Raw genomic sequence first — 1,133,708 nt, 5'->3', positions numbered from 1 at the left:
TGTTTATAATTAAACCTTAAAATAAAAAATCTAAAGATAATTAAACTTTTTTCAATTTCTACACTACATGAATTTTACTAGATCTTGCGGAAAGCTGACTAATTATCGTAAAAAACATTAGTTCAGTTCGAAATAATTTGTGACATAAAATATTTCAAGTATAACAACAAAATCGAAAAATATAAGATATTTACTGTGGATTAACTAATGGATGTAAATATATAATAATATATTAGTTTTGTTATGAATAAGTATAATTATCAGTGATACAAAATTAGTTTCACTTTCGTTAAATTTTGTTGAGCCAGTTTGGTTGGCGCAGTGTTACCACCAGGCGACAGGACGATCCATCGACTGCTGCGATATTCGCAGGTTCGAATCCTGCTGAGGTATGGTCGTAAATGTATGTTTGTGATTATTTAATAATTGTAATTGTGCTAGGTAAGAGTGCAAAATTTGACAAGGAAAATTATCCCACTCACGCCAGTAACCAGGCTGGGTAACACCGGATGTCTTCTGGGATGATTTCTAAGTTGGTCACTCACCAGTCGGTAGGCTTAATGCCGAGGACCGTGGTTCGGAGACCACGTTAAACAATAGGTCCAGTCCAGATAAACCCTCGTTGGTAAAAGGACACTTTAATATATAAAAAAAGAAAAAAAAAATGTTGAGGTTGTATTGGTCTTCGAGATTGTCAGTAATTTTTAACACTACCTGAGAATATGTCAATAACACGTAGGTTTTACTTCCCTTCATCATATTTCAAGCTCATTGATATTAAATTTTGTTGGTATCTAGTCAGTATCCAATAAAATCATTAATTATTCCCCTGACAAAACTATACGTTGTACTTAAAAAAAAACTGATTTGGAAAAAATAAAAATTATCTATTTGTTAGAGCTATTTTGATTTGGTTTCTTCACATACAAATCTATGAAAGTCGTTTACAGATTTGAGGATTCATAGTACCTTGGCGTCATGAAAAATATTACCTTTTTCGTTTCTTTCTCTAGAAAACTGCTCAATAAAATTTAAGGAATCATGAAATATAGTGTATATAAAATTAGTTTATATAAATTAAAAATATAATATGACTTTATATATGCTGTCCAGTTTGAAAGAAAAAGTCTAACTTGTATTAGTTGTTCCACAGTTACCTAATTTTAACATTTATATTTCAAAGAACGCAAAATTCATTTGTTATTTCAAAACCCAGCTCAAACCGTTAAAGAAGTATCAGACTTAGCTCTTGAGTTGAATCATCTGTCTCCAGACGTTTATATGCACGGGAAAATGCAGAAAATAATCGAGATCTCTGTATTGTTTTGTGATGGGCTATGAAAAGTAAGTACTATTCGTCAATAATCTGTAATAATTCCAAAAGCACAACCAAGTGAAATATTCATGGCCATAAAGTCTTGTACAATGTGAACAACGTATTGTCACAAAAAAGATCAGCAACTGCAAGTAACACACGCAAAGTCTTCTTACGTAACAACGTTTCACCACTATTGAATCTCGAATAGGAAGTTCACTTATTCAGGTCGATAAGCAGCATAGCTTGGCTGATACACAGATCCGAAAAAACTGAAGAAGTGTGAAAATAGATCAATGATTGGATCATCGCCAAACTAACATTGTTCTTTCGACACTGCATCGCCAACTACGTTGCTAGAAAAACGGAACAAAGAAAAATTATAAAAAATATATTAATTCGATATATACTGTATAAATTTCTCCAAATAATCAGCTTACATGGTAGTAACTTATAACAAATTAATCAAATAACTATGTACCTTCTTTATATTACTTTCTTTAAGGTTACAAGTAAAATAGTGTTTTTCTTAAATCAAATTATTAACATTCATTCTTAAATTTAATATTGTTTATATTATCTTTATAAGCGTTCAATAATATAATCAAGCCATTAAATTATAAATACAATATTCCAATATTCAAGGTAGTATAGCTTACACAAGATAACTGGATATTTTTAGCTATAAATTGTTTTATAGTAGAATGACTAAACACAATTTATAGGTTATAACAGGCACCTTAACTTTGGTTGTATTTACCAAAACTTTAATAAGAATTAGTAAAACTATTTATAGAAATCTTTAAGAATATAAACATCAGATATATAATAAATTCCAAGTAGTCATCAATTGAATAGAATTTTATTTAAATATAGAGGATAATAGAGGAGAATAATCTTTAAAAAATTATAAAATAGAAAAAAGAGCACAAGGTGTACATACTAATAAATATCAATGTATTATATATAAAATAAAACATCGATAGAACTAAAGCATATGATTATTGGAACTACATAATATAAATATCATTAAATATTAACTCTAGTACATTCAAGGATTTATTATAAATTATAAAATTATATTATAATATGTTAGCTTAATAGCAAAAATATATGTTCATGATAATATACTATATGTTTCAATTTAAACGTTTATTACACAATCTATAGTCGAATATAAGTGAATAGTTAGGTATCGGACAAAAATTTCCGGCAAATTTTTCATACCAACAACCTCTTAACATCTCGATAGAGGTAGTCAGTCCTATAGTATTTGGGTGCGCCCACAATACCTCTCACGACTTCGTTCTGAAAAATTTGTATTTTATTTGTGTTACTCTTTGCAGGACATCCCCGTAATTGAACTCCGTATGTCCATATAGGCTTCAGTATTTGCTTATATAATAGCAATTTATTATGTACTGATAATTGTGATTTTCTGCCAATTAGCCAATACATTTTCCTATATCTCAATCCCAGTTCTTTTTTTTCTTCTTTATATGTTCCTTCCAGCGAAGTTTTGCATCAAAATTCATTCCGAGATATTTAACGTTGTTGCTATATGGAATGATAGTATTATTTAATGCTATTGGTGCTTGTACGGTCTGATTTTCCACTGTTGTAATTTTCGTGAGGCTTCTTCACTGTTGTCTCCGACAGCTGTAATCGCAGTATCATCAGCTAATGTAGCCATCGTAATAGACTCCATTTGTGATATATCACAAGTGTAGAGTAGATAAACCATTGGTCCCAGTTCACTTCCTTGTGGTAAATCTGCATTAGCTTCTTTTATTGTAGAGTAAGCTTCTTCTTGTTTGACTCTAAACAATCTCGTTGTAATGTACGATTTTAGTAGTTCGGTGTGTTGTTTTGGTAACATTTTTTGTAGTTTATGAACAAGGCCTTCATGCCAAACCTTATCGAAGGCTTGTGCTACATCTAAAAATATAGCTGAGCATACTTTTTTACTTTCTTTCTTTTTCAATAACATCTGTTATTCTGTGGACTTGGTTAATTGTTGAATGGTTGTTAATAAACACAAACTGATGTGTTTGTATTATGTTTTTCTCTCTATGATCGGTTTTATTCTTTTCAACAGGAATTTTTCAAAAACCTTAGATATTACTGGCAGCAGTGATATAGGTCTATAGGTCTATATCCTTTATTTCGTTTTGTGACTTCCCAGGCTTTGGGATCATTATAATTTCCGCCATCTTCCAAAAGCCTGGGGCATGTTTTAATCTAAATGCTGTATTGATCAAGTTGGTGAGTTTTATAATTTCCTTTCTTTGTAGTTTTTACAGTAATTCTCCTATTATTGAATCGTACCCTGATGATTTCCTGGGTTTAATGTCAGTTTTAATAACATTGGTTATCTAACTTTTAGTAATATATCATTTTAAAAATATTCCCATTATTCTATTTAGAGAGAAAAATGATCACTACTTGTTGTAAAACAAGTTAGTTAGAACCAAGCATACCTAACACAGTCTTCATTAACTGGACCAATTGCTAAATATGTGATAAATGAGTTAAATTAACCAACACGCGTAAATACCCTTCTCTACGCATAAATTATTACCAGCTGAGATAACAGAATTATATCTCCGTTTACGTGCGCAATTCTCGTCTAATACTTTCGATTCGGCGCTGAAAGCTACAAATATTCAACACTGATAATAAAAGCGAGCAAAAGATCCATCGGACTTGCTCGAAAATCAACTGCCGGCTTAATTACGACCATTTTGCAACACGAAAAGCCGCTTCCTCTATAACTGGAACAAGGTCTCGTTCTCGACTTTGATTATATTTTTTTCTGTTTCGCGTTTTACCTTTTGCAAGCCGTAATAATTAGGTATGAAGAAAAAAAATGGACGTTTAGTGTTGTAAGATTCCCGTTAATAAGACGTTGGACATTCCGCAAAGGCTGCACCGTATCCGATTTATTAACAGGTCAATTGAAAAGTCCCCTGCGAACCATAGTAAAACAATTTTTTTTAAATTTTAATTTTTAATTCAACATAATTTCCTTCAAGGGTGTTACACTGAATATAGCGAACCTCCAAATTTTCGATACCATTTTTTGTAGTCTTTTGAGATCTGAGAACAGGAAATAGTCGATGGGGGCCAGATCTGGAAAATACGATGGATGAGGAAGCAATTCGAAGCCCAACTTATGGATTTTTGCCATCGTTTTTACTGACTTGTGACACGGTGCATTGTCTTGGTGAAGCAGCATTTTCTTCAAATGCGGCCGTTTTTCGGCTATTTCATTCTTCAGACAGCCCAATAACGCTATATGATAGTAGCTGTTGATCGTCCTTCCTTTTTCAAGGTAGTCAATGAAAATTGTTCTATGCGCATCCCAAAATACAGACGCCATAATCTTGCCAGCCAACTGTTGCGTTTTCCCACGCTTTGGTTCATTGTGTGCAGTCCACTCGGATTACGACGCAAAAACTCAGATTTACGCTAGATCATCTTCAAACACTGTTCCGAATTATCAACTCGTCGTTATTTTTGGTCAAAAGTGAGCTCGCGCCGCACCCACTTTGCACAGTGCTTTCTCATACCCAAATATTCATAAATGATATGATGTACACATTCAGTTTATATCTTTAGAATGTCTCCTATTTCATTCAATTTCAATTTACGGTCATTCGAAATCATTTTGTGACGTTTAACCACGTCTAAACTTAGCATACCGATCCTCGATGGTTGATTTTCCTGGGGCAGTGTCCGGAAACTCAGCATCAAGCCAAGTTTTTGCTTGAATTGTATTTTTTCCCTTTAAAAAGCAATATTTTATCAACACACGAAATTCCTTTTTATCCATTTTTTTCACAATAACAAAAGTTGCTTCACACAAAATGCTATAATTCACGAACTAATAATCCGACAGCTGTCAAATTGAAACACGCATCTTTTGTGGGTTAGGGCTAACTAAAAACATATGGATTTATACCAGTTGCGCCATCTATGCGTCGGACCGAGGACTTAATTGACCTGATATATCTGTGCTAGACCTACAGTTTAATATGGGCTTCAAACCAGGCCCTACTCACTTTGGTTACTGGCCACGCTAGAATGGGTTTCCTTGTTGGATTTTGCACTTTTGTCTTGTCTTTTGTTCTGAAAAAAATACATTTAAAATCAATCACAAACATAAAAATGTATGCAAATTTATCTTTGCCTACCAGCAAAATTCAAACCTGCGACTATCGCAACGATAGGAGGACTGTCCCGTCGCCTTGGCCGAGCAAAGTTACAATTATAACAGATGTTCTTAGTAAGTACTTCACATACAAACCATATTTTTTGTGAAAGATTTATTAAGCTACGAAAAGATAATAGTTATTGAGGTTTTACTGTTTGTTAATGTAAATATTAAGATTATATTCCAGTTAAAACATCTTCTTTAAAGAAAGTATTCATCTATTAGGAATCTGCACATATTATGATCATTTTTTCACTTTGAAAGCATTTACTGAGAAAACTTTGCATAATATATATTAAATCATCGGTTCATTTTCGCACTTCTTCAGCATTTCGAAAGCCTTTGCCACCCAAGCCATGCTGCATCGATCTGAACAAGTATTGACATAAATACACAATGACAATTTATATATGGCAGAGCAGCAGAAAAGTAATTGACGGGCTTCGACAGCTCAAAGAATGATACTAAATGAAAGACTGTTATTTTATATAGAAAGTAATCAAAACTATAGATTTCAGAGTTAAATTAAGCTTTTTAACAGTTGATTAAATTGATACTATTCACTCCCGCCGATGGATATCGCTGATCAATATACATGCTAGAACGTAATACCTTCTGAACAGTAATGTTTCTACGCAACTTCCTAAGCCTATGGTGTTGGGGGTGCTTTACTTTTTATTTACTTGCATTAAGTGGCTATCTGTGGTTTATACACAGTTTCAACAACTATTTTCGATCTTAATATTTTCAGTATAGCATATTTCTTATTTTTAGTAACCAAATTGCCAATGAACTTTTTATTATATATCAATAATAGTTCATTTTAAATAATATTCGATATTTATTGGCAAAACATTGGCAACCCAAGATCAAACTAGTTTCTGTTATTGATAAGATTGTCTTCTTTCTTCTTTATTTACAATTAATTGAATAAGTTCGAATAATCGTTGGATATAAGGCAACGAAAGATGGTTTGAAAATGCTAAAAGGCTACTTACTAACTTTAAATCAGTGCAATTATGAAACATCCATGCTCTGAAAACACTACTAATCCGTAAATTCTTGGCATACTAATCGCAATTCACGGTGTAAAACCATCAAAGATGAACAGAAGTTGCTCTAAATCAGCATAGTCTATTATCTTCCCAGTTGAAGACTGTTCGAATTTGAAGCCACCAAAACTTGGAAAACCATTTCATGCGGCGTACTCCACGGAAATTTGAGTAAAAACAGTGTTATTTAGAACGTATATGGTATTGGTTGACCACGTACCGCGTTACTGATTCAGTCTAATTTGTTAAGAAAAACACATTGCGTTTAGGTTAGACTGATGAGTGAGATGTCTAAAATGTCTAATCTACATAGTGGTTTAGTTTGTTTATATTCATTCTTCACTTCTGTCCGTGAATTTTTTATTATTATTTAATTATTAAATCTATATATAACTAGGTGGACCCATCGGCCCTATCTCAGTCTCTGCTGAAATAATGTTTATACATGTTACTGCTGTATTTTTTATTATATGCACCTGACTACATAACTTCACACAAGATCAGATGGCTTGATTCTTTTGAGTCTGTGTCCTGTTCTGGTGGTATCCAATAGTTGCAATATTTCAATATTCGTATGAGAATGGAGTCTTTCCTCATGCCCCCTTGCAATTTTCTTGATTTCTTGACTGACTGTGGATATCTGAATGTCTCGGTGTAGGTAGTCAGTCCTATAGTATTTGGGTGCACCCACAATACTTCTTAGAACTTTGTTCTGAAAAATGTGTATTTTGTTTTGTTACTCTTTGCAGAACATCCCGATAATTGAACTCCGTATATCCAAATAGGTTTCAGTATTTGCTTATATAATAGCAATTTATTATGTACTGTTAATTGTGATTTTCTTCCAATTAGCCAATACATTTTCCTATATTTCAATTCCAGTTCTTTTCCAGCGAAGTTTTATACCATATCATTTATTTATAGACTCATTCCGAGATATTTAGCATTGTTGCTATATGTAATGCTATATGAACTATTATTTAATGTAATTTGTGCTTGCACGGTCTGATTGTAGGTGAACTGCACATACGCAGATTTATTTTCTTTAATTTTTATTTTCCTGGCTTGTGTCCTATTATTTATATTGTCACTTGCCCGTTGCAATTTTTGTGTTTTCGAATACCAAAAATAGGATATAGTAGTACCGTGAGTAACGTATCATTAACAACCACACTGAGTCAGCAGAGGGAAAGGTGCAATATCGATAAACCAGACGTTCTTTTTCCGAAAATCGACGAACCGTACCAAAAAACCAACCTCCATCTACATAAATTATTCAAATCAACCTTGTCATATTCGAAACCGCAGCTCTTTCTTTTACCATTTCGATTGCAAAACGCACGGCCCGAGACAATAACCAAGTCTACGACCGTTTGTTTTTTTTTTTCTTCCTTATCTCCGACCCCCTCGAATCTCGAACGCCGAAGGAAAAAAATCGGTTTGAATGGTAAGCGCTAGTTTATGGTCCAGAGCCTTTTCACGGTCCCGTACCGGCCAATTGAACAATTCAATCTTTTCGGTGGCCGCTTATTTCAATCGCGCCGAAATATGCGCACGCTTAATATCAATTTGCCTGTTTCTGTGTGTGCCTTTATGAGTTCGCCGTTGATGCAGGCAGATATGAGTTTGGCCAGATGTTATTTGAGACTTGTGCCCTCGATTTATCCAATCGAATGGTGCCGTTCGTGTTTGAACAAAGAACATTGTCCGATCAATTTTCGCAATTATAACATTATTATAATAATAAAAAATATTAATTCGTATCGATTTGATTGCAGAACAATAAACTTTAGTTCGTTATTACTCAACCTACTGGTTCCTGATGATGCCGACTTGAGAGTCGTGTTAAACTATATCTAGCAATTAAGTCCACGCGTGACTACCATGGAGAAATAACTTGTTTTTACAGTGGTTCGAAAATCAGATTTTAACGAACTTGGAGGAACCATCAGTTATTGTTATGGACTATTCATTATATCATAGTACACTGGTGAAGAAGATCCCAACAAGTGTATTAACAAAGGCTGCAATTAAGGAATGGTTTAAAGTACATAAAATCAGTTTTGAAGAAACCATGTTAAAAATGCACTATTTCAAATTGTTACTCGATAATAAATTTTATGTAATGTATTTTTTTTAAAATAAGCCTAAGAAAAGACACTTCCTCCATATCACTGAATATTTAATCCAATTGAGATGATATATAGTATTGTAAAGAATTATTACAATAGACATTCAAGTCGAGAAGTATATTCAAACCAGAACTCTCTGATTTTAGGAGCCTTTTGTTTGGGTGTGCTCGATCAGACACATTGAAGAAGATCGTGAGCAAGTTTTTGATAATAATAAGTTTTTGGAAATAGACAGCTTAGTTATTACAGCTTACTTGAGTAGTGATTCTCAAACTGACAGTGACTGAATAAAACTTTATGAATGTCGGTTTATGATTAAATACCTACAATTACCAAAACATAGTGAATAAAGAGGAAACAACTAAAGGTCAGTACACAACTAATATACTTTAACCGTAGGAAATTGTATTATAAAGCGTGAAATTCAGAATATACATGAACTTTTGGTCAAAATGTATGAGGAGCGAGAAATATAAATTAGAGAGAAATACAGTAATATCAAAATGACTTTACAAGGATACATTGTATCAATTCGTCAAAACGTCGCAATGTTGCCGTATCAACTCCGAATCTTAGTTCAATTTGGCTTTAATGCATAACAAAAACCTAATCTAAATAAAATAACTAAAGAAAGATACTGTTATCAAATATAATTTATTTTAACATTACAGTAGATCTAATGCATATATTATCTAAGGACTTTTCCACACCACTATGAGTTAGGCGCGTTTGTAGTTGTATCCCCTGGAGGCCTAATCCACCTAATTAACAATTGGCAACATCTGTCAATTTCTTCTTCAATGTGTTTGATCGAGTTCATCCCAACTTTAAGTGTTATTAACCATTCCTGTTTCCAGCATGGTACAATATATCTGCAATGGATTATTAATAAATGTTGACTAATAAAACCTAGTCATTTTTTATTCCAACGTTTACCATTTTCCATCAACTTTTATTGTCATTACACTATTTTTATTAACCTCTTGGTATGAGTGACCATTGCGTATATTCGTCCCATTCTGAAATATCCATGTCTCATCTAAATACATAAATTAAAATAATAAGTCTTCCTTCATTTTATTATATGCTTTTAAAACTTGTTTTGTTTTAAAAGCAATATCTGGAAGTTATATTGGAACTCTCCGATACTTTTACTGCCCACATTTCATATATTCAATCTCTAATAGAACTAACATCAAGCTGACCTTGATTATATTTTCATTTTTTTGAGATAATTCGGCGTTCATACTAATATTCAGTGCAACACGCAAAAAAATATTGTCGATAAAAATCGCAGAAAATTAATATTTAACTATAAAAATGCTTACCTTTCTAACGAATTTTACTGGCAAGAGGAGGCCTCCATTATTTCGTTCCTGTTCAAAGTAACTGATCAGAGGCACAAACTGTTCTGTCTGGCTTCAGAATTTTCAATCAGAGTCATAATAAACAGCGATCTGAAATTTATCAAAACAACCAGAGCATTAAAATAACGTTTGCGGGCTCTCATCACTATAGTTTTGAAGAATTTTGGTTAAGTCTGACAACCGGACGACTTTGGCAGGTTAGTTCGGTTATACGTTCGTACTAATCAGATAGCATTGTGTCTCTTTTTAACTAGAATAAAATGAAAAGGAAAATATTGTCTCATTACAAAACGAATATACAAATTTCGGTAATTAAACATTATGATGACGTATTTACAAAATAACTTTAATAAACTATATAATAATAAATAATAAAAATATATAATATAAAAACTAATAAACTAATAATAATAAACTTTGTAAAACACCAGGAATAAATTCCAGAACCTAACATTATTCTTAAATAAATCTTCCAAAATGACGTTCGAAAGGATATAGCTCAATAAAATTCCAATAAAATATAATCGCCAATTAATGAAGTAGAAGGTATTACGCCAATAAGATAATAAATAATTGAGTAAGGCTTAATTTATGTTAATGATACAGCACGGTATTCATATTATTTTAAATTACTATTTCAATGAATCTTTTTATTGTTACGCCATAATACAGTTTCAATATAAATGATAAAAATTGTATTATTTTTAAACAAAATAGTAATTATATTATGGTTATATCAGAGATAATGTTAAATGTCATCGTTACCAATGGATACAATTAGAATTTTCACTTAAAATATGTTTAACCATTGTAATTGTTGTTGAAAGTATCAATTTCTGTTTTCGTTAAAACGCTGTGAAATAGTTTCAAAATATATCATAAATTAATTATAAACGTGGAATGGTGGAACGGAATTCAATGTTTGAAGCGATATATGAAATATATGTTTAACTTATAGCATCAGAATGCGATAAAAATTACGGCAATGAACTACTATAGGCTATTAAAACTTTTTTTAGTAATGCGTCGTGGATATTTGCGACGTCGGAACATTACAATGTTGCCGCATCAACTCTGAGTTTTACTTCAGTTTGGCTTTGACATACAAAAAAATTCTAATCTAAATAAAATAATTAAACAAAAATGTTACCAAATATAATTTATTTTAACATTAGACTACATATAAAAAATACAATTTAAAATTATACAGCCACAATAATGTATAGGTAAGAGTTAAAGACTTCTTATCACCATTACTTTCAAGAATTTTGCAAACGTCTGACAAACGGACGACGGTCGGTTGTCCATACACAAAATTATTTAAAATATTAGTTATAATTATTACAGATTATAAACCGGCAAACATTATTTTAGCCCTTTATTTTAATATATTTTAAGTGGCTTGTTTGAAAATGCCAAAAACAATAAATATTCAGGGTCACAAATTAATTGCGGCTTTAATAGGTTATTTTGAAAAGGAACGATATAACGGCGGCTCCCTTTTTCCAGTAAATTCCGTTAGTGAGGTAATTATTGATGATATTAAATAACATAAGTCCCTACAATTTTATTGAAAATGTGTTTTAGCGGGTTGCTGCCATGCCAAATATTTCTGTGGGTACTGTGACTAACATCGCTTACAAAATGAAAAATAATACGTTAGATTCACCCAAGAAAACCCGGCTACATACAAAGTGGGTGACGAATCTTGATCATCTTGATATTAGCTCTAATGAGACAACATATACGAAATGTATAAGAGCAGTAAGTACACAAAAATTTTATCGAAAACCTACAAACTATTATACCTGTGTTCTTAATTGTAGTTTCAGGTCCTTTCATAATATATATATATATATATATATATATATACATATGTATATATATATATATATATATACATATATATATATATATATATATATATATATATATATATATATATATATATATATATATATTGTGTATACTATAATGTTGAGATACATTATATTTGATAACATTTTTGTTTAATTATGTTATGTTGTTTATTTAGATTAGAATTTTGTTGTATGTTAAAGCCAAACTGAAGTAAAACTCAGAGTTGATGCGGCAACATTGTAATGTTTCGACGTCGCAAATATCCACGACGCATTACTAAAAAAACATTGAATAGACTATATATTCCGATTCTTCTCATTTTAAGCAGAAAAGGACGTTTCCCTTTATATAGCAGGTCGAAAGATTAACATAAACTTTGGAAGCATATAAACCATTAAAACGGAGACATTACTTATTGTACCATATATCAACATCAATCAATATCAATATCAATATAATATCAATCGATGTCAATCCTCCATTGCCAATTTAAATCATGTATTCAATATTTTCTTAATATTATATCATCTAAATAATGTACATTATTTAGTAATTAATTAATATTATTTTTAAACAATTTCTAATCGATTTTCGGTGGCAGGATATTTAGAGCCATTGAAAAAGCTCTCCACTAAAAAAAATAAGCATATGCATTATATATATATATATATATATATATATATATATATATATATATATATATAAAGGTTCATTTTTAGAAGTATAAAACTGAAGTCTTAAAATAGGTAAATTTTAAAAGTTGTTAGTACTCTTTTTCACGGTTAACCTAATATCAAAGTTTTAACATAAAGTGGAAGTAGAGTTGAATAAACATGTAGTAAATTATATTATCTATTTTAAATCATTACGAATTAATTCAGAATATTACAATAAAGAAAAAGCGATATCAAGTACAAGGGTTAATTATACATGTAACACTTTCATGATATCTGAAAACAAAGAAAAAATAAAAACAAATAGTAATAATAAATACATGTATCCTAAATGATTGCAAAATAATATATACTGTATACTATATGTGTATACATACTATATAGTGCAATAATAGTATACTATACCATTAGTACAGTTTCACAGGAAATATTGAGACATGAATATTATCTGAACAAAACAAGAATATTTCAAAATAAATGGAACATTGTATCACTCTTGGCAAAATGCTAATAAAGAATGCAAAGACAACAAAAGTTGATAGAAAAATGCAAAAGTTAGAAAAGCCTTTTAATAGGTTTTGTTAATCGTAATATTTTTAATAATTCATTGTAAATATTTTGTTTTTCTTGGTGGAAACAGGCATAGCTTCATTCCTAGAGTTAAAGAGAGTTAGTTTGGTCACTCTGAAAATATATATTAAATGTTTGTAACTTACTTTTTTTAGAAAAAAGCCTAAAAAGGTAAACTGCAGAAAGAAGCGGTGTTTACAATATTATCTTCATCAGAAAGACACTAAAAAAAATTAACAAATAGCGCAAAAGACGACCAATGACCATGATAGTCAAAGTGGCAGGGTCTGAATGGAATTTTTTTGTTGTAGGCTTATGATTCAAGGCCGAGATTTACTAAAACAGAGTGATAAGAGCAGAAATAGAATAAAAACGAGTATATAATTTATATAGGATAACTAGAGAAAATTGTAGAGTATGAAAGATTTATGTGCATAGATATAATTAATAGTTCAGAATATACATGAACATTAGGTTTTCAATATATGGCAAATACTTCAGGCAGAATGCAGTGATCAAATCTACTTTTATCAAAAAAGATGTACACAGGTAGCAACAGAACAAACTAAGGAGAAATACAGTGATATCAAAATGACTTGACAAAGAAATACAGAAACGAAGGAAACAAGTACCTAACAGTACTTCGATATTCAATTGTTAATTAGGTAAATTAGGTCTCCAGGGAATACCACTACATAAAAAACGCGTCTAGAACTATATAGGTGGTATGAAAAAGAGTTCAATGTAAATATAATAAAACAACCCTAACCTAAAAACTACTAGGGGTGTTTAATTAAGTGTAACTTTAATTAATATATGCATTAGATGTAGCATAATGTTAAACTAAATTAATTACTTATTCTATATATTTTATAATACATTATTTATTTTATTTAAATTAGTATTTTTTGGAAATTTTTTTATGATGTGTATTGGCTGGACTATAGAAATACCTCAGAAGAGAAGGGAAAATCCCTGCCGAAGCAAGAAGACTGTGCAGAAGCAGAAAATCACATTGTGCGCCTGTTTTACTGTATCTAATTTATCTTCTGTGATATTGTATTATATATTCCTTCTGTGATTATTTTGAGATTCTTTATGTAAAGTTTCTCAAACACTTACGATACTTAAACTACTTTCTTAAAAAAAAGCCACGATCATTTAAGGTATTTATAGATTACAAATGGGTCACCCTATATAAACATTACATAAGTTTATTTAAAAAGAAAAAAAGTAAATACTGCCTATCATCTAAAATAATTATTTTCGGTTACGACTTTCCTTCTGTCATGTGTGCATCAAAAATCCCAGATAGCTGTTTTATCAATTAACATCGTTTCGACTGTATAATTACCATCGAGGAGTCGGTGGTGCCGAATTAAACGGCTCGCCGACTTGCGTTTATCTCCGACAACATTGATGCAACAAGTCAGATGGGCAACACAGATTTATTAAGCGATTTTGTCGATTTTTTGTAGTTGCTGCAACACCAGTGTCATTTAGCGATATTTGCAATCACAAGAATTCTTCAAAGCATTTTTTTTAACAACGGTACCCAAGAGACATCTATCGCTATACTCCATTCGGCCGCTACATTCAGTTTTTATCGATTTTAATCGCCTTTTTCGCATATAAAGGTACTGCTATTATTTGTACACTGAGGCACGTGGGCCGAACAATTTCTGGAATTCGAATGGCTCGAAAAACAACGATCAAACATTAATCATAAACAAAACGTGGCGCAACCACGCAAAAACGAACGTACCGGGCTCAATAACGACCCTTTTTTTCTTGTTCCCTATAATTATCATGGTGGTACCGCAAAAAAATCATATTCGCTTCAGTTCGAAGTGAACGGGAAAGGTACCGCCGGTTCATGGAGAGAAAAAAAAAACAACGCAATAACCTCTAAAATAATTACAATATTGGAGGGACAAGGGGGATGTCAGAAAATGTTTTTTTTTGTATTATTAATAATTTATAAGAAATATTCTCGTATAGTTTACATTTTTCAGTAGTAATGTAATGTAATCACTACATAGTATAAAACAAAGTCGCCTTTTCTGTCCCTATATCCCTATGTGCGCTTAAATCTTTAAAACTACGCAACGGATTTTGATGCGGTTTTTTTCAATAGATAGAGTGATTCAAGAGGAAGGTTTATATGTATAATACATGCATAATATACTAAGGCAACATTGCTAATTTTAGAGGTTTCTAACGTGATGTCGTAAATTAACCTATTTTTTTAGGCTTATTTAGCAATTAGCAAAAACGCTGCCTAACCCTACGAGTTAGATCAAATTAATGTACTACAGTATTGTACACCATAAAAAGGTCTACAAAAAAGTCCGCGATGGTATATGTTGATCTTTTAGGGATAACCCACATTAACCATTTTTATTGTTTACTTTTTACGTGAGAAAATGGCTTATTTACGAAGCTATTTTAAGCAATACGGCATTAATCCTTATCGAATTAAGTACCTTAAATACAGTGTGCAATTAATATAGATCAATATGGTTCCTTACAGCATGTAAATTAAACAAATATTTTCGGAGATATTACAAATTTAAAATTTGCGTTTAAAAATGTGTAATGTAATAAAAATTGTATGAATTTAGATATTCCAAAGATAGCAGAAAATCTTCATAGTAAGTATAGGAGAAGAGGAATTGTTTTACTCCAAATTTAATGCGTGCAGGCCAAGGGCAGTAATGAATTATCGATTTTAATCATGTTTTCATTGAGTGACATAGGCATATATATTTTATGCCCGTGCAAAGTCGGAGCGGGCCGCTATGTTTTTATATACAACGTTCATATTTTTTCTGTAGTGTATTTAATTTAGTATCAGCATTGCACCCGTGCGAAGCCGGGGCGGGTCGCTAGTAAATAATATAATAATGAGCCGCCTTTGTTGCAGATTCAAGTTTTTGATTATCCATTAGGGAAAAGTGTAAAACTTTACTAAAAAAATCGTTTCAGTCACGCCAGTAGGCAGGCTGGGTATGGCCGGACGTTTTCTGAAATGATCTCTAAAGTGTAGAAGACTAAGGTTCGCAACTCTCGTTAAGCTGTAGGTTCTGTCCAGGTAAAGCCTAGCCGGTAAAAAAGAAACTCTAAATATTACAAAATAAATAACTAAAACTGTTGGGTAAAAAGTTATTTCGCTTTTTGCATGTTTTTCCCACCTACCTGTTTCAATCACCTTAGTTGTTGGCAGCAGACAGTAGAATAAATGAGTTCGTAAAGTTCGAGTAGCTCGTGAATGATGAATTATTTTCGAATCTTACCAAACACTTAGAAACATCTTCCTTGGTATTAATACGAGGTTTGCAATTGATAGTGGTACTTTTAACACGATCTTGTTCACGCATTATCGTCGTACGTGATTTACTCTTCGTGACCGTAGCAGTAGCAATTCACAGATGAAAACTCAGTCCATTATATTTTTCACTGTTAATTCATGTAGAAGTCGAAGAATAGTCTATGTATCTTATAAGCATTTTTTTATTTTCAGTCTTATTCATATAAATGGTGAAAAACTGTCAGTTAATGTTCAGTTCCGTAGCAATATGAGATGAAATATGTCAAAATATCCCGATATTTTTAATAATTTCATCGACATTTAGCTGACCAGGACGAGGTTTAATTGAAATTTATTAAGAAAATTATTATTTAAGTGCTACAATATAAATACATATAGAAAGCCATACATAAATTTACAATGAAGTTTTGCACGTCTTTAGGATCAAAGGGCGAGTCAACGCTGTTGAAAAAGATTTTAATTAACGATTTTTAAAATACTCTATCTAATCTAGAAATGGTTATGTAACAGATCAATTGAAAAGTTCCAGGCCTGGCACATAGATGGCTCTAGCAAAATTAAATCCATATGTTTTTAGTTATCCCTAACCCTCAAAAGGTGTGTATATAAATTTGACAGCTTTCGAATCATTAGTTTGTGAATTATAGCATTTTGAGTGAACCAACTTTTGTTATTGTGAAAAAAATGCATAAAAAGGAATTTCGCGTGTTGATAAAATATTGCTTTTTGAAGGGAAAAATACAGTTGAAGCAAAAACTTAGCTTGATACCGAGTTTCCGGACACTGCCCTAGGAAAATCAACCATCAAGGATTGGTATGCTAAGTTTAGACATGGTGAAATGAGCACCGAACGTAGTCGATGCCCAAAAGAGGTTGTTACCGAAGAAAACATTTAAAAAATCCACAAAATTATATTTAATGACCCTAAATTGAAATTTAATGAAATAGCAGACCCTCTAAAAATATCAACTGGACGTGTACATCATATCATTCACGAATATTTGGGAATGAAAAAGCTCTGTGCAAAGTGGGTGCGGCGCGAGTTCACTTTTGACCAAAAACAACGACGAGTTGATGATTCGGAGCAGTGTTTAAAAATAATCAAGCGTAATAAACCCGAGTTTTTGCGTCGATATATGACAATGGATGAAACATGACTCCATCATTTCACTCTGAAGTTCAATCGATAGTCATCCGAGTGGACTGCACACGATGAACCCGCTCCAAAGCGTGGGAAAACGCAACAGTCGACTGGCAAAATTATGGCGTCTGTATTTTGGGATGCGCATGGAATAATTTTGTTTGACTACCTTGAAAAAGGAATGACCATAAACAGCGACTATTACATAGTGTTATTTGACCGTTTGTAGAACGAAATCGCCGGAAAACGGCCGCATTTGAAGAAAAAGAAAGTGCTGCTTCACTAAGACAATACACCGTGTCACAAATCAGTGAAAACGATAACAAAAATCCATGAATTGGACTTTAAATTACTTTCTCATCCACCGTATTCTCCAGATCTGCCAGATCGCCCCCAGCGACTATTTCCTGTTCTCAGATCTCAAAAAAATGCTCGCTGGGAAGAAATTTTCGTCAAATAAAGAGGTCATCGCCATAATTGATGTCTATTTTGAAGCAAATGACAAATCGTACTTTCCTTTATTTCTGTAGCAGATTATAGGAGATTTGCTTGAATACTACGTGCCTGTCTGTAATATAGGAAAAAAAATCGATAAAATAAAAACAAATAAAACTCGGTTTTACAAGTGTTAAAATATTATCGTTTACGATATTTCGTACCCAAAACAACAAACTAATTTTAACCGATCCATTTTCCTGCATCAAATCCGCAAAGAGTTGACCGTGAATAGGCCCCGATCGCTATCCCAGATACGTCGTCGTCGTTATTATTCGCATCTGCGGCCCCCTCGCAAGAAAATATCTCGTTCTCATCGTTGCCAGCCTCAATTGACGGACGAGTCCAGCATCTCCGTCGGCCACTGGCTGCAATTACTCTATTAATCGAAAAACCACATGATGAGCGAAGCCGCAGCGGGCTTCCATACGGGACGGGCGACACTGATGACAATGCCCCATTCGCTAAACTATCGGCGACCACTTTTTGATGTTCCGCGCTATCCTGAGATGGTTTCCGTTCCCGGTTTTTGATCAGATTTATCGTCTCGATTAGTTATCAGTTTATATTTCGAAATTCGCCTTGAAACTTATCGTGGAAACAGTGCAAAGTATTGTGTAAGGACTGCTACTATTTTTCATCGATATATATTGAAATTGTATGCATTTTATGTTGATATCAACATGATTCAAGTAAGTACGTTGTTTATGTTTCCTTCTACTCCAGTTTCTTGGTTTTCAACAGAGAAAAAGACTACTAAAAATGTAAATCAATTTTAACGATTTTCTAAAAAATCAAGGCTATTCCATTAAAATATTTCCAATAGTTCCAATTTTTAGAACATATATTTCCACTGTCTTATATGAAACGCATGGGAAAATGGAAGATAACGACAAAAGGAAGAACGAAGTGGTTAGAGTAACGAATCGTTTTCCCTCGTAGAATATATAGCTAAAGAATGTCAATTTAAAAAACTGCTTTTTAGTATTTCTGTTTCTATAACGACAGTTATTATTTGGTAACTCGACTAAAAAATATCTCCGTTGACTCTTTCTTTTTTATATTATAGTCCCTTCGAGCTTTTTAGAAACTTAAATAAATAATAGTGAATCATAGGAAAAATTTTATAAATTTATATAATTAGGGCTGTGATATATCATTTAAATTATACTTAGTGTACAAGAACATAACCAAATAAGTATAAGATAAAAACGATAAAATATAATCATAACTAAAAGTACATCAAATAAATCAATATAAAAAATGAAATAAAATATAGATTAATAGAATTTTTTGACTTTCAATAAAAAGAACACATCAAGGAAATAATTCTGGTAATACAAAACTGTTAATTTTTTATTTTTTACTCTTTGTGATTCCACAATCTACCCTATTGGCAATAAGTATTTCTTATGTCTATATATATATATATATATATATATATATATATATATATATATATATATATATATATATATATATATATATTCATGGCATGTAGAAAATCACTTCAATAAGCAATATTCTGTATAAAATATTATCTTAATTAATTAGTCTTATTCTAAATTCTACATATGTCCAGTAATCAAATCAGGTGGTGTTAAACGTTTTAGTCTACGCACTTCACTCTCACGTCGCATATTTAGCTGATTAGCGAGTACACTGGGATCCACTGACACTCTTTCGAAGTACTTCGCACAAACACAATGAATTATACTCGTTATAGTTTCTAGAGGAATATCGCGTTCTGTCACTTTATTTGAAATATAGTACGGAGCATCAACAATGGCACGCAACACTTTATTTTAGAACCGTTGAATGATGGATATATTAGATTTGCTAGTGGTACCCCATAGTTCCATATGACCAAATAGGCTTGAGTATAGACTCATACAGCAATACCTTGTTATCTAATGATAGTGGATTTGATGAGCCAATACATTTGATATAATTTATGTCCAAGTTGTTTCCATTTAGAGAGTATGTGCTTCTTCCAGGTTAGGCGTCGATCTAAGTGCATACCAAGATATTTAATATGCTCTGCTTGGAAAAGTTGACGATGTTTGATATTCACTGGTGGACATATTCTTCTACGCAGGGTAAACGTTATATACGTGGATTTTGTTTCATTGGCTTTAATGCGCCATGTTTTCAACCAAAACTGTTAATCAATTGTAGGGAATTTCTAAAAATATCAATCAAGGCTACATTATTTGGGACAATTCTTCAATAGTTCACCTATTCATTTAACTAGTATAGTCATAAAAGAGAAAAGTTAAAACTGACAATTTTCGATCAGTAACCTATTTACCAAGACCTATTTATGCTATAAAGTGGCAAAAAATCTAGTATAGACCATTCCTCTCCATCGGATTTCATATTCATCAGATCATATTTTTCGGTTTAGTTATATCCATCCAAACAATTGATATTCTTCTGCTTGATAACATGTCTGTGATATCAAGTGCCAGCATGGAGATCAGAAAATCGTTGCAAATTAATCAATCAACGCATTACTTTCGTTCGGCTTAAGCTTCCATCAACTTCTTCTTGCTTTTGTTTCCTTTTCACACTTTACTTTTTTCACATTCACCTGTTTTTACCGATGACTTTACCATAAATTTCTATTCAGACTGAATGATTTTCAACATTTTTATTTAATTATCAGGAAGGCAATAATATTTGAGCAGAATGACACAAAATAAAATGAAAAACCTAACAGCAAAATTTAATTTAAGGGGATGTTCTAGTCTAGAAATTCGAAAGACTCGTATTTTTTAATATTGTCTATATTATAGATATTGTGTAAAAACAAAATCTTAAACACGTTTTTCTCAAAAATACCCAAGTTTCTGTCTTTTTGCCGCAATGCAAAATTGACATAGACACATTTCGAACTATTAGGTATTGTTTTCCAGTCTCTGGTCTATTTGCGGATATTGTTCATTTTTGTCATGACATATATTTATTCTGACTGTGTCATTGGTAAATATTCCAAGTGCCGTTTTTGTTGTTGAGATGTTGGCAGTGTAAAGCAGATATAGATGTTCTTCCTAGACACTACCTTGCGGGCTTCAGCTGAGACAGGTTTGAGTTTTGAGAATATCACATCCCTTATTAAAATATAAAAAGTATTTAAAAGTATTACGTCTTTCATATTAAAGCTTTATAATTGAATATTTAATATAAGACTTATTTCGAGGTCAAAGTATACTTGGAATTTTAATTTTTTTGGTTGCTTCTTTTGCCAATTGTTATTATGTGTATTTTGACTGTAATTTAAGCATGCTGAATTTAGTTTAGCAAAGTTGAGCATATTGCTTGATATAGTAGCTGGATAATGCCGGAAAAACAGGACTGCTACAAATAGATTAAATCATAACCATCTGTCCATCTCTGTGACTACTGAAAAAGTTAAGAAAAGTTAATGTTCTTGAATATTAGAGAAATCAGATCTAGAGTTCTGTTCAGATGTTATACCCGCTATTGTTAAAAATTCTTTCGTTGGGCCAAAGTGTTATTGAATGCTATGCATATGATATGGATATTTAATGCGACATTTAATATATAAAAAATATAATATATAAATAAAAATTAAAATACCAAAATAACAACATCAATCTAAAATGAATGCTTGGTAGTATTATTTTTAATTGTCGAGTTATATTGCACTTTTTTGTGTACACAAAAACACACACATTTTGCTTTTCAGTGTACACAAAAGTATTGTTAAATCAGGACAAATATTTATAATTAATAATTAATGATTATAAACCAATAAAACTAAAAACATTTCTATATGACATAATGTTATAGTGCAGTAAATATTGTATTTAAAACCATTTTATATTCTTGGTAAAACCGTAACAATTAATTTATTACAGTAATTTATGTTGTACAGGTAATAAACTTAAAAATATAAGTCAAATATCAAACAATATAGCGTATAAACATCTTAATTTAGACAAAAAAAAGATATTTTATTACAACACGCGTTATATTTCGCGTACTGATTAACTAACTTGAAAACGTTAGTCACTGGAACATAAAATTTAATCTTGTTTAATTATTTCTATAATTCTCCATGTACAATTTTACAAAGTGCCAAGTTTGACGTTGTACTATTGTTATTTAATGTTGCAAAATTGACATACTGTGTCTTTATGATTTATTGTAATATCTAGAATACCATTCAAATTATTGTTAGAAACGTTTATTGAGTAATAATCGTGTGACATCTATTTGCATTACTAATACCAACATGATATACTTTATTCAATTTAAACAGTGTATTCAATCAAAATTCTTGTGTTTAATTTTCTGAATGTGTATTATTTCTGCATTCAAGCTGTACGCTGCAGTAATATTAAGCAGGAGCTAATTCTGATTCTATTCAAAATGAGAGATATACTTTGAATTTTCAATCTGTGGACGAGTATGAAGAACAAGATTAACAAACTAAATCTACATGAAAATGTTGAAATTGAAAGCCCTATCAGTCATATTCAACAGATATTGCTCTTTCCGACTACCACTAGTTCATGTCCTGACTTAGCGGTACTTCCCTTTTTAATTAATGATAGACAATAGAATTTAAATAAAATATATTTAATGATCTATGTGAAGCTTCAAAGTTCCAAAAAAAAAGTCGTCTTCAAGGCGATATATATGTAATATGAAAATTATCTACATTTATGTATACTGAAATAATACACCTTGCCTATAATTGAATATGAGAGAGGGCATAAGAAGTGCAACACACCTCGACAATTAAAAAGAAAATTTATTACTGTTAGTTTCTTTTAAATATAATAAATATCAAATTAAAATCCATATCATATGGATAGCATTCAATAACACTTTGGCCCAACGAAAGAATTTTTAACAATAGCGAGTATAACATCCTGCATCAGTGTAAACAAAACCCTAGATCCGATTTCTTTAATATTCAAGAACATTAACTTATCTTAACTTTTTGAATGTTTTCAATTATCACAGAGACGGACAGGTGATCAGGCTTTGAACTCTTTGTAGCAGTCCTGTTTTTCCGGCATTATCAAACTACTATATATATCATACACATAATATCAACTGGCAAAAGAAGCAATCAAAAAAATTAAAATTCTAAGTTTAAGTTCTCATTCTCAAAACTCAAACCTGTCTCAGCTGAAGTTCAGCAAGGTAGTGTCTAGGAACCACATGTATAGTATGTTCAAAGTGTTTTTAAAAATGCGTCATGGATATTTGTGACGTCGAAAAATTACACTGTTGCCGCATCAACTTTGAGTTTTACTGGAGTTGGGCTTTGACATGAAAGAAAGTTCTAATCTAAATAAGATAATTGAACAAAAATGTTATTAAATATAATTTATTTTAACATGATAATACATCTAATACATACTAATACATACTAAGTAAATAAATAACTAAGATAAACAAACACAGATATAATAGTTTGTAGGTTAGATTTGTTTTGTTTACACGGAAATCTCCACACCATCCATGAGATAGAGTTTCTAGGCACGTTTTTTATGAAGTGGTATCCCCCTGGAGGCTTAATCCACCTAATTAACAACTTTCATTCGAGAGCATATTTACCTTTTAACGTTTATGTCTTGTTTCCTCGTATCCATCGTATGTTTACTTGTCAAGTCATCTTGGTATCACTGTATATTTTATTTCTTCTGCTACTATCTTAATCACTGCATTCTGTCTAATGCATTTACCATATCTACAAAACAGTTAGTATTCATTCTCTCCTCATACGTTCCCATAGTCATATTTAATTTTGAACAATTACAATCATATCTGTGCACACAAATCTTTCATGCCCTATAATACCATTTTCTACAGTTATATTCAATTAATTATGTGCATACCTTTAGTCGTTTTCACTCTCATCCCTCTGTCCCAGGAATTTCCAGCGTTGCATAGTATTATCACATATCCTGAAAGTTTCCTTCAGTCACTTTCACTTTCCGACTCATTGCCCAATTAAATCACTAAACTGTTAATTTCTAATATGTCTAAAACATGTTCATGATTCCACCATTTATCAATTACTTCCTCTGTTTGTCTTATCAAGTTCACCCAAACCGAAGATTTTATAGTTGACAATGCTTCCTTCCACAGATCCAAACAGTTTTTGATGGAATATCCTTCTCAACCAGCAATATATCTGCAATTAATTAGTAATAAATATTATGAGCAATAAAACCCAATCGAATGTTATTGTGACTTTTACCTTTTTCCATCTATTTTTATTATCTTTACATTGTTTTTGTTACTGTTTTGCCAAGAGTGCCACAATGAACCATATCGTCCTTGGTCTTATTTTATGCCTTTAAAAATTGAATTATTTTTAAAGTAATGTCTAGAGTTTCCGTTAAACCTCTCCGAGGGTTATCTTTACACCATTTAAAGCATATGCCCTGTAAGAGTGTATGAAAGGATGTCTCACATCCCTCAAAAAGCTGCATGTCCCTAATTCTTTCATGTATACTTTCCAGACACTCAATTTTCTCTAAAATAATTTTATTAAATTATGTTTATATCGATAAAATAGTTTGTGTACTTAATGCTCTTATACAGTTCGTATATTTGGTCTCAAATAGAGCCAATATCAAGATGGTCAAGATTTGTCACCCACTTTGTACGTAGATGGGTTTTCTTGGGTGAATCTAGCGTATTATTCTTCATTTTGTAAGCGATGTTATTCACAGTACTCACACTAATATTTAGCGCGACAGCAACCTGTTAAAAAAACTTAAAATTTATCAAAATAATCAAAGGGCTAAAACAATGTTTGTCGGTTTACAACCTGTTTATATATATATATATATATATATATATATATATATATATATACATATATGAGCAAACGCCGTTTATTGGCCGTAAGCAATTGGGATGCGGCCTCCTTTGAATATTTTCTTTTTGAATATTTAATATATTTTCTCCTTTGATTGTTGAGCGGCCTCCAAATCAGGGCAGTCTTGGTACGAGTATGGCCTGAGGAAGAAGGAAAAGTCCTAATTAAAGGGTAATTGAATGATCTTCTGAGCTGGCTTCTCGAATAAACCATAATAGAATCCAGTAGTTTTATTATAAAAACCACGTGCCCACCCTCCATTCTCTCCATAAACGTCTCGGGGTTGCCGCCAGCTATTCGTTATCGGGTTCTAGTTGGCGCTGCTGGCACCCCGCCCGTGTTCAATTCATTTTTTTATGTAACATGAATTTGTTTCATTTTTGTATATAGATTATTGTTGATTTTTGGAATCTATTATTATTTTATGTACAAATGTATGGACTTGTTATGTATGTATTTTTGATTTAAATGAAATAAAAAGATAAATTGCATTTTGAATGATAAACCATGTTGCTTTGCGGTCAAGTTTCGTGGATCATATCTAGGCCGTAAAGGGAGGCATAGATGTATATAATTTTCTTATTGCTCTAAACTGTCTTCTATGTTCGTGCTCTGTACCCTTTATATTTTAATACCAACACAATATATCACTAATATATATTACGAGTGTTCTTTTCCTTTCCTTTTTGCATCCCTTTCCACTCGTATCTATCAATTACGAACAGTAACAATGCTCTTTTGTTTCAGATCATTATATTACTGCTGTTCATGGACTATTGGTCCCCACCCACTCCGTTCGCAAACGGCGAACTGCTTGGAGACCACATCTGCCAAATTGAAATAACGTAAGCAATTACAATTAATAAAATATAATTAGATGTATGGTATACGGGTGGGTTAAAACTCCCAATAAAAAGCTCGTTAGACGTCTGATAAACAAAACACAGAGGAATTAGAAATGTATCTCCCGTCCGTATATTACCTGTGAACAAGTTTAGCGTTCATTTGTCACCAGGGGGCGCGACTAACAATATGAGTAGCGGGAAATTTAAAATATTTTATTAATAAAAATGCAATATAAGCTTAGAAATACATTTTATTTAAAGATATGTATAATTTACATTACAATTATATCAAAGGAAAATTCATAGAATTTTCTATTTTTAATGACAATATATTGTACTAACAATACATTAAAATATAATATAACAGATTTAACATAAAACTTATGCTTTTAAATATACAAAATTTAATAAACTATAGAATATGGAACATTTTATATTATCTTAAATATAACTCTGCCAAATATAGAGTACAGTACAATATATATCTTGAAGACTATTGATTTAGAATTTATTTTCTTTGCCAAATATTTATTGTAAATATATAATTGTACATCATCCATATAAGCTCTGTTATACTTAGATATTACAATAAAAAATGTTCCATTTTTGCCTTTTGCTATTCTGTTCACATTTCTAATCCACTAAAACAAACAACACCTACTATTATCTTTCTAATTATGTCTCGTTCAGAATGCTCAATACAGTTGATCGTTTTGAAGAATATAGGCATTTGGTGATTTAAGATATTGGACAGACTGCTTGTTAAGTTTTGTGCATAACCTGGGAATTCAATAGAACAGTTAAGATATCATTTACCAACAAAGCAGAAAGTATCTGGCTTTGTCAAATTACATCTATAATACTGCCGCCTTAATAACTTCACTGTTCTTGCTGAGGCTTGTTATATTTTACAAATCAGTTACATATAATTAACATAACAGAAGACTTACAATGTAAATAACAACTGGAAACCATATACCTGTTAAGCAATGCTCTTCCACATTTCGTTTTGTAGTTATCCTATGTACAAAATACATTACAAACCTTCTTGCTCTAATTTAAGGCCTCACAAGAGATCCCCATCAGTTTTTCATTATTTCTGACATTCTGACATAGAGCAGGATCCCTATGAAAGCTGGGTATTCTATTTAAAATGGTACTACATCCAGGGATGCAAAACTTGAGATGTCTAAAGATTTAAAGAAATCATTTTAACTAAAAAAGAACCATAAAAACACAGTTAACAAAATAAGAATATTTAACACGTAACTTCATAAGTTTCTTAAGTTTGCTTTGTCAGCAATGAGAGAGACGCTTTCAACAAAAGCTTTATCAAAAAAAAAATTAAACCAAAATTCTTTGTACATAAATCAAATTGTTTTTATAGGAAGTACAGAATTACCAAAAAAGTCCAAAAAATCCAGTAAAGTTTTGATTTTTTCCACCTGATATAAACATACGTACCCTACGCCTTCTTATTTGTTAGAATAACTTTCAGAAAGCAGAAAGTGTTAAATTTCAGCTTTGCTACCAAATTTATACCTCGAGCCACCTATCGCCAAATTAAGAAACTAAAACACTGTGTCTCATGCGTCCATTTAAGATACCCTTTTAAATTCTCAATATGTTGTGGTCTAATCGCACCCGGTTCTTTCGGCAGAACGTCACAAACGCAAGGTGGTGTCGAAACCACCGCGAGATATGCATAAAACTATCTATTGTTTTATATGCTATATATGTCGGTATTTATTAGTAAACAAATTGTTATTTATATCGGTATGTAGCCGGTTAAAAACGAAACGTGCAATAAATGCAATCTCGCTCATACTAACGTCCTTTTTATAACGCGGTTACGTCATCAAGACTCTCGGGTTACTGGGTGGTGTAACTGTCTTTATGCAAATTCGACGTCAGTTTATCAACTATTTATGTCTGGTCACTTGTGTTAGATATGTAAATGTCGCTTTTGACCGCTTCTTCAGTTTTAGATCGTTTACTTGCCAACGAATTGATGGATTAATATTTGAACTATATCCAGAATTGGACGAAATATAGTCTCTTCAAAGTTTTTTTAGAAATACGTCATGGATATTTACGTCGAAATATTGTAATGTTGCCGCATCTACTCTGAGTTTTAGTTTAGTTTTTAATTGAATTCTGTTTAATGCATTTACCATATCTACAAAAAAACAAAATAAAATAGTTTTATTTGAATTACAAAGTACCGTAAGTTATCTAAAAATAACTAAAATTTGGGATTTTGCAACAACATTCGGTGTCTCGACAAACAAAGAGTAGGTTCTATTACACATTTTCAGTATATTTATCCAATACACAGAATTTAATTGAGACAAAATATTAGTTGACCCTAGTAATACTAATTCCATACTATTGTGAAGATGGATTTTAGAGTTTTCATGACTTTTTATTTTCAAATTTAAGTGCTCTAGATCGTTGATTCCTATTTCCGTCAAATTTTTATCGCCACTAAAACGTAAGCAATGAAGAAAGTACAACGTATTTTTAGTTACATCTACAAATCTATTAATTTTTCAAATAAATGTGTTTCATTAAATTTACGAGTGTAACGTTTCCCTCTGCTTGCGCCAGATTTCTTAAGAATAATAACGGGTGGGGCAAAAGTCTCGCTACCATCTTAATTGCCTGCCATCTTGGTTCTGTGACGCTCACTTTCGTTTTAACCATGGTGTCGTGTAGACGTCCAAATTTTATTATGGATAAATATACGCCACAAGAACAAATAGAAATAGTGACAGTATTTATTGAAAATAATCGTTCCATTATTGCCACTCAGCGGAAATTGCGTCAAAAATATCCTAATCTTCCAGCACCTCACAAAACCACAATTTATCGTTTACGTGCCAATTTTCGACAGTACAGTACGACAGCAGACGGGCATCGTTCTGGAAGACTAAGGAGGTCTCCTAACGCTGAAAATGTGGCTCTGGTGCGCGATAGTATTGCAGGGTCTCCAGGGTTTAAAGTGAAATTTGAAAAATGATTTCAAAATATTCCCGTACAAAATCCAATTAATCTAAAAATTGCTACCGAGAGATCCTGATCAACGAGTTGAGTACAGTAATGCAATCCTAAAGCTGTCTGGCGAAATTGAAGATTTTTCGTCTAAATTGATAATGAGTGATGAAGCCCATTTTCTTCTCAGTAACCAGGAAAATAAAAAGAACATCATTGCATTGACAAAAACAACTGTATGGTGTGGTATTCATGCTGGAAACATCATTAGTCCTTATTTTATTGAAAATGGCCAAGGTATTGCAGTTACTGTTACTGCTGAACGGTACCAAGGCATGATTTGAAATTTTCTTGTGACTGAAATGGAAGAGCAAGGAGCAGAGGACATGTGGTTTCAGCAAGATGGGGCCACAGCATACACAGATCGTTCAACAATTCAATTATTGAATGACGTTTTTCCACGAAGAGTACTTTCGCGAAGTGGCGATTTAGCATGGCCAGCCAGATCTCCGGATTTAACAACACCAGACTTTTTCTTATGGTGAAAACTCAGCCTCAGATGTTGCAGGATGTCATGAATACCTTAAATGCCTTAAAAAGATCCGAAAGTTGCATAGCGAATTAAACCAAGACCAATTAAACTTTTTATGAAAACCAAACTTACTTATATTTTCCTTGAGCAAACTTATAATGCAATCAAAATGGTATCGGGACTTTTGCCCCACTTTATGTCTGGTAATGGTCCTTTTTGTTTAAATCCCAACTTTGCTTTGTAAGAATATTTAAACAATTTCTTCACATTAATTAAATTAAAACCCTGACCAGACTTCCATGACTCGAACTTCCATTGCAGTTTTTTATCAGTTATTACAACAATAATTCTCCAATGCTAAGTAGGATTTACTTTTTGGAAACCAATAAAAAACATTTTATTATTTTAGTGAGATTACATAATTATTTTTTGGGAGCTTCTTTAGTTTTTTTTTGGAGTTCTGCAGCACTGCAGTGCTTATACATCAACCTTCACTGGTGTAACATGTGGTCATCATTCTCATGCTCAAGAATAACATTATTGTATGTATCCGATTACAGTAGGTTACCTAACACACAGTAACACCATCTATTGTAAATACTTTAAAATTAATTTATAGGCTTATAAGTAAAATAGAACTGATCCAGTCCAGATTACTAAACAGTAAACGAAGAATGTCCGTTCATAAACATCAGGTTTTTAAATGTACTAATACTGTACAAACAGCGTCTAATTAGATTCAACGTCAACTATCAAAAATAAATGGTTACATTTATGTTTAAAAAAAATAAGATCAATGTCCTTATAACGAATACACTAATAAAATACATTTCGAAAAAACGAAACCGAACGTTTATTTTTAATCGTGATCAAATTGAGATCAAGGGAACGCTTTTGTTTGTTCAAAATTCAAGAAGATTTTGGATTTATTCATAAACGTTTCGACATATAAACATATTTCCGAAGTCAGTATTTGTACCCATCAAGAGAAACAATGTCAAATTTGAATCACTCGATCGTCAAAAGGTCATCAAGTTTACTAGACGACCTCAGTCGCCAAAACACAAGAATATTAGAATAAAATTGTTGAAAAATGGCAATAAATATGTAACATTAAGCACGAGCCGGTTAATATATGAATATTTATGCACATATTTCGAATTAATTATATTCTTAATATATAATTAGGATCTAATTGCTATCAGTACCCTCTGTTGGTTTGTAATTTTAATATAATGATGACCCTAAAGGACATTGTGACAATATTTAAGCTTCTAGATAAACACCGTCCAGTAGAGTTATTAATATCAAGAAAAAATTATTTCAACATAAATTTGAACCAAATTTGAATTGCAGGCTGGGTAAGACCGGATGTCTTCTGGGATGATTTCTAAAGTTGGTCACTCGCCAGTCAGTAGGCTTAATGCTGAGGACCGTGGTTCGAAGCCCACGTTAAACTTTAGGTCCAGTCGAGATAAGCCCATAGTTGGTAAAAGTTGGCTTTAAAATATATATTAAAAAAATGTTTTTTTGTGTTAGAAATCTAAATTTGATTATTTTTTAATTTTTAATGAGTTCCTTATTGATTTTTTTGAAGTCGGTCCAATACTTTTTTTAATTTTTTTTTTTGACAGTCAGTCTTCGGAATTTAACTAAAACCTAAATTTTACCAATTTTCTCATTTAATCCCAAGTTAAGAGAATTAATTCCTGACCCGAACTAAATTTTAAAAAAATTGTTCGATCTGTAATAAAACCCACGCGTCGATTGACGCGCGATATTTATGCGCATATTTCGAATACTACACTACAATTAAATTACGATAAAATCCTTTCGAACGTACTACATAGTACAACTTTTCGTAATCCAAAGCAAAAAGCGTTACTAACGAAGTTATAAAACTAACGAGCGCTTTTTAACAATCCTCAAATAAAATTAGCTGATTTTTCGAGCGTGGAATCATAAAGTGACGCGAAATTATCCCGCCCGTCCGATCCCGCGTGTCGCAAGAGATTTCCCGACGTTCGGCATTGCTTAACACATCTCGGAATCCCCGCAAAAATCCACCCCCCGACCGTCGATCGGTTTTATCCGTCGTCCGGACGGCACAAACGTGCCGCTTAATCGCCGTTAAATGTATCAAATCGTTTCGTCATTTCGTTCAGTTTGCATTTAAACAAACTACGCCGAGTCCGACGAGTTTCCGTATAGAGGTCGCGAGATCGAATCGATGAGCATTATTTCTATAAAATGTTCGTTTAATGGAAATATTTCAAACTTCGTCACATCTTTACTTGTTTTCATTAAATTTCGAGCTATTAAAGCAAACATGACTGCAATATTCCAGTTTATAGTCCTTTCAATAAAAGAGCCATATATATATATATATATATATATATATATATATATATATATATATATATATATATATATATATATATATATATATTGAGTCTTCCCCTGTTAAAATTCTGTTCACCTGTTTTACTCAAAAGTATATAGCGCACCTTCTTATTACTTTTAATATTTTATCCGAAAGATCATTATGGAATGTACAATTGAAGGGTTTTAAATTTACTTTTTAAAATAAATTTAACAAAAATGTTATATTATCGATACGACAAAATCGCTGAATAAAATAAAAGAGAGAGCTCAAAGGCCTACTGAGAGTATAATAAAACAATTTTGTTGGAGTCTGGAGCACGAGATATTATCTTACCTCTATAAAATCAGTCTCATTTTGTGGGTCTATTGCTTTATTCATAGTTATACGTAAACAAAAATCACAATTAATTTCTTTTTTCAAATGTTTTACTAAATAACCTGAGATGTACACTACGGTACAACGTAAAACTTTATTTACTTTTATAGGAACATCTGGAACTGATGTTATAGAGTCCAATAATTAACGGTAAGAATGAGCAGAAAGGGAAGTACTAGCTGAATTAATACAAACTTTACCATTACCTTCTAGAGTTTGTTCAAATGTCGATGTCACGTGCTTCGAACACCCTGATTGTGAGTCTAGAACGATGAAAACAGGCACTACAAAAATAGAAAGACAGTTTAGAAATTAATGGCAACAATTATGAGCCCAAATGTGACTGACTCCTCCAATTTACCTTCTATATCATTTTGATTTTGATCCACTTCCACTTGTACATATTCTGAACTCATGGTATTATTTTCACCATCACTAAATTGTCCATAAGTACGGACCATAAGTAAGGAAAGTTCAAGTATATCACAAAAATGTCTATGACACACGCGGTAACGATCATAAATCTGTTTCATGTTTAACCCAACCAGTTTAGGATTTTTAATGTTTTCTACCCATTTCTTAAAGATCGCCGGGTACTTTTTTAACGGAAAACGGCGATGCATCACTATCTGAACATGTATGTAGTGGTGAACTCACGTCATCTCAATTTATGTTCTCAAAATGTTGCAATGTTGCCTCATTTAACTTTGACTGTTTACGCATTTCAGTTTATTTTAGCATTGATATATGTATATAAACAATCTAATATAAATAAAATGAAACAAATATTTTATAAAATATAATTTATTTTAACATTATAGTACATATAATACATATCTTATCGAAGGACTTAAACCTCAGTATATTTAATATTTGTATATCATAGTAGTTTGTAGTTTAGAGTTATTATATTTATATTGAATACTTTTCGATACCAATTAATAATTGTACATTTAGTTAAGTAATGTATTTTCATTACAGAACATATTTACCTTCTTATGTTTAGTTCTTGTTTCCTTTGTTGCTGTTTTCCTGTCAAATCGATCACTGTATTTCTCTTTAGTTTCTTCTGTTAGTACCAGTGTATATTTTTCTTGATAAAATTAGATTTAAGAATACAGTGAATTATCCTTAATGCATTTGCCATATTTGCAAAACAATGAGAATTCATTCTCTCCTCGTGCATTTTAGTCAAATGCTCATATATATTTCACACTCACAAAGGCGAGCAACAGCAATAACAAACAAATAAAGAATCGTTTCCAATCTTATCACCCTGTCTTGGTATTGTCAGCATTGACCCAACATCCAGAAAATTTCATTCAGTCCCTGTCACATTCTGAGCCACTATTCAAGTCAATAACTAAGCTGTTAATATCCAGTCTAACACTAGTTCACAGTTCCACCATTTGTCAAGGTCTTAGAGATAGTAGACAATCCTTTTCACATATCCAAACAGTTTTTGCTTGTATATTTTTCTCGACCTACATGTCTCTTTTAATGCATTTTAATTTTATTTTATGTAATTTACTAATACACAGTAGTTCAGATGTCTCAACAATATGGCCACAGAGGGTAACGTCTTCCACTCCATCGCTGAATATTCAATCAAATTGTATTCTCTGCAATATCCCCTAACAATTAAAACATTTTTTTTGTCAAATTACTGCTGTTTGCAGAAACGAAACATTTTTTTAACATTTAGGTTTATCTGCTATGGAATAATGAGAAATGAGAGTTGCAGAATTTCTTATACGTCTATTAAAAAAACTATGAATGTAAGTTATGAAATGTGAAGGGTTTACGGAAAAAAATGGTGATAACAAAACTCTGTCAGAGATCTCATTCATCCGATCTTTCAGCCTTCACGAACATGCCGTCTCGTTATAGTTACAGTTTGAATCACATTATATGTGGGTATCGAAAGTACTTTCGTCCACTAGCTTACCTTTCATTATTTTCTGAATAACAAGTATTACCCAAATGTCCATTGTCTTGCTAACTCTAAGTTCCAACAAGCTGAGCTACTATATATCTGAGAAACTGAGCTACTACAATCCGCCTTTGGTGGCCTTACATGTTGAACTGCGAAGCTTATGCAAGAAATTCGCGGACTAGGAGTGTTTTTCGAAGCATGGATGTTTCCTAATTGTAATAGTTTATAGTCAAAGGCGTTTGAACACCTTCAATCCACCTTTTGTGAATCAAGAAATGCTTCGAGTAATTGCGGAACTGTTACCAACACAACGTCAGCCTATTTATAATATACCTGAATGCCGATGCCAGACATATACACACATTTATTCATTAATAAGGTGGTGAACCACCATCGGCTTTTAAAATAGGTGCAATTCTTCAGTATAACAGTTTATAACTGAATATTGTTCTATTCTTGTACCAAAACACCCAAAAATTGCTTCAGTGCAGCTGGATATGGAAATCTACTCCTCATTATCTGCTCTAAAACTAATAAAGTTTCAATTATGTTGAGATTTGGCAATTGTATTGGACAGGAAATATGTCCATATTATTTTGCCCATCATCTGCACTTACTCTAAGTCTAAACTAATACACTTACTCTAGGTCTCGTCCCTCGTTGGTCGAATCTACCGGTACAAAGTTTATGATGCTCTTTCACCTAATAAGAATGAACATATCGTACTTTTACTTTCAAGCCAACACGTGTTCCTTATACGTACGTACCAACGCCGATGAATTCCTTTCGTTTTCAATCAAATTAGATCTGGACACCAGTAAAAAAGCCTCAGACAACTCTTCTAAATCTCCACGTCCCATAAACTCAATTAGGTTACGTAATGTGTATTTACAGCTCCATAGCGTTAAGCGATATTACGTATCATTTATTAACAGAAAAAACCATTAGAGAGATCGAGTTAAGAGTATTAAAAATAAAATTCCATTAAAATTATCTAATCTGACAATTATTATGATTAACAAATATGAAAAATGTTTCATTAAACCTGTAATATAATTTTAAATGCGAACAAACTTAAATTTGGATTCTTTGAGATATTAAATATAATGTAGTTAAATGCATTTTTTGATTCAAGAGGAATATATTTTTCTTTTTTTATTGAATGACTTTGAAGTCGGTGCCGAACCCAAACAATTATATTAATTTAGATTTATTTTGTTGCTAATTTAATTTTTTGTATATGTCACAAAATCATATTATTTTTGTATTTTTTGGGCTCGGCACCGACTTTAGAGGGATCAGTTGGTAGTAGTTAAAATAATATTGTAAATAGATAAATAGGTTTAGGTAGGTATAAGCCAAATTGTTTGGATATAGTACAATATAAAATACGTGTAGTAGATAGCTTAAATAAGGTTTTTGTTTATTTTTATTTAGTTATTACGATTATTATATACGTATTTTATTACAAAATGGTTTTTGTTTGTGTTAAAAATTTAAGTTTGTTATTTTTTCAATTTTTCAATTTTGTTAAATTTTTTGGTTAAAAATATTTCATTTTTCTCTTTTTAGTGTTAGACATACATACTCAATAAATTACCCAGTTATTTTATTTAATGCTACAATAAGTAGACCAAGTAAATGTGCAGCCCCTATGAGGAATAACAGGAATAAAGAAACAATGATTGAAAATAAGAAGCTCTTCCGGCTTCGGGCTCCGCTACCTAGCCTAGGTGATTTGAAAAATGTTCTAAAATAATATAATGTACATTTCTTCATAGTTTTATTTTATTTAGCATTTGTAAAATGGAATACATCTTGCAACGAAAATATTAAGTTTTAAATTTCACTTCTTATTTTATTATTAATGTACCACTACGACAATATGATATGACATGATATGACATCATGCAACATTTGATAGCATGTAATATTTGCTGTTACTACGTATAACATTTCATCTATCTGGTCTGTATGACGCATCTGTGTTATTTAATATATGGCAAATAACACAACATAAACTATCTTAAATGCAAATAATTTACTTCCTGTAGTGATGATGCAAAATTAGGTTAATAATTTGGGGTAGTACCAAACCAACAGTAACGCTAATTAAAGTGATGTATTGTTATCTCAAAAATAATTTCGAAAAGAAATCAGCAATCTCAGATTGATGGTTAAATTTCGTTAAACCTTGGTTAATAATATAGGTTGTCTTAAAATGTATACAAGGTTTGGATTAAATATTGGGTGCTTGCATTTATTCTAATCATTTTTCGCTTTAAAAGGGCATCTATTTAGGAAAACGAATACAATATATACAATGAATACATCTGCTGTTATTCTCATTTTGTTATAGACTCATTGGTCATAGACTAGATACAATTCTGAAAATAAACTACAAAAGACTAGTCTTTTTATTGGTTATAGAGGAATTGAAAATATATGGCGAAATAAAGTAAAAATAAAAATTAAATATATAATAAAAATATAATTTAGATATTACAATAACAACAAAATCAGCAATAAAGGGTAATTTATAAAGCTCACATAACAAATTAATTAAAAGTCCCCGGGCTGACACATAGATGGCGCTACTAGAATTAAATCCATATGTTTTTAATTAGCCCTACCCTAAACAAAAGATGCGTGTATAAATTTGACAGCTGTCGGGTCATTAGTTTGTGAATTATAGCATTTTGAGTGAAGCAACTTTTGCTATTGTGAAAGAAATAGATAAAAAGGAATTTCGCGTGTTGATAAAATATTGCTTTTTGAAGGGAAAAAATACAGTTGAAGCAAAAACTCGGCTTTATGCTGAGTTTCCGAATACTGCCCTAGGAAAATCAACCATCAAGGATTGGTATGCTAAGTTTAGACGTGGTGAAATGAGCACCGAAGACGGTGACCGCAGGCACGCCCAAAAGGGGTTGTTACCGACGAAAACATTAAAAAGATCAAAAGATTTTGAACGTAAATTGAAACTGAATAAAATAGCAGATAGAAGATATCAACTGAACGTGTACATCATATCATTCACGAATATTTGGGTATGAGAAAGCTCTGTGTAAAGTAGGTGCCGCGCGAGCTTACTTTTGACCAAAAACAACGAGTTGATGATTTGGAGCAGTGTTTGAAGATGATCAAGCGTAATAAACCCGAGTTCTTGCATCAATATGTGACAATTGGTGAAACATGATTCCATCATTTCATTCCGAAGTCCAATCCACAGTCATCCGAGTGGACTGCATACTATGAACCCGCTCCAAAGCATGGGAAAACGCAACAGTCGACTGGCAAGGTTATGGCGTCTGTATTTTAGGATGCGCATGGAATAATTTTCATTGACTACCTTGAAAAAGGAACCATCAACACTATTACATAGCGTTATTGGACCATTTGAAGGACAAAATCGCCGAAAAACAGCCGCCTTTGAAGAAAAAGAAAGTGCTGCTTTACCAAGACATTGCACTGTGTCACAAGCTAGTGAAAACGGTGGCAAAAATCCATGAATTGGGCTTCTAATTACTTCCTCATCCACCGTATTCTACAGATCTGGCCCCCAGAGACAATTTCCTGTTCTGAGATCTCAAAAGAATGCTCGCTGAGAAGAACTTTTCATCGAATGAAGTGGTGATTATTATTTTGAAGCAAAGAACAAATAGTACATACAAAAATGGTATCGAAAAGTTGAAGGGTCGCTATAATTAGTGTATCACCCTTGAAGGGAATTATGTTGAATAAAAAAACTAATTCCGCCAAAAAAATGTGTTTTACTATGGTAGGCCGTGAACTTTTCAATTGACCTGTTAATAACACAGATATAAAATGTTATCTAACACTGTTGGGTAGGGTATATTAGAATTGTATATATCAATGTTGATGTCATTGTCATAATAGTTATTAAGCAACCTGTTGACTAAGCATATACATTTGGTAGGAACATACAAGAAATGTGTAGGTACTGACATTGTTATAGATAATATGGTAGAGGTTTAGAGAATTCAAAGTACATAAAGTTTACTAATTGATAAATATAAAATTACATGAGAGGAATCCTAGTCTTGTTTAACTATTTTTTAACTAATTTTAAACTACTTATTATTATTTTTCAGTTTCCAACACTAGATTAAAAAAATATATTTACTTGTGCGGTATATATCTATTGTTAATAAACCTAGCTCACAATATATTAAATGATCAAGGATAAGAATAAGAAAAGAAACATTATCTACAAAATTAATTTTATTTATGATAAAATTTTATTTCAGAGAACCAGTCGAAGTTCTCACATGGGAACTGAAAAACAAAACAGTGAGAACCTACAAATGGTGCATGAACGTGCCGCCAAGATGTTCCAAGTATGACCAGCAAGTCGTCAATCAAACTAAAACAATCGTAAGTAATAGTTTATTTTTAACCATTAGTCTGAAATCGTGTTATTCTGAACAATACCGTTAGACGTTATGCGACTGTAACACGCCAGATGACAATCGCTTTATTAAATTCGTTAAAATCTTTCAAACCCGGTGAAATTCGACGTATGCAATATGTTATACAAGACGAGCATACCGGAAGCCCCGAACCGGAATTAAAAGAAATTAAAAATGTTTATTTCACGGTTGACTAGATCTCCGGTAACACGTAATGCAAAAAGTTACCATCAACAACACATCCATAGAAAAAATAGAAATTTCACAGTATAAGTGACCTTGGGGAAATGTTTTATGTAGTTCAATCAACGGTAGCGCTGCGATCGCAAATTGTGATTGGATAGTTTAAATTCCTGGTGCCGCCACTAACATGGAACGTGATTGCTCGATCAAACTGTTTGAAGTCAGCATTTTCAATGGGCGTCCATTTTTAAGTTTGTTGCTTGAAGGTTTTCGTTTTTGTTTAGATCAAGAAATCTTCGTTTTACGTTGTGTATATTTTCTGTTTTACATTAATTATTATGGAGTAATATTATAAAATTGATGACAATGCGTCAGTGTAGTAGAAGATGTAGTTTACCGGGGTAAAAATCTACTACGTAAATTAGACATCGTTTCCCAAAGAATGATCTCGCTCCTTTCCAAAAATGGGTTGATCAGGTAAATAGTAGTAAGTTACCAAGATAAACCACAATGCAAATATATCAACGTCATGGTGTCTGTCACGGACATTTTAGTGAAAAATTTAGAAATACCCTTTCTTCACGAACAGGTGTTAAGGTAAATGCATATCCAACATTGTTTTATCAGGTACATATAAAATTGTCTATCTACTACATGTCTCTTTATATATTGTTTGTTTACAGAAAATCAAAACCTACTTATGAAGATGTTAGTAGTAATAAAATTCAATTAATTTACCAAGTTGTTCATATGCTGTCAGTATGATGTCTCTACATGAAGAAGTTTTACAGGAAGGTAATAATTAAGATAACTGGATAATTAGTAGTAATAAATACAACTTTTAATTGTAAAATATCGCTAAAATATTTGTAATACTTTAAATTTTTAGAACAATCAGTGTTCAATAATTTTATAGTAGAGCCATTGTATATTTAAATTTGATTGCCTTGTTAAGAAAATATTTGTTACAATGCCATCAATTAAAAATTTAATTGCTACTTTTAGGGGATCTATTAACTTAAAGAAATCTATTTTGTCTACATTTACAAATAACTACATTTGTTTAACAAATCATAATCATTTTGCTTAAAGAATTTTGTTGGATCTATTAGAGGTCATGGAGGTAGAAGCAGCATCCTTCACCTAGCATGTTCGAGAAATCTTTAAGAGGGCACATCATCACTTAAATTTTTTCACATCATTCTCCCGGAGAAAATTGTGAAGAAGATGAACATGTTAGATAAGTTATATTCTTTTTTATCGGGATATCTAGTACCACTTGAGGTTGTTAAATCACCAGTTGAGTCAATATTTTCAGTTCCAGAGAACTTTGATCTGAGAAAAACAAGAGTCTAATATTGTATTTTAGTTTTATTTCAGGCTATTTAACAAAACTTCTGAAATAGAAACTACATATATTTGTCTACATTCTATATTAAGTAGTTCCACAGATTAAATACTCTAAAATCTAAATATCTTTAAAAAACGCATTAATTTTTAGTGTTTCAACTGCCCAATCCATAATGATTTTCAAGACCAAATTATAAAGTTATTATGAGGTGTTATTGTATTTTTGGTTTAATGAAGTTAATACAATATCAACAGGGAAGGATTTAAAGTTTACCTTCAATATATCAAGATAAGTTAGAACTCTTAATAGATCCCTTAAAATTGAAGGCACTAAACAAATATGGGAAGGCGTTATAGAAGAATTATAGATATTTTAATTTTGGCTAGAATAGAGTTCATAATTGTTTTTTTTGCTTTTTGTTTATGTATATTTATATTATTCACACTTATGTATATTTGTATAGGATTTTATTTTAATAAATTAATTTTAAAAATTAAATTTGATTTTCATTTAAATACTATTGGCCAATAAATGTGACGTCACAAATTCATCAGGCGAAATGGCAGACCAATCAAAGCAAAGTATTTTCCTTACAGGTTTCTACATCATAACTATTTTAAACTAACCAATCAAATTCACGTTGTCAGCGCCGCCAATGATTGAACTAAGCAACACTTTGCCCCACTACTTACCATTGGAGTTGCACCTCAAGGTCGACGTATATTAGGTTAGATTATATATTTTGACAGTAGAATGAAACAAAAGGTAGTGTATTTAGTTACGAATAAAAAAGAAAGAAAACAAAAACAGTTATTATGCAACATCTTTTGTGTAGCATCGAATCTGTTATTGTTATTTAATACAGAATGGTGCCATAAAAACACGCCAAGCCCAAAAATCCATATATTAAAACGATATTCGCGCATATTTCTGCGCGGACCATCCTTAATAATGATTATGTAAACGTATAATCGCAATATTTTAGAATTATGGCAATATATTACGGCTCGAAGCGCCCAACGAAACTTGTTTTAATAGATTACTAAATCCATCAATCACCGAAAATTATTGGAGGCGTTATAATTTGAAATTATTAGGGTCGCGAATTAATTCATTATCATTTTTTGCTTTAATATGTTTATTGCACATTTACCGAGAAACTGTGATGCACGTTAGTTTCAATCCAATTTTCGCACATCGTTAACATCTCGGAAACTGGGTATGCAATTAACTTTCATTTTAATTGCAATAATATATGATGACTATAAATTTATTGTAAGTGATTTAGAGCAGATAATGTTACAGTGTATTATATATCATCGGGTACATTTGTAATTAACTTGTAACATGTTGAAGCCCCGTTTACAAAATTGACTTGTTTCATTTCGTCGTAGTAGTGAGTATGAACAACAAATTTTCTCAGTGTGTTGAAAATATGTGCATTTGTACCGAGTAAACCGCATTTGAGGTTTTATTTTTTTACTTCAAAATAAAAACGGCGACTGAATGTCGTCAAATGTTATGTGAAGCTTATGGCAAACATGCCACATCGATTTCGATATGTAGATTCTGGTTTCGTTTTTAAAAATGGTGATTTTGAGAGTTATGAGAACGTTCTCGACGACTAAAAACATTTGAAGAAGACATTACTCGATAAAACTGTAGGAATGTTCATTTTGTCGGTCGAAATGTGTGGCTGTCGATACGATTGTTTATCCGTACATTCACAACTATTTTATGGAAGGAATTCGCACGGGAACTGAAAATACTGGTTGAATAAAAAGTTTTTTATTGCGATATTGAATGATACATGTGGTCGACATGAGACTGGACAGGATATTAGGTTAGGTAAAGGAAGTACGGTGGCGCTGTGGAAGTGGTACTGTTACAAGGGGGTAGAAAAAAGAAAAGAGAGCGAGACGTCGTCGTGGTGGTATTTTACAGCCGGGAACCGCATGCTATCAATCCACCAGCCTTGCCAACCTTTGACTTTGATGCAGGTTTGACTTTGATCATATTTTGCTTTAATATGTTTATTGCACATTTACCGAGAAACTGTGATGCGCGTTAGTTTCAATCCAATTTTCGCACATCGTTAACATCTCGGAAACTGGGTATGCAATTAACTTTCATTTTAATTGCAATAATATATCAGGACTATAAATTTATTGTAAAGGATTTAGAACAGATGATGTTACAGTGTATTATATATCATCGGGTACATTTGTAATTAACTTGTAACATGTTGAAGCCCCATTGACAGGTTTGACTTGTTTCATTTCGTCGTAGTAGTAAGTATGAACAACAAATTTTCTCAGTGTGTTGAAAATATATGCATTTGTACCGAGTAAACCACATTGAGATTTTATTTTTTTACTTCAAAATAAAAAAGGCGACTGAATGTCGTCAAATGTTATGTGAAGCTTATGGCAAACATGCCACATCGATTTCGATATGTAGATTCTGGTTTCGTTTTTAAAAATGGTGATTTTGAGAGTTATGAGAACGTTCTCGACGACTAAAAACATTTGAAGAAGACATTACTCGATGAAACTGTCGGAATGTTCATTTTGTCGGTCGAAATGTGTGGCTGTCGATGCGATTGTTTATCCGAACACTCATTACTATTTTATGGAAGGAATTCGGACGGGAACTGAAAATACTGGTTGAATAAAAAGTTTTTATTGCGATATTGAATGATACATGTGGTCGACAGGAGAATGGACAGGATATTAGGTTAGGTAAAGGAAGTACGGTAGCGCTGTGGAAGTGGTACTGTTACAAGGGGGTAGAAAAAAGAAAAGAGAGCGAGACGTCGTCGTGATGGTTTTTTATAGCCGGGAACCGCATGCTATCAATCCGACAGCCTTGCCAACCTTTGACTTTGATGCAGGTTTGACTTTGATCATATTTTGCTTTAATATTTTATTGCACATTTACCGAGAAACTATGATGCGCGTTAGTTTCAATCCAATTTTCGCACATCGTTAACATCTCGGAAACTGGGTATGCAATTAACTTTCATTTTAATTGCAATAATATATGATGACTATAAATTTATTGTAAGTGATTTAGAGCAGATAATGTTACAGTGTATTATATATCATCGGGTACATTTGTAATTAACTTGTAACATGTTGAAGCCCCGTTTACAAAATTGACTTGTTTCATTTCGTCGTAGTAGTGAGTATGAACAACAAATTTTCTCAGTGTGTTGAAAATATGTGCATTTGTACCGAGTAAACCGCATTTGAGGTTTTATTTTTTTACTTCAAAATAAAAACGGCGACTGAATGTCGTCAAATGTTATGTGAAGCTTATGGCAAACATGCCACATCGATTTCAATATGTAAATTCTGGTTTCGTTTTTAAAAATGGTGATTTTGAGAGTTATGAGAACGTTCTCGACGACCAAAAACATTTGAAGAAAGCATTACTCGATGAAACTGTAGGAATGTTCATTTTGTCGGTCGAAATGTGTGGCTGTCGATGCGATTGTTTATCCGAACATTCACAACTATTTTATGGAAGGAATTCGCACGGGAACTGAAAATACTGGTTGAATAAAAAGTTTTTTATTGCGATATTGAATGATACATGTGGTCGACAGGAGAATGGACAGGATATTAGGTTAGGTAAAGGAAGTACGGTAGCGCTGTGGAAGTGGTACTGTTACAGGGAGGTAGAGAAAAGAAAAGAGAGCGAGACGTTGTCATGGTGGTTTTTTATAGCCGGGAACCGCATGCTATCAATCCACCAGCCTTGCCAACCTTTGACTTTGATGCAGGTGAATACGTGATGGCCTAAAGGGTTGTAGGGGTCGCTACAAAACCATCAATGGGGATCGTTATAGACTAGAATTGGTGCATTTGAGTCAAACACTGTGAGAAAAAACGCCGGAATACGACACAAAGACACAATAATTTTATTCTTTAGCATGACCGAGCTCGATCAAATGTTGCAAAACCAGTTGTAGCAACCTTGAGGCATGTCAAATTTTACATCGTGGAATAACGGTCTACAAAGTACCCAGAAATATAATCCCAGATGTTGAACACGGGCGGGGTGCTAGCAGCGACAACTAGAACAGGATAACGAATAGCTGGCAACCCCGAGACGTTTATCTGGGATGTTATTGAAGGGTATTACGATTCATTCAGTGCTCAACCCTCGTTTGGTTTAGACGTGAGACCATCGACTGCCCAAGCCTCGTCTCCAGGTAACACCACCGCGTTTTATCATTTGTATTTTTCACATTTTTTTATATAGCCAATAAATAACGGTCACATAATGTAAACACCACTGTTTCATTTCGTTTTACCTCCATTCACCGAGCCACATCATTTACTCTAAAGTGGTGACCCCAACGTGATCTTTCGCAAAAATGGGTTTGGACTCGTGAATGGAGGGTACGTGGAACATGCTGTATTTTACGTGGCCGTTATATTTTTTTTGTTTCAAAATTTTAAATATTTTTAATTCGATCCGTTTTCAATTTTACCTTCAAGATTCATTTTCAGTTAATTCCTATTCATTTCATTGTTTCCAATTCATTTTTTTTAAATATTTTGTCAAACTTTTCTTTCCCAATCTTTTGAAATCATAGATATTTTACATCACTGCTTAATCATCAGCATCTCGGCTAAACATTTCTTTCGGCGCTATGTTTAAATCATAATGTCTTCCTTCGCTCGCCGTCTCCGTCATAATGGCAGACATTTTGATTTGGAAGGCTTTAGGCAGCTTCGGTCGAATACCGTCGTTATTTGTTTTTTTTTTAATTACCGTAACGTATGTGACTACGGATTAGTCACAGAGCAGCTCCAGAAGCTAGGTATCGATTGCAATCACCGTAGACTCGTCATGTCTTCGCCGAGGTACCAGAATTGCCAACGTCTCGTCGTCGAAGAAAATAAGCTACCACGTCGTCGAACAATCCTCCCACAGCGTCGATTACGGGAGCCCTGTCCGAACAATAGCTTATTCTCAACGTCGTCGATGGACCACATTCAAGTGCCAAAGTAACGATGAAGCAACGGTATCTGTAGGACCGGAAGATATCAACAGCCGTACCAGATCGCAACCGTACCAACCACAACCGTTTCGAACTATCATATTTTTCAAATCCCTTTTTTATGCAGCACATTTTCTTTAGTATATAATTTTTTTTGTATTTTATATTTTTTCATACATTTTTGTACTTTTGTTGCTTGGAGTAATTTTATGTAAAATTCTGGCAGGGGAGTATTGTAGCGACCTTGAGGCATGTCGAATTTTACATCGTGGAACAACAGTCTACAAAGTACCCAGAAATATAATCCCAGATGTTGAACACGGGCGGGGTGCCAGCAGCGCCAACTAGAACCCGACAATGACTAGCTGGCGGCAACCCCGAGACGTTTATCTGGGATGTTGTTGAAGGGTATATCGATTCATTCAGTGCTCAGCCCTCGTTTGGTTTAGACGTGCCACCATCGACTGCCCAAGCCTCGTCTCCAGGTAACACCGCTGCCATCCGTTTTATCATTTGTATTTTTCACATTTTTTTATCTTGTCAATAAATAACTGTCACATAATGTAAACACCACTGTTTCATTTCGTTTTACCTCCATTCACCGAGCTACATCATTTACCATAATGAGTAAAACATACTTAGAAACATTAAAATGAGAAGTGCTATCACACCCGCAGCATTATCCAGACGAGCTTCTTCGGATTACTACTTGTTCCGAGATATGAGTCGTGACCTGTCTGAACAGCGCTTAACTTCTCATGAAGATATTAAAAAATAGGACAATTCATGTATATATTCAAAAAATACATCGTTCTTTCGATATAAAACAAGTAAATTTGCTGAAAATGAGAAAAGGAAGCCGCTATCGCTAGACAATCCTTGACACCCTTTCCCATACATCCACACCGGCTTTAATTTTTTTCTATCACAACAATTTATTGATAGTGATAATTATGAGACTTTTTTAGATTTATACAACATTCTTCTCGTTTCTTTTTAATATGCAATTTCTCTGCTTGCACTTAGTGATTTACCTGTTTTAGAGATCATAATAATTTTCCAATAATAATCTCTCACTGCGTAAGTACATATTTCAACTCCATTACAGTGTTAAATAAATATTCTAGTTTACTAGTCAGAACTAGAAATTCAGAAGATATTTCATTTTCTTCTTGGTTTGTACCTGGTACTTATCCCTATTGTTTTTTATATTAGGGTATAGTTTCATGCTGATGTTAGTAAAATAACCGCAAATAATTCTTGTACTCTATATCTAGTTGTTCGGTCGTCTTCAGGGGAACGTGTAGGTTAATATATTCTTCCATATACATCTCGAATCCACTCCAATCTCTCCATTTGTTTAGTGGTGGTGGTAAATAGGATATATTAATTACCACATTGTTTATCGTCAAAATAATGGGAGAATGATATTAACATATTTTTCAATATGAAGAGACACTTATCGAATTTGATGTAGTAGTCTATTCAAAGTTTTTTTAGTAGTGCGTCATGAATATTTGTGACGTCGAAACATTACAATGTTGCCGCATCAACTCTGAGTTTTAGTTCAGTTCAGAAATGTTCGTCGAATGAAGAGGTGATTGACGAAACTGAGGCCTATTTTGAAGCAAAGGACAAATCGTACTACAAAAATGGCATCGAAAAGTTCGAGGGTCGCTATAATCAGTGTATCACCCTTGACGGGAATTATGTTGAATAAAAATAACTTTGCAAACTATAAAGTAATTTTGCCAAAAAATGTGTTTTACTATGGTAGGCCGGGGACTTTTCAATTGACCTGTTATAATATTGACAACTATACTAACATAACACATTTTATGTTTAATTTGGACCACGGACCGTCTTATTACTACAAAGCTAGTCCTTGAACCGTGTTGCTTCATTAAAAAAACTAGACAAACTTTTTCACTTAATGTCATCATAAGATCAGCCACAGAAAAACTTTTAAACATAAACATATGATTCCTTTATTTGTTCATCATTTTTTTGATAAATAGAAACGAATATTTGGTTTTATACAATGGATTATGTTTTGTTATGTTTCTACTAGCCTTTTTATTTTTTTACATGTATTATTACTATTTTAGTGTCGCTAGCTTCACAATAGCTCCTTCTCTTCTCACATAATTCTATATTTTCTTTCGGCTCATCCAAGTACCAATATCATATCTTATGAAACATGTGATTATTATCTTATTAATTACTTAATTACTAGCCGCGCTCTGAACAGCTTCAAGAGATTTAAGATGATTTATCACTAACCCCTAAAAAGTCATTAAATTGTAATTTTGTACTTAACTTTTGTAATTGTATTTAACAAACTGAGGGAAGAACTTCATCTTTTACGATAAATATCGATTATCGAAATTATTATCGATTATTATATTAATTATTATCGAAATATCGATATTTATCTTAAAAGATAAAGTTTTTCCGTATATATATATATATATATATATATATATATATATATATATATATATATTAGTATATATATTAGTATATATACAGTATAATATATATATATATATATATATATATATATATATATATATATTTATATATATAATTAAACCAATTAGTCTTGCCTACCTTAGTAAAACACATTTTTTTAGGAAAATTAGATTGTTTTATTCAACCTATTTATCCCTTCAAGGGTGATACATTAATTATAGCGACCCTCCAACTTGTCGATGCCATTTTTGTAGTACGATTTGTCCTTTGCTTCAAAATAAGCCTCAGTTTCGTCAATCACCTATTCATTCGATGAAAATTTGTTCCCAACGAGCATTCTTTTGAGATCTGAAAACAGGAAATAGTCGCTGGGGGCCATATCTGGAGAACATGGTGGATGAGGAAGCAATTCGAAACCCAATTCATGGATTTTTGACACGGTGCATTGTCTTGGTGAAGCAGCACTTTCTTTTTCTTTAAATGCGGCCGTTTTTCGGCGCTTTGGTCCTTCAAACGGTCCAATAACGCTATGTAATAGTCGCTGTTGATGGTCCTTCCTTTTTCAAGGTAGTCAATGAAAACTATTCCATGGGCATCCCAAAATACAGACGCCATAACCTTGCCAGCCGACTGTTGCGTTTTCCCATGCTTGAGCCCGCTCATCGTATCCAGTCCACTCAGATGACTGTCGATTAGTGACTTCGGAGTTAAATGATGGAGCCATGTTTCATCCATTGTTACATATCGACGCAAAAACTCGGGTTTATTACGCTTGATCATCTTCAAACACTGCTCCGAATCATCAACTTGTCGTTGTTTTTGGTCAAAAGTGAGCTCGCGCGGCACCCACTTTGCACAGAGCTTTCTCATACCCAAATATTCGTGAATTATATGATGTACACGTTCAGTTGATATCTTTAGAGTGTCTGTTATTTCATTCAATTTCAATGTACGGTCATTCAAAATCATTTTGTGGATTTTTTAATGTTTTCATCGGTAACAACCTTTTTGGGCGTCCACTGCGTTCTCTGTCTTTGGTGCTCATTTCACTACGTCTAAACTTAGCATACCAATCCTTGATGGTTGATTTTCATGGGGCAGTGTCCGGAATCTCGGCATCAAGCCAAGTTTTTGTTTCAACTGTATTATTTCCTTTTAAAAAGCAATATTTTATCAACACGCGAATTTTTTTTATCCATTTTTTTCACAATAACAAAAACTAACTAAAAAATATGGATTTAATTCTTGTAGCGCCATCTACGTGTCAGGCCGGGGACTTCAATTGACCTGACATATAATTATCATATTGGTTTAAAATGAGAATATTAGATGTCGTCGATGTAGATGCCTGATGTTTTTTAACTTTTAAAAACATCAGACATCTAATATTCACATTTCAAACCAATATGATAATTATATGTTTGTCCCTATGGTATTTACGAAACAACTGCAACAAATCCCTTTCGAAAAGAACGATATAAATCAATATTTAATAATTATTATCCTCTCCTTTCCATTAGACAAGCGCCAAACGACCGGTCCGATTGTGCGTTACATAAAATGACAATAATCACGCTCAAATGAGATTGCCCGTTGCCGGACCGATAATTGAGCAATACTGATGCTTTCACGCTTCGCTCTGCCATCAGCATCTTCGAGAGGCGCGATTCGTGCCGGCCGCAAGGTCGCCCTTCACCCGGGGCTGACCACCTGCAGCAGCAGCGGCGGTATCAACAGCACCGGGAGTGAGGTCGTCGAAAATACAACCGAGAATTCAATTAGTCACTGTCAACCGGATTTTAAAGACAAAATGAGCCGAATCAGCGTGATTTGTGTACCGCAATGACCTTTTTTTCCGGAGATAATCGTGGTTTTGTAACATTCGTTTAAGTCGTCAAACGGATATTTCATTAATAATTAGACTACTGGGATAATTGAGTAATGTCCTAGTATTGCAGTTATCTTACAACTTATTTAATTCTGAGTCATGAGACTAGTTTAATAAAAAGAGTGTGTATATCTGTTTTGATATGTACTAGGTTGTTCAGTAAATTCGATTTTCGACGAGACAGAAGAGAACTAAATTGGAAAAATAAGATGGATATTGAAACAATTCGTATTTTAATGGTTTTAACAGGCACTAGACTATGCAGTTATATTACACGCACGAAATACTGTTGTAGCGACCTTGAGCATGTCGAATTTTACATCGTGGAATAACGGTCTACAAAATACCCAGAAATATAATCCCAGATGTTGAACACGGGCGGGGTGCCAACTGGAACCCGACACCGAATAGCTGGCGGCAACCCCGAGACGTTTATCTGGGATATTATTGAAGGGTATTTCGGTCATTCAGTGCTCAACCCTCGTTTGGTTTTCACGTGCCACCATCGACTGCCCAAGCCTCGTCAACAGGTAACTCCACTGCCATCCGTTTTATTTATTTGTATTTTTCCCATTTTTTTTATATTGTCAATAAATAACGGTCACATTATGTAAACACCACTGTTTGATTTCGTTTTACCTCCATTCACCGAGCCACATCATTTTACCCTAAAGTGGTGACCCCGACGTGATCTTTCGCAATATTGGGTTTGGACTCGTGAATGGAGGGTACGTGGAACATGCTGTATTTTACGTGGCCGTTATATTTTTTTTGTTTCAAAATTTTAAATATTTTTAATTCGATCCGTTTTCAATTTTACCTTCAAGATTCATTTTCATTTTATTCCGATTAATTTCATTATTTCCAATTCATTTTTTTAAATTTTTTTTGTCAAAATTTTTATTTCACAATCTTTTGAATATTTTTACATCACTGCTTAATCATCAGCGTCTCGGCTAAACATTTCTTTCGGCGCTATGTTTAAATCATAATGTCTTCCTTCGCTCGCCGTCTCCGTCATAATGGCAGATATTTTGATTTAAAAGGCTTTGGGCAGCTTCGGTCGGATACCGTCGTTATTTGTTTTTTTCTGAATTAACCTAACGTATGTGACTACGGATTAGTCACAGAGCAGCTCCAGAAGCTAGGTACCGATTGCAGTCACCGTAGACTCGTTATGTCTTCGCCGAAGTACCAGAATTGCTAACGTCTCGTCGTCGAAGAAAATAAGCTACCACGTCGTCGAACAGTCGATCCTCCCACAGCGTCGATTACGGGAGCCCTGTCTGAAAAATAGCTTGTTTTCAACGTCGTCGATGGACCACATTCAAGTGCCAAAGCGACGATGATGCAACGGTATCTGTAGGACCGGAAGATATCAACAGCCGTACCAGATCGCAACCGTACCAACCACAACCGTTTCGAACTATCATATTTTTCAAAGCCCATTTTACACAGCACATTTTGTTTGGTATATATATTTTTTTGTATTTAATATTTTTTCATACATTTTTGTATTTTTGTTGCTTGAAATAATTTTATGTAAAATTCTGGCAGGGGAGTATTGTAGCGACCTTGAGCATGTCGAATTTTACATCGTGGAATAACGGTCTACAAAATACCCAGAAATATAATCTCAGATGTTGAACACGGGCGGGGTGCCAACTGGAACCCGACAACGAATAGCTGGCGGCAACCCCGAGACGTTTATCTGGGATATTATTGAAGGGTATTTCGGTCATTCAGTGCTCAACCATCGTTTGGTCTAGACGTGCCACCATCGACTGCCCAAGCCTCGTCAACAGGTAACTCCGCTGCCATCCGTTTTATTTATTTGTATTTTTCCCATTTTTTTTATATTGTCAATAAATAACGGTCACATTATGTAAACACCACTGTTTCATTTCGTTTTACCTCCATTCACCGAGCCACATCATTTACCCTAAACTGTCAATTTTGACCAATATACACAACTGTTAAACAACCTAACCTTATTTAACTTACAATTTATATAATTCTAATTCATGGGACTAGTTTAACGGAAGAAATTGGTATATCAGTTTTGATATGTACTAGGTTGTTCAGTAAATTCGATTTTCCACGAGAGGGAAGAGGGCTAAATCCGGAAAATAAGATGAATGTTGAGTCAATTCGTACTTTAATTCAATGGTTTTAACAGGCACTTGTTCAGGTGTAGGCATTTAGGGTTGATCTACAAGATGAGCAAATTGTTGGAAATATTATTAATATATGTGACATCTGTTCGAAAGAAAATTTAGTGTCTTACAGAATAAATATAAACAACTGTTAAAAAAATCCTAGCTTTACCGAAAGGTTTTTCTCAACACTAAAGTGTACAAAAATGGTATCGAATAGTTGGAGGGTCGCTATAATCAGTGTATCACCCTTGACGGGAATTATGTTGAATAAAAATAACTTTGCAAACTATAAAGTAATTTTGCCAAAAAATGTGTTTTACTATGGTAGGCCGGGGACTTTTCAATTGACCTGTTATAATATTGACAACTATACTAACATAACACATTTTATGTTTAATTTGGACCACGGACCGTCTTATTACTACAAAGCTAGTCCTTGAACCGTGTTGCTTCATTAAAAAAACTAGACAAACTTTTTCACTTAATGTCATCATAAGATCAGCCACAAAAAAACTTTTAAACGTAAACATATGATTCCTTTATTTGTTCATCATTTTTTTGATAAATAGAAACGTTTATTTGGTTTTATACAATGAATTATGTGTTGTTATGTTTTTACTAGCCTTTTTTTCTTTTTGCGCGTATTATTACTTTTTTAGTGTCGCTAGCTTCACAATAGCTCCTTCTCTTCTCACATAGTTCAATATTTTCTTTGGGCTCATCAATTATTTAAGTGACTTCGAATAGAAGGTGATACAGTAACAAATATACCAATCAGAAGTTCTTAAAAATCAAATAAATCTTAAAATCAGTGCTAATAAGATTGAATGTAGTATATGTGTTTCAACAGTCTATACGAATCCAAATACAGATAAAATTTGTATAAACCATGTAAACCAATTTATTCAGTTTGCATTCTTGGTACCAATATCATATCTTATGAAACACGTGATTATTATCTTATTAATTACTTAATTACTAGCCGCGCTCTGAACAGCTTCAAGAGATTTAAGATGATGTATCATATCATATAAATTCGATTTTCCACGAGACAGAAGAGAACTAAATTGGGAAAATAAGATGGATATTGAAACAATTCGTATTTTAATGATTTTAACAGGCACTAGACTATGCAGTTATATTACACGCACGAAATACTGTCAATTTTGGGAATGATATATTTTCGAAAAAAAAATTAGTAGCCCATAGGACCAATATACACAACTGTTAAACAACCTAACCTTATTTAACTTACAATTTATTTAATTCTAGTTCATGGGACTAGTTTAACGGAAGAAATTGGTATATCAGTTTTGATATGTATTTGGTTATTCAATAAATTCAATTTTCCGCGAGAGGGAAGGGGGCTAAATCCGGAAAATAAGATGAATGTTGAGTCAATTCGTTCAATGGTTTTAACAGGCACTTGTTCAGGTATGGGCATTTAGGGTTGATCTACAAGATGAGCAAATTGTTGGAAATATTGTTAATATATGTGACATCTGTTCGAAAGAAAATTTAGTGTCTCACAGAATAAATATAAACAACTGTTAAAAAATCCTAACTTTACAGTTAAATTTGATGGTTCGATAGTTTGGACGAACTGAGCTGTCACTTATTTGTTCAAGAAATTATTGCAGAAGATTAAATAGTGCACTACCTCTTCTAAAATTTTTAATAGCAGACAATCTAAAAGACATATTGAAAGAAACTATATAATTATAAGAAATCGTGGTAACAACACCAAATAAAATATCAGAATCCGAAAGGTGTTTCTCAACACTAAAGTGCGTCAAAACGTTTCTCAGAAGTTCAATGGCCGAAGATCGTTTAACAGCCTAATCGTAGGCAATTTTAATGTCAAAGTTATTATCAAATTTTGAACAGAAAAGGACGTAGGATGGACTTAATTAAAAAATAGGTAAGTTTTTTTGCAAAAATTGCAGAATACCTTAAAATTTGTATCAGTAGCCCCCACTGCAAGTACCAGAAATGAAATACTTCAGAAGGGTATCAAAGGTAGACGGAATGAGAATGAAAGAAATAATAAAAATCCCCAATAATTGAAGTGGAAGAATACATAGAAAGACAGGTAAAGAAAATATGGGAAGCAGATATGGAGGGGAGAAAAATCAGAGGACCACCTAAGCGAATCTGAAATGAATGTCTCAGATAAATACATCAGAAGAGAGGAAAAATCTCAGCCCAACAGGAAGACTGAACAGTGACAGACAAAAAAGGAAGGCATTTATACATGGAGCAAGAGAAGTTAGACACTAAACATAAAACACTTACACCAGAATGTTGTACACAAGATGTTTCATATAAGTATTAGTATAGTTAGTAAACAAGGTTATACATTTATTTATTATTATACATAAAACACTTGCTGTGTTGAATAACTTGTTTAATTCAATAAATAATTTTTGGAATGCTGGTTCAAGTCAATAAATAAGTCGTTCTTGAAGATGTCAGTGATTCACGAAACTGACATAAATTAGTCCCTGGGTATTCTGTTTCTTAATTACTTCACTACATAGTATAAAACAAAGTCGCCTTTTCTGTCCCTATATCCCTATGTGCGCTTAAATCTTTAAAACTACGCAACGGATTTTGATGCGGTTTTTTTCAATAGATAGAGTGATTCAAGAGGAAGGTTTGTATGTATAATACATGCATAATATACTAAGGCAACATTGCTAATTTTAGAGGTTTCTAACGTGATGTCGTAAATTAACCTATTTTTTTAGGCTTATTTAGCAATTAGCAAAAACGCTGCCTAACCCTACGAGTTAGATCAAATTAATGTACTACAGTATTGTACACCATAAAAAGGTCTACAAAAAAGTCCGCGATGGTATATGTTTATCTTTTAGGGATAACCCACATTAACCATTTTTATTGTTTACTTTTTACGTGAGAAAATGGCTTATTTACGAAGCTATTTTAAGCAATACGGCATTAATCCTTATCGAATTAAGTACCTTAAATACAGTGTGCAATTAATATAGATCAATATGGTTCCTTACAGCATGTAAATTAAACAAATATTTTCGGAGATATTACAAATTTAAAATTTGCGTTTAAAAATGTGTAATGTAATAAAAATTGTATGAATTTAGATATTCCAAAGATAGCAGGAAATCTTCATAGTAAGTATAGGGGAAGAGGAATTGTTTTACTCCAAATTTAATGCGTGCAGGCCAAGGGCAGTAATGAATGAACCAAAAATACTGGATCGATTTTAATCATGTTTTCATTGAGTGACATAGGCATATATATTTTATGCCCGTGCAAAGTCGGAGCGGGCCGCTATGTTTTTATATACAACGTTCATATTTTTTCTGCAGTGTATTTAATTTAGTATCAGCATTGCACCCGTGCGAAGCCGGGGCGGGTCGCTAGTATGTTATACTATGTTTACAGTTACAATATAATGAAACACTATAAAATACCCGAGCTATCTTCAATCATACGGATCGACTTTATCTTACAAACTTGACTAATAACTAGTCGTTAGTATAAACTTATCGTGAATGCTTGCGAACTTTTTTTTGGTCTGATTTACCAAAGTTCGTGAAGGCGCTTTATTTGGGGTATAAGAACCTTAGGCGGCTTAAATGGCCGGTTCTGGGGTAGATAGTATTCGAGGTTACCGAATTGGGAACGCCTCCGATAGGGATCTGATGTGAGAATTTTGGAGAGGGCTGAGGTTGCAGGGAATTTTCTGTATAAGGGAAAACGAACCGTCTTATTTATGGTGTGTCAGTTTCCTGGTGAATTTGGCTAGTTCTAACAAACCATGGCGCGAGTTTGCCTGAGAAGCTTATTTTGAATTAACCGAAGTATTCCCACTACTTCCTGACAAACCGATACCAAGTGTTAAATCCATATAACATGACGGACCTGATAAGCGATGTGTAAAGCGAAATTTTAATCATCGGGGACAATTTACTTTTTCTGCAGATGAGAGAGTTCTGCACTCTGGCGACACCGTACTCTTTGGAGATTGCTTTATTTATCTTTGTTGACCATAGATACGACCTACGATCAAAGTACTACGAGTTGACCTACGGTCAAAGACGAGACCGAGATATGTGGCTTTTCATCGCCATGGTAATGAGACTTTTTCCACTCTCACATGGTAGGCTCTCTGATTGTGAAAGATTATGGGCTGGGTTTTTTGGGGGTTGATTGCAATTGCACTCTGAAACCATACAGTATCTGACAATTACGTTTGCTTGGAAGCAATAGTGCACTTGTAAGGGTATATCGTTTCCCCAGTAAGCTAAGAGGCCAGACAGTGGCTATAAAATATCCTGCTAGACAAAGATAAAGCTATAAAAGGACAGATGTTAAAGAAACGAAATTTTGGGAAATAAATATAAGAAATTGATAAACATATTTAACTATGTTTGTAATTTATCACTCTGATATACTGAACACCCTGTATAACTCGATCAACAACAATACGAAATAAACACATTATATAAATACAGAGACGATAAAAAACACCTTTCCTATCTTGATCAATGCGATTGTCTAGAGGCGTGGTAATTCAACCGTATCCATCTCATATTTTTCTCAACCCTTGCGATTTGTATATCACTTTCTCTCCTGTAATACATTCAGTTCCAAACAAATGCGGCTAAGTAAATTAGTAACGACAATTTTCGCTGCAGAAAAAAATAAAATTAATTTAACAAATAACGTCATCGCTGTATGCTGCAAAATCAATTAAGTCAACAAATACATTGCGATAAAGAGAATTCTTTCATGGCAGATGGTAAAGTGAGAGTGAACCGATTTACTATAAAAGAACTTAAAATCAGCCATTCAAACTGTAATATCTTTCCTGATACACTTTTATCGCCGGAGGCGACGCTTATGCAACACGTAAAACACACGATTTTTTGCAGATGTTAAACAATACCAGGGTTGAGGAAACGTGCTGCAGCGGCTACGAGGAACAGGACGGGTACTGCGTCAGTTCTTGTGGGCACTGCGTGAACGGATTGTGCGTCCGTGGCATCTGCTCCTGTCAGCAGGGGTGGCAAGGACCTCATTGTGATTCTCGTAGGTATAAAACCATCTGATACCCGTAAAAAGATACTAAGTTGACAAGAAAGTAAACTTGATCATTTTTGACATTTGATATATGTCGCACTAAACGTCAAATAATGCAATGAAAAGCAAAGAATAAAATCCATAGAATAATATAATCATTATAATAAATAGAATATAAAAAATATGTATTATTAATGCTTTAAAAATTCAATAATTTATTGCGAAAAAATGTGGGCAAGTGACGGATATTTGACATGATATTAACGAAGTATTCGATACTATATAGCATAAGTTACGCCATCTATTGTAAATTTCTCAAATGTTTAAAAATTAATTGTTTCAAAATTAAACCGAATATATATTAATTAGTAATTAATGGAAATAGGAAAAGGTAATTGTTGAAGTTGAAGCGTATTTTTAAAGCAAAGACATTTCTTTCTGAGAAATAGGTATTACAGTAACGCTGAACTAATTGTTTCTTACAAGTTGTTTTACTATCAAGACCTAGGACTTATTGACTGATCCATTATATTAATTGAATGTTTATATATTAAACAAATATTTAGGCAAATTATGAATTGACGAAATGTCACCTGTCATGTGTATATTGCCTTCTATTATAAACAAACATGATTGGCTAAGATAACAAATAACAAAGATAAGAAAAATCGTATTTTTAAAGTGCTAGAAAATTATGTCCTTAGAAATTTAGAAACATTAATTTTTCAAGAGTTGGTCAAATTTCCTTAGATTGTAGATTTTTTTTAATACGACAGTTCTGTACTTGTAATTATAAGGTGTATAGTATAGTCCTTTTGAATAACCTAGAGAGAGGCCCTAAAGGACGAAGGATCCACCAACATATACATTTTTTCAAACAGGATTATGATGATAATAATTTATTCCACAACCTATTACGTTATACTTTTCTTTAAAATTTAATACTAAATACCATATGTAACAAAAATTGGTATTTAACATAATCGAATAAATTCATTACTTTGTGGTATAAATGGTTGCATAACAACTTTTAAACTAAATAATGTATACTACTGAATCATTTGACGTATGACAGAATCAATCTTGTTTTGACACTTTTATTCAGACATTTGACAAATCATCTAAAATTTGACGCTATAACAATATTTACAAATACGCAGTTTATCTAATAAAACAGCCAATGCATGTCATCAAAATTTGTGACGTCAGCATATCGCAATGTTGCCGCATTAACTTAGAATTTTGTAATTGTAATAATTTGTTTGTAATCTCTAATTATTATCACTAAAGTTTTGAAGAGTTTTGTAGACATTTGACAATAGAGTCGACCAATACCAACAGAAATCGAAAATCGTATTTTTAAACTGCTAGAAAATTATGTCCTTAGAAATTTAGAGACATTAATTTTTCAAGAGTTGATCAAATTTCCTTAGATTGTAGATTTTTTTAATATGACAGTTCTATACTTGTTATTATAAGGTATATAGTATAATCCTTTTGAATAACCTAGAGAGAGGCCCTAAAGGACGAAGAATCCATCAACATATACATTTTTTCAAGCAGGATTATGATGATAATAATTTATTCCACAACCTAATACGTTATACTCTTCTTTAAAATTTAATACTAAATACCATATGTAACAAAAATTGGTATTTAACATAATGGAATAAATTCATTACTTTGTGGTATAAATGGTTGCATAACAACTTTTAAACTAAATAATGTATTCTACTGAATAATTTGACGTATGACAGAATCAATCTTGTTTTGACACTTTTGTTCAGACATTTGGCAAATCATCTAAAATTTGACGCAGTTTATCTAATAAAACAGCCAATGCATGTCATCAAAATTTGTGACATCAGCATATCGCAATGTTGCCGCATTAACTTAGAATTTTGTAATTGCAATAATTTGTTTGTAATCTCTAATTATTATCACTAAAGTTTTGAAGAGTTTTGTAGACATTTGACAATAGAGTCGTATTTTTAAACTGCTAGAAAATTATGTCCTTAGAAATTTAGAGACATTAATTTTTCAAGAGTTGATCAAATTTCCTTAGATTGTAGATTTTTTTAATATGACAGTTCTATACTTATAATTATAAGGTGTATAGTATAATCCTTTTGAATAACCTAGAGAGAGGCCCTAAAGGACAAAGGATCCATTAACATATACATTTTTTCAAGCAGGATTTTGATGATAATAATTTATTCTACCAACCTAATACGTTATACTCTTCTTTAAAATTCAATACTAAATACCATGTAACAAAAAAAATCACTTTCTTGTCAATTTAATGGAACCCAGTCTAATTATACCTTTTTTAGGTCTTTCTGCTAATGACACAAGAAACATTGAAGATACATTTAATGAATCCAGTTACAATACCATAGACAGACCAGAGAAAAACGAGGAAACATCCACAGTACATTCATTTATTTCTTCGTCGATAACAACCCTCACTATTCCAACCCTGGTTACTGTATATACTCCTGTAACTACTACGTTACAGACACTGGAGACAACTACGAAAATTGATATACAAAACGGTACCCCAGAGCCGGACGAAACAAAAGAAGACAAGTATGTGGATTACCGCGAGCTTGGTGGAGAGAGCGTCGAGTTGTCATCCCCCTCAACTGTAAACCTCACGGAAGCTATTACAGACTCTAAAATTAAAGAAATAAACGTGGTTCATAATGAATCCGTGAAAACCACCATGGGATATCCACCAGACACTCTACCAAGACCTATTTTGAATCTCGATGGTAGGCCTAAAAAATATCAATCCGATTTGTCGTCAAATATCATCAGCGATGAGAAGCCACGGAAACACGCTTCAGTTAATCCGATGCCCCCTCATGACGATGATAATGATGATGATGGTGGCGATTCGAGTTCGATGGGTCGAAATCTGATCTACAGCATATGCGCTGCGTCTCTAACCACTGCATTAATCTTGATCGCGGTAATCGGAGTTCTGGCCCTGAGGAGGAACAAAAAACTGGAGGAGGACAAGAAAAAAAAGAATGTCGCGACGGTTGCCGTGTATACTACCAGCATTTTCCATACTCCATTACCTGGTACGTGTTTTTTAAATTATTTATTATAGCGATCTACAACGTGGGGCAAAAGTCCCGCTACCATTTTGATTGCCTATAACTTTGCTCATAGAAAAGATAAGTAAGTTTGGTTTTCACAAAAAGTTTATTTGGTCTTTACATTATTTTTTTTTTCGTTATGATTGAAAAATTATATCGGCTAAATGGTGACATCCTGTAACATCTGAGGCTAAATTTCGTCAATTTCGTGGCAAATATGGTCTTCAAGATATTCAATCGTTTGGGCCTTATTAAATTTTGATTTTAAAAAACACCATAAGAAAAAGTCTTGTGCTGTTAAGTCTGGAGATCTGGTTGGCAATGCTAAATTGCCACTTTGAGAAATTAGTTTTCGTGGAAAAACGTCATTCAATAATTAAATTGCTGAACGAGCTGTGTGTGCTGTGGCCCCATCTTGCTTAAACCACATGTTCTCTAGTCCTTGTTCTTCCATTTCAGGCACAAGAAAATTTCGAATCATGTCTTGGTACCGTTCAGTAGTAACAGTAAATACAATACCTTGGTCATTTTCAAAAAAATAGGGACCAGTGATGTTTCCGGCATGAATACCATACCATACAGTTGCTTTTAATAGATGCAATGTTGTTTCCTAAATTAATTGAGGATTCTGTGTTCCATAAAACCGACTGTTCTGTTTATCGACGTGGCCACTGAGAAGAAAATGGGCTTTATCGCTCATTATCAATTTAGACAAAAAATCTTCAATTTCACCAGACAGCCTTAGGATTGCATTACTGTACTCAAATCGTTGGTCAGGTTTTCAAAATTCACCTTAAACTGCGTGCAGAAAGGTGTAACTGGGAACCACGCCTTCGAATTGATTTTTCTGGAGAATCTGCAACACTATCGCGCACCAGAGCCACATTTTCAGCGTTACGAGACGTCCGTTGTCTTCCAGAACGACGTCTACCATCGTACCGTACTGTTGAAAATTTGCATGCGAACAATCAATTGTGGTTTTCTGAGACACTGGACGATTAAGATATTTTTAACGCAATTTCCGCTAAGTGGCAATAATGAAACGATTATTTTCAATAAATATTGTCCCTATTTCTGCTCGTTCTTGTGGCGTATATTTATCCATATTAAAATTTGAATGTCTACACAACACAATATGGTAGCGAGACTTTTGCCGCACCTTATAGTAAACTAACACTAATAAGCTATTTCTTTTTCTCCTTTTGCAACGGTTTTGAAATTTCGAAGCACTTATTCCACGATAGACCCTTAATATCTATGTCACTATTTTTAATATTCGTTGAGTTTTACCATTAACTTTACCGAACTAAATCAAACTTTACAGGCTTTACTCTGTTTAGTATTCTGACTAAGCCATCATTATCTAGAATCTGGAGAACCTCAACATTGTTTTGTTGATGGAGCCTCTGTTAACATCTTTGAGTATAGTTCTTTATATCGTTATCGACAGTTTCTACCTTCAGGTCCTTAGGCAGATTGTCGCTACGAATGTACCTTGTTTTGGTATCTTGATATGATATGGTATGTATCTTGATCTGTATGATATTACTATTGCTTTGGCTAGTAGAATCACAGAGACTAGTTGAACACCATAAATATACACTGGTTTCAAGACTTGTTGGTAAAGTAACAGGGCTGAATATCTACCGAATAACCAATACATTTGTTTGTACTTCAGCTTCACTTCTTCAAATGTTCTCTTAACATTTAGCTTCCACCTGAATTTAACATCAAGAGCCAAGATATTTGGCAGTATTTTTACTATCTCCATTGGCAAGGATATATAGGCAAGTCCCGAGTGTACAGTATAGTACACACAGTACAGTACACTTGTATTTTTACTAAGTCAGTATAGGCATCTTCTTGTTTGACTCGTAAGGTATCGGTCAGTTATATATGACTCATGACTTTCCAAGTATTGGTCGGGAGGAAGCATCATATTATGCTTTAAACCCTCATACCAAACTTTATCGAAAGCTTGAGCAACATCTAAAAATATTGCAGAACAAATTTTATTTTCTTGTAGTGATTTTTCTATGACATCGGTGAGTCTGTGAACCTGATCAATCGTGGAATGTCGTTTCCTGAAACCAAACTGATAATCCGGAATAAGATAGTTTTCCTCAATGATTGGTTTCATTCTTTTCGAAGAAATTCACCATGCCGTCATCCTTCAATTGCTTAATTTCATGTCTCAGCTAGGATGTAATCTTACATTCAGCCTGGTTTTATTTTTCTGAGCCCTGGAATAACGTCATTTCTTTTTTTTTTCTAGTATTAGTTCTCGGATATCTTTAGGATAGTTATTACAGTTTAGTTTCCGTCCGATTTCTGGGATATTTTGCCACCCTGAGTGCTGAATATAATTGATAAACTTGTCTACCTCAAAATCAAGTTCTTCCTCAGTTTGTATACAGTCTCCCAAGTGGATTTTTCTCTAATGTCACTCCAAAATCTATCCAATCGGCTCTTCTATTAACCAGACAGCAATTACTTGGCTTTAACTTAATGTCACTCAAAGACACCAAATCGGTGAATGATCTGAGTTGTGTTCTAGATATTCTTCAATTTCCATGTAATTGCTTGAAACGTCTCTAATGATGTAGAGATCCACATTTAGCATATTAATATGTATATGATATGAAATCTCAATCTGGGATTACCTTTGGATCATCATGAAACTGGCCAGCCAAATCGGGTACTATTAATGAAAGTGGGACGTTTAAAGAATACTGCTGGTGAATCCATCATCTTGCTAAAAGCATACCGCAAATCACTACATAGTATAAAACAAAGTCGCCTTTTCTGTCCCTATATCCCTATGTGCGCTTAAATCTTTAAAACTAAGCAACGGATTTTGTTGCGGTTTTTTTCAATAGATAGAGTGATTCAAGAGGAAGGTTTATATGTATAATACATGCATAATATACTAAGGCAACATTGCTAATTTTAGAGGTTTCTAACGTGATGTCGTAAATTAACCTATTTTTTTAGGCTTATTTAGCAATTAGCAAAAACGCTGTCCAACCCTACGAGTTAGATCAAATTAATGTACTACAGTATTGTACACCATAAAAAGGTCTACAAAAAAGTCCGCGATGGTATATGTTTATCTTTTAGGGATAACCCACATTAACCATTTTTATTGTTTACTTTTTACGTGAGAAAATAGCTTATTTACGAAGCTATTTTAAGCAATACGGCATTAATCCTTATCGAATTAAGTACCTTAAATACAGTGTGCAATTAATATAGATCAATATGGTTCCTTACAGCATGTAAAGTAAACAAATATTTTCGGAGATATTACAAATTTAAAATTTGCGTTTAAAAATGTGTAATGTAATAAAAATTGTATGAATTTAGATATTCCAAAGATAGCAGGAAATCTTCATGGTAAGTATAGGGGAAGAGGAATTGTTTTACTCCAAATTTAATGCGTGCAGGCCAAGGGCAGTAATGAATGAACCAAAAATACTGGATCGATTTTAATCATGTTTTCATTGAGTGACATAGGCATATATATTTTATGCCCGTGCAAAGTCGGAGCGGGCCGCTATGTTTTTATATACAACGTTCATATTTTTTCTGTAGTGTATTTAATTTAGTATCAGCATTACACCCGTGCGAAGCCGGGGCGGGTCGCTAGTTGGTAAATAAAACAATAAATATTTATTATTTTTCCAAATCTAAGCAGGCCCCTTCCGAAATAATGTCATGTAATGTAAATATAATGTAATGTAAACATATGAGTGAAAACAGAAGGAAAAATTTTAAATACTCAATTAAAAAAGTGAGCATCGAAATTCCAAGATTATAATGTAATCGTAATTATATTTTCTTCCATAACAACGGTTGACACGATAACTGTTACCGTGGTAACGTAAATATGACGATTTTAAATCTACTTAAAAGGTTTATAATTGTCCTTTTGCATTCGAACTTTTTATTTACAACAAAATAAAAAATATGAAATATAATTTTTGTTTGAATGTGTAGACTACGTAAACATTTCAAATTAATCAATCAAGTTTCTTAGTTTTGTGGACACACATACAGAACCTGAATTATATATAGATATAAAAATTATTCTTTAAACAAAAAATTGCTTTAATAACTTGCTATTTTACGTACATAATAATTTTTATTTAAAAAAAAGTGTTTTTGACCCCGACGTGATTTGAACACGCAACCTTCTGATCTGGAGTCAGACGCGCTACCGTTGCGCCACGGAGTCTACGTCTATTAGTGCAATAACAATGGTACTCGAACTGAATAATATACTTTTTTAATATGTTGTAGAGCCTCCTAGTTTTGAGAATCCCACGTACACAAGCGCAACATCAAGAAAAACTTGGAATAATCACGATGAATCGATAGAATTTAATAATATACAGTTTTATCCCGCATCCACCATCGATAGGAAAACGGGTACGTACTGAATATTGTAATCATTAATCATATCTCATATAATTGTTTTAATTGGTCTTAGAATGCAGCTCACAACCGGGGACATGTTTTTACGATCATCCTCCATCGACAGGAAGTTACCGAGCCTCCTCCGAGGTTGACGCTTTGTCCATGTACAGTATTAGTCGCAAGCCGCCTTTGTCAACTGTTCTAGATCCGGTATATGATGAGATTCCATCGAGTGGAGAATACTCGATACCCAGAAAAAGTCCCCCGGTGCCCTTGGAGAAGAACGATAATTTTTGTCTCTATGTTAATACATGTGGTTCAACAAAATTTTAATATATACTGTTACGTATTTTGTTGTTTTGTATTTTCTTATACTAAATTATGAGGCAACCAGTAATCCAAAATATTGATTTATGAAAGTTAATCACGAGAAAATAACTCTTTTATAAATAACTCTACCTCATTGTTTGTTCAATAATAATTATAAAATTACAATAGAAAAAGAAGTGGATAAAAATCAGTGCTGTTTACCAAACTCCCAAAGTATTTAAATGATGCACGTTGCCGAATTTTAGGTTTCTTAACATTTTTGGTTTGGTGTATACACAACTCCGGTTTCTGTTTCATACAAGAGATCAGAGTTTTTCGTTAAGATAATGTAAGTGTTCTTAGCAAAAAAAGCAGCTTCAAGTGGTTGGATCTTTAAATAATCAATGGCTTTTAGTTCTTCTATCGTAAGCGACCTCTAGAGAATAATTATGTTTTAACCAGCAATTTGCAGCGGCACATATCTCCGTTCCATCACAGAAACATCTTGGTGTAATCTTTGTCCATGCTCGTCACCAACTAATTTATTTTTAGAGACATGTTGCCATATTTTTTAGTTAAGTATAGTGATAATCTATCTTGTTCCCTAAAAATCCATGCATCCACCAAAATCCGAAGGTTTTCAAAAATATTTGGGTTTTTTATTTCATTAGTAATATGAGTATAATAAACATGTTTATTATCTCCATTTGTACATTTTCGAAGAGTATAAGTTCAGATAATAGATCAACAATTCCAAAAAAGGTATCATTATAATGTTAAAACAGCTTGTAATTTGTACCCTGACATGTCAGACAACTTTTAGCCTAGCATTTTAGGGTTTGCTATGATTCTTAGAAGCTCTTCACATCAATGGTTTGTTTCAGCAATAAATTCCCTAAACACGCCCTCCCCTAAATTTCTTTTCAACATCCGTGTACTGATCGAGAAGTATTCTTTGAGCACATTGCCGTCCATTCCAAATCATTCATTTCCCGACAATGTAATTCGAAATACTAATTTTTTCGGTTGACCTAAACGTTCATCTTGATCAATCGGTACCACCATTTATAAATCCTCTAAACCTGGGATTAGCAAGTATTTTTAAAAGTTCACAATAAAACTCATAATAGTTAGTTTTATTTTGCCTTATTTATATAATTATATTGAAAAAAACCGAACAATTCTTGAATATCAAAAGTACACCTATGGTTACATTGCATTGCTCTTAAAGTTCCTGCGTAACATTAAAAAGAAAAATGCTACAAGACTCCAAGATTTTCAGGAGGTAGGGAAACTGTCTCAATACCCCAAATCAGCGTATGAAGTCGCTGTACCGACCGAATGGACTGACCTTGTCGCTAAGCCAAAAAGCTGCTAAAAAATATTATTTCGCCAGTGTGGTTTCTCAAATTTACCAAAGTCTAAACCAATTCAGGAAGAATCTTGAGCAAGAACTAGAAGAGTCGGCCGTCGAGAAAAATATCGATATTTTGCAATAATTAAAAGGTTTTTATAATCTTAAAAAAATATATTTAATGGTATTTATATTCTTTTAAACATCGAATATCGGTCGAAAATATCGATATTTTTTCCAATATATATATATATATATATATATATATATATATATATATATATATATATATATATATATATATTAAACCTGTAAAACGTAAAAAACAAAAATAAAACAAACAATCTCTTTTTGAAATATTTTTACTTTATTTATTAACTTATTAACATAAAAATAAAATAATACATTGACTGTACATATATAATATACGAACAATGTAGTATATAGCCGTGGATATATAAAAAGGAAATTCAGGATAAAACTGTTTTAGAGAAGCATATACTACAATGTCGCCGAAATAGTTTAACTTACCGATAATATAAATTATAATTATTTATAAATTGAGTTGCAACTATGTACATCAAATTGCAGTAGTAGAAAGTAGGGGAAGGGTGAAGTTTGAGTTTTTCGAGAGGACGAAGGCGTTTCGGTGTTGTAGGATGGGAGACGAGCTTGTAAAAACCGATTACTGTTCGGGTAATTTATCAAGCGGATAGCTACTAAAAGATTTCTGATTCCGACGATCAAGCGATCGTGACCAAAAATATCTTACAAAATATTAGATAAAATTCTATTCTCAGTCTGGTTAATAGTATATACACATTAACAGAATATAGTAATGAATTATTTCAAATAATAGAGGCACAATGTATATAAGTCCACGTATGGTTTCATTAAAAGCAAATAGGCGGCGGCGGCGCTACGAGATATATATATTTATATATATAAATATATATATATAAAGGAGAAAAACTTCGAACGGCTTTTAACAAAAACATACGCTAAACTTTGGTTACGATGGGGGGTTTAGATTTCCTGCTTCGTGGTCGGTCCCAACCAGATTATTAGTATGTTACGCGAATATGACAAGATGTACGGCTAGACCGCCGTAGTTAACCTTCAGAAACCGAGCTCAGGCTGCTTCTAGTTGAACTGATCCCTATCCTGCTGCAGGAGTCCGTGTTCAGATCGGTCAAGTCAGACGGCAGAGTTAACGGTGTGGTCATCGGTCCGTAGATCCGTTCCTGCTCCTCCAGTTGTTGTAAGAAGGTTTCCTCCAGTTTCTAAAAATATTATCGGTTATCACCTCGACGTCAATACTAAGCATCAACATTGAACAATAAGCGCAAATAAACCACCAACACAGAAGCTATAGTGTACCAACATAAAATAGGAGTGGCGATACGATCTAGCCTAGATAAATGAAACAAACAAAAAAAGGATAACTCCACCAACGACGATACACAAAATAAATCTGGCAAAGAAACACTCAAAAATTCCCGGACAACCCTCGGAATCATCTCACCAGGTACCTAGTCAAGTTAAGGCATCTTCAAGCGGCCGAGTCGTCGGTCTGGGTGAGATCGACGTTTTTCTCTTTGATCCCTTGAATTTGGATCCTAGGAAAGCGACCAGAAAAATTTCCCAAAGACTCGCTGAGGAGACCTGAACTCCAAGTTCTTTGGTGACCCCAGCCGGACGTACGACGTCCCGTGAAGGGGCTGGAGGGTACCGAGACGGGCGCTTCCGGTTCCACGGGTTCGAAATCGGAAGACGAACCTGGTTGGTTAAGCAAAACTCGAGGCAAATAAGCGATGTATTTGGATGATTTCGCTGACTTCACTAGCTCCATTTCCAGTTTCTAAAAAGTAATTATGAATAACACTCATGAAAGCGTTCTGGTTTAGTGATGAAAGCTTAGTTGGAAAAAAAAGGCGTGAATATCATTGAACACGGCTAATTCAAATTTAAGATATTTACAGAAACCTAGTTAAATGTTAATATTTTTTTTAATTTCAAACATCAATTAACAACTTACCTGTTTTCTTGGCTTCAACTGTGCTCTCCATTCCTTCAATTCAATAGCAAACTGTTCTTCTCTCTGTTTTAGTTTCAAGGTTTCATGCTCCAAAAGCATCTTCTTCTTCTCATTTTGTAGCTGTTCTAATTCTTTTATGGTGGCATCACTCATAGCCCTTTTAAGAAAATTTTTAAAACCATAAATATTAGCTGGCGAAAAAAACATCCAGTATATATTGAAATAAATTTTATATCGTTTTGATTTGAGATAAATTCATGGGTTATTTAGTATTCATATAATAAAACAGTAGAAATCTGCAGAACTCCCAATGTTAAAAGAAAATTGTTAAAATCTTACCGAAGTTCCTCCAACTGACGCTTATGCTTCAACTCAAACCTTTGTTGCTCGGCTTGATAACGTTTCTTTTCTTTTTCTTGGAACTAATAAGAAAAAAACAAAAGAAAAATATATATAATCTGGCCGATATCTGCCTCTACGATACCCACCTCTTTGAACTTGTTCTTCTCCAACTCTGGATCGTTAGTCCCGCCCGGTATGGATATTCTCATAGACTCTCTAAACATGGCTTCTCGAGCCTTCATCTCGCTCCTTATCCTCTTCGGTAGGGTTCTTTTTTCAGTTGCCTGTTTCTTCAAAAGCTCCTCTTCTTTTCTTATAGCCCGTCGTCTTATTTGTTCCTTTTCTTTATCATGGCGAGTCAACATTTGATGCCTAGTTAAATGTATTTTTTCAAATTAATAACAAACAATACAGTAAAGAACATTATTCACGTGTTTTCACAATTTTTTCGGAGTTACAGAAAAAAAGTGTTGTAACAGTTGCAGTCGCTATTAAAAGAAACGGTCTTGTTCGTGGTATATTGGTATCATTAAGGTTACTCTTACGCTCTCATAACACATGGGCAGAAAAGTCCCGGGCGAAACAAAGAAACGCCTTTTTCGTTCAAAATTGGCTTTATTCATTAACGTAATTTCCATCAAGAGCCACACAATAATTTCAGCATAGCTCTAATATTTCGATACCACTTTCGTAGAACGACTTAATAGGCCTCAGTTTCAGCGATAACCTCTTCATTCGAGCTAAATTTCTTACCGGTGAGCATACCGTACGCAGTACCGATGGATGTAAGAGCAATTCCAAGTTCAATTCTTGTAGTTTTGCCATTATTTTGATTCACTTGTTACACGGTCCGTTGTTTTGATGAAGCAAAGTTTTTTCTTTGTCATATGCGGTCGTTATTTCGCAAATTCGGCCTTCAAACGCTCCAATAACGCTATATATTATTCACTGTTGATGGTATTTCCCTTCTCAAAGTTGTCGATGAATACCGAGGCCATAACATTTTTAGCCGATCGTTTTGATTCCGGAGTGAAGTAATAGAATCATGTTTCATCCACTGCCACATATAGACGCAAAAATTCCAGTTACGTTTAAACATGGCCAAACACTGCTCAGAATCGTCAACACGTTTTTGTTTGTCAGCAGTGAGCAAACGCGGCACCCACTTTGAACAGAGCTTTCTCATAGTCAAATGTTCATGCAATAGAAAACCAACACGTACTTTTGATATCCTTACGATGTTAGCTAACTCACGCAACTTTTGTGGATTTTTTTGATGTTTTCTGGTGTTTCTTTAGATACCAGATAAATAAATTAATAAATTAAAAAACCAGAAAAAAGAAAAGAAAAGCTTGCTAAATTGTTATTTCTGATTCCTTTTTTTTGTTCTGAATTCTCCTAACAAACCCAAATAAACTTTTCCTGTAAAAATGTGTTATTTTTATCATCAAAGTACTAACCTCTGTAGTATAAATATTTCTTTGATTTGTCGTTTCATCAGCTGGTGTTTCTCATGAATTTGCCGTTCTTCTATCTCCCACAATGCAGCCTCCCTGGTCCTAGTACAAAATAGTTTTAGTGATTATGATATTGCAACAAAAAATCGCCGATACCACTTACCTGGCAAGTTGCTGTTTCTGCTGCAAAAACTGTCTCTCGGTCAACGCCAATTTTTCTCGGTGCGAGTCACTTAATCTCCTCAAAGAACTTTCGTGGTTTTCGTTCAATTTTTCTAGGAAAGCTTTCTCTCTCTCCATGTGTTCCGCGTCCATCTTCTCTTTGCGCTGTTTGAACTCCACTTTTCTCTTATCCTTCGCCATCATGTCAACTTCGGCCTAAGTTAAACGTAAATATATTAACACGTTAACGAAACGAAATAATTTTACCTTCAAGAGTCTCAACTCTTGTTTAAGCCCATCTCTGAAAATCTTCAGATCCCTTTCTTGTTCTCCTCTAATTTTCTTCGATGTCGTTCTCAGATCGGCGTCTTGATGAGCTTCCGCCCGTTCAATCTGTAACCTATAATAAAACATCATCGTTATCGTTACATGATTTCTAAAATAATACGAGATGGTTACCTTTGTTGTCTGCTCATTAATTCCAAATCATTTTCGTAAGTCCGATCCAAGTTTTGCTTTTCTTGTTCGAACTTCCTCTCCTGTTGCTCCAAGGCGACGTTCTCTTTCGCCGCGAGATCCTGGAACTGTTTTTGTTCTTGCTTTTGGAGATATTTCAATTCTCTACGGGAAGGAATCGAATCGTTAACAAATCAGTATTGATACTCGCAGTTTAACTTACCTCAATTCTTGCTTCCTATCGTTATGCGGATCCCACTGAGGATTATCCTCGTCTCCGTATATTATTTTGCTCGTGGTAGTGGTAATCATAACGCCGTCGATGATAAACTTCCTGGTACGTTTTCTCGTCTTTCTGTTCAACATGGCCGTAGTTTGCGCCTGTGTCTTTGGCGGTTTACGCATTACGACCGCCTGATCTTCGTTCTCGTCGTCATTTTTAACTGTAAAATACGATATTTCAAACGGATACTGTAGCGAGGTATGTTACCAATACTGTTTTCCCATTGCGTCCCCATATTTAGAGCGAAAAATCATCCCGACTAATTCAATGTAATTTTAAAAATAATTACGGATTATTTTTAGGTCGACCGCCCGTCCTACTAACTTAAAAACATACCCGAATCCTTCTCGTTGCTGCCCCTGCTCTCGTGACTGGCTATCGAGATGCTCTCGATATCCGACTTGCTGACGGACACCGGTCTTCTTTGGTTCGAATCCGTGCTTCTCACCGAACCGCAGTCGCTATGCGACCTATCGCTGGTAGCCGATTCGTAACTGTCCCCGTACATTTTTCCATTCATCGCGTTACGTTTGAACGTATCCTCGCTGCTGGGAGAATGAACTATTCTACCGTTCATTTTGTAGTTATCCAAAATGATCGACGTGCCTGCAAAATAACAGAGTTCGTGTGATGGGTTTTCGATAAATTAACGAAAACAATACCCCTGGTATCATCTCCATATTCACTCTTTGTACTTCCAGATTTTCCAGAACTGGCATTGGACAAGTCACTAGTCGAACTCCTGAACGTATCGCCTGACTTATCGATAATATAGGACGTGGAATCCTGGAAACATTCGAATAATTACACGATGAACAACAAAAAACTATTTCTTGAGGCTTTTTTAAATTTTTTAAAATAAGTTACGCTAATTTGAGGTCGAAAGCGAGTAGTAAAATAGTTGCAAACAAAATTATTTTTAATTATTATTATTATACAAGAATTTCAAAACAAGGTATAACTGCGAATGTAGAAATTGTCGATAACGTTATCAAAGGTTCTGTTTATGGCCAAAAACATCAACAGAGGTTCCATCAGCTCATCAATGTTGAGGTTTTTCAGTTCCTGGATAATGATGGCTTAACCAGTAAAACCATTTGATTTAGATCAGTGAAGTTATTGGTGAAACCTTGTGCACATTAAAAATAGTGACATAAATGTTTAGTCCACAGTGTCTATCGTACAATAAATATTTGTCATTTTAAAACTGTAGCACATTAATATTAAAAAATAGCTTATTAGTGTTAATTTAATAGACTGTTATACCAAATAATAATAAATGAGCTTTGACTCACAAACAATTACATTCTAAATAACCCCAATATAAGGACGAATGTTGAGTTATCAGATCTGACTGACTCCCTCCTAGCTTCTATTTTATGTTTTTTTTTTATTTTTTCTTTTGTTTCCCATATAGGTCTTTAAAACTTTGTTTCTTCTGTCTGTCCCACCAATTTTTCTAATATTAGAATTTAATTGCCTCCTTTCGATTCTTTTTTTAGGAAAGATCTTTCCTTCCTTCTTCTTCTCTTTGTTCCTCAATTTTCATGTCTGTGTCTGGCTCTTTCAATTTCCATTGATTCTTTTCTTGATTTGTATTCTCTTTCATTCTTCCAATCCCCTATTTTTATAACAATTGTGTTGGTCTATATAATGTTTGGAATAATTCTCAGATCCGAAACCGAAAAAGTTATTTCATCAAAATTTATAGATTGGATTGCATATATGGAGAGCATTTTGTTATAAGCATTGTTTCACCGTCCCTCAATTCAGTAATTCTGCAAGATCTTTAACACATAATCTAGTCAGAAAATTTGTGTTGTCTGTTTATAGATATTAAATGTTTGTTTGACCAATGACCAATGATAGTTTTTGTCAATCTAAATGTGAGAGGATGATAGAATCTAGTAATGTTTTGATAATAAAATAAACCGAAGGCGCTTCGAGACGAATAGATTCCAAGATCTGGGGTTATTAAAATATTGGATATTTTTCTTTTTGATTTACGACAATTACCGTGAAACAATTGATGTTCATGCAAAACTATTGGATATTATGCTTGCTTCAAGTATGCTAAATGTTAATATGGTTAAATATAATCGACATTTCAAATACATATGACCTACCTTGACTTGCACTTTTTCTTCGTCGATTTTGACGACCGATACATGACTAGTATCTAAAAGTCTTGAATTTTCAGAAACATCCAAACCAGAATCGTTTATTACATAACTGCTATCCGCTATGAGAACCTGAAGGGCAACAAAACATATTATCTTCGTGATTTAAGTCATAAATTAGTTCCTACCTCGCTCTCATCCAACTTCTTGCCTTTGGGTACTGGGGTGGGTTTGTCTCTGAATTCACTAGGAGGTGGGTACTCCAGTGAATCCAACGACGGACAGAACTCTTCATCGGAAGATTCAATATGTGTCTTGTTCGTCTCGTTGGCGACGATCACGACCTCGCTGGAACTGTGATTAGACGGTGACGCTGAAGACGTTCTGGATATCGCCAAAGAGTTATCTATAATAACCGGTGGATGAGTAGTTACAACCGTGACCTGACTGATGTTTGAGGCTAAACTATTGGACGGATCAGGCAGATCTGAGTTGATAGTGATCATAGATGTGTTCTTGTTTCGTTCTGATTGAGGCGTCGATACTACCACAAAGCTCATACTGTCTTCCGGAGTAGTTGCACTAAGATTATGTAAATGGATTTAAAAAAACGAAGGAAGAAATATCACCACTGTTTACCTGGAGCTATTTACCGTAACAATGTTATCACCGGGTTTCTCCGAAGGAGGAATTGGCTTTTCTTGAGAAAGTCGTTTGCCCAGATGACTCTCCAAAGCTTGCTTGACTTGAGCTATATTGGAAGACCTACTTGCATCATCGGTTAGATCTCGCATCTCTGTATCTTTAGCGGGCACTGAACAAAAATCTGTATTAACAATTGGGGATATGATGTTTAAAAGGTGATAGTCTTACTTGGCGGTAAAGGAATATCAGCTATGCGAATTGGAATTCTTTCTTCTGGAGGAGTATCGGGTGGGGTTACTGGCGAAGACGGGGGAGTTGGTAGAGCCGCAGTGTTAATAGGAAGAACTGGAGGTGGTGGAATAATCGCTGGCCTTTCGTCATCTTGTGGCATAACCGGAACTGGGACAGGCGGAGCTGCTGGGGTAGATGTGGAAGGCATCTCCGGCGCTGGAGGCATCTCAGGCGGTGGAGGAACTATCGCTAGCGGTGGCGGCGCTGGAGCTGGGCCTTTGTCTTTCTCCGTCGACAGCTGCGTCTGCAAGGGCGGCGGGGGCGCGGGACCTTTCTCGTGCGAGGACCGCCGATTAGCTGCCGCCTCGTCTTTCTTTTCGCTTCCCGGCTGCAAAATGTGAAACACAAACTTTAATCTAGGTTACGGGACCATCCAAGTGCGTGTTTATTAACAGGCAAATGGAAACTCACAATTTTCTTTTCGGCAGGTGTGGGAAGAGGCGCGGGAGTAGGAGTTGGGGTTTTCTTGTCTTCTTTTTCCGCATTTGGCGGTGGAGATTCTACAAAAACATTCGCAAAATAAAAAACACACTCTTTTCAAAACAGCTCCGTATACCTTTTCGATCGACTTCATTGCTCTGCACCGAAGCAGAATCTTCCTCGATGTCCAAAGGCACTTGAGATATTCGGTTGTCCTATAAAAATATATTTGCACTCTAGTTAGAAGCAAAATAACTTGCGGACATGTTTATGTGATGTTATTATTTACACTTGGTACTATGTTTGTTAGTGAACCTCAAAAGGGGACATTTTAGGGAAAAATAACAGCATCTTGACCAGATACATTACCTGTTTAGGGTGAACAGGCAGCGAGGAAGACCCCAAAGAGCAGCATGCATAATAAAAGAAAAGCAGTGATAACATAACTTTACCTATTTTCAATACATCACCGTACAATTTTCACTCGAATGATACACACAACTCACGACCAATTTTCTTGACTTACCAACTCTCTGGTAATTCTCCTTGTTTCTACGATGCTTCCTCATACGCTAAGCATGAAAATATTTACAAAGCGTTTGTTATAGTGTTAGATTTATTAAATATGATGCAAAAAAGAACGTCCACTTATCTGGACATAACGCAACATGTGAGTCTTTTTTTTAGTAAGTCGTTAGAGGGTTAATATTCACAGTAGAACCTGGATTACTTGTATTCTGCTCATTTGAATTGAGGATTTTCAAAGGATACTGGATTTGTATGACCCTTTAGACTTTTGTGTAGAAATCAATTTTTATTTAGATCAAGATAAGATACTGACACATATAGCAGTATTCTAGGCCAAACTTGGCGAAGAACGTTCGAAGTTCTGTTGCACTCTGGTAGATAATGAAAAAAAAGCAGCCAAAGCAACTTACAGAAATAAACTCAAGATATTCCCAAATCCAAAAATCTTGTGGAGATTTAGACTTCGAAGGAAATTTTTTCGACTGGTTTATTAGTCATGCAGATTTAATAAGAAATGAAATTTAAATTATGAGGTAAAAAAGGACAATGATAACTCGGATATAGATAGGGAGTGAAAACTGATATTTGTTAGAAATCAATAGGTACTTTTTCTAGTTATAAGATTGGCATTATAGTGTTTACATAATATACACGCTCAAATATTGCATTTATTACAAAGCCCATGGACCAATGTTACCAATTTACAATTTCTTATAAGTTGCATGATTTAAAAAAAATATTGTTGCAATAATGAAGGTAGCTAAGCCACCATAATGAAAAGTCTGAAATACGAAGAAAACGAACTTGCATTAAAACATTTTAATAAAAATTCTAAATTATGTAAAAATAATTAGAAAAATAGGAAAAATACTGATTTTGACAAATACATTATGTAATGCTTAACATACAAATTGAACATGTTCCTGGAAAACCAATTCTGTATACAAGTAGGCACCTAAATTATTTAAAAAAATACATGTATTGGTGGGGTAAAATAATCAAGGTTCTACTGTAGTGCTAAAATAAACATTTACCATTTTCGTTATCTCGAGAGGTTTAGTATGCTCTGGTTTTTGGTAAATATTACCTTAAAATTGTGTCTATATACAAACAAGTTACAAATATCCGTTTCTTATTTAATGTTTTTATGATCACTTGTTTATTATATACAGTTAAGAAAATAAACATGATATGGTAGTACCATTTAGTGAATATATCAAAAATAAAAATAAATCTCCACCATTTTTTTAATCAAAAATTTATCGTAGATTTGTACCTCTTTGTGTCAAGTTTCGAGCCCGAAAACGTACATTTGCGCCACTAATTACTCTTCTTACTTAACCAAAAGAAAAGCCGCTAAAAGTGATCGTTTGCTGGTAGGTACTTACGGCGAGCATGCTCTAACCTCAAAAACATGTGAGGTGTGGTCTCGATGTGCAAGACAAAGAACATTCTGGTAGGCCGAAAGAGTTTGAAGATGCGAGACCCAACCCAATCTTAAAAACAACTGGCAGAAGCGTTATATGTGACCCAAAAAACGGATTAGCGACGGATTGCAAGCATTGGGGAAAATCCAATGTGATGGGAAGATGCCGGGTGACGTGTGATAAAAAGTGGATTTATTTTGAAAACCCCAAGTGCAAAAAAATCATAGTTATCACCTGGCGAAGTCGGCCGATCGACTCAAAGGTCAGAGTGAAATAGTGTGTTACAAACTGTTGAAACAGTTAATAGTTATCGCTACCGACGACAAATGAATGATTTATACCATGCACTGATGGAAAAACGTTCAGAATGGGCCCGAAGATATGCCAAAGTGATTTTACAGTATGAAAACGCCGCCGTCTCATAAAGCAAAACCGACCAAGGAAGCGCTGAAAGCACTTGGATTGATATTTGCCTTAAAATTGTGTCTATATATAAACAAGTTACAAATATCCGTTTCATACTTCGTCTTTTTATGGTCACTTGTGCATTATATACAGTTAAGAAACAATATGACTATCGCACCCGCAGTACTCTCCAGATTTTGACTTGAGACTCTCCATCTATCAACTTTTCGCATCAATCGGACACGCGCTGTGCAGCACTTCGTCAAGAAGAAGAAGTTAGAAGTTAGAAGTTCGTCGAAGAAGTTAGAAAAGAGCTCAATGAATAATTTTGCTCAAAGAACAAACTAATAATAATACTTTGAATAAATAAATTTTTCCACATTGTATTTTTTCCGAAAAATATTGTAATGACTTTCGGGTACATCTGGTATATAGACACTGTATTAAAAGAAACCTGAATTTTTTGAAAAAAAATACAGTGTTTGGACCGTGCAGAATAACATCCATGTCATATCGAGAGTAATAGTACATAGTAACGAATGTTCAGTTTATTTCCACATTGAGACTGATAACTGACAACTGATTTTATCAGTTGCTTGCATGTACTTTGATCAGCGATATGTAATTGTGAAAATGTGAAGCATCAACGTAAACAACTCTGAAAATCGATGGTTTTGATATTTCTCCGCATAAAATAATAGTTTGCTTGTCCGACAAATAGAAGAATTTTCAGTGGAGCATTGTCACAGCCGATCAAAATCAAATCAATAGATTTGCTATAACACCAGGCGCAAAGTCATGGGCTAGCCAGATAGAACTACCCCCGCAGAGACACCAACGGAATACTCAGAGTCATAAAGCCTTGATGTACATCTGGTAGGATCAACAAGGCACAGTTTAAAAAGTACAGATGCAGTCATTCCCTTGTATGATAACACTCGCAAGATTTGTGAAGGATACACTATTGCAGGCTGAATGATTCACCAGACAAAGCGCTTTCTTATCAGCACTTGCTCAGATAGATGTTGGGATTTGGATTGCTCCAAACCAACATCATTCTTTCGACATCGTATCGCCATGTTGCCAGAAAGATGGGGAAAAGTTGTGGAGCATTATGGAAAATATTATTATTAATATATATTATAAACGCAGTTTTTAAATAAAAAAATCAGATCAGAGTACATGGGAGCATAAATTACTAGTGATATTTTATTTTCTCAAATAGTGATGACTTATTTGTACTCACAAAATCACGCACATTTTAATAAAAAATCAGAAGCAGTTATATCAAAGCACCCAGCACATCATAAACCCAAAGAAAATCATGCATTTTTACCTCAGGATCATCGTCAGTCAATTCCTCCTCCACCACCTCAGCTTTGTATTCGAGCAGCAGATCCCTAATCGGTTTGGAGTCCAAGGTACAATTGATGAACGAATGCTTCAGCAGCTCATCGCAATTGGGCCTCTTGACCGGGTCCTTAATCAAGGCCTTGGCGATGAAATCGTTGAAGTCCTTCGACCACTTGGATGGCTGCTCGAGCCTGGGCGGGTCGCTCTTTTGTATCTTGAGCAACACCCGCATCGGCGACATCTCGTGATTGGGCGGTTCCATCTGGGCGAACTCGATCAGTGTTATGCCCATCGACCATATATCCACCTGTTTAGGTAGAAATCCGGGTTAAGAAATGTGCATACGTACGTATGGCGGTCGCTACAACTTACCTTGAAATCGTACGGGTTGTCTCTGAACGTCTCACAGAGGACCACCTCCGGAGCCATCCAATACGGCGTTCCGATGAACGTGTCATGCTTCTGAAGCGTGGACTTGTTCTTAGCGGATACTCCAAAATCGGCTGGAAAGAATAATTCGATTTTAATTCAAATAAAAAGGAAATAAACATGACACATAATACACATAATTAACTTGCGTTAAGAAGATACTAAAATTACCATACTGCGTATAAAAAAGTATGGGAAAATAATTCTATTTCGAATATATAGTATGATGCGACACTAGTTGGCTATGAATCAAAAATTAAATCACAACTAATTAAACAATCATCGACCCAAATAGTCATCAATAATTTCATTCGAATTTGACATTTTTAAACAAAAAAAGTTTTGTTAAAAGATGTCAAACCCATTTATAATGTCAAACCGATAAAACAATTTATGAGCAGATGACGGAAACAAAATTCTACTTTTGCATAATAACTTAAATTGTTATTAGTTACTAAGTAATGATAACACTTTATGACAACATCTCCAAATAAAAGTTTAAAAAAGGTATTTTGCAGTAAGAATAATAAAATGAAACATCTACATTGTGCTGATTATTTAACGGCACAAGGTTTAATTGATATCGCTGTAAAAATCAACTACCGAAATGCAGAAGAGATTTTCGGTCCAATTTCCAACTCGGACAGCTGGTTTTCAACAATCTACATAGAATAAGAATCATTCATTACCGGCAGCTGTTCAATTATCGGCCTGTCAATGCCCTTATCATCGGCGGACAAAGCCGTAACGCGCCAAACAGAAATAACTGTCCCGTGAATTTTAAACAATTTTCTCTTTCGTTTGATGTCTTTATTTCCGATAGGCGAACGCGCCATTCTAAAAATAGCCCATCAAGCCATCGTCGAAAAATATATATTATGTATTGCAATAACAGAACGGAATGATTCACCATCGTTCCAAGACACCACGAAGTCCCTACGCCCGCTTACGCGGACGCACTCCGTGATGTCACGCCACCATCTATTTCTCTCCGCGACTTCTGTTCGTACGACGATTCCGGTTTTATGGGTTTTAACAGGATTTAAATTCGATTCTTGTTTGTTTTCAGACGAGCACATTTCGCTGACGTAGACGGCGTGAATGTTTAATTGTTGTCGGTCTTATTTATATCATGGCGTACGTATATACGACATGATTGAGCTAAATTGAGCCAGAATGGAGGGTAATTGTTTAATGAACAGCAGCGTATTCTGCTAGAACTGCAAAGTATTAGGACTGGTATGACCACAGTTCGTTCATAAATATTTGAAGCCGCAATTAAAGCAGGAAGATGATAGGTAACTGGACATATCGAGTCTTTTTATGGCCAGTATTCCATCTGCATGTTTGTTCATTCATATTCGAAGGCGACTGATGGAATAAATAAACTATTTATTGAATAAATACAGCGTTTACTCGGGCAACAAAGTATGGAGGAGGGTAAAGCAAGGACATTTGTGCTGATATTAACTCAGCTAGTAGTCAAATTTATAGAATGGAATGTAACTACAGTTTGTTCTACAAAAAAAAGATTGAAGCTGGCGAAGAACCAATAGATTCATACTAGTATTATGACCAACGAGCCTCTACTCAAGATATTTTTATGCATATACAAACCAACTATTAAGTCAAATAAAATATATAATACAAAATAGTGTTTTATGAACATCTCCACAATTAACATAAAACTGGAAAAGTAATACCAAAGCTATAAATTAGCAATTATCAGACTTAACTGCAACTAACAATATTTATTCCAAATATAATATATAATTTACAAAAAAAAAACATGAAATGGAATACAATAGCTACACAGATTGATTTACAAAACAAAGCTTAAATCTTACATAAATATTATATATAACAGCGAATCAACAATGTAATTAATTAATAATTATCTTTCGAAAAACAAGATTTACCATCATTAGATAGGTAACAAAAAGTTTTTTATTTGCTAATTGCTAAAGAAGTTTTTACAATTTAAAAATGTGTAATTGTAATTTTTATGTTTCGCATGTGAAAAGTATACTGTGGAGTAATATTTTATCACAGAATATGCTCATGATTATTGGAATAAAATTAAGTAATAAAGAGCCTAGTTCATATATTTGTTTATGTGTATTCAACGCTATAATTAAGTCAAGAAATAAATAAGATGGAAAATAACTGCTTAGTGAACATCCGACTAGTGTTTAATTAAAATTATTCGTAATTAATCCAAAAAACATAAATAGTCAAATAACGGAATACTAGAAATTGTGATAACGAGATTTAGTGGTAAAACCACTACCACCATTCACTCTAAATATTTGTCCGTGAATATTCGCCTAATTAAACTAGAAACAATTTAAAACAACAATGCAAATAATTTTTCGTTATCGCTCAACGACGACCACTTATTTTCGAAACTACATTCCGCAATAGCGGAAATATTTTTTCTACAATCGGCTCTTATCTCGGCCTGCGAACCAAACTAACATCTACCGCACATTTTAATTTTATCTGCACGAAATTGAAATGGCAAAACCGACACACATTTTGTAAATATAGCCATCGAATACCATTCAAGGTGAAATTGGCTCCAAAACCACACTATGTGTGAGTGTTCGAAGGAGTGAGACGGGAGGGAGAGAAAATTAGCATTAACCGTTGTTAGCCAACGATTCTTAATAGGATAATATTATTTGCATTCATTTCTCCATTATTTACTTGTGACCTATCCTCAGGCGTTTTTACGTCGCGAGATTTTCTCGGAATGCGACTAGTGGAGAAGAAAAACTAGTTTTTTTTTCCTTATTTAATTTATTGCACATTAGTATGGAGCTATGCTCGGAGAATCTAGCGCTAACGGTTACAAGAAAATACGTTAATAATGAGAGTTAACCGTTTTTCTAATCAATCAGTAACTAATAGTAGTAGAGAATTAATTTCATTATTATTAGTTTATAACAACGGCAATACCTCAGCTACGACTTTCATTGCATTCTATCAATTGAATTTGTTTTAAAACTATATTCATTGGAGACACTATGAAACGAAGACTACTTACGATATATATGTTTGGTTATGTTTGTTATTGGTTACTTCTATAATATTCTTAATCTCCTGTTCAATTCAGAACAAATGGTTGGCTTGGTGACGCAGTGGTAATGGCGATAGGACGGTCCTCCTACTGTTGCGATAGCCGCGGGTTCGAATACTGCTGGGGCATGGTCGTAAATTTATGTTTGTGATTGTTTAAAATTTGTAATTGTCCTAATCCTAAAAGTGTGTAAAATCCGACAAGGAAAATGATCCCAGTCACGCCAGTAACCAGGCTGGGTAAGACCGGATGTCTTCTGGGATGCTTTCTAAAGTTGGTCACTCGCCAGTCGGTAGGCTTAATGTTGAGGACCGTGGCTCGGAACCCACGTTAAACTGTAGGCCCAGTTCTGATAAACCCCTAGTTGGTAAAAGGAGACTTTTAAAGTATATTTTAAAAAATTCAAAACAAATAATACAAATAAACGCAAAGGGAATATATTTTATTTTGTTTTACTAGTAAAGTTTAGTAAATAGCAAATTTTGGAAATGGCAGTTAATACCGAAAGATATATGTAAATAATATCGAAGATAGGGTCATGACAGTAGAGATAATAAACACATAGTAAGCTTCACAGTTTACAGGCAAATTTGAAGTAAAATCGCAATAATACATATAATGTGGAATTGAATGAAATATCCTTGAATATTAAATAATTGAATCATTATCGTAGAGTATGTAAAATTTGTGTGTAATTATGTACATTTGGTTCGAATATAATTTGCATTATGCAAAAAGTATTTATTAATCAAAAATTGATGAAGAAATGCATCGAGTTATCCAAGAATGTAGACAATTAGTGATGGAAACAATTAATAAGGTTTTAAATAAATTTAAATGGTACCTTTATTTTACTATGATATATGATATATTCAGAACTCAGAAAATGTAATAGTGCTTAAGAAAATAAAACAAAAAACCAGATAAAATAATTCGTATTTGATCTGTGAATTTAAAAGTGATAATGAAAATTTGGACAATAAACGACACGATATCGTAATTTATTCTGACGATCAAATAAGGAGACGCCTTCACGAGAATCCTTCATAAATCGACCTTGCATTAAATTTTGATATACTGCAACTTTAACAAAACGTTTATATGCCATGAACCTTGTTAAAAAAATTGACAAACGGGTACCTCAACAATTAAAACAATGCGTTTTGTAGTTGTGCTCTCGTTTGGTAAGAATTGACCCATTTACTGGTCGAAGTGTTTCATATGATAAAAAGCAAAAGGTGGTCGGAACGATAGGCCGAAATAATACCTTAAGAAACTCTATCTAACTTGACATATAATGCATAGAGAGTTCTTTTATCTTGTGGTTTAACCAAACCATTCATTCACAAATATACTGTATTATAGATGCATTTAGCCAAAAACTAACTAAAATATGAGCATCATAGAGTTATGTGTTGATGAAATGTTTTAACGCATACCCCATATAGTCCAGATTTATACATGTAATTAAAAGCAATTAAAAAATAAGCTTTTCAATTTTGAAGACTTTCCAATTCCTCAAGTTCAAAATCTCCTTTGAAAAATTTGAATTATCATTTATTGAAACAAATGGTACATTACGTGCAAGAAGCGCATTTTTATACAAAAATAGTTTTTTTTTAATTGTTTTATGCGATATATTTGAACTTGCCAATATAAAATTCAGTTATTACATCGAAATGGCGGACATCTAACAGCAAAATATCTTCCTTTACATCCTATTTTATTGAAGGTCATCGCGAATTCCTGAACAATACAAAATTCACCAAAGAAAATCTAAAACAATAACACTCGTGTGAAAATGTCCAACAATTTGACCAATTTATCTGTTATTAGCCATTAAACAATTACCAAATTTACAGTACAGAATTCTTGTCGACAATATGACAATATAACCACATTAGTCCCAACAATAATATTTTAATATACACCGACTGAAACATTTCGTGGGTATTAAGGGAAACCCCTCATATACACATAATCCCATTCTATATTGTTCTTTTCCAGTCTGCCGCTCGAAAAGTAATAATTAATGGCGAAAAATCAAGAGCGAAACTGAAATTATTTCAGCCATACATTATTCAGAGTTATGGTTTCTTGGACGCAGCCAGATACCAGCACGCCGTTGCCCGATATCTTCCAACGATGACGGGCCATCATCGATTACATACTATTAATAGAAATTAAAAATTACCAGTCGTGGACTTATTAATAAAAATGTTCTTTAATAAAATAGGGCAGACAGCGATAAATACCTACGTCCCCCACCAGAGACCAACGCGAAGAAGACAGGGAACAATATTTATCGACGCAAACAGACAAATAATGGTCACGTGACGCTAGTTTAACACCATTAAGCGCGTGAATCAACAAACTTTATCGGAAACAAATATTATCAAATAAATCGACTAGTAGAGCGAGAGCATTGGTAAATAGATCGGCTTAAAAAACTTCTGTAAACATGTAATCATTAATAAATAAACGTCATTGACGGAATGTATTAGGCCAAAAGTAGTCTTGTTTTATTATCAACAATTATATTAAATTTTAGTCGAAATGAGAATTATGTACAGCATTGAAATGATTACATTTCTGGAATTATTTTTTGATTGTTATATATATGAGTGTCCTTACGAACCACAATCATCAACATTAAGCCTACCAACTTAGACATGATCCAAGAAAACACCCGGTCTTATGGTTACTGGGGTATATCTGGACTGGATATACAATTTAACGTACGCTCCGAACCACGGTCCTCGGCATTAAACCTACCGACTGGCGAGTGACTAACTTAGAAATCATCTAAGGAGACATCTGGTCTTACCCAGCCTCGTTACTGGCGTGACTGGGATCATTTTCCTAGTCGGATTTTGCACTCTTGCTTAAGGACAATCACAAATGTTAAACAATTACAAACATAAATTTATGACCATGCCCTAGCAGGATTCAAACCCCCAACTATTGCAACAGTAGTAGGACCGTCCTGTCGCCTTTACCACTGCGCCAACCGGCTCTTATGGTTACTGGCGTGACAACGAACGAATTTCACAAAAATATAAAGAAATTCATAAAAGATTACATTGTGGTAATGTTTGAATCTATCATATATTATGTCAATTTTACATTCAGATATTAAAAAAAAATTAAGGGCAGGGTCTTTGTTAAGTTATTATAGTAGTTTTAATTATTATAGGAACATTTTTCCAAAAAAATAGTGCTGCAATAATACAATTCAAAAGGTTATATATATAAAATTGTAGATTAATTTATAATATATAAAGATTATTTCCATTGCACTCGAAAAAATTAAATGAAAAATAATCAGTGTAAAAAATGATAAACTGGAAAACTGACAACGCCTACAATAACAAGTACCGATACAATTTAAAACAAAATATGTACATATTGGATATATTTAATAATCTATAGAACATGAATTTCTAACTACATACTGCAAACTGTGTTTTGAATATGATTTATTAACTTAAGAATATCCTTGCAAGCATCAACTGAGAGAGCTTTATAGCACAATTTTTAATACATTCATAAAATAAGAAGGTAATGATGTTCCATTAAATTCCAGTTATGGCTTTGTTTCAATCTCTCTCAAAAAGTCTCAAAATTGACATTCTGTAGACTATGTTTACCGAACAGAAAAGAAAAAATCCTAATATATTTTGACTGAATATTACCCAAACAAGTAAACGATAATAATACATTCTTGGTCCTAATAATTATATTTACGTAAACAATCATTATTTACATAATATTTCATATCGCTTCACTTCATTACTCAATCCATAATACGGATATATTCGATTGGATAATTGTTAAATATTGAAAAAATTTAATAATAAATTGATTGTTATCGAAACAAAAATGCCGACACTTTAATTGCGGCCTTTATTAGAGTCAAATCATCCCTAATAAAATGGTAACCATGCATCGGATAGCGATTCAATTAAAATGCAGACAGGGAAAGAGGCGAGGTACAGTTACGCGCCGCACACAATCGCCACTGACGCCCATCTTAAAAATGCATTTTCTCTTGGAAAGTTATTCGAGAGAGACGGCTTCGATACGTTGAAAGTCGCCCAAAACCGTTCCGGACCTCTATGAAAGAATATCGTTTAATCTCCGTCCAACAATGAGGATTTATGCAATTAAAAATGCAGCACTATTTTCCTGTTTAAACAGTAGGAAACCGGTAAACCTCGGTAGGCAAAGGTGAGCCCCGAATATAGCCCAAAGAACAAGCTTCAAAACGGACTCATTAGTTCAGAGGGATCACTAAACTAACAATACAAAGGACAGGTACCTTTCCTAGAACGAAACATCCTAATATTTAACGGTTACAACGAAGGTAAACATCTGCTTTTATCATACCTCCGCATTCAACCATCCAAGAAAAACACCGACAGTGGTGTAAATGAAAGTGTCTTATTATCAACCCCACGCGACTGGTAATAAAACAGGTGCAAGTCAAATGTCTATTTAGTAATATTAACTAATTCTGACGACCACATAAGATCTCAACTTGCATTTTTTTTCAGTTTAGTTCCTTCAAAATAAAAATATCTGTATCATATTTAGTTCATTCTTTACAAGTACATTATATTGCTGTAAAATAAACAAATAAATTTCGCTGAGCTGAAACTACGAAGTTTAGTTGCCGCTAGATCTTCCAGATTAAAAATTTAATAAATATATCATGCTGTAAAATTTGTAAAATGTAACTAAACAGATTAAAATCTTTATAATTGAGCTTAACAAGCTAATCCTGTGTCATCAGTCTGAATTCTGAGACTCTTCTTTAAAAAAATCTTCCCTTAACAATCCATTAACAATATTATTAAACATTCCTTCGAAGAAGACCACACATCGATACCACGCTCTCCATTTTTTTTGTCGTAGCACAAGCCTTCACAAAGTTTGGCATGAATGCATGACATAAACTAAACAAAATATCTTCAATAATAACGCTATATATTACCAACTGTTCAGAATTAATAATCTGAATTTAAAAAAATATAGACTGCAGTGCCCTAGGACCTTTCTCTGCCCTATGCATATGGCATCCAAACTAAAGAGAACTAAGAGATACATTTTCAGAATATATAGTACTTTATCAGTGAACAAGAACCAAGAGGGATCTAGATATAGGCTTCTAGCAGTCAAACAATGACAAATGGCAAAACTAAGCTCAGCTTTTTCCTATCAACTTTACCAACAAAAGACTAAACAACCCATTGGTGATGAACTTAAATGGCACTACTGTACTATATAAAAGTAGTGCTAAATATTAAAAATTGATATTGGACGTCAAGTTAACATATAAAGAAGAAATATTGGCTTTCTGGTATATATCTCACTTTCATAGTAAACAACTGTAAGGTTGTAATGTTCAAATATTTCAGAATAAGGTATAATGTAATGGAAAGAATACACCTAATTATGCATATGATGAAAACTTGCCTGAAGAACAAAAAATAATTCCAGTTAAATATGAAATCAAAATATTCAAGGTCAGGTTACATCTCTATGAAGACCAAACTAGATTAATTTTTTTAATATCTTCACTATATCAATATAAAACAACTTTTATTCAGTTGCTGCATCCTCGAAAATATTTTTTTTTTGAACGTATCATGGTCGAGGATTTTTTCATCTCTATTCCATTCATATTTTCACTACATCGTCGTAAAATAAACAAATAACTTTCACGTGTTTCAAACAACGAGTCGTTTAAGTTGCTACACCCTCAAAAGTAGAAATTCTTCAAATGTACCATGGTCGAAGAACCATACAGCATTACGCCACCTCCCAATTGTGTGTCAATTCATCGACCCGCTGAATGCTGATCAGGAACATCGCCACCGCCGTCTACTATCCGTTTTTTGTCATTTATTCGCCAGTGTTCCCTCTTGTGCAATGCCTATTTTTAGGCCGATTGCCACACGTGATTCACACATACAACAGCTTCAAGCTTAGGTATATGACGAATTTACTTGAGAAGGTCGTATTCTAAGCAGGTATACGGGCCAGCGCGGTGCCGAAAATAATGGGTCTTTTACTTTCTAGTTAATTATCGGGTACCGCATGAAAATATTACCGAAACCATAAAACATTCAAAGAAATGATTTGATTTTATTTAAGAAATCGTAACAATACATCTTTTAATATGACAACAGAACAGCGCCTTGAAAATGATATTTATTATAATCCCAACCCAAACAAAATGAAGCAAAATGTAAACAATGATAAACATTAAACTAATTAGTATCCATTTATCTAATCTTAAAGATATATAGAATATCCGCACCTGGGCTGAACAGTTATATTTCAACACCAAGTAAATAATAAAATTTCTGATTAAAAGTGTAAATATAAAATGTACTCACCAAGCTTAACACCTCCAGCCATAGTAAGCAGAACATTGCCTGCTTTCAGGTCTCGATGTATTACATGGCTTTTATGTAAAAAATGCAGTCCTTTGCACATATTTTGACATACATAAGCTATCTGGGGTTCAGTCAAAGGTTTCTCCAATTCCGTCATTATACTGTCTAAGGCACCACCATCACAATACTCAATCAGCAGCCATAACTACAAATACATTTAGTTTTAGGGATATAATGTGAGACAGGTTAACTCTGGACTGACCTGTTGTTCTTTTTGAAAAGCTTCCAATAGTTCAACAATGTTAGGATGCTTAATCTCAGTTAAAATATCTATTTCTACCATAAAATCAGACAAATCATCTTCTCCATCTAGTCTACACATTTTAGCAGCAGCCAACTGACCTGTATGTTTGTGCTGTGCCTAAAAATATTATCATAAGATTTAAGAATATTCCTTGCACATCGCCTCAAACTTACCTTGTACACTTTTCCGTAGGCCCCATCACCAAGCTCCCCTATCATATCCCAGTATTCCTCAGGATCAGTGTCCATACGGACGTTATTATACACTTTTTTCTTTTTCGCATCATTACCACCAAAATGTAACACTTTTTTGATGTTATTAAAAAACGACATGTTGATGTCTTCTATGTAGTCACTAATATCAAGAATTTATGTTTCACAATTATAAATAACACACACTAGCTCAACACAGCACTATGCATTATCCAAATTTTCTGTGTCGCTTTCTCATTTTCTTTCTAATTATTTTTGCTTGCAGTATCAAAACCAAACCTAGATAAAAAGAAAAAACTGTAAAATTCGTTGCAAAAATATTGCCATATAGAGAACTAAATAATATTGATCTAAACTAGATAATTGAAGCTTTAGCCCTAAATAATTAACAGTAAGTTATTTCAAAACGATTAAAAATTAAGATAATACTAATACCATTTAATACGATATCTAGAAAGCAGGTTTTAAATATCTACTAATATTGAAAACTAAATTCGAATTAAAAAACTTTCGGAACGTCGAGCAAAGTTTATGTTTGAAGAAAAATTATATTAATAGAAAATCTCGTTGAGAATGAAAAAAACATATTTTTAGCTAAACAAACATTTGTCGCATGACTTATACAGTGAAAGGAAATGTCAGAGCTACAAGTTTATGGCCAACAACCTGCTTCTCCAGAGAAAAACGAAAAATTTTCATCACTTACGATTTCAACACCTTTTCCAAAGGTTCCGGTAAAATCTATCAAAACTTTAAACACTCGCACTCAAACACTGATACGTATTTTTATCCCACTTTTTGTATATTTTTAATCCACTGAAACCAACTGCCATGCCAATTTTTACCATTTCCGTACCCCTCATGTCCCGCTGACACCACGCCTTGAATTGACATACGGAATGAGGTGTATAAATGCGCATGCGTTTACGAGTTTATTTTACTATGCCGAAATCACAATAAACTCATAAAACTAAGTGTCGAAATGAAAACGATGAAAAAGTAGGGTTATACGATTCAAAATATTTATTTAATAGAAAAAAGGGAAAATGTCACAACCATCATCACGTAGTGTTTTAAAAATGATCGTTACTAATTTTATTAATTCCCTAAAGCCACGACAGTTTCGGGGAAACCACATGGGGACAGATTATTTTGGTAACAAGTACTACGAGATTCCTGTTAATGCTTCAAGCGCTCGGTCAAAACCAAGTCGCTGGTTCGAACCACCAGAAAAGGATAATTTTCAACAGGAGATGCCAGCAGAATGGGAAGCTTGGCTAAGAGGTAATAACATAGCCTTTTATCATTTATGTAAGGTCATCGTTTGTGTGAATTGAAGGAAGAAGAAAAGTACCCCCAACCGAAGAGGAACTGAAACGAAACTTAGCCATAATGCAATTGAAGAAAAAGAATGCGATAGAGGTAGAGGCCAAAGCGGGATTACCAACTCCCAGACAGAAGGGAATGGAGAGTTTTCCTCATAGACCCGAATACGAGAGAGTTCCTGGTGAAAAGAAATAATGTTTTCGTTACTTGCTGCTCTTAAAATTTTAAATTATTAATGTAAATATACATTGTTATCGTATTGGTACATTCATAAGAACTTTTTAGTCATGCCTATCTATTATGAAATAAATATATGTTGATAAAACAAAACTAACGATTATTACTGTTACATAAATAAAAATGTGAAAAAACTGTTTAAAAAAAAATTGTATAAATTTACATTAAAAGATTTTAATTTTTTTTAAAGTTCAACAAAGAGTCTCTTTAGAATAGAAACATTTCACTTAGTAGGCTGGTTTTTTACATTAAATATAAATTGTTTAATTGAACCTATTTGTTAATTAATACTGCACTATAAATACATAATAAAAAGAGTCAAGAAAACTACTCTTTAAGGAAGATAATAACAGCTTGGGACAGTACTCTGAATATAAAAAAATTCCTGGACATCTTTGCGATGTCCTTCAACCCTAACGAAACTAGACCACATCGATTGGCGACTGTATATATCGGTCTGTCCAGGTTCCTTAGCGACGGACTGACCATACCTGACCAACGAATCGCCCCCCTCGCTCGTTTGAATAACCATAGGGACTTAAACACGCGATACCCTCAAAGAAAACACCCGTGTTTCACCGGCTCCCGAGAGAAAAACCGCGCACATCGCACGGCATTAGTTATTTGGCCATTAGTACAGATTTTTCGCTTTAATTCAGATCTGAATACGGAGATGCGATCTGGGATTAACAGATTTTCGTACGACGCGAAATTCCTCCTATATTTTAATTTATCATCTTTGTGAAACTTATCTGACACTTAAGAGTGATTCTAAATGATCAAAATCCGTCTAAAATTGTTTGCAATTTTTATTTTTATATATCAAGAAACATGAGACGTAACGGTAAGTACCTAGACTAGAAATAATAAGATGCACTCACTCATTGGGAAAAATTACAACAAAAAAATCAATGTTTATGAAGAAAAACACAACCACATAGGGCATTTCTTTTAAGTTACCATATGATTAAATGTAAGTAAAACGATTTAAATTTCTTATTACAGTGTGTTTTATTGGTTGTATAATGAGTTTAATTTCAATAAGTATTTTAAATATATTTAAATCACAGTGGCCTTTAATGTATTTGTTAACAATTTTGATATACACGTTTTTCTGTTTAAATATACCTCGTACAATTCGGACGTATCATCTGGAATAAATTATGAATACATATAACCGAGTTTGAGGAAAGTTCAACACACTTCTTAACCCCCAATAAAAGAGGGAATCACGAAAGGGACACGCGTCCGTTACCTCTACGTACGTATTCCCGCCCCGGGCCCGACGGTTCGGATATTTATATTCCGCTTAAACACCGCTTTGTTTTTACCGGGGTACGCGAAGAAATGGAAACAGTGACATAAAAATTACCCGAAACAAATGAGCGCGGTTTAATTTTTCGCCGATGAGTGATGGCGTGTTGGGACGACGCGTTCAAGTTCGTAAACAGCACGGAATGAACGCACGGCGATTTTGTTGTTTTTTTGCTTGAAGGTTCGAATGTGAAAGGGCGGAGGCCCCCGAAGAAAGGGAAAACTGGAAAACCGCCATGCCAGTTGGCGATGTATTTTCTAGTTTTCGTGTGCTACTGCTGCGGCTCTCTTACAGGTAATTAGTAGTTTTAGTTAGCGTCGTTAAATTTAGCTGTTCATTTTGGTTGGTTCGTCAATTTTTGTTCGAGCCAACTGTAATGTACGGCCAACTTGTACATTGATATGTTATATAACACATCTAGGAATACATATTGCGATTTTTTATATATAGATGGCGATCGTCATAGATTTTCTATGACACTAATCATGTCAATGTTGTGTCAAATTTACTTTTAAATAGCCTTTCAAGCTATATTAATCATAAAGGGTTAAAACATTAATGTATTAAAATCTAGAAGATGATTTGTTTAGATAATTCATGATACCAGTTTGGATTATCTCTAATAAGATCTACAACCAAAGATTGGTTGCTTAATATGTTGGAAATTGAAAAAAAGGATTGAAAAATGATTGTTCCTGTTAAGTCTGGACAATATGGTGGATGTAGTGAAATTTTTCATGTCACGCTTTAAATTTAATGAGATATTTGAAGACTCCTTATCGGTTTACCAGTTTTTATTCTGGTTTACAACTATATTATCCATGCAGAACGCTTTCAGGCAAAATTATGAAAAATTGTACTGAATTTTGCCACGAATTGATGGCTTTGAATTAACGGATTTATAGTAACGTTTATGAATTAATAATATTTAGATATTTCCTTGTCTTGTTTTCCTTATTTCTTGTTTCCTGTCTTCCTTTCGAAAAAAAGTCATATCCGAAACAAAAAGTCATTTGATTCTATTTTCGTTGCAATTTTTCAAATAGACATGTTTTTGGTAAGACAATAGTAGACACTAGCTTCTTATTGATGGTGATGATGAATATATTTAAATGCTGAATTATGAAGATGTTGAATGAGGATTACACCGAAATAGATGTATATTATAATTTATCATCAAAATAAATTATAGGTCTTCCGTGATAGGGTGATTTTTTAGCTTTTTATTATAGAAATCTGATTTGAAATTATCAATAAAAAGTAATTAATAATTACTACAATAAATTACAGTTTAATAGCTTTGGATTATTTTTTTTACAAATCTAACACAAGCAAAGAGGCAAGTTATAGATACCCACCATATTCGCCAGACGTTTGTTGCTTTATTAATCTAGTCTAGTGGTCCATTCTTAAAAAAAGGCAAGTATACAGAATTATTAGAATATATAAAAGATAAATAAAGCATTTCATAATCTATATATTAATTTAATGTCTCTTCTATACAACTTGTAGTCCTATTTCTCAAAGCTTTCGAGAAATTATATTATACTTGACAGATACATGATTATATTCAATTCAAAACTGATTGTAGTATCTGTCTGTATTTTAGTAATAACAATTGAATAATACAATATATTTAATATCTATCTTCACATATTTCTTTATTTGTATCATTTGCTCTGTTTTTCAATCCTTTTAAACCAACAGTTCTAAATAAACTTTGCATATCTCTCGAAAATCTCGAGTATCCTTGCTATAGCTACGAAATCCTGAAAATGTTGACAGGATTGTGAAAAATAGTGGATGCTTACATGCATTTTGATCAACGAAATCTATTAGCGAAAGTGCGAAGTATTAATGTAAATAACTGTTACTATCTATCTATTACTACTTATCTATAAAAAGCAATAGTTTTCTATAAGTTTTGTACTGGTTATGGAACGTTCAACATTGCATTCTCGACATTTATTATTTATTACTCATTTATTACTTGACAAATCGCATCAAACACTTTTAGAAACTTGTAGTGATGCTGCTTCATCATATCCCAACGTTCGGTTTTCTTTTTAATGATTAACAAGTGGGGCTTTTGATGTCAGTGGCAAAGAACGATCTGGAAGACCAAAAGATCCGAACACGGTGAATTGCAAGACTTATTAGACTAAAATCTAGCTGAAGCTCTCAAAGCTTTCAGAGATTTTCGACTGTTTCCAAAAGTTTATTGTAAGGAGAAAGATCCAAAAGGAGGGAAGACGACTACTACACGAATTGATTGAATTTCTTTCCAGACAAAAAGTGTTATTTGACGTATTATATTGTGTTTTGTGATGAGAAATCGATCTATCACAACAATCTTGACATCAAAAATGCATAGGCATAGGCTATATTGACATTGAGACGGAATATTCATAGCCATAGAGTTTTGCTGTACATATGGTGGGATTAGCAAGAAAGGGTTAGAAGCGAATGAAACTGTTGATGCAGTTATCTATCGACGTCAAGTGAACAAATTGCACAATGTGTTGTTGCACGAAAAAACTATCAATACTGAGTAACAAATACAAAGTTCTTATCTTGCATAACAACGCTCTGTCATATATTGCAGGAATGGGCAAGTTCTGCCAAGCCTAACGTACTCACTAGTCATTAAGTATTCTGATCATTGTGAGCAGATGAGTACGATTTTTAAGGGTACCATTTGTGAACCCACAGGATATTTTATTGCCACTACTTTACACTAAAGTTGGCCTTATTGAGAACTTTGTCAAAGCCCTCAATCGCAAAAGACCGACTTTCCAGTACATAACCAGTTGCTTCCAAAACTGTCATAGGCAAAAATAAAAGAAGGAGTACTTTTCGAATCTGATATTCCAAAATTAATGGCTGACACAAAGTTAGCAAAATATTTAACGCCTGATGAAGTAGCCGCATGGGCATCAAAGCCCTTCAAAATGTTATTGACAACTTTCTCGGTAACTACAAATTACTGGATTGCAAGCATATTATCCGCAATTTGTTGCATAATTACCACAAGATTGGAAATTGAATGACTTCACGTCTTGATTTTTCCTATCAAATTTGGGTGACCAGCAAGGAAAGTGGCCACATCAAAATGTAATAAAAATCGAAAGGCGATACCAAGGATATTGGGACAAAGGCATGATGAGCGGTGACTGTTGGATCCAAACGCGTGAAACAGATCCCAAGCACCATGAACTCAGTTCAACTTCTGTTATTTTCTGATGCAAACCTTTTAATTCAGTAAATGGCCGTTAATGGTCAAAAATAGTAAAATAATGAATTTATTACAATTTTAAAAAACGGGCTGCTGATTTGGATTCAGTTCCCAATTTGCCTTGTAAACAGATTATGGTTGCTTAGGTCCAAAACTCAGCGCATACTCGTGTTATTGGATCAGTATCAAACCAACACTAAATTAATAAATATCTTTTTCTGAAGTGAAAATATGATCAGGATAAATGCAAGCACCTAATAAAATCCAAGGTACTATTGCCATAACCGCTAATAAATCAAATTAAGTGAAAAGAATATTGTTCCTCGAGCTAAAAAAACAGTAAATCAGATAAGCAAATATGTTGTAAAGAAAAGCGTTACTCCTCATTTTGGGCCCTCCATCTTTGAATATCAAAAAAATACAGCGAGAACTTATCGAAGTCCCATTTTTTCTTGTAATTGTGAATATTATAGTGTCAGCGGTATTGGTGTTTGATTCCACTGCCATTTTGAACGAAATCCTGATACCAGCGGATGCAGCTGTCGGATCGGTGATTTACAGACTTCGAGTGTCCGACACCGCTTTCGATTACCCTCTAGTGTTCGAACTGAAAGACACAGCAACGGTGGCTGTGGAAGCCTTAAACTGCACCAGATTCAACTCAGTAAGTACATTTCTTATTTATTTTTGTTTACGACCTTTATATAATCCTAGTACGTTTGAGTAATCTTATTTAAGTTTGTCCTATTTGTTGTTTTATTCTGACTCTCATAAAAAGACAAAAATGATCTTGAAAAACCAAAAAAAAACTATGTTTTTGGTTTGTCTTGCTTACACTTTCTGTTTATTTTCTATCCAATGACATTTGTTTTTCGGCCATAGAGTCATATATAGAGAGTGAACTCAATACAAATAATTTTAGAATTATTTTGCGTGGTCTCAGCAGGAAAGCGCTGAGGACGTCATTTCGCTGACTTTCATTGGTTAGTTTAAATTACCATTACAGGCACTTGTAAAGAAGATATTTTAATAGGAAAGCATTTCATTGATCGAGGACTTCATACGCATCACGTGACCAACCTCTGATGTCACATTCTACTGACCAATTAAATTTGAAATAAAAAGCAAATGTAATTTTGCAAAATAATTTATTCAAGTAAAATCACTACATAGTATAAAACAAAGTCGCCTTTTCTGTCCCTATATCCCCATGTGCGCTTAAATCTTTAAAACTACGCAACGGATTTTGATGCGGTTTTTTTCAATAGATAGAGTGATTCAAGAGGAAGGTTTATATGTATAATACATGCATAATATACTAAGGCAACATTGCTAATTTTAGAGGTTTCTAACGTGATGTCGTAAATTAACCTATTTTTTTAGGCTTATTTAGCAATTAGCAAAAACGCTGCCTAACCCTACGAGTTAGATCAAATTAATGTACTACAGTATTGTACACCATAAAAAGGTCTACAAAAAAGTCCGCGATGGTATATGTTTATCTTTTAGGGATAACCCACATTAACCATTTTTATTGTTTACTTTTTACGTGAGAAAATGGCTTATTTACGAAGCTATTTTAAGCAATACGGCATTAATCATTATCGAATTAAGTACCTTAAATACACTGTGCAATTAATATAGATCAATATGGTTCCTTACAGCATGTAAATTAAACAGATATTTTCGGAGATATTACAAATTTAAAATTTGCGTTTAAACATGTGTAATGTAATAAAAATTGTATGAATTTAGATATTCCAAAGATAGCAGGAAATCTTCATAGTAAGTATAGGGGAAGAGGAATTGTTTTACTCCAAATTTAATGCGTGCAGGCCAAGGGCAGTAATGAATGAACCAAAAATACTGGATCGATTTTAATCATGTTTTCATTGAGTGACATAGGCATATATATTTTATGCCCGTGCAAAGTCGGAGCGGGCCGCTATGTTTTTATATACAACGTTCATATTTTTTCTGTAGTGTATTATAAATCATATATATGTATATATATATATATATATATATATATATATATATATATATATATATATATATATATATATACATATATATATATATATATATATATATATATATATATATATATATATATATACATATATATATACATATATATAGAAAAGAGCACACATCTTTTCGAGACTTAAAAAACTCTTCCAAAATATTGGTCCAACTGCCTAAGGAGCCTAGAGATTTTATTCATTAACTCTGATGTTAAAAGGTGTGTCAAGCAAACGTGATCCTGAAGAAGAAACTCGAAGCCGGCCGATTCTACGACTTCAAAGTGGAGGTGAGGAATCAGCGGGGACAGAGCTCCACCATGAACTGTTCGTTTCTGGCCACCAACGCCACCACGCCGATAGAAAAGATATTTCCCGGCGCTCCCTCGTTGCTGAGCATTTCGGAGAACGCCCGCAGGAACACCGAACTCGGTAAGCGTTAATAATCGATGAGTTAGGATGAAGTGTTTTTTTACTAAACCGGACAAATCGATAACCGAACAATATTCGTCTCGGGTCGCCTTCGCCTTTTTTTCATCGTTATGTACGTAAAGTATTTTTCCATACCAATTCCACGAAAAAAGCATTCATATCCATTTGTATTGAGACGTCAGAAATGTCCACATTTTGCCGCGGTAGTAATTTACCGAATTATACCAAGGCAGGGAAAATCCTTTTAGAGCATAATTAATAAACACGTTTGTATTCTTTTAATTTATACTCTATTTTCTACTTTTAACACTTTTAATATTGTGGATTATGTGAGAATAATATTTACCAAGCTTTAATATGGCAAAGTATTAATTAATTATACCACTAGTAAAAAAACTGTGAAAGTTTTAATATTAAATAAAAGAATTATTTATTTTTCGAAATTTATTTCTCCACTTCTTGGTCTTCTTCAATTCGTTCTTATTTTTTCTCCCCAATAAACTCAAAATGTTATCCTCAAAGCGGTTTTTTTGAGCTTAGCTAATAAACAAAAGTCAGTTATGGAGTGAAATAAGTACAATTTTTTATGGAAAAATCGCGAAGGCGTTTTAAGGTCATTATTGTTATCATCACCAATTCACAACGTATTTATTTTAAACTGCTTTTGGCGATGCAAGAATTAGCATATTCTTCATCAGTTTTAACCATTGTTGACAAATCTGACAAAGCTGTTTAACTGTTAGTCTTATCTTAGAAAATCGACATTTTATTCTATGCAAAAAGTATATTTTGTCACAAAAGTTTTTGAAGTATGTCCAAATAAATAAAATTTACTAGGCACTTAATACCTCCTACAGCTTGATAAGTATATATATTGGGGATTTTTCTGCATTTCAAAATATGGGAAAAAGTGGCTTGAACGATGTTTCTAATAATAATTTTTCTACGAATCTAAGTTGCAATGATTTGCAGAATGGTGACTGAATGAATATTAAACCAAGTGATTTCAAGTGATTTCAACACTTGACGATTGATTTTATTGTATGAAACAGTGCTTTGTTATGCTAAGAAATCGTTCTTCTAACAATTCACAAATTGCTAGTCGGTTCATATTCAACATTTCTCTCAACAGTTTTTGAGTTTGTTTTCGGTTTTCATCCAATAACTCCTGCAATTCCGCATCTACAATTATTTTCTCGTTATCAGGATTTTCTTCGTCTTCAACTTTGAAAATACCATGTCTGAATTGTCGAAACCGTGCTCCAGCCAATAATGCTTACCATCTACCAGCAGACGATGAGTCTCAGTGGATTTATTATTTTAATAAAACAAGAAAAGTAATGCGTGTCGCCAATGCATGTTTTCAGCCATAAAAATTGACATTTTCAAAAAAATTATAAATCTACAATGTTATTTTGGTAGAATATAACTGTAGTTATGAGTTTAACGTCAATAGATTAAAATGATAAATGTAATTAAATCACAATATTGCATAACATGTCAATTGAAAATTCCCCGGCCTACCATAGTAAAACACATTTTTTTGAAAAAATTAGTTTTTTTATTCAACAAAATTCCCTTCAAGGCGCACTGGTTATAGCGAGTCTCCAACTTTTCGATAGCACTTTTGTAGTACGATTTGTTCTTTGCTTCAATATAGGCCTCAGTTTCGTCGATCACCTCTTCATTCAACGAAATTTTTTTCCCAGCAAGCATTCTGAGATCTGAGAACAGGAAATATTCGCTAGGGGTCAGATCTGGAGAATACGGTGGATGAGGAGGCAATTCGAAGCCCAATTCATAAATTTTTGGCACGATGCATTGTCTTGGTGAAGGAGCACTTTCTTTTTCTTCAAATGTGGTTTTTTCGGCGATTTCATTCTTCAAAAGGTCCAATATCGCTATCTAATAGTCGATGTTGATGGTCCTTCCCTTTTCAAGGTAGTCAATGAAAATTATTTCAATAAAATACAGACGCCATAACCTTGTCAACCGACTGTTGCGTTTTCCCACGCTTTGGAGCGGATTCATCGTGTGCAGTCCACTCGGATGACTGTCGACTGGACTTCGGAGTGAAATAATGGAACCATGTTTCATCCATTGTCACATATCGACGCAAAAACTCCAGTTTATTAAGCTTGATCATCGTCAAACACTGCTCCGAATTATCAACTCGTCGTTGTTTTTTGTCAAAAGTGAGCTCGCGCGGCACTCACTTTGCACAGAGCTTTCTTATACCCAAATATTCGTGAATGATATGATGTACACATTCAGTTGATATCTTTAGAGTGTGTGCTATTTCATTCATTTTCAATTTACGGTCATTCAAAATAATTTTGTGGATTTTTTAAATGTTTTCGTCGGTAACAACCTCTTTTGGGCGTCCACTGCGTTCACCGTCTTCGGTGTTCATTTCACCAAGTCTGAACTTAGCAAACCAATCCTTCATGGTTGATTTTCCTGGGGCAGTGTCCGAAAATTCGGCATCAAGCCAAGTTTTTGCTTCAACTGTATTTTTTCCCCTTCAAAAAGCAATATTTTATCGAATTACTTTTTATCCATTTTTTTCACAATAACAAAAGTTGCTTCACTCAAAATGCTATAATTCACAAACTAATGATCCGACAGCTGTCAAACTTATACACGCAGCTTTGAAGGGTTAGGGCTATCTAGAAAACATATGGATTTAATTCTAGTAGCGCAATCTATGTGTCAGGCCGGGGACTTCTCAATTGAACTGTTACTTATGGCTAGTGATATATGTTTCAATAACCAGAAAGTAATTACCGACACACCTGATAAATATTATTCTAAAATAATACTATGAGAATAAAAACAAAGTCAAAATGTGATTTAGTTCATCAAGTTCAATAAATACAGATTAACATAGAATAATATACTTTTATAACGTCGTTTTATGGGTTTAGATATATTTTGTCAGGACAATGTCTAAAGTATCACGTAAAAGTATTTGATTTTTATTATATATTTTGTTACATAAATTAACAAGACCTGTGAAATAAGGGATAGATACAAAAGGAAGAACTAGAAGCAATAAACAATATGTAATATTTCTTTCAATTTCATATTAAATAAACTGTTATTTTATTTTTAAAAAATGATACATATTAATTCCAAAACATTATTTAGTTCTCCTGAGTGGTAAAACTATGTTAAACAAATAAAAAGTTGAGAAATCTCTCCAAGCTTTACGTAAATCAACAATTCCAGGTTCAATCATAGCTCGAGGAAATCCCAACCGAACAAAATCCGTTTACATGGAACTCTACGGCACCTTGGAGTTCGGCATCCATCAGAAGCTCATCTCGGAGAAGGACGCGGAGGGTACCATCATCCTCATCGGCCCCCTGGATTACGAGACCAAGACAATGCATCACCTGACCGTTTTAGCAAACGTATGACCCCCTAATCCATTTAATAGTAAAAATGAAAGGTTTATCTCAATAGGATCCGTGGACTAACATGAACGAGGACACCAGAAACATAGCAGGATGGCCCCTTTTAGTCGCCGTGATCGATGAACAAGATACCCCTCCGATTTTCACCATCGCCCCACCGACAACCACCCTGAGTCGCTCTTTGAAACCCGGAGATGCCATTTTAAGGTAAAATTACAAGGTGTTGGTGCCACCTGAAGATAGTGCAGAGTTCTTGTTTGATAGAGTACACGCGGAAGATGGAGATCGGGGCCAGCCCAGGCCCATTCGTTATTCCTTGGATCATGAAGACCCCGCCAGCGATCTGTTTGAGATAGGAGAAAGCTCAGGTATTGCTTATTTTATAAAATAATTTTAAAGGGTTTACAACAGATGGTGTTACTGTGCATTAAATCGCTTCGGGTGCATTTGTAGCCAACTTCAAGTTAAAGCCTCACTGGCAGGCTTCATTTTTCAGTATGTGTCTTTTATTCAGGGGTGTGCAACTCCAATGGTAAGTAGTGGGACAAAATGTTGCTTGGTTCAATCATTGGCAGCGCTGACAACGTGAACTTGATTGGTTAGTTTATAATAGTTATGTAGAAACCTGTAAGGAAAATACTTTGCTTTGATTGGTCTGCCATTTCGCCTGATTATTTTGTGACGTCACATTTATTCGATAATAGTATTTGAATAAAAATCCAAATTTAATTTTTAAAATTAATTTATTAAAATAAAGTCCTACACAAATATACATAAGTGTAAATAATACAAATATATATAAACAAAAAGCAACAAAAAAACAATTATGAACTCTATTCTAGGCAAAATTAAAATATCTATAATTGTTCTATAATTCCTTCCCATATTTGTTTAGTGCCATCAATTTTATGGGATCTATTAGAGTTCTAACTTATCTTGATATATTGAAGGTAAACTTTAAATCGTTCCCTCTTGATATTGCATTAACTTCATTAAACCAAAAATACAATCACACCTCGTAATAACTTTTAAAATTTGGTCTTAGAAATCACTATGGATTGGACAGTTGAAACACTAAAAATGTATGCGTTTTTTAAAGATATTTGGGTTTTAGAGTATTTAATCTGTGGAACTACTTAATATAGAATGCAGACAAATATTGCATGTTGTCTCTTTTTCAGAAGTTTTGTTAAATCGTCTGAAATAAGACTAAAACACAATATTAGACTCTTGTTTTCGTCAGAGTAAAGTTCTCTGGAACTGAAAATATAGACTCAACTGGTGATTTAACAACCTCAAGTGGTACTAGATCTCCCGTTAAAAAAGAATATAAGTTATCTAATATGTTCATCTTCTTCACAATTTTCTCCGGGAGAATGATGTAAAAAAATTGAAGTGATGATGAGCCCTTTTAAAGATTACTCAAACATACTAGGTGAAAGATGCTGTTTCTACCTTCATGACCTCTAATAGATCCAACAAAATTCTTTAAGCAATCTTGTTAAGATTTGTTAAACAAATATAGTTATTTGTAAATTTAGACACAATAGATTTCTTTAAGGTAATAAATCTTAAATATAATAAATATTTTCTTAACAAGGCAATCAAATTTAAATATACAATAGCTCTACTATAAAATTATTGAACACTGATTGTTCTAAAAAGTTAAGTATTACAAATATTTTAAGGATATTTTACAATTAAAAGTAGTATTTATTCCTATTAATTATCCAGTTATCTTAATTATTACCTTCTTGTAAGACTTCTTTATGTAGAGAAATCACACTGACAGCATACGAACAACTCGGTAGGTTAATTGAATTTTATAACCATTAATATCTTCATAAGTAGGTTTTGATTTTCTGTAAACTAACAATATATAAACAGACATGTAGTAGATAGGTAATTTTATATGTACCTGATAAAAACAATGTTGGATATGCATTTACCCTAATACCTGTTCGTGAAGGAAGAATAATTCTAAATTTTTCACTAAAATGTCCATGACAGACACCATGACGTTGATATATTTGCATTGTGGTTTATCCAGGTAACTTACTACTATTTACTTGATTAACCCATTTTTGGAAAGGAGCGAGATCATTCTTTGGGAAACGATGTCTAATTTCCGTAGTAGATTTTTACCCCGGTACACTACATCTTTTACTACACTGACGCATTGTCATCAATTTTTATATTATCACTCCATAATAATTAATGTAAAACAAAAAATATGCACAACGTAAAACGAAGATTTCTTGATCTAGACAAAAACCAAAACCTTCAAACAACAAAATTAAAAATGGACGCCCATAGAAAATGCTGATTTCATACAATTTGATCGACCAATCACGTTCCATGTTAGTGGCGGCACCAGAAATTTAAACTAGCCAATCACAATTTGCGATCGCAGCGCTACCGTTGATTGAACTAAACAAAACATTTCCCCAAGGAAATTTCTATTTTTTCTATGCTTTTATTCGAAGTGTGAACAAAAATATTTCCAGTGCCTTGAAAATGTCTGAATTTGTACCGAGTAAATCGCGTTTGCGGACAGTTTTTCTTCTTTACCTCGATTTGAAGGAAAAGGTGACTGAAAGCAGCCGCGAATACTGTGTGAAGCTTATGGCAATCATGCTCCATCGATTTCAACATGTGAATATTGGTTTCGACGTTTTAAGAGTAGTGATGTTCATTTCAAACACAAAGTTTGTTCTGGACAGTCAGAAAAGACGAGAAAATTGCTCGATGAAACCATCAATGGGGATCGCTATCGACAATAATTGATGGTGAAGTGAGGTAAAGGTACAAGTGATTAATGAAAACATACTTGGAAAAATCAAAATGAGAAGTGCTACCCCACCTGCCGTATTCTCCAGACCTAGCTCCTTATGGTTACTACTTCTTTGGATATATGACCCCGTGACCTGGCTGACCAGCTCTTCACTTCTTATGAAGATACCAAAAAAATGTCCATTCGTGAATGTCCTCGAGGCATACATCGTTTTTTCGAAATGGAATTCGTAAATTGTCTGAATTGAGTAAAAAAAACTGAACCGACTTCGAAAAAGAAATAAAGAACTCACTAAAATGTAAAAAATAATCAAACTTAGACTTTTAACACAAAAAAAAAACGTTTAAGAAATATATATACGTAATAATCGTTGTAATAACTAAATAAACATTAGTTTGAAGTTGGTACCGTGCTCAAACATTTATATTAAATTAGATTTGTCTTGTTCATTTTTAATATTGCGTTTATGACATGATTTATAGTAAATATAATACATATATTATCGAAGGACTTAATCTACAATTAAGCATACAGTAATAATAGTTTGTAGCTGAATTGTGTTTGATTATATTTACATTTAACTCTTTTCCATACCACCTATGAGTTAGAGTTTTAGATGAGTTTGTAGTTGTATTCCCTGGAAACCTATCATTCGATTAACAATTGTATATCCAAGGATTTTTTGTTTACCTTCATTACAGAGCATATTTAACTTTTACGCTTACTTCTTGTATCAATCAGTACAGTGTTTACTTGTAAAGACAGTTGATATCACTGTATACACTTCTCTTGATAAAATTAATTAATTAATTTTGATTCAATTACTGCATTCTCCTTAATTCATTTGCCATATCTGCAAAAGAGTTACTATTCTTCCTATCCTGACACATTTTAACCAAATGTTCAATGAATCATATCATATTCAGAAAGTTTCACTCAAGTGAATAACTAAGCTGTTAATTTTCAATTTATCTAACATTTAATCACAATTCCATCTTCATCATCATGTCAAATTCTTCTTCAATGTGTCTTATCGAGTTCATCCAAACCGAAGATGTTATTAACCATTCCTGTTTCCAGCACTAAGTACAATATATCTCTAATAAATTATTAATAAATGTTATGACTAATAAAACCCAATCAAATGTTATTCCAACATTTATCTTTTTCCATCAACTTTCATACACATACATCAATACATCATACAACATCATAACAGTATTTTTATTATCATCTCGCCATGAGCGACCATTGGGTATATTAGTCCCATTCTGAAATATCCATGTCTCATCTAAATACAGAAATTGAAATAATAAGCCTGCCTTCATTTTATTAGATGCTTTTAAAAGTGGTATTTAAAAGCAATATCCAGAAGTTCTATTTGATCTCTCCGATGCTTTTCAGACTAACAGATTCCTTTGATATAATTGTATTAAATTATGTTTGTATTAAGAAACTACTCACTGTCTTTACACATTTCATACATTTAATCTGTGATAGAGCTAACATCAAACTGATCTTGATAAGGGACGGTTTTCATTCGGTTAATTCAAGATTATATTTTTCATTTTTTGAGATATGTCAGTGATCGCGTCTATACTAAAAATAGTTTGAATACAAATGGCAGCAAATTAATATTTAACAGTAAAACAGTGCTTACCTCTCTAACGAATTTTTCTGGCAAGAGAAGGGCACCATTATCTCGTTCCTTTTTAAAGTAACCGATTAAAGACACAACCTGTTATGTCTGCATTTTTGCATACGGTTGACAAACGGACGACTTTGACAGGCTAGTTCGTTTACACGTTCGAACTAATCAGACAGCATTGTGTCTCTTTTTAACCAGAATAAAATGAGAAGGAATATATTGCCTGATTCTAAAACGAATTTACAAATTGCGGCAAGCAACATATTAAACATCTTGATGACGTAGGTACAAAAAAACTTTATGGATGTATTTTTTTAAACTCGGTCCACTTTTTTGCATCCTCAAGTTTCCCGAAACGTAAATTCAAAGTCCGCATCCTGAGTGTTATGATTACTGATGATTTTCGCAAAGATTCTCTCATTGGTAAACTCGAAATTTTGCGAAAGTTCATTAAATACAGCAATAAAATCTTACCGGTCGCCGTTTTGGATGGCATGCGAGCGTGCGTGTCTCTAATGCCACCATCGGTGTTTTTTAATTCACAGTGACACGTTTATAAATTGTGTTTCTCAACGACTGTTTGTTACTCTACTCCGATTTGCTGATTATTATTCATGGAAAAATCGAAATTTGGCCCATATTTGCCGTGAATTTCTCCTATTTCTGTCCGGTAAATGGCGTCTAGGTCGAAATTAACAAGTCCAGTACTTTGTGTTAGCGAAAAAAAAACTCGATATAACATTAATTTTGTGTGGAAACATGGTTTCTTCTACAACCCGCGGAATATATCAGGAGCGGAAAGATTGCGTGATCGTTTGTTTTTGGCAAAATACCGCAAAGTGATCTAAGATTATCGATGACCTTCCTAATTATCTATGTTATTACTTAGATAATACTATAATTAGGTTAGAATTATGCATGCTTATCATCATCTTCACCACCCTAATAAAGGATTATAATACTAAAGTTTAATAAGTTCTTGGAACAAAAATGAACTTGGACTTTTATATATGAAAAATTAGGTTCGTAGTTCACAGTGTTCATCAAGGAGTGCCTTGGACTCTTGTTTTAATTCTACTCTTGTCTTCTTTTTGCACTCATCCAGGGTTTCAATAGTCTTCAGTCTTTTTTTATTAACGGATCTGCCATATCTGCAAAACAGTTATTATTCCTTCTCTCCTCACATGTTAACTAAATGCTTATGTATATTCTGAATAAATTACATACATATCTGTGCACATAAATCTTCCACACTCTACAATAATATTTCCTACAGTTATCATATATTAATTATATACTCACCATTACTTGCTTCCATTATCGTCACCGTGTCTTAGAGATGTACAGCATTGAATCATATCATATTCAGAAAGTTTCATTCAAGTGAATCACAATGGATGAAACATGGCTCCATTATTTCATTCCGAAGTCCAATCGACAGTCATCCGAGTGGACTGCACACGATGAATCCGCTCCAAAGAGTGGGAAAACGCAACAGTCGGCTGGCAAGGTTATGACGTCTGTATTTTGGGATGCGCATGGAATAATTTTCATTGACTACCTTGAAAAAGGAAGCACCATCAACAGCGACTATTACATAGCGTTATTGGACCGTTTGAAGGACGAAATCGCCGAAAAACAATGCACCGTGTCACAAGTCAGTGAAAGCGATGGAAAAAATCCATGAATCGAATATTTTCCAGATCTGGCCTTCAGCGATTATTTCCTGTGCTCAGATCTCAAAGGCATGCCCGCTGGGAAGAAATTTTCATGGAATGAAGAGGTGATCGCCGAAACTGAGGCCTATTTTGGGTCTCTATAATCAGTGTATCACCCTTGAAGGGAATTATGTTGAATAAAGAGAACTAATTTTACCAAAAAATGTGTTTTACTGTGGTAGGCCGGGAATTTTTCAATTGACCTGTTACATTCGAACATGTGATTCGGTTACAGCCATCAAAATTCGCCTGGTTGTTAAACGTCTACAAAATTCTTGAAAACATTAGTGGTAATAAATACAGATTATAAAACCACAAAGGTTGTTTTAGCGCTTTGCTTATTGTGATAAATAAAATCTCTGCATATTATTATTGTGATTGAAAATGTCGAAGCCATTAGATAGGCAAAGGCAAAAACATATTACGTCTTTAATAAATTATTTCGAACAATAACTAGTTAACATATGCGTTAGATGTACTATATTGTTAAAATAAATTACACTTGATAACATTATTCATAGAGAGAAAAAACCTAATACCAACACACCAGTTTGGGTTTATTAACGAGCATACAACAATTGCCCAGGTTCACAGAATAACAGATGTTGTTGAAAAAGTTTACAAAAGTAAAAAAGTATGATCAGCTATGTTCTTAGATGTAGCGCAAGCCTTCGATAAGGTTTGATATGAAGGCCTTGTTCATAAACTACAGAAAATGCTACCAAAACAACAACTATTAAAAGCATACATTACAACCAGAATTTTTAGAGTCAAACAAGAAGAAACTTATTCTACAATAAAATAAGCTAAAGCAGGTGTACCACAAGGAAGCGTACCAATGCTTTATCTACTCTACACTTGTGATATACCACAAATGGAGAATATTACAATGGCTACGTTTGTTGATGATACTGCGGTTATAGCTGTCAGAGACAATAGTGAAGAAGCCTCACGAAAATTTTAACAGGCAAGTGACAATATAAATAATTAGACACAAGCTTGGGAAATAAGAATTAATGAAAGTAAATCTGTACATATGCAGTTCGCCTTTAAACAGACCGTACAAGCACCAATAACATTAAATAATACTATCATTCCATATAGCAATAACGCTAAATATCTCCGAATGAATCTTGATGCAAAAGTTCGCTGGAAGGAACATATAAAGAAGAAAAAAAGAACTGGAATTGAAATATAAGAAAATGTACTGGCTAATCGGAAGAGAATCACAATTATCAGTACATAATAAATTGCTATTATATAAGCAAATACTGAAACCTATATGGACACACGGAGTTCAATTATGAGGATGTTCTGCAAAGACTAACATAAACAAAATACAAATTTTTCAGAACAAAGTCTTGAGAGGTATTATGGGCACACCCAAATACTACAGGACTGACTACCTACATCGGGGCCTTCAGATACCCACAGTCAGTCAAGAAATCAAGAGGGGGCATGAGAAAAGACTTCGTTCTCATGAGAATATTGAAGTATTGCAGCTTTTGGATACCACCATAACAGGACACAAGGTCAAAAGAATCAAACCATCTGATCTTGTGTAGTGTTGTGTAGTGAGGTGCATATAATAAAAATACAGCAGTGACAGGTATAAACATTATTTCACCAGAGACTGAGATAGGGCCGATGTGTCCTCCTAGTTATATACCTAGATTTAAGTTATCATAAAAACAAATTTTAGGTAAGTCGGAAACGACTAGTAACAATGTATTATTTAAATAATAAAAAAGTGGTTTTATTTAGATTATAATGTTGTCATGTCAGAGCCAAAGTGTACTAACACTTAGAATTGCAACATTGCAACGTCTTGACCTCATACATTTATAGAACGTGAGTTCACTGTTTTATTGAACGGACTATATGTGTTATAGCAATAATTTATTTAAAAATGTTTAATGTCGTATAGTGGGACAGAGTATAAAACAGAGCGGGATGCAATATTTTTTCATGCAGCGAACACGCACCCCCTACAATTAACAACTTTTCAAACACACGTAATGGGAATTGCGGACAGGGAAATGCCACGGGAAAATCCGTATTTTTCAATCTGAAACACCACTTGCTCCGTTTCCATTAAGCGCCCACACGCGATTATCGGAGCACCATTTTCACTTTTACCATGATTTAACCAGAAAAAAAATGGCTTCCTCTTTTTCATCCGGAAGCCGAAACTCCCGTTCAGCGTGCATGAAATCCCACGGCAATAAGAAAAAAAAACTGGCGGTTTCTGTGGGGTGATGACGGAGCGAAAATTCTTGTTGGCTTAGGTCAGCGGTTAAAATACGCAGACCTTGGTCGTAAGTTATGGAAGCAATTATCGTAAAGGCTACTTGAAATTCAAATTTACCAGGCGCATTATCTGATATTTGATTTCCATCGAAAGGCCATACGGCCACTATAAAATTGGAATATGAGTCACGCCCTTGGCCCTTAGCCTATAGAGTCTCTGTCGGTTTTGGATCAAGGACATTTCCATAAAACACCGATCATATCCAAAATATACTGTGGGTCAAAACCAATATATAGGTTTTCAATGACTGGTTATCGCCGCTTCTGAAGAAGAACTAGCCTTCTAGGCCTTTTCAAATGGATTGGTTACACCAAATAGTTTCTATTTTTCTTTTTTTTTAGTTATTTCTTCCATATTGTCATCGTTTTTCAATTAAGTTTATCCTAGGGGAATGTCTAACTTCACACACTGTATTGACCAGATCTTAGTCCTTTCAGCAATGTTATGTTTTGAATATATGAAAAAACGAATCTACGTTTTTTCAGTTAAATTGTTTTAACCGTCCGGTCAATGACCGGGCACCCGGGTATCCATTTCAATCCGTAGGTAAAATATATTAACTTCTCCTTAAAAATTTTTTATGGCCGTAAAGTTGAAGTAATTTGACCCCCATTTTTCGTCAAATTTTTTAACAATCAATTAATTAATAAAAGTTAATAACTATCAAACTTGATACCCCGCCCGTTCAATATCCAAGTACCCGGGTACCCACTAAGATAGATATAAAAGATAATCGTCGTTCATACGATTTTTTAACAATCATTTTATTATTCTCATAATACAGAATATATGATGCAAGGCAGGCAATATCGATAATATTGTAAAAAAATGCTAGAGGCCACCTTTGAGTTGATCTTTTTGTAGTATATCTACCAAGTATTTTATCCATCGTGTCTACTCCAGCTTTAGACCAGTTATAAAACTCAATAATTTAGGGTTTTTTCTTTGCACTGTCACTAATTTTAGCTTCATGATGCATTCATGATAGCATAATTACTACCTTGTTTTTTTTGGCACATAACTACATAGGGTAACTCTTTCGTGAAAGCCAAACGCAGTGTCTTAACTGTCAGACCATTACAACAAATATTAATATTTAAATGATGATAAATCATCTTGGTTTTAGGAAAAATATGGATACCTTAAAGACTAATATTCCATCAAAAATGTATAAACAAAAAATGGACAATAAAACCATTAATTATACTACAACAATATGTTACACAATTGGGGTCGGAGATTGAGTTATTGTCAAGACATATAATAATATATTTTCCTTTAGGCGAACTGACTCTATCTCAAACAATTGCTCAAGTTCTCTCGCACTCCAACCAAGGACAACCGATCCTGCTAAATGTAACTGCTGAGGAAGTCAGATCAAATCCTCAAGAAGGCCCAGCTCAGTCAACCACCGTTCAGCTAGCTCTGATACCACCAGGTAATCAAACTTTTTTTTTCGATTTATTTTCTTTTCTATTTGTCATCCACCAGGTGTCACTAGCGGATCACCAACGTTCGGAGCTATCGAATACCATGCTCTTCTGGACGAGAATTCTGCCGTTGGAACCGAGCTGGACCTGACTCAAGCTGAGATCACCACAGAGCCCGGTGATGTAGTCACTCTGGAGCTACAGAAGAACAACGGGACTTTCGATATATCGCCAAGCGTTGTGGAAGGATTTTCCAGATTTCGAATAACGGTAAGCTAATACATATTTTATAGGTCAGTTGAAAAGTCCCCGGCCTACCACAGTAAAACAAACTTTTTGACAATTTTTTTTTATTCAACATAATTATCTTCAAGGGTGATACATTGATTATAGCGATCCTCCAACTTTACGATACCATTTTTATAGTACAATTTGTCCTTTGCTTCAAAATAGGCCTCAGTTTCGGCGATCACCTCTTCATTCGACGAAAATTTCTTCCCAGCGAACGTTGTTTTGAGATCTGAGAACAGGAAATAGTCGCTAGTGGCCAGATCTGGAGAATATGGCGGATGGATGTATTTTTGAATGAATGCATTGTCCTGGTGAAGCAGCACTATCTTTTTCTTCAAATGCGGCCGTTTTTCGGCGTTTTCGTTCTTCAAACGGTCCAATAACGCTATGTAATAGTCGCTGTTGATGATCCTTCCTTTTTTAAGGTAGTCTATGAGAATTATTCGATGCGCATTCCAAAATACAGACGTCATAACCTTGGCAGCCGACTATTGCGTTTTCCTACGCTTTGGAGGGACTCCATCGTATGCAGTCCACCCGGATGACCGTCGATTGGACTTCAGAGTGAAATGATGGAGCCATGTTTCATCCATTGTCACATATGGACGCAAGAACTCGGGTTTGTTACGCTTGATCGTCTTCGAACACTGCTCCGAATCATCAATTCGTCGTTGTTTCTGGTCAAAAGTGAGCTCGCGCGGCACCCAATTTGCACAGAGCTTTCTCATACCCAAATATTCATGAATGATATGATGTACACGTTCAGTTGATATCTCTAGAGTGTCTGCTATTTCATTCTCGATTTTTTAAAGGTTTTCGTCGGTAACAATTTATTTTGGCCGTCCACTGCGTTCGTCGTCTTCGGTGCTCATTTGACAACGTCTAAACTTGGTTGATTTTGGAACCTGGGGCATCAAGCCAAGTTTTTGCTTCAACTATATATATTTTTCCCTTCAAAAACAATATTTTATCAAGACGCGAAATTTCTTTTTATCCATTTTTTTCACAATAACAAAAGTTGCTTCACTCAAAATGATATAATTCACAAACTAATGATCCAACAGCTGTCGAATTTATACACGCATCTTTTGAGGGTTAGGGCTAACTAAAAAACATATGGATTTAATTCTAGTAGCGCCATCTATATGTCTGGCCAGGGACTTTTCAATTGACCTGTTATTATAATTATAAGGACTGTGAATTAATTGTGAAGGATCATTTTTCAAAATATTGTCTATTGTTCGGAATAGGAGTGATCTTTTTATGATTAAATTATTTCCTTTAGCGACGAGTAAAATTTCAATAACTCTTTTAAGGAATATACTATGTTGAATCTTACTACCTCGAAAACTAAATATTTTCAAAAAAATAGAATATGTTGTGAATTCACCAGGTCAACATCTTTGTGTATTTATTCAAAATCAACATACTATTATTCATTAAATCAGTTGATGAGTTTGGTTGATGATGTTTTAAGTAAAATAATTCCACAAAGCATAGGTATTATATACCAATAACTATTCAAAATATTCTTACTTATTGCTCATTTAACAATCCAAATATATGCACCATATCACATTTCGAAAAAAAAAAACTGGAAAAACTAATCACACATTTTATGTTGCTAAAAGAGATACTTTGTAACATAACCTTACAGGTACATGACAACCGACTTTTGGACTATGAAGCCCGACACTACGTAGAATGCTTTATCGTTGCAAAGGAAATTGGAAAAGGGAATTACACAGCACGAGCCAAACTCACTGTAGTCCTCAACGATGTCAACGACAATCCACCCAAATTTGTCAAAACAGAATTCCGTGGAACTGTACAAGGTATACATCAGTTCTTTTTGCTGTAGACTAATTAGATATATTAAACATACCAAAGAAAATTGAAATAATTGATTTGCCTCTAGTGAAGTTCTCTGGATTTTTTAGATATACAAATTATTGTGTTCATTTTCTTTCATGTTTATTTTTGGTCGAGTTAATTACAGACAATAGAAATTGATAGACAAGCGACTGCACTTTATAAAAAGCAATTTGCTCACTACTCCAGGAAATAATGTTGATTATTAGACATCGTAATTAAAATCTAACCCTTATTTTAGTAATGGTTTTTTTCACGTTATTTCGATTAAGTTATTTTTTTAACAATGTATTTATATCTGATTTCACCATCTGGATTTCCTACGAACATTATCATTTCTTTCCCACAAGTCAGCTTATTTCTCTTCTTTATTCGTTACTTCGTTATATCGAGTTAAGGACCTATACTATCTAGAATCTTGTACATTTTTCTTGGTAGCTTATATACGAGGGTGGTTCAAATATGATGGAGACAAACGCTGTAGATGGCGCATGTATGTTTCAAAGATCGTGGCTTGAGTATGTGTTCGCTGGGTCCCTTACACGTCTACATCCACGAACACCTTCAATATCACAAAATATCGGTGCGATGGGTTCCTAAACTGTTAAACTTCGAGCAAAAGTTTACGCGGTTGAAAGTTTGTCGCCGCTTGCTGACGCGATACGAAGCAGAGGGGGCGGTTTTTTAAAGCGTTTCACTACAGACGAGACATAGGTACACTATTACACTTGCGCAAGCAAGATGTCGTCTAAAGAGTGGAGTAAGAAGGAGGAAAGGGCGCCAGTCAAAGCGAAGACAACCAGGTCCGCAGGTAAGGTTCTGAGAACGGTGTTCTGGGACTAGCGGGGCGTGCTGTACGTCAATTTCCTGCGCATCCAACGTACCATTAATGCTGCACACTACCCTAACGTTCTCAAAATACACGTGAAACCCATTTACCGCTCGAAACGGAGAAGCATCTAGCAGAAGAGAAGCATAACGCGCGTCCCACTCTCGATACAATATCGGAATTAGGGTAGACAGTTCGGATTTATCACCCTGCGACTACCATATGTTTGGACCACTGAAAGAAGCCCTCGGAGGTCAAAGATTCAACACTGACGACGAGGCAGAGGAGTATCAAAAAACTTCCGGAAAAATGGACGAAATGCGTAACTGGTGAGGGGAAGTACCTAGAAAAACTGTACATTTTTGTAAATTTTTTCAATAGTAAATAAATGTGTCAGAGTATTTGTCTTGATCATATTTAAACCACCATCGTATAAATAGTTTATAATTCAAGAATAGGAACATATTTTGCAAAATATACTTAACTACTACGTTACATCCTATCAATAGTTTTTGCCGATACAACTTAATTTTGCTTCCTTAAAATGGTAGCTTAGGGGAAAAATTAATTTCGATTTTTCCTAATAAATGATATTAAAGTCATATATGTCCAGTAATACAAAACATCAACAATGGGTGACAGAATTTTTTGTGCTCCTGATAAAAAGCTACATTTCTTAACAATATAGAAGGAAATTAAAACAAAATTTTGATCGATAATATTGGGTCTAGGCAAAAGTTCGTAGCGTTTCTCGTGATGGATAGCCTCAATTGCAGTTCACTCACAAATCACACGAGACTAGTAGGACGTTCGTTGAAAAGGTGACATTTCGATCGTTACTTTAATTATACTAGGTACGTCGGTAATTCGTTTCCGGTTTGTTTTTCGCTAAAGTATTTGTATAGTTAAAATATATCCTTGATTCTATACATTTTGCTCAGCTTTCTGCAATTTATGGATGTCAATCCAAAAGCACAGTTTCTCCTTTGAGCTGAACCATTCATCGAGACAATTTTTAATTTCGAAATCGGCGAAGTGCTGCTCTGCGTGATGCTCTGTCGGATGGAGCCAGGTCTGGAGAGTACGGCGAGGTCGATAAAACTTGCTGTTCAAGTAATTTTAGCCTTTTTTTAATAGGTTTTGATGTATGAGAGGACGTGGTGTCAGGCTGCAAAGTCACCTTATCATAATTTTGATCATATTGTGAACGTTTTTTAATCGATACACATTCCAAATTGATTATTGGTTGTCAGTAGCGATTGGTATTAACTATTTCTCTTATTTTCAGTAGATTATAATCCTACTGGTCATTCGATTTATCTGGCACTCATCTGCCTATCTTTTCGGATCTCTCCCATGGTTTGCAATTGTAGTTCCCCAATCGCCAAATGTTTTTAGGATTCTGTTGGATCTTTATCCAGTAACTCTATAATTCCGCACCTCCTTCGGCCTATAAGAACTTTTTCTGTCTTAAACGTTGAAATCACCAGATTTGGATTGTCGAAACCACGTTTCACATGTTCTTATAGTTGGAGCATGTTCATCGTAAGTCTTTACTACCAAGCGGTGACCTCCAGTTTTCAGTTTTAGTTTCAGTTTTATCATGATAATGTCCATTCACACACTTTCTTGATAACTGCGAAAGTATGACTGAAAAGGGTAATTATTATGTATTCACCGTATAGTCCAGATATATAGTCCTTCAAATAAAATAGCCAATACAAGTCATAGATTACTGATTACTCTGAGTGGATTTTTTCTCCTCATTTTACCCTAGTTGAAAAGAGTAGAATGATATCTGGGGCGTCGGAACATCTAACTTAATCAGTCTATAAAATTGGATTTGTGTTGCCACTGGTCGACCCTGTTGTCAGGTCTACAAAATTCTTCAAAGCTTCAAATTTAAAAGGTTATAAACCAGTAAACCAAACGATAAGGTCGATGTGGCAACTTTGCGACGTCATAAATATTGATGACGTCCATTAAATGTTTCATTCGATACACTGTAGCACACTCCGTCTATTACTTGCAAAATTCTCAAAAATAATAGAGTCAATTTTGACTCCTGATGCCAAAATGTTTCTTTAATAATTGAATTTATCTTATCATTAATATCAATGGGAAATATCATGTTAAACAAGAAGCAGAGCAGATCAGATTTAAAATCAAGTAATTGTACTGGTTAGTCGGAAGAAAGCAAATTTAGACCTATAGGGTGCAAATATGGGGTTGTACTAAAATATCCAACTAATTAGTAATCCAACGCTGTCAAAATAAAGTTCTACGATTAATTGCCAATGCTTATCGCTACTTAACCAACGACGAACTGCATGGCAACCTCGAAAAAATTAATCTATAATATTAAATAAGGTTCCTAAATCACACCAACGTGGAAGCAGTACATCGAATAAATTAATTGTAACTAATTAAAAAAAATGTTGATATAAAGATCGATATTAACCATTTATTTTACATTTTCAGAACACGCAGTCGTGGGAACCACTGTTCTGGTCGTGGAAGCCACCGATATAGACAGAGAACCAGGTAGTAAAGTCCGTTACATCAAACTGACGGGCGACGGCAGTGAACTGTTCAAGTAACTGTTATATAAGGCGATCAAAACGCCCATAAAATCGGTTAATTTTCAGCTTGGACCCTGAAACAGGATTGGTAACAGTCGCCAATTCCGAGATGTTAGACGCGGAACTTTTTCCCACCATATCTTTGATCGTGGAGGCCGCAGATGAAAACGGCGAAGGTCTGAGAGCCACGTCGAAAATTCTCATCACCTTGTTGGATATCAACGACAATCCGCCTCAGTTCGAGAAAGATATCTACGAGTTCATCCTGAATACCGATCGAACCACCTTCACCACCCAGGCCTTTTTAAAGGCCTTCGACGCGGATATCTCACCTCCCAACAACGTAGTGCATTATCAGCTGGTTACTCCCAACGACAACATCTTCCTCAATGACAAGACTGGTGAGATTCTGGTGAAGAAATCCTGGGAGAGCGATAATTTGGTCACTCTGAAGGCACAGGCTTATGATGAAGGCGTGCCCAGGCTGTACAGCGAGTGCGAGCTGAGGATCTATCCGCCCGAATCGAAATCGAGGAAGATGTTGTTCATCATGCCCGGGAGGTATCCGGAGAAGACCGATGCGGAGAGGACTCTGAGCGCGGTGACCGGTGGAAGAGTCGTAGTGGATGAGATCAAGCCATACACGGGGTTCGAACCAGGTGCCACGTATGTTACTCGAGATCAGAACGGTGAAAAGTAAGTCTCTTTGTATATTGTATGTTAAAAATCTGTAATATATTACGTTTGGACTTTCAAACTCCATGTACATGTCTAAGACAAGGCGGAAGTTTCAACCCTCTTTGTAACGATAATGGATGAAATAATAATTAAATCTCGCAGTAGAAATCGGTCGGAGCTTTTGTAAGATTATCTAATAATAACCACTAATCTGACTGGTCAGAACACACACACAAAAGATCTTAAACAACTGAAATATGATATGAAATGATAACGAACAAAAGCAAAACGAATGTCATGGGAGAGCTAGAAGCAACAAATATACAAATTGATGTTGTAAAAATGGAACAAATAAATGTAATAAAATAAATCTTTTCGGATCTCTCCCATGGTTTGCAATTGTGGTTCCCCAATCGCCAAATGTTTTTAGGTTTCTGTTGGATCTTCATCCAGTAACTCTATAATTCCGTACCTCCAAACGTTTCGGCCTATAAGGACTTTTTCTGTCTTAAACGTTGAAATCACCAGATTTGGATTGTCGAAACCACGTTTCACATGTTCTTATAGTTGGAGCATGTTCATCGTAAGTCTTTACTACCAAGCGATGACCTCCAGTTTTCAGTTTTAGTTTCAGTTTTATCATGATAATGTCCCTTCACACACTTTCTTGATAACTGCGAAAGTATGATTGAAAAGGGTAATTATTATGTATTCACCGTATAGTCCAGATATATAGTCCTTCAAATAAAATAGCCAATACACGTCATAGATTACTGATTACTCTGAGCGGATTTTTTCTTCTCATTTTACCCTAGTTGAAAAGAGAAGAATAATATCTGGGGCGTCGGTACATCTAACTTAATCAGTCTATAAAATTGGATTTGTGTTGCCACTGGTCGACCCTGTTGTCAGGTCTACAAAATTCTTCAAAGCTTCAAATTCAAAAGGTTATAAACCGGTAAACCAAACGTCAAGGTTGATGTGGCAACTTTGCGACGTCATAAATATTGATGACGTCCATTAAATGTTTCATTCGATACACTGTAGCACACTCCGACTATTACTTGCAAAATTCTCAAAAATAATAGAGTCAATTTTGACTCCTGACTCCTCTTTGTAACGATAATGGATGAAATAATAATTAAATCTCGTAGTAGAAATCGGTCGGAGCTTTTGTAAGATTATCTAATAATAACCACTAATCTGACTGGTCAGAACACACACACAAAAGATCTTAAACAACTGAAATATGATACGAAATGGTGATGAACAAAAGCAAAACGAATGTCATGGAAGAGCTAGAAGCAACAAATATCCAAATTAATGTTGTAAAAATGGAACAAATAAATGTGTTTAAGTATCTGGGTATAGAAACCCAATAGGAGATAGAAAAAGATGTCTTATTTTAAAGTCTATCCTAACTTATTCTAAAAGTTATTCTAACTTATTCTAGAGATTATTAAATCTCACTCAATGTGTCTATTAATCAGTTCGTTTGGCAATTTGGGTTTGAGCTTACGCACTTCACTATCATCGCGCACATTTAATGGTTTGGCGAGTACATTGGCATGCACTAATAGTTTTTCAGAGTACTTCGCACTAACACTTGAATCACACTCCTTATGGGTTCTATGGGGATATCGCGCTGAATCAGTTTATTGGACACGTAATATGGGGCATCGACAATGACTCGCAACACTTTATTCTGAAACCTCTGGAGGATATCTATATTAGATTTGCTAGTAGTCCCCACAGTTCAATACCATAGGTCCAAATGGCCCTAAGTATTGACTTATACAGCAAAACCTTGTTATCTAATGATAATTTAGATTTACGCAATATCAGCCAGTACATTTGATTTAGTTTAACCCCAAGCTGTTTGCGTTTTGTCACTATATGTTTTTTTCATATCAAACGTCGACCGAAATGCATTCCCAGATCTTTAACGTTGTCTGCTTGCGGAAGTTCGTGATTATTCAATTTTACTGAGGGACAGGTTCTTCTAACATACAAAGGGTGAATGTCACGTGGGTAGATTTTGTCTCATTTGCTTTTATACGCCACGTTTTCAACCACAATTCGACTTTGTTAAGATGAAGTTGGACGTTTCTTGTGGCTGATAGTGGCTCCTCGTGTGATGATAAAACCGCTGTAGGGTCAGCATATGTTGCAACAGTAGGGTTTCTTGGGGTCAGTAGGTCAGCTGTATACAATAGATATAACAATGAGACAAGAACACTGCCCCGCGGAACACTCGAATATATGGAGTGTAGGTCAGTGTATTCGTCACCCTGTTTGACAATAAGATATCTGTCTGTGAGGTACGATTTCAGCAGTTGAAAGTGCATATGGGGCAAAAGCTTTTTCAATTTAACATGCAGTTCTTGTGGAAGGCCTGAGAAATATCGAAATATCATACATGCAGCGGAGCAATATTTTTTTTCTTTAAGTTTTAGATAATTGGGTTGACTAATCTATGTATTTGTTCTATTGTTCCTTGTTTATTACGGAAGCCAAATTGATGGTCTGGAAGAATAATTTTCTCCTCTACGATTATTTTGAGTCTCTTGATGTATAATTTTTCGAATAGTTTAGAGATCATAGGTAACACGCTTATAGGACGATAAGTGGATAAGAAAAAGATGTTAGAATTAGAAAAAATCAAATTGTCCTTCACTATAAATAGCAAAATATTCATGAAAATGGAATATCAAGCAAAACTAAAATGAAAAAAAGCAAAGTGTACAAAGTAGTTTACAGATTAACCCTAACATTCGGTTGCGAGATGTTGGCATTATCAAAAAAAGATATAAGTAAGATACAAGCATTAGAAACGAAATATACCAGAATATTCAGGGCTAACAAATATGACCAGCATGGGAAGTAAAGATAAAAAAGGCCCCAATATTGAAGCAGTGAAAAAGTACACAAGACAGAAATGCATTTGAAATTTTCTTTTTTTATTTAATTATTACATTGTTACTAGTCGTTTCCGACAAACCTACAATTTGTCTTTATGATAACTTAAATCTAGGTATATAACTAGGAGGACCCATCGTCCCAATCTCAATCTCTGGTGAAATAATGTTTATACATGTCACTGCTGTATTTTTTATTATATGCACCTCACTACACAACACTACACAAGATCAGATGGTTTAATTCTTTTGAGTCTGTGTCCTGGTTTGGTGGTATCCAAAAGTTGCAATAATTCAATATTCTCATGAGAATGGAGTCTTTCCTCATACCCTCTTGCAATTATCTTGATTTCTTGACTGACTATGAGTATCAGAAGGTCTCGATGTAGGTAGTCAGTCCTGTAGTATCTGGGTATGCCCACAATACGTCTCAGGACTTTGTTCTGAAAAATTTGTATTTTGTTTGTGTTAACTCTTTGTAGAATATCCCCATAAGTGAACTCCGTATGTTCATATAGGTTTCAGTATTTACTTATATAATAGTAATTTATTATGTACTGATAATTGTGATTTTCTGCCAATTAGCCAATATATTTTCCTGTATTTCAATTCCAGTTCTTTTCTTTTCTTCTTTATATGTTCCTTCCAGCAAAGTTTTACATCAAGATTCATTCCGAGATATTTAGCGTTGTTGCTACATAGAATGATAGTATTATTTAATGTTATTAACTGCACATACATAGATTTATTTTCTTTAATTTTTATTTTCCAAGCTTGTGTCCAATTATTTATATGTCACTTGTTTTAATGTTCGTGTGGCTTCTTCAGTATTGTCTCCGACAGCTATAATCACAATATCATCAGCAAATGTAGCCATCGTAATATTCTCCATTTGTGGTATATCAAAAGTGTAAAGTAGATAAAGCATTGGCGCCAGTAAACTTCCTTGTGGTGCACCTGCTTTAGCTTCTTTTATTGTAGAGTAAGCTTCTTCTTGTTTAACTCTAAATATTCTGGCTGTAATGTACGATTTTAGTAGTTCGGTGTTTTATTTTGGTAACATTCTATATAAACAAGGCCTTCAGGCCAAACCTTATCGAAGGCTTGTGCTACATCTAAGAATATAGCTGAGCATACTTTTTTATTTTCGTAAGCCTTTTCAGAACATCTGTTATTCTGTAGACCTGGTCAATTGTTGAATGCTTATTAATAAACCCAACCCAAATTTTATTCTTTTCAAAACCACAGATATTAGTGGCAGCGGTGATATAGGTCTATAGGCTTATATTTCGTTTGGTGAGCATTTTAAATAATATGAAAAGTTACGCATGCAAGTCTAATTGTTGTAACAAAGTTTCTAGTCCTCTTATATTCTTTTATCGGAGACCGATATCATTAGGTATGAAAGCAAAACCAAGGTTATAAAACCTCATCCGTGGTCACCATATTTAGTCATGTTTGGCTTCGAATTTTTCTCAAGATTCCTACCATGTCGAGTGTTTTCTACAGTACAGAAAAGCTTTATTCGTTATATTTGCCTTCAAATCATCTGTATCTGCATCAAATGCAGTATTCACAATCCTCAATAAATTATTCGTGATTGAGGAATGACCGTAAAAATTTTCTCTAATTGCCTGACAGTGTCTCTTTAAATGTTAAATCAGATAAATAAGCCGGTTTGTTGGCGAAGTGGTAAAGGCGATGGGACGGTCCTCCTGCTGTTGCGATAGCCGCAGGTTCGAATCCTTCTGGGGTATGGTCGTAAATTTATTTTTGTGATTGTTTAAAATTTGTGAATATTCTAGGCAAGAGTGTAAAATCCGACAAGGAAAATGATCCCAGTCACGCCTGGTTACTGGCTGGGTAAGACCGGATGTCTTCTGGGATGATTTCTAAAGTTGGTCACTCGCCAGTCGGTAGGCTTAATGCTGAGGACCGTGGTTCGGAGCCCACGTTAAACTTTAGGCCCAGTTCAGATAAACCCATAGTTGGTAAAAGGGGACTTTTAAAGATATATAAAAAAATCAGATAAATATGTTATGATTACAACAGTTAATTTTCAACTTATGCCTAAAATAATACACTAAAAATAAAAATATGTCTAAACTAAAATCGTATAGTCTTTTTGAATGATTTCTAACATTCATAAAACTGCTTTTTTGACATACTATTTTGCAGCCTTTTTTAACACTTGTTTTATTTGAATAACTGTAATGGAATATCTATTATTTGCTGTCCATCAATTATTTTCCAGTGCTTCCACAGGTGCTAGATGTAATGGTACTTTTTAATTTTTTCAATCGATCTTCTTCCAGCGAAATAAACCTTCCTGATCTTAGAAAAAATGATAACAATTTAGCAACCAGGATTTATTTATTTATTTTCCAATAATTTATCTGATCCTGAATCATTTTGCTGAAAATTATTCTGTACCAAAAATACCAAAGCCCTTGAACTTTCACATAATAAAATAGGCAAGTTAGAATTTAAACAAAATAAATTTGATGCTCTGATAAGAGAGGGAAGAGGGGCTCAACAGATTTATTAGATGGTTCATAACGTAATTTTTATACTATTTTTTAGAGACAATAAATTTTAGTAAAATTAATACTAAAACGTTAAAATAACGTCGTTTGTTTGTTTTAACAGAAGTGTGGTGGTTGCTACCGTGCATTACACCAAAGACTCTGTCGTTGATGTAAACAGAATCCAACAAATCCTCGATGACCAGCAGCAACGCCAGCAAAACGTGCCTCAAAACCAACGGGACGTCATACGAGAAAAAGAAACCAGCACCACCATCAAGCAAGGTTCCAGTGGCGATCTTCTTTGGCTGGTCATCTTGTTGATCATCCTCGCCATTATAGCAGCCATCATTCTCATCCTTTGTTGCGTTTGTAGTCCATGTCCGCTCTATATCCCACCGAAACGACGGAAAGTCACCAGTGCTGATTTAGTCGAAAAACTAGTGGTGCAAGGTAGTCAATAATACTTTTTCTAGCTGATGTTTTGAACTATTTAACGTGTTGAGGTCACGGACAAGGAAGGGAAAGCAAATCGGTTCAGGTAGCGGAGTGGTTTGGCAGGAAGGAGGCTTGGAGCGCGGATAAAGAACCGGTTGCCGTCATGATCGATCCTGAGGCCGAATCGTTGAGAAGGCACGAGATGGAGAGGGGATCCGATCGAGGCCTGGACCGACGAAATACTTTCAGGCAATTTTAATGCTTATTTAATAAACCTTCTTGAAATAACGAATTTAAATCGCAGGCATCAACAGTTGCATCAGAGTCAAAGTATGCAGCAGCTAAATCAACATGATAACATCAGGGATCAGCTGTATATACGCGAGGGGAATGCTGACATTTTAAGATTGATCACCAGGTAGGATATAAGTATATAACACGTTCACTGTCGTTCTGGGATCAAATATTTACCCTAGAAGCAGACTACGTTTTTTCTGATAAAAACAATAAAATATCCCTAGTAATATTTTCAACGTGTCCAACTTAGATTTTAATATTTTCTTGACGATTTTTTTTTGTTACGCGCCAGAGCGTAATCGGCACTGAGGTCAAATTTTATTGCCGATGGTAGCATAACAAGCGAACGCGTGGCGAATTAACAGGTCAATTGAAAAGACCCCGGCCAGACACATACATGGCGCTGGAATTAAATCTATATGTTTTTAGGTAGCCCTTACCCTCAAAAGATGCGTGTATAAATTTGACAGCTGTCGGATCATTAGTTTGTCAATTACAGCATTTTGAGTGAAGCAACTTTTGTTATTCTGAAAAAAATGGATAAAAAGGAATTTCGCGTTTTCGTAAAATATTGCTTTTTGAAGGGAAAAATACAATTAACGCAAAAACTTGGTTTGATGCCCAGTTTCCGGACACTGCCCCAGGAAAACCAACCATCAAGGATTGGTTTGCTAAGTTTAGAAGTGGTGAAATGAGTACCGAAGACGGTGAATGTAGTAGATGCCCAAAAGAGATTATTACCGACGAAAATATTTAAAAAATCCACAAAATGATTTTGAATGACCGTAAATTGATTGAAATAGCAGACACTCTAAAGATATCAACTGAACGTGTACATCATATCATTCATGAATATTTAATAGTGTATTTTGGGATACACATGGAATAATTTACATTGACTACCTTGAAAAAGGAAGGACCATCAACAGCGACTATTACATAGCGTTATTGGACCATTTGAAGGACGAAATCGCCGAAAAAAAAGGCCGCATTTGAAAAAAAGATAGTGCTGCTTCCCCAAGACAATGCGCCGTGTCACAAGTCAGTGAAAACGATGGCAAAATCTATGAATTGGGTTTCGAATTGCTCCCTCATCCATCGTATTCTCCAGATCTGACCCCCGGCGACTATTTCCTGTTCTCAATTCTCAAAAGAATGCTCACTAGGAAGAAATTTTCGTCGAATGAAGAGCTAATCGCCGAAACTAAGGCCTATTTTGAAGCAAAAGACAAATAGTACTACAAAAAATGGTATCGAAAAGTTGGAGGATCGCTATAATCAGTGTATCACCCTTGAAGGGTATTATGTTGAATAAAAAAACTAATTTTGCCAAAAAAATGTGTTTTACTATGGTAAGCCGGGGACTTTTCAATTGACCTGTTAAAATGGAGAGAATAGGAACATAGATTGTTGATCAGAAAATATAATTTAATATACCATAACAACATTATGTATATATATAATGGGAATGAATCAACTACTAAAATAAGATAAAAAAAATATTCGGCAGTAAAACGAGAAAAAAATAACTAAATAAATGTTACTACAAACAAATAAAATATGTATTCAAGTAAATTGAGAAGTCAAATAGAAATAAATCAACGACCATAAGCTAATAAAAATTTTCACTGAAACTCACAAAATAAATAAAAACCCTATTCGGATAAATCGTAAGAGGTTATTCATGACTCATTTTTGCGTAGTTTAAACAGTAGCCGGGATATCCAGGACATGCAGTGCATTCACATATATTGTATTTTCTTTTTTTAAAATACAATTTTTACATTGCTTTCTCATTACGTTTCCTGCTTTCTTCTCCTCTCGTATGTTCATAACATATTCGCTGATAACCTCTCTGGAAGTGACGGTTTGGGCGGAGCCTTTAGTAACCTTTTTATGACAGACATACGAAAGTCGTAAATTGGAATACGATTGCCTGAATAATTATTGTAAAGTTAGGGCACGTTTCATATCTATTTTTCCACTTATAGGACGAGAGGGTCCTCTATCGATATTTTTCCCGGCATATGCAAAAAGGAAAATTTGAAACCACGCACGTAAATGACTCAACTATTGTCTTCAGATAATGCCGATACAACTGTACGGACACACTGCTAATACTGAACTAAATACAAGACTTTGAAAGATCACTGCACGTATAACGCGCTGGAGCGTAATTGGCAGCGAACGTGTTAATTTAGCCACCATGATGAAGTTACAGTGATATAATCTGGAGGTCTTAGGAATTGTTATTGGAGAAGTCGTCATGGAAATTTACAGTACTGAGTTATAATCAGTGCTCAGCATGGGCTATGTTCATTGCACTGTTGTGCGTCTGCTGTGAATTAGCTGGTTCTGTAAATAATTTATTGCTGCCTGTAATGTTATGAATTATAATATTTCACTTTTTCCATACTTTTCTTGCAAGCATTTTCCTTGATGGGTAAAATTTGACACTGCCTACCAATTTCTTAATCACTTCCCTTGTTGCCTTTAAAGACACTATCTTTTTATCGCTCGACCAATGCGCGCAAAAACGGCAGTATCATCAAATAGGACACAATTTTTATGTTGGGAATAAGTATTCCCCCGCAATGTTTTTGAAGCGAAACGCTTTATCCCAGTAGCGTTCACAATCAATGATATCTTCAAGAAATTCAAACGCACGTTGATCACAATCCAGCATAGCATGAACTGGCCGCTGGTTATCTATTCCTTTATGCTGTCAAGAAAAACGATTCACGATTTATGAAGCACTGAAAATTCAGCAGCACTGAGCCAGTGATTTAGCTTGTCGTTGTTGAGCTTCTAATGGATTTACAGCGGATATAAAGAAAATAAAGTATCGCTGAGATCAAATCGTTTTTTAATGTCTGACGTCAATATAATCTAAAATTTATGGAATATTCTGAATTTTTTGGAATTCTGAGTGAGAATTTTCGTCTTTTTTCAAATTTTTCATACTTTGTCCAACTTTTAATCCAATGTATAGTTCGTCTAAACCTAGAAACTGTGTTGATTTGCTGAAGTCAGCATTTAAAATATTTCCATAGGGCTCTCAATGTTCTATTTTATCAAAAAATTCCCGCATTTTTATGACAATCCCTAATCAGTTTCCCCGCACATAAGGAAATTCCCTACAATTTGGCAACGCTGCCTGATATATATGTGATAAATATTTCTGGTTTTCGCTTACACTTTACCAACAGATATATTTTTTAGTAATACATGACCCACCTTATATTTTATACCATATTGCATGAATATATAATGCTTAGAGCTGGAGCAGGACCTGGACCTGGCGGTGAACCCAGGCGTAACAGTGCCACTTTCCTAGACCAGCACCAACAGCACTACCTAGTGGACAGTGGTAAGGACATCCTCCTGCGAAGATTCATCGATCAGCAACAAGCTGAAGCCTCCAAGTAAATCATCAGAGTAAACAACATACAGCCTTTACCACTGGAACATTTTCAGAGCTCAAGTATCATTACCCAATGCCGTCAACAAACTCCAAACAGAGCAGGAATTTCTGGAGGCATCACTGAGACAACAGAACGCCCTCCTGCGACAACTGATCTTGGAGAGGGAGCGCGATCTCCGCTTGGAGACCCAGTCCCTTCCAGCGGGTATTTTTTCCAAATTAAACATCAGTTATTCTGTTGATGTATACGATTTTCAAAGCAGGCACCCAAACGGATAAAGACAGGAGCACGCAGACGGAGCCCCAATACCTGCGTCCTCCCAGGCGGAGGGTGCAGTCCGACCTGGAGCTCAGCGACGGATCGGACGAGGAAATCGCCATCATCAAAGCCAGGGCGAAACGACGTAACCGAATCATGAGGCCTAGGAAAATCCGAACTCCTATACAAGGTTGTCGTAGAAGAAAAATTATTATTTCCAATCTGTAATTATGTTACTAATTACAGAGGAGAGTGAGGTGGAATTGTCGGAGAAATATGAAACTTCGTACAAGCAGCAGAGCACGGAGGCAACTGAGAGTAAGAAACCGGAGATAAGGCAAACAAAAACAAGCCAGCTGAGACAGAAACGGGCCAGCAGTGAATCGAAATCGTCATCCACGTAAGTCTGATGTAGTTTATGTAAAATTTCGTCTAAAATCTTGAACCCACCCAGTAGATCCGGACTGAGACGTGACGTGCTACGAGAAATATCCGCTTCCTTAAACCACAGCGAGGAGGAAGGTTATTTCGATAAGTACAAAACCTCCCCCGAGGAGTTTTACTCCGACGAAACCATCGATGATGCCAGTCCTCGTTCGGAATTGATGTAAACAAACAGCCACAGCCTAGAGATCTTGATTAAACCCTTATTTTCAGATATTCCCGGTCCGAAACCTCATCCCAAACGCGTCCCCGTCGTTCAGAATCCGAACGAGGAGGCTCGAACCTGAGGAGGTCCAAACCGGTACACCGCTCGGAAATCGACCTCCGCTCGATATCAGCCACCAGCAAGGACACCGTCGAGCAGAAACCAGGCCTGAAGAAGAGCCAGAGTCAAGTGGAATTGAGCAAGACGGCCAAGAGAGGCAAGAAGAGTACCTCCAGGTACATGGAGTGGTACAACAAGAACAAGAGCGCGTCTCAAGGCCCGGCCAAAACGGAGAGACGGAAATCCGAAGTGTCGGTGGAAGGAGTGGAAAAGAGCAAGCAACCCGTTGTCGAATCCAGACTCTTCAAGGACACGGTGTCAAGTTCGAACAAGAAGGTGGACCCCAACAAAAAAGCAGGGCCTGAACATCCTCTTCTGCAACATTCGGAACACAGGTGGGGTATAATCAATTTGGGACGTTACGTGATCGCTGGCACATAGAGGTTTTACAGGTTCGAAGCCCAGTACCCAAAGAAACGACCGGAGGAAGACGCGGATAGCGGTATAGCTCTGGCCAAGCCGGAGATGGCTCAGAAGAAGAGCGTCTTCACCATCGCTTACAACGACATGCACACTAGCCAACTGAGACCAGACAGCTCAATAAACACACCGTGAAACATTTTTGTTGTTGTATACGTTGCTTCAAATGCTACATTAAGTTTTTCCTTCTTCGTATCATTAAGAGAGATAATCAAGTTATATTTTACAATGGACAAAGATGGAAACAAAGTTGCAAGGTTTGAAGCAACCACTGAGATAAATCGCGTGAGATAAATAAATAATTTCTTTAACATCTATGTGTTTTTATTCAAATTTCTTGCGAATCAATCATCATCAAAAATTATATATATATATATATATATATATATATATATATATATATATATATATATATATATATATATATATATTCTTGATGATTTTTGATGATTTAAAAAACAGTTGAGATGCTCATTGTTGAGTTGCTAATTAATATAGACTTGTAAAGACATCAAGTTACTAAAGAAATCCAGAGTCGAAGCTCCAAGAGTGACACAACAAGTTGTGGAATAGAGAAAGGCAAGACCCGAACAAGAAAGCAGGAAAACTATATTTTTAGAAGTTTTATCATTAAAAAAAAAAAAAAATATATATATATATATATATATATATATATATATATATATATATATATATATATATAATTGTATAAAATTTTGCTAGTCCTTTTGGACAATTAACACATAACTTGGTGGTTTGACCTAAATGATATATAATACAAAAATTATTGTATTATTGAGTTCACCGTTATCAACATTTTATAACAATGATATTCTTTGTATTGGTCATTTCTTTAAAAAAACTTGGGTTTGAGTGATTATAAATCGAAGCTGATTATAAATTGACAACTAACGCTTCAAATATATGAAGGAGTATAAGAACGTCTTCGTTATATTTTATGAAAATCGTACAATGAAAATGAATTGCTCGAAAATTGATCATCCTTCTATATTAACCACTTGTAAAGTATTATATAAAATTGTATATAGTAGTATTGTATAAAATTTTGCTAGTCCTTTTGGGCAATTAACACATAACTTGGTGGTTTGACCTAAATGATATATAATACAAAAATTATTATATTATTGAGTTCACCGTTATCAACATTTTATAACAATGCCATTCTTTGTATTGGTCATTTCTTTAAAAAAAATTGGGTTTGAGTGATTATAAATTGAAGCTGATTATAAATTGACAACTAACGCTTCAAATATATGAAGGAGTATAAGAACGTCTTGATTATATTTTATGAAAATCGTACAATGAAAATGAATTGCTCGAAAATTGATCATCCTTCTATATTAACCACTTGTAAAGTATTATATAAAATTGTATATAGTAGTATTGTATAAAATTTTGCTAGTCCTTTTGGTCAATTAACACATAACTTGGTGGTTTGACCTAAATGATATATAATACAAAAATTATTGTATTATTGAGTTCACCGTTATCAACATTTTATAACAATGATATTCTTTGTATTGGTCATTTCTTTAAAAAAAAATTGGGTTTGAATGATTATAAATTGAAGCTGATTATAAATTGACAACTAACGCTTCAAATATATGAAGGAGTATAAGAACGTCTTGGTTATATTTTATGAAAATAGTACAATGAAAATGAATTACTCGAAAATTGATCATCCTTCTACATTAACCACTTGTAAAGGCAAATTAAAGAAGAGAAACTCAAAGACAATCAAAGAAGAATTAGAATCAGATATTATTAGCAGAAGAAGACGACCAAGTGAAAGAAGAGCAAGGAATGAAAAATAATTTCTAAACATTAGACGCAACCTCTTACGAATTCACTTCAATTAAACTTCACTTCCGAGACATTGACAAATGATCCTATAGATTCGATTTCTAACATATTAGATGTTTGCATCTACTTTAGTCATTTTAGCTCTTTAGCATTTCAAAACCGTGTGCTAACCAAACTTCTATCAATCCGAACAAACGGAAATCACAAGGTGCTATGGCTGGCGAGTACGCTAGATCTAACAAAACGGCCTATTCAAGCTGCAATTGTCAATCCTTTTCAATTTGTCCTCACAATGGGTAGTTGTTACTTGTTCAGTTCACGTCGGTAGATATCTGTAATAATATAGTACACCTTGATGAGCCATATATGCACTATATGTACAGCAAGGCCTTATGATCATAAATGTGTGAGTGTTGTCGATGTAGATGGCTCTCGTGGGCTAACCAATTACTACTTAAATTTGAAATTGTTATAGTAGATCCATTTCTCATCGCCAGTCACCATACATCAAAGATATCTTCTCTTTTATGCCTGGCAAGCAATGAAACCGCAATGTTAGGAGGATTTGAAATACTATTTTCAGTTAAAACCTGTGGTAGTGTATAGTGTGTATGATATTTTACCTCCTTCTGGATCTTTCCTAAGTTTTCATCCAAAAAGTCTGGCAATTCATAGACTGCGAACTTTGTTGGTTTTCCAGCCCGTTCTTTGTCATTGATATCAAATTCACCATTTCAATTCACCATTTTTAAATTGTGAAAACCAAAAGCGATAACTGGTTCGTAGCAACAAAAGTAATGAATGTCGAAAGAGAAAACTATTTTATGTAGAGAAATGTCAAAACCATCGATACCAAAACAGTTAAGTTATTGTATAACAATTGTTTGCATTGATACATCAGCAATATAGTCTATTCAAAGTTATTTTGTACATACGTCATCTAAATTTGTTACGTCAAAACGTCGCAATGTTGCCGCATCAACTCTGAGTTTTATTTCAGTTGGGCTTTGATATATAACAAAATTCTAATGTAAATAAAATAATTGAACAAAAATGTTATGAAATATAGTTTATTTTAACATTATAGTACATCTGAAAACTACAGTTAATTATACAGCCACAATAGTTTATAGATTAAAGTTATAACCTCTTATCACTATTGCTTTCAAGAATTCTGCGTACGTCTTACAACCAGACGACTTTTAACGCTCAAACGTTTACATGTTCGAGCTAATTAGACAGACAGAAAAATATTGTCTGATTCTGAAACGAATTTACAAATTGCGGTAGGCAGTACATTAAACATCTTGATGACGTATGTACCAAAAAACTTTGAATAAACTATATGTATCACGGCTAAATTTAAACATGTTTCTCCTTACACCAATGGATTCTGGATTACCACTTGAAATGGTTAACCCAAGAAAACCTCACCATGTTAAAGAAAATTCATCAAATGGTGTTGGGATATCGCAAATAGAATATACAAAAATGTGAATATGCGAAATCTTACTCAGATTATGTGTCCAGAGTGTCGAAAATTATCCAGAGGTTGTAAAAGTAACAAAGTAAAAAAAATGGTATATAAATTAACTTCGAGGCCCAATACTCAATGGATGACGGGCAAACTTTAGGTGGCTAGAAAAGGAGCATCCTCCATCAATATTTTAGCTGCTTCACAGACCGTAAAATTTTTTGGTTCTTATATACATTGCCTCAAATTTTATTCCTTTGTATTCCGTTCGTATGATAAACAAAGATAGCGAAATATATTTACAATGAACAGAAGTGAAGATAAAATTGCAGAGTTTGAATCAACAGCTGAGATAATTCGCGTGATATAAATAAATAATTTCTGTAAAAGTGGCGTGTTTTTATTGTGAATTTAGCGCACCAGTATCAAATGTCAGGTCTAGTTCAACGCCTCCGTTATAGCATCTTGTTCCTTATCTTGTTGATGCTTTAGAGAACAATTGAGATGTATTGGTTAATTAATTATTTACAGAACTATGAAAATAGGGTCATCAGATGAAATAACAACTATTATATAATATATGTGGTCCTAACGAGCAGTCATCTAAAGAACAACGATTATTCTTTGATATATCGGAAATGTTATCCAGTCACTAAAGAATACCTGTGAAAATATCTTAATTTTTTTAATTAGTTAAATCCGTGAATTATAATGAAAACGGGGCAAATGAGGAACAGGATTTATTATATAGATGGAGAGAAAAGCAGATGCAACGTCGTCAAGATGTAATCAAGGATTAGCTGTGAAGACAGAAATTGAGAAATGATGAAATGGCATTCATGCAACACAGCATGGGTAAAGAAGTAATAATAAAAACGCCAGAAAATTGGATGAATATGTCTAATTGAAATGGAAAATAACAAAAATAAACAACAACTGTTAAAACGTATCAAACCATTTATAGAAATACCAGTTTTCCAGTTTAGATTTCGAAATTACCACTCGACAATCGACTAAGTGCACAGGGTAAGAGTGGTTGTTGAAAAGGAATATGGAGAAAAGAAATACTGCCATATGCCATGCAGTATTCCTGGACGCCTCACAAACTATGAAATTTGGGTTTAATGTACAAAATTAGCAAATTGGTACAGCGGAATTACTGTCTACTGATGGAATCATATCTTTTCGAAAGAAAATTTAGAGTCTCACATGAAGGGGCGTTTCAACACTTAAACCTATTTTGGCTGGTGGACCACAGGTCTATACTGCTGATATCCCAACAATAAAAGAAGTAGTACTTGGAATATTTGCCGACGACACAATTATTATGGCAAAAGATGTATCTCTAAGACTGTAGAAAAAGTACCAGTAGCGGTCAGCAAGATCTACAACACCTAGTTATATCACTTGACGAATCCCCGAATCCTCAAGCAGAATCAGCCAAATACCTCGGAATATATGTCGATGATAGGTTAAACTGGAAACATCTACTGTAACATGTAATTAATCAAAAAAAAATCGAAAAAAATATCATAGTTCAACTCGTGTAAATGATGAAGAAGCAAGACCTGAAGATGGCAGATGAGATTCTGTCGAAACGTTGTCAAGACATTGAAGGAACCTTATTAATGTAAATAGAAAATACCCCTCGTATGAACCGACACTAATGATGGCGTCAGAAGGATTGTGGGTCAGTTGATTTGCTGTGAATGGTGGCGAAAATGACCAAAAAACCAAATAGAAGTAAGTGAGAGTGTGTTGCGAATTCGCGTTTCCTATCGCCGTCCTATTTCGTTGCTGCTTCGACATGCATCGTTCTATTTCACTCGATCGTATCGATTGTTCGTACAATATAACTAAAAAGTATTAACGTGACAGTCGTTTTCTATTATCGAACAAACATATTTGCAACAACATGCCTGTATCTGATCAATTTCAATTTTACTGTTTCATTGAGTAATAAACGTACAAGCAATATAAAGATTCAGGGATAAAATAATAAATAAGAAATAATCTAATGCTTTCAATATCGCTAACGTTAGCTTCAGTGCATTTTCAATCAATAAGTATTACCGTGATATTGAAAGTACAAATTAATTCGAATCATTTTCGGAATATGGCTCTGGCTGATATGAATGCTAACTTCCCTGGTTTCATAAAGGTTAGACATCGGTCAATAATATTCAGCTTACATATTACTTTAATTGTAATTGTGTGTCAAATTTCGTGTTAACTAAACAACGTTTGTTGCAGGTTTCGATAGGAAAATTGCTCCTTAGAAATATTTTTTGATTAATCTCTTAGAACGTCAACAATCCGCCCGTGGACAATAAGTATTATTGTATGATTTCCGTTATATAATATAACCATCCTAACATGTAACTTATTCTAAAGACTATTCTAACTTATTCTAGAGATTATTAAATCTCACTCTATGTGTCTATTAATTAATTCGTACGGTAGTTTGCGTTTGAGTCTACGCACTTGGGCACTGTCATCGCGCACATTTAACTGTTTGGCGAGTGCATTGTGATGCACTAATAGTCTTTCAGAATACTTCGCACTAGTACTTCGAATCTCACTCATTATGGGTTCTAAGAAGATATCGCGTTGAATCAGTTTGTTGGACACGTAATATGGGGCATCGACGATGACTCGCAACACCTTATTCTAGAACCTCTGGAGGATATCTATGTTAGATTTGCTAGTAATTAGAAATAATTAAAAAATTAATTATATTCCCGATCACAACCATCTTCGTGGAATATTTTGAGAAAATAGAACTAATAATCACCTTATTAAAGCCTTCTATCTGGTTTAAATGTATAAACAATGCCATTGTGATCAAAAAACATGGATTCATCATAATTTTTAAGATCCTATTCACCATTGATACCTTCTTTTCTGAGACTGTTTAGTTAGGCGTTACTTACATGTAAACAGATATATTCCGACTACATTACGTCAAGATTCATTATCCAACCTTAATTCCTTCATTTATAGAACCTTTATTATATCCGGATCAAATTATTTAAGGAATGAAGAATTGCGTACTCTTTCACATTTCTTTCTCAAGAAGTTGCAGCTAACCTACTAAAAAAGGGAAATATCCCTCAAGGAACAACAGACTACATTGGCAGAATACTAAAGAAATACTACCTAAATGTTATCTTCAAACCACACAAGAAGATATCTCAAGTGTTTACAGTGACATTAAAGAGTACTTTAGGCAACCCATGTGTCAAGGTTCCATGTGAGTAATGGTAAAGAGTACATAAGAAAACACATGTATTTTTTATTATATAACAGACTATGAAAAAACAAGCAATGGGTTGAATAATCAGTAGCGAATCAGTACTACAATATGTATATAACAGATCTAGCTCCATATGTGGGCATTATTTTCATTCTTATGTTTTCCTGATTTTTATTTCAGTGATTTATTATCGGATTATCTCCATAAAAAACTCCAAAAAGCTTGCAAAGAGTCAAGCCAAGAACAACAGGTGTTATTTAGAACCAATCGCTGCTTTGTGGTAAGATTCTTGCAATCGGCCAGTTTATGGAAGAACATATCAGATGTTGAAAGTGTGCGATTGTCGCTTTTTATTGATTTTCGCTCTGGTTTCGATTTCGGAAGATTTCGGTATAAAATTGAGTCCAATTTTCAAAATTAAAATAGAAATTGAATCGATACGCAGCTGGATGGAATGTCCTCATATGTTTATCTTAAAAGTGTTGTAATAGCTCTTTTACAATATTCAAAAATCGATAATTTATCCATTACTGGATTAATAAACTATAAACCATAAAAAAATTCTTAACTTTACAAAAGAGTGCTCCTATCAACGCCAGGGCCAAATCCAAAATTGCTATTCACAAAATATAGAGATATTAGAAAGGTATCTCCCATGCATTATTACCTGTGAGGAAATTTCGCGTTCATTTGCAAGCAGAGGGAATAATAACAACAACAACAACAACAATAATAATAATAATAATAACATATACAATATTGGACAGACTGGTTTTTAAGTTTTGGGTATAATCTGACATTTTATTTTGGCATGCCATTATGAAAAGTATGGTTATAAACAAAATAATACAGGGTTCCGAACCAAATGATGAAAACCGTCAAATGATTTTTGGAGAACGAAATTTTCCGAGAAAAACCGAACCGAAATCTTCGCGCAGACCCCGAATGTTTGCTTTGTTAAACTCTGTACTCATCATTTAACTTAGCTTTGCTGGCAAATTTAAACTTCAAGACACTTATGTGGCTTTTGTAGTACGTTGGAATCAACCTCCCGATTGCTTGTAAATGACAACGTCGTATAATCAGGCGGAAACTGCCGAAGTTTACCGAATACGTTTGGGTGTCTTCAGAAATACCCAATACTATTTGTATTGACGAAGCTGTAGATGCGCTCTTGTTCATTATTTGTTCTGATGAACTTTCCGTACCTCTAGGTCTGGCAATTAACAACTATTAGCGTTTGGTTGGTGCTGGCTCCCCTACATTAGCCACCACTGGCCGAATACCGTACCAATTTGAATATGTAGCGTTCCCACCGTTCAGGTGGCGAACGGCACGTCTAAATTTAACGGCGTTTTCCTCACGAATCAGCCGTCGCGGTAATTCGACCGCGAAGACGTGATATTCCGGCTTTCGATTTTCGAAACCGTCAGCCAGTCACATCTACCCGCGACCTGTCCGCCGGTTCGTTTCCTCGTCGGCGTCGATAAACGGCCGCGGGGGGATGGCCCGACCTTAACCTTGTCTCGGCGTCAATTTAGACGAGCGCGAGCTTAAAAAGCAGAGGCGCCACGCTCAACCGAACTAAGGTCAATATTATCAGGTTAATTTCGCGGCGTTGATTTTCGCGACGAACACAGATTGCGAGACGAGGACGTGTCGCGTCCTTTTGTCAATATTTTCTTCAGTTTTTTGCCGCCCCGGTCGATTTATTAACATATAAGGTTATTTTCATGTATGCACTGTTGATGCGGATGCGACGATTGCCATCTTATAGGGTGGCTCTAATCACAGCTGAGCAAAATGCATGTTTTACTTGAATTGAAATAGAAATTACAATCTACTACCTCGTATGTATATAAAATACAAAAACTAATATTTTCACTATTATTATTTAAAATACAATTACAAAATACAGACAGTTATTAGATTATGCAAACACCAGGTGTACCGAAGTGTCATTACAGGTTATTTTTCGGTGAAAAAATTACAGAATATTCAAGAAAATGGAAATAAGTCAAAGTATTGACCATTTGATTCTATACATTTTGACCATCTTTCGGGTAATGTATCGAAGCCATCTCAAAAAACTTCCTTTTCTAATGTCTTGTCGAAATTGGCGAAGTGCTGCTTTACAAACGCGTGTCCCATAGATACGAAACGTTGGTAGTCGGGCGGGGTAAGGCCTGGAGAGTTCAGTGGGTACAATAATATGCCTCATTCAAGTGCTTTCAGCGCTTCCTTGACCGGTTTTGCTATATGAGACGGCGTGTTATCGTGCTATAAAATCACTTTAGCATATCTTCCGGACCATTCTGGACGCTTTTTGATCAACGCATGGTTTAAATTGATTATTTGTTGTCGGTCATACTGTTTTCCCAGGTTTCAACAGTTCATAATACACCACGCCACTCTGGTCCCATCAAACACAGAGCGTTGTCTTCCGGCCAAAAGGATTTGGTCTTGGAGTCGATCGGCCGGCTTAGCCAGATGGTTTTTTGCGCTTAGGGTATTCCAAACAAATCCACTTTTCATCACCCGTGACTATTCGATGCAGAAATAACTTCCGATCATTCCTTTCAAACTACATTTGCCTATCATTCGAGAAATGTAGCCGATCTTCTCATCTTTTGGATTTTCTCCATTACTTTCCACTTAACGCTTCTGCTAATTGTTTTTGAGTTTGGGTTGGGTCTTCATCCAATAACTGTTGCAGTTTCACCTCTTCAAACTGTTTCGGTCTACCAGAAAGCGCCTCATATGTTTTTAAGCTTAGAGCATGCTTACCGTAAGTTTCCACTAGGAAACGATGATTTTCAGCGGCTCTTGATTACCAATTTTTCTTTTAATTAAATAAGAAAAATTGGCACCGCAAGGGCACATTTTCAGATATGAAAGTTGACAATTTCAAAGAAGTATAAATCCATGACGGTGTAACATTCACTAAATATAACATGTATAGTTATGAAGTTTGATGTCAGTAGAAGGAATTCATGCAGCTTTCATTGGACAGGCATGTCCAAACTTTGGTAAACTGCGTCTTTGCCAATACATCTGTATCGCTACAAGACTGGGATACTGTTACAGTTTGACATCTGTTAACTTGAGTTTTTTCACATATGATGCTCAAAGCAAATTCTATATTGAAGTAACTCATTTAAGATGCACGCATAGTTGGGAATACATTTAAAGACGCAGATTACAATAATTTAGACGTCGAATGTCGAATGAAAAGTGAACAAATTTGTCAAGTCAAATTTGTCAAGAGAAATTAATCTTTTTGGTAGAAGACGCAATGAACAGCTCCAAAAAGATATGAATCAAGATCATAGAAAGCGATCTGAATATTACGAGACTAAAGTTGTATATATCACAGGTCTCTAGCGATACCACATATTGCATTAATATCCATATATATATATATATATATATATATATATATATATATATATATATATATATATATATATATATATATCGAAATATTGGTACCTAATATTTAATGAAATTACGAACAAGTTACAGTGCATTAATAAAAAGTAGAATACTTTCTTGAAATGGAATATTAACATCAGCAAAAGTGGAGAAATAATTTGAAGGGTACTATATAGTAGATTAAAATGCAACCTTATATAATTTTCGTCAGTGACGAGATCATATCTAAAAAGACCAATTTGATACACCAATGGAAGTCAACTTTGATATTTGATGTGATAGTGAAGAAATAATTAAAGATGTACTGTTTAGAAGTGATTTAGATAAACCAACAAAAGGCGCATGGAAAGTTGCAAAAAGAGTACTACGATACCTCAGTGGTACCCAAAGACCATGGACTAAGGCGATAGTGGACTTGAAGCAGCAAGTTATGAAGAGTGTGATGGTAACCAACTAGAGAAAGTCTTTAGGGGATTTACACCATCTTATAAAGGTGACATGGAATAAATTAATTAGAAATATATACATGTATATGAAGATTTGGCAGCCTAAAAACAAATTAAATAATTACCATTAAAAATGGAAGAGTGTATGAGTGAAAAAATGTTTAAGGATGTTCAAAGAGAGAATAAAGTCTTAAAGAAAAAATAATGTTACATTTGTTTATCACATAATTGTGCAGGCTAATTCAATTAAATTATTAAGTAAAACTAAATTGTCACCATATAGAAATAGAATAGTTCTAATAGAATAAAATAGAATAGAAAAGTTCAGATTTGAATGTAAAATGGAATAGCTTTGTTCTGGCAATTTAAATGTATTTTTGTATTCTATGTTTTTAATGTTAATTAGGTTAAGTTGTTAGATACATTTAAATTGAGATGGGGTGTTAAATATATGATTTATGTCGATACAAGAGCCAATGTAGAGTAGAAGAAGAACAACTAGTAGAGGGCGCTGTATTTTGTATCGAGACTGTTCAAAAATGTATAACAGCGCAACGATCTAAATAAAGTTTTTCCATAAAACGTCTGTCCAGGACCAATCTCCAGGCCCAGATGGTATAACAGTAAACCATCTAGAAAACCTCACTAGCAAGCAACTAACCGAACTTGCTGACATTATCAACTCCATCCTGAGGTTAAAGCATTTCCCAAGGAACTGGAAACATGCGCTTGTCGCTGTCATTCCTAAAGAAAATGCCCAGTCCAGTACATCTGACTACACGCCCATCAGCCGGATTAGTTCACTCTCTAAACTAGCCGAAAAAGCGATATTAAACGCTTTAAACGATTTTACAGACGCACATCACATAATACCGAACGAACAATTCGTTTTCCGGGCCAAACACTCATGCCTCCATCAAGCTGCCCGCGTCGCAGCAACTATCCACCAAGCACTGATAAAAGGTCGAAAGACCGGAGCCATCTTCTTAGATGTATCCAAAGTTTTCGATCAAGTATGGCGCCATGGTCTAATAATTAAAACGAAACAGTTAGGTCTACCGAATGACCTAATATCCCTGATAGATTCATACTTGGACGGTAGGTCTTTTCAGGTGAGGATTGGTGACGCAATCTCCTCTCGTAAACAAATTTTCATAGGAGTCCCGCAAGGTGTCCCACTAGCCCCAGCACTATTCAACCTTTATATGGCCGATTTCCCCCTCCACAAACTTTCTCACACAGAATTTTACGCGGATGATACCGCTTTCTTCACAACCGGTTACTGTCCCGATGCTATTCGCAACAGACTCCAAGTACAGCTGAACCAAGCGATAGCATGGTACAAATTCTGGCGGCTACAAATAAACCCGAGAGCAAAACTCACGATCTTCTGTTCCACCGCAAGAAGAAGTCCCTATCCCATGGCTCCAGAAAGTTTCATACCTCGGTCTCCAGTTCGACCGCAGATTCCAATGGTCAGCCCAAATTCAGCACGCCCTTTGCAAAGGAAATGAAATAGTCTACTATTTCCACTACTCTACAGAAACAGCAAACTTCCAATCCCACAGAAAGCGACTCTGTATAAAAAGCTATTCCGTCCAATCTGCCTCAATGGAGCACAGGTGTGGTACAGGTATCTCTTGGAGAGACAACTTGAACTACTACAAGTGTTCCAATCCAAAAAAGTCCTTGCGTTACTCAGAGCCCCATGGTTTATAAGGAACGTCAATACACACCTCGAACCAGGCATCGCGTTGATCCCAACGTCTTGATAAAATCCCTACCCGTCCACAAACCTCGGTAGTAAATAAACTACGACAGTCCCAGTCGTAACTTAGGGTCTCTGTCGCCCGCAAAACAACCATTCCCCGAACCTGAAGCGACATCAGCCGAAGACCATTTAGTTCTAGCTGGTCAACCTAGCAAATGAAAAAAAAAGGAAAATTTTTCTTTTGTTCCAAAGCCTTAAGTGGTGTTATTGATTCCGTCCCTTTCCGAACCATAAGTGATTCGTAACATTATATTCCTATTACTTATAATTTTACCCTCGTATCTAATCTTTATATTTGTTATTTGATATGCCTCCATACCAAAGAATGTTTGTCGTGTTATAATAAGATGAGTCCGATAAACTGACGCATCCAAAAGATTAAAGCCGTATCTAAGACAATAACGTCTTAATTCTTCTGTTAGCCCTATAAAATCCAACAATTTAAAGCATATTATCATTAAGTGTTATCTTAAAATGTCGAAAATAACGAGTTCGTTGGCCCGCGCATACCTCGACAAAACAGACAAAAACAAACAGACAATATAATTTATTGTACTGTTTCCGAAAATGTAGCATTCGCCCGGGATGTTAGATAGGTATTGCCCGAGCTCCTCGTCGAATATTCGTTTCACCAGTCATCGCTCGACCGAACCTAATGCGAAATCACGAACCCAAAAAAAAATTGTTACTTGTCATCTCGCTTAATCGTTTACTGGTTCAAATGAAATATCGGCATAAATCAAGCAGGTAAAGATGAGGCTGAGAACAAGGATGAAACACAACGTAGGTCTTCCAATAGAAAAGAAGTATTATTGTTGTCATATCCTACGCACATTTTTTATATCTGGTGAGATTCTTTAAATATTGTCGTTCAATGAGAAAATTCTGTAAACCAGACCTACATCATATTTATATTATATGATTATATTATATGTATTATATTTATTACTCTTCGTGATTCCACTATCTGCCCTATTGGCAATAATAATAATTTCTTCTGTCTATATTATATATACATGGTATGTAGAAAATCACTTCATTAAGGAATCTTCTGTATAAAATATTATCTTAATTAATTAGTCTTATTCTAAAGTCTACATATGTCCAGTAGTCAGATCAGGTGGTATTAAACGTTTCAGTCTACGCACTTCACTATCACGTCGCATATTTAGCTGATTAGCGAGTACATTGGGATGCACTGACACTCTTTCGAAGTATTTCACACAAACACGTTGAATTACACTTGTTATAGGTTCAAGAGGAATATCGCGTTGCATCACTTTATTTGAAATATGGTACGGAGCATCAACAATGGCACGCAACACCTTATTTTGGAACCGTTGAATGATTGACATATTAGATTTGCTAGCGGTACCACATAGTTGGATTGCATAAGACCTAATGGGCTTGAGTATAGACTCATACAGCAATAACTTGTTATCTAATGATAACTTGGATTTGCGCTCGATGAGCCAATACATTTGATATAATTTAAGTTCAAGTGTTTCCGTTTTGAGAGTATGTGCTTCTTCCAGGTTAGGCGTCGATCCAAGTGCATACCAAGATATTTAACATGCTCTGCTTGGGGGAGTTGGCGATGATTGATATTCACTGGTGGACATGTCCTTCTACGCAGGATAAACGTTACATGCGTGGATTACTTCGTTGAAGTCTGACAAACAAATTTTTACAGTGCGTTGAAGAAAAATCAGTCCTCAAATGTTATGTGAAACTTATGGCCATCATGCTCTATCGATTTGAACGTGTAAATAATGGTGTCAACCTTTTAAAAGTGGCTATTTTGACATCGAAGACAAAGAACATTCTGGGTAGTCAAAAAAATATGATGACAAGGATTTGAAGGCATTATTCGATGAAACCATCAATGGGGATCGCTATCAACTACAACAGATGTATTTGCTCTGAATATTGTGCGGAAACAGCCGGAATATGAGCAAAAACACAACAGTGTTATTATTCAGCATAACAGTGATCAATCACATATTGCAAAACCGCCGAAAACATACTTGAAATCATTAAAATGGAAAGTGTTACCCCAGCCACCGTATTCTCCAGACTTTGCTTCTTCTTATTACTACTTGTTGGTAGTAAGAATGGATCGATTCGTATGGGAATATTCGTGTATTCGTTCGTCGTTCGACAGCATCGAAACATTCATCGTTCTTTCGAGATGGAATCCGTAAATTGCCTAAGAATTGGACAAAACTAACATCTATCGATGGACTGTCTATGAAATACTTTGGTTAAAATATATTGTACCGATTTTTCACAATAAAGCTTTGGATCTAAAAATTTGTTTTAAACTAAGTCTATGTCTAAGCCCAATATCAAATATATTATATATAAAATATAGAAAAATATAAAATAAAGTGTAATACTAGATCTAAAAATATAAAACAAGCAAATACCATTGATGGGATACGTTGTTTGGATGGACCACTTTCGTATCGCCCATGTCCCAAAATCCAATTAATAACCTGGAGGCTGTGGACATATAAATAACGGGTATCAAGAGGAAGTCTAAATCGACTGACTATAATGAAGTAAGTCCTGAGTGATGGTTTGGGTAGGTTGGTAAATAAATCTGTCTTAATCTGAAAGAGTTTGTTGTTAATATAGTCTAACCAGTGATATTGAAGGGTATTGTTAACATATCTTAATGGTGGGAATGGGATCTATATGGTGGAGGGATCTATATACGAGAGGCTGACTGTAAGCGCTCTGTTTCATTACCAAATATTCCCACGTAAAAAGGAATCCATGTTAAGAATACTTCGAGGTCCAATGAGAAGAGATAATGAAGTATAATCGGAGATTTAGAGACGATTTAACTAGTATTTGTGGTTGGAAACGGTTATATGTTGGAGTGTCTACGGTTATGAGTATGAGTTAAAACTCAGCAAACAGAATTGAAGCATGATGAAATATTTTAGTAGAAATGCTATTGCTGTTGCTGTAAAAATCATAGCCAACGCCTTTTATAGATTTGGAGCTGTCTGTAATTATAAAGTTTTGGTCAGGATAGCTGAAAGGAGCTAGCGGAATTTTACTTAAAGAAACAAGAACAATAATTCTTCTTGGAGTCCATGTGTAATGGATAAGATTTGGATCTTTGTCAATTCATTGAATATTATTCCTAAGAATTTGAAATTATCTGGGGGTTTAACAGCAAATTGGTTAAAAGAGAAGTTAAGAAGTAGATTTGTAGGGAGAAATCTGAAAACCTGTAGTTGAGGACCAGGTAAAGAGTTGGTCACTCTGAAGAAGTCTCTCCCGTATTTGAACAAGCCTACTTGTGATAAATCTGTAAGTTTAATGACGATATTCATGACTATTTAAGTTAGCTCGGTCAAAAGGTTACAGTAATAATATTAATTGATTATTTAACTATTTTAGTCTTCTATATCCTAAGCAAAAAACTGATACCAACACATTGCTAATGCGTGTACTATTATAAAATATCCTTTAGAATACCATCGATACTTGAACCGAAGCATCAGAGTCCAGAGGACTACGAGGAATTATATTATAACTGAAAATTACCCACACTAAACTATGATCACCTACGGTCGTCTTCTTTCAGGGGAAGATATAATATTATGTGAATGTTGCAAACTCGAGAAAATTTAACGCAAGTTTGTAATAAATTTCATCAATTTTGGCTTGTAATGGGGTCACGCAATAAAAAATTAGGCGATAAATATGCAATATATCACATGAGGTTCAACAAACTGTTATTTATTTTAGAAGATGTTTCTATTTAGATAATATTTCGGTAGATGTCTTATCTAGCCGGTGCTCAAATATCTTAGAGTTATTATAATTCTATTGTCGCAACATGTAACAATTCAAACAGTAAATGGATCAAATAATGATTACTAATCAAGGATTTCACAGTTATAACATTCATATAGCCTTTCATATATATAAATATATATATATATATATATGGCCTTTCATTATCATTGTCATTGACATCAATATCACTACTTTACTTACAACTGTTTGTTTTATCGGTTGGAATGTGTAGCTGTCAATAGGATTGTTTATTCGAACACTCACTACTTTTTTGTGGAAGGAATTCACTCGGAAACAGAAAACGTTGGTTGAATAAAAACTTGACTATTTTGATTTTAAATATTTCATGTGGTGGATGGGAGGATGGACAGGATATTAGGATAGGTTAGGAAGTACGGAGGCGCTATGGAAATGTTACTGTGTTAATATACCTATTGTAAGGTAGAGAAAAAGGAGAAAAGAGAAAGAGGCGTCGTCGTGGTATTCTTTTATAGCCGGAAACCGCATGGTACCAATCCACCAGCTTTACCAACCTTTGAACTTAATGTAGATGTAATAGTGGTGGTCTAAAGGGTTGTAGCACCACTATAAATTTATAAGAGAGTCTGATGAATTTCGGCAGTAAATGTTTCCAAATCAAACAATAACAGTAATGTGTATGGAAATGCAATTTTGAGCTAAATAATACTAAATGTAAAACTATTAATTTATGTAGAGCTATACCAAAATACTTATTATACCAGTACTTAATAAGGTATTTTGTATTTGTATAATTTTAATTGTATCTGAAAGAAATGAAATAAGCCTTTCAGTGATATACAACGTTATCAAATAAACTGAATCGATATGTTTCAACACAAAAACACGAATTACTTTTTCGCACATCTAACATAACAATATTTAATGCCACACAGTGAAAAAAGAGTGTATTGTACCGAAAGCTATTCAAAATTACATTTTTATTTAATTCGTGTGGTAGTCATTTCTTCTGCTTTTGAATAAGTTTTGTCCCATTTAAACATCTAAAAAGAGTTAATTTATCACCTGCAAAGCAAAATATGAATGTTCTTTTAGAGTTTAAGCTGGGTTCTCGTTCAATAATTTTGTAAATCATTGTCTTTGGACAGTTTTGGCCCTCCAGGCCGTTCATTGTCAGTGACATCGATATCACTACTTTGAAATCGTTGAAAATATAAACAACAGTTGAAGTATGACGGAATAATATTACCTTAAGATTATAAAAGTCTTTGATGAACTTCGGCAGCAATTTTTTTCTTATCAAACAATAATAGATGACTGTCGAAGGTGCAGTTCTGGACTCAATAGTAGTAAATCAAAAACTGTTATTTTATGTAGAGAAATGTGCAAACTATCGAATATAACAGTTATTTATAGAAATACTTCGCATTTTCTCTAGAAGATGTCACAAATCAAAATACATGCAAGAACCTAAGTATCTAAGGAAAGCAAATATCTAAGTACCATCTAAAAAAATGAAGCCTTTCAGTGATATACCACGTATTCAAATAATGCGAACCGATAATAAGAGTGTGCTTCAACACAATAAACAACATAAAAACACGAATTACTTTTTCGCACACCTAACATAACAATATTTAATACCCAACAGTGAAAAAAAGAGTGTTTTGTACCGACCCTCTCCTTCCCCCCACCCACCGCCTACCATCGCATCAGCGCCCGGATAGTAAACAAAACTAAACTGGCCGAAAAGTCGACGGCTAAAACGCACGCCAAAAAAACAGTCATCGGTTTGTCGGGCGCGCAGCAGCTCGACGAGCAAGATGGAAAGGAAAAAAAAACGATTCAAAAAGACGACTCGTAACATTTTAGCCAATAAACGAACTTCCGCTATCGCGAAAGCTAGCCGAGAGAGCAATGCCTTTTGAACTATTCTTCTTATATACTTGAGAACGGTTTATGTTAAAACCTCATCCTAGGACAGTTCTCGATATATCCGTCTTATATTAAAGCCGCGCACAAATACCAAGCCGCTGCAACTGCGGACGATTTCGCGACAGTGTGACAGTGTCGTCGTTTTGGTGTGAACACTTGGTCCAGGTAAGCCCCCGAAACATTATCGATTCCGCGTCTAGGGCCGATGCCATTGAGGCGATTTTCTTCAGTTGTGTCAGTACTGATCGAGTGATTTCCGAGAAAAATATTGTTTATAATCCCAAAATGTTGTTCAAACACGTCTTATCAACTATAGATTGCATCTCATCAGAGTGGCATCGAATATTTCTGTAATTATAATAAGTGTTTGCACGTATTCTGATTGTTTCTTCACTTTAGAAATGGATTTATTCAGTAAATTTGGTACAATATATTAATCATAATATTTTCCATCATCACATCACAAAATATTGAAAAAACGACGTTGGTTTGGTAGTTCTTCAGCATTTCGAAACCGTGTATTCGACAACCCATGCTGCATAGATCCGAAGAAGTCAGATATAACCAGAAGGCACTATGTATTCTTCACAACTCTTATAACATGTGATCGAGCATTGTCATGCAAGATGATTATTTTGCTTCTCTTACAGCAATTGCTCCCATATTTTTGCTGTTATATCTGTGATAGAGCTGCTTTTCGTATAAAAAAATGAACAACATGAATGTGTATATATATATATATATATATATATATATATATATATATATATATATATATATATATATATATATATATATATATATATATATATATATATATGTTGCCGCATCAACCGTGAGTTTTAGTTCAGTTTGCCTTTGACATACAAGAAAATTCTAATCTAAATAAAATAAGTGAACAAAAAAGTTATCAAATATAATTTACTTTAACATTATAGTACATCTAATACATCGAAGGATTTTGCTTTATGAAACTGCGATATTGAATGGGTTTGAAATTATATCTTCAGTCAATTCATTTGGTAGCCAGTATTTGGTCCTCTGTTTTGACCCCTTTGATCTGGAAATACTTTATTCATCAACTGCAGAGCTGTCTGTAAGTTCTTCAGAGTTTCAGGTGGTTATTCGGCCAATAAATCTTATTTGGTCCTCCTAGCCGTTATTTGTTATTGATATCGGAGTCATCACTATTATATCGTAGCAAAAGGATAGGACGGAGCAGCGGAATCATAAGTTTGAGAAAACCGCTATTTTTGCAAATAAATGCCAAAATAACCGAATTTAACAGTTGTTTACATTGATATTCACCAATAGGTATCGCTGATCAAAATGCATGCAAGCCCAAAACATATAAGTTAAAGCTCGTTCATAAGCATTAGTTTTATTATGTGTCATTTTACTGAGTTAAGTTACAACAAACACACTTTTTTTTATTATTTAATTAATACATTGTTACTAGTCGTTTCCGTCTAACCTACAATTTGTTTTTATGCTAACTTAAATCTAGGTATATAACTAGGAGGACCTATCGGCCCTAACTCAGTCTCTGATGAAATAATGTTTATACATGTCACTGCTGAATTTTTTAATATATACACCTTACTACACAACCCTACACAAGATCAGATCGTTTGATTCTTTTGAGTCTGTGTCCTGTTCTGATGGTATCCAAAAGTTGCAATATTTCAATATTCGTATGAGAATGGAGTCTTTCCTCATGCCCCCTTGCAATTCTCTTGATTTCTTGTCTGACTGTGCGTATCTGAAGGTGTCGATGTAGGTAATCAGCCCTATAGTATTTAGGTGCACCCATAATACCTCTCAGGACTTTGTTCTGAAAAATTTGTATTTTATTAATGTTACTCTTTGCAGGACATCCCCATAATTGAACTCCGTATGTCTATATAGGTTTCAATATTTGCTTATATATTAGCAATTTATTATATACTGATTATTGTGATTTTCTTCCAATTAGCCAGTACATTTTCCTATCTTTCAATTCCAGTTCTTTAATCCAGTTCTTTTCTTTTCTTCTTTATATGTTCCTTCCAGCGAAGTTTTGCATCGAGATTCATTCCGAGATATTTAGCATTGTTGCTATATGAAATGATAGTGTCTGTTCATAGGTGAACTGTACATGTACAGATTTACTTTCATTAATTCTTATTTTCCAAGCTTGTGTCCAATTATTTATATTATCACTTTCCTGTTGTAATTTTCGTGAGGCTTCTTCACTATTGTCTCCGACAGCTATAATCACAGTATCAACAAACACAATATTAAATACAAGTTTATTAGATTTCTTGTTTGTTAAATTGGTCAAGAAAATTTGAAGATATTAACTGAAAGAGATGCGTTTGAGTTGATATTTAAAGGAAATGAAAATATCTATTGAAATGAAACCTATATATTAATTAATTTTAAAATAACATTTCACATTTCGGAAACAATCTTTAGGATATATCCACTAGGACTACCTCTACGGAATTAAATTCAAACAGCCTTATTTATGGATGATAACATGGCCTCCAAAATATAAAGATATAAAGAAAACAAACAAAATATTAATTTAAAAACAAAAATTAATTCACAATTCAACATTATTGTAGCACCAATCTCTCTATAATAAGTTGTCAGTACTTAATAATCATAACTGACACAATTAAACGTATTCAAATTTCTATCATTCCAAGTAATACCCTATATAGGCATAAACTCGACAAAAATTAATTTTTCATTATGTAACGCCTATCATATCCGCCACATTTGCATGACATTTCGCATCTACCATTTGTTTTGATCCCTTTTTTTTACGATAATGTCAAGTTGATTCTTGGAGAGCTTCGAAATCAAAAACCTGTTTTGTCGAATTGTCGATAATAAAAAAATGACCATAAAAATCATAAAGTTCACAATAAATCCTTGAGTTTCAGATTAGAAAAAAAATCAAAATTAATATATAGTTTAAATTAATTACTCCAAAACTAATTAACTTGTCACCAGTTGTCCAGTTTATTGAGAAGATTGTTGTACAATTTACAGGGGATAGACAAAATAATATGAATACCTGACATATATACAACATATATTCATTAATAAGGTGTTGATACAAACAGCTGAAATTATTCGCTGAATAAACTCATAAACTGTTTGAATAGTTTCCAACGTAATTTTGTCTCTTTATTGTACCAAAACATCCGTTAATTGCTTCAATGGTGTTAAAGATAGAAATCCATCCCTCTTTCTTCGCTCTAAAACTCTCATATTTCTTGAATTTCGTCTTCTTCAAACTGATTCCCCATTACTTTGTATAATTGTTAATTTTGCTTACTAATGTTTGAAACTTATTGCTATATAAATAAAGTTAGTTCAAGTTTGTTAGATAATTTTTATCGCTCTTGTCGGATTTCTTGTTCGAAGTGGTTCAGTGCAAAATCTGTTTTTTATCACTAGGCATATCATATGAGAAGCCCGCGTAGGTCGCGCGTTCGATTCCCGGCGGGAACAACAACTTTTCGTTGTTGTTCTAGGTTGATTAGAATATTTGTTAAATCGTTAAAAGGTTAGGTAGGCGCCTGCGCGTTCCTTATTTTCAACCACTGTTTCTTTATTCCTATTTTTTTTAATACGAGCTGCATCTTTACTTAGTCTATCCATTATAATATTTAATAAAATAACTGCGTAATTTATTGAACAAATATCTAACACCAAAAAGGGAAAAATATAATATTTTTAACAAGAAAACTGAACCGACTTCAGAAAATAAATAAGGAACTCACTAAAAATTAAAAAATAATCAAAATTAGATTTTCACATAAAAAAAGCATTTTAAAATAAGATATGTACATAATAATCGTTGTATAAACTAAATAAAAATAAACAAAAACCTTAATTAACCTCTCTGCTATACATATTTTATATACTACTATATACACAATTTATCTTAATACCTGCCCGAGCACAAACAATACAAAAATAATAATATAATTTTATGATATATACAAGAAATTAAATTAGCAACAAAATAAATTTAATTTGTTGCTCGTACCGACTTCAAAGTTATTAGTTGGTAGTAGTTAAAATAATATTGTAAATAGATAAATAGGTTTAGGTAGGCATTAAGCTAAATTGTGTATATATAGTAGAATATAAAATACGTGTAGTAGATTGGTTAAATAAGGTTTTTGTTTATTTTTATTTCCTTATTACAACGATTATTATGTACATATTTTATTTTAAAACGTTTTTTGTGTTATTTTTTAATTTTCATTGAGTTCCTTTTTTATTTTTTGAAGTCGGTTCAATTTTTTGTTAAAAATATTTTATGAAAACTTATATTTTTCATCTAGTTACATATATGTACTTTCCATATTCCAAACGTGTACGATATTATTCCCAACAATACCCATTCAAACGTAGATGTTTACAGATCATATTTTTTAGTAACCACTAGGAACAATGTTACTAATACACAAACAAATGTAACATACCCTACCAAACAGTGTTAGATAACCAGTTACATTTTAGATTCTCCGTCATTATGGCCGTTTTGTTGATGTTTTCACAAACAGACGTGATAGTATACAAAGAGATACTTACTGGAATTAACATATATTCATAAATTCAATTTTTCGTCTCAACTTCTCCAAAATTTTTAATCTTATATATAACAATTCAGTATCAGTTGCGATCTTATATTAAATCTTGACTGACTAAATATCGACCAATCTCACAGACACGTGTGATGTGGACATACGATGACATTGCTTCAAGAGTATTCATCGCGTAAGGCGGGCCTAAGGCCGGCCACAGTTAAATTAAAGCTTTGTAAACCAGCTGGTGTCGGTTCGCCAACTGAAAAATCGTCCTCCAGCGATATAAGTTTGGAGGCACCGAAAAGGAAACGTGTTCGGTTACTGTTAGATGCTGCGTATGATCCTCCCGAACCAGGAAGAATAACATAAAGCGTCTTTCAAGGTTGTATCTACGAGGGAACTCTCATAAATATCGTTATTGTTTAGCTATAAATCATATACTAGGATTTTGAAATAGTTTTAAAGGATTTACAACATATTTTTTAAGTTATTAACAAGAGTCCAATTCTGGAGAATCACGGCATCTGCACAAGGATTTATATTTGCAACGTTGACAGTTTTTGCAAATTATACGTATATTTGAAGAATATAATATACCAGGTCAATTTGAAAAATTCCCGGCCTACCAAAGTAAAACACATTTTTTTGTAAAAATTAGTTTTTTTATCCAACATAATTCCCTTCAAGGGTAATACACTGATTATAGCTACCTTCCAACTTTTCGATACCATTTTTGTAGTACGGTTTGTCCTTTGCTTCAAAATAGGCCTCAGTTTCGGCGATCACCCCTTCATTCGACGAGAATTTCTTCCCAGCGAGCATTCTTTCGAGATCTGAGAACAGTAATTAGTTGCTGGGGGCCAGATCTGGACAATACTATGGTATGATATGACTAAAAAACTGAATAAAAGATATATGTAAAACTATATTGAAACCTAGTTTGTATAAATATTCCTGCACCACTAAAGAAGTTCCAACGTATATTAGAATCTCAAAACAAACAAATTACTGTAGAAGATCTTCAGTATTGTTACCAGCTGAAGCATTTCTGAATAACTGACTGAAGCTAAAAAAAATGTTATAGAAACAGAAACACGCAAGAATCATTTTGAAGCCTGACTACTGAAATGCCTAAATGGGAAGTGATGATTATTATGACTACGACATTTGCCTGGAAGAAGATCTTCGGTTGTTGTTCGGCAGATTTCCATTTTTAATTAAGTTACTCGAAAATTCCAATTTAAAAAGCCTAGAGTGTGAAGATTTATAATCTTCAAACCTAAGCCACAGTCTGACTGATATCAAATGTTTACAAGGACAAGAATGCTTAGCATCGACAATAAATTCTCGAAACAAATGGTAAACAACCAGATACTTTCTGATCGCTCCAATATTATTGCCGTTTTTGCGCCATTCTAGAACCGCCTGTCGCGAATTGCGAACAAAAAGTCACCAAAACCATGCTAGCGTTAACTTTTTACCGCCGGTCCGTGGTACTTTCATCGGCACCAAATCTAGATCTATCTAGATCTATCTATTATCGAGGCGTTATCCGAAACCAAATAACTTTCTTTTCGCGAAACAACAAAAACAAACGGGAAAAAAGCCGGAAGCCAGCCACAGAACCACGTTCCACATACAACAGTGCGGCAATTCGCTCCAATGTATAGGGTGTCTTTAAGAAATATTCAGAAGAGGCATCGAAGAATTTCATCACAGACCACAGGTGACTCAATATCAATTTCCTTAAATGAATTGATGGTAGCCCGTCTACGCCCCTTAAGAAAAACGACTCTTAATACTATTGACATTAAAGAAGCTCTTAAGATATGTCCACATTGCGACTAGATTACATACCAGCTCGTTGCAATTCATATTACAAGTGGTTGTACGTTCATAATTCACGATAGTCATATACTTTAAGTATCGCTGATTATTTTTTTAATTTATTTTTTTATTAATCTCTTAGTACTTCAACAATCTGCCCGTGGCCATTAAGTATTATAATATAATTTTCGTTATACAATGTAACTTTACATGACATGTAGAAGATCGCTTCAGTAAGTGATCTGCTATACAAACTTATAATCTAAATCTTATTCTAGATTCTATTCTAACTTATTGTAAACTCTAGCCTAACTTATTATAGAGATAATTATATCTCACTCTATGTGTCTATTAATCGCACTTCACTGTCATCGCGCACATTTAACTGTTAACTGTCTTTTAGAGCATTTTGCACTTACACTCCGAATCTGACTCTTTATGGGTTCCAAGGGGATATCGCGTTGAATTAGTTTGTTAGAGACGTAATATGGGGCATCGACGATGACTCGCAACACATTATTCTGGAACCTCTGGAGGATAACTATGTTAGATGTGCTACTACACCCCAGAGTTCAATACCATCGGTCCAAATGAATCTACGTATTGAATGATATAGCAAAACCTTGTTATCTAAGGATAATTTAGATTTACGCCCTATCAGCTAATACATTTTGATTTAGTTTAAGCCCAAGCTGCTTGCGTTTTGTCACTATATGTTATTTCCATATTAAAGGTCGAAATGCATTCACAGATATTTAACGTTGTCTGCTTGCGGAAGTTTATAATTATTTATTTTTACTGAGGAACAAATTCTTCTACAAAGAGTAAATGTCACATGGGTAGATTTTGTCTCATTTGCTCTGATACGCCATGTTTTCTTATAGATGGACTGGGTAGACATGGGCGCTTTAGATATTTCATGGCTTTTCAGAGTGAATAATCAGTTTCTTTATCATCTGCTAAATTTCTCAGATAGTTATTTATGGTTTTGTTTTTAATTTCTAGTATTTCCCTTTTCAGTCTTTGGGTATTATATTTTATATTGTTTAAAGTATTTTTATTTTCAGTTCTGTTTTGTTGCCATTTTCTTCATAATTTTCGTTTTTCAGCTACAATTTCCTTCACTTCTTTTGGAAAATGAATTCCTTTAATTGTACTCTTAATTTCTCGAGTATTATTCTAAGCAGCTTGATGAATATCTACTACGAATTTTTCTGCTTCAAAATGTAATTGTTCAGTTGTCTTGAGGGATATATTTAGGTGAATTCTCGTTGCAATTCATATTATAAGAAGTGTTGTATGTTCAAAATTCATGATAGTCATCCACTTTAAGTATCTCTGATTGTTTTTTTATTTATTTTTTATTAATGTCTTAGAACTTCAACAATCTGCCTGTAGCCAATAAGTATTATAATATGATTTCCGTTATACAATATAACTTTACATGACATGTAGAAGATCGCTTCAGTAAGCGATCTGCTATACAATCTTATAACATAAATCTTATTGTAGATACTATTCTAACTTATTCTAAACTCTATGCTAACTTATTCTAGAGATAATTATATCTCACTATGTATCTCTTAATCTCACTTCATTGTCATCGCGCACATTTAACTGTTTGGCGAGTGCATTGGGATGCACTAATAGTCTTTCAGAGTACTTCGTACTAACACTTCAAATAGCACTCGTTATGGGTTCTAAGGGGATATAGCACTGAATTAGTTTGTTGGAGAAGTATCACATATCGACGATGGCTCGCAACACTTTATTCTGGAATTTCTGGATGACAGTTATGTTATATTTGCTAGTAGTACCCCACAGTTCAATACCATAGGTCCAAATGGGCCTAAGTATTGACTTATACAGCAAAACCTTGTTATCTACGGATAATTTATATGTACGCCCTATCAGCCAATACATTTTGATTTAGTTTAAGCTCAAGCTGCTTGCATTTTGTTACTATATGTTTTTTCTAGATTTTGTCTAATACGCCATGTTTTCAACCACAATTTGACTTTGTTAAGATGAAGTAGGAGGTTTCTTGTGGCTGATGTTGGATCCTTGAATCATTATAAAACCTTTGTATCGTCAGCATATGTTGCAACAGAAGTATTTTTTTAGGTCGGTAGGTCAGCTATATACAATAGATATAACAATAGATCAAGAGTTCAGCCCGGCTCACTGATTGATCTGTTATAACTAATGTTTAAACTTATATCTCCATTAAGCTCAATTGAACGTTCCGTGTCCATCGCATATGTTATTTATTATGTTACGAGACTGACATTCTGAATTTCCCGCGTAGTAACCCTTAACTGCCATATATCACATGCAAGATTCTATAAATTCAGCTAAAAATTGCTGCCCCGTCCAGTTAGGGTTAGCCCCCTTGGTATACGGTGATGGGATGACAATTGAATCGAATAAAGAACAAACGTCTGTTTTGAGAAAACTGAAAATAAATCAAAAAGGTGCTGACATCAAATTTATTTGCCAAGTACATGTTAAATATAAGGTTCATTCATCAGTTGAATGTAGCATTACAAAATTATTACCTATTTGTATGGCACAAAGGATGGCTTCTGTTTGTTTTTATATTAAAACTTCAAACTGATTAATCTTATAAACATTTTTTTCGACGGCAAGTATTACTTTAAACCTTCTGGACCAGCTGGATATCAAAATTCGTAAAAAGGGGCCAGACCTGAAAAGGAAAAAATCATCTTATGTCCACATGATATATCTTGTTGATCCATCCCCCGAGTTCTTCTACGTACAATTTCCCACACTCTCTGATGATTTTATATACTACCATCAATTTAAGTGAAATCTTCCTGTATCTAGTATTTTGAAGTGCAAAATATATTCCCTTGTGTCGTGTGCTGTGAAATTGCTTTCCATGACATGACATTTTTTTCCTCACTGTCCTGCTAAGGTGGTTTTGTTGTTCTTTGTAAATCTCAAATTAAAAATGTTGGTGTGAATCTCAACTACTAGGACTGTCAATTAATTTGGGGGGTCTTCAATAGATATCTCATACAATATTAATTCTCACAAATATATCAACAATTGGAAAACTTCTGGAAAAATTCGAGTTAAAGTCTCCGTTTACGAACTACGGGTTTATCTAGACTGGACCTACTGTTTAATGTGGGTTCCGAACCACGGTCCTCGGCATTAAGCAGGATTCGAACCCGCGACTATTCCAACAGTAGATGGACCGCCCTGTCGCCTTTGCCACTACGCCACCAAGTCGGCTTATTACTTTTATTTTATGTATAGATTTATTATGAAGTCCATCAAACATTTTTAGAAACTTTGGTGATTTTGTCAGCCATACTTAGTATAGATATTAGTATGGGCTTGACTTTATGAAGATAATCAATTTCTCGTAGAAATCCAAGGAGTTTGGCCAATAGTTATTGCTCGAAAACCCAACTCAAACTCTTAAAGAACTTTCAAACAACTTAACAGTTGATGAATAAACTAATTTCAGGTATTTAACAGTTGAAAAGTCCCCGGCCTGCCATAGTAAAACACATTTTTTGAACAATTGAACACAAATTAACTGAAGATATAATTTCGAACCACTCAACATCACGGCTTTATAGCTTACCAGTCAAAGAAAGGACAGTTTTCTATGGCGTATATGCGTATGTATACGATATGTTCATGGCCATGAAGTATTGGCCATATTTCATGGAATCAGTAAGGTGTAATCTAGTACGAGTTACTAAAACCAAATTACAAAAAAGACGCAGAGCCATCCTTTTGCATGACAACACACAACCACACGCTGTTCAAGTTCCCCAAGATCTGCCGCATCCAGCGAACACACCAGACATAGCGCCGTCTGATTACCACTTATTCATATCGATACAGTGACGGTAAGAAATGACCAGAATACGTATTCCATATCTTATACGATTCTCTGCTGTTTCTGGGGAACGAAAACGAATTTTTTTAACGAAAGACTGAAATCGTACATTTCAACAGCGACTGGGTCACGCACTCAGCTGTGTGAAAGGAGAGAAAGAGAATCAGTTAAAATCGACTTCCAATTATCCCGGTTCGTAGCCTACTTCGTTCTCGATGGTATCCTCTCCAGAAATAATTAATATCCGATATTAATTAGTTTTAATTGATCTCGCCCCTCGGCAGATCGATTTCGGTGTGTTTTTTTATTTTTTAATAATAAGGCCAGAAAAGTATGGGGAGTGATGGGGGCCGAACGGTAGTACCTGCAACTTTTTTCTAAGCCGTTACATCTGTCATAGGCAGACGTGTATGGCGAGCAGCCATTCTAGTACGTAATTACGGCGACAGCTGTCGGTAGCAGATGTATTTTGGGTTTGAATGCTGAAAAAATCATTAGCTTCGAAAAAACAATGTTACCCTCGGAACATTCACTGAAACACGATACAATAGAATAATACATTAATTTCACATTTTCATCGTTCGAAATTATCTTTACAAAGTATCGATAATACGAGAACGTTTTAACAAAAACGATGTTCAAATGTTTACTTTATCATTAAACGATGCAAAACAACATTCCCATTATGATGTTTATTGAAAATTGACAATAAGAAATAAACAAGAGACCATATACATTTAATTACTTTAGAAATAGCGAAAGTTTTTACGATAATTAAGCTCTATTACTATTAAGCTCAATAAACAAAACTTTACAAAACATTTTAAAAAGGTATTTATTGAGAAATATTGATACATTATTTATATTTACTCAATTTTTACACATGGGCTGAAAAGTCCCGAACGTAATAACGAAAATGCGATTTTTTTTGTTCAAAATTGATTTTATTCATCAACGTAATCTCCATCAAGAGCCACACAATAATTCCAGTGCTACTCCAACATTTTAATATCACTTTTGTTGTCACCAATTGTTGTCCACTCAGATGACGATCCTTTTGATTCCGGAGTGAAGTGATGAATCCATGTTTCATCCATTGTCACATATCGAAGCAAAAATTCCTGTTTGTTACGTTTAAGCATGACCAAACACTGATCAGAATCATACGTTCTTGTTTTGGTCAACAGTGCTCATGCAATATAAAGCCATCACATTTGATATCCTTACAATGTTAGCTAACTCAGGCAACTTTACTTTTTGATGGTTCAAAACGATTTTGTTTTTTTTAAATATTTTCTGGTGTTACCACCTCATTTGGACGTCCCTTCATCATCGGTGTCTCCACGACCACGTTCGTAGTCAGCAAACCAACGTTTTATTGTTGTTTCTGATGGAACAGAGTCTCTGCAATACTCTTCAAGGCATTGCTTCGCTTCAACGGATTTTTTTCCCATCAAGAAGCAGTGTAAAATTAAAACACGAAATTGTTTTTGATCAATTATTTTGAATATAACAAAAGTAGTGTCGCTCTTGGCACAATAACTCACAAACTTATGAGTAGAATATCATGAAATTTTAACAGCTTTCGTTTCAAGGTTGGTATTAACTGAAAAAGCTGTGAATGCAATAAAGCTAGCGCCATCTATATGTTAGGCCCGAGACTTTTCAGTCCATGTATTATATCGAAAGAGCGATATTAGTATGGCACCGATCCAATCATCGATCCATTTTCGGATTTCAAAAGGCTACATCGATCTAATGAACAGAAGATTCTATGTCTCTGAATGAGTACAAAGCTGGCCGAATTTGGTCATGCAAGAGACATTTATTGACCTTCTGTCGGTTACTCACTATTGTCTGTATATTTTTTGCAACAACATCTCATTTAATTTGTTCTGTTGACGTCAAAGACATCTGCAGTAACAATTTATTTCTATTTCGATCCATTAAATACTAAGCTATGTGGAAGTTTTTTGAGAGTTTAACCTGAGTTTTGTGGCAGAATCATTTATTTTCCCCACCGCATTATTAAGTTAATTTTGAAATATGTTTCAACAAATTAATTTTATAAAAAAATAGGCAACAATGATCCTAATTTTGGAGGAGTTCTCCATTGATTACGAACCATTTGTTAAGTAAGAGGCTACTAGATAGTCACCCTATGGCCAGTATCCAAGAATCAGTAACAAAGAACCGCCGTTATGTTCCTTCCGACTCACAGAGAAAGTGGTTATACTGTTTTGGCATGTAAATACCACCTTGGAAGTTTTTAAAAGTTTCCCACTACTATTGGACTAGTTTAGATGAGCTGTCAGACACTTTTGCCTTTGCATTAAGTCCACGTCCAGCAGCAAATGAGCATCTTGAAACTTTCAAGGCTGTCCAAGGAGTCCTCAGGTCAATAAAATCAATCAAAACTGTAAAATAATGCACCAAGTATACTAGAGATTGATTCTAAAGTTCTAGAAACATGTTTCCTTCTTGAAATTAGTACAGAATCTTAACTTGGGAAGTCCCACGTCAGATCCCCTCATACTTACAAAAGGCAGGAAAATATTTCTGTTTTAAATATAATATTAATTTGGTCAACAACTATATTTAAACGAAAACATTACCATAATCAAAAGTAACATTATGATGTTTACAGAATATCAAGAATGAAACGAACAAAAGATGATTACGAATTTATTTTCAACTGTTTACGTTACAATTATCCATATTTACATGCATCGAAGTTATAAATACAACTTGATAATTGGTAATTAACGTCATGCATATAACCTTGACTTAAAGTTAAGTTAAACCAAACAATATCGTTCCAGATTGCAGATCGTGCTTTCTTCGTTATCTTCAACAGAATTAGTGTTATATCTGGATCAAGATAATTGTAAAAAGTCGTTGTTAAAGTGCATGAGCCACCTTCACCAAAAATAAACAACATAACCTATAAGAATTATATTCAACAGAATTAGAATTCATTGTAGACATTACTTTTCGAGGTTATGATAATGTACTCAAATTATTTTTCCTAATTCTTCCTACATTGTCAATCCTTCTGAATGGCTCCAAGAGTTGGGCATCTGTAAGCTTGAGGTTTTCAAAATGCGATGCCTAAGGCAAATTCTACATGTTTATCTCGGCAGCATATTAGAACTATAATCAAAACTCTCTGCAGATATTCATTCGTATGTGATATCATAACAAACGCTAAAAAAACATTCAGTTAAAGAAAATATCATTATGCGCCTTCGCCATATATTAACTTGCAGTTATTTTCAACAAAAAAAAGAGCTCTCTTAAGATATTTTATTCGAAACTAGTATTAATGGCTAGAGTTTCTATAATTACATAACAAAAAATTCTTAACGTTGATCAAACCATATTTTTTCAGAACAATAAATGCTTCTCCGCCATAATTTCACAAATACCTTAAATATTATCAGAGTTGAATTCATGATATTGCATATATTTCTTTCGGTTCTACTATCAAATAGATAATAATGGATCACTGAAAACTACTTTATTTTATTTAAAACAAATTCACAGAGCTATTTTATATTCCCCTTCACCATAATATTACAACTATCTTCAACAATATCGGAACTTACTGAAAATATTTCATTTAACTCCATTATAAAACAGCCAATAATTATAAATGCAAAAAAAAAATTCTATTTGAATCAAAACCGTCCAAAAATTCTCTTATCCACCATATCATAATTATACTCAACAAAATCAGAGCTCATAGAAAACATTTCATTTAACACTAGTATCAAGCAGCCAGTATTTAAATACAGAGAAATATTTCATTCCAACCAAAACTGATTAAGAATCCTGAAAAAAAATTGATTTTAAAACGTCGCGCCCCCACCATATCCTCAGCAAAATCAGGGTTCACCGCGATATGTTTCGTTCACAAATATCTGTTAAATTTGTATATTTCCTTGAGTTCTGGTATCAAATAGACAATAATAGATCACGGAAAAATACTTTATTGTGCTTAAAAAAAGTTCACAGAACTATTTTAAAATGCATAAATTATCTTCAACAATATAGAAATTCGCTAAAGATATTTCATTTAACCCTATTATCAAACGCCAATAGTTAAAGGCAAAAAATATTTTATTTTAATCAAAGAAAACTAAAAATTATCTAAAAAACTATTTTTAAACTGCCGCGCATCCACCATAATATCATAATATAATCAAGAAAATCAGATCTCACTGAAAATATTTGATTTGATCCTAGTACCAAGTAGCCAATATTTTAATACAGAAACACATTTAATTCCGACCAAGAGATATCAAAAAAGATTTTAAAACACGCGCCCCCACCATATCATCAGCAAAATCATGAATCACCGCGCTACGTTTCGTTCTACCCCGGTTTCTTCGGCTCACCAAACGAGCTCGAACAATTAATCGTCTTTTTTCCCGCGATGACGACCACGACCGTTTGGAAAAAAATAGAAAATTACACTGGCTTAATATATGCCCGAGCAAATGACTACAAACAAATACGATACAAGAGTATCCGGGTCGCGATGGTGGTTCCGTGCCGAACCACTGCGAGATAAGGCTGATAGCGAGAAGACGTTTTTGATATACGGCGTTCGGGCCGAACGAAAGGATCCATTCCGTGGCATTGGTGGAAGTGATTTTGGTGATCCGAGTGTGTCGGCAGTCAGCTGGGGTACGTTTAACTTATACGGCAGCAGTTTTGGTTCGGTTTTGATTAGGATTAAGTCGCCCCGTGATATACACCTTAAAATAACAATATAACGGTTAAAATTCGTCGTTGTTTGTTCATTTTTTTTTTGTAAATATGTTCGTATATCACACGCGCATTCTAACTTAACCATATTAAAACCGTTTACATCGTCCGCAGAGCGACGTCATATTTTTTGTTTACGTTGAGCTGAGTGGTGAATATATTTTAAACAGATTGTGCGAAAAGGAAATAAAACAAACGAAAGGGCAAAGTTTAAAATAACGCCAAGTAACACTATACAAGGACACGGCTTATCGGGATATATATCATGGGTTCTTTCGTGGTAGGACGGAGAGAGTGCGCCAAATCCGAAACGTCCCTATTTACAAACAAATCACTTCTTCGTATAAACGTAAGTGCGAGTACGAGACAGAGCCACGTGATTCTATTTACTATTATCCCAAAGTGTACGCGATAAGAGTCTTCGTTTTGTTATTATCGTTAATGAATAGAAATAAAAGGCTCGTTAAGGCGCTGATAAAACAACGAAATCATTGACCAAAACAAGTTATCTTGTTTTGGGTCTCGTAATATGTTAATAGGAGGGATTAACTTTGTTAGGATGGTTTTCTGGTACGTGATGTTAGGTGCGTCTGTTCACTCTTAAATGTATATCATCATTTCTGTCCACAAAACACCAACATTACGTTAATAAAAAAAAGTTTTTGTATCTATTTTTTTATTCCAATATTCCAACAGAAACGTTTTAGGTTTTATTTTAAATTTATTGATATATTATTACTAGTCGAACTTACAATTTACGGTGTAAAAGTCTCTCTATTCTAAAAGTTTGTAGGACATGTCAGTGCTTTTACTACTTAGTACATTTCACTATACTTGGTTCGTCCTCTGGAGTCCTAGTTCAATTTTATATAAGAGTTCTAGCAGTTTAGCGTTACCATGGGAGTAGAATTTTTCCTCATATCTTGTTACGAGTCTCTTAATTTGACAGTTGGGATCCAAAGATCTCAGTTTAAGTTATTGTTCTTATAGCATCTGAGTGTATCCACAATAATTCTCAGGACTTCATTGTGAAATACTTGTATTATGTTAATGTTACCTCTCATAGAACATCCCCAAAATAGAATTCCATAGGTCCATTTAAGTCTTAGTATTTGGTTATACAGCAGCAGCTTGTTATATACGGATAAATTAGATTTCTTTTAAAATAACTATTAAATTTTTTTCTAGCTATATTCTTTGCTTTTTTTAATGTATTAAATACTCCTTTCTACCAACGAGGGTTTATTTGGACTGAATCTACAGTTCAACGTGGGTTCCGAACCACTGTCCTCGGCATTCAGCCCACCGACTGGCGAGTGACCAACTTAGAAATCATCCCAGAAGACATCCGGTCTTACCCAGCTTGGTTACTGGCGGGACTGGAATCATTTTCCCTGTCGGATTTTGCCCTCTAGGCTAAGGACAATCAAATGTTAAACAATCACAAACATAAATTTAACAACAGTAGTAGGAGGAGCGTCCTGTCGTCTTTACCACTGCGCCAACCAATAATCCTTCCTATGAAGTTTTAGATCAAGATTCATCCCAAAGTACTTTGTATTCTTACTGCATGGGATAATAGTATTATTCACATTTGTTGGTATATGAACAATTTGGTTGTAGATGAGTCCAATATATCCTGATTTATTCTAGTTGATTTTTATTCTCTAATTTTTTAGCTCTCTTATATATATTAATATTTGCGTGTTACAGTTTTACGGCTGCTTCTTCACTATTATATCCAAAATCAGGCACCGCAGTAACATCAGCAGGTATAGCAATAGCAACATTTTCTATTTTGTGGTTATCTCATGTATAGATTAATTAAAGAACAGGACACAAAACACTGCCTTGCGGCGCACCCCTGCTTTTGTTTATTTCATTGTTGACTAAGCTTCTTGTTTAACTCCAAACATCCTGGCTGAGGTATAGGAGTGAGCTGAACTATACAACTTGTATTAAAATTGCGTAAACATCTTAATTTTCATACGCTTTTTCAATAATGTCATTGATTCTAGGTACTTGCTCATAAAACCTAACTGACACGCAGGTATTAGATATTTTCTACCTATGATTAGTTTTAACTATTTTCAGAACAGAAGATTTTCAAATACTTTAGAGCTTACTGGTGTCAGTGAAATATTTTGACTTATACTTTGTCGTAGTTACGTTACTATGGTAGCTATTAACATGTTAATCATCGTTATGGAAGAAATTACAATTCCATTTAAACATTACTAAATTATTTTTTTCACTCATGTCTCTTTAAATATGTCAGATATTAAAATGATATTATAAGGTTATTATGTCAACTGTTTTTGGAAAAGATAAAGGCCAGTTCGATTAATTTATGTTAATTTGAAAATAATTTAACTGATATTTTATCGATAAGTCCGTTCACTAGAATATTTGTAAGTGTTTTAATGATAATCATTATCATAGTCACGGTGTAAATAATAAGGCTAGGTAATCTTCCTTCCACCAAAGTAACCATGCACCAATCATTCACACACAGCATTTTATGCAGACGACACAGCTTTCTTCACCACCGTTTACAGTCTCGACGCCATCCGCGACAGACTCCAATTCCAACAAATTAACATGAGCAAAACTCAAGCTATTATGTTCCACCGTGAGACGGAGTTCCATGCATATCACCTTCAAATCTAAAAAGTTCCTATCCCTTGGCTCCAGAAGATATCATACCTCGGCCTCCAGTTCGACCGTAGGTTCCAATGGTCAGCTCAAATGCAGCACGCTATTTACAAAGGCAAGGGCGTATACAGCCTACTATTTCCACTCTCCTGCAGAAAAAGCAAACTCCCAATCTCTTAGAAAGCGACTCTGTGGTGTGTGTGGTGGCTCTTTTGAGAGACAACTTGCACTACTCGTGCTCCAATCCAAAAAAAGTCAAAAAAAAATGAAGCAACTTTTGTTATTGTGAAAAAAATGGATAAAAGGGAATTTCGCGTGTTGATAAAATATTGCCTTTTCAAGGGAAAAGATACAGCTGAAGCAAAAACGTAGCTTGATGCCGAGTTTACGGACACTGCCTCAGGAAAATCAACCATCAAGAATTAGTATGCTAAGTTTAGATGTGATGAAATGAGCACCGAAGACGGTGAACGCAGTGGACGCCCAAAAGAGGTTGTTACCGACGAAAACATTAAAAAAATCCACAAACTGATTTTGAATGAACGTAAATTGAAATTGAATGAAATAGCAGCCACTCCAAAGATATCAAATGAACGTGTACATCATATCATTTACGAATATTTGGGTATGAGAAAGCTCTGTGCAAAGTGGGTGCCGCGTGCGTAATAAACCCAAGTTTTTGCTTCGATATGTGACAATGGATGAAACATGGCTCCATCATTTCACTCCGAAGTCCAATCGACAGTCATCCGAGTGGACTGCATACGATAAACCCGCTCCAAAGCGTGGGAAAAAGCAATAGTCGGCTGGCAAGGTTATGGCGTCTGTATTTTGGGATGCGTATGGAATAATTTACATTCACTACCTTCAAAAAAGAAGGCCCATCAACAGCGACTATTATATAGCGTTATTGGGCCGTTTGAAGGACGAAATCGCCGAAAAACAGCTACATTTGAAGAAAAACAAAATACCCCTTCAGTAAGACAATACACCGTGTCACAAGTCAGTGAAAACGATAGCAAAAATCCATGAATTGTGTTTCGAATTGCTTCCTCATCCACCATATTCTCCAGATCTGGCGCCCAGCGAATATTTTCTGTTCTCCGATCTCAAAAGAATGCTCGATGGAAAGAAATTTTCGTCGAATGAAAACGTGATAGCCGAAACTGAGGCCTATTTTGAAGCAAAGGACAAATCGTACTACAAAAATGGTATCGAAAAGTTGGCCGCTATAATCAGTGTATCACCCTTGAAGGCAATTATGTTGAATAAAAAACTAATTTTGCCAAAAAAATGTCTTGTACTATTGTAGGTCAATTGACCTGTTATACGCCACAAGAACGAGCAAAAATAGTGATAATATTTATTGAAAATGATCGTTCCATTATTGCCACTCAGTAGAAATTGCGTCACACAACGCAACGGTTAAAGCGAAACTGAATTAAACGTCATATAAACAAGATGGCGCGAAATCAAAAGTGCAGCAGGACTTTTGCCCCACCTTATATAACAATTCTTGCTGGGAGAAACATATGTTATAATTTTCAGTTTTCAAACCTCTTAATTTAATTCATTTGAAAAATATACATTTGTACTTACTTCTAGTTCTTTTTGAAGATACTAATGTTTACTGAGCAACTGTTTATTTCAATATTTAACTTGTAGTCTTATTTTCCTTTTTAATAGGCTTATGGAAATGATCTGTGAATATACACATATTATCTATTTCAATTCATTTATCGACATGGATTTTAATGAGTTACTATTAAAATTACAATTAGGAATTGCATCTTGGTTAAGCAATGATCTTCCACGTTTGAGTCCATGTGGTTGCTCTAGAAAGCAGAGACTAAACCTTACTGTTCGAAAGCTTGATGTAGATAATAAGAGGTTTCCTGATTTTATCATTGTTTACTTTAAAAAAGCCGTTTCTGCGGTAAAGCACAATTGGAAAATAATTTATTTTATTCTCTTATTACGTATTTTCATTTAAACAAATGCCGTTAAAATTTTGCAAACAAAGAACTTGTCAAATATAAAATCTTACTTATATTATTACTTACAAATATTAAATAATACTCTCAACTTGATCTAAAATCAAAGAGGTTGATCTATAATACAATTATAAAGCCAATTTGGACCTATGGGGTGCAAATATGGGGTTGCACTAAAATTCAAATCAACTAGTCATACAACGCTGTTAAAACAAGGTTCTTCGATTGATTACCAATGCCTATCACTACGTAACTAATGAAGAACTGCACGATGACCTGGAAATTAAATGGATTTGCGAAGTTATCTAAGATTTCGCCTTGAAACACGAAAGAAGATTACTAAATCATACTAACGTGGAAGCAATACAACTGCTGGACAGCGCGCGGGATGTCAGGAGATTGAAACGAACAAAACCATACGAACTTATACAAAGTGTATACATTTAGTGTAAACTATAGCTATAAGTTAATAATTAATAAATAATTATAATTTTATAATTGAGGAATACATACTGATGTATTTTCTCGCACTCGTCTTGCTAGCCCTCGAGTAATTAGGACGCGTAAAACATGGTTTCGAGTGTGTCCATTAAGTCCCCATTCTATATTTCTATGTTTTGTGAGGACAAAGGTGACTTACACCAAATATTTAGACTTGTATTTCTTATTGATGTTTGACAGTGACATGCGATTACATTTTAACCTTTTCAGACTTCAGAATGTTCGATATCCTAACAGTAGTTATGGTAGCAGTGTTCCTGTTGTTTTTCGGATACCGTCCACCCTGGCTCTCGAAGAAACTCTACGAGTTCAAGCCGAAGGACGTGCACGACATACCGGGGCCGCTGTCGTTGCCGCTGCTCGGGACCAGCTGGCTGTTTCTGGTAGGACGATATCATATATCCAAAATACCGGACTATTATAGTGAGTTAAGGTCGAGGTACGGTCCAATTGTTAAGGAAGAAGCGTTGTTCAACGTGCCCGTAATCAGCGTGTATGAAAAATCGGACTTGGAGAAGGTGTTTCGAAGCACGGGGAGGTATCCGTTGAGGCCTCCGACGGAAGCCCTCGCGCAGTACAGGAGATCGCGTCCAGATCGGTACGCTAGCACTGGATTGACCAACGAACAAGGTAATTTTATTATGTCAACTAATTTTTAGGGTTAATAATTAATTTTTTCGTACTGCATAGCGATACCGTTTTGATAAAATGATGTCAGTTTAACATTGACCCATTATGGTATCTATCTACCCATTCCTATTGCATTGCCCAACAACGAAAATGTTTCGAGCTAGTAAATTGGCTATTCCCCAGCTGCGAAATTCTAGCTTGCAGGCACAAACATTTTCTTTGACTTTATTATATTAAACTTTTCATTTAATTGCTTTTTAAATTCTACATTTTTTTGAATTTGTAAAAAGTTGATTTTTCGATATTGACACACGAGCTAACTGTCAAAATATCAGGCCTATAAGTTGATTTTAAAAGAATTAGAGAGTATGTAGAGTGTTAACTTAATACATATAATATAAAAATTGTTTTCTATGGTCTTAGCAGGAAGGTGTTAAGAACGCCATTTGACACTGACGCATCATAGTAAAATACATTTTCTTGGCAAAATTAGTTTTTTGTTATGCAACATAATTCCCTTCAAAGGTGATACACTGATTATAGCGACCCTCCAACTTTTCGATACCATTTTTGTAGTACGATTTGTCCTTTACTGCAAAATAGGCCTTAATTTTGGCGATCGCCTCTTCATTCGACGGTAATTTCTTCCCAGCGAGAATTCTTTTGAGATCTCAGAACAGGAAATAGTCGCTGAGGGTCAGATCTGGAGAATACCGTGGATGAGGAAGCAATTCGAAGGCCAATTCATAGATTTTTGCCATCGTTTTCACTGTCTTGTGACACGTTGCATTGTTTTGGTGAAGCAGCACTTTCTTTTTCTTCAATTACGGTCGTTTATCGGCGATTTCATCCTTCAAACGGTCCAATAACGCTATGTAATAGTCGCTGTTGATGATCCTTCCTTTTTCAAGGTAGTCAATGATAATTATTCCATGCGCATCCCAAAATACAGACGATATAACCTTGCCAGTCGACTGTTACGTTTTCCCACGTTTTGGATCGGGTGCATCGTGTGCAGTCCACTCGGATAACTGTTGATTGGACTTCGGAGTGAAATGATGGAGTTATGTTTAATCCATTGATATGATGTACACGTTCAGAACTTGATATCTTGATTATTTCATTCAATTTCAATTTACGTTCATTCAAAATCATTTTGTGGATTTTTTTTGTGTTTTCGCCGGTGACAATCTCTTTTAGGCGTCCACTACGTTCACCGTCTTCGGTGCTTATTTTACCACGTTTAAACTTAGCATACCAATCTTTGGTGGTTTATTTTCCTGGGGCAGTGTCCGTAAACTCGGCATCAAGCCAAGTGTTTGCTTCAACTGTATTTTTTCCTTTTAAAAAGCAATATTTTATCAATACGCGAAATTCCTTTTTATCCTTTTTTTAACAATAATAAAAGTTACTTCACTCAAAATGCTATAATTCACAAACTAATGATCCGACAGCTGTCAAATTTATACAGGCATCTTTTGAGGGTTAGGGCTAACTGAAAAACATATGGATTTAATTCTAGTAGCGCCATCTATGTGTCAGGCCGGGGACTTTTCAATTGACCTGTTAATCTTAAAACCTACATTATTAGTAGTCAGACACTTCTACAAAATACGTGAATAACTCTTTTACATACCTAATAAGAAAATGTTTCAGGTGAAAAATGGCACTTCTTAAGAACGTCCCTAACAACCATGTTAACAAGCCCGAAGACAATTCAGAATTTCCTACCCGAAATGGAAGCGATAGCGGACGACTGGTGCCACCTACTGACAAAAAAGCGAGACAAAAACGGTAACATATCCAACCTCGAGGAATTGGCGGGAAAACTGGGCTTGGAAGCCACCTGTGCCCTGGTTCTCGGTAAGTTTGCTGTTAAAATCGAACCAAAGCAAAAAAGAGAAAACCGCGCCTAACCTGACCACCCGAGGTACCGCTTCTTTATTTCTGTCTAGAGCCCCCGCGGAGAAATCATTTACGGCTGATTTAAAGTCGATTTTGACGCGTGGGATTCAGGAATGGACGTGAACCCGTACTTCTCTTTGTTTGTTAGGAAGACGTATGGGTTTTCTGATCGAAGACCGCGTCTGCCCCGTCGCCCAGAGGCTAGCGGACACCGTTAAGGTTAACTTCGCCGCCTGTCGGGACACGTACTTCGGCCTGCCGTTTTGGAAATGGTTCCCCACCAGGTCCTACCGTCACCTGTGCGAGAGCGAAGCGGCTATCTACGAACTGGCGTCGGAACTCATACGGACCGCCGACGATTCCACGAAGGAGAGCGCCGTATTCCAGGTTGGCGGGTCTGAAATGGTCGCTCGAATCGCCATTATCACCGTTTTTTTGATTTCCAGTCGGTTCTCAACGCCGACATCGACGAAAGAGAGAAGAAATCCGCCATAGTCGATTTTCTAGCCGCGGGCATCCACACCTTGAAGAACAGTCTCCTGTTCCTGTTGTATCAAGTAGCTCTCAATCCGGAATGCCAAGAGAAAATCATTCAGGATGATTCAAAGGCTTACTTGAAGGTCGGTATATTGTTGTTGATATATCGATCGAATATGAATCAACAAAATATAAAGGCGTGAAAAAGTTTAACTTCATTTTTGCACCAAAGGGCAACAAAAAAAGCAAAACATTTTATTTAGGTAATTTTTTATTCATTACATCTTACATTAGGAAAGCTTAGTACAATCTTAATTTACAGATTAATTTGTTACTACTGTTCTGCTGTACTTCCATTAATATACAAGCAAGGCGAGTACGGGATTAATAAGTCAAATGAAACCATTTAAACTAATGTTAAGAATACACTTATACCCTAAAGAAGTTCGTGTAGTTTGGTTCTCTTCAATCTTCTGATTTCCTGTGTGTTGTCCAGTAGCTGTATTGCTTTCACATTGCTGTGATTTAGGAACCTTATTTCATGTCTTGAGGTGAAATCTTGGATCACTTCGTATATCCATTTGATTTCGAGATCATCGTGCTGCTTACGTAGCGCTAAAAATTGGTAATTAATCGTAGAACTTTGTTTGCGCACGCACCCAGTTGGATTACTAGTTGGTTTGATGTATTAGTGCAACTCCATTTTTGCACCCCATAGGTTCAAATTACCTTTATTGTTAACTGATAAACTAATCTATTTGATTTTTTGTGAAGACAACTTCCAACAAAACAATCTTCCGACTAACCAGTACAGTTGTTTGACTTTGAGTCTAACCTGCTCTGCTTTTTCGTGGTATTTAGCTCATTCTGCCTGAGGAATCGAACATCAGTCAAGTGATGTAATTAATTTTTTTGGTCATTTCTCTGCAACGCAAAATTAACATGGACATATTTAGAGCTATTAAGCTGTATTTTCCAAACTCTAATCCTTTTGTAGATATTGTTGACTGATACTTGTACTTCCGCAGTAGCAATATGCTCACTTTGTAGATTAATCCCATATGCCATACATAGAGTATTTCATTTCTTCAACTGTCTTTCCAACGATCGTTGTTACTCCGTGCACTTGGTCGATTGTTGTTTATTTAAGTAAACGTAAAAGTGTCTAATATTTTAAGAAAATATTTGAAAAATACTAATAATATTTACTACTACTTTTCTGTATTTGAATTAAATTTTAATAATTCCGACTTTTTGTACTACAAGCAATACTCATAATGTAATCTCTAAAATCGTAACTTGTTGCCGCTTGTCACTGTATTGAATCTTGTGTTTTAACATTTTAGTGAATTTCTTACATACAGCTTAACCAAACAATGCTTAATTTAATTATTGGCATCTTGTTTCAGTAATTAAACACTCTCATTTTCTGATATAGATCTCTTTTTCTATTGTTCCATTTAAAAATATGATTCACGCTTCAATTGTGTATGTTCAGTCAATTTGCTTTATCTTCCAGTTCTGTTAAATTGATACGAGGGTCACTATTTATATTTCGAGAATTGGCAACACTGTTATCATGTGAGTCCAACTGACGGTTCCATCATAAAGTTTGACATTTTTGACGATATACGTACTCAGAACATTTTGTCGCACGCAAAAAAATGGAACTGAATCGTAAACATTTTCGTGCAATCATTTTTTACGATTTTCGACGTGTATTATCGCAACAAGAGTATATTAATAAACTTAATTTGACTTTTGGTGATGAAACTCCATCAAAAACCACCGTGTATCGCTGGTTTAGTGAATTCAATCGTGGTCGTTGTTCGCTGTCCGACGAGTTTCGTGAAGATCGTCCAAAATCGTCTGTTGTGCCAGCAAACATCGATGCTGTGTGTGAAATGATTAAGCAAGATCGGCATGTCACCTAGTGTGAGACTGAGGCATCCCTAAGCATTACTTCCACCAGCATATATACGATTTTTCGTGACCTCTTAGCTGTGCGAAAGTTATGTTCGCGTTGGATCCCACACAATTTTACAATCGCTCAAAAAAAGGTTCATGTCGATTGGTGCAAAGAAATGCTTAAGAAATTCATTCGCGGTGCTTCGAAAGATGTTTATAAAATAGTGACAAATGACGAATCATGGATATATTCGTATGGGCCCGAAAATAAGCAGCAGTCGACTGTATGGGTGTTCCAAGATGAACCAAATCCAATAAAAGTTGTTCGCGCACGAAGTACTTTAAAGAAAATGGTGGCCTGTTTCTTCGGGAAAACTAGTCATATTGCAACAGTGCCAACTGGTACTGTTGCAATATTGATTGGTACACAACCATTTATTTGCCACAAGTCTTCGGTAAAATAAGTAAAACAAACAAGAGACGCCAGATTGTTCTTCATCATAACAATGCGAGCTCTCACACATCGGCTCAAACAAGAGGCTATTTGAGCACTCAAAACATCGAATTGATGGGTCATCCGCCGTACAGCCCTGATTTGGCAATGACTTCTTTTTGTTCCCATCCGTGAAGAATAAACTGCGTAGTCAACGATTTTCATCGCCCGAAGAAGCCATTGAAACGTTCAAAAATTATGTTTTGAAGATACCTCATTCGGAATTCAATAAATGCTTTAAAAATTGGTTTAAGCATATTCAAAAGTGTATCGATGATCGTTAACTATATGTTTTTTTTCCTATTCGCGAAATATAAATAGTGACCCTCGTATTTATATCAAAATTCTAATACTTTGTAACTAAACTATTATCCATTGGTTTCAATGGCCGAAGTTTTATCCTACATATATTTGACAGTTGGTTTCAAATATACCCGATGCGATTTAATACACTGTAACACGATCTGTTGGAAATCATTTAATATTAATGTAGACCCTATATATAATAATTTTCTCTTGCACTAAAATACTACACTATTTACAATACAACAGTTGGTTAAGTTACAGTTGTTCCGACCAAGGTCATTTTCTGAAAGCACGTCTTTCTGGCTTTCAGGCATGCTCCATGGAGACCTTCCGCATCACACCCACGGCCCACGCACTGGCTCGTATCATCGAAACCGATCTGGAACTGTCCGGATACAACGTCAACGCAGGCAGTGTCGTCCTCTGCCAGACATCTCTGGCGTGCTTGAACGACGCTTATTTCAAACAAGCCAAAAAATTCCGTCCAGAAAGGTAAGCCATTATCATCATAGAATCAGAATCCATATATTTTCAACATGGTTATAGTCTCACGGAGTCATTAATTTATTATATAGTATTTCCAATAAAACAGCAAATGCACGTCATCAACACCGTCGAACGTATTGTCAAATTCAGTTTATAAAAACATAAAATCCCTTTTAAACTCTAAACATAAGTTAAAAAGAGACATAATGAAGTCTGATACGTCCGAACATGTATCCAAATCGGCCTATAAAACTCAACCACACAAACTATTGTAGCTGTTTACTTAACTGTAGTTTAGATCCTTCAATAAATATGCATTTTATGTATTATAATGTTAATATAAATTATATTTTATAAGGTTACTTTTGTTTCATTATTTTACTTACATTAGTATTTATGTTATCACAGTCAAAAAAAAAACGAAAACTTAAATTTGGTGCGGCAACGCTGCATTATACATTTTGATGACGTGTATTAGCATAACTAGTTACTTTCTACATTCTCTGCTATTATATGAGATTTTTATTATATTCTTCAACTAATGTTTTGCTATTTTTATTAATTTCATAAAATGTTCACAACTATATATAATCCTTCCAATAAAACAGCCAATGCACGTCATTAAATTTTATAATGCGACATTGTCGCACCAAATTTACACCGGGATACCTCAAAATTAGAGCTTGAATATCTCTCAATAAACATTTTCTGCATTCATATCTTAATGAATTTTTCCCAAGCAGTATAAAAGACTTTGTTCAACTTCTGTGCATCTCTGATTTATACTTTTTCATTTAATAAATTACATTTAATGGTCAAAAATAGTAATATAACGAATTTATTGAACATTTCGAAAACTAGAACAAAACTTTTTAAAAACGGGCTGCTAATTTTTTGAGCCCCCAGTTCACGTTATATTCAATGCTTTTTCGTGCTTAGATGCAAAACCGTGTATACCTGTCATTTTTATATGATAAAATATAACTTGAAAATACAGAAATTCTCTATGATAAGTTGAACATCAATCAGAGGGAACGACGTCAGTGTTCAGTGAATTTATTTTGCGTGGATCTTATTACGATATTAAAGTCGAATCACCAAAAAAGCCCTAATTATAATAACATTATTGTTTTGTCGACCCATTAATTACCAAACATTTTCCAATTGCAGGTGGCTGAACGAAGAGAAATACGAGACTGCCGCCAACGCGGCCTACCTGGTCACACCTTTCGGATACGGCAGAAGAATATGTCCGGGAAAACGATACATCGAACAAGTACTGCCGGTAATACTCGATAAAACGGTGGAGAAGTTCAAAATCCGAGCGGATAAAGTCATGGAAGTCGAGTTCGAGTTCCTCCTATCGCCGAAAGGAAATGTATCTATGAACTTCACGGACAGGGCGTAGAGACGGCACGGATATTATTTGTTATCGAGGAATTAACTATACATATAGTTCAAAAGACGAAAATGTCGCGGTCATCGCTTACAAAAGCATGACATAGCTAAAGTTCGGCGAGATATCATGCTCGTTCAGACGAAATTTAATTTAATCATGTACATATAATTTTTATGTTAGTGATAATGCTGTTATTGTTATGTAATAAAATATTTTAACTCCACGTGGCTATCTCTTTTTGAATAGTGATATTTCAGTACGATAATCGTGTAATTCCTTTCCGAGAACATTGACATTGTACATTGTTATTTAAAGGTAAACAAGAGGCCTGTTATATATCGAAGAATGGGAAAAGAATAAACATTAGCCAAATCTCTGCGCATTTAAAAATCCACCTGGCGACGTCACGTCGGAATTTTTATTCGACCAGGTATTTAAACGCCAGATGCTTATCGTATCTTCATTTGCACGAATGACTACTCCCCGGGTTCTTTGATGAATCGCGCTAGAAGCCAAAGATAACCGACCATTAGTCACTGAATAATGGTATTTGTTTATTCATAAAGTGTTGACCAGAGGAAACTATTTTTTCGCGAACATCCGTTGACCGCAAACAATTTACTTTATCGAAATGAACCGCGCTTTGTGAACCATAGAATGATTATGAACCAACCGTAATTATGTTCCAAATATGTAACTTCCAGGTGTACGGGAATTATTTATCAAAGTATTGGCCATTTGATTACATACATCTTGTCCACCTCTCAGGCAATTTATGGGTGTGAAAAAAAAACTGTTTGTCTTTTGAGCAAAACTATTCATTGGCTCGTTTTCTAACTTATTCGACATTAGCGAAGTGCTGATGCAAGAAATCGATAGGCGGGACAAGGTCTAGAGAGTACGGCGAGTGCGATAATATGCCAAATCCAAGTACTTTCAACACTTCATTGACCGGTGACTTTATCACTTTACCGTGTCTTCGGGCCCATTCTGGGCATTTCTTACATGAATACATGGTTCAAATTGATCATTTGTTGTCGGTAACGATCACTTTTCCCACAAAGGTGGCTTCGCCAGGTGATAGCCATGATTTTCAGCGGCTTTTTTCTTTTGATTATATTAGAAAAGTAATGCGTGCCACAAATGTGCGTTTTCAAGCACGAAACTTGGCATTTTGCTTCATAACATAACATGCTCATAACATTGCATACTTAAGTCTAGCAACATCTGTTAGAAAAACCGGTAATGACTTTCCGATATTGCCTAATTTTTCCCCAATTGCCTAATTTTACAATCAACAGCTTCATTATATTCCCTGTACTTCCTCTTATCTCTCTTACAACAAAACCAGTTACAGATCAAACTCCGCCAATAAAAAAGAATATGTTACCAGACGTTGAAACAACAAGTACAAAGAAAACAGACACTTTTGCTGCTCATCTTGAAAATAACAATAAAATGAATCAAAATAAATCCGTACATATTGATTTCAGTAATAAAATAATCAATAACTTGCCAGTATATGTATGTATGTAATCAACAAGTAGTCCCGTATAGAAATACAATAAAATATATTGGCATGACCTTGATGTTAAACTCAGGTGGGAGCCACATATTAAAAAAAAAATTTGAAGAACTCAAGCACTATCGCTATAATGAAACCAGTGTGGACTTCAACTCTGTAGTTGTACCAGCCAAAACAAAACAAATACCATACAAATATTCCAAAATAAGGTACTGCCACGTATTGTTGATGCTTCATGGTACATTCGTAATAATAACTTGCATAAGCACCTAAAGGTAAAAACTGTCGTCAACTTTATTAAAGATTGTGCTCAAAAACACGAACAAAGGCTTCATCAGCACATCAATGTCGAGGGTCTCCAGCCCCCAGATAATGATTACTTAGTCGAAGATTAAAGAGAGTAAAGCAATTTGATTCAGTTCAGTGAAATTCAGTAAAACCCACTGCACACATAGATGTTAAGTCCAACATGTCTCGAGAGATTCGATCGTAGAATAAGTACTTTGCAATTTTAAAACCGCAGCAAATTAGGATAAAAACAAGTAACTTAATAGTTTTAATTTCTCTCGATTGCTATAACAAATAATAAAAAGAAATCTTGAAAATGTCTTAACATCAAATTTAATAGTGATTGAAATATCGATACCCAAGAAGTAATAAATTAAACAAATAACAGGTCAATTGAAAAGTCTCCGGCCTCACACATAGATGGCGCTACTAGAATTAAATCCATATGATTTTTAGTTAGCCCTAAATATGCGTGTATAAATTTGACAGCTATCGGATCATTAGATTGTGAATTATAGCATTTTGAGTGAAGCAACTTTTGTTATTGTGAAAAAAATGGATAAAAAGGAATTTGAAATAGCAGATAGTCTAAATATATCAACTGAACGTGTACATCATATCATTCACGAATATTTGGATATGAGAAATCTCTGAAGTCCCAATCGACAGTCATCCAAGTGGACTGCACATAATGAACCCGCTCCAAAAGGTTATGGCGTCTGTATTTTGGGATGCGCATAGAATAACTTTCATTAACTACCTTTAAAAAGGAAGGACGATCAGCAACGACTATTACATAACGTTATTGGACCGTTTGAAGGACGAAATCGCCGAAAAAAGCCGCATTTGAAGAAAAAGAAAGTGCTGCTTCACCAAGACAAGTTGGAGAGTCAATCAGTGTATCACCCTTTAAGGGAATTATGTTGAATAAAAAAACTAATTTGTGTGCCAAAAAATGTGTTTTATTATGGTAGAACGGGGACTTTTCAATTGACCTGTTAACACCTAACAAATAATGACAAAAACCGATCTGGATCCAGAAACATAACCAGCTTGCAACTTTATTATAATTCATTTATTATAATTTTAATGGGCTCACATTTTAATTCTTGCCCAACATTTTTTTGAATTATTATTGCCTGAATATTGTAAAATTATAATACAAATTTCACCAGAACAATACGCTGAACACCTGCAGTTCTACATTTTTAGTATTAATTTTGATAATTAAGCCTGAAAAAAAAAGATTATTTTACAATGGTGGCCTATTATTTATCTATTCAGAGGCTATAGCTATAACTTTCTAAAATTAAAAACGTCCACCCTAGCAATCTTTCCTAGCAAGACAATCCTTGCTATAAGAAATAACTAGATCAAAAAATTAAATATACAAATAACTTAAGGAGTAACGTTGATTCAGCGTTGAATATAAAAAATTACATTTCCGGCTGAATCGAAATGATCAGATATGAACATGAGAAAAAAAGTCATATACAAAAGTCACACGAAATAATATTTTGTGGCACCCCAAAAATAGAGTTAAAGGTATAGCATAATTTTTCATTGGTTTTCTAAGCACTTTCCATAAACTTCTCATACATCCCGATTAGAATCATCTAAATCCAAACATAATACTTCATTGGCATTTTAAGCACGGAAATAATATTGTCTACAAAAATATAAAATCATTTTATATGACAGGGTCATCAACTTTATTATAACTCTATACCGTACTCTATTTCTCAAAATCTTCTCTTAAACTGAAATAAAAGTTATCTAAACCATCGATTCCTAAAGTCATCAGAATTTTATGAAACTGCCTGGCACAAAAGCAAATAATTATTTTAAAAAACTATGAAATAATTTCTTTATTCTTAGTTATTTAAGTCATGAATGAATGTGTCTATTTTAATATACTTCTAATTAAAAGTTTTGTTCTTATTTAAATTGCAGTAACTTTGATTCTATTTTTTCTTTTTTCTTTCCTTCTATTTCCATCCCTCTTTTTCCTTTAATACCTGTTGTTTTTCATATTATGAGTATTTCTCATATGATTCAAGCCTTTAGCAGTGGAACATTAATTACACAAGCCAGTAGACTACTGATAAGTATGTTTATAATAAAAATTAAATGTTCCAAGCTTATACTCTCTATAACCTTTATTAGCCTAAATATGCCTAATCGTCCAAAAAAAGTTATAAATATAAGGATGAATAGGAGTATTTATTAAAAAACTATTAATAATAAATGGTTTATTTCAAAATGATAGTTCATGGATCCATATAGTCCTATTATATATAACTAAACTGTTTTATAAATATATCTACTAATGATCATGATGTCACCATAATAAAATAAAATGAAATAATTCATTCTCATACTTTATATTTTGCATAAATAGTGAAACACCGTTCATTGATTTTATCGTTTAGAATCTGCATTTTTAAACTTAACGTGTAGTCTTTAATATGTAGTTCTCAGTATCCCAATTTATCGTTCAAGGCCGTTCTTCCATCACCAGACTGATCGGTTGGAGGCACCCACATGCAATAATCGTCCTTTTTCGCGTCCTCCTCGTAGCCCCGCTGCTTTTTGAACTCCTCTTCCCGTTTCCTCTTCTCTTCTTTCCGCTTCAGTTTGTCGCGACTACGTGAACTCTCGCCTTCGCTCTCCATCGGTTCCATACCGCTACTACTGCTAGTTCCTGGCGTGGGATTGTCGTACAAGCTGGCGGGCTGTTGTGATGTCTTGCTGAGTTCGGTAATCTCCTTTCCAATCTCGACGGAGATGTTTTTAAGGACGTCGCCCATTTTGTGAACCTTTTTCACTACCTAAGAAAAGTAGTTCAAATATACCGTGTTGGTGTGAAAGGACTTAACATCCTAGTTAGTCAATAAGTTTTGTTGTTCGATATAATTTTACCGATTTTCATTGGTATTTTTTTTCCAATTTGGAGGTACAATTAAATTTCATTTACACCTTGTCTTTTGGAGACAAAAGAAGTTTGTATAGTCGAAACACAAGAGCACATTGAAAACATATTATTATGGTTTGCTGAAAATTAATTAGTATTATTCTTCCATTTTATCCTAGCCATAATCCTAAAAATTTACTAATAACGATGATACTCATTCTGTCTTGAATTATATTTAAATTTCCTTACAGAAAATAAAACAACAATACTTAAACCATCATTGAACACAAGAATTATTGAACAATCAATCATTTGCCATTTTACAGAATACACATTCCATATATAGTCTTTCCGATAAAAGTCAATGCACGTCATCAACACCATCGAATGTATTGCCAAATTCAGTTTATAAAAAAATAAAATCCCTTCTGAACGCATTTTTATATCTTATTAACAGACTTCAAAAAATGAGGAGGTTCTAACATATGTTCGACTGTATATTTTTTTATGTATGTTCATAGATTTCTCCGTCAATTGTAGATCGATTTTCAAAATTCTTCTTTCATTCGAAAGGCTGCACTTCCGAGGTGGTCCCTTTGGAACCAAGTCACGATCTGATGATGGGAAAATTCCGGAATCCGGGAAAATCGGGGGAAACCCTCAAATTTCAAAGACACGTACAATGATTTCACATATTTTTTTATCTATAATGATCAGATATTTATGTATGTTATTGCTGAACTGATGTGACGGAAGACACAACTCCTCAACGGTTAAAAGTTAAAGAAGATACAGACAACTAACTGTATACTTCGAGGTAGATGATGATAAAAGCTGGGACAGAACCGCTATAACCTTCAGGGTTTCCTGAGGAGTTTTTAGTAAGGGTTTGTTTACCAAAGTCGTTCAGTGCAAAAGAAGTTCAATTTACTATTGATGCACTAACCATATCATATAAGAAGCCGTAGAAATATTGCAGACAACTGCCTCTGTGATGGAGTGGTTAGAGCATTCAGCTCACACGCGGAGGTTGCGAGTTCGATTCCCGGCGGGGGCAACGACTTTTTGTTGTTGTTCTAGTTTGGTTAGAACATTTGCCAAACCTAGGCTATGTAGCGGACGCCGAGGACTAAAGCATTTCTTAGGTTCAATCATTTTTTCTTTATTTCCATTTTCCTCATATGGGCTGCACCTTTACTTGACCTACCCACAGTAATACTATGAAGTCGGTGCCGAGCCCAAACAATACAAAAATAATAATATAATTTGTATCATATACACAAAATTAAATTGCAAACAAATCAAATTTGTTGCTCCTACCGACTTTAAAATGATCAGTTCATAGTTATTAACATTATACTGTAAATAGAGGTAATAGATAGGTATTAAGCTAAATTGTGTGTATATAGTAGAATATAAAATACGTGTAGTCTATAGTTTAAATAAGGTTTTTGTTTATTTTTATTTAGTTATTACAACGATTATTATGTACACATTTTATTTTACAACATTTTTTACGTGTTAAAAATCTAAGTTTGATTACTTTTTACTTTTTAGTGAGATCCTTATTTATTTTTTGAAGTCTTAATTTTTTTTGCTAAAAATATTTTATTTTACTAATTAGCATTATACTAGCTAAAAAGAAGAAGACTTCATCCTGTAGTCTGATGCGTTTGAACTGTAACCAAATCGGTGTATAAAATTCGATTTGTGTTGGTAGTGGTCGACACCAACATGTTGTCATATGTCAATCGAAATATAATAAAATAACTTTAACCTATAAACTATTTTGGCTGTTTAATTAACTGTCGTTTAAGTCCTTCAATAAATATTCATTAGATGTACTATAATACTAAAATAAATTAATTTTATAACGTTATTTTTGTTTCATTATCTTATTTACATTAGTATTTTGTTGGCAGAATCAAAATAAACGAAAACTTAAATTAGACGCGGCAACGTTGCATAATAAATTTTAATGACGTACGTTGGCTGTTTTATTGGAATGACTATAGTTTCAGCAAGTAACTTACATCGCCTACCTTAAATTTCTCCACGGTCATGGCGTCCAGTTCCTCCATGATCCTCTTCAGTTCCAAAGACACTTTGTTCTTCAGACTCTGATTGTTCATCGATTTTCTCAGGTCTGACATCAATTTCAACACCTTCCGTTTCTTGGCCGACAAGATCCTCCAATCGGTCTGCAAACGGTCTTCATTCGAAGCCAACCGTTTTAGATTGTTAAGCACCTTTTCCAGGGGTTCCTTGTACTTGTCTGAAATAAATAAAAGAGTTAATATATTGCCATAAGTTTTACGATCGAAAAACTGACCTGCTGTTGGAGGAAGACCGCTCTTCAAAAGCATCTCGAATTTTTCAAAGGCAAGACTCTCGTGAAATGAGCGCACTGAGGCTAGTTCCAATATATCACTCTTATTCTTGGAAGAATCGTCCTCTCCGTTTGATTCATTCCCAGATTGAGAATCTTCACTATCAGAACTAACTGATTGTTCCTGTTAATAAGACAAATGATAAAATGAAAAATTAAACAAAAATATATTTTAAAACTTACCATACTCTCAGCAGCACTGTCTTTAAGATGTTCGTTATTCTGATCTCCGGTTGATTGTAATTTATTTGCATCATTTGAAGTATCTGTAGTTTCCACAACTTCTTCATCTTTTTCTGATACATCTTCAGCTGGTTTCTCAACAATAGGTTGAATCTGAGTAACTGGTTTTTGAGGGAATTTCATAGCGTAACCTTTTCTTTTTCCTATATATGGAAATTTATAGACCTTGCTTGTACTGGGTTGTGGAGCTGCTTGGGACGTCAGCGATGGTAAACTGGCAGGTTTCGCGATATTGATTAATCTTAAGAAGAAAAATATTCGTTAATTACTCTTTAACTGGTTATCTTAAGGTACCTCTTGATTTGTTCATGATCTTTTTTCAGTTTTACTAGTTCCATCTTTAGCTTAGACACCATGTGTTTGTCAAGTTTCTCCTCCTGTAAACTCTTCATATAAGAATCTAAAGAATCGTCATCGTCCTCTATATGTTCTTTTTCCTTTTGTAACTGAGCCTGGGCTTTATCCAAACGTTTCTCAATTTCTGTTATAGAAGATATTATTGCTTTTTCTTTCTCAAGCTGAAAAAAACCAAAAATTCGGAGCGTATTTAATTGGGATGATGGTAGAGCATCTTACCAGTGACTCGTAGGTTTCAGCCTTTTCTGGTTCCTTGGCTTTCATTCGTTTCTCGCGTTTTTTCTCAATAGTCCCCGTCCTATCCAAAAAGGTATCCTCATCGCTATCGTAGTAGTCGTTTTCTTCCCAGTTCTTCACTTTGCGTTTCCTAGACTCTGAAAATAATAAAAACCATGATATAATCAGTAATATATTATTATATCTTGCATCCCTACCATGTGTAGCTTGTCTTAATACTCCAAACCTATCAAGAATTCTGCAGGCCTCCAATGCGCACTGCTCGACAGCTTCCTTCTTTTTGCCTCTGTGTAAAACCTCCGCTACCATAGGCTTACCCAAATCATCGTCCAGTGGCAATACTATTTTACAAAGAAACTGTCCCATTCCTGATGGTAAAATTGACATCAACCATCGTGGGCAAATTTATATCAATAAACATTACCTTGTTCGGTACAATCATATTCCAAATCCAAACCCTCTCTCTCAAAAAATCCCCTTAAAGTCTTCTTGGGATCGTCCAAATACAATTCCTCATTGGTGGTCTGGGCGTAGGGATTCTCCGACAAATCGTCATTTTCATCCGCATCATCACCCAACCCCCAATCAACGCCTCTTTCCTCTTCTTTTCTGAGTCTCTCTTCTCGCTCGAGCTCCTGCTTCCTGAGCTTCTCTTGCCTTTCTGCTATTTTCTGGATGCGTAACTGTTTTAACTCCGTTACCGACAATTCGGACTCTTCATCCTCATCGTCTTCCGGTCCAGTGAGGATATAGGAACGCTGACTACAACCTAAACGTATCATGTGACCAACCTGAGAAGAAATCTTAATGTTTAATATTTTAAAGGTTACATGATTACAGCTAGAATATGAATGATCATAAATTTGATACAAATCGCAAAGTCACTACAGACAACACTGGTTCAGATCATCTGCTTTGTTGATCACTTAGAGATCTTTACAAATTAACAAAGCCAGGAATCAGGATATACAAAAATAAAAGAGCTATCCAAGAAATTCTTGAATAAAAAAACTCCCTGTTTTGTTTCAAAGGATGAATACTATGTTAAACTGGAAAATCAGAAAAAGACAGACTTATAGTAGGTTTTTATTTTATCACTACATAGTATAAAACAAAGTCGCCTTTTCTGTCCCTATATCCCTATGTGCGCTTAAATCTTTAAAACGACGCAACGGATTTTGATGCGGTTTTTTTCAATAGATAGAGTGATTCAAGAGGAAGGTTTATATGTATAATACATGCATAATACACTAAGGCAACATTGCTAATTTTAGAGGTTTCTAACGTGATGTCGTAAATTAACCTATTTTTTTAGGCTTATTTAGCAATTAGCAAAAACGCTGCCTAACCCTACGAGTTAGATCAAATTAATGTATTACAGTATTGTACACCATAAAAAAGTCTACAAAAAAGTCCGCGATGGTATATGTTTATCTTTTAGGGATAACCCACATTAACCATTTTTATTGTTTACTTTTTACGTGAGAAAATGGCTTATTTACGAAGCTATTTTAAGCAATACGGCATTAATCCTTATCGAATTAAGTACCTTAAATACAGTGTGCAATTAATATAGATCAATATGGTTCCTTACAGCATGTAAATTAAACAAATATTTTCGGAGATATTACAAATTTAAAATTTGCGTTTAAAAATGTGTAATGTAATAAAAATTGTATGAATTTAGATATTCCAAAGATAGCAGGAAATCTTCATAGTAAGTATAGGGGAAGAGGAATTGTTTTACTCCAAATTTAATGCGTGCAGGCCAAGGGCAGTAATGAATGAACCAAAAATACTGGATCGATTTTAATCATGTTTTCATTGAGTGACATAGGCATATATATTTTATGCCCGTGCAAAGTCGGAGCGGGCCGCTATGTTTTTATATACAACGTTCATATTTTTTCTGTAGTGTATTTAATTTAGTATCAGCATTGCACCCGTGCGAAGCCGGGACGGGTCGCTAGTGATTTTATGAAATGTTCTAATAAACACTATATATTTTTATAGGGAAAAATTTGCAATAACCCCAGTTATATTTTTTAAAACCAGTCCAGTATTCTAGAGGTAAAAACTAACATTAACAAGCAACAGTACATCAATATAAGTCTGAATAAACTAAAATATCGCCAATGATGTCAATCAATGTCACCTGCAACAGTATTGATTAAACAAATCAGGTTTTGTACACTTGTGTCATTTCTACAAAAAAAAATGGACAAGAAAAAACAATCAAAGGAAGATATCAATACAATTATTCAAATAACCAACCAGGGTGATGGATCATTAAATTCTAACACTGAGTATCAGTCTAATTTAGATCAAGGCACCGAAGAATTATTGAGGGACCAAGTAGGTAACAAAGCTGTGGAAAATATCAAACAAATATTTGAAAAAACTAAAGCTATTAAGAAAGTTGCCGATGTAAAGCACAAAGAAATTCAATCACAATTCAAAGAGCTTCATAAAAGGTAAGTAAAAATATGGTGGAAAATTGTATCACATCACTCTTTACCATCAGGTTAAACCAAAGCTCAGAATGCCTCCAAAGAATGAAAAAGGGCATTGACAATATAAAATTTTCCTACCAGACAAAAGTATTTGAAATGCAAAAAGCATTAACACCTGGAGATTTTTTTGACCCAGAAAAAAACCCACTTCAAACCAAAGAAGATATGGCACGACATATGGATGAAATCAAGGAAAAAATTGAACAAATACAGAAGCAAATAAATGCACATAAAGAGAAACAACAAAGGGTAACTCAGGATTACAAAGAGGCATTTGAAAATGTTTCTCAGGCTCTGCATTCTATTGATAGAGGCACTTACAGCAGTTACAAAATTGATAATATACCTAAAAATAGTTAGTAAATATGTTACGTACACGAACCGGAACATATATTTTTGGTTTTAATTTATTCTTTCCATTCAAAAATGTGCCATGGGTACTGCCTAAATCATAAAGGTAAAAACCTGGTGGATCTGATTCTGTTGGCACATCTCTATACTGAAGTACTGCATGATACCTAAATAAATCACTTGTAGTTTGTAAAAATATTGTAATAAAACACCAACAAACCTAGAGATAGTAGGATGTTGCATACAAATATCACAGTTATTCAGTCTTCCAAAAACCCAATAAGGTTTTTTCATAAGGTCAATAGTTTCAATAATTGTACCATTTTTCAGAACCTCAAAAATATATGGCCTTCCGCTGGTTTCAGGTAAACCAGACCATGTAGGCTCTTTATATGGTAATGGTACATTATTTTCAGTGGCTAACTGAGCAGGGGAAAGATTTTCTATAAAATAAATAATATGCAAATTAGTTAAAAATCACAAAAACCCAAAAAATTAGGTTAGATGATTTCCAATGTTTTACTTACGTTTCGGATTACTTTCCGAGTCATGGTTAGTGACTTCTTGAACTTGATTATTTACACATTGACCAGAAGAACTAGATTTATTCGATACATCAGCCAAATTTTTATTTAAAGAAATGGGCTGTAATTTCTTCGGAACTCGTCGAATTTTTCCAATCAATAAAGTTGGTTTTTTAAAAGGATCATTTTGTTTGTTGCCATCGGTTTTTGTTTGTTCACTTTCCATATTCACAAATGAGTTTCACTTTTTCCGAATGTCTAAAATTCAGAAACCTATTAAAACAGAACGAAATTAAGAACTAAAATACTAGCTGCTGGTCACATAAATGAAGCAGCCATCAAAATAATAAAAATTAAAAATATTATTAGATCTCACAGTGTTGCCAGATTATATGAATGGTATGATTGCCTAAACACTAAAATATTTAAAACCTATTTGCAAAACTGAAACTATAACTACACAACGAAAATATCTCTGCAAACTGGCAATATTAACAACCCTTCTATTATAAGAATAAGCACTATAAAGCATAGAAGGAATACAGTGATACTGAAAAAATATCGATAATTTTCCCTTATATTTTTCGATATTTTTTTTAACTATACTCACTATTACGTCTATCGATAATTATAATAGTGAGTATCCAACTTTTAGTTGTAAAATAAAATATGGAGTTTTCCAGAGAGTAACGAAATGTTGTTTTGGAATTTCTTCCCCCCTCCCCAAAAAGTGAATATTATATGATTTGCTATCCATGTTTTTTGGCCTGGTAGCATATTGGTATCATAATTAATTTATTATAATATATGACTATATAATAAATTAACTAATGCTAATCTCCATCTAGTGTTGTTCGATTATAATTTTTGAGGAAAATAAATTAAAAGAAAAATCTATTTTAATAAAATAAATTCAAGGATTAAACAGAGATTTATAATTGTACCCAGAAAATTTATGATAATACTACAAGATGTCACTATGTGTTAGTCCCAAAATACTAGCGTTGGGAACTATCGTTTGTTTAGTAAATGACTACTTTTTATTATCAATTTTTATACTTTTTACTAGTGACTATTTCAGACGCTATTTTCGGTCCGACTGATTTTATTACTATCTACAATCGGCTGTTTAAGTCGTATACTTTTAGTTACTATTTTTGGGTTCTACTAGTTTCATTCGACTGATTTTTAACAATCTGGCTCTGTGGTCCTAGCTGCGACCTCGAATGTAATTCTGAATTTATGCTGTTTTGCATTTATGTTGTATCAACTGTTTTGTGACTATCCACTGTTTCGACTATTTTCTGTCGATAGTTCTCAACACTACTAGTTATTCTGTGATGTTTGTTATTGATCTGACAGTGGCGTCAGATTCTAACTTTTGAGTTTATGACGTTTTGGACGAGCTTCCGCCATTTTAGTTCAAGTTTTCTTAGTTTTCCAATATTGTGTAAAAACATTGTGAATAGTGGTGATCGATAAACTCAAAATGATGACCAGTTATCAACAGCAACAGTATCAGTTAAATATCAGTAACCCGGGAATGATACAGCCACAGACGTCGGGCTTAATACCTCCACCCAATTTGGTAAGACTCATCGGTCATAATATTTTTGTTTGCCGACAAATTGACTAATTGATAACATTCGTTAAGCCTCCAGAACCAGAGGACGTAGAGATGTATTCGGAACCTCCAGCACCTGGCACGGAAGAACCTCCAATGAAATCCCCCAGAATAGAAGGTAAGTACATTTTGTGATCATTTTTAAAACGTTGAAAGAAAGTAGAGCTATGCGGCACGTCCATAACTAATTTCGTATCTGTCTGCTTGAGATGTTCCAGAAAGGAGAGTCAGCCCCTCTAAGTGCCGCAGTATGCCCTCGGTGTCTCTCATATTGTTGGGCTAGTTGCTCAATAGCATGGTAGGAGAGCGAAACATATCTAGTAAAATTTTGACTGATTATTTTGTTTCTGATACCTGGTGATTGAATGCCACAGTGACTGATTGATTAACTTGTTTTTAGAATATAGTCATTATGTTTGGTTTTAGTTATTCAGAAATTCATGCAGGTTTCCCTTTAATTATTTGTTAGGTTAGAATGAATAGTGATTCAGAAAGGACAAAATGGTTTTTGAATGGTACATTATCTCATTATTATTGGTACCTTCCAATTTCACTTTTCTTTTGATTGTGTGTTTGTGATTGATGGGTAGTTCATTTATCATATTCTCCAGTTAGCCGTTGATAGAAATTTGTTATTTGTTGTAGAAAAAAGAAAGTTCCAAAAAAATTGTTCAGCTTGAAGTAGGTTTTTTTTTGTTTTCATATATATATGCAGTTTGATTAATTTTAAACGATTAGAAAAGCCTGCATTTATTTCTGAAAAACCTGTGACCCAAAATATTTATTCAATCACCAACTGTTAACAACTATTAACAAGAAACAAATGAGAAAAAATATTTAGAGTGGACCGATGGTTGCCTTAGACATATCTATTTTCTTTTGTGCTTCCAGATCAAAATAGGTGCTACTAGTGTAACACGACTTGTCTTAACTAGAAGTTTAATGGCGTCATCCCAATGGAAACCTCCAAGATCCGACAAAAATGTACATAATTATCTGTTTATTTGCAAATAATGTTTAATGTGCTATGCTGATACCATAATTTTGCTCTGAAACATCCGAAAATTGTGCGAATTTGTTTACTGTCTGTTTTTTTTGTTTGGGTGTGTCGCGATCTACGCAGTTTAGAAACTTTTTGTTGGAATTATTTCAAAAGTGTTAATAAAATTTTTGGGTTTCTTGAAAAGAGAGAAAAGACAGTGAATAAATACGTGCGCGGCATTTGTTCTCAAAATTCTGGTATGTTCAGCACAACTACCGGTAGCAATCGAATTGAATGGAATACCAACCGATGATGAAACAAACATATCTGGAACGACGTGACCGTTACTCGTAACGCGTATGCCGATGAGTACTTTTTATTTTTTTGTTTTTTTAGAACGATGCCGTTATATCTACAAAAAAAATTGCGCAGACAGAATTTTTAGTAATCTCTCCTGCTGGTTACAGAGGACGGACAGCGTGTCGACGAAGAATGACACTAGATTTGATTGAATCAGTGGTTCAATGACGATTTTTCGCAAGCCATATCAAAATTATGTTGAGCAATATCTCATAGTTATTAAAGGACGCGCGATTTTACGCAACACTCGTCAACATAATTTTGATTGTCTTGTTATCTATTCTATTCTATTATATTTACTCTTTAAATATTTTTGAAATATGGCAATATTTTTAGCAATTAAAAATTCTTCTAAAAACATACTACATTCTACTGATTAAGTGAAAAAAAAAAGGATCGTCTTGAAGAGTCAAAACCTTTCTGGATTGGGTTATTTGAAGTCATTAGTTTTATCTTTAATTTGCTCTTTTTCATTTTTTTTACCAGGAGGGTCAAGCTACAATTATCTATCAGGACCAATGGTTGTTAAAAAACGTTTTTCATTTATTGCTCTTTGAGTAAGCTAGTCTAATCAATTTAGATTTATATTCAGCTATGACATAGCCTTTTGAAAATACTTATTTCCATAGATAGCTGTAAGTTTTCATGAAGGAAATACAAACATCATTTAACATTCCTAAATATTCAGTGCGAGTTTTCAAATTAAATCATTTTTAGGACCTCAATGAAATCCCGATATAACATCTCTTCGAAGTCAGTTTTCGACGAAATCTTACAATGTTATTTCATAATATCTGCTTAAATGTGGTTTGTCTAGAGAATGTGATAGAACACAAGCTGTAGATTGCTTTTAAGTTATGTGTGATCATTATTGCATTTGAATTTCAAAATTTTTATTCAGCTGCGGTGATTTGAAATGGTTCTTTGAAAATTTCGTATTCATGTTCAGGTTATCATAAGTTTATTATTATAAGTGTCTTAGGTTATGGTGGTAAGCCTTGAATTTTTGGCTAAAATCAAAATCGTTCTCCTTCCTCCCAAGATTTTACACGACGTTCTTTAGACTTAAAAAACATTTGTGGATTAAGCCTTACTTTAATTTTATCAAGTGAAGTAAATGTTGACCCTCATATATCATGTTCATATCCTCTCCTCTGGTGATTTTTAAGTATTTCTCTTATTGATTGCAGTAATTCTAAGATTGCTATTGGATCTTTCAAAATATTGCTACTATTTCATATCATCTACAACTCTCGAAAATATTATATTCTACTATTGCTGCTTTGTTTTAGATGATGGAATCAGTTATGTCTATGACTTGCAACAGACTGGCGAAGTTGTTACAGGTAAGGTTAATATTAACTTCTGTATTTCACCCTTTTTACTAATTTCGAAACTTCTACCCAGGCCCAGGAGCTATAAGCAATTCGATAGCAGGAATATTAGGCGGAGCACTACCCAAGTTGAATACCGATCAGAGCGAGGCTGTGGCCAAAGCGAAAAAATATGCCATGGAACAGAGCGTGAGGATGGTGCTCATGAAACAAACGATTGCTTATCAACAACAGGTGACTACAATTGTTATTTATATTTTAACTAAAGTTCTAACGATATCGAATTTATTTACAGAAAAATAAAACATTCCAAAGGCATCAGGTGTTGGTGTTAATGTGCAGGTGAGTTTTACATTATGTCTTGCATATCTTAGGTCAGGTTCACACTTGAACATTTTATCACAACAATTGTTTACTAAAAAGTTGTTGAGTATAACTGGGTAGGATTTAAAAATTATTAAAAAGAACATTCTACCCCGTATTTCTTGACTTTATATAATATAATTAGATCAGTATTGGTCTCTTTTTTGTTTTAAATTTATTAGTGATTCGATTTTTCTCACTACAAGTGTCTTTGTCCTAATTTTATTCTTTACCTTTATTATTTCTTAACTTAGCCTGTTTCTAGTTTAAAATAATATATCCCAGATTATGATTTCTATGGGAGTCTTGAGATTAGAGACTTAAGACTAAACGATAGAAATACTTTTCTTAGTGTTATTTTTTTTGTATCGTAATTGCAGTTGCTACTAAACTAAATAATAACTTGAAGGCTGTTCGTGTTATTGTCGCAGTTTTGCAATATATCATGATATTTTTATATAATTTTAATATTCGAGCTAATATTTTTTAAATAAATTACTGTCTGTATGAAATTACTGAATTAGATTGTTGAGACCAAAAAGGTCCAAAATATTAGACCTGAAAAATACATCTAGGTTTTGTTTGTTGGAATACAAATATTATGTTGTGGACCTACCACCAATATTGGTGACCGTGATGACTATTCTTAAGGGTAGTTGTTGAGGATCAATGATTCTCCGACAATGATAATTTGCTGATAAGATCTGAGTAAAATATTTTGCCTAAACTTTCACTAAAATATATTATGTTCTCTTATTAAAATGTCTTCTTACTGATACTATATTCATGATGTTTACAGGGTCTACGTCGGCTCCATCAGTTTCGAACTAAAAGAAGACACCATTCGTCAATCGTTCCTGCCCTTCGGCCCCATAAAATCAATCAACATGTCCTGGGATCCCGTCACCCAAAAGCACAAAGGTAAGAATGGACCTCTTTTTTTTTTAATATAGACATATGGAATGATTCAAGAATCCTTTTTTGTAATCTGAAAAGGATCCTTGGAAATTAGGTACAGTGCTGTGACAAAAATAGCCTAGACACTAATTTATTTTTTGATAAGGAAATGTTTCGATATTCTGAATATTTCATCCTATAGAAGTGAAATAGTTTTGGTTAGTGAAATAGCTATTTTTGACTATTAGAGTTACTTGAGGAAATTGTAGATGTAATTTAAGGAATTTAAAAAAATGTGAAAATTCAGATACTTTTAATGCACGCTATGGTTAATTTTATTACTTGGAGTCTTTCAAGCACTAAAATAAAAACTCTAGGCCTGTTTTTTTTTCACACACTGTTTAGCACTCACATATAGTTATCCTTGCTTCTATAAGGTGGGACATTTGTTGGTTTATTTTTGTTAACTGTGTTAACAACACTAACCACCGTTCTCAATATTGTCGAATTTAGGTTTTTGCCAAGCTACTGACTGATACCGATTTTCTAATGATAATATAAAAATGGCACCAACATTATGGTTATTGGAAACATGCAAATTTATTTTTCGATCACTATTACACGATTTATTCTTGCAACTACATTAACGAAATTAATGTAACATTCATTCACGTTATTTTAAGCATTAAATTCGGTTTGGTTCCATTGCCGTTAAAATGAACATTGGGTTTTTCGAAAAAACTTTCGGAACGCTCTCCAAATTAAACTTATTCAAATTCTACATTTCCGCACGTCTATACGTTTGTAACATTTGTAAAATAATTACTGGGGTAGTTTTAATAGCTTTACAAAAAATAAACCAACAGAAAGCCCACTCTATATATTCTGTTTTTGTAAAATAATTTGTTTGAAATAATTATATATCACATTTCAAACGATCTGATAATGGAGTCATCAACTAGCATCGTGCAGATGCTGTAGTAAGGTTTTATTAATATTAGGATTAGAAATTAATTCTTATCAATTATATCTGCTGGTCACAATTTTAATATTAAGATGCTTAACAATGGTCCATTAAACAATTATGGAACCCGGAGTTGCTTAAGACCGTGGAAAATAGTTATCATATGAATTGACTAAAGGCTCTCGCGAAGTTGCTGACCATCATTGTTTGCTATACAAGAGGAAATTTTTCCCATTCATAAGTAATATTGAAAACTCAACTGATGCTCTGGAATTGGTAAAATATACAAAGAGTAGCTGCGTCAAACTGTTAATACTGAGTAACACTATTAATACTGAAGTCAATTTTACTATCACTAACGTTTATTCAACAATTTTATGAAGAGCTGATTGGGAAGAAATAATAGAAGCAAAAAATCACTCTATTGAATCACAAATTTTGACGCAAAGAATATACACATTGCACTACACCAGCGTCTTGTAATTTATCACTTCTTCAGATTGATGCAGTATCATACCACTATATGCTCGTTAGAAACATTGAAATAAAACAAAAATTGTTAGATAAATTAATAGTCCCAAAGTGGACATCTTTCTATCAACATGGAAAGAGATGAATAACGTACTGGGTGTTAGATATTTTGATTAAACCTAAGCATTTTTCTTTGTCAATTTATATACAAACCAAAAAAATAAGAATTAATTATTGGTCCTAATAGCAACAACAACGATTAATTGATCGAACATCCCCGAAAATTAATCGGTTCGGTGAATTTTGCAGGTTTCGCTTTTGTGGAGTACGAAATCCCAGAAGCGGCGCAACTAGCGCTGGAACAGATGAATGGGGTTGTGATCGGAGGGCGGAACATCAAGGTAAATGTTCGTGTTCAGTTTTTTACTATTTTTTATTAGACCTTTAGGGAGCGGGTTGACTCGTGGCGCCTCTGCTGTTTGTATAATTAGTAACGCGTCAACTCGGTCAATGATCTTCTCGGAACGGGGAGACGCTGTTAAATTGCCCTCACAATCAGTCTTGATAGTGATCTGTATTGCCATGTTTGTAAGAATAGTTTTTGTTGAGAAATCGTTGGGCAAATTTTCAGTCAGTAACAGAGTTTATGTACTGTGATCAAGCATGCCTAGTTCTAATTTTACACAGTTATGTTCGAACAAATGAATTTAAAAAATATTAAACAAAACTATATATAAACTCTGACAGATTCTAATTTTTATTTATATTTTTGTAGAATAATTCAGAGGGTTACTCGGGCAATTGAATTTTTACTAAGCTCCAAGAGATTTATTTTTATTATAATTTTATTAGATGTGTAAAAAAACGTGAACGTGAATAAAATAACAAATAAAACACGGCGTTAAGTTGACTAACGATCCATTGACGGTAAATTGGTAAATTTTCTATTGCCTCAGTGGTAACCCTCGTTGTTAGGTTAAGTTTCAAAGTCGTTTCAAATATTACCATATTCACGTCAATATTGTAACGAACCGCCGCCTCGGTCGATCTATCTCGTGATAAGTAGATAGTTGAGCGTATAACCCGACAAGAATCGAGAACAGAAAACGAATTGTTGACGTGAGTATGGTCGGCTAATCTTGGGTTTCTTTTTGTTACAGGTTGTCGGCCGGCCGAGTAACATGCCCCAAGCTCAGACCGTTATTGACGAGATTCAGGAGGAAGCGAAACAGTACAATAGGATATATGTCGCGTCGATACATCCGGACCTTAGTGAGGAAGACATCAAAAGGTAGGTTTCCTTTGAATGCTCTAAACCCTATTTCGTCGAAATTAATCGGAAATGTGGTGGTGTAATTATAATAAAAAGTGTGGTAGGGAAGTTTGATACTGTGAGGTTACCAAGGTTCTGGTTTCGAAGTCTACATTGTTCTCCATAGTTTTTCCATTTCCATTCTGATAATTATGCAATAGGAACCAATAATATATATAAGTAGAACCAACGAAATATTTTATTAATCATTTTTATTCCTGCTTACTTCAATAGACTTTAGTTATTCTATTACTGTTTTTGGTTCTCTGGTAGTTGGTCGTCAGGACTAAGTAAAATGTCTTTGGTTTTCTTTCTTTCACGCAGTAAGCTAAACAAACATAGACTTTCTTTTTGACATAAGTAACAGGTCAATTGAAAAGTTCCCGGCTTACCATAGTGAAACGCATTTTTTTTTGGCAAAATTAGTTTTACTGATTATAGCTAGCGACCCTCCATCTTTTCGAAACCATTTTTGTAGTACGATTTGTCCTGTGCTTCAAAATAGGCCTCAGTTTCGGCGATCACCTCTTCATTCGACGAAAATTTCTTCCCAGCGAGTATTCTTTTGAGATCTGAGAACAGGAAATAGTCAGCGGGGTCCAGATCTGGAGAATACGGTGGATGAGGAAGCAATTCGAAGCCCAATCGGGCAGCACTTTTTTTCTTCAAATGCGTCCGTTTTTCGGCGATTTCGTCCATCAAACGGTCCAATAACGCTATATAATAGTCGCCGTTGATGGTCCTTCCTTTTTCAAAGTAGTCGATGAAAATTATTCCATGTGCATACCAATATACAGACGACATAACTTTGCCAGCCGACTGTTGCGTTTTCCCACGCTTTGGAGCGGTTTCATCCTATGCAGTCCACTCGGATGACTGTCTATTGGACTTTGGAGTGAAATGATGGAACCATGTTTCATCTGTTGTCACATATAGACGCAAAAACTCCAGTTTATTACGCTTGATCATCTTCAAACACTGCTCCGAATCATCAACTCGTCGTTGTTATTGGTCAAAAGCCAAAGTGGTGGGCTCGCGCGACATTCACTTTGCACAGAGCTTTCTCATACCCAAATATTCGTGAATGATACGGTATACACGTTCAGTTGATACCTTTAGTGTGTCTGCTATATCATTCAATTTCAATTTACGGTCATTTAGAATCATTTTGTAGACCGTCTTCGGTGCTCATTTCACCACGTCTAAACTTAGCATACCAATCCTTGATGGTTGATTTTCCTAGGGCAGTGTCCGGAAACTTGGCATCAAGCCAAGTTTTTGCTTCAACTTTATTTTTCCCTTTAAAAGGCAATATTTTATCAACACGCGAAATTAATTTTTATTAATTTTTTTCACAATAACAAAAATTGCTTGCTTGTTGGGGTTAACTAAAAAACACATGGATTTAATTCTAGTAGCGCCATCTATGTATCAGACCGGGGACTTTTCAATTTATCTGTTTGTATATGAACTCACATGATTAGTACTTTGAAAGTCATGTAAAGTAAGGTCTAGTTGATATACTTTTTAAATGCTCACTTTTCTTTTAGTGTTTTTGAAGCCTTCGGCCCCATCGTATATTGTAAACTAGCCCAAGGTCCCACAGGAAACAAACACAAAGGATATGGTTTTATTGAATATGAAACCGCCCAGGCAGCTAACGAAGCCATCGCGAGCATGAATCTATTCGATCTCGGTGGCCAATATTTAAGGTGAGTGATTTCTGTTACAATATTTCGGAACGGCTATTATGAAATATATTATTGCAGAGTGGGCAGAGCTATCACTCCGCCCAATGCCCTTCTGGGACCTTCTAGCGGATCAAACGCCTTACCAACTGCAGCTGCCGTGGCAGCCGCCGCAGCTACAGCAAAAATCCAGGCAATGGATGCCGTAGCTAGTAATGTCGCTGCGTTGGGTAAGTTTCCTAACTTTCGTTTAAATGAAATACTAAATTGTTATAACTGTTTAGGGCTGACGAAATTGGCACAGCCTACCACGACGCTGCCCATGGTACCTCCCACTCCGGCTCCTGTATTAGTCGCGCCTACAGTTGGAACTTCCATAGGTGCCCCCGGCGTCGTTATACCAACAGTAGCGTCGGTTGTTGCTCCCCCGGGTGTTGCTATACCACAAAAAGTCGGTAACAACATCCAACCAGCTATCGTTCAACCGATAGCTACCGCCATGCCTACTGTACTTGCACCTGTCCAACCAACATCAAACAAAACAACCGGTAAGCTCCGATGACCACCCAGCAGTTAGCATAATTTTAATAACAACGTTTTTATAGTGAGTCATCAGCAAGAAGCAATGAAAAGAGCCGCCGAAGCACAATTGAAACAGCAGGAAGAACTACAAAAGAAATTATTGGATCACAGTGAACCTCAGACGCTACAGCAACAGGAAAATATGTCAATTAAAGTAAGTACTGATAAGTCAGATATTTTTGGATTTTTAAGATAAAGAATGCATCTCTAAAGTATCCCTCATTCATTAACCACGACATTTTCAGGGTCAGAATGCCAGGCATTTTGTAATGCAAAAATTAATGAGAAAAGTAGACTCCAAAGTGGTGATATTAAGAAACATGGTCGGGCCGGAGGACGTGGACGATATGTTACAGGACGAAATTCAGGAAGAATGCAGCAAGTACGGTCAGGTCGAGAGGGTCATCATCTATAACGAGAAACAAAGCGAAGAGGACGATAACGATGTTATAGTGAAAATATTCGTAGAATTCTTTGAGACCTTCGGTAAGTAACTTGTTGATAATCGGGACACATTTTGATTCTCTGGGGTTTTTAGAAGCGGAAAGGGCACGAGATGGTCTTGATGGTCGGTACTTCGGCGGTAGGATGGTTCGAGCGTCGTTATATGATCAAACGTTATTCGATCATAACGATTTTTCGGGCTAATGTCAAGGACATTTTTATGTTATTGTGATTTGTGGATTTTTGCTCTAGGTTAAATAACCTACGGTACATTCAGTAAGAAGATATGTATAAAATGAAAGTGTTTTGTTGTTAAATAATGAACAACTTGTGATTTCCCCGTCAAATATTTCTACTAAGTAATTGTTACATTATCAGCTGTAATTTACATTAATTTTTATTTTGTAAATAAATTTATTACTTTTATAAATTGAGTTTTATTCTATAATTTATTTCTAACAAAAAACAACATTTTACTTTCCTACAAGATCTCTGACACTATCAGCAGTTTCCCTCAAAATCCTGTGGTATTTAGCAGCAACTGGTCTATAGTAATAGGCTTGGTAGTCGTCACGTTCTGCCATTTTCTCCAGGATTTTAGTTTCCAATTCCCTAACAAACAACTGTCAGCCCCCTAAAAATTTTTAGTTTTTTGATAGCCTACCTCAACTTTATTTTCTCCTGTTCAATGTAGATGTATGATAAGAATTTTTCATACTGTTCTTGAGGATGGGGGGAAAGATACCTTGCCAAAAATCTAGTTACTGGACTCTGGAAAATATTACGATCATCACATGTTACTTTTTTATTCCTTATATTTTCTACCCTGTAATATTCCCAATGTTTGGGTACATAGTCTTCAGGTATCTCGCTAAGAGTTGCTGGTCCAATAAAGACATTAGCCCAAGTAACAGCAAGGGTACAAGGGATAGCGCCAAGCAAAAAATAAAAATTCAACAAATCCTTGAATTTCAACCATTGCCAACGTGACGGCAACAATTCGATGTTCCTGTGTTCAGACATTTTACGAAGGGCTCCTTAAATATAAATATATAACTAACCAAACTTTCGTTATGTAACAGACGACTTGATATTTACCTGCATTTTGAGCACCGCTGTAGAATTTCAACAAAGGCCTTAGTTTACTTAGTAAAGTCATTATTTTGGGGTTGCTTCTAAATCCTAAAATCTATATATGCCTTTACTAAAGAAAAATGTTGCACTATATTATTTTGGTCTCAATACTGATAAATCGACAGATGTCACAACAACCGTCTAGTATGTATTACCGAAATCATAAGATTTCCAAATAAGAAACAAACATTATGAAACTACAAAAAAGTTGGGTTATCTTATAAAACCCCAAAATAAATGGTTTTATTTTTTATTGATATTATTTAAATGAAGAGGTAACAATAATGGCAGGTAGTTACTTAAAATTACTGAGTCGTTTTAAGGTTAAACCTAATTTAGTTAAATTATCCTCCGTTTCACGTCTTGTAAATAAACAAAATATTTCTACTACCTTTGGTAAGATAATAAAATTGCCTTTTTGTACGTATTCAATTATTCATTCTTATAGTAAACAGGCATGGAGAATTTGAATGGCTAGATCCCAAGTCAGAAGATGAAGTGTAAGTCTGATATGCCATTATTCTATTTGTATTCTTCCTATTTCTTGTAGAGTAAATGTAACATTTATTACAAAAGATGGTAACAGAGTAGCTGTTCGAGGCAAAGTTGGTGATAATTTGTTATATTTAGCCCATAGATATGAGATTCCTATGGAAGGAGCTTGTGAAGCTTCATTAGGTAGATTTTTAAATATGAGAATCAGAAATATTCTATTCACAATTTTCTTATAGCTTGCACTACTTGTCATGTATATGTACATGGGAATTATTATGACAAATTACCAACACCACTAGAGGAAGAGGATGATCTTCTTGATATGGCTCCATTTTTGAAAGAAAACTCACGTTTAGGTTGTCAAGTAATATTAACCAAGGATTTAGATGGACTAGAAGTGGAGCTTCCTAAAGCAACAAGAAATTTTTATGTTGATGGGCACACGCCTAAGCCTCATTAATTCTCAATAATTCCTAGAAAGGTTTAAATAATATAGTTACATTTTTGCAATTATCTCTGTTATACATTTTTGCTATTGATATTTATTATTATATAAGAATATTTTTGTTTGTTATAGAAAATAAATTGTTTTTAAATCGACCGAAGGTTTTATAGGTTAGTTAAGGACCCAAAATATTTTCACAGTTTGTGCTTTATACATTTTAAAAGTGGTTGATTATTGTCGGTATTAATTTTTGAATATGTCAATTTTATGTTTAAGTTGTTGCATACCTTACGGAAACAGGGAATTGTGTTTTCGAGGTTGACTATTGGAGAGTCCTATAATAAATATACAACAGCTTTTAAATATTTTATTTCTTAAAATAGTTTAAACTTAAAAATCTTACATATAACATTGTTCTAAAGCTCTAATCATTACAATTTTTATTTTCAACAGTGAACACATTCAAAACGAAGTTATTGGTATGACTATACTTGAACCCAAAATATTGCCATAATAAAAGTGGAACGAAAAAAACTGGAAACACTCACACTCAAAGTAAATGCCTTCCTACTGAGATACTAAATGACAATGGCTGTAATACGTTATTTTTGGTGCGTGTACAGCGAACCTAATAATACGTTTCTTTGCGGTACCAGCCTTGGGGGTATTTGCGTATCCGCCATTTTCTGAACTCGTCGAATGCGAATATAAGCAGAGCAAACGGGAGGGAGTAGCACCACCTAAAAAGTGACAGTTAGCCTAACAAAAAAATTGACATATTTCGTTTTATTACCATCTGAAGAGAATCGGATAAAATTTGAGATAACTCATGTTGGGAAGGTAAGAGAGCATGCAGGCGACTACGGTTTCCACCACCAAGCTGATATTAAGCACCATATTTCCCATTCCTGGAACAAAAGCGGGTTAAATCGGTTAATCGTTAGTTGTTTCGTGGTTTTTCCATAACAACCTTGTTTAAATATCGAATTGCTTCTCGTTTTACACACGACCAGATCCAGCCATTGCGTGACAACCACGGAAATCATGAAGGCGGTGTAGCAAGTATATTCCAGCACTTTTCGATTCTGATACGTCCATTCTTGTCCGTAATAATCAAGTAGGTCGTTCACTGATTCGGAATCCCATCGTTCTCGTAAACCTGTCGAAATAAAAAGAAATACATTTTCGTGGTTATATATGAATTTGAATCTTCTATACTGACTTCAAAACTTCGTAAAAGTGCATAGGTTTGGTTAAATTGGCAAAGCAGGCTTTGAAGCCACAAAAATAAGCGATTTTAACGTAAATTAGAAAAATTGGCGTTGAAGTTGAAAAAAAGTTGGAAAACCTTAAATTGCTAATATCAATAATTGTTTATTGTTACATTAGAGAATATTCAGGAAAAGATAAATATGCTAAATGATTATTATAACACTTATAGAAACTTCAATCAACCTGAACATATTTTAATCACCTATTGTGAGATATACAGTTATAAGCAGCGAAAAAATAAATTTTAAAAATATTCAGATTCAGTGAGCAAAATTTTAGTCTAACAATATCCATATTTTACTCAATAAAAGCAAGATAAAAAACTAAGCAGAATGTTAATAGGATAGTTGAATTAGAAAAGGAAATCTAGATATCGCTTTGTGTAAAGACAAGGCAAAATCTAAGACCCAAAAGTGGAAGTGACAAGATTCAATAATGTTAAAGCGTCGTTACTTTCGTCTAAAAATTAGTACGTACCATTTCTGGTGCTCTAACCATGTCAAATTTTGTGCTAACAAAATTCGAGACAATTTTCGAGAGGTCATGCTTTCTTGTTCCGATTTGAAGAAAAATACAGCTAATCGACATCAGTTATTGTTTAAATCATACAGGGAACAAGCTCGTTCAATGGAAATAAATGAGCATTAGTTTCAGCGTTTTATAAGTAACTATTTTGACTCCAGTGACGAAGAACGTGGGAAAATTCAAAACATTGAATTGGAAATGTCATTAGATTAACATTCATGACAAATTCAGGAAGTATTGACTGAAACCACGAAAGTGACTCGGCAAGTATTTTCCCAACTCTCTCACTGCCATGTAAATGACGCAAAAATAATGAAACTGAGTTTGCCATTAACTAAAGTCAACGGGCGCTGGACGCTGCTTTTTCATTTTTCATGCTTTGCTTTAAATTGTTGAGAAGGGACAAGAAGTGAATCCGACACAGAAGCGCAGAAGTCTATGAGGAACTATGAGAGTCGTTCACCTTTCATTCGACAGACCTCCTCAAATGTGCAGTGAATGTACTATTTTAAACGAATAATTTCTAATATTGCCTCGGAGGGAACCATTTAGAATTAGCCTTAAGCATTTGAAAATCATCAAGCTTACAAATATCAGATTATCGATATATCTATATATACATATATAGACTAATTCACGACAACCCACAAACTACAATCCGCCAATATGCGGAAAGTAATCTATTATCTCAACAATTTTCATTTTCAGCAAGCAATTTTCAGCAATGTATTGTAAAAGTTCAGAAAACTTCAGAAGCGCTTCATTGAAATATCCCTTTACCACTTGCACCAATCTTTGTAAATGATGTTTCAAAGTTATTTAAAAGAACACAAAATTTATTACTTAAATAGTTTCGTAGACAAGTTAAAAATAAGATAATATAACAGGTCAATTGAAAAGTCGCCGGTTTAACACATAGATGGCGCTACTAGAATTAAATCCATATGTTTTTTAGTTAGCTCTAACCCTCAAAAGATGCGTGTATAAATTCGACAGTTTGTAAATTATAGCATTTTGAGTGAAGCAAATTTTGTTATTGTGAAAAAAAAAATAAAAAGGAATTTCGCGTGTTGATAAAATATTGCTTTTTGAGGGAAAAAATACAGTTGAAGCAAAAACTTGCCTTGATGCCAAGTTTCCGGACACTGCCCCAGGAAAATCAACCATCAAGGATTGGTATACGAAGTTTAGACGTGGTGAAATGAGCATCGAAGACGGTGAACGCTGTGGACCACCAAAAGAGGTTGTTACCGACGAAAACATTTAAAAAATCCACCAAATAATTTTGAATGACCATAAATTGAAATTGAGTGAATTAGCAGACACTTTAAAGATATCAACTGAACGTATACATCATATCATTCACGAATATTTGGGTATGAGAAGACTCTGTGCAAAATGGGTGCTGCGCGAGCTCACTTTTGACCAAAAACAAAGGCGGGTTGATGATTTGGAGCAGTATTTGAAGATGATCAATCGTATTAAACCCGAGTTTTTGCGTCGATATATGACAATGGATGAAACATGACTCCATCATTTCACTTCGAAGTCCAATCGACAGTCATCCGAGTGTCGGAGAACGCAACAGTCGGCTGGCAAGGTTATGGCGTCTGTATTTTGGGATGTGCATGGAATAATTTTCATTGACTACCTTGAAAAAGGAGGGACCATCAACAGCGACTATTACATAGCGTTATTGAACCGTTTGAAGGATGAAATCGCCGATAAACGGCCGCATTTGAAGAAAAAGAAAGTGCTGCTTCACCAAGACAATGCACCGTGTCACAAGACAGTGAAAACGATGGCAAAAATCTATGGATTGGGCTTCGAATTGCTTCCTCATCTACCGTATTCTCCAGATCTGACCGAAGAAAGATCAGGAAGAAATTATCGTCTAATGAAGAGGTGATCGTCGAAATTGAGGCCTATTTTACATAGCGTTATTGAACCGTTTGAAGGAATCAGAAGAAGGAAAGAATCGCCGAAAAACGGCCGCATTTGAAGAAAAAGATAGTGCTGTTTCACCAAGACAATGCACAAATCCATGAATTGGGCTTCGAATTGCTTCCTCATCCACCGTATTCTCCAGGTCTGGTCCCCAGCGACTGTTTCCTGTTCTCAGATCTCAAAAGAATGCTCGCTATTTTGAAGCAAAGAACAAATCGTACTACAAAAATGGTATCGAAAAGTTGGAGGGTCGCTATAATCAGTGTATCACTCTTGAAGGGAATTATATTGAATAAAAAAAACTAATTTTGCAAAAAAAATGTGTTTTACTATGGTAGACCGGGTGCCAATTTTCAATTGACCTTTTATGAAAAAGTGTTCATCTAAATGGAAGTTAAGAAAGTACAATTAAAAGAAGTGGGATGAAATAGCAACTGCAAACAGAAGCAGAGGAAAATCAGATGCAGGTATAATGGAAAACACAAAAAACTTATTGTTGAACAAGTTGTGTTGTTGATCACATGTAAGTTTTCAGGTGAAAATTCATTAGAATAAGCACATTTATATTAATTAATGTCGTAATTATTTTCTGTATTCCTATTTGTATACTATATTATTATTTATTATATATTTATTTCTTTAAATAATTCAAAGTTCATCCATGTACAATCCCTTATTTCTTTTCATGTGGTCTGTGGAGGATACTCACCGAAAAGCTGCATGGGCATAAAACCGTGCTCAGCCATGATCGCAAAATACACGAAGAACCCGCCCATGGCCTCAATGAGCCCGATATGTCCGTAAGCCAGGAAGTACAACTTCCTGGTGACCAGCTTGTCTTTCCTCGGATTCCTGGGAGGGCGCAGCATTATATCACTCTCGGCTCTTTCATACGCTAAACTGATAGCTGGTAACATGTCGGTTAACAAGTCGATGCAAAGAATTGCCATTACACCTGAGGAGGGATGAGTCAGCTGATTAGTTGACGTTAAAAACCTCAAGTTATACCACAAAATATTGAGAATTTAGAAGGGTATCTAAAATGGGCGAATGCGAAACAATGTTTTAGTTTGTTCATTTGCGGCCAGGTGGCTCGAGGTATAAATTTAGTAGCAAAGCTAAAATTTGATACTTTCTACTTTCAGAAGGCTCTTCTTGAAAATAAGAAGTCGTAGAGCACATTTGTTTATATTTGGTAGAAATAATCAAGAATTTACTGGATATTTTGGACATTTTTGGTAATTATATATTTCCTATAGAAACAATTTGATTTATATACAAAGAATTTCGTTTCAATTTTTTTCGACAAAGCTTTTGTTGAAAGCGCCTCTTTCGAATTGGAGCATTTTTTAACAGGGCTGACAAAACAAACTTAAAAAATTTATTAACTTACATACGTGTCAAATATTAGTATTTTATTAACCGTGTTTTTATGGTTCTTTTTAGTTAAAACTAGCGACCCGCCCCGGCTTCGCACGGGTGCAATGCTGATACTAAATTAAATACACTACAGAAAAAATATGAACGTTGTATATAAAAACATAGCGGCCCGCTCCGACTTTGCACGGGCATAAAATATATATGCCTATGTCACTCAATGAAAACATGATTAAAATCGATCCAGTATTTTTGGTTCATTCATTACTGCCCTTGGCCTGCACGCATTAAATTTGGAGTAAAACAATTCCTCTTCCCCTATACTTACTATGAAGATTTCCTGCTATCTTTGGAATATCTAAATTCATACAATTTTTATTACATTACACATTTTTAAACGCAAATTTTAAATTTGTAATATCTCCGAAAATATTTGTTTAATTTACATGCTGTAAGGAACCATATTGATCTATATTAATTGCACACTGTATTTAAGGTACTTAATTCGATAAGGATTAATGCCGTATTGCTTAAAATAGCTTCGTAAATAAGCCATTTTCTCACGTAAAAAGTAAACAATAAAAATGGTTAATGTGGGTTATCCCTAAAAGATAAACATATACTTTTTTGTAGACCTTTTTATGGTGTACAATACTGTAGTACATTAATTTGATCTAACTCGTAGGGTTAGGCAGCGTTTTTGCTAATTGCTAAATAAGCCTAAAAAAATAGGTTAATTTACGACATCACGTTAGAAACCTCTAAAATTAGCAATGTTGCCTTAGTATATTATGCATGTATTATGCATATAAACCTTCCTCTTGAATCACTCTATCTATTGAAAAAAACCGCATCAAAATCCGTTGCCTAGTTTTAAAGATTTAAGCGCACATAGGGATATAGGGACAGAAAAGGCGACTTTGTTTTATACTATGTAGTGATGGTGTGTTTATATCTGAAGACATCTAAGGTGTTGCGTACCAGGATGTAGTACCGTTTCAAATAGAATGCACAGCTTTCCTAGGGATTCTGCACTACGTCAGAAATGGCTTTTAGAAATAAATAATAAGAAACAGACGGGAATATCTTGTGAGGTCTTAAATAAGAGCAAAAGGGTTTGTAATGTACATATTACACAGGCTGACCACAAACCGAAATGTGGAGAGTATTGCATAAAAAGTATACGGTTTCCAGTTGTTATTTAAATTGTATGTCTTTTAAAATGTTAATTATATATAACTGATTTGAAAATATGTGATCTGTGGCATAGAAAAAGGAAAACATTGATCCAGATATGTCACAAAATCACGAGTTCAACAGTGAAGCTATTAATGCCTGGCAGTATGATGAGACTTTTTTTACTTTGTTGGTAAATGATGTCTCAACTGTTCTATTTAAATCCCAGATAATGTACAAAACTTAACAAGCAGTCTGTCCAATATTTTATATCAGCAAATACCTGTATTTTTCAAAATGATAAACTGTTTTGGGCAATCTCAACGAAACGTGATTAGAAGAATAATAGTTAGGTTTTCTTTGTTTTGTTGAATGAGAAAAGTGAACAGAATGGCAAAAGGCAAAAATAAAACATTTTTTTATTGCAACATCTAAATATAGTACAGTTTATATGGATGGCGTACTATATATTATATGAGGTACTGTTAATCAAAGCTATTACAGATGGCCAGACTGAGGTAAAAGATGTGATAACAGGTCAATTGAAAAGTCCCCGGCCTACCATAGTAAAACACATTTTTTTGCCAAAATTAGTTTCTTTATTCAACATAATTTCTTCAAGGGTGATACACTGATTATAGCGACCCTCCAACTTTTCGATACCATTTTTTGTGGCAAATAGGCCTTAGTTTCAGCAATCACGTCTTCATTCGACGAAATTTTCTTCCCAGCGAGCACTCTTTTGAGATCTGAATACAAGAAATAGTCGCTGGGAGCCAGATCTGGAGAATACTGTGGATGAGAAAGCAATTCCATGAGTGAGCTCATGGATTTTTGACATGGTGCTTTGTCTTGTTGAAGCAGCAACTTCTTTTTCTTCAAATGCGACCGTTTTCTGGCGATTTCTTACTTCAAACAGTCCTATAACGCAATGTAATAGTCGCTGTAATGTAATGTGGACTGTTGCGTTTTCCCACGCTTTGGAGTGGGTTCATCTTGTGCAATCCACTCGGATGGCTGTCGATTGGACTTTGGAGTGAAATGATTAAGCCATGTTTTATGCATTGTCACATATCGACGCAAAAACTCGGGTTTATTACGCTTGATCATCTTTAAACACTGCTCCTAATCATCAACTCGTCGTTGTTTTTGGTCGAAAGTAAGCTCTCGCGGCACCCACTTTTCAGAGAGCTTTCTCATACCCAAATATTTGTGAATGATATGATGTACACGTTCAGTTGATATCTTAAAAGTGTCTGCTATTTCATTCAATTTCAATTTACGATCATTCAAAATCATTTTGTGGATTTTTTAATTGTTTTCGTCGGTAACAACCTCTTTTGGGCGTTCACTGTGTTCACCGTCTTCGGTGCTCATTTCACCACATCTAAACTTAGCATACCAATCCTTGATGGTTGATTTTCTTGGAGAGTGTCCGGAAACTCGACATCAAGCCAAGTTTTTGCTTCAACTGTATTTTTTCCCTTCAAAAAGCAATATTTTATCAACACGCGAAATTTCTTCTTATCCATTTTTTTCACAATAATAAAAGTTGCTTCACTCAAAATCAAAATCTTTTGAGGGTTGGAACTAACTAAAAAACATATGGATTTATTTTTAGTAACGCCATCTATGTGTCAGGCTGGGGACTTTTCAATTGCTTTGGAAACTGTTTGTTCAACCTGTTATTTGGAAAAATAAGATTTGAAAAGACATTTCAAAATAAATAGTCTTCAACATATATATTTTACTGTATTCTGTATATGGCCGAGTTATATTTAAAATAATATAAAATGTTTCACATTCAATAATTTACTAAACTTTGTACATTTAAAAGTATAAGTTTTGTGTTATATCTGTATATTACGCTTTAATGTATTGTTTGTTTAATATTTTGTCATTAAACATATACAATGTTAAGAACTCTTCCTTGAAATAATATTTACCATTTAAATTTTACATATATTTGGATAAAATGTATTTTTAAACTTTTATTGCATTTTTATTTTTACTATTTTTATTACTGCTATTATTATTAATGAAATATTTTAAATTTCATGCTACACATATTGTCAATCGCACCTTCTGATGGCAAATGAACGCTAAACTTGTTCACAGATAATACATGGGAGATACACTTCTAATTCCTCTGTATTTTGTTGTTATACGTACCTAAGGGAAGTGGAATGTTTAATAAGACGAAAGCCAAAAATGGTAGGATTTCTGGAACGTTGGAAGCGAGCGTGTAGGCGATCGATTTCTTCAGATTGTCGAAGATCCTGCGACCTTCCTCCACGCCAGTGATGATGGAAGCGAAATTGTCGTCCAGCAAGATCATATCGGCGGACTGCTGGGACACCTCCGATCCAGAAATACCCATGGCAATACCGATATCGGCCTTCTTCAGGGCCGGAGCGTCATTGACTCCATCACCTGTTACAGCGACTGAAAACCAAAGCCAGGCGCAACCGACAATTAAGGAAAACGCTAGTCTTATCCATTAACCTTACCTATCTCACCCAACCTTTGGCACCCTTCAACGATGTGCAGCTTCTGGGTAGGCGAGGTCCTGGCGAAGACGATCTCCCGGAAGTTGTACAGGATCCTGTCCAGTTCCTGGTCGTTCATGTCCCTCAAGGCCGCGCCGTGGATAACGATGGCTTTGTTCTTGGCGAACGGCAAGTTGGGAGGCAGGGTCTCGATCGTGTTGATGTTGAACGCCTCGATGACCTCCTCGTACGAGATGATACCCACTTCTCTGGCGATGGCCTTGGCTGTTACCTGACGTGTTTAACAAAAATTGGCACTGAAGAGTTTTTAGGTTGTTTCAGTGATAGTTTAAGACTTGTTTTAGGAAATTATGATATTATGATTATCTGTTGATTGACCATGGAACTGCTCATGCGCATTTATTTTAAAATAGCTTGAGAGATTTTACAGGCACGTGTTGTTGTTTACAAGAGTTGTGATTAGGTAGTAGATTTTAGGTAAATTTTATTTTTACAAAAATATGTTAAGGTAATCCCATTATCCATTTTCCTTGGTATGTATTACTTTATATGTATTATAATATATGTATATTATATAATTATTTTGTATATAATTATATAATGGTATTATATAAATGGCTATGGCTAACTCTGTAGACCAAGATGCGTTAACGTTTATAGATACAAGGAAATATCTTATGCCACACTTGTGTGTAGTCAATTACATCATAGTAATTTTACTTATATTTTTTTAACTATAAATTTTAAGTTTTCTTTGTATAATACATAATAGTTGTCAGTATAAAAAGTTAAAATTATTATGTTAGTATATGAATAAGTGTATGACATTGTTTTGGATTAAAAAAAGTTATTAGAATTATAACAAGGAAGGATTAGGAATTTGTTTTCAATATAATAAAACAGAAAGAAATGTAAATTGCAGCAATGTATATATACATTACTACATTGGCTAGTACATATATAGTCTATTCAAAGTTATTTTGTACATACGTCATCGAGATGTTTAATGTATTGCCCGTAAAAAGAGACACAGTGCCGGTTGTCAAACGTACCCAAAATTCTTCAAAATATTAATTATAGTACTACAGGTTATAAACGGGCAAACGTTATTTTGGCGCTTTGATTGTTTTGATAAATTTGAAATCGCTGCTTAATATATCATATTACTTTGTTTGAAAATGCCGAAAACACTGGATAGTCAGGGTCACAAACTGATTGCATCCTTAATAAGTTATTACGAAAAGGAACGAGATAATGGAGGCCCCCTTTTGCCCGTAAATTCCGTTAGACAGGTAAATATTGATGATATTAAATATTATAAGTTGCTGCAATTGTATTGAAAATGTTTTTTAGCGTGTTGCAGCTTCGCTGAATAATGGTGTGGATACTATGACTAACATCGCTTACAAAATGAAGATTCAACCAAGAAAACCCGTGTACATACAAATTGGGTGACGAATCTTGACCATCTGGATAATGGCTCTATTCGAGATCAAATTTAGTGAACAGTGAGTACACAAACTATTTTATCGATATAAACATAATTTAATAAAATTATCTTGTTATTCAAAATCAAAAATGTGTTAAGGTAATTCCATTATCCATTTTACTTGGTATGTATTATTTTATATGTATTATAATATATGTATATTATATAATTATATTGTATATACAAAATACTACATTTGTATATACTACATACAAATTGGGTGACGAATCTTGACCATCTGGATAATGGCTCTATTCGAGATCAAATATATGAAATTTAGTGAACAGTGAGTACACAAACTATTTTATCGATATAAACATAATTTAATAAAATTATCTTAGAGAAAATTATTAATCTGGAAATTATACAAAAAACCGGACATGCAGCTTTTTGAAGGATGAAGTCATACACTTTTACGAGACATAGGATTTAAATGGTGTAAAGATAACCCCCAAAAAGGCCTAATGGAACTTCCAGACATTGCCTTAAAAAGAACTAAATGTTTAAATACGTACAATAAAATCAAGGAAGATAAATTATTTGACTTTGTGTATCTTGATGAAACTTGGATATTTCAAAATGGTTCATTGGGGCACTCTTGGCAAGACAGTAACAAAAATGTGTAAAGACAACAAAAATTGATGGAAAAAGATAAAAGTTACCATAGCATTTGATTAGGTTTTAATGGTCATAATATTCATTAATAATTAATTGTAGATATATTGTTATTCATGTAGATAATAAGAATGGTTTTTTTTCCTGGAGCAGAATTAATATTTTCCTCCAAGTCCAAGGGCGACTACCATGAAGAAATGAACCATAACATGTTTTTGTTATGGTTTGAAAATCAATTGTCAAAGAACCTGGAGGAACCATCAGTGATTATTATGGACCATGCGCCATATCATAGCACACTGGTAGAAAAAATCCCAACAATAGCATCAACAAAGGCTGTAATGAAGGAATGGCTTTCAAAACGTGAATTGAGTTTTCCAGAGACTAAGCTAAAAACTGAACTATTTCAAATTGTTACTAGGTAAATATAAATGAAATTATTCTTCGCGTTTTTTTGCAATTTACTTTTTAGAAATAGGCCCGAAAAAAGATATACAGGAAAAAAATCAAATATGCTCTTTAATGAAAGTAAAATACATTACTTTGATATATAACTGTTAATTAGGTGGATTAGGCCTCCAGGGGGATACCACTACATAAAAAAACGCGCCTAGAACTCTATCTCATGGATGACGTGGAAAAGAGTTGAATGTAAATATAATAAAACAATTGTAACCTACACCCTGTGTACATTTTTGTTTCATTACTTTATTTAAACTAGAATTTTGTTGTGTATCAAAGCGAAACTGAACTAAAACTCAGAGTTGATGTGGCAACATTGCGGCGTTTTGACGTCACAAATTTAGATGACGTATGTACAAAATAACTTTGGAGAGACCATACATCGCATTGGCTTAGAATTGCTTAATGGAAAGCTCAAATGGAGTCTTTGTATTACTTAGTATTGTCAAGGTACAAAATATACCAAAATAGCAACCCCCGTACTACCGACACAACGATAACTCAAAGGTACATACCGGGTGATCACCAGTGACCATTACAACACGTATACCGGCCGACCTACACCGCTCGACCGCGTCTGGAACCTAAAATAATCATTTTTAAGCTAAACCGGCTTCACGCATAGCAAATTGTTAACCTGAGGCCTGGGAGGGTCGATCAAGCTCATGAAGCCGACGAAACGCAGGTTTTTCCTGGGGAAGTTCGGTGGTTCCGCACAGAAGGGATACTCCTTCGTGTACTGGTTGTCCAGGACTAAGTCGGCGAATCCCAGGACTCTCTCGCCTTTTTCCGCCAGTTCCGTGCATGCTCTATCGCATATTTCCATCATCTCGTCGTTCATTTCTTGTGTTCCCGACTCGGTGCAAATCGTGGAGCATCTGGATGGGATGGGACACTGACAATAACTTGTATAAAAGTAACTGACATTATTCTTACCTCGCCAAGATTCTCTCTGGTGCTCCCTTCATGGCCAACAAACAATAACCCTCTTCCATGGCATGAATACTGATCTTTAAACAGAAACAAATAATAAAAATGAAAAGTTTTTATGTTATTGTGGTATTAAACGATTTGAAACCTTTACTTTTATATATTACGAGAAATTTGTAGAATTTTATGATGATGAGTATGGCGTGGAAAATATATAGCCTTTTTATTCTTCATTACAAGAACAGTAACAAAGAATTATTACAGAATTACAGAATTATCAGTGGTGGTAAAGAATGAATTTAGTACAACAAATCTAATTACAAAAAGAATAAAAATGAATCGATTTAAGTGATACTTAATGAAATACATCAGCGTGCAGCAAATATAATACAACAAGCTAATAAGAATGATATGGGAAGCTGAGATAACAGAAAGAGAGAAAATAAGACATTTCAGAGAAACTTAATGCAGAATAGATTCGAACAAAGAATTTGCTAATTGGTTCTTTTCTAGAATGCAATGGTGGGTTTTAAAGGTTAACTGTCAATGAACATTGGTAATTTATCATAAGACAATCTTGGTTTTCTTCCATTAATTTTGTTGTGAAGAACTTAATTTGTTTGGTTAATGATGGCAAGATCAATTAGTTGATTAGTTTTTATTAACAACCTATATTTAAAGTCGGCCATTACCATCTTTTTTAAAAAATCTACCAATGCAACTAAATTGCTATACACGACATAGTTTATATACTGACTTCATAATTGACCTTACGACTTTGTGAAAAATGATAAAAAAAGGTCTTTCTGCACGTTCCCGGTTATTACTGATTTATGAGCTCGAGATATTTCGAATAAAGGAAATAAGACAATTTCTGTATCTTTCTCTTAGAGATTGTGTTAGAAAAGATATGTCTTGGAAGCTTCTATTATTTAGAAAACAATGATTAACCCAAAAAAAGACATCAATTGAGATGCGGCTATGAGATTTGGAGAATGAAGTTCTGCTACACCAAAGGCAGAATAGTAAGTAGCTGACACTGAAATATCAAACTGCCCTTGTACTCTTCTTCAAAAAACCATATATTCAATGCATCGCTGTATCAAAACATTGTTTTTCCAATATTAAACAACTATTTGAAAAGTATCCTTTGAAGGTACCATCCCAATATTATATACATAGATAAAATAATATGAAGACCATGCAATAATACATCTTGTTGCCTTTTGGCGATACTGCTTCTGTTACCCAGTTTACATGGCAAGTCTTGCAGGTTATATTTCGTTGTATTATAGGTTTTCTTTTCCAAATGTTAAAACAAGCGATCGTTGAATATATGATCGAAATATATGACCTCTTAAAGTTCGAAGATAATGATCACTAATGCTCAGTTAGTGGAACCATCTGTAACGAAAACATCAGAGTTGTTTAACATTTCATTTAGTGACTATCCATGATAATAGCATCATACATAAAGCATGATAAAACATCACCGGTGAAGAGGAATAGTGTTCGAAACGCAGTTAACTGACAAAGACCGAGTAATATTAAGAAGGATTGTGGCCAGACAGCGTAAAACTACCGCGACAAAAGTGACAGCAGAATTTAACACTCACATGAATAATACTACTTCGACAAAAATAGTATTCATGGAAGGGCTGAGATTGCCAAGCCTTTTATGATGGAAGCTAACGCTAACCTGTGAAAGAAGTGGTGCAACCATCATAAAACCTGGACACTTGATGATGGGAAGAATGTGGTATGGTCCGATGAATCATAGTTTACATTATTTCCTACAAACGGCCGGGTTTATATCTGGAGAATTCCAAAAGAAACCCACTATCCGGGTTACATGCTGCCTACCGTCAAGCATGGGAAAGGTTCCGATATGATTTGGGTGGAAATGTTGTATAATTCATCTGGTCCTGTCACTCATATAACTAACTGGCCAAATTATTGCGAATAAATATCTCGATATCCTCAATAATAAAGTTCTTATTATAAGTGGTATAATGCTCCCAAAAAGGTTCAGTCTTGATCTGAATAGCATCAGAATACAATTAAACATCTTTCCTAGTCTGCACAATCGCCAAACCTCAACATAATTTAAGAATTACGGGGAGTTTGGAAGCAAAGAGTAAGAAATGGGAGAACATTTTGTTGGAAATAATTCTGTAACTGTTTCAAAAGTAGCTCAACATCATTTTGTCCATCCCATATACGTCTATCCGTAATCTACGCATTAGGGCGGATAATTAAGTGATATTTTATATAAATGAGGCAATATTTACCTGATATTTTGTGGTAGAACTAAAAGGAATCTCCAACAACTTGGGGTTCTTCTGTCGAAACTCGCTTGGCTTGCCATGGACATGGCTTACTTCCACGAATTTCAGTATAGCCTCCTCTGAAGCGTCGCCTCGAACTTTCCTCGACTGGACCGGCATACCTTCCTCGCCCTGGAGGAACTCTGCCCGGTTGCATAACGTCGCGCAGCGCATCAACGTTTTATATTCTAAACAGAAAAATACGTTTAGCCTACGGCTGGTGCTTGACCGACTGTGGGGAACCTTCTAGCTGATTATAATTGGGAGCGTCGGTTTGTTCCGCGGTACTATCGGCGCACATGATCTTTTTGTTCACCCAGAAATGACAGACGGTCATTTTGTTTTGGGTTAGGGTACCGGTCTTGTCCGAACAGATGATCGATGTGGAACCCAGCGTTTCGACCGCCTCCAAATTCTTTACCAGGCAGTTTTTGGCGGCCATTCTTTTTGCTGTTACTGACAAGCATACTGTGACCGTTGCTAACAGACCTGCAAGGAGAAGATTTTCAGCATATTTATTTCATATAAAAATAGACAATAACGGATTTAATGAAACATTTTTCATTGTTTTTTTAGCTACTGCAATGACCTGTTAGGCAACCGCGTATTCACCAGCATGGGGCCAGTAATCGACAACGCGCATGAATCCGAGGATATAAAAGAACAAGACGACCACAGCCCGTCCAATAAAACAGCTAATTCACGTCATAGATGATGTTAAATACATTGCCAGTTGAGTATGTATAGTTTGTAAAAATATACAATTTGTTTTAAACCTCGAGTGGATTTTTTCTTCTTATTTTTTTTCTGGATATAAATAAATAAAATGCTGTCTGATATATTTTCGTATTTTAATATTTTATAATATTTGTATTTATGTAGAATCTTATTTTAATCATTTTTTTAAGAATTTGCATTTGGGTTTTATTTAAAATTTAATTGGTCAGTAGAAAAGTGACGTCAGGGTTTAGTCACGTCATGCGTATGAAATCCTCAACCAATGAAATGGCTTCCTTATAAATTATGCTCTTTTCAAGTGTCTGTAATGGTAATTTAAAATAACCAATATTAAGTTAATACTCCATATATTACTATTTCTTTTAAACTAATGTTACTGACAGTTGACAAATGACAGTGACAACGTTTGTTACAAGTGAATTTGGTGTTATCAAATATTAAATTAGTGCTGATAATAAAACAATCGAAAATGTTTATTAACATGATTAATTATATATTGAATCTTTCCTAATAATTTATAAAAGTAATTTTGGGATTACTAATATATAACCTCCCGAAAACTGAGCTAAAACTGATGTGACGAAAGACCTAGAGTTTTAAACTAATATAAGTTAATGACAATTCATAAAATTTGACATATAACAAACACTGAATAAAAACAAAATCATTTAATACTAAAATTAACCATCTATGATTATTAATATAATTAAAGTGTATTAAAATAAACCTATTTTGAAAGTTTCTGGATAATTTTAAACTGGTACTGTTGCCAGTTTTTATTTGGCAGCCCCCCTTCGGTCAGGTATAGTAAATGATGATCAATTAGGATTTTTCTAGGCGTCAGACGTAAAAAGTCGGTTATGCAACTAGTTGCAAAGTCTCTCTGTCGAAAAATTTCAAGTATTTTCGAAATAAATTTCAAAGAACCGCCAGTCGCATATTTTTAGCGATGTAATTTCACGACATATATTATATAAATAGATTAATTGAAAACCCAAATCGGATGTTATAACAAAGTGTGTATGCAACAAACAAGACGTTCGATTAGGACATGTGCCAAGCAATTTATGCATCTATCTTTCGAAATAATGAGGATTTATGGTTTTACAGGTGAATGATGTTTTTCGGGTACGTCATATAGTGACGAGGAATCTGTTGCTTTTTGCGATAATGCTTTTTGGAATATTTATTAATAAAATAGAATCTGAATAGTTTATCACAAAATGGTTTTCCCTTAAGTGCATCCATGGATCTTACAATATTTCGTGTTTGTACCTATATAACAACAGCCTATTAGCACACTAACTATAATTAACAGGACAATTGAAAAGTCCTCGGCCTACTATACTAAAAAACATTGTTCTGGCAAAATTAGTTTTTTTATTCAACATAATTCCCTTCAAGGGCGATACACTGATTACAGTGACCCTCCAACTTTGCTTCAAAATAGGCCTCAGTTTCGGCGATCACCTATTCATTCGACGAAAATTTCTTCCCAGCGAGCATTCTTTTGAAATCTGAGAACAGGAAATAGTCGCTGGGGGCCAGATTTGGAGAATACGGTGGATGAGGAAGAAATTGGAAGCCCAATTCATGGATTTTTGCCATCGTTTTCACTGAATTGTGACACGGCGCATTATCTTGGTGAAGTACCGCTTTCTTTTTCTTCAATTGCAGCCGTTTTTCGGCGATTTCGTCCTTCAAATGATCCACCAACGTTATGTAATAGTCGCTGTTGATGGTTCTTCCTTTTTAAAGGTAGTCAATGAAAATTATTCCATACGCATCCCAAAATACAGACGACATAACCTTGCCAGCCGACTGTTACGTTTTCCCACTTCAGTGGGTTCATCGTGTGCAGTCTACTCGAATGACTGTGATGGGTGACATGATGGAGCCATGTTTAATCCATTATCACATATCGACGCAAACTCGGGTTTATTACGCTTGATTATGTTCAAACAATGCTCCGAATCATCAACTCGTCGTTGTTGCTGGTCAAAAATGAGCTCACGGGGCACCCACTTTGCATAGAGCTTTCTCATACCCAAATATTCGTGAATGATATGATGTACACATTCAGTTCATATCTTTAGAGTGTCTGATTTTTCATTCAATTTCAATTTGCGGCCATTCAAAATCATTTTGTGGATTTTTTAAATGTTTTCGTCGGTAAGAACCTCTTTTGGGCGTCCACTGCGTTCACCGTCATGGTTGATTTTCTTTCTTTCTTTCTTTTTCTTTCTTTGATTTGATTTCTGCATCAAGCCAAGTTCTTGCTTCAACTGTATTTTTTCCCTTTAAAAAGTAATATTTTATCAAAAAGCAATTTTTTTCACAGCAACGAAAGTTGCTTCACTCAAAGTGCTATAATTCACAAACTAATGATCCGACAGTTGTCAAATTTATACACGCATCTTTTGAAGGTTGAAGACTAACTAAAAAAGAAATGAATTTATTTGTAGTAGCGCCATCTATGTGTCAGGCCGGGGACTTCTCAATTGACCTGTTAAAACAGATTTACAATAATGATTTCATTTAGTTTATGTTTTTTAATTTTTTTTTCATTAAGTACTTATTTAAATTACACCTACTTGTTGTACCAAATATGGCGTAGAAGCTTTTGAACTAGGTATATACAGAAGAGTGTATTCAAATCACATTGCCAGCTACTCACACTCTTTGGGGTCTTTTAGTCCCAAATTTATTTCAATTTCTTCAAAAATACTTCAAAACTATTACACTAATGAGCTACTACATGCCAATGTAGTTACGAGCTCTCATCAAATCATGCTTTCAATTCTTCGGCTTCAAACTTTTTCAGTGATAGTAAAATAAATTATATTTAAAAATACCTGTAGTAGATAAATCATATAAGATTTTTGTTTATTTTTATTTAGTTATTACAAAGATTATTATATACATATTTCATTTTAAAATGTTTTTTTTTTGTGTTAAAAATCTATGTTTGATTATTTTCTAATTTTTAGTGAGTTCCTTATTTATTTTTTGAAGTCGAAGGAAAATATTTTATTTTTCTCTTTTTATTTATAGATATTCACTCAAAAAACTACGCAGTTATTTTATTGAATATTTCAACGGGTAGGCCAAATAAAGGTGCAGCCCGTATGAGGAATGAAGGGATAAAGAAATAATGACTGAAAATAAGGAGCGTTTCAGGCCTCTTGACTTTGAGCTTAGGTGTTTTGACAAATGTTATAACTAAACTAGCCCAACAAGAAGTTATTGTCCGCGCCGTGAATGGAACCCACGACTTCCCATTCGGAGCTAAACGCTTTAACCATTACACCATAAAATAAACTGTCTACAATATTTCTACGAGTCATAAGCTATTGTTAGTGCTTAAAAAGCAAACTGAATGGCTTTTGCACTGAACGACTTTCCGTCACATCAGCTCAGTAATAACATTATACACAAATATCTGATTATTTTATATAAAAAATATGTGAAAATTTTGAACGCGCCTTTGAAATTTGAGCGTTTCCATCGATTTTCCCCCCTTCCCCCAACAGATTCTGACTTGGTTCCGATGGGACCACGTCGGAAGTGTACTCTTTCGAATAAAAATTTTTTTTTAAATCGGTCCTGAAAAATTGACAGAGAAATCGGCGAACATGCATATAAAAAAAATATACAGTCGAACATTGAACCTGCTTCTTTTTCGAAGTCGCTAAATAAAATAGAACTGTGGTTGAAAACTGGTGTAGTGTTTAATTCTGAAGAAATATAACAAATATTAGGCTGTAGTTAATTATAGAGAACACTTACTGAAGTTATTTTATACGTGTTTTTCATATAATATAATTAAATCATTAAAGAGCATAATGAAAATAAACGGTCTGATATCATACCTTCAGGAACATTGGCTACGATGATGCCAATCAGGAACAGAGAAGCTTCAATCCAGGAATAGTTCATGGCCAAGGCAGCGCTACCGAAAACCACACCCAGGAAGCAAGCCCAGACGCTGATGATCTTCATGAAGTGCTCTAGCTCTCTAGCTATGGGAGTCTTGTTGGGCTGTAAACGCGCTGTCAAACCGGCAATCCTCCCCATAACGGTTTGATCCCCGGTAGCAACGACAATACCTGCAAACATAATTACTGTCAGTGTTGGTTTTGACGAAGTTTCCAGGACGTACCTTTAGCAGTACCCTCGACAGCATTAGTGGAAAAGAAGGCGAAGTTCTTCGTCTCCAGGAGGTTGTCGCAAGTGCACTCGGTTCCTCTCGGTTGCGGTTCGGATTCGCCGGTCAAAGCCGAATTATCAACCTGAAATTAAAATATTTTACATAAAAGTTTTTGAATAAGTGTGTAGATTAATAGTAACATTAACATTTAACTATTTTTTAAATCCTCTAATATATTTTTTTATTACTTTTCGTGAGTCCACGTCCGTGAGTCTATATTATATATACATGGCATGTAGAAAATCACTTCATTAAGCAATCTTCTGTATAAAATATTATCTTAATTAATTAGTCTTATTCTGAAGCTTATTCTAAAGTCTACATATGTCCAGTAATCAGATCAGGTGGTGTTAAACGTTTTAGTCTACGCAATTCACTATCACGTCGCTTATTTAGCTGATTAGCGAGTACATTGGGATGCACTGACAGTCTTTCGAAGTACTTCACACAAACACGTTGAATTACACTCGTTATAGGTTCTAGAGGAATATCGCATTGTATCACTTTATTTGAAATATAGTACGAAGCATTAACAATGCAACACCTTATTTTGGAACCGTTGAATGATGGATATATTAGATTTGCTAGCGGTACCCCACAGTTGGATTCCATAAGACCAAATGGGCTTGAGTATAGACTCATACAGCAATAACTTGTTATCTAATGATAACTTGGATTTGTGCTCGATGAGCCAATACATTTGTTATAATTTTAGTCCCAGTTGTTTCCGTTTAGAGAGTATGTGCTTCTTCCAGGTTAGGCGTCGATCTAAATGCATACCAAGATATTTAACATGCTCTGCTTGGGGGGAGTTGACGATGATTGATATTCACTGGTGGACATGTTCTTCTACGCAGGCTAAACGTTATATGCGTGGATTTTGTTTCATTGGCTTTAATGCGCTATGTCTTCAACCATAATTGTATTTGCTCCAGGTGGGTTTGTAGGTTTATTGATGCTATGACTGGATATTCATGGGATGCTAAGTTTGCTGTATCGTCTGCATATGTTGCCACAGTAGTTATTTTTGTGGTGGGCAGATCAGCCGTATACAGAAGATACAGTACTGAACCCAGTACACTACCTTGCGGAACTCCTGAATATATGGGATTTAATTCGGCATATTCATCGCCTTGATTTACAATAAAATGTCTGTCAGTGAGATACGATTTTAGTAGCTGATAGTCCGGATGAGGGAGAAGTTTCTTTAGTTTAACCTGCAAGCCCGTATGCCATACTTTGTCGAAAGCCTGAGATATGTCCAGAAAAGCAGCCGAACAATATCTTTTGGTATTTAGGTCAGCGTTTATTTTGTTTACAAGTCTATACACTTGTTCTATAGTCCCATGCTTATTGCGAAAGCCAAACTGATGTTCTGGAATAATTTTTCTTTTTTCTATCATATAGTTTAGCTTTTTTATGTATAATTTCTCGAAAACTTTCGAGATTATCGGTAATAAACTTATAGGTCGGTAGGAGGTCACATTTTCTGGTATTTTTCCTGGTTTACGAATCATTAATATTTTAGCTACTTTCCAGATACTAGGGAAGTAATTAATTCGTAGCATAGCATTAAATATAAATGTTAATAGTAAATACTCTAATATGGGCACTAGATTGTTTAATAAGTTCAAGAAAATAAAACGGATTTATATCTCCAAAAATAACTTAATTTTCCACTATAATTTATCTCAACTTTAAGACACTTCTTTCAACAATCCTCTAACGAAAGACCTGCAACATACTTTAGTTTAATGAAAATTGTTTTCCAAAAATTATTGTTTTAAGATGAGAGAAGTCACATGTTAGAGGGAGTTAAATCAGGCAAATAAGCTGGACGTTGAAACGGTTTGTTCCTTGTTGAAAATATTTTTTTCTTCTGTAAACTAGGTCTTTTCCATTCATTTGACACAAAAGCTTAGAATAACAATATGGATTTATTGCTCTACAAGTCTGAAGGTAATCCACGAACTAAATTGCCTTTGCTTCCTACAAACCCGTATTAGTACTTTCTTATCTGATTTCTTAACTTTCCATTTTGAGTCAGAATTACAAATTACATTACAAACAATACAAATTCCTTTTAATCACTATTAAAGGCGCACTCAAATGTGTATATGTTCGATTTTTAGCGAATGATTCACCTATTCTAGACAATATTTGGTGTCTTTTAATGTTTCAAATTAAATCAATTTTAATCATTTTAATTATATGCAAGATGAAATATGTATATAACGTCACAATTTTAAATTACTATGAACTTAATGAACAACGTAGTATATTTTAAATCAGTATTCAGTAAAATTTGAAATATCATCGATATCAGTTATCAGAAGCCGCTGAAAAACAGCATGGCATCTCTATGATTGGATATTAATTTATACTGTTTTTGAATATTTTGAAAATAATTTAGAAAAATTGTTTATTTTTGAAGAATAAAAATAATAATTCTGTTTTAAGTGTTCTGTTTCAATTTTTAAGTAAGCATGCAAACAAAGCACATAGAAGAGTATTAATTTCAGTCAAGGTACTTGGACTGAAATGAATCTTGACGCAAAACGTCTTTGGAAGAAGCTTGTAAAAAAATAGAAGAAAATAATTTGAATTAAAATACAAGAATATATATTAGTTATTTGGAAGAAAATTCATATTTTCCCTACATAATAAGTTGCAGCTATATATGTAGATTCTAAAAGATACTAAAATCCATAGGTATATCTATATGGAATTTACTTATGGAAATTTTCTGCTAGAAGTAATATCAACAGAATACAAGTATTTGAGAATAAAGTCCTGAGAGGTATTATGGTATATACACCTGGATACTAGAGGACCAATAAACAGGTCAATTGAAAAGTCCCCTGTCTAGCACATAGATGGCGCTACTAGTATTAAATCCATGTGTTTTTTAGTTAGCCCTGACCCTCAAAAGATGCGTGTATAAATTTGATAGCTGTCGGATCATTAGTTTGTGAATTATAGCTTTTTGAGTGAAGCAACTTTTGTTACTGTGAAAAAAAAATGGAAAAAAAGGAATTTCGCATGTTGATAAAATATTGCTTTTTGAGGGGAAAGAATACTGTTGAAGCAAAAACTTGGCTTGATGCCGAGTTTCCTGACACTGCCTCAGGAAAATCAACTATCAAGTATTGGTATGCTAAGTTTAGACCTGGTGATATGAGCACCGAAGACCGTGAACGCAGTGGACGCCCAAAAGAGGTTGTTAATTGAAATTGAATGAAATAGCAGACACTCTAAAGATATCAACTGAACGTGTACATCATATAATTCACGAATATTTGGGTATGAGAAAGCGAGGAGAAAGAAGGAGAGAAAATTATGTGCAAAGTGGGTGCCGCGCGAGCTCACTTTGGACCAAAAACGACGACGAGTTGATGATTGGGAGCAGTGTTTGAAGATGATTAAGCGAATTAAACTCAAGTTTTTGCGTCGATATGTGACAATGGATGAAATATGGCTCCATCATTTCACTCCGATGTTCAATCAACAGTCATCCGAGTGGACTCCACACAATGAACCCGCTCCAAAGCGTGGGGAAACACAATAGTCGGCTGGCAAGCTTATGGCGTTTTGGGATACGCATAGAATAATTTTCAGTGACTACCCTGAAAAGGAAGGACCATCAACAGCAACTATTACATAGCCTTATTGGACCGGTTGAAGGACGACATCGGCGAAAAACAGTTGCATTTGAAAAAAAAAGTGCTGCTTCACCAAGACAATGCACCATGTCACAAGACATTAAAAACGATGGCAAAAATCTATGAATTGGGCTTCGAATTTCTTCCTCATCCAGCGTATTCTCCAGATATGGCCCCCAGCGACTATGTCCTGTTCTCAGATCTCAAAAGAATGCTCGCTGGGAAGAAGTTTTCGTCGAATGAAGAGCCCGAAGTGATCGCCGATATTGAGACTTATTTGAAGTAAAGGACAAATCGTACTTCAAAAATGGCATCTAAAAGTTGGAAGGTCGCTATAATCATTGTATATCTCCTTGTGTATCACCCTTGAAGATAATTATGTTGAATAAAAAAAACTAATTTTGCCAAAAAATGTGTTTTACTATGGTAGGCCGGGGATTTTTAATCGATCTGTTACTTATACCGAGGCCTTCGGAATCCAACGGTTACAGAGGAACTTAAGAGATTCAGAACAAGACATGAGGAAAGATTCCGATTAAGTTAATACCGAAGTGCTTCCACTTTTAAATAACACGCAGACTTAAGAGAATTTAGTTTCAGTTGGTTCCATCCTCTTATAAGATACGACACCTTTCCAATTCATTTCATATGATTTCTGTCGGCATAGTTCTGTTGAAGGCATCAAAAGCACTATTTTAAATGCGGAGAAATGTATATTGCCTCAGCATTATTTGGTGTATCTAAAAGTGAAAAGGAGAATAATACGTTGATAAATTTATGAATTTAATACCAAACATATTTATTTTATATAGTAAAAGTAATAATAAATTATAGAAATATTATTTTTACAAGGGTGGTCGAAATATAATATTCATATTTTTCTATTTTGAATGTGAGGTTTCATATGTCTTCGTTCTAACATATTTTACCACCCTCGAAGGTTCTTAATATTGGACGAATCGATTTACCATCTGTAAAATATTAAAACTTGCGGTCAAAGCCGGAAAGACGGATAATGGTACCTGGCGCCTCATCATCTGTTGAGAATCGAGCTTTATTTCTTGATATTTATCTGCGGGTCAGTGAAAACGCAATAAATACCTGTTTTTATCAAAGGCGTCTTATTCTATATCAACGTTTTGAAACATCATACAAGACTTTTCTGTTGAAATAAATCAGACACAATCAAACACTAAGCGCGTGATGCTGTTTATCGTGAAATCAATAGATCCGTACTACATACCCTCTTATCTAGTTATAATCAATTTCAGCTAGTTAATTTCTACCACAAAACTTGGCATATGGTCTCGTTATTGCATATGAATTTTAAGTAACAGTAGTCGCAGTAAATTTTTGATTAATTTTTTATTTAAAAAATAGCGTGAAGATTTATTTGTACTTTCATTGTAACAGAAATATTGTAAATAATTATATCATACAGGTATAAATATCACAATAAATGCCAGCTTGTTGGTTAGTTTTGATGGCTGAACTAATTTATTAAAATCCCGAAATATAAAAGGCAACCTTCGTATGCATTTGGGTTTTGAGTTTTCTAATTTTAAAATACAGTCGGAAATGTAGTTTGAAATCACCCGGCATGGCTTCTTAATAAGATGTTAAATGATCACTATTAAAGTTCTGAAATCACATTTCCCTAAAATCTTGATTAATATATTTTGGTGATGCTTGAAAGATCACTGCTTCTATATCAAAGTTCCAAGTAGGGAAATCCAGGAAGGCAGTTATCATTCGGATTAACTAGGTATTGAACAAATAATAAAGAGCATTAAGGATCTTCAAGGGAGAAAGATTCAATATAATAAATAAAAAATTATAATATCATTATTATCTTCCACAAGGAAGTGTACTGAGACCAATGACTTATCTACACTACACTTGTGATATACCACAAATGGAGAATATTACGATGGCTATATTTGCTGATAATACTGCGATTATAGCTGTCGAAGACAATAGTGATGAGGGCGCACGAATATTACAACAGACAAGTGACAATAATTGAACACAAGCTTGGAAAATAAGAATTAATGAAAGTAAATCTGTACATGTGCAGTTCACCTATAAACAAACCGTACAAGCCCCAATAACATTAGATAATATTATATTCCATATAACACCAACGCAAAATATTTCGGAATGAATCTTGATGCAAAACTTCGCTGGAAGGAACATATAAAAAAGAAAAGAAAAGAACTGGAAATGAAATATAGGAAAATGTACTGGCTAATTGGAAGAAAATCGCAATTATCAGTACATAATAAATTGCTATTATATAAGCAAATACTGAACCCTATAAGGACATACGGAGTTCAATTATGGGGATGTTCTGCAAAGAATAACATAAATAAAATACAAATTTTTCAGAACAGAGGTATTGTGAACGCACCCAAATACTATAGGACTGATTATCTACTTCGAGAACTTCAGATACCCACAATCAGTCAAGAAATCAAGAGAATTGCAAGGGGGCATGAGGAAAGACTCCATTCTCATACGAATATTGAAATATTGCGACTATTGGATACCACCAGAACAGGACACAGACTCAAAAGAATCAGACATCTGATCATGTGTAGTGTTGTGTAGTGAGGTCCATATATTAATTAATAAATCAGAACTGACATGTATAAACATTATTTCACCAGAGACTGAGATAGGGCCGATGGATCCTCCTTGTTATATGTCTAAATTTAAGTTATCATAAAGACAAATTGTAGGTTAGACGGAAATGACTAGTAACAATGTAAAAATTAAATAATAAAAAATATATTATTTTATTTTTATGCAGAACTTCACTTTAGAATTTCCAAAATAAGTAAGGAATAAATTAATCATGTTGTAACTAAATTTTGGATCGTACTGTTTGTAGTTGTATGTCAAAGAGGCAATTCCACAGTGTTCCATGATTAGTATCTATATATATTGAATAACTCAATATAACTAAATGATAATCTATCATTTTAGGCAGAGAAATGCTCAAACGCTTGAAATTAATAGTTGGGTTAGGTTATTTAACGGTTTTTTACATTGATACTTCACATTTTCACCAATAGATACCGCTGTTCAAAATAAATAAGACCTAATAGAAAAATAAAATTAAATAAAAAAAAAGAAATTCAAATGATATCAAAAGCATCAGAAATATTAGAATTGATGCTTTTTCTTGCCAGCCTGGCTAAAATACCTTTCCAAGTTATAATAATTACATTTCTAAATCAATTTAAATCAATAGAAATTCAAATAACAAAAATTAAAACAAGTAGGCTATGACCAAACAAGTCGATTTCCTTTTCTTTCGATTTGTTTGTTTTTCAGAGTATTTTTGCGCGATTTAATCATGATTATATTGTTTGAACAAATCCGAACGGGCTAAGTGGGATAATGACGGGAATAATTAACAATAACCTTGTCCGATCTATACATATACAGTTGGGCAAGAATTTAGATGCCGGGACTGGATTTTATTGCAACATTACGAGGCGGTGGGCTCTCAGCAACATAAACAAATAAGTTTTAAGAATAAGTTTTTAGATCTCCAATTACAATGCTCGTACAAACACGTTTCCCGATCGTTTATATCCTGCGCGAGGCGGCTCTTCGATCATTCCGTGTTTTTTATAAAAATACGTTTGAGAATCGTGCAGATTTATTGCTGATTTTATGTGTTTTTGTGTTACTGGGTCGAGGGAGAAGTATTGCGTTATTTTAACGGAAAAATAACATCAATATTTGTGCCTTTCGGTCGATTTAACGAGTCAGGTATGTTTCACTTTGATCGATGATATTTGATCAGATTTAAGTCCCGGTTAGTGTATTTTCTACAGAAGCCTGCAGCAGTTTTGGCAATATTTGTAACAGGTCAATTGAAAAGTCCCCGGCCTACCATAATAAAACACTTTTTTTTTCATTTTTCACACACAAGGATGATACACACTGATTATAGCGACCCTCCAACTTTTTGATACCATTTTTGCAGTACGATTTGTCCTTTGCTTCAAAATAGGTCTCACTATCGGCGATCACCCCTTCATTCGACGAAAATTTCTTTCCAGCGAGCATTCTTTTAAGATCTGAGAACAGGAAATAATCGCTGGGGGCCAGATATGGAGAATACGGTGGATGAGGAAGCAATTCGAAGGCCAATTCGTGGATTTTTGCCATTGTTTTCACTGAGTTGTGACACGGTACATTGTCTTGGGTGAAGCAGCACTTTCTTTTTCTTCAGATGAGACTGTTTTTCGGCGATTTCGTCCTTCAAACGGTCCAATAACACTATGTAATAGTCCCAAAATGAGCATCCCAAAATACAGACGCCATAACCTTGCCAGCCGACTGTTGCATTTTCCCACGTTTTGAAGCGGGTTCATCGTGTGCAATCCACTCGGACGACTGTCGATTGGACTTCGGAGTGAAATGATGTAGCCATGTTTCATCCATTGTTACATATCGACGCAAAAACTCGGGTTTATTACGCTTGATGATCTTCAAACACTGGTCCGAATCATCAACTCGTCGTTGTTTTGGTCAAAAGTGAGCTCGCGCGGCACTCACTTTGCACAGAGCATTCTCATACCCAAATTTTTGTGAATGATATGATGTACACGTTTAGTTGATATCTTTAGAGTGTGTGCTATTTCATTACAACATTCAGTAAAAACCTCTTTTGGACATCCACTGCCCAACTAAAAAACATATGGATTTAATTCTAGTAGCGCCATCTATGTGTCAGGCCGAGGACTTTTTAATTGACCTATTATTCGTGTCCTACTCTAGACATGTGATATATCACAAAGAGAAAATATCACAATGGCTACATTTGTTATGATACAAAACACGGTCAGCGACAATAGCGAAGAAGCCACAAGAAAATTGACCAACAGACAAGTGACAATATAAATAATTAAACTCAAACTTAAAATATAAAAATTAACGAAAGTAAATCTATGCACGTGCAGTTCACGTATAATCTGACCTAACCAGAACGCTAAGTATTTCGTAATGAATATTAATCGTTAGTAAGAAATGGAGCTTAAGTATAGGAAAATATATTGGTTAATTAAAACATCACAATTATTAATATCAATTATAATCGCAAAATATAAGTACGCATCGAAATCTATATGGACAGCCTATATATAAATTTATTTTTATTAAGGGTTGTAACGAAAAATGTGTCATGTGCTAAATTTTTGTCGCGGAGTATATTCAAAAGTGTTTTTTTGCTTCTCACAAATTTTAAATGTTGTTTTTAAAACTATTGTTCTCTACCTATTGCAGGAAAGTATTGTATTCTTGCGGATATTTATGTTCTCCATGCTTTATCAGAAAGGGGATTTTTATATTTCGATATGTCGATATTTTTTAAAATATCAATATATCAAGTGTTTTGAAATAATATTTTTTTAGTAACTTAAGAAAATTAGAAAGACTGAAAACGTATATAGAGCTAAAAAGAGATCATGTTTAGAAATTGGAAAGAAAGAAAAAGTATATATGTCTGTTTTACCATCAAATGTTTTATTATATTATCATATTATTATTTTTTATCCTTGTCTCTCTCTCTTTCTCTTTTTCCGAATGTGTTGTATTTAAGCGAACCGTAAAACTCAAAATTGATAATATTCCCATCTGCTCTCGAGTAGCAGCTATTAACGCTATATTTAAACATTTCTCAATGATGTAGAACGTGTAACGAGGCAACTTTATTCCAACGATATATATCGTTCTATGACGGTTTTGTGTTACATATTTGAAGGTTTTCGATATGAAGAAACAGAAATTCTATTAAATTTAATTTTTTAAAAAATTTAATTAATATATTGGTACTAGTCGTTTCCGTTTAATCTACAATTTGTCTTTATGATAACTTAAATCTAGGTATATAACTAGGAGGATGACCCATCGGCCCTACCTCAGAGTCTGGTGAAATAATGTTTATAACATGTCACTGCTGAATTTTTTAATATATGCACCTCACTACACAACACTACACAAGATCAGGTGGTTTGATTCTTTTGAGTCTGTGTCCTGTTCTGGTGGTATCCAATAGTTCTAATATTTCAATATTCGTGTGAGAATGGAGTCTTTTCTCATGACCCCTTGCAATTATCTTGATTTCTTGACTGACTGTGGGTATCTGAAGGTCTCGGTGTAGTTAATCAGTCCTATAGTATTTGGGTGCGCCTACAAAACCTCTCAGTTCTCTTGTTCTGAAAAATTTGTATCTTATTTATGTTACTCTTTGCACAACATCCCCATAATTGAACTCCGTATGTAGCGAGTACATTTTCCTATATTTCAATTCCAGTTATTTTCTTTTCTTCTTTATATCTTCCTTCCAGCGAAGTTTTGCATCGAGATTCAGTCCGAGATATTTAGCATTGTTGCTATATGGAATGATAGTATTATTTAATGTTATGGGTGCTTGTACGGTCTGTTTATATACAGATGTACTTTCATTAATTCTGATTTTCCAAACTTGAGTCTAATTATTTATATTGTCACTTGCCTGTTGTAGTTTTCGTGAGGCTTCTTCACTATTGTCTCCGACGGCTATAATCGCAGTATTATCAGGAAATGTAGCCATCGTAATATTTTCTATTTGTGGTATATCACAAGTGTAGACTAGATAAAGCATTGGTCCCAGTACACTTCCTTGTGGTACACCTGCTTTAGCTTTTTTTATTGTAGAATAAGCTTCTTCTTGTTTGACTCTAAACATTCTGATTGTAATGTATGATTTTAATAGCTCGGTGTGTTGTTTTGGTAGCATTTTCTGTAGTTCATGAACAAGGTCTCCATCCTTACCTTCATCCTCCAAACCTTATCGAAAGCTTGTGCTACATCTAAAAATATAGCTGAGCATACATTTTAACTTTCGTAGGCTTTTTCATTAACATCTGTTATTCTGTGGACCTGGTCAGTTGTTGAGTGCTTGTTAATAAACCCAAACTGGTATGTTGGTATTAGGTTTTTTCTCTCTCTAGGTCTCTTATAGGTGGACTGTTTCCTTCACTACCTTTGGATAATTAATTCCTTAAGTTGTACTCTTAATTTTTGGAGTATTATTCCAAGCAGCTTGTTGAATATCTACTACGAGTTTTTCTGCTTCAGAATTTAATTGTTCAATTGTCTTGAGGGGTACCTTTAGTTGAATTCGTTTGTTCAATTCTTCAGCAAATTCTTCCCAGTCTGTTCTCTTGTTTGTTAACGTTGGGTTTTTTTCTTTTCTTATTATATTTTCGCTCAAGGTCAAAATCACTGGCGTATGATCTGAACTTAGCTCAAAATTTTCTTATGTTTCTTACTATAAAGAAATCTAGCAGGTCCGGGGTTTTCTCTCGACCAGTCGGCCAATAAGTTGGTTTTCCAGTTGACATGTAACTACATCTTAGTTTATCAGCTGCTTTATGCAGTTCATTGCCTTTAGTTGTTGTCATTCTGGATCCCCATCTTGTTATTAAATTTCATGAAAAAAATACTAATTCTTGAACAGGAATTCAGAATTATTGGTAAATAACAAAACAATAAGCTTTAAACAAATTTTAAAGCCAATATGACTTTATGATGTTCGTCTTATTATAAAAATTAGTGAAAATATACATAGAAAACGTTTAACGGGAAACTCTGCACCACCTACTGTATAGGCCATTCCTGATCTGATCTGACATATGACACATAATATAAGTGAAACCTGTCTTTTTTCGACGTAGAATTCCAATCACCGAAAAAATAGAATACAACAATTTTTGTTAATAAAACCTTCAATTTTCAAAAAAGAAACCTTAAAATTCAATCATTGCAAGTATTGTTCAATTCGTAATACACTATATTATGTAAAATTGTATAAAGTGTACTCTAAACTACATACGAGTATATAAATAAGTAATAAGTGTTTAATGTACACCAATAACTCGTTCAAGTCTAATGATAAAATTATTTAGATGCAGTATTAGTGTATTAAAAGTAAACAGACAACTAACCTTAAACCCTTGAGAATGTATAATTCTGATATCAGCTGGTATCCGGTCACCAAATTTCATGTCCACCAAATCGCCCACCACCAGCTCTCTGGAAACGATCGACATGGTTTCTCCGCCTCTGATGACGGTCGCTTTCGGAGGAACCATGTTGGCGAAAGATTCCATGATCTGGAATGAATATATTCGTTGCTAGAGGGTACAAGTTTACAGGGGCGATCGGTATCAGACCTTTTGACTTTTGTGCTCTTGGAAGTACATGAAGCATCCAGTTACGACCACGACGGTCACCAGAACGCAGCCTAGGATCAAGTTGTCCGTGTCCAGTTCGTCGTGAATGATTTTCCGTATGAGACAGGCGACGAAACAAAGTCCCGCTCCAATCCATAGCAGCAATGAAAAGCCTGAAACCAAAATATTATTGTTGTACTCATCACAGTGTCTTTTTGATCATTTTTGTTTTTTTTTGACAAAATATCTAATGGTTACGAAGAAACTAATTTCAATATTAACCAGCCGGCTTGGTGTCGCGGTGATTAAGGCGACAGTTCTGCGGGAACATGGACATACCTTATGTTTGTGATTGTAACTGTAAATGTATTTTAGATAACAGTGGAAAATTCTACAAGGAATAACTATCCCAGCCACGCCAGTAACCAGGCTGGGTAAGATCGCATATCTTCTGGAATGATCTCTGGCCAGTCTGTAGACTTAATGCCGAAGACGTTCAAAGGTTTGGAGTCCACGTTAAACCGTAGGTCCAGTGCAGATAAACCCTCGTTGGTAAAAAGGACACTTTAAAATATATCAAAAAAAACTTTAACCAAGTTTTAGCAAATGGCATTTAGTGTAGACCGGCGAAATTTATGGTGTTAATAGTCCTGTGACACTTTCTTCTACCCCAAATTTGTTCATGTTAATTTTGCATTGCGGCAACATAATAAAAACTTAATTATATCACTCAATGGATTCCCGATTCCTCAAACAGAATGACCTAAGTACCTCGGAATCATTCTTGACGGTATATTAAATTGGAAACATCATGTTAGACAAAAAGCAAAACACGTTAAAACCAAAATAAAAAAATTATACTGGTTAGTCGGAAGATAATCTCAATATGATCTAAAATCAAAAAGGTTGCTTCATAAGACAATCATAAAGCCAATTTGGACCTATCGGGTGCAAATATGGGGTTGCACTAAAAATCACCATCACCATCAACTAGCCATCCAACACTGTCAAAACAACTACTCTACTCGCTACTCGCTACGTAGCCAAGAAGAAACGGCACGATGACATGGAAATCAAATATATTTGCGAAATTATCCAAGATTTCGCCTTGAAACACGAAAGAAGATTATTAAATCATACTAACGTGGAAGCTATACAACAGCTGGACAGCGCGCATGAAGTCAGAAGATTGAAGCGAACCAAACGATACGTACTTATATAAAGTGTATACCTTTAGTGTAAACTATAGCTTAAGTTATTATAATTTTATAATTGAGGAATATATATTGATGTATTTTCTCGCACTCGTCTTGCTTGTCAATTAATCTAAGTACAAATGAAATGTAGTAATAAATTAATTTATAATTATTAAAGTATTAAATTTAATATCTAATAAAGATGTTATAAAAAAAAACTTTTTTCTGGAAACGGTAGTAATTTCAGTTCAAAAATTATCCTGTACAAAAATCAAATTCATCCCAATCGGTAAATAACAAGCTTTTGCTTTACCAAGAAATCTTGAAACCAGTGTGGACTTACGGTATTCAACCCTAGGGTTGTACCAGCCAAAGCTGAATAGAAATATTATACAAATATTCTCAAACAGGTTCTATTATTGATGTTCCATGGTTCATTCGTATCGACAATCTGCATAAGGACCTGAAGGTAGACTGTAGATAACGTTATTAAGAACTATGCCCAAATACTATCCAACTAACCAGTACAGTTGCTTGACTGAGTCTAATTTGCACTGCTTTTTATCTAACATGATGGTTCCAATTTAACCTACTACCGAGATTAGTGCCGAGATATTTAGCTGATTCTGCTTAAGGAATTGCGCATCCATCAAGTGAAATAATTAGGTTATCGTCATTTCGCCGCAAAGTAAAATTAACATGGACAGATTTGTAAGTATTAAGATGTATTTTCCAGTCTCTAGTCTATTTGTAGATCTTGTTGACAGCTATTTGTACATTTCTACAATCTCAGACAAAGATACACCTTTTGCCATGAGAACTGTGTCTTCGGCAAATGTTCCAAATACTGTCTCTTTTGTTGTTGGGATATCAGCAGTATAGAGCAAGAGTAGTCCCTGTGTAAGGAATTTAATGAAAACCAAATGTCAGGATCGGTCTAAAATATTCTTTGTGTCGAATAGATCATTGACAAAAATTTTAATTTTGGTATAAAAAAATTGAATGAAAAATGCCAGCTCAGCATAAGCAATGAGGAATCCTAACGTAACTGTTCAATATCCGGCGCTGTTTTTTAATATCACGATGATCCGCGGTCGGCGCGCTATCTGTTTTTGTTAAATTTCAATAAATCTCTTTTCTAACGTCAATATTTAAAGGAGAAACGAATATCCCTCGGTATGTTTGATGTCGGTATGCGAATAATTACATTTGAACTTCGTAATTCACGCCGTTGGCCGGATTCCAACAGATCGCCAGCGCTGGTCCACCTCTTGAAGTGTTCCGAAACCGTTTCAGATATCGCGAACCTTTCGCTGTAGGTCTGTTAAGGAGGTACGATGGATTTTGAGAATATTGATTTTTGTGATTGCGTTTCAAATCTTCAACCGTTTTTTCTCTAAACTACTTTCTTCGACCTAATCGACATGATCAAAATTGTTTGATTATTCTTTAAAACACTACAATATACTAGCTTCGCATCATTATCAACACACAGCAAGTTCTCAGATAGAGAGCGTCCTCAACTTCTTAGCCAATACACTGCTGTTAGTGCAGCAGGATCACGAACATTTTTCAGCTTTCTTAGGAGCTATTATTCCATCCACCACACACAAATCATTCTGTGAATAGTTAACTATTAATTAAACATTGCATTTGAATGGATTCAAGCTTACAGATGCCAAAATGTAACGGGGTGCAAATCTTGGAGTCACACAGAAGAATGGGCGAGATAAATATTCGAAAGATGATTTAGTCTTGATTGCAATACTTCCTCTATTCCGCGCAAGACCATATTAAAAGTAGAAAACCTTATTACATCAGCAGTATATACCTGTTGTCCAGTAGCTGTATTGCTTCCACGTTGCTGTGATTTAGCAACCTTATTTCACGTTTCAAAGTGAACTCTTGGATGACTTCATTTGAAATCAAGGTCATCGCGAAGCTCTTCGATAGTTACGTAGCGATAAGCATTGGTAAATAATCGTAGAACTTTGTTTTGGGTGCGTTGGATTACTTCTCCTGTACTACTGACCCCAAGTATCTGCCCTACCCATGCTCAAACTGAACCCTTTCATTAATTCATTCATTAATTCTCAAGCCTGAGGGCTCTATAATGCAAAATGTGTTATGAAGAATGCTGGAAACCTTAACATCTGTATCAGCGAATATAGCCCTATCATCAACGAACATCAGATCAGCCAATGAGTTGATTGGCGAAGAATGAATCTCCTTGGTTAGGACCAGTTCTGACCTCAAATGCCTTTGATAAATCATTTTACATTCGCGCACAGCTAGATTCCTAAAAAAGTTTAATAATTTTACTTCAGTTTTCACAGCTGCCCAAGTTGAGGTACACACTGTACGGTTGAAACCAGATTAAAAATCAATAAAAGCAATAATTTAACTGTTCCACATTTAATACATTTTTATGGAGGCTGATGGAACGCTCGGAAATGGATAGAAAATATACATTTCTTCATTTCTTTACTTATACATGCCTTGCTTCAATATATAAACACTTATTGCTTTCTTTCATTTGCATTCAAATCGTTCACTATTTTCCCACCGCCATCGATAATTTCTGCCACATTATAATGATCATTCTTTCCACACTATAATGATCTTATTGTCGTTCGGCCGGTTTGGTGGCGCAGTGGTAAAGGCGACAGGACGGTCCTCCTACCGTTGCGATAGTCGCGGGTTCGAATCCTGCTGGGGCTTGGTCGTAAGTTTATGTTTGGGACTGTTTAATATTTGTGATTGTCCTAGGCAAGAGTGTAAAATCCGACATGGAAAATTATCCCAGTCACGCCAGTAACCAGGCTAGGTAAGATCGGATGTCTTCTTAGTTTGTCACTGGCTAGTCGGTATGCTTAATGTCGAGGACCGTGATTCGAAGCCGACGTTAAGCTGTTCGTACAATCACAAAATCGAAGAAGTTGACGTGACTCAAAACAATATAACATTTAACATTTTTTGATTGTCCTTCGTAATTGTTAACTTATTATCAGGAACATAGATATGATGAATCCATGAGATATGCTTAATTAGTATCAAAGCTGTTATAGCAGAAATAGTGACAACATTTATTGAAAATAATCGTTCAATTAGTGGCACTCTAATTTACTACTATTACTCTAATTACTGAAATTGCTTCAAAAATATCCTAATCATCTGGTGCCTCAGAAAACAGCAGACGACAGCAGACAGGCCTCGTTCTGGAAGACAACGGACGTCTTGTAACGCTGAAAATGTGGCTCTGGTGCACTATAGTGTTGCAGAGTCTCCAGAAACATCAATTCGGAGACGTGGTTTCCAGTTACACATTTCTGCAGGCAGTTTAAGGCGAATTTTGAAAACTAATTTGAAAATGTTCCTGATATGGAAATATCCTGATCAACGACCTGAGTACAGTAGTGCAATCTTAAAGCTGTCTGGTGAAATTGAAGATTTTTCGTCTAAATTGATAATGAGCGATGAATAAACAGAACAGTCGGTTTTGGTTTTACTAAAAACATTTGTATGGTGTGGTATTCATGTTGTAAACATCATTTATCTTTTTTTTTTGAAAATAATCAATCTGTTGCAGTTACCGTTACTGCTGAACGGTACCAAGACATGATTCGAAATTTTCTTGTGCCTGAAATGGAAGGACAAGGGCTAGAAGACATGCGGTTTCAGCAAGATGCGGCCATAGCAAACACAGCTCGTTCAACAATTCAATTATTGAATGACGTTTTTCAAGTGGTGGCGATTTAACATGGCCAGCCAGATCTATGGATTTAACAGCACCAGACTTTTTCTTATGAGGTTTTTTTTAAATCAAAAGTTTATGTGAATAAGCCCCAACCGATTGAACATCTTAAAGACAATATTCGTCACGAAATTGAAGAAATTCAGATGTTGCAGAATGTTATGAAAAATGTCTTAAAAAGATCCGAAAATAGCAAATCGCGGTCACCGTTTAGCCGATATAATGTTTCAGTCATAACGAAAAAAAGAAGACCAAACAAACTTTTTATGAAAACCAAACTTACTTATACTATATTTTCTTTGAGCAAAGTTATTAAAGACTTTTGCCCCACGTTGTACAACGGGATAGACTTACCGTGAGTGAGAGTCCTGATGAATTTGATGTATTCGGGTGTTTTGTGCGAAGGCGTCAGGACGTTGGGGCCAGTTTTTTGTAGTACCGCGGCTGCTTTCTCCACACTCAAGCCTTTATCCCTATCCGTTTGTAGTCTTCTACATAAATCACCTGAAAATATACATATATGATTATTTTATTAGCAACAATTCTTATGTGTTAAATTAAAAAAATTGCATATATTTTTCTGCATATATATATACGTTTCTGTTTCGAGTAGTCGTGTTCTCCAACGTTGGCAATGGCCTTAAACAGCACTTATTCAGAGCGATGATTCATAGTCTAGCTCAGCAAGACTTTTCCGTTTATATGAAGATACTTAAAAATAAATAAATCCTATGTATCAAAACAAAGTTCCTCGATTCATTATCAATGTTTATCGTTACGTATTTTATTATTATTTAATTATTACATTGTTACTAGTCGTTTCCGACAATACCTACAATTTGGTTTTATGATAACTTAAATCTAGGTATATAACTGGGAGGACCCATCGGCCCTATCTCAGTCTTTGGTGAAATAATGTTTATAGATGTCACTGCTGTATTTTTTATTAAATGCACCTCACTGCACAACACTACACATGATCAGACGGTTTAATTCTTCTGAGACTGTGTCCTGCTCTGGCGATATCCAAAAGTTGCAATGCTTCAATATGTTCATGATAATGGAGTTTTTCTTAATAATAATGCCCCCTTGCATGATTCTCTTGATTTCTTGACTGACTGTGGGTATCTGAAGGTCTCGATGTTGGTAGTCAGTCCTGTAGAATTTGGGTGCGCCTACAATACTTCCCATTGCTTTGTTCTGAAAAATGTTTATTTTCTTGATATTACTCTTTGTAGAACATTCGTATGTCCATATAGGTTTCAGTATTTGTTTATATAATAGCAATTTATTACGTAGTGATAATTGTGAGTTTCTTCTAAATAGTTAATACATTTTCCTATATTTCAAGGAATCTTCTTTCAAGACATTTTATTGTGAATCAAGGCGATTAACATACCGAATTAAATCCGATATATTCAGGAGTTCCGCAAGGTAGTGTACTGGGTCCAGTACTGTATCTTTTGTATACGACTGATCTGTCTATCACAAAAATAACTACTGTGGCAACATATGCAGACGATACAGCAATCTTAGCATCCCATAAAGATCCAGTCACAGCATCAATAAACCTACAAACCCACCTGGAGCAAATACAATTATGGTTGAAGACATGGCGCATTAAAGCCAATGAAACAAAATCCACGCATATAACCTTTACCCTGCGTAGAAGAACATCTGCACCAGTGAATATCAATAATCGTCAACTCCCTCAAGCAGAGCATGTTAAATATATTGGTATGCACTTAGATCGACGCCTAACCTGGAAGAAGCACATACTTTCTAAACGGAAACAACTGGGACTAAAATTATATCAAATGTATTGGCTCATCGGGCACAAATTCAAGTTATCATTAGATAGCAAGGTATTGCTGTATGAGTCTATACTCAAGCCCATTTGGGCATATGGAATCCAACTATGGAGTACCGCTAGCAAATCTAATATATCCTTCATCTAACGGTTCCAAAATAAGGTCTTGCATTGTTATTGCTCTGCACTATATTTCAAATACAGTGATACAACGCGATATTCCTCTAGAACCTATAACGAGTGTAATTCAACGTCTTTGTGTGAAGTACTTCGAAAGAGTGCATCCCAATGTACTTGCTAATCAGCTAAATTTGCGACGTGATAGTGAAGTGCGTAGACTAAAACGTTTAACACCACCTGATCTGATTACTGGACATATATAGACTTTAGAATAAGCTTTAGAATAAGACTAATTAATTAAGATAATATTTTATACAGAAGATATGTACTGTATAAAAAACACGCGCCTAGAACCCTACCTATACTAATGTGACTAAAAAGGTCAATATATATATATATATATATATATATATATATATATATATATATATATATATATATATATATTGATATATATATATATATATATATATATATATATATATATATATATATTGATATATATATATATATATATATTGATATATATATATATATATATATATATATATATATATATATATATATTGATATATATATATATATATATATATATATATATATATATATATATATATAACAACTCTAACCTATAAATTATCGCCTATAAATATACTATATAAATACCTATAATTAATTGTAATTTTAAGTTCATCGATAATATATGCCTTAGATGTACTATAATGTTAAAATAAGTTATAATACATAACATTCTTGTTTCATTATTTGATTTTTATTAAAATTTTGTTATATGTCAGAGCCAAAATATACTAAAGCTCAAAATTGCTGCGGCAACATTACGACGTTTTGACAGGGCTCCCGTGGCACTACTGTTTTGAATAGACTATATATTAATTGTGTTCTAAACTTTTTCACATTTTACAACTTTTATACATGGAGCAAGAGAGAATGACAGATATAACACACTAAATATAACACAGCCTATACCGCTAAGTAGTACAAAAGGTGATTTTAGAACTTTGCGTTTCTTGATTAGTCCAAAAACTTATTGAGCGAAGTGTTATATAGCGAAAATCATGGAAAATAGGAAACGACGACTTCGTACAAGATTCGTTTCGTATAGACATTTTATTTTTAGTGGTAATTAGGCAACTTGCAACGGGTTTAATTTTAAAACGAAACATTATATCGGGTAAATAGCCCAGCCAGAGAAAATAAACGATTGGATCACACGGTATATACGGGGTAGACCGTAGATTTTGTGGATTTCCTCCGAGAAAAAGACGGTGTCCTTTCGGTACGGCCGGATAGGTTTCCTCGGTGAAAATTCTTCAACTCTCACGCGTGGAATTAAAATAGATGAGAGTTATTTTTAATTTAGAACGATATATCCCGGCTAGAAATTCCTCTTCTAGGGGCGCCCCCCCGCGCCGTCGTCGGACACGTGTATGCGTCTCGGTCGGAAAAATCGGGAAAAATCATTTTTTGTGCATCGCGTCGCGCCAAATTTCCCTCGTCGTCATTTTCGCGGAACGACACAAAAATCCCGTATTTTTAGTCGCCAATTACTAACCTACCGAAAACGAAAATACTTTTCCTATTGATCCAGACATCCTGATTACGCACACCGTTACGTACGCGCGCGTTTTTTTTTTTCGTACGTGAACCGAAAAGTTGGCATGGAAACTCGACTGGTGCCGAATTTTTCCAGATTCATATGGTTCGGGTCAGTTTGGATGGGTTTACATCCATCAAATCATTGAGATTCATTCAAACTGAAATCATTAATTGTATACCAGGTGTACCGCAAAGTCATTAGCGTTTTTTCTAACAGATGTCGCTAGACTTAACTCTGCAAAGTTATGATTTGACCCATATGTCATTTTAATCTACTGACATCAAGCTTTAAAGCTATATACATAGAGAAATAGAGATTTGACTTTTGGAGAAATGTTGCGCGACGTCCAACATCTAGCTGTCGCTACTTTTAACTTATTACTTGCTTTAACCGCTATACTAAGAGCCGCGATGGGATCTGATTGGCTCACTTCGTTTCCATGGTACGTTGGTTGTTTATTAGTGTTGGGAACTATCGACTGAAATCGATTATCGACTGTTTAGTAATTGACTGCTTTTTACTATGGACTGTTTCAGTCGTGTACTTTTAATTACTATTTTTGGTTCTACGAGTTTCATTCGACTGATTTTTAACGTTCTGGCTCTGTTATCCTAGCCGCGACCTTGACAAAAATATACCCAATATATGCTTACATAGATTTATATGTAATATATATATAGTTTGATAATTTTTTGGTAGTTTTTATTTTCTTTCAATAATAAATGAAGTATTTACTTTATTTGAAAAAGATCTAGTTGTTATTGTGGGATCATTTTTAATTATATCATGAATTAGTTTTTTTTTCTATGATTAGGTATCTGTTTCATTTTTATTTAGTATTTGTGGTTATTGTACATCTTTAGTTTTTAGGTTCTGTTTAAGTTCTATTGTATTGTATATATTTTTTATAGTATATTATTTGAAAATAGCAATTTACATATTACAATGCCATAAAACATTTGGTATTATGGGGTATTATTCCATTATATACAAAAATTCTATTACTTTTTACAGATCCACAGAACATCAAGTACAAAAATAATTTTACTTCTTTATAATGAAATTATTTACAGCATGTTAATAGTATTCAGTTATTATTTTTTTCCATTTTTTTTTAAATTAGTACGTGAAAGAATATGTACATCTCCGTCTCGCTTATACTACCGTTGGAAAATATAAGCACATATATAATTAACTGCTCTTAGCAATAATCTCCATCCCACTCTCACAATTTATACAAAAAAGAGTTTGTACATCTTCGTCTGACATCACGAATTTAATAAAACAGTCGAACCGCTCATTTGACTGAAAATAGTAATTACTATTATACTAAGTTCTTTGTTTATGATTTTATATATATAATATTTATATTTTATAGATGTATTTATTTTTGCAGATTATATTTATTTCATTCATTGATTTGTTTTAATAAATTTATTTCAGAAATCAAATAGTTTTTTATTTAAATTTTATTGGTCAATTAAACGTGACGTCAAGGCTGTCACGTGTCGCACCTGCGTATCAAACTTTATCAAAGAACCAATCAAATGCCTTCGCAGCGAAATGTTTTGTTACAGGTGCCTATATTGCAGATTTAAATTGTAAAAAAGATTATAGTGGTGATTTCGATGTGCAAGGCAAAGAACGTTCTGGTAGACCGAGAAAGTTTGAAGACGCGAAACTGCAAGAGTTATTAGATGAAGACCCAACTCAAATTCAGATATAATTGGCAGAACTTGTTGAATATATCCCTAGAAAATATTTAGTGATCGTTTTACCACCTTGCTTCAATTGTTTATTAATGAATAAAACCACACAAATTTTTAAACTAATAATAATCTAAACTAATTACTGATAACATGGAATGAAGGTACTGTTGACTTTGTCGTTATAGTGCACATGTCAGAAATTTTGTTTATGTTGTGTTTTTGTTTTATTGGAGTAGGTAAACCTTGACAGACAGGTTCGATAGATAAACTTCGATGGTTTCGGCTCGATTGCATATAATTTTGTTCTAAGTGTAATAAGTTTTATTTATCGAATATACCGAATGAATATACCATTTTGAGTATTGCGATTTGCATCGAAGTCTAACTGTCATGTCAATCATGACATTCTGAATACCAGATATATTGTGAATATCTGGTCAAAATACCCTATATATATATATATATATATATATATATATATATATATATATATATATATATATATATATATATAAATCTCATATATCTAAAATATCAATCTTACTTTTAACCTGTTCTTCGTAAATAAATTACAATACTATTTCCAAAAAAAAGTTGAAAAGATAAAACCAGTAATAAGTAAATTAATAAGAAAAAAAAATTCTTGCCAAAATATTGGAGCCACTTTATAAATTGAATTATTTAATAGATTATGGCACAATAAATCTTGAGCAATTTTAAAATCGGTGGTGTTACACATTTTGCGTGAAACTTTTTTAAAATGCTGTTCATTGTCATCTTGATGTCCTCACAGTCACGCTACTGCACAGTACACACTGCTGTTGAGGCCGCCAGACTTCAAGCATTTTTCACTAAATCTTGCTGCAGTTGACGATAGGCCTTAGATCAATGTTAGTCTCCTATTTCGCCAATGTTTTTCGAATATTTTGATCCATGTCTTTTTCGTAGCTGTTTAGCGCCAAGTACTCCATCCAAAAAATCGATTTCTCCACAAAAGTCTGCCCAAATTCGGCAGACATGTCCAAATCACTGTAATCTGCGTATTTTTTTCTTCAACTCTGCACTCATTGTCGTATCTTCGTAGTGACTTCATTTCTAATGTGATCTCAAAGAAAAACATATATAATTTGGCTTAAGCATCGCATTTGAAAGATCAGTAAGTCTGTACCATCTCGCAATCATTTCGCATTCGCGCGCCTCTACGGGAACTCGGTAGTGAATTGAAGAACATAATTACAAAAAATTCAAACCGTCATTAGCGCACACCAAGTCGCCATCTTGTAATACCAGCATTCGGCAAATAAGGCATCTGCTCGTAATTGGGGCAATGCCGACCAGAGAATCATTATCTAGATTATTTTTAAAATTAAACTGTAATTATTAAATAATATATCCTCAATTTTACTCTATCAATTCGCTCTATGTTCCCCCCAGTAAATATATAAAAACAAATTATATGGCCACGAGACTCAACAGAAAAACCTTTTAGCATCAATTACATCAACATGAAGCTATTTTTCGTCTCGATCTTTTACTATATGCAGTTGCGTCTAAAAATAAAAACGAAAATCCACCGAAAATTTTCATCGAGATTAGTATTAGTTAACATTAATTAAGTCCAACGGCGAAAGGCTCGGTAAATATCTAAAAGGATGTTAATACAAATGAATAATAGATGTATGAACAAGTAATCTGCGTGTTTGATGTTTAAATTTAAAGAAAACGTCATCAAGTTTCTTCAGAATATTTATTTGATATTTTTAATCGGTCAAAATTTCGACAAAGGTAAAAATAACTATATGATGCTTACTGTTGTAACAGTCCATCCAATCCTTTTAATTTATTGATCAGTCTTGAATGAGATATATAATAGTCCTTTATCTTTGAACCATGTTTTTAAGCAAGTTATTGAGAAACTGTGACAATTTTGGAATATTCTATATATAGGCGACAAAATAATATGAAAGCCATGCAATATGGTACATCCTGTTGCATGTTGACAATACTTCTTATGTATGTTTAGATAATGCGAAATACATTGATACAACGATCATAAAACCTGGACACTAGATGGTGACTAATGGACCATGAATCATCATTTATAATTATTCCAACAAACGGTCAAGTTTATGTATGAAGAATCCCAAAAGAAACAACGGGAAGCTTTCCTTGGCAATATCATGATACTTAGCTGGTCGCCTTATTCACATCACTGGCCCAATTACTGCTTCAATACTATATACTATAGCTCAATATTCTCACTGATGAAGATTCTTACTGCAGTGACGAGCATATTACTGCAAATGCTGCCATATTTCAAGATAATAATGCAATTTTGGTTTGAGGAGCCCCAGGATATCAACATCAGTATCTTTCCTGGCAATAACCATAACTCAACAAAACTGAGCCATTATGGGAAGTTTCAGAGCATAGAATGAGGAGTAGATCCAACAACTTTGAAGTCCATCTATCTCTAACATCACTGAAGCAATTGGCGGATGTTGAAAACATTCAGCAAATCTAAGATTCTATTCAGTCAGAATATGTTATCTATAATGTAGGTGTCCATTTATTCTCTCCATCCCCCAGAGATACAACGCGGGGCAAAATTCCCACTACTATTTTGATTGCGCGCCATCTTGATTATGTGACGTTTAACTCAGTTTCGCTTTAACTATTGTGTTGAGTAGATGTCAAAATTTTATTATGGATAAATATACGCCACAAGAACTAGCAGAAATAGTGACAATATTTATTGAAAATAATCGTTCCATTATTGCCACTCAGCGGAAATTGCGTCAAAAATATGTTATAATAGAAGGTAAACTGATTACAAAGACACCAAAGGTATAGAACTATAAGAAATACCGTGAAATGCCAATCATTGTAATGAAAGATTATGATGAGAAATCGTTAGTTTGTTTCTTACTGATTGCAAAATTAAGTAATTTTTAGTTTATAATGTATATAGTATATCTTATCAGTTATAAGCTAATAAGGTAAGTTATAAACTACAAATGTTACATTGCATTCCTGAATATTGGATTTTATTTAATTTGTTACATAAATTGCTATTAAAACCTATTAAACCACATACGGAAATACCAGATTTCCAGTTTGGATTTCAAAATCACTACTCAACAATCAAGTTTAATAGAATAACAGCGATTATTAAAAAATCATTTAAAGAGATTTAATACAGACGACTCAGTCAGTATGGCAAGCGACATATCTCTGCCTAAGACTACAGAAACAGTACAATTAACAATCAACAAGATCTATAAATGGACTGGAAACTGGATGCATGCTCTAAATATTGCTTTATATTGTTCATGCCAATTTTGCATTGCGACCAAATTATAAAAAACCTAATTCTACTTGCTTGATGCCCGATTCCTCAAGCAAAATCAGTGAAATATCTAGGCCTCTATTTTCATGGTAGGTTAAATTGATATCATCACAGAAACCAGAGCAGATCAGACTCAAAATGAAAAAATTGTACTTCTAACTTCACCTAAGATTGGTTTATCAGTCATTTATAAAACCTAATTCGAATTATGGTGTGCAAATATGAAGTTGCATATTAACATCAAACCTACTAGTAATCCAACGTTGCCAAAACAAACTTTTTCGAATAATTACCAATACAAGCTACGTAAGCAACTAAGCACTTCACGATGATCGAAATCTCGAAATCAAATGGATTTTCTTAGCTATCCAATATTTCATCGTAAAACATTATATAAGGTTACACCAATCACTGCAATGAGGAAGGAATACAACTACTGGATAACCCACAGGCAATAAGATGATTAAAGATTACTAGAAAAACATACTGATGTACGTTATTTATCTTGCTTGTGTTTTGATGCACGTACAACACATCAATAGTTTTAAATTAATTTGTAAATTAAGATTGTACTAAGCATATCTAACATCAGATATTACAAATTGTTTTATAAAAGCTTTCTTTTGTTAAATTGTATGAAATATTACTTGCAATAAAAGGGATTTTAAGAGTATTTTAGTATATTTTTAAACACCCCCTGCCGATCGTAGGTACTGCCACCTTGGACTGTTTTGTGACTATCGACTGTTTCGACTGTTTTCAGTCGATAGTTCCCAACGCTAATTTGAGCCAAATCTTCAGAACCTTTCGTTGGAACATTCTATTATGGTCTGGAAGATTTAATTCAATTTTATCGTCACTTTTATAGAGTAATGACTTGTACGATGAATTTTAATAAAGGTTGTTTCACTAAAGTCCTGTAATGTTTAACCTAAACGCCATACTGTCATGAAATTTTGATACATATTATTTGAAGGTTAGAACTACTAGGTTATGTTTGGAAAGGTTCTATAAATAAACCTTTTGGTTATGTTAAATAACACACTAACAAAATTATAGACGATCAAATAAAAATTTTAAAAACGTGAAATCGACCAAACTGTCCTTATTTTTTTTATATACTATATTTCCAGCTTGTTTGTTATATTCCAACATCATCTAAACGTTTTAAACTTATCATAATTAATCAATTCATTGCATGTAACTTGTGGTAACCACTTCTTTAACTTCTCGATAACATTCATGGCATTTAAATGCTCTTTTGACAGCTGACGTATTACAAATTAATAATAACCAACTTAAACAATATGTTATTCTGTTTGGTGAACTAGAACAAAATTAGGGCGTCGAATTTTCAAGTTTTCACTGGCATTTTTAAACCGATGAAACTATCATTAGTATCGTTAGTTACAACATATTCTAATTTGCAAAAGGCCATAAAGCTTAAAATTGTGTGCTATTTTCAATATAAAATTTATTCCTGAAACAAAACACGTATGCAATTAAGAAAATAATAATCTCTTAATGATATAGGAAAACGTGGACTATTTTCTCGAATACCGAATAAGATAATGAAACGCGCTTGCTATTTAGGTCAACGCAAAAATGCGTTTATTATTCTTAACCTAAAAGTTATCGGCAGCGCCATCTCGAGCCGCGCCCCGTCAGCACGGATCGATTCGGTACTCGGTATTTAGGACGTTTGGGCTTGGTCCGTACTTACTTAAAGGCACCGAATGATCGTCGGTAATGACCTCTCTTCGGAAATTCTCCAAACGAGCCAGGGAGATCTCCTTCCTGCTCATGGACTTCCTCCTGTCCACCTTCTTCTTGACCAGCGGCATGACGGACCGTTAAAACAAGACGACACACGACACAAACACTAAAAAAACGTGCGGACGCCGAGAAAACTCAACGAAACAGTATCGGACTCCTATCATAAAGTACGACAATAGTCGTGCTGAAACACAATAGTCAGCATCTTCGGCACGGATGATGAGGTGAACACTGAAACTGAACGGACCCGGTTCGGAACGGGACGAGAAACGTTAAAATCGAGAAAATTAGCACGATGCCGAAGTGCTAAAAGAAAACGCGTGGCTCAACTGCCCGCCGTTCGGATCATCGCATTCGGAGTACCTAAAAATATCGATCGTTTATACCGATTCGAACTGGAAAAATCAGAGAGAGCGCTTCCCGCCGCAAGCCTGGAAAAGCGGCGGCGTTGGACCGTGCGGAAAAACGCGTTTTTCGCTACTGGAAAAACGTCTCGGATACGACTGGACACTGGGCGGGGATGGTACAATTCGATACGCACGCAAACGGTCATTTCATCACGGTTAGTTCGTCATTAGGTATATACGCTTCCTCCTACGATACTTTTCCGTTTTATTTTCGTCTATCGTTCGCCCAGTTCTGGCAGACATGGCAGTTTACACTTATGGCACTTTCCAACAAGTCCACACAGTTAGTCACACAAGTCACTAACATTTCTGACAAATCAGTGATATAAAAATTAAACACCTTATTTAACATCAAAAAAAAGGTTCAAATTTGAAAAAATATTATGTGAATCTCTATTTCCACCTTTCGTAAGCATTTCCTATTGTATTTTGTTTTTTTACCACCATCTTAAAACACTTTAGCCTTAAATTATGAAAAAAACATGATATGAGATAATATAACAGGTTAATGGAAAAGTCCCCGGCCTACCATAGTAAAACATATTTCTTTGGCAAAGTTTTTTTTTATTTAACATAATTTCCTTCAAGGAATACACTGATTATAGCGACCCTCCAACTTTTCGATACCATTTTTGTAGTACGATTTGCCCTTTGCTGCAAAATAGGCCTCAGTTTCGGCGATTACCTCTTCATTCGACGAAAATTTCTACCCAGCGAGCATTCTTTTGAGATTTGAGAACAGAAAGTAGTCGCTGGGACCAGATCTGGAGAATACGGTGGATAAGGAAGCAATCCGAAGCCCAATTCATTGATTTTTGCCTTCGTTTTCACTGACTTGTGACACGATGCATTGTCTTGGTGAAGCAGCGCTTCCATTTCCTTCTTCAAACGGTCGAATAACGCTATGTAATAGTCGCTGCTGATGGTCTTTCCTTTTTCAAGGTAGTCAATCAAAATTATTCCAAGCGCATCCCAAAATACAGATGTCATAACCTTGCCAGCCGACTGTTGCGTTTTCCCACGCTTTGGAGCGGATTCATCATGTGCAGTCCACTCGGATTTCTGTCGATTGGACTTTGGAGTGAAATGATGGAGCCATGTTCCATCCATTATCACATATCGATACAAAAACTCGGGTTTATTACGTTTGATCATCTTCAAACACTGCTCCGAGTCACCAACTCGTCGTTGTTTGTGCAACTCGCGCGGCACCCACTTTGCACAGAGCTTTCTCATACCCAAATATTCGTGAATGATATGATGTACACCTTCAGTTGATATCTTTAGAGTGTCTGCTATGTCATTCAATTTCATTTTACGGTCATTCAAAATCATTTTGTGGATTTTTTTAATGTTTTCGTCGGTAACAACCTCCTTTGGGCGTCCACTGCGTTCACCGTATTCGGTGCTCATTTCACCACACTTAAACTTAGCATATCAATCCTTAATGGTTGATTTTCCTGGGACAGGGTCCGAAAACTCGGCATCAAGTCAAATTTTTTCTTCAACTGTATGTTTTCCCTTCAAAAAACAATATTTTATCAACACGCGAAATTCCTTTTTATCCTTTTTTTTTCACAATAACAAAAGTTGCTTCACTCAATTGCTATAATTCACAAATTAATGATCCGTGAGCTGTCTGGCCTAACTAAAAAACATATGGATTTAATTCTAATAGTGCCATCTATGTGTCAGATCGGGGACTTTCCAATTGACCTGTTAGTTTATAAAATATTTTTAACAAAAAAATTGAACCAACTTCAAAAAATAAATAATCAAACTTAGATTTTCAACACAAAAAAGTTTTAAAATAAAATATGTATATAATAATCGTTGTATTAACTACATAAAAATAAATAAAAACATTATTTAAACTATCGACTACACGTATTTTATATTCTACTATATACACACAATTTAGCTGACTACCTACCTAAACCTATTTATCTATTTACAAAATTATTTTAACCAATTTTACAATATTAACTACCACCAATTGATCACTTTGAAGGTGCGGAGCAATAAATTAGATTTGTTTTGTTGGTAATTTGATTTTGTCTATATGTCACATAATTATATTTTTTTTTTATATTGTTTGGGCTCGTCAAAAATTTTAAACATTATATTCAAAAAAATATTTCCAATATATTTTGGTTTTCACTAACATTATTAATCTTCTAATGATATATTCCCTAAAACATTTCATTTAACATCAAAATTTAAAAACATAGGATGTGAGGTAATCTAATATTCAATAGGTCATCTTACTTTACATCGTTCTGAATGTTTTCTTATTATATTTTACCTTTTTGTTTATCGAATGGTAACAAACATCAATTGGTTAGATGATTGTATTCAACAGATACTTTTTCATTAGTTTCATTTCAAAAAATCTCACATCGTTTGATTCAAATTTAAAAAATATTGCTTTCAAAATCACCAACATTAGTAATACATATTTTGAAACGTCTTACAAACAACAGACTTTTTAATTAAAAAACCTTAAAATAAAAAATTAAGTAGGATAGTCTAGTTTAAACATCTAAAATAAACTACTTCACATCACACCTTTCCTGAATATTTGTTTCTCATTATTACTTTCATACGACTACCCATAAGCGCCCACACAATTTGATTCATACCTAATTTCTAAATGATAGCATCATCTTCTAAATCACCAAAATTAATAATCATTTAACGATGCAAGTTTTAAAATTCTTTTTATTTAACTTTAAAAAGTTACTTCTAATAAAATCTTGATCAAGGTAACAATCAATTAAATAATTTATAGATGTAATTTCAATAACATTATTCAAAAGTAGTGGGTAAGGTCTTGTTCTTACACTTTGCTTAAACATTTCTCATTTAATTTGAATACGAATAGGAAAAAGTCAGCTCGCTATATTACTAGACTTCGAACGTTCGACATGAGATCCCAAATCCACATATTAACAAATCTCATCCACAAGACAGGAAGGCAACAAATTTAAATTTGAAAGAAATCGATAACTAAATGACACGTTAACAAGTGTCAACAAAATATAGTACTAGACAACTTATATATGTTTTTTATATGCTCTAAAGTTATTCAAACATAAATCGTTCAAACGTTTGATATTATCATTTTTATTAATATCGAATATATATTCTATGTAATGTATATTATATTATATATTCTAAGAACTTTATGAATTGTGATAATATAACCTAAAATACTTCAAAACTAATTCCAAGATTTTTAAAAAATGGCCTTTTGTTATCTGCTTAAAATGAATATCCATTTACTATTATTGAGTTATTCAGTATACTGAATAATCATAGAGCGCCCAAAAAATTAATTTTTGACGCCAATTACTTTTATTTGATTAAAAACATTTTTTAATATGAATAAATGCGCTGTCGAAACCCAGCAAACACTTTTAGAAATGTGTGCTGATGTTGCTCCTAATATATATAATTACCAGTTTTTGTTCGTGGCGATTTTAATGTCAACAATAAAAAATTGCCGGGAGAACCAAAAAAAGATCGAGAACAATGAATGGCAAGCTCAAACTCTCAAAGAGCTTTCTGTCCGCTTAGCATTTGATGAATCAACTCCATCCTAAATGTTTTATATACTATTGAAATGACCCAGAAGGAACGAATTCACTGATTACTAGGCAAAAAAGAAGAGTTTTCTGTGGCATATTGTAACTGGCGATGAAAACTATGACAACCCCAAGCTCAAAAAGTCTACAAGCAAGATGTACTGTATTACGAATAAAACTGTTACTGTATATGTCTACCGACCTCAATTGAACAAATTGAACAACATATTGCTGCAGAAGAGATAAGCAAAAGCGAGAACAGACGCAAAGTCTTTAGAAGCTCGAATGGGAAGTTTTGCCGGAATCAGCGTACCCACCAGTACATTTTCTGATTATCACTAGTTCAGTTCGATGCAGCATGTTTGGCTCGCACACGGGTTCAAAGATAGAGATAATAAATCTAGTCAAGAATGGCTTAAGATAATGATCCGTGTATCTTTTAATTAGTGAATATATAATCCTTCCGATAAAACAGCCAATGGACATCATCAACACCGTCTAACGTATTGCCAAATTCAGTTTATGAAAACCTAAAATCCCTTCTAAGCTCGAAGCATTTTTCTGTCTCATTTAACTAATTAGCATTACCCTAATTAAAAAGAGACAGAATGAATTCCTGCTGCGTCCGAACATGTAACCAAAGCTGTCTATAAAATTCGATTTGTACTGGTAGTGGTCGATACCTCTGTCATATGTCAATGTAAGTATAAAAAAAACAATTCTAACCTACAAACTATTGTAACAGTTTTATTAACTGCAGTTTCAGTCCTTCAATATGAATATGTATTAGATGTACTGTAACGTTAAAATAAATTATATTTTATAACATGATTTTTGTTTCACTAGCATTTTGTTGTCGCAGTCAAAATAAACGAAAACTTAAAATTGGTGTGGCAACATTGCATTGTAAATTTTGATGGCGTTCATTGGCCGTTTAATTCGAAGGACGTTCGTTTCATTCGAGAGTCTATTCAAAGTTTTTTTATACGTCATCAAGATGTCTTATATATTGCCGGCCGTAATTTGTAAATTCGTTTCAGAATCAGACAATATTTCCTTCTCATTTTATTCTAGTTAAAAAGAGACGCAATGCTGTCTGATTAGTTCGAAAGCGTAAAGTAACGAACCTGTTAAAGTCGTCTGGTTGTCAGACGTGTGTAAAAGTCTTGAAAGCAATAATGATAAAAGATTATAACTCTAACCTATAAACTATTTGGGCTGTATAATTAATTGTAGTTTGTAGACGTACCATAATGTTAAAATAAATTATATTTCATAATATTTTTGTTCAATTATTTTATTTAGATTAGAATTTTGTTGTATGTTAAAGCTAAACTGAAATAAAACTCAACGTTTCAGAGTCATCAGTTTAGATGACGTATGTACAAAATAACTTTGAATAGATTATATGTAATTATTAATCATCTAATCGACGTAACTACTCTAACAATAAAATTAGTAATAAAATAATGATGTATCCATAAAATTCTCGATATCTCCACTCGTTTTGCGTTCCTGTGCCAATTAAACAAAAAAGTGCCGATAGAAAACTATTCCGGCATTCCCACATAATTGTATCCAGGAACAAAGGTGTGGATATCGATTAATTCAGGACTGAGATAATTCCGGTTTGATCAGGATCAGTTCCTATATACTGGGCGTTATTTCATCCACCATATCCACGCACCTCTTTACCAACGTGTATGTGTTTTGTTTTCGTTTCATCTGACCATTGAGCTATGCACATTTTACCCGATCTGGAAAGACAAATAATTTAATATCCTAACTACTTAACAGCGCGAAATATCGTTTAGAATAATAATAATAGCATTATCACGTAATCATATTATATACCACAAAACTATTCTACGTAAAGAGAATTAGGCCGTCCGTGTTTTTCAGCTCGACGGTTGTGGCCACCAACTGTTTAATATCGTTGCTGGGGGCATCTCGGTACCTTTTTAACACCAGTCGGTAACTAGAAAAAGACGACAACAGTAGTACCTCATCGAGCGAGAAGGAGACAATACGTACGATGGCCTATGGGTTAGCCTATTAAAAGTTCTTTGTATGGGGTCCGATTTTGATTAGCGTCAGAGGCGTCCGGGCGGGGTTTAACGATGTTCTATTGTTTTTTTAATCGTTTAATTATGATTGTTATAAATAGTGAAATATGTTTCTAATTTAATTGGATATACTTTCTATTATACATTATTAAATCTGTTAATTTATTATTTTAACTACTAAAATAGTCATATGGGTTTCTAATTAAATTAGATATACTTTTTACGTCAATTTGCAGGTACGAAATGGTTATTAATCATTTTCGTGCTAAATGAAGTCACTTAATTTTAATATTGCTCGTTCGCACTTTCTGAGAATCATATGTGTAATGTTAAAAACAATATAGAACAAGAGATATTCGGAGACTAACTTGGAAAGAAAAAGAAAAATTGATGATTTAAAACTAAAATATAAACTAAAACGAAGAAAAATCTGTACTTAACCTAAAAACCTAAACTGGTAGAAATTGCTCTCATTTTGCAGAAATATCTATTTTGTCTAATACAATAAGTTCAATCATTGATATATATTAATACTTGTACGAACTTAATTTAAAATCGAAATAATTGAGAAGATATATTTTTATACAGAAAAATTTAGTATGTTTGTACCACAGAACTGAAAAAGCAGTTGATGAATTAATTTTTTGAAATTTCTACATAGCATTGTATTTTAATGGAATAATGTTTTCGTATAGCCGAAAAGTAATATTTTAAGCGTTGACTTCTTGTAATTATTTTATCACAGTTAATTTACCATAATAATCGTCATCATACCTAAACGTGCATTGAACAGTGTTTTTTAGCTATTATTTACTACCTTGATAATTATAATAAATATCCAACTAAGCCATAGCAAATTAATTTAATAATTACTTAATAAGATAATAGCTCAAATACAGAATGCCACTCAACTAAAGAATGTAAAACTATGTAAAAAATAAAACCCTAGGTTTGACATTGACAGATACACTGTCAACTTTCTTGGTAAAGAAAGAATCGTAAATGAACAACAATCGTAAATGACATTATAGTAAACAAAGTAAAACAACAGTTCTTTGAAGATAATTATAAATATTTTTCCGACATTATTAAAACAAAGCAATAGATGATATAGAGTCACACAGAGAAATTGAAAGAACTAAACTAAAATCGAAACAACTAAAGAAACGAATTTTATAAACAGTCATTGTCAAAAAGAGAGTAATAAATAGATAACAATAATAGACGAAAAGATAATAATATAATGATAATGTTAGATAATTGCATATGACGTATTTTATACTATGCATTTATACATCTGTCTTTAAAATAGCATTATTAATTATGCAGTGGTAGTGTTCTAATAACGATATATTGATAAAAATATTATATTTTTAGTAAAATATACATAATTCAATAAAATTAATGAAAATAATAATGAATAAATCAATTTATATTATTAGTAATTCATTGATTTATGTCAATAGTGTGAGGAGGAAGAAGAACCTAACCTAAAATAAAATATATTATGACAGTATCAGTTTACTAATAAAGTATGCGATACATTTTAGAATTATTATCAGATATTACTGTTTGATTAGTATAAAATCAAGATTAAAAGAAGAATAGAAATAAAACCATCAATTATGAATTGTTGGCATAAAAGCCAGTTTTATAACAAAAACATTAAAAGCATTGTTGACAAATTAATAATTATTTTGTTAAGTAATTACATATATTTAAGACAGATATAATTTTATATTAAAAATGTTATTTTTCAAAAAGTTAAACAAAGTTATTAATAATCAAAAGGAAATATATCTGGAATGTAGGGTGGATCTACCTGGTGGTAATACCTCCCACCCAAAAGTATCTAAATAGTACCAAATTTCGGCTTAGTAACGATAAGCTAACCTATAACTTCGACAGAATAGGTTTATGATTTAATGATTTGCTCTCCTGGATTTTTTCTATTTTGACTGTCAAAATATAATGTTTTAAACTTATATACGTGAAATGCTAATAAACTTCTTCTTCTTCTAATAACTATATATTGATAAAAATATTATATTTTTAATAAAATATGCATAATTCAATAAAATTAATGAAAATAATAATGAATAAATCAATTTATATTATTAGTAATTTATTGATTTAGTGTCAATAGTGTGAGGAGGAAGAAGAACCTAACCTAAAATAAAATATGTTATGACAGTATCAGTTTACTAATAAAGTATGCGATACATTTTCGAATTATTATCAGATATTCGGGAACAATGTCGCTCGACCTTGCGGCACGCCACTGGTGAAGATGTAACATTTGCTTTTTTATGCTTCCAAATAAAAAAAAGCGACAACCGTCTTGGCGGTGGCCGCTCTAGGCCCTATGCAGGGGACAAAACAATAACAGTCCACCTCTCATATCACCATTCGGTTTTAGTTTTTTTCATCGCTCACACAACAGTTTTAACACGAGCTTCCTCTGGGTGCTTTTTGGTCCAGGTGCGACTGTTAGGTGTCCCTCATTGATAGTCACTATTTTACCATATTTTCGGAAACTTGTAGTGTACACGTGCTCAGGTCCAGTGCCCAAGGGGAAGGAATTTTTCTAGTTTGCATGGTAGGTTTATCAGAAACCATTTTTTATTTTAATTTATAACATTAGCTGTTCTTCAAAACCAATAATGGCTTTAATTTAACAAGGTAATCATCAATAATGAAATTAACATTTTTATCAATTTTATAAAAGTAATGATAATATACATATTAGTTCATGGAAACAAAGAAATTGTTAATTAAAGGAATTAATTATTTAATAACCAAGTTTATTCGCTAAAAATTAGATATGAAAACATAATTTTTAATAATCGAATGGACATAACATATCGGGACTATATGGTGGATCCGGTACTACTTTCCACCCAACGCCAACAATTTTTAGAGAAAAATCGAAGTATCATAAAAATAACCTTTTTAGATATCATCACAGTTTTCAAATGTATTTATGTAAGTACTGAATTGGTTCTAATTTTTATGATTTCGTCTTATAATATCTTTAAATTTAATATACAGTTTTAGTCAGCTCTTTAGAACACAAATTATTATTTAAATATTTCTTATCTGGTTGGTATTTCTAATAATAACAAAATATATATTTAGTTCTGCAAGAAATTACAATGAATATAAATATCTGGTTTGTGTTGTTTTAAAAATGGTTAGTTTTTTACTTAACCAGCAAGGTGGGCTCAAAAATATCCTTGATTTATTTATCTGTGAGATAGTAGAGTGAAACAAATTTACTTGGAACAAGATGTGTGGCCCTTGAAAGAATCTTTCATATCATACCTCCATCACTGCATATCAAGTCGGGTATGATTAAACAGTTCGTTCAAGGATATTTCCTAAGCTGGAACATTTGGAAGCCCTCAAATTCGGACATTGAGGATACAAATTTTATAAGGATTTAGGGAAGTTTGGAATGATTCTGAAGATAATAAAGCACCGAATTATAAATAAATTGTGTAAAAGATGTTGGCAAGCTTCAACACATTTGAAGCAAATATAAATGGCAGAGGAACATTACAGTGATACGATGAACATGATTAGAAAGTGATGGAAGGAAGGTATCATGGTAGATGGAATTTTCACAAACATTATGAAAACAAACTCTGAACATTTAATATTTACAATTATTTATTTCTTTCAACTTGTACATTAAATTAAATATAAAGTAAAACGACTAGTAATAATTTTCTTAATTTTCATAATTACTGTTTTATTAGTATAAAACGAAGATTAAAAGAAGAATAGAAATAAAACCATCAATTGTGAATTGTTGGCATAAAAGCCAGTTTTATAACAAAGACATCAAAAGCGTTGTTGACAAATTAATAATTATATTGTTAAATAATTACATATATTTAAGACAGATATAATTGTATAATAAAAATGATGGCCCATGTCCCAGTTTATTTACTAAAAAGTTATACAAAGTTACTAATAATCAAAAGGAGATATATCTGGAATGTAGGGGGATCTACTTGGTTGTAATGCCTCCCACCCAAAAGCATCTAAATAGTACCAAAATTCATTTTCGGCTTGGTAACGATAAGCTAACCTATAACTTCGACAGAATAGGTTTATGATTTAATGATTTGCTCTCCTGGATTTTTTCTATTTTGACTGTCAAAATATAATGTTTTAAACTTATATTGGCGAAATACTAATAAACTTCTTCTTTTTCTAATAACTATATATTGATAAAAATATTATATTCTTAGTAAAACATACATAATTCAATAAAATTAATGAAAATAATAATGAATAAATCAATTTATATTATTAGTAATTCATTGATTTTGTGTCAATAGTGTAAGGAGAAAGAAGAACCTAACCTAAAATAAAATCTGTTATGACAGTATCAGTTTACTAATAAAGTACATTTTCGAATTATTAACAGATATTACTGTTTTATTAGTATAAAATCAATATTAAAAGAAAAATAGAAATAAAACCATCAATTGTAAATTGTTGGCATAAAAGCCAGTTTTATAACAAAGACATCAAAAGCGTTGTTGACAAATTAATAATTATATTGTTAAATAATTACATATATTTAAGACAGATATAATTGTATAATAAAAATGATGGCCCATGTCCCAGTTTATTTACTAAAAAGTTATACAAAGTTACTAATAATCAAAAGGAGATATATCTGGAATGTAGGGGGATCTACTTGGTTGTAATGCCTCCCACCCAAAATTCATTTTCGGCTTGGTAACGATAAGCTAACCTATAACTTCGACAGAATAGGTTTATGATTTAATGATTTGCTCTCCTGGATTTTTTCTATTTTGACTGTCAAAATATAATGTTTTAAACTTATATTGGCGAAATACTAATAAACTTCTTCTTTTTCTAATAACTATATATTGATAAAAATATTATATTCTTAGTAAAACATACATAATTCAATAAAATTAATGAAAATAATAATGAATAAATCAATTTATATTATTAGTAATTCATTGATTTAGTGTCAATAGTGTAAGGAGAAAGAAGAACCTAACCTAAAATAAAATCTGTTATGACAGTATCAGTTTACTAATAAAGTATGCGATACATTTTCGAATTATTAACAGATATTACTGTTTTATTAGTATAAAATGAAGATTAAAAGAAGAATAGAAATAAAACCATCAATTGTGAATTGTTGGCATAAAAGCCAGTTTTATAACAAAGACATCAAAAGCATTGTTGACAGATTAATAATTATATTGTTAAATAATTACATATATTTAAGACAGACATAATTTTATATGAAAAATGTTATTTTTCAAAAAGTTAAACAAAGTTATTAATAATCAAAAGGAGATATATCTGGAATGTATTGTGGATCTACCTGGTGGTAATACCTCCCACCCAAAAGCATCTAAATAGTACCAAAATTCATTTTCGGCTTGGTAACGATAACCTATAACTTCGACAGAATAGGTTTATGATTTAATGATTTGCTCTCCTGGATTTTTTTTATTTTGACTGCCAAAATATAATGCCGTAAAACATATATATGTGTAATGCTAATAAACTATAATTCACCCAAGGAAAAAGACTTGATGCTGAAAAAAAAAAATTTTATTCAGTTCTATCAGTCAGTATTCTTTTATCTTTTCTGGAAATTGTTTTTTTTTGCAAATTTTTGCTTCTTATTGGCCCAACAAGTTATACTCGTCACTTATTTATATTACCAAATGAAGGTAATGTAAAGGAAATTCTAAAATTCCTTTTGACTAGCTATTTACTAGGTAAAGTCTGAAATATTGTTTTAGAAAAAATATGTCAATGTCCTGATTTATTCTTCTTACTGTTTGATTGTATGTTATACATTTTTTTATTCAATTATAATAATATAAGAGAGCTAGCTGGAGTTATATAATTGATATTATCTCAGTAGAACCATTCAAATATTAGGTAATGAAACGGAATGAACAATAACAGAAAATGGACAGCATATTCCCCTATACAGCTTCTTCATAACACTGTTTGATCATATTTTAAAGTTTATAAGTATAATCGCTATCGCTGGTTTTTTTGCAATAATGCGTCGTTCAATTTGTGCAATATGCTGCATCAGTTTCATTTGGTTATAGAGTACGTTACACCGTGCTAATCCCACTCTAAGCACAGCACCTATTGAATAAATATAAATATTCCGTGTTTCAGTGGACGGCTTTTCTGTACTAACCCATGACAGATAAGACTTTTTATTACCTGTGCAGCAATGAAAACACTATATTGAAACAGTTTGAAATAGTATTTTTTATCAATTCGCGTGGCAGCAATAATTTATGTAGTATGGTAGAGTTCTTTCTATCTTAATTTAACTATTTAATTAACTATTTGGTGGGCTTCCATAACAGATTTCTTGAAATAAAACAACAAAATTAATGAATATCATGTAATTTTTTTTATTAATTACATCTGACATTAAATATGCTTAATACAATCTTAATTTACAATTAATTTATTACTACTGTTCTGTTGTACTTGCATTAATACACTAATGTACTTAAGCTAAAGTTAAAAATAGACTTATACACTAAACAAGATCATGTGGTTTGATTTGCTTCAATATTCTGATTTCTTGCGTGTTATCCAGCAGCGGTATTGCTTCCATGTTGCTGTGATTTGTGGTTGCAACCATATTTCATATTTTAGTGCGAAATCTTGGATCACTTCGTGTATCCATTTGATTTCGAGGTCATCGTACAGTTCGTCGTTGGTTTCATAGCGATAAGTACTGGTAATAATCGTAAAACTTTGTTTTGGGTACGTTGAACTAGTAGTTGGTTTGATGTCTTAGTGCAACCCCATAGGTGAAAATTGACTTTATGATTGACTGACAAACCAATCTGTTTGATTTTAGGTCAAGTTCGTAGTATCTTCCGACTAACCAGTAAAGTTGCTTGACTTTGACTCTAATCTGTTCTGCTTTTTGTCTAACACGATGTTTCCAGTTTAACGAGATATATTCCGAGGTATTTGGCTGATTCTGCTTGAGGAATCGCGCATCGGACAAGTGATATAATTATGTTTTTGTCATTTCGCCGCAACGCAAAATTAACATGGACAGAGAAGTCTTACACAAAGATATATTTACAGCCATGATAACTATGTCGTCAGCAAATGTTCCAAATATTTTTTATTTTTTTTATTATATATTTTTTTATGATTTATATATATTTTTCTAAATTTTCTTTCGAAAAGGTATGATTACAACAGTCGACAGTAATTCCGCGGTAACAATTTGCTCATTTTATATATTATCTCAAATGCCATAACCAGTTAAAAGCTTGTGAGGCGTTCAGGAATATTGCAGGGCAGTACTTCTTTTCTTCGAATGCCTTTTGAAACACTTGATCGATTGTCGAGTGGTGATTTCGAAATCTAAACTAGAAATCTGGTATTTCTATAAATGGTTGAATACGTTTTAATGGCAGTTTCTCAAATAATGTTGATATTGCAGGTAGCAGCGAAAATTTCATGTAATTTGAGCAGCATATCACTACATAGTATAAAACAAAGTCGCCTTTTCTGTCCCTATATCCCTATGTGCGCTTAAATCTTTAAAACTACGCAACGGATTTTGATGCGGTTTTTTTCAATAGATAGAGTGATTCAAGAGGAAGGTTTATATGTATAATACATGCACAATATACTAAGGCAACATTGCTAATTTTAGAGGTTTCTAACGTGATGTCGTAAATTAACCTATTTTTTTAGGCTTATTTAGCAATTAGCAAAAACGCTGCCTAACCCTACGAGTTAGATCAAATTAATGTACTACAGTATTGTACACCATAAAAAGGTCTACAAAAAAGTCCGCGATGGTATATGTTTATCTTTTAGGGATAACCCACATTAACCATTTTTATTGTTTACTTTTTACGTGAGAAAATGGCTTATTTACGAAGCTATTTTAAGCAATACGGCATTAATCCTTATCGAATTAAGTACCTTAAATACAGTGTGCAATTAATATAGATCAATATGAATTTAGATATTCCAAATATAGCAGGAAATCTTCATAGTAAGTATAGGGGAAGAGGAATTGTTTTACTCCAAATTTAATGCGTGCAGGCCAAGGGCAGTAATGAATGAACCAAAAATACTGGATCGATTTTAATCATGTTTTCATTGAGTGACATAGGCATATATATTTTATGCCCGTGCAAAGTCGGAGCGGGCCGCTATGTTTTTATATACAACGTTCATATTTTTTCTGTAGTATATTTAATTTAGTATCAGCATTGCACCCGTGCGAAGCCGGGGCGGGTCGCTAGTATGTACTATATACGAAATACATTATTTCACCAATATACGACAAGGGTACTGTGAACTGGAACTAGATTTTTTCTTAAGCTCTTTCATGTATCATCATTTACCTGCCAAAAAAAAATAAAGAGCTTGTGTAAAATGCTGACCAAATCGGTTTGCTGGTTGCTGTACAAAACAAGCATTTCAAATAGTTCGTACGGAATCCCCTAAATATACAAGAAAAAAATCTATTAACAAGTGTCAGTAACCCCGCAGTATCTTCAATTAATCATAAATCAATATCCTCATTGCAAAACCCACAAATCAAACAAGAATATAATAACTTCTCAGTTCTTTTTGTTTGCATAACCTCTAAACTCGTAAAATTTCTGCAACAACACTGAGCATCACAAATTGTTTTGGAAATAATTGTTTTTTTTTCCAAATTGTGCAATAGCAAAACGAACCTTGTCTTATAATAAAGTTTTATTACTAATTTATCCGTTAATATTAAGTCCGATAATGTTGCCAATGTTATATCCCCATAGTTCTTTATCCTGTAGTATAATGTAGTTATCTGTTTTTCCAGTGGTTATATGGAACTGAAAAATATTGTTGTTCCTTGTCCATATTTCTTCTATCTAGTAAAATAATTATATTACTGTTAAATACAAGAGAAAAAAGTAAATTAAGGGGGTACTCTAGTCTAGAGGTATAAATTTTAAGTATTTTTCAAGGGAAAAGAAAGAAAATAAAAAATATTTTTACTATCCCTTTATATACATTAATAAGTATTTATTATTGTTTTAAAATACGTAATAGGAAGATATTAAAATACTAAAAATCAAAAGAGTTATAGGCTGTTGAAGTGGGAGGGTCTCAAAAAATGGCCCGCCTTTGCTGACGCAATTGCAACTTTCTCATAGGGGAAGGATGAAGTCTCTTATAGAGTTAAGCATTGAAAATATAAAAAAACAGATTTTTTCAAATTTATCTTATTATAGGTCTCTAAGAAGATTAAAATTTTTTTAAATTTAAGCCTTTATTGTGAAAAATCGGTACAATGTATTTTATTCAAAGTATTGTTCATCGACAATCGCTACTTTTTCCCATATTTCAGGAAATTTACGAAATTTATTATCTCAAAAGAACGATATATTTTTGAGGTCCATTTCTGGTATCTTCGTAACAAATGAAGCGCTGCTCAAACAGGTCATGACTAATATGTCGGAACATGTTATAATCAAAGGGAACAAGGTCTAGAGAATACGGCGGGTGCTAATCCCATTTTAGTGTTCCAAGTATCAGTTTTCACCGGTCTGAAATATGTGGTCCAGCGTTGTTGTGACTGTTGGCCTGCCTTCAATGCGTCAGTTGTAGTCGATAGCGATCCTCATTGGTGGTTTCATCGAGTAATGTCTTCAGATCCTCATTTTACGCCACATTTAAAACGTCCACAGTAAATTAAACCAGTATTCACATAATGAAATCGGTGGAACCTGATTTTCATAAGCTTCATACAACATTCGATGACCTTCAACCGCCTCTTTCTTCAAATTTATTGATTTATTAAAATTAAAAATTCAGACACTTTTTACCGCACTGTAAAAATATGTGTTCACACTTGTTGAAGCCTGTCAGTGAAGCTTTAACACGACGTTGGTTACAAATATACCCGACGCGATTTAATATAAAGTAACATCAACCGTAATTAATTGTTAAAATTAATTTATAAGCCATATACCCTCTTAATTTTATTATAAGGCAAAAAAATCACAACCGCTTTCCTGCTATCGTGGCAATTATTAAAACTGATATTAAATAGTATTATTTACTATGTGAATCGTCCGAAACGCTGCAGTCCATGTTGATAAGGACTAAACATGTGTAAATCTGGTCAAGTTTCAATCCAACTGCGATATAAATAAAAATAGTGTGTCCAAAATCGAAATAAATAATGAAACGATAAACAAACTGGCGGTTTTTGCGAAAAAGGCCAGGAGATGAACGGAAAGCGACGGTCGTGTTTATGTTTGAACGTCGAAAGGTCAAGTTGGCGGCCTCCAGTTTAGCAACACCGAGCGCAAACAAACATCCGAAGGAATAATGTTTTTGCCAACGATTGAGTTCGAAAGGACCACACAATCATTCAAATATCATCACTTATTCTTCATATTTTATAGTGATCCTATTTATATTTTTATTTTTTAACCATTGTAACAGATTTTTCAGTGCTGCGCGAATATGCACTAATCAGATAATGGAAAAAAATCAAGAGACGCAATGGATGTGTCATCCACCCTAAGTAGACTAAGAATTGACATTGACACAATCCAAAACCGGTAATAACACAAAAAGAAAAGAACCAAAGAATATACAATAAATAAGGGAACAACGAGGGTAATTGTTAGCGTAAGCTTTTACAACGTGGGGCAAAAGTCCAGCTACCATTTTGATTGCCTATATCTCCGCTTAAAGAAAAGATAATTTGGAAAAGATTTATTTGGTTTTTACATTTCTTTCTCATTATGATTCAAAAATTATATCGGATCAATGGTGACCGCGATTCGCTATGCAACTTTCGGCTCTTTTTAAGGCATTTTTCATGACATCCTGCAATATCTAATGCTGAATTTCTTCATTTTTCATTTTGATTCAGTTTGATTTTAAAAAATCCCATAAGAATAAGTCTGGTGCTGTTAAATCCGGAGATCTGGCTGCCCACGCTAAATCGCCACTAAAGTGACTAGGGCATGTGATAAGAAGAGGCCAGAAAGAAGTTAATGCAGGAGCTAGCAGGAAATTGGATAAGAGGAAGATTTCAAATCATAAAAGTAAGAAAGGAAAAAGTGTAGAAAGAAGCAAACAAGATAAATACTGGATATAGAGTGATACACTTACTATACTATACATAAATCTAGAAAGCTTCTTTAAAAAATCCTTTTACAGACTGTTACACCTTTAATTCATTCAAAGGGGTAAAATAAGGAGTCAATATTGTTATACAAAATAAATAAAAATCTATTAAAATCAGGAGGACTGTTTATCTCCAATATGCTAGAAGAATTATAATAATAAAACGTAGAAAGTAAGTAGTAATAAAAAACTAGAACCCTAAATAAAAATAGTACCAAGACAGGGAGAAAGTAAAAAATGCCAAACCAAAGATTTGCAGCGGACGAGTTTAATTATCTTAGAGCATCAAGAGAACGAGATAAGAAAACAAGTATAGATAATGGGAGATAAAAACAAGCTTATAGTAAAAAATGACAAATAGAAGATTGTTAAATATAAAAAAATATTTCAAAACAAATCCTAAAATATAAGGCAACAACACATTAATAGGATCCTATAAAAAAAACAATCAGTAAGGCGGCAATATGACGAAATTATTATTATTATAAATATTTTTCTATAATATAAAACCACGTTTTATGAACATTTATATCATCAACTTGCATCCACATACACATAAACTCCAAAAATAATATTAAAACTAGAAAGACAAGAAATAAAAAATTTCTCAGAAATTCTCAAAACACAAAACAGTGCCAAGAATAATTCTGTTACTAATGTTAATATATCTTAGGAACACAACAGCAGAAAATTTGTGGTAATAATGAATGATGCTAAATGAACTAACAATTTTATGGTTATAAAAAATCCTCCTTATTTTCCTGTAATGTATTTATGCCATTTTCAAATTAGTACCCGGAAAACAGTGGTTAAATTAAGATTCTAGAATAATTTTCCTTGAATTCGGGTCTAATTCCCTCTATCATTCAAAACAATACTCTCTGAACGGTTTTGCAGTAACTAAAAGTCCAATAGAACTGTTTAATTAATGCTGTAAAAGACGTAGGGGAAATTAATAATGAACAACTTAGTAATTTTAACGTCTTATGAGATTTTGATCACAAATTTATATTCCTAATACTAATTTAATATAAAATTCAATATCGCAATTTACATATATCAAAGATACTTGTGATTTTCCAATAAAAATATCTGTCTTCTTTTATTTTTGATAATGTTGGTCCTGATTTTAATCAATTAAATATTTCATTTTATCATTGTCAATAATTAAAAAATTAACCTTACAATTGATGCTTGTCGTAAACTTAAAAGAAGAAGAATAGTGATGTTTGACATTTGTTGTCAGTTTCTCTAGTAATATAAATTTCCCTTCAATTATCTTACACGGAAAAAGATGGCATCAGTTTGAATTCAAAACTTATAGAAATGGCTGAGCTGTCCAAGAGCCATAACATTAACAGGTCAACTGGAAAGTCCCCGGCCTACAATAATAAAACACATTTTTTTGGCAAAATTAGTATTTTTTATTCAACATAATTCCCCTCTAGAGTGATACACTGATTATAGCGACCCTCCAACTTTTGATACCATTTTTGTAGTACGATTTGTCATTTGCTTCAAAATAGGTCTCAATTTCGGCGATCACCTCTTCATTCGACGAAAATTTCTTCCCAGCGAGCATTCTTTAGAGATCTGAGAACAGGAAATAGTCGCTGGGGGTCCGATCTGGAGAATACGGTGGATGAGGAAGCAATTCGAAGCCCAATTCATGGATTTTTGTCATCGTTTTCATTGACTTGTGACACATTGTCCTGGTAAAGCAGCACTTTATTTTTCTTCAAATGCGGCCGTTTTTTTTGACGATTTTGTCCTTCAAACGGTCCAATAACGCTATATAATAGTCGCTGTTGATGGTCCTTCCTTTTCCAAGGTAGTCAATAAAAATTATTCCATGCACATCCCAAAATACAGACGTCGAATTTGTACGTCGGTGTGGATCTTGAAGTGTGTGCGTTCTTATCGCGTCCAGTCGGGACTAGAAAATGATCACCGAACCGCTTTTAACCGGTTCGAGATTATGCAAACAGAAAAAATGGTAAAAATTCCGAATTTGACTGCTTTTGTTGTACATTATTTAACGCTATCTCGTGGGTTATTCTTGATAAAAGTTGAGAACTGTCAGACGGCGCCAGTACAAGGTTATGTATGTTAATTACTGTAATGTCACTGTCACTGAAATTTCAATAATATGCAACCAACAATATTAAGTACAACTATATAATAGTCGCTGTTGATGGTCCTTCCTTTTCCAAGGTAGTCAATGAAAATTATTCCATGCACATCCCAAAATACAGACGCCATAACTTTGCCAGCCGACTGTGACGTTTTCCCACGCTTTGGAGCGGGTCATCGTGTGCAGTCCACTCGGATGACTGTCGATTGGACTTCGGAGTGAAATGATGGGGCCATGTTTCATCCATTGCAACATATCGACGCAAAAACTCGGGTTTATTACGCTTGATCATCTTCAAACACTGCTCCGAATCATCAACTAGTCGTTGTTTTTAGTCAAAAGCGAGCTCGCGCGGTACGCACTTTGTACAGAGCTTTCTCATACCCAAATATTTGTGAATATTATGTACACGTCAGTTGATATCTTTGGAGTGTCTGGTATTTCATACAATTTCAATTTACGGTCATTCAAAATCATTTTGTGGACTTTTTAAATGTTTTCGTCGGTAACAACCTCTTTTGGGCGTCCACTGCGTTCACCGTCTTCGGTGCTCATTTCACCACGTCTAAACTTAGCATACCATCCTTGACTTGAATCCTTGGTTGATTTTCCTGGGACAGTGTCCGGAAACTCGGCATCAAACCAAGTTTTTGCTTCAACAGTATTTTTTCCCTTCAAAAAGCAATATTTTATCAACACGCGAAATTCTTTTTTATCCATTTTTTTTTCACAATTACAGAAATTGCTTCACTCAAAATGCTATAATTCACAAACTAATGATCCGACAGCTGTCAAATTTATACAGGCATCTTTTGAGGTTTAGGGCTAACTAAAAACCATATGGATTTAATTCTAGTAGCGCCATCTATGTGTCAGGCCGGGGACTTTTCAGTTAACTTGTTACAATTTTCCCTTTCCCTTGAACTTAAAAGAAGTGACGTTATCCTTATCAGTTTCTCTAGTCAATCCCTTATCAGTTTCTCTAGTAATATACGCTTTCCTAATAGCCAGGAACGCTTCATAAATCATAAACAAACAAATATTTAATTAAATCGGCATAATTTGAAATTAACGCAAAAGAAATCAATTCGATTGGATCACCAATTTGTCGAAACTGATTCTAACCGGTTGAAGAACCAGATTCTAGTAGAATAACATATTTATGGATGTCGACCAGCAGCTATCTATTACCTCCAGCAAAGTAACGTTGTATAATTGGTGGTTTACATTAAACAAACATGAAACCAAGGTCATCGGGTGACTTGTGTGCGATAAACCGCGCGAAAACACTTGTTTATTCTAACTCACAAGTACCATCCTCCGTACAGAAACGATTTTAAATATTCATTATCGCTTTCGTGTTAATGCATCGACGGATTACATATTTTAGCACAATTTGGAATAGAAAGGTGGACTAGTAATAATTCCATTGGCGGGATCAATTTAAGTAAAATATAAATTACGAGATAATGGCGAAAGCGCAGTCGATCCGATATTATATATCTAATATTTCCAGCACTGTAGTACTTGTTTCTTGATGTTTATCACTAGTTCGCCGGGTATGTGCTACTCGTTATGTTAAATAGGACAAATTACTCGAACTTATTTGCGATAACGCGTTATAAAAAAAAGCACATTCATTATCATTGAATATTTCTATATATTAAAAAATCTTGGAACCAGTATATACCGGAGATGAGAGAGCATACAGGGCGCTTCATTCACAATTTCGTCCTTTATTAGAATTTTTGTATTCGATATTATATACTAATAACCGTACTTTCATCAATATTATAAATGATTAAAAACTAAACCAAATAAAATGCACTAAAATTGATAACTAGAAAGTATTAAACATAAAGAACACATCTAAATTAATTCCTCACGCACAAGAAAATGCCAAACAGAATAATATTAGGTTAGGTTAGGTTACAGCCAAACTTGTTTACGATTATTCTGAAAACTATACAACTTGTCGTATAATTCGGTTTATATCTTGGAATTAATAGATTATATATTTAATATTCTATATAAATGGACATTTCGAAGGAAGTAAGGCAACTTAACCTAACTAAACATTAAGTTTTTTTATTGTGATTAATTTACGATTATTAGGATTTGTATGTGAAGAAATACTTTATTATCTATCTAGGATAATCTTAGCTACAAACTAAGTTAACTAATTCTTTTTAAATTTATAGTAGTTGTTGAATTAGATTCAATTTCTTACTTTCTTTCTCTCTTATTGTCATACAAGTCAAATTAATCTTGAATGTTTAAAGAAATTAGTATAAAACATCCTAAAATTCAAATAAGTATCGTATAGTGTTAAAATTGTATAAACAAACTGACAATATAAATACTATATTTTAACACCCATCAAGTAAGCTTATACAGGTAGATTGTAAAATTGTTTTTAATGTCATTGATATGTCGTAAATTTTATTTCGAGTACATTAAACATTGTTAACATTGACAATCGACAGGTGCATCAACATGGAGCGGATTGGAAACGATTTTTCAAGTAGATAAGTTGTGGCCATGACGTCAATGCCGTCTAGAGGGCTTAGACACCTAAAATAATAATAATAATAATAAACGAGTATCTTTGTACGTCGGTGTGGATCTTGAAGTGTGTGCGTTCTTATCGCGTCCAGTCGGGACTAGAAAATGATCACCGAACCGCTTTTAACCGGTTCGAGATTATGCAAACAGAAAAAATGGTAAAAATTCCGAATTTGACTGCTTTTGTTGTACATTATTTAACGCTATCTCGTGGGTTATTCTTGATAAAAGTTGAGAATTGTCAGACGGCGCCAGTACAAGGTTATGTATGTTAATTACTGTAATGTCACTGTCACTGAAATTTCAATAATATGCAACCAACAATATTAATGATAACATATTAAAATAACTTGATTTAAGTGCAAATTGAACATATTATCTGAAAATCACCGTAAAATTAGCTTAAAAACATGATTAAAAATAAAACTTTAGGCTGACAGAACGTCATATATCGGGTAAATGATCTGTGGAGAACTATAAATGAGATTTGTCAATTTTTGAGGAACTTGGCCGTAATTATGACAAAGATTGCGGCACTGAAACGAAAATTGTCGTAGAATCGCCCATTTATCGCCCACTAGCGGGCTTGTACTCTGTTTGTAGCACGAATCACGATGGATCCGCATGATAACGAGACTTTTTTGTATTTTTCCTAAACAGGGGCCAAAACGGGGCTGTGGGACGTACGCAAACATTGTTCACGGCCGATTTCGTAATATGTCCTATGGATTTTTTGCATCGAATTGGATTAACGGCAGTTGTTTATTGTGTCTAAAAATAATGCGCCTCCTGTCAAGGCCAGACATCCATAAAACATCTTATTTCAAGCGCCGGGTGTTGCTCGGAAATTACTCTGTACGATAAAATCAATCAAGACGACTATTAAGGTCATTTCTTACAATTTTTCCCGTGTCAAAATGCACGAATTTACCGACAGAGATGAAAAATATGAAAACTCGATTTCACGAATGTCACTATCGATGACACAAAGTCACTTTGACTTTTCTTTTTGGTACAGTGTACAATTATTTATTAATATAATTTTAAAAAGATTAAATTGTATTAAAATGGAAATATCTTGTGAAAAAATACTTGATGGATTGTGGTTTAACAAGAATATATTGTCTATATATGCAATATAATGACTGTATATTTACGCTGGGTAATTATATTTGCTATTTTTAGCTTTTCTTCCCATATCAAAATGCACGAATTTATCAATTGAGTAGAACAAATGAAACTAGATTTCACGAATGTCATTATCGGTGACACAAAGTCACTTTGATGTTTCTTTTTTCTAAGGGTACAGTTATTTATTAATATAATTTAAAAAAGATTAAATTGTATTAAAATAAGATAATATATTGCCTATATATGCAGTATAATGACTGTATAAACAAACGCTGGGTAATTTATATCTGCTACTTTTTGTGTGACCGTTGACAGCAAAATCAGTAGCAAAGAGAATTACCAGTTTTGACCGGCTGATCTGACCTGAGTGTGCTTATATTAAACAATTGTGAATAAGAATATTTTGATAATGCAATGAGAGGGCTTTTAAGTTGGTTTTAATTGAAGCGAAAGGTAATATTAATAGGGATAACTACGAAAAATTATTTTTGTCTATTTTAATGTGACATTTGACATTTAATAATTTGAAGAAAAATTTACCAGTAATTTTCATAGTTGTCATAGTTTTTCATCAAAAATGAACTGTGTCGGTTGAATGGAATCACAAGGGGTCAAGTCTGCTTACTCTGCCTGATAGGATAAGAGGGTGGCCAAGTGTTGAGGTGTTTTGTGTTAAAGGCTCTTACTGGTTTCGTTTTGCGTTAAGGCATGGTCAAGCTGTAAAAGTGTTCTGTAACCCATTTTGGTCGCATTTCCATTAATGCAATGACGATTTCATTTAGTTAAAAATACAATACACCAAACTACTGATCTTACCAAAGGCATAACGTTGTCTTTCAGGTCAATATCGCTGCCTCTAAATCAGTTGAAGCAAAGCATACAAGAGTATTATATGATGGATTCAATTTTATCTTTATTTACTATATACGAGGGTCACTGTTTATATTTTGGAAATAGGAAAAAAACAAATAGTTAAGCTGCGAATATATTTTTATTGTTTTTCAAAGTACTCGCCACGATAATCGATAAACCTTTGCCTACGCTTAAACCAATTTTCAAAGCATTTATTCCCTTCCGAATGAGGTATCTTCAAAACATGATTTTTGAACGCTTCATTAGCTTCTTTGGGCGATGAAAATCGTTGACCACGCATTTTATTATTCACGGATGGTAACAAAAGGAAGTTATTGGGTGCCAAGTCAGGGCTGTACGGCGGATGACCCATCAATTCGATGTTTTGAGTGCTCAAATAGTCTCTTGTTTGAGAGCTCGCATTGTCATGATGAAGAACAATCCGGCGTCTCTTGTTCGTTCACTGAAGACTTCTGGCAAACAAATGGTTGTGTACCAATCAAAATTTACTGTTCTACGATCCTCTAGAGACACTGTTGCAATATGACCAGTTTTCCCGAAGAAACAGGCCATCATTTTCTTTGAAGTGCTTCGTGCGCGAACAGCTTTTGTTGGATTTAGTTCATCTTGGAACACCCATACAGTCGACTGCTGCTTACTTTCGGGCTCATATGAATATATTCATGATTTGTGACCTGTCACGATTTTATAAACGTCTTTCGCTACGATTGAATTTCTTAAGTATTCTTTGCACCTATCGACACGAACCTTTTTTTGAGCGATTGTCAAATTATGTGGGATCCAACGCGAACATAACATTCGTACAGCTAAGTGTTCATGTAAAATCGCATATATGCTGGTGGAATTAATGCTTAGGGATGCCTCAATCTCACAATAGGTGACATGACGATTTTTGACAACAGCCGATTTTAGACGACCTTCACAAAACTCGTCAACAGCGAACTACGACAACGATTGAATTCACTAAACCAGCGATACATGGTGGTTTTTGATGGAGCTTCATCGCCAAAAGTCAAATTAAGTTGAATGATGCACTCTTGTGATACTACACGTCGAAAATCGTAAAAAATCATCGCACGAAAATGTTCACGATTCAGTTCAATTTTTTATCGAGACGGAACGTCAAAATGTCAAACTTTACGATGGAACCCTCAGATGGGCTCACATGACAACAGTGTTGTCAATTATTATTATTAATTATTATTAATAATTATTATTGTTGCGTTTAAACATGGCTAAACACTGCTAAGAATCAACAAAAACGTTCTTGTTATTCGTCAACAGTGAGCAAACCCGGCACCAACTTTGAACAGAGTTTTCTCATAGTCAAATGCTCATGAAATATAAAACCAACACGTTCTTTTGATATCTTTACGATGTTAGCTAATTTATCATTTTTCGATCATTCAAAACGCTTTTGTTGATTTTTTAAAAATTTTCTGGTATTACCACCTTATTTGGACGTCCATTACTTTCTGCATCATCGATATCTTTACGACCATGTTTCAAGTCAGCAAACCAACGTTTTATTGTTGTTTCTGATGGAGCGGAGTCCTTATAACACTTTTCAGGTCATTGCTTCGCTTGAACAGCATTTTTCCCCACAAGTGTAAATTTAAAACACGAAATTATTTTTGATCCATTGAATATAACAGAAGTAGTGTCACTCTTAGCACAATAACTCACAAACTTATCAGTAGAATATCATAAAATGTATTTTAACAGCTTGCTTTTAAAGGTTAGTATTAACTGAAAAAGCGATGAATGCAATAGAACTAGCGCCATATATGTGTTAGGCCCGGGACTTTTTCGGCCCCCGCTTTCTGACTACCACTTGTTCGGATCGTTGCAGGAAGGCTTGGCCGGCAAGTTGTAAAAAATGATTCGATGATTGGATCACTGTCAAATTAAGATCAGAAAGATTCGGAAGTTGTAGAAAGTGATGGAAGATATTTTAATTAATATATTGTGAAATTTTAAATTTATTGATTATTACTAGTCCACGTTGACTAACTTATAGTTTGTCTCTACAGTGACTTAAAACTAATTTAGCTAATGTAAAACTAGGTACTTGTCTAGGAAGACTCACTAGCCCTTACCTGGTCTCTAATAAAATAAAACCATTGACACTTCACTATATCATAATTAGTGAGGCATCAGATATTTAATCACCGAATTTCTGTATTGCGGTAAATTTCCTGAGGATAAACTCACTTTCGCATGATCCTTTTATCCCATACTTCATTACGAACTTTCATTAAGAACGATTACAAACTGAACTGTCAGCTATTTATTCAAGAAATTATTGCAGAACATTAAGTGGTGCACTACCTCTTCTAAAATGTTTAATAGTAAACAATATAGGAGATACGTTGAAGGATACTAGACAGTTACTAGACATCGTGGTAACAACTTCCATGACAACATCAGAGGTTGAAAGGTGTTTCTTAACACTAAAGTGCATCAAAATGTTTCTCAGAAATTCAGTGACCGAAAATAACTTTCTTTCCATGCCATCTATTGAAATACAATTTATCTCCGAAATAAACAATTTTAATGACGAACAGAAAAGAACGTAGGATGGACTTAATTTATAAAAAAAATTGATAAGTTTTTGTTTACAGAAATTGCAGAACACCTTAAAATTTGTATCAGGAGCCGCCACTGTATTTACATAGGATGTGGAGTCATTCCTCGTTGCGAATCTCTTAATTTCCTCTATGATAATTGTAATCCGAAGGCCTCCGTGTAAATAACTATTTCTGGAGTATCTGAGTGAACCCACAATGTTTTTCAGGGCTTTATTCCGAGATACTTGTATTAATTAGTACTTCCTTAGCTCCATAAGTTTTATTATACGAGGGTGGTTCAAATATGATGGAGACAAACGCTGTAGATGGCGCGCATGTATGTTTGGAAGATCGTGACTTGATTATGTAATAGCTGGGTCCCTTACGAACAGTGTGGCATAGTTTTCGTCGGGAGCGTATGTTTCACGCGCGTACTACGACCATGAGTGACCGTCAAGACTGCCGTAGCGCAATGTATTGTCATGTGTTTTTTAGTAGGCGTTAAAGATGGAAATTTTTCTGCGTTTAAATTGGCCAAAGCATTCAAGGATGGCCGCGAAACCGTCTAGAATGAGCCGCATGATCGTCGACCGCGAACCAGCATCACACCAGACAACATTCGCCGCGTAGAACTACTCATTTTGGAGGACCGTAGGATGAATGTTCGAGACATTTCGGCTGAACTCGGCGTCAGTATTGGTGGTGTAGAGTCTACATCCACGAGCACCTTCAATATCGCAAAATATCGGTGCGATGGGTTCCTAAACTGTTGAACTTCGAGCAAAAATTTACGCGGTTAAAAGTTTGTTGCCGTTTCCCCATACATGGCGGAGGAGGACGGTTTTTTAACGTATATCTTCACTACAGACGAGACATGGATACACTATTACACTTCCGAAAGCAAGATATCGTCTAAAGAGTGTAGGAAGAAGGAGGAAGGGGCGCCAGTCAAAACAAAGACAACCAGGTCCGCGGGTAAGGTTCCGGGACTGGCGGGGCGTGCTATACGTCGATTTCCTGTGCTGATTACCTTCCTTACCTTACCTTACCTTACCTTTATTACCTTACCTTAACTTCTGAAAACACACGTGAACCGAGGAGGATTCCAGCACGTACGATTCTTCTCCAGGATAACGCGCGCCCTTATACCGCGCGTTTTACGCTTGATACAATAACGGAAATAGGGTGGGAGGTACTGGAACACACCCTCTACAGTTCGGATTTATTACCCTATGAAAGTTGTTCAACAGTTGTAACACTTCGATATTAACATGACAATTTTGAATCAAAGGACAAATCGTACTACAAAAATGGTATCGAAAAGTTGGAGGGTCGCTATACTCAGTCTATTACCCTTGAAGGGAATTATGTTGAATAAAAAATATTTGGCAAAAAAAATGTGTTTTACTATGGTAGGCCGGGGACTTTTCAACTGATCTGTTATATTTGAACTCTAGTTCTTTCCTTTTCTTTTTTACATGTTCCTTTTAGCTAAGTTTATCAGGTTATCAGGTTTATTACTATTAGTAGTTCCACAATCTGCCCAATAGGCAATAAGTATTTCTTATGTCTATATTATATATGCATGGCATGTAGAAAATCACTTCATTTAGTGATCTCTTATAGCGGAGTTTTGCATCAAGATTCATTCCGAGATATTTAGCGTTTGTTGCTATACGAAATGATTAAACGTGAACTGCACATTCACAGATTTACTTTTGTTAATTTTTATTTTCCAGATTTGGGCCCCATTATTTATATTGTCAATATAACATATATCATTATAATATTGCATGTTGTAATGTATGTATTGCCTATTGTCTCCGACAGCAAGTATCATCAACAAATGTAGCCATCGTGCTATTTTCAATACGCTTCCTTGTGATACTAAAGACTTTTTAACTCTAAAGGTTTAACTCTAGAGACTCTGGCTGTAATGTAACATTTTAAGTTTAGTGTGTTATTTCAGTAACACTTCGTATAGCAAACCTTTTCCAAGGCTTGTATTACATCTAGGAAAATAGCTGAACATCTTTTTCACTTGAAACAACTGAAATAGAATTGGTGGTAACTGAAATTGATTAAGGATATTTACAAATTTTAAAAAAAGTGGATATTCTTTTCACAGATCTGCCAATTTCTTTTGCCAAAACAATTCTAGAATGACATTCCTTGACTTTTCGATGAAGTAAATAAAGGACCCGTCAAAATATCCACATCACATCCGTGTGCGGTTAAATAATCCGTTATTTTTGAGTCAACGAGATATCTTGACACAATATTTGGTTTCCGGAATTACGATTTTATTCTCCTAGCGATCCGACACAAAACCTTTTCTCGCCTTTTCGTAAATATTTTTTCCTATTATGCTCGACTAACGGATAGTATCGGCGCCATATTGTGCAACCTTGGCGTCTCCTTCTTAGCAACAGCAACCACCAGGGAACCGTTCGCCGTATTTGGCAGCGAACCCGCCTAATCGACAAGATGTTTTGTTGTTTTAGATCGGAATAATACTTTTTATCGGCAGTTTTAATTCCACTTTTGTCTACTCGGCTTACATAATGTGTGCAAATAGAATCATTCCGTACTATTTTTAGCGAAGCAGCGCTCGTTCGGTACGAAACCCTCGGAAAACCTCGTCGAGTGACTCTTGAGGTGAAGGCCATCTCCAGGTGCTTGTTTGGAGTGTTGTTCTTGTTGATACAGCGACGGGATGTCGAAAAACAATCCGAAATTTACGGCCCTAGCGACAAGACGTATTGTTTCAACATATTTTGTCGTCTACCAGGACTTATTTTTGATGCCTGTTATCTGAATATCACAATATACCAAAAATAGCATAATAGAATTTAAGACAGTGATCCAAAGTCCACAGGATTTATTACAATCAATATATTAATATTACTTATTACATTAGTTTCTGGTTTTTATAAAAAATTTCACTATCCATAAGTATGCAATGTTGTGATTTGATTCATATATTATTTTATTCTATTGACACTAACCTCGGAAGAACAGAACAGGTTATGTTTCATCAAAATGACAACATTATAGATTAATGTGTTATCAGGTGTAGTGGGACATCAATACAGTTTTTTCTAAGAGATGTAACTAGGTTTGAGTATGCAATGTTAGAATTTGAAACATATGTCATTTTATTCTACTGACATCAAGCTTCAAAGCTATACATGTTACATTTTGCGAAACTAACACCATCATAGATTTATACATTTTTGAAAATGTCAAGTTTCATACTTGAAAACGTGTATTTGCGACACTCATGACTTTTCTTGTTTCATCAAAAGAAAAAAACCCTTTGAAAGTCATCATTTGCTGGTAAAGCAATGAGCATGCTCTAACCATACCCGACAATTCAAATGTGATGATTTCAACTTTCAAAACAAAGGGAGTAACAACGCGAACTAAAAACAATTGATAGAACTGTTGAATGTGAAGCCAATAGCAATTTGTGAATGATTACAAGCGATAGGGGTGATCCAAACGAAGCTACGGGCATTGAATTAAAAAATCGAAAAATCGCTTCAATGGTATGAAAGGAAGCAAGCCAGGTCTGGTGAGACTAAGTCGGCGTTGTATATTATGAACTGTTGAAACCTGAAGAAACAGTTAATACTGATATCTACCGTTAACAAATCAATTTTGATTGTGCATTGATATGAAATGATTTATATTACATGAATTATTTGCGGAAAACCAGTCAAACAAATGTTGAAATCACTTGAATGCAAAGTTTCATTGTACCACCGTACTATCTGGACCTGGCTCTATTCGATTACCACCTTTTTACATCGACGGGGCACTCGCTTACAGAGCAGCACCTCGAAGAAATAAAAAAATGTCTCGATGCATGGCATCTATAGTCTATTCAAAGTTATTTTGTACATACGTTATACTAAATTTGTGACGTCAAAACGTCGCAATGTTGACGCATCAACTCTGAATTGTTCTCTGTTTATAGGTTAGAGTTATAACCTCTTATCACTATTGCTTTCCAGAATTTTGCATACGTCTGACAACCGGACGACTTTGACAGGCTCATTCATTTACATATTCGAACTAATTAGACAGTATTATGTCTCTTTTTAACTGGAATAAAATGAGAAGGAAAATAGTGTCTGATTCTAAAGCGAATTTACAAATTACATTAAACATCTTGATAGCATATTTACAAAAAAACTTTGAATAAAACTATATAATTTGACTGTTGTTATTCAAACACTTTGAACAAATAAAATTTGACTGTTCATCGTGAATAACGTTTATCTTTAGCAATAAAAGAAAGGAAATTAATTAGCGACTCACCTGGTATATATAGTTCCAGTTAGTGCAAATGTACCGGGTGCGATGAGACGTTGCTAGGCAATTGAGACTTATTAAACTACCAGGGATAAAAAAATAACATTTATCAAACTCAATGGCATCAAAATTAACAGGACAAACAATGGTTTCCACTTCGGTGTATTATCTGTTGATTTTCTTTTTGAGGAGCATTATACCTTCACCCTCTATATACTTATTCTAACCAGTCTCCAATTTGTGGATAATACTTTAGTAGTTGTTATATGGAAGACCAGCAAAATATCTACGCACTCTACGTCAGCTTATTGCGAGCTCTTTATTTGAAGAAAATCTTTTTCCGCAAATGAATTTTTTTCACTGTGGAGAATCACTAGTTCTTCAAACCGTGTCTTTTTTGACGAGTTTTGCATTAAAATGGCCAAAAACACAACCTTGTAGTTCCTAGCTTCTTGTTTTGACTCAAGACGATAGGTATAAAACAACACTCAAAATGCTTTTTATCCTTTCTGAAACCTCCCAAATGTCGCTGTAAGTGTTGTATTCGAATGAATTTTTACATGTATTGTTACAGGTTTACAAACATTGAATAAAATTCAGTAATATCCTCTCAAAGAAATGGGATAGTGCCAAAGGCATCCTCAATATACTACTAAAAAAGCAATCAATCAATATTTAACAGTGACATATTTACACGACACAGCGGTATAATTATTTAAACTTGTATCTGAGAACGAACGTTTATATTAAATCAGAACACACTAGGTTAAATAAAATACTAACGATTGAAGAAGAAAGAGGGTTAGAAAACTGTTTAGAACAATCTATTTAAGACTGTATTATCTGTCTAATGTTTCTTTCTCAAGTTTATGTAAAATATAAGACTTAATTTATGCTGTAACTCATCAAACACTTTTGTAAGCGTATTTATTTAAAAACCTGTCGTGATGTTTTGAATTGTTTTGTTTCATTTTGTCAACTACCATTTAAAAGAAGATTTATCTTCGCTTTATACGAAAAAAAGGCTGTTGAATATTATTTATCAATGATTTTTAATGAAACATGAAAATTTTGGGTCCGATATTTTAAAACTACTCTGGTCAAACAAAAGACAACGAAGACCAATGTTAAATATTAGGTGAGTTTGCCGAAACGTTGAATAGTAACTGTATAGTGCCAGACTGACTAACTAATCACTGATGCATGTGACGCTTGCTGATGCTTAAGCTAATATACACTTATAAACTTTGAAATAGGCATGATGATCCATGATCAAAGAAATCAGTAATTTAATCAAATAATTCACAACGTAAGATGCTGTCTTTTTGTTTCTCTTATGACACACACTGACGTAATTTTTTTTAAATAAAACTCATGGCTACACCTAATACGTCATCCTGGTTTCGATTTAACATTTTATTCACACTATCTTCCCGAAATCTGCTAATTTTACTTACAATTTCCATTGTTATTTAACCAACCATAAAACGAACCTGTGAAGAAGTCCAATATCAATATGATACAAACTTACCAAAACAAAACACATAACGCTCTTCCATATATTAGTAATGAGGATATCTACAAAGATATAAGGGTACCAAGGGTCAGCGCAAAAATCAAAAGGCTTGTGAAGAAACATCATGTAAGATCAAGACTCCACAACAATTAAGTTTGGATCTGAATTTTTTTTATATATTGTCTCCTTTTTTACCACTGACGGTTTAACACAGTCCTCAGCATTAAGCCTACCGACTGGCCAGTAACCAACTTAGAGACCATCCCAGAAGACATCCGGTCTTACCTAGCCTGGTTACTGACGTGACTGGTATAGTTATTCCTTGTCGGATTTTTCACTGTTACCTATAAAGACATTTAAAATTACAATCACAAACATAAAGTATATCCATGCCCCAGCACGAACCAACAATTATCGCAACATTAGAAGGAGGAAAAATATTAAGGAAAATTACTAGATAATGAATAACCAGTTGTAATATGTGCGTCACTTTTTAAATTAAAAAATAAAGTTTTTTGGAGGAAACATTATTATAAAATGGTGAATACGCTATTGCAACCTGTGATCGTAAACAGTAGATCACCGTTTCCATTCAAGTTCGTCTATGGTACCGCGTAAGAACGACGGGCGTACCACCGTCGAATATTAGATGAAGAATTCATCGGCTCGACACTCGAAAACAGTCGCTCCAAACGGTGATAAGCGGCAGGCCGTCAGCGATCCGGTTCAAACCGCATCCCAGGTCAGGCATCCAACTTGTAGCGAGCGTTATCAAAATCCCCCCGACAAGGAAAAAATCCAAAAACCGGTTCGAACCGACGAATAAGACGTAATTCTCTTTATTTCGTATCGATGTGTAAATATACAAGTGACTTTGCCCCCCTTGATGTGTGTTAATTACATTAGCGCGCGGACAGTGATGGACTCATCAATATTCCGGTACTACCCTCGATTATTCTTGAAAAAATCAATCGCGCTACTGTTCTAACCACACTTTTAAATGACAGTATTTTTTAAATGACGTGCAGAATTGTCAATTTTAGTGATTTTTTTTACATATTTTAAAGTCTCCTTTTACCAACTATGGGTTTATCTGAACTGGACCTACTATTTAACGTGGGCTCCGAACCACGGTCCAAGGAATTAAGCCTACCGACTGGCGAGTGACCAACTTAGAAATCATCCTAGAAGACATCTGGTCTTACCCAGCCTAGTTACTGGCGTGACTGGGACCATTTTCCTTGTCGGATTTTACACTCTTGCCTAAGACAATCACAAATATTAAACAATCATGCCCCAGCAGGATTCGAGCCCGCGGCTATCGCAACAGTAGGAGGGCCGAGAAACTAATGCCAATTCTAGAAATTCCACTTAAACTTGATTAGTAGCACCTCTATGAACGTCAATTTAAAATATTTTAATGTAGTTATTCCTTAACCATACTTTTAAATACTATTTACCTCGTGTTTGCCAAAGTTATCAAATTCGATGACTTTAAAATTGAATTATAAATTAGTAATGTTCATACAATTTCGACATAAACTTCGTTAATACAACTCTAATTAGCCTCAATTTTATAATATTCAAACGATTAATATTCTCTTAGAACGTCTTCTTATTAATAAACCTTTTTAAGGATCAACAATCATGAGTAGTCCGTTTTCTTAACCACACTTTTAAATCACAAGCGCGAGGAAATTATTTTCGTCAGGATTGTCAAATTTCAAAATAAATATTTTAAAATTAAATAAAAATTAATATTAATCTAAATTTCTAAAAATCCGTCCTATTTTCAAAAAGAATTTCAAAATAATTTCTTAACCACACTTTTAAATGACAACAAAAACACTTTTCCAATTTTTGACAGACTTCTCAAATTCACTCACTAGAAATTAATACATTTTTAACATAATTTCGAAATAAACTTCGATAATATAACCCTAATTAGGCTACATTTAAAAATATTCAAATAAAATGGTATTATCTTAGAACATCTTCAGATTACAAATCCTTTTTTAATTTAAAAAACCCGTTATTCGATTCCTTAACCATACTGACAAGAGCGAAGAAACGATATTTGACCGAATTGTCAAATTTAGAAACATGTATTTATGCCTGTTGGCCTAAACGTAAACACTACGTTGTAATACTAAAATTAATTAGGGCATCTAAAAGGCTAAAACAATAATTCGTCCTAACGGCACCTTCACCATTTTAGGGTTCCTTATCCAAATTAAAAAGCCCTTCTAATTTTGGCTCAGCGTGACGTCACGCGCGCCAATAAGTACAAACAAAATACTCGAAAATATCGGATAGGAAACTCGATTTTGCCAATGCGGTCCTGCAAATTCAAACAATTCGTTATCAGTCACGATATAATTAAAAGCTAAACCATCTTTTTGAAACATATAACCAGTTTCCTTCAAATATACTGGATTTTGACAAGGCGATTCACTCGACGAGTGTCGCTTGTTCGGTCCGTTTTGTTTTTACCAACTCGTACCGTTCGTCGTTTTGAGAGATTTTTTTTGTTTGAGTTCTGAGTACTCGTACTTTTTCCCGACTAACGACAATGTATCCGTCTTATAACAGGATGATAGTGGGACAGCCGCTTCACTATTTCTATCCGTACGGGCACTCGCCGCCGTTGGCCAGTGATTTTCCCTATTTCCGGCAGTTCGAGCGTTACGCGCCGCCCATGGAGGCCAGCGACGAATACCCTATGACCACGTCGCCCAGCAATAGCACCCAGGTAAGGAAAACCGTACTTATAGTACTGATAAAAATTTTAAAAACACAAACAAGGTCATACGAATAAGAGAAAAAAACACTCCATGGAGCCAGTGGCGCGCGATTAATTTTTCCCTTCGTTTCGCAGAGCGACAGTGATAACTCCATCTCGAGCATCGAAGTTCCCGCCCAATCCATCGAGATCCCCAAGAAGGACGAGAAACGACAGTGTCTGTGGCAGAATTGCGGCATAATATTCCCGTCGTTGAGCGAACTGGCCAGTCACGTAAGCAAGTGTCATTCGGCCAGCGGACCCGGTGGTCTCTTCTACTGCGGCTGGGAAGGCTGTACGCGAAACAACAAAGGATTCAACGCTAGGTAATAACAACCCGTCGCGCAAAACCACGTTTCCTTATCACTAACGAAATTATCTCTCCTATTACAGATACAAAATGCTAGTGCATGTTCGTACGCACACCAACGAAAAACCCCACAAGTGTTTCCAATGCGACAAGTCCTTCTCCCGAGCGGAAAACCTGAAAATCCACTCGCGCTCCCACAGCGGCGAAAAACCCTACGTCTGCCCCGTACCCGGATGTAACAAGGCCTACTCCAACTCGAGCGATCGCTTCAAGCACACCAGGACCCACTCCGTGGAGAAACCCTATCAGTGCAAAGTCCCCGGGTGCCCCAAACGCTACACCGATCCCAGCAGCCTGCGGAAACACGTCAAGACCTACAAGCATTTTGTTACCGACAACGCCATCGTCGATCCCGCTCAGAGCTCCCCCAAATCAACCGTTCAAGACACCGATACCAGTCGCGTACAGTTTACACAAGAAACAATCGAGAATCACGTGCCCGTCATCACGGTAAACAATTCGGTGTCAGATGGCGCAACAAACGACCATCATCCCGACGATATATTCAGATTAGGAGCGCTGATTGATATGAAAAATGATACCTATGGTTTCGTAGAGAGCTACGAGAGGAAGAAACTGTACAGGCCCTACGAGATGGACACCAGCTGCGTGTCAATGGACATCGACGCACCGCTCGATCTTAGTATAAGGAGAAAGATATGATATTCGTTACTGTCACTTTGACCAGACTGTTTTTTGCCAGTATTACTGTGTGTTTTTTTTATGTTTTATGGTGTTTACTACTTTTCGTACTATAAAGTGAAAATATATGTGATAAAATTAATATATATTTATTAAATAAAATGTTAATTGCATACAATTTTGTTTGTTTTAAAAAACCTTTAATGGAATCTTCCAATCGTGTAATGTTTATTAATAGAAGTACTTAAAAATTTAGGCAACCTTCAGGAACAAAACCCTAAATCTAAAGAAGGAAACTTTCATACAAAAAATATAACCTTGTTTAAGTTAAATGAAGGATCATTGCATTGGCACACCTAAACTGTAATATAAACATGTGCCTTATTGAACATTTTTTGAAGTCAAAGCTATCGGAAATAACTTTCTTAACTTCTAATCTAAATATTCAATATTTATCAGACGCATTAAATAGTTAGGCAATCAAAATACAAACGTCAGAATAAGGAGACAAATAATGACATATGAAACATAACCTTACTTTAGTTAAGTAAACACACGACGTAAAAGTAACAGAAGCGAAATAAAAGAAAAATACTTTTTGATCGATAACTTTATTTCTAAAATAATACAAAAATATGGCCTTATATATAAAAAATAATAATAATAAAGGCCGAATAAAAAAAGACCAAAACTGACAGTAAGTTTTAAAAATGGCGTTTTTCGGCAAGCTCTCTCAGCCCAGTGGAAATAATTTTCAGGCATTTCATATCGTTGTTAATGATGCTGATTAGCTGGGTAATTCCGTACTGTTCCATTCTCAAAAATTGCTTGATCTCGTCCTGGGCATCCGCATCGATCCTGTAATTGGTCTCGCTTTGCTTTTGGCTGTTCTCGATCATCTTGACGTGCGATAAGAGCTCGTTAATTTGGCCCTGAAATAAAATTAAATAGATTAAACAAGGTAGGTATTAAACAACAATTAACCGAGGGGAAAACAATGCAAAAATAGAACCAACATTAATTTTAAATGCGTTACTAAGTACAAACAGAGTCTCGTTATATTATATTACTGATAAAACCTGAAACACGATATGAAGCAAATGAGATAAATTAAAATAGCGCATCGGAGTCAAAGGATGCCGTTCTTCAAATCCTATAATTACATTTGATGTAATTGAATTTAATTTGATTAAAAACATACACTATTTGTTGGCCCATACCCAATACCGACACATAAATCAAAAATACGGCAATACACAGACTGTCTGATATACTGTTTTCTATTTTATATTGTAATTCAAAAGCTAGTTAACAGTTATGCACGTTTGTTAAATGTTACTTTGTTGAAATAAATTTATATATTTCTGAAAATGTCAAGTACCCCACAAAAAAATTAATTAATTTCATGAGTTAAATTTTACTAATTTTGGATTACGGGAAAAGAATGTGATAAAAATACAAAATGTTAGGTCAGAAACAAGATTACTGTGTAAAAGATTCCATTATTGTTCTCCCGATCCAAACGGTTAAATATATTTTTCTCAAATCATGACGTTGAAGACTTTCTCGGTTCTTCATATTCCGCATTACTTTCTATTTCAAAACCTTGCAGTTGACTTTGATGACCAAATAGGCAACATCTCTCCATAATACTCGTTCAATATCTTATTCAAACTACTAGCGACCCGCCCCGGCTTCGCACGGGTGCAATGCTGATACTAAATTAAATACACTACAGAAAAAATATGAACGTTGTATATAAAAACATAGCGGCCCGCTCCGACTTTGCACGGGCATAAAATATATATGCCTATGTCACTCAATGAAAACATGATTAAAATCGATCCAGTATTTTTGGTTCATTCATTACTGCCCTTGGCCTGCACGCATTAAATTTGGAGTAAAACAATTCCTCTTCCCCTATACTTACTATGAAGATTTCCTGCTATCTTTGGAATATCTAAATTCATACAATTTTTATTACATTACACATTTTTAAACGCAAATTTTAAATTTGTAATATTTCCGAAAATATTTGTTTATTTTACATGCTGTAAGGAACCATATTGATCTATATTAATTGCACACTGTATTTAAGGTACCTAATTCGATAAGGATTAATGCCGTATTGCTTAAAATAGCTTCGTAAATAAGCCATTTTCTCACGTAAAAAGTAAACAATAAAAATGGTTAATGTGGGTTATCCCTAAAAGATAAACATATACCATCGCGGACTTTTTTGTAGACCTTTTTATGGTGTACAATACTGTAGTACATTAATTTGATCTAACTCGTAGGGTTAGGCAGCGTTTTTGCTAATTGCTAAATAAGCCTAAAAAAATAAGTTAATTTACGACATCACGTTAGAAACCTCTAAAATTAGCAATGTTGCCTTAGTATATTATGCATGTATTATACATATAAACCTTCCTCTTGAATCACTCTATCTATTGAAAAAAACCGCATCAAAATCCGTTGAGTAGTTTTAAAGATTTAAGCGCACATAGGGATATAGGGACAGAAAAGGCGACTTTGTTTTATACTATGTAGTGATGATAGAATTTTATTCTAAGGAAAAACATTTATTAAAAAAAATAACCAATCCAAAAGTGACATGAATTGGCCTCTGGAACGATTTGGTCTTGCCATTCAAGTCGTTGGTTTATACCAATAAGCATCAATCACATAAATTAACAAAAGAAAAATGCATACATCAGAATTGTTGTTTTAATTAGTAATTAGATAAAATTGTCCGAATTATTATAATTGTTAGATAATTAATTTATTGTGATAATTCTAGGAAGCTCACAAGACGAAAACGTAGCAAAACTGGCAGAAGAATACTTAAAAAAGATTGCACCCTAAAGAAAAATTAAACACTGTTGATTGGACTGTACATGATTTGCCATCCTGCAGTTATCCATGCAACATGATGCAGTCCACCAAAACGACACATCAGTGGTAAACCAAAATTATTTTCGCACAACAGACAAATTTCTAACTTCATAAAATCGTTAAGCCAGTGCAATGTGTGGCAAACAAAATATGTATGTATTCAAATATAATATTTAAAATTTTCGTTTAGGGTTCAGAACTTAGTATCTTAAAAAACCATAATTAGATAATCAGTGGTGAAAAAGTTACTACAAAATTTCATCTTATATATATGCATTAAATCCAAAAGCTAGCTGTAATCGCAAAAGAATATGAATAAAAAATAATCTCAATATATTGCAATAGACTAAAGAAATGGAAGATATAAACTCATAAGTATATTTGGAACCGATCTTATGGATTTGTTACAAATGAAAAAGCATGGTCTCCCCTGATATATCTTCGACTTGATGACCTGAAATTTTTTCATCCGTCATATAAGGTATATTACAGATGAAGGTAAAATACATATATACACATAATTATTGTAAAACAAAAAATAATCCACTTTTAAATATAGGCATTAAAGGTTCCTTGAAAATAACTTTTAATCAATAGACACTGGGTAGAACAACTCTGCCAAATTCCAAATTGTTAAATATATTAGTTCTATTTTATATATTTTAAAGTCTCCTTTTTATCAACGAGGGTTTATCTGGACAGCTCCGAACCACGGTCGTCGGCATTAAGCCTACCGACTGGTGAGTGACCAACTTCGCAAATATTAAACAATCACAAACATAAATTCACGACCATGCCCCGCAGGATTCGAACCCGCGACTATCGCAACAGTAGGTGGACCGTCCTGTCGCCTTTAGCACTGCGCCAACCAAGCCATTAGGCATATTTTAGTTCGAATTTTTTCTTTACAATTGAAATGTTTAGTCTTCAGTCACACATACAAACAATAATCGCGTGCCTGGATCATATGACGAATTTTTATTATGATTCCCAAAAAGTTGTTAGAAATATATTTCAATAATTTTATATCTATCACTTTATTTTGATGCTTAACTACAAAAAATCAAAAATATAAAACCCTTTAGTTATTAAATTACGTGATATAAGCTGAATGATGTCTAAATTTAGACTTAAGTGGTTCTAATCATCATTTTTAAATTTCTATATAAATTGCGTAAGAGCATCTATAGATAATCCACCTCATTGAAATAATATGAATGAGAGCCGTTGAGCATAATATAAATGTTGAAATGATGAATTTAGAGAAAATTTTCAATTCAATAAATAGATATGAATTATTGGAAGTAATATATGGAATGTATATGAGATGATAAGCTGCTAAAGAGATAACACTAATCTGTATGTAATGAACATACTGAAATATAACACATTTTCAAATCAAAACTAGAGTAATATCAAGGGAATAAACGTAACAAATATAATTGAGAATGACTGAAAGCAGGAAAAAAAGACCAAGATCGAGATGGTTAGAGATAAGTTAAGCATGATGTGTTGGGACTGGGAATGTTAGAGGAAGGTATTAGAAAAAAGTTAGCAATATAATAGCATAGAGGAATAGACGGTATACTTTAAAGGTTCTTGAAAGCTTCTTTGTAAGTTATGAACAAACCATATAGTTTAAAGTTATATTATTCAGATAAGTTTATCAATATAGATACATTGGTTCAATGTACAAATAGATCATAAGCACACCGATAACTAAATGCTCTTTCTCAGTTCAATCCATTCATCTTCTATTATCGTCTATTAATATCAAATTTGATTATAATTGCTCTTGTTCATTATTAATTTTATGGTCCACATATTAACTTTAATTTTTTTAAAGAAAATATTAATAGGATTTTATTTCAATTTTTATATGAAAATAACTAAAAGTATACTTGCTTTGAATTGTTTAGGAACATTTAACTGAGTATGCATGATCTCCAACCGTCCTCTCAGGATTTCCTCCTCCGGCTGTATGGCTATTCCCACCTTCCTGGTACTCTCCTGTTTTACCAACACCCTCAAAATACGGTGCTGCAATTCCAGGAATTTCTGTTTCAATTCGCTGATTTGCGCGATCGATGCGGAATGTTTAGTTTTCAATTCGGTGATGTCCTTGTTAACTTTCTCGAGGAATGAGGCGTGAAGTCCGGTTTGGTATTCCTGGTTCAACATACGAGCGCGGAGGTCTGAGAATCCGTTGATAGGGACGGGTATGTATTTCTTTGGATTGGGATTGTCCTGTATTGCAGCTTGCCACATCTGCTGGTCAATACCTAAACATTAATAACTCTGAATAACCCAAAGTCATTGATGATTTTGAATGTTCCCACCTGGTGGAGGTTGTTTTAAGTATTCCTCCAGTTCAGCTTTGCTAGGAGTGACAAAAGGAGTAACAGCGCTGACTCCCACGTTAGTTAGTTGCTGTTTTTGACTAGGTTGATTTAGAAAGGTTGCCAAATCGGTGGCTGGTATTTTCCTACTAGTACCAGTAACTCCCTTCTCAGAAACACATATTTTTACCTAAACAATGTTAAATATATTACTGCAGACTCCTTAACATTTAACAGGTCAATTGAAAAGTCCCCGACTTGACACATAGATGGCGTTACTAGAATTAAATTAATATGTTTTTAGTTAGCACTAACCCTCAAAAGATGCGTGTATAAATTTGACAGCTATCGGATCATAAGTTTATGAATTATGGCATTTTGAGTGAAGCAATTTTTGTTATTGTGAAAAAAATCGATAAAAAGAAATTTCGCATGTTGATAAAATATTGCTTTTTGAAGGGAAAAAATACAGTTTAAGCAAAAACTTGGCTTGATGCCGAGTTCCCGGACAATGAAGGAAAAGGAAAATCAACCATCAAGGATTGGTATGCTAAGTTTAGACGTGGTGAAATAAGCACCGAAGACGGTGAACGCAGTGGACGACCAAAAGCGGTTGTTACCGACGAAAACATTAAAAAAATCCACAAACTGATTTTGAATGACTGTAAATTGAAATTGAATGAAATAGCAGACACTGTAAAGATATCAACTGAACGTGTACATCATATCATTCACGAATGTTTGGGTATGAGAAAGCTCTGTGCAAAGTGGGTGCCGCGCAGGCTCACTTTTAACCAAAAATAACGAGTTGATGATTAGGAGCTGTGTGAAGATGATCAAGCGTAATAAACCCGAGTATTTGCGTCGATATGTGACAATGGATAAAACATGGCTCCATCATTTCACTTCGAAGTCCAATTGACAGTCATCCGAGTGGCAAGGTCAGCGTCAGTATTTTGCGATGCGCATGGAATAATTTTCACTGACTACCTTGAAAAAGGAAGGTCCATCAACAGCGGCTATTACATAGCATTATTCGACCATTTGAAGGACGAAATCGATAGAAAACGGCCGCATTTGAAAAAAAAAGGGCTACTTCACCAAGACAATGCACCGTGACACAAGTTAGTGAAAACGATGGCAAAAATCCATGAATTGGGCTTCGAATTGCTTCCTCATCCACCGTATTCTCCAGATCTGGCCACCAGCGACTATTTCCTGTTCTCAGATCTCAAAAGAATGCCCGTTGGGAAGAAATTTTTGTCGAATAAAGAGATGATCGCCGAAACTGACGCCCATTTTGAAGCAAAGGACAAATCGTACTATAAAAATGGTATTGAAAAGTTGGAGGGTCGCTATAATCAGTGCATCACCCTTGAAGGAAATTATGTCAAATAAAAAAAACTAATTTTGCCAAAAAAATGTGTTTTACTATGGTAGGCTGCGGACTTTTCAATTGACCTGTTATCACATCTTTTACCTCAGTCTGGCCATCTGTAATAGCTTTGATTAACAGTACCTCAACTGTTAAATTTGGTCTGTTCCCTAAAATACCACCTATTCCATTCTTCAACACATCTTGTTGGTTTCTAAAATTTTGCACTATGAAAAAGACCAATGTGGATAGAAATTGTGAACTAACTTTAATTCATCTACTTTCTTGTTAAACACAAGCTTTACAATACCCTCCGAATTGTCCTGTTCTGGTATTACATTATAACCCATCGCTTTGAATCTGTAAAATGGATTTTGTGGCCCATACTCCACAGCAGGCTGATTGGTTTGATAATAACCCTTTCCTGTGCCCCAACAGGCCTGGAGCATGTTCCATTTCTTTAAGATATCGTCTCTTTCGTCGTTAAATACATTGATAGCATAAACTGACGCAATCACTTGTTGATTCTTGCTCTGAGGCGTCAGTTGAGATTGTTGTTGCTGCTGTTGAACTATAAAACAATTTTCAAATTATGTAAAAGTAGAAAATACATATGGAGAATTTTTTACCGGTAGGCTGGGCAGGTTTCGCTCCAAATAACCCACCACCTTGAGCGGATGTACCGAATCCTCCAAATGTACCAGTACCAAATCCACCAAAATTTACTGGGGCAGCAGTAGTAGTTAACTGTCCAAATAAGGACGGCGTGGTAGTTTGTGAACTACCAAATAAACCAGTGCCACCAAATGGTGCGGCTGTTGTAGTAGATTGGCCAAACGAAGAACCAAACAGACTAGGTGTTGTAGTAGTGGGCTGTCCAAAAAGAGAAGGTGTAGGTGCAGTGCTGGTACCTATTTATAAAAATATTAGATAACTGATTAAAGAAACCCTCCTATAAAATATACTAACCAAATAAACTTGGAGTGCTTTGGGACGTCTGGACTCCTCCAAATAAACTTGGAGTGGTGGTAGGAGCTGCTCCAAATAAGCCAGTACTAGTTGTAGCTGGAGTACCAAAAAGTCCAGGTTTTGAAGTAGCGGTCCCAAACAAACCTGCACAAGAATATTATTAGAGCTAATAATAAATAATTATAATTTTTAGGATAGAATGGATATTTACTGAAAAGTGGCACTAGTTAATTTTTTTTACATATTTTCTGATAATCTGGTGTCAATTATAATATCGCACGTACCATTTTCGATATTTCTTCATCATTAATAGTAAAATCTTCATAGTAAAATTATGCTTCATTGACGCTCTAACAATTGAATACTTAATTCCGTTTTTCGCACTCTTTACGAGCTGTGTCACGGATCTATTAACAAAATTATTTTTTATCTGAATGTAAGCGATAGTTTGGGTTGGGTTATGTTTACAAATCATGGTTGATTGTGCCTTGTCCGACGAAAGAAATAAATTACGTCGTATATACGCAACAATGACTTGCATCGGAGACATTGGGATTCGAGCCAAAGAAGAATTCAAAAATTTGACCAGAAATCACAAAACTAAACTCCACCTCCAGGAAAACCCAGAGGTTCATTACCCTGAGAAACAGTATAATAGTGCGCAAATGAAAAAGGCGTAAGTTCAACCCATCACTGGAAGAACGATAGTGAATTCATTTAAAATGTGCTTTTTAAGTTCAGAATAAATTAATTGTTGGTTTGGCCAGGCCTGGAGTGAAATAAAAATAAAAACATAATACAATGTAATGCATGATTGCAGAGATGCAATTTTAATTGGTTCGGTGCGTATAAAAAATAAAACACTAACAATGAATAATAAAATATAAATTGTGTTCATCCAATGTTAAAGCTATCAAATGTTGAACTATGATTAAGACAAACATTAAAATTACTAATAACTAATAATTTACTGTACAATAATATAATCTGGAAATTATAATATAAACCGTTACTGTGTTTCACTAGCCTGTAGTTTGGGACTGCGGAGCTCCAAATCCAAACGAAGGAGCATTACTGGCTGGCGTACCAAAAGTACTACCAAAGGCGGGTGCGGCACTAGATGCCGGGGTGCCAAATGTTGAACCAAAAGCGGGAGGCGCGCTTGTGGTTGTAGCTCCGAAGGCAGATCCGAAAGTAGGGGCAGGCTGGGTTTGTCCAAAACTAAATCCAGTCGACTGGGTAGTTGGGGCTGCAGCACCAAAAGCTGTGCCAAAACCAGTCGCTAAAAATATATTTTTTAATATTATCTATACATAAAAGTGAACAAAATGGTTTAGCATAGTCATTATAGAAACATTTCCGTGCATTACTAATCAGTTTTAAACAAACACAAATAGAAATAAATTACTTATAATTATGCAAAAATAGTTAAAAACTAAAAGCATAGATAAAATATTTCAACATTCACAGCATAGTTTTCAGTTTTCAATGTTTAAAACACAAGAACAATGGGTTTCTGTATTAATCTGGTGAATGCAGTCTACTATTTCTTCTTTCCAAAAATGGTATTTTAATTGTTACTAAGTCTATCTGATAACTGTGCTTTCTCTTTCAGGAACAACAGGAACCTACATATGCACCAAAAATATTGAACTCCATAAACTTTGAAATAACACCAAAATCATATCCTGATGAAGTTAAGGGAGAACATGTGATTATTAGAGTACACCCATTTCAACCTCCAATAGAAATAAAGAAGATTTTAACACATTTCTTTGATAGTTTAAGTAACAACAACGATAGTAATGTTCAAGATACTGTGGCAGGAGTTATAAAATTAATACCAAACACCACTACTTCAACTAGTACTTCGAAAGTTGAAACCATAGAAAACATTGGTAATATTGGCGAAGGTATTTTTATACAGAAGAGCGAATATATACCCTACTATTTTAATGGTTACATTATAGCAGCAATTATTCTTATTGCCATTTCAATATTTTGCCTCATATTTACATTTATGAGGAAGAAAAATGCTATGAAAAGAATTAAAACTACCACAGGACACTATAATGTAACTCAAAGAAAAAAAGGAATTAACGACTGCGATATTAACAATGAAAAGCTGCACAGTTTACCATAAAACTTCCAATGTTATTGTTTTTTTAGTGTTAGAATAAAAGTTTTAATCAAATATTGCATTACTTACGTTTTTGTGTAGTATTACCAAAACTTGTGTTCCCAAATGTAAATGACATGTTTAAATATTTCGTTGAACAGTTTTACCCTTAAATTCTTAAGCAATTATAAAAAATACTCAACCCCCTTCAATAGTTTAGTGTAACATAACCACAAAGAATTTACGTCAAACTGACTAATTCAAATTTTCAATATTAAAATTATGATAAACAGCGACATCTATTTTATTAATATATAATTGTTAGAAATAATTATAAGATATTTACTTGAATAGTTGATTTTAACAACTTCAGAAAAAGTCACTACTTATAAATAGATTATAATAAAACCGTAGAAAAAAATAAGACATATAGCATCTTTTTTCCTTTTATATCTTGTTTAAGCTTTTAAATTATTCAATTAATGTTTTTTAGATGTAAAAACTATATAATTTGTTCTTATATTCTAAGATGAAGACATTTCAAATAATAATTTTTTGATAAAAACATATTAAATTTTTTCGACTAAGCGCGCACATCGTTTTGTGTTTATACGCATGTGCCTCGTGTATCAACTCACGTTGCCAATTCGTTCAATAATTATAAAATAGCCGGACAACATATTTAATTTTACTCAGTTTTTTGATGTGAACGCAGAAATTTATAGGGTATTTTAAGTAATTTTATCAAAATGTTATCGATATTAGCGACTATCATATAGTATATACGAAAGATCCATCATTATTGATCGTTTAAAAATTATTCTATTTAATACAATCCTGTTGAAATATTACATAATCTGCATTTATCTAGAAAAATATCAAGAATAGTATTATTATCCTGCAACATGATATAAAAGGGTTATTCATTATTGAACTATATTTTTGCCGATAAATTTTTGTTTTCTTTGTGAGAAACTTTCGGATAAAAATAGCCAAGATTTTCTGCTGTAAAATTTGAGAAAATGTGGCAACAGCCCGTGTCTTGGTCCAACAGTGGGTTCTTGCAATGACAAATTTCTGGGTTTCTTCACGATTTTTTCGGTAAAACTTCCTGAAAATTGTGACTTTTTCTGCCCTTTTTAATTCACACTACCTTTTAAATGCACTATTTGAAAGTTCACTTTAAAAGTTCCACAACAGTAAAAAAGTTCACCCAAATATAAGTGTAAAATTTTGAAGACCACCGTCGGGGGAACTGGAATGATTGACAAAATGTAATAGTTTCTGATTGAAAAAGTTATTAGAATTTAAGCAACTGGTAAGTCAGTGATTTGTAATTTGCAAGCCATTTAAATTGCTATGTGTTTTTTTAAACTTTTTTTACTATTATACAATACTAAAATATGTCTTGAGATGATAAGTGGCTTGGTCTTAACAGTATTTTTTGGTATCTGGACTAGGATGAGCTAATATTTTTGCACGGTATAGAGATAATTAAAAAGATGATATTGTTCTAAGATTAACATTCAATATTAAACTTGTGTCTGCTTTCATAGTAGCAATATACAAAGACATATTTTACCCGTAATTTTGTTTTCACTTTATATAAACGACTTACAATTTTGTTTATTAATATTTAAATATTAATGATAAAATTTATATATTTATTAGTTTTGAAGCATGATGGATATAATATCAATCATTTTTCAATTAAGACGATGGCTTTAACATTTAGTAGCAGGCATAGTTTTTAAGCATATAACGGTTCCGCGAATTTAGGAGATGTTTATATTAAAAATTGAATTATGTTTTATATTATTTTTACTCAATAACAATTACTGTAAACAGACTTTAATCACATTGATTCTACCTATGACTATGACCTTATTATCTTTAAAGTAGATGTGTTTTCTATTTTTTACTATCAAACAAAAACAATATGTTCATTGTTTTACTAAGTTAACAAACATGGGTTTGATAGAAGCAGGGCACAGTTTTGTGGGATATATTGATTTGTATTTTCTTTTTAGTGTTTGTTTCAGATTACATATTAATTTATAAGTAATCTTAGGTCCATTTTTTGCAACAATGGTGTCTACCAGGCTAATGTCAATTGGTAGCAGTAATTCAGACACCTCAAATGCAGCAGGTCCTAGTGGCGTGCAATCACAACACATGGAAAATTATGGCCCAGCCAAGTTTACTAGAAATAGTGTTACTGCCATGGCTCACTGTGGTTGGTCCAGTCCTCAATCCCAGAATCTAGTGCAATCTGTCAAGTAAGCAATACATTTTGTCATTTGTTTAATGTCACTAATATGCAATTTAGCAATAAACAAGCTAAGAACTATTGATAATCATATTAGTTTGATTCTGAGTTATTTTAAGATTAATTAGTATTTTGTTCTGGAAAATAAATTGAGGTATTATTTCAACTTATAAGACGAAATCATCATCATTAGAATTTAATGTAAGTAAGAGATGTAATTTTCCTCATTTTATGCTATGTCTATAAAATTGTATAGTACAAACGACCGAGCGAAGTGTTAAATTAGGAATACGCGAAGAAGGAAGAAAATGCGGAGGATTGTTTTCAAATGACTTTTAAGTAGATAATCGGCTTGTTTGTTTTAATAAATTCATGGTTACATAACCTTTTCTGCTCTCTAGAATAAATAATCATTTCGCTATGCGATGCAAGTAATTGCCGATCTTATAAACATTTTCTTTTATGCACACGTACATAGTAACTGCGGTAAAACGTCTCCGTTTGCTACCACATGTATGTTGGACCGTAAAAAGCGTATTTGATTAATAAAACTTCTCAACAATAACCCAAATAACTCATTATGAAACATTTCCAAGGAAGATCTCCTTGCTTTATACCGAAACATTGTTTTCGATATACTTACGATGTAATAAAATATGACGTAGGCTTTAATAAAATCGGTGTTAAGTAAAAATAGTACAGTTCTATATGTGACAAGTTTTTTTAGGGTCCAACCGCAGATGACATCAACAATGCGATTTTTAGATATGCCTCAAGAAATAATTGAAAAAATTTTTGGCTATTTATCATTCAAGGAAATTTGCAAACTTCGACTGGTAAGGCAGATTGAAACGTATCACTATTGCTAGTTGCTAACGTTGCATTTGATCAGGTTTGCCGTCGTGTCGATCAGATCTGCGGTTATCTTCTAAATTCAGCGTTCGCCAAATTACAAACCCAGATGCTCAGCCGATTCCAAGACATCAAAAAGAAAATGCCACGTCGGGAGTCCGCGCGCAGGAACCACTATCTGGCCTGCGAGAGCGACATCATCGAGACCCTTCACATGCGTCTGACCCTGCTCCAAATGTCTTTCGGGAAGCACATAGAAAGGAAACATATTTGCTTTTTCCCCGGAGAGATCCTTGATGAAGTTCACTCTATCTTACATTATATTAAGGTTTAATTTTTTGGTTTTGTCGATTCGATTTTGTTTTAATCCCATCTTTTTTTTTTCAGACTACTCCAAAATTAGATTTACCTTATAAAGTTACGGATGAATTGTTCGATTTGTCCACCATGGCAATGGAATACTTCAAGGAAAAGATCGAACCAAACTTACCAGAAATAGCATATTTTAGCGCAGATTTTTTAAATTTCCCGACTACCTTTAGCGGTAAGTTTTCTGAATTTTCGCCAGCATGTTCTCGTATTAACCCCAGGTATTTTTGCAAATAGGCAGTAATACCAGCAAATACTGCTTGGAGTCACCAAATCTATCATCAGACTCCTCTAAAGTTGATCATAACGATCCTGATGTTCTAGACGGAGAGGTCAGTGATGCTGTAGTTACAACCATTGGAAGAATTAAACGCTTTTCCTTGTTTTAGGAGTTTGTGGAGATTCCCCAGTCAAATATGGTCCTGCGTAAGCGAATCCGCAAAATTAAACAGGGTATGAAGAGATATAACAATCAGTTGACTGCTTTAAGACAGGAACTGAAAGCTTGTAAGAAGAAAACGGCAGAACAACAGAAACAGATCAGCGAGCAACAGAAACAGCTTGCGGATCAACAAAAACAAACTCTGGAATATGCTACAAGGTATGTTCAATATCATATCATATCTATATTGTCAATTAATTTTTGGTCTCAACAGATTGGACGATTATGATAAGAAAAACGAGGAAATATCGAGAAAATTCAGCACGTTGCTCCAGGAACTGAACAAGTGCAAGACAGAGTTGCAGTATTGGCGATGCAAGTCACCCGCGACTCCCCCACTATGCAATACATGCGGTAGTCCAGTTAGTCCTCATCCTGAAGAGTTGCAGGCCTTGATGAACCAAGGTGTTAATCCTGAAGGACTGGGTAAGCTAGGGGGTAATGTTCGCGTGTCATCTTTAATCTAATCCCGGTATTATTTATAGGATTCGAACCGCCGATATATGACATGTCCATTCACAGTGTGGAACAAGGTTCAAATAAATCTAATGAAGAGGAGACTCCCATTGCAAAAATAGAAATAGATGCCCCTATAAAAGATAAAAAGGTATGTATGTAAAATATTAAGATCTTCAAGAAATCTCACTGTTTGGTTTGTCAAGATTGATGCGTTATTTATAACCTATAAAACACATTGCTGAACGCTTATTTATCTTATGACTTTTTAAAGCCATCTCAGAGCAATAAAACATTTGAGTCTATTTAAAGGTCAGTTTATTTTCGAGTATCTTTATAAGGATGAACAAAGCGCTCTTCAGTCAGAACATCTAATCATAAATGGAGATTAGCGAAAATCAAAAGGGACAATGTCTGGACGATATGGTATGCGGGATAATATTCTTACTTAAGCGTTTTCAGTAGATTTATTGTAAACAACTCATATGGTATAAAACTTCAACAAGAAATATAGCTCACTGTTGATTTGGTAGGACTTTGAACATTCTTCGCCGGAGGTCAGATCTTGCCACTGCTGGTTTGGTTTTGGGTAGTATTACTAGCCTTCGTCACTTTATATGATTTTGATCCATGTCTTTTCCCAAGTTACTCGTTCCGTCTTTCATCTAAAAGGTCGGTTTTTTGCCACAGAAGTTTGTGGGAATCCGTTCATTTTTCATTGGGAAAACATGCCCAAACCATTGAAATCTGCATCCGTGGATCTCTTTCTCAAGGTGCACTGTTTGTCCTTTTATTTGAACAAATTCTATCTTGGAATGAGATACCTAATTTGCGAATGCATAAATATCCATGTCTTGGAGGTATGTAGAGTAATGGGCAAAATAAGAGTTTAGAGGAAGGACCCGATTTTAATCTTGATTGCATTTCCCCGTTTCATACGCGTAGAGGAGTCAAAGCTTCTGCTATTCTTCTGTGTTACAGATCCCAAGTAACTTGTAGTAACTTAACAAGTAGCTTGAGCTCCTGCACTTGCACAAAGCAGATGTCATTGAATTGCAGAATAGCAGATGACAGTTGTCAATAATTGGACATTTTCTGTCTTATGGTATTACAATGGGAATTACATGGCGGCCAATGCTATCAAATATTTAGCATCATGCTAAACACCGTGCCTCTTTAAATACTTTTTAGTATAATAATAATAGACGCGTTCTTATATTGGCAAGCAGTAGAGGAGCATGTAAATAGTGAACACCGGGTCGGATCTCAAATGAACTCAACAAATTATTTCCCACTGTCATACAGTTAATGAATCCATCATAATATTCCTGGAGAAGTTTAACAAAATTTAGGGGAAAGTTAGCCAAAGCTTTAGGGGAACGCTGTCCAAAGTCGAAAGCATAACAAAAATCGCGTGGAAAACAGGGCACATTATATAGCGGATGAGATAAAACCATTGTCCATTAAATGCTTTAATTTTTTAACGATTCTTTATCATGGAGTGATAAGACGTCGTGGTTCAGAAGTTTTTCCTGTATCTTCAAACGCAAATAACTTTGCAGCCACTGCCTCAGTATTGATTGCGTTTAATGACATCGTTGCTGTTTGTGTTTTCGGACTTGCATATAATGTCATCTATCGGGAAAATCGCCAGGAACTTCTCAGAGTTAATATTATTTGTAAAATAAAATATATATAAAATAAATGCTTGGTAAGTCGGCCGTAAAATACCGAAATTTCATTTAAGATACCAGTAATCGTTGACGGTGGTCGATAATCACTTATGTTGCATTGGTTTTTAGTCTGAGACACCACCCTGTGTTTCAACGAATGCAGCCTCGATCCGTGGCGCCAAGCGAAAATCGTCCGAAGAGAAAGAGGACGAGAAGCAGACCAAGAAGATAAAGACGAGACAGCAACCGAAACAACGTAAGCGATACGCGAAACTTTAAGGCGGTCAAACCATGGTTTTTGAGGAAGCAAAAGGTCGGTGTCGGAATTTTATTTCGATTCGATGCGGCATTCATACCCGTTTTTGTTTCTGTTTCAGGCACCGTGGGAGAAAACGAGGTCTATCGACAAAACCAAAAAAAAAACAATTCCGCATAAAAATAAAGGGGCGCGGGCCGTCGCCAAGCCTCTACACTTTAAAGTCCACGATATAAAGCTTGAATTCCGTAGTAAATGTGTAGCTGCAGCCTGCAAAACCAGTTAAAAAATAGTTTTTAGCCAAATAATGTGAATGTAGGGTACTCGCTCCTTGAAACCCCCATCGCTGCCAGTCCGGATTTTTTTCCAGTATCAAAAGGCGTTTGCTCACCATATCAAAAAGATCAAGTAGAACGTAACTCGACATCATGCAAATCAAAACCGATATATCAAAATGTTTTTTATAACATAGTGTGGCAGCCATGGATTTTTTTCTCGGGGCAGCCCTCAACAAAGTTTTAACCAAACTCAGGAGCGGTACGCTGGGCGCTTCGGTGAACTCACACAGTCGCTATGAGACGATGTCATATTGTTTGTTTTTTTAAAAATATATATTCAAATCATTGTAATTGGAGATCTTTGCGTGAGGTCACCGTCCAACCCGCGTCCGCTTCGCCAATAATAGTAATCGTATCAAATATTTTCCGACATCTCTAGATGTAGCTTATACAACCCTCTGCACCGCGAAAATTGCTCTGTCTTATGTTTTGTCGTGTAGTGAGTACTCAAAGTGATTCCCTCCCCCCGAGGTTTGGGTTTTCCTTAATTCTACCACTTTCCGCAGTCGAACTGGTGGTACTTAGGCTCGGTTCGGTTACTTCTGTTCAGGATTTTAAGAAACCGCGGGTGCGTCATTGTCGTTATTGATTGATCCCAATCGCGCAGAAAAATCTAAACGAGGTAGAAAGTACAATAAATGAATCGACCTCCATCAGCTTTAACTACAACTTAATTTACCGAGAGAAATAGAGGAGAGCAAACCTTCCTTTCGGATATTTTCTTAGGGATGGTCTCCGCAGTGGCCATATTTTTGTATCCAGCGTAAAAAAAACAAAACTTCATCCCTCCCGGTTCGGACCGTCCGGAAGTCGAGGCGACAGTAGTTTGGATTCGATACGGGGAAATCGGGAATGCCGTGCGGGCCTCGCGCGGCCGCGGATCCGTTCTGTGTGCAGCTCGCATCGCTCCCGGTCCAAAGACACGGGCGCGCGTTGTATCCACGGGTTACACGTACCAAAACTATCTGCATAGGGCGGATACTTGTTTCCGTTCCCGAGCACAAATTGCAGAAGAAATCGTTTTTGTCGCGAGACGTTCGTTCGCTTCAAGTTCTGACACACTTTTTTTTGTGTTTACATAATAAGTACCTAATTTAGCTTATAAATGTTTTATCATCATAATGTAACAAAACATATTTAATTTTTAACACGTGTAGTATATTTCCCTTTTAGGTTTTAATTAAGTTTTTTTTGCATAAAGTTTAAGACGAATTTATCTCTTTAGTTTCCTTATTTTTGTTGTCGGAGATCGCCCCCGGGGTTCAGGGGTCCGACGTAGAGTACTGAGTCGATTCCGGAAGCTGCGAACATGACGGAAAAGGACAGTGCAATATATGTAAACAGAAACGGACTTTTATTAGGGATGTTGCAGCCTTCGTTCCAAAGGTCGAACGATGTCTTCGAACAGGTTAATAATTTTTTCAACTACTCTGCACCGTCGGTTTTGACTCCCCGTTCCCGAAAGGGCGATCTTTTGAAACATAATTGTTGAGAGGATTAAAATGGGTATTTAAAAGTGCATTGTCTTTTCTTTCTAATCGTCGAGATCAGTTTTACTTGAGGAAGAAAGTGTATAACGCTGTGAAACGATTTAGAAACCATACTTTGGGTTACGAAGGGTGGTAATCCCTGGGGCCGGCAAACGGAGTATTCTTTTTTCTTTCGTCACTCTTTCATTCGAGTTGCGCTAGTGAACGATCGCCTGAATTCGGAGATTGCACAAGAGCCCGGCAAAGTCTCCACGAAAGCCCTACCCAAAAAAAATCTGAAAAAAGATTATGTTATCGCAAAAGTGACCTTTTTGTTTATTTTGAATAATTAGTCCGTAGGTGTGATAGAAAAACATTATATTTAAAAAAGACGAAAAATTACAAAAAAATCTATTTTAAAACGTAAATGTACAACGTACTCGATATATTTTATTTACTTAATAAATTATTTGTGTGAAAATTTAAACTGTTTTTCATTTCCTTTCTTCCAGATTTTTTCCTTAATTTATATTAACACTTCTTAATCCTCCGCCTGCGGCGCCTATTTTAGGCCCTGGCAGTCGTGTGGGGTCTTCAGAGACCCCAAAAATAATCAAATTGTATTGAAACAAAAAGAAAAAGATGTTGCAAATCAGACATCTGTTGACACAAAATTATTAAAGAAAGATGCCGCTACATTTTCTCTTATATTGTAACTCAATCGCTTAAAAATTATGGCCTGCTTTTCTGTATAATAATAAGTATAAATCAACTAAAAAACAAATAAAAATATATACTTTGAGGAAATGTAAGTGACTCCAATAATTTCTTTGGTCACAAACAGTATATACAGCTTTGTTATGATTTGGATAAAAGTAACAAATAGACTTGAATTTTCTATCTGTACGTCTGGGACAGTAAATGCAACGCTTTCTCATAGGTGCCAACTGAGCATTATCAGTAGGCACGTCTTGAAGAGGAGAATTCAAGAATACTTTTGGATTGACCAATTTAATTTCAAATATTCAAAATTCAACTCTAAAAATTCACAGGCTCGTGAAATGGGAGGGTCACAAATAGATGGCGTACATGCGCGCCCTCGTTGACAGGATTACAAGCTGTCTAGTAATCTGAATCCAAGAAAAAAGAAAATTCTTAATCGGCAGAAGTGCTGCTATAGTTCAAGTTAAAAAAATCAAACAATTTTTTTTCTTCAAATTACGGCTGTTACCAAATTTTGTTATACTTCGTACAATAGAATAGCGTATAGAGAAAGCTCACACCAAATTTGAAGTAAATCAGTTTAGTATAACTTGAGGTAGCATGTCAACCGTCTTGAAAAAAGTAGTTTCCAGACTGGGAGTTCTAGGCTTCCTTGGACTATTTCCAAAAAAATTATATCACTATTGGGAAGATATTTACTCATTACAAGTCTTTAAAAAATATATTATCAGTGATGAAAAACTGAGTTTGTCAAAAATGCTGCTACACGTTCTCTGCTTTCTCTGCAGGTCTGCTTCTAAGTGGGATCTATTAGAAGTTAGCAAATATTGATACATACAAACCTAACTTATTGCATTATCATGTTTCTATCGGAGATATCTATGCCGCCACCGTCACCTATCTTCCACTTTTTAAGAAAATGCATTTTATTTTACTATCAGTTTTCTTACTTGTACCTTTTGTAGTATACATTTTGACCTCTTCTTGTTCTGAATGTGTGTTTTTCTTAAGAAGCCAGGTGTACAACGGGGCAAAGATTTACTTTGGTAGTCTTTGAACAAAATTAAAAACAGTACTAAATTGGAAATAGCATTTTTTATTAGAAAATATCAACTATATACATAAAACAAACTTATATAAAAAATAACAAGCTTAATTCTAAGATGAATAATAATTTAAGGTACTCCCTATCAACACAAGTTCTAACTTTGTTTGATGATCACGTAATCGCTATTGCACTTTGGACATATGACACTGGATTGCCTTCTCTCTTCTTCCCGAACATTTTTCTTCGCTATAGAAAAGTACTCGTCGCACTTCATACACTGGTACGTCACTTTCTTCTGGGGGATCTCTTTCACCTTGGACTGAATCAGGTTGACGAAAATCTCGCTCTCCTCCATGTAATAGTCACGGCACTTTCTGTCTTTGCGTACCGTGTCGAACTCCAAATGGACTGCATTTTGAGCTTCACCCATACGGCAAATGATAACCATATCGAAACTCCAACTATAAAATAGTATATCGAATAAGGAACAGTTGATGAATCAATAGCTTGCATAGGCTGGCAAGTATTGAAAACGTTATGAACATAGACATATCAGAGAACTTCGACTGCTCACCAAACAAAGAGGCAAGTAGTCCCCAGTATTTCAACACTATTTTTTGCTTCATGGAAAAGATATCGACTTAAAGAATCATAAAACGTATTGAACATATTTACCTGGATTTTTTCTTCAAAGAAACGCTATCCATTTCCGACAGATACGTATCCGAAACCATCAAACACAAATCGCATTCTGTGTTATTGGGATCGGAGTAGGCGTAAAAGATCTCAGATTTATTGGCGTCTTCGTCGTCCAGCGATTGTTTTTCAGCGGATTCTTCAGATTCCGAATTTTCCGCCGACGCGAAAAAATCCTCCTCAATAGTGTCCTTCGTAATGTTCGCCTTTTCGCTCGCTTCGTCTTTGGCAATTTCGTCGCTTGCTGTTTCGAATATGGCACTGTCGTTTTTGCTCTCGCCTGAATCGAGGGCCTTTTCGAAATAAAGATCGCTGGGATTGGCGTCGGAGGGCGTCGAACTCAACACCGAAGACTTTTCAAATCCTAGAACATCCTGGAAGATAATTCCAGACTGCCTATGCAGCCAGTAGTCCCCGTAGCTTTCGCGTAGCTGCTCAACCTGGGAACCATCAATATTCACCATCCAATACATGCATGCCTTTAAACACTTACCTGTTTTTTCATCTCCAAATGTACCATATTAGATTTGGGTGTAGATACAGGAGTTACTTTCTTGTTTTCCGTTACTATATTGTTGCTTTCATGTATAGTTACATTTCTAACTCTTTTCTGTTTCTCTTGTGATGAGCATTCCAACGAATTCAATGAAGAATTGTTACTAGAGCTCAAAGAACTCTGCGATATTGGATGACGACTTCCGGTGAATGATCTTTCAATTTTATTTAAAGGTATATTATCCAAAAGCAAGTTTAAAGTAACCACATTTTTATTGAGGTATTGACATGTTGTATTTCTATGATGAGGATGAAAGCTTATAGGATTCCTTTGAATATTTAAGCAATTTAATGAAGCCAAATGACCTATATATAGCAGAACATTATGGTCCATAATACAATTTTGACTCAAATCCAATTGTACAATGGTTGAAAGGTGACCAAGGCCAGAAATATCCTCAATAAAGTTATTATTAAGAGTTAATACTTGCAATCTCTTACATATCTGTCCTTTAAATTTTGGAACTTGGTTTAATTTATTGAATGATATATTCAAATGTTTTAAATTAGGTAAGTTATTAATAAAATCGACATTAGTTAATTGATTGTGGCTCAAGTCTAATATTGTTAACCATGGTGTCCAGTCTAAACTTTTATCAATTTGTGTGAGTTGATTGTGTGCAAAATTAGCTTTCTTGAGTGCATTCCATAAGTTTCCTTGGCTGAAATCTCCTCCACATTTTTCCAAAATATCGTCTAAAGAGTTTAAACTATGTATACATGTTAATTCCTCTATTTGTGACCTCAATTTTTGTATTCCTATAATTGTTTTTATATCAAGTTTATGAATCTCCAGTACTTTCAAATTAGTAAATCTCTTTAAAACAATCTCATTAGTTTCTTCATTATTAACAAGATCTGGAGTCAATTTCAATGAAATTGTACCAGTTATTAGTTCTTGTAAAGACTGCAGGTCCCTTTGTAAATTAAATTTATTTTCTGTAGAGTGAAAAGAGGAAGCCAATTCTTCTGGACTATAAGTTTCCAAAGTTGAATTTAATTTTTGTAAATACACAGTTGAAAGACATAACTTTCCTTTACCATTAAACACATCTTTACTCACTGGACGTAACAATTCTACAACTTTGGACAATAAACTTGGATCACACATAGCTACACAAACACAAAAACCTCTCACTTTTGTATAACTATGCAATACTTTAACAACAGCTGATTGAATGTCAAAACTAAATGTAAACACAATATTATCTAGACTTGTAGACTGTTGTGGTTTTGTGTTGAATAATTATATATATATATAGTTATAAGATTAAAACTGAAATTACTTAAAGACAAATATGTAACAAAGGAAATTTGATAGGTCAAAAACCCATAAATAAATAAATAATAACCTTTTAATTATCAAGTATCAATAAGAAAAGAAGAAGAACGTTGACGTAATTAACCCTACTTTAAATTGTCAAATATTGTCAACACCCGTTTTGCGGTATATATTTCCATTAAAATATTTATAAGTACAATATACTTATGTTAAAATGTCAAGGAAACGCAGTGGAAGTGGTTCGAAACGTCAACTTAAAGAAAAAGTCGTACAAATATATGAAACGATTCTAAAAGGCGAAGATATAGGAAGCAATACTAATTTTTCCTGGGATGAATTTTTTCTCCTGAAACCCAAAGTGACTAGTTTGGAAAACGAGATTCAAAAACTCTCCTTCGAACAGTTGCTGGCTCCAAAATCAAATCTAAATGAATTGTTCACGCATTGTATTGAAGTTTTGTCACAAACAAATAGTGTTCGGGCACCTTATGCCTTGCAGACTTTATGTGCATTTTTACATGCTGTTTTTAAGAAATATGGTGAAAATCAAACAACTAATAATGTACAAGCTATTGAGTTTTTATCTGGATTTGATAACTATGCTAAAAATATACAAAAATTGTTGGATTATTGTCAAATATTCTTAGAAGGTATTTTAGAGTTTCTATTATTATGAAATTCAAACAATTTCATTTTGCAGGAGATTATACAGGTTCTATAAAAGGGTTATGTCTTAAACTAATAATAATTTTAACAATCGGAACTGACAATATAAACCAAAATAGCATAATAGAATATATTATGTTATCACCTTTATTTGATTGTCTTGTGAAATTATTATCAGATGTTCCTACAAGACAAAAGCATGGCTACGATGTAGTCCTTATTATTACTCTATTAGTTAATTATAGAAAATATGATGCTACTAATCCTTATGTAGTAAAACTGTCAATTTTGGACGATGAACTAGCTTTGAATGGTTATGGACAAGTAATAACATCATCCTTGACTGAATTTTGTAACCAGTACAATGTTGAGCATATAGAAAATCAGAATTCTAGTTGGTTCTCCTCATTGACTAATATGGTAGGCAGCATGTTTATTTCAGAAGAAGGTGGTTTTAGGAGTCAACAAATAAGGTTTGTGTTTAAATATCTACTATGGTGCTTGGTATCTGACACTTATCTTGGTTTCCAGGGCAAATAATGCTTTGCTTTTAGCATTCTATGAAGCTGTACATTTAAACAGGAATTTTATTACAACTTTAGCCCAGACACAAACAGACTCAAGCAGCCCTCCCTCTCCCAATAATACTTTACACAATCAAGTACAAGTTCTGTCTGATCTCTCTAATATGCCTGTTAACTTCGATGTCACCTCCCAACCATCTAATCTGTTGGTTACATTCTTTCAATACTGGTTAATATGATTGACTTATATGATAAAACTATTTTCATCAAAATAATCTTTACTTTAGCTCTATAGTTATGCAAGACACAAAAACAGAAGCCAGTACCAATACAGTGAAACTGTGTTTTCTAATTCTAGGATGTATATCGGAGGATCAATATGCAAACTCTTTAATGCATGATGTTAGTTTAGCATTTAAAGTGAGGCTTCATAGGCTACCAATGAGACACAGAAAATTGGCTAATGATAAAACCACATCCAGCCAATCATTGGTTTGTACACTGTTAGGTAAATACGGTATTGATTGTTCCTTGCTGGAACTTGTTTGTTTCCTTTTTTCTTAGATCTTTTGGAAGAATTTATGTTGAGCCACATGATGAAAAAATTTCCCATGGAACTGTATATTCTCTGTGTTGGTATTATACAAAGAATTTTGTGCTATCAGAAGAAATGTCGGATAAGAGTGAACTATGTGTGGAAGGGGCTTTGGACAGCACTCATATCACTGCTGAGGTTTATTCTTCAAAATGAAAACTACCTGAGCAAAAAGATGAACATATTTGATCTGTCCATCAAAATTGTGAATATACTCAATTTCTTCATTACCTATGGTGATAATTTCCTACCAACGCCTGGCAGTTATGATGAGTTATATTATGAAATAATAAGGATGCATCAGGTTTTTGATAATGTGTATTCAATGGGTAAATATAGAATCATCATCTTAAACTGTGAAATACTAAAACATCTGCTTAGCTTTAAGATATTCAATGGGTGAAGGTGACTTCAAAGAGGATGCTCTAAAGCTGAACAACGCTCTTTTTAATGTCCGGGCAATAATAAAACATTTTAATCCTAAAATTGAACAGTGGTTGGCTAATGCAAATCTATCCACACCATCTGAAGAGCAGATTTTAGATATTGTAAAAAAAAACTATGATAGTTTGACTTTAAAATTGCAAGACTTACTGGACCATTATGATAGGTGATTATATTTATCTCCTCAAGTTTACAGTTCCTTATCATATTTTTTCAGATACACTGAGAAGCCTCTTTACACTAGCTTTTTTACGACTATGGTTAAAAATATACTATGGGACACCAGAAACAATTTCAATTGCTCTTTACTGAACTTTTCTAATATTGCTCTGGAGTATCCAACTTTATAATAGAAATAGTACGTGTACATAATTGCTTCACCAAAAAATATTTTGGAAAGTTAAGCTATTTTGAGCTCCATATATCCATATTTTTCCTATAAGCAACTAATGACTGAATATGAGTAGCAATTTGTTGCATATTAAATAAAATGTTTATTATGTAAATTTGTTAAAAATATATATATATTTTACTTAAAAATAATTTCATTTACACCTCACACTTCTTGATTCTTTACAAAAAAAACATATGTATACTAAAATATATATAAAGTATATATTGCAACAATTAACAAAAAATATATCTATAAATATGATCACAATTACTATAATATACATCCACACTCAGTTACTATTGAATAATCTGAACAAAAAAAATTTTACCTTAATATTGAGCTCATTAAAATTAACCCTAAATATAAAATTCCAGACCTAGCTTTAGATTATAAATCATCCACGCATTTGGCTACTATGCCTGCGCAACACTTGAAATACTGTGTCTTTTAGAGTTTGAGGTTTGCAATATTCTTCTAACCATCCGAACACACCTGCTGAGAGTTCAGAAAAGTTACTTACAGATATTGTACTGAAAGTATTAAACAACTGATCCATTATTGCCTGAAACTAAAACAAATATTGAGCATGTCATGTTACTATATGTTTAAAAAAACTTACAACAGAAAATTTTACTTCATCAGAAACAGGGGTTTCGGTGTGTCCAGGTTGTGAATGTTGTGCTTTAACGATCTGCTCATAATTGGTTTGCATTATGCGTAATGCAATTACCTCCTTCCTCAATGCATTTCTCTCCTCTTCTTGTTTTTTCTTTTGCTGCTGCATATATTGAATGTAATCTATTGATTTTTGCAGAACAGTAGCTTTGCTCAATTTGTATCCAGATACATCATTCTGCTGACATGTAGGGACTAATTCTTGTAAGGTATCATAGCCTTTTTTAATAGCATCTCTACGTTTTTGTTCCGCCTGAGTATGGGCTTCCCTTCTTCTCTCCTTATAACTTAATGAAGAATGTTTTGCTTCAATGTCATCTTCATCTAGAATTAATTGATTATTCTAAACAAAAATACACAAAACTCATTATGTAATCCTATTAACGATAGCAAAATATATCCTATTACGTCTAAAACAAAACAAAACATTAGTTTCAATACCAGAGTGGTTACTGATGATGGAACTCCGTTTCGAATGGAAGGAAATGTGTTCTTGAGACATTTTATTGCACTTAACAGTCCCAGTTTTAGGCCTAAAATAATTTTGGGTGGTGTTATAAAAAGTTCTCCAAGAGAAACTGGATAAATATGAAAATATTGGATCAAAACTTATCTCTTCGCTTTCATTATTTATCACTGTCGAATTCTGTCATTTATGTTAAAGGTCAACATATTTAATCGAAATATTAAAAATTACAAAATATGTTATGTATTATCAGTTGATAAATTAAATATATTTTTGAAGTGATAATAAAAAATAAACATATATTTTCATATATTTACCGATATTATATATTCTTCTTGCTGGTATAAAACAACTTATACAAAAACAACCCTACAGCCCGGCTAGCTCAGTCGGTAGAGCATGAGACTCTTAATCTCAGGGTCGTGGGTTCGAGCCCCACGTTGGGCGAAAACTTTTTCGTAAAAATTGATAACTTTAATTTTTGTATTCATAATTAATTAAGTTCTTGTTTATTTAAAATATAAATTATGTATGTTTAATGTGTAATAAATAAAAATAAAAATATATGTAATATAAAACTTCAATCTTATGCAACTAGATATACGTTACTTCTTATGCTTCCCTCTCATAATTGATGTAGAATTCTGCATTTGTTGAAACGTCACAACAGAACTAGGCGTGTTTTCTGTTTATGTTAACGTCTGGTTCCGGAAAAACGCGGAAATTTTCTTTTGATACGTCAGAACCGTCTATATTTGACAGTTGGTCGTTGTGTAGGTGTGTGTTGGTGTATCGTTAAGAATTTGTCATGTTTAGTGATAAATAGTGTTTTTTAATACTTATTTTTATTATTGTTTAAGGTAAGTTTATAGACGTATATTACTGGGTAACTAATGATGCGAATTAAAATGACACTAAGATGAGGCATAACTTTTTTTGACCTTGGCTTTGTAAATAGTTGTTTTCGTATTGTATTGTAAAAATATTACATTTAGGTATATCTTGCATTATTTTGTTATTAAATAGTGTTTGACGTTAATATATTAGATAGAGTCATTAACTTTATAGCGACTTAAAAATGTTTAATTATTTAAATTTTTTTCCAGTTTTCAATATACTATTTTACTTCAGAATTTACTGTTAAAATTGGTTGTCATTTATCACAATAACTGTCTTGTTTGGATTACTGATTAAAATGCAGTCATGTTTACGTGTTGTGATTTCTACACTAATTAAATATTAATTTACGTTTATATCTAAAGAGAGATCCCGCGCAAATGGTTTTTAGATAATATTCATTGAAGTAGATTTTGCGTCAATTCTTTAATCAAGAGCTGCCCGTGAAATTTTTTTGTTTTATTGTGGATTTTGGTCTTATGATTCATTCGGTAAAGATTTTCGATTAAAATCTTACAAATTGATTGTATTTAGTTATTTTAAACTTTTTATGGATATTTTTCAAAAAATATTTACAAAAAAAAGTAAAAAAAACAAAATTATGGGTACGATAAATTAATTCTCTACTACCTTTTATTAGTTTTAAATACAATCAGATTTTTTTTTAATGTACACAAACACATCTGTAGGGTATATTGTAGTTGGGTTAAATCTACTATAAAACCTTTTAATATAGCGTGGGCGTCTGTTCTTTCTAAATAAATAAACAGCTCTTAAAACTGGGTCACCACTAGTCAATAAGGTGCATATACTGCCTTTTTATCAATACACCTGCAACCGATTATTCAGAAATAAACCAATAAAACATACATCAGTTTTAACCAGTTGGATAAGAAAGTATCAATACAAAATATCAGGATATTATTAGTCATTTATGTTTGGGAAGATAATGTTTCAACAATCAAGATTTTGTTAATTATAACTTTTTAGTACTTAATTTAGGGATGATGTTTTTACATTGTCGATTTACACTGGATAAGGTTACTGGTCACACTATTTTTCTATAAGAGCAACGTTTTTCAAAATATATCAACAAGGATCCTTATCTCTGTTGTTTAGCATTCATGTATTTGTGTCTAGATCAACAAACTCACATTGACATGGCACGTTTAAGATAAGAACTGATAATCGACACCAAAATAGATCCGGAACAAAGTAATTCAGTTCCAATAGATGTTCTTAGTTATTGACCACTAATATTCTCACTTGCCTTTCTGTATGTATTAATTTGTGTTCATGATATTCCCTATCAAATTTTTTTTTCAAAGTACTTGATATTTTTTCGATATATTTGCGATTGGTTTAAAATTGTATAAAATATTTAGTGACATCACATTAATCACTTACTTGCGTCATATATAACCTCTTACCGATAATTTGTACTGATACTTATATCGAAATATTAAAATATCCACGGTAGTTCAATATTGTGAGCAGGTAAGCATTATTTATGTGAAAAAATGGCTTCGGTAAACTTGAGTTTGACCTTTTCTGTTACAAAGCCTGAGTCTTTAATTATAGCTTCGATCAGCTCACAAAATTGATTATTTTCTTTTTTAAGTAATGTACATACATGGTTTAATATTTATGTGCGAACATTATTAATTTGCAGGTGTTCTAAATGCGAATTGTGATGGATCCAGAGCCTTTGGGCGTTCCGCCGCAGTTAGTGCATCCTAAAGAACTTATGAGATGGGGTGAGGCTCCTCCAGGACAGCATACAACGGTTTCCATTCCGACAGGAGTACATAAACCGATAAGTTCGTCGCCGTTTCCTTGTGACGACGAGATCAACAGAAAGATTATCTTATGGTACGAGGTTCTCTGCCCCAGCATCTTACTTTCGCATCATGTTTCTGTTTTTCTTGTAGGGAAGGCGATATCTCCACGCTGCAGGTAGACGCGGTGGTCAATTCTACTAATGAATCGATGAACGACGTCAATCCGATCAGCGAGAGTATTTTTAGACGTGCCGGGCCGGATCTGAGGGAGGAAATTAAAGTGGAGGTCAGGGGTAAGTCTTCCGTGGAGTTGAGCCTCGACAGTTTAATAGTTTCTTTATATTAAATAAATGTAGAATGTCGAACTGGTGAAGTTAAAGTGACCAGGGGCCATTCGTTACCAGCTAGGTATATAATTCACGCAGTTGGTCCTAAATACAATATTAAATACCAGACGGCTTCCGATAATATGCTTCATATGTGCTATAGGTGAGAATAACCGTCTCATATCAAATATTTCCTTGCTCGTTCACCATTTCATCAACAAATCATAACCCGACATCAATTTCCAGAAATATAGTCCAAAAAGCCAAGGAGTTGGGAGTGCGTTCGATAGCCATACCAGTGATCAATTCGGTTAAGAAAAATTACCCAGCGGATGAAGGTGCCCACGTTGCCTTGCGAACCGTACGGCGATTTCTGGAGAGGCACGGTACCGCTCTAGACACTGTGATATTCGTCGCTGACAAATTAGATTTAAGTATTTACGAAGTCCTGTTGCCTTTGTACTTTCCTCGGTCGAAACAAGAAGAAGACGTGGCTAGGTGATTGTATGATCTTGATAAAGCGTCGGCAACAACAACATTATTATTGCAGATATCAATTACCTAGTGACATAGGAGGTGCTGATGGGGAACCCGTCATGCCGGACAGACAAATTAGAATCATTGACAATCCACAACACGCACTACACGGTAAGGAACCATCGTTAGTTTTTCTAATATGTAAAAGGATCTGTTCGTAATGAGTTCTTCAACATTTATGGCTTAGAGTTTAGTTTAACATTTTATTAGCTCATCTAAAATTGATGTTAAATTTAAATTTTAACCAGTGATAATGATAATGTTGGCCAATGAAGATAATTTAATACCAATAAAATAACCAATATAATATCCAGTACATTGTCATCAAGGCTTTTGTTATATAAATTAATCTTCACAGAGTCGAAAAACAACAAGCATTTATCATCACCAATCATTCAGGCATATTTTCCTTTTTCCTTCAATTATTCATTCTTCATTTTCCTTATCCTTGAAAATCTGAGTGCATATTATCTTATTATTTCCCTTCCATATTTATTCCATCCTTACCAGTTGCTTTAAGATTGCTACCCATATCTATGCTTTCCTTTATTTCCCTTTGTCATAGGAAATAAAGAAAAACCTTTCCTTCTCCCATTTGTTTAATTTGTATTGTTTGTCCTCCTCAATCTTGTTTGGGTGATTAAGTGTTCCTCCTACATTTTACTTTATGCTCGTCCCCTTGGTCCATTATTTTGTCTTGTTTATTTTAAATTCCTGTTGTTCTGTGTTTGGATTCTTATCATTCTATATTTCCTATTAGTTCTACTAATCTCCTTTTCCCCTTTATTTTTATTCTACTGTATTCCTTGTTCTTTGCCTTATATTATTCATCATCTTTATCGTTATTACTGCTAATCAATTTCAGTGTTGAGGTACCACCATTAGTTTGTTTACAATGCAAATGGGCTTGTCCATAATACCTTTTTTATCTTTATGGTTCTAGAGTTTAAATTAATATTATATTAGCTCATCTGAGGTTAATATTAGCCAGTAATTATGATAACGTTGACCTACGTAGATAATTTAATTCTTGTCTCAAATTAACGTGACGAGATTAAGCTTCTTATGTTGTCTAACGTAATCCAGTACGTTTTCGTCAAGGCTTTTGTTACATAAATTAATCTTTACGATCAAAGAAAAAAAAAACAACGAACATTTATCCTTATTTGTAATTGTATTGATCCGTACCAAGGATGATTAACGAAGGATTTGAATTTTGTGAGTCGATCTGTGTTGTGCGTTAGAAAAACAAATATGCATTACGATATATATAAAAATGAAATTAAACACAATAAAACTTCGGATTCGTTCCGGATAGTATTTTGATGGGAAATGAATAATGCCTGTATTGTTAGCAGCTGATGATGAATCCCTATCCCTCTCTTCCCAGTTGGAAGTCGCCCTCGGTGATGCGGGAACGTTTGCTCAAATGCAGTCTGACCCAGACAGACAGCGTCTTCTGGGCGAGAGACCACTCAGCGATCCGTTGGCTGATATTATGCTGAGAGAAATTCAGCATCAAGAACGGTAAGTTTTTTAATGGACTTAATTTTTCGTTATTCGTTATCTGTATTTAACATCTGCTGTCGTCCTAGGTAATTATGGATTTGAATAGTGAGCTAATGTCGTCGTGTATTAGCTGTACTGCTTTTCCATTTATCCAGATGTAATCTATGTAATATCGATTTTACCATTATTGTTGAAACTAAGGGTATATATATGGGATTGTTTTCTCTAAGAATGTTGATATTTCGTGTGTGTGTATATACTTTTTTATTATTTAACGCTTCTACACTATTATCAATTGACGTATTGTTTATTGTTAATATTCATCATCAATATGTTAGAAGCAGTTATGGAATTACAGTGTCGTCACGTATTTTCCATTCAGATATAATCTATATCGTATTGATTTTACCTTTATTATTGGTAGAAATAAGGGGATATATATGGTATTATTTTTACCAAGGATAGTAGTAAATATATTGGGCACAGGTTATGATTTATTATTTAAATTAAAGCGTTGGTCTATATAGATGATATTTCATTATAATTATTTTAGTAATTGTATATGCACTTGGTAGCAATAAAAATATTAGTAGTCTCAGTAATCAACTGCTCTATTTCTTGAAGTATTCTTTCTTACTTCTGAAAAATATGTTAAAGGAAAATAACAAACATTCTGAAAGACAGAAAAAAGAAAAGTTATATGGGAATTGCATGACTTGTCATAACATTTAGGTTTAAGCAAGAATTACCAAAAATAAAAATTAAATGCCTTACTAGATCTACCTTAGGAATAGAAAAAAGCTAGTTACATTAGTATAATATATTAAAGAGAAAAGAAGATTCTAGATCTGCAAAAATTAGCGATAGAGTATAGTTGTAAAACATGGCTGTTAGTAAAAGAGGATGAGAATAGATTAGAAGTTTGGGAGAGGAAGATTTTAAGAATATTTAGAGGATGAAAGACAAGAAGGATGGTATATGAAGGTGTAAAACAAATCAAGAATGAGATGGTTGGATCATATTAGCCAATGTCAGAGTAGAGGAAGACCAAATAAGAGATGTTAGATGCAGCAACACAATAGGTGCTGATGTATGGAGAAAAGTTCTGATCAAGATTAAAGTAAAGAGTAGTTAGCGCAATTTATGTGATATACATTTTATTGGTCTGTAAAATACATCAGATATATTACAAAATCTCACAAAATTCAACACACTGAGGTCTATGAAGAACAACTAGTTGGATATTTAGGTCTTGTTCACTAAATAACAGGAGGAGATTGATTTGAGATTCTTGTCCTTTTCTGGGTGATAATTTAATTTATTAATTTATGCTGGACTCATTGCATATATCTCTGGACTATCTTGACTTTTTGTTGAGCGCAGATGTGCGTAAGTTTAAAGTTTTTACTGCCAATATTGGTTCTTAAGGAAGAAGACATTTTCCAACATCACTTTCATACAACATTTTCCATCTCAAATGGGATTTTGGGATTCTCCTAAAGATAAAAAAGTCTTTAAAAAAACCTTTATGCGTCTATACATTTGTTTAAGGTTTTAGGAACAAGCTACAAAAAACATAATAAGACACGCAAACATCTTATTGATATTTTCGTAATGGAGGCATTCACTGAGTGCTCTCTCAAGCCCAAAGAGAGTCTTGATTAAAGGTATGTGCTTAATGGTGAGAGATTGTAACAACTGGTGCATACTACTGTTTCTTCTCATCCAGAAGATGCACCAGTTCCTCTAGTCGAGGTTCATGTAAGGACCAGAGGAGTTCAGATGACCAATAGGATTGCTCACGATATATTCTACAGGAATGGAAGGCAGTAGGAGTTAGTGGTAGTAACAAACTTCTTTAGTTGAAAAATCTGATAGCCACGTATTATCAAATATTGACAAATGTTCTCCCGCTGTAATCAAATAATCCATTGTTAATTATTAGTGTTTATGATATGTTGTGCAAATAAGGAGTTATATTTATAAAATTTTTCTTACGAGTGTTGCTTGAGTTTTCGTTATATAACTGTGCGACTGATTTAAATTAAATTGAGTTAAATGTTTGTCATGTTTCTTGCGTCATTACATTTTTTGGTGGTATTGTATCTAAATTGTATTTCCACGTAAAAACCGTCGTTTAGCCCTTTAAACTGATTGGCTTAACCCCTTAATCCCGCCCGACGAAGGCTTATATTTTATTCAATCAATTCCGACGGGCACCCGGCCGCATTGTAAGAACTTCTCGAGGCCGGCTGTCACAGTCGGCCGCCGTAGTTTCCACGTGTACACACGGGCCCTTCCACAATAGGCGGTTTGCGCGGCTCCCTCTTCAGGTCGCGTTGCCGTTTTGTTCTTCGGCGTAGATAATTTCCGCTCCTCGGCTCTCGGAGAAGGAACAGGGAGATAGGAGAGAATATGACGGACGCAGTCGATGAAGACAATTATATTCCCGAGCGGATACCTCCGAATGTACCGTTCAAGAACGCTTTTTATGTGTGGATGAGGAAAGCAAGGTACTGATGTTGCACCAGCAAGTTTTAACAAGCTAATTAATGTTTTTTTTTCATTCCTTATTGGTATTGACACATTTTAGAATACCAAGTTCCGCCTTCTATCCTTTCTTGTATCGGTATAGTAGTTTGTAGTACCAATGAGTTTTATTAGATGAATTGATTGGGATACAAATCAATACTAACAATATTGCTGTTTTCCTTCCTTTTTTTATGGCACCACCAAGTTTTAGAACACCTAGAAGATTATTGTATTCACGATGTTTCATAGGAAAACTATTACTGTTTATAGTTAAGAACATTATTTATAGATTAATTATTGAGAGATTAATTGACTGATATTAACAAAATCAATATGATTCATAAGAACAATGTTGCTGTTCTGATTTCTTTTTTATGGCACTAGTAAGTTTTAGAAGACCGAGAGATGATTTATTTATTCAGTATTTCATAGGAAAATATTTCTGTTTTTTTCTATCGTGTTTTGTATTAGTACAGTTTTATTGTGATTCATAGGAATAATGTTGCTGTTTTCAATTCTTTTTTATAGCACTAGTGAGTTTTAGAAGACCGAGATATGAATTACTTATTTAGTATTTCATAGGAAACTATTACTGTTTTCCTTTTTCTATCATCTCGGCAGCTTTTTGTATGAATATAGTATTGATATGATTCATAAGAATAATCTTGTTGTTTTCAATTCGTTTTTATGGCACTAATTTTAGAACACCGAGTTATTCTTTCATTGTTTCATACGAACCTATTACTGTTTTCTGTTTTCTATCAGTTTTTGTATTAATATAGTATTAGTATGATTTCTAGGAACAATGTTGTATTTCTTTTTTTATACAGGTGTTACGTTTGGTGTTAAGTTTTATCGATTAAATTTCGCTTCATTTATTCGTTTTATTTAAAAATAGATTTAAAAAGAGCCGTATTACAACACTTTTTGTTACCTTTTTTTTATTTGAGTGCCTCCCTCATAAAATAACAACTTTTAAACAAAATTAAAATTCATTCTGTTCCAAGATATTTTCTTTCAACAGTAAGACAGGTGGTCTTCTAATTTCTGAACACCTTTTTCATGGATCGATTTGCCCTTGCTTTCAAAATGAGCTTCAACCTCGGCAGTTACTTGAGTCATTTGAACCGAACATCTTTTCCTGGAATATTATTTTGAGGTCTGCAAATGGGTTTCGCAAGATTATTTATTTTAGACTGTTTATGTGTATAAACTACACTGCTAGGTGAACTTACTGTTTTGAAATAGAGCAACATATTTGATGGTAAGGATTGTTGTATGATTAGAACTATCAGCTTCTTTCAAAGACACAAGGTGGCGTTGAAGCCACAGTTCTTCCTAAGAAGCCATGTAGGTCTGAAACGCTTCGAGAACACTTTGAGAAGATTTGGCAAAAACAATTGTTATACCGCAGTATTTAAACAACACTGTGTTCGATAAAAATTCACAAAGTAGCAATATTATTTGTACTGATATGTATCTTTGGTACGATTATTGAAAAAACCTACTAGTCTCTAAATCATGCGTTACTAGATGAATAAACACAAAATCCGTTAAAAAATGTGTTAATAGTAGAAAACAGTAGGTAAGATGTCACGTCACACATCACAAAAATTACTGAACCGCATGGAGAGCATCATGGAAAGTGTTTTGTAATGTTGTAAGATTTAAGGAAAGTTTTTGATGAAACTGTACATCTCGTCAATTACGTGAAGATTGTTCAAAAAAGCGTCCAAAGAAATTGATCGATATCTTTTAACACGCAACATTCTAACTGGATTATATAAACTTGGTGAGGAGCTAAAAGTTTTCCAAATGAGATAAAAATAATAATAATGAGATAATATCAACGAAACCACTACACTTTACAGGCAAAATTATTTTTATCAACAATTTTAATAAAAATTAGTTTTTTATGGATTTGAACATTTATTATCCACTTTTGAGTGGAAATAAAAAAGGTAATATCTGTACACGGCACCCAAAGTTCCTGTTATTTTACACCAACAGACTGACAGATTATTCTGCGCATTCAATTGAATTCAATGGAAGCTACCTCAATTTTTAAAATATGGGTGTTTAATAAGGTCGAGCAAATAATGACTGATTGATTGATTGATTGGGAGAACAAGTTTGACGCAAACGCCGATAAAAAATTACAAAACAAACAAAAATGCGCTCATTGACGCTGACTGAGGCTTTTCAATAATTGAAACTATTATATTAAATCGATATCTCTTTGTTAATTTACAGCCTGTATATACAAAAGCGCTATAATCGATAGCGCATACAATTTCAGGTGCTCTATATTTTACACTACCAGCGATGCTTTAGCGGAGTTTATTTATTATTAAATCGTCGGCTATTCTAGTTTCTGCGTCCAGTTGACAATGGCATCAGAGTAAATTTATCATATTTATTTGGTTAACAAATTATAAGTCGATTTTTTTTTGATAAAAGTTACAGAGATTTTATCCGTTCGCACTTATAAAATTTAATTCAAAAAATATAGGTTTTTACCCAACTAATATATCAGGACACTTCGTAATATTTCAATGTTATAGCCCGTCCAATAAAACAGTCAATACAAGTCATCGAAATTTATGACAGCACGTCGCTATGTTGCCGCATCAAGTTTTGCTTTTGGTTCACTTTTACCGGTTTGTAACCTCTAATTATTTATTATCACTAATGTTTTGATGAATTTTGCAAACATTTGGAATAACCATAATGGAATTTGATAAACTAATTCTCTTTTCTGCTCAATGTTTTCCTTTTAATTAATACAAATTTAGAAGGAAACAGCCCTCTGAGTTTAAAACGAATTTTACACTTTTACAAACTGCAATTGGCAATGTGTTCGATGTCATCTGTGACACGTATTGACTGTTTTATTGGATGGGCTATACGTTTCCCCGGAACACGTATAGTCTATCCAAAGCAGCAGTGAACTCACACCATCTCAATCTATGACGTCAAAACATCACAATGTTGCCCCATTTAACTTTGACATTTATTTTATTTTAGTTTTTATATATAACGATATTCTAATATTAATAAAATAATATGACATTTAGCTTATTTTAGTCTTGATATATAACACTATTCTAATATAAATAAAATAATGAAACAAAAATATTATAAAATATAATTTATTTTAATATTATAGTACATCTACAGTGTATCCAAAGTTGCTGTGAACATACGTCATCAAAATGTTTAATGTATTGCCTGCCGCAGTTTGTAAATTCGTTTTAGAATCAAACAATATTTTCCTTCTCATTTTATTCTAGTTAAAAAGAGACACAATGTGTCTTATACTTTCGAACACGTAAACGAATGATCCTGTCAAAGTCGTCCGGTTGTCAAAGGTACCCAAAATTCTTGACAACAATAGTGGTAAGAGGTTATAACTCTAACCTATAAACTATTGTGGCTGTATAATTAACTGTAGTTTTTAGATGTACCGTAATATTAAAATAAATGATATTTTTGTTTTATTATTTTATTTATATAGGAAATTTGTTATAAGTCAAAGACGTAATAAACTAAAATTCAGAGTTGATGCGGCAACATTTCACCGTTTTAACGTCATAAATTGAGATGATGTATGTTCATACCAACTTTGGATAGGAAATATAAATGTTATCAAATATAATTTATTTTAGGATTATAGCATATCTAATGCATATATTATCGAAGGACTTAAACTACAATTAATAAAAACATTTACAATAATTTGTAGGTTATAATTATTTTATTATATATTATTAGAGAACATATTTACCTTCTTATGCTTAGTTTTTGTCTCCTACGATTCTGTGTTTTTTATTTCAGTTTTCAGACAGCATTTATCTCTTTTTAACTGGAATAAAATGAGAAGGAAATATTGTGTGGTATTACAAGAAATTTACAAACTGCAATAAGCAATACATTATACATCTTGATGACGTAAGTTCGCTGCTACTTTGGATAGACTATAATCTTAATTATACAATTAAAACTCTATATTTTCCTTACTTTAAAATAACTTATTATTCGTAGTCCGCGTTAAAGTACCATATATATACGAAAAAAACGCAAAACTTATTTAAAATCTAACCAAAACGTGTCGTTTTCAATTTCGAATTACTTAAAACGTCATATTGTTGTACACTTTTTTCTTAAGTACTATATTCGGATAATACACGGAACTCAGTTGAAACCTAACCTTAATTCATCAAAAAACGTAGCACATGAAAAATGACACAATGACATTTATAGTTATTTTCTCAAATACGATTTTGGCGCTATGACAACGTTGTCAGGCCTTCGCTGCGACCGGATTTAACAAAACAACACCGAGACAAAAGGCAATCGCTCATGTGTTACTTGGTTTTAATTACATTCGATCAGTTACTCGTATTGTTTTTCAAGAATTCGTTTTTCCCACTGGCTGGGCGTCGTCGATAGAGTACACTGAAAATAGAAAGGGCGAACGGATATTGTTTTTCCACAGCCTGCCGAGATTATTCAGTACAAAGTTACGAACGATATCAACGAAAATAATCTCGTTAAAATTGACGCAGTTTAATTTAAGATGAGGCATAATTAAAGCGCAATAATAATTTTTTTGTTTGCACTTCGTTGCGTCATAACGAACCGTTAATTATTCTAAGTTTATTTTGTTTTATTACAGAGAGAAATTGTTGTTGATTATATTTACCATATGTCGTAATCTTTTTGGAGTTTTTTTTCGTGCTAGGTGTGAATATCCTTTATATATGTCGTACGCAACGTAAGTTCGCGGTTTCCTGTTGGTCCGTAGGGGTGGAATATCGAGTTGGCGGGGAGAAAGTTCGACGTCACGCACTATATTTCGTGATTTATTAAAATAATTTACAACCGGGCAATTGCTACGTTGAAATCTTAATCTCCCGAATTATATTTGTCAGATTTTCGACAATAAAAGCATCGGGAGATGCTATTGTGCTTGTCGTAAGTCAGTCGTCGTGACTAGCAGCTTGAACAGAAATGGAAGCGTCGTCGACCAACATCTTAGCTAGCCTGGCTAGCTTCTTCGGTCTCAGTACATCGGAGGCCCAAATACAATTCGAAGAAGACAGGTATTAGAGAGTAATTAATTTTAGAGAAAGTAATTTTAGTATTAGAATATCTCGCATATTTTCTCGGGTTAATTTGTTCGTTAATGTCCAATTAATTCTTTTAGATTGTTTTATCGGAATTATAAAGCATACGAAATTATAATCCGGATTTTTAACGTTGAGTGAAATCATGGACTTCTAAAATTAATATAGAATATCTAGAGTAGTAAAAATGTTGGCAAGCAAGGCAAAGAGTTAGTCTTAGTTTTGAGCTCTTCTTCAAAATAATAATCCCATAAGAGAAATATTTCGACTATCTATTTATAGTCCGTTGAATAAAACCATTTACTCTGAGTTTTAGTTCTTTTTGGCTCTGATATATTCTAATCTAAATAAAATAATGAAAAAAAATTAACATGCATATATTATCGAAGGACTTAAAACTATAATTCGTACACAGTTATATAACTTAGGATTGTATTTTATTACATTTACATTGAACTATTTTCCATACCACCTATGAGGTAAAGTTCTAGGCGCGTTTTTTATGTTGTGGTGGTCCCCTGGAGGCTTAATCCACCTAATTGACAATTGTAGATCCAAGTAATGTATTTTACATTCATTAGAGAGCATATTTATACTTTACGTCTAGTTCTTGTTTCCTTCGTTGCAGTGTTTCCTTATCAAGTAATTTTGATATCACTTAGTTTGCTTCTGTTACATGTGTATATTCTTCTTGGTAAAATTAGATTAAAGCATTGTATTTCCCTAAATGCATTTGTCATATCTGCAGTTTTGAAAATTGTCAGCATTTAATCATAATACCACATTCAGAGAATTTTATTCAAATGAATAACTAGCTGTTGATCTCCAGTCTATCTAACATTGGTTTACCATTCCATTCGATTGTCAATCTTGTACAATGTGTCTGGCCGAGTACATCAAAACCGAAGGTGTTATTAACCATTCCTGTTCCCAGCATGAAGAACAATATAACTATTATATATAATATAACTTTTGTTATCTTAACACTATTTTCATCATCTATTCATCAGTGACCCAATGTGTCATTCTGAAATATCCATGTCTCATCTAAATACAGAAATTGAAATAAGACTTGATTTTGTTATATGATTTTAAAAATTATATTCTTTTAAATACAATGTTTGGACCTCTTCTTTACACCATTTAAACCCTACATTACCTAAGAGTGTATGAAGGGATATTCTACATCCCTCGAAGAGTTGCATATCTCTTAAGCTTTCTATGGATGCTTTGCCGACTAACAATTTTCTCTGAAATAATTGTAATTTTTTTTATATTGAAACAACTACTCACTGTTTTTATACATTTCATATATTGGACCTCTGATGAAGGAACCATCCTTTTTGAAACGAAAACATTGTCCAATTCTAAAACGAATTTACAAATTGCAGCAGGCAATATATTAAACATCTTGATGATCTGAGTTCACTGTTATTTTGAATAGACTATCATTACATAGTATAAAACAAAGTCGCCTTTTCTCTCCCTATATCCCTATGTGCGCTTAAATCTTTAAAACTACGCAACGGATTTTGATGCGGTTTTTTTCAATAGATAGAGTGATTCAAGAGGAAGGTTTATATGTATAATACATGCATAATATACTAAGGCAACATTGCTAATTTTAGAGGTTTCTAACGTGATGTCGTAAATTAACCTATTTTTTAGGCTTATTTAGCAATTAGCAAAAACGCTGCCTAACCCTACGAGTTAGATCAAATTAATGTACTACAGTATTGTACACCATAAAAAGGTCTACAAAAAAGTCCGCGATGGTATATGTTTATCTTTTAGGGATAACCCACATTAACCATTTTTATTGTTTACTTTTTACGTGAGAAAATGGCTTATTTACGAAGCTATTTTAAGCAATACGGCATTAATCCTTATCGAATTAAGTACCTTAAATACAGTGTGTTCCTTACAGCATGTAAATTAAACAAATATTTTCGGAGATATTACAAATTTAAAATTTGCGTTTAAAAATGTGTAATGTAATAAAAATTGTATGAATTTAGATATTCCAAAGATAGCAGGAAATCTTCATAATAAGTATAGGGGAAGAGGAATTGTTTTACTCCAAATTTAATGCGTGCAGGCCAAGGGCAGTAATGAATGAACCAAAAATACTGGATCGATTTTAATCATGTTTTCATTGAGTGACATAGGCATATATATTTTATGCCCGTGCAAAGTCGGAGCGGGCCGCTATGTTTTTATATACAACGTTCATATTTTTTCTGTAGTCTATTTAATTTAGTATCAGCATTGCACCCGTGCGAAGCCGGGGCGGGTCGCTAGTATATAATATATAAGACTTCCTTCATGTGTCACTGAAATTCTAAGTGTTTGGATTGATTTTGATGAATGTTTTTGTGAATTCGAAAAATGATTGTGAATACACACGGACACGGTAGGTGGCGCTGCGAGAGTGTTCGAGGTTTTTTATTATTTTAAAAGTATTTTTCAATATGATCTTATATATCACAACAAAATCATAAATTATTTTATCCAAACAATATGCCATGTTTCGATATGACAGCGTCTGTTGTGTATATATATCGAAATTAATGTTCGTTAGGTTTTAATTAATTCGTACGCTTTGTTTTATCGAAGTTATTTGGATTTTGTGACGTCATACATAATATGAGCTATATTAACGTTTATGATTTTTAAGGGGTTTATGGTTATTGCTTTGGGATTAGTGTCGGTAATTTTCGTTTATTTGCTCGCGTTGCTGCTTTGTTTTTGTTGCAATAACCCGACGGTGTAATTTCGTGTTATTGATACCGCTTTGTTTCATTTAAAAATTCGAAACTGGAAATCTACGTCAGTGCAGCGCTCGTTTGTGGATAAACTGAGACGAAGACGAAGCCTGTAAGTTTGTTTCGCGACAACATTCGTATGTTACCAGAAAGATGGCGCAGAGCCGCAAAAAGTCGTTTCTTATTTTTTATAAGAAATAAATTTGCTGATAAATTTATACAATGTCACTTCTCTAGTAGATAATCAAAAGTGTGCAAAAATCAACAAGTTCCGAGACTAATTAATAAAATAACAACTTTGGGTAAATCTTCTAAGGTCTTTAACTTTAACAGTGTGGTAACCAGTCTAGTGGTCTTCTAATTTTTTAAATATCTTTTTCCTATGACGTCTTTGCGTTTACTTCTTTATTTGAGCCAAATCTCTTTTCCTGTAACGGTCGTTTGAGGTCTGTAGACCAAATCTATAGGAAGGTAAAACAATTTAAAGAGCTTTTTGACTATCGATTTGTTGTACGATGCATTGTTTCAAAATTAACAAAAGTGGTTTCACTAGAACGATTATAACTGTTAATTTAAACGCTAGATTGCCATGAAATTTGACTATTAGGTTTGTTTAAGAAAGGTTAGGCGTATTCAATCACGCTAGGTCAACCTCCGAACTTACTACATGTCATCTAATGTAAAGAAAATGCAACCGAAATATGGAGATATCTACCAAAGGAACTGTACAAAACGCAAGGATAAGATATGTTTATAAATTGCCTTCGTTATTCTTTTAACAACGTCTTAACATCATCATATATATGAAAACTGAAATAGCCAAACTCAATCTTTCGGGCCTTACAACTCTATTCGAAATTAAATGTTATTCCCTGATAGAAATGCTTCGTTTTTATTTATTTTTAACGTGCAAAAGGAGCAAAATTCGCTTCTAAATTTACACAAAGAGAGAAATTAGAATATGAGGTAAATTACCCCCTTGAAATTATGGAATTGATAAAAGAAAGACGAAAAGCCCAAAGGGTATGGCACAGAACCAAAAATGCTGTAGAAAAAATAATATTTAATAGAATCAGTAATCATACAAATCACAAGATTAAAGCATATAAACAGAATTGCTTCGTAAATATGTAAATGAATTGAATTTAGCCCGAAAGCGGACAAAGATTACTCGCTATGGAAAACAACTCGGAGATTTAAAAGACCAATTATTAGAGTACCGTCTATTAAGAATGATCGAAATTAATGGGTTCGACGTAACAGTGAAAAAAGCTGAATTATTCGCAGACCGTTTAGCTAACGCATTCCAACCGAATGATATAGAATCTACAATAGATATAAAGCCTGTTTATCAGCCCTATGTAATTGTAAATCTGATTTCTCCATTGAAGTTGCTACAAATAATAACCTCGATCCTAAAAATGTCTGACAAAGAAGTAGAACAAGTTGAATATTACACAACAGCATCATCATAAGTTTACATATTGTATTAAATGCTGGTCTTTATTTATAAGAATTTTCCTCCCATTTTTTCTTTGTCTTTAATGTATACTTTTTGTAATTAGTTACCCAAACATATAAAATACTATTATCATATTAACTATCGTGGCCGGGATAAAGGTTTTCAAAGAGAAACCTCCGAAATCATAATATGAAACGGAACGAAAAGCGCTGCACGTGCGCTCGAAATATCCCACAGCGAATTCTTTGTTTGGTTTTTTCGGTTTGTAGTTTCGCGAACGCAGGCTTAGATTTAAATCCCGAACAATTACGATTTCACCGCCGCAATTGCTCGATAGTAAATCGCGGAAGAAATCCCGGCGATTTTTCTATGTGGCTCGGAACTTTCTCTCGCACACAGACCATCACCCTCGAATGAATAATTCATGTTGTGCATACACACGGCGATTTTATTAAATATAATTTTCAATTTCAGTTGGCTTTCTTTGAGGAAAAACCAAAATGGTCAATACGCAATAACATTTTTAATCTACAATCAAATAACAGGTCAATTGAGTCCCCAGCCTGACACATAGATGGCGCTACTAGAATTAAATCCGTATGTTTTTTAGTTAGCCCTAATCCTCAAAAGATGCGTGTATACATTTGACAATTGTCAGATTATTAGTTTGTGAATTATAGCATTTTGAGTGAAGCAACTTTTGTTATTGTGAAAAAAAATGATAAAAAGGAATTTCGCGTGTTGATAAAATATTGCTTTTTGAAGGGAAAAATTACAGTTGAAGCAAAAGCTTGGTTTGATGCCGAGTTTCCGGACACTGCCCCAGAAAATCAACAATCAAGGATTGGTATACTAAGTTTAGACGTGGTGAAATGAGCATCGAAGACGGTGAACGCAGTGGACGCCCAAAAGAGGTTGTTACCGACGAAAACATTTTTAAAAATCCAAAAAATGATTTGAATGACCGTAAATTGAAATTGCATGAAATCTAAGACACTCTAAAGATATCAACTGAACGTGTACATCATATCATTCACGAATATTTAGGTATGAGAAATCTCTGTGCAAAGTGGGCGCCTCGCGAGCTAACTTTTAACCAAAAACAACGACGATTCGGAGCACTGTTTGAAGAGGATCAAGCGTAATAAATCCGAGTTTTTGCGTCGATATGTGACAATGGATGAAACATGGCACCATCATTTCACTCCGAAATCCAATCGACCGAGTGAACTGCACACGATAAACCCCCTCCAAAGCGTGGGAAAACGTAACAGTCGGCTGGCAAGGTTATGGCGTCTGTATTTTGGGATGGGCATGGAATAATTATCATTGACTCTCTTGAAAAAAAAAAGGACCATGAACAGCGACTATTACATAGCGTTGGACCGTTTAAAGGACGAAATCGCCGAAGAACGCCGCATTTGAAGTGCTGCTTCACCAAGACAATGCACCGTGTCACAAGTCAGTGAAAACGATGGCAAAAATCCATGAAGGGGGCTTCGAATTGCGTCCTCATCCACCGTATTCTCCAGATCTGGCCCCAAGCGACTATTTTGAACAAACTGAGGCCTATTTTGAAGCAAAAGACAAATCGTACTACAAAAATGGTATCGAAAAGTTGGAGGGTCGCTATAATCAATGTATGGTACCTTCGAATGGAATTATGTTGAATAAAAAAACTAATTTTGCCAAAAAAATGTGTTTTACTATGGTAGACCGGGGACTTTTCAGTTGACCTGTTAGGTCTCAGCACTTTGGTTTTTGGTGCACTCTGATTTCGGAGTGCAAAAAGCGCCGGGAAACAAAGACGGCGTCGGCCGTCCGCCTTCGCGGTGCTTCTACCACCGCCGCGTCTCATCGTCGAGGCGACGCGGAATTTTCGCGCTCAGTCAGTCAGTCGGCCCGTCACTTGTTGCCGCGAACGTGCAGTCGCGAACGGAGGCCGTGGAAAATGTCTGTCGACGCTCCCCCATCTCCCACCGTCCTATCCAGCGTGGCCAGTTTCCTAGGCCTCAACACCGTCGAGGTCAGCGTGCAATTCGAGGAAGACAGGTAACCGCAGCTTGTGTCTCGACCTTTTCTTTATCGAGTTCCGTTTCCCGCGAGCAAATCCGCTTTCCTCGAGTTTATTTTTAACGGCGAAACGCGTCACGATACGGGAAACTCGGGATTATTTGGTTAGTGGGAATGTGCTAGGAGACCGATTCCGTTTTTACGTCTAATGCTATTAACGGTGCATCTATTTTTGTTCCTTAAAAATCGTTTATTTTCATTAATGATTGAATACGAAACATCAAAAGTTTCATTGAAAAACGTTTGGAAAGATATTGTTCAAAAACATAGACGAAATAAATCCGGTAAAATTCATCCAACGCAATTTTTTTTTGGCAAGTCATACAGTGAGAAAAACTTTTTAGTGAACTTGAATCAATCTCAAAGACTTGTGAATGAATGGTTTGGCCGTGTCAACCAACCTACATTCCGTCAAATTACTCTTAATTCCGGAAGTTCTAAATATATAAAAATTAATCAATTTTCGTAGCATGTAAAATTCGATCAAACATTGGAGTTAGAATTTGCATTATCCTTTTTTCTTCCGTGAAAAAATTATGTGAAATTAATTCGTCTTATGGCTAAAAAATATTACAGTTTAGTGCAAGGCCAATTTCTGAAGATGATGAATTTCAGATCGATAATCTTACGCATTAATAGATGGGAGGCGTCTGAATATATAAAACCTACAATCTATCACATTTAATTTGTCAGTGTCCAGACTATTTTAGTCCATGGCATCTAACATTTCGATCAATAAAAGAGTTAGTCCGATACTTACTAATCAAGAACTAAATAATCTTAAGACGTATTGTGTTCTACTCTTACCACTGAATTGAAGTGGTACCCATTTATCTTGTTCAATGCGAAACGGACTCTTGAAGATTTTAATCAAGGTATTATTTGATTATCAAAACTAACTGTAGGCGTGCTTCATTCTCCAACTTTTTTTTACTAGTTTTAAACCTGTAAAATCAAAATATTGTGTAATTACAGTATCTTCCACGAATACATTTTTAATTTTACATTTGGCTTTCATTGCTCCCAACTTATTTTAAATTTTCAAGCTAAACTTAATATATTTCTAATAAGTGATGAGCTTTTGTTGACAAAATTCTATGCAGGTTCAATATAAGCGAGATTAATCACATTTATTTGATTCAGCACATTATCAGTACAGATAACATTCATATAGAATAAATGTACCACTCATTGTGTTAATTGAATAACTAAAATATTAGTAATACATTAAGTTCATTGTAATAATCATTCAAATACTAGGTATGTCAAAAGAAAGCTTATATTTATTTAATCTTCTGCCTTGAAATTCATTCCTTCTTCTGAAAATGAAGCCAATTCCGTTTTTACGCTTAGTGCTATTAACCGTGCATTTATCTGTTTTTTCCTTAAAATTCGTCTATTTTCATTAACGATTAAAAACGAAACATCAAAAGTTTCATCAAAAAGCGCTTTGAAAAAATATTATTTAAAAAAATAGGCGAAATAAATAATAATCACATGGAGAAAAGTATGGACTGTACGCGGTAAAACTCATCCAACGCGATTTTTTCGACGGGTCATGAAGTGAGAAACACTTTTGGTGAACTTGAATCAATTTCAGAATTGTGGGCTTGTGAATTAATGGTTTGGTCGTGCGGAAAAGTGCAAAACTGCACCAAACTGTTACAAGAACTACTCATTACATGTTTACGGATTTACCAAGCTCTATTCATTTTGCGGACCTTCCAAAGATATAACAATTAATCCCTCCTCATAGCACGTAAAATATTATCAATAATAGGCGTTAGATTGTTGATTAAATAATTTTCATTTGTAAACGCATTATTATGTTTTCGCCGTTGATAAATTGATATGAATCTCAATTAACTCATGATTAGGATGTATCACAGATAATACGTTTCAGATTGATAAACTTGCAAATTAATAGATGGGAGACGTGTTAGTATACAAAGTCCATAATATATTACATCCATCAAAGTGTCAAGACTAATTTAGTCCATTTTCATGGCATTTAATATTTCCATCAATAAATGAGTTACTTCGATACTTACTCATCAAGTTCTAAATAATTGTAAGACGTATTGTGTTCAACTCTCATCGCTGTATTGATGTGGTACCCATTTATATTGTTGTTCAATGCAAAACCAACTATAGGCTTGCTTTGTCCCCAACTTTTTATTACCAGTTTTGAACCTGTAAAACCAATATCTCTGTCATTACAGTATATTCTCAGAATATATTTTTAATTTTACATTTGGCTTTCATTGATCCCAACTTATTTTTAAATTTTCAGACCAAACTTGATATATTTATAATAAGTGATGAACTCTTGTTGACGCGGATATATATATATATATATATATATATATATATATATATATATATATATATATATATATATATATATATATATATATATAAGATATTTCGATACAAGCGAGATTATCTACATTTATTTGCATCAGTACATTATCAATTCAGATAACGTTCATCTAGAATAAACGAAACACTCATATTGTTAATTAATAAAATAACTAAAATATTAGTAATGCATTTCATTTAATAGTCAGTCAAATACTGGAAATCTCAAAAAAAGTTTATATTTATTTTTAGTCTTCTGTCTTGAAATTCATTCCTGCTTCTGAAAATGCGCCAAAAGTCATGGCAAAATTGCCGTGATTAGTATCGTCAATAATTATAAAAATCGTGGAAAGTGGTAATCAGTTGGTGCAAGAATACCTCAAGATACCAAGAGTATTAATTCTACTAGAGGTATTACTAATTTTCATCTTAATGGAGACGTGCGTGCATTTTTTCGCTACTTATGAATATATTTATTTAAACTAATAACTACTTAAATTACCAACAATACAAGCTCTGCAATAAACCAGTCAACATTTATGACGCCAGCACGTCGCAGTTACTGCATTAAATTTGACTTTTGGTTAGTCACTAATTATTATCACTAATGTTTTCAAGAATTTTGTATACATTTCGCAATATAGCCCACCAACCAACCCAATTCGAATTTTTTAGACCGCGTTCTATCGTCCTTCCAATAAAATAGTCGATGGACACCATCAAAATGTATAATGCAACGCTGCCGCATCAATTTTAAGTTTTCGTTTATTTTGATTTTGACAACACAATACTAATGTAAATAAAATTTAACAATATATATTTTAACATTATAGTACATCTAATGCATATTTATTGAATGACTTAAATTACAGTTAAATTAAACACAATAGTTTGTAAGTTAGAGTTGTTTTATTATATTTACATTGATATATGACAACGGTATCGACCAATACCAACACAAATCGAATTTTATAAATCGATTTGGTTACATGTTCGGACGCATCAAAATTCATTATATTTCTTTTTAACTAGATTATTGCTAATTATTAAAATGAGAAAGAAAAATGCTCCGGGTTTAAAAGAGATAAACTGCGTTTGGCAATATCTTCGACAGTGTTGATGACGTGCATTAACTAGAGTAAAATAATAAGGAAAAACTACAATTATGTATTGGACCTCATCTATGATGTAATTAGAAACTAAATGTAAATAGTAGAAACAGTACGCTCCCTTGTATGATATTGTGGATAGATATGAATAGATAAACTCATTTGGCATGACTGACGTGGATCTTCTTGTTACTTCACAAGTGGCACAAACCGTACAACTCTCTTGTTGACCTATTATACCTTGTCAACACGGTTAACTCATTTCTCTACCCTAGTACTTTTGCGAGAGGACTTGTGTTGGTTATTCTTTGCTTCGTTGCTACTTACATAGCGACCCATCTGGGTACTGTGATATTTCGTCATTTGCATTGGTTACAGCGAAGACGGCCATGTCGCTGCCTTTGTTAACATAGTTACATATGTACTTTATCAACTTCACAGAGTTACAACATTCCACATTGATGTGAGTCTCAAAAGCCTTGGATAATATTGGCGAGTATGGCACGATCCAACGATTGTCTACATCAACATTTTGTCCTCTTACCTTCGCAGCTATCGATCGCCCATTGTGTGCAACTGATCGCCAACGATACAATGGGTATTCATCATTTCCCGTTATGGTTTCAGCAATCAGGTCTATTGGGTATCGCTTGGAACACTTGCCGTCAACCGTACAGGGTGAATTGTAGTTGAAAACTCTGCAAGGTCCATGTATCATATGTTTGGTAACTACTGCATGGAATGTTGGGTCAAATGTGGGAAAGTGAACATGCAATTGTCCTGTATAATATGTGTAGCGCCAAATGATGTCATCTGGAAACAGCTGTTATATTTCTGAATGTTGGGCGGGAAGTGTTTAGAATCATTTCCAATCCTAGAAACTAAAGAGGGTAAAGGATCAGGTGGTGAGACCAATTGTGGCAATTTTACTTTGCCTCCAGCACAACATAATCCAGTGGATTCACCACTGTATTTTAACGCCTTGCAATATTTACAAATTATTGTCATTTCCCCAGTTGCCACATCATAGTGGAATGCAGCTCGTTCCAGGATCACAGGAGCACTGTATCTACGGAATCGCTCAATTTCATTATGTCGTGCTCGCTGTTGTTGTGTTTGATGTGCATTGCATTCTAAGCCTACCTACTTCATTGTCACTCTCTAAAGAACGCAATTCTGACATAGCAATACGACTATTTTCTTGATCTGTCTCTCTCTGGTCATCAATGTGGTTAGCATGTGAGGTAGCTCTTCGCACATTTGATTGACTGCGACGACCTAAGCCAGGTCGTCTTCTCCTCGGCATCGTAAATTGTAATTAATCAAAGTGAGAAAAGTTCTCGCGTACTTAGCAATAAAGTGTCACTATCACAAAAAATCAACAAAAAAAGAGCACATAATATGAAATGTCACTATCACAAAGGATCACCGAAGTTAAGAAAGTTCTCGCGCACGTAGATTGTCAGATTCGATCCTCGACATCAAAGAAAAAACAAAATTGTTGTTTTTATTTAATTTCGAGCATTTTCATATTTATTCACCTTTTAAATCTTCCCAGGACTTCCACAAATAATGCAAGACCAAAATTATTCAAATCGGTCCAGCCGTTCTCGAGTTTTAGCGAGACTAACGAACAGCGATTCATTTATATATATATATATATATATATATATATATATATATATATATATATATATATATATATATATATATATATATAAGTATTTCTGTAGAAGTTTAGTACATGCATTTTCGTTTCCTTTGTCTATAATTCTTCCTAGAATAGACTTGAATAGATACTCCTTTGAATAGACTCTAATAACTAAACTCAGTAAGTATACATTAATACTCTAAATGACCAAAACGCCCCAAACTATTAGCTACAGACGTAAATAAGTCGAATTGCTGGTACTGGAATACAATTAATCTGAAATAAAAGCATCAGAAACCCCTGCATTTGCCTAGTGATCTTATGAGCTGTGATGCTAGCACGAGGAATTATTGACTTTTTTTTAAAAGAGTTTTTGATTGAAGTTTACATTTGGACGAAATTATTTTTAAGAGATAATGTCAGGAACTTGTTACTTTGCTAATTAAATGTTTCGATAGACTTCACTTGTTTAAATCTATTCCCCATTAAATATAAATCTTTTTTGAGATATAATATTTGTTGCAGATATGAAAAATTGTTAAGGCGCGCCCGCAGCGAAGATCTAACGGAGGTCTCCGGTATAGGATGTCTATATCAGAGCGGTGTCGATCGACTCGGTAGACCCGTGGTGGTATTCGTCGGAAAATGGTTTCCTTTCAGCAAAATTAACTTGGACAAGGTAAGATCGCGTGTCCGTCCGGCATCCGTCATTATGTAAATTACTATTCTCCTGAGAAAAACAACAATTTAACTTTGTCGGAAATTAAAAAAACAAATACTGTTTTGCAGGCCTTGTTATATTTAATCTACTTGCTGGACCCGATCGTGAAAGGCGACTACGTAATTGCCTACTTCCATACCCTCACATCAAGCAGTAACTATCCATCGTTCACGTGGCTTAGAGAGGTGTACAATGTGTTACCGTATAAATACAAGAAGAACTTGAAAGCGTTCTATGTCGTACATCCCACGTTCTGGACAAAGGTTAGTATTTGTTATTATATTTTCAGTAAAACTCCAAATGCTCCGAGTTTGTTGTTCATTTTAGATGATGACCTGGTGGTTCACGACCTTTATGGCTCCAGCAATAAAACAGAAAGTCCATAGTCTACCGGGAGTGGAGTACCTCTACTCTGTTATGTCACCCGATCAGCTGGAGATACCCGCCTTCATTACAGAGTATGACATGACTGTAAGTTGTTATCAAACAATATCTAATCAACGTCGACACCACTAACTTTGTTCTTTCAGATCAACGGGATTAGATACTTTCAACCAGGAGCTCCCACATAAACCAGCTTTGTGTCACAGCTCAGATATAATCCTCATCCCTCTCTAAAAAAAACTAATATAGTATTATTGATTACACAGGTGATAAGTCGCAATATTTTACTAAAAAAGAAAATATATACTTATATGAGAATTAAAAAAAAACAACAACCAAGTCTAAAGCTAGTGGTTACGTTTTTAAGTGTGCCAACGTTATTTCAGCTAAAACAATGAAGGAGCTACATATTTTTAAATAATAATAATAATGAAAAAAATAATTTACCTGAGATATTTTTATCATCAATTATTCGGTGTCCGTGTACGCGTGTCTGCGAGTATATGCGAGCGTGTTCCGAGTGGATGGTTGCGCTTGAGGCATTGTTGAAGCATCGCAAAGAAAAAAGTAAAATGAAATAGAAGCGGCCTTAAATTACGAAATGCCCTGTGAAATCCGACTCACACTCCATTAACTACGCGAAACAAGGCTATTTCGGGTTAAGACCCTTTCTCTTGCTTCTGGTTCTCTTCAGAACAGACTGTCAAGTTTATATTTAACACCGTCTCTTCCTCCCCACCAACCGGCAATCAAGGCAACGCTGTAAACTTGATGGTTGTCGAATCATCACGGGATCCCGCTCGGACGGGACAGTCCCTACGTATCCTTACAGGGTTGTTGAGTCTTATATTAAACGCACTGTACATTTAGTGACTCTTCACACTTTCGACGTAAACCCCCCTCCTCCTACACTCACACACCTTTTCGAGATTTTTGGATGTGCATTTTCGATATATCGGAAATCTATAGCTCCGCGAGCCTTAATCGTTTTTGTTTTTAATAAAATTGTTATTATATGGATACATTCCTTTTTTATATAAGGGCTTTTTACCACCAGGTGGTTAGTACGGTATTGTTAACAGTTTATAGATACGTTTTACGGTTATAGGGCTGCGGTATCAGGGTTTTTCATGGGGCGAGCGCGAGAAACGTCGCCCGGTGAGACGGGCGGCGTCTTCCCCCCGCGCCCCGAAAAGAAACAATCAGCGAGATACCTCATTAGTAATTATTTTCGACAAACGCGCGGGCCGTCGCAAATACCGAGTTGTTCGGCCATTTTGCAACGTCTCGCGCGTGATTTGTTTGTCTAGTGCAAAATTCGGCTTTAAAAAAAATCGTAGACATTAAGATATTTTAATTTGTTTGTAGATTATACTGATTTTATATAAGAGTTGTTGATTAACACAATTTAACGTTTAATTTTTCATGTACTATTAACGGTGGTTCATAGATGAAAATATATTTTTGAGGATCACCCGATGTTATATATATTTTAATAATTTTATTACAGATATGTGAACAGAATCAATCCTTGAGATATATTGTTATCGCAAATAAATAATATTATTGAATAAATTGTTTTGGGTTTTATTTGCTCCCCTGATTATATCTTCAATGTTATTAAAAAATAAAACAAATAGTGTAAATAACATTTATTAGGAATTTCAGTAAATGCACTTTGTATCATATTAAAAGTTAAAACAAGTATTAAGTGAAAATAGAAAATTTCAGAAAATATATTCTTACCCTGTCTTATATCTACTAGGCATTTTGATCAATTTAATAGACAAACAGAAGCATTTATATAATTATAGTAAACAGCAACAAAACTTATATTTGACTATACTAAAGTTGTTTAACAATGCCATTAATATACATATATATCGCTATAAATTGTCAAAATCATTATAGCATTAAAGGGACACCAGATGTTTAATAAATAGTTAAGATAAATGTTATAGTCAAATATATATTTTGTTCAAGAACTTATGACTTCCCAAAACAATTACAGGACGGAGCACGGAGTTTTTTCACGAAAGGGATTAACACGTTGACTAGAGAAACCAACCAAAAGGCAGTCGTCTTGTTCATGTTCTGTTATGTACTTGATTATTTCCTTAACGGATGCCGATACTTGCATCCGTTTAATAGCAGCTTCACGACGGAACTGCTCGGTGATAGCACGCTGCTGTTGAAGATTTGAAGCAACCTAAACGAAATAACATTATAAAAACAATCGATTGTTTAGGAGTTCGAGCAAACTTACCATATCCATATATATTTTACTAGACCCGGCAAATGAAGCAATTCGTATTTCTGAAATGTTGAATAGGATTCAATTAAAACATTATTATATATTTCGGGCAAATTACCTTCGAGTTTCTTTACTTCCGGGCTTCGCCCTTATTATCCTGTTGATTAATCAAAAATAGAAACGCTACACTGTCAAATTGTTGTCAGCTGTCAATTAGGGATGCAGATGATATATCGATATTTACCGAAACAAATATCGATATTTTTGGCCGATATATAAATATTTTTTCAGAATAAATTAAATCACTTTTAATAAAACTTTGTAATTGATACTTGGTTTTAAAGGTTTGTCATATATATCACATAGATATCGATCTATATCTTTTATAAAAATATCGCTATTTTTTTCGGTGCCAAAAATATTACAGCTCAACAAAATTGTAGAAGAAAAATAGATTTGAACATTCTAACCAGCAGTTTTTTTTTTATACACAGAATAAAAATAAGTAATTTTGTATTTGTAAACAAAAAAAGAACACATAATACAGAGAGCTCTAAATATTTTAGTTCTCTATATTTAGTGTTTTCAAAATATGGATATAAGCGATAGTGAGCTAGCTGAATTAGCTGTTAATTTAGATGAACAAGAGCCCGGTATGTCATCAATGTTTTTAGTATCAAATGAAATTGACAATTTATTTAAGGGCCATCAACATCTAAGGAAGATAATAAAGCTAAAGGTGGACGTAATAGTCTCTTAGTAAATCCGAATCAGCGCGGGAATCCGTTATTAAAATCAATATCAAAAGTAGTATGGGAATATGAAGACATTATTCCAGATTATCAAATGGGTATTCAGATGTGCGCATTATTTTTGTCTTTAAAATATCACAATTTGAAACCCAATTATATACATGAGAGACTAAAACAATTAAAGGATATGTACAGACTAAGAGTATTACTTGTTCAAGTATGTTTTTGATAATTTAGTTAGGATATTGCTTAAAAGAAAATTTACTTTCTTAGGTAGATGTAAAAGATCCACATTATGCTTTAAAAAATTTAACTAGGATATGCATTTTAGCCAATTTAACTCTAATTCTAGCCTGGAGTTCAGACGAAGCTGGTAAAATTCTGGAAACTTATAAGATTTATGAAAACAAGCCCCCAGATAATGTCATGGGTAAAAATGAATCATCTCCTTATATCAAGGTAAGAATGATTTTGCACTCAACATGTATGAACAAACTGTGAAGTTATTTTTTTCAGATTATTCAAGCTTTAACTTCAATTAAACCAATTAATAAAACAGATGCAATGAATCTCTTAACTAAATTTAAAACTTTGGAGGGAATTATTAATGCTTCAGAGTTCCAAATATCGGAATGTCCTGGAATTGGACCTAGGAAAGCTAAAAAACTATACAGTTCTTTGAAAGAAAATTTTTGTAAATAATTTATTATATTAACAATGTGATATTAGCAAGTAATAAAAAATATTTTTTAATCAGCTTTCTTTATTTTCTACACATAGGGAGTTATAGGAATAATATTTCATAGTAATCCAACATATTAGGAGAGGAACACAAGAAAACAATATTACAGCATCTTTTGCCATTCTATTACAAATAATCCCAAATACCACTGGAGTTGTTAATCCCGCAAAAACACTAGCTGATTGATTTAATTTAGTTAAATATACATTTTGTCTCCCTTTGAATAAGTCTTTCCATAAATCCATTAATATCATTCTCAATAATATTATTGGAACAAGCAAAACCATAAACAAAGCATAATATGGTGCAAAACAGGTCAATAAAGTTAAAACGGTGAGCAAGAAAAATATTAATTCACTCAGGAATATCTCTGAATATGACTTCAGTATTGGTTTTGTTAGAGTTGTGAAGTATGCTGCACTAAATACTAGGATATTGATATATGCTGTTGTATAGCCTACAGTAACATTTGATACTTCATAATTACTCTTAATGATCAATGAAAATTTTGAGAAAAATACAGTAATACTGGAAGCAAAACAATATCTCATCAATAATATATCCCAATTTTTGTTAAAATCAGACTTAGACAAATTTCGGATATCTGTAGATAGTTTTTCTGCAGTTTTTTCCAATAGCGGCTTCACTTCTTTTTCTGGGACACAATCCTTTTTATCACCCTTAATTTTCATCAACAAAGCTACAATAAGTTATTATGATTAAACAAATAATATTCCTTTAGTACATGATATCATACCTGAGTTCATCAGAGTTAAACATGCTGCCAATGTGGTTGTATAACCAAATCCCACATCAAAGAGATAACCACTAAGAATGGGGCCTAATATGTAACCAGTTCCACTTAAAATACTGTAATTTAAACTTACTATCTCTCTCTCTTCTTCAGTACTAGCTCTGTTAAGCAACAAATCTAAACACAGGTTCTGAGCTTGGTTTATTAAACCTGAAAGAAAAGAAAAGTTTAAAAAAATATAAAAATGATAAAAAAAGCTTACTGAATAATATTCGCAGTGATATAGCAAACCAATAACTATTTGTTATACCCAGCATTAAATGAGTCACAAACATAGTATTGAGAACGAGAAATAATGAATATCTTTTGCCATTGTGATGAGAAAATGATTTCTGTAAAATAAAAACTTCACAATCAGTTTAATATTTCTAAGTTTATTACTTACTATCACGTCAGGAGACAGACTTTCGCCTATGAGATTTCCAACAGCATATATACCTGCATGATATTGATTTCCACCTAATTTGACAATATAAAGGGATATAAAAGGATATATCAAGCCATAACTAACTGAGTCCTAAAAATCACACCTAACATAAAAACAAATATAGTAGATGAGACAAGTAGTTCCTACAAGAAGTGTTATTATTTGCAAATTGCGTATTGATAACTTTGCGTTATCGCTATTTCTAAAAGACATATTTCAGTAAAATTAATGGATACTACGAGTGTTGATATCATAGTAAATTTGTGGTTTTATGCATCATTGTTTTTAAACAATTCAAGTTCACTAAAATTTTAAACGGTTGCAAATTGACATGCTTTTTACAATGCTATGTTTAAATTAACGTCAAATTTATAAGCATCAAATATACAGACTTCCCCTATTTCAATGTTTTGTGATTATAAGTAAGAATGTTTATCCTTAATTATTTTACAGGTATATTATACTATACTTCTTGCTACTGTCCATTTTAAAGAAATTTTTAAATCATATAATATATTTATATAACTTTATCTAATAAAATAATTAGAATTCAATATTAAGTAAAAATTCTAATGATTAATTTTTTCCCGTATTCTGAAAACTAAAGTAATCCAATTATTAACGTAACTAATATTCAATGACACTAGATGGCGCTACCAGAAATTTTATAATTGCCCTAATATTTATTTTCTTGGATAAAAAGATAATCAACAAATAACTCTTAGTTTCAATTTGTTATGCAATAAAACAATGCCTATTCTACAATTTCAATATTTGATATAGCACGTTTATTGTGTATATTTATGAATATTTCTGAACTCCGAATTCGTAAGATCAATTTTGACAATTTTGTGTTTGTGTAAGCAATCCCGGGACTCACAAAGTCCCCGGATAGCTTAAAATTACAAAAGTACCCGCTAGATGGCGCTTAAGGAGGGTTCCAGAATATATTTTATATTTCGTTTTGAATTTTTGGAATATAAAAATATGTAACAAAAAAATTTCAATGGTAGATGAAAAAACTATGTCGGATGGAAATATGAAAATTACCATACACATTTTTGTAACATGACATCTCGTATAAATCTGTTCATTGGATTTACCGGGATTGCCACATATTTGATAATACAAAGTGGATCACCAATCATTTTGCTGCGAAATTTAAGTTATAAAAATTTTTAGTCAACTTGTTTTGGAACGGCACATGTTTAATCATAAAAGCATTATGAATCATGTTTTTGAAGCTACCACTTTGAAGGGCAAATCTCAAGAAAGTTGTTTAAAATTGATACTATTTTGTATATTGTCTTGAAAAACTCGCATTTCCTAACATTTGTTTAAGTCATCAATTTGATGTGAATTTGCAATTAATATTTTATGAATTTGCAAGTATTTGATTTTTTGTAATACATTTTTCTATCCACACAAGTCAATGTCAATGAAAAACAAAATAACAACAATATTTTTTGTTAGCTGTCCGATGCAAAAAAGATATTTATTTTATTTTACCGTTTTTACTTCCACTGTTATTATCCAAATATATAAATTTTATTATATTTCTTTTTCTTAAAAACTCTAGTCACAGAGAAACTCTATGACTATAGTATATTAATTATAGTACTTTATTATCGAAGTTTTAAATCTCATTTTCATATAGACCACTAGATGGTGCCAAACCGCAACTCATTTGAAAATATTTGAAATTTGAGTTGTTTGAATTTTTGTCCTAATATTATTTATTCTGCATGCTTAAAATATAAGTTAACTTATTTTTTATTGTATTGCAATATTTGAAAAACAATATATACTTATATTTACTATTTTAAATTGGCTTTCCTTTAATTTTTTTTATTATTACATTATTTGGAGATGTATGGTTTCATAGTCTTGGATATGCAACCTTTTTTTTAAATAAGAAAACCCCACTTACAACTTAGGTGGTAATAAATATTTTATTATGTTTTAATTATTTTATTATATATTTTAAATATCCTAGAATTACCCTTGCCAGTAACATAACCTAAAAAATATCATAATAAACAAGAATTGTTCTGCCGGAGCATTTTTGTTGACAAACAAGTGGAGAGGAAGATATTGTAATAATTTTTAACAGATTAATTAAATAATTAAAACTAGCAATGAGTCGGAGGAAGAAGGCGAAGGTATTATTGTTCTATAAATATTTTTAATTGCTCCAAATTAAATATGTGAAAAATTATAACCATTTTTTTTAGGTTGAATTCAAAGAGGAAAAGGATGATAAATCCGCGATTAATGATGAAGACGTTGTGTCAGATCTTCCGGAAAAACAAAAGAGTTCGTCTAATGATAAGAAATCTGGTGTAGGAAGTAGCAGAGCTTCTACAAAAAAAGAAAAGAAGGAAGACATAAAGAAGGTATGTTATAATAATAATAAAATACATTGGTGATCACAATACACTTCATATACTGTGACTTCATATATTGTGATAGGAAAAAGATGATGATAAGAAAAAAGAGCAAGATAATGATTCTGAATTGGATGACCCTGTCATTAAGGACCTATTTTCAGGCTTGGAAGGTGCAGCATTTCAAAGTCGAATGCCTTTTGACAAGCTAACATCAACTGAAGCAGCTTGTTTTCCTGGTTAGTATGCAAGCCTATGAATATAAAAATATATCATTGATAATTTTTTTCTATAAAGATATAGCTGGTGCGGTTTTACAAACTGTGAAAGTATACTTAAATATCAGGAATCGGATTTTAAAAATGTGGCTCGATAATCCTAAACAACAATTAATTTTGGATGATGCTATTCGAAACATGGAGCCTCCATATAATAGTGATTTGCCATTACTGAGACGTGCACATGCCTTTTTGGAGAGAAATGGGTTTATAAATTTCGGAATATTTAAGAGGTTAGTTAAAGGATTTTTAAAAGAATTGATGTTACCTCAGATTATATTTTAGATTGCAACCTATTCCCAGTAAGAAATATGGAAAGGTTATCGTTATCGGAGCTGGAATTGCCGGGCTCGCCGCAGCACAACAGCTTCAGCAGTTTGGTCTTGAAGTAATAGTACTGGAAGCGAGAGACAGAGTAGGAGGGCGTATCGCCACCTTTCGTAAAGGAAACTATATCGCCGATTTAGGTGCTATGGTTGTCACCGGTCTGGGTGGGAATCCAGTTACGACTTTAAGCAAGCAAATTGATATGGAATTGCACAGAATCAGGCAGAAATGCCCGTTGTATCAGTCTTGTGGTGTTACAGTGGACAAAGACAAAGATGAAATGGTTGAAAGGGAGTTTAACAGGCTCCTGGAAGCCACTTCCTACTTGTCCCATCAGTTGGATTTTAATTATGCCGGGAATAAGCCAGTTAGCTTGGGCCAGGCCCTCGAATGGGTCATTAAGCTGCAAGAAAAACATGTGAAAGAGAAACAAATTCTTCACTTAAAATCGGTTGTGTCACTTCAGGTGGGTCATGATTCCACTTTTAATTTAGTTTACTAGTTACACTAATATCACTATTTATCCTTAATATGTCAATAATCAATAATATAAGTTATAATATGTCAATATTTATGTAGGATAAGCTGAAATCCAATCAGTATGAATTGATCAGAGTAAAGGAAACAATGCAGGATATCAATGCAAAAGTTCAGGAAGTGTCGAAAATAGATAAGCGCGATTTGAATCAGGAGTTTACTTATCGTAGTGGCATGAGGTTAGTTAAATGTATAGTGGGGAATCACTTTACATCAGGGATTTTACCATTACAGGGATTTAAACGCCTTAGCCAGAGAATGGGATCAGCTTAAAGAACAGGAGAAGGAAATCGAAGACAAACTAAAGGAGTTGGAGAGCTCTCCACCAAGGTATACTTCTGAATACTCCCATAACCTGTTCCTTCGTTATTTTGTCATTCATTTCGTTGAGTTATTTCTTTCAGTGATGTGTACCTGTCCTCGAAGGACCGTCAAATACTGGACTGGCATTTCGCTAATCTTGAGTTCGCTAATGCCACACCTCTCTCCAACCTATCCTTGAAGCACTGGGACCAGGACGACGACTTTGAGTTCACGGGCAATCATCTTACCGGTGAGTGTTTTATCGGTTTTTCATTTGTTTTGATATTTACAACAGTTTTCTCCAAACCGTTCTATAAATGCGATTACGGAATCTTCGAAAGTTTATATTTTACTCTGCAGTGTTGCCAGTTTGTATGAATTTTATGAAGTTATGTGGAATATAAACTATAGTTTAATAATTACTTATTAGAACGTTTTATTAGTTATTTTTGAAGTAAAAATGCTGTAAGTTAGCTCTATAAAAAATTCTATATAAAATTCTATATATTTCTGTATAAAAAAATATTAGAAAAATTTGAAATAATAAAAAAATTATACATAAATACTCAAGAAAAAGTACAATAAATATTTTTAGTGTCCAATATTGCCAGTTTTTATTAATTGTATGCAGATTTGGGGAATATTGTTTACATCAGTTTACGTGTTACCTTTCCAAAAAGGAAATTGATTGAAATCTGACAATTTTACTGGAACTTTGAACTATTGAGTTTATTGTTTAAATAATCAGAACTTAGAGTAACAACTAGGAAAACTAGAGGCTTTGTTCATAGTTGTATTCAAGAAGTATATAATTGAAAAATTTAAGTTATCTTTTGGTCTACAGTGCTGTTAGCTTCTCATTAGTTCTTCTTATCAGTTTATAACTATATAAAATCATTTTCCTTTAACTTTTCATCTATTTGAAGTTTAATTCAGAGTTATTCAGGTGATGTAGGAATTATTAAATTGATATAGCATATAACTTATTTAAATTTTCTTAATTGTACTGTGATTTTAACAATGGCAGTTTTGTAGCCTTACAGTTTCACATATTCACTGTTGATTGTAATGAAATGGACCATATGTGTTGAATCAATTCCGATTTTAATGTGTATAAGTGGGTACAGTACAATTACCATATGAATTCTTCCTTTAGATTTATAGTACCGATTTTGTTTAAAACAGAGTTTGTGGTATTATAATATTAGGTATAAATTGCCATACTATAAATTATAGAAGAAACTCATAGCAAATTTTTAATTTAAATTTAAATCAATTTATAAAGCTGGTTCTGTAACAATTCTGTGTTAATATTTAAAAAATGAAGAAGAATGAAGGGTTAAAGCAAGATTCTACTGAGTGTTCAATTTGATTTGAAGGCATATTGAAATATTGGAATATTGAAATATTATTCTTGAGGCAAATCTCCGTCTCTGTGTATGCTTACTCGATGAAGATGCGAGACGAATAGAATTAGAGACACAAATTTCAATGATTTTATCATGAAAATGTCACACTCTTTGAGCATCAGCTAAGGGTTGATGATGATGATGATAAAAAGTGATACTCAATATTTAAATTGTTCGAATTACTATGTAGTGCAGCTCAGATTTCCTTTTTTTGGTTGATTTACTTTTTGTCATCTGTCGAAAATAATTGAATTCTAACGATTTAATTTCTTAGGCGGATATACACGGTCATATATAGAGATATATATATTTTTTGCGTGGGTACCTTTTTGGTAACCTGATATCGTTCGGTCTGTAACGGACAAAGGGCCGATCGAGTGGTGGATCGGGATCTAAAGTACCGCCGGGAGGGGTTGGGACGGCGTAAAGGGTCGAGGCACGCCCTCCGGATATAGTTTTTGTTTGGGTGCCTTTAGCGGCGGGTCTTTTGCGAATATGAAACTGCAGAATGTCGTTTTTTTCGTTCTGTGAGTTCAAATAAAATGCATAGACAATTCCATACTTTTTTATTTTATAGTTTAATAGCGTTTTTTTATTACATATTACGTGCGCCTAGTATAATTTTAATTTACTAATTGATTTATACCAATTATTCAGTTGTACTTCCATCAATTTACATTTTAGACATTTTTTATAACATCTTTATTAGATACGCCTAGTACAATATTAATTATAAATTAATTTATAAATACATTTCATTTGTACTTGGATTAGTTCACAAAAAAGATGCGCTCTGTCCAGTAGTTGTATTGCTTCCACGTTAGTATGGTTTAGTAATCTTCTTTCGTGTTTCAAGGCGAAATCTTGGATAACTTCGCACATCCATTTGATTTCCAGGTCATAGCAGTTCTTCGTTGGTTACGTAGCGATAGGCATTGGTAATCAGTCCAAGAACCTTGTTATGACAGCGTTGGATGACTAGTTGATTGGACTTTTTAGTGCAACCCCATATTTGCACCCCATAGGTCCAAATTGGCTTTATAATTGTCTTATAAATCAACCTCTTCGATTTTAGATCAAGTTGAGAGTATCTTCCTACTAACCAGTATAGTTGTTTTATTTTGATTCTAATGTGTTTTGCTTTTTTTTCTAACAGGATGTTACAAGTAAGACAAATGCGGAATAAATACAACAGTATTTCCTAAAAGTAAATAAATTATTTCATGTTTTAATATACTTTTGTTATATACTCTGTATCGTATTCTTGTACAACGTGCAACATGACTACGTTAGCAGAGTCGGAATTGAACGAATTAACGTATTACTGATGCTAGAAATCCCTTTTATGAACTTTTCGGTGATTGATTTTGTAGCTCTTTATAACTGTTCTAAGTGGTTTGTTAGTCTTGGTCAGACGGCAGTCGAAACGGTTTCTGAGGTATGTAACTTTATGTAGCCATAGAATGGGAATTTTTTCAATAAGTAAATTGGTTTCAGCACGAGAAAGTTTACGAAGGAAAATTATCGCTTGGTCCTTTTTTGTGGATTTATTTGTAGTTTCTAAAATGTGAGCCATTTGATTGTTATGTTTTGCTGCTATTAGAGTTTAGGGCATATGTGTTTGAACGATTGACGTAAGGAACCTTGTGCAACATCAAGCTGGATGGATCTCCTAGCCGAGAAAGAATTATCGATTTTGACTTGGACTTATCGGATTTTAAAACATGATTGTATCAGGTTTACATCACTAGGAATGCCAAGCTTTAATGCCTGGAATATTAGACTATGACGTCACACTTTGTCGAACACTAATAGAACGCCCATGAGGGTTTGGTAATAAAAATGGTTAATTCGCCCGATAGCATTGCAACAATTTTTGATAGTAAGCTCGGTAGTTTAGTGGTGCGGGTTTGTTTTCTTTTTTTTTTCGGAATAACAGGACTATGGGCGTGTTTTCAGAGAGACAGAAATTTTAGATATGGATGGGAAAGATGTATAGCTCAGTGGGTTGTTTCTGGGAAGGATCTTGAAGTTGTCGTATGGTTATACTGTTTGGACCCGGTGCTTTTTGGGGAGTGAGCTTCTGTATTATTGCAGTTAAATTTTTGGAGTTCCATCTCGGAAAGTCAAATGGAAAAACTATATCTCCATTGGCTGTTATATTGGTGATGTCTTAATGTTTACTGGTGTAGGGATTTTGATCGGCATAGTTGGTCATTTGACTCTTCTGATCTGTGACTGCAGATTGCTGACTGTTTCCTGGTTTACTCGGAGGTTTATCTGTTTTTAATCTCCCTCATAATGCTTTTGTCAACCTCCAGATGTTGGCAATGTGCGAGGAATTCATGGCGAGAAGCATGTAGCTTATTTCTTTCCCTGATTACATTTTTTAGTTCCATAGAGATTGCGTCTTCGATTGATTCAATTTTGTTTTGGCACTATTGGATTACTTGTCGGTTTGGTGTTTTAATATATACCCACATTTGTTCTCCACAAGTCCAAATAGGTCTTATAATTGATAGATGAATTAATATATTCGACCTTACGACTAAGCAGTACATTGTTTAGTTTTGTGTGCAATCTGTCCAGCTTTTTGTTTAACATGATGTATTTATTACAATATGCGCTATTTTGCTGTGCATAGTTATATTTTTTAAGCGAAGCAGCTTACTTTGATTTAACTACCTTAACCATTTTAACATTGTTCAGAGAAAAAGTGGTGCAATGTGTGTTATTCAAAGTATTGTGAGTAGTAAGCTTCGTCTGTCTTTTTACCATCTTTCAGAAGGCAAATGGGTTCCGCGTTGATGTTCTATACAGATGATTAGTTAGATTTCTACGTATATTTTCACGGATTTTGCAAGATGTAACCGAACCATCTTATGTTGCTTTTTGCCTGATGCAAAATATCAGTTTTAATCTATAGCGAGCCTCAATGATAAATTATTATTCGATTCGTTCACTGAGTACTACCTTTTAGCCGATACGTCTACGGCCATCTGGTGCAGATGATTATCTCATCGCCCACGGCTGCTACACAGATTGACAAAAACAAGAAAAAGCTCTGGCCTCGGCTCGTGCCCGTTTAGGGTTTCTTCTATTCGCCAACTGGCCTCTCCTAAAGCAAATAATAGTTCAAATATTCAGGGCCCCTCCTGTATAGGAATACGTCATATGGCGGATTGCAATAAACAATTATGTAGATTATTTGATTTTAGTTCGATCAAATCGGTATTTTTTAGGATAATGGGATTTTAGGTGGTGTTTTTTATTTTGAAGTTTTGTTGTGAAAAATTAAAGTATTATCCAGCGATAGCCGCTACTTCTTTTTCGGATTCCATCTCGAAAGAACGATGTATCTTTTGAGGCTGTCCACGACTCGATCCGTTTTGTTGGTATGTTCCTTGGAAGTGAAGCGTTGTACGCTGATATGCCGAAACAAGTAGTAATCAGAAGGAGCAAGGTCTGGAGAATACGGCGGGTGGGATACTTCCTATTTTAATATATTTGTATGTTGTTTAATCCGGTTTTGCAACATGTGATCGAGGGTTGTCATGCTGAGCAGAACACTCTTTGCAGTCGGTATCAAAATCAGCACTTTTAAAACGTAGAAACCAGTATTCACATGTTGAAGTCGATAGAGCATGATTCTTTCCTTGATCTTCAGGCGCCTTTTTCTTCAAGTTGAAGTAAAACCAGCACAACAACATGATGTTCACTGCGATGATGCAGACTTTTTAACTGAACTGAATGTTTGCTTGTAATAGCGCTATATTCGCTAATACACACGCTGAAGCCTCGAACAGTCTTCCGAAGCCATTTGGTTTAAGAATAAATAAAGAAAATGCCAAAGTATTAACAACAAAGTTTTACCTGTAATTGTAAATCTGAATGGCATTTGGTTAGGCAATGTGGAATGAACGCGTTTCTGTCAGAATTTTTTAATAAAAGCTACCTCAAGTTATACTGACCGATAAGTTGAGATTGATCTTTTCTTTGCTTCCAAATATTTCTTTCCTGAAGGAAAGTTATTAATATATTGTATTATAGTAATATATTATGTTACTAATATCTGTGCTTGCATTTGTTCTGATCAAATTTTTACTTTAATAACGTGTTTATTAAGGAAAATTCGTACAATATATGTTAATTAAAATATTTTGCATAAGGTTATACAATTTTATATATAGCAAAAATACCGATGTTGCTTTGATAGCGATCCAGTCATCAATTTATTTTTGCATTTCAGCTTCTGTAGTGGTAATTAAGAAGCTGTTTATGTGATGAGTAAGCTGGGTACAGCTACAACAGTGTATCCTTCACAATTTTTGTAAGGTGTGGTCAAGAGTTGTCATGCAAGAGGACGACTTTACGTTTATTACTCGCTATTGCTGTTTTTTTTGTAACAATAACAGGTCAATTAAAAAATCCCCGGCCTACCATAGTAAAACAATTATTTTTTTTATTCAACATAATTCCTTTGAAGGGTGATACACCGATTATAGCGACCCTCCAACTTTTCGATACCATTTTTGTAGTACGATATGTCCTTTGCTTCAAAATAGGCCTCATTTTCGGCGATCACCTCTTCATTCGACGAAATTTTCTTCCCAGCGAGCATTCTTTTGAGATCTGAGAACAGGAAATAGTCGCTGGTGGGCAGATCATAGATTTTTGACACGGTGCATTGTCTTGGTGAAGCACCACTTTCTTTTTCTTCAAATGCGGCCGTTTTTCGGCGATTTCGTCCTTCAAACGGTCCAATAACGCTATGTAATTGTCGCTGTTGATGGTCCTTCCTTTTTCAAGGTAGTCAATGAAAATTATTCCATGCGCATCCCAAAATACAGACGCCATAACCTTGCTGGCCGTTTTCCCACGCTTTGGAGGGGATTCATCGTGTGCAGTCCACTCGGTTGACTGTCGATTGGACTTCGGAGTGAAATGATGTAGCCATGTTTAATCCATTGTCACATATCGACGCAAAAACTCGGGTTTATTATGCTTGATCATCTTCAAACACTGCTCCGAATCATCAACTCGTTGTTTTTTGTCAAAAGTGAGCTCGCGCGGCACCCACTTTGCACAAAGTTTTCTCATACCCAAATATTCGTGAATGATATGATATACACATTCAGTTGATATCTTTAGAGTGTCTGCTATTTCATTAAATTTCAAAATTCAAAATCGGTCATTCAAAATCATTTTGTGCATTTTTTAATGTTTCGTAGGTAACAACCTCTTTTGGTCGTCCACTGCGTTCACCGTCTTCGGTACTCATTTCACTACGTCTAAACTTTGCATACCAATCCGTGAGGGTTGATTTTCCTGGGGCAGTGTCCGAAAACTCGGTATCAAGCCAAGTTTTTGCTTCAACTGTATTTTTTCAATAACAAAACAATAATAACAAAAGTTGCTTCACTCAAAATGCTATAATTCATAAACTAATGATCCGACAGTTGTCAAATATATACACGCATTTTTTGAGGATTAGGGCTAACTAAAAACATATGGATTTAATATTAGTCGCGCCTTCTATGTGTCAGGCCGGGAATTTTTCAATTGACCTGTTATGTCATTAAATTCGTTCAGTTGGCGTCAAGTTTATATATGCAGTACTATTTTCATTTGGTTATAGCAGCTGGTAACACATTACGCGTTACTGATCCCACCATGTGCTAAGACTGTATGAATTGTCCGCTTCAGTGTCGATGTGGATGGTCCTCTTGGATTAACTAATGACTTTGCGCTTGAGATGGTTGTATTAAATTTACTTGTCTTCACCAGACACATTATGCTACTGAAATATCTTATTTTTTGCTTGACCAACGACTAAACTGCGATGTTGAAACTGTTCGAAATGGCATTTTGAGTCAATTCGTCTAGTAGTCTTGTTCTCTTCTTTTTGGATATTGCCAGTCGTATGTACTTCAAGTAATAGTTGGCTCTGGTAATTTATTGTTTTTTTTTTGTTTCCATTTTCCTTCCTTTGTCGCGGAAAACCGTCAGCTTTCAACCGTTGAAACCAAAAGCGATAATTGGAATATGATGGAACAGCTATATTGTTTAATAAGCTTCGGTACAACAAAAGTAATGAATTCCATTATTAGCGTTTGTATACACTGAATAGCTGTTATTCTATGTAGAAAAATGTTATGAAAACCTAATTTTGGGCTATGAGGAGATATGAAATATCAATAAATATTGTTGAAAGTGTATTAGTAATTAAAACTAGTTTTTTATTGTAATGTTTTCGTGGCATTAGTACATGTTTGTAAATTTTGCGAGCTACACTGCATCGTTGACTGTATCCAGGACAGATATTGTGGAACGTTGAGATACACCCCATAACGTCCAGCTACTCCACAGTCTTTACCCCATAGTACTAGACCCACCAGAGCGAATGCATTTGTTGTTCCCGGGCATATCAACGGAGACCCACCGTCTTGCTGAAAGGATGCGTTAAAAATGATCATCATCAGTATCAAATTGTACGTACTGTGCACGCATCAATTGATGCTTGTCCTCCAGCACATAATTCACCAGGAAACTGTAAGTAAGAGGCTGTATTAGTAGCTCCCAGCAATTGAGTGTAGGACCTGGTGCACTCATCGTTCGTCACTATGGGAACGTAAGCCTGCTTCAGTGTTTGTGTGGGGGCGTCATCGAGAGTAAAGCTGGTTTGTCCCCAGCCCGACACCAAACAGTTACTAGAAATTTTGGTAGTTTTTGGCGGATATCAGTCGTGTTTTTTCGCTTTTCCTTACCTGGAGGTAGGAACATAATTGGCACCAGCTTGCGGCAAGCAAATGGGTCTAACGTTAGCGTTGAAATTAACTGGTGTGGAGAGTCTCAGCAGGGCCACGTCGTTCGTCAGGAATCTCGAGTTATACCCGCCGTGCTGCCATACCTGACCAACTCGAATGGTCTGCACGTTCTGCGTGGAAGTCGTGCTGTAGAGGCCCAAGGACACTCTGATGTTAACCGGTGCCGGTTTATCGGTTCTATTTACATTCGGGAACGTTAGACTCGGAAAAAAATAATCAACTTTTTTCTGTTTTGTTGCTTAACCCTTTCAGTTCCACTTGTAGTAAAAAAATATCCGTCTGGTATATATCATTGAAGAAATTGTCGGATGTTTTGGTGCAAGAATGGAAAGAAAATTTTGTTGGAAACTATTCAGACACTCTATGAGTCTTATCCGCCAAGAATTGCTGCTGCTTTAAAGCAAATTGTAACTCAAAACCTTATGTATAAATAAATATTGTGAGTATAAGTCAGGTGTTCATATTATTTTGGCCACCAAGATCAACACTTTTATTATCATGGAATGTCATTAATTAAAAATATTAGCAATAAATTCGTAAATATTGTTAGGGTTAATTACTTATAATGTATCGCATCTGCAACATTAATACGTACAAATTTGATACTTTGTGAGCTGCCGTGAGGACGTGGTATTGATCGAGAAGAACGCCACCTCCTGCGTATCCATACGTGTCGCTGCTGATGTAGGCTTGCCAGGGCAAAGAGCTGGGGGTGGAGAACCCGCTGGCTCTGGAGGGTTGGACTTGGGAAGTACCACAGACCACGCTAGTGCATCTGGTATATCCGGTGGGGCAATCCGTGGGACTGACTACGTTATTTACCAGCTGTTAAATTGTTATTAGTTTCTGAGTTAAAAATATGGCGATTTTTGTTTGTAATTTGCATTGGGGTACTTCCAAACTGGGGCAATATCTCAACATCATCTTGTAGCATAAATATTTCTATTTTTACAGATTGATTGTCAATTTGCTTGTTTGACTTACTGTTAAGTTTAGAAGAGGTTCTTTTATGAATAAATATCGGCTCTTTTGAGGATTGGCTACAAACAATGTGTGGTTTTGAAGGCTGGTTATATAAACACCTTTACCTTATAAGTTAGTTCAAGAGCCTTAATTTTTTTGCAATATCTGGACGATTGCAGCTTCTACTGTTTCGTAAGTTATACACATTTTTAAATAAAGTAGTGATATAACCTTAGATGAGTTGCAAAATGTTGCTCTAGTTTGGGAGTACCTTTAAACTTTTATGTTACTGAAAATGTAATAGTTATATCAGCTTCATCTCGTTCCTAGTTAAAATAAATACGAAAAAGGGCGTAAAAATATCTTCAGTCATAAGTACAATATTTTGAATATGAGTGAAATTATTCAAATAATCATACCTGATGTTTCAAGGTGGACTATCTCTTAAATTATTTTTGTTTAATGTTGGTTATATGGATATTATTTATTTATCATCATATAATGATCAACAATTAAGTAACAATTAACAATTATATAAATATATATTTGCAAAAATAATTTCATAGTACAGCAAATGCTCAGTAATGAAAATATTGCCTTACTGTAAATACAAAACTCCTACAGAATACGTTTAATTACATGTAAAAGCCATTAAAAAATTCGTAGATAGTGGTGGTTGGCTACAATGATTTAAAACAAAAATATTTTTAATAAAAAAATTGAACCAACGGAACTCACTAAAAATTAAACGAATCAAATTTAGATTTTTAACACACAAAAGAATACGTTTTAAAATAAAATATGTACATAATAATCGTTGTAATAAGTGAATAAATATAAACAAAAAACGTATTTAACCTATCTACTACGCGCATTTTATATTCTACTATATACATTCAATTCAGATAGGTTAAATAAGGCTTTTGATTATTTATATTTAGTTGTTACAACGACTATTATATATATATATATATATATATATATATATATATATATATATATAAATTATTTTAAAACGTTTTCCCACGATTTCCACCCCTTCCCTCCATCAGATCCTGACTTGCTTCCAATGGGACCACCGCGGAAGTGCATTCTTTCGAGTAAATAAAGAATTTTGAAACTCGGTCGATAATCGACCGAGAACTTGGCGAACATAGATTAAAAAAAATATACAGCCGAACATAGAACCTTCTCTTTTTTTGAAGTCGGTTAAAAATATGGACTTCTGGTGCCTATATTATACCTGTAGTGTGAGAGTGAGAGATATGAGAAAGATAAGAAATGAGATGAGATAATTAAATAAATTATTTATTGTTTAAATGACTTGAATCACGTTCGTTAATGCAAACATTTTGATAATGTGAACTACAAATTAACGAACGTCTTCTGCGTTAACAAAATGATACCGGTAGATGGTCCACTCTCTAATATTATGTTTTAAATTTTCTTTAAAGAAATATAAACGCTATTACTGTTTATGTTTGAAAATCGATATTCTTACGTTAGTAGTTTCTCCTGCATTCGGCGTTATACCTGGGATCGAGACTCTGGGATCGATGATTCTATCGTTACATATCGAAACGTCGCTCACACAGCTGAACGTCCTCGAAACTGACTGGCATCTATATCGACCTGAAACATGAACAATATACGACAAGATCTCGCTGATGTTGTTCGTACCTATCAGCAGCGTTACGGCTAAAATCAAGGTAGACTTCATCAGGCCGACACTTATCAAAAACTAGCCGATTTTTCATCAAATTACTTCATTTATAATAATTCGGTCAGTAATTTCGTTTTGATATATTACGCAGAATGGAAAATAAATTGGGACAGGAAGACGATCATTATCTTTGGTCCCGAACAATCGGGATTGTTGAAATGGAGGCGCGTTGTTTTCATTATCGTTCTCATTCCGGTACGCTGTCAATTTTGTTGCTGTTGTTGGGAATGATTTTAAATTCGAATCGGTGTAAAATGGGGACTTTCAATGTCAAACTAACTATAATTGATGTCTCAGTTCAATACAATGCCATTTCTGAACAGGCTGAATGAAATTTACGGAGATGTTTTATTTGGTTTAGTTAAGTCATCTTTTACTTTTTCATTATCAGTTTCTAATTGTATCATATTGATTTTCCAAAAAAGTGAAAGGTTTTTTTTTTAAATTAAATATGTATATAGTTCGAAAGATAACAAAATAGCTTAGCTACAATATGTTGATCATTGTTAAGTGCTAATGGAGTACTGATATCGTTAATATAGATAAAATAGTATTAATTTTCTTTAGTTCAGATTAGCCATGTTCTATATTATACTATAGTTATTACTATATTAGATGTTTATTTATGTTTGTTTTGGTTTTTTAAAAGCTTGTTTTTTATTTTACCAATTTGTGATATAAGTTTCTTTTTGTATGTCTAGTCATCAAGCATCAGTTTTTTAACAGTTTGGCTATGCAGTGCAATCTCTATTGCACAAACCCTAAAAATCTTTAAGGTGTCTTGGAAAATTTTAGCGATAAGTCTGGTAATTAATTGAATCATTTTTGTTTAGCAGCTTTAGATTACTAGTTGGTTTGATGTTTTAGTACAACCCAATATTTGCACCCCATAGGTCCAATTTGGCTTTATGATTGACTGATAAATGAATCTCGTTGATTTTAGATCATGTTGAGAGTATCTTTGGACTAACCAGTACAGTTGCTAGATTTTGAGCCTGTTCTACTCCGATTTCTGTCTAACACTATGTAATTTTGCAACAAAGTTTCGAATCAACTTCTTTCCAATAGCTAGTCCAAGTATATTTATTCCTCTCTCCTAGTAATCCGGTAATGATTGTAGTTAACTACAACAATCATGAGACATAATTTATAGATTTAAATGTGGAGGTTTACGAATCTTTTCATCCAACTATATGGTTATCCTCTTAAGGAGGCTCTATTAATGGTATTTTTTTCCATACTAGTTTCATTAATGTTTATGTTTCCAAAGAACGTAGGTAAATTTGTTTTTGCGTTATTATTTCTGTCATATTATCTTTTTAACACTTTTATACGTTAATATCATTCAGTGAATAATGTGTCATTAATGTCTTTTGGATAAAATTATTTAAGATGGCTAGCAGTAGCATTACTTGATCAGTACTTATTTCCAACACTTTGACCAAGTTACTTTCTATGTTTAAATCCTTTTAGCGATTAGCAGATACTTTTTATATCTTATAATATTATAATAGTTTGTCCAAGTTTTGTTCATGTCTGTGGTATAAACACTTTTAAAGTGACTGACAGAAGTATTTCTGCATTAATCTTCCTTTCTAATATAGATTGTTAAATGGTTATTTCTATCCAAATTAGCTTTTAAATGTTGATAACATCAAATAAGTTTCATGAGTTTTTATGTTCGAAAATATCGAAAATTGCTTTCTAATATTTTTGTCTAGGTAATAGGGTTATTTAGCAGAGGTTTTTTATTATTTGCCAAGTGAACTAAAATCTTACAAACTTATTTCACTGGCACTGGTAATATTTAAGAGTTTGAAAGCTTTTTAGTGGAAAGTTAAAAAAATCATAGGATTGAAAAATATAATACCTGTCCACCAGTTTGGTTTTATGAGTAAACATGCAACAATTGAGCAGTTGAGTTTTAGATCTACTCCAAGCCTTCGACAAGGTTTGATATGATGAATTATTAAAACTGGAAAGAACGTTATTAAAGTTGCGTATGGAACAGCCAGAATATTTAGAGTCAAACAAGAGGAAGCATATTCGAGCATAAAATAAGTTAAAATATGTATACCACTAGAAAGTGCATTGTCGCCATATATTTGTCTACTTTACTGCTGATAATACTGTCATACTTGCTATTGAAGACAACCAATTGTTACTCAAATACTGATTGTTACTCAGGAAATGAAAATACTGACAAAGATACATGCGGAAAGACTCCATTCTTATGTATTACCGAAATATTCTACCTTTGGTTCTCAATTGAGCAGGAGACTATTACAAACTATTAGACCCTGTGGCCCAGTGATGTTTATTGATAAAAACAGTATTAATTAATTATTTAATTATGAATATTAATACTGTAGAGACTAAGTAAGGATTGATGGGTTCTCCTAGATATATACCAAGTTTCAAGTTATTGTAAAAACAAAATGCAGGTTAATCGACAACGACTAGTAATGGCAATGTATTAATTTAAAAAAATGTGGATTATTTGTTGATATATCTTTGACAGAATTTTTACGGTGAGTTATATCAGAATTCCTTAAATTTTTCATACATAAAAGAACAGACGGTCAAATGAGTTGGATGGTGAATGGTAGTAGTTGGCAGGCCTACGCTGAACTGTAGGCCTAATCTAAGACCAACTCGACTGTACAAGGGCATCGCCGGGAAACCAGAACAATGGGACAGTGTTTATACATTTAAATACGGGCGTTTACGAATTCGTGTAAGTTCCGAGGCCCAAATGGCCGGTAATTAATTATTTCGATAGTCGGACGAATGAAAATGGGCTTTTAACGAGACACCGCGTGATACCGCCATTACCCGAACTAATCTAAATGTTTCCCTTTTCTGACCTAACACAGGAAGGACCCACGGGCACGGACACTCTTATCGGATAGAGGTCGGACTCATTAAATGCAGGAGATCGTGTAATTGGCCGCGGTTTCGCTTTTTCGGAACGGCTTCATTTCGTGGGTGAGATCGTTTCGGCAACGACGACACATCGGTCCCATTGTTTTATGCCGACGTTTCGACGACGTAGACAAATTTCCCGACGATTTGTTGCCTGTCTCCTCGTTCGGACATGAAAAAATCGCCGTCATTACACGCCGGTCCGATGGTGGGGTACGTAAATGGTGTGGTGATGCGAGCCGATGCCGTTTACAACAATATATTCTTTAAAATGAGTTTTGCTTGTTGCCTGGTATCTGCGTTCTGATGTTCGTTATTGTGATTAGTTCGTTAGATAGCGGATGAAACGTTCTCGGTTTTGCCTAATAATTTTTTGGACAAATAGTACAGAAAGTGTATTTCTTTGCTGGAAAATTTCAGCCATTGTATCATTTAGTATAATCAGTGCAAAATAATATTGAATGTCATACGAGGGTCACTATTTATATTTCGGGAATAGGAAAAAAAAACAAATAGTTAAGGTGCGAATATATTTTTATTGTTTTTCAAAGTACTCGCCACGATGATCGATTTACTTATGCATACGCTTAAAACAATTTTCAAAGCATTTATTCCATTCCGAATGAGGTATCTTCAAAATATGATTTTTGAACGCTTCAATAGCTTTTTCGGGCGATGAAAATCGTTGACCACGCACTTTATTCTTCACGGATGGGAACAAAAAGAAGTATTTGGGTGCCAAATCAGTGTCTTGTTTTTTTTTCCTTATTTCACCGAAGACTTCTGGCAAACAAATGGTTGTGTACCAATCAGAATTTACTGTTCTACGATCCTCTAGAGGCATTCTTGCAACATGACCAGTTTTTCCGAAGAAATAGGCCACCATTTTCTTTGAAGTTGAAGCTTCGTGCGCGAACAATTTTTGATGGATTTCGTTTATATTGGAACATGCATACAGTCGACTGCTGCTTACTTTCGGGCTCATACGAATATATCCATGATTAGTTACCTGTCACGATTTTATAAACGTCTTTCGAAGCAACGCGATTTAATTTCTTAAGAAATTCTTTGCACCAATCGATCAAGTTTTACTGTTTTAAACTTCTTCATATTTTAGAACTGGCGCTGTCAGGTACGAATTCGGTGAGATTATAAGGAAAATTATATTATAATATGTTTTTTTTAAAGCCTTAAGGAAGCCAAGAACAGAAGACAGGTTGACGCAATCATTGCAAGTTTTCCTAGATGTAGTTAAGTGAAGTTTGGATAAAATTATCGCAACTAAGGTGTGTTAAAGACATCAGAGTCATAAGCTATTACAATTCCAAGGAAACAATTTGCTTTGAAACTTTGAAAAAGCTCCAGCCTGAGCTTTGGAAAATACCATTAGTCCGTACATTCCTGGCACAAGCATCAATGTTCAGGGTGTAAAGCGACAAGGGTGGACTGAAATTGCTGTGAACTAACAGCCCAATTGAAAAGTCCCCGACCTACCATAGCATAACACATTTTTTTGGCAAAATTAGTTTTTTTTTATTCAGCATAAATCCCTTCAAGGGTGATACACTGATTATAGCGGCCCTCCAACTTTTCGATACCATTTTTGTAGTACGATTTGTCCTTTGCTTCAAAATAGGCCTTAGTTTCGGCGATCACCTCATCATTCGACGAAAATTTCTTCCCAGCGAGCATTCTTTTGAGATCTGAGAACAGGAAATAGTCGCTGGGTGCCAGATAGGGGAGAATACAGTGAATGAGGAAGCAATTCGAAGCCTAATTCATGGATTTTTGCCATCGTCTTCACTGGCTTGTGACACGGTGCATTGTCTTGATGAAGCAGCACTTTCTTTTTCTTCAAATGCGGCCGTTTTTCGGCGATTTCGTTCTTCAAACGGTCCAATAACGCTATCTAATAGTCGCTGTTGATGGTCCTTCTTTTTTCAAGGTAGTCAAGGAAAATTATTCCATGTGCGTCTCAAAATACGCCATAATCTTGCCAGCCGACTTCGTTCATCGCGTGCCGTTCATTGTGTTTATTCGGATGACTGTCGATTGGACTTCGGAGTTAAATGATGGAGCCATGTTTCATCCATTATCACATATCGATGCAAAAACTCGGGTTTATTACGCTTGATCATCTTCAAACACTGCTGTGAATTATCAACTCGTCCTTGTTTTTGGTCAAAAGTGAACTCTGTGAAAAGTGGATGCCTCTTTGCACAGAGCTTTCTCATACCCAAATATTCGTGAATGAATGATGTACACGTTTAGTTGATATCTTTAGAGTGTCTGCTATTTCATTCAATTTCAATTTACGGTCATTCAAAATCATTTTGTGTAATTTTTAAATGTTTTCGTGGGTAACAACCTCTTTCAGGCGTCCACTGTGTTCACCGTCTGCGATGCTCATTTCACCACGTCTAAACTTAGCATACAAATCCTTGATGGTTGATTTTCCTGGGGCAGTGTCCGGAAACTCGGCACCAAGCCAAGCTTTTGCTTCGACTGTATTTTTTCCCTTCAAAAAGCAATATTTTATCAACACGCGAAATTCCTTTTTATCAATTTTTTCACAATAACAAAAGTTGCTTCACTCAAAATTCTATAATTCTAATAAATGCTGTAATTCACAAACTAATGATCCGACGGCTGTCAAATTTATACACGTATCTTTTTAGGGTTAGGGCTAACTAAAAAACATATGGATTTAATTCTAGTAGCACCATCTATTTGTCAAACCGGGGACTTTTTAATCGACCTGTTAATATGGTCTACTGAAATTTGGATAGATTTGCTTGCAGTTTAGGGTGAACGGCCACCAGAGGTGGTTTGTAGTAGCTCAGTTTCTCAGCCGTAACAAGTAGTCTAATCTGGGGTCACCAAAACTTGGGAAAACATTCCATATGGAATATGGAAATTTAGAGAGAACCAGTGATTTAGAGTATAACTGAAAAGTTGGAAAGAAAAAGTTGAAATTTGCATTTAATTAATCATGGCTTAGCATTTCATTTTTTCTGATGACTATGCCAGAACGTTTTAAGTTGGCATCACTATCAATAATACGAAGTTTATGAAATAGTAATACCCAGATACTATTGTAACTTATTTTAAAATCTATCCTAACATATTCTAAAGACTATTCTAACTTATTCTGGAAAATATTAAATCTCACTCTATGTGTCTATTGATCAGTTCGTATGGCAGTTTGCGTTTTGCGCATTTAACTGTTTGGCGAGTGCATTGGGATGCACTAATAGTCTTTCAGAGTACTTCGCACTAAAACTCCGAATCACACTCGTTATGGGTTCTAAGGGGATATCGCGCTGAATTAGTTTGTTGAATGCGTAACATCAGTTGAACACGTAATATGGGGCATCAACATATATTTATTTGATAGATTTGCTAGTTGTACCCCACAGTTCAATACCATAGGCCCAAATGGGCCTAAGTATTGACTTATACAGCAAAACCTTGTTATCTAATGATAATTTAGATTTACGCCCTATCAGCCAATATATTTGGTTTAGTTTAAGTCCAAGCTTAAACTTTGTCACTATATGTTTTTTCCGTGTCAAACGTCGATCAAAATGTAATCCGAAAATAAAAAAGACAACCCTTGTACGACGAAAAGAACTAATGAGCATATTTCTTAAGAACTCCATATCTCCGACCTCGTTCGTTTCTTCCCTAAGCAGTCCTTGGATCTTTGATTTGTACTGAATACGAGCGTACAATTCTGTCCCGTTTCCATTCATAAAAATCGTCCCCGGAATGGCCGATCGATAATAATTAGTCAGCCGATCGTTCGGTTACGAAGCCCCCGCGTGATCCGCATGGAATTTTCGGTCGATTTGGCAGCGCGGGCGACCTGTTGCCGCCCTTGGGGCCGCGGCGACCGCGGGCTACACGCTTGGGGCGGCCCGCGCAATCGTTTACGATCTCGGCGACGTGATTGATGATGCTCGAAGATTGTTCGTCGATTTACGATCAGTCAGAATGGTCAGGACGTAATTTCTCGCTCTTCGTCTGCCTCTCCGAGAGGAGAGATGGTTTCGGTCTACGGTGTCTCCTAGGCTGATTGCATCTCGAACGTTTGTTGCTGGGAATGTCTAATAACTGGATTCTTTTAGCGAGGTTACGTTACTCCACAACAATCTTCGGATTTGGCATAAAATAAACCATAGAAAAGAAACCATCATCCTTTTCTAATGGCGGTACATTCTTGGTTTAACATATATCGGTTTTAAAAATGGAAGAACGAGGGTCAGTGCAGAATGTAAGGTTATATTTTTAAAACTTGTCATCTTCAACAACATCGTTAAGTATCAACATATGCCAAAATTTAATGATAACAAGAACAGAGAAGTAAATGATTCTTGTTTTGTTGGAAGTAGTCAAGTCATTAATAAGGTTTGTCCATCAAGAATAGTAGCAACAATTGTAGTAAGTGGTAATAATTAGACATTTATTTTAAACATAATATAAACATAATAATTATTCATTGTGTCATTAAAGGCATTTAATAATTAAAAGATAATCCTAATCAAGCTTAGAAAGTTATTATGGAGAAAGTTAAAAGATACGAAAGAAATATCGGATGTAGTAAACAAACTTCCCAAATGCGTTCACTACCAATAAGAATGGATGGATGGTGTATTCTCTACACGCCCATGAATAGAATCTATTAGAACGCCATATGTGTATCAGTGAAGAAGTAGAAACCCAACAAACTCGACTGCAAAACTGGCTAAATCGCCACAGGACCGACGCGGTAGCGGACAAACGTCGGGTTTTTACCATCGTCCCCAGTTTATCGCTAATAAACGTGTCGGTAATTAAAAAAATAGTTTAATTAAATTGTTGATGTGGTATCGCGATGGGGCATCCGCTAACTGACCGGCTCGATATAACTCTATTAAGTCTTCGCCGTAAATCGGCCATAAAATGGACAAATGCTGAATGGGGAATTAATGGCGGTTAGTGGATGGCTAAATAGAAAATTACCGGCCGCTAACGAGACATTTACATAAATAAATAAAGCAGAAAGGTCTTGAAGCCGGGCCGGGTTCGGGTTCGTCTCTCGCAGTAAAAACGATCCCGGCCGGGAGACAACGATTTTTTAATTGGTATATTTTTATTGTTATTATAAGTTGGGTCCGATAAGACGCGATTAAAATATTTTATTTCGCTATAAAATATCTCCGGTCATCATATACACCATAAATATATTTACGAGTCGGACCAGATTTCTGGGAAAGACGATTATGTGGGTGAGCAATAAAAAATTACTATGAAGAAATACCATCGGGTTCGCAGATCTGTGAAAATGTCAATCATTAGGTTCGATAACACAACAATCTCATGAGTTTTCTGATTGATACATTAACGAAACTGTTAATTGGTACAACATAGCTTCCGTCATTTTCTTAGGGAGTAGAGGAAAGTAACTAAATATGGGCTACCATTTTGTTTTTGGGCCGGCTTGACATATAGATGGCGTTACTAGAATTAAATCCATATGTTTTTTAGCTATCCCTAACCCACAAAAGATGCGTGTATAAATTTGACAGCTGTCGGATCGTTGGTTTATGAATTATAGCATTTTGAGTGAAGCAACTTTTGTTATTGTGAAAAAAATGGATAAAAAGGAATTTCATGTGTTGATAAAATATTGCTTTTTGAAGGGAAAAAATATAGTTGAAGCAAAAACTTGGCTTGATGGCGAGTTTCCGGATATTGCCCTCGGAAAATCAACCATCAAGGATTGGTATGCTAAGTTTAGACGTGATGAAATGAGCACCGAAGACGGTGAACACAGTGGACGGCCGAAAGTGGTTACCGACGAAAACATTTAAAAAATCCAAAAAAAGATTTTGAATGACCATAAATTGAAATTCAATGAAATAGCAGACACTCTAAAGATATCAACTGAACGTGTACTTCATATCATTCATGAATATTTGGGTATGAGAAAGCTCTGTGCAAAATGGATACCGTGCAAGCTCACTTTTGACCAAAAACAACGTCCAGTTGATGATTCGTAGCAGTGTTTGAAGATGATCAAGCGTAATAAACCCGAGTTTTTGCGTCGATATGTAACAATGGATGAAATATTGCTCCATCATTTCACTGCGAAGTCCAATCGACAGTCATCCGAGTGGACTGCACACGATGAATCCGCTCCAAAGCGTGGGAAAACGCCACAGTCGGCTGGCAAGTTTATGGCGTCTGTATTTTGGGGTGCGTATGGAATAATTTTCATTGACTACCTTGAAAAGGAAGGACCATCAACATCGACTATTACATAGCGTTATTGGACCGTTTGAAGGACGAAATCGTCGAAAAACGGTCGCATTTGAAGAAAAAGAAAGTGCTGCTTTACCAAGACAATGTCACAAGTCACTGAAAACGATTTCCTGTTCTCAGATCTCAAAAGATTGCTCGCTGGGAAGAAATTTTCGTCGAATGAAGAGATCATCGCCGAAACTGAGGCCTATTTTGAAGCAAAGGACAAATCATACTACAAAAATGCTATTGAAAGTTGGAGGGTCGCTATAATCAGTGTATCAACCTTGAAGGGAATTATGTTGAATAAAAAAAACTAATTTTGCCAAAAAATGTGTTTTACTATGGTTGGCCGGGGACTTTTCAGTTGACCTGTTATTGCTTTTCTTCCAAAGAATATTTCATTGACCAATAATATCTCTTGTTCCTGTAAATTTAATCAGTTGTCGTGTGTTTTTCTCAGAATCCAAACTGAGAGTTCGTGATTAGTTTATTAAGTGATTATTTATTATTGGAATTTCTTTTATTTCTTTTTTTTCTTTCTTGCGAATAATATTTTTTCGAAAATTGCTAGAGCAGTGGCTCTTTATTTCGGCTTTTCTAGATAATTTATTCATATGTTTTTGATTGAGAACATATATATTAGATAAATATGTGGCAAAGAGGTTATTGTCTGTAGTTCATGGTCCATTCTAAAATTGATACAACCATGGAATTTTGTATATGATGTTATAAAAAATTAAATATTAAATGATGTTGAAGCTTTAGTTTTATTCTTGATGAATAGATTGTGTTAGGAGACATTACAAAACAAAAAAACAAATTAATGGTAAACATTTACTATTGATTCATATTAATTTTTATGATATCTCTTAGGATACTTCTTTTGGGGAGCTAGTGAGATATTTTAATTTGTTACTGACTGCAAGTATATATTTTAGCTAAATGTTCGGCAAAGGGATCTGCCTATTGTCTTTGTTCCATGGTTTATTTGAAACATCAATTGGTGGTAGATATTTACTGTACTTTCATGCCAATAAATTCACGAGTACTGAAGATCATCACAATACCAATTTCGAATAGTTCTTCTTTTTTTCTGGGAGGAGGAAGACGAACGAACGAAAACGAACGGTATTAAATCGTTGTAACTTTTAAGCTGTCCGTTCTGTTACACTTTGACGGTTCAATAGCCCTTTGTCCATTCAGCGTCCAACGTTCCTCCGGCCAGACCATACGCCGCGCACCGTTTCGATTTCGGCGTGTCTCGGCCTTCGTCGGGGCCGCCTCTCCTGCTTTTCAATATCGGGATTTTTCAGCGAGAACAAGGGCCGGCAGTGTCGCGTAATTGAAAATCCATCGGCAACGAAATTAGTTTCCATTGTGCCGTTTCGTATTTAATTTCCTGCGCCGGTCGTTTTGAATGTGGTCGCATGCAGCTCTCGATCGCCTCAAACGAACAATCAATTAAGCGAAGAACCGAATAGGATTTCGCCCCATCATTGCGAGAAAATCGCGCGATCTTTCCCCTGATATCTAACGTTAAAGAAAAAACTCCATCCTGCAACATCTGAGGCTAAATTTCTTCAATTTCGTGACGAATATTGTCTTTAAGATGTTGAATCGTTTGGGGTTTATTCACATAAACTTTTGCTTTTAAAGAACCTCATAAGAAATAGTATGGTGCTGTTAAATCCAGAGATCTGGCTGGCCATGAATTGAATTGTTGAACGAGCTGGGTGTGATGTGGCCCCATCTTGCTGAAACCACATGTCTTCTAGTCCTTGTTCTTCCATTTCAGGTACAAGAAAAAAATTCGAATCATGTCTTAGTACCGTTCAGCACTAATAGTAACTGCAACACCTTGGTCATTTTCAAAAAAATGGGGACCAATGATGTTTCCAGCATGAATACCATACCATACAGTTGTTTTTAGTGAATGCAATTATGTTTCATGAATTAATTGAGGATTCTGTGTTCCCCACAACCGACTGTTCTGTTTATTGACTTGGCCACTGATCAGTTTCAGTTTTCAGTTTGTCCGAATTAATGTTTCTAGAGACTCTGCAACACTATCGTGTACCAGAGCCACATTTTCAGCCTTACGAGACGGACGTCGGTTGTCTTCCAGAACGAGGCCTGTCTGCTGTCGTAACGTACTGTCGAAAATTCGCCTGTAAATGATAAAAAAAATTGCACGTCTACACAACACAATGGTTAAAGCGAAACTGATCTAAACGTCACACAACCAAGCTGATGAGCAATCAAAATGATAGCGGGACTTTTGTCGCACCTGTTATAACATGAAAATGTTGCTAGAAATATAGGAAAAAAGTTATATAAAATATTTTTATTATTTTATTTATTACATTGTTGTACAAACTAGTCATTGTGGACTAACTTAGGACATTATTAGGTTTCAACACTTGCTTATAAAACAGTGATTTATTATTATGTACTGAGAATTGCAATTTTCTTCCAATTAACCAATATATATGTTCCTTACATTGTTGCTATATGGACCGATATTTTTATTTATTATTATGTGGTCTTATGTTGTGTGGTCTAATTTTACGTCGATTCCAAACGCATAAGAAAATTGAATATAATAACAAGCCTAGAGCTGATACCGAAGATTTTCTCTCGTTTGAGATTAAATGAGAACATTCCTAACAATAAATGAAAACCAGCGTCGTGTGAATCTTAATTGTTCTAAAACTTATATTGTTTGAAACCCGGCTATGATTTACAGCTTTGGGAAAAAGTCCAAACATCAATAATTAATAACACACATCCGACGCTTCATTCCTTTTTGTGGTTATTGTTCAAGTCGTTAATCTATTTTGTTTAATCGATGCCATTAAGTAGATAATAGATACAGGCCAGGTTCTACGTTTACCGTTAAGAACACATTAAATCCTCTTAAAGTAATAATTTTTATAGTAAAACTATTTAATGGTTTACTTTAGACATACGTAATGGGAAAAAAGACAGTTACAATATACGTACATATATGAACTGGATATAATTAAAATTTAATAAATGTTATTAAAAATTAATAAAAAAACTTATAAAATAAAATGAAGAAGTAAGTTGATATATTCTTGTTAATTTTTTTAATATAATTTATTATGTAATAATTGTCTCTATTGGAGTAATGCTTTGAGAATGTCTGCCTTATTTTTTGATAATGTGTAATTTAATCTGTTACATTTTCAACAAACTCTGTTTACAGTTTTGGATCTAGATTAATTGTCTTATGTAAATGGATATACCTGGTCGTTCCATCTTTCATGAAATAATATAACCAAAGTTTAATTCAATTTGAAGAATTTAGAAATTCAAAGTGCATAATAAATGCCTTATTCGTCGAGAATAGTATACAAACCACGTTTGAGTACGACTTGAAGGAATCAAAACGATTTTGTGCCCTTTTTTACCAATTTACACACAGCTTAAGAAAACAGCACTAAGACTGCGACGATTACTATACTGTGACTAAAACTATGAACGGTATTATCATCCAGCTTATTCGACAGATTTAACACCTTCTTACTCTTGGGACTCTTCTTATATCTTTTTATAAAACTAGCGATTGGAAAACAATTTTTTTCAAGCAAAAGGTAATAGTTGCTATAGCACTACAGTAATGGTTAAGAAAAATATTGGTATCACCAAGCTGTTTATTGGTAAGGAGGAAATATTGATAATGTTGGATTTAGCGATGCGGCAAAAGTATTTTGAAATCAGAAACATCAGTCGAGCTTGAGACAAGGTCATTTCTGGTCAATGGCTGGCTAATTACTTTAATAGCCTACTTAAGTTTGTTTTTGAAAAGCATCACGGTCTCTAGTATAATTGTATTTAGAAATTGGATAGATAAATATCCCATAAAAGTGGGTAGATTGGATTAGCTGCTGCTTTGACATCTAAAAAACTTGAAAATCTGGTAATGATTATGGGGATTTTCGTTAGTACACCAAATAAAATGAACTACTGCAGGAAATCAAGACTGAATTTAGATCTAGAGGTCCCAAACCTACCACAAAGCAAGAGGATAAGTTTGTTGTAATGTTCTTGAAACGAAATTGACGCAAGTGTGCGTCAAATTGTTGCCATTTCAAATAAAACGAGAAAAGCTAGTTTCATGTATAACAGTAGAAACGTCTATTGTTGTCGGGTAACGTATCTGTTAGTCCAAGAGGAAGCGTAGCAACTAAAACTGAGACTAACTAGCCCTCATAAGAGAAATAAACTGGTTAGGGCTAAAATACATGAAAACTGATCGGATGAGTGAACGTTTTTAGCTGAACTAGATGGAACCCTAATTGAGCATCTAAGGAATGTTTCACTATTTAAAGACACCTCCAAGGAAATACAGAACGATCTGTTATAGTGTATGCTAGAAGTTTTGTCATAAAATTGAAGAAATTAATAATTCTTGATTTTTGGCGATGATGGAGGACGAAACAAGTGATGTTTCTGGAAAATCTGGCGATGCTGAGCCGTTTGAGCGTTTTTGGAACTATCTAATTTCTGAAGAATGTGATGCAGAAGTAGTAAAACAGACCAACATGCAGGCGTTCAAGCATTAATTTAAAAAAGTATACCTTTGCTCACTATGTAGACTGTTATTCACACCAATTAAATTTAATTATGTAAAGCTGCTTCCGCAAATAAGCAAGGGCATGTAAAAATATACGTATTAACGTTAATAAGTACGTAAATCTACAAGACATTCCTGTTTTTTTTAATAATTTATCCCAACGAGTAGAAGTGTTGAACAAAATTGTAAACAGAAGCATCCCCCACGACGTTCCAACGTTGAAATTTTAATATACCGAGTATTAATATTGTGTACGAATATAGAAACCATCTCCTTGAGTGTATGGATGAAATAGAAGATCAATTCTCCAGTAACACAGTCTGTAGTGCAGAAGCCTCTTTCCCTGTACATTAAGTGATCCGATCTTTAATTATTGGCTAACTTTTTTGCAACAATTTTATTTTCGGAATCCTTTGGAGAGTATCGAGTAAATTTTCTGAGAATGAACTTGCGCTTGTTCATTTTATCCCACACTTGATAAAGAACGATTACAAACTGAACTGTCAGTCATTTATTCAAGAAATGACTGCACAATATTAAGTGGTGCACTACCTCTTCTAAAATGTTTAATAGAAAACAATCTAAGAGATATGTTGAAGGAGACTAGATAATTAGATCGTGATTAGATATCGTAATAACAACTCCCATGACAACATCAGAAGCGTAAGGTGTTTTTCAACACTAAAGCGCATCAAAACGTTTCTCAGAAATTCAATAGCCGAAGATCGTTTAACAGCTAATTCCCTGATATATATTTAAAGACAGTTTATCTCCGAAATGAACAATTTTAATGACAAGGTGATTATCAAATTTGCGAACAGAAAAGAACATAGGATGGACCTTGTTTGTAAAAAATAGATAAGTTTTAAGAACACCTTAAATTTTTTCTCAGGAGACGCCACTGGATTTGAGTGTAACAAATTATAACTTATCTGTCTTACTGTGGTTTTTTTAATTACCTTTTTGTTACTTAACTTTTGAACGGTAGTGTAGGTGCTCGGCAAACTTATTGAACAGCCTAGTACATGCGTCGACATAACGAGATGTTCAACGAACAGCAAACGAGTATGACAAGCCGCAACACTTTTTCCTAGGCCCATTATCGTCGGTCGGTCTCGATCTAATGAAAATTCAATTCGAACGCCCGTCCGTTCGCGGCCCTATAGTGTTGCTTTCTTCGGTTCTTTAGCGGCGTGTCGGATATTTAATTTGGAGCGAGCTTAATTGCCGGTCGGCGGCGTGTTCGCGGTCCGGAAATACGCGTCGTCTCTCGCTCTCCGTCTCCGTCGCCCGAGACCGAAAAATAATGACCGGTGCGCCGTGCCGTGCGTCTTTGAGAACTGCCGACGGCGTTAGGGAGATTTCGCACCACAGGTGGTTTTTTTCGTCGCTCGCCCGGCGTTCGTTATGCGCGGGAAAGTCACGGAAATACCCTCGGGCCGGAATTCGATAAGGAAAAGGTGCGTAGCAACGATTATTCCATTTCTAGGTTCTTTTTCCGTTTGGGCCGTTTGACCGGACCGAAGGGGTACGTACAATGATCTGTTGCTTTGTCGTTTTTTTTCGTGTCTATATCGCGATTAATTCGTCATTTTGGATGTTTTATATAGTTATGGATGATGCATTTGTGGCTGCCGCTGCGGTTATCTATCAGAACACTCACCACTATTTTTGGAAGGAATTTGCACGGGAACTAAAAACACTGGTTGAATCAAAGTTGTTTATTTTAACTTGCGATTGATACATGTGGTCGATGGGAGGATTGACGGGATATTAGGTTAAGGTGAAGGAAGCACGGCAGCGCTGCGGAAGTGGCACTGTTACAGGGGGACGGCGATAAGGAAAGAGAACGAGACGTCGTCGTGATGGCCTTTTATACTCCAGAACTGCATGGTACCAATCCACCGGCGTTGCCAACCTTTGTAGTTGTTGATGGTGAATTGGTGGTGGCCTAAAGGGTGGTGGCGGTCGCCACATAACTCCCCTCCTAGTGGAACAGCCGTGGAACGTACCTATATGTGGTGCAAGTTCCGGAATGCACCCGCAATCACGCAAACAAACGCCCGGGGACTGCTGATGAGATGGGGATCCCAACCTGAGCGAGGAGTTTTACGGGATCAGCTGCCATCGGAGCTGTAGCAGGACGTCGTTCGTCTTGAGGCGTTTAGCTTTGTTTGAGGGTACCTGTAAATGTGTTACGTGTCCCGTTTCGTGATGCGAGGGTGCTCATGTATTGCTGGTATACATGATGGGCTTCTGTGGTTTTCGTCCATCAGGCTAGTCTCGTGGGATGTCGTCGACCACGTGATGTTGATGAGTTCCGGTCCTCGTGCTATCCTTCCATGCACGTGTCAAGCACCTGTCGAGTGGCTTATGTTGAGTTGATTTACCTGTTAGGCACTTTGATCACGTCGGGGTCACCAATTGTAGGAATGTTCGTCGGGTCGGTCGGTCGGTCGAAACGTGTGGCTGCCGCTGCGGTTATCTATCAGAACACTCACTACTATTCTTGGAAGGAATTTGCACGGGAACTAAAAACACTGGTTGAATCAAAGTTGTTTATTTTAACTTGCGATTGATACATGTGGTCGATGGGAGGATTGACGGAATATTAGGTTAAGGTGAAGGAAGCAGGGCAGCGCTGCGGAAGTGGCACTGTTACAGGGGGACGGCGATAAGAAAAGAGAGCGAGACGTCGTCGTGATGGCCTTTTATAGTCCAGAACTGCATGGTACCAATCCACCGGTGTTGCCAACCTTTGTAGTTGTTGATGGTGAATTGGTGGTGGCCTAAAGGGTCGTGGCGGTCGCCACACATTACTATGTTTGCAATACAGAGGGAACTTGCGGCCAGTAATGTATCGTAGAATTATTTTGGGGTTCTTCATACATAAACCCGGCCGTTTGTAGAAAACAATGTAAACGATGTTTGATCGGACTATATTCATTCGGCATTCTTCCAATCATGAAGTCACTAGGTTTTATGATTGTTACACCACCTCTTTCGCAACTCATCCCTACCTTCTGTTATAAAGGGTTTTCGTCGGTATCCTTCCAAATGTTAGCTTTATAAAGCTCCTGCTATACTGTCTTCGTCGAGATTGTATTATTACCCCAGTGAGCGTTGAGTTTTGTTCTCACTTCTGCCGCGGTATTTTTATATTGTCTGGCTGCAATACTTTTTAATGTTTGTCGGCATCCGTCAATTAACTTTGGGTTTCGACTACTATTCCTCTTCGCCGATGATGTTTTACCATGGTGTCATTACCGTGGATAATGTATTGTTCGAGTATCTTAATTATAGTGAAGGAGCAATGTTTACCGAATACGACATGTAAAATATGCGATTTAAGCATTTGCTTAATTTTAAGTTAATTAAATTTTCTTGGTTATTAATTAAATTTACCTTATGTATAAAATCACCTTATATATTATAGGGCAAAAGTCCCGCTACCATTTTGATTGCGCGCCATCTTGGTTATATATATATATATATATATATATATATATATATATATATATATATATATATATATATATATATATATATATATATATATATATATATATATATATATATATATATATATATATATATATATATATATATATATATATATATATATATATATATATTGGTAATTAATGTCTAGCTCAGTTTCGTTTTAACCATTGTGTTGTCTAGACGTCTAAATTTTATTATGGAGACGAGTTGAGTACTATAATCCTAAGGCTGTCTGGTGAAATTGAAAATTTTTCGTCTCATTACTAACGAGCGATGAAACCCATTTTCTTCTCAGTGACCACGTCAATAAACAGAACAGTCGATTTTGGGGAACACAGAATTCTTCATTTCGTTCACTAAAAACAACTGTATGGTGTAGTATTCATGCTGGAAACATCTTTCGACAAGGTGTTGCAGTTACTGTCACTGCTGAACGGTACCAAGACATGATTCGAAATGTTCTTGTGCCTGAAATGGCAGAGCAAGGACTAGAGAACATATGGTTTCAAAAAGATGGGGCCACAGCACACACAGCTCATTCAACAATTCAATCATTGAAAGACGTTTTTCCACGAAGACTAATTTCTTGAAGTGCCGATTTAGCATGGCCAGTCAGATCTCCGGATTTAACAACACCAGAATTTTTCTTATGGGGTTTTTTAAAATCAAAATGTCAATCATTATGTGAATAAGCACCAAACGATTCATCATCTTAAAGACAATATTCGTCACGAAATTGAAGAAATTCAGGCTCAGATGTTGCAGGATGTCATGAAAAATGTCTTAAAAAGAGCCGAAAGTTGCATAGCGAATCGCGGTGACCATTTAATCGATATAACTTTTAAATTTTGACGAAAATTAGTTCATTTAGTTAACTAATTAATTTAGTTTAACAAAATTATGGGAAATCAAAATGGTAGCGGGACTTTCACCAATAGGTATCAATGATCAAGATACTGACAGGCATCTAATAAATATAAACAACCTGAGAGTTGTGAAATTACCTTTTGTCCAAATTAGTTTTTCCATACTGTCGAACGGTAGAAACGGTGTTCATATAAAACCTTTTTAGATTGTCACTCGATGTAGATATGTTTTAATTTTTATATCGGTTTGATAAGATATCGGAAAATAAGACGTTGTATTTGAATGCTCCTGGAATATGGAAACTGGAAACATAGTGGTCGTTAATGTTAATTCACAATCCTTATATTTATTTCGTGTTTCAATAGCTTACAAGGTCTGGTCAATTTCTGGTCACTTGGTGAAAATGTATACTTTCCATTTTCTGTTCCAATGTTATGGAGATGATAGACAAATGATGTGGATGATTGCTAATATTTGTTCGATAAATGTCGTCATGAATGAATACAAAAAAATAGCACAGTATAAATATCTTGTCATATTATCATTGTCGAAGTCAGTTCCACAAAGCGTTGAAGCCTGATGTTTCAAAGTTCCCTTCACAAATTTCTCGATAATCACAAATCACCAATGGACAATTTGTTGTAAAATTAGCACAAGTTTGGACCCGTAATATTTCTGAAAATACATTTTCTGTATTCACATCTTGATTGCTTCTCACAAAACTTGGTCGATACGAACGACTAGCAAGGGAAACAGCTCCATCGAAATATAGCGAATATCTAAAGACGATATAACGTATATTGGGACGAAGGCATCATGACTGATCACTCTAATGCGTGAAATAGATCCCAAGCAGTTCAAATGACTCAGTTCAACCTCTGTCCATTTATGATTTATACGTTTTGATTCAATAAATAGGCGTTAATGGTCAAAAATCCAAAGTGAAATAATGAATTAATTGAATATTTCGAAAAGTAGAACCAATTTAAAAAAATCGGGATTTTTTCAGCCCTTCAGTTTACTTTAAAACAGCTTTTGGTTGCTCAGTTTCAAAACCGTGTATACGTGTGTAATCGTAAAGAGTCTAGTTCTGTTGTCGGATATGTTAATACCCGGCAGTAAATAACAATTAACCGAAGCTGGCTTGTTTCATTTCACGTCGTGATAACGCCGCAGGACCGCCAGTAAACCGCAATAAAAATCCCCATATCGAAGGTTACCAGCCACTCGAAGCGGACGCGTCGAAAACTCCACCGTCGGTTAGGAAGTTAACGCTGTTGAGTGTTGTAATTTCGTGCGTAATTTTGGTGAAACGTCTAAACGGGCCACCTACCTTGGCCGCGGCGCGGAAAATTCTTTTCAACGGCCCCCTTAACCACCTCCCTTACCCCCTCACCGGCCCACCGTTGCAACGGAACGCGAGAAAATTCGTTCGTCTTTTCCCACGTCGCGTCCGCCTATACCCGACCCGAAAGAAAAACAATCTTTTAATTTCGACCGCGGCCAGAGTTTGGTCGCGTAATTGCCCGTGACGTCGACGACGAGTTTTTTGTTGTTGTCATCGTCCGAAACTGGCGTTTTGCGGAAAATCGAGGGCGTGAACTGAAACGCGAGCGTCATCGGTTCTAATGGCCCGACGATGAGATTGTCCCGTAATCGTGTCGAACCGGAGCGATTCATGTGTACGAGCTCGGATCGAAAGGCCATGTGAGAAGCTCACCGGACTGAGACCGATTCAAACAATGACCTTTTTGGTGAAAGAAACGGCAACGAAACGAGAAAATTTGACGTGATTTGAGTTATTTGCTCGATCGACACGAAAGTCGTTTTGCTTTTGTACTCGAATATAATAAAAATTTCTTAAAGAAAAGTCCAACTGGTTAGATATCAAATCTCGAATTAATTGTTTTTGAAAGAATAATGTCTGCTGAATATAAAAGCAATATGGTATAAAACATGAAATTTCGATGTGTAATATAAATCTTTAACAAAGTTGTCACTATGTCCTGGGGCGGGCCCGATTTCACAGCTTCTGGCCAAAATTCTTCTGGTTCAAACTATAATGTAGTCTCCAGAATTCTTTAAAATATTTTGAGCAACATTGGAAGGTTGTAAGGGTGAAAGTTGTTGTTGTTGTGAACGCAGTGGACGCCCAAAAGAGGTTGTTACCGACGAAAACATTAAAAAAATACACAAACTGATTTTGAATGATCGTAAATTGAAATTGAATGAAATAGCAGACATTCTAAAGATATCAACTGAACGTGTACATCATATCATTCACGAATATTTGGGTCTGAGAAAACTCTGTGCAAAGTGGGTGCCACGCGAGCTCACTTTGGACCAAAAATAACGGCGAGTTGATGATTCGGAGCAGTGTTTGAAGATGATTAAGCATAATAAACCCGAGTTTTTACGTCGATATGTGACAATGGATGAAACATGGCTCCATAATTTTACTCCGGAATCTAATCGACAGTCATCCGAGTGCACACGATGAACCCGCTCCAAAGGCCGGCAAGGTTATGGCGTCTGTAATTTGGGATGCGTATGGGATAATTTTAATTGACTACCTTGAATAAGGAAGGACCATCAACAGCGACTATTACATAGCTTTTATGGACCGTTTGAAGGACGAAATCGTCGAAAAACGGCTGTATTTGAAGAACAAGTAAGTGCTGCTTCACCAAGACAATGTACCGTGTCACAAGTCAGTGAAAACTATGGCAAAAATCCACGAATTGGCATTCGAATTGTTTCCTTATCCATCGTATTATCCAGATCTGGCCCCCAGCGACTATTTCCTGTTCTCAGATCACGAAAGAATGCTCGCCGGGAAGAAATTTTCGTCGAATGAAGATGTGATCGCCGAAAGGGAGGCCTATTTTGAAGCAAAGGACAAATCGTGTTACAATAATGGTATTGCAAAGTTGGAGGGTCGCTATAATCAGTGTATCATTTATAAAAATATCAGGTCAGAATAAAAAAAACTAATTTTGCCAAAAAATGTGTTTTACTATGGTAGGCGGCTGACTTTTCAATTGACCTGTTATTTACTAAAAAGTACACCACAGTGATTAGTTACGTTACGTTAATGAATATAGGGAAATGCTAATTTATTACGAAAGAAATCCAAGTTTTTTATAAACCTTTAGCTATGGTATAACCAATAAAACAGTGAACTCACGTCATCAAGATATATGTCGTGAAAACATCGTAATGTTGCCGGATATTAATTTACCTTGGCTTTAACATACAAAAAAGTTGTATTATAAATAAAAAATGGATCAAATATAATTTATTTTATTATTAGTATATCTAATACATTTATTATCCAACGATTTAAACTACAGTTAATTATACAACCACAATAGTCAGAGTGAGATAGAGTTCTCTATGAGTTTTATGTAGTGGTGTCCCCTGGAGGCCTGGCATATCACAATTGCATATCCAAGTACTATAGTTTCCTTCGCTGCTGTGTTTCCTTATTAAGTCATTTTGATATTACTGTATTTCTTCTTAGTTTATTTTGTTACTATTTGTATAAAACTTTATTGATAAAATTAGATTTATCACTGCATTATATCTAATGCATTTGCCATATCTACAAATAGTTAGTAATCATTCTCTGCTTATACATTTTAACTACAAGCTCATGTATATTGAAAACAATTACCGGCATATCTATGCACACAAATATCTTACCTCTACAATGCAATTTTCTACAGTTATCTTCTATTGCAAACCCCTTTAGTTTCCACTATCCTCACCCTGTCTTGGTAATTGTCAGTGTTGGATCATAATCCCACATCTCAAAAGTTCCATTCAGTCACTATCAGGTTCTGAGTCCCTATGCAAGTCAATAATTAAACTATTAATTTCCAATATATCTAATAGCTGTTCCACGGTACCACTTTCGGTCAATTTTTTTGTTCTGTATGTGTCTGTGTCGAATTAATTCAGACTAAAGGTGTTATTCCAAACTGTAGTTGATGCCTTCTTGACCTGCATATCTATTTTAGCAATTTTTTATCATATCCGATTGGATTGAACATGTTGTCATAAGGAGGAAGATGTAATACTCTGGTGCCATATTGTTCAACCATCTAATCTACTGTGTATCTTTTTCAGGCCTATTTCTAAAAAAAAATAATTTACATAAAACGCAATTAACCATTTTATTTATATTTGCCGAGTAATAATTTGAAATAGTTCATTCTTTAACATGGTATTTGTAAATGTTAATTTATGTTTTGCAAGTCATTTCTTAATTACATCCTTTGTCCATCCATCGAAAGATCGCAACAAGATCGTTTTCGTCATTGTGCTATGGTATGGTGTATTATCCATAACAATAAATGATGGTTCTTCCAAGTTTTTTAACAACTGATTTTCAAATCGGATCAAGAATCTGTTATGGTTCATTTCTCCGTGATCGTCGACTTGGAGAAAACACCAAAACAATCACACAAGCTCCATCTGCAAGCTATATCTGCAATATATTTTTCTGTTGATTTTTGTTATCTTTAAACTCTTTTTATCAGCGTCTTCCCAAGAGTGAAGTTGAAATAAAAAGTCTTCCTGAATTTTATTATGTACTTTAAAAGATTGTATTCTTGTAAAAGTAATGCCTGGATGCTCCATTAGACCTTTGGGGTTGTCTTTGTGGGTTATCTTTACATCATTTAAACCCTATGTTTCCTGACAGTGTGTGAATGAACAACTTCATTCCATAATGAGTCGCATATCCCTAATCTTGATATAATTGTATTAAATTATGCTTATATCGAAAAAACAACTCACTATTTTTATACATTTCATAAATTTAATCTCATCTAACATCAGGGTGATCTTGATTCGTCACCATCACCATCACCTTTGTATGTGGACGCTTTTCTTTTGGGTGAACCCAACATTATATTGTTTCTCTTTATTTTGAAGATTTTGGTTACAGTGGCCATACTAATTGTCAGTGCAGCTGCAATATGCTAAAAATATTTCCCATAAAACCACAGAAACCTAACATTTAATATTACCAATACTTACCTCTTACCTAAGGAAAAATACTGTCTGATCTTAAAACGAATTTACAAACTGTGATAGGCAATACATTCGACGTTGTGATGACGTGAGTTCACTATTATTTTGAATAGACTATATTCTACTATATTAAAAGGAGAAAAGATATATAAAGATCAAAATTAACAGTAGTGATGTTACAATCACATCCGGTGAAACTAATTTATTGGAAACAATCAAAGAAATGACTCAACGTTCGATGAACGCTCTCTGTAAAAAGCAGGAAGAACAAGAACGCCGTAGATCGTATTGGTTCCAAAAAATCTATCGGTTACGGGCCTGGTTCTACGACAAAAAGACAATTTTACGGTCGAAAAACGAATAAATTACGCTGAGAACCGACCAACAGTAGCTATAATGAATCGGGTATCTCGTGACAAAAATTATCGACAATATATCATGGTCTCAGCTTCGGTTTTGACTTCTACCTGCCTACCTTTATTATATCACTACATTCGCTTCTCAAACATACTTCCTGTTAAATTACTGCCGTAAAAATAGTTTCCAGTGATGTTTGCTCTTTTTAATTTTTTATGGTCTTCAGTTTATAATATCATTTCCATTTCTATGGAAATTTGAATTAATGGCATTGCGAGATTTCAACCACGAAGAATGCGTACTACGACACTTTGCCTGTGTAAACGAAACAATTTGCTATTTTGTTTTGCATTAATGATTAGTATTTTCATATATACACCTATAATGATAGCGTTCATATTGGGACTAGGGATAAAAAACATGTAACAGGTTTGGCAAAAGTCCCGCTACCATTTTGATTGCCTATAACATTGCTCAAAGAAAAGATAAGTAAGTTTGGTTTTCGTAAAAAGTTTATTTGGTCTTAAGATGTTGAATCGTTTGGGGTTTATTCACATAAAGTTTTGATTTTAGAAAACTCCATAAGAAATAGTCTGGTGCTGTTAAATCAGGAGATCTGGCTGGCCATGCTAAATCGCTACTTCGCGGAATTAGTCTTCGTGGAAAAACGTCATTCCATAATTGAATTGGTGAACGAGCGGTGTGTGCTGTGGCTCCATCTTGCGAAATCACAGGCCCTCTAGCCCTTGCTCTTCCATTACAGCTACAAGAAAATATTGAATCATGTCTTGGTACCGTTCAGCAGTAACAGTAACTGCAACACCTTGGTTATTTTCAAAAAAACGGGGACCAATGAATACCACACCATACAATTGTTTTTAGTGGATGCGATGTTTTATTAATTAAATGAGGATTCTGTGTTCCCCAAAATCGACTGTTCTGTTTATTGACGTGGCCATTGAGAAGAAAATGGCTTCATTGCTCATTATCAATTTAGACGAAATGATCAATGATCAAATGATCTTCAATTGCAACAGCCTGCTTTAGGATACTACTGCTTTGGCCCACATGTTATTATTTGGCGATTACGACAGTAGTTGTATAAGGTTACAATATGAATATATATGAAAGCAACATATAACAAAATGTAATAATATAATAACAACAGAGTAAAAAGGAACATGGCTAAAGGTATATATATATATATATATATATATATATATATATATATATATATATATATATATATATATATATATATGTATATCGAAATTTGTGCAAGTAATAAAAAACAGTTGCTATAGATTAAGTATTTCAAGGAATTTAAGAAGCTTAAGTGGATTTTCCAAGGTAAACAAATCTGATAGGTAATCAGCAGGTTAAGTTCGGTTCTCATTGTGATCAAAGAATAATATTCGAAGAGTATATGGCATAGGGAATAAGGAGAGGGACAGCGAGGGAATGAGGAGGGGTCTTCCTCAGCAAATAGGAATCTGCAATGAACTAAGTCGGTTAAGGATGGAAGAAATTGTTTTTTATTGGCCACAACTTGCTGTTATCTTCGATAAGGTCACAGCTCAGTAGAATTAGGTCATTTTAATTTGGATTCGGTACAAGGGATATATCCGTATATTATACAGTGGGAGATCAAATTATTAAGAACAATTTTGAGACCTATATCACTGCTGTCAGTAATATCTAAGGTTTTTGAAAAACTCCTGTTGAAAAGAATAAAACCGATCATAGAGAGATAAAACCTAATACCAACACACCAGTTGGGTTTATTAACAGGCACTCAACAATTGACCAGGTCCACATAATAACAGATGTTATTGAAAAAGCCTACGAAAGTAAAAAAAGTATGCTCAGTTATATTCTTAGATGTAGCACAAGCTTTCGATAAGGTTTGACATAAAGGCCTTGTTCATAAATTACAGAAAATGCTACCAAAACAACACACGAAACTATTAAAACCATACATTACAACCAGAATGTTTAGAGTCAAACAAAAATAAGCTTACTCTACAATAAAAGAAGCTAAAACAGGTGTGCCACAAGGAAGTGTACTGGGACCAATGCTTTATCTACTCTTCACTTGTGATATACCACAAATGGAGAATATTGCGATGGCTAAATTTGCTGATGATACTGCCATTATAGCTGTCGGAGACAATAATGAATAAGCCTCACAAAAATTAAAAACAGGCAAAATAAAAATGAATGAAACTAAATCTGTATATGTGCAGTTCACCTACAATCAGACCGTACATAATAAATTGCTATTATGTAAGCAAATACTGAAACCAATATGGACATACGGAGTTCAATTATGGGGATGGTCTGCGAAGAGTAACATAAATAAAAAACAAATTTTTCAGAACCAAGTCCTGAGGGGTATTATGGGCGCACCCAAATACTATAGGACTGATTATCTACATCGAGACCTTCAGATACCCACAGTCAGTCAAGAAATCTAGAGAATTGTAAGGGGGCATGAGGAAAGACTTTATTCTTATGACAATATTGAAATATTGTAGGTTTTGGATACCACCAGAGCAGGACACAGACTCAAAAGAATCAAAGCATCTGATCTTGTCTAGTGTTGTGTAGTGAGGTGCATATAATAAAAAATACAGCGGTGACATGTACAAACATTATTTCGCCAGAGACTGAGATAGGGTCGATGGGTTCTCCTATTTATATACCTAGATTTAAGTTGTCATAAAGACAAATTTTAGGTTAATCGGAAACGACTAGTAACAATGTAATAATTAAATAATAAAAAAAATTGGCCAGGTCCTTCTTTCAATAGCTTTTCAAATGATTTCCAAATGGCAAATAGCTCAGCGATGAAAATTGTGATATATTTCGGTAGGTTGAAAGTTGAGGGAGTGAATGCTCCTAGAATAGCCGTACCAACGACCTCATCGCTCTTTGGTCCTTCTGCCAAAAGTATTACTGAAGTGAACTATTAGGAATACCCTATGTGGAAATTAAAAATTGTTTCCAAACGCCCAAAGCGTTGTGCTTGATGGACTTGAAGAAAATGCAGTAGCCAATGATGGTCGATACATCTATTAATTATTTAATATAATTTTAACTACAAAAACGGATCAAACTAATTTGTAGTTCCAATGTATAATTAGAAAGTCCACAAAGTAAGCGTCTATAATTATCACTGAAGAAAATTAACATAAGCAAAAGGTGCTGCACGTATTTAATTTAATACAATATTTTCCCTAATTAAAATAATCCAAGGTCTTAAATTGAACGTGTAATTAAGAAAAGTGAATTACTGTACAGGTTCCACAATTTATTTTAACGCAACTTATTTGTGGTACATTAGCGGTTATGGGAGAGCTTAATTATATTAATTTAGCACTTTATTGCGGTCCGGGAGACATAAAATACATTAAGAGATTGTTAATTAAAGAGAGGAGTCGGTGAGTTTCGTGTGTTGGCACTCGGGCGACGAAGCGCCTAATTGGGAAAATTTTCGTACTTCGTCGCGGAGCTGGCTGACGACGACGACGACACAAAAAAACCTCTCCGAGTCCTTTTCGATTCGTTATGATGAAAGCGCAACGTTTGCTTGATATTTAACCGGCCGCTATCGTTTTCTTTGACATTTCGAATTAAATGTAACCCGATGAGGAATTCAGCGGGATCGGTGTCGTCTTCCAGCGCGTATTGTCTTTGGGTATGCACATAAATTAAATAATATCGGTATTGTACGAGGGCTGATTGAGAATCCAAGATTCTAACAAGTCAATTGAAGAGTCCCCGGCCTACCATAGTAAAACACATTTTTTTGGCGAAATTAGTTTTTTTTTTATTTAACATAATTCCCTTGAAGGGTGATACACTGATAATAGTGACCCTCCAACTTTTCGATACCATTTTTGTAGTACGATTTGTTCTTTGCGTCAAAATAGGCCTCAGTTTGGTCCATCACCTCTTTGTTCGACGAAAATTTCTTTCCAGCGAGAATTCTTTTGAGATCTGAGGATGAGGAAGCAATTCGAAGCTCAATTCATTGATTTTTGACACGGTACATTGTCTTGGTGAAGCAGCACTTTCTTTTTCTTGAAATGCGGCCGTTTTTTGGCGATTTCGTCCTTTAAACGATCCAATAATGCTTTAGGGTACAGTGCGGTTAGATAAAGACAATATATTCGACGATTTATTTCCGTACAAATGGAATATAATTATATGCAGAAGAAATATTTATTTTTAGACGAGCAGATATTAAACAATAAACCAGATATTAAACACTAAACAAGATCACACTATAAGAATATAAAAAGAAAGAAATGCACGTGGCCAATTGTAGGAATGTTCGTCGGGTCGGTTAGTCGGTCGAAATGTGTGGCTGCCGCTGCGATTATTTGTCAGAACACTCACTACTATTCTTGGAAGGAATTCGTACGAGAACTGAAAACACTGGTTTAATAATCACTTGTTTATTTCGATATTAAGTGATACATGTGGTCGACGGGAGAATTGACAGGATATTAGGTTAGGTAGAGGAAGTACGGTAGCGCTGTGAAAGTGGTACTATTACAGGGGGATGGAGAAAAGAGAAGAGAGCGAGACGTCGTCGTAATGGTCTTTTATACCCTGGAACTGCATGGTACCAATCCACCGGCGTTGCCAACCTTTGTACTTGTTAATGTATTCGTGGTGGCCTAAAGGATCGTGGCGATAGCCACAATGCTATGTAATAGTCGCTGTTCCTCTTTCAAGGTAGTCAACGAAAATTATTCCATGAGCATACAGACACAATAACCTTACTAGCCGACTGTTGCGTTTTCCCATGCCTTGGAGCGGGTTCATCGTGTGCAGTCCACTTGGATGACTGTCGATTGGACTTCGGTGTAAAATGATGGAGACATGTTTCATCCATTGTCACATATCGACGCAAAAACTCGGGTTTATTATGCTTGATCATCACCAAACACTGTTCCAAATCATCAACTCGTCCTTGTTTTTGGTCAAAAGTGAGCTCGCTCGGCACCCACTTTGCACAGGGCTTTCTCATACCCGTATGAGACCCGTACCCCTATACCGTATGTGTCTGCTATTTCATTCAGTTTCAATTTACGGTCATTCAAAATCATTTTGTGAATTTTTTAATGTTTTCGTCGGTAGCAGCATCATTTGGGCGTCCACTGCGTCCACTGTCTTCAGTGCTCATTTCACCACGTCTAAATTTAGCATACCAATCCGTGCTGTTTGATTTTCCTGGGGCAGTGCCCGGAAACTCGGCATCAAGTGAAGTTTTTGCTTCAACTGTATTTTTCCCCTTCAAAAAGCAATGTTTTATCAACACGCGAAATTCCTTTTTTCCATTTTTTTCACAAGTTGCTTGACCCAAAATGCTATAATTCACAAACTAATGATCCGACAGCTATCAAATTTATACACGCATCTTTTGAGGGTTTGGGCTAAGTAAAAAACATATAGATTTCCATCGTTATTCCATATAGGTCCATCTATGTGTCAGGCCGGGCATATTTCAATTGACCTGTTATTTCGAATTGATAGTTCAGAATGTTTACCTAATAGCCAATCTGATTTTCTATTTTTCAGATTCCTTTCTTCCCTTTTCTTCTTAATGTGTTCTTTCCATCGTAACTGCGCATCTAGGTTCATGCCTAAGTACTTAACTGTGTTTCCATATGGAATAATACGATTGTTAAAAATTATTGGCATTTGAACAGTGTGTTTTTTGCTAAAATTTACGTGCAGTAAATAAACTTTCAGGCCAGCTTTCCGTCCATGCATTGACTTGACTTATCGCCTTTTGCAGTTTTTCGTTAGGTTCTTGTTCCTTTTTGCCAACTACCAGTACATATGTGTCACCAGCAAACATGCGCGTACACCAGTACCCTGGGAAACATGATAGAAAGAAGCTTGTGGAAATCTCTTGATTGAGTTGTCCAAGCAGGAACTCCCTCAAGTTCTTCACTGATGGCATTATGTCTTTAGCCCAAAAACACTGAAACATTGTCGATAATAATGCGATGTATTTGATTTATATAAATTCCTTTTCATGAGTTCCACTTTATGGGTTTTATGCCATAATATTGTTGATATGATAAAACCGATATTATTTTGCCAATTTAATCGTACGAAAAAGTGACATTTACAACAAGAAAGCCGTGCAGTTCAGTTAGTCGCACCATTGTTCCCTCGCCACGAGCGCAACAGCTTACGTAACAGACCGTTGACTCACCCTGTAGCAATCATAGTGCCATTCTTCAAATCGCGCCTAGAACTGGGTCACCAAATCGCGCGGTAAAAGTTCCTAAAACTGAGGCGGCACCGTCCTTTTCGCCGTCATCTCGTCGTCGTTACTCGATATAATTGAAAGTTTGATCTTTAAAAAGCCCGAATCGGAGTCGGTAACAATGATGAGGACCCGCTAACAAGGCAAGGTCACGGGGGAGGTGCGAATGATGCAATCGAGTGTGTTGGAATCGATCGGCGGGCAAACGAAATCGAAATTGTCGAGAAAGTGGAACGGTTCGTTGAAGGGAGGCTGGCGATCGAGACAAGCTGGCATGCGAACGACTCCGAGAACTAGAATAGTCGCGTTTCGGGTCGTCCCCGAAAGTGTCAAACTTCCTGGTAAAACTGAAGGTCGACGACTATCCGTCGAAGGAATTTCATAATATTAACAGATCGGAGATTAGCGATTTCTTTCTGATATATAGGCTAATCAAAAAAAAGTTATTTATTACTTCTTCATCGTTTCCTAGCTCTCCTGGTTTATTTCTTTAACATTTAAAAATAAGTAATTCTTACTTACTCAAAGTGTCAAGAGTATAATTGTTTTTATGTTTATCCGTACGGTATAATATATTTAAAGATATTAAGCTTTATTATTAGCGTTGCGAACTACCGACTGAAAACAGCTGAAACAGTCGATAGCCGTCATTAAATTTCATTACATTATTATCATATTAATCAATTATTATAGCAATAAACGAAATCGAAATTGTCGAGAAAGTGTCAAACTTCCTGGTAAAACTGATGGTCGACGACTATCCGTCGAAGGAATTTCATATTATTAAGAGATCGGAGATTAGCGATTTCTTTCTGATATATACGCTAATCAAAAAAAAGTTATTTATTACTTCTTCATCGTTACCTAGCTCTTCTGGTTTATTTCTTTAACATTTAAAAATAAGTAATTCTTACTTACTCAAAGTGTCAAGAGTATAATTGTTTTTTTGTTTATCCGTACGGTATAATATATTTAAAGATATTAAGCTTTATTATTAGCATTGCGAACTATCGACTGAAAACAGCTGAAACAGTCGATAATCGTCGATTAAATTTCATTACATTATTATCTTTTTAATCACTTATTACAGCAATAAACATATAAATGCATAAATATAAAAAAAAACTTCAAGGGGAGTAAAATGAAGCAAGATCTGAAGATGGCAGATGATATTCTACGGATGCATCAGATCAGGCTGCTTAACTTGTTAAAACATGCTGTCATATTCACCTCTAGATATTTATTTAGTTCAGTTATAACAACAATCATAAGAATCAATTTTATTTTTATGAACGGAAAGTCACAAATTGGAATTGCAATTGGTTGTATTCAAAGTATTTATTCACGATCTTTTTGCTGAATTTGATGAATTTTATATTATAAAGGTGATGATAGGTCAGCAAAATCGTTACAGGTCAACATATTGGGCGCTGGTACATCACCTACTGACTTTTTCAAGAAATTCTTCGATACAGGCATGAAAAACTTCCGGAAAGATGGACAGAATGCGTAACTAGTGAGGGGAAATACCTAGATAAACTGTAAATTTTTTCAAAAGTAAATAAATGTGTCAGAATCATTGTCTCGATCCCATTTCGTGCAAAACAATCCCATTTCGTGCTGGAATGCTCCTCCGTTTCGAGCGCAAACGGGTTTCACGTGTATTTTAAGAAGGCTAGAGTAGTATGCAGCATTAATGGTACGTTGTGTGTTCAGGAAATCGACGTACAGCACACCCTGCCGGTGCCAGAACACCGTACACAGAACCTAACCTGCGGACCTGGTTGACTTCGATTTGGCTGGCCTGTCCTCCTTCTTTTCCCACTCATTAGATCTCATCTTACTTACTTTCGGAAGTATAATAGATACATATCTTTTCGTCTGACTGTTTCCTGACTGAATTCCGGTCAGAAAGAAATAGCTAAAAAGGTTCAGTCTTGGTGAGTGAGGAACATCAGAATATCATTAAAATCTCAACATAATTAAACCGTTATGAGGAGTTTTAGAGTAGAGAAGTAACTGGCGGATATTTTGGTACCGGAATAGAATAACAATCTGTTGGAAAGTATCCAGAGACTATTTCGCGAATACTATTTCAGCTGTTTTAAAAGCAAATTTAATACTAATACTAATAAATAAATATTGGGTATTTGCGTTCTGCTATTATTTTGCCCATCCCTTGTTTATTGATCTTTTCTTTTGCTTCGAATTGTCTTAATGGAGTTCGATTATGCCGTCATATGTTTGACCGAAAGAGGTCCAGCTTATTTCTTGTTCATAACTGACTTTGTCCAACAAATCTGATTTTTATAACAGATTGTAGCGACCTTGAGGCATGTCGAATTTTGCATCGTGGAACAACGGTCTACAAAATACCCAGAAACATAATCCCAGATGTTGAACACGGGCGGGGTGCCAGCAGCGCCAACTAGAACCCATTAACGAATAGCTGGCGGCAACCCCGATACATTTATCTGGGATGTTATTGAAGGGTATTGCGATTCATTGAGTTCTCAATCCTTGTTTGGTTTAGAACGTGCCACCATCGACTGCCCGAGCCTCCTCTCCAGGTAACACCGCTGTCATCCGTTTTATCATTTTTATTTTTCACATTTTTTTATATAGCCAATAAATAACGGTCACATAATGTAAATACCACTGTTTCATTTCGTTTTACCTCCATTCACCAAGCCACATCATTTACCCTAAAAGATTTTATATTTTACAGGACTATTTATAGAATATCACAAACTAAACAGACCCACGTATAAAACGCTGTGCTAGTCTGCACTATATACCAGTACGTTCAATTATTCTTTATTATTAACTAGTTTTTATTACTATTAGTAATTCTGGTTGAATCTCATGTTTATTTCAAAATATGTATACAAATCTCCGAAACCTAATGTTCTTTCGGCTGTCGCCTTGAACCTGAAACAGATTTATTTACAAATGTATGAATAAAAACATAAAACTGCTGCATTAGTCCGCATAATCGTCGAATTGAAGGCGCCAGTCCTAACTGTTTTCTGGGTTTCGGTTCATTTTGCATTCGAGGACGCGGACCTTATGGATTTGCGCGAACTTAGCTTATCGCGATCGAGAAAATGTAAAATGCGACCGAAGAAAACCGACTGATCGTTATCTGTCCGGGTTATAACTTTATTTCGGTGCCTTATCCTACATGCAAATGAGTACTTTCGAAAAAAGCGGTGTACAAACTCGTTTTTTTTGCTCTTTTTCGCTCCGTTGGTGTGTCGTGTGTGACGTCATGCAGCAGTACCACTCTGCTATTTCTTTCGTTTGTTTTGGTAACTGTTATTAGTTAATAACAGCTTTACTCAAGCCAGCTAAATTGTTCTGTGTCTCTGTTTATTTTAGATTGTTTAAGACTTTTTAAATAAGAAAAAAGGATATAGTTAATTTTTCCATGTGAGATTGTTAACATTTTTATCTCCAAACTTGGAGCTTTGACCAATAAGTTGATGAATTTTATATTATAAAGGTGATGATAGGTCAGCAAAATCGTCACAGGTCAACATATTGGGCGCTGGTACATCACCTATTGACTTTTTCAAGAAATTCTTCGATACCGGCATGAAAAACTTCCGGAAAGATGGACAGAATGCGTAACTAGTGAGGGGAAATACCTAAATAAACTGTAAATTTTTTCTAAAGTAAATAAATGTGTCAGAATCATTGTCTCGATCGTATTTGTTGTGTGTGCAGGAAATCGACGTACAGCACGTCTTGACGGTGCCAGAACACCGTACACAGAACCTTACCTGCGGACCTGGTTGTCTTCGATTTGGCTGGCCTGTCCTCCTTCTTTTTCCACTCGTTAGATCTCATCTTACTTACTTTCGGAAGTATAATAGATAGTGTGTCGTGTGTGATGTCATGCAGCAGTACCACTCTGCTATTTCTTTCGTTTGTTTTGGTAACGGTTATTAGTTAATAACAGCTTTACTCAAGCCAGCTAAATTGTTCTGTGTCTCTGTTTATTTTAGATTGTTTAAGACTTTTTAGATAAGAAAAAAGGATACAGTTAATTTTTCCATGTGAGATTGTTAACATTTTTATCTCCAAACTTGGGGTTTTGACCAATAAGTTTGTGTTATTAAAAGTTTTAACTAACAACAATATTTTACAAAGATAAAAGGGAATTTTTCTTTTTATCATTTGAAAAGGCGTATACAAAATATGAATAGAAATAAAAATAATTACTATATATAACTTATTTCAATGTATCTACGCCTTGTGATTATATTTATATTGATTATGCTTAATGTGCAATTTAAATTAATTTATTTCAACATTAATTGTATAAATTTTTGTTGGATTACTCTAAAAACTTAATTTCTGATTAGAAACTACTTTTTGTGTAATATAGTTACTCTATTATTTGCAACAGAGTTAGTATCCAGTTATTTCTGATATATTAAAGTAAAAGAAGTAAAAGCACACATAATAAATAATAAATAAATTTTTATTATTATTTACTTATTTGCTTATTTCTTTCAAACCTGGTCGTAAATATATATATTCACCAGTAGTTATCGGTCATCAACGAAAGCACCACTATTAGTCCACCCTGTTAAAATTCAGTGTGCCCCCAGGGGGATACCACTACATAAAAAACACGCCTAGAAACCTACAAACTATTATACCTGTGTTCTTAATTGTAGTTTTAAGTCCTTCGATAATATACGTATTAGATGTACTATAATTTAAAAATAAATTATATTTGATAACATTTTTGTTCAGTTATTTTCTTTAGATTAGAATTTTCTTGTCTGTCAAAGCCAAATTGAACTAAAACTCAGAGTTGATGCGGCAACATTACAATGTTTCGACGTCACAAATATCCATGATGCATTACTAAAAAAACTTGAATAGACTATATTAGACTGATACTGTCCGAGACCAGAACAGCTGCGGCAGATCGCTAGCTATGGCGGAATTTAGTGAAGAATGTCTTAAGTCCTGCGGCAACAAGTGCAATGCAGCATTTTGTGTGGATATTCTTCAAGAAATGTTAAAGCTTTAGGAACCATAATAAATATTATTAATAACACTTCTCTTGTATGTTATGTATTGAATATGTTCGATTAACCGATATTGCTGCAGCATTTCGAATACATTTTTAATCAGATGGTGATGCGGTGCGGTTTTTTTATTTCGGAGGTTCACCAAATCGAAGAAAACGAGAAATTCCAGCCGCGATGGCGCGGATAACTAACGGTGCCGTTTGGTGTACGGCCGGACAAAGAGGTCCCAGCACGCCCGGTATTATAAATATCGATCTTTATTGGTCGTCCGTGACGTTTGCCGTAATGGAAATCAAATTTACCGCCGTTTTTAATAAGATACCTCTTGTAAATTTTACCTACGCAGCAGTAGCAAAACACCGCCCCTGTCCGGTGTCCTCTCTCTCCGCTTTACGATTCGTAAAACGTCGCAACGCCAGCGTCCCTGCCTTTGTCACGACTTATTTTGCATCGGACACCCGTATTTCCCCATTATTTTTTGATATACGCGACTGGTTTATCGCTAATTCACGCACTAACTGATTTTTTACGGGGTATTATTGCGTCGCATCGGACACCTGTATTTCAAAAAGCCCATTTCGACCGTCGCTGTCTTCTTTATTATTATTATACTCGGCTGTATTTTATTCGTACTTATACCATACTTGCTTTTAGTACGTTATTTCGTTTTTTCTTATTTGATTTATATAGAATTTTCAGTTTAACCAATGCTTATTGTTGGCGAAGTAATTTGGAGTGAAAATAATATAAAATGCATATTAAAACTAACTATTCACAGTCTAGTATTTTTCCTTAATATTATTTTTAAAAATTTTGATTTAAGATATTATACCCAAACTGAATTAGTGTTTGATGGATGTACTCCCACTAGTACACCTCATGTAAGTTTAAAATAGGACCTTTTTTCACACATACTTTAAATATACTGGTTTAAAGGGTTTTTGTCTCTTCAGTCTTCGAGTAAGCTTACTATTGTCGAGCAGTTGTCGCATTTTGACGTTTTTATGTTCACGCAATTTCGATTCAATTCGTTCAATCTCTTGGCTGGACATGTAGGGCCATCATAGAACGTTAATAATGCCCCGAAGAACTTAATTTTGATAAGTATGGATCATATTTATATTGCATTTCTTTTTGCGGCCCTATAGTTGCACATCGTAGGTCTACACTGGCTTCAAAATTTGTTGAATCGTTGTCCAAGCAGTCACTACATTTCATTCATCCTCATACAAAGTTCTGTTCCTTTCTTCTTAGCATACTCTTTTACAATTTCGTAATAACAATTTCAGTCGAAGTAAGTGATCAGCCGTGTCTTCACCGGCCTTGTTTACTAACAAAGTTAAAGTTTGAAGCTGTGGATATTGTTGCCAAAAGCAATTAGTCTTAGGCTCGCCAAAATTTATCTGTAAGCTGGCCCTGAATCTTCAGCAACATCCAATAATTATAAAATTGGTCGATGCCAATATTGCTCGTCAAGCAAAAAAAAAATGAAAATACCTTTCAACTACACTGATTGCAAAAACTACTTTTGTTTGCATCATTGCGGTTGCTATCGTAAGGCCTATACATAGTAACAGTACAGTATATATTATCTACTATGTTTCTTTAATAATTTAGTGTTTATTTCTGTTTTTTTATAATATTTTATTGTATCACTTGTATTCTCTATCTATTTTATGGTAGATTGATAGTAAGGCAATTAATAATAAAGTTATTATATGGCGTTTATGTTTTCTATATAGGTTTTAGTAAGGCAATTTCGGGTAATATTCGGCACTGTAATCCTTTTTGAAAATACGAAATTTATAAGATTACATTAATTGTAAAAATAATAATTATAATATTTTATTTTTCGTAAACTTGAATAATCTTCAAATTTGAAACGGCATTAGGGTTTCGCTCTGTTCCATAAATGATCAAATAAAATATGATAAATAAATAAAAGCAAGAAAGGGACGAATAAGTTATTTTATGTTATTTTTCAAAACAAAATTCCCTGAAAAAATACCAATTGTTACGGACATTCTTCGTAACCCCAAAATGTTGCATCACTATGGTTCACCTGCGTTATCCAGAATGTCAGAGATGAATTCAAAATACAACTACATTGAATCTTTATCAGGTCTGTAGTACAAATATTATTTTTGTTCCTGCAGATAGACATTTGTATCTTCTTAGTTTTTAATATGTGCTTTTATTTGTGCTAGTTTTTGTCGTCTTTATTCATGGAAACCTAATACAGTTACCTAATAATAAAAGACAATTTATTAAATAAAATGGATTTATTGTTTTTCAAAGTACTTGGTCAGTCTATATAACCTGTTATACGGTCAATTGAAAAGTCCCCGGCCTGACACATAGATGGCGCTACTAGAATTAAATCCATATGGTTTTTAGTTAGCCCTAACCCTTAAAAGATGCGTATATTAATTTGACAGCTGTCGGATCATTAGTTTGTGAATTATCGCATTTTGAGTGAAGCAACTTTTGTTATTGTGAAAAAAATGGATAAAAAGGAATTTCGCGTGATAAAATATTGCTTTTTGAAAGGAAAAAATACAGTTGAAGCAAAACTTGGCTTGATGCCGAGTTTCTGGACATTGCCCCAGGAAAATCATCAAGGAATGGTATGGTAAGTTTAGGCGTGGTGAAATGAGCACCGAAGACGGTGAACGCAGTGGACGTCCAAAAGAAGTTGTTAAAGACGAAAACATTAAAAACATCCACAAAATGATTTTGAATGACCGTAAATTGAAATTGAATGAAATAGCAGACACTCTAAAGATATCAACTGAATGTGTACATCATTTATTCACGAATATTTGGATATGAGAAAGGTCTGTGCAAGGTGGGTGCCGCGCGAGCTCACTTTTGACCTAAAATAACGACGAGTTAATAATTCGGAGCAGTGTTTGATGATGATCAAGCGTAATAAACCCGAGTTTTTGCGTCGATATGTGACAATGGATGAAACATGGCTCCATTATTTCACTCCGAAGTCCAATCGAAGGTCATCCGAGTGGACTGCACACGATGAACGCAACAGTCGGCTGGCAAGGTTATGGCGTCTGTATTTTGGAATGTGCAAGGAATGATTTTCATTGATTACCTTGAAAAAGGAAGGATCATCAACAGCGACTATTACATAGCGTTATTGGACCGTTTGAAAGACCAGATCGCCGGAAAACGACCGCATTTGAAAAAAAAGAAAGTGCTGCTTCATGTAGTGTCAAAAATTCATGAATTAGGCTTCGAATTGCTTCCTCATCCACCGTATTATCCAGATCTAGCCTCCAGCGATTATTTTCTGTTCCTAGATCTCAATAGAATGTTCGCTGGGAATAAATTTTCGTCGAATGAAGAGGTCATGGCCGAAACTGAGGCCTATTTTGAAGCAAAGGACAAATCGTACTATAAAAATGGTATCGAAAAGTTGGACGGTCGCTATAATTTGTATATCACCCTCAAAATTATTAATTTTGCCAAAAAGATGTGTTTTACTATGGTATGCCGGGGACTTTTCAATTGCTTGAGACATTTGTACTTTTTCTCCGATTTCCTTTAATAACGCAACCCATCGGTTCGGTCCGATTAAGTTTCCTATATGGTCAGATCGCTGGAACGGGCCCGATCTACTGTACCGGGGGGGTTATTCAACTTTTTTGCTTCCGTTTCGGTACGAGGCGAAAATGATCTCGCCGGCCGGAGAGTGGGCCGCAGGAGCGAATTGACGCAATTCCTGGCCCTGTGCCGTTCGAATTATGTTTCCGCTCCCGGAATGCCGTCAATGGGGTATTCGTTTTCCGCGGCGGCCGTACCGCGAGCCGCGCCACAATCCTGATGTTCAATTAACTTGGGCCGGCCCGTAACTCGCTCCGAATCGATCGGCCGCTACGCTCCAGGGACGTCCTTAACTTCGCCTCTCTGTCTTCTTCTTCTTTTTTCGTCGTTTGGAAATATTTTTCAGACGTTTCATTAAAAGCCTATGCATATTCCGCATTATAATTAAGCGAAATTGTTATCCGATATATGGCGAGATCATGTTACGGGAAGGCAAGAACTATGTTGAAGATTGTGGGAATCGTTTTCTCCATTCCGTGATCTATCTATTGGGTGCTAAATCTGGCGGACGCGGAGGCAAGTCGTATTTTGTTATAGTTTTTTATTACCCTTAGTGGTTCAACAATCTACTTAATGCGCATTATATACAGGGGTTTGACAAAATAATACACCATGCAATATAACACAATTTAAACACAGTTTAAAAATGTATTGTTGAGTCATCTATCGGTCATCTCTCAGATTTATCATCTCTAGAAAGAAGATAACTCCTTGGTGCTCGGTTAGCTTTAGTGTCCGTGACGATAACAGCTGAATTGTTTAATGTTTCCCAAGTGATATTATCCGCTGTAGCTCTCAGCGTACACAAAACATGGTAAAACATCCTCGGTGAAGACGAATAGTGGCTGGCTTTTTCAGCCCATGTGTTATATATCAATAAAAATATGGCCCACCGTTTTCTTTAACTTTTTTCGCCTTTTTGACGACATGGGAATACAATGTCGGGTGGCTTGGTAGCGGTCTAATCATCGATCCATTTTCGCACTCTTCAGCATTTCAAATATTCGTGTGTCAGTTAAGAGATGTTACCTCCATCTGAATAAGTGGTAATCAGAAGGCGTTACGTTTGATGAGTACTCTGGTTGTTGTAGAACGTCCTATTCGAGCTACAACATTGTAATCTTCACATTTTTTGTAACGTTTGGTCGAGCGTTGTCATGCTACTTGACGACTTTGGATTTGGTACACGCTATTGTCGATCTTTTTTGCAAGAATACTTGTTCAATTTACGTTGACAGTCATGAATACACCACCGATGTGGATGGCTCTCCTGGACTAATCCATGATTTTTTGCGCTTGAAATTGGAAATCGGATGAGCATTTTCAGTCAATTCATATGTTCCCTTCTTTTAAATGTTTCCCGTAAGCATTTGAATCAAATGCTAAGCTGTTTGAAGGATGTTGGATACTTTGATTTGTGGTTTCGACCATAAAATCTTGAAATTCATTGTCATCGAATTGGTTTGGTTGAAAATGCAATTTTGAGTGTTGCAGGATTAATGTGATACCAAATTGGAAACTCTTATTTTATGTAAGGAAATGTCAAATCCATCTGACCACTTCTGATTTTCATTATTATATTTGGCCTGATTCATTAATAGCACCAATTATTTAGAACATTGTTTCGGGTCCATCCACCCCCGATTTCCATTGGCGCGGGGTGACTGGCCCGGCCGAAATTGATTTGTAGCGTCTCTCTCGCGTCGAACAAAAAGCCGTTTCGGAGGCTCGCGAACAAGAACTGGACCCGGGCCAGCGATCGCTTTTTGTCCGGATTTCGTGGCGATACACCCCGCTCGAAAATCGTCCAACAGACGCCGGCCGAGATCGTATCTCGAGCTCGGTCGCTATATGAACACGTTACGATGGGATCAGAAGAAGAAGGCGGCCGACACGTCGAGAAGTGCGAACGGTCTTTTAATCGCCATTATACGGGATCGCCGTTTCATATTTTCCCGGTTGGTGTTGGCCTTAACAACGCCAACACCAAAATGGGGTTATTTATCGTCGTCCGGATAAAGATGGCAGCGAAACAGATGGCCGATGGACTAGTTTAAAGTACGTTAAACGCCCTTTCTACCGTATTCTAATTGTTCATTGTCTGACGCGATTCAGGTGAAACAATAGAAAATAGTGGGGCTGTTAATATGTCGAGGCGTTGTCGAGTTATACGGGGTCTTTTTGCGCGTGTAGTCTTTCAATGCACTTGTCGCTGTATTGTGCGACCTGGTAGGGTTTAATTAACGCCTAGAATATTTAAAATTATTTTGTTGCAGGCTAGGTGGCGCAGTGGTAAAGGCAATGGGACGGTCCTCCTACTGTTGCGATAGCCGCGATGTCGAATCCTTCTGGGGCATGGTCGTAAATTTATGTTTGTTTGGTGTTTTTAAAATTTGTGAATAATCTAGGCAAGAGTGTAAAATTCGACAAGGAAAATGATCCCAGTCACGCCAGTAACCAGGCTGGGTAAGACCGGATATCTTCTGGGGCCAGTCAGTAGGCTTAATGCTGAGAACCGTGGTTCGGAACCTACGTTAAACTGTGGGTCCAGTCCAGATAAACCATTGTTGGTAATATATATATATATATAAATTATTTTGTTAAACATGGAACAAAACTCCTTTTGATATTAATTTTTTTAGACTATTTACTATAGTCGTGTGGTTAGGGAAGAAGTAAAATTTAAAATAAAAAAATTAAAATATATAATGTTTATTTTTGGCTGTACATGTATAATACATAAAAAAAATAATTCAAAAAATTACAGGCTGATAAAATGGGGAGTCCTTGTACCATATGATTGCAACCTTCCTAGTAATCTGAAACCAACAAAAAACAAAATTCCTAATCTAGAGAAGTGCTGCTCTTGTAAAAAAACCATACAATTTTTCTTCACCAAGTTACGATTGTTTTCATTTTTGTTAGTAGTTCCACAATCTGCCCAGGGGGCAATAAGTATTTGTTATGTTTATATTATATATACACGGCATGTAGAAAATCACGTCATTAAGTGATCTCCTTTACAAAATATTACTTTAATTAATTAGTCTTATGTTAAAACGTATTCTAAAGTTTTTATATGTTCAATAATCCGATCGGATGGTGTTAGACGTTTTAGTCTATGCACTTCACTGTCACTTCGCATATTTATCTGCTTAGCGAGTGTATTGGGATGCACTGATAATCGTTCGAAGTACTTCACACCAACACGTTGAATTACACTCGTTATTGATTTCGTGGGAATATCGCGTTCGTATTACTTCATTTGAAACATAGTACGGTGCATCGAAAATGCCACGCAGAATTTTATTTATTTTGGAACCGTTGTTTGATGAATATATTAGACTAGCGGTTCCCCATAGTTGGATTCCAAATGAAAAAATATGCTTGTGCATAGATTTATACAATATTTTGTTATCTAATGATAACTTGGATTTGCGCCCGATAAGCTAATACATTTGATAGAGTTTCAGTTCCTAGTTGTTTCCATTTGGCGAGGATGTGCTTCTTCCAGGTTAGGCGTCGATCTAGGTGCATAACAATATATTTAGCATCCTCTGCTTGCGGGAGTTGATGTATATAAAGAAGGTTTACACTATATTTCAAGTAGATCGTTTAGTAAAACTTGCGATAATATGTCAACAGTCTCGGAAAATATAATTTCGAAAGAAAAACGCGTTTAAAGTTTCAGATAAAGCTACAAGTCTAACCCTGGTACATAATACCTACTTTTTTAAATCCGCAGTTTCTTCTCCATACATTCAGTCTTCCTCTACTTCAAAGAGCTTCTCCTGAACTTTTATTTTCAAACGAGCGGTTCTGGCTCACCTTGGAGCGTTAAAATCTAGTATTTTTGAGTATTCAATGCGGTTATGGTTCTAATTAGTTAATTTTACCTTTAATGGTAAACACATAGGCCAATTGTTCTTATTGTTGCAAATTGTTCTTATTGCATTAAAGTTGCAAACAGCTACACAAGTTGCAATTTGAGTTCCAACATGTATATATTTCGGGATAAAAGTCAATAATACATTCAGAAATTATCTCATTGTTATTTTGGATTGGTCTGTACGTATATAGGGTGATTTTTGTTTATTGTATTTCAAATATATATATATATATATATATATATATATATATATATTAAACAGATTGCAGGTATCGTCTGTTGTTCGTTCGTTTCCGGCCGAGCCGGTTTATATGCCGCGTATATTTCGGAAATGAATGAATGAAATGCGAAATGATTAAGCAAGATCGTCATGTCACCTATTGTGAGATTTCGGCATCCCTAAGCATTCGTTCCACCAGCATATATGCATGCTATTCCATGAACACTTGGCTGTGGGAAAGTTATGTTCGTGTTGGATCTCACACAATTTCACAATCAGCTCGTGTCGATTGGTGCAAAGAAATGATTAAGAAATTCAATCACGGTGCTTCAATCGTAGAACAGTAAATTCTGATTGGTACACAACCATTTGTGTGCCAGAACTCTTCGGCGAAATAAGGAAAACAAACAAGAGACGCCGGTTTGTTTTTCATCATGACAAGGCGAGCTCTCAAACAAGAGACTATTTGAGCACACAAAACATCGAATGGATGGGTCATCCGCCGTACAGCCCTGATTTGGCACCCAATGACTTCTTTTTGTTCCCATTCGTGAAAAATAAACTGCGTGGTCAACGATTTTTATCGGCCGAAGAGCCTATTGAAGCTTCGGAATGGAATAAATACTTTGAAAATTGGTTTAAGCTTATGCGAAAGTGTCTCGATCATCGTGACATTTGATTTTTCCTATTCCCAAAATATAAATAGTGACCCTCGTATAGGAATATCTATTTAAATCGAGGTATTGAGATTCCAAATCTTGGACCACAATGAACTAGGACGCAGACTCAACAGAATCAAGTCGTATGATTTTGTGTAGTTATGTAGTGATTTAGTACACAAATGGGAACTGTTACTGATTTTCATATATTATTTTATTTATTAAATATAAGAAAATAATCTTGGTATGGTAAATATATCATGGAGTCTATAAAATGGTGACAAGTTGAGAAGTAACAGCTGCAAATGCAATGGAACGGAATTATATTGAACTACAACATGTATTTATAACATTTCAAACCCCAAAATCTTGTTCTCCTATATCGATCAATTTATCCAATAGCTTATTATATTAAATATCACCATTTTTAAACCGAATACTCCTAAGTTTCACTATTCTTTATATATCCTTCAAAATTAATTCACAATTCTAGTATATAAAATATAATATCGAAAAAAAAAACACCTAATACCAATTACATAACGACAAACATAATAAACAACGCACGCACGGCAAAACAAAAACCGAACGGAAAAATTCCGAAGCTATTAAGCTTCATTCAATAAGATCTTCGGGAGAAAAAAAGTTCATTGACAATCGTCGAATAAAAAATAGTGATCGAGCGAGAGCGAAACGGTCTCTCTATAAACTGAACCGGTTTTTTTTCCACCGCTTTATGTTGCCATCAGCGTTATGAAAATTTCCTGCTTCCTCGAAGAATCATCATTAAAATAGCATCGGAGATTATTACGCGTCATAAACAACAAGAAAGAAAAGCGGACCATCAATAATTTCCGTACGGGTCGGCTGAACTTTAGCGAGCTGACGGTGGTGAACTTACAGAGAAAAAAGCACGTTGGTTGTTAAAATTCAGAAAGAGTAGAAATGAAAAAATATTTTTAACAAAAAAATTGAACCGAATTCAAAAAATAAATAAGAAACTCACTAAGAATTGAAATATGTACATAATAATCGTAATAACTAAATAAAAATAAACAGAAAACTTATTTAATCTATCTACTACACTTATTTTATGTTCTACTATATAGGCACACTAGCGACCCGCCCCGGCTTCGCACGGGTGCAATGCTGATACTAAATTAAATAGACTACAGAAAAAATATGAACGTTGTATATAAAAACATAGCGGCCCGCTCCGACTTTGCACGGGCATAAAATATATTTGCCTATGTCACTCAATGAAAACATGATTAAAATCGATCCAGTATTTTTGGTTCATTCATTACTGCCCTTGGCCTGCACGCATTAAATTTGGAGTAAAACAATTCCTCTTCCCCTATACTTACTATGGAGATTTCCTGCTATCTTTGGAATATCTAAATTCATACAATTTTTATTACATTACACATTTTTATTTTCGAAAATATTTGTTTAATTTACATGCTGTAAGGAACCATATTGATCTATATTAATTGCACACTGTATTTAAGGTACTTACTTCGATAAGGATTAATGCCGTATTGCTTAAAATAGCTTCGTAAATAAGCCATTTTCTCACGTAAAAAGTAAACAATAAAAATGGTTAATGTGGGTTATCCCTAAAAGATAAACATATACCATCGCGGACTTTTTTGTAGACCTTTTTATGGTGTACAATACTGTAGTACATTAATTTGATCTAACTCGTAGGGTTAGGCAGCGTTTTTGCTAATTGCTAAATAAGCCTAAAAAAATAGGTTAATTTACGACATCACGTTAGAAATCTCTAAAATTAGCAATGTTGCCTTAGTATATTATGCATGTATTATACATATAAACCTTCCTCTTGAATCACTCTATCTATTGAAAAAAAAACGCATCAAAATCCGTTGCGTAGTTTTAAAGATTTAAGCGCACATAGAGATATAGGGACAGAAAAGGCGACTTTGTTTTATACTATGTAGTGATAAACTACCGAAAATTTTGCTAAAACAACACACCGAACTACTAAAATCGTACATTACAGCCAGAATGTTTAGAGTTAAACAAGAAGAAGCTTACTCTACAATAAAAGAAGCTAAAGCAGGTGTACCACAAGGAAGTGTATTACATCTAATCTTGTGTAGTGAGGTGTAGTTAATAAGAAGTACTGCAGTGACATGTATAAACATAATTTCACCAGAGACTGAGATAGGGCCGATGGGTCCTCCTAGTTATATACCTAGATTTAAGTTATCATGAAGACAAATTGTAGGTTAGTCGGAAACGACTAGTAACAATGTAAGAATTAAATAGTAAGTAAGAAAAAGATATTCTGCTTCAGTTTAATTTCACATTTTGTTACGATATTTAGTGACAATGAATTTGCAAATCGTATCACTTTGTTTTCGTCATTTTTTTACCCTTTCTCTCTCATTCTTCCTCCCGATTCATCGACGATCTAACGGGCTCGGCATTCTTTTTTCGTTCGCCGTGCGCGCGAATAGAATTCCTGCGTTTAATATTTTTATCCTCTTGTCAGTTTGTAATGCGCTCCCCTTCCGATAGCGATCGCCAGATTAGGTCGTTTTTGTGCTGTGCGCCGTACGGTGAGAGAGATCAATCAATTTCCGATGGCCGATCGTATGTAGTTATGCAGCAGTATTTCAGAGATGGGGCCATTGGTCGGGATGATTGAAATATTAATTGCCGTGCGCTTGCGGTTTTTGTAATATTATTCCTGCTTGTGTATACTACACGGTATTTTTTTGGCCGATCGAAACGGAAACAAGAGAGAGAGAAAAAAAAGTTTGGAGATGCCGGGGATCGAACCCGGGGCCTTTCACATGCAAAGCGAACGCTCTACCACTGAGCTACATCCCCTGATACTGAATCGTTTTCTTTATACGTAATTCAGTTCCATCGGCAATATTCATATCAGAGGTTTTTGGAGGCGTTTGGAAATATCGCCTGAAAACAGTCGAATCAGTCAATAGTCGCAAAACAGTCCAGACAGTCGATAGTCAAAAAACCAGCGACTGAAAATAGTAATTACTATCTTAAGTCAAATGCACGGTTTGCCTGTTTTTTTTTTCAATTCGTGATGACATATTAAGATGTACGAACCCTTTCCTCTATACATTCTGAGAGAAGAAGGGACGGAGATAATTGCTTGGAGCAGTTAATTTTATACGTGCTTATATTTTCCAACGGAGTATAAGCGCGACGAAGATGTACATATTTCTTCACGTACTAACTTGAAAAAGAAAAGGAAAAAATAATTACCGAATACTATTAACATGCAATTAATAATTTCATTTTAAATGAAGTGGAATTACTTTTATATTTGAACTAATACCCCACAAATGTTTTATGGTATTTTAATACGTTAATTGCTATTTTCAAATAATATACTATAATAAATATAGACAATACAATAGAACCTAAACAAAACCTAAAATCTCAGGATGTGCAATAATCATAAATACTACTTATTACTACATATAAATATTAAACATATATCTAATCATGGAAAAAAATAACTAATCCATGACATAATTAAAAATGATCACACAATGACTACTAGAGTTTTTTTAAATCATTATAGTAACTCCTTTATTTATTATTGAACAAAATTTTTTAACAAAAATTGAGCGAGTAATCCAAATATTATGTATTATTGCCATAAAAACAGTCAAAAGTATTTTACTATTTATCACTTGTAGCGACCTTGAGGCATGTCGAATTTTACGTAGTGGAATAACGGTCTACAAAATACCCAGAAATATAATCCCAGATGTTGAAAACGGGCGGGGTGCCAGCAGCAACCCCGAGACTTTTATCTGGGATATTATTGGAGGGTATTTCCATTCATTCAGTACTCGACCATCTTTTGTTTTAGACGTACCACCATCGACTGCCCAAGCCTCGTCTCCAGGTAATACCGCTGCCATTCGCTTTATTTTTTTTTGTATTTTCCACATTTTTATATTACTTCAATAAATAACGGTCACTTAATGTAAACACCACTGTTTCATTTCGTTTTACCTCCATTCACTGAGCCATATAAAATTTACCTTAAACATTCATAATTTTAATCTTTTTACCCTATCACATTAATTGCTGCTATATTAATATACAATATATTGCTATTTACAAGCAAACTACAAAAAAACCATAAAATTATAAATATTATATATAAATCTATGTAAGCATATATTCGATACATTTTTGTCAGTGTCGGTGAATTTTTGTCAAGGTCACGGCTAGGATGACAGAGCCAGAACGTTAAAAATCAGTCGAATGAAACTAATATAACCAAAAATAGTAACTAGAATTACAGGACTGAAACAGTCGATAGTAAATAGTAACAAAAGCAGTCGACTGAAAAAGTTAATAGTAAAAAGTAGTAAAATCAGTCGAACTGAAAATAGCGACTGAAACAGTCGATAGTAAATAATAATAAAAACAGTCGGACCGAAAATAGCGACTGAAAGTAGTCGACTGAAAGTCACTAGTAAATAGTAGTAAAATCAGTCGAACCAAAAATAGCGACTGAAACAGTCTATAGTAAAAAGTAGTCAATTACTAAACAGTCGATAATCAATTTCAGTCCAAAGTTCCCAACGTTACTTTATAGTATAACAAGTCAAGAAAATTTGGCGTGATTTGAGTTATTTGCTCGATCGACACGAAAGTCGTTTTGCTTTTGTATTCGAATATAATTGAAATTTCTTAAAGAAAAGTTCAACTTGTTAGTTATCAACTCTCGAATTAATTGTTTTCGAAGGAATAATGTCTGCTGAATATGAAAGCAATATGATATAAAACAATATAATCTTTAACAAAGTTGTCACTATGCCCTGGGGCGGGCCCGATCTCACAGCTTCTGGTAAAAATTCTGTACTTTTCAGGCTCAAACTATAATGTAGTCTCCAGAATTCTTTAAAACATTTTGAGCAACATTGGGAGGTTGTAGGGGGGTGTAAAATACAGACGCACCGGGAAACTGACTGGAAGCCCCAGGACGTGTTCGTAATAGGTCAATTGAAAAGTCCCCGGCCTGACACATAGATGGCGCTTCTAGAATTAAATCCATATGTTTTTTAGTTAGCCTTAACCCTCAAAAGAAGCGTGTATAAATTTTACAGCTGTCGGACAATTAGTTTGTGAATTATAGCATTTTGAGTGAAGCAACTTTTGTTATTGTGAAAAAAATGGATAAAAAGGAATTTCGCGTTTAATGATATACGCGTGATAAAATATTGCTTTTTAAAGGGAAAAATGCAGTTGAAGTAAAAACTTGGTTTGATGTCGAGTTTCCGGACACAGCCCAAGGAAAATCAACCATCAAGGATTGATATACTAAGTCGTAGACGTGGTGAAATGGGCACCGAATCCACAAAATGATTTTGAATGACCGTAAATTGAAACTGAATTAAATAGCAGACACTCTGAAGATATCGACTGAAGGTGTACACGATATCATTCACGATTATATTGGTATGAGAAAGCTCTGTGCAAAGCGGGTGCCGCGCGAGCTCACTTTTGACCAAAAACAACGACGAATTGATGATACGGAGCAGTGCTTGAAGATGATCAAGCGTAATAAACTCGAGTTTTTACGTCGATATGTGACAATGGATGAAACATGGCTCCATCATTTCACTCCAAAGTCCAATTCACAGTCATCCGAGTGGACTGCACAGTGGACCATCAACATCGACTATTACATAGCGTTATTGGACCGTTTGATGGACGAAATCGCCGAAAAACGCCTGCATTTGAAGAAAAAGTAAGTGCTGGTTAATCAAGACAGTGCACCGTGTCAAAAATCCACGAATTCGGCTTCGATTTGCTTCCTCATCCATCGTATTCTCCAGATCTGGTCCCCAGCGATTATTTCCTGTTCTCATATCTCAAAAGAATGCTCGCTGGGAAGAAATTTTCGTCGAATGAATAGGTGATCGACGAAACTGAGGCCTATTTTGAAGCAGAGGTAAAATCGTACTATAAAAATGGTATCGCAAAGTTGGAAGGTCGCTATAATCAGTGTATCACCCTTGAAGTTAATTATGTTGAATAAAAAAAATCTAATTTTGCCAAAAAATTTGTTTGTTCTTGATGTTTCATCGAATAAATTCTTTCTTAATAATTAGATGGACCATTTTTCGACCTTCAGATTCAAGTATAAAGATAGTTTGATCGAAACCTGTTGGTTTCAATATTATAACCATAATAAACCAGAGCTAGTTCTTTTTCCCGTCCAGTCGGCGACATTTTCAATGGGGGACCTCGTCGAGAGTCGTTCCGATACCTCTCCGGCGACCTGTCATTCCGCGACGATAACCCGGTCCCGATCCTCGTATCTCCGTTCGGAAATTGGCCCATTAACGACCTCCAATGCTATCTAAATTCCCACCAATAATAGATTTCGCGACCAATCGTCGCATGATCGGGGTAATGGGGGCGCTGATGTCCCTCCGTCTTATCGCTACGCTACAAGATCGTCTTCGATCCTGTTTTCGTTACCAGCAGATAACCGATGTTGTTTATTGCTTATCGCAGGACCGGACTGACTTGAAATCTCGTGCGTTTTACTTCGTACGGTTGTATTGATTTCGCGGATTTACAGCCGAAATATGACTATAGTCTACTTGGAGTTTGTTTTATATATGCGCCATGGAAATTTGTGACGTCAAAACTTTGCAGCGATGCCGCATCAATTCTGAGTTTTAGTTCAGTTTGGCTTTGACATACAACAAAATTCTAATCTCAATAAAATAATTAAATAAAAATATTTTTTTCAAATATAATTTATTTTAACGTTATATTACATCTAACGCATATATTATCGAAGGACTTAAAACTACAATTAAGAACAAAGGTATAATATTTTGTAGGTTAGAGTTGGTTTATTATATTAACATTGAACTATTTTCCGCACCACCCATGAGTTCTAAGCACATGTTTTTAAGTAGTGGTTTCTCCCTGGAGGCCTAATCCACCTAATTAACAATTATATAATTATATATCAAAGTAATGTATTTTACTTTCATTCGAGAGCATATTTACCTTTTTACATTTAGTTCTTGTTTTCTTCGATGGTGTGTTTTCTTGTCAAGTCATGTTGATATCACTGTAGTTTTTATTTCTTCTACTACTACCTGTGTACACCATTTTTGATAAAATTAATCACTAAATTCTGCCTAGTGCATTTACGATATCTATAAAATAGTTAGTATTCATTCTCTCCTCATACATTCTAACCAAAGGCTCATGTTTAATTCTGAACAATTACAATCATATCTGCGCACACAAATCTTTCACGCCCTACAATTCCATTTTCTTCAGATATATACTATTAATTATGTGCATACCTTTAGTTGTTTCCACTCCCATCACTCTGTCTCAGAAATGTCCAGCAATATCATATGTCCTGAAAGTTTCCTTTAGTCACTTTTATTTTCCGAGTCACTATCCAAGCCATTCACTAAACTGTTAATTTTCATTCTATCTAAAACATGTTAACGATTCACCATTTATCTATTACTTCCTCTATATGTCTTATCGAGTTCAAAATAATAACTGATGGTTCCTCTAGGTTTTTCAACAATTGATTTTTAAACCATAACATAAACATGTTATGGTTCATTTCTCCATGGTAGTTGCCCTTAGATTTGGAGGAAAACACTAATTCTGTATCAGGAATAAAACGGTTCTTATTCCCTACATGGCTAACGATATATCTGCAATTAATTATTAATAAATATGATGATCAACAAAATCTAATCGAATGGTATTGCAACTTTTACCTTTTTCCATCAATTTTTGTTGTTTTTACACTTTTTTTTCTGTTTCATCAAGATACACAAATTGAAATAACTTATCTTCCTTGGTCTTATTGTATGCCTTTAAACATTGAATTATTTTTAACGCAATGCCTGAACGTTCCATTAGACCTCTTCGAGGGTTATCTTTACACCATCCTATACCTTGTAAGAGTGTATGTAGGGATGTGTTATATCCCTCAAAAGCTGCATGTCCCTAATTCTTTTATATATACTTTCCAGACTAACATTTTTCTCTAAAATAGTTTTATTAAATTATGTTTATATTGATAAAATAGTTTATGTACTGACTGTTCTTATACATTTCGTAGATTTGGTCTCCAATAGAGCCAATATCAAGATGGTCAAGTTTTCTTGGTTGAATCTAACGTATTGTTTTTCAATTTGTAAGCGATGTTATTCACAGTACCTACACTAATATTCAGCGCAGCAGCAACACGGTAAAAACATTTTCACTAAAATTGCAGCAACTTATAATATTTAATATCATCAATAATTACCTCTCTAACGGAATTTACGGGCAAAAGGGGGCCTTCATTATTTCGTTCCTTTTCGAAATAACTTCATAAAGCCGCAGTCAATTTGTGTCCCCGAATATCTATAGTTTTCGGCATTTTCAACAAAGTGATATGATATATTAGGGAGCGACTTAAAATTTATCAAAATAATCAAAGGGCTAAATATAAAACTAAAAAAAAAAAACGTTTGCCGGTTTATAACCTGTAGTAATTATAACTAATATTTTGAATTTTTTTGTATGTCAAAATCAAACTGAAGAAAAACTCAGATATGATGCGGCAACATTGCGACTTTTTGACGTCACAAATTTCCATGACGCATATATAAAAAAATTTGAATGGACTATATTTATTCTAGTGATCCTCCAAATATCTCGTTTTTGTAGTAAATTCCTTTTCACACGTTTTTTGGACTGTGAGAGGGTCCATAAATAAAATTTAGCCAATAAGCTAAATATTTTAGCGAGTTAACTTAGTGGAGCGAACATTTTGCCATTTTTGACGAAAACGAGGACAACTGAACAATCATGAACTTCCTCAAGCAGACGACGTTAAATATCTGGGAATGCATTTCGATCAGCGTTTGAACAACATGGAAAAAAGATATAGTGACAAAACGCAAATAGCTTGGGGTTAAACTAATCCGAATTTACTGACTGATGGATGACATTAGATAACAAGGTTTTGCTGTATAAGTCAATACTTAGGCCCATTTGGACCTATAGTATTGAACTGTGGGGTTCTACTAGGAAATCTAACAGATATCCCTCAGAGGTTCCAGAATCAAGTGTTGGGAGTCATCGTGGACGGCCCCGTATTACGTATCCAACAACTGATTCAGCACGATATTCCCATAGAACCCTTAACGAGTGTGATTCGGAGTGTTAGGGCGAAGTACAGTTAAATGTGCGCCATGACAATGTAGTGCGTAGACTCAAACGCAACTACCATACGAACTTATCAATAGACACATAGAGTGAGATTTAGTAATCTCTAGAATAAGCTAGAATAAGTTTTTAGAATAAAAGTTAGGATAGACTTTAAAATAAGTTAGAGTAGTATCTGAAGTGTTCTTCTACATGTCAGGATAGTTATATTCTATAAATGAGTTATGAGCTAAATGTGATTAACTCAATAAATTGTGATTGAATTTGGACCACTTCTGATAAATCACTTTTGATAAATGCAAGTGCAGTTGAAATAATGGCGAAGGATACAATACGGATCTGAGAGTCTGTCCGAGAAGATTCACGTTCTCGTAAAGAATTCGGTAAAAGTACGCGAGGGCTTTGAGGAATCTGCCGTTGAGGTAGTTTACGGCGATCTTAGGTAGACTAAATTTTTTTTGGTCCGAGCCCGAGTCCGACGAAAAATATGGCGCATATCGGAAATTTTTCCCGAGCTCCGGCACAATGTTTCGATTTTTACCGAGCCGAATAAATCCCCATTCAAATCGAATAACTTAGCCCGTGCCTTGTACAGCGGATGTCCCCGCGGAACACACCGGGCTTCTTTCGGCGTCGACAGCCACGGCCATATTCAGGATAATAAATTAGGCGATTATTCGAGGACAAATTCGGAGGTTCATTTTCGGTTAATTCCCTCCAGTTTACAGTATATGAGAGGAGAGAGATTCCGGAGATGTTTTCTCGTATTTTTATAACAGGTGAATTGAAAAGTCACCGGCCTACCATAGTAAAACACATTTTTTTGGCAAAATTATTTTTTTTTATTCAACGTAATTCCCTTTAAGGATGATACACTGACTATAGCGACCTTCCAACTTTTCGATACTATTTTTGTAGTACGATTTATCCTATGCTTCAGAATAGGCCTCAGTTTCGGCGATCACCTCTTCATTCGACGAAAATTCAGGGTTTTTTGCTATCGTTTGCCACTGACTTGTGACACGGTGCATTGTCTTTGTGAAGCAGCAGAAGCAGCGATTTCGTCCTTCAAACGGTCCAATAACGCTATGTAATTGTCGCTATTGATGGTCCGTCCTTTTTAAAGGTAGTCAATGAAAATTCTTCCGTGCGCATCCCAAAATACAGACGTCATAATCAGTCGACTGGAGCGGGCAGTCCACTGATTGACTGTCGATTGGACTTCGGAGTGAAATTGAGCCATGTTTCATCCATTGTGACATATCGACGCAAAAACTCGGGTTTATTACGCTTGATCATCTTCAAACGCTTCTCCGAATCATCGTCGTCGTTGTTTTAGGTCAAAAGTGATCTCGTGCGGGACCCACTTTGCACAGAGCTTTCTCATACCAAATATTCGTGAGTGATATGATATACACGTTCAGTTGATATCTTTAACAACCCCTTTTGGGCGTCCACTGCGTTCACTGTCTTCGGTGCTCATTTCACCACGTCTAAACTTAGCATACCAATCCTTTATGGTTGATTTGCCTGGGGCAGTGTCCGGAAACTCGGCAACAAGCCAAGTTTTTGCTTCAACTATATTTTTTCTCTTCAAAAACCAATATTTTATCAACACGCGAAATACTTTTTTATCCATTTTTTTCACAATAACAAAAGTTGCTTCACTCAAAATGCTATAATTCACAAACTAATGATCAGACAGTTGTTAAACTAAAGATACGCGCATCTTTTTAGGGTTAGGGCTAACTAAAAACATATGAGTTTAATTGTAGTAACGCCATATATGTGTCAGACCGGGGACTTTTCAATTGACGTGTTATGTTAAGGCAAAAACTAGGGCTCCTTAATTTCTGTTCATTGTTTTCAATCATTGTTTCTTTATTCCTATATTATTCCTATTTTTCTTAGCCTACCCATTGTAATCACTACATAGTATAAAACAAAGTCGCCTTTTCTGTCCCTATATGCGCTTAAATCTTTAAAACTACGCAACGGATTTTGATACGGTTTTTTTCAATAGATAGAGTGATTCAAGAGGAAGGTTTATATGTATAATACATGCATAATATACTAATGCAACATTGCTAATTTTAGAGGTTTCTAACGTAATGTCGTAAATTAACCTATTTTTTTAGGCTTATTTAGCAATTAGCAAAAACGCTGCCTAACCCTACGAGTTAGATCAAATTAATCTACTACAGTATTGTACACCATAAAAAGGTCTACAAAAAAGTCCGCGATGGTATATGTTTATCTTTTAACCCACATTAACCATTTTTATTGTTTACTTTTTACGTGAGAAAATGGCTTATTTACGAAGCTATTTTAAGCAATACGGCATTAATCCTTATCGAATTAAGTACCTTAAATACAGTGTGCAATTAATATAGATCAATATGGTTCCTTACGGCATCTAAATTAAACAAATATTTTCGGAGATATTACAAATTTAAAATTTGCGTTTAAAAATGTGTAATGTAATAAAAATTGTATGAATTTAGATATTCCAAAGATAGCAGGAAATATTCATAGTAAGTATAGGGGAAGAGGAATTGTTTTACTCCAAATTTAATGCGTGCAAGCCAAGGGCAGTAATGAATGAACCAAAAATACTGGATCGATTTTAATCATGTTTTCATTGAGTGACATAGGCATATATATTTTATGTCCGTGCAAAGTCGGAGCGGGCCGCTATGTTTTTATATACAACGTTCATATTTTTTCTGTAGTGTATTTAATTTAGTATCAGCATTGCACCCGTGCGAAGCCGGGGCGGGTCGCTAGTATTAAATAAAATAACGTAATTTATTGAGTAAATATCTAACACTAAAAAGAGAAAAATAAAATATTTTTATCAAAAAAATTGAGTCGACTTATAAGTAAAGAATGCACTAAAAATTAAAAAATAATCAAACTTATTCAATAAATTACACAGTTATTATATAAGTATAACAATAGGTAGGCCAAGTAAGGATGCAGCCCGTATGGTTAATTAATTTTTTTGCAATCTCCGTGGGGTAGCTAAACGCTTTAACTAGTATACCATAGATCTAGTTGTCTGTAATATTTCTACGTGATCGTATGTGCTATAAATAGTGCTTAAATGATTTGGTGCCAATGGGACCACCTCGGAAGTGCACTCTTTCAATTAAAAAATAATTTTGAAACTCGGCCCACAATTGATGAAGGAATCAGCCAACGTACATTATGTTATATATCCAGCCGAATATAGAACTTCTTCGAATTTGTGATCGCCATCAAACTATTTAACCGTTACACTACTGTATTAAGCATAATGAATCATTCGTTGTTTTGGCCATTTCGGATTAATTTCCTTTTAGTGTACGACATTCCAGAGACGACGTTTTTTCGTCTCTTATGCATTCGAAATGGTATACGACATCTTGGCGAAACAGAACCTTTCACGATTTTGCTGAAAATATATCTCACGTTTCGGCTCGGCGAAATGCTAGAGGAGAAATCGATTGGTTCTCGTGACCGTGTGGTACCAGACGGGAAATTAGCATTAGTCGACAACGGTACTTGCCAGAAAAGCAAATTCGGTACCCCGTCCCCGCGACCGGAGGTGACAATGCCGATATTCCGCGGCCTTTCGCTGTCTGCAACGGACCTTTGGCATGTTGCAAAACTAATTTGAAATAGGAACCTAGTGAAGTTACCGGGGGCGTTCGTTAATCGAAATAAATGCCCAACGAATTCAACCAGAAGAAGTTTTTTTTGTGAGGTAAATTTGATGTAGATGCCAACCTTTTTGAAATTAGTGATTAATATACAAAAGACAAACATTAAATAATATTATACCTTAGTGTAGAGGACTATTAAATAAACAAAATCAAAATGCTATATACGCTATATACGGGGATTGATATCAACTGCGTGGCCTGGATTTCGAAATTTTTTCGTTTTCTTTTTTAGCTATATTAATTTTTATCTTTGATAGCCTAGAGACACATTTTTTTCAGTGCGTAATTTGTTACAAAACGTTGACATTGATTAAAATAATCACCGTACATTGTGCAGGTTTCGTGCAGTCTTGATATTTTTACACATGATGTATTTAATTCAATCTACCTTATACGAGGGTCCCCATTTATATTTCGGGAATAGGAAAAAAATAGTTAAGATGCGAATATATTTTCACGAAACCAATTTTCAAAGCATTTATTCCATTCCGAATGAGGTATTTTCAAAATATGATTTTTGAGCGTTTCAATAGCTTCTTCGGACGATGAAAATCGTTGACCACGCAGTTTAATCTTCACGGATGGGAACAAAAAAAAAGTCATTGGGTGCCAAATCATAGTTGTACGGTTGATGACCCATCAATTCGATGTTTTGAGTGCTCAAATAGTCTCTTGTTTGAGAGCTCGCCTTGTCATGATGAAGAACAATCCGGCGTCTCCAGTTTGTTTTCCCTATTTCACCGAAGACTTCTGGCGAACAAATGATTCTGTACCAATCAGAATTTACTGTTCTACGATCCTCTAGAGGCACTGTTGCAATATGACCAGTTTTCCCGAAGAAACAAGCCACCATTTTCTTTGAAGTGCTTCAATCAATTTTAACCGACCCCCGTATCATAGTGGTACCACATCAACCGAACATTACTTTTGGGGTGTCGGAAATGAAGGAAGAAATTAGAAGAGAACGCGGGGAGCCTCGGCTGGATACCACCACGGCACCCAAAGGTGATCGATGCTAGCCAACTGATACACGATTACTCAGTCGCACATAACTCGGTACCGTTCAGTTTCCGGATGATTTACCCGACAAAATAGGAAATGGATGTTGTGCGGCGAACGGGTCGTACCTTACTGCGTGTACAAATTGTTTTACTTTTAACCTTAACCGTAAAAGGAATATATCGAGTGGAATTTCCATTGCATATAGCGAAAGCGATATATTATGTGGAAAATATGGGCTGGCACTTTCAAATTTGTACATGATTTCATAGTTTTAAGATTCCGGAATGAGGAAAAATAGGTATTCATTTAATTTTATTTCAGATTATGTTCTAGCAATATGTCTCCTTATCAGAAATTAGTAGCCATATTTTGAGAGAGTGTTCTAGCTTCGAAATTTGTACCCTTTAAGAGTATGCTCTTAAGATAATTTTTTCGAAATTTAAATTATTTTCGTTGTTATAGCTGTTTTGCTGTTGCATAACGCAGCCTCCAAATTGCGGCATCTAAAAGTCGAAACAGAAAAAAAAACGGGGTTTTCAGATGTTTAGGCTAGAATACCTTCTTAATATGAGGCTCAGTATTACTTATATAGGGTGGGGCAAAAGTCCCGTTACCATTTTGATTGCGCGCTATCTTAGTTATGTAACTTTTAGCTCAGTTTCGCTTTAACTATTGTGTTGTGTAAACATTCAAATTTTATTATGCATAAATATACGCTACAAGAACGAGCAGAAATAGTGACAATATTATATGAAATAATCGTGCCATTATTGCCACACAGCGGAAATTGATTATCGCTTACATGCAAATTTTCGACAGTACGCCACGACAGCAGACAGGCTTTCTTCTGGAAGACAACGGACGTCTCGTAACGCTGAAAATGTGGCTCGGGTATGCGATAGTCTTGTAGAGTCTCCAGAGATATCAGTTCGGAGACGTGGTGTCTAGTTACACCCTTCTGTACGCAGTTTAAGGCGAATTTTGAAATCTGATTTGAAAATGTTCCTGTACAAAATTCAGTTAGTCCAAAAATTGCTACCGAGAGATCCTGATCAACGAGTTGAGTACATTAATGTACAGTAATGTACAAAGTACAGTAATGTAATCCTAAGGCTCTCTGGTGAAATTGAAGATTTTTTATCTAAATTGATAATGAGCCAAGAAGATGAAAATATGTAAAGACCAAATACATTTTTTATGAAAACCAAACTTAGTTATCTTTTATTTGAGCAATGTTGTAGTCAGAATGGTAGCGGCATTTTTGCCCCACGTTGTATGAGTGAGTTAGTAGTAGTAACTTTTACATTTCCGGTCTATAAAGAAATATAATTTTTATAAAGCTTTCCTTTAAACGTTCTTCCCATTGTCACATATTGATACTAGAATAATTTTTTATTACTCTGAAACAAGTTTAAACACTTTTTTGACTCGCCGATGCGTTCTTGTTTTTTTTTTTCTGTACTAACGAACACGGAACCCGTTATGAAAACACCCTACTACCAAATTTTCGTCATCAGTTTCCTACCAAATACCAATATTATCAAACCAGTTTGTTGATGTTTTTATGTTTTTCATGTATTCTATAATATTTCTTTTTGCTGCCATTCAACATTTAATATAATATAGATAACACAGATGGGCAACAAAAAGCTGTTTGAATATTTTTAACCGATTTCTAGGTATAGTGAAGATGAAAATAATACGTAGACTTAAATCTTCCTAAAAATGCTGCTGAGTTGCTTGGGTCAAGGCTTAAAATTCGGGACTCTGCCAGGAGGGTCTTCCTTCTGGTTTAAATGTCATGAGAAAGAATTTACTCTCTACTTTCCTATTTTGCTCAAGACAATTAATTGGTTTATTAATCAATATTGAATGTTTGATGGATGGAGTCAAGATCCAATACGAAACAGCGCAATGGTGTGTTTTTACAGATTAATCATGAAGAAGCCTTAAAGCATTCTGCTTCGCAATGGCGGTTTTTTATACTTCCATTGTTGTAAGTCATCCCATACACCTCAAAGAAATCTTCAAGAACTTGGAAATGGATCTACGCAATATAAAATATGAAGACCATTGTGGACAGGTGTGTGGCAATTTTAACATTTTCTTCGTGTTGATAAAAGAGATTGATAAAAAATACCAAATAAAATGGAACGTCTTAATGATGCCAGACTACTGTTGGACGCTTCAGAGAGACTTTTCAGATTATTACCACAACTGAACCTCGGTGGTAAAAAGAAAAGCTTTTATTGTATGCTAGTGAATGTTTTAGGATAAAAAACACGTATCGTTAGTGTTTATAGAAATTATATATTTTAATTGTATTCTCTTTTATTTCAATGTAGTTACTGCTTCAATATAATTGCCTGAAATGTCAAGAAACGTGTCGTCCTGTAACGAAAAAGAGGACCTTTTCGAATTCAGCACATAAAGATTATGTAGCAAAACCTAGACAGTTCTTAGAATTTTTGCAAGCGGATATATTACATTTTTAGAAATATAATAAGTTCAAAAATAATATAGAGGTAGGTTATTTCCTCGTATACAATTGTTTTCTGTTAATTCGCGGAAGTTAAGATGATGCTTATAAAAAAAAAGAAGTTGTGGCGGCGGGGGAACTTTCGCGATCTGGTACCCGAAGAACGGCCGAACCAGAGTGGTGCCGCTTCAGTGGAACCAAAGAACGCGTGACAATTTTTTCCAGTGGATGGGTTTCCAGCAAATTCGAACTTATAGAATTGTTTCAGTTAAAATCAAGATTTTTACTCGATGTTCACTTTTGATTCATACGTAATTCATTTTCTAAATATTAATGAGAGTTTAAATATATCAATGTTTACGTCAAAAAAGTATTCGGAATTCATTATTTCAAAGGTGAATATCAATATTATCTCAGTGGTGACATTATATCAGTCAGAAGATGTATATGATGTCTTTCCAGTTTATTCTAGATCAGAGTGACGAATATACGGCCAACGCATAATACGGTCAGGTTTTTGTTAGTGAAGTCCGTGACTTCCAAATTGAAAACATTAGCATATTTTAAATGTCGAAAAATTAGAATAGAAGAAATGAAACCAAAACCAACAAAAACTAACTAAAATAAAAAAAATAATTAAATACAGAATAAAAATGAAATATGAAATAGAAATGATAGAATCACATATAATAAGACGTATAAAATAGAATAAAGAAATAAGAAGGGACCAAAGAGAAATTGCTATTATAATAAGAGAATAAAGAACAACCAAGATTGAACGGTTGGATGAAGTAAAACATAATTTCTTGAACTTAGCAAGGCTCTTTTAAATATATCTTCATGAGATATTAAGCGTTAATAATCAGATATATTAAAAAATGTGTTGTAAAGATTGGGCATTTTAGAAAATTCAAAGCTTCATTATGGATTATTGTAAGTATTGAACATGTATCAGTTTCAACTTAAAATAAATATTATACATATGGCAATATTTTCTAGACATAGCAAGTGAGATAATATTCTTAAAAATTACTTTCTAGTTTTGTTACCGATCTGAGCTGATATTAAGTTATTCAAAAAAAATACATTGTTGCATTCTGTGAACATTCCTACATCTGCTAGTATAAATATTTTCAATGGAATTGGTTCACCAAGAACCAAGAAACTCAGTGAATTATGTTCAAAAATATGTAACCATATATTATCACTACATAGTATAAAACAAAGTCGCCTTTTCTGTCCCTATATCCCTATGTGCGCTTAAATCTTTAAAACTACGCAACGGATTTTGATGCGGTTTTTTTTCAATAGATAGAGTGATTCAAGAGGAAGGTTTATATGTATAATACATGCATAATATAATACTAAGGCAACAGTGCTAATTTTAGAGGTTTCTAACGTAATGTCGTAAATTAACCTATTTTTTTAGGCTTATTTAACAATTAGCAAAAACGCTGCCTAACCCTACGAGTTAGATCAAATTAATGTACTACAGTATTGTACACCATAAAAAGGTCTACAAAAAAGTCCGCGATGGTATATGTTTATCTTTTAGGGATAACCCACATTAACCATTTTTATTGTTTACTTTTTACGTGAAAAATGGCTTATTTACGAAGCTATTTTAAGCAATACGGCATTAATCCTTATCGAATTAAGTACCTTAAATACAGTGTGCAATTAATATAGATCAATATGGTTCCTTACAGCATGTAAATTAAACAAATATTTTCGGAGATATTACAAATTTAAAATTTGCGTTTAAAAATGTGTAATGTAATAAAAATTGTATGAATTTAGATATTCCAAAGATAGCAGGAAATCTTCATAGTAAGTATAGGGGAAGAGGAATTGTTTTACTCCAAATTTAATGCGTGCAGGCCAAGGGCAGTAATGAATGAACCAAAAATACTGGATCGATTTTAATCATGTTTTCATTGAGTGACATAGGCATATATATTTTATGCCCGTGCAAAGTCGGAGCGGGCCGCTATGTTTTTATATACAACGTTCATATTTTTTCTGTAGTGTATTTAATTTAGTATCAGCATTGCACCCGTGCGAAGCCGGGGCGGGTCGCTAGTATTATATAAATGTAATCATATAAAAAATATATAGGAAGAATAAAATAAGGAAAGGAAGCTATATAAATCAAAATTTAATTAGCCGGCTTGGTGGCGCAGTGGTAAAGGCGATGGGACGGTCCTCCTACTGTTGCGATAGCCGCGGGTTCGAATCCTGCTGGGGCATGGACGTAAATTTATGTTTGTGATTGTTTAATATTTGTGATTATCCTAGGCAAGGGTGTAAAATCCGACAACGAAAATGATCCCAGTCACGCCAGTAACCAGGCCGGGTAAGACTGGATGTCTTCTGGGATGATTTCTAAAGTTGGTAGTCGGTAGGCTTAATGCTGAGGACCGTGGTTCGGAGCCCACGTTAAACTTTAGGCCCAGTCCAGATAAACCCATTGTTGGTAAAAGGAGACTATAAAATATATAGAAAAAATAAAATAAAAATTTAAATATGTAATTCACTTCATTATTTTACCTTGCATTTTCATATATTTTTTCGAAATATTGTCTATTTAATGCTAATGCCTATAGAAATAAAATGTATTGTATTGCATTATAATATTAAAGGCAATTACAATGTACAATTAGAAAATAAATTATGAGTTGTTAGATTAGATAATAGTTTTGATGTAATTGGAAAATCTGAATTAGCATTTAAATAAAATATTTTATTAAAATTATATTTTCAAATTTAGCCCTATAGATATATATATATATATATATATATATATATATATATATATATATATATATATATATATATTTTATATATATATTTTTTTTTTTTTTTGCAGTTTTTTTTAGAATAGATGAAAACAAACATAGAGTTGATTAAATATATGGCTAGGAAATGTACTGTTGAAACCAATATACTGTCCACTTGATAGGATATATATATAAATGGATGAAATTTTTTTGTATTATTTTAGCTATTTTTGAACATAATAAGTCACTGAGTTTTTTGATTTTTGGTCAACAAATTGCACTGATAATATTGATACTACTTTAGCAGATGTAGAAATGTTCATAGAATGTATTGTTTTTCAATATGGTAGTGTTAGTTCAGATGTGCAAAATCGGTAACAAAACTAGAAAGTAATTTTTAAGAATATTATCTCACCGGCGATGTTTAGGGATGTTGTCATATTTATAATATATATTTTTAATTTTTTTGTTAAGATATTGAAACTGATACATATTCAATACTTAGAATCATCCACAATAAAGCTTTGAATTTTTTTGAACACATTTTTAAACACTTTTAATTAGTTAATGCTTAATATCTCAAGGTGTTTCTAAAGGAGCCTGTTAAGTTCAACGAATCGTGTTTTACTTTATCCAAATATTCGATATTGGTTGTTCGTTACTCTCTTATTCTAATAGCAATTTCTCTTTGGTCACTTCTTATCTCTTTATTCTGTTTTATGTGTCTTATTATATTTGTTTCTATATCATTTTTTATGTTTTTCATTTCATATTTCTTTTTTATTCTGTATTTAATTTTAGTTATTTTTTGTTCGTTTTGATTTCATTTCTTCTATTCTTATTTTTCCTCTTATCATTGCTGTTGCCTATATAGTGTGATTTCTTTGAATGGATAATTATATAATATTCAGATGTATTTAAAAGCAAAGGTCGGTTGACAATTACAATTGTTAATATGCCTAAAACATTTTCCTTTACAACTACTTGCAAAACATTCTCCCGTATTTCTATGCTACGGCTGCATTTCACGAGATACATTGATTATACAACGCATGTCTTAATTACCGATACTTTGAACTTTGCTGGTTTCAAGGATTTTCCGATCGGCATCTCTAGCCGTCCAACCTTGTCAGCTGATCGTTTATTATTTCTTAAATGTAAATACGGAGTTACGACGCTCGTATTTTAGATAGCGTGGTCATCCAGCTATGTCGCTTCAGCATTGTGTTCGATCGGCAGCAGCACCACGATCATTCTTCCGCGGGTGGACCGCACTTAAGGAGGGTTTGTTTTATTCTTTTTTTCGCGGTCTGTTTCTCTGCATCGTTCATTTGTTGCGTTCATTGTGGCACTAGTTTGGTTCCTGTTTGGTTTTAATACTAATATTAACTATCGTGTTTTGTTGTTTGTTATTTTGCCCGTTGTATTTTTTATTATTTAAGGTATATATCTATTTAGATAAGAAGGTGAATGAATATATTATACCGAATTGAATGCCAACCAAATAAGGCCCACTTCTCTTGCTTCCTTGTCTTTGTCCTACTCGAGTGTTATCCGATAATTGCAACTTTTCGGTTTTAACATCAGAATGGATGCCCTTCTTGTGTTTCTTTGCGGTTGTTTTAATTTTCTGAGTAACGGTCGGTATCTGAAAGTATCTGTTTATGTGTATCTAGATCTAGCTTGATTACATAGGTCCATATCGGTCTCATATACTTCGGTATTACTCACTATTTCATATCCCGTTATTTTCTTGTCTTTTTAATGTGCATATATTTTTTCATCGAGGTTTGTCCCCAGGTGCTTGGAGTTTCTGCTATATAGGATGGTTGAAATTAAATATTCTTTATTATTATTATTATTATTATTATTATATGTGGAGTTTGATTGTATATATTATTACTGAATAATATATTCAGTAATATATATATATATATATATGTATAATCCTTGAAAGTGAAATGGACACGGTGGTGTACGTGGTTTTTATTCGATATGGAGATTATAGTTGTGGTAAAATTATTAAGATCTTCGAAGAGGCACTGTTTCTACCCAGCTTGTGTTCAAATTCCTATAAACTACGTTAGTTCACAGCAACTTCAATTCTACTTTAATATATCCATCATTCAGCCGTTCCAAAATAAGGTGTTGCGTGCTATTGTTGGTGCTCCGTACTATATTTCAAATAGTGATACAACGCGATATTCCTCTAGAACCTATAACGAGTGTAATTCAACGTGTTTGTGTGAAGTAGTTCGAAAGAGTGTCAGTGCATCCCAATGTATTCGCTAATCAGCTAAATATGCGACGTGATAGTGAAGTGCGTAGACTAAAACGTTTAACACCACTTGATCTGATTACTGGACATATGTAGACTTTAGAATAAGCATTAGAATAAGACTAATTAATTAAGATAATATTTTATACAGAAGATTGCTTAATGAAGTGATTTTCTACATGCCATGTATATATAATATAGACAGAAGAAATACTTATTGCCAATAGGGCAGATTGTGGACTCACGAAGAGTAATAAAAAAAAATTCTACTTTGGTGGCCTTACATCGTGAACTATGATGCATGTGCCGGGAATCCACCGACTAGGGGTGTTTTTAAAACGTTGAATGTTATTTTACTTAAAATAGTTTATGGCTAATGGTTGTTGAGCACCTTCAATCCACTTTTTGTGACTTTACAGCTTCAGCAACGATACTTTTGTCCGAATTCTACTTAACTATACCAAGAAGTACTCCAAATAATTGGAATAGTTTATGGCTAGGGGTTGTTAAGTATCTTCAATCCACCTTTAGTAATTATTGTATTAGTCAAGAATGTTTATCCAGTAATTCTTTCAGTTATTTGTTATAGCATTTTAACAATCTCCTATCGTTACATCACAGTCATTATCTCTGAGACATCTAATGCATTTTACATAAGGTTCTCATCCAAATACTGAGTGAGTAATTTCAAATGCGGACTCTTCAGAGAAAGTGATGTCAAAATTCCGATTCTGAATTCTGCTGATTTCAAATTAGTTCTGCTCCCTCGAGAACCTTGAATTATTTTTATATGGGTGAATGCGCGTCCCAAATGCTGTATATAATAGGAGAATTAAATAATTTTCTACGATAATGCAATGACTTCCGGCAGCAATTTTCTTCATAAAATAATAATGGCGTAAAATTGGTATAATGCACTTGTAATTTTAAAATTCCACACAAATGCTGTAAAAAGAAAACTATGGTGTAGTTGGGACTTGTATTATAAACTATAAAAATGAAAAATCATTTTTTTGAATATGTATGTCATATAGTGTGACCGATACAGTTCGGGTTGTTCAAAAAAAACGGTGGGTTTATGATGGAGATATAGTGAGTAAAATGTTTACATTATTATTATGTTGATTATTTATTACAGCCACTTTTTTGCGCATCTGAATGACCTGATGGCGCGCCAAGCGGGAATATTTAATATTTAAAAATATAATTTTAATAAAATTTTATTTTTATTTTAATTTTTTTATATATTTTAAAGTCTCCTTTTGCCTACTATGGGTTTATCTGGGCTGGGCCTAAAGTTTAACGTGGGCTCCAAACCACGGTCCTCGGCACTAAGCCTACCGCGTGGCCAGTGACCAACTTTAGAAATCATCCCAGAAGACATGCGGTCTTACCCAGCCTGTTTACTGGCGTGACTGGGATCATTTTTCTTGTGGAATTTTACACTATTGCCTAGAACATTCACAAATTTTAAACAATCATAAACATAAATTTACAGCCATGTCCCAGCAGGATTCGAACCCGCGGCTATCGCAACAGGAGGAGGACCGTCCCATCGCCTTTACCACTGCGCCACCAAGTCGGCAATATTTTATTTAAATGCTAGTTAAGATTTGTATAAAACATTTTCAAAATACGTCAAAAACACTGTGTAATCGGACAACTGATTACTCATTTTCTAATTGTACATTGTTATTGCCTTTAGTATTATAAAGCAATACAATACATTTTATTTCTATAAGCATTAACATTAAATAGACAATATTTCGAAGAAATACATAAAAATACAAGGTTCAAATAATGAAGTGTACATATTCAAACTTTAGTTTCTATACTTTATTTTCTTTATTTTTTCTTTCTATATATTTTTATATGAATACATGTAGCCAATATTTTTCATTTTTATTATTTGAAATCCTATTGATTGTTATTTTCATCCGCCAGAACAGGCAACATTAATTATTATTTTCATTATTTAATTTCCTTTCTCAGGATGTTGATCGAGATTTTTCCATAAATTTGGCTTTGTACATACTTTTGGCAGAAATTAAGAAGTCTATAGATATCTTCACTCAATTAAAATTTATTTTTATTTTCTAAAAAGAAAAATGTTTCGGTACCCTTAGATAGCATTTAGATAACATAATATAATTGAAGTCCACGTTCCCCAAATAGTCCCAAGGGTTCATTTATATTGAATACTATATATTTTTTAATTTTATACTAAATAAAAGTTTTTTTCGAATCATTCTTTTCATATTCTATATTTTCATAATTTCATAATTTGTATACTTACATTTTTCAAATAATAATAATAAATTGATAGACATTTACTTTATTCTGTATAAATATAGATATTATCAAAATTATTAGGTACCTGTTACATTAAACAAAAGAAAACGCCGCCTGGAATGTAAAATTGTCTGATATAAAATGCAAGATTGGATATCTGTTAACGGCATTCATTGAGCATTAGCGGTTTTGTATTAGTATCACGTATTTTTCTTTTTGTCTATTCGAATTTCAAGTCGATATACGTCATTTGCTGGGAACTGTTTCTGTACTTTTTTTTATTTGAAGAAACATGCAGTTCAGACAGATTAATTGTTTTGAGTACTATATAATAATATTGATGGATTATTAATTTAGCGTCGTAACGCGGAAGCGGGTTCAAAGTGAACTAATTAATTGTGGTAAATCGCTATCAATTGAAATTGTAATACAAGTATTTTAGTCAAGCATTGTATACAAACTATAAATCCATAAATATGATCAAGTCATTTTGCTACAGCGCACACCGTATTCATCAGATACTGGTTCTTGCGACTACCATTTGTTCCAGTCAAAAGAACGAAGCAGAAAACGAAAAAAAAATTGAGTTTATTCTTGGAATTCGTCAAAATAGAAGGTATTTTTTCAATTCATGTTAACAGGTTAATTGAAAGTCCCCGGCTTGACCCATAGATGTCGCTACTAGAATTAAATCTATATATTCTTAGTTAGCCCTAATTGTGAAAAAAAAATGGATAAAAAGGCATACGCGTGTTGATAAAATATTGCTTTTTGAAGGGAAAAATTACAGTTGAAGCAAAAACTTGGCTTGATGCCGAGCTTCCGGACACTGCCCCAGGAAAATCAACCATCAAGGATTGGTATGCTCAAAGTTCAAACGTGGTGAAATGAGCACCGAAGACGGTGAACACAGTGGACCCCCAAAAGAGTTTGTTACCGACAAAAACATTAAAAAAATCCACAAAATTATTTTGAATGACCGTAAATTGAAACTGAATGAAATAGCAGACAAAAGATATTAACTGAACTTGTACATTATATCATTCACGAATATTTGGGTATTAGAAAGCTCTGTGCAAAGTGGATGACGCGTGAGCTCACTTTTCACCAAAAACAACGACGAGTTAGTGATTCGGAGCAGTGTTTGAAGATGATCAAGCGTAATAAACCCGAGTTTTTGCGTCGATATGTGATCTTGGATTAAACATGGCTCCAACGTTTCACTTGGAAGTCCAATCGACAGTCATCTGAGTGGACTACAGTGAATAATTTCTATTGACTACCTTGAAAAAGAAAGGACCATCAACAGCGACTATTACATATCGTTATTGGACCGTTTGATGGACGAAATCGCCGAAAAACGGCCGCATTTGATGAAAAAGAAAGTGCTGCGTCATCAAGACGATGCACCGTGTCAAAAATCCATGAATTGGGCTTCGGATTGCTTCCTCATCCACCGTATTCCCCAGATCTGGCCCTCAGCGACTATTTTCTGTTCTCAGATCTTAATAGAATGCTCGCTGGGAAGAAATTTTCGTCGAATGAAGAGGTGATCGACAAAACTGAGGCCTACTTTGAAGCAAAGGACAAATCGTACTACAGAAATGGTATCGAAAGGTTGGAGGGTTGCTATAAGCAGTGTATCACCCTTGAAGGGAATTATGTTGAATAAAAAATGTGTTTTACTATGGTAGGCCGAGGACTTGTTAACCTGTTATGTATATTGACGAATGATGGGGAACAGTTGTTCACTACAGTAAATATAAGATGGAACAAATATCTTCCGCTTTGGTTGGCGCAGTGGTCGAGAGCAAAGGATGGTCATCTCACTATTGGGATAGTCCTAGGTTCGAATACTGCTGGGGCATGGCTGTAAATGTGTGTTTGTGTACAAAACAGGACAGGAAATGACCATCTCACATCAGTAACCTGGTTGGGTAAGACTGGATGTCTCAAGGGATTATATCTAAATTGGTTAAGAAGCGGTACTATTGACTGGCGAGTGACTAACTTGTAAATCATCCCAGAAGACAGCCGATCTTACCCAGCCTGGTTACTGGCGTGACTGGAATCATTTTCCTTGTTGGATTTTGCATTCTTACCTAGGAAAATCACAAATATTGAATAATCGCAAACATAAATTTATAACCATGCCCCAGCAGAATTCGAACCCGCGACTGTCGCAACAGTAGGTGGTCTTTTCGCCTTTACCTCTGCGGCAACCAAGCCCGTTATTAAATAACTTATATAGTGTGTTATTAAATTTTTCAGAGTATAGTTTCAAAGTTACGAAAAAACTGTTAAAATGTATTACGCCTATAAATTAGTTTTAAAGGATTTCTTTTAGTTTGAAGATTTATTGTCAAAAATTGGTGCGATGTATTTTGTTCAAGGTTTCGTCTATCGATAGCTGCTACTTTGTTTTCATCTTTCAGGTAACTTACCAAATCCATCTCGAAATAACGATGCAGTACGTCGGATCAAGTAGTAATCAAAAGGTGTAAAGTCTGGAGAATCCGGTGGGTACCGTTTCCGAGTATTTTTCCACCGATTTTGCATGTGGTTGAGCCTTGTGATATTGAAGAATAACATTTGTGTGTCTTTGCTCGTGTTCCGGTCGCTCAGTGTTCAAGCGTGTCAATTGCAGTCGGTAGAGTAATGCCTTCAAATCCTCGTCTTTATTTTTTTTTAAAGTTATAGCTTCCCGCAAATGCGATTTACTCTATACACATTCAGACGTTTTTATCGCACTGAAATAATGTTTTTGTTTTATTTGGACGAAATGACACGAACTGAAAAGTGAAGTCTATCACTGAGGCTTCAACATGAAGTATACACTGTAACACCATCTGTTGTAAATCCTTTAAAATTAATTTATAGGTCTGATATTTTATAAAAATTATTTTAAAAAAATAGATGGATATACATTTACTGTATAACAGATAAATATAGAAATTAACAAAATATAGTTTAAAATTTTTGATTACTCTTTAATACATACCCTATAATTTAGTTCATTAATTTTATTGTATTCGCTGATTTTTCGTTCTTTTTCTATTTTTTCTATACTAGCTAACTAATTGGATAAGAAAAAAAAACCAGTAATAAACTGCAAATCTTCGACGTATTTATAACTAACTAACGAATTCGGCGTGTTGGCTGGCTATCGGACTCTACCTCTCTCGAGTATTTCAACTGCCCCAACTCATCAAGTTATATAATTATGGAGAAAATTATAGCTCTTCAATTTCTAAAATAAACCTGCTTAGTCAGTTTGTCGGCCGGCAGCCGAGAACGGTTAACTAAACTAATAACGAATTTTTGTTTTTGTGTGAACCTTCACTGGTGGTCAGTGGAAAAATTGATAATTTCCTTTTCTTTTGCTCTACTTATTTTGTTGTCCTTAATATTTATTTTAATGTTTATGTTCGTGAAACTGTTTATAACGTTTTTATATAATGCGAAAATAAAAATATTACAGATATTGTGTTCTTTTGCATTCTATTTTGCGTAGGTAGATTTATGATGACATTGCTGAAGAATAAGTTGATCACTCGTAACAAGTAAATAATGCTTTCCTTGAATGCAGCTTAATTACATAGACGTAATTCTACAGCGATCGGAGCAAGTGGTAGTCACGCGGAGCTATGCTTGGGCTATATGGTGGATACATCAAAACTTTCTAATCCGGCTTTTCAAGTTTTTGATAGGCCATCGAAGAATGCGTTACGATGGAAACTTTACTTTTATTTGCTCAGTATAATCTCTTTAGTTGACCACACTAAAGACGAGAATAAATTATTTGATAAGTGGAAAAAGCTCATGGTTGACAATTCTCTTTTGAAGACAATTTGGAGAAACGTAAATTCTATCTATCTATAATGTTAAGTATTTTTCGCTGCATTATCTAGTGATTAGAATTTTCCTTTTTACTATACCTGTTTTGTGCATCTACTTTGTATTTTATTTATTTATTTATATGATTGAAAATAACATCCCGCCCTGGTGAATATTGAGTGGTAAGGTAGGACTTTGAATTTAGCGGTATTCTTGTAGCTTAGCGAGTATTGTCTTATGGCGAAATTCTTTATATTACCTTTATTTTTCTGCCTTTAGATCTTTACGTGTTTCAAGCCTTTCTGGCTATTTCAATCGTTATTTTGTGTGAAATGTCAAGAAATTGAAAGTCATATGAACGTTTGATTGTTATTGATTTTAAGCCGTTACATACTTGATGAAAATTGATGGTAAACATTTGTAATCATTGATGAAATTTATAACATGTTTAGTTCTATTGCTGCACTAAGAGACTAATGTGACTATGGCCATGCAAAGTTTAAATTTTAATTTGTTTTTCTGAACACGTTTTTATTTTTTAATCAGTATAATTGATTTTCGTTTTTTAGTTATTTTGAGGTTATTTTATGCCCTTCTTAGCTGGAGATTATTACTATGCTCAGGCGTATTACTAATTAAAAATTAAGAATTCATATGTGTATCTGTGTTTGGTCTGTCATAAGAAACAACATTTCCTGATCTTATGATTTTTTTGAAATAAATTTTTATTTAATTTTAAGGCATAATTAAAAGTACTGCTTTCCACTTTTTCTAACTTTTTGATATAATCATTTCTATTCAGTGAGTAGCTTTAATTTATTCTTTTGAATTTCTGACAACTAAAATTCTATTCACTCATTGTTTCTTAGGTTCTAATAAGTGTTATAACCTTAAATGTCATCCATGTGTTGCTCTATATCTAGTTTTCATACTAGCACAATCCGAATTAATTATTTAATTCATAGATACGAAGAATTGCATAGCCTCGATGTTTTCATATTGAAGCAATTTTTATTTATGACTCTTTACTAATTTAGTGGTAGTCCTTTTCATTTTGATGATTCGATGAACATTTTCACTCCTACTGCTAAAATACCAAAAAATATCAACAATATTTCGTACTACATTTATCAATCTATTTTCATTATGTATTCGTATTAAAATTTGTTTGTTATGATATTTGGCTCCTTTCTAATTCCTTTAACATGTCCAAATATTTAACATCTGGTAAACTAAAGCTAAAGTACGTTATTGTCAAGTATATAAGTAAATTGTTTTAACGGGTAGCACATTTTCCATATTTAGCTCCTACCGACTCTAGGTCTTTATAGTTAAAGCTGTTCGGTTTACGGAATTTAATATAATAATAATTATGATTAAATATATATTTTTAATTACATCTTACATTGGATATGTTTAGTACAATCTGAATTTACAAATTAATTTATTACTATTGCTCCGTTGTACTTGTATCAATAAATTATTGATGAATTGATTTGAATGGGTGGTTTGATTTACTTCAATCTTCTGATATCTTGCGCATTGTTGAGTGACTGTGTTGCTTTCACGTTGTTGTAATCTAGTAGTGTAATTTCATATATTAAGTCGAAATCTTCGTGGATTCATTTGATTTCGTGGTCACCGTGCAGTTCTTTTTGGGTTACGGTTTCAGTCGGTTTGATGTTGAAATGTAAATTGAATTTATAATAAACTGCCAAATCGACCTCATCGATCTTAGCTCAAGTAGGGATATCAGATCCCTTCTCGAACTTTATCTACTACATGTAGATAATCGTGTTATTTTTTTTCTGTAAAAATGATTGACCAAGGGTATTGTCTAATAGTTTTTAGCAATGGACACATGAAACTTTGTTTGTAACATTAAATTTGAGTCATACTATTATTAATTAATCTTACAAATTGAGCAAATTGTTACCGCGGAATTACTATCGACTTTTGGAATCATTTCTTTCCGTGTAAAGAATAATTAAAGTAAGTAAATTTAGGGGCTCACATGAAGGGGCATTCTTAACACTTAAACCTATTTCGGCTGGAGTTCCACAATGTAGTATCTTGAGGCCATTTTCATATCTGCTCTATACTGTTGATATTTCAATAACAAAAGAAACAATATTTGGAACATTTGCTGACGATGCAGTTAAAATGGAAAAAGATGTATCTCTATCTAATGCTATAGAAAATGTATAAGTAGCCGTCAACAAGATCTACAAATGGACTAGAGACTGGAAAGTACAGCTTAATAGCTCCAAGTCTGTCCATGTTAATTTTGCGTTGCGGCAAATTGACAAAAACTTAATTATATTACTGGGCAGATGACCGATTCCTCAATCAGAATTAGCCAAATACCTCGGAATATATCTCGAATGGTAGGTTAAACTGGAACATCATGTCAGACAAAAAACAGAACAGATTAGATTCAAAGTGAAGCAACTGTACTGTTTAGTCGGAAGATACTCTCAAGTTGACCTAAAATCAAGGAAATTGTTTTATTATTCAGTTTTTCAGATGTTACTTAGTATTCTGGTTAGTTATATTTACAAAAAATGTGCGTACATATGATATAAGCTACTTATACGTGAAATTGTATATTATCTTCGTTGACAGGTCGTTTTTATTACGGTTCCTGCATTTCTCGCGTCCTAAGTGTGACAAGAAATCCGATCTTCCTAATATATTCAACGAGGCCTCGTAAATCATTGAAGCGAAAACTGTGGCATCATTATCGGCCACCTAAAACATCGAACCCATAAAAACCTCGTTAGAAAAGAGAGCAGCCGGTGGTACTTTCGCGCGGTACGACGGCGGGACGCAGGAGAGCGCGACGGAAGAAAGCACCGAAAAAAAAATGGCGAGCGAACCGATCGAAAGACGCTAAGAGCCGTCGCTTAACCCGGCGACGAGGATATAAATTAATTTATTTTCCTAGCGATTGGATGAGAATTTACCGGTTTTTTTTCCTAAAACAAACAACTATTTAATTAAGAACTCTTTATGGTTTACAGTTACGTACAAGAAGGTTACGCTCGCTAACTAACAGACGCGATACACAACACGGAGGTGGTACTGTGTCGTGTATGGGGACTCTCGGCCAAGTCAGCCGTCAGATTACTCGAACGCCAATATCGCTATTATTAATCGCGGCTTTTTATTATTACTCCTTCGGGTTGCGTTCGGGTTCTGGGGGGATATCTTAATTATCTTGTTATTTTTTATTCGTGTTTCCGCTATTTCGTTCTCCGAAAATGGGCTTTAGCGTAGATAATTTTGTTTATTTTTAGTGAATTTTTTAAGAAGTTTATGTTTAGTGAGTAATTGACCGTGTTACTTTCTATTTAAATATACTTTTAAATAATATATTTAAAAGCAATATGTTATAGCACAATCACTTATTCAATTTGCAAGGTCCAGTTCTATTTTGACGTATTGGTGTTACTAAAGAGCTACATAGCTTCGATGTTTTCATATAGAAACAGTCTCTATTCATTACTCTTTGCTAATTTGGGTCTTTTTTATTTTGATGGCTCGATGAAACTCGCTACTGTTAAAATACTAAGGAACATCAACGATATTTTGTAATAAATTTATCAATCTATTTTCATATATTCTCTTCTTAGCATTTTAAAATTTATATTCAGTTTGCCCGTTTTTTTTATATTTAAATATACCTTTATATTATTTAAATGCAATATATTATAGCACAATCATTTATTTAATTCAAAAGGGCCAGTCTATTTTGACATATTGGTGTTACTAAAGGGCTACATAGTTTCGAAGTTTTCATATTGAAGCAGTCTCTATTCACGATTCTTTGCGATTTTGGTGATGGTCTTTTTAATTTCGATGACTCCATGAAGCTCGCCACTGTTAAAATACCAAAGAACATCAAGGATATTTCGTACTAAATTTATAAATCTATTTTCATATATTCTCGTTTTAGCACTTTTACATTTTTGTTTAGTGATTAATTTACCATATTATTTTCTAATTAAATACACCTTTATACCATTTAAATGCTATATGTTATAGCACAATCACTTATATAATTCGGAAGGTCCAGTTCTCTTTTGACAGATTGGAGTTATTAGATATTATAAGAGCTACATAGCTTCGATGTTCTCATATTGAAATAGTCATCATAAATCTATTTTGAATCAAAGCCAATAATTGATATATAGAGCAGCATCATCATAAGTTTCCAAAAGTGTTGGAAGGGGTTTCGGTAGCAGATTTTTTCATTGATACATTGCATTTTCATCAACGGACATCGCTGATTAAAATATATGTAAGCGCCTATAGATTTTCTTATGATTTAAGTGATAGAAATCACTTAACCGTTTAGAATCGTTTGTCTCCTTTAGAAGCTCATAAGTCAATAATGACAATAATGTCTATAATTATATATAAATAACTGTATACATTTTACAAGTATTTATTCTCTATAAATGGAGTGGAAGTTTGTTTCAAGCCGCTGAATAATTTGAGATTTAATTTGTAATAAATTGATAATAGGTATTTTACCTTAGTCGTATATTGATTAATCGCGCAAAGCTCAGCTGCGGAATGGCGAAAGTACCCGCCAAATAAAAAATAATAATTATCTTGTTGTGTATTTTCTGGTATATGTGTGTGATTATTTTCATCTAACAATTAAAAATTACACGGTTCATTAATTTTATGGCTGATATTTATTGCTTTATGCGTGATACTTTCTCATTTGTAAATAATGTGCTTAATAGAAGAGAAAAGGCTTATATAAAATGATATGTTGTAATATTGGATTGGATGGTATATATGAGGATTGTGAATTAATTTTACGGGATTTTTTTGTGTTAATTCAGAGTATTTTGCAGTAAATGTTAAATATGTAAGTCCCCGGCCTGACACATAGATGGCGCTACTAGAATTAAATGCATATGTTTTTTAGTTAGCCGTAACCCTCAAGAGATGCGTGTATAAATTTGACAGTTGTCGGATCATTAGTTTGTGAATTACAGGATTTTGAGTGAAACAACTTTTGTTATTGTGAAAAAAATGGATAAAGAGGAAAATATTTCTATTTATATATTGCTTTTTGAATGGAAAGCTACAGTTGAAGCAAAAACTTGGCTTGATGCCGAGTTTCCGGACACTGCTTCAGGAAAATCAACCATGAAGGGTTGGTATGCTAAGTTTAGACGTGCTGACATGAGCATCGAAGACGATGAACGCAGTGGACGTCCAAAAGGGGTTGTTACCGACGAAAAGACTTAAAAAATCCACAAAATGATTTTGAATGATCGTAAATTGCAATTGAATGAAATAGCAGACACTCTAAAGATATCAACTGAACGTGTACATCATATCATTCACTAATATTTGGGTATGAGAAAGCTCTGTGCAAAGTGGGTGCCGCGCAAGCTCACTTTTAATCAAAAACAACGACGAGTTGATGATTCGGAGCAGTGTTTGAACATGGTAAAGCGTAATAAGCCTGAGTTTTTGCGTCGATATGTGACAATGGATGAAACATGGCTCCATCATTTCACTCCAAAGTCCAATCGACAGTCATCCGAGTGGGTTTCACAGGATGAACCCGCTCCAAAGCGTGGGAAAACGCAACAGTCGGCTGGCAAGGTTATGGCGTCTGTATTTTGGGATGCGCATAAAATAATTTTCATTGACTACCTTAAAATAGGAAGGACCATCAACAGCGACTATTACATAGCGCTCTTCGACGTTTGAAGGATGAAATCGCCGAAAAACAGCCGCATTTGAAGAAAAAGAAAGTGCTGCTTCACTAATGCACCGTGTCACAAGTCAGTAAAAACAATGGCAAAAATCTACGAATTGAGCTTCGAATTGCTTCCTCATCCACCGTATTCTCCAGATCTGGCTCCCAGCGACTATCTCCTGTTCTCAGATCTCAAAAGAATGCTCGTTGGGAAGACATTTTCGTCGAATGAAGATGTGATCGCCGAAACTGAGGCCTATTTTGAGGCAAAAGACAAATCGCACTACAAAAATGGTATCGAAAAGTTGGAGGGTCGCTATAATCAGTCTATCGCCCTTGAAGGGAATTATGTTGAATAAAAAAAAACTAATTTTGCCAGAAAAATGTGTTTTACTATGGTAAACCTGCGACTTTTCAATTGAACTGTTATGTATTTGCGTTTATCTATTTTTATTGTCATTTATAGTAATCTCCAAAACCAATTCTATATGGTACAGCAGTACAGCAGTAATAAATTAATTTGTTAATTAAAATTGTATTAAGCGTATCTAATGTAACATGTACTTAATAAAAAAAATTATCCAGAATAACTTATTCAGTATATGTTAAAAGTCTTCACCTAGATTTTGATATATAATGGTTCTGGAGACTACAATAATATCTGGCCCTTCTACTGTTGCGATAGTCGCTGATTCGAGTTCTGCTGAGGCATGGATGTAAATTTAAGTTAGTGATTTTAAAAGGTTTCTAATTGCGATTGTTCATAAGACAAATGTTCGGCAAGGAAAGTCATCCCAATCACGCTAGTAACCAAGCTGCGTAAGACCGGATGCATTCTGGGATGATTTCAAAGTTGGTCATTAGCCAGTCGGTAGTCTTAATGCCGACGACCGCTGTTCGGAGCCCACCTTGAGCAGTATGCCCAGTCCAGATGAACCCTAGTTAGCCAAAAGGAGACAATATATCAGCAATTTTTTCATTTTTCATAGTATTGATGTAAATTTAGTGAACTCATCAGATGTCAGTATAAGGTGATCAAGCGTTCTTGTACTAACAATGAAAGACCGTAATTTTCAGTTAGAACTTAATTTTTTTTCGAAAATAGTCCCTTTTGATTTCAAGGTTGCGTTGTCATAGTGAACGATTGTGAACGGCAAATGAAAGAAAACTTTCTCAAGGCAGGATGCTTCATTTGAATATCGCTATAAAATTTAATTTGAGATCGTTTGTTTGTCAGATATTGGTATATATTCATGTGGTGTGTGATCGATGCTTCATTTAATATGTTGAAATAAAGTATATTGTACTGGTGATTCTTAAATTTTTACGTTTATTCCTAAGTTATTCTTAAGTTTTGAATAATTTTCAAGTTTTGAATTCAAGTTATTGAATTTTACATAGCAACATAACAGTCTTTTTTGTTTCACATTACATCTTATACCGTTATACTTCAGGTGGTACTAGATGTGTCGGTAATTTCTCTTAGGTTTTTTTTTTGGCAAAGAAGGTATTTACAATAAATATACATTTACATTTTGTTCAGTACTTCAGGCGATTTTTATATTTCATTCCATAAAACAATATTCTCATGAAAAAGAGATACTCCTTTTGGGCTAAAGTATCGATGGAGCCATTTTTTAAAGTAGAACTGTTAATATATCTTATATTTGTTACATCTAGTTTGTAATGAGTTTCATTCTAAAAAGCTAAAAAGTTTAAATAGCTGCATGAATATCACCACCTAATTAACAGCTCTCTGCCTTGTGCGCAGTTTAGGTCGCTCAAAATATGCTCACACAGTATTTAGTTTAATAAACATACTTTTTTACAATTATATCTTGAATTCAAAAAATCGATAATAATTTAGTGTCTGTAGAGGTCGATATTACATGAATTTCCCAATGAAACAAACTTATAATGCCACCCGATACTTTGGCGTATCGTCTCCCTATACATTCCAGATGAAATAACAAAACGGACCTTGGCCTTTTTAAAGAGCCCAGTCACATCTTCGGTACGTGCACGAAGAATTATTCTTTTCTCGGTGGTCATTTCTCATTACGAATTCGACTTTCCTTGCTTTACTCTGACCAGTACGCACTCGGTGATGAGAAAATGTTCTTTGTTATTTTATTATTTTATAAACGCAGAACAAAATGGAATCAGTTATGTATTTTTCATATTGCAAATAAATATTTGCTAATTTGTTACTTCTTTAACAATATTTTAGCCACATCCATGTCTTTGGTGTGTTTCAGAACCATACAAATGATATAAATTATATAAAATTTGACAAGCTGTTATAAGTGTAGTTGACAGTACCGCCCGTGATTTAAGTGATTTAAACAATTGATGTTTTGTTAAATGAAAGTAGTAATACATATACATGTATTTATAATAAACTAAATTAAAAAAATATTCCAACAGTGATAATTATTTTGAAGTTAGAAGAAAAATAATCTGCAATTTTAGTCTGCGTTAATTGGCGTTTAGCATTGTCTTTGAATATTGTGGCCGTACTTCACGAAGAACTAAATTACTTATGTATGATACTTTTTTTCTTTCTGTGCAATCTAAAGTTTATTATATTATTATATAGTTTGCGCGAGAGTCACTACATTTTTAACTTCAATGGGAATGACCTCATCATCCTTACTGTCCATATCTTTCTCCTTGTTATCATTCATGTACTTATTTAGGTCCATAAATTAATTTTAGATGAATTACAACCAATGTAGGGATTCATCATTTTCGATAAGTTAACTACATCCTAGGATATTTGGTCGCAATTATCATTTGCATCTTTTGTAAAGATTATTTCGGCATTTTTATTTATTTATCTATCTATTAATGACCCGTCAGCTTCCTGGTCTATTTGGGATCTATTCTCAGTTTAACAAAGTGTATAATATTTATATTAAATATAGGCGACCTAATACAATTTTGATATATAAAATATAAAAGGTCAAGTACAGCAGATATACATATATATATATATATATATATATATATATATATATATATATATATATATATATATATATATATGAAGTTTTATACATAGATATATCATATTATATAAAATACAGAAACAGGAGCATATACGTTGTCATTAAAACATAAAAATATAACATATAAAATATATAAAGATATAAAGATATAATGACAACCAAAATTTAGAAGGTACAAGTAACTATCTGAAAATAAGTAAATATTTATTCAAAAGTTTACCAGCCGTTCCAAGTTCTTTAAGTGAAGACACTTTTCCATCGTCTTTCCCCAACTGAGTAGTCGCCTCTGATGGCTGTACCTTTGACATTCAATTAGTCACTCGCATAACTGTGGATTTTCTGCCTTAAGAAATGCATGTGTCAATCTGCAGTGACCATTTTGATGCTTGGTAGAACTTTTTCTTACCTCCCACAACTTCATATATATATATATATATATATATATATATATATATATATATATATATATATATATATATATATATATATGTATATATATATATATAATATAGATATATATATATATATATATATATATATATATATATATATAATATAGATATATATATATATATATATATATATATATATATATATATATATAATATAGATATATATATATATATATATATATATATATATATATATATATATATGTATATATATATATATATATATATATATATATATATATATATATGTATGTATATATATATATATATATATATAATATAGATATATATATATTATATATATATATATATATATATATATATATATATATATATATATGTATATATATATATATATATATTATGTATTTGTACTTGTATGTTTTATTCTGAATTTTTTTAATACTTTCTTAATTAAAAGCATTCCAGGCCATGTGTAAATTTAAAGCAGCTTCTTCTAGCGTCACCTATTTCCAAGGTTCGGGTATATTTTCAGGATTCTATTGTAGGATAGATGCAAGTAGAAACTTTTGGTGGTACAGTTGGCTAAGTCTTATTATGTTCTAATTCATTGGTTGGATTAATGGAGTTAATTTAAGACTAACAACGCTTTTATGGGAAGGTTCGGTTCTATTAGAAAATATTGTATCTACAAATTTTATCTGTTTACATATGTATCTTTGAATTATCAATAGAACATTTGCGATTCTAACAACATTGTCATACCCGAGGGATGACACAATTATTATGGCAAACGACATATCTCTGCATACGGCAGTAGAAAAAGTACAAGTGACAGTCAACAAAATCTACAAATGGAGGAAAAATTGGAAAAATCCTCTTAATAGCTCCTAATCTGTCCACGTAAATTTTGCATTGCGGCGAAATAATAAAAACTTAATTATATTACTCAATGGATGCCCGATTCCTCAAGCAGAATCAGCTAAATACCTCGGCATCCATCTTGAGGGTAGATTAAATTGGAAACATCATGTTAGATAAAAAGCAAAACACATTAGCACCAAAATAAAACAACCATACTGGTTATTACATATATACAATTATAAAGCCAATTTGGACCTATGGGGTGCAAATATGGGGTTGCACTAAAAATTCAAATCAACTAGTCATCCAACGCTGTCAAAACAAGGTTCTTCGATTGATTACCAATGCCTATCGCTACGTAACCAACGAAGAATTGCACGATGACCTGGAAATGAAATGGATTTGCGAAGTTATCCAAGATTTCGCCTTGAAACACGAAAGAAGATTACTAAATCATACTAACGTGGAAGCACTACAACTGCTGGACCAAACCAAACCAAACCATACGAACTTACATAAAGTGTATATCTTTAGTGTAAACTAGAGCTATAAGTTATTATAATTTTCTAATAAGGAATACATCTTGATGTATTTTCTCGCACTCGTCTTGCTTGTGAATTAATCCAAGTACAAAAGAAATGTAGTAATAAATTAATTTATAATTATAGTGTACTAAACGTATCTAATAAAGATATTATAAAAAATACCGGAGTGACAAAGCGCTTCAAGTATATACTGCTTTTTATTCAAGTGGTTTTTGAACAATGATAATCTACGAATTGGAAACATAATTTGTTATTTTTCCAGATCTTTAGAATGACGTAGCATATGTTTTTTTCTGGCAACAGTTTTCAATAGGCTACCAACTTATAATGAACACCTCGGTTTTCTGTCTCGTTATTTTCCGATCATGTCAACTATTGATTTACAGATTAATTTTTAAGTGAACTCGACATCAAAGAGGTACAATTTAACTAGATTTTATTTAGATTAATTTAATTTAGATATTATTTGGATTGTCATATGTATTCCCATTGTTATTGGTTTACTTTCGTTACGTTTTGTCTTCTTGAATTTCCTGATAAAACAGGTTATTGACTGGTATCATGTGAGGAATTGTCTTCAATACACCTCTGTGTACGTAGTACACGCTACTTAAATTTTTTTCACAATTTTAAGGAATACTCAGGTCGCATCTGCCTCAGACAGCTGTTTTTTTCGAAGGCTGTTGTTTAAATGACTTGCCATTCTACTCGCACATTTATGACAGATGTGCAGATGCATGAAATTACAAAAAAATATGGCTAAAGTTATTGTTAATTTGTCTGAAAATTTTACCTAACTCGTTTCTTCTGAGATCGTCGCCATGGAGATGGCGAGAGGAGTTGCCGCTGGAGAAGGGATTGGTGAAAAGTTGATCCCGTTGGTGCTGGGGAATTATTTTCGCCCGTCCTTAACGGCCAGCGACGACGGGTAAAATGCCCCCCTGCTCGTTCGCGTACGAAATAATTTATATCCATTTTTTTTCGTCTCTCTATCTCCGTCTCTCTCCCTCGAGAAAAATATTGACCGGCTGATTTATGGCGGATCCTCGTAATTGCCGACATACTCTTTTGCGTTTATTTTACAAATTACTTAGGTTTCTCCTTAAGGCCTCTGACGGCCTTACCGGTTTCCAGCTACACTCGTGATCAGTACGGCATTTGACTGGTAATACTTATTATTACTGTTTATTTTTGTTGCTTTTATAATTTCTGTTTTTTTATGTATAAATATTTTTAATTTTCTCTGCTATTCTGTCCATTATTTTTGCTCAGTTAACTTGTTTTGGATGTCTTGAGGGATGATCTCTAGGTTAGTTATTGGCTAGTTGGTAGACTTAATGCAGAGGACCGTGGATCAAAAAATAAAAATTAAGAAGAAAAAAAATTGAATCAAATTTAGTGAACCATTACATATGAGGGTAAGGTGAAAAACTCTCGGACTGACAATGAAAAACTCTTAATTTCTTTTGGTTTTAACATACTTGGTCCTATACTTGATTATACTTGACAAGTCGCCTATTCTTGAATAAATCAATTTTTAAGTAACATAATATTTTTTATCCCGGATCCCGCGTAGATCAAATTCATTATCAAGAAAAGAAGACAGGTTGATTTGGACTAGCAATCATTCCGCAGTTGTTAGTCAGAGCATTCTTTCTGTAGTTAAATGTAGTTCGGGCAAAAGTATCGTAGCTTAAGTTGTAAGGTTTCAAAAGGTGGATTAAACATTCTCAAAGGCTCCTAGCCATACATTTTTCCAATTATTCAAAGCGTTTCTTGGTGCAGTTGAATGGAGTTCGGGTAAAATTACCGCAGTTGAAGCTGTAATGTCACAAAAGGTGGATTGCATGTGCTCAACGACCCCTAGCCATAAACTATTCCAAGTAAGAAACATTCAAGCTTTAAAAACACCCCTAGTTCGTCGGTTTTCGGTACTTCATCACAGTTCAAGATGTAAGACCGCGGACTGAACTGGCTGTGAATTAAGATAGTCTACTGGAAATAGGATGGAAGCTTGCAGTTCTGTATGGGCATCAAAGGCGGATCGCAGTAGTACAGCTTCTTAGCCATAGAGTATTGGAATTTAGAATCAGTTAAGAGTTATATTTTTTGGTATATTTTGTTGTCTATTGCGATATTTTACATTTATGGCGTAGCACACGTATAAAGTAGGTAAAATATTATACTTTCCTGTGGTATCCAAGATTCCTTTATTGTAGAATAGGCCAGGAGGTACAGAAGGTACCTGTAGGTTTTGAAGTTTGTGGATATGTCCCGCATGCCAAATCTTCTCAAATATATCTGTGTTATATATAGGCTTCATTAAACAAATGAATCACCATCAGTCTCTGTCTTATTTCCATACTTTCTACCATACTGTACTTTGGACATCGTAAGTATTTTGTAATATTTACAATGTTTCTTGTAGCTCATGAAGATTTAGTTGAATTGGTTAATCTCTTCATTCAACCAAATTCCTATTGCAATTTTTTTGCTTCCAAAATAGCCCAATCTTTAAAAGTATAACTGAAAAAAGTCACTGCCCTTTTTTACAATCTTGGCGAGAAGTGACTAGCACTGCGACAGAAGAAGACCCATACATATTTCATGAGTTCCCCCAACGAAAACGAATTAGTAACGACGGAAGAGTCGGAGTAACAAACAGTGCTTTATTTATATAAAGCAGAAGAAGAAAAAAAATCGGGAATCCGCAGCAGTGCGAGAAAGAGCCTGGTACTGTTTTAGGAAATATTGAATATTGCATCGCGATCATTCGCATAATGTCATAAATCGCCGCCCAACGACGATAATAGAAACAATGGAACGGTGCAACGTTTATCCGAGGGCCCCATCTAACGCGCTTGTTATTATAATTGCAGAAAACGGCTGAATATTATGCTATTTACATACGGCCGTGTGTCGTTATGACCTCCGCCGATAAGGGGGCGCTATTTATGGGGGGCTGTCCGCTCGATTTTCCATATCGGTATTCGATGCCGCCGTGAACGAGGGGCGTCAGAAATGGGGGGTAAGAGGGGAGGGCGGATGATGCTCAGTGGGTAAGCAAGCCAAAGGCAGTGATATTCCATATTCTGGTCGATTTAGGAAGGAGTATTCGGGCTTGGAGGCTTTTATTTTTAACATTGTGTCGAAAGTATGTTTTTTTTATTTTTTTTTACATATTGTGGCATTTTAGGAACTTTTTTTTAATCAAATATTCAATTCCAATACCAATTCACAATGTCTTTATTCACATACTTTCGCTCCGTTCGTTTTAGATTTATTTAGAAAATTACTTTCAAGGGTACGAAATACAATTTAAATATAGGTAACCCGTTTGTCGACTTGGTTGGCGCAGTGGTCAAAGCGATAGGGCAGTCGTCCTATTGTTGCGATAGCCGCGGGTTCGAATCCTGCTAGGACATGGTTCTAAATTTATGTTTGTGATGAATTATAATTGTGACTGCCCATTAGACGAGGGTGCAAAATCCGACAAGGCAAATCATCCCTGTCACGTCAGTAACCAGGCTGGAAGTCTTGAAGGTTGATCGAGTGTTTGTTACTCGTCAGTCTTAATACTGAGTACCGTTGTTCAGTATTCACCTACTACTGGTCCAGTCCAGATAAACCCTAGTTGGTAAAAGGGATGCTCTAAAATAGAAAGGCTTCAAAAAAAAGCAAAGATAATTTATGTAATTTATTATAGCCTTACATTTTTCTCGTAGCATTTAAAGTGGATGTGACCAATTATCTTTGGATTGTGTAAATTATTTATGGTCTATTATCTGGAATTTTGTTTGTTTATATAAATTTTCTAATGAAAATGTTTCTGCCACTGAAAATTGCCTTAGGTATTCAACATTACATAGGATTTAAAAAAATAGTCCTTTTCGCTATGATCGCTATGATGGGATACGCATCCCAAAATACTGACGCCATAACATTGCCAGCCGACTGTTGCGTTTTTCCACGCTTTGGAGCGGGTTCATCGTGTGTAGTCCAGTCGGATGACTGTCGATTGGGCTTGGGAGTAAAATGATGGAGCCATGTTTCATCCATTGTCACATATCGACGCAAAAACTCGGGTTTATTACTCTTGATTATCTTCAAACATTGCTCCGAATCATCAACTCGTCGTTGTTTTTGCTCAAAAGTGAGCTCGCGCGGCACCCACTTTACACAGAGCTTTCTCATACATTAGCTTTCTCTTCATATAGTTGATATCTTTAGAGTGTCTGCTATTTCATTCAATTTCAACTTACGGTCATTCAAAATAATTTTGTGAATTTTTTAATGTTTTCGTCGGTAACAATCTTTTTTGGGCGTCCACTGCGCTCACCGTCTTCGGTGTTCATTTCACCACGTTTAAATTTAGCATACCAATCCTTGATTTTTGATTTTTCTGGGGCCGTGCCTGCAAACTCGGCATTAAGCCAAGTTTTTGCTTCATCTTATTTTTTCCCTTCAAGCAATATTTTATCAATACTTGAAATTGTTTCACTCAAAATGTTATAATTCACAAATTGATGATCCGATAGCTGTCAAATCCATACACGCATCTTTTGAGGGTTGGGGTTAACTAAAAAACATATGATTTTATTTCCAGTAACGCCATCTATGTGTCAGGCTGGGGACTTTTGAATTGACGTTATAAATACTGTTCTCGATGTTCTGGAAGTGGTGATTTTGACCCGAAGGACAAAGCGTTCACCTAAAACATTTGAACACGAAGAAACCGTCGATGGGGATCGCTATCGACTACAATTGATGCGTTTGAGCCGGGAACTGCGCGAAAAATAGCTGCAATATGAGCAAGGATACTACAATGTTATTTTTGAGCATGACAACGCTTGACCACATGTTGCAAAACAGGTAATAACATACTTGAAAATATTAAAATGGGAATTGCTGTCCCATCCATCATACTCTCCAGGCCTTGCTCTTCCTAATTGCAACGTGTTTCACCATATGAGTCATGATCTCTCTGTGCAACGCTTCACTTCTGATGAACATACTAAAAAATGGGTCGATTCGTGGATACCGTCAAGAGATACAATTTCTTTTTCGAAATTTTCTGGAAGATGAAGTAATAAATAATAAATTAGAAATAAATCTTTAAATAAAAATGCAACTTTATTGCATGTTTACAAAACCTTGAACTCACAGTAGTAACGTATTTCTCAATATAAATTCAGTATCCATATAAAATTATGAAGATAAATGACCTACGAAGAAATATGTACTAAAAATACATTCGTCGTAGCTCGCCGACTCTGACAAAGGTAATCAAAATAATCAGATATTATCGGTACAACAGGACATACAAAAACACGCTGGCTTTCAGAATAATAAAAGGGCATACACGTTCATTACCCGTATAGGTATTCCAATACTACTAATAAGCGAAATAAACATGCATAACTTATCTAGATACACGAACACGTATAGATATTTTAAACGCCGTAATCAGTAGTGTAACTCTACAATTTACATTACTTACGTGAGCAATTAGAAACCTATATTTCACACAGAACGACATTCAATTACGGTGAGAGTGTACCAAGGTCCGCGGTTCTCTTTTTTTTCCAGAATAAAGACAATAATCGTTTAAGAAATTAATATATTATATGTTTCTGTTCCGTTTCAAAACGCAATAACGTAATTAAAGGTTTTTCAAGAAACGCGATATCATTTTCAACTCCTCTCCTTATAGGCCCTTTTAAATTTAATTATTTTAATGTAATTAGTTTACTTAAAATATTATTCAACAAGTAATCGCCATTGGATCAATAGTTTCAGACACTATGGTTTTTCCAAACATGAATGTTTCTTTTATATCTTTGTCCTAGTACTACTAAACTATATGACATATATAGGGCTTCGAGTAACTGTGGAACGATTGCCAATCCTGTCTTTTTTCCTATTTTAATAATGATGCACGTTATCACATTTCACAGTCAGCCGCAATAGACGCTTTTGGTTCTTAACATCATTAACTTTCAATGTATGGCATTCTTCAACCTTATATCTTAAATATTATACTCGTATTTATATATTTTTATATTATATATTCATTATATAGAACATCGGCACTGTATTTGTAATTTAAATTTTTTGTTTCTTTCGTTGACATAATTGAAATTGCTATGTTTTATGCATATATATTTATATTTTTATATTATTTTCAGTTTTAGTGTTTTCTAGTTGTTTTAGTTATGTAAACAAATTTACGAAACTATAAAAGTTCAAGACGTTAATGGGATTCAATGAGTGAACGGCTTAACACACCGTGAGCTGGCTTTCTGGATCTTTTCGTGAATCAGTCTCCACCCAATTTTTGTTTTAGTTGCTGACACTTTTTTCCAGGCCCTCCTGTCTGACTTCTGTTTCTTATTTAGTCTTCTCGTATTAACTTAATTTTCCTCCCTTTATCTACTTGTTTGTAGGTCTTCTAACTAGGGTCGTTTTACAGGTATGAATTTATTAAGTGTTGAATTATTAAGTAATGAATTATTGCCATTTCAAACAGTTTCAATCTGTTTAGTTCTCTAGTTTTTATCTAGTTTTGTTATAGTTTTAGTCATTCTAAAGTATTTTCCTGTATTTGGTATATTACAGTTTAATATAATACAAATTTTGAAGGTTTTAAAAACAGATGTATTAACCTATATGAGTAATTTATGTATTAACCTTTAAAATTTATTCAAAAATACGAATTACTCCTTGTAGAACTTTTTAATATCAGCAAAAGTTTATTTTATGTAATTAGTAAAACAGTACGATAAATTATTTGGAATTATGTTAAAACAGTTCTATATTTTATTAATAATTTTCTTTATTTTTCAGGTAAGGGCCACCAAGAACTGTTATTGTTTCAACATCAGGTAATACAAGCAAAATATCTTTAAAAATATGTATAACCTTCTAAAATATCTGTTTTGAAAATGAATTGATTTTAAATAACAGAATAATAATATAAAATAAAATTGAAATGGCACATTTTACTTAAATGATTCTATATAAGGCTTGGAGAATGTTATATCGCCAATTAATTTTTTTTAGGACAATTAACTGTTATTACAAATTGCTGAGGTAATACATTTATATTAATGATATTTTAACTAATATAACTTATCTTTTAATAATGGTAGATTATATTATTAATACTTTTTTTTGAAAAAATTGCTATGAAGCATTATGAAGAGTTGTAGCAACTATAACAAATAAAATAAGAAACAAAAACATTAGCTTAAGCTCTAATAACGTCAATTAATGCTAATATTATGTTCGGTTTTTTAAAACTATATTCCATATATTAACATTATAAGAATCAATTTCCATATCGATCAACAAGATCACTTTTTATTCCAATATTTGGAATGTTTACGTTCCGCTAACCAGAGTGTATCGATGCCTAACACGTCTCGGGTGGAATATTAGTTTTTGTACTTGTTAACTGCTTAATTAAAACTCTCCTCTAACCAGATATGAAACGTTCCTTCCTCTCCTATTTTCGATTCCACATTATTTCTTCATGCGTTTATCGTCGTTTCACGACCGACCGACTTGGTAACATTTTAATTTATTCATAGATTTTTTCGTTAACGTTTCGTCGAGACCGTAATCGTCTGGCTTTTTAGAAACGTTTTTTTATTGTGGTGTTAGGTCAAGCATGGAGTTCTTTCTCCATTCAATTCATTTGTTATTGGGTGTATTTTTGTTTTCTGCAAGGCAATGTATCGTAAAAAATAGGTGATGCGAGGGAATGGTGTAATGTCAGTGATAACTGATTCATGCTGTGGGCTTGTGATATCTGTGAAATTGGTAGCATACATTATTCAGAAGGATATTTTCGGTTTCTAATAAGGTCTGTGGGAACAAATGTTCTTCTGGCATGCTCTGCGCAGGAGCATACAGCTTGTTTTATAACTTTTATATCGTTCCACAGTGGAGATTTTCTTTCAAAAATCAATAACATGTCAATTGACCTGTTATGACCTGACACATAGATGGAGCTACAATAATTAAATCCATATATTTTTTAATGCTGCTTCACTAAGACAATGCATCGTGTCACAAGTCAGTGAAAACGATGCGACTATTTTCTGTTCTCAGATCTCAAAAGAATGCTCACTGGGAAGAAATTTTCGTCGAATGAATAGGAGATCGCCGAAACTCAGACCTATTTTGAAGCAAAGTACAAATCGTACTCCAAAAATGGTATCGAAAAGTTGGAGGTTCGCTATATTCAGTGTATCACCCTTGATGGGAATTATGTTGAATAAAAATAAACCAATTTTGCCAAAAAAATGTCTACACAATATTTGTGTACTGTTGTGCCAAATACTATGGTAGGCCAATGACTTTTCAATTGAAATCTTACATTTTATTCAAATTTCAATTTATAAAACATAAAAAAATTAGTATAAAATAAAATAAAGAAGCACTTTTCTTTTTGGAGTACTTCTTCGAGCGAAATTTTGTATCGAGGTTCATTCTAAGGTATTTGACGTTATTCCTATATTGGATGACACTGCTATTCGTTGTCATTGTTGTGTATGTAGTTTTATTATAAGCGAATTCAATATACATCGATTTATTTTGGTTAATTAAGTTTAGGTCCAATAATTTATATAGCTATACACCTGTTGTAATGTTATGGTTACTTCTTTGCTGTTGTATCTTACAGCAAGTAAAGTAGGTACATATAGGAGCAGGAGCAGTAGGATTTTTTTATTGTGGTGTTATGTCAAGCACTGAGCAGTTGCTCCATTTAGTTCATATGTTATTGACTGTTTTTTTTTATTTTCTGCAAAGCAATATGTTGTAAAAAGTATGTGATGCGAGGGAATGATATTATGTCAGTGATAACTGACTCATGCTCCGGGCTTGTGATGCCTGGGAAATTGGTAGCATACATTATTCATAAGGAAATTTTCAATTTAGCGCTTGCGCATTTTCAGTTGTTTAAAATAATAAGCTCTGTGGGAATAAATAACTTATTGTTTTATAAAATTAATGATGTATTGACTGGACGCGAGATCAAAAGTTTACTTTGAGATGGATGAATGACAGATGAATAGAACTATAGTGTATGATCTTTTTGTAAAAATTTTTAGATAATATCAAGTAATTGTATAATTGGACTTGATGTAAATATATATCAGTGCTCTTTTGGCAAGGTCTGCGCAAGAGCATATAGTTTGTTTTGTAACTGGGGTTAAAGTTTTAGTTTAGATTTTTTGTGTATATCGCCTTGCGATGGAGTAGTTTAGCCCCATGGAATTATTGTCATATTTTGTTAGAATTTTTTTTTTGGAAAAATCTGAAAAAAAACTGAGTGTTAAACACCATATTTATATAGAGATCATATTGATATATATTTACATCAAGTCCAATTATACAATTACTTGATATTATCTAAAAATTTTTACAAAAAGATCATACACTATAGTTCTATTCATCTGTCATTCATCCATCTCAAAGTAAACTTTTGATCTCGCGTCCAGTCAATACATCATTAATTTTATAAAACAATAAGTTATTTATTTATACTCTTGTTTAAAAATATTTTCCTTTTTCCTTGTTTATTTTACTTTTCCACATTCAGAATAATCGTAATTAGATAATTAGAGTATTGTTGATGGCTAAACTTATGTTTTCTTTGTTCGATTTGGTTGAACTCTTATTAGGAAATTTGATCTTTTCCAAATATCTTCCTGCACTATTCTTACATCCCCCAAATTCTGTCTAATATCTTTTTTTCTAATTTCAGTTTATTCGGCTTTCACTCAATATATTCTGGTAAAACTCCACCTATGAAAGAAAAATCATTACTAAAACATCATGATGAAGATAAATGTTTGCTAATCTTTTTAATGGACAAACCCCTATAACTAGGACTAGCTTAAAACTATTTCCTTCAGTATTACTTCTGTTAAAGTTGTCTATTATATCCTTTATTCCCTTGCTTACATTTCTTATTTGTTTATTGTTATCGTTTTAAAATCTGAAGCTATTTCGGAGTGGAATTTTGGTATATGTTGATTTCTATTTGATGTCTAACAATAATAATTTTGACAGATAATATTCCCCCTGGAAACAAAATTGATGCTGTTTGTATATTTTCACTTTTAAAAACATAACCTTACATTCCTCATCTACTTTTGTTCTTCAGTATTTTAACTATTAATTATTATAGAGTTATTAGTGCATCACAAAACCTATTTTTGCTGTACCTAGAAAAAAAAATAGTGCAATATGGCCGATTGTGCGCGTGTGCTAAACTAAACATTTCCTTCCGATTAGTGTATGCTGAATAGGTCTCGATGCCTGGCCAGATCCCAGTGTATATTCCTGCACCCTTCACTAGTAGGGATTAATTTATCTTGGCTGTCGTGAAGACGTCTTTGCATATTCTATCCTGCGCTCAGTCTATCTGTTCCATTTTCTCGGATTCTATTACAATTTCACGTATAATGAGTGAAAAGTTTCATGTTCCTATTGCCCGGCGTTGAATATTAAGCTCGAGGAAGCTGCCTTTTGTTTTATTCATTTTATTTAAAGCGATTAAGTCAATTAAAGGTCTGTTCTTCAGTTGTTTTGATAGTTAGTGCAAGTTTTGTTTGTTATCTTATCTAGTAAATTAAATTAGTTAGTTTATATTAGGTGTGGTGTTTTATTGGAAATGATTTATTTTGTGTTATCGGCTGATATTGCTGGATAATAGCATTACCCTCTTAAGGCATTTCAGTAAAGTGTATATAAACATCTTAATATCAATGCTTATTCTACAATCTGTTCTCTTCTATTATATTATTTGATTTTTTTATATAGCAGGATATTAATATATAGTATAATATTTAAAGTTGATTTAATATGTTTCTTTGGTCATATATTGTTTATATTTAAATTGATGGGTATAGCCACACCAGTCACAGTTGATTAAAATATCGTTTTGGGTATTTGAAGATTGGAAAAAATGAAATAAAAAAAAAGAGAAACTAGGAAAGAAAAGTTTGTCGGCTTGGTTGGCGCAATGGTCAGGACGGCAGAACGGTCCTCCTACTATTGCGATTGTTGCAAGTTCGAACGCTGCTGGGGCATGATCTTAAATTTATATTTGTAGTTATCTAAAAGACGAAAGAGCAAAATCCGACAAGGAAAATTATATCGGTCACGCCAGTAATCAATCTGGAAAGTACCGTATGTTTTCAGGTATGATTTCTAAGTTGGTCACTAGTCAGTTGGTAGGCTTAATGCCGATGACGGTGCTTCGGAGTCCACGTTAAGCAGTAGATCCAGTCCAGATAAACTCTAGTTGATAAAAGGGAAACATTCTTTTTTTATATTTTTTCCATCAAATTATATTATATATTATATTAAGGTATCCATTCTTCTTTCCTTTAAATCATTTTCATATTTCATGTCTGATTGGATTGGTCTTAGAACCCTTGAATCTGAAATGATTAAGATTACTTCGGTGTTTGTAAAACTCAAAACCTCCTCGGTATTTTTTCTCAAAATAGTTTTGTAGAGTGGGTGTAACTCCAATTTTATTGAACTGAATATTGTGGCTAATGTTCATTCACTTGCTCAGCATTTTAACATTAGGGTTCTTTAGTACTCTTCCAATGCGGTTCGTTTTTTTAAACTTCTTCGATCTTAACTTTTTCTGTGTTTTTTTTTTCTAGCTGGTGAGGACAGGATCCAAATGGATTCAAACATCCTTATATAGGACGCGAGTCGTTGTTACTTTAACATATCAGCCAATTTTCCACTCATGAGTGCTAATTTTGGTTTAAAGAATAAGAAAAATATGACTCACCATATTTGTTGAGCGCCGTTGCTCACTAGATCTTATTTCTTGAGGAAGTTATTAGCTATTAGGGTTTCATTCATATCTGTTATTAAATATGTTTCGCATAGTTATCTCTACTTCTCTGTTGATCTATGAATTGAAAATGAATCCCTAATATCATGTGTTTTGTAGTTATATATACTTGATTAACCATTGTAAGATATAAAGGAGCCCATAATATTTAATAAGGTCTCCGTTCTGTTCAGAGTGAGGCTAGTAAATAGAGGATACATTGCTTAACACATATCTCAGGAATTGATGCATGCGCATATTGGGCTTATATATATATATATATATATATATATATATATATATATATAACATAAGGAGGGAAATAAACATTACATAAAATGAAATAATAAATATATAATTGCTATATGTCCAGCTTTTCTATTTTTATAAAAACACCATCTTTAAATTAATTTACATATTTGAACAATTAATAAGAACTCTAAGAACTATATAAATAAACATTACCATAAACAAGACCAAAATTGTTTAGATCAAATCCAGCCAACATAAGTTAAAATCAAACGAAAAAGCTACCTATGAAAGCAGTGATGTTGTTCTAAAAATGTCCTAATTTGATCAACTATGATACCTACTGCAATTTTTGCAACTATTCTTGATCCACAAACCTCATTAGTAAATTGACTACCTCGAGCTTTCGGTTAATATATTATACATTTACTGTCTTAAGATGAATGATGGAAAGAAATCTCCAGTCAATACATCATTATTTTTATAAAACGATAATTTATTTATCAATGCGGTCCCTATTCCTTGTTTATCATTAGATCACTCTGTCGTTGGTAGTTTTATATTTTGTTTATCTGATCTAGGCCTACTTTTGTTAATAAATTAAATTATTTCATAGTATCGCTCTTCACTGTTCTTGCAGCCTAGCAAAATGTCTAATTTCTTCTTCTCTAATTCTCTGAATTTCACATTCCTCGACCTCGACTCCCAACAAATTCTAGCTATGTCTCACCTATAAAATAAAAATTAAATCTAATCTAGTCTAATTATTACGAGTACCAGTTACTACAATTTTTGCTACTATTCTTGATGGACAAACCTCATTAATGAATTGACTACTTCCAACACAAGTATCATTTTGTTCTCTGTTCTTGTGATCATTAAATTTTGGCATATGTTGATAACTATTCGATGTCGGTGAAAATGATATGTTATAAATTTGGCAGCTAACATTCCCACTATAAATCAAATTTATGCTGTTTGGGTTTTACAACTTAAAAAAAAATAACCTTACAATCTGCACTTATCTTTGTTCTTCCATATTTTAAAGCCAGTGCATGTTAAATTACCAAGAGCAACACAACAATTTAATTATTATTCCTATAGAATCATTAATGTAACACAAACATACTCTTACAACGTCCATACTCTATGAAGCGTTATACTTTCTCAATATGTTTTTTTTCTGTTTGTCTAAAATCAAGGTATAAGTAAAGTCATTTGTTATATATTATAGGAGCTATTACAAATGTTCTGAAAATATACTGTTGGGTGTAAGTTGTTTTTTTTTTGAAGGATTTTTTCTTGACAATCTGATCGAACCACGTCTGTTATCGGAGACAACGTACATATTTTATATAAAAAAAGCGATTGGTTATTTTAATGGTACTTCCGACGATTGAAAAACAGCACAATGGACAGCTGAATGTGGCAACCGAATAAAGTCGGTTCGTGCTTTTTTTTCCTGCGAACCCTGGACGGCAAAGAAAAAAACGCGCAGGACGGTGCACACGGTTCGAAATATAAAAAAGTGCGACGAAATATATTTTTACAAGCCGAAAACAATGCGAGTCATGTAGAGATCGGATCGGTGGCTCGATATTATTATGGAATGCACGATTTTGTGTTCGAGAGAACCCAATATCGCGCAAACCATACGCCGGCTAAATAAACGCTGAATTATCAGATTCATAATTTCAGGGCCTGGCAGACTTGCTTCGTATCTTTCGCTTGTTGTATACGTGTTTTAGCAGCGCGCTGCGATCGGAGAAGAACGGTACGTAGTAACGCTCACGAGGGAAGAAGAGTCTATAGTAGGAATGCCCAAAAAAAATATCGATATTTTTTTAAAACATTTTTTTGATATTTTTCTCAAAAAAGTATCGACAGTTGTCTACAGTCTATATTACCCATGCCTAAAAAATATAGATGTTTTTCGATATCTAAATAAAAAAAGAATCGACAGTTGTAAATGAGACTATCGATCTTTTGTTTTAAGATTTCACCCCCGTCCTTCCAGTGATTTTTATTTTGTGGAAAAATAGGGTTGGAGTGAAGAAGTATCGATATTGCTAAAAATAAGTATCGACATATTTGTCCGATCTACACCAATAATATTTTTCTCCGCGATCAATATCCCTAAAGTGAACAAGATGTAGTGTATGATAATAGAACACATACTTAAGTACGTGGGTGGTCCGATAAGTACTTAGCCTATAAAAGATAAACGAAAATTTGGGAAAAGTGGAGATATTATTTGACCCAGCGATGTTCCAATTTCTTTAACCCGTCTGAAAAATACGTTTTCCCGAGCTCGCCAGAATGGGCCTTCTTGGCGGCGATGACCTTCTTACTTGACCCAAATTTTTGCTCGTCGTGTGACTTTTTTAAGTTCTGGAGCCAGAAGAAGTTTCACAGGGCCAAATTTGGAGAATACGGTGGATGGGGCAGCACTTGGTAGCCCAATTCGACCAACATGGCAGTGGCAGTCTTTGTGATAGATTGTGAATGATTAGATTTATTTATGCAATCCTATTATTGTACATCGTAGGTCCATACTGGCTTCAATAACAGGTCATTTGAAGAGTCCCTGGCCTGTCACATCGATGGCGCTACTAGTCAAACCGTCAAAAGCTGCGTGTAAAAAATTAACAGCTGTCGCATCATTAGTTTGTAAATTATAGCATTTTGAGTGAATCAACTTTTGTTATTGTGAAAAAAATGGATAGAAAGGTATTTCGCGTGTTGATAAAATATTGCTTTTTGAAGGAAAAAATACAGTTGAAGCAAAAACTTGGCTTTATGCTGAGTTTCCGGACACCGAAAATAAACCATCAAGGATTAGTATGCTAAGTTTATACGTGGTGAAATGAGCACCGAAGACGGTGAACGCAGTGGACCCCAAAAGAGGTTGTTACCGACGAAAACATAAAAAAATTATTTTGAATGACAGTAAATTGAAATTGAATGAAAGCTCTGTGCAAAGTGGATGCCGCGCGAGCTCACTTTTTACCAAAAACAACGACGAGTTGATGATTCAGAGCAGTGTTTGAAGATGATCAAGCCATAATAAACCCGAGTTTTTGCGTCGATATATGACAGTGGATGAACCATGGCTCCATCATTTCACTCCGAAGTCCCATCGAGAGTCATCCGAGTGGACTGCACACCATGAACCCGCTCCAAAGCGTGGGAAAACGCAGCAGTCGGCTGGCAAGGTTATGGTGTCTGTATTTTGAGATGCGCATGGAATAATTTTCATTGACTACCTTGCAAAGTTGTCCTTTCGTACTACAAAAATGGTATCGAAAAGTTGGAGGGTCGCTATAATCAGTGTCACCCTTGAAGGGAATTATGTTGAATAAAAAACTAATTTTGCCGAATGTGTTTCACAATGGTAGGCCGGGGACTTTTCAAATGACCTGTTATTATATTAAAAAACAGATATATGAAAACTGAACAAGGTGGTATCGAGGAATATGTCTTCCATGTCCCAGAAGCAGCGTCGTTATGTATTTGAAGCCAAGGGGGCAAAGGCGGTTCTGGTCAAATATGAAGTGCTTTGTTTTTTTTTTTGTGAATTTCATCAAATTCCGTTTATAACAAGTTAACAAGTATGTGAAGACATAACTATAGAATTAGCAAATTATAAACAAAACCCTATGCAGATTATCGAAGTGCATATGTGCATAAGTAGCCAATAATAACTATATATAATACATAACTATATATTGTTCGCTTCCCTGTAGTCTGGGATAAGAGGACGATGACGACGACGACAACCACAGCACCAAAAAAAAAGCAACGCGTTTCGTTCGGAAACGATGATGAATGTACCATAACTTTGGCCGCTAATGATCTTGGCGTGTCTTCTAACAGCCTCGAGATTACGGTTCGCAAACAGCTTACATCCCCACCGGATTTTACAGGTCTAAATTAAAATGTTATACCTCGTAAATTTCATCGTTAACTTTCTCTGGTTTGTTCTCCGTTCAGTTTCCATTACAGCTTCGGAATATCTTTGTTTAATTTCTGTATTTTATTGTTTGGAATTCGGATTAACATTTTTAAACGTTCGTGTCTATTAAACTAATTGATTGGCGAAAAGTTATTTCGATTTTTTTTCATCTTTATTTACGCGATTTTTTATAGAATAAATTATTCCCAAATTTTGATCAAACTGTGTAGGAAATACATTTATTACCTGGCAAAACAATGCAGATTTTTTTTACTCTTTGTGATTCCACAATCTGCCCTATAGGCAATAAGTATTTCTTATGTCTATATTATATTTACATGACATGCAGAAAATCACTTCATTAAGCAATCTTCTGTATAAAATATTATCTTACTTAATTAGTTTTTTTCTAACGCTTATTCTAAAGTCTCCATATGTCCAGTAATCAGATCAGGTGGTGTTAAACATTTTAGTCTACGCACTTCACTATCACGTCGCATAATTAGCTGATTAGCGAGTACATTGGGATGCACTGACACTCTTTCGAAGTACTTCACACAAACACGTTGAATTACACTCGTTATAGGTTCTAGAGGAATATCGCATTGTATCAGTTTATTTGAAATATAGTACGGAGCATCAACGATGGCACGCAACACCTTATTTTGGAACCGTTGAATGATGGATATATTAGATTTGCTAGCGGTACCCCATAGTTGGATTCCATATGACCAAATAGGATTGAGTATAGACTCATACAGCAACACCTTCTTATCTAATGATAACTTGGATTTGCGCCCGATGAGTCAATACATTTGATATAATTTCAGTCGAAGTTATTTTCGTTTAGAGAGTATGTGCTTCTTCTAGGTTAGGCGTCGATCTAAGTGCATATCAAGATATTTAACTTGCTCTGCTTGGGGGAGTTGACGATTATTGATATTCGCTGGTGGACATGTTCTTCTACGCAGGGTAAACGTTACTTGGGTGGATTTTGTTTCATTGACTTTAATGCGCCATGTCTTCGACTATAAATGTATTTGATCCAGGTGCCACAGTAGTTATTTTTGTGGTGGGTAGATCGGCCGTATACAGAAGATACAGTACTGGACCCAGTACACTAACGGAACTACTTGCGGAACTCCTGAATATATGGGATTTAATTCGGTATGTTCATCGCCTTGATTTACAATAAAAGGTCTATCAGTGAGATACGATTTTAGTAACTGATAGTCCGGATGAGGGAGAAGTTCCTTTGGTTTAATCTGCAAGCCCGTATACCATACTTTGTCAAAAGCCTGAGATATATTTAGAAAAGCAGCCGAAGAATATCTTTTGACATTTAGGTCAGTGTTTATTTTGTTTACAAGTCTGTGCATTTGTTCTATAGTCCCATGCTTATTGCGAAAGCCGAATTGATGTTCTGGAATAATTTTTCTTTTTCTATTATATAGTTTAGCTTCTTGGTGTATAGTTTCTCGAAAACTTTCGAGATTATCGGTAATAAACTTATAGGTCGGTAGGAGGTCACATCTTCTGGTATTTTTCCTGCTTTAAGAATCATTAATATTTTAGCTACTCTCCAGATGCTAGGGAAGTAATTAATTCGTAGCATAGCATTAAATATAAATGTTAATAGTTTCATACCCTTTTCTGATAGTTCTTTTAAAATTTTACCAGTTAAAGTCATAACCAGGAGATTTTTAATTCCATTTTTAAAGTCCATTTGATATGACGAATCCAGAAAGATAGTAATTTTATTTTCGTCATCTTTATGTAACTGAGACTGGAAAGGTTTAAAAACATTTCTTAAGTGTTTTGAGAAAATGTCGGCCTTCTCTTTATTGCTTCTAGCCCAATTATTTTCGCTTATTTTGATAGGTCTCTTAAGCTATCTTCTTGCTTTCCACACCGAATGGTCTGTAGCCTCAGTTGGTGTCAAATTCTCTAGGTATTCTTGAATGCCTTGGTTTTGTTAATTTTTGATTAGTTCTTTTAGTTCTTTTATTGCCCTATTAAATTTTCTTTTATTCTCTTCAGTCCTTTGCTGTTGCCAACTCTGTCATAACTTTATTTTTTCTGATATCTTTTTCTGTATTGCACATGATATATGTGTATTTTTTCTTGGAAATGTTTCATTGTTAGGAGTAGCGGAATATGCTGCCTCCTGTATATTTTTTGTAATGTTTATTGCTGCTATTTCTATGTCAATTTCAGTTTGTAACGGTAATTTTAGAGATATGTTTCGGTCCAAGTTTTCTCTAAATGAGGGCCAGTTAATTCTATTATTGCACAGAGAAGGGGTCTTTGATGAAATAAATATATTTGATTCTGCATGATACTTTCTTGTGCCTATCTTTTTTGTAAGACAGAAATCTACAGTATCTGGTTTTTTATTTCTATCTGAAGGCCAATATGTTGGTTCACCAATAGAGATATATTGTAAATTATCTGTCTTTATTGCTTTTAGCAGTTCTGTCTTTTGAGTTTATTATTCTTGAACCCCACATTAAATGTTTACAATGCAGATAATAAATAGAACGGTGTATTGATCAACATTTTAACATACAAGGCACTACATTGATGACTATAATAACGATAAACGTCTATAAATTACGTCAAGAATGCACGCCTTCCATTGTGATTTGTTGTTATATTAGGTGTAGTACATTATTTTTATTTTAAATTGAAAAGCCAAGGTTTGGTTTGGTTTAGTTTACCAGAATTAGAAACAATGGATTCAACTGTTTCGAAAGAACTTGTCGAGAAACATATAGGGGATGGATAAACATGAAGGAAGGTCATGTATGACATACACACAGTTTTTGTGTATTAATAACGCCTTGAGTAACCATTTGCTTTCAAAATTGCTGCAATTCTTCGCAGGATGGATTACGAATCTATCCGAGTGCCCGGGTAGTTTCCAACTGAATTTATGTTCTTCAATTATGTTGGAGATGGAAATCGATTTCTCAAACTCCGCTCTAAAAATTCTGCTTTTTTCAGCTGATTTTCTTCTGATTGCCTGATGAATTAGCTCATAAATTACTTGCTGATGTAGAATTGAGGTTATGATTTGCGGTGCCCGTGAAGGCCCTTTTTTGGGAGATATATATATTTTGGGCGTGTGCCGAGGGGCTAGCTGCTGGGCATCGAAGACTCTGGCAAGGATTTGATGTAGGAATTTCGGGAATTAGATGCATCCGTTATGAATTTTTTGAAAAGGGATCTGATGTATTTTTGAGCCATTGGAGGGCAGTTTTCCGATGTATTTGTGTATTTCTGACAAACCATCTGGCGTTCCTTCCTCGTATTTGACTATAGGAAGCATTCAATACGGCTTCTTTCGGGGTTCTCTACAGATAAATCCAGCAGTTTGTAGACTCACAACTAACGATGGTTCATCGGACTATAACTCATTCTTCCATTCATCAAGTATCCAGATTTAATGGTTATTGTACCATTTCTTTTCGCAGCTTAGTGTTGGCTTCCGTTATAAAGGTTTTCGCAATTACAGTCCTTTCGTTAATGTTAACTTTATGGAGTTCTCGCCGTACTGTTTTTATCGAAACAAAAAATGTAAAAGGAGTAATAAGTGTCGCATTATTTGCATGGAAGTAGTTTTACCACCATGCAACAAGATGTAATATATTTTCTCTATATAATTATGTGCTATTTCTCTTGGGTCTAAAGTTGATCTTCTGTTCATATTTCCCTCACAATTGATAAAAGTATTTATATATAAATTCAATTATATACCTCAACTATAAACGATAAAACTTCTTGAACATCATGACAGACCGAAGTTTTCTATTCTACTACATTAGATATTAGATATTAAATATATTAAATATGCTACAATTACCAATAATATAAACTGAATAGACAAAAATCAGACTGAACTGCAATGCTATTTGTGGCCAAAATACTTCGAATTTAACTAATGTTAACGGCAAAGTAATGAAGCTCGAACTTTCTTACGACTGCGTATATTTATTTTATTTCTATTTCTAAGTTTGCGGTATCGAGTCGATAGTGTAAGTAGAAGATGATAATCTGTAAGCATCAACTGTATTTTTTGTAACAACATGGTCGGAACGATATGTAATGCATAACCACGGACACGATGACACTGGTGAAATCGTCAGACCACACACCGTTTGGCTACCAATCGGGTGGAGCTCACCCCGACCGAATAAATACATTAAATATTGCACGGGCTGTTGCCGAATGAACGAAAAAGAAGAATCGCGGATCGCGGTTGCGAATCGTGACGTCGCCTCGTCCCAGGCCCGGACCATGAGCGGCGTGCTCCTCGACGACGATGATAAAGAACTAGACGTACCGGATGGCCGGTCAGGTTTATGCGACAGCGAGAATTTATCTAAAAATGGGGAAAAAGTGAATAGAGAAAAAAGTAGCTCTATTGCAGATTGTTTTTTATCATGATAATAATACTTTCAAAAATATTTTACAAAGTTTTTTGATGTTCGAGTTTACATAATTCATTTCTGGGAAAATTAATTGTAACAGGTCAATTGAAAAGTCCCCGTCCTACCATAGTAAAACACATTTTTTTTGGCAAAATTGGTTTTTTATTCAACATAATTCCATTCAAGGGTGACTTTTTTGTAGTACGATTTGTCCTTTGCTTCAAAATAGGCCTCAGTTTCGGCGATCACCGATTCGACGAAAATTTCTTCCCGCCGAGAATTATTTTGGGGCCAGATCTGGAGAATACTGTGGATGAAGAAGCAATTCGAAGCCCAATTCATGGATTTTTGCCATCGATTTCACTGACTTGTGACACAGTGGATTTCGTCCTTCAAACAGTCCAATAACGCTATGTAATAGTCGCTGTTTATGGTCCTTCCTTTTTTAAAGCAGTCAATGAATATTATTCCATGTGCATACCAAGATACAGACGCCATAACATTGCCAGCCGACTGTTGCTTTTTCCCACGCTTTGAGCGGGTTCATCGTGTGCAGTCCACTAGGATGACTGTCGATTGGACTTCGGAGTGAAATGATGGGCCATGTTTCACCCATTGTCACATATCGACGCATAAACTTGGCTTTATTACGCTTGATCATCTTCAAACATTGCTCCGAATCATCAGCTCGTCGTTGTTTTTGGTCAAAAGTGAGCTCGCGCGGCACTCACTTTACACAGAGCTTACTCATACCCAAATATTCGTGAATGATATGATGTACACGTTCAGTTGATATCTTTAGAGCGTCTGTTATTTGATTCAATTTCAATTTACGCTCATTCAAATTCATTTTGTGGATTTTTTAAATATTTTAATCGATAACAATTTCTTTTGGGCGTCCACTGCGTTCACCGTCTTCGGTGCTCATTTCACCACGTCTAAACTTAGCATACCATTCCTTGATGGTTGATTTTCATGGGACAGTGTCCGTAAACTCGGCATCAAGCCAAGTTTTTGCTTCAATTGTACTTTTTCCCTTCAAAAAGCAATATTTTATCAACACGCGAAATTCCTTTTCGTCAATTTTTTTTTCACAATAACAAAAGTTGCTTCACTCAAAATGCTATAATTGACAAACTAATGATCCGACACCTGTCAAATTTATACACGCATCTTTTGAGGGTTAGGACTAACTAAAAAATATATGGATTTAATTCTTGTATCGCTATCTATGTGTCAGACTGGGAACTTTTCTATTGACTTGTTATAAGTTTTATTAAATTGATCGAAGAACAGTTGGCCCAATATTGAATATAACTTATCAGTCAGAATTATATTTTTCAACAAGATAATGTTGCTGTTCATACTGCGAAACTCGTTAAAGCCTTTTGATTTTTCGGAGCACAATATTCAAATTTTAAAGTAGTTTTCCTGATATGAATATTACTGAAAATTATTGAGCTAAACTGGCACGTGCTGTGTAGTCGAGTGACAAACAATTTAACCGTGTACTACTAAAAGTGGGATTCAAGATGAGTGAAGAAAGGTTCATCAAGATTTTGTTAAAAGCCTATATCAAACGCTGAGGGAAGAAGTGAAATCGAAAAGTACAGGGTAATTTAAAAAAAATTTAACTGTGCTATAGTTTTGTCGTGTCGTTCGAGAGGTACTTTTTTTAAATTGTAAGTTTCGCTTAAAGAGCTTATAACTAAATAATTGTTGTCTTTTTATAATGTATATAATCATAAATAGTAGAATTTAAAATCTAGAATTTAAAGTAGAATTTAAAACATTTATAATTATTAACTAATGAACTATGTAATAGAACCCCAAGTTGATAGAACATGAAACCCCAATTTAACAGGTGGCTTGTTTTGTTTGAAAAAAGGATTTTTGGTAAAGATTTGAGATACGGATATGTTCGAAACGTGAAACTATTTTCAATATCCTGAAGGAAATTTGGAGAGTATGATCATATAATCTAAATAGTTGGAGACATTCTAATGATATATATGTTGATTCATGTTTCTTTTATAAGACATGAATAGACATGAGAATGCTTTAATGTTATACGCTTCATGTTCATCAAATATTGTTATTTCCGACTGGACAACATCCTGATCTATTACTAATATTCAGGTAAAAGATGTATTATAACGGATGTAACTATTTAAGAGACAGGACTTGAGATAATGTGAATATAAAACAGATAATTCAATGAGATTTTTATGTCTTCCTTGGTTTGTTACTTACATTTTCATATTAGTTATAAGACATGTAGAATAGAAACTAAAGTTAATGTTGTATCACTAAAAAATAATCTTCATTTGGATTAAATCTTTTGATTTTAGACTTTCGTTAATCAATTTTCAAAGACCATATACATTTACGGTAATCATCAACAATGGGTCACGAATGTTCTATATTTATTTATACAATTCACGTTTACTATCTATTGTTGCGATAGTTAAAAGTTTAATATGTATTACTGTAATATGTCGAAAGTACAGTCTGCAGTCCGTAGGATATTTTTAAACCTTCAGAAGAAAGTTGGATATATTAGTGCATTCTGATTCGCATCACTATGAAGAATAACTTCACTGCGTGGAAACTATTATTATATTATCTCTATTGTATCATAATATGTGTTTAAATATTTCCTAAATGAAGACAAATTTTGATATTCAGTTTTTTTTTCACTTAATTGATATGCATATTTTTGGATTGTTCCCATCTTCTGCAAATACCTTGAAATATATTTGGAATATATATTCATTGGTTAATGCTTCCAATTTGGCTATTTTTTGGTGGTTTTCCGTTTTCAGTCATTGTCTGGAAAGTGTCAAGGCTATAGACAGTTATGTTGGACTATGATACTGTGCTACCGTAAAATTTTTGAAAAACATCTTAGTTCGAAGATCTAGTAGAATTTTTTGTATTTTGTCAGCTTATTTATGTTTAAAGTTACTATACACTTGTTAAGCATGGAACTCTCAAAATTGCCTTTTCGATACTCTACTGCTGAAGAGGCATATCGGACATTTTTAGAAATATGTAGTGATGCTGATCCATCTTACTCTAATTGTTGGTTTTGGTTTGAAATCCTGAAGGGCTAAAAAAAGTTCAAATACAACACGATATCGCCACTTTCCCAGAAAGATGAGATAAACTTGTAATATAATTTGTTTCATAATGTAACACGTACCTTAAAAAAGGTGGAATCATATTTGTGCATCTAATATATTGTGTTACCTATACCGTCATCTCTTTAGTTTGTTTTTATTACACCAGTTGATTATAATCAATAGCAATCAGTAATATATTCGAATAAAATAATGATTGGGACTGATTATTAGTTACGTCAGCGGGCATTTTAACGACCTTAATTAATTTACCCGTGTTTCCTCGTAAAAATTTCGTCTGACCCCGGTAAGTTCGTTATTGGTACGGCCTGTCGTATTTCTATTTTCTGACCCATCAAGCCGTATAATTATGAAGAAAATTATAGCTTTTCAATTTCTAAAACGAGGCAGGTCCGTCAGTCGGCCGCCAACATAAATGTGCTTCCTAAACTAACAACGAACTTTTGTTTATATTTTTATATTTATTTTTGTGTTCGTTCTCGGACGAGTCGTCTTCATCATTATAACGTGATGGACGATTTAGATGATAATCGAGCAGGTGGGTTCGGCGCGGTTATTTGTTATATTGTGGTACATTTCCATAACAAAGCTTTTATAGAATTAGGAACTATTTTTCTTGAGATAATTGTGGATAAGGTTCGATCAAATCAAATTTTTTATAACTTTTTCTGCAAAATAGTGTTGACGATTTTGTGGCTATTTACTATCATTGAAAATTAATAAGTAATTATTTTTAATTAACAATATATGTGATATTTTTTGTCTGGTAGGTATTAATTACTTTAAATAATATCACAGATAGAAAATATCTAATACCTGCATAACAGTTTGCAACAATTGACGAGATAAATAGAACCACGTACATTATTAAAAAAGTTTACGAAAGCAGAAGCAAGGCAGGGTCCTGGTGAAATGAGCACCAAAGACATGTTTTGACTATCTTAAATTTTACATTGTCCTATTTTCTCTCTGTTCATCAGTTTGCTGAAATCACTTTTCCGGCTAAGCTTATTTCCATTTTGAAGGTTATGTAATCATTGTGGCCGTAGGGAAACTAATGAATCCTAAAATAGATACTGTTTAGTGTGAGTTTGGAATGAGCATGAGAATATGGTATGACGGTAAAATATAATATGGAGTTCCTTGAATAGTTGTCAGCTGTATTTTTGTTAACACCATTGAAATTTTGTTCCAGCAGTATAGTGTTTGAGAAGTGTATTATTTTTCAGCTGTTTTAAAAAGGTTTGCTGGTCAGTTATGTGCTGTGATTTCATACGTGGATATTTTGGTTTTGTTTAAATTGCGAGATAATGTTTTTTTTTGAGGAAAATAAAGTCCATTTTTATGGACTTAAAGAAGAGTTAAGAGCCGAGTCTGACAATTAAGTTGGTCATTTTGGAAGAGCAGACTCAGTCAACAGTCAACTTTAAATTAATTTTAAATAAATATTTTGATTAGGATCTTAATAAATATACACCATATTATAATTACGTCGAATTTTTACCTATAACTTTTCAGTTAATGAGTGACGTAGTATTTCGTGGATTCAATTTGTATTTTTTGACCTCTTATTAAGAAATGAATAATTCCGGTTCTTGTTTTGTCTCTTAGTTTATTCTATGAAATACTTGGTATCTCTAGTTATATCTTTGTGGTTTATAATATTTTTTTATATATTTACGAATTCTTATTATAATAAAATCTGATATTTATTATATTGTTTTACAGTCAATTTGCTAATGTAAAGAATGTTTGAGAACTAACTGACTTTATAGGAAAGATATGTGGTCATTACGGAAATTGTTAGTGTTTGAGATAATGGGTGGTTCTTTGGTTCTGTCGCATTAGGAGTCATTTATTGTTATAGGGGTTTCGAGGTCGTTTTTTGATGGTTCTGATTTATGATAGACGGTCACTTTTTAGATGTTCTTAACAGGTATATATCAGATGTATTAGTCAGCGACTGGGCATGCATGTTTTTTATCTACATTTTTTATGATGGCGTAACATTATTTGTTTGTCTATTTTCATTATATAGCATAGGATTCGTTGTTTCTTTAGACAAAAGTGATACGGTTTGTTGTATATTGATTAGTAATAATTTAATCATTATCATATAATAATGATTTAGTGTATTCTAAATTTTTATAGTTTTAAAAAGGAGACTAAATATTTTATATATTTTAATATACATACATATTTTTTTTCATTTTACATTCCTATGTATTGTGTATTTATTTTAAGGGTTTTAATTGAAAAGTTCGATGACATAATGTTTCATATTCCTCATCATCAATTCATAGCCAGTGCTCGAGGAGAGTATCACCAAATCTCACCATTGTTAGTAGTGGCCGCTGTTCTGCTTATGATCTTGATCCGTATATTTGTTACATCTTTCATTCAAAAGACCAATCGGCCTTATTTTACTTTAACGGTAGGTGCTACTTTCTTGTCCTGTATTATTGATCCAAGACAATCAAACTTCTGCATATGCTCTAATTAGATCTAGTTGCGATTTACAGCGGTTGAGTTTACTTTAGTCTTTTCTTCGTTAGTACTGAAGACATGTAGCTCTGCAGTGTGAAATATATGAATGCTAGAAGCCTCAATATGTGTATAAGGGAATATAGCGATGTCACCAGCCAACATTAAATCGTTCAAGGAGTTTTTACCATTACATTAAACGTCATGTCTGTTTTTAAATTCCTTTCGCATAATTGGATCCAGTACTGTATTGAAAGTCAATGGAAAGATTAAAGCTCCCTAACGAACACCCGCTTGGATCTCAAATAAATTTGACAAATCATTTCGCACTCGCACACTGCTAGCGGGACCATCGTTTGATACCTGAAGAATTTTCAGAATAATATGTAGAAATTCGAAAGCTACCAAAAGTGAGTTCCAAAATCTCAGTCCTAAGTTGCTCTTCTTGGCTTGTCTCTTTGTGAGCTGAACTTTTATTTGTATGATCTTCATAAACACCTTTCAGACAATTGGTACTTTTCAATTACATACAATTGGTTCACCTCGATTGTTTTTACAATGCAATATTGTATTTTTTTCAATACTTATAGGATCAGCTTGCTGTTGTGTTTCAATGTCGGATAGTACTTTTTATTATTTTTAGAGGTTCTGTATAAATTCTGAAACAAGGTTTGATTTTGTAATTATTAAGAGTGTAATTAAATAATCTTTTTCAACTTTTTCTGGTGTTCTAAAAGTAACAATGGCTGTCGCTTATAAGAATTCTGATTCGAAGGTCGAAGGCTTGATATATATCGAGAAATGCAGCAATGATATAGTATTTGTATTGATTCTTATTCTAAAGACTATTCTAACTTATTCTAGATTCTTATGTCTCAGTGTCTAGATGTGTCTATTAATCAGTTCGTATGGTAGTTTGCGTTTGAGCTGGCGCACTTCACTGTCATCGCGCACATTTAATTGTTTGGCCAGTGCATTAGGATGCACTGACAGTCTTTCAGAATAACACTCATTATGGTTTCTAAGGGCATATCTCGCTGAATTAGATTGTTGAAGACGTACCATGACTCGCAACACTTTATTCTAGAACCTCAGAAGGATAGTTATGTTTGATTAGCTAGTAGTGCCTCACAGTTCAATACCATCCAAATGTGACTAAGTATTGACTTATACAGCAAAGCCTTTTTATCTGAGGATAATTTATATTTACCCCCTATCAGCCTATACATTTGGTTTAGTTTAAGGCCAAGCAGTTTGCGTTTCATCACTATATGTTTATCCATGTCAAACGTCGATCAAAATGCATTCCCGGATATTTAAGGTTGTCTGCTTGCGGGAGTTCATAATTATTCATTTTTACTAAGGGACAAGTTCTTTTACAAAGGGTAAATGTGACATGGGTAGAATTTGTCTCATTTGCTTTGATACGCCATCTTTTCAACCACAATTCGACTTTGTTTAGATTAAGTTGGAGGTTTCTTGTGTCTGATATTGGATCCTCGGGTCATGATAAAACTGCTGTATCATCAGGATATGTTGCATCAATAGTATTTCTTGAGGTCGGTAGTTCAGCTGTATACAGCAGATGTAATAGTGGATTAAGAGTACTGCCTTAGCTGTGCTCCAGGTGCCTTAGGTGCCTGACGTATGTCAGTATATTCGTAATCTTGTTTCACCATAAATTGTCAGTCTGTGAGGTATGATTTCTGTCGATGAAAGTGCGTATGGGGTAAAAGCTTTTTGAAATTAACAAGCAGTGTGCCACATCTTGTTGAAGGCTTGATATATATTGAGAAATGCAGCGGAGAAATATTTTTATTGTTTAAGTTTTTGTTAATTTGGTTCACTAATCTGTGTATTTGTTTTGTTGTTCCCTGTTTGTTATGAAAGCCAAATTCGAGGTCTGGAATAATATTTCTCTCTTCTGTGATTATCTTCAGTCTCTTAATGTATAGTTTTTCAAAAAGTTTAATGTTTTCTTAACAAAATTATATGCCAGGTGCAACCGTCGAAAGATCGCGCTCATTTTACGTATTTTTGTTAAGTTTTCATGTTTATTTTCAAATTATATACCTATTACCACCGATGTTGACACTCCTCTGATATTTGTCCATCTCACTGACACCTGAAGCAAGCGAACGAGAGGATGAACAGAAAAAAAAAACAATAAGTAATAATCACCACATTATTAACATCACCTAATGAGGGTTAATGGCTTGCCCGGTTTCTGGAAATTGTTTGTTCGGCTATTCGGGGCCCAGTAAACGTCTCGACGACAAATATTTGGACGACTACCGATTCCGAACAACGTACCCTTGTTGCCTCGGACCTCGCGCAATACAAATATTGTTGTTCGCGCCGGGTCTGCCTTGTTTGTCATTAAAACATTACAGGTGCATGAGAAATTTCACGGCAGCTTCTTTATTTTAACGGAAGAAACGTTCCTGGCCGTCTACGAAGTCGTGTTTGCGTTAGGACAGTATGTGGCCTAACGAGATGTGGCAAATGTTGGTCTTAGATGATATGTTTTTTATTTTATCATTTTGCCATTTCATATGTACACACAGGGAATGTATCAATAATTTCTTGTGGAATAGATTTATACTGTATCTGAATAGTTTCAGGAATTGGTAAGGGATCATATACCATTATCTGCTTCCCTAGTGCTAAACTCAATCGAGAACTGTATATTTTTATACTGTAACTGAACCGTAAATATTTTTGGCTAGTTTTTTCCAAGCTTAGTTTTATAACTATAACACATAAGCTGTAAAACCCCGGACCTCACACATAGATGGCGCTAGTTTTATTGCATTCACCGGTTTTTCAGTTAATAGTAACCTAAAAGAGTGCTGTTAAAATTTGAATTATATTCTACTCATAAGTTTGTGAGTTATTCACCTAAGAGTGACACTACTTGTTGTTTTCAAAACAATGAATCAAAAACAATTGCTTGTTTAATTTTATACTGCTTTCTTATGTGAAAAAATCTCGTTCAATTTAAGGAATGGCTTGAAAACTGTTATAAGGACTCCGCTCCATCGGAAACTATAGTAAATCGTTCGTTTGATGACTTCAAACGTGGTCGTAGAAACGCTGATGATCCAGACCGCAGTGGACGTCCAAATGAGGTGATAACACCAGAAGACATAAAGGAAATCCACAAAATCGTTTTGAATGGTCAAAAAATTAAGTTACGTGAGTTAGCTAACGTCGTAAAGATCAAAAGAACGTGTTGGTTTTATATTGCATGAGCATTTGAATATGAGAAAGCTCTGTTCAAAGTGGATGCCGCGTTTGTTCAATGTTGACCAAAAACAAGAATAAGCAAAAGTAGCAAACCGGAATTTTTGCGTCGATATGTGGACAAGTTTTTGATGGAGATTACCTTGATGAATAAAGCCAATTTTGAACAAAAAGCCCATATGTTAGATTAATAATTTCCTAGCTCGATCATCAGTTCATTTGAACTAGGCCTTTATCTGTTATTGTCGTGGCTATCTGAATTACGACTTCTAAGTGGTATATGTCATAATGGAGGTATGTGAGCTACTATAAGTTATCTTTAAAATTTAAAATATTATGACTATAGAAAGAGCTCTACTAAAATAATTGGGACATGGAATAACAGAAAATATAAAGCTAATGATTCAATAATAATTGTTAATTTTTTAAAATTTATTTATTATTATAACTGTTCTCCTAGATCAATCATTAATTTGCTAACAATTGTTAATACAATTCACACACTATAGTCTATCCAGCGACAATCTGTGGTTCCGTTCTCACACCTTGCATTCCTTCACTCACGCACTATCCCACAAGTTCCAAAGGTTTAGTCTGTGAGCAGAGTCTTGTCCATGCAGTAGCTGAAGCGCCTCCGAGTTTTCATGGAGGGGTAGCGTGGCTTCGTATTTCCCAGCGAATATTTTAATTTCTTCATTTACTGTAGGAATTTCCAGTTCATTACGAAAATTTTCATTGCATACATACCAAAATGTATCCACTACGTTACTCAATAAGTTCTTCCGGAATACTTGAATTTTGTTTAAGTCCGGATACAGCCCTACAGCTCTATGCCATATAGCCATATTGGGTTGGACACCTGATTGTAGTATCCTACTGGCTGTTTATATTTTATTTTGAGTTAACATAATTTCTTTTTGACGTAGTCCTTCTATTTTAGTATGACAACTAGTGTCAGGTCTAAATATTGAACACTATATACATATGGTACTATAGCACCATTCACTTTTATGACCGGTGAGTTGTTTAGTACAGGTTAACAATTTCAACATAGTTCCTCATAATTCCTCTTTTATTTGAATCCTCTATGCCAGATTAATTTTTTTAATAACATGTTTCATTCTGGGGATATTCTTTAAATTAACCAATATTAATTCGTTAGATAAAATACACTTTTTAGATTGATTTTAGATGGTAATTTTATAGAAAAGTGTTGTGATCTGTGCAGAATGGAAACAATATCACCACATACCATAAAATAACTGTGTTTATTTATAAAAGTGTTTGTTTTACAACATCTATAGACTGATTTGATGTATATATATATCAGCAATATCTTGAGCATTGATATTGTTTAGTCGTCTGTAACACGCATTGCTGTAATTTCGCGCATACTAAAATTCTCTTTTTTACTTTTCAGGTAAGTGCCATAAAGCATTCCTCATTTTAGCGTCAACTGTTTTACATCAGGTAATTTATATTCATATAGTTATTTTATCTGGATTTAACGGGATACATTTGTTTATATAAATTGTATACATACATTTGTCGTTATATTTATAAGCAACTAAATAATCTATGAATAAGAGTAAAATTAAACAAGTTTAGAATTCAAAATATTTATTTTTATTTATATTGTTATTCATATATGTACCATATATATTTTCAGCTAACGAAGGAGTTGTTTGAAAGTTGATTCAAACACATTTTTACACGAAAACAAAAACGCACAATAAATTTTTGAGCCATATGAAGAGTCAGAAGTCAGAGAGATATCGTCATCAAACCATATCTGGCGAATAACCTGGTTGTTTAAATAGCTCGTACTATTATTCTATTAATGATTTTAATGATAATTATTGAACTGTATGACCAGGCGATGAAAACTTTTCTATGAACAGGTTCTTTTTTCATACTTTGCCTCTAATTAATCCAAAAAGTTACAACAATAATCTGAGCCTGTTGATCTACCTTCATTTGCAATCAATTCCTTTGGAATTCTAAAAAAACCTGCATGTTCTTCATGGCTGATCAAGCTTGTATTTGAATGCCTTTCATATATAAACAGCCATAAATAACTTATATTGCACACAATTTACTTTAATTATGATATTTTGGTTTTATGAAAGAGGCATATTTATATTATAGGTGTATTGCTTTGTTTTGGCAGCCCTGCTTTACTAGTCGGTTTGATGTCTTAATGCAATCCGATATTTGCATCTCATATATTCAAAATATTGAAAAATTGACTGATACAACAATCTCTTTAACCTGATGTTAAGTTGGGAGTATCTTTGAGTAGTATATATTAAAAATATATAATTTTTAATTTAAGATAAATAATTATTCCTGTAGTGTTAAACCTACGTTCAAATACCATCCATGGACACTTCATAATTATTGCCGATATTAAAATTTCGGTTTTTATTTTCTCCATCTCAAATTCCATAGGGTTTTCTCACCGAAAACCTTAAATCATCCCGCACATACTACCGATTAATGATGCGTCTAATTTACTATTATATGACGAAGTTTTAAGTTTCAAATATGTACGTCGAGTGTATCGGGTAACCCACCGGCAAAAATGCATTATAACTCTTTTGACGAGATTATTTTGAAACATAACAGGTGAAAAGAGCCGATCCGTTTGATAATTCTGATTAAAACGCATGGTGAGTGGACGTGGCTTTTTAGACAGATGGTTGTGCGGTATTAACGTCAACGGAGTGAATTATAAAAGTATATCGCATTTACACCGGCGTGGTTTCTAAAAGGACGTAAATCCGCCAGATTTATTTGCTGTTGACGCGTTTATATGATAGGAGTTAGAAGGCAACTTACTGGATTACATTGTCAGATTTTATTTATAATTAATGAGGAGATATTCGGTAGAAGCTATAAATACAACTAAAATTTTTCAATATGGTTTTTTAAATTTTGCAGTACTTAACAATAGAGAAAAACTTCACTTCTTCACTACCATTCCATCAAAACTTAATGAAAAACTGATTATAGTCCTTTTGTACATACGGCATCAATATGTTTAATGTATTACCTGCCGCATTTTGTAAATTCGTTTTAGAATCAGACAATATTTTCTTCTCATTTTATTTTACCGAAAAAGAGACACAATGCTGTCTGATTAGTTCGAATACGTAAACCAACGAGCCTGTCAAAGTCGTTTGGTTGTCAGACGTATGCAAAATTCTTGAAAGAAATTGTGATAAGAGGTTATAACTCTAAACTATAAACTATTGTGGCTCTATAATTAACTGTAGTTTTTTGATGTACTATAATGTTGAAATAAATTATATTTGATAACATTTTTGTTCAATTATGCCTAAGCCAAACTGAGCTAAAACTCAGCGTTGATGCGGCAACATTGCGATGTCACAAATTTAAATGACGTATGTACAAAATAACTTTGAATAGACTATAAAAGCCTAGCTTATTGCTTCCTAGGTGCGTGAATGTGAATGTGAATATGAAATAACCGCCAAGGAACTGATATTAAATGATTTAAAATTATAATTCACCAGTGTCCATTATTAAACTAAATAAAAATTGGTAAATTGGTAAACAAAATGTTCAGCGTCTTCTATGGCTGCGTTTAAATTATGATGAATTAGTAGTTAATAGTTAGCTGATAAAGGTTGATTTACTTGAATTATATTCTATATAATGACTGTTGTGTCACTAATTGCGTTGAAGATGCTCGTTGGGAAGAAATTTTCGTCGAATGAAGAGGTGATTACCTGAAACTGAGGTCTATTTTGAAGCAAAGGGTAAATCGTACTGCAAAAATGGTATCGAAAAATTGGAGGGTCGCTATAATCAGTTTGTCACCCTTGAAGATGTTGAATAAAAAAAACTAATTTTGCCTAAAAAAAATGTGTTTTGCTATGGTAGGTCGGTGACTTTTCAGTTGACCTGTTATGTTCGATAATCATAAATAATAATAATAGAGTGTCTTATCCGAACTGTTAATGGAATTACTTAGACCCGATTAAGTATTTTACTAATATCAATGGACATTGATATCATGCTTTCTTTGGTGCTGGTTTAGACAAAAGTAGTGTAACGTCTGAAATATAAGATATAAGGTAACGTTTGGAAAATAATATATATGCTATTTTGGTGGTCGTTTAACAATTATTTTTGTCGCAATAATTTGTCCTAGAAATGTACAATTTTATCAAGATTGATGATAAAATGAATTTGACTTCCACATATATTTTACTGACTGAGTTTAGTTTAATTGAATGGTTTTACTGAATCCAAATTTTTATGATTTTGACTATTTCTAAATCTGCAACACTTTCCGATATTATATTAATATAGATATATCCATATCTCGGAAGCTATAAGAGATAATGCAGTTTGGTAATCAATCTCAGCATCGATTAATATTAATGAAATGATCCATGGCCTATATGTTTTACAATTAAAAATAGCAGAGTAATTTTAAATGTTTAATATTATAAAAATTAATAAATTAATAAATTCATTAATTAATAAATTAATTTAAATTAACGAAAACCGTTTTCGAGTAATATTCAATTTTTATTTTTAAGAGTAACATGTTCCGTGTTTTTTGTAGACCACTGGCAACAAAAATTAGGTATCAATTTATTTTCAGTAACTCCTTCGAGAAGTACATATATATGTGTACTAAACACAATACATGATAGATAATAACGAAGCGCTTAATTTTTGTTCAACATGAATTTTCACATCATTACCAAGAGAAAAGTACAATTTAACATAGTTTTTTTCATTGTACTAAACGATCGTTGAGATAATCTTTTTCATTAAGGTCTTCAGTTCTTCAGCTAGTTGGAAATTAATGACTAAGAACTACTAATTAGAAAATATTCTGCCTTCGTCGGGTGAATTCATTGTTGTTCTACGGTTATGTATTAATTGTGTTAAATTAACATATTGGGTGAAAAGTTTCCGGTCTGGCCTTATTTTTAAAAAATTGAGATTGTTATTCAAAAAGTCAAGTATGTTATATTTTTGTAGGCACATTTATATATTTTTGCATTGAATCCTTTGAAATATTGTTTGATGATCATTATTTGAACTCAAATTATATGAGTTTTCTTCACATTTTCTCTACCCTCCCATTTATAGATTTTCTGAGAATATGGGATACTACAGTGAGGAACAGAGCAGGTGTTATGGGGAGTTTTAGAGCAAGGAGTGAGGAGTATACTTATATTTCCAACATCATTGATGCTATTGGCGGATGTCTTGGTACAGGAATGGGACAAAATCCTGTAGGAAACCGTTCAGACATTCTACGAATATTATTTCGCATATTGTGTTCATCATCATTTTGCCAATACTCTGTTATTTCGTAAACTATTGAAATAACAGCATTCAAAACCATTCTTTCGTCAAGGACAACAAATCCGATATTATTCACTGTCAGTAAATTGATGGTACAATGACATGGAGTTTATTGAATTATTCTGGTTTTATCAGCGCTTCTAGTATTTTTTTTTTATTAATTACATCTTAAATTAGATATACTTAGTACTTATGGCAAAGTTAAGAATACCCTTATACGCTATAGACGTTCATGTGGTTTGGTTCGCTTCAACTTTCTGATTTCCTGCGTGTTGTCCAGTAGATGAAATGCTTCCACGTTCCTGTGATTTGCCAACTTTATTTCACATTTTAAAGTCAAATCTTGGACCACTTCGTATATCCATTTGATTTCGAGGTCTTCCTGCAATTCTTGGTTAGTTACGTAGCAATAAGCATTGGTAATTAATCGTAGAATTAATTCTACTGGCTGCGTTGGATTACTAGTTGGTTTGATGCCTTAGTGCAACTCCATATTTACACCCTATAGATCCAAATTGGCTTTATGACTGACTGATCTAACTGAAACTAGTCTCTTACCCGTACAGTTGCTTGACTTTGAATCTAATGTGCTCTAATTTTTGTCTAACATGATATCTCTTACTTAGATTTAACCCACCCTCGAATCTGCTTGAGGAATCGGGTATCCGTCATGTGATATAATTAGGTTTTTGTCATTTCGCCGCAACTCGGAAATTATTATGGAGATATTTGGCTGTATTTTTCAGCCTCTAGTTTATTTGTAGATCTTGTTGTCTATTACTTGTTCCTTTTTTACAGCCTTACCCTCAAAAGGGTTCCAAGTATTGTTTTAGCACATATATGAGAGTAGTAGTTAGGTGGTATTTTTTGTTAATTTTATATTTACGTTATTGCTCTATCACTTTATGTAATTATTTATTACTTAACCAAGATTATTTATTATAATTTAGTAGCAATAACTTTGTAGACTGATATGAAATAATAGTTTATTTAAGTATTTTAGTTAAATAATATGAAAACACTGAGCAATATGACGTAGTTTCGGTAAGTGCAATATGCGAAAAGGACTGCCGAGTAGGGTACTGCTACAGATTTTATTTATTTATTTATTTACAGCCCATCAGTGTCTTGGGATATTTAGGGTCGGTTACAGTGTGGTATTAACATAAAACCGTTTATACAGACGTAATTTAAATACAGAATATTATACAGTGGGTCATTAATTGTAAAAATAAAATAATATTGTATAAATATGGTATAAATATAAAACAAGTGTGAGGTAACAAATACAGACAGCACATTTAAAGCAATAAATAATTTAGAGCGAAAAAGTGCATTAATGAAATAACCAGTCCCTCAAATAGTCAATCAGCAGCTCCAGTTCCTTCAATTGGGTTAATTGATTGATGATTTTGGAATCTTGAGTTGCTGTCTCACCTTTTCATGCTACCGACCGTCTAAAAAGATGTGTTTGTCACTCAGCTGCGTTTATAGCTATACATATGGGGTTTTGTACTTTCCGTAAGTGCTGAACCTACTATATTATCAATGATGGGATGCTGGGAAAAAACCTTAACCTCTCATAGTTTATTTTTCAAAAGAAGACTGCAGTTCAGGTGATCCAATTGTCTATAAAGGCCTTTCATAAAAATGTGGAATGCTTCACGATTTTGCGTGTTATCCTTGCGCAGGAGCCATGTTAAACTTCTTTGTACTGGTCCAATTTTAGTATATGTAACGCTGAATCGAGGATGAAAGAATGTTTAAATTTATATTATGGCCAATAACTTGAAAATAATATCAAAGTGTAAACACATTCATGTCTGTATTTTTTTTAAATAAGAGAAGCAGCCATACCGCACCTATAACAGCAAAAATTTGAGTGGAATTGGTAAAGATTACTCTATTTCTTTTGTTGTTGCGGCCTCTACTAATTTCTAAGCTCTAAAATGTGTCGCAAAATATGAAAATTTAAAAAATGATGTTCTCGAAAAATGAAAAGTGATATTCCGTGAACGTTTCGAACTACCTGATACACTTAATACCCATATTTATAATGTAGCTTCTAAAACTTCGTAAACCGAAGTCAACGCTGTTAAAATGGCGTGAAAACCACACCGAGCTCCGTCAACTTCTAAATTGAAACTTTACGGTCGAGAAAGGGGGGAAAATGACAAAATAATAGTGTCAAAGCTTTCACCGTGCAACCACAACATCCATTCACGACCGGTCGGGCCCCGTTCCCGGTTCTAACGCGAGCCATTGAGGAGCCAAGCACCATTGACCTGTCCATATATTTCACGCTCCACCACGACACAGAAAAAAAGGTCCTTGTGGTACCGTTTGCGTTTCTTTTCCTATTCTACGCGATGCTGAATCGATTTAGGGTGTGCTGGTGTTGTGACTGCTGAATTATTTACTAGATAATTATACAGGTTGACGTTTCGGACTCGATTATTACAGTCTTCATCATGCGGAATATCGCTGTGACTGTAAGTTGCTTCTAAGAAGATATATTGGGTTTTTTTTTATAAAGAATTTGTTTTATTTTTAATTATTACTGTAATGATCCCTGTTATTTTAATGTTTACTTTGATGTATATGACAAAAAATTACTTACTTACTAGACCGTACTCCTGAATTGAAGAACCTTTGTCCAAATTCTAGCAAACTATGTACTTTAATACGCCAAGGAGTGCCTCGTGCAATTGGAATGATTGCCAGTCCAATGTCATCCTGTCTTCTATTCTCGAAAATATGTTTATGTTCTTGATAAGTGAGTTCCGAGGAGAGGAGATTCCGGCTAATTGAATGAATTGTGTAAGGTTTTCAAAATAAACATTAACGAACGCGTTTTCTGTGATTTTAGTAATAAAAGTTTTATTAAAAGTAGCGTTGGGAACTATAGGTTGAAAATAGTCGAAACAGTCGATGGTCGTAAAACAATCGAACTGGTTGATATTAAAAAAAAATGCGACTGATAATTATATTATGTTTCAGTAATTTTTTCACTGTTAATTTTGAGAGATTAAAGGGCAAACAACTTTCTGATTATCTGTGCTGTACAAATCAATTAATTTTAAATTGTTAAGTGACAGTGTGAAAAAACGAATAGCATAATGATACCTAATATATTTTAATTTTAATATTCGGTAAGTAACGTTGTAACATAGTAATATAGTATCAAAGTAATTAGTTTATTTCTCTTTCGTTCCAACATGTACTACTAATATGTTTCAGCCATGCAATAAGTGAGACTGAGGTATACATATTCCTTTTCGAACATTCTTTGGGAAAGAAAAAGAAGTAGACAATTATCGGGTTATATTATTTTCAATAGCAGAAATTTTTATTTTGAATGATGTTAAATTATTTTTATATTTTATATATTTGATTTGATTGTAAGGAGGATTGGAGTCTTTTCTCAATAAATTTGTATCAAGTATTTAACTATCGTAGTCTTTTTTAATACAATAATAATTATATTTGTGGTTATAAGGAATATGTTAAGATTATTCTTCGTTGAAACGTGAATGAAAGAAGTTTTAATACTCAAAATGCTTGACCAAAACATCCAGAAACTTCGAGAGAGAGAAAATCGAAAAGGTAAATAAAAATAAAAAAAAAGACCTAGTAATCGCAAAGATAACACAAATGCAGTCAAAATTATTTTTCTATTTATCAAACAAAGTGTTGTTCTTTTTACCTTATTATGTTGATAAATAATTTTGAAAAACAGTTCAAAGAAGCTGCTATGTTAATGTACAATATATTGTTATTTAAAATCATAGTACAAACAAAATATCAACCCAATTATAAGGCTAGATTAAAAATGCGTATATAGCTTGCGCGTCAGTTACTGCATTTCTAACTTCTATGGGGATGTCCACACTGTCCATATCTTTATTTCTATTATCATTAGTTTGCATATCTTCGTTCCATAAATGAGTACCAGCTTGAGAACAAACAATATCCAGGGATACACTGACAAGCAAGATATGCAGTCGATGGCAATTTTCCACTAATTGCACTTGAGGGAACATCGTCGCCAACATTCTGGAACAATTTTTTAACTAAGAACAGTCCTGGTCATATGCAAGTATAAAACAGCTTCTTGTAGTGTTACCTGTTCAAAGCCTCAGATATGTTTTCAGGATTCTTTGATAGAATATATGAAAGTTCTTTCACTAGTCTAACTTGGTAAGTCTTATTATGTTCTGATTGATTGGTTGGTATAATGGAGTTATATTTGGTGGTAGATACATGACAAAAAATTGATGAATTTTCTCCCTTCAGTTGCTGTTTTGGAGGATGACTAGGTGCATTTTCTAACAGTAGTTATGCTTGTATTCGAAACATCTGTTTTATTCGAATATTTTTCCCTATAAATTAATTATACACGCATCTCCGATTATAAAATCATTGACATACCTCATGAACAAAGCGCTTGTAAAACAACTTCAGGAACATATACAGGATAATTTTGTACACACGAACAGGACGCCTTTGTATTTTTAAATACCTTCGATAGGCTTAGTAGCCTTCGATATTTCATATTTTTTTGCCAACTGTATGAAAATTTCGTGATGGTGTGGTATAACTTTAAATTTGAGGCCTTTGGTTCATCGTTGCCCAATATTTTTGTTGATTGGCATGCGTGTGTTGGTGCAGAACGTCTGACATCGAGTGTACGACACAGTTTCGAGAAATGCAAGCAAAAGGAAATGATTTCGTATCGCTGCGCAGTGATTATCTAATGGTACGGGCCTGAACACGAGCTGTCAAAACGGGTAATGGGCTTAAATATGGGCAGCGTAACGGTACATGGGCGTGCAGGTACTTATTAGCTTCGAAATGGTGCACAATGGTGCTGTTTCCTAATAATATAGAAATTCCTTCGACCGGTGCCGTTATGCGAAACGTTGCTTTTGCCGCGGACTAGCGCGAAAGAAAACCGATACGTCGATACGTCGGATACCTGTAACATTTTAACTTTGTTTGCTTTTAATCATAGCAACACCGTCATTATCCTTGCACTTATCTGTGCCAACATTTATCTTTTTGCTACTGTGACCACAAAATTACTAATATGTTTTGAAATATGTCATAAACAAAGTTTATTTATATTCTTGATTAAGTTAAAACTAAGTTTTCGAGGGGGTTTGAGTTTAGGGAATAGTCAAAATATCGATGCAGCTAAATCAGGCTAGTAAGACGACTACGGAATGATGATAGTGATATTTTTTGTTACAGGTTACATGAGATATACTTAATATAAGCTTAATTTACAAATTAATGTATTACTAGTGTTCTGTTGTACTTGAATCAGTTCACAAACCATACGAGAGCGGAACATCAACGTTAAAAAAATTAAACTGCTTAAGGTGTAGGTAAGAATAACACACAGTGTACAAGTGGTAGTCAACAAGTCGCCACCCAAGTACAAGTCGTATGGTTCGGTTTGCTTCAATCTTCTGATTTTGTTTTGCAGTTTTGGGTGCTGTGCTTTAGTGTTCTTCTTTCTTGTTTTAAAGTGAAATCTTCGAACATCTAAGAAAACTTCGTAGATCCACTTGATTTGGAAGCCATGGTGCTTATATAGCCATAAACTTTGGTAGTTAAACTAAGAACTTTTAGTAGCGTTGGATTACCAGTGGGCTTAATATCAAAACCGCACCAAACCAAACCAAACCAAACCAAGCTTTATAATTGAATGACAAACTAATATCTTTTTTCTAGGCTGAGTTGGGAATATTAGAGAGGGGTTGAGATTTGCAATTTTAATGAAAATGTCGAAAAGAACCTGTGATCTGTAGAAGAAATACATTACCATGATGAAAATAATTAAGAGTTACCCTGTCAAACCATGTGCATAATTCTGATCTCTTGCATAAGGACTGTATTTTATTATTTCTTAATTGAAGAGATTGCTGAGAACGTCATTTCGCTGAATTTCAATGGTTAGTTTAAATTACCATGACAGGCACCTGTACTTCATACGCATCACGTAACCATCCTCTGACGTCACATTCTACTGACAGTAGAATTTGAAATAAAACCCAAATGTAATTTTTCAAAATAATTTATTGAAATAAAATTCTATATAAATATAAATATTATAAAATATCATAAAGCTATAATATAAGTATATAATGAACATAAATAACAAATAATGAAATATAAATATATAAATAAAAAGTAATTAATTGCCGAAATAATTAAATGTATAAGGAAGGCTGTAATCTAATTGAGTACATAAAATATCTACTGGCAAATATAATAAAAATTGTCTATAGGGCTTTTTCCCTTTTCATATGTCTTTAGTGCTATCAATTTAAATAAGATGTATTAAATTTCCTATCTTTTTGTTCCCTCATTCTGAAGAGTAGCACAGCTGAAAGTCTGTGTCTGTTTATATTTTACTTACTTATTCAACACAAAAATAGGTATAATATTATTGTGAAAATGGTGGAAGGACGTCAGAATGGAGAAAACATACCAAAAAGTAACACTTTGAAGAACAGCAACAAAAAATTAAAAAGTATGATATATATAAAAATTACTACTGAACTCTTATTATGGTAAAATCGAGGAGTTAAATAGACAGTTTAAGGATCTATTAACCATATAATAAAACAAGCATGATAACTTCTTTTCCATAAAATCAAGCTCATCTTGTACTACAAATTGTATTGTTTTGTTTTGTACTTATGTATTTTTTTAACATCTTTGCTGAAAAGGTTATGTCGGTTAAAGAGCTTTAAGCCAAAATATTAATTACAAGTATCTTAACCAGTATACATTTGTTTCAAGTAAATGAACCCCTTAAATATAATAAAATTTTTAATTGATGGCATTTTTGAAGCAACTTTTTAAAGGGTAACTAAAACTTTTCATGTAGTATAATCACATTTACCTTCAATATAATTTTGCCACCACCCAATTTGGATACATTTTGGTTTTAACAGTATATATGAATACAAATACTCTATATAAATGATTGTATACGTACCAGATAAAGGCAATTCAAAATGACATACATATCCTTTATCTAGCTAACTTGGATTCTTTTTTCCTAGGAAAACGATGCTTGGTTTTTTTATTTCCGCACATATACTGGATACACAATACTTTTGGGAATGAAGATATGTTATAATCAAATAATAGTGATTATAATTAAAAATGCCGATCGTACTCAATATCAGGCACACACAAATGGCGTCCTAAACAATCCATAGAAACAAACAATCGGGTTATAGAAATTGGCCAATCAAATGCTTTTGTAAGCAGTGGATATTTTGTATAAAGGGGTCTCAGAGCCAGCACTGGTTGGACCACCCAAAACATTTCTTTGATTTCGCCTATTTAAGTGAAACCTTTATATATACTCTATGAATTTAATACTTGTTATAATAGTCTAAATTATATTTTAGTTGAAAACTAATCTAAAAGGAGGATTTGGAAGTACAAATCGAACGAAATCATCATGAGAGATCACAATAAGGGCAGTTAATAGGCCTTTGCTAGATATTGAAAGTAAAAAGGACCACAAGAGTTGTATTTAGATAATTAAGCAGACGTTGCTCAGTCTGATTATTGCTTGTTAGTATTAGATAATCCAGCTGAGATGTTTTATGAAAATATTGGAAAGTGAGTTGCGTGAAATTTATATTCGAAATTTTTGAAAAATCTGGGATTATGCTGCTATTTGGTTTTGGGAAACGATAATAGCGAAAAAAATTGAAACAATGTTTTCCAATAATGTCTTCAAATTACGAAAGAAACGGCAGTATTAATTCATACTTCTATTTTTTTGATAGCTTCGTTACCAACTCCAAATCGTAGAGCTCGCTGACCAAAACCGGGCAATTTAAACAATGTAGTTTCGAAGTCCTTTCAGCGAATTTTATACGCAATCTGAGGAGTATGTTATTTACTCCCGACTGTTACAACATTTTAAACCAGATGTGGAAAAGCGGTCGGACCAGCCATAACTTTCTCGGAAGACCAACTTGTATTGGATACGACAACAAGCGGGTACATCGTGTATTGCGCCGGTATCGCTCTTTATGATCGGATGGTGACACGGACCCCAGGAAATCGGCAAACCACGAGGCCCGAGACTCCGCCGCAAATCGACTGCAGGAAGTGTAGGTTTATCCGTTAGAATCACGCTATATATTTTTCACGGATAACATTACCGGTTTCTTCGTATTTTTAGATTATGTTTATGTTAAAACGTTTCCGTCGTCTTTGTGATCGCGGAGATCAAGTTTTCTCTCTTATTGTTGGCTCAACTTGATCCTTTTGTAAATAATTTTATAGGCAGGAAGATAGTTTTGATTTCGTAATGTAGAAAAAATAACTTATTTCTATATACGAAGTTTATTTTTATTATTCCACATTAAAATTAAAAGACCCCTGCACCCGGCTCAAAGGATCATGTTTAAATAATGTTCTATATTGATTCACTCCCTCGTAGATTACTGAGCCATTGTTTACTACTTCTGTTACAATTATTATGTTATAACTAGTGATATTACTGAGATTGAGACACTGTGATGGAAGTTCGACTATAATTTAATAGGTTAATTATATTTCTCCCATAACAGAGTAAAAGGAATAATTTTAAAATAGGTTACTAAAACTTATTTTTACAGTATTTTCAATATAAGATCAGAAATGTATTTGATATACAACAGCAATTAACAGTATTAAAATAACTATAGTTTACTCAAAACAGCAGTGAACCTACATGATCTGAATTGATGTCGCAATGTTGCCGCATCAACAAAGTTTTAGTACATTTTGACTTTGGCATATAACAAAATTCTAATCTAAATAGAATAATGAAACATGTTATGTATTATGATTAATTTTCATGTTATAGTACATCTATTGCATATGTTATCGAAGAACTTCAAACTACAATTAATTATACAGCCACAATAATTTATTTTTCCGCACTAGCATAGGCTTTTTTTTCATTTAAGAGTATTTTAATAGTATTAATTTAATAGCATTTAATCGTCCGAAGGCCTAATCCACCTAATTGACAAGTGTATATCTGAGTAACGTATTTTATTTTTATTGGAGAGTATATTTACTTTTTACGTTTACGTCTTGTTTCCTTCGATGCAATGTTTCTTTGTAAAGTTATTTTAATATTACTGTATTTCTCCTTAGCTTGTTCTGTTACTACCTGTATACATTTTTCTTGGTAAAACTAGAATTTCTTGATAAAACTTGAAGAAACTACATTTAATCACTACGTTCTCCTTAATGCATTTGCCATATTTCCAAAACAGTTAGTATTATTTCACTCCTCATACATTTTGAACAAACGAGCATGTATATTCTGAATAATAATACACATGCACATAAAGTTTCACAATCTATAATATAATTTCCTACAGTTAAAATATATTAAATATATACTGTCCTTTAGTTACTTCCTTCTTTTATCATCCTTACTTTTTTAGTAATTGTAAGCATTGGATCATAAGCCAACATTTATAAAATTTTATTCAATCACTGTCACTTTTAGAATCACTCAAGTGAATAATTAAACTGTTAAACGAAGGTGTTACTGTTGGCAATGCTTCTTTCCATAAATCCAGACAGTTCTGGTTTGAATATCGTTCTCGACCTGAATGTCCATTGTAATAATTCTTTGCAATACCCATATCAACTCATTTAATTGAATTAAATATGCAGTGATAGGGAGGAAGTCATAATACTCTGTGGCCATAACGTTCAACAATCTGATGTACCATGTATCTTTTCTCAGGCTTATTTCTAAATGACTAAATTACATAAAATTAAATTAGAATTAAATATTTAATGTATACTTACCGAGTAACAGTTTGAGATAGTTGATTCTTTAACATGGCTTCTTCAAAACTTATTATTTTATGTACTTTAAGCCATTCTTTAATTGCAACCTTTGTTGATTCACTTGATGGGATCTTCTCCACCAGTGTACTATGATATGGTGCATTGTCCAATAAAATAACTGATTCCTTCAAATTCTTTGAAAGCTGATTTTCAAACCACTGCAATAACAAGTTACGGTTCATTTCTCTATGGTAGTAACCTTTGTACTTGAAGGAAAACACTAATTCTGCACCACGAATAAAACCATATCTGTTTCAAGCATGAAGAACTACATGTCTGCAATGAATTATTAATAAATATTCTGACCAACAAAACCTAATCGATAGATTATTCCAATGTTTACCTTTTTCCATCCACTTTTATTTGTACTTACACTATACTTATTATCATCTTGCCATGTGTGACCCAATGCTCCATTCTGATTTTGTTATGTTTTTAAAATTTGTGTTCTTTTTATTTGGATTAATACTTTTTGAACGGTATTTGGTGATATTTTTAGGACGTAGGTAAACGAGGAACTAGGTAAACCAGAATGAATAAACACAGGCATGTATGATCTTAGTTCGGTTTTGTAAATCGAAGATAAACTTATGTCTGTTTGCGTAGTTTATTTTTTATATTAAACAATGTGATGTTAATATCTGTTTTAAGGTACTTGCTGTATTATTGAAAATTGACACCAGAGATTCTGATAAGGGACTAGGCGGACTCAGTAGTGGTTAGGATCATAAGATTGTCCTCCTGCCGCGATATGCGTTAGTTCGAATCTTGTCAGGGCATTAATGTACTTTATATTTGTGATGGTTTATAAATGTGACTGTCAATAGGCACTGGTGTAAAATCCAACAAGGAAAAACTAACATGTATCATCACACTGATAATTACGTTGTGTAAGATGTTATACTTTTATGAATACCACTGTTCTGTTTATTTTTGACGCAGAATCACCAATAAAAATCGATGGGGTTATGTATGACAATTTTGTTTGGTTGGAGCTAGTTTATCATTTTGTTATTAGTTTCTAACTATATTTGTTGATTTTTGGCAGTACTTGCCTTGGGATCTAGCAGAAGAATCGTAAAATATTTTGTTGGCACAGTTTTTTTTTAATATATCTTACATTGGACATGCTTAGTACAGTTCCAATTTACATAATTATTTTATTACTGTTGTTCATTTCATGTTTTAAAACGATATCTTGGATAACTGCGTAAATCGATTTGATTTTGAGGACATCGGGTACACCTTCATTCATATTAAATTCGTAATTAAGCGAAGAAATTTGTTTTGGTATTGTTAAATTACTAGTTTCTGATGCTCTATGAGAGTTTTCGTTCTCCACCATATTTTTTCCAGGGAAAATGGCATCCCAAACTTGGATTATCTGTTTAAAATCCTTGTCGAAATAACTGTTTTTCATAAACTTATCATCATAAACATTTTCCAAGTAAATTTAGTTTAGTTATTAAAAAATTGAATGGGTTGTTAGTTGCTCCTTGAGTTAATATTACTTCTGTATAATGTTCATTAATCTTCAATTAGATGTATTAAGTACATCTGGATACTGACATTAACCACTTGAAACACTCATGTCAGATTCGTTTGCGAGTGGCGAAATGTCATTTGGAGTTTAGAGAAAATTAAAAAATTAATGTGGTAACTCAAATGTGGTAGCCGTAGAGCGACGTGGTTCATCAACGACGCGTGATTTTGTCCGATCTTTTCGTCGAATTTAACGTCTTATTCGGCGCTCGTTTACCACGGTAACATCCAGGTCAGCAGGATCATAAACCCATCATTTTCCTGCATCGCTCGATTGTCCGAAATTAGCAGGTTGTCGACGAGACGGTCGACTCTTGTTTCGCAGTCAGATCTCGACTGCGTTCCACTATCTCGATCGGTTCTCGCGAAAAACTAAGCGACCTGAAGTGAGCTGTTAAGTTTTTGGAATAGACTTGGTGAAGAAATGGCTTAATGATGCTACATCACGAATTACATCAAAAAATAAAATGTATGTTGTTGAAATTGACTTATAGAATTACTAGCTGTAAGTTCTTGGAAAGCAGATACTACCCCTGAGACAGTAATAAATGAGTAACCGCTCTTGGGCATTGTGAAAAAAATATTTTTTGATGGTTCCAATTAAATAAGTGCGTTTGTTCTTTTTCCTGTTGATTTGAGTGTATAAGAATATATAGGAAACTATAGATATATCTCAGTATATATTGATGTAAATGAAGTAAAGAATAGCTGATTTGGTAGAACATTGTTCGAGTCAACAAAACTGAGAAGAACTCCGGGTATAAGTTTTTTGTAACTTGTGATTTATTTTCTTTAAGAAGGAATGCACAATCTGACAAGGATCATCATTCCAGCTATTCCAGTAACAAGACTGAGTAGGGCTGGTTGGTTTCTGAGTTTGCTGTCTAAATTGATTACTTGTTAGTGGTAGTTTTTGCAGTTGGACCAGTTTTTCTTTGGCGTAGTTGATCACCTGCTAAGTTCCTTGCTGATATATTGATGCAAAATGTTTGACGTCCGTGAGGACTCCTGTGACATCTGACGAATTTCCGAATCATAGGGGTGTCAATTTTCCGATGTATTTAAAATTTCTGACAAATCGTGGTCCGCTCAAAGACTACCTTAGAATTTTTTTGCGCCATTTGGTGTTTATGGGCTTGTGCACTTTCTACGTCCTTTTTTATAGGAATGTCTGACAGGAAGAGGTTGAAAAGTGGGGTTGGGAAACCTGTTTAATATATGCATAAAAGGAAACATAGTGATTTTTTTATATATATGATATAAATACAATTGCGTTATGAGATGAAGATATCAACAATAGGCATGAGATTCTACGTACAGATATATGCAGTAGATCTTAACGGGCTATAACAAATTCTGAATAGAGTAAATGAGATCCAGCAAAGATTCGATTTATGAAACTCTAAAACTTTCATATTGAGTAGTACTGCGAATCGATATAACAATTGATTTTTTAAATTATTATTTATACTTTTGATTCGATGTATTCTCCAGATAGACTTTGATTTACAAAAAATGTTCTTAACATTTTTTCTTTGTTTCTCAAAAGCATAAGTATTTTTTGTAATTTTATTGACTGCCTGTAACCTGTATTAAAAGAAACCTGGAATGAGCAGGCCAGATCATCTAGGAAGCATTAGGGGCAACCTAGGCAGTCCGTAATATTTTACAGGTAGTAAAGTCGATACGGACAATATTGGTTCACTTGAGTACCGAAAATATTAGAATTTATCTTATGTGTTACATTGTGTTAACATCATAGTTATTTTGAACGAATACGATATTGTCTAGGACTTTAATACTAATCTGAAAGATTAGGTAGTGATAGAAAATATACGATAAGGCTAAGGGTTCTAATGTTCTGAATACTCTAGAATGTTGGAATGTAGGCTTTAATATTTCTTCTTATATGAAGTGAGAATTAATAGTACCCTTTTGAGCTCTTTCTTTCAGATTTTTTAAATTACTACCGTTATTGTGTGCAAAATATGTTGTTTTCTTTCTTCTATAGATTTCTACAATTACATGTTTTGATACATCTTTTTCCAACTAGTGTTTATTGGACTGGACCAACTGCTTAATGTAGGCTCCGAACCACGGTCCCCTGGAACACTAACCTCTCTGATTGGCGAGTGACCAACTTAGGGGTAATTTCCTGAGATAATAATAATAACAATAACTAAGAAAACATCCGGTCGGAGCCACTCACGGTACTGGCGTAACTGAAATTATTCTCTTTCGAGTTTTGCACTCTTGTTTCATAGACAGTCACAATTGTAAATAATTAGAAACATACATTTGTAATCATACCTGAACAGCATTGCAACACCAGGAAGGCCATACTGAGGACCTTATAAATGCATTATATAGGGATGATATATCAGGATTTTCGTTGTGTATAAACTCTTCAAATTTGGTAATATTAAAAACGAGCGAAATGCGCATGTGAACATTTTGCTTTTTAGTGTAATCTCCGCACCGCGACCGAAGTAATGAATATTTAGCTGGAGGTCTTCGGGCGAGCGACCAGTGGACTTAATGATGGAACACAGCTGCCATCTGTGGAGCCTCCCGGCTGATGGGGTCGACCAGTCAACTAGCGCTTGTTTGTTTAAGTTTGTTCGGTAATTGCACAGGAGGTTTCGTGATTCTCCCGCCCAAGAGGACGGTCAATAGTGGTTGTCTGGGAATCTGGTCGGGCCGTTCTGCATTAAACCTAGATATTTATATGATCATTTTCGTTTTTCGCCGGGAATGTATTATTATGATCAGGTCCGCTTTATCAGACGCTCATTGACATTGCACATACACTCTTCGTCAAAAATCGTGGCATTATTCGAACCATTAGGGGTATAATATTGGTATCAGGATTCTTACAGTTCAATATTTCCTTATAAAAACTATAATGTATTGTTTTTACTCGCGTTGGAAACTATGGACTGAAAACAGTTGAAATAGTCGATAGTTGCGAAACAATCGCGTCAAATACACGGTTCGACTGTTTTTTTCCATTTGTGATGTTACACGAAGATGTACGAATTCTTTCCTGTATAAATTGTGAGAGAGGAAAGGACAGAGATAACTGCTTGGAGCATTTAATTTTAAATGTCCTTTTATTTTCCAACAGAAGTACGAGGGTGGTTCAAATATGATCGAGACAAATACTCTGACTCGTTTATTTACTATTGAAAAAATTTACTAGTTACGTATTTTGTCCATCTTTCCGGAAGTTTTTTGATGCCGGTATCGAAGAATTTCTTGGGCAACTCGGACAGCCATGTGCGCACGAAATCCTCTACCTCGTCGTCGGTGTTGAACCTCGGAGGGCTTCTTTCTAGATCTTCTTTCTTTCTATGTGCATACCTTTAGTTGTTTCTACTGTCGTCACTCTGTCTCTGGGGTTTCCAGAATTGCACAGCATTATCACTTATCCTGAAAGATTCCTTCGGTCACTTTCACTTTCCCACTCACTGTCCAATTAAATCACTAAACTGTTAATTTCTAATCTGTCTAAAACATGTGCACGATTTCACCATTTATCAATTACTTCCTCTGTATTCCGAGTCTGTCTTACCGAGTTCATCCAAACCGAAGGTGTTATGGTTGACAATGCTTCCTTCCACATATCCAAACAGGTTTTAATGGAATATCTTTCTCGATCAGCAATATATCTACAATTAATTATTAATAAATATAATGATCAACAAAACCTAATCGAATGCTGTTGTAACTTTTATCTTTTTCCATCAATTTTTGTTGTATTTACACTTTTTTTGTTACTGTCTTGCGAAGAGTAGCACAATGAACCATTTTGAAATATTCAAGTTTTATCAAGTTACATTAATTCATATTGTTTATCTTCTCTAGTCTTATTTTATGCCTTTAAAAATTGAATTCTCTTTAAGGTAATATCTGGAAGTTCCTTTAAACATTTGCGACGGTTATCTCTCCATCATTTAACCATATGCCCTGTGTATGAAAGGATGTCTTATATCCATCAAAAAGCTGCATGTCCCTAATTATTTATGTATACTTTCCAGACAGACAATTTTCTCTAAAATAATTTTATTCAATTATGTTTATATCGATAAAATAGTTTGTGTACCTACATTTCGTATAGTTGGTCTCGAATAGAGCCAATATCAAGATGGTCAAGATTCGGCACCCACTTTGTATGTAGACGGGTTTTCTTGGGTGAATCTAACGTATTATTCGTCATTTTGTAAGCGATGCTATTCACAGTACCCACACTGATATTTAGCTCGGAAGCAACCCGCTAACAAACATTTTCAATAAGATTGTAGAGACATATATTATTTAATATCATCAATAATTGCCTCTCTAACGGAAATTACCAGCAAAAGGGGCCTTATCTCGTTCCTTTTTGAAATAACGTATTAAAGCCGCAATCAATTTGTGACCCTGAATATCTGTTGTTTTCGGCATTTTCAAACAAAGTAATATGATATCACGGAGCGACTTAAAATTTATCATGGGGCTAAAATAATGTTTGCTGGTTTATATCCTGTAGTAATTATAACTAATACTTTGCATAATTTAGCGTACGTCTGACAATCGCACGGCGACCGGTTGTCAGACGTACGAAAAATTCTTGAAAGCAATAGTGATACAATGTTTTAACTCTTACCTATAAATTATTGTGGCTGTATAATTACTGTGATTTTTAGATTTACTATAATGTTAAAATAAATTATATTTGGTAACATTTTTGTTCGATTATTTTATTTAGATTAGAATTTTTTTATGTCAGAGCCATACTGAACTACAATTCAAAGTTAATGCGGCAACATTGCAATATTTCGACGTCAGAAATATCCATGACGCATTACTAAAAAAACTTTCAATAGACTATATATCTGGGGGGACCCATAGTTCCCTTTAGTCTCTGGTGTACTAATGTTTATGTATTAACACTGCTGTTTTTTTTTTACTAAATGCACCTCACTACACTACACTATACAAGATCACATGGTTTGATTCTTTTAATTCTTTTAATTCTTATAATTAATATATATATATATATATATATATATATATATATATATATATATATATATATATATATATATATATATATATATATATATATGGAGCTCGAACAAAAACTTTTAATTTTACTATATAAAACAAACAAAAATATTATGAGTCACCGTTAAAATTATTATGGTAGTAGTATTATTCAGGTAGTACCTGATATCTCTTTTACAATACCATAAATAATGTTTGCTACTTTGTTTCGTTAAATTACTTCAGAGTGTTTAGTTAATTCTATTTGATTTGTTTTCCTATTAAAGTGTTAAATAACTTCCTATGTTGCGGTTAGCGATGGCCGAAGTTAAATATCCTGGTTTCAATTTATTTTGAAATTGTAGCTCTCCACGATTGATCTTAAACACTTAAACGGTTTCAAATATTTTTTAAATCATTACCGTATGTTTTGCTTCACTTGAATACTCATCAATGTTCCCGGCGGAAAACCCGTTAGATTAAATGGTTTATTGACCCAACGGGACACCGCAGAAAACAGAGATACGAACGAAAACAATTCATTAGTTGGGCAGTCGAAATGGAGAAAAAATTATATTGTAGGTCAATACGTATTCGAAATATTTTTCGGTCCATTAGATATCTTTCACTTCTAGTTTATCTGGCCGGGTATCTCAGAAAGAAACTAGCTATTCCTCGACCTGACGAAGAAATTCTTAAATTGTTACTAATTGTAACAATGGATGTGGTACAAGGACGCGAAATATTATAAAAATATGAAGTCGTGCTTGGAGGTTTTTTCTGTTTCTATTATGCGAGTAGTTTTTTTTCCAGTTTTACTTTTCAGTTATGGTTTTATGAGGTCTTTTTCATTTTAATTAAATAATTTAAGTTTGAAAATATTGCTCATATAACTTATAACTATGTAACATTAAGTGATATTAATTTAATTAAACTAATAATATAGTGTCTTTAATATTATATAATAGAAAAAGTGATTGGAGAAAAGTATATATACATCGAATGGTTCAAAATTTCAGTTTCAGTCTTTTAGGTTAGTTGTAATCCAATATCCCCAGTTTATATAATGCTTTAAATGGGTTTTTGTCATTGGTTATTACATAATTTGATCTATGTGGCCTAGGAAAAACTCCCAGTAGTTATAATCTCGAAAAGTTGCTAAATTTTCCATCTTCGTTTTCAATTTTAAAACGGTATTAAAATATGCCGAGAATTTTTAATATATGCATCTGTACCTAATAATCTAAAGGAATGTGCATGGATGATCAAAATCTCTCTATTAGATATTATCGAGCTACTATGTTGTAACAGGTCAATTTAAGTCCCTGACACAGAGATGGTGCTACTAGAATTAAATCCATATATTTTTTAGTTAGCCCTAACCATCAAAAGATGCGTATATAAATTTGATAGCTGTCATTCATCATTAGTTTGTGAATTATAGTATTTTGAGTGAAGCAACTTTTGTTATTGTGAAAAAAATGGATAAAAAGGAATTTCGCGTGTTGATAATATATTGGTTTTCGAAGGGAAAATATACAGTTGAAGCAAAAACTTTGCTTGATGCCGAATTTCCGGATTCTGCCCTAGGAAAATCAACCATCAATTATTGGTATGCTAAGTTTAGACGTGGTGAAATGAGCACCGAAGACGGTGAACGCAGTGGACGCCCAAAAGAGGTTGTTGCCGACGAAAACATTTAAAAAATCTACAAAATGATTTTGAATGACCGTAAGTTGGAAGTGAATGAAACAGCAGACACTTTAAAGATATCAACTGAACGTGTACATCATATCATTCACGAATATTTGGGTATGAGAAAGCTTTGTGCAAAGTGGGTGCCGCGCGAGTCGTAGGAAAATGTTTCAAGTACTGTTTCGTTTGTTCGAATATCGGCTGGATAGAGCAAACATAGTAGTGGTCCCAAGGCACTACTCTACGAAACTCCAGCCAAGTTTTCGGATCGGTAATTCACTTGCAATCTATCGTGCTTTGATTATATTTATTTTTAAGTTTGTTTTGTGCGTTTTTACCGGCCCTGGTTATATTATTCTTCAATTTACTTTAATTGATCTACTGGAAAGTCATTAACATTTTTTTCTCGGAAAACATCTACATAATTTTCAAGAAAATGACTTACATTATATATTTAAAGTATTGGCCATTTAATTCTATACATCTCTGCCATATTCCAGGTAATTTTTGGATGCTATCTCGAACAAACTGCTTGTCCTTTGAGCAAAACTATCGAACCATTTTATAACTTCTTTCGAAATTTGCGAAGTGTTGCTTCGCAAGCGCATGTCCCATTGATACGACAAGTTGATAGTCGAACGGGGCAAGGTTTGAAGAGTACGGCGGGCACGATGATATGGTATATCCAATTGCTTTAAACGCTTCCTTGGCCCGTTTTGCTTTATGAGACTGCGCATTATAGTGCTGTAAAATCACTTTACTTTGTCGTTGTCGGTAGCGATCACTCTTAACTGTGGAAACCTGGTGAAGCAGTTAGTTAAGTCACCTCGTTACTCTGGACCCACCAAACACAAAACGTTGTCTTGAGATCGAAGTGATTTGGCCTTGGAGTCGATTGGCCTGCCTCGCCAAGTAATAACCATAATTTTTTGCGGTTAGAGTTTTCAAAATAAATCCACTTTTTATCACCCGTCACCCGTCGATGCATAAATGACTGATCATACCTTTGAAACAGGATTTCAGAGATGCTTTTCGATTTTCCATGTACCTGTTACATTTACGTGGTACCGATCTTCCCATCTTTTAGATTTTCCCCATTGCTTCTGTCATTTGTTTTTATTTTGGATTTCGTCTTCATCCAATAACTCCTGCAGTTTTGCATCTTCAAATCTTATCGGTCTGGTAGACCGTTCTTTCTCTTATAATCAAAATTACTGATTTTGCATTTTCAAAGCCACGCCTCACATATTTTTAAGGTTAGAACATAGTCACCGTACGTTTCTACCAGCAAATGATGGCTTTCAGTGGTTTTCTTTTTACGCTAAAATTATTGCAAATGAACGTGTTCAGATACGAAACTTGACATTTTTAAAGGGGTATAAATTTATGACGGTATGACTTTCTCAAAATATAACATATATAGCTTTGAAGCTTGATGTCACTAGAATAAAATAACATTGCGTACTTGAGCATAGTGATATCTGTTAGAAATACCGGTAATGACTTTCCGGCAGACTTGATATTTAAATCTCATTGGTATAACCCTGGTTTTCTTGGTTTCGAAGTTCTGTTTAATCCCTAAAGTGACAGATATTCGCAGTTTGCATTTCCGAATATTATGAGTAAGTTAAGATAACCACAACTAAATCAAACCAAAAAGAGTAAAGCCAATAAAAGGATTATTTCTGACACGAAGAATAAATTAATTTCCCACTAATATACGAGAAGAATAATCAGTCTTAGCAGACGTGAGAATTTGACATGAATGGCGAATAATCAACTGAAGGCTGTTGATTCTTTGAATTTGTGTTGGTTGAATTGTGGAATGGCCTGCTGATTTGGTCGTGTTCTAAGTTTGCTGCTGTAAAGGATTACTCTTAAGGGTTTTTGGCAGACCGTTCGCTGGACTTGGTACACGTAAGACTTATCGAAGGTCGGAACCAGTGGAGAAGTTTCAGTTAATGCAAAATAAACTTCTCGGGCAAACTTTGAATGCGCAAATTCATCGAGAAACTGACACACCAGAAATAAGACGGTTCGTTTCTTTCTTATACAAGAAATTCCATGCAACCTTAGCAAGGAAACCTTTTCAGCTGGTAAATCAGGCCAAAAAAAACGCACTGGCTGGAATGGTCTTTTTTATACAAAATTAAGTATAAATACTGGGTCTGTTACTTTGGTTTATCTCGATTTTTATTTGCTTTGCTATCACGTTTTTCAGTTACATTTAAACAATATTCTATAGCCCCTGGTATGGGACGAGTCTCCTTCAATAATGCCGAGATTTCGTATATTAATTATTTTTAAATTGTGGATATAACGAGCCGCTATTATTATTATTATTCAATTAAGAAAGACGAAAAATCGATTTGATTGACGTTCGCGCAGGAGACTGCAACAGGAAGCCGACAATCAATTATGCGAAATTGGAGCGTACGTTTAATACGGTAATAAGGATTTTAATTAAAAACCTAACCGTATACGACGGAGCTCGTTACAAAAACGGCTAGGCTCGGAATTTCAGTGGAAAGGCGGATTCCGCGACCGTCGTTCGTTTCGGTTTTGCTTAAAACGTTCACGAAATCGAAACAAAAAAGCAACGACGGAGGCGGCTCGCGGCCCGCCGCGTTCTCCACCGAGGAAAACAATGAAGAACAATCAATGCGTGATATTTTCTATGTACATACATTATTCTTAACGAGCGCGCGGTATCCGAGATTTTTTTCCGGTTTTTGATAAATCGACCTTATCGGACGCAATTACAACGGTAATAAATAATAGATTATTCGTTAGTGTGTCATGATATATGATCATTAACCTGAATCATCGGTGCTTGCCATTTTTGATTAATATAAAATATATGAAAAAGTTATAAATATATCTATATAAATAAGAGGTCAGTTGAAAACTCCCTGGCCTACCATAGAAAAATAAATTTTTTTGCCAATATTAGTTTTTTTTTTAATTAGATATTGTTCGGCTGCTTTCCTAGACATATCTCAGGCTTTTGACAAAGTATGGCATACGGGCTTGCAGGTTAAACTAAAGAAACTTCTCCCTCATCCGGACTATCAGCTACTAAAATCGTATCCCACTGACAGACATTTTATTGTAAATCAAGGCGATGAACATACCGAATTAAATCCCATATATTCAGGAGTTCCGCAAGGTAGTGTACTGGGTCCAGTACTGTATCTTCTGTATACGGCTGATCTGCCCACCACAAAAATAACTACTGTGGCAACATATGCAGACGATACAGCAATCTTAGCATCCCATGAAGATCCAGTCACAGCATCAATAAACCTACAAACCCACCTGGAGCAAATACAATTATGATTGAAGACATGGCGCATTAAAGCCAATGAATCAAAATCCACGCATATAACGTTTACCCTGCGTAGAAGAACATGTCCACCAGTAAATATCAATCATCGTCAACATCCCCAAGCAGAGCATGTTAAATATCTTGATATGCATTTAGATCGACGCCTAACCTGGAAGAAGCACATACTCTCTAAACGGAAACAACTGGGACTAAAATTATATCAAATGTATTGGCTCATTGGGCGCAAATCCAAGTTATCATTAGATTACAAGGTATTGCTGTATGAGTCTATACTCAAGCCCATTTGGACATATGGAATTCAACTATGGGGTACCGCTAGCAGATCTAATATATCCATCATTCAACGGTTCCAAAATAAGGTGTTGCGTGCCATTGTTGATGCTCCGTACTATATTTCAAATAAAGTGATACAACGCGATATTCCTCTAGAACCTATAACGAGTGTAATCCAACATGTTTGTGTGAAGTACTTCGAAAGAGTGTCAGTGCATCCCAATGTACTCGCTAATCAGCTAAATATGCGACGTGATAGTGAAGTGCGTAGACTAAAACATTTAACACCACCTGATCTGATTACTGGATATATGTAGAGTTTAGAATAAGCATTAGAATAAGACTAATTAATTAAGATAATATTTTATACAGAAGATTGCTTAATGAAGTGATTTTCTACATGGCATGTATATATAATATAAACAGAAGAAATACTTATTGCCAATAGGGCAGATTGTGGACTCACGAAGAGTAATAAAAAAAAAGTTTTTTTAATTCAACATAATTCCCTTCAAGGGTGATATACTGGTTATAGAGACCCTCCAACTTTTCGATGCTATTTTTGTAGTACGATTTGTCCTTTGCTTCAAAATAGGCCTCAGTTTCGACAATCACCTCTTCATTCGACGAAAATTCAGCGAGCCTACTTTTTAGATCTGGGAACAAGAAATAGTCGCTGGCGGCCAGATCTGGAGAACTCGGTGGATGAGGAATCGACTCGAAGCCCAATTCGTGGATTTTTGCCATCGTTGTCACTTACTTGTTACACGGTGTATTGTCTTGGTGAAGCAGCACTTTATTTTTCTTCAATTGCAACCGTTTTTCGTCGATTTCGTCCTTCAAACGGTCCAATAACACTATGTAATAGTCGCTGTTGATGGTCCTTCCTTTTTCAAGGTAGTCAATAAACATTATTCCCATAACCTTCCCAGCCGACTGTCGCGATTTCCCACGCTTTGTAGCGGGTTCATCGTATGCACTCCACTCGGATGACTGTCGATTTAACTTCCGAGTAAAATGTGGGAGCCATGTTTCATCCATTGTCACATATAGATGCAAAAACTCGAGTTTATTATGCTTAATCGTCTTCAAACATTGCTCCGAATAATCAACTCGTCGTTGTTTTTGGTTAAAAGTGGGCTCGCGCAGCACCCACTTTGCACGGAGCTTTCTCATACCCAAATATTCGTGAATGATATGATGTACACGTTCAGTTGATATCTTTAGAGTGTCTGCTATTTCATTCAATTTCAATTTACGATCATTCATGAATTTTTTAAATGTTTTCGTCGGTTTAATGACATCTTTTGGGCGTCCACTGCGTTCACCGTCTTCGGTGATCATTTCTCCACGTCTAAACTTGCATACCATTCCTTGATGGTTGATTTTCCTGGGACAGTGTCCGGAAACTCGGCATCAAGCCAAGTTTTTTTGCTTCAACTGTTTTTTTTTCCCTTCAAAAAGCAATATTTTACCAACACGCGAAATTCCTTTTTATCAATTTTTTTCACAATAGCAAAAGTTGCTTCACGCAAAATGCTATAATTCACAAACTAATGATTCGACAGCTGTCAAATTTATACACGCCTCTTTTGCGGTTTAGGACTATCTAGAAACATTGATAACAACATAGTCATTTAATTCCAGTAGCGCCATCTATGTGTCAGGCTGGGGACTTTTCAATTTACCTGTTATGTATTAGGTGCTTGTATGTATTTTTTTTTAATTTAAAAAGGAATTTATTAGGAAAACATTGCTATAGACTATTCAAAGTTATTTTGTACACGTCTCGAAATTTGTGACAACGTCAAAACGTCGCATCTACTCTGAGTTTTAGTTCAGTTAGTCTTTGATATACAACAAAATTCTAATCTAAATAAAATAATTCAGCAAAAATGTTATCAAATATAATTTATTTTACCTTTATAGTACATCTAAAAACTACAGTTAATTATACCACCACAAGACTTTATAGGTTAGAGTAATAACCTCATATCACTATTGCTTTCAAGAATTTTGCATGCGTCTGGCTACTGGACGAGTTTGACAGGCTCAATCGTTTACGTATTCGAACTAATCAGACAGCATTGTGTCCCTTTTTAAACAGAATAAAATGAGAATTAAAATATTGTCCGAGTCTAATACGAATTTACAAATTGCGGCAGGTAATACATTAAACATTTCGATGACGTATGTACGAACAAACTTTGAATACACTATATATATATATATATATATATATATATATATATATATATATATATATATATATATATATATATATATATATGTATATATATAGGCTAAGGTCTGCAGGGTGATCTGTGGTGCCGCCTCTTTTGAATGGTGCTTAGTCTCACTGCCAGATGGCACCACTATCTCAAAACAAACAATTTACTATCGTATGGTACATTCTCAATCGGTCCATAATTGACGGAAACATCGACGAACATTCTTTCAAAAATATATATACAGCCGAACATAGAACCTCCGCCTTTTTTGAAGTCGATTAAAGATAATAGTAGGGAGACTAATATAATATAAAGATAATGATAGAGTGTGTCACTTTGAAAGACGTTCATGACGCAGAATTTTAGGCATTAGTACTACCAGCTATGTTGCCTCATTCTTATGAATTGAATATATGTTTATAAGCAAGACACGTTTATTGTTACTCTCTGCAGTTGCTATTAAGTTATAGAAGGTATTATTGGACCTTCTGAACCTCTAAAATGAAACCACTTAACCGATAATTGTTACTAGTGCTTTATGATTTGGCAGTAATACAATCCTGATGATTGGATCTTCTTACTTCTTCAGCATTTTGAAATCATGTACTAGCCGAACCATGTTGCATCCATTTGAGCAAGTGGTAATTGGGATTTTATGTAGTGAGAACGCTGAACATGACAATATTTTCTATTCATTATTCATAACGGGCAACTGTAGCCGAGCGTTGTCCTGCTCTAAGGGATTGTTGGGAAAAAGGATGGAGAATGTTGTCATTGTATAATAGGCAGTCCTTTCTAGATCTTTCCTATCGCATACAAACACCTGGTAATCCTTGATCTATCAACTGTTAGCTATCTTATAATTCGTTAAGATTTTGTTACATTATTGTATTTGAACTTTATTGGTCCTCCAAACCATTCTTTGTCATGTACATCAAAATCCTCACTATTGTATCGTTGAATCTAAAACCGAAAATTGAGATATGACGGACCAGCATCACCATAAGTGTCTAAAATGTTTTATGGGCTTCGGCTGTCGATATCTTTAAACCAAAGAACAAGAGAGACAAATGTCTATGATTAGACTTTGGTTTTAAACACTGAATAATTCAATAAAAGTAATTGGAAAACTATTTTGCGAGGGTCACTTATTTATATTTATATTTCGGGAACACTGTTGTCATGTGAGTCCATCTAACGGTTCCATCGTAAAGTTTTGTCAGATGGACAAAAGCATTTTGTCGCACTGACGCTATGTGTTTATTTTATATTTAGTTGAAAGTTTCGTCTCGGCAAAAAATTGAACTGAATCGTAAAGATTTTCATGCGATGATTTTTTACGATTTTCGACTTGGATTATCACAACAAGAGTGTATTAATCAAATTAGTTTTACTTTTGGCGATGAAGCTCCATCAAAAACCACCGTGTATCGCTGGTTTAGTGAATTCAATCGTGGTCGTAGTTCGCTGTCCGACGAGTTTCGTGAAGGTCGTCCAATATCGGCTGTTGTGCCAGAAAAGAGCGATGCTGTGTGCGAAATGATTAAGCAAGATCGTCATGTCTTCTATTGTGAGATTGAGGCATCCCTAAGCATTGGTTCCACCGGCATATATGCGATTTTATATGAACACTTAGTTGTGCGAAAGTTATGTTCGCTTTGGATCCCACACAATTTGACAATCGATCAAAAAGATCGAGGCTCCTGTCGATTGGTGCAAAGAGATGCTTAAGAAATTAAGAAATTCCATCGCGGTGCTTCAAAAGACGTTTATGAAATCGTAACAGGTGACAAATCATGGATATATTCGTATGAATCCGAAAGTAAGCCCATATAGTGGGGTGTTCCAAGATGAACCAAATCCAAAAGTTGTTGGCGCTACAAGGACGTCAAAGAAAATGGTGGCCTGTTTCTTCGGGAAAACTGGTCATATTACAACAGTGACTCTAGAGTAGAATAGTAAATTCTGATTAGTACACAACCATTTGTTTGCCAGAAATCTTCGGTGAAATAAGGAAAACAAACAAGAGATGCCGGATTATTCTTCATCATGACAATGCGAGCTCTCACACATCGGCTTAAATAAGATGCTATTTGACCACTCAAAACATCGAATTGATGGATCATTCGCCGTACAGCCCTGATTTGGCACCTAATGACTTCTTTTTGTTTCCATCCGCGAAGAATAAACTGCATGGTCAACGATTTTCATCGCCCAAAGAAGCTATTGAAGCGTTCAAAAATCATGTTTTGAGGGTACCTCATTCGGAATGGAATAAATGCTTTGAAAATTGCTTTAAGCGTATGCAAAAGTCTATCGATCATCGTGGTGGGGGTACTTTGAAAAACAATAAAAATATATTCGTAGCTTAACTATTTGTTTTTTCCTATTCCCGAGATATAAATAATGACCCTCGTATTATGAAAAGAATACATTTTGAAGACTTTGATTCAATTAAAAAAATCGATTTAACTTAAATATTTTTTAAATTTTGGGACACTGTATTTAATCAAGTTTAAATATCTCGGATACATTGTTAATGATTATCACGGTTTATACGTTTCAGCTTCTAATAATTAACCCATATGAAGGAAATAATCTCGGGCCTGAATCACACCGGGCGCAAAAAATATAATCGTAATTTTTTTCCAGGCGACACATTAAAACATAAATAACAACTGACAGTTGTATTAATATCGTTTTATTGAATCGTAATGAGCGTATTTCGATTTTGAAGGTTTCACAATGCCCGAGCTCGATAGGCGACAAATTCGCCCGAGTGTTCCCGCTTCGGTCATATCGAACTGTCAATCACGACGGCCCCTTATCGCTCGGCCGGAACGATTGCAACAGCTATAAACGAAGGCGTGACAAATACTTTCCATATTGCCCATTATCTGACGGCTTCTGTTCGGCGTCCGGGAGATTGTTTTAATTAATTTTTTTTCGGTACAGATTTGTATTTTGATTAGTCCTAATTTAAATTGGATTGGCTTTTTATGTGAGAGATACCAAATGTGCATATCGTTTTAATTCTTTCATTCATTCAATTTGCATATGTTAGAACCAGGTGTTAATTATTGTCATGTTTTTCGTCATGCGAGTTAGGTTCGATCAAAATGGTATCCATCATTTCATATTTTTTGCTGTATAAGTCAATACATAGGCCCACTTGCATGTATGGTATTGACCTGTGAGGTAGTACTAACAAATCTAGCATAGAGATCCTCCAGAGGTTCCAGAATAAAGTGTTGCGAGTCATCGTCGATGCCATATATTACGTGTCCAACAAACTGATTCAGTGTGATATCCCCATATAACCCATAACGAGTGTAATTTGGAGTGTTAGTGCGAAGTACTCTGAAAGACTATTAGTGCATCCGAGTGTACTCGCCAAACAGTTAAATGTGCGCGATGACAGTGTAGTGCATAGGCTCAAACGCAAACTACCATACGAACAAATTAATAGACACATAGAGTGAGATTTAATAATCTCAAGAATAAGCTAGAACAGTTTTTAGAATAAGTTAGGATAGACTTTAAAATAAATTAGAATAGTATCTAGAATAAGATTTAGATTATAAGTTGTACAGCAGATCACTTACTGAAGTGATCTTCTACATGTCAGGACGGTTATAATATATAACTGAAATCATATAATAATACTTATTGCCCACGGACTGATTGTTGACGTTCTAGTAGATTAATAAAAAAAACTCATTTCTTATAATCTTCTATCATTATCTTATCTAAAGGTCATTTTTCCATCTCCTTTTCGCAATTCTTATGTATTTACTATCTGTACAAAAAATCAGGCGACTTAGATCATAGAGGACTTCGACTGCGTTGGTAATTAGACTTCGAGACTAAAAAAGCAAAATTCGTATGCTAGTCAAAAAAAAAAAGATAGAACGCCGTCTGATGCGTCAGAATATGTTACCGAATTAGCCTATAATATTTAACGTTTTTTTACAAAAATTTTGACTCCCTATGGTATATTGGAAATGAGGACATCAACAAAGATCTCAGGGTACGAACAAATAATACCAAGTGCGATGTGTATAATCTAAACTGTGATTAAAATTTATGTTGCAACAGTGAGGTTATATGCATCAAAATCTTATGAACTTTGGATCTGAAATGTTATATCTGGGTTTTCAGAAAAATGTGAAGAGATAATTACTAGATAGTTGCAATTAATAACTACTTGAATATATGTCATCTGCTTTTTAAATGAACATGATAATCCGATTTTATTACATCAATCCGATAATTTTGTGATGTTGACTACTGTCATTATCCCATTTCGCATTTAAGTAATTATATTTCTAACTGTTGATTTATTAACTTTTCATATATCTAGTTTCTTGATGAAAAACTTCGCTGGAAGGAACATATAAAGAAGAAAAGAAAAGAACTGGAATTGAAATATAGAATAATGTACTGGATAATTGGAAGAAAATCACAATTTTCAGTACATAATAAATTGCTATTATATAAGCAAATACTGAAACCTATATGGACATACGGAGTTCAATTATGGGGATGTTCTGCAAAGAGTAACATAAATAAAATACAAATTTCTCAGAACAAAGTCCTGAGAGGTATTGTGGGTGTACCCAAATATTATAGGACTGATTATCTACACAGTTAGCCAAGAAATCAAGAGAATTGCAAGGGGGCATGAGGAAGTACTCCATACTCATACGAATATTGAAATATTGCAACTATTGGATACCACCAGAACAGGATACAGACTCAAAAGAATCAAACCATCTGATCTTGTGTAGTGTTGTGTAGTGAGGCGCATATATTAACAAATTCAGCAGTGACATGTACAAACATTATTTCACCAGAGACTGAGATAGGGCCGATGGTTCCTCCTAGTTATATACCTAGATTTAAGTTATCATAAAGACAAATTGTAGGTTAGATGGAAATGACTAGTAACAATATATTAATTAATTAATTTATAAAAATCTTTTTAGTCATCAGTAATTTGAAATATTGCAGATATATTCAGCGTATAATCTGTGTAAAAGTTATTTAAAATATATTATTTTTGAGATATACATAAATGATATACATGGAATTTTGTTTGGTAAATTGGTGTTTTATTGAGTTATAGAACGAATTGTTGAATGTGAAATGTCTGAAAATGTTGCAGAATATTCTCTGTTATCTTTGAAAAAGGCCGAGTAATAATAGTTTGTTTTGTTTTGGTAGATTTTCAACGTCGAAAATATCAGTAAGTTCAGTTGCCAAAAATTGTCACTTCTTCTAATAGCTTGTCACTGCTTCTAATAATAGATAATTATTTTGCATTATATTAATTTTCTTAACAATAACCTTATAACGAAAGTATTAAATTTTTCTAAATTAAGAGAATGGGTTAACCAAGTGCTGTACGGTCACTTGATATATTTCTTGCGCTTTGTGCCTTTTTTCTATTCACTTTACTGGAATTATGAGTTTGATGTCATGACAGTATAATAAATAATTGGTAATAAAGATTTATACAGATACCAAGTGCTCTCAGAGTAGTAGCTGATATATATTTATGGAACGAAGAGGATGAGGGCGTTCCCATTGATGTTAGAAACTTAATGACTTTATTAAGGTGGCTTTAGATTGGGCAGAAATTAAAGAAGTATCATACAGAGATATTTCAGTTCTTCATAAATTATGGGCGTAGGCATTGAAAAGTAATGCTAAACATCAATTAGCACATTAGTTTTTTTTTCATTAATATTTTATTATTTAAATGTTCGTTATGTGTGTGCTGTATGTGTTTTGAGCTTTTTTTTTACAAGTCTGTATACTTTTTGAACAAGACATACATCCAAAATATTTTGTAGCTTAGTTGTTATTGCAAAATCAGTATTTCCTGTATATGTGATTTTTGCAAGTTCGAATGCCGCTACGGCATAGGTGTTTTTATTGATGTTTGTGATCAAGTGCAGCCATTTATTGGTTAGAATAGTTCTCAGAATATATATATTTACAACAAACAAATAAATTACAATGCAGATTTTGTTGATAATTTTTTTAGTTCTAAAGGATCTTTTCTTCGAACCCTGATAGACGTGTCGCTTCGCCGAAATAGGGACCCGTCGCCCAATTATTTATATATTTAGCCTTTTTGATTTTAATTTATAAGCATTGTTGAAACAATGCCGGGCCGCGGCAAAGGAATTGACGCTTTTTCGACCGCCTGCCGCGGCCACAAAAGTGAGCGGTCACATTATATGGAATTAATCTGATTACAATCGCTAACAGGTATGGCGAGAATTTTACCACTACCCGTCGAGAATAAAGCCTATTTATTGTGTGTCTCATGGAGAAAAGACGCTTTAATGCTCAGGTCTCTTTTAAATTAAATAGCTAAAGAAAAATATTTGCATCACCTGTACTGGAAGTTTGGTAGTTTAGCTAAACAATAAATACAGAGTTATATCTGTCGTACACCGTGGCTTCTGCAGCAATTCTTACTTCCATTTACCTACGTTTTTTTGAACCAGAGCCACTAGGGGAATTTTTCAACACAGGGCGTAAAATGAAAATTTTATTTAAATGTAAAATAATCTAACATTTTAAATTAATAAAAACAGAGATCCAAATAAATGATATTACAACTACTTCACTACATAGTATAAAACAAATTCGCCGTTTCTGTCTCTATATCCCTATGTGCGCTTAAATCTTTAAAACTACGCAACGGATTTTGATGCGGTTTTTTTCAATAGATAGAGTGATTCAAGAGGAAGGTTTATATGTATAATACATGCATAATATACTAAGGCAACATTGCTAATTTTAGAGGTTTCTAACGTGATGTCGTAAATTAACCTATTTTTTAGGCTTATTTAGCAATTAGCAAAAACGCTGCCTAACCCTACGAGTTAGATCAAATTAATGTACTACAGTATTGTACACCAAAAAAGGTCTACAAAAAAGTCCGCGATGGTATATGTTTATCTTTTAGGGAATACCCACATTAACCATTTTTATTGTTTACTTTTTACGTGAGAAAATAGCTTATTTACGAAGCTATTTTAAGCAATACGGCACTAATCCTTATCGAATTAAGTACCTTAAATACAGTGTGCAATTAATATAGATCAATATGGTTCCTTACAGCATGTAAATTAAAGAAATATTTTCGGAGATATTACAAATTTAAAATTTGCGTTTAAAAATGTGTAATGTAATAAAAATTGTATGAATTTAGATATTCCAAAGATAGCAGGAAATCTTCATAGTAATTATAGGGGAAGAGGAATTGTTTTACTCCAAATTTAATGCGTGCAGGCCAAGGGCAGTAATGAATGACATAGGCATATATATTTTATGCTCGTGCAAAGTCGGAGCGGGCCGCTATGTTTTTATATACAACGTTCATATTTTTTCTGTAATGTATTTAATTTAGTATCAGCATTGCACCCGTGCGAAGCCGGGGCGGGTCGCTAGTACTGAATAAATGACAAAATAAATAAGACAAATAAGCGTGCGAGATCTTGATATCGAAGTGGTCAGGTGATAGGAGTGTTTCAGTCGCTATTTTTGGTTCGACTGATTTTACTACTTTTTACTAGTGACTATTTCAGTCAACTGTTTTCAGTCGCTATTTTCGATCCAACTGATTTTGTTACTATTTACTAATGATTGTTTCGGTCGTGTACTTTCAGTTACTATTTTTGGTTCAACTAGTTTCATTCGACTGCTTTTTAATGTTCTGGCTCTGTCGTCCTAGCCACGATCTTGACAAAAATGTACCCAATGATTACATAGATTTATATGTAATATATATAGTTTTATGATTTTTTTGGTTATTAGCTTTTAAATAACAATATATTGTATATTAATATGGTAGCATTTTGGAACGATATTTTTCAAGATTGTTAATGTAATAGGGTAAAAAGATTAAAATTATGATTGATAAATAGTAAAATACTTTTAACCGGCTTGGTGGCGCAGTGGTGAAGGTGATAGGACGGTCTTCCTACTGTTGCGTTAGTCGGGGGTTAGAATCCTGAGGGATAATGGTCGTAAATTTATGTTTGTGATTGTCCTAGGTAGGAGTGTAAAGTCCGACAAGGAAAATGATCCCAGTCACGCCAGTAATCAGGCTGGGTAAGACCGGATGTCTCTTGGGACGATTTCTAAAGTTGGTCACTCGCCAGTCGGTAAGCTTAATGGTGAGGACCGTGGTTCGGAGCCCACTAAAATATTCCCTTTCAATAATAAATAAAGCATTTACTTTATTTATAAAAGCTCTAGCAGTTATCGTGCGATCACTTTTAATTATGTTATGAATTCGTTTTTTTTCTATGATTAGGTTTATGCTTAATTTTTATTTAGTATTTTTTTATTTAGTATTTAGGACTATATTTATTATAGTATTTTATTTGAAAATAGCAATTAACATATTAAAATACGATAAAACATTTGTAGGGTATTATTCCATTCCAAAGAAAAATTCCTTTCCTTTTATATCGCTTATACTACCGTTGAAAAATATAAGCACATATAAATTTAACTCCAAGGCATTATCTCCGTCCACATTTTATACAGGAAAGGGTTCTTACACTGTCATCTGACATCATGACGTTTCCAGTCGATAGGTCCCAACGCTACTTCAAGTTATCCATAGATCATAACTACATACCAGCAACAATGGCTACTTTGGCGTTAGTTTCTGGCTTATAAAATAGTTATAATTTACAGTTGTATCTTTGATTTACCATAATGTAAGAATTATGGGGAACATACTTGAAACTTGGTAATGAAATTACTGTTAATGTTATTACTACTTGAGTTGGTACTACTACTTTTTTATATAACATCTATTTTATATTATAGAAAATAATTTACATTTACATGAAAATAATCAGTTATTTCTTCATAGTTTCATTATATCATTAACTGGATAATTATTTCATTATTTATTTTAAACATATTAGTTGTTTGTGATGACAATTACAAATAAGTCAAAGAAATATTACAAAACTAGTTTTTCAAATAAATTATATTGTTAAAATAAATAAGAAAAAACATTAAATCAATAGGATCAAAGTTATAAACTGCCTGTCTATAATAATTTCTGTCTGTATAAAATATAATTCTGTTACAACTTATTTTGCACGTTGTTGGTATTTTCTTACAATGACCCATACGCGGATTATTTTTATTTCTTAGTTTCTAACACTATTTGGTTGGCCTGAAAAATCACATATGTCTTAGAAAATTGATATAGGTGGTAGACATATATTTAGGTCAGTTGTAACGTTAGGAGTGATATTTTCGTACCTAAGAAATTAATTTAATTCATTCAATTTAAGTTAAAAATTTAAGCAAGTATAATATACTAGGCTATATTAATAAATCTGTTAGTATTCACGTATTACGCATCTTATTTTTTTGGTATTAACAAAATCAAAGAGATTGGGTCGATTGAGGGTGAGACCATAAAAGTATTTTTGTGTCAATTGCTTCGACAATTAATTGCCTTCGATAATGAATGAACTTCATTAATATTGGAGACTTTATGGTTAATACTTAGATATCGTAAAAAAAACATGACAATTACTGAAACATACAAGTTTTTTGCTAAGTTATAGTTTTCTCCGTAATTTCGTGTTTACAGCTAAATATTATAAAAGACAATAGGTAATAGTAGATGTTTTTTGGTGTCTAATATTTGTTATGAGCGGAAACAAAAAAATAACGTTAGTTCCTTTAATAGTTTTCACCAAATTAAATTATGTTTAATTGTCGGATGATGAATAGACCAAAACAAAACCCATTGTTACGGAGGTATTGTTTGATTTTTGATTAACGGCAATGAATAATAACAAAAAATAAATTGGATTGTTGTAGTTATTCGGAATTGTTACAAGCTACGTTTGAATTTGTATTGTTAGGCAAGTGCTATGTTTTGTATATGGAGTCTCCAGGTTTTCTATCGCAGGGTGCTAAATATGACAGGTATTTCATTCAGTTTATTGGTTTATTGTACTAGCATAACCGAATGATTTCTATAACTTCAAGATTAGATATCTGTAGCTTTGTCAATATGATTCTTGAATGGTATCAGAGACTTATAAAAGATGGTTTGTTGAAACGACATTCTTTTGTTATTGCCTTTATTTTTATTCTGCTATGTATTTTTCTGTTTTGCCCTAAATTTATCTGTGATGGGTATGCGAAATAATAATTTCCGTTTTTGGTTGTATTTACTTTGTTTAAACAATTATTTCGTGCTTTTCTTCTGCGGTAGCGTTACGAAGAATACCTAAAAGTAGATAAAAGCAACAAAATAGAACATCTAAAAATAAAAATGTTTTTAACTTTAGGATTAAACTCACCAAGTTGAAAGCAACAAGGAAGTTAACAAATTTATTTTTATTTTTTTAATATTTTATTAAAGTACACTAAAGTTCAAGTCAACAATATATTGTTAAATATTAAAGAAAAGTTTTCCTAGCAGAATATTTATGAAAAATATTTAGTGTAAATATTGAATATAGTTTTATTGTGCTATGTATTTTTCTGTTATGCCCTAAACTTATCTGTGATGGGTATGCGAATTAATAATTTCCATTTTTGGTTGTATTTACTTTGTACATTTTTTGTATATTTTTGTACACCTTTTTACGCTTAATATTTTTTACGAAATTTAACTGTTAGTGTAATTCTTTTCGAATGGATCCAATTTCTGGAACCTTTCGAATAAATTTTGTTTCCAAGATTTTAGGACAGAAGTCTTGACAATCAAAAGACTTGCACTAAAACCGAGAATATTGGCTTTTTTGAAACGAAAAAGTCAATAAAAAAAAACCATTATTGCCATAAAAACAGTCAAAAGTATTTTACTATTTATCATTCACAATTTTAATCTTTTTACCCTATTATTTTAACAATCTCGAAAAATAGCGTTCCAAAATGCTGCTATATTAATATACAATATATTGCTATTTACAAGCAAACTGTCAGATATAATTATGAAACTATATATATTACATATAAATTTATATAAGCCTAAAATCGGCATATTTTTCATTCGGCATAAGTCGCAGCTAGCCGACAGCCAGAATGTTAAAAATTAATGGAATGAAAGTAGGAGAACCGAAAATAGTGACTAGAATTACACGACTGAAACAGTCGATAGTGTTAAATAGTAATAAAATCAGTCGGACTGAAAACAGTGGACTGAAATAGTCACTAGTAAAAAGTAGTAAAATCAGTAGAACCAAAAATAGCGACTGAAACAGTCGATAGTAAAAAGTAGTCAGTTACTAAATAGTCGATAGTTAATTTTAGTCAAAAGTTACCAACGCTAGTTTTGGCCAATGAGTATAGGTTCATTTCTGAAGAAATCGTCAACTTTCCTTCAAGAGATTAACACTTATTATCTTTGCGAAATGTTCTTACGTTTGCAACGATGACAAAAAGTAATTTTGAAAAACCTTACGTTTTGTATTTAAATGCAGAGTATATATGAAAGCTATGAGTATACCTGGGCTTATTGTACTATTTATTACATCTGTTTTTTTATTCACATTCAGTGATTCAGTGACGCCGCATTTATTATAAATGCTGCCTGCTTTGGCTTGTTCCTTTGATGAGCGCAACGTAATCATTTCGTATGGAGCCGTGTTCGGAATACGAGAAGAATTAAGATTTTATGCATTACACGGAACCACCGCGACTCGAACAACTTCTGTTCGTAGTTTGGGATCGTTTTGTTTTTCGGGTAAAATGTAAATGGGGGCCGGCGTTCCGAAAGGAGCGGCGGGCGTTCTTCATTTCGGATGATCGCCACTCGTGGCACGCATCGCCAACGCAATTTCCTGTTCTCTATCTATCATCTCTCTAAGCCCGAAACGGTGTTTTTTCGGAAATTATTATCCACCCGCGGGACAAATTGTTCCTGTCCTTGTTTAGATCCTCAGGTTGTTTACGCTGTTAAATTTACACCAGAACTCATTGGGAAGCCGAATGATTTATCCAAAGTTATTTTGGACATTCGTCATCTAAACTTGTGACGTCAAAAAGTCGCAATGTTGCCGTATCAACTTTGGGTTTTAGTTCAGTTTGACTTTGACATACAACAAAATTATAATCGAAATAAGATAATTAAACAACAATACTGGTATCAAATATAATTTATTTTAAAATTATAATAAATCTAATGCATATATTATCAAAGGTCTTAAAAGTACAATTAAGTACACAGTTATAATAGTTTGTAGGTTAGGGTTGTGTTTGGTTATATTTACATTGAACTCTTTTCCATACCCCCCACGGTTTAAAGTTCTAGTCGTGTTTGTAATGGTATCTCCTGGAGTCCTAATTCACCTAATTAACAACTGTATATACAGATAATATATTTTACTTCTATTATAGAGCATATTTTCCTTTTAGGCTTAGTTTTTGTGTCCTGTTCAGTGTTTTCTTGTAACATTTTGACGCTGTATTTCTCTTTCAGTTGTTCTGTAAATACCTGTATACATCTTTCTTGATAAAAATAGATTTAATCACTGGATTCTCCTTAATGCATTTTCCATATCTGCAAAACAGTTACTATTCTTTCTCTCCTGACACATTTTAACCAAATTCTCATGTATATTTTGAACAATTGCACACAGATCTGTATACATTAATATTTTACACTCTATAATAAGATTTGCTTTACTTTTTTCCATTCTCATTATTCTGCCTTAGAAACTGGAAGCATGGAATCATATCATATTGAGAAAGTTTCATTCAAGTGAATAAGTAAGCTGTTAATTTTCAATCTATCTAATATTTGTTTACAATTCCATTATTTGTCAATTTCTTCTTCAATGTGTATATCGGGTTCATCCAAACCGTGTTATTAACCATTCCTGTTTCCAGCATGAAGTACAATATATCTGCAATGAATTATCAATAAACGTTATGACTAATAAAACGTAATCAATTGTTATTCCAACATCTACCTTTTTCTATCAACTTTTGTTGTGATAACACTATTTTTATTATTCTCTTGCCATGAGTAACCGTTGGGAATATTGATCCTAATCTGAAATATCAATGTATTCTAAATACATACATTGAGATAATACGTCTCCCTTCATTTTATTAAAAGCAATATAGTTAGTTAGTTAGTTATCATATAATATAATTTTATCATCATTTATAATTATGAGACAGCATTGTGTCTCTTTTTAACTGGAATAATATGAGAAGGAAAATATTGTCTAATTCTAAAACGAATTTACGAATTGCGCCAGGCAATAAATTATTAAGCATCTTGATGACGTATATACTTTGACGAAGAAACTTTGGATTGACTATATTTATCTTACTGGATGACCCGATGAACTTCGCATCACCTAGATCTATCTTAGCACAAATGAAGTTAAAGAAAGATCACAAAACTATTTCATAAAATAACAGCGGTTGTTGAAATAAATAAGAAAGAACATGAAATGATTAGAATGAGAGGTACTAACTGTTTTTCGTGCTCTCTGTCTGTATGAAGTTTAATTCTGTTACAAGTTTTGTTTTTGGCTATTGGTATCTTCAGACAGTGATCCATATACAGGTTATTTTTATTTATTACCTAAAAACAATATTTAGTTGTCGTAAAAATTTTCATTTGTCATAGGAAACTGATGAGAGGTAACAGGTCAATTGAAAACTAGAATTACTAGAATTAAATCCATATGCTGTTTAGTTAGCTCTAACCCTCAAAAGATGCCTGTACAAATTTGATAGTTGTCGGATCATTAGTTTGTGAATTATAGCATTTTGAGTGAAGCAATTTTTTTTATTGTGAAAAAAATGGATAAAAAGGAATTTCGCGTGTTGATAAAATATTGCTTTTTGAAGAAAAGAAATTTGAAAAATACAGTTGAAGCAAAAACTTGGCTTGATGCCGAGATTCCGGACACTGCCCCAGGAAAATCATTCATCAATGATTGATATGCTAAGTTTAGATGTGGTGAAATGAGCACCGAAGACGGTGAACCCAGTGGACGCCCAAAAAAAGTTGTGGCCGACGAAAACATTAAAAAAATCCACAAAATGATCTTGAATGACCATACATTGAAATTGAATAGCCGACACTCTAAAGATATCAATTATATAATTCACGAATATTTGGGTATGAGAAAGCTTTGTGCAAAGTGGGTGTCGCGCGAGCTCATTTTTGACCAAAAACAACGACGAGTTGATGATTCGGAGCAGTGTTTGAAGATGATCAAGCGTAATAAACCCGAGTTTTTGCGTTGATATGTGACAATGGATGAAACATGGCTTCATTATTTCACTCCGAAGTCCAATCGACAGTCATCTGAGTGGACTGCACACGATGAACCCGCTCCAAAGCCTGGGAAAATGCAACAGTCGGCTGGCAAGGTGATATGGCGTCTGTATTTTGGGATGCGCATGGAATAATTTTTATTGACTACTTTGAAAAAGGAAGGACCATCAATAGCAACTATTACATAGCATTATTGGACCGTTTGAAGGACCACATCGCCGAAAGAACGGCCGCATTTGTAGAAAAAGAAAGTGCTGCTTAACCAATATAATGCACCATAACAAATCTGATTCGTATTCACCTGCACTTACCCATAATGATTTTTCAATTAAAACTCCCATAATTCTAAGGCTCCCCGTTCATATGCTAAAACAAACGACGAGTAAGTTTACCACAATTACTTTAATTGTTTATTACTTAGTACAACATTTAAATCGTCTGACATGTAACTGTATTCTCTTAATACAAAAAATTGAAGTGAAACGTTTGAAAAACTTCATTAAGATTAGCGGTATAAAATCTGAAATTAACCGCACCATTAATTTTGCAGACTTTATGGTTACCATTATCCGATATGCACAATTAAAATTTACTTCAATTAATATCGATGATATTGTGAAGAAGTCGTGATAATTCCTGAACCAAATCGCTTATGTTTATCTGTAACTACTGTTTTTGTTTATCGTAAATCAGTGTACCGATAGTTTTTTTTCTTAAGTTATTGTTTTTTTCCGTAGTTTTTGTTTGCATGTATTTTGCAATCTTCATACAAAGTTCTGTTGTATATACAGATTATTTTTATTTATTACCTTTTAGTACTATTTAATTATTTTAAAAACTCACTTTTGTCTTAGAACATTGTATAATAGGTAGACAATATATATATATATATATATATATATATATATATATATATATATATATATATATGTATGTATTTGGCCTTGTTATAATGTTAAGTCTATATTTGTAATTATTGAAAATTTATTCTAAAAATTATATCTCATAAATATCAATATCACACATTATATTCTAATTACAAACATACTTTTCAGAAATTTTATTAAAAATTCAAATTATGATTTGAAATTCTTAATTATTAGGAATATTCTTGTGGTCTCCAAGACAGAACGGGTAAAACTGGCGGTAGCTGGAAAACATTGTTGTTTTCAGAGATACTCAGTATCTGAATATATTCACCAGATTTTCAAGCGAGAATATCTTGGTTAGTTAAATATTTAAATTTAAACAAATATGTATGATAAATAATTCAGTGGTTGACTTCAGTTAGAGTTCTTTGACTCTGAAAATCAATTGTTTTAATATCTAATGTTTTATTATTTCAGCTAAATCATAGGAGTTGATGTAAACTAATGGCACTGCTATTTGAATGGATTTTTGAATATACCTTCATTTGTTATTGCATAGAAACAACGTAAGGGCTTTGAAACTAGATTAAATATAATTAATTGTTTTCGTCAATTATATTTTAGTGTGTTTTGGATGAATGATATGTGAAATAATGTAGTTTCCATTGATGATGTTACAGCACAATTTACATAGTACTAGTGTTATGCATTTCACTAGTGCCCATTAGTGTCTAACTAGTATATGTCCATGTGTCTTGGAATGTGTCCTTTGGCGGCTTGGTGTCAAGGCAAGGCAAGGTTCAGTCGTTAAAGCGACAGAAAAGTTTTTTTTGCTTGGCGATATTGTCGCGGGTTCGAATCCCTCTGGGGCATGGATGTACTTTATGTTTGTGATTGTAATCATGAATGTCTTTATAGGCAACAGGGGTAAAGCCTCTTAGCTGGCCAGGCTTAATGCCGAGGACCGTGGTTCGAAACCCACGTTAAACAGTAGGTTCAGTCCAGATAAACACTTGTTGATAAAAAAATATTTTTATAGCATGGTACTTCTATATGGTTTTTAATAATCGTTGTAGCTTCACATCTCATCTCAAATTTAAGTTATAACCTATAATTAAGTAACTTTCTTGGAGGGTAACAAATTTCTGATTGTACACTACAATACACTACAAATATGTCGAATTATAAATTAGATTTCAGCAAAGAGGATTAGATTAATTAACTACATTTATACAATTTTATGTCAATGTTGTTGTATTTGGATACCAATAGAGCGTTGCTTACATTACTTTGCATAAGTTAAAAAATTATTTTTTGAGAACTAATGTGTTGCATATCAGTAACTTATAATACTGGAATAAGATTTTTTTCCGGTGTTATTCCCTCAATTTCTTAGATATGCTCAGAGGTGCTTCAATGATACGTAGATTTTTCACAACGCTTTATTTATACTTGAATCAATTCACAATCAAAACGTACTTATTTCCTAAATTAAAATTTAGCTAGGTTTTTTATATAAGTTCCCGTACCACCCAAATGCTTAATTTTTTTTTTGATCAGAAATTATAAATGCAACAGTAACAAGAAAATCAAGTTTTTTTGTAAACTATGATGACCAATAGTTTAAAATACAATTTTAAATGTTTATTTAGTGTAATATGGTTTATTACAACTACTCCAAAGTGTTTTTTTTTTAATTTGGCACATAAAAGTAAATGTTTTTTTACAGCTTTGTCCTTGGGCGTTACTTTTGATTCGTCATATTTTCAACATTTCGTCTGATTTTGTTATTTTTGCCCTTTATCATATTTTATTTAGATAGTCAAATCAGACGACAGATTGCAACAACTCAAGCATACGGAATAATGGATATAAAAGAAGAAGACAGGGTTTACTTCGTCTAAAATCTAGTAGAGGAGTAGCTCATTTTTAGTGGTTGTAAATAATGCATGCATTCACTAGGAACAAATCTAAAATACGACTGACTGAAGCTAGTGTTAATTCTTACCTCAATGACAGATAAGGTCATTTCATATCAATCAATGATTAAATTAATGATGCTTATTAACCCTTCTTTATATTAATAAAATAATGTTTATTGTCTATATATTACTCGACTTAGTGAAAATTCTGGCTCCCTTTTTGAAGAAAAAAACAAGTTTTTAGTACCTTTTTATTTACTCTGTTATGAGGGAAAGATGATTAACTTGATAAATTGTCGAATTTCAACCACAGGGCAATCGTTAGAATATATAAAGATATATAAGTCATTTTTCATTGATTTTATTGATTTCAAAGATCAACCATTTCAATTCCGGCGACGTAATCTTATATTTAGTCAATTTCAATCGATATCGAATAAATGCATCTTTATTTAGGCGATGTTGCGCAACCTAATACAAGGGATGAAGGGGGTTATTGTCACACAGTCCGCGTACTGTACCGTATCATTACCAGCTGATCGGCATATCTCCTCGAAGCCGAGCAATAATAAAAATGAGATAATAAAATTCTATAGTTAAACCGAATAGGTTTTCTACGTTTCGAGAATGATAAATTAAAAGTCGCGGGATTAAACGCGACGCTCTCGACCCGGGGCCCCGCTTGACTTTGAATAAATTTGTGTCACGTCTCATTATACGCCCATTTTTTTCATTGCCGAGAATCGAAAAATAAAGAACTAATGATTAAAGGTGATTTATGACTCGTCTCGTGACAGTACCACTATTTGATATATCTATTATTTGCGGGATTATTGTCTGGAAGGCTGGGTTCCCTGTGTGTGTGCGCGCGTTTGGTTGTACCTTCCCTTTTTCTTACATTGGTGATTTTTCGTTGCGAATCTGCGTGCGTGCAGAGGTCAGTTTTTTATTAACCGGCTTCAAAAAACAGGGAGAGTTCTATGTTCTCCTGTATAATTTTTTTCAAATATAGGTTTGCTGATTTCCCCGTCAATTATGGGCCGATATTCAAAATTCATTTTTTATTCGAAAGAGTGCACTTCCGGGGTTGTCCTATAATAAACAAGTCATGATGTGATGGGTGGTAAGTGGGGAAATCGAAGGAAAACCTCAAATTTCAAAGTCACGTACAATGTTTTTATATATTTTTTATCTAAAATAATCAGATATTTGTGTATAATGTTATTGCCGAGCTGATATGATGGAAAATCGGAAGTCATATCATATCAACTGCTTCTATAGTGTAAACTGTGGAGCGTTCACATGCGGAGGTCGTGGGTTCGATTCCCAACGGAGGCAACAACTTTTTGTTGTTCTAGAACATTTGTCAAATTACCTAAACTAGGTAGCGGACACAGAGGCCTGAAGCGTTCCTTACCGGCTGTATCTTTACTTGGCCTACCTAAATAATACTAAAATAATAATATAATTTTGTATAATATACACAAAATTAATCAAAAATTTAATCTCAAAAACAAAGCAAATCTAATTTGTTGCTCAGCACCGACTTCAAATTCATCAGTTGGTAGTAGTTAAAATAATATTGTAAATATATCAATCGGTTTATGTAGGTATTAGGCTAAATTGTGTGCATACAGTAGAATATGAAATACGTGTAGTAGATAGGTGAAATCAGCTTTTTGTTTATTTATATTTAATTATAATTATATTATATTAAATATTTATATATATATACATATATATATATATATATATGTATATATATAGTATATGTATATATATATATATATTATATATTGTAGTTAAGTTAGTTATAAGTTTTTGTAGGCAATAAATTGGGAAAAGTACCGAACAACCAGTAACAATAGCAAATTATATAATTAGAAATATAATAACCTAAATTAATAAATCAGTATGGCGGGTGTACGAAAACGGTCTTTATAGTTTCAAATACTATGAACGACTGCTTAAAAAACGACAGTCCTCTCTTGTTCCGATCTATTTATACAAGACTCGTTATAAATCAGTTTTTCTAGAAACTAATGGGACAACACGCAGTAAATAAACTATATGGCCTCGCCAATTCACCGAATTTTCTATATTGTCAGAATTTTAATTTAGTTGCAACTATTTTATTTACAAAATGAAAACCCCTAAACACATGTCGTATGCTATTGTCGATGCTTTGTACTACGTTTCTAATAAAGTGCTCCAGAGATATCCATCTAGAGTCCATAAAAGTGCTGGGGCAAAGTAATTCTTCGAAATCTCGTCTCTTATCAATTGTCGAAAAGGCGTTTGTGAAGATCATATAAATGAAGCTTCAAGAAGTTATGTAAATAAGATTTTCGTACTCTGTAAGTTTACGGCAGACTCTGTTAGATGCGAAAAGTCAGAAATTGTCGTTTTAATTGATTTTAGTTCTGCTTTCGGCTGAGTACAATCACCTACTTTGGGCGGTTTTGAAAACTGGACAGGTTCTCCTCAAAACTATTGAACTCTTTCAGACACCTTCAAAGGTTTCCCTTAGCCGTGTGTGATTGCGGAATGATTTGACAAATTCATTTGAGATCGGGGCAAGTGTTTGACAAGGATCTGTCGCCTCTACGCTACTTTTCAACTTTATGAGTGAATTATGCGAGAAGTGATGCCAAAAACTGCTTGACCAATCTGATATTCGTTGATGGTATCGCTGTATTTGTTTATATAGATGTTGAGGCTTCTGGTATTCTTCATATGCTTTATATAGCTTGAGAGTGAATGTAGGAAGGACCAAAGTATTGACAACTGACCTTTGTGGCTCCTATTACAGTGTACAGGGAAAATTCTTCATGTTTCTATCCAAAATCGTACTAGAAGTGAATTAATTCATTTAGAACGCAGGTATTCGTTTGAGATCACATTCAATTAAATGTGTGTGATAACAGTGAACTACCATTCCATGGATATAGTGCAGATCAATCTTTAGAATAATATATTTTGTACTGGGGGCTACTTACTGAAGTGGTCTTCTATTTGCTATGTTTATAATAATTGTCGGATTATTGAACTACTAAAGTTAAGAAAAATAAAAGAAAAGCCGAACAGAGAAAGTGGCGAAAGTGATGAATTGACAGGACAAATTGGGAAATAAAACCTGGAAATTTTAAAAGGACTTAATATATAAAAAAAAATAACGACGGTTTTCAATTTGTACTTCTAATATAGAAATTCATTTCTTATCGATGGTGGACGTCTATTTTTCAAAACGAATCCACGACGACAGTTAAGATTCGTTATGCATTCGATCACAATGAAAATATACGATCGATTTATTCCGTCACCTGTTACCTTTCAATTGCTATCGAGGTGAATGAAAAACCATCAACTAAATGATTCTAGTTGTTGGTGTAATGTATACGATAACCTTATAAACTTGAGACGATTTTTCATAACATTTTCCCATGTAATATTAGTGTCGTCGTTGTTGAGTTTCGATAAAGTATTTTTGGTACGGTATTTTAAGTCAATATTTCATTCTTCATTTCATCTTCCTAGCAAGGCCTTTTTAGATGTCTTATTAAATATATTTTAAAGATATTTTTAATGTTTTGGTTGTTAATTGTTTGTAAGTTAGATGCAGATTGGCAAAATTTCTATTTTCCTTGTTTAGTTTGTAGATATAATGCCTTTGACATAATTACATATAAGGTTTGAGATGCTTATTTGAAAAAAATTGGTTAAGTAGGTAGATTAATATAGTAAGAAACATGGTAAAAAAGAACATTTATAGAACTAAGTAGTCGTCTAGGATAATCTGTATAATCATTAAATTGGTTAATAAAGTTGATAAAGTGTTAAGTGCTCTAAATCCAAGTACTCTTCATCTAGCCAATATCCAAGTAGTCAAGTATATGGCAGATAGTATCTTATTATTATCGCAGATAATAACTTTTCACTTATAGTTTTTAAATACTATATACAGAATGTTTTATTGTAATGAAGAGCACTATGATAACAAAATTTCGATTTTTTTTATAAGGAATGGTGTGGACGCTTCCAGTGTCACAAATTTAGAAAATTGCTAAAAATAATGTTGATGTACCCAAAATAATTAGAATTAATATATTTAAAGTTATAGAGGAAGGTTTATGGAGTGAGTGACTGAATAACCATAAGACAATCAGATTTAAGCCAGGATAGGACCATAGAGTTTACAGAACAAAAATGCGATTTAATATTATTCTAATGATGGTACAGAACCGACAAATGTTTGTACTACACTCTATTGGCCTACATAGGTGGGGGATGTATCTAACAATACGTTAATGTTACGGTATGACATCATATTTAATATTGCTCAATTTATCAACGATATGCTTGGAAGGACAAAAGACATGAAAGACATGATTTTCCATCTATTGTTATTACCAGATAGTCAACACAACCAGCTTACATTATTTATTAAAGACTCATTCTTTTAAAATTGTATTCTATCCCTAGAGACAATCTTCTCTAAAAGGGACATTCGTACACATGAAGCATATTTTGAATCAATTTAGATTTCATAGTAGAAATAAATCGTATTGGATTCATATTTGTAACACTTTTTCATAACTAGTTATTTTATTTTGACTAAATCTCGATCAACTTAGACATTTTTAAATCTAACATCAAATATCTTAAATATTCAGTTTCAATCTTCCATATTTCTGTAATTTAGTAGCATTATTTCACGTTTTAAGTTGAAACGTTGGATGATCTTCATTTGATTTCGAGGTGATCATGCAATTCACCGTTGGTCTACGTAGTGATAAGCATTAGTAATTAAACGAAGGACTTTGTTTTGATAGCGTTAGATTATTAGTTGGTTTGATGTCTTAGTGCAATCTTATATTTGCATTCTATACATCCAAATAGGCTTTATAATTTACTGATAAACCTATAGGTTCGATTTAAGGTCAAGGTATGGTATACTAGTATCTTCCTACTAACCAGTACTACTGCTCTGCTTTTTGTCTAATTTCGACCTAGTGTAACCTAATTAATAAGTCTAAGGCATTGTAATCTCATAATAATATTAGTTTCAGAAATAGAACGGATTTCAAAATCTCTAAATCAGCTTAAATAATCTGATTCTCTTTGGACATTCTTAGAAGAAAACAGTGCTTTTTGATGTTTTATCGAAATAACTTTTTCGTTTTCTTTGTTCAAGTCCAAGGTACTTTGTTTATTATTGGTTTGATGTTTTCCTTTTAAGAGAATAGCTCCTTTTCTAGCCCATCTATGTTTTCTTCGCGCATCGAGTGCGTTCACGAATAAATTCATCGGAATCCGATCGGTTAGATTTACGATGACAAACTTATAACTTTGTATGCAAGCAATTATTATACGAGGTGACCGGCCTGGCTGAGCATGATTTACGACCACGTCAGCCATGACATGACAATGTGTCCATTTGATGTTTCTATTATTCTTGCCGTGGCTGGAGATTGAACTGGGCGGGACAAGGGGGTGTACGAACGTTGGAGGAAATACCGATGTGCAGTGTTGTTGCACGAAACAAATGCCAATTGCACCGTTTCGGTTGGCTTCTCGTGGTAGTTCGATTTAACTCTGTAGTCATAAGTTGCAACGTAATGTACCATTCGCGTTTCATATGCCTGTAATTATTATATTCTGTCCGTATTATATAGTTTTGGGGTATTCTAAACTTCACATTCTTAAATTGTTATGCATTCATTTACGGTAATTTTGAACTGGTTCTATTATAACTGATTTTATTAATTCAAAATTACGATTTTATTTTTAAATGAAATAAATAGATGGCTTGGTTAATGTAGACTTATTGCTGAAGACCGTGTACGTCTAGTCCAGATAAGCCTTAATTGGTAAAAAGGAGAGTTGGCAAAAAGTAATGTGAAAAAAAAAATGAAAGGAATTATACATTATCGATTATTGTTATTTGCTTATTTTAAATATATAGCATTAAGTAGCATTTTGCATTGTAAACACTTATTTGGTTTTATGTCGTTTACTCGTTGTTTAAAATAACATGTTGGGTAGTAAAACAGTCATAATTGACACTATTGATCACAATGGGTAAGAGTGCAATTCTTAGTGTTGTCGATAAAGCTAAAAAGAAAAGGAAAAATATGTTTGTGTAATGCATATTTAATTTCAGTCGTCAATATTTTTTGAAGAATGTGCCCCTTTAGTTTTGAAATAGCATAAATCTTAATACATAATATTTTTTATATTCTTGTATACATTTAAAAGTGACAAGTCAATTGAAAAGTCCCTATGGGTAGGCCTACCATAGTAAAACACATTTTTTTTTTGGCAAATTTACTTTTTTTATTCAACATAATTTCATTCAAGGGTGATACACTGATTATAGCGACCCTCCAGCTTTTCGATACCATTTTTGTAGTACGATTTGGCCTTTGCTTCAAAATAGGCCTCAGTTGCGGCGATCACCCCTTCATTCGACGGAAATTTCTTCCCAGCGAGTATTATTTTGGGATCTGAGAACAGAAAATAGTCCTTGTGGGTCAGATCTGGAGAATACGGTCCAATTCATGAATTTTTGTCATCGTTTTCACTGACTTGTGACACGGTGCATTATATTGGTTAAGCAGCACTTTCTTTTTCTTCAAATGCGGCCGTTTTTCGGCGATTTCGTCCTTCAGACGGTCCAATAATGCTATGTAATAGTCGCTGTTGCTGGTCCTTCCTTTTCCAAGATAGTCAATGAAAATTATTTCATGCACATCCCAAATACCTTTCTCATACCCAAATATTCGTGAATCACATTATGTACATGTTCAGTTGATATCTCTAGAGTTATTTCATTCAGTTTCAATTTACGGTCATTCAAAATCATTTTGTGATTTTTTTTTGAATGTTTTCGTCGGTAACAACCTCTTTTGGGGGTCCACTGCGTTGACCGTCTTTGGTGCTCATTTAACCACTTCTAAACTTAGCATACCAATGCTTGATGCCAAGTTTTTGCTTCAACTGTATTTTTTTCCTTTCAACAAGCAATATTTTATCAATACGCGAAATTCCCTTTTATCAATTTTTTTCACAATAACAAAAGTTGCTTCACTCAAAATGTTATAATTCACAAACTAATAATCCGAGCTGTCAAATTTATACACGCATGTTTTGAGGGTTAGGGCTAACTAAAAAACAGATGCATTTAATTCTAGTAGAGCCATCTATGTGTCAGGCGGTGGACTTTTCAATTGACTTGTTAAGAACGTTCTATTTTGGCGCCTATTTGGATGATTCTCCTAGACTAACCCATGATCACTTGATCTACTTCTTATCACCAATTAAAATACGTTACAGAAAATAAGTAATAAATCCCCGATGTTGAAATGATTCGAAATGGCAATATCACTGAATTCTAAGCATTTTTCCGGTTTTGGATCTTTGGTGTGCCATGTAAATATTTGAAACGTAAAAAAAACCAGGTGAATCGAAAAGTGAAATGCTAAATTCCCTGAAAGCTTTTTGAGAGTTTGAGCTGAGTTTTTATCCGCAGTCTTGCAGTTTACTGTCTTCGGGCTTTTTTGGTCCTCCAGGTCGTTTTTTCTCATTGACGTTAAAATCATTACTATAGAATAACTGAAGCGAGATCAAGATCAAGAGATTTGAGATGTGTTAGAGCAGCATCAAGTTTCTAACGTGTTTGGTTAAACTACAAAGGTAATAAATGAAGCGTTCTAGGATTAGATTCTCTATAACCTGAAAAACTGAACATAGTCGAATTTAACAGTAAAGTTTGGTTGTACATGTACTTACTATATTACTCCAACAAGAAGTGGATTAAGAAAAGTGAAAAATCAAGTTATTTAACTGAAATGCTTTCCCGTACATAATAGGAAACTGTACTGATTCGTATATCTTATCCTCAATTTGTGTGTATTATTGGTGTTTCTTTTAGACATTTCTCATCGACCCTATAAAAAGCACCGACTTTTACAGGATATCGTTTAGATATCGGAGCCCGAGGAATATCAGAGGGAACTCAAAATATAAAGTCAGGAATTCCACATTCCTTCGCCGAGACGTGGAACGGCCCTTTACGAAATTATGGCTCGCTTCGCTTTATTGACTTATTTTATGGTCGTAAAAATATAATTCGGTACAGTCATTACGGTTTCCCGGCCGAAATAAAGGAAAAAAATCGAACGAGGGCCCGAAAAAAAAAAAAACACTAACGCGGCGCACCGTGTAACACACGTGGAAATTTATCGTTAAATTTTTTCGAAACGCCGAAACGGAAAAAAAGAACCGAACGAGCGGGGGGTCCGGCAAGGCGCGGGGGCCGGGGTCCGACGAGGGGTCGACATGTTATCAAAATCCCATAAAAATACATAATAAAATCCGACGCCGTCCGAATTTACGAGCGAGCCAGGGCCCGAAACACGAACGTGCGACTCGACGGTGGACAGATCTTATCTGGGATTTCGGTTTTTCGGCCGAGACCGCGTGGGATCTCTCTCTTTCTCTCTCCGGGCCCCATTTTTTTCGGGACCGGAGAGTTCGATTTTTTTTCTGCCATCGAAATCGTATCGGAAGACAACGTTTCGTGGGAGTACTTACACTTTCTTGCCCGTCAAGGCCCCGCTTTTATTATGTGCCGATGTTAATTATATCTCGAGATGCGGCCGATGATCATAAATAGCCGCGATTACCGGTGCGTTGCCGTTTACGGTGCCCACTGTCGAATATTGTTCGATATTTTCTGGCGGTTTTAAGTGGGTTTCGCTTGTCGTAACTTTAACGAGCCCTATCGTCGAAAATAATGACGGTATTCGTTTTTATCGTGGTTATTTCTTACATGATCTTTTCGATATTTTTAAATTCATTAAACAAACCGGTATATTTTTTGGAACCGAGCAGATGAGACCGATTCTTAGCGTTATGTGATGCCCTAAACTCAGATGTTCAATTCACCTGGCAGGATTGATATCATGGTGGTCGCATTGTGCACTTTTAATGGCTGCCTAACTTTTTGCTTAAACTTTTTTGTTTTATTGCAACTGGACCTACGTAATCGACAATTTGTTCCAAAGTCGCCACAAGATTGCAGCTCAAACGTCTCTCCATATACATTTTCGGCTTTCACATCTTGATTTTTGCCCTCAAAACTTGGGCGACATGAGTGACGAGTAAGGAGAGCGGCAAGAAGTACCGAAAATTAAAAAGGCGATAATAGGCGAATCTAATGCGGGAAATATATCACAAGCAGTGTGGGACTCAGTTTAACCTCTGTTGATTCCTACTTTTTATTGTTATGTCAATAACTCGCCGTTAGTGGTCAGAAAGAGTAACATTATGATTCTATTGAATATTTCGAAATCTAGAACCAATTAAGAAAAAGGGCCTCTGATTTATATTCAGTGTCCCAATTTATCTTATTGGTTGCTCAAGTCCAAAACCATGTATCACTACATAGTATAAAACAAAGTCGCGTTTTCTGTCCCTATATCCCTATGTGCGCTTAAATCTTTAAAACTACGCAACGGATTTTGATGCGGTTTTTTTCAATAGATAGAGTGATTCAAGAGGAAGGTTTATATGTATAATACATGCATAATATACTAAGGCAACATTGCTAATTTTAGAGGTTTCTAACGTGATGTCGTAAATTAACCTATTTTTTTAGGCTTATTTAGCAATTAGCAAAAACGCTGCCTAACCCTACGAGTTAGATCAAATTAATGTACTACAGTATTGTACACCATAAAAAGGTCTACAAAAAAGTCCGCGATGGTATATGTTTATCTTTTAGGGATAACCCACATTAACCATTTTTATTGTTTACTTTTTACGTGAGAAAATGGCTTATTTACGAAGCTATTTTAAGCAATACGGCATTAATCCTTATCGAATTAAGTACCTTAAATACAGTGTGCAATTAATATAGATCAATATGGTTCCTTACAGCATGTAAATTAAACAAATATTTTCGGAGATATTACAAATTTAAAATTTGCGTTTAAAAATGTGTAATGTAATAAAAATTGTATGAATTTAGATATTCCAAAGATAGCAGGAAATCTTCATAGTAAGTATAGGGGAAGAGGAATTGTTTTACTCCAAATTTAATGCGTGCAGGCCAAGGGCAGTAATGAATGAACCAAAAATACTGGATCGATTTTAATCATGTTTTCATTGAGTGACATAGGCATATATATTTTATGCCCGTGCAAAGTCGGAGCGGGCCTCTATGTTTTTATATACAACGTTCATATTTTTTCTATAGTGTATTTAATTTAGTATCAGCATTGCACCCGTGCGAAGCCGGGGCGGGTCGCTAGTATTTCTATATTTTATTCGTTATTGCGTTACACACCTGCAAATTAGCCATAAGAAACGTAAAAAATCTCCCTCGACAGTGATTGGAAAGTCTGCTTAACACTCTTTCACTGACTAATAGTTTGGTCTTTTGACATATATATCGCACCACTCAAAACACTTTTTTTGGATAACCAACTATGTAAGTTATGAAGTTTGAACGGTTTGAAATAATAAAAACTTTCATTTTAATTTAAAATCTATTTTATTTTACGAAGAGAGGTAACGAAGCGTTGAACGGCGATACAAAATGTCATGAGTGTTTAAATTTACGCAGGCATCATAAAGTAGGTGCTTTATGTTGAGGAAAATATATTTTTTTGTAAACTGAGCCTTTTTTAGTTTTTACTATGTTGCCTTCTGAAACATATATATTACGTTATTTAGTGGTTCAAATTCTGGAGGTTGCAAATCAACCCCGTGAAAACCCAGGCCGTCACTTTCCATAAGAAGCGTTACGCACTGCGCGTCTCGCAACTTAAGATCGACCCCGTAACAATTCCATGGCTGGATAACGTCACGTACCTAGGTCTCCACTTCGACCGAAGGCTCAGTTGGCATTCCCAAATCCAGAAAGGTTCGGGGATAGCAAACCTGATATTCTCTCTGATCTGCCCTTCTAGGATTCTCCATCAAATGCTTATTTTACAAGTTGTTAATTCAGTCCCTACTTCTCTACGGATCTAATGTCTACTTCAAGTTTGTTACACCCAACTGAATGAAACGGCTTCAAATTTTCCAAAATAAGCTCCTCAGGAGAATCTTAAACACTCCATGGTTTGTTAGGAATAATGAAATTCACATGGAAACTGACACACCAAAATTAAGCACTTCATATCCCAATCCTTCCACTAACAACTCAGCTCAAGTTCTTCTGAAAAGGCGCTTGTTTGCGATCTGGTGAACATGCTGGGATGTAATGTTAGCACCGCATTACTGCTAACCTCCAGGCTCCAGGCTGAAACGATCTCATCCGTCACTACAGTCATAACTTTTACAATAGCAGGAACGAACCATGGGGGCTAACTGTGAGGCGGTTTCAGTTTAGTGTATTGGCGAGCCCAGAGGCAGTCCCACATAACCCGGTCTAACTTGTCACTCAGGGCAAGTCTCCTCGAACAGATATGCGTCAACAACAAAAAAAAACCTTATTTTTAAATTTTCTTAAAACAAAGATAGTAATTACTTTCATCTGTGAAACAAAGATACACTTTAAGCCTATTTTTTAATCATTTACTTTTCCGTTTTTGTATCAGTTTCGATTCGAGATCGAATCCTCCAATCAGAATTTAGAGGGGCTTAAATTTGGCGAATGAGGAGGATGTTACACTGATTAACAATTTTGTAGGAATGTTCGTCGGGTCAGTCAGTCGGTCGAAATGTGTGGCTGCCGCTGCAATTATTTGTCAGAACACTCACTACTATTTTTGGAAAGAATTTGCACGAGAACTGAAAACAGTGCTTGAAGAAATACTGTTTATTTTTAATATTAAATTATACATGTGATCGACGGGAGAATTGAAAGGATATTAGGTAGAGGTAGAGGAATTACGGTAGCGCTATGGAAGTGGTACTATTACAAAGGGACGGAGAAAAGAAAAGTGAACGAGACGTCGTCGTGATGGTCTTTTATCGCCTGGAACTGCATGGTAACAATCCACCGACGTTGCCAACCTTTGTACTGGTTGGTGGCGAATTCGTGGTGCCCTAAAGGGTCGTGGCGGTCGCCACAATTTCATTATTCTTAATATACCCACAAAATATTTATTAAAGAACATTAATAATCTTGTAGAACTTATGAGTTATGTATATTTGAGGTGGAAATAACTATTAATACATGGTGTATGTTCAATGAAACGCCGATGAAAATAAATTGTATCTCTCCTTAGCGAAGCGTAAAAACTACACAGACCACCCCCGTAGTTGTATGGAGATACCCTGTCGGTATCTCGCCGCAGTAGAAATAACACGCCATCATCGCATAATCGCCAAGAATGGTTGAAATGGTACCGAGACACGCCATGACGCGTACCCGTTACAGTAATTAGGCCAGAAATGGTACTGTTTGAGCCTAACCTGGTTATATGCGTGGGTTGGTCGTTCACAAATCGTCCACATTTTTATTGCTCCAGCTATGATGCCGGACGGGACGAGGCACACACATACATACGCAGGCATAGTATCATGTAAATTTAATGTGTCATAAAAATAAATGTGGTTAATTTTTATTATTTGGTACTAACAACGTAAACCAACATATTTTAATACAAATTAGCCCGTTATGGTAATAGTTTTGTCGAATGCAGACCGTAATAATGAAAAATGACCTTTGCCTTGGCTCGGGTTTAAGTTACCGTACGTTTCAAAGTTATTTGTTTGATTCAGATAATACTATGTCACAATTAAATTACACTATTTTTAATTTTTGTCCTTATACGTAGATTTTAAATGTAAATCCAATAGTTTTATATATAGCCTGTCTATTAAGTATCTGAATTGGTTTTGAATCGTTTGAAATAGATGGTGTAACATATGTTCCATTAAACGCTTCTATTGATTTATTCATATTTTAGCTTTGTTTGTTTATTAAAAAACTGTATTTCTAAAAACGCGTAACATGTTCTTGAAATTCTTGAAAATTTACATTAGAGTGCTTCAAAAGAATATCCACCTACCTGCTATATTCACCAGATATTGCACCTTATTATTACTCTGGCTTTGTAATACTTTTTATATCAAAAATGTTCATCTATTCATCGCAAATGTAATTATTATTTGGGTAAATAAATAAGATTTAATATCTTTAATCAGTAAAATTTGTTCTGACTCTGATTTTAAATTTAATTTTTTTCATCTGGTAATCTTAATTCCACCATTGGAACTGGAATGTTCGCATGTTTTTTCGTTATTTTATGAACAACTTTTTCGGCTGATTTCCTAAACATATCTCAGGATTTTGACAAAGTATGGCATACGTGCTTACAGGTTAAATTAACGAAATTTAAGTTACTAAAATCGTATCTTACTGATAGACAATTTACTATAAAACAAGGCGATGAACATACCGAATTACATCCAATATATTCAGGAGTTCCGCAAGGTAGTGCAGACAATACTATATCTTCTATACACAGCCGATCTACCCACCATAAAAATAACTACTGTAGCAACACAGCAATACGCAAACGACATAGCAATCTTAGCATTTCGTGAAGATCAGTCACAACATCAATGAACCTACAGACCCATTTGGAGTAAATACAACTGTGATTGAAGATTTTAAAGCGAATGAAGTAAAATCCAGTCATATAACTTTTACCCTGCGTAGAAGAACATGTCCACTAGTGAATATCAATAATTGTCAACTCCCCCAAGCAGAAGATGTTAAATGTCTTGGTTTGAATTTGGATCGATGCCTAACCTGGAAGAAGCACATACTCTCTAAACGGAAACAACTGGGACTAAAATTCTTTCAAAAGTTTTGGCTCATCGGGCGCAAATCCAAGTTATCATTAGATAACAAGGTATTGTTGTATGAGTCTATACACAAGCCTATTTGGTCATATTGAATCCAACTATGGGATACCGCTAGCAAATCTAATACATCCATCATTCAACGGTCCCAAAATAAAGTGTTGCGTGCCATTGTTGATGCTCCGTACTATGTTTCAAAAGAAGTGATACAATACGATATTCCTCTAGAACTTATAACGAGTGTAATTGAACGTGTTTCTGTGAAGTACTTCGAAAGAGCGTCAGTGCATCCCAATGTACTTGTTAATCAGCTAAATATGCGACGTGATAGTAAAGTGCGTAGACTAAAACGTTTCACACCCTCTGATCTGATTATTGGACATAGAGTTTAGAATAAGGCTAATTAATTAAGATACTATTTTATTCATATTACTTAATGAAGTGGCTTTTCTACATGTCGTGTATATATATAATATAAACATAAGAAATACTTATTGCCTATTGGGCAGTTCGTGGAAACACTAAGAGTAATAAAAAAATGAACAATTGTTCTCTGAACTTCTGAAAGTTATTCTTTTAGATTTTGAACAATTTACCTTTTGGGCAATAAATATCTTTTGTGATTTTCATAATATAAATGACACTTATTGAAGTGATCTCTACAAATGTATAATGTGATCTTATTCTAAAGACTATGTTCTTATCAATAAAGTTGGCTGGTATTAAATGATGGCATTAAAAGTCATGCATTGAATTAGGTGTAAGTGCATTCAAATGTAGAAATATTTGAGCGGATATTGATCTTTGATAAAGCTGTTGACTTTGGAGCTATACTGACAGTTGTATTGGCGAAGATATTCCAATCAAAATTATGATACTCTAACAATTATACCCAAAATAAGGCATAAGCCAATTTCGTATTAATAATATGTCTTTTTCAGACAGCTTCTGAAAGCCAGATAAAAGATTCAATGTTCCAGTAAATACTTTCATTTCTACACTATCAACAGTGATATAAGAAAAACTCTCTTGGCTAATATATATTTGTCTGCTTTAGCCTGGCCGTCGTATTTACCAGACGTTGTTCTTTTAAATTATTATTTGTTTTGATTAGCTCTTTCTTCTAGTCTTCCTTTAAAGTTCTCATAACGAAACATACTCTGCTCATACCAAGATGCAAGATGTCGTGTTTGATATGTCAAATTATTTCGCTTGGGATTATTGTATATATATTTTTCACTGTCAGTAACAATACAGTGCAAAAATTGTTCGTTATTTGGTGCAGAAGCAAAGCCTCGGACTTCACTTCGGCAGTCATCTGGTATCATCATTTCTATAACTTAAATATCCGGAAATTGTTGATTGATAAGTATCTAATGACATAACTTTGTCGTGTACATACATTCGTGTGTTTGTCATGGATCTTGATTCACCAACGCCTCTAATTGTTTATTTTAACATTATTGTAGCTGATTCTAACAATCTCGTCATAATCAGAATAGGTAAACGTCAAGAACAATCTCTGCCAGTGATTTAAGATAGAGGTATTCTTCATAATATTACACAAAAATACGAGGACTTCTTGCAGGAGTTTTTCGTATAGAGTTATAATGGTATGAAATTTCTGACATATATTTTGACGAAAAATGGGCATTTTTTATATTGGGTGAAAAACTAATAAAAACGAAAATTACCTTTAACTGTCGATCTAACATGTTTAAACTATCAGTTGTATCTAAAAATACTAGCAGACTAATACTCGAAAATTCTTCAAAACTCGTTCATAATCTTACTATATGCAACTGTATAATTGAGTATTACATAAACTGATCGATACAACGCGTGAATAAGTGTAATAAAAAATGACCAACCGATATGTAGACAATATAAGTAGGTGAAAATGAAAAGTGAACGGTTCGATCTCGGCTGGTTATCGGCACGACAGCCGTCAAAACGACCGAGACCGGTGCCCGGTTCACTGGCGGTGGCAGTTTTACGGGGCACAATCGGACTGAGCTGTAAAATTTAGCGCGTTCTTATAAACGAATGTCCCGAAGAGAACTGTCCGCATCTTTACGATTCGGACGTTTCGACGCAATAAATGTAAATTATCGGAAACAGTGGGAAAATAAAAGTAGATGTCATCTTGTTTATTAAGGGAACCCCTTTTTTAATGGTTCTCGTAGGTAGGCCTCCATATGCTACGGCTTTCGGTAATTATCGATGATATTTATCTGGTAGTATGAGCGGTTTTGAATAAATCAACTATTTGAGAATGAAACAGTTGATGGTTTAAATTTTATCTTTTGTCTGGCTTGGGTCAATTATATAGCCTACTTGGTCTTATTAGGTGCAAATACAGGGTTGCGAAACAGAGTTATTAACCGACTTCGAAAAAGGAGGAGGTGGTTTTATGTTCTATATATTTTTATAGTCTATGTTCGCCGATTTCTCCGTCAATTGTGGGCCGATTTTCAAAATTATTTTTTCATTCGAAAGAGTGCACTAACGAGGTGGTCCCATTAGAAATTGAGGGAAACTCTCAAATTTCAAAAGCACGCACAAAGTTTTCACATATTTTTTTTTCTAAAATAATAATATATTTGTGTATAATGTTATTTCTCAGCTGATGTGACGGAACAGCGGAAGTCGTTCAGTACAAAAGCCAGTTTGCTTTTCAAGCACTAGCTATAGTATATAAGGCCTTGTAAAAATATTATGGGCGTCTGCTTCTATAGTGTAATAGTTAAAGCGTTCAGCCCTCAAACGGAGGTCGCGGGTTTGATTCCCGGCGAGGATAATAACTTTTTGTTGTTATTTTTTTTTTGTTTTAGTTAGAACATTTGTCAAATCACCTAAGCTAGTGGACCCCGGAGCCTGAAGCGCTTCTTATTTTCAATCATTGCTTCTTTATTCCTATTTTTCTTCATACGGACTGTACCTCTACTTGATCTACCCATTGTAATATAAAATAAAATAACTGCGTAATTTATTGAGTAAATATCTAATACTAAAAAGAGAAAAATAAAATATTTTTAACAATAAAATTGAACCGACTTCAAAAAATAAATAAGGAACTCACTGAAAGTTAAAAAATTATGACTTAATAAAAATATGTATATAATAATAATTATAATAACGAAATAAAAATAAACAAAAACCTTATTGAACCTATATTATTTTAACAACTACTACAACTTTATATATATATATATATATTGAATCCATTTAGGCATTACATTCCGATCTCGCACTCATTTTGCTTGTGTAGTAATGCCAGTACAACAGAGCAATACCATTAATAATTTAATAGATGCATATCAAGATTGTATTAAAAATATCTGACGTAAAATGCAATTAAAAATTTGCTTGCTTGAATAATTATTTATTAAGTATTTTCAACGACTTTTTCTTATTTTTCTGACAACATACGTGTATCTTGTAGATATAACGATATCTCTTTTAGAGGAATATTTTAACCATATTATACTATATTGATCTAAGAAAAATAATAATCCAAATACACCAAATCTGGTAATATATATATATATATATATATATATATATATATATATATATATATATACAAAACCATACAATAGATTTACAAAGTTATATAAGATTTCGGTCTAAAACATGAAATAAGGTTACTAAATCACAACAATGTGGAAGCAATAAGCTACAGGATAACGCCCAAGAAATAAGAAGATTGAATCCAGCCAAACTGCACGAACTTAGTGTAGTTATTATGGTTAGTACAAATATTACTCTTAACTTTGGTCTAAGTAGTTAATTTCATTCTAATTTAGGCATTACATTCCGATCTCGCACTCATTTTGCTTGTGTAGTAATGCCAGTACAACAGAGCAATACCATTAATAATTTAATAGATGCATATCAAGATTGTATTAAAAATATCTGACGTAAAATGCAATTAAAAATTTGCTTGCTTGAATAATTATTTATTAAGTATTTTCAACGACTTTTTCTTATTTTTCTGACAACATACGTGTATCTTGTAGATATAACGATATCTCTTTTAGAGGAATATTTTAACCATATTATACTATATTGATCTAAGAAAAATAATAATCCAAATACACCAAATCTGGTGAATGCATTAGAAATTCGCATTTAAATTACCGTAATGTGTCTTTCATGTTTCTTTTTGTAGTCAATTACTATCATACACGAGGAACATTTCTATAGAATTTCGTTATTCATTTTGTTCACCTGATTTGAGCGAATTTGTTGATTTGATTGTTTTGGCTACGATGTCAGTAATGGCCAGGCCTTTATTATTTCCTTAAACAGGCTTTTCTCGAGTTTATTCGGCTTCACAATTTTTGCAGTGTATTGTAAATGGCAATTTAAAATAAATATACAATAATCCTAATCCATATTATTACGTAAAATTCTATTTTATTCTTCAATAAAATACCCCTCAAGTCCAACGCTTTAATATCTGCAATAACTTCTTCATCTGAGTCAAACTTCTTTTCCTGGAGTATTATTTAGACGTCTACAACGTTTTATTTCAAACATTGTGAAGGAAACATTATTCTCTTGGATGCTATTAATGCTTTTTACTCTGTAATCTGAAATAATAACTGAAGTGATGAATTTTATAATTATTACTGAAATATTAATGTTATAATTTTTTTTATTATTTAATTAATTCATTGTTAATAGTCGTTTCCGTCTAACCTACAATTTGTCTTTATGATAACTTAAATCTAGGTATATAACTAGGAGGACCCATCGGCCCTATCGCAGTCTCTGGTGAAATTATGTTTATACATGTCACTGCTGAATTTGTTAATATATGCACCTCACTACACAACACTACACAACATCAGATGGTTTAATTCTTTTGGGTCTGTGTCTTGTTCTGGTGGTATACAATAGTTGCAATATTTCAATATTCGTATAAGAATGGAGTCTTTCCTCATGCCCCCTTGCAATTCTCTTGATTTTTTGACTGACTGTGGGTATCTGAAGGTCTCGATGTAGGTAATCAGTCCTATAGTATTTGAGTGCACCCACAATACCTCTCAGGACTTTGTTCTGAAGAATTTGTATTTTATTAATGTTACTCTTTGCAGAACATCCCCATAATTGAACTCCGTATGTCCATATAGGTTTCAGTATTTGCTTATATAATAGCAATTTATTATGTACTAATAATTGTGATTTTTTTTTTCCAATTAGCCAGTACATTTTCCTATATTTCAATTCCAGTTCTTTTCTTTTCTTCTTTATATGTTACTTCTAGCAAAGTTTTGTATCGAGATTTATTCCGAGATATTTAGCGTTGTTGCTATATGGAATGATAGTGTTATTTAGTGTTATTGGTGCTTGTACGGTCTGTTTATAGGTGAACTGCACATGTACAGATTTACTTCAGCTTCTTGTTTGAATGTTTTATATGAATGCAGTTTTATAAGACTCAGTATTAATTATGTTTTTAAGTTTTTTTGTTAATTTTGTGGAAATTTGTCTACATTATTGTTTTTTTACATAATATCTAAGTTTTCCATATTTTATTCATAATGTCATTTGTTCAGTGTATCAAAATTACTACTTAGAAAAACAGGGAATTTTACCAATGAGGATATATTTATTGCAAGTTTGCTAGGCAGATGCTTACAGATGTTTTTTTTTTATTAAACTCAACCATAATTTTTAATTCATCAATTCGACATCTTCGAATTCGAAGAAGAATATATTCAGTAAATTCACATTCTTCTTTCATATAATCTGTTCATTATTTACATAATCCATTGGATAATGAATTATTGCGAATACATTTCTTAATAAAAGGCGTTAATTAAGTTATTTATAAATATTTAAACATATTAAATTTTGAAGTATGCCTTTATTTGTTTAAGAATTATAATTTGTCAATATGCTATTTAATTATATGTTAATATGATATTTGCTTATTCCTGTATCAAGCAATCTTTGCGTCATCACTTTAAAATATAAAAAAGAGAACATCGAGGAGTCTGAGGGCATTTAATTACCAGCGTATTAAATTAATTGAATCCATGGTTCTGCTTATTCCTTTTGATTAACGCAATTAAATGTCGTGGCTGTGAACTTGACGCACCATATGCAACGTATTAAAATGGAAACTGTATATATCGCATAAATGCAACTCTGATTTTCATTATTAATACCGCATTTATACGTTATTCACGTGATAGTGGTTTTTAGTTATTGTTTTTTCTCGTTGCCAGTTGTATTTGATCAGTAATTAATTATAATAGATGACTTCACAATTGTTGAGCTTTTTTTTGGCGTTTTCATTGTATTTCTTGAACAAAATTTAAATGAAATTCGATGAAAATTTCGATGAAAATTTCTACCCAGCGAGCATTCTTTGATATCTGAGAACAGGAAATAGTTGCTGGTGGCCAGATCTGGAGAATACGTTGGGTGAGGATGCAATTTGAAGCCCATTAATGTATTTCAATTTCAATTTCAAAATTCATTGAATTTGCCATCGTTTTCACTGACTTGTGACAGGGTGCATTGTCTTGGTGAAGCAGCACTTTTTTTTTCTTCAAATGCGGCCTGTTTTCGGCGATTTCGTCCTTCAAACGGTCCAATAACGCTACATAATAGTCGCTTCGATGGTCCTTCCTTTTCAAGGTAGTCAATGAAAATTATTTCATGCGCATCCCAAATACAGACGCCATAACCGTGCCAACCGACTGAGGCGTTTTCTCACGCTTTGGAACACGTTAATTGTATGCAGTCCATTCGGATGACTGTTGATCGGACTTCGGAGTGAAATGATGGAGCCATGTTTGATCCATTGTCACATATCATTGCAAAATCTCGGGTTATATTACGCTTGATCATCTTCAAACAGTGGTCCGAATCATCAACTCGTCATTGTTTTAGGTCAAAAGTGAGCTCGCGCAGCACTTTGCACAGAGCTTTCTCATACCCAAATATTCCTGAATTATATGATGTACACACTCAGTTGATATCTTTAACAACCTCTTTTGGGCGTCCACTGCGTTCACTGTCTTTAGTGCTTATTTCACCACGTCTAATCTTAACATATTAATCTCTGATGGTTGATTTTCCTGGGTCTGTGTTCAAAAAGCAATATTTTATCAACACACGAATTTCCTTTTTATCCATTTTTCATAATAAAAAAAGTTGCTTCACTCAAAATGCTATAATTCACAAACTAGTGATCCAACAGGTGTCAAATTTATACACGCATATTTTGAGGTCTAGTGCTAACTAAAACGAATAATGAATTTAATGAATAACGAATACTGAAAATATGAATTTAATTCTAGTAGCGCCATCTATGTGTCAGGTCCGGGACTTCTTAATTGATCGGTTAAATTTTATTGATGTCGATATGAGGTAAATTAACAATTAAATGGTGACAAAGAGATTTAGTTTAAAATTTTATTACCTTACCTTCAAAATTGTCCTTTTCGGCCTCAATACATCTCCTTCAAAGTTTTATCCACAACGCGAACAATTTACTAGATCTTGATTTTCGAAAGGCCTGTTAACCTTTCTGAAAACGGAACTCTGATGGAGCTAAATCAGTCAAATAGTATGAATGTAGAATAATTGAGAATATACTTATATTTTTAACGAAAAAATTTCGAAGAAGCAATGAGGTGTGAGAAGGAACAAGCTTCCACCTATAATACTCAAATAATTGTGTTTGTTCAACTAAGTACGTTTTACTATTTTGATATAATGAGTTCTTTAAAATTAAATACCATACCAAGCAGTTTAATTACTTTGGACAAAATTTTACGCTCCCTATTTATTCAGTTTACATAAAAACGTTCCAAAATATTAACATTTTTTTCATTTCGTACGTTCTCCAGTTTCCTTATAACCTTGCTAATTTCAATTTATATGTCGTAAGTCATGAAAAAATTAATATTAATGAGTAATTATGGCAGTACAATGTCTAGCGAGCTGTTACGTAAGATATTCTCATTTCTATCCTATAGGTATCAGAATGTATACAATGCAAATTATTTCAGGCAAAATATAACATGTTCTTTATTAAATGCTGTGCAAAATACATTGGTAATATTACGCATATTATTCTGTGTCAATACTTAATAGTATTTTGTTATTTTCAGATACATTACTCCGTAATATGTGGTATGATATTTAATTAACTTTATGTAATTTCTCAGTACGGATACTTTATTACGGACATATTTACAGATTTATTATCTCCTTCCTGTTTATATTTTTAAAATATCAATATATTTTTGAGGATGTAAAAGTATTAGCATTTTTCTTCGAATTTATTGGTTAAAATTATTTTTATTTTATTGTTAAGTTACGATAGCTATACATATTGTTTTACGTATTTGTTTTATGGTCGATTTAGAATTTTTTCCTGTGTATAATATTGTATTATTAATTTGTTTTAGTCACTTTTTTATTGGCCTATTGAAATGGTACCCTTTGTTCTTGAGGATATAAAACTAATGAGTTTCTTAGTAGATTTACTTTAGTCTCTATGGAGAGATTTATTAAAATAATTTTTTATCAAAATTGGTTTACAGAATATTGTTATTATTGTAAATATTATTGCAATTCGCTCTTCGTTTGATAAGTATCCTTTTCGAACCGAAAATTCGAAACCGCGATTACCGCAACACTAGGAGGACCGTTCTGTCGCCCTGGCCCTGTTGGCATAGTGCTGCCAATCGAGCCGGCATAAAATATTTTTGATATCGTTTATAGGATAGTATGGTAATTCATGACTCAATTGTAATTAATTATATTTTGAAGATATCTAGTGCAGGTATATCATACTATTTCGTAAATAATGTTAAACAATCCGGGTTTAGAGAATGACTTGACCTTTGCCACCTTGTATTTGCCAACACCTGTAGTAGTTAAAAACATTCAGATTTTATAGAATGAGTTTAAGGGATCTTCGATATGTTTGTTTTGATCATTTTTTCATGGTACTTCACGGATTTACATATTTTTTCTAGGCGTTATAAAATATCTCGAACTTTATGAGCATGTTGTAAAATCGGATTTTATTGATTTGTTGACTCTAATGTTTGAAGATTTTTTTATGGTAGAATCAGGAAAATTAACATAGGGTGTGTCAACTGTTGGCTTATTTTAAAAATAATTATTAGTTTGACATTGGTTCCATTATTGCTTTTGATGACCATGCAAAATCATTATTCCTAAAACTGTAAACGTTTAGGTATGGTTCATATTCAAAATGTGATTTTGTAGCTTATTTTTTAGTTATATGTTATGAACTAGTGTTTATTTCACTTGGTGGACTCAATCTATTGCTTCATATGGCCCATGGTCCGAGTGACCATACCAGAAGACATATCATAAGATATTTGGTGTTATTTAGCTTTTTTATTGACGTGACGAGATTGGGTTTTCTTGTTGGATTTTATACTGTTGCTTATGTATAATCACAAATTGTTATCACAGAAGTATAAGAATGTTTCTATTGGCTTGCTTGGCCACTACGGCTATGAAGTCCGTTGTAGTCTCTTTTTGATGAGTTTTTATTATTTACTAATCCAACCAATTGTTGAATTCTAAGCTTAAAAAGCTTATTAATTCGAAATAATGTAAATATACACCAGATTATTATCATTGATAAACTATTTAATATTTTTCTATTTATGTGTCTTCTCGTGATTTAATTTTTCATTTTATGACCATCTACAATTCATAGCCAGCTTTCCGAAAGAATGTTCATGTCTCAGCTAATGCACAGCTGTTTGTGCTGCAGGATATTGAACATCAGTCAGTAAATTTGGCTACTCCTGACAATAGGCTGCAACAAAAAGCTAGATTTTGGCCCATATATCTTCAAGGAAGTCGTTTTATCATTCATTCATTCGGCATATTTGCCCACATCATTTTGATTTCTGTCCGTGTGTTAATTGTTGCTTATTTCGATAATAATCGACTGCATTATCAATCAGAAACCAACACATGATCCATCCTATATATGAGAGATTACGTCTGTCCATGACTGTTCCCGATGTAATTGGACCATGACAGGTGGTTTGTAACTCTCGCAAAAAAGAAAACTACCACCACTAAACGCGAATCGGTCGTGTGCCCGTTGACGTTATGTTTGACGTTCCTCAGTCGAGTGGCACTCGAACTAAGTCCAGAATCTAGTAGTCGTCAGCGGTGGAGTGCCGCACCACAGAACAAACAGCACACGGATGCAGCTTTTGCGGCCGGCCGTCTTACTGCGTCGACCAGCTTTTTAGTAACGTTTCCTGCTGGTGTGCACGGCGAGGCCGAGACCGAAAAAAATCGCTCTTAATGCTGAACTAACGATTCGAACGAGGTGTCAAGGTTGGACGAGATAGCGTCGCTCTCGCTTGCTCGCTCGTCCCGTCCTTTTCTCTCGTTCTCTGGCCAGCTCTGTCTCAACTCCGAAAGCCTTAAATTACGTTTAGCCTCTGAGGCGAATTCTTTTTTCGATTCAAGACACCGTCAAAGATGATGGGTTGAAAACACATCAGTTTCTTTCATTCATTTATCAATTTTAATTACGTATATATATATATATATATATATATATATATATATATATATATATATATATATATATATATATCGTATAGGGGTAGAAAAAACTGTATACGTGTTTATGTTTTATAGCTAATTCATCATTCATGAAATATCTTCATCACTAGCCATTATTTTTTCTCGCCCTTTCATTTTTATTTGTGTTTCATGTTAAAAAAACAGCAATGTCTGAGTTTTAAGTTATAATTCAAATGAGCAATGCTCTGTTAATATGGCGGGTGTAGGTAGGATTTCCTATTAAAATTTTCCACATAACCGTGTTTCTCTTTAAATTACCGTTGTTAATTGAATTACTATAATCGGTCGAAAGTAATTAATATTTTTTAATTAATAATGTGCCTTTTAAATCATATTAATTCATATTCCTCATTAACAATGTTCAATTGGTCTTTATTAGCTTATTATATCTATTGAATTTGCGGAACATCACTTTCAATGTAATAATTATTTGAATTGATAATTTAATTTTAATTAATAATTATAATTAATAATTTAAATTAACAATTATAACTCCCATACTTTTACATTAATATTTCACAAGTATTATTTACAAAATAAAGTTTATTTTACACAGAAATAACGAAAATTTCCTTTTAAGTTTTAGAGTAAGGGTTTTATTCAAAACTATCTCTTTGTAGTCCGTCTATAAATGATATGTGCTGAGAATCCACTTCTTATACGTTTAGTTTTTATTTATTAATGTTAATGAGATATAAGTACACGGAAGGAAATTATTATGTTAAGAACATAAATAATTAGTGGTAGTGATAAATTTAGAAATATTATTTCACCTCATAAAGGACTCTCTGGCTATAAAATATGTTTAAGACTTAATAAGGTGATGATCCATGGATATGTGAATTATTAACGAAGTTATTTATGATGTCTTTAAATTATAATCATCGTTAGGTAGTTAAATATTATTGAAATTGCTTGGTTGTATTATTCAGAAACAATAGATTCAAAATAGGTAATTTTAATTGAATGATATAACTAAGAATATTATTATCGATTATATTTTTATGGTTTTGTTTGTTCTTAAATTTATATTAATTAATGTTTTCGTACATTGATACAGTCAGTACATACACATTTAGAACATAAAAAAGTGATTAGTTATTTTGAATAGAGGCAATAACAAACAAGTTTTTTACTACGCTAAAAAACTTCAATTACATTTTCAACGGAACAAGATTTGTGAGCGGTTTTTGTGTGTTTTTTTAAGAAAAATTCCCCTGAGACTTGCTTGTTGAAACTTACGTTATACCTATAAGCTTGATGTAAAAATCTGGACACATATTCATGTGCGAATTGTTTCAATAACTCTTTGAATCACTGTAATTTGAGGTAATTTACAGGTAGGACAGAGGGAAGGTGGATGTAACTGTCGATTCAATAAGGACAAAGACCTATTTTTAACATTATATTGGTTTCTGACTTTCTATAGCTATTGTATATTTGTTTATGTCATAAATTAGTTCTACCACATTGAAACTACAAATTCATTCCTCTTCTAGCGTTGGAAGAGTTAAAATAATAACAGGTAGAAGAAATTAATTTACTCCATATTTCAATCGTCAGTTATAAACTAAATTTTTGTCCAAATTGTTGAGTAAAAATTATAATACAACTTAAAAACTGTAATAGGTTGAGGTATAAGTAACTTAATACCCTCTCCCAAGAACAGTGAGGTATATTTCATGACCTATTGAAGCACTTAATCGATTTTTTTGCTAGCTCTGTTCTGTTATTATTTGTTTTTATCATAATGTGTTACAAAGCCATGTTATTGTTAATGCCAGAACGAATGTTTAAATCTAGGTAAGTAAACAATAACAATAGTATAATGGTGTGTGTGCGGTCTGGTAATAGGTGAACTGCATATACGCAGATTTACTTTGGTTAAGTTTTATTTTCCAGGTTTGGGTTTAACCATTTATATTGCCACTGGCTTGTTGTGATTCTTGGGTTGTCTCAATTTTCACTATTATCTCCGGCGGCACTATTCACAGTATCATCAGAAAATATAGCCATCGTGATAGTTTTCATTTGCAGTTGATTACATGTGTAAAGTGCACCTGCTTTGACATATTTTGTTGTAGAGTAGGATTTCTTTTACTTGACTTTTAGCATTCTGGATATGATTTCCATAGTTTAGTTCAGTGTGTTGAAGTAACATAGAGTGTTTTGGAGGAGAGTATTTTGAACAACATCGAAATTTCAATCAAAACTTACACTTATATATCCATCGTGATATTTTCCGTTTGTAGTTGATCATATGTGGAAAGTGGGTGTAGAATTGACCGCAATGCACTTCTTTGTGGTACACCAGCTTTGATATATTTTGTTGTAGAGTAGGATTCCTTTACTTGCCTTTTAACATTCTAAGTATGACTTCCATAGTTTAGTCCAGTGTGTTAAAGTAAGTAGAGTAGGATTCCTTTAACTTGACTTTTAACATTCTAACGCCTATTTTGCTATTCCTTTTCTATGGTTTGGAGACTTGGACAGTTACAGTCTGAAATCTGTAAGCTTGAGCTTTTTCATATGCCTTATTTAAGACAAAATCTACATATTTCTTTTTGAGATCAAATTAGAAAAAGACAGCTCCGAAAAAGATATAGATCGAGATCATCGAAAACGATTTGAAAAGTAAATATTTTCCCCTATGTATTGTTGACGATAATATGGCTTTTTGGATTAGCAATATCATAGGGGCATTTTAAATTTGAAATATTTCTGAAGAGCATAGTGCCCCGAGTATTGAGTCATTGGGATTAATTTTCGGTTATCACAATTTGTTGCGTTTTACTATATAATTTTAGCATATAATAATATATAAATATATGATATAGTATTTAATTTATTATATTTAAAGACATTTCTCTAACCCTATTGTAGCCACCTACCGGGTTTAATTGTGACTATAAACTATTCCTGAACCCACATACACACAACAAATGTCATCAAAATAGGTCCAACCGTTTAGGAGGGCTTCAATCACATACACATGAACAGAAGAATCATATATATTAATGTATAGGTAAGCATTTTTTTGAGCATACCTTTTAAATAACTTAAAATTCAATAGAATTTGTACCGTTGTACCAAATAATTCATTTGGTTTTGAGTTCTGTATAAGATATTGTTCTGATTGCTTGAATATTGAGGATTTGTCACCAATAAGTATCTAAATTAATTTTAACGTTTTTGTTCTTGTATTGAGACGTATCCTATAAATATTATAGTGTTTTTGGCGACATGAAGTCGAGATAAACTCAGCTACGATTGTATAATTAATATTAATGATACCCTGGACAAACATTGTCTATTGAAACGATGCTTTAAAGATATTAATCAAATAACTAAGTCTTTAAAATACACAAAAATAAAATCGCGAAAGAATGAATTATTGCCCGTTCATCTGCACGGTCACGAATAATTTAGCATAATTAAGGCAAACGAATTAATTCCAACTTAATTTTTTTTTCGCCCATCCTAATACCGATTCGTGAGTCAGAACCGTCAAGAGTCGGACATCTATGATGGTTTTAACTCTCCTACCCGTACCCAGTCCTCTTTATGACATCGTAAAACATTAGAAAAAAAAAATATCTTTATAGGAGCATCAAAAACCACTCGCATTGCTGATATATAACCCCAATAAAGCTATTAAAAATAAATTATTGATCTTGAAAGGTTACGTCCAAACGACAGAAAAAAAGCATTAGACCGAATAAAGATAGGGGGTTCTGATAGCGAGTAGCCAGCCGTATGTTCCGGATCATAGAATACCAGGAAGACAATTAAAAACCGTATGGAATGCTAAATGTCTCCAAACTCAATGTTTTTTCAAGTGAGTTTTTATTTGTCCGGCGAGGAGACGCGCAAGGAATGAGGTCTCATCGCGACATACATACGAATATTTCCACGAATCTGTGCGTATGAAGACATTAAGAACGTTGATTAATGACTATTTAAGTAATGAAGATGATGTCGTAATTGTTATACTGGGCAGAACCGGTGAAATGGTATGAGACGCACTGATTTTCCACCATTATTTAACGCAGTATTGTGATTTCAAAATTAAAAGCAATGTCGCAGTTGTAGGTTATGCATTAAGTTTTGCTGATACTTTCCAAAAATACGTCTACTATGGACAATAAAAAAATATCGCAGTATAATAAAAAAAATTTTTTTGAAAGGTCATCAAACAACTTAATAATTCGATTTCAATTATTATTGATTTAACTTGGATTTAACACGTCAATTGGAAAGTGCCCGGCCTGGTATATAGATGGCACTGCTAGAATCATTATCATTTGTGAATTATAGCATTTTGAGTGAAGCAACTTTTGTTATTGTGAAAAAAAATGGATAAAAAGGAATTTCGCGTGTTAATAAAATATTGCTTTTTGAAAGGAAAAAATACAGTTGAACCAAAACTTGGCTTGATGCCGAGTTTCCGGACACTGCCCCAGGAAAATCAACCGTCAAGAATTGGTATGCTAAGTTTAGACGTGGTGAAATGAGCACCGAAGACGGTGAACGCAGTGGACGCCCAAAAGAGGTTATTACCGACGAAAACATTTAAAAAACACACAAAATGATTTTGAATCACCGTAAATTGAAATCGAATGAAATAGCAGACCCTCTAAAGATATCAACTGAATGTGTAGATCATATCATTCACAAATATTTGGGTATGAGAAAGCTCTGTGCAAAGTGAGTGTCGCGCGAGCTCACTTTAGACCAAAAACAATGACGAGCTGATGATTCGGAGCAGTATTTGAAGATAGTCAAGCATAATGAACCCAACTTTTTGCGTCTATATGTGATAACGGATGAAGCAATGAGTGGACTGCACACGATGAACCCGCTCCAAAGTGTGGAAAACGCAACAGTCGGCTGGCAAGGTTATGGCGTCTGTATTTTGGGATGCACATAGAATAATTTTCATTCACTACCTTGAAAAAGGAAGGACCCTCAACAGCGACTATTACATAGCGTTATTGGACCGTATAAAGGACGAAATTTCCTAAAGACGACCGCATTTGAAGAAAAAGAAAGTGCTGCTTCACCAAGACAATGCACCGTGTCACAAGTCAGAGAAAACGATGGCAAAAATACATTAATTGGGCTTCGAATTGCTTCCTCATCCAGCGTATTCTTCAGGTTTGGCCCCAGCGACTATTTCGTGTTTTCAAATCTTAATAGAATGCTCGCTGGGGAGAAGTTTCCGCCGAATGAAGAGGTGATCGCCGAAACTGAGGCCTATTTTGAAGCGAAGGACAATTCGTACTACAAAAATGGTATCGAAATTTGGAGGGTCGCTATAATCAATGTATCACCCTAGAAGGGAATTATGTTGAATAAAAAAGAACTAATTTTGCCAAAAAAAATGTGTTTTACTATGGTGGGCCACGGACTTTTCAATTGTCCTGTTAGATGGAGTGTAGACATGTTGAATTTAAGCCTCAATGCCAAAGATCTTAAGTATAATATGAGTATGATTTTCAAAAAACATCACCTATTAATATAGGTCAATGTGAACCATATTTTGGTTCAAGTACTGAATTTTAGAAAATTACTAACTGATTTAAATATTATGTTTGAGGTATTTTAGTAATGATAAAAATTATTTTGTTCGTTGTTTTATCACTGTAAATGCACATCATTGTTTATTACTGCAGTATCCGCACTATTCCATAGTTTTAAATTTGCTTGTTTTCTGGTCGTTTTCATATACCATTATTACATTCAATACAGAGGTTATAAGTTAATAAAGTTCATGAATGTATCCACAAAGAATGTCGCAGGAAAAGTAGAGGTAATGTATTAAGGATTATTTTAAAAGTATATTAAATTGTAATTTTCTATGCAGTATAGCTAATAAAGGGCATATCACATAGAAAAACTGCTAAAAGAAAGCACAAAAGATTCGTAATTGAAGCATCATTTTAAGTGTTATGTCAAACGCAATTGAAATTGTTTACTCCTGAATTTATTATCCTTGTTGTTTTTCACGACATTTATACTTAGATGGGAATAGTTCAAAATCAAATAAATACAAATTTGATGATAGAACAAGGCAAAGCTTATGATATTTTTCATGTATACTATCAACAACAAGTAAAACATCTAAATATATTTAGATATTTCGTAGATAGATAGATAGATAGGTAGATCGTTTAGATATAGATATTTTCGAAATTGTACTATCACCAATAGTCAGCTTATAGTATATTTAATTAGCAATTACGTTTGAGAAATCTGAATTGATGATAACTCATCATTTATAATCTGCTAACAAGTATAAGCTAATTTAAAATTCAATGTCAATGATTTGCGGTATGAGTAATTCTTTCTTTGATTTAATTGAAATAAATTGAATTACTATAGTAGAGAAATAAAGGTTAAGTACTTATCTCAGCACTTAATTTGGTAATGATTAATAACATATAATTTTCTAATTAAGCTCTATACTTTACATTTTGGATTAACACAAATTATACTTTAACTTTAATTTGTCAGGTTTTATTTTTGTGAGTTCTCTGACATATTCTTAATGTGTTTGATTTAGCCAAAACTGTCAATGATTATTGGCAGTATATATATATATATATATATATATATATATATATATATATATATATAAACGTAACCCTTAATTCTGAATACTTCACACATCAGATCTCACACTCGATTTCTCCGTATACGTAGGTTCAGATGAAGTTGTAAAATTGATGAAATTAAAATTAAAAATAAGTCTTCCTAAGTGTGTTCTTTTCGAAAACTATAAATTAATTAACAATACACTCCAGTACTATTTTTACCTCTCTAATTTTCCTTGAACAATGACCGATAAATATTGATGGGTTTCAATCACCAAGAGTCAAGTCATCAATGGAATCAACTTGTTCAATTAATGTTAATAGCACTTTAGTTTATAGTAATTTAATGCTTTATATAGACGTTTAGTGCCGTACTTTTAAGACATATAAGGATGGAATGAAGTACATTTATTTACTGCTGTTTGCAGCAAGTGTTGCATTTTTCACCTAGTTTTCGTTTAAATAGAATCATTGATGACTTAATCATCCTTACAGTTTGCTAGAACCAGATACTTGCTGAGATATAAACCACCATTCAGTATTTTTTATGAATAAAATATACAAAATGCAAAAAATCAATTATTTATCAAGAATTAATTTATATCGGTAATATTACCAAAAGAAAGATGTCTCTATTAATAGTAATTAAAATTATAATATATTTTGGTTTGATATTTAAATAATTCATTCCGATAATGATTGTCAGAGCCATTATAAACTCTAAACTTAATTTAACATTATCATTCTGATTTATTTACCTTTACAATTTTATTTAGATATTAATTTCTCTCTTCGATACACGGACCAGTTGATGTAATGATAAAGTTAATCACGATTATCAATCATCCCGAAGATAAATCTACATTCTCGATACGAAGACAGATAATATCGATTGATAAATAATAAACAGAAATAATTTTAAGGCGCACTAAATCAATTTTTTTTCATTTTATATTTCGTTTATATGTATAATCGTTTAATGGTGGGAATTTGACAATGGTGGTAAGGTTCCTTTGTCGAATTAGATTGGTTTTCGATGTCAGTTTTGCTTATTTGTTATTAACAGACGTGATGGAAACGTATTGTACGTAGAGGATACGAAATATACGAGGTTCGTCTTATAGTTAGTGGAAAAAGTTAGTGTTAGGTTGGGTTAGTTTGAGAAATAACCGAAAAAATCCATAGTCTCGAGACATTTTTCAGATAATGATTTGCTGCGATAGTCAAGAAGGGAATGAGCACATGCGTGTGTGAGGAATGCTTGTGATTATCTTTATTTATAGTCTATACATTGTAAAAATCATTTGAGTAACATTGCGACTCAGGTTTGAACAGAAAAGGAACTTTTATCTCAAGGAATCGTTATTTCAAGTGCAGTTAATCTTGACATTTTTACAAAATGTTTTTGTTACAGAAATCAGAAGGAATTTCTTAACAGGCCCGTGTTAAAAATATGTTAATTTCCAAACACTATAAAATTATGAATAATATCGTATATTATGGTAAGGTCTTCATTCTTAAATATAGAGTAAAATAAACAAGAACTGGAAGCTTTCTACAGATTCGTGATGACATTTGTTGTCAGTTAGCTATAAAATTGCAACATAACATATAATATTTCAATGATAGTGAATCAAAATTGGCAATTAAGGACGTATCATCTCAAACTGTTTATTTGAGATTTACATTTACATTCCATCTTTAGCTGATTTTTCTTTTAGTACTCTCAGATAAACATCAGAAGTAATGCTTGTGTACTTTAGTTGATCGATTCACTGTAAAACTAAGTGATAGGGCTATTTAAGGGCATGAAATATAATATTATCATGTATAAAAATCCAACATATCATTATTATTACTTGCTACAAAACCTATATGCCATTTTCGGTATTTTCCGAAGATGATAAAATCCTTATGGTGGTGAAAAATAAACGAAGTATTGGGTAGTATGGGTCTTTTGAGTCTGAAGACAATTATTGCTAAAAGGTACATTGAATGTTCTTATCCTACGTTGTTTAATAAATTTCAAGAAATGTAAGTATGTTATATAATGATAATTCATCGTCCTATATAGCAGCACCACCTCTTCAGTCTTCTTTGGAAACCAAAATGACATAGATCATATTACTTTGAAAATAAATAACTTTAAAAACCATTATTTAAATTTTTAATAATTATAGCTTGATTCGTATATCTATAAAGAGATGAACTGTCAGCTTTTTATTGAAGAAAATACGATTATAATGTATAGACTGGACATGTGTTGCTGGTCTTACTGATACTTGCTGGTCATATTTTCCGCATTTATTATTTTTACCTATAATATATGATCAGTGTGGTCATCTATCAAGAGTGTATTCGTATTTTATAGGAAATAGGCTTTGAGCTACTGTTCAGTGTGAAATAAAGTTTTGATTATTGACTACCTAAAATTTTCACAATACGTGATTTTAATACATTATCACCTAGCCAAATATACATTAACCTCAGCAAAATGACACGAATATATTTCCCATTATTGCATAAGTTATAATAAATAGATATCTGAATGTTTTGCTAATTATAATTTGTAAATTTAGTTATTTTGACTAAAAATAGGAAGGTCTTATTTGTAATATGATATTAATAACTGTGGTGAATATGCTCGCTAAGTATAATATATATCTATAAAAAGGAAATGTTCTTTTAATAAACTGTAAGTAGTTATAAGAGGTGTTTGTACCTCCTGTAATATGTGATATATATGTGATATAAATAATTGCATGCATTTTTCATTAATATAATTAACCACATAATTCCTATATTTACATAATAACCTGTCAATTCTAATAAATACAATTAGTAAAATGAAAAGTATATATATATATATATATATATATATATATATATATATATATATATATATATATATATATATATGTATAGAAAATATATATAAGAACTGTTTATGGATTTCATGATAGAAATGTGGTCAAATATCGTTTAGATTCATAGTTTGTCGTTTTTTTTATAAAGTGTAAACAAACTCTGTATGTGTAGATACAGAATGTATTTAACTTAATAAAAAATTAAAGAAATTAGTACCAAAACGGCTAGTTTTGTTAATTTAAGATTAACAATCATTATCGAAGTATTCTAATGCATGGATGATGAACAATTTATTTGAAGAATACCATGGATTTGTCTGAATATTTTCGATGCATTAAATTTTTGCCATTAAATAAAAATTTGATTGTAATTGTGTAGTTTCATCAGTCTACTTCCTAATTGTATTAATTGAGATGCAGCAAATGTGATTATATATTTTTATGCAATTCTGTAACATTTATTTTTTATTAATGAGTCGGTCAAAAACAATAACTTTCTGAATATTCGGCTAGATATAATTGCTAAATTCATTTCATTTGGCAAAAGTTGAAATAAAAAAAGGTATTGATATCTGTTCTTGTGGGCTTTCCAGTGTGAGTTTTGTTAATTTCATATTAATAAGCATTATGGAAATGTGTTATGTGATTACTTTTTGGTGTCTTTGTATGTGTGTGAAATAAAAATTCGATAATATATTTGACTAAGAATCGATTTATTCTATATTCACAGGCAAAAGGCATTTTTATTTACTGTTCATATATTATAAAGTACATATACATATAAGACTTGGGCTTGTTTCGAACTAACTATAATAAATATGAAAAATTAAAAGGAGTATTTACAATTGGAATACAGTCTTTTTTCTAATATGTGTACAAAAGTATGTATGTACAAAAACTATACAATGTGGGCGTGCCTGTTTCACAGACACTGCCCTGGCATTAAAGTCGCTTAAAACTCCTACAGTCTACAATTATAATTAATAATTTTTTTGTTTCCGAGGAATGTTAGTTATCACGTTTCGCATAATTAATTTATGATATCACAAATAGAAAGGGGCGTAAACAAATTGCACATGTAGTCACTAAATGTACAACACTATCACAATATCGTCGTCATATATGGATGGCGACTGTACGTTGGCCGGGCTGTCCACCTCCAGGTGGGTTTGGCGGCTGGCCGCGTCCGCTGTGTCTGTGCACGTGATGGTGCACGTGCGGGGTTCTCGTGGCTCCACGGCGGTGGTTGTTAGGAACGTCGGGTAACGCGTATTTCAACTTCTCCCAAAATAGTTTGTCGCCCCATTGCAGGTAGAAGTTCGTTTTCAGATAAAGCCTGATATCGGGATCGAGATCTTTATGAGGCACCTCGCCCAGTAACACGACGATGAGTCTACGACGACGGTCCCGAAGCACCTGGTGGTGCGCCGACTTGAACTCGAACCGGCACCACTCGGACTTAATGAAATTCTCCGACAATACCATGATGGTTCTTCGGGAGGACTCCACCGCCTGCACGATGCTGTCGGCGAGGAAGGCACCAACCGGGAAATCGCGATAGTGAAGACACAACTTGTATTGGGGTTCCAAAGCCGGGGCCAGGACCTCGGCCACCCACGCTTCGTCTTTGGAACTGTAACTGACGAAGGCGTCGAAGAGTTTTTCTCGTTCATCTCGATCGGTATCTGGGGTGCCTTGGAAGAGGCGGAGACCAAAACGAGAGTGTAACCAGACTCGAACCTCTTGACGGAAGATGAATACGAGCAGACTGAGGAGGACTACGGCGGCGAATATGGCTAGGGTGACTACAAGGAGAGGAAGATAGTCTTCTACTACCTGTTTCTGTATGATGGTCTTGGTGGCTGTCAGGTTTCCATTCTGGCTGTGGTCGATGTTGTTGGCGCCCACGCAAGCTGTGTCGTTCTGTTGGGTTATCAGGAAACCCACCTCCGTGTTGTCTTCGTCGATGTACTGATCACTGGCGTCGGACGCGTTGTAGAAACACCGAACTTTCGCACTGTCTTTAACCGCGTCTCCCCGCACCATCCACTCGCGAAATTTCTCCACAAAATCACAGTCGCACGACCAATGATTGGACGCAACGGTTGCTTCCATCAACGAACTGGGTAATGTCCACATGTCGAACGTCACTATGCGGTTATGGTCCAAGCGCAGGGTACGGATATGTTTCAGGCTCTTGAAACTGCCATTATCCACGGTAGCGATGCGATTGTACTGCAAGAACAGTTCCCGCAAACCGTCAAGTCCTTCGAACTCGTACCCGCGAAGCTGGGTGATCTTGTTTCCATCCAGATGCAGGGTATCCAGCTCCTTGAGACCGTGGAAGGTTCGGTTTTGGATGTTTTCGATGTTGGAATGGTTCAGGAACAGTACACGAAGTTTCTTGCGTCCGATGAAGGCGTGACTGCTTAAGGCTCTCAGGTCATTTCCATCCAGATATAGTTGAGTGGCGTCCATGGGGATCTTCTGAGGGAGACGGGTAACGTGTCCTCCGGAGCTACAGTCCACGACATTGGCGCTCCAGCTTTGATCATGATAGCAGGTGCAGTTATCCGGACATGTCATCTCGCAGTCGCAGGCATCAAAATCGCAACAATGACATAAAGCGAAGCAGTGGGATTCATACGTACAAAGAAACTGATACGGAGCTGCTTCTACTAAAGGAACATGGGTACGACCTCTGTTATATAATAACTCACAGAAAATACTCTCCAAGTCTACGAGTCGTGGTTGTGTTCGTGCTCTGGATGCTGCGTTCGCTTTCTGCAACCATTCCATGGTACAGTCACATTTGTATGGATTTCCACCGATGTAGAACTCGGGCAGGTCACGCTCAGGTGGTACCGCTGATATTCGTAAGGCGTTCGGATCCAAACTGGTGATCTGGTTCCCGAACAGGTCCACCCTGGTTAGGTTCGGTTTTTTGAAGAACGTGTATGACTGTACTTTCGATATACGGTTATCATTGAGGAACAACACTTCAACACTGTTAGGTATGGCGCTTCCCGTGATCTCAGTCAATCGGTTCGAACTGGCGTCGAACGTACTCAAGCTCAGCGAACTTTCGATCTCGAAATAATTACCCAATTCCTGGATTTGATTGGCGTGAATGTCAAGCCATTGCAAGCCGGTTGGAATCAGTGCATAGTCGAACCATTTCAGTCTATTATCTGAGACGTTCAGCCATACCAGACTGGGTAATTTCGCGAAGAGTCCTTCAATATCCCCCAGGAGGTTACCGTCGAGCCTGATCGCCTGCAGGTTGGCGTTACCATCGAAAGCTCCTGATGTTACTTTCTGGATTTTGTTTCTCGACAAGTTAAGTATTTTTAGGGATGTTAACGGATCGAAAGCTCCTCTCGACAGGTTACCGATGTTGTTCTCTGTTAGTCTTAATCCGTACAGTTGCACCAAACCGTTGAATGTATCGTTGGTGAGGACGTCGATGTGATTTTCACCCAAGTCAAGCGTCTTCAACAAAGGCACGCTACGTATCACGTCCGGAACTTGGAGTAGTTTGTTTCCGTTCAGATGCAAATCCTGCAATCCGGAACAGTTCTTGAGGGCATCGGAGTGAATCCAGGAAATGCGATTGTTATCCAGGGAGAGTAAGGATAATACGTACAGCCCGTTGAACGTGTCGGCTTCAATTCGGCTGATCCTATTATTGGAGACGATGAGAGTATGAAGGTTATACAACGCGCTGAACGTATTCTCCGGAATATTTTCGATTGTGTTGTCGTTGAGTCGCAGGATCTGCAGACTGTACAGGTCGCGGAACACGCTTTGCTCCAGTTTCGCCATACGATTGTGGCTGAGATCGAGCACGACCAGACGCACGAGTCCCGAGAACGTCGCGGTATTGATCCATTCAGCTGTCAGTTCGTTGTGCGACAGGTCGAGCACGAGGAGTTGGGTAAGCTCGCTGAACAGGCCCGGTGCCAGCACGTTTATTGAGTTGTTTTGCAAGTAGAGTTCGCGGAGGTCGTGAGCGTCGGCGAAGAGCTCTGGCGGCATGTTCACCAGACGGTTGTCGGATAGTTTCAAGACATGTAGCGCTATCAGACCTTCCAGAGCCCGATCGGCCAGAGAATTGAGTCCGTTTCCTTGTAAATACAGTTTCTCGAGGCGGGATAGTCCGGATAACTGGCCACCTGTTAAGGCCTCGACACTGTTCCGCGATAAATCGAGTATCTTCAAGTTAGCGCCGCACTTTTCGGTGAAAACGTTCGAGAAACGGAAGCTGGACACTTCGTGCAGTCTATTTTTTGTTAAGTTAAGCACCTCTAGGGCGTAGAGCGGACATAGCGCGCCTACTGGTAAACTCCACATGTTGTTCTCGCCCAAATCCAGGCGTTCCAGTAGACGTAGCTCGTCGGAGAAGGCGTTGGGGGACACGTCGAGCGCCATGGCGCTCCAGTCCGTGTTGTGGGTCTTGACGGTCAAGTTCCGGAGATCCTTAAGGCCGCGGAAGGCTCCGTCCGACAGATTTCCGATTTTGCAGTACTCGATGCTGAGTTCCCTGAGCTCGGCCAAAGGTTTGAAGCTGCCGGCGCTGAGCGAGCTTTGGAAGAACAAGACGTCGGAACATTCGAGCCGGAGACGTACGGTGTGATGCGGCTGGATGACGCTGAAGTTGGTGTTTTCCAGTTCGCTGTTGATGGTCCGCAGGTGACAGACCAAGGCGACGTCGTCCTCGGCGCCACTGTCCACCACAACCCACTTGCATTCGTCCGGAGCTTGGTACCGTAACGTTTTACTGAGCGACGCCGACAACACTCCGAAAATGGCACCGAAGAGCAGTATCCAGATCGACGTGGTGGCCGTCATTGTGTAGCATTTGCTGGGAACTATATCAGGAACTAATCGTTGCGACGGGTACCTCCTAGTAAATCAGTTTCTTTCGTTTTCTGCGTTGTGTAAAGCACATCTTAAGAGTCACGGGACTTTTCGCACTGACGCGCGGCCGATTTCATTCCGATTCGCGGCGACAAACTCAACTCACTGTTCGCTAAGTACGAATAAATTTCGGCTGGCGGACCGCTACTACGACGCCCTACCAGCTCCGGGTAGTACTCGATGTGAACTGACCGGCGTTCTGCAAGGCCACGAACTCTTTGGTTCCTTTCCCCCTCCTTCGGTTCTTCGGTTGCTGTAGTTTGCTTCGCGGCTTCCAGCCGTGCCACGGTACGTTGGTATGGCCTGGCGACGTTGCCGCACTTTATCGTTTGTCATCGAATTAAGGAGATTTGTTTAAAGACGATAATAATGTTAATTTAAAAACGATGTATACGTAAAAATATATTTTTCAATATTAATGTTACCATATTTTCGTATGATAATATTTCATCATTTAAACATTATTAAATTCGCGTAAAATGTCAAATGATTATTATGATGTTATATCCCTACTTTTTTTTTTATTAAATCATATATAATATTCAAATATATATGACCAGATAAAATAATGTTCTTATTTAAACCTGTAAATTAAAATGAACGTTTAAGAAACTAGATGGTTATATAAAATTGAAAATATGTTTTTGCTATTTTAAAGTTTTTACTATAGATATAGAAGAAAGAGTGGCTTTAATGCTAAATTTTATAAAGTCTATTTCGAATATTACAACGAAGAACCTGAGTTTACTATGCTTGATAAGTTATATAATAATAAAAGGGTCAAATAGTAATATTTAGTGTATAAATGTTATAGATTGAACATAATTACAAATAAGTGCACTTAAATAGATGATGTCGAAGTTGTAGACGAAGAATTAGAGTTGGAATACATATTATAAGATATATTAGATAGAATTATTATAAAAATTCAGGAAAATGATCGTTGATAACACGTAGTTCAAAATGAAAAATGCAATCTCGTTTTATTATAAAATATAAACTGATTGCTATTTGAATTATAATTAAATATTTATTATTGTTAGTTTGCTTCTGAATTTATCTTCAACAATAATATCACTCAAAATGTCGATTCCTTTCTTACTTAGAGTTCTTACTATAAATATAGCAACAGTGGTTTTGATGCTAAACTTTATAAAGATGATTCGAATATCACAATGAAAAACCTGAGTTTACAATGTCCGCAAAATAGTACAATAATAAAAAGGTCAAATGGTAACATTGAGTGTATAAATGTCATAGATTTAACATAATTGCAAATAAGTCCACTTAAATAGATGATGTCGAAGTTGTAGACGAAGAATTAGAGTTGGAATACATATTATAAGATATATTAGATAGAATTATTATAAAAATTCAGGAAAATGATCGTTGATAACACGTAGTTCAATATGAAAAATGCAATCTCGTTTAATTCTAAAGTATAAACTGATTGCTATTTGACTTATAATTAAACATTTCTTATTGTTAATTTACTTTTAAATTCATCTTCAACAATAATATCACCCAAAATGTCGATTAATTTAGAGTTCTTACTATAAATATAAGAACAGTGGTTTGGATGCTAAATTTTATAAAGATGATTCGAATATCACAATGAAAAACCTGAGTTTGCAATGTCTGCAAAATAGTACAATTATAAAAAGGTCAAATGGTAACATTGAGTGTATAAATGTCATAGATTTAACATAATTGCAAATATGTCGAACTACGTTGATGATATTGAATTGTTTTATTAGAGTAGTTTGAATGCATATTATAAGATATATTTGAAACATTATAGAAGTCAGCATTATATAGTCTGGAAAATAATTCTAAAGTGTAAATTAATTGCTATATGAATTATTATTATTATTTATTATTGTTAATAATTTTACCACTCACAATGTTGATTACTCAATTAATCTACAATAATTTAACTTTTATATTATATACTTATTTAAGTTGTTCATCAAATCCATGTTTTTATAGTTTCGAAAGTGAATTACATTTTTATGAAATGTAATTGAAATAACTTTTTAAAGATAAATGTTCTTCTATTTCTTTAGAGTTGTATACCAATAAAATACAAATTCTATAACATTTGATAAATAAAAATTAATTTAGATGAAGAGTATGAGAACGTTTTTTAATTATACAGTTATAACTGGTCTATTGTGTATATAATTTAAGTATATTATAAATATCATATATTAAGAAATATAATTAGGATTATTAGGCAACTTTATTCAGTTACTTAACCCAATATATTCTTAATATATATGCGTAAATAATGAAATTGTAAAATTGAAAGTGAAGTTTGAAAATCAATTTTTTTCATGTAAACTTTGTGTATTTTTGTAATTATTGCAAAAATCATTCAATTTTTTATAATATAACGGCATATTAAATTACATGATCTTAGTCACCGATGAGCATAATTTTTCTTGTAATAACTACTATACAATAACAGTAATGTACGTACAAGTTTTGAATCATCCTGGATTTATTTTTAGTGACATTTAAAGTTTATTATCTTATGGATTCAATCCTAGCCTATATACAAGATTCTAATCCAAAAATAATTGTGCGTGTGTGTATTAGTTGTGCGAAACATAGATAGTAGATACTTTTTAAATATTGTCTGTTCATCTTAGACAAATAGCAGTGCAGATCAGACTCAAATTCAAGCAACTGTACTACTTAGTGGGAAGATACTCTTAACTTGTCCTAAAATCAATCAGACTAGTCAGTTACAAAGCCAGTAGGGATATATATATCGCAAACATAGGCCTGCACTAAGACATCAAATAAAAAAGTGCCCGAAAGCTGCCAGAACAATGATCTACGATTAATTTACAATGCTTTTTGCTACCTAACCAACAAAGATTTGCACAACTACCTCGAAATCAAATTTGTTTACTAAGTGATCCAAGATTTTGCCTTAAAACATAAGTTATTCGTTTACTATAAGTTTACTTTGATATTAAGTTTATTAATTATATTATTAATTTATAAGTTTAGTTTAATAAGTTTACTAAATTACAGCAATGTAAAAACAATACAGCTTATCCAGTAACTCGCAGGAAATTATAGTTTATTTATTATATTTAACAGTTTTAATACGTCTCACTAATTCCAACCACTGTAGTCATTTTATAGAATATCTACAAAGAGCACCATTATGGCAGTTTCTTCTTAGTATTATTGCAAATTATTTTGTTTATTATATGAAATACTTTTTTGAGGTGTCAGAAGAGTGTGTTGTCAAGGAGAAGTTGGAAAAATCTAAAAATATAATGAATAAGCTGATTATTGTAGAAATTCTTAATTAACATTGCTTGATTGAAACAACAACAGATTGCATGTGCCTTATCTTTATTGGACATATTTTTTTCATTCATATATATATATACATATACGAGATCAAAAAATTAAGAGAAAACCGAAAAAACTCAAGTATTAAGAGAAAGTTATTTTCTTCTAGCATTCCTCTTATTGTTAAGTTTTATTGGTTTGAAATAAATGAAGATAAGGATTGATTGGTCGTCGATGTGTAGTGTTAAAGTTTAAGTCAGTACTTTAAATATCCGTTATCGGCCATACGTATCGAACGTCAACCGTAGAACGACAAAAACTGTGTTTAGCAACTAATAAGAATAAATAAGATTTTATCTACGCCGAGAGTGTTAATGAAAGAACAAGGATTGAACGATGGTGTGTTGTTGTCGATGGCGTCGTATCGACAACAGGGCATTCGGCCTCTTATTCAACGAGAGTAGCTGTTAGGCGAAGAAAAGCCTCGGCGTCCAGTGTCCGTTTAGTGGTTTTTCTGTGGCCGGCCGCGCGGACCAGAAGGCAGGTTGGTCGTTCGCCGTAATTTCTAGGTCCGGCGGTACGGAGGATGGCGTTTTCGAAATGTTGCGCGCCACAGAAAACTGGCCGGGAATATCGAACACTTCCCAAAGATGGGACCGCCGATAGCCGTTGGGAATAACGGCACTAATTCCGTCTTGATCTGTTGATTTGTGTTGCTTATCGTTCGATTTTTTTCGTTGATTTTCATTGGGCCTGTTTTGTTTTTTTTTGTTGTTCGAGATCTATGGTTGTGATTTTGTTGGGTCTTTTGGTTTTACTCTGTTTGAAACAAAGATGCCTTATAACTAATTTTCAAATAATATAATAAATGTAGACAATACAATGGAACTTAAACATATACCAAATCATAGAAAAAAAACTCACTCATAACGTAGTTAAAAATGATCGCACAATAACTACTAGAGGTTTTTAAAATAAAGTAAATGCTTTATTTATTATTGAACGGAAATGTTGTTTAACGAAAATCGAGAGAGTATTCGAAATGTTACCTACTATTGTCATAAGAACAGTCAAAAGTATTTTACTATTTATTATTCACAATTTTAATCTTTTTACCCTATTACATTAACAATGTTGAAAAATATCGTCTCAGAATGCTGCTATATTTATATACAATTTATTGTTATGTTAACAATACTTGTAATAACAATACTGCAACTGTTAAATCTTCAATCTTAAATGAACAATTAAATGTTCAATAAATTTGAGTTCTAAGAGAAATAGGACTTCATATTTTGTACGACTTTTTTGTTAATAAATTTACTATTTATAGAGAAGATAAACTAAATACCTCTTTCTACATCTGAATAAACGATTATTGTCTTGAAAATCCTTGTGTTGAAGCGTCTCAACTGAAAAAAAAAAATGTATCAACTCGTGAGATGTTTTAAAATTAAAATTATTATTATTTTTAACATTTAATACAACATAATTAAAACTAAACTAGTATTTTATATATGGTAGTATTAGTATTATGTTCGCCGATAATTACCTTTATTTGTCGTATCTTTTCTTATGAAAACAATTTTATATTTCCGTCATTATTCGTAAATGACAATATATATTTATATGATAATATAATATAATAATAAATCATAAAATTAGCTAATAACGACCTTATTTATGATATATTTCATTTGTTATTGAAGTAATAAATATCCATAAAACTATAGATATAAAACTTTCTCACGTTTCTTATAAGGTTTAATTTGTGATTATTTTATATTGGGATATAATAATATAAGTCTTATTGAATATAGCATACTAATTTTTTTTATATTCCTTAGACTTGTTTTCGAATTTGAGTTTGAATATTAAGTTTATATGGTTAGAAGTATTTAACGTATTTTTCTTTATTTGTATATTTAATTCACCAAATTCTGGTATACATTCGTTAAAAAGATATGTTCCCTTAATTTAAAATTACGGTTCTATTTCCTCTTTCCAAATAGAGAAGCATTCCTCATATCAAGGATATGCTGTAGGCCCTACAAATTGTTGGCTTTTATTATGTGTTTTATACATTATGAGCTGTTAGAATAAGTACCAAACTAGAGACAAGTTTACAGTTAGTAATGCAGGAGTACCGGGTTTGATAGAATATAACAGAAGAGGATGGCATCCTTATCAATAAAAATGTTTTAGAATTAAATCGCTTTTACCAATTTCTTTTTATTTTTCAATTGGTGTCATAGAACATAAAATATTTGCTGAATTATTTCTTCCTTTTCTAATACGCTTATTATAATTAAACTTTAGGGCCATTTTATGGTTTTATGTATGTAAATATTAATAATTATTTCTTGTAATCTTTCTAATATTACAACTACAAGATAATTACAAGAGGAATAATTATTATTTGTAGAATAGAATATAGTTTATATCATTAATTAATATATTATATATATTAATAAATATATTATATAATTTATGTAATATTCCAGTCATTTAGATTTTTACGCTGCATAGAAAACATGTTCACCAGTCTATATAAATAATTGTAAACTCTCGCAAGCAGAGGATGCTAAATATCTTGGTATGCATCTAGATCGACGCCTAATTTGGATGAAGCACATACTCGCCAAACGGAAACAACTTGGACTTAAACTCTACTAAATGTAGTGTCTTATTTCGAGCACAATTCCAAGTTATCATTAGATAACCAGATATTATTGTATAAATCCATACCCAAGCCTATTTGGTCAAATGGAATCCAACTATAGGGAACCGCTGGCAAGTCTAATATATCCATCATACAACGGTTCCAAAATAAAGAGTTGCGTGCCATTGTCGATGCTCCGTACTATTTTTCAAATGAATGTAAATGAATACGTGAATACATCGCGATATTCCTCTGGAACCAATAACTAGTACTAGTACTTCGAAAGAATGTCAATGCATCCCAATATACTCGCTAATCAGCTAAATATGCAAAGCGACAATGAAGTGCATGGACTAAATCGTTTAATACCATCTGATTTGATTATTGGATATATGTAGACTTTAAAATAAGACGGATTAATTAAAATAGTATTTTGTACAGATCACTTAATGAAGTCATTTGCCACATGCCACGTATATATAATATAAACATAGCAAATACTTTTTGCCTTCTGGGCAGATAGTAAAACTACTAAGAGTAATAATAAAAAATATAAATAATATAATCAAAAATCAAAAGGGTTCGAAATGCATCTGCATTCTAATTTTCGTAATAACAAAAATAGGATTTTTTTTTTCAATATCAGTATCTTGTTGTCACTGTTCTGTCACTAACTTGATCAGCAACAGTTATAATTTGCTATTTTGGGTTTTGATATTTCAGGGATCACTGAGACTCCACTTTTTCAATGGGTTTTAATTTGTTTATATGATTTCTCGATTTATACTTAATGCTGTTGTAAATTTCTTTTCAATAATAAAGAAACATCAATTCAATAAAAGGAAGGATCAATAATAAGAACAATAATCAACAATAAGAACTAAAGAACTATTCCTACTAAACAGATTGTAACCAGCAATTTAGCTTTACATTAACTGTACTTTCTAAAACGTTATTAAAATTAGGTAATGCAGTCGTTAAAAAGTCCTTAAAATTGGGTTTGTCCTATTGTTTAGAGAAAACAAGGATCGGTTTAATCTCATCGGTTGGGTAAGATTCGTCCCTCTGACATTGTCCGTCTTGTTATCTGTTAAAAAGATATATAATCTTGTCTGCAAACTATTAATGAGTTGTCTCAGTTACCTTAAGAGTCCCAGTCGAACACAAAAGAACTTCAAAACACCTGAGAAACGAGGGGTTTCTCGTCTAATCGCCTGTCGACGTCTCCGACTAAAAACAGACCCATATCAAAACGGGTCTCTTCACCTCCCTATCGGGGAATCGGTTTCTAGATTCGACGCGATAAACGGCATGGCATAACGGTACGATATCCTCTCGCGCAACTGTAAAGATTTATCGTTTAGAAAAAGAGGACGACGCAAAAAGTGGTAAAACGCTTAATAAATGATCGCAAAAGCAATACGGCAGCTCTCCCCATAAACATTCACTTACAATATTCTTAATCCTTGTCCGTTTAAAGGACTTATTCCGTACGGCTGCGTTTTTCAACAGATTATCGGGTGACGCGGGTACGGCGTTGTAGCATGCGATCTCGCACAACAATGCGACGGGATTTAATTTTTGCCTTTTCGCTACATTTATTGATTCTTTTTTAAATGTCCGCCGCGTTTGTAAACACGCTGAAATATTGGGGCGATCCATATAGTCCCTCGGGTTTCGTGTCGTGCCTACCTGTCCCCTAATTATATGGACATTAAGATATATATGGTTATTTTTATAAGAATGGTGCTCATTTTATATGTAAATCAGCGATTACATAGTAGCGTTGTGGTCATTATTTAATTCTTCACTTTGTGTGGCATACGGTGGTAATCTAATATATACGGTTCAGTGAAAAAATATACTCCGACTATTATACTCTTTTAAAAATGTTACTAAATATAACAAAATGTGATAAGTTATACACTGATTATTTTCTACCCACTCAAGAGTTTTTATATTTTATATTTACAATTTTATGACTTTGATATATCTGCTAGTAATTGTTAGTAGTTGTTATTATTTCAACTCATAACATCATATTAGACAAAAAGCAAAACACATTAGAACCGAAATAAAACAACTATACTGGTTAGTCGGAAGATATTCTCGACTTGATCTAAAATCAAGGAGGTTGATTTATAAGACAATCATAAAACCATTTTGGGGCTATGGGGTGCAAATGTGGGGTTGCGTTAAAAATTCAAATCCAACGCTGTTAAAACAAGGTTCTTCGATTGATTACCAATACTTCTCGTTACGTAAACAACGAAGAACTACACGATGACCTGGAAATTAAGTGGATTTACGAAGTTATTCAAGATTTCGTCTTGAAACACGAAAGAAGATTACCAAATCTTACTAATGTGGAAGCAATACATCTGCTGGACAGCGCGCAGGAAGTCAGAAGATTGAAGCGAACCAAACCATACGAACTTATATAAAGTGTATATCTTTAGTGTAAACTATAGCTTAAGTTATTATAATTTGATAATTGAGGAGTACATATTAATGTAATTTCTCGCAGTCGTCTTGCTTGGGAATTAATCCAAGTACAAATGAAATGTAGTGATAAATTAATTTATAATTAAGATTGTACTTGAAGTCAGTCTTCTTGTACAACTAGGGATTTATCTGGACTGGACCTACAGTTTAACGTGGGCTCCGAACCACGGCCATCGGCATTAAACCTACCGACTGGCGAGTGATCAACTTAGAAGACATCCGGTCTTACCCAGCCTGGTTACTGGCGTGACTGAGATTTTCCTTGTCGCATTTCGCATTCTTGCCTAGGACATTCACATATATTAAACAATCATCAACATACATTTACGACCATGCCCCAGCAAGATTCGAACCCTCGACTATCGCAAGAGTAAGTATATCGTCCTGTCGCCTTTACCACTACGCCTTTACCAAGCCGGCCGGTTTGGAAGTTAATAGTGGGGAGTTATATTGGCAAGAGAGAATCCTAATGTCTTGTACATTAGTTTAAGCTGTTTGGATTAGAACATTAACAGATATATTTACTCTTATATGATTTAAAAATCTTTATGTAGAATTTTTTTAACGAATATAATGTAGTGGTGATGATATATTTTAATAAATCTGAAGTCAAATGGACATTACTGATCATTTTTAATTCTACTACATTGGAACTTGCACTGAGGAAGATGGTGGCGGTTTGCATGTGTGCTTGATATATTAATCAAGTTTATTTAAAAAATATATTATGATTTACTAGTCGTTGCCGACTAATCTACAATTTGTTTCTGCAGTAGCTTAAATCCAGGTATCATCATAAATCATGACCTTAGTTTCTAGTCTAAACATATTTACGTATCGATTATTTTTTCCATTAAATGCGCCTTATCACGCTATACTAAACAACATCAAATGTTTTGATTGTTTTTAGTCTGTGTCTTGTCCTGGTGTTATCCAATAATTGTAATACTTCGATATTGAAATGAAAGTGGAGTCTCTCTTCATATCTCCTCGCCATTGTCTTGATTTCCTAAATGACAGTTCGTATCTGAAGGTCTCAGTGTATGTAATCTGTGATAATTAATATCTGGATTGATTACTAATAATAATTAATATATTTGATCCTTATAGATTTTAGTATTTGTATAATAGTAATTTATTATGTACTGAAAATGGTGATTTCCTTTCAGTTAACCAATACATCTTTTATTTTAGAATTTCAACTCCAGTTCTTTCTTTTTCTTTTTAACATGTTCGTTACAGCGTAGACTTGCATGAAGAGCCATTATATTCTTCAAGAGTTATTACTATATGGACTGATAGTAATATTTATTTTTATTGGTGTTTGGGCGGTTTGATTTTAGGTGAACTGCACATGAACTAATACTGAGTACTTATTACTATATAAAATTATTATTTAACATGTAGAACTTGTTTTTTGTAATCCTTTTGGTTGGTTATATTTGTATCATCATTCATTTTGGGAACTTGTATTCAAATTAATACTAACAATTCGTAAAACCGTTATATAATGCCTTATGACAGCAGGTCCGTAATTTAATATCAATTCATCATGTTGTTTGTTATGGTTTGTATCAAATTTTATCGTTTTCAAAATAAAATTGGTGCTGTGAATATTATAAGTCAATTGATCATTTAGCATATCCTCTATTTGGCAATTAAATCAGCATAGTCACATTTAAAACGAACTCCAATTTCACAAGAAATATCAGAATCTCGTTGTTATGTAAGCCGTTGTTTTTATCTTAAAGAAACGTAGATCGAATGTCTAATTCGATTTAATTATTAAGCGGTTTCTTATTCGAATAAGTGCATAGCAGATTTGATGGGGTTTTGGTTAGACGTTAATAGTAGCTTGAAATTTTGTTTTTGAGCTTAGTTTGTTACCTATACATCACAATCACTTCTAATTTCGATTTCAATAGTAAACATTTTTTGACAGCTTATTTCAATATTGATCAGTTTTGAAGAAAATGTTTTCTAAATTTTAGTTTTTAGATTGAAGACAAAACTTATGCAGGGATATATTTTTTTTTTGCTAAAGTAGCAGAGGAAATTGGCAGCAGACACTTGTAAAGACACTTGTATAGTTAAAATATTATAATTTAGTAACATTAATTTTGTAAATTGCTAAGGAATAAAAGTTTATTTATGTTAAATAATATGAAAACACTGAGCAATTTGACGTTGTTTTTGTAAGTGCGATATACGAAAAGGACTGACCGACTATGGTGCTACTACGAATGAAAATTATGTTTAAATTTATGTAATTTCCAGCACTCTGAAAAGGATATTAAAGTTATAGTGCGTAAATAACAGGTCAATTAAAAAGTCCTCGGCTTGACACATAGATGGCGCTACAGTTTAGACGTGGTGAAATGAGCACCGAAGACGGTGAATGCAGTGGAGGCCCAAAAGAGGTTGTTACCGAAGAAAACATTTCAAAAATCCACAAAATGGTTTTGAATGATCGTAAATTGAAGATTAATAAAATAGCAGACACAAAGATATCAACTGAACGTGTACATCATATCATTCACGAATATTTGGGTATGAGAAAGCTCAAAGCAAAGTGGGGGTGCGAGCTCACTTTTGACCAAAACAACGACGAGTTGATGATTCGGAGCAGTGTTTGAAGATGATCAAGTGTAATAAACCCGAGTTTTTGCGTCGATATGTGACAATGGCTGAAACATGGCTCCATCATTGCACTCCGAAATCCAATCAACAGTCATCCGAGTGCACTGCACACGATGAACCCGCTTCAAATCGTAGGAAAACGTAACAGTCAGCTGGCAAGGTTATGACGTCTCTATTTTGGGATGCGCATCGAATAATTTTCATTGACTACTTTGAACAAGGAAGGACCATCAACAGTGACTATTACATAGCGTTATTGGGCTGTTTGAAGGACGAAACTGTCGAAAAACGGCCGCATTTAAAAAAAAAAGAGTGCTTCCGTGTGAAAAATCCATGAATCGGCCTTCCAATTGCTTCCTCGTCCACCGTGTTCTCCATATTTGGCCCCAGCGACTATTTCCTGTTCTCAGATCTCAAAAGAATGCTCGCTGGGAAGAAATTTTGGTCAAATGAGACCTATTTTGAAGCAAAGCACAAATCGTAATATTAAAATGGTATCGAAAAGTTGGAGGGTCACTATAATCAGTGTATAACCCTTGAAGGGTTATACACTGATATGTGTTGTTACTTATGTCACTTATGTTGAAAAAAAAATTAATTTTGCCAAAAAATGTGTTTTACTATGTTAGGCCGGGGACTTTTTAATTGAACTGTTACGTTTCTGTCTATTTTTTTTATATAAGAATAACAGCCCTACCATAGCTTTGCAGATATGTTAATGGAATTGGTGAAGATTACTGTCAACGAAAAGTAAAATGAAGACACCCGTAATATGAGAAAATCAATAATATTAGGTCTTATTAACCAACTTTGCGAGTCTCCTACTTAGCTGACGTTGACGAAAACCAACGTTAGTAACGCAATAAGAGCGAATCGTTATTACATATCGCAATTATTCCGTCGATTTCAATTTCCGAAACGTTCAATCACGACGCGAAAGAACAAAAAGAATCCGAACCGGGACGATTAAAGTGAACCGAGTTATGCGGAAAATTATTTTAAACGCGCGCGCACGGCGTTATAATGTTATTATTGTTATTAGAGAACGTGCAACAATTATGCGTCTCGCGGATGAGACTGGGCCCTCGTCCGTAAGGAGACGAAGAGGAGGAAGAAGAAGCGCGGCGGACGAAGAAGGAGAAGTTGCAACTACCCGTTCTAGTTTATTGCGCTCCATACGTTATTCCTGCGGTTATTTAAGTAAGTTGTACATTTACCCGGATAATGAAAACTCCTGCCTCGGCCATTAATATGGCCGAGGTATCAGCACCTGTTTATAAGCTGCGTAAATAACAGGGGGGAGAGAAGCAGTGTTGTTTTGTTTCTCGTCTTTCTCTCCTTCGTTTTCTTTTTATCTTATTCCTTATTTCTCGACGTATCGTGTTTGTTTTTCCTTATATCCTGTCGTGTTCGTGTCTCCCGTTGCGTTTTTTTCCTGCTGCTGTTGCTGCTGATAGAGGAACGAATTAATTAAAAATTAATTCGCGTTAGGGTCACTAGCTTTCCGTTTTCCTGCGAAGGACACATCGTGCTGATTAAGATGATATTTGACTTATATTATAAATCTCATTTGATCGAAAATTATATTTTTCTGGAAATATTCGTATGTTTATAGAACTTGACGAAGTTATGTAAATTCGTACAGTCGTTAAAAATCCTGATGTAAACAATATTTATTTATTAATAAGGCGTTAAGCCATCATTTTCTTTTAAAACAATTGCAATTCTCTACGGAATAGTGCCTGAATTGTTCTTTCTTTAAAACTCCCCATAATAGTTCAACGATATTGAGGTTTGGTGATTGTGCTGGTCAGGGAAAGTGTTTGCCAAGATATTCTGATGCTCGCTAAATGAAGACTGAACTTTTTAGTGTATATATGGTTATATTATCATCTGGAAATATGGCAGTCATTGGCAGCCATTTGTTAGTTAGTAGCAGTAGAATTTCTGCATTGAGGATATTGAAATATTCATTCGCAGGAATCCTAACAGTGATGTATATGAGGGCACGAGTATTACGATATTGCCACCCAAATCATAACGAAACCTCTTCCATGTTTGTCTGTAGGAAGTGGTCGGTTCGGATTGTAGGATTCTTCATAAAGAAACCCCACAGTTACCTAATAATTCCTCAGGCTATAACACATTCTTCCTGGTTTTATGATCGTTGGATCGCTTTCTTTGCAGCTTAGCCTTGGCTTTTATTATAAAGGATTTCGCATTCGCAACTCATCCTTGAATATTAACTTTGTCGAGCTACCTCCATACTGTTTTTGTCGAAACAGTATTATGCCAGGGAGTATTGAGTTCTGCTTTCTATCGTGCCGCGATAGTCTTATGTTATCTGGTCACAATGTTTTATAATATTCCTCGGTCTTTATCAACTTCGAGTTTTGTTCATTATTCCTCTTCGGCGATGATTTTACCTACAATATTTAGCATGGAAACTAAGTATTACATATGTGTCGCATTATTTACATGTAAGCAGCGTTACCAACATCCAACAAGATGTGCTATATTGCACGGTGTTCATATTCTTTAGTATACTTTGCTTATTGCTGTATAATGTATATTTATAGCATAAATATTTCCTTAATACTAAATGTGATAATTTAGTTTTTCTTACATAATATTAAGTGAATATTGAATATATTATATATATGAGATATAAAATATGATGCTGATTATATTACAGACAGGTTAGGCTTATACTAAAGCGTCTTTTAGCTGTTGCCGCCTAGTATATGTCTAAATATTCAGTCCTGCTATGATCTTTATTTATATAATATCTGTTTTTCTGTACTATGCCAGGTAGTGTTGTAAATATTTCAGCACACCAACCAATCATCGTGAAGTATCAAGAGTTTCCCAAACAGAAACATTATTATTTTTTATTTTCTTCAACAGAAGTGATATGGTTTGTAAGCCAGTTAATCATTTTTCGTGTTTAAACAACTTCCGCATTACTAAATTACAAAAATTACAACTAAATCGATAATTAAATAACCCAAGTAGCAATGAGCAGTGATGGCTGTTGCTTTTCGTATCCATAGAATAAGGTGAGAACCTTAATTGATTTTGGACGAATGACAACGCTAATAAATGCCTTAAAAACTTTCATTAAAAACGCAGAAAGTGTTCTTCATTGAGACACTACTATAAAGATGCTTCTGGTTCGAGCTTTAGACTCTTCACCGTTCACAATATTTTAACTTGATACTATACGAGCGAATGAAAATTGATCAATATAATAGCCTTATATAGATGTGGTGATTATGAATTATTCTCATAGAACAGAAAAATTAGAATTCCTCAACCAGAATCAGAGCTCATGTCAACTATCCATATAAGTATAATATATCAAAACAGCCAATGCATAAAAATTTATGATCTCAGAAAGTCGAAATGTTTTAATTATTGTCAATAAAGTTTTGAAGAATTTTATAAACATTTGACAACAGATTGATACGTTTTCATGTTCCGATGTATCATCAGCACTCTGTTTCTTTTTAACGAGGATAAAATGAGAAGGAAAAATCAGTTTTGAATTAAAAATTTGCACTACATTTAAAATTTATTTGACATCATATGAGGTGAATTGCCATTTTTTTAAAGGGCTATTAAATACGCCTTCGACAACGTTAATAATCCGAATTTATAAATTACTGATTTTGTTATCTAATGAATTGGCTTGCGTACACAATTTTTTATTATTATTTAATCATTTACTAATAAAAGGTAGTGGGAATTAGCAAGTTTTAAGATTGTAAGAATACCTGTATGACTGGTAACATTTTAATATGTCCTAAGAGTTAAAATGTATATACCAAAGAATCTTTATGATGGCTGATATGTTTTCGTATGTGAGTGTGTGTTTCGATAGGAGCATAACGATAAAACGTTATCTGGTTTGAATCGAGACGCCAACTAAATCGCAGAAGGCTGGCATGTAAGTGTGCTCGTCGGATATAGAAAGAAAAAGAAGGTAATGTCGGCGTACATGCCGACCTTTGACACAAAGACGAGATTAGAATAGCTGCAGGTTGAACAAACGTTCAGTGTATCGACGACCGACAAATCTTCGATGCCCAAGCTGAGCTATACACGCACTTCTACGGGGGCGGTTTCCAAAGTCTCATCATCATTGTCATACAATACTTTCAGTAATTTTTTGAGTCGTAATTTTTAGCGTTCAATGATTAGAGTCTATATGTATTAAACAACTTAAAAAAATTTAATAGATAAACGTCATTTTATGTATAGAAGAGCTAAAATTATCGAATTAGAGCAGTCCTGTTAGGTTGTGTAATATTTGTTTATATTAAAACTTCCCTTTCCTTTCAATAGATATCGTTAATTAAAATACAAGCAAACACCTAATATTTGGAGAGTTCATTCCTCTGTTTTCTTTCCCTTTATTCATTATAGTTCTTGTTTTCCAATATTGGTTACCTGGTAATATAAAATCTACCTTTAAAATATCCGTTTAATTGTAGACTTATATAAATTTGTGTAACCGATATCATGGTAATGAAATATTTTCTTGAGTACCTATGTTCGTATATCATCATGTTGCCTATAAATTCATTATGTAGATGATATGAAAGTATATTTATATTTTTTATATTAAAATATTGACAGTTGATCTGTGTTCTACTGTCGGTTTTCCTATGTATATTATTATATGAGTTATGAAATGGTAATGATTTAGTCAAAAATGGGGACTGTTCTAACATAAACCAGACCCCTTACACCTACACCTAACATTCATCATATCGTTCAGTCTTAACATAAACGTACAGTCTTGTTTCATTTTTACACAGAGCCGTATTAGTCAGGCCATGTAACACCTCGATAAAATTGATGTACATGGTCGTTGTCCAATATATGCACGTTATATTTGTAATACAATTATTTGCTACTATTTCCTGTACTTTTGTTCTCTAGTTTACCTTTGGTGATCACTTGAATAGATTGAATGATCTGAAATGTCTATTTCACACACATCAAGTTCACTCCGTCTTTAGGTACAAGATTTGCATGTCTGCTAATTGAAACAGTTTATGGATAGTGTTCTTTGAGTGCTTTGAATCCATTTTTGTTTCCTTGCAGTTGCAGCTGCGATAGTTTACCCGAAATGCCACTCCTATTGCGAATAGTCCATTCAGAAACTTCTGTGATTCAATTAGAACGATGAAGATTGTCGAAATACTAGCAATCTCTTTGAAGAAAAACGTTTTTCATGAACAGAGCTTTGGTCACAGTACCACCAAAATCAATTTTTTGTGTCATATTAAGGCTGATCGAAAAAACAAGATTTTTTAAACTTTTTTAACCGAATTTTTAATATCGTAAAAAACTATAATTTGTTACAGTTTCATTTTATTGTTACTCGTCGTGTCCGACTAACCTACAATTTGTCTTTATGATAACTTAAATCTAGGTATGTAACTAGGAGGACCCATCGGCCATATCTCAGCCTCTGGTGAAATAATGTTTATACATGTCACTGCTGTATTTTTTATTATATGCACCTCACTATACAACACTACACAAGATCAGATGGTTCGATTCTTCTGAGTCTGTGTCCTGTTCTGGTGGTATCTAAAAGCTGCAATATTTCAATATTCTCATGAGAATGGAGTCTTTTCTCATACCTCCTTGTAATTCTCTTGATTTCTTGACTGACTGTGGGTATTTGAAGGTCTCGATGTATAGAATCGGTCCTATAGAATTTGGGTGCGCTCACAATACCTCTCAGGACTTTGTTCTTAAAAATTTGTATTTTATTTATGTTATTCTTTGCAGAACATCCCCATAATTGAACTCCGTATGTTTATATAGGTGTCAGTATTTGCTTATATAATAGCAATTTATTATGTACTGATAATTGTGATTTTCTTCTAGACAGTACATTCTTGAGCCAGTACATTTTCCTATATTTCAATTCCAGTTCTTTTCTTTTCTTCTTTATACGTTCCTTCCAGCGAAGTTTTGCATCGAGATTCATTCTGAGATATTTAACGTTGTTGCTATATGGAATGATAGTGTTATTTAATGTTATTGGTGATTGTACGGTCTGATTTTAGGTGAACAGCACATGCACATATTTACTCTCATCAATTTTTATTTTCCAAGCCTGTATCCAATTATTTATATTATCACTTGCGTGTTGTAATTTTCGTGAGCCTTCTTTACTATTGTCTCCGACAGCTATAACCGCAGTATCATCAGCAAATGTAGCCATCGTAATATTGTCCATTTGTGGTATATCACAACTATAGATTGACCACAGTACACTTCCTTGCGGTACACCTGCTTTAGCTTCTTTTATTGTAGTGTAAGCTTCTTCTTGTTTGACTCTAAACATTCTGGTTGTAATGTACGATTTTAGTAGTTCGGTGTGTTGTTTTGGTAAAATTTTTTGTAGTTTATGAACAAGGCCTTCATGCTAAAGCTTATCGAGGGCTTGTGCTAGATCTAAGAATATAGCTGAGCATACTTTTTACTTTCTTAGGCTTTTTCAGTAACATCTGTTATACTGTGGACCTGGCCAATAGTTGAGTGCTTGTTAATAAACCCAAACTGGTGTGTTGGTATTAAGTTTTTTTCTCTCTATGATCGGTTTTATTCTTTTCAACAGGAGTTTTTCAAAAACCTGAGATATTACTGATAGCAGTGATATAGGTCTATAGGTTTTTATTTCGTTTGGTGACTTCCCAGGTTTTGGGATCATTATAATTTCTGCCATCTTCCAAATTCCTGGGACATGTTTTAATCTAAATGCTGTACTGATCAAGTTGGTGAGTTTTATAATTCCCATTGTTGGTAGTTTTTGCAGTAATTCTCCTGTTATTAAATCGTAGCCTGGTGATTTCCTGGATTTAATGTCAATTTTAATAAGTTTGGTTAGCTCTTTCGGCGTGCTTAATTCAACCATCGAATTTTCAGCTTCTATATCCGGCAAATTATACTCAATATTAGTTTCGTTTGATTTAAGATTTTTTTCTAGATATTCAGCAAATGCTTCTGCTTTTTGGTGATTACATGTATATGATAGAATAATGCATAGAGAACAGCTGTATCTCTGAAAATTATTTAAATTTTATAGACTCTTCTTATCGGCATATTTTTGAAATAGGAAGATTTTTTTTACATTTCCTCGCTGGAATGCCTTCATAGGCGGTTCATGTTTTCCAAAAAGCTCTCAGTGTTGGTAGGAACGCGAAATATGGCTAAGAAGATGCATAGGGAGATCTGATTATCGAATTTAATCTTTTAAACGTATTATTGAACAGCCTATTAAGTAGAAAATGAGCTAGCCATATGAGGATTGATACAATATTATCCGTCGATAAAAATCTGACAGAGATATTACTTAATTAACATGTAAATTTATATTTGTCCGCGATAATAAAATTTATACCGAAATAAAACGAAACAAAAGAAAAAACGACAAAAACAGCGACGGTCAATTCATAACGGCCCGATTGCGATCTGAGCAAGAGAGCTAAAACAAGGCTGTCGTTAATCAGTCCAACAATAAACGAGAAATAATCGGCGAGCGTTGTTTTTTCACGGCTCTCGTCATCTGCATTTTTATTATCCACCTCTGCGAGGGCAGCCGCAGGAACGGAAAATAAACGGATAGCACGAGAGGCGCGCGGCCTCTTCCCATAAAACATCACGAAAACGCTGCCCATATCACATGGATTAAAATATACTTAATTATCTCCATCGTTTAACGCTTATTTTTCGACGTAATCCACTTTTTATTCGTCGTTTTTTCGTCGCGTCGACGATTGGTGGATGTCTCAATGGTGGAGACGTCCGCTCGGTACCGTATGATGTTTTTTTTTGTTTTGTTTTCGGTCGGGTTTGGTTCGTATCGTAACCAAATTTTAGTAACGGTGATGACAAATGCTTTAATTTTTTTAATTTCCTGTGATATAAGTAGCTGTCATTAACTCTTATAATTTTTTTGTCCGATTAGACAATTTTGTTTTACTTATAAACTATTTTATTTTAGCGGAAAAAAACTGACGACTTATTGGATCGATGATTCAAACAACACTTTTTTTTAGAATTTCTTCATAACATTGTTACTACTTATTGCTGACTAACCCGCAATTTGTCTTTATAATAACTTAAAACTAGGTATATATCTAGAAGGACCCATCGGCGCTCTCTTAGTATCTGCTGTCATAATAGGAATTATTATGTCATAATAGGTTTCCTATTGAATACACCTCACTACACAACATTACACAAGTTTAAATGGTTTGATTCTTTTGAGTCTGTGTGTTCTTGTGTGTCATTCAATAGCGAAATAAGCAAGTATTTTTCCAAGCAGTGTTTTTATTTCTCGTGCAAATTCCTTCCAAAAATAGTAGTGAGTGTTCGGACAAACAATCGCATCGATAGCCATACATTTCGACCGACCGACCTGCCAGGCGAATATTCTTACAAAACAATTTGTTAAATCGCTTTCCAAGGATGGAGATTGCTTCAAATACGTAGTTTAAAATTCCGATGTCTCTCAGAAGTAAATGTAAATGAGGGTGTTTTCCTTCGATCAGATATTAGTTGGTTTATGTCCTAAAAAGAAGGGTGAATTGTTCGAGAAGGATACCTATATTTAAGTAGTTCATAGAAACATACATAGGTATAAATACTCTAACTCTATATAGATCGTTAAGAGAATGCTGAAAGCATTTTAAGCTTTAGGTTGCCTATTGAGACTAATAGTACATTTTCTTCATTTCCACCTCGACTACGTGTCGGAAAATTTGGGATATGTCAGTGAAGATGTGAAGAAGAAGGTGAACGATTTCATCAGGGCATTAAAGAGATAGGAAAAAGATACCAAGGAAACTAGAACGTCTCAATGAGATAAGACTACTTGTTGCATCAGCGATATATCTGGCTCGAGCTGTCCAATGTTTTTAAGGCTCTTTTGATTAAACATGAAATTGAATTCTTTAAGCTCCATCTGACAATTGAACGTGATTTCCTTAGTCACTAAGTTGATAACCATTGCCTAGGTTACCATCCATGTGAATATTCCGTTTACAATTATATTACTGATGAGGCCTCTTTTGTATTCGGCTATTGAGAACTTGAGAAACATAGGTCAAAGATGTTCTTCTTTATAAAAACAGAATAGGAAGAGAGTAACATATCTAATGGACCATTTTTATCGATCCACTATTAGAGTATGCAAAAAAATGAAACACTAATAGTAACAGGAAAAAGATCTCTCGTAGCAGAGAAACGCTCAGTATCGTCAGAACGCAGTGTTCTCGTCTCATCGTAACCATAAAATTACGACCGATAGATGGCAGTGATAAAAATTAATTTCCGGTCCTAATTCGTAGATCAATTTATGACTAATCAATCGAGATGCCAAACGTCGAAGGCTCTCGACACTGAACGTTATTGAATTCGTTATGTTTGCTTAATGTTTTTGTAATCAAGTTAAAGGGAGGACAGTTTTATCGCTTGTGGATTTATCGTTATATTGGGACTCGTTTTGGTTCGATAGCTTAATGAGCTCTTTATGTCCTATTTAAAATGTTAAAAGTTCTGTTATTAAGACTCTGAAACAACATTGGTTGATTTTCTTTGTTGTATTTGAAGCATAATAAATTATTGACTCTAGATTTTTTTAAACGTTTTCTATTAATCAAAGAATTTTATATCAATTAATTTACAATTAATATACAAAACTAGTGTACTCAATTAAGTTAACACTTTTTTATAGCGTTAACGATAGCAAAGTTCATGTCCAAAAAGTGTTTTTACGAATAAATTTATTATGAGCATTTCAAACATGTTTCCGCCTTTTTTAACAAAAATTAGATATTTATTTTAAAAGAACGGAAATAAAGTATTGCCATTAGTTACCGTCCTTTTCTCGTTATTATATTAGGAAGTGTATAATTTAAATTTGTTTTAGTTAGTTTTTCAAAAATTATTCACATCTTCAACATAAACACGGTTTTTTATGTTAATTTTATCTATTTTAGGGATGTTAATCTTCATTAAACAACTTTTTAATATTTTAAGTGCTAGTTAGTGGTATCCTAAGTTCCTTTAGAAGAAGACTTAGGTGATAGCTATCTTGCATACGAGCTAAACTGTGATTATTATTATTATTATTATTATTTATTTTAATGTTAGAACATTTAGTAAGTTAAGTATACCAAAGATACCCAAACAGAAGTTTTTAATAATTATAAATTTAATAGTATTCATTCTCTAATCGTTTTTATTACTTTCATTTACAAAAAAAAACAAGAATTTAAAATACATTAATTAATAGAATATATAAAGGTCTGTTGATAGTTATAAATATATACGAGCATTGTTATTCGATTTTATATTGGTGTAGAGAATTTAAAAACATTATCTTAGTTCTATTTGGAATATCGTATAACATTAATATAATGTTAGGTCGTGCGATTGTCATCATTGTATTCAACACATTTTCTTACCATTTTGTTATCTTCAAAGTCATTAGGTTGGTCACTGATTTTCTGGTCATCAGGGTGAAACTTAAACCTGCTTGACAGAAGCCATCCTATACTATATTATACTTCAAAAGGTCTTAAATGTGCCTTAATCCATCTGTTTTTCATTAAGACTAAATCAGAAGTCTCCAAATCTTATATTCCAGTACTTACAGCATTTTGGTTAGATTTTGAATCAGGGGTATGCGATAAAATAATTTGGAGATTATTTTTTTGAGGAATTGTACTTACCTCATCCAGAATAAAATATATTTGATGTCAACTATTATATGTTTAAGTATTTCTCAAACTACACGAGTATTTAGATTTAGATGAAAATCTAGGGGAATCAAAAATCACTGAAAAGTTTAATTCCACTAAACCCTCAATAAAAAGTTTTTCAGCGAACAATTTCCAGTACATAAAATCTTCTCACTTAGCTTGTTTGTTATATTTTCGGAAATTAATGATTTTATGGGCAGGCCTAGAGATCATTGGTCAAATAACTGCCGGATCAATTTGCATACTCAAACTAATTATTGAAGAAAAAAATTTCGTCGCGACTCTTGGATTAATCAATAAACACTCGAAAATTGATGAGGTATGTCGTATTATGGGCGTACTTGATAAAAATCTTGCATAAAAGGAAGGAATTGCCTTTGATAAAGTAAGCAGTCTCGATTACAAGTTGGTGAAGAAATTATCGAACCAGATGAGTCAGATTCTGAAATCCAACATTTTTAGTTGTACTTAAGATAGTGTTCTTGGACCAATATTGTATATACACTATACCAGTAATATATCTAAATGTGAAGGAGCAACCAAGGCTATATTTGTTGTTGATGCTGCACTAATTTTTACAAATAGTAATTTTCAGACAGCTGCAAATAGAGTGGAACAGCTGTCAATAACATTACTGGCAAATAAAATTGAAATATTGCAACTGAAATTGATGCTATGAAGTTCATGTGAATTTGACATGCAAAAAATAGACTACCTGCCAATGATAATTGGTTTTAAGATAATTTCATATGCGAACAGAGCAAACATATTTGAGCATGGTACTGGATGTCAAGCTCTAGTGGAAAGAGCATGTAACGGAGTAACGATCAGAACATTTTTGGGACTCAAAAAAGTTGAGTTACGCTGTGTAACTACAAGGCTGCACAAAAAAATCCAAAATCACTATGACCCAAACTTACGAAATCAAATTTCTTCGCAGTATTGTTAACATCTCGTGGTATATTAGAAATGAAGACACCTACAAAGATCTAATCTCAGCGAAAATATGAAATGATTTGCGAAACACCAAATGAAATTACATGAACATAAAAAACTGCCCGACTATAGTGGACTTACCTGTAGATTGAGGAAGAAACAAACATCCTTTGATATAGTAAAGTTAAATTATATAGAGGAGGAAACTAATCGAAAGTATGTGGAGTAACATAGGAGTACTTCCATCAAATAGCTAATTAATCTAATTAAGACTATTGATTTGACACATGCGTCATTTTATTCTACAGACATCAAGCTTCAAAGATAAATTATTATTATATTTTGCGAAATTAACACCAAAAGAAAAAAGCCTCTGAAAGTTATCGTTTGCTATGAAAAACGGACAAGGAAGCGTTGAAAGCACTTGGACTCTCCAGACCTTGTCCCGTGCGACTGCCAACTTTTCTCACCAGTGGGACACGCGCTTGCAGAGCAGCATTTATAAACACTAGAATTAGAAAATGGTTCGATGAATGGTTTTGCTCAAAGGACATATAGTCTTTTTGGGATGGAATCCATAGCTTTCCTGAATGACGGGCAATATATATAGAATCAAATGGCCAATACTTGTTTAAGTACATTTTTCTATTCTCTTAAAAAATATGTTTTTTTTTCGAAATAACCGGTAATGACTTTCCGGTACACCTGCTGTTGTTAATATCACTATATAAAATATATATTTCTAATTGCAAATATAGAGTTTTCCGGTTTGGTTGGTGCAGTGGTAAAGGCGACAGGACGGTCCAACTACTGAGATTGCGTATATTTGTGATTATTTAATATTTGTGATTGTCCTAGGTAAGAGTGCAAAATCCGACAAGGAAAATGATCCCAGTCGCGCCAGTAACCAGGCTGGTTAAGGCCGAATGTCTTATGGAATGGTCTCCAAGTTGGTCACTCTTCAGTCGGTAGGCATAATGTCTAGGAAAGTAGTTCGGAGCCCTCGTTAAATAGTAGGCCCAATATAGATACAGTTTTAAGTTATTTATTAAGTATTAAATCGATTTTTTTTTGGGTTTTAAGTTATAACATCACGATTAATTTTACGATAATCTATAAAGTTCTTAATTTACAATTATCAATCAAGTGAGCTACGGTAGTCAAACAAATAAAAGTGAGCGCGAAGGAGGCCGTATGGAGAAGAGCGAAAAAAAAAGGAAGGTAACGAGACGCATCGACTTGCAGAAGTATGAACGGCAGTTTGCCGCTATCGCGTTCTCATCGGGGATGGTTTAATACCCTTCAAAAATTGCTTTTTCGTGTATTTGAATTCCTGCAAGAACATTATTAATTGGACAACGGTCGAGCCGAGAGAACCAGACCCGAGACTCCCGATACAGTGGCGTAGGGGTATCGAAACGGATTCGATTTTTGATACTGTAACATTCGATTGTATGTTGTTATTTTAAATATTTAAATATTAAACATTTTTTAAATATTTCTGTGGTATATATTTAACATATTGGATATAATTTTCCTGATTGTGTCTTAAAACATGTATACAGGCATCGTTATATGTAGTGAGCATTTTAACGATGCTATTGAAGCTACATCTCTAATTTTTTAAATAACATATCCGTCGGTGCATTAGTGTTTCTGGAATCGAAATAATTTACAGTTCAGTAATGGACCAAAAGAATTCCCACTTTCTACCTCATGTTCAGAGATTTTGATGTTTTTTAAACGATATTCTCGGCCTCTTTGACTTGCTTACTTTGGAATGCTTTTTAAATAAATTCAAAGTATATTCCAGCCTCTATGTTATAAAGAAAGTATATGGAAAGCTTTGGAATATATAGTATAAACGCATTAAGCTGATTAAAATGTATAAAAACTATTTGAAAAGTATTTCGTTAAGGCTGAGAATGAACTGTAGAGGTTTTTTTGGGCATATCCATAAAACTCACAATATATAACAAAAAGCAAAGGGCGGTATTAGGTGAATAAGGTGGCGAATTTTGAATAATTGACCCATTTATACATTTTTACAGAGATTTGCATGATTAAACATGTGTACTTTTCTTTAGAATCTTTTTCTTTTACTTTTGATTTTCAGATTTCTTTATATTTGAGAGAAAAATGCAGTATTAACTTTGTGGATTACGTCTGAACTCGTATTCCCAGGTTATGATTGCTGTCTTTCTGAAATACTTTAATGTAAAAATCATATCATCTGGTTTTGTGATAAGAATACAATATTTTTCATCAAGGAAATTATTCTCTCAAATAGAATTAAACTAAAAATTTTTGTAACATCCGCCCTATTTGTTAGATGGCATATGAATTGTTAAAACGATTTTCAGCAAACAAAGAGAGAATAATAAAACCGAGTGTGTATGTGTTAGAGTTTAGAGTGACTTACCAGTTTTTGTTTGAATGCATTCTTACTTTTTACTTTTCCATTATATTTATTTTGGCTGATTTTTTTACTTTTGATGTTCTTTATAACTCTTCTATATTGGGCTGTTTTAGCCTCATTTATAAAGATTCCTAGTGTGTTTTTATTAATTATTAATTTAATATTTTATAACTTATACACTATATTTTTAATTTCTTTTAGATTTTTTCAATATTTTATTTACTTGTATACATATTTCCTCAAAATTTAATTGGTTATAATACTATAATATATAATATATTGAAAAACTTTAAGCCTACAGACTTCAGACACTGTTCAAGTCTTGGGGTTATAAATAAGAATTGGCAAATAAATGTTCGAATGAGCCAGATGTCGGACTTGATTGTATTGCCTATCTTTAAGTTTTTATTCTATAGATTTGTGATAGTGGAAGATTTTAAGATTTGGTTTTATAGCAATAAATACAGCATTATTTAACACTTTTCAAGCATAATCCTATGCAAAAGAGTGTCCTTTATTCTGGAGCATTACCATTTCATGTTTTCTGTTCTCTGAATAAATTTTCCGTACCCACTTCCGAAATTTGTTCGAGCTGTCGAAAGTGAGGCTCCGATAAGGATCTGACGGTGTCGTTCTCGAAGTCCGATCGTGTCCTGACTGTTTCCTTCTGCGGCCGTCTGGTCGGACCTGGTGCTCTTCGGCGTATCGCTCCCATCGGCATAAAATTACTATAAAGTGTCCGGCCGGAGCGGTGAAATAATGAAATTATGTCGTTTTGGTTCGGGTCGAGCAAGGAAAGGCTTTTTTCGATCGCGAGCCCCGGCGAATTTATTGACGCCGATGAGTGGGTGAGCTCGGCTCAAACATCTACTTTTTCCATTGTTTTTCTTTATAATTAACTGTAAATAATTCCTTTTTATTTTTCAGGTAAGTGCCGCAACGTGTCGGGTGCATAGTTTCAACAGTTTTCCGTCAGGTAATAACTATACAGTTACTTTATTCCGAATGCATTGTTGTTAAACGGTTTATCTTAAAGACTACCGATTTTGATTCGGTCACGGCGAGAAATGAAATTAAAATGTTAATCAAACCTCGACTTATAGATTTTATATATAGCTTAATATGTTCATTTTTAGGCTAATATTAATATTAAAATTATTACGATAGGAGAGAAATGAATAAATTTTGAAGGTTTCTTCGAATTTAATGTTTATATTGATCATTTCTGTATGATGCTGTTTTAAAATATTCTTTATCGCTTGTTACAGAAATATTTGTGACATCATCTGTTAGATACAGATCAATTGAAAAGTTCCCAAACACATTTTTTTGCAAAATTAGTTTTTTTATTCAAAATAATTCCCTTCAAGGGTGATACACTGCTTATAGCGACCCTTCAACTTTTCGATACCGTTTTTGTAGTACGATTTGTCCTTTGCTTCAAAATAGACCTCGGTTTCGGCGATCATCTCTTCATTCGATGAAAATTTCTTCCCAGAGATCATTCTTTTGAGATCTGAGAACAGGAAATAGTCGCTGGGGGGCAGATCTGGAGAATATGGTGGATGAGGAAGCGATTCGAAGCCCAATTCATGGATTTTTGCCATCGTTTTCACTAACTTGTGACACGGTGCATGGTCTTGTTGAAGCAGCACTTTCTTTTTTTTTAAATACGGTCGTTATTAGGCGATTTCGTCGGTTCAGATGGTCCAATAATGCTATGTAATAGTCGCTGTTCATGGTCCTTCCTTTTTCTAGGTAGTCAATGAAAATTATTCCATGCGCATCCCAAAATACAGACGCCATAACCTTGCCAGCCGACTGTTGCTTTTCCTCACGCTTTGGAGCGGGTTCATCGTGTGCAGTCCACTCGGATGACTGTCGATTGAACTTCGGAGTGAAATGATGGAGCCATGTTTCATCTATTGTCACATATCGACGCAAAACTCGGGCTTATTACGCTCGATCATCTTCAAACACTGCTTCGAATCATTAGCTCGTTGTTGTTTTTGGTCAAAAGTGAGCTCGCGCTGCATCCGCTTTACACAGAGCTTTGTACACGTTTAGTTGATATCTTTAAAGTGTATGCTATTTCATTCAATTTAAATTTGCAGTCATTCAAAATCATTTTGTGGATTTTTTTAATGTTTTCGTCGGTAACAACCTCTTTTGCGCATCCACTGCATTTGCCCTCTTCGGTGCTCATTTCACGACATCTAAATTTTCCTGGGGCAGTATCCGGAAACTCGGCATCAAGCCAAGTTTTTGCTTCAACTATATTTTTTCCCTTCATCAAGCAATATTTATCAACAGGCGAAATTCCTTTTTATCCATTTCTTTCACAATAAAAAAATGGTTTCGCACAAAATGCTATAAATTACAAATTAATGACCCGATAGCTGTCAAATTTATACAAGCATCTTTTGAGGGTTGGGGATAACTAAAAGCATATGGATTTAATTCTGGTAGCGCCATCTATGTGCCAGGCTGGGGACTTTTCAATTGACCTGTTATTATTGTTCTACTGTACTCTCATGAATACACAAATAAGACGAGTTCGGGATAAATACATTAGTGTGTATTTCCCAAATTAAGATTAAGTTAGACTTGTTATACTATAATTAAGAGTTAACACTTAAATACTATACATATTCCCGTGGTTTGGTTCGCTTCAATCTTCGGATGTCCCATTTGTTGTCCGGTAGCTGTATTGCTTCCATTTTGCCGTACCACGATAACCTTATTTCCTATTTTAAGGTGAAATTTTGCATAACTTCGTATATTCGTTTAATTTTGAGGTGAAGTTCTTCGTTGGTTCGCAGCGATAAGCATCGGTAATAAATCGAAGAAATCGAACTTTGTTTTGCCAGCGTTGTATTACTAATTGGGTAGATATTTTAGTCTAAACCTGTACTTGTACCCCATAAGTCCGAATAGACTTTATAATTGACTGAGAATATAATCTCTTTGATCTTGGATCAAGTTCGGATCAAGTACCTCTCGACTAATCAGTATACTTCTTTGATTTTGAGTCCGCTTTGTCCTCCTTTTTGTGTAACGTAATGTACCTCAGGAAAACGATACATCTTCAGATTATGTGACAGTGAACGAAGAGTTTTTGCTTTCATGGATTTGGCAACGTCGCAATGTAGTAGAGTCATATTGATTCCTTGTTTATTCTGATGTATGAGTTTATTTTTTAAAGGATATTACTTTGTCTTGCTGAATACCTTTATTTTGAATTGTTTATAAAGTGCATTACATAATACGTCTTCCTAAAATGTTAATCACTTCAAGTGTGAAGTATTTTCAAAAAGTAAAAGTCTCAGTCCATAGCGCTTCGAATTTTCTGGTGATAGTGTTATTATCATTGAACATAAGATGGGTCAAGAGGTTTACAGCATCATACTGAATTCTATGACACTTTTTAAATACTTCATATTATTGTACCTACTGATATTTTGTAAAGCAGTGTAGGTATTACATTTCTTCGGCGAACTGCGGCTCAGATGTTAGATGAATTGGGAGCTTCGAGAGCTCTAAAAATGAGAACCAGTATACACAGTCGAAAACAGAATGAAAAATTAATAAAGACGACTACCTCATTGTTATATTTAAAATCTCATCTCATCTCTGTCTTTGTATAATTTTCATAAACATTTTTCCATCTATTGGTAGTAGTATTAATGGTCTTTATACAAGTAACATCATAACAAATTGATTTTACAATATAAAAATATTCCTTTTACAATACAGACCATAATGCCAATGCTCCCTAATTTGTAGCAATATTCCTGAAAATTCTATCGAATAACGGGTAATCTCTCGAATTCAAACATCTCTAATTTGTGAAAAAAACAATCCTTTGAAACATAATAATGGAATATAGGTTTTAATAATAAACCCCTGAACTTACAGAGAAAATATGAAAAGGCACACTTCTCCATCACACTATCCCGAAGCTGAATAACATTTTCTTAATTGGATTTATATTTTGCATAAAAATGCATTTAATGTATATATTTTTTGATTATGACCAGGAACATTATAAACATATAAAAATAAATAATCCCAAAAAATTCAAAACAACATACCTAAACCCGACATCTTCCTACCAATTAAACGGTTATATTTGGCCCGAAATAATCTCTCCGAGACTTTTAAAATATAATATTGTCGTACGTTAAGCTCTATTACTGTCATAAAGTACGAGCGACACGATATTACACGTTCGCTTTCGGTTGGAAACAGTTCAGATATTCAAGTAGCTATCAGATATCCCGAACTGTCCGGGCGATTTTATCGGTTGAGTATAATTTTCTGGTTTTCCGCGTCTCGAAAATCCGATACAAATCTCGAAAATTGAATTAATTAACAATATTTCCCCACGACTCGGCGTTGTCAAAGCCTCGTTAATTGAGAACATTACGTAATGCGCGTTAAGGAGTGATATTTTAGTGGATAAATCGTCGGTTTTTTTCGGTTGTGCCTTAGTCATAATAACGACGTGTTTCATGTTTCGAAGCTAGTTTCGTAAACTGCGTGCATGTTAAACGCCTTATTATTTATCGCTAACAATAGAATGTGATATATTGTTGTAATAGTTGTTGGAATTGTGGAATTGAATGAGTTAACAGTAAGTTGTGAGAATATTTTAGGAATGCTCACATCGACAGTTTGCTTGTTAACCGATATTGGATATTGTTGCTATCACTCTTTCATTTACAGTGACATCCACGTTACAAATACTGATTTATTAACAAATATACTGATTGGAACAAATTCAGATTAATAATGGAGGAAAAAATAATTTTAAACTTGGGACTCAAAACTATAGATGTTCTTCGGCAAAAAAAAAAGGTAAACCGATACCCCAGCAATAAGATATGAATCAGATTATGAAGTAAATTACCCCCTCAAAATTACGTATATGATAAAAAAAGAAGGAAAACTACAAGAATATAATATAGTAACAGAAACGTTGAAGATGAACGAATATTTTATATAATAGAATACAATAGAATCAGACGAAACATCAAAAGATCTACGAATATAAATAGACTCTTAACTATTGAAAACAATTTGTACATACAAAACAAGTGCTGTCTATTAAAACTGATAAAAATTAATGGGTTAGGAGCAGTGACGAAATAAGCTAGATTATTCGCACATAAACTTTATAGTTAGCGTTTATATGTGCTTCAATCAAATGATATACAGTCTACAATGGTACATCTATTTATCAGCCCGAAATAGCTATAAAGCTGGTTTCTCCAGTGGAAGTTGCTGCTGAAATTGACCTCACTCCTAAAAAGTCTCCTGGAATTGATTATAGCTTACTGGATTATTGAAAGAGTTACACACGAAATTATGCTTGAGAACCTGATATGAAGATAGAAGATGGAAACTTATATTATATTGCTACTTTTTGAGAAAGTACTGTTCTATAATTACTGTGTAAAATATGTTAAATGTTTTGTTATATTATGTTAAATCATTTATAAATATATCAGATTTCTAGTTTCCTTTTTGAGATTGCTATTCAATTTCGAAGAAGTAAATACCACAGTAAATTGTTGCAGCGGAACTATTTTCAGTTGCTGGAGTCGTGCCTTTTTGAAAAGAACATTTAAAGTGTCGCAAGTCAAACTTCCAAACCTGCCCTGCAATTAACTTGTGCATTCTTACATCCACCCCACTACTTTCTTCTCGTAGGGATTTACATTCACTGAAGTTCGCTGTGAGACCGTTTGATCTACCATCTTCCTTAAATCTGACCACCACTGGTATGGGCTGCAAACTTTTAAAAATGCCTTAACAGGACAGATACCTCGGATCGATTCTACGACTGATCGATTTTTTTCCATAGAATCTAGCCTATGCTAAGCTTAGTGTTGCTGACCAAATAACCATTACCACTTCGGTATGGGTGCTGATGTGTGCTATCTGGATAGATCCTCTACTTCGTTGTGGTTGTCTTTTTAGATCTGCATTTGTCTTCATTTTTAAATTATATATACACTATTTATACTTTTAGCCCCCCTGTTTGTCTTATTAATTTTACTTATTTATTAATTTATTACTTTATATATACACTTTATGTTTCTCATTTTGATTGATGGATATCAACGCCGTAATATTGCATAGTTGCGAAATGACGACACCCGTCAAAACGACAAAAAAAAACTCATACCCATTTAGGCCCGAGTTCTGCAGGATAGTGTCTTGGCAGGACCGCTCCATATCCATGTTCGCTCTACATCGATATACGATGTTCCAACAGTGAAACAGTACTTGCAATATTTACCGATGATACAGTCATAATATGACAAAAGATATAAATTTTCCTAGAGTATAGTTTATATATATATATATATATATATATATTAATTTTTATTATATTATAAAAGTGGTCATCACAAGATATGAAAATGTCGTTTCTATAAGAGGACCTATCTATCAGAGAGTTAGTATTATATATATATATATATATATATATATATATATATATATATATATATATATATATATATATATATATGCATAATACACTTATCATCATCCAATATTTACCGTAAAATTGCTTGCAATCTATTGGAGCTTTATACACTTTTTATAGAAGTTCGCGGATACACTGAACTACTGAATAACTGAAGTTCAAATAATTTCGTTCAAAATTCCCGTTAAAAGCATGTGTAGGCCGTGTGCTAGAGTAGTACATTAAACTAAAAACACACTTGACAGAAACAGTCTATTTTGGTCCATCCAAACTAGAGGTAGAAAATATTTTAAAAACACTATGTACTAATTTCAGGAAAATTAACTACGCCAAATCCTGTGCTAACATTTCAAATGCTGATTTCAGCAATTCAACATATTTTCTAGATTTAGACGAAATATACATTTGATTAAATGCTGGAGATAGTACGGAACATTTGAAAACATTGAACGTTGTGTTGATATTGTAGATTTGACGTCAGACATTACCAAGCGATTTGATTGTAGCGATCCTTTTTTTCTTTTATATTGACTGTTAATTCTGATGGATCGCTACGACTTATATCAGTGGTACCAGTACCAAGCGATTTTCAGTGCTTGATACTATATAACATGCTGAATTTTGATCATCATGGACTTGAACTTCATGAAGACAAGATTGATGGAGAATGCTACGTAAATTATTTCACCTTAAAAAAGCTGCGACAGAATAATTGTTCCCAAACCTAAAAATTGAGACATTCTTACTGCTGATGCTACTGATGCCGTTTTCGTGTCGTTAATAATTTTAAAACAGAGAACCGCAATCCATTAACTATTGATATAGTAGTGTCGTTAACGGCAATAAGAAAATAGGCGCCAGTGTCAACTTTAACCCTTTTAACAATTTTAACTTTAACCATTAAATACAATACTTGCAGGAAAAATGTAAAAAAAATTGTAACGTTATAATTCCAAATATTATACTATAACATTATTCCATGTTGTAAAAAAAGAACAAATAAATATTATTTAAAAGGTTAAGACTCTTTCCAATCTTTAAAATAATTTGAGGGGAATTTGTGGGGAATCTGCAAATTTTTCTCCGCAATTTAGGGAATTTGACTTGGATTATAGGGGAATTTTATAAATGGGTATTCGCACCCTGGTTTTAATAGCTCATACAGAACTGTTTTTTTTGGTCTGGGGATTAATTAAACTTCTATGATATATCTATAATAGACCGAACATATTAAGTTAACAGATTTAGAACTATTTTTCTTCTTTTATATATTTTTGAAACTGTGCAAACGTCTTCCAACTGTTCATTGATAAAATTTTAGGTCGTTCTCTTTTTAAGTCAGTGTCTCATCAACACTTGTAACATGTGTAAATAGTAGATAATACCACTAATTATAGTGAGCAAAAGGTAATAAAGGGAAATAGTTCTTTGTGTGGGTAATTTAATATTCCAAGTTGTTTGTTGTTTCGATTTATTCGAAAGGATGGGTTTATGTGGCGTTCCTTTCAAGGCTGTTTTCGTCCATTGTGTCGGAGGGCGAGTCGAACCCTTTGTTTGCGTCGCGTTGCACCAGGAAGCGCGGAGACCACCCCGTCGTCCGACGACCATTCGCGACTGGTTTTTATTTGTAAACGAAGAATCGTGAGTCGCATCTGCTCGACAAAAGCGGTAAAAAGTCAGTGCAACCGGATATTTTATTTCTGGGGAACGGCGGCGCGCAGCGAAAATCCGATCCTTATTTTTCTGCTACTGTCCTTCGGTTCGCTTTTTGTTTTCGTCAATCGTAGTCAACTAAGGCGTCTCCTCGCGCGTAAAAAGCATCGGTGGTGCTTGTAGAAGGATAGCTGACAGGCACTAGATCTATGAGACTGTCCGGTCTCTCTCATGTTCTTCTACGCGAATTTTTTTGCCTTTACTCTCTGATCGGACAAGACCAAGTTTCTTAACTTGCAAATTTGGCGTAATTCAATCTTCCCTTTTTTAATCAAGAATATGTTATATTTTGTATTGTTGTAAACATGAACATTTGTTCTGTATATTGTATTACGTTATTTTTTACAAATACTACTGTGATTGAAATTTAAAAAAATATTCGATTGTGATTTGAAATTTTCTTGTGCCTGAAATGGAAAAGCAAGGACTAGAGAACATGTGATTTCAGCAAGATGGGGCCACAGTACACACGGCTCGTTCAACAGTTCAATTATTGAATGACGTTTTTTCCACGAAGGCTAATTTCCCGAAATAGAGATTTAACATGGCCATCGAGATCTCCGGATTTAACAGCACCATACTTTTTCTTATGGGTTTTTTTAAAATCAAAAGTTTACGTGAATTAGCTCCAAACGATATAACATCTTAAAGACAATATCCGTCACGAAATTGAAAAAATTCAGCCTCAGATGTTGCAGGATGTCATGAAAAATGCCTGAAAAAGCCGAAATTTACATAGCAAATAGCGGTCACCATTTAGCCGATATAATTTTTCAATCATAAGGAAAAAAGAAATTAAAAACCAAATAAACTTTTTATGAAAGCTAAACTTACTTATTTTTTCTTTGAGCAAAGTTATGGGCAATCACATTGGTAGCGGGACTTTTGCCCCATTTGTTATAAGCGTCTTTCTCTTTATTTTCTCCTGTTAGTTTTTTCTTAGGAAATTATCCCGATTTTCTCTATATCTCCTGATTTATTACATTCTCCCTGATACCATATCACCTTTAAAATAATTAATATCCATTCGCCTCTCATATATTATAAACAAGTGTATGAACACTTATAACACAGGGTATTCATGAGTATATTCTGAATAACTACGCCCATATCTATGTATATATCTTTAGCGTTAGGCAGTAAGGCCACATCAAGGAAATTTGATTTAGTCACTGTCAGAATTACTGTTGAAGTCAATCACTAAACTTTTAATTTCTAATCTAACAAACACTTGTTCACGATTCCATATTGTCAATTTCTTCTTCTCTGTACCTGATGGAGTTCATTCAGACCAAAGGTATTATTATAGATAATGTTTCTTTCCACGAATCCAAACAGTTCTTCATTATATATCCCTGTGAATTATGGAAAATGAGACAATATTCTGGAGGTTGTTGTTGATATATAAACCACAATGATTATTTATTAACAGTTACTATTTGTGGTAACATTTTCCAGCCTAATTCACAGAGAAGTATTTGGGTGCTGTTGGAAATTTGCCATAAGAAAAAATCGTTTAAGGTTCATTGAGAGTCAATCAGTTCATATTAATTACAATTGTTATTTATTAATAATCACTATTTTTGGTAATATTTATAAGTTGTAACAATACAATTAACGGTCTTATATTTTTTGACCAGCTATTTTGTTAGAGTTTGTTACTTAATTTGAATGTTTAAAGTTGCTCTTGTCAATGTTTTTTTTGTCTAGTTTTGGTTAACAAAAATTAAACATTAACACATTGTTGTGAATGTTCTCATATTAAAAGAATCGCAATTATGTTATTTAACAGAGGTCTTGGCGTCGTATTAATTTGGAGTGCAGCGAATGGTCAGAGAAAAAAGGCGAACAAGCAAAAGGAAGACGACGACGGCGGTGCGGAATAAGAAGAAGCGCTAAAAGGAGAACAAAACGAGAGCCGCGCTTAACTTTTTCAACTTATTTAAATTCCCCGCCTTTAACATTGACCCCCCTCGAGTCAAATATGCCGCCGAAGGATGTCCTTTGTCTTTTTCTTGATATATCGCCTCGCGAAGGTTCGTCCAACAGCTCATCCGGCCGAGAAGACACACCATTAAGAAACATTAAGCTTTTGTTCGGCCGCAAACGCCTTCCACCTTTAACACGACCGTATATTCTCAGTTGATCTCGGTTAGTACCAATCTCGCCCCCTTTCTTCTCCGCTCCCCCGGCGCCCTTCTGTCACGCCACGTACGCACTTGCGCGTGAATTTTTCCACTTTATACGAGGGTGGTTTGATGTTATCTAATTTATTACTTATTTCCTATTTTTTAAGAATTGTTTTCAATTACATTTTCATATATGACTATTAATTATTTTATAATTATATAAAATTACTAGCGGATCCAACAGACGTTGTCCTGCCCGAACATTTTACTTGGATGGATAAGAAAGACTGAAAATAGAAATAAAAATATTTCAACGATAAAATATAGTAATTGTTTATCACAATAACATCCAATATGTTATTTTGTTGTGATATGTTTTTGTAATCGATACAAATTTGAAATATTTTACAGAATCCTGGAACCTTATCGCAGCGCCATCTACTAGACCCTAGCGAGAATTCTGAAATGTATATAAACGTACACGATCTATCTATTTTGGCCATAAACTAGATCCTGAGGATAAACATGTGTAACGAGAAAAACTGCGAATCATTTCTTCAAAATCTAGGCAACCCTACTGCCCCACATGACCTCTGGCACGCCGCCAAAAGCGTAATGGGGAAAAATTGAACGCAATCCTCCCTCTGAAGGCCGATTCCTCCACGGACATCGCCTTAACAAATCCGGAAAAAGCCAAGCTTCTCGCTAATTTATTCGAATACCAAATGAAATGCAATCTATCTCTTGGCCCACCTCAACAGATATTGTCCATCATAACTATCCCCTCTCTAAAGAGGAAAGACTTCCAGTCAATTCATCTTCTGCAGAGCATAGTCTCTAAAAAAAGCTCCAGGCCCAGATGGTATAGCACCATACCATCTGAAAAACAATCACCAGCAGTCAACTGTCAGAACTTGCTAACGTTATCATCATCCATCCTGAGGTTAAAGCATTTCCTAAAGAACTGGAAACATGCGCTTGTCGCTATCATTCCCAAAAAGAATGCCAAGCCCAATCCATCTGACTACAGTCCCATTCGCCTGTTTAGTTCACTTTTCAAACTTACCGAAAAGGTCGCATGAAAAGGCATTAAGAAAAGGTCGAAAAACTGGAGCCATCTTTTTAGATGTCTCCAAAGCTTTCGATCAAGTATGGCACCACGGTCTAAATGAATGACCTAATCTCCCTGATAGATTCATACTTGGACGGTAGGTCCTTTCAAGTGAGGATCGGTGACACAGTCTCCTCTATATGGCTGATTTCCCTCTCCACAAACATTCCCAGACAGCATTTTATGCAGATGATACCGCTTTTTTCACAACCGGTTATAGTTCCGACGCTATTCGCAATATACTTCAAGACTAGCTGAACCAGGCGATTGCGTGGTACAAATTTTCATATGTTAACTGATACAAAAATAAATTCTGATGAATTGTGTTAAAATTTTACTTTTCAGTTGTCTTTATTTGAATTCCTATAAGTTATAGGAAACATCAATTATGTATTGCCATTATTTACTTATAAAATTTACGTTGTATTATTATTTTGTATTTGCTTTTTCTTTTTAGAAATAATAGTTTTAATTAGTATAACAGGTCAATTAAAAAGTACCGGGCCAATCATAGTAAAACACATTTTTTTGGCAAACATAATTCCTTTCAAGTTTGCCATTTAACCATTATTGACCATTATTGTCATTTAAATAGGCCTCATTTTCGGCGTTCGCCTCTTCAATCGACGAAAATTTCTTCCCAGCGAGAATTCTTTTGAAATCTGAGAACAGAAAATCGTTGCTGGGTCCAGATCTGGAGAATACGGTGGATGAGGAAGCAGTTCGAAGCCCAATTCATGGATTTTTGCCATCGTTTTACTGACTTGTGATACTGTGAATAACGCTGTGATTTCTTAATATTTATATTATTATATTTATGCTAAAATCTTTTGCATCATAAAAATAATTAAACAAGTTTTTACCATCATTCATTATCTTGTAATATATGTAATTTTTGTTTTGGAAATATGCAAGATTATAAAAATACTGCTGATTAAAAGTGTGACCAAAGTATCCTAATTTACCAAGCGTCGAAGGGAATAGTTGAAGATTTATCTTTACTGATCACCTAAAACACTATATCAATAATTATGCTTAGGGTACACAAATAGAGAAAACAATAATATTGGACAGGGAGGTGCTGTCCAAGCAATATAACAATAACTTTTAGATCAGCACAAACTTTCCAGTTGTATTCTTTGTTTTTGATTAACTCTAAAATTAGTTTCATGTTTTCATATTTCGTTTCTTTTAAAATCACTGAATATGGATAGGATAGGAAAATGTATGGCTGCCATTGTGAAGTAATACCTTAAATAGTATTCACACTATTACTAAAGAACTTGACGTGTTAGACAACCATATCAATAGACAATGTTTTGAACAACGGAATAAGGAATTCAAAATCGTTAATCTCGTATAGATATGGTAACATCATCGAGGTGTTGAAAGGACGGTGAATTCCGGCCGGGCCGGACGAGATGGAAGAAGTGAACGCTCCTTCAAGCTCACTGGAATTGGCCAATGGCGGCATGTTGCAGTACCGGTCGTAAAATAAGCTGGGAGTGAGGCCGACGGACCGTAACGTGTAGAACAGCCATTACGGGACCAATAGAGAATGTTCCGAACGAATTTATGTACAGATCGTAACGTGTGGAACCGCCATTATCTCGCCGGTAACCGTCGTCATTTTGGACCGGATTCCGATAAATTTTGCGAAACGAAACTGGCGTTTTTTTCCAATCTCCCGCACGTCTAGATGCTTTTCCGCGCTCGGTTTCGGATATGTGAACGGCGCAACTTTTTGCCGGCGCGGCGGCTCTCGAAACGAGCAGCGGTGGACCGGGCCCCGAATACGACGACCACGACGATGATGATGATTTTTTCGTTGTCACTTCTCCGTCTCCTTCTGGTTCTTCGTCGGGTAGCCGACGAAAAACCGTAAATTGCACGAAAATTCTTCGCTTTTGCCAACCAGAGACAGAAAAACGGGACATGGGATCGTTCCGTAATAAATCGCCGGGCCCGCCCGTTCATGTGTGTGTGTGTTTGTGTGTGTGCGTGATCTTTTTTCCTTTATTCTTCTGCGGGTTCTTCGTCGTCTTTTTCTTCGTGTTTTCGACGTTTCCGAACAGTAATTGTTTAAAATTCGAAACTGTTTTGCCATACGTCTGCGGCTTTTTGCCGAGGTCCTCGTTAAATCTCTTTTATATAATATTTCTTTATTTCCCGGCAAAATGTTAAATGCCATCGACAATGGGCGATTCGGCTAATTTTTTTTCAACCAGATCCAACAAAAATCTTCTTCTAAAATGGATTTAAAGTTGTCGGCGAGAGACGCTCAATTTACTGGGTTGCAAACAAAAACGAATACTTGCACAGTTGCAGCACAACTCAGATTTCGTGTATTCCCAGCAATTTTTTCTTACTGACTTCATTTATATGGTAAACCATCTATTGATTTATTTTCCATCTATGGTTATTTTTTGATTACATGTACCAGTTGTGGGTTATTGAAATAATTCTTTAACATATTTTGATACAGCAACAGTGATATTTTTTTGGAATAGTACTAGATTAATTAAGATTTTCAGTAAGTATTTTCAGGTGATGTTTCTAAAGCTCACTGTGTTAGCAAATAATGTCTTCTTAACTAACTCACTGAACTTCATCCATATATTTTGAGAGAAATTCTTTATAGAGGTTTGCAGTCTAATCGCCTATTAGTATCTCCAAGGATTAATAGTAATCCTAACATTTTTATTCTAAACTCTGTCACCGCTTTAACCCCTTGCTTTATTGCCATTTAGAAATTTATTTTAATCGCTGTACTAATTTGCATACCCATTGATATATTAAAAATTGTAATATTTATTTTTCTGATATATTTCATTAGGTTTGATGTAGTACTGCTTGTTATTTTTTTTGTATTATTATTATTATTAGTTATTTAAAAAAAGTTATTATTTCATATATGATGTTTGGATTTATATTTTATAGATATCTAAACAAAATGCAGCGTATGAAAGGGTGAAGGTGAATGTTTGCGACTTAATCGACTGTTAATATCTCTTTCTAGATATAGTTTAGGGAGAAATATATACCATGGATAATGTATAATTCTGCAAATGTTTTTAATAACCACGTGCAATAAAATTCCTTTTCTAAAATGGATTTAAAGTTACCGGCAAGGTAGCACAACTCATATTCTGCGTATTCCCATAATCTTTTTTTATTGACTCAATTTATAACGACGGCCACCTATTGATATCTTTTGGCAACGTAGTATTGTTTCGCAAAAACTATATGCTTATTTTTGTTAAGTGCATCAATTGTGGAGTATTGAAATAATATTTTAACATCTTTTTTATAAGCAGTCCAACATGGAATAACGACATATAACATACGATAGTTGGATGTGTTAGAATATAATGGCATCTTAACTAAGATTTTCCGGAATCCCATATTCGACATAACCTCAACTACAAATTTTAAGGTTAATTCTTTATTTATTTAATTACGGAAATGATTTAATTTGTTTGATTAGAGTTGTATTGTATTGATGTCTTGCTGTTTGTTAATTTTATCTTTTGTATTATTAGTTTAAAAATGTGCGGCTATTGATTTTTATTTTAGAACTTTAAACAAAGGAACACCTTATGGTATTAGGTGAGGGTCTGTTACCTAATTGACTATTAATTCTATTTCTGTTTATAGTTTATGGGGATACAAATACGATAGTAAATATTTTTACACTTAATATTTAGCAATACTGGCAACATTGTCCTCGTTGTCTTTACCGCGCAAGCACATATCGTGTCTATTTTCTCATAAACCATTGGTTGCTTATTATTTCGAGGTGTTTTTACTGTGCCGTCTGCGTCATTATGCGTTGAAATGAATGGGTCGGACTGTCATTGGCGTTTTAGTATGACGCATTCTGCGTGGTTTATAACTATAACCCATCAGACAGTGCCTATTTGTCTATTTGGTATTATTGTATGCCTGGCTCTTTCATTGTGAGTATTTGAAATAAAAATTATGAAGAGTCAGATAATTTCATAGTACTGGATAGTTTTAGCGTTTTTTTACTTACAGTTAATAATATATCAGGCGAGAATATTTAACTACCCTCTTCTGGGCTTTTTCAAACTGACCTGTAAACTTCAGTATAACAGGATCTCATTTATTTTGTAATTAATATTATTTCAGTATGTCATTATTACGGACAATAATGTTTCTTTTTTATTATATTACTCATGATATATTGGATTTTGAAACTAAAATGAGATAGTTTATACTTTTGTAACTTCTTTTTTCTCTTATAATCAATATTTGAAGCTAATTGATTCAGCATATCTCTGAATCTGAAATGTTCTAACATTGTTAAAGATTTAGTGTCGAGATTGCATATCAGAGGAACCAAAAAGTATACTTAGTTTTCTTGTACTCTTATATTTTACGAATTTTGTTCTCTATTAGTTTAATATTATTATTACTAGCACAACAAAATTTAAGCTTTATACCATGCACTAACCGAAATTAATATCCAATAGAGGTGATCGTACACATCAAGTATGGTATCTATCATAATATATTTATCTAGTGCTAATAGAGATGCATCTAAAAAGAGAAATTTATTATTTTCTGTAGGTTCATTTAGGATAACTCGCAATCATACGACCGGTATATAATCGATAAGAATTTTCTTGTTAAAAGCATTCAATAAGATAGATTTCGGTAAAGAATCACATTCAGAGTTACATTTGATATTAAACAAAATCTGTAAAACTTTAGTTAATGGCCAATACTTAATCAATATAGTTATTTAGTTCTTTGGATGTTTTTCTTTTTATATAATCAAGAATTTTTACTTTATTTGCATAACTGTTGACCGATAATTTTTGAATTTAAATTCTATGATTTAATATTATATGAATATTTACTTAGTTTGAAACAAAATGCCACTTGTTATTTAATTAATTTTAAACCATATGTGAAGAACGTTTTCAAACATGTTTTCTCGTTTCGTATAAGATTATTTTGTTCTATATCTTTAAAACAAATGAGTATGATGGGAGTATCTATGATCTAGACTGGATTCTTTGTTGCTTGAGATATTTACATTTTATCCGATACGGAGGTTTTTTGTCTAATCGCCTGTTGATCTCTCCGCGGGTTTGTGCAACTCTTGTGTTCTTAGAAAGAACGAAGCAAATTATTTTTAATAAGTTGCGTTCTTTACATGCGTTTAAGCATGAAATAATTGTTCGAAAAATATCCGGTATATATGGATTTTCAGTGCGGCGTAATTTTTTCCCAAAACTTTCTCAAGCGGTGTCTTCATTTTAACGACCATAACGAGCCTCTTTTCTGCCTCGCACGATCTGCTCGAAGTACCACCGACCCTGTCGTACGGCATCGGGGGCGGAGGGGGCCGGGCTAGTGGCCGGACCGGTCTTCGACAACGGCTATTTTGAACCTCTTCGGACTCATCATTGATTCATTGATTAGATATCGACACAAATATGTGTGTGTGCAAGCAAGCGTCATCTTGGGGGACTGGCGCTTCAACCCACCTGATACAGCGTCTATTGCGTTCCGTTTTTTGTGCCTGTTTAATTTGTTTTAATGGCCATTCATAGTGTACATTCGACCGAGGACCACTCTTGAACGTCACAATGCGACTGGTTGTTTTCTTTTTCGTTCCCCCGGTCGACAAACTTATGATCGTGAAGTGATTGATCGGGCTTGTAGTTTTAACGTTTTTACCTTCTTTTAATATTATCCGATAGGTGCAGGTTCATTATCTAATTGCCTGTTGATCTCTCTTTTTATTCGCATTGCTATCGCGGGATAATTAAAGGATTATATTTAAGTATGGTCGTTTTATGAACATTTTTATTTTCTTAAGAAGCTAAATATATTACGTAATTAATATACGCTCCTTAAAGGTTTGCCAATAATAAGCAATAAGAAGGAAACTTTATGCTCTAGGAAAGCTTGCTATTTAATAGACCGTTGATCTCTCTGACTCTATGTACCTTTAATGATAACATTGGGTGACAATTTTTTTTGGTTCTATAATATTAAGTAACGCAGTTTTTTGGTCGATTGTATCTGCTCAATAGAAAACTTACAGGGATATGTTGTAACATGTACCATTTTAATGTTACGATAAATTAAAAGTACTACAAATAATTAAAAGACAGTATGAATATTTTAAATCATATTTATTTATTTTTATTATTAATTTTATAAAAAAGATAGTAATATACATTTACAAATAGACAATGAATCAAAATACCTCAAGTTTAAGTGTTCCATACGAAAAATGAGCTATATATTCTGAAAGAAACTGATGAAATATTAACTGTTCCTTTTGTGAACAGTAGAATCGTCTTTCATTAAAAACCAGCAGTAATTTGCTAAAATTTTTGCATTCCATCTCCATTGATAACCGCTCTTCTATCTGTTTTATTTCCCAGTGAAAACATTCACCTTGTTCGTCATTCACCATTCCAAGATTAGGGGGGGAAATCGAAATTGGAGTACCTGAAATGTATTTTTAAACACATTCTGCACCCCATCGTTTTAAATTTGTGTAACATTCAAGTCATCCGCTAAAAACTCTGCATTTTCAACATTAAACTTGCCTAAAAGTCCATGAACTACTTTCTTTAGAGATAACCAAGTTTAGATATAGATTAGATAACCAATTGTTGTTACAAGTTTTCTTATTTATGGGCCAACGAAAGCCTTCTTTTAATTTGGAATAAATTTGGATAAGAAAGTTTTCAAATACAAAAATCCTTTACTATTTTTATTTATGGCCATGACAAGTTTTTTCATTAAACCAAGTTTTATATGTAAGGGTGGAAGAGTCACAGTTTCTTGTGGAATAAGAGGTTTATATCTAACGTTTGATTTATTATAAAGAAGGTCACTTCTTTTTGATAAATCGTTAACTTTATGGTGGTTTCTATTGTTCCACAAACAGAGAAAACTAAAATATTTCGTGAAATCTCCCTGTAGTCCAAGAAATATAGCAACAACTCTTAAATCAGGACAAGCTTTTCAGTTGTATCTTTTGTATTTGATTAACTCTAAAATTAGTTTCATGTTTTCACACGTTTTTTCTACAATCACTGTATATACAATAAGTATAGAAGAATATCGGTTGTAATTGTGGAGTAATACAGCTTTTAAGTCCAAATAGTATTCACTCTCTTGTTAAAGAACGTGACGTATTATTCTACCATATTTATTGACAGTGTTTTTAATAATGGAATAAGTAATTCAAAACATGTAATCCTATTTATGTCAGAAAAATTGTGTGACACAGTGTAATTTTTTTTACGAACCAACCTGCGACTTGAGCACTTCTTACAACCTGTTATCTACTCATAAACAAGAAATTACTATCAGCTGCCAAATATATTATAGGACAAACATGTGTTTCATATCGACTTAATCTTGTTTATCTTGAAAGTTTTATCGGTTATAAATAAGTATATTTGTTCGTAAACGACTCGAAGCCGTAAATTAGAAAGTATTTCTGCGCGCATTGATTGAAAAATAGCAAATAAAGGCCGAGCGAGTACAGTTATATCTAATCTAAAAGAAGTAATGGAGGAAGAGCAATTAAATATCTATTAATTATTTTGTTTATAGCCGAACGGTTTCGCCGCAAAAAGTACTCATCGGTTATCAGTTAAATTCAGCAATATGCGACCTAAACTATTCCCCTGCAACGTAACGCAAAGAAGCTTATTGCCGCGATGCGATGATTGTTCGGTTTTTTCTCATTTTAAGGCAGCGTTTTCTTTTCGGTTTTGCGCAAAGCAAAAGAACCGGCGAAAATGCCGCTAAAAACCTTTACAGTTACCGATTATCATATATACGAGTAGTTCGTCGTATTAAACGTTCAGTTCCTGAAACATAATCCATAATTATTTATGATAATGTGGTTTTTGTTTTATGCAGATATTGGATTTTAATAATTATGCAGATTTATGACGTTATTAATCGTTTGTAGTAAAGACAAAACTAATATCCAGATTTTTTGGTAAGGTAATCGAAATAACTTAATATCGAAGTATATAGTTCTGTTGAATTAAACTTTTTTATTTCTAATTACTATCCACTTAATTGGAAGTTAATAATAAATTACTTGAATAAGTTGGCGTTCTTTCGTTGAAGTTTCCCTTTGGAATTTTATTGATTTTATGTCGCTAATCTATATTGTATCATTTTGTATTTTTATATACCTAATTTTCAATCTTTTTCATCAAAAACGATTAGTTGTTTTATTTAAAGTAACAAACTAAGCAGGAAGAATAATGCTATCAATAATAATGCTATGAATAAATTATATATATATATATATATATATATATATATATATATATATATATATATATATATACAAGTAACAAATACAGAAAAATAATTGAAGCATTTACATAATGAAAGTTAAACGGAATTAGTAACATATTTAGAATAATAAGATCAAACCAATATCCGAAATCTATGCAAGAATATTGGTTGTGATTATTTATCCAAAATATAACACTATACTTTCCTATTATTTAATTAATGGTTTTATATGTAAACACTGTTTTTATTGAGAACATTTCTTCTAGCTTATATGATTTTTATTACCTAAAATTCTTACAATTTAAAGAACTAGCACAACATATAAATTAATTATTCCAAAGCCTAATTAAGTTACGAAACAAATCATATTCGCATTTGTGTGAATATTACAATTTAAATTTACAGATGCGGTACAAAATATTGTATATTTTTTTCGAAGTTTGCTTTGGGCATAGTAAACCATTCAGAAAACGGTTGAAAATATATTGAAAGAATATTTCTATTTTTAAGCTTTGCATATCCATAGTATTTTAAAATGACGATATAATTCGAAAAATAGGACGAATTTTGGATTAGTTCATAGTATACGTCATCTGTACCGTGAATACGGTGTCTGTTTCACCTTATTTTATTTTAATTAGATATGTAGGTTCATTATCTAATTGCCTTTTGATTTCTCTTTTTATTTACTATGATATCGCAGGCTAACTAAAGGATTATATTTAAGTATTATCATTTTATATGCATTTTTATTGTACTAAGCGACTAAATATGTTACGTAATTAATATAGGCTCTTTAAGAACTTGTCAATAATAAGCAATAAGAAGTATATTTTATTCTCAACGAAAGTTCGTTATTTAGTTGACTGTTGATATCTCTGAAAACACTAAAGTACTGTTTATTGTAGAATCCTTCAAATACCAGGAAAGTGACAGAATGTAATTTATAACATTTGACTGACGATACTTTGAAAAGCCTTTAATGTAATACCATATTCTATTCTAATGAATATATACCATATTCGTTTCTCTATAAGAATTTATGGTGATGATAGGAGACATTGGAGGCGGAGAGCAATATTTTCTGGATTTAATGTACTAGAGAGTACAAAAAATGTTAAATGTGAAGGTGATGATCTACAAGTTAAATTTTGCTTATTTAGAAAAGGTTTCTGTTGTTCTAGGTTAAAGGTGAAGTAAAATTAGTTCTCTTGTAACCAAATTTGATAATTAAAAGTGACCTAATAGGTAATTAAATTTAGTTACTTTGATGTATTGGAAGTTTATTTGAATTGAAAGTTTCATCTATTGTAACCTTTTGTCTTGCAATACTTCTTACATAACTGAATTATAACTTACCTTAAAAATAATATTTAAGACTATATTAATTACATTTTATTATATATAATTGATAATTTATGAAATTAAATATAATAGAATTTCTTGTTTACTGAATGTTGATATTACGTAAATCTATCGAGACCCACCCTGTTCGAGAACCGTACGACCGATACTCTTAAGCTAACCCAATTGTTTTTTTTTCTCTCCTCTCGCACTTAACGCCGAGAGAAAGTCAAAATATCTGCAAGGCATTTAATCACCTAATGGGCCACAATAACACCGCGTTATATTACAATGGTGATGGATCTTGTTTATTATTCTTGTTACGAAACGCCATAGTAAATTTGGTTAACGCTCTGGAAGGCGTCCGCCTTGATTGATGCCCAATAACGAGGAAAAAAATTAATTATTATCTTATTAGATCGAGGGGAAAGTGTAATGAAATTATTTGGTTTTCAATTTTTTTCGATGGCTCTTTCGGTCTATCGGACAGTCGCCGAGCTTTCGCTTACTATTAAACGGTTTTTAATTAATTTTTGTCGGTCGTGTTCTATAGGGTGTCCTTTATCATTAGATTAAAGTTTGGAAAAAAATCTATAGAACTTTAGTTGCATAATTGGTATGATGCTGTGTTTTACGTAATAGGTTTTGTGGCATTGTTTTTTTCGGCATTTTGCAACACTATTATTTAGTCTTTATTAATTGCTTGGTATTTAGGAGTTTGTGGCATAATATCCGGCGTAGTTGGGCCTTGTTAGTCGTGTGATTGAGCGTTATTTGACTGAAACAGGTCATATGAATCGTCGCTATCATTACGGTTATTATGTATAGACGGTAAAATTAATACCTTCTAATCCGATCTTTCAAAATATTATTATATCATATATTCTTTTCAATAAGTGATAGTTATGGGCTCGTTAAGTTTCGGTTTTATTGAATAGTAATTATTTTGATACCCAAAAGAGATTTTCTAAACATAATTTTATGATTTTCTCGTTTTATACCTGAATTTGTCCTCGTTTTTTTTTATGAGTATTGGTGTTTTGTATGTAATGTAATTATAAGAATATCCTTGTTCGCTGTTTGTCATAAAATACAGAAAAATTAGTAAAACTCTTTTACTATTATTCTTTAAAGCTTAAATCATAAAGCCCGATATATTTAAAATTTTGTATTCGCGTATTTTTTAAAATATCATCTTCTTTAATGGCTGTAATTTCGAAAACTAATTTTTTTCTTACTTTTCCTATAAAGATCATATTTTAGTCTATAGGCATGAAATATTTTAAATTGTTGGAAATATAAATAATAAAGCAAAATAAAATATAAAATATTGGAGTTATCTGAAGCTAAATTTAAAAGAAAATCTTAATTAATAAGAAAGTATCTTTGTTGTAGCCAGGTGTTGTATAAGTGGCAAAGTAGAGGTATTAGAAAGATATTTAGGATCTTTTTCAGAATATTCAATTTTTTTAGACACCAAAATAACTTGTTATAATCAATCTAAATTGGACTTTCGATTTGTAATAACTTTGATAACATTAGGTATATGTGATTTTTTATCATTGACGTTAAAGTGAACAATTCACGCTGTAAGAGTTATGACCTGTGTTTCGTAGGGTGTCAGCATAATTAACTTATAATATATTACTTTGATCAGTGTCAAGATGTCAGGTAGCACAGTATTTTCAATGATACGAAAAAATTTAAAAGTAGGGCTGTTTCTCTTATAAAAAATAGACAAAATGAATATATTTATATACTATATCTTTGATATTATTTTGAGGGCACTGGCAATTATATAAATTTAACATATTTTATATTTGTAGCAGTACCCACTCGATATTCTTTTTCGCATATCGCCCTTACATAAACTATGTTATATTATTCAGTGTTTTCATATAATTTAATATAAATAAATGTTTGTTCCTTAACAATCCACAAAATCAGTGCTACTGAATTATGATATTTTATCTATAATTCATATTTTATGCACGTATTGTGCTATATTAAGTTTATCTATTTACTTAGTTTATTTATAAATAATTACATAAGCTAATCCAGGAATAATATAATTATAAAATTAACAAATAATTACCTCCTAACCACTATTCTCATAAGCAACATCTGATGGGTACTAGGCACTAAAATTATAGGCAGGAATACAGGAATTTAGGAAATATTTCAGAATTGGAGACAATATGGAATCTGTGAAGATAACTGTATGCTATTTGTTGTTTCTATTCCATGTTTTATCGAATTTTTGGACAACTTTTCTTTTCCCCTTCCAAAAAACTCCATCCATCCTTAGTAAATAGTGGCCCGACCATTGGAAATTATATTTAATAATGCGAGAAAGGTAAACTGATCTCCAGGCCGTCCGCCAACCTTCGTCCTCGCCAGCCGATAGCCTTTTTATGCAAATCGAACCGGCACGTTTTTCTTAAAATTCGACCAATTTCGCGCGACGCTGTTGAGCAAACAATGGCCGGCCGGGGCAAAAACGTAATTTAATTTTGGCGAAACGCAGGACTCGAAAGTCTTTTCGCTCGTTTTTATTTATTCCGCGCTGGCGGACTGTCGTCGATCCGGCAAAAATTTATTAAATATCCAGCGCCAGAACGGATGGGAATCGGTACGTGTTTGAAAGTAACGCCGTTCGCTCTTATTTAATTTAGCAAAAAAACCCGATCCGTTAATAATTCATTTACTATAAAATGTTACGTTAAGTAGATATTTTGCATCTTCATTTCGTTAATATGATTTTGGCTTTATTTTTAACCTAACAGGTCAATTGAAAAGTTCCTGGCCTTACACATAGATGGCGCTACTAGAATTAAATGCATATGTTTTTTAGTTAGCCCTAACTCTCAAAATATATGTGTATAAATTTTGAAGAAGAAGAAAGTGCTGCTTCACCAAGACAATGCACCGTGTCATAAGTCAGAGAAAACGATGGCAAAAATTCATGGATTGGGCTTCGAATTGCTTCCTCATCCACCGTATTCTCCAGATCTGACTCCAGCAACTATTTTCTGTTCTCAGATCTCAAAAGAATGCTCGCTGGGAAGACATTTTCGTCGAATGAAGAGGTGAGCGTCGAAACTGAGGCCTATTTTGAAGCAAAGGACAATTCGTACTACAAAAATGGTATCGAAAAGTTGGACGGTCGCTATAATCAGTGTATCACCCTTGAAGGGAATTCTGTTGAATAAGAAAAACTAATTTTGCCAAAAAAATGTGTTTTACTATGGTAGGCCGTGGACTTTTCAATTGACCAGTTAGTAAGGCTTGCTACGTTTAGTGTTCGATGACTTCTTTTAATGGGGTGGGTCATCCGTTTCTTTAGTTTCCTGCAACACTTTTAATTGTTTGTAATTTTATTAAAGATTTCTTTAAAAAGTTATCGTTGGCGACTGAGTATTTATTTAGGAAGACCCATTTATCCTTACTTAGTCTCTTCCACCTTTCAGTGTTTTTACCATTTAGTAGTATGGTTTAATTCTCTTGAGTCTGCGTCCTAATTCAGTGTTGTCATTAAGATTTGCAGCACTTTGACTTTTGACAGTTAGAATCTCAAGGTATCAGATTATTCCTATAATATCTGGGTGAATCCACAATATTCCTTAGGACTTTCTTCTGAAATATTAACGCAGAACAGTCTCCTATTCTACTTGATTAATCATTGAAAGTTTGTCCATGAAACCTAACTTACGGATTTTTTGTATTTAGTCAAGATATTACAACTATGTAAAAAAGCATGCATGAAACACGTGCAGAATATATTTTCCAATAAATTAACCCTAATAAAACCTTCAACTTCAAACAACAAAAATTAGATTTAATGCATTTACACATGGTTTTCTTATATTGTTTTTGAAACTACAACTATCGACTATTTTTTAGCCAATTTACAAAACTCATTTCTCTAGTTAAGAGTTGGATAATGAGTACCGGGTGTGTGAGATATCACCACTAAGTCTTGCTTTTCTAGGTTATCATTATAATTGTGTACCAATTTTTTATAATCAATAAGAAAGACATTAAAGGTAAAAGAATTGATAATAATTTTTTTAGGAGGGTTTATATTGCTCATTGATTCAGTTTATTAATTCACTACCAAATGTGCCTAGTTTTAAATCATTAATTTGAATCTTCTACAAAAACGAACACTTTTGAGTAACATGTAATACCTCTAACCAAATTATTTGGAATATTCTACTTATTATGATATAACCATAACATCAGGAAGGAAATGCTGTTCTATTATGTTGTTTGTAATGATCTTTGCTTGATATATTCAACTAGCTTATATTTAACTTGTGCATTCTACATGAAACAATGTTGTTTTCAATTTTTTGATATACCAATATGTATTATCAAATGTGTAAATGTTTAAAACCCAAAAGCTATTAATTTACTTCAAAATATTATTTTATTTCAATAAAAGAAGAGGCTACTTGTAATATGGATACAATATCAGGTATAATATTTTAGCTCTCTGTTATATGTTGACGCTTTTAAGATGGTGTTACTAGATAATATATATCTAATATACAGTTGAGATTGTATAAAAATTGATTAAAACTTTATGTGAAATAGATTTAGTATTTTATTTGGTAATTATTTGGAACATTCTACTTATTGATCATGTTTTTCACTTTTTTCCTTTCATAGACTATTGCATGATATAACCATAACATCACGAAGGAAATGCTGTTCTATTATGTTGTTTGCAATGATCTTTGCTTGATATATTCAACTAGCTTATATTTAACTTGTGCATTCTACATGAAACAATGTTGTTTTCAATTTTTTGATATACCAATATGTATTATCAAATGTGTAAATGTTTAAAACCCAAAAGCTATTAATTTACTTCAAAATATTATTTTATTTCAATAAAAGAAGAGGCTACTTGTAATATGGATACAATATCAGGTATAATATTTTAGCTCTCTGTTATATGTTGACACTTTTAAGATGGTGTTACTAGATAATATATATCTAATATACAGTTGAGATTGTATAAAAATTGATTAAAACTTTATGTGAAATAGATTTAGTATTTTATTTGGTAATTATTTGGAATATTCTACTTATTGATCATGTTTTTCACTTTTTTCCTTTCATAGACTATTGCATGATATAACCATAACATCACGAAGGAAATGCTGTTCTATTATGTTGTTTGCAATGATCTTTGCTTGATATATTCAACTAGCTTATATTTAACTTGTGCATTCTACATGAAACAATGTTGTTTTCAATTTTTTGATATACCAATATGTATTATCAAATGTGTAAATGTTTAAAACCCAAAAGCTATTAATTTACTTCAAAATATTATTTTATTTCAATAAAAGAAGAGGCTACTTGTAATATGGATACAATATCAGGTATAATATTTTAGCTCTCTGTTATATGTTGACACTTTTAAGATGGTGTTACTAGATAATATATATCTAATATACAGTTGAGATTGTATAAAAATTGATTAAAACTTTATGTGAAATAGATTTAGTATTTTATTTGGTAATTATTTGGAATATTCTACTTTTTGATCATGTTTTTCACTTTTTTCCTTTCATAGACTATTGCATGATATAACCATAACATCAGGAAGGAAATGCTGTTCTATTATGTTGTTTGCAATGATCTTTGCTTGATATATTCAACTAGCTTATATTTAACTTGTGCATTCTACATGAAACAATGTTGTTTTCAATTTTTTGATATACCAATATGTATTATCAAACGTGTAAATGTTTAAAACCCAAAAGCTATTAATTTACTTCAAAATATTATTTTATTTCAATAAAAGAAGAGGCTACTTGTAATATGGATACAATATCAGGTATAATATTTTAGCTCACTTTTATATGTTGACACTTTTAAGATGGTGTTACTAGATAATATATATCTAATATACAGTTGAAATTATATAAAAATTGATTAAAACTTTATGTGAAATAGATTTAGTATTTTATTATAATCAAAGTCCTTTTTTAATTTCAATAAATAACGTTGCTTCGTTCTAAATTACGTACGGACATCTGTTTAGTGCCTTCTCTCTGAACTTTCTTTATTACCTTCTTACCTAAAACCCAAATTTTAAAGCTGAACAATCATCGACAGGTGACTTCTTGCCTTTAACGGACGCCACAATGCCTCTCGGTTAAATCGCAACGTTCACTGTTTAAATAGCTTTCAGTCGTAGGACGTTGTTATCTGTTCTGGACTGAACAAACGAAATATTTGGATTTACGTTTTGCCGCGTCCCATAAACGAAACAGACGAGGGCCAGGTGCAAAAAGGATTTAATCCCATTCCAAGGTTCACAATGTGAAATAGGATTCGATTATCTAACGTCAAATACCAGCAAGGAATGCTTCCAATGATCAACTGTTTGTTTGAAATTCGGATTAGTCTTAATGCCGAATAAAGCTGATTTAGATTTTCTTACTAAAAACTTTAGGTATCGTATTTACCAGATTGTTAAATAAGTATGCGAAGTACCAATTATTTGGCTGTGATTTTTAAATTTAAAGCTTACTTAATTCATAAAATTAATTTATTACTATTGTTCTATTGTATCTTAATTGATATATAAGTTTAATAAGACGAGTGTGGGATAAATACATCAGTATGTGTTTCCCAAATTAACAGGTCAATTGAAATGTCCCCGGCCTACCATAGTAAAACATATTTTTTTAGCAAAATTAGTTTTTTTTTATTCAACATAATTCCCTTCAAGGGTGACTCAACAATAATTATAGCGACCCTCCAACTTTTCGATACCATTTTTGTAGCACGATTTGTCCTTTGCCAAATCAAAATAGGCCTCAGTTTCGGCAATCACCTCTTCATTCGACGAAACTTTCTTCCCAGCGAGCATTCTTTTGAGACCTGAGAACAGGAACTAGTCGCTGGGGGCCAAATCTGAAGAACACCGTGGATGAGGAAACAATTCGAAGCCCAATTCATGGATTTTTGCCATAATTTTCACTGACTTGTGATACGGTGCATTGTCTTGGTGAAGCAGCACTTCCTTTTCAAATTCTTTCATCGTATGTAGTCCACTCGGATGTCTGTCGATTGGATTTCGGAGTGAAATGATGGAGCCATGTTTCATCCATTGTCACATATCGACGCTAAACTCCGGTTTATTACGCTTCATCATCTTCAAACACTGCTCCGAATCATCAACTCGTCGTTGTTTTTGGTCAAAAGTGAGCTCGCGCGGCACCCACTTTCTCATACCCAAATATTCGTGAATGATATAATGTACACGTTCAGTTGATATCTTTAGTGTGTCTGCTATTTCATTCAATTTCAATTTACGGTCATTCAAAATCATTTTGTGGTTTTTTTAATGTTTTCGTCATTAACAACCACTTTTGGGCGTCCACTGCGTTAACCGTCTTCGGTGCTCATTTCACCACGTCTAAACTTAGCATACCAATCCTTGATGGTTGATTTTCCTGGGGCAGTGTCCGGAAACTCGGCATCAGGCCAAGTTTTTGCTTCAACTGTATTTTTTCGCTTCAAAAAGCAATATTTTGTCAACACAACATAATTCATTTTTTCACAATAACAAAAGTTGCTTCACTCAAAATGCTATAATTCACAAACTAATGGTCCTATAGCTATCAAGTTTATACATGCATCTTCTGATGGTTTGGGTTAACTAAATAACATATGGATTTAATTCTAGTAGCGCCATCTAGGTGTCAGGACGGGGACTTTTCAGTTGAACTGTTAATATTAAATTAAATACATAAATTGAAGTTCAGAATAAGACTTATATGCTACGCAAGTTCGCGTGGCTTGGTTTGGTCCAGTATTTTTATTCACCCCGCATCGTTCATTAGCTGTTTTATGTCTATGCTGTTGAGATTTAGCATGGTGTTTTACTGCGAAATCTTAGATAATCTTGTATATTCATTATATTTCGAGTGCATGATGTAGTTCTTCGTTGGTTACTTAGCGAAAAAGAATAGTAATTGCTCGAAAAACTGTGTTTTGGCATTGTCGGACTGCTATCTCTTTGACTAGTCTAACCAACACGGTTCTTTGATTATAAGTCTGAGTTACTCTACTTTTTATCTAACGCAATTATATCTATTTGCAATTTAACCTACTATCAAATTTGAATTCGATGTGATTCGTAAGTAGGTTTTTATCCTTTCATCGTAACATTCGGCCTTGAATGCGATTATTATTTAAACTTTTTTGGATTCAAAAATTTTTTTTGGTAGATTAACTCCAAGTTGGTAAAGTTAGATTACACTGTATGGCACGATTTCACTACCCCCAAAAATGATTGCTATTATATTAGTTCTTGAATATATACAATATACATTAATCAAAATATTTCCATCATTTTGTATAAGTTTTTCCCGTCCTCCTGTCTATGCCGTTTTTAAAGAACGATGCCTGGTTTGACAGCCATTCAAATGTATGCAATTGTTAAATTAAGCAAAATGTATACTTCTACACTACGTATTAGAAAAGGGTATGAATATTTTTTATAAATCAATGCATATTAATAAATAAATATAGAAAAATTAACTAAATTGATGAGTACTTAATTTGAAGGTAGTGTTATTATTGCAATCCTTATACTATTTGAATGCAAAACTAAAAAACATGCAATTTACAGAAGGAAATTATAACACCTCGCTGCTGCTCACACACAAATTGTGTACGAACATGCGGCTTACTTGGCAGATTTAGCTACCTCTGATTATTTCATATAAAAAGTTTTCCTGGAACGATGGTGTAGTGTATCAGTAATGCTTTTAGTAAAATTAATGTGTTTGAGTAATTTATTGGTGGATAGAAGTTGTTGAGGTTGTTGAGTGTTGTTTCTTTATTATTATCAATTCAGTGTCACAAATACCCACCTATAATAATTTGGAACCTTTGGCATATTTTTTAGAATTTATGATAATACTATTAGAGTGCAATTTATGACAATTTATGACAATACTATTATAGTATTTAACACAAAAATATTGCTGAATGAAATCTCATTGTCTAGTTAACAAAATTACAATGTTTTTATTGTAGCATATATCAACTAATGTAACTATTATTATACTTTAAATATAATAACTGGAAATGATTTATTATCTATTCAAATTCAAATCAAATTCTATATATATATATATATATATATATATATATATATATATATATATAGTGTGTGTGTGTGTGTGTGTTGGTTAAAGCCGCCTTACTGAATAATATCCGTACTATACACAAACTGACATTATCCTTTTTCGCTTAATTAAAAACGCAGCGATAAGTTTTCGTCGCCCGAAATGAAATTCCGCGTCCGGCGACCGAAGGAAACAGAAGAAGAAGAAGAAGAAGAAGACGGACGACGAGCAAAACCAGGCGAACGAGGATGGGGGGAAAAAAGTGCGGTTAGACTCTGCATTGGTATTCTGATACGCGACCGTCGAAAATTTCAGGCAAAATATTTGAAAAAGCCGGCCCGTCACTTTACGGGGAAAAAGCTCGAGGTGTGTTTGGTTAGTTTTTGTACGGTGCAGAACCGACCATTGACCATTAACAGCGCTAGAACGATCATCGGACCATTTCGTCGATCGTTTTTGTATTACGAGGTAAAGCGTTCAAGATACTTCCAACGGAATTCCCTCGGAATACAAAATAGTGATTATAACGCTGTTTATTTCTCGGCACGTAGAAGTTGAATATACCATAAAATTTAAAGTAAATAAGCAAGAAATAGAAAACTAAAACTAGAACGTATATAAATAATAAAACTGGCGTAAATATATTATAGCTAATCAGAAAAATCATTTTTTATTTAAGAAACTACAAAAAAAAAGCATCCAACTTGTTAAATAATAGAGTGCCCTCCAAAATCTAAAACCAGTACTAAAAATAGGTACGAAGTGAAAACATATAAGGAGTATTGTAAAATATTGATACGTCTAACATTGACAGAAAATAGTACCATGTGACAGAATATAAAGACATGTATATAAGATATGTATAATATAGGTAATTTGAAAATCGATAAATTTTAAATTGATAATTGAATAATTGAGTATATATATATATATATATACAACCGAACATAGAACCTCTTTTTTTAAAGTCTTGAAATGACTATTATTTTTCTAATCTTCAGTCTTATATTAGTGCCAGTATATCAGTATGGGGTTTTATTTTCGTTTTAATCTTATATAATTCAATAAAACTGAGAATTGTGCTGAGAGTACAAATAAAACTGAAATCAAACGTCTTTAGTGTCACTTATTATTAAAACAACTGTGTGGATGCAAGTTGTTGTGAAAAAATTACTTCGGAATGAAAATTAACATTGAAACCTGAAGACATCATAATATTTAAAGTAAATAATAAAACAAAAACCAGAAGCTATATAAAAATAATGTCTAATAATAAATGATTTTAAAATTACCTATATTATACATATCTTTTATAAATGTCTTTATATTCTGTCAATGTTAGACGTATTAGTACTTTACAATACTTACATGTTTTCACTTCATACCTATTTTTTGTTCTCCTTTCAGATTTTAGGGGGCACTCTATTATTTAACAAGTTATGTACTTTTAGTCATTTCTTAATTGCAGCCTTTTTAGATGCACTTGTTGGCATTTTCTCCACCAGTTTACTATGATTTGGTGCATTATCCATGACAATAACTGAACTGAGGGTTCCTCCAAGTTCTTTAAAAGTTAATTTTCAAACCATTGCAAAACAACTTATGGTTCATTTCTTCATGTAAGTAACACTTGGACTTGGAGGAAAACAGTAATTCTGCACCAGGAATGAAACCATTGCTGTTTCCAGCATGAAGAACTATATGTTTGCAATGAATTATTAATAAATGTGATAACTAACCGATAGTTATTCCAGCGTTTAGCTTTTCCCATCAACTTTTGTTGACTTTACATCTTGCCGTGAGTGATCCAATGTACCATTCTGAAATATACATGTCTCATCTAAATATGCAAATAGATATAATAATAATTTCTTGATTTTGTTATATGTTTTTAAAAATTGTATTATTTTAAAAGCAATGGCGGGAAGTTACTTGAAACCACTTCGTATGTTATCTTTACACCACTACTAGTAGATATCCGGATTTTGGATATCGTCAAAATATATGTGGTTTTTTAAATACAATACTCAAATGAATACTCAAGTAATGTAGACAGCTCTGATAAAAAGTAAATGTAAAAACTTATGAGCTAAGGTACAGAGCTGTATAGAATTCTTCATAATAAAAAAATTATACATAAAGATTCTTTGAAATGAATTTATAATCTTCTTATATTATTTCAAACAACCTAATATGAAAGAATATATATTCTTAATATATATTAAAATTTTAATTCGTACATCTAACGCTCCATAAAATACTGCGAGAACTCTTATTAGAAATTATCAAAGAGACTAATGAGCAATGAAGAGGATTGCGATGAAGCTCCCCAGCCAATTACTACTGACTAACCTGGCCGTTCGGCTGTCTGAAACGCCTTGCTACCCCGTATATCACAAAGAAGAAGGAGGAGGTGCTGATGATAGTAATCTCTGCCTTATGTTTATTAAATGGTTATAAGCAAAACGCCGCTGAAACAAAGAGGTTGGTATTTTAAATGCCTCCTGGGGCGGTACTCCGGAACGGCTTCCTTTTTCTTGATGGCTCGTTTTTGGTTAGTTGTATTCTATTAACGGGGTTTTCCGGTTAGTTTGTCTGTTTATGTGTTATAACGTGTGCTATTTTTTTTTGGTTGAGGTTTGTTGAGGTGCAGTTATACAGCTGTTACGGCGGTCACTAAATTAATTTTAAAGAGTGGTTATATGGTGGCGCCCCTTTTGTTTCTGGTTGACTGTATAAGTGCAAAAAAAGGCATCGCCTTATTGTCGTCACTTAATTTACGGTGTTCTTCCTCATCCGAGTCGAAAATACCAATTTGTTAAATGTAGTTTTGAATAGTCCATTATGGCTGGTTGTGACATGGAAATATTAGGTGTGCGAAAAAATAATCCATCTTTTTAATACTTTTTTTATACAACGCAGATAAAAAGTATCTTCAAAATAACTTTTGGTTAGAACAAAGTAACTATCATCGGTAGAAAAAGTATTGGCTTATCACGAATAACTAATGAGGATGATTTTTCCTGCCGATAATTTGAAATGTTTGAAAATTCATAGGTTGAGGTTAGTTGGATTTGGCGAATAACATTTGGGTTGAAATAATTTGTAAGTGATTAAAAATTGACTGAATATTGCAAATAATCACCGACCGGAGATGAAAGTGTGTGGATCTACTAACATCCCAAGTGCAAAAACTCGTGGGTTAGTCTAGAAGAGTCCTTTAGATCGACACAAAAGTGTTCTATTCATAGTCACAAAGTCTTGTTTGCATACTGTAGATTATTATAGACATCAATTGAATAAATTAGACGACGTATTGTTGTGAAAAAGATGAGCTATAGTGAGTAACAGCATAACGGTGTTGCATATCTAATTAGAATATATATATATATATATATATATATATATATATATATATCACTACATAGTATAAAACAAAGTCGCCTTTTCTGTCCCTATATCCCTATGTGCGCTTAAATCTTTAAAACTACGCAACGGATTTTGATGCGGTTTTTTTCAATAGATAGAGTGATTCAAGAGGAAGGTTTATATGTATAATACATGCATAATATACTAAGGCAACATTGCTAATTTTAGAGGTTTCTAACGTGACGTCGTAAATTAACCTATTTTTTTAGGCTTATTTAGCAATTAGCAAAAACGCTGCCTAACCCTACGAGTTAGATCAAATTAATGTACTACAGTATTGTACACCATAAAAAGGTCTACAAAAAAGTCCGCGATGGTATATGTTTATCTTTTAGGGATAACCCACATTAACCATTTTTATTGTTTACTTTTTACGTGAGAAAATGGCTTATTTACGAAGCTATTTTAAGCAATACGGCATTAATCCTTATCGAATTAAGTACCTTAAATACAGTGTGCAATTAATATAGGTCAATATGGTTCCTTACAGCATGTAAATTAAACAAATATTTTCGGAGATATTACATATTTAAAATTTGCGTTTAAAAATGTGTAATGTAATAAAAATTGTATGAATTTAGATATTCCAAAGATAGCAGGAAATCTTCATAGTAAGTATAGGGGAAGAGGAGGAATTGTTTTACTCCAAATTTAATGCGTGCAGGCCAAGGGCAGTAATGAATGAACCAAAAATACTGGATCGATTTTAATCATGTTTTCATTGAGTGACATAGGCATATATATTTTATGCCCGTGCAAAGTCGGAGCGGGCCGCTATGTTTTTATATACAACGTTCATATTTTTTCTGTAGTGTATTTAATTTAGTATCAGCATTGCACCCGTGCGAAGCCGGGGCGGGTCGCTAGTATATATATATATATATATATATATATATATATATATATATATATATATATATATATATAAACAAATGACAACATTTGTTTTTATATATATATTTTAAAGTCTCCTTTTACCAACAAGGGTTATATCGACTGGACCTACAGCCTAACGTGAGTTTTAATAATAATTTTTCTTACCGGATTTTGCACACTTGCCTAAGGACAATAACAAATGTCAAACAATCATAAACATAAATTTACGACCATGCCCCGGCAGGATTCGAACTCCGACTATCGCAACAGTAGAAGGACCATGCTGTAGCCTTTACCACTGCGCCAACCAAACCGGCTGTCATTTTTTTTATTTATTAATATATTATTACTAGTCATTGTTGACTAACTTAGAATATATCTCTACAGTAGCTAAAACTCAGGTACTTATCTAGGAAGACTCATTGGACCTTATTTAGTATCTAATAAAATGAAAGTAGTAACTTTTACACAACATCACACTGTTTGGTTCTCTTGAATTTACTTCATAATTCAGTGTTGTCCAAGAGTCGCAACATTTAACAGTTTTCTGGGTGTAGCCATAATTCTTCTCTGGACTTTATTCTGAAATACTTTCAGTATATTATATTGTTGTTGCTTCTCTTATAAAATTCCTATAACTGAACTCCACAGATCCATATAGGTTTTGGCTGCTTTTACTGCTGAAAATTAAAACATTTTTGTGTATTTTAAATTCCAGTTCTTTTCTCTTATTTTTCGTATGCTCGCTCTAATGAAGATTTGCGTCAAGATTCATCTCAATGTATTTAGTATTGTTACTGTATGGCTACATAAACAGTTTGATTGTAGATTAGTTCGATATGTATTAATTTACTCGTTGTTTTTTATTCTTCATATCTGATTCCACATATTTATATAATTACTTGTGTGTTGAAGTTGCTTCTTCGCTATTGTTTCCAATAGCCATGTGTATTTGTCGAGTGTCACTTGTATAAAGTGGGTAAAAAGCGGGGTCCAAAATAGTGTCTTAGAGAGATCAACCTACTTCTTCGATAACATTTTATGAAGTATATAAATGAGCCCCTTATGCCAAACTTTATCCAAGGCTTAAGATACGTCCAAGGATATAGCTAAGAAAGCTTTTCAAGAGAGCTTATTTAGCAATGTGAAAGATTCTTATTAACATATTAACTGGAAAGTCCCCGGCCTGACACATAGTTGGCGCTACTAGAATTAAATCCATATGTTTTTTAGTTAGCCCCCAAAATATACGTGTATACACTCTAAAGATATCAACTGAACGTGTACATCATATCATTTACGAATATTTTGGTATGAGAAAGCTCTGTGCGAAGTGGGTGCCGCGCGAGCTCATTTTTGACCAAAAACAGCGACAAGTTGATGATTCGGAGCAGTGTTTCAAGATGATCAAGCGTAATAAACCCGAGTTTTTGCGTGGATATGTGACAATGGATGAAACATGGCTTCATCATTTTACTCCGAAGTCCAATCGACAATCATGAGAGTGGACTGCACACGATGATCCCGCTCCAAAGCGTGGGAAAACGCAACAGTCGGCTGGCAAGGTTATGACGTCTGTATTTTGGGATGCGCATTTTTCATTCCTTGAAAAAGGAAGGACCATCAACAGCGACCATTACCTAGCGTTTTAAGGACGAAATCGCCGAAAAGCGGCCGCATTTGAAGAAAAAGAAAGTGCAGCTTCAGCAAGACAATGCACCGTGTCACAAGTCAGTGAAAACGATGACAAAAATCGAAATTCGAATGGCTTCCTCATCCATCGTATTCTCCAGATCTGGCCCCCAGCGACTATTACCTTTTCTCAGATCTTAAAAAAATGCTCGCTGGGAAGAAATTTTTGTCGAATCAGGAAGTAATCTGCGAAACTGAGGCCTATTTTGAGGCAAAGGACAAATCGTACTACAAGAATATCATCGAAAAGTTAGAGGGTCCCTATAATCAGTGTATCGCCCTTGAGGGGTATTATGTTGATTAAAAAAAAACTAATTTTACCAAAAAATGTGTTTTACTATGGTCGGGGACTTTTCAGTTGACCTGTTATGTTAGTAATCCATTGTTATTATGTACCTGGTCAGTTGATATCTGCATATTAGCTTAATTCTTGATTTTTTTATCTATAAATATTTGTAGTAAATATTGTCATATGTTGTTAGATTTTTAGGAACTTTCCTATAATTTAGTATCTACATAATATGATTTTCTTTTGTATATTGGTTTCTCAAAATAAATAATGATTAAAATATACTTTAACAAGGCCATTCATGACTGTCTTCATATCTCTGGGTTAAAAAGTTTCAAAGTTTCAAAATTTCACATTTCTAAAGGTTGGGTAAGTGATTGTTTTCGGCGACCGTACGACCGTTCGTGGTGCCAACGTCGGTGGGTAGCCGTCAAAATGAAAGGAAAGGTATTTGTCGTGTACCACAAGATCGAAAAAATATGGGCTTTTGTTAGATGGCGGATCGAAGAATAACAGTCGACAAAGGTATTATTTCTTTTTACGGTTAGATCGTATTCAGAGACTGACCTGTTGTAAATTGGAGTTTTATGAGTGTTAAATGGCATGGGGGCAGGTCTTATTGACACAATTTTGATACGGTGTACAGGGTGGTCTCGGTACGTTCCACGAATATTGCTCAACGTATTACCTGACATATTTTTGTTCAATTTTCAAAGCGTTGTATATTTCAATCAGTTATGCTTATCGAACAACCGAAAGGTGAAGAAAATGTTTATCTATTTTTCTTTGAAACTACAAGCATTATAAGAAATGTGAATTAATTTTAACGGATTTTTTTGTAAATTTGAATAATACTATTCTGCATCTCTGGCTGAAATATATATTTCTTTAAATGTTTATCTATGAAATCTGTTCATCATACATGTCAGCCGAACCAGGAAATATCATGTAAAAGCCAATTAAATGTTAAAATAATTTTAAGTGTTTTCTTTGATTATCTCGTGTTTTGTATTAGGAATTTTTATTAATAGCTAAATGTTAATGTCATAGTACAGCTCCATCTATTTAACAGATCAATTGAAAAGTCCCCGGCCTACCATAATGAAACATAATTTTTTGCTAAAATTATTTTTTTTATTCCAACAATTATTTTCAACATAATCCCCTTCAAGGATGATAAACTGATTATAGCGATCCTCCAACTTTTCGATACCATTTTTATAGTACGATTTTTGCGTTGGTTCAAAATAGACCTCAGTTTCGGCGATTATCTCTTCATTCGACGAAAATTTCTTCTCAGCGTTCATTCTTTTGAGATCTGAGAATAGGAAATGGTCACTAGGGTCAGATCGGGAAAATACAGTGGATAAGGAAGCAATTCTAAGCCCAATTCATGGATTTTTGACACGGTGCATTGTCTTGATGAAGCAGCACTTTCTTTTCCTTCAAATGCGGCCGTTTTTCGGCGATTTCGTCCCTCAAACAGTCCAATAACGCTATGTAATAGTCGCTGTTTATGGCCCTTCTTTTCCAAGGTAGTCAATGAAAATTATTCCATGCGCATCCCAAAATACAGACGCTATAACCTTGACAGCCGTCTGTTGTGTTTTCCCACGCTTTGGAGCGGGTTCATCGTGCGCAGTCTACTCGGATGACTGTCGATTTGACTGCGGAGTGAAATGATGGGGATGTTTCGTCCATTATCACGTGTCGACGCAAAACTTGGGTTTATTACGCTTGATCATCTTCAAACACTCCTCCGAATGATCAACTTGTCGTTGTTTTTCACATTCAGTTGATATCTTTGGAGTGTCTGCTATTTCATTCAATTTCAATTTATGGTCATTTTGTGGATTTTTTAAATGTTTTCGTCTGTAACAACTTCTTTTGGGCGTCCACAGCGTTCACCGTCTTCGGTGCTCATCTCACCACGTCTAAACCTAACATACCAATCTTTGATGGTTGATTTTCCTGGGGCAGTGTCCGGAAACTCGGCATCAAGCCAAGTTTTTGCTTTAACTGTATTTTTCCCTTCAAAAAACAATATTTTATTAACACGCGAAATTTCTTTTTAACCATTTTTTTACAATAACAAAAAATGCTTTACTGAACATGCTATAATTCACTAATTCGAATTAACTAATGAGCTGGCAGATTTATACACGCATCTTTTGAGGGTTGGGGCTAACTAAAAACATATGGGTTTAATTCTCGTAGCGCCATCTATACGCCAGGCCGGGGACTTGTCATTTGACTTGTTACGTCAAAGTCATCAGTTCAGTTATATGCTATTTGATTTCAGAAACAATCATGGAGTTATTTTCTTACTCACTATATTTCGTAGCGTATGACTTTTGCCTTGAAACTCTCCAAAAGAAAACTCATAATACCTTCTTAAATATTAATAATTGAACGATTAATAGCAATCATTAGAGTTAGATTTAGTATAAAGAGTAATACGTTTTATACAAAATATTGTTAACGGCAAGCCATTATTTAGGTCCAACATTTGATATCTGTATATGATCTAAACATGGCATTTCGTTTGAAATAAGTGGTGATCAGACGAAGCAATGTTCAACGATTACGATGGATAGAGTAACATATTTTATTTTAAGGTTTCAATTCAGTCATGAATCATCTGATGACATCTTTGCAAAGCGAAATTATTGTTTATTTCAATATTAAACATTAACGTATTAATTTTAGTATACTGTGATCTTCGATGTTGCTTTTGTTTCGTTAAACTTTCTTAAACTTAATAAAGTCACATTGTTAAGTTTACTATGTATCAGTTGTCCTTAGCCTGGTGAAGTATACCTCATGGAACGTTTAATGTATAATAAACCAGATATTTCATTACTTTTTAGTCATCTAACCATAATTTTGACTGACACTTGGAATGTGACATATAGGATTTGATTAACACTTGTTGAAGGCTTGAATTTAGTTAATATTTTTATGTGTATTTTGAGAATATATTACCGAATGTAATTGTAATAATTGTCCATATTATTTGGTAACTAATACTGGAACAAAATTGTAACGAACTCATATAATGAGTAAACAAATTAAACCCAAACTGCATGTTTATAAAACAATTTTTATGTAAAAAGATAATTAAAATATTAAATACTTATATTAGACTGGTCTTCACATTGGTTTTATATATATTGAAAATAATAAATTATTTTATATTCTTTTTTATTTCCTATATGTTATTGGCCGTAAATCATTCCAAAATACTACAAAACTCTAAATATGTCTATTTATTTTTCGGCATATTTCAGGCTTCTATTCTCAGCCGGTGGTAAATTCCTCAGGGTCTTGTGGCAGTTGACAAATGACGATGCTTTCGACTTCTGGAAGCCCGCTCGTCGAGCGATTGGAACCGCAAATAGTGGTTGTGGCCATGAACAATTAGCTTGTTGGGTTTAAAAGACTAATAGTTCACTTTCGGTCAATAAATCACCACCCTGACGCATTCCCCAGAAATTAGCTGGTTCCGTGAACTTCGGGAGGGCGTAAAAGGTTCAATAAAAGGTCATCATACTTTAATCCTTGTATAAGATGATAAGAGTAACAAAAATATATATAGATAATAAAATATACTCAGATTACTATTCGGAAACTAAAGAATTTATCAAACAAAATTCGATGGGACAATCCACCCACTGTTAGATATGAATCACAATAGATTCACTGACCAATTATAAGCTAATTAAGTTTTGATTGCTTGGGTTTAGTTGCAAGTCATTATGAGAAAGAAAATGTGCTTCATTGGTCGTTGTTTGTTATCTTTTTCTAAAAGCTCGCATCTCTTTGTTTCAGATTTTATCGGTATTGTACTGTACCTGTCTTAGACATAATTAACAGTTTTGGTATTCTTTGAAATTGTGATTTTGTGCACAGTTGTATTTAATTTGTTGGTTCTCATACAATAAATAAAACTAGAGCATCATTCAAATACCTAATACGTTACAGCCTTACTTGATAGTTTAATATAATTGCATCCATAGCGTGATCTCAAATGAAGTTATAATCTTGCATTATATTACTATTACTTTTTCTACAATTTATTATATAAAATTAACTTTAATTTAATTAATATTAAAATAAGTGCAATGAAAATCAGAATCATCAGTCTGCTTCATAATATTGCTACATACCACTGTTGGTAGTTGATATTAGTTTACAGATTTTTAATGAAAGTTATCGTAAGAAATGTGAAAAAGGATAATGAATACGTAAAATTGTGTGAGGTGCATTTTACATTATACCTGTCGCATATCGTTAGCTGAGTGGAGAGCAATTATTTGAAAAAGACATCCAACTGTTAGAATTAGTTGAAATTAAAATATCACTCTTGAAACAGAAGGTGCTGATTAATAAAGTCAATTTCTGGAAAAATGCTTTTCTTCATCATATCTCAGACATATTAAGTAATCTCTTGGAATAAAATTGCTATTCGATGATTAGTTTTTACCTGACAGAGGCACGAAAACCTGCAAAGTTTATTATATTCGGGAAATACGACGACAAAAGTTGAAGAAATCAGACAAAAGATAACATTTAGAAGAGACCTCTACTAAATACTGACGATCAGCAATATGGGCGGTAGTTTTTGTGAGCATATTCAAGAATTTAGAGAGATAAAAGTGAGTTTTCATTAGGATCTTCCACGATTTTCATGATTTAGTATCATTATCGCCAATCATTGACATTCTCTCAGCAAAAAATGATCATCATATCTCAGATTTTCTGATGATTAGTTAAGAATTAATTAATTAGATAATAGATTTTATTAATTAGATTAATTAATAAAAATTAACCCAGTACGGCCAAACTACCAGAGTAAACATGGTAAAAGTTTCAGCAATAAATTCAAAAAGGTATTATTTTAAAACCTGCTGTGACAGTAACAGCGTAATGCACTTTTAAGATGAGTTTCGTTCTCAAAAATGATAATAGTACAAATGTTTATGCATTAATTTTTTTAATTTTTGACATGATTGAGAAAGTTCGGCCATCACTCTAATAATGAGAATAATAAATAGGCAAATATCGTGCTAATAACTGTATTTGGTTGAGTCATATGTGATCCATCGTGACTACGGTACTTATGAAAACTACGGGTTATTTCGCCCGCTTAACTCGTTTGGTCAGAAATCGAAAATACTCATAATGAATAATCTTTTTCATGTCCGTAGCTTCAGCGAAAACATGCAAGAATTACTCTCCTAACAATTTTTGATAGTGAGCTCAAGAGAACTGACTGGTGGTTGGAGGGGGCTGATTTGTTTCCATTTTTTTGGAATGAGTTAGATTTGGAGGCTTGTTTCCATATATATAGGAATTTCTGCAATTTAGAAATGGAACTTATAATGTTTTTTTAGCTCAGTAAAATGTTTCTGAGGACACTCTTGGAGTTATCGTATGGTTACAGTGTTGGGATTCGGTCTTTTTTGGCGCTTTTGAATACTTTTTGAAGAGGTAAGGTGTGTAGCTATATGGGCTTTTAACAAATGCAATATTGGAGAAATAATAATTTTTCTCTATTGTGGCATCGCACAACATCTTCATAGTTAGATTCCGTAACTAATATATTAACTTCTTGCATATATTTTAATCAGCAATATCAATTGGCAAAAATGCATGTAAAAAACTGTTAAGCCACCTAACCTAGCTATTATATTCGATGGTTTTTTCGCGAATCGCGAGCGACGATAATCTTGGAACGCTCACAATTGCATTTTCGACATTATTATTTTTATTTAATTCGAGTAAATTTGCTGCAGAAGACGAGGAGAAGAAGAAAACAATTTTGGAAACTGATACTCCTTTACTCTAATTTCCTTTATAAATAAAATTAGTCAATTATTTGTACTGCCACTTACATATTATTCGGTCGGCGTTAAGTGAGAAATATGAGACTCCTTGAATTGATGATATTTCATCTGGGTTACCGAAAGAGTTGTGTGACTGAAACATGTTTCGGAATGCTTTAAGGTCGCTCATATAATTATGCTTAAAAACTTGACAAACCGGTAGTTTAAAATAGATTTTACCAGCCTAAAATAGCAGATTTCCGTTCTGATTTAAAAATCACCATTTAATAATTGGCCCGAGTGCACAGAGTAATAACGTTTATGGAAAGGGCATTTAAAGAAAAGAAATACTGCCCTGCAATATTAGCGGACGTCTCACAAGCTTTTGGCCGGGTATGACATTTGGGATTAATCTACAAAATGAGCAACCGCTACCGCGGAATTATTGTGGACTGCTAGAATCATTTCTTTTCGAAAGAAAATTTAGGGCCTTGCATGAAGGGATATTCTCAACACTCAAACCAATTTCGGCTGGAGTTTCTCAGGGTAGTGTCTTGGGACCACTGCTATATCTGCTTTGTACTGATTATATCCAAACAATAAAAGAAGCAACACTTGAAACATTTTCTGACGACAGTATCCGCCTAAGTTTATAGAAATAGCACAACTGACAGTCAACAAGATCTATAAATGGACTAGAGACTGGAAAATATAACTTAATAGCTTCAAATACGTCCATGTTAATTTTGCGTTGCGGCAAAATGACAAAAACCTATTATATCACCTGACAGATGCCCCGTTCCTTAAGCAGAATCAGCTAACCATCTCAGCATCCATCTCAATGGTAGGTTGAATTGGCAAAATCGTATTAGACAAAAAGCAGAGCGGATCATACTTAAAATCAAACAACTGTACTGGTTAGTCGGAAGATACTCTCAATTTGACCTAAAGTCAAAGAGATTGATTTATGAGTCAATTATAAAGCCAGTTTGGACCTAAAGGGGTGCAAATATGGGGTTGTACTAAATCATCAAACCAACTAGTAATTCAAGTAAGATTAACCGAAGACCTCGAAATTGAATGGATTTTTGAAGTGATCCATTTCACCTTAAAAGATAAAATAAGGCTGCTAAATCACAACAACGTGGATGCAATACGACACACGAACTTGTTTAGTTTATTAACTTTAGCGTGAGTTTGGCAGATAGGTACTGATGAATCCCTTACTCGCGGCAAGTCCAACACAACAATAGTAATTCATTAATTAGTAAAGTAAGATTGTACTAAGCATATCTAATGTAATATGTTATTAATAGAAACTTTCATGTTGCAGATTTGTGGTATAAAACCAAATAACGAATACTATGTAGATCTCTTCTAATTTATGAATACTTTTGGTGTGGCTCTTGTAGTCGGTGTGGTAGCATCATTTGTCACCTGTTGAGCGGGCCGGGCCGTTTCTCCTCGAAAACGCCACAAACAGTCGTAAATCTCCTAATCCTTTTCGGGCACGTCCCCCGGGTACCGCGCCTGGTACCCCGCAGCCCGGCTCCAAACGACGTGGACCCGTGAAAAATGGGGTTCGACCCGGTGCGGCCGTATAAATTTTTCGCGGCCATTGTTGGGTCGGACGCAGAAATGACGCGATCCCTTTGTGGCTGAACGATTTACTGTTGTGCACCGGCTCGTTTTTTTGTTGTTGTTGCTCTTGTTTGTTTGTTGCTGTGTGGTAAATGGTCTCTGACATGTGACGGCGCGTGTAGTTTCTGAGTATTAGTATTGTGTTTATTTGGGCTCTAACTGTCACGGAGGAGGGTTTACGAGGAGACCCACACGACGCCGCACGTTGAGCTTCGTCTTCCAGTTAGTGTTAGACGGTTTCATTAATTTTCTGCTTACTGGGTTTTTTGATTTGAAAATATGAATTTAATCATATATTTGTTAATGTAACTACCGCTCTGATATCTTAAATATGTAAAGAATATGTTTATATCTTTAAATATACAAGGGAAACACAAATTAATATGAACACCCGACATATACACAATATTTATTTATTATTAAGGTGCTTTCTTCGTTGAATAGTGTTCCAGTGGAAGGTTATTCCACTATTGAACCACAACATTCGCTAATTGCTTCAATAATGTTGAATATGGAATATGGTGTCTACTCCTCACTATATGCTCTAAAACTCCTATTTTCAGTGATGTTAATGTTCGAGGATTATGCGGACCAGGACAAACGTTTGATGATATTCTGGTACTCCTCAAACCAAGACTGACCCTTTTCGTCTGTGCGTATGGACCCATTATCATCTTGGTGTTTGGCAGCAATATACTAGTCATAGTAAGAATATCATTAAAGATGTCGGAACATTCATTCACAGTAATACGACCGGTGAAGTTAATGAGTGGATCTTAATACCGTGATATTACTGCTCAAGTTTTAAGAGAGCCTCTACCATAGTTGACTGTAGGAAGCAGGCAGTTTGGATCGCAAGCTTTGTCCGGGTTTCTCCACAATATCATATTCTTCTAATCATCAAGTGTACTGATTTTGTGATAGTTGCACCATTTTTTGCTCAGCCTATCCTTGGCTTTGACTTTAAAGGGTTAATATTCTTTATAAGTGAATGGGAAGCCATTATAATATATGCTCAAGTAATTATAAAATTAGAAAGACAATAAAATTTTAAATACATTTATTAAATAATAGAATTTAGATTAACATAAATTCATAATAAAATACATATATGACATAGACACATATATATCATATCATATATTATCACATAGACATATTTTCAACTTTAGGTATACAATTTTATTTTATTAATATTTATAATTTTATTAGAGTCATATTCAAAGTTCCAAATCGAAGATATAAACAGATGAAGAAACTGTTACAAGATTTGTAATTACAAATCAGAAACAGAATAGCGATTTTTTAAATAATATATATAATTTTAAAAAGCTACAAATGGATGACGAAGTTTTCTGGAAATTGTACATACATAGCATACATAGTTCATATTTATTTTAGAGTATGTAACATTCATTGAAGATGTACTACTAATTCAATTAATGGTTTTTGTTGTTTTTTTTGTGTGTGTGAAAACTACTGTTTGCTAACTTCATTATCGTCTTTGTTGAGTTAGACTTCAGAGTCTGGTGCTAATTGTTTATTTTGTTGTACACTGAAACATTTCTTCCCGTTTACACATTAGTAACTCATATTGTTTTTGTTTTTATCAGTTTAGTGTTATAATGAGCCCGTAAAAATTTAGTCATAGACATCTTATGTATCAGGCCTATAAATTTTAAAGGATTTATAGATTCATGTTGAAGCCACACTGTTCAGTATGTGCCATTTCGTTGAAATGTGAACAAAAATTATTTTCAGTGCCTTGAAAATGTCTGAATTTGTACCGCGTAATATGTAATTGTAATGCTATTTAAAGCTTACTGTAGCACTGCTTCATCGATTTTAACATGTGAATACTGTTGTCGACGTTTTAAAGGTGATTTTGACAAAAAGGCGAAGAGCGTATTAGACAGGCAAAAGAAATCGAGACTACGATTAGAACGAATTGCAGTTGATGCGTTTGACCACAGTACTACCAAAAAAACGGCCGATATACAAGCAAAGACACAATAAAATTATTCTGTAGCCTGACAATACTTGGAAGTGCTACCGCACCCGCCGTATTTTCCAGACTTTGTTCCTTCTGATTACGACATGTGTGTCGTGAACTGTCTGAGCTACACTTCGCTTCTAGCCGATAGTTGATAGCCTCAAAAGATACATCGCTCATTCGATATGGAATCCGTGAGTTGTCTGAAGCATGGAATCATATCAAGAAAAGAAGACAAGTTGACGTTGGATTGGAAATTCTTCCGCAGTTACTCTAATCGTTTCTTGGTATAGTTAAGCGGAGTTTGAACAAAGGTATCGCAGTTGAAGCTGTAGGATTACAAGAGAAGTTGCTTAATGACCCCTATTCTTAAACTATTCCAAGTAAGAAGCATTTAAGCTTTCAAAAGTAGTCCTAGTCCCTGGATTCCCGGCACACACATCACAGTTCAAGGTGTAAGGCTATCAAAGGCGGACTGAAGTTTGTGTGAATTAATACAGCCTACTGGGATTTGGGCACAAGCTGACATTTCAGGTCGAATAACCATCCGTGTGGCCGTTTCTTTAGAAGGGAGGTGTTATCTGATACTGCCCTAACTATATTATATGTAGAATAAACATTTAACATATACACGATACTGAATACGTATAACTATCTGAATGGTGAACGAGTAAAACGGACTAGTCTGTTTTCTAATAGAGAAGAACCCTGAGTGTCGCTTTGTATCGCCGTTTTACAAGTCGTATATATATATATATATATATATATATATATATATATATATCACTACATAGTATAAAACAAAGTCGCCTTTTCTGTCCCTATATCCCTATGTGCGCTTAAATCTTTAAAACTACGCAACGGATTTTGATGCGGTTTTTTTCAATAGATAGAGTGATTCAAGAGGAAGGTTTATATGTATAATACATGCATAATATACTAAGGCAACATTGCTAATTTTAGAGGTTTCTAACGTGATGTCGTAAATTAACCTATTTTTTTAGGCTTATTTAGCAATTAGCAAAAACGCTGCCTAACCCTACGAGTTAGATCAAATTAATGTACTACAGTATTGTACACCATAAAAAGGTCTACAAAAAAGTACGCGGTGGTATATGTTTATCTTTTAGGGATAACCCACATTAACCATTTTTATTGTTTACTTTTTACGTGAGAAAATGGCTTATTTACGAAGCTATTTTAAGCAATACGGCATTAATCCTTATCGAATTAAGTACCTTAAATACAGTGTGCAATTAATATAGATCAATATGGTTCCTTACAGCATGTAAATTAAACAAATATTTTCGGAGATATTACAAATTTATAATTTGCGTTTAAAAATGTGTAATGTAATAAAAATTGTATGAATTTAGATATTCCAAAGATAGCAGGAAATTTTCAGTAAGTATAGGGGAAGAGGAATTGTTTTACTCCAAATTTAATGCGTACAGGCCAAGGGCAGTAATGAATGAACCAAAAATACTGGATCGATTTTAATCATGTTTTCATTGAGTGACATAGGCATATATATTTTATGCCCGTGCAAAGTCGGAGCGGGCCGCAATGTTTTTATATACAACGTTCATATTTTTTCTGTAGTGTATTTAATTTAGTATCAGCATTGCACCCGTGCGAAGCCGGGGCGGGTCGCTAGTATATATATATATATATATATATATATATATATATATATATATATATATATATATATATGTATATATATATATATATATATATATATATATGTATATATATATATATATATATGTATATATATATATATATATATATATATATATATATGTATATATATATATATATATATATATATATATATATATATATATATATGATGTTATAATCATTAAGGTATCAAGTACTGTAGATGATTCGAGACGAGTTTTTCGGTTTCATCGTGTAGTTCCGTCCGTCGAGTACCGATATTAAGTGGAACCCCATACCGTTTACGAAGACACTTCGCCGGTCTTTCGCGGACCCGGCGATAATCATGGCCGACTCGACCTGCCGTGTTCTCACGTGATTTGGCACTGGACGCGATGCTCACCGCCGCAGGGGGGGACCACGGACCCGGCGGCCCCCCGTCGCTCCGCTCGATAGCGACCGCCGTCCCATTTTCGGCGTTTTCGGGCGTCCGCGCCAAAATTTTTTCTCCATCTCGATCTTGTTCCGAAGAAATGAGACTCGCTCAAATAACAATGGTACAAGTTGGGTTACAGTTACATATTTGTAGATAAAAAGGAAAGGTTGGAACGAGTGCTGGGTCTTGCTAGTCGGGCGATGATGCAACACAAATTGTTATCAAACTTTTATGATGCTATAGAATAAGGTGTATAAATATATTTTGAGGGGTTAACAAAAGATGTATAATCAAATTGTATTCACGGGAATGATTGCGATAATCATTGCTTGTTTGTTTTGATATGTAGAAAACTATAGTGCTGCATAATTAATTTTAACAAAGCATCATTTCTGGTTTAGGCATTATAAAAGGGGAAATTTTTAAATCATCTAACCTCGTGTTGGAAAAGTCCTTCAGCAAACTTTGGGACTGTCCTAATGTAATGTCCTAACTCATCTACCACTTTCAGTAGACATTGCTCCTTCTGACTATCATATATTTCGATTGGTGACACATGGAATAACAGACGCGAAATATATGGTATATACTTCGTGGAGGGTTGAAAAAAATCACAGCTGACTACATAAAATACTTTGTAGAGCTTCAAGTATATCTACAGTTTAGTTATTTTATATAAGATTATGTGGATCCTTATTATATCAATAAACTACAAATAGTTGATGCGGTAACGAATAAAGGAAGAAAATAGTGTCTTTAGTAAAACATAAATTATTTAAAAATATTCCCAGGCCATGGGATTACTAAATAATACTGATATTGGAACAGCAGGAAACAAATATTGCAGAGAAAGGGAATGAACGATGTGTCCATCCATAGCCGGTTCTCTAGAAATTTGTACTATTATTTTTTACTACTAGAATAGTATAGAGATAGACTTGAAAAAAACTGCATTGAAATAAATTTTGATTCTCTAGTCTATAAGCTTAGATAATTCCAAATGCAATGTTTAAGCCGAGACGATAAATCACTATCAGTGTTTATATTGCTGGAGAAAGTGCCCATATGCTTAAATTAATAAATAATAGACTACAAACATAATTATATAAAACCAATCATAATGTTCTACATATATTGTTAATTTTAATGTTTATTAAGATATTATTTTGATCTAAAAACAACCCTTAATGTTCCAAAAACATCCTTACATATTTAAATTAAGAAAGTCGAAATAAAAAAATTACAGGTTATAAAAGTGGGATCTTGTTGATACAAGCTTAAGACATATTATTATATATATTAATAATTTAGGCGCGAGTTTATAATCTTGTTATTTTAGTGGCCTGAAAGATTAGGTAGCAAATATATAAGAAGTTAGTCGCCCTGCCTGATTTTTATTCTTTCAATCTGTTTTCATAAAGTCATTAGCAAAAAGCGTGTAGATTATTGGGAAACCGGAAACCCAAAAAAAATTAAGGTTGAAAATTCCAGACGAGCTTTTAAAGAAATTGCGAAATCTGACATTAATTTAACACTTCCAGTCATCCAAATCCAAGAAAAGGTAGATCTTATCAGTAAAAATGTTGCTGTAGATTATAATTTACGCTTAAGTTCTTGCTTTTTTATTAATAGTAAAAATATAATTGATATGTAATAAATATAATCCGAAGGGGACGATACGGAGGCATCAAGAGAAGAGAAGATTTTTTATTAGGTCAACAAATTGGGTGATATATTAGGAAAACATTTTGTAGAAAATGCATTTTAAGTTTTGGACATTATTTTCAGTTTATTCCATTAATTCAATTTCATCAAAATAAGCATTTTCCGATCTTCTTTCTGTTGAAGTAGCAGTTATAGCATCACTGTAAATATTAAAATTTTTTATTTCATATCAATCTGATATGAATCATCAATCTGGATCTGTCGTGTATAACAGAGAATCTGACTGCCTAACAACTTTCTGGCTCAATTGCGCTATTTCCATATTACTTATTTCTAAAATAAGTTTATGTTATGGGTTGTTTATCAGTCCAAACATTGTCGCGGTAAGCTCTTTTACAGTACTTGCCCTTTTGAAGATATTGTGTATAGTGTTAAGTCGGCCTTATATAACTCGCAATTCTTGGTCACTTATCTTCTGACTTCTATCGGTTGCTTCAGTTTTTCAGACCAGGTCAGCAAATACATAGAGAGTACTATCTTGTTGCAAGATTGCATTGCATTATCTGCCAAGTCTTACCGGTTATATTACAATGTTCTGCGACTTTTAAAACAAACAGTCGGTAAAATGTAGTGACAGCATATGCAAAACATGGAAAAACATCACCGACGAAGAGGAATTGTGTATGAAACCCAAGTTTAATTGACAGAACCGACCAACGTTAAAAAGGATGGTGGCTAGACAGTATAAAACTACAACGACAAAAGTGACAGCAGGAACTTTCGTTAACACCACTGATCTGATTACTGTGAATTACTATCTCAACATCTTTAATGTTGCCAAATACTGCCATATTTTGATATGATAATGCACCCGTAAACATAGCCAAAGGTTCACTCTTGGGCTTAGAAGCATCATCAGTTATAGAGAATCTTCCCTGGTCAGTGCAATTGCCAAACCTCAACATTATTAAACCGTTATGGGAAGTTTTAGAGCAGAGGGCGAAGAGTGGATTTTCATCGCCAATATAATTGATGTAATTGGTGGACATTTTGGTAGAAGAATAGGATATCATTCCGTTGGGAACTATTCAAAGTAAATAGTGCCTTAATATCTTATTTATAAATAGGCATTGTTTATGTCAGGTGTTCAATTACTTTTGCTTTTTTAGTGAATTGAGGTCACAAGAATGGTAAGACTTCGTTTTTCATGTGAATAGAATCCGGAGTCGGACAAATGGCTACACCATAGTACACAGTTAATTCATTTATAATTTTATCAAGTTAAGTTTCTAACTCTACTATTGCCAATGTCCATATTATCATTAATATAAGGCAGGTTTCATGGGGATATCTGATACCAGATAATATGGGAGTTACGTCTATCGGTTTCCAATCAGTTTAGATTGGAATTTTTTTAACATATTATAACAACATACTCTTAAAGATTTGCACGTTGGAAATATGCAAACAAAAAAAAAACAATGCAATCATCACGACCGCAAAAAATAAACCAATAACAAAAATAAGAGTGACACAATCGCAAAGAAATCACTTTTGTTTCAATGCACGTTACGCAATTGAAGTTCTGATTTGTATAGAGACAGATAAAGAGAGAGAAGAACGAACAATAGTTCCTAATTCGGGCGGCCAACGAGTTCCCAGAAGAAATTTGAATAATCCCATCGGGTGTTTATCGGTCGAGGATTTTCCTCATGACAGATCGTCGTCGTATCGACCGCGCCGGAACGGCCTCGGCGACTGGTCTCGCTTTTATTCACACCTAATTTAATTTACGACCAGTTGTTTCAGTTTCGATCAGATTGTCGCGTGAAAATTATTGATGAACGCCCTCTACCGGGCCGGAGGATCGGTCATCGTGACTTGTCGCTCTGTCACGGTTGTCGCATCATTAATTTCGTCGGTGTCCGATTTCAAATGGCGCGGCTGGATGAGATTAGGCCGATGCTGCTAAATGAAATTTCGTCAGATTTCCATCGTCTTCTCGCGTTCTTCGATTTTCTTGCTCTTTTTCTCCTCCTTTTTTTGATTTATGTTGCTCATGTGCAACATCATCGCCGGTATCGTTTACAGTTAGTCAGTCGTCAACAGGATTCGGTTTTTATCAGATGTTTTTGCTTCATTTATTGTGTTGAACAGATTTAGCTTTATCTTAGCTCTAGTCATTGAAAGGTAGAAGGTATCTATTGGAATAGCAATTAATTCTGATGCTCTGAAATATATTACTTCTAACAATTGACGGTGAGAACTAGCATTTTACGCTGCATTTATAATAATGTTTAACCTAAACACTCAAAATTTTCTTTTTTATGTTAATTATTTTTCTTATTTGCTTTTCAAAAATAAAAGGCTGCTTGAAATGCCTCTTGCTCCTTGTTGCTCTCTTAGAAAGAAAATCCCAGACAGTTATAAAAGACAAAAATTGTCAGTATCATCATTATTAGACATAAATCCAGTTCAAGTCGAACTGTTGGAATAAACATAATGTTCAAGTTCTCTTGTCTCCAGAATTCTTCAGTTTATTTGAAATAATGAATAAGTTTAACTATTGATAATGATGGACCATCTGTTATTGTAAATCTCAACAGCATCCAGCTAGAACGATGGAAGAGTTTTAGTATAAATAATAATCAATAATACAAGAGAAAATAGTTACCTACGGATTAAGTAACAAACATTATATAGGCCAACTTGTTTTTAATTTCTTAAGATGGTAGGTGTGGAAAGATAACTGAAGGCTTATTTGGCTAATTTTCCTGTATGTGTTCGAGATTAGCTCACTATTATAGTCTGAAATTTGCACAGATGAGGAACAAACTCACAGATGCAGATTACTAGTTTGAATAGGATTATTGAGTAAAAGGTGAACGAAACCCTCATAGGCCTGTGTGGCGAAATCGACCTTTTAGCTCGAAGTTACAACATGGGTCAAAATCATAGAGATTGAGCAGAAAAATAGGAAACAAATTGGGTGTGAGACCAGAACGGTTGTGACAGATCATCAACAATAGTGTGATTGGTAAAAATTATTCGAAGTTTTACAGCAGGATATTGGTTAAGACGTAGATATTCTTCTCGTAAATGAAAGAACAATATGAAATCGTCAGAAAGAACGCAAATGGAAAGTGAATTTAGAAAGTGTTGTAAATAATTCCCAAGAATTTAATTGGTACCATATTTTTATCCCTATTTAACTCTATATTTAAACAAGAAAATGTCTAAGTATGTCTAATTCTATGTATAGCTTTAATAACTATGTACACAAAGTGATGTGTGATGTGATATAAATGTGTCTTGAAAAAATTTAACTTGAACTTGTTAAACTTTTATTAGTTGACTTCAATAATTTTGATGTATATATTTTTATCGTATACATCATATACATAATCTGCATCTTGAACATATTTCTATGTATACTTTATATATGTAAAAATTTTTTACATCAGTGTGCTATAAGAAATTGGCAGAACTTGATCACTCAAAGTTATTTTTCTCCAATATGTTTGTCTTATCAGTCGTTTTAATTGCTTCGATTAAACGAATGCCATTGACATAATTTAAGATCTGATATTAAAAGTTGCTATTGCTAGAGGTTTAGAAATATAATTAGTTTCTCATAACAGTGTAATAATTGAATTGAATTAGTTATAATTAACACTTTTCTTAAAACCCTTTTTTTAATTGTCTTAAAATAAGATAATGTTTTTTAAATTACTTCTTTGGATATGCTTATTACAACGTTAACTTACAAATTCATTTATTAGCATTCTTCTGTTGTAGCTGCATCAATGTACAGGCAAGACGAGTATTAAAATTATGTTAACACATTATACTATTGAAGCTGAAGTTAGGATTAAACAATTTACAAGTTCGTGAGGTTTAGATCTCTTCAATATTCTGAACCCTTGATTTGTCGACTAGCTGTGTTGCATCTACGTTGTTGTAATGTAGCTATTTTCATTACTTTTATATCATATTTCAGGGCGAGATCGTGGATAAATTGGCAAATACATTGAATCGATTTCGAGGATATCGTGTAATTCTTCGTTGGTTACGCAGCTATAAGCATTTGTACTTAATTAAAACAACTTTGTTTTAGCATCGCCGGATTACTAGTCGGTTTGATGTTCTAGTGCAACCCCATATTTGAACCTTGTAGGTCCAAATAGATTTATAATATACTGATAAACTATTCTCTTTGCTTTTAGGTCAAGTTGGCTGCGATATGCCCTGGTTTTGTCTGTATAAGATAAAAGGAACTAAGCTAGAAATATTTTGATGTTTTCGTATGTGGGAAACTAAAATACCTTTTTATTTTCAGAAAGAAATCTAGGATAAAGTTTGTAACTAACCCTAACCTAACTCTTTATATATTAACATGAAGTTTACAAATCAGGTTTACGCAGCATAAAGCAAAATATAAACGACGAACAAAAAAGAAACAACGTTTTTAACAGCCGATCCGAAAAATTCAGATGGAAAAGCATTCTCGACTGACCTCTAATTGAATGATTGCGTGGCTGTCGGGCTGGCCATAGACAACACCGATAATTTCCATCGTGGAAAATGATACGTTTCTGACCGAATAACGAATGGCGATAAGGCAAGCGACGACAGCTCAAGCACGGGACCGATTTTTACCGGGGCATTTTGAAAACGTAACCGCCTCTTTAGCCATATTTATATATATATATATATATATATATATATATATATATATATATAATTCAGGCACATTAAACATTTTTGAGTTTTGAATTTTGAACAATACTTTTCTGAAAATATATTTTCCTGTTATATTTAGTGTTTTGAATTATTCATTCATGCAACTATTTGTAATTTATAACTGTTTTTAGACTATTTTGTACAAAAGTAAAAGATAAATAAAGAAATAATTACAAATTTGAAAATAAATTAACAACGATCAACATTCTTGGAAGAATTAAATACTCCCCATAATAGTGTTACTCAAGTATCTTAGAAAAAGGGAATCTTATCCATGGTAACTAACTAATCCATGTGTCTAACTTTTACTGCTTGTATATATATTCAGATTGAACGTGACATATTGTAGCTCAATAATATATCGCTTCATAATTTTTATATCTATATCAACGTTTTGGGAAATAATGTTTTGTTTTGTGTTCACCAATATAATATTTTTTAATATTTTGTTCTTTGCTTTTCTTACACTCTCGTCTTTTATTATTTATTTGCTTTTTCCAACGCAGTTTTGCATTAAGATTCATTGAAATATACTTAGAGCTTCATATACTTATATAGTGTAACGTTTACTAATTCATTTTACATATTTACTCATTGAGTTAGATCAGTGGAGAAATATTTTACTTACTTCTTGCTTCTTGAGCTCAGAAATAGATTTTTGGAGACTAGAACTACAGTAGGTCAAGAAATTCAAGTATCTCAATAAATTCTTGCCGAAATATGATATAGTATCAATAATTAACTTTACTTTCACTATTATTTTTCTAATGTTAGGAAGCTTATAGGCTACCTAATAAAGAACTTATATGAAAAAATACTTATCAAAGGAGTAAAAAATAGTATAAAGTGAAGCATATATTGCTGGTATTTATGTGTATCTCGAAACAATCTTCTGCTGTAATTGTAAAATGTCGGAAGTGAAAAATTTGTAGGAAATATTTTCATAAATTTGATTTCACTGATTTATTTGCTTTACAAATTGCAAAAGTATAACATTATTATTTAGAATACATTTTTGCCTTTTAATTTCTGTAATCGATGCAATAGTTGCTTATAATTATAATTATTTGTAGCTCTGGGTTTTTAAAACTTTTTGTATTTAAATGTTACAAAAGAACAATACGATATATTTATTTATTGCAGAAATAAGTGCCGATTGATGAAACAATAATGTCGAAACAGTATGTCTCGACTGTTTATGCCAACCTATTTTATATCACGTTTTGCGATAAGTTTGTGAAAATACAAGAGTCGTGAAAAGTAATACCAGAGGTTCCTGACAGCAGGACTGTGGGGAATATTGTTACGTTTCTGAAGAAGAATATATATAGAAGTACACTCAATGAAAGTATTGGTAAATAATTATAAGAACTGATATTTTGAAAGCTCTGCTATGTAATACCTTTTATATATTTATTTATAGGTATATAGGGGATGGGCAAAATAATGTGGACATTTAACATATATGCAATATTTATTTTCTATAGTCCTTTGTAGAGCTCCCGCCGTACTGTTTTTGTTAAAAGGGTATTACTCCAGCGAGTGTTGAGTTCTACTATCAGTTTTTGCTCCACTAGTTTTATGCTGTTTGGTCACAATTCTTTTTAATGTTCGCCGATCTCTATCAGTTAACTTTGGATTTCGCCCACTTTTCCTCTCAAATATAGATTTTTTAGTATTACCTAAACTCTTTAATAAAATAGTAATAATAAACTGCTTTGAAAGAAGTCAATTTTGCTTCTAAATTTGCTCGCTCCAACACCAAGCGTCAAACATTCGTTCTTACCATATTATATTACACAAATTCAATACAAAATCAAGAAAGCAATACTTTTCTTTGTAATGAAATAAAAGCTCATTTTAAGGCTCTAAATAATTAAGTTTTTCTTTCAATTTTCCTAGAATGTAAACAACAAATCTTGGATTATATTTAATATTATTATCCTGAGAACTCATCGAGTATTTTTGGAAATTTATTATCAAAATATCATTGCTTGTTCTTGTCAAAAATTTGTATAAAATAATAACAGGTGCGAAAAGAAAGTTAGGAAAAATTATATTCTATCTGAGAGATGTGGTTGAAAATGTGGCGTATCAAAGCAAATGAGACAAAATCTACCCATGAGACGTTCACCATTTATGGAAGAACATGTCCCTCAGTAAAATTGAATAAGCATTAACTTCTGCAAGCGGACAAAGTTAAATACCTGGGAATGCATTTCGGTCGACGTTTAACATAGAAAAAACATATAGTTACAAAGCGCAAACAATTGATACGCCGCAAATCTAAATCAATATTAGATAAAAAGCTTTTGCTAAGTCAATACTTAGGCCCATTTGGACCTATGGTATTGAAATGTGGGGTACTACTAGCAAATCCAGAATAAAGTGTTGCGAGTCATCGTCGGTGCCCCATATTACATGTCCAACAAAGTGATTCAGCGCCATATCCCCATAGAACCCATAACGAGTGTGATTCGGAGTGTTAGTGCGAAGTACTCTGAAAGACTATTAGTACATCCCAATGCACTCGCCAAACAGTTAAATGTGCGCGATGACAGTGAAGTGCGTAGGCTCAAACGCAAACTGCCATACGAACCGATTAATAGACACATAGAGTGAGATATAATAATCTCTAAAATAAGCTAGAATAGCTTTTAGAATAAGTTAGGATGGACTTTAAAATAAGTTAGAGTAGTATCTGGAACAAGATTTAGATTATGAGTTGTACAGTAGAACACTTACTGAACTGATCTTCCACATGTCAGGATGGTTATATTATATAACTGAAATCATATAATATTCCCCACGAGCAGATTGTTGACTTCTAGGAGATAAAATTGTAGTGTAGAAGAAAAAATGAACAATTATTTGAAACTGTATATGAAATGAACAAGTATATGAAACTATAAAAATAAATTCAGTGAACTCTTTCAGTATCATCCCATTAAGGAAATATAAACTATTTGTAGGGAAGGGTATGATAGGGTATAAGCACGTTAGACTCGAAACTCGAATCACCCTGTACGTATTATATCAATTATAACAAATTGCGAGCTCAACAGTATATCGATACAATTTATGAAGCATGTACATAACGACGAGCGTCTCTATAAAATTACCAGAACGATTATGGACGAATAAACATAACCAGAGACGGACACCGAAATTAAAGCTGATGAATTGAAGCATGGAACCGAGCCGAACAGGACCGTAATTGGTAAATGGGTGTCTCGATACAGGGGGTCTTTCATTATAGTCGCTCGGCTTAAACGCTTTATTATTGTACCTGATGTATTAGGTGTGTGGTATTTTGTTGGAGTAAATTTGTATAATCGATTTAGTGTTTTTGGGAAATGTCTGGAGAATAATTACTGTAAGATTAATAACAAATGTGAAATATCCATGAATATATAAAAATCATTAATGTTTTTTATGATTTTTGTTATATATTTACTATATTTATTATTATTATATAATTTATGGTTGTTCAAAGAAAGAACGTATTGATATAAATTGCAGAAATTTAGTATAGAATGAACATTTCTTAAGAAAACCAAGAACATTTGTTTTTTTTATTATCTAATTATTACATTGTTACCATTCGTTTCCTACTAACCTGCAATTTGTCTTTATGATAACTTAAATCTAGGTCTACAAGGAGTACTCATCGGCCCTATCTCACTCTGGTGAAATAATGTTTATACATGTCACTACACAAGATCAGATGGTTTGTGTCTTGGGAATAGGAGTCTTTCCTCATGCCCCCTTGCAATTCTCTTGATTTCTTGACTTACTGTGGCTATCTGAAGGTCTCGATGTAGGTAATCAGTCCTATAGTATTTGGAGGCGTTCACAATACCTCTCAGGACTTTGTTCTGAAAAAATTGTATTTTGTTATGCTTTGCAAAACATCCTCATAATTGAACTCCGTATGTCCATATAGGTTTCAGTATTTGCTTATATAATAGCAATTTATTATGTACTGATAATTGTGATTTTCTTCCAATTAGTCAGTACATTTTCCTATATTTCAATTCCAGTTCTTTTCTTCTTTATATGTTCCTTCCAGCGAAGTTTGGTATCAAAATTCATTCCGAGATACGGAGAAGAACGCGAAAGAAACTTTTGGAGACAAATTTTACTTTACTTATATATTTTTAACACAGATACGCATAGTACAATTAAAATTGTACGTACGAGTACGAGTTCAGTATGGGTACAATCGTTCGAGTTTGGCATAACATTAGTGTTATTTCCTAATTTAAAATGAAATTAGACTAGTTAAGGTAAATTTAATAGTAAACTCTTCTATATTATGCTAGTTCGTGTAGTTTGGTTAGCTTCTGGTTTTCTGCGTGTTATCCGGTAGCTGTCGTGCTTCTACTTTACTGTGATTTAATTTCGTGGTTATCATTTGGTCATATCGATAAATTTTGATAAATAATTATAGAGAGTTTTTTTGTCAGCGTCACACAACTAGTCGGTTTGATATCTTAGTGCAATTCTATATTTGCATCCCATAAGTACCAGTAATAGGTAACGTAGGGAACAGCTTCCTTTTAACTTTTTGTCTGCCATGATGCACTTAATATAATCTATCATCGAGATGAGTATGGTTTGGTTCGCTTCTATCTCCTGACATCCTGCGGGCTGTCCAGCAGTTGTGTTGGTTCCACGTTAGTATGATTTAGTAATTTTTTTTCATGTTTCAACACGAAATCTTTCATAATGTCACAAATCCATTTGATCTCCAGGTCATCGTGCAATTCTTCGTTGGTTACGTAATGATAGACATTGGTAATCAATCGAAGAACGTTGTTTTGACAGCGTTGGATGACTAGTTGATTAGAATTTTTGGTTTAACCCCATATTTGCACCCTATAGGTCCAAATTGGCTTTATGATTGTTTTATAAATCAATCTCTTTGATTTTAGATCAAGTTGAGAGTATCTTCTGACTAACCAGTATAGTTATTTTATTTTGGTTCTAATGTGTTTTGCTTTTTGTCTAACATGATGTTTCCAATTTAATCTACCGTCAAGATGGATTCCGAGGTATTTAGCTGATTCTGCTTTAGGAATCGGGCATCCATTGAGTGATATAATTAAGTTTTTATTATTTCTCCTTAATGCAAAATTAACGTGGACAGATTTGGAGCTATTAAGTTGAATTTTCCAATCTTTCGTCCTTTTGTACATTTTGTTGACTGTCACTTGTACTTATTCTACTGCCCAAGGCAGAGAATCAGCAAAGGTGTCATCAGCAAAGTTTCCAAGTAGTGTTTCTTTTGTTGTTGGAATGTCAGCAGTGTCGAGCAGATATAGGAGAGGTCGTAAGACGTTACCTCGTGCAACTCTAGCCGGAATAGTTTTAAATGTCAAGAACCCCATTTCCTGCGATGCCTAAATTTTTAATCTAAATTTTCTTCCGAAAAGATATGACTCCAGCAGATGACAATAGTTACGTGGTAAAAATTTGCTCATCTTACAGATTAATCCCAAATGCCAAGCCCGATCACAAGCTTGTGAGACATCCAGGAATATTGCAGGGCAGTATTTCTTTTCCTGAAACGCTTTTTCAATAGCCACAGTATTACTGCGAATGAATATCTTGGCATCCTAAAGTTCTTATTATAACTAGCATATTACTGCCAATCACTGCTATATTCACATACACACAGACTAAATGGGTCAATCTTGGTTTGATAAGCTTCAGAATATCATCAGCTCACGCACAATCGCCAGACCACAATACAATTGAACAGTTATATGGAGTTTTAGAATACAGAGTGAGGAGTACCATTGGACCATCACCAATATCACTGAAACTATTTAGGATCTATTCGGCGAGGAATTGTATCTATTTTAAAAGCACATGGTGGCTTAACACTTTATTAGTAATTAAATATTGTATATATTGTTATATTATAAGTGATTATATATATCTTCTGTGGAGGATAAAAACGCGGATACCTCTTTCACCATCATGTAGTATTTCTGGTCGTTTAAATTACGGTTTTCCTGTAACGGTAAATCATCTGATCGATCATCACTCGTAGGCTTAATGCCGAATTAATCGAGACCAACTGATCCGATCGACAAATTGGACGACTCGCGAGTGAAATTAAAAACGGATTGTTCGCGCCTTTATTGTAATTAGTGACGTAATGGGCGACGGTAGCACGCGACTTCTGGTGAAACTTAAGCTAACTGTCGATCGACTTTATCGCGCATCTCCGCGTTTGGTTCGGTTCGCGTTCTGCATACGGTTCTATTGGTATAATTATCTGAAGATGGTCAAGGTTTGTCGTAGATGCTCATAGACCGGATGATGTATTATTATAACATTGAAATTTTTTTCATTTTATTGCCCCGTTGACGCTATTGATGTATCTTTTAATGTCGCGTGAATGAGAATCGAAGATGCAGGAACGACCTAGTTGCATATTTGATGTTTTTATGTAGTTTTTCTTTATTTATCTCTTCTTGTCTCTTTCTTAGCCGGATGGGGAAGTATAAACAGAATCTACATGATGTTTGTAACTGTAATAATATCTTTTTATGTTTTATTTTTTGTATATATTATTTGGATTATGAAGAATACCATAAACTGCTCAACTATATCTACATTATCTACCAGGAAGTTATAGCGCTCAACACAATGTACGAGTACGAGTTCAGTATGGGTACGACCTTACGAATTCGGTATAATATCAGTATGTATTTCCTAATTTAAAATGAAATTAGACTAATTAAGCTAAATTTAATAGAAAACTCTTCTATATCATACCAGGTCGTGTAGTTTGGTTAGCTTTAAGCTTCTGGTTTTCTGCGTGTTATCCAGTAGCTGTCGTGCTTCTACTTTGCTGTGATTTAGTATCCTACTTCCATGTGTTACAGCGAAATCTTGGATAACTTGGTCGATTTGATTTCGTAGTTATCATTTGGTCATATCGATAAATATTGGTAATTAATGGAAGTTTTTGTCAGCGTTAGGCTACTAGTCGATTTGTTATCTTAGTGCAATCCTATATTTGCATCCCATAAGTACCAATAATAACTAACGTAGGGAACAACTTTTTTTAACTTTTGGTCTGCCGTGATGCTCTTAATATAATCTATCCTCGAGATGAGAGCCATGGTATTTTGTTGATTATGTAATTGGTAGTAATTAGTAATTGGGCATCTCTCAACTTATATAATTAGGTTTCGCAGCGGATATATATATATATATATATATATATATATATATATATATATATATATATATATATATATATGTATATATTTATATATATATATATTTATATATATATATATATATATATATATATATATGTATATATTTATATATATATATATTTATATATATATATATATATATATATATATATATATATATATATATATATATATCTTGTTGACTGTCACTTGTATTTGTAACTGTCGTCGATAAATGTTCCAAGTGCTGTTTCTTTTATTGTTTGTATATCGGCAGTATGGAACAAATACCATCAGTGGTCTCAAAACGCTACCCTGTGGAACTCCAGCCGAAATAATTTTGAATGATGAGAATTGTTCATGCGAAGCTTTAATTTTTTTTTGCCAAAATATATGATTCCGTTAGCTGACAATAGTTGATCGTGGATGATCGTGAGGGATGTACACTAATTTATAAAGGCAATATTCCTTTTCCCCAAACGTCTCTAATACCACGTCACCATAACTGTCTAACATTATTCCATGGATTTCAGATTTTATGTAGAAAAATGTAAAATTCATAGAATTTAACATGGATTCATGGCATTTTCACTAGATATCACTTAAAAGAATGCATGGAAGCACCCATTATTTTATGGTGATATTATTGTTCAGGATATCAGAGAGATAAATTAGAAATATTGTTAAATATTTTTATAAAATTCTTATATTTATTTCCCAAAATACCGTTTTCATAACATCTGCCTTTTTATAGCTTTATGACATTTTGTGTCGCTCTGGCAGAACATTTTATTGCCACTGCCTGCAAGAAAAACTCTTAAAACTCTTGGTTCCAAGAAAAGGAGATTGTCAGCAAGCATTCACAATTCAAATTTATATTCACGACGAATTATTAGTCAACTTAAAAAACTTAAAATAAGATCAATCCGTATGATTGAAGATAGTTCGGGTATTATTTTACTGCTGCATTGTATTGTAACTGTATATATATATATATATATATATATATATATATATATATATATATATATATATATATATAAGTACTTTTATTTAAAGAAAGATACCCAGGAACTAATTCATATCAGTTTTCTGAATCACTGTCAACTGTAAAAACAACTTATTTTTGAACCTGTTGAACCAGCTTTCCGGAAATTATTTACTGAATTAGACAAGTAATTCAGCATGGTCCTTCTAGCCGGATAGATGTAGCAGATATCGATTCAACATGGACCTTCGAGCAGGATTGCAGTAGTAGAAGATGATCCAGCAATAGCTGACAATATAAATTTACTGGTCACATTCAATTTATACATTTAGAGTGTTTGCTGTTTCATTCAATTTCAATTTACGGTCATTCACAATTATTTTATGGATTTTTTAATGTTTTTGTCGGTAACAACTTCTTTTGGGCGTCCACCGTCTTCGATGCTCATTTCACCACATCTAGACTTAGCATACCAATACTTGATGGTTGATTTTCCTGGGACAGCATCCGAAAACTGGGCATCAAGCCAAATTTTTTGCTTTAACTGTTTTTTTTTCCTTCAAAGAGCAATATTTTATCAACATGCGAAATTCCTTTATATCAATTTTTTTCACAATAATAAAAGTTGCTTCACTCAAAGTGCTATAATTCACAAACTGATAATCCGACAGCTGTCAAATTTATGCACGCATTTGATGAGGGTTGAGGCTAACCAAAAACGTATGAGTTTAATTGTTGTATCGCCATCTATGTGTCAGGCCGGAGACTTTTTTCAATTGAACTGTTTTGTGCTCATCAAATGTACTACTTTAAATCATCAGAAAAAAGTCTCTATTTCTATAATAAACAAGTAATTCAGCATGGTCCTTCTAGCCGGATAGATGTAGCAGATATCGATTCAACATGGACCTTCGAGCAGGATTGTGGTAGTAGGAGATGATCCAGCAATAGCTGACAATATATATTTACCGGTCACCGCGCAGAATTAATAAAAGAAATGTCACTTTAATTACCAACTCGATAACGTAAAACAATTTGCGTTTGGCCTCAGCGAGTCGACAAAAAACTTTTAATTAACAATCACCGAAACGACGTGTTTAAATTCGGAAAATTAATGATGCCGCCGCGGAACGACGTTCGGCTATTATAGAAAAACATTGACACCAGCTAAAACAAAAACCGTGTTTAACATCGGTGCCCGTCTTTAGACGATCCTCGCGCGCCAAAAATAGATACCAGAACTCTTTTTTTTTTCGTTTGTTTCGGTACCCTTCCCAAGTTCAAACCAATAGATCAAAGAACGTTGAATGTGAATCGTGGTGGAACAAGTTCCGCGAATACGAGGGTCAAACTACAATTAATCATAATAGGAAGATTTACGTACATTTTTAAAAATATTAAGCATTTTCTTCTAATATGTTTTTCTGAGCTTGGAGAATAACTAAAAGTCACAGTTTTACAACTCTGATTTTACATAAATTCATATAAATATTGAAGAACAGGGCAAAAGGGAAAGAGGAGAGAAAACATAACAAATTGGGACGATGAAAAATGTAGAAGGTAAAGTTGTAAGACTGATAAGTTAAAAGAAAGTAAACTGTCATAAGTCTACATAAGCTAACAAGTCTTTCTCGAATTCGTAACAGGTCAGTTGAAAAGTCCCTGACCTACCATAGTAAAATAAATTTTTTGGCAAAATTATTTTTTTTAATTCAACATAATTCCCTTCAAGGGTGATACAGTGAGTACAGTGACCCTCCAACCTTTCAATACCATTTTTGTAGTACGATTTGTCATTTGCTTCAAAATAGGCCTCAGTTTCGGTGAATGAGTATTCTTTTAAGATCTGAGAACAGGAAATAGTCGCTGGGAGATAGATCTGGCGAATACGGTGGATAAGGAAGTAATTCGAAGCCCAATTCATGGATTTTTGCCATCGTTTTCACTGACTTGTGACACGGTGCATTGTCTTGGTGAAGAAGCACTTTCTTTTTCTTCAGATGCGGCCGTTTTTCGGCGATTTCGTCCTTCAAATGATCCAATAACGGTATGTAATAGTCGCTGTTGATGGTCCTTCATTTTTCAAGGTAGTCAATGAAAATTATTCCATGCGCATCCCAAAATACAGACGCCATAACCTTGCCAGCCGATTGTTGCGTTTTCCCACGCTTTGGAGCGGGTTCGTCGTGTGCAGTCTAGTCGAATGCCTGTTGGTTGGAATTTGCAGTGAAATAATAGAGCCATGTTTCATCCATTGTCACATATCGACCCAAAAACTCGGGTTTATTACGCTTGTTTTTGTTCAAACACTACTCCGAGTCACCAACTCGTCGTTGTTTTTGGTCAAAAGTGAGCTCGCGCGGCACCCACTTTACACAGAGCTTTCTCATACCCAAATATTCGTGAATGAGATGATGTACACATTCAATTGATATATTTAGAGTGTTTGCTGTTTCATTCAATTTCAATTTACGGCCATTCACTATTATTTTATGGATTTTTTAATGTTTTTGTCGGTAACAACCTTTATTGGGCGTACACTGCGTTCACTGTTTTCGGTGCTCATTTCACCACATCTAGACTTAGCATACCAATACTTGATGGTTGATTTTCCTGGGACAGTATCCGAAAACTTGACATCAAGCCAAATTTTTTGCTTTAATTGTATTTTTTCCCTTCAAAGAGCAATATTTTATCAACATGCGAAATTCCTTTATATCAATTTTTTTCAAATAATAAAAGTTGCTTCACTTAAAGTTCTATAATTCACAAACTGATAATCCGACAGCTGTCAAATGTATACACGCATTTGATGAGGGTTGAGGCTAACCAAAAACATATGAATTTAATTGTTGTATCGCCATCTATGTGTCAGCCCGGAGACTTTTTTCAATTGAACTGTTTTGTGCTCATCAAATGTACTACTTTAAATCATCAGAAAAAAGTATCTCTATTTCTATAATAGACGCTTATTCACTGATTTGATTCCCAAACACTATTCACTCGAATTATATAAATTCAATTTTCATTGATAACTAAAAGATATTAATGAGCAAAAATTTGTTTTACACGGTTAACTAGATTTGTTCATTCGTGCTAATTGTAGCTCGACCCTGGTACCGACCGAACTGTGATCTCTGTTACAACACCAAGAAATATCGTTTAAAGATCTGGCAGCACCTTTGTTCGGGCATCTTTCCGGTGCAGAAAACAACTTTATTGATAATGAGACTCTACACTAATTCTAACCAGTTAGCGCGTCAGAATCCTTGAACGGGGTCCGTCAGAGTCCTCGACGGGCCCGTCCGATGACTCATCGAAAAATGTTTATTGAAGAGATAACGAGGCGTGTAAGAAATGCACCCATTTTATAATTCATTTTCTAACCTAATAAAGAATATCGTATTATTAATAAGATAATGGTGTTTGGAAATCTTTTTTGTTCGTGTTTTGGCAGTTTTTTTTCTCGTCGGCACCGCATTTCTTCACGATTAATCGAGTGAGCCTTGGAATGGGTGCGGGAGTGGATTGTTTAACATTTTATGTTGAGTGAAGTATTTATTAGACTGTCGAAAAATATCTCAATCAAATTAGTTCCTTGATCAAGTTTATAAAAAACTTATTATTGATGATATAAGCATTTCAATTTGTTTCAGTGGTCTAGAAATTATGTATTATAATTTTTTAAATATATTTTAAAGTCTCTTTTTTGCCAACGAGGGTTTATCTGGACTGGATTTACTGTTTAACGTGGGAAATCTCACTTGGTTCAAGTGTCTCTTTAGTTCCTTCGCTGAACATTGGTACCTTAATTGTTTGTGGATATCCTCATTTCTGATATATATGGGCATTAGCAATACTGCGAAGAACTTTGTTTTGGTGAATTTGGATAATGTTAATATCGGAGCATTTTTTTAATTAATACTTGTAAATTAACACTAATAGTCTATTTGTTTTTACCCTAATTTGCTAGGGTTTTAAAATTACAAAGTACTTATTTTACTATAAACACTTTAGGCAACATCTATGTCACCGATTTTAATTTGTATTGAGTTTTACTAATAACTTCATTGAACTAGGTCAAATGGATTTACTACCTTTAATCTTCTGACTAAGCCATGACTATCTAGAAGCTGGAGAACTTCAGCGTCGATGTGCTCATGGAGCTTCGATTCATGTCCTCGATAACGTTATCGACAGTTTCTATCTTCGGGTCCTTATCCTCATTACGAATGTTCTGTGGAAAATTAACAATATCTAGCAGTACCTTATTTTGTAATATTTGGTTGATATTTCAATTGTTTTGGCGGGTCCAGCCCCAGAGTTGAACACTATAATCCCACACTGGCTCCAAGACTTGTTGGCAAATCAAAAGCTTCTTAAATACTCAGAGCGTTAGATATCTACCGATTAACCGGTACATTTTTTATGTTTAGCTGAAGTTTTTCACATTTTTTCTTAACATATGGCTTCCACCTGAGTTTAACATTAAGGGTCTTGCCAAGATACGTGTACTTCCATATTGTAGATGTTGCATTTCCATACGAGACTATTTGCTGATTTATATGTACTGGTTTATGCTTGATTCTTTTGTTAGTGAAATCAATATGCATTGATTTATTTTGATGCATTGTATTTTATCATTTTATATATTTTATCAATAGTTGTTTGTAACATTTAAGTTGATTCAGTGTTGTTACATCCAATGGCTAGCATGGGTTGCGGTGTAATCCGCAAATGTAGCAACACCATTTTCATTGAATGTAGGCAATTCTCGAGCGTAAGGACTGGAAGTCTGTTTGTATAACAATTCATTTCAGAGTGGTAATTCGGATTGTCGTTCTAACGACCACCAGTTCAGCAGTCTTGTGAGCATAAACTTCTGTTGGTTTCTTCTTAACATGCTCCTATATATATTAGTGCACAACTATTTAATTGCTCCCGTGCATTCGGTTGCTATTTTGAGTCTTATTTACTAACTAATGGTAATGTGGATCAGATCTACTGCTCAACGTGGGTTTGGAATTGTGATCCTTAGTATTAAGTTTGTCGACTGGCGAGTGATCCCAGAACGCTTCCGCTCATACCCATTCTGGTTACTGGCGCGAATTGAATAGTTTTTCCTCGATGAATTTTTGGAACCAACCAACTTAGAGCTTGTTTCTTTTAATGGGTTGAGAATATGCAGTACACAATTATGGACAATTTTGCGGACAAAAATATACTGAAGCTGAAACATTATATATAAATGTTATAATAATCGATACCACTAAAATGTATTTCCTGATTTTCGTGAAAAATTTGATTTACATTATTCAGTAAAATAATCTAATTACGAAACTATGGTAAATTCTTCAGTAAGCCCTAATATACTCTCTATACTTGATGTACATTAAGGTGTATTGTTTCCATTCCATATATTGAATGTTCATACGAAAAGAACAGTACGTTATTTCAATGCTGCTTATGACCGGGTTCTGCATTTCTAAAGCGGATTCCTGCCTAGTCGGTCACATTATCCGTCCGACATCTCGCAGTGATCGCTTGCAACGACTCGCCCGCCCCTCTGGAATCAGGTTCAGTGCCGGTCATCGGAGCCTAATAAAATGACGAAAAGCCGTCCGATTATCGAATATGGTCATGCCGTAGAAAAATATTTCCAGGCCGTATCTAATAAGAGAGCATTGCGGAGTCGATAATATCGTGGAATTTCCGCAGCTTCATACATAATTCACGTACAGCGCTTTTATAAAAATTCATTAGACGCGAACAGAACTAGATGGTAAACAAGAAACGATCAGTCGTGGAGAGAGTGTGTTTGAGAGAGAGAGAGACGGAGAAAAAAAGGCGACGTTACATTTCTCGGTTTCTTAATAACCGTGATTGTTCCAGCTTGACGGGAACGGATCCCGATACTTAGTTTCTAATTTTGAGGTAATTGCATGAAATTAAAGCAAAAACCATCGTGTCACATGTAAACGTCCGTTGATGGTGGTCTAACTTTTTAGATTATAATCATTACATAACCACGAATTATATATTTTAATTATATACCCTGCGACCAGGAAAAATGAATTTCAGATGCTATCGCTTGATTAATGAGTTCCAGTTAAATTAATTTGAGTTTTATATGCTTTATTTTTAAGATGTGTTGATCTAACTTGAGTTTTCAGAGCTTTTATTGCTCTATGCGTCTTTTTCTTTCTACAACACCATTGCTAAGACAGCTAAATTATTTATAAAATTGCTATTCAGCGTTAGTTTTCAATTTATGCTTGAAATGATTAATTTTTCAAACTAGTTCCCTGGAAAATGATTCGTGATTCGAGTTAATCGGAAAAACGGTATTCAGACGGAGCAATATCTGGAGAATACGTCATGTAATATAAAGCTTTATATCAGATATATGAAGCTCAAATTCTTAAAGAACTTTTGAGACAGCTTAGTACTTTTTAATCAACTTATTTCAGAGGTTCAAGTGTGACATGAAAGACCCAACACGAGGGAAAATGGTTGTCACATGAATTGGCCCATCGTCACAATTCATCAACACCCGCATTTCATTGCTTAATATATAATAGGTCAATTGAAAAGTCCCCGGCGTGATACATAGATGGCGCTACTGGAATATGTTTTTAGTCAGCCCTAACCCTCAAAAAATGCGTATATACATTGGACAGCTGTCGGATCATTAGTCTGTGAATTATAGCATTTTGAATGAAGCAACTTTTGCTATTGTGAAAAAATTTATAAAAAGGAATATCGCGTGTTGATAAAATATTGCTCTTTGAAGGGAAAAAATACAGTTGAAGCAAAAAATTGGCTTGATGCCGAGTTTTCGGACACTGCCTCAGGAAAATCAACCATCAAGGATTGGTATGCTAAGTTTAGACGTGGTGAAATGAACACCGAAAACGGTGAACGCAGTGGACGCCCAGAAGAGGTTGTTACAGAGGAAAACATTTAAAAAGTCCACAAAATGATTTTGAATGACCGTAAATAGAAATTTAAAGAAATACCAGACACTCTAAAGATACCAACTGAACCTGTACATCATATCATTCAGGAATATTTGGGTATGAGAAAGCTCACTTTTGACCAATAACAACGATGAGTTGATGATTCGGAGCAATGTCTGAAGATGATCAAGCGTAATAAAATAAGCGAGTTTTCGCGTCGATATGTGACAATGGATAAAACATGGCTCCATCAATTTACTCCGAAGTTCAATCGACAGTCATCCCGAGTGGACTGCACACGATGAACCCGCTCCAAAGCGTGGGAAAATACAACCGTCGGCTGTCAAGGTTATGGCATCTGTATTTGGGATGCGCATGGAATAATTTTCATTGACTACCTTGAAAAATGAAGGACCATCAACAGCGACTATTACATACCGTTATTGGACCATTTAAAGGACGAAATCGCCGAAAAACGGCCACATTTGAAGAAAAAAAGTGCTGCTTCATCAAGACAATGCACCGTGTCGCAAGTCAGTGGGAACGATGGCAAAAATCTATGAATTGGGCTTCGAATTGCTTCCTCATCCACCGTATTCTCCAGATTTGGCCCCCAGCGACTATTTCCTGTTCTCAGATGTCAAAAGAATGCTCGCTGGGAAGAAATTTTCGTCGAATGAAGAGGTGATCGCCGAAACTGAGGCCTATTTTGAAGCAAAAGACCACAAAAATGGTATCGAAAAGTTGAAGGGTCGCTATAGTCAGTGTATCACCCTTCAAGGGAATTATGTTGAATAAAAAAAATTGCCAAGAAAATGTATTTTACTAGCTAAAATAAAATAATAGCTAGTAGAAAAGCTACAGCGCTACATCCTAACGTCGCAAAAATAAAAAAGAAACATCTATACGTCGAAAAATTCAATTCATCGTCACCGATTAACCCGAAGCCGAAGAGTCGCGATCCCGACCGTGGTCGTAAATCAAGTCGCCACGCTATTGGACGTTATTATTCTCTGCCTTATTAATTTTCGAGCTTAACGCGATAGTAAAGAACGCCACAAATGATTTTTAACAGACGATTATCGTACTTTATTTGTGAACGTGGGCGTGTCTTCACGGTCTCGACAGATTCGCGCACCGAGGACACATCTTCGGATGGACCGGTCCGCAACGTTTAATTTGTAATTTTTCCTGTCGTATATATTCTTGAGTTTTATGGATTTTTTTTACCTTTTTCCCTTCACCCCCATTGTCTCTCGATATTTAATACTTTTGACATTGCGTGATATGTTTGATGAAGTATTTGTGTTATATCTGTATATAAAACACTATTTTTCATAAACCGAAATCATGCGCAAGTGCTATACTGTTTAGGATTTGAAGAGGTTTCATAATAGATTAAAATCATCAGTGCCGTTCAAGAAGTCGCATCTCTTTCCATAAAATAATATACTATTTTAAAGTAGGTTGACTATTTTGAAGTTGATAGTTGTTATTTAAACCACTTTCATATGTTATTTCAAAATTGGCACAGCCGATAAGATTCCTGGGATAAGGCTGATCTCTTTTGAATTCATTTAATTAACCGGACGAAAACCAAATATCAATAAAAGAGCACTAGTTGACGTAATATTGGCAATCATTCCACAGTTGCTCAAAGCATTGCTTGGTCTAGTTAATTATAGTTTAGGCAAATATATCACAGCTGAATCTGTAAGGTCACAAAAGGTAGATTGAAAATACTAAAGACATCTTTCTGAGAATACCCCTATTTCGTGTATTCGTGGCAGAAGCATCACAATTCGGGATGTAAGGCCACCAAAGGCGGATTCTAGAAATTTGGTTTCTACTCCGTAGACTATTGGAATTTGGCATTTCAAAAAGAAAACCAGTTAAATTTAGGTGTAAACAGCCTTATTTTCAAACTCATTAAAGGCAAACTGGAAGGTATGGGCGATAATCAAAAATAATTTGATAACAGCTATAAGCTATTAAGAAGGGGCCACGACCATATACATCTTTGTGGTGGTTTCTGTAGAAGAGGATGATCACGGCCTTGTACCAAGGTCATATATTTCAAGGTATTAAGTAAGAATGAACATGGATTTAGTCTATTTTCTAATAGATATTATGATATATTCTTCTGAAATAGATAAAATATTCTATAAAATTGAATATTTTTTAAGTAAAATAATAGTTTTTGTATTTTAAACACCTTTGCCAAATCTTTGTGCAGAAAATATTATTTCTTTACATTTTTTTTAAATAGGTTCAGAACTTTGCTACTGCCATTTTTAATCGAAATGCAAGATACTGTTTATTTTAAAAGAATTACTCATATCAAAATCGACCGGTTTATAAGAAGATACTGATGGTTACTACTTTCTTCCATTTCCGTTTGTGTCTCTGCCTTTTTGGTACTATCGGAGCTGTCATGATTTTTTTTCTAAAAATATTCGTTAACCAATTACCAATTACTATACATATATGCTGTGTATTGTGTAATTTTGTCGCAAGTAGGTTTGGGCCTATAAAGCTAGAAAATCAAACCACTTTCCGAAGCACATAATTATAGTTTAACTGAATATAACTTTTCAACACATATTAACCTATTCGTCATTAATATTTCTGGGAAGATATCTCAAGGAAAGAACTCTTATAACTTCAAATATTTAGTAATACATCGTAATTTTAATCAAATGTTCAAACCATTTGGCTTAATATTAGGTGCTACTGTGTATTTTGATCAGCTATATCTATTGGTGAAAATGCGAAGTATCACTCTACACAACTCTTTAAACCACCATCATCCATTCATTTTGGATGAATAATTTGAAGGTAAATGCGAAGCTTGACTACGATATAGCTATTATGGCAAAATGTATTTCTCTGCCGAAGGCTATTGAAAAGGTACAAATGCAGTCAACAATATCTACAAATGGACTAGAAACTGACAAATATAGTTTATTAATTTAAATTCAACGTAGAGCCTCTTAAAAGATGCTTTTAAGCCTTTTAAAAGATGAAATAAAGTTACTTTTAAATAAATTAGTTAATCATAGCAACGTGGAAACAATACAGCCACTATCACGCAGGACATTAGAACGGAATTGTATTATGTAAGTTTTACTCCTAACTTAAGCTTTATTTTTATATTAATTTAGTGAATTCATACTGGATACCAGTACAACAAAACAGTAGTAATAAATTAATTCCTAAATTAAGATTATACTAAGCACATCTAATGCAAGATGTAGTTAATAAAAAATATATTACGCGAAAAGTAATCTGTAACACAATAACTATACAATACAATTAAAGAACTAAAATTACTATAAAACATGTCGTCTTATTATATATATATATATATATATATATATATATATATATATATATATATATATATATATATATATATATATATATATATATACATAGCTACTTGATGGCCTGAACGGACCAAACAAACAAAAATGCGACGTTGCCAAGAATGCTATTTTTCCGGAGGCCTTGGGGCCACGGCCGCCCTCCTTATTTATTTTGAAATTTCGGCGGGGGGCGGCCCGGATCGCCGCCGACTACCAAATTATTCCGAGAAACCGTCTTGCGTGCCCCTTATTAAAAATTCCACGAGGCCTGCTATCTTTATCGCGAAATTATTGGTTATGCTCTCCGAAAACGAAGAGAACGAGAAGGAAGCGAAGTGGAGAGAAGCGAACGGGGAGGCAGAGAGAGGAAAAAAAGAGCGGCACGACGACGACCGACAACGAGCCGACTTGTAGTTTTAATGAGGTTATAGCTGAGCAGATGGACCGCGATACTATATCGACAATGCATATGCGTTTGGTTTATCATACAACTAACCCAGAGGAGGTTAATTTAAAAATAATTCTATTACATGTTTATCTAATATATGTAGGATAGTTAAGTATCAGCAGGGTTGCGCAGTATTTGTATTACTTGTAGTTAAAATGGACGTTGAGGTATTTTCTAGTCAAATTAAATATTTATGGCTTGAAAATATATTAGAATGTCAAATTATCAAGTATCTTGTCAATTGCCATTTTTTGCCTTAAAAGGGTTATTTTCATCAAACTGCTGTGTACCAGTTAAGTTTATTAGTATACAATAAATGTCACCATGGCAAGCGTTTACCTATCGTAATATTTCTAACAATTGGATTAGTTCGGCTTGCAATTGAAGCTTTTTTTATTTTTGAGTACTAGAGAGAAGATTTAAATATCTTTTACATTTTCACCTGAAATTAGATAGAAAAGTTACAAAATACATTTTTTGCTAGAAAGCATCACAATAAATCAGGAGCACATAATTTAAAATCTTGCAATTCTTTTTTTACAGATAAATTACAAAAAACATAGTGTAATACCTGGACGTAAGAGCAGTAGCAGTACTAGTAAAGAAGATGATGATTTTATTGTTATTGGAAACAGGGATTACTATCAAGACATACCATAGTTTAAATATTAAGTTAAAACGATAAAGTTTTTATCTTCTTTAAGCCTACTACTATATGTATATTGAAAAAAATATATGTATAAATATATAGTGTTCATACAATACAAACAGAAGTTTGTGCTCACCAGGAGCTGTAGAAGAAACCTTCAGGATCTTCTCTAGCAGGTTTTTTTTTGCACTGCCCAACAACACCTTGAAATATCTAGTGTTCATCAAAGGAATTTTTTCCTTTACCTATTCATAGGCTGGACTGAATTAGTTCTATTCTATTTATATAATCTGATTATATTGTGTTATTCGTATTTTAAATAAAAATAGTTAAAATATTGTATTTTGTATTTTGTATTTCATATATTTTGCGCTATTAATTATACCTGCGAATTAGTATTGACTGTCAATGAGAAGCATTTTATTTGATCACTATGTTCACTAAACATTAACAAATGATCACGTAAATACTGACGCAATATCAATGCTTACAAATAATGTAAATGTCGTTTTGAAAATCAGTGTTCAATTTACCAAAATCCGAAAGATGCTCACAAATTTTGAGTTATTTTTGTCTATCCTGTAACCTGGCTAGGGTCCTGGACTAACTGTTCCTTATAGTTATGATAGGAATATATTATATAAAAATTGGGTAATAAATCGTAGATATTATAATATATCATAACCAAGGAGCAAATAAAAATATGGTTGCAACCTTAATTCAAATGAGTTTTGTTTCATCCAACTATTCTAACACTCTAAAAAACACCTTTCACTTTTAATTTGTTGTGGTGTTTTTTTACACAACATAGACCAAATACATATATCACACTCAAAATCAAAGAACTGTATTGATTAGTCTTAACATAATTCAAACTACAGTTAAAAGGAAATAGATTGGTAGTGACGATCGTGCTTTCAGGTATCGGCTTACACTAAAACATCAAACCAACTAGTTATCCAACGCGGCCAAAACATCCTAGTTCTTCGATTCATTATTAATGCTTATTGCTGCGTAACCAGCGAAGAACCGAACAATGACCTCGAAATCGTATGCATTTACGAATTTATACAGGACTTCACCCTAAAACATGAAATAAGTTTACTTATTTGTTATCACTGTAACCTGGACAATATGCAGGAAATTGGAAGATTGATGGGAATTAAACCACACGAACTTCTATAGCGTGTAAGTGTTTACTCTTAATTCTAGCCTAAGTAGTCCAATTTAATTTTAATTTAGGAAATATAACAGGTCAATTGAAAAGTCCCCGGCGTAACACATAGATGGCGCTACTAGAATTAAATCCATATGTTTTTCAGTTAGCCCTAACCCTCAGAAGATGCATGTATACATTAGACAGCTGTAGTTTGTGAATTATAGCATTTTGAGGGAATATTGTGAATATATGTTGATAAAATATTGCTTTTTGAAGTCGAAAAATACAGTTGTAGCAAAAACTTGACTTGATGCCGAGTTTTCGGGCACTGCCCCAGGAAAATCAACCATCAAGGATTGGTATGCTAAGTTTAGATGTGGTTAAATGAGCACCGAAGACGGTGAACTCTGTGGACGCTCACAAGAGGTTGTTACCGACGAAAACATTTAGAAAATTCACAAAATTATTTGACCGTAAATTGAAATTGAATAAAATAGCAGACACTCTAAAGATATCAACTGAACGTGTACATCATATCATTCACAAATATTTGGGTATGAGTAAGCTCTGTGCAAAGTGGGTGCCGCGCGAGCTCACTTTTGATCAAAAGCAATGACGAGTTAATGATTCGGAGCAGTATTTGAAGATGATCAAGCGTAATAAACCCGAGTTTTTGCATCGATGTGACAGTAGAAGAAACATGGCTCCATCATTTTACGCCGACGTCCAATCGACAGTCATCCGAGTGGACTGCACACGATAAACCCGCTCCAAAGCGTGGGAAAACGCTACAGTCGGCTGACAAGGTTATGGCGTTTTATTGACTACCTTGAGAAAGGAAGAACCATCAATCACGACTATTACATAGGGTTATTAGATCGTTTGAAGGACGAAATCGCCGAAAAACGGCCGCATTTGAAATATAAGAAAGTACTGCTTCACCAAGACAATGTACCGTGTCACAAGTCAGTGAAAACGATGGCAAAAGTCCATCCATCCACCGTATTCTCCACATCTGGGCCACAGCGATTATTTCCTGTTCTCAAATCTCAAAAGAATGCTCGCTGGGAAGAAATTTTCGTCGAATGAATAGGTGATCGCCGTAACTGAGGCTTATTTTGAAGCAAAGGACAAATTGTACTACACAAATGGTATTGAACAGTTGGAGGGTCGCTATAATCAGCGTATTACCTTTGAAAGAAACTATGTTGAACAAAAAAAAATTTGCCAAAAAAATGTGTTTTACTGTGGTAGGCCGTGGACTTTTCAATTGACCTGTTATACTGATACCACAGTCGTCTTGTTTGTGTTTTGATACAAGTACAATAAAACAATAGCAGCAAATTAAGATTATATTAAGCCTATCTAATATAAAATTTAATAAAAAATATATGTATTTTATTATTTATATCATGTCTATTACTGTGTATAGTGTAACAGTAAATGATTATGTACCGACAGGATTTGTTGATGATATCATCTGTTGTCACGTTCCACCTTTACGGTCCTTTAAAGATCCGTATGAAGGCCTGTGCGGAGAGCGCCAACAGAACCAGCCCGCTGATGAAGCGGAACCACCCGAATTATACGCGGCGGCACCCAGAACAATGGCTCTTTGTGCCACGGGGTACTACCGACAGGTACTGTACCGCTTTTGTTCGTATCGGAAGCGATGGGCGCTCCCTTGATTTTGCGGTCATTTTTTGTTTCTCTTCGCTCTTCTGTCTTTTCTGCCACCTTTCCACTAGTCGGTGTTGTGTTGTCAAACGTCCATTTTTCACTGTTAAGTGATTCGATTTGGTTTGATATACTCTATCTCTATACCAGGGGTGCTCGTAGAATTGTGCAAAAGTTAATGCTCTTATAAGAATAGGGTAAACAATATTTTTAACATTTGGTGCTTTCACATAATAATAGCGATTCACATAGTAATAATATAGTGATTCTTTATTATTGTTTTCAGGGTATTCTTCACCACTCTTGCAACATTAATATAAAATCGTTAGGCAACAGGATTACTGTTGGTCGATATTGCTGCTCTTTTTTGCAGCAATACGTCGTTCAAATTGAAGTTGGTAGTCATCTGCAGTAACTCTTTATAGCTCTGAATATTCGCATTTTTAGCAAGAGATACCACTGATCAAAATATATGGAAGCACTGAATATGTCATTAGAAAAATGAGTTTTCTTCAAAATACAAGAAGTATATTTTGTGTATGTTTTTTTTTTCATCCGTTTAGACTTGCTGTGTCGAAATATTCAAGGAGATTTAACTGTTCTTTTACAAATTCCTTGTGACTAGAGCTAAAGATGACCCAGTTTGGTTTTTTAATCGGCTTTGGATCAGTGTTTTAAAAGGACTGATTAAGTCATGATTAGAGATAAGTTGGCTTATGAATATCGTTGGTTTCTCATCGTAATTTCTCTAGCGGATCTGTGTTATTTTATTAAAAATCTTTGTTATTTTGTTTTTCGAAAATATTTTCGAGCTTATTAATATATCTCGAAACCATTCAGAGATTGTTAAATTTCGTGATGCTTTTTATACGATTTTATGCCGTGAATTAATTTGTACTTAACGTTCAATAAACCGTCAAAACAATTTTTTTTATGTCGAAACTTTCAAATATCTCATCAGCACTGCTTTTTTTTTCTGTTTGTATTTAGTGAGATTTTCTCGGTCTCTCTCCCACATACGCCTCTCTCGTATCTGCGTTCTGAGTCCGATGCTTGTCGACGTGTTAAAGACGGCTTAACAGTTCTTTCGCGGCCTTCTAATAACGGGAACGTCGAAATCTTACGCGAACCTATCGGGCATTAAGCCGTCGTCGTTTTTTCCTCTCTATACTCTTCAGCTTCTTCTTCATCATCATCATCGTCTCCTCTCGTTTGCTGTCGATTTTTGCGTCAGACGTTAATCCTTTTCGCTTGTTGGTTTTAGATTTATTTCCCATCTATAACTGTATCGGGGATTGGGAATGGCCGGTTTTTCGTTGATCACAAAAACAACTCATGCTATTAATAACGGGCTTCGGACATATAGCATTGCCCCGAAACCATATACAGTGTGTTACGTATTTTCATGTTTGAAAGCTTGGATTTAAACCATCAATCGTCGTCAAATATTAGGTATGGTACTTATATATATCGTATATTTTAAAGGAATTTTTATGTGTTTTAGGATGATTTTAGGATGGTTACTCCTCAGATTTTGCAGTTTCGCCAATGAGTAATCATAATTATAAACAATCGAGCATATGGGTCGTCCAAAATAACAGTAATATCGCAATATTGCCGCATCTAGTTTGACTTTTAGTTTATTTTGGCTTTTACATATAACAAAATAAAATTTAAATAAATCAATGGAACAAAAATAGTTGTATTATATATAGTTTATATTAGCATTATTTCCATACCGCTATATCTGCTCTACACTATTGATATTTCAAGAATAGAAGGAACGGTATTATAAACAATTGCCTACGATACAGTTAGCGTGGCAAACGATTTACGATATATATAAGGTTGTAGAAAAAGTACAAGTAGCAGTCAACAAGATCTACAAAAGGGCTAGAAGCTTCTTGCTGCATCTGGTTTCAAATTACTGAAATTTATATTATCTATTAAGAAGATATATTATGTAACGCAGGTGAAATAACGCTTATGACCGTTAGAAATCTAACATAGTCATGATTTAAAGATTGCATCATTAATTATCATCAACAAAATGTTGCGTGCTATAGTTAGATATTCTTCTAAAATCCATAACGAGTATAACCCAAACCGTAGGTGATGAGTACTTCGAAACAGTATCATTAAGGTTCACCAAATGGACTTGGTAATCAGCTAAATGTGAGTGACAGCAGTGAAGTGCATTGATTAAAAGCTATTTAATGGACATACAGATATATAGGCTTTAGAGCAAAATTTAGAATAGGATATTTTACATAAGGGATCACTTACTGAACTGATCTTCTGTATATCATGTATCGTGTTTTGAATTCCTTATTCTATTGTTAAAAGCATTGTCTATTGATGGGGTTGTACGAACACATTACGTTCCTTAGTAATAGTGTGAATACTATTAACATTTAAGAGCTGTATTACTCCTGGAAAGTGTGTGTTCAGTTAAAAGTTGTTGCTATATTGTTTGGGCCACAGGGGGGTTTCACGAAATATTGTTATATATATTGACAGTAGAGACACCGAAAACCACTATGAAGTTAAAGATTGACCAAAGAGAACCGACTGTGTTTGTGGCACATCAAACTGTAAATATGAATCTCTTATTCCACAAAAAATGTGATTCTTCCACCCTTACATATAAAACTTGCTTTAATGAAAAATATTGTCAAGGCCATGGATAAAAATGGTAAAGGATGTTTGTATTTTAAAACTGATTTCTCTAAATTAAGTGATGCGAAATAAAAAGAAGAAATTTTTGTTGACTCCCAAAAAAGAAAACTTATATATAAAAAACAATGAATTAGATGAAAATCTTATCGCGAAAGGGTTAACGGCTTGGTTATCTCTAAAGTAAGTAACTCTTGGATTTTTAGGCAATCTTAAAGCTGAATATTCCGATTTTTTAGGTTATCATTTGTTACAAAAATTTTAGACGATGATTTAAAATGTTCATATTGTCTTTATTTATTTATACTATCAGAAAAGGGTATAAAACTATTAACATTTATATTTAATGCTATGCTACGAATTAATTACTTCCCTAGTATCTGGAAAGTAGCTAAAATATTTATGATTTTTAAACCAGGAAAAATACCAGAAGATGTGACCTCCTACCGACCTATAAGTTTATTACCGATAATCTCGAAAGTTTTCCAGAAATTATACATAAAAGAGCTAAACTATATAATAGAAAAAAGAAAAATTATTCAAGAACATCAGTTTGGCTTTCGCAATAAGCATGGGACTATAGAACAAGTGCTTAGACTTGTAAACCAAATAAACGCTGACCTAAATGCCAAAAGATATTGTTCGGCTGCTTTTCTAGACATATCTCAGGCTTTTGACAAAGTATGGCATACGGGCTTGCAGGTTAAACTAAAGAAACTTCTCCCTCATCTGGACTATCAGTTACTAAAATCGTATCTCACTGACAGACATTTTTTTGTAAATCAAGGCGATGAACATACCGAATTAAATCCCATATATTCAGGAGTTCCGCAAGGTAGTGTACTGGGTCCAGTACTGTATCTTCTGTATACGGATAGAATAAGCTTTAGAATAAGACTAATTAATTAAGGTAATATATTATACAGAAGATTGCTTAATGAAGTGATTTTCTACATGCCATGTATATATAATACAGACATAAGAGATACTTATTGCCAATAGATCAGATTGTGGACTCACGAAGAGCAATAAAAAAAATATTTATAGTACTTTAGTTTATCATAACTTTAAAATGGTACGTGTTACAAAAAATCTGTTTAAGTTTTTGAATTCAGCAGGTACAATTTAATAAAAAAATCCGTTTTATTTAATGTTATAGAACAAAAAGTGTCACACAGTGTAATTATCATAGAAATCTATATTGCCCACTGAGCAAATTGTTGAACAATTAAGGGTAACGTAATCAGATATATGGAGATGATCCAGATGGTGTAGTATTAGTCTAAAGATAAACTTATAATATATTTCAATGTCGATTTTGATTTGCGAGTGTTGTTAAGAGATATCTTATGATTTTAGCTCGCCAGTTCCATATTTGTTAAATGAATTGTTATGTTGTTCCTCGACTAAAGGAAAAATAAACAAACCAAAAGTGATGGCCGATGGTAAAATGTACTGGAACCAGACTGTTTTATATGGGCGACAACGAAAGCGACCAATGAGAAATTTGTATTCACGAGCGCAGAACAATTCTTCGGCGACCGTTCTACCAGGCCATTTTACGATTTCATTCCCAGACCTGTAAAATCCACTAACAATGAAGTATTTTTATTGACACCTTTACGCGCCACATAAACCTTAACGAAGCATCGTCCAACCGATGCCAAGGTCACGATAGATGCGCGCACCATATACAGGGGATTATCTCCGAGCCTCTCGCGTTGTTCTTTTTCCCATTTTCTCTCTTTTTTCTTCTTCTTGGTCGTCCAGAGATCGCGTATGTGGAAGTCGACCAAAAATCGTATGCAGGCACCTGCAAAGCTGTGCTAATAAAACGAGACGATCGTATATCTACGGAGTTAAATAGAATCGCAAATTGTATTTTATAAAATCGAAATTTGTAGCGCTGGTTGGGTATTGTAGAAACGGTTGAAGAATATTTCTATACATTGCTGGGGTACTAGATGTCGGGGGTTAATTATTCTGAATTATGTTCAGGATTGATGCTGATAATACAAAGGATCAGTTGATAGTATAATTTATCAGTTTAGTATAATACTGCTTCTTAAATTGTCATTGCTGTATGAGTCATTTTTGTTAACATTTTTGCGGATGATTGCACTTTCGTGTCCCAGATAACTATAAAAACTGCCCTATACTATTTTTTTACCCTATGGACTTAAGTTTAAATTATTATGAAATTATCACAATTATTTTTACTTAGGATTCAGAAAATCATAAATCATGAATCAGAGCACTCTTCTCTAATATATAAATAATAAATTTTTCTAGGGCACTTGATTAGGATTTTTGTAGGAGGTTCTTTTACATTTTCAGAATAGTCTTCAAAGTCTTTACTGATACTGTTGCGCAAGTTTTTTGGAAGCTTTTGATTTTCTCTTCTTGTATACAGCTGGTGTTTTACTAAAAAAAACAATAGGCGAATAAACTTTCCTCTCAAATTGGTTTTGTTTTTCTCTATTCCATTATTATTGATGTGAATAATCATACCGTTTATTCATGCTTGAATGATAAATGCAAATAATATTGTTAGTGACCAGCGTTTGGAATTTCTTGAAACATCATAAGTTTTGCTTAACTTGTCAACTAGATCCACACCACTGGTGGTCAGATAATAAAATGCTATCACAGCTAGATTTTGTTTCCTTCCTGTTGCAGAATTAATATCTTTGTCATGATGTAATGACGACATCAGATATGTCACATTTTTAGTTTACGACTTGTAAGCTTGTGATTCTTCTCTTTACCAAGGTATAAATTTTAATAGTTTATTTTGCCGGTTTTGAAGAAATGTATTGGAGGAAGACACATCGCCCTTTAAAAGCAACTAGTTTTTCATCGATTGTAAGATTTTCATATGGAATATAAGAATACACTTACTCTATCGAATCACAAATTATTCAATAATAAAGTAAATCTATTTCTACTCATTGTATCTCGAAAAATGTTAATCCCAGTACCACACCGATATAAAGAGTAATCCAAAATGTGCTTTCATTTCTTCTTTTGCCTCTGGTTCTTTATTATTAAACTAAAACACTCAAGAGGTGACTTCTTAATTTTAGTAACTTTTTTCTCACCTGGCAATGGTGTAATAATATTTTCAGCTCTGCGACGAATATCGCTTCTGTATGGGTCTTTTTGCCAATTTGTTGCTTTATCTTTACTTATATAATATGCAGCATTTATTTGGCACAGTTCCGAAAGCGGTATGTCTCATCATTGTCATTATTCACATTTTCTAACTCCGTATCATCTTCTGCGCCTAAACGTGCCTCCGTCAATTGCGCCATATTTTGGAGATATCTATAACTATTAGTATAAATATAAACTACACAAGGAAATGAAAACAAAACAAAAACTTTAAATTATGAGACATACCTCTTTAGCAACACGCCGTATGAGATGGGGTGTGTGATGCTGACTAACGTAATGGCACAAAGCAGAGCGGCAACGTCCCATCTTCAGCCACTCAGAACGTTTACTACCATGCCTTTTAAATTTTAAAACAGCGAATTTTTAAGGATTGGGGTCTGTAACACCCCACATGGTACACCGAAGGTTAATAAGTTTTAGTAATCATTACTATGAGAATTAGTGACATTAAGAAGCCATTTTTCCATCACCCTGTATAATATAACACTAATTTGCACACAATCGAGCTTGAGGACATTTCACGAAACGGAGAAAAATCCGCAGTCGTCCTGCAGTCCGTCGTCGTTGGCGGAATGCTCACCTTTCAGGTAATGGCCGGGGTCTTCGGAACCACCGCCACCATATCGTTCCTATTTGTTCGTTTTTTTCCTGTGTGCCTGCGACTCGCTGAGAGACCAGCCATCGGTTTCTAATTAGTGATATATGCCTTTTGTGGCGGGCAATTGACGGTGCGAGCGAAAATAAGCCGGCGCTGTGTTTTTCGTATTGGCGATCGGGCATTCTTCGACCTGGCATTATCGTTCCAGATGAATTTTTCTAATTAATTTCGTGTCGACAGCCGAACAGGACCGTATTTTACACTTGCGCGTCGGTAATAGCGTGGCAAAGCGTAAGCGACGATAAGAAAGATTCTCTTCTTTGTTCTTAAACGTTTTAACACTCCACCGACATTTCTTCGTCGCGCATTTCATTGTATATAACATAAGAATGAATCATTTTTTACGAGCAATATATTGTAGACTTCATTTAGAAAGAATGATAAGACATTGTCCTGTAATTCAATAGTTTTGAACAGCAATGTCTTAGCAATGCGATTGTTCTGACCGCAAAGACATCCATTCTTCCATTCTAAGATATTTATAATCATTCCGGTGCGCTGTGACTCTCTTTTACCTGACGAAAATTTGGTAGCTTTCGAATCAAACGATAATATATACCCCATTAACTGAATCATTATTTAAAAAATGTTAGGTAACATTGGGAATCTCTAGGGAGGCGTAAATATGGTAATTTTCTTTATTAATTACATTTTACATTAGGTATGCTTAGTAGTCTTTTGTTACTACCTTAATGTAATACTTTAATTACTACAATAAGTTATCAATTATTCTAGCCTGGTATGGATAATCATTCTTCTGTTGCTTGTGATGTTAATCCTTCTGAAAAGGTCAAGTTTGTCATATAGATGATTCCTTCTTCATTCGATACATTGGTTTAAGATTAGTTACAAATACGCATTAAATATAATCAATAAAGGCTGATATCCAACAATGAAGTATTGTTTTCTCTGTTAGGATTTCTGTATCTTAGGTTGTACCTTAAATGAAATACTTATTATTATTCAATTATATAATATATATTGAAAAAAAGGTATAAATATATAAAGTGTTCATACGCTATAACAGAAGTTTGTGCTCACCAGGATATATATATATATATATATATATATATATATATATATATATATATATATATATACATATATATTCAAGTTATTTGGGTCGTGAAAGCGATTTCCTGGTCGTTTTTGATCTTCTCAGTCTTCTGTATCCTGCATTGTTTTACTCTTTCTAATTCTGATGCACCTATTTAAAATTGTTACCTTTTTTGATACATTTTCGTAAACGTCCATACATTTTTTGGCTATATGCACACTTTTAAGATAAACCAACTTTTGGTAGATCTAAATATACTTGAGAGTTGACAAAATTTCATGGAACTTCAGATGTCCTAGTAAAAGATTTTATACAAAATAAAACTGTTCTTAAGAGTCCCATTTTATATTGAATGACAAAATGTATTAAGTCCAGTGGATGCATACATACATAGTTGGCTTCGTTAGAGATGATGCTGTTTTTTTAAAGATATATTTCTCGACAAGTGCACAATTTGGGGTAAAGAGTAAGTCCAAAACTAATAAAATATTCCAAAATATTTTATTAGTTTTGGATTTAAGCTTTCAAACAATTCTTAACTTTTAGCTTTTAATCTTAGCTGATTTAGAGAAATATGTCAATTTGATGGAAATCTGGTATCTGGGAGTTATCTACATTATTGTTATTTTTTTCAACGTTTAAATGTTGAATGAATTATTAGGTAGCTGTCTGATTAGCTCGAATAGAGAATGGGGGATTTAGGTATTTCACGGTTTCTTCTTTGTTTTATTGAAAAACTTGTTTATACAGGTATAATCGAGCAAATATAATGATGGTTTATCTCTAAGATATATCAAGAGATACATTTTTATTTTTAATTCAGTCACTGCATTTCTAACTTCAATCCGGGAACGTCCTGATTGTCATCACTGTCTCTATCTTCCTCCTCATTATTCGTCTGCTTATCTTCGTTCCATAATGCACCGACATATATATTCGCATTCGACCTCATTTGTTCGCTAATTACACTTAAAGAACAAAAGAGCTTGTTCCAACCTTCTAAAATAGTTTCTAGGTTGAACAACAGTGATTAAGAAAAACAAAAACAAACATTCAAGGCCATATGCAGTTTTTACAAAACTTCTTATGGTGTCACCTGTTTCAACGCCTGTTGTATGTTTTAGGATTATTTGGTAGTCTAAACCATCGGTACTGTAGTTTGTTAAATATTATCATGTTCTGGTCGATTGATCCCAGTTACTGTTCTGAAGAATAAAAGTTCATCCTGCAGGATAAAGTGCATGTTATACCATTTTGAGTATTTATTGCTTGCCATCCAAGGGGCTTTCATGATGAAACAGGGATATTAACTTTTTTATATGAACGTGGACTGTTTGCTTTTCGTAGGATCATTGGCTTTATTTTATGTGAACCATTAACACTAATTCAAACTAAAAGCTTTGTTCGTTGTTTTTCGGCTTTCTTCGGGTAACAGATGTTTCAAATGATGTAGCAGAGCTATGTTTTTTTTTGTGCAAATATTTTCCAATAAAAATCACTTGGCACTGTTTTCATTTTTTCCTATTGTTAAGGCTACCTCTTAAATGTTTCCATGAATTATTCTTTGAATGGTTGTTTTAGTTCTAGCACTTTCAATTATTAGTAACAGTTTTATTAACAGTTTAGTTCATTCTCTAAGTATTTCACAGTTTTAATTTTTTTTTATTTTTCTGTTTTCCGGGCCTCCAAATGATTGTACAAATGGTTGTCCTCGATAGTTGATATGATATGATTTGATCGCACCTGGAGCAACTTCGTCTAGATTTTCCATGTTTATCATAATTTAAACACTTTCTTTTATGGGATATGAATGACCTAGTCGTAAAAATACCGTATCTGTGTAATACACTAGCTTAAATTCAAATATCAAATCTACTTTAACTCTCACAAGAACCTGAACTAGTGTGCCTTGGCACTTTATCATCAGGAAGTATGTAGAACTGATAGTAGATAGAAAGGAATTTCGCGTGTTGATAAAATATTGCTTTTTGAAGGGAAAAATACACTTGAAGCAAAAACTTGGCTTGATGACCAGTTTCCGGCCACGGCCCCAGATAAATCAACCATCAAGGATAGGTATGCTAAGTTTAAACGTGACGAAATGAGCAGCGAAGACGGTGAACGCTGTAGACTACCTTGAAAAAGGAAGGATCATCAACAGTGACTATTACATAGCGCTATTGGACCATTTAACGGACGAAATCGCGGAAAAACGGCCGCATTTGAAGAAAAAGAACAGTGAAAACGATGGCAAAAATCAATGAATTGGGCTCCCTCAGCCTTTATTTCCTGTTCTCAGATCAAAAGAGAAAGAGAATGGGATTATCAAAAAACTAAAGCCTATTTTGAAGCAAATGCCAAATCGTACTACAAAAATGGTATCCAAAAAGTTGGAGGGTCGATATAATCAGTGTATCACCGTTGAAGGGAATTATGTTGAATGAAAAAAATAATTGTGCCAAAAAAATGTGTTTTATTATGGTAGGTCGGGGATTTTTCAATTGACCTGTTGTTAATCGAATGTTTTGACTATTAAGTGTTATTGTCATACTGCTAAGCCTTAGTGTTGAAGAGAAAATGCAATTTAACAAAATACACGGTGTAAAACACGGATTAATTATGACACACCGACCAAAAATTGAGCAAAGCGTTATTATTGCACTTTTAACTAAGAAGTTGTAAACAACCTTAATCGTTCCCCCGCCGTTGTAATCAAAATAAGCTCAGAGCAAATGTCATTATTTATCGGCGAATAAATTAAGTATCCTCATTATTAAATTTAGATTGGTTGTATCGAAATACAACCTCGTTGGACGATGAAATTATTGGTTTAAATACGTTTTATCTGCGGCACCGAGATAAAAAAAGCGGCCGTATAAAGAATCGAAGACAATTAAGGCCCTCATTGGCGAGCCCATCTGGCCAGTGCTGGACCGGCTGGCCTGTCGGCTCTTATCAGTCTTTAACCGGCCGCCGTGGCTGTTAATAACGTTGGGCCTTTATAGATGTCGCATAGAAATGATTCCGCCGCGGTCTACCTTATCGGCCGGTCTCCAATAAACAAAACACTCGTTTATCTTAAACGGTTTCGGCGCCGGTCGTCATCATTTACTTAGTTAATTTGTCGATTTCGCGTAGATGCTTTGATCATAAAGTAATGAGACATGGATGGCGATCTCCCGCATATAGATCGTGGATAAGTTATGCGTTTTGGGACCAGAGAGCGGGACAAGCGGGAATATATAGCTGGAATTTAAGAAATTTACTTTAACTAAACATTTTTGTTTATATCAATATGTACGTACGTTTTGATAGTATGTTATTTTTAGTTTATTCAATAACCTGTCCAGTGGCCAACAGGAATTTCTTATGATTATTATATAAACATGACCTGTAGAAAATATTTTCATTAAGTAATGAACTTCAACTCTCAACACTTAGACCTATTTCGGCTGGTGTTTAGGGTAGTGTTTAGGGACCACTTCTGTATCTCCTTTATTCTGATATCTCAACAGCAAAGGAAAAAAGGACTTGGAATATTTGCAGACGGTACAGTTATCGCGGCAAAATAAATCTCTCTGCCTAAGGCTGTACTATTACAAGTAGCAGTCAACAAGATCTAGAAACGGACTAGAGGGTGGAAAATACAGCTTAATAGACCGAAATATGTCCAGGTTAAATTTGCGTTGCGGCGAAATGACAAAAACCTGATTATATCACTTGACGTATGCTCGATTCCTCAAGCATAGTCAGCTAAATATCTTGATATAGCAGGTCAATTGAAAAGCCTCCGGCCTGAAACATAGATGGCTCTACTAGAATTAGATCCATATGTTTTTTAGTTAGCCCTAACCCTCAAAAGATGCGCGTATAAATTTGACAGCTGTCCAATTAATAGTTTGTGAATTATAACATTTTCAGTCAAGCAACTTTTGTTATTGTGAAAAAAATGGATAAAAAGGAATTTCGCATGTTGATAAAATATTGCTTTTAGAAGGGAATACATATAGTTGAAGCAAAAACTTGACTTGATGCCGAGTTTCCGGACACTGCCCCAGGAAACTCGACCATCAAGGATTGGTATGCTAAGTTTAGACGTGGTCAATCGAGCACCGAAGACGGTGAACGCAATGGACGCCTAAAAGAGGTTGTTACCGACGAATACGTTAAAAAAATCCACAAAATGATACTGAGTGTCCTTAAATTGAAACTGAATGAAATAGCAGATACTCTAAAGCTATCAAGTGAACGTGTACAAGCAAGTAAGTGGGTGCCGTACGAGTTTTTGGCAAAAGGCCGAGTTTTTGCGTCGATATGTGACAGTCGGCTGGCAAGGTTATTTCATCTGTATTTAGGAATGCGCATGGAATAATTTTCATTGACTACCTTGGAAAAGGAAGGACCATCGTCAAAAGAAAATGCTGCTTCACCAAGACAATGCACCATGTCACAAATCAGTGAAAACGATGGCAAAAGTCCATGAATTGGGCTTCGAACTACTTCCTCATCCACCGTATTCTTCAGATCTGGTCCCAGCGACTACTTCCTGTTCTCAGATCTCAAAAGAATGCTCGCTGGGAAGAAATTTTCGTCGAATGAAGAGGTGATCGCCGAAACTGAGACCTATTTTGAAGCAAATCACAAATCGTACTACAAAAATGGTATCGAAAATTTGGAGGGTCGCTATAATCGGTGTATCACCCTTGAAGGGAATTATGTTGAATAAAAAAAAACAAATTTTGCCAACAAAAAGAAGTTTTATTATGGTAGGCCGGGACTTTTCAATCCACCTGTTATAACCAGATCGGGTGGTGCTAAATGTTTTAGTCTATACACTTTGCTATCACGTCGCAGATTTTGGATGTAATTCATTGAGTCCTCGTCGTCTTCTTTTATAGTAAAATGTCTTTGTGCCAGTTAAGATTTTAGTAACTGAAACTACGCATGAGAGAGGTGTTTGTTTAGTTTTTCTTGCATTCCTGTGTGCTATACTGTATCAAAAACCTGAGAGTTAATTCCAGGAATTCAACCAAATATGACCTTTTGACATTTAAATCCATGTCTCTATGATGATTTATGAGTCCTGTGGTTATTACGAAACCCAAAATGATGTTTTGGAATAATCTTTCCTTTCTCTATTATAATGAAATTTAATTGTTTGTTTTGGTTAAGCCGATTGTCCTTTAACAATTACCATTACCTTTTTGCATAATTTCTGACAAAAATTTTCGAGATTAGAGATAGTAAACTCATAAGGCCGGTAGGAGGTGAGGATCTGGAGGTGATCCTGGTTTGAGGATCATTATTATATTTACTACTTTCTAAGTAACTGCGAAATAGTTCGTTCATAGCATTGCGTTAAATATAAATGTTAATAATATACATCAAAATAACAATATAGCCGGCTTGGTTGCGCAGTGGTAAAGGCGATGGGACGAGCCTCGTACTGTTGCGATAGCCGCGGGTTCGAATCCTGCTGGGGTATGGCCGTAAATTTATGTTTGTGATTGTTTAATATTTGTGAATGTTCTAGGCAAGAGTGTAAAATCCGACAAGGAAAATGATCCCAGTCACGCCAGTAACCAGGCTGGGCAAGACCGGATGTATTCCGATATATATATATATATATATATATATATATATATATATATATATATATATATATATATATTACATTTAAACTGCAAGTTTATTCAAAAACGTCAAGAGAACACTATCTTATCTGGCAATTGTTAAATGCCAATCGGCCAAACCAAACCAAAAGATTCTTTTTCGTTAGATTTGTAATATAATTTTAAATTGGAGTATGTAGAAATGTTTATTCGATATTAACAACCTTTTTTCTATTCTTCAACATTTAATATGAAAATACATGTAAAATGTTCCTTTTAATTTCCTTTTGCCTTTTCATTGCATCAGAAGAATTCTTCGTATTTTTGATGTTGTACTTTTTCGTAGTTCCACTTTTCTTGCGCAGATTCGTCTGTTTCAAAAGAATCTATCTACACTCTATAATTTTCAATTTTCAAATCTGATTTTTTCTGAAGATTCTTGACTCAACAATTTCTCTTGATCCCAATATTCAACTTATGTGGCCATATTTTTCTTCTCTTTAGACTAATGTAACAGATCTGTTATATATTAGTTTAACTACTAAAAATACATACATACACTGACAAATAAACTGACAAATAAGATACACAAAATTAAATTACGAACCAAACAAATCTAATTTGTTGCTCAGCACTGACTTTAAAGTGATTAGTTGGAGGTAGTTAAAATAATATTGTAAATAGATAAATAGATTTAGGTAGGTATTAAGCTAAATTGTGTGTATGTAGTAGAATATAAAATGCGTATAGTATATATGTTAAATACAGTTTTTGTTTATTTTTGTTTTGTTATTACAACGATTATTATTTACATATTTTATTTTAAAACTATTTTTTGCGTTGCAAATATAAGTTTGATTATTTTGTACTTTTTGGTGTGTTTCTTATTTATTTGTTGAAGTGGGCTCAATTTTTTTGTACAAATTTTTTATTAACTATCGATTCAGAATTAGCAATAAATAGAAATATTTTTGCTCTGTTTTTTCATTTAAACATATAATTGTTATCCTAAATATTATATAAATGTCATCGTAACGACATATTTTATTAAAATTATGCACAGAAAGGTGACCTACAAAATACATTTTGGGCAGTATTTGTTATTTGGTGCATTTCTTTTAAATGTAGTGTTTTCAAAAGTATTGTCAATTTTTTTCTCAATTGAGAACAGGTAGGGACAAGAGGCATACACAGAAGGAAGGAGATACATTATTTTATATTCTTATTCATTTCATACACATGAGGCCGAGTTAGTTTCCTCGTCGAGGACCCTACAGGCACAGGAGTCGTTAAAATATGGTCATATTTATTAGGTATTTAGATTACTTAAGCTTCGAGCGCAGTTGCAGATTTCTACTAAGTGCAGACGATGAATAATTTAGCACGATTATATGTCAATAACGGGAAACGGTGATGGGTAAATATTATCTACTTTTACTATCAGGTTTGCCAACGTAATATCACTGACATGTTTTTAATTTCATGTTTTTGCGAAGCAGTAATACTCTCTCGACTTTCTTAGATAAATTCGTTAAATATTATTTGGTATCTCGTAGGTAATTGCTGTTATGAGGCTTAGCGTTAGCCTAAATTGTCTTATTTGATCGTTCGTACATTCATCTATGACGATCAGCAATGTAGTCGCCATTTTTAGTATCTTGTTTATTGTAGGATTTTCCATGGGAAGATTTGAAGGTATCCAACATTAATGCCCTTCGGATGGTTATTGAAAATTTTGATGAGTTGCTAACTTTATTATTTTTGTTTTATTATTTTTATTACTACTGTTCTACTCGCATCAATACACAAGCATGACGAGTATCTGATGAATGTGTAGTAATGTTCGTCAGGTCGGTCTGAATGTGTGGCTGTCGATGCGATTGTTGCAACGTTGATTTCGAGATCATCGTCCCGCTCTTTATTGGTTTCTTAGCGATAAGTTTATAAGAGTATATAAGAGTTTATAAGATAAGTTAATAAGATTTAGTTTAATAGTTCAACCTCATATTTGTATCCCATAGGTCAAAATATTTTTTCCAATAAACCAATCCCTTTGATGTAGTAATAGTAAGAAGTTATTTTTCAAACTTCTACAGTATTATTTTCTTTTGTAATGTTATTACAAAAGAAATGTATAACACAATTTTAATTACAATTCCGATATTAAAATAGTTAGAACTCAACTTTATCATATCTAGATTTTATTTCAACTTTCAATCATTATTATTATCTTACAAACTGAAAATAATTATACGTAATACATTTTTGTTTCTAATTATTTTCATATTTCTTCAATGGTTCTTCCGTCTATAAAATTGATTTCTTGTTGTTATTAAAATATCATATTTTGTTTCAGGGGTACTATGTATAGTTTACAGCAATTGTAATCCGCAAAATCGGTATATTAAATATATTTAAGTATGGCAAATGTGAATTATTAGCCTTACTGTCATCTTTAAAAATGCTAAATATTGATATTTTTATAGATATTTTCTTAAATAACTTGACGTATATTTGATGTAGATGCCTATTTGCTTAATAACATATTTACATTTCTTTTTAATTAATGAACGTATTTTCATATTATCTATGTGTTGTTTCTGACGCCTAAGTAGTTCTATTGTTGGCAGATCTTTACAATTTCTGGATATTAGTAACCTTCAATGATAATCACATTTCGTGTTATTTAAGTGTCTAATTAATAAATTTGTTATGCTTAATTAGTTGGTATGTTTCGTCCTTACTAATTACATATTACTTTCATTCTCTCAAAATGGGAAAATTCTCTTTTTCGTTTATCTGACCACTTCGTTCCAGGTTTCTTGAGTTTCTCTGTCTGGTTCGCCTCCTAGTCGCAAACTTTCCTCTAAAATCCTTCTAAAAATCTTATTATCTATGTTCTTATTATTGTTCTATTTCTTGCTCCTTTCGACCTTGTCCTTATCGTGAGCTTCATAGTATTGTGAGCACACCACCTGTGAGCACACATCTACTTAGGTCCATTCGTTTAATACGACTATAAAACTTTTTAGCTAGTCAGCCTACTTTTTTTAAATCCGAATATATTATTGCTAAACTTTTCCTGTTTCAACAACGTCCTTGTTTTTCCTTGGCCTGTATATTCATTATTCAGTGTATTTTGGGATTAAAATTTTTCTAATAAGTTTTCTTTGTTTTGGATTTATGCGATTTTCGTCTTTCTGTTCAAAAGAAGGGTTTCAGCGCCTTAAAGGCATTCCGGTGTTTGTCAAATGGTCGAAAACGATGGTCAAATCCAATGAGTTTCGATTCGAACTGCTTCTCACGTACTTTATTTTTATTTTTTCTTATCTATCCTATTATTTTACCTTTTTGTAAATATCGAGAGTATGCGATCAAAACGATGCATGAAAGTAAGATTATTTTAAGAGTAAAGGCTACCTTGGGAAACATCGAATGAAATGAACTATCGTAATATTTATAAATATCGAAATATTTAGTAATATTTAGTGTTTTGTTAATTAATTTGTTTTCAGTACTTAGTAGTTTTTTTTATTAATCTTTGTTACATTTTAGTTTCATTTTTACCAATCAGGGTTCATCTGGTCTAGAATTACAGGCTTAAGGTGGGCTCCAACCACGGTCCTCGGTATTAAACCTACCGACTGACGAGTGGCTTAGAGATCATCCCACGAGACATCCGGTCAAACCTAGCCTGGCTACTGGCGTGAGTGTGATTATTTTCCTTGTCGGATTTTGTGCTCTTATCTAATGGATAATCACAAACATAAAACACCAATAAGATGTTCTACTGCGACTATCGCATCAGCAGCACAGTCCTGTCGTCTTGACCACTGCGCCAAGCAAGCTAACCAGCTCTAATTTTATTAAATAACGATTTTATTTATGACATTTTTTTCGTTGCAATATAGCAGAGTCCTGCAACTTCCTCTTTATTTTTCTAACTCAGAACCAGTATGAAATAGAATACATCTTCTTACCTATGACAGGGTTCGGGAAAAACAACATTCATAGCAGTTATTACAGTGATGGTGCAAAAATACGATGAAACATATTTGGATCGTTATTTCATTCCTTTCTTACGAATCCAAGGTAACAATAAATTTAAAATTAAGCTGATCCTGCAATCTGTCTATTTTAAATGAATAGATCTCTACTATATCTTTTCCCTTTCAAAATTAACACCAGAAGGAACTCGAATTTGAAGGAAAAATAATCCATAATGTGCATTCGATTGAAATAGTAAATGATGTTTTCATTCAACTACTTTTTTTGACTATTAAATATTTTGCGATTCGCTATTAATTTGTTCGAGAGCTTCGGATGTTCTTTATATTTGTGTTGAATCTGTCAACAAGACCACAACCACCGGTAATCTGTTTGGTTTGCTTCGAAACGAGAACGTAGACATATATTTACCCGGGGCCCTGCACGCTGTGGGGTTGCTGGTGCGTCGGAAGCGCGAACTACCAATTTCCTTGACAACGCGGGGCATTATCCGTCTCACCGCTGCGCAAACATCGCATTCGGCGCGGTCCTACCTGCCCGCCCGGCCGAGGAGTGTTTGTCTTCAGGGCGAGGTGGCGATAATGGTTTACCTGTTCCACTCCGTCGTGGTGCCTCCTTGAGAACCGAAAAGTTGTAGTTGGGTTCTTTAAGATGACCAGGTCGGGCTCGGGTTTTGTTTGTCGTTGGTGACGAGGGTCGTTTCGAAATTGTTCGAGATGCTCGAGAGTGTCTACTAGAGGTGACTCTGCTATGAATATTTAATATTATGTTAATTGTTCCCGTTCTGATCTTTGTTGTATTTGTGTTACATATTTAAAAAGTGGCACTTATGTTGAGTAGCTTTTATTCTTTATTTCTAACTAACTGTATTTTTTTATTAATAAATTAGTATTATATCTATATTAGTATACGAAGGACAGCTTTTCATGCGACCACATTGGATTAAAAGACCACGATTAACAAGAGAAAGATTAACAACATTTTTTTATTACACCTTACCAGGTGTTCCGAAACGTCGTTATCATTTTTTTTTCGGAAAAAAATACATAATTTTCAAGACAATGGAGACATTTTTTTGTTAAGTTATTGTCCATTTGACTTTATGCATTTTGCCCATCTTTCAGGCAATTTATGGATGCCATCCAAAAAAAAAATTGTTTGGCCTTTGTCCTTACCTCAAAATTGCCGAAGTGCTCGTTTTCTTTCAACAGGCCAAGGTCTGGAGAGTGCTATAGGTGCTAATGTATATTGTATCCAGGTACTTTCAACGCTTCCTTAACCAGTTTGACGTTATGTGATGGCGATTTATCATGCTGTAAACTCACTTTACAGTGTTTTTGTGTCTAAGCTATATTATTTTGCGTGTTCCTTTTCTTATGAGTTTCTCATGAGCCACTAAGCAATCTGTATTTAGTCATTAATGGGAAACAATAATAATTTTACACTAACTATAACAAACATTATCCATAAAAATAATAACATTAACGGTTTTATTTATATTTTGAGAGAACATTTTGTTAATGTATATTTAAATGTTCTTTTATGTTTGATGATTTTTTTAGTTTTTCCACTATGAAAGCTCAACTGTCATCTAATAAAAGTTTATAAACTAAATAAATAGAAATATACTATATTTAATCTTATCAAATGGAGTTGGTGAAAATTTTAACGAAAAGCCTCTGTTTAAGGAATTAATTACGTAACTGTAATTGCTAACCATGAAGTAGTAGTTTTTTATTGCTTTTAAATGTCTTTTAATATAACGAAATACGATTATGTAGGTATTTTCCTTATTATCGTCGGCCATCTTGCAGTTATTGCCATGTTTGTGGCTGATGGCATGAATTTGGAAACTAACATAGGGATGTTTTAATATCCCGCCTTTTTTTCTTAACTTTCTTAGCACATAATGATGGTGTGACCACTTGTGATGTTTGCTTGAGAAAGAAAAGTCACTGATATTTTATTAAATAATCGTTAAGATATATATTAACATTTTACCAAGTATGTCATCCCAAGGTTGGATCTAAAATAGCTATATTGTAGAATAATCCTATATTGTAGAGTGATAAGAGTGTTTGTTTGAGCTTCATAATCCAAAACCAAACCAAATCCAACTAAAAAAGAGTCACAGTCTTGAGTGCTATTGTTGAATTAATGTTTCCATAGAATAGGATTGTGTGGAAGTCTTGCTGTGGGAATGTAATGTGCCTCTATTATTATTTGTAAATATATTTTATATTTTTTTGTGGTTATACCTTGGGTTCAGTATTGTAGCTCTGACGAGGTAAATGAAAATATATGGAGGCAGAATTGGTAGAAGTTGGCACAATTATTTCAGTTTTTTTTTATCAGATACGATGTTTACAAGTAATACTGACATAGAACAAAAGTTTTTACCATATCATCCATGCATTTACCATGCATCGTTGCATGTTAGTGGCTCAAAGTGCATTAAAGCAGTTGAGAGGTAGTTAAAGATTTGTCTCGCTCTGGCCTTCTTATATATTAGTGATTATTAAAACACTTCCTACATAATGTAGAAGACTGTTCTTTATCAAGGCCTTCAACTGCAGTTAACATCTAACATCTCTGATTTTATCGTTGTCAACATCGTTGAATTGGCTTTTTTACTTTTTAAGGAGTCCTTTTTCTTTATAAAACTTGAATTACCACTTCTAGCTCCTTTTCTCAGTGAACAGGAAACACGAAAGAGAATGGCACTATGTCTTGGTATAAGTGTAACATTTGAAATTTTGTGTATTATTGGCCAATTCCTTATTGCTTATGCATAAATATATTTCTGTGAAAAGTCTGATTCGAAACTGGAATTCTAGACATTCTTCAGAGTGAAAGATTGTCAAAACTGTAATGTATTATTTTGTGTTGTCGCTCATCAAATCAAAATCCACGCAGTCATTTCTTGAACTTCCAGGAAGTTGTAATTTATAAATTCAATTCATAGAGAACTGACCCTATAATTGTGATGACAAACTTTCACTGTTATTTTAAGAGCACGTCGATAATTTTTCATGTTTAGTCAGAATTATTGCTATCACAATTTGCTCATTAAAATAATGAACTATAATAGTAGATGATGTGTATAATTTTCTATTTTGTCAATTTCGCAATTATTCACTCATTGATCGGCGATTACTCATCGTTTCAGGAGACGGGCGTCCTGTTGTGCCATAAAATATTTTTTTGCGGAATATCGCATCCCGTACCGGCCTGTATAAATATTGCGCTCGTTAGTATTGCTTTACTCCATTCCAGCTACACCATCTATAAACAGACGCGGTCATATTGAAATTTTCGCGTGTTAAGTGGACGGATGGGTACGTTTTTGCTTGGTATGTAAACAAGTCCACGGCCAGTCGTTAAATATCCGCCGTTATGCTTTTTTTCCTCTCCACTCTTCGGAATAACTCTTGATCGACACTTAACGATCCTTCGGCAAACACAGAACTCTTTTCATTTTTTGTTCCTCGCGTTTCTTTTTTCTTTCTTTGGTTTACTTTCGATTTCCAGTTTATAGCTTAAGCAGAATAGGCTCATTCTTTATTTATATTTTTTTTTCGTTGTGATGATAAAACAACATACGAACTTTTGTTTTGTGTATTTAAAAATATTAAATATATTGGGCTTGAGATGATATTGACCTAAATCATAACGAGGTGTAGCGACCGCTACAACCCTTTGGGCCACCACGCATTCACCTACATCAAAGTCAAAGGTTGGCAATGCTGGTGGATTGGTACCATGCGATTCCCGGCTATAAAAGACCACCACGTCGACGTCTCTGTGTGCTGCTAACTTTTATTTTATTAGAGACTAACTAAGAACCAACGGATCTTACTAGATAAGTATCTGTAGACAATAGATAAGTCAATGTAGAGTCCAATAGTATGTTAGCCTTCAACGACTGTAATAATATATTAACAAATTAAAGGCAGAATTCATATATACTAACTTTGGCTTTATCTGTCTTTTCCGAGCATTAATTGTTGCTAGTTTATTTACATAGGCCAGTGAATGCCTATCACAAAGGGAAATAATACAATTACATTAGATCGGGAGATGGTGTGGGAGTTGCAATGTGGTGTAGCTCTATTTTATTCTAAATAAAGCTTCTTCAAACTGATAGTTATATTTTTACTACAAGTTAAGGTTTGATTTTAAGTGCAAACTTTTATATTTAAACTGATATGTCTAGGATTAATTTCAGTAACATACTTCAGGGCCTGGAATTTTATTTTCTTGTTATATTATTTCTTATAAAATTGTATTATTTTTGTTGGATTGCTATTCTCAAGAATTATTTTCTTGATATACTTAGCTAACAAGATCGTTGTTATTCGGTTCCTCCAGTTAATTTAATTGTATCGCCTAAGTTTATTAGTTAGTGTGCTAAAATATATCGACAATGTTCCTTTAGCTTTATTCTAGAATCTCTATAATTAAGACCAGTTAAGCTATTAGAGTTCGGGCTTTATATATATATATATATATATATATATATATATATATGACATATCTAATTTAAAAAAAATGAATGTTTGATTTCAAAGCTTCCAAAACTAGTGTTTACTAAAGAAAAAATGAAACTGATAAGCTTTAAAAATATATTTAATGTACATGTGCGGTGCTGGGTTTTTGTCCAATAAGTATTACAGATAGTTCTTATATTGTTTGATGTTCTTCTGAGTAGGGTTTTTCAAATCTAACGCAAGAAGTAAGATTTTTTTAAATTAATTATATATTACATTCGATATGCTTAGTATCTTAAATTATAATTAATTTATTACTACTGTTCTGTTGTATTTGCATTAATAAACAAGCAAGAGCTATAAATAAAACTAATCTGCTTAAGCTAAAGTTAAAAACACACTTATACACTAAACTAGTTCCTGTAGTTTGGTTCGCTTCAATCTTCTGATTTTCTGCGTTGTGTCCAGTAGCTGTATTGCTTCCACGTTGCTGAGATTTAACAATCTTTCATGTCCTAAGGTGAAATCTTGGATCACTTCGTGTCTTCCTTCGATTCCGAAGTCATGGTGCATCTCTTCGTTGGTTACGTAGCGATAAGCATTGGTAATTAATCGTAGAACTTTGTTTTTGGTGCGTTGGATTATTAGTTGATTTGATGTTTTAGTGCAACCCTATATTTGCACCCGACAGATCTAAATATGCTTTATGATTGACTGATAAACCAATCTCTTTGATTTTAGGTTAACATGAAAGTATCTTCCGATTAACCAGGACAGTTGGTTGACTTTGAGTCGGAATTTGCTCTGCTTTTTGTCTCACATGAGTTTTCCAGTTTAACCTACCATCGAGATATATTCTGAGGTTTTTAGCTGATTCTGCTTGAGGAATCGAGCATCCGTCAAGTGATACAATTAAGTTTATGTCAATTCGCCGCAACACAAAGTTGACATGGACAGAAGTAGGAAATGCCAATAATATAATTTTGAGCGTTACGTGATTAGAGTTTGGATACACTGAGTAGCTCAGTAATTCTAAATATAAAACTGTTATTTTATATAGAGAAATGTTAAAGCCATGGAATTTAATATTTCAGTTAGGTTTTTGTTTACATTTGTTTACAATGGTACTTCGCCTTTTTATCAAAAGATAACGATGATCAAAATACATACAAGCACCTGCTACAACAAATGAAACAAAAATCCTTTAAAGGAAAGGATAGTTATTAACTAAGCATGTTAACAATATATTTTAAAGTGTGATTGTCTTTTATGACATTCGCATTTTAAATTATGGAAAAACATATATTTACTGGTTTGATCTATAAAGAATCGATATTAAAATCGCTCTCTGTAATTTATCTCAAGTAATATCTGGTATATCTCCACATAGTCTTCCTTTACTTCCTTCCAGCGCTTCGTATATCTCCATTCCTTCATAGAAACGTCTTTAAGAATCCTTTTTCCATGCTTGTCACTGAAAATGTCAAGATATGAGCAAATAAAATAATTTCAAAATATATTTGGGGACATGCTGTATATGAGTTGATAGTATTCTTGTAAAGGTTCTGTGAATATTGCTGAAAACTCTGACTAAATTTAAGTTACTTCTGACTGATTTACGATTTGTTATTCTGTTAAAGCGCATAGAATGCATTCTACTATTTGTAGTGAGCTAATGTTAGGTCTATTGTGAAATACACCCTTAAAAGATGTTTGTCTGTTATTGCACAATTGGTGGTATTGTTTGCGTACATGCATCAGATGACATCTGAACCTAGTATAGTAAATTGAATCTTTGTAACGCATTTATGTATTTTATGTTATCAATTTTCTTATAATCTAAGTATTTCTCTGAACTTTAACGGGTGAATTGAAAAGTCCCCGGCCTGACAGATAGATGGCGCTACTAGAATAAAATCCATATGTTTTTTTAGTTAGCCCTAACCCTCAAAGCATTTTGAATGAAGCAACTTTTGTTATTGTGAAAAAATGGATAAAAAGGAATTTCGCATGTTAATAAAATATAGCTTTTGAAGGGAAAAATACAGTTGAAGCAAAAACTTATGACCGCAAATTGAAATTGAATGAAATAGCAGACGCTTTAAAGATATCAACTGAACGTGTACATCATATCATTGACGAATATTTGGGTATGAGAAAGTGAGTAACGCGCGAGCTCACTTTTGACCAAAAACAACGACGAGTTTATGATTCGAAGCAATGCTTGAAGATGATTAAGCGTAATAAACCCGGGTTTTTGCGTCCAATCGATGGTCATCCGAGTGGACTGCACACGATGAACCCGCTCCAAAGCGTGGGAAAACGCAGCAGTCGCATTTGAAGAAAAAGCAAGTACTGCTTCACCAAGACATTGCACCGTGTTAAGTCAAGAAAACGATAACAAAAATCCATGAATTGGGCTTCAAATTGCTTCCTCATCCATCGTATTCCAGATCTAGCCCCCAGCGACTATGTCTGTTCTCAGATCTCAAAAGAATGCTTGCTGGGAAGCAATTTTCGTCAAATGAAAAGGTAGTCGCTGAAACTGAGGCCTATTTTGAAGCAATGGATAAATCATACTACAATAATGGTATCGAAAGATTAGAGGGTCGCTATAATCAGCGTATCATCCTTGAAGGGAATTATGTTGAATAAAAAAAATAATTTTGCCAAAATAATGTGTTTTACGATGGTAGGCCGGTGACTTTTCAATTGACCTCTTATATGTGCTCTTAAATTTATTTGCCTGTTCATTAGTTCCTATTATACTTGATATTTTTATTTAATTTATTGAATTATTAAGTGAGATTATTAATAACAATAATATATGTCATCGCAAATACACACATTGGGATAGCAACAGAGTATCCTCTTTTAGAAAGTTTACAAGTTATTCACCTCGGGGGATCAAGGTAGACTTTTCGGACACGATCTGGCAACGTCGCAGCGCCCGACGCAACTACCACCCCATTAAAATCGTTTGGGCGACGTTAAATGCCGACGACATGACAGCCTTCTGGCTCGCGAAACAGAAGACACACAATTACAAAATGTTTACACAGCCACGGTACCGGCATCCTCGTCTTTCCTTCGTCCTGCCGCCGACCGCTCATGTTTGTTTAATGAGAACGCAACCAGCGCGCAGGCTTAAATAAGTCGTCTGAATGGTTGGCGCGCGAAAATGAGGACACCCTCCAGATAGAACGATGCTGGTGCGGGCTCGACTTGTCGGGAAATTTGTGGAAATCTGGCAACATTATATTATCAGTCATGACATTCGAATGTGTTAACTCTTCTTTGCAACATCATTTGTCTCTTTCGAGGAAAAACCTAATACCAACACGCCAGTTTGGGTTTATTAACAAACACTCAACAATTGACCAGGTCCACAGAATAACAGATGTTATTGAAAAAGCCTACGAAAGTCAAAAAGTATGCTCAGCTATATTCTTAGATGTAGCACAAGCCTTCGATAAGGTTTGGCATGAAGGCCTTGTTCATAAAATACAGAAAATAAAAGTATCATTATATTTTAAGGTAAGATTTACGAGATGTGCCCGTAAAGTAATGAAATTTATGCTTTATACATCAACGTAATCTCAATCAAGAATCACATAATCATTTCAACACATATTGTTCATAAATAACAGAAACTATTAAAATCATACATTATAACCAGAATGTTTAGAGACAAGCAAGAATAAGTTTACTGTACAATAAAAGAAGCTAAAGCAGGTGTACCACAAGGAAGTGTACTGGGACCAATGCTTTATCTACTTTACACTTGTGATATACCACAAATGGAAAACATCACGATGGCTACATTTGCTGATGATACTGGAATTATAGCTGTCGGAGACAATAGTGAAGAAGCCTCACGAAAATTACAACAGGCAAGTGACGATATAAATAATTGGACACAAGCTTGGAAAATAAGAATTAATGAAAGTAAATCTGTACAAGTGCAGTTCACCTATAAACAGACCGTACAAGCGCCAATAACATTAAATAATACTATCATTCCATATAGCAACAACGCTAAATATCTCGGAATGAATCTCGATGCAAAACTTCGCTGGAAGGAACATATAAAGAAGAAAAGAAAAGAACTGGAATTGAAATATAGGAAAATTTACTGGCTAATTGGAAGAAAATCAAAATTATTAGTACATAATAAATTGCTATTATATAAGCAAATATTGAAACCTATATGGAGATAGGGACATTAATAAAATACAAATTTTTCATAACAAAATCCTGAGAGGTATTGTGGGTGCACCCAAATACTATAGGACTGATTACCTACATCGATACCTCCAGATACCCACACTCAGTAAGAAATCGAGAGAATTGCAAGGAGGCATGAGGAAAGACTCCATTCTCATACTAATATTGAAATATTGCAACTTTTGGATACCAACAGAACAGGACATAGACTCAAAAGAACCAAACCATCTGATCTTGTGTAGTGTTGTGTAGTGAGGTGCATATATTAAAAATTCAGCAGAGACATGTATAAACATTATTTCACCAGAGACCGAGTTAGGGCCGATGGGTCCTCCTAGTTATATATCTAGATTTAAGTTAGAATAAAGACAAATTGTAGATTAGACGGAAACGACTAGTAACATTAATTAAATAATTTAAAAAAATTTGTCTTACGGCTGATTTTGTATTATTTTGTTTTACTCAAGTGTAAACAACATAATTCCTTTAATTTTGTAATTTATTGTTAAATCTAATGCGCATAGAATTAGGCTGCGTTTTGCTTTTTTTTTCATCAATGCTCCAAATCCGTTCGAAATGAATACATTGTTGTGTGTGGTGGTTTATGGTGTACTTACTGATATTAAATTTCAGTAATATGAAACATGGGAAATGTTTAGCGACTGAAATTGACTCAATGGAGTTGATTGCGTTACCTGAAAGTATAAATATTTTGACTAAAAGTATATTTTGATATATTTAAGGCTCTGACTTATTGTTTAAGTTCTTTATCTCTGACGGAAGGACGTCAGCTTATGCGGGATGTTCCCAAAACTGAATTTTCTCGACTTTTATCTCAATCTGTGGATCTTATAGTGATGAGCATTGAAAATCTATATCCAATCATAAAGAATCCGTCTATAAACTTCGATTTTTGTTGGTACTGGACGACACCTGTCAAATGCTTACAAAATTCCTCGAAACATTAATGATAATATATATGCCAAACCGGGAACCATTGTAAAACAAAATTCTAAGTTAACGTGGCAACATTGCGGCGCCATATGTTTTAATGGCGTGCATCGGATATACTATAACTGTCAAAGCCATGGAGTTAGTTAAATCAGGTTATTGAACAGTTGCTTATATTGATACTTCGCATTTTCACTAATAGATATCGCTGATCAAAATATGTGATATGGATGGTTGCCGCGTATAACCCATAATTGTGCTCTATATTACTGTATTGGATCTATAAATTAATTTTAAATAATTTGCAAAACATGGCGTTACTATGCATGAAATCGCCTCGAGTACATTTGTAACCAACCCCAATAAGATTCACTTTTCAGTATCTCTATATCGTCGAATTGTAAACATTCTTTTTTTCAGTGTGTTTAAATTGTCTGAATTTGTACTGAATAAATCTCATTGGTGGGAGGTTTTATTTGTTTACTTCTTTTTGAAGAAAAGGCCGTTGAAGGTCATCGAATGCTGTATAAAGTTTATTACGATAGCCCAATGCGAAACAAATCATAACTTTGGAGCGAGTGCTTTATATTTGGTGGGATCAACTTGGTGTGGCATACTATGAGCTACGTTTGAGACTGCTTGATAAACGGCCGGAATAGAAGCAAAGATACAACGATGTTATTCTTCAGTATGATAACCATTGCAAAAGATGCTGCAAAACCGCTGAAAACATACTTGGAAACATGTTAAGTGCTATCCCACCCGTCGTATTCTTCAGATTTTGCTCTTGTTCCGAAATAGGAATCGTGATCTGTTTGTGCCTTCACTTCTTATGAAGATGTCAAAACGATGGTGGATTCATGTCACTCTCTCTAAAGGTACATTGTTCTTTCGAAACGGTATCTGTAAATAGCCTAAAAGATGGGGAAAAGTAGTAGCTCTCGATGGACAATACTTTGAATAAGATACAATTCACACTAAAGTTTAAAAAATCCTCTCAAACTAATTTATAGGCCTAATTGATTGGATAGTATTTTAATCTAAAAATCCTTTTTCCTTTTCTTCACTGAAGTAACAAGTTGCAAGTAAAAAATACATTTCGGGTCCTCCAGGCCTAGGAGATATAAAGGCCTTTATAAGGGACTCAATTTCCTTCCTTGTAATCATTGTCTAGGCTTTTTGTTCTTTTTAATGTTTCGAATAGTATTTATACTAAGGTACAATAACTTGGCAGCACTTTTTTCATATTAAAATAGTACTTTACTATTTTAAACTACCTGCATGTTCTTGTTTGAAATTATGTTTTTTAGCAATCTAATTAATTATCACTAATAAGATATTTGTTTTTATCCTAAATTGTTACGGTTTTAAAATTACAAAGCCCTTCTAAGCATAAACACTTTGGGTTTAACATCTATGTTACTGTTTTTAATGTGCACTGAGTTTTACTCATAACTTCACTGAACTAGGTTTTATTCTCTTCAATCTTCTGACTAAGGCATCGTAATCATATATCTATTTGATATATCTTTTCAACATTGATGTGCCGATGAGGTGTCTGATCATGTCTTTGTGTATAGTTCTTGATAGCAGTTATGAATAGTTTCTACTTTCAGGTGTTTATGCAGATTGTCGTTACGAACAAACAATGGAGCAGCACCAATATCTTGCAGTACCTTGTTTTGGAATCTTGGAACTGAAATTTCAGAGCCGAATACCAATCTATACAGGTTTCAGGGGCGTCAGTTCCAATACTTCATATCATAAGATATAAATTAAATATAAGTATTGAAATAGGTATATCAAAATAATTCCAACATCTAACATATCATGATTACGAAATCTGATTAATGAGCCAAAAAATGGGAAATAATTATTACACATTTCACTGGATTACTATTGTTTTTCAGTTGTGTTCAAATTATATTCAACTTCTTCCTGTCGCATTGTATGTATAACTGAGCGAAATGATCGAATACAACCGAAGCTAACAAACAGTTTACTTTAAATTGGACTAAAAAATGTGGCGACGTAACGGTAATGGAACCGGAGAGCTTGTTAGCGTAGAGGCAACATGTGAGAGAGAGCTCCGGGATGGAAATCCTGCCCGTTGACAACCCGTAATTTTCGAGGAGCCGATGGTCGCGCGATCGTTTTTTGTTCCTCGTCAAAAGCATTAAGGAGTTTACATGTATGCAACCTGAATATCGGATAAGTATCGATGATTTAACATTGCCCAGAACGATTTATAATGGCTGAATCATCGCTGTCGAATCTCCGACTTGGACGTTTCATATTCCGTAAGCACTTTTACGTTTTACCTCGACAGTTTAATCTACGGGGGCGTTTCCGAAAAAATATCGACTTGACTGACAGGCTGGCGGTACAAATCGGTTTAGAGTGAAGAGTGACATCGAATAAAAGAACATCGATCATTTTTTTAAACAAATAACGGCGCGTGAATAAACAAAACAAACATTAGATCAGATTTTGTTTTATCGCATTAACAGGTTAATTGAAAAGTCCCCGGTCTCACACATAGATGGCGCTACTATAATTAAATCCATATGTTTTTTAGTTAGCGCTAACCCTCAAAAGGTACGTGTATAAATTTAACAGCTGTCGAATCATTAATTTGTCAATTATAGCATTTTAAGTGAAGCAACTTTTGTTATTGTGAAAAAAGTGGATAAAAAGGAATTTCGCGTGTTGATAAAATATTGCTTTTTGAAAGGAAAAAAATACAGTTGAAGCAAGACCTTGGCTTGATTCTGAGTTTTCGGACGCCGACTCAGGAAAATCAACCATCAAGGATTGGTATGCTAACTTTAGACGTCGCGAAGTGAGCACCGAGATCGGTGAACGCAGTGGATGCCCAAAAGAGGTTGTTACCAACGAAAACATATAAAAAATCCACAAAATTATTTTAAATGTCTGTAAATTGAAATTGAATGAAATAGCAGACACTCTAAAGATATCAACTGAGCGTGTACATCATATCATTCACGAATATTTGGGTATGAGAAAGCTCAGTGCAAAGTGGGTGTCGCGCGAGCTCACTTTTGAGCAAAAAAAACGACGAGTTGATGATTCGGAGCAGTATTTGAAGATGATCAAGCGTAATAAACCCGAGTTCTTGCGTCGATATGTGACAATGGATGAAATATGGCTCCATCATTCCGAAGTCCAATCGACAGTCATCCGAGTGGACTGCACACGATGAACCCGCTCCAAAGCGCGGGAAAACGCAACAGTCGGCTGGCAAGGTTATGGCGTCTGTATTTTGGGATGCGCATGAAATAATTTTCATTGACTACCTTGTGTTGAAAAACGGCCGCATTTGAAGACAAAGAAAGTGCTGCTTCACCAAGCCAATGCACCAATGTGTCACAAGTCAGTGAAAATGATGGCAAAAATCCATGAATTGGGTTTCGAATTGCTTCCTCCTCCACCGTATTCTTCAGATCTGGCCCCGAGCGACTATTTTCTGTTCTCAAATCTCAAAAGAATGCTCTCTGGGAAAACATTTTCTCTAAATATCTTTTCCATTAAATGAATTGCTATATAACTAACCAAATTTCAATGTTTATTGCTTTCTATCTGTATAATTAAATTATCAATTTTTCACTTCATTGATGACTAACTAAAAGTGTTATGGCCAAACTTGATAATCAGTTATTTTGAAATTTTAAGGGTCATATGAATAACATCGTCGTGGAATAAAATAAGAAATCATTATTTAAGTATTAAGGCTTCCCATTTTTTTTTGGTAGCCAAGAAAATATTTTCAGTATATTTGTAACACTTTTGAAACTTTTTTGATTTGTCAAATCATTTTTGACTTTTGAATTTAAAAAATGGCATTTCTCAGGCTTATACTGAGTCAGTGTAAGATGGTTTCTTTGTTTGGATTTCAGTAAATTGAAAAATATTGTAATTTTGTTTTTTTATTGTAGCTTATAGCTCTATTAATATAATTTTTTTATAACCAGCTTATACATTTAGTTCGCTACAATGTTTGCGACGAACATCATCTTTCAATCAGGAGCTATTATTCTTTCTTGTAAGCCAATAGGTTAAAATATTTTGAGGCTTTTTCCTCGGAGGTTTTAAGAGCAATCAGTTAGCAAAATTAATTAGCAAATCGTTACTTTTGAACAACTTTCCAGGATATAGAAAAGTAACTTGTTCATATATTTTGGATAAACATGAAAGGTACTAGTTTTTATGCTGATTAGAATGTTATGAGATTAAAGTAATTCCTAAGTTCCTTTGGTATTTTTAAGTTATGTTTGCCTTTTTTGGGTAATTTTCTTTTCTCCGCGGTGAATGTCAGAGATTTGGCCTATTATAATCATATTTGATTATTAGTATAATATTACACAATATTTAATACTATATATGGTAAATATAAGTATAAGTATAAACAACACATTTTTTTTCAGGTACGAATATATTATAAGTTACTAAACATTAAAACTTCATGGAAATCATCGAATGTTACTTAAAGTTTATATCGTATTATTGCTAATTTTGCTGTCAGTAACAACAAACTCCTTGGTTGGTTGGGAAATTGGGAGATAAAGGTTTGGATATTTAAAATGACTTGCTTGACTTCTGGATTGAATCAGAAATAGTCGTTTTTTGCATTAAAAAAGTATAAGTAGGTTTTTGTATAAGTAAGTAAGTATAAGTAATGTTTTGAAATGGGAAGAATTTAAATAGAATATGAACTGACTCTTGTATAGCGTCAAAATATATGACATCTTTTCGATGTGAATATATCATAGAAGTTGGATGATTCATTAAATAATCATATGTGTGAAAACGTCATTGTCATCACAATTCTTGCATATATTTCTAAACATTTCTTATTCTCGTCCCGTAATGCACGTAGTAAATTCTTACAAGGCCGTGTCCTCAGGAATGTCTCTTAACCATTCGTTTAGTCGGAATCATATATAACGCGCTTTGTGAACGTTGGACGTGATCGTCATTAATTATCACTTAAATTTAGTTGGATATGTCGAATTGACCCGAGTTGGCTGTCAAGCTTACCGAGTCATTGCCATTTGTTTATTTGTAAAAGTACGGAAAACAAAAACAACGAAACATCTGTGGGTTTGGCCATACTAATTAGTATTTTATTCTCATCTCTTCTTATCTCTTTTAAAATCACCTTTGTTTTGTTGTGTCAAATTAACAGTACTTAAATATGCGTCCTGATGAAAATATACGTTTTTTAGCAGCAAATTTACATAACGTTTTGTTACTACATCAGTGATTTTAAAATTTCTTATATTCTTCATGAATATCAATACACTTTTATACGTGTTTAATCCAATGATACCTCCAAATTACTAGGTTGCTTAGTAAATTCATGAAGTAACAGTAAAACAGTAAAATATATTTTTTATTAATCTCTTGGAACTTCAACAATCTGTCCGTGGTAAATAAGTATTATAATAACTCTACTGATATGTAGAAGATGTATTAACTAAGTGATTTGCTGTAGAATCTTATAATCTGAATCTTATTTTAGATACTGTTCTAACTTATTCTAAAGTCTATTTTAACTTATTCTAAAGACTATTCTAACTTATTCTAGAAATTCTTATATTTCACTCTGTGAATCTATTAATCAGTTGGTATGGTAGTTTGCATTTGAGCTTACGCACTACACTGTGATCGTGTCCATTTAACTTTTTGGCGAGTGCATCCGGATGAATCTTTCCTGTACAAGATGCTGGTTCGATCAGTCGTTCTATACGGCTCCAGTGTCTATATAAAATACGTCTCACCTAGCCAGGTGGAACGTCTTCAGGTCTTTCAAATCAAAATTATCAGGAGAATAATCAATGCCCTCTGGTTCTTCAGGAACAATCAAATTCATAGAGAAACAGACGTCCCCCAAGTTCACGATTTTATATCCGAGGTTTACTCGAGATATTTCTCCATTCTTCGTCTTTCGTACAATAGATGTATTACCGAGCTGGCCGATATTTTAGGCCAATAACTTACTCGGCTCTTCGTAGCCTTATTCTATCACAGCCGACACTACCCCCTCGTGCTCTAACTCCAAATTGTCTCGACCTTCTCCGGCGAGCGATTAACTCATGTACCGCAAGCTGCGTGGTGTGATAACAACGCCACGTCCTTGCCTGGCCCTTGTGCCTCTTAACGGTATTACCGGTTACGGGCACCCTCTTTACTAACAGTAAGAAGTATCAATTAGGGTTATTGGATCAGCTGATAGGGTGGGGTTTAGCGGGTAGCCCAGAGGCAGTCTCCACATAACCAGTCCAACTCGCTTATTCCTGCGGGTCTTCCCGACCAGGTATCCGAAACAGGATTCCCCTACCCGGTTCCAGGCCAAAAAAATGCATTCGGATGCACTAATAGCCTTTCAGACTACTTCGCACTAACACTTATTAATTTCTATTTTTTCTCCATTTTTCCATTGAAGTTTGTGCCAAGTCCAAACAATACTAAAATAAGAATGTAATTTTGTGACATATATAAAAAATTAAATTATAAACAGCATATCATTTTTTATAATTTAACTGTAATTGATATATATATATATATATATATATATATATATATATATATATATATATATACATATATATATATATATATATATATATATATATATATACATATATATATATATATATATATATATATATATATATATATATATATATATATATATATATATATATACATAGTATATATAGTACAATCCGAGATCCGATGTTTACGGTGAGATCTTAAATCGAATCTCGGGTTGTAATTCCCGTGTTTTTAGTGATTCGGAGTATATACGGTCTAAAAGGCGTAATGGCAAACATTTTGCCGGAGCTCACTTTGCTAGCGAGCGTTGAAAACATTAGAAACCTGCATTTTGTTGATTACTTTTAAATGGCAAGATAGGGTCCTTTAAGTCTTGACTGAAATACAGTTAGATATCTTTCAAAAATGTTATACCATAAGTAATCTTTGTTTCCTTCTACTAGATATATTTAAAAATAATTGACGAACGATTAACTTACATTACTGCAAAACAATGGATTGTAGTGTTTTTAGGTCTGCATAATTATATACACTTTATAATTCTGTATTTCCTTAATATATTAGGCATATGTAATACACAAAATATATGATTTATACTACGAGATAATTCTATAATTTCGACAGCACAAAAATTTCTTTATAGTTGCTATTATATATAAACTTATAAGCCATAATCTACTAACAGTACTGTAATATTTTATTACTAAATATATCATATTTTATATTATATATTAATGTTATTATCATTAATTAAGTTTGTCGATACATACCTTTTGACAACTAATTCTTTCAACACATTTCATGTGAGTGCATTGATATTATGTTTTTTTTGTGTGTGTTTATATATTGTGTTTTTTAATTATAATGGAAATTTGAACTATATACATATAACGTAAACCTTTTAATTGAAAAATGTTTTATAAATTTGTCTGTTGAATTAAGTTAATAATTGAGAATATAATTATTATAAAATAAAATTCTACTATATTATTTCCTCGAAACAAGAATGCTTAATAAAAATTTTGAATAATTAAATATTAGGTGCAGTCTACCGCAAAATTATCATATTTATGTTAAATATTATGGAAAATAATTTAAAAGTACTATATTAAATATAGAATAAATGTTGTTAAAATATTAAGTTAATAAATGGTTACAGTAACACAAATATAAATGATAAAATAATTTATTCAGTCAACGCTTATTAGGCGTTAATCTCGAACCGATGTATATTTTGAACATATCATTTACGCCGTAATTAAGTCATTGTCCTTTTGAACCATAAACAGAACCATGCATAAACACGGCAACAGTGCCGCATTGAGTGTCAGAAAAAATTAATATATACACGTTGAACCCCACCTTGTATTGCCAATATATAAAAATGTATATATATATAAATTTTTCAAAATAACTTACCGCTCGATTTTCTCCTTAAAAGTTGTTCTCTCTTTGTTGCTAAAGAGCTAATTCACATCAAATTATTGTTACCGGATCGAGTGGATCTCAGGTTGTCATGGTTATGACATGGAGCTATAAGTTACGAAGGCTGATCACTATATGCCTCCTCAAACATATTGGAAAGTTTATAGTTATCACTATTTGAGCGAGGAATTTCGTTGTGCGCGTTTTATCGAATCCAAGTAGGTACTTGATAGATCTACAAACCATCGATGGCATTCATTCAGTTAGTTATGGCAGCGTAAATAAACAAGAGTTGAAATTACTTTGAATAAAACAACAATTATATAAGAATATAACATAATTGTTGCCGTATAATGTTCCAAAATGAAATGTTTGTTTTTATATTAGAACACATCTCTTTCCAAATAAAATGCTGATATGGTGATGTAATGGTTCTCAATTTGACGAAATGAAAGAAACAATGCAATGAAAACCACCAAAAATAATCTACAAATACCATCAGTATCACATGAAGTTCGTCGAACTCACGGAATATGACCGTAAGAAAGCACACGACTTGTATATATATATATTATATTTATGTCACACTTTCAAACAGCACCAGCAGATCGTGCTGATGACTGAACAGTTAAAGGTAAGATCACGACGTTTGGCGCGGCCCCAACGTACACATCCTATTTGTATCTATATATTGATCAGCTGACCGTAAACCATATGCCGCCCCCGTCAATTAATGGAAAAACTATGGTGTGGACCCGGCAACGCCATCTTCGATCTCCCAGAAACGATAAACGGTCAGGAGGTTGACCCCGGGCGTCGAACATGAACAGGAGAAAAAAAAACAACAGAAACAATCGACGATCGATTCCCAATTTCGTCGTTTTTCCTATCTGTAACGTTCTGGTACAGTTATAAACTCATTTGCGGAGGCTCGGCGTCGAGCCTGCATGAGGACTTACCGGAAATATGCAAGAATATTCATCATAATAATATGCCATATTTGTAACACTGCTTTAGTATAGGAGAAACAGCGCCCGAGCAAATATGTACGTAAAATATATTAGTTCAAGTTTTAATAAATCTAAGAAATGTGTCATGTTACATATAGTTTTATGGATTACAAGTATACAGGACTATATTAATATTAATATTAATGTTAGTGATATCAACAATAATTAAGTAAAGACACGTACATATTCATTCTTAATTTTTATTAAAAACGTAATCTTTTTTACAACAGATTTCGACTTATAATAAGTTATTTTATGTCCTACTTATAAAAAGGGAGATATATATAATATAATATATATATATAAATATATATATATATATATATATATATATATATATATATATATATATATTCACTGATACTTTATTTTATTTTATATCCCCTATAAATCCACCAGATACTCAACAGTTATGTTTTATAAGTCATGGTCAGCGTGGATTTGAACTTTATGAAGATAATATTGATGGTAAACGCTATTGGGGTAAAGTGTTTCGCCTTAAAAACGCTATAGGAGAATACCAGTTCCCAAACATAAAAATTGTGACGTCCTCAGTGCTGATACAGCTGTTTTCAAGTGGATCAGTTGAGCGAAAATTTAGTGCGTTTAAATATTTAAAAACAGAGAACTACAGTCAACTAAATACAGGTACTAAATTGTCTTTAATCGCAACAAGGGAAGGCGTTAAGGAATTGGGGGGCAGTATCATGTTCAATCCATCAACCAAAATGCTGGAAAGAGAAATTTGGTAAAAGTATAACGTTGAAATTCATATCATTACATTTTATTTTATATTATAATAATATAAAATACCAATATCGCATAAGCGGTTGAGTCTTGCTTCATTTCTTGAAATAATTTTGAGGATAATTTTTGGCATCGATAAATTTTTCGGCCCGATATATTTTCTTGTCTATATGTCTTATCTTATTTTTCCTATATACATAAATTATTTATGGATCACTAGATTATCATTGGTGCTTAAACTAATCTCATATACATCCCATCTCATCAAAGAGCAGCAGAAAATAATAATTTATTGTCCCAATTTTAATTCCAATATTTTGTAATTATTAGGAAAGAGAAACAATCCATTTCTTCCAGCGGATATTCGAACGAGGTACGGAGAAAGGGGACATACCTATTTAAAATTGGAAAAATTTGTTTCAAAGACAAAAAGTAATTCTATATATAACAGCTTGTCGAACATAATCCCATTTAGAAATACAATTTAACATGTTACATGTTACCCTACGATTCTTTGTATTAAATAAATTTGTTATTATTAAATTAATTAAAGGAGGATTTAAATAATTTCCTTGAAATGTCGTTTGTGATTACCTTCTATTGTGTGCTTGTACACCTTAGTCACAATATAGGAAGAAGTATTAGATTTAGAATCTGCATAATACTTATAATTCAAATATTTTTTTTTTCGACAAAACAAAGAAATTGGAAGTAGTTCCGATAAAAATTCAATTAAAACACTATTTATTAAAATATTTGCTTATTATCTCTTTGTATCTTTGAATATGTGTAATTTTCTTCTTAATCTACCTAATATTAAAAATTAATAACCTCCCAATATCCTGACAAAATTACTTTTCGATATTGTGTTCGGATTTAAGTATCACTTGTATTTAATTTTGTGACTGGATCAATACAAATATTTTCCTCTGTGTTTAAATATTTAATATTTGTCTACGGTGAGAATGACTTTCAGGAACTACGAGGTTGTTTTTAGGTTAATTGTAGTTCTCAGAATGCAAAGCTGTTCTTAATAACAACGCACATTTGTAGTCGACGCAAATGGCCGGTTATATAATTATAACATAAGCATATTAATTTATGTTTTAACATATATCTTTGAATAAATTAAAAATAAAATTAATCAGTGTTAAATTTTGTTTAAATATTGTGTGTTATAATTAATTCGTTATAATTATTCGTATAGATTTTTGTTATAAAAGAAGTAGTTTATTTAGTCTTTTTATTTAAAAACTAGGCAGTACTTACGTTACAACTATTAACTATATCCAATAATTTGTCCTAGACATTGTTCTTGGGGTCCAGATTTATGATTTCAGACCTAAACTTAATTAGCATTTGATGGATGTACTTCATATAGTTTTCAAACTATATTAGTTCAAAGAGATTATGTCTCTTCAACTTTCGAGTAGGTTTATTCTTCTGGTACAGTTGTAGTACTTTCGCAAACCATTTAATATTTGAAAGAATTGCTGAAAGATACGAATATTAGTCAGACAGAAGAAGTATGCGGTCTTGTAACATTAGAGTGTCTACGATAGTTTTGTATAAACATTACACTCATTATAATAAACATTTCATTATTTTTATAATGACTAAATTATGATCATGTAATGGTCGCAAAAGAACTAAAATCAGCAAAAATAGAGTAGAGTAGAATAGTTACGTTCTATATATAACCGCTTTATATATATAAAACATTTATTCTTGGTGGAAATTTGAACTGCAAATTTTACAGTACAACTTACATAATTATTTTAATATTTCCATATTCAGCAACGCAAAACTCACTATTTTATGCAAAGAACTAGTTGTTCTGATCGGTATTTGTTCCATATATTTTTTTCGCTTTTTTATTTATTATTAGTTGCACAAAACTTAAATTATATTTATGTTATAATTACGTCAGAATATACAAAAATCTTATTAATTACATTTGTAATTTAAAAAATATGGTATTATTTTAATAAGTCAGTATATGTGTATTACATGTGCATCATGCAAATTCCTTCAATTGCTTCAACTTTGCTGACTCTTCGGATAGTTCTCTGCCTTGGCCTTGGAAATTATTTTGCATCTTTTGCTTAGCTAAGGATTTTTTTAAAATCACATTAAGATAGTACAGATACTCTGACAGTTATTTTGCGGTGAATAGATTATTAAGATCAGCAATGGAACCCCATTTTTTCGAGATCATAGTCATTATTTACTATTACAGTTCGAACTATACCTAAGGTCCAGACCAGTATGGGAATCTTGAATTAGAGCCTAATTTATGTTAACACAGGGATGTACATTTTCTTAAATAATAGATTTTTATTATTATTTCATTATTACGTTGTTACTAGTCGTTTCCGACTAACCTATAATTTGTCTTTGTGATAACTTAAATCTAGGTATATAACTAGGAGGACCCTTCGGCCCTATCTCTCTGGTCTGGTGAAATAATGTGTATACATGTCACTGCTGTGCTGACAACACTACACAAGATCAGATGGTTTGATTCTTTTAAGCCTGTGTCCTGCTCTGATGGTATCCAAAAGTTGCAATACTTCATGAGAATGGAGTCTTTCCTCATGCCCCCTTGCAATTCTCTTGATTTCTTGACTGCACTGTGGTTATCTGAAGGTCTCGATGTAGGTTATCAGTCCTGTGGTATTTGGATGCGCCCACAATACTTATCACGACTTTGTTCTGAAAAATTTGTATTTTGTCTATGTTACTCTTTGCAGGACATCCTCATAATTGAACTTCGTATGTCCACATAGGTTTCAGTATTTGCTTAGATAATATCAATTTATTAAGTAATGATAATTTTGATTTTCTAGCAATTGTCAATACCTTTCCCTATATTTCAATTCCAGTTGTTTTCTTTTCGTCTTTATATGTTCCTTCCAGCGAAATTTTCCATCAAGATTCATTCCAAGATGAATTGCACATGCACAGATTTACTTTCGTTAGTTTTTAATTTCCAAGCTTGTGTCCAATTACTTATATTGTCACTTGCCTGTTGTACTTTTCGTGTGGCTTCTTCACTATTGTCTCCGACAGCTATAATCGCAGTGTCATCAGCAAATGGAGCCATCGTAATATTGTCCATTTGTGATATATCACAAGTATAGAGTAGATAAAGCATTGGCCCCAGTACACTTCCTTGTGGTACACCTGCTTTAACTTCTTTTATTATAGAGTAAGCTTCTTCTTGTTTGACTCTACATTCTGGTTCTAATGTACGATTTTAGTAGTCCGGTGCGTTGTTTGGTAACAGTTTCTGTAGTTTATGAACAAGAGCTTCATGCCAAACCTTATCGAAGGCTTGTGCTACATCTAAGAATAAAGCTAAACATACTTTTTTATTTTCATATGCTTTTTCAATAACATCAGTTATTTTGTGGACCTGGCCAATTGTTGAGTGCTTATTAGTAAACCCAGACCGGTGTGTTGGTATTAGGTTTTTCCTCTCTATGATCGGTTTTATTCTTTTCAACAGGAGTGTTTCAAAAACTTTAGATATTACTGGGATATAGTGATATATGTATATAGGCTTTTATTTCGTTTGGTGACTTCCCAGGTTTTGGGATGATTATAATTTCCGGCATAATAGAGATTAATATTAGTATCGATATCGAACTCTCAAGCGCAATCAATACAACTGCCCCCGGTTAAGATTTTTCCACTATGGGTTAATAAATTTTAACACCAATGGAGCGTCATGCGACGTTTCTTGCACTCCTACGTTGAGAGAATTCTCGTGTCTATTCTAAGGAGCGTTTTTCCAACGCTACAATGTTTTATGTATATCGTGTGAGCGGCATATTGGTGACAAAGACGACTAGTTACCATTTTTTTAATGAGCGTGTAAAAGACGGTCCGTACGTGACGCTCATAAATTGGGACGGTTGTTGTTGACGCGCTTTTTTTTTCATTGTTTTCTTCCACGGATTAGAGAGGGTTTTTTCGTTGTCGTTCGGGTCTGCTGTTTACCGGAAGGCGTCCTCGAGATTAGGGAAATCAGTCGAGAGCGAATGGGAGAGGCGAGAGGTCGTCGTTTGATCTACCGTTAGCTTTCAGCTGCGACATAAAACGTTCACCTGTAGTTGTTTACGCGCTTTGCATGCACTAAAACACTCACTAAACCTATATATCAGCTTTCTGGTTTTAAATGCTTGGAGTGGAATTAATTGCTATAATTTTTTTTTGTTTCGATAAGCATTTTTTAAATGTTTTCTATGATTTTTTGAAATTTTTTACTTTTCTGCAAAGGTTTCCGGTTTTTAGAATATCCGAAGTATTTATTCTAAGTATATTCGAAGCGAATTGATCGTAAGGAATTAATTTAATGACAAATTATTTTAAAAAATTTTTCTATATAGATTATCTTGGTTTCTGCACATTTACTTCAGAGTTTCTTAAACATCGGTGTTCCTTTCTTAAAGATTTTCGCCAAAAACAGGTTTCATTAAGTTGGCGAAATCTGAGGATGCCAAATCAAAACAGTAGGGAGGAGGACTACCCTGCGCAGCATATGATTTTCTCTTCTTCAAGCCTTCTCGCTGGTTTAGTAACCGCAGTGGTTACGGCAACAGAACCGCCGTTCTACTGTTGCGATTGTCGCGTGTTCGAATCCTGCTGAAGTATGGTTCTATATTTATTGTAATTGCTTTTAATTGTGATTGTCCATAATGCAAAAGTGCAGTATTCGACAAAGGAAAAAATTCCAGTCGCGTCAGTAACTATTCAGGGTAGAGCTTGAATGTCTTCTCTAATAGCCTTTGAGTGGTTTGGAGCCCGCGTTAATCTGTAGCGAGTAAAAAATCCAAGATATTAGATCCTATAATTGTTCTGACTTTTTCAATGTAAGCAAACAAGACCTCTTCGACGATGTGTTCAACTTTGCTTTCTTAGAAGTTGATCCACGGCGAACCTACTGATTCACGTCTCACCTAATGTGGTAAGTAGCTTCAGAAAATCTATTAGAAATAGTTGAATCGCTCCAAAGGTTACTATGAAAGTAGCTTACATATTAGTTTTTCATTGGAATTTATAATTCGTGATGCAAGATGTTTCGTAGTCTTTCTCACAACTTCCGGTGTTTTACTCATCTTCAGTGGCTTGATGTCCACTTTTTCGATAGTTTTCATTATGCTTAAGTTTGTTTGTACCTTTTTTAAGCAGGTCCTCTTCCAGGGACGTCCGACTGTATTTAAATTCTAGATTGTATACTTTGTAACGCTTGATGAGGAAGGAACAGTCCACTTAAAATTTTGTTTGATGATATATTCTATAGACAATAGCATGAAATATAGAATTTTGTATTATTACAGTATTTCTATATTGAAGCGCCTTTATTGAAACCATCTATAAACCAGTAGTGTTTTTTAACTATTGGTCTATACATTAATTTCAAAAGTTTTTTAAATTTGAGTAATGATAAATAATAAACTTAAGTGTAAGAAAAAACGTTAATTTTGTTTTTGTTGTGAAAATTGAATATAATGTATTGTATTTCATTATTAATATTGGTCATCGATGGCCGCTGCATTTTCCCATCTTTCAGACAATTTACGGATTCCATCTCCAAAGAACTATATACTTTTGAGGCTATTCACGATTTGACTTATTTTTTCGTATTTTATTAGAAATGCAGCGCTGTTCAGTCAAGTCACGATTCCTATTTCGGAGCAAATATTAATCAGAAGTGACAAGGTTTGGAGAATAGGCTGGATGGTGTAGACCAGTTCCTATTTTAATATGTTCAAGTATGTTTTCGCCGGTTTTGAAATATGTTGTCGAGTTTTGTAATGCTGGAGAATAGAATTGTTGTGTCTTTGCTCATATTCCAGTCAATTTTTTCGCGCAGTGCTCTGTTTAGACGCATTAATTATAGTCGATAGATATCCACATTAATGATTTCATAGAGAAATGCGTCCAAATGCACGTTTTCCACCACTTTAAATCTATAAAGTTAATTTTGATATAATCGATGGAGCATGGTTGCCACAAGCTTCAAACAGTTTTCGATAACGTTCTGATGGTTTTTTTTCAAATTATAATAAAAAAGTAAAACTTCTCGCAAATGCATCTTATTTGGTGTAAATGCAGTCATTCTAAAAGTACTAATAATTTTTGTAATTTGTACACACTTTGACGAAATTACACATACTGAAAAATGAAGCCAGTGCGTAACACTTCAACAGTAAGTTGGGTACAAATGCAGCCGATTCGATTGATACAGAGTAACACCATATTTTGTAAATCCTTCAAACTGTATTTATAGGTCTGACATTATAAATCTCAATAAAGCTACAAGATATCTTAATCTAATGAACATATTTTTGAAAACAATAATGAGTAAGTTCAATTCGACACAAACAAAATAAAGAACGACAAACGAACCTAACTGACTATCTCCCCAGATTGATCATCGCTTTCGTCGCCTAAAGTCGCTGCCCGGCCCGAAAAATAATCCTTTTTCGAATCACCGCCCCAATTAAACGTTAATTTCGTCCATTTGTATTTCGGCGCGTTTCACCTCCAACTCCAAGTGTTAACTAGCTGCCTTTTTGGGATACGTTTTACATTTTATTTACATTTTAAAGCCCAATCCGAAAATAAAAAAAAGGCGTAAAACGGCACGGCGCGGCCTCGCGCGCATTTTAATTTTCTTCCACTTTTTTTTAGCTCGTTTTTTCGTTCTTCATTTCACATGTGTCACGCAAACGCCCACTCGGTCCAGTTAGTCGTTGTTCGTTAACGAGCGAATATTAATTTTGACATTTCTATAAAACATTCATGTTGTTTGGATTTTGTTATCAATTCACACCGGAGCATCGTCAACAAACATTCTTTTTTTAAGTGTTTATTTATTACCATTCTCATTCTGATTTATTAGGCGTAACTTTAATGTATGAAATTATATCAACGATTTTTATTCAGTGTTTTATTGTTTGGTTCGCGCGTTAACCCTCAAAATCAAAAAGTGTCTTCAAAATAAACGTCCATTAATCTAGGAAACATCGCGTTAGTCAATAAACTGGGCAGGTGTGACTTAGAATCAAAAAATCGTTTTTTTTATTCTAGAGTTACTCCCAACTTGACCTAAAATCAAAGAGATTGGTTTGTTAGTCAATTATAAAGCATATTTGGGCTTGGGGGAATATACGGGATCACACTCAAAAACATCAAAGGGCTAATAATCAATCGCTGCAAAAACATATCATAGAGTAATGTAGCAACAACATTTTTGGGATTTTTAGGTTTTACTTTTTTCCAAAAAAAAAAGTGAAAGTTAAATGTTTTATCGATAAAATCTCAACGTATTTTCTTTAGATTCATACCTAATAAATAATAAACAGGGCGAGTGAGGTAACTTATTCTTATTTTTTATAGAGAGGGGATATATATATATATATATATATATATATATATATATATATATATAATGAATTTTAGGATTTTTTTCATGCTCTCCTTGTGTAAGGGCATCCCGCTCGGTCCGGACCTGTCATCGTGAACATTTTCAAGGCGCGATGAATTATTGGCAAGATAATAGAAATAAAGCAATATAATTATGTCGTTACGGACGATGTATGGTCGAAATTAAAACTAATTATTTACGAGTATGGAAATGAGGGAATTATTTGGTCGGTAAGGAGGCCGTTTAAAATTTATACAGTTTGAGAAATTAATTAAGGAGATGAAGAGGACTCGATCGCCGGACGAAGATAAATTGGATGTTTAACAGGGGTTTGATTGAAAAACGACGAAGACGAGCTCCGCGAAATAGCCACGCTTATTAAATTGTTTCTCAATCTTTGTATAGGTATATCGGGGTGGTCTGAAAGTAATAGTTAAAAAACTTCCAATATTCGCAAGTTTGTTTAATTCTAAACTTTACTGGTAAATAGTGTTTTACCATGTTATAATATTAAACATGTTTAACTGTCCATTGTATTCCATAGTATTTCTTCCGTGCTATTTAAATTCTTCACCTAAAGCCTCACCTAAGAATTTCAACTATAGTTTAAGTTATAAATAATGTTATTTTCAATCTGAGATAATATAAATTGTGTTTTTGTAAATATATTTTCATTATTTATTGATTTGTATTTCTTGTTTTAGGTAAGTCCAATGTATTTTCATTGAGTAACATCTGTAGAGAATAATTTCAAACCATGGTAAGTCAACAAAGAATATATTTTAATTATCGCTTCCCTTATTTAACCTAAAATTTGTTATTAAAATATATTTTTGACGTTAGCTCGAATTTATTAATGATTTTATTTTATGAAATGCTTGCATTTTTGTTTCTCTTAAGCATTTATTAAGAGCGTAAAATTTCACATATCTAAGACAAATATTTATATTTTTATATAGAAGTATGTTTTTTTTTATTTTCTACAATTATATCTATGTTATAAAATACTATAATTGGAGGATTACTCTTGACTCTGGCGAAGGAATTGTAGGTTCGAATCCCGCTCATGTATAGATGCTCAATTTTCGTTACTCATCAGAATTTTTAAGTATTGATCTGATGAATTGACTTCATAAGTGTGATAATTGAAGCTAATTGGTGATCATTTTTTTACAGTTCACTTTAAGAAGAATATTAGAGTCAGAATTTAAATGATACTAATGTAAATTATTATAAGTTTTAACTAAAAAATTAATTTATATTTATCATGATCAATCACGCCAGATATCATCATTAATCCCCAGCTGGTGATCGGTTCTAGACCATTTTTCCTCAATTAATATGCTCCAGTACATAATTTGGTGCAGTAATCTTCATATTCTTCAAGATTCTTCACCTTGCTTTGATAACTGGTGAGTGTTTTGGCTTAAGATACTCAGATATTATAACTTTCTATTATTTACAGTACTTTCTACGATTTTATTTCATATTTAGAAAGTCGGTTTCATCTCAAGATACTATGAGGAGTTCGTTCGACAAATATGAATATTTCTAGCGATCTTTATATTTCTGCCAGCACTAATATAACATTCCATATTTACCACAACTATCGTATTAGAGAAGCGAAAGCTGCAAAAGGCTACTTCGGTTACATGTACTTATCACTTCACTCATATTACTGAACTCAAATACTTGTTATTTTACTCTAATCTGATGTGTTAAGATTTTAAATAGCAGGTGGTCATATTTATGAATATTTTGATATTTTAACTTCATTATTCGCATGGCTTTTCGCGTTTGGTTTTGTAGTAGATCCACTTTTCTTCGTTAGTGGCAATACGTCACAGAAAGTTCCTCTCTTTATTCCTGACAAACAATGACATCGATTTGAAGTGATTCGAAATGACATTTTCAGCTAATTCGTGTGGTAGCCGTAATCTCCTTTTGGATTTCCCCAATTGCATGTAGACGTGCAAAAATAATTGAGCTATGAACTGCCTAGTTTTCTGAAAGAGACAGAAAATTTTTTCTTTGACATCTTGCCATTCATTGTGTTCATTTTTGGCCGTCCAAGCTATTCTTGGTTATTGATATCAAAATAAATACAGTGTCGAAAATCCTAGATAAATATCAATATCATTATATTTACTAGTTAGGTTAGGTAGCATAACAGTTGTTTACAGTAATACTTCCCATATTCACCAATATATATATAGTTTAAGAGTATCGTTACTATTTCATGTTCTTGGCTGTAATCATATGTGGATTTCAGCTAATTGGTTTATGGAACCCACGGTACTTGTGTACTCCGTCAAGGGGCGAAATCACATTTGTATAGCAAATCATATAAATATATAAAATGAATATATAAGCGTAATAAATAACCTATAGCTATTTAATAACCCAAAAATTTTCGTTATCCTTTGGTTATGATGATGATGGCCATGGTTGTAGTATTATGATGCTATTTAAATATTTTCAGTAACTGTCAAACTATTATGTACGAGGGTCACTATTTATATTTCGGGAATTGAGAACACTCTTGTCATATGAGTCAATCTGACGGTTCCGTCGTAAAGTTTGACATTTTTGACGATATACGTACTCAGAACATTTTGTGGTACGGACGCTATTTGTTCATGTTATATTTAGTTGAAAGTTTCGTCTCGGCAAAAAATGGTACTGAATCTTGAACATTTTTGTGCGATGATTTTTTATGATTTTCGACGTGGATTTTCACAACAAGAGTGCATCAATCAACTTAATTTGAGCTTTGGCGATGAAGCTCCATCAAAAACTACCGTGTATCGCTAGTTTAGTGAATTCAATCGTGGTCGTAGTTCGCTGTCCGACGAGTTCCGTGAAGGTCGTCCAAAATCGGTTGTTGTGCCAGAAAACATCGATGCTGTGTGCGAAATGATTAAGCAAGATCGTCATGTCACCTATTGTGAGATTGAGGCATATCTAAGAATTAGTTCCACCAGCATATATGCGACGTTACATGAACATTTGCTGTGCGAAAGTTATGTTCGCTTTGGATACCACATAATTTGACAATTGCTCAAAAAAAGGCTTGTGTCGATTGGTGCAAAGAAATGCTTAAGACGTTTATAAAATCCTAACAGGTGACGAATCATGGATATATTCGTATGAGTCCGAAAGTAAGCAGCAATCGACTGTATGGGTGTTCCAAGATGAACCAAATCGAACAAAAGTTGTTCGCGCACGAAGCACTTCAAAGAAAATGGTGACCTGTTTCTTCAGAAAAACTGGTCATATTGCAACAATGCCTCTAAAGGATCGTAGAACAATAAATTCTGACTGGTACACAGCCATTTGTTTGCCATAAATCTTCGGTGATATAAGGAAAACAAACAAGAGACGCCGGATTGTTCTTCATCATGACAATGCGAGCTCTCAAATAAGGGATTATTTGAGCACTCAAAATATCGAATTGATAGGTCATCCGCCGCACAGTCCTGATTTGCCACCCAATGACTTCTTTTTGTTCCCATCCGTGAAGAATAACCTGCGTGGTCAACGATTTTCATCGCCCGGAGAAGCTATTGAAGCATTAAAATATCATGTCTTGAAGAAACCTCATTAGGAATGGAATAAATGCTTTGAAACTTGGTTGAAGCATATGCAAAAGTGTATCGATCATCGTGGCGAATACTTTGAAAAACATTAAAAATATATTCGCAGCTTAACTATTTGTTTTTTTTCTTATTCCAGAAATATAAATAGTGACCCTCGTAATGTAAGTTATGCGTATATATATGAGGTAATAAAATAATATTAGTCATTATTAAAATATTTGTTATATTAACATAAATAATAATGTTCTATTATTCTTCTAATGGTGATAGCAATTGAGATAGTGCCGATATATTTTTATTTCATATTGTTGTCGCATTATTACAGTACCATTTAAATAGTTTTTGATAGTTAAACTATCTCAGCTCTTCCGGTGTGAACACGTGTGAATTTCGACCTATTTAAACGATATGGCCGTACCGTCGAGTGGGACGTTCGAACCGCATTATGTTCACACTTGAATAAGAAAGAAGCCCATTCTCCCCGAAACCGAATTATACAGGCAATTGCCCAATGTACGTGGAATTGTTCTATTGAAGGCGATTTATGCTAATTGTCGCTCATTAATCACATCTGGGCGTGGAGTGTTTATTTTATTTTCGATTCAAATACACGAGTTTGAAAAGCGAGATGGAACTATTTTTTTTTGTTGGTTTCGTTCGTCTTCTCCTTCATTCGGCGGGCGATCGGGCGACGAGGCGACAGTTATTTTCGGGTTTTATGTATCCAATTTGTTCGGATGACATGTGTCCAATGAAAAATGTCTCTCCGAACTCGTCCCTCGAGAGGAGAACACGGCCGAAACACGATTTTATGTGTTTGCCGTCGATGACGGTACCAGATAATATTAAATTCTTATTACTGTTATTATTCTACGTGAATCTGTGCGGCGGAGTCGTGAAAATCGAGAAATACTAATTGACAGGGCTCGTGAGATACTTATAACCTATTGCTGTCATTATGGTTGATTCTGTTTTCGCAATGGCTGATCTACGTCTACACTCATGGTTAATGTGTTAGCAGGATCTGTTTTTGGGGCCGTGCTTGATCTAATTAGTCATTAGTAGGAATTTATACTTATGCGGAAATATCTTTCCTTTATATAATTTTGCACATCAGCAAAGTATTTCCGAACATCGTTGCTAACCACCCAAATAAGAAATGGTTAAGTGAGCGAGCAATTCTATCGGCCAAGTATAAATATGTGGATGACTTAAACTTTATAATTCAGAATCAAATCGTTGTGACTCTGCTTTTATTCAAATCTATTGACTATGTAATAAATGAAGACGACCTCCCAATTTATCCAACTGTGTTTTTAATGCCTTTGGATGTGCCTGGTTTACCACCTCACAGTTTATAACTAAAGGCTCGGTAGTTATTATGCTTCGAAATCTAAACCAACAAAAACTATGCAATAAAACGCGCTTGGTCATAAGAAAACTGATGAGATCCGATGATCTCAACGCATATGCCCTTTGGGTTTACACGAATTCAGTTCCCGATTCGTCTTGCTTTTACCATGACGTTTAACAAATCACAAGGTCAATCCTTGACTGTTTGTGCTGAAGAGCCCAATGATACTGAAGAATCTGTGCAAAGTGGGTGCCGGCGAGCTCACTTTTGACCAAAAACAACGATGGGTTGATGATTCGGAGCAATATTTGAAGATGATCAAGCGTAATAAACCCGAGTTTTTGCGTCGGTATGTGACAATGGATGAAACATGGCTCCATTATTTCACTCCGAAGTCCAATCGACAGACATCCGAGTGGACTACACGCGAATAATTTTCATTGACTACCTTGAAAAAGGAAGGACCGTCAACAGCGACTATTACATGGCGTTATTGGACCCTTCGAAGGACGAAAACGACCGCATTTGAAAAAAGAGAATGTGCTGCTTCACCAAGACAATGCGCCGTGTCACAAGTCAGTGAAAACGATGGCAAAAATCCATGAATTGGTCTTCGAATTGCTTCCTCATCCACCGTATTAGATCACCGAAACCCAGGCCTATTTGGAGAAAGGGGCAAATGGTACTACAAAAATGGTATCGAAAAGTTGGAGGGTCGCTATAATCAGTGTATCACCCTTGAAGGGAATTATGTTGAATAATACAAATTAATTTTGCCATAAAAGTGTGTTTATAATTATAGTTATTTGGTAGGCCAGGGGCTTTTAAATTGACCTGTTAGATAGTATTTTTGAACTCAACTAGAATTAGGGCTTTTCTAAACTTTTTAGTAGTAGTGTATGGCAAACTAAATATATCAAGACGCGTCAACAAACAAACCTACGTTATTTAGACAGGGAGAACTGATCAAATTGTATTTTAACCCAACAGAGTTACGCCCCACCGAACAGTGTGCCCGTCGAATGGATAAACAAAGCCATAATTACAATATCGTCGGGTTGCCATTGTAAATAGTGCCGACGGTTAAGGCACGGCACCACCTCGAGGTTAACCGGTATTTTCGGCTGACACCGGGTCAACTTTTCTAATTAACGCTAACGGCATCACGTCGTGATTGATTCGGTACCAAGCGGGTACCATTTTCCTTTCGACGCATACCTACAGAGCCAGCGCCGAACAGTTAGAACGTCCCATTCCACTTCCAAGACATTCTATGTGGCCGGTTCAGTGTTTATTTTTTTCTGTCTCGACCGAGGTGGTCTAGAATGAGATCTGGTAATTGTTATTGGGTATTAACAAGGCTGGAAAGTAGATTTGCCACTAAATATTACATCCGGTTTGCTGTATTGATTCACACGATGTTACATCGGTTCAGTTGTAATGCTGCAGTGATTGATAGTGAAGACAAACTGAAAGGATTATATTATACAACTGTAGATTTTTTCCAATTGAATCATACAACTAGGGTAACAAAATAACAAAAAGAAGATGAGGTCAATCGTGTAGATATAAGCAAAAATGGTGCTGAATAATTAATAATTACTGAAAATTAAATAAATCATTAACATACATAATTTTCTGACAATTGCGGTTGTAACTTGTATTGATTTCATTTATATTTAAGTTTTTATTGAAACGCAATCAGTGTATTAATTTTATCTTGTTTTATAGAGACCAGGGGAGATACTCAATACCAGGGAGATGCTAGTTGTACAGGGTATGATACTTTATGGACATGGGAGGGATTTTAACGTTGCTTTATAAGTCTAAACGGATTATTTTTTTAAGAACAGACTTGATTTATTCATTACATAATTATTAATTATCAGACTTTGAAAATCAGACTGAGCATCATTTCAGTTATCTTAATTTAAATAATAAACACCATATAAAAGGCTAAACATTTGTATTGACATTTTCATTAAAAGAACTGATTTGTGCATATCTCTAAGGTAGCCAGTCAATATATAGGAGATCACTTGAGATACTAAATACATGGGAGAGACTATATATAAAACGGGTTATTTTTAAAAATCGGCTTTATTTATTCATAATATATTTATGAATGATAATCAGACTGCAATGAGAATGTGAAAGCTGTTCTCATTTCTTTTTAAATATAATATCTTTGCTTAATATAGTTAAGAACATGTCAAGGTATCATTTTGTCTTATTTTTTCGTTAAAATGCAGAAAATACATAAGCATCATATTAGATATCTTAATTTTAATACTGAACACCATTTGTGCATATCTCTAAGGTGCGGAGATCAATACAGGGGAGAGACTAGATATAAAACGGGTTATTTTTAAAAATTGGCTTTATTTATTCATAATATATTTATGAGTGATAATCAGACTGCAATGAGAATATGAAAGCTGTTCTCATTTCTTTTTAAATATAATATATTTGCTTAATATAGTTAAGAACATGTGAAGGTATCATTTTGTCTTATTTTTTCGTTAAAATGCAGAAAATACATAAGCATCATATTAGATATCTTAATTTTAATACTGAACACCATTTGTGCATATCTCTAAGGTGCGGAGATCAATACAGGGGAGAGACTAGATATAAATCTGGTTATTTTTAAAAATCCACTTTGTTTATTCGTTATATATTTATAAATGATAATCAGACTGCAATGAGAATGTGAAAGCTGTTCTCATTTATTTTTAAATATAATATCTTTGCTTAATATAGATAGTTAAGAACATCTCAAGGTATAATTTTGTCCTATTTTTTCGTTAAAATGCAAAAAATACATAAGCATCATATCAGATATCTTAATTTCAATACTGAATATGATACGAAAAGTCTAAATATTTGTGTTGTCATTTTTATTAAGAGAACGAAAGGTGCGGAAATCAATACAGGGGAGAGACTAGATATAAATCGGGTTATTTTTAAAAAACGACTTTGTTTATTCGTTATATATTTATAAATGATAATCAGACTGCAATGAGAATGTGAAAGTTGTTCTCATTTTTTTAATATAATATTGTGTCCTTTTTTAATTAATTTAATAGCTCGTCAAGGTATTATTTTAACTAATTATTGTATTTAATAATTATAATATTTAACTATCATATCTAATAATTATTAACACTTTGTAAATAGGATAACCATTCGTATAAAATTTTTATTGAAACATCTTATTCGTACAGATATGCAAGTTAGTTAGTCAATTTTGTTTAATCAGGTAGGATACTAAATACAGGAGAGAGTCTAGATTTAGAGGGTATGTTACTTTATGGATTTTAGCGCTGCTTTATGAAGAAAAACGGACTATTTTTAAGAATCGATTTTATTCATTATATATTTATTAATTACCATACTTTAACGATAATCAAACTGCTGACATATTCTCTTTTAATTTAACATTTCTCCTTGTTAGAAAAGTATTACGGTCTCTAAAAATAGTGAAGGAAAAGTGTAAACGTTGGAGCACATTCGTTCTGTCAGTTAAAATAACGATTACCTTCCGATCAGTTAGCTTCGCGCCGTTTCTGTTTATTAGCCGGATTTCTTCGGTCGTCGTAGTTGCCGTTGTCTCGTCTTACGACCGAGCGACCAACAACTAGACCACAAAGAAAAACGTTCGCGTTTGAAACGATGAGAACGGGTCCCATAACTCAGGTTCTATCAGCGAGACGGAACCGCCCTCCCCCGCCACGGCCGTCTTCGCCGCGCGCCCTCTACCCCATAAATTCGATCGTTAACGATTCCAGGGGGCGGTCGTGCCCCAAGTGGAACTTGGCGTGACCGCGGCTGCCTTTTTTAATTGACAGCTCACGACCGCAGCCTTTGTCTCTGCCCTTTGTTCGGGTGGTTTTCCACTGACGATTTTTTATTCCGCAATAATGGTTGTATCTGTTACGAAATGTTGAACTATAATTTATATCTCTAACCGATACGGGTCGTTGTTTTCGTTGTTTTCGCTCTCACATATCAATTTTGTATGAACGGAGTAAATATTACTGAACATATCGATATAACCGCTTCCATATATAAGAATTATATCGGTATTTCTTAAATGTTTAAAAAATAACCTTTTAAACTAAGTATCAAGAACTTAATTAACTTAACTTCTTAATCTTTCGTGTTGTGTAATGTATCAAAATCATTTTCTTTTTTTTATAAATATTTTAAAGTTTCTTTTACTTTTACTAACGAGGGCTTATCTGGTTAGGACCTACACTTTAACGTGGGCTTTGGAGTACGGTCTTCGACATTAAGCCTATCTACTGATCCCAGAGGACATCCGGTCTTGCCCAGCCTGGTTTCTGGCGTGACTGGGTTGGTTATACCTTGTTGTATTTTGCAGTGTTCCTATAAACACATTTACAATTACAGTCAGAAATATAAAGTACATGCATGCTGGATTCGAACTAGCGACTACCGCAATTGTAGGAGGCTGTCGCCTTCATCACAGCGCCAGCGAAGCCGGCACGATTTTCTTAGTTTATAGAAAACTCTTTTTCTTATTTGTAATTACGACAACCTGTCATATAACATGAACTATCTTAGTGTGATTACATATCAGTCAATAGGCCTAACTATTAGATGCTTGCCTAATAGTTAAGTGCTTGTTTGACTACATTAACCATTTTTTCGAAAAAAATCTGTCGAATATATTGATATTTTTTCGATATCCTTCTTGATCTTCTGTGTTATGTAATGCCTCGAAACGTCCTGTTCTTGAAGTAATGTTTCTTCTTTATTTATAGAAAGCTTTCTTTCTTATATTACAAATAAGACCTGCCATGTAAAATATTTTAGGTGTTATAAGATATCAGTCAGTAGGCCTATATTCTTAATTATTAGGTGCTTGCCTAATTATTAGAAGTTATTGTATTAATTAAAATATTTTCGATACATTTCAACAGCTCTTTCCCATCTTTCCAGCCACATGGTGATACCCTGATCAATGAACTATTCATTTTCATACTTCTTCTGAATTTCGAATTCGAGCCAAGTCATGCTTCATCTCTCTGAACAAGTGTTAAAAGCGTGGCCGAACGTCCCATTCAAGTGTATCCTTCACAACGCTCAAAGTGAAGCCAAGCGTTGTCTTGCAGGTAGAGGACTTTTCAATTCTATAGATTGGTCAGTCTATAATTTAGTCAGTTTACGTCCGTAGACTTCTCCACTTTTAGTGCAATGTACCTTACTAATTCCACTATATGCAAAGCAGAACTTTAAAATCATGAATATTTCTCTTCGGTATTGATGTGGTTGGTTTTCCTGGACTATCCCCGTGACTTTTGGATTTTGAGATTGTCCTGGTATATCCACTTTCCATCGTCAGTCGCAATACGCCACAGTAACTTCTCCTTTTTCTTGGCAAACAATAATTCCGCAATATTTAAAGGATTCAAAATGGTATTTTCAGATAAACATACATTTTCATCCAATAGGTCTTGCTATCCATTGTTTTCTAATTTTTTTGGTCCTCTAAGTCATATTTTGTCAACACATACAACAACAACATCAACCTTATAATAAAACATTAGCTTTTTAGCAAAAAAAATTAAAGTATTGATTATGATCATCACTGTTCATCAAGATTGATACATTCAGTCCAGCGCATCTCTAATTTTAAAAATAGGTTTCAGCCACATTAATCATTTCTTTATTTGAGGCACTCTTTTCAGATCTACAAACAGACACTAACCCCTGGGTTCATATCTGGATATTATCATCCAATATTCAGCTTACATTATTTCGCAATAGCTCTTCTCGTTTGATTGATCTTTCTCGGTTTTCTAGCTGTTTCCTAAAGTTTTTATAGGTAATAGTAATTTTATTTTCGATACTTGTTTCGAATACATTATTTGAAATTGATCAGTTTAGATTCACAAATGGTGTGGTTTGCCATCTTAAGTAACTAAAAAAATGTATCAGCAACACATAAAAAAATTGATTGTGGCTAGAAAAACACCTGAACAGATTAAATGAAATAATAAAACATAACAAATAAATTTATTAAGTTACTTACTTAGCTTCTACTGAGAAACCCAAGCAAAAATGGTTTAGTAGTTTTTGTTTTTTCAAGTAGTTATAGCGTATGAACGATAGTTTCTTTTATAAGAGGAGTTCGTGATGAAAACTTGGAGTGTCTGGGAATGTTCAAATTAATGTTAAATTCTTCAACTGGTTGTAAGAAAACTTTTTACTTACATCTTAACATTTTTGCGTAGACTTTTATTTTAAAAATATTTATATATTCTTAATATCTGTAAAAATTGCATTGCTATTTATTAATTTTTATAATTTTCGTGTCTTGATATCGAAACTATTATAAGGAAATTTCATATAGATTGAAGTTCGGCTCATTATATGATGTCGTTGGTCTAAACAAATGTTAATCAAGGTAATACTTTTTGAATATGTGGTCGAGCGTGTTTTGTTGTGCTTCAGACAATATGAAAATGATTTTTCTGTCATCAGTTAGTTTAAACTGGTCAAATCTGGTCAATAGAGATATTCTATAATAGACTACAAAAAGTACAATTTCTCGCAAAACTTGACATTAGGATATTGTTGGCTTGTGATAAGGCATAGGCCAAGATATGAAAAGGCGGTAAAGGCGACAGGACGGTCCACTTACTGTTGCGATTACGTTAAACTGTAGGTCCAGTCCAGATAAACACATATTTGGTAAAAGGAGGCTTTAAAATACTCTAAAAAAAAAACAATAGCCGATACTATTTTTTCCAAACGTTTCTCTTTATTCCTTTGCACTTAAATAGATTTTCGAATGTGTTTTGTGTTATGAGAAGTAATGTAAGATAATTTCACGATATAATTATCGCAAAAGGACTAAAGCACAGGACGCAATGCCACGTAGACGCGGAGAAACCCCCACGTAGTCGGAATAAATGGAACAAACTCGCGGCATTCGACGAGCAATTAAGATCATTTTTCTCGGAATCGAACTGGATTTTCTTGCGACAAAGCCTTTCGCGTCTCTTCCCTATAAGTACTGTACTAACTAGACACAGAAAGTATTCGCCAACAAGGCACGTCAGCGTCACTGACAATGGTTCTAAGCGGCCGACCACCTCTGTTTTCTGAGTTAATCGCTACGAACGCAATTAGATTGCGAACTTTTCAAGAAAGGCACACACAATGCGAAAACTGGCATATATTTGCTGTTTCGTTGAAAAGTAATACTTTTTTTTGAAACTGTATATTGTTAGAAATATGCTGTTTTTGGGAATTGTATTATATAATGGTCAAGCTGCTTTTTTTGATACTAAAAAGATTTATACAAATGTACTATCCAATATAATTTTTCCTTGCAGATGTATTTTAATTATGGATAAGGTTTCTATGGGTTGTCATATTCTGCTTTCTTGGTTATTTCTAGGTTGATTGCTAATATTCAATATATCTAAAATTGGTTGGAAACTTCTTAAAAATTGTGTTCTTAATGAGTAAACAGCAATAAAAAGAGTTTTGATCTTTAGAAACAGAGAAGGAATTATTGATATTGATTGGTCCAAAATAATAGCAAGGGCAAAACTGAATTATAATCCGATGAAAAATATAACATATATGTTGTTAAGCCTTTTCCTAAGAATTTAATTTTTGTTATAGTTAAGCAAGCATTATTATGGACTGATGACAAAACACCTTCATGAGATGACCATTTAACTATGTTTGCTTAGATTAGGTGAACTTTTAGAGGTGGTGATTTGAAATATAAAGAAATAGGAAGAAGTGAATGAGGACCATTATGGAAAAGAAATGTCTATTGTAGCTAATATATTTGAGATGAGACTTCAAAGAAAAATAGTCGTTTGTTGTCAACATTCTGCTTGTTCTTTTAATTTGTGTACTAACAGATACGGATAAATATTTTATTTTTATATTAATTTACTTATACTTACACTTGTACTTTCTAATTTACTTATATTTTCAGCGGTCTATTGATTGCTAATTTTATTGGTAATGTTTGTTATAATTGTTATTAGAGCTGAATATTTTCCTGAATTCTAACTTTATGGTTTTCTATTGTCTCTTTCTATTCTTCTCTATTTCTTCTCAAATTTTTATGAACAGGAGGCATACCCATCAGCCAGTTTTAAGCATTGCACATATCTCTTAGCTCTTTCAAGTTTATGTATCAACGCTTTTTTTAGGTGTGATGTATTTATTTTTATTAGATTCTTAATTTTTAAGCTTACCTTAATTTAATTTAGCTACCGGCTTTCCATTTTACTTGATATACTTATATACTTACTTATATATATATATATATATATATATATATATATAATCAAAGATAAATATGTACTAATTAAATATTAATTGAAATAAATATCTACATTTTTCAATTAAGAAGCGCAAAATATAATTGGAAAAACTAATATTTTCTTGCAATAAAAATAGTTTAGTTTTTATCATCATCAGTTTTGCGGACTGTGAATTAATTCTAAGGACGTTTTTGGTAACTGAATGTTACCTTTACAGTAATTGTGTTTATTGTCATTTTTCGAACCACTGTCCACCATCAAAACATTTAAAATCGATTTTGAAAAAAGTCTTTTCCGTTGATTTTATTTTATTTTTCTGATTTATATTAAGATATCGTTTAAAAAAAAGTAAGTTAACGGACTTTTATTAAGCATTGTCGAGCTAAGAAATGCGATACAGAGATAGAGATACGAACAAGAGTTCCTATTCGGAAATAGTTCTTTATTGTTGTTTTAAATCTTTCACATTTCGCAAGTGACGCAGTCGGTTTGAATCGAAGAAGATCATCAAACAGTTCTTTTAAAAATTAATGTAATTAACGGCAATTAAATTACTTATCGAAAAGACAAGACAGGTTAACGATTGTTGGATTGACAATCGTTCGAAGGAGTTTGGGCACAAGTATCTAAAGTATCACAAATGGTGGATTAAAGATGCTCAAAGTAGGAGTCTTTGTCGTAAATTATTGCAATTAAGAAACATTCACGCTAAGAAAAAATCCTCCTAGTTCGTATATTTGCGGCACATGCATCACGGTCCAGGGTGTAACCATAAGTGTCTTGAAGTTTTTGTGAATTCGCATTCTCTATTAGAATTTTAATAAATGATTTCCGTTTAGAGTGTATGACCGGCAAAATCGGATTGCAGTAGCTGCTCAGTTTCTCAGCCCTAGAGTATTGCAATATGGAGTTATCAAAACTAGCGAAAGCGTTTTATACAGTGTATATATGAAATAAAAGTTTTTTGTTATATGTATATATGTATGTATGGTTTCTTTCTTTCTGATTTCACGTAGATTTCGCAAATCGTTTAGTGAAAGGCAATTCGCAGTCCTAAATGTCATCAAGCGCATATCTGTAGAGCTACAAAATCGATTTTTTCGTATTATTTGCAACTATCGATCTACGTTGAAACGATTGTGAAACAGTTACGAAATCTGTAACAGCAGCGCTGCGAGGTGTTGAGAAAAAATGACGGTCCCATAAGGAAATCTGTTACCGTTTACCTTTATGGGTGTAGTTGTCGGTCGAGTTGCTGTTAGACTGGCAGAGAGCAGGTTATTTTGCAGTTGTTTAATTGAGATTTAATAGCGGCGTACACAAATTAGTTCGTGTTGAGTGTGTTTTGTTATATGCGGTACAACTTTCGAATTATAAACGGCCAATTTTAGAATATTAAGTGTGCTTTCGTGATGGTATCAATTTGTATCCAATATTTATAATTCTGTTTATTTTTAACCGGAAATTAGGAGAGTCTTAAATGAAGCGATTTTTGTTTTTTATGTTTTTCTGACACATGAGTTAATTCTTGATCAAAAGAAGTGGTTTAAATATAATTTTTATGCTTATTTATAGAACGAAAACAGAAACTCACTCTTAAAAAAATATATTTTGATATTATGATTTACATTTCTTTTTTATTTTCCAATTTTTGCTATAATGTTAAAATTTCAACATTTTTGGTATCAACTTATGAACGAAAGCTTTATATATTAGCCCCTTTTGTATATTCTGGTCATTATTTCATTCTGAAGAGTTAATGAGCTGGTAAAAAAGAGGCTCTAAAATATAATAAAATAAGTACACACATTCTGTACATCTCCATAGAAAAAATGAACCTAACGGCATGATTTTCTGATCACATTCTGTAAATTATAGTGGCAGCATATACCCTACAGGGCACGATAAAAAAAAACGCTACAATATATTCAAATATGTTGCAGTAAACAGAAAAACAATTAATTCCCCGCTTCCTTCATCGCTAGAAGAGTCTCTGATGAATTTGTCTAACCATTTTAATACTGTGAAACGGACGTGGCGGTATCATGTAGACAAAAACAAGAAAATCGAGCGGTCCTCGACCGGATCAGTGTACGCAACGAAAAGGAACTAGTCATAGATTCAACGGAGACGGAAGAATGTCCGTCTCCGTGAAACGGAGCGAGACAGACGCCGCGAGGGGGGCAGAGACCTAATCTACATACGAAATTTGTGATGTGTTAAATACCATCGCCGAAGAAAAAAGTCATCTCCCGATATGGAGGTCCGATAAGCGTTGCCCATGGGATTATATCAATCCGAAGGTATTTCGGTTTGTTACGTATGCAAATTACGTGGTCTTCGTTTGTCATGGTTCTCCATTGGAGCCGCGTGATGTTGCGGAATAGGTTTATTTGAACAAAATGCCGTTTGCTTTCAATTAAAATTTAATTAGTGGAAAGTTGAGATGTTTCTGGATGAAAAATCGCGTACGGGTTTAATTACGTACGTATCTCTGATGTAGGATGCCATTTTTATAAATGAGCGAATACAGCAAGCTTGTTTTTTTATTATGCTGCATAATCCTGTTTGATGTGTCTCTGTCTGATAGATAAGTGCTATATTAAATTGGTTTATTTTCTATAATTCCTTTTATTACATTATACATTACATATGCTTAGCATAATCTTAATTTACAAATTAATCTTATACTACTGTTTTTTTGTAATTGCTTCAATACGCAAGCAACACGATTTTTAGTATATGCACCTCACTACACAACACTACACAAAATCAAATGGTTTAATTCTTTGAGTCTGTCCTGCTCTGATTGTATCCAAAAGTTGCAATGCTTCAATATTCTCATGAGAATGGAGTATTTTCTCATGCCCCCTTGCATTTCCCTTGATTTGTTGACTGAGTGTGGGTATCTGAAGGTATCGATGTAGGTAATCAGTCCTATAGTATTTGGGTGCAATCACATTACCTCTCAGGACTTTGTTCTGAAAAATTTGTATTTTATTTATGTTACCCTTTGCAGAATATCCCCATAATTGAACTTATGTTCATTGAACTTATGAACATTGAACCGTATGTCATGAAGCATATAGGTTTCAGTATTTGCTTATATAAATAGCAATTTATTATGTACTGAAAATTGTGATTTTCTTCCAACTAGCCAGTATATTTTCCTATATTTCAATTCCAGTTCTTTTCTTTTCTTCTTCATATGTCATATGTTCCTTCCAGCGAAGTTTTGCAGCAAGTTTTATTCCGAGATATTTAGCATTGTTGATATGTAGAATAATAGTATTATTTAATGTTATTGGTGCTTGTACGGTCTGTTTATATGTCAACTGAACATGTACAGATTTACTTTTATTAATTTTTATTTTCCAAGCTTGTGTCCTGTTATTTATATTGTCACTTGCCTGTTGTAATTTTCGTGGTGCTTTTTCACTATTGTCTCTACTATACTTTTGTCTGACAGCTATAATCGCAGTATCATCAGAAAATGTAGCCATCGTAATATTCTCCATTTGTGGTATATCACAAGTGTAGAGTAGACACAGCTTTGATCTCAGTACACTTCCTTATGGTACACCTGATTCAGCTTATTTTATTGTAAATTAAGCTTCTTCTTATTTGACTCTAAACATTCTGGTTATAATGTAATGTAAATTTTGGTTATTTGAAAAAAAAACTTTATATCCAGCAAATAAATTAGCTATTTTCAAAGAAGAAAATATACAGTGGGTTTAGTTAAGTTTATTGAGACTCTACTTATTAGTTATTTATCATAAAATAAAGTACTATTAGATTCAAACTTAGCCATTTAAAAACCCTTTACGAATATAGTTCGAAGTGTCCAAATGAGGTTACCGTTTCTAAATACCTTCAAATATTTGGAGCGATTCAGAATAATATGATAATTATCAGAAGTATTTTAAAGTCCCGTTAATCGGACAAACTCAGAAACAACCCAAACCAAAAGATTTGATTATTACCGAGGGAATCAAGTATAAACTGTAATTTTACTATTTAGCTTAGCACGTAATTTCGATCTAGAGGAGTGTACGCTCTAGTGTTCTTTGGTTTATGAAGAGGTGGGAAATCTGTGCTCGGTTTTGTCTGCAGTACAGCCGTGACTGAACGCGAGGTACCTTCGTCTGTTGCACAATGCATCATCTTAAAGTTTATTAATCAATGAACGCGTTAAACCATCGGAAATTTTCACTCGTTTGAAGGCACCTTTTGGGGATGCTACACTGTCTCAGAATCGATTGTATACGTGGGTCAGAGAATTCAGGGATGGGCGAGAGCGTATGGAAAGTGAGTCATGATCAAATGACAACATCCATGCTGTTTGACAGCTTATTGAAGGTGATCGCCGGTTATAGATTGAAGAAATATCATCGGAATTAGGTATAAGCTATGGAAGAGTTAAATCAATCATCACTAATCAGATTTCCTTTAGAAAAATTAGTGTTTGCTGTGTTCCAGGGTTGTTGATCGAACAGGTCACGTCGGAAACCCTTGTGCACCCTCCTCATAGCCCTCACTTGTCACCATGAGCTTATTTTTGTTTGATCCCTGGAAAGAATAAAAGGAGAGGCAAAATATTTGAAAGTAATGATGAAGTAGGAAGATTTGGCGCATGGTCATATTGAGCTACATTTATTTTGAAACAGAAAGTAATTCAAGTTTGGTGCATGCTTCATCTACTTACTCCTTTTTTATATATACATTATTTTTTATAAGTAAATATACAGAAATTTGATAAATATTTTATTTAATGTTGAAACGATATATAACAAAAATAACACAATAAATTATTGAATTAAATTATATATATATATATATATATATATATATATATATATATATATATATATATATTTATATATATATATATATATATATATATATATATATATATATATATATATGTATGTATTCATTACCATATACAAAACCAAAATCGTTTAGATCAAATCCAGCTGATATGGTTAAAACCAAACGAAAATCCAACCCCTATATATGAAAACAGTGAAATTGTCCTAAAAATCTCCAAATATGATCAAATATATGATTCTTGATCCACAAACCCCTTTAATGAGTTGACTAGACTAAAACTCTTATATAAAAATGTATTATCTGTTCCTTGTTTGTCATTAGATCATTAGGGTGTCATTGATAGTTTTATATTTTGTCTTGTTAGCGAATTTAATTATTGCATGATAATCCTAGGAAAATCCTGTTTAATTTATTCTTCTTTGATTCTCCGAATTTCACATTCTTTGACTTTCACTCTCAAAACATTCTACGTGCATCTCACCTATAAAATAATAATTATTACGAGTACCAGTTACTACAATTTTTGCTACCATTCTTGATGGACAAACCTCATTAATGAATTGACTACTTCCAACACAACAAGAATCATTTTTTTCTCTGTTTTTGTTATCATTCTATTTTAGCGTATGTCGATACCTATTCGATGTCATTGAAAATGATTTGTTATAAATTTTTCAGCTAACATTTCCACTATAAATAAAACTGATGCTGTTTGGATTTTATAACTTTTAAAAATTTAACCTTAATTTCTGACCCTTGTTCGTCCATATTTTAAAACCATTCTAAATTCTAGATTTTGTTGGTTTCACTTGATGGACTCGAAAAGAATGTACCGTCATTAGAAAAGGAAGGCAATATATTAGTTTATTCTTTTCTATATTTTTATATGCAGGATGTTGCGCATGCGTCATATCTGAAGATATTTGCTAATTAAGGTATCCTCATTACCAGCATGTATTTTGGAGCTTGATATTTTCCTTGAACAACCTCGAACTATCATCAATAGGGTTCCAAGAAGATAAACCATAAAACTTTCAAATAGATTAATAGTGAATGAAAATCAAATATATGTGTTACTATATTACCGTACCAATCGTCATCACATCAACGAAATAACGAAGGACGTTGTGGTGGTCAGCGGTCGCCGGTCAAATTATCGTGGACAGAAAACGACACCGTAGTTGCGATAAAAAATAATCGACTGACAGCGCATAATTAAACGTTGTATGTCGGAGATTTATCAAAATAACGAAGATGCTGCCGCCTGTCACGCGGGGCGACGAAGAACATCGATAAATCGTATGACTAATGCCGGTGTGGCCGAACACTTTTCGTCGCAATTATCGGCCGGCGTAAGCGCCCGCTTCATCCCTGATTGCTTTCGAACGGGCATTAAGAACGGTTCGGTTCGTTTAAGAAATAAAAAGCGCTTCGACTGACGTTTTAAAAATTGTCCGACATTTCCTGCAGAAAATTTGCATATTTTAATATTTCGGTTGTTGGTTTATTTTTCAAGTGCGTCTTATTCTAACATTGATAAAACTTTTATACACATTATGTATCACAAAAAAAGGTCAAAGAATGTTTTTCAAAAGTTGCGTGTATAAATTTGACAGTTGTCGGATCATTAGTTTGTGAACTATAGCATTTTGAGCGACGAAAACATTTGATAAATCCACAAAATGATTTTGAATGACCGTAAATTGAAATTTAATGAAATAGCAGACACTCTAAAGATACCAACTGAATGTGTACATCATATCATTCACGAATATTTGGGTATGAGAAAGCTTTGTGCAAAGTGGGTGCCGCGCGAACTCACTTTTGACCAAAAACAATGACGAGTTGATGATTCGGAGCAGCGTTTGAAGTTTTTGCGTCGATATGTGACAATGGATGAAACATGGCTTCATCATTTCACTCTGAAGTCCAATCGACAGTCATCGGAGTGGACTGCACACGATGAACCCGCTCCAAAGCGTGGAAAAACGCAACAGTCGACTGGCAACGTTATGGTCTCTGTATTTTGGGATGCGCATGGAATAATTTTCATTGGCTACCTTGAAAAAGGCAGGACCATCAACAGCGACGATTAGATAGCGTTTTGGACTGTTTGAAGGACGAAATCGCTGAAAAACGGCCGCTTTTAAAGAAAAAGAAAGTGCTGCTTCACCAAGACTATGCACCTATCCATGAATTGGGCTTCGAATTGCTTCCTCATCCACCGTATTCTCCAGATCTGGTCCCCAGCGACTATTTTCTGTTATCAGATCTCAAAAGGATGCTCGCTGGGAAGAAATTTTCGTCGAATGAATTGGTGATCGCCGAAACTGAGGCCTATTTTGAAGCAAAGGACAAATCGTACTACAAACATGGTATCGAAAAGTTGGAAGGTCGCTATAATCACTGTATCACCCTTGAAAGCAATTATGTTGAATAAAAAAAAACTAATTTTGCCAAAAAAGTTGTTTTACTATGGTAGACCGGGGACTTGTTCAATTAACCTTTTATGTGTCAAATGATAACATCGCATAATTAAGCCTCGCGACATTTGTTAGAATAACCGGTAATGACTTTCCAGTATACCTGGTGTATTCTTTTTTATCGAGTATTACGTTGAACATATTCCCTTCAGTACATTATCTAGACCTGACTTTTATTGATGTTGTCTTCGAAAAAGGGAGATAATCTAAAAAATTCGAACGATGCCATCCGATCCATAGACGAAGACCATCCACGCGTATTATCAGCCCGTTTAAGAATTCTATTTCTGATGCGTTATCGGTGGATTTTACACCGCCATATAAACCCGAAATAAAGAAGAAACACAGTGGAAAAGAAACCGATAACCGTTCCCAGAAGAGTTCGGTTTTTTTTCTCTCTGTCTCTCGCGGTCATCGCTCTATCGTCTATAATCCTAATCCTTACTCTTCTGTTCTGGTAAACTATTAATTACATATAGGTCAGTACCTTAAATAGGCCCGCAGCACTCTAACGTTCGCCTAATCTGGTACGACGTAATCTTGACGAAATAGAGGGGCTTGACACACAAATCGTATACAATTAAAATATCAGATAAGGAGCCTTTAACGTTGGACGACAACTGTATAAAGCTAATTAAATATCATTAATATTTATGCGGGCCTTTATACAGGGTATTGTCAAGAACTGGTCTCATTTTTCTAGTTCCAACTCGCTGAAGATATATATTTATATTTATCATTATCTATTAAAAATAAACCAACGATCGGCCTAAGTAAATATTCATGCTTTATATCTCATAGTATAAAAGTATTACTTACATAACAATTCTTGCTTTAGTACGGGTTATTGTTTTATTTTTAATCTCTACTAAGTGACGATATATGTTATATTTTATATACAAATATTTATTTAAAATACACCAACGATTTTCGAATCTAGAGTCAAGTGTTACAATATTACAATAATTACAACATATATGTGATCTTATATGAGGTGTATTAGTAGATCCACTTTCAATTTCAATTAGAAATGCCTAGTTTAGGCTTTTTTTGGACTTCTGCTTATATTAACAATATCGTTTTGAGTCAGTACAAGATATTAAATTGAAGAATTTAAGAAGGCTTATATATATAAAGGAAAAAATACATCACACAATCAAATATTTGTTAAAAATCACTAGTAAAAACATAAAAAAATCTGTTTTGTTGTTTGCTATTTATCGTTTTCTATACTGAACTTAATATATATTTATCAAAAATTATTTATGTGAGACAGGCCTAAGCAACTCTACAACTTCGATGTTGTTGGTGTGTTATTGTTTTTTCTTTTATATTTCTATTTTTTTTTATATATTTATGTCTATGTTGTTTTGTTATTTGTAAATTTATATCTCATTTCTTTTAAGTGATACTTAGTTTTGTTCGTATATTATATTTTTGTTAGAAAAAAACTCAGGTTAAATTTAGACTCAGATTTTTGTTATTTGAATTTGCGAATAATTATAATTTTTTTGTACCATATATAGCGTCGTATGAGTGGTTTGTGTTGTGGTCTGTTAGTGCTTTTTATGTGGACGGTTATGCAAAGTAGTATCAAGAACTAATCTTATTTTTATAGTCTCAATTCGCTATAGTTATATGTTATATTTAACATAAAATTATCCATTAAAAATAAGCCAACGATCCTCATACATAAAGTCACTTTAACTTTAAACTAACTTTTTTATAGAAATGTTTCAAACATATATTATATCTGTAGATTTTTTATCGCAAATATTCATAAACGATATACACCCACGATCGTTGAATCTAGAATTACTTTTAGTTCATTATTCAATTAAATATTCATGCTTTATATCCCATAGTATAAAAGGATTACTTACCATAACAATTCTTGCGTTAGTACGGGTTATTGTTAATATTATGATCCTATTTTTAATCTCAATTAAGTGGCGATATATATTTTATATACAAATATTTATTTAAAATACATCAACGATTTTCGAGTCTAGAGTGAAGTGTTAAGAATATGATACTTGCAATATATATGTGATCTTATATGTGTGGTTTGTGTTGTAGTCTGTTGGTAATTTTTATGTAAATTGAGCTTGTTGAATTTTTGTTAATTTTACGTAGATAAATGTGTAAAATATAAGCCTGTAACCTTAGAATCTAATAAATAATATAATAAAAATAAAGCTGCTAATCCTAATTTTTTCGGAACTCTTTAATTTTAAGTTCGTTTATCTTTTTAACAGTCCTTAACTTAATGTTTTGCTCTTAATGCATTTTATTTTAATATTATCTTTTTTAACTCTATCAGTTTAAGTTCTTTTGTGCTACTTTTTTAGAGCTGTAAATGTTAATTTTATCCTTTTATATATGTACGGACGTCTCTTTTATCTTTTATTGCGGATGTTGTTACTCTAATTCTATAATATCTGGTTGGAGATTAAATCAAGTTCAGTTGGTTATGCCTCTATGTGTGTCTTATTTTTTCGTCGGTCTGAATCAGACCTGGGCAAAGATTAAGATTGCTTAATATGGCCGACCGACCAGTCAACATAATGAACTTTACCCACACACGAGCATCTTCACACGATCTTATCACGTTACGCCACAAGTAGTCGCCGTATTGTCACGTGATACGTCCACTAGATCACTGGGGTGTCCTGGACAACTTTTCAAATAGAAAACCGTGTTATTTCATTCTTTAATTACCAGTGATGGTGTTTATCTGATGATAGATATGCATTACAGTGTTTTATTAATATTCTAACATATTATTTCTACTGGTTTAAGGAGATTTTATGCCTGGAGCGTCCTATATGCCATTAATTCGCCATATCTCGACTCACTATGTAAATGGCCTTTTGAGGAAGGCCTAAACGTGATGACCGAAAATGACTCTGGGCGTGCAATTTTACAATATCTATACAGGGCGATCATATACCGATAGTATCAAAACCTGTAGGGGATATTAATTTTTTTTTATTTGAGATATTTTACAGATTTTTGGTTAGGAAATTGTAAGTTAAGTGACATGAGGAGATTTGAGAGTAATAACTTCTTTCAGAGAGAAAGAAACTTTTTTCTGGTTAAAATACAATCATATTGATTATTAGGTGTATAAAATAGATTTAAAGGGTTTCTTTTAGTTTGAAGATTTATTTTGAAAAATCGGTACAACGTTTTTTATTCAAAGTATGGTCCATCGATAGCCGCTACTTTTGATTAGTTTTGATTAATATATACTGCACTTGTTTCGAGAGAAAATAATGATAGCCGGTGGCGCAAAAGTCCCGCATTTTGATTGTGTGACATCTTGGTTATGTGACGTTAAGTCAGTTTCACTTTAACCACTGTATTGTGTAGACGTCCATATTTTATTGTGGATAAATATACGTCACAAGAACGAGCAGAAATAGTGACAATATTTATTGAAAATAATCGTTTCATTATTGCCACTCATCGGAAAAAGCGGCAGTGCCTCACAAATCCACAATTTATCGTTTACATGCGAATTTTCTACACTACGGTACGACAGCAGATAGACCTCGTTCTGAAAGACAACGAACGTCTCGTAACGCTGAAAATGTGTCTCTGGTGCCCGATAGTGTTGGAGAGTCTCCAGAAACATCAATTGGGATACATGGTTCCCAGTTACACATTTCTGCACGCAGCGTAAGGCGAATTTTCAAAAATGATTTAAATGTGTTCCCGTGCAAAATTCAATTACTCCAAAAATTGCTACCGAGAGGTCCTGATCAACCGGTTGAGTACAGTAATGCAACCCTAAAGCTGTAACATTGCAGATTCTTCATATAAATTGATAATGAGCGATGAAGCCCATGTTCTTCTCAGTGGTCACGTCAATAAACAGAACTGTCAGTTTTTGGGACCACAAAATCTTGAATTAATTCAAAAAATATGATTGCATCCACTGAGAACAACTGTATGGTGGCATTCACGCTGGAAACATCATTGGTCCCTATTTTTTTTTTTGAAAATAACCAATGCAATGTTGCAGTTACTGTTAGTGCTAGAAAAAAAAATGTAAAGACCAAATAAACTTTTTGTGAAAACCAAACTTACTTATCTTTTCTTTGAGCAAAGTTATAGGCAATCAAAATAGTGGTGGGACTTTAGCCCCACGTTGTCTAAGTATATGAACAAACAATGATACAAAATCACCAATCTTTTAAGGTTAGATTAACCCAAAAAATACTTACAATTAATAGCTTTTATATATTTTAGAGTAGCTTCACATGACAGGAATTTTCCTACCTCAAATTTAAATGTTAGCAAAAAGGTGAAAAACTAGGAATTTTGAAAAAAATTATTCAATATTGATACACCTTCACAAAAACCAGATAAAACGAAAAAGATAAACCAATATAAATTCACCAGGTAATGGCGGATTTTCCTTACCCATTTACTTTAGATCAACACAAAACGATATCCCGACTCGTAAATATCAATTATTTAACATAATTAATTCGATTCTCATTTGTTTGTTTCACTCTCGCGGGATCTAAACGATTCATCAGGACCTGCGAACGCATGGATTTCGAGAGAGGTATGAGGCAGAGACAGTATAAGTGCTGTTCGAAATCCATTAAACTGATTAATATCGAGGCATCAAATTTCGGCGGCTGTGTGGTCCTCCGTGGCCGTTCGATAAAACGACCGTCGATTTTTCAAATTAACAATGCGGCAGGACGTATTTTTTAATTGGTGGGACTGCGGCTGGATCGCGTGAAGAAATAAGCAGTAATCCTGCCGTGGTATTTTCGAATCAAAATGTTCTAGTAAGTTGTTGTGGAGTCCATGTTGTTTTTGGCAAAAAGATGTTTTATCTAATGTATGCTGATACCAGCAACCATAGAAATTGCAGATGTTAGTTTCAAGTTTTTTGTTACGTTGTTATTAAATTGTAGTCCTGTCAATGTAGGTGGGTTTCACTTGTTTTCGAATTTCTCCAGTATTATAGGCATGTGTGTCTGATAATAAAAATATAATCAGAAGGTGCTAGATATAGTGGATATGGTTCGGTTGGCGAGATTCCACCAAATAGTGGTATGAGTTATTTGATTTTACATCAGTATACTTTGTTAAGTTGAGATATTTTTGATTCTCCAAAACTAATCCATAACTCCAAACCTTTCATTGTCCCTTAACAGTACAGTCAAAAAAATCTATTTTTTTATGATTGGCGAGCAATGAAACTGAAAATGCTGAGTTGTTTCTTAGCAAGGAAATCACTTTTTAAAATAAATTCACGGCTTTTAAGCAATTAAAAGTCAACCAGGTGTTAAGGGTGTGATGTGTTAATAATACTTTTTCTATATGGTTTGTTCCATATAGAAATCTGAATTCACAAACTCATAAATGAACTTCTAGCAACAATTTTTTTTTATAACATCTTTATTAGATATGCTTACTACAATCTTAATTATAAATTAATTTATTACTGCATTTCATTTTTACTTGGATTAAATCACAAGCAAGATGAGTGCGAGATAAATACATCAATATGTATTGCTCAATTATAAAATTATAATAGCTTAAGCTATAGTTTACACTAAAGGTATTCACTTATATAAGTTCGTATGGTTTGGTTCGCTTCAATCTTCTGATACCCTGTGCGTTATCCAGTAGTTTTATTGCTTCCACGTCAGTATGATTTAGTAATTTTCTTTTGTGTTTTAAGGCGAAATCTTGGATAACTTCGCAAATCCATTTGATTTCTAGGTCATGGTGCAATTCTTCGTTGGTTACGTAGCGATAAACATTGATAATTAATCCAAGAAGAATGCAAGGTCCAAATTGGCTTTATGATCGTCTAATTTATATATAAAAAAGAAGATTATAAATATTACAATACGTCCACTACAATTTTATATTAATAATGTGTTGAAAATTATTATTACCAGCAGTTACATTAACATTTTACTATGTGACAAGATATATATATGGATAGATTACGTGCTCTAAATATTATAACTCGTCGGGTATACAATTGGGCGTGAATTTTTTTTCGCCGTCTATTGTCAAGGTGATTTACTATTCCACAGTGGATCGGGTTGAAAACGAATCATGAGGACTGAAAACGTTGCGGGTTGGTTTTTAACGTCATAATCCGGCGTCACGGTTGTTCGCCAGTCGGTTCCCGATCCGTTCGGCCTCGTTGTTCGTTTTGCTCGTTGGCGACCGTCGATATTTATCGTTGACAGCACCTACAGGGCTGGCGAGATGTTGTGCGTGCTAAAATCCACTAAAACCGATGCCATGGTATCGGAAAATTACACGCCGAAAGGCTACAAATTCCGTTTATCTGCCCACTTGCCTTTATCTACATTAGTCACCTTTTTTTGTGTCGTTTAGAGAGGACGAGAGAACAAATGATCATTTATCACACGAATTCCCTGCATTAATTGAATATTAAGTATTGTCAGAATCGCTCACAATTCATTTCAGAGGTTTTCAAGTTACTTTTAAACATTCAAAAATAATATACTTGTAATATAAAGTTTACTAATTTTTAATATGTGTATTTCTATTTTTAACATATTTTTTGAAAGTTCCGTCAATATCTCTTTCCGTCAAAATCGAGGGAAAACCTCAACTTTCAAAGGCACGTACAGTGTTTTCACATGTTTTTTTATCTAAAATATAATGTCAATGCTCAATTGATGTGATGTAAAATCGCAAGTAGTTCAGTGTAAAAGCCATTCAGTTTGATTTTCAAGAACTAACCATATCATATGAGAAGTTGTAGAAAAGCTGTAGACAACTGTTTCTATGGTATGATAGTTAGAACGTTAAGCTTACAGGTGGGCATCGCGGGTTCGATTACCAGCAGGCCAGCAACTTTTATTGTTCTAGCTTGATTGAAACATTTGTCAAATCACCTAGACTAGGTAGTAGACAATTCAATCATTGTTTCTTTATGCCTATTTTTCCTCATACGGGCTGTATTTTTGCTTGTTCTATCCATTGTAATACTTATTAAAATAACTGCGTAATTTACTGAGTAAATATATAACACTAAATAGTGAAGAATAATATATTTTTAACAAAAAAATTGAACCAACCTCAGAATATAAATAAAGAAATAAAGAAATAGTAAAGAACAATCAAACTTTGATTTCTAACACATAAAAAAACGTTTTAAAATAAAATATGTGTATAATAGTCGTTGTAATAGCTGAATAAATATAAAGAAAAGCTTATTTAACCTATCTACCACACGTCTTTTATATTCTACTTTTACATACAATTAGCTTAATAATACTAATACCCGCCTAATCATATTTATCTTTTTACAATATTATTTTAACTACTACCATCGTATCAGTTTGATATAGATATCAAGGCTATACAGTACAAAAATTATAATATAATTTTGTGACATATACACAAAACAATTCTAATGTATTGCTCTAAAAATAATTTATGAGATATAGAACTCTAGAAGGGACTGGTCTGTACTGTGTGATAGCCACTCATATAACCTCTTTCTAAACTTCTTTTTGGAATTAGGAATTAGACTCCATACGGTTTCCATACTGGCGTAAAAGCACTTCAAAAATATAGAAGTGAACTGATTACTTAAGTAATATTTTTACAGTCGAAGAAGAGCTTTTTTTTAGAAATTTATCTCATCTGATACTTGAATTCATTTATTGCTTTGTATATTTTGACTTTCATATCTGTATGGCTTAATAGTTAATTTTGAAATTGAAATGGACGTAGAAGCTATAATGCTTTCTTACGACTAGTATTTTTGTAGATCATCCATTATTTTCATTTAAGTTTTTTCATTAATATTTTTTAAAATTTTACTTTACATATAAGATTCAAACAAGTTTACTAATGCACGAGTGTAGGATAAATACATCAATATGTATTTCCCAAATTAAAATAAAGTTAGATTACTTAAGCTAAAGTTGAGATTAAGCATATGTACCATATACAAATTCATGTGGTTTCGTTCTCTTCAGTCTTTTAATTTCCTGCGTGATGTCCATTAGCTGTTGGGCTTCTATGTTGCTGTGATTTGATTAATCTTCTTTGAGTGTCCAACCTATTTGATTTTGAGGCAATCGTGTAATTCTTCGTTGATTTTGTAGCAATAAGCATTGATATTTAATCGAAGAACTTTGATTTGGTATCGTTGTTTGTTGCTTTTATGTTTAAATGTAACCCCATAACTACAAGTAGGCTTCATAATAGACTGGCAAACCAATCTCTTCGATTTTGTATCAAATTGGGAGTATATTCCAACTAATTGGTACAGTTCTTTGATTTGATTTGATTCTTTGAAATTTTTACATTACAAATTAACATTTACTTTTATTATTTAAATATTAGGTGGAACTATCTATAGGTCAGACCACATATTGAGCGATATGTGATAAATGCATTACAATGTTTATTAATAACAGATTTTAATAATGATGAGTGCAGTAATGACAGAATAAAAGTTTCTCAAAAAGACTTAACTGTTATTAATAACGTTATTTCATGCATGCATGTATAGGGTACTGACATGTCTTCAACGGTACTTTTTTTCGAGTACTAAATCTATTTCGAAAACATTAATTTATGCAAACAGTTCGTTTTAATAATAATGAGCTACTTTTCACATGGCAGTACTAATCGGATTAGGACCAAAGATTCACGCTCATATCATTAAAAGCGTTCCACGTTGGATCGTCAGCAATCGTTAGGGAACAGTTTTTGCTCCGGTCGGCAGCCGGTAGCGTGGGACGGCCAGTAGAACTGACCCCTCAAACAACCGTAAATATTTGAAAGGGTTTCGAAACGGGCCGCATCAAGATAGCTTCGAAATCTTATCGATCGATCGCCGGACGCGGTTCTTAGGCCGCGAGGCTCAGCTGCCGGTGCCTTCCGACCAGTGACATCGGACTTGCTGAAATTATTTCAAGTATTAGCGATCGTATCTCGGTGGCATCGGTTCGTATAGGCCCGTCGTTCGAGGAATGTCGCTCTTTAGGGGGATGATTTGGCTTTTATTTGCTTAAGTGTCTAACAGATACGGTTATTTAACACAACTATCATGAACTGGTGATTGCCGTGTAGTCGAAGCTCGACCACAATTTGCCAAATTAATCATATGTCTATCAAAGTGGAGTTACGAGAATAATCTGAAAATAATTTGTTAACATTAGTCAAACTTTTTTGACAATAATTTCAAATATGATATTTTTTTATGTGTCTAATAACTCAGTTCGTATGGTACTATGCGTTTGAGCCTAAACACTTCACTGCCATCGCGCACATTTAACTGTTTGGTGAGTGTTTTGGGATGCATCAGCAATCTTTCAAAATACTTTGCACTAATACTTTGAATCACACTCGTTGTGGCCTCCAAGCAGATATCGCGTTGAAGTCATGGAGACGTAATGTGGGACATCGACGATAACTCGCAACACTTTATTTTGGAGCCTCTGGAGGATATCTATTCTAGATTTGGTAGTAGTACCCTACAGTTCAATACCATAGGTGGAAATGGGCCTAGGAATTAGCCTTCGGTAGTCATTTCACCACGTCTAAACTTAGTGTACCAATTCTGGATGGTTAATTTTCATGGGGCAGTATATGGAAACTCGCCATCAAGCCAAGTTTTTGCTTCAACAGTATTTTTTTCCTTCAAAAAGCAATATTTTATCAACACGCGAAATTCCATTTTATCCATTTTTTTTCGCAATAACAAAAGTTGGTTCGTTCAAAATACTATAATTCGCAAACTAATGATCCGACAGCTGTCAAATTTATACACGCATTTTTTGAGGATTAGGGCTAACTAAAAAACGTATGGATTTAATTATATGCGTCAGGCCGGGAACTTTTCTATTGACTTGTTGCTAATAGCTTAAATTAGTACATCACTGAACATTATGACAAAAGTATTATGAACTAACCACTAAAAGCTTTAGAGCATGCAATATTATTTATGCATAATTTTAATTTACTTTTATATTATAAACATAAACGTGGAATATTAAATTAAGTAATATTAAATTAAATAATTTGCATTTTATATTTTACAATATAAAAAATTTATTAAAGTAACATTTTTATTAGTATTAAATGAACTATTGACTTCTCAATATTGATGTCTATAAAGTAAATAAGTAAAATAATAGGTTAAAAGAGTAAATTGTCTTATAGTTATATATTTTAATCGTTATTATATCGTTAAACATCTTAATATTTTCCATCGGGTTAAAATATTTACCAATTTACTCTTAATAATTCGTAATTTTTTCTATTTATCCCATGTGTTACATCTAGAAAAAGTTTGTAGTTAATTTAATATTATCAATATAGCCGTCAATGCACATCTTTGATGATGTCGAATATACTGCCAAATAGGGTTAAAATAGTAAAAATATAAAAAAAAACTCGGAACGGATTTTTCCTTCACATTTTACTTGCATTAGCTTGGAGCCATTGATATTTGGCTTTGCCGTTGATTTTGATGTTTTTCACTTTATGTTATTGTAATGTATCAACTTTTCATTATCAGTAACAACACGTTGCCAAAAACATTTCTGATTTTTGCCACTGAAGCTGCATATCACGAATGACAAAACACCTTTCAAAATATCTAAGTATTTGGATCATTCCCATTTTCTTCAAGCAATTGGAAATAGTTTCTTGTGTTATTCCCAACAATTCTGCATATTCCTCTTGCGTTTTGCATAGACCGGTCTCTGTCTTCGGTATCAAAATGGCGAACTCTTTAGAAATTGAAATAATTGTTCACATATTGAAGTCAGTTAGGTGAAGTTGCTACATATGAATCCCATGCGATTTAATATATAGTAATACCAACTGTTGTACACTATAAGCTTCCTTTTATTTTACTCTGATATATAACAGTTTAGGAGTTCTATCTTCTGAAGTTTGTGAATAAGTCCCGCATGGCAAACCTTGCCGAGGGCTTGGGCTACATGTAAGAATATAGCTGAGCATCTACCAATGACATCTGTGATTCTATGCATCTGATCACTTGTTGATTAGATTTCATTCTAGTTAGATTTCTTCACTAGCTTCCTGGTTTTAGTTTGGTATCATAGTAATCTCACATTTTGCAATATCTGGAACATGTTTTATTTAAAATGCTGTGTTATTCGATTTAGTAAGTATCTTTGATGTTAGTCTATATAACTTTGGTAACTTCCTTCATTGCGATTGGATAGAATAATCGAATTTTCGCATCATTGGACATTAAATTATATTCAAATTCACTTTCGATTGATTTAAAAGTTTGTTCCAACTGATCAGCGAATGCTTCAGCTTTTTGTTGCTTGTTGCGCGTCCAATTTTCACCTAGGTTTTTTATTCTGGGTGGGCTATGCAAACATGATCGTATTTTATCGTTCGTCATTTGTTAAGGCTCGCAGCTAGTTACTTACATATTAGTTTTTAACTTCCAATATTTAGCTTTTTAGTCTTTATTTCAGACCTGTCTATTTAAATTTGATTTTATATTCTTGCAATCCAATATGTTTAAGGTTTTGTTTATGTGCACCTGTTTGTATTAATTAAAATGATTAATGGGTACTATTTACACACAATCAATTATATTTTAGAATATGATTTACCGATATGGGACTGAAATTGACACCTTCTCCGTCGATTAACATAAATGTTAATTTAATTGCGATGGCTTGCCGGCAGAAGCACCGTTTTCCACGTCGGCCTCCGGATTGCTCAACGCCCGGTATAAATTCGGTTAATAAGACGTCGAGACCGTTATGTACCGCGCGCTTTTTTTTTTAACTAACCTTTGAGCAACACGACACAATACCCGGATTATTTGCACACAATGAACACGGATCGCTTATAAATCTAGTATGCATGGGACATCGATGACCCTTGGCCGTCGGTGACGACATCATCGACGTCTGTGCGTCATAGAGGATGCTCAATTTTATTTTCGCGGACTGTTTGATTGATATGTCCATTGATGAAAATCGAGGACATGGGATTGAATGGTTCAGCGTCAGAATAAGGAAATTGTTTTAAATTGTGACCCCTTTGACATTTTGATTTGTATGTATGATACGTGTGAAATAACCATTTTATCTATCGATATTAATAAAAAATTATATTTGAAATGGTATCAACTTATTGCTATGTGTAGTTTTCTGTCATCATCACTGTCTTTTTTTTTATTGCTCTTGGTGAGTCCACAATCTGCCCTATTGGCAATAAGTATTTCTTCTGTCTATATTATATATACATGGCATGTAGAAAATCACTTCATTAAGCAATCTTCTGTATAAAATATTATCTTAATTAATTAGTCTTATTCTAATGCTTATTCTAAAGTCTACATATGTCCAGTAATCAGATCAAGTGGTGTTAAACGTTTTAGTCTACGCACTTCACTATCACGTCGCATATTTAGCTGATTAGCGAGTACATTGGGATGCACTGACACTCTTTCGAAGTACTTCACACAAACACGTTGAATTACACTTGTTATAGGTTCTAGAGGAATATCACGTTGTATCACTTTATTTGAAATATAGTACGGAGCATCAACAATGGCACGCAACACCTTATTTTGGAACCGTTGAATGATGGATATATTAGATTTGCTAGCGGTACCCCATAGTTGAATTCCATATGTCCAAATGGGCTTGAGTATAGACTCATACAGCAATACCTTGTTATCTAATGATAACTTGGATTTGCGCCCAATGAGCCAATACATTTGCTATAACTTTAGTCCCAGTTGTTTCCGTTTAGAGAGTATGTGCTTCTTCCAGGTTAGGCGTCGATCTAAATGCATACCATGATATTTAACATGCTCTGCTTGGGGGAGTTGACGATGATTGATGTTCACTGGTGGACATGTTCTTCTACGCAGGGTAAACGTTATATGCGTGGATTTTGATTCATTGGCTTTAATACGCCATGTCTTGAACCATAATTGTATTTGCTCCAGGTGGGTTTGTAGGTTTATTGATCATCACTGTCAAAGATACATGTATACTTCATTATGAGTAGCTCTAGTCTATGAGTGGCTCGCTCTGTTTTAGTGTTAATCATTGTATTGGAATTTTGATCTCAGCAGGGTTGTTAGTTTGAACATAGTCAGATATATATATTCTCGTGACTCGCCAGCCTTTGTTTGGTCATAGTGGCAAGAGTCCGCTTCTGCCCTCTTATGCATTAGACCAGTGCCTCTGTCATATATAGTTTTTTATTTCTTATACATTGATTACCGTCTTTAGAATTATGCTTACTGATTATATTCCTCATCATGAACATCAACCATAGATCACTGACAGGCCAGCGATATTTTTATTCCTCCTATGTCGTTTCTTTCTCCCTGTCTCCTATCGGCCTTATTATCGTTATAATTGCTAATTAATTGAAGCTGATTATTTCAATCATCGTTTCTCTTAGAATAAACCCACATCTATTTTGGATGTTGCTGCACGGCGGTTCAAATCAATTATTTACTTGGAATTACTGATTCAACTAATGTAAAGGGTTTTTTAATCTTTTTCTGAGCCATTCTCTATTGCTTATATATAAATTCCGTCTTTTTGTAACTAAAAAAATAAAAAGCAATTTTATAAACTTGAAATTTTAAGAGTTGTAAGATGTTCTAAAATAACATTTACAAGAATGTTCTACCTGCACCTGTGACTTTCAGCAATCACTTTTCAAGCAATGCTCATATTCTTTCTCTCTAAAAATATGTTCTGTCTGTGTTTGCTTGAACGAGATATCAGTTATTCACGATCATGCATATTTTTATACATTCGCGGCAAGTAAACTAACTATATTCTGAATATATAATATCCGGTCAATATGTTATATATAACTTTGCTCATCGATGCTTATTTATTTAAGCAATTGTGCAATATTTGGTTGTTCTATAACTTGTTTATTTCATGCTATAACTTGAGTGAAAACAATAAACAATAGTCTCATCATAAAGAACTAATAAAAACCGCTGCTTGCATATCAGAACTACATTTTAAGAAAATGATGCTCTAGAAGTAATAAGAATTTAGATAGTAATAACAAAGAAACTAAACATAAGCTATATATAGAGAATGATAATTTACAATTTCAGAATAAACTTACTTACTTAATTATACTGACTTAAAAATATTTGGGAAGTACAAAAATAATAGTTTGAAAGACATTGAATGTCTACATTGAATAACTTCAGAGCAGTGTTAATAATAATGTAAACGTTTTGGATGATGAATAGAGAATAAATAAAATGAGAAATACTTGGATTATTTACGGATAACTATGTGCATCGAAACAGTTTGATGGTTATACGGTTGGAACTAAGATAATTGTTAAGATTGTTATATAATAAGGCAAGAATTCTCAATGCAGAAATGTAATTTTTGTAAGTTGTTTAGAGTACGGTATGGCATACAGTTACTTATGTTACACTATAACTTCGAAAGGGATATTTTCTACACCTAAGAATTATATTTATGCGGACACTTTTTGGACCTTGTTTTACCAGAATTTTTACCATTATTTCCTTAAGGCCATGTTCTGCTTTTTAATAAGAGACAGTAATATAGCGAAGAAATATTTTATAAAACATTATATTAATTTTTAGGAACATCTGTATCAAGTTATAATGGAACGGGAAAAAGTAATTTCAGTTTTATTTTCATTTTTTTTTCAAGCTGATTGATTTACACAAATTTCGAACATTAATTGACATATGTACAGTTTTAATCTAGGTCCTTTTTGTATTTTTTCTGGTAAAACCAGAATTTCGTCACTGTATTTCTTATTGGTCACTTTTGGTCGGAATTTAATTCCCAGTCATTGTTTCAGTCATATGTTTTACTCAAAATCCAGATAATGGTTTGACTAAAATCAGGAAGCTCATAATGTCTATCAGACACTTAGCATCAGATTTCTTGGCGCCTATGAATGTTCCGCAAGAATATGTCAATATTGTCGCACGTAACTCATTGTAATCATTAATATGACATTAAAATATGGCTTGATTTCATTTTTGGCGGATCTGGCCGATCTCATCATCGGGACATTTACTTATTTACTTCAATTTGATAAAAAAGGCAGCTGGCGATTATAAAATACAGCTATAGGTTTATGACAACCAGGGTTCATTAATTTCAACACATCATTACAGATTTCGATGTTTTAAAAGTGCCAATTTTGACACTGAAGGCAAAGAGCGCCCAGAATAACCGAAAAAAATTGAAGACGATAACTTCAAAGCATTAATTGATAAAAGTATCAGTGGGGATCTGTATCTTCTACAGTGGATACGTTAGAATTATGTGGTAAACGGCCGAACTTCGAGCAACGACGCAACAATGTTATTCTTCACCACATATTGTAAAACTGGTGAAGACACACTTGAAAACATTAAAATAGGAAGTGCTATTCCATCTAACGCATTCTCCATATTATACTCCTTCTGACTATGAATTGTTCCGACGTATAGGTCGTCAGCTGTCCAAGCAGCGCTTGATTTATTATGAAGATACCAAAAAAAAATGGGTCGGTTTGTAAATAGTCCATTAATTGCCTGAAAGATGGAAAAGGTAGCAGCTGTCGATGGACAATAGTTTGAATAATATATATTGTATAGATTTGTTTACAATACAGCTTCACGTGATGGGAATTGTCTTCTGGTATCTTCATATTAAATACGCAATCGCTTTGAACTGACTAATCGAGTAACGCTATATTTATATCAAAATTGTTCACTTTGCTATCTTATTATTACTATTACCTTTCGAATGAATCAAGGTAAGATTGATTAAGCATTACTAGAGATATGTGATTTTAAATTTATCTATTCGGAATAAACGTAATCCTTTTATGATTTGGTTTGTAGTAGTTTATAAGGGTTGAAACACAGGTAAAGCTGACTGTAGAATCCTTTATATGACCATCGGTCATTTACCAATAAGTTTGATTTATCGGCGATTGTGTTGGCGGATAGCTCCAAGCCCCTGCTCCGTCCTCGTCTTCTTTCCGGCGCGGCAGCTTTCCGCGAAAACTGCTCCGTCACGGCGACAGACGGCTGCGCGCGGACTCCATCCCGCGCTAATCGAAGAGCGATCGCCGGTGATTGACTGACAGAAATTATAATTCGCCGTTCGTTGGCGTTCTGGGAAATCGAACTCGAAATGGTGGCCGTTTTGTCCGAAAAAATGCCACGTCGATCGCCAAAAGGTACGTCCGACACCCGGAGACGTTTTAATCAGGGTGTTATCGGCCGAAGACATCGCGGCCTGTACGTCATGATTTTAATTTGTTTCTGATCGTCTCGTATAAATTAAATTGCATTGAGTTGTGAGCTCTCTTGGGCCTCTCTTATGGTATTCCAGGACCAGTAACATTGGTACAGACATTCTTTTAACCAATTACCATACATATTAAATTCTTATTATTAAGAAAATTGGAATCATATAAACACCTATATACCTAGACCTCCATCTCGATAGTGAGTTAAATTGGAATCATGCTAGACAAAAAAACAGAGTAGATCTGACACAAAATTAAGCAACTGTACTGGTTAATCGGAAGATACACTCGACTTGATCTAAAATCAAGAAGATTGGTTCAATATCAATGATAATCAATGATAAAGCCCATTTGAGCCTATGGAGTGCAAATATGGGGTTGCACTAACATATCAAACCAACTAGTAACTCAGCACCACGCAACCAACGAATAAAAGCATGATAACATCGAAATCAAAGAGGTTGGCAATGAGACTAAACCTGAGTGGGAATCGGTTTGTTACTATGTGTTAGAGGAATTCTGATATGATTTGAATGAGACAAAGTCATAGAGGTGTTCTTGATATTTTCCTTAACACTGAAGGCGAGATCTGAGTGGTGTAGTAAAAATGGGAGGTATTTTAAAACGATTTGGTAATTTTTCATGTCGCCATTCTCAGGCAGTATTCTTATATTGCAAAATCAATTGTCCCTTTTTGGCCAATAATCTCTTTAGCTTAATTGTGTCACCCTGAAAACAAGACACCTGGAAGAATATAATTGTTTAATTAAGTTTAAGCTTCCTATTATTCTTATTAAAACTTTTTAGTTCACCAAAGTTATGAAATTTGTTTTAATGCATTTAGTAATATTTCTGTTATTTTAGCACTTTTTATAGTGCATTTGAATAATTAAGAGGATAAATAGTAGGTTCTAGTCATATTTGATGAAAATTTTATTGATTACTGCTGTTCTGTTGTACTTATCTGAATAATCAAGCAAGACGAGTATGGGTATAATAATAAACGATTAACACTCCACAAGTGGTTTAGTTCGCTTCAATCTCCTGATTTCCTGCGTGTTGTCTAGTAGCTGTACTACTTCCATGTCACTGTGATTTAGTAACCTTATTTCAACTTTTAAGGCAAAATCTTGGATAACATCGTAAACCCATTTGATTTCGAGGTCATCGTGCAGCTCTTGATTGGGTAGGTAGTGATAAGTATTGGTAAAAAAAATGAAAACTGGTCATATTGCAATGGTGCCTCTAGAGGATCGTAGACCAGTAAATTCTGATTGGTACACAACCATTTGTTTACCAGAAGTCTTCGGTGAAATAAGGAAAACAACCAAGAGACGCCGGATTGTTCTCCATCATGACAATACGAGCTCTCACACATCGGCTCAAATAAGCACAGCACTCAAAACATCGAATTGATGGATCGTCCGCCGTACTGCCATGATTTGGCACCCAGTGACTTATTTTTGTTCCTATCCGTGAGGAATAAACTGCGTGGTCAACGATTTTCATCGCCCAAAGAAGCTACTGAATAATCACGTTTTGAAGATACCTCATTCGGAATGGAATAAAAGCTTTGAAATTGGTTTAAATCTATGCAAAAGTGTATCAATCATCGTGGCGAGTACTATTCGCGGCTTAACTATTTGTTTTTTTTCCCTATTCCCGAAATATAAATATTTACCCTCGTATAACATGTAACAGTGTTCTGTTAATAATAACGTGGTTTCTTGTGAATCTTACATTTTTCTCAGTGCCTGATGCGCCGATAAAGCTTTCTTTTTTGGAAACAGCGTCGCGGTGCTTCTTTTCGTCGATGGAACAAGAACCGGGCGAACGATTACGCGCACCTTCTCGCTAATGTAAAGGTCATTAATACCGTAGAGTTAACATTTGCGGCAATCTCAGCAGATGGATCTGGTCACGATCGTTGTTCTTGGGGCCGTCGGCCAGACGTACGGTGCGTTTCCTCTATCGAAAAGTCGAATCTTTTCGAATTCGGCCTTTTTCTCGCATTGATGACGCCCCACACGTGTACCCGGCACCGTCTCGATAGTATTTCAACCGTTTAGAGGAATAATTAGATGTAGGAAAAATCAGCCTGCCTGCAGATTTTATCGACGGGCCTTGGATAAATGAGGAAGACGTCTTTATGGTGGGCTAAGAATAAAAACGAAAATGAGCGGTATCTGATTACGACGAGTGAAGCGCGGGGGAAGAACCCAACACATTAAGGCCGTTTTATTTATGACCCCGCAAGGGATCTCGTCGATAAAAACCCATTGATTAGTGGGTTTCTGTTCTATGCGCCTGTTGTAGTCTCCGGAATTGTTACATTCTGTTACATTTACGTGTTAATCTAATTTATAATAAAGTACATATAGTCCGTTCAATTAAACAGACATCTTGCGTCATCTAAATTGATGACGTCAAAACGACACAATGTTTCCTCATTAACGCTGAGTTTTAGTTAATTTTGGCTGTGGCATAATAAAATTCTAATCTATATAAAATAATTAAATAGAAATGTTATCAAATTACTTAAACTACAATTAATTATACAGTTAAAATACTTTGTAGGTTAGCGTTGAGTTTTATTACATTTACAGTGAGCTCTTTTCTACACCACGTATGAGGTGTTGTTCTAGGTGCGTATATATTAATACTTATTATGTTTAGTTGTTTCCACTCTCATCACCCTCTCTTGAAAATTGTCAGCATTAAATCACAATCTCACATTCTGAAGGTTTCATTCAAATGAATAACTAAGCTTTTAATTTTCAATCTATCTAACATATGTTCATGATTCCTTCATTTGTCAATTTCTTCTTCACTGTGTCTGGTCGAGTTTCAAATCCAAATTTGCAATGAATTATGAATCAATGTTATGACTAATAAAACATAATCATTGTTATTTCGACGTTCCTATCTAAATATATAAATTAAAATAGTAAATCTTCCTTGATTTTATTATATGCTTTTAAAAATTGTATTATTTTAAAAGCGATATCTCAAAGTTCCATTAGATCGCTTCGTGGGTTATCTTTACACCATATAAATCCTATATTACCCAACAATATCAAACTCAGTTTATGAAGGGATTTTCTGTAGCCCTCAAAGAGCTGCATATATCTACGTTTTTTATGGATATTTTCCAGACTGAAAGTTTTGCTCTGAAACAAATGTATTAAATTATGTTTGTATTGAAAAAACTAATTTTTTACTATATTTTATCTCTGATAGGGTTTACATCATACTGATCTTGATTTATCAGCCGCTTCGTAGGAGGACGGATACTTTTCGGTGAATCCAAGAATATATTTTTCATTTTTTGAGATATTTTAGTGGCCATGCCCATACTAATATTCAATGCAGATGCATTAGGCTAAAAATATTTTCAATAAAAATCGTAGTAACTTAATATATAACAATGAAAATGCGTACCTCCCTAAAGGATTTTACTGGCAAGAGAGAGGCTCTTCTATTATTTCGTTTCAGTTAGAGATAACTGATTAGAGACGCAATATGTTCTGTCTATGGTGCTTTGAAATTTATCAAAACAAGCAAATACTTAATACAACGTTTGTCGGTTGATAACCTGTGGTTATTATTTTAATTTAATTCATAATCATTTATCTATCTTTATTTTTGGAATAAATAAACCATAATATTTCGTAATGCACAACTGCAACAGGATAATTATGCGGTGGTGGTACGAAGAGTAACGTCTTGCATAATTTAAAGCATAATCGGTAACCGTTACGGATGCGATTCGTGGCTGTAGCTTCGCAATTAACCGCGCGGTCGGAGAAAGATAGGGCGAATAAGTGAATGGATAAAACAACAAAGGCGAGGATGATGCGAAAGAGTGACGCGGCCTTGAAAATGACAAGCACGGTCGATCGCGGTCGGTCTAAGTAAGGCGTGATTCTCAAACTGGAAAATATAAATTAAGGTGAAGGAAGTTGGTGTAAAACTGTTAGTTTCCCGTAATACCTTTTTTTGATTTTTTCCAATTCACGGTCACAATATATCTAGATGTTCAGTAATATTTCTTTTTATATTCTACTATTACTTTTATTACTATTATTTAACACTGCAAAACTAATGTCAGGAAGTCTTTCTCTTGAGTGTTTTTATTTGTGTGTTATAATTTCTCTCATTTTTCAAAAGTTGGGCTCTTGTTATTGATTTTATAGTTAACACATTTAATTTTGATGTAAACATTTCAAGATTCGGAACAGTTTATTCAAGAAATTCGGTTTAAACGAGGTCATATACTGTGGATACACCAGTTAGCAATTTTATGAGACTTATATCTCATTATTTCTCTCATTTGAATTATTGGACTTTTTATTTCACTTTGAAATATAGGAAAATGTGTTGGTTAATTGGAAGAAAATCACAATTATCAGTACATAATAAATTACTATTATATAAGCAAATACTGAAACCTATATGGGCATACGGAGTTCAATTATGGGGATGTTCTGCAAAGAGTAGCACAACCAAATATACATTTTTCAGACAAAAGTCCTGAGAAGTACTGTGGGCTCACCCAAATACCACAGGACTGACTACCTACATCGAGATCTTCAGATACCCACAGTCAGTCAAGTAATCGAGAGAATTGCAAGGGGGCATGAAGAAAGACTCCACTCTCATGAGAATATTACAGCTTTTGGATACCACCAGAGCAGGGCACAAACTCAAAAAAATCAAACCATCTGATATTGTGTAATGTTGTGTACTGAGGTGCATATAATAAAAAATACAGCAGTGACATATAAAAATATTTTTTCACCAGAGACTGGGTTAGGGCTGATGGGTCCTCCTAATTATATATCTGTATTTAAGTTATCATAAGGACAAATTGTAGGTTAGTCGTAAACGACTAGTAAAAATGTAATAATTAAATAATTTAAAAAATTCTGTATAAAAGGATTCCAAAATGTTGATATATGGTGTTGCTTTTGTTCGATTTAGAAACTAGTATTAAAAAGGTGTCTTTATCTGTTTGTTTCTTGTATTTTAGAAAATTCCTATTAATTTTATTTATGAACCAATTTAATGACTTTTATAAGATATTTTCTTTATATATTACAATTTGGCTTATTGTACGATATCGGTATATATATTTTCTTTAAGTGTGGATAATCCATCGGTAGCTGCTACTTTTTCCTATCTTTCAGGAAATTTACAGATTTCATCTCGAAAGAACGATGTATCTCCTGAGGGTATCCACGAATCGACCTATTTTTTTGGTATCTTTATAAGAAATGTACATTTGCGCTGCTCGTACATTTGTCTTCACTTGTTTGGTAACATGTGTGGTCGAGCATTGTCATGCTGAAGAATAGTATTGTTTTGTCTTTGTTTGTATAGCGGCCATTTTTTCGCATAGTGTGCTGCTGAAACGTATCAATTGTATTAGATGGCGATCCCTATTGAGACTTCATGAAGTTTTAGCAGCTCATGGTGCTTGGAGCTATGGACATTCTACTTTGCCGTTGATCTAGGCTCATGCCTTAGTGGTACTCATGATTTTTTTCGCTTTGGATGATAGTAGTGAACCCATTTTTCATCATCAGTAACAATAGAACCATTGAGGCAGAATTTCTCATATGACCAAACATCTTTCAATTTTCAAGTTTTTAGATCATACCCGTGTTCTTCAAACGGTTGGAAACTATTTATTGTGTTGCTTTCAATAATTCTGCATATTCTTATTGCGTTTTACATAGATCGTCATCGAGTAATTCCATCAAATCCCGGTTTTCAAATTGTTTTCTTTTCAACAACGCATTTTGTCTTTGGTGTCAAAATAACCACTTTTAAAATACTGATACTACTATTCGCATATTCAAATCGCCTTTAGCTGTAAGACTTCTACATGCAGGTGGATACAGATGTAACCGATACCATTTAATACACAATAACGCCATGTGTTGTAAATCCCCGGCCTACCATAGTAAAACACATTTTTTTGCCAAAATTGGTTTTCTTATTCAACATACCCTTCAAGAGCGACCCTCCAACCTTTCGATACCATTTTTGTAGTACGATTTGTCCTTGCTTCAAAATAGGCCTCAGTTTCGGCGATCACCTCTTCATTCGACGAACATTTTTTCCCAGCGAGCATTCTTTTGAGATCTGAGAACAGCAAATAGTTGCTAGGGCCCAGATCTGGAGAATACGGTGGATGAGGAAGCTATTCGAAGCCCAATTCATGGATTTTTGCCATCACTTGTTTTCACTGATTTGTGACACTGTGCATTGTCTTGGTGAAGCAGTACATTATTTTTCTTCAAATGCGGCCGTTTTTCTATGTAATAGTCGCTGTTGATGGTCCTTCCTTTTTCAAGGTAGTCAATGAAAATTATTCTACGCGCATCCCAAAATACAGACGCCATAACCTTGCCAGCCGACTGTTGCGTCTTCCCACGTTTTGGAGCGGGTTCATCGTGTGCGGTCCACTCGGATGACTGTCGATTGGATTTCAGAGTGAAATGATGAAGCCATGTTTCATCCATTCTCATATATCAATGCAAAAACTCGGGTTTATTACGCTATATCATCTTCAAACACTGCTCCGGATCATTAACTCGTTTCTGTTTTTGGTCAAAAGTGAGCTCGCGCGGTACCCACTTTGCATAGAGCTTTCTCATATCCAAATATTCGTGAATGATATGATGTATACGTTCAGTTGATATCTTTAGAGTGTCTGCTATTTCATTCAGTTTTAATTTACGGTCATTCAAAATTATTTTGTGGATTTTTTAAATGTTTTCGACGGTAACAACCTCTTTTGAGCGTCCACTGCCTTCACCATCTTCGTTGCTCATTTCAGCACGTCTAAACTTAGCATACCCATCCTTGATTGTTGGTTTTCTTGGGGCAGTATCCGGAAACTCGCCGTCAAGCCAAGTTTTTGCTTCAACTGTATTTTTTTCCTTCAAAAAGCAATATTTATCAATACGCGAAATTCCTTTTTATCCATTTTTTTCACAGTAACAAACGTTGCTTCACTCAAAATGCTATAATTCACGAACTAATGATCCAACAGATGTCAAATTTATACACGCATCTTTTGGGGGTTAGGACTAACTAAAAAACATATGAACTTAATTCTAGTAGCGCCATCTGTGTGTCAGATCGAGGCCTTTTCAAATGATATGTTATATTTTCATTTTTGGTTGTATTCTGTCTGTTTTAACTTAATTATCTTTTTAAATATTTACCTGCGTTTATTAGAACATGTTTGTTTATGAAATTATATTATTATTGTATTTAGCGATTTTTCATTAATTGACTTTAGGCTCCTAAATATTTTGTTTGAAAAGAATTATGTGTGATTTCTTTATTTATTTCATGATGATTCATTTATCTATCAGTTAGATTCCGTAGTTTGAAATGAATCGAAGTAGTTCCAGCATCATGGACTTTAAAAGACGGTGATGTATGAAACTTTCATATTTCCTACCAGAGCGGGTGTTTGTGCGGTTGGCGGCGTTTTCTTCTGCGTTAATCCGACTAGGAGTTGTAAAATCGTCGACGTTGTCCGGCCGTCCATCTCCATCCATCCGCGGCCGAGTGACAAAGACGTTCCGCGCCGTTGACATGTCCTTAAATCGTTCCATTGGGCATAAATCCCACGACGACCGGTCCTGCGAGGTCCTGCGGCCAATCTAAATTCAATCACCATATCACAACGGGTCGGAGGCTCCGTAACGCGCGATCGCCAAGATAACTGACAATATGTATGCAAAGTGGAGGAGCGTTTACAGGCGTTTTACGTCCCGCGGAATGGCCAACAACGTCGTCGAGATGTTTATGGCGGCCGGGACGGCGTTCCGTGCTCTTCGGCCCTTTCGGTTTTCGATAGATGCGAAAATCGAACATGTTGCGCTGTCGCGCGGCCAAGAAAAATCGTCGCGCGCTTGACATAAACCGACCGTCGGTGCGGTTATGACCGCGGTTACTTTTCAGCAAAATTCATTAATAACCGGCAATAACATTAACAATATTCGGTACAACTGTGGGTATGGATTTAAGGATCGTAAAAAATAATATTAACATTACTTTCTTACTCTTTCGGGTCTTTAGTGACATTCATGAATAAGTTATTGTCTTATGTCATATATCTTTCTGTAGTTTCATATTTTTAGCCTTTTTGGAATTTTGCATAACATTCCTTGTTTTACGTCATCATTTATATGAACTATTGTATAGTTGTATTGTTTTTGTTGTTATGTTTTTTACTGCACCATATAGGAATAATGTGAAGATTCTGCTCTATGTTCCTGTTGATATCTCTAAACTTTTACTCATTTTTCTTGCAGAAAAATAGTGTCAGTTCTTCTAGCATTATTTATTATCACTTGCTAAAATATTATAGAAAAGCGTATTTTCTTGTAACAGCATTAACAATATTCAGTACAGCTGTGAGTGTGGATTTAAGGATTTCAAAAAAATATTAACATTTCTTACTCTTTCGGGTCTTTAGTGACATTCATGAATAAGTTATTGTCTTATGTCATATATCTTTCTATAGTTTCATATTTTTAGCCTTTTTGGAATTTTGCATAACATTCCTTATTTTATGTCATCATTTATATGAACTATTGTATAGTTGTATTGTTTTTGTTGTTATGTTTTTTACTGCACCATATAGGAATAATGTGAAGTTTCTGCTCTATGTTCCCGTTGATAGCTCCAAACTTTTATTCATTTTTCATGCAGAAAAATAGTGTCAGTTCTTCTAGCATTATTTATTATCGCTTGCTAACATATTATAGAAAAGCGTATTTTCTTGTAACAGCATTAAAAATATTCAGTACAGCTGTGAGTGTGGATTTAAGGATTTGAAAAAAATATTAACATTTCTTACTCTTTCGGGTCTTTAGTGACATTCATGAATAAGTTATTGTCTTATGTCATATATCTTTCTATAGTTTCATATTTTTAGCCTTTTTGGAATTTTGCATAACATTCCTTATTTTATGTCATCATTTATATGAACTATTGTATAGTTGTATTGTTTTTGTTGTAATGTTTTTTACTGCACCATATAGGAATAATGTGAAGTTTCTTCTCTATGTTCCCGTTGATATCTCCAAACTTTTACTCATTTTTCATGCAGAAAAATAGTGTCAGTTTTTCTAGCATTATTTATTATCACATGCTAAAATATTATAGAAAAGCGTATTTTCTTGTAACAGCATTAACAATATTCAGTACAGCTGTGAGTGGGGATTTAAGGATTTCAAAAAAATATTAACATTTCTTTCTTACTCTTTCGGGTCTTTAGTGACATTCATGAATAAGTTATTGTCTTATGTCATATATCTTTCTATAGTTTCATATTTTTAGCCTTTTTGGAATTTTGCATAACATTCCTTGTTTTATGTCATCATTTATATGAACTATTGTATAGTTGTATTGTTTTTGTTGTAATATTTTTTACTGCACCATATACGAATAATGTGAAGTTTCTGCTCTATGTTCCCGTTGATATCTCCAAACTTTTACTCATTTTTCTTGCAGAAAAATAGTGTCAGTTCTTCTAGCATTATTTATTATCACATGCTAAAATATTATAGAAAAGCGTATTTTCTTGTAACAGCATTAACAATATCCAGTACAGCTGTGAGTGTGGATTTAAGGATTTCAAAAAAATATTAACATTTCTTTCTTACTCTTTCGGGTCTTTAGTGACATTCATGAATAAGTTTTTGTCTTATGTCATATATCTTTCTATAGTTTCATATTTTTAGCCTTTTTGGAATTTTGCATAACATTCCTTGTTTTATGTCATCATTTATATGAACTATTGTATAGCTGTATTGTTTTTGTTGTAATGTTTTTTACTGCACCATATAGGAATAATGTGAAGTTTCTGCTCTATGTTCCCGTTGATATCTCTAAACTTTTACTCATTTTTCTTGCCGAAAAATAGTGTCAGTTATTCTAGCATTATTTATTATCACTTGCTAAAATATTATAAAAAAGCTTATTTTCTTGTAACAGCATTAACAATATTCAGTACAGCTGTGAGTGTGGATTTAAGGATTTCAAAAAAAATATTAGCATTACTTTCTTACTCTTTCGGGTCTTTAGTAACATTCATGAATAAATGATTGTCTTCTATTTTTGAAGACTTTTTGTTAATTCATTCTGTTGATTTGTATTTTTAGTCTATTCTAAAATCTTACATAATACTCCTGATGATATGGTATCATTTATGTAACATACTTTATTACTTATGTTGTTTTTATTGTAATATTTTTTACGGCAGTGTATAAGAACAACATGAAATTTCTGTGCCCCTGTTGATGTATTTATTTGTTATATAGACTATATAATAAAACAGTGAACTCACCTCATCAAAAATTTAAGACGGCCGATGTTGCCCATTACCTTTCATTTATTTTCGCACGGAACAAATAGAAAGTCATAAAGTATAATTTAGTTTTACGTTATAACACATCCAATGCATATATTATCGATTGACTTAATCTACAGTTAATGACACAATAGTTTGTATACGAGGTTAGGGTTGTTTTATTCTATTAAAATTAACCTCTTTTCCGCGCCACCTATGAACTCGAATTGTATGCTCATTTTATGTAGTGGGTTCCGCTAAAGGCCTTAGTTACTATTTAGTGATCTAGACCTATTTAGTTATTGGATATCCAGTTAGTGCATTTTACTTTAATTGTATCCTTCGTTGTTGTATTTCCTTATCAAGCAATTTTGATATCGTAGCGATTTGCAATTTATCAAAACAAGCAAAGCGTTAAAGCCACTTTTGTCGGTTTATTATCTGTAGTTATTATAATCAATATTTATTTTGAAGTATTTTGTCAACGTTTGACAACCGGGCGAATGTCGTAGACTTATTCGGTTATGTTCGTACGTATCAGACATAATTGTATCTCTTTTTTTGTCTTCACAGTAAAATGTTCTTCTTATAGGTGCCTATAATGGAGATTTAACTTAACCAATCACTTTACTTGAGTGGTCCATTGTGGCTTCGTCTGGATGTTAGACAAAGCAAAACTTTGCGCCAGAGTCCTATATTGAGTTCCATCTCTATTAATCTATGACTATATGTTCCTATTGAAATCTCCTAAAATATTGCATTTATTTATTTTGTTTTATAGAATTAACAAAATATAATAACATTTAAAAGCCTTATTCTTATTGAGCTTTAGTGAAATATATTTTCGTTGCCTGTTTTAAGATATATTTTAATTAGATAATAAAGTATTACCTGTTCACCTTCGTCATCCTCATTCAGTTCCTCCAGTTAATTGAAACCCTAGCTTTTCATTTGATATATCCGCGTTTTTCGTCCGCATGATTGCTGGATCGTGAGCTAGTATAGCGTAGCGTCCCTGTTATTAGTCCGGGTCGGTTTCCTGTTTTTGCGATTTCGCATCGGGGACCGAAAACAAGACGGCATTTAAAGCAATTTCCGAGAAGTCGGTCGCGATCCTCTCCTCCGCGATTAATCACTGGCATTATGCTTTGACATTTAGTTAAAGCAACTTCGGCCGCTCAGCCTCGGCATGATTTATACGCCGGCAAATGATCGCTCGTTACCGGGTGGTCAAATTACGTGACCATTTATTCCCCCTCGAAGATGTCTCCGGACGTTGCGTACGAATCTTTTACCTCTTTAGCGTCGATACTCTCCATCTCCAACTCGTGACTATTCTTTATTTCTTTCTTTTTCCTTTTCATTTTGGCTAAAGCACATCTTAAATTATACGTGCAGTTTTCGAAACTTCGAAAAATCTTCGGTCGTTTCGAGAGGAAATTTATTGAAACTTGCTGTCGGTACGGTGGTGTAATGCTTTTTTATTTGAAATATCTTTCACCTTTCACCTTGACCAATAAATTCAGAGATACACAGTTGGGATTATTAAATGGCTAGATAAAGTGTTGCCGTGGTAAAATCGCCTTTTTATTATTGTATTTTCTACGTCATGTAAGAGAACGTTTTTTGTTTGATGTAGAATTAAAAGCAGCATGGTGACCATAACTATTTCATGAGTATCATTTATCTTATTTTTAAAGACGTTTAACTTGTAGTTCGATGATAATGTAGTATTACTTTTCACTAGCTTTAAGCAAATTCTTTACTTACATTCATATATACATATAGTCTGTCCAAAGTTATTTTGTACATACGTAATCTAAATTTGTGACGTCAAGCCGTCGCAATGTTGCCCTATCAACTCTAAGTTTAAGGTCAATTTGGGCTTCGACATACAACAAAATTCTAATCTAAATGAAATAATTAAACAAAAATATTGTTATCAAATATAATTTATTTTAACATTGTAGTAAATCTAATGCATATATTGTCAAAACACTTGAAAGTACAATTAAGTACACGGTTGTAATAACTTGTAGATTAGGGTTGTGTTTGATTATATTTACATTAAACTCTTTTCCATACCAACTATGAGTTAGAGTTCTAGGCGCATTGGGACTTGTATCCCCTGGAGGCCTAATCTACTTAATTAGCAATTGTATATCTAAGCATATCCAATATATTTTACTTTCCTTTGAGAGCATATTAACGTTTCGCGCTTAGTTCTTTTGTCCTTCGGTACAGTGTTTCCTTGTAAAGACATTTTGATATCACTGTATTTTTCTTTCATTTGTTCTCTTAATACCAGTATATATTTTTCGTCGTAAAACTAGATTAAATTACTGCATTCTCTTTAATGCATTTGTCATATCTGCAAAATAGATACTATTATTTGTCTCCTGATACATTTTAACCAAATACTCATATATATTCTGAACAATTACACACATATCTGTGCACATATATATTTTACTTAAATACGAATCTCTACAATAATATTTCCTATATTTATAATATATATATTAATTATATACTCACCTTTACTTGTTTATATTCTCATCACCCTGTCTTAGAAGTTGACAGCATTGAATCATATTATATACGGAAAGTTTCATTCAAATGAATAAGTAAGCTGTTAATTTCTAATCTGTCTAACATTTGTTCACAATTCCATTGTTTGTCAATTTCTTCTTCAATGTATCTTATCGGGTTCATCCAAACCGAATTTGTTATTAACCATTCTTTTTTCCAGCACGAAGTCACTACTTCTGCAATGGATTATTAATAAATGTCATGACTAATAAAACCCAATGAATTTTAATTCCAATATTTATTTTTTTCATCAGCTTTTGTTGTTATAACCCTATTTTTATTCTTCTTGTCAAGAGTGACCGTTGTCCCTCTAAATACCTAGATTGTAACCGCTGTTACTCTATAAATTTATTAGTAACATTGTTGCCTGTACTGAACAGTAAAACATCTTACAAACAATCTTCTGTTGACCTGCAATCGGATATCTTTAATGTTAACCAATTTAGCTTTAGAGGTAACCAATTAAACTTACAAAATAAAATTTAAATCCTAACTATATAGCATTTGGTTTGGTAATAAATTTTTAAAAATTTAATGCGATTATATCTTATTTAAAAGAAAATCAAAACAATACCGATAAACGAAGATGAGCGATATTGAACCGGAGTAGTCGCAGATGAAATGAAATGTGTTCTCGTTTCCACGAGACGCCTCTGATAGGATGCGAACCGTTGTCTCTTCGCGATGCTATCTCCTGGGGCCCGTGTGCTCGAGTCAACGACGTGATGTTGGCTTAAAAGAATTACAACAACATCTCAACGCCGAATATCATCTTTCCGACACCCCGTGCTCGTTATTTTTTACTGTCTCAGTTTCCGATTCAACGAGCTCAAACAATTTCAGTCAATAGTTGTACTATATACTGTGGAATTAATGTTCTTGCTAAACGTGTGATTTAATTTCTTAAGAACGAAAATATCGCCTGGTTTTCGATATTTTTGATTCATTTAGCACCATTTATGGCAGTTTGAGGCATTTTGAAGCTACCACGATAAAAGACCTGTTGATTAGCAGGTTTGTGTTCTATGTGGCTGTTGTAGTCTCCGTATTTTTCCATTATATTTACGTGTAAATTTATTTTTTAGCAATATAAAGAGAAGTTTTTAAATGTTTCTTAGAACAAATATCTTACAGTTTAATAAGTACAAATTAATTAATTAAGTTAATAATTAAGTTAATTTTACACAGTTCTTACATATCCAAATCGTATCTTAAGACAAATTATGATTAACTTTTATTTAACGGGCTATAATCTTTTATATTTCTTCTACGTATGTACATTTTTTATATTTGACCTTTGTTTATTTGTTAATTTTGAAGATATATTAAGACTCTCAACGTATCAATGAAGCTGGTGACAATTGATGTATTTGAAGCAATTACAGCAATTCTTCCATTAAATTAAACAGTACTTGTGTAATACCAAATTATATATGTGAAAAGCCATATTTTTAGCATTTATTTTATGAATTTTGTCCAATAATTAAGAGAATATAGATAATAGCTAGTTGTTTAATAGTTATTATTAGCTATAGAGTTTGATAACAGTTGTTTTATATATGCTCAATTTTTACACTGAGCCAAATCTTCTCAATGTGCAAACCCATTAGAAAACTATTATTAATTATTATCTCTAGAAGGCATAGATACTAAACACAAATATGACGGTGAAGCATACAATACAGAAGAAAAGTTTTTAGTTGCTTCGCGATATTTTTTTATAGACGATAAAGCAGGAGGATGTTCTAGTGCGCCAGAAAGTTATCAAATAAACAACTATTTATTTTGTTGTAACTGTTGTACATATTTCGTGCTTTGTTGAATATATACATATATAAATTACTTTTATAGTGAACCTGGAAAGTGTGAAGAAAGCAACAATAAAAATTGGAAAAGTATATAAAGCATATAATTGTTCCTTTCCATTGAAGAAAGTGTGCATGTACAGTTCACTTATAACTAGAACCCAAAAGCACCAAAGACAATAAGTAATATTATCATTTTATATGACAACAATTCTAAGTATCTCGGAATGAATCTTGATACCAAACTTCATTGGAAGGAAAAGGGAAGGATACATCTGGGGCTAAAATATTGGAAAATGTATTGGTTAATTGAAATTCATCACACATCACAGTTGTCAGTACATAATAAATTGTTATGATACAAAGAAGTATTCCACGGCAAGTAATATAAATACAATACAAGTTTTCCAGAACAACGTCTTGAGAAGGTTTGTGGTGCACCTAGATGCTACAGTGCCTAATTATTTACACCAAAACTTTCAGATATCGACCGTCAGTCAGAAAATTAAGAGAATTGCAAGTAGACATTAGTACAGACTCCATTCTCATGTCAGTATCGAAATATTACAACTCTTGGATAGCACTAGAACAGGACACAGAATAAAAAGAATCAAACCATTTGATCCTTTGTAGTGTAGTGTGGTAAGGTATAAAGACAAATATTAGGTTGGTTGGCAATGACTGGAAATAATGAAATAAATAAATAAATAATTGTGTTTTTCGATATAGAAATTGTATATAATTTCCATATTTCTATATTCTACATAGTTTGATCTAAACCTAACTTTCTTTTTAATTAACGTGATACTTCGTATATATTAATTAACTAATCATAGCAGCTGAATTTAGTGACGAGCTAAATCAGTCAACTGTTTCAACTGGAATGACACTTCTTAGAAGAATTAATGAAACATTAACACTTATTTAGATAGTATCAGTAACCTTATGATATTTTTACAGAGATGAACAGTACAAATATTCTTCAATGTTTTCCTTTCTATTTCTTAACAACATAACTTTGACTTTTTTTTTTTTTTTTTTTTTTTTTTTATAATTATATACATTGTTACTAGTCGTTGCCGACTAACCTACAATTTGTCCTTATAATAGCTTAAATCTAGGTATATATCTAATAGGACTCATCAGTCCTACATAGTCTCTAACATAATAATAATTGTTTTAACACTTTGAGTTTTTTCTAATGCACCTCACTGCACTACAACACACTACACAAGTTCAAATGGTTTGGTCCTTTTGAGTCTGCGTCCGGTTTTGGTGTTGTCCAAGAGTTGTAATACTTCGAAATTAACATGAGAGTGAAGTCTCTCCTCATGTCTCTTTGCAATTCTTTTAATTTCTTGATTGACAGTCGGTATCTGAAGATCTCGATGTAAATAAATGGTCCGGTAATATCTGGGTGCACCTACGATGCTTCTTAGGACTTTGTTCTGGAAAACTTGTATTAGATTTATGTTGCTTTTTGCGGAACATCCCCATAATTGTATTCCGTATGTCCATATAGGTTTTAATATTTGTTTATATAGAAGTAATTTATTATGTATAGTTAATTGAGATTTTCTTCCAATTAGCCAATACATTTTTCTATATTTTAACTCAAGTTCTTTTCTTTTCTTTTTGACATGTTCCTTCCACCGTAGTTTTGCATCAAGTGTCATTCCGAGATACTTAGCATTATTGCTGTATGGTATGACAGTGTGGTTTATGGTCAATGGTGTAAGCGCGGCCTGTTTATAGGTGAATTGAACATGCACAGATTTGTTTTGGTTAATTTGTATTTTCCAGATTTGGGTCCATTTATTTATAGCGTCAGTAGCCTGTTGTAGTTTTCGGGTTGCTTCTTCGCTATTGTTTCCGACAGCAAGAATAGCAGTATCATCAGCAAATGTAGCCATTGTAATGTTTTCGATTTGTGGTATATCACATGTATAAAGTAGGTACAGAATTGGCCCCAGTACACTTCCTTGTGGTACACCTGCTTTAGCTTCTTTTATTGTAGAGTAAGCTTCCTCTTGTTTCACTCTAAACATTCTGGCTGTGATGTAAGATTTTAATAGTTCGGTGTGTTGCTTCGGTAATATTTTCTGTAGCTTATGGACGAGGCCTTTGTGCCATACCTTGTCGAAAGCTTGTGCTACATCTAAGAATACAGCTGAGCATACTTTATTATCTTCATAGGCTTTTTCAATAACATCTGTTATTCTATGCACTTGATCAATCGTTGAATGTTTGGTAATAAACCCAAACTGGTGTGTTGGTATTAGGTTTTTTCTCTCTATAATTGGTTTTAATCTTTTCAAGAGGAGCTTTTCAAATACCTTAGCTATCATCGGTAACAGTGAGATAGGTCGATAAGCTTTTATATCATTTGGTGATTTTCCAGGTTTTGGAACCATTATTATTTCAGCCATTTTCCAAACGTCTGGGACATATTTCAGTCGAAATGCTGCATTGATTAAGTTAGTGAGCTTTATAATACCCTTTCTTGGCAGATTGTGCAGCAATTGCCCTGTTATTAAATCATAGCCTGGTGATTTATTTGGCTTGATGTTAGTTTTAATAACGTTGGTGACTTCTTTCGGAGTTGTTAATTGAATTGTCGAATTTTCGCCGTCTATGTCCGGTAAAGTGTGTTCAATTTCACTTTCGTTTGGTTTGAAAGTTTTCTCTAAATGGTCAGCGAATGCTTCTGCTTTCTCCAGGTTGCTGCGTGCCCAACTTCCATGCATGTTTCTTATCGGAGGACTATGTAGACAGGATCGTTTTAGGTATTTAGTGGCTTTCCAGAGCGAGTAGTCTGTGTTCTTGTCATCTGTTAAATTTCGTAGATAGTTATTTATGGAATTGTTTTTAATTTCCAAAATTTCCCTCTTCAACCTTTGTGTTATGTTGTTTAAGATATTCTTATTTTCAGGTGTTCTATTTTGCTGCCATTTTTTCCGTAGTTTTCGTTTTTCAGCTACCATTTCCTTGATTTCTTTCGGGTAATTTATTCCTTTGGTTGAAGTTTTAATTTCTGGAGTGTTATTCCAAGCAGCCTGTTGGATGTCTGCAACGAATTTTTCGGTTTCATAATTTAATTGGTCTTCTGTCTTAAGGGGAACATTTAGTTGAATTCGATTGTTTATTTCTTCAACAAATCCTTCCCAGTCTGTCCTCTTGTTGGTTAATGTTGGATTTTGTTGTTTTCTTATAATGTTTTCACTCAGCGTCAAAATCACAGGTGTGTGATCTGAACTTAAGTCAAAATTTTCTTCAACTTCCATGTAGTTAGTGGTTATGTTTCTAGCTATAAAGAAGTCTAACAGGTCTGGAGTTTTCTCTGGATCGGTAGGCCAATAAGTTGGTTTTCCTGTCGACATGTAACTGCACCCTAGCTCAGCAGCTGCTTTATGTAATTCATTACCTTTAGTTGTCGTCATTCTAGATCCCCATCTTGTATTTTTAGCATTGAAATCACCACCGATTATAAATTTTTCTCCTAGGTTGTTTAGAACATTCAAGTAATTTTCTTTTTTTTGGTTGTATCTTGGAGGGCTATATATGGAAGCTAATGTAACCCTGTATTTGCTAGATATAACAGTTACTGCCGTTACCTGATTTTCTGCTAAACTGAGTCCGGGTTCTTGATGATGGCATATATTATTTTTTATTATTATTGCACTTCCTCCTCTTGCTGTGTTAGCTGGATGAATGGTGTGGTAAAAGTAATATCCTCTAAATTTAATAAAGGATTCCTTTGTCAAATGGGTTTCAGATATTAAGCAAATATCTATTTTTTGCAATTCTAGGAATACTTGTAGGTCAGCGTGATGTTTCTGAATCCCATTAGCATTCCAAATTGCGATGCGGATGTCTTTACTTGCCATTTTTAGTTCTTGAGGCCACCGCCCTATTGTTTTCGAGTTTAAGTAATCTTTCAGAAAACGATTCAATAATCTTTTCCTGGTTGTCCAGCTTTGCTATAAGTTTCAATAGCAGTTCGTTGGTTGTAACGTCTTCTTTTTTTGTTTCTTTTTGAGCGGTTTGGTTTATGCTTTGAGCATAGGTCATTTCATCGTTGATTTCGTTGTACATTTTTGGTTGTTTATTTTGAGTCACTGTTTTTTGCTCTTTAGCCTGACTGATTTTATTTCTTCTCTCTTGGAATGTTTTCGCAACTACGCATCCTCTGTAGCTTGCTGGATGCGCTTCATTGCAATTCGCACATTTCGCTTTTGTTCCTTTGGGTTTTTTGCATTCTCCCGTGATGTGTTTTCCTGAGCATTTTACACACCTTGGTTCCCTTTTACAGAATTTTTGTGTGTGTCCATGTAATTGGCATCTCTTGCACTGTGGCACAAGATTTGCCTTTCTAAGAGGTTCTATTTTTACTTCGACTCCTAGAATTTGTTTAATTTCATAAATTGCTTTTATGTCCGTGTTATGTTGGAATGATAACATAAACAGTGGTAAAGGCTTCTTCTGGACAACTATTTCTCCATTGTTATTTTTATTTCGTTCTTTTTTCAGGATATTTGTGACGTCAGTACATTTAAGTCCATTTTTTATTAACTCTTCCACTATTTTAGTAGTTTTAGCTGTCGGTGGAAGCCCTCTTGCCATTACTTTAATGTCTCTGGTTTGCTTATCTTCATACGAGTGCCATTGTAATTTTAGGAATTCCAAGCACTCAGCAATTTTCGTAAAAGTTTTACGACATTCGGCGTTTAATTTGATTTGTCCATTGTTTAATGTTGTTGCTCTAAATAGTATATTATTTGTTTTCATTGTTTCATATAGCAAGTCAAAGTCTGTGACATTACTTACTATAATTGGAGGTGGTCTCGGCACTTTTATTTCTTTATTCAATTCTTGTGCTTTAATGGTTTTTGGTTGTTGTGGTGAAGCTTCAGGTGTGTAGTTTGCTTTTCGTTTCTTATTTCTTTTAACTGTTATCCAGCCTACTTCTTTTTGCAATTCTTCCTCGTCTGTTTCATAGTTTACAGGCAATTTGTTTTCAGTGCACTGGTTCACTACGGGAATGCTAGTTGGATTGTATGTGTTTTGGTTTTTTATTAGGAGTTGTAGTGCATCTAATTGTTTTTGCATATTTGTTAGTGCAATTTCCAGATTCCGTCGGGCTGTTTTTTCGTTAATATACGCATTATAGAGAGCTTGCTCATTTTGCGTTCTCTTATGGTTTTCTTGACAAAAGATTTGATTCTGTTGTGCCAGATAAGCTTCACCTGACGTTGAGGATTGTGTTTCCATCTCATTTAGTCTCTGGTTCTCTCTATTAATCATTTTTATTTAATGAATAGTTTAATTCACGTTTTTACAAAAATTTCAGTACCGGTATTTGTTTCAGAACCGTTATAACGCCGCATTTGTGGTACAGATGATGCACCTCCGACCCTTAACAGCCCCCAAAATTTTACCTTTGTTACTTTATTGCAGTGACCATCGTTTTAAACACATTTTCACTAAACATTTAACGCGCAGTTTTAACACTGTTATTGTCGTCACGGTTTTTACTTATTTTTTAAAATCGCATTTGTGGCACAGGTAGTACACTTTCAAATTTATTACACTGACCGTCGCTCCAAACACGTCTTTACTCTACGAAGGTCGAACGACAACTGATAACTTTGACTTGAGATAATTATTTTATATATCTTCTCTTTATTGCATTTTTTATCAAATCAATTTTCTTAGTTTTTCATATATCCATTCATTTTATCTTAAACAAGTGTATATTTTTTATTTTTGTTAAGTATCTCGTCAACAATATAGTACTCTTTGAATACTACTTACTGTTAAGTAGTGCTTAATATATAGTTGTTTTGTAAAATCGCTAATAGTCAATTAGCGAGAACATTTGTCTTGCCGTTAACTATCAGGAATCCCGGTCACTAAACTCATGGAGATGATCACTTAAAATCCATCGAGATAATTCCCAATGGCCGTTCCGAAACCGCTCCGAATCGACTCTATAAGTCCGACCTCGTCGGTTATCGTTAATGGCAAGAATTTTCATGTCAGATCGCGTGGGAGTGGCAACAACGTACGGTGTCAAACGCGTTTACGAGATCTTTATAGATGGCGTCTGGCGATATGGCGAACAGTCAGATCGGCGGGGTCCAGAGAGCGAGCAGCACTCGGCTCTCTTGTTTGTACCATCATGGGGAACAAGGCGAGTTCGCAAACGAAAACATTGTTCAAAATCGATAAAAACCAGAATAGAATCTTGGCTCGTTTTTCTTTTGTTTCGCGTTTGTTTCCTGTCAGTTATGCGACCGGGAACACGTTGTTCATCCGATGTTCTTCGATTTTTTCTCGAGGGTCGTTATCTATTGAAAATGCGACGAACGTTCGAGGGGATGTTCGGGTGTTGTCCACAGTTGTATGAGGTTGTTCAGTATGTTTGGTGTTGGACGGAAGATGGCGCTGTTGAGTTCGTTGTTTTATTATTTTTTTGATTGTGGAATCTTTATAATCTATTCGATCAAATATTGAATTTATGGCGTAAAAACGTTGCAATGTTGCCGCATCAACTTTGTCTTTTAGCTCCTTTCGGCTTTTGGTTTTGACATAAAAAATTCAACGTTCATTGCAACGTTGCCGCATCAAATTAAAATTTTCGTTTATTTTGACTGTGACAACAAAATAGTAATGTATATAAAATAATGAAACAAAAATAACGTTATAAAATATAATTATCTTAACATTATAATAAATCTAATGCATATTTATTGAATAAGTTAAGCTACAGTTAATTAAACAGTCACAATAGTTTGTAGGTTAGAGTTGGTTTATTATATTTACATTGGCATATAGCATCGGTGTCGACCAGTACCAAAACGAATCGAATTTTATAGACCGATTTCGCTACCTATTTGGACGCATCAGACTTCATTCTGTTTCTTTTTACTAGAGTAAGTTTAATTAGTAAAATAAGAAAGAAAAATACTCCGATTTTAAAGGGATTTTACGTTTTTATAAACTAAATTTGGCAATACGTTCGACGGTGTTGATGACATGTATTAGCAGTTTTACTGGAAGGATTATATTTATTGAACATTCATTAGAGACCAAATTAATTTTTTTACGTATAATTTTTGTTTTCCTCGTGATAAAATTGCATAACTACTGAATTTGTCATATCTTCAAAACAGTTAGTATTTATTCCCTGTCATCGTAATTGCCAGTATTGAGCCATAATCCCACAACCAGAAAGTTTCTTTCAGTTACTCTGACTTTCGTAGTGATACCTATCTAACACTTACTCCATTTATCCATTTTTCATTTGTCAATTTCTTCTTCTGTGTGTTTGATGGTTCATTCAGACCTAATGTGCTGTTGTATCCAATGCATCTCTCCACACAAAGCATTCTTGCTTTTATATCCTTCTCGATCTGTATGTTAATGGTAGTAATTCTTTGCCATGTCCCATATCTATTTGATTTGACTAAATATGCAGCCATAGGAAGAAAAACGTAATAATTTGTGGCCATATTGTTCAGCCATCTAATCTACTATGAATATTTTCTCGTACTATTTAAAAAAAATCAAATTACATAAAATACAATAATTTTTCAATTTTATTGAATAACAATTTGAAACAGTTCACTCTTTAACATGGTATCCTCAAAACGAGCGTATCTTTCTCGATGGACTTGTTGGTATATTTTCCACCAGTGGGATATTATATGGTGCATTGTCCATCACGTAAGCTGATGGTTTCTTCAAGGTTTTTAACAGCTGAGTTTAAAACCAGGGAAACTCGATCAATCAATCAGAGTAATCATAAATATTAGGCAACGACTTAAAATTTATCAAAACCAGCGAAGCGCCAAATCTTTTGCCGGTTTGTAATCTCTAATTATTATCACTAATATGTTGAAGAACTTTGCAGACATTTGGCAATCAGGTGTATAAGTATTGTCTCGATTTCTGACTTTGAGAAGAAAAAATTCTATCTGATGTAAAAAAAGCGCTTCAAGTTTCAAAAGGTATTATGTTTTAACATATTTTAGTATCTCTGTAGGTAATGGAGTAAATACATTTGACAATGCTGTATCGTTCACCAATCTTCGACTAAATAATGTTGCCATTTGAGCTAGTAGAATTTTTGTCTTTTTGAATTTTTGCAATTATCAGCTGCAGCATGCGATTGTCCTACAACTGAAGATAAATTTTAGCTTCTTTTTTTTTTGGAGGATTAATCTGTGACCTCCAGAATTACATTGCTGCTCTTGATGTATTTTCTACCTATTTTGAGTCGTTTCTAAAATGACAACTTATCATATAAAAGACTCTGTGTAAAATAGGGTTTGCGTTAAAACACTTTTTTTTTAATTAGCTTTTTTTATATTTTATATTTTTATATTTTTATATTTTATATACACTGATTATAGCGACTCTCCAACTTTTCGATACCATTTTTGTAGTACGATTTGTCCTTTGCTACAAAATAGGCCTCAGTTTCGGCGATCACCTCTTCATTCGACGAAAATTTCTTCCCAGCGAGCATTCTTTTGAGATCTGAGAACAGGAAATAGTCGCTGGGGGCCAAATCTGTAGAATACGGTGGATGACGAAGCAATTCGAAGCCCAATTCATGGATTTTTCTATCGTTTTCACTGACTTGTGACACGGTGCATTGTCTTGGTGAAGCAGCACTTTCTTTTTCTACAAATGCGGCCGTTTTTCGGCGATTTCGTCCTTCAAACGGTCCAATAATGCTATGCAATAGTCGCTGCTGATGATACTGGCTTTTTCAAGGTAGTCAATGAAAATTATTTCATGCGAATCCCAAAATATAGACTCCATAACCTTGCCAGCCGATTGTTGCGTTTCCAAGTCCACTGGGATGACTGTCGATTGGACTTCGGAGTGAAATGATGGAGCCATTTTTCGTCTATTGTCATATATCGACGCAAAAATTCGGGTTTATTACGCTTGATCATCTTCGAACACTGTTCCGAATCATCAACTCGTCGTTACTAAAACAACGGTCATTCAAAATCATTTTGTGGATTTTTTAAATGTTTTAATCGTTAACAACCTCTTTTTGGCATCCACTGCATTCAGCGTCTTCGGTGCTCATTTCACCACATCTAAACTTAGCATACCAATCCTTGGTGGTTGATTTTCCCGGGGCAGTGTCCGGAAAATCGGTATCTAGCCAAGTTTTTGCTTCAAGTGTGTTTTTCCCTTCAACAACCAATATTTTATCAACACGCGAAATTAAATTTCATCCATTTTATTTCACAATAACAAAAGTTGCTTGACTCAAAATGCTATAAATCACGAACTTATGATCCGACAGCTGTCAAATTTATACACGCACCTTTTGAGGGTTAGGGCTAACTAAAAAAACATACGGATTTAAGGAGGCAATTGAAACTGGTTATTATTACTCAAAGAGGCATTTGTTTATATCGAAGATACTCACATATATTTTTATTTCTATAATATATAATTAACTATAATAAAAATTATGCCATATCTAGCCAAGAACAACAGAATAGAACTCGGCCCATTGATCGTCTTTATATCACAGCCATAAACCATACAATATCGTCGTCGTCTCTTTCTTCTTTGGTGTTCCTTCTCTGAAATTTATTGTACATCAGATTTTATAATACACCGTTTCGTACCAAGATTATTGTTTCTCGTTAATTGCACTATAATATACTGCGGAGAGTATACATGTACATTACTATCAGGAAAAATGCTCTCGAAGCTGTTTCTTGTCTCTTTTCGACCAAGGCGATGGAAGAGGGACCGAACCAGCGAGTATTGGCCATTTTCTAAACTGTTATTAATTTTGTAGCGGTCGTATGTGCCATTTTCTTGTCAAGTATTATTTATAGGTACTCGGTTTAGTTCTTCGACGAATATTTTTTGCAGCAATTCGAACAATATTTTCGATATTTTTTTGATTTCAGATTTTTTGCTTTGCTATTTCGAAGAAAATTACTACAAAGCTGGTACATGTTGACACTTATTGATGATATAGTGTAAAAAAATGTTCTGCTTTTTATCGATATGTCATGTCAATGGTCATTTTTTTTAACGTTTTTTAAAGAATTATTTATTATATTGTTACTAATCCTTCCGAGTAACCTACAAATTGTCTTTACTATGTTATAGATATTCTATAGAACAGTGTTATATATTTAAGACGACTCATCCGTCCTAGTCTTGTCTATGTATTATTGTTGTTGTTTTTTTATATTAAAATTATGCTACAAGCATACTAAAGCTCATTACACCACAAAAGTTCAAATGGTTTGATTTTTTCGAATATGTATACCAATAAACCCATACATTTCCTTATTTCTACACGAGTCCTTTCCCTGTCATGGTAACATCTTCTTTCCAGCGAAGCTTTATAGCAAAAGTTACACAGTACTTAGTGTTGTTGCTATATGGAATGATGGTATTATTTATTGTTATAAGTATTTGTGCAGTCTAGTTATTGCTGAACTGTACATACACATTTTATTTTGCTGTTGTCTCCAACAACAAGAATCGCATAATATAATAAACAAATATTGCTATCGTGTAGCAATATTTATATATATATATATATATATATATATATATATATACGCACGCAATACTTTGTAACCGCTGTATGATGAACATATTTGAGTTGCTAGCGGTTCTCCATAGTTGGATTCCGTATGACCAAATAGGCTTGAGTATAGATTATTTTAAACATTGAAAGGTATTGTGTAAGTATAGTCATTTACAACTACTATGTTACCCCACCTTTATGGAGGCATTTATACTTGGGGAAAAGTTTTTCGAGTTGATCTTTGAGATTAACACAGGATATTCTAGATTGACAGAATGAAACGAGTAACAGTTACAAGAATCTATCGGATTTAAATGACATATTGTGTGCTAACTATTAATAAAATTTGAATTTGTAGACAAAACATAATAAAAGTATTATTATATGCGCTACTTATTACACCTTTTTATTGTTTTAAACACAAAAGTCTGTTTAAAGTAATAAATTCATAATACTAGACAACGCGCGTGCTTTAACAGACTTTGAATGAACGTCACACAATTGTCAAATGACGTGTGTATACCCTGGTATCACCTCACAAAAACAACAATAATGATACCTAGGTACTACCTATTTAAGATAAGATAACCCTTTAAAAGCAACATCATTTACGCAAACATATATCATAAACTATAAGTTACATATATTCGGGTACTATCCCTAATAATTCGGCCATCTTTTCTACATTTATCTTCTTGATTGATTTTGCTTTTGATATTATTTTGTTGTGCTTGTTCTTTCGTGAAATGTTTGCACTCTTCTATAACATATATATCCCCAGGTATAGGGAAAACTGTCAGGATGTTAACGCACCAAGTAGCCCCGACTCACGGCTTGGGAACCATCGTTCGATTATTCGAAATGAAACTGGCGAGATAGTCTCGGTCGAGCGATCCGGGTTTCTTCGGACGAACCGACGTTACCACCTTCGCCACGGATCGCCATAATTAAAAACGAGAAATTGTGGAAAGGCAGCGATGCGGATGGCGTAAATTTATGCCATCTGATCGGCCGTTCGGGCCTTTCTCGTTAATATAAAGGATGGCGCGTACGCTAACGAAGATATTTCGCACTTTATGCGACCCGAACGACGGCCGTAAATTGGCCGGACGAATCCTTTGGGGGAGTTTATGAGGGACCATTAAAAGATTCCGCCAGTCGCATTTGTACGCGTCACTTTTGTCTCATTACTTTTCGAATGTGTTATTTTCGGCCGCGTCGAAATCTTGATATCTCATTTAGATAATGGACGTTCAATTAAAACGTACGACGTTTAATGAGCGATCATCTGGTCGCGGTTATGTTTCACCAACTATGGTAAACAACCTGCATACTGGTTTAGGAGACATGAACACGATTTTCGGTGAGTGCTGCGCGCAGAGAGTGACGGCGTCCTGTATTTTTTTTTTACCGGGCACATTATGACAAACTAACAACTGCCAGCCGTGTAACTTAGTTGTAATTGCTATATATAAATATTACTACGTTAATAATTTCGGAACCTTTTATTCACAGTTAGCTTTAACAAAAATGTAAGAAGTTGAGAACAACAGGTCATTATAAAAGTACCCGGTCTGACACATAGATGGCGCTATTATAACTAAATCCATATATTTTTTAGTTAGCCCTAGCACTCAAAAGATGCGTGTATGAATTTGATAGCTGTCGGATTATTATTTTGTGAGTTATAGCATTTTGAGTGAAGCAAGTTTTGTTATTGTGAAAATAATCGATAAAAAGGAATTTCGCGTGTTGATATTGTTTTTAGAAGGGAAATAATACAGTTGAAGCAAAAACTTGGCTTGACGGCGAGTTTCCGGACACTGCCCCAGGAAAATCAACCATCAAGTATTTAGTATGCTATGATTAGTTGTGGTGAAATGAGCACCGAATAATCGCTTGTTGATAAAATATTGCTTATTTAAGGGAGAAAACACAGTTGAAGCAAAAACTTGGCTTGATGCCGAGTTTCCAGGCACTGCCCCAGGAAAATCAACCATCAAAGATTGGTATGCTAAGTTTAGATGTGGTGAAATTAGCACCGAATACGGTGAACGCAGTGGACGCCCAAAAGAGGTTGTTACCGAAGAAAACATTTAAAAAATCAACAAAATTATTTTTAATGACTATAAACTGAAATTGAATAATATAGCAGACACTATAAACTGACTGACTAAACGTGTGCATCATATCATTCACGAATATTTGGTTATGAGAAAGCTCTGTGCAATGTGGGTGCCGCGCGAACTCACTTTTGACCAAAAACAACGACGAGTTGATGATTCGGAGCAGTGTTTGAAGATGATCAAGCGTAATAAACCCGAGTTTTTGCGTCGATATGTGACAATGGATGAAACATGGCTCCATCATTTCACTCCGAAGTCCAGTCGACAGTCATCCGAGTGGGCTGCACACTATGAACCCGCTCCAAAGCTTGGGAAAACACAACAGTCGGCTGGCAAGGTTATGGCGTCTATATTGTGGGATGCGCATGACATAATTTTTATTTACTACCTTGAAAAAGGAAGGACCATTAACAGCGACTATTACATAGTGTTATTAGACCGTTTGGAGGTCGACATCGCCGAAAAACGGTCGCATTTGAAGAACAAGAAAGTGCTGCTTCACCAAAACTATGCACTGTGTCACAAGTCAGTGAAAACGATGGCAAAAATTCATGAATTGGGCTTTGAATTTCTTCCTCATCCACCGTATTCTCCAGATCTGCCCCCAGCGACTATTTCCTGTCCTGAGATCTTAAAAGAATTCTCGCTGGGAAGAAATTTTCGTCGAATGAAGAGGTGATTGCCGAAACTGAAGCCTATTTTGAAGCAAAGGACAAATCGTACTACAAAAAATGTTTCGACTTTTTAATTGACTTATTATAATATCATCCAGTTGGGGCTAGGGCATAAGCGCTGCAGTGGTGCAGAGCTTCCAAAATAAAATAAAGAAGCTCACAAAAAATAATTGTGTAATCTCATTAATATGCTAAAATATTTTCTATTACTTACTAAAAGGGAAATCTCGCTTAGCATTCCCGAATTATTGTTGGAATAAATGATAAAAAACTGCAAAAGTGCGGTACTAATATTTATCTGGGTCACACGAACGTGCTCATCGAGCTCCTACAAGCATCCGCGCGGCAATCCGCTGCCCCTATGTCCGACCAAACCGTTTAAAACAAGGCCGATATTTAAGTGTAGATTTCGCTGCATTTATTCCAGCGCTGTATAGTCTATCGGTTATCTGTATCGGAATTTTACGCGATTTTCGGCAAGTTAATATTAACAATATGAGAGTGGTCTTTAATTTAATTAACGTGAAGACATTTTTTAAACATTCTCACGAAGAAAAGTTATAATATGAAAGATAAGGTAGACCATTACCAGATAGTGTTATTGAGATATCTGGTGCAAGTAGAGGGAAAAGTTACACCCAAAAATTTAATAGACATTTATTTGATCAAAAAGTGGATGGTTTTGTGGATGTAACAAGAAAATGCGTTGTAGTATTTTCCCTATTTACTTTTTGGTATCGATAAAGCTTAGACGGAACGAGGGTTAAATTAGACTAATCTAGAGTACTTAAGTTTGAAAAAGAAAGACATAAAAACTCTCAAATCCATCTTCATAATTTTATGGAATTTACATTTCTAGAGTCAACTACTATTATAGCTCAGTTAGTTTCTGCCTATTTATGTTATTTTTTATCAAAAATCGTTTGAACTGTCTGTTCAGGGACTTAACCTTTTCGGCTGAACTAGATGCAACTCAGTATTGCTGTATCCTATTGCTTCAGTATTTAAAAGCACCTCCAAAGAAATACAGCACGATCTATTACAGTGTATGCTTTAAGTTTGTCATGAACAAATAATAGAACAAATTGAGCAATAAATCTTTATTTTTGGCGGACGAAACAACTGCGATGCTTTTTAGATAGCGACGTTGAGCCAATTGAGCGTTTATGGAACTACTTAATTCCTGAAAAATGTGATGCAGAAACACTTTCAAAATTCACCCAACAAACTGATCGCACAAAGCTATGATGGTGCAGCTATGATGAGCGGCCGTGAACATGAAGACGTTCAAAGAATAATGAAAAAAGTACCTCTTTTCCCTCTTTTTATATCTTTCGCGAATTATTTTGACGTAACAAGTTTAATTTGAGGATGTTGGCACTCACTGATTGTTGGTAGATTATATTCAAACTCAGTTTTATTAGGTTTAAGGTTTATCCTAAATGATCGACCAATTCCTTTTGTTCTATTAGAATTTAATGAATTCCTTCAACAGTTTTCAACACAAAATTATAATATAATCGCAGTCAAATTTCACATTTTTTAATCCACCAGAAAAACTGCTTTGTTATGAATAACAAAAAGCAATCTTAGGTATATATTATTTTATGTCTAACCAAATAAAAAAGTAGTTGTCACCGTGAACAATTTACTACAAGTGGAGCCATTTATTGTCAAACAACGACTTAACGGTTAACTGTGAGAATATACTTCAATTCAACTTGTCACTAGAATGTTACTGTTACTAATTTCAAGCCAATTAAAGGAAGTAAATGAACTGCAACGGTCGTCAGCTAAAACACAGGAAACCGCATCGGCGAACCGAAAAAAAGAAACGTTTCTGTTGTCGTAAACACGTCTCGACCGATCTACTTCATCGGCATGAAAATATTTATACGAATGAAATAAAACCTATACTTCTGTTTTAATACTTATTGGTTATTTGACTGTTTTTTTTTTGTACAGATAAAATTGAAGAAATATTTAACGCTTAAACTATTTTTTACGGTATGATTTCAGGCACGATTTATTTTTTAATACTTTTAATTTTATTTTTAGAGTAAGTTTCTATATATGGGGTATTTTACCTATTTTTTACTTATTCATCAGGAAAAAATGCAAACTAATTCAATAAAATAATTCTGTAAAGTATATCAACACAGTTATAAATCACTAAATCAAGCACTATTTATTTTTCTTTAAAAAGTTCATAATAATTTGGAGCAAAAGACTTTTTAGCTTTTTAGAGCTACTCAGACATGCTGATTCAATAAACTAATTGTTTTGCGGACTTCAACAGGCGCATCTAACACAACCCCATATTACTAACTGACTATTAATTGATTTTTTTGCCACTAAGGTGATCAATCTTATACTGTTAGCCACTATATTTATTGTAGAGGATAAATAATTCGATACGTATCGAAACCTATATATAACTTAGTAAAATTCCATAAATATTCGGGAGATTTCGACGGGCGGACAGAACACGAACCGCAAGCATTAAAAGGAAACACCAGCAGGAGTACTATTTGATTTTCTTCGGGTGTTTCGACGTGTGGAAGCGCGAATCGCGCCCGGTAATCTAAAACCGGAGCGGGATCTCGTTTAATGCGAGTTGAGTTATCGTCACCGGATCGATTCGACAATGTAACGTATTCTCACAACTGAAATTCCATATTTCAATCGTCGGTCTCTAATGCCGCGGTGCCGTGTTTCCACTCAGTTTACAAAAGTCGAATAAACCAGCCCGAGCCAATAAATGTCCGCCTCGTCCGACTCCCTACGACAACAACGAACGTCATACGATCGGTCGGTATTGTGTAGTGTGGGCGCGACAGTTAAACAGACCCGGGTGATTTTTTCGCGAGGGAAAGGGAACCGACGATGCGGTGGCAGGAAACGTAGCCCGGCCGACGCGCTTTACGACCTGAGATCGTACGATGCTGGTGGATGTCTATTATCAATTATGTTGGTCGCAATCAAGATCCGTTTAAATCAAACCGATTCAGGAAATTCACCGTTCGTTATTATTGTCATAAGATTCGGACGGTTTCTTTCTGCATCGCCGCTGACAGTTTCCTATTGATGGCCTATGGGCGATAAGTTATTCGCAACGGTTTATATTGGCCAATCTCTTCTAATAATGGCGGATATAATATATCATATAAATAACGCAGAGAGGAAGTCTTAGATTAAAAATTTCTCCTGCGGTGTTATCATACGATTAGGTATGCTCATCAAACTATACTCTATTTTAGATGGTCTTAAAAAGTGGTGTATCATAATTATCATTACAATATTCGTTGATAGTAAGTACAATCGATGCTACAGTTATGGCATATTCGATCGGTGAGAGAATACCTGTTATATCCTGCAAATTCGAAATGGTCTGCAAAAATCATTTATATGCACGGTGCTCCTGGGAAACGTTCTTAATAAACTCGACTGCAAGTCGATGTTTCGAATTTATCTCGAGCGAATTTGTTGAATAAAGTAGAGGACTTATATTTCTATATAAGCAGGACTAATGTCGGATAAATATCAGGTCAGTTGAAAAGTCCCCGGCCTGACAAATAGATAGTGCTACTAGCATTAAATCCATATGTTTTTTAGTTAGCCCTAACCCTCAAAAGATGCGTGTATGAATTTATCAGCTGTCGGATCATTAGTTTGTCAATTATAGCATTTTGAGTGAAGCAACTATTGTTATTGTGAAAAAAGTGGATAAAAATGAATTTCGCTTGTTGATAAAATATTGCTTATTTAAGGGAGAAAACACAGTTGAAGCAAAAACTTGACTTGATGCCGAGTTTCCAGGCCCTGCCCCAGGAAAATCAACCATCAAAGATTGGTATGCTAAGTTTAGATGTGGTGAAATTAGCACCGAATACGGTGAACGCAGTGGAGGCTCAAAAGAGTTTTTACCGAAGAAAACATTTAAAAAATCCACAAAATGATTTTGAATGCCCATGAATTGAAATTGATTGAAATAGCAGACACTCTAAAAATATCAACTGAACATGTACATCTTATCATTCACGAATATTTGGGTATGAGAAAGCTCTCTGCATAGTGGGTACCGCGCGAGCTTTTGGCCAAAAACACGACGAGTTGATAAATCGGAGCAGTGTTTGAAGAGAATCGAGCGCAGTGAACTTGAGTTTTTGCATCGATATGAGACAATTGATGAAACGTGGCTCTATCATTTCACTCCGAAATCCAATCCACACTCATCCGAGTGGACTGCACACGATGAACCCACTCCAAAGCGTGGGAAAACGCAACGGTCGTCTGGCAAGGTTATGACGTCCGTATTTTGGGATGTACATGAAATACATTTCATTAACTACCTTGAAAATAGAAGGACCATCAACAGCGACTATTACATAGCTTTATTGGACCATTTAAAGGACGAAATCTCCAAAAAACGGCCGCATTTGAAGAAAAAGAAAAGTGCTGCTTCATCAAGACAACGCATCGTGTCACAAGTCAGTGAAAATGATAGCAAAAATCCATGAATTGGGCTTCGAATTGCTTCCTCATCTACCATATTCTCCAGATCTGCCCCCAGCGTCGATTTCCTGTTCTCAGATCTCTAAAGAATGCTCGCTGGGAAGAAATTTTCGTTGAATGAAGAGATGATTACTGAAACTGAGGCCTATTTGGAAGCAAAGGACAAATCGTACTACAAAATGGTATAGAAAAGTGGGAGGGTCGCTATAATCAGTGTATCACCCTTGAAGGGAATTTTTTTGAATAAAAAAACTAATTTTGCAAAAAAAATGTTTTACTATGGCAGGCCGGGGACTTTTCAATTGACCTACCATACATTTGCAGTAAATCTATTGGGAGTGCACTCAGCAATATCCAAGAGAAAATGGAAAACAGCCATTTATTTGATATTTACGACACTGCATTAAAATTTTATTTATTCCCTGTGTACGCAGCCAACCTTCATGCCTAACAGGCTGTATTCGACTGGCGTATTCAATATTATGGTATCTTACGATTTCACCGGTATAAAAAACCTCCAAGTTTATATTTTATGCAGAAGAGAAACGAAATTACATTTCGAATCGGCCAATATTTGACCACGCAGATGTCAGATGTGTGTATGTGTTAGTGTGCATCAGCGTTTATGGTGGTCGTAGATCACGGTCGGATGATGATGCAAATAAAACGGACCCGTCGATGTATATCACCGTTTTTATTGTGGTGAGGGCGATTAAACAGTCAAAACAGGAATAATAAAGGAGCCTGTAAATTTTCTGCGAGGTGCGACAAGGCTCTTTTGGCGTTATTAATTTACTTCGATAAAGAACAAGTGTAGGAAAACGGTCGTGGTGATCGTAAAACAAGAATACCGGGACCAGACGCCGTATTGACACGGGAGGACGACCATTCGGGTTTAAAATATGTTTAGTGTCGAACGGTTTTAGTACGCGAACATATGCTGGACCTTGTACGGGTGACATTGTACTCGTCTGGCAGTGTTCTCTGATTTTAAACTCTTTTAACGGCCCGCAACAAACTAGCAACTAAAATCTGATATGAAAGTAAATAAAGTTAAACGTTACTGTCTTGTTTGGCTGTTGATGTCTTTCTGGTGCTATTTGAAATTATAATATAAAGTAAGATTTCAATTACTTTAGTATCTAATTTAAAGTCAGCTATTATTCTAGGGTCTATTGCTTCTTGAAGGGAAAACATACAGTTGAAGCAAAAACTTGGCATGATGCTGAGTTTCCGGACACTGCCTTAGGAAAATCAACCATCAAGGATTGGTATGCTAAGTTTAGACGTGATTAAATGAGCACCGAAGACGGTGAACGCAGTGGACGCCCAAGAGAAATTGTTACCGACGAAACCAATAAAAAATCCACAAAATGATTTTTAATGAACATAAATTCAAATTTAATGAAATAACACACACTATAAAGATATCAACTGAACCTGTACATCATATCACTCACGAATATATGGGTATGAGAAAGCTTTGTGCAAAGTGGGTGCCGGGCGAAAAACAACGACGAGTTGGTGATTCGGAGCAGTGTTTGAAGATGATCAAGCGTAATAAACCCGAGTTTTTGCGTCGATATGTGACAATGGGTAAAACGCAACAGTCCTCTCGCAAGGTTATGGCGTCTGTATTTTGGAATGCGCATGGAATAATTTTCATTGTCTACCTTGGAAAAAGAAGGACCATCAACAGCGACTATTACATAGCGTTATTGGACCGTTTGTAGGACGAAATCGCCGAAAAACGGCCGAATTTGTCAAAAAAAGGTGCTGCTTCACCAAGACAATGCACCGTATCAGAAACCAGTGAAAACGATAGAAAAAATCAATGAATTGGGCTTCGAATTGCTTCCTCATCCACCGCATTCTTCAGATCTGGCCCCCAGCAACTATTTCCTGTTCTCAGATCCCAAAAAAATGTTCGCTGGGAAGAAATTTTCGTCGAATGAAGAGGCGATCGCCGAAACTGAGGCCTATAGTGAGGCAACGGATAAATCGTACAACAAAAATGGTACCGAAAAGTTTGATGGTCGATATAATCAGTGTATCACCCTTGAAGGGATTTATGTTGAATAAAAAAAAACTAATTTTGCCATAAAATGTGTTTTACTATGATAGGTCTGGGACATTTCAATTGACCTGTTATTTCAATTTTAATATTTTCGTTATATTTAACTTGTTTAAACTATAGGGTAGTCTATTTGTCAGATTCATTTCATACTATGATGAATTTTTGTGTAAATAAAATTTTCAAAATCATTAAAATTTTGTGTGTGTTTTCTGTAATATTATTGTGGTTGTCAGGATATTCCAATTTTCAACTATTTATGAAAAACAACCTTAGTTATGATTATTTATTTTATTTAAGATAAGGATTAAAATTGATTCAACTAAATCCTATAATAGTAAACATAAATATTAATTTGCATATCTGTATAGTACCCTGCATCTACAAGTAATATTGTTAAATGTTTTGTTTTTAATAAAGATTTTAGAGAGAAAACTATAATACTAACTCACCAGTTCATCAGGTATTTAGCCAATATAAAATATAAAAAACATATTCGGTTATATTTTTAGATTTAGCACTAACCTTCGATAAGGTTTAACACGACGGCTTTGTTGATGAACTACAGAAAATGTTATCGAAGAAACATTCTGAACTATTAAAATCTTACTTCACAGCTAGCATGTTTAGAGTCAAACTAGAGGAAGCCTCTAGCCTACAGAAGAAAAGCTAAAGCAAGTGCGCCACAAGGAAATGTATTGAAGCCAATTCTTTACCTACACATGTGATATGTAACAAACGGAACATATTGCGGTGACTACAGGCGACAATGCAGTCCTTGCTATCGAAGACAACACTGAAGATACTTAAAAATTATAACAATCGAGTCACAATATAAATAATTGTACCTAAACCTGGAAAATTATAATTAGCCAAGGTAAATATGAGCATGTGCTGTTCACCTGTAACCAAACTGGTCAAACACCAATAACAATAAATAATATTATCATTCCGTATAGCAACAGCGGTAAATATCTATCTATCAAAATTTCAATATATTTTCAAATCAAATGAAAAATCAGTAATGATGACACTTTTGTTTCAAAGGGTTGCAATTTAGAAATCACATATTTTAGCCATATAGTTTTATACAGTACTAGCGACCCGCCCTGGCTTCGCACGGATGCAATGCTGATACTAAATTAAATACACTACAGAAAAAATATGAACGTTGTATATGAAAACATAGCGGCCCGCTCCGACTTTGCACGGGCATAAAATATATATGCCTATGTCACTCAATGAAAACATGATTAAAATCGATCCAGTATTTTTAGTTCATTCATTACTGCCCTTGGCCTGCACGCATTAAATTTGGAGTAAAACAATTCCTCTTCCCCTATACTTACTATGAAGATTTCCTGCTATCTTTGGAATATCTAAATTCATACAATTTTTATTACATTACACATTTTTAAACGCAAATTTTAAATTTGTAATATCTCCGAAAATATTTGTTTAATTTTGATGCTGTAAGGAACCATATTGATCTATATTAATTGCACACTGTATTTAAGGTACTTAATTCGATAAGGATTAATGCCGTATTGCTTAAAATAGCTTCGTAAATAAGCCATTTTCTCACGTAAAAAGTAAACAGTAAAAATGGTTAATGTGGGTTATCCCTAAAAGATCAACATATACCATCGCGGACTTTTTGTAAACCTTTTTATGGTGTACAATACTGTAGTACATTAATTTGATCTAACTCGTAGGGTTAGGCAGCGTTTTTGCTAATTGCTAAATAAGCCTAAAAAAATAGGTTAATTTACGACATCACGTTAGAAACCTCTAAAATTAGCAATGTTGCCTTAGTATATTATGCATGTATTATACATATAAACCTTCCTCTTGAATCACTCTATCTACTGAAAAAAAACCGCATCAAAATCCGTTGTGTAGTTTTAAAGATTTAAGCGCACATAGGGATATAGGGACAGAAAAGGCGACTTTGTTTTATACTATGTAGTGATTCCTGAATAGTATTATATTACAGTATTATATGATAATTAAATAAAATTAATCGCTTTGTCCTATGTTGCCAAATGTCTAATTTTTTCAGAGTTCTTCTTACAAACATCTTTAGACAGAAGTTCGATGAAACCCGCAATGTACGATTGCGTTTTCTATCCCAGCCGTCGGTCTGCTCCATCGGCACCACGCTCGTAAACCTCTCCCGCAAGCTGATTTAGTGGCCGCAGGGTATTCGCGTAGGCTCGGCGCAATATCGTTTTTTAGCATGACAAATTCGGCCATCGCTCCTGTCAGCCACTTTATGCGCAAACGGGCTGCTTTATGCGCTTTCCTACAGTTCTGATTGAGCGTAAATAATATCGAAACGGTCGGCGCACCTCTGTGTCCCGCCGCCCCTCGTTCCCGCGTTGCCAGTTCTCTAACGTTTTACATTTTAGGGATTATGGTCTCGTTAAGATAGTTTTTTGGGATGTTTAGGAGGTCTTTGAACGGAAATGCAATTAATTTGTGTTATTTCTTAAATTGAACGATTTAATTTACTTAACAGATTATATTTTAATACTTAGATGAAATACAAGAGCATTTTCAGGATGCTCAGAAGTATTTTATAAATAAATGAATGAATGGATTATAATTGGTAAATTTCTTGAGGGCTAATGTTGTTCCATGCTTTACAAGTCTATAAATAAATTTCGACAATTTCTAAACGTCATTTTAACACCAATTTTCCATAATAATTTTCCAGTATTTATATAATAGTAGCGTTCACACAACAGAATGGCTTCCACCATATACCAAATTGTAGTCAATCTTATTAAGAGCTCTGAAAATCCTTATACACCAAAATGAGAAATAAATGTGTCTATGTGTTGATATTTTCAAATATTTGATGTGTTTTTAGTTTTTTGCAAACTTAAATTTGTCTTAATTAATTTAATTGTGTTTCAAACATGTTTTTATCATCGGACTTTTTAGCTAAAATATGTTTCTAGTAATATGACCAACAAGAAACTAAACATCCGACCAATCTTGAAATTGAATGGTACTGTAGTACCATATGTAAGTTATGCCAAATATTTAGGCATGAAAAATTAAATGAGCGTGTCAAAAATAAATTATTCGAACTCAAAATAGGATATAAATAGCTATATTGGTTCATTGGCAGAACATCAGATACTGACTTACAATCAAATGTTAAGGTATTGCGTAACTCACCTTGGCATCTGCGCATAGAAGTCCTAGAAATTCCTATAGTCATGGAAAAAATTAAAAGATGCACTGGGAAACACGAAGCCATGAATCATCTCTCCATGAAAACCCAGAGGCGTTTCAGTAACTGCAAGGATGATACGCTCGTCCTAAAATCAAAAGCACTAAACCCTGGGAACTTGTGTGAAAGTGCCTGGTGACGTAAAGTGTGAGAACGAAACTATAGATTGTCGCTGGATAGTTTGTAGTGTGTACATTTTAATAGTAATTTTTAGCAGTACTTTAATGGTTGCTGTAGGAAATCAGTTTTAATAATAAATAAATAAAGAAATCATTGGATATCATTATTTTCATATTCATGATTTGTTATGAATTTTTGTTGAATTATTCTTTTGTTTAACTTTAATATGTTCTTATAAATAATAATATGTTAGATAGTCTAATAATAGTTATCATAATGGTAATTGGTATAAAAATTGAGACTGATCACTGATGGTTAAGAGAAGTGCTAATGAATCACAAAATAGTAATTATCAAATGTTAATATTAATAATATAAATATATTTATGATCTCATTTGATACTTTCTTTCTCATAATACATACAATCCTCTCTGGGACTTGAGAATATGCCTAATTTTAAGAAAAAATGTACTCAAAATATGATCGTCTCGTGTTTCTGGGTAAAGTATAATTAGAAAAGGTAAAGGTCTAATAGTTAGCAAATAGAAATGTTAAAATATAATGACTTTTGCCACATGCCGAAATGCAGCAAACCTTATTAAAATATCTGAAAATACTTGTGTAATAAAATAAGAAATAAGAGTTTGTCTTCTTTGTGCCTGTTGATATCTCTCGATATTTGAAGCATTTTTAAACTATTACCAACTTAATTTTATATAAAAAGTCATATCATTGCACTTCATTCGTTTTATTGTTATGATTATGTTATAAGTTTTGATGATAATTTTATTTGTATGTATTGAAAAATGAACATATGCCAATTACTTCTAGTAAAAGATGCTATGTGGTAATTGGTGATAATGGGTCACAAGATCGTCATGAAATTAAAATAAAAAAATATTTATAGTCTCAATTCAACAACGCTTTCTTTGTAATAATATACACAATCCACTTTGATACTGAAAATATGATAAAGTAATTTATTTGTTAAGTATAGCTAGAAAAGGTAAATATGTTTTACTTGTGTGTGTGTATGTGTGTGTGTGTTTGTTTGTTTTTGAATAAGAGAAACGACGAAGCATTTTTCTTAAAACACAGCACAATTTTGTAATAAACATTTATTGCAGATTTTTTGTTAGATAAACTTAGGATGATGATCCATTATTAACATTTGGGAATAAAAATAACATAGTGTATTCTAGTTGAAAGTCATAATCTGTAGTAGTATTTATTCTGTCGTTTTTTTATATTATTATTTTAAGAACGTGAAATTAATCAGAATTATCGGAAAAACAACAACAAAAAAACGTAATCGCTTCTGAGCTCGAACGTCGATGCTGATGAAGCTTTAAGAGCGTTCGCCTTCTCTCTCTCCTTCTCTGTGTGTATATCACGCTTCCCCTTGCCGTCGATATCGAAAATGAGAAACGATAATGCCGATAATTAATATATGCAGCCGTGGAACGGCGACGATGGAAGCCGTGGCGGTTTGGGGGCGAGGGGACGGCCGAATGCAAACTGCGCACGGGCCTGTCGCATTTATCACCTATCGCCGGCATCGATAGTTTAATTCAATTCAAGCCGGGACCGATACGCCGATTACGGGGGTTGGGCAAAAAAGACGCCCGCCGGTACGGGGAGCAAGGCCGGCATGGGTGTAGGGGGAAGGGGTGCACGGTCGACGGCGATCGACGATAACGGCCCGCAGGAAATCGGGATTCGGTATCGATAATTTCCAGTTTATTTACTATTAAATAACCGTTTAGTAATATCAGATGTTAAGTTGGTTTTCTGTAATACGGTTGATTAAGCTATCTGTATATACAGGGTGTACTGATACTAATAATGGCTGTTGTTATTTCTATGTTTATCATTTTGCTGGACTTGGTTGTCGTCTGAGAATGGGCATTTATGTGCTTGATGAAGATTTTGTTTCGTGTTGTTTGTATTAATGGTGTAATGTAAATTTTCTGAAATTTCATCGATACGGTTTCTTAGATATTCATATAACGTGGGTATATTTTGTTTTTGAGCAACGTGTTGTTATAAATGCCTCATATTTTTGTCTAGATCTTGAGATTAATCTGTATAATAAAAGGTAGACTTCGAATATTGAAATTTTTAATTCATAAATATGATTAAGGTAATTATCATTATTATTGATTGATGGTGAGATAATTAGCAGAATCTGTAGCCATGTTATTAGTATTGAAGAATATTGATACTGCAATTTTTCATAAAATAAGGAGGTATAACCACTGCGGAACTTTAACGAAATTGTTACTAAGAGATTTGAAATTGGGATATATACTCATATCCAGTGAGAAAAACACAATATTGCTTTCATATGGACTTTGATTGTATTGTTACTTGTTACGTTAGAGTAGAATCTCTACTGAGATAGGTACATATTATTAGAAACTATTACTCCACAGTAAAATAAGGTTTTTTTTGCATTAGTTCTAGTATTTGAAAATTATTTTCGAAACACTGAACTTGATTGCTCTTAATTATGGTTATATTTTATGTACGCAAAGGCAGGCATATTTTTTTAAACCAGAAAATAGTGTGTGTAATAGAATCTACCAAGGAATTTAATATTCTTCGACATAATTTGGCTCTTAAGAAGAATTCAGTTTTCCTTTTCCACATAGTGCCAGATTTAGTAGTGATATTGAAAGAAATCGGACTGCTGTTAGCTTGCAGAATATAAAAATTGTGTCAGCTAAATGTGGAACATATTTACGTCTTTAAAATAGTAGAGTTATTGAGAGCGCAAGGATGTATTGTTAGTAGCGAAAATATGGAGTTGTTTGATGAAGTTTTATTTATTTGGAAAAAATTCTAGCTAGAATAATGACGATGTTACTGCTGAAGACCGTTGAATAAGGTTATTCAAGTATTGCGAGTTTTCAGTACGTTTGATGTCTGTATGAAGGTAACCCACTTTTTCAAGGTAGTACAAATTATTTCATATGCATCCCAAAATACACACGCCATAACCTTGCCAGCCGACTGTTGCGTATTCCCACGCTTTGGAGCGGGCTCGGATGACTGTCGATTGAATTTCGGAGTGAAATGATGGAGCCATGTTTCATGCATTGTCACATATCGACGCAAAAACTCGGGTTTATTACGCTTAATTATCTTAAAACACGGCTCCGAATCATCAACTCGTCGTTGTTGTTGGTCAAAAGTAAGCTCAAAGGCACCCACTTTGCACAGAACTTTCTCATACCCAAATATTCGTGAATGATATGATGTATAGGTTCAGTTGATATATTTAGAGTGTCTGCTATTTCATTCAATTTGAATTTACGGTCATTCAAAATCATTTTGTGGATTATTAAAATGTTCTTGTCGGTAACAACCTCTTTTAGGCGTCCACTGCGTTCACCGTCTTCGGTGCTCATTTCTCCACGTTTAAACTGCTATAATTGACAAACTAATGATCCGACAGGTGTCAAATTTATGCACGCATCTTTTGAAGGTTAGAACTAACCAAAAAACTAATGGATTTGTGATGTGCCAGGCCGGGGACTTTTCAATTGACTATAATACAGAGCATTAGCTTGGAGCCTTTTTTTTCTTCAATTTGAAATAAAGAAATTCAGACATTTTCAATGCATTGAAACACCTACTGAAAAGTGGAGTTCAAGTTCAACATGAAGGTTTTTTTGGTACCGTCTTCGTATTGGTTCGATTTTAATTCAGTAATAAGTCACATTGCACGCGTCGAAGACGGCTCGTAATATCACGAAAAGTATCGGTCGGATCGCCAAACTTCCTAAAAAGGGATTACGAAAAATGTACCGGCCGCCATCTTATTTCGTGGCCGAGACCGGGCACCGCGCAGAGTCAATTAAAACGGACTCGCGGTGCCCGATTTGATGGACAGTCTTTATTAGAATGCCAGCGGGGTGCGCATTGTACCCGGGGCCTAAACAGGCGCTGTCTTCGCGGGCCACCGACCGCCCCTCCATCCCGCGCACTCGCTCCGATCCAGAGACGTGCAATCGATTTTAAATCAATTTTTTCATTTGAATTTTTATCGGCAGTGAATTCCGTGTCTCGAAATAAAATGTAATGACCTGGGGCGCAGGGACGTTGCACGATCGAGGTGGTGCCCCGGTACAATTGTCGATCGTTTAAACGGAGTGCGGCTCCGGGATAATTGATTGCTTCGAATTTGTCCGCGTTGATTAAATTCGACTCTCGTATTGTCAAAGTACGGATTTTTTTCGAAGTTCCAGGAATACATGTCATTAATCTCTTCTTCTTGTACTCTTCTATTTTTTTATCGATTGTCTGTACTAGCCAATTAACGGAATTACTCATCAACTAATGCCTTTAATTAATATTTAATTAATTTTTAATGAAATTATAGTAAGTTCCTCTAGTTCTTCATTATTCCTTAGTAATGAATCAATCTATAAAGAATATGTATATTGTTATGATGTTCTTAAGCTTTTTGTGTATATATTTTTTGTTATAGCCATCATTTTCAATAACTTTGAAATTTAATTACAATAATTTTATGAATTAATTTTGAAAACCTTTTTTTGTAAATTTGAAGCTTTTCAAATTTTAAAAATATCTACTTAACGTAACTACAAAGTTAAGAGTACCACTTACATACTGTACAAGTTCGTGTGGTTTGGTTCGCTTTAATATTCAGATTTCCTACATGTTGTCCAATTGCAGTATTGACTCCATAATTTTGTGATTTATTGTGATCTTCTTTTTTGATGATTACGTAGCGATAAACAATGGTAGTTAATCAAGGAACGTTTTTTGGCTGTGTTGGATTACTAGTAATCGATATGATGTTTCAGTTCCTCATATTTACTCCCTATAAGTCCATATAGGCATTATAATCGACTTTCTCTAGATTAATATATTTCCTTTCTCTCTTTTAGGCATATCTTCCAAATTTTTGGGAATATCTTCTAATTAACTTAATTATTAGTGCAGTGCCTTTGATGTTAAATCTGATCTGTTCTGCTGTTTGTCTATCGTGATATATATTCCTTTAGTCAATATATTTATTAGCAAAATTTATGATATTAATTATACTAATTTGTGTTATTTTTAGATATATTAGACTCTTAGATTTTTGTAGTCATCGCAAAATCTCAAAATGAAATGATACTGTTGAATCCAGATTTATCTATAATATAAGTTTATTGATTTGTCGACATGATGATGGATAGTTGCGATGAATACCACAATGAATTTTTGTTTTGTAGCACTGCTCTTGATGCTGCAGGTTTTGAAACCTTATATGCCTCTATGTTTTTTTTTGGTGCTGATAGTAGTATTTGGATAAGCTGTCAAGTCATAAAATAATTCTTCAATATGCACTTATTTTTCTTAAATGAAATCAAAAAGTTTTTCAACAGTCTATAAAGGATTTTTACAATCTCTATTCTCTGTATTTTCAAATTTAAACTGTTACACTATATATATTTGTTGAATAAGATGCGCTTAGTATACTATTAATTTACAAATTTATTTCTTGTTTTATATATGTTAGACATAATAGAAATTAGTTTCATTTGGTTTGACACTTTCATAACTCTTGACGTTCCATGAGGTTCTGGCTACATAAAACTAATTTTTAGTAGAAGAGCATATAGTAGGTCAGAGACCGTGAAGAGGCTGAAAGAATATTTAACAATGTGTTGTGATTGATCGAATCCTATCCTAAGGGGCTTAGCAGATTTAAAATTAGGTTTTATATGTTATTGATCTGTTTACTACCCAAAACTTGGCCGGTGAGTGTGAGAACTGTGAAAACATATGAGATGCTTTACATTTTTGTTGATCGTCCTTGATTGGGCAGGTGTACCACAAAGAAGTACACTGGGGCCATTGCTTTATCTACTCTACACTTGTGGTATGCCATAAATGGAGAATATTACTGTCGGAGACAATAGTGAAGAAGCCTCATGAAAATTACGATAGGAAAGTGACAATATAAATAATTGGACACATCCTTGGGGAATAAAAATTAACGAAAATAAATCTGTGCATATGCAGCACCAATAATATTAAAAATACTATCATTCCATATAGCAACAAGGCTAAATATCTCGAAATGAATCGTGATGCAAAACTTCACTGGAAGGAATATATAAAAAGGAATTGAAATATAGGAATATGTACTGGCTAATTGAAAGAAAATCACAATTATCAGTACATAATAAATTGTTATTATATAAAGAAATTCTGAAACATATATGGATATACGGAGTTTAATCAGAGATATTGTGGGCGTACCCAAATAATATAGGACTGATTACCTACATCGAGATCTTCAGATACCCACAGTCAGTCAAGAAATCAAGAGAATTGCAAGGGGGCATGAGGAAACACTCCATTCTCATGGGAATATTGAAGTATTGCAGCTTTGGATACCACCAGAGCAGGACACAGACTCAAAAGAATCGAACCATCTGATCTTGTGTAGTGTTGTGTAGTGGGGTGTGTTTAATAAAAAGTATAGTAGTGGCTTGTATAAACTTTATTTTACCAGACACTGAGATAGGGCCGATGGGTCTTTCTAGTTATATATGTAGATTTAAGTTATCATAAAGACAAATTGTAGGTTAGTCGGAAACTACTAGTAACAATGTAATAATTAAATTTCGATAATGATGAAGAATTACTTCTGCAGGATATTGCGTTCTCTCTCTGGATACATTGTTATCAAAATATAATATATGACTTTGATTATTGTAAACTATAAATTAAATGTAGCTGAACTGATGGTCCGGTCCTGACAGTTCGAGATCAGACAATGAGCGGTAGTGGCGGCGTAGAAAGGAATAAATTTAATTTTCACTCGTTTGCCCATACTTAATGACTCCATTCCGTTTATTAAAGACATCGTTAAGCGCGAAGAGATGATTATTCGGGCGGCGCGGTCCTCCGTAGGGCGAAATCGGTCCGGGATCGGACGCACCGACGGCGTTCCCAATTAAGGCGACGAGAAAAATGCGCCATTTTTTCGAGAAAAATGACCGGCGGCGCGGTACCGTCCGTTTTGGCCGCGCGAATGGCCCGTCCAGAACCAATTGGGACATTTGTCTGTGGCTCTCGCTTAATTATGGCTCGACGTATTTTATTTTTTACTTGTCGCTCCTCGACAATCGCCTCTTTAAGATAATTATCCCGCTTGGGGTTCTTGCCCCAGTCAAAATTCACATATATATATACTGCGATCGAATAATGGTGTTAAAAATTGTGTTGTTGTTCATTATGCGTTTCTTCTGCCAGGCTAAACTGGTCACGAAGAATATTATTTCAGTCTTATGCCACGTGTACGTGAAGTTGTTCGCATGAAGGGACCATATTTACAGGCTGGTGACTTTATAATGGCAATCTTTCCACACAATTTTCGATCTTTGCAACTTTTTCATCAACAAGCCAATTTATAGCGGATAACGGCATATATAAAATACGGTAAAACATCATCGGAGAAGAAGAGTAGTGGGCAAAAGCCAAAGTTAACTGACAAATATCGAAGAACAAAAAGTATTTTGGCCAGACGACATAAAACTACCGCGGCAAAAGTAGCAGGAGAACTCAATACTCAAGTTGTGTAATAATCGTTCGATACAAATAGTACGGTGGGACCTTCACAAACCTAACGTTCAAGGAGAGGCTGCGATTGCGAAACGCTTTGTAATGATTTTGATTATGATTTTATAATCTCGACGTATTTTATTTTTTACTTGTCGCTCCTCGACAATCGCCTCTTTAAGATAATTATCCCGCTTGGGGTTCTTGCCCCAGTCAAAATTCACACATATATACTGCGATCGAATAATGGTGTTAAATATTGTGTTGTTGTTCATTATGCATTTCTTCTGCCAGGCTAAACTGGTCACGAAGAATATTATTTCAGTCTTATGCCACGTGTACGTGAAGTTGTTCGCATGAAGGGACCATATTTACAGGCTGGTAACTTTATAATGGCAATCTTTCCACACAATTTTCGATCTTCGCAACTTTTTCATCAACAAGCCAACTTATAGCGGATAACACCATATATAAAATACGGCAAAACATCATCGAAGAAGAGGTGTAGTGGGCAAAACCCAAAGTTAACTGACGAAGATCGAAGAACAAAATTATTTTGACCAGACGACATAAAACTACCGCGGCAAAAGTAGCAGGAGAACTCAATACTCAAGTTGTCTAAATAATCGTTCGATACAAATAGTACGGTGGGACCTTCACAAACCTAACGTTCAAGGAGAGGCTGCGATTGCGAAACGCTTTAAAATGATTTTGATGATGATCTTATAATCTTTTGATGATTGAAATAACACTTCCTACAAACGACCGGGTTTATGAATGGGGAGCCCTAAAGAAGCCTACGTTCGAATTCCTGAATTGCCTGCTTCATACGGTGAATCATGGGTAAAACTACGTTATGATTTATGTGGAAATATCGTGATTTTATTATCGAGTTAGCCTTTTCATGCACATGACTGGTCGGATTACTGTTATTATGCATATAATATACTCGGATATACTCTGGTCAACATAACCGCCAGTTCTTAACATAGTTGAACCGCTATGTTGAATTTTAGAGCAGAGTGAGGAGTAGATTTAGTCAGTAGAGTCATCTCTAACTTCATTGAATCAATTGACGAATGTCCTGTAACAACATGTAAGAGTATTCAGACAATCTACAAATCTATTCCGCGAAGAATGGCAGCTATTTTAAAAGCTAATTCAGGTGTTCATATTATCTTGCCCACCCTCTGTATATGTTGTGATCGAAAAGCAGTGAGTGGTGAAAATGGTTTTATTCTTGTTCTTTATGAAATTTGTCTCGCGGACCAAACTATTAACAAGGAATTGTTTTGAGTATTATGTCGCGTTTACGGGAAGTGCTTTGTGTGAAGAGGCTAGATTTAATGGCTGGTACCTTTGTTTTTTCATAATATTGGGTCTTCGCGACATTTTAATCGGCAACTCAACTTATACTCCGTAACCATCTAATTCACCTGATTTAAATGCTCCGGAATTCTGGCTCTTTCTTAAGCTCGAAATATCACGTCTATAATTTCGTCTGAAGAAGAATATATTCAAGAGGGGCTAATGTAAAAGCGATGAAATATATTCGTGGTTTTAAAGATATGTAATACTACATCGTTTGAGTGCAGTTTTTTTTGTGTTGATATACTATGTAAAAAACGTTCAGCAATTGAGCAGATTTAAAGATATCATTGAGCATTATTTGAAAGAAAAGCTCTGCAGTTTTCCCGGACGTATCACAAACTATGTTTTAAAAAAATGCTGCCAAAGCAATATGTAATGATATTAACATCATATATTTCCAATGGTTTCTTCAGAATGAAACAACAGGAAGAAGAATACTCTAAACTGAAAGAAAGCAAGGAGTGCCTCATGGCAGCATCCTGGAATCTGTTGACTTCCTCGAATTACGATATCTGCATGTGCGGATGATACAGTACTGTTAGCAGTGGGCAATAATAAAGAAGTATCCATAAAGAGACCACAGGCAGCTAGCGATGAACTAATAGACTGAGCCAAACAATGGAGAGTAAAATTAAATGAGTTCAAATCTATTCCTATTAATTTTACCAACTACTAACTAAACAACTCAACAGTCTTGAAATCTATGTATATATAAGGTTAATTTGCGAGTGAAAGGTTTATTTTACATTTTACAGGCTTTTTTACTAAAACCGCACACGAAACAAATAAAACTACAAAAATAGTATAAAAGATGTTTGTTACATCGATATTGCAAGTTTTTAAATTCGTTTATATTCTTTACATAACACCGAACAATTAACATGATATAAATTATTTTGGTTACCCAGAGTAATATATTATGTTCGCAATTCTTTGTATCTACTAATAGTATATATTATAGTGAAGAAGAAAGCTTCTACGTCTTTACTGATTATAATTGATTTAGTATAATAGATAACAATAGATGCTCGAAGCTCTGAAGCAGATAGTAATCAATTGCAGGTGATATTTATTATCTCTAATTATATCGACACTGAGTTGCGAATAAATTATCATAATTAACCATTATTCTTATTCATTAGGCTTAGATATATTTTTATGCAGTTTCGCATAAATATTTCGCGGCTGTCAGGTATCAATGACCAGATAGTTATGTTAATTAAATAGCAATCATTATTTAATTGCAGAATGGGTTATTAATAACTTTTAATTAGTTAGGTCCTAATCATGATATTACGTGTACTATAATATTAATGGCATGTTGTATTTAATCGGTGGATATAGCTTTTTGTGTCTTTAATCATCAATAATTAGGAATACAGTTTTTGTTTATTTCTTGTTGATTGTCTGGACGAAGGTATGTGCTTATCATATCTTATTTCAGACAATATTTTTCTTGAGTTTGTATTTGTGAAGAGCTGTGACTTGTTAGTTAGCCATTGTTTAACCTTGAATGGATTTCATTACCATGGATGTTACATTACATCTTCATTATTTCATACGTATAGTTCCAAGTAGGCCTTTGAAGTATTAAGTCATTTTCGGTTTTAATACTTAATCAACATGACACCGATTAAAAAAGTAACATACGTATCTTCAAGTTGTCGTTGTCGTTGTTGTTCAAATGAATTGATCGCTATAGCACAGAGATCCCAATATATATCTCCGTCCTATGTTAGCAACGGAAGAAGTACTCCAAGCATGCAGTTGACTGAAATAGTAATTACTATTTTCATTCGAACGAAACTATTTTGTGCTAAAAGTTTTGTATATAATAAGCTGCTTATAGTATGTTTCTAAAAGTCAATAATGTATTTTTGCAGAAATGTTTCTTTTAATAAAAGTATGTCAGCAATTCGAAAAAAGATTGTAGATTTTTGATAGTGTGAGGTTTACAATAGTTGCCAAATCTTACAATTACAAACCCCATGTGAAAGCCGGGAAACTTATTGGGTGATGTGTTAGATAATTCAATTATTAGGCCGATAAATTAGTTTTAACGGATCTTTAAAAGCTTTAATGTGACAAATTGGTACAATGTATTTTCTTGGATAAATATAGTAAATGGATAGCTACTACTTTTTTATATCACTCATACAATTTGCGAATTCCATTTTGAAGGAAGGATGTATCTTTTGAGTCTGTTGATGAACCGATCTATATTTTAGTATCTTCATAAGAAGCGCTGCTCAGGTCACGACTCATATGTCGGAACAGATAGCAGTAAGACAGGAATAGGAATAGTACTTCCCATCTTAATGTTTCGAAGTATGTTTTAACAGTTTTCTAGTATGTGGTCGAGCGCTGTCATTCTGAAGCATCACTTTGTTGTATTTTTGCTCGCATTCCGACAGTTTTTCGCCTAGTGCTCTGTTCATAGACATCAACTGTAGTCGATAGGGATCCCCATCGATGGTATCGTGCTGTAAAATCACTTCTAGGCCCATTCTGGAATTTTAGTTCAATACATGGTTTCATCATTTGTTGTTGACAGTGATCACTATTAATCATATCACCAAGTTTTAACAGTTTTTAACGCAATACACCATGCCACTCTGGTACCACGAAACAGCTTGAAGTCTTGTTGGCTGCCTTCGCCACGTAAATCAAACCCTTGAAGCAGTATTTCATATTCTTCCTCTCATTTCTCGATTTTCCATTTACCTGTCAATTGATATGCTTACCTCCTCGTAGTTCGTCGCTAGTCGTTCCTTGTGCTAATTTTAAGGCAATTGTTTTTGAATTTGGGTTGACTCTTGAGTCAATTACTTCTACAGTTAACTTACTAAACTAGATATATTTACAACTAATTGATTAATTTACGGTGCTTCAAAACAATAGATTGTAATGGTTTTTAAGCCTGCATAATTATATACAAATTATAATTCCTTATTGCCTTATATAAGACATAATATACTAACTATACTATAATATTTTATTACTAAATATATTATGTTTTATATTATATATTAATGTTATTATCAATTCTAAGAATTAATTCTGCTGAACCCCTGTCAAAATGTTTTTGTTCACCAAATAAATTTGTCGATACATACCTTTTGACAACTAATTCTTTTAATGCATTTCAATCATTTTTTTAAGACAATAAGTTATGTGCCTATAGCGCATAGATATTTTTTCCTGAAAATGGTGAAAGTTAAGATGATATATAATTTAATTTTAATTATAATGTAAATTTGAACCATATACATATAATGTAAAACATAGAACGGAACAGACATATAACAGAATTAAATTAATAATTCAGAATGGAATTAGTATAAAATAAGATTCTACAATATGTCTTCTTCGAAACAAGAATGCTTATGAAACTAAGAATATTGTGAAGTTTTAATAATAACAATAATAATATTTTTAATAATATAACATTAGGTAGAGTCTGCCACAAAATTATCATATTTAAGTTAGCTATAACGCCAGAGAAGTTGAAATTGTTATATTATATGTAGAATATCGAAATCACCCCTTTTGGATTTTCGATATCACGCCGCACATATTCTTAGGGTTAGAGCATGATCACCGTAAGCAGACGATGATTTTCAGCGGCATTTTTTCTTTGATTATATATGATAAGTAATGTATGCCGCAAATGTACGTTTTCGGACACGAAGCCTGACATCTTCAAAGAGGTATAAATCAATTCCGTGTTAATTTCGCAAAATATAACAGACATAGCTTTGAAGTTTGATGTCAGTAGAATAAAATTACATATGTGTCAAATAAATCATGATATTACATACTTAAGTGTTGCGATTATCTGTTAGCGAATAACCGGTAATAACTTTCTGGTACACCTAATATACCATGTTGTAAATTCTTTAAAATTAGTTTATAGGCCTGTATAGTAATATTTTCTTTTGATTCCCCGTTGTAGTGATAATTGGCATCTTCTTGATGTAGACCTTAAACAAAAAACAGCATAATGACCGCCTCGTCTTCCGTTGGTCATGTGCCCCGCGTATGTTGATGAGCACACATCAAAAGCCCCCATTAAAGCCCGAATTCTCAAACCAATCTCGATAGGTCGCCGGTCCTCGTGTGTAACCCCCCGCGCCCTCTCCACCCGGCCGAATAAAAAATCGTACAATTTCTTTCTCGGCTTCTGTTTCTCCCGCTAATGCCTATAATCAGGTCGGATTTAAATAACGACTGGATCGGCCCGTAGCCGTTGGAGAGAGAGCGGCGGATCGATTCCTCGGGCCTGTGCTAACGTAAAACTTATAATTTTCACCCAATTACAAAGTCGAGTCCGGCCCAGCAGGTAACCCATTTTACAGTACCAACAAAGGTAAAACGGGGCTCGTTCGCTTCCAATATGGGAGTTCTACAAACAATAAAGGCTTGCTTTCAATTTGGCTCGGGTTTTATTTTGTTTTTGGTGTTTTTCTTTTCAGTTTTGTGATATTTTCCATTAAATTATGGTGTTTTTTTTTTAATTAATTTAATGCTCAACTGATCAGTGTTCATGATTTAACGAATATGTTAGGTTGGAAATATAGTAATTTAGATTATTTTTCATGCGCTTCAAAGCAAATTTATTCATACTAGTGATAACACTGAGGTCGAAATTCGATAAAAATTTAGTGAGTTCATCATGTTTCTTATCAGAGTAAAGAGAATAATTTAAAAATGATTTGTTACGAATAGAAATGTATCTGTTCTCAAGATCACTCGTTAAACTTTTTGGCTTTTAACTATAGTTTATTTAAAGTTTATTTGTATATGCGTCTTCGAGATGTTTAATGTATTGCCTGTCACAATTTGTAAATTCGTGTTCGAATCAGACAGTATTTTCCTTCTCATTTTATTCTAGTTAAAAAGAGACACTATGCTGTCTGATCAGTTCGAATACCTAAACGATTGAGCCTGTCAAAGTCGTCCAGTTGTCAGATGTACGCAAAATTCTTGAAAGCAATTAATTAATTAACTGTAGCATTTAGATGTAGTATAGTGTTAAAATAAATTATGTTTGATAACATTTTCCTTCAATTAATTTATTTAGATTAGAATTTTGTTGTATGTCAAAGCCAAACTGAAGTAAAACTCGTTGTTGATGCGGCAACATTGCTATGTTTTGACGTCACAAAATTCGATGACGAATTTTCGTTTATTCATACTAGTGATAACACTGAGGTCGAAATTCGATAAAAATTTAGTGAGTTCATCATGTTTCTTATCAGAGTAAAGAGTATTTTTTCTCATGATCTCAAGATCACTCGTTAAACTTTTTGGCTTTTAACTATAGTTTATTTAAAGTATATTGGTATATGCATCTTCAAGATGTTTAATGTATTGCCTGTCACAATTTGTAAATTCGTGTTAGAATCAGACAGTATTTTCCTTCTCATTTTATTCTAGTTAAAAAGAGACACTATGCTGTCTGATCAGTTCGAATACCTAAACGAATGAGCCTGTCAAAGTCGTCCAGTTGTCAGATGTACGCAAAATTCTTGAAAGCAATTAATTAATTAACTGTAGCATTTGGATGTAGTATAATGTTAAAATAAATTATGTTTGATAACATTTTCCTTCAATTAATTTATTTAGATTAGAATTTTGGTGTATGTCAAAGCCAAACTGAAGTAAAACTCGTTGTTGATGCGGCAACATTCCTACGTTTTGACGTCACAAAATTCGATGACGAATTTTCGTTTATTCATACTAGTGATAACACTGAGGTCGAAATTCGATAAAAATTTAGTGAGTTCATCATGTTTCTTATCAGAGTAAAGAGTATTTTTTCTCATGATCTCAAGATCACTCGTTAAACTTTTTGGCTTTTAACTATAGTTTATTTAAAGTATATTGGTATATGCATCTTCAAGATGTTTAATGTATTGCCTGTCACAATTTGTAAATTCGTGTTAGAATCAGACAGTATTTTCCTTCTCATTTTATTCTAGTTAAAAAGAGACACTATGCTGTCTGATCAGTTCGAATACCTAAACGAATGAGCCTGTCAAAGTCGTCCAGTTGTCAGTTGTACGTAAAATTCTTGAAAGCAAATTAATTAATTAACTGTAGCATTTAGATGTAGTATAGTGTTAAAATAAATTATGTTTGATAACATTTTCCTTCAATTAATTTATTTAGATTAGAATTTTGGTGTATGTCAAAGCCAAACTGAAGTAAAACTCGTTGTTGATGCGGCAACATTCCTACGTTTTGACGTCACAAAATTCGATGACGAATTTTCGTTTATTCATACTAGTGATAACACTGAGGTCGAAATTCTATAAAAATTCAGTTCATCATGTTTCTTATCAGAGTAAAGAGAATAATTTAAAAATGATGTGTTAGGATTAGAAATGTATTTGTTCTCAAGATCTCAAGATCACTCGTTAAACTTTTTGGCTTTTAACTATAGTTTATTTAAAGTTTATTTGTATATGCATCTTCAAGATGTTTAATGTATTGCCTGTCACAATTTGTAAATTCGTGTTCGAATCAGACAGTATTTTCCTTCTCATTTTATTCTAGTTAAAAAGAGACACTATGCTGTCTGATCAGTTCGAATACCTAAACGAATGGGCTTGTCAAAGTCGTCCAGTTGTCAGATGTACGCAAAATTCTTGAAAGCAATTAATTAATTAACTGTAGCATTTGGATGTAGTATAGTGTTAAAATAAATTATGTTTGATAACATTTTCCTTCAATTATTTTATTTAGATTAGAATTTTGGTATATGTGAAAGCCAAACTGAAGTAAAACTCGTTGTTGATGCGGCAACATTGTTACGTTTTGACGTCACAAATTTGACGATGACGCATATACATATAAACTTTGAGTAGACTATATATATAATTTCCAAAAATCAAATTTTCAATAATCAACAAAGTATTGATAAGTTTAAATTGAACATTATAAGTATCATAATCAAGATTATTTTCAGAACTGTAACAACTTCAGTGCATATAATTATACATGATCTTTCTTTACTTTTATGTTATGAACATAAATATGAAATACTAAATTAAGTAATACATGCTCGTATATCAAAACAGGATTTATATTTAAACACAATTGGATAATTTATCTTTTACAATTTAGAAATATGTATTAAACGAATGTATTTACAATCATTAAATTGATTGTTGATTTGTCTAAACTCAACTCTATAAAGTAAATATTCAAAATAAGTAATAGCTGGCTTGGTAGCGCAGTGGTAAAGGCGATGGGACGGTCCTCCTGCTGTTGCGCTTATGTTGGCGATTGTTTAAAATTTGTGAATGTTATAGGCAAGAGTGTAAAATCCGACAAGGAAAATGATCCCAGTCACACCAGTAACCAGGCTGGGTAAGACCGGATGTCTTCTGGGATGATTTCTAAAGTTGGTCACTCGCCAGTCGGTAGGCTTAATGCTGGGGACCGTGGTTCGGAGCCCACGTTAAACTGTAGGTCCAGTCCAGATAAACCCATAGTTGGTAAAAGGAGACTTTAAAATATATATAAAAAAATTAATAAAAAATTAAAACAATAAAATATCACATAACTTATAACATTAATTTTTAAGCACAAACTGTTAAAATTTTTACTAATTTACTGTTAATTATTCATAATTTCTTATATTTGTCCTATTTCTTTTGTGTCGAAATACACTACTGTAATATTAGATTTATACTCTTTTTTCACTTTTAAAAGATATTTATTATGATCAAATTTTAAAATATATATTAACTTAGTTATTTTTAATAATGTTTTACAATTTCTTCCCATTGTTCTGACAATATTGATCCATTTTTTAAATTATTCTACATCCAAACTGAATAAGTGCTAATCAGAGGATGTTATGCCTGATGGAATAACCTTCTCAACTTTTGAAAGGTGTAACTGAACGAATACCATATGCAATTTGTTCAGTAGCAGTTTTTGTCGATTTTAATTTAGAATTTTTATTTTTTTTATATATGTTCTTGTATTTGCAGCCTGTTTGAATAGCTTTTATTGCATGAAAATGTTTCAATTACTTGAAAAGAAATCCAGCCAATTTTCAGTTCAATGACCCCAGGTAGTTTTCTATAGAAATTGTCACATGCTACAAATACAAACCACGGCATTAGCAACTGACATAATAAAATAAAACTTATTGTAAACATAAATGAAAAAATTACTAAGGGATCGTATCCTGAGCAAAAATATAGGCAATTCTTCGTATTATTTTTTTATTAGTAAACTGTTTAATGTGTTGCTAGCATACTTCAGGAAAACTAGGAAAACAAATAATAAATACTCTAGTTTTTACCGAATAACAGACGATTTTCTGGATATCTTCAAAAGTCCTTCGCTGTTGTCAAGACAATGTCAGCTTTCTACTGATCATTCTTATATTAGTGCCCAAAAGGTTTAATATGTAATAGTTGGAAGTACAGGAGGCTTCCATAAATAGGCTACAATAAATTTATAGTTTCTTTAATATCTGTTATTTCTTAAAATGTCCAAGAATTATTATATTTCTTTCTTTTCCCAATAATAAATAAATCTACATCTGCATGGTTTATTTATTATGGTACCTATAAAGCTAATAATGATAAAATAGTTAAACTGTCCATATTCCAATATCATTGGGGTAGAAAAAGGCCTTAGCATGGAATACAATGTTATTATCGCAGGATTTATGTCTTCTTGTGTTTTTGATCAAGTATGAAGATAAGTATTACAGTTGTTAGTGAAATTTGAAAATATGTAAGTAAATTATACTTTAATTAGCTAAACTAAATTGAATTTTTCATCTCCATAAATACGAGCTCGTCGATGTGAATCGCGAAGAAAAATCTCACCACATAAAAATTAATAAGCCGAGAACGATCTAAACGACTGAGATGTCGTTTTCTCGTGCGTTTTCGTTACTTTTGCAGTAGCAGGAGCAGCAGTACCAGCAGCAGTCTCCCGCTGCACCAGTTTATTTGTAAACAATAAGGCGAACAAAAAAGTAACAACTGCCGAACAACAACGACGACAAAAAAAATCGACTTGACAGAGGCAACGATCATAAAAATGTTGTAGAATTTAAAACGGTAAAATCGTTGGAAATCTTTGTAAAAGTCCCGTCCTGACGTGCTGAATAAAACATTTCGGCCGTTTCAAGCAAACTTTAATTACAATAACATCTAAGTCAAACGCGGCGAACGATTTATAAATTATTGATCGGCAATCGATCGATGAAATTCTGTATAACAAATATAAAACGAAAACCGATAATAATTCTTCTTCCTTTTGGTTTGACGTATCTTCATATTCGTTCGGCCTCTTTTTCCTCTCGTACCATTACCATCTTTAATGGGTATATTTGCGATTGCGGCGGATCTTGTTAAAATTCTCCAAGAAAATGTTCATTGGGCTTGAAGCGATCGCTTTTTTCAATATTTTCACGCAATAAATACTTTATAATGAAAATATAAGCGCTGTTAATTGTTTTTTTTGAAGTATATAATATCTTTTTGTGATACTATGATCTATGGCTTGCTAATATTTTTCCCGATATTTCTGGCATCATGAGAAGTTAACATATTTTGGAACTAGCCATAAAAGAATCAATTATAGCCTGTCACGAGATTTTAATTACGTCGAAAATTTAGTTTTATTTTAAAATTATAATAATTTTAGTGAGTTAATATTTTTTACTTATTATTTATTATGACAATCTAGTGAATTTGATTTGTAACTTCACTGGACGCTGTGTGTATTGAGGTTTACTCTCTTTTATTTCCTGACAGGGGCATGATTATGTGGAGGAGCTGAAGCTATCTAGAATCTGGAAAACCTCAACATTGATGTGCTGATGGAGTCTCGAATCATATCTTTGGGCATAGTCCTTGATAACATTATCAGCAGTTTTTATTTTGAGGTCCTTATGCTGATTGTCGTTACGAATATACCATGGATCGTCAAAAATACCCCGCAGCATCTTATTTGATATATGATATTTATATTTGTTTGGTTGGCACTAGCCCTAGTTGAACACCATAAGTCCATAATGGTTTCAAGTCTTTTTGGTAAAGTAAAAGCAAAAACCCAATAACCAGTACATATTTTGTACTTCAGCTTGTGTTCTTCAAACTCTTTCTTAACATGTGTCACCACCTGTTTTTCCATACAGAAATCAATATGAACTGATTTATTTTAATTTATTTTGATGTACCCTTTTTTTGTCAGTGATGCAGTGTTGTTACCTCCAATAGCTAGGATTGCAGTGTCATCTTGAATTTTCATTGAATGTAGGTATCGAGTGTACAGCAGATAAGGAACTGGTTCCAATACACTTCTCTGTGGCACACCTACTTGTATATTCCTCGAGTTAGAATAAATATCTTCTTGTTTGACTCTGGACTATCGGTCACTTATATATGACTCTTAACATTTTTGAATATTGGTCAGGGAGAACCATATTAATCTTATTCTTTAAACCCTCATGCCAAACTTTATCAAGCTTTCGATACATTTATTTCGATACTTTCAGGAAATATTTATTTTCTTCTAGTAATTTTTTACTAGAGTGAGTGACTTAATCAAATAAATAATAAATATTCATATATACATATAAATATAAACGCGATTTCTATCAAAACTTACCAATCATCAGTCATCATCAAATGTGACCATTATTACTTATTCACATTTAGGGACATCACTAGTTTAGAGTAAGTGTAATATGGGTCCGAAGACACTACTTTTTGGCACACCTACTCAGATGGGTTTCCAATTTGAATATTAATCATCGTATATTTGTTTGCCAACTTGTATTCAAGGTATTCATGACATAATTTATCAAAGACTTGATCCACTTCTTCAAGCTTGAAGGAAATCATTCATGAAAATTGAACTTTAAATATACATCGAAAAACACACTGCTAAAACCATGTTTTTATTAAATATTATAAACGGATATTTAAATTTATACAACTGGAGACGTTATAGCAACAAACGAGATTTGTTTTATCGAATAAAAACAAAAATTGATAAGAACTTTTCTTTCTTCTTTTCGTAACAAGTACATATAATACTCTCAATTTTTTTTCTGGCTGTCAGATGAATAATGGATTTTTGACTATTGATTTGATCCATCGATTGACGATCGATCAGATTTTTTACTGCCGTTCGACCAATCAATTTTCGCCACATCAGTGCAATGTATCAATCAAATTTTCGTGTATAATCTCATTAACTGAATCAAATTTCGTTCGCACTATTTTATTATTATTGATCGATCTGTATTATTATTTTCAGTTGTCTTTCGGAGCTTTTTTACTAAGTTCAATAAACCTCAGTAAGTAAATAATTATATTAGCTAAATTGCAGTAGTGTGTATATTCCAATTTTATATTTTTATTTGTAAGGGAGTGTTCATTAACTATCTCTCATATCTCACGTCTTGAAACCAATGCCTTATTATCTAAGGATAGTTTAGATTTGCGTCGGAGCCAAAATATCTGGATCAGTTTAAGCCTAAGTTTTTTACGCCTTGTTAACATATCTTTCTTCCAAGTTAAGCACCGATCCAAATGCTTTCCTATATATTTGATAATCTCTGCTTACGGAAGTTAATGATTATTAATATTTACTAGTGGGCAAGTCCTTTAAAATCCTTGATTTTGTCTCATTTACCTTGACAGGTCATCTTTTCCACTATGAGCATGTGAAATTATATTTCATCTACTTGATTGACATATTTTGTCGGCCATATTAATAAAGTAGTACTCCAACGATTTCTTTACTAATATCTCTAACTATTAATATAAGTGGTTTTATCATTTTTAATATTGATGATTACGTCATTGTATTCCATTTTTGGTATCCAAGAGGTTATAATAAGAATTGATATTTATTCTTTTCCCAGTTTAGAATAAATCATCCCAAACAGGAGTAAACAATCAGAGTATCGATGGTTTATTTTTTAGAATCTAACGAAGGTGATATTTTACTTTATCTTATGGTATTTTGCTACAGGATTACAGATTCCATATCTCAATTGAGTTATATAAGTTAAAATATAACTAATATAATGTAAAAAGTATTACTCCATTTTTGTAGTTACAACTGTTCAGAGATATTTATGAGAAATATTTCAATTATTCCAATCTTGTCAAGTGATTTTGATGATTCTTCGGAAAGGCTTTGTATCTTTAAAATGCTTCTATTTTCTACAAAAATTACTGTACTTAAGTTTATCAACACACAAAACTAAATTTGCTTTCACAAATTCGGGTCAACTTTTGGATCCGAGCAGATGAAAATGATTCTTAAAGTTATTTGATAGCTGATAACATAGTTGTGTGTGTGTTCTTATGACGGCTGCCAACTTTACATTAAACATCATTTGAAACTTGGTTTTCTCCTGTGCTTGTGCTTTAGGACGTATGAAAAGGCAGAGATTACTTTGCAAGATCGAATCAAAGTGTTTTTGTTACATTTGTGAACGTCATATGTAAATGTATTTCGGAGAGCATCATAATATCAATATTTCGATAATGTCAGAACATTTTATGCTCCCTGGCATGTTGGTGAAGCATTAGCATTAGCATCCATTAGCATTCCAGACGGCTATTTTGTATTTGCTTTAATGGCATCAGTCATTAGGCTAGGCTAGGTAACGACGATGGTGAGTAAATTCATCATTGTACTCATTTGCTCCATAAGTTTACCCATCATTTCCTCTAATTTACTAATAGTACTTACAGGTTCAGTGGTGATTGGCGTTGTCTGCATATTAGGTTGGGCCTGATGTATGTGTACGTATGATATATGAGGATGTTGTATTGGTGGTTTAGGCGAGTTAAATGGTATAGGCTGTCTTAGTGGCTGTAAATTTATTTTTTCTCTCAGTACTGTATATAGTTTTTGTTGCAACACTTTATGGACTAGGAATCCCCTATAATTTGCAGGATGGTCACCGTTACAGTTGACGCATTTTACTTTATCGTGACGTGTTTTGCGCGTGCAATCATTTATCGAATGCTTTCCTGCGCATTTCACACATTTATATAGCTTGCGACAGTATGTTTTGGTATGCCCATATGCTTGGCATATCTTGGAAGTCTCTTCTGTCAGGGCACTGATGTTGTGTGTTTGGATGGGTTTTTGAAGCCAATAGTCGTTGATTTTCGTTTGTTTTTGTTCTTCCGGACTTCTCAAGCGTTTTATGTTTATTACGATGTCCCAGTGGTTTCCGCTATTGGAAGTTGATTTAATTGATAAACCGACAGAAAGGTGTTGTGGATTAGCTATTCAAGCTAATCAGCACTTCAAGCTGTGTTATGTGTTGTGTCAGTTAACGGACAAAAATAGTGTAATAATGAATTTATTTAATATTTCAAAAACTACACCCAATTTAAAAGAACAGCTTGCTAATTTGGATTCGTCTCCCCAATTTACCCTGTAAACAGCTTTCCTTAATCTAAACGCGTGTATGTTATTTGCTTTTGACCAGTTTGGAGACTAGTTTCAATAACTATTTTAAGTTAATAAGGGTGCTCTTTTAAACAACTGACCATATCCATTTTTGGTTTGTCATTTTTAGGTTTAATATTCATAATAAAATCATTAGTTTGATTTTTCTAAAATTGAAATTGAGTTTTTTCACGTAATTCTTATGTAACGTTTAATAATATGTAATTCTATATAATAATATGGTCAATTTTATAATGGAGGACAATGCCATCCGCCACTGAGGACGCATTGTAGGATACATTTTCGAAAAAACTCGTCGTTCGTTAACGGTCGTCTTCGTGGAGTGAAAAAAACTGGCCTCGATTCCGTACCGTGGTACGACTTTTGACGATGCCAAAAACACTCAAACCGTTCGTCGGATAATCCGACCCGACATCCGAATCGGTTTCGTAATTTCGTCTAATCGTCTTGTTGATGGCGAACTTTTCGTGTGTTCGACATGCGAGTACAGCGTTTCGTTCACCGTTAGACTTTATCATCAGGATTGATTAACTGACTCTGAACGAGAGTTTGTCTTTTTGTTTAAATGGAGAAATAATAATAGAAGAAAATTTCTAGTTATTTAAATTGGTATGAGTATTACCTAAACTAAAACTGCAAACTCAAAAATAATATTATATTGCGAAAAATCAAAAGCTTGTGAGACATCCAGGAATATTGGAGGGCAGTATTTCTTTTTCCCAAACGCTTTTTCAATAGCCGCAGTTACTCTGTGCACTTGATCGATCGGTGATTTCGAAAACCAAACTGGAAATCTGGTATTATTATAAAATTTTTAACACGTTTAAGTATTAGTTTCTCAAATAGTTTTAATATTGCAGATAGCAGCGAAATAGGCCTCTAAGATTCGACTTGTTCTGCAGGTTTATCAATAGCATAATTAAGTGTAACAATGAATATTATGCTTTGCATGAAATACGCTCAAGTGACCTACAGGGCAGCGCACTGGGACCCTTGTTGTACCTCACTAATTTAGCACACATTGCAGCTCATGAGGATATAATGATTGCGACATACACTAATGACACTGCCGTTCTCTCAGTGCCTTTTGACCCAAAAACAGTTAAGTTCTAACTACAAAGCCATCTAAATAAAATTGAGCAATAGTTTAAACAATGCATAATAAATGCAAACCAAACTAGGTCCATTCATAAAACGTCTACTTTGAGAAGATTTACCTAACCGTCGGTAAAATGATATAACGAAAACATCCTACAAGAAGACCATGCAATATACTTTTGCCTTTACTTGGATCGTAAATTAACGTGACAGAGGCATATTTAGATCAAGCGAAAACAACTCGCCAGTAGTCTCTATAGTGTGAATTGGTTAACAATTCGGCACTTCCCTTTAGGAAATGAAATCAAATTGTTGGTATACAAATCTATCCTCAAGCCAATCCGGACATTAAGCGGACAGCAAATAACAGTAACATCGAAATATTGTAAAGGTTTTTGAGCAAGGTTTTAAGGAACATCCTCAATATTCCTCAGAGTGTCAACATGAAGTATTTAGATGTGCGAAATCTAAAGCAGGAAATAATACAGTATAGCATCACAGAAGACTTGCGCATCATCTAAATGAAATATCAGTGGCGCTTAATGGATTAGGAGGACAACAGCATTTGATGTTCAAGAGATGCAACATCTCCATTCCCGGCAACACATTAATATATTCATATTCAGTTCATTCATTAAAAAAATACTATGAACAAACTGACACAAACTATGGAGAACCTATTATTCTGAAGCAGTTTTCCATGGCGAAGAATCCAGAAGGGGACAACATTCACAGTCATTAAGAAGATAAGTAGGTTATTATTGACTCTGTAAAGTACGTTTAGTGAACTATACCCGGAACTTTATAAACCGAGATGTTATATATGACACTAGCACAAATAAAGGAAGTTTTATAAGATATATGAGATAATAAATTGAAAGAGAATTTTCGTAGGTGGCGAATACGGGCCGCACCTGTATCTTTAACTCGAAAAAAAGTGGGCAAGGGGTGATTTAACATAGTGTCGGGCATGATTGCCATTGGAATAGAGCGTGTCGAGAACAAGACAAGACCGGCCGTTATGTCGTGGAGTTTATGGTCGAAAAATAATCGATTTATTGCGAATAAAACGCGACTATGTACGTATGTGGCTCAGAACGCATAAACACATTTGACAAATTTGTTTTATCGTTTGCGTATTTCAAAATGGTTTATGCGTACATATAGTGAATAATGTTGATATATATTAGGTTCGTAATGAACTGCGTACTTAAAAGTACTATATCATTTTATTTATTTATGTTATACTTAAAATTATACAAAAGTTATTAAACCTGTAGGGTTTTGATTGATATTATTGGTTAAGACAGACATTTTGACAGATTATATGCATTAGTTTTCGCGGAATCAGTGTATTTTTGTGTAGTCTCAGTTTTAATATATCTTGATATTTAAACCAAATTACTTAAAATTGAAATGTTAACTGAACTATTCAATTCAATTTATTAGGTGTTTGCTTGTATTTTGATTTAGAAAAATATTTTCTAACAACGTGGCGATACTTCGTCCACAAAATGATGTCAACATTTTGTGAAAATAGTGAAAATAGATCCATGATTCGGAATTTCGAAATCCTGCGCCAGCCAAGCCATGTTGTATCCCAACAAATAAGTTGTAATCAGAAAGTAAACTGTATCTTATTCATTCTTGCTACACATGTAGAAACGGTTCGAAATGGCATTTTTAACAGGTGAATTGAAAAGTTCCGACCTGACACCTAGATGGCGCTACTAGAATTAAATCCATATTTTTTTTGTTAGCCCTAACCCTCAAAAGATGCGTGTATAAATTTGACAGCTGTCGGTGTAGTTTGTGAATTATAATATTTTGAGTGAAGCAAAGTTTGTTATTGTGAAAAATAATGGATAAAAAGGAATTTCGTGTGTTGCTAAATATATCTTTTTAAAGGGAAAAAATACAGTCGAAGCAAAAACTTGGCTTGATGCCGAGTTTCCGGACACTGCTGTAGGAAAATCAATCATCAAGGGTTGGTATGCTAAGTTTAGAAATGGTGAAATGAGTGATATGAGACGGTGAACGCAATGGACGCTCAAAAGAGGTTGTTACCGACGAACACATAAAAAAAACCACAAAATGATTTTGAATGACCGTAAATTGAAATTGAATGAAATAGCAGACACCGACCAAAAACAACGACGAGTTGATGATTCGGAGCAGTGTCTGTAGATGATCAAGTGTAATAAACCTAGGTTTTTGCGTCGATATGTGACAATGGATGAAACATGGCTCCATCATTTCACTCCGAAGTCCAATCGACAGTCATCCAAGTGAACTGCACACGATGAACCCGCTCCAAAGCTTGGGAAAACGCAACAGTGGGCTGTCAAGGTTATCGCGTCTGTATTTTGGGATGTGCATGAAATAATTTTCATTGACTACCCTGAAAGAGGAAGGGCCATCACGATCGATTATTACCTAGCATTATTGGACCGTTTGAAGCACGAAAAATCGCCGAAAAACCGCCGCATTTGAATAAAAAGAAAGTATTGCTTCTCGAAGACAATACACCGTGTCACAAGTCAGTGAAAACGGTTACAAGAATCCTTGAATTGGACTTTGAATTGCTTCCTCATCCACTGTACTCTCCTGATCTGCCCCCAGCGACTATTTCCTGTTCTCAGATCTCGAAAGAATGCTCGCTGGGAAGAAATGTTCGTCGAATCAAGAGGTTATTGCCGAAACTGAGGCCTATTTTGAAGCAAAGGACAAATAGTACTAAATAAATGGTATCGAAAAGTTGGAGGGTGGCTGTAATCAGTGTATCAATAAAAAAAAAAAATTTTGGTAAAAAAATGTTTTTTACTATGGTAGGCCGGGGACTTTTCAATTGACATGTAATGCGTATGGCCATTTTAGCTTGTTTTGGATCTTTCTGATCATGGACAACTGAAACCGGTTCATCCATCAACTGCTAAACGGTATATTCTTTGAGGGTTTGAGCTGGATTTTTGTTCAAGGCTCCAGAACTTCAGGCCATTCTTCGTCATTGGAATCAAAGTCATCACTTTTGAATTATTTAAATCAAAACTGACAATTGGGGGCAGTATCACCATATTTTTTTTTAATATGTCAAAGCCATCGAGTTTAACAGTTGTTAACTCTAAGTATCGTCAACTAAAGTACGTGCAAGCACCTAATGTAATGTAAAATAGAAATATACACTTATTATTTCAAAGTGCCATTTAAAATCATTTGGTTCCCAAATGTCCTTTATAAAATGTATCAACTAATCATTTTTCCGAGTTTAAAGCGAATCGCGTTGTTTTTGTCTCTAATAAAAACGAAAAAAGTATAAAATGCGTGTGAGCTTCCGTTACTCCGGTAATAAGTTGATGGTCTTAAGCTCACCTGAAAGCGGCTAGCACCGTTCTCCTGACGCCGCTGCCTTTTCGGCTGCGCGCTCGGGACCCGGCACAGCGATCGCTATCAATAAATTGGTTAATTTAAAAAATTGATTCATGAGCGGGGCGGTACCTCAGCGGGGCCCGTAAAGTAACCCATCAAAAAGCTCGTTGACAAGGAACTTTAACTCGATTTTTGGCACAACGACCTAACCGATTCGCACTTTCATTTCACGCCTGTTTTTCATCCTCCATTACTCATATGGCGTGGGGATTTGTTCTTTTTAACGGAGCCGAGCAATTAAAATTCTCCACTGCTTAACGTATGCATTGCCATGCGAAATTGTTAATACAACCGTAGTACTTGTTTAGTGTTTAAAATCGAAGAAACCTTCTTTGGTTTATGCCTTAACTACAACCTCAAGTTATTCGTTGTTTTGATGTCATTTATAACTATTTATCCTTTAACCTATAACTATTTATCAAGTTCTACCATAATTATCATAATTGTCTTAACTAAGTGTTCAACTTATTTTTATATGAACATATTTACCATAAGTTTCTAATAACAACTTTTGTTTAATAAGGAATATTCAGAAAAAAAGGAAAATTTTAACGATAGATTAAAACTGATGGAACAACATTAAACATGTTTCTAAGGAGACATAACGTTTTTGTTTTTTTTTTAATTTATTTTATTGCTACTAGTCGTTGCAGACTAACCTACAATTTGTATTTACAATAACTTAAATTTAGGTATATATCTAGAAGGACCCTTCGATCCTATTTTAGTCTTATTCTATGCACCTGGTCAATTGTTTAATGCTTGTTAATAAGTCCAAACTGTTGTCAAAGTATTAGGGGGTTTTCGCTCTATTATCAGTTTTATTCTTTGCAATATCTTTGGTGATTTTGCAGGTTTTGGATCATTGTAATTTCAGCGATCTTCCAAACGCCGACATGTTTTAATCGAAATACTGCGTTGATCAAGTAGATGAGTTTTATAATTCTTTTTCCACCAAAGAAGTTTTTGCAACAATTGACTTGTTAATAACTCATTGCCTAGTAATTTCGTCGGATTAATATCAACTTTGATGACTTTGGTTATTTCTTTCAGTGTGACTAATGGAATTGTTGAATTTTCATATTCCATGTTGGGCAAATTATACTCAATATCATTTGGGTTTGGCTTGAAGATTTGTTTCTAGCTAGTTAACAGATGCTTCAGTTTTTTTACGCAATTTCCAAGAAGGTTTCTTATAGGCGGACTGTATAAACATGATCGTATTTGGTGGATTAGAATAGGAATTAGGATAATCTGTTTCCTTTTCATCGTTAGATTTCGCAGATAGCTATTTATGGACTTGATTTTAATATCCAGTATATTCAGCTATTCAACTTTTTCAGATTCTCTATTGTGTTAGATTTTTAGCTAGAATGTGATATCGGATGTAAAATATGTTATTATAAATCTTACTATAAATTTTATATACAGGGGATGGGCACACTAAGATATAATCTAATAATAACTTGGATTTATGCCCGATAAATGCCCTTTCGTTTTGCGAGTACGTATTTTTTTCCAGACAAGTGTCGGTCTAGATGCATTTCAAGGTATTGAGCATCATCTGCGTGGGGAAGTTATTGAGACAATTATTGGTATCCACTGATGTTCATGTTCTTCTATATAGAGTAAATGTTATATGGGTCGATTTTGTATTATTTTCTTTGATTCGACATATGTTTAGCCAGAGTTCTACTTTATTGAGGTGTATTTAGAAGTTCTTTAATGTTCTTATTACATCATCGTGTGATGCTAAGACTATCCTGTCGTCACAGTAGTGATACTTGAGCGTAAAACTACGAGTATTAATAATGCAAATAAAAAAAGCAAACATCAATATAGCTAACACCCCGCCATTTCTATTGTTCTACTCACTCACCATTTAAATTATGTATGTCATAGTTGTTTTTTCCACATTACTAATGCAAAACTGCTTTCTTAGTAACCCAACAGGACATTAAATCAATGATATGAAAATAAATATCACTGAACATTGATATCGAATATCGAGAATGAAAAAAGTGTTATTGTTCTCCCGCCGTCATATTGTCCTGAATTATTATCGTCGCACCAACATGCCCTTACTAGCGGCCATGCAAAAAAAAACACTGTTCCACTGACTGACTCTTTGTTAACAACATTATTAAAGTGTCACGAAAAACCGTGCCCTCGCTGCCTGACAGTGTCGCTAAATCATATAAGCCTCCGTATTAGTCACGTGATAGTTTCGCTTGATTTTTCTCATATCGCGCATATTTTCGCCAGACATGTCATGACGGCAACCATTTCGATATGGGTTCGGTTTCTTATCCGTGCAGTCTTAAGTGTACCGGGAAATAGTTCAGATTATATGCGGAAATTCTCGGGCTTGGAATCCCAGGCGTTTCACGATGGATAATCTTTCGTTTAGAGAACAAATTGCAGAATTTATTTTAACTCAATGCTTAGATTATCTACATAAATAATTCGTTGTTTGTGTACAAAGATGAATAATACACGTACATGCATAAGTATTTGTTTTTCGCATCTTCTGAGGCTATACAATCGAAATAAGTGGTAATCGAAAGGGACAACGTCTGGTAAATATGGCGGGTAGGGTAGTGCGACAGAACACAGAAAATATAGAATGTAAACTGCTGTATATAAAATGAGAAAATATTTATGGTTGCTTTGCTCTCAGAGAATTTAACAGTCCCCGTGTATTCATACCGAGAATGTTTAAAAATAATGCTAAAATAATAATATCTATTGATCGGCTAGTGCTCTATATTCGACAACGATTTGTTACGTTAATCATGTTTCTCACCTGATGTAGTTAAGGATAATTATTTAAAAATTATATGTATACTATGTATTAGACATTTTAGAATATATACACAAAAACTAAAAGTCACTAAATTGTTTTAGGTTGTATTAAGTTAAATCTAATTTTCATTAAGTTTCAATAATCAACAAAATGTTGATAAGTTTAAATTGCTACACCACGGATCATTATAACATAATATAATATGTCATAACTCAAAAATTTCAGAAAACTGTAACAATTTCAGAGCATCAAATGTAAGTGTATATGATTTTTTTCTATTTGTTGTTTTGTCTATGTATATTCTATTGTCTATGTTTATAACATAAATATGGAATAATAAATATAGTAACTTATGTTTCTATTAAAATAATAGGTACATAATAGGTAATTAGTAACATAATTAGGTAATTTATATTTTCCAATTCAGAAATATATAATAAACGAATATTTGGTCTATAAAGTACATATTATATATAGTCTATATAGTATAAATATACTAAATAATTGATACAAAGTTAAAGAAATAAAATGCCATATAGTGACATACCTTATTGCATTAATCGTTAAACTCCTTAATATTTATCAATGTTTTAAAATATTTACAAATTTACTGTTAGTAATAAACAAGAACAATTCATTTCTTAGATGTTCTATGTTCCCCGAACGCACAGTTCTTCGAAATCTGTTTACGAAAATCTAAATACATTGTTAACAAAGAGGACAGACAATTTTTGTTATTGTCGATCTACCGATAATGCGGACACATTAATTAAAAATGTAAAATATAATTTTGCAAGATCATATTATTAACTTAAATAACCAGAAATAACATAAAATCTTAAATTACTTAATAATTCATATATATATATATATATATATATATATATATATATATATATATATATATATATATATATATTAATATATTAATAAAAAATAATTTAATAATTTATATATATTGTGTCACCAATCTGACAGCTATTCCTGATTACTAGATTTGGGTGTATTTCGTTTTCTTGGAATTTATTTATTTGTAACGCTTATTACGCAAACATTTTAGGCCTAAAAATTCTTCCTCGATATAAGCTTTAACCGTGCCAAATATTACGGCTTCAGGTCCCCCCGTTTTCATCAAAAAGGGATTCAAATTTTCGCCAAACCAATTAGTATATGGATAATAAAACAATAAAAGCAATAAAGTGTATTTTATTTAACTATGGCCAACATATTAACTAAATATTTCAAAATACATGAAAAAATACCTTGTAGTTTTATCATTTTTATATCTCAGAAGTAAGAAGTTTTCCATACGACAATAATATGATGTTTTAAATGTAACATCCTACATCCCCTTTATTATTATTATTATCTATTTTATTACATTGTGAGCAAGGTATTACCATATATTTTAAATACTACTAACATCTGAATTAGACCTTTCGAAAATACAAGAAAATTGCTATATAATCTTAAAATTTATATTTTCAATAAATATGAAAAATGTTTCATTACATGTATATATACATATATGTATATATACATATATGTATATATACATATATGTATATATACATATATGTATATATACATATATGTATATATACATATATGTATATATATATATATATATATATATATATATATATATATATATATATATATATATATATATATATCAGTTTCGATAGGGAAATAAAATATATACTATATTCAAGAATATTTATTTTTTAATCTTATTATAACAAACAAAAGTTAATTATTATCTTCTCAATATTAATAACTGTACCCATATTTTTGTTTCCAATTTGCAGTGCAAAAGGGTCTGTAAATATGAACATGTTGTGTATTTAATTCGTAATATAACGAATTATATATAGTTAATAAACGATTTACATGCTGATCTGTAGAACCCTAATTCCGCCAATTCTGTTCACTTACGTGAACGTGTGACTGTTAAATTGAGCTTCGTGCGAAGTGAACTTATTTTGGAAATAATGTTATTCACGAGTAAAAAGATGTTTAACAAGTATGTATCCAGTGTCAAGTTGAGTCCTCTTTTTAATATCAAAGAAATTCGTACTTAAAAAATAAATACAAGCAGATTGCCTACGCTTTCTATAAGTATACAATAATACCCATGTACTTACATTCGACCGTGACTAACTCCTGTACTAAAATATCTAAAACCTTATGAAATATGATTGAATGAAAAGTAGAACGCTAGTGACAATGTTGGTCGAGTAACAATTGTTTCGTAAAAAGAAAAACGAGGAAAAAGAACGTTACCTGACATTTGTATCGGTTGCAAGTCTTGTCGCGTTCAAGGTTAATATTAAATGTTAACAGCGGTTTCCTATAGCGAAGAAAGAATTTTTATTTAATAATTTATTTATCACGCTTTTCAATGTGTAATAACTATAAAATATGTCCGTGGTAAAATATTGCTGGAAATGTCAATTTGTACCAGCACGTTTCTCTAGTCATGAAATATAACCAACAAATATAGATAACTATACATGACGATTTTTAAATAAGCATGGCGTTATGTGTACACTATAAAAATGTTGAAAACTATTATTAGAATATTATATCATGTTTGAACGCACTATTTGATGCTCAATGAAAAATGAAATGCTCATTGTATATTCACAATGATTTGAACTGGATAATATGGTATGTAGTCATGCATTTATGAAGGCATTAGATTCTTTTTTAATATCCACCACACCAGTGCATGTAAAATGGCATATAATAAAATTTATTAATACAGAAATTCGACGGTCAAAAATAAGAAATAAGAAATGAGTGTGTTAAAATGTAAATATAAAGAGTAAAAATAGGTACATAGAGCGATTTTAGATGAAAATGTATACAAGATGGATTTCTATAGTGAAATTTGTGATAGTGAATTTGGAGATCAAGGATTTCAAGGAATCTAACGAGTTTATGTAGGTTTTCTGAAACGGACTGGTCTAACAAGTGAATTCTAAGTATTGTGTAACTAAGAATAAGTGAGGTAAGTTAAGTTCGGCTCTTAGTGTGGCCAAAGATTCATGTGGCATTCAAAGAACATATACTGAGTGATATACCGAATGACATACTGAGCGTAGAGAGCCACAACGATAACGTTAAGAGAGAGGTCTCCTTTAAACAAATGAGAATGCGTGAATTTGCAATTTCCTAGCAAAATTCGGTTAGAGATTGGAGAATAGAGGAATTGAGGAGAAGAAATGATAGTTTATTAGCCATAACTTATTGCTATCTTTCATTAGGTCCCTGCTCAGTTGAGTCATGTCATTTAATTTGGAATCAATATAAATGAACCTATAACTTTATATTGTATGATACGTTAGTTAGGGCCAGCCTAAATGACGTCTTTGGCCATAAAATGGACTATTTTATTTCACTTAATTCCCTTGTGGTTGGCAGTATTAGATTTTGCAAGCATCTATTGTTTAAATAACGTGTTAAAGAAATGAATATGTGTGGTTAAAATATTACTTTTTCTATTCTTTAAGAATGCTTACGTTGAATCTATATCTGCTGTATTTTAATGTTTTTGCTGTCTGAAGCTAGAGGACACTAGGAGTAATTCTAACACGATGGACATATAAGCACTTCATTCTCATCATTTCGTTTAATGGTTTAATCATTTGTTTTGTTGTTGTTGGAATATTTTCTTTGATATTTCCTGGAGGCTCTGGTATGCCAAATATGATCCGAATTGTTATGTTAATAAAATCATCTATTACAATCACATTAGTTACAGAAAGCATAAAGTCAAATTAATTGTATGACCAGGTTTAAATAACTCATGATGAACAATTGTTTTCTAATTCTACCAAAAAGTTAACATCAATGACGTTAATGTGGACTCTGCACTCGTTGATATCGTACCAAGCTTTTTTGTGCTTCAACTACGATTTATTTCGCATATTGTTGTCACATGAAATCAACTTTTCAATGCCTATAATCAGTCATGTCAAAGGTTGCTTTATTTTGTTTCATTTCAACATTAATTCTCAAGTGGCAACTTGGATAATTCCTTCTTAATTCTTATTTGGTATTCGGTTTTATATACACGGTTCAAAAGTACTTTAGGATCCATGTTATGGCTATGTTGCAAGTTGAAATTCATCGGTCTACTTCGATAAGTTTAAGAATTTCATGGACATTTTCAATAATCGAATGGCCAATGTAAGATTCATGTTTTATATTGGAATTTCCAGAACGAAAACCAATTGTAACAAATAACAAATAAGTAGAACACAAAATATGTTGACTAGTCTTTTCTAATAGTTTGAACTAGTAACAAAAAAAGAAACGAAAACCACGTAATTACAATTTCTTACTGTAAGTTGAGGCAATATAAAATAATAAATGAATATAAAGCGTGGGGCAAAAGACCCGCTACCGTTTTGATTGCGCGTCATCTTGGTTATGTGACTTTTAGCTCCGTTTCGCTTTGACAATTGTGTTGGGTAGAAGTTCAAATATTAGTATGGATAAATATACGCCACAAGAACGAGCAGAAATAGTATTTAAAGGCTGTCTGGTTAAATTGAAGATTTTTCGTCTAACTTGATAATGAGCGATGAAGTCCATTTTCTTCTCAGTAGCCACCTCCATAAACAGAACAGTCGGTTTTGGGGAACACAGAATCTTCAATTAATTTATGGAACATCATTGCATCCACTAAAAACAACTGTATGGGGTAGTATTCATGCTGGAAACATTTTTTTGAAAATGACCAAGATTTTACTGTTATTGTTACTACTGAACCGTACCAAGACATGATTCGAAATTTTCTTGTGCCTGAAATGGAAGAGCGAGAACTAGAGGACATGCAATTATTGAATGACGTCTTTCCACTAAAACTAATTTCGTGAAGTGCCGATTTAGCATGGCCTCTCAGATCTCCGGATTTAACAGCACCAGACTTTCTCTTATGGGGTTTTTTAAAATCAACGTTTGAATAAGCCCCACACGATTCAACATCCTAAAGACAATATTCGTCACGTAATTGAAGAAATTCAGCCTTAGATGTTGCAGGATATCATGAAAAATGCCTTAAAAATAGCCGAAAGTTGCATAGCAAATCGCGGTCACCATTTAGACGATTTAATTTTTCAATCATAACGAAAAAAAATGTAAAGACCAAATAAACTTCCTATGAAAACCAAACTTACTTATCTTTTCTTTGAATAAAGTTATAGTAAATCAAAATAGTAGCGGAACTTTTGCCACGTTGTAGAAAAATGTAATAGAGAATTAGAACAAGTAATATTAGTTAAATATCCAACAAAAAGAGACCAAACTCTAAATAACACATCCTACATTATTACATTATTAAATAACATGATTTTGGTCGAAGACATTCCGCTGGACGACGAAACAAAAAAATGAATCCATTACAAAGAACCGTTTAAGGAAAATGGAAATCAGCTGTTGGTATTATTATTCCTTGAACGCTCAATTGATTAGGTGGTGCATATTTGAATAAATTTTTATTGATCGTGGACCTTGATTCGTATTTCGTAACGGTTTGAGTTTGTTCTAGTGTAATTGATGTTGAAATACAATGGCGAATAGATAAACTGATTAAATTGACACTATATAAATTATGTTATACATTGTCAAGTTTATTATTCGGAGATATTGAGTAGAGATATAAAAATAGCATGCTATATATTCCGGAAATTTAAAATTATTATTAAAATATTATATGATGTTTGAACGCACTAGTGGTAATTTGATGCTAATGAAATGCTTACTCTACATTCACAGTGATTTGAACTGAATAATATGGTATGTAGTTATGCATTTATGAAGGCATTAGATTCTTTTTTAATACCTATATATGTAAAATGGCATATAATAAAATCTATTAATACAGAAATAAAATGGTAAAAAATAAGAAATAAGAAATGAGTGTATTGAAATGTAAATATAAAGAGTTAAAATAGGTACATAGAGCGATTTTAGATGAAAATGTGTACAAGATGGATTTGGATAGTGAAATTTGTGATCAAATATCATATTGTAGATTAAAGATTTCAATGAATCTAACGAGCTTATGTAGGTTTTCCGAAATGGACTGGTCTAACAAATGAATTCTAAGTATTGTATAACTAAGAATAAGTGAGGTAAGTTAAGTTCGGCTCTTAGTGTGGTCAAAGATTCGCATTCAAAGAACATATACTGAGTGATATACTGAATGATATACTGAGCGTAGAGAGCCACAATGATAGCGTCAAGAGAGAGGTCTCCTTTAAACAAATGAGAATGCGTGAATTTGCAATGTCCTAGCAAAATTCGGTTAGAGATTGGAGAATAGGGGAATTGAGGAGAAGAAATCATAGTTTATTAGCCATAACTTGTTGCTATTTTCCATTAAGTCCCTGCTCAGTTGAGTCATGTCATTTAATTTGGAATCAATATAAATGAATCTATAACTTTATATTGTATGATACGTTAGTTAGCGCCAGCCTAAATGACGTCTTTGGCCATGAAATCGACTATTTTATTTCACTTAATTCCCTTGTGGTTGACAGTATTAGATTTTGCAAGCATCTATTGTTTAAATAACGTGTTAAAGAAATGAATATGTGTAATTAAAATATTACTTTTTCTGTTCTTTAAGAATACTTACGTTGAATCTATATCTGCTGTATTTTAATGTTTTTGCTGTCTGAAGCTAGAGGATACCAGGAGTAATTCTAATACGATGGACGTATAAGCAATTCGTTCTCATCATTTTATTTCATCGTTTAATCATTTGTTTTGTTGTTGTTGGAACATTTTCTTTGGCATTTCCTGGAGATAGAGGCTCTGGTATACCAAATATGATCCGAATTGTTATCTGCCATTGTTTCTAGTATCAGGAGACGGCGATTTGTTTAATGTTGTCTTTCAACTGTAAATCATTTATATATTTTTAAAAATATGTTATCGTCAGTATGTGTTAATGTGAAATGGTAGTAATCAACTCGCTCATCAGTTAATCCTGACCGTTTTTTAAAAATCATCTTTTACAATCACATTAGTTACAGAAAGCATAAAGTCAAAATAGCATGCTATATATTCAGGAAATTTAATATTATTTACCAGTGTGATGAAAAAATAATGAAACTTTCCATTTTTGTCAAAGAAAGCACATTATTTACAACGCATGGTTACACACTACATATTCAAAGTATAGGCTATTTGATTCTAAACATTTGATCCATATCTGAGACAACTTACGGAAGTCATTCCAAAATAATAGTGTCTTCTTTGAGCTGAACCGTTCATCGAAGCAGTTTTTAACTTGGGATCAAGTCTGGACAGTATAGTGATAGTGTTTCCCACCCAAATAATTTCAGCACTTCTTTGACTGGTTTTGCTGTATGAGCGATCTTTGTCATGCTGCAAAAGTACTTTATCATGCCTTTGAGTATATTGTGGACTGTTTTCGATAAATGATCAGCTCAAATTGATATTTTGTTCTCGGTAGCGATCAGTACTAACTTTTTATCTAGGTTTTAGAGGCTCCAGGTCATTGAGCATTGAGACCAAAGCGATTTGGCCTTGCAGTGTATGGAAATTGCTTCACCAGGCGGTAAGCATACTTTTTTTCGCTTGGGATTTTGAAATAAATCCGTTTCTCATCACCCGTTACTATTCGTTGTAGAAATGACCCCTTTTCGTACCTTTGATGGAGTATTTCTTTGACGATTTTTCGATAATTTATATGGCACCGACTTTTCCAGCTTTGGGCCAATATTTTTTAACAATTTTTTTAGCAAATTGCTTTAAATTTTCACTGGGTATTTATCCAATAACTTTTGCACTATCAAACATTTGTTGAATTGTTGAAGTCACGTTTCACATGTTCTTATAGTTAGTTCTTATAGTTACTGATTTTATTTGGTTGCTCTTTTAAAATAAGCGCCCTTGGATAGAATGCACTTTTGTCAACGACCTTTTCTAAATTTCAGAGCATTTATTGAATCTTGCTTGTAGAATGATGTTTTAGACGTGGCGTGTAAGACGATGCCCTCAAAGAACTTAGTTGTCATTTGAAATCATTTGGATCAATTAATAATGTTGGTAATATTAATAATGACTGCTTTAAAGTGACTAAAAGCACTATTTATACTATATATATTAGTTGCTAGTACGTCAATAAAACGTCTCTTTAATTAATAAAAGGATTAAATTATCTTACTTCATTTAATTTAGGTCTCATATCTAGGTTTTCATCAATACTACCTCTTAGTTGAAACGTTTGTCAGGTTTCCAATATTTCATCACGTCTTAAGTAATATGTATTGAATATATTACCAAATTGATAACTTTTTGTTGTTGTTAAACGTAAAATATTTATTTTTACACCCAATATGTTGTTCCAAAAAGAATAAAATAATATTTTGAATGATTATTATTGATGATATAAGCACTTGAACGATTTCTTCACGAACTGAATATTTCAACGATTTAAATGAACAGACAGAGTAATATTCGTACACGTTCGTTGCGAATTTTCAGAGTTTCGGTTCATTGACTTGACGGGACCAGATTATGATCGGATGGAAACAAATTGGTTCCTCTCGACCTTTAAAATGGCCGCGGTACAAAAAAGAACGCGATTATTGCCAGTTTAGCCTTAATAAATCACGTCCGTATTAACAAATTAACTAATTAGCAGTCGAAGAAAATCAGTTATCAACAAGGAGGTTTGAACAATTAATCGCTGCCAAGCAATCGAAGGCGTTTAACCAGGAGAGGGAATCGAACGCGTCGCCAGGATACGTTATTTAAAAATACGATTTTGTTACTTGCGCATGCGAATACAGGCGCATTATAGGGCGCTCTATATTGCATAACATATTGTCTTTCATTTGGTAACGAACGTTGGTTTAATTATAAATTAATTTATTACTACATTTCATTTGTACCTGGATTAATTCACAAGCAAGATGAGTGAAGATGATTATAATAACTTAAGCTATAGTTTACACTGGTGCAGGTGTTACACTGGTACAGGTGTAGACTTTATATAAGTTCGTATGGTTTGGTTCGCTTCTATCTCTTATATCTGATATCCTGCGCGCTATCCAGCAGTTGTATTGCTTCCACGTTAGTATGATTTAGTAATCTTCTGTCGTGTTTCAGGGCGGAATCTTGGAGAATTTCGCAAATCCATTTGATTTTCAGGTCATCGTGCAGTTCTTTGTTGGTTACGTAGCGACAGACATTGATAATAAATCGAAGAACCTTGTTTTGACACTGTTGGATGATTAGTTGATTTGAATTTTTAGTGCACCCCATAGGTCCAAATTGGCTTTATGATTGTCTAATGAATCAATCTTTTTGATTTTAGATCAAGTTGAGTGTATCTTCCGACTAACCAGTATAGTTGTTTTATTTTGGTTCTAATGTGTTTTGCTTTTTGTCCAACGTGATGTTTCCAATTTAATCTACCGTCAATATGGATGCCGCGGTATTTAGCTGATTCTGCTTGAGGAATCGGGCACCCATTGAGTGATATAATTAAGTTTTTATTATTTCGCCGCAATACAAAATTAACATGAACAGATTTGGAGCTATTCAGTTGAATTTTTCAATCTTTCATCGCTGTACTAGGCAAAAATATGTCGTTTGCCATAATAATTGTGTCGTCAGAAAGTTATACATCGAATTTATACGTTATTCGAATTCTGTTCGAAAAAATAGGAGAGTCTCGCAGAAATGTTCACAAACAACAATAAGACTCAGAACTATGTGTGCACAATAACACCCGCTGTAGACATGAATTTTTCGCCATAAAAGCAACTAGAACCATAAAGAATTCGAAAACTCAAATAATTACTATTAGGGACAACATAGGAGGGCGTGCAAGACCAAATAAGGAGCTATAACCAATGCCGACTGTCTGAATACTGAGTTTAAGCTATTCTCAGAGCTCAACTAGGGGCATACAGCCGAGATGGAATAATATCTTAAACCGCCTCTGTAAATATACCGCCGCAGCGCTTGCATCTTACGTATCCTATGTATCCTATGTGCGTGCATTCTATGTATCTGAGCTACATAGCGAAACTTCCAGCCCGTGAGGACACAACTAAGGAACATGCTCTCTCTCTCTCTCTCTCTCTCTCTCTCTCTCTCTCTCTCTCTCTCTCTCTCTCTCTCTCTCTCTCTCTCTCTCTCTCTCTCTCTTGCGTGCCTAGAAACTCTAATTGTATAAGGTGTAATAATTCAATAGTGCCACGCTAACGTTGCAAAGAACATTTTTCATGTAGAAGTAGCGTTTATTCGGTCACAAGCTAGAGGGTTTTGAAGATGGATCTTTCAAAAGTAAATCATAATCATAGTTAGAGAACATTTGACATAGTGTTAACGTCTCGCAACAGAATGTTACCTCAGATTTTCCTAATAGATTTTTTATGTAACAGGTCACATTGAAAAGTCACTGTCCTGACGCATAGATGGCGCTACTAGAATTAAATCCATATGTTTTTAGTTAGCCCTAACCCTCAAAAAATGCGTGTACAAATTTGAGAGCTGTCGAATCATTAGTTTGTGAATTATAGCATTTTGAGTGAAGCAACTTTTGTTATTGTGAGAAAACGGATAAAAAGGAATTTCGCGTGTTGATAAAATATTGATTTTTGAAGGGAACCAATACAGTTGAAGCAAAAACTTGGCCTGATGCCGAGTTTCCGGACACTGGCCCAGGAAAATCAACCATCAAGGATTGGTATGCTAAGTTTAGACGTGGAGAAATGAGCACCGAAGACGGTGAACGTAGTGGACGCCCAAAAGAGGTTGTTACCCACGAAAACATTAAACAAATCCACAAAATGGTTATGAATCACTGTAAATAGAAAATGAATAAAATAACAGACACTCTAAGAATATCAACTGAACGTGTACATCATATCATTGGATGGTATGTAAAAGAGTTCAATGTAAACAAAACTAAAATACATTTGGTAACATTTTTCTTCTCATCTCTTTTTGTAAACGATATATCAGGCAAAAAGTATCAGAGTAGACTTATATACAAAGAATATACAAACGAACTAGCACTGGCTGTGAGTGGAGTAGGATTACAATAGCACGTGAGGCTCAAGAGTTGCATCATCTCTAGTTTCAGCAACAGATTTGTGTAGAAGGATGGGTCAGATTGAAGCTCTCTCAATAAAAATACAATAACAGACAGTCTAGAAAATGTTCGACACAGTGGTTTGCAAAGTGAATGAAACTATGAATGTACCTATGCGCCAAAATCGAAATATTTTCTATTTCGTCTAGAATAAATGGAGTGCAATATGCGCAAGTCCGAAATCGTTCTTTTAAATATCGTATCATCGCGTCGGCGACGACACCATCAACTGGTTCGATCCTATTAGACCCGCCGTTGCCGAAATCGTAATTTTTTCCACACCAGAACGCACCCACACCACGCCGCTCATCAATCATCGTTAATTCGACTGGGCCGCCGCCATGTTGGTGTGACGCGCGAACGTCGATAAGAAATAACAAATGAATTTCTTTAATCGTGTTACTGGATGCGGCAGAATCGTATCTCTCGCATCTGGCATGCCGGCTATTGGTCGAAATAATTGGCGTACAGTAGTCGGCCGAGCCACAGGTCGTACTCACGTTATATATAGGTAATTATTTTATGTTTCTTTTTAATATATAATCGCCTCGTTAGTAGTTTTTGTGGTCCGGCGATAGATTTTGTGATATGATTATTGTTAACCACTGACGGTGTACATTTAATGACCTGTAAATATTTTATCTAAACGTAATGCTGAGAAAAAATAATTTGTGGGTTTCCTAATAAATAACTTTAACATATATCAAGCAATATGTATTCGTGTAATAATTCAATAGGGCCATGCTAACGTTGTAAAGAACATTTTTGATGTAGAAGTAGCGTTTATTCGGTCACAAGCTAGAGGGTTTTGAAGATGGATCTTTCAGAAGTAAATCATAATCATAGTTAGAGAACATTTCAAACCAACTAGTGTTGACGTCTCGCAACAGAATGTTAACTCAGATTTTCCTAATAGATTTTTTATGTAACAGGTCACATTGAAAAGTGACTGTCTTGACGCATAGATGGCGCTACTAGAATTAAATCCATATGTTTTTAGTTAGCCCTAACCCTCAAAAAATGCGTGTACAAATTTGACAGCTGTCGAATCATTAGTTTGTGAATTATATCTTTTTGAGTGAAGCAACTTTTGTTATTGCGAAAAAAATGGATAAAAAGGAATTTCGCGTGTTGATAAAATATTGCTTTTTGAAGGGAAAAATACAGTTGAAGCAAGAACTTGGCCTGATGCCGAGTTTCCGGACACTGCCCCAGGAAAATCAACCATCAAGGTTTGGTATGCTAAGTTTAGACGTGGAGAAATGAGCACCGAAGACGGTGAACGTAGTGGGCGCCCAAAAGAGGTTGTTACCCACGAAAACATTAAACATATCCACAAAATGGTTTTGAATCACTGTAAATAGAAAATGAATGAAATAACAGACACTCTAAGAATATCAATTGAACGTGTACATCATATCATTCACGAATATTTGGGTATGAGAAAGCTCTGTGCAAAGTGGGTTTCGTGCGAGCTCACTTTTAACCAAAAACAACGACGAGTTAATGATTCGGAGTAGTGTTTGAAGATGATCAAGCGTAATAAACCCGAGCATCGATATATGAAAATGAATGAAACAACACAAAAACAACGTAAACTCCATTATTTCACTCCGAAGTCTAATCGAGAGTCATCCGAGTGGACTGCACATGATGAACCCGTTCCAAAGCGTGGGAAAGCGCAATAGTTGGCTGGCAAGGTTATGGCGTCTTTATTTTGGGATATATATATATATATATATATATATATATATATATATATAACCTTTTGGAAACAACTTGAGTAAGTACGGTACATCCTGTGGGTATAAAAGTGGTACAGAGGATACGTGTAGTTGTCCTGGCACATAAAGTACCATTATAATTGCTTACCAATGTTGGTTACAGCAAAGCTAGAGTGTCGCAATTAGGTATTTTCGAGTGAATTTGTTATGATTTTTTTTAAGTTTTTGATGAATTTTAACATTTACTGGGCATATAACATTAAAAGATGTATAAAAAATACTCTGAATGGATTTTGCAACGTTGTCTCTATATGTTCAGACTTTCCAAAGCACTTTTCAAATGATGTTTAATGTAACGTTGACAACTAATAGTCCTTATAAGAGCAAGGAGTTGTCACCATGCGTGAATGAACCAATCCTAGAAGATCGGCATTAGATAGAATTATATCAGAAGGGCGGGGTACTATATTTTAAAAAGGCTCGATTCACTACTATGATAAAAGACACTTTTTCTGATGTCCCGAAACATAAAAAACAACCCTCGTACGTTATCATTGGTCTTTTTTAATACATTATCCACGTATCCTTAATCTGTATCTCGTCGGTCCGTAATAACTATAACCATTCTGTCATTAAGAATCAGGCTTAACAAAGCAAAATTGTCTAAGATGATGGTGCGTGGTTCGAAGAGAAATGTCCTGTCGGTCGGTCGCCGTCTCCCAGAGAGCTGATTGTAATTTGCCTGGCGAAAAAATATCCCCGCGAAAAATAAACAAGCGGGGTGAAAAAGAAAGGAAACAAGGAACGTTCCTTATCTCTACGACTGGCCGCGTATAATTACGAACCAATCGCCTCGTAGACATATTGCTAATTATGGCTGAAATATATCGAACGAGCAATTTAAATAACTAATTGCTTCAAAACTGTTAGAGAATTATTACACGGGCAATAATTCTGCGAACTGACATTTTTCCAGGCCGATCGTTTTTCTTCGTCGTGCCTCAAAAATGCCAAACCTACGCGTTTTAATTATCTTGCTAACGATACTTTTAACCCTCTTGTACAGGCAGGATTAGTTCAGCTTCGATACGTTGTAAGTTCACATCACAGACCTTGATTTAACGGTTTATATATGGTCCTTGATTTAAGACCCAATGAGTTTGTGATCCTGCTTTTCTAGAATAAATTGATAGAAAATATTTACTGTTTAATTGAGATTATACTAACCATTTTATTAGTCGTAAATTGTGATTTGTTTAAGTTCACAAAGAAGTCTAGAAAGAAGCACAAGGATAAAAAAACACGAAGTTTCATCTAGTCTAAAAGACTATTTCGAGAAAATTCTTCAATTTATAAACTCCGAAACAACTTCATTGAAGGCAACGGCTATAGGAACGCCATCCTTTGGGTATTCCAATTCTTCAACATACTTCAAAATTCTTATCCGCTGACCATTCATCCGTGGTAGGTACTTGCCTAAATAGGATACCCTGATTAGGTTTTTACTAGAGTTTTAATATCAGAACATTCGCCTTGAAGATCTATTCTGTAACTATTACGAAACGTCAACCAATTTTAATTAAAAAATTCGATTTCAATCTATAAGCTTATAATTCAATTTATATTTTTCCTGTCCTTTTCTAACAAGTGATATATTGTGATATCTGATATGTTATGCGTATATATTTAATCAATTTACTACACAGTATACGTTTCTTATTCTTATTCGGGCACTATTATAACTCTAATTATGTTATCAGTAGCGTTGGGAACTATCGACTGAAAACAGTCGATAGTCGCAAAACAGTCGATAATCAAAGATCTAGCGACTGAAAATAGTAATTACTAGTAATAACTGCATGATTCGATTGTTTTGTTCAATTCGTGATGTCAGACAAAGATGTACGAACCCTTTCCTGTATAAATTGTGAGAGAGGAACGGACGGTGAAGTGCTTGGAGCAGTTATTGTTATATGTGCTTATATTTTCCAACGGTAGTATAAGCGAGACGGGGATGTACTTATTCCTTCACGTACTCGCTTTAAAATAGAAAAGGGGAAAATTATTTAAAAATAAAAAAAAATAATAGAAAGTTGAATTACTTTTATATTTGAATGTTCTCTGGATCTATAAAATGGAATGGAATTTTTCTATGGAATGGAATAATACCCCCAAAATGTTTTATAGTATTTTAATATGTTAATTGCTATTTTTAAATAATTAACTATAATAAATATAGACTATACAACAGAACTTAAACAAAACCTAAAAGCTAAAGATGTACAATAACCATAAATACTAAATAAAAATTAAACATACACTTAATCATAGAAAAGAAACTAAAGAGAGTAATCGAAGTATTACCTATTATTGCCATAAAAACAGTCAAAAATATTTGACCATTTATTATTCACAATTTTAATCTTTTTACCCTATTACACTAACAATTTTGAAAAATATCGTTTCAAAATGCTGCTATATTAATGTATAATATACAGTTTTTTACAAGCAAACTACCAAAAAAATCATAGAACTATATAACTTACATATCAATCTATGTAAGCATAAATTGGGTATATTTTTGTCAACGTCGCGGCTAGGATGACAAAGCCACAACGTTAAAAATCAGTCGAATGAAGCTAGTAGAACCAAAAATAGTAACCAAATGTACACGACTGAAACAGTCGATAAGTTATTTGATTTTGGGTCTGAAATTGAGTAACTTTTAATTAATATATTGTCTTTGCCTCATCACTGCAGGTGGAAAATTATTATCAAAATGATGGTAAGCATTGGACATAATAAGTTTTATGTCAACATGCTTCAACATCGATTACAATACTAAATAAATATTCATGGTTCGAGCTTCATACTTAGTGAAATTAGCTTTATGTTTCGTACTGTAAGCTATTTTATTCACATTAAATTATTGAGTTACTAGTTGAATGATAAAAGATAAAATCATATACTATGCAACTTTGGCGTATGTCCTGCAAATCATGAGCGAATATACTCAAATGCTTGCCTTCTTCAGATCCTTACAATTTTTTTGTACTACAGAAATATTCTTACCGGTGATAATAACATAACACAGTAGAGAACTAGATATACCTTCGAAATAATGTATCTTTCATTCTTTTATTGTTAATCGCTAATATTTTCTACCAGTTTTAGTTCTTTCTTATTATTTGCAGTTTTAGTAAGCTCTTTGTTTACCTGTTGGAGTGCATTAAATAAATTTTCGCATGTACTTCTCCAATTCTATATTATATTTCGTCCCTTTAGTGTGTATCTTTTCAAACTAAGCTCACTTTCTTTCAACATTTTTAACGTTAGAAACAAGAGATGAGAATCTTTTTGTAGACCCTGGTTAGATTTAGTATTATATCGATAGCGTACGACACAATTGAAACCTTCACTAATGAACGTGTAATAAAATTATCTTTAATTTTTACCAGATATTGTTCCATTTGGATCCAGTTTAAATCGTATAAAAGAATACGAAATACGAAGAATCAGTCGGTAAAGACACCCAAAGATTGCTGTTAATATTCTTCGTTCATTCTGGAGTACATAATACTAACAAAGGTTATACAAATTAGTAATTGTAATAAATTGTAGTAAAATATATTTGGAAAAATTTAACACTGATTGTTTCTACTAATATATTTTGTAAAATCATATATCCTTAGGAATACTTATTCAATGAAGCCATATTATAGCTCATTTGAAACAAAACAGCCCAACATTGTAATTAATTGATTTAAAATTTAATGCTCTTTGAAAATGAATATACGAAAAGATTATTTCCTTCTTATATTTTTTTATTTTTTGCACCCAAATTAGAAAAATAGTGTGCAAGCTCATCGAAAATTATTTGAAGTTGATGGCGATAAGTGCTTAGGTCAACAATAGCGTCAAAACTTGTTTGCTGAAAGTTATTTCCCTATCCGGATTTAATCTCGTTTGCCTAATATTTTTTTCAGTCACTACAAAACTCTTCAAGAAGGGTTCGTGAAAATCGTTTCCAGTTTTTTGGCCAAGAATATCTACGAGAAAATGTCTGTACTAACAGAATTATGTATTTACTGGGAACATCATTAATAAGTGTTTAAAATATATATGTATATATTCCGTTTGAAAACCATAAGATAATAAAGAAACCATATATAATAAAGTTATGATTTATGAGATGTAAAAAATCTCTTAAAATTATTAATACACGTCCCAAAATTATTAGGTACTAGTTCTGTTCATGCGATTCTGCTATTAACAGAACAACACACTGATACTTATCCTGATATATTTTATGCGATTTTCAGATGTAAATAGTAAGCCTGGAGGCTGGGCACTTAAAAAAGCAAATTGAACCGTGGTCACTCGAGATCATTTCGACTTCGTTGTTTTGCAATTGTCGTAAATATTTCGTTTAATTTACTATAGACGTTCTTTTGGTATTCATTGGCACATCAAGAATGTATGCAGTCGGAGAAAATGAGTCATCAACGTTCTTGAAACGATTTTGTTCCTTATGGTTATATAATGAACGGAGAAATAAATATTTAGTTTGCGTTAATTAGTGATTTTCTATCGGCACTATATGTTTTCTACCTTTATTTTATTCGTTTTTTGAACCCAGTAAGTGTTATTTACAAGAAACTTTTATGTTAGTTCTTGAAAAAGACCAAAAGTCTATGAAAAGGCTGAATTGTAAAAGCTAGCATGGAAGATTGGTATAAAATGAAATTAATATGTTTAAATACAAAAAAAAAATCATTATAGAAGTAAAAACGCAATCAATTTTTTTTAACTTTTAACCAAAGTTTTAGTTACGTCAATATTTATAAAAATCTGAATGAAAAATGCTACTCTACCCATTATATTCATCCAACCTTGCTCCTTCTTACTGATAAAAAAATTGGAATCGATTTATACATCTTATAAATTCAGTATTCACTTATTAGCCATCCGGCCTTGTAGCGCAGTAATAAAGGCGACACAACTGCCCTCCCGCTGTTGCGATAGTCGCGGGTTCGAATTCTGCTGGGACATGGTCGTAAATTTATGTTTGTGATTGTTCAACTTTTGCGATTATCTTTAGATAAGAGTGCAAAGTCCTACAATGAAAACGATCCCAGTCAAAGTTGGTGATCAGTCGGTAGACTTAATGCAGTAACCGGGGTTCGGAGGTCACGTTAAACTATAGGTCCAATTACGAAATAATCGGATAGATTGACGTGACTAAAAGCCATATACATACATAGTTTTAAAATATTCAGAAATAATGTGTGTGTGTGTGTGTGTATGAGTGAGATTAACATTTAATTGATACCCACTGATGCCATTGTTATGAAGACCGTGAATTGTTTAAATTACTTTTTCCAAATTTTAGGTATAAAGCTGAAATTATTTAATGAATGTAATATATTATCCAAATTATTGTTCATAGCTCACTTATATAGATAAGAACAGTATCTAAATCAACGGTACCAGCAGTAATCAACAGCGATATCCCATGGTAATTTATTTCAGTATATATTTTTAATACCCCATCATCAATAGTTTAGACTTTTTGTTATCTGTTAATGTTATCGTTCATTTCTAAATCATCTAAAATATCTGAATGCCGATATGTTCTAGCATGATGTTTAGTTAGCTAGAATTTGACAGGAAAAGCGGGTACAATTAATTATCATTTAACATGAATTATCATTTGTTTTATGCTTGATTCTTGGAGGCTATCTCAAAGGTTCAAATTGTAAAATATGCTTTCGCCGACCATTTCATACAATAAACTCTCTGTCCATATATTAGTGATATATTTCTGGAAAAATATATAAACACTATTATTCTTCACTTAATGTTATTCTTAGGAGCGTATCGCAGCAACAAATTCGACGATAACTGTCTAATATCTGTTGGTAAACTACTCACAAATCCTATACAAGGGCGAGTTATTGATAGTGCTATCGCATGTCGGAGAGTTCTTCATCTTGGCGAAAATATTTCGCTATTTCTCATCGGGTTTATTTACATTTATTCCGCATAAAATGGCGAGGTTAAACGCTTCAGGTGCTATTGTGAAACAGGCAAAAATCCAGAGAAAACGGCAAACGACCGAGGGGCTTCGGGTCATTTATTCACGGATCCGACAATTATTGGATGTATTTTCATAAATTGTGCACGCTCTATCTGACTTTGCTAAGATTTGTTTTAATATTATGTATTTATTGTTAGTAGTAGGTGCAATTTTACGGATTTGGTCGTATTTACATGTAATTTATATCTTTACCATCTTGTTTAATGAATTTTTGTAGTTTAGTATTATTAAAAATTAAGAAATTATTAAAATATGTGACTGTATATAGCGGATATAAGAGTTACTAAGTTCAGTCAGCTAGGCTCATATTTTTACATTTTCTAATCATTTAATAATAACAATCACTAAACTAAGTTTCTCATTAGATATACAAATAAGTCATTGCGTTCATCAAAATGAGATGTCACCAATTACAAAGTTATATTTACTGATTTATAATAAAATAAACAGATAAAAAGTATAATTAGTAGTACTCCGCGTGGAATTTAAGAAATTGTATTGATATTTAAAATATAGTTAAAGATATATCACTATGATATTGTGCTTTAAGTTCCATTCGTTAAACTTTAGATCTGCTCAAATGCATACAAGAATTTATACCATCTATTAGCAGAATTCCAATGCAATGTGATATAAATTGTTTTGTACTTGCAATGCTTTGGTACTTGTTGTAGCTAGGAATGTTAGTTTAGCAGCCATTATTAGTATGCTATTTGTTGTATACAGATGCTGAATGTGGACTTTTTGGAATTTCCTTCACTAGGTTTTTCTCTCTTATTTAACACTATTATAGTGACACTTTTCTACTATATTAGCTCTCAAATTCGATTGAATTGATCTAAAGTGATAGTGGCTTTAGTTTCTTTATTGTCAAGACGTTTGTAGAAATTCTTACAACCATTTATGTCTAAACATATTTACATGTTGAAATCTTCGACTGTTGTTTAACTAGAATTAAGAATGTTTAAACTTGGTGATAGGTGATTGGGTCAGAATCTGTTATTTTAGCTTCATTATATCATCATAACCATAGGTTTTAACATAATGGTTGCATTCGGGTATTAATTTAATGATAAATAGTCTCAATATATGATTATCAGAGTCACATACTATTCAACTGTTGCTTATGTCCTCCACAGCATGGGCTAATATACTGAAATATTATCCTCTTCATGTCCTTCGAGGTAGAATGCTTGATATACCTTCGAGAGAATGTATCTTCAATCATTTTATTGTTAATCGCAAATATTCCTTAAGCTTCTTAAATACTAGTTTAACTTCTTTCTCAGTATTTACAGCTTTATTAAGCTCTTTAACTTACTTGTTGCAGTATCTTCGTTTAGAGTTCTAGGAATCGAGAAAACTTCTACGTTTAGTTCACTCTTTTGTTAGCCATAGAACAAACTTTCATAATGGTTCTTTTTTAGTAGTCTACTTGTCTTCATCATTTAGATTTTTTATTACTAGTTAATTTCATTGTTCCAGATATAATTTATATAAGAAACTATAGAAAAAAATATCTGATTCTGGAAGATATCGCTGGAACCAATGAATGAACGCGCCTCCTGAGGAAGTCGTCTACTTGTCTTCACCATTTATATTCTTTATTGCCAGTTAATTTCATTGTTCCGGATATAATTTATATAAGAAATGATAGTCATTGATCTGATTTTGGAAGACCTATGAATGAACGCATAAAACTGGATAATTGGAGTTTTGTTTGTTGGTCTGGCATCGACCAAACAACGATCGTCATCGCGTCGAAGAGGTCGGAATCGCCGTCGCCTCGAACGGGTTCTCTCGTTTGGTCTCGGGCGGCGGGTTCGACGCACTTTTTTTTTCAAATAGAACCAAAGGGGTTCCGATGTAATAAAAGGTCGGATTTATTGCAAATTGCGGGCCCGAGTTGCGGCATTCGCGATTATTTTTCGGGGCCCTCGCGTTGTTTGCCGTTGCGGCCGCTCCACCATAATTTACTGCCTGTTTATATACTTGATTTACGGTTTTTCTTTGTTGTCCAATAAAAAATGTAATTACAATGTAAATTTCTGGCGTGCGCTTCTCGTTCCCGTTTACGTGGATATCTGTCCGGGCGCATTTTTGCCGTGATAGGATTTTTGGCCTCTTTATTTTTTGCTTAATGCGAGTGCGGGTCACTGACCATCGTCAGTACTTATGGCGCTACGGGCAGTACTGCCAAAGCTCATTGAGAAACACACTATTAATGAATTCGTTTATTGGTTCGGCATCTCCTTCAACGATATTCAGATTTTCTTTTATTAATGAATAAAATTTTCATCATTGATTCATCAATATTCATGTCGACAGTTTCGGAATCTAAATTTCTTCATTGAGCCGTGAATAGATATTTGTTTTTCTTTTCGATAGCGCTGAATGCTACTTTGAGAATAAGAAAGATAATAATTAGGAATATACTTCGAATATATAAAAATGATCTCTCCTTAAGAAAAGGCACTTGTTTGCTTACTTATGTAATGTAATTTTGGAATTTTTTTATAACATCTTTATTAGATGCTTAGTAAAATCTTAATTATAAATTAATTTATTACTACATTTCATTTGTAGTTGGATTAATTCACAAGCAAGACGAGTGCGAGAAAATACATCAATATGTATTCCTCAACTATAAAATTATAATAACTTATAGCTATACTTTACACTAAAGGTATACACTTTATATAAATTTGTATGGTTTGGTTCGCTTCTATCTTCACGTTAATATGATTTAGTAATCTTCTGTCGTGTTTCAGGGCGATATCTTGGATAACTTCGCAAATCCATTTGATTTCCAGGTTATCGTGCAGTTCTTCGTTGGTTACGTAGCGATAGGCCTTGGTAATAAATCGAAGAACCTTGTTTTAGCAGCGTTGGATGACTAGTTGATTTTAATTTTTAGTGCAACCCCATATTTGCACCACATAGGTCCAAATTGGCTTTATAATTGTCTTATAAATCAACCTCTTTGATTTTAAATCAAGTTGAGAGTATCTTCCGACTAACCAGTATAGTTGTTTTATTTTGGTTCTAATGTGTTTTGCTTTCTGTCTAACATGATGTTTCCAATTTAGTCTACCGTCAAGATGCATTCCGAGTTATTTATTGATGAATAGGGCATCCCCTGAGTGATATAATTAAGTTTTTATTATTTCGCCGCAATGCAAAATTAACGTGGACAGATTTGGAGCTATTAAGTTGAATTTTCCAATTTTTCGTCCATTTGTAGATTTTGTTGACTACCACTTGTGCTATTTCTACTGTTCTAGGCAGAGATATGTCGTTAGCCATAATAATTGTGTCGTCAGCAAAGGTTCCAGGTAGTGTTTCTCTTGTTGTTGTAATGTCAGCTGTGTAGAGCAGATATAGGAGATGTCCTAAGACGCTACCGTGTGGAACTCCAGCCGAAATAGTTTTAAATGTCGAGAACGCCATTTCGTGCGATACTCTAAATTTTCTTCCGAAAAGATATGACTCCAGCAATTGACAATAGTTACGCGGTAACAATTTGCTCATCTTACACATTAATCCCAAATGCCAAGCCCGATATATATATATATATATATATATATATATATATATATATATATATATATATATATATATCTATATATATATATATATATATATATCCACATGATGTGGCAGTTCTTTCAATAATCCAGGTGATATGTCATCTATACCATGGTAAATCATTTCATATTCTGATTTCTCTCTCGCCATTGGGGTAGAATCTTTTGCATCTGACCGAATTTCTTCAATTATATTTTCGGTTTGTTGCTCAAGATCATCTATACTTTTAAATCTTACTTTTAAACTGATTTTAAACACAATCCCTGAAGACATCCGGTCTTACCCAGCCTGATTACTGGCGTGACTGAGATTATTATTCCTTTTCGGATTTCCCACTGTTGTCTATAAAGACATTTACGATTAAAATTATAAACAAGTATATCCATGCTCCAGCAAGATTCGAACCCGCGATTATCGCAACAGTAGGCGGTCGGTCCAGTAGCCTTAACCACTACGCCACCAAGCCGACTTTAATATTGCTTGTCTTTTGTGTTCTGATATATCTACAGTTTACATCACTAGTAAAAATCCGATATAGGAACCTCTAATCCCTTGCATCTAAAACATTTTGTAAAAGGGTTTAATTCAAATCATGCAATGGGTATTGTTGAATTATTTTCACCCTCTCAAGTTGTGAATTATACTGTTAAATATAATTTAGAACAACAATAAGTTCAGATTGCAATAGGATTTTTTTAACTGCCTTTAGTGGTGTGGAAATCTACCCTTGGGGAATAAGTATTTGTTATTTTCATTTCATGTAGAAAATCAGTTCAGTAAAAGTTCTCTTGTGTAATCTGACTTATAAATTTACTATATGCCCGTTAATAAAATCAGATGGTAGCGAAAGTTTTACACTACACTAAAACCTAAATATTATCACTCCTGATTTAGTTGATAGGTAAGTACATTAGGGTGCTCTGACATTTATCTCTTGAAGTGCATAATACTAACTCTTTGAATTACTCTTATGGGTTTTAGAGATATATCACGCTGTATCATTGCGCACATATTATCACACTATGATAACACAGAATGATTTGTTTTCAAACCGTGTCCATACAACCTAAGTATTTATTTATGCAGCAATATCTTCTTATCCAAGAGTAACTTGCTTTCGATAAGTCAATACATTTGATTTAATTGCAGTCCAAATTATGTTTGTTTAGCAACTAAGTATTTCTTTCAAGTTAGATAAGTTTCAACATATTTAGCGTCCTTCTCCTGAACGAGCCTGATAACCATTTATGTTAAATGATGGACATGTTCTTGTAGGCAAGTTATGTTTGAGATAAGCAAATACATCTGGGTTGTCATTCTCTCTAAATTTACAAATACAAGCATCAGCAGGAAATTTTATTTTAGTTTTTAACAGTATATGAATTTGTTATTAATTATATTATTACTTGCGCATTGCTGTTTTTTGGTTGCTTCTTCACTGTTGTCTCTGATAGCAAGTATCGCAGTGCAATCAACAAATAAACCCATAGTACCATTTTCTATTTATGAGAGTTCGCACGTCTAGAGTAGATACAAAACAGTACCTAAAATACTGCCTTGATGTACACCGGCTTCTGTTTCTTTAATTGTTGAGTAGACTTCTTCATGTTTAACTCTAAGCATTCTGGCTATATTTCGAAGACTATTCTTGAAAATGATTTAATATATAAATTCAATGAATTAATTATTTAACCCATTTACCTCTAATTAATACTAAAGTCAGTTTTAGTCGTGATATCGGGTTTCTTTTATTGGAAACCTTTACCTTAACCTTATAGATTCCGAAGAGAACAATGCGGTTAACAGATGCGAATAAGGGAACCCGATACTTTACAGTTAGGGATTTGTTAGTCGCCTGACCCTTTTACCGTACCGACGCTGTCCTCGGCCCGGCTTAATGAAAACAGTGACGTGGCATAATTGTACAGTGTCACGGTCACGAAATGCCGCTTCCCTTTTTATTGCTATTCATTTATCTGTGTTGGAATTTAATAAAACGTCCAAATGTTACATTCACGATTCCCATGTTCGACCGCGTCTCGACTGCCTTGCGGTCCGTCCGGATCGTTTGCGTGGTTGCCACGTCATTTGATCGTAATTTCAACGAAAAATATATGTTGGCTTTCATATTCGATGAATAACTTTTATAAAATAATTTTAATTATATTTTTCAAGATATTTTCTTATGATATTGGTTATTAGTTTGTGTGTCGTTTATATAACAGAATTGGTTTTTGTGTCTTGTGCGGTTTTGCAGGAAAATCAATAGTGTTTATTAATTTACAATGTTAATCCTTACGGACTGCTCGGTCATTGTTCTTGCGAACTCAGAGAGTAATGGCACCATTGATGTGCCATGTAAATAATTATTTTCATCATGTCAAAAGGCATTGGGAATTGTGAAAATATTAATTTGGAAATCTTGCATTTTTTCTGTGTCTAGACCAGCTTGAGGTAACGAGATCATTCTTGCAAGCCATATAAAAAAAGCAAAGCAAGCAATATACAGATTTCAATTGCGATTAGTACTTGATCTACATTGGAGAAGGAATAGTGCTCTTAATAAGTTTTTTATTTTTTTATTTTACTTCGGAAAATTTACATATTTTCATGAAAATCGGCAAGTTCTGCTCAGTTACAGCATCTAGTATTGATCGCTCAGATTAGAGACAAACAAAGGAGGTCTATACTATTAATTTCTTTAGTTTTGACTGTGCAATTTTTAGTTTTCAAACCTTTTTGGCTCAGCCATTTTGTTTTTTATCCACTGTATCAAAATTATCACTTTTAAACTATCGATAATTCCAATAACCTAAAATTATTTTCAGCAGTCTTCTTTTTAGGAGACGAGAAAAATAAAATTTCTCCTAAATATGTAAAACATTATATAAAACATTTAAACTGTTATTATTTAAGTTAATTAAAAATAAATTTAGTTTTGATATTAATTGGCACATAGTATATTCGTTATATATTCCAATTATTTGCGTTTGCCTAAGAAAGGTTGTTCTTTTTTATGTGATGATGATTCGCCAACATTTAGGGTATTTAAAGTATGTTCAAAGTATTGTGTTTAAAAATTATAAATATTAATTAACATGTTAAAGTTAGTTTAATGTTATTTTAAAAAAGTTATTTTTAAAAGTAATTAATGAGATTAAAGCTACACTAACGGATATTAAACTACTAAATGCGATATTTCCTGAAAGTTATTTAATGTGTTTCAGATGGAAAAATGAACTTTTTCAGGCAAAAATATGTCTCTTTTTCGATAGAACCTTTTTCTTATACATTATAGGTTCTATTATACGTATATAGTTTTGTTACATATTTTAGCTTTTATAGTATTAAAATTTGGTGTACCCATGTCTGATTCTTTGTCGATTTGAAGCTTTATCCATTTTGGAGTTCCACAATGTCCCCCCAGTGCTTATTATTATCTATATGGCTGATATCCATAATGTAGTACCAGTTAAGTTTGCGTGAAATTTAAAAATAATTCAGTTTTTTTTTATAAAAATAAAGATTTTATTAGTTATACCATCTTAGATGATTTCTGTGAACTTTATAAATGACGAATTTTTCGTAGATTTGACAACGTGGCCCTGCTACAGTGTCGTTCTGCTTGCAATCGGAGAAATTAGTAAAAACAGCGTGCTATTTCCTGGAGTTGCTCGACAAAAACGATTATTAGATTTCTGTCTCGCTTTTTTTTTCTTCGTCTTGTTCTTCTTCATCGGTGTCGCCTCCACGTTTCTGATTCGATTCAAACGAGACGACGAATAACGGTACGTACCTCCTAAATACACGCATATCTTCATTAAATTGATTATAATTCGTGTCCCATTGTCTCGGCCGTACATATATCTTCCGCGGCATAGTTACATTCATAACTATTTTGGCATTAACATATATTCTTTCACCAGCCACTGCTGCGATATCGTCCGCCGAGATTTCGTATCTATTAATCCGCGTTCGTTCGATGTCACTTGGTACAAGACGCGAGGCAACGTTTCGGTTTACGTAATGATGAAAATGCAAATTCATCGGGTTCGTCCCGAAACATTTTATTGTTTCAAGAGTTTGGGGCTATTTATCAACCGTCCAAGTTACATTGTATGATTTTAATTAACATTAGGGGAATGTAGTTTATTTTGCATTGATAGTACTGGTGTTATGTAAAATAGTTGAATGTATAATATGCTATAATAATTGAATGGATGACGACGATGAGGATAATACTATTTCTGTTTAGATGATTTCATGATTCTTTTATTGTTTAAGACTTTAAAATGTGTCTACCTTCCAACGAATATATTACAGCTGATTAGCGTTAAATTCCCCAAAAGAAATATTTGCTGATTCTTCATAAATTCAGCTCAAAATTGTTATTTTGTAACTTTTCTTAACATGGAACAAAGGGTAATGTTATGAATTATAACGTAATACTTTTTTTCTATATTTTTCGAGGAGTAATTAAATATAACCGGTAATTTTGTAAAACAAATTTATTCATCACTTCACTTCCGTGCCATACACACTTTTACCACCAATTTGGATAATTGAATATTCCTTCTTCATAAAAGGTTTGAGTTGTCAGCCAATCGTACATACTCCTCTACTTCTTTATTGCTTTCAAATCCTTCTGCCTTCAAGGGAATCTTTCAAGAGACAGAACCTGCTGCTATCTAGCAACCAAAAAAACATTATTTTACTTTCAGATCTGAATTACGTGCTAAGCTAAATAGTAAAATTACCGTTTATATTGAATTCCTCCAGAATATAATAAGTGGTAATTTACTGGTTCACAACGATCTCATGCAGCCTAATCAACCTGCACTACAGTACTTATTAAAGAAATTCTTCCATCACTCCAAGAGTAACAAGAGAAAAGGATGATAAAGAAAATAAGAAGAAGAGCAGAAGAACGTCTAGAATAAAATCTGCAAAATAGAGATATTGGCTTTGAATTTACTGGTCAGAAAAATTCGTTCACCCTCTATCAGAATATAGAATGATATGTGTAAAAGATACTGATATGGGTGGTAAAAATGGCCCGTATATATGTGATTTATGTGCTAATAATTAACATTTATTGAATCACTACTCACTATTTATATTTATTAATGATTCCAAAGCTCGAGAAGCGGGGCGGTTCGGATATTTCTGCCTTTCAAGCTTTTATTAATACAAAACACTATTTCCAATTGCTTGAAGAACATGACAATGATCCAGAAGTTTGGATACGTTGTGCCGTATGACTAGGAATCAACATACATTGAAATGCGTAAGTTCATATCTGAATTGCTGCTTCAACGTCAAAATGGGTAAGATTATTTGCATCGTATTGTTACTGGTGATGTAAAGATGGGAACAAACAATCCTGGAAACCACCTGTTCATGCATGAACATCAACGGAAGAGCCGAATATTCATGGCACCAAGCTAATTATCTGTATCTGTATACTGCTGAAACCCATAACACCTATCAGTGGTTATCGCTATCGACTATAATTGACTTATAGCCGAGCACTGCGTGAAAAATGAACGGAGTACGAACAAAGACACAACAATGTTATTCTTGAGCATTATAACGCTTGACCACATATATTTTCCAGACCTTGCTTCATGTGTTTTACTTACTTCGTGAATAGTCTAAAAAGATACATCGTTCTTTGGAGATGGAATCCATAAATTGCCTGAAAGACGGGAAAATGTAGCTGCTATCGATGGAGAATACTTTGAATAATATACATTGTACCTCTCCACTCTTCAACAATAAAGCTTCAAATAAAAAAAAACCCTTAAAACTAATGTATAAGTCTTAATTATATTTAAGTAAAATAAAAGTTGCGCTTCTATAACCGAATCGAAAGTAATTTAACACCAAAATTGGGTATTTCGAATAGGAGGATGTTCTGGTAATGGGATATTTTTCCAGTACAAAAGCCAATTTACACCTTGCGTCGGCGATCCGTTTGTTTCTAACCTTCCTTTTCTCCTCCTCCTCCACCCCGCTTGCCTTTTGTTTTCCGTCGTGTCGCCGTCGAGCGAGCGTTTCGAAAGGGACACGAACAAAAAAAAATGGAATCATCGAGTTTTTGCGAAGCCACCGTGTGAAAACAATGGCTTCGCCGATATCGACATCGATCGGCGATACCATCGACGTAATTGTTTCATTGATTTCAATAGAAAACGCGATATCGAAAGCCGGATAGTGCTGGGAAGAACTATCGAATTTCCAGAAGTTCGATACATTGATGTGAAATATTAAGACATAAAGTTTGATTTTAAGGATTTTTCATTAAAAATAGTTGTTGCTTATGTCGATGTAATAAATTTTATTAAAGTAGACTTACCAATAATGTGTGCAACTTTATACAATTGGAATAACTTTGAACTGATCGATTACTGATTGAAATGAGTACTAGTGGATGGATCTGCAGTAGCTGGTAATTCAGATTCCAGTTTCAGATCAAATCCACTTTTTGCATGACGACATTCTTTGGGCGATTTTTGATCTATAATTTACGACTGAATTCAGAAATGTCTCATAAGCCATCAATTGATTGTTCTAATAGTAACGGTTTTCATTATTTACAGCATTTATATTAATATATAGTGGGTTATATATTTTTACATGTACATGTATGTCACTGATATATGTATGTTCTTCTAAACCGCTGGGCTTATTTTTATGAAATTTTGTATTTGGCTGGATCCCGCGGTGATTTAGCAAATGGTGCTACGATAGATTTCTAGGAATTAAAGTAACATATTGCAATTAAAAAAGATTTTTTTTTGGATGGTATGTCCAGTAAACCAATACTATGAAAACATCACAGTTGCAAATTCACAATGATATCTAATAGATGAGCCTGACATATTTTATTCCGGTTTATTAAGACAATATACCAAATATTTTGTCGCTGATTACAATTACATTCTACATCTAAATTCTAATGAAAAGCTAATGTTCACACGACCCAACTAGTACCAACTAGTACTAGGCTTAATATTAACTAATGATGCTACACTTTATACTATAATTAAATATGTTTAAGTTGTGTTTTTTGACAAATGTTTATTTTTTAGGTCTGTTGCTGTCTGTTACTCGCTATTGCTGGTCTTTTTACAGCAATACGTCGATCAATTTACTCAAACTATGTAGATAGACACCTCCAGTAACAAGTTTATTCGGTTGTTGCAATTCGTAATGCACTACGCCTTGGTGATCCCACCATATACTTAACAAGACTATGATTATGAATATTTCGCTTCGGTATCGATATTAAGGGCACCCCATTTCGCACTTAGGATTGTTATAGTAGATTCTGTTTTCTCCACCGAATACTCTTACTGAATGTTCTTTGAGCGTCTGGGTTTGGTTTTTGTCGAATAAGTTTGGCAATTCATTGTCTTCGAACATTTTTGCTCTTCCAGGTCATACTTTGTTATTAATATCAAATTGACCACTTTTAAATAATCAAAAGCAAAACGCACAATTGCGATATGACTAAACAGCATCATTATACGTTTTTGAAGGTACTCGTTTGGGCTTCAACAGCACAATGTCGAAATTCATGTCGGAACAAAATTTTGTATTTTCCAAAATAAGATAACCATTGTTTAAAATGATATATTTGAAGCATATCATGATATCGACAGCAAAACCTTTCGATATTCCTGAACCTTTTTAGTTTTCCCAGTTGTTTATCGGACAGCAGAGTTGTAAACTAGCCCACTCTGTGGCCATTTAGTAGTTTTCGCATCTGAACACGTGATCAGCTACGGTTGGCATCAAGACTGATGATCGTGGCGATAAACGTACAGCAGATATTATTCAAGATGGCGTCACGATAGGGGTATTGCGTGAAGAGGCGCTGGGCTTTTCGTGCGTTTTTTCCTCTCGTGCTTCGCATTTCGGCCTCTTTCCGGTACAAGCATGGGGGCGTATTTGATGGGTCCGTTGCGGTTTTAGATACCGGACTGGACGGCCTCACTCGAACGACTGATTTTATGGAACCTAAGATTAGTACGAATCGGAGAATCGTGCTATTTAAGAAATGCTTCTTCGGCCTTATCGATGGCCTATTGTTTGCGTTTGGCCAGTGGTCATTTATATTTTATCCGAGAGTTTTATCAAATTGTATCTGTTTCTTTGGTGTGTAAAATAGTTTGCTATAAAATAATGAAGCTGATAATGGTAGTGTACGTAATTACAATTTCCATGATACCTCATACTTACTTCTACGTGATTTATTATTTGAAAAAGTTTAAAAGTTTGAAAATACCCTATTTTTAGTTGACTTTTAACAAATATGCTTTTTGTGCATTTTAAAGACTTCTTTTGCCAACGAGGGTTTATCTGGACTGGACCTACAGTTTAACGTGGGCTTCGAACCACGGTCCTCGGCATTAAGCCCACCGACTGGCGAGTGACCAATTTAGAAATCAGCCTGGTTACTGGCGTGACTGGATATTCCTCGTCGGATTTTGCACTCTTGCCTAAGGACAACCACAAATGTTATACGATAACAAACAATAACAAATATAAATTTACAACCACGCCCCAGCAGGATTCGAACCCGCGACTATCGCAACAGTAGGAGGACGTCCTTTTGCTCTTACCACTGCGCCAACCAAGCCAGCAAACAAAACAAATATGTTGGTGTTGGGGTTAGTATTATCTTGATGATCCTTATTATGTTATAGCTATTATCAAATAATCACTAGTTTCTTATCAATTGTTCTTTATTTTCGAAAATGTCGACACACGTGATATATAGATACCAAGGTTGCTACACTGCTAATTGTTGGTTTCTTAGAATTGGCGGTTTTAGTCATTGCTTTTCACAGTCTAATTTTTTAAATATCGGTTTACAATTTCAACTCGATTAGTTTGGTTGAGATTTCTCTGGAGTAGCAAAATATTATCTGTATTTTAGCCAGGAAGTCGGAGGATTCACAGGATCGAAGTTCCATGCACCTTTATATCATATTTTATATACAAAAACGAACTAAGGAAATCAAGACTGGAAGAGATTTGGGCATTCCAAACTACAACAAAGCAAAAACATACGAAAAGGATACAAGAAACACTTTATATAATATCATTCGAATGAAGTTAATCTTTAACTAACACTAAAATGTCCGCTACTGTAAATTAAACTCAGCTACAACTGTAAAAAGACGTCTAGTGTCTGCTGGTTGGACAGGATGTGTAGCTGTAAAAAGTGATATTAATTAATACTCATAAGAGAAATCGATTGAAAAGGGCTAAAACAGGTTAAATCTGGACGAAAAAGCAGGAAAAATGACTCACGGATGGATGGGTCGAAATAGCATATTTTTGGATCTAATAAACGTGTTTTTCTTAGCCGATTAAAGAGAGAACGGGCTCCAGAAACATGCATTGTGCAGATTATTAATATGGTTGTGGTAACTTGATGGCTTGAGGATGCCTTGGTAATAATATGCACGATATTCAATATGATCAAAACTGATGGAAAACTGAATAAATAATATAATCTCAAAATATTTGAGGAAAATTTGATTCCTTCTGGAGTGAATCTAATTAACCGAAGCTTTGTTTTGCAACATTTAGCAAAATTATGTCAGAGGTTCCTAATGCAAACACAAAACCGAGATATTTTACAACTATTGAAATGACCATCACTATCTCGGGAGTTGGCTCCTATCGATTTAGTATGAGCTACGAGTAAATCAACACAATAAAAAGTAGCTATATCAACGTTGTAAATATCGTAAGTTATATCAACTTACTAATGTGTTCTGCTACTTTTACAACTATTTTTTTTATATGCGAAGACACTATTTACATCTGTTATTTTCTGTAATTTTACTTTCCAACGATTTGCTGTTTTTACAATAAAATTAATTGGACTGAAATTCGTATATTAATATCTGTAAGTAAAGTTTACAAAACACACTGTTGATTAACATTTAGTAAGTTCAGACATTCTGGTGATTCTCCGAGATGATTAAAAGCAGTACCTTTGAAAACCATGCGATATATAGTATATTCAAAGTTATTTTGTACATAAGTCATCTAAATTTTAGATTGAGATTGAGATTTAGTTGAGAGTATCTTCCGACTAACCAGTATAGTTGTTTTATTTTGGTTTTAATGTGTTTTGCTTTTTGTCTAATGTGATGTTAGTTATACAATAGTAACAAATTAAGATTGTATTAAACATCTAATATATGATGCAATAAAAAATAGAAATAAGATGGCTTTATTAATTGATAGAAGTTTAAAAATATTTAATAATAATAAGCAATTCAACAAAAGTAATATTATAGCAAGTTGTAAAAATATTTCGCAACGAGCTAATAGTAAATTAAGTTACATTTAAGTTTCCTAATTTATTCCACATGTTTTGGTTGATCTGCAAGAGTATTCAGAAAATGTAAGTATTTATAATATACTAGCGACCCGCCCCGGCTTCGCACGGGTGCAATGCTGATACTAAATTAAATACACTACAGAAAAAATATGAACGTTGTATATAAAAACATAGCGGCCCGCTCCGACTTTGCACGGGCATAAAATATATATGCCTATGTCACTCAATGAAAACATGATTAAAATCGATCCAGTATTTTTGGTTCAGTCATTACTGCCCTTGGCCTGCACGCATTAAATTTGGAGTTAAACAATTCCTCTTCCCCTGTACTTACTATGAAGATTTCCTGCTATCTTTGGAATATCTAAATTCATACAATTTTTATTACATTACACATTTTTAAACGCAAATTTTAAATTTGTAATATCTCCGAAAATATTTGTTTAATTTACATGCTGTTAGGAACCATATTGATCTATATTAATTGCACACTGTATTTAAGGTACTTAATTCGATAAGGATTAATGCCGTATTGCTTAAAATAGCTTCGTAAATAAGCCATTTTCTCACGTAAAAAGTATACAATAAAAATGGTTAATGTGGGTTATCCCTAAAAGATAAACATATACCATCGCGGACTTTTTTGTAGACCTTTTTATGGTGTACAATACTATAGTACATTAATTTGATCTAACTCAGGTTAGGCAGCGTTTTTGCTAATTGCTAAATAAGCCTAATAAAATAGGTTAATTTACGACATCACGTTAGAAACCTCTAAAATTAGCAATGTTGCCTTAGTATATTTTGCATGTATTATACATATAAACCTTCCTCTTGAATCACTCTATCTATTGAAAAAAACCGCATCAAAATCCGTTGCGTAGTTTTAAAGATTTAAGCGCACATAGGGATATAGGGACAGAAAAGGCGACTTTGTTTAATACTATGTAGTGATATATCATTGTAAAACGAACAATGGTTCTCTGGATTACACACGCTATTAAGCTTTAACCGTATTAATAAGTTATTAAAATTGAATGTCGCGCTGTCTCGCAACCATCACGTCTCTTAATTTAAGTTTACCTATGTTTTATTTATCATCGGTTTCGGCGATTGTCGCTCGCAAGCAACAAGAAGCGAAAACGCAACGGAGAAACAGGAGAAGAAGAAGGAGAAAAACGCAGAGAGGCGGCAAGGCCCGTCCGATAACATCGACAAGAAAAGTGTTAATGAAGGTCTTACCTTCCAGAATCAATCAATGTCCGAAATGAGGTTTTATCATTTGCTTGGATCTTTCGGGTCGAACTTCGCCTCTCGTATTATTTATTTGGGTTTATTTTTATCTCCTTTTTCGAGACACTAATCCAAATAATAATAAAGAGGGGAAAAAACGGGTCGGTATGCCGGTCTTCGTCGGTCGCATTCTTAACTTAACGTTATCTGCGACTAAATCGAGTCGATCTTAAACGAATTAATTATATAGTAAATATTTTGCGGTATTGATTTCATATAGCAATTAATTAAACCGCATCATAACAATGAAAGTTTTATTATGGTACTGAAACGATTTAGTTACAAAACACAGATGAATTAGAAGTGTATCTCCCGTATGTTACCTGTGAAGAATTTTAGCAATCATTTACCACCAGAGGGCGTGACTGACTATTTGAATAGCGGTAAATTTTAAATATTTTATTAATAAAAATGCAATATAAGCTTAAAATACATTTGATTTGAATATATTTAAAATTTACATTACAATTATATCAAAAGAAAATTCTTAGAATGTTCTATGTTTAATAACAATATATTGTAGTAGCAATACATTAAAATGTAATATAACAGATTTAACACAAAACTTATACTTTTAAATGTACAACATTTAATAAACTATAGAACTATGGAATATTTTATATTATCTTAAATATAACTCTGCCAAATATAGAGTACAGTACAATATATATCTCGAAGACTATTGATTTTGTAATGTTTTTTAAAATATTTTCTTTTTCTGTGTTATATTTCAATATTACAATAAAAATGTTTCATTTTTGCCTTTTGCTATTCTGTTCAATTTTATCGTCCAAACAAACAACACTTACTATTATATTTATAATTATGTCTCGTTCATAGTGCTCAAAATAATTGAACGTTTTGAAAAATACAGGCATTTGGTGATTTAAGATATTGGACAGACTGCTTGTCTCTGGCTTTGTCAAATTACATCTATCATACTGCCGGACTTCACACTTCCTAACATATTTGGATCAATGTTTTCTTTCATCTGTGTCATAGCTAAAATGGGGGCTTGTTATATTTTACAAATCAGTTACATATAATTAACATTATAAAAGACTTACAATGTAAATAACAATTGGAAACCATATCCCTGTTAAGAAATGCTCTTCTACATTTCTGTCTGTATTTATCCTGTGTAAAATGTGCATTACAAACTATTTTGCTCTAATTTAAGACCTCACAACAGATTCCCATCAGTTTTTCCAGCAGGATCCCTATGAAAGCTGAGTATTCTATTTGAAATGGTACTACATCCAGGGACGCAAAACTTGAGATATCTTAAGATTTAAACAATTCATTTTAACTAACATAGAACCACAAAAACACAGTTAACAAAATAAGAATATTTAACAAGTTCCTAAGTTAATTAAGTTTGCCTTATCAGCAATGAAAGAGGCGCTTTCAACAAAAGCTTTGTCAAAAAAAATTGAATCGAAATTCATTATATATAAATGAAATTGTTTATATTGGAAGCATAGAATTACCAGAAAAGTCCAAAATATCGAATAAATTTATGATTATTTCGACTAAATATAAACATACGTACACTGCGCCTTCTTATTTTTTGGAATAGGCTTCTGAAATTAGAAAGTGTCAAATTTCAGCTTTGCTACCAAATTTATACCTCGAGCCACCTGGCGGCAACTTAATTAACTAAGACACTGTATCGCATGCGTACCCTTCTAAATCCTCAATATTTTGTGGACTTAGTTTTCCTATGGTTCGACATCCAAATAATGGCTAATAGGCATCCGAGTGGAGTTAAAATTCCTATTAGATACTTTAACTTGAGGTTAGTCAATTTTAATATAACCATACATAAACTATTTTAAATATCACATGTTACCTTAGATGTGCTAAGTACAATCTTGTTTTATATTCGTTTATTACTGTTGTTCTGTTATACTTGTATCAATACACAGGCAATACAAGCACGCGATAAATATATTAGTATTTTTTAAATTAAAATGAATTTACTTAAGCTAAAGTTAACAGTAACACGTATACATTGTACCGTACTGTACTGTAAATTCATGTTGTTTGCTTCGCTTCAATCTGGGTTGAGCTGTGGCTAGTAGTTGTGTTGCTTTCACATTGCTGTGATGTAGTTTCTTTTTTCATGTTTTAATCTTGGATAACTCGCGTGGAATTACTAATCAGTTTGATGTGTCAATGCTAACCCCGTATTTGCAACCAATAAGTCCAAATAGGTTATATAATTGGTTGGGGCAAACCAATCTCTTCTATTTTAGGTCAAGTTAGTAATATCTTCTAAGTACAGTTCTTAGATTTTGAGTAGGATCTGCTCTGTTTTTGGTTCAACGTGATGTTTTCTATTTCACCTACCATCGATATGAATGCCAAGGTATTTTGCTGATTCTGCTTGAGAAGCGCTTCCTTCAAGTTACAGTCATATTTTAAGATATTTATTAAGATGTGTTTTCCAATATCTAACGGTAAAATGTCTTTTGCCATAATAGCATTTTCCATTTACCTTCCTACAAAGCAAGATATGCTGAAAATGTTAGTTTTGCGTTTTAATCCACAGACAACTTTTAGAGTTCTTTATTGCTTATTGAAAATCTTGACGTTTATGTATATGTTTAATATATGTGTATATAATATTGGAGCTTGTCTGTTAGGATTTATTGTTAGTTATTATTTATGACTATAGATAAATCATTTTTTGCGTTGTATATTTGGATAATCAAGATCCAATAACTTTCATACAACATTTAATACATTTTCAGTTAAGAGATAATTTTTTTATTATTTTAACTTTTTTCGTCGACATGGTCTCCACTCAAACTATAGATTGATACTTTAAATTACGAGAAATATATATTTTCGAGACACTTATCAAGTTGCCAAACACGCCTCTTGCAATACGACTTACTTATGTATTAAATATTCAAAATACTTTATTTATATCAATCATTTATAAAATACTTTATTTATATTATAATTCATTACATAGTATAACAACGAACACTTTTTTGTCATTATAATAGTTTAATACGTAAAAAAATATTTGCAATATATCTGAAAATATATACAATGATTGACTAAATGGTTGAAAGTCGTTTCAGCTGCCATTTGATATCTTTTTGGTTTCATAAAATAATAGATGCCTTATTCTAAATATTTTTTAATATTTTTCACCTTTCCATATATAAAGTGCTCAATGATTAAATTAATTATTAATTGTTGTACTGGTTGGTAATTTATTCTTTGTTGTGGAGAAATAATTAGTTATTTTCATTTGGATTGGAAGTAATCCCTTAACTGCTTCATATTACTTCAAATATTTTCTGGCAATATAGTGGTTATAGTACATTATCTATATAATTTCTGTCTAATATTGTAAAAATAACTACAAATAATGCCCGATAAGATCTATAAAGGTACTAGAGGCTAACAGTTATAAATCTGTCCATATCAAATGAGGTCAAAAGACAGCGACTTACATCACTTAGAGTTAACTATTTCACATAATGTACCATATTTGGACATTCCAGATGCAGATGTGGGATTAAAAAATAGACAATGATGTTCAAAGGATTAATTTTATTTCATTAAATGTCAATTATCGCTATGTAAATGTGAAGTGTCAAATGTCACCTGTTATCACAAAAATGTTAAATCAGTACAGGTACTGGTAATGATGATAAAATTAAATCCATGTAAACCACATATGGCTCATAGATAGAAGAAGCGTTACAGCTTAGTACAGCTTAATTTAATTTTAGTTTTATATAGTAATGCTAAGATATTTAATTCAAATCACTTTTGCATGTTAATGTATACAAGTAGGCATCCACTAAATAATAATCAGACAATGTTAAATATGTGAGAATGCATTTTGATCGACGCTTAACATGGACAAAACGCAAACAACTTGGGATTAAACTAAACCAAATTGGCTGAGGGCGTAAATCTATATTATCCTTAGAAAACAAGATTTTACTCTATAAATTAATAGTTAGGTACATTTGGACCTATGGTATTGAACCGTGGGGTAGTACTAGCAAATCAACCATAGCTATCCTGCAGAGGTTCCAGTATAAAGTGTTGCGAGCCATCGATGCCCCATATTACATCTCCAACAAACTAATTCAGAACGATATCCCTTTAGGACCCATTACGAGTGTGATTCAGAGTGTTAGACCATGAATCCCAGTACACTCGCCAAACAGTTAAAAGTGCTCGATGACAGTGAAGCGCGTAGGCTCAAACGCATACTATTATACAAACTGATTAATAAACATATAATAATGATATATATATAATATCTTGACGAAGTTATAATAGTATCTAGAATAAAGCACGTCAGTTACTGACGCGGTCTTCTACATGTCATTATAGATATATTGTATAACGGAAATCATAAAAAAATATTTATTGCCCACGGGCAGATTGTTGAAGTTCCAAGAGATTAATAATAAAAAACTTCAACAGAATGACACAATATAAAAAAAATAATACTAAACGTTCTAGCATGCTACATATTAAAAATCTTGCAAAATCAATATTCTCAGATAATATATACTCATAAATATGGTCATAAATCTTTTATCAAACATTGGAAATAATGTTAAAAATATCGAAGCGAAGAATAAAAAAAGAAACAACGATACATCGACGTACTATATTCTCGTTACGTCAGCGGAGAATATCGGGATAAAAACGGCGTAAAAATCTCGACAACTGAGTGAGTTGTTGTGTTTGATAAATGGACTCACTTCCTGTGAGGTGAGCATTCTTGCGTTTCTTTTGCCGAACAAACGCCAGTATTTTGCTGATAATTAGCGCAACCAAGGATTAGAGATCTAGTGCGGACGTCTCTAAACGACAACGTTATCTTACAACCATTATGCTGTAATACCCAGTACAAGATTGAATGAAATAATGATGATAATTAGTGCTATAACAAGATTTCTTGTGGTTATTAATGTGTATAATATTTTCTGAAGTAAATGAGCAAAAATATAGTTAACGAAGCTCGTTATAGAATCTTTTTACATTTATTAAACTTAATTTTTTATTTTGAAAATCTTACCACAGTAAATTTTAATATTTTCTACAATTCCAACCATAAGCAGTGAAAATTACAGCAAAAATTATCATAATCATATAATAATAAATTAGTTATCGCAAATGAAAAATAGATTTATAAGAGTAAAAATAACTTTCTAAACTTCCCCATTTTCCAAAAGGTTTCCTTTCCACAAAATAATTGAAGAACTACGAGAATATGTGGAAGTAGTTAAATCTGGTAAATAAGCTGAATGTTGCAGTAGTTTGTACTACAGTTCATCAGTTTTAGCTATAATTGTTTGACCCTTATAAGCAGTCGTATTGTCTTAATAGAAAATTGTTTTTTCTTCTGTAATCCTGGTTTGTTTCACGAATAGTCGTTTTTTTTTGTCAGTTTGGTGATGCTCCACGAACAAATTTCGTTTAGTAACTGAAATAAACTGATGATAATCCTTTCTAGGTCAATTTTTAAACCAAAAAGTGCTTAGAAATAATAGCTACTTAAATTAATTTAAGCGAATTATTCAAGATGGACTATTAAGAACAGTTGAAGAATGGTGGTGCTTATAGGTAGTATTTATTTAATTGTTATATTAATTTAATTAAATAACCTCAGAAGCACTGAAATGAAGATATTTCTTTGAAAAAAGGAGGTTGAGAAACTTTAAATGAATATTGACCTGTTGCCTAAAACCTTCAAAATATGTGCGATTTCGGAAAAATCTACAAAAGAGCATTAATACTTAACTATTCTACACAATGAGATTTAGAAGTGGATATAGTCAAAACAAAATTATTGCGATTCTTACGAGAGCTGAGAACGTTTTAACAGTTTTTGAATAAAGATAATTTGCTGGAAGAATGTGTATTTCTTGTCTAAGTAGTATCTTTATTTAAATAGTAGATGGATGAAAAGCTGACACAAAATACTAATTTATAATTTTTAAGAAATATTTCTTGAATTGAATATAATTCCTTATATTTTCCTTTTTACAATTAGTTATCTAACTGCAGCTGTTTTTCAGCTAGAACTTATGAAGTGAAGCATATCACTAACGCTAACTCCTGAAATATTTTAGAGCAGGACATCAGACGTAGCTTGCTTTTTACAGCTTGTATAAATATATAGAGTGTATAGTTTGTTGATTTGGTTTTATTGGTGTTAGTATGATAATAATATTATTATTATTATAATAATATTATTATTATTATTAATACTTTTAAATTATTTTTGCTTTTTGTCCAAAAACTTCAATTTACTTTCTTTATTATTTATGGTAAAAAAATTAACTTAAACAAGTGCCTGTTCCTGTGTGATAGTTTCACATCGTTACGGCTTTGGTATTCATTATTTGATTACGTTGTATACGCTCAGTACAATCTTTATTAATAAATTTAATTTATTACTATTGCTCTGTTGTACTTGCATCAAAGCAAGACGAGTGCGGTATAAATACATCAGTACGCGATTCGTAAATAAAAAACAACGTAATTCGTAAATAAAAGTAAATGCTTATATACTAACAAGTTCATTATCACATACAAGTAATTTGGTTCGCTTCAATCTTCTAATTTCCTGCATGTTGTCCAGTACCTGTATTTATTCCACGTTGCTGTTATTTAACAACCTTATTTCATGTTTTAGGGCGACATTTTGGATAACATAACCGTAACGAAAACAAATTAATAGCCAACTCTAAAAAGAATAATACATATCCAATCCCATATTTTCAATAGTGTAATTAGAGGTTATTAGTTTCTAATTTGATACCTAGTTAGCACTTCTATTTATGCAGCTAGAAGTTCCCATCAAAAAACCATGAAATAGATTTAAAACTACTTGAAGGAAGTTTTATGAGGAAGCTAACATCTTAATGATACGATAAGTTTGGAGAATTACTAAGAAATGATATTGGCATAAAAAATGTTATAGAATGTAACAAAACTACAGTAACCAAAAATAATAATTAATAAATTAATTGTTCAAAATAAAAGTAAATCAACAAACATTAACAGTGCAGGCCTAGATAGGAAGACGTAATAACTAAACGTTATTTCATCCCGTACAGTAGCTCTCTAGCGTTCGTCTGATGGATAATGCAGAAGTGCAAATTTATTATGATGTTTGAACGATAAGTGTGATTCACTTCCATAGCCGGTCTCTATCTACACGTATTAATTGTTTTTGCCGCTCGGAAAACGATACGTTAATTACCTTGCTGTAATTTCGTTTACGATTCCACATTGGCATCGGGAATCGTACACGAGCCGTCTTATTTGATATAAACGAGAGAGATGCCACGATACGGGGCCGATCGGTGGTGGAGGCACACGAGGTGTACGCCGTTTCGCTACAATTTATAATCGTTATTATCGAGATAATAAATAGTTTCACAACTGAATTAGTTGTTCGGTGGATCAATACATTGGATCATCCGCGGTCTCACAACACTGACTTCGATCACGTACGTTACCAATAGTAGGAATTAGGAAAATATCGATATATCGATATATTTTGAAAAAAATATCGATATTTTTGTTAGACGATATTTAAAAAAAAATTAATATATGTTCCTAACATTATAAACACTTTTTAATAATTTTTAAGAAATTTTTTAAATTGGTTTTAGTACCGTTGGATTACTAGTTGGTTTGATATTTTAGTGCAAATGTTTGTTGTGCAAAGCGTTGAGAATGTTTTCCAAATAATTAGTACAGTTGCTTGATTCTGAGTCTGTTCTGCTCCTCTATAGGTGCAAATTGGTGTTTCTAATTTAACCTACCATCGAGATAGATGTTGAGCTATTTTGATTGCTGATTTTGCTCGTGGAATTAGACATATGTCATGTGATGTAATTAAGTTTTAGTTATTTTGCCGCAACATAAAATTGTCATGGGCAGATTTGAAGCTATTAAGCTGTATTTTTCAATTTCTAGTCCGTTTGTAGATCTTTCTGACTGCCACTTGTACTTTTTCTACAGCTGTAGATAAATGTATATGTTTGCCATGATAACTGTGTCGTAAGCAAATGCAAAAGAGATATCAGCAGTATAGATCAGATATAAGAATGTTCCCAAGACATTACTCTGGGGAACTTCAGCCGAAATAAATTCATGTATTGAGAATGTGCCTTCATGTGAGACTCTAAATTTTCTTTCGAAAAGATATAACTTCAGTAGTTGACAATGACGTATAAGTAGCAAATTACATACATGAAATATTTTTAACAAAAAAATTGAACTGACTTCAAAAAATAAATAAAGAACTCACCAAAATGTAAATATTAATGAAACTTTTTTAACACAAAAAAGCCTTTTAAAATAAAATATGTACATAATAATTCTTGTAATAACTAAATAAAAATAAACAAAACACTTAATTAACCTATCTAACAGGTCAATTGAAAAGTCCCCGGCTTACCATAGTAAAACACATTTTTTGCCAAAATTAGTTTTTTTTTATTCAACATAATTCCCTTCAAGGCTGATACACTGATTATAGCAACCCTTCAACTTTTCGATATTATTCTTGTAGTACGATATGTCCTTTGCTTCCAAATAGGCCTCAGTTTCGTCGATCACCTCTTCATTCGACGAAAATTTCTTCCCAGCGAGCATTCTTTTGAGATCTGAGACCAGAAAATAGTCACTGGGGGCGAGATCTGGAGAACACGATGGATGAGAAAGCAACTCGAAGCCCAATTCATAGATTTTAGACGCGGTGCATTGTCTTGGTGAAGCAGCACTTTCTTTTCCTTCAAATGCGGCCGTTTTTCGGCGATTTCGTTCTTCAAACCGTCCAATAACGCCATGTATTAGTCGCTGTTAATGGTAAATCGATTTATCGGCTCCATCAGATCCTGACTTGGTTCCAGTGGGAATACCTCCGAAAGGCACTCATTCGAATAAAAAAAAATTTCGAAAATCGGTCTATTATTGACTGAGAATATATATGATATATGTATTCTGACTGATGTGTGAATCCATTGTAAAATGGCAGAGCCGAAAACATCGTCTAGTTATACTATTTATTTTATTTTATTTTATATATTTGTAAGGCATATTACATATACATTTTAGCTCTATGTAATTCCTCGCTATCTAGACTTTATCTGTACCAAATTTCATACACTCATATATTCCCAATGTTTTTAAAAATATAGGCAAAGTTTTAGGTTGGCGTGTTAATATAAGAGTTACCAAGATTGTCAACATATCACACATCATACAATTCGAAAATCTTTTTAATTTTACCTAGAAAAAGTCTGTTAAATTATATGGTTACGCGAATACAATTTTTTGGTTACTTTATACGTTTCTTACGAAGACAACTTGATATATCATCTAATGGCTGGACTGGCGAACGGTCTGGGCGTTTTGACAAATTCGCAGCTCGATGCCGCGGCCTTTTTCCTGCCTCTTTAATAAACGGTCATGCGAGCGACGATTTATTTCAGCTGCCGGCGAAACAGAGTTTCGAAAGATGCTGCGGGAAAACATATGAATCTGGCCGAAGATGCACGGTCTCGGCTAAAGAGTTATGTCGCTCTTTTTTTTTTTCATTTCAAAGTTAAATCTTTATTAAATCTTCCATACGAACGTCCATATATATTCTAAAAATCCATTACCATCGGATCCTCCGGTATTATACAGCGCTATCTCGAATGTAGTTATCGTTTTATTTTGTTATTTTCATTCGCCATTTTCATAAACTACTTAATGCTATTTTTCTTTAATCGTTTTGATTTATGGTACATTCGTTATTAATATTACTACGACTTATAGTAAGATTTTTATTTTATACATATATATCATTTCGATACTAAAATCTAGTATTTTATTCTTTTAACTTTTTAGGAATATGAGATTACGTTATTACGATACACTTTCTACAGTTTTTTTCTATAATTAGTTAAAAAATAATACTACTTAACTTTAATCATATCTAATAAAAGTAATACGCCAGATCTTCGAATCTTACTAAGTATTTTATTTCAGTATAATATATTAATTAACTTTGGTTGTAATAGGCTCTGCTTCTCCAAGATAAATATAATTTTTTCTATTTTAACGATTAGTAAGATATCATAAACTTATATATATATATATATATATATATATATATATATATATATATATATATATATATATATATATATATATATTGGTTGTTTATAGACTGTATTTTATTCGGTTCTCTATTCACATTACTTATGCAATAGTGGTAATATGTTTCTATTAGAATCATTCTAATCTTCTGTACTATTGTTAATAAAAATTGATCTGACTGAATTGTATTATGGTTGGAATAAACCTTCATAAAATAGTGCTTCCAATTTCGCATCTTTAATGAATTTATTGGTTTTCCATTGCATATATATATATATCCATGTTTGAGTATGGTCTGTATCTTCGCTCACCAGATTTCTTTGCTACTACAATCCAACTTTGGTGGCCATTCACTCTGAACTGCGAATTCTAGTAAACTTTTGCCCGAACTCCACTTGGGTTTTCAAGACAAAAGCTGTTTTATTTCAAGGAAAGAAAAGGCGCCTGGTTGAACGGCGATACAAAAGGACACTGCTTTTAAAAACAGGTACGAATCATTCCGATGTCTCTTTTCGTATATCTCACTCCTAAGACCACTCAAAACACATGGCTCCTCGGATCACAGTATAGTCCGTAGCTAGTGCGATACTACGCATAATTGTCCGGTTAAGTTTGAACAAATAAAGAACATGGAAAACCAAGAAAATAATGGGACTAAGAATTGACAAACCAATATGAACAACTGACACACAGTATTTATTTATCATTAAGATATAGAGCCACCATTAGCTTTTAATGTAGTTTCAATTCTCCGTGGAGTAGATTCGTACAGTGTTTGAATAATTTCAATGGAGATGATGTTCCATTCTTGTACCAAAACCTCCGCCAATTGGTACGATGATCATGATGTTGGAATGAGATGTTTTATGATATTCTGATACTCAAATTAAAAATTAACCTTTTTGGCTGTATGCATGGGCGCGTTATCATTTTAGAATAGGGCAATATTTGACAGCAGTATACTAGTCATAACAACTTCATCATTCAGTAATTTTCATAAATTGAGATTTGTGGATAGGTCGACGCGAAAATCAAAAAATGCTTTTAAAATGTTTAAAAGAATGTAAAATTCGATGACATATGCTTTAAACAAACTCTAAACAACTTTTTATGTTTTTGAATTATCTATAGATCTTTCTCTATTTCCTATAGGACTTCATAAGCTCTCGCCTTCTCCAATAAAATTCATAAATAGAAATAAATCTATTGAAGAAGCCGAACTAGTGGCATATTAAGTAACAGGTCAATTGAAAAGTCCTCGGCCTGTCACATAGATGGCGCTACCAGAATTACATCCATATGTTTTTTCGTTAGCCCTAATTGCCAAAAGATATTTAAATTTGACAGCGATCATTAGTTTGTGATTTGAGTGAAGCAACTTTTGTTATTGTGAAAAAAATCGATAAAAAGGAATTTCGCGTGTTGATAAAATATTGCTTTTTGAAGGGAAAAAATACAGTTGAAGCAAAAACTTTGCTTGATGCCGATTTTCCGGACACTGCCCCTGGAAAACCAACCATCTAAACGGAAATATGTACCGAGAAGGGTGAAAGCAGTGGATGCCTAAAAGAGGTTGTTACCGAACAAAAAATTTTAAAAATCCACAAAATGATTTTGAATGACCGTAAATTTAAATTAAATGAAATAGCAGACATTCTAAAGATATCAACTGAACGTGTACGTCATATCAATCACGAATATTTGGGTATGAGAAAGCTCTGTGCATAGTGGGTGCCGCGCGAGCTCACTTTTGACCTAAAACAACGGCGGGTTGATGATTCGGAGGAGTGTTTGAAGATGATCAAACGTAATAAACCCGAGTTTTTGCGTCGATGTGTGACAATAGATGAAACATGGATCCATTATTTCACTCCGAAGTTCAGTCGATAGTCATCCAAGTAGACTGCACACGATGAACACGCTCCAAAGCGTGGGAAAAGGCAACGGTCGGCTAGCAAGTTTATGGCGTCTATATTTTGGGATGCGCATCGAATAATTTTCATTGACTACCTTGAAAAAGGAAGGACCATCAACAGCGACTATTATATAGCGTTATTGGACCATTTGAAGGACGAAATCGCCGAAAAACGGCCGCATTTGAAAAAAAAGAAATTCTGCTTCACCAAGACAGTGCACCGTGTTATCCACTGTATTCTTCAGATCTGGCCTTCAGCAACTATTTTCTGTTCTCGTATCTCAAAAGAATGCTCGCTGGGAAGAAATTTTCGTCGAATGAAGAGGTCATTGCCGAAACTGAGGCCTATTTTGAAGCAAAGGACAAATCTTACTACAAAAATGGTATCAAAAATTTGGAGGGTCGCTATAATAAGTGTGTCACCCTTGAAGGGAATTATGCTAAATAAAAAAACTAATTTTGCCAAAAAAATGTGTTTTTAGTATGTTAGGCCGGGGACTTCTCAATTGACCTATTATATATATAAGTAAGTCAATGATATCTACAATAGAAAGAAAAATAGTATTTCTGTAGTTTTTCCACGAAATTCATACAATCTAAAATCAGGGTATCATCTACTTTCAGTTTAACTGAAAGAAATATCTGTGTAATTCTATAACTTTAGTTCTCACAATCCATGTATCATTAAGTATTTTTGATAAATTGACTGATTGATTTTGACGAAGGCGACCATCCGAATTGGAAAACTATTCATCAAAGAGTGGCTTGACTTATCAAACACGCCTTGTTAGAAATTTTAATGATTCGGGATAATAAATTTCATGATCTTTGACATTACCGTTCGGCTTCAGTTCAAGCCATATTATTAGATGCCAGTATTTTAATATATATGTGCTATTGTTTAAGATGTATAAGTTTAGTTGAAAATATGCAATTTCAATAGAATCAACTATAAAAATATCGAGAGATGTTCACGTTTATAAAATAATATTGCTAATACTTCTGAATCTGAACTTTTTTGTGATACTTACTTGGTTTGTACTAAATTTTATTTTGAAATTATATTGTTTTTTAATTTTAAACTTACTGATGAAATTATAATGATCCCAAAACCTGGACAGTGACCAAACGTAATAACTAATCAATGTAGTCAAATTTAAGTTATCGTAAAGACAAATTGTAGGTCTGTCGGAAACGACTAATAACAATGTAAAAATTAAATAAAGAAAGTGATGCTTGTAGTTCACTTTTTTTATTACTGAAAATATATTGTCATAAACAGAAAGTGGATCATATCTCTAAATTAGATTTAGATAATAGTTCTGTGTGAATCCGTTATGAAATTCAAGAGTGATGCTGAAAAGAGGCAGAGCTTACTATGTAGATGATGATGTAACCAGATAAATTTGCACGATGTCGTTCTCAATAGTCATATCTTAAACAAAAATTATAGCTAATATTACTGCAGTGATATTCATTCGCTGCTGTTCACTGAATAACCATATTTTCTCAAAATACAAATAAAACTAACTGTTAATAAATAAAACCAATTCCCATCATGTTTTTTTTTGTACATCTAATAGTTCGATGGGCTATCCTTCACCTGGCTAAGTGTAAGTGGCACATATTTGATTGAACAAGACACAGACTCAAAAGAATCGAGCCATCTGATCTTGTGTAGTGTTGTGTAGTGAGGTGCATATAATAAAAACATAGCAGTGACATGTATAAACATAATTTCACCAGAGACTGAGATAGGGCCGATGTGTCCTCCTAGTTATATACGTATATGTGATTTTATCAATCTTTATAGCTTGGTATATGTGTAAATGTCACTGAAGTCCAGTAAAGTAAAAGAAACCAAGTGGATAATTAACTAATTTAATAATTCATGACAACTTGATATCTGGTCACATCATATATTATCACAGATTTTGTAAAGTACTTGATGAAGTATTGTAGTTGCATATACGTATAAGATTGTAAGACTATTATTAAAATGAACTTCAAAATTACAATTTGTGCATTATATTTATCTAAACATGACAAATTATTGATACAAATACAAAGCTGCTAAAAGTTTATACCAATCAAAGATCCATCATCAAATGTATATAATTTAAATCGATTTTTTGTGTTGTAATTACTATAAATTATATACGATGAATATTTTGATAGCCCCGTCAAATACATTTTTTTGTGTGTCTTCCAATTATCTTCATAAAATGTTTCACTATGCTTTCCATCAATACAGTATTGATTAGTCTTAGTAAATACAGGGCACTACATTTTAATACTATTCTCACAGTTCCCAACTGGCGATTGTGGTATTATTGGATACTTCTTAGAGTTTTTACCTGCATTTATTAATTTTATTGCCAAGTGTTATACTAATAGTATTTTTCCTACTACATTCTTTTTCAATTCTATAAAATTCATATAAAATTATTATTTCAGCGGTCAGGCACAGTACAGTCTCTGTCGACAAATCCTTTATGGGTAAATTTAAGTTATTTGTTTTGAACTACGAATAACCAGATAGGATAAGGCTGAATATCTTCTGAAAATATCTTTAGCACCGTTAGTCACTCGCTAATCGCTGAGGACCTTTGTTCAGAGTCCATGCTCAGCAGTAGGTTTAGTCCAGATAAATTCTAGTTGATAATACGACACCAAAAAACAGCTATGTAGAATGTAGCTTGAATAAATAGTTGGAAGAAAATTAATAATTGATGAAAAATAGTTAATTTTGAGTATATATTCACGACCATAAAAAGAGAAATATGGAGTTGGGATTATAATATCGACCATGTCAAGGACATATTAAGGCCATATTACAAATTAGCTAACTAAAAAAAGCAGTAAAATAGAATAAGCTCATTTTCCATGGATGAAGTAAAACCATTACTTATTATTAGTAGGAATGGAAGGCGTTAAATAAAGTATGTCAGCAAATAAACTGAATAACTTAGAAATCTTCTTTAGAATCCTTCATGGAATTTTAAATAATTGTTTTGTTTATTTGGTTAAAACATCTTGGACGATATAAATGAAATGCATAATGTTAAATATAGTCATTATGGGTGCCAGGCGCAATATTTCTGTTTGATTTATGACGGTTTAACACTACATTATATAGTTTTTTTCCCTCTCTGGTCTCGTATACTCGTATACATGTTCATATGCACGTTCATTAAGGTATTCAGATGCCCCTATTAGCAACCTTGGAAGGGTCGGTCGATCGAACCGCGACACTATCTGCGAACGATTTCGTCCCAATCAATCTTTTGGTCGGACGTGTTTTTCATGGGACGAGCCGCAATCAATTTTAACGAACAGCAGTGACACGATCGGTCCGGTGTCATGGCAGACGTGTGTGTCTTTTTTTTTGGTCCCGCAGTCGCTCTCGGGCCATCGGTTTCGGTTAATTATGAACGCTGGTAGCTCCATCTGATAAAGGCGCGACAATTAACGAAAAATGGCATGATTCCATACGAATGATGGATGGCATTTTGTACGCGGACTCGTCCGTATGTTTTTGTCTTCGTTAGGTACCTTTCTATTTTTATACTGATTTGGCTAGTTCTTTATATTCGTGGGCTGCCTTTTATTGCTGAAATTATCTATTCGATAGGATATGGAAAGAATATTTCATGATAAAAAAATATGCTTAGGTGTTCATTTTCAGCGTTTTATAAAAATTTGTTCAATAATCTTCGCCTCTTATTCAGTACATTTTGTTGGGTTATTTGGTTTAAATACCTTAGTTATCTTGTATTATTTTTGATAGATATTTATTGTATATTGTATATTTGTTGATCAGGTCACAGTTTAACACAGAATTATCAAAACAATAATATTACTTTCCGAAAAAATAAGCAGATTTAACAGCAGTATATTGTTGATAATTTTCAAGTAGTTTTTATGGAGTAACGATATTTCGTTCACATATTGGTAGTTGCTTTGAGTGGATAAGCTTCCATGGATTATTAAAGTTTTTTCCACTACAAATTCTAAATTATTTTAGTTTGTTATGGTTTATAGTGTTAGTCGGCCAGTAAATAACTTTTGTGGCTGGTTTTTGTTAAAAGTACTCTAAATAGTAACTAATATATTCTAAATAACTCAATAATTCATATACTCTACTTATAATTAATTTGTTTCTTATTTAATCCACTTACTTATTATTTATACTCCATTGACAAGATTAATTTTTTTGAAATATCTGCAAAATCAGAAAGATATAGGTGTAATCGTTTAGAAATATGACCATTTTCCATTGTCTTTATTATCATATTCAAAAGTCTTATTTTCATATTATTTAATATAAATATCCCTTACCTCGATTGAAATATACAAATTGGTATTGCAAACTATATGGTGACGAATTTGCATTTTCTATGAAATTCGAAACTTTAGATCACAATCACATTAATTACATTTATTTTTGTCAATGAAATTGCAACTTTGTCGTCCTCTACTCCTCTATCTCGCCTATCTCTCTTGGTTTTCCATTGTTGTCTAGGGAATAGTTGTGTCAGCTCCTAGACTGTTTTTAAAACCCACGATTTGGTGAGGACTACAAAAGCTATGACTTGAGTATTTTTCTGAGCTAAGTAAAGCTCGATCATATACTTTTTGCAAAGAGGGGTAGGGATAAATCTACTTACAAAATGCAGCTTATACGAAGTATCGTATATTAGGTAAACGTTGTTAAATATTTTTATTGCACTTATAGTTTAAAAACAATACGATTAATATCCCTACTAAACTCTCTGTTAACAACCCAATTAATGATAACAGTAAAATTAATTAAGTTATTAGTTTTACATTACGTTTTTGCGAGTTTTTAATAAATTTTGTTCATTAGTTCTGATTCTATGCACAAAAGTAGTTAACTCATTTAGCTTTTACTAACCTAAAGTAGCGGAAATCCAAATTATCATTAGATAACAAGATATTATTGTATAAATCTATATTCAAGCCTATTGGGTCATATAGAATCCAACTATGGTGAACTGCGTACATACAACGGTTCCAAAATAAAGTGTTGCGTGCCGTTGTCGATGCTCCGTACTATGTTTCATATGAAGTGATACAACGCGATATTCCCTTAGAACCAATAACGAATGTAATTCAATGTGTTTGTATGAAGTACATCGAAAAAGTGTCAGTGCATCCCAATTCACCTAAATATGAGAAGTGACAGTAAAGTGCGTAGATTAAAACGTCTAACACCATCTGATCTGATTATTGGACATATATAGACTTTGGTATAAGCTTTAAAATAAGACTAAGTAATTAAAATAGTGTTTTGTACAGGAGGTGACTTAATGAAGTAATTTTCTACAATGCTATGTATATATAATATAAGCATAACAAATCCTTATGGCTCTCAACATAGTTTTCCCCTCGCTGTAAAAAGAAAGGCTTCTGGACAATTGCTATAATCCAAATAATTTTGACCAAAATTCTGCAAATTCTCTATTCTGTTAATACTAAAATATTGAAATTTTTAATAAATCTTCGAGACTTGCTTTTTCCATATAAATAATAATTTTTTTCTGTCATTTTTGAACCAAATTTGACACCCTAGGTAAATTCGCACTTGAAACTATAACATTTTACTAATAATTCATACTTCACATGTATATTTTCGTAATGTAGTATTGTATGCTGCTTGTTTTCTCTTTTAACTAAATATATTATCTCAACAAACTAATTGAAGAATAATGCAAACGTAAAATTACCGTAATATAATTACTATCTAACTATTACAATTATAATCAACAGCCCGTGGCACCAAGGCACTTCCCATTGTTATGACAGACAGTTAAGAATACCAGAAATTCTGAAAAATTCTTCTAAATTCACTCTAAACCTCCCATCATGAAGATATAATCTACAACAATTAGGAAACTTAAAAATAAATGTAATTCCAATCCGGAAGCCAATAGTACAGATACTATCTACTGTAGAAGTCTCGTCTGAGGGTCTATTACATTATACCCAAACAATCTTACTCAGAGACCCTCACAACGACATTGGAGTCAAAACAACGTTAGTAGCTACCTGCACAAAGAAAATAAAAATACTTAGTGTAATAATAAAATTTAAGTCTGCAGATGAACTTGATTAATGTTGTTTGTGTTCTCTCGCTTATCTTGTTTATGTTTATTCTCATTTTATAAACGGTACACTAACGATAAAAGGTCGTGATTCAGACTGTCATCTAATTTAAGGTACCCGTAAAACGACCCTGACATATTTATTAAGTTATCCGCATTATATTATGAATGAATCATCTTTGTTCTCTCTAGCCTGTTCGTTTTATTTAAAACCTGTTCGGTTATCGTTGTTTGCGCCTTGATAAATCCCTATATCATTCTTCCTCTCTATTCTCATGTAAATAAAAACGGGCCGGGTAATTGTTGGCCTCTAAACATTGAGATTTATTCATTATCGTTAAATTGAGTGGAAACCAAAACGGACAAAAGGACACAATACGAAATGCAACATATTTATGTATGCGCTATAAATATTGGGTTGACAATGAAGTATTTTCCACATTCAGGTTTGTAATTTTTTAGATTCAGATGAGGTTTTAATCCAATTATGTATAAGTTTGTTTCCGTTGGGTCCTAGAACGCTTTTTTATTGTAATTAAGATAAACTCGCACATTTTCTGCAGTTTTTCTTAAAATAACATCGCTTTTAAGACTTATTCACATATCTTTCCATTTTTAATCTTCTTAATAGTTTTCGAAGCATCTATTAACAAGTTTTTTTAAATTATAACATCTTATATTAAACACGCTTAGTATAATCTTGATTATAAATTAATATATTACAACTTTTCATTTGCAACTTATTATTAACTTAAGAGTAACACTTATACACCTTATATAAATTCGTGTGGTTTGGTTGGCTATATTGTTTTCATTTTTTGTCCGTTGTTCAGTTGTTCGTTGCATAGTGTGGTGTAGTAACCTCCTTTCATATTTTACGGAAACATTTTAAATACTTTCGTAGAGGCATTTGATTTCAAGATCATTGTGCACTTTTTCGTTGGCAAGTGATCGAACAAGTTAGTTCAACACCCATATTTGTACGCTATAAGTACAAATAGACTATATTTTTTTTGATTAATCAATCTCCTTGATCTTAGATGAAGTTAGGTGTATCTTCAAACTAACTAGCTATTGATATAGATTCTGCTTGAAGGATATATCATGATATAATGAGGTTTCTCCCTTTTCGCTACAACTTCACATTGCTATGGATAGATTTAGAGTTATTAAGCTGTATTTTCCAAAGTAGCCTTGAATTGATACTCTATAACAAGTTTATGTTTAATATTAGTGTTAAAAATCAATACCCAATTATATATAGAGAAATTAATATAGAGAAACACTAGTTTGTATTTCGCAACTTAAGATCGACACTGCAATAATTCCATGGCTGAATAACGTCACGTACCTAGGTCTTCACTTCGACCGGCGGTTCGGTTGGCATTCCCAAATCCAGAAAGCAATCCAAAAAGGTTCGGGGATAGCAAACATGTTATCTTCCCTGATCTGCCCTTCTAGCAAACTTCCCATCTCCATCAAATGCTTATTTTACAAGATGTTAATTCGGACTGTACTCCTCTACGGATCTAATGTCTACTTCAAGTTTGTTACACCCAACCAGGCCAAACGGCTTCAAGTTTTCCAAAATAAGCTCCACAGTAGAATATTAAACGCTCCATGGTTTGTCAGAAATAATCAAATATATAGGGAAACTGACACTCCAGAAATCAATCACTTCATATTTCAATCATTTCACAAACAACAACTCAGCTCAAGTTCTTCTGAAAACACGCTTGTTCGCTAGCTGGTCGACATACTGGGAGCTTAGCACCGCGTCACCGCCAAGCTCCCCCCTTTTCCAGGCTGAAACGACCTCATCCGTCGCTACAGTCATAACTTTTGCCTCCATACAACAGTATCCAGTTGTGTGTTAACTCAGGTTCGCGAATCAATAGAATCGCCAAGCCCTCGTGCCCAATAACGGCTGCCCGATCAGCGGATGCCATATCCCCAAATTTAATGCAGCAGCAGTAGCGATCCACAGGAGTCAACTGGAAAGAGGTTTCGGTTTAGTGTATTGGTAAGTCCAGAGGCAGTCCCACATAACCCGGTCCAACTTGTCACTCCAGGGCAAATCTCCGCGACCAGGTATACGTCATGCATTCCACCGCCTGGTTTTTAGGCCAGAGCAAAAAAAAATAGTTTGTATTTTACATTTTATTGTAAATGACAATGTTTCATATTAAATACAACAGCTATATGATCAGTATAACCAGAGGTCGCAAAGTTTCTTTAAAATTAGGTCTGAATATTGGTTAGCTTCGTCAACTGTGGAAACTGTGAAAACATTCAGGAAGATTGGATCAACGAAAGATGATTAACGAGAGCAACTGATGATGCTAAACCTGCTGACACTTCACAAGTTAATATCAATACAATACGTGAGACTACTGGTGATAGTTCAGGAAACAATTATTCACTAATAGTCTGTCTTCCTATTCATCCCGTACTTCAATATGACCTAGTTTCTTCTGTTTAATGGATTTTTATTATTATTTAATTATTACATTGTTACTAGTCGTTTCCGTCTAACCTACAATTTGTCGTCATAATAACTTAAATCTAGGTATATAACTAGGAGGACCTATCGCCTCATGAAAATGAAGTCTTTCCTCATGCCCCCTTACAATTTTCTTGATTTCTTGACTGACTGTGGGTATCTGAAGGTCTCGATGTACGGTAATCAGTCCTATGTGCACCGATAATACCTCTCAGGACTTTGTTCTGAAAAATTTGTATTTTATTTATATTACTCTTTGCAGAACATCCCCATAATTGAACTCCATATGTCCATATAGGTTTCAGTATTTGCTTATATAATAGCAATTTATAATGTACTGATAATTATGATTTTCTTTCAATTACCCAGTACATTTTACTATATTTCAATTACAGTTCTTTTCTTTTCTTCTTTATATGTTCCTTCCAGCGAAGTTTTGCATAAAGATTAATTCCGAGATATTTAGCGCTGTTGTTGTATGGAATGGTAGTATTATTTAATGTTATTGGTACTTGTACGGTCTGTTTATAGGAGAACTGTACATGTATAGATTTACTTTCATTAATTGTCATTTTCCAAACTTGCGTCCAATTATTTATATTGTTACTTCCCTGTTGTTATTTTCGTAAGGCTTCTTCACTATTGTCTCTGACAGCTATAATCGCAGTATCATTAGCAAATGTAGCTATCGTAATATTCTCCATTTGTAGTATATCACAAGTACAGAGTAGATAAAGCATTGGTCCCAATACACTTCCTTGTGGTACACCTGCTTTAGCTTCTTTTATTATAGAGTAAGCTTCTTCTTGTTTCACTCTAAACATTCTGGTTGTAATATACGATTTTAATTGTTCAGTGTGTTGTTTTGGTAGCATTTTCTGTAGTTTATGAACAAGGCCTTCATGCCACACCTTATAGAAGGCTTGTGCTACATCTAAGAACATAGCTGAGCATACTTTTTGGCTGTCGTAGGCTTTTTCAATAACATCTATTATTCTGTGGACCTGGTCAATTGTTGAGTGCTTGTTAATAGACCCAAACTGGTGTGTTGGTATTTTAGGTTTTCTCTCTACTGTTTAGTGGATGAGTAGATAATTTGATGTAGATGGCGTGCCATACAACTCGTAAAACAATTCAAGTAAAGTATGCTGTCTCATGGTTGTGTCATATAACTTAACACCACTTGATATTTTTTATGAGGTCATTTGAATTCAAATATCGATAACTTAAAGGTGATTGAAATATTGTCTACCTTTTAGGACACCTCATATAAATCGATATTTATTCCTGATATAATTCATTCCACAAAATATGCCATTCCACTTAACTTTTATTGGGATAATAAGAAGATGGCTTCACAACTTCATGGATTAGCCAAAATATTTTCAAGCCTAGGGTGCAGCAAAGGTTATTGATATCATACATCAAATATAATAATAGCTTCAAGAATAAAACACGAGATGGTTTACCCTAAATCAACTATGAATCAATAGAAAATCGAAATATTCTCGAAAAGAATTTTTATACCATATCGATTCCCATAAAAAACCGTACAGTTATTAAAACTGTCGTCGGAGATGGGTACTACTCCTGAATAGAAACGTTCATAAACTAAACGACGCTAAACCGTTCACAAACGTCAACGATATCGATCGGGACTCGTAAAATAGCGATCCAACGGTCGAAAAACCTCCGAAACGCCAATAAATTAGTGATCGTAGTGGGAGGTAACACGTCCAGCAACACCTATTTAAAGAGGAATCCCCAATGAATGGACGGCGACCGGAATCGGTCGTACGATTTGAATTTTTATACGGTTTTTATGAAAATCGCCGCGAAGATTTACCGAAACGTCAAAACGTTTTGGCTCTCACGAAAATATCTTTCGTCGATACGACCGTCCCATAATTTGGGGATTTTATGTCGTTTTTCACCCAAGTGCGCGCAAATGAACACGGACACGGAATTTTTCGATTGACTTTTATGTTTCGTTAGTTACGGTATATTTTGTTTTTTGTATAACAGGCTGTGGTAGAAAACATGATTTCAGAATATTATAGTTTTAAATAATAGTATACATAAATCAAACTTTAAGAATCTACGGCTGATAGACAAACTAATATGGACTATTTGGGTTTGATATATAACAAAAAGTAATAAAACAAAAATAATTTTATTTAACATTGTAGTACATATAATGCGTATATTACCTAATAATTTAAAATACAGTTAATTATACAGCCACGATAATTTAGAGGTGAGATTTGTTTTATTATTTTTATATTGAACACTTTTCCACACGTAATTCACAATTTTGTATCCAAGTAGTGAATTTTACTTTCATTCGAGAGCATATTTACCTTTTTACGTTTAATTCTTGTTTCCTTCCATGATGTGTTTACTTGTGAAGTAATTTTGATCTCACTGTATTTCTCCTTAGTTTGTTTTCTTAGTGCCTATATACATGTTTGTTGATAAAAGTAATATTAGTCACTGCATTCTCCTTTTTCCCATATCTGCAAAACAGTTACTATTCATTCTCTTCTGACACATTTTAACCGAATGCTCATATATATTCCGAACAATTACACACATATCTGTGCGCATAAATCTTTTACAATCTATAATAACATTTCCTACGTTTATCATATATTAATTATCTACTCTCCTTTTCTTTAGAAATTAGCATCATTGAATCATATTATATTCAGAAAGTTTCATTCAAGTCAACAAGTTAGATATTATTATAGTATTTCCAATCTATCTAACATTTGTTCACATTTTCATCATTTGTCAATTCTTCTTCAATGTATCAGAACGAGTTCATCCAAACCTAAGGTGTTATTAACCATTCCTGTTTCCAGCCAGAAGTACAATATATCTACAATGAATTATTAATAAATATTATGAGTAATAAAACCTAACGAGTTGTTTCAGTACTATTTTTATTGTCATCTAACTATGAGTGACCATTATATTGGGTATATTGGTCCCATTCTCTATAACCATGTCTCATCTAAATACATAAATTGAGGTAATAAGTCTTCCTTAATTTTATTGTATGCTTTTAAAAATTATATTTTTTTAAAATTAATTCGGTTTCATTAAACTTCCTCGATACTTTTCAAACTAACATTTTCCATTAAAAATATTGTATTAAATTATGTTTATATTGAAAAACTGCCCGTTGTTTTTGTATATTTCATATATTTAATCTCTTCTAGAACTAAAACCAAGCTGATCTTCATTCGTCAACTGCTTCGTATAAGGACGGTTTTTTTGTGTGAATTCAATATTATATTTTTAATTTTTTGAGATATTACAGTGACCGTGTCTATACTAATATTCAGAGCAGCTGCAACGTGCTAAGTAATATTTTCAATAAAAATTGCAGCAAATTAATATTTAGCAGTAAGTTGCTACTGACAAGACAAGACAGTTTTTACAGACAAGAGGAAGAAGACCCCCATTATCTCGTTCTTGTTCAAAGTAGCTGATTAGAGACGCAATAATAGAGTAATATATAATATTTTATAACCTTTTATCACGACTTTGGCAGGCTAGTTAGGTTACACATTCGAACACGACCTGCAATTCTTCACAGAATAGATTGGTAGAGTGTCGGCATATTGTCTCAAACATCGCCCTCTGTTCTAAAACTACCCATAGCGGTTCAATTATATTAAGGACTGGGGATATTATTTGTTTCTGTCCTAATATGCGTTTATCTGGTACGTCTCAGACAGAATTTATGTAATGTCGAAGTAATATTGACAATTTTTATAGTTTTTTAAATCTAGTGGGCGTCAAAACGCACATTTCTCTGTAGGTGGTGGTCGTAGCGGTCTCTTTCCGTGAACTCGCGCTTCCGAAGCGTCGAAAATGGTAAAAACATCCCAGAGGGTCTGTCATTTTGCGCCGCGTGAATTACCAATTCCGCGTTTGAGTCGGCTTTTTACACAAATACCCCCCAGAGGTTCAATCTCTACTTTCTAAGCTCGCCGAGTCCGTTCTCGTACCACTTACGAATTGGTCGAATACCTTCTTGTTAACCGGCCGAAGTGTTTTTCCTTTGTGTGATTGTTTTCGATCTAATGGTGGTATGATGGCTGTTTTTTTTTCTATTCGATCCGGCTGCTTTTATTTTGTTAAGAATAGTCAAGTGCATTTGCCAAGCTGATTAGCATTTTTCGTTTACGTTTGTAATTAAAACGAAATTATAATACAAATCTTATATTAAAATATCCTGATGTGGTGAATATGTATAAAGTTGCTTTTAATGATCTTTGTATTAGGTTTTTAATTAATTTTTTTCTGTCTTAGAATACTAACGAATAACTTAGATATTTCCACTGAATCTATGTTTTCAGACATTAGTAAGATCAGATGGTTCTTTCCGTTTGAGCTCTTTAATGGGAATTGATAAATTATCTTATAGTATCCATAACCATCTTAATTTCTTGGACATGATGGAGGTTATAACTTTTTATTTTGGAACCTTTGCATCACTAGAATATTGATGTCACTGGCGTAGCCCCACAACTGAATTCCATATCTCCACACTATACTTAGCATTTGGTTATATAAAATAAGCTTGTTATATTTTAATAATTCAGATAATGGTAATAACAGAATTCGAGTGCATCGCGTTTGAGCTTGGCATCCCGGGTCATGCCAAGGTATGACATATTGGCGTGATCCTCTTATTTTCGAGCTCAATTTATATCAATTTTGATTCAGCTAATTTAATTCGCCATTTTTTAATCCAAATGGCAACTGAAGCCACTGTGTAATCAGCATAATTGGCAAGTGATAATATAAATAATTGGACGCAAGCTTGGAAAATAAGAATTAATGAAAGTAAATCTGTACATGTGCAGTTCACCTATAAGCAAACCGTAACAACAAGCACCAATAACATTAAATAATACTATCATTTCATATAGCACCAACGCTAAATATCTCGGAATGAGCCTTCATGCAAAATTTTGCTGGAAGGAACATATAAAGAAGAAAAACAAGAACTGAAATTGAAATATAGGAAAATGTACTGGCTAATTTGAAGAAAATCACAATTATCAGTACATAATAAATTGATATTATATAAGCAAATACTGGTATGGACCTATATGGAAATACGGAGTTCATTTATGGGGATGTTCTGCAAAGAGTAACATAAATAAAATACAAATTTTTCAGAACAAAGTCCTGAAGAGGAGTCCAGTCAAGAAATCAATAGAATTGCAAGGGGGCATGAGGAAAGACTCCATTCTCATGAGAATATTGAAGTATTGCAGCTTCTGAATACCACCAGAACAGGACACAGACTCAAAAGAATAAAGCCATCTGATCTTGTATAGTTTGGTATAGTGAGGTGCATATAATAAAAAGTACAGCCGTGACAGGTATAAACATTATTTTACCAGAGACTGAGATAGGGCCGATGGGTCCTCTTAGTTATATACCTAGATTTAAGTTCAATTATTATAGTTAAGTTATAAAGTCAAATTGTAGGTTAGACGGAAACGACTAATAACAATGTAATAATTAAATAATAAAGAAAAATCAGTATAATTGAAAGTTTTGCTATATATAATATTGTGGGCAGATTACTGATATAAAGAAGATAAAACACCGGCCCCAACATACATAACTTGTGGCATACCAAACCTTACTCATCAATTTGAGATCAAAGAATGACGAAGTATCTGTAAATAATTATTAAAGTTTTAAGAGACCTTCATGCTGCACTCTATCGAAAGACTGTGTAACAGAGAAAAAGACAGCGGAGCATACACCTTTATTTTCTAGAGTTTGTTCAGTTATATCTGTAATTCGGTGTACTTAGGGCCAATTGTTGAGTAGATTCGTGAAACCAAACTAGTGAGATGATATCACTTCTAGATTAGGTTTGAGGCATCTTAGAATCAATGGTTTTTTTGTTTATAATTTTTTATTCTGAAGCATTTAAAACAGTGCTCCACAATTTCAACTCTGTATATTATTAGGCTATATACTCCAGGACCTCTATACTTAATTAAATTCTAAATAACAAAATATGGCACATTAAGTAATGTTAGTAAACACTGTTAACAAGAGAATGATTGCTAGATCATGGTATAAAGGGTTTTTCCTAAGAGTATGCGCGAACATAATAATTAGATATTTAATCACTAATCAATAATATATTTGCTGTTTCGATCTAATGTGATATTTCCAGTCAGTCGTAATGAAAGATAACGTATTTTCAATTGCAACGCTCACATTCGTTGATGTACTAATAATCATAAACACCACACGATTTTTGGTAATTCAATATTTCCCTATTTAGCAGTGCCTATGAACCCATTTATTTCAATAACTATTTTTAAAAATACTTAAGATGAGAATCTTGGGTATGATTGATGCTTAGATATTTTAATTTTTAGCTCCATGGTTTGAAGACCGTATAGTGAACAAATTTTTCTTGGGATATTGATAGCTCATGCAAGTATAAATCTCTTTTTATAGTCTTTTTTTCACTGTAGTTATAAGATTATTACTATTACGTTATTACAACTGAACTCGATAACTGTTGGTTGCGTAGCGATAAGCATTGGTAATAATCGTAAAACTTTGTTTTGACTAAGTGGATTGCTAGTTGGTTTTATGTTTTAGTTCAACCCCATAGGTCCAAATTGTTTTATGATTGTCTCATAAACCAATCTCTTTGATTTTAGGTCAAGTTGAGAGTATCATACCGACCAACCACTATAGTTGCTTACTCAGAGTCAAGCGACTAACTTGCTCTACATTTTGTTTAGACATCGACATCTATGCCGAGATATTTAATTGATTCTATTTGAAGAATTGGGCATCCGCCAAGTGATATCCCTCTAGTCGATTTGTAGATCTGTTTATTGCTACTTGTACATTTTTCTTCAGCTTTAGGCGAAGATATAAATATATATTAAGATAACTGTATCTTCGGCAAATATTCTTTGTTGTTGGGATATCCTGGGAAACTCCAGCCAAAATAGTTTTAAGTGCTCTTGTTAAAAGTTCAGGAATATTGCTTTGTAGTATTTCTTTTCTTTGAATAATTAAGCGAATGAAAGTTCAGTGCCTGAAAATGCGAGAGAATATGTATATATTTATATGTGAGTTCGGCTTCTTTAGACCTAATGATAAACTAAAACGACATTCGTTTTCCAACAACACAAATTATTTGTGCAAATATCACGCTAATGCCAATATATATATGCAAAGTATACACGTTTAACCCATCGGGAAAACCGCAAAGTACTACTCCGATAAAGTCGTTCGCTGTAAAGGATATCCGCCCGTCAGACGGACCCAGTCGTTTAGGAAGCAGGAAAAACATGGAGGAGGCGAAACTTAATGCGTAGCTGTGCATCGGTGGTCGGTTTCCCGAAACTATAGCTCGTCTACGCGAAGTGGGGGACGCTTGTTCCGTCGAAACTACCAGAAAACCACGTCGTTATCCTGGGCGGAAGCGTCCGATCCCGCCCTGAAACGACGTCCCGAACGGAACTGCGCTTTCCGATTGGTCGACCGGGTGACGTACGTTGGATGCGCCGCGGGCGATCCGATGGAAGATCATTTTTGACTTAAGCGGATGAAATTTCAGGTTGTTCTTAGCGGTTGCGGTAGTCTGCCGGGCAATCAACGTCATGCCGATGACATTAGAGTCTAATACCAGTATTTTTTATAAATTGTTTGTCTGGTCTTGATATCGCAACAATTTGGATGTCCGCCTTTATTAAAGAATTGTAAAAAGATCTTTATCTAATAGTATATATAGTCAACAAGCAATAATTTATAACGTTCTTACAAACACATAGTTATTACTATTTATAATGTTATTTGTTAGTGAAGAGATACCAATTATTTTATACATATGCCAGGTGTACCGGAAAGTCATTACCGTTTATATATTTTTTAACAAAATGGAAAAATGTATTTATTCAAAATATTGGGTATTTGATTATATACATCTTGCCCATCTTTCGGGCAATTTATGGACGACGTCCCAAAATAACTGTTTATTCTTTGAGTAAAACCCTTCATCTAGCCATTTTCTTCTTCGAAAACGTGTGGAAGTACGACGGGAGCGATACTGTGTCCCACTCAAATACTTTCAACGCTTCCTTGACCAGTTTTGCTTTATGAGACGGCATGCTATCGTGCCGTAAAATCACATGACCGTGTCTTCGGGTCCATTTTGGATGTTTTTCGATCAATTCATGGTTCAACTTGATCATTTTTTATCGGTAGTTATCGCTATTAAGTGCTTAACCAGGTTTCAACCAGGTAATGACTTCCCGGTACACCTGATAAGAGTTGGATGAAATAATATAAACACCTAACATATACGCAATATTTATTAATTGCTTATTACCTTACCAACGAATTTAGTGGCTAAGTTATAGATATCACAGATCAAGATACACGCAAGCAAATAACATGATGTTGAACCAAATAATACATATGAAGTTATACTAGTTTTCCCAATAAGTCACTAAGCTAAATATTTCATAATTAATTTAAATTTTATCGCTTAGATCTTCTTGTGTTTTTTTAGTAACTATTTTAAGTAATTTATTTTTAGTTTTTATTTATCTTGGCCTGTTTCTTCGCAAATTCTCGACAATAATCAAACGCTTTCTCAACCATTGGTAGGAAACTTATACTCGAACATTTTTGTATTTCTGCTATACCTATCTGTTTGATTTCAGAAAATTATTGCATATTCTTAATATTTCGTCCTCAAGTATCTTCATTCAACTTTAGTGCATAATTAGTATTTATTGAGAGATTATCTGAGATTATCACAGAAGGTGGACTTTCTATCGCTTGTCACACTGCGCTACAATAATACAGTTCTGCTGTTCGAAAGGGTCTTTTCAATTAATTCGTCTGGTAGTCATTTCCTTCCAATATCTTATTTGTCGTTAATAATAAAATGGCCACTTTTAAGCCGTTGAAACCAAAACAGACAATTGTGGCAAGATAAAGCACCATCACCGTAAGTTTTCAAAAATGTTTTTGAGCTTGAGTAGCAGATTTTTTCAAATTCAGACAACGAAAATAGTGAACGTGGAAAATGACGAATGATTTGGAGTGTTTCATGATTAAATTGATAGAATTCACTAATATCAAAAGGAAAACTATTATTACCAACGAATTTAGTAGCTAAGTTATAGTATCACAGATCAAGATACATGCAAGCGAATAGTATGATGTTGAACCAAATCATACATATGAACGTTTACTAATTTTTCCAATAAGTCATTAAAATAAATATTTGATAATTAATTTAAATTTTATCGCTTAGATCTTCTTGTGTTTTTTTAGTAACTATTTTAAGTAATTTATTTTTAGTTTTTATTTCTCTTGGCCTGTTTCTTCGCAAGTATTCGACAATAATCAAAAGCTTTCTCGACCAGTGGTGGGAAATTTATACTCAGATATTTTTGTATTTCTGCTGTACCTATCTGTTTGATTTCAGAAAATTATTGCATATTCTTAATATTCCGTCCTCAAGTGTCTTCGTTCAACTTTAGTGTATAATTAGTATTTTGATAACCATTTTGATGAGATTCTAAAACCCTCTATAATTTTTGTCTCTCTATAATGTTGATCTGTTATTTTGTTCATATTTTGGAGCTATTGGTTGCGTAAATATTGATTTGCTACATTTTCTAGTACGATCTCCGAGAGAAAAAGGCGGAAAGGCAGAATGTATTAGTTTTTCTTCATTAATTAAAAGGTCATGTGACTTTAAATTGTAAAAATGCGAACCACGAAGAATGCTCGAACCCTCAACATCTTTATGAGCTAATATCAGATGGGCTAAGAATTTTGTTGCATCATGTCTATTTCTCTCTCTCTCTATTTTCACATAATTAAATCCACCATTATGTTTAATGTTTGATCAAAATTATATAAAAATACTAAGTTAATTGTTTATTTAATTAATCTGATATTGTTAATTAATTATCATCGTTGTTTATTGTTTCTAAATTAACGTAATACGTTCTCCATCATTTATCATATCTTAATAGGTTTAGTTTCATTATGCTGCGAGCTTCCGTTAAGCCGTACAATGATGGCCATTTCATAATTGCCATAGTGCTTCTGTTAGTTCTGGTCTCAGCTTAGAAACCGGACCGTTTATTTCTAAAACTAGATTCATTATATTTGATGATTTCTTTAGTCTGCATCATTATGAATTAATCACATATTATTTCAATGTTTTTCATTCTTTTGTTTTTTCATTCTATTACTTTGAATTTCGTGGCTTGACATCTTATTGGGCATACGGTTTTGTAAGATTATCAAGACGATTTATGATCAGACTAATCATAATATAACTAAGACTTTTAACATTTGACAAAATGTATATATAGTCTATTCAAAGTTTATTTCTACATAAGTCATTAAGATGTTTAATGTATTGCCTGCCGCTATTTGTAAATTCGTTTTAGAATTAGACAATATTTTTCTTCGCGCGTAACTAACGAGCCTGTCAAAGTCTAACATAATGGTTATAACTCTAACATATAAACTATTGTAGCTGTAGAAGAACTATAGTTTTATATGTACTATAATGTTAAAATAAATTATGTTTGATAATATTTTTATTCAATTATTTTATTTATATTAGAATTTTGTTGTATGTCAAGCCAATCTGAACTAAAACTTGGCAACATTGCGATATTTTAACATCACAAATTTAGATGAGGTGGGTAGAAAATAACTTTGAATAGGCTAGGCTTGTTTCTTGCATCATTCTTTTAGCATTTGAGAATCAACCGAAATTATTATGATTCTCAAAGGCATATAAAAAACCAGAAAAGGTTTTCTTATATCGGCCTATAGGTTCAGTTAAGAGTTAATACTACAGTACCTGAAAACAAATATCCAAAGATTAATGACGGAAGGTAAAAGTTACATGTACAGAAAGAATATCTGCTCATGTAACTTTTACCTTGCGTCATTAAATATCTACCAGTGAACAAGATGTTGCTGTATAAGACAATACTTACGCCCATTTATGTCTATGGAATCCAACTGTGTTATTTCTAGAAATTTCTTGAATTTATTGAACTGATTTTTTACATGTTTCTATATGTTTATAATAATTATTATAATATATACTTATTGCTCAATAATTGTATTATGTAACCAACTTATTTTACAAACTGAGGTGAGGAATTGGTGGGAAGTACGGCCCTGTTGCCTGTACGGTGTTGTAGCCGGCCGTTCGCCGCCTCTACACAAAACGATAATAGTTCTTGGCACGATTTCATTATTTTAATTGGAACTCCGGTAATTACAACGTCTGTGCAGATAATTGCGAGCTAAACAAACAGAAAACGGACAGAGAAATGGCGGAGCGTACCGGGGTTAGTCGAGAGGAACGGAGCCAGAAAGTTGGGAGTGGTTTGAAAATAAATGATGAGAAACAGATATATATTATATGTATATAATACTGTTTTCTTTAAATAATTATATAATAAATGTAAAATAGACAATTAATAATACAATAGACATATATATGTACCCAGATATTATTAATACTAAAAAATGTGAGATGTATGAGACCGGTCCATCATCCCTTGGATGGAAAGGGTGCAAAGTATAAAAGACCTATATATATGACCATGTCCAATAATGATGAGTGAACATTATCAACAGGGCAATCTTTATAAACCTTGCCTGTTCAGCTATTATTACAAACTTATTGTAAAATGTAAAGTTTTTGGTACTGGGACTAGATCTTTATTAAATGTACAAGAATAAACAACTCATAGATCATTATCTTTTACCCATAAGGAGAAAAAACTTAATACCAACATATCAGTTTGGGTTTATTAACAAGCATTCAATAGATGACCAGGTCCACAGAATAACAGATGTTATTGAAAAAGCCTACGAAAGTAAAAAAGTATGATCATCTATATTCTTAAATGTAGCACAGCAGCCTTTAATGAGGTTTGATATGAAGACCTTGTTCATAAACTACAGAAAATTTTACCAAAACAACACACCGAACTACTAAAATCGTACACTACCGCCAGAATATTTAGAGTTAAACAAGAAGAAGCTTACTCTACAATAACCGAAGCTAAAGCAGGGGTACCATAATGAAGTGTACTGGAGCCAATGCTTTAACGACTCTACACTTGTGATATACCACAAATGGAGAATATTACGATGGCTACATTTGCTCATGATACTGCGATTATAGCTAAAATCTATATACATAATCTCGCAACCTGTATATTATGCTTCAATAATGTTACAATATACTTAAAATATTTGGATATATTCTCCTTTTAGGTTGTTATACTATTACGATTTGTTTTTATAATAATTTGAATTCTAGGTATAATATATCCAGGAAAACCCATCCGTCCTTACTTAGTCTACAGCAATAATATTCATATATTATCCATATATGAACACTGCAGTGTATAATCAAATAGTTTGATTCTTTTAAGTACGTACCCTGTTCAATCATTATCAAAAAGTTGCAATATTTCGGTACTAAATTGAGAGTGTCTTCTCATGTCTCTTTATAATTCCCTTGATTTCCTGGGTGACAGTCGGTACCTGAAGCTATCGGTGTATGGTGAAGTCTTCCTATAGTATCTGGGTGAGTCTATGAAACATCTTAGAACATTGTTTTGAAAATGTTGTATTTTAGTTATATTATTTTTGGCGGAATATACCCACAATTGGATTTCGTAGGTCCGTATCGGTTTTAAGCTTTGCTTACACAATATCAGATTATTATGTATCGACACTTAGGATTTTCTTCCAATTAGACAATACATTTCTTTATATCTCAAATCCGGTGTGTTTCTTGTCATTTTAATATGGTCCTACTTACTCAAATGCAATTTTTTACATCTAAAATTAAGGGTATTTTGGATAGGTCTTTTAAATATTACGGCACCCCCTGCAAGATTTTGCGACACTGGCATATTGGGATCGATTTGATATCATAAGGATCGAATACTGTTTAATCTCTCAATAAAAAAGAAGATTGTCAGATCTCAACATTTATATATATATATATATATATATATATATATATATATATATATATATGGTCTCTCTCTTAAGATCTTATAAAATATCGATTTACAAAAAAAAGCAAAGCTCCCCAGGAGCAGTTAGAACTTGGGGATTATCAAGGTAGAATTCCTTTCTCAATAGTTTTTTTTCTAGGTCAATGACTGATGAATGAATAATGCCTTTAATGCTAAATTTTACCATGAAAGGCTTCTCTTTTAAAGTTTATAGACATGAAAGTTAGTTTTGTAGACATGAGGCTTAATTATTTCGGGAATATTCAATAAAATTATCTAAATAATTCATAAAATTAACCAAAATCAACAGTATATCGAAATATGTAGTCAGAAGAATTCCAGGATATGTTTACCCTCTATTATTAGTCATTTGTTGCTCATTTTTATTAATATTTATTGAAAATATACTATTTAAGGAAAATATTAAGGCAGTTATAAAGTTTAAAGTTGCCACTGAAAAAAATAATTATTGATTCCTATTTACTATTAATATTGTATAAGTTTTTACCTAAGAGGAGCAAACAAAAACAGTAGTATTGTGGATTTTAGCAAATAAAACATATTACGATACTGATGTTTAACATATTTTAGTGTGGTAAAAAGTCTGATATTGGTGAAAATCTTATAATTGTTTTGCAGGAAATAGCGCGTTGATGTTTCGAATAAAATATGTAGTAAAACGGCCTTAGTTTTATAGATAATATTACAAACATATTATTGAGAAACGTTGATTTTTTAAGTTTTCTTTGGAGGATATATAAACTTAAAGCAAATAGTACGTATGATTTAATTTTGGGCCAGGATGCCTTCATAACAAAGCTGCTTCACTTGCAACGACGTACAGTTCCTAATTATAAGTAACAAAAGGTTGAGCAAAAGTCTCGCCACCATTGACACACTTTCCGCTGAGTAGCAATAATGAAACGATTATTTTCAATCAATATTGTCACTATTTCTGTTCGTTCTTGTGGCGTATATTTATCCATAATAAAATTTGGACGTCTACACAACATAATGGTTAAAGCGAAACTGAGCTAAACGTCTTATAATCAAAATGGCACGCAATTAAAATGGCGGCAGGACTTTTGTCCCAACTTATACTTCAAACTTAAATTCCCTACCTGATATTTTATTTCTCCAACTTTATTTTCATGAACGTTTAACTTTGATTACATTTTAAATACAACGTTTTGTAATCAGAATGTTAAGAATTTAATTAATTAATCATTTGTTTTTAATTATATGCACAGAATGGGACCTAAACAACAAAAATATGTTGAAAAGCATTCGACTTTATTTCGTTACCGATGAAACGAGCCCAAAATAATCCGTTTCTATCGCGAGAAAGGAGACGATCGCTGCGAGGCTAATAAATAAGCCCGAAGAAGTATATTTATTACATTTTTAACGCACTTTAACACCATCCCAGCCATCGAGTAAAATCGCTTTGATTAACATTCTAAAATCTCGCTGGCTCTCGTTAATATATTATACGGAACGCTATCATTAGATATCCATCCTGCGACGTGTAATTTGATATCTTTTATAAATTCGCTGTGTACGCGTTCAAATATTAATTTAAAACACATCGGAATTTAAAAGAAATGTTTTATGCATAAAGGATTACAACAAATACTAGGACAGGTGATAAAATATCGTCAAGATCATCTTAATCCTACCGGTCAAAAAATGCATATTAAGTGCAACTAATGTTATGCATTTTTTTTATAAGCGTATAAAACAATATAAAAATATCACTTGTCTCTTTTATATATTTTGGCCGCTAATTATGTTCCTATGCAAGATGATGAAGTTGTTCTCTTTTAAATACATACACTAGTTAGAAGTATATTTTCGGATTAGCGCATTTTTATTTATTTAAACTAATAAAGTCCGAGGGAACTAGCTCTCTTCGGACAAGCTTTCCGCAAATGTGCACACTTTGTTTTGAAACCGGTGTCGATTATTTTTAGCCTATTTTTATTTGTATATTGCTGCGCAGTGAAATTTAACCTCATGAAATAATCAAACATTTGTTACGATAGGAAAGGAAGTGCTAATACTTCCTTAAGTGATGGAAATTCGTTTAAAGGCTATCAAAGGCTGTGATAACAAAAGTTTTCATTAATTTTTGATGAAATATTTTTAGATATCAGAACAACTAACGATAACAATAATCTGAATTGGTCTTTGCAAATAGTATGGTATTCCCCGGGGACAAAAGGTTTTTACAGAATTATGGAATTCCCAACACTAATAGAGAACACACCCAAGTACCGCCTTCAATCAAGGACCCTAGAATGGGGCTGGACCTTTAAAGACCCCGATACAAATACGGGGTCACAGGTACGTCTCTAAGAGACAACTTACACTACTCTTAGTGTTCCAGTCTAAAAAAAGTCCGCACGTTACTCAATACCCCGTGGTTTATGAGGAACATGAACATTCACCTCGGATCAGGCATCCCCTTCGTCAAAAGTTTCACAAATATGCTCAGTATAAGGTTCTCCCTTGGCGCCATAGAACACGAAAACAGCTCAAATGTTGTACCCCAGGATCTCTGTCGCGTGTAAAACACTTCACTATTCTGAATCCAAAGCGTCATCAGCAAAGTACCTTTTAGTTCTAGCTGGTCAATCTGAAATAAGAAAAAAAATCGCCTTTTTTGGATGGGTAGGGATTTGATCAAGTTGTTGAAGTGTCGGAGAGGTCATTTTAAGTAAAGATCAGTAATACGCTCTCCAGTCTTAAATCAGTCAAAGCAGAAGTTCCCCAAGGATCCCCATTAGTCCCTACATTATTCAACCTCGTTATGTCAGACACTCCAATGAAGAGAGATATTGAAACCGTCTAATACACGGATGACAGATCTATCTTCACCAGTTCTCCTTCTGTAGATGCCACTCAGAGAACTTGAAATTCAATTAGATTCTACAGTTCTTGGGGTTGCCAGCTCTTCGTTATCGTGTTCTAGTTGGCGCTGCTGGCACCCCGCCCGTGTTCAACATCTGGGATTATATTTCTGGGTATTTTGTAGACCGTTATTCCACTATGTAATGCCTCACAGGCCGGCCGTAATGCCGACATGCCCCAAGGTCGCTACACCTCTAAATTGAGTCTCTTCTTTTTCCGGGTTTCATCCAGTAGCTGTGTCGTATCACTCAAATAACACTCACACAGAGTGTTTTGTTTTTATCCAATAACGTTAGTGATTCACGATCTGACCTACTCGTACTATCTTCCTATTCTAACGAGACATTGCATTGTATCAATGTATTAGAAACATATTACGGAACATCAACAATGACAGTTACACTTTTTTGAAATCGTTGAATGGTGCTAATATTAAACTTGCTAGAAGTACCGCTTAGTTGGGTTCCTTATGACCAATTAAGTAACAGTTTTGATTTGTACTGCAATAACTTGTTATATAATGATACCTTGGGTTTGCGCCCGATACATTAAATATATTTGACATAGTTTTATATTTTCCTTCTGCAAGTTTGTGCTTCTTCCAAATTAGGGGTAGAAAAATTAGGTCTATCTGGGGGAGTCCACAATTATTGATATTCTTTGGCGGTTATATTCTTCTACGTGGGTACGTGCTTACATGGCAGATTTTGTTTCAATTGCTTCGAGTTCTAAGGTGTAAATGTTTCATACAATGTTATCTGGTTGCATCCCAATATGAGGAAGAAACTTGTCCCATCGATAGATGGTTCCAATAATCATTAATGAAGTATTTAAAAATTAATGTATGACTGCTGTTCTGTTTTACTTGTATTTATAGTCAAGTAAGACGAGTAAGGGATTAATACATCGGTATATATTTTCCAAATTAATATAAAACTAACGTGCGTGTTGTCCAGTAGCTGTATTGCTTCCAGCTTGCTGTGATTTAGCAAAATTATTTCATATTTTAAGGTGAAATTTTGGACCACTTTGTATATGTATCCATTTCGTGCAATTCTTCGTTTGTTACGTAGCGATAAGCATTGTTAACTAGTTGTAGTGAAAGAAGAAAAAATGTTCCAAAAAAGAATATTCTTTGCAATAAATCCGAATTTACAGAACTTAATCAACAATGATCGTTGTTCCATTAAGAAACTCTCAGTTTCTTGTCAATTTTTTTTCCATTATGGACATATTCTTTAACATTTGAGGTAATATCATATCGTATAGTATCCACATTTATAACACTAGCGACTTAAAAATATATCGTCAGATCACCAGGAACCAACGAGTTACAAAAAAAAATTAGCATGTTAGGTGTAATGTATGCGGTTTTTTTGCTATTCCACCGAACAAGAACAAACAATAATCACTAATTGCCGTGCTCATCGTGGGTCGATACCAACCCATGAGATCAACAAAAAAAAATCATGCTAATAATTTCGAATAATGTAAGACATTCTCGTTATTGTCCGCTTGTTGTATGTCGGTTAAAGTTCAATATATCGTGTTAAGGCCAAGTTGAAGTGAAGCTTTGAACGGGAAACAAAAGGACTCATGCATGATGGATACAATGCGAGCATTAGGCGAATGATACCGTCATTGATTGGGTTAATGGGTTATTCGTTATGATGTATCGAATTGCTTTTAATAGCTCCGGATTATAATGTGACTTTTTTGGTCATTTAATTTTTGCCAGGTTTTGTTTGTCTTTCGATCAGATATCGTTTATCCATCTTAATTTAGAACGAGAGCTTTTGCAATAATGGTAAACGGATCTGCATATCTTAATTTTTTATTGTCTTTATATTAAGCGCATAAAAAAGTAATCCATATTTTTAGCCGTTAAATTTGAAACATCATAAATTTATTCACACTGATTTTTAATCAACGTTACAAAGGCGACTTTTTTTTGAATTTTTTGTTATCGATGTTACCTAACCTAATCTAACTGTTATATTCGATTATTTTATTATTTCTCTACATAAAATTATATTTTTAAGGTTTTATTACTGAGTTTTTCAGGGTATATGGACGCCAGTCACCAAAACCAAATCACCGATCTCATCAAGTACTTTCAGAAACATATTGTGATGAAGTTAGCTCCGACATGACCCAATTGAGTTGAGGTTTGAGTTTCAGCGATTTGAAAATTATGATTTTAACGTCAATGATAAAGCAGAGCCTGAACATGCCAAAAATGTCTAGTTAAATGGATTGCATGCATGACTTATTGAACGAAAACTTATCTAAAATTCTCAGAACTATCAAACTCTTTAGCAACTGAATGTATCAATTATTTTCAAACATTTACACGTGATGGAAAAGATGCAATAGTAAGAAAAATTGCTGAAAAGGTCTAGAATTAGGTTAAAAGCAATGAAATTATTACTTACGTAAAATTATAAATTTATTTGATGGTTGCTATAAAGTTATATTTGTTGATGATTTAATAACATATCCATATATAACGTCCATATAAGACAGAAATAAAAAAATCGAATGCTGAAATATTGATTAAAATGGTACAAGAAAACGAAATAAATTGTTCATAATTAAGTCTAAAATTCATATACTTTTAATAAAATTCATACATTTTATTACTTAATCAAATATATATTTATTTGTAGTCTCTTATAATAAGTATAGAAACATAAAAAGTATGTTTAATTACCAAACTATTAGACCCTAACAGTTCTGTTATATCCATCTGGATTGATTATATACATTCATTATTTCTTTTAAACCTTGTCTAATTATATTAATTAATGATTTGGTTCTGAAAAAGAAGTTAAACAAGTCAATAATTTCTATTCTTCTCGGCAGCAAGAGTGCATTAAGATTTTACTTAAAATGTGGAAAATTATTAATATGCATTGAAAATCAATAGAATGATACTCTAGATGTGCAACTCTCTAACAACTATTGCCCAAGAACTTTTACCGATATGGTTACAAGCTGAGACTTTTAATTATACGTTTTATTTGGTTTATAGAGATTAAGGATTTCAATGACATTGATTTATACTCATGAAAATAATTTCAAACTGCGAAGCGTCTTAAAAATATATTAAAACTTTTATTATGAGATTGAGGGACAACAATATAGCTTGAGACTTTTGAAAGAATTTAGGCATGTTCCAAGTGGATTAGGACACTTGTAATATTTAAAGTTTATTACGGTTACCCCCAAACTAATTGAAGTTTAATTATTGGCATATAATGTTCTCTTCTTGTTGATAGATCATATTTATTATTCCTTCTCCTTTACAAATAGAATAACGGATTTAAGTGGCCTGTAGACCTTTTTTTTATTAATTTATCACAACTTCAACAATCTGCCCGTGGGCAATAAGTATTATTATATGTTTACCGTTATACAATATAACTATACTGATATGTAGAATTCGGCTATCTTCTCTGATGTGCCCTTCTAGCAGACTTCCCATTTCCATCAAGTGTTTATTTTACAAGATGTTAATTCGGTCCGTACTTCTCTGTGGATCTAATGTCGACTTTTTCTACTTCTCAAGTTTTCCAAAATAAGCTCCTCAGGAGAATATTGAACGCTTCATGGTTTGTCAGAAATAATCAAATTCATAGGGAAACTGGCACTCCAGATATCAAGCACTTCATATCTCAATCATTCCACTAACAACAACTCAGCTCAAGTTCTTCTGAAAACGCGCTTGTTCGCGAGCTGGTCGACATGCTAGGAGCTTAGCACCGCATCATCACTAACCTCCTTCTTTTCAAGCTGAAACGACCTCATCCGTGGCTGCAGTCATAACTTTTGCCTCATACGACAGTATCCAGTCGTGTGTTAACTCAAGTTCCCACATCAATAGAGTCGCCGGGTCCTCGTACCCAATAAAGACTGCCCAATCAGCGGGTGCCATATCCCCATATTTAATGCACTATCGTATATAACTGCCTAGTTTTAGTGCAGAATAAAAAAAGTGGAAACATTGTACTGTTCAAATGGAATTTTGTGTAATCGTGTTTAATCAATCTATCAAGTTTTCCCGACACAAATATACGGAAGCCACATTTTTAACTATAAATATTTGAGGTACCAGATGGTATAGGTCAGATACTTTCTGGAATTTCTTATAAATCACTCCTTTAATAATAATCTGTTGAAATATGTGGACATATATAAGATTATCATTATTTATCTTATTTTAATGTTATTCCGATAAATTATCGATGCAGGTATGTTAATGAACGCTCTTGTTTCTTGTTGATGTCGATTTCGTTATATAACGGACCCGAAATATTAGCATATAAATCAAATTTATGGAAATAGTCACTAAATAGAATTTAAAGAAAATAATTTATTTTAACACAACCGATCGCGTAACCGGCCTTAATGATAAAACAATTGAAACTAACCGGTCGCCGATGCGAGATGAAGCCGTTAGGGGGCGTCGTTGTCGCGCCGTTCAATTCTCATCCGAGAAACGCTCCGCGCAATCTGAAATGATAATGGAATACCATTAAAGCTGCGTCGTGTCCATGCCATAAATCATGGCTCTAATTGGCGGTACCAGATCCGCGGGTCGTTCCTCTCCGTACCGTACCCGTGTACTTTTCTAAACGCTACAAATACGGCGATATAAAATCCGTACTCGTAAACGATTGATTGGCGATCGTTTGCCCAGAAACTAACCGTTTTGTTTTCAGTCCTTTTATCGTTGTCGTTGGGCCGTAAATCGTCCATCTGTCGAGCGAACATGATGATCTTGTGATAGTTTCAACCCCGGCCGTAACAAACGCGCTTGTCGCTGTTGTTTCGGAACGTGGTATACAGGGATGGGAAAAATTGTGATATTTTGGTGAACGACACCTTTACATTTATTTTTAATCGACCCCACAAAAGGAGGTGGTTTTATGTTCGACTGTATATATTTTTTTAATGTTCGCCGATTTCTCCATCAATTACGGACGGATTTTCAAAATTCTTTTTTTATTCGAAAGAGTGCACTTCCGAAGTGGTCTCATTCGAACCAAGTCAGGATCTATTGGGGGGAAATCTAAGGAAAACCTCAAATTTCAAAGACACCTACAAAGTTATCATATATTTTTATCTAAAGTAATCAGATATTTTTGTATAATGTTATTACTGAAATGATGTGACTAAAAATCGGCTCAAGTAGTTCAGTGTAAAAGCAATTCAGTTTGCTTTTTAAGCACTAACTAATATGAGAGGTCGTAGAAATATTGCAGGTAACTGTTTCTATGGTGTAACGGTTATAACGTTAAGCTCAGCTGCGGAGGTCGTAGGTTCGATTTCCAGTGGAAGTAGTATTTTTTTTTTCTAGTTTGGTTGGAACACTGGTCTAATGACCTAGATTAGGTAGCGGATACCGGCGCTTGAAGCGTTTCTTATTTCCAATCATTTTTTCTTTATTCCTATTTTTCTATTATTTACTTAGCCTACCCTTTGTAATACTTATAAAATAACTGCCTCGATAAATTATAGTTAATATATAATACTAAAAGGAGAAAAATAAAATATTTTTAACAAAATATTGAACAGACTTCAAAAAAATAAATAATGAACTCACTAAAAAGTAACAAATAATCAAATTTAGATTTTTAACACAAAAGAAACGTTTTAAAATAAAATATGTATATAATAGTCGTAATAACTAAATAAAAATAAACAAAAACCTTATCTACTATATACACACAATTAATTTTTTGTTCTAGTTTGGTTGGAACAATGGTGAAATGACCTAGATTAGGTAGCAGACACCGGGGCCTGAAGCGTTCCTTATTTTCAATCATTTTTTCTTTATTCCTATTTTTCTCTTCTTTACTTGGCCTACCCATTGTAATACTTAATAAAATAAGTGCCTCGATAAGTTATAGTAAATATATTAAAAGGAGAAAAGTAAAATATTTTTAACACAAAAGAAACGTTTTAAAATAAAATATGTATATAATAGTCGTTGTAATAACTAAATCAAAATAAACAAAAAGGTTATCTACTATATACACACAATTTAACCAATGGGATACTCCCTTGTGGGGGGACATTGACTTATCCCAGAAATTAGAAATATCAAAAGGATTAAACTCGACTCATTCTGTTCTGATGATTCTGAAAGAGATAAGAACACAAATATACACGGTTTTGGACCTGAACAACCAAAAGCTCTTTATAATGTAAATTGGGGGCCGAATCCAATCAAGGGCTGGTTTTTTTTTAATTGGTTCTAGTTTTCGAAATATACAATAAACTCATTATTTTAGTATTTTTGAACATTAAGAGCCATTTATTAAATTACATCACAATAAGTGTCAGCCTATCAGCTATTTTCAAATATTATAAATTAAATGCTTTTCTTCCCTAATGAAATCGCTTTCATTGTTTGTTGGTATTGCCAAAAATAACTGGAATAATTTTACAAGAACTGTCAAAAAAGAGCTTCATGTTAACAATATTTTTTTTTATATTATGTTACGTCTAAACTACTTCCCTAGCATTTGAAAAATGACCTAACTCAAACCAGTGAAATAGTATGAAGTATTTTCTTTCTGTAATCCTGTAAACCTGTGATATCCAAGGCTTTCGAGAAGCTATACATCAACAGGCTCAAAGTAATCAAACAAGAAAGAAAGATTATTCCAAAGCATCGGTTTGGTTTCCGTAACAAACACGTAGAAATAGAGCAAGTTCACAGATTGATCAATCAAATAAATAAAAACTTAATAAAAATTATTTGTCTGCATTCCTAGATATATCTCAAGCTTTTGATAAGTTAGGGCATATTGGACTTCATGTTAAATTGGAAAATCTTCTGCCCCACCCAGACTTTCAAGTAATAAAATCGTATCACACAGACAGACATTTTATTGTGAAACTGGGCAATGAATATACTGAACTATATGCAATATATTCAGGTATTCCGCAGGGCAGTGTCGTTGACCCATTGTTATATCTCCTGTATACAACTGACGTACCGACCTCAAACACCAGTACACTGGCAACATATAGTGACTATAGCATGATTTTATCATTTCAACAAAATTTATTTATTATAGAAAACATGGCGTATCAAAGCAAATGAGACAGAATATAACATTGACTGAGTAAATGAATCTATCTTTATATATAGAATATTCCATGGACTGTTGCCTCTTAAACGCGATATAAAATGGCTTTATTGATAACGCATTATTAGAGATATGGGAACTTAAACCACCTGTGAGAAAAAACCGAAATTCTTTTTCCACGAATTTATATTTTATTGTTAAATAAGCATGTTTTTGAATGTTGATATAGTACGACAAATTCAGTGTCATTTTTCTAGAAGAAGCTCCGAACTAAACAAGACAAAAATAATATAAACCGATGGTTTAATATATTTTTAAGAACTTTAGCTATAATTTTACGTGTATTCTTTTATTTTTTTTCAGTACGTAATGGTTATTCCTGTGTTCCCGTTGCTTTAGCTGAAGGGCTTGATATCAAACTGAACGCTGCCGTTCGAAAAGTGGAATACAACAACCAGGGTGTTGAAGTGACCGTTTACAACCCCCGGAACCCCCAAAACACCAACACATATCACGGTATGTTATCAATCTCCTGATATTATTTCCATTTATTATAGTTTAATATGATTTTTTAGCTGATGTAGTTTTGTGTACACTGCCACTGGGGGTACTAAAACTGAGCGCCACACCATCTAGTGGACAATTGAACACCGTTCAGTTCTCGCCACCTCTCCCCGACTGGAAAACATCCGCCATCCAGCGACTGGGTTTCGGGAACCTGAACAAAGTGGTTCTCTGTTTCGAGAGGATCTTCTGGAATCCTCAGGCGAATTTGTTCGGTCACGTTGGTAGCACTACAGCCAGTCGAGGTGAACTCTTCTTGTTTTGGAATCTCTACAAAGCCCCCGTGCTGCTCGCGTTGGTAGCAGGAGAAGCCGCAGCTATCATGGAGAACGTCACTGATGACGTTATTGTTGGCAGGTAATGAATAACTTTCTCATCTTTTCTATAATTACAGTTAATTAATATCAGGTTTGCGATGTCTTTAATGTTTAAATTTAAAAAATCACAGTTTTTTCAAAATAAATTTTATTCTGGCGATTGCTGTGCTGGCCTAGGGAAATGTTTGATGTTATTGTATTACTCCTCAAACGAAATGAAGCATCTCATTATTGAGGATGTCGAGATATGCATTCACAGCAATCCGGTGATATGAAAATGTTTTTATCGAAACAATTTTACTCAAGTGAGTATTGAATTCTCTTTGTCGGTCTCAGTCTGTTAATTTTGGGTTTCGCTTACCATTCCTCTTCATTGATAATGTTTTACCATGTTTGTTGTATGCTGTCATTATCATCGCCCGTGAAATATCTGAAAAAGTCTGAGAGATCACATATTTTACCGATTTATAAGACTTGGCATGTAAAGTGACATTACATAGGGTTCTCATTATTTTCACGGAAGTAGTGTTGCCAACAGGCAACAAGATATACTATTTTGCATGGTCTATGCTTGTGCATATTTTATATAGTATATAAACAATACAGTGAAACTTTTATATAATATTTCTTAGAATAAATTAATCTTAATTTGGGATCGCTTAACTCTCAAGTTTAAAAGTTAATGTTAACTTGCTAAGTAATACAATAGCATTGCATGTACTAATGGTAAATTTATCTGTATGTGGAATCAATAGTTTTTTAACGCCTTGTCCATAATCTAAACCTTTAAAGTTTAGCATCATAATTAAAACATTTTTATGGTTCAGAGTTCAAATAAAAATATAAAAAAAATTTGACACCAAAACCCCATGTTACCTCAGAATAAGAAATTTAAATTTTTCGAAGAGTAAGGCACAGCGGAGCTGTGGATTCAGCAATGGAATTTGCTTATTGTCATTAAAAGCTCGACCAAAAGCTTGAAAGCAGTTTTATTACATATCAAAAAGAAATTTACAATTCTTTCAGTCGCTTACGGTACTATATATTTTCTAAAATAGTGATTACTCATTCTCCTGGATATAAATGCAAATTTTTTCATGCCATATATATTTTATGACTGCGATAAATCTATTGAAATTCCATTCTCTAATATTCATTCCTAGGTTTCGTTATTATATATGTTCTCTTACCACTGTTGCGCGTTGGCGTGTTGGTGAAAACTACAACAATAATGTAATATTGGAACCGAAGATAAAAGAGTCCGGATGTTCTATTGGTCTCCCATTTTTAGCTTTTATAGCATTTATAAGAATTTTTGAAATTACTCTCAAGCAACATATGGAACCTAGAGTTTGTCTAGATTTCGAACAAAGCAGTTGATAGTTGCTTTGTAGGCTTCAAAAAGCTTTTTACATGCAGCTTGTATAATATATATATATATATATATATATATATATATATATATATATATATATATATATATATATATATATATAGACTTTCTAGACGACATCTTTGTTGAGTCTTCTACGAAATAGTTAGTAGTTCTAGTCTTTTTTTCGCTGTATTTTTAAAAATGCCCTAACTAAAAGACCTTTCTATATCTACGATAACTTATATTATTTTCTATATTTTTCTTCAGATTCTTATATATTTTTCTTTATATTATTTTTCATATATATTGTTTTTACAATAGAAATTGTTTTGAATGCTTTCTAAAAAACGTGGATTAGTTTTCACGCATATATGCATCTATATTCACGACCAATGCAAATAAATCGACTGCACCTCGTATCCACAAATACAGGTAACTTTCCGACCAATTTGTTCGGCTAATAGATAGAGAATTTACGACGATATTAGACGATTCTAATTCGAAACAATCATCGAGGAGCCACGAATCAGAATTTTAATTGTTGCCTTTCGGATACCGGCCGGATTAAAAGCACGAATTTATGATCGGCGTCCAACTGTTGAATCTAATAAATATCACGCCGATTAACTTGTCGCTTGTTGGTTTTCGGTTATTATTTAGGAGCGAAATTAATGATTTTTTTCTTCTTTGGCGAAAAGAAGATATCACCGATGGGATTATTGGTTGTGAGACTTCGATCGAGACGAATTCATTATGAAAATGTCTGAAATCTGAATAAAAATATGACCGGCGTGTTATGCTGTCTTCAGTATAAGAGGAAAGCTCCATTTTTTATTCTTTCTTGAGTGTTGGTGAAGCGAGATATATTCATTTGTTTTTTGCGCATTTTTTTGCAAATGCAAATTGTTTAATATTTGTTAATAAAACAGTCATGTTTAATTTTTTTGAATAATAAAACTAGTGATCGTCCTGTGGTCGAAATTCAACCACTATTTATTAAGGTAATCATATTTCTCGCATAACAGAATAAAGGGAATAATTTAAAAGTGATGTGTTACTACTTGGGGAATCCGTTTATAATCAATAAAATAACTACTGATTTTTTAAAACTTAGGTCTATACTGTAATAGTTTAAATAGTTGATACAAAGTTCAAAGAATAAAAGACCATATAGTCACATATCTTGTCATATTAATCGTTAAACACCTTAATATTTCTCAAGGCTTTATTGTAGATAATTCATAATTAAAAAAAAAAACTTGGGTGACAAATCGGAGCTTTACGGAGGTGATTGTTTCAGCCGACGCGTGAAAGCTTGCGTTATCATGATGAAGAATGATCCTTCGTTGCTGCTTCTTTTTCCCCAAATTCCTCAAAGCACTTCTGGTGATGGTTGTATATCATTCAGAATTCACAGTTCTACATTGTTATAGCGGCATGGTTGTCACCTGAATACATGATATGTCTGCTTTTTTTTTGATGAACTGCGATATCTGGCCATTTATTTGCATCAATTGGCTCTTGTAGTTTGAACATTTTTAATGCTTTGTCAAATTATGCGGGATCCAACGTGAGCACATCCTTTTCGGACTTAAATGTTCATTCAATATACCAGGGGATGACTCAGATTTGCTCTTAATTTACATGACGCAAAAAGGCAGTGAAATGTGTTGTGCCAACGTTTCATAGTGGTCAAGGATGGAGCTTTATCCTCAAAGTCGACGTATTTTTTTTCAACGGCACAACAGGATGAAAATGTTAACTTAATTTTTTTACTGAGACAAAATATTCAAGTCACTGCAAACAACATAAATTGTGCTCAAGTGACAAAACGTTATGAAGAAAGCTATGATCATAGAGATCAAATTTTCATACAGTAACATCAGCTGGAATCTCAACAAGTCTGTGCTTTCAAGATAAGCTTCAATTCTGACAATCACTGCTTCATATGAACCAAACCTCATTGCATTGAGCATTCTTTTGAGGTCCAATAATCACTTATTATTTATTTATTACTATTGTTCTCTTGTAAATTGCATCATTATATACAGACAGGATGAGTCAATACATCAGTATGTATTTCCTAAATTAAAATTAAATTAGACTACCTAAACTAAAGTTAATAGTAATACTTATACACTATACAAGTTCGTGTGATTTGATATGATGAAATCTTCTGATATCCTGCGCTTTGTCCAGTAATTTATCTCATTAACGTTGCTGTAATTCAGTAATCTTATTTCATATTTTAGGATGAAATCTTGGATAATCATGTACATCCATTCAATCGTTAATTTATCGAAGAACTTATTACAAAATATATATTTACAGATGCATTGCTGTTTTACGTGGAATATTTGGTCAATCTGGAGTGCCACAACCCAAAGAAACAGTTGTGACTCGGTGGAGGGCTGATCCATGGTCTCGTGGCTCCTACAGCTTCGTCGCCGTTGGATCTTCGGGTTCCGATTACGACCTACTAGCTAGTCCAGTCCTCCCTCCCACACCCCAAGGCGTCTCCACCACATCCGGGCCTGCTAGGGTATTCTTCGCTGGCGAACACACTATCCGGAACTATCCGGCTACTGTTCATGGAGCTTTCCTCAGTGGTCTTCGTGAAGCGAGTCGAATCGCCGACCAGATCATCGGAAATCCATGTCAACCTCAGCCAGCTGATGATAAAAACTAGTTTTATCCGTTATGTGTTCTTTTATTTTTAATTATTATCACAGTTAATTTTCAGTATTTCCCCTTTTAGGTTATAAAATTAAATTAGTTTCATGTATTTCGCTTCGTGTGCTATTCATTTTAATATCAATAAATAGTATTGAGTTTTTAATAGTTTTTTTTATATTTACTTATCACTACATAGTATAAAACAAAGTCGCCTTTTCTGTCCCTATATCCCTATGTGCGCTTAAATCTTTAAAACTACGCAACGGATTTTGATGCGGTTTTTTTCAATAGATAGAGTAATTCAAGAGGAAGGTTTATATGTATAATACATACATAATATACTAAGGCAACATTGCTAATTTTAGAGGTTTCTAACGTGATGTCGTAAATTAACCTATTTTTTAGGCTTATTTAGCAATTAGCAAAAACGCTGCCTAACCCTACGAGTTAGATCAAATTAATGTACTACAGTATTGTACACCATAAAAAGGTCTACAAAAAAGTCCGCGATGGTATATGTTTATCTTTTAGGGATACCCACATTAACCATTTTTATTTCTTTACTTTTTATGTGAGAAAATGGGTTATTTACGAAGCTATTTTAAGCAATACGGCATTAATCCTTATCGAATTAAGTACCTTAAATACAGTGTGCAATTAATATAGATCAATATGGTTCCTTACAGCATGTAAATTAAACAAATATTTTCGGAGATATTATAAATTTAAAATTTGCGTTTAAAAATGTGTAATATAATAAAAATTGTATGAATTTAGATATTCCAAAGATAGCAGGAAATCTTCATAGTAAGTATAGGGGAAGAGGAATTGTTTTACTCCAAATTTAATGCGTGCAGGCCAAGGGCAGTAATGAATGAACCAAAAATACTGGATCGATTTTAATCATGTTTTCATTGAGTGACATAGGCATATATATTTTATGCCCGTGCAAAGTCGGAGCGGGCCGCTATGTTTTTATATACAACGTTCATATTTTTTCTGTAGTGTATTTAATTTAGTATCAGCATTGCACCCGTGCGAAGCCGGGGCGGGTCGCTAATATATATATATATATATATATATATATATATATATATATATATATATATATACATATATATATATATTAATTATAACTAAACTGAATGGTGACGCTGGTCGGCCAGACAATGTGGCTTAAACAAAAAGAACGACGATGATGACAATGAATATGAATGAACATGTTGAGATATAACATCCTATTTATACAGTAGTATAAATAAGTATTTACAAATAAGTTTTTACAAATTTTCTAACATGTGGATTGACGTTGTTTTGAATATTCACAGAATAATGTACGAGGGTCACTATTTATATGTCGGGAATTGGCAACACCGTTATCGTGTGAGTCCATCTAACAGTTCCATCGTAAAGTTTGAAATTTTTGACGATATACGTACTCAGAACATTTGGTCGCACGGACGCTATTTGTTTATTTAGTTGAAAGTTTCGTCTCGGCAAAAAATGGAATGAATCGTAATTATTTTCGTGCGATGATATTTTACGATTTTCGACGTGGATTATCACAACAAAAGTGCATCAATCATCAAAAGCCACCGTGTATCACTGGTTTAGTGAATTCAATCCTGATCGTAGTTCGCAGTCCGACGAATTTCGTGAAGGTCGTCCAAAATCGGCTGTTGTGTCAGAAAAAATCGATGCTGTGTGCGAAATGATTAAGCAAGATCGGCATGTCACCTATTGTGAGATTGAGGTATCCCTAAGCATTAATAATCGCTCAAAAAAAGGCTCGTGTCGATTGGTGAAAAGAAATGCTTAAGAAATTCAATCGCGGTGCTTCGAAAGACGTTTATAAAATTGTGACAGGTGATGAATCATGGATATATTCATATGAGCTCGAAAGTAAGCAGCAGTCGACTGTATGGATATTCCAAGATGAACTAAATCCAACAAAAATTGTTTGCGCACGAAGCACTTCAAGCCTCTAGGGGATTGTAGAACAGTAAATTCTGATTGGTACATAACTAATTGTTTGCCAGAAGTCTTGTGTGAAATAAGGAAAACAAACAAGAGACGCCGGATTGTTCTTCGTCATGACAATGCGAGCTCTCACACATCGGCTCAAACAGGACACTATTTGAGCACTCAAAACATCGAATTGACGGGGTCATCTGCCGGGCAGCCCTGATTTGGCACCCAATGACTTCTTTTTGTTCCCATCCGTAAAGAATAAACAGCGTAGTCAGCGATTTTCATCGCCCGAAGAAGCTATTGAAGCGTTCAAAAATTATGTTTTGAACATACCTCATTCGGAAAGGAATAAATGCTTTGAAAATTGGTTTAAGCGAATGCAAAACTGTATCGATCATCGTGGCGAGTACTTTGAAAAACAATAAAAATATATTCGCAGCTTAACTATTTGTTTTTTATATTCTCGAAATATAAATAGTGATCCTTGTAAAATGATGTTTTACTTGATTCTGATTTTAATTGACTGTATTTTAATATTATGTAGTGTTGGTAGTAATATATTATGTGGTATATGGCGGACTTAATAGGTTGAATGTAAGTAGTTAACTTTAAAAACTTTTAATACATCTACAACTTTACATACTGATGATGATTTCAGAGGAACATTAAAATGAGAAAATAGAAGATGAGAAATAACGCTTTTGCATTTATATACTTGACAGTTTGATTATAGCAGTAAATACGTAATGCAAAATGTAGTTTCGGTTTCATTGAATCATTCATTATATTTCGGTGGTAATGTCGATCGGATTCAAGCTTGAATTAATTAACCACCCTTAACTGTACTAATCAGATATTGTCTCTAATGATTATGATGTTTTAATAAATATTAAAGAACTGGCTTTAAATAAAGAGATTTGGCTGAAATCACCCTGGAGGTTGAAGATAACATTATTCTATAAGATTGATAAAAAATATAGAAAATTAAAAATTTAAGAATATCAAGTGGGTATGGTAATTATTCAGTGTTGCACGAATTGGGCCTTCTCTTGTAAATTTTTGTACATGCTTCATATTCAAGGTATATGTCATAATGTTTAAAAAGACTTGTAACATATACCCCATCTTGTCTTATCTATTTTATAACAAATCTCTGTGCCCCTTTTCGATTTTCGATCATTGCCTTCCTGATATTCTCGTTTGAAATCAATTACTATTTTTTGGCCTTCTTTCAATGCTTCATATTACCAATATGATTCCTATGTATAAGAAATATATATTTTCAGCTTTTGGGCATACTAAACTTCATTTGGAAATATCAAAATATAGCGAAACTTCAATAGAGTGTAACCATTTTATATGAAAAAAAGATACTCCAGCTACTTTTCTACATAATTTAATTAATATTATATTTAATTTTGTTCAATAGTATTATTTCAAAGTTGACCGAACAAAATACGCAGAATATGCCTTAAGCATTATATATTGAACTAGGCATAGTTTGGACAATTACACTTATAAATAATGACATCATTAGTAAATATTTATAAATTTGTCCCTAATTACTTCTTTATGTGAATCTTATCCCAAAGAGGTTATTGTTAAGAAAAATGTTTGTTAATCTCAAGTGATGGCTGGTGCCACATTTTCGTAACATTAAGTCTCAAGATCGATTGATAAATTAAAATTAGACGAGACTACGTTTATTAAGAAAATTAAATTTAATAATCTCGCTAAAGAAGTAAAATTTTCGACCAGCATCAGACTCGATAGAGAAAGAAGCGATGAGAGAACCGACACGGCGTCCTTAACTAGCAAGAAAATTAATTTCTACCAGTTCATTATATATGTAAATATCGTCGAGATGATTTATACTAGACGGGGCATATTTATAGAAAACCAATTTCGAGATTTCGGTTTTTTTCTCCCCTCTACCGCTCGACCATCGGTCCGCGGCGTGGTGAGAGCGAACGCCACACGAAGGGGGGGCTCCCGTGAAGAAAAGTAAATATTTTCGGCCGGACAATGTTATCGACACCTGATAAATTTCGAACGGTTCTTATTTGGCGTCGCGAGCAAAACGCTGAAATAAAGAACGGGTTTCATTTATCTCTCGGTGAGATATTTATGAGAGTTTTTTTCATTCGCAACTTTTTGGTTATGATACAAAGTGTCGGTGGTGGGGGAGGGTGTCGCTTAACACGGCAAGTAACGCGACATCTTGTTTCTAAATAAATATAATTTTTATGACGAAATTTAAAAAATTGAGTTGACGATATAGTAGTACTAAGTAATTGTTTAATAAATTTTGTTGGTTTCTGCATTTCCTAAGAAACTAGAATGTGAATCCAAGGTGTAAAATAAAAATTACATTTAATAAGAAAATATAAAACAATTTAACATCTTAAACAAATAAAAACAGAGATATAACATAAAAACTACTTAAGCAATAAATGATAAAATAAATAAAGTAAATAAGCGTGATCGGGTGATCGGGTGATTGTTCCGAAAATATAATAGAAACGTACCTGAGCAACCAATATTCAATGAGGAGGGTGAAATTAAAATATATATGAAACATAACATGGATCGTTGATTATTACGATAGATATTTGTAATGTCATGTAATTTTGAAATATGACGGTATTGGTACCTAAAAGTACCGGTACTTAATTATGCTAGCGGAGCATTATACCGATAAATAATAGTATCCATAAATAAATGTAGCGATAACAGATGATATTGATAATCTAAATGACCGAGGGTGACGACAATGATAGTCAATAGCAGTGATGGTAGCAAGATCTCCTTTATATAATTAAATAAATAAATAGGTAAATAAATCTGCAACTCTGTAGGAATTGTGCACTTACTTCTCCTAACTTCGACTATGATGAACGCCTAATGCGTAAAAGGCAAAAAACTAGAGGCAAATACGCTATGTACGCGATCACCAAGAGCCAACAGAAACCACATTTGGTGGCGTTTATGTATGCTTCAGATTACAAATAAACCATAACTTTTTTTTTGCCTGGAACCGAGTAGGGGAATCCTGTTACGGATACCTGGTCGGGAAGACCCGCAGGAATAAGCGAGTTGAACTGGTTATGTGGAGACTACCTCTGGGCTACCCACTAAACCCCACCCTATCAGCTGATCCAATGACCTTAACTGATACTTCTTACTGTCAATATAGAGGGTGCCCGTAACCGGTAACACCGTTAAGAGGCACTATAACTACATAATCGATAATTGATAGCAATGATAAACTATGCTAGGGTGACGTATAACATTTGCACACGGTCCGAAAGGAAGATAACGCACGACGTACCAGCTTATGCCCTAACACTAGCAATAAAGGACGCGAGATGAGATCAAGGGAAGCATAGGCACGACTTCCTTCCACTAAGATTAGTAGGCCTCTCTGGGATTGAGCTAAAAAGTCAAATAAATAAATAAATAAGCAATAGTCTTGCTATTGTGCACTCACTTCTCCAGTTCCAGCTATTACGAACGTGCAATGCATACAACGGACAAATCCAAAGGCCATACGCTTTAGTAACTTTGGTCACTTTGACTTGATTTCTGGTTTATAAAATGCTTATAATTTATATTTACAGTTGAAACTATAAAACTTTTATTTTTGATTTACCATAACTTAAGAATTATGAGGAATATACGACGATTCGAAGAAATAATAAAGCAGAGGAGAATAATGAGTAGGAAACGATAAGTGACTAAATAAATAAATAAATAGATGATAATAAATAGAGAATAGCTAATAGAAAATAATAAATAGAGTATAATAAGTGGAGATTTAATAAATAATAAGTAGAAATTAAAAAGAGAAAACTGGAAGACTCTGTGAACAAACTGAGCATTTGCTGAAACTCATGTTGAATACCGCGTCTTCAGAAATGAACTCTCGTGATGTTCTAACATCCCTTGGACATGTTAATATATCACATCTGGCAAACACAACACCTAAAGTATTATCAACAATAACGCTATTTATGGTAAATATTTATGTTGCTAAGTATGCACAAAGGCCACAAACCTACAATTAAAAAGAAGCCGCAATGCCGCCGCAAATACTACACTACATGTTTTTGCGTTTTAAGAAAAGAAATATCGAGAAAACAGGTAGGAAACTTAATGTTTTCGGTAATGTGCTGAAACTGTCTAATGTTAACAAAAATATAATTAACTAGCGACGACTAACCGCCCCGACTTCGCACGGGTGCAATGCTGATACTAAATTAAATACACTACAGAAAAAATATGAACGTTGTATATAAAAACATAGCGGCCCGCTCCGACTTTGCACGGGCATAAAATATATATGCCTATGTCACTCAATGAAAACATGATTAAAATCGATCCAGTATTTTTGGTTCATTCATTACTGCCCTTGGCCTGCACGCATTAAATTTGGAGTAAAACAATTCCTCTTCCCCTATACTTACTATGAAGATTTCCTGCTATCTTTGGAATATCTAAATTCAATACAATTTTTATTACATTACACATTTTTAAACGCAAATTTTAAATTTGTAATATCTCCGAAAATATTTGTTTAATTTACATGCTGTAAGGAACCATATTGATCTATATTAATTGCACACTATATTTAAGGTACTTAATTCGATAAGGATTAATGCCGTATTGCTTAAAATAGATTCGTAAATAAGCCATTTTCTCACGTAAAAAGTAAACAATAAAAATGGTTAATGTGGGTTATCCCTAAAAGATAAACATATACCATCGCGGACTTTTTTGTAGACCTTTTTATGGTGTACAATACTGTGGTACATTAATTTGATCTAACTCGTAGGGTTAGGCAGCGTTTTTGCTAATTGCTAAATAAGCCTAAAAAATAGATTAATTTACGACATCACGTTAGAAACCTCTAAAATTAGCAATGTTGCCTTAGTATATTATGCATGTATTATACATATAAACCTTCGTCTTGAATCACTCTATCTATTGAAAAAAACCGCATCAAAATCCGTTGCGTAGTTTTAAAGATTTAAGCGCACAGGGATATAGGGACAGAAAAGGCGACTTTGTTTTATACTATGTAGTGATACAAATTCTGTCACTATGTAAAGGTTCTGATACAATTAAATCTTTATTTATCGACCGGCCGAATTAATGGAGCAGGTAAAACAACGTTAAAATAAGAAGTTTCGTCGCTTTTTTTTATTTGTTCCTGTTCGGTTTGACTACCTAATAATTACGCGAAATTCGCCACAGCCCGAGAGAGCCGAAGTGAGACGGAACACAACGAATATATAGACCGGCATCAGCGAGACGATTAATCAAAGAAGTAACACGGTCTTTCCCATAAAACATAGTCTGTGCGTCATTATTTATGCTAAATGAAACCGTTCAAGAAAATTACAGGATCTGAGTGTGATTAAGTGAGTGTAGAGACGTTGAGGCCGATGAAAAATTCCCTTATAAACAGACGCTTTGTACGGACCGGGGACCTATTCGAGACAGATGTAGTAGTTTTTTGATTGTCGCGTTTATTCCGTTTTTATTAGTATCGTCTCTTTTTTGTGGATTCGTTTTTTTTTCCGTGTCATATTTAACGAGAGATTTATTACAACATTTATATTATTTAGTGGATATACGGGGATTGCTCAGTATAAATATTATTTTATTAAATTTCAAAATCGTTATAATGTATTTTATGTGTATAGTCTATTCAAAGTTTCTTTGTACATATATCATTAAGATGTTTAATATATTGTCTGTGTACCGCAATTTGTAAATTCGTTTTAGAATCAGACAATATTTTCCTTCTTATTTTATTCTAGTTAAAAAGAGACACAATGCAGTCTAATAAGTTCGATTTTTTTTTTGGCCTGGAACCGGGTAGGGGAATCCTGTTACGGATACCTGGTCGGGAAGACCCGCAAGAATAAGCGAGTTGGACTGGTTATGTGGAGGCTGCCTCTGGGCTACCCACTAAACCCCACCCTGTCAGCTGATCCAATGACCCTAACTGATACTTCTTACTGTTAGTAAGGAGGGTGCCCGTAACCGGTAACACCGTTAAGAGGCACAAGGGCCAGGCAAGGACGTGACGTCGTTATCACACCACGCAGCTTGCGGTACATGAGTTAATCGCTCGCCGGAGAAGGTCGAGACAATTAGGAGTTAGAGCACGACGGGGTAGTGTCGGCTGTGATAGAATAAGGCTACGAAGAGCCGAATGAGTTATTGGCTAGCTAATGGAGCTATTGTCCGAGAGACGAAGAGTGGAGAAATATCTCGAATAAACCTCGGATATGAAATCGTGAACTTGGGGGACGTCTGTTTCTCTATGAATTTGATTGTTCCTGACGAACCATGGGGCATTGATAATTCTCCTGAGAATTTTATTTTGAAACACTTGGAGATGTTCCACCTGGCTAGGGGAGACGTATTTTAGATAGACACTGGAGCCGTATAGAACGACTAATGGAACCAGCATCTTGTACAGGAGAGATTTTATAGATAGAGGAAGCCTGCTGGCTCTGTTGATAAGCGGGAACAGCAAATTAACAATACCTTGACCTTTATGGAGGGACTTTTGAATGTGGGAATTCCACCTAAATTTGCGATCGAAGACAAGACCGAGATAGGTGGCTTCTTCTAACCATGGGATTTCTGCGTTCTCGATTTTAAGACGCGAAATGCTCGGTGCAAAACGCTTCTTGTGGAAGAAGATGGCCTGGGTTTTCTGTGGGTTGACCTGCAACCTCCAGAAATGTAACCACTGGACCGTCTCATCGAGTTGTTTTTGGAGTTCTAATAAGTTCGAACATGTGACCTAACTAACCTGTCAAAGTCGCCCGGTTGCCAAACGTATACAAAATTCTTCATATCAGTAGTGATAAAAGATTTTAAACCTGCAAATGTTATTTTAATTCTTTCCTTGTTTTGATAAATTTCAAATCGCTGCTTATTCTTACTCTGATTGAAAATTTCGAAGCCAGACAAAACAGATTGCGTCTCTAACCAGCTACTTTGCACGAGAACAAGATAATGTAGACAAGATCATAATTCCTGAGAGAGGTAAATATTTTTACTGTTAAATATTAATATTGTTTATGTATTGCAGTTGCACCGAATATTAGTATGGATACGGTCACTGAAATATCACAAAAAATGAATAATATGATCACCTTAGATTCTTCTTAAATTCACCAAATTGAAACCGTCTTTATGCGAAACGGGTGACAAATCAAGATCAGCTTTATGTTAGCTCTATCTGAGATTACATATATGAAATGTATAAAAATAGTGAGCAGTTTATCCAATACAAACATAATTTAATAAAATTATTTCAAAGGAAACTGTTAGTCTGAAAAGCATCGAAAAGGTCAAATAGAGCTTCCGGATAATGCTTTTAAAAGAATAAAATTTTTAAAAGCATATTATAAAATGAAGGAGGACTTTCAGTTTTTGTATCTGGAGAGACGTGGATATTTCAGAATTGGAATAATATACCCAACGGTCACTCATGGCAAGATGATTATAAAAATAGTGTTTTGACAACTAAAATTGATGGAACATTTATCAATAATTCATTGCAGATATATTGTACCTCATTCTGGAAACAGGAATGGTTAAGAACACCTGCGGTTTGGATGAACTCGATAAGACACATTGAAGAAGTAATTGACAAATGATGGGATTGTAAACAAATGTTAGTTGAATGAAACTTTCTGAGTATGATATAATTCAATACTTCTAATTTCTAAGACAGGGTGATGAGAATGGAAACAAGTAAAGGTGAGTATATAATTATTATATGATAACTGTAGGGAATCTTATTGCAGACTGTAAAAGATTTATGTGCACAGATATGTGTGTAATTGTTCAGAATACTCATGAACAGCTGGTTAAAATGTGCCGGGAGGGAAAGAATTGTAATTCTTTTGCAGATATGGCAAATGCATTAAGGACAATACAGTGATTAAATCTAGTTTTATCAAGAAAGATGTATAGAGGTAATAACAGAACAAACTTAGGAGAAATACAGTGATATTAAATGTCTTTATAATATAGTTTTAATTCCTTGGATAATATATGTATTATATTTATTGTAATGTTAAAATAAATTATATTTGATAACAGTATTTTTGCTTAATTATTGTATATCAAAACTAAACTGAACTAAAACTCACAGTTGATATGGCAACAATTGTTATGTTTTGACGACACAAATTTAGATGATGTATGTACAAAATAACTTTGGATAAACTATATGTATTTTATTTATATTGTAACTATATCTAAAGTATTGTCTATTTCCCATCTTTCTGGCAATTTACGGTTTCCATCTCGAAAGAATGATGTATCTTTTAAGGCTATCCACGGGTTCTTTTTATTCAAATTGACAGACAGACAGTGACAGACAAAAACAGTGAAAATGTTTTCTTCACACTTCGACAGAATTACATATACTGTAAGTTGAAGTTTGTTAGTGAGGCTTCAACATGTAGTTGGTTCCTTTTAATCCTTTTAAATTAATTTATAATGATACCATTATTCACTAGTCTATTCACATATTGCGTGTCCAATAAATAAGACGTAACAGAAATGAAGGCAAATAACAGATAAATTAATTTATCACTCTTATTCTTTTGGACTTGCATCCAAATCCCAAATTAAAATTATGAGAGAGCAAACATTCTTATACATGTAATTATACTAGAAAGAGATACACAAAACTTCAAGTTCTATTGAAACATAATTTAACTAAAGATTTATATAAACACCAAGCAATTACGAACATCATATAACCTCAAAATGTTTTCACAGATCTGGTAAATTAATTTTCTATCGTTCCTAATTATCTCGATAAACATTCAAAAATCATCATTCGAAACATAATAACACAAAGTAAATTGTATATTCGGAGTTCGGGTTGATTTTTTTTTGCAATTTGTCATGTCAGTGTCACGTTGATTGATGGCCAGTGTTTGGGTTCGCATTAGCATATTGAAAGGTACCTGATTCATTGTTCGATGGATGGTTCGCCTCACTGCATCGAGCGACGTCCGATTTCGGCGAGACAAAACCAAGGTGAAGAATCGACCACGAAAAACTATTTGTTCTCGATTGACGAAGATGTCTCGAACCATCGACGAGACATAATTTTATCTATATGTATATTATCAGCATTTTTAGAATACATTTTATATTTAGGGAATATTTTCTGTTTATTATTCAGATTCTGATAAAATATATAGTTGCAAATTGATATTGATTAAATATATTGTTAATCTTCCTGAAATCCTGATTGCTAATAATTATATTTGGGCGTTTTTCTGTTACCTGAATATAATATTTCAAATATTATATATTTCTCTATTTTTTAAAATAATTTTCATACTTCTATATGCGATGGTTAATAAGTTGTCTACTTCCTTTAATTATGAAGCTTAGGACATGTATATTTAGATAGATATTTACAATAGACAGCTTTTTCTATATATTTTGTTATTTAGTATATACGTCATAATTGTTATATAATTTATTTTGTACATACATCATTTAGTAGTAGTGGTATCCGCTAGAGGCCTAATCCACCTAATTAACAATTATATATCAATTTTTTTTCATTAGAGAGCATATTTACCTATTTATGTTTAGTTCTTGTTTCGATGGTGCCTTGTCAAGTCATTTTGGTATCACTGTATTTTTTGCTTCTTCTGCTACTATCTGTGTACACCATTCTTGGTAAAATTAATCACAATTACCATATCTACAAAACAGTTAGTACTCATCGTCTCCTCATACATTCTAACCTAATGCTCATGTTTAACACTGAAGAATTACAATAATATATTTGCACACAATTCTTTCACACCCTACAATACCATTTTAGTTGTTTCCACTCTCAGAAATTTCCAGCGTTGCACAGCATTATAACATATCCTGAAGGTTTCCTTTAGTTATTGTCACTTTCTGAGTCACAGGCCAATTCAATCACTAAACTGTTAATTTACGATATGTCTGAAATATGTTTACGATTCCACCATTTATCAATTTCTTCCTCTCTAAGTCTTATAGAGTTGGTATGGTCGACAATGCTTCCTTTCACAGATCCAAACAGTTCTTGATGGAATATCCTTCTCGATCAGTATGTCTTTTATACTCATTCTTTGCTACACCCCATATCAACAGGATTTGATTGAGTATACAGTGATATGGAGAACGTCGTAATACTATGTGACCATATTGTTCAGCCATCTGATCTACTGTATATTTTCGGGCTTATTTCTAAAGAAAGTAATTTGCAAAAAAACGCAATGAAATATTTCATTTATATTTACGTGGTAACAATTTTAAATAGTTAAGTTTTTAACATACTCTTCAAAATTTCATTCATGTTAAAAGCTATTCCTTCATTACAGCCTTTGTTGATGCTATTTTTGGGACTTTTTCCACCAATGTGCCATGATATGGTACATTGTCCATAATAAAAAGTGATGGTTCCTCCAGGTTCTTTAACATTTGATTTTCAAACCTTAACAAAAACGTGTTATGGTTCATTTCTCCATGGCAGTCGTCCTTGGACTTGAACGAAAACACAAATTCTGCACCATGAATAAATTCTGGTTCCCTGCATGAATAACTGTATATCTGCAACACTTGTTTGGTTACTGTCTTGCCAAGAGTGTCCAATTGAACCATATTGAAATATCCAAGTTTCATCAAGAGGTAAGGTAAGAGGGTGTGAAGGGATGTCTTACATCCCTCAAAAAGCTGCAAATCCCTAATTCTTTTATGTATAGTTTCCAGACTAACAATTTTCTCCGAAATAATTTCATCAAAATATATTTTTATCGATAAAATAGTTTTATGTGATTTAAAATTTATCGAAATAATCAAAGCCCTAAAATAGCGTTTGCAGATTTATAACCTCTAGTAACTATAACTAATATTTTAAACAATTTAGCGTACGTTTGACAACCGGACGTCTTTGACAGGCTAGTTCGGTTTCACGTTCGAACTTATCAGTCAGTATTATGTCTCTTTTTAACTAGAATAAAATGAGAAGGCAAATATTTTCTGATTCTGAAACTAATTTACAAATTGCAACAGGCAATACATTAAACATTTTGATGACGTATGTACAAAAAAATCTAATAGATATGGATTATAACTAGTTATATAGCATAGGATTAGTCGACCATTGTCGAACAGTCGTAATTCTTCGACATTATTACGTTCGCGCAATCTCTTGATGTTTTTTCACAATTATCCTCGCTGATCATTAATACCCTTAGATCTTTGTGAATGTCCCCATTTATAACATACCGTGGGGCGTTAACAATGTTGCGAAGAAACTTGATTTTGTAAACTTGGATAATGTTGATGTTGTATTTCCATAATTCCACACTAGAAGTCCACACGGGCTTCAAAATTTACTGTATATTTATCATATGATCGCAGTTTGTTGTAGAGTGATATTTTGAAATGTCGTCTAAGCAATTGCCTCCAGGGTCTGCCCTCTTTTGTTTAAGATGCTTCTTCAGCTTAAGCTTGACATCTAGTATTATCCTCAAGTATATACTTGGTAATTATTCTCTCGACGATTTTTATGGTGTAGTCAGAAGACTGTAGACGGTAGTTGGTGGATGGTAATTTGTTTCCTTTTTTCGAAATAATAGCAATATATGCATGTTTTTAGATAGATAGAACTATTTGCAAGCTGAAGATAGAAGAAATTTGTGAGGTTTTTTAATTTGGTAAGTTGTCCCTGAGGATTTTGAAATTGTCGGATGGTTATACCGCCCGGACACTGTGCTTCAGGTTTCTACCGCGTCCCTGACTCCTCTGATGGCGCTATTAGCTGTTTCTTTTTCTTCTGAATCAAGGGAGACATGGGCTGGGAGTCTGTTACAAATTCGAACTTTTGTTACGTATTAGCGTAAGGAATTGGACTATTATTGCAACAGAAATATGCTTTTTAGTCAAGAAATTAAAGTGAATAATTGTTATTTTATGTTTCAGTAAAACTTGGTTGAATTAAACAGTTGACAATGCTTATATAATCTTTGTATATAGAACAATAAAATATACAATAACATATAACAGTAATTAATGGAAACCGATATCTATTGAAACTTCATTAATAGGAAATAAATGTATCATGGACATTAAGTAAGATTAAAAAGAGATTTAAGATTTACTGGCTTCGTTCTCACGATTTTGCTGGGTTCAAAAATAAACCTTCTGAAGTTAATCCTACGCCATCTATAACATAGTTTTGTACTGTTTCAGAGTTTGACCGCTTTCAGTTAATTTTTATATATTAGTCCATGGCTACCCCTACAGCGAACTGTTTTCCGAGCGCGTTACATTCTCACTGCTACGTAGAGATGGCGCCACCATTACCATGTCTTGTTATTTTTAGTTGACGCAGTAAAGTTTTTTAATAATGATTCCGATTTACTTTTTTCAATTTAAAATTTAAAAAAAAAGAAAACCTTATATTTATTATATCTGATAGAACAGAAGAATAAAAAACCAATTCTTAAAGTTGGTAATACTGGATCAGAATGGGGGTTGAACTTGTAGAGAAGCTTAAAAGATATATAATTTATACATGGAGTAGTAATACAGGAACTGTGGCGATCGCAACGACCCTTTAGTCCACCACGTTTTCATCAACAAGTACAAAGGTTGGCAACGCCGGTGGATTGGTACCATGCAGTTCCGGGGTATAAAAGACCATCACGACGACGTCTCACTCCCTTCTCTTTTCTCCATCCCCCTGTAATAGTACCACTTCCACAGCACTACCGTACTTCCTCTACCTAACCTAATATCCTGTCAATTCTCCCGTCGACCACATGTATCACTCAATATCGAAATAAACAAGTGATAACTAAACCAGTGTTTTTCAGTTCTCGTGCAAATTCCTTCCAAAAATAGTAGTGAATGTTCTGACAAATAATCGCAGCGGCAGCCACACATTTCGACCGACTAACCGACCCGACGAACATTCCTACAGAACAATAGAATATTGATACATAATTGATATATAGATAGATTTGTAAATAAATTACTAGAAATTAATGATGCAGAGATAGATATAGATACATTCCGCTATACTGCATACCTTAGGTAATGAATATATATTTTTCTTATATTTTAGAGTCTCTACCAACTAGGATGTGTTCTAGATCTACTGCTTAATGTGGACTCCGAATTACGGTCCTCGGTATTAAGCCTATTGATTGGCAAGTCTCCAACTTAGAGATCATCCCGGAATACATCCGGTTTTATGCAGCCTGGTTACTGGCGTGACTGTATCGGCGATTTTATATTCTTACCTTTAGATCAATCACGATTATAAACAATCACAAATATTAATTTGCGATCATTCTACAAAAAGATTCGGACCCCCAGTTACCGCAACAGTAGTCTGTCCTGTCTCATCGAACCACTTCGTCAACCAGAAGTTTGAATCAGTGAATGCTTGTTTTGTATGATTTGTAAGTTTTTTTGATAACATATTTTGTACAACTTTGATTAGAGGCAACATTCAACAGAGTAGAGGTTCATCTCTATCAAATGCTTATTTTACAAGATGTTAATTCGGTCCGTACTCCTCTACGGATCTAATGTCTACTTCAAGTTTGTTACACCCAACCAGGTCAAACGGCTTCAAGTTTTCCAAAATAAGCTCCTCAGGAGAATATTAAACGCTCCATGGGTTGTCAGAAATAATCAAATTTATAGGGAAACTGACACTCCAGAAATCAAGCACTTCATATCTCAATCATTCCACAAATAACAACTCAGCTCAAGTTCTTCTGAAAACGCGCTTGTTCGCGAGCTGGTCGACATGCTGGGAGCTTAGCACCGCGTCACCGCCAAGCTTCCCCCTTTTTCAGGCTGAAACGACCTCATCCGTCGCTACAGTCATAACTTTTGCCCCCATACAACAGTACCCAGTTGTGTGTTAACTCAGGTTCGCGAATCAATAGAATTGCCGGGTCCTCGTGCCCAATAACGGCTGCCCGATCAGTGGGTGCCATATCCCCAAATTTAATGCAGTAGCAGTAGTGATCCACAGGGGTCAACTATGAGGCGCTTTCGGTTTAGTGTATTGGCAAACCCAGAGGCTGTCCCACATAACCCGGTCCAACTTGTCACTCCAGGGCAAGTCTCCGCGACCAGGTATGCGTCATGCATTCCACCGCCTGGTTTTTAGGCCAGAAAAAAAAAACAGAGTAGAGGTTAACAGTGTGAGGTTATAAAATTAACATTTTGAAAAGGAATACTGTTTGTGTTATAGAAAATATAAGATACTAAGGGATAATTTGAGTTGTCTTAAACTGTTCAAATGGCTTCTGCCAAAAAGAAAAAAAAATAGTTTGGTAGTTTTGGAGAAGTGAACGTTACAATCTAATAATTTAGTTAAAAGTATTTGGTTTTTGCTGTCTTATATCAGATGGTATATTTATATTTTTTTTATGTTATAAGAAAGCTAGGTATTAGATAATTGAGTGAATAAATGATGTATTTTATTATATTAGCATGTCTTTTTCAATTTATTTTGGTTATCTCTCGCTCTAATATTTTTTTGTGCAATGATTTGTCGCCATTGATGATATATGGTCGGCCACTACATATGAGAAACCAAACGGCAATCGAATAAAGGAAAGCGAAGTCATGAGGCCTAAATGTCTTGGCCAGAGTGTTTTGTCATTTTAATTGGTTTCTTGGAAAAACCTCAACCTTACTCATTAGCCAGATGCAAAAATTCGTTAGGACAATGCACCTATAGAAAATGGTGACTGGGAGATTTGCTGGACGACTCTCCCTTTTCTCCTGATTTAGCACCGTCAGACTTCTCTTAGACCATATGTTTCCAGAATTGAAGAAATTTGTTTCTGGAGGATGCGTTGCAGCGAAGCTCATTTTTTGATATTATTCAATGAAAGTATCAATGGGGATCGTTATCGACTATAAAAGATGCATTAAAATACACAATAACATTCTTCTTTATCATTCTAGCGCTCAACCATATGTTGCAAAATCTGTGAAAAGATACTTCTCCGGGCCTTGTTCCTTCTGATCGTTACTTGCTTCAATGTGTGAGTCGTGTCCTGTCTGACCAACTCTTCACTTATTATGAAGATACCAAAAAATGAGTTCGTGAATAGCATCAAAAGACACATCATTATACATTGTAAATTTTCTGAAAGATTTGAGAGAGTGGTGGCTATTGATGGGCCATACTTTGAATAAAATATAGTATACCGATTTTTCACAAAAAAGTTTTAAATTAAAAAAAAATCCTTTAAAACTAATTTATGGCCCTTAAATTTTAACCGAAAATACCAGTGTTTTATAGTCAGCCAGATAACTTGTCATCTTACTCTGTCAATTATTTCTAATAGAATACCTACTGGGGTCTAACAAAATTAGGTTAAATGAGCTTTTGTATTGTTCTTTTGTGGCAGCTCCTATTGACATATAAAATAATCCATCTGGTTAAGGGTTCATATTTAAAATACGAATACATCATTTCACGCGGAACAAGTGTCATTATTTACTATATAGGCCCCCATATTGTTGATTAAAAATGTTATCTCAATCATTTATTTAATATCCCCATCTGTCCCATCAGACAGTTGACAAAAGAGCAACCGCATCAAAAAGGAAAACAAATGCAAAGGAATCGAATAAAATCTTTGGCATTATTGGGCACCAATATCCCATTATCAAATTCAAAGCTATATCGACCCCCTAACTAGTCCGTATTCATCTTTTTTTTGTCTTTGTGTGTCTCTTTCAGTCAACGACCATCTTCGTCGGTCCGTCCTTTGTAGCTTTTGTGTGTTTATGGGGTTCTAATGGGTGTAGAAGGTTACGATGGGACATGTCTCCCTCTGGCCATTGTCATGTTCACGCTGGATTGTTCTACAAGCTTTATTTATCTAATTTATAAGCTCGGAATAATGGGCGACAAAAGAAAAAGGACCCTTTTCTCCTTTTTGTTTGGGACATTCTATAATGTCGTTTTTATCTCGTGCTGGATGTCTGGCTGTTTTTGTCCCCACTATTCCCTAGACTAGAGAGTGATTATAATTAAAATTAGGCAAAGACCATTTAATACCGGATCATTTACGAGCAAATGTCTATTTCTTATGTTAAGTCATTCTACTAATTATATAGCGTAGTCTAGTTTGTTTAAAAACTTGTATGTTTAGTATGTATAATTTATTATATTCTATACTAGCTGACCCGGAAAACGTTGTAAATAATTTCTAGAGAATTTCTATAGTAGAAAAAAAACTTACTAATTTATTAGAAGTGTGAAATGATGTGGTAAATAAATGAAGAAGGCATGGAGCGCTATGAACGATGGGGGAATATAAAAATAACAAAACATCAAACATTATTTTTTTTATTTATTATAATTTATTTTAAGTAATAATTATTTATATCATTAATTCATTACATAATATTAATGCTTCAGCATGAACAATGTTTTTTGTTAGCCCGTCTTTAGCTAATACAAACAAACTTGATGGTTTACCCACTCGAGAGCATGTAACGTATAATAGTCCGTGTGAAAAACATGGTGTGCTCAAGCCACAAACAGACATTGTTTGGCCTTCCGATTTATTAACAGTCATTGCAAATGTCAATCTAATCTAAAAAAAATCTAAATTGAATACGCTTAAGTTGAATTGGCACATCTGTGTGTATAATAGGTATTCGTGGTATTAATATATTTTCACCTCAAACTCAACTTGCCATTTAAAATGGTGGCTTGGATAAGAATTGAACGCTTGACGCATAAACATTAATAATAGCTGAAAATTGTAGAGAGAGTGAGAGAAGGTTTATTGTTTAAGAGAAATAAGAGACCATTTTTGTTGTCATCTTTACTCCGTGCTGTTTACTGGGTTTGACACCGGTAGACACATGGAGGGGATAACTCACCAAGTGATAATAATTGACGTTAATGAGTGGAATAAAAAATGATAGAATTATTAAAATGACTATTAAAAAGCAGGGGTTGGTGATAGAAAAGCGAAAATTTAGGGTTGTATATATTTTTTAATGCCACATAATAAAAAAAATTTTAAAAATTTTTGGGGTGGACACCCCTTATCACTTAAGGGTCTGAAAAATTGATAGTGGCCGATTTTTAGACCTACTGAATATGCATACAAAATTTCATAAGAATCTGTCAAGCCGTTTCGGAGGAGTATGGGAAGGAACATTGTGACATGAGAATTTTACATATAAGATTATGAAATATGTTAAATGGTGGTAAAAGGTAAAAAATTATAAGTATTATTTAAATCGAAATGGCATTTTCATATGGAATTTTTTGTTACGTTTATATAATTGGTGTCAAAAGTTAATAATTTTTGTTGTTTTTCTGATTTTCAGTGTACAATTTACTTGTTCTATCAGAATGGTTTATTATTTTCTCGAATAAATTGGATAAGGACTGAACACTTTGCTTGACTATCAAATTATAGACATTATGGTGTTAGAGAGGATATTGGATGGTTATTATTGATGTCAGCCATTCTTCTATAAATTCGATAACTGTGTTGGTGTATGTTATTTATTTTTCGATGTAACACATGGCCTGAAAAGTCCCGAGCGTAACAAAGAAAACGCGGTTTTTTTTTGTTCAGAATTGGCTTTATGCATTAACGTAATTATCAAGAGCCATACAATCATTCTAGTGCCCCTCTAACGTTTCAATACCATTTTTGTAGAATGATTTATCTTTTGTCTCAAAATAGGTCTGTCACCAGTTGCTGTCCACTTAGATGACGATAGTTTTGATTCCGGAGTGAAGTTATGAATCCACGTTTCACCCACTGTCACATATCGACGCAAATATTCTCATTTGTTACGTTTAAACATGGACAAACACTGCTCAGAATCACCAACGCGTTCTTGTTTTTGGTCAACAGTGAGCAAACGCATCAGCCACTTTGAACGTTCTTTTGATATCTCTGCGATGTTAGCTAACTCAAGCAATTTCACTTTTCGATCATTCAAAAATATTTTGTAGAATCTTTTGATGTTTTCTGATGTTACCACCTCATTGGGACGTCCACGGCGTTCTGCATCATCGGTGTCTCTACGACCACGTTTGAAGTCAGCCAACCAACGTGTTATAGTTGTTTATGATGAAGTGGAATCCTTATAATACTTCTCAAGTCTTTGCTTCTCTTGAATTAAGAATTATTCTATTAAGAAGCAGTGTAAAATTAATTCGAAAATAAAAGTAGTATCACTTTTAGCACAATAACTCATAAATTTATTACTAGAATATCATGAAACTTTAACAACTTTCTCTTGAAGGTTAGTACTAACTGAAAAAGCGGTGAATGTAATGAAAGTGTGTTAGGGTTCGGGACTTTTCAGCCTGTGTGTTATATAGTTGCTTTTTGCATACCATGGGACATTCATAATAATCATCAAAATCTTATTTCGGAACCATTGCGGTTTTTCTTCCAGGTTGGTTTGAGGAAATGTTTGCGAACCATATAGAAAAACGGTACGTACCATTTCCTCATATACAAGGAATTTAATTTTTATGATTATTATTGCTTGCTAAATTGGATTATTTTAGACGGTTGCCGAAAGGAAGTCTCAAGTATGTAAGTATTTTTAGCTACGGAATAGTAACTTTTTTAACCAATAATCAACCCAATCAAATTCTGAAATTTTTGTGGATTAATTTTAATTAATATTTAGCTGCTTTTGGAGTTTCAAATGTATGTGTTTGGATAACGTACATTGTAGAATGAAGGTAGCGTCATCCACATGAAATACGGATTATACCCTGTTAACTGTAATTATATGAAGGAGGTGGATATTAAACAGTACAGAGACAAGTGGGAATCTCAGGCCGGATGAGGGTGGAACTCCGTGAGGTTTTAGGCATGAAAAGTGTGACTTACTTTAGTTGTTAGTCTCGCCGTTTAATGGAATGACGAGTGCTTGACTTGAAATCCAAACTGCACGTCTTGGGTGGTATTTTTCATTTCCTCAGTTGCAGTGAGAGTGTAGATAATAATGTTCTCAATGATTATACACATTGAGGTCAGAAGTCTGATTAGATGGTAGTGGGAAAGTGTTGATTGTCCTACTTGTTCGGAAAAATAACAATATAGGCATGTTTTGCAACCTGAAGATGGAATCTATGCTATTTGTTAGTACAGTAAGCTCCTTGTGGTGAGGACTATTTTTAATTTGTGAGTTTCTTAATAATTGTTGGGAAAAGTTGATCGTGCAGAAAGAGTGTATCACCTTTAGTTGATTATAGTTATACTTATGATATAAACTATCACCATGAACATGAATAATTAGCATTATTTATTAGTTTAAGCATATACGTGTCTTTTTATATGTATCCTTTTGCATCATTCTATCTAGAGAGCTGTATATGAGATCATAGTCCGCAAATCATTTACTGTTTTTATGTCGTTCATTTTATCTTCCTCATCATTGTTCAACTTCCCTTAACTTTAAAGGAAACACAATTATATTTTTTTAATTAGATTTTACATTAGATATGCTTAGTATAATCTTAATTTATAAAATTAACTTATTACTTTTGTTCTGTTTTAGTTGCATCAAGGTATATATTAAATGATTACTACTTTAAGCTACGTTAAAATTATACACTTCCAATAAGTTCAAATAGGCATTATAATTGATTAATCTGCTTGAGGAATTGGGAACCCACCCAGTGATATAATTAGGCTTTTATCATTTTGCCGAAAAGCATATTAATATAGACAGATTTGGAGCTAATAAGCAATATTTTCCAATCTCTAGTATATTTGTGAATATTGTTGAGTACCTCTCTTCCTCTTTAGGTAGAGATATGTCTTTTATCATTATGACCATATCTTCGGTGAATGTTCCAAGGACACTTTCTCCTGTTATTGGGATATTAACACTGTAGACCAGATTCAGGAATTACTCAAAAACAAAATATATTTAAATCTTTAAAATGCGGTTACTCTATCCACTTGGTCGACTGTTGAGTGGTGAATCGAAAGTAGAAATCTGGTATTTTTATATTTACTTTAATACGTTTTACCAGCAGTTTCTAAAATAGTTTGGATATCGATACCGGTAGCAGGCCTCTATGTCACTTCTTACTTGTTCTAGCAATTTGTTAGGTTTTGTAAGTATAATTGTTAGGACTATATATTATCTCTTAATTATTTTGTCAGCTAGTATAGTTAGTAATTATTTCACTTTAAATGTTGATGACGATACTCCTGCAATTCCAAATAATTGATGCAAAGCTGTAGTTTTACATAAATAGTTTGATGTTGCATTCCATTAAATAAAGCAACAATAGAATTTTCCAATAGAAACCGGTAGTCGCTATATTACCAATAGAATGGGGGAATAATTAATTTATACAATATGAATTTATTAGGTGAAACTAAACAAAACGTTTCTGTACTTTATACCTACTATATATATATATATATATATATATATATATATATATATATATATACCATTTTTTCGTTACATTTAGTTTAATTAAAGCAGAATTAATTTCCGCCTGGGGAAAATCTGGATCCCTTTTCCAATAATGTAGGTTTTCCCGTCTCGAAAAAAAAAAGGAAACATTTTAATTCGTAAAGATTAAAGCTGCAGTTCGGTTTGCCTTTGATAATCGAAAACCGTTTCTTTTTTCTGTGTGTCTGTGTGCGTGTATGTATATATATATTTGGAGAAAGAGAGAGAGTGGAGATTGAATTACTCCAAAGGTTCGCCGTGATTAGTTAAAAGGGAGTGGTTGTTGATGGTAAACTCTCCTCCCATTTCGGGCTCGATGTTTTTTATCTTTGGTGTATTCGTATTGACTTTTCGTTCTTTCGTTTTGCAACTGATTAGGAAGAAAGGATGTGTTTCCTTTGTTAAAAAAGTGTGTTGTGATGTTACTAAAAGTAATATAAAATCTGTAATAACAGGGCTCATACAAGCCTTCTAGTTTTTCGCTTTAAAATGTATAACTTACTGATTGGAGTAGGGGTTTTCAAATTTAAAAAAAAATATTATTCTCTTGGCATTCTATAATTTGTTTAATGGGTAATAAGTATTAGATGGGATTTATTTAATTTGGATTTACGCCCCATAAATCAATGTATCTGGTTCAGTTTAATTCCAAGTTGTTTACGCCTTATTGATCTATGTCTCTTCTAAGTTAAGCGTCGATCCAATTAATTTTGTTGAAATTGTGGCTGATATTCGATCCTCGTGAGATGATAAAATCGCTGTGTCTTCAGCATATGTTATCAGAGTAGTGATGTTTAATGTCGGTACATCAGCTGTACGCAGGACATATAACAGTGGTACTATTGAAAAAATAAAGTGGTATCAGTGAGTGGACATTTGTGACTGATACCTAATTACTCTTGCATTTTGTGTTAGGATGATACACAAAATGCAAGATGGATGGTTTTACGGCATAGATTAGTCCATTCAAAAGTAATTTGTGGAGAAACATATTTTATAATTTTCAGTGTTCAAACCACTTAATTTTATTCCTTCAATAATGTTATATTTATAGTAGCTTTTAATTGTGTTTTTGGATATTATAATATGAATAGACAGATAATTATCAATTCAATTTTTCATTAGAGAGTAATAGATATATAGAGAGATAGTAATTGTAATTTAGAGTAATAGAGACTTTAAATTAGAGTGTTTAAATTTCAATTAAGAATGGTATCTTGAGTAAGAAATGTTTTTCCACTTTTAGATACATCGCTATTTCTGTCTGAAATACAAGAAGAAACTCTGGTGTAGTTATATAGGATATTATAAGAATTTACTTTGAGTTTATAATTGTTTACTTTTCAAAACCATTTCAGCCAACCAAAGCATAGAGCATAGAGGTTCACATTCTGAAACACAATACGTGTATTTCGTCTTTACTTTTGAACGAATCGTTCTTAGGTTAAATTAAACGTCATAGCATAACATTCCTTTTATTATTATTATGTTATACAAAAACACTAAAAAACTAAAAACAAATATAACTTAGGATGTTCTATACAATTTCAGATCAAAGTCTATCAGCAAAGAAAATAAATCTGGAAACTGTTCTTGCTCTCTGGCTCTCTGGTAATTATTGAGGCCGAAACATCTTTAGTGATACGCAATGGATTATTACAATTACAATGATAGATTAATAAAATTAATTTGAAATATAGAAAAATATACTGGCTAATTGGAAGAAAATCACAATTACCAGTACATCATAAATTGCTATTTTATAAGCAAATATTGAAACCTATATGGACATACGAAATTATATTATGGGGATGTTCTGCAAAGAGTAACAATAACAAAATACAAATTTTTCAGAACAAAGTCCTGAGAGGTATTGTGGGTGCACCCAAATACTATAGGACTGATTACCTACATCGAGACCTTCAGATACCCACAGTCAGTCAAGAAATCAAGAGAATTGCAAGGGGGCATGAGGAAAGACTCCATTATCATACTAAGATTGAAATATTTCAACTACTGGATATCACCAGAATAGGACACAGACTCAAAAGAACCAAACCATCTGATCTTGTGTAGTGTTGTATAGTGAGGTGCACATATTAAAAAATTCAGCAGTGACATGTATAAACATTATTTCACCAGAGACTGAGATAGGGCCGATGGGTCCTCCTAGTTATATACCTAGATTTAAGTTATTATAAAGACAAATTGTAGGTTAGACGGAAACGACTAGTAACAATATGTTAATTAAATAATAAAAAAAATTAAATTAATCTAAAGAAACATGTAATGAATATTTTACCTTGAAATCAGAACCAAACTATGCCAATCAATGTTGTTCGAATCCAGATATTCCACGCAAAAATTCGGGAGATTATCGATTACCTCGCGGTAACTAAATAATGAAACGCGCGATGATCTGGTTCGATTTCTCGGCTGGAGAGTCATCGAAGCGAGAGGCATCCCATTCCTATGCGGATGCATTATTGAGTCGGCAGCTCAAAGAAGAGGGTTAGCGTCGGCTATCTCTGGATTTCTGGTTTACAGTGCCGATTGCACTGACCCCAATTTGCTGACCCAGCGGTCGCTGCACTGTTTATCTCCACTTCCTTGGTGTGGAATTTAGAATTTGCATAGTGGACCAGTGGCCCGACAGTGAATCGGTCGGGACAAAATATAATATCTTTAAATTAACATCTCGGTACTTAGAGAGTAGGATTCTTTAGGTATTTATAACTTTTCCTAAGGGATATTTTGTTCGTTTTCATATATTGTATTTAGCGGCGATAATAGTTACCGGAAAAGGTGGAAGGATTATATTAATTATGTGCAGTTAGTGGAGACTTTTGAAAAAACCCTTTTTATTTCGTATTTTCAAAGGTTAACTCTTCAAAAAACAATCATTTAATTGGATTTTCAGAATTTAAATTACTTTTGGAGATATGGTTGTTTTAATGATGCGTTATCTTAAACTGCGTTATCTACAAACGAAAGTTTAAATTCTTTTTTCTCGAAACTGATTTTTTTCCAGATGTTTGACATGATATTTTAAGTTCTACTAAACCGGATATACTTTCCTTCGTAATGTCCAAGCTAAAGAGCTTAGTTTAATTATCTCAGATGGGACTATCACCAGAATGGATATAGTTTAAGGGATATATTTCAAAGTTTCTTAAAAATTCTTTTTTTAGCATTGTAAGGGATATATTAGTAAATGATAAAATCTACTAAATAAGTAATATATATCACAGAAGTAGTCCCCAGATAAAACAGATAAGCTAGGAAAATAAATAAAACCTCTATTAATAATAACAAGTTTATCTAGTATTCCTGCTATCAGAGAAGAATATACCACATTATTGGATATTCAGGAAACATTAAAGTAGTTTTCAAAACAGGAAGATTTTGGCAAAATACTAGATGTCTTAGAGAGTCTTAGGTCTTGAAATTTATAGTCAACTTCAATAAAGACAAAGGTTATATACTATATTATACGAGGGTCACTATTTATATATCGGGAATAGGAAAAAAAAAACAAATAGTTAAGCTGCGAATATATTTTTATTATTTTTTCAAAATACTCGCCACGATGATCGATATACTTTTGCATACGCTTCAACCAATTTTCAAACCAATTATTCCATTCCGAATGAGGTATCTTCAGAACATGATTTTTGAACGGTTCAATACCTTCTTCGAGCGATGAAAATCGTTGACCATGCAGTTTATTCTTCACGGAAGGAAACAAAAAGAAGTCATTCGGTGCCAAATCAGGGCTGTCCATCAATTCGATGTTTTGAATGCTCAAATAGTCTCTTGTTTGAGCCAATGTGTGAGAGCTCGCATTTTCATGATGACATGACTTCTGACAAACAAATGATTATGTACAAATCAGAATTTACTGTTCTACAATCCTCTAGAGGCCACCATTTTTTTTAAGTGCTTCGTGCGTGAACCACTTTTGTTGGATTTGATTCATCTTGAAACACCCATACAGTCGACTGCTGCTTATTTTCGGGTTCATACGAATATATACATGATTCCTCACCTGTCACAATTTTATAAACGTCTTTCGAAGCACCGCGATTGAATTTCTTAAACATTTCTTTGCACCAATCGACACGAGCCTGTTTTTTGAGCGATTGTCAAATTATGTGGGTTTTCTGGTCCAACAACCGATTTTGGACGACCTTCACGAAACTCGTCGGACAGCGAAATACGACTGCAATTGAATTCACTAAACCGGCGATACACGGTGGTTTTTGATGGAGCTTCATCGCCAAAAGTCAAATTAAGTTGATTGATGCACTCTTGTTGTGATAATCCACGTCGAAAATCATAACAAATTATCGCACGAAAATGTTCATGATTCAGTTCCATTTTTTGCCGAGATACTTTCAATTAACTATAAAATAAAGAAGTAACGTCTATCATCACATAAACGTATATCATCAAAAATGTCAAACTTTACGATGGAACCGTCAGTTGGACTCACATGACAACAGAGTTGCCAATTCCCGAAATATAAATAGTGACCCTCGTATTGATTACTCAGCATTCAGTAGCAGAAAAATCTGATTGGAAAAGCTTCAGTTGTAAAATTGACTCTTACTTTGTACCTAAATAGTTAACAAATAGGTACATGCAAAGCATATTGTATATAACTTACATTACTTTGTCATAAGGGGAAAATAACAGCAAATTTACTAATTTTTTTCAGTGATATTTAGCTAATTCTATTTTGGAGACTGCTAGTATATATTTAAAATTTAGGTTTGTAATTTAAGATTTTTAATTTCATTGACATATTTTCAAGCTTTTATTTTTTTACGTATGGCCGAACATTATCATGCAAACGATGCACTGTATTGCATGGTGTTTATATTATTTTGTCTAGACCCTGTGCATCTAAAGACTAAACATTCTTTTAACGTTTGATTAGTTTTTTAGCCGGAAAAAATGGAAAGAATTGATAACTATTAGCGGATTACATTTTGTTAATCTCAATACTGAAACCGTTAATATTACTGTAATAAAACAATTTCCTTAATAAAAAAATCGTACTTTTAATAAGACGGATTAATTGATGTAACATTAAACCGGACGTCAAATATGCTGGAGCGATAAATTGAAGAACAAATAGTTATTATACCGGCAGCCGCAATAAAAGTCAGACCGTCCGCCATATTGCGAACAAACGAGCGAGAATCGACATTTCATCCGCGTTTGCTTAATGCCACAGAAACAAATAATCTAAATTGCCGTCGGGAGCGTCGAGAAGGACACAAAATATAAAAAATAATACGCGAATATACATATATAATATTATCGTCGTTCTAGGAGAGACAGAGAGCGAAGCCCGCTAACACAATCTCCCTTTATGTCTTCCTAATGGCGCATTTTCTCATCTCTAATGTAAAAATATTTCTATGCTCTGGATAACCCGCAATTTCCCTCCATTCATATATTAGATTATTCAAAACAGAGGGTGGATTTGTTCGTGTATATGTGAGCGGATGCGTGTATATGTGTGTGTATTCGTGTATCAGTGCGAGCGAGTCTGCGTGCGTTTGTTTGTACGCGAAAGAGATGGAAAGCCATTTGACGAAAACTAATATCGTGTCTCTTTGATGGCTTTTCTTTGGTTGTTTGCCACTTTACTCACGTTGTGACATTTTTAACACAACTTTTTTCTTTGTCGTATATATGTAATAACTGTGAATTAATTATTACGGTTTTTTCTATTCACTATTTCCCATTATTACAGTGGTAGAATGGTTCAACAAGAAGTTCCGAAGAGGTTTTGTACTTACGACATCTAAATTTGTGACGACAAAACGTCTAAATAAAATATATGATAAACTAAACTTAATTCCTGCAACACACAAAAATATATTTATCCAACTTCGCTTTTATTTGCTAACGTAGCCCTTTCATGGGATCTAGTTTGTGTTAATTTACCGTATTATATTGCACAATAAAAATAACATTGCCAAAATATTAGTGAAATTTTATATATAGTCTTGTTGATTTTAACTTAAAATATATACAACAACCTTGAGTAGATGTAGGAGAGATCTATGGAAAAATATTCTCGGAATCTTAGCAAACTGGTCTAGTTGATCTGCATATTCTATATACCACAAAAAAGCTAATGTTCAGCCAGGACAGCTAATATAGAGCTAATTACAACTAGTATACCCATTATGATCTCCTGTAAATAGCTGATGAACAGAATCTTTATTTCCCAAGTGGTACAAACTCTTCGCCATGGTTGCTTCGCCGCTTTTTGTGGTTGGAAACCGAAAATAATAATCTTGTTAATAATCGGGGTACTCCCTAGAGGATCATTAACTTAACATTTTGTTGAATAATGGTGATAAATTATGAGGTTATGATACAACGTTTTTATATATTGGAAACTATTTTGTTTTAAGCGATAAAGAACTGGCTATTTGTTGAAGACGCGAACATTTCTGACGACTCGATGTTTTTTTAATATGTTTTAATCTTAATCGTAGTCAAATGCAAACGAAAATATCAAATTATTGTTAAACTATTGGCTTATTTGGTTGAACTGTCCTATTTTATACAAATTTAATCCATTTCTAATCTGGTACCACATTATCTTATCTATCATCTTATCGTATTAATTTAGAGTTTTCAGTTTCAGTTCAGTTTGGCTTTTACATACAACAAAATTCTAATTGAAACGAAATAACTAAACGAAAATACTATTATCAAATATAATTTATTTTAACATTATAGTAAATCTAATGCATACATTATTAAAGGACTTAAGTACATAGTTACAATCGTTTGTAGGTTAGGATTAGGTCGATATAAAAATAGACGAGCAATGGTTATAAAATAATTAGAGCTATCAAAGTGTATCGCATAATTTATTAAAAAATGTTGTTAGTAAAACATTAACTAATTCCAGATTTTTTAACTGAGCGAAATCCGGACTATTATTTATTGTCCCCGAGAAGCCATTTTGAGGAATCTTTTAATAACACCTTCTTAGCCTTTTTATATTCAACATAACTGAAATTATCTAGAGGGTTTATCTGATAAATGCCCAAGATACTTGATTAAAATAAAAAGCCATGATTTCAGGCTAGAAATTTAATCTCACTGTTGACCTGTACCACAGTTAAAATGATATTGAAACTAGAATTGTAGTTGTTTATTATATATAATTAGCATAAATTATAATTGAAATATGAAGCTTGTAAAAAATAGGTACAATGTCTTTTTTCTCGAAGTATTGTCAATTGATAGCCGCTACTTTTGCCCATCTTTCATACAATTTATGGATTCCATCTCGAAACAACGATGTTAATAAACTACTTTTATAACGCCTAAAGCAGTATCCAGATATTGAAATTGACGGAGTATCGTTTTCATAACCTTCACGCAGCATTTGATGACCTGCTGTCACCTTTTTCTTCAAACTGAACTAAAAAAGTAGAACTTCACGCAAATGCGATTTACTCGGTATGAATTCAGACATTTTCAGCGGACTGACAAAATTGTTTGTTCACACTCATTTCAGCCCACCCACCACCACTTCACACCACCTGAGATAACTAGTTTGCGTAAATGACATATAATACTCAAATAATATGTCTTCTTGACCTTTTGTCCTGACTGATATAATTTATGATGACATCTTATTATACTTTATATATACTTATTTCACTTTTAATAGTATTGCATTAATAAACTTTAAAAGCGTAATTTTAGAGTTTTTTTTTAATTGCCAATTGTTTCTTTTTTATGGTGCCGTAGATTATTTTCGAGTAAGTTATAAAACGAAACGTTGAAACTATTTATAACACCCATGGAAGTACACCAAGAGTCTTGAATAAAATTGGCTGGAAATTTATATTCCTCCCGTGGCGAACTTCACTGTCGCCCAGCTGGAATTTTATAGTCCCTTTCCTAGACGTTGATTTGGAACCTTTGATTTATTGTAATACGGGTGTCGGTTTATTTTCTCTTATTGGAATCTATCCCAGCAGAGAACAAAATATCTGTTTTTGAATAATATGTTTGTTATATACATTTATATATTGATTTTCCATATTATAGCTTTTTGTATTTTTCTTAAAGATTTGTATTATTATTAGTCTGTGTCGAACTTAAAATAAATATAAAATAAAAGTTGGTAACAATTTTCAGTGTTTTTACCATTGAATACATTTCAACGTACAACTACATAAGATCACACGATTTGGTTCTCTTGAGTCTGCAACCTAGTTTTCAGTGTCAATATGAGAGTGGAGTCTTTCCTTATGTCTTGTTGAGAATCTCTTAATATCCTATATGACATTTGGAACCCATAGGTTTCAGTGTATGTAATTCTTCCTAGATTGAATTTTATCTAGATGCATCCACAATACATCTCATGACATATTATTCTTAAAACCTATATTGTATTAATATTATTTATCGCAGAACATTCCAAATAACCAAAACATTTAATTTGTGTTCGAGCTAACTAGTTGAAGCTCTTTTCTATTTTTTTTTGGAGTTTTGCATCAAGATTTATCTCAAGATTCTTAGATTAACTCAATGTGCATTAATTTGCTGCCATTGACGTTAATTCTCCATATCTGGATCTACTTATATATATTATTTCTTATGTGTTACAGTTTTGTGGTTGCTTCTTCGCTATTGTCTCCTATAATATCATAGTGTCAACAGCAAATGTAGGCATACAACATTTTCTATTTGTGGTATAACACATGTATATACTAGTTAAACAATAAGATCGAAAACATTACCTTGCGATACACCTGATATTTTTTCTTTCACTGATGAATATGCTGATTCTTGTTCAATTTTAAATATTTAATTTTTCAATAATATCAAGTTTAATAATTCAATGTAATGCTTCGGTAACTTATTATGGGGTTTGTACATGAATGAGTAAAGTTTTTCAATAACGTCTAAAGCTGGTCAATTGTTCTATCGCTTTTTAAAACAAACTGATGTGTGTAGGTATTAGACTTTCCTATCTACGGTTGGTTTTAATTTTGTTAACAGAAGTTTTTCAAATAGCTTGGATATTTCTGGTAGCAGCCAAGAAGATTTTACATTATTTGTTGGTTTTAAAAGTTGGGAATTATAATAACACTTAACTTCACGGGAATCATAGCCCGGTGTTTTCGTTGGAATAAAGAAAAAATAAACAAAACAAAACAAAAAACTTTGCTACTTATAATGAAGCACAGATGGATGGTTTTTCTATGTTGGCAAATAATTTTATTCTCCTTTTATTCTCCCTCTTCCTATTATTATATTTTACTCTCCTTCGCTTCTTTGATCGTTCCATCAGTCCTTATAATTCTCTGAGAAAGTTCTTGTCGACATTTTCATTTTTTTCATACTTCTATACAATACAGGGCTACATTGACTGCATTTGTGATATTCCATTCATTAATATTACAAACATAGTTGGTTTTAAACTTCCATCTTGTCTAAGTTCTGTATAGATTTTGCAATAACATAATAAAATCTGTGGATAAAATTGTTTTGTTAATGCTCTATAGGTTGATTTCTAATATTTAAAATAAATTTATATAATAATTTTCAATTTTAGTAGAACTATTTATAACTAACAATTATTTTCTTTAAGAATTTAAAACTGTTAAATTTACGTGAATAATCATAACACAGAACAGGCAACCATTTATTTTGATTACTGATTCTCCTATACAATACAATAAAAATTTAAATATTTTATTAAATGAATTCCGAGCGATATCTTTATCAGATCTTCAACTAAATACCTTTGCAGTGGTGCAAACAGTCGACGAATTGATGATCTTGTCATCAACCATGGCTTTTAATAGCCCGGCATCGCTGGGGAAGCTGTAAAAGCCCTCCTGCCGAGGCGACTAATGCAATCAGACTGGAGTTGTCCTACGGGGAAATATTCGTAATATATGGATCTGCAGGAATTTTAATAGTTAAGGCTTTCATCGCATGAGGATTTCGACAATAATAACACCCCGTCGAGATTGGGGTTCGGCTCTTAGATTCCATTAGATCGGGGATGGGGGAAGTTTGACATTGTTACAATAAAGGGGGATGTAAAACAAATTTTCGATTTTACGTTCGGTATATCAAGCCCGCTCCATGTTGATGTAAACAATAGCAGCAGGGTTTGGGCTTCTGCAAATACTATACCATCTTTAAAGCAATAAAATTTTGGGTTTGCGGCATGAGTGTAGAAGAACATAATTTCAGGAATATAACGATTATTTATATAGAAATCGCAAACCTTACGAGATGTCTTACCTGTCGGGCATCCTGTAATTCCCAGAGTCTTCATTTTTACCAACGGATAAAGAAAATCTGGAAAATATTTTAAGTATCTTCATATATATATATTTTATTATATGCTTTATCATATATATATAAATATATTAGATCAGATAATTTGATTCTTTTGAGTTTGTGTCCTGCTCTGGTGGTATCCAAAAGTTGTAATACTTCAATATTCTCATGAAAATGGAGTCTTTTCTCATGCCCCCTTGCAATTCTCTTGATTTTTTGACTGACTGTGGGTATCTGAAGGTCTCGATGTAGGTAGTCAGTCGTGTAGTATTTGGGTGCGCCTACAATGCTTCTCAGGACTTTGTTCTGAAAAATTTGTATTTTGTTTATGTTACTTTTTGCAGAACATCACCATAATTGAACTCCGTATGTCCATATAGGTTTCAGTATTTGCTTATATAAAACATTTTATGAACTGATAATTGTGATTTTATTCCAATTAGCCAATACCTTTTCCTATATTTCAATTCCAGTTCTTTTATGCCTTCCAGCGAAGTTTTGTATCAAGATTCATTCCAAGATATTTAGCGTTGTTGCTATATGGAATGATAGTATTATTTAATGTTGTTGGTGCTTGTACGGTATGATTGTAGGTGAACTGCACATGTACAGATTTACTATCGTTAATTTTTATTTTCCAAGCTTGTGGCTTAACTATTGTCTCCGACGGCTATAATAGTATATTATCAGAAATGTAATGTGTATATGTAATAGGACTCCTCTTAGACAGATAGACATTTTTTGATACCAATTTTATGTGTTTTTGTGTATGTTATGTGGATTCGAGAACTGTTTATAGTCGCAATTAAACCTGACAGGTGGTTTCGATAAAGTTCAACGGATTTCTAAAAATATTTCTGATTTCAAGTAGCGCATATCTATCAGAATGGCATTTTCATGTTGTGACTGTTGCAGTAATGGTGGTTACTTCATATTGAATAAATTAAATTTTATAGTATTTGTTATTTTAAACGTAAAACGTCTTCGACAGATTTACATTTAAATTCCGCAACACTAATATATTTATTCAGCTTCGCATATATTTGCTAACGTAGCCCTTTCAAGGGGTATAGTGTGTGTTAATTTATCGTATTATATTGAATAATAAAAATAACTTTGCTAACACATGATTAAAATATTGTCATTGTCAGTTTTATTGCCAATTTGTTTACTTATATTAGTGAAATTTTGTATATATTCCTGTTGATTTTAGCTTAAAATCTGTATAACAACCTGAAGTAGATGGAAGAAACATCTTTGGAAACAAATTCGCGAAATCTTAACAAACTGGTATAGTTGTTGGGCATATTCTATATACCACTGATGAAGAGGATTTTTTTGTTATTTTCCAAATGGCGCAAACTCTTCGCCATGGTACACTACATGCTTTTTGTGGATGGAAACCGGCAATAACAAACGGAGCGGAAATTAAAAAAACTCGCGTTCAAAAATTTACTTCAACAATCTTTTAATCATTAACTTAACATTTTGTTGAATAATGGTGATGAATTATGAGGTTATGATACAACATTTTAATTTATTCGAAACAAATGAGCATTAAAAGAAAAAGAAGTGACTATTTGTTGAAGCCACGAAAAATTCCGACGACTCAATTTTTTCTGACGTGTTTTAAGCTTAGTCAGATGCAAACAAAAATGTCAAATTTTTGTTAAACACTTCCTCATAAATGGTACCACTTAAGTAGCCGAATATAGCATCTCCTGCAATATAATCTATATAATATATATAATTATATGCAACATAATGCATGTAATTCTGATTTTTCATTAATATTTTTCTTTAAAAAGAGATTAAACCTTATTTTCCATCTTTCCTTCAACATGGGGAAACCGTGTCGGGGGAGAAATGATGGTTTTGCGGCAATCTAAACATTTCTCCGTTTCTACACAGAAGGCACTATGACTGGTGAATGTGCTAGGTGTAGCACACACATTGGAACTGGAAAATTGTAGCACGAAAATTGGCCACAACTTTCACGACATGTGGCCCAACGTTGTCTCGTAACAGAATAGCTTTGCGCCTATTTATCGTCTCTTTTGCTACAATAATTCTTGCTGAAATGTCGTTGAATTTATTCAAATGACTTTGCCATAAATATTCCTTTGTTATTAAAGTAGATGGCTCTTCTATACTAACTCAATACTTTGGTTATTGATATTATAGTACTACACCCTTTTTCATTGTCTTTATTTTTACATCATTTTTTTAGATTTTGCTATTGACATCGACATCACCATCGTTAAATTATTGAAACCAAAATTGACAATCAGACTGATATAGTTTCGTCTTTCGTATAAGTTTCTAAAACATTTTTGTTAATCATATTTTACGATGGGCCTCTGTATACACTTTTGGTAAACATATATAAATACACAAATAATAGAATCCAATAAGTATAAATGAATAACAGTAAAAAATTATATGTTAACTATAACTAAAAGTAAACAAAATGTGTTAATGCAATAATATTAGGTCTTATAAAAAAATGGTGTGATGGTAATGTAATCTATGACATAAAAACATTTGTTTGTTGTGCCGTGTAATAAGCTGCCGCTCATTCCCCAACTGGCGCCCATTGATTTTGTTAATTGTCTAATAATTCGAAACGTAACGGACACTATCCCATAATTTTTTCCGTTAATTTCTGCGCTAATATTATGAATTAGTTGATTAAAATGCAATTCCGGCCCATATCGACCTATAATTGGCAAGTTAATCGCGATCCGTCGGACTATTAATGCGAAAAATATCGAACAAACAACATGGGATCAGACAATCCGAACCGCGAAAGCGTAAAATCGGGAAATCGATGTACAAAACGTGCGGTGCTTGGCGCAAATTATATTTTAATAGCAAATAATTAGTAATATGCCCGACGGGGGAACAGACAGGCTCCGAGCGCCTCCCCCCTCCCGCCATCATCCCCCGCGTCTACGTCGCGCGACATTTCACTTGCAAATGCGGTTCGCATCGTGAATATTCATTGGATCGGTCGGTTTTTCGAGACCAAATCTCCGATATTTCGCGGGGGACTTTTTCCTGACAGCGTTTAATATGGAGTTGGCTTAGAGAAAAAGCGTCGTTATGAATTTATCCGACCCCATTGCTAATTTAAAGTGTTGGTAGAGAAAAATGGACAATCTCTGATAAATTAAATAATGGTACATGTCATTTTAATTCTACTATATATATATGTATATATATATATATATATATATATATATATACATATATATATATATATATATATATATATATATATATATATATATATATATATGTATATATATATATATATATATATATATATATATATATATAAATCATTTCTATAGAATTTCTAGTGTAGGAAAAAAAATAGTGTAGGAAACTTATTGGAAGTGTGTAAGGATGTCGTATATGAATGAAAAAGGCATGGAGCGCTGTGAACGATGAGTGAATATAAAAATAACAACCACCAAACATAATTTTTTAAAATTTATTATAATTTATTTTAAGTAATAATTATTTGTGTCATTATTTCATTACATAATATTAATCTCTTAATGCTACAGCGTGAACAATATTTTTTGTTACCCCGTCTTTAGCTAATACAAAAAAGAACTTGATGGTTTACCCACTCGAAAGCATGTAACGTAGAATTGTCCGTGTGAAAAATATTGTGTGCTCAAATCTAAGCCACAAACAGACATTGTTTCGCGATAACGTTTTTCATTAATTTTTTAATGACCAATCGCCTACCGTTGCCCAGCCGTGGCGGGTTCAAATTACAAAGCAAAATAATTGGAGATCCAACCTTCAATTGTAAGTTATGCGGTGGCATGCCTGGCAAATCCAAATAAACTTAAATAAAAATTAAACTTAAAATAAACTCCAAATAACTTACCAAGTGATAATAATTGATGTTATCGAGCGGGATAAAACTATTTAAATTACTATTAAAAAGTAGAGGTTGGTGATAGAAAAGTGAAAATTTAGGGTTGTAGGGTAGGTATTTTTTAACGCCACATGCCACAAAAATATATATTAATCCGATTCCAGACCTACTGAATATGCATAAAAAATTTCATAAGAATCGGTCAAGCCATTCCGGGGGAATTTGGGAACGGACATTGTGACATGAGAATTTTATATATAAGGTGGAAATCATCCCAGAAGACATCCGGTCTTACCCAGCCTGGTTACCGGCATGACTGCGACCATTATCCTTGTTGGTTCTCTTATCTAATGACAATCATAAATATTTACCATGCACAGCAAAATTTGAACCCGCGGCTATCGCAACATCAAAAGAAGCCTCCTGTCGCTTTTGGCACTGTGCCAACCAATTTAGTACATAAGTATTGCCAAGAAGACTCGGAAGACTTAGGATTCTAATAAATATGTACAGAAAAAGAAATAAAAAAGTCTAAATATAAGAGTACATAGAAAGGAGACAACTTATTTGGTGGGACTACTTACAACAAGAAGGAAGAGGAGAAACAAAGAGCAACCAAAAAAATCTAGAGATTTAGTTGTTAAAACTTAGTTGATGTAAGAAAAATGGGCAAGGGCAGAAAGAAATGGGACAATTTTGTACATGAAGCAGAAGAAACCAGACGACAACTCACCTACACCATTTAGTGAGGCATTTCTTGACGAGGAATACAACTATTGAAGCCCACTATTGAATAAGCTATAATAACTGAAATTAACTATTGTTGCCATTTGTGCTAAATTTAAAGACAGCTCTTCCGAAAAACTTTTTTCCACATATATTAAGATTTTATAAGCGATTTCAACTAATTTTAATTATTTTTTTTAAATATATTTTAAAGTCTCCTTTTACCAACTTTATCTGGTTTTGACCTAAAGTTTTGCGTGGATTTCGAACCACGGTCCTCAGCATTACGCCTACCGACTGGCGAGTGACCAACTTTAGAGATCATCCCAGAAGACACCCGGTTACTGACGTGACTGAGATTATTTTCCTTCTCGGACTTTACACTCTTGCCTAGAAGAATCAAAAATTTTTAACAGTCACAAACATAAATTTACGACCATGCTCCAGCAGGATTTGAATCCGCGGCTATCGCTACAGTAGGAGGACCGTCCTATCGCCTTTACCAGTGCGTCACAATCCGGCTAATCATTTTATTAATATAATTTAGTCAAACTATATCTTAATACCATTCAAATTTATTGAACAATATCTAATTACTAAATTTTAGACTAATTAAACTGTAATTATGTACAATCTTCAAATACTCTATTATCTTCAGTCGTTTGTCGCCTTCAACTTTCTGGGCCAAACTATAAGTATCTAAAATATCTAACCACCAGATTTCCCTATCTTTTTGGCGAAATATGAAAAAAATATTAAAAGACTTCCTCACCAAGAAAATGTCGCACTCTAATGTGTCTTTGTTTCATTTTATGAAGTTTCTGCTGTGTACAAACCTTGCGGTATCCAAAACTGTATGTCACACTAATTGGATCACACTTAGACTCATCCATATATTCATAAATAAATAAAACGGGCTACGCAAAACGTCAAACTAAATATTTCTGCTTTTGATTTCAACGTAGATGTTTGTACACGAAAAAAAAATGCTGATGGAATTCATTAATTTGATTGATAATAAGAGCACACCTGCGAATTCTTGAGATTAATTGACTAATTAGAAAGGAAGCTGGAGTCGAATATAAAGGACTGCCGAAGGAACGGGCATCGATACAGCGCGACGACACCTCGCAGGTCGAGTTTGCCCCCTTTATTTAATTATCCTCATGGATGGATCATTTGCGACAAAAGCACTTTTAATGAAGATAACACAATATCTCAATAATTTATATTTTGCAATAAAGGAGGAACTTTTTAAGGATAAATTGCATTTGTTAAAAGGGAGCTTTCAATATTTCAGTGTCAATTATAAATAAAATAGAGAATGTATTATAACATATAATATATGTTTCATATTTCTTAATACACTATAATACTTATGATGCCTGATAAAAGTAGACAGTCCTCTTATATATCCTTAATTTATATTGAAATTTATAATCTATGAATTGCCTTGGATCTTGTTTTTTTATTAATCTCCTAGAATATCTGCCCGTGGGAAGTAAGTATTATTATATGATTTCCGTTATATAATATAACAATTCTGACATGTTGAGATCACTTCAGTAAGTGATCTACTGTTCAACTTATAATCTAAATATTATTCTAGATACTATTCTAACTTATTCTAAAGTCTATCCTAACTTATTCTAAAAACTTTTCTAACTTCTGTCACCGCGAATATTTAACTGTTTGGCGAGTGCATTGGGATGCACTAATAGTGTTTCAGAGTACGCACTAATACTCTGAATCACACTTGTTATGGGTTTTATAATAATATCGCTCTCAGTCAGTTTGTTGGACACGTAATATGGGGCATCGCAATACTTTATTCTGGAACCTCTGGGGTATATCTATGTTAGATTTGCTAATAGTACCCCACAGTTCAATACTATAGGTCCAAATGGGCCTAAGTATTGACTTATACAGATAAACTTTGTTATCTCATGATAATTTAGATTTATCTTACCTTAACAGCCGGTATATTTGGTTTAGTTTAAGCCCAAGTTGTTTGCGTTTTGTAACTATATTTTTTCCATGTTAAATGTCGATCAAAAAGCATTTCCAGATATTTAACGTTGTTGTATTTTGTCTCATTTGCTCTGATACGCCATGTTTTCAACTACAATTCGACTTTATTAAGATGAAGTTGGAGGTTTTTTGTGACTAATATTAGATCATCGTGTGATGATAAAACTGCTGTATCGGCAGCATATATTGCAACAGTAATGTTTCTTGTGGTCAGTACAATAGTTATAACAATGGGCCAAGAACGGAACATCCGAATATATTGGGTGTACGTCAATGTATTCGTCATCCTGTTTGACAATAAATTGTCTATATGTGAGGTGCCTTGGCTCTTGTATTATAAATAATTTTTTTAGAATAATAAAATACATTTTATACTACACAAAATATTTTATCATAAATAATACTACTTATAGCTGACTTATCGAAATATCAGCCTAGAATGAATCACTGTGCATTACTCAAGTGTACGAATTCTGATTAAATTTTGGACCCGAGCAGGTGAGGACGATTCTCAACGTTATTTAATGTTCTAAATTATGTTTGCTCGATTAATTTTGTCTATATAAATAAAAAAAAATAGTACAGTATAAATATACTGACATACATCCAGTATGAAATCCATTTCCGCGTACGAACAGTAATCCATTACAAATTTGTCACCGACAAGCAATGAAACAAGGAATATTTGTCGAAAATTGTACAAGATGTTCAACGCCTGATGAAGCAGAAGCATGGACATTGTTTTAAACTGTCGTTCATAACTTCTGCTGCAAAATTAGCACAAGGTTGGTGCTCGATTATTTCTCAAAATATAATTGCTGTATTCACATCTTGATTTCTTCATGGATGACAAGGATTTTGGGGCTGAAGATAATGAGCTCTTAGTGATAGAATCTAGTACGTGAAATAGATCCCAAGCAGTATGAAAGTTTGAGCTAAACATTTATTTTTTGCTGATTTATACCAATTAACACAATTTACCTTATAAACAGCTTTTGATTGCTAAGATCCGAAACCGTATATATAGGTGAATCGCAAGCATTCTTTGTAAATTCCTTAAAAATAATTTTTCTAAATAAAGAAGATAGAAAATCGTTCAGCTAAATATAATTTCGGTTTTTCTGGAATTGAACAAATCGTCTTAAAGTCGCATATAGCCGCAGTAGTGATCCTTATTCAATGATCAGTTAATATAACTTTCCAAATATAAATGGGTTACATAATACTAATATAATATAATAGTATAGCAACATATTTGGGAATGGTATTTGACACGAAGCGACACTGGAAAACTCATGTGATGAAGAAAAAGAACTGTATTGAATTTAGGCATTGGCAATTTAAAAGGAATTATACCCTCATAACATACAATAAGTTGTTGAAGAGTACTATTAAAGCCGTGGTATTTCAGAAATAAAAATATTTTTGTTACATTAAAAATGCATAAATATCATTGTAAACAATTTATAGTGATACAAGTTTTCCAAATATTATTAATTGAATTATTTGTTTGCTACATCTGGATAAATTATTCGCATTGCATCATTTTATGAAGGAACGTATTAGATAGAGAAAACGCCAAGTCCTATATGGTAATATCTATACAGTCATATCTGGTAAAATGTAAATACATGGAATAGACAAAATAATATGAAATGAATATAGTACATCTACAATATATTATATCTTCTGGAATGCGACAAGGCTTCCTTGTAAATAATGCGATTTCTCAGATCACATCTTAATTCTTGTAGGTTATATTTTAGTGTGTAGAGACCGCTACGACCTTTTAGGCCACCACGTATTCACCTACAGCAAGTTCGAAGGTTGGCAACGCTGGTGGATTGGTGCCATGCGGTTCCCGGTTCCTATAAAAGACCTCCCGAGGACGTCTCGCTCTCTTTTCTTTTCTTCTCTACGCCCTGGTAATGGTACCACTTCCATAGCGCCACCGTACTTCCTTTAGCTAACCTAATATCCTGTCCATTCTCCCGTTAACCATGTATCAATTATAGTCGAAATAAATACGTATTTATTCAACCAGTGTTTTTAGTTCTCGTGCGAATTTCTTCTAAAAATAGTAGTGAGTGCTCGGACAAACAATCGCATCGATAGTCACACATACCGACCGATCAGACGAGTGTATTATACGCATTGTTTAGCCATCGGTGAAATGTATAAGTATTATCGGTAACGTGTTGAATACTGGTAAAAAATGATCGCCGTAGAGGAATAAAGACAAAACTCAAAGTTAACTGACAAAAACCGACGAACATAAAAAAATGATTGTAACCAGACAACAGAAAACTACCGAGACAAAAGTTATAACAGAATTCACCAGTCACTTGAATTTTTATTATTTTAAAATCAAACGGCAGCCCAAAACATTATTAAAAATAGATATTATGTATATGTCCCACATTCATATTATTTTGTTCATCTCTTGTATATTAAAATATTACGCACCAAAGAGAGCATCTTCTAGAAATTCAATAAAACTCTGCTATTACGCGTTAATGCAAAGAAATAAGGCAAACAAATGTTAACCTGGTTCATTATACCAAAGCTCATATTAAATTTATTTCATAGGTCATTGCATAATTGAAAAGAACATGTACAAAGCTTGACGCTCCCTACAGTTTCATATCCTCCGGTGGATCATCAATACACAGTGCCGTTTTCAGTTTTATTCAATTACGCAATTACAGCTTTTTTTTCCATGCAGCCGTGGAATAACGCCCGATTCGGAGCTCGGAACCCCCCGCCCCCTTACCTAATAAAACGGAAATACCGGGCCACTGGCGGCAGGGGGGGCCTCGGCCATTTTCGAACAAGATAAACTGGTCAAGCCTCGTTCACCATCCATATTTAAAAAGATCGTTTTGTTCCGATTGCGAACAGATTCATCAGTTAATTGTACACTGCGATGGGATAGGGTCGTATTTGCTTTCATATGGTCGTTCAGACCGGTCGGTCGCTTTTTGTTGTTGATTTTCTTTTAAACAAAAAAACCTGAAGCATTATTACATTGGTGGAAATACTGTTTTAACAACAGGGTTTCAACATTTTCGTATTTATTCTATATTACATGAAGCTATAGTGTTTAGTTGATATTTATTTAGCAATATTTTTAGTGATTTGAAATACTGGAATATTTGAAATAAATATTCTTTAAGTATTTTTAAGTCTCCTTTTTACTAACTAGGGTTTATCTGAACCGAACTTACTGGTTAACGTGGGTTCCGAACCACGGTCTTCAGCATTATGCCAACTAATTAACCAAATTGGAGTTGATACCAGAAGACATCCCGTCTGGCATAACTGGGTTCATTTCTCTTGTCAGATTTTACACTCTTGCCTAAAGATAATCGAAAATGTTAAACAATTTCAAAAATAAATTTACAACCATGCCGCAGCAGGATCCAAACCCGCCACTATCGCCTTTACCACTGCACTAACCAAGACGGCTAAGATGTATAGCATTTGATGAAAATTTTATTACATTACTATCTTTAAAATTAAGTGTTCAACAGTTCAACTATTCAAAACAACATCACAACAGTTAGATCGTATTTTGGAAGAAATCTAATTGGAAGAAATTCACAATTATCAGTAGATAATAAATTGCTATTATATAATCAAATAGTGAAACATATATGGGCATACGGAGCTCAATCATGGGGATGTTCTGCAAAGAGTAACATAAACAAAACACACATTTTTCAGAACAAAGTCCCGAGAAGTATTTTGGGCGCACCCAAATACTACAGGACTGACTACCTACATTGAGACCTTCAGATACCCACAGTCACCCAAGAAATTAAGTGAATTGCAAGGGGACATGAGGAAAGACTCCATTCTCATGAAGATATTGAAGTATTGCAACTTTTGGATACCACCAGAGCAGGAGACGAACTCAAAGGAATCAAACCATCTGATCTTGTGTAGTGTTGTGTAGTGAGGTGCATATAATAAGAAATACACCAGTGCCATGTATAAATATTATTTCACCTGAGACTGACATAGGGCTGATGTGTCCTCCAGTTATATACCTAGATTAACTTATTATAAGGACAAATTGTAGGATAGTCGCAAACGACTAGTAACAATGTAATAATTAAATAAAAAAAAGTTATTTATAAAAAAGTTAGTATACATTCACACGCAGTACGATCTAAACAAATAATCATGTACATTATGAAGAAATACACACATATCATTTTCAAAATCACTGATCCAGCCAATTAGTAAATTGTTAATTTCTCGTATATTAAAATCATTTGTGAATCTGATGGAATTGTGATGTAGAGATGATGGATTCTGATTACGACATAAATCGAATTCGTTGTAGACAATGCGTCCTTCCACAACTCCAAACAGTTCTTTATAGATTATTCTTCGTTTCAACTAATTAGAGACATAATCTTTTTATGGCTACTAGCTAAATATATTTATATTATTGTTACTAGCTACATATATTTATGAACACTAGGATAGCATTGTATCTCTTTTTAACTGGAATAAAATGAGAAGTAAATATTTTGAGATATAAAAAGGAATTTACAAACTGCAATAGGCAATACATTATACATCTTGAAGACGTGAATTCACTGTTGTGTCTCTTCAAAAATAATTTTACTTTATTGTAAATGCAGCGATTTTGTGATGGTACTACACAAATTTATTGAATATTTCTCTATATATAAAATATATAGATAGTTTACGGAATTATTTTTATATAAATCGAACTTTGAACTTTTTGTATTATTTAATCGAAAAAGTTTCCAGTTCTTCAAAAAAGAAACATTTTCCGTCAATTTCTAAAAACTCTACATAACTTCGTACTTTGCTTTTTTTTCTTGTTCGGAGAATATAAGTTTCGTTTTTGCCTCATGATCCGAACAATATTTTCCTTTTTGTGTAGTTTTTCCGTATACCCAATTTAAATTGTGCTATTTCAGTGCTTTCAATACATCCACGTGACCATTATAATCGGAGAAAACCTACCAGAGAAGTTTCTTTTTCTTAGAAAAGGCCTTTTTTAGTCTATTTTAATACGGTTTTTTCCACGCTAACGTGCCCGATTCAGAATAAGGCCAATTTTATTTTTTTCCACTGGATATAATGCCCCACTTTTTCCCTGCGAGGAAATAGAAAAAGAAAAATATTAGGGGAGTATTGCTCAATTTTATTGTCGCGTTTTATTTCTTGCTTATACAGCATCATATATTTGCAATATTACATCAGGTATAATACATGTTTTATTTAAATAACAAAACATTTTATTACATACAAAGCACAATTATTATGAACATTGGACACTTCTGTAACTTTATTCATGTTACATTTTAGTCGTTATACTTATTAAATGTTATTAAATGTTAATTTTCTGAGATCTAAAATAATATTACCTTTATTATTATTCACAAATATTACTTCCATTGCGTTACAAAATTCGTTACAGGTTTATTTTAATGTATTAGAACTAGTTATTATATTTTATAAAATAAATTAGTATATCTTTCAAACCGCCGTTATTTTTAAAAATTTATGCTGTTAAGTTAATGTATTACTAATTTATATTAAATAGAGAAAATACTATTCACTACTATCTATAATTTTAGCCCGTTTGTCTCTAGTACGATTCAAAAAAGGTTTTTCTAACGAAGCAATTGTGGACATCCCTTTGTTAAACATTATCTGGCCTTTTAATCAATAGGATATAGCTTGTTGAATAACTTCTAATGAGTGGACGAACTGAGTTTGGTAATAATCCTCGTCCAGTAGCTCTTCCTAGTCCAAATCTTCAAATATCTTTACTGCTCCAAGAGGCCCTTTGATTATTGATTATTGAATTGATTTGATGTATCAAAATATCAAAATCAAAGTATCAAAATCATACTTCAGTAATATCAAACTCCCTTCCGTCCGAGTCTCAAAATTTTCTTTGGCGCATCTATTCCAAATCATCCAAATATCTATTTTAAGAAAATTTCGATTGACTATTCCAGTTGTCATCCCAAATCCAAAATTCTTCTGCTGCTGACAGTGTTGTGTATAGCCTACTTACCATTTTGGTACTGAAATATCAACCTCCCCACTCGCGAATAGAAAGCGACTATATATATATATATATATATATATATATATATATATATATATATATATATATATATATATATATAATTCTGGTTAGATCAGTCTGTCTCTATGGAGAAAAGGTTTGGTAGTATGCCTCTGAGAAAAGTCCGTATCTTACTCAATGTCCCATAGTATTTGAGGAACGTGACCATCTCCAATCAGGATTCTCATACGTGAAAAGCTTCACGAATATGCTCAATGTAAGGTTCCCCGATTAAAGCTACCCTCTCATCATAAACGGTAGGTAATTAAATACAACAACACTCCCAATCGTGTCTCAAGATCGCTGCTGCTCGCAAAACTCTTTACCTATTACATAATATAATATCAGCCAAAAAACAATTCATACTAGCTGAACAACCTGGTTCAACCGAAAGAAAGTTTATGGAAAATTGCTGCGTAAAAAGCTGCTTAGACCTTCTCAGTTCAATCTCAATTAATAAGATTAATAATACGATCTCAATTTGTCTCCACAGTGTAGGAAGACCAATTGGCCCTTACGTAGTTCCTTCAGTGCACTTTACTATATAACAACATAAGATAATACTGTTTGGTGGTTTTGAATCTGCGTCCTAGTTCAGTTTGGTTCAAGAGTTACAGCACTTTGATGTTGACATGGGAATGGAGTCTTTCCTCATGTCATTCACAAAATCTATCAGGACTTTATTTTGAGATACTTCTATATGTTGATATTACTTCTCCAGAGTTTATTTAGATTTAGATTTTCTTCCAAAATTTCAATTTTTCACTGTATCTGATAGCAGATAGTAGAATCAGTATTTAGCAATCGGTTAGAGTAACACATTTGATTTGTTTTGTGCGTAATTTAAATTTATGTATACGTCATAAGATTATATTATTATTTTTGTATTGATTGGGCTCGGCACCGACTTCCAACTGATCAGTTGGTAATAGTTAAAATAATATTGTAAATAGATAAATATGTTTAGGTAGGTATTAAGCTAAATTGTTTGTATGTAGCTGAATATAACACAAGAGTAGTAGATAGGTTAAATAAGGCTTTTTGTTTATTTTTGTTTAGTTATTACAAAAATTATTATACACATTTTTTATTTTAAAACATTCATTGTGTTAAAAATCTAAGTCTGATTATATTTTACTTTTTAGTGAGCTCCGTACTTTTTTTTTGGAGTCGTACCAATTTCTTTTTTAAATATTCTCATTTTTTCTTTTTAGTGTTAGATATTTACTCAAAAAATTCCTCACTTGGAGCCACCATAACATAAACGTCATTTCCAAAGGCTACGGAATCTCCTCCACGTTGTACCCGCTACTATGTCGAAGGAGTAAATTACCACCAAAGTTATGCTACACAAGAGCGCTTAAGTCCAGCTACGCTGCCTCCTAAACTGCCTTACTAAAAACTCTTCAAAAAACCCTGAGGAATATAGCGGCTTGGTCTCTGCTCTCATCACCACTTTACCTAAATAACTTCAAATCATATGGTTAGTCATCTTTACGTTCCCATAATATTTAAAGAAATATCCTCTAACTCCTAATCGTTGAAGAGTTATGTCTTTTCCCATATTAGCTCAGCATCAACATTATATACAAATGTATGATTGTTTTAGATAAAAAAATATTTGAAAACACCGTGTGTGCCTTTGAAATTTAAGGGTTTCCCTCGAATTCATCGGATTCCATCATCAGATGCTGATTTGAAATGCCTTCATGCAATCAGTCCGAAATTGACGGAGAGATCGGTGAACATATATAAAAAAATATACAGTCGAACAAAGGACCTCCTAATTTTTTGAAAAATTATTAAGTTGGTTTATATGCAATCGATGACATGTATTCCTAATCCAGTTATTTGCGGGCGACAGCCCTAACGTCTATTAATGTTGCAATGTTTAGCCGAGAGCTCGCGCAGGCAACAGATCGTTCCAAGATGGGCCTTTTTAATATTTCAGCGTGCAATCTGCAAAATCCTTCCGAACAATCGAGAAGCTGAACCAGGAAATGTTCATTTAAATTAAAGTTAATAATTCAGAGGGGTAACGGTCAATGGGGGAACGCTATAGCGGGGAGAAAAATCATAAATTTGGACAAATAATGACCTTGCCGTTTCGTTAGTGAAAATAAATGTTTTCTCTCATAGCAATCAATTTAGTTTAGTTCCGAAACATATTCTTCTATTAAGTACTAACTCTTTATTTCGACGGTTTTGACATTTCTCTACATAAAACAATAAAGTTTTATATACTCCCACAGTTCTTCATTTAGTATTAGTGAGTTATTCGATATTATTCAGACCTAGGGTAGCTCTAAATTCTAATTTTCACATAACACATAGGTTCAAAAATACCTGGTCTAACACATAGATGTCGCTTGTTTAATTGAACTCACCGCTTTTTCCGTTAGTACTAATTTTCAAAAGAAAACTTAAAATTTCATGATTTTCTATTCATAAGTTTGTGAGTTATTGTGCTAAGAGTGAAACAACTTTTGTTATTTTCAAAACAGTGGATCTTAAAAACAACTGCGTGTTTTAATTTTACATTGCTTCTTGATGGGAAACAATACCGTTCAAGCGAAGCAATGGCTTGACAATTTTTATAAGGACTCCGATTTATCAGAAACAACAATAAAACAATAGTTTACTGACTTCAAACGTAGTCATGGAGACACTGATGATGCTGAACGTAGTGGACGGACGTCTAAATGAGGTGACATAGAAATGAAAATATAAAAAAATCCACCAAGTCATTTTCAATGATCGAAAAGTGAAGTTGTGCGAGTTTGCTAATATCGTATTGATATTAAAGGAACCTGATGGTTTTATATTCCATGAACATCTGACTATGGGGCTTATATTGGCGCAAAGATAAATCTTTTTACCTAAGTGGTATTGAAATGATAGAGCGACACTGGATTGATTGTGTTGCTTTTGATGGAGATTACATTGATGAATACTGAACAAAAAAAAACGCGTTTACTTTGTTGCATCAGGGACTTTTTAGCCCATGTGTTACACCATTTTTTGTTTGGTTTAAAAAGATCTGCTGTCGAAGCTCATCAAACACTTATTACTGGTGTTGGTTTGAATGATCTGAAAGTGGTTATTTTGATGTCAGGAAAAAAGAACGGCGCTATGACGGAACAAGTTCACAGACAATGACTTCCGAGACATACTGGACGAATACCCAGCTATAACCTTTAAGGAAGCTTCAGACAATTTAGGTGTTGGTCAGCTAATTATACTGTGCCTCTATACACAGTCCACAACGTCTATTGTTGGTTTGAGCAGCGTCAGAATATCATTAAGCATATTCCCTCAACAGTATAATCGTTAGACCTCAGAATAATTGAACTGTTATGACGTTTTAGAGCAGAGTGAGGAATACATTTCAACCTTTAATATCATTTCGAATCAACACGTGTTAAACCCTTATAATTTTTATATATTATATAATAAATATATACATATATATATATATATATATATATATATATATATATATATATACATATATATATATATATATATATATATATATATATATATATATATATATATATATATATATATATATATTATTATATAATATATAAAAATTATTGGTTGGCACACGATTTCAAAATGCTGAAGAAGTTCTTACGACACGGCATCGGCTTGTTGCAAGAAAAACAGGTCTATGACTTTTCGATTTACCCTCGTGGTTTTTAACTTAAACCACAATTTCGAGACGAGTAGTTTTCTAAACTAAATATCTGTAAGTATTTTCCGAGAGTAAATGTAAAGTCGTCGAAGAACATCCAGAATGAACTAAGCAAATGTAAAGAGGCTCGAGCGAGAAATCGTCCGACGAAAAATATGTTTACGCAGAAGAGGGGCAAATAAAAATGGCGAAAATTTGATTAAGTATTCTCACCAATTAAGCGTATTGATGAAAGTTTTAGGCGGTCGCTTAGCCGTCGGAAGTTTGTTTAAGGAAATTATCTGTTCGGCATTAAAATTTCAGATGGTTGAAGTTCTGAATTGGGGATGATTGGGCTTGTTAGCGCAATTTTCGATCGTTTGATGTCGCAAATTCGATTTCGATGTTTGCCTACGGTTTCTCGACTTTCTTAGGAGTTGCTTTTTTAACCTGTTATATAACGATGTAACAAGTAGTAAAATGTTAAGTTTAAGGACGAGAATTAAGCTAGAGTTCTTTGTAGCAGGAACATTACTTAATGGTTGTTTATTAAATAGTGACGTGAATGATCGAATAAATAATCTGTCATGCAAAAAATTGAATTTTCAAAATCTTCAATAATTTTCACAGCTGCTAGTGTCATAACTTACTCCTTGTTTTTCTATCCAAACAGTATATTTAATGCAGAAGTATGTGAGAATTTTCTCCATCCGTCTTCCATTTGTCAAAAATGTTAAGATGATTATAATCGATTAACATTTTTACAGATACTATACTCTAGAAAGTATCAACATTTTTATAATAAGTATAAGGAAGGGCCTAATTGTCATTTTGATTACAATATTTCATGTTTTTTACAGTCACTATATTTTAGATCAATTCACATATTAAAAATAAACGACAAGAACTTTGTATGAGGCTCAAAGATTTTCTGGTTGCTTGAAGGACAATCCTAAATAATACCCCACAATAAATTGTTATTATTATATAATATCATATAATGTTGAAGACGATGTGGACCAACACTGTGAATATGGGATTGCACAAAGAAATCTATATACTTTCTTAGTTCTAAATCTATGTTAGTGGTACATTAAAAATGAAGACAGCTACAAAACTTTAAGGGTACCAACACTCAGCGAAGAAATTAAATGGATTGTGAAAAAATATCAAGAGATGTTGCGTGAGCATAAACCTCGAACTACTACAACATTTCAATAACAATGGACTTACTTGGTGATTGAAGAGATAAGACCCGTTTGAACTAACATAGCAGCATGTGTGAAAACTACGCCGATATATATATATATATATATATATATATATATATATATATATCAGGGAATATACCACTTCCATAAGCTCGCATCTGATTTAACAAGAAGTTTGTAGCATCATACGAGAATGGAAATATATTTTTATATACTTATATTTTACGCTTAATTGCATTAACGTATGACGTTAACAAGCCTACGACTATACTTTTACGAACAGTGAAAAATGATTAAGCATCATCCAATGGAGATATAAAAACACAATCATAGAGAACCCATTTTATTTTCTAGAAGTGGTAATATGTGATTCGTTATTTCTCGAGCACAAAAAATATCTTCGAGAGTTTGAAAAAGGTGCTTATATTACTGTTAAGTTTATTAATCGACTTCAAAAAAGGAGAAGATTCTATGTTCGGCTGTATATTTTTGTTAAGGTTCACCGATTTCTCCATAAACCATGGACCGATTTTAAATATTCTTTTTTTATTCGAAAGAGTGCATCTCCGAAGTGATCCCATTGGAACCAAGTTAGGATTTGATGGGGAAAGAGGGGAAATCGAGGCAAAACGTTAAATTTCAAAAGCACGTGCAATGTTTCACTTATTTTTTATCCAAAATTATCAGATATTGGTGTATAATAGTATTGCTGCACTGATGTGACAGAAAATTGGAAGTAGTTCAGTGTAAAAGTCAGTCAGTTTGCTTTTTAAGCACAAACCATATAATGTGAGTCATCGTAGAAACGTGTAGCAGATAGGATAAATAAGTTTTTTGCTTATTTTTATTAAGTTGTTATAACGAAATGTGTTAAAAATCCAAGTTTGATTATATTTTACTTTTTATAGAGTTATAATTTGTTTGCCATATTTATAATTTGAAGTCGATTCAATTTTTTTGTTAAAAATATATTTTTTAATAATACCTTTAACAATAGTTTGTTATATATTTGAAACTATGGAAGACATGTATTTTGAATGGAAATTACATGGAATCATTACATAACACAACTTGCATAGTTCAATTCAGTATAGCTTGTGTAACGAGAAACGAATGACAACTGGTTGAAAACATAAAATTATCAGTAACTCAAGTTCTGAATATATATTCACTATTCCTAACTTCTTTTTATGACTAGGGAAAACAAAAGTGTAGAAGTCTAAGAGTCCTTATAAGGCTTGAAGTAAGGGAAACAGTCATATTTAACAATGGACTATATTTATAGTCAATTCAAAATGGTAATGCTGCCGCATCAACTCTAATAAAAATAAAATAATTGAACAAATATTTTATTAAATATAATTTATTTTAACATCATAGTACATCAAATGAATTTATTATCGAAGAACTTAAAACTACAATTAATCATACAACCACAATAATTTATAGGTTAGAGTTGTTTTATTATATATACATTGAGTTTTTTCCGCACTACAATCGTTAGGGTTCTAGGTGCGTTTTTGTATGTAGTGGTATCCCCCGAAGGCCTAATCCACATAATTAAGAATTGTCTATTTGGGTAATATATTTTACTTTCATTAGAGAGCATATAAATGTTTTACGCTTAGTTGTTGTTTTCTTCGATGCAATGTGTCCTTGCAAAGTCATTATGATATTACTATATTTCTCTTTTGTTTGTCCTATTACTATCTGTATATATATATTTCTTGATAAGACTATATTTAATCACAGAATCTCCTTAATGTATTTGCTATATCTGCAAAAGAGTTAGTGTTATTTCTCTCCTCAGACATGTTAACCAAAGGTTCGTGTATATTCTGAACTACAACACACATGCTCATAAACCTTTCACAACTCTATAATACAATTCCCTAGAACTAAATTATATTAATTGTATACTGTCCTTTAGTGGTTTCTTCTTTCATCACCCTGTCTGCGTAATCGTCAGCATTGAATTATAAACCAACATTCTACCATTTGTCAATTTCTTCATCAATTTGTCTGATCGAGCTCATACAAGCCGAAGCCGTATCAACTCAATTGGATTAAAAATGATAGGGAGGAACACGTAACACTCTTTGGCCATAATATTCAGTAATCTGATCAACTATGTATCTTTTCTCAGGCTTATTTCTAAAAAAGTAAATTACATAAAATACAATTAAATATTTCATTTATATTTACCAAGTAACAGCATGAAGAACTATATGTCTGCAATGAATAAATGGTATGACTAACAAAACCTAATCGATAGTTATTCCAACATTTACCCTTTTCCATCAGCTTTCGTTCTCTTTAAAATATTTATTATCATCTTGTCATGAGCAACCTAATGTACCTTTCTGAAATATTCATGTCTTATTTAAATATGTAAATTGATATCTTTCTTCCTTGATTTTGTTATGTTTTAAAAAATTGCATTCTTTTAAAAGCAATCTCTGGAAGTTTCATTAAACACCTTCGTAGGTTATCTTTACACAACTTAAATGCTATATTATCCAAAATGCATGAACGGATGTTCTACATCTCTCAAATAGCTGTATATGTTTTGGAATTTTATGGATACTTTCTAGACTAACAATTTTCTCTGAAATAAATGTATTAAATTATGTTTCCATTGAAAAAACTACTTTCCGTTTTATACATTTCGTATATTTGATCTCTGAAACACCAAGCTGATCTTGATTCGTCGCCTGTTTCGCATAAACACGGTTAAATTTTGGCGATTAAATGTTAATTGTTTTTTATTTCTGTGCAGCTGCAAGGCGAAAACATATTTTCAATAAAACCCGGGGCGATTTCAAATTTATTAAAACAAAAAGTTAAGACAACGTTTGCCGATTTATAACCCGTAATTATAATATTTAGAAGAATTTTAAGGCGTTTGGCAAACGGACAACTTTTGCAGGCTCATTCCGTTACATGTTCGAACTTCTCTAACAGCATTCTATCTTTTTTTAAATAGAATAAAATGACAAGGATAATAATGTCTGACTGTAAAACGAATTGACAACTTTAGACAGACACATATTGACACTCGTGTTAGCTATTTTGAATTTATTATATGTTGTATCAATTTCTTTAAATAAAGCTCCAAAATTAGAAAAGAAATTCTTAAAATCTGTTTGTTCGATAAGTATTAATAGTTAAACCCTGAAGAAAGTATAGCTTTTATAGATACATCGTATATAATGTTTTTGACCATATCGATTATTGATGACAAGAAATATATAAAATATGTCTCTTTTTATGCCATTAACAGAAAAAAAAGTGCGATTTTTCCCACCTGAATTCACTAAAAATCGTTTAAAAGTGTCGGTCTTTTCGGGAAAACTTTTCTTAGAGCCATAAAATGGAACTTCTTGAAAGGTTTCGGTACTTAAAAGTATAAGGGTGCCCTCGAAAGACGAGTGGTGCTCAATAAACTATTCTTTCCTCCCTCGGCCCTCCCGCATCTCGCGTCTCCTCCGCCGTCCTAGCCCCTCGTGCCGGAAAAATGGCCAGAATTTATGAAAAGTGGTCTTGTTCAATTTAGATTTAGTTTTCGAGTTGACGGGCCCACTAAGAGCCGGAAAAAAAGCTGGCGAATTTACGATTATTAGGTTACTGGTACTTTTAGGAAATTTTTAATTTTTTTATGTTAAAACAGTTTCATACTTATTACAGAGAGGAGCTGTAAAGTTCTGAGTACTGCAGGAGCCGCAGCTAACTCTTCGTAATTTAATATCATTTTTAAAACGCGGGTATAAAAAGCCTCGTTTTTTACACGTGTTAAGTAATGTGGGCGTCCCTTATATAAAGACTGTGAATTAATACTGAGTTTCTATCTAAATTCGAGGTTTTATACAACGTGGATACCATTTTTATTGCCTATAACTTTGGTCAAAGAAAAGATAAGTAAGTTTGGTTTTTATATTTTCTTTATTGTTGTGATTTAAAAACTATGTCGGCTAAATGGTGACCGCGATTCTCTATGCAACTTTCGGCTCTTGTTAAGGCACTTCTCCTGACCGCCTGTAACAGCTGTGGCTGAATTTCTTCAATTTCGTGATGAATATTGTCTTAAAGATATTGAATAGTTTAGGGTTTATTCACATAAACTTTTGATTTTAAAAAAACACATAAGGAAATGTCTGGGGCTGTGTTCTTGGAAAAACGTCATTCAATAATTTAATTGTTGAACTAGCTGTGTGTGCTGTGGCTCCATCTTGCTGTGGCTAGTCCTTGCTCTTCAATTTCAGGCTCAAAAAATTTTTAAATCATGTCTTGGCATCGTTCAGCAGTAATAGTAGCTGCAACACCTTAATCGTTTTCAAAAAATAGGGACTAACGATATTTCCAGCATGTATACCACACCATACAGTTGTTTCTATTGGATACAACGATGTTTCATGCATTAATTGAGTATTCTGTGTCCCTCAAAACCGACTGTTGTGTTTATTGACTGCACTCAATTACTTTACTCAACTCGTTGATCAGGATCTCTTGATAACAATTTTTGGATTAATTGAAATTTGTACGCGAACATTTTCAACTCAGTTTTCAAAATTCGCCTTAAACTGAGTACACGAATGTGTAACTGGGAACCATGTCTCCGAATTGATGTTTCTGGGGACACTGTTTTCCGTTGTCTTCCAGAACGAGGCCTGTTTGCTGTCGTATCGTACTAACGAAAATTCGCTTGTAACGATAAATTGTGGTTTTGTGGGATACTGTACGATTATGATATTTTTGACACAATTTGAGTGGCAATAATGGAATTATTATTTTCAGTAAATATTGTCACTATATCTGCTTGTTCTAGTAGCGTATATTTATCCATAATAAAATGCGGACGTCTAGATAACACAATGGTTAAAGCGAAACTGAGATGATAAACGTCACATAACCAAGATGGCGCGCAATCAAAATGGTAGTAGGACTTTTGCTGAAATCGTCAGCTGTGAGCATTCAGTGCGCAAAGTGAATTAGCTGCAAATTAAAGAGCTCCAACGGGAGTCCTGTAAGAGAGCTATCGAAGAAGTGACAGACGAAAAGAACACGTTAATTAGTCTAGTTTTTGCTATTTAACAATTCACCTGCTCCTTCACTAGAAAAATGATATGATAAAGCGACGTAGTCATTAGGCGCTTGTATAACTTAGTAGTACCATAATGACAATGAAAAAAATTGAATTTAATATTTTTTGACATTGATATTTTATATTTTCACCAGAAGATATCGCTGATGAAGTTCAAAGAAAATAGACCTTAAGAAATAGCTTAATAAAACAGTTCGAACAGTTGGAAATTATATTTTATATACAATCAAATTCAAATAGTGAATATTGTTGAAGATGTCTGAAGGATAAATGAGTAAAATTTTTAAGTATGTAAAATTTTAATAGTCATTTCCCAAAATACTGCTTGTATAATATCTACGTTTTATTGCTTTAAGCGGTATTTTGGTCTCTCTGGCATATTGTCTGATTTGATCATGTTTTATGTACCTGGTACACTGGCTTATTTAGGATATGGAAACCGTATAATAGACCATTGGCTAGAGGTGTCGGTGAGTGGCAAATGCAGTATATTTTGGGAGTTGGCGTGACATATATGCCATCTTGAATAGTTCGAACCAAGGTGTTTTATGAGATCAGAGAGATCAGTGTTGAGAAGTGTAAACAGGAAGACCCATATGAAAGATCGCCTTGGTTCACTTAAATTGTAATTAGTGCAATTCAATTAAGTAATGTAAAGTAAATTAATTCGCATGAAAGTCTAGCTGAGATCGTCAGCCGTAAGTAACCAGGGCGCAAAGGGAATTAACAAAAATTAAAAGGGCTTCAACGGCAGTCCTCTAAGAGAGCTATTGATGAAGAGACAGAAGAAAAGAAAACTAGTCTAGTTATTACTATTTAATAATTACACATCCCAATAACATGTAATGCAAACCTTCGTCTTCACCATAAACATGATATATTGACGGAAACGAATAAAATATTCTATTCTCTTGGAACTACCATCGTCGGATATTTATATTGCAGATATTTCGGGATACGTAACTGAAAGCGGCGCCGATGCGGAACGTTTTATTCGAACCATGGGCGGCCCGAAGCCGGAAAATCTCGGCGGCTTTAACTTTTTTCGATAACCGTACAGATTGAGCTGAAAATTATCTTTGACGGGCACGACGGAACGGCAAACGTCGCGGCCCCCTCGCCCCTCCATCTTCTGCTTCTGCTTCCAGTTCCCTCTCCGCTCTCTACTTCTTCCTCGTCGTCGTCGTCGTCTGATTATCTCGATCCGCGACCGGGGGCCGTGTGGAATACGAAGGAGCCAACTCGCCAACTTTTCCTATTAAGACGGATCCCCCCTGCGTCTTTACATACGTAAAAGGAAATTTGCATTTATTTGATTTTATTTCCGTTGAACGGCGTCGGGTGGGGAGCGGGGATGGGGGGGGCGGACCGGGGATTCCGTGGGTCGTGTGGCGGTGATTTGGTGGCGGCGGTGCTCTCTTGCGTTCCCTTGGATTCTTGTCGCGTCTGTCAGATTTATTTTTCAATTTGCGTTTCGGTAATTTCGGCCATTATCCTAACGAATAACGACTTATTTCGGTTTGCTATTTTTATACGGCACTAATATTTTGAAAATTGATTAATATCATGTTTACAAAGTGTTTTCACTATAGGGATTCCGTTATTATGTACTTGTATCTATTTAAATCAGCGATAGATATTATTGAAAATGCTAAGTATTGATGTAAACAATTAATGGAGGTGTAGTTGAGTGAAGTTCGAGCGAAACTATTGCAGATGAAGCTGTAAACTCACAAAATGTGGATTGAAGGTGCTCAATGACCCTTAGCCAGTAGAAAACATTCAAGATTTGAAAAACACCCTTTGTCCGTGGACTCTCAACACATGAACCACTTTTCAAGGTGTAAAGCCGCCAAAGGCGAACCGAACTTGTAGTGACTTAACATAGTTTACTGGAATTTGAACAGCTCGCAGTTCAGGGTGAATGGGTACCAAAGACGAATTGCAATATCTCAGTTTCTTAGCCCTGACTATTGGAATCTGGAGTCACCCTAAATTGGAAGACCATTCATTATGGAAATTAAAAAAAACAGTGTCATTTCGAAGATATTCAAAGGCAAACCGGCATATATATATATATATATATATATATATATATATATATATATATATATATAATTTATATATAATATAATCTTATTTTAAAGCTTATTCTAAAGTCCAAATATGTCCAATCATCACGTCGCATATTTAGCTGATTAGTGAGTACATTGGGATTTGCTGATACTTTTTTTAACCACTTCACACAAACATGTCGAATTACACTTGTTATGGTCTCTAGAGTATAGTACGTAGCATCAGCAATGGCACGCCGCAGTTTATTTTGAAATCGTTGAATGATGGACATTTTAGATTTACTAGCGGTACCCCATAGTTGGATTCTATATAGCCAAATAGGCTTGAGTATAGACTCTACAGCAATAGCTTGTTATCTAATATTAATGATAATGTGTATTTGCGTCCGATGGGCCAAAACATCTGATATTATTTAAGTCCAAGTTGTTTTCATTTATATGTGCTTCTTTCAGGTTAGGCGTCGATCTACATGCATACCAAGATATTTAACGTCGTCTGCTTGGGGGAATTGGCAATGATTGATCTTCACTGGTGGACATGTTCTTCCACGTAGGTTAAAAGTTATATGGGTGGATTTTGTTTCGTTGGCTTTAATGCGCCATGTCTTCAACCACAGTTGCATTTGCTCCAGGTGGGTTTGTAGGTTTATTGATGCTGTGGCTGGATCTTCATAAGATGCTAATATTGCTGAGCCGTCTGCGTATGTTGCCATAGTGGTTATTTTTGTGATAGGTAGATCGGCTGTATATAGAAGATTATTGAAGAGTATTGAAACTTGTGTAACTCATGAATTTATTGTATGTTTTTATATATTTATTTTTAATATATAACAACACTTTATATCATTTTGAATCGCCGTTCAATAAGTCGGCTCTCCTTTCCGTTAAATAAAACAGTTCTTCAAGTAAGTTAACAATTTTTCTTATTACAGCTCTTTCCCAATTTACATTCATATATCGAACGCTCAAAGTCCTGCTCAAAGATTCAAAAAACTTTCAGACAGCTGAACAGTTAATCAGCAACCAACAACCAACTACTTGTGGGTGTTATACACGACCATAAAACTGAAATGGAAAGAATATGACTACTACACGAATTGACTTGGAACCCTTTTAAATATTTTTCCTTACTTTGTATTAATAATCAGAATTTTCTTTGGCGTATTGTGAATGTATTGTGAAAGTGGATCTGTTACGATAGTCTTAAAAATGTTATGGGTCTATCCAGAAGAGCCCTGAACTTCACAGTATATGTCATGGCCATAAAATCTTGCGTCATATTATGCTATCAACAAGGAGTAGTAGTTTACAAGTTGCTAGAATGGAGTAAAACTGGTACTGCAGAAGTTATGTTAACCGACATCAGTTGAAAACATTTAATAACATATTGTTGCAAAAAAGAACACTAATATCGAATATCAGGCTCACAATCATTCTCTTGCAACTCTAATGGAAATTTCTACCAAACCCAGCGTATATACCAGTCATAGAGCCATGATCACCACTTCTTCAGATTGATGCACGTAGTTTGGCTGGTATATGACACGCCGTGTATTTAAAAAGTTAAAAAAAAGTTTGTAGAAAATAATGAAATAAATTTTAATTTGTTGTGGTGTGCCTCGGAGTCCATCGAATACTTTTCTCAGTAGAATCTAAAAATGCCATAGAAACATAACTAATACAGAAGCATATACAATGTAAGAACGAATGTTGGAAGCTCGAAAAATAGCACGTAAATAGGAGAGACAAAATAAAAATTGCGTGGCTATAGTTGCGGAAGATTGTGGAAGTTCATGATGCAAAAACCACAGAAGACATTAAACCTTGTTCCTTAAATATAGGCCTATTATTGGAAAGTAAAAGTGTAATTTACATGTGTTTTAATATATAAAAAATATTAAATATTAAAATAGATTGTTAAAGTAACCGATATATTTAATAGAATAATGTTTTTTACGGTTAATTTTTAAAAGCCAGACAATTACGTCTAGTTAATCATTAAAAGCAAAAACGTTTTTTTATTCGTCTTTAACGATAGTGTTTATTAGAGGCGCGAAACTTTGCTAAAGGAAAACGATTTTTTATTAAAGCCAGGTCAGACGTGGTGTGAGATGAAATAATTAACAGCTTTAAAAAAAAACGTTATAAAACCTTTCAGTTTTCCAGCTCGATTTTCGGATAAAATAAAAATGTATCTTTCGTTTATTTTAGTTTTTGTTATGAAGCATAATAATTTTAAATTGAGTTTAGTCTAACGGTATTATGTTAATAATAAAAAGCTTTAATAATTTTGCGTTTCTATTTTCGCGAAAAATATTGTTTAATATATCAGTTTTTGTTTAGGCAATTTTATTCGAGATTGGCATATAATTTTAATGATTTTTCATTAAATTATTTGATTATGTCGTAGACAGATATGCTTAGCACAATTGAAATTTAAAAATTAATTAAGCGTCTCCGATTACTGAGTAACGCTCAATTTACAAAGGCACGTACAAAGTTTTCATCTATTTTTTATCTAAAATAATTAGATATTTGTGTATAATGTTATTGCTGAGCTGATGATGGAAAATCGTAAGTCGTTCAGTTCAATAGACATTCAGTTTATTTTTTAAGCACTAACTATAGCGTATAATACCTCGTAAAAATATCGTAGACAATTGCTTCCATGGTGTAATGGTTAAAGCGTTTAGCTCCCAAACGGAGGTCGCGGGTTCGATTCCCGGCCAGGAAAATAACTTCTTTTTGTTGTTTAGTTAGAACATTTGTCAGGTCACCTAGGCTAGGTAGCGGACCCCGGGGCTTGAATCTGAAGTCCGTTAATGTATGGTTTTTTAAAAATTTTGGACATATACAGGTAAGATGCTTATAGGACGTTAAGAGGAGATCTCTTCTGATTTTTTCACTGGTTTAAGAATCATGATGATTTGAGCCACTTTCTAAGTGCTAGAAAAGTCATTAACTCTTAATATGGCCTTAAATGTAAAGGTTATTAATTACATCCACTTTTCTGAGAGCTCTTTTAGGAATCTCCCAGTAATTAAATCAAAACCAGAGGCTATTTTCGCATTGATTTCTTTAACTATTATTTGTTTCACTTCCTTAACAGTAAATTTCTCATAAGGCAAATCCATTTGAAACGGAGCGTTAACTATGTTATTTTCTTCTGTTGCGGATATTTCAGACGGGTACAGATTAAATATTTTGATTAGGTTTTTAGAGACAACTTTCGCTTTATTTTTATGGGTGGATTATGTTGTTGAGGCTTTTTAATCCTCTTTTTTACTTTCCAGAGATAATATTCTATTGCGTCAGTTGGCGTTAAGTTTTTTAAATATTTTTAAATTCCTTGATTTTGTTCGTTATTTATTAGCTCTTTTAGCTCTTTTGTTGCCTTGTTGAATTTTCTCTTATTTTCTTCTGTTCTTATTTGTTCACATAGTTTCACAGTTTTCTCTCTTCGGCAATATTTTATTTAATTTTAGATGATGTATAATTAAACTTTTGATATGTCGCGCAGTAAGCTCAATGCCGAGGCTCCTGGTTTGGAGCTCACGTTAAACAGTAGGTCCAGTCCAGATAAAGTCTCGTCGGTAAAAGGGAGACTTTAAAATATTTCGAAAAAATAAAGTAAATGGAAAACTAATACTAATAAAAATGCCAATAACATTAAATTTATCAGTTATATTAAGTTGTTTAAATATATTTTTTAGTGTTTTTAAATATATATCACTGTTCAAAAGCTCACAAGTAAGGACCTAATAATGGAAACCATTTTTCGTTTTAGGTATTTAACGTATTTTCTAGAAAGAAACTCAAACCGTCTGATTACATCAGATTCCCTTCGCAGCCAATGGTAAAATCAAACGAGCGAAGCCCGAACACGGAGAGCTTTTGTCCAAGGGACATTTCTAAATATTTAATGGAAAATTTCCGGACTTTTAAAGAAGGCTCTACCGGTCAAAGGTCGCCTGCATCTGCAGATCGAAGTGCACCGGCTCCGCGTCTAATTTTATTTTTGTGCGTCAAAGCTTCGTCTTTGATGTCGTATCGTGTCGTCGACAGAGGGGAATTTTAACGGTCGCATCTCGGTCTCCATCGCTGACCGTTAACGTCCAAGAACTCCTCTTCCATCGATAGAGGGAGGCGGGGGGTTGTTTCTTTTCAGCGGTCTCTCGGGCAGGGCGGTTTTGATCTGTTTCGGTCTGCTTCAGCGGCCTTGATGGAATTGCCTAGTTAATTTGATAACTTGTTCAAGTGTGAATTATATCATCCCCACGGTTGCTTGACGAAATGAAGTGTAAATTTTACATGGGTCTCTCGAATAACCCATTTTCCGCTTCCCCAAGTTTGATTCCTGAATGTATAGTTTATTTTATTTGTTATTTATATGTTATAAGGAATTATTTTTATATTGCAAAAATAACGTTTTAAGCAAAACTATTAACGTTGCGCCATAATGTTAAAGCAAAAATGCAATCTGTTTGTGTGTGACTGAGAAAACTGAAGATCAGAAAAGCACCGAGTGAGGATGAAATAGTATCTAAAAATCTTTTTAACAAAAAATTGAACCAACTTCATGAAATGGATAAGGAACTCACTAAAAATTAAAAATTAATCAAACCCAACAAAAATGTACATATGTCATAATAATCTATGAGTTTGCAGTAGTTAATATAATACTATAAAGGGGTAAATAGGTTTAGGTAAATATTAGTCTAAATTGTAGTAGTATTGGCTTTTTTGTGATAAAAATCTGAGTTTGATTATTTTTTAAGTTTTAGTGAATTCCTTATTTATTTTTTGAAGTCGGTTCAATTTTTTTGTTAAAAATTATTTATTTTTCTCCTTTTAGTGATAGATATTTACTCAATAAATTACGCAGTTATTTTATTTAATATTACAATGGGTAGGTCAAGTAAAGGTGCAGCCCGTATGAGGAAAAATATGAATAAAGAAACAATGATTGAAAACAAGAAGCTCTTCAGGTCCTGGGGTCTGCTATCGAGCCTAGGTGATTTGACAAATGTTTTAACTAAACAATCACAAAAACTTATTCCGTTGGGGAGCTAAACCCTTTAACCATTGCACTATAGAAGCAGTTGTCTACAATATGTCTACGAGGGCTTTTATGCTATAGTTAGTGCTTAAAAAGCAAACGAAATAGTTGTTGTACTTTTTCCATCACATCAGCTCAGTAATAACATTGTATACCAATATCTGATTATTTCAGATAAAAAATATGTGAAAACATTGTACGTGCCTTTGAAATTTGAGCGTTTTCGTTGATTTAACATGTTTCCGTTGATGTAAACTATATGATGACCTCATATCCAAACGGATATTTCTTAAAACATGAAATAAAGTTACTAGATTACAGCAACAGAAACACATCAGGCATTGAACAATGCGCAGGAATTCAGAAGATAGTAGTAGTACAGAATAGTAGCGAGAAATTAATTTGTATATTAGGATTATATTAAGCATATCTAAATAATATTTAAAAATATTTCTAGGTTTAGCTAACTCTTTTCATAGTTTTATCTAAAATATCTTGTAAGATTTCCACTTAATTTTCAGTACAAGCATTAGTGAACAGGGAAACTAAGTGAACATTTAGAGTACCACCTATAACAAATATAATCTGACTGACATTTAAAAGGTCTTACTTACTGACTTTTTCATTTCTTCCTAAGTCCAAAAACTTACTTCGAACGCTAGTATTTGATGTTAGGTTACAAATAATAATTATTATATATATCAAAGATAAGTAGATACAGTCAATTCAAAATAGCAGTGACACGATATGTGTCTGTTTAAAATTGTAATTTCGTTTTACAGTCAGACAATACTATCCTTGTCATTTTATTCTATTTAAAAATTGATAATACAATTATTTCAGTGAAAATTGTTAGTCTGAAAAGTATCTATAAAAATCTAAAAGATATACAGTTATTTGAGAGATGTAGAACATCCGTTCATACATTGTTGGATAATGTAGGATTTAAGTGGTGTAAAGATAACCCTCGAAGGAGTTTAATTGAACTTCCAGAGATTGCTTTTAAAAGAATACAATTTTTAAAAACATATAACAAAATCAAGGAAGAAATATAACAATTTATATATTTAAATGAGACGAGATTAATATTTTAGAATGGTACATTGGGTTGTTCATGGCAAGATGATAATAAATATTTTAAAGACAATGAAAGCTGATAGAAAAAGGTAAATGTTGGAATAACTGTCGATTAGGTTTTGTTAGTCATAACATTTATTCATTACAGACATATAGTTCTTCATGCTGTTACTTGGTAAATATAAATGAAATATTTAATTGTACTTTATGTAAATTACTTTTTTAGAAATAAGCCTGAGAACAGATACATAGTTGATCAGATTACTGAATATTATGGCCACAGAGTATTACGTCTTCTTCCGTATCACTGCATTTTTAATCCAATTGATTTGATACGGGGTATTGCAAAGAATTATTACAATAGATATTCAGGTCGAAGAGGATATTCAAACCAGAACAGTCTGGATTTATGGAAAGAAGCATTACTGAAAATAACATCATCGGTTTGTGTTACCTTGATCAGACACATTGAAGAAGAAATTGACAAATGGTAGAATCTTGAGCAAGTTGTTGATTGATTGGAAATAAACAGCTTAGTTATTCATTTGATTAGTGTTTGTGAAAGTCAGAGTGATTGAATAAAGCCTTATGAATGTTGGTTTATGATTCAATGGTGACGATTACCAAGACAGGGTGATGAACGAGGAAACAACTAAAGGTCAGTATGCAATTAATATACTTTAGTTGTGTGTTTTAGTTCAGAATATATATGAATGTTTGGTTAACATTTATGGGGAGTGAAATAACCCTAACTATTTTGCAGATATAGCAAATGCATTAAGGAGAATGCAATGATTAAATGTAGTTTTATCAAGAAAGATGTATACAGATAGTAATGGGACAAGCTAAACAGAAATATAGTAATATCATAATGACTTTGTAAGGATACATTGCATCGTAAGAAACAAAAACTACGCGTAAAACATAAATATGCTCTCTAATAAACGTAAAATACATTACTCAGATATGCAATTGTTAATTATATGAATTAGGCCTTCGGGGGATACCACTACAAACAAAAACGCGCTTAAAACCCTACCGATAGTAGTGCGGAAAAAACTCATTGTATATATAATAAAACAACTCTAACCTATAAATTATAGCGGCTATAAAATTAATTGTATTTTTAAGTTCTTCGATAATAAATACATTTGATGTACTGTGATTTTAAAATAAATTATATTTAACAAAATATTTGTTCAATTATTATATTTAGATTAAAATGTTGTTATATGTCAGAGCCAAAATGTACTAAAACTCAGAGTTGATGCGGCAACATTGCGACGTTTTAATAGTTGTCCCATGTCACTGCAATTTTGGATTGACTATATATACCAATGCTAGCTTAGAAATTAAGTTAAAATATTTAGTAACATCTAAACGGTTTCGCAATTAAAACGCTAGAGGCATCAAAGCATTTTGTTTGATGTCTCGCCAGTCATAATATTTAGAGATAACCTTTTTTTATAGCATTTAATGCTCTAGACTTTATGAAACTTCTTATTTAGCTATCCGTCAGTTAACTCAGTCTTTCCTTGTTTATGTAGTTAGCTATATCTTCATCTATCATTTATATCGAAGTATGTGTAAGTGTAATATAATAAATTCCGTTATATTTATATTCCAAAAGTCTTGTTGTTTTTTCTATTATAATTTTAAAATGCAAAATGAGCTTTGCTTAATTACGAGAGAAGAAATAATATAAATTAAAAAAAAAGAAATTCTTAACAACATATTCAGTATGATTCAAGATAGTTGTAAACTTGTTTGTTAATAAAATTAATCTCTATAAGTATTTATATATTTATAATTGTATCTGTTAATTATTCCTCGATTATTTCTATAGTGCCTTTCAAAGGTTAACGAAACCAATTAGGTCTGCTCAAATTTATTTCTTCTAATTTAATGAATAGCGTTTGTTATTAGTGTGAAATTTAGCGAAAGAGAGAAATTTTATCAAAGGAAATGTCAGACGAGATTTGGTTTGGTTCGGAATATGCTAATTGGCCGTTTTTTATAACCTTTCTATAAATAATATCTCTCTGCACCATAAAACGATACCTTACGTACGCAAATGGGCTCGTTAATTTATCTTATTTTGTGAAAATATATTTAGTCGTTTTACATCATTTTTATCACTTTCATATTATTTTCCTTGAGCGAGATTTGAGCAAACGACTATCACAAAAATAGAGGGATCATCTCATCATATCATGAATATAATTACGCTACCAAGCTCCTGAATTTATTTACCTTTAATTTATTTCAACTTTAACCTAATTTTTAAATACTTATATTTGTACAACCAGGTGTTTTAGGTCGTAAAAATTCCGAAAACATCAGGTCTTAAACAAACTGGTTATTGAAGTAATTAGGATGGTTCCACCTCTATCTATCCACCTAGTTTGATTCGCGATATGTTTTGATTTTCGGTCAACGACCTTAGTACCCAGCGAGTACTAATTTTTCTAAAGGCAACTTGATTAGTGATGATAGATTGAACACTTCCTTTTTCTCGTATATTAGACAAATGATTATTAGGCGCTTGCATATATTCTAATAACTTATTAACATAAAAGGGGAATTTATTGAGAAAAAATGCCAAATTGTATATTAATAAAATTATTTTCAATTAATAAACTTTTCCTCATCTTTCTGGTAACATTGCGATAGTGTGTCTAAAGAACAATGTTGCTAGTCAAACTTTGTATGTAAACCAATGTATTATTCACAACTATTACGAAGTGTGGCCGAATGTTGTCATGCAAAAGGACAATTATGCGTTTGTTGCTCATTATTACTACTTTCTTTGCAACAATAGAGTTTTGTTTGATTGACCTTGCTGTTCCAGTCAAACGCGCAGATTCTTCCTGCATGAACCGTGGCACATTCACTTTTCGTGATTAGTCACAATAGTTAAATTTTTTTCCTTTATGTAAAGATTTGAAGATAGTTAAGTGCCAAATCTGACAAGTAAAACAATCCCAGTCGCGCTAGTAATCAGGGTGGGCATGGCCGGATACCTTCTGGGATGGTCTCAAAGTGAGTCACTCACCAGTTGGTAGGCTTAAAGCCGAGGAATGTAGTTGGAAGCCCACGTTAAACGGTACGTCCAGTCCAGATAAACCCCAGTTGGTAAAAAGAGATTCTAAAATATATTAAAAAATACTCTTAATATACGGTTACTCTAGAAAAACTTGATATCGTCTTTCTGAAAACTAAATGTTTTAATAGATGATTTGAAAAGTCCCCGGCCTACCATAGTAAAACACATTTTTTTTGCAAAATTAGTTAATTTTATTCAACATAATTGCTTTCAAGGGGTCACTGATTATAGCCACCCTCCAACTTTTCGATACCATTTTTGTAGTACTATTTGTCCTTTGCTCCAAAATAGGCTTCAGTTTCGGCGATTACCTCTTCATTTGACGAGAATTTCTTCCCGGCGAGCATTCGTTTGAGATCTGAAAACTGGAAATAGTCACTGGGGGAGAATACGGTGGACGAGGAAGCAAATCGAAGTCCAATTCATGGATTTTTGCCAACATTTTCACTGAGTTGTGACACGGTGTATTGTCTTGATGAAGCAGCACTTTATTTTTCTTCAAATACGGTCGATTTTCGGCGATTTCGCATCCTAAAATACAGATGCCATAAACTTGCCAGCCAACCGTTGCGCTTTCCCACGCTTTGGAGTGGGTTCATCATCTGCAGTCCACTCGGATGACTGTCGATTGGACTTCGGAGTGAAGCGACGGAACCATGTTTCATCCATTGTCACATATCCACACAAAAACTCGGGTTTATTATGGTTGATCATCATCAAACACTGCTCCGCATCATCCACTCGTCGTTGTTTTGGTCAAAAGTGAGCTCGCGCGGTACCCACTTTGCACAGAGCTTTCTCATACCCAAATATTCGTGAATGATATGATGTACAGGTTCATTTGATATCTTTAGAGTGTCTGCTATTTTATTCAATTTCAATTTACGGTCATTCAAAATCATTTTGTGAATTTTATAAATGTTTTCGTCGATGACAAACTCTTTTGGGCGACCACGGCGTGCATCGTCTTCGGTGCTCATTTCACCACGTCTAAACTTAGCATACCAACCCTTGATAGTTGATATTCCTATGGCAGTATCTGGAAACTCGGCATCAAGCCAAGTTTTTGCTTCAACTGTATTGATTCCCTTCAAAAAGCAATATTTTATCAACACGTGAAATTCCTTTTTATTAATTTTTTCACATTTTAATAAAAGTTCCTTCACTTAAAATACTAAGTTCTTCACTCAAAAATTCACAAACTAATGATCCGATAGCTGTCAAATTTATACACGCATCTTTTGAGGGTTAGGGCTAACTAAAAATCATATGGATTTAATTCTAGTAGCGCCATCTATTTGTCAGGTCGGAGACTTTTCAACTGATCTGTTAATTTTGTAGAGTTAAATCCGCTTATAACAAAATTCTTGGATATATATTAAAATATCATATTTTAATTATCTATGAAATATCGCCCTTATTTCAGACATATATATTTTTAATATTAAAAAATACCCATTTCAATTTTCTATCCACTTTAGCAATAAACGCCACCCATAAATTATAAACGTTCTTATTGTTATTACCATTTCGGAGGAACGGAGAAGAGAGCCCGATAGCAAGAGCAAATCAAAGGGGCGAAACTGAGATGGGGGGTGGGGGAGATCTGATCGCGCCGACGGGGACGCCCGACTCCATTTGAGCCCTTTCGCCTGGAAAATGATGTCGTGTCGAACAACGGTCCGGTCAAATTGTTTATTTCGGCCAGGAGGGTTCGGGGAGAGCGAGAAGATGATGGTAAATAACGGGTTTCCGGTGGTCAGATCGACGATGCCGTATGTTAGCCGCGTGAATATCTGTTGTCTTTGGAGCATTGAGGGGGATTTTCTTCGATCAGGGTATTTGATTTATGGAGATTGTATGGCGTAATATTTTGTTATAATATTGACTCGGTATTAAACGTCGATATTTGTAGAAACCGTAAGGAAAATAATTAATTTGCTCACAACATCCTACACTCTGTGAGAATTTTTTTTGTTATGTACCATTTATTTAATATGACAATTTTTGTTATATTGTACCTGTGGAACACGAAAACCTAAATGGATTTTTGTAACACCTACCATTTCGAAGTGATGGTAAATTAAAGTACTATAAATAAATAAAGACCTTATGATTCTTGGTAATATAAAGTCCAGAGTTAAATGAGTAGGATAAAGAGTACATATTGCAAGATGACAATTAAAATATGCTAAAGCATACAGATGAATATATGAATGCTGTAATACAATGGTCCCACAAGATACAGATAATGTAAACGGAGATGCATGATATTACATAGATGCACATTATTATAACAGGTCAATAGAATATCCCCGCTAGATGGCGTTATTAATATTAAATCCATACATTTTTTAGTTAGCCCTAACCCTCAAAACATGCGTGTATAAATTTCACAGCTGTCGGATCATTACTTTGTGAATTATGGCATTTTAAGTGAAGCAACTTTTGTTGATAAAATATTGCTTTTTGAAGGGAAGAAATACTGTTGAAGCAAAAACTTGGCTTAACGCCGAATTTCCGGACACTACCCCAGGAAAATCAATCATCAAGGATTGGTATGCTAAGTTTAAACGTGGTGAAATGAGCACCGAAGGCGGTGAACGGAGTGGCCCAAAAGAGGTTGTTACCGATAAAAACATCAAAAAATCCACAAAATGATTTCGTATGACCGTAAATTGAAATTGAATGAAATGGCAGACACTCTACAGATATCAATTGAACATGAACATCATATCATTCACAAATAGTTGGATACGAGAAAGCTTTGTGCAAAATGTGTGCCGTGCGAGCTCACTTGACCAATGAGTTGATGATTCGGATTAGTGTTTGAAGATGATCAAGCACAATAAACCGGAGCTTTTGCGTCGATATGTGACAATGGGTGAAACATGGTTCCGTCGCTTCACTCCGAAGTCCAATCAACAGTTATCCGAGTGGACTGCACCCGATGAACCGGCTCCAAAGCGTGGGAAAGCACAACAGTCGGCTGGCAAGATTATGGTACCTGTATTTTGGGATGCGAAATCGCCGTAAAACGACCGCAATTGAAGAAAAATAAAGTGCTGCTTCAGCAAGACAATGCACCGTGTCACAAGTCAGTGAAAACGATGGCAAAAATCCATGAATTAGGCTTCGAATTGCTTCTTCATTCACCGCATTCTCCAGATCTGGCACCAGCGACAATTTCCTGTTCTCAGATCTGAAAATAATGCTCGCTGGGAAGAAATTTTCTTCGAATAAAGAGGTTATCGCCGAAACTGAGGACTATTTTGAAGCAAAGGACAAATCGTTCTAAAAAATTCGAAAAGTTGGAGGGTCGCTATAACCAGTGTATCACCCTTGAAGGGAATTATGTTAAATAAAAATAACTAATTTTGCTAAAAAATGTGTTTTATAATTGTGTTTTATTATTTGTATTGTCCAGGTTCTTCAGCCTAAGACACTGGTCCATCCTCAGGTTGATCAACGGCCTCAGCGAGTTTTATCGTCGGCATTCATTTAGTATGTGTTTGATAGACACTGGGGAACTACATTCGATGCGTGGTGGACTTCTTGCCTTAATGAGAAACTCTTACGTCAATTTACAGTGACCAATTCTGAGAGGTGAGAATAAGCTTAAGTTGCGTCTGCTGATGTTAGTGGTGTTAAGGCCCTGATAATACTCTTTTTCACATCTCAAAGCTTGTTGTTATCTGTTAGATCCTATCTGAGAATTAGATCCCATCTGAGAATATTTATTTGTAGTTGGACAATGAATCAAAATAGCTCAGGTTTAAGCAGTCAATAGAAAAAATGAGCCATATATTCTGAAAGAAAATGACGAAATATTAACTTTTACTTTTGTGAATAGTATAATTCTGTTTCATTACTTACCAGCAGTAATCTGCTAGCATTGTGATATTTAATTTTCATTGATAACGCCCTAATATCTGTTTTATATCCTGGTAAAAGCGTTCACCTTGCCCGTCACTCACCATTCCAAGATTAGGAGGAACAATTGAAATGGGAATGAAAGAAATGTATTTTCAAAGACATTTTGCACTATGGTTTTAAATTTCTGCAATAATTCATGTCATTTTTTAACTTCATAGTGGTTTTTAGTATCTCTACAGTCCCACAAATAGAGAAAACAGTAATATTTCGAGAAACTGTCCCTGTAGTCCAAGCAATAGAACCACAGCTTTTAAATGAACACCTTGCAGTTGAATTTTTTGTATATGATTTTGATGAGTTTCTTTTAAAGTCACTAAATATACAATATATATGGAAGGATATCAGTTTCTATTGTGGAGTTATACATATTTTAATTATAAATAGTTTATATACTATTACTAGCTAACGTGATTTGTTAGACAATCATGTAATTTAGCAATGTTTTCAACAATAAAACAAGAAATTCAAAGCATATAATCTCATTTGAGTTAGAATAATTAGGTTACACAGTGAGCTAGTCTAGTTTGTCTCTAAGTTACAAATATATGCGAAACTTTTAAATATGGATTAAATCAAGTTTTTCCATTATATTATCGAAAATATCATACAACATTTACTTCATTGAGAATGGAATAATCTGAGGTGCAATAATGATATTAATTTAAGCAGTATTTTCACCAGCCGCTGGCCATTCTTGATATTTTAATATGTGTTATGAACATTTTTTGATGTTTCATTAGCTAAAGCAGCTAAGGTGCAAATGAAAAGTCATATTTACCACAAATTTACTACAAATAGTTCTTATAAACGCCTTTTTTCATTTAAATGCATACTACACGGAAATGTTTCCAATAAGTGCAAGAAATTCAATACACATTCAGTAAGGAAACAGGAAAGAACCGAACCCTGAGATGATTCAAGATCTCGTCTTTTAAAAGGTAAAGTTAAAATAGAAGGAAAATAGTGAAAGGTCTCCCGACGAAGCTGATGGTAAATCTACTCCTGGCGTAAAACTATCTTCAAGAAAAGTCCATTTTCCATTTGTCGCAGTATCCGATTGCTCGGAATCGGATAACAGACGGCACCGGGCTCAAATCCAGCGCCAGAATTGACTACAGGAGCTTATTTTCGATAAACAGCAGGAGCTGAACAGTGCTGCTGTAAGCCGCTTAGAGAGAGGAACTGTTTTCTAGTTGGAACCGGAACATTTAGAAAAATACGTTGGTATAAAGCGCGGTACGGATGCGGTTTACAAGCCCTCGTAGAGTTACTCCGGCCTTAAATGGAAATGGGAGAGTTCTCTGGAAGTGTTTGTATCTTTTGTACGAAACAGGTCGTTTTGGGGTTTATGAAATACCTCCCTATAAAATTAAGTTAATAACAGAATCTTTATATATGTTACAAATTGTCACCTAATTATTTAATATCTTTTATTTTAATATTTTATTATTTTTTAAAAATATATATGCAATCTAACCTTGAAAAGATTAGATTTTATTAATTTAAATTAAATGAAGTCACACGCTATTTTAGAGAATAATGGAATAAAGTCGCAAATTCCATTATACTGACTTTTATCAAATATTTGTGGACGTGTGCTGACAGTTTCACCAGGTATGGCATTTGGAACTAGTCCACAATATAAACAGAGTAATATAAGTAGAGTTGTGAAGACTGTTCCACCAGGTATGGCATTTGGAACTACTCCACAATATATATAGAGTAATATATGTAGAGTTGTGAAGACTGTTTCACCAGGTATGGCATTTGGAACTACTCCACAATATAAATAGAGTAATATAAGTAGAGCTGTGAAGACTGTTTCACCAGGTATGGCATTTGGATCTATTCCACAATATAAACAGAGTAATATAAGTAGAGTTGTGAAGACTGTTTCACCAGGTATGGCATTTGGAACTACTCCACAATATAAATAGAGTAATATAAGTAGAGCTGTGAAGACTGTTTCACCAGGTATGGCATTTGGATCTATTCCACAATATAAACAGAGTAATATAAGTAGAGTTGTGAAGACTGTTTCACCAGGTATGGCATTTGGAACTACTCCATAATATAAATAGAGTAATATAAGTAGAGCTGTGAAGACTGTTTCACCAGGTATGGCATTTGGATCTATTCCACAATATAAATAGAGTAATATAAGTAGAGCTGTGAAGACTGTTTCACCAGGTATGGCATTTGGATCTATTCCACAATATAAACAGAGTAATATAAGTAGAGTTGTGAAGACTGTTTCACCAGGTATGGCATTTGGAACTACTCCACAATATAAACAGAGTAATATAAGTAGAGTTGTGAAGACTGTTTCACCAGGTATGGCATTTGGAACTAAACAGAGTAATATAGGTAGAGTTGTTAAGGTGCGAAATTTGTTGTAAGTAAAATATAATTTATTTTCTTTCTTTGCGTAAAAGCACTGCACAAAGACGAGTTTGTTTATTTGAACGAATAATATAAAAATATATACATTTAAAGATGTTAAATAGATACGTAATGTTGAAAGAATAATAAATTGGTATAATAAATATGATGCAAATATGATGTTGTACTAAAATCTAAAATCAATTAGTAAATTAACGATGCCAAAACAATATTCTTCGATAAATCACCAAAACATATCGCCACGACTCAAACGAAAAGCAGCCCGATAGCTGATTTCTTGGTAAAACATGAAATAATTTTTCTAAATCACAGCAACGTAGAATGAATATCACCACAGTGAAATATACAGGAAATAAGAAGTCACGTTACACACAACTAAGAATTTTTTGGCGCGAATAATAAAATTGAAATAGAAGTAGTTCTTCTTCTGAAAATCTTTATATATTTCGGAGCTAATACTTCCTAGAAAATAGCAGATACAAAAGTGGTCATCATGTTTGCCATCTTATGGTTTTTTGGCCACATTATTTCTGTATTTGTGGCGTTTTAACAAATTTAAATTTTTACTAATGTGCTAGGTACTATTCCATGCCATGATACTATTCCTTTCCATTTTTTGTTCGTATAAAGGAAAGTTTAGTGTAATAATATCAGGAGTTTCATGAATTTCGTTAGTGTATATTTATATAAATGGATATAACTTTAACGTTTTAGCATAAAATATTTAAAAAATGACAATTTTCGGAAAATGAGTTTTTTTTCTAAATTGTAACTCTTTGAATTATCTTTCTATTTTTTAAGTGTAATTAACTATTAGACTATTTCATATTTTAAATATATTACAGAATATTTTACGGTCAATAATAAAAAAGAACACCACCAATTAATGAATTTATCATATCTTAAAATTAGACACCTCTGAATAACACAACGATCAAGTATAAGCGATTTTGGACCAGCACCGCATTTTCTTTGAGTTCGTGCTTTGACCTGAGTAAACAAATTGATGAGAATAGTATCATAAGGTGAAAAGAAAAAATATAATGAATGACCGAAAGTGACAGTACAATATAGATTACAACAGCATTTTATATTCCTACAAATTTAAAGTGATACATTTGAGTCAAATATTGTATAGTCAGTCAAATAGTTATTCCACATGAGAACATTCGGTCACAACTTGTAAAACCTGTGCGAACCTACAGGGAAATCACGAACGTACCAAAGGGAACTCACCTCACTTGCCATATTCATCAGACATCGTTCACATTGATCAGCACTTCTTTCGGTAGATTGCTCATCCTCTAGCAGAGCAGCACTTGAGTAAATGCAAAGAAGGTAAAAATTTAATCCACTCTTGGATTGAATAAGACGATGCAGTTTTTCATACGTGGAATCCGTATGTTTTAGTAAGATTGAAAAATGTTGCAGCTAATGGCGGAATAATGAATATTTTCATTAGATTTCTCTAATTTATATTTCATATATACCATGAGCTAGTGCAAATTGCAGATGGGATTCTATTGAAATGCCTTCAATATATTTATAGTTCTTAAAAAATAATAAAAATGGCTAGAATATTACTTTACATATAGAATATTATATAACATATATATATTTTTATATGTATATATATATATATATATATATATATATATATATATATATATATATATATTTCTATTAGTTCAAAGGTCTCTTCAACACTTGTGTAAAGACACTGTTGTCGCAAGCAGTTATAGTAATTCGACGATATTGTGTTAAGTTAAGATAAGTAAACCGTTTCATTCCTTTGCTCACTGTTGATACCTATAGGTCTTTGTAGACATTATCATTGGATATTAACAGTGCTTTATAACGAAAAAAGAACTATTAAATTTAACAAACAACTTAACTTTGTTAAACAAAGATCCTTATAGTTTGTGCAATCCCATAATAGCTTTGTGGTTTCAATATTTTCTTGAGGAATAACAGTTTAGTTTAGGGTGTTGATCTTTGCTCTTGAGTTTGTGTTCATCCAGTGTCATGCCAAACATTTAACTATGTTCGCATTTATAATTATTCTAGAACTAATTATTAGTGACAGGTAGTCTATTTTTTGTGTATGAATATATATATATATATATATATATATATATATATATATATATATATATATATATATATATATATATATTTCATGTAATATTTTTGGATATTGTAATATTTTTCGTATGTTTATTTTTGTTTATATTGCGGTGGTTTATATTGTTTAAAGTTTTTTCATATAGTAAAGTACAATTTATTTTAGCGAGAAATATTCTAGAAACATTTATATGGCAACGGAAATCGTTGACTCATAAAATTGTTTTTAGCTTATAGAACTTCTTTATGGATAAAACTTGGCTAATATAAAAGTGAGTTATTTTATTGCTTGCTTGCGTTTACTGTGGCTCATGTAGGTAACGGAAAACATATATTGGTTTATGTAAAGCTTTTCAGAAGAAAAGAACAAGAAATATACGCTAATTTTAAAACTATTTACATTATTTTGTCCGTCATTATTTTATTTTTCTTAACACAATTTCTGTTACATACATTTTTTTTAAAGTCTAGATATAATATTTCATACCTAAACTTAAATAGCCTTTGATGGATGTACTCCCAGTGGTGCATTTCACGGTTTTAAAATAGGGCACTGTTTCGCACATGAAACTCTATTAGTTCAAAAAGTTCTGTTAGTTCAAAGGTTTCTTCAACCCTTGTGTAAAAACACTATTGTCGCAAGCAGTTATAGTAATTCGACGATATTGTGTTTAAGTAAACCGTTTCATTTCTTTGCTCACTGTTGATACCTTTAGACCTTTGTGGACATTAGCTTTGGAGTAATTCGACATTTTTGTGTTTAAGTAAACAGTTTCATTTCTGTGGTCACTGTTGATACCTATAGGTCTTTGTGGACATTATCATTGGACATTAACAGTGCTTTATAATGAAAAAAGAAACTGTTAAACTTAAAAAACAACTTAACTTTGTTAAACAAAGATCTTCATAGTTTGTGCAATCCCATAATAGTTTAGTGGTTTCAATATTTGCTTGAGGAATAACAGTTTACTTTAGGGTGTTGATCTTTGCTCTTGAGTTTGTGTTCATCCAGTGTCATGCCAAACATTCAGCTATGTTCGAATTTATAATTACTCTAGAACTAATTATTACTGACAGGTAGTCAGTAATAATTAGTTAGTAATCAGTTTTTGTGTATAAAATCCACATGTGTAGATTTTGTATCATTATGTTTTATTCGCCATTAACTAGTCCACTTAATAACAATAGTTATGCACAGGTGTTGGTACTCTATTTGCATTTGTTTCAATATTGTTATTTGTAGCATGTAGTGCAGTATTTACTGATTATCGGTATTTTTTTATTAGGTTTTGACCAGTGTTTGGGACTATCGACTGAAATCGACAATCGACTGTTTAGTAATTGACTATTTTTTACTATCGACTGTTTCAGTCGCTATTTTTGGTTCGACTGATTTTACTACTTTTTACCAGTGACTGTTCCAGTCGACTGATTTCAGTCGCTATTTTTGGTCCGACTGATTTTGTTACTATTTACTATCGAGAACTATTTACTAGTCGAAATTATTAATTACATGTTAATAGTATTCAGTAATAATTTTTTTCCTTTTCTTTTTTAAAGTTAGTACGTGAAGGAATATGTACATCTCCGTCTCGCTTATTCTACTGTTGGAAAATATAAGTACATATAAAATGAACTGCTCCAAGCCATTATTGCCTTCCCTCTCTCGCAACTTATTCAGGAAAGGTTTTGTACATCTTCGTCGGACATCACGAATTCAACAAAACGGTCGAACCGTGCATTTGACTGAAAATAGTAATTACTATTTTCAGTTGCTAGTTTTTTTACTATCGACTGTTTCGACTGTTTTCAGTTGACAGTTCTCAACTAGCTAGTTTTGACCCATTAGGCCAAATAATTGTCAACATTTATTGTTTAAAAATTTTGGAAATAATCTAAAAATAATTTTCCTTGCACCCTACAAAAGCTACTGATAACATTTTCATTAGACGAAATTTTTGAAGACAAACTGTTCCACCGAAATATTTCTTGCATATCAATGTTACAGGAGGTATTTTGGTTTGCAAGTTTTGAAAAAATCGATACATATTTTCAAGGCTTAACTGACTTACCTAATATTTGGTTGGATCCTTCCTTATACTGTAAGAAAATTTAGATTTTCACTATTTAAATTGTCGTTTTTTGAACAGTCCTAATGAGGAAAAAATATGTGTATGATATTTTAAAATTTGTAGACAAAAAATATCTTCTTCTGATACAAGATTATGACGACTAACCCAATTGTCTTCCATAGTGATAAGCCAATGTAGAAAATACTTTGACAGCTCGAATCGTTAGCAGCGAGATTTGCTCTAAATGTCAGCAATGCGGATTTAAGGCAAACTGAAGTCAGGGTCTTCAGATTGAAAATCTCTGGTATTATTAAACAAATAAAAAGACTCAAAAGGGAGCTATCGAATAGGTTCTCCAATATCGACAGGAGAACATAATTTCTAAATAGAGTCCAGTACAAAATTTGAAATTACGTTTCCCTGTCAGTGGTTCTGCATTTTATTATACAACTTTAAATTTTAATAAACACATTCATACATGATTTTATTGCTAATTTAGGACGTATTCATAAATACATAATTACCAATGGTTTTGTCGTAATTCCCCTTCATTAATGGAGCACACTAATTCCCTAACCGTACTGCGTCCGAAACAACTCGACAATACATAATTTTAAAAAAATAAACGCGAAATATGGCGCTTCTTTAATATTAATGTTGTCGCTTGGCGTAGTTTTGTTGTCTGTCTGATGGAATTTATGATTTCGCCTCGGATAATTCCAAAAATCACATCTAAATGCAAACCGTTCTCTCCACCACCACCTCCCGCTCCTCCACCGTCTCCTCCAAAGTACGAAAAATGTTTCCAGACAAGTCCCCAGCGTGGCGTACACTGTTTCTGTCACCGTATGAAGTTCGCCAGCATCTCGGTGGGTCCCCAAACGAGCCCCCACCGCGCCCCCTTCTCTCTCCCGGTGGACTCTCCAAATTCCTACTCGCCATCCTGTTGTTGTTATTTGTTCTCCTTTTTATTTTAGTCGGGCGTCGACGGCTGCCTTTTTTTTGCTTTTTTCCGTCGTTTAATTAAAAAAGTTTACGTGTCGTTCGAATTTTAAATTCGAGGGAGTGAAACTGGAAGACGTTCACTTTTTTACGTCTTCCATCTTTCTGTTTCTTTCTCTTTGTCTTTGGTTTAATTGGTTTTGTTGTTTGTTTCTTTAAGAGGTGTTTGAGGCTTTATTATAAAATAGTGGTTATATATTTGTAATTTTAAGTATTGTCAATGGCTGGCTACCACGTTCTCCTATCTATCGAGTAGAATAAGTATCATGCGTTGAAGGAACTGGAACATCTTTCCAGACGGTGAATTTTTTATTTCTTCAGAAGACCTGAGATATTGATCAGCTAACCCATATGTTATTAATAGAAAGAAGTACAACCTCTGATAAAATTGAAGGATGGACTTAACAACGTTTTTCGTTATTGGTGTCAGGCAAAACTACAGATAAGGAATATTATATGAGCATGGATGTATACCATTGCATGAAGCATCTCAAGATGTCGATGTTATGAGTTATAAAAATATGTCGTTTTATATATTATCGCCTCACCACTTTTTTAATAAAAATTCTATTCATTTGATTTAGCTTCACCGTTAAAAACAAATTCGATTTCTTAACAGTCCTAAGTCGAAATACCCCTTTAACTTTTAAAACACTGCGAAGAAATCATTTAGGATTAGTTGAAGATACTTAAACCTAAACAAAGAACATTATATCGAACTGTATAACTGCTTCAAGATTGGAAAAACAATGCATTTTTAATCTATTTACATTTATTTAAAAAAACACGTTTGTACTCTGATCAGTATTTAATTTTGAATGGACATTTATTTAGAATTACTGGTTCAATATATGTTAATCAAAATATTCTGCGTCATATTCTAAAATTTTTTTGTAGGTTTGAATTGGATTTTCGCGAAATAAGTTTTCCTATTAAACTCTGCTAGCTTTTTTGTTACTCCAGATATTGACATTAGGAATTGCATGAAGCTCGTTACTGTTTAATCGTTCAAACCAAAGCAGCATCAGCTTTAATTTTGAAAGGTTTTGGATCATTAGCAGACTTTTTGAAATAAGACTTGAAAAGTAATGAATGTCAAAAATTTATATTATGTATAAAAATGTCAAATCCACCGAATTTAGCAGTTAAGTTAGGTTGTTTAATAAGTTCTTGCAACGATACTTTAGCATTTTCATCGAGGTAGGTATTGCTGCTCAAAATACATTCAGCTGCCTAATATTTATTGACCACAGTAGTGCTATTCTACGACTCTTTGCAGCATTTTTATAGAAGCAGGAAGTTATTTTAATAGGTACATTGCTCAAACAATTAAAACAAAGATATACTAAAAAGGGTATAATTTGTGTAGTCGTAAACGTTTCCTACTTTTGACCTAGTATCTTTCGGCTAAATCTACTACATCTGTTGGAGAAAGTAAGTTTTGCGGATTCGTATTCCGTCCATACAGATGTTAATTTATACAAGTCACGTTAGTATTTGTTTTAAGTTGGTGCCTTATGAATTCAGTCAATAGATAGAAGGTTATATTATTATATTATAGATGTTTTACAAATGGGCCATTTATTCAATATAAATGAAAATTAAATTGGACCAATTGAAGCTAAATTAATATAAATACACTTTATACAAGTTTCTGTGATTTGGCTCGCTATAATCTCCTTCTCCTGGCGTCGAGCTGGTGATTCAACAGACTCCTTTCATGTTTTATGTGGAGTTATTTGAGTTAGAGATCATCATATACTTGTTCGTTAATTAACAATTAACTTTTGTGAGCGTTGGATTACTAGTTAGTTTGATTGCTTTTTAATACAAAAGAAGTAAAATGTCATAGGTTTTATTATTGACCGATGAGTCAACCTCTTTGCTATTAAGTCTGTTTGTTGTTCTAGCTAACCAGTATAGTTCTTTAGTTGCGAGCCTGATCCAAGCAGAGATTTTTGTCCAAAATAATGTTTCGAATATAGCAGGTCAATTGAAAAGTTCCCGGCCTGACACATTCGGCTGGCAAGATTATGGCATCTATATTTTGGGATGCGCATGGAATAATTTTCATTGACAACCTTGAATAAGGAAGAACGATCAAAAGCGACTATTACAAAGCGTTATTGGACCGCTTGAAGGACGAAATCGCTGAAAAAACGGCCGCATTTGAAGAGAAAGAAAGTGCTCTTTCACCAAGACAATACACCGAGTTGCAAGTCAGTGAAAATGATGGCAAATATCCGTGAATTAGGCTTGAAATTGCTCCCTTAATCACCACATTCTACAGATCTGGCCCTCTCAAAAGATCACAAAACATTGCTCGCTGGGAATAAATTTTCGTGACAGGTGATCGCCGAAACTGAGGCCTATTTTGAAACAAAATGGTATCGAAAAGTTGGAGGGTCGCTATAATCAGTGTATCACCCTTGAATGGAATTATGTTGAATAAGAAACTAATTTTGCCAAAAAAGTGTTTTACTATGGTAGAACGGCGAATTTTCAATTGACCTGTTGATATGCCGTTGGGATGAATCCCGAGATATTTGTAATTTAAAGTGATTTTTAGTATTTTTTAGTTTCTAGTCCATTTATGAATCTTGTGAGTATTTTTTTTTATTGGCAAGGCAATGTTTAGATAAAGATTCGTTACTAGTACTGCAATTTGCTGTAATCTTGTACGCTAATAATTTTATATTAAAAGCCAATATATATATATATATATATATATATATATATATATATATATATATATATATATATATATATATATATATGCTCAATGCTAATTATATAGACACCCCACAAGGTTAATTTATAGTATCAAATACTATATAATACCATATTTTATTTATCTAATTAGTGCAGAAACATGTGAAATATTTCTATGTAGTCAACACATCTTAATAATTCACCCCCGCCTTTCTCCGATCGGAAAAAAATGGGGAACAATCGGGATCGGATCGGAATCAAAGTTCGACCCTCGAATCTTTGCGACCCAACGCAAATATTTGGCCTCTTTCGTCGGGAGACAGACAGAAATCCTGTTATTTCAACGCCAGAGAAGATGCCGAAATATTCAAATGGGAGCGTGGGTGGGGGGCGGGGGAGCACGGAACGAGGGTGGGACGGGGAGAGGACCCGTATGGGAAACGGCCCAACTGTCACGCGGAGCGCCATCTGTACATGTACGGGTTTTAAATCGCCTCAGTTTATCCTGGCCTAGCCTACTGCGATGACTTTTAATGAGGTTTATTTTGCTCTTCATCGACACAATTGAAATACTGGTTTATTTATCGTTACGGGGAATGAAAGTGAATTCAACAGTTTTTGTTTTAATCTTTGTTAATGCTTTAATTTAATCGCTGTATTTGGATGTATAATTGTGTGATATCTAATCTAACAAATAACATTAGGAATTTTTTATAAAAATCTGGTGAAAATTATATAAAAAAAATGGTGAAGTAAAACATAAAACCTAATATGTATACAAAGAATATCTCTGTTCAATTTCGTTTTTGGACATTTGCTCAAAATACAATATACTATTAAGGTTTAGTATATTTTTTTTGAATACCTTTAAATTTTGTTTCGGACAGAAAAAGGTTGTTTGCGTATCAGATAGTTGTTGAAGATGAGTATAAATAAAGTTTATCGAATAAAACAGCCAATGGAAGTCACCAAAATGTATTACGCCAACACGTAGCAATGTTGCCGAATCAAATTGTACTTTTAGTTTACAACGCTTTATTAACTCCAATTATTATTATTATTATTATTAATGTTTTAAAGGATTTTATAAACACTTAACAACTGGGTCGACCAGTACCTATACAAATCTGATTATTATTATTAATTCGGTTACATGTTTCGACTTATTAGACTGCACAATGTCTCTCCTTAACTTGAGTGATATGATAAGAGGTAAATATCGGCTCCGAGTTTGAAATTAATTTTACATACAGTATGTGGAAGCATATTTGACGTAATTTATGACGTACGTTGGCTGATCTATTGGGAATGCTATATAATAGTTTATTTCATAAATCTTGTGCTCGATACAAGATACTGCTGTTATTTTGGTTTCAACTGATTACTGAAAAACTAGTCATAACCGGAAAAAAATTAATGGCATACATTTAGTGGGAATTTATATCATATTTTCGTTGCAAATGTGGATTTCTAAATCTCTAAACCTTATTTGAATACAAACTTAAATTAGTTATCAAAAAAAAAATAGCGGATTTATATATGTAATTGTTGCTATGCATAATTTTCACATTTACGTTCTTCTGATTTCGATGTTCATCGATATAAGAGGTAATAGCCGACGGTTTGTTTTGCTTGTTTCTTTCACAGTTTTATGAATTCTCACTAAAAGGGAACATCTATTGGAACAAGTATTTCAGAAAAATGCATTTCAAACTGTAAAAGTCAAACTGTGTTTTAGTATTTCTTTTTCGGAAGAAACGAAAGGTCATTTTCACAAGACAGCTTCTTAAATATTTTAAACCTGACTGTCAAAATATAGATCATTATAATTTCCTTTACTAATTATCATCCAGTCCTTACTGTTGTTATTATTACTGACTATAATGTGCATACTAGATGAGCTACCTATAGTTTTTTTCTTAATACTTAGTGATATGACTTATATAAAAAATAATATATATATATATATATAAATATATAAACTCCAAAAGGTTTGCGGCATAAAATAAAAATAACAAAATAAGTTGTTCCAATATATTTTCATCGTTCCTGAATCAGCATTTTTTCATTTATATATATATATATATATATATATATATATATACATATACCAGGTTCGTTATTAGAAAGGGAAAATTACGAATTTGAACTGATGTGCGTGCCAGAAATCCAGAATCCAGGAATCCTAGGAGAGTTTTTTAAAGCTTTAAACTTTCTTACCTGGAATAGTTTATGGCTGGAAGTACCTTCAAAGTAGAAGAAACTGAAAGTGTAGACGCTGAACGCGGGATAGATACTATGCAAAATATTCAGTTCAATAAAATCGAGGATTTATCCATTTTACAAAACTATTGTCAGGTAAAAATGTCGAGAGAATTTTGAAACTAATAAACAACAAAGTTATTTTAACTAAGATAAGGGTTATAATACCAACCCTAGCATACCATGCCTATGGCCTTCAGTATCAGAGCTCTTGCTCTCATATCCAGACCAGAAATCAGTAGTTCAGAACAAGGTTTTTTTGTAGATACAGTAATATTACACTTTATAACATCAGAAAACTTATTTTATCTAAATAATTTAAAATTAACTATCACACCTGTTTATTCCGAAATTACAGCTCCACTATTATTTTAAATAAACGTTAATTCTGTGAGGAGTGTGGATGCGAGCCGTGCCGTAGATTATTCAATCCTGCAGATTAATTACAATCCTGCTTCGGAATGGCCCATTGCTCCGTTATCAAAAGCCCGGTCCCCGCCATAATATACGGTTTGCAACTTTCGATATAAGTTTTACTGCTCGTTTGGCGCACACCTACCAACTTCCGTAATAATCCTCTTTTGCTCCGTGTTCCTTCATTGTCTGCCCTTATTACGAACAAGGGCTTTGATATATACGGCCCGGCGTTGTCGCTTTTACTCCATCTGTTCTCAATCTCGGATCTGCCCGCTCCAAATCTTGCACAATGTATTTAGGATTGATTCAGATGTACGTTCTACATGGCTTTCGTATTAATATAATACATCGAGTGAAATTAGTTGGTCTGATGAATATTAATTAGTAACTGTAATTAGGAAACTTTATTATGATATAACTTAATGTGTTAGCCCTTAGATGTCTAACATTCAAAAAGTCAAAAATGAAATGTTGACCAGTAAATTTCATATCATTCTAGCTGATATTTTTATTATAAATTTAAATAATACAGTGGTTTCAGTAAAATAACTTTAAATTAATATTTTTTGTTTTCCTGTTGCAAATTGTAAATTCGTTTTGGAGCGAGACAATATTTTACTTCTCATTTTATTCTAGTTAAAGAGAAAGAGATATGATAAGATAATAAAAAACATATTTTTAAGACAAGAAAAGTTGGTGGGAAAAGGTAAACGTTAATAAAAATTGATTAAGTTTTATATTTAATAGCATTTATTACTATCCATCTGCGTTTCTGATGAATACTATGGCGTAGACTTTAGCCACCAGCCTAGAGAAAAACATTCAAAATTGTTATAAAAATTTATCTATCCTTTTTATCAACGAGGGTTTAATTGGACTGGAGTTACTGTTGAAAATTGGCTCCGAGCTACAGTCCTCGGCATTAAACCTATCGATTGGCCACTGACCAACGTAGAGACTATCCCGCATAATTACAGTCACATTTTAAAGTACATCCATACCCCAGCAGGATTTAAACCCTCCAGTTTTGCATCAGTAGAAGGACCGTCCAGTTTTCTTGGCCATTGCGCCAACCAACAAATGTTTTTTTTTCATGAACTTCCGCATGCCGACAGCGTTAAATATCTGGGAATGCATTTTGATCGATGTCTGACTTGGAAAAAACATATAGTGACAACACGCAAACAGCTTGGGCTTAAACTAAACCAAATGTATTGACTGATAGGGCGTAAATCTAAATTATCATTTGATGACAAGGTTTTGCTGTATAAGTCAATACTTAGGCCCATATTGACCTATGGTATTGGACTGTGGGCTACTACTAGCAAATCTAACATAGATATCCTCCAGAGGCTTCAGAGTGTCGTCGCGTGTTCGTCGATGCCCCATATTACGTGTCCAACAAACTGATTCAATCCCGATACCCCATAGAACCTATAACGAGTGTGATTCGAAATGCTAGTGTGAAGTACTTTGAAAGACTATTAGTGCATCCTAATGCACTCGCCAAACAGTGCGCGATGACAGTGAAGTGCGTATGCGCAAACTACCATACGAATTGGTGAATAGACACATAGAGTGAAATTTAATAATTTCTAGAATAAGTTAGATGTTATATTTTGCGAAAATTATAAAGTCATAGATTTACACGCCTTTAAAAATGTTAAGTTTCGTGCTTAAAAACATGCATTTGCGGCAAGTATCACTTTTCTTATTTAATTAAAATAAAAAAACCGCTGAAAACTATCGTTTGATGGTAAAAACTTAGAGTAAATTCGCTCCAACTTTAGAAATATGTGAGGCATTGTTTCGAAAATTTGAAAGTGGCAATTTCGATGTACAATACAAGGAACGTTATGGTAGACCGAAAAAGTTTGAAGATACGAATCTCTAAGATTTATTGAATGAAGACCCATCCCAAATTTAAAGGCAATTATCAGAAACGTTAAATGTGGTCCAAGAAATAATTAGTAACCGATTACGTGCAATGGAGAAAATTTAAAAGATGGGAAATTGGATGCCACATCAATAGAATGACAGGCAAATTGAGAAAGCGACCGATCTTCTCCTGGCGATGACCTGGAATTGCGTGATGTATTACGAGCTGTTGAAACCTTGTGAAAACGTGTAAAAGTAGTGATCGTTATAAGAAATGATCTATTTGAACCATGCGTTGACTGAAAACGATCAGAATTGGCTCGAAGACACTGTAAGGTGATTTTACAGCACTGTAATGCGCAGTCGTATAAGGCAAAACCGATCAAGGATGAGTTGAAATCACTTGGATGGGACATTTTATCGCACCTGACATACTATCCAGATATAGTTCTGTGATATCAACTTTTCGCGTCAATGGGACACTCGCTTGAAGAACGGCACTTCGCCAATTTCGAAGAAGTTAGAAAAGGACTCGACGAATGGTTTCTCCCAAAGGATAAATATTTTTTTTAGATTGCATCCATAAAATAACTAAACAATTGGCAAGACATATATAATTAAATGACCCACACTTCGAATGAATAAATTTTTCCTTTTTTTTTGGAAAATAATATAGTTTTCTCCTGGAAGTTATTTGTTTATTTCTGGAATATTTGTTATTGTTCTTGGTGGGATTATCTAACTACTGTTAGATTAAATACCTTACTTAACTACTGTTATGTCACTACATATTATAAAACAAAGTCGCCTTTTCTGTCCCTATATCCCTATGTGTGCTTAAATCTTTAAAACTACGCAACGGATTTTGATGCGGTTTTTTTCAATAGATAGAGTGATTCAAGAGGAAGGTTTATATGTATAATACATGCATAATATACTAAGGCAACATTGCTAATTTTAGAGGTTTCTAACGTGATGTCGTAAATTAACCTATTTTTTTAGGCTTATTTAGCAATTAGCAAAAACGCTGCCTAACCCTACGAGTTAGATCAAATTAATGTACTACAGTATTGTACACCATAAAAAGGTCTACAAAAAAGTCCGCGATGGTATATGTTTATCTTTTAGGGATAACCCACATTAACCATTTTTATTGTTTACCTTTTACGTGAGAAAATGGCTTATTTACGAAGCTATTTTAAGCAATACGGCATTAATCCTTATCGAATTAAGTACCTTAAATACAGTGTGCAATTAATATAGATCAATATGGTTCCTTACAGCATGTAAATTAAACAAATATTTTCGGAGATATTACAAATTTAAAATTTGCGTTTAAAAATGTGTAATGTAATAAAAATTGTATGAATTTAGATATTCCAAAGATAGCAGGAAATCTTCATAGTAAGTATAGGGGAAGAGGAATTGTTTTACTCCAAATTTAATGCGTGCAGGCCAAGGGCAGTAATGAATGAACCAAAAATACTGGATCGATTTTAATCATGTTTTCATTGAGTGACATAGGCATATATATTTTATGCCCGTGCAAAGTCGGAGCGGGCCGCTATGTTTTTATATACAACGTTCATATTTTTTCTGTAGTGTATTTAATTTAGTATCAGCATTGCACCCGTGCGAAGCCGGGGCGGGTCGCTAGTTAAATTATAAATGGTAGCTGAAATAATGAACAAATTACGAAATACTTGTGCACTTTTCATTACTTAAACCAATTTCCCGCCACCATTTTTATTGAATTTACAGTTATTTCAGCAATCTCTATGATCCAATAACCCGGGAAAGCGCAACGAATCCACCCCCTACTCCCAACAAATATATTACGATATTTGACCAGATGTAATAAAACTAACCGGTGTAAAATTACCCCCCTAGCACGATATATTGTCTTTAAGGGTGTGACTAGCTTCCCGCTGATCCCGATATTTATTGGCGTCTGGTTTTATAGCTGCACGGATAGTTTTACGCTGCCAATAATAGACCTAAACTTTCTGAAATATTATTCCGTCATGCGAAAGTTTTATTTTTCCGAAAGTTTGCGACACTCGGACGTGATAAATGTCAAAGCCCGCTAGATATACAGCCCGAAGAAACGGAAGTAGTGGAAAAAACTCGACGTGTCAATTTTAATAAAATATGTTGGGTTTCGTAGCGCGAGTTCAGCCAAGTAGAAATTTGAAACTTCTAACGTTAGCCGAAATGGGAAGTTTCATTTTCCTCTCTATATTTTAATTTTATAGTTTATCTATTAAACACGCGCACAGCACCTTAGTTGACGCGCAAAATCACTATCACTACTTTTAATGTGCACCGAGTTTTACTTATAACTTCACTGAACTAGATCAAATGTTCTTACTATCTGTAATTTTATGATCAAGCCATCATTATCTTTGAGTTAGAGAACCTCAACATTGACTGGCTGATATTCTGTTCATATTTTTAGGTATAGTCGTTGACGACGTTATCGACAGTTTCTATCTTCAGGTCCTGCTTATTGTCGTTGAATGGACTATAGAGCATCAACAATACCTCGCAGTATCATATTTTGGAATGTTTTAAGACATTTCTATTTCTATAGCTTTGACTGGTATAACCCCGGAGTTGAACACCATAAGTCAACACTGGTTTCAAGACTTGGTGGTAAGGTAAAAGTTTATTAACATATATATATCGACAGGACTGAATATCTACCCAATAACCAGGGTATATTTTGTACTTCAGCTTGACTTCATAAAATTTTTTCTTAACATGTAGCTTCGCCCTGCACCTAATATCAAGGGTATAGCCAAGATATTCGGCCCTATTTCCATACGGGACTACTTGCTTGCTTGAATTATTTATATATTCTGGCTTGTGCTTGATTCTCATGTTAGTCATAACAGTTATTAATAATTCATTGTAGATATATTGTTCTTCATGTTACAAAACAGGAATGGTTAATGACACTTTCGGCTTGGATGAACTCGATCAAGCACATTGAAGAAGATATTGAGGAATGATGGAATTGTGAACAGATATTAGATAGATTGGAGATAAACAGCTCAGTTATTTATTTGAATGGAACTTTCTGAATATTAGACTATGATCTAATGCTGAAAATGTACAAGACAGGGTGATGAGATTTGAAACAACGGTACCAAAAGTGAGATAATTAACATACGATAATTGTGGTAAATCTTATTGTAGAGTGTGAAAGTTTAATGTGCACAAATAGGTGTATAATTGTTCACAATATACAGGAGCAGTTCTTTAAAATGTGTGAGGAAAGAAAGAATACTAACTCTTTTGAGGGTATGGTGAATGCATTAGGGAGAACGCAATGATTAAATCTAGTTTTATCAGGAAAGATGTATAGAGGTAGTAACAGAACAAACTAAGGAGAAATACAGTGTTATCCAAATGATTTTACGAGGAAACACTTTACCAAATGTATATATACCAAATATGCTCTCTAATGAAAGAAAAACATACTAGTTGGATATATAAACACAAAAAACGCGTCTGGCACACTAGCTCATAGGTGGCATGAAAAAAAAAAGAATGTATTTTGATACATTGTGATATTCCATTTTTCTGTTCAGCGTTGTATTTCGGCAATAGATGTTTTGCAACTTTACGGTTGATTCAAAGATTTTATATTCAATGAGTAGGATAGCAATGTCACCTGCAAATGTGTTCATAATGAACAATATGTTCATAGAATGTAGACAAGTCACGCGCGTATAGCCGATAAATGACTGGTCCCAATACACTTCTCTGTAGAATACCTGCTCGTATTTTCCTCAAGTTAGGATAGGTATCATTTTGTTTGACTCTCAAGTACATGTACAAGTAAAACAACAAGTTACGTTCCGTCAAAATGACCGTTCTGTTGATAATGTTGAGTTTTGTGGTTTGAAACTTATTTGTGACACGAATTAGTATTCTATTTTCACTGAAATTCATAGTTTACTGGTAAAGACTTACGGTCAGTATGCTACAACAATGAGATAACTATAAGAAAATATGAAACGTGATTTGACAATTTAAATATAGTGGTTCAAGACAAGGGACACGGCGTATCAAAACAAATGTGACAAAATCTACCCACATGACATTCATGCTTTGTAGAAGAACATGTCCCTTAGTAAAATTGAATAATTATGAACTTCCTTAATTAAACTAAAACAAATCTATTGGCTGATAGGGCGTAAATCTAAATTATCATTAGATAACAAGGTTTTGCTGTATAAGTCAATACATAGGCCTATGTGGACCTACGATATTGAACTATCGGGTACTACTAGCAAATCTAACATAGATATCCTCCAGAGGTTCCAGAATAAAGTGTTGCGAGTCATCCTCAATGCCCCATTTTACGTGTCCAACAAACTGATTCAGCGTGATATCCCCATAGAACCCACTTGATTGAACGAGTCTGATTCGGAGTGTTAGTGAGCATTACTCTGAAAGACTATTAGTGTGAAACTACCATACGAATTTATTAATAGACACATAGAGTAAGATTTAGTAATCTATAGAATAACTTAGAATAATCATTAGAATAAGTTAGGATAGACTTTAAAATAAGATGTACAGCAGATCACTTACTGAAGCGATCTTCTACATGCCAAGATGGTTATATTATATAACTAAAATCATATAATAACACTTATTGCCCACGGGCAGATTATTAACGTTCTACAAGATTAATTAAAAAATGTATTTATCATGGAATTTGTTGCATAAGTATAGGCAAAAATAACTAGAAAAAGGACTTATCTATTTTTAAACCATCGACGTCCCAAAAACTGATAATTCCATCAAATTAATTCTATTAAGAAGGAAAACCTCATCCCCGAAAGCAAAATACAATTTACATAACAACTGAAAGCGAAACGGCGGCAATTAGACCAACTTAATATTACTTTTAGGGCAACAGATCGACGAAACTCGCCGCCTACTACCCGTCCTCCCGCTCATACAACCTCCGTCTCTCCCCGGCCACCCCCCACGATTTTCGTATTTAATTTCCACCAGGCCGACCTCGTTGCCATATTTCATTCGTACCGCCCTCCCCCCGACCCCGTCAAGATTTAATCTCGCTTATTTTCTGTGCAACAGAAGTCAATTTTAAAACGTATTTTCGGATTTTTCTACATTCCCAGCGAAACATTCATCACCGCATTCCCTCGAAACTTTTCAGATTTATCCTTAATTTCTTTTAAGTTTTATACTTTTCCAGGTCATACTATATATATAGGAAACTCTAGCTTATTTCTGAGTGATTTACAACAGATGGGCATCGGACGTTTTGGAAATATATTCATTTCGAACTCTTGGCATGAAGTTAGCCCTGAAAATTCATTTTTTTATATTTAATTATTACATACTTGTAGGACCCATCGGCCCTATCTCAATCTCTGCTGAAATAATTTTTATACATGTCACTGCTGTATTTTTTATTAATTGCACCTCACTACCCAATACTACACAAGATCAGATCGTTTCATTCTTTTGAGTCTGTGTCCTGCTCTGTTGGTATCCAAAAGTTGCAATGCTTCAATATTCTCATGAAAGTCTTTCTTCATGCCCCCTCGCAATTCTCTTGATTTCTTGACTGACTGTGGGTATCTGAAGGTTTCGATGTAGGTAGTCAGTTCTGTATTATAATTAATTAAACACTAAATTAAATAATAATTAAACATTGGTATTTGGGTGCGTCCACAATATTTCTCAAGACTTTGTCGTGAATAATTTGTATTTTGTTTATGTTCTCTTTGCAGAACATCCCCATAATTGGACTCAGTATGTCCATATAGGTTTCAGTATTTGCTTATATAATAGCAATTTAATATGTAATGATAATTGTGATTTTCTTCCAATTAGCCAATACATGTTCCTATATTTCAAGTCTAACTCTTTTCTTTCCTTCTTTATATGTTCCTTCCAGCGGAGTTTTGCATCAAAATTCATTCCGAGATATTTAACGTTGTTGCTATATGGAATGATAGTGTGATTTAATGTTATTGTTACTTGTACGGCCTGATTGTAGGTGAAATGCACATGCACAGATTTACTTTCGTTAATTTTTATTTTCCAAGATTGTGTCCCATTATTTATATAGTTACTTGTATGTTGCAATTTTCATGTGGCTTCCTCACTATTGTCTCCGACAGCACCATCAGAAAATGTAGCCATCGTGATATTCTCCATTTATGGTATATCACAAGTGTAGAGTAGATAAAGCATTGGCCCCAGTACACCTACTTTAGCTTCTTTTATTGTAGATTAAACTTCTTCTTGTCTAATATTAAACATTCTGTGTGTTCGGTGTGTTGTTTTGGTAATATTTTCTGTAGTTTACACAACAAGGCCTTCATGCCAAACGTTATCGGAGGTTTGTGCTACATATAAGGATATAGCTGAGCATACTTTCTTACTTTTGTAGGCTTTTTCAAAAACATCTGTTATTTTATGGACCTAGTCAATTGTTGAATGCTTGTTAATAAACCCAAACTGGTGTATTGGTATTAGGTTTTTACTACTAATTATCTCAAATTGTCAATTTTTCAGGATAGGTGAGGCCAAGAAAATGTAGAGAGATACAAGCGTTCTTACTGCGCTTCACATATTCCCAAAGAGAGATAGCAGCTATTGCTGGAGTTTCATAGTCTGTCGTTAATCAAAATGAAATTAAAATTGATAATAAAAAGCCTCTTGAGGCAAATCGTTTTGGCAAATGTGATAGAAAAAGTCTCACCACACCTCGTACCGATCGAAACATCATTTAACTCATTTGAAATATGACTTCTGCAGAATTAGGTCGAGTAAATATAACGTTTGGAACAACATAATTGGTCAATAACGATTTTCTAGTATTAATTCTATTAATTTACAGGTGTGTCAGATTCTGGATAGATATCTTGTACATAAATAGTTTTGAGTCCCATGGCTTTGATCACAGAGATGGCGAAAGTAAAACAGAAATAATTTCCATTTACCTTTATTCAAAAATACTTTTAAATATTTGGTGTCAATATGTTTCAATGAGTTGTTGAATATTGATGACTAAATTGATAACAAATGTTCTTGTCAACTATACTTCCAGTTTTTCAGTAAATGGAAAGTCTTAAATTGTACGAAGCACAGCAGCAGAATATGTTAATTTCGTGACATGTTACAAAATTTCTTACTACCTATTATATGCGTAAATATTTGTTATTATTCCAACTTTTAATTAAGGAATGACGGTTTCTCTGAGAACGAAATTTATATTAATTTGGCAACGCTGATCCATTCTTCCCCTTTCCCTCTCGCATCCATATCGCCGGCTCCATCCCAATCCGAGCTACAAACTGAAAAAAGCAGCCCCTTTAATAAGGACGGAACAGTTGGAGGCGAGAGCCGGCCCGGCACTTCTTTTTATTTACTATAACAGACCGCAGGACAGCAGGCTGTATCTGAAACATCTTGATTTCTAGCCAAATATTAATATTTGCGAACGGTGATGGCATTTCCGTGAAGCAGCTTGCGCGGAAACAGCTGAAATGGTATGATTGTCAGTCGAGATTAAAAGTATTGCGATCCTAATTCGCAAATATTAGGTTTATGAAAATATAATCAGCATTTTTAATGTTTAAATAAAAGATGTATCATTTATATGCATAGTAGTGGGGATATTATTTATTACTGGTGGACATCGGATGGTTTCGCTGAAAAATTTACGAATTTTGACATGATAATTCTATGAAGAAGTACACAGTTAATATGTCAGTAACATCATGTTAGACAAAAAGACACATTAGAACCAAAATAAAACAACTATACTGGATAGTCGGAAGATACTCTCAACTTGATCTAAAATCAAGGAGATTGATTTATCAGTCAATCATAAAGCCAATTTGCAAATATGAGGTTGCACTAAAAATTCAAATTAACTAGTCATCCAACGCTGTCAGAAATGACCTGGAAACCTAATGGATTTGCGAAGTTATCTAAAATTTCGCCTTAAAACACCAAAGAAGGTTACTAAATGATACTAACGTGGAAGCAATAGAACTACTGGACAACGCGCAGGAAATCAGAAGATTGAAGCGAACCAAACTAATAAATGTATATACTTATATAAAGAATATAACTTTAGTGTAGACTATAGCTTAAGTTATTATAATTTTATAATTGAGGAATACATATTGATGTATTTATTTGGCACTCGTCTTGCTTGTGAATTAATCCAACTACAAATGAAATCTAGTTATAAATTAATTTATAATTTAGATTATATTAAGCATATCTAATAAACAAGTTATCAGAAAAAATAGGTGTCGGTAATAGCTTTTTTGCTTTTTTTTACTAAAAGATATGTATATTGGCCAATTGATCCATTTGATACGTTTTGCCCATATCTCAAGTCATTTGTCGATGCCTTTTCAAAAGAACAGTTGTCCCTTAATATTATACCATCCAATGGCCATTTTTGATCTTTTTTGAAATTAATGAAAATGGCAAGTTTAGTCGTGGTTAATTGGTACCAGATCTGGAGAGTATGGCTGGTACGATAAAATATTCCATCCAACTGATCTCTAAACTCACATTTACTGGTTTTGCTCTATGAGACGGTTCGTTGTTATACTGCAATATCATCATATCATGCCTTTGAGAATATTGTGTACGTTTGTCAATCAATTCACAGTTCAAATTGATTATTTGTTTTGTAATTGATTATTATGTCATTTGTAGTGATTAGTATTAAATGTTCCCCTTGGTTTCAGCCTCAGTTCATAATATACGATACCAGTCCTACCAGACACAGAAGATGGTCCTTCGATCAAAGCGGTTTGGCCTTGCAGTCAATAGACCGATTTCGACAGGTGATTGGATATCATTCATTATCATTCACAAATTGTGGCTCGGTTTGCTTTAAGTTTTTTGCCAACTGGTTTTGAGTTTTATTGAATCTTCATCAAATAGCTCTTACAGTTTCACATCTTTAAACGTTTTGGGCCTGCCAAAACTTCTTCGTTAAGCTTTAAGCTTGAAATCTATATTTTAATTGTCAAAACCACATGTTATTAATATTAGAGCATACTCACTAGCATCTTTACTAGAAAACAATGATTTCCAAAAGCTTTCTTCTTTTGATGAAATATAAAAAAGTAATGTATGCTGCAAATGCAAGTTTTGAGGTAAAAACTCAATATTTCCAAAAAGTAACTCTAAAATTAAAACTAAAAAAAATTACTCGAATAATTTGGATGTTACTATCAGTGAAATAAAATAATATATTTATTAAATCATAACATTGTATACTAGTAAAAGCTGTTACAAAAGCTGTAATTATTTACTCACCATTCTTAATGTTTTCACATTAATTATTAAGAAAATAGTTTATAGATTAACTTGTATCGATTTTCTGTGATAGAGCTCAATAATTTCTTGCTCTGAAACGCTGGTAAAACGAGATCAATTCTGGTCACTATTCGTTTACTGAAGAAGTATGTATAGCCTCTCTAAAGTCAGTTCATAGTTCAGTCAGTCAGGTCACACTATTGATCCTCTGCAAAAATCGATAAAACAAAGTCAATCTTAGATTCAGATAATTAATGTTTCTACTGGAACAATATTGTGCAAGTTGCATTCTATATAAATAAAAAGATTAATCTGAAAGAGGTAATTATGAAAATAAATATGCAAGAAACACAATGTTTAAACAATAGTCAAATCACGTTCAATTTTTCACACTTGGAGAGGTTGTTCAGACAATCGCATTCTATGATAACATTTTAGTTGTAATCGTTTTTTCTCAAGTTGGTTTTTAATAGATGCATAATTGAAAAACCCGGAGTGCGAAATTGTTAATAAAACAAAAATAACATAAAAATCTAGTTGTCTATTGATCAAATTGTCTATAGAGATCATAGCTGCACCTATTTGTATTACTGTGTGTATTTGTATTACAGTACTGTGAGGAATATTCAGATGTAAGTATTTTAAAACTGTTTTATGGTAGATATTTAGCTCTGTAGCTTCTTCATGAGTATATTTGCAGACAGCACATCTAACATCTCCATATTCAAGGCGCAATAAATTTGACTGAGAAAAGAATTTTTAAAATTAAATAATATGTCCAATTTATCCAACAGTGATTTTACTAAAAATTCCAGTCTGAACAATGTTTGTTAAAAGTTAAAAAAGCTAAAGATTATTGCATCAAAATATCTTAGTTTCCATTAACAATTTATACCAATATAAACGTGTACAGTAGCACATTGCATTGTTTTTGCACTAATACCAAACTACAACATGTCAGAAGGCTTGTTCCTCTTAATTGGTTTATTCCTCTCTACAGTCTTTGTAGGTGACTCATGAAATATCTCTTTACATGAGCCTCCCAGCGTAGCTTCGAATTATTTCTAAATATTTTGCTGATAGCGGAACTGATACGTCTTAGGGTTCTGGATTAAAAGTCTCCTGCAAACTGGTTCTCTATTGCTCCATTCTCCAGCTGTTAATATTGTTTGTTCGCATTTACAATTTTATTTGGTGCTTGTGGTCTCTACCTACAGCCGTTGTGGCATTAGCAAGTATAGGAATGTTATCTGTGAAATGTTTAACTCATACAAGCTGGAGTTATATATTTTAAACCTTTTATGAGAAAGAAAAGAAATTACTTTCTTTTCAAGCCGGTATTAAAAACCCCGTTTTATTAGTTGTTTGTTTTTTGCTCCTGTTTAGTAACCTTCTATTTCCCGTTTTCATTCCGGTTTCGCTTCGAGAGATGACGATCAGAGAACAGTCAGTATCCTCGCAACTAGCTGTATCATCAAATCAAAGAGATGTTTATCACGGATTTCATATATATTTAAATTCCGACGAGGAGTCATGGCATATATATATAAAGTATGGTAATCTCTCACGAAGCCGGCGAGATATAAATAGAATTCCATCGGAAAGTCTCCCATTTTCCATCCGTTGTTTCTTATATTCGATTATCTCGATCTGGTTCAATTGTAAAACGACTCGAAATCGAATTAGATCAATTTAATTTATCAGGATTTCCGTTTTACGTCCGACCGTTCCGGGCGGTCCTTTCCTCCGTCAAAAGGGAAAGGGCGATCGGGCGACTGGCTGGAGGCAGGAGGAGAATGAAGAAACCTCCCCCAACTAGGGATGGTAAACTCGATTTCGATATTACCCAAGAACCGAGTATTTTCTTTTTTTTTTATTATTTAATTAAAATATTGTTACTAGTCTCTTCCGACTAACTTTCAATTTGTCTTTATGATAACTTATATTTAGTTATGTAATTGGAAGGACCCATCGGCACTATCTTTGAAATATTTCTTATACATGTCACTGCTGTATTTTTTATTAACTGCACCTCACTATACAACACTTTATCCGATGGTTTGATTCTTTTGAGTGTGTGTCCTGTTCTGGTGCTATCCAAAAGTGCAGTACTTCACTATTCTCATCAAAAAGGGAACTTTCCTCATGCCCCCTTGGAATTCTCTTGATTTCTTGACTGACTGTAGGTATCTGAAGGTCTCGATGTAGCTAGTCAATCCTGTAGTATTTGGGTGCGCCTACAAGACTTCTCAGGACTTTGTTCTGAAAAATTTGTATTTTGTTTATGTTACTCTTTGCAGAACATCCCCATAATTGAACTTCGTATGTCCATATAGGTTTCAGTATTTGCTTATATAATAGCAATTTATTATGTACTGATAATTGTGATTTTCTTTCAAATAGCTAATATATTTTCCTATATTTCAACTCCACTTCTTTTCTTTTCTTCTATATAAGGTCCTTCCAGCGAAGTTTTGCATCAAGATTCATTCCGAGATATTAAGCGTTGTGGTTATATAGAATTGTAGTATTGTTTAATAGTACTGGTGCTTATACATTCTGATGGTGGGTGAACTCCACAGTTTTATTTTAGTTAATTTTATTTTCCGAGCTTGTGTTCAATTATTTGTATTGTCACTGGACTGTTATAATTTTCGTGTGGATTCTTCACTCTTGTCTCCAACAGCTATTATAAAGTATTATCATTAAATGTAGCCATCGTAATAATTTCCATTTGTGGTGTAGTACAAGTGGAGAGTAGCTAAGGCATTGGCCCCAGTACACTTCCTTGTGGTACACCTGCTTTAGCAGAAATATAATAATAATTCAACCAGTTTAATTAATACAAACAAAACTGGATTGACTGCTCATAATAAAATCGCACTAAAATAATGAGTAAGAAAGACAATTACGATGAAATAATAACAGTTTCACAATGGAAACAAGTAAATATATATATATATATATATATATATATATATATATATATATATATATATATATATATATGTATGTATAACCTTCAAATTTATATTTTAATCATTGTCTTTATCTTTATTTATATTTGGATGTCAGTAAGTTTGTTATATAATTTAATGCTTTATTTTGTATAAATTTTTTCTACCATCATGTATTTACAGCCTTGCTTATCAGAAGCTTCTAATCAATTAGCTCTTCTCAGATATCCATCAAATTTATTATTTTATTTATACATTTATTTAAAAGTTATTTTATAAAGTTTGTCTAGAATTAAATTATTTTAAAAAATATATATTAAATAAAAAATATAATTGTTCTTAACTATTTTTCTGCTTTATTTAATACATTTGAATTACTTGTTCATTGCGATTCAAATAAATACATTCGCTTTAAAAAAATTTAATCTTTTAATTTAAAATCGAGAGAATCGATTCTTTAAGAAATCTCTCCATCTCTACCACCAATCCAGCCGGATCGATTTTTCCGGTCTCGTTTTCGACCCTTTCGAATTCGACGATAATTTTCACATTTTCTTCTTCATGACGGCGTGCTTTTGTGGCCTTTTACCGCCATGAGAAGTCGAAGGAATCGCGTGGCGTTGTTGAGCGACGGACGGGGCGGCTACGAAACCGCGGGTGGTCGGGAGGGGGGTGAACTTATCTGAAGAAAAAACCTCTTAAGGATGATTTTTCGCCGGAATCCTATTTGGTTGGTACTTGGCTGTACATTAACGGCTAAAGAGATTGGCCTTGCTCGGGCTTTTCGTCTTCATTTTTTATTTACAGCTCTTAACTGGAAACACCGTCGCATAACTGTGATGTCTGTGCCGTTTCGTTTTAGTCTCGAGTATCGTTTTTTTTGTCGTGCTCTATCCAGAAATAGCTTTTCATAAGGTTGTAGAATAATTGTATTAAAATATACTGTAAACTGATGCGAGATTTTGTTAAAATTAGACCTGTAAGTATTCTCAAAAATTTGTTGTTATGTTCGAGAGAAGCTTTTATAAAAATTAATTAAGACGTTAAATAGCAGTTGTAATTAATTTGGTAATGGCACTTAGTCCAATTCCGCAGTATATTTTCTTTCCGTTAGCGAGAGATAAATACAATTTGGCAAATTTGAAAATCATAAATATTGTCAAGTTCAAATTCGACATGCCTCAAGGTCGCTACAATACTCCCCTGCCAGAACTTGACTCAAAATTATGAACAAAATAAGTATGGAGTTGAAATACTAAAAAAACATACAAAGAGCTTTAAAATATGGTTATGAGAAAACCAAAATTGACTTATAATTTGAACAAACTGTTAACAAAACGGAATATACTGACATGTGTGAATATTCGACTGCTGATCCGGCTGTCGATATCTTTCGGTCCTACAGAGATGTTTGCTACAACGTAGCCCTGACACTTAAATGGCTTAAAATGTCTGGACTACATTTCATGTGAATAAACTACGTTTTCGAACATGTTTAAATGACGTGGTGGCTCATTTACGTCGATGGCGAGCTATTGATAATTCTGGTACCACGGCGATGATATGACATGTCTACAGCGACTGCTAGTTAGTAGTTAGTATCCTGCTTCTGGGGGTGCTCTGTGACTAATCCGTAGCCACATATATTACGATATTTCAGGAAAATAAATAACGAAAAGCTGTTCAAGGCCTTTCAAATCAAAATCTCTGCCAATAAGACTGAAAATGCGAGCGAAGGAAGACATTATGATTTAAAGATAGCGCAGAAAGAAATGTCTAGTCGAGATGCTGATGATCAGACGACCCAATCGATTTAGGATCAGTTTTTATATTTTAAAAGTCTGTCAGAAAGATAACACTTGGAAAAGAAATTACAAAAATGGGATTACAGCAGTAAATAAGTTACAGTGTTAAAACTGAATTTAAGTAAGAACGAATCTTTATAGCAATGAAGCTGTTACAAAAAAATAAAATGGACAACGAAACGTATTAAAATGATTGAAAATTTTGTATCAAAGAAAAAAAGATTACCGACACTTATGACATATCAATTTTCACAAAATCTCCATTCGTAAGACCAAATCCCATTTTGCGAAAAGTTCACATAAGTGTTTACCACTTTGTGGATGGAGATAGGACTAAATAAAAATTTATTTACATGATTTGATCGTTATTTATTGGCAAGTATATTTTGTTTAAAGTTTTAATTTAGAATTAAGACCTATAAATTTCATTACTGGCATAGTCAGTAGGATTCCAAGGATATTATAAAGCTGTTAGCTTTTCAATTCATTGAACTAACCGAATCCAACTTATGTATCAAGAAAATAAACAACTTATTAAAAAAAGAGTGGTGTCCCTATTCATGGAATATCATGACATTCGTTCATCTTAAGACTTCCTTGGATTACGTATTCGATTTATTCAGAAAATAATTGCTGTCTCTCGTTCTTTCTTTTATGTTCTAGTTCATTTGAGTTTCTGGCCACATTACTCCAAAATTAGAAAACAGAGAAACTGTTAGGAAGGAATTACGGATTGTTGCAACGCAAGTTTGTTATGAATGGTTGGAACAGCCCTGTAAAATGTAAGTTACGCTAATTGTAGAATTCTTTCGGTTCTATTGTCAGAGGGTCTAATTTATTAAACCTTTTAACTGAAGTTTTTAATATATATGACATGGAAAAGAATTATGACCTGATAAAAAAACATAACGTTCGCAGTATATTGAACGTCTGGTAAATATAGACAGGCCAGAAGATACCAAGTAAACAGAACAGACGTGTTCAACAAGGAAGATTCCCATCAGTTCGTCACTGAATGTTTCGGATAACGAGGGTTCAGGTACCGAGGCTAGACGAAACGTGTCGAATATTAGACCTGGTAGAGGACTCTTTATGGCGCCTAACCATAAATATCAAGAAGACCCGAAATCGTGGAATTTTTGGGAATTCCTTAAGAGTCCGAAACGCACATGGTTTATCAGCGTGAGAAGTTCCTAGCTGGAAGGGTGTTTCCCACCCAGTGTGTGTGTGTGTGTGTACTATTTATTATTAATTAAATAATTCGTCTTTGAGTATTATTTTACTCAAGGCAGAGAGAAAATAAATTGTATTTCATTTACAACCTTTGTTTTCTCTTCCGCATCTCAACATTCTCATGGCCCAGGCTACAGGGAGCTCCGCCTACTCTTGCGATAATCGTGGATTGTAGTCGTGTTAGGGCATGGCTATAATTTAATGTTTGTAATTATTCAGAGTTGTAATAATCCATGAGGTGGGAGCGCAAAATCCGACATGGGAAATGATCCCAACCACGCCAGGCTGGGTACGAACGGATATCTTCTAGGATGATGAAGTTAGTCACTCACCAGCTGGTAGGTTTAATGCCGAAAACATTAGTTCAGAATCCAACATTAATTCATTGGTTCGCTCAAGATACACTCTAGTTTTTATAAAGGATACTGTAAAACTGTAGACTGTAGTTATTAATCAATTAAAGACTTTAACTCATAAAATAAACCTTATAATAAATACAGCAGAAAAAAAAACAGATATAGGGGAGTGAAAGATGATGGCAAACAAGAAACTATTTTAATTACCAACTTTATTGATTAGAATTAACGAAAAATCAACGCCCATTGTCCGTTGCTCTCAAGCGTCAACAACGTCCACTTTTTTATTGTTCTCGGTATCGACAGCATCGCCAGCAGCTATTTCCAAAGAGGGGAAACGGTTAAAAAAATGTATCGATAGCTGAAGCGACGCCCTACCCTCGACCTGATCATCCATCATCGATAAGTGTTTGCACGCCGAGAGGACTGGCATGTGTCGTTTGCATACTGTTCGCGGAAACTTTGATATAGCCTCGCAGGAGGTTAAGCATAATATGGGTCGCTTATTTACATTGGGGCCGGGGAGCAAGAAAACGCGGTGGGGGAGCCTTTTGTTTTGCATCATTTTTATACATAGTTCGCTGCGAAACAAAGAGGTTTGCTCTCGTGATGTTGTCAAGGGGGTGACTCTACATATTAGTTTGCATCAATGATGCTTCGGGCAATCGATTGCGGGTAATTTCGGCAATAGGCAGATGCTAGGTTATATTGACGGTACAACATTATAATATCTTACATATAAAATTCTCATGTCACAATGTTCGTTCCCATACTCCTCCAAAACGGCTTGACCGATTCTTATGAAATTTTTTATGCATATTTTCTTTTGGATAATTTTTTAAAATTTTTTTTATTATATGGCATTAAAAATATATACAATCCTAAATGTTCACTTTTCTATCACCAACCTCTGCTTTTTAATGGTCATTTTAATAATTTTATAATTTTTTTTCCCCCTTCCAATTGATCTTCCAATTTGATAAGTTATCCCCTCCATGTGTCTACCGGTCTCACTTCTCACCCAGTAAACAGTACGGAGTAGAGATGACAACGAAGATGGTCTCTTATTTCTCTCAAACAATAAGCCTTCTCTGACTCCCTCTACAGTTTCCGGCTATTATTAGTGTTTATGCGTCAAGCATAGCAGTTAAATATTTTTGCTACCTCAGTGTAACTCTGATATCAAATATATACTCAAGTAACTTTATTATTTTTTTATTAATAACTAGATTTATTGCAAATAATTTATTATTAATAATAAATTATAATTTTATTTAATTATTAATTAATAATTTAATAATTCAATTATTAATAATAAATTAAAATTGTTAATTTTGATTATTGCAAATTATTATTGCAGGATCAATTAATTAACTGATTTACATAACCTCTAAAATACTCAACACGTGTCATGATTTCCCGCCAACTCTATGGTTCTAATTAATAATACAAAACTGGGTAGTCCTGCGATATACGAGCATTAATAAAATTTCGATATTTGGAATTAAAGAAACATAGGAAGAACCGATGGTATCATCCAGTAGTACCATCAAATCCTTGTATTATTTTTTACCATTCCAAAACGTTCTCTGCCCTAGGTGTTAAAATCAACACATTGAAAACTTCGAAACTTCGCACAGCATTCGATGACTTTCAACCGCCATTTTCTTCAAGCTGAAGTAAAGAAGTAAAACTTTCCGCAAATTCAATTAACTCGATAAGAATTCAGATATTCATAATACACTGACCAATTTGATTGTTTACGCTTCGCCAAAATGTCGCATACTAAAAAGTGAAGTTAGTGGGGTTTCAATATAAAATTGGTTACAAACAACACCCAATTTTTTATAAATATGGGCTTGTAAAATTATACCAAACATATCTAATGTACAATGTTGTAAAAGTATTCTCGGTAAATATCGCAATATATAATACAATCAGAATGTCTAATATGTACTGAAATGTAAATACCTTAACGTACTTTCTATTTTCGGTAACAATATCATAGTAAGAAACTATTTTTTTGACTGACTCTTCTTTGGATATTACTACCGAAGTCAATTTATATTAAATTATTCAATAATTCTGTTCTATTAAATTATTCAGTATTGTTCAGTTATTAAAGTTACGAATTTAACCGTTCTTTCTTACTTAAATTTATTTAGGTAAAAACCTAAACATAAAAAACAATTTGAACTTTATCTGAAAGACGCTCAAAAGAGACCATATACTACATTAAAGTTATAATACTCTTATAGTTTTATTTTGGATATTCTTTTGCGGGTTTTCTCGAAAATACTTAAGTTGATTTCATTTCTGTTGAGCGGCTTATTCCCCATCTAATTGTTGTAACGACGCTCTTTAAACATTTACAGCGGCACAATAAAAAGGCTGCCTTGCGAAACGTTCCTGACTATTTAAATATTCATATGGCCCTCGCGCATCTCCAATCTAGCTTCCGTCTTCCGTCAAAGTGCCGCAAAACGACCTGGGCATGAGGAAAAAAGCTTTTTAAGCGCATTTTTGCGGGGATGTTTATGCGACGGAAGTGCTTTTAAAAACAGAAAATGTCCCGGCCGATTTTCCATCTCTCTCACTCTCTCTATGTCTGTCTCTCTCGTTCCCGTTGCCGCTCTAATGAAAAGCGATCCTTAATGAGGATTATCTCGACTTTCAAAGGAGCTTCCGCGCTTCCTCTTCTTTTTTTTCTCTGGTAGAGTTTGTTCGGCTTATATTTTTGTCGGTCGTTAGGTTCTCTCTTTCTCTCTCTATGTGTTTTTGTCTAAAAATATACCTAATTCGATTTTATACATATGCTATTATATTTTGTAAAAGTTTTATGTGAGATATATGGAAAGCTAATCCACGTTTTTTACATTTTATTCATAGATATATAGAAATTTAACTTTATAGGAAATTTTTGGAAAAGTTTCGCAACGTCCAACATGTAGATGTCGCTGCTTTTAACTTATTACTTATTTTAATCGCTATGCTATGAGCCGCGACGGAATCTGATTGGTTCACTTTGTCCTCACAGTACCTTTATTGTTTATTTGTTTCGTGCGCCATATTCACTGTACCTAACCTAAGGAGCATTGCATTTAGATTTTTACAACATTTAGAGATTACGTTATTAATTCATTGGTATTTATAAGATGGTAGTATAATAAGTAAAGTGAATTCTCGATCTACAAAAAGTGTTGTGTACCCGGACGCATAGATACTAAGGAAATGCAGAGTGGTTTTACTTGGAAGAAGTATTTAGCTGTCTTTAAGAGATGGTTGATAATGTTAAAAATTCCAAACTAACTGGATTAATCATCAAAGATATTTATAATCGTTACAGCGTGTTTTGTTGTAAATTGAGGTATGTTTACTCATATTAATAGTCATATAAAATATAAAATATTTATGTTTTAATTTTAGAAATTAATCCTTTTCCGAAAGATTCAACACAAACGGCCATATACTTTTATTCTTGAATCAATGAATTAAGTGAATTAAAAATGTAATAATCACCTTCAGGGGGTTTATTTCTTTAAAAAAACTGTAATTATCCGGATAATATAATATAATTAGTTTTTTTTTGGGTTATTAGAGTTCATGGATTGACGAATATTCATCCTTCGGCTAGTATGCTTGAAAAATCATTTAAAACGCTCATAAGTTAATTTTTTTCAACTCATTTGCCTCCATACTAACGGGGGATGTATTACCAGTAGTTGAGAAATTGCAACTTCACTTTATACCTTCAATTGCAGATGTTCCTATATGAAGAAAGAGGCAAGGCAATATCACATGCCCCAGAGATTTGTTTTATTATACTGCAAGTAGTTCTTTGAGCTACATTTTCTATTTTACCTAACAATATTGCCACGTCGATAATATAACATATATTTTGTCAAACATCTTTATAAAAATATGAATTTAAAACCTTTTTATTGTACACTTTTTAATAATCTTTCAGATAGAATGTTAAAAAAAATATGCATTATATACTATTGGATAAAACAGGTAAACATAATTTTAACGGAAAAGACTCAAAGTTCAAGTATAAGGAAACAAAAATCCAGATCGCTAATAGATCCTATTAAACTGATGGCCGTAAACAAACATGAACAAGTGAAAAAAACAGAAGAGATACTTTTGGTTTGTTCTAAAATTCTTTTTATATGATACTATTTATATTTTATAGATATATTTATTTTTTTACTCTATTTATATTTTATACATAATTTGCTATTTTACAGATAATATTTACTTCATTCGTTGAATTTTATTTCAGAAATTAAATTTATTTTATTTAAATTTTATTGGTCAATTAAACTTGAGGTCATGGCAGTCACGTACCAAACTTTATCAAAGGGCCAATCAAATGTCTTCACAGTAAAATCTTTTCCTTACAGGTGCATATAATGGAGATTTAAAGTGACTAATCAAATTACTTGAATGACCGATTTAGCTCCATCTAGATGTTGGGCAAAGCAAAACTTTTCGCCAAGTCCCCTATCGAGTTGTATCTCTATTACTATATGATTTTATTTTACCTTTTAGCACTGGAATGAATAGAGTTCGCAGTCTATTCTAAAGAAATTGGGATAAAAGAAAATTTTTAATGATTATTTTGGTAAGCATATGCCCAAAATATTACAGACAAAATTACGCTGCCAATCATTATGGGATCCTAGGGTGTTTCTGTCAGTTTTTATCACTCAAAAAACATTGAAATTTTAACATTTTACTATATTCTTATGGACATTATAAGAATTTGAAATATTTTTAGATTTAAATTTTCCTCACATTATGATTATCATCTCTCCACTGTTTTTCAACATAGTGGGGCAACATACAATCATACGAAAATGCTTGAAAAACAGACGTATCGCTAAATATAATGGAACAAATTCTTTGACCGAGCTAATGTTCGCTGGTGATTGCACTATATTCGTAAATATAGATGTTGAGGTTTCTAGCATTCTGCAAGTCATAGTTCGCACTGCAGAGCCATATGGTTAGAGAATTAATGAAGAAAAGAGCAACCTATTGACAAATGTTAAGGCAATCCCAATCGTATCCAGTTAGAGCAAGTGCAGAGATTGAAGTATTTGGCATGTAAAAAGGGGTAGAAATTGACATATATCGGAGCAGCAATAAGCCGCATTGCTCAAGCTGCAGAGGCTTGCCTAGAACAATGAGTTCAGAAGAGAGAGTATATTATAATCCGGGATAAAGTTTGTAACTTTACAACGCTTGTCTTGCCAATTTTCTTGTATGGCACTACTAGAATTAAATCCATATATTTTTAGTTAGTCCTAACCCTCAAAAGATGCGTGCATAAATTTGACAGCTGTTGGATCATCACTTTGTGAATTATAGCATTTTGAGTGAAGCAAGTTTTGTTATTGTGAAAAAAAATACGATAAAAAGGAATTACGCGTGTTGATAAAGTATTGCTTTTTGAAGGGGAAAAATTAAGTTGAAGCGAAAACTTGGCTTAATGTCGAGTTTCTGGAGACTTCCCCAGGAAAATCAACCATCAAGGATTGGTATGCTAAGTTTAGACGTGGTGAAATGAGCACCGAAAACGATGAACGCAGTGGACGTCCAAAAAAGGTTGTTACCGACGAAAACATTTAAAAAAACTTGACTGAAAAAATGACCGTAAATTGAAATTGAATGAAATAGCAGATACTCTAAAGATATCAACTGAATTTCTACGTCATGTCATTCACGAATATTTAGGTATAAGAAAGCTCTGTACAAAGTGAGTGCTGCGTGAGCTCACTTTTGATCAAAAGCAACGACGAGTTGACGATTCGGAGCAGTGTTTGAAGATGATCAAACGTCATAAACTCGGGTTTTTGCATCGATATGTGATAATGGAGGAAACATGGCCCCACCAGTTCACTTCGAGGTCCAATCGAGAGTCATCCGAGTGGACTGCATTCGATGAACCCGCTCCAAAGCGTAGAAAAACGCAACAGTCAGTTAGGTAGGTTATGGCATCTGTATTTTGGGATGCGCATGGAATAATTTTCATTGACTACCTTGAAAAAGGAAGGACCATCAGCAGCGACTATTACATAGCTTTATAGGGTCGCGAGAGGGACGAAATCACCGAAAAACGGCCGTATTTGAAGCAAAAGAAAGTGCTGTTTCACCAAGAAAATGCACCCTGTTAAAAATTCATGAAGTGGACTTCGATCCGCTTTCTCATCTACCGTATTCTTCAGATCTAGCCACCAGCGACTACTTTTTGTTCTCAGATCCCGAAATAATGCTCGCTGGGAAGAAATTGTTGTCGAATGAAGATGATGGCCGAAACTGAGGTCTATTTTGAAGCAAAGGACAAATCGTACTACAAAAATTGTATCTTGAAGGGAATTATGTTGAATAAAAAAATAATTTTGTCAAAAAAAATTGTTTTACTATGGTAGGCTGGGGACTTTTCAATTTACCAGTTATAATGGGCCAGGTATCAAATGTCGAATATATGAGAATAATATTGCCCGTAGCCAGAATAGCTACAGCTGACTGCTATGGAAGTAAATTATATTTTAATAAATTGGGGTTTATTCAATTAAAAGGGTTTAACTAAAGTAAAATAATATATAATAATAGTAAACTATCCCACCTCAAGTTCAGTAGAATGGTAGTATGAATAAAAGGAAATACTACAATAAATGTTATAATGTGTCATTGACAAATAGTCGTATAATTTTATCAGTACCAATTGAAAGTATCTGTTCTGTATTAAAATAAAAATTAGCAAAGTTTTACAATAGCGCTACCGGAACGGATATCTGGAAGTTTCGCAGATAAAGCAGACAACTCTTCTCCGACCAACTGTTCGGTCTAAACTTTCTTCCGATGTGAAATATACCCTGTCTCAATTAAATTAATTCCTTTCTGATACGATGAGGCAACCTCTTTATTTGACTCAACGCCCACCGCCGTACCGCCCGCCCCTCCAGAGACATCTCGCCCTCGCGATCTCATTCAATTCGGCCGTTTCGGGGCCCCCCTCGCTCGGGACTTTCACAAGAAAGTAAAGTTTAGCGACTGTTTTTTTGGCCGGTCTTGTCCCAATTAGAATGCAACCGAAGCCTCGAAAGTTGGCGAAACGAAAATCGTCCGACTATATTGTTTTATAACGATTTTAGGAGATCTCGGCCGAAGTTTATCGATGATTTTTCGTTGTGGGCCCTTTTTGGGAAATGGAAAAGTTTGTTTGTTTTCGTGTTTTTGAAGCTTGACGTTTATCAGGAGGAATAATTTATCATAGGGATTTGTTTTAGTTGTTTACAGTGTCTGGATTTATGCTGAAGGAATATCGCTTTTTTACAATCTTTGTGTTTTGTTACATTGTATGTAATTCATAATTCCAAAAGTCTCTAGATTGGCACTTGTGATACTATTGTCACTAACTTTCAAATGATACATGACAAAATACCTTTTAATTTCAATTATTTTGTGTTATGTTTAATGCGTATTCTCTATTGCTCTATTTATAAATTCTTCCCATTTTTTCTGTTTCTGTTCAGTCCTCTTTAATCTGCAGTTTTTCCTCTCTTCTGAAGTATTTTCTCCGTCCTTGTTTTCGATATTCTCCTTACTTGTTTCCTGTTGTGTTTTCTCCATACTCTGTAAGTTTCTCCATAAACGGAGTTGTTTTTTCACATATTCAATATTGAGATATTTTCTTCCCGTCCAGTCCATCTTGGTTACATATTTGACTCTTCTGGGTTATTTAATTTATGCTGATTGCACCTTGCAACCGAAATTTAGGGTTGGTCTCAAAACTGCTTTGTACATTTCTATTTTAAGTCCATTTATGGCATTGATTTTCGTCTCCTGGCTTCCATGACTACAGATTACTAAACCAAAAGGTTAATATTCTATTCCTACCTCCTGTATTTGGAATTCTATTACTTCCTGCTCCCTAATCGTCATGACTTTCGTGTTGCTTCTAATATATATTATTTCGTATTCTATTAGTATCATATTCCATGTGTTTAAGTTTTTCGTTAAAGTTAATAAAGTTGAGTCATAAGAATGGGATCGGCTCGACAATGAAAAAGCTGAATTGTTCGCACAATACTTAGCTAACATATTTCAGCCTAATGATATAGAATCTACCATGGATACATCTCCTGTTTATTAACCTGGTGTAGATCTAAATCTAATTTCTCCTCTGGGAGTTGCCATTGAAATTGATAACCTCCATCCTAAAAAGGCACTTGGTATACATGACATTTCACCTTGATTATTGAAAGAACTGCCACGAAAAGCAATCATCATGTTGACATATATGTTTAATGCCTGTTTTAGACTGAAGCATGTCCCAGAATGCTTTAAGGTGTTGCAAATAATTATGCTAAAAAAGCCTGACAAACCTGCAGAACAACTCGAATCTTAGAGGCCTATTTCGCTACTACCTGCAATATCAAAGCTACTTGAGAAACTAGTATTTAAACGTGTTAAACATTTGGTAACAATACCAGATTTACAGTTTAGTTTTCGAAATCACCATTCAACAATTGGTCCAGTGCACAGAGTTACTGCGGCTATTGAAAGAGCGTTTGAAGAAAAGAAATACTGCCTTGCAATATTCCTGGATGTCTCACCAGCTTTTGATCGGGTTTGGCACTTCGGATTAATCTGTAAGTTCAGCAAATTGTTACCACGTAACTATTGTCAATTGCTGGAGTCATATTTATTCGGAAGAAAATTTGGTGCATCGCACGAAATGGTGTTCTCGACATTTAAAACTATTTCGGTTGGAGTTCCACAAGGTGGCGTTTTAGGACCTATCCTGTATCTGCTCTACACTGTTGATATTCGAACAACAAAAAAACACTACTTGGAACCTTTGCTGACGACACAATTATTATGGCAAAATATATATATCTACCTAGGCCAATAGAAAAAGTGAAAGTAGCAGACAACAAAATCTACAAATGGACGAAAGATTGGAAAATTCAACTTAATAGCTCCAATTATATCACTCAATGGATGCCCGATTCCTCAAGCAGAATCTGCTAAATACCTCGGAATCCATCTTGACGGTAGATTAAATTGGAAACATCCCATTAGACAAGAAGCAAAACACATTTAAACCAAAATAAAACAACTATACTGGTTAGTCGGAAGATACTCTCAACTTAATCAAAGAGGTTGTTCTATAATACAATTATAAAGCCAATTGGGACCTATGGGGTGCAAATATGGGGTTGCGCTAAAAATTCAAATCAACTAGTCATACAACGCTGTCAAAACAAGGTTCTTCGATTGATTACCAATGCCTATCGCTATGTAACCAACGAAATACGAAAGAAGATTACTAAATCATACTAAAGTGGAAGCAATACAATTGCTGGCCAGCGCGCAGGATGTCAGGAGATTGAAGCGAACAAAATCATACGAACTTATAATAAAATGTATACATTTAGTGTAAACTATAGCTATAAGTTAATAATTAATGAATAATTATAGTTTTATGATTGAGAAATACATATTGATGTACTTTCTCGCGCTCTTCTTGCTTGTTAATTAATCCAAGTACATAGGAAAAGTAGTAATATATTAATTTAGAATTAAGATTGTACTAAGCGTATCTAATAAAGATGTTATAAATTTTTTTTTATCTCCATCGACAACATCCAGGAAATATAGAATGACTAAGTTTCTTTATATTTGATGCCAATTATTTGACTATAGAGCCGTATATGCTACTATGATCTTGTTGAAGTGTAAGTTCCAGTACTGATACAATATTCGCTAAGCTGAAAAGCTTCTGCTATGTTCATGAAGTTCTCACTCTTTCAGACTATTTCAAGTTTATCCCTATTTAATATTTTTGACTATTTAGGTAATCTCCAAGACTGAAACAAAAACTGCATATTACAAGTAAAGTTGTTAAAACGTGTTTAATTTTCAATCTAACACGAACAAACCTATCAAAGACTTACTTTTGAATATAATTTTTGATTGTTCTAGTAAACAATTGCCAACTCAATCTGAAAGCAATTTCCACTTCACTACAACAGTTTGTTTATTATGGCAGATTCAAATGCTTGTCCTCATTCTCGGCTACAGGGCAAAAAAACACACGAATAATAAAATGAACAAACCCATTCGACTCCAAGAAACCGAGCCTGGGGCTCGTAAAAATCTCCATCGTCGTACCTTCCTGCGTTTCTTTTATTCCAGCCAGTTTTTCATTAGACCTCGTCAGACACAAAAGGGCCCGTTACCATTTAGCGGCCGAAAAGCCGAAACAACCCGCTTTACGAGCGTGAGCCGTGCGGGAGAGCGACCGGGAGGGGGGGTCACGGAGGGGGAAAGGGACGGGAGATGTGGTCGGTTTTTTCTTCCTCTCCCACTTTCTAACACACAGCCTGTCTGCCCGCACCACCTGGCGGAGTTTGTATTCATTAAGTGTGCCCCGGGGTATCATAGTGCAGTAATTAGTATTAGTCCTGGTGGATGCCGCAATGGCGCTGATGTGTCTCTCTCCCTCCCGTCGCCCGTCTTCCCATTGCCAGTGGCTTGGACTCCTACTCTGTTCCAGATGTGGAAATAGTTTGATATTGGGGCAAATTGCCAAGTTACCATAGTTTCGATCTCGTCACTAATTACACTACTTATATTAAGAATGGCTTTTAAGTTTTTATTATAAAATCATTCTTGACCTTAATGAGGCAATAATTAATTGTAAACAGATCATCAAGATATCTTCATTATATTCCTGTCATTAACTATTGAGTTAATGTCGGATGTCTATTGTCTCTAAGATTTATAGTCCTTTGTTAGCTATAGCGAAAAATATATGATCTATAAATAAGTAAATCTAATTTCTATTATTTTAAGATAATATAATTAAAAAGTAGAATATTAAAATAGCAACGTAATGTTTCTCTGAACAATTTTAATAACATTTTTCTAATACAAAAATATATAACATATCACGGACGAATCATTAAAAGTACAACAGGAAAAGAGAATTATAGGAAGCATTTACAGGAATCCCAAGAAATCTACAAATAGGTTTCACTCAATTGAAATATATGTTGTAGAATTTTCTAAAATATTGGTAAAAAGACGAGAATTGCTTTGAAGATGGGGCTTAAAATGGCTTTTCTACTGATATTGTGATATTGGCATAAGATCAAACACATTTCCCCTTCATATATATATATATATATATATATATATATATATATATATATATATATATATATATATATATATATATATATAGCATTTTCATTTTCATTATCATAACTTAAAATTTATATTGAAATTGTATTACATGGACTAATAAACTTTTTACTATATATGATATTAAAAAAAATACAAAAATATAATACCAGTTAACTTAACAAAACAATTAAAACTATAAATAGACCAAATCTATATAATTGAATAAAGTTCCAAAATAGCAAGTTAATTACAAAATACAGAGATCAGTAACGAGTTCATTTATAACTACTATAAGATTCTTGACCATCAACATCATATTTGTTAATGATCATTGAAAATATGCACATTGATTAATCCAAATTCCATAGTGTTAACGTTGATAGACCATAGCAACTGTAAGGAACAATCACTTTTCTAATTTCAATATTTTAAATTAATTCCATATAGTTTTATACATTTCGAAAATTTAATTAGAGCCCCCAAAGTGCTATTGTCAAGTGACTACATCAAATATTTTTCTGAAGAAAGCATAAAATGTGATAAATCGTATTTCTATCACTTGATTTAGAGAAACTGAATGTCAAATTGTGCATTAAAACAGTCTATTTAAACAAAAAACATATGATTTTCCCGGCCACATATAGTATTCCGTATTCGCCTGGTTCAACCAACCAATAAAGAGTTTCAGAAGAATTATTATTGTGCGTCTACTAAATTTTAAATAATCGCATGGGATTTTCAATTATCGAAAAAATATATTAATCAACCTGTTTTAACACCGAGACAAACCAAATTTGAAAACATTTCGTTAATGTAAACACAAATAATTTCATATATTCGCCAATTAGGGCAATATTTTTGCTTAAACAGACTGTTTTAATAAACAAATTGACATTCAGTCTCTCTAAACCAAGTAATAGAAATAAGATTTATCACATCTTATCCTTTCTTCCGAAAAATATTTGATGTAGTAATTTGATAAATGAACATACTTTGAGAGCTTCAACATTAACTTAAAATATTGAAATTCGAAAAGTGATTGTTCCTTCCAATGTACATATTTTCAATGATCATTAACAAATATGATGTTGATGGTCAAGAATCTTAAAGGAGTTCTAAATGGACTCGTTACTGATCTCTGCATTTTGTAATTATCTTGTTATTTTATTACTCAAAGTATCAATTACTCAATTTGAGTAATTGAACTTTATTGGATTACTCAAATCTATTTATAATTTTAATTGCCATCTTAAATTAACTGGTATTATATTTTTGTATTAGTTAAGTTTAATATGTCTTTTAATTAAATTGAAGATATATATATATATATATATATATATATATATAATATATAATATATAATATATATAAATATATAATAATGAATTCTACAACATATATTTCAATTGAGTGAAACCTATTTGTGGATTCCTTGGGATTCTTGTAAATGCTTTCTATAGTTCCGTTTTCCTTTTGCACTTCTAATGATTCGTCCGTGATATGATATACATTTTTATATTAGAAAAATTTTATTAAAATTGTTCAGAGATACATTACGATGCTAGTTTAATATTCTAATATTTAATTATATTATCTGGAAATATTAGAAATTAGATGTTTTAATATAGCAATCGCTCAATAACGTAAATACTCAATAATGAAAACATTTCGTTAATGTAAAAACAATTAATATCTTATATTCGCCACTTAGGGCAATACTTTCAGAAATTTTCTAAAATCTTTATTACATTTTCTAAATAAATGAATATTTATAAAGATCAAAAGTTTCAATATTGTATTGAAATTTTATTGGTTATGTGTTACTGTAATTGCAGAAAATCGTATAATATAAATTGTTTATTTAAGGAACATCAAGGCAAAGGAAATGAGAAGAAACTGTAGAGTTAAATAGCATCTGGTCTTGTGAAAATATTTTTGTTGATTTGGGCTGTTTATCCATGAATGAGACCCGTTCTGCATCAACTTGTTTCACGAGTAGATCGTTTTGATGGTTATAGTCTATTTCCCCTTAGTTAATGTATAAATTTCTCCCATTTTATTCTCTCTCTGTTCAGTATTCTTGTTTTGGAAATGTTTTCCTTAATATCTTTAGCTGTCTTTTGTCTTCCATGAGATGTAAGTCTTCCCACCATTTGAGTTGCCTCCTTTCTATATACCATTCTATTGATTCAAAATTGAGGACCTTCTTTATTTCTTTGATTCTCATTCTGTCCATATTAAGATACTTTATTTCTGCTGCTTGAATCTTGCTCTTATATATCTTTGACAATCGCAACTGAGATGTAGGTTTGTAAATTGCTTTGTAGAGTCCCATTTTCGTTTTACTTTATATTTCCTTTTCATTTCTGAATTCCCCGTCCATAGCGAAATATAAATTCATGGATTTTGTAAGTCTATAAATGTGTTACATCTTCTGGCTTCTATTAACTTAGATTTCTTAGAGTTCTATAATCAGATATTTAGAAGCATTTACTTGTTCTAATTTTAAATACTTGTACATTTGCAAATGACTTCGGTCTTATCTTAGTGCTGCTTAGGTTTTGAATGATTTTGGTTTCACGTTGTCTTTTATGATACTTATCATTAATTTTATTGCAGCATATTTAGCTCTTATTTGAGAGGCTCTACATTGGAGCAGTTATAATTTAGCATCTCATAATGCCAACCTATTATAATATTTATTTATTGATATTATCATTTATTAACCATTTGTTTGTCTTACTGAATGTCATACATTTTAATAATTTAAACCAGTAGAGAAATAGGATTATTTTCAATTTCATCTCATTTATTGTCCATTTGGCTGTACTATTTCTGGCGTAATATTGTTGGTGATATCATAGTGTAAATCCCTATTCTCTTTGAATCGGGCGTTTAATTCGCGTACATACAGCCCCATATTCCCGCCGTCACCACATCCCCTACGATGCACCCGGCCGCCGAGTTCTGGAGTTCCTTTTATTTTCTAATAAAATCAGTTTAATCTGGACGCCGAACAAAAGAGTGGCTAAATCCTATCGGAGAGCGTTGTTTTTCCGTGTGTTCTGTCGGATTTTCTTTCCGGGTTTTCCAAATAAACAGTCCGCAACACGGAACGGCTTTGTGCGGTACCGGCCGAGCGGAGCTTGAACTTATTCTTTAAGAAAAATAGACGGTCGATGCCGAACTGGTCTCGTTATTTCTAGTTTTCAATTTCTAAGTATTTTAGTTTCCCGTTATTTCCAAGTTATTTTTTTTGCTACTGTGATTTTGATAATAAAAAAATTGTTATACTGTTTTGTATTTAATTGTATTTTCAAATAGTAAAATTTATTATAAAAGATTTTGATGTACTAATGTTTTAAATGTACTGACGACAATTGTTTGGTTCTTCAAAATTTAATTTATATAATTAATAATTGAGATACGGGTATATACTAGTTAACGATGATTCTTCCACCAAAAATATCTTTATTTATCAATGAAATAGTATTGGCCTGGAAATGATTTTTAAATAATTTTCAACAGATGCTGTTACAATGTATTAAATCGCATCGGATACATTTGTAACCAACTTCATTGAAGCTTCGCCTTTCAGTATGTGTCATTTCGTTGAAGCTGCATTTGAGGAAGGTTTTACATTTTTACTTCAATTTTAAGAAGATGTCGACCGAACATCAGTCAGTAGGCATGCTCCATCAATTTAAAAATGTGAATTTTGGTTTCATATATTATTTCATTTTATTTTAAAGATGGTGACACCGAAGCCAAAGAGCATTCTGAATAGCCAAAAAAATTTGAAGACGAGAATTATAGGGCATTATTTTAGTGATTTTGAGTGATTTTGGTTTCATGTTGTAATTTATGATACTTAACATTAATTTTATGTTACTGCAGAATATTTAGCTGTTATGTGAGTCGCTGTACATTGGAGCAGTTATAATTTAGCATCTCATAATGCCAACCTATTATAATGTTTATTTATTGATATTATCAGCGATTAACCATTTGTTTGTCTTACTGAATGTCATACAATGTGTAAAAGACAGGAAGAATAGCAGTAATATGGTGAGCTGTTCATTCTGAAAACATGATGGATCCCTATTTTCTTGAAAATGACCGAGGTGTTGCAGTTACTGTTACTGAAGTGGCGATTTAGCATGGCCAGCCAGACCTCCACATTTAATAGCACCAGACTTTTTATTATGAGGTTTTTAAAAATAAATATTTATGTGAGTAACCCCCGAACGGTTCAATGTCTTAAAGGCGATATTCTTAACGAAATTGAAGAAATTGTGTCAAAAGATGTCATGAAAGTAGCATAAAAAAAGCCGAAAATTGCGTGCACGTTATATTTAGACTTCTAAACTTAAGTGAAAGAGGATTAGAATACCTCGGTTAGACCTATTTAAGGTGGCATGTATTTCATGCTTACGTTGAAAGTATACTGTATTTTCCAATCACCTTCTCTTCTAGCCAATCGTTAGTTATAGAGGTTTTTTCACATCCCAAATAAGCCAGAGGCCAGGCAACGGTAACAAACCGTACCGCCGTAAAGCTGTACTAAATGCATATATTATAAAAGCGGCATTTTGGGAAAAGACAATTAGAATTTTACAAACATTATTAATAATTTTACTTATTTATCCCTCCGATATCCTAACATGATGTATTCACAGACTCCCTCGTTCCAGGTGAAGATTAAAGATATTCTCTCTAGCCGGAAAACCATCGACGCAGGAGTTCCACAAGGCTCCCCACTGGCACCCGCTCTATTTAATATCTTTCTCTTGGATATCCCTAGGAGACCACAAGTTGAGGCTCCTTTTTACGCAGACGACACTGCTTACTTTGCTTCTTCAAGAGTAGCACCGCACATTCGAAGCAGACTCTAAAAACAGCTCAATGAGACGGTCCAGTGGTTACATTTCTGGAGGTTGCAGGTCAACCCAGAGAAAACCCAGGCCATTTTCTTCCACAAGAAGCGTTTTGCACAGAGCATTTCGCGTCTTAAAATCGAGAACGCCGAAATCCCATGGTCAGAAGAAGCCACCTATCTCGGTCTTGTCTTCGATCGCAAATTTAGGTGGAATTCCCACATTCAAAAGTTCCTCCATAAAGGTCAAGGTATTGTTAATTTGCTGTTCCCGCTTATCAACAGAGCCAGCAGGCTTCCTCTATCTATAAAATCTCTCCTGTACAAGATGCTGGTTCGATCATTCGTTCTGTACGGCTCCAGTGTCTATCATACGTCTCACCTAGCCAAGTGGAACGTCTCCAAGTGTTTCAAAACAAAATTCTCAGGAGAATTATCAATGCCCCCTGGTTCGTCAGGAACAATCAAATTCATAGAGAAACAGACGTCCCCCAAGTTCATGATTTTATATCCGAGGTTTACTCGAGATATTTCTCCACTCTTCGTCTCTCGGACAATAGATGTATTACCGAGTTGGCCGATATTTTAGGCCAATAACTCATACGGCTCTCCGTAGCCTTATTCTATCACAGCCGACACCACCCCGTCGTGCTCTAACTCCTAATTGTCTCGACCTTCTCCGGCAAGTGATTAACTCATGTACCGCAAGCTGCGTAGTGTGATAACGACGCCACGTCCTTGCCTGGCCCTTATGCCTCTTAACGGTGTTACCGGTTACGAGCACCCTCCTTACTAACAGTAAGAAGTATCAGTTAGGGTCATTGGATCAGCTGATAGGGTGGGGTTTAGTGGGTAGCCCAGAGGAAGTCTCCACATAACCAGTCCAACTCGCTTACTCTTGCGGGTCTTCCCAACCAGGTATCCGTAACAGGATTCCCCTACCCGGTTCCAGGACAAAAAAAAATTCACGGACTCCCTTTTTATTTCAAATGTCCGTGTAGGCTATATTTAAGTTTCGTCGCAAATTTTGGAAACTTGAAATCTATGAATGTATGTTGTGCTAACCGAGGAAATGTTTACCTCGGTTTATCTTGCACAAGTTACTGATCCCACAGATCCAGTCTAATTGAAAACCCTTACAGTATGAAGCCTCGTCGCCTGAACTTGATTATTATCTGCTGGCTTCCAATATATTTTCAGGGTTAGTAGAATTCGCGTCGCGTAATTTATACATTCGCAACGATCCTAATGAGGAATATAAATGATTGCGACAAGATTATTTATGGACCAGTTAGCGCGCGCCGTAATCGTTCGGTCTAACCGGAGTGGCGTTTGTCACATTCATTTTCCCTTTAAATTAATCTGTTTTGTTTGGTTTCCCTTATCGAATAAACTAGTAGTCTGCCGACCTATAAATTTCGTTCCGGTGAGGGGCGGGGCCCCGAGAAGAGGGGCCCCGCGCTACGAGAAAAATTACCGCCGGTGTACCGACTGGGGTTTTGCTTATTCGGGTCGAAATCCAGTCTAAGTGCAGCGGATTTGTAGTCGAAAGCCCGACTCGATTTTTGCGAATTGGACAAATTGCATTAGAGAAATTGTCGGGAGTAAGCTCAATGTGTCAATGTTGGACAATTGTTATTGGCATGCTTTTTTGATAAAGTGTTATCAACATATTATGAATGGTTTATAAACACACGACTGATTATAGTCATATCATTTTATTTGTGTTATGTGTTATTGTAATTGCAGAAAATCGTATAATATAAATTGTTTATTTAACAAACATCAAGGCAAAGGAAATGAGAAAAAACTGTATAGTCAAATAGCATCTGGTCTTGTGAAAATGAATTCTCTTTCTGTTCAGTATTCTTATTTTGGCAATGTTTTCCTTATTCTCTTTACCTGTCTTGTATCTTCCATGCGCTGTAAGTCTTTGCCCACCATTTGAGTTGTCTCCTTTCTATATACCATTCTATTAATTCAAAATTGAGGACCTTTATTATTTCTTTGTTTCTCATCCTGTCCATATTAAGATACCTCATTTCTGCTGCTTGAATCTTGCTCTTACATTTCTTTGACAATCGCTATTTTTGATAAAGTGTCATCAACATATTATGATTGGTTTATAAATACACGACTGATTGTAGTCATATCATTTTATTTGTGTTATGTGTTATTGTAATTGCAGAAAATCGTATAATATAAATTGTTTATTTAACAAACATCAAGGCAAAGGAAATGAGAAAAAACTGTATAGTCAAATAGCATCTGGTCTTGTGAACATGTTTTTGTTGATTTGGGCTGTTTATCCGTGAATGAGACCCGTTCTGCATCAACTTGTTTCATGACGAGTAGATCATTTTGATGGTTATAGTCTATTTCCCCTAAGTTAATGTATAATTTTATTCCATTTTATTCTCTTTCTGTTCAGTATTCTTATTTTGGCAATGTTTTCCTTATTCTCTTTACCTGTCTTGTGTTTTCCATGCGCTGTAAGTCTTTGCCCACCATTTGAGTTGTCTCCTTTCTATATACCATTCTATTAATTCGAAATTGAGGACCTTTATTATTTCTTTGTTTCTCATCCTGTCCATATTAAGATACCTCATTTCTGCTGCTTGAATCTTGCTTTTACATTTCTTTGACAATCGCTTTTTTTGATGAAGTGTTATCAACATTTTATGATTGGTTTATAAACACACGACTGATTGTAGTCATATCATTTTATCTGAAGATTCAAAGAAGTGCTTTGACGAACCAGCAGGATTCTTATTGGTGTTAACGCTTTATCGCATGTTTAGGTCAATAGCATATAATCTGTATACAAATTGTTCTCCGAATAATTAATGGCAAGGTAAATATCTTAGAAATCAAGATAAAATTGCGCCTCTAACCTCGAACTCTTATCTTATCTCTTATCTCTTATCTTGATAATCATTATGCATGATTCCGAGGCTTGATCATTCATACCGGTTGATATCTGTAAGTTTGATGTCCTTTAAATGCGATTAGAAATGTTTATCGAATGAAAAGTGAACGAATTTGCCACATACTTCTCTGGAGAAATAGACGTTTTGGGTGAGTTATTCATAGAGAGTCAACTCGATAGGATCTCTGGTGAAAAGTTTTGCTTTGCCCAATATCTAGGTGAGATTACATCGGCTATTTAATTGATTGGTCAATTTAAATCTACATTATAGGCACCCGTAAAAAATATTTCGCTGTGATGACATTTGATTGGTTCTTTGATCAAGTTTTTCACGCAGGTGCGGTACGTGACAGCCCTGACATCACGTTTAAATGATCAAGAAAATTTAAATAAAAAATAATTTAATTTCTGAAATAATGCAATAAATATAATCTGTAAAAATAAATAAAATAAAAATATTATATATAACAGGTCAATTGAAAAGTCCACGGCCTATCATAGTAAAAGACATTTTTTGTGGCAAATTTTTTTTATTCAACATAATTCCCTTCAAGGGTAATATGCTGATTATAGCGACCCTCCAACTTTTCGATACCATTTTGGTAGTACGATTTGTCCTTTGCTTCAAATTAGGCCTCAGTTTCGGCGATCACCTCTTCATTCGACGAACATTTCTTCCCAGCGAGCATTCTTTTGCGATCTGAGCACGGGAAATAGTTACTGTGGGCCGATCTGGGATATACGGTAAATAAGGAAGCAATTCGAAGCCCAATACATGGATTTTTGGCTGATTTGTGACACGGTGCATTGTCTTGGTAAAGCAGCACCATCTTTTTTTTCAAATAGGGCCGTTTTTTCGGCGATTCCGTCCTTCAAATGGTCCAATAACGCTATGTAATAGCCGCTGTTGATGGTCATTGTTGATGAAAATTATTCCATGCGCATCTAAAAATACGGACAGGGTGGAATACAGTGTATTTATTCCCTTAAAAGCATAATATTTTATCAACACGCGAATTTCCTTTCTATCAATTTTTATCACAATAACAGAAGTTGCTTCACTCAAAATGCTACAATTCACAAACTAATAATCCGACAGCTGTCAAATTGATAATATTTCCGCATCGCATTTTTTGAGGGTTAGGGCTAACTAAAAAACATATGGATTTAATTTCAGTAGCACCATCTATGTGTCAGGCCGGGGACTTTTCAATTGACCTGTTATGACCTAAAAACAAAACCAAAATTAGAGTCACTTAAGTCATTTAAGAGCTATTAAAATTGTATGAGTGATCCATACCTTATAATTTTGAAGTACTCAAGTTAAGAAATTTAATTAATTAAAGAATTAATGCCAATACGACAGTTAGTCTGCAAAAACCAGATAATCGAATGCTTTTCAACGATTGCTAACATTTTGTTTTCGGATGAAGAAAAATCTGGTAAAGTACATATTAAAGAAAATATTTGCTATAATTTTTTACAACTTTTTCGCAGCATTTTGGTAAAACTTTGATACCGTGTCGAAAGAACAACTATGGTTTCACACTGTTAACCCAGAAAACTTTTTTTTGACTTGCAAACAATGAAACAACGATATCAAAACGGTTTGGAAAAACATTTTTGATAAAGTCATGTGGCTATTTTCTCTATTTTTGGATCTTTTCTCTCGCATGCAAACGTCTGAAAACAATTGGTTCATGAACTGTTTGAGAGTTTAACTAATAATTTTTGTCCAATACATTTTGTAAGTCATTGAATTCAAACTTTTTTGGTTCTCTAGGACATTCTTTGCATTTGCATCAATATTAGGTCTTTTTAATGATTGAAATTAAAACCGATCATTGAAATATAACAGAGCTACATCACCATAAGTATATGAAAGCGTTTGATATGCTTTGCTAGCAACTATTTTAAAATCAAGCAACAAAAGTTATATACATGTTAAAAGAGTAATATAAAGTTTTCCATGATTAGCGCCTATATTTATATAACAACGCCATAATACTAAATGAAAAACTGTTGTAAAATGCAAAGAAATATGAAAATCACCGAGTTTGATAGGTCGGAGAGTTTAACAGTTATTTACTTTATATTATGTATTAAAATGCATTCAAGCTGATACTCAAAAAGCGCACTCATCGCGTCCTTAATAAAATATAATTCATTATATTGTATTTAATAAACATTTTAAACATAATGTTAATTGGTTTGTTATTTATAGGTTTTGTTACTCATCTAATTCTTCCTACAGATATTATGGTATATGAGTTATAAATCAGAAAAGCGTTTTAGTCATAAAAAAAATATTAATTTATTAAAAAAAAACTGATTTATTCAGGAGAAGAAGGGACGACTTTTCGAAAGGCGATACAAAGAGACACTGAGGGTAAAAACAGACCAACCCGTCTCACTCGTTCACCATTCAAGTAATTAAAAAAAATGTCTGAATAGTTTAGGCCCTATTATATCACATATGTTGGTTTCAGTTGTATGGTGGTATAGTTTCAAATGAAGTAAAATGCACCGCGCCCATACAACACAAAAATAATAATATAATTTTATGATACATACACAAAATTATATTAAGAATAAAACAAATCTAATTTGTTGCTTTTTTTGTTCTCGCCTAAAACCAAGCGGTGGAATTCATGACGCATATCTGGTGGCGGACACTTGCCCTGGAGTAACGATTTGGACCGGGTTATGAGCTTACAGTTGACCCCTGTCGATCGCTACTGCTACTGCATTAAATTTGGGGATATGACACCCGCTGATCGGGCAGCATTATTGGGCACGAGGATCCGGCTATTCTATTGATTCGCGAATCTGAGTTAACACACAACTGGATACTGTTGTATGGGGGCAAAAGTTCGTTTCAGCCTGGAAAAGGGGGGAGTTTAGCGGTGACGCGGTGCTAAGCTCCCAGCATATCGACCAATTCGCGAAAAAGCTAAGAACAGAAGAACTTGAGCTGAGTTGTTGTTTGTGGAATGACTGAGATATGAAGTGGTTGATTTCTGGAGTGTCAGTTTCCCTATGAATTTGATTATTTCTGACAAACCATGGAGCGTTTAATATTCTCCTGAGGAGCTTATTTTGGAAAACTTGAAGCCGTTTGACCTGGTTGGGTGTAACAAACTTGAAGTAGATATTATATCCGTAGAGGAGTACGGACCGAATTAACATCCTGTAAAATAAGCATTTGATGGAAATGGGAAGTCTGCTAGAAAGGCAGGTCAGAGAAGATAGCAGGTTTGCTATCCCCGAACCTTTCTGGATTGATTTCTGGATTTGGGATCTAATTTGTTGCTCGTACCGACTTCAAAGTTATTAGTTTGGTAGTAGCTAAAATAATATTATTAATAAATAAATAGGTTTAGGTAGGTATTAAGCTGAATAATGTGTATGTAGTAGAATTGAAATACGTGTAGTAGATAGGTTAAATAAAGTTTTTGTTTATTTTTATTTAGTTATAACAACGATTATAATGTACATATATTATTTATTTTAAGACTTTTTTTATGTTAAAAATCTAAGTTTGTTTATTTTTTACCTTAACCCTTCTTAATTTTACTGTCTTACTGCAGTGGTTATGAGGAAGGCCTGCGAAATACTCATTTTACCAGTCTGGATACAATTGATAACCAAAACGTTGGTCTTCGAATCCTATAGGACTTATCCTAAACGTTATTTTGTTTGATTTCTGGACACGAATGTTAAGATGAAATATACAAGGGTTTGTATTAAAGAAAACTATAGAGAACAGGATGTTAAGGACTTGGGGAAAAATGTCCGAAACCTTTCAAAGCATAAATTGAGGATTAGTTATGATTGTTGAATATAGAGAATATATAGAAAACACTAGAGATAAATACTTTCGAACAGTTTGTGTCTCAACTTTTTCAATTAACGCTTTATCATAAAACAAAACACTTCCCCGTCGCCATCTTCATCCACCACCATCGTCCCTCGCCACACCTCCATATCACAATCCATATTAAATTAGTATTCTCGGCAAAAACTTTAAAGTAAACTCTAGACCAACCCGGAGATTACAAAGTATTTTTAAATCCAGAATTAGAGATAATTAAAGTTTAGAGCTGAGCCGAACGGCATCATCGTTCCGAAACCCCCTCCAACCTCCACGCCCGCCTAACCGGTCTCTTTAAAATCGTCCTCTTTCTCTCTGATCCGTGGAGAAGTCCGTACGCGCGCCTCGTCTATCCCTCTCGGTCGCGCGTTGTTTCGTTGTCTTCGCTTTAATTAAAGCAACAAAAATTTTATGTCGACGACTCTAAAACTTTATTTTCTAATGAAACCGAGCGAAATTGTTGATGTGGGACGTAAAAACGGTCCGGAGTCCTATGGGTTTAATTTTGTTTTATGTAGTCGGTACGAATTGGGAAGGGTTTTTTTCTTCTCTTCCGTCTATGAGGCGTGCGACCGCGGGGGGTTGGGAGAGGGGCGCGCGATAGAGGACAGACCGAAATGCCGGCGGATTTGCGCTAAATAAACGAGCGCCTACTTGGTTTTATTCTATCGTTTATGTAAAGCGCATGGAAAAAAAAGATCGCTTTTAACCGTGATGTGACGTATTGCCTCGGTTCTCTTTCGGTTTATTGTTAGAAATAAAAGAGCAGCCTCTTCCTAATAACGGGATCTTTCCACTTAATATCCAAGATTTGGTATTTTGTTTAAGGAAGATAATGTTGCAACATACATAATTTAAAAAGTTTGAAGTTTGTATTTAAGTACTTATCATAATCTGTTTTTCTTAAAATCGAAGAAAAATATAGTGGTTATCTGCAAGAAAACCTAAATTATACCTACATAAGAAGTTACTGTTATACAAGCAGATCCAAAGAAAATGGATTAAATAAATTAAATTTCCTTCAAATTCCAACTGTCGTAGAGGAAATTAAGTGATCCGCACCATGATATTTATTTTAATTATTATTTAATTAATATATTGTTACTAGTCGTTTCCGTCTAACCTACAATTTGTCATTAGAATAACCTAAATCTAGGTATATACCCATCGACCCTATCTCAGTCTCTGGTGAAATAATGTTTAAACATGTCACTGCTGAATTTTTTAATATATGCACCTCACTACACAAAACTACACAAGATCAGATGGTTTGATTCTTTTGAATCTGTGTCCTGTTCTGTTGGTATTCAATAGTTGCAATATTTCAATATTCGTATGAGAATGGAGTCTTTCCTCATGCCCCCTTGCAATTCTCTTGATTGCTTGGCTGACTGTGGGTATCTGAAGGTCTCGATGTAGCTAATGAGTCATATAGTATTTGGGTGCACCCACAATGCCTCTCAGGACTTTGTTCTGAAGAATTTGTATTTGATTGATGTTACTCTTTGCGGAACATCCTTATAATTGAACTCCATATGTCCATATGCGTTTCAGTATTTGCTTATATAATAGCAATTTATTATGTACTGTTAATTGTGGTTTTCTTCCAATTAGCCAGTACATTTTCCTATATTTCAATTCCAGTTCTTTTCTTTTCTTCTTTATATGTTACTTTCAGCGAAGTTTCGCATCAAGATTCATTCCACACGTTGTTACTATATGGAATGATAGTGTTATATAATGTTATTGGTGCTTGTACGGTCTGTTTATAGATGAACTGTGCATGTATAGATTTACTTTCATTAATTCTTATTTTCCAAACTTGTGTGCAATTATTTATATTGTCACTTACCTGTTGTAATTTTCGTGAGTCTTCTTCACTATTGTCTTGACAGCTGTAATCGCAGTATCATCACCAAATGTAGCCATCGTAATATTTTCAATTTGTGGTATATCACAGGTGTAGATTAGATAAAGCATTGGTCCCAGTACACTTCCTTGTGGTACATCTGCTTTACCTTCTTTTGTTGTAGAGTAAGCTTCTTCTTGTTTGACATTCTAACAAAACTAATCATTCTGGTTGTAATGTATGATTTTAATAGTTTGGTGTGTTGTTTTGGTAGCATTTTCTGTAGTTTATGAACAAGGCCTTCATACCAAACCTTATTGAAGGCTTGTGCTACATCTAAGTTTTTTTTAAATTAGTGTCCAAACATCAACAGTCTATCTGTGGGCAATAAGTATTATTATATGATTTCGGTTATATAATATAATCATCCTGACATGAAGAAGATCACTTCAGTAAGTGATCTGCTGTACAACTTGTAATCTAAATCTTATTCCAGATACTATTCTAACTTATTTTGAAGCCTATCCTAATTTATTCTAAAAACTATTCTAGCTAATTCTAAACATTATCAAATCTCACTCTATGTGTTTATTAATCAGTTTTTATCGCAGTTTGGTTTGAGCCTAGGCACTTCACTGTCATCCTGTATGGCGAGTGCATGTATGCACTAATAGTCTTTCAGAGTACTTCACACTAACACCGAATCACACTCGTTATGGGTTCTCTGGGGTTATTGCGCTGAATCAGTATGTTGGACCTAAGAATATAGGTGAACATATTTTTGTTATTTTAGTAAACTATATTCCTGATCAGTTATTGAATGTTCGGTGTTTTGGTATTAGGATTTTCAAAAAGAGTAATTGAATAGGAGCATGGTAATTTCAACAAACTTTTGAACGTCTGGGATGTATTTTAATCGATATGCTGCATTTATCAAGTTGGTGAGTTTTAAAATTCCTTTTCTTGGTAGGGTCAGCGAATGCTTCCATACACATGATTGTTTTAGGTAATGTTTTTAGGCTCTTTTTCATCTACTAGATTATGCAGAAGGTTATCTGTGCATTTGTTCTTAATTTCTAATATCCCCTTTTTAACCTTCGCGCTATATTATTCAAAATATTTGTATTTTCAGTTATTTTATTTTGTTGGTACTTTCTTCATAGTTTTTATCTTTAACTACTTCTGATTAAGTTTTCTGTCACATAAAACTACAAGGTAGTGGAAAGTAGTTTGAAAATTTTAATATTTAATTCCATTATTTTTCCTTTTATTTTTATAAGAACTTTAACTAAGCTAAGCTCCAGATATGTTATCCCACGATATTTTCATTATATTTGCCTTGATAACGTTGTTTAAAGTATTTTGATCTAAACATTCTCCTTGTTCTTCCGAATACTCCTACATAATATTTTCAACTATATTATATTTAAATGACCGTATACATTTAGAGGCATTATTGAAAGAAATATCTTTTAATATTATTGAAAGTAACATGTGATCATTGTAGATTTTGTACAGGACAGTTGAGGTTGGTTAACCTGGTTGTTTGTTCCATAATTTTATACGCTTTCTAGAAATATTTCTTCATAATAACCTTGTTATCCATTTTTTTAATAAATCAACTTTAGGGGCATCTCGTTGTAGGGGAATGTTATACTCAGCATCAAACCGCCGAAGAACAAAACGATTATCCACACTTAAAATATGTTTCAGCTACGAAAGCGCGTATATTATATCTTTTCGCGTATAATGTTTTGTATTATATGTTAAGTAATCATAGTACTAAGATTAGACTCACTTAATCTTGATGTAATGACATGAATTATTAAATATTCTGAGATCCCCGTTCCTAATCTTCTACGTCTGACTATGTAATCTGTTTAATCGAGATATAAATATAATATGTATTAATTTACTGTAACTAATGTGGCTGAATGTGTTCACTTGATGTTCAGACAATCTAATTTATACGTAGTAAACCAAAAGTAGCTTTATGTTACGTAGTTTTGTTTAGTTATCATAAATAAATATGTTAATATTAAGCATAGAAATAATTATATTTTATATAATAGTAAATACAGTTATAAATTTTAAAACTTCAAGTAACTTCCTTCCAAATTGATAACTTGTTCACGGAGTCACTTCTCAAATAGGGAACTAAGAACCCCTTGTAAGAGACAAGTCTGTGACTGGATTTTATTTGATTTGTTTTACTCCCCCTTGTTTTCAAGTTTCTTTATTATTTCGTCCTTTCTCATTCGTTTCTCTTTTCCTTTCATCCGGTTCGTCGTTAGTGTTTATCGATTCATTGTTCTCTTAATTTATCCTTCTTTTATTTCCCTCTTTTTTTGGACTTTTTCCTTTATCATCTGAAACTTTTGGTGACCCTATAACTTTGCAGCCTTTTCCTGTGTGGTTTTTCTTATTTGTTACTTGTTGATTTCGGTCCTTTTTCTTATTTTTTTTCAGTCGTTATTTCTTATTAACTGATGATTTGATCATTGCCACAGCAACATCATTCTTTGGACACAGTATGGCTTATTGACAACATTATGGCAAAAAGTTGTAAAAAATATACTAACTTTTTTCATAGAAAATAAAACTTAACGAAAATAAATCTGTGCATGGTCAGTTCACGTATAATACTCCATATTATTTCATATATCAACAACGAGAAGTTTTGTGGAAACTGCATATACTCAACAGGGCATATACTCAAAAGAATCACATCTTGTGTAGTGTCATGTAGTGAAGTGCATTTAATATAGAAGCAGCAGTGTTAATACATAAACATTATTACACCAGATACTAAGATAAATAGATAAATACCTAGATTTAAGTTATTATAGGTTAAGACAAATTGTAGGTTAGTCGGCAACAACTAGTAAGAATATAATAAATATAAAAGTACATTTCTTCTAAATGGGAACATCAGGGCTAATTCAAAACCTATTAAGAACAAGATCTGCGAAATATGGTTTCATATTTTAAACGATTTCTTGAATGTGTCAAGGTTTGGTTTGTTTTAGCAACAAATGTTATTTAATAAATATCTACAACAGTTTTTCTATATTTTTTAGTTTGTCTATCTATAGTATTTTTCTAGTTTTTCTATATATATAATTTCAAGTGCTAACTTCTAACTAAATAACCGACTATTAGCAAAATTAGAAATTGGACTTCACGAATATAAAATAGTCTGTAGTGAATTTATAATATCATCAACTAGTAACTTGTTAATTGCAGTTATATTTTTGGGACAAGTTTAAAAAATTGTTCCGTGTGTCTATGTAAAATATATAAAAGTAGTGATCCAGAAACTGGAGCTGTACTGAGTTATGTGAGTATAATAATTACATCAGATTAATTTGATTATTAAAATCAGTGGGCTTGTGATAAACTTATAAATGACTCTTTTACAATGAAAAGAATCATTTGTGAATGAAAGTATTAAGGGAAATGTTGCCGATTGTAGTTAGTATTTATATTCGGAAAGCATTTTCATAGCCATAGTGTGACTTCATATCAGTATAAAAGCGGCGGAACTGAATTTTATTAGTTATTCCGGCCAAGTAATTGTACGACATTCATTTTTATGGTGACTGTCTGTTTATATGGTTGTTGTTTTAGTTGGAACATTTTCTAATTATTAGTACGTGCATCCGCCCTCGAAAGTCGTTTGCACGAGGACAAAGCGTTGCCGAGGGATCGGCGAAGAGGCCGAATCACGCTCTCGCTATCGCGCTATGGGGAAATATTTAAAACTTTGCCGTTTGTTTCACGAGTTTGACGATATTTTGCCGAGAAAGTACCTGGTCTAGATGCGACCGGATAGCGAAATTAGGGGGGTAATTAGAGGAAAAGGTAGTTTCGCTTGGCTACGTGACTGGGTCTCTCGCCACTAGCATCACTACCTAACAGGGACACTGAGTATTAGGTTAGTTTTTATTAAAATCGTTATTTGTTCATGACCGTTATTAGTTAGAAACTCAGTATTTTCCTGCAGTTTTATTTAATATTTCAGCAATGCTCAAATAATTTTATAAAATTTGGAGAGACAATATATCTAAAAGGACGGACAAAAAAATATGAACATCTTACCTGTACACAACTCTCGCAGAATATATTCATAGAATGTCAGAATAAAACAAAATTTTGTCCCATTCTTGTAGTTTGTAAAATATCCCTGAATTGATTCAATTAAGTTGATGATGGAAATCTAATCCCCACTTTCTGTGCTAAAACTTTGCACAACGGTTTAATTATGTTGAGATATGGCGATTGAGATCAGAAGACATTTAATGAATAGGCGCATTATCTTCCTGAAATATGGCAGTATTTGGCAGAAATATGATGATATCACTGATGATGTCGAGATACTCATTCAGAGTAATTCATTACAGTGTTCATATCCGTCAGTGATATGGATACAAACGTGGGGTTGGGACAAAAGTCTTGCTACCGTTTGATTGCCTATAACTCTTCTCAAAGAACAGACAAGTTAGTTTGGTTTCCATTAAAAGTTTATTTGGTGTTTACGTTCATTCTCTTTATTTACGTTGTACTATACTTTATGTTGTTCATTTTCAAAAAAAAAGAGACCAATGATGTTTCCGTAATGAATACCACACCATACAGTAGTTTTTAGTGGAAGCAAAGATGTTTCATGAATTAATTGACGATTCCGTGTTCCCCAAAATTGACTTTTTCTTTATTGACGTGGCCACTGAAAAGAAAAATTCTTCATCGCTCATTATCAATTTAGACGAATTGAAGAATCTTCAATTTCAGACAGCCTTACATTACTGCATTGCATTACTGTACTCAACTCGTCTCCGTAATAAAATTTGGACGGGTACACAACACAATGGTTAAAGCGAAACTGAACTAAACGTCACGTAACCAAGATGGCGCTCAATCAAAATGGTAGCGGGACTTTTGCCGCAACTATTCTAAGATGGTCAGCTTTATACCACGGTAGCTTTCTTTTGGATTCATCGGAACGTACCAAATTCCTTCCACTACTTTTGCTGGCTTCCGTTGTGAAGCGTTTCATAATCATAGCCATTCCATGAATGTTAGCTTTGTGGAATAAGTGTGGTGTACTCAAGTGACTGTTATGTATTGCTGTCAATTTTGCTGCTATAGTTTTTTGTTGTATGGTCACAATCCTTTTCAATACTCGTCGGTCTCTGTGAGTTCACAGTTGGTTTAGTTAACTATTCGTTCTATCAGATCAGGTTTTCTTCCATGTTTTGTACATGTTGTTGGATTAGAACATACTAAAAGTTTTTGAAATCTAAGGTACTACTAATTTTACTGATCACTTGTTTTAACCGGCACAGAACAAACCGTATAATATACTAAAATTTGACCTACAAAACTTGACATATATATTGAGCAATATATATGTGCCGCATTATTTACACAAAAGCAGTGAAGCCAATATGAAACAAGATATATTATATTGTATTTCGCTCATATTATTCTGTCTATCCCTTATATATAAATGTGAGTCCAGGTATATGAAAATACAATATTTTTGAATTGTAATTTTTTTGGTGCTTGTGAATATTGTGGCCACTAGCTTATTTGGGATATAGAGAAACATCTATAATTTACTGGAAGAAAAAGAAAAAGTGACTGGAAAATACACTATACATTCAAAGTAGGTGTGATATACAGGCCACATTAAATAGGTCTATTTCGCGATAATACGTGAGGTCAGGATCAAGAAGTCTAGATAGAAAGATCCATATTAAACATCGCCTTGGTTCACTTAAATTGTAATTGGTGCAAATAAAGTAAGTAGCGCAAAATAAGTGTTTCATTAGTTTGCAAGAAAGTCTAACCGAAATTGTCAACTGTGTGCAATCAGGATGCAAGGCGAATTGGCAGCAACAAATAATTAGAAGGGCTCCAACGAGAGTTCGCGATGAGAGGTATCAAACAAATTCTCCAAGAACGAGAAGAGAACCAGTTTAGATTTTTATTAACATCAAGCCAATCTATCAATATATAAATATATATAAATCAAGCGGATGTCAGGAGAGCTATCTACATAGATGCCGAAACGGAATATTCGTGACCATTGTGCTGTGTATATGTTGGGATCAGCAAGCAGTGTTTTATTATGCCGCTACGACCCATTGAAACTATTTCTCGGTATATATCCACGTTAATTGAATAAATTAAGCGAGATATTGGTGTAGGAAATACCGTAAGTAATATGTAACAGACACAAAGTCATAATTTTTCATAACAACGCTTGGCTTTCGAACAATTTTAATAGCCTAATATAATTTGAAATGGGAACATAATGGAATTTTTACTGCTAAATGAATTTTTCTGCATTTGTTAATATATTTTTGGTAGTCTTCGCCGACTAATTTAAAGTTGTCGTTACACTGACTTAAAATCTAGTTCCTTATCCAGAAGAACACATTGGCACTTACTTAGTCGATAACAAAATAAAATTGAGTAGAAATTTTCAGTGTTTTTTGCCATTTAGTATACTTTGCTACACAGGTGTATTGTATTCCATGGTATGGTTGTTTTTAGTCTATGTCCTAGTTCAAAGTTATCTTGTGGCATCTTGTTCCTCACATCTTGTTGCGAATCTCTTAAGTTCCTCTATGATAAATCCAAATATCGATGTAATTAAATATTCCTCTAATATATGGGTGTATCCAAAATACATCTCAGGATTTTATTCTGAAATATTCTAATAGGTGACCTCCATTGGAAAACTATATAGGCCTTGGTACTGGCTTGTATAGAGGCAAATTAAATTTTAATTAAAATAACTAATGATTTTTTTATATTTTAATACGAGTTCTGTTCTTTTCTGTATGATATGCTCCTTCCAACCAAGTTGCGCATCAAGATTCATCCCAATGTACTTAGCTTTGTTGCTATATGGGATAATAATCTTATTCATACCTATTATTGTATTGGTGGCTGTTTGGTTTTAGATGATTCTAATATGGGGTTCAGAGTCTGTCGCGCGTTTTCTTTTTTTAGATACGTGTTGCTTAATGTTCGTGTTATAATTTAGCTCTCTGGATGCCTACAAAAGTTTGTGCATGCGTGGACAAATTTTTCTGCTTCTAATTCAAATATTGAGTTTTCCTGAATGTTATAAGTTATGCTGAAAAAGTACAAAAATGGAATGTACCAATTTTTCTCAATAAATCCTATTTTAAAGCATCCATACAAGCACGATTTTGTATCATTACACTACCGTTTGTTTCTTCTCTATTGCAATATCGAAAATTTATTCCACTTTTCTAACCTGAAGAAAGGCAGATAGCAAAGGGGAGCGTTATATTTTGAAATTCAAACAGTTTTTAATTCTAAATTTCTCTTCCAGATATGTTAACGAGAAGTGTATTGATTAAACGATATTCATTAAATTTCTTTTAAATACACAGAAAATCTAAATATACTCGAACACAAAACGAGAATCCACGCTGTAGGGAAATCGTTTTCACTGTTAATTTAATTTAACATTTCGGTTTTCGTGTTTTTCGCATATTCACCAAACACACCCTCGCAGGCGCCGAAATAATTTCCGAAGCGCGGCCTCACCCCCAGCGATTCGCATTTATTAATCGGCATTTCTTTCTGTTTGTCCCGGCAAATTTACTGGAATTTCGGAACGCGGGCGCGACGGGAGGGTGGATGTGAGGAAAACGTCACTTTGTAGTCGCCTTAACGAGTTCCGACGTTTTAATTAAGAGGGCGCTGGCACGATATCAAGCGCGCGCCAACCGAGCCTGTTCGTCATTTCCCCCTGCCCGTCTTTCCAGAAACCATCCCCTGCCCTCCGGCAAATAAATAACCAGATTAGAGTTTCTTCATTTCCCTTCCGTCTTTGACGATTTTATTTACCACTCCTTCCTCCACGCGGTCGCAAATATAAATAAAATAACTGCCTGGTTGGAGGTTGGAGGAGTGGAGCGCGGCGGAGGAAGGGGTGGAGGTTATAAATTATCGGGATCGTGCGCTATCCTGGCGCAGATTAGCGGCGAAAAACTTCCCGGCGCGATGACGGTTTTTATTGCCGTTGTAGAACGACATTGACCTGGTAATTCTCGAGTAAATTTTTTTTTGTCGTGGGTAAGATCGATGGGACCTAATTGAAATTAAGAAGGCAAATCCGAGAAGGAAACAACCAAGAATAACTTTCAATTTTATTATAGAACGTCTTAGAACGTCACTTAATCAGCGGTTTGTTTGCTTTATTTTTTCGTTTGTTAATTTGAACTGAATTTGTTTTTTTTAATCAACATAATTCCTTTCAAGTGTGATACACTGATTATAGCGACCTTTCAACTTTTCGATACCATTTTTGTAGTACGATTTATCCCTTGCTTCAAAATAGGCCTCAGTTTCGGCGATGACCTCTTCATTCGGCAAACATTTTTTCCTAACGAACATTCGTTTGAGATCTGAGAACAGGAAATAGTCCCTGTGGGTCAGATCTGGAGAATACGGTCCAATTCATGGATTTTTGCCGTCGTTTTCACTGACTTGTGACACAGTGCATTATCTTGCTGAAGCAGCACTTTCTTTTTTTTCAAATGCGGTTGTTTCGGCGATTTAGTTCTTCCTTCTCTAAGGTACTCATTGAGAGTTATTCCATGCGCATCAAAAAATATAGACGCCATAACCTTGCCAGCCGATTGTTGCGTTTTCCCACGATTTGGAGCGGGTTCATCGTGTGCAGTCCACTTAGATGACTGTCGATTCTTCTTTGGAGTGAAATGACGGAGACATGTTTCATCCATTGTCACATATCGATGCAAAAACTCTGGTTTATTACGCTTATTACGATGTTTTTGGTCAAAAGTGAGCTCGCGCGGCACCCACTTTGTTACACTGCATTCACCATTTTCGGTGCTCATTACACCATATCTAAACTTAGCATACCAATCCTTGATGGTTGATTTTCTTAGGGCAGTATCCGTAAACTCGGCATCAAGGCAAGTTCTTGCTTCAACTGTATTTTTCCCTTCAAGAAGCAATATTTTATCAACACGCGAAATTCCTTTTTATCCATTTGTTTCACAGTAATAAAAGTTACTTCACTCAAAACGCTATAATTCAGAAACTAATGATCTGACAGCTGTCAAATTTATACACGCATTATATTTTGAGGGTTAGGGCTAACTAAAAACATATGGATTTTATTCTAGTAGCGCCATTTATGTTTCAGGCCGGGGACTTTTCAATTGACCTGTTGTAGGTACATTTCATACTTAGTATACTATATACAGTGTTCAGTACACAGCGTTAGTGGAGAATAAGTATAAGTAAACACCGAAAGCTCCCTGACTTTATCCTATTTATTTCTCCTGTTTTCTCTGGATCACATTCGTTTGTATCATAATTGTCTCCACCAGTTTGTTTTGTGTACCCTGATAGAAAGGCGTCCGGACCATATTCTGTAAATAATAATCTATCCGATATTTTCTGAGCCTAAATCTAAGCATTCTTAGAACATTGACTACATCCAGATCTTTAACTAGTTCTTCTTCATTTTCTACTGAAATATTTTGAGCTGCCTAGTGTTTCATTTTTAATAACTATTTCATCTTTCATTTCTTGAAATATTTTTTTAGAGTAATTGCACAAAGGATTTTTGGATTTGTCTTTTGATCTAATTTTATTTATACATTTATACACTGTGATATGTTCGATACATAATACATTGATTTGGTTAGTTATTCTATAGACTATAGAAATTTCTGATGTGATTTCTTTGTGTTACATATTGCAGTAATATTCCGTTTTTGGTAGCCTTACACCCTGAACCGAGATTGTGTGGATTATTTCTCAAAGCTTGAATGTTTTCTAATTGGGATAAGTCAATGCTAAGGGTACTTTGAGCGCCTTCAATCAACCTCCTCTAATCTTTCAGCTTCAGCTGCGATATTTTTGTCCGAACTCCACTTAACTACATCAAGGAATACTTCGAGTAACTGCGGAATGATTGCCAATGCAACTCCAACATGTATTATCTTCTTGATAACGAATTTTTTATTCAGGTTAACTGAATGAATTTAAAAGGGATTTCAAATGCAAAAAGTTATTATTTTACTTAAATAAAACTACTTTATTTTATAGAAAGTAGAGGCGACTTCTTAGATGACGATGAATGAATTAATGGTACTACATAATATTGAAAATTAAATGTTTTCAAATTATTGTTACTTTATTCATGAAAACATATATTCCAATGAATAATAGCTAATAGTACGCAAGTCTCATAATAAGCTTTTCAGTTAGCTTTTTTCATTCTAATATTGCCCATTGATATATTTGCAGAAAGGAAGACCTTGCAGAAGAAAGAAAGCGTATAATTTCTATCAATAGCCAATCTTTAATCCTTGTTTATTTGTACCTACTCTTGAAACCAGAAAATTCTAAAAAAGAAATATATATATTTTAATAAGTTACTGGTTCATTATGCTAATTTCGATATACCTATATTTCAACTGTTAGGAACCCCATGTTTATATCCCCCATTTTTGTTAACCATAACAACTTATAGAATATTAAGAGAGGATATGGTTTATTTGACTTACTAGATAAAGTCTTTTTACAGCAAACTCTGTCAAAATTATTTAATTTCCTCAAAGATATTGACGGAAAATGTTAATTTATTTTGTACATGGCTTTATTTTGTATTGGATTTTATCTACACTCAATTTAATTTGTCAATTTATTTCTAATTTATTTGTTAATTTGTTTGTGTCTTCTTTTATTATTGGTTATCTTAGTGTTCTAGTTGCTTTTACCATTTACACCATATGTTTTAATCTATTAATGGGTTAATGAATTATTATTTTGAATGTCTGAATTGTTTGATTTCGTAGGGTACCTGTAATATACAGAGAGGCACTAGCTTTATAACTTTTATTTATATTTCTTAGTTATTTGAGACTCAAGGAAAATTTGGCGGCTTTTAAGATGAATCCAAATAATCAACACAAAAATAGTTATTATATAAAGAACTTTTGAGGCCTGTGTGGACATATGTTTTGTAACTATGGGACATGTTTTGTAACTATGGGACTCCATAAGGAAATCCAATATTAACATCATCCAAGATCCAAGTGCTTCATAGCATTGTTAACGTCCCATGATATATTATAGATAAGAACATCGATAAAGCTCCCAATTATATATACCAATGGTCAACGAAGAAATTAAACTATTAGCAAGAAAATATCGAGAGATATTGCCCGAACATAAAACAACAACCAGTTAGTAGGTAATAATTGCTACTCAAAAGGTTGAAAGCTCCAAAAAAATTTAGTTGAAATATGTGTCATGTAATAAAGGTATATGCAAATGAGTGCACCAGTGAGATATATTTATCAAACACGAATTAAATTTTGGTATAAGATCTTCAATCTTGACTTTGAAATCAATACGAAGGAAACATTAATATAAAGATATGCTTGATAACTAGTCGTTATGCATGTGGTGCTTTTTAAATGAAAAAATCCTGATTTTATATGGAGAGTATCTAAAAGATGCAAATTGGTCAGGAATATTTTAAATCACAATAAATAAAACCCTTTAACCATTTTTAAAATTTCAATCGAATGTAATATTTTTCTGTATATTTAGAAATTTTAAATAAAATGCAGTTAAACATACTATTACAATATATTGTTGAGACTCAGATAAAAGCTTGATACAGTTTTTCTTTTATTTGGAATCTTCGGAAATATCTGAAAATTTAATTTGCTCTATATCCATCTATTTTCCGGGCAAAACGTCACTGTTTTAAATCTTTTCCCCGTAGGACTGTCCTCTTGAGACTTTTTTCCCCGAATAAATCCTCTACAGCGAACCGAGACTTCTTACAATCAATTACAGTCGTACTTCTGTGCCCGTTTCCGCTTATGAATAATTAAAATCGTATCGCTCGTAGTTGTAGAAAGGACAGCGCGGCCGACATCGGAACCATCATCAGTAGCAGGAGCGGGACAACGACACAACGAAAAAAGACCATCTCGAATATTATACTGTTGGAATAATTTGGAATGACATCTGCAGCATGTGACAGCCTTAGCGATGGGAAATGATTAGGCGAAGGTTTTTTTGTCTGCCTTGTTGGATTCGGTATCGCTCGCCGCCGTGTCGTCTGCATCCTCTGGGCTCTCGACTCTGATATTGACACTTTCATTTCAAGCAGAACAAGTCATGATATTTCGTAATCACTGCATTTATTATGAATTATTTTTGAAAGCATAATACACAAGTCTGATTTTAACAGAGATATAAACGAATTCATATTGTAGACTAGTGATGCGAGTTTTGTACATATCAGACCTGTTGTTGACATCCGATAGTGTTACTGTATCTGCAACTGTATACTGTTTTTTTATTACAATTTGAATAAATAGGCGGTGAAAGTTATCGAACTCTGTGTGAAGCTCTTGATACAGCAACATGTGAATACTAGTTTTGATTTGTTTTAACATCTTCACTAAGTCCTACCCCACCCACCGTATGCTTCAGACCTTGCTCCTTCTGCTTACTACTTGTTCCGAGATATGAGTCGTGACCTTTCTGAGCAGCGCTTCACTTCTTGTAACTAGACTAAAAAATGTAACAATTCGAAAATAATTTGTACCCATTTTTTACAATAAAGCTTCAAAGTGGCTGGTATAAATTATTTTTTAATAAATTTATGATACAACAATTAAAAACGGATATTTTATTTCATAATACTATTTATTGAACTTTTACAGATAGGAAATAATGTAAATGCTTATTCTAAATTATCCATAGAGTCCAAGAAATACAATAAAAGGGATGCAATAAAACAGAAATCTCACGTCATCTAAATTTGTGATGTTAAAACGTCGCAATGTTGCAGCATTAACTATGAGTTTTGGTTCGTTGTGACTCTGACATAACAAAATTCTTTGGCAGCGATTTGGCAAATCGACAACAAGAGTAGATACTATTTATACTAAATAACTGAAAAATATTCCTTAATTATATACTTTATTTAGAACAAAGAAAACACTACTTTATCTGGTTGATTTAAACAAATCTGCTACTAAAAATAACTGAATAGTGTTGAGAACTTGTGGTGAACAAATTGTGACAATAGAAATATGAAAATAGTAATTTCGTAAAATAAATTTCGTCTAATCCATGTCCCAGATATTTGGAGGATGGCTAAATATATCATAATTCCAAAACTTAAAATCACCAAATGAAATATAACCTACAGACCAATCTCAGTGTTATCAGTAATATCTAAGGTATTTGAAAAACTCTTGCTGAAATGGATAAAACCTATTGTAGAGAGAAAGAAGCTAATAGCTTCATATTTTTTTGGTTTATTAACAAACTTTTGACGGAATATCCATTTGCATAGAATAACGTATGTAACTGCAAAAGACTATGAAGTTAAAAATATTGGTTCATAAGGTATAGCACATGGCCTTGTTCATAAGCTACATAGAATGAAACCTAAACAATGTTCTGAGCTATTAAAATCTTATATTACAGCTAGAATGTTTAGAGTAAAATGCGAGCAAGCCTACTCTACAATAAAGAAGCTAAAGCTACCACGAGGTATCTATACGTATTTACTGATGCCACTGCAATTCTTGCTTTTGGAGACAATAACGAAGAAACCACATGAAAATTAAAACAGGCAAGTGACAATATTAATATTCAGACACGAAAAATAAAAATTGTCAAACGTATGTGCAGTTTATGTATAATCAGACCGCACAGGCACAAACACCATAGAGCAGCAACGCTAAGTATCTTAGAATGAATCCTTTTACAAAACTTTGCAAGAACTAATATTTAAAAAAAGAAAAAGAAGGAACTGGACTTAAAATTTAGGAAAATGTATTGGTTAATTGGAAGGCAGTCACAATTGTCAGTACATAATAAATAGCTATTATAAAAACAAGTATTGCCTATGGACATACGGAATCCAAATATAGGGAAGACAAAGAACATTTTGGTCCACAAAAAATAGCTTTAAGCATAAGATAACACATTAAGTGGTTACTATTGTGTACACAATACTTTTAATGTTCTAAATAATGCCAATGATGTTATACTTTTTCCTTTGATCTTCAAAAAAAAGCAATAAAGAAAAAATCGAAACTAACAAGAAGAAAATATAACTGACGCAAAAAAAATTCGAAACGGGTATATTGAAAAACATTGGCAAGAGAAACATATTATAATGTAGTTTAAAGTCGAGCGAAAAACTGATTTTTCCTCTCAAGTTAACGTTATTCGAGGAAAAACTACCGAGGAAAACACCGTCCTACACTTCCGAATCTCTTTTACATAACGCTCCATCCGAAACGGCTTGTTGCCACCGTCTCGCATACGGCCCAATCTCGAGAAAAACCCCATTTTCCTCGCATATCTCGCGGGAAATATACCGAATTTCCTTTCCGGCTGATGGCACGTAGACACAAAAAAAATCACCCAAATTTTCTGCCCGTTCTCCACCATCCCGCTCGGGGCTCGTGGGCGTCGAGGACGACGTTTCGAACCGCAGCGCGTTGTCCATCGCCAGATGTCGTCGCGGTCGCTCGTCCGACAAGTATTTAATATAAAACGCGCCACCGGTCACCGTGGCGTGGCATGGAGTGCAACGTGTGAATATTAGGGGGGTGAAGGGGATCGCGCGGTGGAATTAAATAGAGAGCCAGAGCTGGGAATGAGAGCGTTGACGATTGTTGTCCCGGTCTGGAACTCCTGCTGGTAATGGGAGTTGCAGGGACGATGAACGAGGTGCAGTTGGAGTCGAATTTCTAACCATATAGAGCGAAACTATGTAGGAAGTTGGTTAATAAATTCCGGTTGAACATCATCCGGTAGTTCGCGGAATGTTGTCGTAAGGTTTTACGATTTTTGAAATGAAAAAGTTTACCGGGCGTGTGAGAAAAGTGTTATAAAATGTGTTTCTCCGAATAAATGGATATATTTCACAAATTGTAACTTCTTAATATCATATATTAATGTTTCCCATTTTCCGGTTACTGGGCCATCAAAATAATATATCGGGTCGCAACATTCCCGCCTTGTTTTACATTTGTAAGCGGTGAGCAATGTATAAATGGGTAATTCCAGTTCCGGGAGCAGCACTAGAGAAGTGATGGTGAGTTTATACAATCAAGTATGAGTTCTAATATTGATTTCAATAAATGGGGGCACGATGAATAGGTAATCAAGGAAGAAGAAGAAGTCCGACAATGTCTTGAGAATTACATTCAATTCGTTGTTATGGAGGTAAAAGACAAAATAGTTTTTCGCATATAAGAGGAGAAAATTAAATAATAAGAAAAGTTAGGGAGTTTTTTTTACACAAGGAACTCAAGCACATACTCTTGTCCTGGCTCTTAAAATTTTACGATTAGTTGTCAAGTCTGGTAAAAATTCTCTGTCTGAAATGTCTCTGTCTGTCTGTCGGTAAAAATTGCAGCATGTCGACTGTTTGAAAAAAACATCAAAGTTATCTAAAGCAGTTATATACAATTATTAACATAGTAAAACGTAGGATTGTGGATATGGTAGGTAATATTGAAAAAAACAGTCGTAAGCCATCTGAAATCAAGTCATTATATTTCCTTGCAAACCTATGAAAATACAGACAAATCCGATAATGCAAATCTGATATGCTATATGATTTACAGTTAATTTTTAAATTATTTTTTGTATACTTAGATCCGTTAAACCAGTCTGTGTATCAAAAATCTTCTTTGACTTATTATAACTATCATAAAGGCTATAGGATAAAAACGAAAACATTAATAGAAATACGTTAGTAATGTGAATTTTATGAAGAGGTACCAAAGAATGTGTCCTCGAAATTCCAAAAGCATCCTTTTGTAATCCACGCCAAGAGTGTAAAGGGTAGATAGTTGAGCCGAATTGACAGAACCACTCAGGGGACCTTACATTGTTTCCACACCTCAAATTTATCAAAAACAAATATATGTTAAGGGGCCCTCTATATTTGTCAGTACAAATAAATACTATGTTTCCTTGTGGTTCATATAGAATTTTAATGCAAATATCATGGGTATCTATGAGTAGACTCTTGTGTTTATAGCATCTGAGGACTAACCTATTGCCAATGATGAAGGAAGTTTAAAATTGAACAATACTAATAGCAGATAATTGGTTTAAGATTACAATGGTTTAGATAACAATGTTGAAAAACTAAACTTTAATATCATCACGAGATATTGACAATTAGATTAACAACCATCGAAATCTCTTGAAGAATCGAACAATATTAATATTATCCAGTGCTATCCTAAGTTTTAAAAGCAATTTATTTTCACAAGTCACCTTTTTGTATTTCAACACTATGTTTTTCAATTTTTTAGGTTTCTTGCAGACTTGTCGTTCAACTACTTTAAACGAACACTAAAATGTTTTTAACACTTTTCTGTCTCCTTATGCTGAATTAAAACAAACCTTGTCATCGATCTCAACATCACTATCAAAACCAATGGTTCAAAAGTCATGATGTCTACCTTATGGAGTCAATGAAAGAATTGGTAAGATGCCCAGTCGAAGACTTGAAGCTTCTTATACTTATAGATCTTCTACATATAGCTCATGATGTCATGATCTTTTTAGATCTGTGTTTAGATTTGCAGCAAATCAACATTTGAACCCTAATTTCACGAGGGGCGCCGTTTTCGATGCCAGCATCCGAATCGACACATAATAAGCAAATCCCATTAAAATATACATAAACGTCTCGCGGAATGAATTTCAAATAAACTCGGGGCTATATTGAGTCCGTCAATCAGCTAAGCCGATAGAGCGGCGCGGCGCTAGCTTGGCACCGTAACCGGTTCGGTAAATAATTTAGCATTCCCTTACACATAAAGGAATAATATAACGTTTGCCGCATTATATTAGCGTAAAATCAACCATAGCGCGGGGAGAAATTCCTTTAAATGCTAATCTAGTTATTTTGTGTTAAGCGTTCATTAAGTTGGATGTTGAACGCTTGTCTGTGGGGGTGTCTTGTCAATGTGTCTAATATATTGCTGCAGGAATGTCGGGAAAAATTATCAGAAACTATATATTAATTTAATTAATGTAGCGCAGAACAGTAGAAAAATAGGTAAGTATCAATTATGGACTATATATTCTATATATACATTTGTAAATGCTCCAAATCTACATATTAATCGGCTTAGCGAAGTTTAGCCTCCCTTTTTGAGGAAAATGGGGGCACCTGGGGATGCGAAACTTAGGACGACTAAAGTTTGTATCGAGGAATAATGTTTAGGTCGAAAATGCTTGTATAATAAGTGATAAGAAGAAATAAATTCCAACAGAATGATATAAGCCGAAATCAAACAACCAGAAAAAGCTGTCAGACCGATTACAATATACGAGGGGCAAGTAAAAAATAAACTTCCAAATGCTGTACACTCGCCGCGCGCGATGCTAGGCGAAATCTGCAGCACCTCCGTGATCCTTCCCATTACTGGGAGCGATCGCTGCGACGTCCAGTGCTATTCGCTATTATAACAACTATTCGCGATGGAATCCGCTGACACCGTTAGGTGTGAAATCCGTTCAGTGATTCGATTTTTAAATGCGAAGAAACGCAAACCTATTGAAATTCATAGACAGTTGGAAGAAGTTTACGGCAAAGATTGCACCAGCGTTCAACATGTCCGCAAATGGTGCAAGGAGTTCTCCGAAGGACGCATAGACGTCCACTACGAGCAAAAACTGAAAACTTGGTTATTAGTGACTTCCACTTGTTTCCGAAATTGAAGCAATACTTGCTTGGACAACGATTCAGTAAAGATGAAGAGATAAAAGAAGCGGTCACCAAGTTCATCGGTTTTCAGAAGTGGATAACTCGACAGGAAAAATGCGTAGAAAAACCTGGTGGTATGTAGAAAAAAAATCTCCTTTTACCCACTAGGGGCTTATCTGGACTGGACTTACAGTTTAACGTGGGCTTCGAACCACGTTCCTCAACGTTAAGTCTAACGACTGGCGAGTGACAACTTTAGAAATCATCCCAGAAGACATCTGGTCTTACCCAGCCTGGTTACTGGCGTGATTGGGATTCCTTGTCGGATTTTATGTATATATTTTATTATATAATTTTATGTTTGTTGCTGTAAATGTTCTTAGGCAACGATGTAAAACAAGATCAGTCACGCCAGTAACCACGCCGTGTAAGATGAAATATGTTCTTAGTTGACAACCCGTCTGTCGATAGGTTTAATGCTCAGTACCGTTGCTCGAAGCCCTCGTTAAGCAAGCGGTTCGAGCGAACTAAGAACTAAGACATATCCTAACTCAGGACATCTAAAATTAAAGAAACTGTAAAAAAATAGATGTTCAAATTTTATCTGAGAGAACAGTGATTATGACTGCCAGCAAATTGACACCAAAATTTTTAGGAACAAATATGGCAAAATCCAAAGAACTTCTCTCTTCGAATATTTGGGCGAAACTGTTCAAGAAACTGGTCCTGAAATTTTCGCTGGAAAGAAAATGGGACGTTGCAGGAATCTAAAAAAAAAGAAAGAAAATTTTTTAGAAAAATTGTAAGCCCAAAATACCCTGATGGACATAGGCTAAGCGCACATCAAGTAATGGAAATGTTTAGCAACATATATTCGGAATTAAAAAACCGCACTCTAACGTTTTATGAGCATATTAAAGGAATAGAACTAAGCAAATTTACCAGAAAGGTAGTGGATTTCTATGAAGCTTGCAGTAAGGCCAAGGTTGAAAGAACGAAATTTATCGCCGTAATTAAGGAGGATCTGAAAGGCGCTAAAATAAAACGACAAGACATACAGGATAGAAAAGTTGTGAGACGAAAAATTTGCAACTGGAGGGTGGGTCAAACAGATAAACTCACGAAACCTGGAACCAAGTGGTTAGATGAACGCTATATTCCGAAGGAATGAAAGCAATATGCGCCTAAAAAGATGAAAAAGTACTGAAGTGATCCTTACTGAATTATATCTTATTACTTTATTGTGCTATATTATTTGTGCGTCAGATACATGAAAAATGCATACTATCAAAATTATCTGACCTAGTGGAATGGTCACCTTGACAACCATTAAAGAGATAATCCAGTATCTTTATTACAAAATCAGAAAAAGCTATAAAATTCCAAGATATTGGAAAAATAATGGACGAAACATACATAGATATAAGGGTTTATATTCCCGAAATACGACCCCTTTTTCAAGATAAAATAAAAGGCGCTTGCTCTTGGCTCACAGACAAAAATCAACATTCGGCCGTAATCGTGAAACGCAGAAATCTCTTAAGAGGCCGTAAAAGCGTTCGTGGCGGACGAGCTGTTGTCGGGTTGGGAAGGGAACCCTTTCCTGCTGTTGTCGGAATCAAATAACTATTAAAGAGGACGCAAACGCGCCGTTATCCTGCGGAAAAACGACTGTAAAAGCTATCCAGTGCGGGACATTTCCCTCTATGTCCGAGGAGGTTTTAGTCGTCGCCGATAAAGTATAAATTTGCTTCCAGTTTCTTCGGCTCTATCATGAAACTGCTTTTTTTCGGCCATATTACTTCTTTTTATTGGCTATAAATTGTTCTAAAATCAGTCGTTATTCGGGAAATTATAGAGATTTTGATTTAGTGAGAGGTTTAATTAAACTTTGATGCTCTTGTCATCAGCTCTTTAATTGATTATGATTTCAGTATAATTGTATTTAGTCATATAATAAAAACATTCGATTTTATTGATTGAATTATATTTTAGGTACACTGAAAATAAGTTTAATCATTAAATATAACATTTCTAAATTCCTTTTCTGAAATGAGAATACGAGAAACTGTCGAAATATTCTTTTATTATTAGGACTAGTGTCAGGTGAACGCAAATATGGCCAATAGAGTGGATGTAGCAAGAATTCCTACTTCAAATAAGTAATTAGTAGTGATGGTAAATGCATCGATGAAAAAGAATTATATTTACTGATGTTTTTCAATAATTTTCGTGTTCGCCTGGTTTAAAATGTTACAATAATAATACAAATTTTATATTTTTTAAAAGTTATTTCAAATTAAAAGTATTTTATTTCAACTTCATGATATTTATAACATATAATGCGCAAAAATTATGAATGATAAAGAAAAACGTAAACACTTGAAACCTAAAAAACGTTAGGGGGCCTGTTATTTTTGCATAAAGGGAGGGGGTGAAAAACTGATAAATACCGTTTTACCTAATAAATGAATTGTACTTATTACCTAAACAATATCTGAGAAGAAGAAGTACATAAAAAAGATACAACTTCCTCAAACTAATTATAATAATAGTTAAAAAACAAAAATAATAAAACCAAAAGATATTTTCAACTTATTTATATACACTATTCCATTAATATTAGTTTATTATAGGTGCTTGCACGACATCTATCTATTTAAATCGTCATTCATATTTAAAAAATTCTTTTAATCCTTCCCGTCTGAGCTATGTCAAGATGACGAGAATAACTTACGACATAAAAAATTATCCGTCAAAGAAGCTTGATAAATAATAAACAGAGAGATTAATTGTACAAAAGCACCTGAATATGATATAATTGGCAAATATTGCAGGAACTATCAGAGAAGGGGATAAAATTACTCATATCCAAAGTTATGTTACAAATTAATTATTTTTCTAGTCACCAGAAAATGTCACCTCCTACCGGACTAAAATTTAATTACTGATAATCTCAAATGTTTTTGAGAAACTGTACATAAAGGGTTTCAATTGTATAATTGAAAAAAATTTATTCTAGAACATCAGTTTTGGTTTCGCAATCGAATGTTAGAACAAGGGCACATATTTAACGAATCAAATATGGCCTTAAATGTAAAACATATTGTTCAGCTATATTCCTAGGTATATCTCAGGCCCTTGAAAAAAAGTATGGTATACGTGATTGCAGGTTAAATTAAAGAAGTTTCTCCCTCATCCATATTATGAGCTACTAAAATCTTATCTCACAGATCTTAAGTTTATTGTAAAGCAAGGCGATGAATATACCGAATTACATGCAATATATTCAGGATTCCGCAAGGTAGTGTACTGGCTCCAGTACTATATCTTCTGTACGCAGTTGATCTATCTACAATAAACTTAACCACTGTGATAATATACGCAGACAACACCGCAGTATTAGCCTCTCATGAAAATCCAGCCATAGCATCAATTAACCTACAAAGACACCCAAATCCGGCTGAAAAGATGGCGTGTAAAAGCCAAAAAGTCAAAATCCATTAATATAACTTTTACGCTCCGTACGAAAACATGATAACAATCTATATCAATAACTGTCAACTACTGCAAGCAGATGATGCTAAATATCTTGGTATGCACCTAGATCGACGTCTAACTTGAAATTAGCACACACTCGCCGAACAGAAACAACTTGGAATTAAACTCTACGAAATATATTGGCTTATCGGGCACAAATCCAAGTTAACATTAGATAACAATATATTACTCTTTAAATCTATCCTGAAGAAGAAGATATTTGGACATATAGAATCCAACTATGGGGAACCACTAGCAACTTTAATATATCCATCATACAACGGTACTATGTTTCAAATGAAATGATACAACATGATATTCCTCTAGAACGAATCACGAGTGTCATTCAACGTGTTGGTGTGAAGTACTGTAAAGTGTCAAAGGTGTGGCCGATTTGGATAATCTCTGTGACATGCTTCAAATTATTTTATTTTATTATTATTTATATTTTATTATTTTATTTGCTGAAGTATCGAATCCATATTAGGAAGGTAGCTTTAGATACAGCATGATCTACATAATTCTTGAATAAGAAGGTAGATCTAGTAGGCCAAAAAAAGCTTACTGTGAACAATTTATATCCGGATAAATTGTTAAATCACACAGATTCCACAGAATTTCAAATAAATCAAGAAGTTGCAAAGAATTTAGGTTAAAATAACGAAAACCTAACCGAAATATTTTAATAGTAATGTATACAAGCTGAAACCTACAAAATGCATCAAAAAATACAAAAGATTAATAGCTTTCTCTCGCTAACTATAATAAAAGTTTCGTTCCAAAGCGACAGCACATAAAACAAAACCGTCACCCGCCCATTCGCATTCAATCAAATTCAATTCATTCCCTTCATCGATGTCTTCGTATTCTTTTTTTTCATCCGTGAGACAATAAAAGACGTTTCTATGAATAAATTTCCTCTCTCGACGTCGTCGTCGTCGTCTCGACTGAAAAATAGTTTTTCGGCGAGGATTGTACCGACGTCAATCCTGCCTTGGCGACAATCGAACTAATATTGCGAAATTAATGAAAAGGTGAAGCGTCTCGCGAAAGGGCGCCGCCGAAGAACGAGCGCCGGTGCTCTGGTATTGTTTGAAGATGATTTTAAAAAGGGCCGAGATGGTCGCGGAGCGAGGAAAATCTATGCAACCGGCGTGGAAAAACGTCTTTTATCAGAGAAAGCGACTGGGGAATCGTTAAAAACCAAAACAAAACCTACGGGTCTCGATAAAAGTGAAAAAAAATTAAAAGGTTTTGAATTAATGCCGTAAAAGGGTTTATGAAAGCTTATAGAGGGCTTTTATAACGATATTATTAATTACCTCTCATTATAAAAATAGAACAACAGACATAAATAAAAGAGAGTTGGAACTAACTCGCAATGATTGAAGATCAATAAAATACAAAACCTACCGAAAATTTTACATTTTACACAGCTGATACCAATCACAACACAAAATAAAGTATAAATTATATAAATCAAGATGAAAAGAATCCCGTTCTTTTAGACTTTAGATAGATTTTTTATGTATTAGATTCTTTTGATCAGCTTCTTTAGATATATACTGTATATAAAATGCGAATACGAAAATACAAAACTTAAGTGGTATCAATTGTTAATCAACCGAATTTAACTCTTAAATTTAATGGTTTTGACATTTCTCTACATAAATCCACTAAGTTATTCTCTGTACGCAGATGCTAATCATGGAACGATCAAAAGTACATTTTCGACATTACTTACTTTTATTGTCTGAATCTTGAAGTTTGTTGAACAAATCTGTTACTAAAGTCCGTCAGGTACTTTTATAAAATTATGGTAAAGCTGCTCCGCTATATTTCAGCAGCCAGTTTTGATGTTACTGATTTAAAGGTAATGATTTTAATATCAATAACAAGGAACAGACTGAAGGACCAAAGTTAGAATACAATATACCGTAGGATTTGTTGGATGTAACGCCATCTAGAGCTCTAACATAACTTGGACGTAGCAGTTGGCGAATCATCTTTTCCAGATATATATACATGCGATAGGAAGGATCCAAAAGCACAAAAAGACTACCACAAGAATCGACCGAATTGACTTGAGAAAAATAATCTGTGGCATGTTGTGAATGGCAACGAAAATCTACTGCGACAATACAACAATCTAAAAGTCATGGGTTGGTCCAGGACAGTCATACACATCGAGGTCGAACTGAAACTGACGGCCATAAAGTCCTACAGTGCATATCGTTCCAACAAAAATGTGTATCGCATTAGGAGTTAGAATGAAACTATTACTACAGATGATTGTTGGCATCAATTAAGCAAGTTTGGAGATACATTGTTACAAAAAAGATATTAAAATTATCCTCTAGTATGACAACAATAAACGTTTTTCAAAATGGAGAATGATGAAACCACTACTCAAAACATATCTATTTGCAAAAGTATATATACGTTCTTGTAGAAATTTATGGAGATTATGTTCTATTTGAAGCTACCTATATATATGGGATTCCACACTTCGGCGATGATGATTTTGAAGTAGCAGATAGAACAATCCGATATTGCATTCTTTCATATAAAATAAATTGGTTTCTTGTAAGAAAATTGATATTATCTATAAATCAAAAAGTTACTGCTGTACAAGCGGACACGAAAATCTCAACAATAAACCAGTATATATACGAATAAAATATCAATACAATGTAAGTATGTCCGAATAAAGTCTTGAAAGGTATTTTAGATACACCCAAATACTACGGGAACAAATATCAACGCCGAGACCATTGGATTCCAACTGTCATAGAGGATATTAAGAGATGAAGAGATGAAGAGACTGAAGCGGTGCAACTCTAAGGCGACACTCAACTAGGACGAACGACTCAAGAAAACCAGGCCGTGTAATTTTTTAACGTGTATTGATTTACACTAAATAGTAAATACAGTGTAGAGTGGTACTTACTTTTATTTTAGTAGAGACTAAGTAAGGGGCAATGGTTCTTCCTAGATAAGTACCTGGTTTTATTTCACTGTATGGATAAGTTGTAGGCTAGTGGCAACTACTAGTAATGAAATATTAATAAAAATTTAAAAAAGGTTCAGATGCCTTCCAAGATATGTCTTCTGTTAACTATTTCTGTTAACTTTCTTTTCTTTCTAAAGTTCTACGAGTAAAGACGAAACCTGTAAAATCGAGTGTTAAAAATCGCCGACAGATCGCCAAGTAGCAGACAAACAAAAGAATTAAAGCGGCGAGAATCCGAACGGAATAGTTTTCGGATTTAATTTGTGGGACGTGCGGTGAAAAAGCTTCGGGGGAGAAAAGAAATTAGACCTGGCGCGGCGTGGTGGGACGGGGGTAGGTCGCGGGGAGCCGACGGGCGGCGGAGAGGGGGTGCGCGGGGACGCCCTGGAACTCGGGAAATCTCGATCGGAGTGACGTGCCCCCGGGAATCTCGGATTTGAATTAATTGTATGGGAAAAATGCGACCCCGCGTGTCGAATCAGATAAAGGTCGATGTAGGAGGGCGTTGGGGGGTTTTGTAGAGTTGGGAGGTATGGGTCAGTAGCGCGCCACTTTTAAGATTTGAAGCACACCATGCTTTTGTTATTTTATGAATCCTATTCATAAGGGATGACTCAACATGTGGCAAAAAGGAATTTTGTGTTTTCGACTGGCTTTACATGAATAATATTTTGGGTACAAATAAGGGGTTTAGGAAAAACCAACTTCTTTTTTATGTTTCTCAAAGCGAATATATTCTGCCGTCTGGATGAAGTATCTTTGACAATTTTCTGGTGGAAGTACATTCCGTCATTGCTAATCCAAGTAGTTTTCGCAAACCTCTATTGAAATTAGCTTTGCACCCATTAAATTTGATTATTAGTTTATTAATTTCCATTTACCACCATAAACAAACATAACAACACTCAGTGAAATTTCTATATTCAGAATAATTATTTTGAATTATGTACAGAGTAGGTACGTTTTAAATGTATGTAATTCAGATGAATAACGTTAATGGCACTGCATGGTAAGTATGATAAATACCATGGAGCTTTCACAAATTTCCTAAGAATTATATTTTTCTAATTATGTTAACGAAACTGTTTTGAGAGGATTACAATGGTTACTCCTAGGGAAGTTTCGGAAGATATTAAGATCCACTTAAATTTGAAAAAAGCACCAGGTTATGGCCTTGTTAAGTTACATATTCCTAAAAGACTCCAAAGAAGACCCTTGGTTAATTTAGCAAACCTATTTAATGTTTGCATTTGGTTAAGTTATGTACCGGAGCGTAGAAAACCGGTGATATTATCCCTAAACTTTTCTACCTGCTTTAAAAATTTTATTTAATTATACCAGTACCAGAAACTGTAGAGAGTTCAACCCGGAGGTCCCAGTATTTTTTTGACAGAGATTCTCGCTTAATAAAATAATTGAGAATCATATAGAATATTACTTGATTCAACTACTAAAATATCTACACATATTGAGTGTACAAATAGGAGGACTACGTCGTAGCGTGCCTTTATTATCAACATGCAAGTTTCATATGCGTATAAAGTAAAATACCTTGGATGCCAAGCTCAGATGGAAGGAGCAAATAGAAAAGAAGTGCCATGAATTCAACATCAAGTTCAGGCAAATATTTTTATTAATGACTATTTGGGTGAAACTAAAAGCTATCAACCTAAACAGAGAGTGAGAGCTACATAAATAAGCTGTGGAGTCATTGACTCCAATGTCAAATTCAGAGGGTCCAAAATAAGGTGCTGAGATGTATTGTGAATGCATTTTGGTATGTACGCGTTTGTGACCTCCATTGGGCCGAAGCGTCCATACTTCTAAATATCGATATACAGTAATTGTTTCAAAATCTTTTAAAATTATTGAAAGGTCAATATGATATTTTGTAAATATTTACATTTAATAACGATTGTTTACTATAAGCTTTCTATGTACACACGTACATCTCTCAGATTTCGAAAGAGGACAAATCGTTGGTTAGCGGGAGGGCCTGTGATGGAAGTACCTGGATTGTCTAATGTTTGACGGGCGACAGTATCCCCTGTAATTACAGCATTCACGAAACGTTGTAAGTCCAAAATTAACAGACAGAGAACGGTGAACATTAAAAAAAAGTGGGTCAGACCTTATAAAATTGCCTCGGCCAAAGTTAAGGGAAAACACAATATTCACTTGAATAATACTGTTTTTTTTAAACAACTTATCAGGGTCTCCACAAAACTAACATTCATGGAATGGCTGCGATTATGAAGCCCTTTGTTTGCCAATGGTAATTTGCAAATGAAATGCTGCAACTGTCAAGGCTTATGTATAGAGAACTCTTAAGAAGCCTAAGATTCGGACTGCCTGTTTAATATAGCCAAACATGGGGAAGTTCCGTTATGGGTTGGTGGCGCAATATCGTGTTATTTTTTACTGATAATGAATATCTTGACACGCTTAATGATCAAATTATTCAATTACTGATGCATACACTGCCATATTCTAAGATAATAATGCCATACACATATTCCCTAGACGGCACAATTACCAGACCTCAGCATAATTGAACAATTATGTGGAATATTACAGCAGAGAGTAAGGAGCAGATTTCCATATCAAACTTCATTGAAGCAATTGGTGAATGTCTTTGTAAGAAAATGGGACAACATTCTATTGGAAACTATTCAAACATTACCTTACGAGGAATTGCAGCTATTTTAAAAGCAAATTATGGCTCTCTAAAAAATACCTTATTAATAAAATATATTTAGTAACTATCAGACTCATATTATTTAGTCTACCCCTGTAAATAAATTTTCTTACAAACTCGATTTTTTAATATCTAGATAAAGTTTTATTCTGATAGTGTTTTAAATAATTAATTATTAATTAATTAATTGGTGTAATTAATTAAATATAAAAAAATAATTATAGTTCTCTAAATAAATTAATGTCTTTCATAACAGAGTGAATGACCTAAAATTGAAACAACAAAATGACATATAGTCAAATATCCTCTAACCGTAATAGTTAAATTTATGCTATGCTAATTATGTAGCTTTATTTTAAATCATGAATAGTGTCGTTATTTCATTTATGTATTCATACAGTTTTCTTATTTTATCCATATTTCCCACCTAAAATTTATATTACAAAAACAATAAGTGGACCAGGCTGATTAAAAGAATAATTTCTTGACCTAAATTCTTAAAATTTTATTGTTCCTTGCTTACTTATGGCACTTTTCAACTCCCTTGAAAATCTTTAATTTGCCTTTTGTGACATTCATTTTATCTACCACTTTATTACTTTGCCTTATGTCCCACGCGTGAACTAACAAATCGTCTAATAATGAGAAATTAAAAGTATGTGAAGTTATTTTTAATTATGAATATACTTTGCAATATTTGTTTTAATTACTGATGAACTAGCTAGCGTTTTTATTAGCAGCAATATTAGGTTAGTTCTTTGTGAATAAATGCATTTACTAAAGAAACCTGAAATAAAAAAGGCCACTAAAATATGCAGAAGAATCGTAATACTCCGATAAAGAAGACACATTAACTTGTTTCCTCTATAAGAAAATTGAAATATAATTTTACTTGATTATACTATTCTTAATATTTTTGTTATCTAAAGTAAACTATAACACTTTAATAGTTGGGAACAACCGCAAATAACTGCTTAAATTTAGAGATATGACTTCCTACATTTAAAATTGCCAGGCAGCATTTCTCCAGAATTTTATTTTAAAAATTACGCGTGCGTAGTTGGTTTACGTACAAGAGAAAAGACGAATAATCTATCATGTAAGAGGAGCTGGCAGCGTTGCGTTGCCAATCTGACGGCTATTCCTGGTTGCTTGATTTGGGAGTATTTTTTTTTATTATAATTTTTTTATTTGTAGCACATATTACACAAATATTTTAGGCCTAAAAATTCTTCCCCGTTATAAGCTTTAATCGTGCCAAATGTCACGTTCTTCAAAAAGGGAGATATAGGTTTCGCTAATCCGATTAGTATATGGAGGATTCTGTCATTTTGTCTTGATAATAGTATATTTAAGAAAAAAAAAGGATACACGTGCCAATGCCGATTTCTCTTCGTTTTTGGAAATGGTTTACACCTTTCGAACCGTTCTCATTCCGTTGTAACTACACAATGCCTATTGTATGTATTAACTGAAAATCAATGAACGGGCTAAACGGGAACGGGGACTCCGATATAGCGTCTCGGGGGCGGCATGGCGGTAGTGGAACGGCGGGGAGGTGCTTAGAGAGCCCCCAGAGCAAACATTGACACTATCGTGCCGAATGTCTAACCGGGTATTCGGTACGAATGTCGCGACTAAAAGCGACAATGTTTCCTTTTGTTTGGGCGGGATGTAACGGAAAATCCATCTCCATTGTCTCCATTAATTCGCGAGAAAATGGGGAAACGTTTTCTATCGGTTTCTGTTGGAAAGAGTCTCATTATTCCGTTCACTATTTCGAGAATATGTCTCTAGAGAAACGTTTTCAATGTAAAAGTACATATTAACCTTAAGCAGAGTATATATGCTTTAAAATTAAGGAATTTGGATGAATAACGTTATAACAATACTATATGGCTAATAATATATTAATAAACACAGTATTTTTAAGGTATTTAACTCTATAAGTTTTGATAAATATCAGGATGAAATAACAATTACACAGTGAGTTATTTTCTTGTGTTCTTTTGGGAATACAGAGTAAAAAATATTCTGCCCATCTATTCTTATAATTAGGGATACAGGCAGGTAGGAAGCAGACAGTCTGGATCAAAGGCTTCTTTTAGGGTTCTCCACACATATATTTGGCTATTTATAGGAAAAAATGTAAATCATTATTCATTTGACCATACCACATTCTTCAGTTACACCACTTCTTTCGCAGCTTAATATTGGCTTCTGTTATTTTTCGCAATCGCAGCTCTTCGATGAATGTTAGCTAGTACAGTTAATATCAAAAGAATCTTACTTATGTGAAGTTTCAGCACAGCTGTGACTTTCCATCAGTCATTTCATGTTGTTTGATCACAATTATTTTTAATATTCGTCAGCCTTTGTCAGTTAAAATTGGGTTTCGCACACTATTCCGCTTCGCTGATTATTAACTATCATGTCTCGTGTATTCTTGTTTCTGAAGATCACACATTTCCTGGATCGCTTCTTTCGACCATCGCAGAAGAACGTCTGAAATATATTAAAATATAACCTAAAATACTTGGCATGTATACTGTATGATATATAAGCATCACAGTATTTACACGGAAGCAGTGTTGTTAATATATAACACAATGTATTATATTGCAAGGTCTTCATATTATTTTGATGGTCTTCTTTGTAACTATAATTATTAGAAAAAATGTATCATGGTAAGAGATGCTAGGTTTGCAAAATTGAGTCCATTGAATAAAATTAAATAACCAGGCACCCTGGACAGTGCTCCAAATAAAAGACTAAGTTCGTGGAAGAATAATCCTCGTCTTTTTTGTATATATTTTCATATATTTTATTATAAATTGTATTACATATTATATTAAATTATATATATATATATATATATATATATATATATATATAAACATATATCATAATAAATATATTTATATATAGCAACTCATATTCACTATTTAATAGTCGATCAACTATAGTTCATCACTGTAAGATTTGAAGCAGTTCTTACCGAGTTAATTTTCCAAAACTTGGGGCCATAAATAATCTGATGTGGCAATATCTTCCACATTGGCGGTTTTGGTGAAATATCACATTTAAATATTTTTAGATATTCTATTTTGAGTTTTATCATGTTGATAAATTGCTTTATGACCTTCGAACCCTCAATATTTGGTTTAAATATTAACGCTGATGTATGACCAGGTAATCAGCAACATTTTTTACATTTTGTAACTATAATCTATTCAAAGTTGTTTTCTATATATACGTCAGCTAAATTTGTGACGACAAAACGTCCCAATGTTGCAGCATCAACTCTTTTACTTCAGGTGGGCTTTGATATACAACAAAATACTAATCTAAACAAAATAATTGAACAAAAATTTTATCAAATATAATTTATTTTAACATTATAGTACATCTAAAAACTACAGTTAATTATACAGCCACAATTATTTTTAGGTTAGCGTTATAACCTCTTATCACTACTGCTTTCAAGAATTCCGCATACGTCTGACAACTGGCCTACTTTGATAGACTCATTCGTTTACATGTTCGAACGAATCAGCCAGCGTTGTGTCTCTTTTAATTAGAATAAAATGAGAAGGAAAATTTTGTCTAATTCTCAAACGATTATATACATTGCGGTAGGTAATACATTAAACATCTTGATGACGTATGTATTAAAAAACTTTGAATAGACAATATTTTTCACTGTTAGTAGCAGATGCATAATATGGTGATGCAATGTAAAGAAGTTTTTCGTTTTTTTGTAGGTTTATTTTTTTTTAATGTTTAATGGTTTACGAAACCATTGACGAAAGAAATATCATCTCATCGACGTATAAACCACAAATAATAAGAGCATCTTTATACATAAAGACGCAACAATCATTAACAAAATTTTGAATCTGAATATATTTTACTGGATACCAAATTATAATCAGAAGCGTGAACTCAGCGACCACTTCCTTCATTAATATTAACACCAAATAAAAACAATTCGGTTCGGTTGTTGTTCAGACAATAACACAGCTCCGACATCAGAAGAAATGCCCAATTTACCGGCGTTATGGACAAAACGGCAGGAAATTGCGCGGGCTGAGGAAGGTGACGGAAAGAGGGATGGCCCGGAGACGGGGTAAAACGGGTGGATCGGTCCCGGAGGAGGGCCTGGGGAGAACGGGGGGCAGCTATCGTCACCGTAAATGACAAATAATTACAGCCGCCCCTCGGGTCGAAAGTCGTTGACGTCGTGACACCCGCAAATTTTTCGCCGTTTCCAAATTTCGACGCGGACACGAAAAGGAAGAGGACCCACCTCCTCCCGAAACATCCTTTTGATGTTGACAGCGAACGAGACAATGGCGAACGGGAAATAACAAGAATTCGGATCCCTTTTTGCCCTTTGGTCCTTTTATGATTCAAAATTGTACGAAACAAAACTGGGCAGTCGGAAAATCTGTTATGTTGGCACAATATACGGGTTGTTATTCGGTTGGCGTGATTAAGGCTTGTAAACCACGTGGTGAACAATGGGGAATTTTGCCAGTCGGCGATAATCAGTTGCGTATTCATCCAAACTTTATGCTTATATTTTCTTCTAAATATTCGCTAAATGAGTGTTATAAAATTCGTTTTGTATTTTGTGTACGTACAGTAAATAATCCTTAATTCTTATTATTGTTTAGAAATACTACTTCCAGGAATGCTAAAGGTAAAGCGGATGTTTTCTCTAAACACTTAAAAGCAGTATTTAATCCGTACCTGTCTGAAATATCCACAACAGAAGAAAATAACATAGATGACTTTCTTAACACTCAGTTTTAAATGGATCTGCCGCATGAGAAATTTACTGTTAAGGAAACAATGAAACAAAAAAACAAAACAATACTGGTTTTGACGTAATTACTATAAGAATATTTAAAGAGCTCCCAGGAAAGTACATCAAATTAATAACATTCATATTTAATGCCATGCTAAGACTTAATTACTTTTCTAATACTTGGAAAGTGGCTCAAATAATTATGATTCTTAAACCTGGGAAACTATCAGAAGACGTCTCCTTTTATCGTCCTATAAGCCTGTTACTTGTGATCTCTAAACTTTTCGAAAAACTATACATTAAGTGACTTAAAATAATCGCAGAGGAGAGAAATATTATTCCAAACCATCTATTTGGTTTCCGTAACAAACACGGAGCAACAGAACAATTACGTAGATCGGTCAACCAAATTAACAGAAATTTAAACGGTAAAAAATATTGCCCCACTGCATTTTTTGATATTTCTAAGGTCTTCACAAAGTGTGGCACACTGGCTGCATGATAAATTAAAAACGCTTTTGCCCCATACGGATTTTCAACTGCTGGAATCATACCTTACAGACAGACATTTTATTGCCAAACAGGGTGACGAATACATTGATCTTCAGCCCGTATATTCGAGTATTTCGCAGAGCAGTGTTCTTGACCCAATGTTATATTGTATACAGCTGAATACGACCTCAAGAAATACTACAGTTACAATATATGCTGACGATACAGCGGTTTTATCATCACACGAGGATCCAATATCAGCCACAAGTAACCTCCTTCCTAGCTTCATCTTAACAAAATCGAATTGTGGTTGAAAATGTGGCGTATCAAAACAAATGAGATAGAATCTACCCATGTGGCATTCACCCTTTGTAGAAGAACATGTCCCTCAGTAAAATCATGAACTTCAGCAAGCAGACAACCTTAAATATCTGGGAATGCATTTTGATCGACGTTTGACATGGAAAAAACATATAGTGATAATGCAAACAGCTTGGGCTTAAACTAAACCAAATGTATTGGCTGATAGGGCGTAAATATAAATTATCATTAGATAACAAGGTTTTGCTGTATAAGTCGATACTTAGGCCCATTTGGATCTATGGTATTGAACTGCGGTTCCAGGATAAAGGTTCCAGGATAAAGTGTTGCGAGTCATCGTCGATGCCCCATATTACGTGTCCAACAAATTGATTCAGCGCGACATCCCCTTAGAACCTATAACAAATGTGGTTCGAAGTGTTAGTGCTCTGAAAGAATATTAGTAGATCCCAATGCACTCAAAGTGTTAAATGTGCGTGATGACAGTGAAGTGCGTCGGCTAATACGCAAACTACCATAGTTAGAATAAGATTTAGATTATAAGTTGTACAGCAGATCACTTACTGAAGTAATCTTCCACATTTCAGGACTTTAAAATCGCATTTATTAAGAAAAATGGGTGAAAAGCATATTAGTAACAATATTTTCTCAGACTTTTTTCCCATCTTTCTGGCCGGAATAGCATATCCTTTACAGCGTATTTATAGTTTGGTGAAGTATTTGAATGCAAGACGATTATTTTGTGTCTGTTTTACGATATTGCTGTTCTTCTTTTCGACAATACCTCTCTCATATATTCAATTAATGTTATTAAGTATCTACAACAATTTCGATTAGTTTGGTAGGTCGTAGTACACTACACCTTAATGGTTATGAATGGTTTCTGATTATTAATGAAGTAAAAATTTCATTGTCATTATATTGCCGGTCATTTCGCGTGGTAATTGTTTTCTTTTCCGTTGGATCTTTCCCAATCCATTTAAAACTCAGGAATCAGTTGATCCATCAACTGCTAGATTGTATGAAAGTTCCTTGAGAGACCATATGACTGGATGCACAAAGAAACTTAAAACATGTGATTTGCATGAGTTACCTCCGTTATTTTTAACTTATTTCTATGTAATTGATATTTTGTAATTAATATATATATATATATATATATATATATATATATATATATATATATATATATATATATATATCACTACATAGTATAAAACAAAGTCGCCTTTTCTGTCCCTATATCCCTATGTGCGCTTAAATCTTTAAAACTACGCAACGGATTTTGATGCGGTTTTTTTCAATAGATAGAGTGATTCAAGAGGAAGGTTTATATGTATAAACATGCATAATATACTAAGGCAACATTGCTAATTTTAGAGGTTTCTAACGTGATGGCGTAAATTAACCTATTTTTTTAGGCTTTTTTAGCAATTAGCAAAAACGCTGCCTAACCCTACGAGTTAGATCAAATTAATGTACTACAGTATTGTACACCATAAAAAGGTCTACAAAAAAGTCCGCGATGGTATATGTTTATCTTTTAGGGATAACCCACATTAACCATTTTTATTGTTTACTTTTTACGTGAGAAAATGGCTTATTTACGAAGCTATTTTAAGCAATACGGCATTAATCCTTATCGAATTAAGTACCTTAAATACAGTGTGCAATTAATGTAGATCAATATGGTTCCTTACAGCATGTAAATTAAACAAATATTTTCGGAGATATTACAAATTTAAAATTTGCGTTTAAAAATGTGTAATGTAATAAAAATTATATGAATTTAGATATTCCAAAGATAACAGGAAATCTTCTTAGTAAGTATAGGGGAAGAGGAATTGTTTTACTCCAAATTTAATGCGTGCAGGCCAAGGCCAATGAACCTAAAATACTGGATCGATTTTAATCATGTTTTCATTGAGTGACATAGGCATATATATTTTATGCCCGTGCAAAGTCGGAGCGGGCCGCTATGTTTTTATATACAACGTTCATATTTTTTCTGTAGTGTATTTAATTTAGTATCAGCATTGCATCCGTGCGAAGCCGGGGCGGGTCGCTAATATATTATAAAATATATATTGTAATGTAATTATATTTCTACACTAAAAACTGGAAATAGTCCATCGATCAAAATAGTAAATATGCTCAATAATTAGTGCTTGCGATTTGTATGAATAAATTCGATTTGAATACTTAGTTTGAAAAAATGAATCCTCATCGTTTATATCCCATATCTAAATCAAACAAGATAGCATCTAATATTATCTTGTCAGAATAGTTCCGACCGACGCCGTGCGGATTGGTTATCTTTAATTTAAATATTTATCGTCAAGACGTATTTAGGAATTAATGATCGGGACTGCAGTGCGTTCAACCCCATTCGCATCTTGTTAGAGGGACCGAAAAAATGGCAATAGGCTTTTGAATCCTTCGGATCAAGTTCTCCCCTATCCCATTCGGGAGCACGTAACTAAGCCCTTTGAGTTTTGGCATCGCCCTAAAGGAATATTATAGGAAATATGTTGAGATAATTGAGGAGGAGCCGGAGATTATTGTAAACGTTGGCGTTAATGATTTCAGTTGGTGTTCTAGGGGAATTCTCGACATATTCGACTTAACGCTACGAGAACCTATTGTTCCTACGATAATTATCTCAAATTTTACGGTTTCGTTACGATGCGTATAGTCATAAAGGGCGAAAAGGGACTAGCGCTGTTATTATGAAAAACAATATCGGTTCAGTTTCAATTGGTACATGGCGGCGCCATATTTTAATGAAAACGTTGTTATCCTCTTCCTTATGTGTGTGGATATGTAGGTCAATTGGTTTGTTTTTGTTAATTCCTTTTTGTATATACATTTTAGAGCTATCAGTAAAACAATTTATTTAAATATATGTAGGTTATCTGTGAAAAATGGGTGCAAGATATTTCATTAACCTACTTTAAAAAAGGCGGTTCTATGTTGGTCGTATATACTTTTTAATGTATGTTTGCCGATTTCTCCGTCAATTATGAACCGATTTTCATAATTCTTCTTTTGTTCGAAAAAGTGTACTTTCGAGGTGATTCCATTAGAACCAAGTTAGGATCTCTTGAGGGAAAGGGGGAAATCGAGGTAAAACTTCAAGTTTCAAAGGCACGTACAATGTTTCCACACATTTTTATTCAAAATAATCAGATATTGATGTATAATGTTATTGTTCAACTGGTGTGACGATCAGTCGGAAGTAGTTCAGTGCAAAACTTATACAGTTTGTTTTTTAAGTACTCACCCTATCATATGAGATGTTGCAGAAGTAGGCAACAGTTTCTATGATGTAATCGTTATAATGTTGAGCTCACACGCGGAGGTCGCCGATTCGATTCCAAACACGGCAGTAACTTTTTATGTTCTAGTTTGATTAGAACATATGTCAAATCACCTAGACTAGGTAGCGGACCCCAGCATTTGAAACGTTCATTATTTTCAATCATTGTTTCTTTCTTCCTATTTTTCCTCATACGAGCTGCACCTTTACTTGAGACCTAGCCATTGTAATACTTAATAAAATAACTGCGTAATATGTTGCGTAGCATCTAACACTATAAAGAGAAAAATAAAATATTTTTAACAAAAAAAATTGAACTCGCTTGAAAAAATAAATAAGGAATTCACTAAACAGTAAAAAATATTCAAACTTAGATTTTTAACACCAAAAAACGTTTTATATTAAATATGTACATAATAATCGTTTTAATAGCTAAATAAAAATAAACAAGAAACTTATTTAATCTCTCTACTATACGCATTTTGTACTCTACTATGTTCACAGAATTTAGCTTAATACAGTTTAAAGTTAGAAGAAATATAGTTTAGTGACATATACACAAATTTAAACTGGGAACAAAACAAATATAATTTCTTGCTTGGCACACTTTACGGGTATTTTACTCATTTTTTAGTTTCTTCACAAAAAGTGAAGCGCAGCTCAGATTGGCCACGACCCATATATTGGAATATGTAGTAATTAAAAGAAGCAAGGTCTGGAGAATCCGGCGTGTTGTGTAGCACTTCCCATTTCAATCTTTCCAAGTATGCTTTCACCGGTTTTGCAGTATGTAGTCGATTATTTTTATACTAAAGAATAACATTGTTATCTTTTTGTTAGTATTCCGGCTGTTTTTCGCGCAGTGTTCAACCCAAGTAAATTAATTTTAGTTGATATCACATATTTATTTCAATAAAGCTTCTTTGTCACAAGCTTTACACAGCATTAGACGATTTTCAGTCATACTTTTTTTCAAATATATATTGAAATGAAAAGTAAAACTTCCCAAAAAATGTGATGAACCTGTATCATATTCAGAAACTTTCTTGCTATATAGCATATTGTACTAATTACTATATTGCAATAAAATCTGAATTTTTGCTATAAATAATACGATGGATTGGACACGGTTATTATAAAGTGCTACATAATTTTGTATTCTTATTTATACCGATTTTTTAACTAACGGTATAATAGTTTATTTAAAAACTCAGTTTCAGTAAAATATATTTTTCTCACAATCTCCTACATAGCAATGTAGGTTGTGGCAGTAATTGCATTCAATTCTGACATACGTCATAAATATTTGGCACCATTGCTTTAAACATTTACAATCTTGGCATATAACAGTCAAGAAATATGGTCAACTTTATATAACAATTATATTTACATTTACATATAATTAGTTCCGTCTATAACTTGGATCATATCTATCAAAAGAGTGATAAAAACTAAAAATAGACATAGTCATAAGAGCCACAATGTGATATTGATACATGACTACGTGCGACCTAATACACAATATCCCTGGAATTTGACAAATCCTTCCCCAGGTCTACTTTTAGGGTACTCTCCAACAAAACCGAGACAAAAGACTCTTCATCATCTCATGATTGCGGAGATCCTTTTTCTTTATTTTTTACTCGTTCTATCTATATTATAAAGGTCCTGTAGTTCATATTTATATCGGCCCATGACAATTTATAGATTCTGATACTGATACTCTCAGTATTTTCCTTGGCTTTTTCCCTTTTTCTGATGTATCGTTGCAATAACATCCGGCTCAAACCACACAATTCCGAAGCTCTTCATAGAGACCCACAACCTTTCACTGTTCATAAGCATCAGCATAACATGCGATATCGTTCACAGTTTTCCTCATACGTATTCTAGGTATCTAAAAGTAGAAAAACAAACTCTTACTTATGTCATAACCGTACCCATATAAATTGTCACAAATGTACCCATGTCTTCTTTCACAACAATAAAATATTCTACAAGGTAATAGAAGTTAATCTGTTCAAAGAGTAATCGCTGATTCAAATGACTAGAAAACCAACTTCAACACTTTTATAGGAAACACTAGCTATTCTATCTATAAGAGTAAAATAATATCTACGGAAGAAATACACTTTTGAACATCAAAATATAATACCAGAATAACATTTGATACTAGCATCCAGCGGCTGACGCAGTAACATTAATCTCCTAGGATGTCAACAATCTGCTCGAGGGCAATAAGTAATATAGTACTGTTTCCATTATATAATATAACCATCCTGACATGTAGAAGATGACTTCAATAAGTGATCTGCTGTACTACTTTTAATCTAAATCATATTCCATAATATTAATTATTCCATAATCAGATACCATTTTAACTTATCTTAAAGCCTATCCTAACTTATTCTAAAAACTAATCTTACTTATTCTAGAGATTATTAAATTTCACTATATGTGTCTATTAATTAGTTCGTATGGTAGTTAGCGTTTGAGCCTATGCACTACACTGTCATCGCGCACATCTAACTGTTTGGCGAGAGCATTGGGATGTAATAATCGTCTTTCAGAGTACTTTGCACTAACACTCCGAATCACACTCGTTATGGGTTCTAAGAGGATATCGCGCATTTCGCGCAATCAGTTTGTTGGACACATAATATGGGGCATCGACAATGACTCGCAACACTTTATTCTGGAACCTCTGGAGGATATCTACATTAGATTTACTAGTAGTACCCCACAGTTCAATACCATAGGACCAATTTTTATATTAAAATGTTGTTAGTAAACTAACGTAGTCACTTTAACTTATTTAACAATAACTACAAATAATTAATTAAGATGGTATCGGCATAAGAATTATAGTAACAGGTATAATGAATTAGAAGTATAGCTTCAGTCCGCCTATGGTGGTCATATTCACGCCTCAATCAAAATTCACTTAATGCAATTCTTCAGCTTCAGAATGTCTAAATTCTTGATTTCTATGTCTAGATGTGCTTTTCGAAACTTGGATCATTTTCCCAAATTTCTAATGTGTACAGATTATAGATAGTTCCAGCAACAATGAAGTGGCTATATTGCAATAACTTCTTTCGTTAATAAGCTTGTAGCGACCGCTACGACCATTTAGGCCATCACGCATTCACCTACAGCAAGTTCAAAGTTTGGCAACGTCGGTGGAACGATGTGGTTCCCGGCTATAAAAGACTACCACGACGACATCTCGCTGTCTTTTCTTTTGTTTACCTCCTTGTAACAGTACCACTTCCACAGCTCTACCGTACTTCCTTTACCTTAACCTAATATCTTGTCCACTGTCCCGTCGACCACATGTATCAATTTAGTATCGAAATAAACAAGTGTTTCTTCAACCAGTGTTTTTAGTTCTCGTGCAAATTCTTTCCAAAAATAGTAGTGAGTGTTCGGATAAACAATCGTATCGACAGCCACACATTCCGACCGACCGACCTGACAAACATTCCTACAAGCTATTGTCATCAAAATTCCATACAGATTAGGTTTCCATACAGATAAACCAACACGGTGTTAGGTTTTCTCTTGAATTTAAAATATTCATAATTTACAAGCCAATAATCAGTCAAAAATTAAACTACGAACCAAACAGCACCATCTTTAATCAAACCCAGAACTTATTTATCAACCTACATAATATATATACTGTATACGGATGGTGGGATAGGGTTTATGTTAAAACATCGTTATAATTCTACTTTATGCCCCTTCGAATAGCGTAAAATCACGATGCGTACGAAACGTTCGCCGGGAGAGGTAAACAGATTAGGTGGCGTGATGGCAAACATGGAAAGAGACCGAGCGAAAACACTTTTTAATGCTGCTAGACGGCATCGATAAGTTTCGTGACCTAATTCCACCGAAATCGGATACTTTAAAAGCATATCTTAATAACATAACTGATACTTTGACTAAAATATTAGTCGACGTTTTAATATACGTTAAATAACAATATTTTTTTTGGCCTGGAACCGGGTAGGCTAATCCTGTTACGGATACCTGGTCTGGAAGGCCCGAAGGAATAAGCGAGTTGTACTTTTTAGGTGGAGACTGCCTCTGGGCTACCCACTAAACCCCACCCTGTCAGCTGATCCAGTGACCCTAACTGATACTTCTTACTGTTAGTAAGGAGGGTGCCCGTAACCTGTAACACCGTTAAGAGGCACAAGGGCCAGGCAAGGACGTGGCGTCGTTATCACACCACGCAACTTGCGGTACATGAGTTAATCGCTCGCCGGAGAAGGTCGAGACAATTTGGAGTTAGAGCACGACGGGGTAGTGTCGGCTGTGATAAAATGAGGCTACGAAGAGCCGAATGAGTTATTGGCCTAAAATATCGGCCAGCTCGGTAATACATCTATTGTCCGAGAGACGAAGAGTGGAGAAATATCTTGAGTAAACCTCAGATATAAAATCGTGAACTTGGGGGACGTCTGTTTCTCTATGAATTTGATTGTTCCTGACGAACCAGAGGGCATTGATTATTCTCCTGATAATTTTGTTTTAAAAGACTTGGAGACGTTCCATCTGGCTAGGTGAGTATTTTAGATAGACACTGGAGCCGTATAGAACGACTGATTTAACTGCTGACCCGGTTGATAAGCAGGAACAGCAAATTAACAATACCTTGACCTTTATGGAGGGACTTTTGAATGTGGGAATTCCACCTAAATTTGCGATCGAAGACAAGACCGAGATAGGTGGCTTCTTCTGACCATGGGATTTCGGCGTTCTCGATTTTAAGACGCGAAATGCTCGGTGCAAAACGCTTCTTGTGGAAGAAGATGGCCTGGGTTTTCTGTGGGTTGACCTGCAACCTCCAGAAATATAACCACTGGACCCTCACATCGAATTGTTTTTGGAGTCTGCTTCGGATGTGCGGGACTTCTCTTGAAGAAGCAAAGTAAGTGCAGTGTCGTCTGCGTAAAAAGTTGCCTCAACTTGTGGTCTCCTAGGGATATCTGAAAGAAAAATATTAAATAGAGCGGGTGCCAGGAGGAGCCTTGTGGAACTCCTGCGTCGATGGTTTTCCGGCTAGAGAGAATATCTTTAATCTTCACCTGAAAGGTTCGTCCTGACAGAAATGATTTGATAAGAGCTGTTAGGTCATCAGGTAGACCTAATTGGATGCATTTCGCCACTAAGCCTTCGTGCCAAACCTTGTCAAAGGCTTAAAAAAGATTGAATAACAAATGATCCGCTGAGACAATAGGGTGAATAACAAGGATGGAAAGAGTGTTACGTATTGTTATTATTGGTCTTTTATTTATTTTCGAGTTTCAGCAATTTTTAACAGTGATGTGGAATTGTAGTTGTAGGTGGCGCTAGTTAAGTTGAGTTTTAATGATAATGTACTTATTATTGGGTCCATAATTATATGCATGATGGAGTACTTAAAGTAACTATAATTAACTATCCTAACACAAAGTGATAATGAAGATGACTGCAGGGTCCTTTTTTCCTTTGCACGTTCTCGTTTTATATATATATATATATATATATATATATATATATATATATATATATATATACATCACCTAAAATGTCCCGGGCCTAACATATTGATGGCGCTAGTTTTATTGTATTCACCGTTTTTTCAGTTAGTACTAACCCTAAAGATAAAAAAAGATAGCTGTTAAAATTTCGTGTTATTCTACTCATAAGTTTGTGAGTTATTGTACTAAGAGTGGCACTGCTTTTGTTATTTTCAAAACAATGGATCAGAAACAATTTCGTGTTTTAATTTTACACTGCTTCTTGATGGGAAAAATACCCTTCAAGCGAAGCTATGGCTTGAAAAGTGTTATATGGACTCCGCTCCATCAGAAACAACAATAAAACGTTGGTGTACTGACTTCAAACGTGGTCGTAGAGAACACTTTAAACCTTTAAACGTAACAAACCAGAATTTTGGCGTCGACATGTGACAATGGATGAAACATGGATCCTCACAGCTCTAGTAAATTGATTTTGCCATTCTTACCTTCGAATGGTACAACATCTATGGAATGATTTCCTAAGTTTTGTTGTGTCAAAATTATACTAGTCAATATAGAGCCTGAACTTCAATTTTTTGGAAATACTATAATATATTAGATTATTTCACAGCAACTTCAGTTCATCTTTGGTGGACTACCATACGGATATTGCCCGCATGTTTCCTAATGCAAATAGTGCATAGCTATAGAATTGACATTCATACCAATACTGTTGTTTAAATTTAACATTGTTTTTGTGTTCGTCCAAGCTAATTATTTTCTCATGAACGAAAACTGCTGAATAGAGATTTGCTAAAGCTTGATGCAATATGTTAGACAACAACATGGACAAAAATGAATTTGCTCCTATATAATAATAAAATGAATAAATCTATCAATAAATCGAGATATAGGCCCACAAAATTGCGCTGCGTCCAAATATATTAGCAATAATTAGAAAGAGGAACATTCAGCAGGGTGTAGCAAGATATTCTGAATTGAAAAAAACGAGATTAATATTTTTATGAAGAAGAATAACCGGCCCTTGGTGTTGAATAATATCTATTTACCATTTCTTCTGTGGAAAATATAATATGAATTCACCCTTTAGTCACCAATAAAAAACTACAATTTGTAAGGTTTTAAATGACCTGTATATCAATTTCTTTGGAATCTGCAATAAGTGACGTAACTATTATTAGTATTAAGTATTCTGATTGTATTTTAATTTTTAAAAGGCATTTTGTTATTTTTGTAAAATGTATACTATATATATTAATCCAGATTATCCATCGTTTCTATAACTATTCCCTAACTATCTGGCTAAATGGCGTTATAATGTCGATAGGACAATATTGGTTTTTTGCAGTCCATGTCTTAGTTCTTCGGTATCTCTAAACCGTATGTTTAATAAGCCACGCTAACTATGTCCAGAACACGCTGAAAGTACTTTTCACACCTCTGCGCCTGTTGCTCACTACTTATAGTCCTCTTTGTGATGGTACGTAGTTATCTATTCAATTGGCGTCGGAGACATCTGCAATTACAGTTTTCTTTGGTTCTAGAAGGACGGGAAGTCTTCTGCGGATGTGGATGGTTTTCCTGTTCTTAATTCTACATCACTTTTTGTCTGACAAGAAATGAAACCGCATTTTTAAAAGATGTTGTCCCTTTTTGATCTTTCCTATCGCATGTAAAGGTTTGGAAACGGTTGACTCATCACAGTGCGAAGCTATGTTAAAGTTCTTTGAGAGATTGTTTGGCTTTTCATCAAGTCTTGCAATCCATTGTTTTTTAATGTTTTTGTCTCCATGTCGTTCTTTGATATCAAAATCGTTGACACCAAAACCATCAATTTGGATATAATGAAGCAGAGTCACCATAAGTGTCCAAAAATTGTTTTAGGGGCTTCGACAGGAGATTTCTTGAAATCAGATAACAAAATAAATAAATGTCGAAAATGGCATACCATCAGTAGCGTTTGTAGACAATGAATAACTCAATAACATTAAATTTAAGACTGTTGTATAGGTTAGGTTGTGTTAAACTCTTTTCTATTGATACTTTTTTTTTGTTGAAAAGATGACGCTAAACAAATTTGATCATTGATTTTTCGAAAAGTATTTTTCGATCCTTCGATCTTCTAGGAAATTACCAAAAATTATCGTTTAAATTGCATCATTTTCCAACTCCAACACTGCCAAAATGATAGAAGACTGTATTTTCAGTATACTAGTACTACAAATTCCATTTATACACAAGAGCGAGTACCATAAATAGGTTTGATGAGAATTAGAAGCAAGTCCCGTTCATGTTCAATATTTAAATTGCAATTTTCGCGCGCGAGACCCCCTCACCTTTACGCGAAGCGAAAAAGGCACTTTTCGAGGGCGTTGTTCCCTCCGCCGTCTTATTGCATTTTTCCGAGGCGAAGATATCAGGTCATCTTCTCCCGGGGCGCAGTAATGAGACCCGATCGCCGCAGAAGACAAAAGGGGGGATATTGCATTTTTCCTCAACGGGAAAATGCAGACTAGACAAAGCCGAACGGGAACGTGTGTAATTTTGGACGATTTGACGGCTCTTTCTCCTTCCCCGTCTCTATCACTCTGTCTGGTGGGGCTCTTTATTTCTCCCTGTCTCCCTCTCTCCCTCTCGCACCACCGTCGACGGAGTATGATTGAATGGCTGCGGAACAACGTAGAAAAATTGCTTATTACTTTCGGTCATAACTTTTCGTTATGAAATCGTGACTTTTTATTAAATATATACAGTGTTTTATATATTTTTAATATGTATATATTAAATACAGTAAGATTTGTACGTATATATGTATAGGTAGAAATTTAAAGTGGAAAGAGACTGGCTGAGCGGACTTTTAAGTCATTAAACTTAAAAGCTAAACTTTTTAAAGTAATTACAGCAAAGCAAATGACATTGAGGGTGATACAATAAACACGTATTAATATATATTATACGTATTAATATTAATAAACACATATTAAGAGAGACAAGTTTATTCGAAGAGAGATAAGAACTGTACCAGTTGGTTCCGGGAAATGTGTTTACGATATTTTTTTCTTATTCCAGATTGACAGAACCTAATGGTGGACTTTTTTGGTCTGGAACACTTGCCCTAGTGCAAATTGTATCTCAGAGACGTACTTGTACCACACCTGTGCTCCGTAGAGGCATATTGGATGGACTAGCATCTTATACAGACTCGCATTCTGGGGGATTGGGAGTTTGCTTTTTCGGTAGAGGAGTAGAAATAGTAGGCTGTGCATGCCATTACCTTTGCAAATAGCGTTTTGAATTTGGACAGACCATTGTAACCTGCGGTCGAATTGGGGACCGAGATATGGTACTTTGGAGCCAGGGAATAGGAACATTTTTGATCTGGAGACGATACGGTGGTAGAGAATAGCCTAAGTTTTGCTCGGGTTAATCTGCAGCCGCCAGAATTTGCATCACGCAATCTTCTGATTCAATTGGACATGAAGTCTATCGCGGACGACGTCGGGCCTGTAACCGATAGTGAAGAAAGCTGTATCATCTGCATAAAATTGTGCTTGGGAATGTATGTCTAGTGGTAAGTTAGCCATTCAAAGGATGCGACCTTTTCTTAGTGCCTGGTGGATGGTTGCTGCGACGCGGGCAGCTTGATGAAGGCTTGGATGTCTGGCACGGAAACCGAATTGTTCGTTCTAGATTAAGTAGTGTGCGTCTGTGAAGCTATTTAAGTCATGTAGTATCGCTTATTCGGCAAGTTTGGAAAGTGAACTAATCAGGCTGATGGGCCTGTAGTCAGATGGACTGGACTTGACTTTCTTTTTTGGAATGATGCGAATGATCGCACGTTTCCAATTCTTTGGGAAGTTCTTTAACTTCTGCATGGAGTTGATGGTGTTGGAAAGCTACGACGTCTCCTCTTGGACATTCCAAAAGCGTCCTTTTATAATCCAAGAAAAGGGTGGAAACTGAAGATTGAACCGAACCAAACATTATCGTAGTAGTAGGGATAACATCTAGTTCGAAGTAAAATTAGTGAAAGTCGAAAAGTAAAATTAGTGATAGTGTGGATCAAGAACAAGATAGAGATTAATTAAGAATCCAGTAGCTAAATAGTTTATAGCAATATGTTCAGCTAACAAGTATTCAGAAAACTTTTAATCTGTATAAAATGTTTATGTCTTTTTTTCTCTAGATCAAGAAGGAAAAAAATAAGTATTTTGGAAATATATTCATAAGGTGGTACTTAAAGGGAAGTTGAAATCAAAAATCTTCATCTGAAATGGTATCGTTTATTGTCTTCTGAAGTGACAAGTGTTTGTGAAAAAATACCAAATATATATACGTGAGAAAAGTAATAAATTGATATTTAAGAAATGAATTATTTCATTTGTGGGCTTGTTCTCTACTGAGAATAAAACATTCAAGGCGAACTCTGCAGTATATTTTAATTTTAGGACCTATACTTTGACATATGCAGGAACATATATATTTTATCAAAAACAAGCACTGTAAAAAGGGATCTGTAAAAAATAGAAGCAATTAAGGCATTAAAATAAAAATGAAAGCAAATCCAAACAGGATGTTTGAAAAATCAGATAAACAGTAGAAAAAATGTTATTAGGTTATTATAGATTAGTAATAATATCTACTCTGGATATAGCCTTTAAGAAACATGGCTTGCCTCATAAGTAAAATTTTTTATTAACTCTATTTTTTCTCCTTCATGAAATTGATCTTTTAAATTTCAGGTTTTTTATGTAATATATGTCAACAGTGAAGACTGTTTTGAGAGAAACATTTTTGAAGTTGTCGCATGGATATATTATTGGGAGCAAATAACAGGTGCGCAGAATTACAAGTGTTAAAATGGTATCTTGATTGGCTATAGCATTGGTGATATCTTGGATTTCATTTGTATAGTGATTTTGATCGACAGTTTGTCATCTGAGATTAAAAATATTTTGCCAGTATCCCGATCTTTTCCTGATCGGTGAATGCAAATTGCTGACTGTATTTCATCTCCATGATAATGTCCTCCTCTGCCTCCAGATATGTCGAGATTGTGGAGCATGGTTCCTCAATTTTCTTCTCTCCAACTTTCTATCTTTTTAGCTCTAAGTGCACAATTTTCTGTTGTTTTGCCATCTGGATAAAGAGAGGCTTGGATCTGTAGTGTCTATTATTTCTTCTGATCATAATGTTTAGTTCGTTTTGGGGAAATATGATGGAGCTTGATATGTATACATTTTGGGTATCATTAGTAAGCTTGGAAAGTGTTGGTTTGATAGGGTGTTAGTTATTCAACCTGAGTAAAACACTCGGTATTAGAAATATATCGTGATAAAAATTTCATTATTGAAAAAATAAGTCCGGAAGACTCTCAGTCACATTTATAGTTTGGTGAAATAATATAATATGATTAACTAATAATAATTACTGCACATCTCTTTGTCTTTTTTTAACAATCCATGATAATATTTCATTACAAAATTTTGAATATTTAGATGATAGTCCCTCATAGTTCAAGACCCTTTGTATTACATAGTCCAGAGTAAATTAGAATTTGGTTTTTCAAATCATCTTATTACAAACATTTTCTTTTATATAAAATAATAATTCTAAAACAAAAAAGTGATATAAATAATAGCTGATATCCGATATTATAGAGAAACCCAGTTACCTCATATGTAAGGCGATATATCTCCGGCAATTTAACTTTATAGCCGACAAAAACGCAGAAACGTTGTTTCAAAAGGAAATAATTATATTAGGCTGCCAAGTCGAGGGAAGGTATACAGTTACTGCCTGGGTAAATAGTATTATTGATAAGAAAAATGTTTTCGCATTTATCCATTTCGTTCTTTGTAAGATATACAGAATTTCTATCTCAATATTTTTGCTTTTTTTGTACCTCGTTTAATTTTAGTTACTTCTTATTTGTTATTTTAGTATAAATTTAATACAAGAATAATATTTATGTATTTATTTATTCCTGAGACGGTAGTAAGACCTTCAAAACTTCAAACTTTCATGCGACATTTCTTATTAGGATTTCTGAATCCTATAGACTGATGTCCTACTGATATTGCTTTGAAGCAATAGCACTTTTCTCTTCTCCATATCTGCAGGAATTCACATTTAGAAGTTATATTATTAAACTGTCATTGTTAAACTTCACTGTCATAAAATATATACAGCTATTAGACTTACATAAGGCATCTATAAGAAAAAATGTATGTATAAATATTCGAAATTGAAACATTGCAAGACGAGGTCTCATTTTGAACAGAAAAGATTTAAAAAGGCTTTTCAAAATAAATAGTCTTCAACATGTACATTGTCCTGTACTCTGTATTTGGCCGAGTTTTATGGAAGATAATATGAAATGTTCCATATTCAGTGGTATATTAAACTTTGCATATTTAAAAGTATAAGTTTTGTGTGATTAAACATAGAAAAGTCTAAGAATTCTCCTTTAATATAATATTTTCAATGTACATTTTACGTTTTATATATTTAAATAAAATGCATATTTAATTTTTTAACGTATTTTAATTTTTACTATTTCTATTACTGCTACCATTATTAATAAAATATTTTAAATTTGCCGCTACTCATATTGCCAGTCGCGCCCTCTAATGGCAAATGAACGCTAAACTTGTTCACAGGCAATACATGGGAGATACGCCTCTAATTCCTCTGTATTTTGTGGAATGAACTGAGAGACTGTTCTAGGATTCAATATTCCGCAACATTTCCGAATTTGGCGCATGACCATATTAGCTCCATTTAATTTTAAAACAGATAATAGTCCGAGTTTTGCACATGCGTATATACAGCTTTATTTACTCATTTTTTATCGTGATTTTTAAAATACATTTTATTTAAAAAAGTATTGAATGAAACAAAATATTAAAAATAAAATTAACGTATGTCCAACTATTCTATTTTTATAAAAACATCATACTACACATTATCATTATTTTTTATAAATAAATGTTTGATTATAATTGATTTAATGTTGAAAGTATATATAGAGAGACAGATAATACAACACATTTTTTTTATAAAATTATTGAATAAGATAAAGTTATAAAAATAATTTTTATATGGCTTTCTATTTTTACAAAAACACAATATTTATATAAAATTACATATCTGAGCAATTAACAAGAACTCCAAGAACTATGTTAATAAACATTACCATAAAAAAGACTAAAATCGTTTATATGAATCACAGCCCATATAGTTAAAACCTAACGAAAAAGCCACCACTATATATGAAAGTAGTAAAATTTTCCTAAATATCTCCAAATATTATCGCCACTATTCTTGATTCACAAACCCCAATAATAAATTGACATCTCAGTCTCAGTAAAGACATCTCAGTCAATACATATATACAATCATTTTATTCACAAAACAATAATTGATTTATCTAAATTCTTATATAATAATGTATTGTATTTTCCTTGTCATTAGATCACTAGGGTGTCGTTGATACTTTTGTTAGCAAATTTAATTATATCAAAGTATCACGATACACTGTTCTATATCTTAGCAAAATTCTGTCTAATTTATTTTCTGATTCTCTGAATTTCCCATTCTTCAACTTTTACTCTCAACAAATTCTAGCTACATCTTAGCTATAAAGCAAAATTTAAATCTTTACTAGAATATATTATGTTTGAAATAAATGTCTAATTATTACCAGTTACTACAGTTTTTGGTACTATACTTAATGGACAAATCCCATTAATGACTTGACTATTTCCAACTCAACAAGAATCACTTTCTTCTCTGTTCTTGTTATCATTAAATTTTGGGATATGTTGGTACCTATTCCAGGTTGGAAATGATGTGTTATGAATTTGGCAGCTTAAATTCCCACTATAAAGAAAATTGATGCTGTTGGGATTTTATAACTTTTAAAAATTTAACCTTACATTCTGCACTTACCCTTGTTCTTCGATATTTTGAAACCAATGTATGATAGGTCACCAGGAATTACACAATAATTTAATGATTATTACTATAGAGTTATTAATGTAACACAAAATCTATATATTCTAGATTTTTGTTGTTGTTTTGATCATGTTTTGATCAGATCGACCGTACCGATCAACCGCTGTTAGAAAAGGAAGGCAGTATTGTTTCATATGGTTTATTCTTTTCTATGGTTTATTCTATACAGGAGAGTGCGCATGGGTCAATTCCGGAGATGTTGTATTCAGGAGTCAGGTAGTTGGGGTCAGGATATGTATCCTGACTGTTCTGGAGCCATTCCGTGGTGCTCATTCAAGCTGACGTAGTGTATGGTTGTTACACAGGGCCATATCTTAGATTTAAAGGTTAACATATAATATATATATATATATATATATATATATATATATATATATATATATAATTACATATTTTTTATAGGTAGATAGAAACCGAACGAAGTAGAATGTAAAATACAGCAGACTCAAAAAAAAGGGACGGCGAGCAAACAAAATAACAGAAAAATCAGACGGGGCAATATTGTTATTTGGTTCATGCTGGAAATACCACGGCAATTATTTGGTTCGTTCGCCCCGGGGATGGTATAAATATAAACATGAACCTAAAACAACATTTTGCGGTATCGGCAAAATGAAAATTCTTCGCCAAAAAATATTTCCCGCTGGCCCCGAGCAGAAAACGTATACGGTTGCCTATTAGGATGGCAAAAAATCGAATGAACTGACAATGGTCCGCTTTCTTTTCCCGCTCTCTTCTCTTTTCTTCTCTCTGAACAAAGCGGCCTTTTGTCTTAATATATAACGCGCATTTTTCCTTTATTGTTAAGGGAGAAATTCGGTATTAGCGAACAGGTCTTGTGTGGGTGAATATTTGTGATTTTGTTCGTGTAGTTTTCCGGTATTGAAAGCTATTTTCGAATTTTCATGTTTTATTTCTGGCTACATGTGGGTTTGTTTTTTTTAATTACTAATGATAATTATTTAATTATAAAGTAGCAATACATTACATTCGATGAACCCATACATAGTCCTAAAAATATTATTATAACAATATAATATAAAACATTAATGAAGAGTTTAAAATAAATTTGACATACTATCTTAGAATTGTTGTTTTATTAGGCATAGAACATCATTTTTCCGCCTTGGTTGACTCAGTGGTAAAGGCGACTGGACGGTCCACCTACTGTTGGGATAGTCGCGGATTCGAATCCTGCTGGAGCATGGTTGTAAATTTATGTAGGCTGGATAAGAGCAGATGTCCTCTGTGATGATTTGGAAGTTGGTCATTCGCCAGTCGGTAGGTTTAATGCTGAGGACCGTGGTTCGGAGCCCACGTTAAACAGTAGGTTCAGTCCAGATAAATCTTTGTTGGTAAAAAGGAGACTTAAAGAAATGTAAAAAAGAATTTAATATTATAATTTTATTTTTTTCTTGAAATTATAATTTTGAAAAGTACTTTAAAGTTTTACCAATAGAGAGTTAATTTGAGCTAGGCCTATCTTTTAGTGTGGACTTCGAGCCACGGCTTTCGCAGTTAAGCCTATCGAGACTATCTATTTTATAAGATATTTGTTATTATAGCCTGGTTACTGATGTGGCCATAATAGTTTTCCTTATTGAATAGGCATCCTAAATCACTCTATATGATTCTGATGTATATATCGTGTAGGTAGAAGTTGTATCTTACTGCACTACAAGTGTAATGCAGTGAGTAGTTCCAGCATTATCTAAGATTTTCAATATATGCTCTATCAATTTCAAAAGATATTTTTTATTATAACCTGGTTAGTGGTCGGGCCATAATAGTTTTCCTTATTGAATAGGCATCTTAAAAGACAATCACTCAATATGATTTTGATGCATATATCGTGTAGGTGGAAATAGTATCTTACTGCACTACAAGTGTAATGCAGTGAGTAGTTCCAGCATTATCCAAGATTTTCAGTACATGATATTAATATGATGGTAGTATCTATGTCTCTCTATCATACTTTTCATTTATACGTTATAGAGAAATAGTTAAAATATTTGAAAAAAAAAAATTCAATCTAAGTAAATTGAGAATTAATAGGCATCCTTAAAGACAATCACTCTATATGATTTTATACTATTGTTTTATACAATTATTTTCATTTATATATTATAGAAAGTAGTTAAAATATTTGAAAAAAAAATTCAATGTAAGTAAATTCAGAGGTTTGAAAACTGAAACTATGAAAATATTTACCTTTCAAGCAAACAAGTCTGTTATTTCTCCAGTCAGATATAACAAAAAAAAAGGCAAAAAACTGAGGGTACATATGGCAATATAGCAACCAAGAATTCTTTCGTATTTTCACACATTAAATAGCTTACCGCTATTATAATTTAACTTTTCTTTTTGTTAGAGTCGATTTTTCCTTCTCGTTTTAGCCTAGCTAAAGAGATATAGATTGTTATCAAATGTGTTGACACAAATAACCGAATCAGTCTATAAAATTCTATTTGTATGGATTCTGGTCAACGCCTGCCTAAAAATAGCGAGGAAAAATCATTGCAGATTTTTTCTAGGCACTGTAAAATAAATAATTTAACTTTCGCTTATGAAGTTAATTTTTAGGATAGTAGTAGGATAACAGATACTGAATCGCGACTAACAAAAAAGTGAGTCATCGGAGTTCAGAGAGTATTGCTTGCTCATCTACCGTATTCTCCAGATCTGGTCCCTAGTAGATCTAGTCCCCTGTTCTCAGACCTCAAAAGAATGCTCGCTGGGAAGAAATTTTCTTCAAATGAAAAGGTGATCGTCGAAACTGAGGCCTATTTTGAAGCAATGGACAAATCGCACTGCAAAAATGGTATCGAAAACTTGGGGGGTCACTCTTGAAGGGAATAATGTTGGATAAAAAAAATAATGTTGCCAAAAACATGTGTTTTACTATGGTAGACCGGGGACTTTTCAATTGACCTGTTAATTCCTACTTATGTTCACACATTAAGTAGTTTTTCATTATTACAATTTAATTTTTCTTTTTTTTTTCGAGTAGATCTTTCCTTCTCGGTTAACCACTAAAGAGACATAGAATGTTATCAAGTACGTTAGAACAAATAACCGAAATTCATATTTCATAAATTATATTTAATTTTTATCATATTGAAATATGAATAATTTTCTATGATTATTTTTGTTCTATATATCGCTGACCCCCACGTAATGACAGGAAAAGTTTTTAAGAAGAATACTCTATTAGAATTTTCATAATCTGCCTGAAATTAATGTTCTTATAATACTGTTAGTCCTGTAGATAATTTGATAATACCACCCCCACTCAGTACATTTATTTCTCTTCAGAAATTCATGGTGTTTCGGCTACTCAAACTGAAAGAACCCAATTTACATTCAAATAGCGAGTTCCGATAAAAAATGTAAATTTTTAAATAGGTTAATAGTTGGTATCCCCAGCTCATTCGCCGCCTATTCGTGTAAGAAGAGGGGAAGTCATTGCCCCATACGAGCATAAACTCCACTCTATATTGTTCAATAAACCGCCGTTCTCTATAAAAATGCTTCGAAGAGGCATAGTGGGACGTAGCGAACATATTAAAAGGGGAAAGAAAGTTTATAATATCGAAGGGTCGCGTGAGTTTTTACGGGTGGTCGTAACTTGGCGGACGGGCGCGCATGTCATTTCCATATTCAAATGGGTTTAGCATACACGTATTTTTTTATGTGACGCTGGCGAAATTGAATGCGGCCCCGATCGGCTACGGAGACGCTTAAAAATTCAATTAGCCCGTAGAATAGGCTGCTAATTGACCTGCACGTCGACGACTACGGTTCGAAGGCAATTTCGGACGGAAAATCCAGTCGATTCAGGACGCGTTATCGTCTAATTTTCCATTGATTTCGGATCGAGAGCCGGCCCCCGTTTTTATTCAAATTGTTCGGAATTGAACTGCTCCCTACAGAACAAGGTTGTACCGTAATTAATTATTTATGGTATGTTTTGTATAATAGCTTATATCTACATATCGACAATACATACATAGTCAATTCCAAACAGCAATGACACATGTAACCATTATGTGTCTGTCAAAAGTTGTAAATCGTTTTACAGTCCGACAATTTGCATTGAATATTAGTACGGAGGCGGTCACTAAAATATCTCAAAAAATAAATAACAATATAACCTTAAATTCTCCAAAAAAACCTCGTTTATGGGAAAAAGGTGACGAATAAAGCTCAGCTCGATCTTAGCTCTATCAGAGACCAAATATACGAAAAAGAGTACGTAGTTTTTTCAACCGAAATTTTGAAAAAATTTGGAGAATTGTTAGTCTGTAAGGTATTCATAAATAGCCAAACAGCAATTTGAGGGATGTGAAACATACGTTCATACATTGTAGAGTAATATAGTATTTAAGTGGTGTAACGATAACCCACGAAAGGGTTTAATGGAACTTCCAGAGGTCTCTTTTAAAAGAATACAATTTTTGAAAACATATAACAAAATCAAGGAATAATTATTATATCAATTTATATATTTCAATGAGACATGAATATTTCAGAATGGTAAATTGGGTCGCTCATGACGGGATGATAATAAATATAGTGTAGACAACAAAAGTTGATGGAAAAAGGTAAAAATTGGAATAACTATCGATAAGGCATACAGTTCTTCATGCTGGAAAGGAATGGTTTTATTCTTGGTGTAGAATTAGTGTTCTCCTCTAATTCCAAGAGTGACTACCATGGATAAATGAACCAAGCTTGCCTTTGCAGTAGTTTGAAAATCAGCTTTTAAAGGACTTGGAGGAACCATCAGTTATTGTTAGATACAATGCACCATAACTACCATATATATAGTACACTGGTGTAGAAAATAAGGAAAAGTGCATCAACAAAGGCTGCAATTAAAGAATGGCTTAAAGTGCATAAAATAAATTTCGAGGAAACCATGTTAAAGAATAAACTATTTCAAATTGTTACTCGGTAAATATAAATGAAATATTAAATGGAATCATATGTAATTTATTTTTTAGAAATAAGCCTGAGAAGAGATGCATGATAGACCAGATTACTGAATGTTATGGCCACAGAGTATTACGTCTTCCTCCCTATCACTGAATTTTTAATCAAATTGAGTTGATATGGGGTATTGCAAAGGATCGAGGAGGATATTCAAAGCAAAAATGTCTGGATTTATGGAAAGAGGCATTGTCAAAAATAATACTTTCGTTTGTGTGAGCTCGATCAGACACATTGAAGAAGAAATTGACAAACGGTAGAATCTTAAGTAAATTTTCGATAGATAGGAAGTAAACAGCTTAATTATTAACTTTATTAGTGTTTCTGAAAGTGACAGTGATTGAATAATACTTTCTGAATGTTGGTTTATGATCCAATGTTGAGAATTACCAAGATAGAATGAAAGAGGCAACAACTAAAGGTCAGTATACAACTAATACAATTGATAATTCGGTGGATTAGGCCTTCGGGGGATACTAATACATAAAAAAGCGCGCCTAGAACTCTACCTATACTTGTGTGGAAAAAAGTTTAATGTAAATATAATTAAACAATTATAACCTCTAAATTATTGTGGCTGTATAATTAATTGTAGTTTTAAATCCTTCGATAATATGTGCATTAGATGTTCCACAATGTTAAAATAAATTATAATATATAAAATATTTTATTTAGATTAGAATTTTGTTGTATATCAAAGTCAAAATATACTAAAACTCAGAGTTGTTGCGGCAATATTGCGATGTTTTAACAGATCACGTGGATTCACTGCTATTTTGAATTGACCATACTCTTAATTGCTTCCACTATCATCAACCTGTATTTCCAGGTTTGTATAGTCGGCATTCAATCTTAAACCCACATCCCGAAAGTTTCATTCACTCACTGTCAGTTTCTATGCCACTATTCAAATAAATAACTAAGTTTGCAGTTTAAGTCTAACACTAGATCGCAATTCCACAAATTTATCAATTTCTTCTTCTGTGTGTCTGGTGGATTTCATCCAAAGCGAAGAGTGTTATTGTAGATAATCCTTTTCACATATCCAAACAGTTTTTGCATGGATATCTTTTTCGATCTGCATATCTGGTGTAGTAATTATGTGCCACATCCCACAGCAATTCGATTTCTCTCAATATGTAGTGATAGGGAGGAAGACGTTACACTCTGTGTGCATATTATTCAGCCATCTGCTTTGTCTACTTTGCATCTTTTTTCGAAACAATTCTTTAAAAATAAATTACAATAAAAACAGTCAAACATTTCATTTCCATAAGATGAAATATTTCACTCTTTAACATTTTATCTTCTAAACCTAATTTTTGTTGTAGCGACCTTGACGCATGTCGAATTTTACATCGTGGAATAACGGTCTACAAAATACCCGGAAATATAATCCCGGATGTTGAACACGGGCGGGGTGCGAGCAACGCCAACTAGAACCCGATAACCAATAGATGGCAACCCCGAGACATTTATCTGGGATGTTATTGAAGGGTTTTTCCAAAGATTTCAGTAACCGACCATCGTTTGGTTTAGACGTGCCACCATCGACTGCCCAAGCCTCGTCTCCAGGTAACACCGCTGCCCTCCATTCTATCTATTTGTTATTTTTCGCATTTTTCTACATAGCCAATAAATTACGATCATATAATGTAAACACCCCTGTTTCATTTCGTTTTATCGCCATTCACCGAGCCATATCAGTTTACCATAGAATGTCTTGCAAGCCAATCTTTAATTAAAGCCTTTGCCAACCACTTGTTTCTAGAATGAAGAATAATATATCCGCAATGAATTATTAAAAAATATTATGATGATTTACAAAAGTTAATCAAATGTCATTTTAACATTAACCTTTTACCATCGAGTTTTGTTTTCATTACACTCTATTCTATTAATGTCTTGCCAAGGGTGGCCCTATGTTGAAATTTTTTGAAGTACCCATTTTAAAATACCTTTGTTTATACACAAATTGAAATAACAGGCTCCGTTGATATTATTATACAGCTTTAAAAATTGTATAAAGTTGCATTGTATCTCTTTGGGGTTATCTTTATACTATTTAAATTCCACGTTCTGATTATACAAACTAATCCAGGAATGATGAAAACATAAAATTAACTATACAATATCACGTAACTAATACTTCCTTAAACAACATCGCGTGGGCATTAAGCACTGAAATGATAGGCAGAAATACAGGAAACATGGAAATACTTGAGGTTGCGTGATAACTGTACGATCAAGTATTAAACTTTTACACCAGCATTTACCTGTATTAAAATATATTTGATAAATTCTTTTTAAATTATAGCGTTAACTCGGTTTACATAAAAGCAAAATTCCCTTTATTCCACTCTAATATTACAAAATTAAATAACCGATACATATTATGGTGTTTTCGATCCTATATAATTTAGTATTATATTATTTAACATTATATTAATAATTAATAAACGACCGTGGTAAAGCTACGGTTACATCAAAGTTACATACAACTATTTATTAAAGTAAAACAGCATAAATTATTAAATATAATCGCACATAACCTTGATAAGGGATTTGCTATTTAATACTGCCTGATAAATACGCTAGAACGCAAACGATATATATATGAACAATGTTTGACAGACAGGCATTGTTCGTAGAAATAGATATAACATATAGGGTTAATTGTAATAATATACTGAAAATGTTTATATACGTAAACAGTTATATTATTAAGTTTTTATTAATTTCTATAGAATGGAAAACAGTACCTGTGTTATATAAATAGTATGTATTTGATATAGTATCATATAACAATGTCATATTGAATAATGAAATATTTATTTTAAGTCTTTTGTTTACAGTTTAAAAAGTTTAAACCATTTACATTTACAACATTGATTTTAAACATGTTTAAAAATAACTACGTGATGTGTCAAGTTAAATAGTTTAGATGTTTTTTAGATGGAGTTTGCCTTATAGCAATTACCGAGATTGTTTTGATATTTAGGAGCCTTCTCGATGCTTTCTTTCAAAATATTCTTGTGGAAAGACTTTGACTTTATTGAGCTGATTGCTGCGGTCTGTATTTATACAGTTTTCAATTTAGACTGGCGGGGTATTTTGTTTAACTGGTGATATTCTCTATTTCGTGAAGTTTTAGTCATATCATATTCTTCTATGTAGATTACTATTAGGTTTTATTTTTCAAAAGATTCTTTCATGGAACACATTTCCGTATATTTGCGGACTCAGTTTTCATTCTGCTTCAGTCTGTTTTTCTTCTGGTTGATCTTCCTATTATGCTCATTATTCACTTTGATGAAACCACATAAAAGCTGCTCTATCTGCTAACATAAAAATATAACGGAATTGGCATAACAGGTCAATTGAAAAGTCACCGGCCTACCATAGTAAAACACATTTTTTAACAAAATTAGATTTCAAATTATTCAACATAATTACCTTCAAGGTTTTCGATATCATTTTTGTAGTACGATTTGTCCTTTGCTTCAAAATAGGCCTCAGTTTCGGCGATCACTTCTTCATTCAACGAACATTTTTTCCCAGCCAGCATTCGTTTGATATCTGAGAACACGGGGGGCCATATCTGGAGAATCCGGTAGATGAGGAAGCAATTCTAAGCCTAATTCATGGATTTTTGCTATAGTTTTCACTGACTTGTGATACGGTGCATTGTATTGGTGAAGCAGCATTTTCTTTTTCTTCAAATGCGGCCGTTTTTTGACGATTTCGTCCTTCAAACGGTCCAATAATGCTATGTACTAGTCGCTGTTGATGGTCCTTCCTTTTTCAAGGTAGTCAATGAAAATTATTCCATGCGCCATAACTTTGCCAGCAGACTGTTGTGTTTTCCCACGTTTTGGAGCGGGTTCATCGTGTGCAGTCCACTCGGATGACTCTCGATTGGACTTCAGAGTGAAATGATGGAGCCATATTTCATCCGTTGTCACATATCGATGCAAAAACTCGGGTTTATTATGCTTGATCAAACATTGCTCCGAATCATCAGCTCGTCGTTGTTTTTTGTCAAAAGTAAGCTCGCGCGACACCCACATTGCATAGAACTTTCTCATACCTAAATATTTGTGAATGATATGATGTACCCATTCAGTTAACATTTTTAGAGTGTCTGCTATTTCATTCAATTTCAATTTATGGTCATTCAGTTAGACTGTGTATCAGATATTTTCTTAACAGAACATAAAACTTGACAAAACATACAACACGGTAACCCAAACGAGATGACCACAAAATAACTAAATTTGCAGCCACCTAAGAGAATTTTCAAATGGTATTCAAACTGGCCACTTACTATGGAAGACAGCTAAACATTTAAAGATACCGATACAATATAAGGCACCAATTAAATATGTTGAGGCCAGATAGACATGAAGCAAACAAACGCTAGTTGATACATTTAAACATCCTAAAATGTTTTTCCAATAAAATTATGGTGAAATCACACTTAATTGAGAAGATATTACCATAAAACTACTCCAATATACTTACCACTCCAAAAGAAACTGTAAAAGAAATATAGAATAACATTAACTCTAAGAGGGCTCCAGGATTTGACTTGATTATAGAAGACACTAGAAAACAGCTTCCAGGCAAAGTAAGAATACAGTTTACACACTTGAGTGGTTCAATATACTGCGAACGTTATATTTTCTATCAGGTCATAGTTATTTTCCATGTCACAAAAATAAAAACTTCAGTTAAAAGGTCTAATAATTTAGACCCTTTACAATAAAACCGATTGAATTCTACAAATAGCGTAACTTACATTTTACATGACTGTCCCAAACATTCATAATAAATTTGCGTCGCCACAATCTCATCCTCTTCCGATATCTGTATCCTTTGAGGGAATAATATAAAATACACATTAAACTATAAAATAACTAATATCTCATACGACAAAACATCTTCAACAAGACCTTTAAAAATCTCCGAAATATGTTAAATAAAACGTGTTGTAAAAGTGACGTTGACAACAGAAGGAACTCTGGCCGAAAACAGGACGAGAACGGGTGGCGTTTACAGTGGGGTATGGGGGCGTTGGGGACGATAAAGGGACACTTTGATGAACGTGCCCTATAATTTAATTAAACGTCGCGAGGGAGATTCGAATTAAAAAACGGACACGGGGGCTAATTAAAAACGGAACTTGAACAGATTAGAAGTGATTTTTTTACGGTTCGTGAAGTTGGCGACCTTTTTTCTCATCAGCGAGCGCGCCGATGGACAATGTGGGTGACGTAGGGAACAGAAAGGTCGTTGTGGCAGGTCACAATTAATTTAATTTAATCTGAATATAGCTGTACTACATTTTTGTTTTGTTTTACTGAATAATAACTCAGTGGCAATACTAAAAATTACACAACACTAAATTAATAAAAATTAAAGAAAATTAAAGACTTTCGCATTAATATTCCTTAGGTTCAATCAACTTGTTTACGCTAATATTAACTTAGCTCAAATCTAGATACATACACACATATCTAAAAGGACCCATCGGCCCTATCTTATTCTCTACTGTAATTATGTTTATGTATTAACAGTGCTGCTTTTTCCATTACATGCACCTCACATCACTATACTATACAAGATCAATGTTTTCATTATTTCGAATCTGTGCCCAGTTCTGGTGTTAGCCGAGAGTTGTAATACTTGTGTTTCCTTGAAATTCTCCTTATTACCTCAGTGACAGTCGGTATCTGAAGGTTTCTGTATAAGTAATCAGTTCTGAGGTATCTCTACACACCTACAATCCTTCGCAGGATGCTGTTCTGGAAAACTTATTGTATTGTATTGTTGACGATAAATTGGGAAAACTATTAATGAAAGGTATCATCAGAATCGTAACAAAAACAACTGATATATTTAGAATTATAAGGAGTTAATTGAAACAACAGCATGACGGTTGTAATAAATTGTTCCTTACATATTCTATTACTATGAGCAATTATCTGGAACGGGCCAGAGATACGTTACTCTTAGAGGAGATGTATAATTCTGCTTTTCTAGAATCTAATAGGAAAATACCCAGTAAATAAACCATATGGCTATGGCCAATTGCCTACAGTATGTACATTATATTTCGGGAAAAATGCTTATAATTGAATTCGGTATATCTATAAAGAGTTGCCTGAACTGATAATGGTGATTTTCTTCCAGGTGCGAACTAATTAAGCTATTCTTTTGCACTACATCACCCTATGACATAGGTGACAAAGTCTTTTTAACCTAGTTAATAACCCCTGTCTGAATCTTCCTATTTTTGTAGGGGTTACTATAGGCGACAGAAGATGCATCACCTACGACAGTAACGTTCGAATACTGTCGCGGTCGAAACCCAGCGATGCTTCAACAAGTGTTACGAGTTCGCATGGAAAGGAAATTATTTTATGAGATTGGAAAGGAAATATTCATCATGCATGTTGCATGGACTGGATAAATTGTTAATTTGAATATCTACTGCCAGTAGGTAATACGATTAAAGCAAGCACCTAAAAAAAACATCACAATTCAGAAATCGGAATCCTGTATTCATCATCATATACTTCTTCAAAAACTTAGTAAAATATGTAATTAATGTAAAACTGAAATAAAAAAACAATAATACAAACCAAACCAAATACTGTGGCATGGCACTCCATCTCCATCATAATTTGATGGCCATTAATGTTGCTATTGTCAGTTAATAGGAGAAAAAGTTAAGAAAATAGTTTTTTCACAAAAATTTTAACTGATATTATTCCATAACGACCATGCTCAGTTTGGGTCAGATTTGTTGTATTTCTGGCTCTTTCTTTAACTCAAAAAACTGCTTCAAGATCATCATTTTGATCAGATTGATATAAACAAGTCTCAGGCATAAGTGATGAGATGTATAAACTCGACAATTTTTATTCACATTATTTTTATCTTCCTAAAATAGAAACACCCTTAAAATGTTCTTGTTCTTTTAAAAATAATGAATAATATATGAGAAAAATAACATATCGTCTTCTAAAAACAACTAAAAATAACAATAAAGACAATGGATCTTACGTTCCGGACATCCTGATATTTATAACTTCTTGCTATTTATAAACCTGTAACGATATTCCCATTTCCTGCGACCATGTAAAGAAAGCGTCTGTTCCTTCTTCCGCAAGAGAAAGGAAAAAATGGAAATGACCCATTTCGAATCGCCCGTACAAGGAGGGGAGAGAAGAAAAAACAATCTGGAATCTCATCAGATTCGACCGTATCTGCACGCAATAGCCATTACGCCGTCCACCTTAGAACAATTTCGCCAAATAGATGGAACCGTATCAAATGATAATGGAATTCGGACAATTGAAAGCGTCGATAATTTTTTAGGACAATAATGTACAGTACTAAAATTAGCTAAATAGGGTAATAAAACGGTTTGTTTTTTTATTTTATTTTATCCAGAATTAATTATAACTATCTAATAATGATGTACAGGGATGTACAAACGATATCATAACAATTACACTATATATTTATACTTAATTTTATTTTTAGAATAAAGTGTAACCACATGTTGTAACCACTTCTAAGAGGAATCTTGAACGATGCACGTGAAATACTAATAGATGGAAGAAGAAGAGGATCCGTGGTAACAGACCAGATTGAACAGATTTTAATCATGTTATTTAGTGATGAACTTAATGATGTCTCTGATAAGCTTATCTATGGGGAATATCACTACAAATTACTCAATAGCATAGAGTCGAAAACACAGTATTTCTTTCGATAAATATTTTTATTACAGGAACTATATGTTTGTATTTTAATACATATTAATCTAATTCAGTTCCAGTAAAATTAAGTGCTTCTATTAGATTTTAACTTTTTATTATCACTTGTTATCATACTTGAACTAGGAACATTGCCGGTCGTAATATTATACAGCGTTAAACATGTATGGTGGTATTCATGAATTTTCCACGATTGATATTAGTTAGTGAATACGCTTTTGAAGAGACTGATGCAATCGTTGGTAGTATTTTCATTTAGACCTTTCCTAATATTTAGGTCCTTGTTGTTCTATGATTTGTCGTCTTACTAACGTCTCATTATTAATATATACTTTTCAATTACATAACATACGAGGCTGGTTCAAATATGATCGAGATAAACACTCTGACACGTTTATTTACTATTCAAAAAATGTACAGTTTTTCTAGGTATTTCCCCTCACTAGCCTAGAAGAAGAAGAAGAAGAAGAAGTTTTTTGATGCCGTTATCAAAAAATTCCTTGGGCAACCCGGACAACCGTGTGCCCACGAACTCCTCTATTTTGTCGGTAGCTGAATCTTTGACATATGAGGGCCTCTTTCAGTGGCCAGTACCTCCCAGTCCAATTCCGATATTGTAACGAGCGTGAGACGCGCGGTATGAAGGCGCGCATTATCCTGATGAAGAATCGCACTTCGTGCTGGAATGTTCCTTCGTTTTGAGCGATAAGCGGGTTTCACGTATGTTTTTAGAAGGTTAGAGTAGTATGCAGCATTAATGGTATGTCGGGTGCGCAGGAGCACGCCCCGTCTGTCCCAGAACACCGCACACAGAACCTTGCCCGCGGACCCGGTTGCCTTTGCGTTGACTTGCGCCCCTTCCTCTTTCTTCTTACACTCTTTAGACGTTATCTTGCTTTCGATAGTGTAATAGTGTACACATGTCTCGTCTGTAGTGAAGATTCACTTTAAAAAACCGTCCCCTTCTGTCACGCATGGGGAAACGGCGACAAACTTTCAACCGCATAAATTTTTGCCCAAATTTCAACAATTCCATTATAATTAGATAATTATAAATCTCACCCTCGTTCATTGACGCACACACTAATATACATGGACACATAACAGAAAGCATACTTTCGACATTGGAGACATCCAAAATGACTGATAAAGCGGTGAACTAGGATCAAGATCTATATAATTTGTATTGCCAACATTAAATGCGATCAATTTTAGATTACAACATTTCGCTATCTTAATTCCAAATGGTTTTCAAATATTCATAAGCTCTGAACTGAAAACTACAATAACTGATCTAAGATTAGTTTCGCGAAACCATAATAGGAAACCTGAAAAGGCGAGGCAGAGGCGAGACTATATTGTCCATTGGAAGAGTAATTTCCTAGTACGCATCGCTTTTTACACACCCCTTCTTGCTCAAATTATCAAACATATGCTACTTTGATTATGTCCAGCATGTACCATCAACAAAAGACACACTTAGAGCCACTCAAGAAAATGTATACATTAAAAAATCATCGTGGTCCGGAGATTAGGCTACTTTCGGAACGATTCGTATATTCGTCGGCTCAATCTACTCGCCGCAAGCCGATATGCTAAAAGTCGATGTTGCCAAATTTATAGCTAGGCTATTTGCGTAATGGATGTATTTTATTTTAGAAAAATAATATATTTAAAAAAACTTTCTTACATTGGATTTCAATCAATATATTGTACGCAAGAGATATTAAAGAAGAAAACGGACCAAATTTGATTAGAAATATGATGATGTTTTCAGAAAAATATGGAGCATCGTTCGGTTCCTTGTCTGCTCTCTTTCTCTCACTCTCTATCTCCAAATTCAATTTGAATAAGCGCACAATGAAAAATTGCATTTTAAAAACGTTTACTCCATACTCCGGATCACGGTCCCTTCGCCCCGCCCCGATTTTTTCCTTTTTCTCTCTCGTATGCTTTGTATACAAACTAATTTAACCTATAATGATCCCAAAATCTGGGAAGTCACCAAACGAAATAAAAGCTTATAGACCTATATCACTGCTGCCAGTAATATCTAAGGTTTTTGAAAAACGAAAAAATGTATTTTTAAGAAAGTCTCTAAATTTTACTATAAAATGATCAAAAAAGACTGTTCTAATTGTAATTTTTACATCTAGTCCTTAAAATTTTTAATGAAGGGAAAAAGGATTTCAATCAATATATAGTACGTAAGATATATTAAAGAAGAAAACGGACCAAATTTGATTAGAAATATAATGATGTTTTCAGAAAAATATGGAGCATCGTTCGGTTCCTTGTCTGCTCTCTTTCTCTCACTCTCTATCTCCAAATTCAATTTGAATAAGCGCACAATGAAAAATTGCATTTTAAAAACGTTTACTCCATACTCCGGATCACGGTCCCTTCGCCCCGCCTCGATTTTTTTTCCTTTTTCTCTCTCGTATGCTTTGTATACAAACTAATTTAACCTCGGAAAATTTATCGTAGTTGTTCGAATGGCCGTCGGCGCCGACGAAAATTGGCTTTTCTTATCCGAGCACGCGTGAATATATCATTTTTATCAATTTTCTCAAAACTATGCGCGCCTCACTCGAGTTATCTGAAATTGTCGTTCGAACGCCCTCTGGGACTGTTAATTTCAGAAACCGGTTCCGCTTATCGGCGCCTCCATCTTATTTATTTTACCGTACGTAGCGGGCGCGGCGATGGACTCGAACATCCGCACGATACCAGGGTCATTCACCGATATTCATATTTATTTCTGTAGTATATTCTAGCTAGTTCTGGACCTCTACTGGAAATATGTAAAAACAAGTGCAACCTTCCATTTTTCTACATCAACTAAGCTTATATATTTCGTTTAATAAAAGAGTGAACTCACGTCATCTAAATTGATCAAATTGAATGGTCAAAGCGTCGGTATTTTGTCCCATCAACTCTGAGTTTTAGTTCCTTTTGGCTTTGACATAAAACAAAATTCTAATCTAAATAAAATAATGAAACAAAAATACTGTTACCAAATATAATTTATTTCATCATTATAATTTATCCAATGTATCGAAGGAGTTAAAACTACAATTAATTATACAGTTATAATAGTTAGTAGGTTCTGTTTTGCATTCTTTCATAGTTAGAATAGTACTAGGCGCGTTTTTGATGTAACGGTATCCCCTGGAGGTCCATTCCACCTAAGTAACAATTGTATATGGAAGCAATATATTTTACGTTCATTAAATACTACAGTGTCTTCTTTTAAAGTCATTTTGATGATACTGTATTTCTCCGTAATTTGTTCTGTTACTACTTGTATACATCTGTCTTCATAAAAAAACAGTTAGTATTATTCTTTCTCTCCTCACAAACAACATGCTCACAAATTCATCTCATCACAAACAACATGAGCATTTTGTTTTAACAAAATGCTCATGTATATTCCGGACAACTACATACATATCCAACTCTACAGTAAGATTATCTACAGTTAATATATATAAATTATATACTCACCTTTATTTATTTCAACTCTCATCATCCTGTCTTAAAAGTTGTCAGCATGGGAATCATAATCCCATATTCAGAAAATATTAACTGAATAACTAAGCAATTAATTTCAAAATTATCTGACATTAGTTTACGACTCCATCATTTATCAATTTCCTCTTCAGTGTGTTTGATCGAGTTCATCCAAAGCGAAGGTGTTATTAACCATTCCTGTTTCTATCATGGAGAACAATATATCTGCAATGAATTGTTAATAAATATTATGACTAATATAACCTAATCAATTAATATTTTGTAGTATTTTGCATGTTCTTCTTGTGTAATATTCTTATTATCTATTTAATGTCTCCCCGCAGTGTGTACCTAACATGAGTGCTCTTGGTTTCGTTTGCGTTTGTTTTCCACTGGTTAAAGAATTTCTCTATTTCATTTACATGACAGTGAAGTTGGAACGAAGCGGAGTCGGAGTACACAGATGAGGTGGCAGTGTCATCAGCGTAGGTCGCAATCATTAGTTAATAAATCAGCACTGTAAGTTGAAAAAGTACATTGGATGCTGAACTAATTCCTACTTCTTTATTTCATCCATTATTTTACCAGCAATTTTTAAGCTGTGTGACTGGGTGTGACTGGGTGTGTTATTTTGACAATGAATTCCTTTTTATTTCACCAAAAATTATTCATCTCATCAAAATTATTTTTCTTAGGCATTTTTTAAATTATATTAATTTGTGATTTTCTGAAAAACTAAACTAACTTTCAATTTTTCGTTTTACTGATAATGAATATTTGATATCCCATTGACTTATTAAGCACCCTAGTATTTTTATTATTATTTAATTATTACATTGTTACTAGTCGCTTCCGACTGACCTACAATTTGTCGTTTTATAACTTAAATCCAGGTATATAACTAGGAAAACCCATTGGCCCTATTTCAGTCTCTGGTGAAATAATGTTTATATATGTCACTGCTGTATTTTTTATTATATGTACATCAATACACAACACTACAAAAGATCAGATGGTTTGATTCTTTTGAGTCTGTGTCCTGTTCTGGTGGTATCCAAAAGCTGCAATATTTCAATATTCTCATGAGAATTGAGCCTTTCCTCATGCCCCCTTGGAATTCTCTTGATTTCTTGACTGTGGGTATCTGAAGGTCTCGATGTAGGTAATCAGTCCTATAGTATATGGGTGCGCCCACAATACCTCTCAGGACTTTGTTCTGAAAAATTTGTATTTTATTTATATTCCTCTTTGCAGAACATCCCCATAATTGAACTCCGTGTGTCCATATAGGTTTCAGTATTTGCTTATATAATAGCAATTTATTATGTACTGATAATTGCGGTTTACTTCCAATTAGCCAGTACATTTTCCTATACTTCAATTCCAGTTCTTTTCTTTTCTTCTTTATATGTTCCTTCCAGCGAAGTTTTCAACACCTAGTATTTTTAAAATGTTTTAAAGTCTCCATACATATTATTAATCAAATCAAATATTATTAATCTAATCTCTAGATCAGGCTAGATATTATTATTTTCCAAACCTTGCATTCATTTCGGATATGACATTATTCAAAATAGAATATGCGGTTATACTAAGGAGGTTTTGGTTTAGTTACTCTTGTTATTAAATATCTTTAAGCACCTTAAAATGATTCTATTAGCTGTGGTCGATTGCGAAATGTATAATTAACTTTCTCGTGAATGCTTAACTTGTTAATCCTTCTATGTGGTTTTGGGACTTCAACTGTGATGTTAATGTTAATCCTACATTTGATGAACAAATTCAGGGATGCAGAGTTTATCGAACGAAAGAAGTCTGCAGCGAAATTGACCTGATTGGAAATGACTTGGATCAAAATCAGAAAAACTGGAGGCTAACATTGTTCCAAGTCAGAAGAGTTGCGACCGATCGCCAATTATGGGGAGATATGTTATTAGTTAAGAAGTCCCTATATGAGCGTCGACTATGGATTGATAATAAAATAAATCTGTCACTCTTCAAGCAGAATATTGATTAATAAAGTCGAATTTCTAAAAAAACACAGATTTCCATAGATATAGTGAAGATTTACTGAGTGCGATATTCGATTATATACAGCTGGAATTTCAATAAATCCAGCAATATGAACTATTTCGTTGGAACAGGTTTATCAAACTCGTACTCCTGGTAGATATCAAAGGATAGGTCGTTACTTTACCAGTGCCGTTTCGTTTTAGTCGTCGCGTCTCGTCCTTTTTCCTTTCTCCTCGGGTGATTTTTCTTCCAGGATAATGGAGTGAACCGTACAGTCGACTGCGATCGTCGACGAAAATATTTCTACGATTTCGGATTAAAGTTCGATGGGTTTCCGATGATAATTCAGATGATTCGGTCGCGAGCTATCAGAGGAACGAAACGTAAAACATCGGGAATTGCCTTACGAGAAATACAGGGGCTTTCGCAAGCTATCGTTCCAGTAAATCCGTTATCATTTTGAGTATATTATGTTACATAGCTTCTATACATAATATTATTGTACATTTTTAAGTATTAAAAGAAGGTAATATACAAAAATAGCTTACGAAATCAATTTTTTAAAAACATAACCTTGCCTAATGATCTAACAGGGTTAAGTATTAATAATCGCTACGAGCAGAATGGTCTTCATTAAAGAGTATGGTCCTTTTGTTATTCATATCACTGGAAAATTATTTGACAAACAAAACAATTCGCCATAAATTCAAGACAGGTATGAGCAAACATGTCGGACTAGTATTTGAATTACCTCTAATTAAAATACGTAATTAAATTACCAAATTGGCCTATTTAGTGCTAGAATTGTTATAAGCGATATAATGCTGATATTATGCAAATAAACAGATTGACCAAAAAATTTCGCATCTGGACGGAATATAATTCAAGGATTGCATTATTTACTCTTGCTGAAAATCATTACACATAAAGTATTATCATATATCTGTTATCTTCAGTAGTGATTATTTTGTCTTATGGAAAATGCTTTTGATGTTATAGTAGAACGTTTGTACTACTAACTAGTACTATTGATTAGTGTTTTCAATAGTAATTTTATAATATAATGTGTGTGTAATTGTCTTAAGCTTACAATTACTTTTGTTATTCTAGTTATAGTATATTTTTTTGGATTTTAGTAAAATAATATAAAGGATATAGCGAAAGCCATATACGTACTTTGAAGAAATATGTACGTGTGCGGAAAACTTTATTATGATTTAACCATCTCCGGTCCGGCCGTCCCGTTTAAAACCGGTAAATACGAATAGAACGAGGCGGAAGACAAGGCCCGGGAGGATCGCATTTAAGGGCCTGTCAAAAAAAGGACCTCCCCACGGACGTAGCCCCCGGCGGCGTCGCCACGGTTCCGATAAAGTGAATATAAAGGGCGTACGAAACTGGAAAACAATGCGAAACTTTTCTGATATAAAGAAATTGAAATGGAAGAAGTGGAGTTTAATCTTGTCCCTTTCTTACTTTGCGTCGACGTTCCTGGGCCATATTGCCCCCGTGACCCCGATGAAAAGTGGCACTTTTTCCGGTCATTTTTGCGTTCGCGTCAGTTTCTATATGCATGCGTGTTAGTTCCTAACAATAACGAATCGACGTGTTCATAGATTTAGAGTGTTTTAATTAAAATCTTAAACTTCTAAGCCGTGCAGGCTTGTTGGAGATTTTTGATATCCATTTTGGAGCTTTTAGATATTTAAAGTTAGAGTTTTCTGGTAACGTAATTTAAGTTTTAACTGAATTTTATTTTATCAAATATACCGTCTCTTAAAAATATATTTCGGCGTATATTTTTTGTCGTATAATTGATGTGATTAAAATATAAATATTATGTATATTCACCATTGGACTTTTCTAGTTAGAGAATTATATTGGCTAAAATCTAACACAGGATGCCTCAAGAGAAACTTTGTATATGGTAGTATGAAGTGACGTAACGATGATCTAATAACTAATTTTAAAGGGTTTTCATGATTCGAATTTAGAAACGAATTGATAATAGATAGAGAAGATCCGGATGCTGAATATAAAAATATATGAATTGGCGAGGGACGAGAGATGTATAGGAGTAGTATATTCAAAAAACATTTAATTCCTGGGAAATAAAAAATGAAAGAGTACGGTGAACAAGGCTAAATAAGAAATGAAAATAAATTCAACGAAAGGAGGTTATGCACAAAAATTAGAGAAAAGATGACAAACTGGAAATATCTGGAAATAATAGAAAAATGTGGAAGATGGGATTGAGGAGAAGAACTAGAGAAATATTTCGAATGAATGAATTATAATAAAGTTAAATATACTAGCGAGAGATAGCTGAAGCAAAAGTGGATTATTATAAAACATTTATAAAATGAGCCATGGTTGTATATTTGTAGAAGAGTCCATAATATAGAAATATCGATAAATAAATGGAAGATTTATTTAGAAAGAATATTAACAGAGAAAATAAGAAGGCAGTATATTGCAGCTTCATATTATCATTAATCCTGACCATTAATTTAGCCTGATTGTGAACAATGCTAATAAAAGGATGAAACCATCTTTATATTCCTAACTTCAATATTTTTCGTTCGCTTCAATCTTTCTATTTCCTGGGTGTTGTCCAGTAGCTGTATTGCCCCCACGTTGCTATGATTTAGTAATCTGATTTCATATTTTGAGGCGAAATATTCGATAACTTCGTATATCGCTATGATCTAGAGATCATAGTGCAGTTATTCGTCGGTTACATAGCGATAAGCGTTGATAATTAATCATAGAGTTTGTTTTGGCAGCGTCAGATTATTAATTGGTTTGATGTTTTAGAGCAACCTCATATCTATGGGATGGATTCAAATTGGCTTTATTATGGACTGATAAACCAATAATCTCTTTGATTTTAGGCCATGTTAGAGAGTATATTCCCACTAATCAGTACAGCTTCTTGACTTCGGGTCTGATCTGCTTTGCTACTTGTCTAAAACTAGGTCTCCAATTTAGGTTATCTTAAAGGTAGATTCCAAGATATTTACGTGATTCCGTTTGAGGAATCTGGTAACAGTTTTGGAGCTTTTAAGCTAATTTGTCATAATAAATTTGCCGTGGGCAAATGTTTCCAACTACTGTTTATTTGTTCATAGGAAATCAGTAATGCAGATCTCTTACCAAAGTAGTAGTCCCAAAGTTCCACCGTTGGGAATTCCAGCCCAAAATGGGATTAAATGTTTAGGAGGCCCCTTCATGCGAAACTGATTTTTTTTTCGAAAAGCAATTATCGAAAATTCGGTGGTAAGAGTTTGCTCATCTTCTAGATGCCATATCCGATCAAAAGCTGGTGATACGTCCACGAATATTGTCCACGGGTTACTCGTATTTTTGAGTTTTGTTTTCGAGATCCAAACTGAAGATCTGGTGTTTTTATAAAATGTTGTCCAAAAACGGAAAGGTCCTGTAAGCATAATTATTTGAGCCATCTCAGAACAATCCAGATCATACTTTTCAGTCTCAAAGAGACACTAAGGTATCCATTTTAGAGTCTATATCATTCGATTAGAGTACGTTAGCCAAATGTCGTACGAAAATTCAGCGTTTTCGTCGTTGCATCGAACCCATTCATTAGGTAATTTTTTTAGGCAGTGTTCTAATAATTCGTTTTCTAAATATTTAAGTTGCTTTCCATGGCAAGTTATCTTTGTTTGATTCCCGGCTTAGTTATTATTGAACAATTTAAAATTATTATCAATTAAATATTATTCGGTCTGCGGCATTACAGTTTCTCTCTCATAGCCTTCTAGATCTTCTTTATCAACATTTTGAAGGAATTATGACGAAATATAAGGAGTACTCAATTCCAAGGAAAAAATAATTGTTTAAGCGTCAATAAACAGGTTCATTGAAAAGTCCCCTGCCTACCATAATAAAGCACATTATTTTTGCAAATCTATTTTTTTTTATTCAACATAATTCCCCTCAAGGGTAATTGATACACTAACTATAACGACCCTCAAACATTTCGATATAATTTTTGTAGTACAATTTGTCCTTTGCTTCAAAATAGGCCTCAGTTTTGGTGATCACCTCTTCAGTCGACGAAAATGTCTTCCCAGTGAGCATTTTGTTGGAACTGGGGACCAGATCTGGAGAATACGGTGGATAAGGAAGCAATTCAAACCCAATTCATGGACTTTTGCCATCGTTTTCACTGACTTGTGACGCGGTATACTGTCTTGGTGAAGCAGCACTGTCAGTTTCTTCAAATGCGGCCGTTTTTCGGCGATTTCGTCCTTCAAATGGTCCAATAACACTATGTAATAGTCGCTGTTGATGGGCCTTTCTTTTTCAATGTAGTCAATGAAAATTATTCCATGCGCATTCCAAAATACAAATGCCATAACAGTGCCAAACTCGTCGTTGTTTTTGGTCAAAAATGAGTTCACGCGGCACCCACTTTGCTAAGCTATATGATGTACATTTTAAGTTAATTTCTTTAGAGTGTCTGCTATTTCATTCAATTTCAATTAACTGTAAATTAATTTGAAATGGATTTTTTTTAATATTCTCTTCTTTTTTTAAATATTTTCTAATAACCACTTTTGAGCGTCCACTGGGTTCACCGTCTTCGGTGTTCATTTCGTCATGTCTAAGCTTAGCATACCGATACTTGATGGTTGATTTTCCTGGGGCAATATCAGAAAACTTAGCATCAAGCCATGTTTTTGCTTCAACTGTATTTTTCCCTTCAAAAAGGAATATTTTATCCAACATCCGTCCGAGTAGTAGCATCAATGTGACAGGTCAAGAACTTTTCAATTGACCTGTTATATTGTATAACTGTTTTCGTTTTTGGACTATTATAATAATTTATTTGTATATCGTTCAATAAATCACTCGATGTCGTACACCCCTCTCCGTAACCGCCGCCGCCCCTCCGGGCCGCGGACTTTCGCAGCCCTTTTAATTATAGCGACGGACTCGGCGGACCGTGTGCGCCAGGAGGCGTGCCTAATACGTTTCCTGAATTTATGACTGGAAATTTGTTGCGAGGTAATTTTGCGGCACTACATATATTTTTTCCGCCGTTGGCCGAAAAGGTCCCCCTGCATAGAGAACACCTCATTATTCCTGCTGCTTCGGCGTTAATACTGGCCGGGGCGATGGGAATTATTTATTTTCGCGCGAAACGGCTGACACGTGTTCGTGTGCTCGTCTATCTGTCATAGGATAACGTGCCGAGTCTCTGATGAATGTTGATTAGCGCGGACTAACAAAAATAAACCGCGACGAGGAAAAAAAAGAAGAAAAATTATCGCCGGCATCATACGCTACGCTTTTTTCCCGGTTTTGTCCGGTTCAAATTCCATTTCATTAAGTTCTGTACTGTTACTTTTTGACTGGTCCAGAATCTGCGATCTATTCATACAAGTTAAACTTAAATTTCTTTAAGTAGTTAATTTTATTTACAAAATAATTTTTAAATTTTAAAATTCTATGCATAAGTTATAAAAATAGATAAGTGTAGAATTTAGAAACAATTAAACATTTTGTTTATATAAAACTACTGTATTTTATGGGAGGAACTGTTTCGCGCAGAGTACGAACTGCTTAATGAATGTATGAATTGATTTATGTAAAAACCGAACCGCTATATTTATATCCACATATCAAGTAAAATAGAAATTATTTTTAAATAAAATAGCATAAAAAAATTTAAAATTTTATTTAAATAAAGACAAAAATCAACATAAACGATATAGCAGCAACATACCCAATAAATGGCAAAATAAATAAAGAAATTTCTAAGCGTGTAAGATCTAGATGTCATGGTTATCGGGTAATAGTTCTGAAAATGAAATAAAAACGCACTAGAGCAACCACTTTTCAGTAATAAGTGTGAAATTAAAAAAATACATGAAATATAACAAGGATCGATGATTATCTCGACAGATACTTCTGAGATCAGGTAACCATGAAATATATTAATACAATCTTACTGGCAGTTAATAGTACAAGTAATTAATTATGCTGTTGGATCTTAGAGCTGATAAATAATAGTTCCGATAAATAATTGTACCAACAAGTAATAATGTTAATAATAAATGGTATTGGTAATATCAACAAGAGGCAAAGTCAGTGATAGTCAATAGCAATGACAAATAATCATAACAAATCATAAAAATCATAAAAATAGCAGCTATTATTGATAGCAATGATAAACATGCTATGATGAAGTATGCTATATGCAGATGAATCGAAGGGAATTTAAAAAGCAGAAGATGCTGCCATTAGAGTTAGTAGAACTCATTAGACTAAAGCCAAAATCCCAAATAAGGGAATAAGTTACAGTTTTGCTGTTGTGTACTCACTTCACCTAACTCCGGCTATGAGGAACGCGTAAGGAGCATACGGGAAAATGCAAACAGGCTAGATATTCTGTCACCAAGAGCTAGCAGGAGACACTTTCTGTGGCGTTTATAAATGCTACAATTCTGTCGCTTTGACTAATATGGCAACAATTTCTAGCTTATAAAGTAGTTATAATTTATTCATTAGAGTTGTAAACCATAAAATTATTGTCTTTAATTTACAATTATTTGAACATTTTATAAAAGATGCTAATAAGTAAATATAATACAGGAAATTAAATTAGATAAAAATAATTGTATAAATCGTATAAATAAATCATATCGAGTAAATAAAATGGAAATAAATTAAAAGAGAACACTGGAATATGGAGATTAGGTAGCACAACGCACAATAACATCAACAGTATAAGAAAGTAATGACTTTTAGCATCGCGTCTTCTTAAATAGACTTTTATCAATCTCTAGCGACCCTTCGACATGTTAAAATATTATATCCGGAAATAACGGTTTACAAAAAGATATAAACAATGTTTACATTTATGGTAATTATTCCAGTTGCTTAGTATCTCCAAACGCAACAAATTTCAGTACTAAAAGGACGCGGCAAAATTAAGACTGATTATGATTCCTTGCTTGGTATATGTCGGTTTATACTTAAATATTGGGAATATATAATCAAATAAAGCTCGCTTTCACTATGCCTTCTCGTTAGAAAAGACCTACATGGTCCTTCTCCCTTCTGGACAGCTCACAGTTGTATTCCTTATATTTGTGTCATATTATTATATATAGACTATTCAAAACAGTAGTGACACGGGAGGCCTGTCAAAACGTCGCAATGTTGCCGCAGCAACTCTGAGTTTTAGTACATTTTGCCTCTGAGATATAACAAAATTTTAATATAAATAAAATAATGAAATATAAATGTTATAATAATTTATCGGTTAGAGTTGTTTTACTCTATATACATTGAAATTTTTGTCACACTAGTATAGGTAGAGTTCTAGGCACGTTTTTTTATGTAGTGGTATCCTCCGAAGGCATACCCCACCTAATTAACAATTGTATTTCTGGGTAATGTATTTTACTTGCATTAGGGAGCATATCTATATTTACGCATAATTCTTGTTTCCGTCGATGCAATGTATCCTTGCAAAGACATTGTGATATTACTATATTTCTCTTGAATTTGTCCTGTTATCATGCAGTGAGTAAATCCTTAATGCATTTGCCAAATCTGCAAATGTTCATATATATTCTGAACATTAACACACATGCTCATAAAGCTCACACTATATAATTCAATTTCCTACAATTAAAATATGATAATTGTATACTGACCTTTAGTTGTTTCCTCTTTCGTCAGCCTGTCTGTCAGCATTGAATCATAAACCAACATTCATTAAGTTTTCTTCAACCACTGTCACATTCAGAAACACTAATCAAATTAGTAACTAAACTGCTTATTTCTAATCTATCAAAAACTTGCTCAATATTCTATCACTTATCAATTTCTTTTTCAATGTGTCTAATCGAGCTCACACAAATCGAAGGTATTATTTCCGATAATGCCTCTTTCCATAAATCCAGACAGTTCTGGTTTGAATATCCGTCTCGACCTGAACGTCTATTGCAAACCCCATGTCACTCAATCACAATTATCAACTCAATTGTATTAAATATGCAGTGATTGGGATGAAGCCATAATAATCTGTGGCCATAACATTTAGTAATCAGATCTACCATGTATCTTCTCTCAGGCTAATTTCTAAAAAAGTAAATTATATAAAGTGCAATTAAATATTTCATATATATTTACCGAGTAACAATATGAATTTGTTCCTTCTTTAATATGATTTCCTTGAAACTTATTTTAAGTAATTCCTTAACTGCAGCCTTTGTTGATGCACTTGTTGGGATTTCCCTCACCAGTGTACTCTATATATATGGTAGATATGGTGCGTTGTACATAACAATAACATAAGGTTCCTCCAAGTTCTTTCACTGATGATTTTAAAACTGCTGCAATAACAAGTTGTGGCTTATTTCTCCATGGTAATTACCCTTGGAAGAAATTACCCTTAGAGAAAAACACTAATTCTGCACTAGGAATAAAAGCATATACACTTTCCAGCATGAAGAACTATATGTCTGCATTCCATTATTAATAAATGTTATGACATGACATGACATATGTTGTAACAAAATCTAATCCATAGTTATTCCAACCCTTACCTTTTTCCATCAACTTTGACTGTCTTTACACTATATTTATTATCGTCTTGCCATGAGCGACCCAATGTACCATTCTGAAATATTTATGTCTCGTTTAAGTATATACATTGATATAACAATTCTTCCTTGATTTTAAAAGCAATTTCTGGAAGTTCCATTAAACCCCTTCCAGGGTTACCTTTAAACCATTTAAATCGATTCAAGATTAGTTACAAATTTTCAAACTGATATACATAATACACACATATAAGTCAGAACACAATAAAATTCCATGTAAAAATCTGGTCCAAATTTCAACATTAACAGAGTAACATAAAAGATGAACTAACTGAATTTTTTTTAAATTTTACGTTACTAAAGCAAATATGAAAATTGTAACAATCACCATATAAATACATTTTATTAAAATATAAATAACTTGTTATGAAAGGGAACCTATTATGAAAGGGCTTCGATATAAATATCGCGTAAATTAACCTGTGATGATTCTCTATGATTCTGGGGTAGAACATTTCCTGTTTTACCATAGGTAACTTCATTACAGCTTATCTAACACTAATAGAGTAGATTGCGTTCCCAAATATGTTTGCCTTGCAGCTTTTGACAGATAATTCTGAGATAAATTAGACTTATATGGTCCAAGGAGATTACTGAAACTACTTTGGCTCCAGGTCGTATGTAATCTGTCCGTCTCCCTCGTGTATATAGACTGCAACTCCTCTCATTACTTGTGATGAAATATTTATTGCAGCAGAGAATACTCTTGGGAGAGCAGATAACTTATATGAAGTCCTCGAACATGAAGCGCGTTTAAGTTAATACTAATTTAAAATACACAAGGAAATACTATCTCAATTATTATAATTTTGGTCAATGTTGCCTAATCACATTTTAATTAATTTACTAACGTCTTATTCGGAAAATGTAGAGGCATAAAAAGAGAAGCAAAGTTAGCCAATTGTAAATATAGTCTATTCAAAACAGTAGTCATCATCAATATGTGCCTGTCGAAAGTTGCAAATTCGTTCAACAGTCAGACAATATTTTCCTTCTCATTTCTTTGCATCTAAAATGAGATAGAATGCTGTTAGAAAAGTTCAATCATGTAACCGAAAGAGCCTGCAAAAGTTGCCCGTTTGTCCAAAGTCTTCAAAATTCTTTAAAATATTATAGTTTTTATTATAGTTTTAACGCTTTGTTTTAATAAATTTGAAATCGCCGCTTATCATTACTCTGGATTAAAATGCCGAAGTCGTTATAGAGTCAGTGTAAAAAACTCTGCAAACTGTGCGTGAATAATCAGTTATTTCGAACAGAAACGAGATAGTGGAGGCTCTCTCTTGCCAGTACAATGTGTTAGAGAGGTAAGCATTTGTACCGTTAAGTATCAATTGCCGTGATTTTTATTGAAATTATTTTTTAGCGTGATGCCGCTGCACTGAATATTAGAACGGGCACGGTTGAATTTACCAAAAAGAAACCATCTTTATGCGAAACGGGTGACAATATCAGCTTGATAGCTATCAGTCAGTTGTATCGGAGTTGAAATATACGATATATATAAAAATAGTAAGTAGTTTCTTTAATCGAAATATAATTTAATAAAATAATTTCAGAGAAAATGGTTAGTCTTCAAAGAATCAATAAAAAAACTGTTGTAACTGTTTAATGGTACTTCTAGATATTGCTTTTAAAATAACACAATTTTTAAAAACAACAAAAACAACGAAGTTATTATATCAATTTGTATATTTGGATTAGACATGGATATTTCAGAATGGGTTTCATGGCAAGATGGTAATAAATATAGTGTAAAGACAACAAAAGTTGATCGAAAAAGATACACGTTGGAATAACTATCAATTAGGTTTTGTTGCTAATAACATTTATTAAAAATTCATAGCAGACATATAGTTCTTCATGCTGGAAACAGGAATGGTTTTATTCTATATCCAAGCTCAAGGGTGACTATATCATAATTTGCTAATAACTTGGAGGAACCATCAGTTCAGTTATTGTTATGGATAATGTACTATATCTATGTACTATATATAATGTATATATAGTACACTGGTGGAGAATATGCCAGCAAGTGCATCTACAAAGGCTGCAATTAAGTAATGACTAAAAGAATATAAAATAAGTTTTGAAAAAAACATGTTAAATTATAAACTATTTCGTATTGTTACTTGGTAAATATAAGTGAAATACTTAATTGCCTCCTATGTAATTAAGTTTTATTAGAAATAAGCCTGAGAAAAGATACATGGTAGATCCGATTGCTGAACGGTATGGCCACAGAGTATTATGACTTCCCCCTTATCACTATATTGAGTTGATATGGGGTATTGCAAATAATTATTACAATAGATACTTAGATCGAGAAGGATATTCAGAACGAGAACTGGATTTATGGAAAGAAGCATTGTCGAAAATATTACCTTCGGTTTGGATGAGCTCGTTCAGGCACATTGAAGAAGAGATTGATAAATGGTGGAATCTTGAGCAAGTTTTTAATAAGTTTGAAATAGATAGCTTAATTATTTACTTGATTAGTGATTCTGAAAGTGACAGTGATTGAATACAAATATGAATGTTGATAAAATAGGAACAGCTAAAGGTCAGTATATAATTAATATACTTTAACTCTAAGAAATTGTATTATAGAGTGTGAAAGTTCTATGTGCATGTGTGTTATTGGTCGGAATATACATCAACGTTTTGTTCAAATGTATGAGGAAAGAAATAACACTAACTATTTTTCAAATATGCCAGATGCATTAAGGAAAGTGTGTTGATTAAATCTAGTTTTACCAAGAAAGATGCATACAGGTATTAACAAAATAAACTAAGGAGAAATATAGTAATATCAAAATGACTTTACATGGGAACATTGCGTCGAAGGAAACAAGAAATAAGCATAAAATGTAAATATGCTCTCTAGTGTAATGCTCTAAGTACAATACATTACTCAGATATACAATTGTTAATTAGGTCTATTGGGTCTTTGGCGGTACCACTAAATAAAAGAAGGCGCCTAGAACTCTACCTCTATACCAGTGTGCAATAAAGTTATGTAAGTTTTAAATAAAGTAAATTATCTTGCAAAGCATTCTGATCCCCCCTTTATTCCGATTAGATCCTGATTTGTTTCCAATAGGACCACCTCGGAAGTGCGCTCTTTCGTATAATAAAATAATTTTAAAAATCTGTCCATAATTGACGGATAAATTGCCGAACATAGAACACCCATCTTTTTCGAAGTCGGTTAAAATGGCCTCTAATACATTATGTAGTTAGAAAAATAGAGAGCAATATAGTCAATTGTGCGCATAAGGTAATCCGAAAATACACTTCTTCATATCCTATTCTACTATCATAATATGATGAAAGACTCCATTGCCATGTTAACACCGAAGGGTTGAAACTATTGGATAATAGAGAACTATGGCGTAGATTCAAGTGAACCAAACCATGTGATCATGTGTAGTGGAGTGTATTAAATGGTACAATGGAAAAATGCTACTAACTTTTATTTTATTAGAGACTGGGGAAGGTCCAATGGATTTTCCTAGATTTGTACCTACTTTTAAGTCACTGTAGAGACAAATAGTGAAATTGAATAATAGATTGACAAATTTAAAAATAAAACTAGATTAATTCCTAAACTGGTTGAATGTTTATATATGGAGCGTCATGGGTTTCATGCTCTTAAAACAGTGGAAGTATATCACTGAATGCAAAAACCTTCTTAGGGAACCCCCTCTATGTTCATTCTTTCCTCGTCTTTCCACTTTATGCATTTTGATATCTACTCTTTCACGCCTGCAGACGTACAGTTAAAGAAACGCGTAACCTTTCCGATTAAGACAATAAAAAACTGACAGTTCTCTCCCCTCATCTCACCCACCGACAACAACAAAAAATATATATATGGAGAGAGCGGCAACCCTCTCCGAAGCGCTCCCGAGGGAAATTCTTAAAAATGTGCTCCTTTATTATTACCTGTCAATATTTGGAGCCGTCCATTACCAATTTTACACTCGGTGTCGATTTCATATTCGCGCGCGATAAAAATAAGTTCTCGGCCTGTCGACGGATCAATTTCTAACGTTTCGGAAAAACGACGCGTTCGCAAAGACGAGGAAATCTCATTTTATGCGCGGGTATCGCGTCGAACGACTTGTCATTATCGGATCAGAGTCGAACGATTTTACGGGAGGAAAGTCTTACGGGTCGGGCCATAATAGATTTTCGATTTAATTGATTTCGGTGGTGGAAAAAAGCCGATACGGTTCATTAATATCCTCCGTGATAATCGTCAAGATTTCGCTACTATCTTATTATCTTGAAGATAGCTCACAATGCACAAGCTAAAATGATTGGTGATTTTCCTAATTGATGGAAAATCCATGATATATTAAGGAGTTATACCAAGCTTGGATTTTATAATGGAGTGACATTAATGCATAAAATATTCCAGGGTTACATTCAGAAATTACAACATGATTATCGATATACTAGTCGAAAAATATATCGATGGATAAATGTGTCATCACTAAAGTAATATTTAATGATTATAATATATGGTTATGGTTTTCAAAGCCAACAAGAAGGTATTCTTAATTAATTTTTTTTATAACGTCTTTATTAGATACGCTTAGTACAATCTTAATTATTATTCTTATTACAATTAATTTATTACTACTTTTCCTATGTGCTTGGATTAATTAGCAAGCAAGACGAGTACGAGAAAATACATCAGTATGTATTCCTCAATTATACAATTATAATTATTTATTAATTATTAACTTATAACTATAGCTACTTAAACTATAGCTAGTTTACACTAATAATACACACTAAATGTTCACACAAGTTCGTATGGTTTTGTTCGTTTCAGTCTCCTGACGTCCTGTGCGCTGTCCAGCAGTTGTATTGCTTCCACGTTAGAATGATTTAGTAATCTTCTTTCGTGTTTCAATGCAAAATCCTGCACAACTTCGCAAATCCATTTGATTTCCAGGTCATCGTGCAGTTCTTCATTGGTTACATAGCGATAGGCATTGGTAATCAATCGAAGAATCTTGTTTTGACAGCGCTGTATGACTAACTGATTTGAATATTTAGTGCAACCCCATATTTGCACCCCATAGGTCCAAATTGGCTTTATAATTGTATTATAGATCAACCTCTTTGATTTTAGATCAAGTTGGGAGTATCTTCCGACTAACCAGTATAGTTGTTTTATTTTGATTCTAATGTGTTTTGCTTTTTGTCTAACGTGATGCTTCCAATTTAATCTACCGTCAAGATGGATTCCAAGGTATTTTGCTGATTCCGCTTGAGGAATCGGGCATCCATTGAGTGATATAATTAAGTTTTTATTATTTCCCCTTAATACAAAATTAACGTGGACAGATTTGGAGCTATTAAGTTGAATTTTCCAATCTTTTGTCCATTTGTAGATTTTGTTGACTGCCACTTGCACTTTTTCTATTGCCCTAGGCAGAGATATATCTTTTGCCAAAATAACTGTGTCATCAGCAAAGGTTCCAAGAAGTGTTTCTTTTGTTGTTGGAATGTCAGCAGTGTAGAGCAGATACAGGAGAGGTCCTAAGACGCTACCTTGTAGAACTCCAGCCGAGATATTTTTAAATGTCGAGAACGCCTTTTCGTGCGATACTATAAATTTTCTTCCGAATAAATATGACTCCATCAATTGACAATAGTTACGCGGTAACAATTTGCTCATCTTACAGATTAATCCCAAATGCCAAACCCGATCAAAAGCTTGTGAGACATCCAAGAATATTGCAGGGCAGTATTTCTTTTCTTCAAACGCTCTTTCAATAGCCGCAGTTACTCTGTGCACTTGATCGATAGTTGAATGGTGATTTCGAAAACCAAACTGGAAATCTGGTATTGATACCAAATGTTTAACACGTTTATATATCAGCTTCTCAAATAGCTTTGATATTGCAGGTAGTAGCGAAATAGGTCTGTAAGATTCGACTTGTTCTGCAGGTTTGTCAGGTTTTTTGAGCATAATTATTGGTGCAACTTTAAAGCATTCCGGGACATGCTTCAGCCTTAAACAGGCATTAAATATATATGTCAACATGATGATTGCTTTTCGTGGCAGTTCTTTCAATAATCCAGTTGAAATGCCATCTATACCAGGTGCCTTTTTAGGATTGAGGTTATCAATTTCAATGGCAACTTCCAGTTGAGAAATTAGATTTAGATCTACATCGGGTTGATAAATAGGAGATGTATCCATGGTAGATTCTATATCATTAGGCCGAAAAATGTTAGCTAAATATTCTGCGAACAATTCAGCTTTTTCATTGTCGCGTCGAACCCATTCATTTCGATCATTTTTAATAGGCGGTATTCTTAATTAATATGAATTTTTTACTAATGCAATGTAATTACTAAAATTAATTTTTAATTATTTATTATTGTTCATTCAAAATTAAATGTATTAAACAATTCAATTTTAACACAGAATTATAAACTATAACTACATGACAGAGGACGAATATACTTTTCTAAGACTGTAGAGTTAACTTTCGAGTTTACATTATAATATTATTTGTGTTGTAAACTAGTTTTTTAACACTTTAAAACAGTTTTCAGGAAATCATCTTTATTAAATTGGCGTGATGCATTCCTTATTACTATTTCCCAATTTTCATTGGATTAAATTGATACTTTTCTACGTCAATACTGATAAATAATTGATAAGCAGCTTTGACTTTGCGACTTTAAGAAAAAAACTGCAAATATTAAGTGATGGAAATGTGGGGAAGGTATATAATTGTTTCAGATGATCTACACAATTTCTAAAGTGTTTGTTGATATTTGTTTATTTAAAATAACAAAAGATTCATTTATATCCATTGGAAAAATGATAAAATAATAAGAAGTAAAAAGTTATTGACAGTGAAAAGTTATTTTTATTGTTGTATGAGCCAAAGGCTTTAAAAATTACACCATAGAAGCAGTTTTCTACAATATTTCTACGTGGTCTAATATGCTATATTTAGTGCTTAAAAAGTAATCTGAATGGCTTTTACTATCTGCTTTATCTACTTTACTATCTGAAATAAGTTTCACTATGATATTATAGATATAAATATTCAACCAATATTCAAACATATATTACGCGATTCTTAGAATGGTTTAGTCTCAGTTTTAGCCAGGAACAGCTATTTCCGAGACACTAAGTATGTTGTTCCTCTATCTCAAATGAACATTAGGGATATACCGGGAGATACTAGTAGTTAAAACCAACTATAGAAATCCGACTTTACGTCCTGAACAAGCTGACATGCCGTGAAAGACTCCAATTCACCGTAACGATATCATTCCGGAAACGAGACCCATTCGTATTACGAGATTAGTCGGCATTTGCGAGCGCCATTACACACCGACCGCCGCACCCCGTTCCCGCTTACCCCCCCCCCACTCCTATCGCCCCGCGACACTCGCCCCCTTTCGCTTTGATGTTTGTTTAACGTAAAACTCAAAAATGTTTTTTTTTTATTTCTGGTTTTTCCATTTCTGCTCCGCTCTGTCCTGCTGAAACGGTGCTTTCTACCCCTGTCTAGATACGTTGGCGTTGCGTGTCCATTTACTTTTCGGGCTGTTTTACAATTTAAATCCATTTAACAAAGAGATGCGGTTAGGTTTTTCTGTCGGTGTTTCGAGAGAAAAGGGAAGATGTTCTTTTTTTTGGTGGGACAGGTTTTAAAAATGGAATAAAGTTTTAAAAAGCAGAGGTAACTTCTTTGGTGAATTCTCCACATTTTGTTAAACATACTAAACATATTTTGTTACTTTGGAGACAAACGAGTTGCTTATTACGGACATGAACGGTATGGTATAAGGGAAATAATAATTTTTTTATAGAAAAATCATTAAAAATATTGTGCATCATTGAGCTATATTCATTACTATTTTACATAGCAGGAAACGAATCTCTAGAGAGAGCAAATTCTTGTGCCTTCCACCTAAAGAAAACTGTCGGTGGAGTTTATGTTTCAGTTTGATTATTTTCGAACAATAATTAACATGCCGGCTTGGTTAGTACAATGTTAAAGGCGGATCGCCTTTAACATCCTTCTATTGCGATAGTCATGGATTCGAATCTTGCTGGAGCATGGTCGTAAATTTATGATTGCTTAACATTTGTAATTGTACTTAGGTAAAAGTGCCAAGAGAAATAGTCCCAGTTACTCCAGTGACTTGGCTGGATAAGAATGTATATCTTCTAGGATGATTTTTAAGTAGATCACTGTCTAGATAATCCCTAGTTGGTAAAAACTAGACACTATAAAAAAATATATAAAAATATAAAATAAAAAAAAAAAAATAACATGTTTTGAGATATGTGGGTATTTGAAGGGCCACCAAATGCGAATTGTTGTAACTCAGTTTCTTAGTCGGGGACTATTTTTTGTGATTAAAACCTTTTTCCATTTTCTAACTCTTATATATAATACACGTACATAATGCTATATACGGCACCCTATATATAGAAACAGAAAATGTATAATACTCTATAATACTTCCTGCAATGCTTATTATTTTTCAAAAGCTTGAAAGAACAGCAAATCACTGTTTTTGAGTAAAACAATTCGGCATGAGAATTACCAATTACAATATGTTCAAAATGAACCTCGTCATAACTGGACAATTGTTAAAAAATCAATGAAATTAATTAAATATTTAAAATCAAAATTATTGAAGCAGACTGATATATTTCATCTCCCAACATCACTATGGAGTCAAAACATCGACCATATAACTATACGACATATACAGAAAATTAAATTACCAACAAAACAAATTTAAATTAATACAACTGTTTGGGTTTGGTACCGACTTCATAGTGGTCAGTTGGTAGTAGTTAATATATCAATTATCAGGGCTCAGAAGAGAGAAAAACCAGTTGTAAGAATCAAACTCAATCCCGTTATATACCTCATGACTTGTTTAACAAGTAAAGTCGTTGCTGATGGTTGACCGCCGCCTTCCTGGTTTCAAATTGTTTATTTTTCACCTTCTATAGTCTCAACTACGTCATTTCGGTCCAAAATATGCTTCCTAGGACATACACTGAATCAAAAAATTAACTAAGTGAATCTTGGGGCTTTTAACTCTCGATTTCGGTTCACCAAATATCTATGTTTATAGAAAGTTTATAGAAATTAACACATATATCATATCGGGATATTGACCAGTTAGCTTTTAGTATGCTTATCATGCTTTACCAAATAATAAACAATGTTCTTAATTGTTTATAGACTTCATTCACTTTAATTACATATTTAAAGCTAGGTGTCTAATTTTTGTCCTTTATTATCCTTTATTATCACACTTTATTTCTACACACACTACTTGTTGCTTTGTCACATCTGAACTACTTTGAACCATAAAAGAAAGAAATATTGCCCATCGACGTATAAACTAGATATAATAAAAAGTTTTTACAAATACAAAGACGCAATACTTACATTATTTGTTCAACTCAAACTTATATTACTGACTACACTGGTATAATCTAATAGTAATCAATGTTTATATAGAGAAGTTTAACGATTAAAATCAAATTTAATTAAATAATGGTAAGTCACAAACCGATCCGTAAGGAAACGTGTATCATACCCTAATTTATTATGAATAAAAACCGTTTCCATTTAGTTTGTGTAAAATTCGTTCGCAGACGTGATAGTTGAGATCGAAATTGTCGCTGTAACTGAAGTGCTATCAGGGACTTCGATCGATTTAAAGAAAATATTTGCATCGATCTAGTCATAATAGAACCCCGGGTAAAATCCGGCTTCGGACGAGACCGTCGAGTGGGAAATCAAACGGCGTCGAAAACCGTCGTTAAAAGGAAAATAGAAGCACTACTAGTGGTACCGTATGAATTTCAAATAAAAGTTTTCGATTTAGCTACCGCCAATCGAACGGTCGGTAATAAAGGGAATGCGGGAGATTACTAAGAATTGCTGGAGTCTGTGTATGTAGACCGATGAATTTGAGAGTAATGCTTTGATCACAATCTCAATATTTTTAATGAAATTTTACGGCTTTAGTTTGTGTGCCCTAGACGTATCATATTATAAAACCTGGCTTTCCCGCTATATCTGATGTTAATAAGCTAATTGATCCATTATGGCTTTGGTATAATTATTTTGGAATACAATAATTATTTTAGTCAGGATATTCTGCTGTAACAATTAAATACCAGATATACAAACTCCATTTTAGAAAATATGACACCAGTAGAACATAGGGGCTTATAATAACGGCCAAATCAAAAGGCAAATATTTATTCGCGATTCTTTTTCATCACTACATTTCCAGCATTACGCAAAATAAGCGCGATTTGCCGTGTTGCTTTAACTTGAAAACCAAAACCTGCGTTGCATAGATTGGTAATAGAGACATATGATGTGGAATGTATTCAAATGGGCGATTGAAAGATTTATTACAGAAGTTTAAATCAGCTGATTTAAGCGTGAGTGACAAAAGAGACGAAAGAGAGAGAGAGATCATATTGTTACAGGAGACGATACACTATCACAGCTCCGGTCACTTTTTTGTATCCACGATTTAAAAAAAAGCAAAAAAAACTTTACAAGGCAATCCTGTGACATCACAATACCCATCCGCATGTGGCCGACGAAGTTAAGATTTTTATTGAGATGATCATTTATTCCTATCACTGGTACAGGGATGATATTCTTGAATCGGCTTCAGGTAAGACAAAATTTATTAATTTGAATTTATTTTTTATTCCTGAAACTAATATCTTAAATCATATTATAAGTCCGAAAAATAGTTCCTAAATTAACATTTATAGACAATGGATAATAGAATAATATTTATGTGTACATGTGACATAATATATAAAATGATACGAAGTAACAGAAAATTGAAACAAAACAGTAAAACATGTTATCGAGCAGCCATTCCATCTGATCACTTGCCATTTAATCGACATCCCATCACGCATTCATGGCTCTTGATATATACACACTCAAACTGAAATCAAATAAGCCGAGACTGGGAATTTAAATAATTCAGATCGGTCATAAAAAGCACCACATCCACATCTCCGACTTCCATAACCGATCGTTTTTCGCTAACCGCCTCTCCCGGCTAATTCGTTTTCCTTCGAGCCGAACCCCCTTAACGTGTAACATCCCCCCAGCCGTCTCGCGTCACCCGCTATATGCCCGCTCGCGTTCGCTCCGCAGCGCCCCCACCTTCCGTACCATCAACTAAACGTTTTAATTCCGACGGATTCGAATACAGGCCCGTTCTCGTCCTCAAAAGGAATACGTTAGTGGCAATCTGTGTCTTCAATTAAGATAAATTGTGGTTGAGTGTCGTTCGCCCTAATGCGAAAATTCGTGCGCGACGCCGAAGCTGAAGCTGTAGGGGCGATCCGACAAGAAGACAGTCGTGCCCATTAATCCTCTTGAGTCCAAAAATTGCGCATGTGGTTGGTCTACATGATTTCAAGAAGTACTTTCAATGATGGAGGGAGGACCTTCATTTAATAACAAACTATTCACCGTTGCTTTTCACCAATTTCAATATTTGCTTCAAATGGAAAATAGTTTTTAATTTTAAATAAATCATTTATCACTTAAAAATGCTATTTTTATTAAATAATATCCTTATGAGATTATTAAATTACAATCTGAACAACAACCTGTTCAATGATTGACATTATGGAGTTAACAATAATTGACTGAATGAAGTTAGATGAACTGAAGTTATTACTGACACTATAAGATAATTAAATAAAAATTCTGTTATCAAATATAATTTGTTTCATTATTATAGCAATTAAAAATTAAAACTACAATTAAGTAGACGTTTATTGTAGTAGATTAGGGTTGTGTTTCATAATATTTCCAATTAAGTCTTTTCCATACCACCCATGAGGTAGAGTTTTTTCATGTAGTGGTATCCCCGAAGGCCTAATCCAATCTAATTAACAATTGTATATCTTAGTAATGTATTTTACTTTCATTAGAGAGCATATTTATGTTTTATGCTTAGTTCTTGTTTTCTTGTACGGTCATTATCATATTACTTTATTTCTCCTTAGTTTGATCTGTTACTGCCTGTATGCATCTTTCTTGATAAAACTACATTTCATCACTACTTTCTCCTTAATGCATTTGCCATATCTGCAAAACAGTTAGTATTATTTCTCTCCTTATACATTTTAACCAAATATTCATATATGTTTTGAACAACTATGCATATGCTCATAAAGCTTTCACATTATATAATACAATTTCCTACAATGGAGGTATATTGATTGTATACTGACCTTTAGTTGTTTCCTCTTTCATGACCTTGTCTTGGTAATCGTCTGCATTGAATCATGAACCAACATTCATAATGTTTTATTCAATCACTGTTGCTTTCAGAAAAACTAATCAAGTTAATAACTAAGCTGTTTATTTCCAATCTGTCAAAAAATTGCTCAATATTCTACCACATGTTAATTTCTTCTTTAACGTGTCTGATCGAGCTCACACAAACCGAAGGTGTTATTTTTAACAATACCTCTTTCCATAAATCCAGACAGTTCTGGTTTGAAAATCCTCCTCGACCTGAATGTTTATTGTAATAATTCTTTGCAATACCCCATATAAACTCAGTTGGATTAATTATGCAGTGATAAGGAAGTAGACGCAATACTCTGTGACCATAAAGTTCAGTAATCCGATCTACTATGTATCTTTTCTCAGGCCTATTTCTAAAAAAGTAAATTATAACCGAAGGTTACTGAAAGTTCGTTAAAAGCTGATTTTCTAATAAATTACTACTACAACAAGTTATGGTTCATTTATCTATAGTATTCACCGTTGGACTTAAAGGAAAACACTAATTCTGCAGTAAGTATAAAACCATTCCTGTATGAAGAACTATATATCTGCAATGAATAATTAATAAATGTTATGACAAACAAAGCCTAATCGAGAGTTATTCCAACGTTTGCCTTTTTTCATCAACTTTTATTGTCTTTACACTATATTTATTGTCATCTTGCCTTGAGCGACCCAATGTACGATTCTGAAATATTCATGTCTTGCTGTTGTCAGTATAATGTCTATATATATCAGTAATAAGGTGTATGTATAAGTTGTCAATAACTAAGCTGTTAATTTCCAATATAACAGTAGCTTAAAATTTCACCATTTGTGAAAGTCTTCTACTTGTCATAATTTATCCAAATCGATGGTTGTTATTGTAGAAAGTGTAGTGCTTTCCACATATCCAAACATATTTTATGTTTGATAATAATATTTTTGTTGATGTTTTGTTATTATTATTATTATTATTATTATTCGATTCCATAGTCTTAGTAATTCTGCAATCTGACCAGAAGGCAATAAGTATTTGTTATGTTTATATTATGTATACATGGCGTGTAGAAAATCACTTCATTAAATGATCTGCGGTACAAAATATTATTTTAATTAATCAGTCTTAGTTTTGAGCTTATTCTAAAATCTATATATGTCCAATAATCAGATCGGATTGTGTTAGACATTTTAATCTACGCATTTCACTATCATTTTACATATTCAGCTGACCAGCGATTACATTGGGATGCACTGACACTCTTTCGATGTACTTCACACAAACACATTGAATTAAACTCTTTATCTAGAGAAATATCGCGTTGTATTACTTCTTTTGAAACATAGTACGGATCATTGACAATGGCTTGCAAAACTTTATTTTGGAGCCGTTGAATTATGGATGTTTTAGACATCCATATAACCAAATGGGTTTGAGTATAGATTTATACAATAATATATTGTTATTTAATGATATATTGGATTTGCGCCCAATTGGTAGGTTAAAGTCCAAGTTGTTTCCATTTGGCAAATATATGCTTCTTCAAAGTTAGGCGTCGACCTAGGTGAATACCAAGATATTTAGTATCATCTGTTTGCGGGAGTTGAAAATTATTGATATAGACTGGTAGATGTGTTCTTCTAAGTATGTAAAAATTATATGACTGGATCTTGTGTTTCTTTGGCTTACATATGGCATCTTTTCAGAAACATTTGTATTTGATTTAGGTGTATTTTTAGGTCTATTGATGCTGTGGTCGGATCTTCATGCAAGGCTAAGGCTGCCGTGTCATCTACGAATGTTGCCACAGTGGTTATTTTTGTTGTAGGTAGATCAGCTGTGTACAAAAGATATAATACTGGACCCGGTATTGTTCCATACTTATTGCGAGGTCTAGATTGCTATTGTGGAATGGAATATGTTGGAATGTTCTCGAACAGGTTCAGAATTGTAATGTACAGTTTCCCAAAAACTTCAGATTCAGATTCAGAATCATTGTTTTTGAGGTACTTCCCAGATGCTAGGAAAGTAACCCCCTTCTCTGATAGTTCCTCTAATATTTTTCCGGTTATCAGATCATATTCAAGTGTTTTTACAATCAATCTCTCTGATTCTTGATTATTGAGCTACATTGACGGTGAATTTTTATGTGGTGAATTCATTTGGAATGGCGAATTTAGGAAGCTAGTAGTTTTATATTTGTTATAGTTTCAGTACATGTACACTTATTCTTCATAATAGAATTATTGTATACGGCTATATCATCTTATAAACGAGCCCTACTCAAGCCAGAGACTATGGTAATTTTTTATAGGAGACAGGAAAGTATATTGCAGTCTGTGGGGAATTGTTTTCTTCGTCTGTCACCATATAGGGACGGTTACGGGCCCAGTTACGGAGGCATCCAGACTGTGATACAACGGTGCTAATTCCGGAAGGAGCTTAATAAAAGTTCGTATTGTGCTGAAGCGGCGAATCGCTTCTGACCGTGTGTCGGCAAAGTTTTGATAAGGTCATGTATTTAATGGGGCATGAATATTCATTCGGAATGTTTTACATGCCTGCGTCGTGTTGTTCGGTGATATTGAGAAAATTTATTTTAATAACGGAATAACACAAATCGTCCGACAAAGTTTTAACCATGTCAAATTTCACGTCCCCAGGTACCCCCGCTTTCCTCAAAAAGGGAGGGAAAATTTTCGCTAAGCCTATTAATATATGGGTCTCAAACTTACAATATTGTGATTTGGTCTGATTTAATTGATAAGAAATTAAATATAAAATAATATTTACCAAATGGTTCAATAAGGTCTTCTTCTATCCCGACGTCAATTAGCTTTGATTTCTATAGAGTTACTTAGAGTTACTTAAATGCGTTTACTTTTCGGTTTGGTGGTGCAGTGGTAAAGGCAATAGGACGGTCCTACTGTTGCAAGAGCCGTGTGTTCGAATTGTGCTGGTACATGGTCGTATATTTATGTCTGTGATTGTTTAAAATATCTAAGAGTGTAAAATCCGATAAGGAATATTATTCCAGTCACGCCAGTAATATATATATATATATATATATATATATATATATATATATATATATATATATATATATATATATATATATATATATATATATATATGCCAGACTTCCGTGTTCATATTCTATCTATCTTAGTGTCATATTCTATATATTTAAAATAAAAGATATGGTTGTACTTCAACTTCTACAACATATAAGTCTTTCTTAGGTTTCGAAGGTGTCTGATTTAATATTGTCTGCATTGACAGCTACTTCTTATCCCTTACGTTCCTTCAAAAATTCTTACAATTTTGTTACTTGATCCTCCTCGTTCTAATATAACTCACAGTATTTCTCTTCTTAATCTGTCAGCGTCTTATTTATTACTGATTTTAGACGATTTTACATTATTTTCTCATATATAATCACCGCTATGCATAAAAGATACCTCTACAATTATTACAGATCCTTTTCTCTCCCTTTCTATGTATAAGAACAAGAAGTGTTCAAGTGCGATTTGTCCATCCTGTAGAATTCCTTCTTCTTTTCATACTCTGCTAATGATTCAGTAACCTTGTAACTCATTTTTTCATTCTTCAGTTTTTTTTTCTTAGTACTCGTTAATTCTTCAATTCTCCATATATTGCTTCCTGCTGACAAAGCAAATCCCGAAAGTAATCCTTCCATGTCACTATCATTTCTCCATCTTCAGTTATGAATATTATCTCTACTGTTACAAGATACTGTTGTATTTTAATTTATTCACATTAATTAAGTTTTTGTGGATTAATTCGAATAAAATGAAGAAAAACACTTATAAGTACGTGCTTTTGATATAACGTGCGTCTTAGCCTAAATTTACACACATATTGTAAGAATATAATAATAATTCTAAATTCTAAGAATATATAGTTCTTAAGAATTCTTAAGAATATATATTTTTTCGAAATAATAATCTACAAACATTTACATTTTCATTATTAGCGCATAATATGACTTTATTTTAATGATATTCCATGTATACTAGAGCAAAATTTGTAGCGCTAATATTACACAGTATGCTATTTATCAGTTTGTAACGTTGTTCTATAAATGAATAATGTTTCAAGTTCTATTTGCAGCCATTGATAGATCGTCGTCTTTATCTCCAGTTTCCATTATGACAAGATGATCGTAAATATTTTCTTAAAACTGATCAATATTGAGAGAGCACTTTACAGACAAAGTGCGAACGTAACTATCTCGCTAGAAAATTGTTTTACGCGGAAATATTGTTGAGGTTTAACGTCTTCGTTGTTCCAGTTCTTCATTATTTACATGTATATTTATGTAGCGTCGTGTTTCATGTTTGAATATTAGCGACCTAGATTGGTATTTTAATAACGTGAAAGCATTAGAGAGGATGGTCATGGAAAATATTATGGATTCAGGATTTTTTGTTCAAAAAATTACCATTTTTATTATTGCTCGGAATTTTAAGTACGTGTATCAATCAAGTGATATAAATGGGATACTAATTTTCAATTTTGTTGAAGGAAAATTTACTCTAACTTTATTTTATTAAACCTCCTTTGCATGAAAATTGTGGTGTATTTTACTATAATTCTTTCCAAAGGGGCAAACAGCATCAACCTTATTAACAAATAATCCATCAATTTCATCAGTTATATATCAATTTCTCTAATACTAAGTTTTGTTTCTGTGAAGCTATTCATATGAAGAAGCCAAAATTATGGATTGGAATTGTTTTTCTTAATAACGGTAATGCACATTCCCATATAGTTTTTCGTAATATTTTTACGAAAAACTCATATCATTCTGCAGCTTCTCAATTTACATGAGTTAGTCCCATCGGAATTTAATATATTCAAAAATTGTTTTCATTAACACTTGTTTGAATAAATTGAGAAGATTAAAGACAAAAAAAGTTTATTTTAGAAGATATTTTAAGAAACAAGGAAATTAACTTTGAAAAATAATTAACCTGTTTCCGCTTCATTTCCAATACCGTGATTTTTATTTCATTAGTAGTAGTCAACTACTTTTGTTAATAGCGCAAAATCATGTTAATATATGAGTTAAAAGAGAATCAGTAAATACTGTTGACATCAGAAATGTTATTACAGTTCAATGGAGAGAGCTCAGTTGTTGCTTTTGTTCTTAAATTTGTATCAGTACAACTAATACGTCACTCGTTAGGTATCTAATAATGAATGTTCAAATTATCCTATAAAATTGTAATTACAGTATTTTCTTCAACCTTTCGAAACAATTAACATATCTATTTTCACAATCAGGACCTTTAATATCATGAATGTTTGTCTGTAAAACTTCAGAATTTAATCAACACTCGAAACTCTTTTTTTAACATTAGTTTGAAAATGGCAAGTACTGTTTACTGTTACTAAAATCTTTATAATTTATCTTTTAGTGCGGTATTCTAGTCCAGTGGCATGTATTTTAGATATTTTTTCAAGTGAAATATAATGATACAAACAATTTTTAACGCACAGTTGTTTCTATTGGATATTTATTAATGTTTATAGAATGTTTCATAAAAAAAATAGCCGGCTTTTTTGATGAAGTGGTCAAATCGACAGGACAATCCTTCTACTCTTTGAATTCTGCTTGGGCATTGTCGGAAATTTAAGTTTGTGATAGTTACAAGAACATAATATATTTATAAATAGGCTTACAAGAACATAAGAAGTTACAAGCTGATGAAGTGGGAAGATTAAAAAATTGGCGCATACTTGATGACACAATTTAATTCTTATTCTAGAGAAGGGCTGCTACTCAATCATTGTTTCTTTGTTCCTATTTTTCCTCATACGTGCTGTACTATTACTTGGGCTATGTATTGTAATACTTAATAAAATAGCTGTGTAAATTGTTGCGTAAATATCTAATACTGAAAAGAGCAAAAATAAAATATTTTTAACAAAAAAATTGGACCGATTTCATAAAATAATAAATATTTAATAATAGCCTTATATTAGACTCAGCAAAACGTGATAACATACGCGTTGTGTTTTAAAAGAGAATCAGTTAACACTGCGGATATTGGATATGTTATTACTCTAACTGTGGTTATAGTTCATTGGAAATCTTTGAAATTTATGAAAAAATTGCCTTAAAATAAATTCATAATAAAGTTTTTTCGAGTTTCAATTGCAATCAATTGACTCTTGCAGCGAATGAAAATAATGCGAAACCATTAGTCTTTGTGGCAAGTCAATCGAAGTTACCCCCCATAATAAACAACGATAAGAAGTCATTAAAAGGGGGGACAAGTTGTACAACAATAACCATTAATCACCCTTTAGTAAAACTAGCTATAAAGAACCGAAATTATTATTTCATAATTATCGAAGTTTTCTCCTTGCGCGCCCGTACACCTCCCCTCTCAACCCCGTAACCGATATCCCCGCCGCGCCACTCATCGGCCACGGAACGGCCCCGTCGCCCCCGCTATCGCGAAACTTTTCCCTCGGCGAATTTTACTAATAACAAGTTCGTGATTATCTTTTTTCCTTGTTCGTTTTAGCTGGGGAAACTTTGGCGAAAAAGCATCCGAACTTTTTTCAGTTCGGCATAATAATTTCCTTTTTATAGCCGAAGAATTTCTTTCTCATTATTCAAGAAAATTAATTAATAGAAGAATGCCGGCCGGAATTCGAAAATAATGAAATGTAGTTGGTGCCCGGGGCCGTTGCCTAACGGCAACAAGAATGTTTAAGTCTTTTTTGAGCGCTCCTTGATGGGAATTCGATTTGAAAGTTCGCTGATTGGTTTAAAATGATTTTTATCCTGATTTTGTTGTTCCGGTTTCAGTGAAGCTTATGCTTCTAGTTTCCTTTCACTCATCTACATACATATCTTTTTATATAACGTGACTAATATGGCTCTGGATATTGTAAGAGTTTCGTTTGTGTTAGAATAGGAGCACTATTGTCTGTACAATAATTCTAATAATTCATATAAAATTTTTTAATATATTAAAGTTTTTGTTTTAAAGTTAAGAAGATTCACGATTGTAGCCTACTCTTCTGCTAACTCGTTGGTCTTAACAACGTGACAAACCGGTAAGTTGGATCATACAGGCATATTTCGCTGCTACCTAAGTTACTGCAATACTGCAGTAACCGAAATTACTGCAGACTGCTGGAATCATATCTTCTAGAATGTAAATTTAGAGTTTCTCATGAAGAGGCATTCTTCACATTTGAATTTATTTTGGTTGGAGTTCCACGGGATAGTGTCTTTGGACTACACCTGTTCTATACTGCTGATATCCTAACAACAAAAGGAACAGTTATCATCTGAAGAACTTATAGTTGTAGAAAATCTTGTTCGTTTCTTTCTTGAAAGTTTTGTTTAATAGCTGAAAATCTGTCTATGTCAATTTTCTACACCTCTATATGCTCTATACTGCTGATATCCTAACAACAAAAGGAACAGTTATCATCTGAAGAACTTATAGTTGTAGAAAATCTTGGTAGTCGTCAACACGATCTACAAATGGACTAAAAACTGGAAATACTGTTTAATAGCTGAAAATCTGTCTATGTCAATTTTCTACACCTCTATATGCTCTATACTGCTGATATCCTAACAGCAAAAGGAACAGAACATCACCCTAAGGACTTACAGTTGTAGAAAATATGTTAATAATTGTCAACAAGATGTACAAATGGACTAAAGACTGGAAACACAGTTTAATAGCTGCAAATCTGTCCATGTTAATTTTGTACACCTGTATATGCTCTATACTGCTGATATCTTAACAAAAAAAGGAACTGAAAATCACCATAAGAACTTGTAGTTGTAGAAAATGGACTGAAGACTGGAAACACAGTTTTATATCTGCAAATCTGTCCATGTTAATTTTGTACACCTGTATATGCTCTATACTGCTGATATCCTAACAACAAAAGGAACTGAACATCACCCTAAGGACTTATAGTTGTAGAAAATATGTTAATAGTGGTCAACAAGATGTACAAATGGACTAAAGACTGGAAACACAGTTTAATAGCTGCAAATATGTTCATGTTAATTTTGCGTTGCGGCGAAATGATTTCTATAATATTTAATTATGTCACTTGGCGGATGCCCGATTCCCCAAGCAGAATCGGCTAAATACCTTGGCATACCTCTCGAAGGTAGGTTAAATTGGAAACATCATATAAATTAATAGTACAATTGAAGGAATTAATCATCCAAAAGAAGTGAAGGAAATGGTAGCCGATATACGAAAATTACGAAAAAATTGCAACAAAACAGAACACCTGAAATAATAATAATAATGTAACCCAAAGACTGAAAAGGAAATACTGGAAATTAAAAATAAATCCATAAATGACTATATGAGAAATTTAGTAGATGATAAAGAAACTGATTATACACTCTAGAAAGCCACCAAATATCTAAAGCACATGTATACAGTCCACCTCTAAAAGACCTATGTGGAAATTGGGCATGTGACAATCAACAAAAAGCAGAAGCATTTGCTGAATATCTAGAAAAAATACTCAAACCAAACGAAATTAATATTGAATACAATTTACCAGACATAGAAGCTGAAAATTTGATAACTGAATTAGTCACGCCGAAAAAACTAATCAAAGTTAATTTCAGGAAATCACGAAGCCATGATTTAATAACAGGTTAATTACTGCAAAAACTATCAAGAAAGGGAATTATAAAACTCCAGTCCCAGACATTTGGAAGATGGCGGAAATTATAATGATCCCAAAACCTGGAAAGTGACCGGACGTAATAGTAAATGTAATAAAATAATAAAAACCTGTAGACCTATTTCACTATTGGCAGTAATATCTAAGTTTTTTTAAAAATTCCTGTTGAAAATAATAAAACCGATCATAGAGAGGAAAAACTTAATATCAATACACCAGTTTGGGTTTATTAACAAGCATTCAACAATTGACCAGTCCAGAGAACAACAGAGGTTATTAAAAAAGTCTACTAAAGTAAAAAAGTAAGCTCAGTCAAATTCCTAATGTAGCACAAGGCTTAAAAAAGGCTATAAAGTTTGGCATGAAGGCTTTGTTCATAAACTACAGAAAATGTTATTAAAACCACACACCGAAATACTAAAAACATACGTTACAACCAGAATGTTTAGAGTTAAACAAGAAGCTTAGTGTACAACAAAAGAAGCTGAAGGAGCTGTACCACAAGGAAGTCTTCTGGGGCCAAAGCTTTACCTGCTCTACAGTTGTGATACACCACAAAGGAAGAATATTACGATGGCTACATTTGCTGATGATACTGCGGTTATAACTGTAGGAGACATTTGTGAAGAAGCCACGCGAATATTACAACAGGCAAGTGGCAATATAAATAATTGGGCACACGCTTGGAAAATCGAAATTAATGAAAGTAAATCTGTGCATGTGCTGTTCGCCTACAAGCAGACCGTACAAGCACCAATAACATTAAATATTACTATCATTCCATATATCCATATACAGAAGAAGAGAAAAAACTGGAACTGAAATATAGGAAAATGTACTGGCTAATTGGAAGAAAATCACAATTATCAGTACATAATAAATTGCTATTGTATAAGCAACTACTGAAACCTATATGGACATACGGAGTTCAGTTATGAGGCTGTTCTGCAGAGAGTAACATAAACAAAATACAATTTTTTCCGAATGAAGTCCTAAAAGTATTGTGAGAGCACCCAAATACTACAGGACTGACTACCTACATGGAGACCTTCAGATACACACGGTCAGTCAAGAAATCAAGAGAATTGCAAGGGGGCATGAGGAAAGTCTCTAGAGGAATATTCTCATGAGAATATTGAAAAATTGCAATTTTTGTATATCACCAGAGCAGGACACGGACTGAAAAGTATCAAAGCATCTGATCTTGTGTAGTGTTCTGTAGTGAGGTGCATATAATAAGAAATACAGTAGTGACATATACAAACGTTATTTCACTAGAGACTGAGATAGGGCTGATTGGTTCTCATAGTTATATATCTAGATCTAAGTTATCATAAAGACAAATTGTAGGTTAGTCGGAAACTACTACTAACAATGTAATAATTGAATAATAAAAAAATTTGGATGTTCCGCGTTATTCTCCATCTACTGAAACTCTTAAATTGTTTTTTTTTTACTGTCGTCATTCAATTTTTCGAAGTGCTGTCTGCTTCCCAATAATGGTAAATTTTGTTTAGAAAGCAAAAGATTGTCACGTAGTGCCATATCTGCCCATTATTGGTATTAAGTTTTATTATGCACTATTTCAGTAACATTGTTGTTATATGTTCCGGATATGTAATGAGCAATAATTCCATACAGATTGAATTCGAATTTTCCTTTTTGTAAGAGAAAATTGGACGCGTTAGTCGGTCGATTTTTCTTTCCGTAATCTGTTCTGCTCATAAAATTTGAAAATGTCTCACGTGGTCGGGAACGAAATTATATATCTTTATGATGTTCTCGCTCAGTAAATTGAAGCAAAGACTGTTCGTTAGTTAGTCGGTGCGTCCTCCATTCCCCTCAAAAGCATTACACTTTAATGCCCTAGGAGATACACTGGAATAACTTAAGGTTACAGTATTTTACAGGGTGAAACTTTCACAAGGTATATACGATTTATAAATCTTTAGAGAACTGTTATTGTTTTGATGACGTGATAAGCTCTAGAACAATACTAATTATTGAGTTTTAAGAATTGACCAGAATATAGGTTTTATTATACAATAGATTAATTTAGTTATTACAATTTTGTTTTTATATTTTGCAAATATTTTTATTACATAACTTAACCTTTAATACTCAAACTTTCTTTTTTAATACTCAAAAGTTCACTCAACAAATCATTGTAAAGATCTCGGATTTATAGAACTGGTTGTTCATCCATCCATAATAAAGTCTAGGCAGACTGGGATGTGTATCTATATTTCACATCGATGATGTTATTTTATCTGTGTAGTTAGTATTATGCGAAAATATTGTTCTTTGACACAAATCCTAGTTCTATACGAGGACATCTGATGTCAAAGATATATACCTCATATAAACATTTTTTAAACTTTCTCTATATTTATTTAATCAATCATATTAATTAGAATTAAAATATTATATAAAATAAAATATATATAATATATAAATATATATATATATATATATATATATATATATATATATATATAACTTTAATTTTTACATTATTTTTTCTTAAATTGGTAAACATGGCAGTTTCATCACTATGTTAGCAATTTTTTATGACTTTTTTGGTCAATTAATTTGATTTTACTAAATTTACTAATGTATCAAGTAATTGTAGATTATTAACTTGTTTTTGCACATATATCACAATAGGGGTAGTCTATTTAATTTACTTCATATTAAAGTTTTTATCAATTTATCTTTCTGAAAATTTCTACCCAAAGTTTTGTTGAACCTATGTGTTTATAGTCAAATTTGTATTCTTAAATATATGTCTCTGTCATTTCCTTGATTTTAGTTTCATGCTAAACATGAAGATATATCAGAGTGATCTCAAACTGACAAAGGCTGGCGTGCCATATAGAAGTATGTTGGTGCCAGCAGTTTATCAAATTTAGATCAATGGTCTTTCCACAGCATAATATAGCAGAACTTCACTTTAACTTCAGTTAAATCAATCACAGTCGACACACAAATTAATGACACCATAAAGTTAACATTCACATGACACTAGATGCCTAGTTCAAATGGAAGAAGCATATAAAAAGGGAACCAGTCGAACTCAACATCAAGTTTGGGAAAATCTATTGATTGCTTGACCAAAGCTCCAAGTTATCAATTAACAACAAACTTATTTTATCTAAGAGAATAATACCAAACCAGTGTCGAGCTACAAAGTTCATCTATAGAACTGCGTCAGTGACTGCAACATCCAAGTAATTGAAAAGGTCAAAAATCAAATCTTGAAATGTACTGTGAATGTTGAAAGTAACAAATCTTTAAAATTAATTCACTATAGTTAACAAACCTGGCCAAAATTATCGACGCATTGCCACCATATTTACATCGTTACCGCCAATGCGGTTGCAAGTTGGGCCATCGTGTATACGAAGGAAGCAAGCTTCTATTACACCAAGCGACCATAAAGTTTTATTAAATCTGAATCCCGTATAACGTATTTGGCTTCATGCGTGTGCCATTTGCTTAAGTTATCTAAGAAATATGACTCCTGTATGGGCAAACCTCGTCCGCCGGTAATGGCTCGTTGAATTTTAAAATTTTTATTCCGGCAGAGACTATCCCCGCGCTGAGTATTAGAGACTGAATCGCGTAATATTCTCGCCCGGTACAAATGAAATGTCGACCTTTTTAAATTAGCTCTTGACTGGGCTCAGACTGGTAGTATTTTTTGTATAATTTATACTTTTTTTGTATTACATATATAGCTGGAAATCATTCTTTATAAATTTTTATACGTATTTTTAAATTGTATATATATATATATATATATATATATATATATATATATTTCTATGTATGGAAACAACAATTGCTAATTGTCCACCCTGTGGGATTTGTTCCTCTCTCTCTCTGTCCATTATCTATTGTCCTTTTCTCTGTATGGAAACAACAATTGCTAATTGGCCACCCTGTGGGATTTGTTCCTCTCTCTCTGTGTCTATTATCTATTGTAAATTTCCTCTAATAATTCAGTAGTTAGTGATAATTTTTATCTACTCTGTGCTCTCACATTATTTTCTTGTTGTTTGGTATATTTTTCCCCATGTTGCGTCTTGCTGACAAAACAATTCTTGAAAAGATTCCTTCTTAAAACTCTGTATAACCTCTTTTCATGTTCAGTTATTAAACTTTTTTATTATTCATATCTCTATTTATTCTCTTCTGAAAATATTTTGGATATTCTTCTATCATTCGTTTTACTCTTGCACTTTTTCCTTTTGTACATTCTATAGTTTTCAGTTAAATTTCAATTCAAATAATTTAATTCCATTTTACTGCATTCAATAATGAGTTGTTGAAACAAAGTTATTTAGTTGTTAATCCTAAATAAGATATAGAGTGCTATTCATATAACTTTTAGTTTACAGAAAGGTTATAAAGGGGCCAGACAGGCCGTCTCGACCTGACGACCAATGAAATAGAACCCATTTCTCTCAGACCAAAGACTGGACAATCCCCCTTCTTTCTGATATGTCTCCAGATGCCTCGTGGGGACGACACACAATGTCATCCCTCCCTGAACTCAGTGGTTATAGGAAATTTTGCCGTCGTTGGCCAAGGAAATGTAGAGCTCCTGGCCTAAACTTACGAGGATCAAATTAAATGCCTCCAGTCCGCAGAAAACACCAAACCTAAACACAACGACACTGTCATCAACAAATCTAACTCCATCAAAAGACCAGTCACCCGTACCTTTATTTTCAACCATCTCGTGCCTCGAAAGTCTCTACAAATGATGATCGGAAAACCAATACATACAAACCATAAAATCTCCAGATTTCGACGGAATATCGATTACTCATTTAAAAAAGCTCCCGCATAAGCAGCTCGCGGAACTGACAAACATCATTAACTCCATCATGAGGTTATTCCTAAGAAAGGAGTAAAATCACCTTCATCTGACTACAGGCCCATTAGCCTTCTCTGTGTCATTTCGAAGCTTGCTGAGAAGGCATTACTCTACTCTCTTCACTGATTCACTAAGGTAAACAACATTCCTGACGAACAGTTCCGCTTATGGGGTCACCCTACACCTGTCCATCAGGTCACCCGCCTGGCCGCGCACATCTATCACGCTCTTGACCAATATAAGTAGCTTGAAGCTGTTCCCTTTGACCTAACCAATGTTTTCGACAATGCATTTTTACGTTGACGATATTACTTTCTTTACGGACTCCAGGCTCGATGTTACCATTCAAGAACATTCAACAAATGAACAACAGAAGCAGGTCGATCATGCGGTCAAGTGGTTCAAATTTTGGAGGAGCAAATCAAACCCTGGAAAACCCAAGCCATCATTTTTCATAAGATGCATTACGCACTGCGCGTCCCGCGACTTAAGATCAACACAGCAAACAATTCCATGGGTTTATAACGTCACGTACGTAGGTCTCCACTTCAACCGACGGTTCGGTTGGCATTCCCAAATCCAAAAATCAATTCAGAAAGGTTCGAGGATAGCAAACCTGCTATATTCTCTAATCTGCTCTTCTAGCAGACTTCCCATCTCCATTAAATGGTTATTTTAGAAGGTGTTAATTCGGTCCGTGCTCCTCTACGGATCTAAAATCCACTTAAAGTTTGTGACATCCAACCGGGTGAAACGGCTTCAAGTTTTCCAAAAATAAGCTCCTCGGGAGAATTTCAAGTATACAGGGAAACTGACACTTCAGAAAGCAAGCACTTCATATCTCAATCCTTCCACAAACAACAACTCAGCTCAAGTTTCTCTGAAAACGCGCTTGTTCGCGAGCTGGTCGACATGCTGGGGGCTTAGCACCGCGTCACCGCTAACCTCCCCTTTTCCAAGCTGAAACGACCTCATCCATAGCTGCATACTTTTGCCCCCATACTACAGCATTCAGTTCTGTGTTAACTCAAGTTTAGGAATGTATAGGCCGGGTCTTCTTGCCCAATAACGGCTGCGCGGTCAGAGGGTACCAAATCCTCAAATTTAATGCGGTAGCATTAGTGACCCTCAGGGATCAACTGTGAGGCTGTTTCGGTTTAGTGTATTGGTAAGCCCAGGGGCAGTCCCATATAACCCGGTCCAACTTGTTAATCCAGGGAAAGTCTCCGTGATCAGGTATGTGTCATGCAGTCCACCGCCTGTTTTTTTGACCAGAACAAAAGAAAGAAAATCTAAAATACTTGTGTTGAACTAATTGCTGTAGTTTTGGATTATATTCAGTTCAACAAATTTAACTATGCCAAACTTCTGCCTATTTTAATAATTGTACGAACTATATTAGATCGGTTGCAGGATTGCAACGTGAGGTATTTTACTATTATTGCATCACAACTAAAAGAGCTCTTAGAATAAAATATTTGATTATTAAAGTTTTTTAAATGGTCACCTCAAATAAATATTAGTATTATGCTACCACACTTTTTAAAATTACCAGAATGCATCAAAGCAGATGACGGGCAAAAATTCAGAATCTTACAATTTATGCCTTAAATATCTGGAAGTACTAGAAACAGCGCTACCACTAAAGGAAATAACGATTTTATATTTTTATGGACAGGGCAGTAACCATTCACAAACATCCATAATGGAATTAGAAACAATCAATTTCCTAAAAGATAAAAACAAAATTCTTGCCATTCTTGAACGCTATCTGAATATAAAAAATGTGTTCGTACAATACAATAAAAGTTTGTAGAAAGTTTGTTTCATTGAGCATGTTTCATTCGTTCTCGTACAAGAGGCTCTTTGCCTGATAGTTCATTTAAAAATTCAGTGTTCATGAAAGGATATTCTTCTATTACTAATTAATATTTACATAACATAAAACCTGATTGTATTTTGTACTGTACTTAAATAACATTTTACAGTACTGTTATGTTATTAATATGCATATATTGATCTACAAGAGAAGCTAGAAATATTGTTAAAACAAATTTTCCATTATATAAAAAAATTATTTGATCATTATCTGGGTCATGGTGGTGCAAACGATTTGAATAACTACACCGAGATAATACCACTATATATTTAAAATTTCCTCTATTACCATACTAAATGGAAATTAAATAATTTTCCATAAACAGGCAGCACCAACAAGATAAACCTTGTTCGTGACCGAAAACAACCGACCGAATGCAAATTCCTCCACCTCCGAGATGAGACCGACCCAGGCCGCCCCCCATTAGACACACCGAAAACGTCATAAAATGACCGAGACCGCATCGCTTCCTTTATTAGCACACAGTCATCGGCGACCTTTTCCTACCGAACGCGGCGTGAAATTTTATTGAATTCGTGGCAACGGCGAACGATTAGCACGTTCCGTCGCCCCTCCGGTGAGGGAGAGACGTGGGGGAGAGCACCACCATCCACCAGGACGATCGCGGAACGTTGGAAATATTTAATTTTCTCGGCTACGCTAATCTTCTTGTCTCCGAGTTCAAGTTTCGATGATTATGCGCGTTTACTGTCTTTGTCTCCCCGCTAAGTTCGTTAAGAATGTCTCGGTTGCTGCAGTCGATATAACTCGGTTCCGAATTTCATCTTCCTGCAGTATGCAGACGCTCAAATAAAAATTAAGTGTTCGCTAATGAATTTAACCAAGAAATTAATGACTGTTGTTATTTTAGAGTGATCGTTATTGCTGGGAATTATCGTAGATTATTTAATACGAACGTTCTAGCTTAAAATATTTCCATTCTTCGTGGAAACTATGGCATATCTCCAAACTCTGGGAACGACAATTGAGCACCATCTCTCTAGAATTATGAAGACATTAGCTCAATTATGACTAAAATGTAATTCAATCACAATAAATACCAGGTCTACTGGATGCCATATTATGCGATACATGTTATATTTTGAGAAAGTGACACCGTCATAGATGAAAACGTGAGTTTGCAGTAAGCATAACTTCTCCTATTTGATTAAAAGAAAAAGGCTGCTGAAAGTCATCATTTGTTGGTAGAAACTTCCTGTTCATACGCTCTAACTTTACAACATGTGAGGCGTGATTTTGAAAATTCAAAAGTGATGATTTCGTTGTTAAAAACGAAGAACGTTCTGGTAGACAAAAAGCTTGGAGATGCAGAACTGCAAGAATTATTGGATCAATATATTCAAAAACAATTAGCAAGTCATTATCCAGACTTGAGCCATGGTTAATGCTTCTAACCATGACTCAAGAAGTGATTAGCGATCGATAACTACATCAATAGGTGCTACATGACAGTCAAAACAGAAAAATCGTGCTTCAGAGGTATGATCGGAGTCATTTGTGCATCGAATAGTGACGGGTGATGAAAAGTAGTTTTATTTTGAAAACCATAAGCCATAAGATCATGGTTATCGCCTGGCGAAGTCAGCTGATCGATTCCAAGGTCAAATCGTTTTGTATTAAGAAATAATGAAATCTAATGAAACTATGCACTATGCATTGATTGAAAAACGTTCACAATGGACCCAAAGATATGGTAAAATGATTTTAAAGCAAGACAACGTGTCGTTTCAAAAAGTGTGAACATCTTATCGAACCCGCCATACTGTCCTGACCTTGTCCCGTCCGTCTATCAACTTTTCGCAGTTATGGGACACGCGGTTGTCGAGCAGCACTTCGCGAAATTAAAAGAAGTTAGAAAATGGCCTGATAAATGGTTTTACTCAACGGAAAAAACAGTTTATTTGAGATGTCATCCATAACTTACCTGAAAGATAAGGAAGGGACATGATTGTATCAGATTCTAGCTTCTTCTGCACCAACTGATTTATATACAAACACATTTTAAATCTGAGCACAAAAATGTCGCCAAGTTGATAGGTGTTGAAGTGACCGATTTTAAGATTGTTCACTAAACCAATCTTATGAAAAGAATGACTTTGGACTTAAAACTTATAATATCTAACACAACATACCTATGCTATAACAGTTTAATAATTTCTTTTTTTTTTCAATCATGTAACATTCCATGCAGATTTCTAGTGTAATATTTATTGTGTCCTAATGTTTTACAATGTAATATCAGCAGCATGGTTACTATATTATACTATGATAAAGCTAAAAATGCAATTATATTTAAACCTTTCGCTACTGGATTGGATCCGTGTTGATTATCTGACAATCTGGCACTTCACTATACTGGACTAAGACTTCACTAAGACCTCTTAATACTTAGTAATCGAGCTATTGTGATCATTGCTTTTTATTATATATTTGCTAATTAGAAAACCGTAACTAATAGATCTTTGGGCTTTTGAGGTGGTTTTGGTATATATGAATACGAGCGTTTATCTCTAGGTTTATTTATTGTGATTCTATCTCTCACTTTATCTCCCTTCAGTTTATGAGGTTGAATATTTTGATTATAATCATACCAATTTATTTTATGTACTCGCAACTGATATTTTACTACATATTCTTATTCTATTTTTACGCCCTGAATTTCAGTTACAAGTAAAGTGGTATATAATTATTAATTAGTACGTATTAAAATTATTTATGAAAAATATTAACATTACCAAGTTTAAAGCGATTTATGGGAGATAATGTTTAACTAAATAGTACTATATATAATAGTTATAATACATACTTATAATTAGCGACTAAATAAATAGTAAAATAATATAATAGATTAGTATGTAATATTATAAAACTAATTTAGATTAATATATAAATAAATATTAGTACTAATAAATACATTGATAGCTTTTTGGTGCCTTTGAGTAGTACGAAGAATGGCTGTTAGTGAAATATCGGACAAATTAAAGTACACAAGTTTTTATACAAGACAAAATAAGTTAAATTAGCGTTCAAATATGTTAGCTCACATTAAGCTAATTATTCATCAATCTCTTATCTCTTATGGTATGTATTTAGTTTCAAAGTAAATGTTAAATATAAATAAATACCGACAGAATTAGTATTTGAAATATTAACGAAATAATTACCAAAAATGATAGGCATTTTAATAGGTTTTGTGATCAATATTGGATTTGACAGAATCAGACTATCATACTATGTTATATAAGTCAAATAATAAGTATAGAAATCATATTTATAGTATATACATCAAAATACTGGTATATTAGATCACTGATTTTCATGATGGTTTATTGACCAATGGGAAAATAGGCAACATAACGCATGGAACAGAATATTTATTATCAAAAAACTAGTTGATCCCCTTGCTATTATTTAGAATTCTAGATTGACATTTATTTTTTATACATATTTTGAATTTCACATTTGGCATGTAAAGTTATGATTTATCCTATCACCGGAATACGAGCGTTTAATATTTTCTATCTACAACGTGGGGCAAAAATGCCATTTTAACTGCCTATAATTTTGCTCATAATAAATATAAGTAAGTTTGGTCTCCATAGAAAGTTTATTGGTCGTTAAGGTTTTTTTCTTTCATTATGTTTTAAAAATTTTAACGGCTAAATAGCGATCGCCATTCGCAATGCAACTCTCGGCTTTTTCTAAGGCATTTTTCATGACATCCTGCAACATCTGAGGCTGAATTTATTCAATTTCGTGACAAGTATTCTCTTCAAGATGTTGAATCGTTTGGGGCGTATACACATAAACTTTTGATTTAAAACAAAAACCTATAAGAAAATGTCTGGTGCTGTTAAATCCGGAGATCTGGCCGGCCATGCTAAATCGCCACTACGCGAAATTAGTCTTCGTGGAAGAACGTCATTCAATAATTGAATTGTTCAACGAGCTGTGTATGCTGTGGCCCCATCTTGTTCAGACCACATCCTCTTCTCCTTGCTCTTTCATTTTAGGCACAAGAAAATTTCGAATCATGTCTTGGTACCATTCAGCAGTAACACTAAGTGTAACACTTTGGTCAATTTTAAAAAAATATGGACCAATGATGTTTCCAGCATAAATACTACACCATACAGTTGTTCTTAGTGGATGCAATGTTGTTTCATGAATTAGTTGAGGACTCTGTGTTCCCCAAAACCGACTGTTTTACTTGATGTGGCCACTGAGAAGAAAATGGGTTTCATCGCTCATTTTCAATTTATCACCAGGCAGCCTTAGGTTTGCATTACTGTACTCAACTCGTTAATCAGGTATCGGTAGCAATTTCTGGACTAACTGAATTTTGAAATGAACTGAACAGAAATGTGTAACTGGATATCAGGTCTCCGAATAGTTATTTCTGGAGACTCTGCAACACTATCGCCCACCAGGGCCACATTTTCTTCGTCCGTTTTCTTCCAGAACGAAGCCTGTCTACTGTCGTACCGTATTGTCGAAAATTCGGGTGTAAACAATAAATTGTGGTTTTGTGAGGCACTGAAAGATTAGGATATTTTTGACGCAATTTCCGCTGAGTGGCAGTAATCGAAGGATTATTTTCAATAAATATTGTCACTATTTCTGCTTCTTCCTGTAGCGTATATTTATCCATAATAAAATTTGGACGTGTACACAACACAATGATGAGAGCGAAACTGAGCAAAATGTCACATAACCAAGATGGAGCGCAATCAAAATGGTAGCGGCATGCTCACCCCACCTGTTATATGAATTTAGATATTATCTAACTAATCTTCTTAAACACCAAAAATTTCTCACATACGCTCTCTTTGGCCGCTTATCATATCTTGGAAAATGTATGAAGGCCTCTATATTTCTTAAGGTATTATTACTGTAAAATTAGATACAGAATCACCAATCTCTTGTCCTCTTCAAAAAACAATTATTTTCTCATTTTCTCCATAGTTACAAATCATAAAAGTTGTTTCATTTTTAGAAAATAAAAATAAATACATAACTTGAAGTACATGAGAAAAATTTTTTTTAGAAACTAGATTTTTTTATATTAAAACTTGTTCTTTTAATATACATCAAGGCGAGCCATTTTGTTCTTTAATGAAATAATAACAATAGAAAAAATCGATAGCCGAAGCCGTTAGCTAACATAAATTCGATGGCTGGGGCCCCTTTTCCGCTTGCAAAGTTTTCCGGAGAGGGCGATTTTGAATTGAGTCAGCCGCAACATTAATTTCCCAGTGGTAGATTGGGCTTTGACAAAAACCTAATGGAAACGTAAAATTTTAATTCCCCAATCGCAGTGGGAGCCGCTCAAGACATATTGATCGCCGATAATCTCTTCTTCCATCGCGTATTATGTCGATCTCGTTCGTTCGCTCCTACTCCACTCCAAATGAGGGTTTTCGGCAAATGTAGAAAAAAATATATTCAGGCAGGGCTTTGGTCAGTATGTTTTTAATAAATCAATACTATTTTAGTTGTACTAGTTCTAATTATACATTCATTATTACATATTAATATATTACATATATTATATTCTTGCATGTATTCTTATTAATATTTATCTATAGTCATTTATTGAGAGCAGAAGCAGCAGCTGCGAACTCTAACACGGCCTCCCGGACACTAACGTATCCTCATGTCACATTTAAATCAGTTTTTTTTATATAATTAGGTATATATTTAATTTTTATTTAGTGTTTTTGGTTATTGTACATCTTTAGTTTTTAGGTTTTGTTTAAGTCCTATTGCATTATCTATGTTTTTTATATTATATTAAATTCCATAGAAAAATTCCATTTCATAGAATAATTCCATTCCTTTTTACAGATTCATAGAACATTCACATATAAAAGTAATTCTACTTCCTTTACAGTTACTTTACGTTACAGTTAGTACGAAGGAATATGTACATCTCTGTGTCGCTTATACTACCGTTGAAAAATATAAGCATATATAAAATTAACTGCTCCAAGCAATTATCTTCGTCCTTTCCTCTCACAATTTATAAAGGAAAGGGTACGTAAATCTTCGGCTGATATCAAGAATTGAAAAAAAAAAACAGTTTAATCGTGCATTCGCATTTTACTATTTTCATTCACTAGTTTTTTGACTATCGACAGTTTCGATTATTTTGCGACATATTTAATGTCGATATCATTTCCACGTAACTCTATTTTTGCTCTTGGTCTTCTTTATAACATCAAGACTTATTAACTCATTATTCCCAATAGGTTTCTTCAGGCAATTTTTTATTTCCGACAGATTTTTGGGTGACCATCGGTGTGCCTAATAGTCTAGCTTTTGTTCCATGTAATATTGATACACCTGCACATTTACACTCCTTATGATCTTGCTTTTTACAGTTGTTACACATTTCAGTATCTGTTGATTTGCTATGCCCCAATTCTTTTAAACTTTCTCTAGAAATGCTGACCCTTAGTTCTATGTCTTTGTCTATGTCCATACCGACTACACCATCGACATGTTCAAATTTCAAAAAAATGAAATCTGTGATGTTTGCAATTAACATTAAATGTTATTTTTAAGGTTCAAGTTTGGCCTTGTACCTTATCATCTCTTTTAGCCTTGTTAACACCACATATAAATAGTAATTTTAGTAATTGTTGGTGCCCGCAAGGCAATTCGGTTTTGTTACTTCATTATCTAATATTTCAAGTTCCACTAAGCTTAAAATAACGTTCCAGGGAAAGTCGGTATAAAACTGCTTGATGGCCTTGAGCTCGAAATTTCCATATTCTACAATAGAATGAAAATTATTACGATTAATTACTAAACAGGTATTAATCTATGTAGCGAGCGTTGCTGGTTCGGGTGATTGCTATTTTAAAATCCTGCTGAAATTACATTCAATTTCTCACGATGGGCTTCCAATGCTGTTCTACGCAATGCATCTACCCTTGTTTCGTAGTGCATACTTGAGCTAGAAGTTTATCAAACAGCTTTGTTCTTCAATTATTGCTTTTGGCCCAAGGCCTATTGTTGTTCCTTGGCCTAAGTACTGGCCGCGCTATTTATATGATTGTTGTTTGTTTTTTATTTCATCTCTTGCACTTTTGAATTAAGCCTTTGCATATTGTTTTTAAATATTATGTATAGGAGCTTATCTGTAAGATACAGTGTACTTGTTCTGGTATTTCTGATAGATAATTTAAAAATTTTGGTCATTGGGTCATTTTAGTATTGTCTTTAAATAAATCGTGATTTTTTAAATCCTTTTTATAGTTTTTATAGTTTTCTACCTTCATGTTGATTTCGTCTTTTTTGATATTAAGTTTGGCTGTAGATTTTCACTTAATATTAAACAGTTCTATTTCTGTAAAGCTATTTAAATGATTTGGATCAGCGATTTTTATCGATGGTATGAAATACTGACTGTGTAATAAATGATGTTGAGGCATGTCGACTTTTACATCATGGAATATTCCTGTACAAAATGTCCCAGATATTGAACACGGATGGGATGCTAGCAGTGCCAAGTATTACAAGATAACGAATATCCAAGGACCACCGTTCAATTTAGACGTGCTACCATCAACTGCCCAAGCCTCGTCTGCAGGTTAACATAGCGCCGCTTCCTCTTATCTATTTGTATTTTCCACATTTTATATTACATCAATAAATATCGGCCACACAATGTAAACAACCACAGTTTCATTTCGTTTTGTCTCCATTTAAGAAAAACACACAAATACATACCCTAAAGTTTATCAATTTACTGATCGAAGTAGTAAGAATGTTAACCTGATATTGACTATCTTCATTAATAAGATCCGCGTTTCTGATTAAATTCGATACGAACTATTTAATGAAATAAAACAACACAAATACATAGCGGATATGTTAATGAAATCGTTTCTTTAAATACGATGATATTTTAGCCGAACATAAGCCATATATATTCAAACCACGATGTTGCCCCGTTCTTGGTCGCGAATTATTTCGGATGAATAAACACTGGATAAAGAGAGTGAAATAACACGAGCATGTATATCACAGACTGGTGTATCGGCGAGCGAGCAAACTGAACTTTAGACTTTAATGAGTTACAGTGTATTACAGCTAGTTTCGTGGCAATAAAATAGTTTCCGCGCTATTTCGGAGAAATTGCTTTCAAACTTGTTGGCGTGGAAAGCTCGCCAAAGAGAACGAACAAAGTTAAATATTAATTAAAAGTGAGACAGGTGGATTTTCGCTGATTTGTCCGGGGTTATGTTTATATTTAACTTGTAGCCGTTGCCATCGCTCCTCGCTAATGATTTAGTTAAAGAGGCAGTTAAATAGGCTGATCTATTCCAAATATTGACCGATGTTTACTAGGGAATAACGATTTTGTAATAAAATTTATTTGAAGCAGTTTAAATTATCGAAAAATCCAAATATGTAATTTTAATTTCCCCTTTTATGAAATGATACTTTAACTTTTAGATTATATCATTTATTTGGTTTAGAGTTCATGTTAGTACATTTTTATAGATAATGGTATGGAAAAAACATGGACAATAAGTACCACATGAATTAAATGGTAATAATATTAGATGTAGGAAAGTCATTTTAAAATGTTTTTTTTTATCAATTACATTTTACATTCGATATGCTTAGTACAATCTTAAATTCACAAATTAATTAATTACTACTAGTCTGTTGTATTTGTCTTAATATACAAGCAAAGCGTGTACGGGATTAATATATCAGTATGTATTTCGCAAATTAGAATAAAACAAATCTACTTATGTTAACGTTAAAAAAACACACTTATATACTCAACTAATTCATATGGTTTGTCGAATTTTCGTTTATGTCGAAAGAATTATTTTTTAGTTTTTCTTTCTTTTATCCAATTTGTAGTTTGTATTTGGCCCAAATATCAGTGCAGTTAGTATTGATAAGCCCATCAAAAAAACGGAATTCTCAAAGAACGCAAATGGGTATTTGTTTCAGTGATGATCTCCTCTATTAACCCAAATTTCTTACTATACTGCAATTTCATCAAGTATGAGAGCAAAAAGTAGTTACAGGGGGCTAAATATGGCCTTTGGTGACTACGTTCCGTATATAGTCTTGACGACACAACACTTTTTTCTTCAGAAAATGCGACTGTTTTTGGCTCCAATCAATATTAAATATATTAAATGCTCTAAATAATATGCGACAGTCACAGTTTTCCTTTTTTTTTCATATAATGAGCATAAATGGCACCGTGTGAGTACCAACACAATTTCCATGACTTTGTTGGTCGACAGTTATCCACCCTGAGAAATCAGTTCCTTCGTATCTGGCATTTTGCGGTGTGTCCATGTTATGAAGCGGCTCAAAAACTCGTTCAGCTTGTGGGTAAATATCGCCAAATATTCATTTGGACGACTCAAACTTTCGGCATCCTTTATACAGTAGAACAGTAACAGTAGAAATCTAGAATATTATGAGGCTCTGCCCATACGATCAAAACAAAACAAACTGCTGCTGGCTTAGTTGGCGCAGTGGTCAAGGCAGCAGGAAGGTCCGCCTACTGTTGCGATAGCCGCGAATTCGAATCCTGCTAGGGCATGGATGTACTTTATATTAGTGATTGTAATTTCTTTAGTCTTTATAGGCAACAGTGTAACCAATCTAGAAGGGGTGTCTTCTGAGATGGTCTCTAAGTATGTCACTTGCCAGTCTGTAGGTTTGAAGCCAATGACCATGGTTCGGAACCCATTTTATGCAGTGTGTCCGGTCCAGATAAACCCTCGTGGGTAAAAGAGACAATAAAATATAACAACAGAAAAAGCGCTCGTACCAACTGTACAAAACACTCAAAACCAGACATAATAAAAAATCCTGACACAGAATAAGAAATAAAAGATTTTTAAATCTGACGGGAAGAACGGGGGCACCCAGTCACATGCAGACCATCCTACGTTTTGACGTTCCGCGTTTGTCGGTACCAAACGGCCGACATTCGTCGACTAATAACCGAGATTTTTCCACTTATTATTAAATAAAACGCTCGTAAAAACTGACGACCTTTTCGGGTAAACTGCACGGCAAGGCGATGGCTATGGCGGAGGAGGGGGCGACGAAGGGGGCGAGGTAAACCGGACCGAACATAAAAACAAATGAAAAAGTACCGCGCGCGAACGAAACATCCCCAAAGACCCAGCTCACTTTATTCAGCTCGTGATGTTCTGTAGAAAATGTAGGCGGGGGACGAGTATGGTTCGGGCATTCCGCTCGTAGGAAAACAGCAGGGGTTGGGGGACACGCTTTTGAAGAGTAGGTGAAAATTCCGCGTTTGTTTGAGCGAGAGGGCAGATGTAGGGAGAACGCTAATTGAGACCAGAGATGTGTTAAAATACGGCTGCAGCAAATGAAGTCTATTAATATTTATCTTTGCCTTGATGGATTATGATGGATCTTTTGATGACTAGCACCTGTTTTACGAGCCGACTGGCTTAATTCAAATTAATATTCAAATAAAACTAAGTTGAAAACAGGGTATAAGATGGCAATGGCTCCGCCTGTATGTTTGAAGATAAAGAAATATTTATTTTGTTGCATTCGAATTGATATGGAAATGATTAAAAATAAGTTTAAGATGATACAAGGTGAAATATCTGTTGTAATTATAATACGTTTTAAAATGATAATATTATTACTTTATTCGTGAAACAATTCTAACTAAATTGCTATAATATTCTATATTCCCTTTTTTCTAAATTTTGCAGAATATTTATATTCTCTGTTTCAGGAAGTGCTCCATTGGTATATTCATTGAATTTCGAGGTCATGAATTAATTGTGACTTGTTGCATTCTATGTAGAAAATAATGTTTAATATCCCTTAAGGAACTATTATTTTTAAGACCAAATATCATCCATAGACCACCATTTGTTATTAACTTTTAGGTCAAAATAGATTAATAGTAACCACAAAAGTTCCACCTTACATGGATTTTAGTAAAGTTGCAACAATATCCTATCTGCTGAAGATAGGTTAACGGAATCTCAAATAAGGCATTCTATTAGAAGAAAATGAACATCATCAGATAAAAGTATATATTTATGAGAAATACTTTTCCTACAGATGTGGTCATACTAGGCAGTGATAATAATGTTGAAAGAAGCAACCACTTTGAAAATAATTCTACAGTTTATCTTAACACCATATTTAAGTTATAAATCTTATCACTATTTTAAACTTACCTAAGTTTCAGAAAACTTGTATTAGACTTGTTACTGAAGTCGCGAACACAAATGAACGCCATTAAATACAGTGTATCAAGCTAGTTAGCAAAACTAGTTAGTTTATTTATATATATATATATATATATATATATATATATATATATATATCGATACCTGTAGTAGCGTCTCGTTTATGTTACTAGGGGGAACCTATATTTTGACATCCTCAATATTTAGATAGGTTTACGTTATAGTACAAACTTAATTTACAAATTAATTTATTACTACTGTTATACATGCATTATTACACAAACAAAATGAGTACTGGATCTAAAAAGCATCTAATTTGAAATAATTACGGTTTATATACATATTTTACACTATTTTTATTTTTTTTATGAATTCAATTTTAATTTATTTTTTACATTAGCATTCTTCATAATTTATTTTGTTACGATGACCGTTTCTTTGGTGTTTCCGCTCGAAAAGGGTATTTTATCAGAAAAAATACCAATTTTATTTTGCAGGACCGCAGTAATTATTCAAAAGTCAGATAAAGATGCGAACGTTACGCCAATGAGAAGAGGCCATTCTGACCGCGTTTGTTTTTTTTAAAGCAACGGGAGCGGACACGTACTCGACATCGTACAAAAGGCCAAAGAAAAGTCGCAAAATGGTGCTTCGGAGACACATTTTTGAACTTCCTTGCTTTGTGCCGCTTGAATAAATGATCGTCTGTTTGCCGACTGAATGGAGTGAGAGAAAACACTCGATATTTTATTAAAACCGCCGCCAGGGGGCGCGAGAAGCCGACTCTCTCTCTCGCCGGCCGGGACTTGCTTTTTTTCCGTGTGTTTCACCCGATCTTGTTCGGAGCGGGTTCCGCGTCTCCCTTCGTGATTAACGCTGATTTGAATGGAACACAAAAGCTTTTCCAAAACGTTAATTGCTATGGCGTAAGAATTGGGGTGAAAATGAGACAATATAGCCATTTACGGTTGTAATTTTTACGGAATTGTTTTCCCGATATCCATTCGAGACAGTTTTATTCGATATCCAGTACAAAGCGCGCCAAAGTATTAAATACACAGAACAATAAATATGTTTTTGCAATATTTATGGACAGCAAATATTCGATAATTTCGAGCCTGCTTTGCTTTACCTTTGTTCTAAATCCAAATACCCCCTCTCACTGCTTCGGCATCGCATTACTTTATTTTATACTGGACCTTCTCTAATATAAAGTGATTAATATTTAATGATTAATGACCATCCATAGATGACTAGTTCTATTTATAAAACGCTCGCTAGTTAAATACTGAAATATCTGTTCTAAATACAATATCCACGGTTCGAAACATAAAGGTGAATCGGAAAATAGGCGTCATGTAATGAGACTTAATATTAATATAATATTTCAGTAATTACTTACAAAGAAAAGGTAAACCCCTAGTTAAACAAAATGTACTTTTCATTCCCATTACCCCGTAGGCTATGAGGGTAAAAAAATCTTTATTTATTTAATGGGAACTACGTATTAATAAACATAATTAACCTTATTTTTATCCACATAACAGAAAGTGGAATATATTTATGCTTTACAGTAATCAACACAATATAACCTAAAACAAAAAAAAAGAATTTAAAAAAAAATATATAAGTTACCATAAGGTATTTAGCGATTTAAGCAAAAGTGCAAATATAATCTTTAGAATAATTCTAAACTGAGCACTCAAAGTGAGTCCATTTTCCACAGGCGGTACCATAATTCTTTTTTTTGCCAACACCATTACATATGATGGATTCATTGTCGTCCTCTGAATATTGAGAATCATCATGACATATATTATTGTCATCGACGGATTATTCCCGGACAAATTTCTAGTCGTTCTCTTTATGTCTCTTGAGTTGATTTATTCTTAATATTTAGTTTAGTACTCTGAGATCTGATTTTGGATTTTACTTGGTCTATTCTCACTATTATCGATTATATTCTCTTTCTCCCTCTTCTTTTCCAAAACTGTGTTCGTTATGATGCCTATTTCTTCTATGTAGATTTTGTTAATATTTGTGGTTCAGGAAGGCTGTGGATAATCTATTTGCCCATCATGGTTGATCATATGTTGTGTAAGAAAGTGAACATTGAATTGAAGGTCCTTCCGTTGGTTCTGGTTCAAGACCAATAAAACCTTCAGCTAGAAGACATATGGGAAAAATAGGAAAAATTCCCGTAGATTTTGAGCCAGATATTGCTTTATTATGTGCTATCTTTGAGTATGCTTTATTAAACATTTCTGCTATTGTATATGGATTATATACTTGCTTTATTCCCTCTTGTTAAAAGCCTTAGGAGGTCTGAAAAAGGTCACCTCAGAAGCTTTGAATCTAGAGATGTAAACTACGTGGTGAAGTTGGAGGTTCAACATGGTTATATAATTATTTTCGGCTACCTCATATGCTTTTAGTACAGCATGGCTATTATGGTTGTCCATAATAAATAAAATCTGTTTTTCTGCCTGTTAGTAAATTTAATCAAATGTTTGAGCCCTGTTAAGAATATTTCTTCACCCAATTTTTAAGTCTCTAAGTTGAGGGAAAATTAATAATGGAGGAGCCTACATGCCTATAGTATTAATAGTACCAACTACCGTAAATTTTTTGTCTCTCCCCATAAAATAGCTGTACCAACATTCTTCTATCCTTAGAGAACAATAACATTGTCTAATTTACAAACCTCAAAATGTTCTGTCCCATCCAAGATAAATGTGTTTTGTGACTCAAAATTAACTTTAATCATTGCAGATTAGGGATTATTAATGAAACGAATAACTTTAGTCTTATTTAATCCAATTATTAATAATTGTCGCTTATTGATTTTGAATACTGAGGAACGAGTGTCGATTCATAAATTCTTTGTCAAGAATTTCTTTTTCTGTATTAAATCTATTTTAGACATTTTTACAGCATAATTTTTGTAGCTTATGCTAGTTTAACTATTAAAAATATGAGAAGCTCCTTGTACGCTTCTGTCTGTCTGAATTTTAGTAGCTCCCACTACCCTCTATTGCACTATTCTTCGCATTATCTTGTACTTTTGGCAAACAATTAAAGCAGAAGCATAATTTTTAATCTTTACAAAGAAGCATTTTTACTAATATCCTTCTGTAAATTTGAATTTCAATATTGAAATAGAATATTACGGAATCGAGACGTAAATAATTGGTTATCGAAATAAAATGATAATAAATTATAATAGCCCACTATCTATTTATGTAACAAAAATATAGTTATTTTGGCTATTTTTCTAATAACACTATATCGAATTTCTCAAGCTCCGTTCAGCTATTCCCGACAACATTTCGATATCATTTTGGAAATAAAGCGTAGGCTTTTCCGCTCGGAACGATATGAAAATTTCCGACATTCTTTATTGGGCATTTCGTCAGAAGCACGTCCGGATGTCCGATTCATCGTCCTATATCGGAAATAATTTCCCAACTTTAAGAAAAAGCCATACCCATTGTGAAAAAATTGACGTTCTAAAAATAAATATCTTTTGGGGAATTCTTTTCACAGCTATCCGGATATAATTCCGAGGTATCAATGGACAGTTAACTGATCCTAAACCCAAGGTCTGCGGAGAATGCTTAAAAGAATATATATATAGCTCCATAAATAGTTGTATGCTATTATTTCGTTTTTATTCAAGATGTGTGAATACATGATCATTTAATATATCATATTTATCTTATCATCTATATATCCAGATCAGTCAGATGATATTTTAGGTAATTTTTCATTCGTTGAGTCTCATAGTTTATGTATAATGGTGGAAAAATGTCATTTTGTTGAGGAATAGGAGGTTCATATTTAAAGTTTGATTTGCCAGAAATAAAGTCAATCCTTTTTGGCCAATCTTTAACTTCATAGTGATTTTTAGTGTCTTTACTGTCCCACAAATAGATAAAACAACAAATTAAATCTAAAATTAGTTTCATGTTTCAAAATGTTTCTATTGAAATCCCTGATTATGTAATAGGTATCGAAGGATATCGGCTGCCATTGTGGGCCTATTGTATACTATATACATATATTATTGTTTATTAAATTAAATCTTACTTAAATTGCGTGACAGAGCGTGAGAAACTGACGGAGAGGTTTCTCTTTTCATAGTGTAATCATCATGAATGTACTTGGTTCCACTTAATACGGTAAAAATATGACAAGTAAAATACTGATAGTTAGTAGATGATTGGCAAAACTATAAATAAATAAATGAATTGTGAAATTATACGAAAAATAAAGCTTATAAAGGTGATAAGGGTTATCTTATTTGAATAATTTAGATGAACTAATAGCGATTTTGCTGCCTAACGGTCTTATAACGTTATAAAAAGTCAGTTGAAAAGTCCCGAGCCTACCATAGTAAAACATATTTTTGCCAAAATGTGTTCTATTTATTCAACATAATTCCCTTCAAGGGTAATATACGGATTATAGCGACCCTACAACTTTTCGATACCATTTTTGTAGTACGACTGGTCCTTTGCTTCAAATATAGGCCTCAGTTTCGGCAATTACCTCTTCATTCGACGATACTTTCTTCCCAGCGAGCATTATTTTGAGATCTGAGAACAGGAAATAGTCGCTGGGGGCCAGATCTGGAGAATACGATGGATGAGGAAGCAATTCGAAGCCCAATTCATAAATTTTTACCATCGTTTTCACTGACTTTTGACACGGTGCATTGTCTTGCTGAAGCAGCACTTTCTTTTTCTTCAAATGCGACCTTTTTTCGGCGAGTTATTCCTTCAAACGGTCCAATAATGCTATGTAAGAGTCGCTGTTGATGGTCCTTCCTATTCAATGTAGTCAATGAAAATTATTCCATGCGCATCCCAAAATGCAGACGCCCTAACCTTGCCATCCGACTGTTGCCTTTTTCCACGTTTTGGAGAGAGTTCATCGTGTGCAGTCCACTCTGATGACTATCGATTGGACTTCGGAATGAAACGATGGAGCCATATTTAATCTATTATTACATATAGACGCAAAAACTCGGGTTTATTCCGCTTGATCATCTTCAAACGCTGCTCCGAATCACCAACTCGTCATTGTTTTTGGTCAAAAGTGAGCTCGCACGGCACCCACTTTGCACAAAGCTTTCTCATACTCAAATATTCGTGAATGATATGATGTACAAGTTCAATTGATATCATTGATGTGTCTGCTCTTTCATACAGTTTCAATTTATGGTCATTCAAAATAATTTCGTGGGTCCTTTTAAGGTTTTCGTAGGTAACAATCCCTTTTGGGCGTCCACTGCGTTCATCGTCTTCGGTGCTCATTTCACCACGTGTAAACTTATTATACCAATCCTTGATGGTTGCTTTCCTGGGACAGTGTCCGGAAACTCGGCATCAAGCAAAGTTTTCGCTTCAACTGTATTTTTCCATTCAAAAAGCAATATTTTATCAACACGCGAAATTAATTTTTATCCATTTTTTTTTCACAATAACAGAAGTTGTTTCACTCATAATGCTATAATTCATAAATTAATCATCCGACAGCTGTCAAATTTATACACGCATTTTTTGAAAGTTTGGGCTAATTAAAAGCATATGGATTTAATTCTTGTAGCGCCATCTATGTGTCAGGCCAGGGAATTTTCAATCGACCTGTTAATACAAATATAAATACGGGTTTTTAAAAAATTGGTGAAGGCGCACGTCTGTTAAATATCACTCAGAATCCGGCGTCACAGTCCCGGCGATCATATCAACGGGAAATTGAATGGCACGCCCGAAAAAACTACTGCGGTCATAAGCGTGATTGTCGTGTCAAAAAAAGAATTTAGAACGTGGCAAAATTCGGACACGTAGTCGAGTAATTGGACCGACGAGGGCATTTCAATTTCGCCCAGATAAAAGGGATGAAATTGCGGTTGTTTATGTGCATTTCTAAAAATGAAACCGCAAGGGACTGCGATGCCCCGAATGTAATGGAAATTGTATTTACCGATCTTATGTAGCAATAGAAAATATATATAAATTCCATTTAAAATTGTCTTTTGATGTAAATATTATGTTGTTTAGAGGTTTCTTTGAGATAAATGAAACCATTCCCATGTTTTCACAACATCTACGTTGTCATTTTAATAACTTCTTTCATAATAACCCCGAAATCAATCACTAGAAATTGGTTATATTAAATATAAGAAGTCTAGAGAGAAGTTGTCGAGAGAAAACAAAAGTCTAAAATAAATAAACGTTTAAAAGTTAATTAATAAAAACTAAATTAATATCAGGTTAAAGAGTAAACATTACATATTTACCTTTAGACAATTAATACTTTTAAAGCAGCGTCATCAATTTCTTTACATTTATTCAATCTTTAGATGAAATATAACCCTAACTGACTGAATATTTTGCTTTTGCAGGGGGCGAGATAATGAATCCTCGATAACCATTGAATGTATGAAAAAGTGTGTCTTTGTTACAGCCATATAGTTTTACATTGTACTCTTCAAACAAATTCTAATGCCATGGCAATAGCCTCTCGAATTTAGAGTTTAAGTCTGCCTCTAACTATTTTTAAAATTTTAGGACCAATGATGTTCAGTTTCTTGTAATTAAAAACATATTCCAGAACGAATGTCTAAAAAGTCTTCATAAAAAAATCATTTTCATTAATTGGCATTTCTATAGATAAATTTAAACATTTTAGGAAGACGTTTTAGCGGTCTAAAAAGTTTTATGGAATCTATTTAACTGAAATTTATTTTATGGAAATAACACAGTCTGTTAGTGCCAATATTTGATGATTTAGTTATTTACATTGTGTAATGGATACATTGATTATTTCATAAAGTTAGATTTGTTTTTAATGATTTTACATGAACTTGCATGTACTAAATTGTTGGAAATCTTGCAGAAAGCCTACAATATGTCGGACATTTATAATAGGAATACGAATCTTTAGTAGAAACACGAAATATAACAAATATAGGGAAGAAATCCAAGTATGATACTTAGTTCTAAACTGATCTTGAGTTACTGGGTGTTTGTGTTGCTGTTGTAATACTTTTTTAGTCAAAGAAAGTATTTATTGGAAAATATTTTGAAGCGTGTTGAAGTAGCGATGTTGGTTTAGCAGAGATCCAATTATTGATCCATTTTCGTAGTGTCACTTATAGATTTGGCATTTTTTCCGATATTTCAAACTTTAACAGATATTTGTAATTAACATACATAACTTAACATAAATAGAAGGAATAAAAAAAGCTCGATCATAATATAATGAGTGACCCTGTCTACTACAAGAACAACGTCGTTTCACAATTGTTTTATAAATAATTCTATTTTTTGATGAGGAACACATTTTGACTAAAATTTTATAAAAGCAGCATCTTAAGCAGGAAAGTGGTATAGAGGTGGCATTTTAAAATAATAAATTTTTGTCAATATTTTTTATTATTAAGTCGGATTCTTTTTACATATACCGTAAAAATAATATTTGTGTAATATGTAATAATATATATTAATAATTCATTCTATTTTATCTCCTTGTTTTTATTCTATCACACAAATATCTATCAGAGACATAGACAGATTTAAAGAATGTCGAACATTCTCGTATTGATATCTTTTGAAATATCGAATGGTGTATTTCATCCGGAAGTATTAGTTATTGCGTGTTGCAAGTTCGCATAAAGCGCTATTTGCAAATTTCTGTTTTGCATATTCAATTTCTTTCAATCCCCGCTCGTTATAATTTATCAGAAATGTTTTATAAGATTTAAATTTGATCAAATCGAGAACTATTGAATGATTGTGCGATATAAATTATTTGCTAATATTCTTGACAATATGGCGAGAAAATACTATAATGTATGCAATATCTTTGGAAAAAAAACAGTTACATTTACAGAAAAATGGTAATATGGATAATGTATGTAAATGTTATATTGTAGCATTGTAAACAGAATTGCTCTATGGTTATTTGTTTTTATCCTAATTTACCAAATTACAACGTCCTCATTCTATGATAGACACTTTGGGCTTGACATAGATGTTATAGTTTTTAATGTGAATTGAGTATTATGGGAACAATAAACTAGATCAGATTGTTTTACTCTCTTTAATATTTATCATTATCTAGGAGCTGGAAAATATCAATATTGATGTGCTGATAATGTTATGCACAGTTTCTTCCTTCAGTTCCTTATGCAGATTATCGTTACGAATGTACTATGGAACATCAACAATACCTCGCAGTACCTTATTTTTGAATCTTGGTATGATATTTCTGTTGCTTTGGCTGGTACAACCTCGGAGATGTACTTATCATAAGTTACCTTCCACAGTTGTGATATATATTGTAGTTGGAATGAAGGATTTATTAGATTAATGATATTAATTAGCGCCTTTCTTAGAAGTTCTTTTAATATTTTATCGGTAATAAGATCAACACCAGCAGCATTTTTGCGCCAATACCATTTTTTGTTCCTTTCTTAACCTCGGTCAAAGTTATCATTTATCAATGGAATTTTTATCATTTCCTGTCCAACAGAGAAGGGTGATGATGAGCGTCATCCACTGTATGAGGTTGTAATGTAAAACATTCTTTCAAGATTATCTGTAAACCCTGTAGCCTTTTCCTGATTATCTCTAGCCAAGACGTTAAAATTTATTGGTGTTTTTGCATGATAGGTCCTCTTAAGTTTCTAGTAACACTTCAGAGCGAATACTCAGCCCTAGCGTTATGAGCAAGCCATGGAATAATGCCATTTTTTTTTCGCTCTTCTTTTTTCTGTCATTAATTCTAGGATATCTTCAGGTTCCTTATTACCCTTTAGTTTCCATCTGATTTCCGGGGTATTTTATCATGCTGCGAGTGATGTATATCTTTTATCAATTTCTCCACCTCAAAACCCAGGTTTTCCTCAGTATCTATCCAGTCTTCCGAGTTGATCTTTTCTTTTAATGTCACTCCAAAACCTATTCAATCGATTCTTCTAGTAACTACACAGCAACAATTACTTAGCTTGAAATGATGTAGTCATTTAAAGTCAGTACATCGGGGAATGGTCCAAGTTTAGTTCTATATTTTTTTCAATTTACGTATAATTGTCAGTATTGAGTGGCTAGTACAGTTAGTTAATTAATTTAGTTGCTATTTAATCTACTATGGAGGTGGATGTCGAGATATATCGCTGATTCTGCTTGAATAATTGGGTATCGTTCATGCGAAATAAGTAATAATATAACATGATAATAACATATTATTACATTTAGTAATAATTAAACAGATAAAGTATTTGGCCATGCGTTTGAGATAGAGTTACATTTTTGTGATGTGATATAGTCACATTATGTTATTTCAGTTAATTATATTGGGATTGTTAAGTGGTCTACAGATTATACGAATAAAGTAATGATATGTCCAGCTTTATTGCATTGTTTTTTATTGCATCTTACATTAGATATGTTTAGTATTGGTATCAATATATATTTCTCAAATTTAAATAAAGTTAAGAGTGTACGCTTCGTGTGGTTTGGTTCATCTTGTGGCTTTTTGATTACGTGGCGGCAAGCATCCAAAAACTTTGTTTTGGAAGCGTCGGATTACTAACCAGTTGGATGTGTTAGTGCAACCCTATCACTTCAGATATATTCTATATTTGACTAATAATTTCTTTATAACATCTTTATTAGATACGCTTAGTACAATGTTAATTATAAATTAATTTATTACTACATTTCATTTGTACTTGGATTAATTCAAAAGCAAGACGAGTGCGAGAAAATATATCAATATATATTCCTGAATTATAAAATTATAATAACTTATAGCTATAGTTTACGCTAAAAGTATACACTTTATATAAGTTCGTATAGTTTGGTTCGCTTCAATATCGTGACATCCTGCGCGCTATCCAGCAGTTGTATTGCTTCCACGTTAGTATAATTTAAAATCTTCTTTCGTGTTTCAAGTAGAAATCTTGGATAACTTCGCAAAACCATTTGATTTCCAGGGTATCGTGCAGTTCTTCGTTGGGTACATAGCGATAAGCATTGGTAATCAATCGAAGAACCTTGTTTAGGCATAGTTGAATGTAATTTTTAGCACAACCCCATATTTGCAGCCCATAGGTCTAAATGGGCTTTATAATTGTTTTATAAATCAACCTTTTTGATTTTAGATCAAGTTGA

General features: G+C 33.7%; 25 protein-coding genes and 4 non-coding genes across 66 annotated transcripts; 15 read left to right on the top strand and 14 right to left on the bottom strand.

Moving 5' to 3' along the window:
- Positions 1-18,533: 18,533 nt before the first annotated feature.
- NimA (Nimrod A) lies at positions 18,534-64,537 on the top strand. The gene is made up of 7 exons (XM_076397974.1): positions 18,534-18,845; positions 25,772-25,869; positions 38,364-38,490; positions 56,515-56,671; positions 58,996-59,751; positions 64,072-64,200; positions 64,262-64,537. Exons 1-7 carry the CDS (start codon positions 18,837-18,839, stop codon positions 64,519-64,521), a joined length of 1,536 nt encoding a protein of 511 aa, XP_076254089.1. The 5' UTR covers positions 18,534-18,836; the 3' UTR covers positions 64,522-64,537.
- Positions 63,935-64,006, bottom strand: TRNAW-CCA (transfer RNA tryptophan (anticodon CCA)). The gene has a single exon. It is a non-coding gene; the product is annotated as a tRNA-Trp (tRNA).
- A 1,660-nt stretch (positions 64,538-66,197) lies between the features above and the next one.
- On the bottom strand, positions 66,198-89,103 carry Slik (Sterile20-like kinase). Of its 11 annotated transcripts, none has more exons than XM_076397863.1 (24): positions 88,916-89,103; positions 88,171-88,488; positions 87,956-88,114; positions 87,694-87,898; positions 78,151-78,281; positions 77,762-78,085; positions 74,202-74,280; positions 74,057-74,145; positions 73,583-73,994; positions 73,349-73,535; positions 72,898-73,291; positions 72,716-72,841; positions 71,252-71,375; positions 70,926-71,195; positions 70,530-70,749; positions 70,310-70,471; positions 70,118-70,250; positions 69,852-70,066; positions 69,692-69,790; positions 68,378-68,603; positions 68,229-68,311; positions 67,890-68,046; positions 67,384-67,712; positions 66,198-67,134 (listed from the first exon to the last, which is right to left on the bottom strand). In XM_076397863.1, the coding sequence occupies exons 2-23, from the start codon at positions 88,327-88,329 to the stop codon at positions 67,404-67,406; spliced, it is 4,263 nt and encodes a 1,420-aa protein (XP_076253978.1). In that variant the 5' UTR covers positions 88,330-88,488; positions 88,916-89,103; the 3' UTR covers positions 66,198-67,134; positions 67,384-67,403. The 11 variants fall into 11 exon arrangements, with proteins under 11 accessions (XP_076253978.1, XP_076253993.1, XP_076254001.1 ...); XM_076397878.1 differs by having other exon boundaries at positions 73,349-73,523; XM_076397886.1 differs by having other exon boundaries at positions 73,583-73,973.
- On the top strand, positions 88,816-89,865 carry LOC143192543 (NADH dehydrogenase [ubiquinone] 1 alpha subcomplex assembly factor 2). 3 transcript variants are annotated; one of them, XM_076397943.1, is made up of 3 exons: positions 88,816-88,943; positions 89,322-89,493; positions 89,549-89,865. In XM_076397943.1, the coding sequence occupies exons 1-3, from the start codon at positions 88,845-88,847 to the stop codon at positions 89,728-89,730; spliced, it is 453 nt and encodes a 150-aa protein (XP_076254058.1). In that variant the 5' UTR covers positions 88,816-88,844; the 3' UTR covers positions 89,731-89,865. The 3 variants fall into 3 exon arrangements, with proteins under 3 accessions (XP_076254058.1, XP_076254069.1, XP_076254079.1); XM_076397954.1 differs by having other exon boundaries at positions 88,822-88,937; XM_076397964.1 differs by lacking the exon at positions 88,816-88,943 and having other exon boundaries at positions 89,174-89,493.
- A 621-nt stretch (positions 89,866-90,486) lies between these two features.
- On the top strand, positions 90,487-127,711 carry Cad86C (Cadherin 86C). Of its 6 annotated transcripts, none has more exons than XM_076397572.1 (22): positions 90,487-90,616; positions 91,268-91,381; positions 94,796-94,986; positions 96,568-96,778; positions 100,010-100,194; positions 100,247-100,404; positions 100,462-100,565; positions 109,951-110,106; positions 110,160-110,368; positions 112,047-112,224; positions 115,572-115,686; positions 115,739-116,368; positions 121,918-122,246; positions 122,300-122,480; positions 122,536-122,649; positions 125,807-125,953; positions 126,006-126,157; positions 126,216-126,401; positions 126,458-126,611; positions 126,666-126,818; positions 126,869-127,315; positions 127,373-127,711. In XM_076397572.1, the coding sequence occupies exons 1-22, from the start codon at positions 90,604-90,606 to the stop codon at positions 127,533-127,535; spliced, it is 4,290 nt and encodes a 1,429-aa protein (XP_076253687.1). In that variant the 5' UTR covers positions 90,487-90,603; the 3' UTR covers positions 127,536-127,711. The 6 variants fall into 6 exon arrangements, with proteins under 6 accessions (XP_076253687.1, XP_076253685.1, XP_076253684.1 ...); XM_076397570.1 differs by having other exon boundaries at positions 126,213-126,401; positions 126,669-126,818; XM_076397569.1 differs by having other exon boundaries at positions 126,213-126,401.
- A 17,474-nt stretch (positions 127,712-145,185) lies between these two features.
- Positions 145,186-173,391, top strand: shd (cytochrome P450 family 24 subfamily A member shade). 3 transcript variants are annotated; one of them, XM_076397649.1, is made up of 7 exons: positions 145,186-145,504; positions 165,775-166,194; positions 167,851-168,057; positions 168,248-168,486; positions 168,546-168,719; positions 171,594-171,775; positions 172,940-173,391. In XM_076397649.1, the coding sequence occupies exons 2-7, from the start codon at positions 165,783-165,785 to the stop codon at positions 173,175-173,177; spliced, it is 1,452 nt and encodes a 483-aa protein (XP_076253764.1). In that variant the 5' UTR covers positions 145,186-145,504; positions 165,775-165,782; the 3' UTR covers positions 173,178-173,391. The 3 variants fall into 3 exon arrangements, with proteins under 3 accessions (XP_076253764.1, XP_076253755.1, XP_076253770.1); XM_076397640.1 differs by lacking the exon at positions 145,186-145,504 and adding an exon at positions 160,068-160,333; XM_076397655.1 differs by lacking the exon at positions 145,186-145,504 and adding an exon at positions 160,646-160,763.
- On the bottom strand, positions 169,038-185,165 carry LOC143192198 (kanadaptin). Of its 5 annotated transcripts, none has more exons than XM_076397579.1 (12): positions 185,120-185,165; positions 184,513-184,767; positions 184,206-184,428; positions 184,011-184,152; positions 181,546-181,912; positions 181,319-181,489; positions 181,104-181,258; positions 180,822-181,045; positions 180,468-180,768; positions 180,228-180,408; positions 179,929-180,170; positions 177,219-177,812 (listed from the first exon to the last, which is right to left on the bottom strand). In XM_076397579.1, the coding sequence occupies exons 2-12, from the start codon at positions 184,733-184,735 to the stop codon at positions 177,459-177,461; spliced, it is 2,583 nt and encodes an 860-aa protein (XP_076253694.1). In that variant the 5' UTR covers positions 184,736-184,767; positions 185,120-185,165; the 3' UTR covers positions 177,219-177,458. The 5 variants fall into 5 exon arrangements, with proteins under 5 accessions (XP_076253697.1, XP_076253694.1, XP_076253693.1 ...); XM_076397578.1 differs by lacking the exon at positions 185,120-185,165 and adding an exon at positions 184,886-185,034; XM_076397580.1 differs by lacking the exon at positions 185,120-185,165 and adding an exon at positions 184,886-185,034 and having other exon boundaries at positions 179,938-180,170.
- LOC143192441 (uncharacterized) lies at positions 183,337-184,040 on the top strand. Its single transcript, XM_076397802.1, has 2 exons — positions 183,337-183,595; positions 183,646-184,040. The coding sequence occupies exons 1-2, from the start codon at positions 183,339-183,341 to the stop codon at positions 183,992-183,994; spliced, it is 606 nt and encodes a 201-aa protein (XP_076253917.1). The 5' UTR covers positions 183,337-183,338; the 3' UTR covers positions 183,995-184,040.
- Positions 185,166-185,839: 674 nt separating the features above from the next.
- LOC143192318 (poly(U)-binding-splicing factor hfp) lies at positions 185,840-195,960 on the top strand. Of its 6 annotated transcripts, none has more exons than XM_076397588.1 (14): positions 185,840-186,097; positions 186,164-186,251; positions 188,768-188,821; positions 188,883-189,043; positions 189,105-189,151; positions 189,972-190,093; positions 191,814-191,911; positions 192,665-192,795; positions 194,367-194,528; positions 194,586-194,734; positions 194,789-195,052; positions 195,110-195,240; positions 195,332-195,572; positions 195,625-195,960. In XM_076397588.1, exons 1-14 carry the CDS (start codon positions 185,999-186,001, stop codon positions 195,732-195,734), a joined length of 1,857 nt encoding a protein of 618 aa, XP_076253703.1. In that variant the 5' UTR covers positions 185,840-185,998; the 3' UTR covers positions 195,735-195,960. The 6 variants fall into 6 exon arrangements, with proteins under 6 accessions (XP_076253703.1, XP_076253710.1, XP_076253734.1 ...); XM_076397595.1 differs by having other exon boundaries at positions 185,856-186,097; positions 191,814-191,905; XM_076397619.1 differs by lacking the exon at positions 185,840-186,097 and adding an exon at positions 187,025-187,117 and having other exon boundaries at positions 186,165-186,251.
- Positions 195,952-196,789, bottom strand: ND-SGDH (NADH dehydrogenase (ubiquinone) SGDH subunit). Its single transcript, XM_076397825.1, has 4 exons — positions 196,629-196,789; positions 196,356-196,567; positions 196,195-196,301; positions 195,952-196,142 (listed from the first exon to the last, which is right to left on the bottom strand). Exons 1-4 carry the CDS (start codon positions 196,687-196,689, stop codon positions 196,004-196,006), a joined length of 519 nt encoding a protein of 172 aa, XP_076253940.1. The 5' UTR covers positions 196,690-196,789; the 3' UTR covers positions 195,952-196,003.
- A 59-nt stretch (positions 196,790-196,848) lies between these two features.
- Positions 196,849-197,759, top strand: Fdx1 (Adrenodoxin-like protein 1, mitochondrial Ferredoxin 1). The gene is made up of 4 exons (XM_076397837.1): positions 196,849-197,060; positions 197,113-197,164; positions 197,215-197,342; positions 197,396-197,759. Exons 1-4 carry the CDS (start codon positions 196,949-196,951, stop codon positions 197,617-197,619), a joined length of 516 nt encoding a protein of 171 aa, XP_076253952.1. The 5' UTR covers positions 196,849-196,948; the 3' UTR covers positions 197,620-197,759.
- Positions 197,760-197,958: 199 nt separating this feature from the next.
- LOC143192182 (sodium/potassium-transporting ATPase subunit alpha) lies at positions 197,959-244,919 on the bottom strand. Its single transcript, XM_076397576.1, has 17 exons — positions 244,358-244,919; positions 234,383-234,532; positions 229,079-229,251; positions 228,851-229,018; positions 217,135-217,264; positions 216,845-217,081; positions 212,478-212,723; positions 212,199-212,422; positions 209,914-209,987; positions 209,615-209,855; positions 209,493-209,561; positions 206,412-206,682; positions 206,074-206,346; positions 202,058-202,303; positions 198,575-198,763; positions 198,398-198,512; positions 197,959-198,344 (listed from the first exon to the last, which is right to left on the bottom strand). Exons 1-17 carry the CDS (start codon positions 244,476-244,478, stop codon positions 198,233-198,235), a joined length of 3,039 nt encoding a protein of 1,012 aa, XP_076253691.1. The 5' UTR covers positions 244,479-244,919; the 3' UTR covers positions 197,959-198,232.
- An 8,020-nt stretch (positions 244,920-252,939) lies between these two features.
- Positions 252,940-280,757, top strand: LOC143192404 (uncharacterized). Of its 3 annotated transcripts, none has more exons than XM_076397776.1 (4): positions 252,940-253,069; positions 279,383-279,542; positions 279,669-279,898; positions 279,966-280,757. In XM_076397776.1, exons 2-4 carry the CDS (start codon positions 279,384-279,386, stop codon positions 280,603-280,605), a joined length of 1,029 nt encoding a protein of 342 aa, XP_076253891.1. In that variant the 5' UTR covers positions 252,940-253,069; position 279,383; the 3' UTR covers positions 280,606-280,757. The 3 variants fall into 3 exon arrangements, with proteins under 3 accessions (XP_076253891.1, XP_076253882.1, XP_076253874.1); XM_076397767.1 differs by lacking the exon at positions 252,940-253,069 and adding an exon at positions 266,471-266,538; XM_076397759.1 differs by lacking the exon at positions 252,940-253,069 and adding an exon at positions 277,695-277,729.
- Positions 280,758-281,179: 422 nt separating this feature from the next.
- Positions 281,180-290,897, bottom strand: Nup54 (nuclear pore complex protein Nup54). The gene is made up of 9 exons (XM_076397586.1): positions 290,372-290,897; positions 289,190-289,444; positions 288,163-288,306; positions 287,823-288,104; positions 287,461-287,764; positions 287,299-287,407; positions 285,819-286,008; positions 285,385-285,761; positions 281,180-281,516 (listed from the first exon to the last, which is right to left on the bottom strand). The coding sequence occupies exons 1-9, from the start codon at positions 290,418-290,420 to the stop codon at positions 281,289-281,291; spliced, it is 1,938 nt and encodes a 645-aa protein (XP_076253701.1). The 5' UTR covers positions 290,421-290,897; the 3' UTR covers positions 281,180-281,288.
- Positions 289,571-290,356, top strand: LOC143192452 (uncharacterized). The gene is made up of 2 exons (XM_076397814.1): positions 289,571-289,727; positions 289,778-290,356. Exons 1-2 carry the CDS (start codon positions 289,671-289,673, stop codon positions 290,303-290,305), a joined length of 585 nt encoding a protein of 194 aa, XP_076253929.1. The 5' UTR covers positions 289,571-289,670; the 3' UTR covers positions 290,306-290,356.
- A 410-nt stretch (positions 290,898-291,307) lies between the features above and the next one.
- dmpd (F-box protein dampened) lies at positions 291,308-298,892 on the top strand. Of its 2 annotated transcripts, none has more exons than XM_076397670.1 (11): positions 291,308-291,599; positions 292,353-292,560; positions 293,278-293,386; positions 293,443-293,730; positions 293,790-293,946; positions 294,009-294,103; positions 294,161-294,372; positions 294,428-294,639; positions 294,699-294,820; positions 296,472-296,655; positions 296,720-298,892. In XM_076397670.1, the coding sequence occupies exons 2-10, from the start codon at positions 292,370-292,372 to the stop codon at positions 296,619-296,621; spliced, it is 1,536 nt and encodes a 511-aa protein (XP_076253785.1). In that variant the 5' UTR covers positions 291,308-291,599; positions 292,353-292,369; the 3' UTR covers positions 296,622-296,655; positions 296,720-298,892. The 2 variants fall into 2 exon arrangements, with proteins under 2 accessions (XP_076253785.1, XP_076253796.1); XM_076397681.1 differs by having other exon boundaries at positions 291,337-291,599; positions 292,312-292,560.
- Positions 298,893-300,204: 1,312 nt separating this feature from the next.
- LOC143192286 (uncharacterized) lies at positions 300,205-302,612 on the bottom strand. Its single transcript, XM_076397585.1, has 3 exons — positions 301,366-302,612; positions 300,852-301,312; positions 300,205-300,637 (listed from the first exon to the last, which is right to left on the bottom strand). The coding sequence occupies exons 1-3, from the start codon at positions 302,536-302,538 to the stop codon at positions 300,331-300,333; spliced, it is 1,941 nt and encodes a 646-aa protein (XP_076253700.1). The 5' UTR covers positions 302,539-302,612; the 3' UTR covers positions 300,205-300,330.
- A 146-nt stretch (positions 302,613-302,758) lies between these two features.
- LOC143192270 (armadillo-like helical domain-containing protein 3) lies at positions 302,759-305,478 on the top strand. Its single transcript, XM_076397584.1, has 7 exons — positions 302,759-303,359; positions 303,410-303,848; positions 303,907-304,128; positions 304,187-304,407; positions 304,464-304,823; positions 304,876-305,104; positions 305,156-305,478. Exons 1-7 carry the CDS (start codon positions 302,924-302,926, stop codon positions 305,286-305,288), a joined length of 2,040 nt encoding a protein of 679 aa, XP_076253699.1. The 5' UTR covers positions 302,759-302,923; the 3' UTR covers positions 305,289-305,478.
- Positions 305,479-305,529: 51 nt separating this feature from the next.
- bigmax (helix-loop-helix-leucine zipper transcription factor bigmax) lies at positions 305,530-306,655 on the bottom strand. Its single transcript, XM_076397788.1, has 3 exons — positions 306,449-306,655; positions 305,952-306,331; positions 305,530-305,900 (listed from the first exon to the last, which is right to left on the bottom strand). Exons 1-3 carry the CDS (start codon positions 306,507-306,509, stop codon positions 305,727-305,729), a joined length of 615 nt encoding a protein of 204 aa, XP_076253903.1. The 5' UTR covers positions 306,510-306,655; the 3' UTR covers positions 305,530-305,726.
- A 192-nt stretch (positions 306,656-306,847) lies between these two features.
- On the top strand, positions 306,848-306,920 carry TRNAK-CUU (transfer RNA lysine (anticodon CUU)). Its single transcript has one exon. It is a non-coding gene; the product is annotated as a tRNA-Lys (tRNA).
- A 198-nt stretch (positions 306,921-307,118) lies between these two features.
- Positions 307,119-333,285, top strand: Gdap2 (ganglioside induced differentiation associated protein 2). 6 transcript variants are annotated; one of them, XM_076397714.1, is made up of 11 exons: positions 307,119-307,333; positions 309,043-309,242; positions 309,302-309,444; positions 309,508-309,640; positions 309,724-309,975; positions 310,028-310,125; positions 311,373-311,541; positions 331,131-331,284; positions 331,395-331,589; positions 331,654-331,797; positions 331,857-333,285. In XM_076397714.1, the coding sequence occupies exons 2-11, from the start codon at positions 309,052-309,054 to the stop codon at positions 331,896-331,898; spliced, it is 1,521 nt and encodes a 506-aa protein (XP_076253829.1). In that variant the 5' UTR covers positions 307,119-307,333; positions 309,043-309,051; the 3' UTR covers positions 331,899-333,285. The 6 variants fall into 6 exon arrangements, with proteins under 6 accessions (XP_076253829.1, XP_076253823.1, XP_076253838.1 ...); XM_076397708.1 differs by having other exon boundaries at positions 311,370-311,541; XM_076397723.1 differs by lacking the exon at positions 307,119-307,333 and adding an exon at positions 308,491-308,867.
- Positions 333,286-333,347: 62 nt separating this feature from the next.
- On the bottom strand, positions 333,348-334,209 carry Ggamma1 (guanine nucleotide-binding protein subunit gamma-1). Its single transcript, XM_076397852.1, has 3 exons — positions 334,083-334,209; positions 333,977-334,026; positions 333,348-333,919 (listed from the first exon to the last, which is right to left on the bottom strand). Exons 2-3 carry the CDS (start codon positions 333,983-333,985, stop codon positions 333,716-333,718), a joined length of 213 nt encoding a protein of 70 aa, XP_076253967.1. The 5' UTR covers positions 333,986-334,026; positions 334,083-334,209; the 3' UTR covers positions 333,348-333,715.
- A 209-nt stretch (positions 334,210-334,418) lies between these two features.
- Positions 334,419-335,473, top strand: Ercc1 (DNA excision repair protein Ercc1). The gene is made up of 4 exons (XM_076397781.1): positions 334,419-334,617; positions 334,668-334,933; positions 334,990-335,175; positions 335,233-335,473. Exons 1-4 carry the CDS (start codon positions 334,557-334,559, stop codon positions 335,416-335,418), a joined length of 699 nt encoding a protein of 232 aa, XP_076253896.1. The 5' UTR covers positions 334,419-334,556; the 3' UTR covers positions 335,419-335,473.
- On the bottom strand, positions 335,456-337,060 carry LOC143192393 (major facilitator superfamily domain-containing protein 9). 2 transcript variants are annotated; one of them, XR_013004766.1, is made up of 6 exons: positions 336,847-337,060; positions 336,658-336,789; positions 336,475-336,604; positions 336,346-336,422; positions 336,216-336,286; positions 336,009-336,158 (listed from the first exon to the last, which is right to left on the bottom strand). XR_013004766.1 is itself a non-coding variant. In XM_076397745.1 (5 exons), exons 1-5 carry the CDS (start codon positions 336,910-336,912, stop codon positions 335,470-335,472), a joined length of 1,224 nt encoding a protein of 407 aa, XP_076253860.1. In that variant the 5' UTR covers positions 336,913-337,058; the 3' UTR covers positions 335,456-335,469. The 2 variants fall into 2 exon arrangements, 1 of the variants encoding a protein (XP_076253860.1); XM_076397745.1 differs by having other exon boundaries at positions 335,456-336,158; positions 336,216-336,422; positions 336,847-337,058.
- Positions 337,061-338,707: 1,647 nt separating this feature from the next.
- Positions 338,708-881,901, top strand: Su(var)3-3 (lysine-specific histone demethylase Su(var)3-3). The gene is made up of 11 exons (XM_076397583.1): positions 338,708-338,861; positions 338,934-339,095; positions 339,172-339,325; positions 339,384-339,597; positions 339,650-340,157; positions 340,271-340,407; positions 340,463-340,558; positions 340,633-340,781; positions 877,170-877,322; positions 877,382-877,727; positions 881,394-881,901. The coding sequence occupies exons 1-11, from the start codon at positions 338,838-338,840 to the stop codon at positions 881,749-881,751; spliced, it is 2,301 nt and encodes a 766-aa protein (XP_076253698.1). The 5' UTR covers positions 338,708-338,837; the 3' UTR covers positions 881,752-881,901.
- On the bottom strand, positions 348,143-351,551 carry LOC143201287 (chymotrypsinogen A). Its single transcript, XM_076412255.1, has 6 exons — positions 351,411-351,551; positions 351,232-351,362; positions 349,363-349,592; positions 348,708-348,944; positions 348,440-348,650; positions 348,143-348,389 (listed from the first exon to the last, which is right to left on the bottom strand). The coding sequence occupies exons 1-6, from the start codon at positions 351,448-351,450 to the stop codon at positions 348,180-348,182; spliced, it is 1,059 nt and encodes a 352-aa protein (XP_076268370.1). The 5' UTR covers positions 351,451-351,551; the 3' UTR covers positions 348,143-348,179.
- Positions 397,557-397,628, bottom strand: TRNAA-UGC (transfer RNA alanine (anticodon UGC)). Its single transcript has one exon. It is a non-coding gene; the product is annotated as a tRNA-Ala (tRNA).
- LOC143189415 (U6 spliceosomal RNA) lies at positions 469,323-469,425 on the bottom strand. Its single transcript, XR_013003870.1, has one exon. It is a non-coding gene; the product is annotated as a U6 spliceosomal RNA (small nuclear RNA).
- Tollo (Toll-like receptor Tollo) lies at positions 543,399-547,817 on the bottom strand. The gene has a single exon (XM_076412231.1). The coding sequence runs from the start codon at positions 547,555-547,557 to the stop codon at positions 543,823-543,825; it is 3,735 nt and encodes a 1,244-aa protein (XP_076268346.1). The 5' UTR covers positions 547,558-547,817; the 3' UTR covers positions 543,399-543,822.
- Positions 881,902-1,133,708: the final 251,807 nt, after the last annotated feature.

The sequence above is a fragment of the Rhynchophorus ferrugineus genome, unplaced genomic scaffold (genome assembly GCF_030347505.1).
Source record: "Rhynchophorus ferrugineus isolate W39M unplaced genomic scaffold, kcgeb_rfMv2 rfM1, whole genome shotgun sequence".
NCBI lineage: Eukaryota > Metazoa > Arthropoda > Insecta > Coleoptera > Curculionidae > Rhynchophorus > Rhynchophorus ferrugineus.
Note: the sequence above shows the minus strand (reverse complement) of the source record. Positions and strands in the feature narration are given on the sequence as shown.

What these genes read in the sequence shown, in the direction of transcription:
- NimA (XM_076397974.1), top strand. An exon ending in ATCTGCCAAATTGAAATAAC is followed by an intron (nt 25,870 to 38,363) that starts GTAAGCAATTAC and finishes ATTTTATTTCAG; the next exon opens with AGAACCAGTCGAAGTTCTCA. An exon ending in TCAATCAAACTAAAACAATC is followed by an intron (nt 38,491 to 56,514) that starts GTAAGTAATAGT and finishes GATTTTTTGCAG; the next exon opens with ATGTTAAACAATACCAGGGT.
- Slik (XM_076397863.1), bottom strand. Translation starts at nt 88,329, where the DNA reads ATGTCGTTTTTTAATAACATCAAAAAAGTGTTACATTTTGGTGGTAAT. An exon ending in GGCTGGAGGTGTTAAGCTTG is followed by an intron (nt 78,282 to 87,693) that starts GTGAGTACATTT and finishes TATTCTTTCCAG; the next exon opens with CCGATTTTGGAGTATCCGCT. An exon ending in GAAATATTTATACTACAGAG is followed by an intron (nt 68,604 to 69,691) that starts GTTAGTACTTTG and finishes ACATTTAACTAG; the next exon opens with GCATCAAATGTTGACTCGCC.
- LOC143192543 (XM_076397943.1), top strand. Translation starts at nt 88,845, where the DNA reads ATGTCAGAGCTACAAGTTTATGGCCAACAACCTGCTTCTCCAGAGAAA. An exon ending in CACCTTTTCCAAAGGTTCCG is followed by an intron (nt 88,944 to 89,321) that starts GTAAAATCTATC and finishes AATTCCCTAAAG; the next exon opens with CCACGACAGTTTCGGGGAAA. An exon ending in ATGGGAAGCTTGGCTAAGAG is followed by an intron (nt 89,494 to 89,548) that starts GTAATAACATAG and finishes TGTGAATTGAAG; the next exon opens with GAAGAAGAAAAGTACCCCCA.
- Cad86C (XM_076397569.1), top strand. An exon ending in GACCGACGAAATACTTTCAG is followed by an intron (nt 122,481 to 122,535) that starts GCAATTTTAATG and finishes TTTAAATCGCAG; the next exon opens with GCATCAACAGTTGCATCAGA. An exon ending in GACCCAGTCCCTTCCAGCGG is followed by an intron (nt 126,158 to 126,212) that starts GTATTTTTTCCA and finishes CGATTTTCAAAG; the next exon opens with CAGGCACCCAAACGGATAAA.
- shd (XM_076397640.1), top strand. Translation starts at nt 160,132, where the DNA reads ATGCCCGAGCAAATGACTACAAACAAATACGATACAAGAGTATCCGGG. An exon ending in TGTGTCGGCAGTCAGCTGGG is followed by an intron (nt 160,334 to 165,774) that starts GTACGTTTAACT and finishes TAACCTTTTCAG; the next exon opens with ACTTCAGAATGTTCGATATC. An exon ending in CACCTGTGCCCTGGTTCTCG is followed by an intron (nt 168,058 to 168,247) that starts GTAAGTTTGCTG and finishes TTTGTTTGTTAG; the next exon opens with GAAGACGTATGGGTTTTCTG.
- LOC143192441 (XM_076397802.1), top strand. Translation starts at nt 183,339, where the DNA reads ATGGACAAGAAAAAACAATCAAAGGAAGATATCAATACAATTATTCAA. An exon ending in TTCAAAGAGCTTCATAAAAG is followed by an intron (nt 183,596 to 183,645) that starts GTAAGTAAAAAT and finishes CTTTACCATCAG; the next exon opens with GTTAAACCAAAGCTCAGAAT.
- LOC143192198 (XM_076397579.1), bottom strand. Translation starts at nt 184,735, where the DNA reads ATGGAAAGTGAACAAACAAAAACCGATGGCAACAAACAAAATGATCCT. An exon ending in CTGAAACCTACGAGTCACTG is followed by an intron (nt 181,046 to 181,103) that starts GTAAGATGCTCT and finishes GGTTTTTTTCAG; the next exon opens with CTTGAGAAAGAAAAAGCAAT. An exon ending in AGAAATTTAAGGTAGGCGAT is followed by an intron (nt 177,813 to 179,928) that starts GTAAGTTACTTG and finishes TACTTTTCTTAG; the next exon opens with GTAGTGAAAAAGGTTCACAA.
- LOC143192318 (XM_076397588.1), top strand. Translation starts at nt 185,999, where the DNA reads ATGATGACCAGTTATCAACAGCAACAGTATCAGTTAAATATCAGTAAC. An exon ending in GACTGGCGAAGTTGTTACAG is followed by an intron (nt 188,822 to 188,882) that starts GTAAGGTTAATA and finishes ACTTCTACCCAG; the next exon opens with GCCCAGGAGCTATAAGCAAT. An exon ending in TAGTAATGTCGCTGCGTTGG is followed by an intron (nt 194,735 to 194,788) that starts GTAAGTTTCCTA and finishes ATAACTGTTTAG; the next exon opens with GGCTGACGAAATTGGCACAG.
- ND-SGDH (XM_076397825.1), bottom strand. Translation starts at nt 196,689, where the DNA reads ATGACTTTACTAAGTAAACTAAGGCCTTTGTTGAAATTCTACAGCGGT. An exon ending in CAGCGGTGCTCAAAATGCAG is followed by an intron (nt 196,568 to 196,628) that starts GTAAATATCAAG and finishes TTTATATTTAAG; the next exon opens with GAGCCCTTCGTAAAATGTCT. An exon ending in AACATTGGGAATATTACAGG is followed by an intron (nt 196,302 to 196,355) that starts GTAGAAAATATA and finishes AATATTTTCCAG; the next exon opens with AGTCCAGTAACTAGATTTTT.
- Fdx1 (XM_076397837.1), top strand. Translation starts at nt 196,949, where the DNA reads ATGGCAGGTAGTTACTTAAAATTACTGAGTCGTTTTAAGGTTAAACCT. An exon ending in AAATATTTCTACTACCTTTG is followed by an intron (nt 197,061 to 197,112) that starts GTAAGATAATAA and finishes TCATTCTTATAG; the next exon opens with TAAACAGGCATGGAGAATTT. An exon ending in AGCTTGTGAAGCTTCATTAG is followed by an intron (nt 197,343 to 197,395) that starts GTAGATTTTTAA and finishes ATTTTCTTATAG; the next exon opens with CTTGCACTACTTGTCATGTA.
- LOC143192182 (XM_076397576.1), bottom strand. Translation starts at nt 244,478, where the DNA reads ATGCCGCTGGTCAAGAAGAAGGTGGACAGGAGGAAGTCCATGAGCAGG. An exon ending in TACATTCTCAAGGGTTTAAG is followed by an intron (nt 217,265 to 228,850) that starts GTTAGTTGTCTG and finishes TTTTAATTTCAG; the next exon opens with GTTGATAATTCGGCTTTGAC. An exon ending in CCAGAGAGAATCTTGGCGAG is followed by an intron (nt 209,856 to 209,913) that starts GTAAGAATAATG and finishes CATCCCATCCAG; the next exon opens with ATGCTCCACGATTTGCACCG.
- LOC143192404 (XM_076397767.1), top strand. Translation starts at nt 266,486, where the DNA reads ATGATCACCGAACCGCTTTTAACCGGTTCGAGATTATGCAAACAGAAA. An exon ending in CGCCCAGCAATAGCACCCAG is followed by an intron (nt 279,543 to 279,668) that starts GTAAGGAAAACC and finishes TTCGTTTCGCAG; the next exon opens with AGCGACAGTGATAACTCCAT. An exon ending in AACAAAGGATTCAACGCTAG is followed by an intron (nt 279,899 to 279,965) that starts GTAATAACAACC and finishes CTCCTATTACAG; the next exon opens with ATACAAAATGCTAGTGCATG.
- LOC143192452 (XM_076397814.1), top strand. Translation starts at nt 289,671, where the DNA reads ATGGGTTTCTGTATTAATCTGGTGAATGCAGTCTACTATTTCTTCTTT. An exon ending in ATTTCTTCTTTCCAAAAATG is followed by an intron (nt 289,728 to 289,777) that starts GTATTTTAATTG and finishes TTTCTCTTTCAG; the next exon opens with GAACAACAGGAACCTACATA.
- Nup54 (XM_076397586.1), bottom strand. Translation starts at nt 290,420, where the DNA reads ATGTCATTTACATTTGGGAACACAAGTTTTGGTAATACTACACAAAAA. An exon ending in AAGCACTCCAAGTTTATTTG is followed by an intron (nt 288,105 to 288,162) that starts GTTAGTATATTT and finishes TTTTATAAATAG; the next exon opens with GTACCAGCACTGCACCTACA. An exon ending in AAGAAAGTAGATGAATTAAA is followed by an intron (nt 287,408 to 287,460) that starts GTTAGTTCACAA and finishes GCAAAATTTTAG; the next exon opens with AAACCAACAAGATGTGTTGA.
- dmpd (XM_076397670.1), top strand. Translation starts at nt 292,370, where the DNA reads ATGGTGTCTACCAGGCTAATGTCAATTGGTAGCAGTAATTCAGACACC. An exon ending in TTTCCCGACTACCTTTAGCG is followed by an intron (nt 293,947 to 294,008) that starts GTAAGTTTTCTG and finishes TTTTGCAAATAG; the next exon opens with GCAGTAATACCAGCAAATAC. An exon ending in ACTCTGGAATATGCTACAAG is followed by an intron (nt 294,373 to 294,427) that starts GTATGTTCAATA and finishes TGGTCTCAACAG; the next exon opens with ATTGGACGATTATGATAAGA.
- LOC143192286 (XM_076397585.1), bottom strand. Translation starts at nt 302,538, where the DNA reads ATGTGTGATCCAAGTTTATTGTCCAAAGTTGTAGAATTGTTACGTCCA. An exon ending in ATTTGGAGATGAAAAAACAG is followed by an intron (nt 301,313 to 301,365) that starts GTAAGTGTTTAA and finishes GATGGTTCCCAG; the next exon opens with GTTGAGCAGCTACGCGAAAG. An exon ending in TCTTTGAAGAAAAAATCCAG is followed by an intron (nt 300,638 to 300,851) that starts GTAAATATGTTC and finishes ACTATTTTATAG; the next exon opens with TTGGAGTTTCGATATGGTTA.
- LOC143192270 (XM_076397584.1), top strand. Translation starts at nt 302,924, where the DNA reads ATGTCAAGGAAACGCAGTGGAAGTGGTTCGAAACGTCAACTTAAAGAA. An exon ending in TTTAGGAGTCAACAAATAAG is followed by an intron (nt 303,849 to 303,906) that starts GTTTGTGTTTAA and finishes CTTGGTTTCCAG; the next exon opens with GGCAAATAATGCTTTGCTTT. An exon ending in GTTACATTCTTTCAATACTG is followed by an intron (nt 304,129 to 304,186) that starts GTTAATATGATT and finishes TCTTTACTTTAG; the next exon opens with CTCTATAGTTATGCAAGACA.
- bigmax (XM_076397788.1), bottom strand. Translation starts at nt 306,509, where the DNA reads ATGTCTCAAGAACACATTTCCTTCCATTCGAAACGGAGTTCCATCATC. An exon ending in CATCATCAGTAACCACTCTG is followed by an intron (nt 306,332 to 306,448) that starts GTATTGAAACTA and finishes AATTAATTCTAG; the next exon opens with ATGAAGATGACATTGAAGCA. An exon ending in ATGAAGTAAAATTTTCTGTT is followed by an intron (nt 305,901 to 305,951) that starts GTAAGTTTTTTT and finishes TATTTGTTTTAG; the next exon opens with TTTCAGGCAATAATGGATCA.
- Gdap2 (XM_076397708.1), top strand. Translation starts at nt 309,052, where the DNA reads ATGCGAATTGTGATGGATCCAGAGCCTTTGGGCGTTCCGCCGCAGTTA. An exon ending in AACAGAAAGATTATCTTATG is followed by an intron (nt 309,243 to 309,301) that starts GTACGAGGTTCT and finishes TTTTTCTTGTAG; the next exon opens with GGAAGGCGATATCTCCACGC. An exon ending in GCAAAATTAACTTGGACAAG is followed by an intron (nt 331,285 to 331,394) that starts GTAAGATCGCGT and finishes ACTGTTTTGCAG; the next exon opens with GCCTTGTTATATTTAATCTA.
- Ercc1 (XM_076397781.1), top strand. Translation starts at nt 334,557, where the DNA reads ATGGATATAAGCGATAGTGAGCTAGCTGAATTAGCTGTTAATTTAGAT. An exon ending in TTTAGATGAACAAGAGCCCG is followed by an intron (nt 334,618 to 334,667) that starts GTATGTCATCAA and finishes AATTTATTTAAG; the next exon opens with GGCCATCAACATCTAAGGAA. An exon ending in TAAGAGTATTACTTGTTCAA is followed by an intron (nt 334,934 to 334,989) that starts GTATGTTTTTGA and finishes TTACTTTCTTAG; the next exon opens with GTAGATGTAAAAGATCCACA.
- LOC143192393 (XM_076397745.1), bottom strand. Translation starts at nt 336,912, where the DNA reads ATGTCTTTTAGAAATAGCGATAACGCAAAGTTATCAATACGCAATTTG. An exon ending in TGCAAATAATAACACTTCTT is followed by an intron (nt 336,790 to 336,846) that starts GTAGGAACTACT and finishes TGTGATTTTTAG; the next exon opens with GACTCAGTTAGTTATGGCTT. An exon ending in GTCTGTCTCCTGACGTGATA is followed by an intron (nt 336,605 to 336,657) that starts GTAAGTAATAAA and finishes TTTATTTTACAG; the next exon opens with AAATCATTTTCTCATCACAA.
- LOC143201287 (XM_076412255.1), bottom strand. Translation starts at nt 351,450, where the DNA reads ATGAAGTCTACCTTGATTTTAGCCGTAACGCTGCTGATAG. An exon ending in AGCCGTAACGCTGCTGATAG is followed by an intron (nt 351,363 to 351,410) that starts GTACGAACAACA and finishes TTCATGTTTCAG; the next exon opens with GTCGATATAGATGCCAGTCA. An exon ending in GCTCACAAAGTATCAAATTT is followed by an intron (nt 348,945 to 349,362) that starts GTACGTATTAAT and finishes GAATGTAAATAG; the next exon opens with AACCGATAAACCGGCACCGG.
- Tollo (XM_076412231.1), bottom strand. Translation starts at nt 547,557, where the DNA reads ATGACGGCCACCACGTCGATCTGGATACTGCTCTTCGGTGCCATTTTC.